At 36.8% G+C, this 985,826-nt stretch overlaps 11 protein-coding genes and 4 pseudogenes across 22 annotated transcripts; 7 read left to right on the top strand and 8 right to left on the bottom strand.

Moving 5' to 3' along the window:
- Positions 1-60,247: 60,247 nt before the first annotated feature.
- On the bottom strand, positions 60,248-61,756 carry Gpr135 (G protein-coupled receptor 135). The gene has a single exon (XM_026410059.2). The coding sequence runs from the start codon at positions 61,754-61,756 to the stop codon at positions 60,248-60,250; it is 1,509 nt and encodes a 502-aa protein (XP_026265844.2).
- Positions 61,757-64,249: 2,493 nt separating this feature from the next.
- Positions 64,250-77,832, bottom strand: L3hypdh (trans-L-3-hydroxyproline dehydratase). Its single transcript, XM_026410054.2, has 5 exons — positions 77,258-77,832; positions 72,478-72,647; positions 70,076-70,198; positions 69,853-69,990; positions 64,250-65,532 (listed from the first exon to the last, which is right to left on the bottom strand). Exons 1-5 carry the CDS (start codon positions 77,763-77,765, stop codon positions 65,407-65,409), a joined length of 1,065 nt encoding a protein of 354 aa, XP_026265839.1. The 5' UTR covers positions 77,766-77,832; the 3' UTR covers positions 64,250-65,406.
- A 115-nt stretch (positions 77,833-77,947) lies between these two features.
- Positions 77,948-96,583, top strand: Jkamp (JNK1/MAPK8 associated membrane protein). Of its 3 annotated transcripts, none has more exons than XM_026410048.2 (7): positions 77,948-78,036; positions 80,021-80,112; positions 80,666-80,820; positions 86,185-86,391; positions 88,865-89,046; positions 93,320-93,396; positions 95,760-96,583. In XM_026410048.2, exons 1-7 carry the CDS (start codon positions 78,033-78,035, stop codon positions 95,976-95,978), a joined length of 936 nt encoding a protein of 311 aa, XP_026265833.1. In that variant the 5' UTR covers positions 77,948-78,032; the 3' UTR covers positions 95,979-96,583. The 3 variants fall into 3 exon arrangements, with proteins under 3 accessions (XP_026265833.1, XP_026265837.1, XP_026265834.1); XM_026410049.2 differs by having other exon boundaries at positions 77,953-78,036; positions 80,039-80,112; XM_026410052.2 differs by lacking the exon at positions 93,320-93,396 and having other exon boundaries at positions 95,760-95,834.
- A 4,988-nt stretch (positions 96,584-101,571) lies between these two features.
- Ccdc175 (coiled-coil domain containing 175) lies at positions 101,572-173,360 on the bottom strand. The gene is made up of 19 exons (XM_026410040.2): positions 173,204-173,360; positions 170,988-171,073; positions 169,073-169,184; positions 164,614-164,749; positions 161,855-162,083; positions 157,848-157,970; positions 154,685-154,794; positions 152,910-152,991; positions 147,274-147,410; positions 145,930-146,040; positions 125,360-125,431; positions 123,970-124,105; positions 123,330-123,461; positions 117,911-118,049; positions 111,810-111,889; positions 110,220-110,372; positions 106,691-106,793; positions 103,755-103,798; positions 101,572-101,811 (listed from the first exon to the last, which is right to left on the bottom strand). Exons 1-19 carry the CDS (start codon positions 173,358-173,360, stop codon positions 101,572-101,574), a joined length of 2,382 nt encoding a protein of 793 aa, XP_026265825.1.
- A 12,571-nt stretch (positions 173,361-185,931) lies between these two features.
- Rtn1 (reticulon 1) lies at positions 185,932-561,592 on the bottom strand. Of its 7 annotated transcripts, none has more exons than XM_077799488.1 (13): positions 561,334-561,592; positions 534,636-534,705; positions 531,513-531,620; positions 518,038-518,103; positions 481,138-481,205; positions 295,950-296,720; positions 287,066-287,815; positions 197,735-197,942; positions 194,960-195,098; positions 193,486-193,555; positions 192,941-192,987; positions 192,801-192,859; positions 185,932-186,670 (listed from the first exon to the last, which is right to left on the bottom strand). In XM_077799488.1, the coding sequence occupies exons 6-13, from the start codon at positions 296,716-296,718 to the stop codon at positions 186,628-186,630; spliced, it is 2,085 nt and encodes a 694-aa protein (XP_077655614.1). In that variant the 5' UTR covers positions 296,719-296,720; positions 481,138-481,205; positions 518,038-518,103; positions 531,513-531,620; positions 534,636-534,705; positions 561,334-561,592; the 3' UTR covers positions 185,932-186,627. The 7 variants fall into 7 exon arrangements, 4 of the variants coding, with proteins under 4 accessions (XP_077655614.1, XP_077655615.1, XP_077655617.1 ...); XM_077799489.1 differs by having other exon boundaries at positions 561,436-561,592; XM_077799491.1 differs by lacking the exons at positions 481,138-481,205; positions 518,038-518,103; positions 531,513-531,620; positions 534,636-534,705; positions 561,334-561,592 and adding exons at positions 447,485-447,608; positions 447,713-447,811.
- Positions 406,360-412,625, top strand: LOC113197619 (RWD domain-containing protein 1-like; annotated as a pseudogene).
- Lrrc9 (leucine rich repeat containing 9) lies at positions 457,556-537,928 on the top strand. The gene is made up of 32 exons (XM_026410053.2): positions 457,556-457,603; positions 457,876-458,094; positions 458,904-459,044; positions 459,594-459,657; positions 459,942-460,012; positions 470,029-470,211; positions 476,551-476,706; positions 479,304-479,500; positions 480,730-480,861; positions 483,612-483,788; positions 484,130-484,247; positions 488,777-488,909; positions 490,890-491,012; positions 492,041-492,156; positions 494,969-495,181; positions 500,048-500,167; positions 501,753-501,944; positions 503,167-503,292; positions 505,308-505,442; positions 506,843-507,020; positions 508,518-508,738; positions 510,019-510,141; positions 514,108-514,238; positions 516,945-517,053; positions 517,716-517,855; positions 521,623-521,759; positions 523,573-523,790; positions 527,581-527,649; positions 531,070-531,210; positions 534,913-535,057; positions 536,611-536,779; positions 537,889-537,928. The coding sequence occupies exons 1-32, from the start codon at positions 457,556-457,558 to the stop codon at positions 537,926-537,928; spliced, it is 4,485 nt and encodes a 1,494-aa protein (XP_026265838.1).
- Positions 561,593-561,694: 102 nt separating the features above from the next.
- On the top strand, positions 561,695-593,246 carry Pcnx4 (pecanex 4). Its single transcript, XM_026410047.2, has 11 exons — positions 561,695-562,121; positions 566,961-567,704; positions 573,593-573,772; positions 573,864-574,378; positions 574,608-574,708; positions 574,824-574,946; positions 578,749-579,112; positions 580,386-580,489; positions 583,816-584,855; positions 585,233-585,419; positions 591,786-593,246. Exons 2-11 carry the CDS (start codon positions 567,016-567,018, stop codon positions 592,035-592,037), a joined length of 3,555 nt encoding a protein of 1,184 aa, XP_026265832.2. The 5' UTR covers positions 561,695-562,121; positions 566,961-567,015; the 3' UTR covers positions 592,038-593,246.
- Positions 593,247-595,392: 2,146 nt separating this feature from the next.
- On the bottom strand, positions 595,393-613,178 carry LOC113197625 (dehydrogenase/reductase SDR family member 7). Its single transcript, XM_026410046.2, has 7 exons — positions 612,849-613,178; positions 605,924-606,076; positions 604,060-604,166; positions 603,457-603,696; positions 600,704-600,826; positions 599,756-599,971; positions 595,393-595,657 (listed from the first exon to the last, which is right to left on the bottom strand). Exons 1-7 carry the CDS (start codon positions 612,979-612,981, stop codon positions 595,610-595,612), a joined length of 1,020 nt encoding a protein of 339 aa, XP_026265831.1. The 5' UTR covers positions 612,982-613,178; the 3' UTR covers positions 595,393-595,609.
- Positions 613,179-624,396: 11,218 nt separating this feature from the next.
- LOC113197633 (solute carrier family 25 member 32 pseudogene) lies at positions 624,397-625,466 on the top strand (annotated as a pseudogene).
- A 9,298-nt stretch (positions 625,467-634,764) lies between these two features.
- On the bottom strand, positions 634,765-652,448 carry LOC144255439 (dehydrogenase/reductase SDR family member 7-like). Its single transcript, XM_077800129.1, has 8 exons — positions 652,321-652,448; positions 645,690-645,842; positions 643,703-643,809; positions 642,931-643,170; positions 640,579-640,701; positions 639,283-639,501; positions 635,767-635,794; positions 634,765-634,796 (listed from the first exon to the last, which is right to left on the bottom strand). The coding sequence occupies exons 1-8, from the start codon at positions 652,442-652,444 to the stop codon at positions 634,765-634,767; spliced, it is 1,026 nt and encodes a 341-aa protein (XP_077656255.1). The 5' UTR covers positions 652,445-652,448.
- A 196-nt stretch (positions 652,449-652,644) lies between these two features.
- Positions 652,645-670,589, bottom strand: LOC144255438 (dehydrogenase/reductase SDR family member 7-like; annotated as a pseudogene).
- A 97,732-nt stretch (positions 670,590-768,321) lies between these two features.
- On the top strand, positions 768,322-811,649 carry Ppm1a (protein phosphatase, Mg2+/Mn2+ dependent 1A). 4 transcript variants are annotated; one of them, XR_003300460.2, is made up of 7 exons: positions 768,322-768,596; positions 800,160-801,013; positions 803,646-803,763; positions 808,020-808,128; positions 809,524-809,581; positions 809,659-809,770; positions 810,554-811,649. XR_003300460.2 is itself a non-coding variant. In XM_026385181.2 (6 exons), exons 2-6 carry the CDS (start codon positions 800,180-800,182, stop codon positions 810,581-810,583), a joined length of 1,149 nt encoding a protein of 382 aa, XP_026240966.1. In that variant the 5' UTR covers positions 768,324-768,596; positions 800,160-800,179; the 3' UTR covers positions 810,584-811,649. The 4 variants fall into 4 exon arrangements, 1 of the variants encoding a protein (XP_026240966.1); XR_003300459.2 differs by lacking the exon at positions 768,322-768,596 and adding an exon at positions 771,619-771,850; XR_003300458.2 differs by lacking the exon at positions 768,322-768,596 and adding an exon at positions 789,636-789,725.
- A 25,910-nt stretch (positions 811,650-837,559) lies between these two features.
- LOC113180267 (V-type proton ATPase 16 kDa proteolipid subunit c pseudogene) lies at positions 837,560-873,183 on the top strand (annotated as a pseudogene).
- Positions 873,184-926,804: 53,621 nt separating this feature from the next.
- On the bottom strand, positions 926,805-967,682 carry C6H14orf39 (chromosome 6 C14orf39 homolog). The gene is made up of 18 exons (XM_026385211.2): positions 967,634-967,682; positions 967,491-967,547; positions 966,346-966,472; positions 964,413-964,502; positions 960,752-960,939; positions 960,616-960,658; positions 958,793-958,913; positions 957,568-957,659; positions 953,409-953,539; positions 952,543-952,619; positions 949,117-949,202; positions 948,866-948,924; positions 939,228-939,289; positions 937,821-937,999; positions 936,652-936,656; positions 935,744-935,883; positions 931,232-931,289; positions 926,805-927,004 (listed from the first exon to the last, which is right to left on the bottom strand). Exons 1-18 carry the CDS (start codon positions 967,680-967,682, stop codon positions 926,805-926,807), a joined length of 1,764 nt encoding a protein of 587 aa, XP_026240996.2.
- Positions 967,683-985,826: the final 18,144 nt, after the last annotated feature.

Here is a 985,826-nt window from a genome sequence, read left to right as displayed (position 1 = left end):
AATGATTTGTCCAAACTACAATGCTTAGTGCAGATGGCAAAGTATCTGTGCTGTACGAAAGCTGTGAAATAATGCTCTAAGAGTTGTCAAGAGCTGTGGTTTTACATTTTTTCCTCATTGCAAACTTAGCGACTTTCCACCCATTCGATGGAAGCAAATGACTCTTGCAAATGACAATTATAAATACAAAGCAGAGGTTACACTCCCCCAGCTCCTAGTTAACCAAGGTCTGCAACTACACCATGTTAAAGGTGCAGTTGGAGACTAGGCTCAAACAGGCTTGGAGAGGAGGGGGAGTGGCATAGGATGATGGTTTTCTCTGTTCCTTAACTAAAGTGCCTCTATGTATATTTTTTTTCTATTTATAGTAGGAGAAATTTGGTCTGGCTCAATTTTGGAACTGTACTTTGAAAATGGCTTTGTCTTACAGTTTAAGGAATGAACTAGTGGAAGGAGAGTCACAAAAGGAGCAAGTTTGTGTAGCATGTCCCTCTTGCCCTTGATAATCATCCTCATTTTGTCATGGCCATCCTGGTAGGCCTCCTTTGCCATTTCCATTTTTTGGTTTCTTTCCCTGAAAACTGTGTGCAGGTAATTCCATGTGCCATTGTTGAAAACAAAACAAAAACAAAACAAAAAAAACTACTTTTTAGATTGGTGCTGGTGTAAAGTAGCCACTTTTCTCTCTTGGGTGTGTATTTTAAAGTTTTTGTTTGTTTTTTTTAAATTAATGCCAAAAGGAAAAAGCATTATAATTTGTAAACTTAACTATATGTCTTGTATCTTATTAGCTTAGTAGTTGGAACCACTTAGTCTCTAGGTGCAAGACTGTTGTTACAGTACCAAGAAAAAAAATGTTGTATGTGTTATGAGACTGTACATTTTTTTAAATAGCAATATGCAATAAAGATGACTTCATTGGGTGTACGTATATGCTTTCTATGAATTATTAAAATACCATCACCTAACTTCTTTGTACGTTCCACCATTGAATTTAAATATTGGAAATTTTTCACTAAATCAGAAACACACACATATCTTTAATCTTGTACATACTGGGTCCAGAAGAGTGTCATTTTTCAACTGGGGCAGCAATCAGTACATCCGGGCTATCATAAACTACCTCTTGTCTTATGTGTGAATTGAATGGTTTTGTGTTGCGTATGGTGGGACTACTGGTGGAATTATTCTGCTGGGAGTATAGAAAATAATTTATAGTCACCAGAATGAAAAGCTTTTTTAGATTTTGAAGCATTTCCTTTTTAAAAATTAATTTTTGCTATAAGTTAATTGGGAACTGTCACCTGAACAGATCAAGAAATGTGTTTATAACTATGCTTTGGAAGTTGGGGGTTTTCCATTGGTCCTACATCATTCTGCTGTGTAGCCACTCTCAACCCAGCTTGAAGTCAAGCCAAGCTAAAAAGAAACTGCCCAAGTGCTCCATACATTAATCCTTTTGATCTTTGGAATAGACCCACAATGTTCTTAAAAACTGTTGACCATCTTATTTTCCACCAAGTCACTGGATAGCTATATAGTATCCAAAGACCACATTGTTCTCTGAAGCTGACATTCAGATAGGAGAGACTCATCCACATGTCAGATATTTTATTCCATCCCACAATCTGTTCCATTTCCTATTTGTGTATCTTAGTGTGGAGCTATGTACTGAACACCTAGACCCACAGTTACCCTTGGTGTATTGATAGAAATGAGGGGAATCAGATCATTACCCTTAAGTTGATAGCCGTCAATTACCCCAAACGTATCAACAATAGGGAAAATGTGCTTCAGAAGCAGGGAAAAGTTACATCCCCACCTTTTCTATAACTTAATGGGAATTTATGTGAGGAAAATTGATAACCTTGACTTAACTACTTTGCACAAAATCATTCCAAAAGCTATGTTTTGGAAGAGAAAACATTTGAGACCTTTTTAATATAAACAACATCAGCTATTTCCTTTCAAATGGAAAACATAAATAATTCTCAAAGCTTAACAGCTCCTTGATACCACCTAGTTCCATAAACACCAGTCTTGAGAACCGCTGGACTATGCGTGAATAGGTTTAAAGTCAGGGGTCTTGGGGTTCTTGCCTCAAGGTCTTTATAAACCTTCAGTATATTGAGTTATTGCTCATTTTCTCTGTGTGGTCTGTACATTGTTTTCAGTCTGTATATCCCTATTCCCCCCTGATAATATGAACTCCACTCAAAAATAAAAACCTGTGGAATCTATAATTAAAGGATGACTAAAAAATCTATGAATTCTTTTTAGAGAACGTTTAGGGTCCCTGGAGGAAAGCGTTTCTTGTTTTTAAGGAGTTTAGTGTTTTCCGTAGCAAATACCAATCAGGATTATTTTTTGTCTGTCTTGTGAGGAAAACATCAGACCTGCCCTTTGGTCTCTTCCCTGACATGCTTTTATCTGCTGCTGTCCACAGTGTGTTTCCATGGTACCAAACAAACAGCATGAGCCCAGGGCTGCACACCAGGATTTTCAGACAAAGGAGATCTTTATTTTGATCAAACCTTTGTGGGTTTTGACTTTTCAGGGGAAAAAGAGTTTCCTAGGTATAATTTTTTTTCCTATGTCATTTCAATAAAGCATCTCTTTTCTATTTTTCCCTGTCTACAGTTTTCTTTCTCCAGGAGAAGGAAAAATGGAAATGGTTCTGTAATTCTTATTTTCAGTACCATCCTCCCATTTTTTTGTACCACTATGTGGTCACGTAGGAACATTTTTGTGGCAAAAGGATCCACAGTCCCTCATTAGATAATGAGCATTTTTTGTTAATGTCTGCACCTCCACTTCCAGATTAGAGAAAGTTTGACTCTTTTAGGATAAGACTTGACTCTTTTAGGATAAGAGTGGGGCTCAGCAAGGAATACTCCCATTGATGCTAAGCAATGATTTGGGACAGGGAGGAGGACAAGGTGACTCTGGCCACTGCTTAAAAAAAGGAAAAGTCAGGCTTCAGAATACAAGGTCAAAAATACAAAGAAGTCAATCACTTTCCTATGTACCAGCAATGAAGGAGTAGAATTTGATATTTAAACACAAGACAATTCACATTAGCAAACACTAAAAGTGAAATACTGTATGTATTTAAAAGTCTAAAAAAATATTTACAAGATCTACAGGAGGAAAACTGCAAAACTCTGATTAAGAAATAAACCAAATAAATGGCAAGCAAGATATTTCATTTTCACTAGTAGGAAGACTCCATATTATTAAGATATCCATTCTTCCCAACTTGATGATCTATAGACTCAGTCCCAGCTAGTTGTTTTGTGTTTATCAACAAACTGATTCTAAGTTTTATATTGAGAGCAGAAGGCCCAGAATAGCCGGCACAATATTGAAGAAGAACAAAGTTGGAAGACTGACACCATACAACTTAAGAAATACTATATTGAAAGAATAGATAGATCAATGGACTATAGAGCCACAGTAGCCAATTGCTGTTTGACAAAGAAGAAAAGATATCAAAATACAATGTAGCAAAAATTGTCTTTTGGAGCAACTAGACATCCACATGCAAAGATAAAATAATAATAGAAATAAGCAGAGGCACAGACCCTAACCAACTCAAAGTGAATCACAGACCTAATTGTAAAATGGAAAACTATAAAACTTCTAGAGCTAAGATAGAAGAAAATCTGGATGACCTTGGGTTTGGTAATAATTTTTTTAGATAGATCCAACACCAAAGACACAATAAAAGAAACAAGTGACTAGCTGGACTTTATGAAAATTTTTATTATTTATTTATTTATTTTGGTACCAGGGATTGAACTCAGGCACACTCGACCACTGAGCCATATCCCCAGGCCTATTTTGTATTTTATTTAGAGACAGGATCTCACTGAGTTGCTTAGCACTGCCTCGCCATTGCTGAGGCTGGCTTTGAACTCCTGATTCTCGTGTCTCAGCCTCCCGAGCTGCTGGGATTACAGGTGTGCGCCGCTGCACCTGGCTACATATGAAAAATTTTAAAATCCTCTGCAAAAGACACTGTCAAGAGATTGAAAAGACAAAATACACAGACTGGGAGAGAGTATTTTTCAAAAGACAGATAAAGGAATATTATCCAAAATACACAAAGAATGCTTAAAATTCAACAGTAAAAACATAAACAACCTTATTTAAAAAAAAAAAAAAAAGAGCCAAAGACTTGAACAGACATCTCAAGAAAGAATATCCTCAGGTGAAAAACAGTATATGAGAACATGCTCCACACCATAAGTCATGGGGGAAATACAAATTAAAACAACAATGAGGTACCACTACACACCTATTAGAGTGGCCCAAATCCAGAACACTGACAGCACTAAATGCTGACGAAGAGGTGGAGCATTAGGAATTATCATTCATTGCTGGTGGGAGTACAAAATGGTACAGCCACATTGGAGAATACTTTGTAAGTTTCTTACAAAACTAAAAACACTCTTACCATGAAACCCAGCAATTTGCCCAAACAAGTTGAAAGACACATCCACACAAAAACCTGCACACAAGCTGGGCACAGTGGCACACTCCTGTAATCCCAGCAGCTTGGGAGGCTCAGTCAGGAGCATCTCAAGTTCAAAGCCAGCCTCAGCAACTTAGGCCCTAAGTAACTTAGTGAGACCCTGTCTCAAAATAATAAAAGGGCCTGGGGGGATATGAATCAGTATCAAAAATAAAATAAACAGACCAACAAATAAAAACCTGCACACAGATTATTATAGCAGCTGTATTCATAATTGCCAAAACTCAGAAGCAATCAAGATGTCCTTCAGTAGTTGAATAAACAAATAAGCCATTATACCTCCCAATAACGGAATATTATTCAGTGCCAAAAAGAAATGAGCTATCAAGCTGTGAAAAGACATAGAGGACACTTAAATGCGTGTTATTAAGTGAAGGAAACCAATCTAAAAAGGCTACATTACATGCTGCATGATTCCATTCAAATGACTTATGAAAAAGAGAAAACTGCAGAATCAATTGTTGCCAGGAGGAGGAGAATAGAGAGATGAATAGGTGGAGTGCAGAGAATTTGGGGAGGCAGTGGAAATACTCTGTGTGGTAGTAAAATGTCATTATACATTTGTCCAAACCCATAAAATATACATCACCAAGAGTGAACCATATGTAAACTATGGACTTTAGATGATAGTGATGTGTCAATGAAGGCTCATCATTTGTAACAAATGTACCATCTGGTATGTGATGTCAATAATGGGAGGGGGGGTTGTGCATAAGTGGGGGTTGGGGATATATGGGAAATCTCTGTACCTTCCTCTCAATTGTACTGTGAGCCTAAAAGTGCTCTAAAATACAAATACTTTAAAAAGAAAAGTCCCTGTGCACACGGCCAAGAAACTTCCCCACTATATCAGGCCAAATTGCCTGACTCCTTTAACATATTCAACCAGCCCTAACCCCTCAGCTAAGCCCCCTTTGATAACTTTTCATGCCCTTTTGACTTAACCCAGTTTATTTATATCTGGGTATGTCTATTTAAGGGCGGGGGGAAGCCCAACAGGGTATTTTTTCTTAATACTTCTTTGGACTTCTCAGATGGCCAGCAACTTTCCAAGATTCTGGCCCAGTCCCTAAAACCTCCAGATTCTTTTAGACTAGTGTCTATTAGTTAACTCTTCAGAAGCCAGAGGAAAAAATAAAAGCAAAAGCTGGTCACTAGTGAGTTAATCACTCTCAGGGAGTTCAGGCTATAAACCTTTAAGATCTACAGTTTTAGATGTTTTTTTTTTTTTTTTTTCAAGTTGCCGGTCTTTAGAATGTTCACAGGAAGAGCCTTCCCTCCCTCCTCACCTTCCTCTCCCCCCCACCCTTGTTTCCTTACTCCAAACCAACTTCATTAAGCACACCACATAAAAAGGCTTCATTCTTAGAGATCCTATTAAAATGCCTTTTGCAGAAAATTTCCTCTCCTACTGCCTTGAATGTGAGCTGGTTGACCTGAAAAGCAGCAGCTGTTCTATGACCTGACAGTTTTATGGCTGTTGAGTTCCCGCTAAAAGCCTGGCCTTCCAATGTCTGTCAGGGGCACTGCTAGCAGCAGGGTCATGCAAAACCCTATAGCACCCAGCTCTCGGCTGAAAGATGAATGCAACGCTGAACAAATCCTCTATCATAACCTGGGGAAATGACACCTCTAGGGCAACTGGCATTGAGTTTTCCCCCATGGGACTCTGGCAACAAAGACCTTGCTCCCATCTGCCTGTACCCTTCTCTTCCATTAACATCTGAGCAACACATGAGACCCAAGAACTCTGAGTTCCAGAGTTGTCCCTACTGCTATCAGTCATGAGCAGATCAGTCTCTCAAACATCTTTTTTTTTCCCCCCATTTTGAATCTGGAGAGAGTAGTTCTAAAACTTTCCATGACAGAATTCTGTAATTCTGCTTCTGAGATTCCCAGCCCCTGGGCACTGGGGATTCATAGCAGCCAACTTACTAACTTGAATTAAACAAACTGTCCTGATTGCACTGTTTATCAGTGACAGCCAAGAAACCCGGCTTTTGCCCTGGCTGTTTGGGAAGGGGAAAGGTCAAAGGGCAATTGCTGAGAGCACACTGCATTTTAGCGGTCACAGAGCACATCCCACAGGTTTCCTTTACTAGGTCACTGTGGTAATGTGGCCTTGGGGCCCCATCCGGGATGCACCAAAATCACATGCATTAATTTTATCGTAAAATCAATGTATATCATTAACGTGGCTTTTCCCTATAGGGGCCATTGTGGTAACTTAGGAAGAGAGAACTTGCAAGAGGGGGAAGGAGCAACTCAACTCAATGGATGGGCCTCTGCTCTCTTCCCTGGAGTGCTTACAATGGTTGCACTTCAAAAACAACACTGTCAAGTGAAAATGCACCCTTGGGAGGTGGTTCAGGGACTCACTCACTCATTAGCATCCACTGACAAGAAACTTTTTAGCCTGAAACACGAGATATTAAGAAGACAGGACAGCTGCCCTAGGATATGTAAAGAGAGAGAAAACTCATTCGTATTCACCAGAGGCAGGGCTACCAGTAAAGGGGGAAGTCAGATTGATTTTTGTTTTCCTCAACCCATAGAGAACTTTCAAACTCCTGAAATTAACCAGCAATTGAACGGGCTGCCACATAAAGTACTGAGCACCACTTCCTTCAAGGTATTCAGACTCATAGACTGGACAGGACGCCCAAAGACTGGGTAGCCAAGTTCCCAGTCAAATTGGGAACATTGTTTCAAGTTCAGAACTACGTGGCAATTCAGATGGATGATTTTTTAGAAAGGCTTTTTATTTTAAAATAATTTCACACTCAAAAAAGATTGCTTGTGTGTCTGAAGTCTGAATGGGTCTTATTGGGACAAACCCTAGGTGTCATGAGGGCTGCATTCCTTTCTGAAGACTCTAAGGGAGAACTGTTCCCAGTTGTCCAAGGCTACCTCTGTTTCTTGGCTTGTGACTCCCTTTCTCCACTTGCAAAGCCACCAATGACAGGTTGAGCTCTTCTCATGATGCAGGTCTCTGAACTTTCTCCCATTGTGATTTCCCTCTAACCAAAGCTAGGAATATTCATTTTTAAAGATCCATGTCATTAAATTGGATCCACCCAATAAACTAGGAGAACTCTGCCTATCTCAAGGTCATACCCACAATCACATCTGTGGAGTCTCTTTTGCAATGGAAAATAACTTATGTACAGATTCCAAGGATTAGGGCATGGATGTCTTTTAGAGGCCATTATTGTTCCTATTATAGAATAAAAGAGATCCAAGCCTTTAAATTTTAAAAAGTCCCCCTGAGCTAGAGGAAAAGTTAATAAAGAGAGATGCAGACAGACTTAGATAGTTTAGCCAGGTGCAGTGGTACATGCTTATGATCCCAGAGGCTGGGGAGGCTGAGGCAGGAGGATCATGAGTTTAAAGCCATCCTCAGCAATTTTGTAAGGCCCTAAATAAAATATTAAAAAATAAATAAATAAAAGGGATGAGAATGTGGCTCAGTAGTTAAGCACCCCTGAATTCAATCCCCTGTACCAAAAAAAAAAAAAAAGTGATTTAGATAGTTTGATGAAACTTCTTAGTTTTAAATGTGAGAAAAGAAAAAAAAATCAATAAACCGGATCAGATTGCATTTTTGGTACCTAAGAACACAGAGACATGACCATTCTCCCTCATGAGGCCAGACTCAACTCCGAACAGAGGTAACTTCACCATTTATATTGAGTGAGGTTTGGAGGTGACAAACTGGTTGCAAGTTGAGAAAAAGGCAGGGAGGGGGACTTGGAGGATTTGTCTTTATGACATGTCAATATAGTAGTCAACCGTCCCAATGTCTTGGGTCAGCATGCCCCATTTCATTTATAGTAAAAGCCAAGCTAAAGGCTTTTCCATGACTCATACCATTCTACATGATCTAAACCCTGCTCCACATCTCTCTCCAAGTCATCCCGGAGCCCTTTCTGTTTAGGCAATCCACACCAGCCACATGGCCTCCTGCTGTCTCCTGACCACAAAGCCTTTACACTGTTCTTCCCATAGGTACCATCTGGTTCTCTTCTTTTCCCTCTGTAGGTCTTCATGTAAGGGATTCTTTCTCACATAAAGGCAGTAAGGCCTTTCCTGCTCTGGTCACCCCACTTAAAGTTCTTCTGCCTCACAATCCTAATCGTTCGTATCCAGCACTATTTTGCTAGAACATGTGTCATTTCTAATACACTAATACAATTTATTTGTGTATTATCTGTCCACTCCCCATCCACATTAGAGTATAAGATCCTCAAGGGCAGATGTTTTGTATACTTTGTTTACAGAAATATTGAATATTTGGAAAAAGTACCCAGGGTGTGTCCTCAGCACCTACGTGTGAAAGGAATTCATGAATGCATGAATAAATGAAGGGCAAACACTAATTTTACTTAAAGTGTGGGGCGGGGTCTGAGTGGGTAGGTGGCTTATAGGGAATGACATGGTGGTGAGATAGTAAAAGTCCCCAAGCTGCCTCTTGATTCTTTCACTACTACAGGATGTATGTAGGAGAGAGACCCCCAAGAGGGGAAGGGGAAGTGAGAGAGAGAGAATGCTGTAGGGAGGAGAGAGGAGGAGCAGGGGAGGGAAGAATGGGAGTGGAGGAAGAGACTTAGCTGGTGCTGTGGTTTGGACGAGTGCTTCCCCAAGGGTCTGTGTTGAAGGCTGGTTGCCCGGGGTGGCAGTCCTGGGAGGTACTGTGGACCTAAGAGGCAAACCTCTGAAAGGAACTGTGGGACTCTGGCCTGTCTTCTTTCTCTTTACTTCCTAGCTGGAGATGTCAGTGGATTGCTCCACTGGACACTCCTGCCATGCTGTGCCACCATCACAAGAGGACCAAACCAACAAGCTGCCTGATTTTGGACCTGAACCTCCAAAACAATAAACCAGTGTTAAACTCACTTTATTTCATATGTAGCTTATCTCGGGTCTTTCATGAGAGTGATGGGAAGCTGAGCAATACATCTGACACCAGAAATATAAATGCCAAGGGATAAAAGCAGCCATATTGTAAGGTCCTTTAGGTCTTAGTGTTTAACCCCTAGTAAAGTAAGGATTCAAACAAGTATTATGCTCCTCGATACCTAACCCTTTATAAATGAGTTCTATGAAGAATCATGCCCTAAAGCAATTCTAAATATCCTACCAGCTCTCTTCCCAGTTTTCTTCCCCTAGGGAGAAGGAACAGATTTGGAGACCAACACCGAGCTGCAAACCACTTTGACTTTGTGCTCTATTATATAAACTCAAGAGCTCAGAAAGTTTGAGCCTTTTTCAGGGGAGAATTATTTCCCCTCTCCTGGTTTCATGAGGATGGAGGGAAGTAAATGCAAGGCAATTTCCCAATCTTTTATAGAGCAGTGACGGGGATAGCCTCTCGTTTCTCTTTTGAAATCAGAAAAAAATTGTGTTATGATTTGGATGTGAAGTGTCCGCCCAAATCTCCTGTGTTAATGCAGGAATTTTCAGAGGTGAAATGGTTATGAGAGTTGTATCCTAATCAGTCCCTCCTAGTTTGAACAGACTAATTGGGTGGTAATCAAAAGGCAGGTGGGGTGTGGCTGGAGGAAGTGAGTCACTGGGAACAAGCCCTGGAAGAGTGCTTCTTCCCCGCAGCCCCTTCCCCTTCCTCTCTGTGCTTCCTGACCAGCAAGAATGGAGCAGTGCTCCTCCTCTGTACCTCCCGCCATGTTGTTCTACTTCATGATGGGCCCAAAGTAAAGGAATTGGCCCACCATGGGCCAAATCTCTGAAACTGTGAGCCCAAATGAACTTTCTCTCCTCTAAGTTGCTGATGTTGGGTATTTTGGTCACAATAATGTAAAACTGACTAAAACAAATAGAGGTTTGAATATTTTTCTAATTTAAAGTTTTCATATTAGTAAAGTTTAAAATGAGTATATATATATATATGTATATACACATATATATGTAGTTCTAAATATTAAATATTTATGTATTTAGTTCAGACCATAGGTTCCTGGTTAGTTTCTCCTCTTGAAAGTTTTATGGATATTTTAAATCCGACACTCCAAAATGGAACCAATCTTTTGTTTTAAACTTGCTCCTGCTCTAGTCTGCTGTCTCTCAAATGGTAGGAACTTTGTTTCCTTCCCTTGTCACACAATTCAGACCCGCTCCTATAGCAACTCCTTCAGGCTTCCCCTTCAAAATTTGTGCAGAATTGATCTGTTCTCATAATGTCCACAGCTGCCGCTCTGGTCAGCGTGTCATCATCTCCCTCCTAGACTATTGCAATGGCCCTTTCACTGATCCCCAGAGCCTTGGTACCCACAATGTTCTCATCACTACAGTCAACACAATGCTTTCAAAATGTGTAAAAAGTCCTATGACTCTGCCTGGACTCTCCAGAGGCTTCCCAGCTCCCTTAGAAGTAATTACCCACAGTTCTTACAATGGCTTCCTTGACCCCAATGTTCTGGACACTCGCCCAGCCCCATCACCCTCTGACCTCATCCCTACTAATTTCTCTCCTCCTCCCTTTGCTCCAGCCATACTGGCTTCCTTTTCTTCCTTGAACATACCATATACACTGACCCACATCAGTCTTCGCACTTGTTTCCTTTGCCTGAGATATTCTTCTCTTTGACATCACCTAACTTTCTCTGTCATCTCCTCCAAGTCTTTGTTCTAAATTAATTTTATCAGTAATGACTTCCCCACCACCCAGTTCATAATTACAACTCATGCCCATCCCAGAACCCATTCTATTCTCTATATTTTCATAACAATAATCATCATGCATTTTTGCACATAATTTGTTAATTGTTTCCTAATCCGGTCCCATTCGTTAGACTATGAGATCCATGAAGTTTTTTAAAAAAAAATATATTTCCCTGTATCATTCACTGTGTATTCATTCCCATTACTTGGAACAAGGTCTGACATATTGAGGGATCTCATTAAATATTGTTCAATTGAATAAATAAATAAAAGTCTATTTCGTTGATAGGTCAAATAACCATGGTAGAGAATTTGCCTAGCCTATGCACAAGGCCTTGGGTTTGATCCCCAGGATGATTTTAGAAAGGATCATTTAGTTGACTTAGATAAACTAAGACCGACAGGGTTTCACAGTCTCTCTTACACATTGCGCTCCAGGGTTTTTAGAGGTGGGGCCAGCAATTTCAAGGCCTTTCTCTCACATGTGTTTGAGACATTCTCAGGGAGATGCCAGTGCCTCTTTGAAGCCATTAGCAGCAAGACATGGACTTAGGATGGCCCTGTGAGTGTCTGGACTCCCTGGAAGAAGCCATTCTGTCAACTAACTTTGGGAACCAGTGAAAACAAAGAAGTAAGTCCCATTGTGTATGATATGCTATCACCATGTTGTCATTTCCTGAGCTACATTCTGTTCTTCTTAACAGTGGCTGCATTGCCAATTTTCAATTCAAAAGAACATTACAAGGGGAAAAAAAATCTGAATCTTTATGTAGCATTTCCTAGAGTAATAAACACAGGATTTCCTGCATCTGAAATGACTTCAGCAAATTATGTGTTCCTTCAAATGGACCTGGTAACAAATTTGGACTCTGTTCCTGTAGGTACGGATAAGCTTGCTGATTGAAATCTCCTCCAGCTGAGCAAGGTTTTTTTGTTTTTGTTTTTGTTTTTTTACAGCCATCCAGTCCTACTAAGGCCTTGAGCCACAGGGATGAGTTCTCATTTCAAGCTGATTTCTTCATGGCCTTCATATTTTATGTGTTTGCATCTTGTCTTCCTACACTGAATACACAACCTCTAAATGACAGAATCATCCTTTTTATCCAAGAGCTCAGGGTAGCTGGGAGTAGCAGCTCATGCCTGTAATCCCAGCAGCTTGGGAGGCTGAGACAGGAGGATCTCAAATTCAAAGCCATCCTCAACAAAAGAGAGGTGGAGAGAGAGAGAGAGAGAGAGAGAGAGAGAGAGAGAGAGAGAGGTGTTCGGCAATTCAGTGAGACCCTGTCCCCAAATAAAATACAAAATAAGTCTGGGGATGTGGCTCAGTTGAGTGTCCCTGAGTTCAATCCCCGGTACCCCCCACACCCACCCCCCCAAAAAAAACCCCACGTAGGTAGACAGTTAACAAATGCTTTTGAGTCATTCATCTTAAGGAACACTAAGATGAGATACCTCCGGAGGGATGACTCTGAGGTTTTGAGTGCTGGCATTTGTTTCTGGCAGGGAAGGATAAACGTCCCAGCTGACCATCTCCACAGGAAGGAAGTATGTTCTGATGACCCGGGGACAGGAATCTCCCCCTCTCAGATATTACTCTGGTCGCACCAGGATAATTTGTAAATGGAAATTAGAAACGGTTCCTTTCCCCATTTCCCTTTCCTAACACAGTGCTCATGATGAACTAAGTGAGTGGCGTCCCCTCTCCAGACTTCATTCACTCTTTGTTTTAAAATCCTTCTTTAGCAAGTTGCCTCCAGAAGCCTGTGGTTTCCTAATTCCCAGTACACGTTGTTGGCCTGAAACTCATTTGTACTTTTAGTCACTGCATGATGTACCAGAGTCATAGCAACTGCCTCACTTTGCGAAAGAACACAAGATAGACAGGATATAATCAAAATTCTACAGAAATATGGTATTTTATGCCATTATGTGGAAATCACCAGGGAGGAAACTTTTCCAGGAAAAGCCAGGGTAAATCTTCAGAGTGAGCATTTGTAAGGTTCTTTCTACAATGTTGCCTAGTTGCTGTCAGATATAAACACCAGCTACATACCTGGACAGGATCCCTATGACCTGTCTTTGGATTCAGGGAACACAAATCCGTAGTTTCAGTGCATTGCCACTATTTATTTTGTTAGTCTCTTGAAACTGGTTGTTGAGAATCCAAAAATATCTATCTGTTTATCATGTCTCCAAGGTTTAATGAGTTTATAAAAATGAACTCACTAAAATATGGCCATACAAATTTCCATAATTAACATTTGAGAGGGAATTCCCGTTCAGAATACTAACAATAACTACCATTTACTAAGGCCAGACACTGTAAAAAGCATTTCCCATGTAACAATCTGAAAAGAAATGCAATGAAATATTTTTGCTTTTATTTTACAGATGAGAAAACGAAATCTCAGGAAAATAAGAAATGTAACCAAAGTCATAAAGAATTCACCCAGAATCCAACCAAAAACTCTAGGCTCTTAATAAACATTCAACAAGAAGAAATCTCAAAAGATACTGTCATTATCCTCCTAATTTTTTGTCTTCCATGTTGGTGGTATGGTCAAGTTTACACTTGGAAATGAGCACAGAATCTGTAGCTCATTCTCTGGAAACAAGACATCACTTTGATTTGCACCTGGAAATTCTTTAATAATGCAATGGTAGAACAACAGAGTAGTCACAGAATCCTGGGGTCAGAGGGGACCTCAAGGCATGTTAGTGGACATATGCTGTTTTAATTTCCTGACACAGATTTCCTCTTTTGTCATCCATCCTCCCCCTCACCAGATGGTCAATCAAAATGTCCCCAGATCAAGAACACACATGTGGCCCAGACAAGGCAATCAAAGCTGGGGTATCACCAAATCCAGTCCTGATGACAAGAAAGACAGCTCTTTTAGACCCAGCTAAATAGAACTCAACAGATTCCCTGGATCTGCTTTACTTTCTGAAGCTTAGTTCTTCAGTTTTTCTTCCCAAAAGGAAGTCAGATTCTGTTGCTTACAAATGAAGAATTCTAATTGATGCGAATTTTTAATCTGGGATCTTTATGAGGCTCAGGAGCCAGACAAGTTAGTTTCTAGCCCTTTATTTCTGGTGAAGCACAAAGGACTCTGTTTGAACCAAAGATCTTGTCATTAAAATAAAACATGAGATAGCTCTAGTCCAGCAAGAACTCTAAGTCCTCATTAGCTCAAGTTATGACCATCCATACCAGTTCTTAGAGCCTTTCATTTAGTTTTGCATACTAACATTTTGGAATCTAATTAAAATGCAAGAATGAGGAGGTGGCATCTAAAAGTTCTCTTCAGTTGCACAACAATTTGTACCCAATCAAGAGAGAGACTTGGAGACAACTGCTATCCCAATTCACTCCCTGCCGATCATTTTTTTTTTCAAACCTCTTTTTTGTGTTCCAAAGCACATCTGAACTTTCCTTTAAACAACTTATTATTAACACCAAGTTCAAATGGACAATGGCACATTTTTTCTGCACATATTCAATATTAGTCATTTTTATAGTTTTCTGTTCCATGTCTGTCAAAGGAGGTTTCTTCAATATGAATTTAGAAAATTTTAGCAGACCAGCTAAATCTAACAAAGCCAACCAGAACTCCTGAGATATACTGGTTATTACTCACACTGTCCTTCAAGAATCCAAAGCACTTTGTGAAGTAGATACATTTGATGTGTAGCTTTTTGGCTTGAGCTTGAAAGTAACTCAATATTTAACAGAAGACACTTGTCCTGTCTTCTGTAAGGATAACCCTAGCCCTGAGTCTAAGCAACTCCATTTTAAAACTTCAGTTTGAAACCTGCAGTCTCGTTAGGTATACCTAATGGAGCCCTCCAGTATGGCCCTCAGGCATAAACAGGTCACTTCTCCCCACCCTGACAAACTCAGAGTGAAGTCCTGGCCCCGATAAGGGGTAAAGGCAAGAAAATCAGGGTGGGGACCACCAGACCAGATGCTTTAACCCCAGGGTAAATGATGTTACTGAGGAGCCAACACTGATGGCCTCACACTGAAGAGCCTAATGAGAACCTGGACTGGTGTCCTAACTCTTCTCATGGTTTGCCAGATCCTCTGCATTTTCCTCACCGCTCTCAAACTCTATAGACACACCTTGACCCTGGTGGGAGAAGCAACTTCTCCCCAGGAGAAGGCTGCCTTGGTTCCTCATTTGTTCATCAGGGTCTGAGTGAGTGTGCATCTGCTGGACTTAAAGACTAAGGCTTCAGACACTTGACTTAGCATACAGAGGGAATGTCTGTCATGAGCCTGTCATGATTAAATGTGTTTGCAGTGCTTAGAATTAATCTAGAATTATTTGCTGTGAATTGATTATGTCTATTGCAGTGCCTAGCATTAAAGACTGTCATTTTCTTGACTAAGAACCTATAGAGTGAAATTGTATTCATTGATTTGAGTGAATAAAGCATTGACAAAGACAGAAGCGCGTGGACATTCTTTATTTCTCTCCCGTGACTATGACATAAGTCGCACCTTTTGCCATTGTGACATGTTCTCAAAAATAAGTGTACATTTAATAAATGAGCTAATGTCACATGAAAACTGAAGGTTTCCAAATAGGTTTCCAAATATAATGTAACTAACATTAGGGGTGCTGTGGGGTTCCCATATTCCAGTTGAAATTTTTACAGCATGGTGGCCGTAACAGATAGTCACCAACATGGGAACAAACCAAATTCTAAAAGTTCAAATGGGATTGCTGTTTAAAACTTGAAATATGACTTCCATTGGAAATCCTGTTTCAAATAGTAGTCGTGTCTTCAAATTCAGCCTACGAAAGGCTTTCAGATAATATTATGCGAACACTCCTAGCAAAGGTGTATATGAAAAAGGAAGGGAAGATTTTAAAATTTGATACACGACGTCCCTTGCCCCTCATCCTGGTTTTCAAGACTCCTTTACTTTCCTTGGTCTCCCCTGGGGTTTCCAGGCTGTGTTTACCTCAAGTACTACTATCCTCAGGTCACCTGAGGCCAAATTATCCCAGAAGCTTATTAAAGTGAAGGTGACTGAGCCCCATCTCTTAAGTAGATATTTCTAGAAGTGGGCCCGAAGACTACATTTTAACCACTTCTCCAGGTGATTCTTTTGAAGATCTGAGGTTTGAGAGCTACTGCCCTTTTTGTTTCTAATCCCCTTTTCCACATCTACCCAAATCCCAACTTCTGATCACTCAATTTGGCTGAGCTCAAATCAAGATAAGAGAAAGCCCAGGAATTAATGTTATTTTTCTGACAATTTAGGTGATGACATTCTCAGGGTTCTTATTCTTTTATCCCCCTAGGGAGACCCCTAACCTAAAGGAATCATTTTTTAACAACTAGGTATATTTTTCTTCAGCTAGAGATAAATTTTTGGGGAAAAATGGTGTTATTATAGATAATACTATGCAAATAGTCCTAGCAAAGGTGTATATGAAAAAGAAAGGGAAGATTTTAAAATTTGATATGTCTTCTTTTTTTTTAACTTGATGAGATCTGTTTTTCTGACCTATTAGGTATTTTGTGACAACAGAATTTTAAATGACTACCTAATATTTAAATTTTATGACCTTGACAAGTTGCCTATCTGTTGAACATTATCATTCTTATAAACAAGGCTCTGATGAATATCCTTGAATATAAATCTTTGACAGAATCTCTCATTTTTCCCTTGAAGTTTATTTCTGGAAACAGAATTCATAGTTTTCTTATTATAGATTGCCAGAATGCCCTCTAGAAAGGGTGATGCCAGTTTACATGCCCAGCAGCAGGGTATGAGAGATCCCTTCTACAAACAATATATCATCCATATTGAGCAATACCAGGATTAAGTCTTACCATTTAAAAAAAAAAAAAAAGAGGAATGATCCAAGATGTAACTGCAAAGGATAGAGGAAGAAGGAAGGGAGATAAAATGGAGTTGTGGGGAGATCCCTGGAGAGTGAATCAGAAACTGAGTCAATGGAAACTTCTACTTACCCATTGGTGGCTGCCTTGGTCTTCCCAAGCCTCTGTGAACCACACCCATGGGAAGGCTGAGTAGATGGTGAGGCCACTGTCCAGTAGAACTGGAGGTACCTCTCCTACACTTCTAGGCAGAGTTACCAAATCGGTTGTTCACACACATTAGCATGGATAGGAACTCCCTGAGACAAGAATTCCCAGGTCCACCCAGAGATTCTGACTCAGTAGGTACAAGGGAGGAGGGCATAGAACTTACATTTTGATCAAGAATCCCAATTGAGGGGCTGGGTTTGGCTCAGTGGTAGAGTGCTTGCCTCGCATGTGTGAAGCACTGGGTTTAATTCTTAGCACCACATATAAATGAGTAAAATAAAGGTCCATCAACAACTAAAAAAAAAAAAAAAAGAAATAAAAAAAAAGAATTGCAATTGAGTCCAACATAGGTGGCCTAAGACCTCACTTAGAGAAATACAAGGCTAATGGAAGAAAAAAGTTCTTGGGAGTGCCAACCTTATAAACTTATTTTATTCCAAGGAAATTACTCCAGTATTGCTCTTTCCATGAGGAATTCACTCTGAGCAGTTTTGGAATATTATGACGACTTTTCTTTTGTGTTCTCAAGCGAACTTCTGCAGTGGGAGGTAGAACCCCTTGAGTGATGTGCTGCTACAATCACCCTTGCTTTCAATCCAGCACAGGGATGGATGCCTTCAGCTGTACATGATTGTAGCTTGTGAGGATGCTACAGAGACTATTTAGGTGGCCACCTTTCTCTCTCCAGCCCCACGAGTGAGTTCTAACCCAGTTTGATGCCTGTGTGGTGCTAACCAGAATGCCACTGTAACAATCGCTGGCTTGGCACTTTCTATGGTATATTTGTTTGTGGTACAAAAGCAGATCAAGGACACAGACTACAGTATGTAAAGCCAGGTACCTTTTGACATCCTGGGAGAGGGCCCTAAGGCTAGGTCTCTCCATCAAGTGCAGTACTGAAAAGACTTAGAGTCTGCCTTAGCATTCAGGCTCCACATTTGCCAATTCCAATTACCATCTAACTGTGTGCTTAAAGGGGCCCTGTCAACATTGCTTAGATCTGAAGAACAAGTTCAATGAGTTTCTGTTGTTTAAGCCACCCCGTCTAAGGTACTTCATTATGGCAGAACTAGTAAGCTAATACATCCACTGTAGCATGATTAAATATAACTCCTACCACACATATATGTGTGTACCCGCCCCAATTCACTTTCACCTCCCCTACAACTCCTGGCCTGGAATACTCCCATTAAAGATAAGTGGTCTGTGGCTTTTGCTATTCAGTTTGGTAGTTTCTTACCAAGTAAGAAGTACACACAAGCGCTCTCTCTCTCTCTCTCTCTCTCTCTCTCTCTGAGTGTGTGTGTGTGTGTGTGTGTGTGTGTGTGTCTATGCTTCTCCTTCTGGCCAGAGCAGCTGGCTGACTCAACTTTATATATTTTTCAGGCCACATATCAGAATCTCAATCTAGTGGAATGCAATAAGCATTTATTAAGTACTTACTACACACCAGACATGCCAAGTGATAGAGATTTTAAAGTATCAGATGTAAGGCTTGTATCTGAGATTCTCACTCTCTGGGGAGGGAGAATCATGCACAATTTTAATGATGGGGATTGCTTTTGGAGTACCAAGGTGGGAATGACTAATTTTGCCCGTGGGAGTTGGGGAGGCCTCACAGAAAAGGTGAGTTTTAAAGGATGAGTAGGAGGTTACCAGACAAAGAAGAGGGAAATTCTGACGAAAAGGAATAGTGTGTGCCAAAAGACTGGAGAGGCTAATGAAGTTATGTTTGGAAATGGTGAGATTTCAGTGAGGGAAGACGACCTCAAGCGCCATGCTTGAACATGGACATCCAGGCAGGACAGAACTCCCCATGGGACACACATTGGTCTGGGTTTCCCAGACTCTTTCAGCCTCTCTGGAGTACGTGGATGGTCCCGCGGCCAGAACTCCCAAACCCATTTCTATGTCGGTTTTTAAGAGAAGGCAAAGAGAGAGTCCAGCCCAGGGCCAACGTCCCCACACACATCCCACTTTCCCAGGCCCAGCCTTTCCCTTTGGAGAACTGGAAAGTTACCAAAGGAAGAAATGAGGTTTAAGTTAGTCCCTCACATCTGCTCAGAAAACATGATATCTTTATTGCTGTCTTCAAGTCCAGGGTTCACTCTGCTAGTCAGAAATCCTGATGGGGTTCCTCCTCCTTTCTGTGTGGTCACCCCAGAATCTGTGTGTTTTGGCGAATAACTGATTTTCTTCTATTTATAGACTCTTTCCCATATTACTCACTTACGGGGCTTCTGTGGTCCAGGGTTCTGTCAGGCCCCAGCTGGCCAGCAGCGAGTAACAGCCATTAACATCACAGCTGTTTTCTTTATATCCTCCGTGTATGGACCAGTTGTTAAGCACTCTTAGATAAGTTGAAAACTGTTTGCATTAAAACTCACATATTTAGTGGGTGGGGGGGGAGGGATGCTCATTTGTGTTAAGTGACTTTCAAAATTCATCTCAAAGCTAAAAATAAAAATTCTCCCTTAGCCAAGTGATAAAATATTCATTGCCTTTTCAAGATATAGAAGAGTAAAGAAATATTTTGGAAAGAGTATTTCCTGACTGTTCTAAGCCAAAATATAGTCTTTGATAAAAAGGAAAATGTCCCAGGGACTAAGCAAAAAGCAAAAGACCTTTTTTGAATTCCTTTCTTTTGCCTCCTTCTAAACTGTTTTGAGAAGGAGAAAGTTTGGTAAATTCCTCTTTAAATGTTGAATTTCATTTTTCAAACAGAACTTTTAACATATTGTGTAACTGTTGACTAGTATGTTTCCTCATCCTGTAATCATACTTGATATCATCAATTGCCTTTAAAAATAACAACTTTATTGAAATATAATCCATATACCATACAAATCACTCATTTAAAGTGTAGAATTCAATGGCATTTGTTATGTTCACAACATTGTGCGAGTATCACAACAATTTTAGAACATTTTAATCACTCCAAAAAGAAATCCCATATCCATTAGCAATCACTCTCCATTCCCCATCCCCTCCCCTCAAGCCTTCGATAATCACAAATCTACTTTCTGTATCTATAGATTTACCTCTTCTGGACATTTAATGTAAATGGATCATGAATTATGTGATCTTTCAGTGTAATATTTTCACTGTCAATCCACACTGCAGTATATTTCAATGTTTTATTCCTTTTTATTGCTGAATAACTGATGCTCCATTGTACATTTGTATATCCACTCATCAGTTAATGGGCATTTTGGATTTTTCTGCTTTTTGACTATTAGGAGTAATGCTGCATAATTGTGTAGACATGTGTTTTCATATATTTCACATGGGGTAGAATTATTGGGTCATATCATTTTGATTGGTTTTTCAATGTTGGACAAGGACATCCCTAGATTTTATAGTTGATGAGCACAAGAAAAGGTATTGGTTCATGTTGCCCTCAAGGCTTAGAAAACAGTCCATTTTTTTTGTTAATATACTACATAATTCTTTTGCACAAAGCAAGAAACGAGTGATAATTTCTGATGTACAGAAACAACAAATCAGTCAGCAACTAGTTCTACTCATAATCTAAAGAAGCATCTATGTTATTCAGGTGTGCAAACCACACAAGGTATTCAATGTCAAAAGCATGCTCTCCTCTTTGTGTCATATTTAATTGTTTAGTAGCAAGATCAGGTGCCGCAGTCTGGCTGGGCACAAATCACGAGCCACTAAAGCAGGAACAAATTTTATTTTTTCTACTGCAAGAAAAAACCTCACACACGCTCCTGGGGAATCCTCCCGAAAAGCCACGAGGCTCCTCCAGCAACCCCCAGCCGGAAATAACTATCCGGGAAAACCCTCCTCCTGCACTTCGACAACCAATGGGAACTCCCGGGGAATCCCCGTGAGAACTAAAAATAGCGCGAGAACTCAAAATTAGCGCTAGAACTCAAAAGTAGCGGCAGAGGCGGATATTAACGCCTTGCCTGTCAATCAATACTATTGGCAAAATGCCAGGGGCCATACAGACTCGGCTGTGGCTCTCAGCATCTCCCCCCTTCTGTTTAATTAAACAACAAGTAATGTGGCTTAGGGACCGTGCCTGTTAGGTAGTCCAATTCAACATATGGTCCTTACCCGTCATCGGATGAACTGACCTCTAGGCGTCAGCCTCCTGTCTTAGGTTGGTACCACTGCAATCGGATCATACCCGTCACTGACTACCGGTCCAGCATACAGCCATACTTGTGGATAGGCCTTTGCACCAGTGGGGGGGTGAGGTTCTTTGCCTCACCTCTGTTGGCCCCCAAACTTGTCCTTGGTGCCAATGGGGGGGTGAGGTTCTTTGCCTCACCTCTGTTGGCCCCCAAATTTTAGACCATCACTAGTAGAAGGGAGGAGGATGAAAAATGCCATGACACCAAGCCAATTGAGGGCTCCTTTGAAAAATTGTACCACCAGTGACACCATCAGCAAAGATGCCAGCATTACCACAATTCGCTGCACCAACAGATAGTTCACAATGCATACAAGTGATACATAGTCCAGGCAAGTTGTGCAAGCAGTTCAAAGTAGAGGAATCTGTCAATATGTCCATTTCCTCCCAAAGTAAATCTACTCCTTGATTGAGCATTACTTGTTGAGTTATTATTCACTGATGCATCAGTTTATACAGTTTGTTGATAGCTACCGAAGAAGCTGTAGTTTGGTTTTATCTTTGTCTTCACCGGCACTGGGATGAAGATAGGAATTCTGGCAATGATGCTAGGAAAAAAATTATGTAACATTCCAACAGGCATTAAGAAAACAATTTTTTGAACAATTTACATTATCCTGAACAGAATTATTAAATATAATGAGAAGGAAAGGTGAAAGCAAACAAACAGATCTGTTAACCCCCTTATTTGTTCACATATTAAAACAATTTTCAACAGCTGTTTACCCAATCTAAATTAAACCATTAAAATCACGTGAATAAAAAAAAATTCGGATCCATTTATTCATGAGCGCTCCTCATATAAGATATATGGACATACACACATACAGACATACAACACAAAACAGAAGTGTGCGCACATAACATACAACATATAAGACAATAATAAAGGCCTTGTAGCTTTACCTAGGTGAAATCTCCATTGCAATGTTTAAAAACTCCACAGTCAAAAAATAAAACACAGTCAAAAAACAAAACTGATCAGAAAAACATTAACCTAGGTTTGTATGAGCTCAAAAAATAAAATAGAACTTTATGATGTGGGAAAAATGCAATAATAAAATAGATATTGAAAAAAGGCACCGTGGTTAATCACTGTCGCAGATGTAAGAATAGCCAAGCTGGAGCTCTGGATATCAGCTGTTATGGATTTCAGTCAAATCATCTTCTTTTTCTGTAGAAATTGTTTTGGTTAACCTCTCTGGAATCCAAATCGGCTGCTGTTCTCCCTGTGGGAACACACAAACGGAACCCCGACTCCAGACAATAACTGGGTCGGGACCTTTCCATTGTCCTGTTAGAATATCTTTCCAAAGTACCTTAGGCTTATGTACATTTTTCGGATACATATGTCTTTCCGCAGCACTAAGTCCTGATGAATCCAAATTTAGAAAGTTTAGAGTAAAAAGGGTTATTTTAAGTTTATCTTTGGGGGATATATACCCCTTTCCAATTCCCTCTTTTTGCTTTAATAAGTACGTTTTAATAGTTTGATGAGCTCTTTCAACTATGCCTTGTCCCTGTGGATTGTATGGGATTCCTGTTATATGAGTAATACCAAAAGATGAGCAAAATTGTTTAAAAGAGTTAGAAGTGTAACCAGGACCATTATCAGTTTTTAACTGTTTAGGAACACCCACAGTGGCAAAATTTTGTAAGCAATGAGCTATAACATCTTTAGTTTTTTCTCCGGCATGAAGGGAGCCCATCAAAAATCCGGAAGAAGTATCAACTGTAACATGTAAATATTTTAATTTTCCAAATTCTGGCAAGTGTGTGACGTCCATCTGCCAAATATGGTTAGGTATCAGTCCTCTAGGATTGACTCCAAGATTAACTTGTGGTAAAAAGGTCACACAATTTTGGCATTGTTTTATTATATGCCTGGCTTGTTCCTTAGTTATTTTAAAACGCTTTTGTAAAGTATTAGCATTAACATGAAACCTTTTATGAAAATTTGTAGCTTCTTCTACAGTAGAAAAAATATGTATATCATGTGTAGTTTTATCTGCTAAATCATTGCCCAAACTAAGGGCTCCAGGCAATCCTGTATGTGCCCTGATATGTCCTATAAAGAATGGATCTTTTCTATCCCAGATTAGACTTTGTATAGTGGAAAACAAAGAGAAAACAGTAGAGGAAGGGGAAATCCTACCAGCATCTTCAAGGGATATTATAGCATTAACTATATACTGACTATCAGAAAATAAATTAAATACAGAATCTTTAAACATCACAAAAGCTTGTAAAACTGCATTGAGCTCTACCTTTTGAGCTGATTGTTTGGGAACTAAAAATGTAAAAGTTTGATCAGGGGTAACTACTGCTGCTGTACCATTATTAGACCCATCAGTGAATATATTTGGAGCATTCACGATAGGTGTTTTTCTTGTCATTTTAGGAAAAACTACAGGATGCTTAGACCAAAAAGACAACAAAGGATTAGATGGTAAATGATTATCAAATGAAACATTTGATTTACACATGATTATTGCCCATGTATTTAACTCATTAGCTAACTCATCAATTTGCTCCATAGTATATGGAGTAATAATTTTATTGGGAGAAATTCCAAACACTCCCTTTGCTGCTTTTATTCCTTTCAGTATTAATTGTCCTACAGCCTCAGGATACCTAGTAAGAATAGTGTTAGGAGAGTAAGATAAATGTATCCACAATAATGGACCTTCTTGCCAAAATACTCCTGTAGGAATATTTTTTGTTGGTATTACAATGAATAATAAAGGCAAACTTATATCAATTCTGTCCAAATGCATATTTTCCATATATGTTTCAATAATTTTTAATGCCTTTCTTGCTTCAGGAGTTAATATGCGGGGTGAATTTGGATCTGATGGACCTTTTAGGATATCAAATAAAGGTCCCAACTCTCCTGTTGGTATGCCTAGATAAGGCCTTATCCAATTTATATCTCCCAACAACTTTTGAAAGTCATTAAGCGATTTGAGTTGATCTACTCGTATTTGAATTTTAGGTGGACGGACCATGGTTGAGGATAATAGAACTCCTAAATAATTAATTGGAAAATTTAATTGTACTTTATCTATTGCTATCTCTAGATTATAATTTTTTAACAAATTTGTAAGTGTGGCATAACATTCCAACAATGTGTTTTTATCTTTGTGTGCTAACAATACATCATCCATATAGTGAAATATTTGTAGTTCAGTATTTTGATTTCTAAGTGGCTGGATTGCTTTATTAACATAAATTTGACACATAGTTGGGCTGTTAGCCATCCCTTGAGGGAGCACTTTCCATTCATATCTCTGATCAGGACCTTCATGATTCAGTGCAGGGATAGTAAATGCAAAATGTGGACTATCCTCAGGATGAATTGGAATTGAAAAGAAACAATCTTTAATATCTATAGCTAAAACATACCAGGTTTTTGGTAAAGCAGACAATTGAGGAATCCCTGATTGAGCAGGTCCCATAATAACCATCTCATTATTAATGGCTCTTAAATCTTGTAATAATCTCCATTTACCAGATTTCTTTTTAATGACAAAAATGGGAGTATTATAGGGAGATACAGAAGGTTGTATATGTCCCTCCGCTAATTGTTGTTTGACCAGGTCATGGGCTGCTTGTATCTTTTCTTTAGTCAGGGGCCACTGAGAAACCCATACTGGTCTATCTGATTTCCAAGTGATTTTTATTGCCTCAGTGACCCCTTCTGAAAACCCAGTCCATGTCTATTTATTCTTTGATCTATTTGTATTGGTGCTGCTATACCTTGTTCTTGTTTTTCTAATCTTTTTCCTTTCCTAAAACCTTGTCTAGCCATAATAGTGGGTGCATTTTGATTGATATTATTTGTTAATGTCAAACCTAATTGATCTAAGACATCTCGTCCCCATAAATTTACGGGAAGATGATCCAATACATATGGCTGTATAGTTCCTTCACATCCTTCAGGATCCTTCCAATCTAAGACCATTGCACTTCTATGGGGATTAGTTGCCACTCCTAGGCCTCGAAGCGTTTGAGTGGCTTGTTGTAATGGCCAATGTTTTGGCCATTCTTGACGAGATATGATGCTAAGGTCTGCACCTGTATCCAGTAGCCCATTAAATTCATGTCCTTGAATATTTAGTTTTAGCATTGGGCGAGAATCTAAATTCAAAGACAGCATAGCCCAATCTACACCTGTGGAGCCTAAACCCCTGGAACCTCTTTCCATAGTAGTACTGGAAAATTTATCATGTAGGCTGGATATTATTAATAACTGTGCTATTCTATCTCCTGGTGAAATTACTGATATACCCTTTGGAGAACTAGCTATAATTTTTATTTCACCTTCATAATCGGGATCAATTACCCCGGGACTTATCATAAGTCCTTTTAGCGTAGAAGAACTACGTCCTAACAATAAGCCTACTGTTCCTTGGGGAAGAGGTCCTTTTACTCCTGTGGGAATGATTTGAACTCCCATCTCTGGAGTTAGTACTGCTCTGGCGGAGGCGCAGATGTCCAACCCTGCGCTCCCTCTGGTTCGTCTGATGAGAGATCGGATGGATAATGTGTCCTGGGTACTACCCTGATGGGGTTGCTGGGTTCCTCCATGGTTTTTCTGGGTTCCTCCAGTGCCCCGTACATTTGTGGTCGTGGGCCCCGGAGCATTGGGCCCCCCTGTCCGTTTTTTGGCAATGGAGCCTGATGCCTTTCTCCACGATATCGTGGGTAACCACCTGGTCCTTGTCCATTTTTTGATAATGGAGTACCCTCTATGGTGGTTTGAGAACGGCATTCATTAGCCCAGTGTCTCCCTCTACGGCATCGTGGGCAAATATCTGGTGTTCTATTCCTTTGATACCTAACTTTGTTATACCTTCCTCCTCTGGGGCAACTCCTTTTAAAATGTCCTGTTTGTTCACAATTGTAGCATGTTTTTGGCCTGGCATCTAAAGCCTGTTGTACTGCTGCCAAGACTTGTCCTTGTTCATTAATGTCTCTACATAATTTAATATATGTGTTTAAATCTTCATGTTTCCATGGTCTAATGACCTCTCTGCAGCAACGATTTGCTTGGTCATAAGCCAGTTGTTTTATAAATGGCATTGCTTGTTCTGTGTCACCAAAAATTTTGGAGGCTGTTTGAATAAGCCTATCTACAAAGTCAGCGTAAGGTTCATTAGGTCTCTGTATTACCTTAGATAGCTGACCTTGTAAATCTCCATGTCCTTGTAAAGTCTTCCATGCCCTAACTGCGTCTGCAGCAATCTGTGCATATACAGCAGGATCATATTGAATTTGTTGCCGCTGACCCTCATAAGGTCCTTTTCCTAGCAACATCTCTAGACTTCTTTGAGGGTAACCAGCTGCTGCATTTCGTCTAGCTGTCTCCCTGCAAAATTCCTCATTGGCAACCTTCCATAACAAATATTGTCCTCCATTTAGCACAGATCTACACATACTAGCCCAATCTGCTGGAGTCATGTCCAAGTTAGTAATGGATTCGACCATGCTTACAGTGAAGGGTGCATGAGGACCATAGGTTGTTACAGCCTCCTTTAATTGCTTCACTGTTTTGAACTCTAACTCACGGTGAATTCGCTGCCCTCCTGCCTGCTCAAGTACAGGGCATGCTAATCTTTGAGGTCCTGTCTCAGGATCCCATCTATCAACTACGGGGGTTGAGGGGGTTGAGGGCCACTCAGCTATCTCCATAGGTGGAGCTGTTGGCTGAATTACGCCCTCTGGTGATAGATCAGTGTTAGTAGCAGCCTCCTGTTGTTGCTTCCCCCCTGATAGCTGTTTCTCCTCTAAGCTTTCTTCCTTTAAATTTTCTTCCTCTGTCTGACTAGCTTGAGAGACCTTCTCTTTTGCTTGATCTAAATTGTCTTTCTCCATGGTTTGAACCTCTAACAATTTATTTAACACTCTTTCAGTTTGTTTTTTACTAATTTCTAATCTGTTACAAAGATAACGCAACCCAAAAAGATAACACAAAACAAGACCGAAACAGAATGAAACAAAAATGGAACAAAAAATCGTTGTATCAATTTTCCTATTTTCTGGACATGTGCATTTGTGGTCTATTTCTATCTCTTCCTCAGGGGCAAACAACTTCAAACCTTGAGCCAACCATTTTTCCCAGTCTGCCTGAGAAAATTCTAGGGATAGGCAGCTTGAAACAAAACCAAAACAAATCAAAGCAAGAACATATTGTTTTTTAAAATGGTCACCCATTCTCTTGCCTTCCCTTAGGGGTAAGCAATTTCACTTACCCCGAAGCTTCAGACGTTCCCCGTCCGGGCCGCCAAATGCCGCAGTCTGGCTGGGCACAAATCACGAGCCACTAAAGCAGGAACAAATTTTATTTTTTCTACTGCAAGAAAAAACCTCACACACGCTCCTGGGGAATCCTCCCGAAAAGCCACGAGGCTCCTCCAGCAACCCCCAGCCGGAAATAACTATCCGGGAAAACCCTCCTCCTGCACTTCGACAACCAATGGGAACTCCCGGGGAATCCCCGTGAGAACTAAAAATAGCGCGAGAACTCAAAATTAGCGCTAGAACTCAAAAGTAGCGGCAGAGGCGGATATTAACGCCTTGCCTGTCAATCAATACTATTGGCAAAATGCCAGGGGCCATACAGACTCGGCTGTGGCTCTCAGCAATCAGGCACCATAATTTCCATGGAAGACACAGGAACTCTAATATAAGGAGTTCTTGCTTGCCAATTCTGATGTCTGTGGTATACTTCATTTCAACATTGAGCAGCTATGATGAGCCAGACTTTGGGCTCATTAAGGGAGGTAAAAAATATGACTAAGGCACAATCACTCTCCTCACAAAGGCCACAGCCTAGTAAAAAAAGATGAGACAGGACAAGCTCACCAATCATTAATGCCAAGCAGGCTTTTTTGTGTAGTTATTCAGATGAAGAAAAAAGTGCTATCAGTTGGGGGCATCAGGCGAGATCCCAACAAAGAAGTGACTTTCAACATACGTCTTGGCAGATTAGTAATATTTTGATATATGTAAATTATATGGGGAGGATATTTCAAAATGGCACATGAAAGAAAAGACATGAGTAAGGGCAGATAAGAAAGCAAAGGGCCAATGTGAGGAGTTTGGATTTAAATTCCCTCTGTGTTGCTTATTAACTATAATACATTAGCAATTTATCTGAATTTTCGTAGACAGTTTCCTCATTTCTAAAAGAGGCAAAATAATATCATTTGTTGTAAGGGTTAACTGATAATATGTTTAAAGTATTCATTCTAGTGTCTAAAACATAGTAAGTACTCAATAAAAAGTTGGTTCCATGACTTTGGTTGTAATATAGGTAGATAGGAAAGAAAGAAGAATGTAAATTGGATCTATAATTTGGAGAGAGAGAGAGAGAGAGAGAGAGAGAGATCCTCTATGTGGAATGGGAAGTTTCAACTTAGATCCACATGCAGTAAGGAATTGCAATATCCTTGGAGCTGTGCTTGGGCAGGAGCATGTAAGATAGGGTAAAATTGGGTTAATTTTTTGAAGATCATGGAAGTGGTCTTTAGGAAAAGATGTGGACCTGAAGTAAGGCAGAAAGTATAAAAATTAAAATGAGGAGTTTATTTGAAAGGCTTTATAAAGGGGAACTATATAGAATATACAGCAACCGCTTAAATTTTGGAGGCAAAAGTGAAGGCAAAGCTTTTGAGCCTGTTCGTCTGAGAGAAGAGTAATGTCCCTAACCAGGAAGAAGAAAGACCCATAACACTTTGGCTGTGAGGACTGAGATATCTGGGAGCACCCATGTGAAGGTGTCTAGCAGACAGTTAGAAACGAGGACCTCAGCATGGAAGGGACTCTGGCATCACTGCTAGAAATATTGAGGGCCAGAGATCTTCACAGGAGAGTCAAGACTGCCAAAAGAAGAAGAAGAGAAACAGAACTGAGAAGCCGAGACCAGTTCAGCGTGTCTAACGAGGTTAACAATAGGAAAATCCTCCACGAGCTGTCAAGCCCGGCAGAGACTCGGATTGATGAGAAACAGGACTTGAACAGGTGCTGTAGTGAGGGTTGCAGGGAGCCCTTTCCTGAACCAACAGTACAACTGTGATTTTTTGATAGTTCTGAAAAACAGTCAAGTGAAATACTCACCCTGCTAGTCCTTGGCTAGGATGTGATGGGAAAGGACTCATTAAGCCAAGCTTTTTTTTGACAAGAAAATTGACTCTCAGATGCTCCAAATAACTGTGTTGGTCATTCCATCTTTCTTGATTATTCCAACTGCTTTTTGAGTCAAAACTTTCAGCCATCTTTCCAAATTAACTGAACCTTGGGGAACTTCTCTGGCAGGGCACTGGTACAGGGACCAATGGTGCCATCTACTGTCCTCTTCTTTGATGGAACAGGAGCAAACCCATTTTTCTCTCATCACACACATGACATTAGGTCTTTACAGTCCAAATAGTTCTGCATCTTAACATTTATAATCACTCAAAGGAAGATGGCCTGTTAGTGGCACTTGCCCTTTAAATTCTCACAAAATCTTACCTGGTATCTTCCCAGATGGTCATTTGGGAAGCCAGAACCTGAGGTCCCAGGAAAGAGGTCAGGGTGCACCAAACTTCCCAGAGCCTGTCAGCGCTTTACACCTGTAATCCTAACAGTTTCTCACAGGGGCCTTGGGTGATAGTTATATTTTGGGGGGGGGTGTGGGGGGTACCAGGGAATGAGCTCAGAGATACTCAGTGTAGCCACATCCCCAGCCCCATTTTGTAATTTATTTAGAGACAGGGTCTCACTGAGTTGCTTAGATCTTCGCTTTCGCTGAGGCTGGCTTTGAACTCACAATCCTCCTGCCTCAGCCTCCCAAGCAGCTGGGAGTGTGCCACCATACCCAGCAAGATATTTACATTTATTCCACTCTTCAGACAGGGAAACTGTGACTAAGAAAAGTTAAGTTGACCATGGTCAAAAACTAGTAAGTGACAGAGCTAGAAACTGAGCCTGTATTTGTCTGACTGCTGTGTTTTTCTACCAAATAACTTCTTTCTGTTGGATTTGTGAAGATTCCTCCCAATCTTTACCACCATAGTATCTAATGCAGTCTTGGCTCCAGGGGATATAGAAGTGGCAATTCAAGACATTGAATTTTATTCCAATTAAATCATTTGGCACTATGCTAAATTTATCATTCCATATATTTCCCTGCATATACTCTATTATCAAATGCTTTTATGATTGATTTGAAGAAAAGTACACCCATTAAGCATAACTATTTTTCTATGCCTTTCTTAGACAAATCTGGGAAGGGTGAAAAATTAAATTTCTTGTCAATGAAAAGGAGAATCTAAGCTGGCACAGTGGTACACACTTGTAATCACAGCAGCTCAGGAGACTGAGACAGAAGGATTGGGGGTTCAAAGCCAGCCTCAGCAAAAGTGAGGTACTAAGCAATTCAGTAAGACCCTGTCACTAAATAAAATATGAAATAGGGCTGGGGATGTGGCTCAGTGATCGAGTGCCCCTGAGTTCAATCTCCAGTATCAAAAAAAAAAAAAAAGAAAAAGAAAGAAAGAAAGAAAGAAAGAAAGAAAAAAGGAAAAGAAAATAATAAATAAAGAAAAGGTGAATCTATATTAGTGCTTTTGAAATATTTAAATATAACTTATTATACAAATGCCTTTTCATAATCAGGATTGCAGAGTTAAAAGTATAAATTTGAAAACATTTAGGAATAATAAAAATAAGGCTTTATTCTTGAAATGTAAAAATTAGTAAAAATGCATATTTTAATTGTGCACAAATAACAAAATATAACAGCCATGTTGTTTCAAAGTATGATAAACCAGAAAAAACTAAGAATTTATATATATTATATGTATTTATATATAATTGATAATTTTAATTTCTTTCATGCTTTCCCTAAACAATATGCTAGAAAACTCATTTGCCCTAGGAAAGTATATACACAGTAAAGCATGCCTAGTGAGATCCGCAATTTTATTAAAACAAATTATTACTTGCCAACATTAAGGAGAAATAGTAATTTATACAGCTGCGATGAATACAAGTTTTAAAAATTATGTTCTGTCCTAAGGGGGAACTACTGCTGAACATACATTTACAAGAAAATAGTTAGAAAAGTTTGGAAGCCTGGGCATTTAGTGTATTTTGCAGTGGTACAATATTTTATTAGCATCTTTACTTGCCTAAGTTAAGGTGCTTTCACACTTGATCTCACCCCTAAGAAAATTGAAAGTAGTAGAATCACATTCAAAGAAGACCCACATTATTAAAACAATATCCCTGCATCTTCATAGTCAAGGAGCTCTATAGTTTCTAAGCTCTTGAATAAACAAAAAATTGCAATATTCAGACGTATAAGCCTTCTGACAAGGGTAGTTTGTAAATTAAGTTGGACTTATGATAATTTATTGAGAAGTTTCAAACTATGATCCAGACTCTATGTGGAGGGCAGTCTCTTCTCTCTGGCCAGGGTAGGTTTGAAAACTTTTCCATGTAGGACTTTAGATAAAGAAGAGAGTTAAACCTTACACAACCCTCTTGAGCACACATAGAGTTGTGGGCTTGAGCACATCCTTGGTGTGGGCGTCACTTCATACTTTGGCCAACCTAGTCTTGTGGTCTTCTATGCTGATTGTGTTCTCACTGATACTGCACGTTTAAAGCATCCCCAACACTCTTTCCCTGGATTCATCCCACTGTCTGACTTTTCAGTGCTCCACCAAGGGCTGCTATGCCCTAGTGGTAACTTATGGAGAGAAATAACCAGTCATGTGGGTGGGAGCTACTTCAAGTTCATGTCTCTGACTGCCCCCTCCCCGGACTCTCCATGCTGTCCCACCAACTGCCTGGGATCTACCGTCTCCTCCACCCTCTCCAGAGGCCTCCCCACATCTTGGGCTCTTAGTGGGCTCCCCATTTTCCTCCAACATCTCGTTCCATTAATAATCATCTCTCTGAACATTCTTTCTCCCTCTCCTTGGATTCTTTCCCTTAGTGATACAGGTAGCACTGGGTTTCATGGCCCACTCCTCAACAGACAGCCCTTAAATGTCCTTGACCCCAAGGGTTCTTTGAAAAGCTCTCTATTTATTAAGTAGTCATCTCCTAGTTAGGACATGTATCCACACCAGTTATTTTAACTGAGATAATTTAATATAAAGAGTGTTAAACTAGGTAAAGACTAGGTAAAATGTTTTTAATCAGATAATCGAGGAGAAAATTCTAGGATAAGGCAAAGTGTTTTATTTAGGAAGCATTTCTACTCATTAGACTGAAGGGACAAAGGACAGGCTGGAATTATTAAAACTAGAACTTAGAAAAGAAACCCTGAGAGGCAGGACACAGGCTTCAGGGGAGGGAGCCAGGTTGGTCTCTGTGAGCTGGTGACTGCTAGTGTCTCTAAGAGGAGGCAAGAGAAAACTGATTCTGTGAGGGGTTTTCTAACACTGGACCCCACAACTACTCCTGGACTGAGATACAGCTGCTAGAGGACACTTGTTCCTCGTTCCCTCCTCTAGCCCTAAGAAGCAGCCAATTGGCAACCCAGAATACAGTCTGAAAGTTCCTGCACCAGCTCAGTAGGAGATAATAGACGGTGAATTTGGAGAAAGAGATAAAAATTGGCACAACCCCTTAGACTCAAATACCACTAAAGGATTCAAAAACCTATTTCCTTAGCCCAAGCCCCTCCCTTGAGCCCCAGATTCATTTAGCCAATCCTCTGTTGGGACATTTACTTGGATGCCCTGTAGTTACATCCATCTCAAGGCAATTCCCTCTTTTCTGTTCCCATGGCCTCTCTCATATTCTATACCCTCCTCATCTCCTACTGGATTAAGTCATCGTCTCCTATCTACTTTCCCTAGCTCATGTTTTCCTCTGTTGCCATATTCTGGGATCTAATTTCCTGCCAGGGGTTCCACATACAAATAACGTAATCTTTCTAAAATGCAAATCGTGTCACCCTCCCCTATGCTTAAAATCCGTTATTAGCCTCTCTGAATTTTAAAATTACACTATCTCTAGTACAACTTGGAACTCTCTCCACTCTTCTTACCTCTACTTCAGCCCCTGCTCCCTTCTTCAGTGCAATGCAAATTCAGTGCCCTAAGCACAGCTTTCCCACCCATGCATTTCTCCCTTTCCTCTGGGTATCTGCACATGCCATGACCCTTTCTATGTTAATCTTCCCATTTCCCACCTCTGACCCTTTTCCCACTCTCTAACTCCTTTCTGTCCTTCATAGAGCACAAGTTTTGACTCCTAGGAGCATTCTCTCTATCTCAGTCCTTCATCTCCCTCTGTATTCTGTTAATGCCTCTCTCAAAAGACCCCATACCATTCCTGGTATTGCTAAGTGGTTGAGAGTGAGAGATCGGAAGCCAAACTGTACTTTTGATTCCCTGCACTTCATCTTGCTATCTGTGCGATCCTGGAGAGTTATTTCTTGCCCCCCCCCCCCATTTCCTACATATGTAAACTGGAACTTATAATTGTGCCTTCCTGATATGTGGCTATGGAAATTAAATGAGATGATATATGCAAAAATCCTGGTTTGTAATCATTCTTGTCACAGTGTCTCATCTACCTCTCTGGTTTTTGATACATGTAGATTATGTTGAAACCATGGCACAACTGGATAGTAAAGTATTTTCAAACAACGCTGCCTTTAAGCTATAACTTTAAGCTATAACTCTCAGTATTGCAGAAGGGCTAAGGCCAGATGGATAATAGACTTGCCTTGATTCCATAATTCTCTGGCGATGGGTGCAAGTCTCATATTTTCTTGGGCACTAGGGCCTTCTATTTCCTTTAGGAAGAAGAGTGAATCTTTGTCAGTCCTAGTGTGAGAATGCTTTGCCTTTGACTGGTGTTAAAAAGAGTTTAGTGGGAATGCCATTAGCTGTTTCCTGGGAAAGATGTAATTGGCTAACACTCTGTTTCTGCCTTCCAGTTTTGCTGGGATCCTGGCTGTGCATAGAGAGAGAAATCCAGTGAAGCATGAGCTGAAGCAGCCCAAGCCCTTCCCCAGGGTCCAGTCAGCCCATGGGCCACAGATCTACCTTGAGGCAAATGCTCCTCCTACACATTTATTTGTGCTTTTGAACCCAAGGTCCAATGGGAACATAAAACATTATTCCAAAAGAGATCACTCCCACCCCCACTAATTACTTCTACCACACATGGAGAAAGGGAAACCACGTTCAAGCCAACAGCATGGAGCTTCTCTAGAGAGCCTTCTGACCACCATGTATGAAGGCCTCAAATGTAGCTATGGGGATAGCAATGTTTGGGGAAGATATATGTGCAGAATGAAGACACATGAATATTTTGTTTTGATTTTCTTTTCACCAGACCTATTCTTGACTTTTCACAGACTTCCCACCACAGGAATTGGGGTGGATGATAACATGGGAGAAAAATGTTCCACTGTGGCCCATTTGTGTTCCTGCCGAGAGCCTCTTGTGTCCACGTGCACAAGTACCAGAGGACCCCAGCTGGCTCGTAGAGTTAAAGGGGAGGTCCTGCTACTCCCCCTGGGAGCTGGAATAAAATGACCTCTGCCTTTCGGGCCCCTGGGAGGATATAGCTCACACTGGCTCATGGCCTGCTGCAGGCTGTCACCTCAGATGACCTCACTGAGGCAAACTGAGCTACTAGCAAGTTAGTATAGCCTGCCTACCTAATGCCATTGGCATGTTCCCTCTAGGAGAAATAAGATTCTGACTCTATTGGGCTAGTGATAATTACTAGGAAAAGCATGATAGGGACCACATTTTTTTTTTAACCTGACAAGTTTTTAGGTTGCCTGAAAACATTTGCCTGAAAAGCATTTCTTCTTAAGGGAAAAAAACAAAACAAAACAAAACAAAAAAATAAACCTGTAAGAACCCGAATAGGAAGAAAGGCTAACATATTTGCGACTCTAGGACAATATCAATCCAAAGGAATATAAGATTGCAGTGATTCATGTGCCCAAGAAGGGTTTCTATTCTGATAACCTATACAATCATAAAATCCAACTGCATGCAAGCATTTTGCATGTATTCTTCATCATTGTTACATGTCACTAGTATGTAACATTGATATTTAAAGTATTGCCTCAAAGTATGAGTGTCTCTACTTATTTTTTAATTCTACACTGTTGCACCCCCTGCCTGATGGCACTGGGAATACTGGCAGTTCAGGAAAGAAAACTATTGCAGACTGTTGATGAAAGATGTTGAAGTCATTTTCAAATCTTTCAGAAATTAGAGAAAGCTTGTCATTCACTATAAAGAAATAAATGAAGAAAAATGTACTGGCTCAACTAGTTGGCCTTTGAATATAGTTTTATATAAGTATATTTGGATATATTGATTTATAATTCTAAATACACACATATATATATATATATATATATATATATATATATATATATATATATATGTATATTCACAAACATACACACACAAAGTCTAGGATTATGAGAAGTTATTTTCTAAAAAATAATCTGTAAAAATGGGGCTCACATTTTTCTTTTTAAACACAAGAAACTTGAATCAATAGGGCTGTTTTGGTGGAAACAGAGGTTACAGGCCTTGAGCCCACCTCTCTTAGCTGTTGTATCTGCCAAATCATGACATCAAAGGTGTTTAAATTAGTTTAAATAAGCAAATTACCAAATGCCAATATGTCCACCATCATTATTATTCATTAGGGAAATTCAAATTCAAAACTACAACGAGATATCACTGGATACCAATTAGAAGAGCTAAAATAAAAAAGGGTGATAATATCAAATACTGGCAAGGATAAGGAGAAACCTGGATGGTGAAATGGTATGGCCATTCCAAAAAAAAAAAAAAAAAATGGGTTGGCAGTCTCTCAAAATGCTAAATGTGCAAATTAAATGAAACCCACTTTGTGAGCCAGCCATGGGCTGTGTGTGTGAGCTATGAGCATTTGAGCGTATGGGAGGACTGGCCTGGTTTTGCACGCTCTTTGGGCTGTGCAACACTTTCCTTTCGTTCTGCCTTTGATCCTACACAGCACGTGAGATGGGTGTGGCTTTTCAATCTGCTGACTGGAAGTCATCACCAAGCAAACTCCTGAAACCTGACCCTTTGCCTTATTTGGGTTGAACTTTCTCAAATATCTTTCCCCTCAATAAATAGGATAGTTTCAAGTGTACTCTCCCTCTTTTCAATGGACCCCTAAGGTCAACACCTGTCCCGGATTTTGAAAAGGTATTTCTCTGTGTTGCATGCTTCTTTCACTGTTTTCTCAGTTATTGATGTAGCCAGGTTTTGTGAACCCAGCATAGGTCACCATCCTGGCTAGCTAGTGATGCCCAACAAGGACACTCCTGGGCATTTTTCCCAGAGAGATGAGAAACCTATGATCACACAAAAACCTGTATCTTCATCTAAGTTCTACTTGTTAAAGCCCCCAAATGGAAGCAACCTAGATGTCTTTCAAAAGATGTTATTAGGAAAAATTGGGTGAGAAGCACATGGAAACTCTTTCTTATATCTGCACGGAAATCTACAATTTTCTTAGAATAAAAGCTTTGATTTAAATAAAGCACAAAAAAATTCTCTCAATCTTGTCTGTGATTCTGAATAACCTGATACAGCTTTGGTTTGCATACCACTTGTCCATGGTTTTATTCTGTCTTTTTTGTTTGTTTGTTTCTGGAGGGATATATCACTCTAGAAATGGCCAGCATGCCTCCTCAGGCAAGTGCCAGATTCCAGATTAAGATCAATTGTCTTCCATCCAGCCCAAAACACTTACTTCACTTGATATCATGAATCCATGCAGGATCCAGTGGGAGAAGTGAGCCTCATGTTTTTTTTCAGTTCCTATCTTCTCTAAACTGATAGGTATTTAGGTGACAAGACAATAAAAGTAAACTGTGTGTGGTGGTGCATGCCTATAATCCCACTGGTTTGAGAGACTGAGGATCTCAAGTTCAAGGCCAGCTTCAGCAACTAACCAGGCCCTGTCTCAAAATTTAATTGTTTTTTTTAAAAAGGGCTGAGGATACAGCTCAAGGGTTAAATACCACTAGGTTCAGTCCCTGGTACCAAAAAGAAAAAAGAAAGAAAGAAGAAAAAGACAGTAAAAGTAAGCAAGAGGTAAATAATATCAACAAGAGATGATTGGTTGGTTGGTTGGTGGCATGTACCTACCTCATTTCAAAAAAGATTTTGGATATCATGTTTTAAATATGTGTTATTTACTGTGGTGAGCTGAATTATGATGCTCCAAAGAAGTCCATCTCTTAATGCCCAGGACCCAAATACGTTATGTTACCTACATGTAAGGGGAACTTTGCAGGAGTGATTAAGGATTTTGAGATGTGGGATAATCCTGGATTATCTAGGTGCACCTGAGGTAATCATGAGGATTCTTGCAAAAGGTGGGGAGGAGGTCAGAAATAGGACAAAGCCATTTAAAAACAAAAAAAAAGAAAGGAATGATTTGGCCATAAGGGAAGAAATATTGGCAGCCTCTGGAAGCTGGAAGAGTCAAGGAATGGATTCCTTTGTGAAATCTTCAAAAGGAATCAGCTTTGCTGACACTGGGTGTTTTAGCTCGTAAGATTCAGTTCTGCCCCAAAAAACTATGAGAGAAGAAATGTGTGTTATCTTAAATCATCGCTAGGTTTGTGGCAATTTGCTACAGCATCAAGAGAAAGTTAATAATACCATGAAGCCATTAAAGGAGGAGAAAACAGAAATAAGACAAAGACCTTACTCCCTCTTCTGTTTAATTCCTCTTCTGTTTAATTTTATTGAAATGTTAATTAGAAAGCAAGATTTATTTTTGTGAACTATATGCATGGTACACTTGAAAGCTTACCAAATAAAATTATACAAAACAACTCCAATAGTAAAACACTTTTTTGAACTCTGCTAGTAAAAAAAAATTCATATTATGAATCCTTTATATAATTTTATGAAGCATTTCTATCATTTACTATAGCCTCATTAAGAATTGAGGTCAACATTCTTCTTTTTTTTTCCATTTTGGAAAACCAAGAGGAAATTACAAAATTATTTTTAAAAAAGTATTTAGAGCTTTGCATGCATCTCTGCTCTTGATTTATCTAGTATTTTGGAGGCAACCTTATTTTGATAACCTCTTCATGGCATTAATTTCTTTGCCATTAATTAATTTAATGAATTCATTAAATCATTACTAAAATATATACATATATATAAAATATGCAGATTTATACATACATATCCATACATAAATACTATCCTTATTTATAGTGGATGTATGAGAACACTGAAGTGTCTGTTTTTCAGGGTTAAGGGTATGGCTCAGTGGTAGAGGGCTTGCCTAGCATGCATGAGGCTCTGGAACTGGAAAGAAAGAGAGAAGGAGGAAGGAAGGAAGAAAGGAAGGAAGGGAGGGAGGGAAAGAGAGAGAAAGAGGGGGAGAGAGAGAGAGAGAGAGAGAGAGAGAGAGAGAGAGAGAGAGAGAGAAGGAGGGAGGAGGAGGTACAAAGAAAGGAAGGAAGGCAGGAGTGAGTTGATTTTCAAAAAGGTGAGTCCCAGAATATGGTATCTGTCATGCCCTAGAAAGATTTGTTAAGACATTATTGAACAGTGGTTTGAGAGCATTTACAAAAAAGAGGGGTGATTCTCTGAAGTCAACAAAGTGGCTTCTAAACCAGGCTCAAAATAGGCAGTCTCCTAATGTGAGAGTTTCAGAAAGTTCTTTTGTCCCTATATATACCACACTCATGTGCTCCAAATGTCCTAAGACTGTTTTCAGAGAGTGCCTACTAATACGTAAACAACTTGATTAGAAACAATGTCTTGCCAAGTTTGTTTATATATATATATATATATATATATATATATATATCTTAAAATGCAATTACAATTCATAGCACCTATGAGTATCATAGGTTATCCAACAGAATCCTTCTAGAGCTCTCCTAAGCATCTGTGAGAAATGGAAGCTGGCTCCCTCCTGGTTCAACCTATTCACTAGGCATTTCATTTACATAGACCTAACCTCTGCCTTTACTTAACAGAAACTTTTTATTCATCTGTAACTAACAAACAAAATTTTGCCCTTCTAAAACTTAAAGATCTTTCCAAAATCTTCCTTTTATTTCCCAAGTTAAATATCTATTTTTTTTTCTCCTTATTCTCAGTTTCCTTCACAGGACATTTTTTCTGGCAAATCTATCCATTTCATCTTCTTTGCTGCAGTTTTTCTAAACCATTTTAAAACGTATTACTCACATCTGGCCACAACAGTTTACAACAGATATGAGGGTAATGCTCTATTTTAATCTGTGTGGCAGGAGATTTCATTAACTTCATAAGTTTATTGCAATGATTTACAACAGACCTTTGTGCATCTTTGTGCATCATTCATAGAAAATGTTATATAGAAAAAGTTTATCACAGGACTGAGTTTTCTGCTACTGTGAAAAAAAAAAAAGATATCCTTCCAGGTAGGCATTTAGGATATTGTGTTGGTCCAGTCAACTGTGACTCCACCTAACAGCCCACCAAAGAGACACTGTTTCTCTATGCTCTTCACAAAGCTACCGTGGGAGATCTCCCCGGGTGCCAATCATGGCTCCTTCCAGGTGAGGCACTCCCCACGGGTAACAATTCATAATGAAAACGATTTGGCCTATCACTAATTTTCTGACTTCATCTCTAAATGTTCAACCACCATCTGTTTCAAAATGAGCTCTTGAGGGGCTGGGGTCGTGGCTCTGTGGTAGAACGCTTGCCTAACACGAGTGAGGCACTGGTTTCGATCTTCAGCACCACATACAAAATAATTAAATAAAGTTATTGTGTCCATCTACAACCAAAAATATTATTTTAAAAAATGAGCCCTTGGACTTTTCTAAGGCAAGTTAACATCTTGCAGGATTTATCTTTTGAAAATCTGAATGATAATTACGCATCTCCACTTTCCTAGCACCCACTATCCTCCAATATATTTGAAGATTATGCACAGCAGTTCTGAAAGCATCTTTGTGTGTGTTCAAAATTGTGGGATAACCTGTCAGTTACCCAGTTGTTATATAACTGGGAGGAGAGGGGAATCACTAGTTTCCAGATCCTTTCAGATATGACAGGGGCAGCATCATATTTGGCTGTTGGTCCTTCCTATTTTATGAAGCAGTTTTTGTGGTACAAAGGTCTTCCCAGCAAGTTTCAAAAAGATAAATTTGTAGCTATGTCATCTGATTATTAAAATAATTAATTTTGTTGAGGTTATGATGCTGGGAATAATCCTATTTCTATATAACATGACATGTGCTAACTTTCCTATTACTATTGAAATAGGATGCCACTAAGGGATTTGTCACAATTATGAAACTAATTACTAGCTTCTAAAATGCTTGGGCTTAGAGCCATAGAAAAATCTGGAGATATCGTGGAGCCTCTCCACTCTCATTTTCCCCTTCCCCTCTGTACAGCTAAGCATCGGGTGGGATTGACTTCACTCCCAGCTCCAGGGTGCCACATAGGTTGACTAGGGAGGACATATGATTTTGTAATTACCAGCAAAGTGGAATTCAGGACACTCATTCACAGGTTGTGAGAGGAAAAGGGAAAAGCTATCTCCTCCCTCTGGCTGGCTGCTGTGGCACACATCTATTAATCAAGAGGAAAGACAGTGTGAAGCTCAACTCCACCATAGCAAAGATCAGAATTTTAAAATCCCTCCTCTCTCTCTCTCACTCTCTCTCTCTCTCTCTCACACACACACACACACACACACACACACACACACACACACACAATCTCCAATCAAATGGAATCTGAAATTTACATTATTTTGGCACCAGCTGTATTCAACCAAAGTTCCATAGGAGAATTCAGCCCTTAAAACCCTAAGACATGCATGGTATGCAATAAGCTAATTTCTCTCTTCTACATCTAGAATGTTACTGTGTTCTGTGTCTTTGGGGAGAACTGAGGAAATAGTCACTTGAATCACTTTCTGTGTTCTGTGGTTCAAATAAGGAACCCTGGTTGCAAAAATAGTTGGGTAAGCTAGTATGTCATGTTTACTGTTGAAGCTAGTTTGAGTTGGGGTGTCTATTTTGGGACACTTTCAGAGATACAAACATCTCTTTGGAGTCTTGTTTCTTTCTTGTACTCCATCTATTGGTCAGTTTGCAATTTTAACAAAATTACTATAACATCTGGCTCAACAAATGCAGATACCTATAGATTATCTGCTAAATCTCTTATCTGTTGATTCATTTCTCAGGCATTCAAAACGTGCTATACAATGATAAGAGGGTTAATCCACCAGGAAAATATAACTATTATAAACATGTGTATGAGTGATAATGGAGACTGAAAATACCTGAAGGAGAAACAGACACAATTGAAGGGAGAAAGATACAATTTAATAAAAAGGATGATATACCATTACCACCATTAGAGGTGTTGGAAGTAGTGACTAGAAGACTAATATTATTGTTGAGATGATGATAGTCTTTACTTGATTTATAGATTCAGTAAAATACCTATTAAAATCTCAACTGGCTCTCTTATAAGAGCTAATTGTAAAATGCATGTGAAGATTAATGAGCCCACGGAAAATCTTTAAAAAGAAAAAAATAAACTGGAAGACTCACACTTCCCAATATCCAAACTTACTAATGTAAAGGTAAAATTTAAGCTGATTCTAAGCTGCAAAAGCCTGAGTTAAAGTGTAAAAGACTGGGCATTGTAAAGTTTCTAAATTGCAAGGCCTGGGCTAAAAAGTAAAAGACCAGGTATTGTTAAAATTCCTCTGCTACCCCCGGAACCTGTAAACCCTGTAGCTGTTAGGACAATACCTGAACTGCCCGGTAAATATTTCCATTGATTCCCTGGTTGTTTAATAGCTAAGGGCTCTAAGTAGCTCAGCACGTAAGCATGCAGGTCCCAAAACCAGTCAGTTTAAATGTGTACCCCGCTTAGGAGTGACCAATCACCCCTGCCCAGACTGTTCCCGTCAATGAATGTACTAATCATGGCTCAGAGTTGTTCAATTTTCCCGCGCCTCGTGATGATTTGTTCTGATGTATGCAAAGCCCCCCGCCCTCTCCAAAAAGTGTACTTAAGTTCTGCTTGACTTCTGCTCGGGGCTCTGGGCTGCTCTATCTTCCTGAGTGAGCCTGGAACCTCAGCATGCTGAATTAATAAATCCCCTATGCCAATTGCATGAAGTCAGTCTCTTGTGTGGTCTCTCCCTCTGACGGTCCGCCGGACCCTTACACTAAAAGGCTATAGTAAACAAGATCGAGTGATACTGGCATAAGAATAAACACACATTATGGAATAGAATTTCGAGTCCAGAAGTAAATCTTCTTATTCATGATCAATTGATTTTCAACAAGAGTCCCTAAACAACTCAATGAGGAAAAAATAATCTTTTCAAAAGTGAGACTGAGATAATGAGTATCTACATACAAAAGATCAAAGTTGATATTTAGCCATTTCACAAAATAAACATATTTCAAAAATTCATGGTGTACATCGTAAATATATTCAAGTTGTATTTGTTTATTTAAGTAAACAACTCAAATACCCACTGATAAATGAATAAATAAAATATTGTGTATTTATACAATAGAATATAATTCAGCAATAGAAGTACTGATACATTCTACAACATGGATGAATCTCAGAAACAATCAAATGCAAAAGACCACATATTGTTATGATTCCATTTACATGAAATCTCCAAAATAGACCATTTCAAGACACCAAAAATGGTTTAGTGTCTGCCAGGGGCTAGGAGGAGAGGGGAGAGGAAAAAAAAAAAAACTTCTCATGAGTACAGGTTTCTTTTTAGGGTGTAGACAGTGGGAATGGTTGCATATGTCTGTTAATATACTGAAATGACATTAAAGGATAAATTGTATAGTTTGTGAATGATACCTTGAAGCTGTTTAAAAAAAAACAAAAACAAAGATACTTGTGTTAGTCAGCTTTGCATTGCTGTGACCAAGGTCAACTTTGAGGGAGAAAAGTTTATTTTGGCTCATTATTTCAGAGGTTTTGTCCATGGATCACCGTCACGATAGGCAAAGGTGCTACTTAAGCAGTCGAAGGGGAGAAATAAAGAATGTCCATGCACTTCTGTCCTTTCAATGTTTTTATTCACTCAAAACACTCAATGGAATTTCACTCTATAGGTTCTTAGTCAAGAAAATGACAGTCCTCAATGCTAGGCACTGCAATAGACATAATCAATTCACAGCAAACAATTCTAAGTTAATTCTATGCACTGCAAACACACTTAATCATGATGGGCTTATTACAGACATTGCCTCCCTCTGCATGTTTCAAGTGCCAGATCTAGAAGTCTTAGGTCTTAGGCCTTAAGTCCAGCAGATGTACACTCACTCAGACCTCAGGGATCAGGTCAGGAACTGATGGAGGCTTCTCCTGGTGTGGAGTAGACATCCAGTTGAGGAGACAGTCGTAAGGAGAAGTCACCATTCTCACCAGGGTCAGGAGGCTGCTGTAAAGTTTGAGAGCCATGATGACAATGCAGAGGATCAGGCAGATGATGAGAAGAGTTGGGATGTCAGTCGAGGTCCTCATCAGGCTCTCTGGCGAGTGGACATCAGTACTGGCTGGCTCTAATGTCTGTTCATTTGCTCCATCATTTATATTAAATCTGTGGGCTTCTGCTTGTCCTTTCCATCTCTATCAGCTATGACCAGGGTTCCTGGTGATGTCTTACTTTTTAGAGTCAGGACATGTGGTTTGGTGATTTCTGCCCTGATCTTACACCTCTGACTCTTATCAGGGCAAAGGGAAATGACATGTGACTTCATCCTGACGCTTATCAGGGTTGTGGAAAGTGACTTGTCTTTATCAGGCTATGCCTGATTAACATATTGGAGTGCTCTGTAGGCTGTGTCTGGTGGGACTGCAGGTTTATTTTAAAATGCAGTTGCTTAGGCTAAGGCCATCCTTACAATCACCAAGCCCATTGCTCTGGGCTCGAGGTGGGTGGGCAGAACATGGTGGAAGGGTATGCTGGAAGAAAGTTGCTTATCTCATGGTGGCCGTGAAACAAAAGAGGGTGTGAAGAAGAGACTGCCGGAAAGAGGTACCCTTCCAGTGATTCAACTCCTCCAGCCACGCCATGCCTGGCTATAGTTATCATCCAGTTAGTCCATTTGGACTAGGGTCGGCTGATTAGGTTACAAATCTCGAAATCCAGTCTTTTCACCTCTGAACATGCCTGCATCAGCACAGGAACTTTGTGGGGACATCATCTCTAAGCCATAACAGTACTGAACAGCTTTTACAAATCTGCTTTATCATGTACTGTCTATCAGCCCTCATTAATATTAGTGTGGTTGTGAAATGAACTTTTAAAGACATCTAATGTAGAACCTCCCATTTAGAGAAGCCAAATTTCAACAAAGTAACTTTTAGTGAATTCTGAAACTTATCATACTAGACAAATTGAGCCAAACTATTGAAAGTATGAGGTTAAAAAAATAATCTTAGATTTAAAAATGTGTTTCACAACTACAAAGTTTGGTTTAAAAAAATTCAATAAATTAAAACCATGAAGAAATGAAAGCTTATCATCACTGGTATTTATTTTATTAACTTCAAGTGTTATGAAAAGAACTAAAGCAGTTTATTTGATTTGGCTGAACAAATTTTAATTACTTAAAAATAAAGCATGGTCATAGACATGGCATTTTTAGAATGCCTGCCCAGTGATTTAGAACTAATTACCAAGTATTATTCCATTGCTAAATCTTTACATTTGTTGTACTGAAGTTTGCCATATCATTCAACATTAGGTAAAACATATTTCTATCCTATTTCACAACCATACTTTCCCCCATATTTTAATGATAGTTAACTTAGGAAATTCTTATCCCATTATTTCCTAGGATAAAGATACAGAAACAAAGATTCGTATATAGGTAATTTATTGTGGAGTGGTTTCAGTAAAGATGAGGAGTTAAGGAAGAAAGTTTGGGCAAAAAGAGAGTTAAACTGTAATGAAATCGGGGGGAAAAAAGCCTTAGTTAATCCCATAAGGAGCTGAGATAGCCTTTCTGAGTTGTTCCAAATTACAGCAAGAGGGCCTGATTTTTGCCTCCCACACTGACCAATCATTGGATGAGGGTTTCACCTGAGGAGTAGGCATAAACTTGGGTAAAGAAATTTCTTTCAGCTGAGGGCAGTTCTTGGGCTATGAGTCAGTCAGGGGTAATAATTCTGGCAACTGGGGAAATGGGTGTCTTGGTCCTGACAAGGTATCTGGATGGGACACCACAGTCCCCCCACAGTCCATCTTACAGCGTTTGGATCTATTTGCTTTGAATAAAACATTCACACCTGCTAGGTCTAAGCTCCTTCTGGTTGGTCTCTTTTCCTCACAAGAGGAAAGTCAGCAAGATGAGGGACAATCTCCACTACTACTGCTGATCTTGGGGATGCAACTGTGAAATGAACCTCTCTTTTTGCTATTATCCATTCTGAATTCTGCTGAGCCTTTGCTAGAACCTCTGCTTGTCTAAGTGGTCACCTGTAGGGAGTGACCCATTCCCTTAATACTGTGGAATCTGAACTCCTGCTCTCTCTGCCTCCAGGCCAAGGTGCTGTTTTGCTCCTGCATGGTCAAAATTAAGCAGGAGAAAGCCAAGAGGTGCCCTAGTGCATGATGTGACCCCAGTGGGTGGCATGGAGCTAAACTATTCTTTCCTTCCCCATTGTGGAGTAGGAGTCCAGCCCCCAGAAGAACCTGTGCTTGCTGGAAATACAGCCACAAAGCAGAGCTTGGTTCTCACATCTGGCGAAGTCAGAGCTTGAGAGTCCACTCTTTGCCCCACATGTCTTCTGTGTGTCTCACAGTATGATTACTGATGTCTCTGTGCAAACTAAATAAACTGACATTTCTTTCAAACTGCATCCTCTACATCTTTTCAGCATAGTGCTGACAACCAGAATACCAGCATGTAATTTTAGAATTGCTGAGAAGTTCTCTAAAAATGGAGAATGCACTCAGGAGCACTGTCTCCTCATGTTAGCAGTTATTTGAGGATAAGTCAGTCATGTTATTTTCTGCAAAGGAGTAGCTTAATTTTTAATGCACCAGGAGAGAAGATATATTCCACCTTAACTGCATAATTAGGGTGGAAATTTATTCAGCCAGATTTTTGCATCAGAAAAAATACACTATAAGGTGTAAAATAGTGTTTTTGTCCACACTGTACTGGTTGTTAACTATTTTGACTAGTACACTTTCAGTTTGAAAATCTGAAGGTAAATTATGGATATACCGTTGATTGTCTTTTCTGGAACCAAAGGCCAAGAACCAATCTGGAAGCTATTTAGAAATTATTTGACAGCATTGACCTCAAGTTCACCTCTGTTACTGAGTTAAATGCTTTGGTACACAAGAGTGGGATTTTTTAAAATTGTGGGGATTTTTTTTTTTTTTTGTTGTTGTTGTTAGATAAGTTGTCAGGTTATCCACTTCATGTGCAATCCAACAGTGTATGTTTAATTTCAGATTATTTTTGTCTAGCATCTATCTAAATTATTGATTTTAAACAAAATGCACTTTTAACTGTGACTTTTGCTCCTATACAGTTACCAGGAAAATGCAGAGGCTGATCAAGTCGCCTATATGGAAATGAACATATATCTTCTTATCAGTTCTTTAAAAATATGTAGACATATAGTAATGCATAACCATTGTTGTCTCACTTATGAAAGCAAATGAAGTTAAATTGGAAAATATTCTTTGAGATAATGATATATTTTATTAGTCTAGAGTAGTTCATTTCTACTTAGGTTTATGGATAAAACTTATGGGTATGAGAGGAACAGTGTGAAAATAAAATAAAATAAGAATTTATCTGCAACCTAGTTTACTGTATTTAATAACTGTTCTTCCCCCAATGCATATGCTCCATAAGACAAAACAAGTGTCTATTTCTGCCTTCCACTAGGGTTTGAAAGCCTGGCACAAAGATGCTCAATTCACATATGTCAAACTCATGAATGCACAAAGTTTTCGTTACTCATCTGATACACCACATGGCAGCTGATTTCTTGTCTCCTTCTCTGTCTCCTTTTGGTTTTTTTATTTCTTCTTTTTCCACTCTCCGCAGCCTCTTCTGTCTCTTGTTCTTTCTTCAGTTTCCTCTGTTCTTCCCTCCCTTCCCTTCTTCTCCCCCTCAGGGTAGAACACAGCAAGTAGTTTGAGATGCACATTAGAAAGGGGTTAGTGGCAAAAAGAGCTGAAGTTTTATACACAATCACATTTTCTATTCCTCCTTTTTAAAAAAATTTAATCTTTTTCAACAAAATCCAGAAAATCCTGACTTTACAAGACTGTTTAATATTTTAAAAAGGTATTCACCCTTTTACAAGAGTGTCTCATGAATGAGAACAAGGAATCCATAACTGAAAACATTCTCATCCTGTCCCTGTCTCACTGGGCATGACTTCTAAGAGAATCTGACCTTTCCCAGTCCCCAGTCTGTGATGGATAATCTCTGCATTAAAGTTAACCTAAGACTATAAGCCTAACTTCCCATTTCCAAAGACAAAACTGGGAGACCTTTCTGTTTCGTCTAAGATCAGGGGCATAAGAGGATGCAGGTTTTTTCCAGTGTCAGCGGGGTGGCTGGCATGCTGGCAGAGTGTCTGGGGTGGAGTTATTCAGTCAGGCTGAACACCCCAGAGGGAACTGGGTTTTTCAGGTGCACAAGGGAGATCCGAGAGTCTCAGTGAGTTCATGGCCACTTGTCTAGATGGCTACTAGGTTTGTCCTATTATTACTGAGGCTGGAGGGACAAAAAGACAGTCATGGTAGGGAATAAATAATCAGGTCAGATCCGAGAGATGAGAGCTGATTCAAGAGGAAAAAACTGAAATACTGATACCTCCAAAGCCCTTCCCTCTCCTCCTACAACCTGTTGCCAGGGTGACCTACCTTCAGGGAATTAGTTTTCCCAGCAGGGAGTTGTACAAGTGGTTAATTAATGCCTCCTGCGCTGCTCGCTACCTGACTGGATCACTCCATCTTTTGGCCCACTTTATGGTCACTAGTCACAGCAGGATGGGAAAGAGAGGCCATGAGAACAAAGGAAATCTAAAATGTATAAAAGGGGCAAGACATCCCCACTTCTTTGGATAGCAGCTCTGGATCCCCTTCTTCCTTCCAGGACAAGTCTGCCTCTGTTCTATCCCTTAAATAAAACTTGCTTTCTATGCGTTTCTTGTATGTTCTTCACATCTGGGGAAATGGAACTCGGCCCTGATTGACTCATCACTAGCTTCAGTAGGACCAGCAGGAGTAGTCTCAGCTTTTATTAAGGGCAATGAGGCATTCAGGAACTGGTTGCCCAGGTTCCCAGAAATCATTTAAAAAGATATCATGGGAGGCCCATTTTACTTCTTCATTTCAAACTGACTGGAAGAACAGAGGCTCGTCCTGCAGCAGAGCTGTTGGTAAGGACGAGGGAAGCGAGCTAACAGATAGAAATGACTCTGTGGTGAGCTCCCAGACAGGATCTTACTCTTCTGCCTCCTCCTCACAGTCTCCCAAACTTCCATCCATAGCTGCTGTCCCCTCATCCACACTGTGATGGCTTCCCATCCCTGTCCAGTGGTGGCTTAGCTGGACAAGGGATCTTGAACAAGTTATTTCTTTGAGTCTCAATTTCTTCTTCTATAGGATGGGGAAAAAAAAATGTTGTACCTAAGCTCACATATGAAATGGAATAATCCAAGAAAAGGACCTAATGAAAGTGCTCATTAAATACTGCTACATCCAAAATTCTGCTCCCTAAAGAAGAAAATGTTATAAGACTAAAACTCTCTAAATTGCAAACCCAATTTTATTTTCCAAATGTAAAAAAACTTGCCTTATTTCTCAGTTGCCTTGACCTGCTCCAGCCACACATTATGTGTTATGAAATAAGTGATTTAAATGAACATCTAATTGAATGTTCATAGCACTAAACTCATTTAAGTTCTTTTTGAAAGATTAAGAAATGAAAGAAAAAATTCTAGTATTAATATTATACATTGGGAGAGATTTTAATGATAACAAAAAATTCATGTATATATTTACATTTATAGAAAAAATACTTTCACAATGTTTTATCTTTAGCTACAAGGATGAGTAACAAACCAAAGGTGAAAGCATAGAGTTCCCACATCCTAGTGGTCCATAAATTCCTGTTTAAATACTTCAAAAACATTTATGACTATTGAGAAATGTTATTATCAATATTTACCAGTTTCCATCATATAGTAAGTATTCACTGCTTTAATTTTAAAGAATTATATATAAAATATAATTATATTAAAATATAATGACTATGTGTATTATGGATTAGGCGAAAAGCTACTAAATAACTCATTGTGTTTTGCCTTATAAGTGGAGACTTTAGCCAAGGTTAATCTTTCTTATGTGACTTGGAAAGCCAAAGCTGATCATATGGTAGGGCCCTTGGATCAGATGAAACAATTAAAGCACAAGAAAATTTGTTTTTATTATAATTACCTACTTATACCTTTCCTTTCCCACCAAAAAAAACTGTCTTGTTCTGCATTCTCAGCTTAAATTATAGATTTAACATATGATATGTGTCTTAGCTTTCATAGAACTAAGATGATACACTATTTTATATGATAATGTGAGTTAAATTTTTATAAGAATGTAAAAGCTATGAAAGTTTAATGCACCACGATGCTCTGCTTTTATTTAGAGAAGATAATGCTAAATGAAGTTAGCCAATCCCCAAAAAACAAATGCCAAATGTTTTCTTTGATATCAGGAGGCTGATTCATAGTGGGGTAGGAAGAGGGAGCATGGGAGGAATAGTCGAACTCCAGACAGGGCAGAGAGGTGGAGGGGAAGGGAAGGGGCCTGGGGTTATAAATGATGGTGGAATGTGATGATCATTCTTATTCCCAAGTATATGTATAAAGACACGAATTGGTGTGAATATACTTTGTAAACAACCAGAGATATGAAAAATTGTGCTCTATATGTGTAATAAGAATTGTAATATATTCCACTGTCATATATTTTTTAAAAAGTCATGTTGCCTGCTTAGACAATTGTTGTATTTGATAATGGCGCCCCCTTGTGGAGAATTAGCAGCATTTCAGGCTTCCAAAATGCAAGCTTTATGCTACCAAGGAAATACACTGTTGGCTGTGGACCTCTGACATCCAGAAATCAGCAAGAACTTAAGGACCACCAGGATGTGGCGAACCCTATGCTTTCACCTTTGGTTTGTTTTTCATCCTTGTAGTTAAAGATAAAACATTGTTAAAGATTTTTTGTTTGTTTTTTTGTCCATTCAAATCAAGTGTATGCTCTTCAAAGAGAAAACAAGGGAACTCAAAATTGCTTTTACTTTTAAACAGTCCTATATAGTGGGACCCTTGAGCATATTAAATTTTGAAGATATATTTTTTATTAATCTAGTGAAGTTATTTTTCTACTTTTACCCAGAGAGTATGTTCTTCTAAAAAAAAAGGTAGCCTCTTTAACAAAGTGGAATGCTTTGGGAGACAGAGGCTAGGCATCCAGATGAGCCCGCTCAATTTTGTCAGTGAACATGATAACAAATATTAGTATCTGGTGGTTTCTGCCTTCTTAACTAAAGCCACAGGAAGTCCTAGCTGCAGAGAAGTCAGGAACATGCAAAAGGGGGTATTATAATATTATCCTCTACTTTTCCCTCATATCTGTAAGATCTAATGAAAGTGCTCAATATTGGGTGCAAAAATGACCTGAATCCAACAAAGAGGTATTATATAACAAAATGATTAACTATAAAAAATAGTCCTGGCTTATATTGTAACTGAATTTTTTCCCCAGGATTTTTTCTAACTAGTTAAACATACAACTCAGAAGGGGGGTTCCTACAGTAAGTAACTCCGTCTTCCCTTGGAGGCTAGGAGGCAGAAAAGGCAGTATCCCTAGCCAACAGGCCCCCACAATCCAAGGGTCCACTGTATTCAGCAAACCAACAAATGATTCTACTCCCTTCAAGACAAAGAAGAGGGACTTGCTCTTCATTCTTCAACATAGACTTCAAAATGCTCTTTGTGATTATCTTTATTATACATTTTTTTTAAGTAATGTGTCCTTGGGCTGGAGTTGTGGCTCAGTGGTAAAGTGCTCACCTAGATGGAGTAAGGCACTGGGTTCGATTCTCAGCACCACATAAAAATGAAATAAAGATATAATGTCCACCTATAACTAGAAAATAAATATTTTTTAAAAAGTAATGTGTTCTTATTACAAAAATATAATGGAGAAAATTATTAGCAACTATAGAGTATCTATAATTATATTGTTTGGTTAAATATTATTATTTGGTGGATATTTGCCCAGATTTATTTTAATGAAAGTTTGTTTTCAAAATTGAAGTCACTCAATATAATATTTTACAACAGATTTTTGTTCTTAATAAAACATTATAGGTATAGTTTTGTATCAATGAACAGATTATATGATAAAACCCAGCATTCACTGGCTGTTTATGAAGGTATTGTGCTAAGAGCTTTATGTGCATATGTATTATGTTAAGTTATTGTATCTTTCTTCTTAGGGCTGTTTTTCAGATCTTGGTAATGGGAGGTTGTCTTCTCACATTGAAAAGGCAGCTGAAGTGATTGGAATTTGTGGACCAGCATATTCTAAGGGAGAGCCTGTGAAGATGGGAAACACAAGTCTGTGTGGGGATTGCTCTTCATCGTTGGTATTAGATTTTTGGGTTGCACACATTTGTGTGTGTGTGTGTGTGTGTGTGTCTGTGTGTGTGTGGTGGGGGTCAAACCCAGAGCCTTGTGCATGCAAGGCAAGCACTCTACCAACTGAGCTACATCCCCAGCCCCTAAGGGCTACACACATGTAGAATAAATCACCATGAGGCCTAGAGGAGAGAGGTTACTATAGGACTGAGAGATGAACAGACAAACCTAAACCCACACTTGGCAGGATGATGACAGAATTACAGTCCAGCCAGAGAGGACAGATCACCTTGAGAACCTCAGACATTCTTTTAAGACCATGCCCCAAATACCTAACACCATGTAGCTATTTTTCAAAGACTTTTAAAAAGAGAATAAGGACATTTTCAACATATCATATGGAAGAATTTCCAAGATACATTGTCATTGTAAATGAAAAAAAAGCAATGTACAGAATAGTTTATATTTGGATAACTTTTGTGTACAAAAGGGAGAAAATTAAGAAAATATGCCTTCACTTGCATTAACACAAAGAAGCAAAAATTAACTGTGGTTATTTAGATATGAGGTGACCCCGCAAAAGCTCATGTGTAAGGCAATGCAAGAATGTTTGCAGGTGAAATGATTAGATCACAAGGTGTGGCCTAACCAGTAGACAGATTAACCGGTCTGTAACTGTTGGCAGATATGGTGTGGCTGGAGGAAGTGGGTCTCTGGGGATGTGACTTTGGGGGTTATATTTAATCCTTACTGGGCAGAGCTTGCTCTCTGTTTTCTGGTCACCATGTCTTGAGCTGCTTTCCTCCGCCATGCACTTCCACCATCCTGTTCTGTCTGCATCACCTTGTGTTCAGAGCCATGGAACCTGCTGACCATAGACTGAAACTGAAACTGTGAGCCAAGCTAAACTTCCTCCTCTTAAGTTATTGTTGTCAAGTCTTTCGGTCACAGTGACTAAAAAGTTGGCTAAAATAGTAGCTTTCAACATATATTTGTTGAAGGATAGTTTGGCTGACTATAGGATTCTTGGTTGACAGCCGTTCTTGGATGTGTCATCCCACTACCTTCTGGCTGCCATTGTTTCTAATGAGAAGTCGGCTATTGATCTTAAGTTTCCTTGTATGTGGTAGTTTTTCTCTTACTGCTTTCAATAATTTCTTTTCCTTTTTTTCTTTCAGCATTTTTACTGTGATGTGCCTGTGTGTATCTCTTTGTGATTATCTTACTTGAAGTTCATTTTTTTTTTAATGTGAAGATTAATTCTTCAAATTTGGAAAGTTCACAGCCATTATTTCAAGTATTTTTTTCCAGCCCTTTTCGCTCTCTCCTCTTCATCTGAAAGTCACATTAGATATACATTGTCTTTTTTTTTTTTTTTGTACTGGGGATTGAATCCAGGGGCAATCAACCACTGAACCACATCCATAGCCTTATTTTGTATTTTATTTAGACATAGAGTCTCACTGAGTTGCTTAGTGCCTCTCCATTGCTGAGGCTGCCTTTGAACTCATGATCCTCCTGTCTTAGCCTCCTAAGCTGCTGGAATTATAGGCATGCGTCACTTCTCCTGGCTTCCTTTAGGACCTTGAAGCTCCATTTGTTTTTCTTCATTCTCTTTCTCTCTGCTCTTCAAGTTGCGTTACCTCTTTGAACTATATTCAAGATCACTAATTATTTCTTCTGCCAGTTAAAATTTACTGTTGAGACCCTCTAGTAAATTCTAAATTTCAGTTATTATACTTCTCCAACTCCAAAATTTTCACGTGTCTTTTTATGATCTTTATCTCTATTGATATTCTCTATTGATGAAACATCAACATGCCTTCTTTTACTCCTTTAAGCATAGGTTTTCAAAAATTACTTGAAAACATATTTAATAATGGCTACTGAAAAATCTGACATCTGTTCCCTCTTACAAGCAGTTCTTAACGCCTACCTCCTGTCCCCCATGGGGCATCATTTACACATTTTAAAAAATATTTTTAGTTGTAGATGGGCACAAGACCTTTATTTATTTATTTATTTATTTATTTATTTATGCTGTGCTGAGAATTGAACCCAGTACCTCACACATGCTAGGCAAGTTCTCTGTCACCAAGCCACAACCCCAGCCCTCATTTACACATTTTTATTTCTGTTTATGTCTTACACATTTTGGTTGTTGTTATTGTTGTTGTTACATATTGGACACTTTAGGTAGAACCAAGGAGAGAAAGGGCTAGGAAGAGCCCTTCTGGAGAAACTATGTAAAAGCTCTGGACACACGTTCCCGTTCCCCCTGCTCCTTCTCTGGGGTTGTCATTGTGGTTTGCCTGTTCATTTAGTAATATAGTGGCTGGACTATTTTGGTACATTGTGATGCCTTTGGTGTTGTTCCTCAGCATGGCCTTGGGTAGGCCCACAATCACCCACAAGATGACAGTTTCAGTAGGACTCTCTGTCTCTTTTCCTCATGACATCTAGTGGTTAGATGTTACTAATTCTTCGCTATTTGCTCCATTGCTATTGACAATGCTCTGAGTCATCAATTGCTCCTGAGTCTGACCCAATGGCATGGCTAGTTTCTGAGGTCGGTATTAGCCCCCAGAAAGGCTTTTCCTAGCTCTCCCTTTTCCTGATCCTCCCTGGTAAACTAGATGGCCTATGATTTAGCTTTTCTCTCTCAGGAAGCTCTTAATTGCTTATCACCAAAATGCTATTGTTTCTGAGAATGACTTTAGACTCGAACTTTCCCATTCTGTGCTTCAAATAAAATTAGGTTCTTTCAGTAAAACTTCACAGTCCTCTGTGAAAGGCCTGTCTCTCTAGCTGGGCAAATTCTCTGAGCTGAAGATCTGACATTGGGGACAGGGACAATGGCCTGCTTCTTTTGAAGTGACACCTTCTTTTAGAAGCAGGGCACTGAGTGGGAGCAGTTGTCCCCTGGTCTTCTCAGCTTGCCTATCCTATTATAGAATCACAGTCATACAAATGAACTGGGTTCAGCGTAGTCATGGCCCCAGTATTCTTAGCATAGTGAAACTGGGGTAAAACATCTGTCATATGAGTGGGGTTAGGAGGAAGATGAGTACCCCTAACATCTTGGCTACATTCACCTTTTTTTTTTTTTTTTTTGCAATATGCAACTGGAAAGATGAGTCATTCTTATGACCTGCCTTTCTCTGTAAAACACCATAGTCTTTGGGTGCTGGGAGAGGTCTATGTTCTTGGCTATACACACCTGGAATGGAATTTCTGTCATACTGAGCCAGAAGCAGGGAAGGAGTGGTGGATATAATTCAAATGCTGCAGATTTATTACACATGACTGAGTTTTAGTAGACTTTTCTTGAATAAATATTCCTTCATTTTATGTATGCCCTTAGATCAATTCCAAGAAATTTCAACTTGTTGGTTTTTCAATAATTTTCGCTAGTTATAGTCATTTCACTGTGGATCAAGTCCACTAAGCCTGTCACTGTCATTCCAGAAGGGAGATTCCCAGTGTGTGTTTTATATATTGCTTTGATTTATTGATCCAACAATATAAAAGAATGTCCAATAATAAAAAATAATAATTTTTAAAAAGCAGCCTGAGATAACCTTATGAGTGTGGCCACAATCCTCTGTGGTGCTGAAGTGGAACAATGATCCACTGTGTCCAGAGAGGAGCTCCTGAGTACTCGTTAGAGCTGGATACTCTTGGGCTGCTGTGGGAGACAATTATTCAGAAAATTATGAATGTCAATCTACAGATTGATGGATGCCTGGATGGAAGCCAGTGTGGACAGATGACCATGGTTGACTCACGTTCACCAAAACCTTGGACTTAACCCATCCTTAGACCCCAGATGCTGCTGACTTAATTTTTCCCCCCAATCTGGCAGAATAGGGGATTGGTGGGGAAAAACTGAGTTGCAGAAAAATAATGACTTTCTTATGCACCTAAAACTACGGATTAGGACTTAAATCAATAAAAAGTATAGATCATTCCTGTGGTGACTATTGAAAGGAGGGAGCTGAGAGAATGAAAAGGGATAGGAGAGTGTTTGTTCCTCTCGAGAGCTTAGAACATGTTTAAATGTTCATAAAAGGGATTTGGTTCAGCAGGAAGGTTAAGGATACCAGGGAAAGGTTAGTTTGTTAGGTTTAGTGACTAAAATATGAAGCTACAGACATATCTGATAGCTTCTATTTTCTTGGCAAAGTAGGAGCAAAGATCATCTCCCAAGAGGATAGAGTCAGTTAAATGATTGAGTGTCGAATGTCTGAAGGTCAAGAACATGTGCAAAAAGAGTGAGCTGACAAATGAAAAGATTCAGATTGTTGGGCGGTGGGGGGCAGGGTCTGGCAAAGCTATGGATTTTAGCTGCAGACGGTACTAATTGATTGATACAACTTCATAGTTTTTCTCCAACTGTGCTTAGCTGCTCTGAGCAGGAATAGAGAAGATGGAATATTGGGATCATCATCCAAAGGGTTGAGAATATTCCAGAAAACAACTGCTCAGAAACTTTTCATATATTTAAAAGCATATATCTTGAGTCAGGCATAGTGGTGTACACTTATAATCCCAGTGACTCAAGAGGCTGAGGCAGGAGGATTGCAAGTTTGGGGCCAGCCTCAGCAATTTAGTGAGACCCTAAGCAACTTAGTGAGGCCTTGTGTCAAAATAAAAACTAAAAGGGCTGGGGATGTAGCTCAGTGGTTAAGCATCCCTGGGTTCAATCCCTGGTACAATAAAATAAAATAAAATGGCACACATCTTTTATAGCTATAGCTATTCTCCAAACTAAGCAAATCCTTTCTTTTAAATTTTATGATATCTATTTTTCCATCCTTTTGATAATTGTCTTTGTATTCCCTGTCTCTTTTCCAGATTTCCTACTAACTTTTACAAACAAGAGAGGCTCTAAGTGGTTAAGAGACCACTTCTTGCAACTATCTGCCAGGTACAAATATTACTTTTAGCACTTACTAGCTGTGTATTCTTAGGCAAATCACCTAACACCTCTGTGCCTCAACTTTCTCATCTGTAAAATGGGAGAAAGAATAATAATATCCTCTTCATAAATTTGCTCTAAATATTAAATTAACTAATGAACTATATAGAGTACTACTTGTGTCTATTATTATTGCAACCCAAATGAAATACTCAAACCAGAACAGAGTAAGACATAAGGGATTACATTCTGGAATATGCATCCCGATATTCTCTTTCCCCTTCTCCCACTAAGTTGTATAGTAATTGCACACTCACGGTAAACATGAGGAAAGAACTAAGACACATTTATTTGAGAATCATTCTCCTTCTTTTATTCAAGATATGAAACCATATTGGTTCCATGGGACTAGATTTATTGCTGACCTTTACCTGAATATCTTGTGCTTACAAATTCATCTCCTTTCTTTGACAACCTATTCTGAAAATGCTCTACCTCTTCTTTCCCACAAGTAAATTAAGAATCCTGATTAGGGATGATTCTCATAAAGCACTAAGCCCTCAGTTGGGCAGTAAGCAGTCCCCATGCTGGTACTGGGATTTCTGTCCCTTAGTAGCCTTGGCACCAAGGAAACTGACTTACATAGAGTAGCAAAAGAAACGGTAACTGATGATGATGATGGTAACATAAGTTCTCATCCTTGCTTTCCCCGCATGTAGCCTTTCAAGGAGGACCAGAAGTAGACAAGGGAACACAGTACTTTAAGGCCCAACCAGGACCGTAGTGAAATTCTAGTTCTGCCAATCAATAGTTGTATATCTTCAAATTAAAAAAATAAACACTCACAACATTGTAAATAGTTCAGTAACTGACTAGCAACATTCTCCCTATTGCCAACCAAGATTCTTGGAGCCACTAAGAGTGGTCTCACTCACAAGCCACTCCTTCCTTAAAACTCCCTTCTACTGAAAAAGGAGGGGGAATTAATTTTCTTCCTTGAAGTCCTTCATGCTAACCTTGGAATGTCCAATCTTAGATTTTCTCTTTACTAACCAGGAAGGTTTATTTCACATCACATTTGAGTTTGCTTGTCTTTTTCCTTTCTTCTCAGGCAAAACCCTACTTTACACCATGCCACCTCCTAAGGTCTCTCACTTTCTGTCTGCTCTTTGTTCATAATGGCTGAGTCCTCTCCTATATCATCTCTCCCTAAATCCCAGAAAATACTTCCATTTTCACACAATGCCAAAAATACCCCCTCCCCAGCCTTTAACAGGCAATACATGTTACATGTTAGCCCTGTACTATTAACGCTGTATTTTTTATAATAAGTAATGGAGAGATTATCTCATCTACTTTGTACTACATTGAGTGTAGCAAAATGTATGCAGATAATTTATATACTTTGGATTGTGATGATACCCAGAGAAGCAGGAAAAAAAATTAAAACATGTTTTGCTCTGACAGGAATCATGTATTTCCATCTTTGATTACAAAAGTCACACAAAGACTTAAATTCTAATAAACAACTTTAAATACAAGAAAAAATGCTGGCTATTTCATATTGAAATCTTCATAGAGAGCTGAAGACTTTTCATACCAGGTTCTTATTCAGTTAAGGCTGTGAAATATTGAAGAAAAGAGGAACAGGGTGGAGAGAAGGAAAGAGGGGAAAAAAACCAGAAAAACATCTTTTAAAATTCTGAGCAAATGATTCTGTGTACAGTGACATTCAATATAAGAAATTTCACATAGACAAATCCTAAATTGTGCTTTTGAATTATTGTAAAAAGCATCTCAATTCTCACATTTCTGAAAACATCTGCAATTTGCTTGAGGTACCTCTCCAACTTTACACCTTTGTTTTTAATGACCTCTTTCATATAATAGTCTCACACCTATTTTTCCTTTTGGTAAAGATAACAATATTTTAAACAGGTCATGTCTATAAAGCAGCAATCAGCTACTTGAAAAAAAAATATGCTCAACTTCCAAAATGTAGGAGAGCATGAACTTCTTGAAAGCTCTGTTGACTATTCCAACAATGTGGCCACTTCTCAAACTATTTTTAGAATTTCTCTTTGGAACTATCTTCAATTAGTTAAATGCCATATAGGAAAGCCAGTCTTGGTACTTAATAGCATCACTTACCCTGTTCAATCAATTTGACTTCAAATTACAGTTTGGGCGGGATCTAAAAAATCAAATTTAATGTCAAAAGACAAAAGGTTTTTCTACTATGAAAGTTATTATCTTTTTAAAATGTGAAAGCCTTCTGAAAATGGCATCCTAAAAGTTATCATCAAGGAGAGTAGCAGGTTAGAGTAAGGGTAAGCTTCCAAATTTCCCAAGACAGGTAATTGGGATGGGGGGTGGTGGTGGCAAGAAGAAGGGTGGAAGGGAGAGTCATTTTTATGAATAATCTTGGAATTCTTTTTGAACAGTCAATTTCTTTATGCTATTTGCCCTTCAGATGGTTAAGTTTTATGTAGTAATTAACCAACTTTCAAAATCCAACTTTTCAGAATCCCCAAATGGTTTCAAAATAAGATCTGAATTTAAAATTTCCCACAAAGATTACAAGGATGGAAAGAAGTGCACCAATTTATGTAAGGATAAGAATTTTCTGCTAGCAAACCTAAGCACCCCTAAGCACCTAAGCATGGTCAGAGGTGCAAGTTCTAGAATCTAAAGATTTTCCTTCAATGCTGGTGATTTAGAGGGGCCTTCAAGCAGCTCTGAGGGTCTCCATTCAATCCTGAAACTATGTATTTAAACACATACTGGTTGCATTCAGTGATTTTTGCTTTGTTTCACAGTGTGATTCCTGTAATATGAGCTTTTCAGTAATTGTGAATTTTATTTGGGTCATTTTTTTTTTTGGCACTTAAGTTCACAATGCTTGGTTGTGTGGCTTAAGATTGTTTTAATTTTTGCATTTTACATTCCTTTTGGCACTTTCTGAAGAAGGGGACATTGTTTTTATGTTGTTTGGGGGAAAGTGGCAACCCGCCCCCTCTCTTTAGTTTTAAATGTTTGGCTTTATGAAATCCATGATTCTCCCTGGAATCTTGTATCATTAAATGAAGGGGTGGAAGTTTGCCTTCAAAAGCTGTCCATCCCAGCCCTTTTTAGAGGCTAGTATCTCCGGCTTCAGTTTTAGGCTGTTTGGCTATTGCTGTCACAGGTTCTGGTGGTCCCTCCCTGCAGAAAAGCACAACTGGGTTTTTGCGGGCCCACATGGCCATGTCACCTCCGGCCCCACTGGTGGTGTTGGAGGAGGACATCCTGCTGCAAACCCCTAGGCCGTTTCGAAGGCGATTACGGCTTCTGGCCTGCAGACCCTGGCCCTGGCTGGGTAGGAAAGCGTCCACATTTCTAGTCCGGTATCCCTCCTCGCGGTTGCGCCCTAGGAGCATGGAAATGTTGGGGTTGCGAATGGCATAGATGACAGGGTTGATAGCCCCATTGGCCCAGGTTAACCAGACAGCCACCACGTTGAGGAGAGAAGGGGCCTGCGTGGCCTGGGCCTGCCGGGTCGCGGCCAGCAGCACCAGGAAGCAGTAGGGGCCCCAGCAGCAGATGACGAAAACAATCATGATGAGCACGGTGGTGGCAGTGCGCACCTCGCTAAAGAAACGCAGCACACGCGCGTAGGTGGTCATTGGCCGCACGCGCACATCCGACAGGCGAACGGCCTTGCAGATGTGATAGTGGCAGAAGCACATGAGCAGGAAGGGCAGCAAGTAGCAGGCCACCACCAGCCCCACGCTGTAGGCCGCGCCCAGCTGCGCAGGGTCTGGAGAGGTCCGGTAAAGGCAGCCATGGAAGCTCTGCACTGAGGAGGGCTGCCGGGATCCCCCAAACAGTTCCCAGGGCAAGGAAAAGCCTAGAGCCACCAGCCAAGCGCCCGCCAGAAGCTGCAGGGCGCGGCGCCGGCCGATCTTCTCCCGGGGCGGCCGCACGATGGCGCAGTAGCGGTCCAGCGAAATGAGGGCCACGCTGAAAGTGGACACGATGCCGAAACACGAGCTGAAGAAGCGACTCGCTGCGCAGAAGACGCGCCAAGGCCTCGCGGCGACTTCGGGCGCAGAACCTCCGTGGGGAATGAAGAGGTCCAGGAAGGCAGCGGGCAGGCAGAGGAGCGCCGTGAGCAGATCCGACAGGGACAGCGACAAAATGAAGGCATTGGTGACGGTGCGAAGCTGCCGGTGCTTCACGATCACCCCCATCACCGCGCAGTTGCCCAGGCTAGATAGCAGGAAGATGAGCAGCAGGACGAGCGCCTGAGCTGCCACCGCTGCCCCGTGTGATAGCACCGGCGCCGCCTCCGGGCCCAGCGCCGGCCTCGCCGCCGCCGCCACCCGCACCGCCCCCGCCGCCCCCGCCGCCCCGGGCCTGCCTCCGCCGCCGCCGCCACCTGGAGCGGCAACGCTGCCTCCCCCGCTGGCGTCGCTCTGGTTCCCCAGCGCCGCGGCCGCCGCGGTCGCCACGGTGCTGAAGGAGAGCACGGCCAATGTCGCCGCGGAGGAAGTCCCGCCAGGCGAGCCGGCCGCGGAGGGGGCGCCGGGATGTGGGACGCCCGGCCAGGCCATGCTCACTGGTGGGCGGGCCGGCGGCGGCCGCGGATGCTCCTCCATGGGGCCCCGCGGAGGCCGCGGATCTGTTCATCCCGCACCGGGGAGGCGGCCGCTGGGCCGGAGAGGTGGCTTGGGCCGGGGGAGCGGCCGCTGCGGGGAGTCAGGCTAGGCGGGAGGGGTGACGGTCGCCGGGGACCCGGCGGAGCCTTTGACGTGGGCTCCAGGCGTTGCCGTGGGAACCGCGTGTTTACGCAGGAGCGCGGGGCGGGACGCCAGCCCAGTACCCCAGAAAAGCCAGCCCCTGACACCCCGCCTTTCCCCGAGGTTACCTAGCCATTGGTTTGAGCTTCAGAGTGCCAGCCAGGTCGGCCTCCTAGGGAAGGAGACCGGCCCCCATACGGTGGAACAGATTTATTCAAGGTTCAGTGTCATACCGTGGGTATGACTGCTTAGGGACAGAATATCAAATGAAGGAACCATAGGTGGAATGCTAGGGAGTAGTAAAAAACCAAGAAGCAGTTAAAGAGCACAAAGCCAGGCTGTGAGAGAGTTAATGAGGCTTATGTTTTTGTCTTCAGTAAAGAAGGGAAGGTAATGTCCCCAGGCTGTCCTCAGGAAAGTCATTTGTGCTCTTGAGGTCAGCCCTGTCCTTTATCTGAAAATAGGATTTTCATGTATTTCAGAGTTAAAATGGCTTACCAGATCAGGGGAACTCACCTGTGAAACCTGGGCCCAAACAAGTAATTAAAATAGATTTGCCAATGAATTTTACTGTTCACAGTGTAGCCCTCCTACTAAGCAGCATTAATATCACCTGAGGATTTGGTAGAACTGCTTCCCCCAGGCCTACTGGATGAGAATCTGCATTTTAAGATTCACAGGTGATTTATACACTTGCCAAAGTATGAGCAATGTTGTCTTAAGGATATTATGCAATTTGTAGCTTTTGAGAGTTTTGAGAAGGATGACCCAACTGGGGGACTTGAAGCAATGAGCAATGCAAGTTCATAGTGAAAGAGAGAGATGGACCTGGACTCATACAATGGCAGTGCTAGGTGGGTTTAATGGGGACTGGGTCTCAACCTAAAGGCCTTGGGAATCTCACTGAATGGCTCTGTGGGTGAGCTCAGCACCAAGTGGGTGAGGGGTTCCTAGTGTAATAAATATACTTGCCTGCAAGTAGCAAGCAGAAGCAGCCACCATGGATTACATAAACCATGTGGAGCCGGTTAAGTGTGACAATTAGGTCAAGTATAGCTTCCAAGTAGTAATGAAGCAGAAATCAGACTTAGAGTTGACTAGCAAATGGAAGGTGAGAAAAATGTACCCAGCGAGTGGAGAGTAAGAAATCTAAAGACTAGAATGCCAAGGCAAGGAGTGACAGCAAGCTAGAGGATGAGGAACAGCAAGCTAAAGTATGAGGTTCATTCTACCTGTGATAAGCACATTTAAGTACTTAAGGGAAGAAACCAGTGAAGGGAAGATCAGATATACTTTAGTTGGTGAGGTTAGACCCTTAGTGAGATATGATAGAGTAGTAGTGACCAATATTTAGAAGGTAGAATCAATAGGGCTTGGTGACTGGCCAGACAGGCAGAGGTGGGAGGTGATCTCCCTAGTGTTTCTGACCCCAAATGAGACAGGGCAAAATATAGAATAACAATTGTTTTATTGCAAGGGTTTGGCTCTGGTTTAGATTAGAATTTTGGAAGAGTTAAGTAATATCTATTTTTGAATGTTCAAGAAATACACCATCATTATTCAAGTACTGTATCTTGAAAAAGTTCTAACTGTCCTGTCTTAGAGATAAAAGAAGTATAGTAAGAAAATAATGGAGTCAGAAGTCCTAGATTCACAGCCTCTAGAATGACCTTTGGAGAGTTATTTTGACATACCTGATCTGCTTCTCCCTCTTCCATCTGACTGGAACAAGCAGTAACACACAGAGGATCTCCAGAGGGAGTGATCCACCCTGGTGCAGCTGACAAGAGCTATGCTGTTTGTAGAGAATTCCAAAACAGTGATAAAACTGACTAAAAGTCATCACTTGTTTATTATCACCCAGAACTGACAATTCTAAACAATGTCAGGGATGAAATTCCCACCCTTGATAACCATGGGATACTAATACCTATTGCATAGTATACTTCATAATAGTAGAGGCTATGTAACATGGCACATAAAAAGCTGTAGAATGTAACTTTTAAGCAATGTATTTTTTTCAAATTAATGTGATGTGAGATTTGGAGAGAAAAGAGTGGTTCTGTTCTCTGTTATTTAGTTCACTTTTTTTTTTTTTTTTTTAAAGTACAGCTCTTAATCTGTAGGAAAAAGTACATGGTCACACTGAGTTAGTGATAGTGTCACTTTTCTTAGGTGATTTTCTTTGCCACAGAATTTTATAAAGACCAAATGAAAAATACCTTAATTGCTTTTGTGTAATATGGAAATTAAAATATTAATTTTGGTCAGGTAAAACCACAGAACTAATGACAGGGTCAATATGGATTTATTGGGTGATAAAGCCTGGTAAAATAAATAATTCAGTTTTTGTATGCTTAGAAAGAAAATACTATTACCTACCTCACAAAAGAGTCTACTCAATTCTTTGAAGGCATCACATTAAAAGAGAATATTTTAGTGCTTAAATCTATGACAACTATTAACAATCAAATATTTTTAACAGGCTCACAGATAAGAATTGTCTAGCAAGAGTGCCAAAGGTCTACATTTATTTCTTCTTTATTTCTATGTGGTTGATAATGTGACTCATTCCATTGTAAAGATTCATTGATTAATTCCTTTCTTTTTTCTTTTTTTCAGGGACTGAACTCAGGGCCTTGCACATGCTAGGCAAGCACTCTGCCACAGAGCTAAAATCCCCATCCCCAATTAATTTCTACTATGTACTTGCACTTCAATAATTAATGGACAATTCCTTTTATAAAAGTCTTAAAGCAGCCAGACGGTAATTCAGTGGGTAGGAATGTACTAAGCATGCTTGAGGTCCTGGGTTCTGTACCCACCTTGGATTCCATACCTACCATGCACACACACATGCACATGTGTGGACACACACACACACACACACACACATGCATCTTAAAGAGATAGTAAGTCTGATTACTAGTTAGTCTTAGCATCAGTTTATGACACTTAGTGGATGTAGGAGCCCAGTTTGCAGCTTAGACACATCCCAGCAGCAGCTAAAGTAACACCTACTCACAGAAGTTGACCACCCAGGCTGTTTATATTAAGTGTTGGATACCCCTTAATAACCCATATCCTTTATATGCTGCTTATAGAGAGGCCATTACTTTACTAAAACTAGAAGACTAAAAAAATTGTAAAGTTTATTGTTGAGAAGGCTACAATTACAAATTTTATTCAAAGAATCTCTAAAACAAAATCTTATAGCAATACCATAGAGTAATATTTAAGTAACTAAGATTCTATTTTACCTGATAATGACTAGAAAAGTTTCTGAATTTTTGGCACTTTGTATAGTAGACATAAGTGATATCTATACCAAAGTTCATTTGAAAATAGGGGATATGATAATTGTCTATTTCACTACAGTATACTATTTTAGAAAGAAGGGATATTAGATGACATGTATTACTCAATAATGGTTAACATAATTTAGAGGAAACATTGATTACAGATAATAATTACTTTGGAAGGAAATCCCTTAAAATTCATGGAAGAGGTCACTTGAGAAGAAACCCATCCTTCAGTGGGTCGTCATCTTCTACAGTAAGGCTTGCTGCACCTGTGTAATGTGCTTGTCCTGATACTTCCACTATAACCGCTTTGAAGTCACCACATTTTGCTTCCTGAAAAAAAGATGGAAGGAACACCCTATCAAAATATTTCACTCATACTGTATCTGGCTTAAAAGTTGAACTCTTGATTTTTATCGTGTTAAAGGAAACCTAAGGGCTATGGAAAATTTTTAAGGAAAGTAACATGGTCTAATGTGTATTTTAGATATGTTTAGAGTAAAATGAAGGACAAGTTGAAGAGGAGAGAGACTAGAAGCCCAGAAACCTTTTAAGAAAGAACTTTGATTCACTGGTTTTAATCCAGAGGCACTAGGTAGTTTTTAGTAAAGATGGAGAAAGATAACATAATATAGAAATACTTTAGAGGTGGAAATGACTGGCCTGATGACAATGTAGAAAGAAATTAAAAATAAGGTAAACAAGACCATGGTTTTGTGCTTGGAAGTGAAACTAATGATGCCATTAGCTAAGATGGGGAATAAGAGAAGAGTATGTAAAGGAAGGATGGTAGCATGGACTTAAAAAATATAGTTGTAGATGGTCAGAATGCCTTTATTTTATTGGGGGCTAAGGATCGAACTCAGTGCCTCAAACATGCTAGGCAAGCGCTCTGCCACTGAATAACAGCCCTAGTCCATAGGATGGACTTTTTAACAAGTTGCATTTGAAATACTTTGAGGACATTCATTCCTCATAGAGATGAGGATAGGGACCAGCAATAAAAGTGTTAGATCAGAAAGAGTTGCAGGACAGGCATGGTAGGGATGAAGGTTTAGGAGTCATCAGCAGCAGAGGGGTTGAGAACTGAATTCTAGAAAGTGGAAGAAAGTGTCTAGTGGCATTAAATTGTAGATGAGATGGAAGGAAGCTAAGAATAAAATGCTGGAGTCACTTAATTGGATGGACAGGGAGCAGAAGCTGGGGCAGGGAAAGAGACTGAGAAAGCACCATGAGAGAGCCTGGAAGAGCCCAGACAGAAAGGAAAGGCTTATAGTGCATGTGAAGATACTCTGGTAAGCCTGATTAATAACTGTAAAATAAATAACTGCAACTCTTACTTGAAGTTGATTTTTACTTTCAAATCTTGTAAATAAGAACAACTAAGGTAAAGGTAAATGTCAAATATTAAAGTAGGGTACAGTAATTTTATTATTTTATTACAAAGCTGGTATAATATCAAGCACTGGTAAACTTGGCTTTGAGTGGTAGCAGTACAATGTAATAATTAACAGCATAGAGTCTGTTGAGAGAGACCCACATTCATAGCCTGGCTTTGCTACTCATGAACTAAGTCCTGACAAGTTTACCTAAGCTTTCTAATTCTCTATTTTTTCATCTATTAAAAAAGGATCATAACAGTACCAGTCTCTTAGAATTCTTACAAGGTTTAAATGAATATGGTACGTATAACATTCTTTAGCTTGGAAATTGATACACAGCGAAGTACCTAGTAAATATTCTGTATTATTATTTTTATCTTCAGGCTCAAATTCTGAAGCCACTGTGCTCCAAGTGTTCTCTTATGCTATAAATGGTTTGGTATACCATAAGATCAATCTATGATCTAGGAATACCTAACTTAAAGAAAATTCCATATTCAGAAAAAAAACAAACCTTGAAAATAACTGATAATTAGGATGGATTGTCTTCTATGTTAAAGGAGTAGAGATTCATTTACTACATGTAATCATTCTGTGGTAGATTTCACTTACTACCATAAGTAGATTAATTGGCCCTGTTAACATATTTAAAATTTTATTCCAGTACAAAACTTTTGCTTTTTAAAATTTTTCATGGTTTTTACATTCTATTATATAAAATAAAACACTCTGTAGAATAAAACAAAAAATAATAACAAAATCCCCAAACCATAATTTAGTGGTTCTCAAACCTTCTAGTTTTGGTACCCTTTATACCTTAAGATTTGAGGAACTCACTGGTACCAAAACAGGCGGGTGGACCAATGGTACAGAATAGAGGACACAGAAACCAATCCACAAAACTACAACTATCTTATATTTGATAAAGGGGCTAAAAGCATGCAATGGAGGAAGGATAGCATCTTCACCAAATGGTGCTGGGAAAACTGGAAATCCATATGCAACAAAATGAAACTGAATCCCTTTCTCTCGACATGCACAAAAGTTAACTCAAAATGGATCAAGGAGCTTGATATCAAATCAGAGACACGGTGTCTGATAGAAGAAAAATTTGGCTACGATCTACATACTGTGGGGTCGGGCTCCAAATTCCTCAATAGGACACCCATAGCACAAGAGTTAATAACTAGAATCAACAAATGGGACTTACTCAAACTAAAAAGTTTTTTCTCAGCAAAAGAAACAATAAGAGAGGTAAATAGGGAGCCTACATCCTGGGAACAAATCTTTACTCCTCACACTTCAGATAGAGCCCTAATATCCAGAGTATACAAAGAACTCAAAAAATTAGACAATTAGATAACAAATAACCCCATCAACAAATGGGCCAAGGACCTGAACAGACACTTCTCAGAGGAGGACATACAATCAATCAACAAGTATATGAAAAAATGCTCACCATCTCTAGCAGTCAGAGAAATGCAAATCAAAACCACCCTAAGATACCATCTCACTCCAGTAAGATTGGCAGCCATTAGGAAGTCAAACAACAACAAGTGCTGGCGAGGATGTGGGGAAAAGGGTACACTTGTACATTGCTGGTGGGACTGCAAATTGGTGCGGCCAATTTGGAAAGCAGTATGGAGATTCCTGGGAAAGCTGGGAATGGAACCACCATTTGACCCAGCTATTCCCCTTCTCGGTCTATTCCCTAAAGACCTAAAAAGAGCATACTACAGGGACACTGCTACATTGATGATCATAGCAGCACAATTCATGATAGCAAGACTGTGGAACCAACCTAGATGCCCTTCAATAGATGAATGGATAAAAAAATGTGGCATTTATACACAATGGAGTATTACTCTGCATTAAAAAATGACAAAATCATAGAATTTGGAGGGAAATGGATGGCATTAGAGCAGATTATGCTAAATGAAGCTAGCCAATCCCTAAAAAACAAATGCCAAATGTCTTCTTTGATATAAGGAGAGTAACTAAGAACAGAGTAGGGACAAAGAGCATGAGAAAATTAACATTAAACAGGGATGAGAGGTGGGAGGGAAAGGGAGAGAGAAGGGAAATTGCATGGAAATGGAAGGAGACCCTCAGGGGTATACAAAATTATATACAAGAGGAAGTGAGGGGAAAGGGAAAAAATACAAGGGGGAGAAATGAATTACAGTAGAGGGGGTAGAGAGAGAAGAGGGGAGGGGAGGGGAGGGGGGATAGTAGAGGATAGGAAAGGCAGCAGAATACAACAGACTCTAGTATGGCAATATGTAAATCAATGGATGTGTAACAGATGTGATTCTGCAATCTGTATACGGGGTAAAAATGGGAGTTCATAACCCACTTGAATCAAAGTGTGAAATATGATATATCAAGAACTATGTAATGTTTTGAACAACCAACAATAAAAATTAAAAAAAATAAATAAATTTAAAAAAATTAAAAAAATTTTAAAAAAAGATTTGAGGACCTCAAGGAGGTTTGGTTTATGAAGGTTATATCTATCCATATTTGTTGTATCAAGAATTAAAGATATTTGTTAATTACTTCATTAAAAACAATAAACCCATTACAATGATTACACTTTAATGTATAAAGAAATATTTGTGAAATATATTTGCAAAAATTTAATGAGAAATGTGGCATTGTTTTACACTTTTGCAAACTTCTTTCTTGTCTGGCTTAACAAAAGACAGCTAGATTCTTATATCTGCTTTTGCATTGAGTTGGTTGGGATATCACCCATCATGTAGTCTCTGGAGAACTCCATTGAATACGTTTGAGAGAATGAGAGTGAAAAGCTATTATTGTTATTATTATTATTTTAGTCTTATTATTAACAGAGTTTTGACCTTGTAGACATATAGGAAGCATGTTGGGGACTCTTAGGGGTCCCAAGACTAAACTTTGAGAACCAATATGTTAGTTGAACAGAAGTTTTTACAGGCTTGCTTTAAAATTCTATTATGAACAGGACCCAGTGGCACAAACCTATAATCCCAGCTACTTGGAGGCTGAGGCAGTAGGATTGCAAGTTCAAGGCCAGCCTCATCAATCTAGGGAGACCCTGTCTCAACAAAAAAAAGGACTGGGGATGTAGCTCAGTAGTATAGCACCCCTGGGTTTAATCCTCAGTCACACACACACACACACACACACACACACACACAAATCTCTTCTGAGAACTCATCACTCAACTCAGTCCTCTTCGGTTTCATAAGCAACACATTTACAAATAAGAAACAAAGGTGACACTCACCCTCACAGCTTTCCCTGTGAACACAGAGCCAGTTGCACTGCTTTTGAAGATCCTGGTTTGGTTCAGTTTTAGAAGGCCTTTATGATACTGCAGAGCAATTCGGGCTGTCACTCCTGAGCCAGTGGGGCTCCTGTCAACCTGTTTCAGCATAAAGGAAGAATGTTCAGAGTATTCTAGTTCCATAGTACCTGGTGTTTGTGGCTAACAATTACAGTTTTAATACCTGTTCATCTGCAAATACACAGATGTTGGTGGTTGGTTCCTCACTATAAGCATCTTTTCCATCTGTTAATATAGTTCCATAGAGAAAGGAAAGGTCTTCATTATCAGGATGAGTAATTTTAAACTGAAAATAAGAACAAAATAATTAGCCATATGTAAAATAAATGCTTTATTTCAAATTTATCTTTTTTAATAATGTAGATAGGGTACTCTTTTATATAATTTTTCAATCTTTAGCATTTTGGGGCAAGGAACCAGATGCTAGATGCTATTCTTTAGATAGTATTTTTTTTAAATTTCTGGTTGTTGTCATACTTTGGGTCCCTTCTAAGGAAACTGACCTGCATATAGTTTCAGTGAAAAGAACAGTCCTCTATTCTAACACACACTTTTTGAAGCACTGGCCCCAAGTCCACAGGCTGGCTGTAGCTAAAGCCATCGTATTTTCATTCTCAGGAGCCTGAAGGGGAGAATGTAGAAAAATCAGGCACTAAGTATCTAGAGCTGAGGTTAATTCCAGTGATAGAGACAAGGACTGTGAGAGGCCATGAGCAAGTAAAAGTTAAAAGGATCTAGAAGATTTGGGGTAAGAGAATCAATTGAACAGGGGAAAAAAAGAAAGATACTGTAGAGGATGAAGTCAGTTGTTCCATGTAAAACAGCAGACACAGAAGCTGGCACTGGCTGAGTTGGTTGGTCCTCAGTGGTAAGGTTCATTAAGATCCAAAAGTGTAATGCTCCCAGGTTTTCTTGGGAGATCTACTTGTTTAACTTTCTCCAAGTTTCTATAATTCCAATCGTCTAGTAGACTGAATACTATGATCTTCTCCATTTATTCTTATAATTAGTATATTTCACTCCCACTTACCTGTTATTTTTTTAAAATTGAACATATCTAGATTCTTAAAAGCCAAAGAGTCCATTTAAAACCAAGATAAACAGGCCTGCATATTGGATCTTAGCTTTCTGAGCCCCTGAGCCCAACTCTACTGAAGTACTACTCCAACACACTATTCACAGGTTCACAAGTATGTCCCCCATCCTTCCCACCACTAGCTCAAGCTCCTGGGAGATAGGGTAGGGTTTGTTCTTCCTTTGGGTCTCTAGCATCTAGCATATGTCTGACATGCAATAAGTTCATGCTAAATGTTTGTTAAAAGAATGAAGAAAAATTTATATTAACTTTAGCCCTTCCCCCCACAGATGGTCTTTCCCTAAATTTGCACCAGAATTGATGGTCAGCAATTGACAAAGTAGTTCTACTATCTGATATATTAGCAATAGAACTTCATATTTTTCTCAAAATATCCCCTTTATCAGGGTCCACCCTTGTCACTACCATCTCTGTGAGAAGTTCAAACTTTATGGGGAAGTTCAAAATTACTACTTTTACATGCCTTTTTCTTCTCAATTTCATAACAAATGGAATTATTGTGTGCCAATTTTTAAAACTATTAGCTTTCTGCTTGATAGAAAAAAATATAATTTTTGCTCTTAAAAGTTACTGACTAAATAATATCCACATAAAGTTTCAGAAAAATGAAAATTTAGAATAGCAATATAGCATATATTTTCATTTGTTACTTAAGTTTTTAATTAAAGCCAAGAGTGTTGAGTCCGTTAGAAATTACTAGTGCAAGTATAATAGACATTGCCTTTCACAAGTTAATTTTTACTATTAGTAATTAAATATTTAGGTGCCAAAACATTCAAATTATGTATTTTATCTCTAAATTCTGACTTCAAGGTAGAATGGCAGACTTGTGCTAGAAATAATATTATTGACTCATTATTGAAACTGATTTTTATCAAAAAGGTTTTATCCCAAGCACAAACTAGTTAGTTGAATAGTTATTTGAGTAACTTCTAGGCAATACAAGAAAAATTCACTAAGAAAATTTTTTATTAATTTCTTATTGAAATAAGAATTTTTATCAGATCTAATAATCACATATAGCAAATACAGAATTACCACATAGAGCAAAACACATGAGCTTCAAATTAATGGAATATTGTATAATATATTTATTGTAATTTCAAATAATCATAAGCTATATCATCATAGGTATATTAAAAAGTGACTAATAGTTAACATTTATTGCTATTATTAAGGGCCAGGCAATATTCTAAGTCTTTTACATGTATTAACTTATTTCACTTTTATAACAACCCTAAAAGCAGATATTGTATAATATCTGCTAAAAACTGGGACGTGCAGAGGTTATGTAACTTGTACAAGGTTATGAATATTATAAATGGCAAAGCCAGAGCTCACCAGTAGCCTTGCTCTAGAACCTAAGATTTTAACCAGTACCCTATTAAGATACTTAATGGACATGATCATTCTATTTCTCCATGCCACAGAGGGAGGTTATTTGCTATTATGGCAGTGACTGGACTGACCTGAGCTTTCACTGCTTCTGTCACCACACTCGCTGTGTTCACAAGGTCTCTTGTCTTCGCAGAACATATATCAAGTCCAAACTTTTCTGCACTAACCAGTGCATAAAATGCTCCACCATATGCAATGTCCACCACCACCTTTCCATGTCCAGGAACATCCACCATGAGATCTTAAAAAGATGTGCTTGAAAATCAGTTTGTTTTTAGTATTTTAGCAAAACATTCACAGCATTTTAAATATTTAAATGTTTATTCTGTGGGAGAACTGAGGCTGGCTTTGAACTCACTATTCTCCTGCCACAGCCTCCCAAGATGCTAGGATTACCAGCATGTGCCACTGTACCCAGCTTGCAGGGAGAACTTTTGGTATCATGAAAAGGAATGAAGCAGAAATCCATTTTTCAAAAGAGTGAGCATCAGGTAATGATGGGTGCATCTTTTTATTTTTAACTTGATGATGTTTGCATTAAGTTGTAAAACATTTGAATGCTGTCACACCCCATATCATACGTACATATTTGTTAACTACTATGAAGCCCTTTTCTGAGAAACATCATAGAGACCAAGGGAGGGAAAACCCTCAGGAATCAAATTGATCCTTATAAAGGAAAATATAGGTCCCTGATTTTACTACTAGTAACAGTTTAAAATAGAATTTGAATTCTATTCACAAATTGATTTTCTTCAAATGCAAGGTCAAAACAAAATTTTTGAAAGAATTTTTTTTCTATAAATTATATACAAACATCATCTGCATGTTTCATCTCAAAGTGATTCTGCAAAGACTCAGGAAAAAGCCATTGTACAATAGAAGACATCACATAGTGTTATTTTTGTATCAGGATTTTTACATATCTAAAGTTCCACCTAAAGGTCAGTTCTTTGAAATCCTTTATCTGCATTTCCAAAGGAATGGGTTAGAAAATGTTTTGGGACATTAAAAGTGTTTCTACCTGTTTTAGTAAGATTTTTGCCACTATGACCAAAAGACCTGAGCAGAACAACTTTAGAGGAGGAATAGTTTATTTGAGGATCTTGGTTTCAGAGGTCTAAGTCCATAGTTGGCAGACTCCATTGCTCTGTGCCTGAGATGAGGCGGAACATGAAGGTAGAAGGGAGTGACAGAGGAAAGCAGCTCAGAACATGACACTTGGGAAGCACAAAAAGCAATGTTCATCAGGGACAAAATATATATCCCAAAGGCACATCCCCAGTGACCAACTTCCTCCAGCCACACCCCACCTACCTACCTACAGTTACCACCCAGTTAAACCATTCAAGCAGATTAATACACTGATTAACCAAGCATTTCTATATTTTCTTGCATTGTCTCATATGTGGGCTTTTGGGGAACCACATATCCAAACCATAATGGTACTCCTTTTGATATTTTCCTCTCTTCCTTCTCCCCAATTCAAGCTGGTCTGGTAGTCCCTGCCTTGGGGAAGGCACCTGGCAAGGGAGAAAGTAGTTCTTTTTTTTTTTTTTTTTTTTTTTTAATGGAAACCTAATTCTCAGGGGAAAGGCATTTGTTGGCTAGAGTGTCTGAAGGGAGAAATATTTCTATTAGCTGATAATTTCTTTTGGATTAGGGAGAGAGGAGGCTAAATGTCCTGAGTACAGAGGACTGTATTGACTTCCCCACAGCACAGGAGGGCTTTAGGGTGGGACAGCACAGCCAACCAGGAGGGGCAGTGCAGGGATGAGGACAAGGGCCACAAGGAGTAGGCTGACCAGCTTCACTTCACTGGTCAGCTGTGCAAGCTAGGCCAAAGGGCCCTCCTCTGAAGCGTGGCACTTTGAGGAAACCTTTGCTCACACATATAACATGCATGGGGCCAAGTCACCCAACAGGACAGAATGGGCTCTCAATTTTAGAAAATAAGTTGTGAAAAAGAAAATATTTCTTCTGTACCCGAGTTTTACAGAGTAATACAGCAATACCAGTATACTAGGAGTTAGGTCTAATCTACAGAAGTCCTTGTAACATATGTGTTGAAATAAAGAAAATTTATAATCAAAAGAATGAAATGTGTCTGTGGATCTTAACAGCAACATTGAAAAATGTCTTCATCATGATGTGGATGCAACCTGAAATCAGGATTAAGGAAAGGAGAATGAGGAAGTAAATAGTAACGAAGGACTGCTGAATATGGAAACCTATGGTTAAATTATGGGTGTGAGTGTGTAGATTGGTACCTACCAGAGGGCAGGAGTAACAGTCTGTGACTTAGTCTGCCTGGACCATCTTCTTGACTGTGTAGCTAAACAAGGCATTGGCCCCAATCCTGCACCAGGGAGGAGTGGGAGAGCTGGCTCAAGTGGTCACTGAGCCTGTAACTGCTCCCCTAGTCCACCCTCTTTAAAATCTTGGGCTCTAGTTTTCTTAGAATGGGCAATTGGGTAAGATAATATATCTGAGTTTCAATTTTCTTCTGTCCATTAATATTATTCCATTAATATTTTATTTTTTAATCAGAAATTTACTAACATTAAAAATCAAGATATTTATTTCTCATGTGACTACATCTTAAGTGCCAGGTATGTTCACATTGATTCATTACATTAATGTTGTAATTACTACAGCCCTAAGAGATTGTACTACATTATTTACTGTCTTCACATTATTCTCTGTTACACAAAAAATCAGTGGTGGAGCTTGGAATCAAACTTGGGATGAGGTGTGACTCTAACACCCAAACCTTTTCCACTAAAATATACAACCTCTATTTAGAACTCAATCCAAAATTTAAGGTTTTTCCTTTTATTTTATACAAGCTTATCACTACAGTTTTAATTTGATTTACTTCACCTGAGATTTAGTGGCTACCTACTACTATATGCTAATTATTGTATATTATCTAAGAGGTATACAAGAAGTAAAATAAATAAAACATTGCCTTTGCCCTTTTGGGGGTTCAGTTGGACAAGAAAGACATTTAAAAACATGCCATATGTGTGAACAAGGTGTCATACATTAGTTTTCCAGAAAATTGATAAACATCTCTTCAAATAACAAACACTTTAAGGATGAGAGGGAAGCAATCTGATTGGCCTCACTTACTTAAGGAAAGGAGAATGAGGAAGTAAATAGTAACGAAGGACTGCTGAATATGGAAACCTATGGTTAAATGATGGGTGTGAGTGTGTAGATTGGTACCTACCAGAGGGCAGGTGTCCTTGTGTATAAAATGGAATTGCTATTTTTCCTAAGAGTTGTTTTCAAAATTCTACATGATAATATGTGGGCAGTGCCTGGTACAGATTAGGGATACAATACATCTTAACAATAAAGACAAAAGTTTAATTTCCAGTGAGAATAAGTTTCTCAAGGGGAACAGACAGCTACATTTGCAAATCAGCATATTCTTCTAAATTTCATTTAGTTACTTATTCAATAAATATTCATTGATTACCTACTATTCTAGGCAATTGGAACACAGTAAACAAAACATAGGAGAATGCCCTTTAGTGTTGTGTGTTGGAGATGAACTTGGCAGCCCTCTGAAGTAGGTACTGCAGTCATCCTCATTTTACAGACTGTGACATGGAAGCATGGACTTTCTTGCCCATGGTCACTGAATATGGAGATGCAAAGCAAGTGACCTTGAATACTGCCATCTGCCTTTTATGCAGTTTTCCAAGTAGAGAATATAGGATTTCATTTTCTTTATTCAAAGTGACCATTACTATCCACCAATTATTGTGATGTCACATGGAGATGCTCTCAGAAACTATTGTCCTTGAGGGGTTGGCTTCCCTTGCCCTAACTGAACCAGAACTATGATGTAGTTGGTGACCAGCTGTCAATTCCCACAAAATCTAGTGCTTTTAATGCAGCTGGGGTTATCTAGGGGAAAACTAGGTAGCATCAGTAAACCATTGAGGGTTTTTTTTAGATGCAATTCTAAACATAGATTCTGTCTCCCTCAAATGCCAATTGGAATGTGACACTATTCTCTCCTAAGGGGAAAATGGAATCAATTTCCCCAGAGGCATCCATCATCAACTTGTGTGCTTAAATTGCCTAAGTTTGCTCTAAGACTGAAAAATGCCTGTTCTAGTCTCATTCACAGCCCAATTCCTCTCAACAACCCTTACACATCCTGCAATCTTTCCACCTCAAGGAACACATTTTATATAGTTTTAAAATTCTAAGTATACAACATACTATCATTTAAACCTAACAAACTCTATGAGATAAATGAAGAAACAAGCTCAGAGAGGTTAAATAATCTAAGGATGCACAGTTTTAAGTGGTTGCAGGATTTGAACCCAGTCCATGTCCATGTTCTTAAAGCAATTAAGAACAGCAACATCTATATCTTCACTTCATTCTCCAATTCTTATCCAAAGAGGAAAGGCACTTTTAACAGAAGACCATATTTAGTAACTCGTTAGGAATAATAATGTGTTTATCAAACATACTTTGGAGCCCTGATACTGGCTATTCTTTGCTGTTTCCTTGACCCTAGCTAGTGTGCTTTGCTTTATTCAACTGTGAAATCTAGGAATGCAAGAAAAGGCCTAAAAGGCTCTCAGTAAGCAAAGCACCAATTCTTCACCGCTCCAGGATCTCCTGCGGTTTAACTGAACTGCACTCGCCGAATCTGCAAAGCTCAAGATGCTGACACAAGTTTGCAGTGATTTGAAATCACCTTTTTATTGGTTGCGGGGGCAAGCGGAGTGTGTTAGTTGCACCGCTTGGGTTCCAACCCAGAGAGACAGTTAATGTGGTTAGTTTCGTTCCGGATAGAGGATGGAGGGTCCCGCTAGTTACCTGAGGCCAGCACGAAGGCCGGGACGCTGTGGAAGCGCACAGGGCCACAACTGCGGCCGCCCTTACACTCCACAAAAGCGGTCACCAGCCCGCACGGGCAGTGGATGTTGACTCGGGCCTCGCAGGTGCCGGCTGCGGGTGCAGGCACCAGCCCGAAGTCGAGGGCGAAGCGGCCAAGCGCCAGCACTGCGTGGCCGCACATGGAACTGTAGCCCTCGTTGTGCAGGAACAGAACGCCCAGGTGAGCGTCCGGAAGCTCGCTCTGCACCAGGACAGCTCCGTACATGTCCCGGTGACCCCGGGGCTCGAACATGAGTCGCCGCCGCACGTAGTCAAGGTGCTGGCGTATGTAGCGCCGCTTAGCCAGCAAAGTGGGCCCTTCCACCTCTGGACACCCAGCCAGCACAATGCGCAGGGGCTCGCCGCCCGTGTGCATGTCCACCACCGACAGCGCCGGCGTCCTCGGGTCGTGTGGGGGTAGGCGGGGCACGGCCAGCGCGCTCTCCATTGTCGGTGTGCAGCAGCTCCACCACTGCCCAGCGGTGCTCGCCCGAGGATGGGAACCTACAACTCACCCTAACCCAGAAGGCTAGTGGGCGTGGCAGCCTTAGGGGTGGGGCATTGAGACTAAACCAGGAAGTGTGGGCGGGGTTTCTGGCGGTCGCCCGGGTTACCAGGAGGCGGAGCCGCCAAGGCTGCTGTAGCCCGGATGTCCGAGTGCCCCTGTCGTGTCCACTGATCCCGGAGCTACTTGAAGCAAACCTTCCAGCGGCCAATGGGTGAGTGGTCAACGGGATTTGGAAGAGCTTGTTTTAGTCCCGGCTTCTTTCCTACGCAGTTGGCTCCGGGTACGGCTGCGGGTGGGCAGCCATCTCTAGCGGCTCATTCTCTCCCTGGTTCCCACCTGCCGTGGGGCCGGGCCCTGGACACCTCCTGGGGTTGAGTGGTGTCTGCTCCTGACAGGCTGCAAGGGGGCGCGGGCTGTTATCCGGGGGGGGGGGGGGGAGGCCCAGCCTTTTGTTGTTCTGTATGAAATGTCACTTCAGTCCCTTTGTGTAATGCGGAGGAAATGCATTAATGAATTAAGAGCGCGGGCGTTAGAACAGAAAAACAGTAAAGGAGCAGAAGCTAATTACTGCATAGATTAATATCTCCTGCTTCATTCTCCGCGCTTTAAGATTATAGGGCCCTTCACAGACAGACCGTTGGGGGGAAAAATCTTCTAAAATTTTAACCATTGTTCAGTAAAGGAAATTAAAGGGGAAATTGAACAGACTTTTGGAGCCTGGGTTTTGTTTGGTAGATGGTGAGCTGTTGCTTTCAGTTTATCGTACAGGATATTTCAGGTCTTGGATCTCGAGAAACATTAGATTATGTACATTCAAATAGATTTACTAAGCATCTACTAGATATAAAGCCCTTGCAGAAGCTTCCAATTCTTTAACTTTTGCCTTCTTGAAACATTTATTTTCATGTATTTAGAATCCTGTAATTGATTATAGTTGCCTATTTTAAAAAGCTACAAAAAGCTCATGTGTTTACAAAACTAAGTCCAATATTTGATAAAATCAAAAATACTAAACTTGAGACATTTTACCTAGTGTCTTTTCTGTTTATTTCTCAGCAGCAGCAGGAGAAATAAATGGAATTTGAAAGGTGAAAAGGCCTGTAGATAAGGCAGTCTCAATTGTGAAATTATGAAGAATTTGGGAAAAGATTGTTCAAGTATAGTCATAAAATGCATTATTTTCCAAATCAATTCACATTTATACCATAGTTGATTTGGATTTATTCCACATTAGGCTATAGGTTCTTAGAGAGCAGGGACTCTGTCATGCTTCTCTGTGGACCTTTAGTGGCCCTTAACTAGTGAAAATAATCTCAGTACGTGTTTATTCAAAGAATGAGCTAGTGCATAAGGGAATTAGATGTCACGTATGAAAAACTCTTCCAACAATTTTTTTCTGGTGGATGAGATCCAAGATGATCTGTAGGTCTTAAGTTTTTTGGTAAAGAAGACTTATTTCCCTCCCACCTACTCCCCACTCCCACCCCCACCCCCACACGTGCACCAGCTTTGAGTTCAGGGATTTGATTCTAAGGCACTTGTGCCCAAATTTTGGTCAGAGGCCCAATAATAACCTTGGGGAAATTTTTGCCTGTCCTCAAAAAAATGATAAAAGCTAGGACAATATAGGAATTTTTTTATAGAGGTGAATGTATTTACTCTCAAAGGCTTACCTTCTATTCTGAAATTGTCCTTTTTGCTATTAAAATGTGTTGTTATGTTCTTATGAACAAAGATTATAATAGATTGTATGTGCTTAATTCCTGAACTGGGTAAAATAAAAAGTGATGATCCTTTAACAGTCCTGTTTTTTGTAAAAAAAAATATATATTTATATATTTGAGCTCTATTATCAATAAAATTCAAAGTCAACTCTACAAGGGGGGAGGCTTTCTGGAACCATTGGAGACATACCTGGGTTAGGCTTTGAGTTATGGGGATAAACCCGCTTGGCTAATTGAGGACCTTAATCATAAGGCACAAGTATTAAGAGCAAGGTTTTAATTTAACTTTCTGCAGTGCCACAGCGTAAAAGGAGAAATTAAAAAATAAATGCATAAGGAGGTTTGTCTAATACATGTCATTTTAAAAATCAAAACTATGTTGCCATATATCTGCCAAATCCTTCACTATTATTGCATTATTTTTTTATAATCACAAAAGATGTTACTATACTGGCGTTTGTTTTTAAAAAGCTGTCGATATTCAACCAGCATGCCTTGGACTTTATTGTGGGAAGACCCTATTATTTAAAAATGGCTCAACTGAAATATATGGAGAATGTGGGGTAAGTTTGCATGTTATTTCATTTGTAAAAATCTATTTGCTTTTGAAATATTTTCCCATGTTTAATCTTTTTTTCTTAAATATACTCAGAAAAGATTATGGAGGTATTAATAAAATCCTTGTTCATACTTTCATGTTGAGATTTGTAATGTATTACATCTTTCTTGATAGTCACAGGTATTTTTAAAAAATTATAATTTTACAGTAAATTCTAATTACTTTTTAAATGCTTTAGTACAGTGACTTATACAGTAATATAACTTCAGACAATTTCTCTGCAAATTTTTTTACATGTTGTTAAAAATTAGATTTTTTAATTAAATGGTAACTATTTAGTAACAAAATAAAAGGAACCCTTTATGAGAATTTTAAAGACATAGCACATAAGATGAGTCTTCTTTTTATTCACTTGGACACTTTGAAAAATTTTTAAATAGCTGCACATACAAAGCAACTGTATTAAACTAAAATATATCTTATAGAATGACTTTTTGGGGTGTGTTAATATTCTAAAGTACTGTCTGTACATAAAATATGGCTTTTATATATTGTAGGTATGCCCAAGAGGACAGAGAACAAATGCACAGAAGTATTGTCAGCCTTGCACAGAATCTCCAGAACTTTACGATTGGCTCTATCTTGGATTTATGGCTATGCTTCCTCTTGTTTTACACTGGTTCTTCATCGAATGGTACTCTGGGAAAAAGAGGTTAGCACATTCTATGATTGTTTCTGGATGCACCAATGTTGGAATATTTATTTATTTATTTTGGTGGTAGTAATTGAACTCAAGGCCTTGCACATGTTGAGCACATGCTCAACCCAATTTTCATTTAGAAGAATAGTTACACTTTTTCTGTTGTTTTTAAAGGAGATAAGCCTGTTTTTCTTTATATTCTGATTAAACTTTACTGTAGCAAGAAACTTAATGACAGGAGCATCTGATCGAGAAATGAGAGCTGAGGGTGACATTAGAAAGAAGGACTACATGCCTTATTAAGGAACTCTCTTTTATTTTACTGAAGGACTATTTTTTTTCTCAAAAATAATTCTTATTGTTTGTGTGTGTGTGTGTGTGTGTGTGTGTTTATACTGGGGATTGAACTCAGGGGCACTTGACCTTGAGCCACATCCGCAGCCCTGTTTTGTATTTTATATTTAGAGACAGGGTCTCACCAAGTTGCATAGCACCTCACTTTTGCTGAGGCCCACTTTGAACTTGGAATCCTCCTGCCTCAGCCTCCCAAGCTGTTTATTGTTTATTATCTTCTAAAAAAAAAAACTGGTTATTTTTACAAGCTGATTATTGTTCTATATAAAATACCTTGTAGTTTAATTTAGTGCTAATAATCTAGTATAATGTAGTTAAAAATGGTATTGCTATAACCTAATTATAAAAATTCATAACATTAAGACAACAAATTTATTGAGTAGTGTAGTTTATGTTTGGAAGATCAGGGAAGGAGATGAAGGACAATGATGTGGCTTCTAGTGATAATCTTGTGGGAAGACAAATGTATGCATAATTATAATCACTGTTAGAAATGTAATAAAATAGTTATTTAAAAAAATTTTTAGTTGTTGATGGCCCCTTATTTTTCATTTATTTATTTATATGTGGTGCTAAGAATCAAACCCAGTGCCTCACATATGCTAGGCAAACACTTTACCACTGAGCTACAACCCTAGTCCCTAAAAGAGTTAAATGTAATGAAAATTATAAACAAAATGCTCTAGAGTCACAGAAAATGGAAAGATAAATTGTACCTGATGGAATCTGAAATATTTCAGAGTAGATCATCTTTAGGTAAAAAGACAGCATGAACAATGGCATGGAAGTATGAAATGTGGGATCTGAGGTGGTCAAAGTATGGGTTGCAAATGAAAGAAAGGTAATATAAAGGAGAGTGGGAAAGGGAGGTTGAGGCCCAAATATGCAGGTTCTTGATAAGGATGTGAACTTTATTCTACTAGAATAGGAAGCCAAATTCTCCCTTAGTATGTTTCTGCTCTAATGATTTTCCTTTAACTCCTCCAGCTTCTCAGGATTTTTCCTACTTTATGTCTTTCCTCTCCTTGAACCCCCTTTACTCAGCCTGAGAAGTATGGAAGCGAAAAGGAGCATCTGATCGAGAAATGAAAGCTGAGGAAGACATTAGAAAGAAGGACTGCATGAGGCTAGACTATAAAGATGTTTGGGACTGTTAGAGTCCTAGGAATTGAATAAAACCAGAACTCACCTTGAAGGATACACACTTTTCCAGATAGTGAAATGTGTTTTCATCCAAAATTGGTACAGGAGAATTTAAAGAAATTTAGCATGGCTGGGAGTTGTCAAAGGTGCTGGTGAGGAGTGTTTTTCCTGAAAGCCAGAAGAGATTCTGAAGTACAGTCACATACTGCTTAAAAGCAGGGATATGTTCTGACACTGTTAGACACTTTTATCATTGTGCAGACAACAGGACAGCTTCGAGATAAGTAAGCAATACAATCTTACGGGATCACTGTCTCATTTGTGGTCCTTTCTTGACTACAGCGTTACTAGCAGTGAATAACTGGTTTCACAGAGGGAATTTTAGAATTGGCCTTCGCGTTGTAAAGATCACATAGGTGACTGCAGATGGATTGAAGGAACACCATGACACCTTCAAAGAGGATAATAAGTAATAGCACGAAGCCAAGCATGGTGGTCCATGCTGGTTGCAAGTTTGAGGTTGGCCTTAGCAATTTAGCAAGACCCTGTCTCAAAATAAACAATCAAAAAGGTCTAGGGATGTGGCTCAGTGGTAAGGCACTCCTGGGTTCAATCCTCAGTACCAAAAACAGGAAGAAAGGGAAGGAGGGAGAGAGGAAGGAAGGAAGGGAGGAGAATAGGAAAGAATAAGTTTGGGATTTCTGTCTCTAATGTTTTCCCCTTTGTAAAATGGTCTAGGAGTTCTGCTTCTAACCATGTTGGCTAATTAAGAGTTTCAAGTGACCCTTGTAAAATAACGGAGGTCCAGAAAGACCTTACTATTTTAGATATTGCTAGTCTCACCAGAGGTAGGGGGAATCTCTTGAGAATTCTTCTTTTTTAAAAAACAGAAACTCACACTGGATGACAGGCTGGGAGCAGAGTGATAAAGCAGGTAGTTGGAATGAGAGTGTCTCAGTCCATTTGAGCTGCTATGACATAATACCTTATGTAATTTATAAACAACAGAACTATATTGCTCACAGATCTGGAGGCTGGGAAATTCCAGATCAAGGCTCACTCTGTTTCACAGATGGCACCTTCTTACAGTGTGCTCAATTAGTAGAAGGGACAAACATGTTCCCTTAGACCTCTTTTATAAGGGAACTAATGCCCTAAGGGCTTCACCCTCATTACCTAATTATTTCTTTTCTTTTTTTTTTTTAAAGACAGAGGGAGAGAGAGAGAATTTTAATATTTATTTTTTAGTATTTGGCGGACACAACATCTTTGTTTGTATGTGGTGCTGAGGATCGAACCCGGGCCGCATGCATGCCAGGCGAGCACGCTGGAGCCACATCCCCAGCCCCACCTAATTATTTCTTAATGTCTCTACTTCCTAATTGTGTTGCATTGGGTTTAGGTTTTAGCATATGAATACTGGGGCACACAAACATTCATACCATAGCAAGAAAGTTAAATCACATATTTAAAAACTAATTGGTAGATGTAACAAATAATATATTTGTGCCCCAAAAGGACTGTAGATAATGGATTTGAATTATAGGATAGATAACTGTTACCTCTGTAATACTTCTTTTTAAATATTTTTTTTTAGTTGTAGTTGGACACAATACCTTTATTTTATTTGTTTATTTTTATGGGTGCTGAGGATGGAACCCAGCACCTTGCATTAGGGGAGCAACTGCAGCCCCTACCTCTGTAATTCTTAAAAGAAATAAAGGATGCAGTCAGAAAGCTGCCCAGTCATCAAGAGATTATCAGAAAAGTGGATTAGAGGAAACAAAGGAACTTCTTAAAATGAAGATGTACACTTGCCATGTTAAAAAAGCAAGGTGATCAGCAGCTTAAACAGTTAAAGATAGTGGATTAGAAAAATTCCATATCAAGAAATAATGGAATGTAGTGCTAAGAGGGAAGGAGATAGAAAATATGAAATATGTTAAATAGTACTGAGCACAGCCAGGTGCAATAGCTCATGCCTGTAATTTCAGCAACTTGGGAGGTTGAGGCAGGAGGATCATAAGTTCAAAGTCAGCCTCAGCAACTTAGTGAGACCCTAAACAAATTAGTGAGATCCTGCCTCAAAATAAAAAATAAGTCTACTGCTGAGCCACAACCTCAGCCCCTTCGTCTGTAATTCTTAAAGAAATAAAGGATGCATAGTGGTCCATGCTGGTTGCAAGTTTGAGGCTGGCCTCAGCAATTTACCCAGGAGTGTTTTACAGCAACATCTGCAGACCTTTTTTATTGTTTGAGGCAGGGTCTTGCCAAATTGCTGAATGTAGCTGGCATTATTATTAAACTGCTGCGTTAATGTTCTTCTTTGTGCTTTTCTAAATAAATGTAATTTTCATCAGAATGTTTGGTTTAACAATATTCCATATATAATATTATTTTTAGAATTTTTATAAATTGTTGGCATTCATTTTGATGGATTTTTTTTGTAAAAGTATAATAGAAAAGTGTATTACAAGCCAGATGCAGTGGCATACACCTGTAATCCCAGAAGCTTGGGAGGCTGAGGCATTAGGATCCTGAGTTCAAAGCCAGCCTCAGCAGCTTATTGAGAACCTGTCTCAAAACTCTGAGGATCATTATAGGTTTCATTTGATTCCTGTGATTGGCATGTCCCTTATAGGATCTTGGAAAATATACTTATGAAGTTGCCCCAGGAGAGACTGGCTCCTTTGAGGCAGAAGATTAGAAAGACCATATAGAGATGAATTATGTATGAAACTTTTTATAGCAGGAGTGGCATGGCAAGTTAGTTGGGTGAAAGAAATGCATATTCAATAAAATGCTGTTTCTGAGACAATTGGATTTCCATATGGGAATATCTAAAGTTAGATCCTACACAAAAATCTATTCTGGTGAGTTAGAGATTGACACATGAAAAGCAGAACCTTAAAAATTTTAGAAGAAAACGTAGGATAATATTTTCTTATATTGAGGTATAGAAGTATTTGAATAAAGCATTTAAACTGCTAAAGTATTTAACAGCCTCTTTGTTAAAAAATTATCAAAGACAATTGTATTAAAATTTTGAACATGTTCATAAAGATCACAAAGAAAGTGAAAATTGAGCCCACAAACTGAGAGGAAGATATTTGCAACATGTTTAACTAAAGTAGATAAATCATGGTACTGTCACACAATGGAATCTTACACAGAAGTGAAAATGCTTGAAGCTTAGCTGTAAGCAATGTCATGGACAAATCTTGGAAATGTAATTTTGAATGGGAAAAAAAGCCCAAAAGACTCACATTAGAGGAATATGATTTAAATGAGCCAAACTGAACAGAGTAATCTGGAAACACAAATGTAATTGGGATGAAAACTATTTAGAAAAAAACCCAATAAAACAATTTAGCATAATGGATACCACTAGGAGTGTGGAATGGGGAGGAACTAAGAAATAGTTATAAGTTGTTGAGCGTGTTTTAGTTGCTGGGTTAAGCAGTGTTTATTACATTGTTATACCTTATAACTGACACGTTACATATCATCTTCTATGTACTTATTAAGGCAATTTAAAATGATGCATAGATAACTAAAAAAATTTAATAACAATTTGGCAGTATAATAAAGATATAAAGTAGATACCTAATTTCTGCTCTTCTGTTACACCTTTAAATAATATTAGCACAGTATCCTCTGGGATATGAATATCCTTTTTTAAAAAATAAGGGAACACCCTTCTCAAGTAGTTTTCTTATATGTTTGGCTTTTCTGATCTCTTTAGAAGATTTTTTAGTTTTAGGATCTTGCAGTGAAAATTTTTTTCTAGAATCAAAATCTTGAAACATGTACTTTGTTTTATTAAAGCCATCTCAATATGGAATTTTTTCTGGAAATCATGACTCTCTGTTTTTCTAGCTCCAGTGCACTTTTCCAACATGTCACTGCATTATTTGAATGCAGTATGGCAGCTATCATCACCTTACTTGTGAGTGATCCTGTCGGTGTTCTTTATATCCGTTCATGTCGAGTATTGATGCTTTCCGATTGGTACACGATGCTTTACAACCCAAGTCCAGATTATGTTACCACAGTACACTGTACTCATGAAGCTGTCTACCCACTGTAAGTATTTATTTAGACTTAAGGTCAGTTAAAAAACTCTGAGGATCATTATAGGTTTCATTTGTTTCAACAGATTGAACATTATAAAAACAGCTTCTAGGTACTGGGGAAGATATATTGAAATTATTTCTTTTCTCTTAGAGCATACAGAGTGTTATAGGAGGAAATATAAATAAAACTCAGTATAATAGAAGGGAAAGCATTTTTATATTGTTGTTGAAATATATATAAGTACTTCTAAAATAAGATTTATGTTTCTTAGAGTTTTTTTTTAAGAGTTATAAGGAAAAAATTTGATGCAGAGAGGCAGTGTCTGACATACAAGAGAGTATATATGCTTTGAAAATAAAAATGTTAGGTTTGAATTCTGAGTTTGACAGCTGCTATGTTAGCCCAGCATGTTAACAGCCTCTAGTAACCTCAGGTTTCCCATTGGTGAAATGGCAAAACCATTATGCGAGAATTAAATGAATCCATACATATTTGCCTTCCATGGCACCTAAATGTAGTTGGCATTATTAGACTGCTTTAGTTAATGTTCTTTTTGTGTTTTTCTAAATAAATGTAATTTTCATCAGAATGTTTTGGTTTAATGATATCAAATTAGTAAAATTCCATATATAATATTATTTTATTTTTAGATTTTCATAAATTGTTGGCATTCATTTTGATGGATTATTATATTTTTTTATAAAAGTATAAAGAAAAGTGTGTTACAAGCCAGGTGCAGTTGCATAAGCCTGTAATACCAGAGGCTTGGGAGGCTGAGGCATGAGGATCATGAGTTCAAAGCCAGCCTCAGAAACTTAGTGAGACCATGTCTCAAAATTAAAAATCTCTATATAATAAAGGGATGGGGATGTCGCTCAGTGGTTAGGAACCCCTAGGTTTAATTCCAGGTACAAAAAAAAAAAAGGAAGGAAGCAAAGTGTGTTACTTTGTTCTCATAACTGTAGCAAATTTCTATTACATAATATGTTCAATGAAATTTGTCCTTTTGATCAAGTTCTTAATATTAAAGTGTCAAAAACCTACATATGCATATATGTAAAAAGGTGAAACAAGATACAGATGAAGCAATATGAAAATCATCTTTTCCACTGCCAACCTGTATAAATAAAAGACTGATAATGTCCTCTTTCATTCACTATTTCATAGGGTTACAACCCTGAACTTCAGATATTCTTTTGTTATATACTGTCCTGAGGACTTGCAGAATTTAACCTAGTCCTATTTAGGAAACTTAAGAACTGATTGGTTATCACATTTAAATAAGATATGTAGTTACTTATTTAAAATAAAATCAGACTCATTTACTACTAGTCATATGTATGGTATTTATTATAGAAATATCAGATTAGAAGAGAAATGGCAACAAGATACTCCCAGCCCTCATTCTGCACCCATGATAGGCACTTCTAATTTCAAACTCTATTGGCTCTCAAAAATTAGTGGGGATAAAAAAAAGTCAAGTAGAATTGCAGAATTTTGTTAATTTTGGGTGAGACACAAAGAGTGGCATTATAAAATTATGTGATAAAAATGCACACATTCCAGCAATGTCAGGTGAAAAGTCAAGGTAATTAATTCAATTATACGTTATTATTTAAGAGACTTCATAGCTTGTCATCTGCCTATCAAGCTAGTTATACCTGTATAATATTCTCCAGGAAAATCAAAGCACTGTTTTACTGCTTTATCTTGTTCTATTGTTTTGTTAATAAAATTAATTCAGAGTTACTTTAAGGTAAATAATAATATAGTAAACAAAACAAACGTCCTAAATAAGGGGAGAGCTGAACAATAGAGGCATGTATTTTACAAGCTTTGTTGGTTTGCTTTTGATTTTATTTTTAGATGACTGAATTTGAAAATATGTAAAATGCAAGTCAAACAATTCCATATTTTCCAAACTACTTATCTAAATCATAATTAAAAATATTTACATCTGTTTTTGTTTCCATTGAATTTTAATATTTATTTTTTAATACATAAAATTGTACATGATATTAGGTACCTCATGACATTTCTATACATATGTACATCATGTGATGCATTTTTAATGTCTGCACAATATTCCAGCATGAATATACTATAGAATTAACCAGTTTTCTATTGTCGAGTATTTATTTTCTTCCTGAGTTTTCTTTTTTATAAGTGACTCAATAAAAACATTTATACATAAAGTTTTTTTGTGTATCCTGGGTTGTTTCCCTTTGATAAATAAATAAGTAAATTTTCTAGGTCAAAGGCTATAAATTAAAATTTTTAGGATTTTTGATGCATATTTCCAAAATGCCAGGAAAGAAACCAGTCAATGTACACTTGTATGTTGGCCAACCTTCTGCAATCTGAATGGGTAGACTTACTATACTTTTTAAACCTGTTTTAGAATCTTTGATTTTAAAATATCAAGGACAAAAACACCTTTAAACATATTTTGATGGTACACATTCCCGATTATATCTTACAGGTACACCATTGTATTTATCTATTATGCATTCTGTTTGGTATTAATGATGCTGCTCCGACCTCTTCTGGTGAAGAAGATTGCATGTGGGTTAGGGAAGTCTGATCGATTTAAAAGTATTTATGCTGCACTATACTTCTTCCCAATTTTAACTGTGCTTCAGGCAGTTGGCGGAGGCCTTCTATGTAAGTATGATGAGTAAAGGTAATGAAATTTTTTATTATTATGTGTAATAAACATTATTTTTTCTTAATTTTGTAGCTTTTTCTTTAAGCTCATTTTTTAATCCTTAAAAAGCTTTTGTGTGTGTGTGTGTATACACACACACACACACACACACACACACACACATATATAGTGATTCTGGGGATTGAACTCAGGGCTTCATATATGCTAGGGAAGCCCTCTACCCCTGAGTCACATCCCAAGCCTCTTAGCATGAACTTTTGCCAAAACATATAATCAGTCTTATAAAAACAGAATCGAATAGAAATTCTCACAAAAATGATGACAGCTAATCAAAACTGATATCTATTTAGAGAATACCTTGCATTTGAAGCTTATAACCAAATTGGAAGATTTTTAAAAGATTTTTAAAATTTTATTTATAAAATAAAAATTACAAAACTAAATTTTTATAATAGATGGAAATTAGTCTTGATGATATAAATTGTTTAAGTTATATTTTAGTCAACTTTCCTTTGCTGTGACTAAAGGATCTGAACAGCACAATTGTAGAGGAGAAAAAGTTTATTTGATGGGTCATGGTTTCAAAGGTCATACATAGTCCAAAGAAGGTCAGCTCCATTCCTCAGGGCTTGAGGTGAGGCTAAATATCATGGCGGGAGAGGGTGGCGGAGGGAAGCAGCTCACATCATGGTGACCAGGAGGTAGAGAGAGTGACTCCACTCTCCATATACAAAATATATACCCATAGCCATGCCCCAAATCCCACCTCCATCCGCCACACCCTACCACTTTTATTAATCCCTGATAGAATTGGGTTAAGACTTACAACCCAATCATTTCTCCTCATAACCTTCTTGCATTCTCTCACACTTGGCCCTTAGGGGATACCTCATATCCAAACCATAACAAATTAGACCTTAGATTTCTAAGGTCCTTTATGAAAATCTTTTACATACAGTAAAACATTCACAATCTATTCTTTAAGATAACCATTCATTTATTTATTCAGAAACCATTTAGATTGAACTTTAACTCAAAATATCAAGAAAAAGGCATTGTTAAAGGACTCACAATACTATTAGGAGATAAAGCAGGGAAGCTGTAAATAGCAGAGGAACACAGTATGTTTTTTTTTTTTTCTTCCTTTGGTACCAGGAATTGAACCCATGGTCACTTAGTCACTGAGCCATGTCCTTAGTCCTTGTCCTTTTTTATTTATTTAAAATTTGAGATAGGGTCTCATTAAGTCCTCTGGTTGCTGAGGTTAACTTAGATTTTTGTGATCCTCCTGTCTCAGCCTCCCAAGCTGCTGGGATTACAGGAATGCACTACTGACCCAGCAGTATAGTACTTTTGAATTTGTAGAATGGAACATTCCAAAGGTGTTGGAACTGGGTGTGGTGGTGCATACCTGTAATCTGAGCAACTAGGGAGGCCAAGGCAAGAGGATCACAAATTTGAGGCTAACCTGGGCAATTTAGTGAAACCCTGTCTCAAAATCAAAAATAAAAAGGACAAGGGATTAAGTTTAGTGATAAAGCACCCTTGGAGTTCATTCCCAGTTCCTCAAAAACAAGCAAACCAAGGATTTGGATAATGCTCTTACACAGTCTGTGGAGTACAGAGGCTGAGCCTTCTGGCCCAAAGGAACTGGGCAGGATTGGGTATCATTATGCAAATAATGTAGGTTGGCAATGTAATTTGGTTAATGGTAAGGACAGAATTGAAAGTAAGAACAAGAGAAAAGGAAATTGGAGGTTAATCAGGGATTTGTTATTCTAGCTTACAGGTAAACTCTTTAATTCTATTACACAGTATTTGAATATTTAGAGTTCTTTCCAGTTTCTACCATTCTTATTAAACTGGAGTACTTGAGTTATTTACCTGGCTGGCTAGCCTTTGTATGCATTTGAGGTTGCTGTTCTTGTTCTATGGAATAGGGAACTACTCTGAAAAGGATTTAGGCAGAAGAGTGACAGGATCAGATTTGTGTTTTAAAAGGATAATAGCCCAGTGGAAGATGAACTGTCAGAGGAGGGGAGCCTGGAAAATCAGTTAAGAGATGATTGCAGTAAGCCAAGAATGACTGTCTGACCTAAGGCAGAGAAGTACTGGGAATGAGGAGCTATTTAAGAGGAGGGAATAACACATTGAATATAAGGGCTAAAGGAGTGGATGAGAATAGGATAAAGTAGCCTTCTTAGTTGCTGGTGGGTGGATAAATAGTGAACATTAGAGGAAACAAATAGGGTGGTAGATGTGAATTCAGTATCCAAGTTTACAGGTAGTAGTGTTTTCCAGTCTGGAGTTTGGGAAAGAGTTAAGCTGGAAAGAGTTAAGAATTGGCTGCCCTCAATTTCCTCTGCCTTGGATTTTTGGTGCTATTATGCTTAAGCTCTTGGTTATGAAATGGAGGAAAGAGAGAGGCTGTGAAAGGCAGGAAAAGGTTTGGAAACCCATGGAGACTCCCAAACACCATTGCTTCCTATATCACAGCTGCCTATATTGAAAAAATTTGCTTCTTCGCACTGAATGGTTTTTACTCATTTTGTTAACAGGCCACCACTCAGAGCACATTCAAGGGAAAGATCAAGGTGTTAATATTCCTTTGCACTAAGTATAAACTTAGGCAGTCTGCTGAGAATAGTCACAGAGGGCTTTTACCAACTCAATTTTATAATGTTGGAAAAAAATTAAATATTTTTGGTTCGTAGAGGATATAATGAGTCTGAGCAAAGTAGAGCAGCAGGAAGCTTCTTATAGCTACAACTCCTGGGGATTGAGGTCCAGAGAGAAATGTACTAGGAGTGATTGGGACGTTGTCAGTTATAAACTTTTACCTGCTTGGAAGTATTATCAAAGCTGGCTTTTAAGTGTGATCTGCTTCTGACTCTGCATACAGATTCCAAGGCCCTATCCCAGACCTAGGTTCATAGAGTCTCAGATTGTTTTACACACTAGGGTTTAAAGACCACTTTGATTCCTGCTTCCAGCCAAGTACCTCCCTCTACTCCCTACAAGTCTGGCCTTCCTTAGAAACTTCCTCTTCTTCCTTTTTACCTCATATGGCTTTTTACTGCACAGTCTTAAAAAAATTTGTATCATTAGCAACATCCTTTAGCTTCTTATGAATTAAATGGGTTTTGTTTTTGTTTTTGTTTTTGTCATGACTGTTTGAGGACCCAGTCACTGTATCATGAAAAGTTCTGTCAAACAAGTCATTCAGCTCTTTAGTAAGTTGAAATAAGCCCTGTATGGATAATTCAACATCAGAATCCTGAATTGTTCCAAATGAATTGTAGAATGGTTAATAGCTTCTTAAATTAAAGTCATTTTTAGGAAGCTGGGGTTGTGGCTCAGTGGTAGAGCACTCGCCTAGCATGTGTGAGGTCCTGAGTTTGATCCTCAGCATCACATAAAATAAATAAATAAATATATAAAGGTTTAAAAAAATCATTTTAAAATAATCATACAAAAATAATTCATAGTATATTTTAAATTTGTTTTTGTGTGTTCTAAATTTCAAAGAGTACTAGTGTTATGTAGGAAAAATTTTGCTTAAAATATTACTGTACTGTATGTGGAGTAGAAATTTCCAAAATTTATTACTATAATGCTGAAAGATCTATTAATCCTTTGAAATTTATTGATAAATGAACTTTTCTAAAAACTAATTAAAGCTTAAGTAGCTAAAGATAGTCTTTCTCAACCAATGCTCCCCTCCTGGGCCACAAAGCACAGAAAATTGTTTAAGTAACTATTTTCTCAATTCTCCCCAGTTAGTATATAACTGGTACCATTCCAGATGCACAGGAGGAATTTAATTCTTTTAATTTAATCAATGGATGCCTTAGGCAGTGATCTTTCAAAGCTGGACCAAGGATGTGTTTTGCATTTTTAAGTGATTAGAAAAAAAATAAAAAGATTTTTTATTAACTGATATGTGCGAATCATATGGCATTCAAATGTTAGTGTCTGTAAAGTTTTCTTAGAACACAGACATGCCCATTTATTTATATATTCTCTATGACTGTTTTCCAGCTACAACTGTATAGTTGGGTAATTAAAACAGACACACTTGCCTTGCCAGCAAAGCCAAAAGTGTTGCAGAAAAGGTTTGCTGATCCCTGTCTCAGGACATTGGGACTCAAATCTCACAGAACTAGTTGAAAAACAATTTGACCCAGGGAGAATTATACTGAATTTATTTAATGGTTTATTCAGAAATCTGTTTAATTTCCAACAATAATACTGATGCTTATCTTTCAGATTATGCCTTCCCATATATTATATTAGTGTTATCTTTGTTCACTCTGGCAGTATACATGTCGGCTTCTGAAATAGAGGTAGGAAATGTTTTTTTTTTTCCCTTGGTTAAAGATATTCTGAAATAAATCTGACAATAAAATAGTACATATAATGTGATAAGGTACAACTAATTGTTTCAGTAATCCTTGGCTAATTGGTTTCATTTGGTAGCTTTTAGGTTGTTATCTAAGTTTCTGGAAGGCTGTGTGTGTTGCTCCATTATGTTTCCTTGGGAAATTGATGACATAGTAAAGGTTTTCCTATTCCAGCACAGTGAAGAAAAATCATTTCACATAATTTACTCACATAGCAACCATTTAACTATCAAAATGTTGGAACTTAACACTATTTAAGTGCTTTGTGCTTTGCTGCTGCATGTAGAATTAATTTTAAAACTTTATTATGCATTCTATATCTATGTTTTCTCACTCTTTATTCATATCTATGTTTTATCATCTTGATTATAAGTTTTTTTTAACACTTTGTCCTATAAAGTCTATAATATTTTGGTGATTTGGAAATCACATTGATAGACAAACTAATTCTGATTCTGTTTCCTTTTTTGAGACATGTTTTTGTGCCTTAAACTTTCTGATATTTTAGTGGAAGACCACTGTTATAAGGAACTCTATTTTTGTTATTTTTAATTTTATACTTGTCTGTATTTTCAGAATATTTTTGACCATAAAAGCATATTTTGATTAATTTATAGGTTGGAGGAATAGAATAGAATATCATGTCATTCACATATTTAAAATTTTCTATTTTTAAAGAACTCTAAGGTATTGTCAACCAAAAATATGAACAATAATTGAGAAGAGTATATTTGACTCTTTAAATTGGGAAAATTGTATTAATTAAACTTTTAGTTATTTTTTCCACAATATTTGTTCACATACAATCTTCTGAAATTTTCTTTCTAATATAATTGGCTGTCTTCTGATTATTTTTTAAAATGTCATTTAAGAACTCTATTTTGAGGCTAAACCCTAAAGGAATAAAGGTAAAAGGTCTTAGATGCTTCCATCCTGTGCTTGCTGATGTAGTGTCTGTGATCTGTCTTAAACTGCTCATGACAGTTGATAAGAAATGTGCTTTTTCATGGTTTGTAGCATAAAAAAAAACAAAGAAAATAAGTCGTTAACTATTTTTGAGTAGTACATTAGTGAAAAAATGGTGGTAGGTGCTGGAAATCATAGTGGCTTTCAGGTAGAGTAATAGCAAAAGAACTTCTGATAGTGATTATTCAGTTGTTCCCATTTGTAGGCTATCCTCATTTCTCCTTTGTAATATTTAATCATTGTTTCATTAAGATTAATCAAAGAAGATAGGACATTAGTTTTTTTTGGGGGGGGGGGGTGGGGGGCAGCTATCAGGATTGAACTCATGGGTAGTCAGCCACTGAGCCACATCCCCAGCCCTATTTTGTATTTTATTTAGAGACAGGGTCTCACTGAGTTGCTTAATGCTTCACTGGTGCTGAGGCTGGCTTTGAACTCTCGATCCTCCTGCCTCAGCCTCCTGAGCTCCTAGGATTACACAATGCTATGTAGAAAGTTATTTTTGACACCTTATCAACTGCAGGGAAAGGTTCTAGGGAAGAGATTTTGAATATTTAAATAAGATGAGGTTTTTGAATTTTTATTTGTTCTCCATAGTGAAGAATTAGCTATACACTTTTAAATTAGCTTCAAACTATAATTCTCTGACCTGTGACTCTCTCCTATGTCAAATGTTCACATACTTTAATTAGTCCTCTACATATGAATCAGAAATAGGGACCTGAATCAAGGAAAGAATCTAGTTCTAGGTGAGTTGATAAGTCATGAATGATAAAGAGAAAGTTGGTGACTAGCCTTTTATAAATTGTATATCAGTGTGTTTATTAGCTCATTTAGATGCTTCTTTCATAGGAATTTGATCCTTCCAGTTTCTGCAGACTGTAGAACATGATTAAAAATAAAAAGAAAATCAGAGTATTCACATGTCATTTCTGCTCTCTTCTAATGATTCAGGCAGCAGCCTCTAAGATTGCTAGAGGCTGAGAAAGTTGGGTTTATGTACCTCCTATCCCACTTATAAACTCATAGCTACAGTGGATCAGGGCAAGAAGAAAGCACATGGTATGGGATTCCTCTTTCTGGTTCATATCTTCTATGAAATACCACAGTCCCTTCTAGAAGGAAGCTAATTGTGATGTAGATCAGTGCTTTTATAACTGAAGGAAATCTCAAGTTCCTCATCTGTAAAATGAATGGGTAAACCAAGTGACTCATTAAGTCCTTTTTAACTCAAATATTATATGAATTCAAGATTATGACTTGGTTTGAAAACAAATTGTTTAGCAGATTCATCCTGATAATCTGTATTTCTATTTTCTCTGTTTTATAAAATTATATAGAACTGCTATGATCTTCTGGTCAGGAAGAAAAGACTAATTGTTCTCTTCAGCCACTGGTTACTTCATGCCTATGGGATAATCTCCATTTCCAGAGTGGATAAGCTTGAGCAAGATCTACCCCTTTTGGCTTTAGTACCTACACCAGCCCTTTTTTACTTGTTCACTTCAAAATTTACAGAACCTTCACGGATACTCTCTGAAGGAGCTAATGGACATTGAATATAAAATGCCAAAAAAACCCAAAAAGTGTTCTTAATAAAGAATAAAGAAATTTAATAAAATGCATTAGAATTATTCTGTCACACATGGGAACAAGATTTTCAGTCTACCTTAATGTTTGTTTTTGTTTGTTTGTTTGGTTGGTTTTGTTTTTGACTTAACAACTTTATGGTTAGACATGGAAAATATGAAATACCATAATACTCTGTTGCATAGTATAATATTATCTATCACACTAGAAGCCTAAACTAAACTTCTAAGGAAGTTTCAGCTATTCTTAGAGCATAATCATGTTTCTGTGTACTTGGTAGCAATGTACTTATTAAAGTATATTATTATTAATATACTTATTAAAGTTTTTCTTACTTTTTAGTAAGAAAAACTTTAATAAGTATAATCAGAAATCCCTAGCAGTGACATAATTGTGCATGCCTGTTGTGTTTCAATTTGTTTTTCACCTATAATGGGTTACAAAGACAAACATATTTGTATGGTCTGCAGCAAAAGTGGAAATAAAGTATTGTTTTTTGTTATCTATTTATTTTCACCAATACAGTATTTTGATAATACAGAAATAGAGCATAATTTATGTAACAGGTTTTCTGTTTATAATTTGAAGACATGTTCAGATTATTGTTCCTGTAAAGAAAATAATAAAAAGCTTAACTATAAAAAACTCAAATGTTCTGAAATTTGTTTTTTACCACACTAATTATAGAAATAATTAAAATGTTATATAGTAAATTTAGTCTCTTCCCAAATGAATAAGTAATATAGTCACATATTTCTTTTCTTGTATCTTACTATCTTGTTTCTTTATCATCCTGTATATAGCACATACACTTTTTTTGTTGATCCTGAGACACATCTTCTCACATTATGACATTTCTGAATTAGGATACATCTTACAGCTTCTCAGGTTTAATTAAACCCAGAATGTAAATGTTTTTTCTGTGGTTGGTTTTTGTTAGGTATACAGTGATGTTTATCCTCTGAAGGCTTCAAGAGACTCATGGTCTAAGCCATGGAAGCAAAGTAAAATATTTAGCACTTATAATCTGGCTATGCCCCATTTATATTGTTTAGAAGGTATTCACTGATTCTGCCAGTATGTGGGGGATTAGACTATTTACTTACATCTCAAACTTAGAACACTTTTATTAACAGTTACAAAATATGAAAATAAGTGCACTCACTTCTCCTGTGGTTTTGTTTTTACCTTTCAAATTCACAGCAGTTATGTCCTTTAGTTATTTTGAGAAGTACTTCTTTGTTAATGCCTTTTCCCTAGGACATTCAGGTGTTGTTTGGAAATGGACTCTTTTTTTGTGCTTTAGTTTCTTCTTTTCTGTAGGAACAAAACATAAAATTGTAAATTTTATTTGCATTTCATATAGGTTTGATGGTTATTAGTGTACATTAAAATCCCGAGTTGCCCCAAGAATCCTCCATTGGAAAATTATGTAACTGGGTACATGGGGGGGGGGTTACATGAATCTGATTACCAAGACTGTATCTTCAGCTCCCACTATATGTGAGGCCATTTTAACAATCACCTTTTCAGGTATCCTGTTCTAACAGAAAAATATCTGTGCAAAAAGAGAAGTCATGCAAGAAATTATTACAAGTCCTCAGAGGCAAAGAAATCATGAATACATAATATCTGTGTTTTAGATTTGCTTTCATAAGCCCAAGACAATTGGTATTCAGAGCCACTAAGGTTGCTGATGTTACTAAGTAATTTGGAAAATGTGATCATTGAATACAAAACAAATTTCCTAGCTCAGCTATGTTCAGTTTCAATTTAGGAGTTTATAGCATATTACCTTTCTTGCTGCTTAGTGTCTGGTAATAATTTTGCAAATCAATTCTGAATACTTAAAAAGTCAAAATATTATATTTATTCATTTGGGTCAATTGATAAATTTAGTAACTGCATTGCTATACATTTGTCTAAATGTATTGGTTTGTAAGACATTGAAACCTCAGGAGAAGTTTTTAAACTTTTCCCCCCTCTAGACATTCATGTTGAATTGGTTTGGGGAGCATCCTGAGCCTGGGATATTTTCAAATTTCCACCTGATTTTAACATTTGAGAATCACTGGTCTAAACTCTTCATTGTTTAATTCCCAATTGTTCCAGAAGACCTTTGACAATTATGGGGCATATGATTTTGTTTTTTCTCCCCCCAAATTTGAACCTCCTGTAATTATAAGATTATAAATGGGTTCTTTCCCAGAATTAAACAATCACTAAAAGATAACTGACAGTTATATGATTTTTTTGGTATTTTAATATGTCCTCTTTAAAAAGTCTTCTGGAGAGCATGTATTAAGTTATTTGTTTAATACTCAAATTATCTGTATCTATATGGTATACTCAAGGGCTTTGGGAATTTTTTAACACTTTAAAAATAATCTGTTTTAAATCACTATGTATATGACTTAGGTATGTACTAAGAAATAACTTATCTTTTTGTCTGGCATTTAGGGATGTGGCAGATAATCCCCCACTCTTTCCAACTGGCACCCCTAGCTGATCCCCATGCAGTCAAGTTACTGGCATTCTTGGCCAGCTCATGTCTATGCTACTCCTTCCAGAAGACACCCATGTGCTCCCAGCAATACTCAAGAGATTTGCCATCCCATAGCCACCTAATAGAAGAGATCCACTTTATTCTAATCATCTCCTGGCTTTTCTGATTTTCACAGGGTGTGCACTTCAAGGTTCAGGGCTAAGTTTTATTCAACTTTGTCACTGCAACATCTGGTCTAGAGCCAGGCTGAGGGCACTCAATACTTTAGTGAAGCCATCACAGTGGTCATAAAGGAGGGCAGGATCTACAGGGCTGCAGTGATATCTTGTGTTCAGACAAGAACAGGAGCGGTTATTGCGCTGGAAGAGAAATCCTTCGCTGGGAGAAGCCATTCAACAGGGCACATTCAAAGGTTAGATTACAGGTGGCTCAGAGATGATCAAGTAATACAAGGTTCAAATTGTATTCTTACCTTCCCCAGGAAGGTGGTAGATTTCAGGGATATAATGAGTAATTTATGGGTTTGATGTTTTAAAACTCCTGTTAATTCCAAGTTATTTTATTACTGGGGACACGGAAGTTAAATTAAGAAGCAGAACTGAGATTCAAACCTACACCTTCCTGCCCCCAACCCTACACACCAGTGCCTCAGAAGCAGAGCTACATAGATCTATGGGAAGCCAGAAACTGCCTTCAGATCTCAGCTCTATCTCCAGTTTCTCAAGAGATCTTTCTCTTGATTCTTCAACCAGGTTTTCTCACTCCTAGGTTCTTTCATACTTCTGCCCCACCTTCAGTACCCTCGGGATTTTATATGTATCTCTGCCATACCTGATGCTCCCACTGTACCAAGGTGGGCAAGTTACACCTTAAGGGTAATTCTGCTACAGTGGTAGAGATAAGCCATTGCTACAGAGATCTCATGACTGGCAAAACCAAAAAAATATTTATTATCTGGCCTTTTACAGGAAAAGTTTGTCAACCTCTGTACTAGACTGTGAGTTCCATTTAGGTAGGGACTGTATTTGTTTATTTCACCATTGTAAACAAGATGTCTTAACGGTGCTTGGCATACAACAGGCCTCCATAAATACTTGTAAATATAGTTTAGCAACAGTAGTAACCTGTGATGTGAAAACTAAAAAACAGGAGAATTTTCAAGTATTTCTATATACAATTATCAACATTTTATTGACTACAAATAGTATTGAATTTTAAATCGAAATTCTGCCAGTCAATAACCTATTGACTAAAAATATATTTTCAATAAAATGTATATTTTTTCATAAAACTGACATTCTTTTCATTTTCAGCGAAAATTTTATTTTACCTGGATGGGTCATTGTTTAACAGTTTGCTCATCATTGTGTGGCTTAGAACAAAGAAGTCAGCCTTTATTTTCCCCTTCTCAGCCTATGTGATCCTTAGGGCTCACCAGCAGAGCTCACTGTGACCCTCTCTGAATAACCAGGGGTTGGCAACTTTTTACTATTCAGTGCCAAATAGTGAATATTTTAGGCTTGGTGGGACACACAGCCTTTCTCAGGGAGTGTGGCTATGTGTCTATAAAATGTATAGACATAGAAATTTGAATTTAATGTAGTTTTATGATGTCATGAAACATTATCATTCTTTTGGGTTATTCCAATCATTTAAAGGTATAAAACCCACTCTTAGTTCTGGGCCCTATGAAAATAGGAGAAGGGATGGTTTGGTCCCAGGTCCCCTGTAGCAGACAATAGACTTGCCCAGGAATCTTCACAACATTCTTGACATCTAGAAAATGGGAAGCAACTGAGAATATGGGGAGGAGTTCAAAGCTAAATATCTCCAAGCTTTAATTTTGCTAGTTTTAGCAGTCTTAAATCTTACCTCAATGTCTGGGGTTTGGTGATGCTAATATCAACTTGAAGGCACATTTTGATTATGAGATATTCAGGTCATTGATATCTAAATTCTTTTGTCCTTCCATCTACGTCATGTGTTCTAAGTTATATATATATATATATATATATATATATATATATATATATATATATAAAATAGTAGTTTAAATTATAATTAAATTATATATACTTTAGCTCTTTAAACTACTTGATCTACAGTGACTAGGCTGGCCAGGCCTAGCAAAGGAAATGCAAAGAGAAACAAAACCCACCAGGGATCCCTTATGCACTTGGACATAAAAAACATCCCCAGGATCCCCAAGGACCATTGGAACAACTGATGGGTAGGTGACCCACAAAGTTCTGCACTGGGTGCTGAAACAGTGTTTCATGTTAAGCAAAGCCCCCAGAAAACAGGTTTTACCACATGCTCCTTTTAATCCTATCACTTTCTCTCATTCTATTTTTATCCCATTTCATTTTCTAAAGGCTACTTTTAAGACAGTGTATTTAGTGGTTAAGCTCCTTAAAGTCAAACCTGAATAACCTCATAGAGCTCTACAGTTGCCAGATGATGTTATTTTCATTCATCATCCCATCTCTCCTCTATATTCTGTTCTTCCTTCTCCCCAACTCGCTGCACCCATGTCCCACCTTTCCAGGTATCTCTGCGCCTGGGACTCTTAGATTGTGCCGGTACTAGGCTTCACCTCCATTTCCAACAGCAGCTCTAATTGGGACAGAGCTTTGGGGCCTGCAGGGCTTGAAGATGAAGCTGATACCCCACTGGAGAGACTGGGCTGCTTGCTTAGAGGCAAATAAACATGTTAAAGCCTCAGAAGCCCCTGAAGCCATCACTAGATTTTTCAGAGGAGCCAACAATTACAGTTTTCAGTGCTAAATTGAGTTCAGAAAGAAAAAGGAAAATTATTTTCAATTTCTTTTGTTTAAGAAGACAAGGATGTATGTAATAAGTTTAAAAAGAACTTCTCTGAAAAATCTTTTTTAAGAGTGTTTTTAAAAAAAAATCACAAGGAAGTAAAGATTCAGTTATCTAGAATATTCTTTTGTGTGGAAGGAGAATTGGCAAATATTTCTATACTACTGCATTCAACCTGTAAGCTAGTATCAATGTTCAATTGGGTATTTGTGACATTATTGGGGATGAGTTTACTTGGCTCTCTTGCTTGCCTCTTTTGATGTTACCAGATATAGTAAAAGATCTCTAGAAACACCAAACTGTTGCTTACTGATAAGGGTTGGTAATTCCTGGTTCATAAGAGAATGCAGTTTTTCAAGATTCCTTTGTAGCCAAGAATTGATGAGCTCAATTTTTTGATCTCTGTCTTGCAGTCTCTTCATTAGATTTTCTATTTCCTGCAAGATCTCTTCACCGTTCTGCACCAGTTCCTTAAACGAGATAATAGCATTTGGGGGTATGTGAATATAAATTGCAACAAAATAAATAAAAACACATCCTGAATGGACTCTGTACAAAACAAAAGGATTATACATGCAGAGTGCAATATGGATGTGTGTGTAGACAGCTGATTCACAAAATGCTGTGAAAGAGCTCAGAGAAATGGTTTCTCAAATGAGAAAATTTAATGGAATGCTTACAGAGCTTGGAATTTTTAGTGGCAGTGGTGGCATTAAAAAAATCAGTATAGATTGTTTCTAATCTGTGAGGTGAACAGAGAGCCTACATCTTGGGAGCAAATCTTTACCCCTCACACATCAGATAGAGCACTGATCTCTATGTATATAAAGAACACAAAAAGCTAAGCACCAAACAAACAAATAACCCAATCAATAAATGGGCCAAGCACATGAACAGACACTTCTCAGAAGAGGATATACAATCAATCAATAAATATATGAAAAATTGTTCATCATCTCTAGCAATTATAGAAATGCAAATCAAAACCACTCTAATATTTCATCTCACTCCAGTCAGAATGGCCGCTATTATGAAGACAAACAACAATAAGCGTTGGCGAGGATGTGGGGGAAAAGGTACACTCAGATGCTGCTGGTGGGACTGCAAATTGGTGCAGCCAAGATGGAAAGCAGTATGGAGATTTTGGAATTGGGAATGGAACCATCATTTGACCCAGCTATCCCTCTCTTCAGTCTATACCCAAAGGACTTAAAAACAGCACACTACAGGGACAGCACAATCATGCCTATAGAAGCATAATTCACAATAGCTACACTGTAGAACTAACCTAGATGCCCTTTAATAGATGAATGGATAAAAAATAAATGTGGCATAAATACACAATGGAATATTACTCAGCAATAAAAGAGAATAAAATCAAGGTAAATGGATGGAGTTAGAGAAGATAATGCTAAGTGAAATTAGCCAACCAAATGCCAAATGTTTTCTCTGATATAAGGAGGCTGATTCATAGTGGGGTAGGGAGGGGGAGCATGGGAGGAATAGACGAACTCTAGATAGGGCAGAAGAGTTGGAGGGGAAGGGAGGTAGTATAGGATTAGAAATTATGGTGAAATGTGATGGACATTATTATCCAAAGTACATGTATAAGGACATGAATTGGTGTGAATATACTTTGTATACAACCAGAGATATGAAAAATTGTGCTCTATATGTGTAATATGAATTGTAATATATTCCACTGTCAATATAAATAAAAGCAATTAATATTTTTTTTTTAAAAATTCAGTATAGAACTGCAGAGGAGGTAAAGTTTAAGAGAAAAACTATAGAATCAGACAGAATCTGAGTTTTAAACTCCACCCCATTCATGATTTGGTCTTGAGCAAGTTACTTCAACTCACTCTATAGCTTCATCTCAAAAAGGCACCATCAGTACTTTACCCAGTGTTTTAAGGGTTAAAAAAGGATTTTTATGTCAACTTTAAGTGTTTAGAAAGGGGCAGAGCCTGGATTTAAATTCCAGCCTACTTGCCACTAAAGTGGGGAGGGGTAGAGGTGTCACATAACTAGTAAAACATGAAGAGTGATGGAACTCAGAACAGACAACTTTGTAATCAAACAATATGTGCTCAATTTGAGCTTGCAAGATAAAGAGAAGAAGAAAGAAGGAAGGAAAGAGAAGAGAGGAGAGGGGAGGAGGAAAGAAGGAAAGAAAAATCTTCTCTATAACTGAGTGGTCGTTTAGGAAGAAAGTAAGGATTAAGATTTCATGGTGACATTTGGCACAATGGATCCATTTTGGGATGTGATGGTCACACCAGCTCTGTCACTGCCCTGTAATCTTTCTAGACACACATACACATATGCACACACATACACCTTTATTACATAAGTGAACATTTTTGGGGATCTATGTTACTATGGAGGCAATACAAAAAAAAATGCTTACCTTAACTAGGGCCTGAAATTCAGCCCACAAGTCTACATAATGTGCTGAAATAGATTAAAATTTACAATGATTACTGAAACAATTTGAACCTTTTAATAAAATTAAAGTTGTTGTTTTTGTTTTTTAAAAAGTATTTCTATCTAAAATTCTCTATGTCCAAAATGATAGAATAACTGGATCAGACTTGCTCTGCTACTGGCTTTAAAAGACCACAGTGCAAGCAGGGGAAGGCAGTTTTGAATACGGATACAAAATGCGACACCAAGATTAGCAAACTGAATTCAGCAACAGATAAAATCAATAAAAGCCTTTGAACAAGTGGACTTTATTCCAGGAATGGGAAATTGATTTAGTAATTAGATCTCAATGGAGGCAATTTTCTCCATGAACAGCATAGCCTGAAAAATACCACGTGGGCCTCTCAGGAGCCATCTGGGCTGTGGAGGCTGGTCACATGAGCACTGTATATCTGTATGACAGGCCCCTTAATAGACACCCTGGATAGCACAGTTCAGGTAAGCCTCCTTGGTTGGCAACACTTTGTGTGTGTGGTCACACATTGCTGCTAGAGAAACAAAGTGCATTCAGACAATGCCATTGGGAGAGGACACTGGAAACTTGTACCTGTTTCCCTCCACATCCTGCCCTGCATGCTTTTTTCCTTTGCTGATTTCACAGTGTGTTTTTTATTGTAATAACTATAACAGCCTCCGAGTTCTGTGGATCTATCTAACTAACCATTAGCCTGATGGTGGTCCTGGGGACAGCTAACCCCCAAGCTGCAAATTGCTAACATATTAAGCTAAAAGCTTCGAAGTTGCTGGAAGAAATTAAAGACCTAAATAAATGGAGATATATATACTCTGCTCTTCAATCAGAAGACATGATTTTGTTAAGATATCAATTCTCCTAATATTGATGTACATATTCAACACAAATTCATGATCCCAGCAGGTTTCTGGGTGTGTTTGTGTATAGGACAATGGATCGATTTCAAAACTTCTATGGAAGGACTTAAAATAGTCAAAATAGTTTTAAAAGAGAAGCACAAAGGTGAACTTATATAATACCTGCTTTCTAGACTGTATATGAAGCTATCATAATCTGGATAGTGTGGTATTGATAAAACGTTATACATTTAGAATAAAGGAACAGACCCATAAAATTGATATTTGAAAAGCAAGTAGGTTAGTATAGCAGTGAAAGGATATTCTTTTTAAAAAAAGGTGCTGAAACAACTGGATAAACATCAGAGAAAACAATTAACAATTTGTGTGTGTGTGTGTGTGTGTGTGTGTGTATAGTTGTAGTTGGACACAATACCTTTATTTACTTATTTATTTTTATGTGGTATTGAGGATCAAACCCGGTGCCTGGCACGTGCTAGGTGAGCACTCTACCACTGAGCCACAAACCCAGCCCTGAAAACAATGAAATTTAACCCATACTTCATAGCATATGAAAAATATTCACTTGAAATATGAGCCCGAGATCTAGACATCAAGGCTAAAACTAAAACTTGGTGAGAGCAAAATCTTCAAGATCTTGGGGCAGGCAAAAATGTCTTACACAGGCACAAAAAGCATTAATCCTAAAAGACTTGAATAGACACATAGCAGATTGCAGTTTCCAAATATGGCCCCACAATACATTCCGTTCTGGAAACCTGCTTGCTCCCAGTGAGGGGTGGTATTGGGGCCCTTCTCCCTTGTACTGGGTAACTGCCTTAACCCTTAGAGTAATGTGGCAGTGACACTCTGATTTCTGAGGCTAAGTCATAAAACTTCTACTTTGTCTTTTGGGATGTTTGCTTTGAGCCAAGCAGCTACATGCAGGGGCCACAAGGAGGTGTTTTGGCCAACTGGAGATCCACTAAGGTTTAGTTGAGAGCCAGCATAAACTTCAGACACAGGAATGAGTGGGTCCTTAGATGATGCCAGTTCCCCACTGCAGCCCTCGAGCTGCCCCAGCTAATGTTTGTAGAGCAGACATCCATGGTCTCCAAGCTCCAATCACATTGCCAATTTGTGAGTGAAGTAACGATCTGTTTTAAGCCATTAGGTCTGTGATACTTGTTATGCTGCAAAATAACTGGTTGGTTCAAGACACTTCACAAAAGATGACACTCAAATGGCCCCAAATACACATGAAATGATGATATTTGACAATATTTCTCATAAGGAAAAGCAAATTAAAACCAAATTAAAGTACCATTCCATATGTATTTAAATGGTTAAAATGTGAACACTTTAAAGTGTTCTGTAAATTTTAAGTAACAGGAATTCTTCCAGATCACTAGTGAAATGAAAAATCGGTACAATCATTTTGTACTTTAAGAAAATTGGCAGTTTCTTAAAAGGCAATCATATGTTAAACATATAATCCAGCAATTCCACTTCTAGGTATTTACCCAAGAGAGAAAAAAACATATTCACAAAAATACTTATCATCAAATGTTCACAGCTACTTCATTAATAATAACTTCAAACTGAGTGTCCTTTAATTGGTGGATGAATAAACAAACTATGGTATAGCCATACAAAGAAATAATAACATACAGCTATAAAGAAAAGCAAACTAATGAGACAAGGAAAAATGTGAATAAATCTTAAAAAACATTTCATTTGGTCCAAGGACCTCAGTACAAATGTGTAAAAACTATTATTTCATTTATTATTAGTGTTAGAAAGCAGATCAATGGTTCCCAGGAATTGGAGGTGGGAGTGGGAGATTGAACATAAAGAGACAGCAAGGAAAATGTTGCAATGATGAAAATCTCTATATCTCACTATGGAGGTAGTGGTTACAGTTATGTACATTTGCCCAAATTCATTACACTTAAAAATAGGTGCACTTTATTATAAGCAAACTATTAAAATAAATTTCAGCGAAACAAAACCGTTATGTGCAAGGCGTACCCATGACACATTACTTACTGTGCTCAGCTATCAGTTGCCACGATGCGTCACTTAAGTCGTGTATAAGGGCTTCTTGGCCTTTTCTGTATTTCTCTATATTGATCTTCATATATAAAATATACTGGAAATGAAAGGCATGTGATTGTTTTTAGAAGTTTAGTTGCCGTGGATTAAATATCCATTTAGTCATTCAGCAAACACGTATTGATTCCTCTGTGCCACCAACTGTCCTATGTGTGAGGTGACAGTGGTGAACGAGCTTTTCCAAGCTTCCATCTGTGGAGAAATCCTGCTTCCTATTAAGCATTTCAGCATGCGATAAACATGGTGTTCTGAATATAATTTTCCAAAATAAGAAATTAAAAGATGTTCTGTCTGAATGCATCATGTACATACACACACACACACACACACACACACACACACACACACAGAGTTCCTTATGCAAAATGTATGGGCAGCTGAAGTCACAAATAAGTAATTATTGAGGTATGAGACCCCATGGAATTGCCCACTTGATTGAGAGGTTTCATTAGATAATGTGATGGTGGTGGTAGTAGTCAGGATAATAAGATCATGGATTTCTGTTCTGATCACCCAATACTCAGAAGTTTAAAAATCTAACGTCTCTAGGAATTCTAAAGATGTGGGCTTTGGGATAAATATTTGGCACTAGCCCAGTTTACCCAGAGAGAAACAGGCAAGTACTATAAATTATGGATAAAACTCTTAGTACTGAGAGCCATAGAAGGGGTGCACATGAAACTGTTGCATAGAAATGTTTATAACCATGGATTAGAGTCTACTCATGTATATTTGATCTTGTGTCACTCCTAGCATGGCTTGCCTGCTTATAGTAAACTAAAGTGAAAGGAACCTTAAGCCAAGTCCCAGGTATTATTTTTGCCTCTCTTTGAGCCTGGATGATTGTCAGCCTGGTTCAGCTGGACTTTCCTGTTTCTCTCAGAACTCTCTGACTATCCTCTCTTGGTCTCCTTTGATCTCCTCTTCCACAGTTTGTGCCTTCCAAATTGATTTCCTATACATAGCTCACTGATCTCATTCAACACACTGTCCCTGAAGAGATCTTCCATATATAAATCCTACCTCTGTGCTAATGACACTCAGAGAGACTTCTCCCCTGAGCTCCTAACTTGGTGTGATTAGGTGCTCTTACTTTACAGCACTATCTGGACCCTGTCCACACTGTTGCACTTAACATATGAATTGTATTCACTTATATATGCATCTCTTCAGCTAGACTATGAGCTTCCAAAGGGTAGAATCTTACTCATTCACTATGCTTTGCCAAGTGCTTGGGACTCAGTGGATATTTAAAGTAAAGGGACATGGTCAGCAAAGCAGAGAGTGGTGAGTGAATAAGACAGCTCATCCTGGCCTAGTAGATGCTATTGAACCAAAATACAGAATCTAATCATATCAATCTTTCATATAGGCATCATTTGGTCACCTATTGACAAAATACCAATAACAGTCCCAATTCTTTTAATGAATAATTGATATCATTTTGATAGCCAGAGAGTCTAATTGAATACTTCTATGGGTGGATGAAATGCCTGATGAGTTTGTTTCAAAGGCTAGAAGAACAGGGGCACGTTGCATGTGTGTGGTTATTGGTGATGGTACATATTTTGGCTCTTTGAAGCACAAGTACCCTTTCAAAGTACATTAGTACTTATTATGCTATTTTAATTCACCAAGAAAACATAAAGTACATGGTCGGATAACTATTGTGAAGGAATTTCCCAATGCCATTGCACTAGACATTGGTGGGCCACTTTCCCTAACCATCTTTCTGCTGTAGGACTGAGTGCTTTGTATTTTGTTTTGGCTATTAAATTTTTTTAAAAATGTAGAGCCTCCATTTTCTCATCTATAAAAGGGACATAATATATCATCTGCTTTATGTGGTTTTTGTGAACATCAAATGAGACTGAATCCCTCTAACATGCAAGGCATTGTGCAAAACACTTGGGGAATTTGGTATAGACTCTGATCTTGAAGGTCATTATGGCTTAATAAAAAATGCATTTCTTGGGGCTGGAGATATAGCTCAGATGGTAGAGTGCCTTTCTTGAATGCACAAGGCCCTGGATTCAATCCCCAGCACCACGAAAACAGAAAAAAATGCATTTCTTTTGCACTGTCAGTTTACAAGGGAGTAACATTTATTAGGAGTTATTCCTATTTTAAAAGGATGAAAATGATGCCCACAAGTTAGGTGACCTGCTCCAAATCAGTTTCACCAGAGAATGACAAACTCTAGCCCAGGTCATCAAATTAGAGAAAATTATTGTTTTGTTACACAATATGAAATATGAAAATCTATGCACTTTAAAATATATTTATGTATACACTATATATATAGATAATATATTCAGTCATTCATTATATGCACCAATTAGAGGTATTAAAATTCAGTGGCATATATCTCAGTTTTAGGCATAATATTTTAACACATTAAAATGAGCAAATCGAGTATAAATGAGTAAAACTTGATCTTTTGAGATTGAGACTTTAATTTTAGGGGTCAGATAAACAAATTCATTTGCTATAAAATAGTTATAATCAATATGAAACAGACAACTTAATTTTTAAAAATGGGAGAAAAATACTCAAATGGCTGGTTCTTTGAGGAGCTATCCAAGTGGCTAGCAACATATGAATGGTGCTCTATTATTCATCAGGAAAATGAAAATTAGCCTGACTTTGCCACACATCCAACAAAATGGTTAAACTGAAAAAGATAAGGGGTTGGGAGATAGCTTAGTTGTAGAAGACTGGCCTAGCATGCATGAGACCCTAGGTTCAATCCCCTGCACACACACACATGCATGCGCGCACACACATACACACACACACACACACACAAGTGGGAAACGATCCTTCTAAACACATGAAAGAAAGAAAGAGAGACGGTTTTAGTGAGACTGTAGAACAACCTGGTGCTGTTATGCATTGCTGGTAAGAGTGGCAATTGGTGCAAAGCTCTTGAGAGATCACCAATCAGTAGTAAAGTGGATGATGTGTGTCCTTATGACCCTGAAATTTCACATGAGATTCATACCCAACAGAAACATGTACATATGTTCACCAAGAAAAAAAAAAGATACTTAGATGTACATAGTAACACTCTCTGTAATGGCCCAAAGTCAGCAACTCTCCAAACCCCCATCCACAATAGAGCATATAAATATGGTACAGTCATAGAATGGAATACTACACAGAACTAACCACACTCAACAATAAGGACGAACCTCACAAACACCAGATGAGCAAAAGAGTGTATACTGTTTCATTCTAAGCATGAAATGTTCAAAATCAGGCAAAGCTTGTCACTGATATTAGAAGCCAATAGTGTTACTCTTGTGGAGAGGGGATTGGTGACTAGAAGGATGTAGAAAATACCTGGATACTGTTAATTCTTTGTTCTAAGAGTTATCTTCTTTTCTCACACAAGTATTATTGATCTGAAGCCAAAAGCAATCGAAAACCATTATGCAAAATGAGGTACTCTTGAACTTACCCTTTTTAATTTTTCATTTTCCACGAGCAAGAGGTTTGCTTTTTGATCATTTATAAAGATTTCATTTTCTAACTTCTTTAGAATTTCAAAATGATCATTGACTTTCTTGCTTTCAAGATCTAGTAATTCTTTTAGTTCTTGCTTAATTTTCTCCTGCTCAAACATAAACACAATTATCTCACAGAGTTCAAAGAATAGGACACAAGAAAACTGGCCTACATAGATTATAGTCAGAGCTTGACTCTAAATTAATTCCTGAAGCTGAGACTATAAACATTTTTTCCTAGAAAAACTTACGGACTCCAAAGCTGACTGGTTAAAATTTATTCATGGACTTTGAGAAGGGGGTCACATTTAAAACCTCCAGACATGGAGACAACTTTACAAATAGTAAATACTTTGATGTATGAACAACTGCCTGGCAAAAAAAGGGGGGGGGAATTTATTGAGGTTTTAACAAAGAATTTAATATTTCTTAAAGGAAAAAGATTATTACTTTATGGATTTTTAAAAATTATTTACTGAATTCTGAATTCTCTAGTCAGTGCTCAGTTGTTATACTGCTACAAATCACCTGGTCAATCATCACCAAAGACATCTAATTAAAAAAAGAGAACTGTTTTTATATGAGACTTATAATTGTCTCCTTCATAATCTCTTTATAACATATTACAAGTTACTTTTGGGAGGGTGGCAACTGGGGATTTAACTCAGGGGCACTTGACCACTGAGCTACATCCCCAGCCCTACTTTGTATTTTATTTAGAGAAAGGGTCTCATTGAGTTTCTTAGCACCTCAAAGTTGCTGAGGCTGGCTTTGAACTCTCAATCCTCCTGTCTCAGCCTCCTGAGTTGCTGGGATTACAGGCATGCACTACCATGCCTGACACAAGTTACCTTTTGATATCAGTGCACCTCAAAGAACAGGATGTTTCTAATTAACTGAATTTATGCACATAACTTATCACAAATTATTAATTATAAATTTTAAGCAAGTAGTAAACTTCTCTTTGCCTGTTCCTATTTCATCCACCCCCATAAAACCTCTGCCAATTCATCTTTAAAAAGCATTATCTTTCTTTACCTTATCAAGAAGAAAACTGGATTTTCCTCTCCTGTTGGTGGTTCTTAATTGTATCTCTCTCTCACATACACATATGTGTGAGCCTGAATGTGCATGCATGTGTGGATGTATGACCACAATATGTTCCAAATTTAAAAACATTGGCATTGGCCAGGCATGATGGTCCACACTTGTAACCCCAGTGGCTCAGGAGGGTAAGGCAGGAGGATCACAAGTTCAAAGCCAGCCTCAGCATCTTAGTGAGACCCTACAAAACTTGGTGAGATCCTGTCTCAAAATAAAAAATAAAAAGGGCTGGGGATGTAGCTCAGTGGTAATGTGCCCCTGGGTTCAATCCCTGGTACCAAATATAAAAACAAAAACAAAATAAAAAAATAGCATTGAAACAGTAAGTTTAATAAATGTGGATTTCAGGGTACCAGGTACTTTCAAGGTAACAGGTAAATATGCTGCTTGCATATGCCAGAACTGTAAAAAAAAAATAAAGAAGAATGAATACCCTTTACCGTATTATCTAAGTATTTTGAAAATTCTCTTGCCAACTTAGTAATGCTACTGCACATTATCTTCTCCTCCTGCTGTTGAGCTATTAAAAAAGAGAAAGAGAGAATAACTACCCACAATGGTCTTTAGTTAACTAACATTAATCAAAGTAAGGCATGTACCCAGTTTAGAAAGTCAAATTCTAAAGTATTACCATAATTGAAACCAGCCATCAGGCGCTCCCAAAGCTCACTCTTCAGAATCTAACATTTTAAAAACTCTTTTTATGTCCTTTGTTCCTGCTCAAACAATTTTCTTTAAAAATATGCTTATCAGAATTTATTGATTTACAGTTTTAAGGCATTTTCTGTTTCTTAAAGCGGGTACATAATATGTAATATTTTCACACCCACAAACCCCATCTGCACCCACCACACCAACATTTCCTCCTTCTACTCTCCTCATAAAATCATGTTTTTTATTTAAACAAAGTTTAATTGTTTAGATCATATGATTCATCAATGAACCAAGCTTTATAGTATGATTTCATTTTCTCTCTTTTGTTTTTCCTGGAGTTAAAAAATGCCTCAATTTGAAAAAAATATATTTTGTTTAGTGTTCCATGTATGTATCCTTAACTAATACCAAAATCTACAAGGGATTTTTTCTGCATATGTCATCAAACACACAAGCAAATCTATCAGTTTCATATCTTTTCCTCCCACACTGCCCCTCTGACATGCCTTCCAGAGACTTCTTTTCCTTAGGCCTGCTTTACAGCTGACCTCCTCTTCCCACCTTTGCGTTTTCCTTTTCTCTTCCTCCTATTTCCTAAATCTCATATCATTCACTTTTTCCTGTTTTATTCCCTGAACTTGTTGAAGCAAATTCTTTCCTAGCTCCAAGAGAAAGACTACATGAGAAAAAATGTTTTGAGATATTATACATCAATGTCTGTATTCTGTATCTATACTTCATTGATAGTGTGGGTGGTTATCTAATGTTGAAAATTCTATTTCCTCAGAATTTCAAAGTCTTCTAACTTCTAGTATAATCGTGCTAGTAAGAGGTCTGAAACCATTCTGGTTGATAACCTTTGTATGAGATCTACTTTTACTCTCTAAAAATCTTTAGGATGCTCTCTTTCTCATTTTATCCCTGAAATTCCACAGTAATGTGACTTAATGTACTTTTATAAATTGGGAGATTTGATGGGACCTTTTGAAGTTGGAAACTCATATTATTTTTCGTTTTTTAAAAATATTTATTTTTTAGTTGAACACAACATTTTTATTTTATTTATTTTTATGTGGTGATGAGGAATAGTTAGACCTCCAAGTCAAATCTCCTCTTTGTGCAACTGATTGACTGAGTCCTCCTCCTCATGCTTGCAAAGAAATTGGACCAGATGTTTCCAAACTGCAAGACTTCCTTCCAACAAGTCTCATGGCTCATCTTGGTCTTCACAGTAATAGGGTTAGGCCAGTGCCTGTGACTTCCTACATTCAGCGGAGAGAATATTTTTCTTCATGGGATCTTTTCCCTGTAGGTATTTGCTATTCACATTTCTCTTTCCATTAATAACTTTTTTATTCAATTTCACTTTCCCAGAAATTATTGATATTTATTATCAGATAATATATAAATGAATAATCACCAGATAATAAACACTGGCCAATGTCTTGATATTTTTGGAATTATATATATATTTTTTTGATTTTTTAATTTGTTTGTTCTAATCAGTTATACATGACAGCAGAATGCTCTTGATTCACTGTACACAAATGGAGCACAATTTTTCACTTCTCTGTTATATTAAATAGGGCCCCACCATTTGTGCAATCATGCATGTATCTAGGGTGATGATGTCTATCTCATTCCACCATCCTTCCTATCTCCATGTCCCCTTCCTTCCCCTCCCTTCCTTTTGCCCAATCCAAAGTTCCTTCACTCATCCATGCCCCTCCCCGTTACGGATTAGCACCCATTTATCAGAGAAAACATTTGGCTTTTGGTTTTTGGGAATTGGCTCACTTGGCTTAGCATGATATTCTCTAACTCCAACCATTTACCTGCAAATGCCATAATTTCATTCTCTTTTATTGCTGAGTAATATGTGTATATATATATATATATATATATATATATATATATATATATATCACAGTTTCTTTATCTAATCATCTATTGAAGAGCATCTAGGTTGATTCCACAGTTTGGCTATTGTGAATTGTGCTGCTATGAACATTGATGTGGCTGCATCATTGTAGTATGCTATTTTTAAGTCCTTTGAGTATAGACCCAGGAGAGGGATAGCTGGGTCAAATGGTGGTTACATTCCAAGTTTTTAAAGGAATCTCCATACTACTTTCCAGATTGGTTGCACCAGTTTTCAGTCCTACCAGCAATGTATGAGTGTGCCTTTTCCCCACATCCTTGCCAACACTTATTGTTGCTTGTATTCTTGACACTGCCATTCTGACTGGAGTGAGATGAAATCTTAGAGTAAGTTTTGATTTGCATTTCTCTAATTACTAGAGATGTTGAACTTTTTAATATATATTTGAGGATTAATTGTATATCTTTTTCTGAGAAGTGTCTGTTCTTTTCCTTAACCCATTTATTGATTGGGTTGTTTGGGGGGTTTTTGGTGTTAAGTTTATTATTGAGTTCTTTGTATATCCTGGAGATTAGTGCTCTTCTGATGTGTGTGTGTGGTAAAAATTTGCACCCATACTGTAGGTGCAAATGAGGTGATTGTTTCTTTTGCTGAGAAGCTGCTTTTTAGTTTCAATCCATCCCATTTATTGATTCTCAATTTTATTTCTTGCACTTTAGGAGTCTTGTTAAGAAAGTCAGAGCCTAATCCAACATGATGAAGATTTGGGCCTACTTTTTCTTCTTTTAGGTGCAAGGTCTCTGGTCTAATTCCTAGGTGCTCTCTCCTAGGTGCTGAAGCACATTGGTTTTCCCACTCTCTCTCGTTTTGTTCTCCTCTCTTCCTTCTTTTCTCTGCTTTCTTTAACATCTCCTCTCTTTACCTTGACCCAACGTGAGTTGAGTTTTGTGCATGTAGAGAGATAGGGAGTTCATTTCATTTTATTATATATGGATTTCCAGTTTTCCCAGCACCATTTGTTAAAGAGGCTATCTTTTCTCCACTGTGTGTTTTGGGCGCCTTTGTCTACTATGAGATAACTGTATTTATGTGGGTTTGTCTCTGTGTCCTCTATTCTTTATCACTGGTCTACATGTCTGTTTTTGTTTGCCAACACCATGTCATGTTTGTTACTGTAGTATACTTTAAGGTCTGGTATTGTGATGCCTCCTGCTTTACTCTTCTTGCTAAGTATTGCTTTGGCTATTCTGGGTCTCTTATTTTTCTAAATGAATTTTATGACTGCCTTTTCTATTTCTATAGGTGTGATGTTGCGATTTTAATTGGTATTATATTCAATCTGTTTAGCACTTTTGGTAGTACCGCCATTTTGACAACATTAAATCTGCCTATCCAAGAGCATGGGAGATCTTTCCATCTTCTAAGGTCTTCTTCAATTGCTTTCTTTAGTGTTCTGTAGTTTTCCTTGCAAAGGTCTTTCACCCCTTTGTTAAGTTGATTCCCAAGTGTTTTTTGTTTTGTTTTGAGGCTATTGTGAATGGGGTGGTTTTCCTAATTTCTCATCCTGAAGATTCATCAGTGATGTATAGAAATGCATTTGATTTGTGAGTATTGATTTTTATATCCTGTTACTTTGCTGAATCATTTATTAAATCTAGAAGTTTTATGCGGAAATTTTTTTGGATGCTGTAAGTATAGAATCATGTCATTGGCAAATCGTTACAGTTTGTTTTTTCATATTAAAATTCCTTTAATTTCTTTGGTCTGTCTAAATGCTCTGTCTAGAATTTCAAGGACTATGTTAAATAAAAGTGGTGAAACAGGGCATCCCTATCTTGTTCCAGTTTTTAGAGGGAATGCTTCCAGTTTTTTTTTCCATTTAGAATGATATTGGCCTTGGGTTTAGGATGTATGGCTTACAATGTTGAAGTATGTTCCTACTATCCTAGTTTTTTTTAGTGTTTTGAACATGAAATGGTGCTGTATTTTGTGAAATTTCTCTGTATCTATTAATATGATTTTAATTTTTGAGTCTATTGATGTGGTGAATTATGTATATTGACTTCTATATGTTGAATCAACCTTGCATCCCTGGGATGAACCCCACTTGATCATTGTGCACTAGCCTTTCAATAAGTTTTGTATGTGACTTGCTAGAATTTTATTGAGAATGTTTGCATCTATGTTCATCAGGGATATTGGTCTGAAGATTTCTTTCCTTGATGAGTCTTTATTTGGTTTTGATATTAGGGTGATACTAGCTTTGTAGAATGAGTTTGGAAGGGTTCCTTCCCTTTCTATTTTATGGAATAATTTGAGGAGTATTAGTATTAATTCTTGTCTGAAGGTCTTGTAGAACTTGGCTGAGAATCCATCTGGTCCCAGGTTTTTCTTGATTGGTAGGCTTTTGATGGCATCTTCTATTTCGTTGCTTGAAACTGATCTGTTTAAAAATGTATGCCCTCTTTATTCAGTTTGGGCAGATCATACGCCTCTAGAAATTTGTTGGTGTCTTTGGGATTTTCTATTTTACTGGAGTATAGATTTTCAAAATAGTTTCTAATTATCTTCTTATGAAATTATATTTTTAAAAAATCTTTAACACACATTTTGTTGTGAGGGAGCAAAGAAGCATGTATTTCATCTATCACATTTAACTAAAAGCCACAGCACTGTGCTCTGTGTGACCTGAGCCTACGCAGGCTGTCTATAAGTGGAGTACTGGGAGGTGCTCTCTCCTAGGTGCTGAAGCACATTGGTTTTCCACTCTCTCTTGTTTTGTTCTCCCCTCTTTCTTTTCTCTGCTTTCTTTAACATCTCCTCTCCTTACCTTAAGAGATTCAGTACTTGCAATGTATTGCTCACCTTTAAACTCAGAGAGTTTCTCATGTCCCACACCCACTACAAAATGGGATAGGAGGAAAAGTTGTGCAAGTAGAAATTTGGCAATAAAATAACTATGTATTGTGAGTCTGGTTAAAAGTAATAAAGCGCCAAGAAAACCTACACTGAATTGTAAATAAAAACCTGGCAAAAAGTGGAATGTCAACTGAGAAATGGGAAGAGGACTGATTATTTATGTCCTTCTTATTAGAGTTGTAAAAACCTCTCTTGGCAGTAATCATATTCATTTTTGAATATTTGTTTATTTTTACATTGGAACATATTGGGCTTCCTCCTTAATGTTCCATTTTGACATAGGCTATTTTAATTCCTGCCCCCATGTTCATTTTTGCTACCTGATCATTCCCACTCCCACTCCAGTGGATGCTTTTTGCTCCCATTTCAATTTTTTTCTGTAACTTTTGATTCTGGCCTGCTGATTAAATGACTCTTCTCTCATCATCTATAATACATAGGCTCTGGAAGTGGTTCCTGCTTAAAGACCTGCACAGACTCCCTAGATATCGATTCTCTTCTTCCCAAATACAAGAGAAGAGGCAAAACTCTGGGATGATTCTGGACCTTGGGTTCTTGTGGAGAAAATGATTCTTTTTATATCAAACACACATGTGATTATGCTATGTAGTAGAATGCAAAATATGCATGCTTGCAGACATAGTTCACATCTTCCACTAAATTTTCACCTATCTTTATCTTAGGTGTAGGTTAGTGAAAACACACACACATTTATCATATTTACATTGATGAATAAATAATATATAATTTGCAAATTCAGAGTAGGAAACAAAAAAAAATTTCTCCATGTGGTAGCTGATATAGGAGTTAGTTCTACCTTTATAAGTATGGAAAGAAACAATATAATACAGTGAATGGATAATTATTAATTTTAAATAGTCTTTAGAAGAGAAAGAAAACATTTGACAGTAGCAATAATACGGTTGTGATGTGAAGGCATGGAGAAGAGTTAATTAGTAGATTAGGGGAAAATTAGAAAAGAGAGAGTAAAAGGAAGTAGAAAAAGTTGGATGGATTTCACCATGACTTCTCTGGGTTGAAAGGGAACCTGGGATGGAAATTAATTACCAAATACTTCATGTGTACCTGTAAAAATATTATAGAGCTCTTCTAACTTTTTATATTTGATTTCATACTCTTCTTCTGCTTCCTGAAGTTGTGGAATATATTCAATTAGTTCCTCTTGTTTCTCTTTGTGAATTTGTGCTTCGTGAACATATAATTCCTTTAAAGAAAATAAAGCTGGTTGAGAAGTGTGATTTTGGAGAATTTACAAACAATTTAGAATTCTGTTTTCTAACCCTAGGTTCCCAGAACAGTGTCTGGTATATAGTATGTAGTCAATAAATATTTGTGTTCTCACCACTGACTCTTTGGCAATCTATAAATCTTTTAATTTTCTTATCAATTATTTAATTTTCTTATTCAATTGCCTCTCCAAAGATCCTTCAGTTATTAATCTTTACTGATACATTTCTATTGCTATGTTATGCACAACCAAAAATATAGTTGAGAAAATATTTCCCTTAGTTGATCATATTTCATGAAAAAGGGCATCAAAATAATAAACAAATTCTAAGGAATGTGCATGTAAGTAAAATTTGGGAAGAGGATTAGAAATAATTGGATATAATATTGCAAAAAATAGAAAAAAGTACCCAAAGCAAAACATAAAGATGCCTGCTTACTTAATCAAAAATTTTATTTAGTTTCAAATGCATTAATAGTTGGGTTTCTTTTAGCAAATTAGAGAGGGTGGGTATTTGGACATCCTTTTGATGGAGAAGCTTGGCTGCACTTTAACTAATACATTGATGTGCTGATGTCCCCTCCCAAATTGCCATGAGAATCCTTATGAATAAATGGAGAAAGATGAAAAGGCATATAAGAAAATAAAACATCATAATTTAAGAATCATGTGAAAGTGGGAATAAATTTCTCCAAACTGCAATATTGAGATATTGAGCAGGTAAAGAAACTCAATCTACCATTTATACTACATTCTCTAAAAAAAAAAGGATAGCCTGGGGTTATAAGTAGATATGTTAGTGTATTCATTCATTCCCATCCCATCACAGGTTTGGTTGCCAATGCTGCCCTGACCAGGTTGATTTAATGCCTTGAGTGATGGTGTGGGGTCCCAAGTGCAGTGCGTTTAAGACAAGTTAAGTTGTTGCTCATCTATGGGCTCAGGTTGTTGGAGTAGGACCGCCAATCAAGTCCACACCTTCTTCAGTTCCTTCCTCAGTATGTCTGATTTCTGAGCCACATGCATATTTAGTTCAGTGATGATGAGCTCCAGCTTCTGCTGAGTCCCAATCTCAAGAAATTGGAGGCATGGAAGAGAGAAAAAACAGAAAACAAAAACATGCAGGCTCCTGTCCAAGCTCATGGGTTCCAACGCATTCTGCAAGTCTCAGTTTGTCTTGCACCTCAAGTGCCTGTCCTGCTGACTTCAGGCTTGAGTACCCAGGTGTAAAGCTGACAGCCTGTGGAAATTCTGTAGCCAGCAAACTTTATTGCAGAAGATCAAATCCTATAATAAATCACTTATTTAGAGGCTCTGCTTCTCTGATCAGACCCTGTCTGTTGTGTGGGACCCAGTAGATCCAATGGTACTCAGCATGGCAGGCAAGATCACACAATATGCACATAACTGGTGAAGGTTCTGACAGAATTAAAGTGGAGGCCCCTGGCCTATGTAAGAGTCAGTCACTACACTTCCTGGGAAACACTATCTCTAAATTTATATAAGTTTATATTATAACCAAGCAATTAATGTTCAGGTCTGATTTCCTTAGAACTTATGGATCAGAGACCGAAAGAGTAGGAGGACTTCTCGCTCTTAAATCTAGTGGTTTTGCTTTCCTTCCTTGTGACTTTAGGCTCTGATGGTTTAGAGAGGTTACTGCTGAAGAGAAGAATGATCCCATTAAGGGCAAGGGAACCAATAATGATTCCATAAATCAAACTCTGAGATTACTTTCTTTCCATTTGGGGCTTTTAATGCCACTGGACCAAAGACAGAAATGGTATTACATTGCATCCAAGGTTATTGATGTTGATTGTCAAGGGAAATATGTGTGCTATATAGTAATGGCACAAAAGCTGTCATCAGTCCTTGCCTTGCGTAAATGAGGCATAAAAGGACACAGCCCTGTAGTGGAACATGGTCTGGCAGAGTGCAAGCTGGAGGTATCTTTATAGTAGTTTTGCAGTTGATTGTCTTGTTTTGTAACCTGCCAATATTTCCACTTGCAAAGTCTTATACTTCTCTTTTACTTATTTTGCCTAATTGCATTGTATAAACTTGCATACAATATTAAATAAGGTCCTTATTCCTTATTTGTGTTTCTATGGGAATTTTCTCCACTGTTTTACTTTTAAGTATGGTGGTAAATTCTTAGCATTTATCATCAAAAAATATGGCAGGTCTTGAGGTATAGCTCAGTAGTAGAGCTTAGCATGTATATGTTCAACCCCCAGCACCAAAACCAAAACAAACAAACAAACAAAAAATCTGAGATACAGACAGCTTCTTATCATCTCTTCTGTAACCTTTTTTTAAGCTACCTTTGCTTCTCACTTGGGTTACTGCTTAACTTCCCAGTTGATCTTCCTACATCCACTTTTGCTTTCCTAAATTCCACTTAATTTGGCAGCTAGAGAGAAGCTATTTTTTTAAAGTTGTAATATTTTACCTCTCTACTCAGTACCTTCCAGTGGCTTCCCAGCTCAGCAAAGCAAAGGATAAAGATCTTACAAAGGCCTATAGGGATGTGGCAGATAGGGGCTGCTCCACCTGGATCCTCCTTAAGGGATGAATCCCTGCTCTGTTGTGAGAAGTGTGGTTAACTGACACCTCCAGAGCTTGGCTGCTTCACCTCACCTCTCTAGCCAATGTCCTGCTCTTGCAGGTATAGCTCCCAATTGTGACCTAGCAAGAGGTTTTGTGTGGTTTAGATCTGGACTGTCCTTCAAAGTCTCATGTGTTCAGAAGTGGGACTTTGAGGAATGATGGGATCAGGAAGGCTCTGCCTTCACCAGTGGATTAACCCATTTATGGCTGAATGAACTACTGGGAGGAGGTCAACACTTGTAGGCAGGTGGGACCTGTTCAGAGGAAGTGGGTCACTGGCAACATATCCTGGGAGGGTTTATCTTCCTCCACTTGCATCCATCAGCTTCCCTGATGCCATGAGCTGAGAAGTTTTTCTCCACCAGGCCCTTCCACCATGATATTCTGCCTCACCTTAGGTCCAGAGCAGTGGAACTGAATTACCATGGACCAAAACCTCTGAAACCATGAACAAAAATTAACTTTTCCTCCTCCAACTTGTGTCAGATATTTTGATCACAGCCACCAAAACCTGACTAATGCAGATGTCATGCAAGGGAGGGCTCTTCACCTGGGCAGTCCTCTATTGGAACCACTCCCCCTCTGACGAGTTTGCTAGGTTACACAGATATTACTCCCTAATAAACCTTCACGCTCCTGATTCTATTTAGCATCTGCTTCTGGCAGATGACTCCCCACCATGGTTGGCATTCCCCTCTGACTCAGAGATGCCACCCCCTTGTTACTCCTCTGATAGGATGGCCCTGCCTCAGGGCCTCTGTGTTTAGCATGCCTTCTGCTTACAGCCATGTCCTGCGGATACCTGCCAGGCACGCTGCCTCATCCACCTCCAGGGTGGAGCTCTTCCCTGATTATCCTATTGGCAATGGCAGACAGACTGTAGGCCCTGTCCCACTTCCTTGCTTAATTTTCTTTGAAGCATTAATCAGCGTCCCCTATACATGTTCCATTTATCATTTATTTCCAGCCTCGTGTCACTAGAATTTGAGTTCCACAAGGGTAGAGCTTTTACCTATTTTTTTTAATACCCTGAAGAGAAACAGGCTCCCGGAACGTGTGGTAAGCAACCGAGGAATGCTTTCCACCCTGAGTCCTCTTCCTTCTGTTTCTTCCACTTTACTACAACCGTGTAGTAATCTGAGCAATGGTTTCTTTCTTTTGTTTGTTCTCTGAGTGAAGCCAGTTTCCATTTTACTCCTTCTAACTTTCTGGTCATCATCTGCCAACATTTCTTCTCTGGGTTCCTATAGTTTCATATTGATGATCTGCCTTTGCACCTCTATTAAGCTAATTTTAAAAAAATTCACAGAGAAATGTGTGATCACAGTTTTCATCTGTTCCATGGTGCCAGTTTTCTGAAGTGCTACTCATTTGTTGGAAAGTTTTGTTCCCCTTTTCTCTTGCTTTTCCCATACTATTTTTGAATGGAAGATGTGTCTTTTTCTTTTTCTTTTCTTTTTTTTTTTTTTTGGATTTCTTACATCAGAAAGAACTGACTATTGTTGGGCAAGTTATCTGAAAGGGTTTCCATATTGTGTGGCAGGATGGGAGTAAATGGGGTAAGCAGAATTGGAATAGAGTAAAATTCTAAACTTTGAATTTTAAGGGCTTTCCTACTACTTTGCTACATAGTAAGAAACTGTTTTCTTCAAATAAAGTCCCTATTTGATGTAACCAAAGCCTGGTCTTCCTCTTCAAACTTAATCAAGTTCAGGAAGACTTTTGGTAGGGATTTAGCTTGATTGCCCTGGTAAACCTGGCCAATTTTCTACATATATTTTCCCAGAATACTATAAATAAACAAAACCATTAGAGTGGAACATGGAACTTCATGACCTATTGGACGCTGGTGTCTTCATTACCGGAGATAAACCAGCCTGAGATAAACTAGGTACATTCCAACTTGGATGAAAATCACTTTTATCCTGACCATTTTATATACCCTTCCTTCTGGCCCAAATCATGGGAATCCTTTGGTCTTTTTGCCACCTAAGACAAGCTTCTGACAGTAAGTCCCCAATAAATTGCACTCCATGGAACCTTGGATCTGTCTGCCTCTTTCAGTCTCATAGCACTTTGGGGTCGATTCTCCTACTCTGTTGACTGGGTTTTCCAGAACATTCCTACTACCATTCTTGCCTTCTACCAGTGACTGCCTCTAAGAATCATGCCCTTACCTTTGAAGGTAGTGTCATCTTGAAAAGATATAATTTTGTTGTGTTCTGCAGATCTGCAACCTCTGGGTTCCTGGATACTTTCAATACCTGCTCTACCTATGTCCCCCGGAATTCATGCCCTACTTCGATCCAGGTTGGCTTTTGGAAGTTTCTAAGTCATTGTGGTGACCTCTTTACTCTCCCCAGTTTCCCTGCCACCTTTCTTTCTTCAGGGCTCTGCCAGTCTCCAGGGATGTTGCCAGCAGCTCTGCATTATTTGAAGTGTATGATTTTTTTTTTAACCAGAAAAATATTTCTCATTTCTCTATTTCTATTTCTTTTTCAGGAAAAGAAGAAGAAAGATTCAGAGTGAAATTGTAGTCTTGTTCATACTGGAAGATTTATTTTACATTTAACTGATTGATTAGAAGAGCATGTAATAGTATCCCCCCCCCACATCCAAAATTGTGAGACATAAAGTAAAAATTACCTCATACTTCTTTAACTCCAGAATTAACAGTTTTTCTTTTAAAGTAAATTCCTCCTCCTCCTCTTGTAATTCTGTTGAAAGTTTTTCGATCTGTACCACAAATTCATCGATTTCATTTCTTCTAACAAGGGTCTAATTACAGAAAATTGAAGACTTGTCATTTCTTCTGTGGTGGTCAGTCTTACATTTTTCAAACAGCCTTCCTCACATGAGACTTGCCTGTGATTTCAAGTTATATGATGCCTCAGTAACCCTCTAGAAATTAAGCTCTTCACCAAATGATATCTATAAAATGGCACCAGGATGGGGGAGGGGTGGGGGATGGTGTGTGGACAGAAGGCAAACCTGGGAGCTAATCAAGGATGTTCAGTCTCACATTTTAAGAGAGAGCGCCCTTAATAAGTTTCTGGTTACATGCTTCAAAAGCAAATTTGGGAGACAATTGCTGCTCCATTTGCTAAATCCTTCTAGCTAATATGCAGGAAATGGAAACATTTCTGAAAAAGTTAAATAATACACTATGATATAAGTAGAAGGAAAATACCTTATAATAACATAAGGTTTAATCAAATATTGAAGGAGCATCACTGATATATACGTAAGGAACTACAGTAATTCTAAGCACCTCAGGTTCCCTTACCTCTTCAAGCAATTCAGTTCGTCTCTTTTCCGAATGTTCAATGTTTTCTATAGTTTGATTTATTTCATTTTTTATCTTAGTTACCCAACGATTATGTTTTTTTCTTAAACATAATATTTTCCACTGATTTAAAATACTAGGGATTAGAATAAAAATACTGATAATTAAATTGACCCAGCAGTTTACCAAAAAGAAGTAAGAATTCAAAGCAAAACAAATCCTACTGTGATTTTACATCATCGCTCCTAGCATCAGTGGATGTAGATTGCACATGAAAACCCATTGTTCCATCACCCCAGATATGAACTACCTATAGAAACTTAAATAGCAGATAATTTAATCATACAATATGGAATAACAACAAGAATATGATTATATTATAATGTAATAATTATATTAATACAATACATACAAGCTCTAGATTTCCAACCAATTTTAATGTGCCTGTACCAATTTTGTTAAACTATGTACAGAATTAAAAACTTGCAGCTTGATGAGTTAACTGAAATAATAAGATAAAACATCAACTATCTCAATGCTCTCTTTGCAAGTTGCTTCCCAGTAAGAAGCTGTATCTGTGTATCCAAGAAAACAGTGGACAATACATAATACACTATGACTGCTTGCCTCTTTGAGGTGGAAGATGAAATGTTTGCTTGCCTCTTTGAGGCGGAAGATGAAATGCTAAGGAGCAGGTAAAGAAAGAAAAATTGTTGGCATAAATAGTAATGGAATTATCTAAACTACCCAAAGTACTAATAAGAGACATTAAGCTTCTGGGTTCTCAAATTTTTCTCTCCACCACATCATAAAACAGGTACATATTTGAAGAATGGCAAAAATACACAACTGGAGTCTTATAAATAATATTGATAACAGTAACAACAATATTAATAAAACACAGCCAAGTAAGAGCAGGTACATTGACCTAAATATTTTACACAAATCATCTCATTGACATTTGTAACAGTGTTATAAGATGGGGACTACTGCCATTCACACTTTACAAGGGTGAAAGTAAAGAGAATGTATTAAGTTACTAAGCCTTGATCAGAGATAGTAGGGTACAGCAGCAAAGTAGTCCCTGTGCAGAGCCTGTAGTCTTAACCACTCTCCTTTGTTTCCCCTGGAATCACCTCCTATTGGTTCACACAGAATCCTGGATGGGCAATGGGCATTGCACAAATATTAGCACATTTATTCTTTGCTGACTCCACTCCAATGAATTGAAAAACTTTTATTCTGTTCAACACCAAAAAAATCAAGCTAAGAAACTTCTAGATCTGAAAGAACTCATACACAATTTAGTTTAGGAAAATCATGTCCTTATTCTCTAGATAACATGCACCACTCACAACACAAATGATGACTTATATTTATTTATTTTTACCATCTCTGAGTTTCTCTTTCCAGGTTTTCATTCAGGATTTTTATTTGCTTTCTATATGTTTCATGTATTGATCTAAAAACAAACAAATGTTATATTATTTCATTTATTGTAGCTGTTAGAGTATGTAAGAAACTCTTTATGTATAATTTTTATGCTCCATAAGGCTACAGTCTAGTTGGAAGACATAGAAAATTTCGTGAAGCAATGAAGGTCTTAGTGGCACAGTTATAGAAGACCAATTATTGGAAGCCGCCTGGTGCCAGCCAAGCCAGACCGGAGGAGGAAGCCACCCGGCACCAGCCAAGCCCGGCTCGCCCCGTGTGCTAGTCCGGAGGAAGCCCATCAACCCTTAAAACCCATCAAAGGGGGTGTGGCTACCAGCACGGTTCTACGGCTGATCCAGGTATCCAGTTTCCAACTTCCTCACCCTTAGCTGCGATAACTCAAAATATTTCCCACAAGCTTTTGGGGGTTATAGCTATCAACGCAAAACAACAACTGTACAGGCACCTGGTTTCTACCTCAGAGACTAGAGTAGGGAAGATACAGGTGGAAGCTCATTTCCTTTCATGCTGGCTATACCTACCACCCTGAATACAGAGGCTCAAGCTAGGAATAGACAACACCACCTACTGGAAGCAAGGAAAACAGTGTTCTGAGAGACTTTTTTTTTCTCTTTCTTTCTCTCTTTTCTTCTCTCTCTTCCACAACTTCAGCATATGTGAAACCAAGAAATGTGCATGAACAACCAAATTACCAAAGTAATATAATATACTGGAATTGCATATAACCCACCTTCCCCCCCATTATTTTCTTTATTTCTATCTTACTTTCCTTTTCCTTCTCTCTTATTTCTCTTTTCTTCCTTGTTATTTTTTCCTTTTTTTTTATTTGTATTCTCTCTATCCCACTTTCAATCTCCTAACCTTTGCTATCTATACATAGGGTAACTATCTAAATACAGATAGGAGGTTGAGTCTATACATTCTTCCATAAATTACCAGTCTATTGGTTAGAGTTCTCCAAAGGTGCTAAGTTAGTTTAACCTCATACCCTCACTCCTTTCCTTCTAAGTATAACATACTTCGTCTGAAATTAAGTTTTCTATATGCCACCAGATATGGTATGCCTTTTATGAAACTAATGAATATATTCTTAAGTAATAATTAAAACCAATATCTATAGACTTAGAATCTAACTATAAATGTATTAATAATGAAAACTTGTGCTTAGATGATGTACTGTTGATATTGGGAACTGTTAACATTGTCTTTCTCCGCAAAAGAGGGATTTTGGAGCTATACAAGAAGAACACAAATAAATAAGGGGAAAAACATTAACAAAACAGTTTCACAAAGCTAGAAAGAATCATGAGTAGTATGAAAAGACAAGGAAAGAAAGGACCACAAACAATACAGGTCAATTCAACATTAGATGAGGCAATATATGCAGCTGATGGAATGTCAGACAAAGAGTTAAGGATATAAATGCTTCAGATGATCTGGAGTCTCAAGGAAGACATTATGCAGCAAATTCAGACAATGAAAGATCACTTCGACAATGAATTACATAAACAAATCCAAGAAGCAAAAGATCAACTCTATAGGGAGATAGAGGATATAAAAAACAAACAGAAATCCTGGAAATGCAGGAAACAGTAAACCAAATTAAAAACTCAAATGAGAGTATTACCAGCAGAATAGAACACTTAGAAGAGAGAACTTCAGACAATGAAGACAAAGTTTTTCAACTTGAAAAGAACATAGACAGCTCAGCGAGAATGTTAAGAAATCATGAGCAGAACATCCAAGAATTATGGGATAACATAAAGAAACCAAACCTAAGAGTTATTGGGATATAAGAGGGTAGAGGTCCAAACCAAGGGAATGAGCAATCTATTCAATGAAATAATACTAGAAAACTTCCCCAAATTAAAGAATGAAAAAGAAATCCAAATACTAGAAGCTTACAGGACACTGAATATACAAAATCATAAGAGATCCACACCAAGACACATAATAATGAAGATGCCCAACATACAGAATAAGGAGAGAATCTTAAAAGCCACAAGAGAGAGAAAGCAGATTACATTTAGGGGTAAACCAATCAGGATAACTGCTGATCTTTTAACACAGACTCTGAAAGCTAGAAGATCCTGGAACAACATATTTCAAACGCTGAAAGAAAAAAGGGTTCCAACCAAGAATCATGTATCCAGCGAAATTAAGCTTCAGGATTGAAGATGAAATAAAAATCTTCCATGATAAACAAAAGTTAAAAGAATTTGCAGCTAGAAAACCAGCTCTTCAGAACATCCTTGGCAAAACATTACAGGAAGAGGAAATGAAAAATAACAATGAAAACCAACAGCGGGAGGTAGTACAGTAAAGGAAAAACTAAGCATAGAAGAAAAACAAATCATGTTAAGTAACATACATAATCAAATATGGCTGGAAATACAAACCATATCTCAATATTAACCCTAAATGTTAATGGCTTAAATGCACCAATCAAAAGACATAGGCTAGTAGAATGGATTTTAAAAAAAGTTCCAACAATATGCTTCCTACAAGAGACTCATCTGATAGGAAAAGCCATACACAGACTGAAGGTGAAAGGTTGGGAAAAATCATATCACTCATACGGACCCCGGACACAAGCAGGGGTGTCCATACTTGTATAAAATACAATAGACGTCAAGCCAAGGTTAATCAAAAGGAATAAACAAGGACACTACATACTGCTCAAGGGAACCACACACCAACAAGACTTGATGATCATTAATATATATGCCCCAAACAATGGTGCAGCTACGTTCATCAAACAAACTCTTCTCAAGTTCAAGAGTCTAATAGACCACAACACAATAATCATGGGAGATTTTAACACACCTCTCTCACCACTGGACAGATCTTCCAAACAAAAGTTGAATAAAGAAACCATAGAGCTCAATAATACAATTAATAATTTAGACTTTATTGATATATACAGAATATACCACCCAACATCAAGCGGATACACTTTCTTCTCAGCAGCACATGGGTCCTTCTAAAAAATAGACCATATATTATGTCACAGGGCAAATCTTAGCAATTACAAAGGAGTAGAGATACTACCATGCATTGTATCTGATCATAATGGAATGAAATTGGAAATCAATAATAAAATGAGAAAGAAAAAATCCTACATCACATGGAGATTAAACAATATGCTACTGAAGAAAAAAGGGGAAAAAAAAACAGGAAGATGGCGGCGGGGAGTGAATGAGCCGCTCTGTGCTCCGCGCCACCGCGACCGCAGCGTATGTTGCTGCTTCTTAAAAGAAGAAGTAAAGATCATTAAAGGAGATCTGCCGACAAGGATTCAGCACCGTGTCAAGAAAAGTGCCTAGATGGAGTGAATCCGCCACGACTTCAGCGCGAGCATGCCTGCAAGCTAGGCAAACCTGCAACCCACGGGCGGGTCAGGTCCAGCAACCTGCCGAGTGACAGAACAGCTACACGTGCCTGCAGGGAACGCGGACAGGACCCACAAGTAGGACAGGGCCGGTGGCTTGCTGAGGGGCGGGCCCGTCCCCTCCCCCAGTGTCTGCAAGGTAGGCGGGACTGTGACCACCGGCAGATGGGCCGAGCGACCTGCTGAGGGGCGGAACCGGCCCCTCCCCCAGTGCCTGCAAGCTAGGCGAACCTTCGACCCATCGGGAGGTTAGGCCCAGCAACCTGTGGAGTGACAGAGGTGCCCCTCGTGCCTGCTGGGTAGGCGGACCTTTGACCAACCAGCAGAGCAGACCTAGGGTCTGCCAGTGTGGTAGACGGATCACACCAATTGGAGGAGGATCACAGCCACTACATGCCCTGCAAGGGTGATTTTTCAACTATACAAGAGCAATATAAATAAATAGAGAGAAAATTTCAAAACACAACAGTTTCACCAAGCAGAAAGAAACGCCAGCAGTATGAAAAGACAAGGAAAGAAAGGATCACAGGCAATGCAGGTCAACTCAACTTTAGAAGAGGTAATAGGTGCAACAGATGGAATGTCAGATAGAGAGGTCAGGATATACATGCTTCAGATGATCTGGAGTCTCAAGGAAGACATGAGACAGCAAAATCAGATAATGAAAGATCACATTGACAAATAAATCCAGGAAGTAAAAGATCAATTTCACAGGGAGATAGAGGTAATCAAAACAAACAAATAGAAATCCTAGAAATGCAGGAAACAATAAACCAACTCAAAAACTCAATTGAGAATACTACCAGCAGAGGAGATCACTTAGAAGAGAGAACATCAGACAATGAAGACAAAGTATTTCAACTGGAAAAGAACATAGACAGCTCAGCAAGACTGCTAAGAAACCATGAGCAGAACATCCAAGAATTATGGGACAATATCAAAAGACCAAATTTAAGAGTCATTGGGATACAGGAAGGCACAGAGCTCCATACCAAAGGAATAAACAGTCTATTCAGTGAAATAATACGAGAAAACTTCCCAGACTTGAAGAATGAGACAGAATCCCAAATCCTAGAAGCCTACAGGACGCCGAATGTGCAAAATCATAAGAGATCCACACCTAGACACATTATAATGAAGATGTCCAACATACAGAATAAGGAGAGAATTTTAAAAGCTGCAAGAGAAAGAAAGCAGATTACATTTAGGGGTAAACCAATCAGGATAACAGCTGACCTCTCAACACAGACTCTGAAAGCTAGAAGATCCTGGAATAACATATTTCAAACACTGAAAGAAAATGGGTTCCAACCAAGAATCGTGTATCCGGCGAAATTAAGCTTCAGGATAGAAGATGAAATTAAAACCTTCCACGATAAACAAAAGTTAAAAGAATTCGCAGCTAGAAAACCATCTCTTCAAAAAATCCTTGGCAAAACATTACAGGAAGAGGAAATGGAAAATAACATTGAAAACCAACTATGGGAGGTAGGACAGTAAAGGGGGGAAAGTAGTCAAAGAGGATAACAAATCATGTTTAGTAACATTAGTAAACAAATATGGCTAGAAGAACAAACCATATCTCAATAATAACCCTAAATGTTAATGGCTTAAACTCACCAATTAAGAGACACAGGCTAGTAGAATGGATCACAAAACAAGACCCGACAATATGCTGCCTACAGGAGACGCATCTGATAGGAAAAGATATTCATAGACTGAAGGTGAAAGGTTGGGAAAAATCATACCACTCATATGGACTGAGGAAACAAGCAGGAGTGTCCATACTCATATCTAATAAAATAGATTTCAAGCCAAAGTTAATCAAAAGGGATAAAGAAGGACACTTTATACTGCTCAAGGGAACCATACACCAACAAGACATAACAATCATAAATATATATGCCCCAAATAATGGTGCAGCTGTGTTCATCAAGCAAACTCTTCTCAAGTTCAAGAGTCTAATAGACCACCATACAATAATCATGGGAGACTTCAACTCACCTCTCTCACCACTCGACAGATCTACCAAACAAAAGTTAAATAAGGAAACTATAGAACTCAACAACACAATTAACAACCTAGACTTAATTGACATATATAGACTATACCACCCAACATCAAGTAGTTACACTTTTTTCTCAGCAGCACATGGAACCTTCTCAAAAATAGACCATATATTATGTCACAGGGCAACTCTTAGACAATATAAAGGAGTAGAGATAATACCATGCATCTTATCTGATCATAATGGAATGAAACTGAAAATAAATGATAAAAGAAGGAAGGAAAAATCAAGCATCACTTGGAGAATGAACAATAGGTTGCTGAGTGATCAATGGGTTTGAGAAGACATCAAGGAGGAAATTAAAAACTTCCTAGAGTTAAATGAAAACACAGGCACAACATATCGGAATCTATGGGACACATTGAAAGCAGTTCTAAGAGGAAAATTCATTGCTTGGAGTTCATTCCTCAAAAAAAGAAAAAACCAACAAATAAATGATCTCATACTTCATCTCAAAATCCTAAAAAAGAAGAGCAAAACAACAGCAAAAGAAGTAGAAGGCAAGAAATAATTAAAATCAGAGCTGAAATTAATGAAATTGAAACAAAAGAAACAATTGAAAAAATTGACAAAAGTAAAAGTTGGTTCTTTGAAAAAATAAATAAAATTGACAGACCCTTAGCCATGCTAACGAAGAGAAGAAGAGAGAGAACCCAAATTACTAGCATACGGGATGAAAAAGGCAATATCACAACAGACACTTCAGAAATACAGAAGATAATCAGAAATTATTTTGAATCCTTATACTCCAATAAAATAGAAGATAGTGAAGGCATAGATAAATTCCTTAAGTCTTATGATCTGCCCAGATTGAGTCAGGAGGATATAGACAACCTAAACAGACCAATAACAATAGAAGAAATAGAAGAAACCATCAAAAGATTACCAACTAAGAAAAGCCCAGGACCGGATGGGTATACAGCAGAGTTTTACAAAACCTTTAAAGAGGAACTAACACCAATATTTTTCAAGCTATTTCAGGAAATAGAAAAAGAGGGAGAACTTCCAAATTCATTCTACGAGGCCAACATCACCCTGATTCCGAAACCAGACAAAGACACTTCAAAGAAAGAAAACTACAGACCAATATCTCTAATGAACCTTGATGCAAAAATCCTCAATAAAATTCTGGCGAATCGGATTCAAATACATATCAAAAAAATTATACACCATGATCAAGTAGGATTCATCCCTGGGATGCAAGGCTGGTTCAATATACGGAAATCAATAAATGTTATTCACCACATCAATAGACTTAAAAATAAGAAACATATGATCATCTCTATAGATGCAGAAAAAGCATTCGACAAAGTACAGCATCCCTTTATGTTCAAAACTCTAGAAAAATTAGGGATAACTGGATCATACCTCAACATTGTAAAAGCAATCTATGATAAGCCACAGGCCAGCATCATTCTGAATGGAGAAAAATTGAAGGCATTCCCTCTAAGATCTGGTACAAGACAGGGATGCCCTCTCTCACCACTTCTGTTCAACATAGTCCTCGAAACACTGGCCAGAGCAATTAGACAGACGAAAGAAATTAAAGGTATAAAAATAGGAAAAGAAGAACTTAAATTATCACTATTTGCAGATGATATGATTCTATACCTAGCAGACCCAAAAGGGTCCACAAAGAAGCTATTAGAGCTAATAAATGAATTCAGCAAAGTGGCAGGATATAAGATCAACACGCATAAATCAAAGGCATTCCTGTATATCAGCGACAAACCCTCTGAAACGGAAATGAGGACAACTACTCCATTCACAATATCCCCCCCAAAAATAAAATACTTGGGAATCAACCTAACAAAAGAGGTGAAAGATTTATACAATGAAAATTACAGAACCCTAAAGAAAGATATAGAAGAAGACCTTAGAAGATGGAAAAATATACCCTGCTCATGGATAGGCAGAACTAACATCATCAAAATGGCGATATTACCAAAAGTTCTCTATAAGTTCAATGCAATGCCAATCAAAATCCCAACAGCATTTCTTGTAGAAATAGATAAAAGAATCATGAAATTCATATGGAATAATAAAAGACCCAGAATAGCAAAAACAATACTAAGCAGGAAGTGTGAATCAGGCGGTACAGCGATACCAGACTTCAAACTATACTACAGAGCAATAGTAACAAAAACAGCATGGTACTGGTACCAAAACAGGCGGGTGGACCAATGGTACAGAATAGAGGACACAGTAACCAATCCACAAAACTACAACTATCTTATATTTGATAAAGGGGCTAAAAGCATGCAATGGAGGAAGGATAGCATCTTCAACAAATGGTGCTGGGAAAACTGGAAATCCATCTGCATCAAAATGAATCTGAATCCCTATCTCTCGCCATGCACAAAAGTTAACTCAAAATGGATCAAGGAGCTTGATATTAAATCAGAGACATGGCATCTGATAGAAGAAAAAGTTGGTTATGATCTACACGCTGTTGGATCGGGCTCCAAATTCCTCAATAGGACACCCATAGTGCTAGAGTTAACAACTAGAATCAACAAATGGGACTTACTCAAAGTAAAAAGTTTTTTCTCAGCAAAAGAAACAATAAGAGAGATAAACAGGGAGCCTACATCCTGGGAACAAATCTTTACTCCACACACTTCAGATAGAGCCCTAATAACCAGAATATACAAAGAACTCAAAAAATTAGACAATAAGATAACAAATAACCCAATCAATAAATGGGCCAAGGACCTGAACAGACACTTCTCAGAGGAGGACATACAATCAATCAACAAGTACATGAAAAAATGCTCACCATTGCTAGCAGTCAGAGAAATGCAAATCAAAACTACCCTAAGATACCATCTCACTCCAGTAAGATTGGCAGCCATTAGGAAGTCAAACAACAATAAGGGCTGGAGAGGATGCGGGGAAAAGGGCACTCTTGTTCATTGCTGGTGGGACTGCAAATTGGTGCAGCCAATTTGGAAAGCAGTATGGAGATTTCTTGGAAAGCTGGGAATGGAACCACCATTTGACCCAGCTATTCCCCTTCTCGGTCTATTCCCTAAAGACCTAACAAGAGCATGCTACAGGGACACTGCTACATTGATGTTCATAGCAGCACAATTCACGATAGCAAGATTGTGGAATCAGCCTAGATGCCCTTCAATAGATGAATGGATAAAAAAATGTGGCATTTATACACAATGGAGTATTACTCTGCATTAAAAAATGACAAAATCATAGAATTTGGTGGGAAATGGATGGCATTAGAGCAGATTATGCTAAGTGAAGCTAGTCAATCTTTAAAAAACAAATACCAAATGACTCCTTTGATATAAGGGGAGGAAACAAGGACAGGGTAGGGACGGAAGAGCTTGAGAAGAAGATTTACAATAATAGGGGTGAGAGGTGGGAGGGAAAGGAAGTGAGAAGGGAAATCGCATGGAAATGGAAGGCGATCCTCAGGGTTATACAAAATGACATATAAGAGGAAAGGAGGGGTAAGACAAGATAATACAAGTGGAAGAAATGATTTACAGTAGAAGGGGTAGAGAGAGAAAAGGGGAGGGGAGGGGAGGGGAGGGGAGGTGAGGGGGGATAGTAGAGAATAAGACAGACAGCCGAATACATCAGACACTAGAAAGGCAATATGTCAATCAATGGAAGGGTAACTGATGTGATACAGCAATCTGTATACGGGGGTAAAATTGGGAGTTCATAACCCACTTGAATCAAACTGTGAAATATGATGTATTAAGAACAATGTAATGTTTTGAACGACCAACAATAAAAAAAAAAAGAACAAAGGGTTACAGAAGACATCAAAGAGGAAATTAAAAAATTCTTAGAGGTAAATGAAAACTCAGACACAACATATCAAAATCTCTGGGACACTATGAAAGCAGTACTAAGAGGAAAATTCATTTCATGGAGTTCATTCCTTAAAAGAAGGAAAAGCCAACAAATAAATGACCTCACACTACACCTGGGAGCCTTAGAAAAAGAAGAATAAATCAGCAGCAAATACAGTAGAAGGCAAGAAATAATTAAAATTAGAGCTGAAATCAATGAAATTGAAACAAAAGAAACAATAGAAAAGATTGACAAAACTAAAAGTTGGTTCTTTGAAAAAATAAATAAGATTGATAGACCACTAGCCATGCTAACAAAGAGAAGAAGAGAGAGAACCCAAATTACTAGCTTACGGGATGAAAAAGGCAACATCACAACAGAAAATTCAGAAATACAGAAGATAATTAGAAATTATTTTGAAACCATATTCTCTAATAAAATAGAAGATAGTGAAGGCATCGATAAATTCCTTAAAACATATGAACTACCCAGATTGAGTCAGGATAACATAAACAACCTAAACAGACCAATATCAAGTGAGGAAACAGAAGAAGCCATCAAAAGACTACCAACCAAGAAAAGCCCAGGACCAGATGGATATACAGCAGAGTTTTACAAGAACTTTAAAGAAGAACTAATACCAATACTCCACAATCTATTTCAGGAGATAGAAAAAGAGGGAGAACTTCCAAATTCATTCTATGAGGCCAATATCACCCTGATTCCCAAACCAGATAAAGACACCTCAAAGAAAGAAAACTACAGACCAATATCCCTAATGAATTTAGATCCAAAAATCCTCAATAAAATTCTGGCAAATTGGATACAAAAACATATCAAAAAAGATCGTGCACCATGATTAAGTAGGATTCATCCCTGGAATGCAAAGCTGGTTCAATATACGGAAATCAATAAATGTTATTCACCACATCAATAGACTTAAAGATAAGAAACATATGATCATCTCGATAGATGCAGAAAAAGCATTTGACAAAGTACAGCATCCCTTTATGTTCAAAACACTAGAAAAACTAGGGAAAACAGGAACTTACCTCGACATTGTAAAAGCTATCTATGCTAAGCCTCAGGCTAGCATCATTCTGAATGGAGAAAAATTGAAGGCATTCCCTCTAAAATCTGGAACAAGTCAGGGATGCCCTCTATCACCACTTCTATTCAATATAGTTCTCGAAACACTGGCCAGAGCAATTAGACAGACGAAAGAAATTAAAGGCATAAAATCAGGAAAAGAAGAACTTAAATTATCACTATTTGCGGACAACTCCAAATGGATCAAGAAGCTTGATATCAAATCAGAGACTCTGAGTCTGATAGAAGAAAAAGTTGGCTCTGATCTACATATTGTGGGGTCAGGCTTCAAATTCCTTAATAGGACACCCATAGCACAAGAGTTAAAAACAAGAATCAACAAATGGGACTTACTCAAACTAAAAAGCTTTTTCTCAGCAAGAGAAACAATAAGAGAGGTAAATAGGGAGCCTACATCCTGGGAACAAATCTTTACTCCTCACACTTCAGATAGAGCCCTAATATCCAGAGTATACAAAGAACTCAAAAAATTAGACAATAAGAAAACAAATAACCCAATCAACAAATGGGCCAAGGACCTGAACAGACACTTCTCAGAGGAGGACATACAATCCATCAACAAGTACATGAAAAAATGCTCACCATCTGTAGCAGTCAGAGAAATGCAAATCAAAACCACCCTAAGATACCATCTCACTCCAGTAAGATTGGCAGCCATTAGGAAGTCAAACAATAATAAGTGCTGACGAGGATGTGGGGAAAAGGGTACACTTGTACATTGCTGGTGGGACTGCAAATTGGTGCGGCCAATTTGGAAAGCAGTATGGAGATTCCTGGGAAAGCTGGGAATGGAACCACCATTTGACCCAGCTATTCCCTTTCTGGGACTATTCCCTGAAAACCTTAAAAGAGCTTACTATAGGGATACTGCTACATCGATGTTCATAGCAGCACAATTCACAATAGCTAGACTGTGGAACCAACTTAGATGCCCTTCAATAGATGAATGGATTTAAAAAATGTGGCATTTATACACAATGGAGTATTACTCAGCACTAAAAAATGACAAAATCATGGAATTTGCAGGGAAATGGATGGCATTAGAGCAGATTATGCTAAGTGAAGCTAGCCAATCCCTAAAAAACAAATGCCAAATGTATTCTTTGATATAAGGAGAGCACCTAAAACAGAGCAGGGAGGAAGAGCATGAGAAAAAGATTAACATTGAACAGGGACGAGAGGTGGGAGGGAGAGGGAGAGAGAAGGGAAATTGCATGGAAATGGAAGGAGACCCTCATTGTTATACAAAATTATATATAAGAGGATGTGAGGGGAAAGGGAAAAAATCAAGGGAGAGAAATGAATTACAGTAGATGGTGTAGAGAGAGAAAATGGGAGGGGAGGGGAGGGGGGATAGTAGAGGATAGGAAAGATAGCAGAATACAACAGTCACTAGTATGGCAATATGTAAAAATGTGGATGTGTAACCAATGTGATTCTGCAATCTGTATTTGGGGTAAAAATGGGAGTTCATAACCCACTTGAATCAAATGTATGAAATATGATATGTCAAGAGCTTTGTAATGTTTTGAACAACCAATAAAAGAATCCCAGAAAAAAAAGACCAATTATTATTCTGGGTCAATGCAAACTGATCCTGCATGCACTGGGCAGATATTCAAGGACAGCCAAGAGGTTCTGGGGAGGTAGTTGGGTAAGGGTCACTGGAGTTTAATGCTCAATAGAAGGAGGAATACAAAGTGAAGGATGTAATCATTTGCAAAGATGCAGAGAAAAGAAGCAAAAATGCAGGGCCTTGTCATGATACAAGGTAGGCTTGCTGCATACAGAAAACAGTCATAGGAGGTGTTAAGGTCAGCAAATCTTTCAGGAATTCTGGATTCTGTACTGAATTGCTACACTGTAGAATTCAGAAAGCCAAGATAGATCCTTGAACTAGAAGAAAGTAGTAACTAAGGAGGGGATATTTTTCTGTGATAGGATGGATAGAAATGTGGAAATTATAATTTGGGAAAAGAAATCTAGTTAAATTAAATACAGTACAGTCGATGAATACCATTTGTCTGGAGAACAGAATGAGGGACCATCACCTGTATGAACGACATTTTTTTCCTCTTTATTTTGAAAGAGCTTCAAACTCAACATATTAGTGAAAAATATAGTACAAAGAATTCCCCCGTACCTTTGCCAAATACTCCAAATGTTGCTGTTTGACCATATTTGTCTTATCATTCTTATAATTTTACATGGAAAAAAACAGATTTGCACTTAAAATTGTACAGATGTGTACAATCTAATTTCAGATATGCACAACACACATGCATATACATCAATACCTTAGAAAGCATGTATACAAACTAGAAACTATGATTCTTTTTATGGAGAGATCAGGTTGGTAGCTTTAATTTTCTAAGTTACACATTTTTATATTTGAATTTTAAAATAAAGTATAAGCATTACTTTATTAAGAAAAAGTTAAAAGTGAAAGTGACTTAGAATGGCAGAAATGAATACCACAGGAGGTTGGTGTTGTGATAATGTTCACATTGTTCTCATGAGGTCTGTTTCTGTATCCAACTGCTTCTGTGAAATTCAGAGCTGGTCTATACGTATACTTCAATGAAAGATTCAATGAGAAGATGGCGGAATAGAGAAGGTCACTTTCCTGGCTGCTCCATGGTGTGAAACCAAGAAAGCAAAGAGGCAGCATCTCAGCAAGGTGGCTGAAAAAAGACAGGGGGCACTTTACTGGGATTTAATACTGGACATTCAGAGCAGATTGGGGACTCGGGAGGTTGGATATAACAAAATAAGAAAGAAATCCCCAATGCCACTGCTGTTGCAACCCCTGGAGGTTCCAGCCAGAGCTGTCCCTCTGTGAGCAAAGTGGAGGGAGAAAGGAATTAAAGGAACCTACATTTTTAGGATGCCTGAGTCACATCTGGGTATGAAGAGTTTGGAGATCAAAGGCACTGCCTGACTAAACTTGTGATGGCAAACCGGACCTGGTTGTAAAATGAAATTTCGAAAACATTATGGCAAGAAACCCATGCCTGGGGAAAGGGTCAGTTCCTCTATCATCCTTTCTTTAGGAAGCCTAATTAACCATGGGTCCTTACCTTTTGGATTGAAAATAACTGCCCTAGGAGTCTGACTACTCCCTCTTGAACGTAAACACCCCTGTGCCAGTCTTTCAAGGCTAGAGACTTAATAGATGCCTGTGAAGAGAGCTCTTTCTGTAAGCATACTTTATGTTAGAGACCCTACACAAGACCTTCAGCCATGTAGATTAGGGATTTGGGGTTCTTAAAGAGGAAAAAAGCACCAATGATAGGATGAGTCTAAAACGACGCCAAATAACCCATAAATGTGGTGAGAAACTGTGGATCAGGGCTCAGAATTTGGAGTTTATTCTCTTCTGGGCCCACTGGAATAAAATAAAGTTTGGAGTTCTCCTCTCTGAGTGCTGCTTGTTGCTTTTTGATTGGTCTGTTTTCCACCAAAAAAAAAAAAAAAAAGGCACGCTGCATAATATCCTTCTGCAGGAAAGAGGCTGCATCTATCCTGGCTGTGTGTGGAGGTCAGAAGAAGGAACCATTTTGCAGCCACGGTTCAGAGACTGGCAAATCAGCTGGGGACCTGATTCCTGGCTAACCTGATTTTGGCCCAAAATACAGGCCTGGCAAACCCACACTATATGACATGGAGTATGCCTGAGAGAACGGGAGGAAATCAGATGTGAAGAGGGGTTTACACAGGGGCCTACTAGTCATGAAGAGCCACCCAGCACTCCCCACCCCCCTCTCCCTCTAATTGGGATGCTCACAGGACTGGATGGGGCAAGAGAGATTTGAGTTTGTACACTGAATCCAAGACCAGAAAACAGGATCCACGGGTGACACAATGAACTAAGAAATGGCTCCTCCACCACATGAATAGAATCTAGGGGAGATCAACAGGGTGCAGTCTTCCAGTGTGGACCAGCAATTGATGGGTCCTGGAGGTGCAATGATTTAAAATCTCCAGACCAAGTGGCATTCAGCAAATATACTGAGCCTACCTAAGCCTAAACCCTGCCTCCAGGAGTTCTGCCTATAGAATTACCTCTCTCATTCCAGCAACTCGACACCGAAGGTAGAGTAGGCTACATGCTCCAGATCACACCACCTAACACTGCTTAGAGGGGAAGCTGAAAATCTTTTGAACTCCAATGAGACAATTCTTTAACTTTTTATCATGATTTTTTTCCTTTTCTTTGTTTAATTGTGAACTTAATAGTTCATAGACATTTATACATATTCATATTTTTTCTTATTTCTAGCATTTTTGAAGCTAGTTATTATTCATGGATCAATATTTTGAGGGATAGGATGTTTGATTCATATATTTCAATTTTGTTTTATATTCTATTTTCATTTTTAATTTAAAAACTTTATATTCTATGTATTTTTCTCTTACTATCTGTTTCCCTTGATTTTCTCTTTTCTTCTGCTAACAGACAATCTCTATTGTTCTCTTTTACTCTGTATGTTTTTACTTCTATCTTCTCTCCTCCTCCATTATAATCATCACATCCTACATCACTTCTGTTCTCTCCCTGTCCACCATTCAAAATTGTAAAACAATTTTCAAATTCATTGTTTTTATTGTAGGCTATAATTGATCATATCATTTCTGTTTATTGTGACAATTAACATTGTAGATCTCATAGCAGGAACTATTTGGTTTGATGCTGTACATTGTTTGCATTGGTTATTATTATTTGTCTCCCCCTAAATGGTTAGGTACTGGTAGCCTTCAGGGATACTATAAGTCCACAGGGTAGAATCTATATTGTCTCAGATCCATAATGTTAGATGGGTAGACACACAACAAATATGAAAAAGCAAGGGAAGAGATCATCCAAAACTATTCAAGATACTTCAATAACAGAATCCATTGACACCGCAGTTGAAGAAAAAGAGAAAGAGTTTAGAATATACATAATTAAACTGATCTGCAAGGTAAAGGATGATATAAAAATGAAATCAGAGAGAAAATACAGGAAGTGAGAGATCATTTCAATAAAGAGATATGTATTCTGAAAAAAATCAAGCAGAAATCCTTAAAATGAAGGAATCAATAAACCAAATTAAGAATTCAATGAAAAGCATCACCAACAGACTAGACCAATGAAGACAAAGTATATAATCTTGAAAACAAAGTTGACCATGAAGAAAAGATGTTAAGAGACCATTAATAGAATTTCCAAGAAATATGGGACAACATTAAAAGATAAAATTTAAGATTTATTGGGATATATGAAGGCCCAGAGATACAAACCAAATGATTGCAAAATCTTTTCAATGTAAAGATATCAGAAGAATTTTCAAACCTAAAGAATGAAATGGAAAAATCAAATATAGGAGCTTACAGGACCCTAACTATACAAAATTACAACAGACCCACATCAAGTCACATTATTATGAAAATGGCTAACCCTACAGAACAAGGTTAGAATTTTAAAAACTGCCAGAGAAAAAAGACAGGTCACATTCAGAGGGAGATGAATCCAGGTCTCATCTTCTTTTCTTAACTCAGACCTTCAAAGCTGGGAGGTCTTTGAATAATATATACCAGGCTCAGAAAGAAAAATAATGCCAGCCAAGAATACTAAAACCAGCAAAATTAAACTTCAGAATTGATGATGAAATAAAAACCTTCCATGATAAACAAAAGTTAAAAGAAGTCACAACCAAAAAGCCTGCACTACAAAATGTATTCAGTAAAATATTTCATGAAGAAGAAATGAAAATTAAAACTGAAAACCAATAAAGGAGTGAACTGCACTACAAGGATAGTGAAGCAGAGGAGAAACAAATTCAAATTAAAAACCAGAAATAAATCAAAATGACAGGGAATAAAAATAATTTCTTAATATCATTTAATGGGCTGAGGTTGTAGCTCAGTAGTACAGTGCTTGCCCCACATGTGTGAGGAATTGGGTTCAATTCTCAGCACCGCATATAAATAAATGAATAAAATAAAGGTCCATCAACAACTAAAAAAAATTTTAAAAAATAATAATATCATTTAATGCAAATGGCCTAAACTCATCAAACAAAAGACATAGAGTGGAAAATTGAATTAAAAAACAAGGTATAACAATATGCTATCTCCAAGAGTCTCATACATACGCAAAGACATCCTCAGACTAAAGATAAAATGATGGGAAAAAAAACATATAGTTTACATAGATCTTATAAGCAAGCAGGGGTGTCCATCAGATAAAGTGGACTTCAAGCCAAAGTTAATAAGGAAGGACAAAGAAGGACATTTCATATTGCTTAAGGGAATTATACATCAGAATGACATAAGAATCAAATATTTATGCCCCAAACAATAGAGAATCCATGTATGTAAAACAAACTGTTCTCAATTTCAAGAATCAAATAGACCACAACATAATAATACTGGGTGACTTTATAATACCTATCTCACCATTAGATAGACCCTTCAAAGATAATGTAAATGAAGAGGCTATAGAACTAAAAAATACAATTAATAATTGAGACATAACAGACAGATATAGAATACTTCATCCATCAATGACTGAATACACTTTCTTCTCAGCACACATGGATCCTTCTCTAAAATAGACCATATTGTAGGCCACAAAGCAACTCTTATTAAAAAAATAGAAAAAAGTACCTTGCATTCTATCAGATCATAATGGATTGAAATTAGAAACCAATGATAAAATTTAAAAAGAAGCTACTCTAACACCTAGATATGAAATAATATGCTACTCAATGACCAATAGATAGCAGAAGAAATCAGGGAATAAATTTTAAAAATACATAGAGATAAATGAAAAAATGACACAACATATAAAAATCTCTGGGACTAAGAGGAAAGTTCATTGCACTGAACTCATTCATCAAAAGAATAGAAATACGCCAAACAAATAACATTACATCTCAAAAGTCCTAGAAAAAGACAGGACATAATTAAAATGAGAGCTGAAATCAATGAGATTGAAACAATTTAAAAAATTGGTTCTTTGAAAAAATAAATTGATAAACCTTTAGCTAAGCTAACAAAGAGAAAGAAAACCCAAACTACTAAAATTCTTGATAAAACAGGAAATATCATGACAGATACTACTGAAGTACAAATGATAATCAAGAAACTATTTTGAAAATTTATACTTCAATAAAATAGAAAATCTTGAAGACATCAACAAATTTCTAAAGACACATGACTTACACAAATTGAATCAGAAGGACATACACAATTTAAACAGATCAATTTCAAACAATGAAATTGAAGATACCATCAAAAGCCTACCAAAAAGAAAAGCCCAGCCCAGGACCAGATGGATTTTCAGACAAGTTCTACCAGACCTGGAAAGAAGAACTAACATCAATAATGTTTAAAATACTCCATAAAATAGAAAAAGAAGGAACACTTTCCAACTCATTCTATGAAGCTACTACCACCCTGATACTAAAACCAGACAAAGAAACATCAAGGAAAGAAAACTTCAGACCAATATCCCTGATGAACATAGATGCAAAGATTCTCAATAAAATTCTGGCAAATTTCATACAAAAGCATATTGAAAAGATAGCACACCACAATCAAGTGGGGTTCATCTCAGAGATGCAAGGTTTGTTCAACATACAGAAATCAATAAATGTAATTCATCACATCAATAGACTTAAAGACAAGAATCATATGGTGATCTCAATAGATGCAGAAAAAGTATTTGACAAAATATTGCATCCATTCATGTTCAAAACACTAGAAAAATTAAGGATAGCAGGAATATACCACAACAAGGTAAAAGCTATAAATGTTAAACCCAAAGCCAACATCATTCTAAGTGGAGAAAAATTCAAATTTTCCCTTTAAAAACTGGAACAAGACAAGGATGCCCTGTTTTATGACTTCTATTCAACACAGCCCTTGAAACTCTAGCCAAAGCAATTAGACAGAAGAAAGAAATGAAAGGGACACTAATAGGAAAAGAAGAACTCAAACTACCCCTATTTGCTGATGACATGATTCTATATTTAGAAGAACCAAAAAATTCCACTAGAAAACTTCTATAACTTATAAAGTAGCAGGATATAAAATTAACACCAATAAATCAATTGTATTCCTATATATCTGTGATGAACCAAATGAAAGAGAGAAATAAGAAAAACTATCCCTTTCACATAGCCTCAAAAAATTTTGGGGAATCAATCTAACAAAAGAGGTTTAAGACCTCTACAGTGAAAACTACCAAACACTAAAGATAAAAATTGAAGAAGACCTTAGAAGATGGAAAGATCTCCTGTGCTCTTGGATAGGCAGAATTAATATTGTCAATATGACCATACTACTAAAAGCACTATACAGATTTAATGAAATTTCTATTAAAAGTCCAATGATGTACTTCATAGAAATAGAAAAGGCAGTCATGAAATTCATTTAGAAAAATAAGAGATCCAGAATATCTAAAGCAATCTAAGGATTGCAAGAAAAGTGAAGCAGAAGGCATCACAATACCAGGCCTTAAATTATACTACAGAGCATTAGTAACAAAAATGGCATGGTATTGGCACCAAAACAGACATAAAGACCAATGGTACAGAATAGAAGACACAGAGATAAACCCACATAAATACAGTTATCTCATACTAGACAAAGTGCCATAAACATACATTGGAGAAAATATAGTCTCTTTAACATACAAAGGGGAAACTGGAATCCATATGTATCAAAATGAAATTAAGCCCCACATCTCACACCATGCACAAACTCAACTAAAAGTAGATCAAGGACCTATGTATTAGAGCAGAGACCCTGCACCTACTAGAAGTAAATGTAGGCCCAACTTTCCATCATGTAGGCTTAGGAACTATATTCTTCAACAGACTTCCTAAAGCCCAAGAAGTAAAATCAAGAATCAATGAGTAGAATTTTATCAAACTAAAAAGCTTCTTCACAGCAAAGGAAACAATCAATAATGTGCAGAGAGAACCTACGGAATGGGAGAAAATCTTTGCCACCTGCACCCCAGATAGAGCATTAATCTCCAGGATATATAAAGAACTCAAAAAATTAACACCCAAAAAACAAATAACCCAATCAATATATGGGCAAAAGAACTGAACAGGCACTTCAAGAAGAAATACAATCGATTGACAAATATATGAAAAAATGTTCAATTTTCTAGCAATTAGAAAAATGCAAATTAAAACTACACTGAGATTTCACCTCACTCCAGTCAGAATGTCAATTATCAAGAATACAAGCAACAATACATGTTGATAAGGATGTGGGAAAAAAGGTACACTCAAACATTGCTGGTGGGACTGCAAATTGGTGCAACCCCTCTGGAAAGCAGTGTAGAGACTCCTCAGAAACCATGGAATGAAACCACCATTTTAACTCAGTTATACCATTTCTTGGTATATACCCAAAGGACTTAAAGTCAGCATACTATAGTGATGCAGCCACATCAATATTTATAGCAGCTCATTCACAATAACTAAGCTATGGAACCAACCTAGGTACCCTTCAACAGATGAATGGATAAAGAAAATGTGGTACATATACGCAATGGAATATTACTCAGCCATAAAACAGAATGAAATTTGGCATTTACCAGTAAATGGATGGAACTGGAAACTATCATGCTAAGTGAAATAAGCCAGTCCCCAAAAAGTAAAGTCCCAATGTTCTCTTTGATGTGCAAATGCTAACACAAAATAATGGGGGGAAAGGGAAGAACAGAAGTTCATTGGATTAGAGTAAAGGGAATGAAGGGAAGAGAGAGGGACAGGAAACCGAAAGATAGTAGAATAAATCAGACATAACTTTCCTATGTTCATATATGAATGTATGAGCAATATAACTCCAGATCATATAAAATCACAAGAATTAGAAGTTATACTCCATGTATGTATAATATGTCAAAATATACTGTCATGTATATTTAAAAAGAACAAATTTAAAAATTTTAAAAGATTCAATGGCAATGACTTTCTTAGCTGTGAAACAGCTAATTATAAACTTATTTTTTATAGTATATCAGAAATTAACATAGACTTATTGTTACCATTTATTAAGAAATAAATGCAAGATAAAAGACTGAAAATTTCAAAGGCAAAATACTTACTGATAAAGATTTTTAAGAGTAACAAGTCCTTCTTCCATATGTTGGATGTCTATTTTTCTTTGTGACAGGAAGTTTTCTTTCTTAGTAGTGAAGGCCATTTGTTTGCGGTATCTACCATGAAAAAAGATAGCTGTGCTGAAGGTCTGAAATTATATATATATATTGTGGGTACCTGAGATTGAATCCAGAGACTTGTACTTGACAGGCAAGAAAAAAATCATTTTTAATCCCCAAATACATTTGTGTTGTTTAAGCAGCCTGGGCTAAGACAAAAAACCACGATGCTATCAAACTTTCTAGTTTCATGGCTGTCACCAGCATGTTTGTGTTTCTAACAAACACGCTTTGGATTGATCTGGGTGAGGTTTCTGCTTGAAGAATACCAGCATTGTTCTAAGCATGCTGTGCAATCGGATGACCTAAAATGATCGTGATAACTCTCTGTAGCTTAAATACTACAAAACAATGAGCATAAACTCACTTGAGTGGGTCTGGTCACTGTAAATACACTTCCATGAGATTGAACGTTGAGTGTAGTAATGGACTCACTCACATAATTTCACAGTTGCAAGATTTTACTCTGCAATATTCTTGAAGAAAACACTGGGGAATGCCCACTACCTTCAAAGCCATGCATGAGGTCCCCAGCATAACAGCACTGAATAAGGAGAGTGACTGCCCTGATCTCCTGGTAGTCCAGTGGGACAAAAGAATTTATACCCAGTTGACTACAGTGGCATCCGAGGAATGCTTCAGAAGGATCATTCTGGTGAAAAGGAGGCAGACAAGTTAGTGGTTGTAAACCAGAAGATGGGGGGGACTTTTGAGAGGAAAGCCAAAACAGAGACTGAAAGAGGTAGAAAGAATAAAATTGGAGAGAAGTTTAGGCTATATTTAAGAAATATTTTAGAGGTGGCATTAACAAGACTTGGTGACCAAAAGGAGCCCAATAGGGGATTTCATTGAATAATTTTCTAGTCTCTGGGGTTAGGTGGTGTCAACGACAATCTGAGAAAGGGAATACACATGTGGAGCCAGCTTTTAACGAAGGTAGATAACATGATTTCTCTGGATAGTCTTATAGGGTAAGAGCATAATGATTCTTTAAAAAAACATGTTTTAGAAATGGAAAAAATGTGTTTTTTAAAATAGATTGATCTGATCCAAATAAGGAAAGCATTACATAGCACTATAGGGGCAGATTAGAAGTGTGTTTATTTATTCCCGGGTTAAGAATAGTTCATTGTTGTCAATAGATTTTTAAAACTAGGATGAGCACTGCAAGACAAGCATCCCATAATTATGGCACACTGATTCACACGGGGCTTATAGGTAGAAACATACTCCTCATAGGTGATCTGTTCATGCGTAAAAACGTTGTGCTCCTCTCTGGAGACAATCTTATATTCTCTCATTAAATCATACAGTTTCGCTCGTAGCTCTTTGTTCTCTGTTTGAAACTGGTGCAGTTGATCAGCCAGCTAGAGAAAAACAAAGGAATTGTATGAGAAGACTTGCTTCATGGTTCCTTGGAGGGGTTCCACATTAGATGAGCAATTCTCTAGAGTACTGAGTATATTGCTTAGCATGCAACAGATAGGCCACAATTGTTGGATGATTTATTTCTATAGCAAATAGGCAATTGTACCTTTGGGGGCCTCTTCTATAAATTATGTCAAAAGTATAGAAAGACAAAACATTGATGTAAAACCATAGGGTAAAAATCCACATTGAAATAGAAAATGATATTAATAAACTGTGATCATTCAGCCACATTTGTGTGTCCTTTTTATAGAATATTAACAATGCCAGGGAAAAGAAAACTTCCAGAGAAATTCTTGCTCAAAATGGCTTTAACTAGATAAGATGCTTGCTTCTTGTGAAGTACAGTCAGCCACCTGTACCTGTGGGTTCTGCATTTGTGGATTCAATCAACTGCAGATGGAAAATATTTGGAAAAAAATTCCAGAAAAATCCCCAAAAGAAAAACTTGAATTTGTCATACACTGAGTACTGGAGTAGAAGGAATCCACATGAGTGAAGTGATGGTAGGCATTGTATAAATGATTAAATATCATCTAGAGTTATTTTAAGGCGTATAAGAGGATGTTGATAGATTATATGCACATACTGTGTCATTTTTTTTTAGAGAGAGAGAGAGACAGACAGAGAGAGAGAGAGAGAGAATTTTTTAATATTTTTATTTTTTAGTTCTCGGCGGACACAACATCTTTGTTGGTATGTGGTGCTGAGGATCGAACCCGGGCCGCATGCATGCCAGGCGAGCGCACTACCGCCTGAGCCACATTCCCAGCCCACTGTGTCATTTTATATAAAGGACTTGAGCATGGTCTGATTCTGGTATCTGCAAGGGTGTCTTGTGAACAATCCCCTGCAGATACCAATGTCTGACAATATTTCTATTGGAAGATGCCCCCCACTCCAAAAAAAAAAAAAGTAGAACCCATCAGTGTTTTGCATGAAGTAAGAATCTTGTTCTTGGAATTCTATTGGATTGCTTCAAATACGGTAAGAAAGTTAGGTTTGGTAGGAATGGTGGGTAGTTCAAAATAACCTTCTGGCTGAGGACCACTAAAATAGTTGGATGAGAACAATCTCCTTGAAAGTACAAAAGAACAAATAAAGTAATGAGGAATGAGTATGTCTAACTCTTGGAATGAGTGTCTAACACTCAAAACTACTCCTGCCCTGAGGACATTTACCAATATGGAAGAAACCACTTGGAAACTGAGACTTGGCTTTCTTGCATGGTAAGGAGATAAATACCAACACAGACAGCTCATCCTGATGTTGAGTCTGGATTAACCTCTCACCACTGTGATTTGGGAACCCAAAGAGCTTCAGTAGGAAAATTTAAGGTGGATTAAGGTAGTATGGGTCTAGTAACTCTTCACATATTTGACAAAAAGTGAGTACATATTAGTTCCCAAGGAAGATATCATCATCTTAGGCTTTGAATTGTTTTTGTGAACATTTTAAAAAATACCATCTCTAGCATACAGTTTCTCACCAGCAATAAAAAGAAATAAGACAGCATGAACAAAATTTGTAGAAATAAGAGACTACAGGAATAAGAGACTACAGACACACACAGACATTGATTATTAGAATTATCAAACCCTGAACTCTAAAAGTACTATGCTTATTATGTGCAAAGAAATATTAGGCATGTTTCAAAATTATGGCTGGAAATTAGAAACAGCAGAGTGAGATAGAATATTTGAACAGATATTAAATAATTACCAATTGAAAAATACAATAATTAAAATTGGGAACTCAAATAAGACTCATCTTTCTAGAAAGCTGCAACATGGAGACAGAGAAGAAGGTGAGATAGAGGATACATGGATTAGTATAAATAATTGTATACACAGAATTAGAGGCTCAGAAGTAGAAGAGAGAGAATAGTACAAAAGAAATATTTGATAAATAATGGGCTACAATTTTGCAGAACTTATGAGATATAGAAATTCACATATTTAAGAAACCAAATACATCCCAAGGAGGATAAATAAAAAGAAAAATTTGGTAACCCAAACAATTAAGGCAAAGCAAACAAAGAAGACTTAAACTAGACATACACCACATTCATAAATTAGAAGCCTCAATATTGTAAAGATGTGAAATCCTTTTCAGATTGATTTATAGATTTAACACAATACCAATCAAAGTCCAAATGAGTCTCTTGGCAGAACTTGACAAACTGAGAGAGATTCAAAGAACTAACAAGAGCTGAAGCTATCTTGAAGAACAAAGTTGAAGGAGTTGTATGACTAGCTATAAAGGTTTCTTTGCTAATTAAGAAAATATTGTTCTCTGAGAGATAAACTACGCCAGATAAACAGGACAGAAAGTCTAATATCCACACAGATATTTATGATATATTTATACTTGATTTACATTGATAAATCAACACTCTACACTTGATTCATGATGATAGTGCAATGGCAATGTAGCGGGGAAAAGATGACCTTTTTCTTTAAATGGTGGTGGTTAATTAGCCAATCTTAGAAATATGAATCTTGACCATTATCTCATAAAACACACACACACACACACACACACACACACACATACACACATACACACACTCCAAATGGCTTACAGTCTTAAATGTGAAAGGCCTAGAAGATAATGGAAAAGAAACCCTTATGACACAGAACACAAAAAAGCTTTGACCAAAAAGAAAAATATTGATAAACTGATGTTATCAATACTTAAAATGTTCAATATTAATAGATTACATTCATTAAAAGATATATCTATGCATAAATAATGTGGTGCACTTAATAATTTATTCACAATAGCCAAGTATGGAATTAACCTAAGTGTCCACCAATGGATGAACGAATAACCAAAAAACACAGTATATACACACAATGAAAAACTACTCAACCTTGAAAAAAAGAATGGCAACCCACTGTTTGCAACAACTTGGATGAGGACATTATGTTAAGTAAAACAGTCCAGGCACAGAAAGATAAATGTTCTATGATTTCATTTATATGAGGAATCTAAAAAGTGCTAAACTCATAGAATAGAGAGCAGAGTGCTGGTACACAGGGGCTGGTAGGGGAATAGCAGGGGATTGGGGAGATGTTGGGGGGGGAAATTAAAGATATAACAGAGTTTAATTCCATCTTTGAATTCCATCTCAGCTTTTTTGCTGCTGCGACTCAAAGACCCAAAAAGAACAATTTTGAGGAAACGTTTATTTGGAGGCTCATGGTTTCAGAGTTCTGAGTCCATTAGACAGCAGGCTGCTTTCCTTGGGGCTTGAGGTGGGGCTGAACATCATGGTGGAAGAGTGTGGTAGATGGAGGCAGCTCACATGATGATCAGAAAGCAGAAAAAGAGAGACTCCACTTGCCAGATACAAAATATATACTCCAAAGGCATGTCTCCCTGACCCACCGCCTGTAGCCACAACATCAGTTACCATTCAGTCAATCCCTATCCGGGGGTTAATTCAATGATTGGGTTAAGAGTCTCATAATCCAATCATCTCAAAATTAAGCTTTCTTGCATTGTCTCCCACATGAGCTTTTGGGGAACACCTCACATCCAAACCATAACATTGAACTTGCCTCCAATAACTCGTGAGAATTATGAATGCCACTAAGCGCCTACAGTATCTATCTGAGTAGAAATACTAAGTGGGTCAGAGCCCTGCTCTTTGAAGTGATCACTTACTTGTAACCATGGAATTTGTTTGAGGAATATGGATTGAAAGGGAAACCCCTCTATTTGCCCCTTTGACCAGGTGAGCTATTCCAGTTTAGGGGTCCTAGATTGTTTAGACAATCATGAAGCCTGAAAAATATGGAATTATTGTCTGAAGGTTGTCTGACAACTCCTACAACAGGGAATAAGTGGAAACAAATCTTTTGATCATAAAACAAAAGACAACTTCAAAACCAACCAACCAACCAGCCTTTACTGGTTTCTAGAATCCTTGCAACTGAGAAGATCAGAGAAGGGCTATCCCAGAGGAAACCTCTAGTTTTATGCTGATTTTTTCACAAAACCACAAATTGAAAAGTATTTAACTGGAACGCATCATTCTTCTGGGAGAGTTCCTGTGATGTTCCTTCTGGGGCACGGATATAGGCCTTGGATGGAGAGAGATGTTTTTTAACAGGGAGAAGAATTTGAATGTGTGATGGTCATGCATCCTAGAACAAGAGGTGGATGAAGAACTAGAAGTCAAAGAAAAGGCAGTAAACAAAAAAGATTTTGTGCTTTGCAGTGGAATTCTTTCCCATGACTACTAAAATTTCCAACAAAGATTGTAGTAGGTCATGAAATCAGTGTTATTCAATTTGTTTTAGAATGTAGTAAAAGGAATGGATTTTTACATCTAGCTGATTTGATACAAAACATGATAGAGGATGCAGATAGAGGGTACTGACACTATAAAGCCTGGTCTATGGTAATTAACTATGTGCATTTGGTTGGGGGGGGAGATTTCACCCATTCATTTACTGTGAGGAACAAAAAGAATTTCAGTTATCTCTGGTGTGAGTGTATATTTGTGTCTATACATAAATAAATGGGGTCATATAATACTCTTTTACAATGACTTCATAACTTGATAACATATTAACAATATTCATGCTTATTTAACTAAGCTCTTTTTGTTGGATTTTAATTAAATCTTCCCTCCTCTTATTTCACTATCCTAATGAATGCTTCACGAAATATCTTGTGGCTGTCTTGGTTTACATTGTTGGCTATTTACTTATAAAATTTCTTTTAACCTAAGTTGAAAAAATGTCTAGAAAAAGTTTAAACATTTCCAAAAAAAAAAAAAAAACAATAAAAGGAAAAAAATAAAAAAAAGAAAAAGAAAAAGAAAGAAGCAAAACAAAATAAACAAAATTCTAGAGAATTCTCCTTAGGGAATTAAATCTGACTCAAGTACTTCCAAATAATACTAATATGTTTAATTATTTTGTAATTGTAGATGGACAGCATGCCTTTATTGTATTTGTTTATTTTTATGTAGTGCTAAGGATGGAACCCAGTGCCTCACACATACTAGGCAAGTGCTCTACCACTAAGCTACAGCCTCAGCCCACCAAATAATACTAATATTATTAAGTGAAAATTAGGTTGCTATACTTCACAGATTACCAAACAACATCAAGAATATCATGATTTCTCTAAATAATTCATATGAAAAATGTCTACTAATCAGATAGTCCTATTATAACCACACAAAAAGTAACCTAAAAACAATTCATCTTTACATGGACAATCTTTGCTTTTTCGTGTATTTAAGATATTTTGGGAGCAGATAAAAATCTTTAAATCAGTTACTGTGCGTGATCATGATTATTATTAGTCAACAAAAATTTCTACTTTTGAAAAAATGGTATATTTTAACACCTATTTAAACACCAAATAAAAATAAAATCTAATTATATCTAAAAGGCATATCACTCTTGTCTTCCTACCTCTTTTATCTTACTCAGGTATTCATTTTTTTCAATAACGGATGTATCATCCAGTTTGTTCTGATGAGTCGTAAAGAACTGCCTATGAACAAAGAAAGCTGAACAGATTCATGACAGAACATATTTTGCAGCAAAAGATACATGTACTTATAGCATGGAAACTTCTAGTCAGTTCCCAGATCTCCATACAATCTACTTATATATATATAAAAAATTTTTCTTGCTTTTCAATTAGTGAACCAATACTTTAGTTATTTATTATTTCACTTAAGAAACAATTTTGGGGTGAGAGATACCAGGGATTGAACTCAGGGGCCCTCAGCCACTGACCCACATTCTCAGCCCTATTTTGTATTTTATTTAGAGACAGGGTTTCACAGAGTTGCTTAACACCTCACTTTGGCTGAGGCTGGCTTTGAACTCACAATCCTCCTGCCTCAGCCTCCCGAGCCTCTGGGATTACAGGCATGTGCCACCATGCTCTGCCACAAGAAACAATTCTTGAACACCTACACTCTGCCAGATTTGTTCAGGGTGCTTAGAGATACCATATATCCAAAGTTCCTAATCTTCTACAAATTACATTCTGGTGGAGTAGTCAGAATAGATGTAAGCTACCAAGAAAATATTAATAGCTTTCAGTTAATGTTAATGCTCCAAAGAACACTTAGTAGGGTACAGTGTAGTGAGATCCTGAGAGAAAGAATGCTGCTTTGGACAGAACACTAGGGAAGACCTCTTTGAGTGATAAGAGCCAATCATGTAAAGATCTAAAGGAGGAGACTGAAAGGCAGAAGAAACAGCAAGGGTTAAGACCCAGAGACAAGAAAAAGCTTGGTGTATTCAAGGAAGGGGTATGATTAGGCTAGAAATGATAGACTAGAACATGCAGGAGTTTGAGGGCAAAGTAAGAGTTCAGATTTTATTTTACTTCTTTTATTGTATTATGGTACTGGGGATCATACCCATGGTAGGCAAGCACTCTACCACTGTATTTTCTCAGTAGGTTCTGAAAACCCCCCTTGACTAAGAATACTTATCACAACCCACAGGAGAGTTATAGCCTTATGGCATGTCCTACTAGTGACTTTCCCCAGAGGAATTTTTGTTTGTAAGGAGTCAACAGCTGAAGTGAGGATAACAATTTCAAAGAGTCCCCTCCCCCCACTTTTCCAAGGTGACCGTGTCATTCTTAGTCTTCTCTCTTCATCATTGGAAAGAATGGCTTATTTCAAAATGAAGAGCTGATTCTTTAAAGCTATCACACAAATTTGAGTAAACTAAGAGAATAGAATATCCATCTAATATTAAAGACATTCATAAAATATGAAAGTACCATATTAACTGCTATAGTTGCTTGGATTTTGAATATTTCTCAGAGGCCCATATGTTAAAAGCTTGGTCTCCAAAGTGGTGCTATTAGGATGTAGTCTGCCCTTGAAAAAGGAGGACCTGGTGGGTAGTATTTAGGACACTGGGGGCATATCTTAAGGGGACTGTCAGACTTCAGGGTCGTCCTCTTCTCCTTCTTTGCTTCCTGACTACCAGGTAAGTAGTTTTTCTCTGTCATGTGTTCCCACCAAGCTGTGTTAGCACCCTTGCCATGGGCACAAAGCAATGGGACCAAATGTTCATAGATCAGAAACTTTAAAATTGTGTGCCAAAATAAATGTTTTCTTTTTACAAGCTGATTATCTCAGGTAATTTGTTATAGCAATGAAAAGTTGATTAACAATATTATAAATACTTCAGTAAAAGTAAAGTATCACACTTACGTTTTATTCTCCAGAGTCTTACACACTTTCTTCATCCCTTCCAACTCTTTTTCCCAGTGCTTTATTGAGCCATGTAGCTGTGCTATCTCTAAATTGTGATCACTAAGAGCCTATTGAAAATTCAACAAAAAATATGACATTCAATCATGACCAATTTTGATAACACAATAACAGTTTGATTACACTAAATATTCATGAATAACTCATTCAACTCTTACACCGATACCGTCGTTTAGTTAAAAAAGGAGATATTTATAATTGTTTCTTCATAAAATAAACTGGGTCAAAAATAATTTTGAAATCATCAAAAAACCCAACATGTGGAGGGGGGAAGACAATAATAGCAGAAAGAATGTGAAAATTATACTTAAAAAAAAATTTAAGACAAGAATTTATTTTGTTACCATTTTTAAAAAGTCAAATAAATCAACAGCATCATAATCATATTCAAAGAATTATCCCAGAACACTAAAAAATATTGTTTTTAAAAGCCATAACAAATTAGGTCTTTTGTTTTAGTATTTGGCGGACACAACATCTTTGTATGTGGTGCTGAGGATCGAACCCGGGCCGCACGCATGCCAGGCAAGCGCGCTACCACTTGAGCCACATCCCCAGCCCAGGTCTTTTGTTTTGATAGTTATGTTTATTCCAAAAATAATTTTAAAAATATTTTATCAGTATTCAGAAAATAGAACAAATGTATACTATGAAAAAATGTTAACATGACTTAAAATAAGGGAAAAAATCAGTGGAGAAAATTCATAGTGAAATCATTATTTTTGCAATGTAGTTTTGGTATAAAGAGAAGGGAATTCAAAGTTATTGAGTCTTAGTTTTATTTTCCACCTGTGAGGGAGCATAGAGCTAAGGAAAGGATGCACAATTGCTCTTCCCTCTGACATAGAGTTACCTGGATGGAATATTTAGGCCATTTAATCCTGGACATCAATGTGGGGTCAAAGAAACTCCTGTGGGGAGCATGTCATGTGAGATAGGTACTATATGAATGATACTCAAAGTGTTTTGTTCTTTGTTTTCTCTAGAGCACCCAGATGGCTAAACATCTGGGCTGTAGCTAGTTCCCAAGTTATCAGAGGTCCAATATTCTAGAACTATCACCAAAATTTGCAGAGTGATGAAAGATTGGAGATCAATCATTGGATTTAGGGCTACAGGATGAAGTCATGTTGTTACCTCTACCCCTCAGTTATCCCTCCCCTGAACAAGTAGATTGCCTTGAAAATTGCACCCAATTATTCTTTTCTGTCAACATCACATTAGTTTTGATCTGGTTGCAAAGACTTGAAGGCTAAAGGTACCACATGAAGGTTCGTCTGAAATTCCCTGTGGTCTCAATCTATAGCTAAACTGCTAACTTCTAATATCAACCAACAACAGCCATAAACTTTACCAAATACAAAACACGGGGCTAAAAGCCCGATAGACATTACTTGGTTTAATCTCCACAAAAAAATCTTTGCAGTAGGCAATATTATTACCTTCTATTTCATTATTACCCTCTATTTCTACCCCAGGTTGGTAGATCCAAGATTTGAACCCAAGTCTGTGTGACACTCAGGTTTGTGCTTCAAGCACTATTCTGTGCTAATGTGAGTTGAGAAGGGCAGGCTGAATGTGGGAGGTGGATAAGGACCTGGGGATGCGTTCGTTTATAGCATATTAGAAATGGTCTTAGAGATCTTTAAATATAGTTAAGAAACATACACCTGATTTTCCCAAGCTAGGTTGGTGGGATGCTTGTTTGATTTCTGAGGCTGAAACTGGAAATATGAGCTTGGGCATGCAGGTGAATTACATTTTGTATAACTTCTCTGTTCTCCCTTAAGCATGGTCTGACCTGTGCACTTTACTGTGTTGAAATCTAAAAAAAAGGCAATGATCTTTTTAAATGATCATTTCATATTGTGAATAAATGTTAGCTTTTATTCGTATTCTGTAATTGAGTATCTTAACAGATACACTGCTATTAAAATAAGCAGAACCACCCCCTATAAAGTATAATTGAAATAACAGTGCATTTGGATAGAAAATGTGACATTTCCATATTACTATTCCATCAGTATGGCTATGCGTGTGATTTCAATACACAAAGATTCATTCATTCAAAGTAATCATGATGGAAGATTAACAGGTATTTCTGATTTAAATGACATAAAGTCATATTAATATTAACCACTTCAATTACAGTCACCTCCATAAGTTTTGATTTTTCTCATCTTTAAATTATGAATAATTCTAACAGCTGGGCATGGTGGCACATGCCTGTAATCCCAGCACCTTGGGAGGCTGAGATAGGAGAATCATGAGTTCAAAGCCTCAGCAAAAGTGAGGCACTAAGCATGAGACCCTGTCTCTAAATAAAATACAAAATAGGGCTAAGGATGTGGCTCAGTTGCTGAGTGCCCCTGAGTTCAATCCCTGGTACCAAAAAGAGAGAGAGAGGGAGGGAGGGAGAGGGAGAGGGAGAGGGAGAGGGAGAGGGAGAGAGAGAGAGAGAGAGAGAGAGAGAGAGAGAGAGAGAGAGAATGAGAATAATTATAACAAAGTACAAATCTCAGTACTGATTCTCAATAAATAATTTTTAAAATAGAAATGTAGAGTTGTGAAGTATTTTCTAATTCAAATAGACAAATAGTTTCCTTTCTAAATTAATGTTATTATGCCCAATATTAACTGAGAACTTAAATTCTGTTCTTTTATCCCACATTCAGAATTAAGGAATCGGCCCAAGGTTTTTCATTTTGTTCTGTAAATAAAGCAATCTCATGGAAATGTTATCTCTCTCTCTCTCTCTCTCTCTCTCTCTCTCTCTCTCTCTCTCTCTGTGTGTGTGTGTGTGTGTGTGTGTGTGTGTATCTCAGTATATTTGGTTGGTTTTATATGTGTTTTTTGATCAACATTTTCACTGTACTTTGGTTCATCCAATGCAATTTGTACCTCAGATATATCAAATTTCTTGCTTCCACTACATTCTCTTTGAGACAAGAAGAAAACACAATTACATCATAACACTTTGAAGAAAGTTAAAGAATTGAAAGAAAGCATGCTGAAAGCATTCTCCCAGAAGACATGAAGATGAATTAAAATCAATTAGCTTTTTTTTTAGGCTTGAGGAAAAACATAGTTTATTCTTTCTTACCGCTGAGGTGGTAATAACTGCTTCTTTCATTTTTGACACTTCCTCTAGTAATTTATCCAATTCTTTCTTCTTTTTAAAAGTCTCTATTTTCTTAAGCTCATATATCTTTTTAAATTCACTTATCTATAGTGACAGAACAAACTAATTTAAAAGCCTAAGTAGCACAACAAAGTTTAGAAAACTTTTAAAATTTATCACCTTAATTCACAATCTAAGTATACCATATTCAATCTAAGCATTCCAACAAGTAAAGTAAAATAATATAAAACAAAATCAGGGTTTGCTTATTTTGCAGTATCACAGGGACCAGTGAACTATATGAGTCAAACTATAATTATAAAATATTGAAACAGTAAATCTAGAATAGAAATAATAGCAATGATCATTAATAACAAGTTATAAAAGCAATATTTGCCCTTGTAGTGATTTACTAGTAAAATACCACAGCAATGGTTACCTGATTTATACAGCATGCTCAGCAGACATGGAGAGATGAGGAAGGGGAGGAATGAAGAATTGCCAGGAACTTAAAAGTTACATTACTTCATGGGAAATAAACTAACTAAAGACAGAATAAACAAAATCATTGAAGAGAGGTTATCTTACAATCCCAAGCAACTTCTTGCTGTTTCACCAAGATCAAAGATAGTATGATCACTTGTGAGACCCTAATGAAGTGAATCACCCTCTTATCAAAATCAAACACGTTTATCTACAAAATTGATGATGACGAATGAAGGAAGAGTTAAGTGGGAAGGTCTAAGAAATCATTTCAACTCTGTGTTAAAGAACTATGAGGACATATGTCTGGGTGGCTCTCCATTAGAGTCACCAGCTACTTCACCCCAAGCACTAACCTTGAATGACTATTATCAATTCTTTCTACACAGAAGTACAGATGCATATGAATGAAACCTGGCGATTAAGAAGTTTTATTGAAAATGAGAAATCCGCATTTATGCTTAGACTTAATTCTTTCCCCCCAAGATATTACAATTATAGAAAACAGTATTTTGTGTTGGGAGAGATCTTATGGGCTTAGAGATATTCTGACATCTGTAATAGGTTTTCCTTTCTCACACTAAGTAAGGTAATTAACAGGTGTGACCATGGCCTGTCATGTGTTTTAGCACATGGCACTCCCTCAGGATCTGCTGTGATTCCAGGGCTGGACACCATCTGCACCTGGCCCATGAAACACAGGAGAGAAAAGCTTATGCTTGGGGAAAGGTTGTCCTCTTTCCATTTGAATAAGGAAGCATAAGGTCCAGTTATCACTGGCAGGTTTCTAATGACCCTGAGCAAAACAAGCCTGGGGATGAGAGGAGATGTCCCACCTTGAGAATTCCTATAGTAAGGACAAAATAAATGACCTTACTGTTGGAGCCAGCTTCACCCAGGGCCTTGCTGTTGCATCTGAATGCATCTTAACTGGTGTCCTTTCCCAGGAAGACAGACCTGGGGAGGCTACTTGTGGGCCAAATCCAGCCAATGCCTGTCCATGCAACACTGCTTTCATTTATTTAGGTATTATTTATGTCTACTTTTGTGACAAAATGGCAGAGTTGAGCAGCTGTGCCAGAGACTGTATGGTTTTAAGTATTTACTATCTGGCCTTTTTAAGAAAAAGTTTGTAGACCATTGAGACAGACTCTCCATATAGCAATACTGAAGAGGAACCTATAATGTTTGCAGATTTCCTATATGAAGCTTTCTGAGCTTCTTTTCTTAGGTTTTAATGTTCATATTAAAGAATAGAAAGGGGATCCATCCCTGTCGGGCTTAAATAAAGTGTGAAATCCATTTTTTCAACAAAGCAGTGTAGCCATATCTTCCACATGTGAGGTGTGCAGGCCCTGTTCCTGATGCCCGCATGCAGTAGTGGATATAACAAATTCCTCCCTTCTGGTGGGCAAAGATCAGATTCCATGCCTCCCCTTAACCCCAACCCACTGTTTTGGTTCCAGGAGAAGTGAAAAAAGGAAACAGGGTTCCCCCACCCTTCCAGCACCATGGGGGTCCTTATCTGGTTAGGCCCACTTGGACACCCTGCTCTGCCCCTGTAATGTGGTGATCAGAACCAGTATGGGGGTGTCTGGGCTACAGAGAGAGAACAAAACCCTGCTCAGGGTTTGAAACAGTGGAGGGAGTGCAAATGCCTCCCAGGGTTGTCATGGGAAGGGAATGAAAACAGAATAACCCCTTTTCATCCTTATTGTCCTAAAATTTGCATTTCGTTGTTATAGCAATAAATTCAAGTAAAGTTTTTAGACACACATTTCAGTGGATTCAAGCAATGCAGCCCAGGCTTACAGCTGGTTTCAACCCAGAAAAGGATCCAGAGAGTTTGGCTTTTAAAATTCTGTCTGGTGGCTATAGACTGCCCAAGAGACTCTGCTATGGTCTGAATATGGTCCCCAAAATTCATATGTTGAAACTTAATTTCCAATGTGGTAGTACTAACAGGTGGGGCAAGAGTTGATTAAGTCATGCCGGTCGAAAGCTCTTGGTTGGAACTCAGGGCCTTATAAAAGGGCTGCAAGGAATTAGCTAAGCCCTGTCTTGCCTTCTGCCATGTGAGGACACAACATTCATCCCCTCTGGAAGATGCAGTGTTTGAGGTGTCAAATTGGAAACAGATTGGTCCCTCAGCAAACACTAAACTCACTGGTGCCATGATCTGGGATTTCCAGCCACCCAAACTGGGAGAAATAAATTCCTATTATTTGTAAATTATCCAGTTTCAGGTATTTTGTTATAGCAGCACAAACAGACCAAGATGGGCTCCTTGATAGCTCTTTTACAAAAATGCCAGTTACAACAAACAGTGGTGCTGAGCTCTCTATTCTCAGGAATTCTGGTTTTAGGGTAAAACTATTTTTAAAGAGTTGACATTTTTTAAGGATCAAGAAGCTCAGACCTAGGGCTGGGGATATAGCTCAGTTTGTGGAGGCTTGCCTCACATGCACAAGGCCCTGTGTTTAATCACCAGCACCACAAAAAACAACAAGTAAACACAAAATAACAACAACAAAAACCCAGCTCACACCTGATTTCCAATGGTCACTGCCAGATTTTATTTCTTTAAATTTTAATTAAGACTCAAGAAAAACAATTTAATTAACCAAGTTTCTTTCCTTCCTTCTCTTCCCTTCTTTCCATCCTCCTTCCCTCTCCCTCTCCCTTCCTATTTAAGATAGTAGTGCTGGCCAGCCCAAGTCTGATTTGCTGCATTTATAAACCAAGGTTATGCCAATTGCTATCTTGGAAAGAGCAGCATCAGGAGCTGCACAGCAATCCTCAACATGCACCCAGCTTGCAGAGGGAGGGTGAAGACTGCTGCTGGGTACACCTAATATGGAGACAGTCCTGCCTCTTCTGGAGTAACCAGAAGTACTGCAAAAGAAATTTCACAGATGAAATAATCGTAAGCCATTTGAAGGTAAATTTCAATTAACACAGCATAGCACACGCACAGCCTTTTGGGGGGCAGTAAAAGATGAAGTAGCTTTGCCAGCCCTACCCTTACATGCTGGCCTCAGAACACTGTTGGATCTTTAGGCCCTTGGCTCTGGACAGCTCCTCTGCAGGGCCACTGATCTTTCAGGTTCATCCAGCAGAAGTGGCAGGCATGAACAGGTGTTCTGTTTGAATTAGCTGGCCCTGTCCACACAGAAACAGTCCCAGGACTGCCAAAGGCAACGAGATAACATAGTGGCAAGTCCCTCTTCCCTCTATGGCTGCATATATGGCTTATAGGCAAGGGCCACCATGAGGTTACAAATCCTGCCTCTTATATTCTTTCCCATTAATTGAGATGCTGGGATATAATCAAGTGTCTTCTCCATGAGACTCCAAATGTCTGAGATTTCCACCCTATTCCTGTCCCAATGTTCACAGAAGACACCATAAAGAGCATTTGCCAACCTTGAAGACGATTATTTTCCATTTCTGCCTTAGATTCTAAATCATTCTGTATCTAAAAAAAAAAAAAACACTCCACTTACTTCTGCAGCCAATTGCTGTTTTCTTATTAAATATTCTTCTTTCTCTTTTGACATCAACTCCTCTGTCTCTTGCAGATGTACTTTATGCAATTCTGTTTCTTTTCTATCCTCTTTGATTTTGGTACAGATATCATTTATGTTAACTGTGGTAGTGGCTTTTTGTTCCATCAGCTGGTTGAGTGCTAGGACAATCTCTGTATGCCGCTTCGACATCTCTTCTTGCTTTTCACTAGGGAAGAAAGAATCCTTTCCAGCATAAAAAGGAGGGCACTTAGAAAAGAAATTTAAAGAGTGTTTGATGAGATGAACCCTTGTGAAGAGGAAAAATGTAATGGATGCTTATTTTCTAGCTGTGTTTGTGATTATCTTAATTTAGTTGATACAAGGACAAAAGGAAACACAAATGTCAACCTAGCAATTGTCCACCTGCTGCAAGAGTGTCATATGGGTTCACTTTACCCCATCAATTGCCATGTAGTAACTACAGGATATTTTGGATTAAAGTATAAAGTGATTCAAAGGTAGTTCTGAACAGGTGAATGGGATCTGGCCAGATGAATGTTTTTATATGCATCAGTCTTAATCAATCAACCTGAGATATGTCATTAAGCAAAAAAAAAGATAACCATCCCATCATATCTCCAAGACACTCTGAAGTAGGCCCAAGAGAAAGATAGTCTTCCTCTGAACAAAAACTACAGAGTCCATCTTTACTGTCTCAAAGATGCTTGAGACCTCAGTCCAACCTTCCTTCCATCTCTGAGGACCAAGGGAGTCTTCAACCTCACATGCTGGCCTCCTCCATCCACAGGAGACCTTATGTCAGGAAAAACATCTGACAGTAAAAGATCTGAAAAGGGGATCATTAGTTCATTTCTCTAGTTTACTTTTTAAAAACTCCTGAAACATAAAGACCTTTTACTTTTTCCAGTCCCTGAGGTTAAGGACTTTAACTCGGGGTGGGGCAGTGGTGGTGTTTGGAAGCAGGCTGTTGGGGCTGTTGATAAATTTATTTTTTATAGAAGTCAAACTCTACAGAAATGCAATAAAAAGAAGCCTAGGAAAGAGGCTCCACGAGGAGGTCAGATAGTAGATGCTTTGTGGGTCTAGCCCAGGAAGCCTCCTAGAAATGGATCAGCCCCAGAATTGAAAAGCCTCACGAAAGCAAAGCAAGTTAAAAAACAAACAACGACAACAACAACAAACCTAACTAGGTGGGTTGTGGTGTGCTGAAAAGAGAGCACTCACAAAACAGAACCTGGGACCTAACAAAACCACATCCAAACAGCTGCCTTTTTTCCCAGCTTTTCAGGACCATCTGAGAAAGGAGATATGCTTATCACCTGTCAGAGCTTGTGGGAACCTTGAGATGCATCTTTCTTTTGAAAAGTAGATGCCTCAAGTGATTGTAGCAACTTCCTTCTCTGTAATTGGCCTTTCCATAAAGATTTGGCTACAGCAATGACTCTCCAAGTGTGGTTAGGATCAGTAGCATCAGCATAACCTGAGAACTTGTAAGGAATGCAGACTCTTGCCCCCACCCTGCCACCACAACCCACGAAATACCAGTAATCTGTGTTTTAACAAGCCCTCTGGGTGATTTGATGCTCTTTCAAGTTTGAGAATCATAGGAATATAGAGGTATGATGTTGCTGACCAGTTGATAAGAATATCCAGCCTGGCAGTGTTTCTCTGGTTATTGGCTTAACGAGAGTCTACTACATAGAGTTGTCTCTGTTTAGCCTGCACCATGGATAACACAGCATTGTGAATCTCTAACAGGGTTAGAATATTCAGTATTCCTCAAATTTATGTAAGTATGAACATTCTTTCTCATGGAGCACCTCTCAGGACAGGTATTCTCAGGGCCTGGTTTGGGAAGTGTGTTCCTGGGCCTTGAGGTCTCCACCTAATTCCTACTGTTTTGATATCTTGTGCACCAAGCAACCTCCTGATTATTTTAGCTTCCCAAGGAGATTTTTTCCCCTATGGTGAGAGTTCTTTGAACATTTCTCATGCTGGTAAAACATTCTGATATTTATGCATTAGTCTTGCAAATTTTCTCCCAGAAATGAGTTATTCCTTGAGGGTTTTGTTTTCCTTCTAGAACGTGTCTCTTTCTCTGTGAGCTGGGAGTCAAGAGCTGTGATTTCCATTTCACAGATGGAATGAATAAGGTCCATGAGGTGAAGTGCTGGTCTGAGGCAACACAGCTCAGGAATCAAGAAAAGGAACGGACAGGTGTCAGATCCCAAGCTGAGAGCTTCAGGCAACTACAGGTGTTGTAACAGATAAATTATAGAACATTTTTGGGAACCAACCCCATTCAGTAGGTTATAAGTATGACTACATGTCTTTAAGAACTAAACTAGATACAATAAATCGGGTTTGATGTTATTACATTATAATCCCCACAAGAGTTTCTGTTTGGGGAGGAATTGTTGTTATAAACTTAATTCTGTGAAAATGGCGACTTAGCTATTCTGTGCCTTTACCTTTCTTTGCAGGTGGCATTTGAGATCGTGTGTGATTTATAAGCAAACCATAGTTGCTGCTAGGAAGCTGGATGGCCCGGCAGTGGCCCAGGTCTTCCAGTCTCCTGCTTTCCTGCCTAGGATTGGGTCATTCCCTATGACTGATCTGCACCTCTTAACTTGCCCTGCCCCCAGTTCAGATCAGAGAACAAACCCCTTGGGACAATTTTCTCATTTAAGCTCTGGACTTCCACTCCCTGAAGTACTGAATTAAAAGATACTTACCCCAGAGCTTTATTAATTTCTGTCAGATCAATTATTCTCTTCTTTAGACACTCTATTTCATTATCTGTCTTGAGAATTCTCATGTTTATTTGATGTATCTCAGCACGATTTAATTTGCGAGCACCTATGACACATTCTTAAAAGTGGAAATGTTATTAAATTAAATTAGTTGCCAAACAGCATGCTTGTAGATACCACAATTTCAAACTGTGAACAAAACTGTCTTCATTTGAAAAATTCTTTTAATTATGTCAGACACCTGTTACCATTTTGGTCCCTCTCCATCTTACCTATTTTTATTTCTCTGATTTGTGCTGCTGCTATGGTGACCAGCTTTCTATTGCTCTGAAAACTTCCGAAAGCTGTAGTCTGATAGTACCTGATTCCTGCAGTCCCATGTACTTCCCACCTCCTACCTGAGACATCCTGTCTTCTCTAGTTTGGAATTTCTTTGGATAGCCACACCCACGTATAAACCAAAAGTGCAGCAGATATGGCAAATATTAAATCAGTGATGGACAGGAGTCAGGGCACAAATCTTTCCACCTTTTCTACCCTCCTCTTTAGATTGAATTCCCTAGGAAGTAATAGTGCAAAAATTATTGCCTCAGACTCTGTTTGCTGAGGAATCAACGTATTAAAGAACTAATTATTCATAAAAAATGACAAATCAACATATTTCTTAAGACTCCAAAGAATTAGTCAGTGTTTGACAGATTAAGGGTCACACATGTGAATTTTTGAACACTATTGTTTTGAAAGATGCTGGAATACCCATTGCTATACAAAAGTTGTGGCACCTCTCCTAAGAAAGCTAGGCTAATTTTTCTCTAGCCCCCCATGTCCACCCCCAGACTACTAGTTAAATTGCTCATTATAGAAGAGCTTCTCAAATATGCATATCCGTCATCTGGGAATCTTGCTAAATACAGTTTCTAATACTACAGCATGGGTTTGAGGTGAGTTCAGAGACGGCATTTTCTAACAAGTTTCCAGATGCTGTTAGCCTGTTGGTTGAAAGACCACACACTTTGAACAGTATGACTTTATGACATAAAACCAATTATTAAATTTTCTTCATTTTAAATGTACATATTTTTTCCTTCTAAACTATTTTTCCTGTAAGCAAATATGGAAGATAAAAAAAGAAAGAAAATGAAGCAAAAACACTCTAAATTTTGCCTTTGGTGCATATTCTTCTAAGTCTTATTATTTCTCTGCACATAAACTTTTGCATTTTCCCTGTCAAACTAAACTAATATCAAGCATATTGTTTTATAACCTACACTATCATTCAAGGTCTCTTTAGGAGATAGAAATATCACAATAAATTGAATAGAGTAAGTTTATTATAAAGAGAAATTAACTAAAACAGAGGATTAGAGTAATAAGGGAATGGATGTAAGGATTCAAGAGAACTCCAAAGAATTCAGGAATAGCAGGTATGAGCAGCAGTCACCATTCCTAGGGCTGAGATAAGAAGAAACAGCCCCTCCAGCCCTGAGAGGTAGACCTCATTGGAGAGGGCTGTCTCTCACTGAAAGGCAAAAAAAGTTCATGAAATGCTTAGCTGGTGGAACTTACTAGAACTCCACCCTTGAGTGTTGGAGAACCCATCCATATGGAGGTGCCATGCTTCAGAACTCACTGCAAAATTTCCTAAAGAAGTGCAGAGCAAACTCTTCATGGAGAGGTGCTTCTTGGTTGTTCTTTATCATGAAACCACCCAAAAGGTACTGGGGGATACTGCTGGGCTCTCCAGACCACTGGACAATGAAAAGCCTTGGCATGCTGAAGCTACTCATGCTCCAAGAATCAAGTTGCCCAAGCCTACCATACTGGATACAGGAAGAGAACCCCATCCTCCTCCACTATTCCTCTAGTACTTTCTACAAACAAAGCTTAACATTGTGCCTGCTAGTTGAGAAGTGAGAAATCTTTAGTGCCTGGCTCCCATACTGTAGAGCAAATAATTGAATGCAGATTGGAACTGGGAGCAACAAGTGATAATTGGAATATCTATTTTTTTAAAAAAGATTGCCTTTGAAAATTTTTTAAAATTTATTTATTAGGACCACTCATTTAGGGTGGGTTCCCTGGGAAATGGATTCTATAATTTGTATCTAGAAAATGTATTGAATAGTGCTTTTAAGAGTGTTTCCCCTGGTAAGGTTAAAAAAAAAAAAAACAGGGCTGGACAGAAGGGAGTTTGGGAGCTGTGAAGAGTTCTGGGACTGGACGACACTTCAGGGCTGCTCTGCTCTGAGGTGAGGGAGCCACGGATTGTACCCTCGCAGTGACAGGTCACTGAATGTAGATGGCATCTAGGCAGGAAGTGTAACCTAGGGTGAAGCCTCTCTCTCTCTTGTCTAAGGCAATTCCTAGAGAGAAAGTCAGCTAAGAGCCTTCATCGACACTCTTGCAGCTGGGGAAATGAAGTTGGGCCCTAACCTTACACTGAATACAGAAATCAACTTAAAAAAATAGATCAAAGACCTCAATTTAGAAGCTAAAATTGTAAAATTCCTATGGGTTGGTATGGATCGTGGTAGAGCACTTGCCTAGTAAGCATGAAGTTTGGGGTTTGATCAATTCCCAGCATTGTAAAACAAAACAAAACAAAACAGCAAAAAACAAAACTCTTAGAAGAAAAAACAGGGTAAAACTTCAAAAACAGTGTTTTGGGCAATGACTTCTTGGAAACAATGCAAAGGCAACAAAAGAAAAATAAATAAACTAGACTACAGCAAAATTAAAAAAAAATTGTTCATTAAAAGTTACCATTAAGTCGGGCTTGGTGGCACATTCTTATAATCCCAGCGGCTCAAGAGATTGAGGTAGCAAGATCGCAAGTTCAATGTCAGCCTCAGCAAAAGCGAGGTGCTAAGCAATTCAGTGAGACCCTGTCTCTAAATAAACTACAAAATAGGGCAGGGAATTTGGTTTAGTGGCCAAATGCTCCTGAGTTTAATCCTGGTACCAAAAAAAAAAAAAAAAAAGTCACTATCAAAAGAGTAAAAATGCAATCAATGAAACGGGACAAAAAGTTTGCAAATCATGTGTCTAATATCCAGAATACATAAAGAATTCAATGACAACCACAAACACGGATAGACATTTCTCCAAAAGAGATACACCAATAGCCAATTCGAATATGAAAAAATGTTCAACATCACTAATCATCACTAATCACCTTTGAATATAAGGTGTCCCCTAAAAGCTCACATCTGAGACAATGCAAGGATGTTCATTGGTTTCATGATCATATATTCTGAGACTATAACCTAATCAGTGGACTCACCCACTGAATGGATTAACTGAATGGTAACGTAGGTAGGTAGGCTGTAACTAGAGGAAGTAGGTCAGTAGAGGCATCACATTGGAGTTTATATTTTTTCTCTGGCACCAGCTCCCCCCATTTTTCTCTCTCCTTTCTGATTGTCATGTTCTCAACTGCTTTTCTCCACCACAATCTTCCACTATGATCTGTCTCACCTTGGGCCCAGAGCAATGGAGTCAGCTAGACGTGAACTGAACCTCTTAAACCATGAGCTAAAATAAACTTTTTCTTTCTTTCTCTAAATTGTTTTTGTAGGTTTTTTTTTTTTTAATCGGAGTGACAAAAAAGCTGTCTAATGCAATTGGGGAAATGAAAATCAAAACCACGATGGGATACTAATTCACGCTCAAGGGGATGGCTATCATGAAGAAACAAAAACCACCCAGAAAATGACAAGTGTAGGCAAGAATGTGGAGAAACTGGAAGCCCTGTACATTGCTGGGGGCCATGTGAAATTGTGCAGCCATGTGGAAAACACGGATGGATCTTCACAAAGTTAGATATAGAATTACCATATGATTCAGCAATTCAATTTCTGCATGTAAACCCAAAAGACTTGAAAGCAGGGTCTCACATAGATATTTGTACACCCATGTTCATAACAGCATTATTCACAATGGCCAAAAAAACCAGAAGCAATGAAAGTGTCCATCAGATGATGAATGGATAGACAATGTTGTGGTGAATCCATACAATGGAGCATTATTTAGCCTTACAAAAGAAGGAAATTCTGATGTGCGTGAACTTTGAAGACATTCTGCCGTATGAAATATGATACCATGAAGGTGACATACCTAGAGTTGCCAAAGTCATAGAGACAGAAGTTGGAATGATGGTTTAGGCCAGTCAAGCTGCTTCATTTAATTGGATAAATAGTAAATCAGAATGAACTAATTCATATATGTTTAGTCTATTTAGAAATGAAATTATAGAAATTAAAGTTTCATTATTTCTGCTTAAAATGTAAGGGAAAATGGTTATGGATTGCACTGTATTCCTGTCAGGTAATCTTTCTAGCTGTATTTATACAAGCAACAACTATCAGTCTCATTCTTTTTAAAGTACTTGGTTCTGTTTTCTTACAAACTACATCTCTACAGCAGATAACCTCAAAACCACCTTCGAGCTCCGTGATCATGTTTTCAGGCAGCATCTCCAGCAGGAAGTAGAGTCTGCTGAGTTCCATGGTTTCTATTTCCAGAAGGTCAATTGTGGACTTTCTCATTTCTTCCTGAAAATTTAAATCATATTTTTAAAAAGTCAGACACCAAAATAATAAACTAGTTTCCTGAATGATGTTCTACAAGTGTTTTCTGGGGCCAATATTTGACTTTAATTAAACATCTTCTGCCATTATTTTTATTTGGAATAGAAAGTGGGACAAGAACATATTTTATAATCGGTTTTTAAGATATCATTGCTAATTTATCCTTTAGTTTCTGCTGATTTTCTTCCACTTAGAAATCTATCCTCTTTGTGTATCTGTTTCTTGTGGGCAGTTTCAACCATTCAGAAAGGAAAGAGTCCAACAAGGAGAAAGAAAGCTACTTACTAAAAAAATGAAAATTGCCTACAAAAATATGTTTAGGGATAAAGAGAATAATGGTTCTCTGATTCATATCTCTAAATCCAAACAAATAACCAAGTGAGGTTGGTTGGTTGGTAAGTTTAAGGTGGGGCTACTTCAAAAAAGTATAAACCATTAAAAATTCAGTTAGTAAAAAAAATAAAATAGATAAATCACCTTTTAAATAAATGGTCATACTAGCTAAAGCTATTAGAATGATCTGAGAAATTGCCATATTTTACCAATTAAAAAAACAGATTACATAATTGTATATATAGCAAGATCACTTTTCTGCACAAAAGTAAGAGTCAAGGTTGAAAGGATATTCCTTATTCCTACCCTAATTATTCTAGGGTAGTGGATCATGGTGATTTTTACTTTCTTCTTTTAATTTTCTATTTTTTCCCTAAAATTTCCAGAGTATACATGTATTACTATTATAATAGTGAGTATTATTACTTTTAAAAGTGGAGGAATTTAACTCTGTTACTTAAGAGATTTCATGGCTCTGATATTAAATAAATACATACCAGATACTGGAGAAAAACGTAACTGAAAAAGCAAGCAGGAGAAAATGTTCCAGTAGGCCTCTAGTGTAGCAAACACATGAACTTCAAGTGTCTGCATGGATCTATTCATTGAGTAGGATTATAAAGTATGACTATGTAGTATGTAAACATTATTATGTATAAACATATAATTATATAAAATATAATGAAATTTTTATCAGCTGTCTGTGGACTCAACCCCATTTTCTACATTTTTAGATGCTTGATATATAGTAGATTCTTATCCAATAGTTTTAAAAGGAGAGATTGCATCATTTTGACCCCACCAAGAAAGCATCCTAAAAATCATCCAGAGATGACAAACTGACACATGTCAGCGAAACCTCTGAAGGAAATCATAAAAACATATCTTTGATACTGCCCAGGTGGGTATAATTAAAAGAGTTTCCATTTTTGTTTTCACTAATAGCACAGTCTACTTCAGTGGGGTAGATATCAATCTTTTGCCAATTATGAAAATAATTGCATTATAGAAAACTAAGTTAATTGACACCATGCATAGGATTTTCCCAGAGACTCTTTGTTGTTTGGTATTTGCTTGTTGGTTGGCTGGTTTTAAGTAGTGCTTACATCTGGTATCCCAAGTATTTGTCAGGGTGGCCTACCCACTAGCTGATCTCTGTTGTCACTTATTTGCTTTTCCTGAGTGGACTTCTCCTCACCCCTAGAACAGCCCCCATAATTCAGCTCTTTGCACAAAAAAAGCAGGCAGCAATCAATACTGGTATGAATGCTTAGCAAATTGAAATTTTTAAAAAAATATATTTTTTTAACTCAAAGTAAATATTTTTCCTATTCACCTATTTAAGTACCTTGAAACAGAGTTGGTGCTAAATTAAAGTTTGATGAATAACTAAGTGGATGATTGAAAAAATAGCTTTCATAGATAATACAATACCAATTTTTTAACAGCTATAGCAATGTCCTTAAGAAAGATCCTAGCTTCTTCATTGCATTTAAAATAGTCACTCTGCAGAGATTTTTCTGAAAAAAAAAGATTTGAAAATTAAGATTTCTTAATTACATACTGAAATCTGCTATAATCTTACTTAAATCTTTATGATCTGATTCAAACTCTGGATGTTACCTCTATTTCTGAATTTCTATTGTACTTTATATGATTTTCTCTTGTACCTTTTGTTTCCTGTTACATACTATTCTAATTTAGGTATATATTTTGTGCACCTTGAGGACAGACTCCTCCTAATGATCCATATTTGCAAATCTTAATGGTAGAAAGAAGGTGTCTGAATAGAATAGGATAAAAAAAGCAATACACATTTATAGGATATAAATGGGATAAAGCTAACATGTCTACAACATAGGTTTGAGTAAGAATGGTTTTCTACATGTAAATATATACTAAAATTAAAAGGATATTTTGCCAGAAACAGAAATTTAATCAATTTTTTCAAAACCCACTATGGTAGCCAGGTGTGGTAGCACACACCTGTAATCCCAGGGACTCAGGAGACTGAGGCAGGAAGATCATGAATTCAAGGCCAGCCTCGAGAACTTAATGAGACACTGTCACAAAATGAAAAGTGTTGGGGGTGTAGCTTAGTAGAGTACCCTTGGGTTAAATCTCCAGTACCAAAAAAAACAAACAACAACAACCAAAAAATTATATCATTTTTGCTTCTGTGCCAAAATTTGAGGAATGGAATGAGATTTTATTTGTGAAACCAGTAGGTGTGAAATAGACGTTTCTATTCCTTTTTTTTCTTTGATATATTTACTAATATCTCCATTGCCCTCATACTTTGTAAATAGAAAGACCCTGAAAAAAGGGGCTTTCTGAAATGTTAGCAAAGAGTAAAAACAAGATAGATACTGAATGGGATGAAGGAAGGAAAAGAAAGCATCAAAGGAAGAGAAGAGAGAAGAGAGGAAGCTGTTGAGGTCATATTACATGAGCAAAGTCACAGACCTGATCATGGTAGTGTGGGTTCAAACCCAAGCAGTGTGACTCCAGGGCCCAGACTCTTCCTATCTTTCAAAAAAGTGAATAGGAATGTCCTCATTTTCAGGAAACATGGACTCTCTGAACTAAGTTCTCAAGCCAACTGAAAACCTGCTAGAGAATTTGCACACAAGTGTGTGAAAGGAGCACAGACATTACTTATCTCCTTTCTTTTGTTTGTTTTATGGAGTGAATGAGCACAAGCTTGCTTCTCCTTGGAAATGGGGGCATCATCTGTGTTATAACACACTCAGAACAAGAAGGCCCCAGGAAGTTTTTCCTTATGAAAAGTTTTCTGAGGGTCCAGATACTAGCAGAAAAATTATTTGTCGTAGAGTTGAATGAACATGTGAATATCAAAACCAAGCACATAAAAAAATTGAGGTCTAAGCTCAAAGTCATTGACCATAACCTTAAATACATAGGAATAATTTAAGTCTCATTAGCATTAACATTCCTCATGATAATACTTGCCCAAGCCTATCTGATAAGAATTGTTAAAAACTAGATCCTGAAGAAGAAAAAAGAAAATTACTTTAAACTAACAGTAACATTTTAACAGAAATCAATGATTATTTTGAAAAAATAAAATGATTATAGTGCACCAATGAGATGCTTTATTGTTTGGCTTAAATGGTGTTCACACTGAAAAAGAAATGCCCCTTCTTGGACAAACAAGTTCAGTTTTCTAGCTGGAGAAGTCTGTTAACCTGGCTAAGGTCCTTTTTGGTCTGAATCTCCAAAACATTTTTAATCTAATTTTCCTTGCCCAACACAACAGGCGCTTCTTTAAACACTTCCTTTCCCACTTGACTATTAAACTCCCCATTTGCCATAGCAAAATGTTAAAGGAAGTTAACTTGCAAAAGAAAAGCAGGAAGAGACAGTTGAAGTAAGGCATAATCTAAAAGCAGATGGATACTCAGGTCATGGGAGTCAGGATTTTTCCCCAGCCACTAAAATGAGCTAGGTCAAGTCACCCTGCCTGCATCAGAGCACTGAAGTTCCTCACCGCCTCTCCCCCAAGCCTTCAAGGAGAGGAAGAAACCTCTGCATTGGTCAGGGATGCTCGGCCCTGGCCAGGGATGGTCCCTGCCCGCTATGCGCCATTCCCGAGGGGACTTCGCTCCAGTCACCCGGGGACCTCTCACCCACAACAAAGAGTTGCTCTAGCGCAGCAGTCGCGACCGAGGAGCCCAGGGTAGAGGGGAAGGTGCATAACTCCAGTGAGGGGCCGGTGGAGACGGCGACCTTCTTCACCTTCTGGCTGCCGGAACCCAGCTCTGACATCCAAGAGCTCAGGTCCATTTTACCACTTTTGCTGAGAGCCGCCTAGGCCAGGGCACGGTGGTTGCCAGGGCAACGAGGACGCTGAGATCCCCGAGCGCCCCCTCGTGGCCCGCCTGTGGGCTGGGTACCTCCCGGGTTTTCCAGATTTATCCCCAAGAATTAAGAGTTCAGCGGAACTGGAAGGATGACTCCATAGTAAGACACTTTGACTAGTGACCTATGGGACATCCATGCGGTGGAACAACTTAGAAGGCAAGCCACCATGTAGTTTGGAGCATGGATCCTGGTGGATTTAAATGAGGTCTGCCACTTACCCCGTGGAGGGTCTCTTGAGACCGCCTCCCCGGTAGTTTTGTTCTTACCCAGTTCTGAAAGAGTACAGTTGGTAATAGTAGCTCTTCCTTCATAGAATTTTTGTAAAGGTTAAATTACTTGAGATCTTAATGCTATTCCCAACACATGGGGTATACAAAATCTCTAATTCAATGGTAAAGTAATAACCTGGTAACTTAAAAATAATGGGTAGATTTTACAGGTACATACACACACAGAGACACCTTGTGTAAGAATATATTCATTAGCTTCATTTTAATGATCACTTTATTGGTATTTATATATGTCAGACCTCACCAAATCAGAACTTATCATGTCCAATTTATTGTGTGTGTTTCAATTATTCCTCGAAGAGATTCTAAAAAAGAAAAAAAAATGCACGTTATTGTTCACTTATAAGGGCCCTTCTCAGCACAACCTTATGAAAATTCTCCAAAATCCACATGTGTTAGTCAGTCTTGCATAGCTGTAATAAAATACCCAAGATAATCAAAAAGAGGAAAGATTTATTTTGGCTCACGGTTTCAATACATGGTCAGTTGACTACTTTTGGGGGGCCTGTGGAGAGACAGAAAATCATGCATCAAGCTGGATATGAAGTGAAACTGCTCACCTGGTGACAGCTATGAAGCAGAGAGAGGGAAGGCAGGGTTACAGTTTCCCCTTCAAAGGCACGCTACCAGTGATTAATTTCCTGCCACTAGGTCTCACATCAGAAAGATCCTACCCTATCTCAATAGTGCCATGGGCTTTGAAAACAAGGGACATTTCAGATCCAAGCACCTCAGAATCTAGCCACTTCTAAACTCGTATTCAGTGAGCAAGACTTATGGTTTCCAAGAAGCTGTCAAGCTTCATGCCATAAGTTGTGGACAGGTGAGAGGAGCTCCTGATGCTTCTGAAGTTGTAAAACAAAGAGAAAATTGCTTTGTTCTCATAAAAATCCACTTTTAATTCATTTTCAATTTCAGTCTTCATCAAAGAAAAGATGCTAACACTGACCTGAGTGGTCTTTATATATTGGATTCTGTGGAATGTAATAAATTGGTGCTTCTGGACAATTTAGAAAGTGATTGGACCCAAAGAGGTTCTTTCTATAACCATGCAGTAAATGTTTGTTGAATGAAAATAAGTCTCAAACCTCAAATTAAAAGAACATTAAACAAATGAATAATACCGCAATTGAATAAAAGAGTAAAAAATCCACATGTAAGCAAATACATATTAAATAGGAAAAACTAAGTAACAAGAGTACAGTGTAATAGTCAATCTTTACAACACATACATGTGTGTGTGTATATATATATTTCTCTCTTTAAAAACACAAAACACACACACATACACACACACACACACACAAAAAAAAAAAGGCCTAGGAAGAATTGTTTACTAAAATGTTAAGTGCAGTTTTTCCTGGTTAGTGAAAATTATGTGTAAAGTAGGAAAACAAGGTTACAAATGCACTACAGTTATTATCTGTGGAGGACTCTGAGATGGGGAAATAGCCTAGGTTACCTACGTGGACCTCATCTAACCTCAGCAGTCCTTAGAAGTGAAAGAGGGAGGAAGGAGAGTCAGTGTCCCAGTCATAGAGCTATTTGAAGTGGACCCTGCTGTGTTTGAAGATGGAGGAAAAATATGACAAACCAAGGAATGCAGTGGGCTCTGGGAACGACAATGCCAAGGAGACAGATTCTCCCGTGGGCCCTCCAGGGGGACACAGCTGACAACATTCTGACTTTAGCCCCATGAGACCCATTTCAGACTTCCTGCTCCGCAACAGTAACATGATAAATCTGTGTTGTTTTAGGCCACCAATTGGAGGCAATTTGTCATAGCAGCCGTGAGAAACCAGTAGAATGGGCAATGTTAACTTTATAATATTTCTGTATTTGAATGTTTATTCATAACCATGTTTTCCTTTATATTTGTAAAAAAAAAAGTAGTAAAACTCTTCGTTTATAGAATCAGGAAAGTAAATAAAGAAGAGACACAAATCTAAAATGGTTGAACATTAAAAAGAAAAAAAGCCCTCTGATTCTTCCATACCTAGAGATGATGGTATTGGGCTCAAAGCCATTTCCTTTCCTCTTGTGTATCCGTTTACTTTGGTAACACAGACCTACATAGTCCTCTGCCAATCAAGCTTTCAAGGTGAACATTTGCTAGGAAGCCAGGATGACATATTAGAATTCCCCAACTCCTGCTGATGTTTATTTTTAGTGATCACAAGCAAGTTTGTTTCTGTTGGTTCCTTGCTGCTGATAGAGCCAGGAGGAGTACCCAGCTGCTTCCTGGAGTTGGACCCCTAACGGGCTCAGGAATGTGGGTGCCCATGCATTCAGGCATATTTGTAATGCATGTGAGGTCTGCAAGGAATCTGATGATGCCCTTGATCTTACAGGTGCTTCTTTGCATAAATCTAGTACCTCTAGGGAGGAAGGAGAGTCAGTGTCCCAGTCTAGGGAAAAACTAAACTTTTTGGATGTGTTTGCAGACCATGGGTTAGACCAGTGTTCTGTTCTTGTTGGACATGTTGGACATCTCACGTGTAGAAAATGGATGTATGTTTTTTAGTGCTTTGTGCTATCAGTATCCATGCTGGTTTAGTATTAGGATTGAAATCCTTCTGGAAGTAGGAATGCTAGAAAACTAAGTCTCTGTCCTTTTCACTCCAGTCCTATGTGACTGTCACATGGCCCTGCCTCCCCATCAGTGTTTAACCAATAGGATCTTTTTATCTTTCTGCTCTACTCTTTAGCACGTCCTTGTCTCATCCTTAGGCCTATTGCTTCATGGTGACTGGTTGGCTACTGCAGCCCCAGACATCCTGCTTTTACAATGAAACAGAGAAAATTGGAAAGGAGTCACACACTGAAGCCCTTCTTCTCTTTTTATGGAGAAGGAAATCTGCCCAAAGTCCCATATGTTTCCTTTTCTGTCTCAATAACCAGAGTGTGATCACAAGGCTGACCAGAAAGGGAGGTTAGGACATTTGAGTGTCTGGATTCTAGCTTTGCTGTGGGGTTAGTAGGAGACAAGAGCTGGAGGACTTCCCACAGATTGCTAGCCATATGGACTTTCCATAGACGAATCCTTTTCAACCTCAACATCAGCCCCAAACCAGCAGGCTGTGCAGGTCTTTCCTAGGGATCTGTGAAGGAATCAGTGAAGCTTCTAGCATGGAGTAGAAAGGGTCTCTTGGTCCTTTCTTACTGGTTACTAGGAGGATCTCCCCATTTAAAGCTTTCAAGTTGGCTTGACTATCCACACATTAAAGATCCTTCACTACTTGGGCTTCTAATAACATCTAAAGTAACTGTTTGGTGGTTAGGTTATAGTTCTCCACTACAGTGACTTTAGCACATGGTTATTTGTGGTAAACTGGCAGGAAGATCATGTCCTGTAGGTAGTGCCAGATTGTGAGGGAAGCAAACAGATGAGTTAGTGCCCCTGATGGAGTTAACACCAAACAAGGAAAACAAAGCATCTCTGGGGAAGGCCAGAACATGTCAGTGTTTGTACTGCATCCAATTAAGAGGCCTCCTTTCAGCTTTCTCCCTTGACAACCTACTTTTTATTCATCATCAGATATTTCTTGGGGCTAAACAGATTTGGAATAAAAAAGTGTTCCATCACTTGCAGGTGGTTTTAGCCTGTCTTTGGGAGTTAACCTCTTAGTCCTCATTCTTCATCTATGTGGTGGGATTTTACATTCTGGGATAAAGACTAAGCAGGATGAAGAAGTGCTTACCCTAGAGCACGTGCCAAATAGATATGATCTTTTCCTTCCACTCTTGGAAGATTAGCATAAATTAGCATTTCCTCTAAGACAAATGCTACTGTCCTTTCTGCCATCCTTAGCTTTCCTAAACTTCTCTGTCATTAACCCTTAGTGAAAATTCCTGTAGTGAAATCAACAGTTGCCATCCCAGCATAGGGAATGGGTTTTATTTTCATGCCACTCCTATAGATGACAGTGAATGCTAAGGAAGGTTCCAAAGCACAGAAGGAAAGAAAGCTCCCAGGACACCAGAGAAAGTCACAGTCACATGAGTGGGGGCACCAGATGCCCTGGCTCAAGTATTTGTTGTGTGCCTACTAGGTGCTGGGCATTGTGCTAATACAAATGACTTATAGGTGACACAAGGAAATAGCTCTCCTAGGAAGAGAGCAGAGTGTTGAGGAGTCAGGACACTTCTGTGGTTCTCTTAGAGAAAAAAAAAAAAACGAGTAAGAGAGAGGCAAGGCAAAAAAAGAAAGTAGAAGCCACCTGTGGGATCCTCCATTCACAGAGGACTGCCCCCTCCCCCACCATTCCAGGGACTAAGGGCTCTGGCAGTTTGATTTTCCCTAAAATGTCACTTTTTCTAATTCACTCAACATGTGTTTGGCTTCATTATATACCACATACTCTATAATCAGCCTTTCACCTAAACACATGGATGGGATTTGTTCTGTGTTCTCAAGAACAGACCTTAAAGGTGGGGAAAGAAAGGAGAGTTTTGAAACATAGCTTACAGCCAGGTGAACTTCCCTGTGAGGGGCATGGTACCCTAACTACTGTACATGCCTCCAAGATATCATCACAACTTTTTGAGGTGATTAATATGATTATCTTATTTTTCAGAAAATCATTCCCAAATGAGAGATTCCATGGCCTTTGGTTAACCTTTGGCCTCAAGAGTTGGAGAGTGACACTCTAGAACTTCCGGCTCCAGATCTGGGGCACAGCCTACTCTGCCTTTTGTGGAGCAAGCAGAGCAGGAAGCTGGCTGGGTGACCTGGGGAAACTCCAGCAGGGTGTCAGCAGAGCTAGTGGGGCGTGGCCAAGGAGCAGGAGGTGCAGAGAGGGAAAGCTGGAGCCCAGGCAGAATTTGGGCCATCATTTCATTGTCGAGGACCTTGAATTCCAAACCTCTGGATTTGTGTTGCAGGCAATGGGGCAGTGAGTGAGAGGTTAATAGAGAGCAGATCAACCTGCTTCCTGCTGTCAGCTGTTTACTTCTGACTGAGCTAACATTTTATGGTAAGATGGAAGATCAATTACAGGCATTATGATGGTTTTCAATGAGCATTTACACAGCAATCAGAAACTAAACTGGGGCCAGAAATAACCAATGCCATAGTTAGCAAAAATATCTCTTTTCATTTGATTATAATTATTTCAAATCACTCGTGTTCCAGGTAGCATCCTCATTTAGATAGGTAGCAATGATGATGTTTTAAATGCTCACTTAGCATCTTCATAGACATTTCCAACACTCCTGATCCTTAAGTAGCAATATTTTTAAATCACCTTATTTTTTTTCTTACTTTAATTCTTATTTGTATAAAGTATATTAGATTATATGATTCATCTGAAGATAACTCAGTAAAGATTAGTGGAGTAGGTAAACTTCCCACTTGACTTTAAAAAATCTTCCCTTTCTTTGTCTTCTTTTAATTTACAGAATGTCAGAAAACACCAGATAATGTCCAAATAGAGGTGTAGCTGAATGTATCTGAAGCTCTTTAGGGAAAGTAAAAACACAAATGATTGCAGCATGGGCTCCTCTATTCCTTCCCCCTCCTCAGGGACCTCTCTCAATCAGCTCCCTGCTCCCTGTGTCTTCCATGTATCCCTTGGACTTTATCTCCCATTTTCTCTTACTAAATTTATGTTGTCTTGCCTAAACCCTTCTGCCACAGTACCTCTGTTTCCTCTTGTTACCAAATGCTATGGTTTGAATGTGTTTTTTTCCTCCAGGGGTTCATATGCCAGACTCTGTCCTTTGTGTGGTGATGTAGAGGTGGCGGGTCTTCAAGAACAAGGGCCTCTGTGAAGATTGCAAGACTGGCCCCCTCCCCTATCTCTGGCTTCCTGGTGATATGATCTCTCCCGGTTTCACATGCCCCTGCCATTGTGGTTACCTCTGTCATATGGATGCACCTAAGGGGATCTTCTAAAGAACTAGCTGTTTGTATTCTTTTTTTAAAATTTTTATTGTTGGTTGTTCAAAACATTACATAGTTCTTGATATATCATATTTCACACTTTGATTCAAGTGGGTTATGAACTCCCATTTTTACCCCGTATACAGATTGCAGAATCACATCGGTTACACATCCATTGATTTACATATTGCAATACTAGTGTCTGTTGTATTCTGCTGCCTTTCCTATCCTCTACTATCCCCCCTCCCCTCCCCTCCCCTCCCCTCTTCTCTCTCTACCCCCTCTACTGTAATTCATTTCTCCCCTTTGTATTTTTTTCCCTTTCCCCTCACTTCCTCTTGTATGTAATTTTGTATACCCCTGAGGGTCTCCTTCCATTTCCATGCAATTTCCCTTCTCTCTCCCTTTCCCTCCCACCTCTCATCCCTGTTTAATGTTAATCTTCTTCTCATGCTCTTCGTCCCTACTCTGTTCTTAGTTACTCTCCTTATATCAAAGAAGACATTTTGGCATTTGTTTTTTAGGGATTGGCTAGCTTCACTTAGCATAATCTGCTCTAATGCCATCCATTTCCCTGCAAATTCTATGATTTTGTCATTTTTTAATGCAGAGTAATACTCCATTGTGTATAAATGCCACATTTTTTAATCCATTCTTCTACTGAAGGGCATCTAGGTTGGTTCCACAGTCTTGCTATTGTGAATTTTGCTGCTATGAACATCAATGTAGCAGTGTCCCTGTAGTATGCTCTTTTTAGGTCTTTAGGGAATAGACCAAGATGGGGAATAGCTGGGTCAAATGGTGGTTCCATTCCCAGCTTTCCAAGAAATCTCCATACTGCTTTCCAAATTGGCTGCACCAATTTGCAGTCCCACCAGCAATGTACAAATGTACCCTTTTCTCCACATCCTCGAGAGCACTTGTTGTTGTTTGACTTCATAATGGCTGCCAATCTTACTGGAGTGAGATGGTATCTTAGGGTGGTTTTGATTTGCGTTTCTCTGACTGCTACAGATGGTGAGCATTTTTTCATGTACTTGTTGATTGATTGTATGTCCTCCTCTGAGAAGTGTCTGTTCAGGTCCTTGGCCCATTTGTTGATTGGGTTATTTGTTATCTTATTGTCTAATTTTTTGAGTTCTTTGTATACTCTGGATATTAGGGCTCTATCTGAAGTGTGAGGAGTAAAGATTTGTTCCCAGGATGTAGGCTCCCTATTTACCTCTTAGTCTCCAAAACTGTGGGGTAAATAGGCAATATGTTTGTGTATGGGGGGGAGGGTGCTGGGGATTGAACCCAGGGCCTTGTGCATGCAAGATATGCACTCTACCAACTGAGCTATATCCCTTTTTGATCATAAATGTTCAGGCTCAGTTATTTCATCATAGTAATAAAAAATAGCCCAATACAGTACATTTCTTAAAAGCATGATCTACACCTTGTCTATAACACATTCTTTTACCCTGAACACTAAATTGCCTCTTCCTCATCTTCTAGTGGCCTTTTTTTCAAGTCCCATTCCCCCATCCCCTTTCTTGAAGAATTTGGCACCATTGCCCAGAAACTCCAAACCTTGTTTAGAAATGCCCTCATTGGTTCCCAAGATACTTACATCATTCTATTTTTCTCTCTTTGGTTCTTCCTTCTTTACAGCCATCACGGGTTCCCTTGTCTTCTTTCTCCTGTTTGCTAAAAGGGGGCATCCGTCCTAGGTCTCATGCTCTTTATGTTCTCCAAACTCTTCCCTTACACTGATAACTCCCATGTTATCTCTCCTTCCCACTTCCCTAATCTTGTAGACCTGACGAACTCAACATTCTCACTTGGTATTATGTTTTACATATGAGGTATCCCCCAAAGCTCATGTGAAAGACAATTCAAGAAAGTTTAGAGGTGAAATGATGGGGTTATGAGAGTCTTAAACTCACAGTGAATTAATCCACTTGAATGAATTGACTGGGTGATATCTGTAGGCAGATAGGTGTGGCTGAAGGAGGTGGGTCTCTGGGGGGTGAGCCTTCGAGGTTCATAATTTGTCCCTGGTGAGCTGAGCGTAGTCCCTCTCTGCTTCCTGGCAGCCATGTCCTGAGCTGCTTTCCTCCTCCACATCCTTCTGCCCTTATGTTCTGCCTCACATGGGCTCAGAGCAATGGAGTCAGCCAACTATGGACTGAGACCTCTGAAAGTGTGAGCCTCAAATAAACTTGTCCTCCTCTAAAACTGTTTTTGTCAAGTCTTGATCACAGCAGTGAAAAAGCTGACCAAAACACTTGGCCATGCATATCAAATTTCAACCAAACTTCTTTCAAAACCAGAGTCTACACTGCAGGTGGTTTCACGGCAGATTGAAAGAAGGCTGGTACTGTCAGCCCATCTCAAAAACTGACTCATCCATAATATTTTTTTCTTCATCTCACTAATCTCTGAGCCTCCAAAGTGCTTTGTTCAAACTTTCATTGGATGACAGTTACCAAAGGCTGAGTGGCTCATAATGTTCTGTGTCATAATCTTATTACTTAATAACTTTGTATCCTTTGTGCCTTACTCTTCTCATCTCTAAAATTGAATCTTCATTGTAGGATGATCATGAGAATTAAATCAATTTATATAGTGAAAGTGTTTAAAACAGTGTCTGGAACAAAATAACCAATTCCATAAATGTGGTGGTATCTCCATACTATGAAACCCCTAAAAGTGAAGACAATATTTCACTCCTCTTGGAATCTCCTGCAGCATCTACCATGGCAATTTCCATGTAATAGATGATTAAGTTATTGTTGAAAAGGATAACAGAAACGATGCATGTGTTCAGAATGTTTTCTAAAAAGTCTTCTGCAGTTTAGACTTTATTAGGGGAATACACACACACACACACACACACACACACACATATTCCAGGGAAAAAGTAGTTACCTTCTTCAGGATCTGCTGCACAACTTTTATATCTAAGCTAGTATGACAAGAGTCATTCCACCCCATTTTTTTAAATCCTGAAGGACACTTTGAATCATCAGATTAAATTATACATAATGTTTGGTTCTAAGTGTGAATTTTATTACACCAGAATTATTGTTTAATTATTATTTTTAAAAGGGTAACTCTTGATTAACTGTGATTTCCATTCATGAGAGCTCCTGATCCTCAGCTCTGCTGGATAAATGAACTTCTGGAGTGAAGGAATGAACTGGCACATGGCTTCACTGTTAGGGTTTCTTTTCTGTTGCAGTGTGGATATGTGTTCTGGGTCAGGAGGAATGTCTCTATAAAAGTAAGCCATTACATAAAGCTCTTTAAGATTTATGCACTTTCTTTTATGCCTCTCTCATGGCAGGATTGTTATGTAATGCCTGGATTTAAGCACTTCTGCCTCTAACCACAAAGGTCAAAGCAACAAAATTGTGTTTAGAAAGATACTTCATCCCCTGTAGTTAAGCCCTTGGACTTCTTTGTGTTCTTTCAATAAATGTTCACTGGCAGTTAATATGCTTTAGTAGGTTTCTATTACCAGTAATCAAATAGTCTTGCTGAGGTAGCATTGTTCCTGAGCTAGAGAGACCACAGGGGAGGGGCAAAAAACACTGGAAAGGCAGTGTTGCTCAGTGGAAAGAGCCCAGGCTTCGAAATCAAATAGGGATCCAAGTCCTTGTTTTATCGTTTACTAGCTGTGTAAACATGTTGAGATTGAAACTCTTCATGTGGACAATAAAAGTATTAATCCTGTAGGATTGTGAAATTCTGATTAGAAATAATGTTTGTTAAAAAGAACCTAGTACTTTGTGTCTGGCTCAAAGATGTTATGTTATTCCTAAGAGTTCTCATTTCAATAGCCTAAAAATAACCTTATTGATTAATAAATCCAGTCGCTGAATCACAGAATTAATCAATTGGTTGGATGCATCTCATATATCACCTAATTTAGGATTTAAAGAACAACATTTAAAAACAAGAAATTTTTTTGTAAACACGGGGGGGAAAGTAGGTACATTTTATCCACATAAAGCTTTAAGAGGCCTGGAGAAAATTCCTCTAGTATAGTGTCATTCTTACCCATGGAGTTTAAAGATTCAACCATAAATGGAAGGATCAGATGGATTCATGCAGATAACCTAATAGAATCTTATAAAATCTGGGGAGAAAGCTCATTCTGTTGGGAATGCATTTTGTGGTATCAAGCATTTGATGTTCTTTTTTTAACTACAGGAAGCAAAGAAAAAAACACAAGTTATATTCTATCAAGCAAAAAAGTAAGACAGGATCTGCTACTGAGAGATTATAGTGTGGTAAATTCTCTTGTAATTTTAGAGCATTTTAAACATATTTATTGGACAGAATGAGTACAGCAGAATTTCTAAGTATATTGATGAATGCCACATAAACAAAAATTATAATACTACCTATCTGATAGTGACCTCGGTCTAGGTGCATCATATTCATTGGACAATTTGTCCTTCTATGACACTGAGTTACTTGCTGAGGTGCTATATTTGCCCTCACTGTGTATCAGAAAGAAAATATAGATCAATTACTAGTTTCTAAATATATGCCCTGGTGGAGGAAAAATAACCATATTAATTTCAATGGAGACATTTCATTTTTAGTGTTGTAAGTGACCTTTTGAATATGGTGCCTGCAACAATTTTCTGTGATAGTTGAGAGAACATGAAGAAGCTATTTATTACCTGGGATTTCTCCCCTCCTTTCACACAGTACTGGCTGCCTCCTTCCTCTGGGAAGGAATTATCATTGGGTACCAGTGGGGAAAAAAGTCACAGGAGGCCCTCCTGTACAATGCTCCCTCCTCTGGGGCCTGTAAGCACTCCCTCCTCTTGTCCCCTTACCATCTCTAGAGAGGGTAGAGATTCCTATTCTTGATAGGTCATAGGCATTGGGTCATTTCTGCTTAGTTTTCCTAAACACTGCTACACTTTAAAATTAAACTCCCCTCAATTACCCTTTTGAGGCTGCTGTTTCCTGCCGGGCTCTGATTGAGAGAATGCATTCATAAAATTATTAGTGGAAAGAAAAAACAATTTTGTTGCTTTTTAAGGATATACCTAAAACAAACTCTATTTTAAAAGTGTAGTCTAATAGAATTATTATATGTGGTACTTTTTGATGAATAAACAGGTCTTATCACTGTTTGCTGCTGTAAATAAGGTCCATTGGCTTTAGAATGAAAAAGAACTGAATTGATTGAAATTCATTCCTCATCACTCTCCTGTTCCATCACTCTGTCACTGCATGGAACAGAGGGCTATTTGGTCCATTCCCAGGAGGAAACCAGATGACAGCAAAACGTGGATCTTCTCTGTGCTCTTCCTTCAATTTTCTTTATGGAAGAAGAATGTGTTAAGAAAGGGGACTGAGAAGGCCTGTCTCAACCCCAGACCACCACTACTCTGATTCCTGTGTTGAAAGCTATGTCCAGTGCAGGGATAAGGTGGGTAACACCTTTGGGTGCCAGATGGGTAGAAATCATAGGAAGCCTCTTTTAATCTAGTCAGCATTGACACACAGCCACCATCCCTCTACCCCAACACCAAAATGGGAGTTCATTGGTGTAACCTTCACACTACTTTGTGTGAAAGATTAACTGCATAAATGCTGATTAAGCCCAAGTATGCAATTGGTACAGAGACAGCTTTTTACAAGGAATTATTACTTTTTTTTCTTCCAATACTTTTTCCCTTCCTATTTCTACTGCCTTCGTTCACTTCTACCTCTTTGTCTTTGACTTTCATTTTTTACACTGAGACAAAAGACACAACCAGACTTTTACAAAAAGCAGAGAACAGCCATTAGAAGACTTAGCATGATGAGGGTAGGAACTGTCATCTCTTGACTCACAGCCCTATTCATAGTGGTTGGTACACAGTAGATGCTCAATCACTAATTACCAAAAGAGTGAGTTTCTAACAATTATCATTGTTTTATGCCAGTATTGGGCTGCATACAATTATAAAGAGTTCATGTAAGGATTTATATCATTTTCAAGTTTTGAAAAACGAAACTCTCTTTACCAACCTCACAGATTTCTAATGCAAGATGAAGAGTGTTCCTTGCTACTCCTTATATATTAATAACCTAAGAGGCACATAAACTAGGCTAGGGTTGGATCCTGTAGCCCTGGGGGAAGGAGCAAGGTGAGTACTTGATCTCAGTCCTCCTGGCACATTTTCAGGTAACCCCATCTCTTACAACTTTTGCATTTCCTAGTAAAATCATGACAAGACAGGGAACGCTTTCTACATTTAGTAACATTTATTTATGCATTCAGTATCAAGTACATAAGTGCAAATATCCAGAGTCCATAATTAAGTACATTAGGAACTACAGAGAAAGTAATACAAATTGTAATAAATTTAACATGCTGGTACTTTTAGTTACCATACATGTAAATCAGCCCATCAATCCCAGACAACAAAAGTACTGCATGTTCATTTTGGATTTATTCATTTATTTAATTATTTTAAGTTATACAAAACTGATTACCATAAGTACAGTCAACTGTTTTTTTTTTTAATTTTTATGTTGTGTGTGTGTGTTGGAAAAATGCTAAAACATCAGTCTACAATTCTATATAATGTTATTAAAGATTAATCCAACCAGCAACCCAAGGACATATAAGCAATTTCCACTATTGCGTCAATGCACTCGGCAGGAAAGGCCTAGCCACAGGGGGACTTTAGAAGCTACAGAAGCATGGCAGAGAAGAGGAGAACACTGAAGAAGGAAGGAGAACGTGGGCTCTCACCATCATGCACTTTTTTTTTTTTTAGCAACACAAAATTAAAAACCACATCTAATACACTTTTTTCTATACTTTAGTGCTTGACACAAGTGACTCAAATATCCTAAGAGTAAAGGAACAGCCTAAAAACAGCTGTTTTAAAGTTTGCCTCTAAGAGTATGGTACTGGGTGGGGGGAACAATCAATTTGCAGTAACGAGTAAGAAGAGAGCTGTCGCCTCTCCAGACATCCCTGTTTGTGTCCAGTCCCCGCTGGGATACCTGTCTACTCAGCATGTCTTTTGGCGCCGGGGATTTTAGCTTGAATCCTAAAAACAAAACAAAACAAAAACTAAAGGGTTAAATTGTAAATGTTATTCAGGAAATCATTTTATGTATCCATTCTGTTCCTTTTAATTAGCATAATATTAGTGTAAGATGCTGGAAGATATTATGGTTTGTATGTGTGTGTCTATAAACACTCTTCTTTATAAAAAGCAATAAGAAGGAAATAAAAATTGGATACTGAGTGACCCAAGGAAGCTACCTTCTTTACAGTATAAATTTTTAGGTGGATGAACATGTCGACTTATTTCAGGACTATAGAAATGGAGCTGTGAAACAGTGACAGTAGCTATTGATCCCCTAATCGGGTGCACTTCAGAAAGAGAAAGGATGGTGCAGTTACTACCTGTGCCAGGAAGAAGATAAACAGAGATGGTTCCGGGTGAAGGAACCTGTATGTCTCCTCAGTGTGGTCAAACTACTCAGAACTAGATTTCAGAAACCTGGATCTCCACCAAAGCTGGCCCTAGAGATTCATCTTTAATATGTGGGGTGCCGAGCAGACCGTCACCAAGGCTCCCATGATTCTGTGATGCTCACAGTGTGATTGTGTCATTTTAAGATAGGTTGACACCAGAAGCGTTTTGTTTCATAAATTGAAGCTTAATGAGTTTATCATGCAGAGTTTAATTGAGACCTTCCTCTCTAACCCTTCCACATTCTGGAGTTCAGTGGTCAACAAAAGGAAGAAGGTACCTGCTCTCATGGAGTTTTCATTCTTGTAGAGGTTGAGAAGAGAGAAACAAGTAGACAAGAAAAGGTGGAGTGGTGACAAGCACTATAAAACCAAACAAGGTGGTATGAAAGGAAGTGAGGGGGCAAAGTAGGTGGTGCCCACCTTCCACCCACGGAGCTGAGAAACAGATGCCCAGAGGATAGGAAGGAGTCAACACAGTCACCAAAGATCTGGAAGTTTCTGGTAGAAGCAGCAGCAACTGCAGGGTCCCTAAAGGAAGGATAAGCTAGGGAACAAGGAGGGTACAGCCCAGTGAGCTGAGGCATGGAGTAGGGAGATCTGAGAGGCAGGCAGTACCCAGATGGTGTTGGAACTGGTGGGCCACGTTAGGGGATTTCTGTGTGATGAGAGGCTGTTGACAAATTTTATGAAGGGGAGTGATATGATAGGATTTATAATATAATTTATGGTATGATTTATATGTTATGGCCATATAAATATGAAATGTCTTTTGGACACAGAATAGAAAATATCAGATAAGCAGGTGAGTAGACCTGATGGTGGCTATGTGCAAAAATTGGGGAAATGAGAGTAGAAGCAATAATGGAGGAAGGGAAACCTATAGAAGTCCAGGTGCCAGAAGGCAATGTCCAGAGTTTTATGGCAGCTGACCAGCCTGGGGATCTAGTTTGGAAATGAAGCTGACAGGACCCACCTAACCTGTTGATGGGTTGAATTCATGGGCAAGAGGAGGAAGAAGGATAATGAAGGGAGATTCTTTAGTTCTGGGCCTGAGCAACCAGGTGAAAGATAATGCAATCTAATTACCAAGATGGAAAGGACTGAAAGAAAAATGGGTTCTGATGTGGAATTGCAAGCTGTTTGGCCATATAAATATAAAATGTCTATTGGACACAGAATAGAAAATATCAGATAAGCAGGGGAGTAGACCCGGTGCTCAGCAGAGGAAGTCTGACTGGAAACACAAGTATGAACCCTTGACATTTGAAGCTATAGGACCAGAAGAGAGGTGGATGAGAGGAGGAGAAGTCAGGAAAGACAGGACATAGTGACAGTGGCCACCTAGTTTCTACATAGATACTTGAATAAATGTCCAGGGTTCACTGCTCCATGGGGCAAAGGCTTGCATTGTTGAAAAACTCCAGATTTTACTGTTTTATTGCATGTTTCATTCAAATCTCAGAACTTCTGGAATTTCTGCTCTAAAGAGGAAAAGAGAAAGCCTACTACTTCTTTGACAATGTCAGACCTCCAAATATTTGAGGACAGTCATTGTGTTCATTTAAAGTTGTCTCTTTTCCAGGGTCATTTAGTGAAATTTGATCTTTACTAGTCATTACTATGAGACTTCTAGTCGCTCAGTACTGGAATTACTGCAGTGGCATTACTTTAGTATATTAATGTATCTTTTTAAATGCCCAACCCTGAAATAAACTGAACACACATGTGAGATGACCAAAATGGAATATAGTGATTGTGCCCTCTTTTTTTTTCTTAAAGCATTTTTTATATTTATTTTTTTAGGTGTAGATGGACATAACACAATACCTTTATTTTTATGTGGTGCTGAGGATGGAACCGGGGTCCTGCCTACACTAGGCTCTACCGCTGAGCCACAATCCCAGCCCCGACTGTGCCTTCTTTTGACTTAGACTTTATACTTCCATTTGTAACTTCTAAACTTGCATTGATTTTTTAAAAATTTCTTCTAATTAGTTATACATGACAGCAGAATGCATTTCGACTCATTGCACATAAATGGAGCATAACTTTTCATTTCTCTGGCTATTTACAATGCAGAGTCACACCAATCGTGTGGTCATACATGCATTGATTTTTTAAAAAGATGCCTCAGCATACCATGAATCATACTTGTCTGTGACCAATTAATCAATTAAAAAATCTTAGGTATTTTTTTATACCCTCTATGTAATAGGTTATCCACCTCTCCTTCATTCTTTTTTTTAAATATTTTCATATTGTTGATGAACTTTTATTTTCATTTATTTGTATGTGGTCCTGAGAATTGAACCCAGTGCCTCATGCATGCTAGGCAAGCACACTACCACTGAGCCACAACCCCAGCCTCCTTCATTCTTTTGCCAAGTTGAGTTTTTAAAAATCTAAATATAGAACTTGTTCTATCAATTTCATTTTCTTGATTCCAATTCAGTATTCTAGATTCCTCAAAATCCTTTGATTCATCTTGAATCTTGCCCTCTCTGAATTTGCTTTTGCTCCACCTAACATTTTGGAAATTATATTTGATTTTTCTTCACGTGGCCACGAGAAGTAATGGTGTTGAAAGGGATAGGCTTTCTTCCCATTTGAAAATTGGAACAGTTCCAGTTCAATTTCAGGGAAGTCTTTCATTCTCTGAGATTTATTGGCAATCACCAAGAAGGCTTCTACATAAAATTTCAGGCAATTTCACCATCCCAGACTAGAACTCACCTAGATATAGGCATCTGTATTCACTTATGGCAGATTTCTTATGTTCTTGCTTACAGCTTTAATTCCCTCTACAATACTTATTTTGCCTTTTCTAATTTAGGCCCTTTTACAAAACTCTAAGAAGTGTTATTAGGTATCACCCCCATCTTATAGCCGGAAAACTGATACAAAGAAAGGTTAAATGACGTGGACAGGGTAGCTCAGTATGCAGAGAGTGGCAAGAGGAGTCCCTGACTCAGTCTGGAACTGTCCTTAAGATCCTTAGAATGATCTCTACCCAGCAATACGATGAGGAGGAGGAGGAAGTGAAGGAGAAAGATATGTAATAGTTCTTGTTTCCTATGTCCAAGTAAGAATACTTTCTAGGTGCTATCTTATTTAATACCCAACAACCCTGTGAGGTAATACTAACATTTCCAACTTACCGATAAGGAAACAGGTTCACAGAGACAACATTTATGATGAACTCATATTGCATAAATGCCAGAAATGGACTCAAACAAGTCTCTCTGATTAACCATCAAGTTCTTTTGATGTTCCACTAAAATGGTATAAATTCTAGCACTAAATCAAAATTTCAGAAGTCAAAGAGATCTGAGAGATAAGAGATCATCAAGAATTTTCCTTTAAACTTTAATGTCAGACAAAACCAGATTACCTACCTAGTTTCTCTTTTTGGTCTAACTACCAGGAAGCTCAGAGGCAACTCAGAGTGAAAGTCAACCACAGAAGCGCTATCATTCCTCATGGATAACATGTTTTCTCTCTGTTCCTTTATATAAACCTGATTTCCAAGTGTAATTTAACAACTACATTTTGTGTGTGTGTGTGTGTGTGCGCACGTGTGTGTGTGTGTGTGCGCACGCGATTTTCTTTGCCATCTGCTTTCTTTCATTTTAATAGCCTATGCCCTTACCACTTTCATTGGAATTATGATAGCTCCTAGCTGATTGCCACATCTCCTCCTGTCTCTCTCCTCCTCAGTTGTTCTCTCACTAGATTATTGTGGCTGATCTTCACAAGAGGCAGTTCTGACTACATCAATCTCCTCCTTAGAAACATCAAGAGCCGGCCATTTCCTATTGGGTCAGGGTCAAAATGGCTCAGAGTTGTCAGGACCTGGTCTCAGACTCTCCTCCTACATTTGCTCTAACTGATCTTTCCACATATTAAGCTTTGGACACACTGTCTGACTTATTGCTTCCTGAACATGACCCACATTTTTCAGGCTCCTCTGTTTTTGTTTACATGGCTTCTTCTTCTTGCAATCTTTTATCCTATCAACCTTGCGGGTGGGGTGGGAGGCGGTGTTTACAAACCATTCTTCAGTGCCCAGGCCAAATGCCACTTTCTCTTAGTGACTTTCCATTATTCACTCTAGGAAGGATCAATTGTATTCTCATTACTCTGACTTTAGTATTTTATGCAACTTTACTGGTATTAAATTGATTTACAGTTGTTTCTTTATAATTTTGTCTGCACCGAGAGGCTGAGATGGATTTGTTTCATTATCTTTATACCCTCTGTGCTTATTATATGAAGTATCCAGAACAAAATAGGTACTCCTCTTTTAGAACCAATCAACCAGCACCGCCCACTCCCCATTCCTTAATAGATGTGATTTTTCTCAAGATCCCCAAACTGAGGATTGTACAACTTAGATCTAGAACATCTGTCTTCCAGTATCCAAACTCCTATCCTGATGTTCTGTATCATAGTTCCCATAGCACTAACTGCCAAAAAGTTATCTAGGGAAGTCACTGAAATAAACATTTCAGGTTACCAACCCTAGAAATTCTAATTCTATAGGTCCATGCTAACATTTATTAACACAAAATAATGACTTTTGTTCTTCATTTGTTTATTAGCATTAGTTGTTGGTTACACTGGGGTTCAAGCTGATAATTTCAGACATTTTGAAATGTGCTGAAGATCTGTTACAGATCTATATTCACCATACAACCTGAGTTTCTTAAGAGTTTAAGAGGATGAATGTAAATGGTAATAGTAAAAATAAATTTTTATATACTTCAGGAGGGAACTGTTGTTGATGATATGTAACCTAATAGCAGAAGAACTTTAAAGTTGTTGTATTTCAATTTGTTTACTTTCCTTTTTACATCTTTGCCTAAAATGCTTCCCTCTAAATCTGATCATCACCTAGGTCCAACTACATAGTTTCAATTACTAGATGGAGTCCATGTTGACAAAGACTCATCCTATGGTGACATGTACTTGTAGCTAATGATTAGTTTAACTTTCCATTAAAATCTTGAATAGTAATGACAACACAAAAACTATCTTTGTAGATGGCAACAAACCTATAAATATTAATATAAGAATTAGGAAAAGCTACTCAGTTAAATGTAAAATTGAAATCTTTATTCCCCCAACAGAGTAGGTAGCCTATAAAGTAGGGCCTGACCAAGACTCCAGTTTAAAAAAGGAATGGTATTAATCAAACACACTTATAGAGTTAAAGTAATGTAATTAAAATATTTAGGTAACAAAAACTTTACCCATTTTAAAGTTTAAAAGATAACTTTAGTAGTTTAATAATTAGTGTTGCTCATTTGTTTAAAAGATTTAAAATGTTTGTTAACTTAAGTGTTTCTATTTCAATTTAACCATTAATTTTCTGAATCAGGATTCCTTCCTTTCTCCATCTTGATATTGAACATGGGCCAGCCCTTAGCTACAGCTTTATATCATTCATTATTAAAACACATTTATTATGACACTTAAAATAAATCCCTGGAAGTTTTATTTAATCGTAAGTTTTGAAATTTATACTTATTTTCTGAAATAATATAATTGAGAAAGGAATGAACATATGACTTGAACAAGTCAAAGATCATACCTTCACCTATTATTTTACTATCACTTTATTACACCTATCTAATCCATTCAAAGGCCTGCTTAAGACAGTGACTCTTCTTTATGAATCTGGCTGGACAACTTACTTTGCCACGACAGCATTTATGTGAGTCCTCACAAGTCCAAGATATTGGTCAACCTGTGCCTACAAAGAGAGAAATAATGAGCACACCCAAAGACCCCATGTAGTCAAAATTTAACATGAATGACACCACAGAGAACTTACCTGGTGTTTGACATACACTACAGGTAGAGTAAACATTGAAACCACAGCTGGGATGAAAAACAAATGCAGTGTTAAAATTCTGAGAGTTATCAATAATAATAAGTTCATAGATACATAGTCATGTGATATTGCAACATGATTTGGAATAACTAGGATAGCAGGGCAGTTATAAAGAAAGTAAAAGGATGCTGAGCCCTTTATAGATGTCATTATTCCTGAATGAGGGTAGACTGTGTCCTCTGAAGATGAAAACGCATCTCTATCCATAACTAGAACTATAGACAGATATATTTAGAAATCAAATAGAACCCATTGTGGATGAACAGGGGGGGCGAAGCCCTTCAGACTTAGAAATTCACTGCTGATATATAATATGTAATAGACTCTTTAATTGAACAGTGATAGTAAGGAAAATGCTCTGTCCTCAGGGAACTGGAATTTGTCCCTAGGGACTTATCAGAACAAGCTAAATACTAACAGCCTAGGAAGCCCCCTGTACTCAGGGGGTGTGAAGGAAGACATAATGCCCTCTTGTCCATCCTTACCCATGAGCAGCAGGGTCAGGCCATTGAAGAGGGCGCCAACATAAGTCAGGAGCCACATCAGGACAGCAAACTGAAGAAAGAAAGGATGATCAGAGCTCCTGAAGCTGTCCCTGACAGATTGGAACCTCATATTGTTAATATTTAGATTAGCATCAATTTTTCTAATTAGCATTTCAATTTTTCCCCTAATTAGGATTTCTGATTAAAAATTTTGGGATTACAGTTATAGGTAATGGGAAATGAATGTCAATAGAATGATTTCAACAGGAAATGAGAGATTGATAGGTGTTTTAAAGTCCATCATGGAATCACCAAAAGAAGGTTGTCATTAGCTTCTTTGGAGACCTTTGGATCATGCTGTTATAACATTTTGAGGGAAATGGTAGTCTATCTAACACCTGCTTCTGTATGGACCCATGATTTAAAAATTTATATTTCTCAATGGTTAAATAAAATCAAAATAAGAGAAAAAAATGATATGTTAAATTATATTAAATTCAATTTTAAGTGTCCATCAGTACAGTTTTACTGGTGCACAGTCACAATCTTCCACTGCTGTATTGTCTTTTCCTACTTTTGTGCCACAATGACAAAACTGGGTAGCAGAGCATTGCCTGCAAAGCCCCAAATATTTACTATCTATTTCTTTGGAGAGAAGGATTGCTGACCCCTGCTGTAGCCCCATTTTTACATAGCAAATGGGAACATTACCTGAGAAGCTCTAGGACAGGTAATCATCATCTCCTGGTTTCTGCTTAAGTAACTCCTATAAGTCACCATTCCCTTCAATTACCTCAAGGATCAAGAAAACATCTCTCACTTTTCCTCTGCCCTTCCTTGAGCAGTTACCAGGCCACCCCTAGTGCAAGACCCCTGCCAGGGTGTGTACAGAGTGCACAAGGAGGACAGAGAACTCAGAGACCTTGTCCTGGCTACCTTGAATCTGCTCACAGCCTTGCTGAATCATGATGAGTTATCACCAGAGTATAAAGCCCAGGACCCAGGTCCTCACACACACTGTTTAGAGCCTACTTCTGCCTCAGGACACTCAGAGATCTATCATTAGTAGAGTCCAGAGTTTTTTTTTCCAATGAAGAAGTATGTGTGTATTTTTACATTCCCGAAACTAGATTTTTATTTTAAAATTAATTTTAGAAAATTGGGTGAGGTGTCAAAAATGGTTTAAGGATGGACATCCTGATATACAATAAAAAGAACAGAATTAGTTGTATGATCTTGAGTTCATCCTACCTCTGCCAGATGAGTGGGCCACCTTGGATAAGAGTCTTAACCTCTCAGAGACAGTTATGTTTTCTATAAAATGAAGGGATGAAGTCCATGATTCCATAGATCAGGAGATTTTCTGACTCTAGAACTAGCATAATCTTCCCCATAATGTGGCAGTTTTAATATTTCACTTCTAGAGGAAAACAAAGCCTTAAGATCATAAAGCAAAGGGCTTAAGGCAACATACTTTTAAGGAATCCACCAGGTCCTGGACCAGGAAGAGCCTCCGGAGCTCTTTCAGTGTGCTGTTCACGTAGAGCTGCAGGCAGTCCGTGTACTTCTGAATCTGTTCCTGGGACAGGGTGATCTCAAGTTCCAGGTAGGCCCTGTCAACAGACCATAGCATCAGAGAACCCCATCAGAGGGACGGCACACAGGCAGGTACACCCCGGGGCCAGGTGAATGTTCCTTTTCTCTTCTGAGGCAGTGGGTGGCCAACTCTAAGGGTCATGTCAGTGGCTAAAGGGCACCATACTCTCCGGCTTCCTGTGCATGGGGAACACATGAACAGGGGTGGGAGAGCATTATGACTGTTTCTGTCCACTGAAGATAGCATTACAGCCTGAGCTGATAATTCACAGAAACTGGCTGGGACTGGAGGGAAAAAAACCAATGCAAAACAGTTCATTTGCTAAATTCTACATGACTGCATGGAAAGCATAGTCTTCTTTAAATAACTGAGCTATTTGAAAATCCTAGCTGCCAATTATTGTTCCTCATTAAAACTCTGAAGAATGCATGTTTAAATTCTATAATTTATATCCAAGTTTATCTAGGGAGCACTGGAAACTCAAGAGACCTGGATCATATTAAAATGCTCATTGGTTCTAGTGAGTGAATGGTGCTTTTAGAACAGGGATTTTTAATTTGTTAAATTTAACTCATGGGTTGCTAAAATATGTCAAATGCAATATATTTACTTATAAAATAAAAATATATTAAAAACCCAACCTAAGGTTCCTCTGCTTGGCCTTGCTTCTGTGCAGAGGTCCAGCTGCCCTCCCGTTTCCTGCCTCTGCTCTTTCAAGAGGGCACTTTGCCTCCTTAGAGGGAAACTGTTGGAGTTCTTAAAGGCCTGCTTAACTCTGGGAGTGGAGAAGAAAAAGGGCAAAGCAACACTTGGCCTGAGTTGTAAGGAATGTTGTGGACTGAAGGCTGTGTCCCCTCAAAATTCATACGTTGGAATTCTCACCTCCAGTGATGGATGGAATTATGATGTGGGGTCTTTGGTAGGTGCTTAGGTTAAGAGGAAGAAGCCCTCATCAAAGGGACCCCTCAGAGCTCTTTTCCCCTCTTTCTGCCTTGTGAGGATACAATCAGAAGACAGCAGTCTGCAACCCAACCATGTGGGCTTCTGGTTTGGGACTTCGCAGCCTCCACAACTGTGAGAAATGAATTTCTGTGTTTATAGTAGTTTGTTAAAGCAGCCTGAACTAATTCAGGGAGTTTATATTTAAATGTGATGGCTCTTCTTTCCTTTAGAAAAAAGAAAGAAGGAAAAGGAAAAATAGTGATCTGTATAGATAGTGTGCTCTGATTCAAAATATACTGAGTCAGGTGTTCCTTTTAATGATCAAAATGACTCAGCCAAAGGAAATTTTAATATTTTAAATCTGTCCTCTGAAGGAAGCATAACCAGGTATGAGAGGGAATAAGTCAAATGAGAGCTAAGTCCCCCCATGTGATAGCCTGGGGGCCAAAAATGTGGTGGGAACAGCGTGGTTGAACACACTGAATGTTGGATGATGAAGGGAGAGACTGGGACAGGGAGAAGGATGAAGATGTGGACTGGTCACCAGTGAGGTCCACTCAAGTAGGTGTTGTGTATGCCACTTGTGTGGCCAGGCTCTAGCTCCGAAGACCCACTAACTCAGCATTAGAAGGACAATAACACTGTAACCCACATGGTAACACTGTGTGACACTGAGTCAGGAGAGGCTGGGAAGAAATGTCTGAGAGCAGCCTTTTCCCTTTGTCCACAGCACCTGCAAACAGGCATCGTTTTCCCTGTGAAGAGCCCGGTGCCACTGAAGCCTTGGTGATTGAGAGCCAGGACAGAGGTGGCATCAGTGAATATCCAGGGCCGTTCAGAAGCCATTCTGCAGTAGCACCTACATGTCTCATTTAGGACTCAGAACTGTCCCTTGGTTATTTACAGAGGTGAGGACAACCTTGGTGAGCTTGCATTCTGGGGCCAGCCAGCAGATGAGGGGGTGGTACTGATGGCCAATGCTCTGAGTGTCTGAGTTTTCAAGTCAGAGGATAAACTTTGGTGGAGCTGGGTGGATGCTGCTGGCCGGGCTAACACTGCCCTCTATCCCCTTGCATGTGTCCTCTTTCTTAATAGATTGCCTCTCTTTAAAAAATTTTCCTTCTTTTTTTCAATACTCATTCCAATTATATTTCCCCAGTAGAAAAATTCAGAGGAGGGCATATGATAAGATTGTTCATGAGCCTTGGACCCCTCAGATAGTTGGCTCTTTGGTCTTAAATTTTCAGAGACGGCATGGAAATAAAAATCAAACACCCTAGCTCTTGTTCTGTGTTATTTACTGGTCATGTGACCTTGCGAGTGTCATTTTGCTTCTTGGAACTCCAGTTTTTCCACCTGTAAATAGGGATTATAATGTCTGCCCAGCCTTCTTTATAGAGTGGGGGGGAATTAGTAATTGATGGAGTACTCTTTCAATGATAAATTATTATACAAATATAATGGATTATGATTACTTTTGGTAATTAAAGTACAAGTACTCAACACAGCGATAAGTATTAGAATAAGAATAAGGAATTTTGCTTCAGAAATCCACCAACAGTGTTAGATAGTAAAGCCAAGGTATTAGGTGAGACTCTAGGAGGTCTGATGGGTCTCAGAGAAACATGCCCCAGTGCACCTGTGGGTTGGAGTGGGGGCAGAGGAGGAACCTGGGAAGGCAGGGCTTGCTGGGCAGGTGGGGACACTCACTTGAAAGGGTGGCCCTCGTCGGTTTTCTGCACAGCTTGTAAGACAGACTTGTAGATGTGGAAACTGATGGTGGCTGAGAGAGCAGCCAAGGCCAGGTAGGCCACGACGCTCACCACGCTGAACTGAGTCAGGGAGAAGAGCAGCAGCAGGAAGCTCCCAAACACGATCCCAGTCTGCTTGATGTCCCGCCAGTACAGCAGGTCGATAGCTGTGGGGAGGGGACACAAACACACACACCACTGAACTCTAGCAGTGCCAGAAGTAAGCTGCTGGTTCTGTCCACCCAGCTGCCAGTACAGCAGGTTCCCACTGGGCATTTGCAAGCCAGTGGACAGATGGCTGCACCAAAGGGCACTTACTGACACTCCATTTCAGTTTGGAAAACTCTTTTCCATTGCTGGGGATAGTTCACAAATTCACAAAGACTCCAGTCACCATCTCTCTATTGGTATATTTCCATGGGCTACAGCATCTATTCAGAGGCTGGAATTATGTGGCTTTCAAATAGAGGATTCTGTGAAGTACCTGACATCCTGTGGATGTCATTGATTATGTGCACATCTTCATGCCCTGCTGACAATTTTATGTCTCAGTGACAGCCTGTAGAAATATACATCGGTCATACAAAAAGGTCCATGCTGATCAGAAAGGGCAGCAATCATGAAAATAGAGGTTTGGAGGGAGTGGTATTTTTGGAACACAGAGAGAGTTCTGCAAGACCTTGGCCTCTAAACACAGGCAAAACTGCAGGGCTAGTGGCTGTCTTGACAAACCCTGGAACTGATATTTGGATTGAGCTTTTGCACATGATTTGTTTGCTTACATTCTATGATTTGAAAAGCCAGGAATGCAAGCTTTAAAATCTATATCACATATATCACTCAGTTATCATTATCTTTAAGTGTATAAACAAAAAACTAACTTCAAAAGAATAGAGCTAACCAGGTGTGGCGGCACATGCCTGTAATCTCAGCAACTCGGTGGGCTGAGGCAGGAAGATTGCAAGTTCAAAGCCAGCCTCAGCAATTAGTGAGCTCTTAAGCAACTTGGCAGGATCCTGTCTCCAAATAAAAAAGGAAAAAAAAGGGCTGGGGATGTGACTTAGTAGTAAAGAACCCCTGGGTTCAATTCCAGTACCAAAAATAAATAAATAAAGCCATGCTTCAAATTTGTAATACAAATGGAAATATTTTGAATATTAGAGTTACCAGGATATGAAAAAAGCATGCAAGCCTTACTGAAGAATCTCTGCAAGTTTATTATCCTATTAAGCAAGTAGCAAATGGTCTTTATTGAATGTCATATCAATTCTCCAGATGAGAAAATAAGAAACAAATTTCCCATATGACAGTCAGATGTAAGCTGTAGTGGCTTAGACTGTCAGCTTCCCATGTACTGTACCTGGAAATACCTGGTTTGGATTTAGATTCCAGTCATTTGATCAAAGGAAAACAGAGATAACCATGTTGAAGAAAGCAGGGAGCACAGTGGCACATACCTGTCCCATTATTCATGAGTGTGCAGTTAGCTGAAAGAGCCATACAGGTTGAATATTCCTTGTCCAAAATGCCTGGGACTAGAAGTATTTTGGATAATTTTTAGATTTGGAAACAGTTGAATATACATGATGAGATATCTTGGGGATGTGATCCAAGTCTAAAGATGAAATTCATTTATGTTTTATGTACCCCTTATACCCATAGTCTTGAAGGGTAACATTAGATGCTATTTTTAATATTCTGTGCATGAAATAGTGTCATGGTGTGGAATTTTTCACTTGTGTGGTTGCATTGACACTCAAAGAGTTTTGGATTTTGTATTTTTCATTTAGGGTTTTCAATCTGTATTGTTGTCACAAACATTGGTGACAGTCCAAGGCTAAAGACATACCCTTCACATAGAAACCCCTTGCTCACAGCAGGCTTGCCTCTGGCTGGTTGGGTGCAGATCAGGGTTGAGAAATGAGAGGCTGTTTATAATAGGCTGAGGACATCTCTGGCAGTATGAAGCTGGGAAGAGAATTTATTCCCTATCCACCACCACTGTGTTCCACCAAAGACATTAACTCAAAGATTCTAGTAGGCAGCCATTGTTGGGCAAAAACATGGTTTGTTTTCTCCCGCAGAACTTCTGCAATGTATAACATAGAGGAGAGGAAAGGCTTGCAAGCATGTTTTGGAGTGGGGAAAAAATATATATATATACACATAAATATATATATGTGAATATATTAATATAAATATATATGTAAATATTTAAACATATATATATACAATTTTTTTCTCTTTTGAGGAAGGCCAATCTTACATGTAGGTTTCCAGAGACCAAAGAGAGTATTGCTACTCTAAAGCTTCTCTCTTCTGCCTGTCCCAATTACCAGTCACACTGACTATTAGAAATTCATTCCTTTGAATAACCCCTTTTCTATCTTCAAAGTGGCTGTCATCATCATGATCTTTATTTAATGCAAAAGATGCAGGAATAAGACAATATTAAAGATTTGCTTGTCAACAATACAGTTCAAATGAGTTCACCAAAATAACTCTCCTTTTAAAAGAGTTTATGAGGACAGAATATCAAAATATAATCGTTTTGGCTGGGTGTGGTAGCACATGCTTATAATCCCAGCAGCTCTGGAGGCTGAGGCAGGAGGATCACGAGTTCAAAGCCAGCCTCAGCAATGGTGAGGTGCTAAGCAACTCAGGGAGACCCTGTTTTTAAATAAAATAGAAAATAGGGCAGGGGATGTGGCTTAGTGGTTGAGTGCCCCTGGATTCAATCCCCAGTACCAAATAATAATAATAATAATTTTCAGGCAGATGAGAGGATCTTTTGGAAGATACACCTGCAGTAAACCTCTGGACCCCTGAGGAGAAAGGATAGAAGGGAAGAAGAGGGATTTCCACAGAAGCCTGGGGTTGAGAGGGTCCAGAGGCAGAGGTGAAAATAGGCCTGGGCCTAGGTCTAGACCAGCAGGGCTAAGGGACCTTTGGGAACCTGGAGTCTCTAGTATTTACTCTGTTTGGTGCAAGAGGAGAGGCAAATTGGAATAAATAAGAGAATGAAACACCACTGTTTAGAGGTATCACTGAACTGTGTCTTCCTATACACTTACTCACTGATCAAGAACTAAGCGCCTGGTTATGTGCCAGCGTTAAGGACATAAAAATAAATGAATTGCAAAAAGCAAAAAAATGCAAATAAATAAGAAATAAATTGTAATCTGTTTTACGATGCCCACAGACTCAGACGGCAAGCACATCTGGAAGTCAATGCATGAGAAGGCAGCATGAGTTTTGCTGAAGGAGGTACTCTTAGTGCTGGGGGAGGTGGTTTACACACCTGTGATATATATAGGGGTATAGGAAACCGTACAAATAGTTTTCAGACAAAGAGGAGACAGAATTAGCTGTTTTCAAGCTAATTCCCACTGAATGGATTGCCTAACACCTGCCAACAATGGCATAACTTCTAGAAAAGCCTTCTACAACTCTAGTCACCTGTTCAAAGAGCTGAGAAGACGGGCACCCAGTTTGGGTTCTCCTGAAAGACTCTGTGGACAGAGAGGTTAGCCAAATCACATTAGTTTGGTGAAGAGTCATCATCTTCCAAACAATTTGTGAAGTTCCAAGAGTCTTTTACTTAGGAGCTTAACAGAAGAATTATCTTAAGGCAATGGGCAGTGGATTCTGGGTACTCTGTGACAAGATTATCTACTTACACAAACTCTGAAATGTTCAAAGCATTTGCATATATAGCCTCATTTAAACTCCATGATGAACTTCATTAGACTGGTAATCTATCAAGCCAGGAAGTTAAAAGTTAAAAAACTTGTATACTGACTAGGTAATACAAGAAGCCCAACCAACTCCTAAATTTTATGCTTCTCTCCTACTGTATGTTAAATGTCCCCAAAAGTTATGCAAAATTGATTTTGGACAACTTGATTATATTTAAAACTGCCTTCAGAACTAGCTATTTAAAGTGAAAACTAGCTTTTAAGTGAAAACTAGTCATTACCCATAGTTATTGATCCTCCATTATCTAGGAAGCATAAGAATCAAGCAATCATAAAATGATGCTCCTTTTTAAGGGAACTTAAGGTAAAAACCGGAATCATCGAACACCCATTGAAAAAAAGCTTGACTTGATGCCAATATGTTTTGTCTTGTCAATGGTGGCAAAAGTTGAATTTGGATGGAGTGTGCTGAAATTGATGAGGGAAGAGGGCATGGGATGGTTTATAAACATGAGGAATAATTGGTGAAGGAGATGGGGTGGATAAAAGGAAATATTATAAAGGATTAGTTGACAAGAATGGTGACTAATTAGCTGGGGAAAAAAGGAATCAGATCTCATTAAGGGTGAAAGCAGCATTTCAAAGCCTGGTGACTGAGAGATTAGAATCACTGGAAAAAATAGGGAATTTGAGAGTGAACTGATTTGGAGGAAAGATGACACTTGTTTTTAAACCAGATTCTGACATGATGACGTGGAAGCCAGGCATTTTGACACAACCTGGGGCAGAGATGAGATAGCAATTACGGATGCATTAAGGCTGATAATTACACACCATGCTAACTAATTTTTTAAAAGCCTGGAACTTACATGATTTTTTTTGGCTTTATCACAGTATCCCAGAGTTAAGATGGTCCTTAATGTCACAAATCTATTAAAATTCAGATGAATTTGTACAGTAGGCAACTGGAAATGTAGGACTGAGATTTGGTAAATGGGGTAGAATGTTTCCATTTGGATGTATTTGGGGTAGAAATGATTGCAGCCACGAGTGTGGAGGAAATCTCCAATGGGAGGCTACAGATGCAATTTAGGATGAAACCATAGAAAGTCCTTAGTGTTAGAAAGGGCAACCACAGTAAGTAGGTTAGAGCAGCCAGGAAGAAGAAATTTTCTAAAGGGTTAGCAAGGAACACTGAATTTAGAGCCAACAGAGAGCAGTGTTAGGAGGAGTGGGGGTGGGAGCCCACTATAAGGGGTTGCGAAAGTGGTGGGAGTTAATTCACAGTAATAAAGAAGATCTGGTGAGTAGCAGCAACAAGTAATCCTTCAGTTTGAGCAAAATCTGGGAATGTTGGTGCAAAGGGAGGGGTGAGGATTCTGGAAAGAGAAGATATTTGATTAAAGCAAAGTCTCAGAGGGCAGGAAAGGATGGAATTAATTAGTCACAGCTCTTTTCAAAGAAGGGAGAAGAAAGAAGGGATGGGAAAGACATTCAGGGAAGAGATGAGTGTGGCTACATTGTGTTAAAATGGACAGGAAGTAAACTTTACCTAAAGTGGCTTCAGGTAAATTAATTCAAATTCTCCCTGGAAAATGAGTCATAAGGCCTTCCTGAGACTGAGGAGGTTAGATGGTATGGCTTCACAAGGGTGAGATCTGTGTTGAACAGTACAATTGGGTAAAGCACTTGACTGTGGCTGGTCCCAAAGGAGGTGTTCTGAAAATATAGACTACATACTGGGTTTCATACTAATTACATGTTGAAAGGATAACACTTTTGAACATGTTGGACTAAACAAAATATATCAGCAAAGTTAATTTTACCTATTTAATTTTTTATGTGGCTACTAGAAAGTTTAAAGTTATCTATGTGTCTCACATTATATTTCCATTGAACGACACTGCTACAAGGAGATATAGTAAGGATATAAAAGAAAGAAATAGAAAGACTACCCAAAAGCAGAGAGAGTGTAGTTAAAATAAAGGATTTCTAATGGATAAAGTCTACAGGTTAGATGCTGGAAGCTCTGATCAGTGAGTGGTGGGGATGACCCAGGTTAGTTGACCTAAGGCACAGGGTTGGAGAAGACTAAAATCCAAGAGGACAGAATTGATACAAACAACCCTGGACTCAGGATAGGAATGACAGGACAGTTGGGGACTGATGGGCTAGCACAGTGGCAATAGCTATGTGTGATCAGGTGGCAGGCAAATGGCCAGAAGCTCTGATGTTGGAGTGAGAAGAGTAGGAGGTGACTAAGTTGTGATCAGAGAGGTTCTATGCACTGAATCTGCTGTGTAAATGCCGGTTTTTCACATTTTATTTTTGCTTAGAATCATGTAAATTTGTGTAGGAAGCTTTATTGTACCTGCTGTGGCTTGAATACAGTCTGTCCCAGCTGAAATTCACTTTGAATTTTAATGTTTATTGTGAAGAATTACAAAGGTGGAAACTTAATCTGACCATGGTATTTTTAGAATGGGGGCTTTGGGGAGGGGATTAGAATTAGATAAGGTCATTAGACTGAAGACTGATTGAAAACTGGTGCCTTTAGAAGAAGAGAGGGAGAGACCAGGACACACAGACACAAATGTGTGTGCTCCTGTCTCTTGCCATGGGATACCCTGCACTGCCTGGGGACTTTGTCAGCAAGAAGGTCATCACCAGATGTAGGTCCTCAACCTTGGACCTCTAGAACCATGTGCCCAAATAAACCTCTTTTCTTTAAATCTTACCCATTTTGTTGTGATATTAACAACAGAAAGTGGACTAAGACACTACCTGATGTAGGAGAGAAGGTATTTCAATAAAGTTTACTTAGAACTCAAGAAAGAAAAATGCAAGCAATTCTGTAACTGCAACAAATTATTCTCAAATGGTCTTTGAGTACAATGAAATATAAATAGGTTTTCTTTTCTTTTAAAAAATATCCTCCTAACACAGAAAATCCAGGTAAGAATTTAAACATCTGAGCACACAGTCACTAAGCCCACTCACTAGGACAGGTATATTACTGTATGTTACTTTGACAATTATAAAAAAAATCAAAGCTACTTTGCCAAAAACTGAGAGGCAACACTTTGACTTTGAAATGATGCATCATTGAGTCCTGTGAACTTGATAAATGGACTCTAGTAATGTCATTTTGGTCCCCAACCACAGATAAGAGCATATATGGAAGCCAATTTGGGACAATCTTGGAACAAATGCAGTTAAGGGTGAACTGACAGATTTGAAGAATCTCAATACCAAAAACCCAAAATACCAGAACCAGTTATCCCCTCATTTTCCAGAATCTAGTTAACAACAGAAAAGAAAAAATAAGAGAAGCAATCCAAGGTTAGAATTAATAGCTAAATAGAAACTAACTCCTATGTCAAATTTCTAGGAAGTCCTTTAGTGCAGTCTGAAGTTTTGGATTGAGAAACTATTTTAGACACATTCAATTACATGACCCAATAGTGGCTGCAGTATTCATAAGTTTATTAAAAATGCAAGAACTGAAAAGACAGTGTTGCAGCTATTCATAAATTATTTACAAGACAAAATGTGCTATAAGTTGATAATATGAAATGGCAATAAATTGTGCACAATTGTCTGCATTATGGCATTACATTGTATATTTATATTACATCTTGGTCCAGAAAAGATCAAGAAAATGACAAGTTAACTTGTCATTTTAAAAAGGCTACTTTTAAAAAGGCAAAGTGAGAACTGTAAGAAATCCCTGCTTGTAGAAATATCAGCATTCCAACAAAAGAATTATTGACATATGATGTGCTATTGACTTTACTTTTTAGCAAACTTTGAATTATCTATGATATCTGACTACCCTATGAACAGAATGAGGAGACTCACAAACCTCATCTCTCTCCAACCTAGTGTTGGAAGCCAGTTTCTGAGTGACTTTCATGAGGCAAACAAAATATGTGAACAAGAAGAAACAGAAGTAACTTTCCCTACTTTAATCTTCCCTTATTTTACATGAAAAGAGAAATATAATGGAAGTAAATGTAATAAAATACTTGAAACGTACACAGAGACCTTCAAAAGTGACATTTTCTATTCACGTAATGTATGAATTTCATTTATCAAGATTCTTACACAAAGATTGAAATTTTAAAGGCTAATTTAGGAGCACTAAACCACAGGGGAAGCTGTTGGCAAGGACTTTTGCTGGGAAGACAGTTACACGGATTCCATTTTCCCAGCCCTTCCCTCACACCTCTTAAATACAGCCAATATGACTATGGAGAGAAAAATGCCAACACTATTTCTAGATGTTTCAATAACTCTGTGGATGTTTTGAAAGAGAAGACACACAAAGGCTGGTGTTTCCTATCCACAATAAAAGAGCATAGCATTCAATCCACTACCCTAAACGAAGCTTTGGTGGAACTAAAGGAAATGAAGAATTTGATTGTCAAAGACTCAGCCAACAGCAATCTCTAGTACTTTTGTCTCATGACAGATAAAAGCCAGTGCACTATTCCCCAATGGCTATTCCTCAGGTTAGACCAAAGGCAAGACCTATTCACATAGGCCTTACCTGTGTGAAAGTGAATAGGATTTCTGTTTGCTAGTTCTCATGGTTAGGACTATGAGAACTAGCAAACAGTAGCACTCCCAGCATCTCCCTGCTGTGATATCAACATGATGATACCTAGGCCCGGGGTTGCCATGCTGGAGGGTCTGATCAAGAGGTGAAATGGGCAGGGCCACGTATTTCAGACAGTTGGCCAGCTTGGTCTGCAAAAGCTCTAGCAAAGCTAGGAGGTTCATTTACAGTTTGCCCTGAGATCTAAGGAAGAAATAACCATACAGAGGGAAAAAATAGGCTTTGCAAACAAGGTGGATGAGACACAAAGAAAGAGTGTCTTGATTTATTTTTCCTTTCTTCAAGCTTTCTGACCAGATCAAAATATTAAACTGTTCATTTGGTCTTTTGGTCAGCAGTTCTAATAACGAAAGTATATTAAGTCTGTGTCCACTTTCTGAAAATCTATCATAGTAGTGGAAGAGAAAAGAACCATGAAGGAAGACAGCAATTTTTTTCAAAAAAGAATATATTTAATTTTTTGATCAAGATTGTAATGGTAAAAATGGTAAAATTTTTTTTAAACTATAGATATAAGAAAAGCAATGATCTCTCATCATACCTCTGTCCCAATCATTAAAATGTTATGCTCTTCCTGATGTTGGTTATTATTAGAGTTGAGGTTTGCTCATCTGCAATTTGGTGAACAGTCTCTTGAAGGAAGGAGATAAAATATGACCACATTTGAAACCTGTCCACTCTGAAATGTATTTAATTGTGATAAAGTCATAATTGGGATAAAGAGTAGAATCTGTCACATTTGCACTTTTCATTTGTTCAAAATTAATACTAGTTTTGGCAAAGAACTTGTAAGTAATGTTAGAATTTCCCCCTCCCCTTTGGCAATATAGGAAATAAGGAAGAGTTCTATTTCATGAAACAACAATACAACCTGTCTCAGATTCAACTTAAAAGATACAGCTCAAATATTTTGGGAAATTAGAACTGTATACTTCTAAGTTTTAAAACTAACAATTTTCTTATTTGAAATATATGTTATAAATTTAGAATATAACTATCAAACCTTTAAAGCCATTTTTATAGCTGTTGCCCAGGCTGAAGATGATTTTTCAAGACTCATGTCAAATTCTTAGCTTTCAGATTATGAGCTTAATTACAAAGCAGCCATGCTTCTTCAAATGGCTGAGTATACTTCCATAAAAACCGTAAAAGTGAAATTTGTAAATAATAAATGGGGCCAAATATGCACACAATTTAGAGATCAGGTTGAGAAGGTGAGAAATTTGGTTGTGAGATATACTTAATTATTTTCAGCAAAAAGAATAGATATCCTGAAGACTGTACCTCCAACAGACAGGTCCATTGTGGATTCTGTGCTGCTTGGCTCTTTAATGTTTCAAATGAGCACCTTTCAGAACAGATTGCTCTCAAGCATTCCCACAAGGCATTGTAAGCCAGCATTGAATTTCTACAAGAGTTGATTGTCTTCTCCAGGAAGAGTTCCATCCTCCACAATAACCCACATGCTAGAGTGGCTGTGACAAACTGCCACACACAGTCCACTAGGAGGTGAGGCCCACCCTTAGCCAGAAGCACAACAGGTATCAGCCCCCATTCCTAAGCATCCTACTAGGTCAATCTGTTAGCATAGGGAAATCTGGGAGGAAAATTATCTTTAGAGTACAGATGGAATCACATGGATGGATAGTTCTGATGAAATTTTGCTCCCTGGCATAGTATCATTTGTGTAGAAAAAAAAAAATATGTAGGCTTTAGGATCAGAGTGCCCTGTTCAGGACCCAGTTATGTCCTGGGGTGAATCACTGATCCTCTCAGCCTTAAAACCCTCCATTTCCTCCTCTATACAGAAGAGTGATGTCATGGAAGCCAAGTGAAGAGAAGGCATGCCACAGGAGCTTAGGACAGCAACTGAATTCAGGACGATGAAGTGAGGACCAAAACAACCATGGTGGAAACTGGGCAAGATCCCTGCCTCGCGTTGCTAAGGTTTGTTTTATTTAAACAAAAAAGAACCTACGTGAAAATGTCTCAGAGGAGATAGAGAGGAGTTCATTTCCTGTAACGCAGCATTAGTAACACAGGTGGCCTGGGTTGGTATGGGGCGCATGCTTGATAGGAAGCCAAAGGAGTCAGCTTTTACTACTTCATTTGCTACTTATTGGGCAAGGTCACTCAACTCCTCCAACCCTCATGATGTCCAAGAGTAAACTGGAAACATCAAGTGGCATGTTTGGTAAAATGAAAACTGAGTTTTTCATTTGGCAACAATGAAAACAAGGAGTTGTTAAGCCCGCACAATTGCCATTGCACAGATAATTCATATCTTTAGAAAGGCATTAGGGGAAAAGCCATCTACCTCAGGGGCAGATGGCAGAACAGTGAGAAGTGAAGGCCTCTGGCATCACTAGCTGTGTCCCTGAGAGAGGCCTGTCATCACCTGTAAATGAGGATAATGAAACCTACATGTCAGGATCTGAGAGGATTAAGCACAACAATTTAAGTAAAGCAAGTGGCAAATGTACCCTATAAATATTAGTATTGTTGGGCCCTGTAAGATATTATCTATCTATCTATCTATCTATCTATCTATCTATCTATCTATCTATCTATCTATCTATTGCATTAGATTATTGTTTTAGCTCATTTTGTTTTCACTGAGTAGAATATGCTTTGATTTATTAACCCCTTTTTGGTCAATAAATCTTAAGCTAGAAGTGGAATCTGTAACATAATATAATGTAGACTTTTAGCATTTAAACATTCTTGTCCATAGCTGAAATGATTTTATCAAGATTATATAAACAGATACATAGAAAGACCCTTTTGCACTTGTATTTTAGTTTTTATGACACATTGTAATTAATTTCGGTGGAATCTTCATGGAATATTCAATCTGCTGCAATTTCCCCCTGAAATCAGATATCTAAAGCTCACATTATGTATTTCCTCTCAAAAAAAAAAAAAAAAAAGCTCACTTCCTAATACTTCCTGAGGACATTTTCAATGGTGTTACACCGACTTCTTTTTAACTGTATTCTCAGCTTTTCCTAGATCACACCCTTGCCCTCATTGGTACCCTGGACCTCTGCTGTCCCATGGATTATTACCCACCAGTGGCTGCAACCCTCGTTGCATATTAAACTCACTTGAGGACTGTTTAAAAAACACTGCCAATGCTTGGCTCAAAAAAATGAGGATCTCTAGGGTGGGACCCAGGCATCCTTTGGCTTTTAAAGCTCCCTAGGTGATTCTAATGTGTAACAGGCGTTAAGAACAACTGTTTTTGATGAGGAGGAAATTAAAGTGAAGAAGACACATTAAAATTGTTAAAGAAAAACATCTTGTAGGTTTAGTTTAGATAAAAGTTTTCACAGTGGGGATAAAAAAGAGTCATAATTAATTTCTTACTATTTCTTTTTTTGTGCCAATAAACCCACCCACCCAGTCAGTTATTAGTCACTTTTCAAGATAATGGCTTTGTTCTCTCTGACACAAGGAAATCAATGATACTAAAGATGACCAAAGGTCACTGAGTGTAAAAGATCCTAAACAATCTTGAATTAATCTTCATAAATAGCTACACATTGGAAATGAACATGAATGCCTTCAATGGATGAATTATGGCATTTGATGTGAATTTCTGATTATAAATTTCTATGTTTTTTTTTTAACATTCCCCCAACCCCCAGAGAAAGTCAACACAAAACACATAGGACTGGGATGAAATAATGTCCTATATCTTGTACACATAAAACAGAAAACCTGTTATCTTTTGGTATCTACTTTTGTTAAGAATAGAAGAAACTCATAGTCTAACAACCAGTCTTTATGTCCAATGAAACTTGATATTCTATGGAGCCCAGATTGTCAAGTGTGTATAAGAAATAAACTGATGGGTCTAAACATGTAGGGAGGAAATGTTACAAGGAATTTTCATGGCTGCCTTCTCTATTAAACATATGCTATTCTATGTACTTGTCATCATTTTCCAAATATATGACCCTTGATTGCTTTATATTTCTTATTTATTGGCTTTTAAATTTATGGTCCATCTATTTACTTTTGACAATTTTATTTCCAACAGACACACACAATGTGAAGTAAACTACTATATTTTATGTCGATGCCGCCCAATCCAACAAACAAGAGGCTGAGCAAGCATACTTTCAATTCTGAAATATCTTTACTTTTTCTTAAAAAATATACTAAAGAAAAACTCCCCAAAGGTATTAAAGATGAAAAAGGAAACCTATTCTTTCAGTGATATAAAATTACTAGGGGAAGATGCCAAGTTAAAAAAAAAAAAAATCAGCTGCTGCTCCAGAGTATTCTTGGTCCCCTGAGGGCTGCTGCAAAACCCTGCAGGTTATATCCAAACGCCTTATTCAGAACCATATTTGTTAAACATCAAAAAACACTTCACCTTATAGACACCCAAGTTTGCGACACACAATCCATTCTTGCAAATTATCTTTCTCCTTATCATCTTTCTCTGAGCTAAGTGAGGGGCAGAATTTTAATGTAACAAAGGAGAGATGGATGTGTGAAGTATGAGGCTGAATAAAAATGGCTGAAAAGCAATCCAAGCGAGGCTGGAGGGTGGCCACACCCAGTGCTAATATGGACTGTTTCAAAATAAATCTGTTATACCAGAGGGCAGCCGCCACTGTTTTGTTATTTCCCTCCATTTATTCTATAGAATCCAATTATTAATAAATGGTAGTTAAGGGTTACTCGGATAACAGACAAAAACACCGAAATATTTCAAAGTGAGCCTTTCTAATATGTGGCTACGCCATCATATTTTCAGGATTTGGAGAACTAGTCTACATTTCCGGTCTCCTTTGTGTGACCACAAATAACAACCCTGAAATGGGTGTGTCCCTCTTAAAAGGATGTACTAAAGCCCTCAGTTAATGGTTCTGCTAGGAGACTGCAACCTTTAGGCAGAAATAAATGCACTGGGATGCACGAAACAATAAGAAGCGCTTTAACTCCTGGGGTCAGAAAAGATTAAACAAGTACTGAATGATAACGCCAAAGGAGCTCTCTAAGGAGGCAAATGATGCATTATTTAAAATATCAGCATTACCACAAGACAAAAAAAAGGTAAAGGTTAAAAAAAAAAGAAGAAAAACAAACACCATTCATTTTGATTTTTTAAATAACAGGTTTACTCCCCCCAACAGAAAGCTCTTGAGTGTAAAGCATGCATAAGTCCCACAGGTGAAATGATGCACAATGGACGAGTCGGGATCCCGGGATTCGCGTGCGCCGCAGGCATGCACTACTGAAATAAAGAGAATACCCTGACTTTTCCAGTTGCTCCACACACAGTCCATCTTGGTGGAATCGGCAGTGGCCTGCATCGTGCGGGCTTTGGGGGCTCGCAGTTCCTCTCCTCGGGGGCACTGAGCTTGCACTCAGGCGTGGTGCCCCGGCTGCAGCAGCTGGGCTCGCGGAGGCCGCGCGGCTGCAGACAGACTGAGGCTGCACCAGGCGCGCGCGGCTAGGGGCGGGCGGGCGCGGCGCGGCGCCGCAGTCTGCGCGGTAGCGAATCAGCGAGGCGCGGCCCCGGAGCCGCCTGCGCGCGCGGGGATGCGGGCGCCGCTCGACGACGCCAACGGGTAGGCTGGGCGGTCTTTGAGGGGGGAGCTGCCCCCGGAGAGTGTTAAGCCGCTTATGAACGCAAGGACACGCAGGCTGGCTGGATGTAGGAGAATTGGGAGAAGGGGACTGAAAAAGGGCCAAGGATGAGGGTGGTTGTTAGGAGAACCTGGCCTCTTCTGACTGGTGTAGGGCATGTTCTGGAAATTTCTAAGACACCAGTCGGCAAGTACATTTGTAGTACAAATGCCAGGCTTGCAATAGAATGCCCCCTAATCATCCAACCGTTCACTCACCTGTCCCTAATTCTAATAATGGTGGCCATGATAAATTTTAATTGCCTGGACTCTTCCAAAGAAGTGCCAAAATCTCTCCCTCTTTTGGAATATTGCACAAAACCTTTGTTGTCAAGCTGCAGTCATTGGAGAGAAAGCCCAGTTGCTCAGGGCTGTGAATTTCTCGCGTTGCTCCTCTACTCTTGAGGTGTTTAGGCATTGGATAAATAAATATCAGAATGTTTTAACTTTAGGCTCAAGGTCAGAGTCCTTGGTCACTGCAGTGACAATCCAGGGGTGTCCCAGGGACATTCAAAAAACAAAACAAAACAAAACAAAACAGGGAAGCATAGGGCATTTTGTGTAAACTGTGTCATCTTTGGGATTGGACACTCACCAGGGATGGAGGTGGGTGGTGCGCATTTGGGAGATAAGGTTGGTTACCAAAAGTAGTTAAAGATTTCAGGAATCCCTAATTAAAATGCAAATGTCAAAGGAAGGATTGATGACCTGTACTCAAATCTTAGCCTAAAATATCTTATCAGAATACACACCAAGACCTTGGGAGACTGGATTGGGGGCAGAGTGGGGGGGGGCGTGTTTTCATGGGGGAATGGTAGATTCAGCAAAGAGAAAAGGCCTGGCATGTGGGCATTTTCTGGAAGAGGGTCTTTTCAGTAGATAAGACACAACTGATGGTCTTGGGGACCACAGGAAATATCAAAGAAAGAGTTCCTTGTCACTAAAACAAACTTCCTGTGTTTTGTTGTGGCACAGGATCTCTCTGCCTGGTGGAGATGTGGAACCTTCATGATTCCTCCCTAGTTCTCAGAAGGGTTCTTTTTCAAACCCAAATCTACATTTACATATTCTATGCCAGCAAAGGCCTAGGGACGGTAATCTCAAATTATACTTGTAGACATGACTTATCTTTCATTTTTATGAAGCATACAGACTTTAAAATATGATCTTGGGAATCATGCATATTTTATTCAAAAAGCTTCCGGAGAAACCAGCTGGACCCCTCTGCATATCTTTGTAACATATCTGAAATTATTTTTGAGGAAGCTTCATAAGTATGACTGCAGGAAGATTATAGGATGATTGGGCAGCTGATGTCTCCTATGTGGTGTGGGGTGTGTGTCAGAGCACTGACAGAACTGATGAGGTAGAAAAACAGTGACCACATTATTACAAAGCACTTTTCAAAATAGCCACCTCTAGAGACATTAGTGACTTTTAAAATTTGTGTTTCCTGGCCCCAGTCCAATTGTTTTTTGTCATTGTTGTCATTGTCATTTTGGGGAATTTAGTTGGCCAATTTCTCAAAAAGACTGGTAGACAATAACGAACTGATCAGCAGCAAATTCTTACTGCATTATGCAGGACAAGACTCAAAAGGAAGGAGAAGGCAGCACAGGAGTTTGTCAGGTGAGCTGTTATTGCCAAGGCTACTTTTCAGTTATGAATCTTTGGACCCTTTGCCACTAGGAGGCACTGCCAGTCCATTGATATCCTTAGTCTTCAGTCCTAAGTTCAGAAGGTGCCAGTAGGTAGAGGGGCAACAGTGAAATGCACAAGCCCTTAGCCAGGCATGGTGGACATGGCTGCAATCCCAGCAACTTGAGAGGCTGAGATAGGAGGATTTCTAATTTGAGGCCATACTGGTCATTTTAGTGAGATCCTAAGCAACTTAGCGAGTAACTGTCTAAAATAAAAAGGGCTGGGGTTATGATTCAGTGATAGAATGTCCCTGGGTTAAATCCTTAGTAACCCACCCACCCACACACACAACACACAGAGAGCTACACAAACCCTAGGAGTTTATTACCATGCATTGCTAATCGGACAGTCTGCACAGTGTGCATTGCTTATCTCAGCAGCAAGCTGACTGTTACACATCCCTAAAAGGAACCACAGGCAGAGGTAAGTTCTCCTTCAAGTAGAGGATAGATTATGTCAGACCTCTTGGGCTATGCATTTTCATTGACCACAAAGTCGACCTTGGAATGTCAGCCTAGCTTTGAAAGGCCAGATTATTTTCAATCATGGAGAAAGATCTTGACAGCACATGAAAAACCAACAGCCTGATAGTAGAAGGTTGAGGAACTAAGACAACAGACAGCACAGACAAGATTCCCACTAGTGGGACACACATTGAGGGGCTTTTGGTTAATGCACAGGTAGCAAGTGAAACATTAATGAACTTATTAAGGCAAAGGTATCAGTGAATGAAGATCACTTGACTGGAAATCACTGAATATGTGTGTGGCAGAAGTTAGTTATATGGCCTTCAGCAAGTCATTTGTCATCCCTCATAATAAGTTATAGCTTTGGGTGTTTGTTTCTATGTAATAATAAGAATTTATTTCCCATAAACATTATAATGGGTGCTTTCTTTGCACAAATGCCCACTCTGTTAATTGTGAGCCCTTGCCAAGGTCAAAATGATCAAATGGGTAGAAAAGATATGTAAATTTTCCTAAAGCAGTGAAAGAAAACAAAAAGCAAAGGGAAAGCTTACTAAAACCAGGCAGGAACTGTCACTATCTTTAAACCAGTGGAGAACAGACGGGCTTTGTATACAGCCACCTCCGAACTTGGTTTAGGTGCCTGCCAGGAAAGGAAGTGATTTCTTTAGTTTTCAGGATGAAATCATGCATTAGGCAGTCTGTTTGAAGGAAAAGCAAAACAGTCAAGTTTTATTATCTCATCCTACATCAAGATGAGTGTAGAAGGCTGGCATGCCCAGAGTGACTGTATGGTGTCTGTCTGCTGTAGCCTCAGGATTTTATTGTTGAGAAGCAGTGGCACCTCCACAGATACATTTAGTCAACAAATATTTATTGAACACCTAGTATGTGCTGTACACTGTTGCAGGCATGGAGCAAAGTTCCTTGGTTTAAGAAGTTTATATGCTAGTGGGGGGGGGGAGCAAATAATAAAAGTGTTAAATACTATTTCGTTGGAGACAAATATGGAAAAATAAAGCAGGTATAAGGGATTAGAGAGTGGAAATAGGTGGAAATTTTGTTATTTGTTATTTTATTATTTTATAAAAATGGTCAGTAAAAGCTCATGAGGGAAAATTGGAGCAGACACCTAAAGAAAGACCAGAACATCATTAAGAGGTAGGGAAGAAGAGCATCCAGAAATGAACTTTTTTGTGATAGACTGTAATAACTGTCAGACTACATCAAGCTTTCTCATAGACTGTCTTGATTTTTTTTTAATGCTCTGAGAAGTGTAGCAATTGGAAGTAAAGGCACAGAGCTAAAAATATACTTCATTATGATCAAAGAACACTAAGAACTCTTTTTATGCCATATGGAATAAGGAAATTTAAAGAGACAACCAATTTGGTACATAACCTGCTGTACCAGGATAATGGATGAATCGTAGAGATTAAGACAATGGATTAGCACTTGTCATTTGCAAAGTGCTTTTCACATATGGTATACAGTTAGTGTTTATAAGATCCCTATCAAGTAGATAGTATTTATCCTTAGTTCTGGACCCATTCAGTCATGCCACCTCAACACATCTATACAACCCATACCAAGTGTTTATCTCTGTAAATACAAAGAGAGCAGCTGACTGGGAACTTTAGTGTGGAGAGATTTACATATAAATAGATATAAGCAAGCAACTGATACCTGAATGAACAGGAAACACTGTACACAAAACAGCATGGTTAGGGAGAAGAGGCTTCAGGTAAGGCTTCAGAGTAGGTGATAATTAAACTGAGTTATGAACAAGAAATGGCATCACCAGTTTCAGTGACAGAGCTTTCCTGGCAGACCGCTATGGAATGGGAAACGTAATGACAGACAAGAGCAGGGGCCAGATTGTGACAGGCCTAAATAGTAATATTGTCAATAAATGAGGGAGGCACTGACAAGTTCCAGGGAGTGGACTAACATGAGAAGTTGAACAATTTATCCAAATTTGAAGTTTTCCAGAATTGATAAAAGGACATAAATTATAAGGTTCATGGCAGACCGCCAGCCCTTAACAAGATGAATAAGAAATCAATACCCCAATCCATAGCACAGTGAAACTGTAAGATGTCAAAGACAAGAAGAAAATCTTAGAAGTGAAAATAAACAAAAGACAGATCACCACCAGACAAACTGCTAGACCAATAGCAGTCTTTAACAGAAGGGGAAGAGCAAAGAAAATTTCAGACTGCTAGAATTCTGTATCCAGCAAGACGGATACAGACATCTTCAGATTTGTGAGGAATGAGAGAATTATACTAACTGCATAACCTGAAGAAAAATTCAGTGAAGGTGCAAAAAGAAAGAAGAAAAATGAACCTAGAAGGAAAAAGTGATATGCATGAAAGAATTCTGAGCATAAAAATTGTTTCATTTGGAGTGGTTAAAAAATAAAGGTAGAACTACAGCAGGAGACAAAAGATACCATAGGTAGGGGGAGTGATAGGAGAAACAGCATTATAGTTAATATAATTATTTATGGAGCTGGATCCAGCACCATCATCTTATTTCCTTCCTATTCATTAAATCTAGTTTTGTGCCTTTACTCCTCCTTTTTTTAAAGATTTTAAAATTAATCAAGCATGTTTTTTATTAATCAATCCATTTATTTCCTTTAATAGTTACATAGGTGTACCTTTTCAACATTTTATTGATCATTCTAAAAGCTACATCCTTAATTTATTCCAATCAGTCTCCACTTTATCTTAAATTAGTAAGTTTACAATTTCCTGTACAATACAAGAATTTTATAACAGTAAACTCGCTTTAATCTCTGCCCTGTTTGTTGTGGGGTTGTTCTATATGTTACAAACATCAAAGGACATAATTTTTGTTGTTTTAAAGTCAAGAGTATTTCATATTTACTCTTTCCCAGTGTTTTTTTACCTCCCCTTACACTATCATATCTCCATCTGGGATTCTTTTCTTTCAAGTCAAAGAATTTTCTTTACTATTTTATAATTGAGGTCATAGCATTCAATTATATCAGCTTTTGTCTCTCTGACAAAACCTTTATTTATCTTTCATATATGGTAGTTTCATGGGCAAAGAACTCTAATTTGGCAGGTTTTTCTTCCAGCAATTTAAAGATTTCATTCCACCAATTCCTGGTTTTTATAGTTTCAGCTGAAAAATTAAAAAATAACTCATTTTCTTGTTGCTTCTTGCAAAGGAATTTTTATATTTTTAAAAAATCTTTTACTTTTAGCTCTGATTTTATGAGGTTTGATTATAATAGTCTGATATTTGCTTTGGGATCTGTTGAGCTTCTTGAATCTGTTGATGATTCCTTTTAGTGGGTTTGAATAAAAGTATTTCTGTTTTCTTCAAATATTCCTTCTGACCCATTTTCTCCTTTTCTTCTGGGAATCCAATTATTCATATGTTAGGCCTTCTAAAGATGGCTCAGATGTCTCTTGTGCTCTGCTTTGTTCTTTTCATGTTTCACCTGCCATTTTGGATATTTGCTGTTGATCTCTGTGTTCATTAGTTTTGATTTTTTTGTGTTTAAACCTCTATAAAATGCAGCCAAATAAGTCTTATATTCAGAAATTTTACTTCTTTACTTCTAGGAATTTCACTTAAAAAATAGATTCAACTTATCTGTTGAAGTTCTCTATTTTCTTTAACATATTTATGAGTTATTTTAAAGTCATTTATATGCTATGCATATCTGTGAGTTTGCATCTATTATTTTGTGTTTGCTTCTATTGTTTCCTGTTTCACTTGATTATTGGCTGCCTCTTACTTGTCCAATTATATTTGTGCTATAATAGATATCATATATAAAAACCATAAAGACTGACATTTGATGCTATTTTCTTTCAAAAAGGCTTCCCCCCATCCTCTATTAACTAAGATAAAGGGTTGATTAGTTGATTAGAAACGGAGTCACAGTAGGTTTCAGTTTTAGTTAGACTCAGTCCACCTCTGGTTTCCATTTTCTTGTGATATTTATAATGAATTGTTTTATGTCCTCTTTCCAGTAGATTTACAATCAACACAACCCCTCAGTCTCAGCATATAGTTATATATTTGGGGGCTCCTCAAGATTCCTGTGCATCATGTCAAGCCATACAACTGTCAAAAGTTTCATAGGTTTTCTGTCACCCAGTAGAATTCCTTTACCTAGGCCATCTGATATTCAGCTAGTGCCTAATTTTGGTAAATGCTCCTGCAGAAGAAAATGATCAGTGATGTCTGCTTACCTAGAAGTAGCTCTCTTCTCACTTCTTGAATTATAGTTTATCTCATATTTATTACTCCCCAAATTATCTAATGTCTTTGCAAATGAAATTATGATTTCTATAATTTGTTCATATTTTTCTAGTGGTCGCAATAGAGATAGTGGCTTACGACTATTTACTCCATTCTACTTTGAATTAGGATATTTGCATTTAGAAATTTGAAATTTTTTTTTTTATTGGTCGTTCATAACATTACATAGTTCTTAATACATCATATTACACGGTTGATTCACGTGGATTATGAACTCCCGCTTTTACCCCGTATACAAATTGCTGTATCACATCAGTTTCCCTTCCATTGATTGACATATTGCCTTTCTAGTGTCTGATGTATTCTGCTGTCTGTCCTATTCTCTACTATCCCCCCTCCCCTCCCCTCCCCTCCCCTTTTCTCTCTCTACCCCTTCTACTGTAAATCATTTCTTCCATTTGTATTATCTTGTCTTGCCCCTCCTTTCCTCTTATATGACATTTTGTATAACCCTGAGGATCGCCTTCCATTTCCATGCAATTTCCCTTCTCACTCCCTTTCCCTCCCACCTCTCATCCCTGTTTACTGTAAATCTTCTTCTCAAGCTCTTCGTCCCTACCCTGTCCTTGTTTACTCCCCTTATATCAAAGGAGTCATTTGGTATTTGTTTTTTAAAGATTGACTAGCTTCACTTAGCATAATCTGCTCTAATGCCATCCATTTCCCTCCAAATTCTATGATTTTGTCATTTTTTAATGCAGAGTAATACTCCATAGTATATAAATGCCACATTTTTTTTATCCATTCATCTATTGAAGGGCATCTAGGCTGGTTCCACAGTCTTGCTATCGTGAATTGAGCTGCTATGAACATCGATGTAGCAGTGTCCCTGTAGCATGCTCTTGTTAGGGCTTTAGGGAATAGACCGAGAAGGGGAATAGCTGGGTCAAATGGTGGTTCCATTCCCAGCTTTCCAAGAAATCTCCATACTGCTTTCCAAATTGGCTGCACCAATTTGCAGTCCCACCAGCAATGAACAAGAGTGCCCTTTTCCCAGCATCCTCTCCAGCACTTATTGTTGTTTGACTTCCTAATGGCTGCCAGTCTTACTGGAGTGAGATGGTATCTTAGGGTAGTTTTGATTTGCATTTCTCTGACTGCTAGCGATGGTGAGCATTTTTTCATGTACTTGTTGATTGATTGTATGTCCTCCTCTGAGAAGTGTCTGTTCAGGTCCTTGGCCCATTTATTGATTGGGTTATTTGTTATCTTATTGTCTAATTTTTTGAGTTCTTTGTATATTCTGGTTATTAGGGCTCTATCTGAAGTGTGTGGAGTAAAGATTTGTTCCCAGGATGTAGGCTCCCTGTTTATCTCTCTTATTGTTTCTTTTGCTGAGAAAAAACTTTTTAGTTTGAGTAAGTCCCATTTGTTGATTCTATTTGTTAACTCTAGCGCTATGGGTGTCCTATTGAGGAATTTGGAGCCCGATCCCACAGCGTGTAGATCATAACCAACTTTTTCTTCTATCAGATGCCATGTCTCTGATTTAATATCAAGCTCCTTGATCCATTTTGAGTTAACTTTTGTGCACGGCGAGAGATAGGGATTCAGATTCATTTTGGTGCAAATGGATTTCCAGTTTTCCCAGCACCATTTGTTGAAGATGCTATCCTTCCTCCATTGCATGCTTTTAGCCCCTTTATCAAAAATAAGATAGTTGTAGTTTTGTGGATTGGTTACTGTGTCCTCTATTCTGTACCATTGGTCCACCCGCCTGTTTTGGTACCAGTACCATGCTGTTTTTGTTACTATTGCTCTGTAGTATAGTTTGAAGTCTGGTATCGCTATACCGCCTGATTCACACTTCCTGCTTAGTATTGTTTTTGCTATTCTGGGTCTTTTATTATTCCATATGAATTTCATGATTCTTTTATCTATTTCTACAAGATATGCTGTTGGGATTTTGATTGGCATTGCATTGAACTTATATAGGACTTTTGGTAGTATCGCCATTTTGATGATGTTAGTTCTGCCTATCCATGAGCAGGGTATATTTTTCCATCTTCTAAGGTCTTCTTGTATGTCTTTCTTTAGGGTTCTGTAATTTTCATTGTATAAATCTTTCACCTCTTTTGTTAGGTTGATTCCCAAGTATTTTATTTTTTGGGGGGATATTGTGAATGGAGTAGTTGTCCTCATTTCCGTTTCAGAGGATTTGTCGCTGATATACAGGAATGCCTTTGATTTATGCATGTTGATCTTATATCCTGCCACTTTGCTGAATTCATTTATTAGCTCTAATAGCTTCTTTGTGGACCCTTTTGGGTCTGCTAGGTATAGAATCATATCATCTGCAAATAGTGATAATTTAAGTTCTTCTTTTCCTATTTTTATGCCTTTAATTTCTTTCGTCTGCCTAATTGCTCTGGCCAGTGTTTCGAGGACTATGTTGAACAGAAGTGGTGAGAGAGGGCATCCCTGTCTTGTACCAGATCTTAGAGGGAATGCCTTCAATTTTTCTCCATTTAGAATGATGCTGGCCTGTGGCTTATCATAGATTGCTTTTACAATGTTGAGGTATGATCCAGTTATCCCTAATTTTTCTAGAGTTTTGAACATAAAGGGATGCTGTACTTTGTCGAAAGCTTTTTCTGCATCTATCGAGATGATCATATGGTTCTTATTTTTAAGTCTATTGATGTGGTGGATAACATTTATTGATTTCCGTATATTGAACCAGCCTTGCATACCAGGGATGAATCCTACTTGATCATGGTGTATAATTTTTTTGATATGTATTTGAATCCGATTCGCCAGAATTTTATTGAGGATTTTTGCATCAAGGTTCATTAGAGATATTGGTCTGTAGTTTTCTTTCTTTGAAGTGTCTTTGTCTGGTTTCGGAATCAGGGTGATGTTGGCCTCGTAGAACGAATTTGGAAGTTCTCCCTCTTTTTCTATTTCCTGAAATAGCTTGAAAAGTATTGGTGTTAGTTCCTCTTTAAAGGTTTTGTAAAACTCTGCTGTATACCCGTCCGGTCCTGGGCTTTTCTTAGTTGGTAGTCTTTTGATGGTTTCTTCTATTTCCTCTATTGTTATTGGTCTGTTTAGGTTGTCTATATCCTCCTGGCTCAATCTGGGCAGATCATAAGACTCAAGGAATTTATCTATGCCTTCACTATCTTCTATTTTATTGGAGTATAAGGATTCAAAGTAATTTCTGATTATCTTCTGTATTTCTGAAGTGTCTGTTGTGATATTGCCTTTTTCATCCCGTATGCTAGTAATTTGGGTTCTCTCTCTTCTTCTCTTCGTTAGCATGGCTAAGGGTCTGTCAATTTTATTTATTTTTTCAAAGAACCAGCTTTTAGTTTTGTCAATTTTTTCAATTGTTTCTTTTGTTTCAATTTCATTAATTTCAGCTCTGATTTTAATTATTTCTTGCCTTCTACTTCTTTTGCTGTTGTTTTGCTCTTCTTTTTCTAGGATTTTGAGATGAAGTATGAGATCATTTATTTGTTGTTTTTTTTCTTTTTTTGAGGAATGAACTCCAAGCAATGAATTTTCCTCTTAGAACTGCTTTCAATGTGTCCCATAGGTTCCGATATGTTGTGTCTGTGTTTTCATTTAACTCTAGGAATTTTTTAATTTCCTCCTTGATGTCTTCTAAAACCCATTGATCACTCAGCAACCTATTGTTCATTCTCCAGGTAATGTTTGATTTTTCCTTTCTTCTTTTATCATTGATTTTCAGTTTCATTCCATTATGATCAGACAAGATGCATGGTATTATCTCTACCTCTTTGTATTGTCTAAGAGTTGCCCTGTGACATAGTATATGGTCTATTTTTGAGAAGGTTCCATGTGCTGCTGAGAAAAAAGTGTAGCTACTTGATGTTGGGTGGTATAGTCTATATATGTCAATTAAGTCTAGGTTGTTAATTGTGTTATTGAGTTCTATAGTTTCCTTATTTAACTTTTGTTTGGAAGATCTGTCCAGTGGTGAGAGAGGTGTGTTGAAGTCTCCCATGATTACTGTATGGTGGTCTATTAGACTCTTGAACTTGAGAAGAGTTTGCTTGATGAACATGGCTGCACCATTATTTGGGGCATATATATTTATGATTGTTATGTCTTGTTGGTGTATGGTTCCCTTGAGCAGTATGAAGTGTCCTTCTTTATCCCTTTTGATTAGCTTTGGCTTGAAATCTATTTTATTAGATATGAGTATGGACACTCCTGCTTGTTTCCGTGGTCCATATGAGTGATATGATTTTTCCCAACCTTTCACCTTCAGTCTATGTACATCTTTTCCTATCAAATGCGTCTCCTGTAGACAGCATATTGTTGGGTCTTGTTTTGTGATCCATTCTACTAGCCTGTGTCTCTTAATTGGTGAGTTTAAGCCATTAACATTTAGGGTTATTATTGAGATATGGTTTGTTCTTGTATCCATATTTGTTTATTGATGTTACTAAACCTGATTTGTTATCCTCTTTGACTACTTTCCCCCCTTTACTGTCCTACCTCCCATTGTTGGTTATCAATGTTATTTTCCATTTCCTCTTCCTGTAATGTTTTGCCAAGGATTTTTTGAAGAGATGGTTTTCTAGCTGTGAATTCTTTTAACTTTTGTTTATCGTGGAAGGTTTTAATTTCATCTTCTAACCTGAAGCTTAATTTCGCCGGATACAAGATTCTTGGTTGGAATCCATTTTCTTTAAGCGTTTGAAATATGTTATTCCAGGATCTTCTAGCTTTTAGAGTCTGTGTTGAGAGATCAGCTGTTATTCTGATTGGTTTACCCCTAAATGTAATCTGCTTCCTTTCCCTTGTAGCTTTTAAAATTCTCTCCTTATTCTGTATGTTGGACATCTTCATTATAATGTGTCTAGGTGTGGATCTCTTATGATTTTGCACATTCGGCGTCCTGTAGGCTTCTAGGATTTGGGATTCTGTCTCATTCTTCAAGTCTGGGAAGTTTTCTTGTATTATTTCACTGAATAGATTGCTTAATCCTTTGGCTTGGAGCTCTGTGCCTTCCTGTATCCCAATGACTCTTAAGTTTGGTCTTTTGATATTATCCCATAGCTCTTGAATGTTCTGCTCATGGTTTCTTAGTAGACTTGCTGAGCTATCTATGTTCTTTTCAAGTTGAAATTCTCTGTCTTCATTGTCTGATGTTCTATCTTCTAAGTGATCCACTCTGCTGGTAGTATTCTCAATTGAGTTTTTAAGTTGGTTTATTGTTTCCTGCATTTCTAGTATTTCTATTTGTTTGTTTTTTATTACCTCTATCTCCCTGTGAAATTGATCTTTTACTTCCTGGATTTGTTTGTCAATGTGATCTTTCATTGTCTGATTTTGCTGTCTCATGTCTTCCTTCAGACTCCAGATCATCTGAAGCATGTATGTCCTGAGCTCTCTATCTGACATTCCATCTGTTGCAGCTATTACCTCTTCTAAAGTTGAGTTGACCTGCATTGCCTGTGGTCCTTTCTTTCCTTGTCGTTTCATACTGCTGGCGTTTCTTTCTGCTTGGTGAAATTGTTGTGTCTTTGATATTTTCCCCCTCTATTTATTTATATTGCTCTTGTATAGTTGAAAAATCACCCTTGCAGGGCAGGTAGTGGCTGTGATCCTCCTCCAATTAGTGTGATCCATCTACCATGCTGGCAGGCCCTAGGTCTGCTTTGCTGGTCGGTCAAAGGTCCACCTACCCAGCAGGCACCAGGGGCACCTGTGTCACTCCATAGGTTGCTGGGCCTAACCTCCCGATGGGTTGCAGGTTTGCCTAGCTTGCAGGCACTGGGGGAGGGGCCGGTTCCGCCCCTCAGCAGGCTTTGGGCCCACTCTGCTGGTGTTCACAGTCCCGCCTACCTGCAGACACTGGGGGAGGGGACGGGCCTAGCCCTCAGCCGTCCGCCGGACCTGTCCTAGTGGGTCCGGTCCGAGTTCCCAGCCGGCGCGTGTATCTGCTGTCACTTGGCTGGTTGCTGGGCCTGACCCGCCTGCCCGTGGCTTGCAGGTTCGCCTAGCTTGCAGGTACTGGGGGAGGGGCCGGTTCCGCCCCTCAGCAGGCTTTGGGCCCGCTCTGCTGGTGTTCACAGTCCCGCCTACCTGCAGACACTGGGGGAGGGGACGGGCCTAGCCCTCAGCCGTCCGCCGGACCTGTCCTAGTGGGTCCGGTCCGCGTTCCCTGCCGGCGCGTGTAGCTGCAGTCACTTGGCTGGTTGCTGGGCCTGACCCGCCCGCCCTTGGCTTGCAGGTTGGCCTAGCTTGCAGGCACTCTAGAAATTTGAAATTTTAATTAATAAATACTCTAATTAATGGATCAAAGAGAAAGCATATTGGAAAGTAAAAACTCTTAGAAACACTGAAAATGTCACATATCCATTGTGTAGAATAAACTAAAGCTGTATTTACTGGTATATTATACTTCTAAATGTATAAATATATAAAAGAAAAACAAACAGAAAATTAATTATCTAGATGCTCAACATAAGAAGTCAGAAAAAAATGAATACACAATACACACAAAGAAAGAATATGTAAAGAAATAATAAATATAACATCAGAAATTAATGAAACAAAAACATGACAAAATGATTTCTGATTTCTCGTCTAGCATGTAGGAAGTTTGGAAGTCGACACTCTGTCCTAACAAATAGCAAAGAGCTGAAGGCACTGAAAAAGCAACAGTTCTTCTTAGGTTGGTAATAAGAGTGAGGCAGATGCTGTTCCCTAAATGGGAGAGGCTGACAGGCGAATAGAGAATCACCTTACTGGAGTGGAGACTCATGATTTGAAAATCCCATGAGGACCAGTGCCTGGATAGAAAAACCTAAGCTGTAATAGACAAATTTCTGAAGAGAACAAGTGAGACAGATGGAAACTCTAAGAAGACCCTATCAGTGAGAGTGGGTGAGCATAATTTTGTTTTATCTCCAAAAGCTCTGCCAGGTTTTCACAGTAATTATTGGAGGAAAAAAAATCCCTTCCTTATTCTACCAAGGAAAAGGGAAAATGTAAAACAATTTTATAGCAGTTTGATTCATAACTGCCAACACTTAGTACAAACCAAGATATCATTTACTAGATGAATGGAAAAATGAACTGTGGTACATCTATACCGTGGAGTATTAGTTAGCACTAAAAAGAAATGAGTTACCAAGCCACTACAATGGCACAGAGATTTAGATGCATATTACCAAGTGAAAGGAGTCAATCTGGAAAATTCATACATTGTATTATTCCAAATAATACAATGAATAAGGCAAAACTGTGGGGACAGTAAAAAAGATCTGGAGTTGACAGAGGTTAGGAGAGGAGGGAGGAATGAATAGTTGGTGCACAGAGGATTTTTAGGGTAGTAAAAGTACTCTGCATGGGTATTTTAATGATAGGCACATTTTACTCTTGGTTTGTCTAAAACCATAGAATGAACACCACCAAGAGTGAACCCCAATGTAAACTGTAGACTCCGGGCAATAAAAGTTTGTCAATGCACATTCATCAATTATAACAAATGTATCACTTTGGTGGGTGATGCCGATAATGGGTAAGCCTATGTATCTGTCAGGCAGGAGGAATATGCGAAGTTTCTGTACTTTATTCTCAATTTTGTTGTGGACATAAAACTACTTTGAAAAAATAAAGCCTAGTAATAAAAAATAACAAAACATAATGAATCAATTAAATAATTTACTAGTTCTTGATAAGGCAATAAAATATGCAAACCTTTGGTATCTGGCCATAAAAAAGGACAGAAATAAACACTTTTAGGATAAAAAGGGTAATATGGTTACATATTTTTAAATTAGAGGAGAATATCATTACATACTTATGACAATATTAAACATCTTCACAAATAGATGTTTTGATGGAAATATAACTTACCAAAACTGACTCAGGAAGAAGTATAAAAATATGACCATTGCTATAACTGTTAAAGGAAAGGATGTCACTGTTAAAAGTCTATTTCTCCATTTCCACTCTTTCCTCCCTTGCTCATCACTGAAGTTCAATGGCTTTACAAGCATATTTTAAATGGCCTTCATAGTGTTATAAACGTATTCTAAATGACTTTCAAACAGATACTCCTTATTTTATACAAATTATTCCATAAGAAGAAAAGACAGGAAAGACACCCCAACTTATTTGAAAGGTTAGATTATCTTTTATTCCTGAATTAGGCAATGAGACTACCTCACTTAGGGACAAAATAAAAATCCTTAAAGATATATAAGCAAAGTATTTCAACAATGAATCAAACACAACTTTATCACAGAAGTTCAACACGGTTTTTTAAAGATTCTATTTGCATGATTTACTGTGACCACAGATATAAAGGAAAAAAGTCTAAGTGATCAATTTGGTATGCTAAAAAAATATAAAATTCAACACCCATTAATAAAAATTCTATCTAGAAATACATAAAAACTACTAAAATTTCTCAGAAGAGCTCTACCAAAACGTAGTACAAACATGACAGAAAAAATATAGCAAAACCTTTAGAAGCATTCTCTTGAAAATCAGTATTGAGACAAGGTAGCTCACTCTTAACAACTCACATTTTACTGAAGGTATTAACTGGTACACAAGAAAAATAAATCAAAAGTTAACAAAATTTCAACAAAAGTAAACTGTAATATTATCTACACAGAAAATTGATTTGGTGAACAGACTACTAGAACTAAGAAGTATTTAAGAGTGTCCCTGGACACAGTTCAATGGTTAAAAAAAAAGACACTCATATAGAACAGTGAAGTCTTTTGGAAAATATAATATTTAAGCTACCTATGGTAAGGGTAATAAATCTATGATGTTATTAGGAATAAACATAGTCAAGATTGTACAGAAACTTAAGGGAAGATTATAAAACGTTTTAAAGATATACAAGAAATCTTGAGAAGACATCCCAGGCCTAGGAAAATTCTACAAATTAATAACAAAAAGAAATTTTGACAGAAAAATGAGAAGACATGCAGTAGGCAATTTATACACTGGAAATACTTTGAGCCAATAAATAGAGTGAAAGTATGGGGTTTTCCATTCCAGGGAAGTGAAAATGAGAACCAGAAAAAATTAAATATTTGATGTTATCAAGTAAGAATGCAAAAGCAGCAACATATACATTGCTAGCTCTGTGCAGCAGTTTGGCAATTTCTATGAAAGTTTAAATGCATGCTTTGTGACCCAGAAACTCCAGAGAATTACTTACCCTAGAGGAACTCTTAAACGTGTGCATAAGAAGTTATGAAAATAATTGTCCACTGCAGCCATGTCTATAACACTTTCAGTAGGGAAATGGATAGATCATGGTTTATTCATGTAATGGAAGCCAATAAATATAGCAGTTAAAAGAAATGAATGAAGGTTTCAACATAACTAAATCTGAAAACATGATGTTGAGTAAAAAAAAAACACAACTTGAAAAAGATTCGTACAGCACAAAATCTGGAGATGGTGGAGTAAACAGGATGGCAAATAGTCCTCCTCAAACCAAGTATGAAATTGGATAAACTTTTTCAAAATAGCTATTTCCCAGTTCTGGGAACCAACCAATCACTATTAACTAGTTTAGAGGCATTTATTCATACAATTTTGGAAAAATATATGAACCTGTTGGATTTGACTAGGGCTTCTCCTATTCTTACTGCTAGCTGAGTTGTTGCAACAATATTACCAGGATGAGGGACTCTCTGACACTGTGGAAATGAGCAGCTTCACTCTTCCAGAGAAGTGACTTGATCAGGACTGGGAGTTCAAAAACCCAAACCTGGTGGTGTAGTTGATAAAGAGAACAAACTCAGTAGAGAATCGGAAATAGCACAATTTCTGGAGCCCTACAGTTGTGAACTTGAGGATGAGCAACAGACCAGTGGATTAGCCAGAAATGTAAAACGAGTTCTGGGACATTAGAAAGGATGGAGGGGCTGCATGTGCTTCACAGATTCTTTGGTAACTGGGAGATTATGAGCAGGTGCAAGGAAGACCTAGGAAGAACCAAGCTCTCCAGAATCTCTGGGTGACTGTGAGGCCATGAGCATTCACAGGAAAGACACCAGAGGGGCCAAGATCTCCCATATCTATGGTTTCTGGTAGTCTGGGTGCACATGCTAGGCAGGACTGGGATGGCCCAGGGGGGAGTAAAAGCTGGAAAAGACTCAAAAACTTCCTGAACTTGTAATGTGTTCCAAAGTCCATATGCAGATGTACTGGTTGCAGGTTGAATCTTTGTAGAAACTTTGTAGATTTGAGATGTTTGAGTGCAGCTATCAATAGCTGTCCACTAAACTTTGCAGACAAGGAGGATGCTTGGGAAGTCATAATAAAACACAAAACGATACTAAGCAGAGACACTAGTGTCCATATACCATGGAGATTCACTCTGATTAAGTCCAGAAAAGTTACTAAAAAGCAAAGCAAAACAAAACAAATCTAAACAAAGCAAACACTCTCAGTAAAAAATATATCAGAATCAGCTAGTCACAGTGGTGAACGCCTGTAATCTCAGCTACTCAGGAAACTGAGGAAGAAAGATCACTAATTTGAGGCCAATGTGCACAATTTAGCAAGACCCTTTCTCAAAATAGAAAATAAAAAGGGCTGGCGATGTAGCTTGGTAGTAGAACATTCCTGGGTTCTATCCCCAATACCAAAAAAAAAAAAAAAAAAAAAGAAAGAAAGAAAAAGAAAAAAGAAAAGAATCTAGAGTAGTTACAACGTATAAACCAAGTGTTCAATCGTCCTCAAAAAAAAAAAAAATTACTGGATGTAAAGAAACAGGAAATTGTGACCCAAACTCAGGAAAAAGAAAAAAAAAAAGCTCAATAAAACAGATTCTGAATAGGTTCAGATATTGATTAAACAGAGAAAGTCTTCAAAGTAGTCATTATGAACGTTCAAGTAATGAAAGCAAACCATGTTTAAAGAATTTGTGGAAGATGGGATGAAAATGACTGAACAAATAGGACATACTGATGAAGACACAGAAGCTAAAAAGGAAGCAATTGGAAATTTAAGCAATGAAAGCACAATAAATAGAAAGTAAAACTCACTGGATAGTATCAACATCAGATTTAATAAAGACAGTATTGTTGAATTTAAAAGTAGATGAATAGAAATGATCTAACATGATGTACACAAGAAAAAATGATTGAAGACACATGTACTGAGACACAGAGACTTGTGCTACAACATTGAGTCCACCAACATAGGTGTAAAGGGAGTTCCAGAAAGAGAGAAGAGAAAGGGATAGAAAAAAATGTTTTAAGAAATAATCCTGTAAAAATCCTAATTAAAATTGATTAATAACAGATATAAGAACCTCAAGTAACTTAAGTACAAAGAGATTCACATCTAGATACACCTTTATAAAAAAGTTGAAATAAAAGACAAGTGGAAAACTTAATATACTGCCAAACAAATAATGGGTCAAAGAAGAAATCACAAGGCCAAGTAGAAAAAGCTTTGAGGGTACAGTAAAGCAGATCTTGGAACTGTAATGCTGTAAAAACCTATGTCAAACAAGAAGACATAAGTAACTTGATCTTGTCTCAGGAAACTGGAAGAACAATTTAAACCCAAAGTACACAGACTGAAATAATAAAGATTAGAGTGGAAGTTGATAAAACAGAGAAAACAAAATAGAAAAAAAAATCAGTGATACCAAAAGATGACTCTTTGAAAGAATCAATAAAATTGACAAACCTTTATTTAGCTAGAATCGCCAAGAAAAACAAACAGGATTCAAATTACTAAAATTAAGAATGAGGGGAAATTGCTACTGATCTTGAAGAAATTAAAAGAATTATTGGGAAATACTACAAATAACTGCAGACCAACAAATTAGATAACCAAAATGAAATGGACAAGTTTTTAGAAAAACAACTAAAACTGACTCAAAAAATAAAAAATAAAAAATGTGAATTGATTGAGATTAAAAGAGAATTAATCATTTAAAAAATTCCCACCAAGAAAGTCTCAGTTTCAGATGGCTTCACTGATGAATTCTATCAAAGAAAAGTCAGCATCAATGCTTCACAAACTCTTCCAAAAGGAGGAAGAGAGGGCAAGGACTTTCCATCTCACGTTATAATGTCAGTATTACCCTGATGCCCAAACTAGACAAAGGCATTTGAGCAAAGAAAATTATAGACAAATATCCCTTATGGACACAGATACAGAAATCCTCCAGAAAATTCTAGCAAGTTAAATGCAACAATATACAAAAAACAAACAAACAAACAAAAAAAACCATCATGACTCAGTGAGACTTATCCCAGGGTAGAACAGTCAATGTAATAAACCACATCAATAGAATAAAGGAAAAAAATCCATATAATTATTTTAATTAATGAAGAAAGGCCATTTGAAAACTGTAACATGCCTTCATGATAAAAAAAAAAAAGGAAAGAAAACCTCCCAAAACTGGAAATGGAAAGAAACTTTTTTAACCTGATAAAGGGAATCTCATAAAACCTTATGGCTAGCTTGGTATGTAATGGTGAAAGGTTGAGAGCTTTTCCCCACAGATATGGAGCAAGATGAGGATTGTCAGTTCTTCTAACTTCTGTCCTGTACTGGAGAATCTAGCTAGGGCAGTGAAATAATACAAAGAAATAGAAGCCGTTCACACTGAAAATGAAGAAGTACAGCCATCTCTACCTGCAGACAAAACAATCTTTTATATAAAAAAATTTTAGGAAATTCACACACTATAATTGAGGTAATAAGTCCAGCAATTTGTATGATACAAGAGCATCACACAAAAATCAACTCTATCTCTATATACTAGCAGTGAACAATCCAAAAATGAAATTAAGAAAAAAAAAATTGCACTTGCTATAGCATAAGAAAGAAAAAAAAATTTAGGAATCAATTTAACAAATGATGTGTAAAATTTATCTCTGGAAAACTACAAAACACTAAAAGAAATTAAGGATCAAATAAAATGGAAGGACATTTTTAGTTATAGATTGCAAGATTTAATACTGTTAAGATGTCAGTATCTCTCAAATTAAAATATAGGCTCAACACAATCCCTGCTAAAATTCCATCCAGTTTTTGTTCTCTTGTTTGATTTTTTTTTCAGAAGTTGACCACCTGATCCTAAAATATGGGGACCCAAGGGGCCAAGAATAGACAAAACAATCTTGAAAAAAAGAACAAAGTTATTCTGGTTTCAAAATTTACTGCAAAGCTATAATGATTAAGACAGTGAGATACTGGATAAGGCTATACTGTAGATGATCAATGGAACATAACTAACATCCAGAATTGAACACTTTCATATGTGGTCAGTTGATTTTTGACAAGTGCACCAAGAGCATTCAATGGGGGAAAGAATAGTATTTTTAACATTGGTGCTGGAACAATTGGATATGCAAGAGAACAAAGTTGGAACACTACATTATGCTGTACACAAACATGAACTCAAAATAAGTAAAATATCAATGAGAATAAAAACAAGAAAAATATTAAAAGAAAATACAGACATAAATCTTCACAACCTTGAATTAGATGAAGATTTCTTAGATGATACATCAAATACAAAGGAACAAAAGAAAAAACAAATTGGACCTCATCAAAATTAAAGTTTTGTGCACCAAAGGACATTATCAAGAAAGTGCAAAGATAATCCTTGAAATGTGAGAAAATATAAACTATGTATATGAAAAGGGACATGTATCCAAATAAACAAATAATTCTTACAAGTCATCAACTAAAACAATCCAATTAAAAAATGGACAATGGATTTGAAGTAACATTTCTCCAAGGAAGATATACAAGTGACTAATCATCACATGAAAAAATGCTATTGTTAGGAAAATGCAGAACTGCAATGATATAGCACTACACGTTCATTTCAATGCACATAATAAAAAGATGGAAAGTAACAAGTGTTGGCCAGGATGTGGAGCAATTGGAACCCTCATACATTACTGGTGGGAACATAGTGATACAGACACTTTAGAAAACAGTTTGGCACTTCCTCAAAAAGTTAAGTTACAGTGTGACCCAGAATTTTCACTGCTAGATTTACACCCAAGGGAACTGAAAACATTCCCACACAAAAGACTTGTACATAAATATTCATAGCAGTATTAATATTCATGACAGTGGAAACAAAATATCCATCAATAATTGGACAAACAAAACAGTACTATAATTCACCATATCATCCTTGCCACCACAAGCATTGCACCCTGTTTTTTCAGCCCTCAAATTGGTTTATAACCTTTCATCACTAATTGTCACATGCTATAATTCTGTTCATCACACTCTTTAACAGGTAAACAGAGCAACAATGTATTCACCAGTGTACATGGATTCCCATGGAACTGCTTGGCAAAGTCCCATGATGGAAAAAAAGACCTGGAGTGGCGCCAAGGTGCCTCAAGGTCATAGGACCCAGAACAATTACAGCGGTAGTGTGGATGAACACAATTGGTGGTCTCCAAATACTCTGCTTCTATTAGAGGTAAAATATGGTATTGGCCTTTGTTCACTTGAATACTTGATCTCTATGTTGGAAATGCATGGATTAAGGATCTCATAGATTTATTGAATTTCAAAAGAGACATTGCTTAGCACATCTAAAATGATGCAACGAGGAGCCATGAGGAGAAGAGAGCACAATACTCCTGGAGCTACTACTGTCCAAGGTAGTATCAGATCTAACATGAGAACATTATTCTCGAATAGTAAGAACAACACTGATGTGAAGACAAGCTGTCCTGTGAAACTGACAACATTGTCAAAAATGTAATTAACTCTTCGAAGTGTTTTGAAGTGTTTTACACTAAAAATAATTGTGGAACAGATGATGAAAGTCACTCCTTTGTATATTGTATAATGTATGAAAGGATGTGATGTTTATCTATCATCTTAGTATGTACAAAAGATACTATATATGTAAAAGATACAATATTGTTCTGTTGTCTTATTTATAGGACAATCTGTATTTTATGTGTAAAAGATACTATATTGTCCCAGTGTCCTATTTATAGGACACTCTGTATTTACATTCTTAATGTAAATACAGTATCTGATAAGAAAGGACTTCTAAGATCTAGATTGATTTCCAACCTATTTTAATGCACCTATGTCAATTTCATTGAAATATTCACAGAATTTAAAACTTGAGAGTTAAAAAATAAGAGATATTGTTAGTATAAGATCCCTCTGGCAGGTGGCCGTAATGTGGCATCTCTGAGTGAAGCTTGTGAACAGAGTGGGAGCTTCGATAAAGCTTCACTTGCCATCTTGGCCAGCCACTCTTGCAAAGGGCACAATGGTGCAACCTTACATGGCAACTTGGATTGCTTCTCAGCCTACCCTTGTTCTCAGGCCAGGCTTGCTCTCCATCTCAGCCTCTGACAACAGCACAACTCCTTGGCTCAGGCCCAGATTCCTCTCTGGAACCCCTTGGCAACCTGAGTTTATTGCCGTCCCCCTCTTGGTCCTCTCTTCCCATGTAGCTCTCAGAATTTCCCTGGCCGGGCTTCCTAGCTCATCATTTGGATGGTTTCTGCAGTCAGCAGTTCCCATCAAACATAAGAATGATTGCATTATTTGTTTATTTTTTACTTGCTAGGGATTTGATTCTTCGGATATTTGCTTGTCACACATCTCTGCTTTCTACCCAGGGGTATCTCTAGATTTTCTGCTTCTTGTCTTGCCATCTGTCAGTCAAAGCCTGATTGACAGGAATTAGCATGATCCCCACATGCTAATTTTACAAGCACACACAAAGCATTTCACATTTACAGAAGAAAGAAAGAAGCAAAGAAAAACAGAAAGAAAGGTACCTAATCCACAAATTGATGGAAAGAGGGAAGATTGAGAGTAGTTTACTAAATAGTAAAAAATATATGAAAAGTCATAAAACAACCATGATATAATAAAATTAAATGCATCTGAGGCTAATATTAATTTTGATGTTGATTGAGACTTGAGAAATAATAATTTGATAAAGAAATCAGTAATAAAGACCTATGTACCATGTTTTTTATTTTACCTTATGATGTTTGAAATCTTTTCATACTGTAAATTTTCTTCATATGTCTATTAGACATTTGTTATTTCTTCCAACAATCATATCTATTTATATCTCTACTCATGAAAATTTTATGTTTTTATTAACATTTATTAATTGTACATTATAATGGGATTTGGCATGATATTTCAATATAAGCATACAGATTTGCAGGGATCAAATCCAACCTCTCCCTCCCACCCCAGCCTTTAGTAATCACTATTTTTCATTCAGGTTGACTTTTTGTTTGTTGTTTAAATTCCACATGTGAGGAGAAAACCTGTGGTCTTGTCTTTCTCTATCTGGCTTTTTTATAAAATGTTCTCTAGTTCTATCCATTTTGCTGCAAATGTCAGGATTTCATTCTTTTTTAGGGCTGAATAGTATACCATTGTGTAAGTATTCCACATTTTTTAAAAAATATGTTTATCCATTGATGGATACCCAGGTTGATTCCATATCTTAGCTACTGTGAATGGTACAGCAATAAACACAGGTGTGCAGTATCTGTTTGGTATTCTGAGTTCAATTCCCTTGGATATATACTCATAAGTGGTAAGCTACTTTTAATTCTTTAACATTTACATTTCCACCAGTACTGTATGATAGTTTGTTTTTCTCCACATCCTCTTCAGCATTTGTTGTTTTTTGTTCTTTTATTAATAGTCATTCTAACTGGTGAGATGAATCAGGGAGAAACTGTCCCTTCTGATGGCTTTCTAAGTCCTCAAGATAGTAAACTACTTTCTTGGGAGAAAACCTATTAAATGTTACCAGTTACCATGCTATGTATTTCTCACACGCCAAGCCAATATTCCCTCTGCCTTAAACTGCCCCCAAAGTTAGGTAACCGGCAACTAGAGAATGCTTCTATTGCCCAGAGCCCCTCAGAATTATCTAAACCAGTCAATCTTAAACCGTTTACTCTGCCTTGTCTCACCTTTCCTGTAGAAACCCCTCCAAAAAGCTCTGGCCTATGCTTTTTCCTTCTGTCTCCTGACCAAAACATAATGCTTTTCCTGTGGTCCTACATGGCAAGGCATGACCCCTTCTCTTGGGAAATGTAATAAAACTCTTCTTTCAATGGCATTGACCTCTGTGTGTCAGCACTCAGTCACCTCTTTAATTGAAATCCTCAGGCACGAATGGGACATCATGCTTGCAGAGTTTCCAGAGCCATACATGTGACAAAAACAACCTATGTCAATTACTGTTCAATCAATTCCATCTGCATATTAGAATCAATAAGAGATTTTTAAAAATACCCTTGGATAATTTATTATTAAGCTCTTGCAATTTGTAATGTCTTAATTTTTTCAAGATGAGAAAAGTTAATATGAAAAGTCCTGGGCTGAGAGTTCCAGTGACATAATGTGCTATATCTGGACCACGGGTGGGGTTGCTCAGGGGTATTCACTTACATTCACCAAGGTGAGTGCTTAAAATTGGTATATGTCACTATAAGGATGTCACACTTTTTGATAAGCACTTATTAATAAAAAATAAGAATATATGCAGACTTTATGGGAGTACAAGTAAATCTAAATCAGGTAAATCTAAAGCATCAGCAGGGGTGTCAGAGGGAAGGAGCCTGTTGGAAAGGATGGAGATAAGTTGGCAGCAAGTCTTGCCCAACTTTTTTTAAATAAAGTGCAATATTATTAAATGAAGTGCAATATTATTTTAATTTGAAATTCCAAAAATTTAATTATTCCATCAAAATGAAGAATGAAACATATTAGAAGACACAAAAGAAATCAAAAACAATGAATTATTCATAATCTCATTAATAAAGGCCACTAAGATTTGCTATATTTTTCATTCATTGCTTTTATTAATTAAAATATTTCTTGAGATCACATGAATTTGTAAGAAATAATATAGAGTGATCCTGTGTATACCTAGCTCCGTTCCTCCAGTGGGAAACAATTTATAAAACTGTAGTATAAAAACAACAGTCAAGATATTAATATTGGTTCAATAAGATTAGTGAAGCTTCTTCAAATTTCCTCAGTTTTACCTGTATTTACTTTTATGTGATCTTTATCACCTGTGGTTCCACAATCATGCTACTGACTAGTCCTTATCATAAACATCTCTCATTGCCCTTGGGTAGTAACACCCGCCTCCCTCCACCAACACTCTCATTGGACCTAATCTCTGGGACAATTAACATGTCCTCCACTTCTAGAAAACTGTCATTTCAAAATATTGTGTTATGGAATCTTCTAGTTTGTAATCTTTTGTGATTTTTTTTCCTTTGACAAAAATATTCCTGGGAATTCATTCAAGTTGTTACATGCATCAATAGGTGTTTTTTCCTTTTTATTTATTTATTTTTTCTAACATTCCATGGTATGGATGGATTATAGATTGCTTTATCAGTCACTTGTTGAAGGAAGTTTCTGACTATTAGAAATAAAACTTCTAGGGCTGGGATTGTGGCTCAGTGGTAAAGTGGGTTGCCTAGCAAGCAGGAGGCACTGGGCTCTATCCTCAGCACCACATACAAAAATAAATAAAGTTAGTATGTTCATCTACAACTAAAAATATTCTCAAAAAAATAAAAATAAAAAAATAAAACTTCTGTAACTTTGGATACAAAGTTTTTGAGTAAGCACAAGTTTTTATATAGAACAAATGTCAAAGAGTGAAACTACTGGGTCATATGATAACCATATGTCTAATTTTATAGAAATTATGAATTTTATTTTTTTTTTTTTTTTTGCAGAGTGGCTGTACAATTTTACATTCCTGCTAGCAGTGTTTCAGTGATCCAGTGCCTCTACATTCTTCTTCTTCTTTTTTTTTTTTTGTATTTGTGTGTGTGTGTGTGGGGGGGGGGGTACTGGGGATTGAACCCAGGGCCTTTTCATGCTAGGCAAACACTTTACCAACTGAGCTGTATCTCTAGAGGGCCTCCCCGCCCCCTGTGCCTCTAGATTCTTGTTAGCATTTGGTGTTGCCACACTTATTATTTTGGCTATTCTATGGATAGAGTACTTTCTTACTGTGGTTTTCATTTACATTTCCCTAAAGGTTAGGGTTGTTATTTTATGTGCTAATTGAACATCTGTATCCTCTTTGATGAAATGTCTGCTCATGTCTTTTGCTCATTTTCTAATTGCATTATTTTTGGTTTTCACTATTGAGTTTTGAAAGTTTTTTTTATAGATTCTAGACATTAAATCTTCATCAGCTACATGGTTTACAAATATTTTCTTCCAGCCTGTAATTTGTATTTTCATGGGCTCTCATAAAGTAAAAGTCTTTAATTATTCCCGGTGTACAAGGCTGGTTCAACATTCAGAAATCCATGATAATCTACTATATCAATAAGCTAAAGGAGAAAAATCATAATATCAATTGATATATGAAAAGTATTTGACAAAATCCAATACTCATTTGTGACAAAAAAATCTTTCAGATGGGCTGGGGATGTGGCTCAAGCGGTAGCGCGCTCGCCTGGTGTGCGTGAGGCCCGGGTTCCATCCTTAGCACCACATACCAACAAAGATGTTGTGTCCGCCGAGAACTAAAAAATAAATATTTAAAAAAAATTCTCTCTCTCTCTCTCTCTCTCTCCTCTCACTCTCTCTTTAAAAAAAAAATCTTTCATAATACTAGGAATAGAGGGCAACTTCCTAAACATAATAAAGAATACATGAAAATTCCTAGAGCTGACATTATGGATATTGGTAAAAGATTGCATGCTTTCCTGAATGTTTGCTTCTAAGGTCAGAAAGCAAGGTCACAAAGCAAGGATGATTGCTTTTACCACCCTTACTCAGCAGAGCACTGGCAGGCGCTGGCTTAGCCATGCCACATAATTCCTTCATTTTGGTATGAAATGTTACATTTATTCAGAATGAGAATAGAAATAGTGATGGGCACCAGTATTGTGTATAATTATAATGCACCAATAAAATAATTAATCCCTCAGGAATAAAAGAAAAATATAAATATAAATAGTATCTAAAAATGGTAATTCTTTAAGAAGGCAAAATGCATGCCCTACAATGTGGCTGGCCCATTTAGCAGATGCTATGGTCATTGCAAGTCCTCTTCTCTTCATGGCCAAATCACTATGGACCCTGTAAGAAATAAGTAGCTGCTTTTCCAAAATACTGTGCAGGTAGGAGCAGTAATAGAGCCAGGTTTTAGCCAGTAAAAAATAAAATAAAGTATATAGAAAGCTTCTGGGGTATTGTTTTTTTTTTTTTTTTCCCCAGTGAGAAACAGGGAGAACACTTCACTCCCTGGTGACCCCAGCCTTGTATGAGGAAATGATGCTTGGAACTGTTACAGTTGTCTCATGATCCTGAAGAGAAGGTCATGATAGCTATGTGAGGTTGATGCCCTAAAACTGTGGGTCTGGTGAGTCACCTGTGTTTCTGGAATTTCTTACCTCTAAACTTAGTAAGCAGTGAATGACGTTATGGTTCACACTGATATTGGTTGGGTTTTCTGTTACTTGCAGCTAAAGCACTCCTTCTGATAAACTCACTGATGGGGTTAAGCACTGTTGTACATTTTTTCTTGTCCCTTCTTTATTATACAAACTCCTTGTTACAGTGAAGAGCAAAAACACTTTCTGTTTTCCTGCTAATCTTCTTACCATTAACGAGGTAGACATTTTCATTGAAGGTCAGTGTTGACCACTTGGACAGAATGCAATAGCAAATAGAATAATTGAATGAATGGGTTGCTATTGCAAAAATTTGCCTTGTACAGCCACGTAAAATAAGAATTCTCAATAAATTGCCATAGAAGAGATACTGATTTTGCAACAGTACCTCATTAGTATAAAGTCACCAAAATAGTTTCTTTTGCTGAATGTGCATTAACGAACAAAGACCAAAAACTAGATTTGAAATAATGATCTCATTAAATGTTTACAGCACAACAGTACATTTTTGCAAACAGTTCCAATTTTGAAAACCACTCCTAATATATCTAGGAGGAAAAATTTTAAAATACTTATCTGAAAGCCCAGGAAGCTGCTGAAACAGCACTATTTTTTTTTTCTTTCTCAGCAAGAGGCAACCCAAATCCACAAAATCAGTCTCACCATTTAAGGTTTGGAATTTCAGAGGAGGGCTTTTGTGTTAGGAAAGAAGTAAGCAGATAAAGCAAAGAATAGTCGATTATTGTGGGGGAAATGCTCTAGGGCAAACCCACTCTAAAATTCTGTAGCAAATAACTTCAGGAACAAAAACACTAAGATTGAATCAAAGTGCTTCATAGAATATGAACATCTCTCCACCCTTAGTTAGCAATCATCAAACATCTTCTTCTTCTTTTTTTTAATATGTAGGGTGGCATCTTTTTTATAGTGAGTCTAGAAGGTTCAGGAACCAGAAAGTTATCTGTTCTTTCATGATAATATTTATAGCAAGTCCCAGGCTAAAACTCAAGTGAGATGAGTCCAAAATGATGCTTATAATGACTCTACTGTTGCCCACTGATCCCGTAGGAATGCTTTTGAAGTTGTTAGCTGAAGAACTAGACAGATTACTCAATTGTTGTGTCTGCTGCTCTCTGTAACAATAGAGTTAGGTTCACTCTTTGATTCAGCCTCAGTGTTCTTAGCACAGATCTGCTCTGTTAAGCTGAAAATATAGAGATGTCTCCAAATATATTCTGATTGCTTTTTAAATCTAATTCTAGATTTTTTTTAATCTTAAAGATTAGAGACACTGATCTAGCAATATTCAGTGAAATTCACATCTGATATTAAACTTGAAGTGAAAAAGAACTTTGGCTCATCTTTGACCAATCTTCCACTCTATGTTTCATTACCTCTGCAAAATATAGCAGGTTTTCATTTGCTTGATATGAAAACTATGTGCTGGTATAGTCTAAATTAGTATTTATTTGCCAAAGTATTATGCTCCAATAAGTATGTGAATCCAATTGTCATAATGCATGGTATATTTTTGCTTATGTATTTTGAGCCATTTCAGAAGGTGTTTACTCTAACAATAAAGTGGTCTTCTTGGAATGCTTCTACAATATCAACATGGGTGGTTTTGTAACCAACTCTTCTTATGTAATTCCCATGTAAATATAGGCAAACTGGGAAAGTTACACACGTTCAATATCCCTTTGAGAATTTTCTAATCTGAGGTACATACCACACATGACTGACCCCAGTGCCCTTATTGACACCACCAGCAGTATACATCACCCCATCTTCTCACTTTCTAAGTAATTCAAGACTCTACACAGATATGTACTGGCCCAATCGATGTGTGGGTACATATAGAGGTGTACAGAAAGAAGAGGGTTACTATTCAAGGTTTTAAAGGAAATTTTTATCTTGCAAAGACACATATCAAAATGCTACACTTATGAAAAGAAAAGTAGAAAACATCAAGAGTCAACATCTTCCTTTTCTAAAAACCTTTCTTTATTACAGTTTTACCATGTGAAGGATTCTTACTTCCTATTTCTAACCACAGTTAGGGACCAACCATCAGGAGTTCATGGAAAAAGTCCTCCTCATTCTTTGCAATTGTCAGATAATATGAAATGACAATTATTTATTTATAAGTCATATATAAATCTAAGAGTAGAGAAAACCATTCCACACTTGAAAAAAATATATGAGTAATGCCTATAATAGCACACACTTGTCAACATGGGTCAAGTGACAGATACTGGGCTCAGTAGTTCACAGGATTATCTTGTTTAGACCTTGTGAGTCTGTCACAAGGTTTGCTAGTATTCCCACATTACAGAAAGGGCAACTGAGGTTCAGACTGGGTGATTGACTGCTCCCAGAGCCCTGGTGGTGGAGTTTTCAGGTTTCAAAGCTTCAGCTGTGACCCAGGCCACTTTACAGCCTATTGATACTTCCTAAAAGCCATTTATAGTCTCTATTGGAAAAGCCAGGGCCTGGACAACAAAGGTCTCAAGTTCTGACCTGGAAAGGCCAGGCTGAGGGAGAGAGCTCCAAAGCCAAGTTTCCCTGGTGTGTCTACTCCATGGAGCTGGGCCTGGGCTCTGAATTCAATGCAGAGACAGGATTAGTGTGTGTTTAATCATTGACTGCTGCCTACAAAATGAAAATGAGAACGCTTACATGTTGTATTGCTAACATTTAGTTCCTGTTTTTCCCTTTCTTGATATGGACACTGTATGATCCACTGCCACAGTGACTAGGAAGTGATTATTTCAAAGGCATAAATATTGGAAGTTTCTGGAGTCAGCCTCATTCTTTCTCTGGGCTTTGGGAGGCAAATCTAGACTGGATAAACTATACCAACAGGTAGGAAAACCATCCTGGCTCTGCCATTTACTGGCTTGACTATTTTAGATGCTGTTCAACTTCTCTAAGATCAGGTTCATCAACTGGAAAAAGGAGATGCCACTTACCACACTGGTGAAAACAGGCCAGCACTCACGGTATTCAGCAAGTAGCAGCTGTGTCAGTTCAGCAGAGTGCAACCTAAGAGGGCATTCCGTAGCTGCCAGTAAGGCACTATCACTGTATCTCAGCCTGAACAAAACCAGGTTGGGACCTACACTATCTTTCTATGATGGTGTTTGAACTTCATATCATCCACATAAAGGGCACACCATGTGGGAATTATAATTAATATTCAAGGAAGGTATTGCCTCTTTCAAATAAATAATGTTTCATTAGATAATGGTGTTTACTGTATTGATTATTTATTGAATGAATGAATTATTTGTTGAATGAATTAATTCAAAACATTTCTTTTTGCCCAGACTTCTTGCCCAAGCAGGGAGTCAAAGCCAAATTTAATATAAAACCAGATGAACTATACTAACTAGTTGTAGCACATTTTCTATCCCCCTTTTTCTTTATGGCTTTGATTTTCTTTCTCTTTCTTTCTCTTTTCTCTCTCTCTCTTTCTCTTAATTTTGTTTTTAAATTGAAACTTTTATTGAGATACTTGTAGATTCACTTGTAGGAGTAAGAAAAGCACAGACAGATCCTATATACTTTGAGCAACTTCCTTCAATGGTAACATTTTGTAAAACTAGTATAATACAACCAGCCTATGGACCAGCCTTCAATCCCTAATCTTATTCACATTTCCTTAGTTTTACGTGTGTGTGTGTGTGTGTGTGTGTACGCTACCGTGCACACATATGTGTGTATTAGGTTCCTTACAATTTTATCATCTGTGTAGGTTCCTGCATCCACCACCACAGTAAAGTTCCTGAATGTGGTTCCAACACCACAAAAATACCTGTGTTGCCCATTGGTAACCACACCCATCTCTTCCTAGTTCTCCTCTTTCTCATTCTACTTCCAAGACCTATTTTCTACATTTCTTTTAAGTCTACAGGAGCTAAACAGAAATAAATACTTAAAAACCAAAGTCATAACTCCATCATGGCCTTATTGGCCACGTCAACTAAACCAGCTAGAGAACTACCAACATAAGACCTTCCCCAGCAATGGAAAAACATTTGCATTATTTTCATTTCCAAATTTAATTTAACCAAGAGAAACTGAGTATCCAGTGCTTCAGGCTTGTGCCAGGTGCCGGAAAAACAAAGATGAATAAATACAGGTGTTTGTCAACATTTGGGAGCCAGAAAGGCAAAAAAGCAATGTGATGCAGATGTCACAATATGTGCATGCTAGTACAGATTAAGGAGCAGGGTTGGAGGGAGGAAGACATGTTTTAGAAACAGCTAAACATTGACAATTTCTTGTACAATGGCTTTACCTAAAGTTGGGGGGGGGCGGTTCCTGCCAAGGGCAATATTTAATAAATTCTATCAGAAGAAACATAAAAATAAAGGCTGTGTATGAAAGAGAAAGAAAAAGAGAGGGAGGGTGGGAGGAAGGAAAGGAGAGAGGGAGAGAGATTCAACCTACTGAAAGATCATCCAGGAGTTCAGAGCTTTGTACTATACAAACAAAGACAGTGCATATGAATAATTCTGAACTGAAAGATATAAACAACAAGGGAAAAGGCAACAAAGAGAGGTAAATAAATACTTTAAAAATTGCTAATGGCACAGGGTGAAAAGATGAGTGAGTGATCTGTAAAATATCACAATGGGGAGTCTCCTAAGGCTAGTATATATGAATTGCACACATTACTGACCTGAAATTAGGGAGAAGTTGATATATTCATTCATTCATTCATTTATCCAAAAATGCTTATTGAAAACACAATATGGGGCCAAACCTCTCTTCTAGGCACAGAGCAAAGAAGGGAAAGCAAGTCACACATGAAGACCATATAGCCCAGTGGGTATTCAGATAAGCACACACACAGTTATCACAGGGTGTGGGAGGCACCTTGATGGAGGAAGTTCAGTGAGTTATGGAAACATATTTATGCTGGCTCTTCAAGATCTGGTGGAGAGGATCACAGAAGATTTCTTGGAGGAAGTGGTATCTAAGCTGAGTCTTGGTGGATGAGTAATGAGTGGGGGGTGGGGTGGGAAAGAGAGAAAGAGGAAAATGGGAGCAACACATGAAGAATCTTTGAGGCCAGGGAGTTTGGAGAAAAAGAGTGCCCAGCAGGAGAACAGAATGCTAATTTCGGGGGACAAGAAACTAATTAAATGAAAAATTTAATTATTTGATACCTATAGAAGTGAGGAGGCACTTACTATATTCCAGATAGTGAACTAGATGCTTTTCATATTTTTGCATTTAATTCTCATAACAACTTTGTGATTTAGGGATTATTATTTCCGTTTTACAGATGAGGAGCCCAAGATTTGGAAAGATTAAGTAACTTGTCCAAAGTAATAATGTATATAAGTGACAAGAGCTCAGATTTAATTCAGAGGGGTCTCATTTTAATAACCAAGGAGACAATAAAGATTCTTTAATCTTTAAATGTTAAACTTAACAAGGTTACTTTTGTTATCTCTTTTCTAATTTTATTATTAAGATACAAACTACAACAAATTCTGGTATGGCTAGAATTTTGTTTTAAAGGAAACCAACCATCAAGTACAAGATCTGGGGTCAACATATTCAGCCATTTGGTCCTACTCAACTTTCAGCTTCAACCCTGATATCCACCCCTATATCCATGCAATACTGGACCAGATGACACTACACATATTCTGTTTTCTTTATTTTCCCAACTAGACTATATGATTCATGAGGATATAATCATCAGTGCATCATGAGAACCTAGCTCAGTGACCAACATATAGAAGATAGTATATAAATATTCATTTAATGAACCTTCTAGATTAGTTATCAGGAAAAAAAAACCCATTAAAGTTGAAATGTGCACTTAGTTCACTTGCCTTCAGGTGGAAAGTGAAGGGGTTATTCTAGCTCATTTTAGCAGAGACTGTAAAGATTCTTTAATCTTTAAATGTTAATGTCTTCTTCATATACCAGGTATTCAGAAGGTACTATGTATGTAGAACATGCCCCTGTTTATTTCCTGTGGTGTATAGATGACCTTGAGAATACCATCACTGTCATTTGTAATGCAGTGCAGCAACCGAGGAAAAGATTCAATTAATTATCAATAGTTTTATGGCCTGAGAGATAAGTCAGAGTCTGAAGCGAAGAAGCATTAATGGGATTCTGCAAGAAGCCCAAGAGGGATATTAATGCCTACCTAATTGATACACAGACAAGACTTTTGAAGGCAAAGGGCACATGCACAAACACACTGTGTACTGGGAGAGCATCAAAGAGGAAGCAGGACAGTATGAAGAGTGGAGGTCAAAAGGAAGCCAAGAGCAGAGGGCAATGTAGCCTTGTTAACTCTCTGCTTTAAAATCACTGGGTGTACTCATTAAAAATAAATTATTCTGTGTCCCTCCTTCATTCCCCAAATCCGAATTGCTAGGGGTGAAGCCAGTGATTTTGCATTTTAACAGGTTTCTTAGGTCATTCTCAAGCACTGAAAAAGTAAACCACTAATTATTAAATCCATGAAACATGATAAATAACCATAGCATTGAAAATGATGAGACTTGGATATACTTTTTCTCTAAAAGGTAAGAAGGTAGCTCAACCCAGTTTGGGGAGAAAGTATTGCAAATTCAGGTGATGAGAACAGATTTTTCATATTCATTGTGCCACACTAGGAGAGCAGAATGCATGGTATGAGTGGACATATGTGCCCTTGCTCTGATGCTGTCCATTGGGTGCCCCACTCTACCTTTCCTGGGCAGCCAGCTGGCCCCTACCACAGAGTTGTCCACAGATTTTGCTATTTTTTCCTTCTGATGTGCTACTGCCTTCCTCCAGAATCTGAGACTTTGAGTTCTTCTGTACTCCTAGGTGCTGATATTTGTGTTATGTTAATTTGATATATGTATGAGTGTTTTATCTTTCAACTTCCCCCCCTTTTTTTCCTCTTTGCAATACTGGGGATTAAACCCAGTGTCTCATGTGTGCATAGCTCTACCAATGAGCCACACCCTCGGCTCACATCTCTGAATTTAAAAAGCAGTCAATTAGATTTTTCAGATTTGGAGCTTGTAATAGGCACCTGGTTTTCACTGTAGGTTATATAAGGCATCTTTTCCCAGGGATGATGGCACCTCATCACTTGGGTCAGTGAGGAAACAGTGCTTACAATTTGGGGAGAACAACAATAAGTAGGACACAAGAAAAAAATCGTGTTTTCTTTCCTTCAGAAATGATGAGGAAAGATCTGTGATTTGAAATGTAACACAGGGAGTCATATACTGAGTTAAGTAGGCAGAATATGATGCAAAAAGAAAGCAAAACAACAACAAAAGCATTGATACCAATACTGGGGATTTTTAATCACTAAACAAAGCTGTCAAACAGAAACCTGGCCCTGAGGAAGAAGATAATGAAAGGCCAGTCATAGTCACTCTGGCAAAGGAAGACATGGACCTGGATTCTCCAGGAAAATGCAAAAGGTGAAATCTATGTTGGCTTTCTCTTGACCTCTTCAAAGCCCTTAGCTGAATTCTGGTTGAAACTCAGAAATCGTGACCCCCATTTAAGAGAAAGTTAAAAAAATGACCAACTACCCTGCTTGGGATGGGCAATAACATGGATTTCATCTTTGCAAGGAAATTTCCTAGCAAACCGTATGGCCCATTTCTGTCTTTCAATGTTAGAAATACCCCCTAAAATAGTATTTCTTACAAAAATAACATTCTTTTCCCACTCCAAGTTTCTTGGCATCTAAATGCTATTCTAAGCATTTTAGAAAGATAAATTAGTCCATGCTATTTACAACAATGAATACCATGCTGTGGACTGAGATAGTCTCCTTTGAATTGCTAAGAAAGGAACAAGGGTGTCACATAAACCCTGGAAAACAAGCCCAGGGAAAAAGCCCTGCTTTGGACTCTGGGAGGATTTGGAAGACTGCCAATACTGAAGCAGTAGTGGGGGGAGTGTATGGGGCATGTGAAAGGGGTCTTTTCTCCAAAGTTTTATTTGAGGACTGAATGCTAATGACAAAGTGGCCCAGCTCAATTATTTTAGCTACTCTGCTCTGGTCTTCCTAATAGTAAGCAAGAAGTTATCAGCTACTTTGGAAACTTCTCATTTCTCATAAAAGCTTGGGACTGCTCTTTGTTTAATGTGTGTTTTGATTTCTACTATTTGGGAGAAGAGAATTGATTTAAACACTTAGGCAATTACAGATAACTCCCATTGACTCAGAGGCCAATTTACTTTAAGGCAGATTTCAGATTTCTGCATCCCTGTTTTCTACCTTGTGCCTCAACCTTTATCAATACTGAAGTCCTGTTGCTTTTCCCCACACAGTTCTGGTGGTGTCGATAGCCCATGCTAGGACCTCAAGAGATTTTTTGCTGGGCTCCCAGACCCAGAGGAAGAGGCCTCCCCTCTCACCTCAGGCCTCCTCCATAGCGCTGCCCCTACTATGTGCAGGGTCACAGGTATGGAAGAGATTCAGACTCACATGCAGCTCTTGCGTTTCTTAGAGTGTAACCTACAGACTACCTGCTTCAGGAGCAAAAGAGGACCTTGTTAAAAATGCTGTAGGATAGGGAGATGGGATCTATAATTCTGATAGGCTTTGCAGATAGTTCTTTGCACACATACATTTCAGAACTACATATATAGGCTTCAGGTCTCATTATCTAGATGTATTTTCTTCTTGTGTTCAATAGTGAATTCCAGAATCAAGGAACAGCTTCTGAAACTTGTTGGCTCCTGGAATTTGGAAAGCATGCAAGGGAGAATGGTATTTGAAAAGGATGGAACAGGTAGAAAAAGGCCAACATGATCCATAACTTTGCTATTTGTAAAGAGAATTAACATGTTTTAGTGAAACATTAGGGTAGTTTGAGTAGGAACTGGAGAAGTATTCTGGGTTTTCCATAAGTTGTGGAGGTGCTTCATAATGAAACAACAGTATGGCCCTCTCTGCTCACTTGCATCATCTATTAAACTGTGCCATGGATAATAAATCATATACCTTTTGATTTAGGTTTCATTTTTGCTATTTTATTAACGTTTAAAAAATAAGGCTGTGGGCTTGGGCTCTGTTACCAATTCAAACTCTAATCCTCCCCACCTGAGAACAAGAGGTCTCTTTCTTAATTTCCTCTGCTGTGAAATGTGCATGCTTATGGTGCCAGTCACATGTACCTTCAGGGTTATTAAGGAGAGTTAAGCTGTGAAAAAGCAGGGCACACGATAGGTATTAACATGTGTAATCACTGTTAATAATTCCACATTATCACTATAAAATGTAACACTGGTTTGACCAATGAAGAGAAGCTGAGCTGCTTAGTCTGAAGTCTGGGGATTACTTATGGATTTAAATTATTCACACTCTTGCCTGTCACCTATTGCCATAGACATTTCAAGGTTCACAGTTCTCTGTAATATCATGTAATTTTTTGAAGCTTCTACACAGACCTGCTTAAAATGACTGTGAGATTTAATTTTTTTTTTCTCATTTTTTTTCTTAGGTTTAATAGGTTGAGATAGGTAGAGAGACATAAATACAGATTTTTAAGTAGAAGGTTTCTTTTTAATCTAGGTCCACAGGTTCTAAATAAGATTTGGTATGTTATACAATCTCTACAACTGTAACAACAATGAATTCTCAATGCAACTGCTGCATACTCAGAAGTATTTACAATACATGTGACAAAGTGTGTCTATTTCCATGGTACCTGTCACCATGGTATCGGAGCAGCACTCCTTCTGGAACAAACAAGTCAGTAATATAGCCCTTGGTTACTGCCTCCTAAAAGCTTTGCTCTTGAATAATGGGGACAGTTTCTGTTTGTTTTAGAGAAGTCATAAAATTTCTCCAAAATAGATAATTGTTGCTAAATACTGTTTAATTGTGCTAAAAAAACAAAACAAAATAACCAACTCTTTTAACCCTTCGTATCAACTCAAGAAGCATTCCTCTTTTCTTTCTTTTTAGAGAAGTATTTCCAAGGGAAACCATGTAAAACATGCAGAAAAACACTGTGCTTTGAATTTTATTTGAAGATTTTTTGGCATAAAGATTAAATAAGGAATCAGACAGTGGTGACTGTTTATAGCAAGGCCACATTTACACTAATTTTAACTAATTCATCTATTCATTGAACAATAAAATACAGAGTTAGTTCCAATTCCCAGTGAGTCCAAATTCAGGCTTCATACATGCTTTGCACTGGGTGTTGAAAATATGGACAGAAAAAGTGAGGGAAAATGTATTGAAATTTGGGTGGTGATTGGTCCAGGTGATTGCATTGTGGATGATAGTTTTTCTGTCCTTTGTATATTTCTGTATTCATAGTATATGTATGCCTAACTTTCTCTTCCTCTCTTTCCTTTCATCCTATGTATTCATAACTAAGACTAGAATCTATTTTCTGTAAGTTTATTACAATTTAAAATTCTACATGCATGCATCCATCAAATACTTATTAAGCATTATGTGCTAGGGACAATTCTTAATTTGGACATATGAACAGATCTATAGCCTCTAAATAAAACTCAAGTACTTTGCTTTTAATTTATGTGGTTCTTTATATTGACTTTTTTCTCTCCATGAGTTACTATTCCTTAATAAAATAAAAATTCTAAAACTAAAAAGTGGTAATTTAGCCAGACACGGTGTTGCACACCTGTAATCCCAGTGGCTCAAGAGGCTAAGGCAGAAATTTTAAGTTCAAAGACAGCCCCAGCAATTTAACAAGGCCAAAGCAATTTAGCAAAGACTCTGTATCAAAATAAAAAAAATAAAATTAGCTGGGGATGTGGCTCAGTGACTCAGCACCTCTGGATCCAATCCTTGGTACCAAAAAAAAAAGTGGTAATTTGATAAAATCAACATTTCCTTCATCCTACATTTTTCTAGCTCCAATTACAGTATACTTTCCTAAGATCCAATATCAATTCCAATCTCAAAGGATAAACTATTCCCTGCAATAAGCACTGGGAAGTAATTCACTGGGTCACTCTATGTTCTCCTCCCATACTCCCACTGATGCTGCTGGTTACCATTAGACATGGGTCCCATCAACCCTATCTCCAACCTGGATCTAGCTCTAGTTCCAGATGTACAGTTTCCTAAACGTCTCACAGGCATCTATGAACTCATCTTTCCTGTAGCATCTTCTCCTTGGATTGTGTTCTACTAAGGAGCCCTCCCTTTTATACAGCCAATCAAATTAAAACACAAGGATCATCCCAGATTCTTTGTTCCACTCCCAAGATCACCTTTATGCCCACCCTCACAACTGGATTTGTACTTCCCAAATCTTGCAAACTCATCCTCTCAGGTGCTACTAACTACTGTTTTAGTTTAGACTTCAGACATTCATCACCACTCACCAGATTTTTGTGATGATAAATTTTAACTATTCTGTTGGTTGCCAATATATCCTTCACATGGAGAATTCCTTTAAAAAAAAAAAAGTCAATCTAATTGGAATTCTCTCCTTTAAGAATCTAGACTTAACATGCTGTACCTGATCTGGTTCCTTCCCATATCCTCAGCTTCATCTTCCAAGGCTTTAACACAGGCACCTTATTTTCCAGGAAAAGAAAGTATCCTAGTTCCTTGAACCCACATGCTATTTCACCCTTCAACCACTTGCACGAATTTTCCTCTTCAGCTGGAATCCTCTCACCTCTCAGCAAACCACACAGTTTCAAACTTGGCTTAAGGTTCGTCTCCACTTGCCTCTCCTCATTTGTGGCATCACTACTTCTTGTACATATTCTCATGATAATTTATTTAATCAACCAAAATTTATTCTGCATCCAATAAATGCCATGCACTCTGCTGGCTCCTGAGTATGCAGATCTCTGCCCCAACAGAGGGATTCCCATCACCTTTACTGCCCTTTGGCTATTTGTATCTCTGCCTCCTCTCCATTGCTAAATGGCAGGGACTGGTTCATAATCATCTGTGCACTTCTGCACTCCCATCTTCAGGTAAATGTCAGTACTCAATAAATTTGTTAAACCAACTGAAGCAAATGGAACTTATTGGCTAAACCAACAGAGCGATGAGACTGGATGAGTATAAAAGTCACTTAAAATTTCCAATGAGTAGTGTTTGATTCTTGGTAACAAAGAAACACAAGAATCTATGTTTTTTATGGAATCAGATCAAAAGTACTCACACAGCACATGACTCAGCTGTCCTTAAAAATGTTTGGGGGGATATGAATGGATAATTTCTCAGTTTCCTGATAATCCTATGATTAAAATGACTGATCAGAGGCAATACTTAGCTCTATTTTAGTCTATTTCAGACACTAATTTTTAACCCACAATGTAGTTATTTGCGTAACAGAAATCTTACTTGTGGAGTTATTCATCATTGAAGGGCATAGATGTAGCAACTTGATTTGTAGCTATAGGAGTGATATTTTGGTTCTTAATTAATATTAAAGAGCCAACTGACACAACTCTACAGTTGATACATGAATCTGCCAACTTATTCTTCCTGACTAAGGTATTCTTTTGGTTGTATACTGAAGCTTATTTCAAACTTATTCTCTTCCTATAGGAAATCACTAATTGGCATCCACCTTCTGCTTTTTTTTTTCACTGAATAAATACATCACTTAATCAGCTTCAATACATAGAAGGGTGGCATTAATTTTCATAAATTAACAACCATGCCCTATTTTCTGACTTAAGTATTTTCAAATCATCCTTGGGTAAGTAAAGTGAAAAACAACACACTGGAAATATGGTTAACATGGAAAATATATTTTGTAGATTTGAAATGATATGGATTCAGTATAAATTATTATCTTTTAATTTAATAAGTATTTAAAACTAGGATTTCTTTCTTTCTTTTTAAACTTTCTTTTAGAAAATTAAGAGAAGCTTAATTGGAGTGTTTCCAGCCAGTCCCCCAAACACTTTACAGTATACTTTCCCAAGATCCATTCACTGTAGGGATTAAATGCCACAAATGATGGGTTTTAACCACAACTTCTGAAAACTTTCTTTGTTCCTCAACCAGGTGAGCCAAGTTACAAATCTGTTTATTCATTTCTATTTCCTGAAAGATTAGATACCCTGGCTCAATAGCAAGTCCCTTGAAGGGTGCCTTTCTCTTGCTTTAGAAAAGACTCTCTTAATTCCTTCATCTCTTTGGTTTCAGGTAGTTGCTCTTACTAGTCAGAGAGTGCTTTTGGCTTTTGTCTGCGATGATGGAAAACTGATGACCCATCTAATTTGCTCTTCTCTGGTTTTCTATTCTTGTCAAAGCCAACTCTTCCCTATGAAGAGTAGCCTAGTGTTTTGATAGTCTTTGTGTGGTTCTTACTACCAAGGATTAGGCTTTGAGTCAGTTTCTTACAAGTAACAATTTAGTGGACAACTTTCAAGAAGCTCCAAAGCCTCTGCACTTAAAGTTTTGCAATTACCAAGCAAACTATATACAGCGCGCATTTACTTTGCAATGAAAGATGTGAATTTTAATTAGAACAAGGCTTCTGTTTCTTTTCTTTCTTTTCTTTTCCTTTTCCTCCTCCTCTTCTTTCTCATTCTACTTCTAGTTAAAAATCTTCCTTATTTTATCTCACTATTCTTTAGTTTCTGTTTTTAACTTATGGTGGTGCCTGTGGTTTCATTGTCCATTTTGCAACTGGTTCTAAACTCATTAATTTTAGATGGCACTTGTTACATTAAAAATAAAAATTTTGTGCACTTTCACCACCACTCATTTTCTTTCCAGTTACTGATTTTTCACAATATTTTTAGTGCCAAGATTTATAAAATTTAAATTTCAAGAGTTATAATAAGGATTGCTCTACTTTATCCATAGGATGATTTAAAAATTTGTGGCATTTATAGAGTTATGGCAAAATATTTAAATGACAATCCATAGAATTACAGTATATTGTATATAGTAGTGCCATAACAACATCATATAGTACTGGTGTTTAATAAACATTATAGAATTATAGCATCATAGCTATTTAAATAATATTTACAAAATAAGTAATGTTTAGACTCAAAGAAAGGAAGAATAATGTCATGTTATTATATCCCTTGCTGCTCAACAGAAAAAAACAGTAAGCATTCAGATCCAACAAATTATCTACTAATTTCTTTTCCTTTTTTTTTTTTTGCTTTTAATAGGTCATATTCAGCTACCACTATTTCTTATATTTAATCTATTCCTTTGCTTGAATTTACTTTTGTTTTGTTAAGGTAACCTTCTTGAAATTATACATATATATGTAGTACTTGAGTGGTAAACTTTCAGAGTTAGCCTCTCAGAAAATACCTTGATTTTGCCCTTTTACCTAAGTGTTTGGGTAGATTTAGAAGTTTAGGTTCAAGGAGCTGGGGTTGTAGCTCAGTAATGGGGCACTTGCCTCTTACATGTGAGGCACTGGGTTCGATCTTTAGCACCACACAATAAATAAATAAATAAAATAAAGGTATTGTGTCCATCTACAAAAAAAAAAAAAAACCAAGAGAAAAATCTAAGTTCAAAATAATTTCTCTACATGAATCTTAGATTGTTGTTTCTCTGTTTTCTCATGTATAATGCTGCTGATAAAAACACATATTATCTGACCAACTCTCATTTCTACATTTTCTCCCCACTCAAGAATCTCTAAACTTAACTTTCTTCTTTTAGACCTGAAGCCTCACAGATCATGTCTGGCTGTGTATTCTCCTTCCATCTACTTAATATTTAGTAGATACATTAAGCCCGAAAATTACATCTTTCTAAAATTTGAAGAAACGTTCTGATTATTATTCTTTCCACCCATTGTTCCCAGATTCTGAAGCTCTGGTTCAATGATGAGCCTCCTGGTGCAGCCTTTAATCTTTTTTTTTGCCATTTTTTTCTTATTTTAACTAATATTTCTTTATTTAAATTAATATTTCTTATTTTAACAAAAGTTTTAAATTCAGTGCACTAGCTTGTCTTCAGCCTTACCTATCATTCTTTTATTTAGTCTGAACTACTGGATTTTTTTTTTCAGTCATACTTAAAAATTTCTAAGAACTAATTCTCCTCTGACCCTCATTCATAGCAGATTGTTTTCATTTTGCAGTTGAAAAACTTTAATCAATATGTGGATACCAGTTATAGCTTTAAAAAAAAAATTCTCCCTCTAACAATTTTCTCTGATTTATCTGGTTCCTTTTGGCCAATTATTGAGTGCTCCTTTTAAAATTAGTTGTTTAAACCCATCTTGGTCTATTTTTTTCATTTTTTTTTATTATTTAAATTTTAAAAACCCCTCACATACAAAACCATAAAAATTGTACACACAGGGCTGGGTTTGTGGCTCAGTGGTAGAGGGCTCGCCTAGCACTCATGAGGCACTGGGTTCCATCCTCAGCAGCACATAAAAATAAATAAAATAAAGGTATTGTGTCCATCTACAACTAAAAAAAAATTTAAATTTTTTTTTAAAAAATTATACATACATATGGGGTACCATGTAATGTTTCAATACATGTATACACTCTGTGATGTTTAAGTCAGGCAAAGCATTTATTTCCTCAAATATTTATCATTCTTTATTGTGAAAACTTTCAAAATATTATCTTCTAGCTTTTTGAAATATACACCATGTTATCATTATCTGGCCACCCTACAGTGCAGTAGCACTGCTCCTCTCCATCCATAATCAGAACCCATTGATCTTTCCCCACCCCTCTCCATCCCCCTCACTGCTACCCCCACCCTAGGGTAACATCATTCTACACTCAACTTCTGTGAGACCTGGTTTTATTTTATATGGTTGAATTGATTTCTTTTTGCTTTCAATCAGCTTTATTGAGGTGATTAATTACATGAAATTAAGTTTATGTAAATATGGTGACCTTGATTGTTACTTTAAGGAACTAAGGAACAAAGGACATCATTGATAAGATAGATTGGATACTATTAAACAGGTATATTTTTCTAACAAGCAAGCGGTTTTCAACTTTGATTACATCTTAGCATCATTAATATATTTTTTAACAATGCAATGTCCAGGTCTCACCCAGACCAATTAAATCAGGGGTAGAGCCTTGGTGTTGGCATAGAAGCTCCTTGACATAATCTAATAAACCCTTTATAAGTTGCAATTTTTAGTACATCAAAGGTTCATTCGAAACTCCTAACCTCCTGAACATTCTAGCTTAGCAACACAGTACACTGTGAATTAGAGGTTGCTCCCCCATTCGATTGTGTGACCAGGAGCTCCAACTCTCTGATACTGCCCAGCATCCCCAGAAAGGATGATATCATATATTACTGGCCCAGGAAGGGAAACAGATTCAAAATTCAAAGTATGATTTCTAGAAAAATGTGTATTGTCTTTACACCACCCTGAAGTTGAAAAATTGTTAAGTCAAACCATTGTGAGTCAGGCCCATCTGTTTTGTTTTTTTTAAAGCTCCCCAGGTGGCTAACACACAAGATGAGAGTGTGGCTACGTGTGCAGGAAATGTTTCCCTATTGCCAGGGTAAAGCAGGATGTAGGCTGGGGGTGCAAGTGTTTAGAATATTCTCTTCCTGGTGAGAAATGCCTATCCTATTTTTTCTCCTTCCTCCTACATCTGATGTGGAGGTCAGATTCCACTCTCCCTCTCTGGAACCACCACTAGGTGGACTGCCAGGTAGGAAACCAACACAAAGATGTTGGTTTCCTTCATTTTAGAAGCAAAGAGTTCTGATCAGAATTTTCTAGATTTCTACCCAGCACTATAGTGAAGGATGCTAATTTTTTTTAAGTATTATAAGATTCTGTCACTCTTTGAAAATCATAGTGTCCTGCATAAAATGTCCACCCATCTCTTAAACATGGAACAGCAGGCTGCACATGAATCATCCAGTTAGAACCCTGGTGACTCCCTGCCTTTTTGCTCACACAAAAGTTTTGTGAGGATAAGAAAAACATTAATAAAGGGACAGCCTTTGTAGTTCTTCAGTCATTGAATGTTTATTGATAGGCTTTATCTGAAGCAGAAAAGAGTGCTGCTCCCTCTTGGTCAAGCAATAAGCAGTTTACTTATCTACTTTACAGAAATAACTAAAATAGGGTCACAGAAGACCCCTTTGAGATGATGGAGGATGATAAGAGAATAACAAGAGAGGGATAGTTGTAAAAAGATCAGGAAAGGACAGGATGCTGGGCAAAGAGAAGAACTAGAGCAAATATCCTGGAGCAGGAACAACTTGGTGTGCTAGAGAAACATGGAGAAGGTCAGTGTGATTGGGAAATGCTGTCTGAGGAAGCAAATGGTAGAAAATGAGGTCAGAGAGTGAGGCAAAACTATAGTAAGGGGCTCAAATAATGAGTGATTTTTAAATGGTCACTGATGTCTGATTCATACTTTTGTAGCCATCATGTGAAGAACATCCTATAGGGGGCAAGACTGGAAGCAGCCTTCAACAATGAGGTGTTTGCTATTGACTGAGTGGTTACTTCTCTGCTCATATGTTGACATGTTAACCCCCAATGTGATGATACTAGGAGGGGGGCACTTGGTATGTAATTAAGTCCCAAGGGTAGAGGCCTCATGAATGGGATTTATGTCCTTATTAAAAAAACACAAGAGAGCACACCTCATTTTTCTCTACTCCCCATGATGTGAGGATACAACAAGAAGATGGCTATCTGCAAACAAGGAAATGACTCTCACCAGACACCAGATTGCTGGCACCTTGATCTTGGCTTTCCCAGCCTGAAGAGCTGTGAGAAATAAATTTCTGTTGCTTAAGGCACCAGGCCTATGATACTTTATTACAGCAACTCTAAATGACCAAGAGAGTACTATTAAAGACAAAGGTCCATTTTTGCACAATTCACCTTTTAAAGCATTGGTTAGTACATTTGTGGGTATTCTATGTTTATGTAATTGATTTGACTCCTGGTTTTTACTTCTTTTGTATAATGTATTCTATAACTCTGGACTCCAAGTCTAATTTGACATGAGTATGACCATCCACGGCTGTTCTCATTATGGCTTACTTTTGCCTATAATCCTTTCAGACAATGCTATCACAGGAAAATGCACCCAATAAAAGAATCCTGAGAACTGAATCAAAGCTGTCTCTACCACAGCTGATGAGTTCAGCTATAAAGGAAGTTGGCATGCTCCAAGATGATGCACTCAAATGGTTTTTGCTGGACTCAAGATCTTTTCAGAACCAGGTTGACTTTTTCAGTTGCCTTCACCTTTGCTCAAGCCTCAGTTTGGTTTAAAGGAGGTGCATATCAAAGGAAAGGGTCCGTTTGAATTCTGAAATTTTTCAGGGTAGGCCCTTCACTGCCTCTCCTTCTTCAGCCAGTCTTGCAACCAAGTTGGTTACTCAGCGCTCAAACCTCAGTTGGTCATTTACTGTTTTCTAATGTAAGACTGGATTTTTTTTATTTCAATAAAATATTGATCACAGTCAACTTTTAGTGAAAGTAACAGTGGCATGACAATTAAAAGCAGCAGATCAATTTAACCAGAAAAAAGAAGCATCACAGTTTAGGTGGGAGCAAGGGAGAAATCAATCCCAAAGGGGAAAAACCATTGACAAATACCAGAAGAACGGAAGGAAGAAATAACATATGTAAGTGTGTTTACTTACACATATATAGCACTCTTCTCTTGAACGTCTAAGTCTCATATAACTCATACGACAAAGGATAATTAGATATCTTTTTCAAGAAACTGTAATTGCTAGCTTCTGAAAATAATTCTGAAAATTTGCATGATGCAAAAAACCTTAAAGCACATCAATTAAAAACCGAGAAAATGCCATATGGTGTCTTGAGTCTCCAAACTTCAGGTTGCAAAGAAAATTTCTATAATCGTCTTATAGCTTCCATGCCATTTAAAATTGACCACTAAACTTCAAACATGATGGATCACCTTATGTTTAGGATGTGCAATTTACTAGCCATGCAGCTCAGAGTAGCCTGACAAGACTGTGAACGTCCACCAAGAGCTCATACCCTCATGCAAACCCAACCACGGAGGTGCCACAGAAGGGAAAAGGGGGTGGGCAGATCTCAGAAACCCATGAATAAACTGGGAAACCCATCATGGTAGAGTAGTTGGGTTCCAGTCCAGACTCAGAAAGGATGGGCATCCATAGAGGAAAGATTGACATGGAGCTTTCTATTTTCTTTTCCCTGGAGTAGGTCATTAGAGGCGTACCAGCTTCTCAGGATAGCAAAGAGCATCCCCTTCTCCTTTGAGGTTAAGATAGAGAGAGTTCTCAGAGAGGCCAGAACATTTGATGTTTCCACGGTTGAGAGACAAGTGAGGGTAGTAGGTAGTGGGGGTGGAAGGAGGGAAGGTCAAGTGCAGACCATGAACCTGGAGCCGTTCCTTTCTGAGGAACATTTTCTGTACCACTCCCTAGCCATGTCATATTGGGTACAAGTTAGAATCTCAAAATCTGGAAAGCACTAACTAATCAAACAATGGCGTGAAGTAGATGAATCAAATATTAAAACTAGAAAGTTTAAAAAAAGAAACCCTGCACAGAAACTCATAGAGGAAGCACTACAAAATCAGGAAAGAGATGTAAGATTTAAACATAATTAATAGGTTTAAACTAAGAGAAAACTTTATGCCCAACAAAAAGTATATATTTTATTTTCTTTAGGCATACATGAAATATTCATGAAGTCAGCTACTTGCTAGAGTACAGTCAAAACCTTAATAAACAAATCCCAGAGAACCACTATTATACTCAGCTAACCAAAACATAATAAAATTAATAACTATAAAGGGAAATTATACAACCTTAGACCTGAATGATAATGAAAATGTCAAATTTTGTGTTTTAAATTCATTTGTCAGAAAGTAAGAAAAGATAGAAAATGAACTGTATTTTCAATTCAAGTGTTACAAAAGTGGAATAAATTTTAAAAAAAGAAGGAAATAACACTACAAAGAGAAATCAATGATCTAGAAAAGACAGCTAGAGCAAAATAGGAAAACTAAAAATTAAAAGTTGCTTATTTGAAAAGATTAAAAAGATAGGACTGATCAAAAAAAGGAGAAAGAACTGGCAAAAATGTGTGATAAAAAAGGTGCATCAGCTACAGATATAAAAGAAATTATGAGCAACTATACATCAATAACCTAAAAACTAGAAAAAAATGAATATATTTGAAAAAATACAAAACCATTAAAATTAGTACAAAAAGGAATCAAAGTCCTAGACTAAACTATAATCTTCAAAATCATCTGAATGGTAATTAAATTTTTCCTCCATGAAAGAAACCCATGGACTCCAAGTAGTCTCATGTTTCAGTTCCAACATACTTTCAAAGATCAGATAATGCATATTGTATACAGGCTGTTCCAGAAACAAAGAGGGAAAGCTACTCACATCAGTTTATTCTGTAGGTATAATCTTGATTCCAAAACAAATTGAGATGTGCGTAAAACATAATTGTGGTTCCACTTATTTATGAGAAGCAGTAAAGCAACCCAGATACACAGATTCCAGAGCCAGTCCATCTGGGTTAAAACTGCTATATCACCATGTCCTAGCTATGTAACATTGAGAATATTACTTAACTTCTCAGTGCCTCAGTTTCTTTATCATTAAAATATGCATGATAACTCTTAGTCTATGTGTTGTAGGTTGTTAAAAGGTTTAGTAGAGTTGAAGTTCTTGGTCAATATCTGATATGAAGTTAATGATCTACAAGTATTAGTTCTATAAAAATTGGTAACTAATATCAACATGAATATTAAAGTTAAAAAGAAATATGAACTTAACAACAGACATTGGAATGCTACATAAAATAGCAATTAATGATATCAAGGCTTTATTTTAAAAATACAAGATGGCTTAATGTTGGAAAATTCATCAGTTTAATTCATTACATTAATTAAATATAGTTATCTTAACAGATGCAGATAAAGTGTTTAAAATCAAATATGTATTTATGACTAAAAAGTGAGAAGTAGAAATATAAGGAAACTTCTTTGATAAAAGCTATGTATCAAAATCAAATTATCATATTTACTGAGGTTTAAATACATTTCTTTATTATCAGAAATAAGACAACTATACAACTATAACTATCAGATTTAATATAATACTGAAGATACTAGTCAATGCAGAAAGAGAAAGAAACAAGTTGTACTAAGATTGTAAGGAAAGAGACAAAACTGTATTATTTTCTATGTTATGATCATTTCTATAGAAACCCCAAAAGTTCAAAAGGAAAAGTATGGAACTAATATGCAAGTCTGGCAAACTTGTCAGATATAAGTTTATATTTACATATATATATATATATATATATATATATTTTTTTTTTTTTTTACCTACTAACAGTTTCTCTCCCCCCACTCTCTTTCTCTCTCTCTTTCCCTTCCCCCACAGCTTTATTATAAACACACAGCATTATTCTTTATCAACAGTAACCAACAAGAATATGTTGCTGCATTTACAACAATAATGGAAACTACTGGAGTTAATTTTAAAAGGCACAAGCTTTTAAATAAAGAAATTTTGAACTCCAGTAAATGGCAAAAAAATCAAATCAAATCCAATAAAAGACTCAAGGGTAGTTATATACTATATATATAAATGAGATACTTAACATTATAACAATGCTAATTCTATTCAGTAATATATACAAATTCAATGCAATTCTAATAAAAATTTCAGGGCTTTTTTTTCGGGGGGGTCTGAAAATTTATATTCAAGAACAAAGAACTATGTAAAACTAAGCTAATTTTGAATATAAAAAGGTAGACTTTCTCTAGCAAATATAAAACAAGTAGAACAATATCTGACATGGAGACAGAAAAATAAACAAATGGAAGATAATTTGGAGCTCATAAGTGAGACCAGAGAGCTTGAAACTTGATTGATTATAATGGTGGTACAACAGTTCAATGGAGGAAAGGTTAAATTATTGAATAAGTTCTGTTAAGAAAACTGACTTAGTGTATGAAGAAAATGCCAGATTCTTAACTTATAGTATATTCAAAGGTAAACTACAAATGGATTAAAAGGTTAAATACAAAGGGGAATTTTAGATAGTAAAAGAAAAAGAAAGGAAATAACTTTATGATTTTGAATTTTTTTAAAAAAGGGCCAAAAACCGTGCGCACGCGCGTGTACACACACACACACACACACACACACACCTGTATATCTAGATCTAGGTAAAGTACAAACTATAAAGTCCTGAGAACTTCCTGATATATTTCAGTTCCCAGGACTTTATAGTTTGTACTCTGTAATATCCATGGAAAAATACTCAAATGATTTGTTGACTTTGTCCTAAAATTTTAGTTTTTTAGGGCCCCCACTTTATTCCTTGCTTCCTTGAAGATTCTGACAGGGACTTTGTCAAAGTCAGAACGACTATCCAGCTAGGTTTAAACTTCACTACTGTCAACAGCAATTTAATGCCTCCATTTATCTGCCCAAGAAGACAAGGTCATACACCTTTATGCTGAGGCAGCAGGCAGAAGGACTTTGCTTTGAAAAGCTGCAGGGTCATTGCTAAATGGCGTGGATAGTCCCAACTAAATGAATGACTTGGCCCACAGAAGAATTACCTTGGTGTCTGCAGATGGCTTCCTGCCCAAGGCACTCATCCTTCCCAGGGCTGACACCACTTTAAAGGTCAATAACATAACTTAATAAATGGACAAGTACTTTTATATTCTCAGTTCTTTGTTGGGTCTTTGAGTTTTTTTTCTAAAACATAAAATATCTTGCTGAATTGATTGTCCTTGTAGAGATATGAAATGGAAAATGCCATTCACTCCAGCTGCATGAGCTGATCCTGAGGTCAGGACAGGCAGGCCTGGGGACAAATCCATTTGTTGTGAGAAACAAATTCCTAATCTCTATGAAGATCTGAAGTACCCTGTGATTCCCAGGTCCCAATCAAATCTGGACAAGAGTTGTTCTCTAAGATGGATGAGTCTCTCACAAAGCAGATTTGAGTCAATAAAGATAGGTTATCAAGGAACAAGTTTTCAGGATTTTCAATTTTGAACCTGTAAATCTGGGAACATTGGAAAGAGCTTCCTAATTACTCTCAAGAGACAAAGAACAGGAAAATACCAGTCTGGCTGGGCACAAGTCAGGAGCCACTCAAGCAGGAACAAACTTTATTTCCAAACTCCACCAGCACACTCCCCAGGAACTCTCCCAAACGGCACCCACGCGGCTCCTCCAGGAACACACCACACACCAACCGGAACTCCCATCACCGGAACTTCACCAACCAACACCAACTCTTCAGGAATCCCCACGAGAGCTCAAAAGGAACTCAACTGGAACTCTGTGAGAACTCAAAAGTCATCATCTTAATGGCTCGCTGGCGTCACCTCTCAACCACTACTTTTGGCAAAAATGCCATGCGTCATCCCGACTTGGCTATGGCCCTCAACACTAGATATGGAAAAATTTTAAATGGAATTATTCTTTCTATAATAATAAGATAATCATCACATTGTGGAGTATCTACTGAATGCTCCAAGTGTAGATTTGATTGACTAACATTGTTTAGAGTGGCAGAGTCTCAATTTTTTATTTATCAACTTGTTCCTTAAAAGAAGAACCATTAGGCAAACATAACTTTGTTTTCCTACTAATACATGCTGATTAATGAATGGCAGATTCTTTTCCCATTTTTCTTACAAATGCTTACTTCTCTTTCAAGATTCTCTCTGTAGAGTGATGTGTGCTGCAGAGTACAATCCTAGCTTGTTCACCATTGCATTCCCAATTCTGAGAATAGTCCTTTAAAGAGTACATGCTAAATCAATGCCTACAGAGTTGAATTTAAATCTGGGGAGAAGTTCCTCATAGCCCATTGCAAGATTTGAGCTCTGAAATCTTTCATCCATGTTAGGTAGTAAGCAAGTAATCACTCCTAAAAATAATGCAAAAGCGTCAAGAGGTAGCAAATGCATTAAATGACAGAATCCTCCTAAATCTTTCAAGAACAATGGAGTTAAACAAGATAAAGTTTAACAGGGATAAAATGCAAGGCCTCGTACTTCCATCCAAAATACCAACCATAATAATATGAGATAGAAGATTGTAGCTTATTACTAGCACATATGAATAAGAGCTTACGGGTCTCAAATGTAAGCTTAACGGAAGCTTCTTTCTATAGCTAGAAAACAGGTGCTATGCCCACAGGTTGAGTCAGGAGTAATAGGTGTCCTTATGAAGGAAGTCAATGTCTTGCTGTAAAATCAACTATCCCACTCACATACTTCTCAGAAAGATTTTCTGTTTGGGATACAATTGTTAGAAAGGGGGTTTGAGGAAATTAGAGGACATGAAAAAAGAAGACAAACTGTACATGGACTTGAACCTAGTCTGTAACAGTTGATAGCAATGGTAATATAGGGTATAGAAAAGTAAAGATTCAAAGTTAGTATAATAGTTATATTTTTACTTTATAGACCTATAGGAAAATAAATTTCTTGTAGCCTGAACTCACCAAAGATGGAAAGTCAGTTTAGAAGGCAGTGAATTCCCTATACTGAGTGTTCTTAAGACCTGTTAATATTGGTTCCTTCCAAATCTGAAAGCCTCTAATTCTCAGCTTTTTTATCAGTCAGAAATAAAAGGACATTCTTTGACTTCTGAAGACAGGTAACATCATCTCAACACTTGATCTTTTCTAATATTATATCCCACTGGAATCCAATAGCCATAATAACCTGCCATTGTATCATCAGATTGAAATAGATAATTTTTTGGGGGTAAAGTATTGACAATCAAGCTTTTAAAAAGTGATTGAAAGATGCCTCTATCTTGCTGTAAGACTAGACTTGAGGTTTGTGTGCCAGATAATCCTGTCATGGGGTTACACTTCTCAACTTTGTTGTAGGTGGAAGTCTGCATTTTTATTTATACAACTGGAGCTGCTGAGTCATATTTTATTAATTTTGGTCTAGCCATTGTTCTTCTTGGGTAGATTCAATTATAGAACCAGAGGAAATCCATCTGAATCTGTTCCAGCTGGAAGCCTGCTGTCATCGACATCAACAAAGTCGATGCTGCCGGGGACATGCTTTTGGTGGCAGAAACTGCTGCAGTATAACTATGTCCTGCAAGTTTATGAGACAAACCAGAATGCCTTCACTAGGAAATAGATTTTTTTTTCCTTAAGGGGAAAAGAAAAACCAATAAAAAGAATTTATTCTAGTACGGTTACTATTGAGTAACCAACAGATCTTTCTGCACAATTTAAATGTTATGAAAAGGAAGCAAATGGCATAAAGACAACAAAGGCACATCTAGTGAGCTGATTTAAGAACTCCCTGGGATGGATGAGGAAAGAGCAATGTTTGGACTGTGTCTCTTGGCCAGAGAGTTTACTCCTAAGCAGTGGAAGGAGCAATGGATAAAAAGGAAGAATTTTTGAGTTTTCTTCCCTCATCAGAAGACGAACATGTCAAGGAGAGCAAACAGAATTTCAGAGAGATCAATTAGAATGGGATGATCCAGGATTTGAATCTGACTCATTAACTCCCAAACCCATCCTATCTAAACTTGTTTTTATCTCTCAATATCAAATAACATGTCTCTTATTTCTCTTTCATCTTACCACACAGAATCTCTAGATGATAAAAGAAGAGGATCAGCTTTTATACAGATAATGTTCTAGAACAGATATCAGCAAACTCTTTTTGTCAAGGACCAAATACTAAATATTTTTATGCTTTGTTGTCTATACGGTCTTAACTCTGTCCTTCTAGCATAAAACAAACCAGACAAAATGTAAATAAGAGAGTGTGGCTGCATTCCAATAAAACTATACAGTTTTAAAATGATGATAATATAATAACATCAGAAGTAGTAAAATGATCAGGAATAATAAATTCAGTTTTTAAAAGTATAAGATTTGTACAATGACACCTACAGAACTAAATGGAAAGAAATTTCCTGTTCATATATTGGAAGACACAATTGTTGCTATGGAATACTCTCAGATTCAATTCAATTCCTATCAAAATTCAAGCTAGTTCTTTTTCAGAAATTAATGAGATTATTCCAAAGTTCACAGGAAAATCCAAGGAACGCAGAATAGACAAAATATATTGAAAAAAGAGAACAAAGTTGGAAAACCCCACTTTTAAATTTCACTTACTACAAATCTATAGTAATCAGATGGAATGATACTAGCATAAGGGGAAAGAATAGACTTTTTAACAAATGTTGCTGAGACAAATGGTTATCCACATACAAAAGAATAAAGTTGGGTTCCTCTCTTGCACCATACACAAAAAATTAACTTAAAATCCTAAATCAAAAAACCTAAATCAAAAATCTACATGTAAAACTACGAAACATTTAGAATAAAGAATAGGCATGAATCTTTTCTTACTTGGATTAGGCAATATATCTTAGAAATTATACCAAAACATAAGCAGCAAGATAAAAATAGATAAATTTGGATTTCATAAAAATTAAAAACTTTTGTTTATCAAAGGACACTAGCAAGAAAATGAAAACAATATGTAGTAGATTGAAATTGAACCCCTATAGCTCACCCTGCACAAAACTCAACTCAAAGTGGATCAAGGACCTTGGCATTATACCAGAGGCCCTGCACATATTAGAAGAAATATCATCATGTCAGCTCAGGAACAGACTTCCTCAGTAAGACTCCTAAAGCACAAGAAGTAAAATCAAGAATCAATAAACGGGATAGTATCAAACCAAAAAGCTTCTTCACAGCAAAGGAAGCAATCAAGAACATGAACAGAGACCCTATAGAATGGGAGAAAATCTTTACCACCTGCACCTCAGAACATTAATCTCCAGGATATATAAAAAATTCAAAAAACTTAACACACACACACACACACACACGCCACACCTCAATCAATAAATGGGAAAGGGAACTGAATAGATACTTCACAGAAGAAGAACTACGAATGGTCAACAAATATATGAAGATTACTTGTTGGAATGGAACCACCATGTGACCCAGCTATCCCACTTCTCAGTTAATACCCAAATGACTTAAAATCAGCATATTGAAGTGACAGAGCCACCTCAATGTTTACAGCAGCTCAATTCACAACTATGGAACCAACCTATATGCCCTTCAACAGATGAATGGATAAAGGAAATGTGGTATATATACACAAAGGAATTTTACTCAGCTATAAAGAAGAATAAAATTATGGCATTTGCAGATAAATTAAAGGAGTTGTAGAATGTCATGCTAAGTGAAATAAGCCAATCCTCAAAAAACCAAAGGCCAAATGTTTTCTCTGATATGCATATGCTGATCTATAATTAGGGTGGGGTTGCTAGGGAAGAATGGAGGAACTTTAGATTGGGCAGAGGGGAAAGAGGGGTGTGGAGAGGGTGTGGGAGTGGGAAGGATATTGGAATAAGATGGACATTATTACCCTATGTACTTGTATGATTGCACAAATGGTGTGACACTACCGCATGTGCAGCCAGAGAAATGAGAAGTTGTGCTCCATTTATGTACAATGAGTTGAAATGCATTCTGCTGTCATGTATAACTAATTAGAACAACAACAAAAGAAACAAAACATTAATGCATTTAATGTTTAACATCTCCAGCAATTTGAGAAATGCAAATTAAAACTACACTGAGATTCCATCTCATTCCAGTCAGAAAGACAATTATCTAGAATACAAGTATCAATAAATGTTGGCAAGGGAAAAAGATACATTCCTACATTGCTGGTGGGACTGCAAATTGGTGCAACCACTCTGGAAAGCTGTATGGAGATTCCTTAGAAAATTCTGAGTGGAACTACCATGTGACCCAGCTATACCATTCCTCAGTATATATCCAAAGGACTTAAAATCAGCATACTACAGAGACACAGCCACATCAATGTTTATAGCAGCTAAATTCACAATAGCCAAGCTATGGAACAAACCTAGGTGCCCTTCAACAGATAAATGGTATTATGATTTGGATGTGAGGTGTCCCCCAAAAGCTCACATGTGAGATTATTCAAGATATATATATATATATATATATATATATATATATATATACACACACACACACACACACACACATACACACACACACATATATTTCAAAAAACTTAACACACACACACACACACACACACACACACCCTCACACCTCAATCAATAAATGGGAAAGGGAACTGAACAGATATTTCACAGATCCTGAGGTTCTAGAAGATTTTCTGCCATCAACCATACAATTTAACACTTTTGCTATGATAGATGAAAATATCACCAAATTTTAGGAAATAATTAACAATGAAAGTTATAAAAATTATTTGTGATAAGACATTATTAATCAATATGCAAAGAAGAGGCTTTCTTTCCCCATGTGCTGTGCTGTCCTGGAGAGACTGTGTAGGAAGGGGCTCCATGTCTTACAACATGATGAGGATGCTTCAGAACTTATCATCTCCAGCTACTGTAAATAGCTGAAGTTAAATGTTCTGAGGCTAAAATTATTAAAGTCCATGTTAACATATCTTATTACTCAAAATTCTGTTAAAACTAGTCCATGGTCTCCTTACTTCATCTATATCATGGTAATTTTAAACAGTCTCAAAGCTTTTCTCATTTTTTAACATTCTTTTTTTTTATAAAAAAAAACACCTTTATTTTATTTATTTATTTTTATGTGGTGCTGAGGATCGAACCCAGTGCCTCACACATGCTAGGCAAGTGGTCCACCACTGAGCCACAACCCCAGCCCTCAGTCTCAAAGCTTTAAACATCATTTTCCCTGGAGACCCTCAAACCAAAATCCAGGGAGTCATTCCCATCTTTTCTCCCAACATACAGTCAATTGGTCAATAAATATTGTTAGTTCTAACATTAAAAAAATTTTTTTTAAAATGATCTCCACCATTAGCACCCTGGACCACCATCATCTCACCAGATTTCTAGAAGTCTCCCTGCTTCTGCCCTGTCCCTCTATAGACTGCTGACTACTGCGAGCTCCTCAAGCATGGTAGATGCAGTCACTCTCTACTTAAAATCCTGTGGGGGTCCCATTACACTCTCAGGAAGAATTCTCACAATGGTCTAGGAGATCCGTGGTCTGCCTGCCCCTTACCACACTGGTCTCCTTTCCTATGCATGATTCCTCTCCAGATACCCTGACCTCCTTTCTGCTCCGGGAACACGTAGAACTGCCACAGTGGGGCCACTGCCACAGCTGCTCCTTCTGCTTGGACAGAAAATTCAGGCTGATTACCTATTTGGAGATTATACAAATTGGGGAGTATTTTAATTTGGAATATTAAGACATCCTCATATAATCCTAAATGAAGACATACTATTTATGAGTGTGTCCACCTGGCTAAATTCTTCACCTCTTTAAATCTCTGCTCCTCAGTGATACTCTCTCCCCTGAGTACCCCGCTTCATGTTGTGCCCTGGCCCTCCTCCCCCACACTCCCACCCCACTAACCCTGCACTGCTTTGGTCTTTTATCCCAAGACATATCATATCATTTCCTAGCACCCAATGGCACTTACACTATGGTTGTTTTTGTTTTTGTCTCTATTTCCATATGTAAGTTCCATGAGGGCAGAAATCTTTGCTTCACTCGCGGAAGCATCTCAAGTACCTCACATGATGCTGAACTACGAGAGGCAGCAACAAATATTTGTCAAATATATAAACCAGCCAGCCTTCCACATGGAAGATCTTAACTAAAATTCCTGCTGTTTGATGACACTCGCCTGATTATTACCTAAAATATCACACTGCTTGACCAGCTATAGTGCTGTAACAGTGGGCACCCAGTCAGAAATTTGATTCCATAGGGTTTGAAGCTCTTGGAAAAACAGAAATGACCATATCATACTCCTCTTCCTCGTGAGTGGGAAGAGAATAATCCTGCATGAAATCACAGATTCATATTTGCTAACAGCATGGATCTACAGGGAGATAATCTAGTCCAGTGTTTTCTCTTCTTCTTTTTTTTAATTTAAACCTTTAAAATTTTTTTTTCAGTCATAGATCCCATTGAGAATGTGATGATCTCTGAATCTTTACCTAACAAAATGGTCCTGTGATTTTTTTTTTAAATTTTAATTGTAGACGGACATAATGCCTTTATTTTATTTATTTATGTGGTGCTGAGGATGGAACCCAGTGTCCCACACACACTGAGCCAAAGCCCCAGCCCAGTCCTGTGGATTTTTGTGTACAATTTCAGGCCCTCCAGGGATTTATGGTCCCAGCACAAGAATCCTTGGAAGTTAATCCATTTAGGAACATACCCAAGAAGGGATGAATCTCTGCAAAGTTCAAAGATCTCCTGAACAGATTATGCAATATTGCTCAAAAATCTCACCCAATATTGAACAAGGCTCCCTCTTGGCAAACTCCTCCCTCTGACTTTGTGAGGATGGAGTGAAAGAGCAGTAGGTACATATGGTCCACCACCAGGAGAAGGGGAAACAGAAATGCTCAGAGCTTTGGAAAATCCGCTGGCATGGAAAAGAGTGAGCTGTGAAGCTTCAGAGGCCCAGAGTCACCAGAACCTACACACTAGCTCATGTCCCCATTGACCGGCTGTCCCCATTACAGGGAAGTGATGGCCAATGGCTGGCTTCCTCTTTTTTGAATGCAGTTCTGTCCTGTGAAGATAGAACAGACATTAACGACATTGAAGAAACAATCAAACTGCCAGTCACAGAGAAAGAGAGGAGAGAAGGCTGTGGAAATGGCTGTGGACGCACATGGGAGAGCCAGTGCTGGCCCTGGAGTCTAACTTGCTGCTGTTGATTTTCCTCAAAACTGTCATCAGTAGGAAAGTCACCCCTGCCCCATGAAGGCTGTGCAATAGACCACAGACATAGCATTTTGATGCCAACGGAGCATATTGGGTTGGGGGGAAGGGAGAAGTGGGTAGTCAAAAAGCTGGATCATCAATATAAACACCCAGCAACAAGCAGCTTTTACAGCTTTTATTAGCCCAACAAATATTTTTCCTGGTTTAGAAAGTGGTACTCAACTGAATGAAAATGCTACATACAGCCTGGAGAAAATAATGGGCTTAGTTTTCTTCTTTGTGTCCAGAATTACCTTATTAAATGCACTCCAGAGAGCAGAAGATAAATAGGACATTTAACAGCTTCTCCCTATTCCCAAACTCAATTTCACTGTTGTTTCCATGCAGGCTAGTATAGTCAGCCCGGAAGAGGGACAAGGGAGCCTGCAAGTACCTAGAAGAAAGTACTGTGAGGCTCAGATCTCACTCCAGCTTTGCAGCCACCCCATGACCACCAGCCTCTATGGAGGTGAGCATTTACAATTAATCGCAGAGAGGGCTACCATGTCTTTCAGGCCCTGCAGTAACTCCCAAGCACATTGAATAAACAGGGAACAGGGAGAAAGTGCATGCTTTCCACTTGTTTCTCTCCTGCTGGTGTACTCTCACTACGGCAACGGATAATGGGACTCCAGCTATTAGAACAATGATTCTTTTTACGTGTCTCATGTTCCAGTAAGCCAAATTCAGTCATTACTTCAGGACAACCCAGCCTTTCTTCCCAAAGGAAGAAAGGGGTATGAATCATTATGCTGCTAATAATTCTCCCTGCCCCAGATTTTTGGAAGATACGGGAAAATAATCACCGAAAGATCAGAATAATCATGCATCTCAAGCCCTGCAACGTGAGTCAGTAACACAGACATGGCTGTGATGGCTTTCATTGCTCCTGACACCTATTGCACTAACTTGTTCATATGTATGTTCCTACAAATGTCTTGTGGGCAGTAGGTGCTTACGACTTGATTCTTGAATACATGAACATGTGCACATGGGAGTGGTGCATGCATGTTGGTAAACAGAAAGAGGAATCCACATGGGTTGTTTAGGATTCGAATGACCCGACTTCAGAATCTTCTAATAACAGGCCCATTAGTCATCTCCATGGTGTTCAATGTGCAGCACAAACTGGCCGTTAAAGATAGTAGGACAAGAAAAAGGTGATGGACATCTTAGTACTTTTCCTCTCTCTGAAATCCAATAGTATTTAAGATTGAAAGAATTTATGGGGAGAATATATCATAATGGCATCTGGTGCTATTCTTTAAATGTTCTACATACATCTATTCTATACCCTCGATGTGTTGAGGGTTGGTGAAGCATCCAATTAAAAGCAACTCTGGGAGAACAGGTTCTTTGGTGTTCCTCCCAGAACCCAATAAAGAGCTAGACACATGTGAGTTCCCTGAACGCCTGCTAAATTGAAGAACTGCCAGGCTGAGTGGAGCCCAAGGTCCATCCAGTTCCAGAGGAAAGCAGAACTCTGTTGGCTTTCAAAGACCAGATTTGTTTCTCATCTGTGTAATGTTTCTGGCTCATGTTGAAATGTAATTATTTAACTAATAATGAGATGAGTCTATATTTAACAAGAGCCTCAAAGCACAGACTTGGAAAGCACATTCGTTGTTTGTTTTAGTAAACTTAGCACATTAGAGGTGCCCATTCCAATATTTAAATTGTATCACCAGGCCACCATTGACAATCTTGGTTAACATAGCTCCCCTTGGTCTATTTTTTTTTTAATTCATAGCACTTATCCTTAACTGGTACAACCATATTATGTGTATTTACTTGTATATTGTTGTCTTCTCCAATGATAGAGCATCATGAAGGCAGGGAGCCTGACTGGTCTCCACTGACCACTCCCCAGTGTCTAAGAAAAAAACCCAATATGGATTTGGTTCTCAATAATTGTTTATACAGTAGTCTTACTGAACTGACAAATGTTCACTCACTGGGAGTCAGGTTGTTATTTGAAATAAAGCAGAGAGGCCTAGGACTGAGTTAACTGCTCCATAATTACTACACGTGCTCGTACACACACACACACACACACACCATTCAGATGACACACAAGTCTTCAGGAAATAAACACAGAGAATGGAGGGAACGTATTCCTTTGACAACAGCCTCATCCAGTGATCAGTAGGAAGAAACAGGGGCAGTCAGTATGAAAAATTTGCACAGATTTGATGCATTCCACTAAGACTAAAAAGCAGGGGGGGATAGCTGCAAGTAAGCCAGATGGGGAGAACGCCATGCAACCTACAGCAGATGGCACTAAAATATTAAACTAACATTTCCTTATGCTCCAAGCTGAGCTCTACGTTAACGCTGCTTTCAGGATGTCTATTTAAAAACATGCAGATGAAAAATGAATCCTGCATTGTTAAATCCGTCTGCTAAAAATGACTCCAAGCATGAGCACCTAATGTGCTTTCACACAAAGGATATGTTAATATTATTCAGGCAAGGTTATGGCTAACAAAACCACCCAGAATAGAAGGGGAGGGGGAAGCCCAGTGTCTCAGGAATTGGTTCAAAAAACAGTCTCAGTGTGATCAAACCGTGAAAATCTGCTTCTCTGATTTCCATGGCAACGGCAGCAACTCTCAGACACTTTAAAAAACAGATTTGTTTTCCTCCTTTCTAAATACCTTTGCATGATATTTTTAGATAATGTTGAAATACAACTGACATTGCATAAGGTGTAAACACACTGCTTGTTCCAACTGCTTCAGTATCAGGGTGGCTTGTCATTTTCTCACTAAACCTACAATGGTGCTTCCAATGGAAATGGTGCAGCACCTGGCTCTCCGGGGATACCCCAGAAAAGTACTGTCAGCTGAAAGACACGCTTAATAATGTTTTAGGCTGGCAGGGTGTACCTGGTTGGAGGAGAAGATATTCTCAAGATTTCTAAGCCATGTAAAGTATAATTAGTATATTAACCACCCACACTGCAAATATTATTTAAGGCTTCCTCCAACAAGAAAACACACAATATTCATTTACTTTCCTCTTAAATGGCAAGTGGAGAGACCATGTCCTGGTCAGCAAGAAGTTGAAGAGAATGAAAAACAGAACCAAGTGAACAGGTGGGCAGTAAAGGATCTACCAACTATTCTATATGTTTGAAAACTTTAATAAAAAGATATGTGGAATAAAAGACACATGCTGATCATTGTATGACCTACAAACAGAGAGTTTTCCCCTATTTCCTGTGCTTTTTATAATTAATAGAGTGGAAAAATAAAATCGAGAGAAATTTGGTCATTGACTAATTAAAACCGAACATCTGGAGAAAAAACTATTTGAAGGGATTTTAGGGGCATTAGATGACATTAAGTTATCTATTAGATGAAATAATGGTGCCGTGGTTATGTAAGAAAAACATTTCTATTTTTAGAGGTGTACACTGAAACCTTGAGGGGTGAAGTATCTCAATGGTTCTGATTTAAATTTAAAATGCTTCCCCAAAAAGTAGACAAAACAAATATGACCAAGTGATAATTGTTAAATGTTGATGATGTATATTTGGAAGTTCATTATACTATTCTCTAATCCAAGAATATAGTTTTGTATAATGATCTACTTTAAATATCTTGGAAAAAAAATAAAATCATGAGGACTCATTTCAAATCATAGGTTAAGTATAGATATGAAAGGTCAATCTTTATCTCAGCTTCTTTCAAGAATGATTAAAATACATATTATTTCATGGATGACAATTCCTTGACAATGCTTGGTGAGATATCTTGTGTGGGCTTTTGGAGTGAGCTGATACACAATTATTTTTGAAAACAAATAAACAGTAGACAAAGTCAATGAAGCAAAAGGCACCAAACCCACAAGTCATTACAAGAAACCTCTCTAGATGGAGATAGAAATTCTGCATAAATCCGACCCCCTTCCTGGTACCAGTCTGCCTGCCCTTATAGGGGCCTGGGGAGATAAGACTTGAATCAGAGGCACACTAAAGCTCAGTTTCCACTTGAGTAACTGAACTTGTAACAAGATGGGATTTTTTTTGAGTGAAAAGGCAGTCATCTGAGGCATTTTGTGTAAGAAACAAACCCTCAAGGATGGGCCTATGTACTCCAAGGGGTGATCCTGGGTTTTTCACTGTGAAAACACAACTAAACCTTGCTCCCAATATTAGTTCAAATGTTCCCAAATAATCTAGTTGTTCAGCAGGTAGTTTTCCATAAAAAGAATCACAGAGATGAAATTTCTTTGGGAGTAATATTTCACTTTGGGAAATGAAGCTCTCTTTAACATTTCCAGTTTGCCCAAAATTCGGTCCCTTCCCAAAGGAAGGGACCTTATTGTTTGTTACTGCCTGAGCAGTCTTCTGGGTTGAGAGAAATCCATCCTACCAGCCTTGCCACAACTGATAGGACCAGAGTTGGGGCTTGAGCTCAGCGTTAGGCATGAGGAAGAATGATGTCCTTGAGGTGGGCTGTGACAGGTAAGCTCCATACCAGATGGTGGTGAGGCAGCCCACTCAGCTTCTCTGCATCCTGGGGAACATGAATGTTGAAGTATCAAAGGCGGGTGGGCTGCTGATGGAGCTCAGGTGCAGGGCACAGCTGCTTTGGCTATGCTCCACAGCCGTCCCATTGAGCCAGCCTTGGAAGCCTCAGGCCAGGGGGCTGAGCCATCCTTGTTGTCTACCAACCAAAGCACCTAAAAGCTTTACTGAACCTCACTACATTTCTAGGAAGTAAAAATCATTAGCCACATTTTACAGATGGATGCTTGAGAAGTTATAGAACAGGAAGTGGTGGACCAAATCTTTCTTATTACAGAACTCATGCCTTAATCGCTATGTAACCTTAAAAACAAAGCTTGTTTTTAATCTGGTTGTGTATATTCAAAATAACAAGAAGCATTCACTGAGAAAAATTTCCATTTTATAGGGGTTATAATGTTTCAAGGGACTAGTCTTGTGTGAATTTGATAGGCTTGGCTCAGCAAAGAAAAAGGCTGAACACAGGCCTGCAGTGATGTCACCTTCTGCTTGGTCAACTCACATCCATTCTGGACTATGTCAGCGGAACCTCAGAAAGCATTTGCCTCTGCTGACTACATTTTCCCTTTCCTGGGTCATCACTCCAGGAGTGCCCAAACTCGAGGTAAATGTTCTTTGTGAGTAACAGTAGGTGATCCACACACAATGTTCTCTTTTAATTGGTCCACTATTCTTTTAATCTGTCATTGGATTTAATAACATTTAAATGAGCTTTTGGAAGAAAGCACAAGCTGTAAAACACAGACAAACAATAAAAGTCCATAATATACTTCAGCAACTTCACCTGCAACTGGAGTCACTGTTCATTTATTCATCAAGTATTTATTAAGTCTCAACTACTTATTAGGCATCATGGAAGGCAGTAGAGACACAAAAATGAATAAAAATCTGTAATCTGCAGAGCTTAAAATCTAGCTGGAAGACACAAGCAATAAACAGACAAATGCACATATCACATATTGGGTGATGATAAGTGCTAGGTCAAACAAGAGATCACTGTGCAAGAATAAGGACTTTATGCACATTGAATTTCCAGTGTGCCCATGTGTCAGGATGGGTAGAGTTATGTTATTAATTTCAGTCAACAGACCATAAGCGAAAGCAATGTGTGTCATTTCTGGGAGATGTTTTAAAGATTAGTGTGTACCTCCAACTGTCTGTTCTCCTGGCATGGCAATCCAAGAAGCCATATGCTGCTATTCAGTGGCATGAGGGCATGGAGCTTGTAAGTGGATGAAGGGGAGCCCCCACCAACAAGCATCAGGCTTTTAAAAATGTTTTTATTAGTGCATTATAGTTACATGCAATAGTGAGGTTCACTTTGACATAATCATACATGCATGAAATATACTTTGCTTCATTTCAGCCCCTAGTACTTCCTCTTTTCCTCCGCTTCCTTTACTGAACTGGTTTTCCTTCTGTCCCATTATATGCTTGGGAAAGAACATATTGGTAAGATCAAACAAACTTCATATAAATTTCCAGAAAACAACCTAACTGTGACGTATGAAAAAAACTGTAAAATTTTTATTTAAAATAAAATAAATTTTTTTATTTAAAATTTTATGAAAAAAAAGTTGCAAAAAAGTAGACATACATGTATTTAAAAAGCAACTGGGTTAGATTCTTCCAAAGCCCCACCTCATTGTAAAACTATGATTGTCAAAAACATTTAAGTAGTGATCAAATGAGAGAGTTAGCACTTAACCTAAATTATCTCAATTAAGAAACCTGTGATGTAGATAAAATTACCCCCTTTGAACAGATTTAAAATATTGAAACTCAGACAGGTAAACTTATCTAAGGTTGGAGAAATAGCAGTAAGTGGTAAAAGTGGTAAAGGTCAGACCCAGATCCAGGTGGCTGTGCTTTTTCGCACCAGTGAGAAGGGGGATGGGCAACCAAAAGGACAGTCTAGAGAAAGGGAATCTAGACAGGGGTCACTGGTGGAGGGGAAGAAACAGAGCAGCTATTCTGCATGGAGTTGAGGATCCTAGTCCTTTGAGTACAAAACAGTTCACAGGCCACAAAGCACAATGGAAATTTCCAACAGTTTCACACTTCTTGCTCCAATTCATGCTCACCAGGCAACAATGAGCTCATCTCCCCACTAGAATGCAGTCTGCATAGACATCTCCAGTGTAAATTTATAACTGGGCATTCTGGGTTAGACCAGATTCAGGTAAATCTATAGCTGAAAAGGAGTTTGGGATGAGGGAGTACTACTTCAGAGCTCTCTGGAGATCTGGGCACCCTCCAAGTTCAGAGTCTGTTGTAGGAGCAAGTATATACTAGCAAACTAATGCATTAAATCAAATTGGTTTATTAAATGAAACCTGTGTACCACACTCTAAAAAATGAAATGCATGAAGAACTTTGGAGGAAATAACTCACAGGGAATGCATATTTTGAAAAAAAATAAATAAATAACCAGGAAGAGCTTGGGCATATTGGATTCCAAAGTGGGAGCTTTGAGTAGCTGAGGGACAACATGGAGGCTGGAGACACACTGATGTGGAAAGGAGGAGGCCCTAAGATACTGTGCTTATTTCCCAATTTTGTCTTGGGCTGGCCTTAGACAGGGACTTTCCCAGTTCTCTTGGAAGTCTCTCAGAAGCTTTTTGTGCTTCTGCTCTCCAGAGGGCACTAGTTACTCACTGTGGTTATTAAAGATTGGTACAGTTATTATAGCAACATTTCAGGAAGTAGCAATAAAATGCCCTGAGAATAGGGCTGTCTTTTTAAAAATATGCCTAGAATGACCACACCAGTAATTCTAGCAGTGGGGTTGGTTAGCACCAGCAAAGGAAAGTACAAAGGAGAAAGGTAAAGGGAAAGAGAAGCAAGATTTATAAAATTATGCAACTACGGGACATATGCTCCAACATATTTTCTAACTATAGATCTTCTTCATCAACTTCACATTATATCATAGGTTATCCTATGAGTCAGGTAGATGCTGGCTACAGTAACAAATAAACTGCACTGGTTTAACATAGGAGGGAATTAGTTTTGGCTAACATAATAGATTTTTCATGAGTGTTCATTAGAAGGCAGATTTCCAGCAGGTACTCACTCAGGGACCCAGGTTCCTTCCTCTCTGCCATCCCCTTCTAGAGCCTTGAAGGAGGAAAGGGCACAACTACATCTCAGATGTGGCCTGATCCCCAGTGTGACCCACCTTACTACCACTCACCTTCTGTGGATAAGTATTAAGTTCATAGTTTCATCCGGTGCAAGGAAGGCTGGTAAATGGGCTGTTACTGAGAAGCCACTTCCCAGCCATAACCCTATCCTGTGGAAGAGCAAGTATCAATCTGGTGGAAAATTACTCATCTTTTACCAGTTACAGAATGAGCATCGTATAAATTACAAGGACAAACAGTATATAAAGCAGGAGAGAGAAAACTTATAGTTCAGGTGAATGACCTTACATCTCATCCCAGAGGCAAGCCAGTCAAGATTCAACAGACTAACTCCTGAAAAGTGATTTTCAGAACTTTGCCCTCAGGATCTAGAATATGGCTCTATGACTTCCTTATCAAACAGTCCATCTTACTAGGCTCTGAGGAAAAGATGTGGCCTCCACAGAAACTAGAATATAAATCATGAGAGGCTTTCTAAATCGGAGTTAAAGCCAATAATTTTGACTTTGGAGTGACATGACATTTTAGTAGAATATATAAAATCTACCCCAAATGTCAGGATTTTGTTTTCAGAGAAGTAAGAAAGGGCATAAAAATGTAGACTTCATCAGCGAGAAAGAAAAGTAACAACAGACACTGAGAATATTTTATATCAAAACTATCTAGAATCAATTTATTTATAGTTTTGTTTCCAATATTTGAGAAAAATATGATTATATGTAAAACTGCTTCAACTACCAATTGCCTAAGCTAAAATTTTTAAAAAACTAGATGCTTTTCAGGTGATTGGACTGAATTTCCAGCCAACTGGCCATGCTAACACTTGAACTAGTTGTACATAATGTATACCATTATAAAATCTGATTTGTATTAATATAGTTTGATGATATTAAATCTTAAATTTCTAAATTCTAAAGCAACTTGCCATAGAAAAGCACTTAGATTTGCTTGAAGACATGTCTACTACTTGGAAATCAACTTAGTTGGAAAAAAACACTGGGTGAAAATTGGGAGATCTTTTTTCAAATTATGGTTCTTCTACTATAATATCATCCAGAGCAAATGACTACACATCAACCTTTGAATTCAATCTGAGATGAGATGTTGGTCCAAAAACTTTAATTAGTAGGAAACTGGCCACATATATTCTTTGTAGCATCATGTTTTATGTTTTAACAGGGGCCAAATGATGTAATTTAAAACTAATTCTGATAAAAACTAAGTTAGTCACTTAGGAATAGTTTTTAAAACTCTGCCTTTAGACTTGTTCTAGGGAAAATACAGATGATTGATAAAAGATCAATCACCACATAAACAGTCCAATCACAAGGACATGGTAAAAATAACTCAAAGACCTTCTCTTAAATCATAATCCAAGATATCTGATTACAAATTTCAAATCATGGTGGTCTGAAATGAGGATAAAAATCATAGGCTAGATATTTTCAACACAACCACTGGATGGCAATAGACATTATCAGTGAGTGGAAATATCAGTTCAAAACATACTTTTTGCTTTAGTTGCTTTCCTCTGAAATTTTAGATGAAGAATCAAATAAATCTCCTTCAGAAATTAGGGAGAGGTAAACAAGCATGGGTTTGGAAGTCAAAGGGTTAGGTTTTTGAAACATATATTCCTCTTTTGCAAATGATTTGAACTCAAGATTTCGGTACTCCGCTGAGAGTACCAAAAATGAAGTGCCTACCACAAGGAAAATGTTTAGCCAGAATGCTATATTTACCAGTATCTGAACTCAAGTATTTACTAGTGGTGTGAAACTTTTCATTTTGTATAACAAAATCACACCTGCTGCTTTCCATTTGTGACGGGGAGCTACAGCTCAATCCCACTCTCAAGCCTTCTCCCTCTCTTTCACGAACCTGGTGTAGGCCCTGAAGAAAGGTGGGGCACTAGAGCGAAAATCTGGCCAAAGATTACTCTGAGGACCTTGAGAGATCAACCTCCACACAGTCCCTAGAAGAGTAATTCTCAAATGGAGGTGAGCCTACAATTCACAGGAGCGACCTAATGAAGCAGACTCCTCAGCCCTCCTAGGAGATCCTGCGGCATGGCTATGAATTGGTATCTTAACAAACTGCTTGACACTAATGGCTCACCATCACTCTTTGAGGAATGCTACAAATGGTCCTAATCCACTCTTGCTGCCACTCACCCCAAATTTCCACAAGAAAAAAGAAAAGTCCTACATCCATGGTTCACCTGACAGAAGAGGACCATTCTGTAGAGCCCAGATCACTTAAAACCCAGAGGGGACATTACAGTTACAGAGTGGACCCAGGAAGCACTGAATAAAACCAAGGTCAACTGCAAGCCAGAGCTGTAGAAGCAGATCCTGTGTTGTGCCTGTAGCCCCTTCGCACCCAGTTTGATGGGAGTCTGCTTTTTGTTTTGTTTTTAAATTGTTTTTAGTTATTGATGGACCTTTATTTAATTTATTTATATGCGGTGCTGAACATCAAACCCAGTGCCTGGCACATGCTGGGCAAGCGCTCTACCACTGAGCTGCAGTCCCAGTCCTGAGGCTCTGCTTTAAAGTAACCACTGCTTTAACCTCTGCTCTCTGGAAGGCTGCTGACCCTTCTTTGTCTGTTAGTATAATTTTGATTCCTACCTGGAATTCCTAACTGTACTTAAGACATTCTGAAGCTTTTGTGATTTCCTGCCCCTAGCCAAGTTTATAACTCATTTGCTTGTCCATCATGTCTGCCTATTTCATAAGCCTGATTTAACCTTCACAGGTATCATATCTGAACCTAATTACAGCTCCAGTTTTAGCCACCCAGATTTCACTTGACACCTAAACACATGAAAGCCCCAGATGTTCAGCTATAAGAAGTTGTGCTCCAACTGAGAAGGCACTTAGGTGCCATCATAACCTTCATGGGTGATTCTGCCACACAGACACACACAAGAAATGGGTTCAATGACTAATGAAGCAGCATCAAACTTTGTGGCACCCCCCATTATGAATACTTTTTAAAAATCTATTTGTAACACCATGTTGATAAAAACTGCAATATAATTTAAGAGGTGTTGGAGAAAATGTCTGCCACTCCCACCATCAAAGAAAAGCAGAAGTCTTATTAAATCAATCTCTAAAATATATCTCTATCTCCATTCCTGCAATAGCTTCCTGATCAGTCTTCCTGTTTCCAAGCTTTTTCTCCTCCAAGCCTTTCTCCCTACAGCAGCTAATATGACTTTTAAAGTGCAAAGAAGGTCACGTTACTTCCTAGTTTAAAAATCTTTCAGTGGCTTCTTATGAGGTTCGGTCAAGATCAAACACAGCACCAAGGTCTTACCACTTTACCCTTTGCCTGCCACATTCTGGCTACCATCATTGTTTTCTCCATTTCTATAATATGTCCAGAACTTTCCTGTCTCTGGCCTTTGCATTGTCTGTCCACTGTCTGGAACTTCTTTTAATGAGCTCCTGACAGAGGTGACTCCTCAGTTTCTTCCTTCTCAGAAATCTCCTCCAACCTTCGTATCTAAATATCATCCTCCACCAGGTACTCTCTCATATGTCACTCTATTGATGCCCTTCTGTAATGCCTGACCACCCTGCTACCTGAATATAAGCCACAAACGGTGGACTCATGTCTGCCTTGGTCTCCAAAATATTGCTTGGCTTAAGGACATTATATTCCATATTGATTGAATCAAAGGAAGGACAAATGGCTAAAGGTCTTGCTCTGACCAGAATGGCATAAACATACATAAAATTTATGCTGTAGTTCAGGAGTGTTTGAACATGAGTTCCCCATCTAAATTTTAGAGGAAAGTGAGGCTAGCATTTTAAGGGGTAAAGAATAACCTGGTACCCATTTTGGCTCTGAAAATTAGAAATATGTGAATTATATTCTCTAACCCATTACTGTAGGTGATGATAATTTATATGACAAAGGTTCTGGGTAGGGAGTCAGGATCACTATCTAAGTATGAGCATTATTTCTTAGAGGCACCAAAACGTTTGCCATTTGTAAAATTTCACTCAAGTTCAAGGTTGACTTCAATACATCTTAGGAGTTAATCTATGACCTATTCTGTGCCCAGGACAGATTTACTAAGGGATTGGGGTTTATTATATCCCAAGATTTGGCAAGAACCACTTCTCCTAGAGAAGAAATGTCAGGAGTACCTGTCCCCAGAAATAATCTGCTGGGGGAGGGGCATCAGGATTTGGAGTAACTCTAAATAGGTGGAGAAGGAAACCCCCATAATGTCCTGAAGCCATTATTTTAAAACCAGAACAATATGCCACTGAAACAATGCTAACCTGTGACTGCTTCAGAAGAGCCAGTGAATTAAGCTGGTCATTGGCAACCTCATTCCAGGGATGCCGAGATCCTAAAAGCACCTTCTATCACTGGATAAAGAATGCCAAGAGTAGCTTAAATGCTTTGACATGTCTAAGGTAAGAAATTCAATATCTTCATCTAGGCCATACATGGCCTATGTTGGCACAGGAGCCCAAACTTTATCCAGCAATTGCTGGTCCATCTTGCTGAGAGCTGACATGGGGCAGCAACTATAAGTCCTAAGTCCTAAGCCTAAGTCCTCTGGGTGATTTGGGAATCTGTACCATCCAAGAATATTTACAGCCTGGCTTATAAATTCAATCTTATGGGTGCAAATAAATGTAAGATTAGGGAATAATAATTATTTTTAGAATTATAGGAAGAAAAGTAAATGGGAGGCACTTATTTCAGTAGTCTCACAAAAATTTTAGGACAGAAGCAATACTTAGTATCGTAATGAAAAGTCATAACAAACATTATTGATGTGAAGCAGCTGAAATTTACCCTATGTGAGAAGGCCCACCTGGTAGCCTTCTTACAAATCGCTCTCATAAGAAAAAGAGATTTTTCCCTGCACAAGGCTGAGCCCTCCAAGCTCAGGCTGCTGCAGCTGGTACCCAAGAGAGAGGAGGCCATGGGGGAGGAAGCTGCAGATGTCTGCCCACCCCCCCCCACCCCCCCACCCCCCCGCATAGCACAGGACAGGCACCTGTCTATCCCGGAGAGACATACATTACATTTGCTGAATCCCCTCAGTACCTGGAATTTAAAAGCAGGCTATACCTTGGTCAACCTCACCAAGGTGTGTTGTTGTTGTTTTATTGCAGATCCGATTTGCTTAACTTGTCTTCTCACAAAAGAAATTCTCAGGCTTCAGTGTGCTTACAAAAGGTTCAGATTTAGGTTTTGCCTCTTATATTGTAGTTTGGGACTGGAGGAAGAACAGGAACCTGAATTTCTACTGGGTATCCAGGCAACACTAAGGGAACAAGCAGCTTAAAGCAATATTTCTTAAACTGGGTCATGGGGTGCATTCTTAAAGAATTTTCCACAAAGAAAAATGTTTACATTTTGTATTCTTATTTTGATAAAATTCCAAATTTTAAGAACATTCTGGATTACTGGCGTGAAAATTTTAAAACCAAATACTATAGCAGGACACCTATCAAAGTGTTTATAATCATGTCAGCACTGAGCACCTTTGACTTTATCTCAGGCTAACGAGTCTTTACTCAGATCCAGACCTAATTCTTTTAAATGACTTCCTTGCACGCCACTGGGTGGATGAACCAAAATCATCTGCTCAACTCCCTGTTGACGGAGTGTTGTTTCCATTTGTTGTTGTTGTTGTTGTTACTACAAAGAATGCTACTGGGAGAACACTTATTTGTATCTTTATAAATTTGTTTACAAGATATATGCACATATATTATAAATAATTATGTATTGTATACATATTATTTTTCAAATATAAGTGTTTATAGTATATAAACCATAAGCATATAATGTATGTTTTTTTTTTGCCTACCTGTTGTAGCATTTCTGTGGGATAAATTTCACAGTTTTTAAAGGATATGAGTATTCAGAACTATAAATAGCTATTACCAGATTACCCTCCTGCAACAGCATTTGGGTTCTGAACGTTACAATTATGTAAGTGGAATAATGCTTAAATGACATTGCTTCCTTTGCTCAGGAGGGGGACAGAGGAAGGAGAGGAACAGATTTTGACAAAATCTTTCTGACCTTTGGGGGGGTCTATGGGATGTCCAACAAACAGTGGGGAAATGAGCTTGGAGCTCAGAAGAGAGGGCTTCTCCAAAGCAAGATGTGGGAGGTGCCATACACAGGGCAGTGGCTGAAGGCCTGCCAGGGTGACATGGCCTGAGAGCAAGGATGCAAGGAGGGAAGAAAGATAAGCCAGGGCAACCTGAAGGGAGGCAGCAAGAGATGGGAAAAGAGGTGAGGGAGGAAGGGGAGAGCCAGGAATGGAAAACATTACTGCAATAGGGGAAGAAAAAGCTCTGAGAAGGACTGAATTATCTCCAGGTGAGTTGATATTATCCCCAATTTTAATGTTAAATGAAATGCTACCAAACAGGTTTGGTATGATCACTTGTGCATTTAAAAATTTCCAGATCCTGATTAAAGAAAATGTTTGAAAGGAATAAGGATAAAAACAAAACAAAGCAAGACTATGGTTACTGAGAATTAGAAAACGGAGGGTAGATAGGGCAACTTTTTATTTTTTGTACAGCTTGAGTTAATAATTATGAACATTAATTTTTAACTAATGTTTTAAATTGATCAGCAGTATGACCATAAAGGACAAAAAAAAAAAGAGGCCATTTGGCAAATAGGAAGTCATTGGTGACTTAGTAGAATGATTTTAGGTAGGAATGTGACAGCTAACTTCTATACCTAAAACACTGATTCTCAATCTTTCATGAGCATAGGAATCAGCAAGGGATCTTATTAAAACACAGATTCCGATTCAGCAGGTCCTAGAAGGAGCTGAAGATTCCCCATTTCTTTTCTTTCTTTCTTTCTTTCTTTCTTTCTTTCTTTCTTTCTTTCTTTCTTTCTTTCTTTTTTTTTTTGTAAATGGACACAATACCTTTATTTTGTTTATTTAGGTGTTTTGTTGTTGTTGTTGTTTAATGAGATTCTGGGGATCAAACCCATTGCCTCACACATGCTAGGCAAGCTCTCTACAATGGAGCCACAACTCCAGCCCCAAATTCCCCATTTCTAACAGGCTCCCACATGGTGTCTGTAGGGCTGGCCCAAGCACCACACATTTGAGTTGCACAGTAAAGTAATCAGAAAACAGACACTGGACTTCAAGGCAAAAATGAAAACATTTCCCAAAGTGCTTCTACTAGAAGATGAACTCATAGACATATCCTAATAACAATGATTCTACAATTAAATAGTTTCAGTAAATGCCACATACCTATCCTGATAAGTTACATTTGTGTTTTATTGAGAATTTTTATATTGGCTTTTCACTCAGACATTTCTAACAGTGCTACCCTTGAATAATGACTCTTTAGAGTCTGACCCTCATAACAGGCTGTCCTAGAAGGTACGGGGAAGCACAAATTGGAAACTGAAACATGAACAAAGAATTGTGTTTTGTTTCCAGTGCAAAAACAGCAGAGGTTTCTGAAAGGTGAGAAAATTCTGAAAATAGACCTGGTTAGGGAATGTGCACCCATAAGCCTGCTGCTCCATAATGGTGAAAGCTATGATGCCATTAAATATCTGCTTAATCTTGTGCTAGGTATTTATAGATGCTTCTGAAATTAAGCCCTGCAGAACTGAGATAGCTCCTAAGACAGGGGAACTGGTAAGTATTCTTGGTAAATGTATAAACTTGAATGCACTGAGATTGCCAGACACTTCAGTGGACAAGAGCAGGAAATCCAAAGGTTGACCTGACCTCACTGCTGAGGATAGTCGAACCTGGCAGGAACACACTCCTGCCTAGTGACAGTGATTAAGAACAGCCTGGGGAAGGCTGGGTAGCACTCACTCTTCTTTACCTGCTGAGATGGAGCAAGTGAGACCAGAAGGAACCTCAGGGCTCAAATAACCTGCTAAAGGCACTGACTCATCTGTCCAGGGCCTCTGGTGCTTAGCTGTTCTAGAATGGCCTTTTAGAGTCTTTTCATAGATAGTGCAGCTGAGCAGTGAGTTTCTGTAGGAGACTAGATTTCAAAGGACCCCTTGGTGCACAGGAGAGCAGAGGTTACTTACCTGGCATGCTTTAGTCTTTTGAAAAGACTGCTACTCTCTCCTAACTTTGAATCTTAGCAGGGAAGGGTCCAAGCCATACGGGGAAAATTGCACAGAGATTTGAATGGCACTGGATTGGCCATAAAAGATTCTGTGAAGCCCTTTCATTCACAGCTGCAGCTTTTCCATTCCCTCAGCTCTTCATCAGATGTCTGGACAGTCAGTCCCAGCTGTTGTACTCATCCCTCCAAATTTACTAGGGAGGGAAATGTAACTGCAAAATTCCCTTTGCTCTTCAGACTTATTTGCCTTTGAGAATATACATATTTGAACAGCACTGGGTGCATGGTGATTATTTCAGGAACATTAGGGGAGAAAATGGAGATGCAGGCCTGTCACTGTATAGTGATATGAACACACACCCACCATGCCACAAGTTCAACAGTTCCAGTCCCAGGAGACTGAAGGTTGTTCTTGCTAATGTTCTTGCTTGTGGCTCCCTGAAAACTGCAGAGTTCTTCCCCACCACAGAGTGGTGGCAAAAGGATCCAAATGATTTTAATATTCAACTAGCAAATACACATTTCTACTGTTAAATTTGTCATCTAATATCCTCCCTACTGTATACACTAAATACACTTTAAACACCTAGGAGAATTTAGGAAATTAAAAGTCAATCATGTCACCTCATCACCACTGCTCCATCACGATGCCCTTGACTAAGCCATCAGCAACCAAATAGCAAGTTATTTTTTTGTTTCATTCCTTTACATTACCACATTCTAATGTGTCCATATTAAAGAATATAGATGGTAGCTTCCAACTCTATAATGAGAAAGATTGTGCCCTCCAAATTGATACGAAGCACTTTAAATTGCTAATCACTGAAGGTAGTAGAGACACAGGAAGGAGAGTATACCCTTCCTGTGAGTATACATTTATTCCCCAAATGCTAAATACTTCCAAAGAAACAGTAGAAGAGATGGTTGCGGGGGACCTGCAGTGAAGTTGTACTTTTAGGGTGTGTTTGAAGTTCTATCTGGGATAGAACAGTGCAGTGCAGTGCATTAACAAAAACAAAATCAGCAGAGCCTCATTTGTTCATGTGACTCTTTGATTCCTGAATACTGGGATACAACTGCACTCAGGTGTGTTGGATGAGTTAGTGGCAGGGGAAAGAACTTCCTCTGTGTATATATGCTTGGTAAATACAAAATTTCCACTTTAACTTTATTTGAAGATATTCAGGAGTTCTCAGAGAACACAATGACCAAATTAAAACCACTTTAGGTCTTATTCGGGGTCAGGAGAAATTCTGGAACCCACTGCTCCCTCTCTTTCCTGATTATCTAGGACAAAACCTGTATTAAGATCCAAATATCTTGCTCCTTAGGTAAGAGAAAAAAATGGAGCTGAGCTCCTCTTGGTCTGTTTAAGAAATACCTTTGGCTGGTCCCTACTACTGGTGGGTTTGAATATGGAGGGACAAAGCTAGCCCACATCACAGAAGAGGCCAGAAACTAAACAGGAGCTAGGACAATAACAAGAAAAGCATCCCTTTCCAAGAGACTGGAAAACTCAGCCCTGGAATGAAAGGGAAGGCACATTCACTCCATTCAAGACCTCCTGGAGTGTACACAAAATTGCTCATTATTCGGAGTGCTTGGGTTCACTCGGCCAGTGATGCTGGGAGCACGTGGCTTTGACACCATGGTCTGTCCCAGCTGCAAATCTGAATTCTCTCCTTCCTTCCCCAAAAGGGAATTGTTCTCCAGTCTATTGTCTGACCAGCATGATGATGACCACAGGGACGAACCAGACCACCTCCCGCCTCCCTGATGGATCCTTCAAAGAGCACCCAGGGGGAGAACACAAACCAGACAAGCCTGCTCCCATCAGAATAGCTGTCACTTTACCTTTCTGCTTATTGAGAAATGGCAAAGGGGGCATGGTGTCAGGGCCTCGCGGTCCAGGGCCCTCTGTGGCCGACGGACATTGGTTGGACATCGTTGCTTCTTCCCCAGGTTTTCGCTGCAATGGGGACCCCTCGGGGGCTGGGGCTCGGTCTCCAGAGGGCAGCTCAGGGCCGGGCTGGGGGACAGCCGAGGGGTACGTGAAGGGGCCCTGCTCCACCAGGCCCCGCCGGCTGGGCGCGCGCTCCTCCGCCCGGGCGCCAGTCTCCTCCCTGATGGCGTCCAGGGCGCTGGGCTTCATTGGGGGCGAGTCCTGCTCCCGTTTAGGGCTCTCCTCCGAGGCCGAGGAGGCGTCACAGGACTCGATGATGAGCTCGCTGTCCAGCTCGGCCTCTCGCTCCTCTCTCAGGATGCTATACTGGATGGACGGGGAGGCAGGTGAAGGCGGCGGGCCACCCACAGGGCCGAAGGTCACGTAGCCCGAGGGCAGCGCATCCTCAGAAGCCATCGGATCCTCAGACACCAGCTCAATTTCCGAGTCCCCGGATTCTGCACTGCTAGCCTCATGGTCCAGGGGACTGGGGATGGTTGGCAACCCGGACCTGGCCTTGGCCTCGGGTCTGTCGGCCACCTGGCCAACCGGCCGTGGACTCTCGGTGGTTTCATAGGATAACCCTTTTGCTTCTTTAATGGCAGTAATCAGCTCATCTTCCGAGATGCTGCATTTTCCCTGGGACTCCGCAGCAGATGGTTCTGTCATCCCACAGAATGAAGAAGAGCCAGAGAGGCGCACACACGGACAGACAGATGGACAGAAAGAGAAAAAAATAAAACAAAATTTCATTAGAGGATATGTTTTGTTGTTGCTTGAGAAACACATATCTCATTAGCACAAAAATAGTCTGTTTCCAGGGTTATGCTGGAAAGACAGACCACCTGAACTTTTGGCTAATTACTGTTGTGACCCAATTAATCAATGTTTTATATTCCTATCCATCTTAATTTAGACTTTTTAAAAGATGGCCCAGCAATTTCTTAGGAACAGAACCTTGGTTGGTTTTTGGTTTGTTGGTTTCAATGAAGCAAAGATTTTACAAGTCTTTTTTTCTTTTTCATTTCTGACTCAGGAGATTTTTAAACTTCACACGTTTCATCAGATCATCTGATGTGTATGTATATCTCTAATTGGGCCCCTGGATATGAACAAATCTAAAAATCATCCATTATTCCATGCCCATGGCTATTCATGTTTTCTTGTTTTATAAGACAAAGATAGGTATTATGGAGCCTTGGATAGAACTTGACTTCTAAGCTTTACATTTTTCTTAAGAATCAATGTTTTTACTCCTTTTTAATAGCAAGTATTAGTAGATGAAGCAAGAAAGAGAGAGTGTTTTTTCCATTCCATCAAGCATCAATCCATTCCATAATCTGCCCCCTCCTGCAGAGCTTCCCACAGCGGCAGCCCTCTGCTGTTCTTCACCTCTTTTCACCTTCTCTTGAGAAGAACAAAATCTTAGAGTTACCCTGTCTCCTGGGTGAATGCCTGCCTTCTGCCTGATGTTTATCCAGATGGCATGAAGGCTACACTGGCAATCTCGCTGAGCTCTCTGTCCCTTGGATGAGTTGACCTGGGATCACCATGACAACAGTGTCCAGGAGCTTGGTTTTTTCCCCTGCCACTAAAAAGGCCTTATTTCAGAATTCTTTAGACAGTGGTCCCTGGTTCTTTCATGATTAGTTGTTCAAAATGTTCTTCAAAGTGTTGAGGTCACTGGGGGGTGTGGGGAGTAGATTATCTACAGCTAGACCACCATTGCTTTAGGATTGTGGGGAAATCCCAATGGATACATCATTTTAGATGTTTCTAATTCTTTCAAAAGTAGAATTGACCTTATGCATCCTTCTCTTATCTATTATTGATGGAGAATCTATGCTTTGTTAGGTCCTCTTCTAGGCATTTGGGGTGTATTAAAGAATGAGACAGATAACTACTTCTATTCTAGTCACATAATGCATATATATACATATATATATATATATATATATATATATATATATATACATATATGAAATGTTAGATGGTTAGTGCTGTGGGGAAAGGGAGAGTAGAGTAAAGGAATCAGGAGTAAAGGAATCAGGACTGTGGGATGAGTTTACAATTTTAAAAAGGAAGGTCAGAATAGGCCTTATTAAGAAATGAAACTATCTTTAACACATGAAGAAGGTGAAAGAGTGACTCATGAAAATATCCAGAAAAAAAAAGTATGCCAAGAGGAGAGTGCAGACACTGCAAAGGCCTGGAGGTGGGAGCTGCAGTGATTTCTAGATATTGAAAAAAAAAGGCTGTTATGTCTGGGGGAATTGAATGAGGGGGTAATAGAATAAGAGGTCAGAGTCATGGAGGGTAGTGTTAGATCTCATAGGGCTTTTATTCTGGGTTAAAAAAAGAAGTAATTGGATGGTTTGGGGTGGAGAAATTATATGATTTATTTTATTAAGTGACTTACATCAGCTGTCTTTGTGAGCAATTCATTATTCTCTTCCCAGGTTTTAAACAACAGCCTTCCCAACTCACTCCATCCAAGGGGATTTCCCTGTTCCCACCATTCTGAATTACTATCACTACTCACATCTTTCTCTCTCGCTCTCCTACAGAACAAGAAGAAACAGGACAGAATGACCTGATTGGCACAAAAAATCCAGAGGAATGGAGAGGAGGTAATTGAGGGAGTTGTATTTGAACTGTCTTCAGATACAAATCCAGACTTGAAAAGCAGAGATTGTCCAAGAAGCGGGAGCTCTGGAGCAAAGAGGGATATGGATATGTAAGGGGTATGTTCAAAGAATGGCTGTTTCAAAAGTTTAACTGGGGTATTGAGGAAAGGATACCAGATGATGTGACTGAAAAGGTGAACAGACCCCTGGTCATAGAAGGCCCTGGAAACTTTTAGTTTAAAAAGTCAGTGGGTAGGCAACAGGAGGTCCACTTCATGCTTTAAATATAAATCTTGCTGCTTAACCACTGATAGCTTATTTCAAAACTGATATTCTCTTTCCTCCCTCTTCTCCCTCTGTCCCTCCCAAACTGTGGGGGAAGTAAAATCAACATTCTCCCTGTCCTAAGGCAAGTTATCTCTTCTTCAGCTCACTGCCCACAACAGTAAAGAACCTCCAGACCTGGAGACTGTCTGACAACTGTAACATTTACTTTATCTACTTAACGATACTTCATGAAAATGTTACTTGGAAAACAGGCCTTGTATCCCCCCTTTTATAAGCCCTTGCTCTCCCTGGAAACTAGAATCACAGCCTCTGAGACTAGACTCCACTGCCTTTCTCATTTGCTAATAAAGCAATAAAACTTTTTCCTTTTTCTCAAAACCTTGTCCTGATTATTACATCAGCACTGGGGACAAAGACCAAGCTTTTGGTATCAAATACTTTATCAGATAGGCATTAGTGGGTCCTGGAAGAGTTAGAATAAACTAAGGAATAAACTAAATCAGTAGAGTTAGAATAAATTAAATCAGTAGAGGGAAGAGAACCCATCAAAAGGATGCTACTATAAGAGCTGAGGACAGACATTATGACAACCTAATAAGTGTGGATGACCCAGGATGAAAGGGGAAGAAAATTCAAGCCCTGTGACCTTAAAGGCAATCTGTCCTTATTATGAGTCAAAAGGGAGCCAAGAACTCTTATTGACATTGCCCTTCATTTTTTTCCCCCCCTGGTACCTGAAATTGAACCCAGGGGCACTTAATGACTGAGCCACATCCTCAGCCCTGTTTATTTTTTATTTTGAGACAGGGTCTTGCTAAGTTGCTAAGGGCCTTGCTAAATTGCTGAGATGGGCTTTGAACTTGAAATCCTCCTGCCTCCCTCCCAAGCTTCTGGGATTATAGGTGTGAGCCACTGGGTTGGTCCTTCTAAATACAAACTAAAAGTACTTTTTAAAATGCTAGGAGGAATCAGAGAAATTTTTAGAACAAAGTAGAAATATTTCTATCTCTACTTAAAGCCTTTTGGACCTCCAGTTAAGATTTTGGTTGTTATGTATGAAGACTGTCACAGCAAAAGTAGAAACTGCCAATTAAAAGAATCAAATAGAGTATGAAAACTGGGAAGGTTAGAATTACCCTCTCTAGGGTGATGTGTTGCTGCTGATAATCATAATGCCAAGGAAGAAAAACAAAGGCAAAGGCTAGTGACCGACTGTGAATGATGCTGTCATTTAGGTCCTCCCTTTGTCCCAAGCTTATCTCAACATCCAGAGGGATCATTTGAAAACCCTGATCTGAACCTACTGCCATTCCCCCCATTCTGGCCACCCTGGACATCCTCAGGACAGGACCTGTGCACTGACCATTCCTACAGCCTGCCACCTTTACCTCAGATATCTGTGTGGCCTAATCCATCACTCCATTCAGGTCTCTGCTCAGAGCCACCAGCTTGGAGAAGCCTTTCCTCAGCACCCCACCACTCTCTCTCCTATCCTTTACCCGCTGTTACTCTATTGCATGACCATTGTAACTGCCTGATGTTAAATGAAATCTTTATTTGTGTGTTTGTCTTCTTAACCGGGATGCTAGCTCCACGCAAGGGGGACTTTGTTGTCAGTCACCACTGTATCCTTAGCAGAAATGGATAAAGTAAATGGTGGACAAATATTTGCTCAATGAATAGATGAATGGATGAATAATGATGCCACTTCCCAGCTTAAAGCTCTCCAATGTTTTCCCATCATATTTGAAAAGAAGCTCAAATTCCATATCTATAGTCTGGACTCTGCCTCGCTCTCCAACCATATTCTGTGCCACAGAACAGTTGTGTTCTCCCTTGCTCCTTTACACCATGGCCTTATTTCAACTCTTAGATAACACAGCCTCAGGTCTGCACATTGGCTGTTCTCTCTACCTCTGAGCCCCTGTCTTTGAATTGCGGGCTCCTTATTCTCATTCAGATCTCAGATCTCATTCAGATCCCTTCCTCAGAAGGGTCAGGCCATTCCTGACCCTTCTTACTCCCAACCCTCTATCACTCTTTACAAATACTCACACTTTGTGAAATTACTCTATGACAAGTTTGATTTTTATTGTCTATCTCCTCTGACTAGCTGGTAAGATCCACAAGGGCAGGGATCTTATACATCTTATTTGCAATGACTCTGGTGCCTAGCACATTTCTGACACATAGAAGTCAGTCAATAAGTATTTTTTGAAAAAAGAATGGATTTTTCAAAAGGGGTGGTAGAATTATAGACCTCATTTATGTAGGGAAATAGCAACAGTAGTTTTGAAAGAGTTTGAATTAATTCATGTCTGAAGCGACTAATGAATCATTGCTTTGAACTGCATAGCCTCAGATAGCTAGATTGCCCTTTTGGGTTTCTTTCAGTACAAGAGTGCTGAAAGACATGCCCATTGCAGGTGGCTGCTGTTGATGGGGCAGATTCCATGCATGGCGTGGGATTTATGGGTTTGATAGCTTTGAATTCAGATGTCTGCTGCTCTGGGGTGATAGAAATATGGGCGTACTCAACAGCCTTGAGACACCAGCTGTCCTAAGCATGAAAAAGATATTTCGCAAATAGATAAGCCCTAATTATCCTGTTCCTACTGACTTTGTTTACCTTGAAGAACACTTCCTGACAATAGGTCCTTTGATGTCTTCCCCTTAAATAAAGAATTTGCAGGCCTTTTTTCCTTGGTTCAAGAACAGACCCATCAGGTCCAATCTGCCCACCAGGCCCCTGCTATAAACTATTTTTCATGTCTTATTTCTTTTATTTCTTATTAATTATTTCCAACTTTTAGTTTCTCAGCTGGCTCATATCTCCGTGCATTTATCTAATCCATTGAATAGGACACAGTGACAAATTTACTTTTGACTGCTTATTTTTTATTATTGTGCTTTCTGAATCTAGCACATCAAGCAACACTCAAGACTCAGGACTGCCATACTGAGCTTGTTTTTGTGGTGGAAACAATGTGAGGTTGACATATCAGTGGTCTGGTGCATCACATTTACTACATTTTTCTAAAATGCTTCAAATTTTTTTTAATGACTGTCCTTTGCTGAAAAGAAACTTCTAGTATCTGTTTTCCACCTCAGGGTATATTATTTAACAAAATGGAAATATTTAAATATGCTGGAGAGTGTTACAAAATGGAATCATCTATTGGAATTCAGGGAAATATATTAGACTCCTTGCTTAAATGTCAGAGTCTACAGCTAAAACTATTCAACATTAGAATTCTTTTCCAATTATTTTCCAGATTTAATGATTTCCTTACTTAGTAAGTATTGATAAACTGAACTCCTTTTGCATAGAATGCTTCTCTTTCCCTCAATTTCTACATAGGATTATATGTAATTCTTGGTATCTCTTCTGGGAGCACTAGAAATGGTAAAGCAATCCGAGACCCAGGAGGTGTCTTATCTTCCCATTATCCATGGGCAGAGTCCCACGATGCCAGGGTTCACAAGAAGAAGATTAGTGAGTACTATAATCTCTTGTAATAAAAAGAACAAGGAGAGAGACCTCAGTAATAAGCTGGTCCTCCCATCATTCCTGTAATACCATTTTTATCTATTGTTATTTGACTTGGATATTTTGATGGGGGATGTGTATGGAAAGAGGAGTTGAACATGGGAGAGAACTGTGTCATGGGTCAGGAGACTTTCTCTTTCTTGAATAAATCTTGCTTAGAATGCATATTTGGTGCAACTACAGAGAAAACTATTGCCCTAACCCCAGGTGGGCAATCCAAGACCAGGAAACTTCAAGATCACATAAGCCAAATCTGTCTTTATTTTCCCTTGAAGTTGCTCCAGACTCCAGTGAGCTTTGGCTACTGAAAAAAAGAAAAATATTGAAATTCCCTAATAACAATGGACCCCATATCAAGCCTTTGTCACCTGCTTTGTAAGCTATAATTTTTACATGATTTGCAAGTGCTATGTAAATGCACTGGGGCATTTCACTCTTCCTGAGGAACATCCAGTGTTCTTCAGGACTGACCACAGACAGTCTAGAGTTCTGAAAACATATGTGATTATATAGCTTACATCTTGAGAGCATCAGGTATCTTCACATCATGGAAGAAGGGTTTTCTTTGCATTGCCAGAAAGAGTACAAAGAGGCTTTGAGTCCCAGGTATGTCCCTATCTCATGCTGAAGGCTGGGATGAGTCACATCTAATCCACTTGGAGCCACCAATATCCAAATCTCAATTAACGTCTTGTGTTTCATTCACTATGCCCTCACACCTCCATGTATTTGCATCTCCTTGGATTGGGAAAACCTACCCCCTTTCACCTATTTGGTTCCTCCTGCTCTTTTGAGAGCCAATCTCAGTCTTAGTTCACCTAGGGAGGCTTTGGACTCCAGTGTCCATCAGCCCTCTGTGTTTCCCTGTCTCAGAACACAAATCATACCAAAGCAGAACTTTTTTCTTTGTTGTCTGTCCCACTTAAGGATGGAAACAAGGGGTTTTTTTTATTTGTTTTTTTGTTTGTTTGTTTATTTTTTAATTACCTCTTCACTTGTGCCCCCTAGAATACATGACCAGAAGAAAAGGTGTACAAAGTGTTTGCTGAGTGAATAAATGAATTAGAAAGTCAGAGACTTGGTGCAGGAGATGTTGTTACAGGGGACTCGGGAGCTTTATAGTTGAACAAGTCTGAGGTGACACTGGGAAAGAGGAGGGATGCATGCTGAAGTTTTTAGGGAAACAGGAGAGGAAGGCCTTTCATTAAGCCTACTCTGTTCTAATACTTGGATTGGGGCTTCACCAGGCTGTGGCGGCACTCACTTCTCTCCTTGAGGCTGTGGTTCCATTTGGAGCTTCATTGGAAGCTTTTTCACCTGAGAGGCTTACCAAGGTTCTTTTGGGTACTGTTAGAACACCAGCCACCAGAGGCATGGGAAGATTCAAGGACCTCTCAGAGTCCTTTCATCCTGATGCCTCATGGGCACTGGTGAGCCGTAGAGATACAAGAGGCTAGACGAGGCTGAGTGGTGTTACAGAGAGAAGGGATGAGTGGGACAGGGCAGGCTGAGGAAGCTCCTGCTACCACCCTGGCCTTTCACCTGGGCACATGAGGTCTCCTTTGTGATTGAGAAAACAAGTCTGTGTGTGGTTTAATATCCTGTTTTGAGTCAGAGTAGGAAAATGTTCAAATTGAAAAGATCAAGAGCCTAGTGAATTCTAAACTTTTTGTTCTAACAAAATAATATTATTTAGTTTAAAAAAAAGAAAAGAAACTGTTGAGCAGAACTTCAATATACTAAAGAAATTAAAAGTTCAGGTGAGATGGAAGGAGAGGGAAGAAATGCTCTTTGTTCAGGTTTCCTCTCATTACCTGTAACAACCTTGTTAGATCCTGAAGCCACTATGCCCTCCTCCATCATGGTACAGACTTAGAGCTAGGGCCAGGCACGTCCAAGTATCTGAGGGAGGAAGCCCAACCAGGAAGCGTTCCCCATGATGCCTTCAGGAGACCCTGGTGTCCTGGAGGAATGGTAACCTAGAAGCAGGCAGCACCCGGCTCTCTGCTCTGAACACTAGGGCCACATGAGGACATTGATGTTTCCAGTGTCATCCTTACCCATCCCCTCAATTGAAGAAAGAAGAATTTTACCCAGAAAATCTGATAGGACTGAAAGAAAAATCCCAGATCTCAACTTTATACAATGGACACAGGCCTGGAAAAATTTGCGTGCTAATTAAATCAGTTAAACTAAATGAGATTTAAGGGGACCAGGTAGCCCAGTATCTTGAATGTAATTCTTCATTCCTTAGTCAGTTTTTTTTTTTTTTAGGAATTTAGATCTCCATATGCTGAGATTTCCCAAGACAGGGAAGCTCAGCACGTTTACCTGTTCCAGAAGATGGAGGAGTGACAGATCCTGGGCTGTCATCTTCAGGCTCTGAGACAGTGACCGTGGGGACTGTGTCAGGACTTGGCTTCAGACAGATATCTTGCTTCTCGGGAGAGTTCTCTTGAGTAACAGCTGCGAAAGGAGTTTCGATCTCCGTCAGCGTGATTTTGACTGGGGCAGTGATCAAAGGAGCACTGTGCTGCCCCTCTGAGAAATCATCTATGTATGGAGCAAAGGTAGATTCTTCAAATAAGTGGTCCTTGATGACTTTTCCCTCCACAGGAGCTGGTTTGTCAGGTCCACGAACCCCTTCTGGTTTTGTTGAGATTTCAGTGTCTTTGTTCTTAAAATCCAAGTCTTTTTCTTCTAACTCGGGGAGATGCTGCTCCTGACCTTTCCCCTCCTCTGGCCTGGTTATGTCCATGTATTTATAGGCTTCCGCTTTCATCTGGTCCAGGGGGTCAACTAGGATCTTGTTCACTTCAGTGGACTCTGCAGGCGTCATTTCTATTCCAGAATCTGAACTGAATAAGCCACGAGACTCCATCCCAGGCACATCTGGTAAGGAGGCGCCAGGAGTCTCCAACGCCTCAGGGTTGTCTGAAGTGGAGATGTGGCCATTTTCCTTCTGAAGAATTCCAGTGAAATACGTAGAATCCTCCTGGGGTGCGTAAGAGATGTCAGAAATCAGAGACGTGTAACATGCTCCTTCCCCATCTTGCCGTGTTGTTGAGGACCAATCCAGGGCACTGGAGACAGCAGCCATGCCTGTCAATCAAAACAGCAACAGACTGTGAGTGGGGTACCTGAGTTCAGATCTCGCTCCTGCCTAACCCCCCAGCCAGCCCTGCCTCACAGAGGAACAGCATCCATTCTTCTCAAGAAAGTGCCCTTGGATCACTGGCGGCAAACTAATTTTCTTTGTCTCCCTGATAGGCCACATCTCTGGTGTTTTCTAAGGGGCAGAGCCCAATGACTCATATAAGCTTCCAGGTCCAGAAACAGATTCCAAAGGACTAGAAAAGTGATTTTTAACATCTACTACTTCAACACACAGTAACAATTTAACAAAAAATAAACCCTCTTCCCAGCTAAAGTCTTAATGGATCTTTAAGTAGAGGTGGAAATGTAGATAAATTGGAAATACAATAGTGTAGTTGGCTACTCAGGATTTGGGCTTCACCAGGCTGTGGGGGTACTCACTTCTCTCCTTGAGGACTAGTCTTGGAGACTTGAAGAGCTGGGAGAGGCCACAGGAGACCCTTGGCTCTGCCCTGTCACTCGGGGACTTCTGCTCCTTTTGGATGGCCTCCATCCATTTTATTTTTTAAGGTCCTCAGGGGTCTCCTAGTTCTGGGCCTCACCCCAAAGTTGTTATCACCTTAATGCTGTATTTCCTTATTTCTTCGGGTTCCTCCCTCATTTTGTTTTCCTCTTTCTTCACTCCTCTACTACCAAATACTTCCTTTCCAGTTAAATCAAATGCTCTACTATGGATTCCTTCCTTCCACCGGTGGTGCTAAAGGCAAAACAAATTTCTAGGTTTGAGTGTAGAGAATGTTTTCACCTTGCCATCATTTTAGCAAAAAAAAAAAAATTATATATATATATATATAGAACAGAAAAAGAAACCCCTCTATTGTTTACCCTCTATTGTTCTTCTTTGTCATAAAATTCTGCCAGAGAATAAAACTAACATTTTTTTTTTAAGGATTTACTGTGTGGTAAGCAGTAGAATTTTTACCTACTTCTTTTTAAAAACAATTTAGTGATCATTTATAGCAATTTTGTAAATTAGATTCCACACTCCGAACACCAGTGTATAAACACATTACACATATGCATAAACACATACAACGCACACACAGGATCCACAGTATAAAAGCCCTTGAGACACACTTGAGAATAAACCGGACTAAGGCACCAACTCCTACAAAAATAATCAAAGTAGTATTAGTAACATAATAAGACCAATAGATGTGAGTACTTGCTACAACAGTCGTAATTTCAAGCTTTTCATTTATTTTGACTCATCTATTCATTCATTGACTCAATCCTTGAAAGCTGGCAACATTGTTAGTTTCATCTTCAAGATGAGAAAGCTAAGAAACAAAGGGTTAAAGAACTCAGCTCTCCTGGGCAGTAAGTGGTGGAATCAGGATTCAAATCCAACCTATAAGCCAGGAAATCTCCAGGAATGCTTTGCACCTCCTTAAATAAGTTTGTAAAGTTGTAAAGTTGTTTTTCCCTAAGTAATTTTGCTTTAGCATTAAGAACAATAAATGTAACTTTTGTCTTTCCCTAGCTTCCATTTTGATTGCAATAAGCCTTTTTTTTTTTTTTTTTTTGGTCCAAGGGTAATGGAATAACACAAAACCTCTTCCCTTGCTTCCACTCTTCTGTCTCAGCATTTTGGCATTAGCTGTTTTCCTTTCTTGGAACTATCTTCCTCCAGATACTCGAATACCTAATTCCTTTATCTCTGAATCTTGGCTCCAATGTCACCTCCTTAAGGAAGAGGAATTAGATCCTGTACCTCAAATCACAACCTGCTTTGCACTCCTTACTCCCTGGGAATCCTGTTCCCTTCTACCCTTCTTTACTTTTTTTTTTCCTTATATCACTTATCTCCTTCTCATGTGTTGTATAATGAACTCTTTTACCTACTATTTATCAATTTTCCCTTCTTGCTAGGTATGCTCCATAAAGACAGGAATATTTGACTATTTTGCTCACTAATGTAACCTGGCAAATAGAGCAAGTCCTGGCACATAGTAGATACTCAGTAAATATTTGTAAAATTAAGAAAATAATTATGAAGTTTAGAATTAAACATGAACATCAGAGTTATGTGAGAAGACGTGTTAGAAGTTCCCCCAAGTTCTAATAACACTCACTTCATTCAACAAATGGACAAATTTGTAAACAACAGACCAATTCAAATCTGTTCATTTCAGCTAGGCTTCTAATAGCACTTCCTCAAAAAAAAGACTGCCTCAAAACAAACAAACAAACAAACAAAATCAATTGTAAAAGGAATAATAGCAATGATTGGCCATATTACCCAAACAATCATTGACCACAAAAAGAAAAGTGATGAAATTTAAATCCATGAGTGTACACACACCTTTACCCTATAGAATTCTTAAAATTTATTTCATTATATCACTTAGCCTACAGGTAGACCTCAATGGAGGCAGGGAAATTAATCTGAGATATTTCACTGTAGATATTTGCATCCTGAGATTCTCTGCCACAATTATTTGCAAGTAAGGAGTTTGTCCATCGGTATTATTAGTCTGGAGGTGTGGTAAGTGAGAAGGGAATGCTCCACTGTCATCATCAAACTGTCCCATTGCATTCCATCAAAAGCTTCCATTGCAGGGGCCACCACATTATTGCCTGGACATTATCGCCTATACCAGGCATGCTGAATATCCCTCCAGCCCATTGTCTCCTGACCCCAGAGTTATTACTCAACACAAAGGTTTCTTGTTCAGCACCCAGACTAGGACTCTGCCCTGTCTGACTGGGTAATCCTTCAACTCTGTAGCCTGGTGTTGGAGACGGTGTGAATTCTACCATCCTACAGCCAGCCTCCCCTGCTCCTCTTACTTACTCTCCACTCCAGGCATGCAAAGCCCTTCACAGTCTCACATTTGTTTGACTAGATTTTCTAGCCTTTTTTCACTCTCCAGTTCAAACATTAAGCTCCAGTTATAAACAGGTCATCACTTCTCTGACACTTCATCCTTCCAGTCTCTACATACAAATCTCCCTTTAACTTCAAGCCATTAAAAATGGCACCTGCCTATAATCCCAGCAGCTCAGGAGACTGAGGCAGGAGGATCCCAAGTTCAAAGACAGCCTCAGCAAAAGCGAGGCACTAAGTAACCCAGTGAGACCCTATCTCTAAATAAAATACAAAATAGGGCTGGGGATGAGGCTCAGCAGTCAAGTGTCCCTGAGTTCAATCCCCAGTACCCCCAAAAGATAAAAAGAAAAGGAAAAAACAGATAATAATCTTTAAATGCCACCTCCTCCATGAGGAAATTACTTCATCCATTTGGGCTGCTTATAACAAAATTACCATAAACTAGATAATTTATAAACAACAGAAATTTATTCTGGAGGCTGAGAAGTCCAAGATTGAGGTACTGGTAGATTCATTGTCTGGTTTTGCTGTAACCTCTCATGGTGGAAGAAGTGAGGGATCTCTGAATGTTTTCTTATATAAGCACAAACCTTATGACCTAATCACCACACCATTGTCCTCCCTTTCAAATACAATTACATTGAGGATGAAGATTTCAACATATAAATTTTGGAGGGGGTACCCAGGTCATAGCACTGACCATACCTCTAGGGCCAGACTCTTATTTTTCTCTTTCCTCACTCTTATAGCACTGAATTTATACTGTTTATATGGCCTATATGACATATGACATATATGTCCCTGTTATCTTCTAAATTTTTTAGCTCCTGTAGTTTGAGGCTTATGTCGGCATACTATATTATACATAGTAGATGTCAAATACCAAATGAATAAATGAGTGAATGGCCAATCAATCAACCAATCAATCACTAGACTTATTGTAAGCAGCTACTGAGTACAAAGTAGGACTAATTAATGCAAGTTACAAAGAGCACATTTTAACGTGGCATGTGAGAAGTAAGGTAAGAATTTGAGTTATTGGCAACGGAGAGGCGCTCCATCTGAGAACAAGAGTGTTCTGATCCTGGTTGTCCCTCAGACAGAGGTCAGAATCTGTCCAGGCAGGACCTAGTGTATTGTGGAAAGTTAGATGTAAGAACCACAGAGGTTCTTTTCAACTTTCCATGATGTTTGTATTGATTGGATGTCGCTGTCTGACACAGCTTCCTTACTTCTTCCTTTCCTCTAAAACATAATCAATATAATTTTCCCTGAGATGATGCCTCAGAGAATAACTGAGGGACCAGAATCTTGATTGCATCTATATTTTTTAAGTGACTATAACTAGAACCAACAATTGGGAAGAACTGCCAACCCTGAAATGTTTATATTGCCAGCTTTGTCTTACTCAGAAAGCCCACCACGAAATTCGAAGGACGCCTTTCACACTCTACAAATACTGCCAGCTAGAGGAAGAGGAACAGTCATTTGAGCAAAGCTAGTGCCAATCACAATCCCAAAAGACACCATCCTAAACACCATAATCATAAGTGTTGAAAACTCAAAAGATCAAAATCCCTGCAGTCTAAAGTTATAAAAAAAAAAAATCACAATCTCAAAAGATTAGAATCCCAAATGTTGAAATCCTGAAAGCCCAAGTCCCCCAAATCACAATTCTCATGGAATAAAAAGGGCAATGTAGAAGGTTTTGAGTGAGTTCTGGAGAAGGGGCTGGCATCTTTTTAGATGTACACAGAATAGCTGTATCCTATGAGATGCCCTGATACCAAAAGATGATGAAGCATGATTTGGGGCATATCTGTGAGAGAGTTTTAGAGATTAGTGTCTGAGTCTCAGTGGACTAGGTGGGGCAAGGTCCACCATGTAGAAAATGGATGTGAATGCATTGTCTGAGGAGACTCATGGCCCTAAAAGAAAGAAAGCAGCTATTCATCATGCTGTAATACTTCAAAATATAGCTAATGGTTGTAAAAGTAGGCCAAGCTATGGACTACCGCCAGACAACTGCTTATAATCTATGCCTATAATATAGTTTTTCATTCTCTTTCATTACTCTTTTCTCCCCATTATTTTACATTGTCGGCATGCTTTTTGCAATTTACAATCCTATGTATTTCAAATTTACTTCACTTCCTATACTATAAGGATAAATTTGTATTTATTGCAAATTTTATTTCTTGAAAGCATGTTATCACAATGATGACTTTGTGTTAAGCATTGTGCTTGTACATAAAAATGTTGAAACTTCCCAATAACTGAAGGAAGGTCATTTTTGTTCACTTGCATTTGTGAACAATTACATTTCTCCAGATATCATCTCTATGGTGATAGTGACCTATTGTAGTTTTTGATCAGTCTCTTCAAAAAGACTTGGTTGTCTTGTCAAGTTTCTCAGATAACCACAGTTATAAAGCTGAGCGCACACAATCACCAACCATAGTGACATGCATTTATATATTTTGCTTTTTGACTTATTTCTTTATGTGTAGAACTTTGTCTGCTCATAGATATTATGCTCTTATGCTGTCATTGGTATACCTGAGTGTTTAGACTTGCAAAAAAACATGTTATTATTGTCTATTTTATTGTACAAAGTGGACTGTGCAATGTTCTGTCATGTTTTTATTTACTTTTCAAGTCAATCTCTTTTAAAATGTAAATACATACATTTTCACTAATCTTTATTATAGTTTTCAGAATTTTCTTTTTGGGATTTTTGATCCTTCTGGATTTCAGACTTCAGAGATTTGATCTTTTGGAATTTCAATTTTTGGGATTATGGTATTCAGAATTGTCTTTTTCAGGTTTATGGCCTAAACCTGTGTAAATCACACATATAATTCTTTTAATATTTTTCACATATTTTAGATGTGTCCAGGTTAGAATCACCATAGAAACAATAAATAATCTAAATGCTTTGAATGTGGCCATGTCCTATATTCTTAAACTGAGCTAAATATCCTAAACAATTCTCAAGATTCTAATTTCTAAATTTGAAAAAATATATACATATATTTATGAATTATAATGGTGCCTAGCAGATAGAACCCTTATAAACAGAAAGTCCTTCTGGACAGTAAATTGCACGAGAGCAGAATCCTGTGGGGATTGTTGGCACTGAGAAGCAGAGCTGAGCCTGGAGGCTCAGGAAAGCCAATTAATTCTTGTCAGTGCTTCCTGCAGAGCTGGCAGATGTGGGAACTGAGGCAGAGAGCACAAGCCAATTGCCCCAGGTAGGAACCAATATTGTATATTGTTAAATACAAAGTCACAAAATAAATGTGCATTCTTTATCTAGACTAGAAATTACTACTCTATGTATATAACTAAGGATTACTTTGCATGTCTGATTTCCTCATTCTCTCTGGTAGCCTCCCGGGCCATCTAGAAGTCTGGTTTATGTGGAAGGAAGCATCAAGAATCAACATGGGGACCCACAGATGCCCTCTCAGGGGGTGGCTAGACAGGAAGGGCAGAGCAAATTCAGCTATCTGAATGCATTTACAATGACTCTAATCCTCAGAGTTTCAATTTATTAGTAACTTTCAGGGAAGTATTTATAATAAAAATTGAAGGATTCATGGGTCATTATTTCTGGTCAAAAGCTAAACAGAAGAGGATGAAAATAAACAGAAACTATTGCATTAAATCACATGTGCTGATAAAATCAGGTTTTGTATCTACCAGTGTCATTGATCAGAAAAATGGATGGCAAATTCAGTAATGTCATAAAGAGTAGGTATTGTATTCTATTCTACTCTACTTTTAATTCTCTGGCAGTACTGAGGAACAGGATGACAAACATGACTTGCTTCAATCCTAAAATCCCGGTTCTTATCACTGATTCTCTCACATGAATGGAATCTATTCAAATTCACAGCCTACTTAGATAGCTTGTATTCTGGGTCTACTACAGTCAATTGTGATATTCTGGGTAAGCCACATCTTAGAGCCTTAATTTATACATCTTTACCGTGGGGAGAATAATAGTTCCCACATTATTGGATCGTTATGAGGATAACATGAGATAATATGCTTTAATCTCTGCCTGACACATGCTCAATAAATGAAAGTTGTTGATTTTATTATTATCTCTATTTTGAAGGAAGGACACATCATTTGCAGCATATTACCATCTGTCTATTAGTTTGTTTCTTCATCTTTAATGACATACTGTCAGGCGAGTTTGGGCCAAAGGAGTTGACGATAGCTGACCCACACTCACATTGCTCTCTGGAGTTTGCCTTAGATGCGAAGGTCCCCAGAGTGCGAGAACACGGCTGTCTGCCTAATGCCTGATGTATGTTCATTAAGTACTTTTGAGTGATGCAACTGACACAGATCCTGTCATAAACTTGATAATGACTGCCTTGAGCATGAAAAGTTGAAATTTATCAAGACAATAGAAAAGGAGTGGCAGTGTCCAGTGCCCAGGGATGAGCTTCCTCTCTCATGGATGCAGCCCATTCTCACTCACTAAAGTCGACACGAGGGACCTGTGGCTTACCACCATACTTCCATAACTCAGTGCATCCTCTCTTACTGCTCTGAAATAGAAACAGAGAATGCCAGGAAACAGACTGATCATACCAAAAGGTTTTCTGGACACAGTGGTTGAATTGCTTCTACCTCTGCTTTCTAAAATTATAAAAGTAAAAAGTGCCATATACTGTATAGAGGACAGTATATGGCATAGAGGACATTATTCTTGTTATATTGAGGACATTATTCTTGTTATATTGAGAAATGTTTTTAAAATGGGGTGAACATAATTTTTTTAAAAAACTATAATAACAGTAAGAAGAGAGGTAAAGGCAAAATTCAAAATTGAAAGCTGGAATCGGTGACCAGAATTGTGTCTGCATTCACCTTCCTCGATCCTTTGCCCTCAGGCTGCCCATGTGATGGATGGTGGTAGCCTGCACAGAAGTGAGGCTGAAGGCTTGTTCCCTGAGCACTCCTACTCATCTTTCCTGAGTGCTATACAATTAGCAGGCTCAGAGTACAGAGGCTGCGACACACTTGTCAACAGACGCTGCTGTGAGGGATGGATACGCCAGCAAGGTTCCAGTGGCCTCTATGTCATCTAAGGAACATTCTCCTTCTGAAATTAAGTGTCCTGTGGTTTAGCATGACAAATGGGCCCTGAGAAATCCAGGTACACCCATTATTTACCAGTTTCATCTATGTGATCAGTGAACAGAATAACATTTTTAAAAATGAGTCTGCATTCTCCAGCAAAAGACTCAAGCACAAGACATGCTTGGGGGTTTGAGAACACGAATGACCACTCTTCTTTCCCTGACTCTGCCTTATTTAAAGATTGACTGCCAAAATAGTAGATTTTGCTTTGGGGATTGCAAAATTCATGTTTCATAAAAATGATTCAGCAAAATGTTTTGGTTGTTTTGTTTTTCTCCTACAAAGATCCTGGGTTTGTGTTGCCTAGGAAGTTATCCGTTCAGCAAAAAAAAAAAAAAGAAAGAAAAAAAAATGTGTAAAGGGATTAACCTGCTCTAGCAGAAGGACTGCGTTTGAGGTCCATAGAGTTCCCAGAAGCACCCTGGAAAGCAGGAAGCCACAGAGGTTGAGAGGAGATGAGAGTGGAAGTTCTGCTGGGCCTGGGAGGGTAGCTGTTTTGATGTCAGTTTTTGTTTCACTATTTTGTTGTTGTTTTCCTGCTGTCTAAACATGGAAATGGGATTCTATGCCTTTCTTTGGGGAATAATCTTTGTTGTGAGGAAGAATGAAGGTGAATATTTATTTATAATTTACTTAGATCTTATGAAAAGTTCCTTGAAGCCCTACATAGATTTTCCATTGCTTTTTTAAAGAACAGCTTTGGTGATATATGATTCATATAGCATAAATTGCAGTTTTTATATATTCAGAGTTATGTAACCTTCACCACTATCTTCTAACTCACCCACCTAATTGAGATGCATTCTACTCTTCATGTTTTCTATATAGAAAGACCACTAAGTTGCCTCCACCATGCAAAGAATTACATTTGGAACAAAAAGAAGGTTGTCCCTGAACATCTTTCTATTGGTCATTTGGTAACAGAATTTTGGCTTTTGATTTCAAAAGAGAAAAATAACTTTCTTATTCACATTTCCTCAATATTACATATAAGATGAATAGTAACAAAAAACGCATTATAAATTTGCCCAATAATAGTGCTTTTTTTCCATTCCCCACATAGAATTATCTAGTTATTCCCCATAATTCCTCTTTATTTATAGACCTAAAATTTTTAGAGTAGATTTAGGTTCACAGCAAAATTTAAAGGAAGGTACAGATCTCATATGCTCCTTGCCCTATGCAAGTCTGACTGTTTGTATCCCCCATCCCCCACCCCAATTAATATGTCAAAATTATAACTCCCAAGGTAATAGTACTAGGAGGTGGGGCCTTTGGGAGGTGATTAAATCATGAGGAAGAAGCCCTCAGGAGTGGGATTCATGTCCTTACAAAAATGATCCAAGGGAGTTTGTTCACCCCTTCTCCCTTGTAAAGACAGAGAAGAGATACCATCTATGAACCAGAAAGTGGGCTCTCACCAGAAACCACATCTGCCAGTGCCTTGATTGTTGGACTTACCAGCTTCTGCAGCTGTGAGAAAGAATGTCCACTGCTTATAAGCCGCCTGCTTATAGTCTCTTGTTAGAGAATCCTGGGCTGAACAAGACACACGCACAGCCGCCCCCGCCCCAACTCTCAACGTCCAGAGTGGTACATTGGTTACAACTGATTAACACTACATTGACACATCATTAGCACCCCATATCCATAGTTTACATTAGGATTATCTCTTGGTATTGTACATTCTAGGGTTAGGACAAATGTGGAAGGATATGCAGCCAACATTATGGTATCATACAAGTATTTTTACTGCCCTAAAATTTTGGGGGGCTTCACCTATTCATCACTGCCTTTACTGAAACCCCTGGGGACCTTTGTATTTTTACTGTGTCCACAGTTCTGCGTTTTTCAAAATGTCTTGTAGTTACGATCACCCATAATTCTTTTCATATGACCTTTCTCCTTACTCTCCCATCCCATCGTAGCTACCTCCGTAGCTAGACCCTTGCCACCTTCCACTGGGATTGTTTGGATAGCTTCCTAAGTGTCTCTGGCTTTCAGCCTCACCTCTTCCCACTCTGCATGGCCCTGCACATGGCCGACATATTCATCTTTCTAAAACACAACTGTCACCATGTCACTTCTTCACTCCAAACTTTTGATGGCCATCTTTGCTCACCATCAGGCTTAGAATTCAGGATCTCCTTTCACAGAGTCCTAGCCTGCCTTGATGGCTTTATTTCTGATACTTCTTAAGAAAGGCAACAAGTACACTAGGAGATTTCCAACTCTTGTGCCTTTGCTCGAGCCCTTCCCTCAGCTGAAAGGCTCTTTGGCTTCTCCTCAGTGAACTCCTACCTCCCCTAGTTTGCTCTTGTTAACCCCTTTCTAATGCTTCCTTTCTTGTCTCTATCCCAAAGGCTGTGGGCATTAATTGGCCATTGGGTCACTGGCTTTTTGGCCTTTGCTGTCAGTTATCTTCTCCCATATACTTGTTGAGAATCATCATCTTCTATGTCTTCATATCCTGGCATTTCTAGCACTGTGCACTGTGCTTTGTACCCTGCACATGCTCAGCAATTACTGACTGGGTGATCACTTCCATGTAACCAACTGATTTGGTCACATTCAAGAACTTTAGAATAAATTTCACTGCCAGTTGTGTATTTATTTAAGAAGAAAAATTTGCTGAATGCTTACTTATGCAAAGCACCAAAATAAAGGCTATGTCTACAATATACAGAGGTTTCCTAACCTAGTGTGGTACAAAAGTTACTACAAAGCCATTATTTATAACTGGTAGTTTGGGACCCCTAGCTGCCCTGGCAGTGACACTGGGTGGGTAACAGTAACCGTTGGAAGGTCATAGTAGAATCAGTGAAACCCTATGTGACACAACATATTTCCTGTTTCACCTTTCTGGTCAGGCCTGGTATTATCAGAATAAAATACAAAAGGACTCGAAGGGTTCTTTGAGGTCATGTAACATAAACCCCTGGCATCCCTAGGATCTTATCCACAGATTTGGGACCAGTCATCTGCCAAGGTCAGTTTGGGTATTTTCATTAACGTTATCTCTCAATTTGCTCTGTAAACCCACTTCTAAGTGTTGTGGTTAACAGTCTATGCCTTGGAAAAAAAATGCATGGCGTTGAATACTGACTCTACCAATTCCTAACTATGTGACCTCAGGCAAATTACCTAATGTCTTTATGCTGCACTTTCACCTGTTAATAATCAAGCTACCTGCAAGAGTGAAAGCTTCAAAGCTTCTAGGCTTCAATCCCAGATTTGTCTTTAAAATCTATTAGTAGAAGCAGATACTCAACAAATAATTAGAAGCAATACAGCACATAAGGACTAATCTTTCCAATATACAAGGAGCACTTGGAAATCAAGAAGAAAAGACTTTTTTAATCCATATTTTTTTTAAAAAATGGATGGAAGATGTAAATCAGCATGTTGTATAGAAAAAGCAATATAAATGCCTTGTGACACAAGATTCAAATTAAAAAGATCCTGAAATAGCATTTCTCCTTTATCACATTGGGAAAAAAATTTAAGTTTGGCAATACATTCTTTGATGAGGCTAAGGAGAGACAGACATTTTCAAACTGGGAAGAGGATAGGAGGAATGTAATTGGTATAACCTCTATGGAAGGCATTTTGGCAATTCCTTCCAGGAATATATATTTACAAATATATATTTACAAAAATATTTACTCTTGATCCGCAACCTCACTTATAGGAATTATTCTATAGACATACCTGTGCATGTAAACAATGAATATGAAAAAGGTTATTTAGTGCAGCATAATTTGAATTAACAAAAACTGGAATCAACTCAAATATACATCATCAAGTCTTGGCTAAATAACTACGTATTTCTACACACAGACTACTGTATAACTGTAAAAAAGAATGAAGACAATCTTCATGCACTGATATGGGAAGGGTTTATATAGATATTAAGTGAAAAAGTAAGATTCTGAACATAGAGATATAAACCTATATAAGAATATAAATAATATATGAGTATATTAATATATGAATATGTGACTATAATGTATAAATATAAAGAATGCTAATTCTCATGTAAGAAAAGGGAGAATGAGAATATATGTTCAGATGCATTTATATCTGCATAAAGAAACACTGAGAGAATACACAAGAAGCTAAATTATTAACCATAGAGAGTGGGGCAGGATAGAGAATAACAAATAGAAGAAAGGTAAGAAGCGGGGGGAGGGGGAACAAGTGGGTAGGAAGGGAGACAAAGGGGAAGAATGCATGAATATATCACAATGCAGTGCAATATTACTACAGAGTACCAATTTTAAAAATAAATAGAAATAAGACCAATAGAGTAGAGGAAGGGATCAGCAGGGAAGGAGGAGGTAAGGGAAAGAGGAAGGACTGGGGATTAAAATGGAGCAAGCTGTTCTATGCATTTGTTAATGGGTCAAAATGAACCCCACTATTATGTGTAACTGTTATGCACCACAAAAATAGAAGGAAGATTTTTATTGGGTATTTGTTTAAAATCCCCCCCCCGCCTTTTTTTTACCAAAATGAATGTATTACTCTTTAAAATTTAACTTCACTTAAAAGAAAAAGAAAACAATATGGGATGACAACACCAGTGTTTCATAAGCTACAGGGAACCCCTGTAGCTCAGCATCCTTCTTCTAAATGGCAGAGTTTCAAGGATCTAAAGATGGGTATGCCCCTCCTAGGTTCTCATGACTCAGGTTCAACCTTCTTCATCCTCTTTTTCATGTGTTGTTTTCCTCACCCTGTGAACAAACAGAAAACACAAACTGCACCTGTGCTTCACTCCTTACCTGGTGCTAAGCACTCTACCTGGCAAACAGGATTTTGCTATATGCCTGGAATAAATCTATAAATGTGTTTCTAGGTGCATCATTTTAGCAACATCAAGGAGATGTGCTGTAGTTTGTCATTGTCTCTTAAATCTCACCTGGACCTGACTATACACTGAGAATAATATGGAAAGGCAGTCAGACTATTTTTTTCTAGTTTTGATTCCTTTGATTTGAATTTCCTATTTTTCTTCTCACCACCCTACACTGATAAGTCATGTTGCATTTGTGACCAAATAAAATATATAGGTACACAAGTTGTTGTTGTTTTAAATAACTGTGTAATTTAAAAATGCTCTCGTACATACTGCATAAGTTTGAAAGATATTAAAGTCAGAAGCAAAGAATTTTCATGATATTATCTAAGACCTGCATCTATAATTTAGAACAGATTGAAGAAGTCCCTACAAAGTGTATTTACCTCAGTCTGGAATAGTCCACAAGAACAAGCTGTAGCTGGAGTTGCATCTCTCACTAGAATGAGAGGAAACATGTAGCACAGGGACATCTCCTATGGCACCGCTACCAGTTCATACCATGTCTTGACACCCACCCCCCAAAGTGCCTTCATTTCAGTGGACACAGACCTGTGCTGGAGGCCTGCATCCTCTACTGAAAATCTTGCATTTTGTGCCAGTGTTGAGAATTCAAGATAGGTCTCTGGGATCTAAAATAATGTAATATAAATTTGCATGTTTGGAGAGGCACATAGAAGGACAAATGAGAATGATGACGGACAATGCTGTCAGGATGATGACATGGCAGGTGACAGGGTGGGATGTGGGATGTGGTGTGGTATGGCATGCCATGTTGTGGCATGAAGAGCATGTACCACGGTACAGAAGGATGTGGCATGGTGTGAGGTATGGTGTGTTTGGGGTTATAGCATCCTGTTGTAGAAAAGTTACAGGTGTCAGAGAACTTGAGTTGAAGTTCCATCACCATCAAATTAATCACCTTCAATAAATCATTAAACTCTCAGGAAACCCCTGTTTTCTCACTCAAAAAGGGAAGATAACAGTAGCCAACACCTAAAATACATGTGTAGTATGTGCTCAGTGAGATCATTAAATTAATTATCTCATTTCACCTATCACCTGTTTATGAGGCATGGTCTTAAAAATCATTTCCATCCATTGATGAAGAAACTGGAGTTTAGAGAGGTTAAGGAACTTGCCATCAGGAACACAGACAGACATGGCAGAACCAGAACTTGGATTTAGGGCAATCTGATTCCAAAGCTGATGCTAATGACATTACACTCGCAGTTTCTAAGAAGGTTGAAGAAGGAGTATTGATTGATTGAAGGAGGATTCTTAAGCAAAGCTAAACAGCTCTGAATTTGGGGTCACTTCACAGGTCAGTAGAAAAAAATCATCTTGGTACAAAGTTGACTCAGGAAATGGTATATGTTCATAAAAATTAAGTGGTTGTGACAAGAAAGTGTGTGCACAGGACTTGTATTTTTATGAGAGTATTTCACAGTGAATTTCAAAAACTCTTAGGCTGACCACCTTTTTGAGGTACCTGTGCACAGGTGCCACAGTCTGGCTGGGTACAATTCAGGAGCCACTTGTCAAAAGAAACAAACTTTATTTTTAGAACACACCCATGGGACCACACAGCTCCTCAGGAAAACCCTACCAGCCCAACTGCCACCACCGGCTTCCCACAAGCCTCTCAACCTCCCCAACTCCTCCTGCTCTTGAGGCCGATTGGCTGAGTCTCATGGGTGGAGCCAAAAAGAGTTCCCCAATAAGCAGCTCCATGGTCTGAAAGGGCGGGGAAACAGCCCAATGAGTATCACCCCAGAGGAGCCAATCAGTTGGCAGCTAGAAGTTTGCTGGGGCCGCTGTGAGCCAATCATCAGCTGGCAGCTGGAAGTTTGCTGGCAGCTGGAAGTTTGCTGGGGCCCCTTTGGCTGTGGCTCTCAACACACAGGAGATAAATTTATTTTTAAATATAATTCTTATTAATTAACATTTTACTTTTATGCAGTATGTGCCTTCTTCCTCCAGTTTTCTAAATCTAACTCACGTGTTCTGCTAGTCATGAGATATTTCCAAATTTAATTTGGGGTTTTGAATATTTCTCAATTTCAAACATGGAATATTTCATATTGGAATACAGGTCATAAAAGTAGAAACAGGCAAATGACGTCTTGGGACAACTTAGCATAAACCTAGAATTCAATAATCATTTGGTAGACTCCAAGACAAACTCTTTGACTTTGACAAACATACACACACTCATTTACATGCACTCAAAATCAAAATATATATAGAAAATTTATTCTATGAAGTGTACAGAAAATGGGTCCTAGAGGTAGCTATCCTAATCAGGAAAGTGACAAGAAAGATTAATGTCCTTTACCAACAACATCATTCATTTTGTTCCTCTGAACTATCTCATCTATGAGTCAAGATAAACCATGTGTCTCCAGCAGGGCAATAACTCATCTGTTGTTGTGTCAGAGTTTGGAAATATTGATCCAAGTGACTCTGAGTGCTTAGTCAAGAGGCTACATCAAGATTTCTTTTCTTCCCATTTCTTTTACTTTATCCATAAGAATAAAAAGTGCAATAAATAATAAGCAACAAGTTTAAAACACACACAATTTCTGACATTAAGGCAAACTTTCAATTAACTGCATATTTTTAAGTATGTGATTACAATATTGTATTCTCATAGTGTAACCTACATGACGATCAATAAAAATACCATGTGTTTTTAGGAATTTTGAGAAGGGTTACTATTGTGAGGAAAGTTAAAATTTACACTGTAGCTTTGAAAACATGTATGATTGTAGATGGGCAGAGATGAGTGGCAGGATGTCATTCGAAGGGCAGAATTAATAGCAAAGATAAAGGTGAAACTGTAACAAGTATGAAGGAATCTGGACTCCAAGGAGAGATCTTGGGAAGTAATGGGAACCCAGAAAGTGGTCAGGATTATGGAGTCAGTGTGAGAGTATTAGAAAAGTGGTAGAAAACAAGGATCCAATGGTTATTTTAGAGTATAAAAGTGATTCAAATAATTCTAATAACTCCATCTAATGGTACATTCGGGTTTGGGGGTTGTGTCAAATAAATTTGCAGATTTTTTTAAAAAAATTACAGTGATTGCTATAAACTTAAAAAAATAAAAGTACATAAGTTAAAAAGCATCCCTAACCTCATTCCTCATAAATAACAACACAATATTTGGGGAGCTATAAACATTTTATTATTTTCTATGTGAAAGGGATAATTGTCTTCAAATTTTGCTTCTTACTTGCTACATTATCTAGGATCATACTTCCATTTAGATATTTAGAGGTTTATCTTATATTTTTAAAAGTCAGTTTTTTACAAAAATAATGCTTTAAAATTCATTTAAGCATTCCCCTTCTGTTGGACATGTATGTTGCAGCCAGTTTTTCTGTCAGTATAAATAACCACATAATGAACATTCTTGGAGTATGTGACTTTCTGATGAGATTACTGAGGCTCGGAGATGTAAATATTTTTAAAAATATCTTTTTACTTTACTAGGCAGTATTTTTAAATGGCTTAGTAAAATGTTCTTCTTTGTGTTGAGCCTATATGTCAAACTGGAAGAACTAGGAAAAAATATAGCAAAGGAGGAGTAGGATTTAACAATGCAGAGACTCAGAGAAATAGTGGTACCAGAAAATGCTATGAGCAAATAGAGGCCATCCATCAGGACTTGCATTAAATATAGCTTGGAGCTCCAAGCTCCACAGATGGGTTAACTCTCAAAGAGGCTGTAGAAGGGTTCAACAGAAAGTCCTTTTACTACAGAAGTGCCTGGTTAGGAAGGTTTTGCAGATTTGAAGAGATCTGGCTCAATCTTGAAGGATGTGAAAGATTTATATAGACGGAAGTATAGGGAATGAATTTGCAAGGACAGGATGTTGATGTTGTGATGTTCAGGCAAACACATGCAGATAGTGATTTGAATTTCTCTGTATTCCATCTAAACTTGCACATCATCTTACAGTCACTCTTTCTGAAGAATCTAAAATGAACCTTTCACATTTAGGGCAAGATAGAAGTTGTTAAATAAGCCAGTGTGAGAATAGTTAAAATAGCCTGGGTAAAACCATGAAAAAAACAAAATCTTGCAAAGGATACTCTATTCCTTTGTTCTTAAGATTTCATAAAATGCAAGGAGAAGCAAAAACAAAATGTGTCTGGAAAGAAACCAGCAACCAATTATTATGTCAATAATTCAATATGAGCATTAAATTCTCATAGTTTTAAAAACTCCTAAAAATAATCAGGACATTATTTCCTCTGATGTTCTATAATCCTGTTCTCTAGTCTAAGTCCTATAATAATGGCTGCTAAAGATTGTACTTTGTCCTAGTCAAGGACTGAATGAACAGGCAGGGCCACAAGCAAGTATTTTTTTATTATTATTATTCGGTTAACAATCAGCTGAAATTTAATCTATTCCTCAACACACAGTGGTTTTCAAAATAAATCTTTCTTGAAAAGAGCAATTAGAAAGAAGAGAATCAATTTTTCTTTTCTTAAGTATGTGCAGTGAGGCTAGAGTCATTGTATATCTTCTGTTTTATCTTTGTTTTTATTATTTTTGTCCCAAATTCACATATATTATTTAACACATTATTTCTTCTCTCTGGAAGTTGGTAAGATGGATGTTTTTAAATTTTGGGAAGAAAGAATTAAAACAGAGTGATCCAGTTGCCTGGTTGCTAATGGTTATTATGTCAGATGACCACAGAGAGACCTGATTTTTTTAATGAATTTAAATTTTGTTTAAGGGAATTCTTTAACTAAAAATGCTCCAGTCTTCAGTTTTATTTTCTGAATGGCAAGATAATAGTTTCAATATTATTTAATTTATGTATTTTTATATCCTATGTATGAATCTTTTCTTCCCAACCAGAAGAAATAAAAGGCAATAGTATTTGTTGAACACTTGCTATATACTTGAATTCTCTGTCATGCCATTGCATAAATAAATAGAAATTCTAATATAGGAATTTGACAATACCATAAAAACATGAAGATAGGCCTAGACTTAATAATGAGATGAAACACTTGATAATTTTCAGTATTTAGTTATTTCATTTTATTCATCTATCATATTGATAGGCACTGAGTACCTGCTATGTTCTAGAAATCAATTCCAGTTTCTGGGGGATATAACAGTGAATGAGACAGTCTCTGGATCATGGGGGACAAAATCAAATAAGAAACAAACAGAAACACAACTATGCAGGCATGGTAGAGACTGCTAACTTCAATTTCCTCTTGCAACATCTCCTTCCCCAACCCCTGCCAAGGAATTTGAACATATGGCCACCCAGCTGAAGGCTACACTTCTAAACCTTCCCCTAGGAGTGGACACATGCCTGAGATGTGAACAGAGGATCTGTGTTGCTTCTGGATCACATCCTTAAAGAAGAAACTAGTTGTTCTCCCCTCTTTCTTGGCCCTTCTAATGAGCTACACCATGAAGATGGGCTTGTTGAGGGAGCTTTAACAACATGGATGAAGGCAATAGGGATCTGAGGCTTTGGATGACTTCATGGGAAGACACTTCCTGACCACACACTACTTATGTACTGATAAATAAAGGAGACACATCTAACTTTCCTGAGTCATTCTAATTTCATATCTCCTTATTATAGCAGTTTAGCCTATATTCTAACCAACCCAGCAGACAAATAAAATAATTGACAATTATAAGTGCTCTGAAGGAAACAAGTGGATGAGAGAAATAATAAAATGCAGGGCTGGGATTGTGGCTCAGCGGCAGAGTGCTCATCTAGCATGTGTGAGGCCCTGGGTTCGATCCTCAGCACCACATGTCAAAAATAATAATAATAAAGGTATTGTGTCCAACTACTTCTAAAAAAAATAAATGTTTTTTTAAAAAAGAATAAAATGTAGTGAGTAGGGAGGAGTGGATTACTTAAGATACTCAGGCCTCTTTACAGAGGTGACATTTAAGCTGAGGCCTAAGAGATAAGAAAAGGCCATATATAACTTTTTGGTTTCCCTATGGTACCTCTTTTAGGTCTTTCTCCCACTTCATGCTTTGATTGCTTTGTTCTTCTTACTTTTGCTGTGGGCTAGGGTGCAAATGTATCCACCCGGGTGAAAATCCTGGGATAGTCCCATTACTGGAATACCTGACCTTTCTCCATGGTTGTTGCCTTTATGTGAACAGCTCTATACATCAGTTAACAAGCCAGTGACAAACCTTACTGAACAGCTAGCTGTCTGCTTTGCATTATGGTCACTTTATGCTAGGAGATATTTGAGAGCAAGAATGGTCCTAATATCTTTGTATCCCTAGCAGCATGCCTAGCATTTAGGAAGAGTGCAATACATTTTATTGAATCACCAAGTTTACTAGGTCTAACATCAAATGCTCAAAAAACATTTTTTTTCTCATGAATGACCTTATCTGGATACAGATTTTCCTTTGGCAACATCAGGATAGACCCTCAGAGAAGTTGTATATTTTAAGACAACTTTTTCAAAATATAGTCATGGTCCAGCGGCTTAAATCAGAATATGTGTCTTTACTTGGGCCAGATGACCAGAGGTAACCAAGTTGTGGCCCTGCCCCTAGAATGTTGGATGCACCACGGGCCTTTTACCTGGTATATTGATACCACAGAGTTCTGGATTATGTTTAGAAGGCTGAACAGCCCTGCACTTTAATTACCTACTTCAATTTCAAACTATTGATGACTTAAGGATGGAATAAGAGGAGGTAGTTATGGGATGACTGTATGAGGGTCTTGAGTGAGCACTGTCACTACATGCTAATATGGTTCTACTCCCTTCACTTAATTTCATGTGTCTCATTCTTTAAAAAAATTACACCAACCAATAATAAGAATGAAAATAGCTGGACTGATTTAACTTTCCTATGTGCTAAACTCTCTGCCAATAGCTGCAATAACTCATTTAAGTTCCATAACAATTCCATGTTGTACATACTGCTGTCATTCCCATTTAAAGGCAAGAATTAGAGAAAGCAAGTGACATGAACAAAGTGTTACCTTTCTAGAATGACCAATAATCTCAGTTCACTCAGGATAAATTATCTCAATTTTCCAGGATATAGTGTTTTCAGTGCTAAAACTGGGAGTTGGGTCAAACTGAGGTGCATGATTCTTCTTAGAAGTAGGCAAAGAGGAATTAGAGGACTGGTTATTGAATTCTAAAGCAATTACTTTTAAAACCATTATGTTATACTGCTTTTTTAAAGTGTTCACTACTAAATAGAAGGAAAGTTTTCTCTAGGCTATCTATAAATGTTAAATGAAAATAGTGGTAGCAAGAAAGTCTTTTATGTGAGGTTATGTCATTCTGCACTGCAATCTCTATTAAGGTGTTTTTCAAACACTATTATCAAATGCATTTTGAGAAAATTTTTTTTTTATATTGGGTACCTGGATAAAGTCAGCATTGATCCACAGCAAGTGTTTCTGATGCTTAAAAGCACTTACCATGTAATACAAACATGAGTATGAAAAAATTCTACTAAGTCTCTATAGAAATGAAACATACTGCATGGAACTTTCCCTCATGCTGAGTGCTTTTGCCTCTAGAATTCTAGAATAATTGATGAGAACTGTGCTGGCAACCTGAAGGAACAGGACTTGACTCCTTACAGAACTGGTCCTATGGTAGAATAATTTGAGATAGAAGAATGCTGAAATGCAGTCTTGTAAGAATTGACAAGCAGATTTTGTTTTTCATCAAGATTAAACTGAAAAAGAGTTAAGATTAAAAGTATTATTATTCTTTGACTTTATCAAACAGAAATGTGTACAATCCCTGGCAACGCTGAAGGCCTAAGTGCCTTGTGGCTGGTCCAGGGGAAAGAGCCACTTGGATTCTCCATGTGGTCACAGAACCTGTGAGGAACCCTGCATTAACAGGCACATCATGACTCCAAGGTAAGGAAGAAAGTCAGCCCCCTGTCCTCCGGGAGTTTACAGTTATTGGTGACAGCTGTGACAAAAGGTGATGAACAGAAGACACTAGGATAGAGAGAGTGATGTGGGGATGGAGGGGAAGGAGGTTCCTGTCTGACCTGTGAGATGTGGAGGAGTTTCCCAGGGAAGCTGATCCTTTGATGCATTGATATATACAACCAGAGATATGAAAAATTGTGCTGTATGTGTGTAATAAGAATTGTAATGCACTCTGGTGTCATTTATTTTTTAAAAAATAATAAAAAAGAAAAATAATGGCAAAAGGAGGAGATAAGGAGCCCTAACCTCCCCAGGAAGAGAATACAAAAGGAACAAATCCATGAGAAAGTCCAAGTCTCAGGAAAAAGAATTCTGTCTGGGTAGTTGATGCTACATATCACAGCACAATCAAATAAATAAGCCAAAAGATGACAACAACATAGAATTGGGGATTTCAAAGATTAATACATGATTTCGTTTGGTTTAGAAGTTTGGTCTTTTGGAAATGCATCTGGTTTGTTGTAAGGCCAGTTTAATATTGTCAAACTCTACTCATTTTTATGGTTCTGTCCCAGAATTTATAATTGATCACAAAGAACCTTATGTATGTTATATATCTTTGCATTGTATAGTTCCATAAACTAGAAACTTATTAGAATTAATATCGATACAACTATAGTCATTCAAAAATAAAAATTATATATTCAGATTCTTTATATTTTCAGGCTTATTTCCTCAAAATAATTTCCCTGACATTTATATAATAAATGTATAATGACTGAGCTTTCCTTCCTATATCAGAGTTAACCATCACCAATACAATCTGGTTTCAAATTCTTTCTCTAGTAGCTGTGATGTGTTTCTGATGACCATTCCCCAGCTGACATTTGGGTCTCATATTTGCAAATTGGTTGGGTTAGAACAGAGAGCTGCTTATGGTTGTGGAATCAATAGAAACCTCAAGCCTCAGCAGAGGTTCCCAGTGGACTTCTCTCCAGATGGGTTGGCTAAGAATAAGCAAGAATTGCCGGTAAACCCATCAGCCTGAACTTTGTGTGAGAAGCATTACTTTTTGAAGGTGCCAAGTTGGCTCCTTAGCTTTTATAAAATCAAGAGCCAAGTGCATCTGTGAGGTATGTGAATCATAAGCATTCACAAAATGTCATGACTAAATTAAGTCTTATCATCAAATAGTATTTATTAAACACCCACATCCTGCATACACATGGCAGGGTATGAGGTGCGTTAGCAACAGAGCACTCGATCTTAAGCTGCAAAAATACTTCATAATAAAATACCAAACAGCTGCTGCAGGTCATAAAGATATTCTCCTACTGCAAATATACCCACCATAAATTTTAAATAAACCATGGAATGGAGTAGCTTCTTCCATATGGTGAAGTTCTTCACTGAAGTGCTTCATCTTCAGTTATCCTTATCAGTAAATAAAAGGCTTATATGCAATTCCAATTATGCTTCTTATGGAAATGATAAGACATTCCCAGAAGAATTACTCAAGTATGGATTCACATCATTTTGCACTATGCTTTTAAAATTATGAGACAATTAGATACACAATAAGAAGCAATGTCTGCATTTAAGTTATGAAAGAACCATTTTACTTTAGACTCCATTATACTATTCAATATTTATTTCTGTTGCCTTTGGTAATTACTTTTGAGAATATGTGCACAAAAATTTCATAAAAGCTGAACAAATTGAACATTTGAAGACAACCAGCACCAATATTACTTTTTATATCTAGAGGCTGAAAGCACAGGCATCTAACTGAAAAAAAAATTGTTTTTTTAGTTGATCAACTGGTGTTTTGTCTACAGAACATTAGAAAAATCTGTTTGTTTTTACACCATGCAATTAACTTTTAAAAAGCTTAGCTGTTGTTTATATCTCTTTTGAAAAGCTCCTGAAGTGATTTTAAATCTGTACAGATTATGTTATACCCTGGTAGAATTTTTTTTAACTCCTTACTCATTTTCAAGTTCATTGTTCAATTTATCTACAAATGCATATCAGGTAATTTGAGTGCTATAAATGAAAGTTGAAGAACAGTTTTCATCTTTTCAGAGTAAATCCCATGAAACCTGAATTCTTCTCTCTTTCCCCAAGATTAAAAATAAAGGAAGTACAGTGAGAGGAAATCTTTGCTTTGGGCTCATTTCTTAGCTAACATGATGCTAAATCATAAAACTATTACTGTGCATCTTTAGGGTGCTCCTTTTTATCTTTTTTTTTTTTTTTGTGTGTGTGTGTGTGTATGGTACTAGGGATTGAACACGAGGCCTTGTGCATACAAGGCAAGCACTTTACCAGCTGAGCTATATCCCCAGCCAGAGGGTGCTCCCTTTTTGCTATGAGAAGAGCCTTGCTGTGGAAAAAACCACTAGTCTCCCAAGATGACAGTCTTTGTCTTTCATTATTCAACATCTCAAGTTCTCAAACAACATGGGCCACTCACTAAGAATATCCTTATTAGCCAACAAAGAACTCTTGTTTGTCAATTTAGAGATGGAAAATTTGAGGGTTAGAAAAAAATAAATGATATAACACTTATGTGGTTATGATTCTAGGATACCTCTGAGTGAATGAAGCCCAGGTCAACGGCCAGCCTGAGGATGGAGGTCTCATGTGCATCATTCGTCATTCTCCCTTAAATGAGACTCAAGATTTGCCCATCTTATACTGTATTCTGTCTCTAATGGATAGTGTGAACATAAAATAGCAGAGCAATTCATTTCTGATGGCTTGACATAAACTTATACAATGGCAAATTTTTAAACTAAGTATAGAATTCCTTACCTTAAAGGAGTCCATAAATTAGTCCTTAACTGTATTATCAGTTCCTGGAACATTTCATTTGAAGTGCCTTCTTGTGCAAAATCCCCAAAAATAGTGAAGCAGAAATCTATGGCATATATCTCAAAGTATTTTATCTCACTAGCTAAAAAATGTTACCAAGCTTAGTTATACTATTAAAAAAACCCTCTCATTTATTTATTGTCATAGTGAACACACTATCTTATTAAGTCAAAGAAACAAAACTAAAGACAATACTATAATAATTTACTACTGTAACTCCAAGAAATGAGGAACTACTATGTTTATAATGTATCTTCTGGTGCTAAAATCTCATTTCTGATAAATAAACCAAGAAGAGAGAACTCACTGTAAACTATAACAATGTTATAGTATTTCCAAGTTCGGCTCCTGAAGACAGTGTCCCCACCTGAATGACCAACTCATATCTGAACACCTAATGTTCAATAGGTGCACTGCTGTTTCTCATTTATTCAAGGGATGCTTTATCTTGGCTTTTCGCTTAACTGTCTTGCTTCCTGTTTCTAGAAACCCTACTTAAAAAAAATTCAGTTGTAGATGGACACAATACCTTTATTTTTTTTTTATTTTTATGTGGTGCTAAGGATCAAACCTAGTGCCTCACACATGCAAGGTGAGCCTCTACCATTGGGCTACAACCCCAGCCCTCTACCCTACTTTTGACATAAGAGACCATCCTTTAGATTCTAACTTTGGTACTTTCAGGAAGGGGCATCATAGCAGGAGGATGAAATACAGTGGCTGAAACTAGGACTTCAGGTTATCTGAGTGTTTGATTCATATATGTCTCTCTTCCCCTCTTTTTTGTGAATATGAGAGAATTACTGTTATTTCTCTATTATCAAAGGATTAAGATAAACCTGCATCTGAGTGTGCCAGACAGAATGTCAGATTTGCAAATCTTAGGCAAAACCCCACAATATGGTAAAAGACTCTATAGTGAACTACCAATTCCTCTTAACTGAAGAGGCACTTTAAATATCATAATAGAATTAAAATACAGTGCGACTGCTGAGTTAATAAAGATGCAGTTCTTCGTTTTGCTGTGGCAATGAATGTGAGTTTCTTATTAAACTTGCTTTAAAAACTGCTGGGATTTCCCCCCAAAACATTCTGTATCCCAGTTGGCATAATGTGGAATCAACTCTGAATAAAAAGTGCATAAAAGTGATGTACAATCCATACAACATTGTACCGATTATTATAATTGGCTCTGAAGTGCTGGCTTCTTGAGACCTCTGCAGTTTTAGTTGTGTCGCCTGCTGTTTTAGCTGTGTCAACATGGGCAAAGTTGAGAGCTGAAGTAATTAGGCCAATAACTCAAGCCAAAAATATAAATAAACTACTTGGCAGTCTCACTCCACACTGATCAAAGTCAGTCCATAATAGCCCAATTCTTTGTGTTGTTTTCTTTTTTCTCCCCAAAGGTCTAAAATAAAAACATGAAGTCAATGAGATTCAAGTAATTTTCATTTGGAATCTCATATGCACAATCTTAATATTCCCCTCTGAATGAAATCCCCCAACATGGATAGATCTGGCCACAACAGTTGACCACTATCATGCTTGAGATTTGAGACATGATATGATAAAATCAGCCAAGAGCTAACCCATTGATCATCCTCAGGTATCTCTACAAGGATATGAAAGGAATGAAAGTAACTCCTCGGAAAAATTTTCTTGATAATTAAAGCACCATCTTTTTCATGTTAGTTGAAGAGGCAAAGACAACCAAGTAATAACTTCTGTATGACTTTCCTGAATTAAATATCCGGCAGGGGGGGGAAATGTTTCAATAACAAATAGAAACCTCCTTCAAGTCTATGGCAGAGATGGATAGCTCTCCACCACTTCATGTCACACCTCCATAGAATAAGATGTGACAGGGATCTAGTGCCTAACCAGAGACTACATTTTCTGACTGCCTTTCCAGGTGGGGCCAGGTCACTAGTTCTTACAGAAGTGAGATGTCACTTTCTTGTCTTTTGTTCACTGACTGAATGTCCCTGTCACATGCAACCCTGAAGACCCACACATATTAAAGATGGTAGCACCGAGATACAGAAGGAGCCTGGTCCTTACAGCGGATTTGAATACAGCTGTCTGCTCATTAGACTTTACCTGAATGAGAAATGATGCTCTATTGTGTTTGAGCAATTAAACATTCTTCATGACTTTTTTTTTCTTTGAAATAGCTAGAATTACTCTAACTTAGACAAATCCTATACCAGCATTTCAAACATGATGCATTTCTCTCAGAGACTTTCTTCACAAGGCAGTGAAAATGATGGTAGTTAATACTTACAAACTGCTTACAATGTGTCACATACTGTTCTAAATCCTCTACGCACAGATACCAACTTACTCCGGTCCTTATTCAATCTTATGAGGTAGGTACTAGGCAACATCCCCATTGTGTGGATAAGAGAATTAGGCATGGTGAGAATGAAGTGTCAAAGAAACAGTGGCGTTAAGTTGGACTGAAACACCAGGTAACACATTTCCAGACCAAAATGAGATAATTCACACTTCATGTTTTACATGACAAATATGAATATCTCTATATTGATGTATATTTTAATATATTCTGCAGATAGCCAATACAAATGTTATACTGGTAGTATGATTTATTAAAAAAGACCATTCATTCATAGAGAAGCAGGTTCTAATAACTGAAATAAAGAAGAGAAGCCATTTGAAGTCTGAACTCTTTTTGCTCACAACAAAGAATAAGAAGGTTTAAACTGGAGGTAGCCAAGATTTATTAATACAAATAATATCCGATCATTGAAAAGTGTAAGAAATTTGATTCTTCCCTTGGCCATAAACTTATCATATTAGGATAAGCTTAGGTAATTTCTGTCCCATTCTTTTCTATACTGCACTCAACAGCCTACTGAGTTTTGAGAATAAATACCTTATACCAACACTCTTTAAAAAACATTGTGATGTTGCTGAGCTATTGTACTTTTGTCAGGTCCACAGAAGAGAAATAGGAACCAACTTCCTCCTAAAGTGTTGCAGGGCAGGTGGTTACCGTCTCTGGCCACTTACTACTCCCACCCAGGAGATGAGGCTGAGCCTCCCTCTGCTGGGTGGGACTAAGACACTTCTAGCTGCCCTCCCGTGGTCTGCCTTTCACACTCTCTAATCCTCCTTTGGAGTTGCACACTGCTGCTCTCCTTCATTGAGTAGAAGGCTCTACTAGACATCAGAAGAAAAATCCATTTCAGAAGGAGAAGAAAGAAGCCCATTTTCCACTCCCAAGTCCAGACTTTGCCCTCTGACCCAGTTTTACCAGAAATAAAGCAATAATGTAGGCATGTGACTGGGTGGGTTTAGAACTCAGACAGAAAGAAATGAGATTAATGGGCATTCTGAAACTCTCATAGATATCCTAACTTATTTGTTGAATTATAGCTCCTAAAGGGAAAGTAACCCACCTGCCATCACTGACAGGATACAATGGGTGAGTGTTCATTTTGGGTGACATGCCCTTCAATGAGGAAGAGTGAACATGGTCCTTGAGGCATGGGAACCTCTGTAATGGAATTGCTATTGCAGAAATATGCAGACTCTTCGGCCCTGCACTCTCTTCTGATACCATCTTACTATAGGAGAGCAGATGCTGCATATCACTGTGACAGGCATGATGATTCCTCATCCTTTAGGCATACTCTAAAGCCCTTGGAACTCTGCTTGAGTTTTGTGTTGACCCTTCACATTGGCCTACAGACTCTTTATTCTCAATACTTTCCTTGTCTCCAGTAATAGTTACTCTCCACTGGAAAAACTATAATGGAACTATATACCATTTTAGAAATATTCCTATTAAGTTTGTGCCCACCCTCTGGCTTTGTTGTCTAAATGACCTTCTATTATGACCTATCAGTACCTATAACTGCTCTTTCTTTCCTTGGCCATAAACTTGGTAGCACTGTTTCCAAACACTCTCTGGAATGCAACAAAAGTCTATGGTGGCTTCTTCAGCTGAAGGAAGTTTCAGTGCTGGTCTCTGAATCAGGCCCTTTTGCCTTCCTCTTTCAAGAGTGCTCTTAGTACCAAAGGGATATCTTTCCTTTAGGGGGAAAAATATGAGCATATGATGAGATTGACACTATGTTTCCAGAAACACACCATGCCCATTTTTCCTCCAGCTTTGTTTTTAAGTCTTGGGAAATCGAAGATGGAGAGAACTGAAACAAGGAATACTAATATTTATTTCATGTCTTTCCTGTGTCAAGTTAGGGCTGCAACATGAAGCACCCATCTGTCTCTTTAGCTTCTCCTTGCTCCTCATTCACTCTTGCCCTCTGATCCCAGGCACAGTGGCTTTCTTTCAGGTCCTTGATTATGTTCCTCTGGTAGGAGTTCACATGTGCCATTCCCTGCCTGGGAAAATGCATTCCTCCCCCTTCATCTAACTTCACCCTTCAACATCACTTTCTCCTGAAAGGCTTCTCCAACTTGTCTGATTAGGTCAATACTTCTATCATAGACTCTCCTGGGCACATGAGGCCCTGCTTCAAAGTGATATTTGTGATTTTTTTAATTTATTCTTGTGCTTTTTAAATTTTCTCTAAGTAGACTGAATGCTTCATGACTGCAGGGGACCATGTGTGTTTTGCTTCATGGTGGTATTGTAAGCTATGTGTTGGATTAACAAATGTCTTTCTTTAATTTTCAGAAAAATCCTGTGCTATAGATATTTTAAACTCATTTTATTTTTCAGATAAAGAAGCACTGTATGCTGGATGAAATGATTTGTCCAAGTCACACTAAGTGGAGACCCTACTTATTCTTAAATCCCTCCAATATTTATCGAAAGCTCAATGACAGACACTGGAATAAGATGACAGATAAGTCACAGCTCTTTCAGAAATTCCTCATCTATTTAGAGTGAGAGATTTGTAAACAAATAAATCAAGCAAAACAGTGCACTGATTAGGATGCACTGCAGGAGACATACAGAGGAGAGGGTTGGCAGGTCTATTGACAGGCAGTGAGTCCTGAAATACAGGCAAGACCTCACCAAACAGACAAAAAATAAAAGCATCAGAGTAGAGGCAGCCCTGGGAATAAACGCAGGGAATAAGCTAGGAATAAGGCCCTGAGACAGAGCCAAAAGCCCAGACGTGTACGAACAGAGTTAAGGAGGCTGGAGAGAGTGATTATGGTCAGATCAGGGAGGGCCTTGTGTGCTAAAGGCAGTGGTCATTCTGTTACAGCAATGAGAAGTCACAGAAGGTCCTTAATAAATGGATATCTGCCCAGATCTCAGAAAAGTCTCTAGAAGTAGAGAATGGTAGACAGATGAGTCAGGACAGTGGTAGAACAGAGTGGTGGATACCACAGTAGCCCAAGGGAGCGGTAGTAAGAACCAGAACTAGTGGTGAAGTGAAGTGAAGTGAAGTGAAGTGAAGGAGTAGACGCAGAGGTGTCTAGAGGAAGAGAAATCAACAGAACTTGGTAACAATTGGGTATGAACACCAAGGTGAGGGAGGACTCTGGGTGATCCCTGAATTTCCAACATGCCCAGAGTGATGCTTTTATAAACTTCTCTTACACAAAGGGCACAAAGAGGTTTGGGAAGACAGAAAATAAATTCTGCTAGGTATCCATTGAGTTTAAACTGCCTCAGAGACATACCAGTGGAGCTGGGCTAGAACCATGAATGTGGGAAATGTTGGTAGGTGGGGCCAGGGCTGTGAATGAGGTCAAGGGAGAGGCTGCAGCGAGGGAAGGTGGAATCCCAAGGAACCATATTTATATTTCAGGTATAGACTGAGGGGCTGCATCCAGCAAAGGAGACAGTGGTTCACAACAGTTTTATTATCAACTATAGAGAATGGAAAATGATGCCTAAGTGTAAGAAAAAAAAAATATCCTCCTCCAGATAAATTATATTATTTTTCCAGACACCTTTTGGACACATTCTCACTAGACCAATTGATTAGGATAAGTTGACTGAACTCTTTTTTCAGAACGTGGTCCAGCTTTATGCAGAAACTTTTGAACTGTCTTTGTGTTGCTAAGTTCTTTAATAATTGCTCAGAACTTCATTGCTTTCCTCCCTCCCACTACTAGCACCCTGAAATCTCAGGGGAGAACATTCAAGAAAAGATATTAAATAATTTAACAAGAATTATGTCAATAATCAGTAACAGAGTAGAAATTTAGACCCAGAATCATTACGTTTCCCTTCCTGCACTTAAATTCTAATGAGATTTGAAAGAAAAATCTACAGGTAAGTCTGCACTAATCAGCATTTCTTGCATATTCTGGCCTTGAACCTTCATTCACCACTCTGTGCCAGGTACCGCATAATCACCGAGGATGAAAGATGAAAGGCAAGGTTATTGTCCTCGGGGGCCTTCAGTATGGTTGGATGCTGGAATGGTAGACAGGAGACACTGATTTCCTCAGTGTCTTTCAATGCCACAAAGAGTGGAGAGGAAATGCCAAATTCTATCCTGAAGTCGTCTGTGCAGAACATATAGTCCTTGCACTGCCTCCTGTCTTCCTTAGAGTATAAACATAGCCAGGAAGACTTCAAATCCAAATTAATATAAGAGAATATATGGAAGATATTAGCAAAACTTGACATCATCTTGGATTGATAATAGAAGACTGTGAAACTGAGAGGAAGTTGGGGGACGAAAAGCCATTTAAGGAAGCATCACCTACTGGTGCCAACCATCTGGGGAAATCAAAGCTAGTGGCTATCACACTTGAGGGAAAATATAGGCAGAACCATGCTAAGGGAATAAAGAAGCTATGGAAACAGAGTCATTTTCTAGGGTCAGATCTCATATACTTTACAAGTTTGTCATTCGTTTTTCTTTTCCTACCTATTTTCTTTATTTTTTTCTCTCCTATTTAAAGGAAACTTCATTTCTATTTGATTTTTCTCATTGCTTCTTATAAATAAAGGAAGCTGAGGAAGCTGGATGCCACAAAACAAGCTCATTTTGGCAGAAGTGAATCCAATTTTATCAGAGAGCAAGGTAAATACTAGAAGTTACTGCAATAACCATTTGTTCCACAAGTATTTATTCACTTCACCCGTACCTTGTAGCCGCAAGAGTATGATATTTGAGGAGGAGGCACTCATCTTGGAAACAGCAGAGGTCTCTCATATTTTGATTCCCCCTTTGCCCTACCATACTATTATTAGATGCTGCTCCAGGGCAGGGCACCTGTGTGTAAGCCATGTTTATTAGCATATAATAATATATACTGATTACATCCTAATAATGAGCAGGTCTTTTTCTTCCACTGCCTATGGAGCAGATGCCTTATTCCCATTTTGTACATCAGAAAATGAAGTGTCTGGACCAGGTCATGTGGATGGGACAGGGCTCGGACCTGAACCCTGGTCTCCCTGATGCCAGAGCCCATGCTTCCTGTCTTAGTCTATTTTGTGTTTTACATAAAAATATTGAATAATGAGTTGTTTATAAAGAAAAGAAGTTTATTTCCTATAGTTCTGGAGACTAGAAGGCCAAAGTTGAAGGGCTGCATCTGGTGAGGGCCTCATGATGCACTGTAACAAGGTAGAGGAATTGAATGGAAAGAGAGTGAGTGTGCAAGTTCAGGCCTCTCTAATGATATCACCTAACCCTGAAAACCTCCTGAAGTCTCCACCTCCAACACCCTAATACTATAGACATTTGAGGAAGTAAGCATCCAACAATTTAGGGGACACATTCAACCATAAAGTCTCCCCATCACTGGCCACCTCCCTTTATCAAAGCTAATCTCTTGGACCATTTTATCTTTAAATAACCCCCCTTAATATCTTTATAGAAATAAACATTGCTAATAGATCAGTCTTCAAGTCTAGGTTCTCATTACTGTTTCTTTGTCCTTGCTGAATATACTAATGTTTAACTCCTTTTTTCTACTCAATACTACTTCAAAATTCAGCCTCATGTCCTGACATGATTCACAACATTCATCATTTTAACACCCATAATATATTCTACTCTGGCCATCATTTTGTTTCCTTTAAAATGCCATGGATAATGTTCATGTACTCTTCTTCCTATATGTTGTCATTATTAATGTTATTTAATGTTGAAGTATTTATAAATTATAAGATTTCTAAAGGAACTGTAATTAAAATTTACTTCCCTTGTATGTTGAATTCCTCAGTTAGAAGATTTAACTAAAATTGCAAAAATGTTGAAGTTAGTAGGTTAGATGAGAATTACTTAAAAATACATTTTTTGAAATATTCATATAATGAAAGATAAACATTTTGTGAAGATATAATGTTATGGTTTGAATGTTTGTATCCTCCCCAAAATTCATATGTTGAAATTCTAACCTGCAAAGTTATAGTATTAGGAGGTGTGAGCTTGGGATGTGATTAACTCATAAGGGATGTGCCCTTATAAAAAGAGAACTAATAAAGCTTGCTAGACCTCTACCAGCCAGGATGAAGCAAGGTAGCACCATCTATGAAATGTACTCTTTGCTGTCCACTGCATCTGCCTTGGTCTCAGACCTTTTAGTCTCTGGAAATGTGAGAAGTAAACTTCTGTTGTTTATAAACTACACAGGTTATATTTTCTTATAGAAGCCCATACTAAGACATATGACACAAGAGTCCATAGATTTGCAGGGGGAAAAAAAAGTGGGTCATGAAGGCACTGTTGTTGGAAGATAGTTACGCAGCAACATTATCCAACAAAATCTCAGGGAAAGAGAAAGTATATTTGCATTGTAATCCTCTGCTATTGAACTTTTCTTTCACAATAAAAAGTAACTGGAACCAAGAATTTAAAGTTGAAATAATTAAATAACTTTCTACCCATCTAGACAATGCACTTTTCTCCTGGGTTGCCAAAGCTAGACACATTTAAAAGCCCCAGTAAAACTTTACTGCACACAGTTGCAGAAATGGAAGGAAGTTAAGTCAGCTTTTTAATCTCAAGTCTCTTACCTGAATTAATTATTAAGATCCAATAAAGAGCCAAAATGTAGCCAAATGGACAAAGTAGAATATTTGATAATGATTTGCTAAGAGGCTTCCCCCACCACCACCACCACCGTAAGGGTCCTGATTTATAGCTGTCTTCTTACTGCAAGCAAAGAAATGCCCTCCACCAACACCTTTTCAGGTGGCTGTTACATAATGTTACCGGGTAGCAGTAGCTACATGTCAGTGTAGTGGCAAGTGCCCGTTTCTCTAGAGGAGAATGACCCCTTTCACTGATGCATCCAAGGTCAGTGGAGTCATTGGAGCACAGCCTGCCACGCAGCCTGTGTGCAGTGATCACACTGTGCAGGGCTGTGGGGGGGCCTGGCTGCCATGACTCCCTAAGCACTTGGTGCACTTTGCATTGATCAATAATCCATTTACTCCTCACAACAGGAAACCCATCAATCTGTTTTTACAGTTATTACAAGACAGAAAAAGATGAAGAAAGTTGTCTAAGGGCACACAGTGGCTGAGGTGTGTGGAATCCAGAGTTCTCTTGATATGTATGCTGTGCTGCCTCCAGGCCTGCGTATTTGGGTTTTCATTCAGTCAGTCATGACTATCTCCAAACCCCCAATGGATGTGTAATACAATGGTGAAAAACATGCACCAAAATTTTGGGCAAAGTAAACAGCAGAGAAGAAATACAACAGAAAGCTGCCCTGGTGGGGCCACAGCCCATAGAAGTACTCAGAGTGGGGTCTGGATTATATTCCCTGAGTGACTGGGTCCACTAGGGAATAACATCACCTGAATTTTGGAAGATGTGGAGGATGAAATGATTAGAAATGTGGAGAAAGAGGAAAGAGACAGAGTAGGTGAGGTGGTCAAAGCTGTGTGAGGTGGGATGTGATTCCTCCCCTGCAGACCCTCTGATTTCCCACAGACTAAACTCACTAGATGTTCTGTGTTGAGATTTCTTACTGAGAACATTGAAGCATCAACCTCTGTACTCAGAGATCAGAGTTGTAAGTGAAACAGACGAAATCTTCCTCTTTTCCCTGTAGAAAAACTGGGTGTCAGTGGGGACAGGGAGCCTGAATGAAAGGGGTTTCAGGCTTTGAAGACCATCTCTGTGAATCTCAAGGATATTGTTATTTCCTCCAAATAGGAATAAGAAATATGGATAGAAAAAAATGCACTATAGATTCAAGGAATTAAAAGTGTCATACAATAGACAAATGAAAAAAACTTAATAGAATCATATGATCTTATGATTTTCCAATCTGCAGTCAAAAAAAAAAAAAAGATACCTTGTGGTTTGAATGTACATTTTCCTGATTTCCAGACAGGGACATGGATCTTTACAAATGTTTATTGGTTGTTTTATCATTCATATCTTTGCACATTTTCTATTAGGTTATTTGTCTTTTTTATATTACTTTGTTGCCACTAATTATATAGTATGATTATTAATTTTTAAATATTTTTAAAGTCTTCATTATCACATTTTTTCAACCTTATGTTATCTTTTGCTATACAGAAGTTTTAGTTTGTATATGGTCAAATCCATAGATTTTGTTACGTGTCTTTTGGATTTTGTATATCACAGGAAGTATTACTCAATCCAACTGGAGCATAGTTTGGGGGCATATTGTGATATGGGTCTTTTGGGAGCACGTTTTAGCAGTTCTTTCTTTTTCAGAATGAAAATATACTTTATGAGCCATGTTAAAAATTCTTTGTTTGAAGTTTTTGGTAAAAGGGCACTCATATTTGCTGCTATAAATAAGTGACTCTCGGTGGCTGGGGAGCAAGTAACGTAATGACACTGTCACTTCTATAACTCTGAAACATCTGTCACAGAAAGGTAGAATGGAAGATAAGAGTGAAAACAGGTAAATGCTGGGGCTTGTGAAGTTGTATATCCCATTTTTAATTGATATTAAATGATATTTTGATAACAGAAAGGCTTCCTGAACCTCCTAACATACATACACATATACATATATATGTTGTTTTATCATTCATATCTTTGCACATTTTCTATTAGGTCATTTGTCTTTTTTATATTACTTTGTTGCCACTAAATATATTGAATGAATATTAATTTTTAAATGTTTTTAAAATTTTCTTTATAACATATAAATAAAGACATATATAGATATAGATAGATAGATAGATAGATAGATAGATAGATAGATGTTTATTTCCAATTTTACCTATTTCCATAGATCCTATAACCCTGCAAAGATAGAGATTTTACCTCACTGGATGAATCCTGCAGCACCGCTTTAAGTAGAGAGGAATGTGTCTTGCAACTATAAATATTCTGGTTTATGTTCCAAATGGCTGAGTTTTCAGTAATCCTAATGCTACAGGTATTGTCTCAGATGCCTTCTCCATTCACAAAATAATAGGTTTTCCAATCATTTGTGTTAGTCTAATCCACGAAATTCATCAGTGCTCAAGTTGTTTCATTTGAATTCTTCCTGCAAAATTATTTCATTTTTTTCCCTTCTTTAAAAAAGTCTCATTTTGCATGGTGTGAGTTAATTTTAGTGCCTAATGATATAAGCTCATTGCTAAAACCCATAAGAAAAATTATAACAAAGTAAAACTCTTCATATCTGAATGCCAAGATAAATTTTGTCATCTGGTACTTTGTCTCTACCTAAATACATTTGTTTCTTTCCCATCTGTTTGGAAACTTATTTAAGTAAATTAACATTTTTGTCAGAATTAATCTGGCTTGCGTATCAAATGGCAAATATTTTTATTTGAAGAAACTCTGCATATTTTGTTATTTAATCTCCATCACACCCACTATACTGAAACTATTGTTATTCCCATGATACAGATAAAGAAACTGAGACTGAAAAATATAAAATAACTTGGTTAAAGTCATACAGTTCCTCAGTAACGTAGCTGAAAACACATTCTCTGAGATGCTGGGTACACTCAGCTTGTCTTTCTCACAACCCTGCTCCTTCCAAAACATAGCATTTCTACCTTTGTGTTCATTTGCAAAGGTCAAAATGACTGCTACTATTTGGCTCTGACTCCAAGGTTAGGGCCCTTCATGTTCTCCCTTATGAGGGACTATACCTCAGAGAGGTTTTACAGGCTGAAACTCCAGCCTCCACAGGAATCAACTGGGCCATCCATGGAGGCAGTTCTTTCCTTTTCTATCCAAAATCTTCCTTGTACTTTCTCTTTTTGATCACAGAGGCACAGAGATTTCCCCCCCCCTCCAATCAGAAAACAGGAGAAAGAGAAAGCAGCTCACCACTTAGAAGTAGGATGGCCCATCCATAGCCCCCAGAAGTCAATGTTCCCAGTAGGACCGCAGGCAGCAAAAAGTAGTAGTAGCATCTTGCTAGACACTCCCCAACCTTCCTATCTCAGCTAGCCCAGTTGAAATCCTACCATATGTAGAAGCTGACAGAAAGAACAGAGGTTTTGTAGTCAGACAGGCCTATGTTTGAATTCAACGAACATTATTTACCACTAAGTGATTTGGGGCAACCTTTGAGAGCCTTTATTCATCTATAATATGGAGCAACTATATCATCATAATGCTCAGCAAGTGGCAATGACTACTAGTATCACTGATGACAGAGTGAAGGCCTGTGCTTCTCCACATTTCCTCTATGCAAAGAAATAAAATGATGCTGAACATAAGATACCCATGATGCACACCCAATGAGAAATACTCATAATTACCATCACTGTTAGAAAAGATTTCGACCAAACTTAGACAGGTCTTTTCCAGGTTTTGGATTTGAGGGGAGGGGAGGGAGAATTATGAGGAAGAGTAAATATAAAGGATAGAGAGGGAGCATAAGGTAGAGGGAAAAGACAAAAAAGGCAAAAATATGAAAAGTTTATCTTTGATTTCTGTTCAGAGTCTGGGAATATGTAAGCTAAGACCTCATCATTGGTATCAATTCTGGTTAATGATTTCACCTTTGCTGCCTGAGCAACATAGCTATTATGAAAGAGAAAATAGCAGTTTGGATGCAACTGTGTTTAGCTGTAAGAGGAGTCACTACATCAGAACTTAGTAACCAAACTTCATTAAAATGAGTAATACCCAAAATACACCTTTGAAGTACCAAAAATAGCCCTAATAACTACGAAATTAAGCAATCAGAAATGATTTGGGAAAAGCAATCAAGGGACCAATCAGTACTTAAGGAACCTCTGTTGTATATAAATTATGAAAGAGAAATGAACAGTAATTTCAGATGGCATCAGCTGATACAAGAATATTCCCCAAAGGTCATTTTGATTTAGTGTTTGTGAATCTGAAATGCTTAGAAAAGAAGTTTAAAATGAATTGCATTGGTGCAGAAAACTCTATTTGACTCACCATGGATCTAATGGGAAGACTACGGAGGTGGCGACATGATTATCAGAAGTTCTACTATTGGAGTTAGGCACACTAGGGTTTGAACCCTTGACCTGTTTCTTATTAGGGACAGGGTCCTGGGCAAGCAACCACATCTCTATCATTCTTAGTCAACTCTTTTATCAAATGGTCATGAAAATAGCACCAGCCTCATAGGTCCATGTGAGAAGTAACAGACTATAGAAATGAAGTATTTAGCACAATGTCCCCCTGACCACTTTGGTCAGTGCTTGGTAGTTGGCAAGTTCAGAACTGACCTCTGTCTTTCTTCTCGCAGCTTTTACCTATCAACAGGAAGTCAGAACTAAAGTAGGAATGTAGTAGAATTGTCTTCCCCTAAGTGAAAGAAAATGGGTGGGTTTTTTTCTCTTTCTTCTGTTTTTTTTTTTTGTTGTTGTTGTTGTTGTTGTTTTTATTTTTTTATTTTTTATTTTTTTGGTATTGAGGATTGAACCCAGGGGTGCTTAACCACTGAGCAACATCCCCAGCCCTTTTTAATATTTTATTTAGAGACAGGGTCTTGCTGAGTTGCTAAGTGCCTTGCTAAATTGCTGAGGCTGGCTTTGAACTCACAATCCTCCTGCCTCAGCCTCTGGAGCTGCTGAGATTACAGGCATGTGCCAACACGCCCCGCTTGGGTGGGGATCTTGTGGTAAAAGTAGCCAGAATTATAGTGCTAATGAGGAAGAGGTTATAGGGTTGGTGGGTCTGAGTTCCAATGTAGACAGGGTGATTTGTGTAACCTTGTACACGCATAAGATTAAAAATGCAAACAGGACTAAAGGCACAAGATAAAAAGTGCTTCCTTTTCTTTCTAATCCTTTCATCCTTCATTCTTATGTGTCCAAAAAAATTATGTATAAATTAGCCTACCTCTTTATTTATACAATGTGATTATGATTATCTGTGATCTTTATCACTCTTTCTTCTAAACTAAATAAATCTTAGAGTTCTTTCCACATGTGCAAGTGTAGACCTGCCTCATTCTCTGTAATGCTTCAAAAGTATTGCTTTGTATAAATGTACTTTAATATTTTAGCCTCATTCCGATAAGTAGACATTCAACTTCTCAAAATTCTTATAATAACACATTGCCAATAAGTATCCTTGTCCATATTAAATTTTCATATTTTTCAACAGGGCAGCCAAACTAAAGAATACTTTTTTTTTCTTTTGAGAAATACTGTCAGATTTCCCCCTTAGGAAAAACAATGCACTATTTGCACTCTCCCAACAGCAGATAAATTCCTGTTTCTGTTTACCCTGGCCAACAGTTGGAACCAGAGAACACTGAATATGTCACCATCAAAAAAATCCCATTTCATTTTATTTGGAATTTCTTTTATGATGAATGAGATAATCAAATGTTTGTCTTTCATGTTTGTTTGCCATTTGAATTTATTTTTCTATGAAATTCCTGTTCATATCCTATTTCAGTTTTCTTTTCTTTTTTGAGAGAGAGAGAGAGAGAGAGAGAATATCTTTTTTTTTAATAGATGGACACAACACAATGCCTTTATTTTTATGTGGTGCTGAGGATCGAACCCGGGTCCCGCCCGTGCTAGGCGAGCGCTCTACCACTGAGCCACAATCCCACCCCCGATTTTTTTAAAATATTATTTTTTAAAAAATAGTTATCTATTTTTAAAAGATTTGGGGGTTTTTTGTCAGTTAAGTGAATCGGCCATTTATCATCTTTTTAAGTACTGATTTTAAATGCTTTATAGTTTAATTTTTGATTGACATAATAATTGTACATATTTTTAGAGTACACGAGATGTTTCAATACATGTATACATTGTATTATAATCAAATCAGGATAATTAGCATATCTATCATCTTAAATATTTAGCATTTTATTGCAGTTAAAACAGTCAAAATCCTTTCTGTCATCTACTATATTTTGAAATATGCAGTAATTATTGCTATCTAAATTTCCCCTAACTGCCCAATAGAACAAAAGATTTCATTTCATCTAAGGATAGCATTATATCTATTGACCTCCTTCTTCCCAATCCCCATCCCCCAACTTTCCTCAGTCTCCAGTAACCACTATTCTGTTCTCAACTTTTATGAGATCAAGTAATTCAGCTTCCACATGAGTGAGATCATGTGGTGTTTTTTATTTTTTTATTTTTGTGTTCAAAGCACAGGGAAAATGTTCTATGACATTGGTCTGTGCAAAAAATTTTTGGATCAGACCTTAAAAGCACAGGCAACAATAGCAAAAATAGACAAATGGGATTACATCAAACTAAAAGATTCTGCACAGCAAAGCAAACAAAAGACTGAAAAGACAGCCTACAGAATTAAGGAATGGATTTGCAAGCTCTATGTCTAATATATTAATATCCAAAATATATAAGGAACATAGGTAAATAAACAGTAAAAAATAAATAACCCAATATAAAATTGGGCAAAATAAACACTTTTCAAAAGAAGGCATACAAATAGCCAAGAAGTATGTAAAAAATGCTCAACATAACTAGTCATCAAGGAAATGCAAATCAAAACTACAATAAGATGTGATTTTATTTCCAGTAGTATGACTATTCTGAAAAAGACAAAAGATAGGAAGTATAGAAAAAGGAACCCTCATACACTGTCAGTGGAAATGTACACTAATACAGCCATTGTGGGAAAAAAGTATATAAGTTCGTCAAAAAAAATTAAAAATAGAATTGCTATAGAATCCAGCAATAACACCACTGGGTATACAACCAAAAGAAATAAAGTCAGAGTGTCAAAAAATATCTGCACTCTAATGTATATTGTGACATTATTAATAATAGTAAGAAATGGATTTAACCTACATGTCCATCCATGAATGAATGGGGAGAGGTGTGGTACATATACACAATGCAGTATTAGCCATAAAAAAGGATGAAATACTGAAATGCTTCCTTTTTCAATACCAAATGTTTATGTGAATTTGAGTTTACGAGATCCTTTATTTTTCTGCTAATCTATTTCTTTTTCCACCCTAAGCCATTTTAGTTATTATACCTTCATGATATATTTCATATCTTGCCTGGCTGTCATCCTCCTCTCCCTGTAATCATTTGGCTGTTCATATGGGTTTATTTTTACGAGTGAACTAAAAGGATACCTTGGATACCTTGATTTTTAGTTGCTGTTTACTAACATCTTTATTTTAGCATTTTTCGGTTCAAGAGTAAGCTACAAAATTTTATGATTTTCTTTTATATGCTTTCGTAGATTTTTAATTTCTCAGAGTCCTTTTTATATCGTGTAATATTGTTCCTTTTAACCTACATATTTTTATCATTTGGTTATTATAAATAGGATTTCTTCTTCCTTCATACTTTTATTATTTATGCCTTTAGCCTAATTATGTAACTGGCCGCCTTACCATGATCTTTTAATATTTTGAATTTTAAGTTTAGTTTTAGTCTCTAAGGTTTTCTTTTTTAAAATTTTTAAATTTGTTTTAACTAGTTATACATGACAGTAGGACGCATTTATGCACTTTGATATATCATACATATTGGGTATATTTCTCATTTTTTTGATTATACAGGTTATAGAATCACATGGGTCATGCAGTCATATTTGTACATAAGGTAATAATGTCTGTTTAATTCTACCATCCTTCCTATCTCCATATCCTCTCCATCCATTCCCCTCTACCTAATGTAAGATAACTCTATTCATCCCTAGTGCATCTCACCCTTATTGTGAATTAGTATCCACATATCAGAGAAAAATTCAACCTTTGGTTTTGGGGGATTGGCTTATTTTGCTTAGCATGACAATCTCCAACTCCATCCATTTACTGGCAAATGCCCTAATTTTATTATTCTTTAAAGCTGAGTAATATTCCATTGAAAAAAAAAATATATATATATATCACATTTTCGTTATTCAATCATCTATTGAAGGACACCTAGGTTGGTTTCATAGTTTAGCTATTGTGAATTGAGATGCTATAAATGTTGATGTGGCCTGGTTTTCTTGATGCAAAGTATTTTGCATTTTGCCTGCTTTCTTTCTTTCTTTCTTTCTTTCTTTCTTTCTTTCTTTCTTTCAGTGTATTCACCAAAACAGGAAAATGCTAAATAATAAAGATAAGTGGCATTTGTTCATTATTTTAATGGGACAATAATTCAATAATGGGACAATATTCATCCATTTCTGTTTTGCTAAAAGTTATCTATTTTTTTCAGAATTAAATTCTATCAAATACTTATTTGGCATCTTTTTAAATGATTGTAAGATGTTTATCCTTTAAGAATATTTAAGGAAAGCAAAGTGAATTATAAGAGAATACTCTGTACAATTTTTTAAAAAAAGGAAGTCTGGTTGAAGTTAATTCTTCCCAAAGAAATGTCTGTTTGGAGACCTTGCATGTTTGAAAGTATTTTGTTGTCTTTGGACCTCAACAATGAATTGGCTAGGTATAAAGTACTTGGAACAAAGTAAAAGAAAAATGCATAAATCTTGTAATTCAGAAATTATACATTAATGTTTAGCTTAGAGAAACATTTTTATTTGTGCACAAGAAAAAAACGTAAGGCCATCCATTGCGGCTTTATTTATAAAACTAACAAAATTGAAAAATCTAAATATCTGCCTGTGTGTATTTGCATAATTAAATATCTAAGTTAAAAAGAATACAGAAGTTAGTAAGTATCATTGAGGACAAATCTGAAAAATTTTGTTAAAAAAATAAAGCACCTTACAAAATGATATTTAAAGCCTGATACCATTTATAAAAAGTACTAAAAAATTGCATATTTTTATAGGTGCTTACTGTATACAGCATAAAAAAGATGAGAACAATATGCATTCATACATTCTAAATATTTTTGGTACCAAGGATTGAACTCAGGGGCACTTAACCACTAAGGCACATCCCCAGCCCTTTTTTGTTTTATTTATAGACACGGTCTCATTGAGTTTCTAAGTGCATCACTTAGAAAGTTGCTAAGGATGGCTTTGAATTGGAGATCCTCCTGCCTCAGCCTCCAGAGCTGCTGGGATTACAGACATGTGCCACCGCACCCAGCTACATTCTAAATTTATAACAGTCTAAATGTGTGTCTGAAGATTTTAATCATCTCTAATCTCTTTTTTTATATACCTTTATTTTATTTATTTATATATGATGCTGAGGATTGAACCCAGGGCCTCACATGTGCTAGCTGAGCATTCTACTGCTGAGCCACAACCCCAGCTCCCATCTCTGATCTCTTAAGTTCTTAATTAGTAACAATGTTGTCACTCATTCTCTCTCATACAGAGAGACAAAGAAAGAAAGAGAATGAGAAAGAGAACCCAGAAAATTAGTGTTTGGAAATAAGAGAACACATTAATAGCAATTATTTTTTAACAGTAGCAATGGAGGTTTGTGTTCTTTTTTGCTTTCAAATTTTTGAATCATCCTTTCTTCATCATTTTTCTATATTTTGCCCTATTGCCTTGGCTTTGATTGCTGCTTTAGAAAATTTTGAGGCAAGCTTGAACGTTTTCCTAGTGTAGGTGATTTGTTTTATGAGTGAAAGGTGACTAAAGAATTCATTCTCTAGCTTCAAAGCAATACTCTACGTTTGACATTGAAATGTCTAGATCAAATTTTCTTAGAACAAAGTTTGTTCTTTTTCTTTTTGCTTGGAGAATCAAATATTTCAGAATTTTTTTCTTGAAATTTCTTTTAATATTTTTTTCTATTTCAATTATTATATTTTCTAATAGAGATCCCAGTTTTTCTTTGCTGTTCTATGTCTATTATATTCTCATATTTAACTCACCATCTTTGCCTTTGCATCCACTGGTTATTTCAAACCTTGCTTCTAGTTCATTATTCGAGGTTTCTACAAGGTTTAGTCTCTTCATCCAATTTCTAACTTATTTATCACTTGAGTAACAAGGTTGTTTTGGCCCTCAATTCTTCTCCTTGGCTTTGCTATCTCTTTGTTTTGTTCTAGAGCTGTATCATCTTTGTTTTCCCAGTTTTATACTCTTTTAAATTTCTTTGTAATAACAAACAATCATTGAGGTAATATACTTACATTCTATAGCTAATTTTCTTCTAGAATTTATTTCTCATCTCTCCTTTTTTTTGGTTTTGTTTTTTTTTTTTTTTTTTGTTGTTGTTGTTGTTTGGTTGGTTGGTTGGTTGTTTTGGTTTGGTTTCTCTTTCTAGCTCCTTTACTCCTCATTTCTATGTGGTCTTTCTTAATTTTTTTCTTCCTTGTTTGAAATTAACCCAAAGGGTTCTGCAAGACCGCATCATTGTTCCTTGGCTCTCCTTCTTATTAATTGACACATCTTCATAATCTTTCCTTCAATTGGAGGGTTGAGAATTTCAGATTTTATCCAGGAGCAAGTTCAGCTGAGACTATGAGCAGCCATGGTTAGCAGAACTGGCCACAGTTTTCCCAGGTGTGCTCCTAAAAATTAAAGATCTTGAATTGGAGTGCACACCTCCAAGTCACCCAATGCCAGGGTTGTTAGTCTCCTTATCCCCAGTCAGGGAAAAGCCAAGGAAGCTTCATTCTTTCTGAATTTATTTCATCTTCCTTTCTTCACCAGTGGGTTCCACTCTCTTCCCAGCCAATAGAGTCCCTTGATACAAAGAGTTGTCTATTTGGCCACATTAACATCCTACTATGATCCACAACTGGACCACACATGTACCTTTCCCCCCAGGTCCTTGTCCCCTTCGTTTACTTTACTTTTTCCTTTGTCCTTCAGTCACTAAGTACTGCTGGAGATAATTAATTCTGAGTAATTATAGTCACTCCCTTTTCACTCTCTGCTTTCTTTCCACCTGGTCGGTTTTATGAAGGTTAGTCTGGATTTTTTTCATTCCTCTGATGAGACACCAAGGGCGTAGGGAGAACACTCCATGTCCTTCCCCAGGGCTGTCTGTACCTATAACATCTCCTGGGGAAGACTTCTTAGGATTTTGTCCACTCACGTTTTCCCCTGGGCCCCCACTGCCTCGGGGGAGGGGAACAGGATATGGGGCAATAGAATCAGGAGTATGGGAAATCCCTCATCTCTTGTCTTTTTTTCTTTCCCTGGATGTTACGCTGCATGAGGTATACCTCTGACATTATTTGATGGCTGCCAGCAGACTCTGTGCTGGTTTTAAATTTTATCTGTTTGGATGCATGCCATTACCTTTGGGAAGAAGGAGATCCTGTGATCTGGCTTCACCATACTATCTTATCCAGGAAGTAGCTTTTAGGTAATATGAGTCAGGGACTATACTCTCACAAGTACCACTCAATAAGCTGTATTCTTTCTTCAGTAGTGGAAAACATGAGAGAATACTAATTCAACCTGAGAGAAAAGACACACAAACACAAAGGTTCTGAGGTAGCACCTGGGTTTCGTGCATAAGTAAATGGAAAAGCTAAGAAGAAACTTGGCAGATTCAATTGAGTTAACTTTAGATATTTATAAATATGACAAAATAACAACTGCCTTAGTAGCCACCAGAAATTTAAAGCAGGATCAACGATACTCTTTATGACTCAATTCTGAAAAGGGCACCAAAAATCCTCCATTTCATACTTTTTCATCCTATAGTTCAATCTTGTCAGAAGTGCCAAGGTGGGGATCAATATATTTATAAAACAGCCACACTTAATGGTAACTATCACAATCTCAAAAACCTCAAAAGCAGATTTTAAGAGCAGAATACTTCCAAAAAGCAATAAATGGTTAATAATCCTTTCCAGATTTCCTCAGAGTTCTAATAAATATTTTTCTATCTCTGGAGGGAATTGTTAAAAGATGATTTTCTTTGGGGGCCCTCAGAAGGAACACAAAGGCTTTCTTTTCATTCTGTATCATGCTGGGTTAAAATGATCTGTATAACTTCATGTGTAACAGCAAGGTAATAAAACAATGAAAACTTCCCTGAAATCATGTGACAGACTTAGCCTGATGTTTTTAAAAAGGCTCTAAAAATACTGCTTCAAGCAATTGATCATTCTGGCCCAAGGTCACACCATAACTACCTTTGGAATAAATTGCTGAAACCGGCAAAGCCCGGGGAACACACATCATTGGAATTCTACTGGAAAACAATGGCCTAATATTAAAATAGCTGCTTTTACTAATGAACATAGAGTGCACATTTTAAACCCAACATGTAGTATCTTACTTTGTTCTGGAAAAAAATAAGATTTTTTTCTTCTGAAATTAAGTACCCCATGTTATTCACCCTGTCCTATGAGAGGTACAGGCAGAAGATTCAGGAAATGGAAACTCTGGTTTCTACCTTTGTCCTCAGCTCTCCTTAGCAGCAAAGGTGGGGCTAACTCAAAATGCAGTGAATTTGTCTTACATTCAGAAGCACCGGGGGTTCTCTCCCAAGGTAAAATTAGTGCAAGAGCTATAACAGCAACGATGCTCAATTCATGGTAATTACTGTATAAAAGTGTGTGCGTGTATGTTGGGGAAAATGCTTTAAATCATATATATTTAGGTCCCTATGCTCAGTTCCTTTTATCAGATAATTTACAAAAATGCTATTACAGTCTCAGGATGAGAGAGAGAGAGAGAGAGAGAGAGAGAGAGAGAGAGAGAGAGAGAGAAATGAGAATACTCTCTTAATGGTTATTATGCTAATTTATACTTGCTGCTCTGCTCCAATCACAAATCCCTTTATGGAAGCCTGCTTTCTCAGCCCACATTATGAGATCATATATACAAAATCCTGATCCTGACCTTCAAACCTTTTAGTAGTAGCCCCACACATATTGCCACTACAACACAGATAAGGACCAAATCCTATGCCACATAAGCTCTCGTGTTCTCTCCTTTAGATTAAGATTATAATCTAAAATAATCTAAATGTCCTGCTCACCTTTAGCAGTAGATATTATCCAGATGCCCCCCAGCATTCATTACATGCATCACCCACTAAGTAGCAGTTAGACTGATCCTCTCCTTCAGTCCCAAGAATGCTGATTGGTTTAAGCTAGTCAGGATGGTACCATGCCCTGTACCTCAATTACCGATAATCCAAAGATAAGTCAGTAAGTATACAGAATTATCTTGGCCTTAGTGATTAATCCAAGTATGAGTTAATGTGACCTAGAATTGCTCCAATTAAGCCGAAACAATTTCTTTGTCAATGGTTAAAAGAACAAGAAGCTTTCTGTCCCTCTGGATGTTAATAAAAATGCATGTAACCCTAGGAGCTGCTAGCAATAACTTGTTGACTTAAGAGGAGGGTAAATGCAAAGAATTATTGACTTGAAGGATAATAAAACACTGAATCAAATTGCCTCTGAAGCCTGTCTATGTCTAGACTTACCAGTTCAATCAGCCAATATAGTTCTTGACTGTTTTGATCATTTCAAATTGAGTTTGTTATTTGCAACACAGATAATTGACTGACACATCTTCCTCCTGCTTCCCAATTACATTGGCATAAAGTTTTAGTTCCTGTAATTAAAATCCAAAATAACAATGATTTCTTCCAGGGCCAGTATGTCAGCTTCATGGTTTTGGGCCCCAGGTTCCTTCTATCCTGTCCTCCAACGTACCCAGGATTTGCATATGGTTGAAAGTCATTTTTTACCAAGCATTTGTTCTTGACTGAAGATGAAGAAGGGGAAAGGAAAAGAAAGGACATACTCATTTCTTTTAAGGGCACCATTTAGATGTAGCACACATAAATTGTAGTCATCTTCTATTGATCAGAGGATGGTTATGCAGTCACATTTAACTGGAAGGGAAGCTGAGATATTTTGTCTTTTTCTGGGCAGCCATATGTCCAGCTAAAAAGTCTTCCACTATGGAAGAAAAAAAAAGAATGGATATTGGAAGAAAACTAGAAGCTTCTATGCTAACTTTACCTTGATTGTTCCATATGGGGGCACTTGATGGATTATGATCCAGCAAATCATTTCCATTTGTTCTTATAAACCTACTTAATATCCACCCCAGTTTAGCAGAATCTCAATACCATCTGCTGAGTTTTACATGAAAATAACTCCATATTGTGTGTATGTTTGTGTGCATAGCAGCTAAAGTTCAAACTCTGGCTAATTTCAATATTCTGTAACTAATTTTAATCTTTGATAGGACAAACTGAAATAAGCCCCACTTGCTTTCACTTGATGACATTAAAATTTTGTTTTAAAGATAATAGCATAACTGATGTGGGAGATCACTCTAAGCACATTTCAAAACAAGTAGTTTTATGTTAAATGCTATACATAGTATTAGCCAGAATTCTGATCATTTTTCTAATAGATAAAAATGTGTCTGTATTATCTGGTAGTATTCATCTACATAGTTTATTGTGAACATGTTCCCAGTGCCTAAGAAGGTACATTCACTTCTAGAGTTTTAAACCAAATATCTCAGTAAGATGTTCACTAAAAGACAAAGGGTCAAAACTTGACATCAATATTTGGTACTTAAGCAGCAGACAGTTACCTGAACTCACAGATTTAAATGTACACATATGTAATCATTTCTGATTAATGTCACAGAAGACAAATCTGTTCATATCCCTTTCCCCCAGAACAAGCTCTGCTCAGGAATGCAATATATTTTAGGGATGATAAAAAGACTAGAATTGGGAATTATAATAAATATGACCATTAAGATAATCTAAATCAACCACCAAGTTATATATTAATCACCGACTATATCTTAAGTACCGTAGGAAGTATTTGGGCAGATAAAATGAGACAAAATCCCTGCCCCTGTGATATCTAGTATTATAAGCAATGTTAAATATCAATAGAGAACTGTTCATACCACTTCTGCTTATTTGTTATGTAAAACTTTCAGTGACCCCATTTCTAGTAGCAAAATACCCATAGTTCTTGGAAGAGGCATAGGATTTTATATTCTGGCTCTTATCCAGTTAGCATTTCCCTGTGACCCTCTATGCCCTATCACGTCAGTAGTTATAGTTGCACGAATATTCAATGCTGTCTCACACCTACAAGCTTTTACATAAACTTCTAACTTAGTCTGGAATTGTTTGTCTTCTCCTAGTCGAGTGAACTCCTACTCATTCTTCAGAATTCAGCTCAGGTTGTGAAAAAAGTTTTCCCCAACCTCTGTAAACAGTATCAGATACTTCTTCTAATTCTCTTCAAAGGAATCATTCTCTGATTGCATCCCTTATATTATTTCTACCCATTCATTTGCTGACCTTTTTCACCCACGCAGCTTCAGGCTCCCCAGGGGCATTGTTTTTCCTATTCATCTTCCTATCCATAGTGCGTACTATAGTGTCTTGCACAAAGTAAAGGTTGACTAAAAGTTATTGAATTAACAAATAAAGAATCAGGTGTCTTAAGAGTATACTATGAATCCAATGTAAATTATTGTAATCTATGAATAACTTCTTCAAATTCTAAAGGAATTACTTGGATTCATTCAACCATTATGCTGTTTGAATTAACACAAGCTTTTGGTTTCTACAGATCATTTTTTTGCAAGTTATTAGTTATTGTCTATGAAGCAGTTTGAACTTCCTCTGCTATGTATATTGCTAAATACAAATCTTGGTCACGACCACCCTCCATCATTTTCTGAGCAACTTCTTTAAGCATAGAGAGTATGAGATAATGATGGGGGGGGACAACCTGATCTAACAACCATCATGGGTTCCCTCATCCCAGGAGGTTAATCGTGTTGGTAATGCAACCTTCATGCCATTGAAAAAATCAGCTTTGAAAAGATTCCAAGCAGGAACCAGTAGATTCAGATTCAGAAAAGGCAGAGCAATACCCAACAGGCTTCTGTCCTGTGATGCCCAAAAGAGATCTTTCTCTCTAGACATTCAAAAGTCCATTGTGCAACTAGTAACCAGAACCTACTATTAAGTATAAGAAGAACACTTCAGGGATACTTTTCAGCATAGTCAAAGAGGCAGATACCTACATAGCAGGACATTGGAGATAGATTGAAGTGTCCAAATTGCACCAAATATAACTTAACTTGTGCCCTGACTAAAGGTCTAAACACTTATTAATAGAGTCATTCCTTTGGTTTAAGGCATTAAGCATACTTCTTCCGTGTAGAGCAAAATATTTAAATATTAATATAAATATTAACATTTAAAGATAAAATTCTGCCACTTTTTGTCTGGTACCATCCTTATTAATGCTATATATGAGAAATCCTTTGATGAGGAACAGAGATATGGAGGCATATGTCTGAATTCAAGAGTAGCTCTCCACTGACTAGGTGCAGCAATCTGGGCAATGACCTGAGCTTATATCAGTTTTCTGAGCTTCAATTATCTATAAAATAGAGATATGAATAACTGCTTCTAAAGTTATGAAGATTAAATGAGATAAATATAAGTGCCTAGCACATATGGCTCATAGTAAATGAAAAATCATCATTGTTAGTGATATTGATATTGTTACTATTAAAAAATAATAAGGTCTGGGCTTTGAGAGAGGCAGTAATTCATCCTGGCACAAAGCCTATCATGAAGAGACAATGCACTAAATATTGAGCCAAGATATAAATAGGAAACATATTCCTCATATAAGGACAGGATGTCATCTATTATTACACATGATAAAACAGGGTACACAGAATAGCTCTAAAATAAATGGTGCTATATTCATTTGCCCAGGATAAGAGATCAAGAATCACGACTACTTCTCTTACTAAAATGGATAATTTATTATGAATTTATATCTGCTAAAATCACAGAAGAAAATCCATTAAGCAGCTCAAGTGATATTATAAAGGATCAATGTTAGGATTATCAACTAAATGTTCACTTGACTGAAAATCTTTTGACATGATGACATTCGCTGGATAATTCCTTTTCTCATGCTATGAAATCAAATCGGATTTTAGTTTTTCAAAGTTTGTATAAAGTCCTGTTGTCTCTGAAACAATGACCACAAACAGTGGCTTAAGCAACACAAATTGATTACTTTATAGTATGGAGGTCAAAATCATGACCTTATTATTAGCAAAGCATTTGTACATTACCAACAATAGTTGGTGGTTTGCCAAGGTCATTTGACACACGATTACTAGATATTTCAAGCAACTGATATGTCTGAATTCATTTCCCTCCAATGAGGTCAAGTAAATTATGACTTGATTATACAAACAAGTGTGCTATTACTCTAAACCTATTGTTTGCATTATACAGGTTAGGGTATTATGTCATGATTTGAGATGAAAGAAAAGGATTTAAAATTCTTTCAAAATGGCATCTGGAGAAGAGGCCAAGAATGGTAAGGTCTGAACATATACAAAATGTCTTAAGGAATAAGTATCTGCTGGCAAGCCACACTTGTCAAATTTCACACCTCATAATAGCCAGGCAGGAAGGAATTCTTCTTAAGAAGAAGCTTCAAGAGAACATCATTCCCATTTTAACTCTGAGATAAATTTGGATAATTTGTAAAAGTCACTAACTTTCTTAAGACCATCAGAGATCTAAGGTTATAAATGTCAAGACAAAAAGCCTGCCAAGGAGTGTAGAACACATGAAATCTTTCACTGCCAATACAGCAGGGGAGGAAGAAACAGTTATCATAAAAGAACAAACTTTAACTTTATAATAACTGGGAGCCCCAGACATATGGTGCATTTGTGTTCTTCTCCATGGATTCCCTCTGGCTGCTCACAAGAAACCCAGAGAAACAGAATTGCAACTCTTCCAAAAGAAGGCACTAGAATTCAAAGACTGGTCCCTGGCCAGCAGCATCTGCATCACCTTGAGTGCAGAATTTCAAGTTAAACCAAAGACCTCCTGAATCATATTCTCTATGGGACTAGAAACACAGGTGGAACTAGGCTTCAGTAGAGTAGAATATGACTTTCTGTCTGTCATGAGACATGGGTCCAGGCATCTATCCTGCAGCTGAATCTAAGCTACAAGAGTATCTGAATTTGCATTTGCTTCAGTGAGTACCAGAAAACAATCCCCAAGCCAAATTTTTGGTTAATATCTGTTCTTCACAATTAATGTTTATATGCAATTTCATATTAGAATTTAGTGATGCATTTAGAATTTATATATTTAAAAGCCAAGTACAGTTGTACCCACACCTTTAATCCCAGTGACTCTGGAGGCTGAGGGGGAAGGATCCTGAGTTCAAAGCCAGCCTCAGCAACTTAGTGAGGCCCTGATCAACTCAGCGAGATCCTATCTTGAAATAAAAAATAAAAAGGGCTGGAATGTGGCTCAATAGTTAAGCTCCCTTGGGTTCAATCAGTTGATATATATATATATATATATATGGAGAGAGAGAGAGAGAGAGAGAGCATTTAACATTTTCTTTAGTTGCCATTTCCAACATCCAAACAGCTATAGTAAAGAAGGAGGCCTCGGTATTATCTAAGAATTTTAACACTGGAGAAATTTCACAGGTTTTGCCCTCCCAATATCTAACCAATATCAAACCAAAATCTCAGTTGCTAAAATGGAAATTATAATTGTATTAAAATCTTTTTTCCTTTAACCAAAATGATGCCAACAGTCTTGCTAAGCCAGAGCCAAGTCAGGTGCCATCCTTTGCCTATCTAAAAGTAACAATAAAGGATAATTAGCTCTGGATAAAAGATCACTGTTATAAAGAGGAGAAACAGAAGAGGGAACTTACAGGTAACATTTAATTCTCTCAGCTTTCACTGCTAAAGGAAAAAAATAAAAAGGAGCCTCCACAAGACTATAGCCTCCTCTTAGTGAAAGTGATGAAGAAAACATGTCATTTGCTCCCAGATAAACACAGAGGCCAAAGAGAAAATAGCTACTATCTAAATGAAATCAGGAGGACAGGATGTCTCCTATCGCATTTGACTAAACACAGCTGGAGAGAAGACACCTGTAACCAGAGTCCTCCGGGAACTGTGATTGAGGCTGCTCACCGGATCACCTGTTGAAGAGATAGCCAGAATAGCTACTGTGCAAAGCTCTCAACTGTGTGAGACTTGCTGGTACTTCACGGAGTTCACAATTGAGTAAATGCTTTTACAAACTGACAATCCAATCCAGATGTAAAAAGTTTCCAGACCTTTAAGTACGTTTTCATCCTTTAGGAAGGAAATTAGTATCTCAGGGAATGATTGGCCTACTTCCCTCAAAGGCCAGGTCTCCACAGTCAAAGCAAAGAATTAGGGCAACTATCCAGATAATTCAGGCCACCCACATCCACTCTGGCCTGAATTATTCCAGTTAAAAAAAACAATCTTCTTTGCAGGATCCAGTCTCCTGTATAATTCAGGAGGGTCGAGATGCCCCAGCATTTTCTTACTTGGGAAATCAGCTTCATATACCACCTCAGATAAGCCAAGAGGTAAAAGTATTAATGTGACACATTTGTTTCTGTCTTCCGGGGCTTTCTGCCTGGATACATTACACTTTGCTTTTCATTCTAAAGAGCTCTTTCCTTTCCTGAGCTGCACTACCGATGACCTGAGGCAGAAACCATAGTAAATGGCAAAATAGGCAGTGAGCAGGTCTGTTTACACCTCTTGACTTGCAGATTGAGAAATCTGAGGCCCAGTATACCATGCTTTATTGTCTTTAAATGATAGTGACTCTTTTTTTTTTTTTAACATGTAGGATTTTTATTCATTTATTTATTTATGTGCCTTTATTTAAACTTTTTATTTTCAGGATAGTTTTGGGTTTACACAAAATCAGTGTACAGAGTGCAGATAGTTCCCATTACCCCACATCCAGTTTCCTGTATCCCTAACACCTAGCCTTAGTGTAATACATTGCTACAATTAATAAAGCAGCATTGATTCATTATTATAAATTAAAGTCCATATTTTATTCATATTTCCTTTGTTTTTATCTGATGTCCTTTTTTAGGATTTCATCTAGGATACAACAGTATGTCTCTTTAGGCTCCTCTTGGCAATGAGTTTCTCAGACTTCCCTTACTTTTTACCAGTTTGAGACTTTTCTTTATTTTGGAACCAGGGATTGAACTCAGGGACATTCAATCACTGAGCCATATGGAAGTTCCCTTCTATACTTACACACTCCAACAGCCTTTGTTTATTGTATCTCTATCTCCGCAAGGATGTAAACCCCATAATAGCAGGGACTACTTCTTCTCTGCTCTGCCCCTGAATCCCAAGATGGCTTCTGGAACAGAATTCAAGCTCAGTCTTCCTTTCCACAAAAGAAGGCAGTCACCAGTCTGGATAATCTGAGATCTTAGCCACATCTGGGGAGTCTCTGCCTCTGAACATTCTGATGGGACTGAACCACCACCACAGCAGCCCATCTGCCTCCCCCAAGTCTCTATCTAATCTATGTCAAAGAATGAAACATTAGGGACATGTATCAGCTTAAAATTAAAATTAGAGATGCTCATGTGACTCATGCACATAAACAGATCTTTTCCTGGAAAGCTTATTATGGGCATATCCTGGATTATTCTGCAGAAGTTAGAACTGAAAATATCATCAAAAATTTCTTCCATGAAAGTCTTTACTATTCATCAGTTACATTTTCTAGATAATTTTCAATTTTTATAATTAAAGGTAGCATTATGAATTCCACATTACTAGGCACTTTTCCAAATTGCATCAAAGAAGACTAAAATAGGAAAGAGCACAAGACAAAGAATGCCTTTCATTCTATTTACTGGATTCAATTCTAGTTGAGTGACTTTCATGAAATTGGGACCAGAGGATATCTGCTATGGATGATGTGAATTATAAACATGATAACTGTACGTTTGATTTAATAAAGCTATGAATCACTGACCATAAAATTATATTTCTTCCTTATTATCATACATCTTTCTTCTCAACCTTGATCAGTGGAACTATCATTGCTTATGTTTGTTTACTTAAGTCTGGCTAAAATCCAGTGGAGGAAAAATGAATTAAACATAAATTGCAATACATTTTCATATTTTCTCTCTCAATGCTAAATTTTTTAAAGGCGATTCTTTATTCAGATTTGGCGGAGGCCACAAAAGACTGAGAACAAGAGAATAGGTAGTGAACACTCTCCTATTCTAATGGAAATAGGAAAACCAATTTTGTTACTCTACCCCTAACACATTCAATGAGGTAAAAGTATTAAAGTTGAAGAAGCTGAGAGAGTGGGTAACAGAGAAATTTTTCAATGAAGGAAGATGTCAGTATGACTTCATGGCAAATTAGAGGGCCCTCCAGGAGAGCCTGTCCAGGCTTGGTATATGTTCAGTGCCTGGGAGCTTTGTGCGCTGGTGGTTTGTGGCTACAGAGTGCAGAGCTGAGTTTGGAGTGTAAATACATTCTACCTTCTGTGGCCAAAGGAGGGTTGACTCAAGGTCGTCTTAGATCCAGGCCCAAACATCAGCCTAGAACTATTAGGAGACTTCAACAAAATGAAGCCCGAACTGGTCAGCAGGATGTAAAAATTCACTAGGGCTGCAAAGGAATTGCAGAGATCTTTAGGGAAGGGGAAAATCCACAAAGAATTGTAGGCTTTCAGGAGGCCTTAAACATCTGCTACACTCAGGAAGTCAAGAGCCTTTTATATCAGTGCCATTCAAGTGAAAACTTGCTCTCCCCACCCCAACATCAACTCTAGAAGGTCACAAGCTGCCACTAGCTGCCACAATGGCAGAGTTGACCGAAAAGCCAATTGGCCCCTCTTTGCCACTGTAGTCTCTCCTGCACTGTAGCCCTGAGTTGTGATAAGGGAAAGCTTTAACTTTAAGTGAAACTAGGATGGAGCTTACAAAGGATATGAGACTTTAATTAGGAAACGTGATTATGTTTTTTATCACAGAGGCTGTTTTGTTTTCCAAGAATTATGAGACAAGTTATAGAATCCACTCTAGTATTCATCCAAGAGTGGGAAGATCTGAAAGGGCTGAGGATAGGAATAAAATTGGGGTTTTTTGTTTGTTCATTCGTTTGAACCCTGTGAGTCCTGCTGCTTCAGTGTATTCTAAAGTACATCATTAATTGGTTCTTACTTTTAATAAATAAATAATGTGTCTTCAGCTCCAGAAGTACATTGAAATTTCTCAATATTTCATACAAGGGAGTCAAGTGCAACAAATATTTTCTTAAACTAATATACCTGCACTAAAGCAAAAGGCCATAATTACAAAAATTAATAGTTTAGTGGGATATGAAGATAAATAGAAACCTCATTATTGAATCTGCTATTATCCTCCCTTGTAGGAATCAGCATTCAGTATTTAGCTTCAACATACCCACTGGACAGGAAATAGTAGAGTCCCATGGGCTCCCCTGAAGTCTGCGATGAAGTTTTTCCTTATGAACTTCTACCTTGGGCTCTACCCCACAAAGCTGCTGACCAAAGGCTGAGACAGCCTGCTAAGTGCAGAGGGCACAGTACAGGCCCCAGATGTCCTGATAAGGTAGTAAGAGTGTTTCAAGCTGACTTTCATGGCTTTTTTGATATTTAAAAAAAAAAATGGGTTCTGTTCAAAGATGTTGGAGAAAAAACTTCAAAAATAAGGATTTTAAGTTTTCCTCTCAGAGTTATCTATGTTTTAAAATTTCCAGCTGTTTCCTATCATTTACTGAGTACTCACTATATTCCTGGTCCCATGCTAGCTGCCAGAGAAGGAAAAAAAAAAAGATGATGATGGAAGATGATTCTCTGAGTCTCTTACATGTCCCTTGAGTCATGAAGTATTGATGTCTTCATTCTCAAGGATGTTTTTGTATGGCACACAGCCTTGGAAGATAGTGTCGACCTCCCAGGCAGAAGCTTCCCATTCTGGATGAGATACTGTCTCCCCCACCCAGGGCAGGGTCTGATCAGTTCTGCTAGCAGCTTCTTAGAAGATTAAAGATTGTCCTTGGCTGTGACACAAACCTAGTGTGCACATAGCACTAGCCTGGGCTGCTCTCCATGGTCCCCACAGGATTTGGGGGTTAAAGGGAACTGATGCAAATGAGAAGTTCATGCTGTTGCCCTGTGAGTAACAAATGCGCTGACCCTGACCCAGGAGTCCCTTGTCTTCTGCGAACCCCCATGAGACTTTGGCAGGCTCACTTGTTAACTTGCAAGCAGGGTAAAAACCTCAGACCCCTCATAGTACTTGGGATTCGTTTTCCTGCATCAAAGAACTCATGGTATTTTAGGGGAGTAAACGCAAATTTTAAAAGAGATGTGCTACCTGGGGTAAACCAGAAATGTGCTTAAGGTGTATGAGAACACTGAAATAAGCAGGGAGGGATACTTCAGAAAGGTTCCCAAGAGGTGATGAGATGTGAACAGAACCTTCTAGTCTTCTAAGGAGTCAGCTAGGTGAAGAAGAGGTTAAGCACATGCATAGCTATGGCAGCTTAGTCACAAAGTATGTGCAGAGAACCGGAGGAGTCACTGGCACAGCAGCAGATAGCATGAGTCCCGAATGTCCCCAAGCATGGCTTGACAGCAGGCAGAGTCCATTACAGGATCCTGGATTTCAGCTGTAGCCCAGTAACCTCTAAAGAGAAGCACACAAGGCCATCCTTTGTGGTGCTAGGAGAAACATATTGGAACTTCTATATTTGTGTAAGTTTCATTGAAAAATTAGTTTAATTTTTGCCGCAGTCTGGCTGGGCACAAAATAACCGAGCCGCCACACAGCCTTGTAGGTTCAAAACAGGAACTCCTTTATTCTCCGCACTTCCGCAAACGCCACTCACATGGCCTTCTCTCCGGGCACCCTACACATCAACCGGAAATCCCGGCTCCGGCACGTCCCCAATCAATGGAAACTCTCTGGGAATCCCCGCGAGAACTCCAAAGTAGCAGGCCAAGTCGGACAGCAGGCATCTAATATACACAGCTTAACATAACCATTATCATCTCAATGGCTTGCTGGCGTCACCTCTCAATCACTCCGTTCTGGTAAAAATGCCATGCGTCATTCGGACTCGGCTATGGCTCTCAGCAAATTTTATTAAATCTAATATGTAGACTGGCACAGATTCCATTTGAGCTGTATTTTTGATGCTTGTGTGTCACACAGTTATGTGGGGGTTTTCTGAGGAAGGTGGATAAATCTCCTCAGTTGCTGGTGAGCTTTCAGCATACAGTGACATTGTAGTCTGTGTGTACTTGGCTAAGCCGTTTACAGATTACATTACCTAGTTTTACTGGTCTAACCCTCAAAAATGGGCAGGTAACTTTAAAAGATCACCACAAAGAAACGACAGATTGACGACAGCATTAATAATGTAGGCACGAAACCAACGATGGAGAAATAGGCTGACACCTGGAAGGTGAGCTCCTCCTCAGCTACTTACCAGAGAGAATTAGTGGCAATTTAATCATATCTGACCAGAGGGATTAGGTTTGTTGTTGTTAATTGAAATACAGATTTATATCTACCACTGACCAACATGAACCACATTGTAAGTATATGTTAATGCTTAAGATATTGGCTAATGTTGGTGTCATTGTCATTCCAATTTGCAAGACATTTAAAAACTGAACATCCTAAACATGGAGTCAACCATTGCAATGTTTTCGATGTTGCTTTAAGTTATATATGCCTCAGTACAGCAAATATTATTGGAAGATGCATGTAAAAGATTACTGCACATTTGAAAAGAACTCACTCGTATTAGTACAAATTACCCAATGTGGGAGATTTGGTACACAGCTGGATACAAGCCTTGGGGTTTCAACATGTCTCAGCTTATGATATTTGCTGCTATCTGTTTTAGTGATAAAATATACAAAGAGCTACTTTTGGTGAACAACTGACACAGTGATTCTCAACCCTAATTGCACGTTAGAATTAACTGGGCATGTTTTAAAAATTCTCACTTCAGGTCCCTTCCCAGACCAATTAAATCAGAATTGCTATAAATAGGTCTTTAGTTAGGATGAAGAAACAGAAGGAAGATTTCAACAGTAGCAATTACAACGAAATCCATTCTCTAATCCTTTACATGTCTGTCATTCACATTCATCATTGCTGCAAAGTCAAAGCCAGGATTGCACAAACTGCTCCCAGAGGTCATACATATACAGTCTGTTTGGCTACAACATAGCATATGTATTCTTAAAAGTAATCACACCAAACCACAGAGCTTATGGGTAAAATGAGGCAAAGGACTCAGCATCCAAAAACCTTATCAGTGATTTTTTTCCCAAAAGACAGAAATGAAAACAAAAAACCACAGTTTTACTTGCACTAAATGGTTAAGAAATACATAAATATTTAATAAATATGTTACTATTCCTTGGACTAGGACTAAAAAACGTGTGGAAATTAGTGCTGGGAAGGTTCTGGTCATGAGTTATTGTGAAATGGTGAAGAAGAGTTAGCTGAAATTAGGTTGAAAGTTCAGCAGATGTGAACAAGTGTGGCTTGTAACACAAACAAATATGACCTGGCAAACTGAGGCAGCAGGTAGATGTTTGAGGCATGCTTGTGTGTTTTCTGTATTCTTGTGTAGCTCAAATAAGCTATTTTCTGCATTTACCTAGGTTCATTTAGTGTTTCTCATAGGTGAAATTGTGCATAAGCAAACACAAATTTGTGCTATTCCCAATGTAATCCCTAATATATCAATTGCACTAGAGCAAACTCATATTTTCAAATAAGAGAGCAGAACAATACAAGGAAATATAGATGAACTGTCAATAATTTACAATGAAATGGAGAGCAGATAAAAGCTCTTTTAGATGTCAAGGTTTGTTGGTTATCTCACTGCAAAGAAAATATATGAATTATTGAACTTGCAGTTGAGTTATCTACTTATCTTTTACAAAAAAAAGACAAGTAATCTAAATTTGCTGATCTATTCTGGGATGACAAAATGCCTTCTGTAATAAGGTACCAACTGGATATTTTAATCAAAATAAGCACTTCAAACTCTCCCTTCATCACAGAGGTGCAAATTTTAACCAAGCAGAAAAAAATAAAAGGGTTTTCAAGAGATGAGCTATGGAAGGAGCATTATGAATATGAAAAATCTAAAATGAGTCCACTGTTCAGTAATTTTTTGCTCAAAATAATGTGTCATACATAAAAACTCCTATATTAGCACACATTAAATTGGAAATTGAATCTTCTAGTGCATCCAGAAACTCCTCCGTACAAGGAGTCTCTGTGGGTCTTGAAACCAATTGTTGAAAGGATAAAAAGCATCACTCCCAATTAGTTTGTTGGAAAGTCTTTGGGGAAGATCGACATTTACTGGACAAATTTAGTCAGAAATCTTTTCATTACCTATAGATGGGATTGAAAAATGATTACCTAGATTTTATAAGTTCAGCCAATGATCTACTTACAACATTTGAATATGTATATCTTTCTGAGATATCTTTTTCAAAATCCTCCCAGTGTTACACAGATTTCCAAAAATTAAAAAATATTTTTGAAGTATATTAAATCACACTCATATGGCTGTTTTGCTCAATCTTGAGAGTAAGAAAAGATTCCATGTCATTAGTAAATAGAATAAAATCTAAAATTATTTAAAACCTTTTATCTTTATCCATTGTTCTCTAATAGTACATGTGAATATTTTGTAAATGAATAAAATACAAATGTATATATTTATTGATACAGTGTATTCATTTTTTTTACTGCTAGATGTTTTAGTCAGCTTTTTTGCTGCTAAAACTAAAAGGATCTGACCAGCACAATTATAGAGGAGGAAAAGTTTATTTGAGGGTTCACAGTTTCAGAGGTCTTATTCCATAGAAAGCTGGCTTCACTCCTCAGGGTTCAAGGTGAGGCTAAACATCATGGTGGAAGAGTGTGACAGAAGGAAGCAGCTCACATCATAATCATAAAGCAGAGAAGACAAACTTCACCAACTAGATACAAATATATACCCCAAAGCCATGCCCCAATTCCCACCTCCTCCAGCCACACCCTACACTTTAGTTACCACTCAGTTAATCCCAATCAGGGCATGAATTTGCTGATTGGCTAAAGACTATTACAACCCAATCATTTCTCCTCTGAACCTTGCATTTTCTCACACGAGAGCTTTTGGGGGATACCTCACATCCAACTCATAACAGTAGACATCATGATCAAAAAAGTTTTGGAGATTACTGCTAGAGTTGATAGGGAAATGACACAACTGGGACTGTATTCAACTGAATGTTATCAAAATAATGTATAGAGAGTTTGATTTTCTCATGTACAAGAAACCTAGGACTCCTATAAGACCCAGACTATTTCTATGTTTCCACAAAGCCTTATTTAGCAGTTGGATTTGTCCTTATGCACACCAGATGGCTGCTGCACCTGCAGACATCATATCCAAATTCCAGAATGGAATATGGAGAAAAAAGTCAATGGAAAAAGGTATCACACACACACACACACACACATTGGCTGAAGGATTATACAAATATCCCAGATATCCCAGAGATAGGTACCCAGGGAATAAGATCCTGGGAAGTCAACTAAGGCTCTTATCAAAACAGAAAAAAGAAGCAAAGGCTAAAACTTGGGCATCAATGTGGTGAAGTGAGAAGAAAGCTTGATTTGAGGCTGTCTGAATATTGCTAGCAAGGGACTGAGGCAAACCTCATCCTACTCAGGGAGCCAGGACAGGTGCCCTGGGGTCCTTGCCTGACAGTTGGAGCCTGCACTACATCTCAAGACACGAGCACAGAAGCTTCTCTGGAGATTATGAAAAAGAAAAGCTAAATAGATTTCTTACAAGTCCCACCCGCTCTCACATTTTTTAGCCACTAACTCATTATTTGCAAACAGTAGTATATCTGATCATGTATGGCCAAATCTGATTGGTGCCTTCCTCAAAATATTCTTTAGGAAAGCCCTGCTTGTTAATGCTGAAAATTAATCTCTGGATGAGCTCATTCATTAACTCATGTAAAGCAACCTTAATGATTTTAGGCTACTGCAGGCAACCCAAACAAAGAAATAAATAGAGAATATTCACAGCTTAGAAGGACCGCCAAGTTCTCTCTGGGATAATTTTATCCTGATAAGGAATGGTTACCCTGATTTATGTTCTTCCTGATTTCTTCACATAAGTATTTTTGGGACTTTTGCTCTGTGATAGTTAGAATCAGCTATTTTGTTAAGACAGCAGAAATAGTAAAACTTAAGGCCAAGATTATATATTGCTCACAACAGTGTGCGTGTTTAGGCTATTTTCTATTGCTCAAGACTCAGCCTTGTGCATTATTCATTTACTCCAAACAGAGCCTGTAATAAATTACTGCTGAGATGCAATCACTTGGGAAAAGACAGCTCATATTTACTCTAAAAAACGATTTCTTCTCAGAGTTTTTTCCATTAAGGTCATTGTCATGGGAACTGACGACCCTCCAAATAATGCATATCCTTTACCCTCCTGCCCACTGCCCTGGGCAAAGATCCATTCTGTAACTCAAAATGGAAATAGAATGTTCTCTCTTGGATTTCACACTCTGAAGGTGACAGCTGTGGAAGAAGTGAAGTAGTGTCCAATGCTGCACAATGCAGGAATCAGGTCTCCCCCAAGGCCCTCTGTTAACTCCTCAAAGATGTTACTCCATTGTTTCTCATTGACTAAAACTTCCCTGCATTGCCCTGGTTGCCCTATCATATTCTCTTCTCACCAAGATACTTAGGTGAGGGTCTACGCTGTCTTCACCTCCCCAACCAGCTCTCCTGACTTTCCTGACTCTCACCACAATCTCGGTGCCCATCAACAAATGCCTACTGAGCTAGGTACATCTGCAGAAGGTCTCCATGAAAACCTACCTTCTCAGTGCTCTTCCAGGCACACAAAGTAGCCCCAGGGAGGATCTCCTTCCTCACCCAGTTCTGGATCTTTCAGCCCTTCTCTAGAATCCTTAAAACTTTCATACTGCTCCCTTGCCCACCCCAATACCCTACCTGCCTTCCTAGAGTTCTCTTTTCTTCTTCATCACTTTCATATTACTGATTCCCAGCCCTTGAAGGACCCCAGTGGATATATCTGAAACTGTCTCCAGTTGCCCCATTAACTTGCTATTTCCTACACAGGGTACTAGCTCCAACCTTCATGCCCTTGCTCAGGGCACTACTACTAGCAGTGCCTCCTGTCCCTTACACTGTTGCAATCACACTTGAACTACCTGTCCTTAGAACAAGATATGGAACACCCCCATGCAGCCTTCCCCAATTAATCCCCACACCACTTAGTGTACCCAACATCTTCCAAAACACAGAAGCATAATTTCTCTCTCCCTGGTCACTGAAGTGTGGGAACTTTGTCTCTTATTTCTTTTATGATTATCTCTCATTCTTCATGAATAATTTTAGAGACTAAAGTATGCAAATACACAAAACACACATGCAAACAATAGTTACTCAGGTGAATAACTAATGCTGAAATAGACTTTTAGTAAAGAACAAAGAAATTGTTTTCCTAGAAGCCACTATACACTCTTACCCATCTCTGCCAGCACTTTGTCCCTCTCTCATTGCTATAAATGTGACCTCAGGATAACATGGCTAGCAAATTGTCTACCTTCTCCAATCTGAGGAGATAAGAAAGGCATCATATTTTTCTCTGTATTTCCTGCATCTCAGCCAGTGCCTGAGACAGAGTAGGAGGCTTTCTGAGTAGTATTTACATGTAGAAATGAGTTTTGAGACGGAGGATTCAAATCAGGAAACCAAGTTATGATCTAAGAGAAAATTAAGATGGGCAGCCGGTAGGGGGTTGGATCAAATTGTAAACTATCCAGTATCAGTAAGGGCTGTTTTATGTGTGTTTGGAAGATCTCAGCATGATGAACAATACATGGCAAACTTACAGGAGAGGGCATCTTTGGAAACCTGTCTCTTCTGAAAACAGTAGTCAAACACAGAACTCAAGTTCTGATAAAAGTACACCCATTTATTCAGAAAATTATAACTAAATATCTACATGCAACAGGCAGCAAGTTAAGCACTGGAATTACAAGAGCAATGGTTCTCATTCTTACAAGACCTCTTAAAAGTCTCATGGAGAAATTGACTTTCAATAGTGCTAAGTGCAATGGAAGTGCAATTGCAAACTGTGGTAAGTGCCCCAAAGAAGAAACTTAAGGATGCCATGAGCCTACCTATGGGATGATCTAACCAACATGATGCTTGATGGGGTACAAACTCTATTTTTCTATTTAACTCTTTTTAATGGCAGGAAAAAGAGATATACCAGAATTGGCTCCTTAGCATGTCATCAAGTTGCCCTATCATCTCTTCTAATATCTGCCAAAATGGCCCTGTCAAAGGGGTGTCATGAAGAAGATAATCTTCATGTTTACTGTTTCTAAAGACTTTCATGAATTCCCCTTAATAAATATGCCCCAATGCCCTCTGCCATGCCCTTATTGATGGGAAATTGAGAATATATTAAAACAATAACAACCTTCACATTTATTCTCCCCTTTGATTTTTTTTTTTTCTTTAGGAAAAATTCTGAAGAGTATGCATTTTGGAGGAACAGGAGATCATTTCCAGGCCTCTGGCAACACCCTGCCAGCCCCTACCCTGTCACACAGCAGGGGAGTGGGCCTGTTCACCCACAGCTTTGTCAACGGCACGTTTCACGGTCTTCTCTATTTTGACTAGTTGAACACATACACACCAGTACCTAATTCCTGTTTCTTCATTGCAAGGTTCAACAGTTTTCAAAGCTGATTTGCTGATTTCTTTTGCTTTCTTATACGTCATTTGAACAAGTTATTTACCTTCTGTAAACTGAAGTTTCCTGTTATGGTTCGAATATGAAATATCCCCCAAAGACTTGTATGCTGAAGCCTTGGTCCCCAGTGCAGCAGTGTTTAGAGGTAGAACTTTAAGGAAAGATTGGATCCTGAGAGCTCTGACCCCATCAGTTAATTAATCCCTTGGCAGTTGAATGTGCTACTGGGAGGTGGTGGAAACTGCAGAAGGTGGGACCTGGTTGAAGGAAGTAGGTCACTGGGGGTGAGCCCTGGAAGAATATTTCTTATCCCCAGGGCCCCTTTCTCTCTGTCCTTCCCTGCTTCCTGGCTGCCATGAGGAGGGCAGCTTTACTCTGCCACACTTGTCCACCATGATGTTCTGCTTGGCTTTAGGCTCAAAGAAATGAAACCAGCCAACTGATCACGGAATGAAACATCTGAATCCAAGAGCCAAAATAAATCTTTCCTCCCCTAAGTTGTTCATGCCAGGCATTTTAGTCACAGAAATAAAAAGCTGATCAACACAGTTCTTCAGATGTTAAATAGGGAGGTCACAGCACCCATCTCTGCAAGGCTGTTTTAGAATCAAATGAAACGAGGTTCTTAAAATGTTAAACCCAATACCTGGTTGTAGCAAACATTCAGGAGATGGTAACTGTCATGCTTGTTTATCCATTATGAACTTTGTGTTCCTTCAGAATTGTAATATTCTTATATTTTATGTAATAGAGATTACCCTGGCAAAACAATTGAAACTATTTTCTCCCATTCTACCATGTTCTGTATTATCTTAATTTTGTTTGCTTCTATTGTATGGAAACCTTTATAAATAAGTACATTTTAAATGGGGATCTATGAACCTTTGCTAATATTTTAGTTTTTTGTTTGTTTTCCTAAGTTCTGTGTCATCTGATTTGATGGTTTAAATTCATAGAGAGGAGAGTTCACTCTTTGGTTCACAATCATTTCCTAAAATGTGATCTTCAGAAAATTCAGATATTGTATGGTACTTAACATACAAATGTTTGTGTTTGCAGTCTTTTGAAATCTATTGTTCAGGAAAATACACTGCTTGCTTCTACTTGGTCAGGCAACACCTGAAGGAAGTATGGAAACAGCTCCCAGTCTGGAGTCCTTTGAGTTAAACCAAGGGATAACTTGTATTTTTCCAGTACAGTTTTAGGAACTGTAGCTACAAAAATATTTGGGAAGAAATTATTTGGAAAAGCCACTGGATTGTGTTTTACTTTTATTTCAACAACTGAGAAGTCTAGATTCCTACATTCTAGGTATCATTAGAATTAATGCTGCCACTGGGCAAACCTTGAGGACATTATGGTAAGAGAAATCAGAAAGAGAAAGATAGTATGTTGATATACGGAATCTAAAACCATTCACCTCAAAAGCTGAAAGTGGTTGTCAGGGGCTGGCGGATGAATGAAATGGGACGTTGGTCCAAGAGTGCAATCTTTCAGTTATAAAATAATGAGCTTTGGGGAGCTAAGGCCCAGCATGGCAACTATAGATAATCATAATATTGTATTGTGCACTTGAAATTTTCTAAAAGAGTACATCTTAAATGTTCTTACCACACCAAAAACAAACAAAATGGCAACTATATGGGGTGATGGATATGCCAACTAACCTGACTGTGTCAGTCATTTACTATAAGTATGTTTGTCAAAGCAACATGCTGTATACTTTTTTAAATGTACAATTTTATTTGGCAATTTTATCACAATATATCTGGGAAAATAAATTATCACATTAAAAAAGAATTAATGTTGTCAAAGTGCATGGAATTTCTGATTTCACTAATGAAATTTGTTCAATAAAAGGTGACCAAATTCTCTCAAATTCCTGTGTGCTGATCTCCGAGCCTAAACTCCTCGCCTTTTCCATGACAACTTCCTTCACACCTTTCAGCTTTGATGGGGAGGGCTCTGAAGAATTACTTATAGCTAACTCTGTACCGCCCCTGTTCCAGCCACATGATCCAACTTTGACCTCACCTTCTTCAGTCAAACAAGTGTAAGACTTGGAGTCTGAAGACTACCACTTGCTTACTCTCTATGTATGTGGCAATCATATAACCCCTCATAGCCTCAGAGGGTTCAGCAATAAAATCGAAATAATAATAATAATGGCTAGGCCTATTTCAAATAGCTGGAATTAGGATCAGATGCTATAAGTATGCATACTTCTCTGTGCCAGATTTGAACCCAACCAAGAATCAGGAGGTTCCTCAAACGATATAAAGAAGCTCCTGTTTCAGAAAGCAAAGGGCTGTGGATGGTCTTTCCAAATGTCTGGTCTAAATTCTAATCCTTGGCTGGGTTTCTCAAGCTTTGGGTCCTGGATTTTGTCCCTCAGACTACCTAACATACAGGGCATAGCATGCTTGCCTAGTTCCTGATCTCTGGTCTCAGAATTTCTTTGTTCCCTCTGCCTTAGTTTAGGGTTTCTCAACCTTGACACTATCAATATTTCAGGCAGATAATTTTTTGCTGTGGCTATTGTATATCTTGCAGGATTTTAGCAACATTTTCTAGGCTCTACCCCACTAGACACCAACAGCACCCTTGATCATGTCCATCAATAATATCTAGATATCACCAAATGTCCTGGGGAGAAAAATTGCTCCCACACCTTCAGTTGAGAACCTTAACTTACTCTTCTGAATCTGACCTCTGGCTTAACTAGGTCTATGGCCCTTGCTTGTGGGCCTTGGAGTGTTTTGACAGCCCATGGAATAAATATGATAATTCTCTTAACTCAGAGCGATTTCCTGCAAAAGAATAAAAAAAAATAGTTAAAATGTGCTTTCTGGTTTTTTTTGTTTGTTTGTTTGTTGTTATTGTTGTTTTTAAGTTTTATTAATCTGAGAGGGAGCCACCTGTTATGCAGTGAGCAGTGTGGAAGAATGCAGAGTGTCAATCACATGCTCTTAGAGGTACCCAGGATTTGAGTTTACCTGCTACACTGCCTCATTGTATCCTTTCTTCTCAGTTATAAATAATATAAAGCAGAAGCCTATAGAGAAGCTAAATGGCATTTCTCAGGTCTCAAAGTTATTTAGCAACTGAGCTCCAACCAGCAGACTGTAAGTTCATCACCAGTCATTTATTCCAGGCATGGCAGGAGCAAGCACCTAACAGTTTGTGGTACCCATTCCCAGTATTCCAGGTCACACATTTCATTCTTTAGCATTGAGTTTTCTATTTGCACTTGCATGTTTTGTATTTAAACATATAATAGAATACTTCTCTTTCCTCAACAGGTGAATAAAAAGAGCAATTCATAGAAAAGCAGGAAACCACAATCTCAGGAACTCAGAAAAGCACCAATAAGAAAAGAGAGAAAGAGAAAGACAACATTTTTATAAGCACTGCTAACTAATTATCTCAGGTAGTTCTCAACATGATCCTATGAAGCACATCCAAATGACTAGGTAAGATGCTTAAACCCTCTGTGCCTCAGTTTCCTCATCTGTAAAATAGCATAATAATGAACTTTCCTTCAGAATATAGTCTTGGGGATTAAATGACACATGAATAAAAGTGTTCAACACAGGAGTTGGCACATAGTAAGCACCTCAGACCTGATAGTGATTCTTGTTCTGAATTCCAGTTTCACCTTCATATTCCAGCTGCCATATTCCAAATCCCAGCCCTAACTATATAACCATCATTTGGGGCAGCTCACTGGAAACCCCATAGTTGCCTCCCATAACTGCTTTGGCTTAATGGCTTCTGTGAACAAGCTATGAGGAAGACAGAGTTTGTAGGGATAGCCTCCCTGATTTATCATGGGTCATTTTTGTTCAATAAATGTTTTTGAGCTGGGCACAGTAGTGCATACCTATAATCCAGCAACTCGAGTGGTTGAGGCAGGAAACTTATCAAGGCTCTAAGTAACTTGGTAGACCCTATCTCAAAATTAAATTTATTTTTTTTAAAAAAAAAGGACTGGGGATGTTGCTCAGTGGTCAAGTGCCCCTGGGGGCTAACTCCCAGTACTCAAAAAAAAAAAAAAAAAAAAAAAAAAAAGAAGAAGAAAAATTTTTTGAGCCAGAAACGGAAAATTCCAAGATGAATAAAATATAGCACCCACACAGAAGTAGCACACTGTTTTTCATCTAGCAAATGTTTATTGAACACCTGCTCTGTGCTAGGCTTTATACCATGCTCTGAAGATACCAGGGGGAAAGCATCAGACGCCTCCGCTGTTCTGATTCTAGTGCAGGGAAGACTATAAGCAAATGTAAACTGAAATATAGTGTCAGTAGTGATAGAGTAAGTAAAATGAAACAGATATGGCCAACAGTGAGGCAGGAAGTTGGGGGTATAGTATTTAGAGTGAGTAGCCAGGGAGGGCCCCTCTGAGGTGGTGTCATTCAAGCTGGTATAGGGATGACAACAATTATCCATCCAGGTAAAGGTTTGGGAGCAAAAGAAGAGTCTATAACCAGTAAGGATGTGTGCATGTGTGGTTCTTACGGCATTTTTCTTCTCTGCATCATTTGGCTTATTTTCTTGCTAGACTTGCCCTCCTGTTGGCTGCCATAGCAACCCAGTCAGACCATTTTATTTTGCCCACCCAGCCACTCATCAGCACGCACTGGGCACATACCCAATCCTAGCAACCAGTCATGGAAACATTATTTAGAAAACAATAGACTTTATAACTCTTTGCATCAGCTCCAAGGACTATTCAGCTATAATTGAAAATAAATCAGGCAGCCTTGTCCTGAGAGAAAGCCTCAGTTGTTGCCTATCCTTCACAAATAATTAGCTTGGCCTTCTCAAGCCAGTTCCTACTTGCTCTCAACAAAAGCCTTGGTCAGCCAACCTGAGTGACCATAATCGGTCTGTCTGACACCGCATGGGGTTCTTCTCTATTCTCTCTAGGCAAACTTTCCTGATTTCATTCTGGATAGATCTGCCTTCAGGACAAGTCTTTTTGTATTAAATATTTCTATAAGATGTACTTCCAGAAGTTGCAGCTTATGTACAGTTTATTTGTACTTATCTGTTATATTTAACTTAAGTTCTTCCATAAAAAAAGATAAACAGGATACTTCCACGTTTGAGGAGCCATGTAGGAGCAAAAAAGTTACCACTCTATCTCCTAGGCACTGAATTCAGGGGAGGATTGTCTACTTTTGTTCACCTCCCATTGGAATATAGCTTAGCAAATGCGATCTTACATCTTAAATGATAATTCAGAATCATCTCTCCCGACATGGACATTCTTTCTGTGTGTCTTTTAAATCATTTCCTAGAAATGTTCAAATATTTATCCCAGTCTTTTATTCTCAAAGGAGAGCTAAAGAATTAAATAAATATGATTATGCCAGCCCCAGGATCTAATCTTTCTCTCACTGTTGAAATATTAGGTAAAGTATATATCATTAGATAGACTGACTGTAATACCTAGACAGAAGCCAGGGATTTGTGCAGACTCTGACTCTCCCTAGAGTGCTGTGCTCACTTCTGGGCCAGACAAAGTCCACATTAAGAGGATGTGGAGGGGCTGGGGTTGTGGCTCAGTGGTAGAGTGCTTGCCTTGCATGCGTGAGGCACTGGGCTCGATCCTCAGCACCACATAAAAATAAATAAATAAAATAAAGGTATTATGTTCGCCTACAATTAAAAAGATATATTAAAAACAAAGAGGATGTGGAGATCACTGGCTGGAGCATAGAGGGAAGAAGACACAGAGGCCTAAAAAGAGATTGGGGAGGATGAGCCCATATCATGTGGCCTGGAGGGAAGGCTGCAGAATGTCTCTTTGCATGCCAGCAGCAAGGAATGACAAATAGCCTTAAACCAGATGCCAGCTTTTCAATAATTTCCTAATTTTTGACTCAGGCAATTGTTCACAAGAGATGCAACTACAGAAGGGTCCCCATCATAAAACATCTGGCTGGTGGCTCACTACTACTTCCCAGGGGAGGATGCATTGCCAAGCGGACTTTATGGTGTGATTTTTCTCCCCCATAGCCTAATGGTGGATGGTTACAAAAAACAAATGGTGGGGAGAGAAGCATCATGATTTCAGAGTGATAATCTTGACTCTAAAAAGACACATACTCAGGTAAATTCTTTAAGGCACTGAAAACCTATAGTTGTAAATAGCAAATAAGGAAGCAAGGTGTTCTATAAATGGTGCAAGGCAGAATTCTATGTCTAATGTAATAAAACTGTGCAAGTGTCTTACCTCTGCCCACCTCACTTCCACCAAATATTTTTATTCCTTTGTCTCCCAGGCTTTCTCTTTATCCCTGGTTGATCTCTCAGCTCAGCATTGAAGCAGCTAGATAATGATGAACTTTAGGATATCTAATTAATTTCCAAAACAAGCTTCTTATTTCCTATTTTTCTGACCTTGGAGGCTAGGAAGTATACAGATATCTATCATTCATTCATTAATAAACATTTTATAGGGCCTTCTACAACAATGTGTTGGGAGGGACATAAAGTGTTATGGTTTCAATATAAGGTGTCCCCCAAAAGCTCATGTGTGAAAAGTACAAGAAAGTTTAGAGGTGAAATGATTGGTTATGAGAATCTTAATCTAATCAGTGCATTAATCCACTGATAGGGATTAACTGGGTGGTAACTGTAGGCAGGTGGGGTGTAACTGGAGGAGGTGGGTCCCTGGGATGTGCCTTTGGGGAATATATTTGTCCTTCTTGAAAGGAGCTCTATCTCTGCTTCCTGGTGCCATGTTCCCGGATGCTTTCCTCCACCACACTCTTCCACCACATTCTGCCTCACCTCAACCCCCAAGGAATGGAACTGGATGTCTATGTACAGAGACCTCTCACACTGTGAACCCCCAAATAAGTTTTTCTTATTAAAATTGTCAGAGATTTTGGTCACAGCAATGAAAAAGCTGACTAAAAGATTTTAAATAAGATGTGTTTTCTTGGGAAGCTCATGAATTGGCAAAGTGAAAGAGAAATAAAGACAAAATATGCTGTCTACTAAAAGAGGGAGAAATAAAAAATTATGGACATTTGGTTGAAAAAGATTCATGACCCTATAATTAAGTTATACATGTTTTACAAAACACCCCTATTCATCACAATAGAACAGCTAATTCCAAAATCTCAGTGACTTAAAGAAATATGTTATGGTTATATAACTTTACTCATGAAAGAAATACTGAAGGATATGTAAGATTTCTTTGTTATTTTTGTACCTTCCTATAAATTGATAGTTACTGAAACATAGAAAGTATAGAAGAGAGAGAGAGAGAGAGAGAGAGAGAGAGTGTCAGGAAGGGAGGAACTGATCAAACAATGCATTTCTTGCTTAGGCTCCTTTCCAGGCAAATTGGTTAGGGAACTCTGCTCTATACAGTCCTCATGCAGGGACCCAGCTAAGGGAGGCTCAACTTATGTTTCTACAAAACAGGAGAAGAGAAATGTGGAAAAACACATAGTCACTTTAAAACTTCCACCATGAAGAGGTGTATGACACTCGTTCATGTTTCATTGACCAAATCTAATCATATAATTATATATAACCTCCTGGGGACAAGCATATACCCAAAGAAAACAAAAATACTTATCAAAATGCACTAATGACTATGATACCCAAGGCCACAAACTATATACTCAGGCATTGGTTTTTTTGTTTGTTTTGTTTTGTTTTAGGTACCAGGGATTAAACCCAACCGCTGAACCACTGAGCCACATCCCCAAGCCCTTTTTATTTTTTATTTGAGGCAGGGTCTTTCTAAGTTACTTATGACCTCACTAAGTTGCTGAGGCTCGAGTTGAACTTGTGATCCTCCTGCCTCAGCCTCCAGAGCCACTAGGATTATGTTGTGTGTCACCAGGCTCAGCACAGGTATCGGTTTTTGAAAAGATTTTTATGAAAAATAATCACAGGTATTTTTGGAATGTCTTTAGTCTTATGTTATCTTCTTATAACAGCAGAGTTTCCTTTGAAATAGATTTAACTGGAACACAGTCACCCAAACTGCTTTGCTACAGAATAACTGTGTGGCCTTCTCTCTATTGTTCAGCCCTCTGCACACAGGCAGCACAGGGCTATTACAATGCTTTCAGGAAGGCATTACACAGAATATGGATCACTGTGGCTAATGCTAGTTGAAAAGCAATCCCAGCTACATCGGATATGACTCTGAATTTTAAAGTGGCCAAATATCATTAGTGCCAACATTAAAGATGTTTTATGCTGACTCTCCAAGTGCATGCTGCAAGAAGATTGTCAGAGTGAGGTACAATGAAACCAGCCCACACTCTCACCCACAATGTCTGCAACATTAGCGTCCTTAAATTAAGTCTATGAAGATTTAAGGTGTTCTCCATCCTGTGTAGCAATGAGGGAAATTGTTGAAAGAGGACGGAGTAGCCTAGGAGAAAGGTGAAATAGAGCAGCAGGATAGGGTGGAGGTGCCTGAGAACAAATCCCCACTCTGCATCCTAGAGGTTGTGTGATTCTGACCAAATAATTAACACTTCCTACATCTCCTTTTCTTTATCTTTAAAATTGAAGAATTGCACTAGATCATCTCTGAACCCCTCCCTAATTAAGAGCCAGATTACCAGATTACTTCTGTTAAATAACATCTCTATCCCTAATTTGCAATGTGACCTTCAACAAGTACTTAACATCTCCGGTGCCTTGACTTTCTGATCTGTAAATTAAAGACACTAATGGGCCTATCTCACAGGGTGGCTGTAATGAATAAATGAGTTAACAAATGTAAGGCCTTACAATTGTTAACCAAAGTGGAAGACACAGAACCAACCTCAGAACTCTTGGCCCCATGGACTGTACCAGTTCATCCAACCTACAAGTATGCTTTATATCAGTTTCCCAATTGGTATAGGTGTAAAGACAAAAGTTAAAAGTATCAGTTATAAATCAACAGAAAAATTGCTAAAGTATTACTTCACTAGCTTTTGGGCATTAGAAAAGAACCAGTACTCTTCATTCACATTTGAAAGGAGGGCCATAACAACTTCACCACACCTGTAAGGATTAATTTAATGTGTCGGCTTGACTGGACTATAGGATGCCCAGATATTTTCCCAAACATTATTCTATGTATTTCTATAAGGGTGTTTGGGGATGAGATGAACTTTCGAATCTCTAAGTAGAACACATTGCCTTCCCTTATGTAGGTAAGACTCCTCCAATAAGTTGAAGGCCTGAACAGAATAGAAAGGATGACTGTCTCTCAAGCAGAAGGAACTTCTCTTGCCTGCCTTTGTTCTGAGACATCAGTTTTCTCCTGCCTGCAGACTTCAACTGAAATCTGTACCTCCGGGGTTTCAAGCCTGCTGACCTGTAGACTGGAACTATACCATCAGCCTTCTGGGTTTCCAGCTTGCTGACTCCTTGCAGATCTTGGGATTTGTCAGCCTCCATAACTGGGTATGATAATTCTTTATAACAAATCTCTCCCCGCCGTGTGTGTGTGTGTGTGTGTGTGTAGAACCCTAACACAATGGCCAACACTCTGTCTTGTTCTCCTATCACCCTCTGTGGCACAGAAGATAGCCCCCTAGATAAAGCCTCTTAAGGCAATACTTCCCTCACAGAATACCATTGAACTCTCTAGACTCTGGAAAACCTTAGACTCAAGACCATGGGCTTCTGAGAGTTACATTAGATGCCAAAGATCTGAAGAGTAGAGACAGGAAAAATAACCTGAAATTAAAGTTACCAGGATCTGGGGGTGTGGGGGAACCTCTGGGTTTGACTACAAAGTCCCTGAAATGTTCTACAATTGAAATAAATACATATGCGCAAAAAGAAAGAAAGGCCTGTGTAAAAGAGTACCCACTGTCTTCAAATCCTGGTACCTGTGGGAATGACGTAGGGTATAAAAAAACAATTTGGGTACATAACCTTCAAGATTTTAAGAAAAAAGAGATGTCCCGACATCTCTTTTCCATCCTCTCTATTGTCCTCCTGGCAGCCCTAGACACAGCTAAGGCACAGAACCCATAGTTCAAGCTGGAGTGACTCCTCCTTACCCATTATGGGGTGCCAGGAGGCCCTCCTCGGGAAGCACTTTCCACTTGTACCTACAGCTCTTCTCTCTTGGACCAGGCCAGAGGACTGACGCCTTCAGAGGACAATTTATGTATTTATTTGCTTACTTATTTACCCTAATCTATACCTTTCTATAGCCTAAAGAAAATGGCTTGAGGACTATTGTAGCTGTATATGAGGTATGCCCCCAAAGCTCCTACTAATGCAAGAATATTCAGAGGTAAAATGATTGGATTATGAGAGCTGTGACCTAATCAGTCCATCCTAGTTTGAATGGACTGACTGGGTAGTAATTGTAGGCAGGTAGGGTGTGGCTGAAGGAGGGTATCACTGGAGGAGGGTGTCACTGAAAGGGTGCATCTTTCTTGTGGCCCCTTCCCTCTCCTCTCTCTGCTCTCTAGCCTCCATGAGGGGAGCAGCTGTCCTCTACTATGCCGTTCCACCATGATGTTCTGCCTCACCTTGGGCCCCAAACAATGGATGGAGTTGGTCATCTATGAACTGATACTGTGAGCCAAAATACACTTCTCCTCTAAGTTGTTCTTGCCAGTTATTTCGGTCACAGTGACGCACAACTTACTAAAACAAGGGCATTTCCAAGATGTCCTTGGTTATGAAGGTGCCTCATAACCACTATAGGCAATAGCAGAAAAGCTCTGGAAGGGCATTCCCTACTCTTGCAGCCAGGGTACAGGGATAATTCTCCCATTTGCACTAACCTTCTGTGCAAATTGAAACAAAGATGCCATGTTTCATTAACTTTCACAAATCCTTCCTGTGTCCCTAATCTGTGCAGGCCCTACAATGTTCATTACCTTCAAGAGGCTCTTGAGTTTTATGACCTGGATGTTGGTCAAAGGAACTCCCTCCTCACTGCTCTCAGCATGCTGCAAACACCCCTTTCAGCCCTTAGTGTATTGTAATTATTATTTGTCTCCTTTCTACAGAATTCCTGGGCTCTTCCAGGATGAAGATTAAACATTTTTTAATCTATGAATTTTTAGCCCATAAATGGTCATTGAATCTTCTACTACACTTTTCTCCTCATTTCCATTAGACCACAGGAAGTCAAGGGGAAAAAAAAAACAACATACATAATAAATCAAAAATGCACTCTAAAATTATCAAACATCAGAAAGTTTCTGGAAGAAAATATGACAAAACAATAAGACACATCTAGGTAACTGCCCAACTGAAACTTGAACAAATACTTTCTATGAAGCAGAATTCGAAAACCCAGAGAAACAGATTGAAAGGTAAATCTATCATAATTCAGAGATTTATCTGAAAACGGAACATTTCTATTCACATAGATTTATATGGGAGATAAAAATCTAATAGGAACATAAAGAGTGAAAAAGAATATAATAAATAATGACTGTCTCCTGGTGGTTGACAAATACCCAAAGTATTGACATAAAAATCTTAATTATAGAAAAATATTAATAATAGTAAAAAAGATGACATGATCTACACACTAATTTTATAGAAAATGCATCCTTTGGTAACTGATATCATAACTTCCACTTACTTAGGGCACAAACAATAAGATCAGATATAATCAGACATGTTGTTCTCCAAAGAAATTGTAATCTCTGAAACATTGCAAGGTTTTTCCAAACAATCAATAATTCAGAATTTCCCCTTGACTTAAAAATTCTTTATTAAGAAAAACTAAGTTGGAGGACTAACACTATCTAATTTCAAAACTTATGAAGCTTATTTTCAAGAGTATACTATTGGCTTAAAAATAGACCAATGGAACAGAATAGACAATCCATAATTAGACTCACCCATAAATGGACAACTGATTTTCAACATAGACAATTCAGCAGATAAAAGATAGTCTTTCAACAAATGGTGCTAGGAAAACATGGGTATCCACAAGCACACACACACACAAAAAAAAAAAAACAGAAAGAAAAACAGATGAACTATTTCTATCTATATCTCACATGATATAACAAAACTAAATTTAAATTGAATATATATATATATATAATCTGAAACTATAAACATTCCAGGAGAAAAAGCTCTGTTACCTTAGGTTCAGCAAAAATTTTTAAGATACAACACCAGAATCACAATTTGTAAAAGTGCAAATGATTAAATTGGACTTGATCAAAATAAATATTTTTGCTCTTTAAGAAACTGTTTAGAGAATGAAAAAATAAGCCAGACTGTGAAAAAAATTGCAAACCATATATCTGATACAGGATTTGCATGAGGGATATATAAAATGCTCTTGAAATTCAATAAGAAAACAAACACCATAATTTTATATATATATATATATATATATATATATATATAATTTTATAAATATATGTACATATTTTATATGTATTTGTACATATATATAAATGACTGGTATGTAATTTTTATATTTATGTATATATTTATATACATAAATATATACATATATTTATATGTATAAATATATACATAAATATAAAAATTTATTTTATATATATATTTATGACTTGTATATAAGCCCAGAAATGACTCAACATCATAAGTCATTAGGGAAATTTTCAAGTTAAAACCACAATGAAATGCCACTACATGCCTATTAGAACAGCCAAAATTGAAAAGATAGACAATTGCAAATCTTAGGTTGTGGAAAAATTGAACTCTCATATGCCAAAGGAAATGTAAAATAGTGCAATAATTTTAGAAAACAGGCAGTATATTGAAAGGTTAAATGTACAACTACCTTATTATCAGGCCATTCTACTCCTGGGTATGAATCCAAGAAAAAGGAAAGCATATGCCCATAAAATCCTTATATATAATGCTCATATCAGCTTTACTGGAAACAACCCAAATGGCTATCTACAGGTTAATGGATAAATAAATTGTGGTTTATCCACACAATGGAGTACCACTCATCAATAAAGAGAAATGAAATATTGACATGGATGATAAATAAGAAAATAATTGTGCTATGCAAAAGAAACTACACAAAAAAGTAAATACTGTATATTCCATGTATATGAAATCAAGGAAATTCAAGTTAATAAGTAGTGATATAAAACAGTTGGAGGTGGGGGCCAGGAGGGGTGAATTGCAAATTAACCCAGTGAAATTTTGGGGGTAATGGATATGTTCACTCTTTGATTATAATGATGGTCTTACAATTCTGAACACATGTCAAAAGTTACTGTACCCATTAATTATGTGTAGTTTATTGTACATCAGTTATACCTCAATATAATTTTTTAAGTAATAACTTCATTTATTTATTCAACAAAATTTTGTTGAGTATATACTCTATGCCAGGCACTGTTACTGAGATCAAAATGGACAAAAATCCTTTCTGTAATTATTTTCAAATAAAAAATATTGTTGCCACTTTTATATAAAGTTATTGCTAAAGCCAGAAAAGAAAATGAGAAACTGGTTGAGTCAAAAAATCAAGTTTCCCTCTAACATTTGCAGGGCAATGGTACAGAGTCCTTCAGGGCATATCTAACATATAAAAGTGATACATCAAGCTGTGGCCCTGGCCAGCCCAAATTTCCTCCTGAGCTCCAGAAGTTAAGGAACTGCTGTTCCTGAGCCAGCACTACCAAACTCTTGAAGAGGTACTTGAAAATACTGGGGTAGGACAGATCCTGGTAGGACAGATGCTTCCCCCAGGCCTCACTTTCCAGAGTCAGGATTTCCATGTCTCCCAAAACTATACCTCCTGAGCAGAGCAGAGGACAGGAGTGCACTTATCTGGTGTCTGGGACAGAAGCTGGAATTTTCTTCTCTTGGTGGACTCCTACACTCTCACTTTTGTATTCTTGCCTGGGCCCGCAGGCTCAAATTGTTCTGTATTTTGCTCAACTGGTTTCTGAACTCAAAACATTTTTGTCGTTGTTGTTGTTTTTATAAGATGAAAACATTTTTTAAAGGTATTTAGTTTTCAATGACTACAATATGTACAGTCCTCTTAAAAGGCTCAGATCGGGGTCCCTTTTAGTATGGGTCTATGGGTGGCACTTGCCAGGAATAGAAATAAGGTTCAGGAGAGGTAACGATGGGTCAAGAAGAGGCATAGCCAATATCAACATGATCAAGGGATGCTTTAGTAAGTTAACCCAAACATTTCTGAATGAAAAGGAAACAAATGTAGAGAGAGAAATGTAGGAAACATTTGTGAAGAAATCTGCTAAACTTCTCTGAAAAAACATAAAATAATACTTGAATAAATTGAAAGCATATCATATGCCTGAAATTTCAATTAAAATTTTCCTTTTTTAAATTTTTTTTTATTTTTAGTAACCTAAGGAAAAAATGCTAAGGTTCATAGAGAAAAACGAGGGAGTAAGAATGACTGGATATATGTTAAAGAAAACATATAAAGGAGGAAATGACATTACCTTATAATAAAATATATAACCAACAACAAAAATAAAAATAGAATAGGATGAACAAAATAATAAAGATTAATGTAACCGTAGAAAGCTTAGAAACAGACATAAGCAATAAGCAGGTATTTAGTAGAATGTATAGGTGGTAGTGTCACCATAAGGTAGATTCTCTAGAGGCAGAGGGGACTTCAATTTGGACCTTCCAGGCTCCTGACACATCACAGAAAAGAATTTAAGGACAAATGGTGTTTTAGCAAAGGGGAAGAGCTTTATTAATAATAGAAGGTGTAGATACACATTTTTAGAGCAAGGTATGCGCTATCTTGAGAGTAAGATGCACTTTGGGATCTTGAGCTCTTCTTTTAAAGGAAACCTGGTGAGGCGTGGGCATGAGAAGGTATGTGGAAGGATGTCAGCCTGTGATCTCAGTTCCCTGATCATGGATCACAAGACATTTATGGTAGACTGGTCCTCTCCAGGACCTTCAGGTCAACATTATTCCTGACAAAGTTTGGAATGTGCCTCTATTACAGGTTTCTTAAAATACTTCTCCCTTTGTTATATCTAATTTGAAAATACATTGTATAGATTAACAATGCACATAAGGTTTAGTCAAAATAAAATATTTTTCATAAATGAGTGAATTTATAGATGTCTCAGAAATTTAGGAGTGACAGACACAAAGGAAAAAAACAGGTCTGGAGAAAAGGTCTGATCATGGGAGCTTTTAGATGTAAGGTTAGTCTATTTCTTCCTTTTTGTCATCTTTCTATATATTTTTATTTCTTTTATCCTGCCTCAGTAATTCAAATCAGATGATAAGATGTATCTTGAAAGTGATGCTGACATGATTGGTCAACTTGGAAATTAATATGGGTTTCTACACACATTAACCAAAACAAACACAGAATGGATTAAATGATGAAGTATTTAAAAAGTATAAAATGTTAGAAAAGTAGAAAAAAATGTGAATTTTTTTAACCTCAAGTTGAGGAACCCTTTTTAAACAATGATTGATTTAAATACAAGTATGCACAATAATACTCAAATTCATTAACACCATTAAAAACATCAACTAAAAACCTGACAAACATTAGTATATGTATGCAATGGAAAAAATTACTATAATTAAAATATAAAGAACTTTTATCAAGAGAAATACTCCAATAGAAAACCCAAATGATCTGAACTAAGAATTCATAAGTAAACATAAATGGTAGCAAACAAAAAAGAGACTTCATCAGGAACCAAAAGATTAAATAATAATCGTGCCCTTGCCTATCAAATTGATACAATTATTTGAATTATAATACCCAATCTTGTTTTTAAAGAAAAACAGGCAAACTCACACTGTTAGACACACATTTTAGTTTAACCTTTCTGAAAGGAAATTTGATAAATTATATCAAAAGCCTTAATAACATTTATATCCTTTGACTCAGCATTTCCACAACCAGGAATTCGTCCAAAGGAAACAACTAGAAGAGTACACAAAGATGTGCCCGTGGATGTTCACTATTGTGGGGTGTTTTAATAGAAAAGCCATAAGGTCAACCTAAAGTTTCAACAACAAAAGAAGAATGTAGTACATCTATAGGATGGAACACTAGGCATACTTTAAGACTATGTTGGTGAAAAATAATTAATGATGTCAGAAGATGCTGAAAATTCTAGTAAAGTGAAAAAATAAGTCACCTTGACAGTATGTAGAAGATGAACCCAAAAGTTTTTGCTATACGTGTGTATATAAAGACTTAAAGAATATATAACAAAATATTAATTTACTTCATCTAATAAAGTTTTCTAGTGTACATATTTTTGCACACCACAACCATAAATTTAATTCTATGTGAAAATTGACAGGATCCAAAAAGTCATTTGTAACCTTTTGGTTGTTACAGGTGTGTATAATTGGGGAGCTTAAATCATCGAAACATACTTGCTCTTCCACCTAGAAAATCTCCCTTGTGTCTGTGTCTGTCTCATGTATTTTGATTTCTTTTAGAATGGCCTAATTTTATTTATTTGGCCCTTTCCATAAACTCTGTAGTGTGATACACACACACACATACACACACACACTCACAAAAAAAAAAAAAAACATTTAATAAGAAAATAGTATCAAACCAAAATAAAGAAAAGATTTCTCCAGGTTATTTTACCAGCAAAATCTTCCAGATGTCTCAAATTTAAATTCCTCATAATGAATCACAAAGAAAGACTGAAAATGATCAATAGAATTAGATAATCGAATGAATTCATTTGAATGGATAATCTTTTTTTCCTTTCTACTACTATTTCGTATTCCCAACAAAGACATTAAGATATGACTCAGGTTATACTAGAAACTAAAGTTCTATGCATCTATTACTACAAACAGGTTTTATGATTACAAGAACTCTGTTTTTCCTCTAAAAAATGTCCAAAACATGTGTTAACCTGTCTCTAGCTTCAGCTCATAAATGCACTATGATATTCATGAATATTACATTATTATTATTACTATAGTTGTTGTATTTCAAAGCAATGACAGCTTACTATAACCTTTCAAGCAATTTCGAGAAATATGAAGATTGATAATCTTCTCCTGACCTAAATCTCACTCTCCCAAAGAACTGAAGTTAACTGGCTGTTATCCTTTGGCATACACTGGAAAACTTGTTTTAATTTGGTTTCACAAACTCAAAAAGGCAAAAGTTCAGCCCATTAACAACAGTGTATTGTGGCTTTACAAAGTATACATCTACATATCTTTTTAAAAAAAAAAATCAATGGACTTGGGTAAGGTGGCACATGTCTGTAACGTCAGTGACTTGGGAGACTGAGGCAGGATAAACGCCAGTTTGAGGCCAGCCTCAGCACCTTATCAGACCCTGTTTCAAAATTTAAAAAATAAAAAGGACTAGGATGGGATGTAACTGGGTGTTAGAGTGACCCTGGGTTCAATCCGGTAACAACAACAACAACAAAAAAATGGCAATAGATCAAAAGTGATTCAAAATCTTTACCAATTCCTATTCTGAAACAGGAAATGGTTTTCCAAAATCAAGGCTAAAAATTTACAAACTTAGAACGACTCACAAGGAAACACTTTTCTCTCTAACATAATTAGTTCATTTTGGACAATGAAATCATTTGTATAATTACAATTTATACACTGAGTAATTAAGAATCTGTTTTTGGTATTAAACATGCTAAAAAAAAAGACATTTATATTGGTTCTTTTCTGCCTTGTAAACTTAACCTTTCCTCTCTGTTCTAAGATTGATTCTTGGTGTGCTATAATGAAATTTTGTTTCTAGATTTTCCTTTTTTTTTCTTCTAGCTCCATTTTTTTTTTTTTAAAAAAAAAAGGTTTCCAGAATCATTTTCAAATTCTTACACCTTCAGCTGTTGGAACCCATTGTCCACTATGCACTTAATTTCACATCATTCTTCTTCTTGTGGTTCTATTTCACTCCAAGGTGGGTCTGTCCTGGTTGTGGGGAGGAGACAAGGACCCCTGAACCTTTATCGACAGTGATACCAGATGTTGATGAACTCACCTAACCGTTGTCTACATTTTCCCCTTAGTAGGAATGAGAATGTTGTCTATTTGCTCAGAAAATTGTTGTGAGGCTCACATACAACATAATCCAGAAGAGCTGTAAGCTAAATACAGCCCTCTCCTCTACACCTTTCATTTGCATAGGCTCTCAAGTCAGCCAGGCCATTTCCACCATTTCTATCTGTATGATATTGGGCACAATCTTATCCTTCCTGTATCAATTTCCTCTTTTGTAAGGTGGAGACAAAGAAGAATCTACCACATATGGTCGTAGGATTACACATAGTAATATCTGAAAGCACTTAGTACACAGTACATCATCAATAAATGTTAGCTACCTTAATTTTATAAAACCTGAACCTTTTACTCTTAGAAAAAATCCAAAACTAAAACATACTTCCTTCGTCAATCTTGAAAATATTCACCAAGTAATTCTTCTTTCACAAATTTTCTTTCTTGGAGAAACTTAGCAGTAATATTTCCTCATGATTAAAGAAATGTTTCACCCAATGGCTCAGGAGGCTAAGGCAGGAGGATTGTGAGTTCAAAGCCAGCCTCCGCAACTTAGTGAGGCCCTAAGCAACTCAGTGAGAGCCTGTTTTAAAATAAAATACAAAAAAGGCTGGGGGTGTGGCTCAGTGGTTAAGTGCCCCTGGGTTCAATCCCCTGTACCAAAAAAAAGAAAAAACAGAGAGAAAAAAATGTTTTAATGAAAAAGCATCCAAACTTATAGCCTAATAGATACATACAATTGATATTTTAGGACACTGGGGTTTATCTACCTATAGAAGCTCCATTGTAAAGGGCTGATAAAGAAAATATAAAAAACAGTACCTTTCAACTTGACCTAATTTGCATTTACAGAACAGTCAAACCTAAGAGTGGATTGGAGTGGTGCTTAGGAGATTTAATCACTTTTGAAAACACAACTGCACTATACACTTAAAATTAGTACATTTTATTAATGGTACAGATCAGCCAGTGGAAAAAAAGAAGACACCACAATGAGAGTTTACTCAATATCTATTGTAATGTCAGAAACTAGAGTCTGATAATAATAAATGTTGGTAAGGATGGGAAACAACTGAAACTTTCATATGTTGTGGATAGGGATGGAAAATGGCATATTACTGCATATCTACTTTGAGAATATATAGAGCAGTTTGTAATAAAAATAAATGTTGGCCTACCGTATACTCTCTAAGTTACATCCCTAAAAACATACTCAATGTTTCACAATGCTTCCATAAGAAAATATGTTTAAGAATATTCATATAGTGTTAGTCATTATAGCCAAAAATATGCCCCAAATATCTATCAACAAATGAATAAAGGGGCTGGGGTTGTAGCTCAGTGGTAGAGCACTTGCCTAGCATGTGCAAGGCACTGGGCTGGATCCTCAGCACCACATAAAAATAACAAATAAAATAAATAAAGGTATTGTGTCTGTCTTCAATTAAAAATATACACATAAAAAACAAGTGAACGGAAGAACAAATATGGATGTATTGGTAATGTTGAATATTACACAGTCACACATGAAAGTAGAAAATTCTCAAAACATGCAATAATATGGATGATTCACAAAAATGTCATGTTGAGCAAAAGAAGACAAACATAAAGTTTTTTCCTTCATATGATGTTCAAAGACAAGACTATGTAGTGGCTGCTCCTGGGAAGGATTGACTGACTGGTATGTTCTTTCTTGATCATGTTGGTATTCATTGAACCTAACAAATGAGATTTGTTTGCTTTTCTGTATGTAAATTTCATCTCACCATTTTTAAATGATTAAATGATGAAATTATAAGTTAAATCACAGAATCATCCTGACAGGCAGATGATGTTTAATAAATTATAACTATTGTTGTTATTCAACTTAAAAATGTCTGTTACTAATATTTGCTAAGCAAGTATAACTGCACACACTTGGGGAAAAAAAGAAAAAAGAAAAAAGCTAAACCAAACTGAAAGAGGAAGAAGCCACATGTGATTTGAGAAGGTCATTCGTGAAAGCGTGGGAGAAAATGTGAGCGCAATTTCTCTACAGTAAGATACTAGAAGAACATAAAATTCATCCAGTCTATGTCCTATAAGTGGTTAGCTGCACTTCATAAAATGTTCATAAGATACATAGCCATTGCTGTTTTGTCACTAGTGCCATTTGTTTTCATAGCCTTCAGTTGAAAAAGCAATAATTAAACCATTGTGCTTTTTAATAAACATTTTAAAGGCACTAGGAAAAAAAAAGAGATTTATTTTAAGAAAATAAATGGGTTAAGATTTAGGTCAAAATCCCAAAACGATTTGTGTTTGTCCTTAATTCACTCCATGAAAAAAAAAAAAAACTGCTTTGAGAAACTCAGCATCCTCTTGGGACTCCCTTGCTCCCTGTCTCTCTGCAAGAATACAGGCTGGCTTAGCAGTGGAGGAGCTAATGCTTTCTGGGCAGAAGAATAAGGAAAGCTTGTAGGGGTTCTGCAAGCATAATTTCACAGGATATATATATATATATATATATATATATATATATATATATATATATGATTTTGGGGACAAAAAGGGGACAGAAATAGGATTATCATAGTTGCCTTACTAGTCTTATAAAAGGAAAAAGAAGATTTTTAGAAAAAGCATTTTAAAATGGGAAACTACAAAAGTGAATAGGGTAAGGAGCAGAGAAAAAGCCTAGTCATGAAGCACCTTCTGGCTGTGGAATAACTACATGGAGTTCTCGAAAGTTTAAGGTTTTAAAATTTTGCTTCTAAAGGTCTCTCTGATACTCCATGAAAAGAAAACTAGCCATTTATTTATCCATTTACTCATCAATAAGTATGTTTTGAACACCTTCTTATGCTGAGCATTGATCTAGGTACTGATCTGGGTACTAGAGATGCAAGAGTGAGAATCAGACAAAGCCTTTAGGAACACAAAGTTCCTAAACACAAAAAAACAAATTGGGTCTTCACAAGTGAGTTGTTAACTCTAGTTTCACAGAATTGCTGGTATAAACCTGCCTTGCCTTACCATGTCAAGCAAAAACAAAAACAAAACACTGGGTATATGTGAAGGTCAAAATATCTGGTCTTTGAGCAAGAATAACCCTGTTTTAGTCTGTGAAAACATAATGAGAAGAAGTCATGAGTGGGGTGAGGGTGGAGGGACCTTCTGCATTTTCCACCAGAGCAGTCAATTAAAGGGTTGGAGCAGAAAGATCCCTAGGCAGGTTCCCAGTCTATACCATTCTGGAAAAACATGGGAAGAATCTGAGCTACCTTCCACCACGTGATGCTTTAATTCACAATCTTTTGAGATAGTGCATGGAGTTGTGTATGACTCACCATATTTAGGCCACAAGAATTTTCATACTTCATATTTCTATTATCAAAATTAAAGAAATATATTGTGCTCAAATGAGAACCCCAGAAACTTTACTAACCATGGCCAAATTTTCCAGTTCTGATTTTAGAAAACACTGTGGCAAAGTCTTAAAATAGGCCATTAATCATGGTTCAACCATGTTCCCTGGTTAGCTCAGACTGGCATATGAGGTGTAAGAAGCAACAATTAATTCAACTGAGACAATAAAAGAAAGTTTAAAGGTGAGAATTAACAGTACTTAACATTGACTAAATGCTTTATGGTATGCTTTTACAGAGAGCAACTTGAAACTTCACAACAGTAAGACAAACTAGATTGAGTTACAGATGAAAAAACTGAGACTCTGCTTGAGCTTGCACAATTAAAAAATAAAATGATAAGTCAGGATTCAAACTTGGACAAAGCTATCCCAGACACTATTCCCTCAAACACTACTCTCACTTACTACAACCTGTCAGGAGATGGCTGATTTATCTTTGGATATGAATCTGAACTGGGCAGTATAGGAAGGACTTATCCTAAGTTCACCAGTGTGCTACCTTCTCACTACACCCAATGGACTGTGATGCTTAAAAACCTTTGACCAGTAGTCCTGACAATGCAATGGGCTATGCCAGTCAACACAGAACCATCAAGAATTTCTACTCTTTTGCTTATATAATAATGAGTTCTCCTAGGGTAGTCTAGTTCACAGATATAGAAAGTATAATGGTGGTTGATTATCAGGGGCTGGGGAGTGGGATGGGGCTTTGGTGTTTATTAGTTACAGAATGATCCTGGGGATAAATGGTGGTGATAGTTGCACAACAGTGTGAATGTACTTAACACCATATAATATACACTTTGTTATGGTTAGGTGTGAGGTGTCCCCCAAAAGCTCATGAGTGAGACAATGCAAGAAAGTTCAGAGGTAAAATGATGGGTTATGACAGTCTTAATCTAATCAGTGCATTAGTTCACTTGAGTAAATTAACTGGGTGGTAATTGTAGACAGGTGTGGCTGGAGGAGGTGGGTCATGTAGGGCATGCCTTTGAGGTTTATATTTTGTCTCTGAGGTTTATATTTGCTCTCTGGCTCCCTGGTAGCCATGCACTGAGCTGTTTTCCTCTTCTACCATGATGTTCTGCCTCCCCTAAGGGCAGAACAATGGAGCCAGCTGCCTATGGGCTGAGACTTCTGGAAGAGTAAGCACCCAAGAGATTTTTCCTGCTCTGCAATTATTCTTGTCAGGTCTTCTGGTCATAGCAGTGAAAAACCTGACTAAAACACACTTAAAAATTATTTAAATGGAAATATTATGTTCATTTTACCATAATTATATTTTAAAAGATAACCACATGGGGAAGATCAATAAATAATGAATCATCCTGTTGTTTTGTTGAATAAATCAATCAAATGAGTAAATATATAATCAGGGGTATTTGTGACATATCTCATTAGCATTTAGCAAACTTTATTTCCTCTCTTCAGTAAGGCTCAAAATTTTAGTTAATATTTATGGATGGTAAATAATGAGATTGCAAGAATGTAATTGTGCAATCAATTTATAATTAATTGGTAGAATCGGTTAATGTTTCTCCATATCAGAAAGTGCTAATAAAGTAAAATCTACAACCAAAGTGAAATTTAATTACCTTAAAAATGAACCAGACATTGTAGGTACCCTGTGTCAATTAAAAACTTTAAATTGAAAGGGTTCATAGTTTGCATCTTTTGTATGGTGTTATAAAAGCACTATATTTATGTTCCTAATAGTTTCTATATATCTGTACAATCAGCACTATTGATGGCGACTACCTTATAATTCAGTGAAATATGATTTTAATATTAATAGGTTACATTTGCAATGGAGTGCTCTGATCTTTGAAAGTGTTTTACATTGATTTTTCTCTTCCTGTATCCACATCTTACTTAACAGCATTATCATCCACCCACACGTCTGAGCCAGAAACTTAAATAAATTTTAAGACTTTTTCATCTCCAAGTTCTATGCACTGTATTTCATAAAAATTCTAACCCCTCTTGCTTGGCTTCACTGTGTCTCATTTGGACCACTGAGGAAGCCTTTTATCTAAGTCCCAGACAAGCAAGCTCCACCCTAGCCTGGTGCACTGTCAGAGTGCTTTTCTAACACACATCCGAGAGCTCCTCAAATACCTCTATGCTATTAACAGAGAATAAAATTTGAAGCTCTTAGTATGGCAGGTCCACCACTCCATTCTCATCTTCCCTTTTCCCATCCCTTTGCCCAGAAGGATGCAGACACATGAATAACTTCTTTCCAACATCTAATCATACCATCTTTACAACCCTACTCATATATTTTCACCGAACCTTCTCTCTAGAGTGCCCACCACCATCTCAGTTTTCCAGCATGTGAAATTATTTAAAGTCCATAAAAAGAGCTACTTCAAACAGCTTCCATGGACAATTTGATAGAGAACAAGCTAGAGTGGGAAAAAATCTAAGTTCCAGCATCATTCATACCTGCACAGTAGTAGATTAGGAGTTCAGGAGCTGGAATTGAAAGCACAGGTGATGATGATGATGATGATGAAGTCTCTACTTTTAAAAAACAGAACTTGGAACAATTGCAAAAAACCTGAAAACTGTCTGTAATAACAGCCCTGATATGTGTAAGCAACAAGCCTGGATGAGTTGTTGTGAAATGTGAATCAGGTTGGGATACAAGAAAAAGGTCCACAATGTTGCAGAAGGAAGACGAAGCAAGAAGAGAACTGGGCTTGGAGGCCCAACTACAACTTTTCTCCCTTCTTCTTTCACTCAAGGCAGACATTGTCCATTAACCCCAGCTTCCTTTACAATATTCTTCTCATCTTAGTGTCCTTCTTATCCCAGTATCCTTCTTATCCCAGATCTATGCTTCTACATGCGTGGACCAGGGTTACCTATACACATATATGTTTACATACACACATGTATGTGCCACACACATATGCATACACACACATGCATACACACACTCAACTGTCACCTTGCTCCTGGGGTCTCAATATTCACCCCAGACACTGGGATAAGAAGAATATTAGGATAAGAAGGATATTGTAAAGGAAGCTGGGGTTAATGGGCAATGTCTGCCTTGAGTGAAAGAAAATGAGTGAAAGAAAAGTTGTAGTTGGGCCTTGAAGCCCAGTTCTCTTCTTGCTTCATCTTCCTTCTGCAATATCACGGACTTTTTCTTGTATCCCAGTGTTTCTCAATAGTTTCCCTCTAAGTAAGCCTAATGGGGGTTGGGAGGGGGGGAGTATGTATGTCAAGAGCCTAGGCCCATGAAGTAGGAAATTTATTTAAGTTTCACATTTAAAAACATATGATTTTTACACCTCCCTGCATCCATTTTTTTTCTTTTCATAACCAAAATAGAACTTTGAATAGCTTTCCGCTGGAGAAAATTGACTTTGTCTCTTCTGGTTCTGAATACCCTTGGTCCTTTAGCCAGGTATCTGCCTACCTGTTTGAGGTTCACAGTCTGTGCAATTCTGAAAGCCATATACACTCTTAAAAGAAGCAGCTACTTTGAAGAGAATGATTTTGCTTATGAAGCACGAATAATCTAGAGATTTAAAATCAAATATGAAGAAAGAGCTCTATACTCCTGCATTTGCCTTTATAGACACTGGAAGCTGGGAGGGAAGGAGGGAGGGAAAGATGCCAAGAAGTAAGAGACATGGATTTAAGTGGTGCTGCTGTCTCCGGGGTTTTTCTCATTCCTTATCTTGCTAATTTCTCATCCATCCATTAAAACTCCATTCCAGAACAATTTCCAGTAAAATGCTTTTCTGACTTTCCATTGTGTTTAGATGCCTAACATAGCATTAAGCACATACTTCTATCATGTTTCTTCACATTAAAATATAAGCATTGCTTTATCTCCCTCATTAGACTATAAGTTCCTTGAGATAAGTCTTTAAGATAAGTCTAACTTATCCATAGCACTAACCATATTACTGGACATGTAAGTATAAAATAGTATATAATTAATACCTTTCTAGTATTTTCTCCTATGAATACTCCTTTATTTTGTCTACAATAGTACTTTAATATACGTAATGATTAATCATGTTTACATTCCATTAGTCAAAGACCTTTTGTCTGAACATGCCCAGAAATAAAACAAATAGTATATGCTTATAAGTTTTAAAATTACTCCTTAATTTAGGTTGTTTCTATTTTGTTCTGCCTATATGTAATGCAAGTCTTAGCAAGGTATAAAACTTCAACACTGGTTGGGGTTTTCTAATCCAAAAATCCAAAATCAAATCTGAAACTTTTTGGGTGACAACATGAGGCCACAAGTGGAAAATTCCACACCATGAAACTTTGTTTAATACACAAAATTATTTAATATATAGTACAAAATTACTTCCAGGATATGTGTATAAGATACATATGAAACAAATTTGCTTTTTTAAAAGCCCCCACTTCGTGGAAGCCTCACCTGAAATAACTGACCATATTTCCAAGGGTTGAATAGAATTGAAAAAACTATGATGTCTTGCTCTCCACAAACTAAGGAAAGATTAATTCACCATTATTATTCTATTATTAACAGAAAAAGAGAATTTAACTTTTTTTTCAAAGAGAGAGAGAAAGAATTTTTTAACATTTATTTTATTTTATTTTTTTTAGTTTTCAGTGGACACACATATTTATTTTATTTTTATGTGGTTCTGAGGACGGAACCCAGTGCCCAGCACATGCCAGGCGAGCGAGCTACCCCTTGAGCCACATCCCCAGCCCAGGATTTAACTTCTAATGGACCCAATCTCAATGCAGCATCCCCCTTTGGAGGGCAGAGTTGTCCTGTAAAGCTGACAGGTGCTAAGGAGGAGGCACCATTAATGGCAATTGTGTCAAACTAATCTCAGCACAAACGACTATATTTTATTACATAAATTCTCAGGATAATTGCATGCCATATCAAGGACATCCACCCAATTAATTTTAAAAGTGTTAACAGAACTCATTTATCACCAAATAGTTTTAATTGTATCTGTCAAGATTTTTTAAAATTATCATGCCATGGGGTTTTTAAGTAAATTCAAAATGGTATGATATGAAACTTTTTGCAGATTATTGTTGTAACTCATATAAATAGGAGCAAGAATTTATACTTTAATTGATTTAAGGTTGGTCATATGAGTTCCACATAAAAGATGCAAAGCCTACTTCTCAAGTCTATGAAAAGCCATTGATTCTGTGTACTTTTAGAGCTTTTAAAAATGTGCTATGATGTCAATATGGTATTAAAACCATTTTGTGTCATCCAAAAAATAAACGAATAAAACATCAAATTATGAAATTCCAATACTTATATACTTAAATCTCTTCTAAGGACTAAAGAGACTATTGGAGATCTAAACTCTGTGCCTTAAGGACCAGTCTAGACAAGCAGAAACAAACGCTAGTTCACTTGATACAATACAAACACATACAGGTACACAAATCACCACTGAAGAAAGCATGGGTAAAACCCCCAAACCTCATCTATTTCAACAGGTTCCCTAGGAAAAATGTGACTTAAATAAATATTCAAAAAATACATATTTGTTACCGGCTAAAACTTGAACCTCAGTATCCGGTTCAGGGGATGTCCTGATCAGTATAGTGGGACCTCACTGGAAGACTCCTTCTTTATACTTTATATCCTTGTGGAGGAGGGGAATTAAAATATGCAAATTAGTTGTCACTCCTACTCAGATTAACCAAATAATAGTTTGATACTCTGCTATACAGTCAATGGGCCATTGGACCATATAGCTAATCTAAGAAAATATATGAAGTATTTATCTTAGCACCTGTCCGCCTAGCACTAGGTGCCAAATAAATGATTACTTCTTTAGTGTTTATCTCTCTTTCTTTAACTATTCCCTGTTCCCCAGTCAAGGTAGAGAATATATTTTCAGATTTGAATGTAGTAAAATAAAAACCAATTCATTCCCTGGCATTACCATCCAAACACTGCATTTGGAAATCTCATGGCTAGTAGTGCAGAAGGGGAATGTATATAAATAATCCTTTATATCTGAGGAAAAACTCTGAGCTAAATTCTTCTTTATTTGGATAATTAGTTAATGTGAGTTCTTTGGAAATTCCCCAGGGTGAGGAAGGAACATTTCAGCCCACAGGCCTGACTCAGCCCATTGTTTGATTTCATTCAGCATGAAGGTGAGAAAGCTCTGGGCAGCCCTGTAGAGAACCCCAGGAACAGCTCTTGCCCCTGATCCCAGGGGGCCTCTGGAGTCCCCATTGGAAAAGTCTCTTGTAGCATGTGGAGCTAAACAATTGTCAACATGTGAGTTATACTGTCTGAGGGAAGTGAAGGCAAGAGCTCCTAGTCTCTTACCCCTGATTCTAGAATTTAGCAAAGGCTGTCTGTCTACTTCTCTTTTCCTCTTTTTTTACAAATTTCTATTCTTTGCGTTCATTTATTCTGTTTTACCTTCTTCAAAGGGTATCCCTCCCTCCAAATACTTTTCTTGTTTGTAACTCTTTCTTCTTTTTTCTGCTTCCCACCTCCCCTCCCTCTTTGTCTATTTGTGTGTGCTGCAGAGATCAAGCCAATATCATCTTTCCCCAACACCATCCCTCCCACTTCCACTGTGTCTGTCTCTTCTCCACCTTCACCTCTCCTTCCTATGTCTTTCCTTCCATTTCTCCAGCTGAGACTCTTCAATTACTTCATTTTTTTTCTTCCTTGAAAGTGAAGCTGAATCCCATGGCCTGGCTCTGCCGTCTTCTGAGACAGTTTTATCTTTCTTTACATTGTATCTTGAACACAGAAAGGCAGTGAGGTGCATCAGAAAGAGCATGAGTCTTGGGAGTTGGAAACGTGACCTTGGCCTTTCTGAGTCCTCATTTTATAAGCATTAATTTTGTGATATTAGTGATATATCTACTCTAAAGCACTTTTAAAAGGCCAAAAAAAAAGCAAATGGCAAAAGATTGACAGAGAATCAATAACAATAATAAAAATAGCAAACTTTCTATATATAGTCCTTACCGTGTCTCAAGTACTATTCCAAGTACTTCACAAATCCTCACTCATTAAATCCTCAAAGTACCATATGAGGTTGGCACTAAGAGTTTGCAAAGAAAATGAGAGGGTGGGATTGTGAGTAAGGTTTTTTTCTCCCTTGTGAACATTTCTTTTATTATTCTATTTACAATTTTATACAAGACTGTGGAGTTGAACAATTCTATTTCACTATGTGAATAAAAATTAAGTCCTGTTTTACTTATACAGTTTTCCACTGACATTCTTTTTCCTTGCAGTATAGAACCCCTTATTGGGAAAAATCAAACAAACAAACATTCCCGGCTCTTGTGATCAACCTGTATACCAACTTTCCCTTTTATCAACAGAAAATGATGCTAAGTCTTTACAAGACTCATAAAAATGTGATTATATAATGGAGATTATTATTCACTATCCAAAAGATGTTTTCACACAAATGATCATAGTGGAAACATAATCATCACTGTTAGGAAATTCTTCCTAATCATTATGTATTAAGAGATGCAATTAAAGGTTGACCTTGATGCTCCCTGTCTGGCAAGAATGGTAGAGCTTTTTGTTTTTAGCAAAGTATTTCTTTTAGGAATTAATGTTCCTGGGAATTATTATTGAAGTGAAATAAAAACTGGCCCCCAAACAGTGCTACATTTGAAAAATAAATAAAGAACACAAATAACCTTGATGGACCACCCCATTTATTCCCTACTCCAAAGGCCCTACTTTTAAGATAGTATTTCTAGGGCTTATTTCTCCAGAAGAAAATATTTTTGCCTCTCTTCTTCAAAACATATTTTTAGTTCCTTCACATTATGTATAGCAATAAATCAACACTTATTTTATTAGACTCCTTAAACACAATTTAAATTATCAATGAGAAATGTTTGGCTTTAAAAGATTGTACAATTTCAAGGAAATAATATAACTTCATTTATTTTGTACTTTTGTAACAAAATCTCTGAGGCTGAGTAAAATATAAACAAAAAAGTTTTATTTAGCTCATAATTCTGGTGGCTGGAAAGTCCAAACAGCATGGAGCTCCTCCAGTAAGAATCCCCTACATCACAACATGACACAGAAGCACAAAGGGAACTTGTCATGTGCAGAAAGGGTGAACTTTATGACAACCTGTTCTTTTGGGAATGAATCCACTCACAGAAGACCTGGTCTGCTGCCTCAAGACAATACTAATCTATTCATGAGGATCGAGCCCCCCATGACCTAATTAGCTTCTGCTAAGCTCCACATCTTAAAAGTTCTATCACCTCCACATAACCAACCTTCCAGCACATGAACCCCTTGGGGGACAAACCACATCCAAACTGCAGTACAATTTAAGTATTTTTTTATTTCTCATACTTCTAAAAATGTAAAATAGAAATGCTTCTCTAATACTATGAATTCAATTTTTAAAAGTTCACATGAGTTCAGATTTGGTCATTCAAAAAACTCGGTTGCAATATACTTTTGTGTTACCTGTAATAAAAGCTTTTGAAACAAACCAATAGTGTGATAAGAAGTGGCAACTCATATAAGTAATGATAGCCGGGGCCACATTCTGGTTGGAAGAAGAGTTAACATGCTTAGAAGCTGTGTGTGCAAAGGATGCTATTTATGATTAAAGTATATTTTTTTAAATTAATTTTAAAATTTATGAAATGCAGATCTTTCCCCTAATTTAGACTGTCCTCCCTCATAGTCTTATATTTCTATTTTACTGCATTTATTCCAATATTTTTATTATTTGCTTAATTATCATCTACTCAACTTCATATCTTGTGTATGTAAATGCTTAACAAATATTTGTTGAACAAATAAATAGATGACTCAGTGAGATTTTATGAACCATGAAACTACTGCCCTGAAAGTATCTAGAATTATTAAGTTGTAAGAGTGAAAAGTTTTTTCATTCCTCTTTCGACGAAAGGCTTTTGAAAAAAACCCTAGCATCTGTGTGCAAAATGACAAGTTTAAGTGTATTTTCCGAGGCAGAGATTCCAAAGTTTATGTCACATTCCCCAGTGGGGGTCTACAATTCTGAAAAGTATCTTCTCTATTATGACCCCTTTGCCATGGAAGTGACTCATCCAATTCTGAGTGTATACCGCCAATGACAAGAATCCCAGTACCAGATGGAACAGACAAGGTTATTTTCATATTTTACAATTCTAAAGATACTGAACAATAATCCTTTCCCTGCCACTTCTGATCGGCCATCCTCTAGAGGCACACAGACATGTCCTGCCGAGTCACTGTATTTGACAGCACTGTGTATTTTTAGACAACTGCCATAACCTTTCCTATCTTATGCAGGCTTTGAATCCTCAGCTCCTCCTACCAGAATCAAGTTCTACTCCCATTTCTACCCCGACATTCAGTGTACCCAGGATTTTGCGAATGATCCAAACCTACCAGATCTGAGCCCAGTATAAGCTTATTATGGGCATTCTGAGTTAATGAGACTAACAGTTCACCCTCTCAGGGATAGCTCCACTGTGTTGGTGTTAACTTACAGTGAACTAAAGTCTCTGTTTTATTCATTTATTTTTCTTTATTTGTGCTGAAGTTCTGCCATCCATGGCCTTTGTATTCTATCCAAGCAGTAAGTGTAGAGATTCTACTGCAGGATTTTGCCAAGTTTTCCTACTTTTTAAATATAATTAATCATTGCTGTTGGCTGAGATTCTTAAGAATTCCCAGATTCTACCAACTCAAGTTTTAGCCACCATTCCCTACCCCTGCCCAGTTTCATACCAATTCTAGTTCAAATAGATTTCATGAAGATTAAAGCCTTAATATGCAAAATTCACTGCCCAGATTATAAAATAGACAATGCACAAGAAAAAGTCTAAAATAGTAAGAATAAGGCTATTAAGGGGACAGACTCTAAATCCAGAATACTGAGGTTCAAATCCTGATGCTGCCACTTACTAGCTATGTAGCCTTAGACATATCACATAATTTGTTTCCTCATTAGTAAAATGGGTAAAAAACCCCCACATCTTCTGCATTGTGTGGTAGTAAAGATTAAATGTAAAGAGTCCAGAATACATTGTAAATGCTGCGTAAATATTACCTACATGTTAATATAATTTAGCTCATGTGTGCACATAATTAATGTACATATAAATACAGGGTTAGAGGGGCTGAGATTGTGGCTCAGTGGTAGAGCACTCTCCCAGCATGTGTGAGTCCCTGAGTTTGATCCTCAGCACCATATAAAAATTAAAAAATAAATATATTGTATCCAACTACAACTAAAAAATAAATATTAAAAAACAAAATAAAATAAATAAATACAGGGTTAGAAACCAGAGTTTTGTAAATGTGGAAAATATCTCAAAGACATAAAGCAGTACTATTCAGTTATTTCCCTCAAATCCCATATTTGGACCAACATTTGAGAAAGAAAACAAGTCTATCTATAAACATTCTTGTGCTGTAGAGTGAAAGAATTTTATAATTTATTTGCTTTTATTTTCAGCCTGATTTTTCTCTCTCGTTCACATTGATCATTTCTATTATTTATCTTCAAGTTGAGAGATACTGTCTTCTATCCTCTCTATTCTATTGTTCAGCCCATTCACTAAGTCATTATTGTTTACTTCTTCCAGTTATTAGTTATTGTATTTTGTTCTAAAATTTTTCTTTGAATTATTTATAACTTTTATCTCTTTGATGGGACTTTTTGTTTCTTTGTTTGGACTTTCTATATTTTATTGTTTATTTCAAGCATACTTTAATTGCTCGTTATAGCATTTTTGTGATAGCTTCTTTAAAATGTTTGTAAGATAATTCTAATGTTTCTTATTTTTGACACTGACTGTTTCAAAGCCTAACAATTGATTTTCAATTAAAGCCTGGATATTTGGGCATTATGAGATGGAGAATCCTATCTAAATGTCACATTAGCTGGTGAAGAAGGGTGGTGTCTTGCTACTGGCAGGTGAAGATGGAAATCAGGTTTTCCACTCAGCCTTTGTTACCATCCAGCAGCAGTGAATCTCCTGAGCCTGTACTAACTGCCCCTGACTCCACACTGGCTGGCAGACAAGGGAGCCTTTCTGCTCCTGAGGGCCTCTTATCGCCTCAGAAGGGCGGAAGTCTCAGCTTTGCAGTGGGAATGGGTCATATTTATTTTGTGGTGTTTTTCTGGATAGAGCAATTATTCTCCTATAAGCTCTCTTTCTTGGTAGGTTGCCCCTTTCCTGGTCCCTTTTCTAGAGAGGATGAGTTTTTCTTTGGTTCTGTTTTGTTTGTGGGTAATTTTGCCTGTGCTCATCTGCATTTTCTGGTTGATGCCTTCTCCAGTATCCAGTCTGAGATAGATGAAGAATAAAAGCTCAGAATTCACTGCTGTGTCCTTCCTCAGGCACTGAGTTCCTCAGGAAGTCTGCCTTCCCTTCACATTGTAGTCTTTTTATATTTATTTTATATTTAACATTCAGGATTTTTACTGTTTATAGCAGGAGGGACGGGAATAGTATATCTGCTTCATCTTCCCAGAGCGTTAATGTATTTATGAAAGACTAACCTACTGAACTGTGAGGGTAGGCCACAGATTGCCCAAAGCCCACAGGGCCAGTTGATTTAACCCTGCTGTGGGGATAGCAGGTATGGTCCTTCACTGTATACCCTCTCTGCTAAAAGAGGCAGCCTCTTCCAGACCAGCTCCCATGCATACCTGGGACAGCTTCCTACACGGATTGCCCTTCCACTGAGCAGGAGAATCAGAATAGATCCCATCTGCCATCCTCCCTCACTCCAGCTGGCCCCACGGGCACACCTCAGTCTTAATCCAGTAACAGATCACTCATTAGGATGTGGCAAATGTAGTGGGTTCCCACTTCTACTGCACTCCTCCTCCCCAAAATCTTCCAATGTGGATTGCCAGAACCAGCTTCTCCCTCTTCACATTTGTCTTTGCTCTCCTGCCATTCCCCATGATTATTTGGCTGAGGTCCAGCTAAGCCCAACAAGCATTTTTTTTATTATTATTATTAAAACACCTAGGGCTGAGGTAGCATGACTTTTCTCCATCTTTGTTCTAAATTTCTTCTGCCTCTGACATTAATAGCACTTTCACATATATAGTTACTTGTCATTTGCATGACCCTCCCTGTGTTATCTCCTGTTTTCTCTACAGCAGCTCGATAAGATAGCCAGTATTGTGCCCATGTTATATATTTAGAAACTGAAACCTAAAGCAGTCATAGCATCTGCCCACATTGACATGATATTAAGTGCCAAAGCTGAAACTAGATACATCTGATTTCTCAGGGCTCATTCTGTACCATAACATCTTGGCTTCTATAAAGTTATAATAATGAGAGTAGTTACCATTTGATTGCAAGGCACTCTACAATCCGTAATACCATATAAGTATAAAAAGAATCTGGGATCACAGAAACTAATCCTGAAGCAACTCTCTAAAAACAGGAAAGGAGTTCTTTCTATGTCCATGGCCCTCTGTTTTTCCCATTCTACATAAACTCTCTTTCAAAAAACTAATTCATTATATGGCCTTTCTTCTACCTTTATATCAACAAAATCCTGTTTTCATCTCCAAAATCTATTTCTTTATCTGCAGTTGCCAAGTAGAGATTTCCACTCAAATGACTTGTCATCATTTCAAGCCCCACAGGACTGAAAGTGAATTCATGATCCTCAAACCCTAACCAGTTTCTGCTCCCACCCTGTCTCCATAGCACCAACATTCCCCCATCCACAGGGCATAAAATGTTTTTTATTCATTTCTCTCCTCATTCCCCATATCATGTCAGTCCCAAAGCCCTATCGAATGTTCCTGTGAAGCCACTCATCTTTCCTCCCATGTACCTTCCTCTTTATTCCATGGTTACTTATTCAAGTCCCTTTAACTGATGCTTCTGTGTCAGCCTTCTTTCAGCAAAACTCTCAAGTTTCAAGTTCATCCCTGTGTTCATCTTCTATGCCACTGTCAGACCATTCTTCCTTAACACAGCTCTATAACATTGTTTCCCCTGTATATAAATCTGCAAAGATCCAAGAACCCATCGTAAAAGAGTCTAGGGTCCTGTGAACAGCTTTCAAACCCTCCTGAATCACTCTTTTCCCTGCCTGGCTAGGCAGGTGAAATGCCTGTCACTGCTCATCCCCACGTCCCATCATGCCTCTTTCACTCTCTCTATCTGCCTACTTGCTCACTTCTGCCTGTTCCTATTTTGTCATGTAGATGTAAGTTGCACCCTGCTTCTTTCAAGAGACCAGGTAGTTTTGGATTCCTTAAAAACTCCTGCTGCACATAGAGCTGTATCATCCATCTAAGCGCTTGGCTACAATGACCTGAGTTGTTTACCTCTGTTTAGTGTGAGTCAACCACACCTCCCAACTAGCTCAGGAGGAAGTAGGGTAGAGGACAACCTCATGTTCCTTTGTTCCCCATGGCTCCTAGCAGAATTCCAAGCATAAGAGGCAGCTCAATAAATCAGTGTGTCCTAAAGTTTTAACCTGCATTTGGTAGATTTGCTTCCCTTGGCAGAGGACCATGGATGACCCCATATGATCCTAAAGCAGGCAGTTTGCAGACCACATTTTAAGAAGCCCCGATTTTTCAGAATTAAAAAATTCATGCCAAAGGTAGATACAACATCGGTTTTTTTCCCTTATGCCTGTCAACTAGATCAATAATAACTCAAATTCACACAATTTTCTGTTGACTAAGAATTGTTTATTTAAATGAACACATAAAACAAAGTTCTAGGCATCAGAAAATACATGAGATGTTCAACAAATTCTCCACATCCAGGAAGCAAGAGTTTGATCTCTAACTGGTTTTATAATAATTTCATGCAGTAGATAAATTAGGAAATTCAATTTGGGGATTGGACATGAACTGTAATTCATAAGACAACCAGTAAGCATGGTCTTACGGTGAATAATGCTCCATAAATATATAGATAGGGAGGCAGAGGAGCAAGGGAAAAATTATTGGGTACTTTTAGCATTGCAAAACTGTTTAATGAATTTCCAAAACATTTTCTTTATTTACTTATTTAATGTTGAGTATTTATGGAGCTAGATCCAGTAGTTAAAAAAGGAAGAAGTCCAGAGAAAGAATAAAGAAAAGAGAAACTTTTAGATAACATGCTTCATATTTAGGTTAATAACCCCACATTAGGTAAAATTGCAACACTCTTAAGAAGTGAATATTGGGTTGGGGATGTGTCTCAAGCGGTAGTGCGCTCGCCTGGCATGCGTGGGGCACTGGGTTCGATCCTCAGCACCACATAAAAATAAAATAAAGATGTTGTGTCTCCCGACAACTAAACAATAAATATTAAAAAATTGCCTCTCTAGAGAGAGAGAGAGAGAGAGAGAGAGAGAGAGAGAGAGAGAAGTATTACATTATAGAGTTTTCTTGCCAGTGGAGATTAGAGAAAAACTTTAAATAAAGTTTACAATTTTAAGGAGAACACATTTTAAGTCATCATTTTGAAGTTAACTATGGTTCCTACGATGGATATTCATTTCATTAGTGTGATTTTCACTCCTGAGAAATATGTAATGACATAATAGACACCATGTCATGTAATAACAACAATGTAAAGTTAGTGGCACCATTCTCTTTGAGGAAGGTATAAAGATCTTGACATAACTAATACCTTCCATGCCAAATTTTTCCCTTCAAAAGTGATTTCCTCACTTTTGCTTGGACATCAGTAACGGGGACACAATCTGACTCTTTTCTGGTTCCAATTACAAGAACATTCTCTTTCATTAAGCAGAAATCTGCTCTTCCAAATCACTAATCTCAATTTTATCTTTTAAAGTCACTTGGGTCCTGTTGTCTTCTTCTGCTTCCTGAAATTTTTCTGTAGTTGGATTGAAGTACCAGATTTTTAATTCTTTTCTTCTTGCTAAAAATTCTTAGTTTCTTTCAGCCATTTCTCAAATAACTTGTTTTCAAAAAGTCTCACTGCTCTAGTTTTCCTTGTCTCACATATTATAACTCATCAATGTCTCTCAAAGCATGGCATCTACACTTCGGTACAAGACTCAGATTTGGCCCGCCTAGATAGAAGCCTCTATTACCCTACAGTGGGCCCCTGAGATGTTCTATTAATACTACCTGGGATTACAGAAGGTATTTTAGCAATTTCACCATACTACTAGCTCATATTTAGTTAATTATCACCCTTGATGTTCCCAACCCCCACCATGAACTATTTTAAGTAGCATCTCCTATATTCTATACAAGTTTTCAGATCCTACAGTCAGGATTTTACATTTTTAATTTTATAAGCCACTGTTCTTCTCTCTCCTTAGAAACCTCTAGAGTTGCTGTCAAAGCTATTTCTTAAAGATATCAGTTGGTGCCTGGTTCACCGTCACTCTCCTATATCTGTTATGGTTTTTTGTGGTGTCAGTAATCACATAGATGATCATTTCACTCCTGCCCTCATCATTCTTCTGAACTCTACTCCTCCAATAACCTTGTCCTCTCTGTTTCAATCTCTTACTTCCCTTCTAATCTCTACCTAAAACACCTTAACTCTAAAATCACCATCTCAGTTCCTTACTCTTATTCCAGAAACCCTGACAGCATATAAAATCCACTGTTTATACCCCTTTTCTCTGTGCTTTTCCCTTCCTCCCCAGTTGCCATGACCCATCATGTATGCACTCCCTTGCATACAACCTCAAATCCAATGCCTCTCTCTTCCTGCCATGCTCACAGGGAAACCAAAACCAAAAACCAAACCAACCATCCACCTACTCCAAACCAACACTTGGGCTGAATGTGACTGGGAGAAAAAAAAAGATAACATATGTAGTAACTTGTCTCACTTTAAGCTCATAGTCACCAACTCCAAGTGAGTCCCAAGGGCTGATCAGAATTTCTGTAATCTTTTTAGACCTTTCATCCTTCCATTCTCCTAGAGGATAATGTTATTCCTTCCTCCTTTGACTCAAGCTTCCAGCATTCACTCTGCTGTTGACCTTGCTTCTTATTTCATTCATAAAAGAGAAGCAGTCAGAAGAGAACTTACACCCCATGTCCAGTCATATCCATGAATTGTCTGTGTCTAAAATCCACCTTCCACTGCACCCTAAATCTATTTCCTCTCACCTACTCAGGGGCATATTTGCAGGTACTGTCCCTTCTCTCTCCTGCACCATTAGTCTTTTCCAGCCTATTGAATCACTTGTGTTAGACAGCTTTCTATTGCCATGACAATATATGAGACAACCAACATATAAAGAAAAGGTTTATTTGGGCTCATTGTTTTGGACATTGCAGTCCTTGATCAGTTGGCCCTGTTGCTTTGGGTTTGGGGCAGCACATGAAAGCAAGTGGCAGAGCAAAACTATTCACCTCATGTCAGGACACAAAAGAGAGGAAGAGGAAGGGACTTAGGTCTCACTATCAAGAGCATCCCTCACGATGACCAGAAAGAAGACCTCTCTGTAGGCCCCATCTCTTAAGGCGTCTGTCATTTGCCCATGGCACCAGGCTGGGAACTAAACATTTAACTCATGGGCCTTCAGGGAACCTTGCACATAAAAACTATAGCAGTCAAATGTAAGATTTGTAAGATTACAGATAGGCCTTAATATCCTCCACAGTTAAAAAAAAAAAAAAAGTGAAACAAAAACTTTCCTTCTCTTCCTCCCATTTTTCTTGCCTTTATTTCTTTATAGCAAAATTTTCAAAAGAATCATGTCTATGGATGCATCTCTTATTTTCTTCTGTCCCAGTCTCTGTAATGCCAAACAATGCAAAACAAACCACGAACCCCCCAGCACTTAAAAAACTAGTTTCATCAAATTCATGACTTTCTCACTGTAAAATCCAATCACAGTCCTCATCTTACTAACCTACAATCAGCACTTGAGGGAGTGGATCATTCCATTCCTCTTGATGTACAGTTCTCTTGCCCTTTGGGGTCTCATTCTTTCAGTTCTTCTTTGTTAGCCACTTTTAATTGGATTTCTTTGCCAGACATCTGAATATTTGAGAGTCGAAGGATTTCTTTTTTTTAATTTGTTTTAATTAGTTACACATGACAGTACAATGACCTTGACATATCATACATTTGAATCAGATGGGATATAATTTCTCATTTTTCTGAGTGTACAGATTGCAGAATCATATTGGACATGAAGTCACGTATGTACACACAGTAATCCCTTCACTGTCAATACTGACTGTCTTTGTGATCCCATCTCTATATCAACAAGTGCCAAATGTATATTCTTAGACAAGACCATGTTCTAGCCCCATTCCTAGGCTGCCATTTGACCTCTTCACCTGAATATCTATCTCATGAGCATTTTAAAACTAACATTCGCAAAACCAAACTTCTGGTTTTCCCTTAAAACCTACTCTTCCTAAAACCTTTCCAATCCCAACTAATAATAGCAAGTCCATTCTTGTTTTTGCTCAGGTCAAAAATCATGGCATGATCCTTTAGTCCTTTCTGTCATATCCAATTCACAATTGGTTAAGATATACTGTTAACTTCAGAATTTATAAACAGAATATATCTAAAATCCGACCACTTTTTACCTCCTCCAATGCTTATCACTCTGGTGCAAGACACCATGATCTCTTGCTCAGACTATAGCAATGGCTTACTAATTGACCATTCTTGTTCCACACCTATCACCATCATCCTCACATTAGATTCTCAACACATCGACCAAAGATCCATTACACTTAACATTAAAATTAATTCTAAACATATTCCCTTTCTACTAAAAACTTTCCAGTGGTCTCCATTGCATTCAGAGTAATATCCAAAGCTGTTTACAAGTACCTACAGAACCTAATCTGCCTACTAACCTTCACCCTGCACTCGTCTCCTACCATTCTTCCCTTGCTAGCTCCACTTCACTCTCCTTCCTGCTGCTTCCCCAGGGGTGTTGCCAGGTACATGCTGATCCCAGGTACCTGCACACTTATCCTGTCACTTTCTTTAAGTCTCTGTTTCAATATTACCTTAACAAAGAGTCCATCTTTGACTATCCCCCTCATTTCTATTACTCTGTTTTAACTTTCTCCATAGTACTCATCAATCCTTGACAAATATTTTCTGTCCTCTATCCCCCTCCTCCTCTCCCACTTCCCCCACACCAGTAAACATATACTTTCTGGGAGACAGATTTTATCTTTTTCTTTTTTTCTCTCTCTACTATATCCTCAGTGTTTAGAACAATGCCTGGTGTATAGTAAGGGCTCAATAAGTAACATTGTAATCACAAATTAATTAAATTATGCTATCTTGCTAAAATTGATAAAAATGGTTGTTACCTTTGGAGAGCTAGAAGATAAGGTATAAGCAATATTTTCTTTTCTCTGTATACCCTTCTGTACCTTTTAAATTTTAAAACCATAAGCATGTATTTCCTACCCTGAAAAGGATTTTTTTAAATTAGGGTTAAATGATTTTAAGAAAAAAAGTTTATCTTGTTGCTTTTGAGTAAGCACTAAAATCAAGATTTTTTTCTTACAGCAATGTTATTCTGTAGCATATTTTGAAACTTTGCGCTATTTACAAATTAAATAGCATGATTTTCTACATCTTGTGTAAGTCAAATGACTCAGAATATGAAAAAAAGGAAAATTCTGTTTGGCTTTATTTTTTAGTTAATCAATGGGAATTTCTAATGATTGACATATTCCTTTACTTCTAAGGATTTACAAATATTTGGCATAACAAGGCATTCTTAGATTCTACCAGAAATCAACATCAACAACATTTATATAAAGTTTAAGGAACCCATTTCCATCTTTTTAAAAAACATTTACCCTTTTTAACTTTTCTGGCATCAGTCTTTTTCTACAAAGATTCTCAACCTGACTTTAAAGCTGCCTAGCAAATGCAGCTCATCACAGAAGAAATACAGAATTTTATCTTCAATTATTTCTGGGCTCCCAGTCTCTCCTTCTGTATGTTTTAGCTTATAGCTTTGAAGTCACTGCCCATTTTAAATTGTATAGGTGAAACATTAATTAAGATGCTCTTCCCTCTCTTCCAAGGACAGTGGCTTCTCCTTCGTGTCCTTCTCTTCTCTTTGCCCTTAAAAACTGGTTATCTTTTATTTTTTTGACCATGTCCTTTGTGTTGGCTTTAGTAGACAGCATTTGTATGTAGATACATTAATCCCTTAGGGCTAGGGACATAGCTCAGTTGATAGAGTGCTTGCTTCACATGCACAAGGCCCTGGGTTCAATCCCCAGCACCACAAAAAAGAAAAAAAAAATAGATACATTAATCTCTTGAACTATATCTTTTCTTTCATTGCCCTCCACATTTCCCAGTACCTTTTACAAAGTTCCCTTAGTTACTATTGAACATAATTTTAAATTGTAAAATTATATCAACACTAATAAAGGCAAAGATCTTGGAATAATATTCTCTAAGGAAGCACAGAATGAGAAAGATGATAGAGGAAAGGAAAGAGAAATAGTTTTATTTTCCACAGTTCAGTCTGAGCAAGCAATGTTCATGTTTAGTTATCCTGTGTCCACCTCGGAAAACTAACTCATGCTCTTCTGCTCTTGGGGTTTTATAATATAATGACCTTATAGTAAAATTTTCAGTAATGACTTGGGAATAAGGAAGCTGAAAACGACACAAAAGAAACCTACTAAACTATATACTAATGTGAAATAGAAAGGTGCACATGTTCTAGGAATCTGTAACCTATATTTAGCAAAGATCCTTTTACAAAGGAGGTATTCAATAAATGTTTACTAAGTTGAATTGAACTGCAATGGTTTCTCACTTTACAGATAACAAAAACTCTTTGTAATCCATGCTACCCAGGATAGACAGTATTATAATGGGCAAGATAATCAGCAACTCTGCCAAAAATCTCTCCGAATTAGAAGTTGATGGACAGCCTAGAAAGGAGATGGGGGCAGGGAAAGCCTTCAGTGTATCTGAGGAGTAATGATCGGGGTGGATTCCTGGAATGGTTTGTTCATGAAGAGAAAATTATGCTGAAAGCCTTGATAAAATCTATTTTTCAATGTATTTTTAAGATAGATAGTGTTTCTAACTTTTAGTTTAACCTAATTTGAATTCCCTATATTAAGGGGAAGGTCCTATATTTATTGCCAGAAAGTTACTGATTGTATACAGAGACTATGTCCAGATAAATACATTATACTAGGTTTCCAAGCTTTTTTCTCTTATATTCTTTAATAAATTGCCAAAGAAAAGTATAGTGTTTCTTCCCATTTCAAGATAATAGAAAATGAAGATTGGAATCTACACCTTCTAAAGGGGAAAAGATTTCAAATAAAAATGTTTATACATCTATCAAACACATCCAAAAAAAAAAAGACAGTCAATTCAGTCTCCAAATGAAGATGATGATCAGTAATGCATCATAGTTCTATAGATTTATTATATTAAACTTGGGATACATAAAACATTCTCAATGCTATTGAAAGAATGATAGACTAAGAACAGCTTTTCTAACAGCACATCACATTTAGCAAATGTAGCAAAACTACAAATTTACAAACTCTGAGGTTGAAGTAATGCAAATTTGTTTTGCAATTATCTAGATATTTAAGTCAGATTATTCATAGCCAATATTACTGGAGCAAACTACATTAGACTAATTTCTCCTGACCATTCACCATCCTGTTCTTTATTTTGCCTTCCATGCATGAAGCAGCCATGCATGAAGCAATCAATTAGCTAATTTCCAAAGCAGGCAATGAGTCAACTTTTTACCATTTTCATTTTGTTCAAATGTTCTATTTTAAATTTTTTCTTTAAACAAAGAGCCATTCTTCTACCCTTTTTATTATTGTATGCTCCTTTTGAATAGTTTCCAGGAATAAAATAACTTTATGAGAAAACAAAACAGTGGTTTTTAATGTCTTTTGGAGAATTATTAGATGATGGCAGTGTTTTATGATTAACAAGTTGAACATGTTGTAGCCTACACATGGTATATTAAATATTCCCTTGACTATAGACATCATTTCACAAGACTATCAACTTCATATATAATAAAGTATAACTTAAGAAGACAGTGTCACTTTTTGTTGAGAAAATTTCCATGCCACAAAGGGACAGAATTGATGAGAATACCTGAAAACACAGTACTGATTGGGTTTTATAATGTAGCTTTAATGATGTTCATATATATATATATATATATATATATATATATATATATATACATACACACACACACACACATTTCGGGGTATTACTGAAAAATGTTGTTTAGGGAAATATTTCTTTGTAAACTTTAATTAACATCAGTGTATAAAAATAAATAACAGACTTTCTGTCCAGGCGGCAGGACTGGTGGTGTTTTCAGAAAAAAATTTCTAACACCAATATCTATCTTACATTTTAATATTCCATCTGAAAAAGAATCAAAATATGTTTACAGTATATTACACTCAAAAATCTAGGTTACTTCTTAGTTTAACTCAGGGTCCCAAAGGCATCATTCTTAAAAATAATAATAAAGCAGCTATGGTCATGTGAGCATAAAGCTAAAAGACAACTTTTTATGAGCCAGATGTTGAATCTGTTGGCACCTTGATCTTAGACTTCCCAGCCTCCGGCACAGTGAGTAAAATAATTTATGCTTATAAGCCAAAAATAAGTTTTTAAAATGCAAAGTAAATTAGTGTGCATAATAGGCTACTTTTGAATTTTGTCTCTGATACAGTTGATGATTCACCTTCTGACTTTGCTTATATCAACAGAACTGTCAAAGTAACAGACACAGAAGCTGGCCTAAATCTTGTTTGGATTTTTCAAGATGTGGTTATTTATGTGGCTATTATTTCTAGCATTCAGTTCTCTTATAAAAGGCTATCCAGTCTACTTTATAGGAAATATACGATATAAAACAGTGACCAATGAACCACTATATTAGAAATGTATTCAAACAACAATAATAAACTAAAATATTTCTATATAAATAGGCAAATATATATATATATATATATACATACATATATATGCTTCGTTCTCCTTCTCCACCCAAACTTAGAATCATATTTGATATTATTAGTCCATTTGTTGCATTCTATGTAATAACACATTTTAGTGAATAGTATGTTACTAGACATGGGACACTTAGCTTCCTTACCTTCAGTAATCTAACCTTGTTCAACTAATGGGAGGCAGGCAATGTTGATAAAGAAATAATTTATCTTGCAGTGGATAAAAGTTCTGAACTCTAAGCTGCCCTCAGCAAAGAACAGTAATGACAAAAACTGCCTCCTTTGTCTGTTATCATTTGCCATCTTCTTTTGCCAATTATAAGAAGTTTTACTTTCTCTTCATTTCAATAGAAATTGAATAGAGTCTGGATAGGGATTTTCAGCATTTGCATCTTTTTCTTTTCCTTCTTACTTTTCATGCTTCCTCCTCCTTTTGCTGGTATATGGTCTCTACTTTTTTTTTTTTCTGCGCAGAACATTGGCAAATTTTATTAAACCCACTCTTCGAACCTCCTTTCCCCAGCTCAGATCTTTTATACTAGAGCAGAGTTAAGACAACCTAAGGCACTTCATATAACCCTTGAGAGGGAGTGGCTTAAGAAGGGGGTTTCCCCAAAACAGCTGCCAAGAACACTCACGCCAGTCCCGCCCCCTTTCTCCTCCTTCGGGAGCACCCACCACTCCAGGCCTTCTAGAGCTACATTGCCAAAACTACACAACTCCCACTCCACCATAGCAAAGCTTTCTCTGAGAACAGAACAACATAACACCCCCCTATTTCTCTCACTGGAAACCGCGCTAACCAGGCCGGCAGCCCAGGCTCTTACTGCGCGCCTCTTGCCTCTTTTGACTAGAATTCACCAAAGCCCTGGGGTCCTGACAGACACGGGTCTGCTTGGGTTGCGAGAAGAAAGTCAGGCCAAGGGAGATGGAATCCGGGGCAATTTTCAAATACTGGAGCAGATTCAGACTGCTGGTAAATTGTCGCTGGTCCACTCACCCCCATCCAAACCCTCCAACCCACAGCCAGGCCCGCTGCATTTCGGGCTTCCAAGTTTCAATGCTCCCTGCAAGGTGGGGACCTTAGAGCAGCTAGGTTCTGAGTAAGGGCAGACACAACTCCCAACCCACTTACAATGCTGTTCCTCCAGAATGAGGTAAACACTCCTTATGATTTGTTTTCTGCTCCAGAGTGGTGGGGGGGGAAGGGGGCGGGTGGAATGGGGGAGGGGAGTGTGGGAGGGAGGACTGGGAGGCGCCGGGTGTGGCGACTCCTGGAGAGAAGGGTAGGGGAGAGTTGAAGCCACACAAGCTGCCCTGCACGGAGCCGCGTCCTGGGGCAGCTGGTGAGCTCGCTGCTTTGTTGTCAGCATCTCTTGTGGCCCGCGCGCACAGTGCGCACAAACACGCCCCAGAAAACCACCACAACCTGTCATAAGGGCCCTACAGCTCTGAGCCCCTGACAAGAGGGAGAAACTTGTACCGGGACGCACCAGCAAGTCAGGATGCTGCAGTTTGCCAGTAAGGACAATGTTTTAAACCGAAATAAAGATAATGAAATAAAGGGATCGTTCTTTCTCTGAGCCTTTGGAAAAAAATAAAATTGCTGTTTTCTACCAGTCCATTCACATTTGCAGTCGCCCTTGGCGAAACGGGTCTGGGATTGGTGCTAAAGGCAGAGCGCGCCAGGAAGGTGCAGAGGAGAGCAGTTAAGAAGGGAACCCACTGGGACCGGGGTACCTGACGCCATTTGCGGGGTAGCGGTGCCCTCCCGCCTTACCTGTGGATGCAGTTTCCATGGCAACGGGCGGCGGCCGGGCGGGGCCGGAGCCCAGTTCCCGCGGCGCCGCTCCCTCGATCCCGGAGCCCAACCCCCGGCCGGGCTCCTCGTTCTGCGGCGCCGGCCTGGCCCCTTTCGGCGTCACTGTTTCATTCTCCCCCTCCCCCCGGTCCCCGAACCACTGGGACCCGGGGCTGGCCAGAGGCAGCAGCTCGTCTTGCGGATCCGGCGGCGCGGCCATAGTTGGCGGTCCCCCCGCGTGGCGACGGCGGCTTGGCGGAGCCGAGGTGTGGTAGCTGGGCGGGCGATCGCTCCTTGCTGCTATCCCCGCCGGGACTCTGGGCTCCGGGAGGCTGCGGAGTCTCGGCGCCGCCGCCGCCGCTGCTGCTGCAACTCGGGCCCAGGCGCTGCCTGCTGCTCTTCGCGCTTCAGCTCCTCCTCCTCCCCCCTCCTCTTCCTCCCGGCCCCGCCGCGGCCGCTGTCTGCGCTCCTCCCCTACTCCAGTCACTGATGCTGCTGCTGCTGCTCTGCTACTCCCAAGCCTGCTATTACGCAGGTGAAAATGGCCTGCTTCAGAGCACGTCAACCCGGGCCTGCTAATGGCAGGCCCTGATTAAAGGATGTGCCAAATCCACTTGAATCTCCCCTTCATCCGGGGAGGAATACAAAGGGAGGATCAGCAGGTAGAACAAGCCCCCAGCTGCTACTGACTGATTAGGCAAGCTGCCCTCCCAACTCAAGAAGTTAAGCTTCCACTGGTGTTCTGGGACCTAAGGCAAAGAAGGGAAACTGGAGACCTCAGGGCCACAGTTCGAGGGTGACCAGTGTCCGTTGTGAATGGGGACATAGGTCTGAGCAAGAAAGTGGTGGAGGTGGATGTTGGTGGCAAATGGTGACAAGAGAACCTGCAAGCCTGAGGTTCAATCTTGCAGCTTTAAACTGTTTCCCGAACCGGGCTGGAAAATAGCAGAGTACAGGAATATTGGAATGAGCTATAGGAGAAACTTAAAAAATAAAGCAGCTTTCCAGATCTCATCACCACCAGCCCCGAGGGCAAAATATGGTATCAATAGGCAGGACAAAAACAGCTTTATCTCCTTTCAGAAACACTCGGCCAAAAACCCTTACAAATTGCAAGCTGTCTGTACAGTAATTTTATGTGAGAAGTTGGACATTCCAAGAAGCTTGCTGCTGCTTCTTTCATTTTTTCTTTAATTGGTGCCTGTTTATAAAACGATGTGATCAAAAAACTAAGGTTGCTAAGTCCCACACAAGGTAGAGGATTAGACTCATGTGCTGCTGGTTCTGTAGAAAAGGTGGGTATGGGTGGTACAACATACTAGAAGGCTTTGTGGAACTCTGAGCCACTACATACATCTTGAGGATTTCATGTTTGCCTATTTGTAGATTTAAAGGCTGACTTGAATACCATTCAGGTGCTCTTCAAATATACTAAAACTAAAAATCCCAGATTCAGACTAATATTTTGTTTTACTATGATACTACTATTCAAAAGATGATAATAAATTAGAGAAAAAGTATTTACTAAATGCATGATAAATATGGCCTCCTAATGCCAAATGTCCGTGGGGATTTGATGGTCACCAAAAAACATTATTGGTATATTCAAAAAGTACCTCCTACTAAGAATATGTTCATTATTTTCTTTGTGATGGCAGCTTCACAGGTATATACAAATGTCAAAACTTACCAAATTGTCACTGTAAATATATGCAATTTATTTCATTTCTATTATACCTCCATAAAACTATAAAAAGTATCCCCTCCAACAACAAAATTCTTGGTTACCATGAATCATCATATTTCTTGAAATCTTTCTATAAGAAAACAAAAAGAAATTGTTCATGTGCCTCCTAATATGCTGTACCACCCATACCCACCTTTTCTACAGAACCAGCAGCACATGAGTACTACTTAAGAAATCGTCTAGATGAAAAGCTTATTCCACTGCTGTCTTTCCATGAAGCTTAATTCAGTTATGTAATCAGGGAACACTTGTGAGATTTCTTCAAATCTATTGTTTAGAATGCCTTAAAGCATCAGAAAAACCAAATGGAAATTTCTCACAGTTTCATTATTAACATTATGTTGATAAGAATGCAGAAAACTCTAATATAATATCAAGTGGTTATTAGTGGGTGCTGAATATTTAAGAATTGTTATGGTGAGGGAGTCATATACAGAATAATATGGAGCATATTATTTTGTTTCTCTAAGAAGCACTAAAGGAAGTTATCATTAAAAACTGGAATACTTTTGCAAGCCTCTTAGCTCCCTTAAGATTGAAAGCATATGGACTTTGTGGATATGACTCTAATTATTTTCTATATTTCATGAGATACTGATCAATACTCTAATTTGAGTACATGTGGAAGAAATTACCAGTTAGTATATTTAGATTTTATTTATCAGAGGAAACTGATAATTGCATTTTGATAAATTATTCTATTTTGCTCTGCTGAAAAGAGTTATGGTGGGCTAGGGATATAGCTCAGTGGTATAGCCCTTGCTTAGCATATTATGAATCCCTGGGTTTGATCCCTAGCACAGAAAAGGAGGAGGAAGAAGAGGGGAGGGGTGGGGGAGTGGGAGGAGGAGGAGGAGGAGGAGGAAGAAGAAAAAATGTTCACAGTGTTTCAGTATGATCAATTTTCACAACTATTTTTTCTTATTAAGTTCCACCTTTGGATGTATACAAGTTATCTGTTCAGTAAAGAAAGTTTCAGGTTTTTGCTATGATTTGAAGTGATCAATTTTATTAGTATTATTTTACATTTGCACCCCTCTAAACTGACAAAATTTGACAACATTGAAGAGTTAAGGACATAGCACAGAGTTGGTGATGGAGTTCCAGGGTTTATATAGTTGCTCTCAATTATGAATTGCTCTAATATGCTTGTGAGACAAAGAAAACAAGGTTGGCACTTTTAAAGAATTCTTAGCAAGAGGAGTTGAGACCAAAGAACAGGGTTTTTTCTTCAGCATTTTTCCCCATCATGTCAAAAGAAGGAATCTAATAAGGAACACTTATTTAGTACTAGCTTCTTAACTTTGACCAAACCTTGTATTGTGGGGAAAGGGGTGTGGAGGCATGCAGGAAAAGTGCCACAAGTAACAAATTTTAACCAAGCCAAAATTCTTTCTAAATAATTCAATATTAAATTTATTTAATATCACTGCATCTCAGGTTCCTCAACTATAACCTGTATTTTTTTAAAATATTTTTTAGTTGTAGTTGGACACAATATCTTTTTTATTTTTATTTATTTTTTAGAGAGAGAATTTTTAAATTTTTTTTGTTTTCGGTGGACATAATATCTTTATTTTTTTTTCTTTTTATGTGGTGCTGAGAATCAAACCCAGTGCCTCACACATGTGAGGCAGGCGCTCTACCAATGAGCTACAACCCCAGCCCTAACCTGGATTTTTTTGAAGGGGGGTACTGGGTATTGAACCCAGGGATGTTCTGCCACTGACCTATATCCCAGCCCTTTTAATATTTTATTTTCACACAAGGTCTTTCCCAGGTTGCCCAGGCTGGCCTTGAACTTGCAATTCTCCTGAGCTAAGGTTACAGGCACGTGCCCTGATGTTCAGCTACACTGGAAATTTTAATAGTACCTCTGCATAGGGTTTGGGGAACATTAAATGGCCAACATATATTATTAATATAGTAGAATATACAAATTATTTCCAGGAAATGACTTACAATGCTAAAGCTCTGTCATGCATTTATATTTGTACAGACTAAAGATGGTAACTGCTTTAGGTATTTAAAACAAACTAGATGAGGAATGTCCAGTTATTATTGTAAATCATGATGATATATATATATATATATATATATATATATATATATATATATATATAGTATTTCTACTTGTAATTTCTAAAATAATTCTGAAAGGTAAGCTTTGTATAAATATAAATGGATTTCAAAGATTCTTTGGAACTATGCCTATAATCTCAGTGGCTCGGGAAGCTGAGGAAGGAGGATCAAGAGTTCAAAGCCAGCCTCAGCAAAAGCATGGCACTAAGCAACTCAGTGAAAACCTGTCTCTAAATGAAACACAAAATAGGGTTGGGGTGTGGATCAGTGGTGGAGTACCCTGATTTCAAGTGTCAGTATGCCCCCCCAAAAAAAGGATTTGGGTCAAACACACACACACACACACACACACACACACACACACTCACACTTTAACTTAAAATAGTCTATTTCAGAAATGGCAAATAAGTCTCATTGATAAGTAATGACTGCTTGGAGGGTTGTATTGAGAATATGCGATGGCCATATTCATATTCCATAGGAAAGAGTGTCTTGAAGGACAAACAATAGCATCTTTCAGGTAAGTGAAGAGGGCAGGTCATGCATACCACATATTTGCCCAATGTGTCATAAACCTAAGCTTATCAGCACTTACTAGGGAAGACCCTAAACCTTTTTAGAAGAGAATGTAATGGTAGGAACACTCTCATTGACCTGATTGAGTATTTCAAGATGAGACCCAATTCTGGTGCCTCAAATTCCTCCAAAATCCTTGTGGACAGTGGTGTTTGGAGGTTTTATTTGTCTATGTCACACCTATATCATGTTGAAACATGGTTTTCACTTTTCCACAATGTGCAAATCTCTTGAATTTGATAGGGAAAAGAGTTCTCCATTCTCTGCTGCAGTGAAAGAATATTTAAAGTGAACTTAATATGTAGAGGCTACAGGATGGTGCCCAGGACAGCAATGGTTTCTCTAGGAGACCACTGCTGCACTCATTAATGCCACACAGCACTTTGGGAACACACTAGGCTCCTTCATAAATTAGAGTGGTTCTGTTACTTAATCTACCAACCAAAGGGACAAAACAGAGTTGCTTCTATCTTTCTCCCATAGGTGTGGGAATAGGAAAGTTTATCACATTTTTTGAATCTAACTTTTTTCTTTACTTAATTTGTACATTTGAATAAAACTGCGAGGAGTTTTTATTTCTTTGGGCAAAAATATAAAGTGAGAGATCTGCAACTTGAATTACCCATGTTTTGGACACAATATAAACATTTTAAAGGTATTCTGAGCTTGAGTAGTAATCAGAATATACACAAGAGAGGTAAATTGTAAATTGCCTTTGAATAGTTCTTTGTAGTTTCAAAGTATATCCCCATACAGATCACATTTCATACACACATACATACACACACACACACACACACACACACACAACTTTTATTTCACAATTTGGTAAGAGATGTTACCTCATAGTAATTTCAATTTATTTTATTTGTGTATTTATTTATTTAGGTACTGGGGATTGAACTCAGGGGTATTTTACCATGGAGCTACATCCCCTCCTGTTTTTTTTTTTTTTAATTTTCTCATTAAGTTGCTTAGGGCCTTGCTAAATTTCTGAGACTGGCCTTGAACTTGAGATCCTCCTGCCTCAGCCTCATAAGTCACTGAGATTACAGGCATGCAATGCACCTGGCTTTTTATTTATTTGATGATTAATGAATTAAGAGTTTTTTAGGAACTTCTTGGTGATTTTTATCCTTTTTAATAACAATTTTATTGAGATTTAACTCACTATACAAGTGTAGAATTCAATGGCTCTTAGTATATTCACAGTTGTGCAACCATCACCAAAATAAATTTGTAACATTTCATCACTCCAGAAAGAAACTTCATATCCATTAGCAGTCATTACTCATCCCATCCCCAACCCCAAGTCCAGTGCTAAGACAATCACTAATCTACTGTTTATCTCCATAAAATTGCTTATTCTGAGCATTTCATGTAAATGGAATCATACAACACGTGGCCTTTTGTGACTAAGTTCTTTCACTTATCACATTTTCAAGGTTCATCTTTGTAGTGCATTTTATAACCCAATCCTTTTCATTAATGAGTAATACTCCATTGTGTGGATATACTTCATTTTGGTCATCCATTCATTAGCTGATGGGTATTTAGGTTATTTCCACTTGTTGTTTATTACAAATAGTGCTACTAAGAATGTTTATATACTCTTTTTGTCACCATGTTTTGATTTCTTTTGGTTATGAAACAAGGATCAGGGCTGAGCTGTAGCTCAGTGGTAGAGTGCTTACCTAGCATAGGTAATGCCAGAGGTAATGCTCTGGGACTGACCCCAACATCTCAAAATAATTGCTGAATCATATGGCGGACTCCATGTTTAATCACTGAGGACTGTTTGCTAAATCAACTGCACCATTAATAAATCTCAGTGCTAGAAATTTCCACCACTGGTCTAGCAACTGGTGTAGTATAGGCTGAAAGCTGCCTGGATATCTGAGCAGTCCGTCAGTAGCAGTGAGGACCTCAATGACAGATTATGATGAGGAACAGCACAAATGAGCTTTTTGGAGTCCATCTACTCCAGCACTTTCATAGCTTTATTGCACATTAATTCAGTCTCTTAACAAATATTCTTCCAAAATATAAAGCTATTCCCCTTATACCACATTCCCCCTCAGTCAAACTTCACTTGACAAGGTCCTGCTAAGTATTATCCCATAATCCACCTAACCTCACCATCAATGACATATGAGGCTAGAGAAAATAATCAAATTGTTCGGACTACTTTTAAGTTTTTATACAATGAAAAATAACCATATGAGTCTCCCTATTGTGAAATATTCTCCTGGGAAAATCTAGAAGACAATGTAGTCTAAGACATTTTAAAATTAGTAAGATTATAGTTGAAGAAAATCTTGGTATGGTAATAATCTTTAGTGAGAGCTGTGTAAGAAAAACTAAATGAAATAATAGATTAGATAAAAAGAATAGAATGAAAAGAAGCTGAAAAGCAATTGTTTCACAGCTCTCCTGCTACAGTGGAAAGTTTTTTAAGTTGGAAGGACAAGTCTGAGGCAGAACTCTTGAAAATTAAAAAGCAATGGAAGAAAGAAGAACAAGCAGGGAAAAAATAAATTTAGTGGGAAACAGCTACTTGATACATTATAATGTCAACACATCTGATATCCAGTTCTTGGAGGATGCTGGAAACAATGGGGAGGTAGATGAGTCTTTGTTTCATAAAAGGGATGATTTGAAGCTGAAGAATAATGAGGACAATCCTGCTGCCCCAGAGAGTGACTCAATAGACTGATGGGCTGTCCCCTTCTGCAAAGAGGCTTGACTGGCACAGCATCTGAGGTTATATCAAAGAGGATTTTATTGTCCTTTCTTTTTTCTAAGAAAAAAATAACTTTCAGGAGACTATTCTCATAGCTTTCATCATTGAATCTAGTAACATGAAAATTTCAAAAAAGAAATCCCACTGGTATTGTATGAGGATTTCAATTTCTCCATACCCTCACCAACACATTAATTATCTGGCTTTTAAAAATTATAACCATCTTAATGGGTGTGAAATATATTGTGGTTTTGATTTTCATTTCCCTGACAATTCATGATATTGAGCATCTTCCCATGTGTTTATTGTCCTTTTGCATATTTTCTTTGGATAAATACTCATTTTTATTACTGAAGTATAAGAGTGTTTATACATTTTGAATACAAATTCCTTATCAGACATATGATTTGCAATTTTTTCCTGTTGTGTGGATGGTCTTTTTACTTTCTCGATGATGTTTTTAACACCATGTGTTGAATTTATTATTGAATCGGTGTATATATTTTCACTTTTGCGGTTTGTAGATTTGGAGTTTTATCTAACCAACCATTACCTAATCTCAGGTCACAAGGATTTATACTTGTGTTTTCTTCTAAGAGTTTTATAGCTTACAGTCTTACATTTAATTTTTACTTATTCATTTCTTTTGAGTTTATTTGTATATATCATGTGTGTAGTTTTTCTTTCTTATTTTACTTTTTCAACAAGGTTTATTTTTCTCTCATGCATTTTTAAGTGCTCTATTGTATTCTTGTCATTTATGTTGCAAATATTTTTAACATTTTATTGTCCAGGTATGATGAGAAAATCAACTTTCTAAAAACTTCAGAGACTTCTCCTAAGTCACATGCCTAATGCAGCTGTTACTAAAGTCTAAGTCATCTTAGACTTTAATTAAGACTTAAGTCATCTATGTTTCACGATCCTCAATTTAAAAGTCTTGAAAACAGTAAAATTAATTTTTCACTTTGTGCACAGTACATCATCAACAGGAGCCTGGCTCAACAAAACTAAAGGTGAACTAAAAACACAGTCAAGATCCCAAACCCAAGTATTTAGAACTAGCATCAAGACCAAGGAGAGGAAAAGTACCGTTTGGTGTATAGGTCAGAACCCTGGACAGCTCAATGGAAGCACTGGACTAGAAAACCAGGGTTTCCCTCTAACTTCAAACTGCCATCACTGAGACACCAGATTGTTGGTTGAAAGCTTGCACATTATGGGGGTTAATTTTAGTGACAAGGGCTCTGGCTTTTTTCATAAGGCCAGGACCTATTCTGAGGAAAATTGTCATATCATCTTCCAAGAGTCTGTAGTCTTCATCAAGTGCCATTCCCTTGTCTTTATGCCCGACAAAAACATGAGAGTCTCCCCAGTCCTTGGGACTTTTTTGTAGTTAGGCTAGGTCAAAGTGAAATTGTTTCTTTTCCCCCTTTCTTGGAAGCTTTTATCCATAAATATGCATTTCCATTCAAATTTAGAGACCAGGCAGGGATCTGAAACTTCAGGTGGGAATCTGAAATAATACTTTGTTGAAGCTTAAATACAGAGCATGAAAGAAAATTGAGGGAAATATTGATAGAAAAGTGCTCAGGGACAGGCTATATTTATACTTTCATAGTATGCATTGTAATACATTTTGATACTAGTGTCACAGAGCAGATAGGACCTGTGGCTTATATGCACTTATGAATTGTACTGAGTAGTTGGCCACCCATCTCACATTGGCCTATTTTGGTTATAAGTCAGCAATGTGTCAGGATAAGCCTTTCACACCTGAGGAAAGACACCTAAGTGAAAGTCTGAAGATTGTAGAAGGTTCCCAACAAGCATTGTTAATATGTGATAGCCTGGGTTACCTAGCACAGTCAATTAAAAAACACTGTGGATCGATTTCATTTCAAAGAAATAAAAGGAAAAGAGAACCTTGAATTTTATCTCTTTCAAATAGGAATAATATATTAAAATATCCCCCAGGCACTCACTATTTTGAAAGCACTAAGCCAGCCCTCTTATGTAGAGAAACAATTGCTCTACAGAAATGTCTAGATGATCCTCTGAAATAACGTTGCTCTTAAACAATCATAACTTTCCTGTGCAGCTTAATTTGAGGGACTTTAGAAAGATCTTCCTGTCAAATGTTGCTCCTACTCTAGCTTGTCATTAGTCTGGAAAGTGTAACATTTTGATTTTATAAATTTGGCCAGTTTGTACTGCTATAAATGGTAGGATCCATAAGGAAGTCAATTCAGCATTCATAGTATTCATACCTCATAGAAATTATCACACAGCTTTACTAACTCAAGCCTAGACTTTAATAAGGGGAGTAGGCTAGAGTCAAAGCCTTCCACACTGCCTAGGAAGACAGCTTGGGATACTGCAATGACAGGCCTTTGTGGGCCAGGGGGGAATGCTTCAACTTTCCGAGGGCAGAATGCATTTTGTGAAAATGTAAACATGTTCAACAGTCCTTGTGTTATGGACCAGGATATATGGTCAATGACCAAAACAGACTTCATTTTATCCTGAGATTCCATGTAAGAAATGCTTCTCCTATGAAAAAACTCCGCCTCTGCTATCCTGATCCTGCTTGGCACACCCTGATTAGAAATGCAAAAGTTTCTGTTCTTCTTATACCTTGTAAAATTGTTCTCTGTTTGGTTCCCATTTTTCTTGGACATGTACCCTGTCAGAGAATGATTGTCTAGACATTAGTGCCCATTCTTTAACTTGTACTCAACTAGGGTCTTTTTGACCCACTTCCCCTTCTGCTTATGATTTTAGATCTCATGATGTTTATTTATGGTTTTGAATCATAGCAACAGCTGCTTATGATCAATGTGGCTTTGGACTATAAAGGTGTACTCTAACCCTTGCAGGGAGTCAAGGGGTATAAACTTGCAGTCTGCCCCTTGGCCCACCAGCTGGTGAATAAAGATGGTTCCGTCTCCTGCTTTAAGACAGAATTGGTAATTTATTGCAATCTCACCATAGCAATTGAAGACTAATAGTTTCACAATCTCTAGGATCATGAAAAGCTTTTCTCTAAACTTTTTTAGTTTTCTTAATTTCCCTAAGAAAACAATAATTTATATTTAAGGTATTTTAGATAATTAGCCAGATCATATCTTTAAAATACTAATAAATTTTGTTTATAGAGCCAGGAGTGGTGCACACCTGTAATCCCAGTGCCTCCAGAGGCTGAGGCAGGAGGATTGTGAGTTCAAAGCCAGCCTTAGCGAGGCACTTAGCAACTCTGTGAGATCCTGTCTCTAAATGAAATACAAAAAAGGGTTGGGGTTTGGGTCAGTCATTGAGCACCCCTGGGTTAAATCTTCAATACCAAAAAAATTTTTTTCATTTATAAATTATACCTATAAGATCATCTTAAACATCAATGATTAGTCATGACAGGGGCACTACAGGTCCTCAGTAAGCCACAGGAAAACAAGTATGCACTTGGCTACATCAAGAAAACCCCATGTGTCCTTTAATGAGAAATACAGTTCTAACTCTGAAGCTCAAATTCTACCATCTGAAAACAAAAGAGGAAGCTACATACAAAGTAGATTACCAGATGCATTTTTTTAAGGCATCAGGTGTTTAAGATATTTGGAAGAGTGAAATCCAAAGATGGACTACTTTCAATCTAATGATATTATTCTTTTTGTACATACAGTTATGAAAAAGTAACTTCCTAATGATCAGGCTTCTTGACCAGTTCCAGCAACAAAATTTATTCAATAAGTATCTTATTCATTGTATCATTCATAAATTTTTTAACATCTCCCTGTTAATCAGGTTAGAAAAGGTATGCTACACCAACATTAAAATTTCAGTGGCTAAAAACAATGAAGTTTTTTACTTAAATTCACACCTAATACAGTTCAGGGGAGAGCTCCAATCCACATGATAAATCAGGGACTCATACTTGTAGAAACTCCACTGACATATAGCTAGACCATGTCAAACATAGCTTTGTAGATTGTCACAAAAGGGGAAGAAAAAAAGAAAGAGTGGAAAATTTTCATCTGTTCCAAAATACCTCTAGCTGGAAGTGTTATGTCTCATTTCTTATAGATTATTAACAAGAACTAGTCTTCTGCTTGAGTCTAATGATATAGGACATTGGGGAATATAAAGAAAAGATAGGATATCTGTGGAGTCCTATTCACTTCATTAAAATATTTGTACCAAACACCCTGAGAATACAAAGGTAAATCAGACTCTGAACCATTTTTCAAAATGTTTACAATCAAATACGGAGACAAAATATGCATGTAAACAATCAAAATCCAAATTAGAAAATTATAAGCACTTGGAAAAAGTCACAGATAAAGTGCCATGTAAAATCAGAAAATGTGAAGAATACTGCTATTTGGAAAGATCAAAACCTTCATGGAAAGAGAAGCATCTGAGCTAGACTGGAATGATGCAGAGTTTGTACATGGGACACTGATGAACAGAGATTGTTCTGGTTTAAGGGAACAGCAAGGGCATGGGAGAGAAAAATTACAGGGCACTTCTGAAAAGGGTGATTAAGTGACTTTTTCTAGAGAAAAGGGTGAGCAAATGAGAAATAAAAATAGGATTGGTTGGGTTCAAATGAAGTATCTAGAACACTAGGATAGAGAGTTTAGATTTTATGTGTGGAAAAGAATTTTAAGGAAACATTTAACAGAGTTATTCAAGAAAAGATAGGAGCAATTAAAATTGACTGAAGGAGAAAAAGACTCATGGTAGGGAGACTTGGTGGCAGGCTGTTAAAAGTGATTTTTATAAGGGTACTAGAAAAGAGAACACAATGGGGTATTGGAAAACAAATATTAGAAATATTTCAACCCAAAAAACTTAACATCTGATTGAATGTGGGAAGAGTAAAACTTGACCTATGGAAAGAGAAACTAGTTGTAGAAAAATAATGTTCATGTTTGGCCATGCAGAATTTGCTGCACAGGTGAGATGCTTAGGAGAAAGTGGAAGCTAGCCATTGCAAATGTGAAGTGGTGGTCAAGGTTAAAATTTTTTTTTTAATATTTATTTTTTAGTTCTCGGCGGACACAACATCTTTGTTGGTATGTGGTGCTGAGGATCGAACCCGGCCGCACGCATGCCAGGCGAGCGTGCTACTGCTGAGCCACATCTCCAGCCCTCAAGGTTAAAATTGATAATTTAAATTTAATAGTCACCTAGATGAAGGAATAATCCAAGTCATAAAATGGGATGAGTCTTCCAGAGAAGATAATACAGAGAGAGCTGAGAATACATTCTGAAGAAATACATATCTAAGAGTTCAAACAAGAAGACTGGAAAACAAAACACCCAGGAGGTAGGACAAGAGTACAACCAGAGGAGGAGTTTCAAGTGTGGGCATGTTCAACCATGTTTAATGTCATCAAGAGCCACATGAGCATGATAACAGACCTAAATCATTGAATTTGGTCCCTGGGGGGAAACAGCAACACTTGCTTAAATTTAAGGGAATAAGGGAAATTGTGGTCTTTGGAAAGAGAGAAAAAGGCTAAAAGTAAAGATGCAGTGGGGAGGGGGAAAGTATAGATTCAAAAAAGAGCAGATAATTAATCCAGGAGGTAAGGATGGAATCAGCACCTACCTCTCATCCAGAATGCCCACTTCCCAAAAAGAAAGAACTCACAACCCATTCCATTTGTTCTTGCCTAATCCTAAACCATTTCATCTGGACTCATCAGAATTCTATTTGGTATGTTCCTGCCCTTTTTGAAGCCTGGACCCTGATTGTTTCCCTGTAGACTTGAAGATTCCTTATAGCAAATGCTTAATACTTGCCTTTTAATTTTGCAATCTAAACTAGGAAAACTTCATACTCCACACCTGGAACAGGCTTTTGAGGGCAAGGATTAAATTTAGAACGTAGGAAATTTAATTCTTTTTCAGAGATATTAAAAAGAGAGAGAACACAAGGGAGAAGAAGATTGAAAAACAGCTCAAGGTGGAGGTGAGTGAATTTCATATCAGATGGCCTGTAACTTTTCAGTAATGTAGGAGGCAGGGACATCTACAAAGCATGAAGCTAGCAAGGGCAAGATTGCAAATGAGTTTAATATTTATAATTTATATTAATTTTTCCAGTTGACTTCCATTACAATTCTATAGTGTGTTCATACTCAGATTGATTAGATTCTAATTTTTTCAAATGCATCTTTCCAATATTATCAAAAATCTTTGTGACTGCTTTTTATCAAAGGCATCTTATGTTCTTAATGGAATCATATAGTAAAGTGAATAATGAAGTTAACTTTCATACACAACTTCTTTTGCTATATCTATTTCTAAAAATTGTTAATGATTCCATTGAAGTTTAACGTTTAAATGACTGTAGTAGTTATTTTGACTACTTCCAGAGCTTGGTACAAATCATTAACCAAAACAAACAGACAAAAAGAAAAAGAAAGAAAGAGCACCATGTAAAAAGTCAGATAGGATTTGAGAATTTGTGGCACCACCTACTAGAATACAGTATAGCAGTAAGGAACAGACGAGGGATCCAAGATGGCGGGCCAGAGGGAGGCAGCATTCTCTGTTGCTCCATGATCCGGTCTCAAGTAGTGGGAATAGTTTTGCTAAGAATGATAAAGGACCCTTCCACAGCTAATCCTGTGCAGGAATAATGGCTGCCACGCTGCACAGGGACTTGGGCCTCAGCATTAGAAAAGGACTCCCGACTCAGACTAGCCCACACAGGTCTCATGGGTGCCTCAGTGGGACCACCGGTATCAGCACCAGCACAAAATTCCCAGATGCCACTCCCACTCAGGACACTCAGCCTCAATCCATAAGCAGAAACTCCCACCACCACTCCCATGTGGACTCCCCATCTACTAATGTGAGGCTCCCCACGTGGCCTCCCTCTTGGGCCTTGGCAGCTACTGCCAGAGTCCCCTACTCATGGTGGCCTGCCTGTGCCTGGGGACATCACAGACTCTGAAAAAAGCCAACAGCCATAACACTGCATGCCACAGAGCTCATCTCTGAATGCATCGCACAACACCATTGCCCAGCTCCCCCTACCTGACCCAACACCCCATCTTGAAAGCAGCTGCCTCCTTCTTGGGTCACCTCCATCACCATCTTTAGTCGCAGCAACTACCAGTTTAGAATACTGGATAGCCAATTACCCATAGTTTTCTAATTATCCCCAAACCCCAGCAGATAGAGTGACTGACCAATTCAAAACAGCCCTCCACAAGACAGGTGCGCAGCCACCAGAGTGCAAAGGCACAAGAGCTTCTGAGAAAAGGGTTTCTTTTTAGGAAGTAGAAAGGGAGAGGGTGAGAGAGATGCACTAAGAGACTGATCTAGAAGGCAGGAACTGTGAGGTCTATATGCAAGATGAGGAGATATGACCCAGCACCCATATCACAGGAGCAGACCCCAAAGGAGATCCCTAAGGTGCAGTCTCCCAACAGGACTGGTGGGTGCCATACCCACCTCCAGGTGCCCTGCACCCAAGACCAACCCTCACACCCTAGTAACCCCCATCATCTTGAGGGCGGAGATACCAACTAAGAACAGACAACCCCACCTATTGGATGAGAATGGAAGCAGGAAAGACACTGATCTCCAACCAAAACAATCCTTGTTTCTTTCTTTGAGATTTTTTTCTTTCTTCTCCCTTTTTATTCTCCTGCCTTCACATCCCCAGCATATGTGAAACCAAGTACTTTGCATGAATTAGGATATTGAGGACTGAGATAACTGAATCATATATTACAGTTGTGTTGTATATTCCTTTTTTCCTCTTTTTCTTTTTTTATTTCTAATTTTTTAATTTTAACATTTTTATCTTTATTAATATATATGTGTGTTTTATGTACTCTACTGTCTTCCTATTTGCTTGCCTATGCAAAATTACTACCTCTATTCTCCTGCTACTAACCTTCTTCTTTAGATTTCTCTTTCATACTTCTTAAGATTTAATAACTCTATATCCTCATCTCCTATCTCATCAGCATATCTTCCTACACCTCACCCATGATTCTTTGTTCACCATCATAAACTATAAACCTTTTTACAAATCTACTGATTATATTGTAGATAATAATTGAATTCACCATTTCTGTACCTTGTGACCAAACTGTAAATGTCTTAATAACAACTATTTGTTTTTAGGTGGCACTTTGTTTATATTAGAATCTGTTAACATTGTCCTTCCCCTCAAAGGTGAGGTATTGGAATCCTAAAGGGGCACTGTAAGCCTATAGGGTAAAAATGGTAATGCCTAGGATCCACAGAGCTAGAAAGGAAGATACACAAGCAATATGAAAAGACAAGGGAATAAAGAATCCCAAACAAATCAAGATACCACATTATGAGAGTCCATGGCCAGCGTAGCAGATGAAATTACAGAGGAGTTCAGGGTGTACATAATTAAAATGTTCTGTGAATTAAAGGATGATATAAGAGCAAATACAGGCAGCAAAAGATCATTTTGAGCTACATAAGCAAATACAGGAAGAAAAAGATTACTTCAGTAGGGAAATAGAGGTTCTAAAGAAAAAAACCAAACAGAAATCCCTGAAATGAAAGAAACAATAAACCAAATTAAAAGCTCAAGAAAGCAACACCAACAGATTAGACCACTTAGAAGACAGGACCTCAGAAAATGAAGACTAAATATATAATCTTGAAAATAATACAGACCACACAGTGAAAATGTAAGAAATCATGAGCAGAACTTTCAAGAAATATGGGATAGCATAAAAAGGCCAAATTTAAGATTTATTGGGATAGAGGAAGGTATAGAGGTCCAAACCAAAGGAATGAACAATCTATTTCCAAACATGAAGAATAAATTGGAAAACCAAATTCAAGAGGCTTACAGGACACCAAATGTACAAAATCACAACAGATCCACACCAAGACACATTATAATGAAAATTCCTAGCATACAGAACAAGGAGAGAATATTAAAAGCCACAAGAGAAAGGAATCAGATTACATATAGGAGGAAACCAATTAGGTAATATGAAGATTTTTCAACCTAGACCCTGAAAGCTATAAGATCCTGGAAAAACATATATCAAGCTCTGAAAGAAAATGGATGCCAACCAAGAATCTTATATCCAGCAAAACAAAGCTTTAGATTTGATGATGAAATAAAAACCTTCTATGATAAACAAAAGTTAAAGGAATTTACAACTAGAAAACCTGCACTACAGAACATCCATGGCAAAATATTCTATGAAGAGAAAATGAAAAATAACAACAAAAATCAGCAGAGAGAGGTATCACACTAAAGGAAAAATTAATCAAAGCAGAAACCAAGTCAAGTTAAATAACACAAATGGATGGGAATACAAATCATGTCTTAATAAAAACCCTGAATGTTAATGACCTAAACTCACCAATCAAAAGACATAGACTAGATGATTGGATCAAAAAGACCCGGCAATATGCTGCCTCCAAGAGACTCATCTCATAGGGAAAGACATACACAGACTGAAGGTGAAAGGTTGGGAAACATCATAACACTCACATGGACTGTGGAAGCAAGCAGGGGTTTCCATCCTCATATCAAATAGACTTTAAGCTAAAGTTAATCAAAAGAGACAAAGAAAGACATTTCATACTGCTCAAGGGAATCATACACCAACAAGATATAACAATTATAAATATATATGCCCCAAACAACAGAGCATAGCTGCTCTATGTTCATCAAACAAACTCTTCTCAAGTTCAAGAGTCAAATAGACCACAACACAATAATTCTGGATGACTTTATCACACCTCTTCACCACTGGATAGATCTTCCAAACAAAAGCTGAACAAAGTAACCATAGAACTCAATAATACAATCAATAACTTAGACTTAACTGACATATATAAAATATTTTATTCTTCAACAAGCAAATACACTTTCTTCTCAGAAGCACATGGATCCTTCTCTAAAATAGACCACATATTATGCCACAAAGCAACTCTTAACAAATACAAATGTACAGACACTACCCTGCATTTTATCAGATCACTATGCAATGAAATTAGAACTCAATGATATGATAAAATAAAAACTATGTCAACACCTAGAGACTAAATAATATGCTACAGAATGAACAATGGGTTGCAAAAGACATTAGGAGGAGATGAAAAATTTCTTAGAGTTAAATGAGAAAACTGATACAATATATTGAAATCTCTGGTACACTATGATGGCAGTACTAAGAGGAAAGTACATTGCATGGAGTTCATTCCTTAAAAGAAGAAAAAGCCAGTAAATAAATGGCCTAACACTACTACATCTCAAAGCCCTAGAAAGAGAAGAACAAATCAACACCAAAAGCAGAAGACAGGAAATAATTAAAATCAGAGCTGAAATCAATGAAATTGAAATAAAAGGAACATGAAAAAATTGACAAAACAAAAAGTTGGTTCTTTGAAAAATAAATAAAATTGACAAACCCTTAGCTATACTAACAGAGAGGAGGAAAGAGAAAACTCAAAATGCTAACATACATGATGAAAAAGGAAATATCATAACAGACACTACAGAAATACAGAAGACAATTAGAAATTATTTTGAAAACTTGTACTCTAATAAAATAGAGAATATCAAAGGCATCAACAAATTTCTAGAGGCATATGAGTTGCCCAAATTGAATAAGGATGATATACACAATTTAAACAGATCAATTTCAAGAAAAGAAATAGAAGACACCATCAGAAGCCTACCAACCAAGAAAAGCCCAGGATCAGATGGATACACATCTGAATTCTATAAGACCTATAAAGAAGAACTAAAACCTATACTCTACAAATTATTTCATGAAATAGAAAAAGAAGGATCACTTCTAATCTCATTCTATGAGGCCAATATCACCCTGATTCCAAGACCAGGAAAAGGCACATCAAAGAAAGAAAACTTCAGGCCAATATCACTAGTGAACATAGATGCAAAAATTCTCTGTAAAATTCTGGCAAATTGAACTCAAAAACATATCAAAAAGATAGAGCACCACAATCAAGTGGGGTTCATGCCTGGGACACAAGGTTGGTTCAATATATGGAAATCAATAAATGTAATTCACCACATCAATAGACTTGAAGATAAAAATCACATGATCATCTCAATTGATGCAAAAATAGGACTTGACCAAATACAGCACCCATACATGTTCAAAACACTAGAAAAACTATGGATAACAGGAACATATCTCAATATCATAAAAGCTATCTATGCTAAGCCCCAGGCCAACTTCATTCTAAATGGAGAAAAATTGAAAGCATTCCCTCTAAAAACTGGCACAAGACAGGGATGCCCTCTTTCACCACTTCTATTTAACATAGTTCTTGAAATACTGGCCAGAACAATTAGATAGAAAGAAATTAAAGAGATATAGATAAGGAAAAAAGAACTCAAATTAGCACTATTTGCAGACAAAATGATTCTTACCTAGAAGACCCAAAAAATTCCACCAGATAACTTCTAGAACTAGTAAAAGAATTCAGCAAAGTAGCAGGATTACAAAATCAACACCCATAAATCAAAGGCATTTCTGTATATCAGTGACAAATCCTCTGAAAGAGAAACAAAGAAAACTTCTCCATCTATAATAGTCTCAAAAAAATAATATACTTGGGAATCAACCTAACAAAAGAGGTGAAAGACCTCTACAACAAAAACTACAGTACGCTAAAGAAAGAAATTAAAGAAAACCATAGAAGATGGAAAGATCTCTCTTGCTCTTGGATAGGCAGAATTAATATTGTCATAATGACCATACTACCAAAAGCACTATACAGATTTAATGCAATTACAATCAAAAATCCCAATGACATTCCTCATAGAAATAGAAAAAGCAGTCATGAAATTCATCTGGAAAAATAAGAGACCCAGAATAGCTAAAGCAATCCTTAGCAAGAAGAGTGAAGCAAGGGGCATCACTAAACCAGACCTTAAACTATATTACAGAGCAATAGTAACAAAAAACAGCTTGGTATTGGCATCAAAATAGACTGGTAGACCAATGGTACAGAATAGAGGACACAGATTCTAACCCACATAATCACAGTTATCTTATATTAGACAGAGGCACCAAAAACATACATTGGAGAAAAGATAGCATCTTCAACAAATGGTGCTGGGAAAACTGGAAATCTATACGCAACAAAATGAAATTAAACCCCTATCTCTCACCATGCACAAACATCAACTCAAAGTGGATCAAAGACCTAGGAATTAAACCAGAGACACTGCACCTATTAGAAGAAAAAGTAGGCTCAAATCTCGATCATGTCAGATTAGGCCCCAACTTCCTTAATAAGACTCCAATAGCACAAGAATTAAAATAAAAAATCAATAAATGGGATGGATGCAAACTAAAAAGCTTCTTTTCCACAAAAGAAACAATCTGTGAGGTGAAGAGAGAGCCTACATCTTGGAAGCAAATTTTTTACCCTTCGCACATCAGATAGAGCACTAATCTCTAGGCAATATAAAGAACTCAAAAAGCTAAACATCAGAAGAACAAATAACTCAATCAATAAATGAGCCAAGGAACTGAATAGACACCTCTCAGAAGATGATATACAATCAAACAACAAATATATGAAAAAGTGTTCAACATCTCTAGCAATTAGAGAATTGCAAATCAAAAATCCAGTGAGAATTCATCTCATTCCAGTCAGAATGGCAGCCATTAAGAATACAAACAACAATAAGTGTTGGTGAGGATGTGGGGAAAAAGGCACAGTCATACATTGCTGGTGGAACTGCAAATTGGTGCAGCCAATCTGGAAAGCGGTATGGAGATTCCTTGGAAAGCTGGGAATGGAACTACCATTTGACCCAACTATCCCATTCCTCAGTCTACCCAAAGGACTTAAAAACAGCATACTACAGGGCCACAGCCACATCAATGTTTATAGCAGCACAATTCACAATAGCTAAACTGTGGAACCAACTTAGATGCCTCTCAGTAGATGAATGGATAAAGAAAATGTGGTATATATACAAAATAGAATATTACTCAGCAATAGAAGAGAATAATATCATGGCATTTGCAGGTAAATGGATGGAGTTGGAGAATATAATGCTAAGTGAAGTTAGCCAATCCCAGAAAACCAAATGCCAGAATGTTTTCTCTGATATAAGGAGGCTGATTCATAGTGGGGTTGGGAGGGGAAGCATGGGAGGACTAGACGAACTCTAGATAGGACAAAGGGGTAGGAGGGGAAGGGAAAGAGCATAGGGGTAAAAAAGATGGTGGAATGAGATGGATATCATTACCCTAAGTAGATGTATGAAGACACGAATGGTTTGACTATATTTATATATAACCAGAGATATGAAAAATTGCTCTATATATGTAATATGAATTGTAATGCATTCTGCTGTCATATATAACAAATTACAACAGAAACATTTAAAAAACACAGAGGAAAAGAATGGCACTGGAAATTCTGTGTTCTGGTTGTGACTATCCAGCCTTCTCAATTATTAATGGCATCTTTGACATGAACAAAACTGCAAACTAATCGCAAGGTGAGGAAATGCCATAAAAATCAAGGGGCATACAGCCATAAGCCATGTTGCTCTGGGTTGATACAAATGCTTAAAAAGTGCTCCCAGGAGCACTACTGCAAGAGGTCTGTGAATTCTGATGCAAGGTGATCAAGAGTTATTTTGGACCTGTAAAATTAATTTCTTCCTGTGTGTTGTGTTAAATAGCATATCACTGAGTTCTTGGATGTCTTTTTCTCAATAATTTGCAAGTACAGTTTATAGAGGTCACTTGTATAAGTATATGCTAAATATATGAGGCTAAATAAATGAATGAATCATGAAGAGTTCTCCAAGAAAAAGACACATTGGTGGTCCTTTAGACTAAGCAGGATCACATCAGAAGCCTTAGCTCACCTTCTCCAAGGGATGCTGCTCCTGCTTTTGAGTCCTGTGATATTAACCAAGGTTTCCATCAGGCACCTCCAGATCCTCTGATATTCCAGGTCCCAGGTTTGAATCATCCTTTTCTTCTAGACATGGAGTGGCTTAGACTTCAGCTTTCTATCCCTGTTTGCCCTAGTTTCTCCCACAAATATGTTGCCATTCTAGTAACTTGGTCTTGCCTAGTTCCACTTAAGCCTCTTTTCAAAATTACAAGTCTTTTCCCCATTTCCCAGATAAACCAGAGTCACTCTTTCCCTCAATTCCTTGACCTCATTTCCTCTACATCCATTATCCATGTGGCATCTACAGACTCTGAGATTAGCTTCTTGGACTGTCAGTCCATGCTCTCTCTGCTCATTAACTCCCATTGTGCAGTGAGAAGTATGACCTCCAGCCCAAGACCCTACAGAAGGGAGGTTACAGCATTCTTAATGTTTTCAAGACTAAATTCTATCACCTTCTTCTCTTGATTATTTTTTTAATATTTATTTTTTGTAGTTGGACACAATAACTTTATTTATTTATTTATTTATTTTTATGTGGTGCTGAGGATCGAAACTAGGGCCTTGCACGTGCGAGGCGAGCACTCTACCATTGAGCCACAACCCCAGCCCCCTCTCTTGATTCTTTTATAATTTTCTCTCTTGGAATTCCAAACAAATCTGAAATTAAAAAAAAAACAACATTCTATCCAACTTCTTGGAGTGAATCCAGGTTTTAAAATCTTTGGTCTGTGTTTCAAATCACTTCAATATAGGTGATTCAAGTTTAGGCTTCCTCATAAACCACCTCTCCAGAAGGATTATAGATGAAACTTTCTAGTAATAAAAATATAACCATATATATATATATATATGTGTGTGTGTGTGTGTGTGTATCTCTATGGAAGCTATAGGGGCATGCTTTAAATATGTAAGAGATGGTAGCTGGGTCTGGAAGCTTCAGTGGCAGTAGTAGAGCCTTATATTTTGGCCTAGATTCCTCATTTCATTTAACTCACTCAGCTTGGACTGGAAGAAAGCCATGTAGATAATGAGTTTCAGGACATTCTGAATAGTTAGTCCATTTGGGCCACTGCAGTTAAGAAAGTTGCAATTTTATCCTGATCATTGTGCCTTCTGACTAAAATTGATTCAATGCCCTTTACATGCCAGCTCAGGTTTCCATGTAATTATTCTGACTTTGTGCCTTCCTTAGGGACCATCTGCAACCGATGTAGTGAGCCCAGACTGTCTCCCGCTTTCTCTTCCTCTTTGCATTTGGACAGCCAGTCATTTAATCATTTATAAGCTCCAAGTGGAGAAAGGGAGTGGAAAATAATTGGCATTGATCAATTTTGAGGGACCTACAGAAGGATAAGTAATGAGGTTCCTTCCAAAGCATGATTGTCATCATAGAGTCACATAATACCTATGATGATCACCACGATGATCCTAACAGGTTCTGCTAACCTAAGCAGCCTTGAGAACTTAAACTGGATCTGGTAACCTGGGACAACATCTATTTCTATTTACTCTCTCTCAGTGTTATAGGAAAAATATTCCATGAAACTACATGGCCATTGCCTTTTGTCTTCTATCCAAAGTACACACTATATTAAGCCAGGCCTGAGACCAAATCCAAACTTAACGCAGAAAAAGAGATTATAAGTTCATGTCATTGAAAGTTTTGTGGGTAGTCTTTGTTTCAGGCTCAGTAGACCAAGGTGTTTATCAGGGATTGGGATTGACCTTTATCCCTCAGATATTTCCCCTGTGATGGGGACAATAGCATAGACAGATGACAACATCTAGCTGATTGATTTAGTTCAGAAGAAATAGAACTATCTTTGCTGAAAACTCTGAGAAGGATGTCCTGGGAAAGATGTCCACCGGTCCAACTTAGGGTACCATATGCATTTTTTTTTCTGTGAGGGTGGTTTTATATTGCGGAGAAAGGGACCAACTCATTCCAGTTTGCCTGGGATTCTTCCAGTTTTATAACTGAAGGTCCTATGTCCCAGGTAATCCTTCAGTTCCAGGCAAGCAAGGAAGGTTGGTTACCCCAGATAAGTCCAGTCTTACTTTTTTTTATGAAAGATGAATTCTCCACAGGAAAGTGTACTTTTGTTACAAGATAAAGAGATAAGAAGGGCTGAAGGAAAGGGGATATTCACTTTTCCCACATCATTTCCCTCTGGTATAAATGGTAAAAATCACCCATCCTGTCCCCTTCCCTGCAGCCACACTGGGGCAGATTGTTTTCCAGATCAAGATGGGCCTAACTGAGTGGCACAGGCTACCAACCCAGAAAGCTTCATCCCCATAAAGCTCAACCAGGATCTGAGACTTCTCTTCAGGGTACCTTGTACCCTCTTCAAGACCTTAACTGATCCTACTTCCTGGCCTTGATCTGACTCTCCCCTCTATAACCTAGCAGCTTGCTCTCTGGCTTTCATTCCTGGGTTCACCCTGGTTTCTGGCTTTTGTGTCTCACCTCATAGTTGCTTTGATCTGTCAGGTCCTACAACACCACTGCTGCTTCACACTTGCATGTGGCCTGATGTTCTCTCAATAGGGTCTATCAACCATCTGCAGCTGAGGTTTACCCAAGCTGCCCTGCTCATGCAGTTCACCACTGCCCCCACCAGGAGGAATTCAACATAGCTGTCCATCAGTATCCTTGCTAATTAGTACTCTTAGTCATAGTTATTATTTCTCTGACTTCACACACATGTACCATGATAATTCTGTCAAGTAATATGATGGTGGTAACTAAAGTAGTAAGGTCAGAACTGACAACTTCTGAAGACTATTTTTTAAAAGTTTTGTTCTCTCACATGTGCTCTCTATTTCTCTCTCTCTGTTATTGACACTCAATAAGAACAAACACATATGTGCTATTTTTCAGAATTTTAAAAACTAATCTCTACTTCTACAACTTCAACAGTGAAGAAATATTTTCATATATTTTAAATTATATCCCAATAACTAATGGAATGTCTTCTAAGATTTCAATTCTAAATTTGTTCACATTCAGTCATGAATATTAAACTTATTTTTTTTCTTTTCATGGACCAAATATCATTCTAAACAAGTGGTTCTCAGTTTGTGACTGGCAGCTTTCAGGTTTCATGAGATCAAAGCCATTCTCATAATAACAGTTAGAGGTCATTTGCCTTTTTGCTCTGATACTCTCATGAGTGCACTAGAAGCTTTAGAGGCTGCAGGATTTGAGATTTTGGAATAAGTTGACTGCAAAAGAGTAGTATGAGAATCCACGATGTCATCTCTTAAGTGAAATATTAAAGAATTATTTTTAAAAGTATAAATCAATGTCATGTTCTTCCACAAAATTTTGTTCAGAAAATATGATTTTATAAGAATATGTTATATGGGTCAACACATAACAAGTTTATTAAAGTGACCTTCTGCTTCAGCTTCCTGAGTAGATTATTTTAAACTAAATAATAAATGTTTTAAAGTTCTGAATTTTACCCATGAATATAGCAAATATCATTTGATTGTGCTTACATAAACAAAATCTCTTTGGGTTTCTCAATAATTTTTAAGAGAATGAAGGAGACCAAGAAGTTTGAGAATAGTTGTTATAACCAAAAGATTTTAATGGTAAAATTCTGAATTAAAAACACCTAGTAAGTATGATTTGATATTGTTGAAAACTGGGTAGATAAGGATTCTACAAATTTGGAAAGAAACGTGAATTAGTATTTAAAAAACAATAAAATTGATATTTGAAACAGTTGCCAGTCATTCATTATGTCTGTTCATCAAGGTTCTTCTCTCACAGTGTATACTTAAGTACCTGTATTATGGCTGAAATAACACAATGTATGCTTAGCGACTCATGTAAGTTGAAAGTAAAAACAACTGATTGAAAAAAGTCTGTGACAAAATGAAACAGTATTTTAAAAGCCTTGAAGAAATGAGCTTTTATATTTCATTAAATGTAGCATCCAATTGGAAAATTCTTAAGTGGATCCTAAATCTTGAGACATGCACAACAAGAATTGCAAATTATATAATCTCCATGGCTGAATAAGGGAAAAGCAAAAATTGTAAGAATTAAAGAAATAAAGTACATCAGGGGTAAGAACAAATATCTAGGACTGAAGAACACAAAAATCTCACATGCAATTTATTTTATCTTCTCCAGTCTCTGATCCACAACTTAGAAGGTGCTAATATCTTCTCCAGTTTACTTTCCCCTTTGAACTCAATCAAGGGACTCATGAAATAAGTCTAAATGGAAAACACAATATGATTAAATTATTAAAAATAGTTTGATATGGGAAGGGCTATTGTGATTTCTTTAAAATCATTTTTGTTGTTATCTTTTTAACTCAACCAACTTTGGTTGGTAAAAGGAAATCAGCAGTATTTCAGGGTTATTTCCTGAGTCACTGTCATGTGGAAGATGAATAATTGTTCTGTAATTTTAAAACTTAGGTTTGCTGAGTAACCAAGTGACAAGAGTATTCTGAGATCTGAGGACAGAAGACAGATGGGACATCACCCAGTAGAGCAGAGAAGACAACAGTTTGAGGCTCAGAGGGACATGGTGAATCTTTCCCATTGATTTGATTATATGACATCTTACCTACTCTCATTGGTAGCTCTCTCCCCCTCTCTCAGACAAACCAAAGGACTCCCTGTCCTGTAAAATGTTTTGAACATTTTACTGTACCTTCTTAGATTATTGAAATCATACTAAGATGCCACATGGAAACCTGCTTATTTATCATCAGTCTCAAATCTCCACAAACTTACATAATTGGAATGGGGACAATGATACTTTTTGTTGGGCTAGAAGTTAAGAATATTGATAGAGGAAAGGAGAAAGAGAGAATTTTGATTTCAACTTTTATATTTATTATCAGAGAGAAAGCAAACTGGCCTTGAACAAAAGCAGAAGGAGCAGCTTTGAGTTTTTTGCATTCGCTTCCACATATCAAAGAAATCAGTCTATTAATTCCTGGATATTTGCCTTAGATTCCATAGCTTTAAGGTAGCTGTACATTTGATCAGAAATATCAAAATCTGTTTATTCAACTACTCTGTCAAAGTTATGTCTAAGAAACACAAAACTTTGGCTCATGACTTCTGACTTTTTATAAATACTTATGAAGAGAAAAGATATCTGACAAAAATGGTTAAACTGCAGCAAAATGTGTCCAAAAGGGGGAAATAGAGTCTACTAATCATTCAACACATTTTCTCTCCAGAAGAGAGCTCCACATTTAGAGAAACTCTCAATTCAATAGGATAATATTTCTTGGACACAAACACCATCAATTAAATAACAGTATTTAAATATGGACATGTATGAACACGAAATTGGAGAGCCTGGACAAAAACTGTCATGCAAGATGACCTGGTTATAAACCAAGATTGTGGGAACCTTCCTACAATGGCAGAAATCCCTCTGACGGTTATCTAAGCATCGGCCAGTCCTGAATCCTTTATCTCCTGAGACATTAAATGACAGTAGATTTGCCAACAAACTAACAAATGCCTAGGTTAATTCTATTAAAGTAGGTTTACCTTAGAAATGTGTTGTTTTACTCTGAAATGGTAATTGGCATGTTTAAGAATAGCTGGGGTTACAGGCTAGGCAACACCGTGCCTGACAATAGCCATATATTTTGATTATACATTGATTTGAAAATATTTTTAAAATCAATTTCACTTGTTTTTTTTTTACTTTAGCTTATGGAACATTTAAAATTATATATATGGTCCACATTCCCTTCCTATTGGACAGCACTTATCTAGAATATGTACAAACCTTTAAATATGAAGATTATTCATCTTCACTGAAGATAAAAAAAAGATAAAAATATGTATTTCCAGTTTCCCCAGCACCATTTGTTAAAGAGGCTCTCTTTTCTCCAATGTATATTTATGGTGCCTTCGTCTAGTATGAGAGTACTGTATTTACATGGGCTTGTCTCTGTGCTTATATCCTGTACCATTGGTTTTCATGTCTGTTTTGGTGCCAATACCGTCCTGCTTTTGTTATTATAGCTCTGCAGAATAATTTAAGATCTGATATTGTGATGCCTCCTGCTTCACTTTTCTTGCTGAGGATTGCTTTGGCTATTCTTGATCTCTTATTTTTACAAATAAATTTCATGCTTTTTCTATGTCTATGAAGAACATCATCAGAATATTAATAGGAATTGCATTAAATCTGCATAGCACTTTTGATAGTTATGGCCGTTTTGACAATGTTAATTCCGCCTCTCCAAGAACATGGGAGATCTTTCCATTTTCTGTCTTCTTCAATTTCTTTCTTTACTTTTCTGTAGTTTTATTGTAGAGGTCTTTCACTTCTTTTGTTAGATTGAATCTCAAATAGTCTTTGAGGCTATTGTGAATGGGATAGTTTCTCTAATTTCTCTTTAGTAGTTTCATCATTGTTATATAGGAATGCAATTAATTTATGGGTGTTAATTTTATATGCTGCTACTTTACTGAATCCATTTATGAGTTCTAGAGGTAGGTATTCTGGTGGAATTTTGGTGGTCTTATAAATATAAAATCATATCATCAGGAAATAGGGATAGCTTGAGTTCTTTTCCTAATCATATCCCTTTAAATTTTTTCTTCTAATTATCCTGTCTAGAGTTTCAAGGACAATGTTGAATAAAAGGGATGAAAGAGAGAATCCCTGTCTTCTTTCAGTTTTAACAAGGAATGCTTTCAAATTTTCTTCATTTATAATGATGTTGGCCTTTGGTTTAACATATATAGCTTTTACCAGGTTGAGGTATATTCTTATTAGGCCTAGTTTTTCTAGTGTTTTGAACATGAAGGGGTACTGTATTTTGTCAAATGCCTTTTCTGCATCTATTGAGATAATCATATGATTCTTATCTTGAAGTCTATTGATATGATGAATTAAATTTATTGATTTCCATATATTGAACCAATCTTGCATCCCTGGGATGAACCCTTCTTGATCATGGTGTACTATCTTTTTAATATGTTTTTGTACGCAATTTGCCAGAATTTTATTGAGAATTTTTGTGTTTATGTTCATCTGGGTCATTGGTCTGAAGTTTTCTTTCCTTGATGTGTCTGGTTTTGGTATCACGGTGATATTAGCTTCATAGAATGAGTTTGGAAGGGTTCCCTCCTTTTCTATTTCATAATTTATTGGGGGGGGGTGTGCTGGGGATCAAACCCAAGGCCTTGTGAATGCAAGGCAAGCACTTTACCAACTGAGCTAGATCCCCAGCCCCTTATGGAATAATTTTAGGAGTATTGATGTTAATTCTTCTTTGAAGGTCTTGTAGAAATTGGCTGAGAATCTATTTGGTTCTTTGGCTTTCCTTGATTAGTAGGTTTTCTATGGTGTCTTCTATTTCATTGCTTGAAATTGATGTTTTTAAATGGTGTGTGTCCTCCTGATTCAGTTTGGGTAGGTCATATGTCTCTAGAAATTTGTCAATGTCTTCAAGATTTTCTATTTTATTAGAATATAAATTTTCAATATTATCTGATTATCATCTGCATTTCAGTAGTTTCCATCATGATATTTCCTTTTTAATCATGAATATTAGTAATTTGAATTTTCTTTCTCTTTCTCTTCATTAGTGTTGCTAAGGGTTTATCAATTTTATTTATTTTTTCAAACAACCAACCTTTTGTTTTCTCAATTTTTTGAATTGTTTCTTTTGTTTCAATTTCCTTTATTTCAGCTCTGATTTTAATTATTTCCTGTCTTCTACTTCTTTTGGTGTTGATTTGTTGTTCTTTTTATTGGACTTAGAGATACAATATTAGGTTATTTATTTTGGTATTTTCTATTCTTTTAATTAATGAGCTCAATGTAATGTATTTTCCTCTTAGAACTGCCTTCATAATCTCTCAGAGATTTTGATATGTTGTTTCACTATTCTCATTTACTTCTGTTTTTTTTTATTTCATCCCTGATTTCTTCTTCTATCCATTGGTCATTTGATAGTGTATTATTGCCGCAGTCTGGCTGGGCACAAAATAACCAAGCCTCCACACAGCCTTGTAGGTTCAAACAGCAACCTTTATTCCTGAACTCTCACCGGCCAGAGCCACCCTAATCCCAGAGCAGGGTCACCTTTCAACCATTCCCTCTAGCAAAATGCCAGGCATCATTCCGACTAAAGTGTAGCTCTCCAAGTGTTAGAGTAGCTTCTATTTTTTATTTCCTTACTGATTTCTAATTTCATTCCAGTATGATCTGATAGACTGCACAAGGTATTATCTACTTTTTTTGTATTTGCTAGAGTTGCTTTTTGGACTAAGATATGGTCTATTTTAGAGAAGAATGTGTGCACCACTTAGAAGAAAGTGTATTCAGTATTGATGGATGAAATATTCTTTATAAGTCTGTTAAGTATAAATTATTGTTTGTATTATTTAGTTCTATAGTTTATTTTTTGTTTGGAGGATCTCTTCAGTGGTCAGAGAGGTGTTGTGGTCTATTTGATTTTTGAAATTGAGAATTTTTTGTTTGATTTATGTAAATGCTCCATTGTTTGTGACACAAATATTTACAATTTTTATGTCTTGTTGATGTAAAATTCCTGTCCCTTCTGATTAACTTTGGCTTGAAATCCACTTTTTCTGATATGATAGAAATTCCTGCTTATTTACAAAATCCATGTGAATGATATGTTTTTTTCCCCATCCTTTCACCTTTAGTCTGTGGATGTCTTTGCCTATGAGGTTAGTCTCTTGGGGACAGAAAATTGTTGGGTCTTGTTTTTGAATTCAATCTGCCAGTCTATGTCTTTTAATTGATGAGTTCATGCCATTTACTTTCAAAGTTATTACTGAGATATGATTTGTATTCACAGTCATTTTGGCTTATTTCCGGTTTTTAATTTGAATTAGTGTCTCTTTTGTTTGACTATTCCTTTATTTGGTCCCTTTGCTGGTTTTCACTTTTTTATTTTTCATTTCATCTTCATGGAATATTTTGCTGAGAATGTCCTGTAGTGCAGGCTTTCTAATTGTTAATTCTTTTAACTTTTGCTAATCATGGAATTTTTTTATTTCATATTCAAATCTGAAGCCTAATTTGCTGTGCATAGTGTCACCCATGGCTTGCATCGGGTGGGAATAGATAACCCTCAGAGATGTGGGCTGGCTAGAAATAAAAGGCTGAAAAGTAATATCAAGAAATAAAGTAAAAGATACAGAAAATATTTATATGGAAAGCAGGGGATTTACAGGTGGAAAATACCTGATGGGTCTGATTCCAATAAATGGAAAAAGCCCATGAATGTTTTATTTATAGTGAGTGAAACATGCCAAAGGAATTTAAGGTACGTAAGTGTTCTTCAAAGTAAATAAGAAGGCAGAGGCTATGGGGAAGCTGGCCAGATTGGGGACCTATCACTCCAGCAATAATTCTTCCTCCAGGCAGCTGGAGCCTCAAGGCTGGGTGGGGCACTGGTATCTCTTTCTACCTCCAGGGAGTTGCCTTTGAACCAAGGGCTGTCTGAGCAATGAATTCTGCAGTATCACAGAATTCACTTTGAGCAGAACATTTGCCAAGGCAACAAAGCAATCTCATATTGGTGAGATTACACTGAGAGTTCTCCAAGGGGCACACCTCTGCTTAGAGATGTCTTAGACACACCCACAGTACATTCACGGCTTCCCACAGTATAGGATTCTTGGTTGGCATCCATTTTTTTCAGAGTTTGGTATATATTGTTCCAAGACCTCCTAGCTTTGAGGGTTTGGGTTGAGAAATCAGCTGAGATCCAAATTGGTTTTCCTCTAAATGTAATCTCACATTTTTCTTTGGCAGTCTTTAAAATTTTATCCTTATTCTATATGTTAGGTATTTTCATCATAATGTGCCTTGGCGTGGGTCTATTGTGATTTTATATATTTGGGGTCCTGTAAGCCTTCTGTGTTTGATTTTCTATTTCATTCATTTAGATTTGGGAAATTTTCTGATATTTCATTGAAAAGATTGTGCATTCCTTTGGTCTATATCTCCATACCTTCATCTAATGAACCTTAAATTTGCTCTTTTCATGTTAACCCATATTTCTTGAAAGTTCTATTCATGGTCTGTAAACATCTTTTGTCCATGGCCATCTTATTTTCAAGATTATATATTTTGTATTCATTGATTGAAACTGTCTTCCAAATGGTCTAATCTGTTGGTCATGCTTTCCATTGAAATTTTAATTTGGTTTATTGATTCCTTAATATTAAGGTTTTCTGCTTGATTTTTTAAAAATCTCTATTTCTTTATTTCACTCCTCAAATTGTCCTTTACCTTGCAGATAAGTTTAAATATGTACATTCTAAACTTCTTCTCTGACATTTCTTCCACTGTCGTATCAATGGATTCTATTATTGGAGCATCTTGGTCTGTTTGGGGTGATTTGTTTCCTTGTCTTTTCATGTTGTTTGTGTGTCTGCCCATCTAGCAGTCTGGAGGTGAGGCAGTACAGTTTCTACCTTGTAGACTTATTATATATTACTGAAGGTTTATAGAGCCTTGCTGTTAAGGGGAGACAAATAATAACAGCAATCAATGCAAACAATGTGTAGCCTTAAGCTGAATAGCTCCTACTAAGACATCTACAATTTGTATCAATAAACAGAAATGATATGTTCAGTTATTTCCAAAAATAAAAATGTAAGTTTGCAAAAGCATTTATAATTTCAAGTGGTGGATAAAGAGAGAACACAAGTGTTGTAGCATGAGATGTTTATGAGGAAGGAGGAATAAAGATAGAAGTAAAAAATTAAAAGAATGAAAGGGAATTATAGAGATTGGCTATTATTGGGAGAAAAGGGAGAAAGAATCAAGGGAAACAGATGAGAGAATATATATATATATATATATATATATATATATATATATATATAAAGTAAACATTTTTAAAAATTAAAAAATAGAAAAAATACAATAATACAAAACAAAACTGAAATATACTAATCAGACATCCTAGTCCTCAAAATGCTGATGTATAAAAAATAATTGGTTTCAAAAATGGTAAAAATGTAAGAGAAAACAAGAAAAAAGTTCTTGATGAAAAATTAAACAATTGTTACCATTGGAGTTCAAAAGCTTCCCTTTTCAGCAGTTATGTGGGGTTGTCTGGAGTATGATGTTTGCTCCACCCTCAGATGAGGTTTCTAGGGTGAGAGGGTTAATCCTCAGGGTGGAACTCCTGGAGGCTGGATTTAGGCTTAGATATACTCCAGTCTCCTCATTAAATGCCAACTTGTCTGGAGATTTTAAATCAGTGTACCTCCAGGGCCCACCAATTGTCAGTCCACATTGGAAGATTACACCCTGGGAATCTTCTTTGGCTTCCAGTCATTTGGCATAGGAGCCTGTTTTTAACTCACTATGTAGCCTGAAGACCATGATTCAGTCTTCAAAGTCAATCTCTCCCACCCCCTATCCTTTTGAATTCTCAGTCAGGCACTTCTCTCCTGGCCAGTACTGCAAGCTGCCAAATCAGAAGCGCAGGGGGAAGCCAGGTGGGTTTCCATGATGAGTATTCCCCTGTGTAAACCTCTTTCCATGCTTGATTTTTCTTCTGGTCACTTAGGCACATTCTCTGTCACACAGTGTGGGTTTGCCTGGTTTCTTTTTTGAGCCAGGATTGGGTCTGCCAGAAACTGGCTCCCCCAGCTGCCAGCCCCCACATCACAGCTGCAAAATGGTTCTTTCTGCTGTCTTCCACATTCTTCCAGGATAGATGATGGCTTCTTTCCTGTACAAGGATATTGTGCAATGCACCTTACTGCTTAGTTGGGCAATGACTGTGATCTCTAAACCCTCTGTACTCTGATACATCTCAGTCTTCCTGAGAATGAAGGTTTCTTTAATCCCCTCATTGCTTTACTGCATTTTCAGAAGGACCATTCTAGCTTGTGCCTCCAGCTGCTGCCGTGGCTGGGGCCCTGGAAATTTCTTCTTTATTTTTATATACTCAGTCTCCTTAGTCTCTGATCTGTTTTGAGTGCCCACTGTAAAAGCGCTCCACACACAATTTTTGTTCTTTTACCCACCTTGCTGAAAAGCAACCTGTTTTCTTGGTTTCACAGCATCAAGCCACCAGGGAAGCAACCTCTCTATTTTGCCATCTTCCTCCACATGACAATTGATTTTAATAATCATATTTACAAACTGTTGGTCTAGATGGTGGTGGTGGTGGTAATTCACATTAATAGCATTCAGTCAATCATTTATTCATTAAGGTATTATTTATAGGTTTCTGTTTTGCTAAGGGATGAATGATATATAGCCCCGCTTCATAAAGAGCCACAGCCTCACCCCATGGACTCTAAAGAAGTATGAACCACATTCTCGATGGGAAAGTTGGAAGGGAAAAAGGCTCACTTTGCTGGGATATTGAGACAGGGTTCTGAAAAAGAAGGAACAGTTGAAAAGAAGTTGTAGGAATATACATCAAGAGAGGGTAAAGAACATTGAGACTTAGGAACTAGTGGATGTGGATATAAAAATGAAATGTAAGGACTTGGAATATTCTGGAAATGATGAGTTTGATGTGAGTATAATATGAGGAATTCCTGCAAAGTGGGGTGAGGAGATGAGGAAAGCAAGAGAGGTGATTAGGCTTATAATTTTGTGAAATACTAAAATGTGGGATATGTTCTTGTGTTCTTCCACTTGTATGTGTATCAATCCTAACTTACCCTTTAACTTTTTTCAAGAAGTCACATTCCTGACAGACTTAAATCCCAGGTCAATCATTATTGAATTTCTGAACATACCATCAACCATTCCATCTCTCTTTCACTGTATTATGCTCATTTTGTTAAACCACACTTTTATTAAACCCAACTCTCCAGTCCTCTGTGCTAGCACATACACAGCTGAATGTCGATGGAGAAATTCACAGCCATACTGCCTTGCCCCACCTTATACTGCTGATCACTGTGTGCTGGCACACAGTACTGCTGCCTGTCAATCATACTCTATTGACCTAGTCCACTCACTCTCCCATTCTCCTGAACCATTAAATCATAATTTTACCTCTCTCTTTCATCAAATCTCCAACTCCTCCTGCGTCCTTACTCTGTTTTCTTGGCTTTCCTGAAAAAAACTGAAGCCAAGAGAAAAGGATTTCCACATATCACCACCATATATACCTGCCTAAAGAGTCCAGTGTGGCAAACCCTATGGCTCAAGTATCATCTTTGGCCTCAATTGCACCACCTAATGGTTTTCCCATACAAGGTATTCTTGCATTTTCAGAAACTCAAATGGGCCCTCAGTCAGTCAACAATGGCTAGCTTCTCTATTTCCCTTGAGACAGGGCCACAGCTCATGGAGGGCGACCTGAACACTGTACAAGGGCACTGATAGAGGTGGACTACATACACCATGTCTCCATGCACACTAATTTTGTCTTCCAGGAGAGAAGTTCTCCTTTTTGCTCAAAAATCATTTCCTTAAGTTGTACCTTCCCAGAAGAAATAGTTTTTCTAATTTCCACAGAAGTACTTATAGGTTACTTTGAGCAAGTTACTTTTCCCTTCCTAAAAGTGCCTTTAATAATTTATTAGGCTTCCTATTACAAATTACCACAAACTAGGCAGCTTAAGACTGCAGAAATTTATTCTTTCACAATTCTAGAAGCCAGAAATCCAAAACAGGGTATTGGATAAGTTATGGTCCCTCTGGTGGCTCTCAGGAAGAATCCTTTGCCTCCCCCTATATTCTGTAAGTGGTTGGCAATCCTTGGTGTTCTGTGGCATGTAGCTACACCAATAAAATCTCTGCCTTTTGTCTTCACATGGCTTTCTTCCCTCTGTAGTGTCTATGTTCTCACATGGCTTTTCTATATGGACACCAGTTCTTGAATTTAGGGCCTATCCTAATCTAGTATCACTTCATCCTAATGAATTTTATATTTAAATACTTTATTTACAAATAAGGCAACATTCTAAGGTTTCAGATGGGCATAAATTTTGGTGGAGACACTATTCAACTTGTACAGAACATAATTGCCTTTTGGGGAAACATCTACTCCCTTTCTGTGCCCCCCACACAAACATACACTGTTCTGGGTCCTTCCACCAGATATTCCTTCTTCTTCATCCAGAATGATCAAGCATGTGACCTAACCTCAGCCAAACAATTTTATTTTCAATCACCTTGAATCTGGAAGCTAGTAATACATGGTTGGTTGAGAGGGAAAAAATGGAATCAATATAATTTCCCTCAATAGAATGAAAGCTCAAGAAGAAGAAGATTTTTGTTTACTACTGTATGCTCATAATCTTATAATCTAAAATAATAAGTGACAAGTATTTGTTGAGTAGTGGGACAGAGTACATAGGAAACTGTCTGAATGCAAGCCCTTTGAATCTTCAGCCATAAATAGTACTAATACTCATAAACCATAGGGCTAGATCATAGGGCTAGTCTGTTTCTGTAAAAGTTCAAAAAGTAAATATAAGTTTTGCAGGCAATACTATCTCCATTTTGTAATTACTCAACTCTGCCATTTTAATGGGCAAATTAAAATTTGACTGTATTCTAATAAAAACTTATATTAAAAAAACAGGTGGCAGGCTGGATTGGCTCAAAGGCCATATTTGCCAACTCCTGCTCTAGACAAATAGGGTTATTTACACTTCTCTCCTTCTAATCCCTATCTTTCCTCCCCTAAAACTCAGTCATCAGAACCTCACTGGAAATGTCACCTTTTCCTGGCAAAAGTGTACAGAAGCTGCATCTACACTGAAAATAAAATTTGGTGTTTGCTGAATAAATGAGTTAGTTCACAATATCTTTGGGCCTCCAAAAATACAAAGTCTTACTAAGGCAATAGCCAGAGGAGAGGTATACAGCACCAACGTGTAAAAGCTATGTCATGGACTGTGCTTTGCAAAGCCATGGGAGCTGGACCACCCAGAGTTTTGGAGGACTAACCCTTACCCCTGTGTGTCCAGAAGGCAGGGTACTGAGTCAAAGATTATTCTTCAGCTTGAAAATTTAAATATTTTCCCGTTGAGCTTAACACATATTACCTTTTTCTTGTTTCTTATTTTTCCCTTTCAGAATGAGAATGTCTATCCTGTATCTTTTGTTTTGCTTGGATGATTTCTCAGGTTCACAGCCTAAGTGTAATTTGTCTTAAGATTAATCATGCCTTGAGTATCACTTATGTCTAACTTGGTTGCTAATTAGATGGGACTCTTGACTTATTTGAGCTGATGCTGGACTAAGATTTGGGGCATTATTGGAGTGGAATGACAGTATTCTGCATTTGAGAATGCTATGAATTAGGGAGAGTCAGGGGTGGAGTGCACTGGTCTGAATATTTGTTCTTCCTAAAATTTTTATGTTGGAACTCTAACCTCCAACATGCTTAGAAGGTAGACACTTTGGGAGTGGATAAGATCATGAAGGCAAAACACTGAAGAGTGGGATTAGTGCTCTCATTAAGGAGGTCCAAGGGAGCTCAGTCACCCCTTCCACAAGGTGAGGATACAGAAAGAAATCAGTACTCCTCCATCTTCCTGAGAGGAATTTCTCCAACATGGAAAACATCATTGAGTATTTGAGTTTTATAAATGCCAATCTTCATATTGCATTTACTTTGCTTAAAGTGGAGAAAACAGAATGCTCTAGAGAAAAAAAAAAGAGTTGTCTGCTACTTCTTGCTTACCTAAAGAAAATGGTCAGAAAAGCTGCTGTGGACATTTCAGAGGTCCAAAAAAACAAATTGATCAAAATATGACATAGTTTATATAAAACTTACTTGATAAGCATACATTTGACCAATCTTTCCTTAACACTTGCTATGACAGCCACTAAGCTAGATGCTGGAAATGCAAGGGTGAATGAGGGTAGGTGGTTCCTACCCTCAAAGAGGGCAAGGTCTAGTAGTAGAGACAGGCATTATGCAAATATTTAGCAAAGATAAGGGTAAAAGAAACACAATATTTTTTTTAAATCCATGGTACAAGAGAAACTTATCCCCCTCTCTCTTTCTTTCAGAACACTTTCCTTAGAAAATATGCAATTGTAAATTTTCTGTCCCATCAATATGTAAATCTTTTTAAAGTTTTAAAGTTTCTCAGCAGCTTTACAACACAGGAATAATTTTAAAACAATTTTTTTTGTAGTTGAATATAGAAAAAATGCCTTTATTTTTGTACAGTGCTAAGGATCAAACCCAGTGCCTTATGCATGCTAGGCAAATGCTCTGCCAAAACTTTTGAAGACTTGGGAGTCTCTTTGAAATGTATCATCAAGAAAATGGCACCCCTCCCAGTTTCTGTGGGACAGTAGGACCCTAACTTGCAGGTGCCTGGTTCCTAAACTGTCTCTGGTCATGAAGATATAAGGTGTTTCTTTTCCTTTGGATAAAACCATTTCTCTAACATGTATGGTCACCCCCAATTAGTAGGATGAACTTAATGCTCATCCTAAAGGTGTGACAATGGTACCTGTCAAGTTCTGTTACTTCAGGACTAGTTATTGTTTATTTTGAGAACATGTGTGCCATGGGTTGTATTTTCTTGACAACATAAAAACCCAAGTTTTCTTTCTGTCCTTGCAATCTCCTTGGGGCCTTGCCTGTGATACATATCACGATCTAGTTTTATGCTCATTCAATAATAGAATTGTTTTATTTTACTTCTACCTATTTTTTGTGTAGACAAGAGATTTTATTTTCAATTATACTTCCCCAACAAGACAAACAAGAATTCTCAAGTACTGTTGTTAGGAGGGAAATCCCAGATAGCCCTTCTGGAAAGTTATCAGACAGTACTTAGTGAAGTCAAGTATGTTTGTTTGGCCAATAATTCCATTCCTATTATACATTCTAGAGAAACTGTCCTTAATAATTACAAGGCTGTTGAGTGTTGTTTAGTCAACCTAAGTGCCCATCTCTAGAGAAACACCAAAAAAGACAAAACATGGTTGTTGTACATTAGGGAATATTGTACAGAATATAGAAACAATGAATTGGACATACATATATAAAAAGGACAAATCTTAAAATAGCATGGGATTTTGATTGGCATCGCATTAAACCTATAGAGAGCTTTTGGTAATATCTCTATTTTGATGATGTTAGTTCTGCCTATCCATGAACAGGGTATATTTTTCCATCTCCTAAGATCTTCTTCTACTTCTCTCTTTAGGGTTCTGTAGTTTTCATTGTATAAATCTTTCACCTCTTTTGTTAGGTTGATTCCCAAGTATTTTTTTTTTTGAGGATATTGTGAATGGAGTATTTTTCCTCATTTCCGTTTCAGAAGTTTTGTCGCTGATATACAGAAATGCCTTTGATTTATGCGTGTTGATTTTATATCCTGCCACTTTGCTGAATTCATTTATTAGTTCTAGTAGTTTTTTTGTAGACCCTTTTGGGTTTTCTAGGTATAGAATCATGTCATCCACAAATAGTGATAATTTAAGTTCTTCTTTTCCTGTTTTTATGCCTTTAATTTCTTTCGTCTGTCTAATTGCTCTGGCCAGTGTTTCGAGAAGTATATTGAATAGAAGTGGTGATGGTACAGAATAGAGGACACAGACTAATCCACAAAGCTACAACTATCTTATATTTGATAAAGGAGCTAAAAGCATGCAATGGAGGAAGGATAGCATCTTCAACAAATGGTGTTGGGAAAACTGGAAATCCATATGCAACAAAATGAAACTGAATCCCCTCCTCTCGCCATGCACAAAAGTTAACTCAAAGTGGATCAAGGAGCTAGGTATCAAATCAGAGACTCTGCGTCTGATAGAAGAAAAAGTTGGCTCCAATCTACATATTGTGGGGTCGGGCTCCAAATTCCTTAATAGGACACCCATAGCACAAGAGTTAAAAATAAGAATCAACAAATGGGACTTACTTAAACAGAAAAGTTTTTTCTCAGCAAGAGAAACAATAAGAGAGGTAAATAGGGAGCCTACATCATGGGAACAAATTTTTACTCCTCACACTTCAGATAGAGCCCTAATATCCAGAGTATACAAAGAACTCAAAAAATTAGACAATAAGATAACAAATAACCCAATCAACAAATGGGCCAAGGACCTGAACAGACACTTCTCAGAGGAGGACATACAATCAATCAACAAGTACATGAAAAAATGCTCACTATCTCTAGCAGTCAGAGAAATGCAAATCAAAACCACCCTAAGATACCATCTCACTCCAGTAAGATTGGCAGCCATTATGAAGTCAAACAACAAGTGCTGGCGAGGATGTGGGGAAAAGAGTACTCTTGTACATTGCTGGTGGGACTGCAAACTTATGCGGCCAATTTGGAAAGTAGTATGGAGATTCCTGGGAAAGCTGGGAATGGAACCACCATTTGACCCAGCTATTGCCCTTCTCGGACTATTCCCTGAAGACCTTAAAAGAGCATACTACAGGGATACTGCCACATCGATGTTCATAGCAGCACAATTCACAATAGCTAGACTGTGGAACCAACCCAGATGCCTTTCAATAGATGAATGGATAAAAAAAATGTGGCATTTATACATCATGGAGTATTGCGCAGCACTAAAAAATGACAAAATCATGGAATTTGCAGGGAAATGGATGGTACTAGAGCATATTATGCTTAGTGAAGCTAGCCAATCCCTAAAAAACAAATGACAAATGTCTTCTTTGATATAATGAGAGCAACTAAGAACAGAGCAGGGAGGAAGAGCAGGAAGATTAACATTAAACAGAGACATGAGGTGGGAGGGAAAGGGAGAGAAAAGGGAAACTGCATGGAAATGGAGGGAGACCCTTATTGTTATACAAAATTACATATAAGAGGTTGTGAGTGGAATGGGAAAATAAACAAGGAGAGAAACGAATTACAGTAGATGGGGTAGAGAGAGAAGATGGGAGGGGAGGGGAGGGAGGATAGTAGAGGATAGGAAAGGTAGCAGAATACAACAGTTACTAATAGGGCATTATGTAAAAATGTGGATGTGTAACCGATGTGATTCTGCAATCTGTATTTGGGGTAAAAATGGGAGTTCATAACCCACTTGAATCTAATGTATGAAATATGATATGTCAAGAGCTTTGTAATATTTTGAACAACCAATAAAAAAAGAAAAAAAATAGTATGGGATAAAAAAGAATAAAAACTATATCATGATACCAGTTATGTAAATTAAAAATATACACAGAACCACTGTTTGATTTTTAACTGTAAAGGTACAACTAAAGGTTTATAAGGAACATTAGATTGGGAGTAGGGTATAGGGAAAAACTGGAGATAAAGTAAGTGGAGGGCCTTATATGGTACTAGGATGATAATGTGCTTGGCCCTGAAGAATGCAATCAATTCTTTAAGCCTCAGGTATAAATTTCTTCCATACAAGATATGATCATCTCTCTAGTGAATTAAGACTTACTAGTAAGCCTATGTAAATTGACTGTCCCTCAATGTGTTGCCTTGGGGCTAAATACAAATATATCTGGGATATTAAAATAAGGTTAAATTGTATGATACAAAGGAAGTAGCTTTTAACAGTTTGGTACTTAAAAGTACCTTTTAAGAAAATCTTGTCCATTGATTATATACCAACAAACCTTGGATGAAGACTTACATTTTTTGATAGAATCATTAGAAATATCATTGGGTGGCCTGTTTAAGTGTGTTTCAGAATGACTCCTAACTTTTAAATGGTACTTAGTATATTCATTTCATTGGATCTTTATATTCATTGCTAGTCATTAACAGATGGGCCTCTGTTGATGTCTTACTAAGCACCATAAAATTATTTCTTCCACTGTCAAAGTAAATACTGAATTGTGCTTCGCTTGTGATTTTTCATAATACATTAAATTCAAATGTGAGATGGGGCAAATTTTTACAGATAATTTAATATTATAATTAGATAGAAAGTACTCACATAAACATCAAAAATCTACTATAATGTAAAAATCAAATTAGCTAACAATTTTCCAGACTTCTGCGTCTTCAGACTTTTGGTTCTCTGGAATTAAATTTAAGGGATTACAAAGCAGAATTTTAATTAGATATCTCCGCAGTTCTCTAACACTATGAATAGTTTTTTTTTTCATTTTGAGAAATGAATTTAACAACCAATTCATAAATTGTAAGCACACACAATAATAGTACGTTTTTACACTGTGATGTGGATACTGTTACAGAGAGCACACAAGTGGTTCCTGCCATTGAGCTCACAACACTGGTAAATGTGTGGTCTATGGAGAAATCCCTAATAATGCTGTCTGTTAAAAAATAAATTTTGAATGCCCCCCCAAAGCCACAACTAATCCATAAAGTTTTAATAAATTTGTAAATTCAAAATTTTCTTATTTGGGCCTGCAAAGCCATCTGTACCTTGTTAAATGATTCTTCAAGCCAAGTGGTGATACAGTAAGCTTGAAACTCTTATTAGTAGTATTAGATCATCCCAATTGTTTTTGGATTAAGACAGCTTTACCAGTTTGGTGGCACATACGTATAATCCCCGCAGCTCTGGAGGCTAAAATAGGAAGATCATGAGTCTGAAGCCAACTTCAGCAACTTAGCAAGACCTTAAACAACTCAGTGAGACCCTGTCTCTAAATAATATAAAAAAGGATTGAGGGTGTGGCTCAGTGGTTAAGATTCCTGGATTCAATCCCTGGTACCAAAACCCACAAAAACAAAAAGATAGTTTTACCTCTAAATAAACAGATTTGACTTTATAAGGATTGGCCCTGAGGAACACTGTCCCCAAGGAACACTGAGCAGCTGTGATCCCTTCCTCACTGCACCAACCGTGACCCAGCATGAATACTCCCTTCTCCTGCTTCTGCACATCCTCTGCCACACAGGCCTTTCCCTCACAGTAGGCCTGGCACTGCCACTGCAAGGCACTCACTCTCTTTGCTATGACTTCATCATCAATTCTGAGCCCTCACCTGACCAACAGTGGTGTACAGTCCAAGGCCGGGTAGAGTAGAAGAATTTTCTCTCCTATGAATGTGGCATGGACAGGGTCAAATCCTTGAGTGCACTGGGAGAGAAAGTGAGTGCTACAGTCACCTGGGAAGAGCAAAAAAACCGCGCTGAGAGAAATGGGGGATATGCTAAAACAGAAACTAGCTGATATTAAAGCAGAAAATTACATGGCCAGAGTCTTCACTCACTGGAGGGCAGGATGTCTTGTCAGTACAAATCCAACAGCTCCTGGCAGTTTGGCTTCAATGGACAGACGTGGCTCCACTTTGGCTCAGACAGCAGGTGTACAGAGGTTCATCCTGGGTCCAACTGGATGAAAGAAAATGTGGGGAAATGACGAGGAGGTGACCGAGTTCTCACACAAGACTTCAATGGGTGACTATAAAACCTGGCTTCATAAGTTTTTGGTGCAGTGAGAGGCACAGCTGGAGCCCACAGGACCTTCAATTGCCACTCTCAACAAAGCCTTTCAAGAATCCACAGCCATCACCCTTATTTCCTCGGCCCTACTGTGGAACCTCACCTGTTTTATCCACTAGGCCTTCAGACCTTCCTGACAGGTTAAAGATTTTCCCAAGAAGCTTCTGAAAATGTGAGTCAGTGAAATAACCGTCCTTATTAGTCTTCTACCAATGTACTACCTGCTATTCCTCCATGGAGCAAATGAAGACGAAAACACAAATCCAGAGCCCTCCAGAATGTCAGTGAGACTTTGTCACTTAGCCTAGAGCTCATCTGCTTATTCAGATCTAGTGAGGATTTACAAGACACTCTTGTATTTCACTTCTAGGAACACCATGAGCCATATCAATTTCTGCAAGAGTCCAACTATTCTGATTGCTGCTTTCACTCTCCCGTCCATTGAAGCAGCCACACTCACCTTTGCTTTGCCTGTGTCAGCTTCCTTCTGTCCTTTACTATTTAGGAAAATCACAACAGATTTCTAGACTTTGGCCTCTGCCACCCCAAGATCTGATGACCTCCATGAAGATCCTTTAACTTCAACTTTGAGCTCTGTTTTGTGATAGTCCAATTTTGCACTTTTTCTTAACATGTTTGACCATTTCCTTTGCTAATCTATGGAATCATACACTTAGCCTCTGACTGCTGGAACAAGAAATCTCTAGAAAGAGTTTTAATCTTGGTTGTGTTATCAAATACTTCTCTGCACCTTGAGCTGACCTTTATTATAGTTTGGATCTGGAATGTCCTACAAAGATCCATGTGTTGACTATGGTACTATTGAGAGGTGATGAAAACTTTAGGAATGGAGGTGTTGAGTCATGTTTTGAAGGGCTCTTTGTGCCCCAGGCCCCTTACTTTCTCCCACCACTCCCTCCCTATCCCCCTCTCTTTAAAAGAATAAATTATTTATCATTGCTACAATAAGGTAAACAATCTCTTCTGCCAAGCTCCTACTGCTGTGATATTCTGCCTTACCTCAGGCCCAAAGGCAATGCAGTCAACCAAACTTGGACTAAAACTTCTGAAACAGTGAGCCAAAAATTAATTTTTCTTCCTTTAGTTTACTTAGATGTTTTTTGATTATGATGAAAAGCTAATACAACATTGATGGTGCAATGTTGTCTGTAAAATACAATGACAGACATAATTTATAACTTCAGGAACTCTTGTATGTTTTGTTGTATTTAAATAAACATGTTTTGTAAACAAATCTAAAAAAAAAGGATTGGCCTTGTCTAGGAGCATCTATGAATGAGATGAAGCCTGATTTCACTTAACTTGCTTGATTTTTTAGTGGCTTAATTTCTACTTTTGTTTTGAACAGTCATAAAACCACATCATATAGCAACTTCAGATGAAGAAAAGGAGATTGACAAAAAGGTCACTGTTTCTATATTCCTCCCATGGCTTTTAACTACAAGTATCCTTTGCTCAAATAAAATCTGGAATATGTGAACAGACAATTCTCTTAAAAATTACTGTGGGCAGGGCCCTGGAGTTGTGGCTCAGTGGTAGAGCACTTGCCTAGCATGTGTGAGGCCCTGGGTTCGATTCTTAGCACCACATATAAATATACGAATAAAATAAAGGTCCATCAACATCTAAAAAAACAAAACAAAAAAGAATTACTGTGGGCAAAGACTTTAATTCAGCAAGTCACCAGTGGTTATTAGTCTATAGCTATAAAGAAACTTGGATTCAATTTTTGACCAAAATTCTTGAGCTTTACCTAGAAATAGTAACATTCTTATAATAATTTGTTTACATAACATAAAGAAAACCCTGTGTCAGCTATCTTCTGTCCTTTACTGTTTAGGAAAATCAAAACAGATTTCTAGTTTGAAAATATACAAGACAATATACTTTGACAATCTTTATATTATTATCCCAAAGCAATGTGTTTCCTGTAATGAGAAAATTGATTTGATAATTCATCTAATTGATTCATATATCTTTTTATAAAGGTTCATAAACTATTATCCTCTAATTAGTCTATTTTCTAAAAGGAAAACCTCCCAAACACAGGTCATGATGTCAACTAGATTTTCAGAGATAATAGTAAAAGTCAAAGTATGAATCAGATTCTTTCTGGCATCAGTCTGAAATCCCTAAGCCACAAATATATTTAATAATTTATTTTTAACCTATCAATGATGGAAATAATTTTATATGAAATAAAAATATAATGAAAATAAATCTACCTTTTTATATGTGCTTGTGTTTACAGTATATATTACTGATAACAATGTTAACTGAATCTCAGTAAATACCTATAATTCTTGATAGTTGTTAGATAAACAGAAATATTTCTAACAATTATTTTTCTTGATAGAGCCATTTAAAACTAGTCTGTTGAATGAGGAGGCCATCTGGTGAGAGAAAATAGCACTACAGACATTATTTTACATGAAGTGTACCCTGGTATTCTACACAAACCCCCTGAACCTCAAAGGATAGAACGAGGCTCTCTAAGAGAAACCTAACCCAAGTCATCTAACGCATGCAATTTAAATTCTTCTGATAGCCGTATTTTCAAAGAAGAAAGAACAATTTTGATATATTTTTATTTAACCCAATGTATCAACAATTATTTCAACATGTAATCAATATAAAAAATATTAGCAAAATAGTTTACTTTTTTTTCATACTGAGCTTTCAAAATACTATGCGTATTTTATGAGCATACTTCAGTTCAGACTAGCCACATTTCAAGTGCTCAACAGCAACACATGGCTGAGGCAGTGGCTTACCTTACCAGACTGAGAGAATACACACAATGGGAAGAGAGCTGCATTACTTTGTTTTGTCTTTCACTAAGGTCATTCATTCATTCCTCTGCACACTCAGAAAAGTCCCTCCCCTTGCCCCTTAAACTGTATTTTGCAAATGTTTTTTCTTGCCTCATGAACAGTTTGGAAAACTTAAAAGGCACTTCCAGAGCCTGTCCGAGAACAAGACCCTGGGAAGACTAAGTCTTCTCTGGCGCGCACCAGGGCTTTGGTTCATGGGCGTGGTCCTTCCATTCTGCTCGCTGGGCGCACAGCAACTTTGGGCGGTGGTCGCAGGCCGGGGAGAAAGGTCGCCCTTGAGAATCGGGGCTCCTACCAGCCGTCAGGCCGCCTTGTGACATCACAGCGCCATGGCTCTGGCTTCAACTCAGCAAGCCTCAATGCTTCCCTGTAAGTCAAAAATTGTCAGCGTGAGAGAGTCAGGGATGGAGGCGGCCACGAAGTCCTCGCCACTGTGCTCACAACCTGTTGCGGGGTCTTGGGAGCCAGCGAAGGCAGATGAAGAGACGCGCGGCGGTACCCAGAGACCCGCAAACTAGATGCCGCCTTTCCCAGGAGCACTAAAGGGTCTTCCGGGTGGTCCCTGCCTCTGCTGATTGGTTAGAGGTTGCCGCACGTGACAGAGACACGCGCGGGCCGCTGCTTTCTCCGCCCCATTTTACCCCTTCTCCAGCCAAGGTCTCCGCTGGTGGAGAGCGGGTTTCCTAGGCAACCGCAGCGGGCAGTCTGTACACACCAAGCCCGCAGCTAGAGACGGTGTCGCGTCTGCTATCACCAGAGAGGAATTGGGCAGTCGAAATAGCTCTGACCCGTCTCGGATTGCCCCGGAATCCCTCCTCTTTCTGGGATAAGGTGAGTGTCTGTCACCTGGTGGCATACCTGACGAGGGAGGCCCAGAGAGTCGGCTCCGCCCTCCTCTCAGCTACTCCTGAAGAAAGACGCAAAGGAAGCAACATTGAAATCTAGGGACCTCCCTAGGACCTCAAACTGTGCATTGGAAATGATAACAATAATGAGACGTGGTTTTAGAGACCGTCAGGGTGACTTAAAGGGAGGAAGGAGGGCAAAGTGGCCCACAGTCACTTGTGTAGCTTTTTAAAGCGCCCAGTTAGGTACAGGACGGGGAGAACCAAATTCTCATTGCCCAACCTAATACTGCTCACCTAGAGCGGAAAGAGAGTTTATTTGAACCATCAGTGATAATTGATGGATTCTAATCTCTTTATATACAAGGGAGGAAATGATTCAACCATATAGGATTTTCACTTTGCAGAAAAGAAATTTAGTTTTCTCAGAATTACTTCTTACCCAACTCTCATGACAGAAACTTGGTCCTCTATAGTGAGATTATTATTATACTCTGAATGGTCATATAGAGCAAATTGTTAAAGTTATACAATATAGGAACCTATGGCATAGCAATTAATTCAAACCACTTAACAAAAATTCACTGAACACCTAGCATGTGCCAGGCATTGTGATAGGTTCATAGTTTCTTCCCTCAATGAACATGCAACCTGGTATGGAGGAAAGACCTGAAAGCATCACAATACAGTGTGACAGGTGCTGTATTCAGAGCATGTGCCTACCTAAATCTGAGTCATAAGAAGAGTATGCTTATATTATGACCAGAGAGAACTGGTCTTCAGAGAAGATTCTTGATTAAAATTTATAAGGGTGCATAGAATATGCTGTAGAGATAAAGAGAAAAGACATTTTAGGAAGAGAAAACAATATGCAAAAGTACAGAACATCCCAGCCAATGATAGAACTACACTTGTGGCCAGAGCTTGGAGTACTCTGTGGAGGTTGTGGTTAATGAGGAGCTTGAGAGTTAGGTAGGAGTCATCTCATGGTGACTGTGAATAGCAGATTTACCTTTTAATGGTGTTAGAATATGGACTGAAGGGCAGTGAGACAACAGGAAGGGCATCCAGTTAGGTGAAGCGAAGAGGGCCTAAACTAAATCAGAAGCGATTGAGGAATGTATATACATTCATGAGATATTTGCATAAGAATTTAAAAAATGACTAAACCTGGAGAAAAAGTTGAGGATAAGTTCCAGGTTTCTGACTCAGATGATAAGAGGGGTGTCATTTATCCAGAGAAGGCATACATTAGGAGAAACATAGGAATTGGAAAATATAATCAGCCAGTATTGGACAAACTGGTTTTGACATGCTTATAACACACATATAGATGGAGTTTTCCATGTAGGCAGTCAGATTTGTTGCCCAGGAAAAAAAGACAATAAATATTAGTAATTTTTCACTTAGAACAAAACAATCGATTTGAAAAGTAAGTTTGAAATAAGTGGAGAGAAACCAAGGAGAATAAAATCAAACCAAAGGGACAAACAACAGTCATCAGCATTGCCAAATGTTATGTCAAGGCTAAGTTGAGAACTGAAATATGTCCAGTGTCTTTGGCAATTAGAAAATTATTGTTGAAATTGTTAAAATAAAGAAACAGAAAAAGAATTGGAAGAAGAATAAAAAGGAAGAGGAGGAGGAGGAGGAGGAGGAAGTAGAGGATAAGCAGCAGCAGCTTCAGAAAAAGAAGAAACTGCAGCATCTTCTGCACAGCTGCTGCTGCAGTACAATGAGGTATCTTCAGTTAGTTTGTTGAGTATTGAATGGAGGTAGCAAAGCGTTGCTCATGATTACCTAGAAACCTTTCTGTGAAAATATTATAACAGCTATTCATAAAGGAATATAGGATAGAAGGGACTTTTTTAAAGATAGGAAATCTACTGTCTACACAGAGAAGATCTTAGAGAAGGAAGGTGGGAATAAATGAGAAAGATGAAAATTTGACAATACAAGATCTGAAAGATAGGATCAATACATAGGAAAAAAGAGATTCAATTAGGAGATAATGAAGAATACTTCTAAGACAGGAGCTATAAGGGGGGGAAAGTACATATTTAGGAGGAAAGAGAATTGAAGGAATGTACATCCAATGATATCACTATTCTCTGTGAAGGTGCAGACAAGATCATCTTTTGAAAGAGACCCTGAGAAGAGGTATAGAATAGTTAATGTAAAATGAATCATAGATCTTTATCTTTAGCCCTACTCCCATAGAGGAAATTGATAAGGAAAATATAAATAACTGTTGCTGAAGATTAAGTTGTAGAAGCCATACAGTTGTAGTGAGTTCAACTTCATACTGGTTTAATCTAAACTGGAGAAGAGTTGTGATTAGATCAATCCAAGATTTGTGTTTTGAAGGGGAAAAGCCCTAGAAACCTTGGTGACTTCTGGTTTCCTGGGGAAACTAGGGATAACCTTTAACCTCTTAAATGGGCAGGCCCCAAAAAGAGCCTTTCCCAAATTGCAGGAGAGTAGCCAAGCTGGCCCATAGGACATTTACCTCCTGATGGAATCAGAAACTTCATCTGGAAACACTGAGTACATTCATGACTGAAGAAAGCACATGAGGCTTATAAGTACCAACAAGGTCTAGGTTCCAAATTATACATAGTTTTGTAAAATATAGCATTTAGGGTTTTAAATCAATTTTTGCCAATTAACTATTGAATTACAACAAGACTTTTTTTTCTAAAACTCAATGAAGAGAAAGTAAGATGAAATGAGAGGCAATGAGCATATTTATCTACCAAGAAAAAGTTGTCTCCTTGAATAGAAGAAGACTCAATACTGTAAACATGGACCTTTTCTCTCTATTAACCTTTATAATGCAGTTTCAGTTAAAACCCAGCTAATTTTAAAAGTTAGTTACAAAATAAAATCATAAATCTCATTTAGAAAAGTAAATATGAAAGAGCAGCTGGGAAACTTCTTTAAAAAGAATCCAAGGTGAGAATTTATAATATAAATCCAAGTAATTAAAACATATTGATATAGTACAAGAGTAGAGAGTGTTAAGGAAGAACACAGATTAGAAAGTACAAAATTAGGACAAGCATCTGTGATCATTAGTGTATACCGAAGGAAACACTTTAACTCCTGGAATAGATACCTTGGACATAGACGACATTACTTGGATCCCTGTTGGGTGACTTGGGAGACTCTGAGGTCAGGCTGGCATGGTAGTGGGCAGCTAGGCTTTCTTTTACTGCTCACACAAATGGGCTCAAAACAGGGGCTTCTATTCTGATTAGTAAAGGGCTTATAAAAGCTTCCCTTACTTGGTGTACCATCCAAGGAAGCTTAGGTAGGAACTTAGGGAAAATTGTGGCCTGCATTTGTACTTGGGCCTTTGTGAGAGTATCTTTCAGTTGTTCCTTACAAAGTGCTCCTTTGCTTCCCCACTCCTGCACTCTGTGCTGCAACATCTTGGGGTTGTCCAAGATTGAGATAAAGATGCAATTGCCAGGGGAGGATTGAGAAGCATTTCCTTCCATGTAGATTGTCTTCTAACCACTCTTATCTCCATTACTACTTCTCAACTCCAACCAACATTCTCTCTTATTTAGGTTATTGCAACTGCTTCTTGGCTAGTCTCCTTTCTTTTACCTCTGTAGTCTTTATTCACCAAAGGAGCTAGAGGGATCCTTTTTAGTACTAAATACAATTCATGTTATTTGTCTCCTCAAAGTCCTCATTCAGCTTTCCGTTTTATTCATAAGAAAATTCAGTGTTCACAAGGACCCACAAGATAGCATGTGATCTGGCTCCATGATATCTCTCTGATCTCACATCCATTTTTCTCATTATGCTACAACCACGTGACTTTTCTTGCTATTTTGCAGACATGCCAAGTTCACTCCTTTATTTAGCATTTGCTCGTTCCTCATCCTGGATGCACTTTCCCCAGATTCTCTCATGGCTCACACTCCCTGATTTATATCCGTTCTTTTCCCTGATTCCTCTTCATCAAAGAAGTGTTCTCTTTCCTCCACCCTATCAGTGTACTTATTAGACCTTCAATATTAGTGACAGTGTCCAGTCTATTTTGATGATTTTTAGTGTTTTTTTTTTTTTTTTTTTTTTTTGCTAGCTGGGATCTCTCTCCCCTCCTATTTACTCAGTGTCTTTATCTGTTTTGTGCTGCTATAATAAAGCAGCATAACCCATAGCTACCCTTATGTATGACCCACAGCTACCTTTTCACTGACCATTGCTACTCTGAGTTGAAGACATTTTTAGAACTTTTCCTCTTGGTACTTTGAATTTTGTTCTGGTTTGCATTAATGGCATTTTTCTCAATCTGATGTCATCCACGTCATTCTTAAAAGACCTTTATCAGTATTCTGGCAATTTATGCTCTTTTCCTAGCATGGCTGTCCTTTTTATTTTTTCTTATTTTCATTTCTTCAACCATTCCAGTAGGATTTGAAGAGGGAAGTTAGGTAATACAGGACTCAAGTCACCATCTTTTTTTAAATTTACATATAAGTTATGCTTATAAATAAATATTTAAGTGTAAATTTTTTAAAGTATAGACATTTAATTTTTTTCTCAAAGTGAGCATATCGCCTTACCCAGCAACCAAATAAAAAAATATCATCAGCAGCATTTTAGAAGCCCTTTTTTGCCTCCTCTTAGTCACTCACCCCTGAAATATAATCATTTTCCTGTCTTCTATAGTTTATTTTCATATTTTTTATGAATTGACTCATATAGTATATACTCATTACATGTGTATGTGTTCTTTGGTTAACATTGTTCTTTGAGAATCATCTTCATTATATATAATAATAATTATTTCTTTGCCATTTCATTCTCTAGGTTAAAACCCAAAAGAAATGTGTGGTTATATCCCTCCTAACAAAATATTCAGAGAAGCACTATTTAGCCACCAACTGAAATAGTCCAAATATGTATCAATAGTAGAATGAATAAAACCATGTTTATACATCAATAATTTATAATACTAAACAGTCTTTAAACTGTCATTTTTTTTCTTTTCCTTCTTTGCCTAAATCAATCCTAACTTTTCATTCCTATTCTAGCCACATCAGCTTTTACCTGCATCCAAGATAACTTATGTTAACAACTTAGGATATATATTTCTACATTTTCTTCCTACCTAATCACACAGACACAGAATCTCACACACAAACACACATATCTATGGGGGAGTTATTATTGTAACAAGTGAGATTATAATATAAATAGTTCTCTATATTTTGTTTGTCATATCATAATATTAGAAATAGGATTTTATACTTTTTAGATAATGAATGTCCAGAATTATATAATGAAAATGTTAAAAACTATGAAAATGGGGTTAAATTTTATCAAAATAATTTAGGTATTAATTTCTTCACATTATCTACAATGAAGTTGTTGAATTCATTTTAATAATATGCCAGGTAAGCTCTCTAAGTACAAAGAACTGTGCTCAGTTTGGAGCACCACAGTTTAATAAGAAGGGTAAGCTGGAGGCTATTCAAAAGAGACAAAGAATGTCTGTCAAAAGAACTAAAAGAATTGAACTGAGAGCAAGATAAGGGTGTAGATGAAAAATGACTATTTTATTCAAGTATTGAAGGCTCATTATACAGTAGAAAAATTATACTTATTTTATTTGAATGAAGGATAGGATGGCAACAAAAAGAGAGGAGTTATGGAGAGACAGAATTAAATTCAGAATAAAAAATAGCTTTAAACAGAAAACTTCAGAGATCAAATAGACGGTCTTGGGGTCCAGCTGTCTGGTAATATACTATATGAAGATTTCAAGTCAGGTTGGGTGGTTCAACTTAAGTTAATTTTAAGGTCCTTTTCAGTTTATAATGACCTGACCCGATTATTCATTTGATTTCCTTAATAGATACATTATTATGACCATTATTTTTAATGGAAGATGATTGAAAGTGAAAATTTACATCAAGAAGAAATAATTAAAGAACTGGTGAGTCAGATCTAAATTTCTTTTGAAAATTTGCAAAAATATGAGAGGGGACATTTTTTATGCACTTTTCTGGAGCTGAAAGGAATATCTAGTGATTTCTTTTGCAATATGCCTTTTGGAAACACAGAAAAATCACATATGTGGTACAACTTACTTTCTTGTGAGAGATAAAAATGGCACCAGTACAATTGACAATTTGTAATTTCAAATGACAAAAATCATTTTCATTATTTAAAATAGTAATAATTAAATTTCTTTTTGTTTTTAAACAGTGTTTGTGCAATGGTTTATCTTATGAGATAGTTGGAAAAGAAGGATCAAATGCTTCAAAACTGGAGATGTTTTTCTCAGGGTATCCTCGTATAGTTGGATTATCATTATTTCCTAATTTAACAAGTCTTACAATTGTTGCTCAAGATATAAAAGAAATTTCAGGGTTAGAGACTTGTGTTCTGCTTAAAGAACTTTGGATTGCTGAATGTTGCATCGAGGTAAGCTTAAATAAATAATCTTAGAATGGAATATTTTATACTGAAATTTTGACTTTGGAACAATAATTCATTGAAATTATGATGAAGCATAGCAAAACAGAAATTGATATTCAAAAAAGAAAAATTAGAAATAAGTGATTAAAGCATAAACATATTTTACTTTTTAGTTATCAAAGCTAATCAAATCAGAGCTAGCACTGCTTAACAGTAAAATTGGTTTACTTACACACTGTTGATTAGACATCAGTTTTGAAATTCAATATTTTAAAACACCAAAAGCCACAGAAATGTACACACATATTTACCTCAGAAATCCTGTTTTAAAAATTTTATCCTAGAGAAGTAATTCAACAGCAGAAAACAAATGTATGTATGAAGCTATTTGTTGCAGTATTATAAATAGTAGCTAAGAATTTGGAATGTAAACATTTTATTCATAGAGTAATTTTTTAAAAATTACTATAAACTTCAAGAAATATTCTAAAATTATTATATATTATAATTTGAAAGACTATAAAACATTTTAGATGGTCTTCAGTAAAAAAGTCTTCACCAAATCACATAATATATTATGATTATAGTTATAAAATAGAGTTGATTAAAAATTTAAATAAAGTATATAAGACTAAATAAAATTGTATGTAGATGGAGTAATTACATGCTTTCTCTTTTAAAAATTTAGTTAATTTTTTGAACATTATTTTCACAATAAAATGTTATATTTAATAAAAATTTACTTAGAAACTTACTTTATTGGAAGGGTTAATGGCAAAGTATAATGTAATACAATTCAATTTCCTTTTAAACAGAAAATTGGAGGCCTTCAAGAATGTAGGAATTTGGAAAAATTGTATTTATATTATAATAAAATTTCTAAAATAGAAAATTTAGACAGATTAATTAAATTGCAAGTCCTCTGGCTGAACCACAACATGATTAAAAATATTGAGGTAAGATAATTTCAATGATTCATATATAAAACCAGTTACTTCTGTAGAGTTTAAACCACAATGTCTAAGATCGGATTATGATTAGGGATCAAAATAATTATCACTAGTTTAATTATTATGATTAAAATAACTAAGATGAACACAGCATTTTATAATGCATGAAGGGCTTCATATTCATCATCATCATTACTTCTCTCAACAAACCTGAGAGGAAAGATAATGCTGTTATTTGAAGATTTTTTAAAAAGATATTTAGAGGAGTTATATGACTTGTCTTAGATTATGTGTGTAATGTGTTCTTTTTCCACTCAACTCCTCCTCTTTGGTCTCCACTTCCCTTCTTGTTCCCTCTTACAATAGTTCTCTCCAGGTTCCAATGTGGAGAAACAAAGATGGCTTCATTGAGATACCCACTTCCCTCTGAGCTTGTGAAGTACACAGCACCCAATAAACAAAACATCCAGAGAACTTACCAGATTAATCAGGGATGACTTGGAAATGAAGATTTTAATGATTTTTTTCTAAATAACATATTGTCTAAATTTTCAGGGCTTACAGACTTTGAAGAATTTAAATGACCTCAACCTTGCAGGAAATCTGATAAGCATCATTGGTATGTATTGTTTCATTTGGAATTTGAGAGAAAACTACAACAGTTATTTATCAATATAAACATGTATATGGATAGATTTCTTTCTTTTATATTTTTTAATAATATCTTTACAATGTATTTCTTATCTCATGTTTATAGGATATGAAAATATTAGCTGTTAATGGTACCATTAATCTTGCTGATATGTAGGAAATGATGGCTGTATATAACTCAGAGGTATGATAAGATATGAAAAGGAGATAAAACAAGAAATTTGATTTTTCTTTTATCTTGTTAAATCAAAGGTCGGTGTCTTGACATCAATGAACAACTGGAGAAGCTTAACCTTTCTGGTAACCAAATATGTTCTTTCAAGGTATGTTTAATGGAATAATTTGTTTTTATCTGAATCATGAACCATTTAATTGCAGAAAAATTGACTAACTAGTCCCTTTTAAAGGAACAGATTCATTTTTTTGAGGCTACCTTATACTTCAGGGAATTTCAGAGTCATCTGACTAAATTGACTTTATGATCTGACAGTATTAAAACCAAAAAGATAACTATTTACTTGACTCTTAGAGTGTCATTTTCTCTTAATTTTCTCTCAGTCTTTCTGGGAGTCTCTGGGGTTTCATTTTCTCCTAGCATCAAAAAAATGGAGTGTCCCTGATCAGTCCTGGGATTTTTTCTTATTTGTCTGCACTCATTCTCTAAAAAATCTCATCATGTCTCATGACTAAATATTTTTATCTATTGGTTACTCCTAAATTGGTACCTCTACTTTTCCTGATAACCCCCTAGAATTATCCTAGCTCAAACTGATTTCTCCTCCAATAAACCTTCTACAGGCTTCCCCACTTCTCTAAATGGCATTTTCATTCTTCCAGTAACTTAAGCCAAAATCCTTATAGCAGTTTTTTTACTCCTTTTATTCCTTCATATCCCACATCTAATTCATCAGTGAATTCCATTGGTCTCCCCTTCAGAATATGTCCAGAGTCTGACCATTTCTTACCATGTACATCACTGTCAATATAATTAAGGACACCACCATCTCTAACCTGTATTATTGAGAGAAAAAAAATCTTAACATCTCTTCCTGTCTTTTTCTTTTCCCTACTGTCAATCTCTTCTCCACACAGTATCCTGATGAAACCTTTAAAAATATGCCAGATAAAACCACTCTTCTGCTCACAATCCTCCCTTGGCTTCTCATCTCTTTCACAATATCAGACAATTCTTACAATGGCCCATAGGACTTTATAAAGTCTAGTTGTTCTCTCACCCACAACTGTCTCTCTAACCACAGTTTCTATCATTATTGAAAGGAAAATGAGAAAGCAAGATACAGGCTAGCGAGAAAGGAAGGACAGAGACCAGGCAGAGATCCACACAAAAGTTTATTTGTCAAAGCTGACAAATAAAGGCCATCTCTCTAAAGAGAAGAGAGAGGCCCCGAGATGTTTGGGTGCTCAGCTTTTGTGAGGTTGGGGTTTGGAGTTGTAGTTGTGGTGCTATGGGATAGGCTCAGGGTTGCTTGCGTCAGAGCTAGGCAGGTGGGGAATAGCACGGTATTGGCTTAGGTCGATGGTCACCATGGGGCTTTTGCAGAGGAAAGGGATTGCGTCTTTTGGAATTGGCTTAGGGTTATGGTTCCATGGGGTAAGTCACTAATGGGGGTGGGAGGAGTTTGAGTAAGATGGTGGTTAACATTTAAGATGGCTGCTCAAATGTTAAATGAATACCCTATAATTATCACATTAATTTATTCTGTTCAAGCCATTTTGGTCTCACCATTCTCTGAATATACCTAGTACACTCTTAACTTTGGCCTTTGTACTTGTTGAAGTATTCTTTCCCATGTACCTGTAGGCCTCATTCCCTTTTTTCATTTTGATCTTTGTTCAAATATTATGTTCTTGATGATGTCTTTCCTGCTGATATAGGTAAAATAGCAATAAGCCCCACTACTCTCCCCAGCACTTCAAATCACCCTTTTCAGTTTAATTTTACCTCTCAGCACATTCCTTGTTAGAATAAAAGCTCCATGTATTCATAAATTTTGCCTATTCTGCTCACTGCTTATTTACAATGCTTAGAATAGTGCTGTACATGTAGTAAATCACAGTAAAAATTTGTCAAGAACTTGAATGCCAAAGAAACAACCAAATTAGGGGTGTAATGTTTATTACATATAATGTGGGTTAAATCATGTGGAATTCATAATTTTGACAGTGAGCACATTCAAGGTGCATATTCAAATACTTCCTGTGGAAAATATTGGATAAAAATGAGTAGGAAATAATTTTGGATTGATCAGTATTAAAATAGGCATTCTTTTACTTAGATAAAAATAAAAGAAGATTCCAAGAAGCTACAAAATAAAGAAGAATAACTGCCTTAAAGAGAATTTTTTTTAAAAAAATATTATATTAGTCAAATTCCAGAGGAAATACTTTTTATGAAACTAAAATTCTGTTAAAGCCAACAGAATTTTAATAGGCTTTGTAGGTGGCTCTTCTGGGCAGCAGGGGATGGGTATTCTAAGAGGGAAAGAATAATATGCACAAAGGTGTGGAGGTAAAAAGTCAAAGAGTATGTTTGAGTAACATCGGCATTGTTATTTGACCAAAGTAGAGTGTATATATGGAAATACTAGAAGTTAAAATTGGAAAGGCAAACTGGGTCCTGATATGGTCTGTATGCTATGGACAACAGAACACTTTCAGAGTCTTTGAGAAAGGGAGTGATATAATCAGAGATGATCCTTAGGGCTCATAATCTGAAATTACTATTTATTGTTTTGGTGCAGCAGAAAGCAGAAAAGCCAGTTAGGAGACTATGAAACTTGTCTGAATGAGATATTGTAGACAAACCAAAGCAAAAAAAAAAAAAACCAGAAAAAACGAAGAAGAAAGTGAAAGAAAAAGAGGAAGAGAAGAGAGAAAGAAGAGGAGAAAAAGAGAAGAAAAAGTAATACATGAGAGAGACCTTATGTTTGTTGAACTTGCAGCATTTGTCACCTAGTAGAATGTGAAAAGAAAGAGAGTACAAAATGGATCTATAATTCCAGTACTTAGCATGCTCAAGAAATACTTGTCATGTATAGCTCAAGAAATATTTGTCGTAGGACTCCATGTATAACAAGTATTTACTCTGGAATTTGACTAATAAAATAAAATTTTATTTAAATTTCTTTTTTTAAAAACAGCTTTATAGTTGTAGATGGACACAATATCTTTGTTCTATTTATATATTTATATGGTGTTGAGGATCAAACCCAGTGTCTCACGCATGCAAGGCAAGCACTCAACCACTGAGTTACAACCCAAGACCTATTTAAATTTCTTTTTAAGGTTCTTATTCTGCTTTATTTTGTAGCTTCTTGAAGTTTTTCTGTATTTTTCTCTGCATAAAATAATGTCTATTTTAATACTGATCAATTCAAAATTATTTCCTACTCATCTTTATCTAAAATTTTCTAGTGGCTAGTTTGGAATGACAGAGAATGTATTTGATCCGGATATGTTGAATTCAGTGTACTAGTGTAATAATCAGGTGAAGAGCTTGTATAAGTGGTTGGAAATGAGGGGCTAAAATTCATAACTAGAATAGTCAATTTAAGAATCGGTAGAATACGTTTTCTGTTGGCTAAATAGCTATGAGTAATAAATCTGTGCCCTTGGAACAAAGCATATATTTGGGGGATTTGGAGAAAATGGGGAAAAGATAAAATCTGTAAACAGAGCTCCAAGAAAAGTTGAAGACTTGTTATTATCAGAGACGTTAAAGGATAAGAGAACTTTAAACAGGATAGTCCACAGTCAAATTAGATAGATAGATCAGGGATGAAGAAAACTTCCATAATATCTGCCCTAATTTGTCATGGAAACAAATAGGTTTTTGTCAGGCCATGTCTTGGGAAAAAATCTTAGTCATGGGATTCCATCTGGTAGTCTGATGTGTTTGGCAGTATGTTAGATGACCTGCTGATACTTAACTGATTGGCTAAGTAGTGAGCTGGGCTGGAAGCACCTGGTCAAGCAAGTCAGAGGTTGAGACTAAAAAATCTGTGACCCTAGGTGGAGTCAAATTGTGGTCTCTTTCCTTAACTAAACATCTGCCTGAGTAAGTACTTTACTGAATGTAGAGTAATGAAGTCAGCTGAGTGAGCAAGCTTGCCTGTCACTGTTTCATGGATGTTGGCAGAAGAAATGATTCCTGGGTCTGAGACAAAGGACTAAAAAGTAGCATGAGCAAAATATTGGTTTGCTTCAGTTATCCCATGCTCTCCAAGTTCCACAGGGTAACTGATGCACCCAAATGAGTACTGAACAAAGATTGGGTTTGCAGCATATCACACCTAAGGAACACAGAGCTACAGGCATCTACTGCTTTAGAATCAGTCCTACTTTCTATAGAGGAATATGAGGCTGGAGAAGGGGATTGCCAGGTTTCTGTTCTCGAGACTAAAAGACTCAGGGGTCACTCCAGGTAAACTGGGTTAACTGGGATGTGCAAAATAACCACACAAGAGACACAAGTACCATTTTCTTTGGGGTCGCTCCTCTGACCTTAAGGATCCGCAGGAAGAGAGAGAGAGAGCACACACTGACATCTTTAATTGAGGAGAAGCTATTCAAATGAGACAAGGGGTCAGAGGGCTGAGGAGAAGCTATTCAAATGAGACAAGGGGTCAGAGGGCTGAGTTTATCTTCATGATGTCCACTGTCAGCAGGTTGACTGGCATCTGGGTGGGCCACACCCAAGGGCACAGTAAGAGAAGGGGACACATACAAGGCACTTCCATGGAAGATTCTATCCTAAACAGGGCAAGGGGTTATATAACAAAGGAACAGGTGAGCATAGCTCCACCCATGGGGCTGTAGCAAGATAAACCCATGCAGGAGACTGAGCACCTCAGAACCCAGCCAGGGAGTGTGACTCAATCATGTGCAAGGTTGGTCTCCCACAGGGGATATTAATTCGTCTCTCAAGATTACTCATTGCAAACACATGCTGCGGAAATGGATGGGAAAAAAAAAAGGGGCAGGCCTTGCATTCTTTACATACTGAGCAAGAGTTAGAAGAAATACATAGGGAAGGAACATTGCAGATTGCCTCTTCCACTATTGAAAGCATCCACGCGTCAGATGAGGAATCAGATTTAACACATGAGAAGTAAGTTTGTTATTAAAACTAGAAACATTGAGAGGTTGGTAACAGTTGTCACAGGGTTGGGATGGCCAGTGAGATAGATAGTGGGGTATATATGTGTATTTGTCTTGTCCCCTTTAATTCTGCTAGTTTAAGAATACACAAAATGTTCAAGTCTAACTACATGGAAATTTTAAACTTAAGTATGTTAAATATGTTGTAAAATTAAAAGGCAAAAATATGTGGAAAATTATTTTTACAGAGACTATGGTAGGCTAAAATTGAACATTCTTACTGTTAAATCCATTATAAACAACTAACTTAACATACCCAGTAGAAGAAAGAATAAATGATTGAATAATTCACAGAATGAATTCTAAATGCCTAGTAAATTCATAAAAGAATTTTCAATCTCATTGAGAATGAATAGAATGAAAATTAAAACATGTAACTTTAAACTGATCATATTTTAAATAGGCAATTTTTAAATAAACATAGTACTCTATATGCTAGAAAGACTAGGGTAAAAAGGACAATTATATGATCTTGGAAGCTATTTAAATTGATAGAGCTTTTCTAGAAAGCATTTAGACATTATATGCCAAGTCCTATAAAAAGGTTTCTATCCTTTATCAAGTCTACTTTTAGGAATCTATTCCAAGAAAACAATGTGAAATGTGGATAAAACTTTAGGTTTAGATATTTTTAAATTTTGGAAGAAGTCAGAGAGAACTGTGAAAGATAAATTTAGAGTGTGTGGCAACATATAAAAAGGTGACATAGCCTTGTGGAGTCATCCTTGAAGGGGGTTAGTAATATTTAGTTAATATGTGAAATCTGAGTAGGAGTAGCTGAGGTAGAGCATTCCAGGCAAAATTAGAACATGGATGAGGGCCATAAGTGGTGGAAGGGAGCATGGCCAATTCAAGAAAGTAGAAGTCTTGTACTGGGTTTGTGGCTCAGTGGTAAGCGCTTGCCTAGCATATGTGAAGCACTGGATTTGATTCTCAGCACTGCATATAAATAAATGAATAAAATTATGGTCCAGCAACATCTTAAAATATATTTAAAAAAGAAAAGAAACTAGAAGTCTTATGTGACTGGAACAAGGCAAGGGAGAGATTCATGAGATTGAGGCTGAAGGAGATAAGTGCAGAATGCTGGGAGGCTATGCAACTGCCCTGCGAAGAAGCCATGTGGAAGTTTATCTTACTGTAGTTTGCCATGCAGCCTTCTAGTGATTACAGGCACAGGCTGAGTAAGCAGAGAGATCTGTTAGTTCTAGTCCTGACCCATACCAGAGGTAGCATAATACAGTTGTATCATAAAATTTCAGTGAAAAATAATGTAAAACTACTAGAATAGTGACTATTACATACTAAGGGCTCAATAATAAATATGTGTTGTTTTATTGCTTGTATTGCTATTTTACTTATATTAGCCTGTTATATTTCTATGTCCTTATTTCTTAAATGATGGTAAAATAGGACTATTGTGAAAATTCATTGTAAGATGTAATATTAGAAAGACTATATATGATAATGCTAGCAACTTACCATAAAAACATTGAATGTGATTCACAGGAACTTTACCATCCTCATATTAGAAATGTTTCTGCAACACTGTTACCTAGATTTTTATCTTTAACCTTTTGTCCCACCCTAAAAAGATACTATCCTGGTGGTGATGGAATAACTTCTACTAGGCACCATAACACTGACTTTCAATGACATTTTGTGCCTTCATGGATTCCAACCTCATCTGACTTTAGAGTGTAGATAGGGGGTTCCTCAGTAGGATTTCTGAGTTCACACCCTCTATCTCCTAACCCAGACTGATGGTCAAAAGCAACATAGCCACTCAGTAATCAAAAGATATCTTTATTTCTTGGGACATCAGATGGTTTATCTTCCTTGCCCCTGCAGAATTCAGTCAAATGATTATGTGCATAGCTCTGTCCATAAATCTCCCTTTTAGAGAAATTCTACTTAGTCCTACTCCACTTGTGGACCCAGTTCTAGCCTGAGGTCAGGTCAGTGAACCATATTCTTACTTGTCCAGAGAGAGTTTGGGCACATATTGGTAACTTGACACTGTTTTACTCTTCATTTTAGCATCCTGACTTCATTCTCTCCTTCCCATTCCATTTGTAATTTACCTTTTTTAAAATTATTTTATTTTTATTGTTTTTTTAAAAAATAAATGACAGTGGAATGTATTACAATTCTTATTGCAGTTATACAGCACAATTTTTCATATCTCTGGTTGTATATAAAGTATGTTGACACCAATTCGTGTCTTCATACATGTACTTTGTATAATGATGTCTGTAACATTCCACCATCCTTGCTAATCCCCTGCCTCCTCCCTTTCCCTCCCACCCTCCCTTTCCCTCCCACCCCTCTGCCCCATCTAGAATTCATTTATTCCTCCCATGCTCCCCCTCCCTACCCCACTATGAGTCAGCTTCCTTATAGCAGAGAAAATACTCGGCATTTGTTTTTTTGGGATTGACTAACTTCACTTAGCATTATCTTCTCCAACACCATCCATTTACCTGCAAATGCCATGATTTTATTCTCTTTTATTGCTGAGTAAAATTCCATTGTGTATATATGTCACATTTTTTTTTATCCATTCATCCACCGAAGGGCATCTAGGTTGGCTCCACAGTTTAGTTATTGTGGATTGTGTTGCTATAAACATTGATGTGGTTGTGTCCCTATAGTATACTGTTTTTAAGTCTTTTGGATATAGACCGAGGAGAGGGAGAGCTGGGTCAAATGGTGGTTTCATTCCCAGATTTCCAAGGAATCTCCATACTGCTCCATATTAGCTGCACCAATTTGCAGTCTTACCAGCAATGTATGAGTGTATCTTTTTCCCCACATCCTTGCCAACACTTATTATTGTTTGTCTTCATAATAGCTGTCATTCTGACTGGAGTGAGATGATATCTTAGAAGTTTTGATTTGCATTTCTCTAATTGCTAGAGATGATGAACATTTTTTTCATATATTTGTTGATTGATTGTATATCCTCTTCTTAGAAGTGTCTATTCAGGTCCTTGGCCCATTTGTTGATTGGGTTATTAGGGTTTTTTTGTTGCTTAGCTTTTTGAGTTCTTTATATACCCTAGAGATTAGTGCTCTATCTGATGTGTGAGAGCTCCCAGGATGTAGGCTCTCTCTTCACCTCACAAATTGTTTCTTTTGCTGAGAATAAACTTTTTAGTTTGATTCCATTCCATTTATTGATTCTTGGTTTTAATTCTTGCGGTATAGGAGTCCTATGAAGGAAGTTGGGGCTTAATCCCACATGATGAAGATCAGGGCCTGTTTTTTCTTCGATTAGATGCAGAGTCTCTGCTGGTTTAATTCCTAAGTCCTTGATCCACTTTGAGTTGAGTTTTGTGCATGGTGAGAGATAGGGGTTTAATTTCATTTTGTTGCATATGGATTTTCAGTTTTGCCAGCACCATTTGTTGAAGATGCTATCTTTTCTCCAATGCATGATTTTGGCAACTGTGTCTAATATAAGATAATTGTAATTTTGTGTGTTAGTCTCTGTGCCCTCTATTTTGTACCATTGGTCTAGCAATCTGTTTTGGTGCACTAATACTTCCTGGGGCTGGGACTGTAGCTCAGTGGCAGAGAACTTGCCTAGCACATGTGAGGCACTGGGTTCAATCCCCAGCACCACATAAATAAATATGTGTGTCCGTCTATAACTACAAAAAAATTTTTTAAAAAAACTAATACTTCCTGTTTCTTCCTTTGAATTTCTCCTAATTAATGATTCTGATTCTACTACCTATCATCACATCCTTTCAAGTTTCACCCCACCCTAGTACCCTCCTACCTCAGGCAACATCCTAGAAATAAGGACATTATAAGGATTTCTTGGAAAGAGGTTGGTAGAAAACAATTTACATGTTTATTTAAAGCCTTCTGTGTTCTACATGCTGAGTATTGGGAATACAACATTAAGGTACAATCCCTGAGTTTGTCTCAGTGAAGACAGGAAAAGTTTGTCTCTACTTTTCCTGCAGAAGGCCAGATAGAAAACATTTTAGGCTTTTTGGATCACAGATGGCCTTCTGCTGCATATTCTTTTTTATTTTTTATAACACTTTATAAATGTAAACAATTCTTAGACTATAGATTGAATACTAAAGCTCATATAGACCCTTGGCATATGACTTGCTGGGTTCACAAGCAATTGTCAATTCAGACTAATAAATTCTATAACAAAATTAAGCCAAGTGGATAAAATAACTCAGAGGTTCTACTCATCTACTCTAACCTTGGGGTCTGAAATAAGGTTCCCAAAGAAGGTGAAAACTGGATTGGGCCTATATAGATTAATATGCAAAGCTGGGTGAAGTTCAGTCAACTCAAAATGAACTGTATATGAGTAAAGGTCTAAAAATAAAATAGGTTCTGGCACATTCTGAAGCTATAAGTAATTCAGTATGGCCAAAACATAAAATGTCAGAATTTAAGCAGGGAGAGGTAAGACTGAAGAGTTAAGCAAGGGCCAGATAACAAAAAAAAAAGAAAATATAAACAATGACTTAAAGATCAGAATAAAATATGTTAAGAAGAAATATTGATCTGGAAATACATGATCAAGCCTTCCCCCTCCATCGGTTGTGAGGAAACTAGGCCCTCCAAGAACTAGCTTAAAATTGATCATAATAAGTAGAAGGGGCATTTATAGAAAAAGCAAAGCAAGCAAACAGAAAACAATGAGAAATCAAGAATTCCATGGTGATTGTAACAGAACGGGTTCCCCTAACCTTTGTAAATATGTCAGATCTGGGGAGCAAGGAAGATGGAGAGCAGTGTTTCTTGGTGGTAAGTGTAGGACATAGAGGTGAAGGAAGCAGAGCACTCCAGGAACCCTGGGGGTAATTATTAGCAAAAGGAGCTGTGCAGAGGTGGCAACATGTGTGATGGCTCCAAGGTTCAAATTGATTTATATGGTTTGGTAAATATAGAAAAAATATAGTTGTACAAAGTCTGATGTTATTGTTGATCTTTTCTTCAGGAATTTAACATGTTTTTTACTAAAGAATATTTTAACCCTCTGAATTACTTTAACATGTTTAAGTATGTAGTTAAAATGTTTTACATTAACTTATAGGTGACCTCAAGTGTTCACATGCCTCCTTTAGAAATGGATATTCACACTTAATTAACTGAATATTATTATTACTCTTTGTTTTAGGATCTCACTAACTTAACCAGGCTGCCTCACTTAAGGGATTTGTGTCTGAATGATCCTCAGTATAAAACCAATCCAGTTTGTCTGCTGTGTAATTATTCCACACATGTATTGTATCACTTGCCTTGCCTTCAAAGACTTGACACATTTGATGTGTCAGCCAAACAGATCAAGGAACTGGCAGATGTAAGTGTATTCCTAATCAATTATCTGTGACTTAAGTTTGATAATTAACTTCTTTCTGTCTTTATCTCATCACTTTTTGTCTCTAATTCTTCTTTAACCAGTAAACAAGATGTTTCACATGAAAGCATACAAATAACAACATTAATACTAGAATTTGATGATAAAACTGGAAGGTGAAATACTTTAAAAAATTGTTTATAATCTGTACAAAATTAAAAGAAGGAAATCTGAAGCATCCATTAATGTTAAACTAACTGAACTAGTGCTGCATATAAAAACTTAAAATATAAATAACAGTAAAAATATAATAAGTAACTACCTCTCATCTGGAATATTACATATAGAAATAATAAAGTATCCATGGATGATGGTAGTATGCCAAAAATTGGGTAGATTTTAGTCTAATTAAAAATGGTTTGGGAGTCACTCAGAGTAGAAGTGGCCCTCCATATGCTGTCATTACACTCTTGAAATCTTGCTGACAATGAACCTTCCTATAAGGGACTTTCCACAAGTCACCAAGGGATCTATAATTTTACACTGGAGTTCATGGGAATTCTCCAGGCTCATTACTAGTATTTCTGTATCATTTTTCTACCTCTCTTTTGGGCCAATTCCACTCCCTGTGCACCATCTTTGTTTTAGGACCTCACTAACTTAACCAGGCTGCCTCACTTGATGGATTTGTGTCTGAATTATTCCTCAATATAAAACCAATCCATTTGTTCATTCAGTTAATCATAAATTGACTTTTGAGTATCTATAATGTGCCAAGAATGTGGATGCCCAATATAAGGGACCTTCCACCTTGTGGCCTATGCGTCTTCTCAACATAGATAAAGAATGTCTTTATCTATATTTCTTGTTTCTCTTTTAGTGCTATGGATTGATTCTCAAATTCCCCCTTTTTCTTCACTTTTATTCTAACATTGAGATTATTCTCATTTTTAATCTGAGAAGTGAACTATCTTGTAATATGGAGCAAAAAGCTAATGCCATTGTCTACTGGCAGACATTCAGAGTCATTGGAGGCCCAGGGAGGAATGTTTTCTCTAGTGATGCTTAAAAAAATACCTGCAAAACTTCACAGTATCATCCATATTTTTTAAAATTTCTACTATCTCTAATTTTATATCAGAGATTCCACAAAAGTAAACAGAGTGAACATGCTCTACAAAAATTAGTTGATTGGCTAATTACTCTAACAAATATTTAATGCCTGTTATATTCTGGCCACAGTTTAAGTCACTAGAGATGCAGAGTAAGCAAATCAATCCCTGCTTTCTTGGAGCATATAGTCCAGTGAAGAAGGCAGATAATAAGCAACTGAATGAGCAAATGACTAGCATGTTAAATGCTGATAAATGGTATAGAAAAATGATAAAACAAGGGTAAATGAAAAGAGGTTGTTAATAAGGACAGAGAAAGGGGTATTGGCTCTTTTATTATAGAATTGTCAGTAAAAGATTTTCTTATAATGCAATATTTGAGCAGAAACCTGAAACAAGTGAGGGAGCAAGTCATGTGAATATCTGGGGAAGAGCTTTAAACAGGGATCACTAAGTACAAAATCCCTAGTTCAGGAACATGCCTATTTAAAGGACAACAAAGAAAGCTATGGCTGGAGCTGAGTATTTGAAGGAAAGAAAACTAAGGGATGAAGAGAGGAATGCAGGGACCAGATTATATATGACTCTGTAGAATGCTGTAAGTACTTTGGCTTTTACTTTGGAGATAGGGCCACTGGAAAAATTTAAGCAAAGAAGGAACAAGATATGTCTTAAAGGAATTCTTTGGATAATTGATTAAGAACAGAGGATTAGAAAATTATTCCAGTAACTCAGATGAGAGATGCAGATGTTTCAATACAGGGTGTTAGTGGAAGACAATATAAGAAGTAGTCAGATTCTGTTAGTAGTTATAAAGTGAAAAACATCTGGATTTGCTGATGAATTTATTGGGTATGAAGTACAGAGGAAATAAGTAGAGAATAATTCTTTTTTTTTTAAAGAGAGAGTGAGAGAGGAGAGAGAGAGAGAGAGAGAGAGAGAATTTTTAATATTTATTTTTTTAGTTCTCGGCAGACACAACATCTTTGTTGGTATGTGGTGCTGAGGATCGAACCCGGGCCGCACGCATGCCAGGCGAGCGCGCCACCGCTGAGCCACATCTCCAGCCCGAGAATAATTCTAATTTATAAGCCTGAGCAATTAAAAGAGTGAGTTGTTATTTGAAAAACAGAGGAAGAGTATGGGAGAAATACATTTAGGAGGAAGAATAACAATTTAATTTTAGGTATGTAAAGTTTGAACAGGCTTTGAACATCCAAAGGGGATGTGTGGGTCTGCTATTTTAAGAGAGTTTCCCAGGTTAGAGAGATATATGAGAATTGCAAGAAGAAAGATGGTACTTAAACTTGTGGGCTAGATGAATTACAAGGGAATGTTGTGGATGAGTAGTATGTCATTTGGTATTTTGCTGAGGCTAGCTTTGAACTCAGGATCCTCCTACCGCATCCTCCTGAGTCGCTAGGATTACAGACATATGCCACCACTCCCAGCTTGATATAGATTTTTTATTAATTAATTTATTTTAATTAGGTATATATGACAGCAAAATGCATTTTGATTCATTGTATACAATTGCAGCACAACTTTTTATTTCTCTGGTTGTACATGATGTAGCGTTACACCATATGTGCAGTCATACATGTACCTACGGTAATGATGTTCATTCCACCATCTTTCCCCACTTTACCTACCCACCCTCCCTCCCCTTAGCCTAATCAGATTTCCTCCATTTTCCCCATGCCTTCCCCCTCCCTGTTATGGATCAGCATCCACTTATCAGAGAGAACATACAGCCTTTGGTTTTTTGAGATTGGCTTACTTACTCAGCATGATATTCTCCAACTCCATCTATTTACCTGCAAATGCCATAATTTGATTCTCTTTTAATGCTGAGTAATATTCCATTGATATTGATTTTTTAAATGCTTTCTTTATTATCATTCATAAGATGTCAAGTTGCAGCAGCTCTCTGTGGTAAGTAAGCTCTTCAACAGAGTGCTGTTGGTTCTTCAGATTTTTACCCATGACTATGAAATAGTTTGTGCATATGACAAGTGGCAAGTAAAGACAGAACCTACCAGGAGGACTACCAGGGAGTCAGCCTGAGATAGAAGAAGAAAATGTGGGTTCAGATCAAAAAACTTGAATTGAATCCCTGCCTTTTCTTAAGGAAGATCCTTCAATTCACCGAACTTCAGTTTTCTGGACTATTAAAATATGATGAGAAATAAAATATCTATTCTTCACCACTGGATTATTGTAGGGATCCAATGAGTTCATATGCATAAAAGTCTATCTTAATTGTTAGGTTCTATAAAAATGATTCTATGAGGGCTGGGGCTTGTAGCTCAGTGGCAGAGTGCTTGCCAAGCATGCGTGAGGCACTGAGTTCAATCCTCAGTACCACATAAAAATAAAGACCTAATAAGAGCATGCTACAGGGACACTGCTACATCAATGTTCATAGCAGCACAATTCACGATAGCAAGATTGTGGAATCAGCCTAGATGCCCTTCAATAGATGAATGGATAAAAAAAATGTGGCATTTATACACAATGGAGTATTACTCTGCATTAAGAAATGACAAAATCATAGAATTTGGAGGGAAATGGATGGCATTAGAGCAGATTATGCTAAGTGAAGCTAGTCAATCTTTAAAAAATAAATACCAAATGACCCCTTTGATATAAGGGGAGTAAACAAGGACAGGGTAGGGACGAAAATTTGAGAAGAAGATTTACATTAAACAGGGATGAGAGGTGGGAGGGAAAGGGAGTGAGAAGGGAAACCGCATGGAAATGGAAGGCGATCCTCAGGGTTATACAAAATGACATATAAGAGGAAAGGAGGGGTAAGACAAGATAATACAAATGGAAGAAATGATTTACAGTAGAAGGGGTAGAGAGAGAAAAGGGGAGGGGAGGGGAGGGGAGGGGGGATAGTAGAGAATAGGACAAACAGCAGAATACATCAGACACTAGAAAGGCAATTTGTCAATCAATGGAAGGGTAACTGATGTGATACAGCAATCTGTATAAGGGGTAAAATTGGGAGTTCATAACCCACTTGAATCAAATTGTGAAATATGATGTATTAAGAACTATGTAATGTTTTGAACGACCAACAATAAAAAAAAAATAAATAAAGGTATTCTGTCCATCTAGAACTACAAAAAGAAATTTTTAAACGATTGCTATGAAACCATACTCAAGTATACTTCTGTATGATTTTTAATTGGTTTTGACACAAAGAAGCAAAGGGACCAAAGTAGTCTTAATACAAACATGCAACTGAATTTAGCATTAATTAGATTAATTTTGTAAGGAAAACTTTTTAAAGGTAAGCAATTATACCAGAGTTCTTGAAAATAACTTTGACATCAATTCTTAAAAGTTCAGGACAAAAAGAAAATTATATGCAATCATCCTACAAAGTTGATTTGCTGTCAGATATTCATAATTCATAAGAATGTACTCATAGTTTAAAGAATCTTACTTTTCCAGAATCTTAATAAATATTCTTAAACAACAATCCCTTACAATAAATGTTTTATTGTTGTAACACACAAAAAGTGATTTTGAAAAAGTTTAGGAATAGTACAATATCACAATTTATAAAGATATGGGTACATTCTTAATAATGGAAAAAATAGAAGAAATGTGAAAAATACATTAGAAGCTAAAATGAGTGATTACCTATGAAAGATGAGGCAACTTGAAAATGGGACATAGTTGTGGGAAGTATAGTTTTCTTCATATCTTTTGATACATGTGAATATACTGCTTAATCAAAAAAAAGCTTTAAACAAATTAAGTGTAATATTTTTGAATCTTTTTTCTCTAACTTGGGGGTATTCAAGTTAAATTTGAATTTCATAGAAATGATAATGAATGTTTTAGTATAATTAAATAAGTATGTCTAGTAAGTATGGTATTAAAACATTGTTGCTTATCTGAAATTTAACTTTGCCTCTTATGGGTTTTTTTTCTGGGAAAATAAACTCCTTCTACCCCATCTTTTTATTTGTTTGTTTTGTTGTTTTAGACTTAAGAATTAATTATAAATTCTTTTTAGCTGTTACTTACTCAAAGAATTTTGCATTGGATTTTCCTTCTCTCCGTACATGGAAAGAAAACACATCATTTGCTATTTCTTAAGTTTCAGTTTTTTCTTCTGATTAATTTGTACCTCAGAAATTAAGTTCATCTTAAATCAGGAGTTTTTAAATTAGTTTATTATCATACTAAAACATTTTTCATCTGTCCTAAGTTATGGATGCCTTATTTTTAGCAGAGGAATTTAGTGATTTCAGTTGCAGACTTCTTATGCACATGGAAAGGAAATTCTTTTGGCCTTCTCAGCATACCATATATATATATATATATTTTGTAATACATTATTTTTTTCTATTCTGTGTTTTATTTCAAATAATTCTGTTGGGATCTAGATTATACACTCTGTACTAAAAAAAAAATATCACACAAAAGAGCCTTCACTCAGAGAAAATACACGTCTACAACTGTGAGTCTTCAAATTTATTCTTGGTAAAGAGAAAACACTATAATTTCTTGGTAAAGAGAAACACTAAACCAGGTTAAAACCATTTTTATAGAATACCTAGTTGGTTTATGTTCTTCTCAGATGGTTCTTTTTGGCTACTACCACTCGAAAGCACTGTTTCATAATGATGGATTTAATTAAATTATCATGTTTAGCTTATTAATAACAGGATGACCCACTAGTATTAAGGAATTAAAAATGATTGGGTTAGATTGATATTTTAGTCATTTGCTTAGTCTAAAACCAGTTCATGTAAAGCATCCTTTTATAGATTTGGAAAAAAAGAAATTAAATTCAATTTTTTAGGATTTTACAGAATGCATTAATATTACATTTACTTTTAATTCCTTTGTATTTCTTTATTTTTCCCTAAGTTATTCACATAGGAATAATGTTGTTATGTTTTCTTTAATAGTACTGTACCATTACTCAAATGATTCTCTTATAAATTTAATTCTATCTATAGTTTTTTTTGTGTGTGTGTGTGTGTTGTCATACTGGAAATAAAGGTGAATATGCCTCATACATAAATATTATCCACAAAAAGAATCTTTGGAATTTTGTATTCTGCATATTAAATTTAAATATAGAACCCTGTGAGCTGTTGTCACTGCTGCTATTGTTATTAATTGAGCTAACAAACTTTTAACAATTGTTTTAGAACAATTACCTATAATTTGTTTTTGCTGATCTATTTCTTGCTTTTAGACCACAGCAATGAAAAAAATAATGTATTACAATATGCGTATAAAAACTGTTCAGAGGCATCTTAATGAAGACCTTGAAAAACTGAATGATAGAAAATGCAAATTGCAGAAGTTGCCAGAAGAACGAATAAAATTATTCAGCTTTGTGAAAAAAAATGTAAGCCTTAATAATGCAAAATTTCAGGAGCTACATCTTAAGATAACTGACAGACAAGATAGTAAAATTGTATTTGTGTATATACATACATGTGTATATGTATATAAAATATTAAATGCTGAATTTCAAGTCAAGTTTGCCCTAAAAATGTTTTGATTCCAGACACTTGACTAAGCTGCATTCTGTTTCTAGAAATCTGCAATTCAAAAAAGATATAGATTTACACAGTGGTGAAAATTTTAAAAAGCTATGTGATTCAATGTGATTTGGAGATATAGAGAACCCTTAGACTTATTTCAGCCGCATTTCTCTTAGACACCAGCAGGCTGTGCTCAAAATTCATTTTCTTATTTTTTTGTGCTAAGGTATTCCTTTATGAATACTTTTAAGCCATACAACACAGTGGGAACTTTAAATCAAGCCATACTTTAATAGTAAATTATGAGTGGCTTTTATCTAGAATAAGTTGGATTTCCTTTTTTAAGCTGGATAGGATTATTTCCCTCAAAACCCCCTTGTATATATAAAAATTTATGGAACATTTTAAAAATATAAAGAAATAACAGATTGTTCAACAAATGGCATTAGAAAAATAGTCAAGCTATGTGGAAGTAGGGGAGCTGTGTTCTTAGTATTATTTTACCAAAGGTAAATGAGGCAGGGGTGATTAAATGTAAAAAATGAAAACATGAAAAAATTCAAGAATAAATATATAAAGTATTTAGCTCACTTCAGCCTACCAAAAAGGAATACTAGAAATCACAGTGAAACAAAACGGAGATTAGTTATAACAAAGTAAAATGATTTTTGTACTTAAAAGCATTTTAATTAAACAGCAAATGATAATCTGAAAAAAATATTTTCGACAAACATGATGGACAAAGGGATTTTATCCTTAGTAAAAAAGTACTCATAAGTGAAACAAGATGGAAAGTAAATATCCAAATATAAAAACTGAGCAAAGTACATAAAATAGCACTTAAGAGAAGAAATTTTAAAAAGACTTTATATAAACACTTGAAAGAAGAGTTCAGTCATTAATTTCCAAGTGCTAATTAAGATATCAAGAAACATTTTTACCTATAAAACTATCAAAGCATAAGTACAAGACAGAATGCCAGCTGGTGAATGTGAACATGATACACAATACACCATCAAAGAGAACGTAACTTAGGTCACATGTATTAACAGCCTAAGAATACTCACAGCCTTTGGCTTAGTAAATCTACTACTAGCACTCTATTCTGAGGTTATTCATCACTATGCTATTAATAACAAGAAAAACTTGGAATCTACATGACTGTTTAACAAGAGAAAAAAAGTCACTCTTAAGATAGAGTAATATGTAGCCATTAAAGGATTTGAAATAGTTATAATTTTTTTTCTAAATGAGCAGGTTTTAATTTTTATAATCAGAAAAATATTCTTAAAGTAAACCATTAATAAAAAATTTAAATTATTTGAATAAAAAGCACAGAAAAACAATGTATGAAAGTCATATTTTCCATTTCCTTATGTAAATGCACATACAATGTAGAATATCCCCTATCCAAATGCTCAGGATCAAAATGTTTTAGATTTGGAATATTTACACAGGCTTTACTGAACATCTCTACTCTGAAAATCTAAAATCTAAAATGTGCCAACAAGTTTAAGATTTTAGAGTGTTTTAAGATTAATTTTCAGATTAACAGTGCTTCACTTTTATTAAGTAAAATCTTCAAATGTAAAAAACAATAGCTATTGATTATGTAGATTATTGACACTTCTATAAATATGCCTAATTTGTTTTCAATAGGTAGATATAGCTGTTTTAGAAAAGAAATATACATAATGAATAAATTTTTTATTTTATGTACAGTACAATTTATCCTGAAATCCTATGAGGTTGGAATTAGAGTGAGTTAAATGAAGCTCTTGCCTTGGGTCCAAAATTTTGAGAGTGCTCAAAGCCTAAGTAATCAATATAAATAATATTTAGTACAATGTTTTTACATATCCAAGTTAATGCAAAAAATTCATTATGAACTAAAGCTACAGTATATCAAAATCTGAAAAAAAAAAAGACCATTGCTGTTTTGAGCCATAAGGGGACTGATGCAAACGGAAAATGGTGTACTGCTGTACTGCTGTGTACAAACTTTGGGGTTTTTTTATGGTTAACCTTTCTTCCAGAGCCCATAATTGGAAAAAATATTGAAAATTGAAAAGGAGACATGTTAAAAATTATATTATTTGAAATTTAATTTTTTATTTATAACAAAACCAGCATTTATTTTTATTTTTACTTTGTCTTCAGCATAAGCAAATTCAATAATATTTCACAATCTATTTCTTTCAATTGAGAGCTGTCCTATTTCAAGTATCTAAGGTCAACATTTGTTCAAGAGAAATTAGCTGACCAAACTTGCATCAAAGTTGAAATCATGTGTTTGACATTCGTATATGAAGCTTGGCTTATTTATTACCTAGATTTCATTGTTGTTAATTTAAGTTGACTGCTTGCTATATCTCACTAGAAAATTAATCTGAATTCAGACTTTGCCTTTGACATGTTTTATTTTTATTTTGCTCTCTGGCATTTTTTTTTTCAACAGTTGGAACGGGAACTGGCTGAACTCAAAGGATCTGGCAAAGGGCACAGCGATAGATTCAATAACAATAAATTAACTGAGGTTGAAAAGCCAAAAAATCATGAAACTGTCACAGAAGACCCAACTCTTCATCAGAAGATACTGACCAAACTAAATGCCTTGTCTGAAAGGGTAACATTCTGGAACAAAAAACTAGATGAGTATGTTTAATGAATTGTCTAGTTCAGATTTGAAACATGAGAATAAGAATGTTTGGGCCTATGAATTGAGCTCAGTTCCCTTATTCAGGATGGGAAAGAATTATAGTATGAAGTAAAATATGAAATGTGTTCTTAGTTCCCATTCCTTGTACATATAAGCATTATTGGTTCACAGCTGGCATACACTGTTTTGCAGCTTTTAATTAGAATAAATGAGCTTTCTCTGAATGACTGTGTGATGTTGCTCTTGGGGCTCCAAACTAAAAGCAATAAAGCATTACTGGTGCAAAAACTCACCAAATAGATGAGACCCAGCAAAAGAAAATATATAGTCCTTATTTAGTTCATAGTTCTTACTTTTTATAATTTTTATTTGCTAAGGTAGTAAGTATATTAAGTGAGTTTGCCCTATAATAATTTTAATGGCAGCATGTTAGAATCTCTTACTGAGAGTTCTACATATAATCCTCAAAACAGCCTTTTAATATATAGGTACTATCAACATTGCTATCTAACTGAGGCATAAAAAAGGTTAAATGACTTGTCTAAGATCTGAGAGCTGGAGTATAAGAGCCAGGACAGTCTTTTCACCCTGGAATTATTGTTCTGAGGCTCATAAATTTCAAGGTGATTTTAATTGCCAAAAATAGACTATCCTGGACTTAATTTTTAACAAGTTAAATATGAGAGTTAACAACAAGTTTTCTCTCGTATGTGAAGAGGAAGAGAAAATGAATAGAGTAAAATGGGAAGTCACTAAAACAAAAGGGAGATCAGTAGAATAGAAGTGGGAACCAAGGGGGAGAGAGGGAGGGAAAGAAAGAAGAACTGGAGAATGAAGCTGACCAAATTATGCTAGGTGATGTATGAATATATCACAATGCATCCCAATTTTATACATAAATTTAATGTATCAATTAAAAATAATAAATAAATAGAAGGAAGATCTATACAGTAGAGGAAGGGGATCAGGAGGTGGGAGGAAGGTAGGGAAGGAGTAGTACTAGGGATTGAAATGGAATTAAACTATGTTATTTGCATATAAGAATATGCCAAAATGAACCCCACCATTATGTATAACTATAACACACTAAAAATAAAACAAAACCACAAAAATACTTTTTAAAGGGGAAGTATATATTTTAACATTTTTTAAAAAGCTATGTGAATTTTAGTGTCGTGATTTTTAGATTATTCCAATAGTTGATATATCTATTTTTCTTTAATAGAATTGAGGCAATTTATCGCATTGAAGTAAAACAAAAAAAGAAAAGTCATGGCTTATTGATCCCATTTTTGCTAATTGAGTTGGAGACTGTGGGAAACATCCATTTTGAAGAAGGCACTCGATCTGATGACTGGTAAATCTGTTTGAAATTTAAGTATGATTTTTAAAAATAAGTTTAAGTACATAGGATCATCAACCAGAATATCAATTTATAATTTAAAAATGTCCTATTTTCAAAACATTTCTCATACAGCATATTCAGCTACTAATTGAAACTAGTCAGTTTGGTTTTTTTGTTGTTGGTGGTAGTGGTGGTGGTGGGTTGTCTTTTTTTTTTTTTTTTGCTGCTATAGCAAAAAAACCTGACAAGAACAATTTTAGAAGAGAAAAGGTTTATTTTGGGGCTCACAGTTTCAGAGGTCTCAGTCCATAGATGGCTGACTCCATTCCTCAGGGCCTGAGGTAAGGCAGGACATCCTATGGAAGAGTAAGGTGGAAGTAAGAGGCTCAAGATATGGCTACCAGGAAGTAGAGAGAGAGCTCCGCTCAACAAGGACATAAATGTACCCCATAGGCACTCCCTCATTGACCTATATCCTCTAGTCCTATCTGCCCACAGTTACTACCCAGTTAATCCCTATCAGGGTATTAATGCACTAATTAGGTTAAGATCCTCCTAACACAATCATTCACCTCTAAAGTTTCTTTCATTGTCTCACACATGAACTTTTAGGAGATACCTCATATCTAAATCATAACACTTATTTTCTTACCTCTATGTTTATCTGCTTACACTATTGCCATAAGCCAAGGTTGAAGACATTTTAATAGTATATCATTGCTGCATGTAGCAGGTTATCAGAATTTGTTAATCAATTAGAAAATACTCTGTTAAAAACAAACCAAACAAAAACCTTTGTAGTATTTGCCACCTTCCAAATTGCATTCAGACCTTCTACCTATAGGGAAAGATTCAATGTCTCTAAATTACCGTCAGTCCTTTTAACCTTTTTGATTCAGATAAACTGTGTGCTTAACTATTCTTAAAGAATGCATGATACCATGTAAATGGTTTTGCTCTGCTTCCTTTACCCAGTATAACTTTGCATTCTTCACCCTTATTATCACTTCTAACATACTGTGATCTCCTCTGGGTATTGGTTTGGTTTGAGAAAATCATTTCTCAATTCTAAGAGAGGAATGATAGTCAGTTCCTGGGTACACTAAGTAAATATTTGTTAGTAAAACAGGTAGACTAGGAATTCAGATATTAGGGTCATGGAGAAATCACCCACAGGAAAGCCCACTTCTGTGACTTTAACTCATGCTGACCCTGATTATATAGGTAAGGACCTAGACATGTCATTGAAGGCAAATATATTCCATTCAGAATCACTTACTTCCTTGTCAAAATAATTTAATTTTTCAATTTTTCAGTCCTACTTTAAAAAACAGGATTATAATCTTATAATTGACCAGGTGAGGGAAGCAGAGAGCTAACAAGCACTCCAGTACATACTTGTTCTTGGGATTTTCCCATAACTGGCCCCTCCTCCTCCTTCTCCTCCTCTTCCTCTCAAGCCAACTATCTTATCTGAAAGATCATCCCAAAGACTTGATCTTAAGTAGGGCTCTCTCTACATTCAAGCCTTTCTTTTTTTAGAGCTCTTATCAGTTGATAAATTATTTTACTTTTAGATTTACTAACATTTTGTATCTACTTCCCTTGGAATAGGGGACTAATAGAGGCAGAAAGACTGCCTCTTTTACTTCTATATCCCCAGTTAAGAAATTATTGCAGTAGTCCAACTGAGACATAGTGGTGACTTGGACTTGGATGGTAGCAGTGTGATAAGGAAAGAGGATTATATTAAGCATGATATTTTACGGGGAGACATAAATTAATATGCAGAACTAGATATTGATAAGACTTTGACCTAAGCTAAACATTGTTGTGCCATATCCTGAAATGGGAGGAGCATGTTTAGGATCTGGTGATGGATAAGTTAGATTTAAAAGACATCTTACATGAGTGGAGAGTGGATCTACCAAGTAGGTAGCTGGATATTCAAGTCTGGGCATATCCAGTTAAGTTAGAAATAAAATGTTGTAATTTATTATCATGTATATAAAACAAAGGAACCAAATGAAGTTATCTAGGAAGAGTGTTTGTGGAAATAAGAAAGCCAAATATTGGTCTCTGAGGAAACCCAACATTTAAAAGTCTGGCAGAGTATTAGGAGAGTAGCTCAATGATAGTATGCTTGCCTAGCATGCTAAAGCTATGGGCTCAATCCTTAGCATTAAAGAGAGAGAGAGAGAGAGAGAGAGAGAGAGAGAGAGAGAGAGAGAGAGAGAGAGAGATTGATTTTTAAAAAAGGATCAGCAAAGAAAACTGTGAAGGGGCAGTGAATAAGAGGAAATCCAGGAACAGGTAGGTTTCACTGAACCCTAAAAGCAGTTTCAGGAAGGGAGGATTACTCAACTAACATGCCTTTTAGGTCAAAGAAATATATAATAATAATAAAAGAGGTTTTTTAAACTGTATTTGAAAATTTAGCATCCTTTTATTGACTGAATCAGTATGCCCAGATTGAACCAAAATATGTCTTTTTAAAAAATATTTATGTTTTAGTTGTAGCTGGACACAGTTACCTTTATTTTATTTATTTTTATGTGGTGCCGAGGATCGAATGCAGGGCCTTGCAGGTACCAGGCGAGCACTCTACCACTGAGCCACAACCCCAGCCCCTACTCTATGTCTTTAGCAAAAAAACATAAAATAAAAGCCATAACTCTTATTATATGTAACTTTGTGTTCTTAAGTATTTTAAGGAAAATCTGTTATTTTCTTCATGTATTTTTTTTTGTATTCTCACATAGGTTTAATTCCTGCTATGAATTAATTCTATCACGCTTCTGTACATGGGACTTCAGAACTTATGGTGTTACAGGAGTAAAAGTAAAACGTGTCATTAAAGTTAACAACCGTATTCTGAGACTAAAATTTGAAGAGAAATTTCAAAAGTTTTTGGATCACGAAAGCATGCATGATTCAGAGTAAGAAGTTAAATTTCATAATGAACAATTTTTAAAAGTCTGGCTTTAGTTTGTAAAAATTTTTTATTTTAAAAGTCAACAATATTGATGATATACCCTTTTAGTAAACACTTCCTCTTAGTGCATCTTCCATGGGTAGGATGACCTCATAATTTATCCACATTGGGCCTCCTTTTGAGAGTAAGAGTAGTAGGGTGGAGGTATTAATAATGACCCTGGAATATCCATTGTGAACAGAATATATCCCCATGGATACACTTTTGGGTTATCTATGACTAAACATTTGTGAAATCAATTCTCTACCTTTTTTTAAAAAATTTTCTGTTTCAATTATTCTTAAGGACTTATCGCAAGATGCTGGAGTGCCTTTTTTATGTTTTTGATCCTGAAGTTATGGTGAAGAAAAAGCATCTGCTACAAATTCTTGAAAAAGGATTCAAAGAGAGTGAGACAAGCAAGGTAGCATGTCACTTAGAACAATGCTTTCTTCTTAATAAGTGCAAATCTGCCACTGGTTAAGCATGATTCCCAATCCTTTCATCCATATTTATAGCAAACGTCTGCTGTTTCACAAGCTTAATGACATCATAGAAAATATAGCATCTTTCCTTTTTGGATTAAAGCATAGTAAATCCATTAATCACTTTATCTGCCTGATTCTGCTTAATCCCTCTAGGCATCTTATTTTTATGTTGTGATCCTTTTTTGATGATTTTTGAAATATCCTTTAATTGGCTATAAATCCATTGTGAATCTTTAATCTATTGTAAACTCTCCAGGGTCTTCTCTATATTTAAATAATCATTACCTTAACTCTACTGTGCTTTCTAGCTATCATCCTGGTTTATCTTTCCTTTTACTGCCACCATTTCTTTTACTTCACTTTCCCACATTGCTTTTCTCAGTCCTCCACCCTCTTAATGAAGCAGCAATAGCACATCTTCATAGAACAGTGCTTTCCAATCCTTTTCATATCATGCTGCATTTGAATTATGGCCTTACTACTCACCAGCTTTGACTTCACATCTCTGTGCCTATTTCTTCCTAGCTGTAAAATGTGAATAATATTGCTATCTATTTTGCAGAGTTGTTGGTAGGATTTAGTGAAATAATGCATTCAAAAGTTTTTGGATTCTTGTACACCAGTGTTCATAGCATCACTATTCAAATAGCCAAGAGTAAAAACAACCCAAATGTGTGTCCACGGATGAATGGATAAACAAAGGTGGCATATACAAGTAATGGAAAGTTATTCAGCTAATGATACTCAAAATACTGATGCATGCTATAATATGGAAGAAACTTGAAAACATTTTGGTAAATGAAATATGCTGGGTGCCAGAATGAAAATATTGCATAATTCCATGTATATGAACTACTTAGGATAGGCCAATCTAGAGACAGAGGTAGAATAGATGTTACCAAGGACTGGGAGAGATGAGAGAATGGGGGTTTAGTGTTTGAAGGATATAGAGTTTCAGTTTGGAATAATGAAAAAATCTGGAGTTGAATAGTGGTGTGATGGTTGCACAGTAATATGTACATACCTATGCCACAGGGTTATGTGCTTAAATAAATAAAATGGTGAATTTTACCTTGTTATAGTTTGTCACAATAAAAAATGCATTCTGACTGCTCAGTGGAGAATGGAGGGAGTTGGGGCAGACATGGCAGGGCACTATGTGGGAGTACTATTGTGGCAGCTCAGGCCAGAGATGTGATACTTCTGGCTGGATGATGGTGGTAAAAATGCTCTTGTACTCTCTGGAAGGTAAATAAGAGGTGAGGAATTCAGGGTCTTAAAGACAAAGTGTTCATATTCACTTCTGAAAATTATAAACCATCTTGTTAAAGACGGTGGGGAAAGACAGAAATAACACTTCCTGTGTGTTTTGTACCCACCAGACTGTGTTGAGTGCTTCATCTCCTGCATCTCCTAAATGAGATGAACTATCTATTTTAATTCTCCCAATAGTTCTCTGTGCTGCTGAGTTCGCTAGAACAGCCACCTGAGCATTAGAAATAAGTATAGTCTATGTGAGAGTCTAATAAGTGTGAAATAAACACCCACCAATTTTCAAAAACTTATTGAAGAAAAAGGACTAAAATTTTGGTCATAAATGATAATATTTTAGTTATATTAGATTAAATAAAATGTATTATTAAAATTACCCCAAAAGTTCTTGGACCAGTTTTTATATTTTATCATTATTGTATGAAACATTTGATGCTATTGATTGTACTTACATTCTCTTGTATGAGCTCTCTCCCTTTCAAACTCTCCTTTGGCACTCATGAGATTTCACTATTGCTCTCCTATTTTTGTAATTGTCCTGTCATTGTTTCCTTTTTGTTACATGTCTTACCTCTTAACATACACTACCATGAGTTTAAAGTTGACTGATCTGCCCTTCTTTCTTGAAATAATTTTTGGAATTTTATTAATTTTTTATTTATTTGTTCTAATCAGTTATACATGACAGCAGAATACTATTTGATTCATTGTACACAAATGGAGCACAATTTTTCACCTCTCTAGTTGCCCACAAAGTAGGGTCACAACATTTGTGCAATCATACATGTACCTAGGGCAATGATGTCTGTCTCATTCCACTATCTTTCCTATCCGCTTGCCCCCCTCCCCTTCCCCCTCCCTCCCCTTTGGCCAATCCAAAGTTCCTCCACTCATCCCATGCCCCCCCCCCATTATTGATTAGCATCCACTTATCAGAGAAAACATTTGGCCTTTGGTTTTTTGAGATTGGCTTATTTCACTTATTTCACTATATATATATTAGTTGTAGTTGGACACAATACGTTTATTTCACTTATTTATTTTTATGTGGTGCTCAAGATCGAACCAGAGTCTCGAACATGCAAGGAGAGCACTCTACTGCTAAGCCACATACCACAGTTTCTTTATCCATTCATCTATAAAAGGACATCTAGGTTGGTTCCACTGTTTGGCTATTGTGAATTGTGTTGCTATAAACATTGATGTGGCTGTGTCCCTGTAGTATGCTGTTTTTAAGTCCTTTGAGTATAGACCAAGGAGAGGGATAGCTGAGTCAAATGGTGGTTGCAAGAAGAGTGAAGCAGGAGGCGTCACTATACCAGACCTTAAACTATACTACAAAGCTATAATAACAAAAACAGGATGGTTTTGGCATCAAAATAGACATGTACAAAATAGAAGACACAGAGACAAACCCACATAAATATGGTTATCTCATACTAGACAAAGGTGCCAAAATACACACATTGGAGAAAGATAGCCTCTTCAACAAATGGTGCTGGAAAAACTGGAAATCCATATGCAGCAAAATTAAAATAAACCCTAATATCTCACTATGCAAAAAACTCAACTCAAAGTGGATCAAGGACCTGGGAATTAGACCAGAGACCCTATGCCTAATAGAAGAAAAAGTAGGCCCAAATCTTCATCATGTCAGATTAGGCCCCAACTTCCTTAGTAAGACTCCTTGAAAGTGCAAGAAATAAAATCACAAATCAATAAATGGGATGGATTCAAACTAAAAGACTTCTTCTCAGCAAAGGAAAACAATGTGGTAAAGAGAGAGCCTACATTTTGGGAGCATATTTTTGCCACACACACATCAGATATTAATCTCCAGGATATATAAAGAACTCAAAAAACTTAATACCAAAATAACCTTAAAACCCAAATAACCAAAAATAACTTAAAAATAACCCCAAATAACTTAAAACCCAAATAATCCAATCAATAAATGAGCTAAGGAGCTGACCAGACAGTTCTCAGAAGAAGATATACAATCAATCAAGAAATATATGAGAAAATCTTTCAACATCTCTAGTAATTAGAGAAATGCAAATCAAAACAACTCTAATATTTCATCTCACTCCAGTCAGAATGTCAGTTATCAAGAATACAAGCAACAAAAAGTGTTGGCAAGATGTGGGGAAAAAGGCACACTCATTCATTGCTGGTGGGACTGCAAATTGGTGTAGCTAATCTGGAAAGCAGTATAGAGATTCCTTTCTTGAAATATTATCAACTCCTCTCAATGTGAAATCCTAGAAATGGGGGAACCATTACTGAGAAACCTATAGAAGATCAGATATGCTAGATTTCTATGCCATGAGATTCATCCAAAGAGTAAAGATAAATACATATGTTTTGCATTCTGAGATGGACTCTGAGTCAATAGACAGCTGTGTAAATAGTTTAAATGAGGGATTTGGCTTTGGTTGGCTGTCTTTGTAAGGTAGAGGGCTGGCTGGAGTACAGAGGACACTAGCTTCAGTGTAGCACAATCATAGAGCACTTGCCTAGCTTGTGTGAGGTCCTGGGATCAATCCCCAGTGCTGCTGAAAAACAAAACAAAACAAAACCCTGTTACCAGATAGATTAAATGTTCCAAATGAAGCATTGCGATTCTCCTAAACAACTCAGTGTCATGTTTCTTTTTAATAAAATGCTATTTCCTTCTTTTTCCCTGTGGCAAACAACTCTTCCTTCAAGTTAAGAAATTAAAACTAGTCACAATGCAAACTAGAATTTCCATGCATAAGCACAATAAGAAATGTTTTGTTTCTGGAAAACAATGTAGGTTATTAGACCAAAAAATTATTATGTAAATAAAGCCTTCACTGATGTAATATCTCATTCTCACAGGACTTTGTTTTTGGAGTTAACAAGATTGCTAGTAGAGTACTCACTGAAAGCTGTTGCCCCTGCACCAAAAGTGTTCTCAATCTTGACCTTGCTGCTTTTCCAGGAACAAATTTTGTTCTTTATCACTTTTTAATAAATCTATTTGCATATGAACTTACAATATTTAAATGACTTTGCAGAATGAAGTTGCACCTGGAGGTTATCTATTTCTTTTCAATGAATCTACCCTGTAGGTTTCTTTGCCCAAACATAAACATAAAATACTAAGCCATCTGTATTGAAGTCAAAGTATTATCAATTTTGTAAAAAGTCAACTGTATTTTCTTTGCAGCTGCCTCTCAGAAAAGAAGCTGTTATTCTTGCTAATAGCCTAAGTTTGTGTGAGTGTCCTCGAATTGAGTTTCTACAGCAAAAGTACAAAGATGAGAAGAAAAACTCTCTTGAGCATGAGCTCTTCAGACACGGTAATACAAACATACAGTGTCTCTAAACTGTTAAGTTCTAAGTCTTCAAATGCATTACTTTCATAACCTTTTTATACTTGCTTTTATCAACCCAAGAGATTTTCTTCAAACCATTTTGATATTTATCAAAGTAGTAATGCATAATTTTCTCATTCATTAGGTTAGCCACACTGTCAACAAATACTTAATGAGTGATTATTATGTGTCAGCATCAGTAGGAAGAGACCCATTTGTTACTCAGATATTTAATCCAACTCGCATATATTTTACACAGCCTGCTTTTTGTTCATTATGTTGTGTCATAAAAATAAACTCAACATATATATGTTAAATATACACCAAACTCACAAGAAAGAGAAAACAGAATTTGCACTGTATATATTATAATCAGAGCACTCTAGAAGGTATGATTTATTCATGTGTTGAATCATTATAATATAAGATGATAAAAAAACCTGGTCTAATTTAAAACCACCTATAGATAAATTGTGAAATGTACGTATTACTTTATAAGTTGTCTTATAGAAGTTAAGAGTTTTGGTATTTTAATTTATTCACAATTACCTACTTTATTTGTAGCATAAATACATAATGTAATTATATAAGTACAAGAATCAGTTTATAAGACATTTCTGAGTTTACTCACAGTTATCCTATTCTCTCTTGCTTCACTTTCTTCCACTGTTCTATCTTTACTTCTACAAGTATTTATGGAATACTTACTTTGTGCTAGGCACAGGTAGGTCATAGGGATACAGTCTATGCAAACCAGACAGTTTCTTCTTTATGGTGGTTACAAAAATTAATAATCACATAAATAAATGTAAAATTACAATTTTCATAAGGACTATAAACATGAAATATTAATAAGTAGTACCAAATAAATTATGATAGGGAGACTAGATGAGATCAGGGAGTAAGGGGCATTTATTCTTTGGTCTTAACCATCAAACCTACTGAATATAGGATACTCATAAATGTAATTCCGTAAAAATGACATTCTAGATTCCAAACTATAGCTCTGCTAAAGTGATTCATGTTGAATTAAATGATGTGTATTTTGCTGCTTTTTATCATTCTTCTCTGTTTCCATCTTTAAAAAAAATCTCATGACGCCAGGCACAGTGATGTATACCAGTAATTTCAACTACTCAGGAGGCTGAGGCAAGAGAACTGCAAGTTCAGAGCCAGACTCAGTAATTTAGTGAGATCCTGTCTCAAAATAAAAATTAAAAAAGGACTGAGGTGTAACTTAGTCATAGAACTTTTCCAGTGCCACACACACACACACACATGTACATGTATATACATTAACACACACAAAGGAAAAAAACTAAGTTCTCGCAATTTATATTTAATATCTTGTACATAGTAATAAAACATTTGAATGTTTTATGCACAGTGATTAGAAATTATTTTCAGATTCATTGATTCTCGGGGATTCATGTTTAGTGAATTGAATTCTAAGGATCATAAGAATCTAAAGGGAAAAGAAATGATTATCCATTCAGTAGATGCATACTTGATGTCTTCTATGGATTTAAGGTACATGCCAGGTGTTACTTGACACAGAGATGAATTTTACTCATTTAACAACAACAACCAAAAAACCTCTTATTTTAGACTACTTAATTAAAAAATGCTAAATTATTATGTTGTTTCTTTCTTTTTCTTTTCTTTTTTGAGAGGCACCAGGGATTGAACCCAGGGTGTGTTCAACCACTGAGCCACATCCCCAACACGTTTTATATTTTATTTTGAGACATGGTCTTGTTAAGTGTTTCTTTTCTATAAAGCCTTGCTTGGCATAATCACAGGATTCTCTTATAACCAATTTGTTTATTCAACAAATATTTATTGAGCTCCTATTTTATATCAACTATGTGCTTTACGCTATGCAGTATCTCTGCCTTTACAACATATATCAAGTCAATTAAGGTTATTTCTTGTTAAAAGTGATTTATGTTTTTTCATATTTAGGCATCCTCCTCATTACGAAAGTTTTTCTTGGCCAGAGTGTTCAGGCTCGGGAACAAGAAGTTATCAATCAAGCCAACTATCCAATGGTTAACTCAGTGTTCGTTCCCCGGAAATATTTACTAAGTATGTCTGCCATAAAAAGAAATATGCTTTCATTACTCTGAATTCAAAGCATTTATATTTAATGCACATACTTAAAATTTAAAATCCACCTAATGAGATTTGTAAACTTTGTAAAAAACATTTATTTCTGGCTACTAATTTTTCTATTCCATACCTCAAGACATTTATTTTTCTGCATGCATAGTTTATTTTTGCAAAATTTAATTATATATTGTAGGTGTACACACACACACACAGAGGATTATCTCTCTCTCTGTGAGTAACCTATTCTAGGACCTTCACCTGATAGATACCAAAACTCATGGATGCTCAAGTTCCTTATATAAAATGCTGTGGAGGGCTGCTTTCAGTGGTAGAGCATTTGCCTAACATGTGCAAGGCCCTGAGTTCAATCCATAGCACCCACAAAAATACAAATAAAATGGCATAACATTTGCAAATAAACTGTGAAACCTTCCCCTATACTTTAAATAATCACTATATTACTTATAATATCTAATACAATGCAAATGTTATGTAAATAGCTGTTATATTGTATTGTTTAGGGAATAATGACAAGAAAAAGTCCATACACATTCAGTACAGGCAATTTTTTGAAAGTATTTTTGGACTGCAGTTGTTTGAATTCGTGAGTACAGAACATGTGGGTATGGAAGGTTGATTGTATATGTGTGTATGTGTGTTTGTGTATATAAATGTATTATTTTTCAAGGGATAAAAAAATTAACTTTTATCAGTAGATTTAGAGTAATACATTTGTAAAAAATACATGGCCATATTTTTCAATACTAAAGTAAAAGTATAAAAAAGGAGCAGAGAGATGATTAAAATTGAGCCTTAGTTTATGTAGTGAAAGGATGATAGTAAGTATTTATAGAATAAAAATGTTATTTGGGGGAATGGAAAGTTTTTTTTAAAAAAACTCTGGAAGCTATTGATAATAACTTATTAATAACTCTATGTAAGGTTGAAAAGGTGTAGGATGTTTTATTTTGAAGACTTTTCACTTGGTTTTGTTTTTATTCTAGATTCTATTGTGGGACAAAGAAATTGTGATTGTGGCTTTCGGCAGTGCAAGTGGTTTGTATTTGATCATGACCTTGTCTTGCCAGAATACATCGTTGAATTTGAGTACATTACAGTGGTATGAATTGTTACATTTTTTATAAAAGAACTCCTTAAATGAGGACAGAATAGTAATTTGAAGTCTAATAATGTTATGCCAAGCTTATCCTATATATATATATGGGTGTGTGCATGTGTGTATGCATGTATAATGGTTATTCTGTGAAGTAATTAATTTTTAAAACAAGTCATTATAATACCTAAATATTTTCAATACATAAGACTGTATTATCAATGGGAAAGATTCAAACTATATTAAAGACAAATAAATACAAAAATCTGCCTTCATTCTATGCCCACCATTCCCTTTTACCAGTGTATCCATTACTAACAGTTTTGCTTTCAATTCTTTTTCTATGCATTTTCCATATATAACAACATATACTATTTTATTTAGTAGAATCAAGTTCCAAGTCTTAAGTGATTTTTTTTTTTGCTTTTAAAAATCAATGTTTCAGACTTAAGTTCACTTTAGCACATATAGATATATACTTCATTCTTTTGGTGACTTCGTACCATCCAGTAATACTCTGATTTATTCGTTACCTGTTATAACATATATAGGTTATATCTAGGTTTTACTATTTAAAACACTATTTCAGCAAACATTGTGGGTGCATCTTTATATACATGTGGAAATTTCTCTACAGGATAGATTTGTAAAAAACTTGGATAGTCAAAGGATACATTCATTTTAAATTTTGTTAGATATTTTGAAATTCCTTCCACAAAGACTTGACCATTTTACAAATTTTTGACAGTGTGTGATAGTGATTATTTATTTGCATCCTTACCAACATAAGATATTGTCAGGGTATTTCCTCCTCCTCCCCCTATCTTCCTCCTCCTCCTCCTCCTATCTTCCTCCTCCTTCTTCCTCCTCCCTCTTCCCCTCCCCCTCCTCCTCCCCCTCCTCTCCCTCCCCTTCCACTCTGATGAGCAAAAAATAGGACATTTTATTCTTTAGGACTAAAAATATGTATAGTATTATGAATCACCTGTTATATCCTTAGACCATTTTCTATTAGACTCTCTTGCACATTGTTTGGAAAAATTCTTATATGCATTTTGGCTATTAATCTTTTATCTTGTATACATATGTTACACATACTTTTGTCACTTGTCTTTTGTTTGTAACAAAAACTTGTCATTTTAATTTAGTAATTTACAAGTTAATTTTAAAGAGTCAGCTCTCTCAATCTTTTCCTATGTAGATTCTGAATTTTATGTTGTTTGTCAGATATTAAAATTTTCTCCTTTATTTTTTTCAATGTTCATATAGCTTGTTTAAAAATGTTTAGCTTTCTTAATCCATCTAGAAATTGTTTTTATTATGTTAGGTAGGGGTGATCCAAAATTATTTTCTTAAAAATGATTACTTAGTCAAGCATTCTCTTTTGCTGTATTTTGAAATGTCATCTTTATCATTAAAATTATTTTCTTATATAAGGAATCTATTTATGGATATCTATTCTCTTCCATTGATCACTTTGCCTAATCTTGAACTTTACTACACTTGTTTGTGTTATTACAACCTTGAATGATATGTTTTGTTATGTGACAAGGCAATTTTTATCCTCCGACCCCCACTCATTTTTTTAAAAAAGTTTCTTGGCTATTCTTGAACATTTTCTTTTTCAAATAAAATTTAGAAGCACCTTGTCAGGTTCTATTTTTAAATCCTACTAGGATTTTATTGAAATTGCATTGAATTTAAAACTTAATTTGGGGTCAACTGACTGACCACTTTGCAATATTGGGCTTCTCCTGATAATTTAATTGAGTAGATCTTTCCTTGTGGTTATCTTTATATAGATCTTTACTATTTCTTATTAAAGATAGTTCTGAGCATTTATGTTTACATATTTCTATCATGAATGGGATTTATTATTTTAGGAAAATGCATAAAAACCTATGACTCTTATGACTGTTCAGTTATGTTAGCAAAGGCCTTAGCTCCATCATCCTGCTTGCCATTTAACGGGCTCTTTTCATCTGGTGATTTAATTCTTTATTCGCGTCTGGGAAGTTTTTTTCTCTTAGTTTCTTATTTCTTCTCTTCCATTCTATTAAGCCCTCCCTGTCTTCACTTTTACTCTTATATCTTCATTTATTAATTCTTTGTTCTAGAAGATTTTCTCAATATTAGCTTCCAGATTGCTTATTTGATCTGCTGCCCATCTATTTTTTCTCAGCATTGATTGTATACTTTTAGTTTTATGATTGTATTTACTTTAACATTGAAACGTTTACCCTCTTGTTTTCTATAGATGCTTTATTCTCCCAGATTTTTAAAAATTTTCTGATAAACTATTTTGTTTTTTTCTAGAGCTAGCTGTTTGTTCATGTAGTTCTCGCTGATTCATTCACAATTCTCACTGTAATTACTTAGTTTCCTGTAATTACCTAGGGTATCCTCCTGCTTTTTTAGTTTTTCACTTTGAATATCAAGTTTCTCTGGATCTGATTTCAAAGTGATTCTCTCTTGCATGTGTTGGTTAGAGGTCATATTCTGCCCTTATTTGTTCTTTGTCTGTCTTCTGATTTGTGTGTCACAATTTCTAGTACGTTTGTTAGAGCTCCTTCCATTGTTAGAAAATAATTTGAAGTTACATTTTGCCAGTTTTAAGAAATTTTTAGTGAATGAGAATGGATACACCCATACTTGGCCTATAGTTTTAAGCTACTCTTACAGATTTTCTATTGTGATTCTGATCATTGTAGATATTGCTGATAATGGAAAGAAAGCCAATTCATCTTTTCTACATAGATTGTTTTTCAAAATGATAAATACAGCAACCAATTTTTCAACATTTTTAATAATTTTTTAGGTCAAGGCTCACTCTTTATTTTCTTCATTCAACAATGTTATTCCAGAAGAAAGCAAAAAAATTTCAGAAGGATCAATATTGTCCCAAGATTTGAAAGTTGATGATGATGTTATGAAAATGGAACCCAAGATTAAGCCCCAAGCAAAACTTATTAGTTTGGATGATAAAACAATACTTTCCCTTGCCAAGACTAACATTTACAGTCATATTGTGGTGAGTATTAAGAGTAACAAAACTTAAGAGACAGGAATCTTGAATTTAGAATCAGAATCTAGCATATGAATTCTAACAATACTAAACTACCTACCTGATGGCGCTAGTTAGGCATCATACTGTCTAATTTAAAAGTGTCTAGACTTCTACTTCTAAGTAAACTAGATTAGTACTCTTGAATAGAATTGTGACAACTATATACATAATTTTAAGATTTCTAGTAGCTATGTTAAGAAAGACTTTTAAAAGTAATCAATTTCAATAATATATTTTATTTAACCCAAACATATAAAATATTATCATTTCACATGTAATCAACATGAAAATTCATTAATGAGAGTTTCTAAATCTGAATTATGGAGTATATTTTACACTCACCACATCTCAATTTAGTCGAGCCACATTTAATGCTCAATTACCACTTGAGGTGGCTTTCCAAATAACAAGTGATTTTATTCTGAATAATTAAAAGCTCTCTTTAAATAATTAGGATGAAGGCAAATAAGTTTCAAATCCATTTCTAGGATTAATCAAATAGAAAATGGGACCTCTATCTTTAAAAAATTATTAACAGAATTTGAGTTACTTGTTAACAACTTTTACTTCATAGTGGGGTAATTCTAATGAGTAAAAGCCTACTTCCATATCTGACTTTCAGGTCTGTCAATTTCTGATCTGCTGCTACCACTCTGTTCAAACTATCATAATCTACTAGATTACTACTATAACCTTCTAACCACACATTCTGCATTTTGCCATGGCAATATTGCACAACTACAGGAGACACCATTCACATTATATTCCACTAAGTGCCCTTTGGAAAGAATTCACTATATAATTGGATAATCCTCAATGCAGAGGGGTTGCCTTCTAAAGTTACGCAACAGATATCCTATCCTGTCCCGACTTCCTTCTCCATGTTGAAGCTGGAGTAATCCTTTCACAATACAAATCTGATCATGTCACCTCAGTCCCCTCTCAGCACTCCTACTTAAAATCTACATGGCTTTCCATTGCCTAAACTAAAACTAGCATCCTTAATAAGGCTGATAAGATTTTTCATGGCCTCACCCAAGGCCTACTTTTCCAGTATTCTTTCACCTTATCTTCCCTTTACTTCTCCAGGCTCAGCTTCTTGCTTATTTCTTCAATACATGCTTTCAGCTAACACAAGGCTTCTGCCTTTACTGGTCCTTCCCATATTGATCTCCCCTTACTCCCTTTTCCTAGTTAACTCAAATATATCTTTTAGATGTTTACTAAGTGTTTAAAGCCTTCTATTACCTCTGAACCCAGGCCAGATTTCTTTGTTTTATGCTCTGTGTCTTTCCTATGCTATAAATTCTGTAGAAGCAAAGACTGTTTCTAGTCAAGTGTCCTCAGCATCAAGAGAACAACATAAGGTTGTACAGGGTACATTGCAGATAAAGTCCACATCTGAGGAGCACTTTTTAAATCATATAGTGCTATATTTAATACAACTCTTTTCTAATAACTTTTGGCAAAATTTATTGTTCTAACAAAAGCATATAGTGGCATTTTTCTTTTTTGATATTAGGGATTGAACTCAGGGGCACTTGACCACTGAGCCACATTCCCATTCCTATTTTGTATTTTATTTAGGGTCTCACTGAGTTGCTTAGCCCCTTGCCATTGCTGAGGCTGGCTTTGAAGTCATGATCCTCCTGCCTCAGCCTCCTGAACTGCTGGGATTATAGTCACGCACCACCACACCTGGCATATAGTTGCATTTTTTTTAAAGAAAGCTAGACATAAAAGCACCTTGAGGAAAAGATGGATGTCTTTTCCTAATTTATGTGTATAAACCTTATGTGGATTAGCATCAACTCCACTAATACCTAACACAATACCTGGCACACACTAGATACCCTGTAGATACTTGATTAAAATTAAAAAGAATATATTTACAAATGGCATTGGTTCTTACAGAGAAAGTTGATCATTTGCTTCATCCTGCAGAAGTAATAAAAAAATTGATGTGTCTTGAGGAGAAAAGTTATTTCTAAATGACACTATATTTCTAAACGTGCAGTGAAAGCTGAGATACAGGTTAAAACACAGAAATTATATTTTTAATCTTGCAAATCAACCATATTGCTCCATTCTCACATTTCCAGATCCATTGTTTAAGAGGACAAATTTTTCTCAAGTGACTGTATAAAGCAGAAAGAGAATGTAAAGTACTTTGCTAAAATAAACAAAGTCAATTGTTTTAAGTCTGCTTCTGAAATATTCAGGAAAGAATCTGTTTTAAGAAGTTTATGGGATTTCATTGATGAAATTACCTCATCACCATCCTACTAGGGTATAAAGTGGTGAATAAGTCTTTACCTAAGCCAGTTATCATTATAAAAGGAGGAAAAACTTTATAACATGATAGTAATATCACCTTCTTTATCATATATGTACAGAATAGTGATTATAAGAACAATCTTCAGACTGGAAGTACTCAGAAACTATTATTTTTCTACTATTATGTCAAGATTTAATATATAAGTGATAGATTTTATAATAAAGTTTTAGTAATGAAATGATTAAAAAAATAGTGTTCTCTGATTTGATTGAGTTTCCACAATATGTATTTCTGAGTTTAAAGCAATTAAATAAAAATTTAAACATAGCAGTAGAAAGTTGCTGTTCCAAGCCAAAATAAAAAATGGAGAGTATAAGACTTTATAATACGTTGGCCTTCTTGTGACCTACCTGATTCTACATTTATTTGATCAATTCCCATGATATATGAATAGATAAGATTTTCTTCTTAAATTTGCCTATGCTGCTTAAAAGTCAGCAAATTCCTGTCTTCTAGTAAGAAGATTAGATGTTACAAAAAAATTTAGACATCAATAGCCCTTGCACTTCTTCCTTTGTACCACCACTTACACATAGTAAAATAGTGTCATGTAGAAATACCTTGTCTCCTTAAGAAATATCAAAATCAAGCCAAACCAAATAAAAACCCCTAAAACTTAGAGTTCTCAATTATAAGTTTGGCTTTTGCATTGATTTATTTACCTATAATTTACTGAAAATTTGCTGTTTCAAGCAGTGAGGTAAGTTTTAGGGGTTCAAAATGAATGAATTATTTTCCTTGCCTCAATAACATCAGTTTAGTAGAAGAGATAGATAGGTGTTGGAGTTGGTGGGAGAGCCTCACAGAGGTGAGTTCTGAGAGGATATTTGTGTGTGTGTGTGTGTGCATGTGTGTATGCATGCGTGTGTGCATGTGTGTATGCGTGCGTGTGTGCATGTGTGTGTGTGTGTGTGTGTGTGTGTGTGTGTGTGTGGTGCTGGGGATTGAACCCAGGGCCTTGTGCATACAAGGCAAAAATTCTATCAACTGAGCTATATCCCCAGCCCTTGAAAGGATTTTTTTTGAAGAGAAATGTAGTTGTTTACATCTTCCAGAAAGAGAAAATATTCTTTTTATAAGTAAGCACTTGGTTTTGAAAGATACTTTGTTTTCAGGGAACACTGAGAAATTCAGGAAGATTAAGATATATATTGTGATGGTGGTAGATCAAGATAAAGGTTGGAATTCAAGGAAACACATGAAGCTGAGGCTGGAATAGTAGGAGGTTGTAGTCACATTGGGATGGATATTGGAAGCCAAATTTAAAAGCTTAGTTTCTTCTTTGTAAGGAATACACTCACTTGGCAGCTGGTGGAGTCTAACTGAAGTCAGACTGGTGGTTTGGAGATGCAGTGGAAACCCATTGCAGTAGTTAAAAAAAAAGAAATAATAGTCTATACTAGGACACTGGTAGGATTGGAGGTTTGAGAAATGTTTCTACAATCAAATGTATATGGGCAAAAGGGAAAAAGGGGGTTATCAACAGACAGTAAAACTCTTAATCAGGATGAAAACATAGGCTACCCAGTAGTCATGCTAAGTGTAAGATATCTTGGTGATGCCTATATTCATAAAATAATTAGTCTGCATAAATTGGCCCTTCTTCACAATTTCTGCTAGTTTGGAGTACTATTAGAAATTTAATTGTTTTTCTCTTTGAGGAATGTAGTGATTTAATATGATGGTGATGAGTGAAGATGACTGGGTGCAGACGCTTGATTAGATTATAATAATGCTCATTTGTGGACACTATAATCAACTGAACTAATACATTTAACTGCATCATTGTTTATTTTGTAGGCTATACATAAATATAGTCTTAACTTGATATCATTCACAATAGACAGAAAAACATGTAGGCGTCAAGATCTCCCCTAAATTTAAAATTATAAAAGCATTCATTTTTATAAAGTTTAGGATGAAACATACAGGGAAAATCTGGGACAAAATCTGACACAGGCATTGTTTTAGATTGTTCTCCCACCATGTTCTTTGATGTTTTGTCCTGCTGTTTTGGTACCTTTACCCTTTCTTCATTAGTCCATACAGTTTTTTTCTCATAGTTTCCTTCTATGAAGGTATACCTTGCCATCTTTTTGCTGTGAGATTTCCTATCTAACCTGAAATCTTGAGGACCCCATTGTTCACTTTCCAGCCTGAGAAATAAATCATCCCTAATAAATATCTTATCACATATATTTAACTATTTCCTAAAAAGAATGTCATGTCAATTATTGATAAATTTAGACCCAGTTATAAATCATATCATTCAATAATCAGGTCCAAATATGCTATTGTAAATTATTTTTACTTTTTAACATTTTAACATCATAGATTTGTTTTTCTTATTGACATTCTCCTAATGTAATTTAAAATAAGCAGTTTCTTATTTTGTGTTATATTGGTTCAAGTAATTGTCTAAACAGTTTAGATATTCACAGTATGATATAGAATGTAATCTCTTTTATTTTTTAATTTTTATTGTATTTCAGAGTCTGAATCTACATGGAAACAGCTTGAGTAAATTGAGAGATCTCTCCAAATTAACAGGACTTCGAAAACTAAATATTAGTTTTAATGAATTTACTTGTTTAGATGATGTATACCACTTGGTAAGAACTTTCCTTTTGATATCTAAAAAAGTCAAACTCATAGAAGCACAGGGTTCAATGGTGGCTATCGGGACCTGTGAGGAAGGGGGATATGATAGGATATTGGTCTAAGGTAGAAACGTTCATTTAAAAGATGAACAAAAATGGGTGGTAATGATTATGTTAATTAATTGTATTACAGTAACCATCATACAGTGTATAATATACCCAATCATTACACTATACACCTTGAATAGAGTCACACTTAATCTGTCAATTTAATATTTTTTAAAAACCATTGGTACAGCAAAAAATAAAAAGATAAATGATAAATTGAAATAAATAATTTTTAAAATAACCACTCCTTTGAAAGGAAAGTTTTTTTTCCTTTTGAAAACATTTAAGTAAAATTAAAGGGTAAATTATCTTTGTAACTATGACTGCATACATACCATATGCAAGATTATATGGCCTAAGTCAGGGATAAAGCACACATTCACTATAATCTGGTGCTTTCTCTAAAACAGATCTTAAGTTTAGATTTTATTTGCACACCAAAAATATACCTATGGTCTTATCTGATATCTAGCTACTTTAATTAAATGTATCAATATATTAAAATAAATTCTGAAAATGTTCTTGTGTGTCATTCCATTTCCTCTGCTCTTATTTTCTCACTCTTCTCCTTCTTTTGAGTCCTGTCTATTTCACTTTCTAGTTTACTACTGCACATCTAATGCTGTCATTTCTTTAAATCTTCATTATTCAGGTTGCTATTTCTCTTTCTCTATCTTTTCTACCTGAATGTCATATGCACAGATCTTATCTGATTTGCATTTGCCTTTTGGTATATCATAGACAAATACAATAATGTCTGTGTCATGGGCATGAATGTGTGTAACTTTTATAATTTAGAAATTCTTATCAGCCTTGTACAATAGCACATACCTGTAATCCAGTGGTTTGGGAAGCTGCGCAGGAGGATCAAAGAGTTCAAAGCTAGCCTCAGCAAAAGTGAGGCACTAAGCAACCCAGTGAGACTCTTTCTCTAAATAAAATACAAAATAGGGCTGGGGATGTGGCTCAGTGGTAGAGTGCCCCTGAGTTCAATCCCTGATACACATATAAATAAATAAATAAATATTGACTATTTCTCTTAATAATTCTTATTTAAAGTTGTGAACACTTTAAAAAGAAAATTATAGAGTCAAATTCATAGGTTTAATTTCTACCCCTGAGGGTGAACCTTTTAAAACCAGGTTGAGTTCAACAGTATAAACCAGAAGTTGCCTAATTAGAAGTATATTTTATTTGCTGAGGACAAATCATCTTGTCTATTTCATTTTGCTTTCTCTCCCATGAAAGCAAATATGACTGATCTATGTTATAAGAGTTAAGTGTGACTTGAGAGAATTACCATCAAATTAAATACCCATAGCTCTTTAAGAAAATAAACATATTGATTTCATTATTGTAGCTTAACTACTGTGTCTGTTTTTTATGAGGATTATAAGAAAGCATGCAAGGCAATTAAAGAACCAGAGAAAAGAGCTGTTTAAACACGAACCATGATTCTGACCATCACTTTTGTTTGTCTGTGCTGCAGTATAACCTTGAATATTTGGATGCAAGCCACAACCATGTGATAACTCTTGAGGGATTTAGAGGTCTGATGAAACTAAAGCACTTGGACTTGAGCTGGAATCAACTAAAGAAATCTGGGGATGAAATAAATGTGTTATGTAAACACACCACAAGCCTTCTCACTCTTAATATTCAACATAATCCATGGCAAAAGGTATGCAACAGACATGTTTTTGAAAAAGCAAACACTTACTTTGAAGTTATTTTCTCACTACTTTTCAGCAAATAGTAGCCAGAAATGGGACAACTATCTTTTGTTTTTCTAGACTTAAAATCCTTCATAAATTGAATTTAGCGTAGTAATCAAATGTATCAGATGTTACCATAAGGCTATACTTTCATGTTAAGTTTTTTTTTTCTTGTAACCTCTAACAGTTTGAAAGCATTATTGCTTTAAGAATGATTGATGTCACTGGCTTCTGCACGCCTCCAGAGAATTTATAAAGCTGTGTGCCAAAACCCTACTGTAATGAGGCACAGGAACCAAAAATAATATGATACAGTGAGGGAAGTATACTATTAAAGAAGAAACTTAGTTTGATGTGTAATATATTCTAATCTGTGTTGAGAAACATGTTTTACAATTATACTTAGAATTTTGCATTGTTCTCTATTTTAAGTCCAGAAATCACCTCCCCTTATAAAATTGCATTATGAAGTCTTAAGTTCTGTTGTAAGATGAAATATGATTGAACAGTATTTTTATCATCATGAAATATGTGATTTCAATATTCAATGATTAGATTTAAGGGTATCTCCAACTATTTTAAATAATGTCCAAGTTTATAATTTCAAGAATCTTTCTTTCTCCGCCTCTGAAATGTGTTATATTCAACTTTTTATGGGGGACTAAAGAGTGATCAGTTTATTAAGTTGGCCATATTTCTGAATTTATATTATTATATTTCTTCTTTTAAACTTGCAAAATTTAGTGTTTTTCTTTTGCCAAAGCAGACCTTCTGGATGATCACAATACAACTCTCTCCCTGCTGCCAAATTGGATGTCCAGGGCTAACTGTCCATATTGAATCACACATGGAGCTTACTAGCTTACTGCTTATCCAGATAAACAGGAGTCATTGCAGTTGTTCTTTTAACTCTTTTCACCACAACCAATTTTCAACAGTTCATAGGACTTCTCCCCTTCATAAGAATGGAATCATCCATGTGAAAATGAAACAGATTAACTCTTCAATATAATTTAATTTCAATTATTATTTAAAGAATTAAATGAAGCCTTTATTTTTAGATACATGTAAGGAACAAGGAAATGGATAATTTTGAATTATAAGGAAAGAAATGAAAAAATTGCTCCTTTCTATACTATAACATATGTAATATTTTGTGAAAATTAACTTTTTGTAATTTTTCCCAAGCCAGCCACATTGAGGCTGAGTGTCATTGGCAGATTAAAGACTCTTACACATTTAGATGGACATCTCATTTCTGAAGAAGAAACAACAGCAGCTATGAAATTTATTACCGGAACAAAGATTACTCAGGTTAGATTTTACTGTTTAATATTTCTTGTACTATTGGAATGTATATATATTTCCTGTACTCATTTTTAGTTGTTAAGATTTTATATTCCCTCTTACCATATTAATAAAAAATAATATGTAGCAATTATACCACTTGGTTGCTTTCTGTTCATATGAACCTCATTTAAATACCATCTGGTTATATGGACTCTTTTGATATAGCCCTGCATATAAGCACCTTTAGGGTTACATTTTTTCCCCCTAGTTACCTCAACTTAGCAGAGTCTGTTCTAAAGCCTATATGAGGAACTTTGTGAGAATGAGGTAAGCTTAGAGGCTTTGAGAAAGTGTTTAGTGAATTATCTGCTTAGTTTTGACAGATGAGGAGAGAGAAAAATAAATAAAGCTATATTATCCAGATTAAAAATGCTATACTTTAAAAAAAGACATACCAAAAACAGATTTATCAAAAATAAAAACAGTGATTATTTTATGGTTAAAAAAATGCTATACTTTAGCCAAAATAGCTTCAACCTCCTAAATATCACCACTCTATCTAGCTATTTAATTTCTGTGGGATACATGAATATTAATTCCTTAAATAATGTAAAGTTTAACTTTGGATCTCTTCAAGATGAAGGGAAGAAATATTTTGGTGATTAAAAAAAAACACTATCAACACTCCTAAAGACTTGGGAATTAGCTCTACCAGAAATCAAAGTTTATTGAAAAATTTTAAGACAATGTTATATTGGTGCAGTTAGACAAATAGACCAACAGAACAGAATAAAGATCTAACCGAGATCCATACATCTATGGAAACTTGATAATAACAGCTACCTTTGCATATAAGAGGCTATTTGGTAAAAGGCATTGGCACAAGTACATTAAAGACTTCAGTGCAAAAAAGCAAAACCAACCATGTTTTAGAAGAAAAGATCAGAATTATTATGACCTTGAACTAAGGAAGAATTTTTTAGGAAAGAAACAAAGAGCATAAACCATAAAATATTTGTTTTGCCTATATCAACATTAATATGTCTTTTGCATAAGATACCATAAAGAAAGTAAAAAAGACAACCTACATACTAGGGAAAGAAATTTGCAACAGCAGTGTCAAAAGATATTCTTTATATATCCAGAATGTGTAAGGGAAAAGACAACCAACTGAACAGAAAAATGAGGAAAAAATTTGAACAGACATTTCACTAGAGAGGAAATCAGAACAACCAATTAGGAAAAGATGCTTCACCACATTAGTGTTCAAGAAAATGAACATTAAAACTACAATGACCTACTATTTATTAAAGCTGACAATAACAACTTTCAGCAAGAATATAAAGTAACAGTTATAATTGGTACAATTTGGTGCTATTACACACACACACACTCACACCACCCCCTACAGTCCAGCAATATTAGTTACTGACATATACTCGAAAGAGCTCTTACATGTATGTTTCAAGAAACATGTACAAGAATGTTTATGATGACAGTGTTCAAAAAGGCAAGGACGCTGAATCTACCTGAGTGTTCATTGGCAGGAGACTCATTATGGGAATACAGGAATACTGTACAGCAGGGACATATGAATGAACTACATCTACATAGAGAAGCACAGATAAAATTTCACAAATAGGATGTTAAGCAAACAAAGCAAGTCATAGAAAAAGTACATTATTCATTTTTCATAAAGTTCAAATATATTCATAACAGGAACCTTATAAGGTATTAGTAATATTCTAACTCTCAAGCTGCTTTAATGGCTGGATTATATTGGTGTTTGTGTTATAGTAATTCTCTTCAAGGTTTTATAAATATTATCTTCTAATAGTTCAATATTTGCTAAAATGAAAAAATGAATACTTAAAAATACATCTAGATATTGAAAACATGTTAAGGCAAACAAATTGTCCTGTTTAAAAATTACGTATTGTGCCATTTATTTTACCTAGGAAATAATACTTTTTAAATATATATAAATGAACCTCTGTATGCTATTTCTTTTATTCATCGTGTTTTTTTTATTTTATTAGCTATCTATCTTACGGCATTCTAGTACCAAAGAGGAGAGACCACGGATACTTAGTATCTGGCCTTCTGCCAAAATTCTGACACAGATTTCAAAATTTGGACCACATTTACATCTGAATGGAAACTGGCACTTGAAGGTATAGGCTAATTCTATGAAATTTAATATAAAAGCTTAATTTAAATTGATGTTGTCAGTCAGTTTTGGTCTATCATAAAGAGGGCACAGATAGGTAAAGGGAAAAATTGAAAGAGATGAATTAAAATAGGGAAGGAATACTTAAGATGCACCTTCTTAGCAAATTTCAAGTATATTATACAATATCTTTAACTTTAGTCACAATATTGTACATTAGATTTAATCTTGCATGACTGAAACCCTTTGCCCCAAGCCCCTGGTAACCACCATTCTATTCTCTGCATTCATGAGCTTGAATATTTTAGATTTCACATATAATTGAGATCATGCAGTGTTTAAATCACAGTGTATACATATCAAATGAAGTTGTACACATTAAACATATACAACTTTAAATTTATATTTATACTTCATAAAGTTGGGAAAAATAAAAAGGCAATATTATTATTAGAAAAAAATGTAATAAATTTATCACATTCCAAAATATAAAAAAGGTCAAGTTGTAGATAGATGTCACTGTTGTGATAGATTTGACTGTTGTTACTGTAGAATTAGAGATTTAGGACAAAAGTATGTTGCAAAGTAAAGGATAGATTCTGATAATATGTCACAAAGAGCCAGCAGACTTTAAAGGATTAGAGACAGGGATCAAGCCAAAATTTGGGTGATAAAGATCATGAATCTTGGCAAAGGGATAGAAGAATTGGTCAGAATTCAGCCCAGGTAAGGGAAAGGCCATAGAGCACTAACAATATCTTGTTACATTAGGTCACTAGAACTCACCAGAGTCCTTTATGGAGCCTACAAGACAGATAAAATTGGGCTAAGAAAAGATTGAAACTTGCCAGAAATATAAACTTGGCTAAGGGAGTCCCTGAAAATGAAAGATAATAGTAGCATCGTTTTTATTATGGAGTATATACTGATTCTGAGCTTCAGTACAGGCCCAATGACAGCTTTGGTCAACTCCATGGGGAGTCCTGGAATTAGAAGTGTCCTTTAAATTTTTCCCATGTCAGATTGAGATGCCCGGGTCTTTATTTCTCTTCATTATTGGATATGGGCCAACATGGGAAGGAAAGTGACCTTGGTCAAGGCAGCTGTCTGTAGTCCCTAGAGGTGCTAACAGCTGTAGGCTTTCCGCCAACAGCACTGCCCACAACTGGGACAAGTTCTTTACTGTAGGAGGAATCTGACTGGCATGTCAGTGTCCCTAATATCATAAAAGTCCCTATTGAACTCACAGTCTTCAAATTTTATTTTTTTCAAAGTTAAGAATGCCACAATATTTTTAGTTCTGAAGGAATTTTGAATTCTATTGTTCAATTTTTTTATCTTGTAACATTGATTGAATTTATTTACAAGATTCAGAAGTAACATATAATGTGAATTATTGTATAGATAACTGCCTTAAATTTAGATGGACAACATCTCTTTGAAATCACAAATTTAGAAAAATTGGAAAATTTGAAATGGGCCTCATTCAGCAATAATAATCTCACTAAAATGGAAGGCTTGGAATCCTGTATCAACTTGGAAGAGCTCACATTAGATGGAAACTGCATCTCAAAGATAGAAGGTAAGACACTCAAGAACTTTGATGTCTCAAAATGTGAATGTCTAAACAGCAGGAGCAAAAAAAAATGGTGACACTGAGGACAGAATCTCTGAAGAAGATGATCACTAGAGAAGTTCCAAGAAGGTTTGCAGCAGATATTCTAAATACCTATTGAGATTGTTGCAAACGGTATACTATGCATAATGAGCCCAGGTGGACTTTGACCTCCTCTTCTCCTCTGTGCCAGTATTTACCAATTATTATTACTCCCTAGCACATACAAACTAGGGAGTTATTAATATCTTTAAATAGAATGAAAGGATAAATGATGTATATCTTGAAAAAGATAAGCTAGTTTATTTTGCAAAATAGGAATTAAGTTTGTATTTGGAAATTTTAAGACTTCAACAAATATAATTACACTTAGTATAAAGTGAAAATCAAATGTACTATTTATAACCTTTTAATAGATCTACATGCAAGTACAATTAAGCAACTTTAGTAATGTCTCAAAATAAGAGACCAATGTAATATGTTTTATTTGAATTTTTAAAATTCAGTATTAAAACATTTTTCTGAAATAAACAGAATGAGAAAGACTATTCCTGTCTTCAGATTTTCCAGATTCTTTACTTCATTTGGGTTTGTGCTTATCTGTAGCTAAGAATCCAGAGTTTGGAGGGCTTGTTCTAGAATATTCCAAGTTATATTTTCTGATTCCTTCACAGCTTTACTTGTATTCTCCTTTAGTGCTTTGAATCTGGAAAGAAATTGAAAGAAAACTTCTATGGCTTGCTAACAACTCCTCTTATTCTTCCTCTCCAAAGATCATTGTACTTAATTCCACAACCCTTTGGAAGTAGATTTTAGTATGACCCTTTTATGAATGAAGAAACTGAGGCTCAGAAGTTTCAAAATTTACCTATGGTCCCAAACCTAATAGTGATACATTTAAGACCAACTATGACACCATCTTCTATCTTGCCCCCCACAATTACAGAGGACCTATAGCTGCAAAGGTTACACAGGGGTAAGATTCTAGTTAGAGGGGCCATTTTCTAAACTGTCCTAGAGCGTTTCTGAACATACCATGGGGAAATTAGGCCAAATGATTCTCTTAAGTATAGGTGATTCTATAATTAGTAATCCTTTCCAATTTCTTACCTTAATGTTTTAAAATGAGGGATAGGTGATCATTGAGTTTTGTGTATAGCTTTGTGTTGTCTTGAAGATGAAAGTCCTGATTAATTATATCATTTTAAGGTTATTTGATGGATAAATTAAGTATTTGCTATGTGATGCTTTTCCTTAACACCTAAAAAAATGAATCTAAAATTAGAATTAGATATTTGAAAAGGGATTTTATTTATTTTTGTTTCCCTCTGAAAGGCAGTGATGGTTACAGAATCTTTAAAGCCATTTGAACTTAAATAAAGAGAAACAGTAAATGGTCAGTTATTTTTAAAATTCTCTTTTCAGTGCTGTCTGAAGTTTTCTTGAATTTATTTATTTTTCTAGGTATTTCCAAGCTAACTAAGTTAACTCGCCTCAGCATAAATAATAATCTTCTAACTGGTTTGGAAAAGCATGTTTTTGATAACTTGCTTCATCTTCACTCCCTTTCTCTTGAGAACAACAGAATCACTTCATTGAGTGGTTTACAAAAAACTGTTAGTCTAATTGAATTGTACATAAGCAATAACTATATTGCTCTCAATCAGGAGATCTACAATTTAAAGGTAACTGGGGTATTTATTAACTTTTGTTTCTTTAAAACATTTATCTATACATTGGAAGCAATGTATGTTAGCTGTAAAGAATTTGAAAAATGTAGAAAAATCTATAGAACTAAATTAAAATAAGAATAATAAGGTTTATTAAGATACATTTGCATTTAATTTGTATACTGAACAATCATATATGTATGTGTAACCATAATGGCCCCAATTTGATAACTTTTTATTTTAATACTTTAATAAAAGAACCCAAGCCCATTTCTCTTCATATATGCTACCTTCAGTATTTCCAAGAATTGACTGACTTGATAGGGAAGTAGGATTTCTTAACATTCTCCTTTGTCAGTACAAATCTTGATTATCTCTCTGTTTTTACCAATAGTTCCAATTCTTTCTTTTCACTTTTACTCAGATTTGTACTGTTTAATTCCCCTAAAAGAATCACTAATTCAAGGCTACTGTGTAACAGGCTTTACTAAAGGTTTGGAAGAAATGGAGGATTTTTATAGCACAGAATAGGAATTCACTGCAAATGTAATGTAACAACTTCATGTTAAATTCAGTGGCCACTTTCTACCGCTGAGAGTCTTACACTGGCCTATCCTTTTGCTGATACCATGTTATAGGACTTTATCTTATACCAAAATTTTGTGTCTATTTCCTGTTTTTCCATACATCAGTGTTATCCCCATCCTATTCCCACAAAATAACTTCTAAAGTCACCCAAGCAACCTAATTAACATCAGCCACCAAATAAGCCATTTTACATTTTGATGCAGAAAAATTTTACTTCCTATTGTTTTAACTTCTATCCTCTCCTACTCAGGGTCTTTCCTTCATAGCACAACTAAATGTCTCATAGAGTAAGAAAGCACATTTTCCCTTAAGATGTGTTCTGTCACCCTCTCATTTTTATCTCTTTTCAAATGGCAGTGTCTTTTCATTCCTTTTATATCTGTGTATACACATACATACCATTTGATAGGCCATTATTCCATAAACAAAATATATTGTCTTAAAAGATATCAAAGTTCCCCTCTAAGCCTTTACCACTGAAAGAAAACACTGAAAGTCTAGTGTCCTTAAAAGGTTTCTGATCAGATAAAATATATCAAACTGAAATGTGGCATAAAAATATACCTTAGTGGTCTGGAAAGGTAACCCTTGCATTTAAAGTTATACCTAAAAACACTGAAATATTATAAAATTATAGATTCAAGGGTGTTTAATCTCATAGTGGAAAAAAACTTTCTGGGTTATGATGTATATCTTCTGTTACCTAGGGTTTATGTAACTTGGTCATTCTAGATGTGTACGGAAACATTATTGTATGGAATCAAGAAAACTACCGATTATTTGTAATATTTCATCTTCCAGAATTAAAAGCTTTGGATGGAATCTCAATTGTAAGTTGTTTGATGACTCATAGCATTTGGTTCAAGCAGCAAATTCATATACTCATAGGCCATAATCATTTATTTAGAACACTGACTTATCACTAGCATACCAAAATTTACTATGTTTATTAAGATCTCAGTCTCCAAAACTCATTTTAGATCTGGATTTTAAATTTTTCTCATCTGGGCAATTTTTAATTGTCTAAATTGAGATGGAAAGGGAGGAATATGATGCTTACATTTGTACCCACTGAGATCAATGTCTAAAAAGTAAAGAGCATAATTGTGTGGAACGGGATAGGAAAAAAATATGCTCTGGAGCCTTACTATCTCTTTAAACCTAAAACCAGCTTCTTATTTCTTGGAAAAATATGATTGTTAGTAATTAAGGAAAACCAAAAAGTGTAGTATGACTATATCACTAGTAAATGGTAAAAATTAAAAAAAATCACACACACAGAGAATTCATGGCTGAATATAAAAGCAACATTTGGAAACTTGGATTCTATAAAAAGCAAGTTCATATGAGGCTCATGATTTCCATGGGACAGGGTAAATACATGACAAATGCGTGAAGAATAAAAGGTTTCCTTGGGTAATGTTGCCTAACTCCCATTAGTCAATAAAACTTACAAATTTTTAGGAAATTGAGAAGGCAGTTCATGATTATTTGGTACTCAGGTGCTCTGAAAAAAAATTACTAATCCCTTTCCCTTATTCTTAAAGGGTCCTCCTGAGAGAATCTAAAACAGTTTCACTTCAATAAATACATATTCTCTAGAATCTCGTATACTGGGTTTTATTTAGTTGTTAGCTTTCATTGAGGACTGCTTAGAAAAACAGTCTTATGAAACTATTCTGCATTTTCTGTAAAAGATGTTGAGAATCATTTCTTCCTATCTCTGTGACCTCATTCAAAGGACCACATGAGAAAATACTTTTAGAGATAAGTATAGAAAAAACCTTTTTGCCTCTAAGGAAAAGTTTTATTCTCTTACCCATAATGAGTAGTGTTCAACTATTTTTTTTCCTCACTTTGACAACTAAAAAGCTCAGACCCAAATTTTATAACTCAGTAGGATCTTATGGTCTCTCTGTCCCTAACCCTGGTTTTTATCTATTTTAACTTATATTTTTCTTAGTCTGTGTCTTCATTATTTGTGATTTGCATTTTACTATTTTATTATATGTGTTTCCTATAAACTGCCACAAGTTCTTTACAGAATGGGGTATGATATAAATTTCTAAATTAATAATTTTACATGAATACTAGACTGAAGAACTTAGACATTAAATTAGAAATGCATTAGATTTATGAGTAGGGAGAGAATATATTCAGCTCATATATATATATATATATATATATATATATATATATATATATGTTATGAAATTTCATCTATGTTCATCAAAGATATTATCCTATAATTTTCTTTCCTTTATATGTCTTTGTCTGGTTTTGGTATCAGGATCATGCTTCACAAAATGAATTTGAGAGTGTTCCTTCCCTTTATATCTCATAAATAATTTGAGGAAGATTGGCATTAGTTTTTCTAAAAGGTGTAGGAGAACTTGGCTGAGAATCCATCTAGTCCCAGGTTTTATTTTGTTGGAAGGCTTTAAACCTGTGTGTCTCATTATATTTGAAGTGATTTTCTGTTTACAGCAGATAGTTGGGTCTTTTTATTTTATTACTACCAATTTATATCTTGGATTGATGAATATAGGCCATTTACATTTAATGTAGTTATTGACATGCTAGTGGTTAGGTTTGCAATTTTGTTTTTATTTCCTGTTTGTTTTTTATATCTTTTTTTCTGTTTTCTTCTGTTTTTTTTATGAGCTGATTGAACATATGTCAATGAACATATGTCAAATTTTTTATTTATCATCTGTAATGGTTTTTTTATGCCTGTTCATATAGACATTTTAGTGATTTCTCCAAGTACTATATTACATATACATAACCTAATGAGCTCTACTGTTGAAATTTTTACCCATTTTAATTAAGAGTAGAAATCTTATTTCCATTATTTCTCCTCCACTGTTATTAATTATCTTAAATATATTCTCTGTATATACTGAGAACCACATCAGATATCCCTTTATTCTTTAACCAAACAGAGATAATTTAAAAACTCAAAAAGGAAAGTCTATTGTACTTGCTTCTTTCCTGATATTCCAAAATTCCTTTTGTTGGTTAAGAATTTCCATTAATCGTCTTTTATGGTATCTCTGATGATGATACTTTGCTTAGTTTTCTTTCATCTGAAAATGTCTTAATTCCCCTTTTCATTTCTGAATGACATTTTCTCTTGATATATAGGATTCTAGGTTGACAATTATTTTATTTTGCCACTTGAAAAATATTTGTGCCACATCCTCTGTTTATTGGTTGCTAATGACAAATATTTTGTCATTCAAAATGTTTCATCCTCCTAGGTAAAATTTTACTCCTCCCTCACTGCTTTTATATTTTTTCCTTTATTAGTTTTCAGAAATTTGATTGATTTTGATTGTGTCTATGTTTCATTGCATGAATTTGGGGAATTTTTTTCTGTTCTTGGATTCACTCAGCTTTTTAAATCTGTAGGTTTATGTCTTTTGCTAGATTTGGAGGATTTCCTGCTATTCTTCAAATATCTTCTCAACCTCATCTGTTTTTTCTCTCCTTATATGAATCCCATGGTAAGAAGAGTGTTTTATTTTTGTTTGGTTTTGTCTGTTTTTCTATTTTTATTATTCATCTTCAATTTCACTGATTCTTTCCTCTTCATTCTTTTGTTGAGCATTTATTTCCATTGCATTTATATTTCTGTTGTATTTTTCAGTTCTAAAATTTCTGTTTCAACCTTCTTCATATTTTCTACTTCTTTGCTGATAGATTCAATTTTTTTCATTTGTTTTAAATACATTCATAATTGCTTGTTGAAATATTTTTGTGATGCCTGCTTTGAAATCTTTGTCAAATAATTACAAATATGTGTTGTTTCAAAGTTGTTGTTTGTTGATTGTGTTTTCATGCTTGAGTTTAGATTTCATTAGTTTGGCACATGGTGAGAGCTTTTTCTATTTTATTTTGGATGTACTGGTATTATGTCCAGATTTTTTTCTCAAATCTTCTATTTTAGCAAACCTCGGTTGATACTATACCAGTGAGAAGTTGGGCTACTACTTTGTTGTTTTCAGTAAGAGACAGAAATCCAAGTTCCCCCCACTTGGATTCTGTTAACAACCTGATATGAACATCTTAATTAACTGCTAGACTGCAGTAGGAGTTTATATTTCCCACCAGGCTTGCATTGATTCTCTCTGGCTAGGAGAGGAAGAGAGAGACTCCTTGTTACTATTCCCCATAGGCCTCCACTCATTCATCCTAGCTGACAGAGGTAGGAATACCTTATTAATGCTCCACAGACACCTCATTATTACCAAGTAGAAGTGGGAATCCAGGCTCCCCATCTGGTCTGAAGTAATACTTTTTTTTGGGGGGAAGGGGGGTATATTACTGTTAGGAGCTGATAAAAGTCCAAGCTGACAAGTCGCAGGGGAATGACAGAGGAGTGCTTTGTTACAACTGGGCAAGTCTGAGCAGCCCATTCTGCTTTTACTGGTGGGAATAAAGTTAGGACTACAGTATATTTTGTGGTGTTCACCTGGAGTAGACATATTATTATTTAAAAGTTTTCTGTCTTCTGAGGCTTTCAATATCCTAGAGAAGACAGACTGTGTTTATTTTTTCTATTGTTGACATTTTGGCATTTATAGTTTCTCCAACACCAGAGTGACATAAATGAGGCAAAAAGAAAATCCAGATTATCATTCTTCAGGTCCTAAGGTCCCTAGCTAGTCTACCTTCTCTGCATCATTTGGTATTCTCATGTTTTTAAATATATAATGAGCAGGGGTTAACCTGTACTTAGTGGAAAGAATACAGTCCACTCCATTTTTACCTGAAACTGGTATCCTATATAGGAACCACCGGAGACTGAGAGTGCAAAAGATTTGTTTGGTGGAAGACTTACCTCTGATATGATTACAGAACGACAAGGACATTCAAACTTTTCCCAAATGCAGGAATTAAATTGGACTTCATCATCCATAAGGTATAATCACTTTATTAGATATCTTTTGATATTATAATTAAATATATAATTATTATGATGATTTTTCTGAAGCTCATACATTTATACATCTTATCTAACCATAACCAATAAATCATCAACCCTATTCCAAAATTCATGCTAACTTTACCATTCTTTGAAATGAATTAATAATTTTTTATTATATAAGACTATGTTTTAAAATATCAATTTCTTTCTTAGATATTGTGCTTTTGCTTTTCAACCAAATATATTAGTCTCTCTCCTTATTTTTTTAGCAAAAACTTAAATGTTTTCATTAAGAAAATCTTGAAGATCAAAATTTTTTAAATTCTATAACACTTTAAATTACAACTTATTAATCACAACAGCATCATCAAAGACATATAATAGACATGAAAGTAGTATTCTTTTGTTCAGGCTCCAGACTTGTCTGATAACATGGATTCCCAGGTCTTCACTAATAACTCTACAGCCTGCAGTTGCCAGAGTATAGAGCTCAATGTGGAAACCATGATTAAGTGAAACCCATGGTGAAAGACACAGGGGGGGGCGGGGGGCTGGGAACGACCCAACAAGGGAGAAGACCTGTCCAAATTACACAAACTAATAAACAGTGATGTCAGATTGGCAACCAGACCAATGCTAGGAACAGGTTATGCAGCTCATATCTTATCCCTCTATTCCAATGCAGCTGTACTTCCACTGGCACATTTTTTTGTTCTTGTGGTGCTAGGGATTGAATCATCAATGCTAAGCAAGTTCCCAACCATATACCATTCCTATGATAAACTGTTTTCAGTTCTTATCAAACTTGACCCCTCTGAGGGGCCAAGAATGCTGATTCCTCTTTCACTTCGTATATCCCCTTTTTGGGGGGTGGGGGGAGTTAAACTGGGGGTTGAACCCAGGAGTTCTTAACCACTGAGTCACATCCCCACCCTTTTTTAAATTTACTTTTAAAATTTCACATAGGGTCTTGCTAAGTTGCTTATGGTCTCACTAAATTGCTGAGGCTGGCCTCAAACTTCTAATCTGAATCAACTTAACGAAAGATGTGAAAGATCTATATGATGAAAACTACAGAAGCCACTAGGATTATAGGCATGCACCATCATGCCCAGCATTCTTATCTCCCTTTCTAAACCATAGTTTCACATTCTTGGTTTTTCTATAACATTCTCAGATTTCTTTATGAGTTCTTAACTTTCTGATGATCTCTGAATTTCATCCTTAGTCCCCCTTCTATTCTATCTTACTTCTCTTTTATAATCCCCTCTCCTTTTCTCTCATCTTTTTCTTATTCTGTACTCTTCCTGAGCAAACAAGATTTAATTTTTGGTGATGATTCCCAAATTTACCATATTTAGCCCAAACTTATTCTCACCTGAGCATACAATTGCTCTGTAGATAGTATCTAAAAGATAGCATCTGGGGATAGTAGGGGATAGGAAAGGTAGCAAAATACAACAATTACTAATTGGGCATTATGTAAAATTGTGGATGTGTAACCAACATGATTCTGCAATCTGCATTTGGGGTAAAATTGGGAGTTCATAACCCACTTCAATCTAATGTATGAAATATGATATGTCAAGAGCTTTGTAATGTTGTGAACAACCAATAAAAAAAATAAATAAAAGACAGCATCTACCCAAGCCAAAAAAAGAAAGAAAGAAATATTTTGTTTTCCATTTTTAATTCATCACCATCTTTGTCAATAGATCCATGTTTGAATTTCGTCTCAAAATTCCTTTGTCTTTTCATAGTCACTGCCATTTGCAGTAAACTGTTTTAGAAACTCCTTTGGTGATCTTTTTGTTTGACTTACATAAACCTTCCCTGAAAACCCATTCTGTTACCCATATTGCCTTCTAAGATGCAAGTCTTATCATATCATTTCCTTTTTCAACATTGTCAGTGGATTTCATTGTCTACAGAATAAAATTTAAAATTCTGTGTAGCGTAGAATGGTTTTTATCTTTTGTAATTCTTACCTTTGCTTCTCATGACACTTTATACTTTAGAAACTCTGAAATATTCTAGCTTCCAAATCTTAATCATAAGATACTGTTTTCATGCTTCTCTGCCTTTGTGCCTATTGCACTGTCAGCCCTACTAATTTGCTTAACACCTATGGGTCAAATCCTCAAAGTCTCACCTCAAGCTCTTTCTCTTCCTATAGGTTTTCTTTCCCTAAAACATCATCATACCTAAATATATTAGGGGTCTGTTTTCCAATGCCATAACTACTTTCTCCTTTTCTTTACTGTCCCTATCCACTTCCTGTCATTTCAGAAATAATCTGATTTACATATATATTTTCTGAAGTTTATAACCTCAAAATCTTAAAATTTACCGTATCAATTTCACCATGGTTTTATGGACATGTAGTGAATTTATAAATGAATTACAGATTTTTATTTTATAAGGTTTCTTTTGCAATAGTGTTATGTTTATGTGGTAATAAGCATTCTTAAAACAATCAAATTCTATCATTTTCTTACACATGTGCCCAACAAAAATATGTATTTAGCTGTTTATTTTGATTCCCACATTTTATATTAAGGCAATTACTTTTCATAGTATTTGTCAGATATCTTTTAAAAAATACCCTTAGGAGTTTATATATGGAGGAACTCAAAAAACATAGGAAGTTTTTTTCTGTCCTATTAAAATAATAACTATATTTGCTTTGTTTAAATTCAGAACTGTAGATTTGATCCCAGTTGACCAATTTAGAAATGTGAGTAATGTGAACCTACAGAACAATAATCTTACCTCTTTCAGTGGACTAATCTATCTGCCGAATGTGAAGGTGAGTCACTTACAAATCTTTTCTCTTTTTTTGTTTTAGGTTTTCAATGCAAATTGTAATCTTCTTTATTTTTAATTAAAATATATTTCCATTTACTAGAGCAGAGAAATTATTCCAAAGGTTTTTGTTTTTATTTATTTATTTATTTATTTATTTTTTACTAGTCAAGAAAAAGTATTACCTCCCAAAGTTATTTTGATTTGACCTCCATTCATTGATTGTCTTGCATGCAGTAAATATTACTCTGCAGGAGGAGAGGGGATAAAAGGCTGCCTCCATAGTGAGAAGGTATGACATGAAGTTGAGAATGCTAAGGTTCTTCAAGCAGCCTCATTGTCTTCTTTCCTGTTACCTCAACTCAGCCACCAAATAAGGCCTAGCCTAAGGAGTTATTCCATCGACATCACACCTTAAGAAATCAGAAGTGCAGATTGAGAAAGTTGTGTAGCTTTCTCAAGTCTTTCTTATTTTATGTGTGGTGTTATAATTTTCCAACATATAAGATAATTAAAAACACATCTAAAACTAAATCTAAATAATTTGGGTTATAAAAACTTATCTTTAACACTAATATTTTATTAAATTATGTTCATATTCTAAGTTTTTCCTTATAATTTTAATAGTTTGTAGGATATTGGATTAATAAGATATTCTTCCCATAGGTCTTATGCCTCAACTATAATCATATTGAATCAATCATGCCTAGACTAAAGCCTCAGACTCACTTAACTAATAGACAACTACTTTACCAGAAGGTACCTTCAAGTGGTTATGGACAACAAGGAACTTCAAAAATAAATAGGTACAATTCTTTTTTAAATTACAAATAATTTTTATTGGGAATTTTAAAATAATATGTTCCAGTACATAATTTAACTTATTTTATTAATTATTTTATTCAAAAGCTATATGTCAAAAGTGAACTTCTCAAATAAAAAGAAAATACTTAAACTATTCTTTGCAGCCAGGCATGGTGGCACATACCTCTAATTGCAGCAACTCTGGAGGGGAGGCTAAGGCAGGAGGATCACTCAGCAACTTAGTGAGACCCTGTCTCAAAATAAAAAAAAAAAAGGGTTGATGATATAGCTCAGTGGTAGAGCAACCCTAGGTTCAATCCCAGATATCAATAAACAAATGAGAAACTATTCCTTTGGACATTTTATCCTTGCTTCCTCCATTTCATACTTAGATTGTAAATAAAGAAAAAAATAAAAAAAACCCTCAAGGTCACTGTAGATTCAGTGACCTTGAGTTTTTTTTAGTTGAGATACAATTCACATACTAAATATAATTAACCCTTTGTGTACAGTACAAGGATTGTTTGTTTACCATCTCCACTATCTAATTCCAGAGCATTTTTATCATGCTAAAAAGGAATCCTTTATTCAAGTAGTATGGGCCTAGGTTTCTCTTAATATTTGTTTTCTTTTTATTTCTAAATTATTTATCTGTACATTTAATGCCCCAATATCAATGGCAAAGATAAAAAGATACTTCATGAAAATGAGGACACATCTTATTTATATTTATATAAATATATATATATACACAACACATATATATGTATACATAAACACACCTTGTATATATATATGTGTGTATGAACTTCATAAATAGATACTTCAACTTTATGTATATAATTTAATATATATGTTCATATATATGAGTAGGAAAATTATGTATATGTATATAAAGAGAGAATATTTAATACATGTATCAGTCAGAATACTTTCATTTCCAGTATTCCCAATTAAGAACATTCCTTGTGCTTATCACTTTTATTGAAGTACAATTTGAATGTAATAAAATATTCATTAAGTGTATATTTAATGAATTTTAACTAATATATTCAGTCATATAATCACTATCTCAATCAAGACACAAAATGTTCCCACCCCAGGAAAATTCCCTTTTATCTCTCTGCAATCTCCTCCTCCCACATCCCCACCCATATCAATCACTGATCCACTTTCCACTACTATTATTTTGCTTTTTTTTAGAATTTCATAAGATTGGAAGTCCATAGTAATTACTCTTTTGTGTCTTGACTTCTTTCACTTAACACAGTGCTTCTGGGATTCATCTGAATTGTTGCAAGTGTCAGTAGTCCCTTTTATTTTATTGATGAGTAGTATTACATTATATGAATTGAATCACAAAATTATACAAAAATTGTTTATCTATTTACCATTGATGGGCATTTTGGGATATTTCCAGTTTGAGGCTATTATGATTAAAGTCACCATGAACATTTATACACATCCTTTATATTGGAACTATTCATATTTAATTATTCTAACATTTTTATTGAAGTGCATGTACATGCCATGTTAATTCATTTTAAATGTATAATTCAATGATTTTTACTAAATTTATAATTATGCAATCATTTCTGAAATAGAGTTTTAGAACATTTCCTTTACACTGAAAAGATCTTTGGGGTCCATTTTCAGTCAATTCCCTTTCATACCTCTCACTTCAACAATCTCTAATCTATTTTCTATGGAGTTATGTTTTCTAGTCATTGCATGTAAGTGGGACCATATAGGGCTGGGGCTGTAGCTCAGTGGTAGAGCACTTGCCTTGCACATGTGAGACCGTGGGTTCGATCCCCAGCACCACATAAAAATAAACAAAGATATTGTGTTCATCTACAACTAAAAAAAATAAAAAATAAAAAATTGGAACCATATAATAAGTGGTTTTGTGCATCTCATTTCTTACACTCAGAATAATGATTTTGAGCCTCATCCATTCTGTGGCATGTATTAGGAGTTCAGATATTCTGTTGTATGTATATGCTATCTTATGTTTATCCAGTCACCAGTTAATAGACATTTGAATTGTTTCCACTTTTGGCCTTATGAAAAATAAGCATTTGTGAACAAATGTTTATGTGCACTTATATTTTCATTATGTTCCCCTTGGTTAGACACTTTGGATAGATAATTAAAAATGGAGGCGTTGGTTATATAGTGATTTAGTGTTTAACTGCTTAAGAAATGCCACTTTTCCAAAATAGTTGTACCATTTACATTATATTATGTATTTTAATTTTTCCATATCCTTGTTAACACTTGTTATTGACTGTCTTTTTCATTACATCCATTCTATTGGATTTCAATTGGCATCTCATTGAGGTTTTAATTCATAATGCCCTAATGAGTAATATAGTTGGGCAGATTTTTCACATATTTATTTAAACCCGACATACATTTTCTTTGGTAAAATGTGTGTTCAAATCCTTTGCTAATTTTGATTATGTGGCTTTTTTAATACTTAATTTTCTGGATACTAAGCCCTTTTTCAAATAAATTATTTTCAAATATTTTTCTCAATATGTAGTTTGTCTTTTTATTAAGTGGTGTCTTTTGAAGAAATTTTAATTTTGATAAAATGATTATTTTTTTCTCTTATAGATTGTGATTTTGATGATTTCTAATAATTCTTTGCCTAACTTTAAGTCACAGATTTTTTCACATTTTCCTCAAAAAGCTTTATGTTTTTGTTTTTACATTTAGACCTATGATCTATCTTGAGTTAATGTTTGTGCATATTGTGAGATTAGGTATGAGGACTAAAATTCATCATTTTGCATTATAGAGATCCAATTGTCCCAACACCATTTGTTTAGAACACATCTTTCCCTTCTTGAATTGCCTAGTCACCTTTATTGAAAGTCAGTTGATCAAAATGTGAAAGTGGATTTCTGGACTCAATTCCATTCTATTGGTCTGTGTGTCTATCTCTGTGCCAGTACCAGATTGGTTTGGAATGCTGTTTTACAATAAGTTTTGAAATCGGGGATTTAAGCCTTCTAACTTTTTTCTTTTTCAAGTTGGGTTTGGAATATTCTGGGGTTTTTGCATTTCCTTATAAATTTTAGGATTATTTTCCATGGGAATGGAGAGCTGTTGTGCTTTTAATAGAGATTGTATCGAATCTATTAATCAATTTGAAATAATTATTATCTTATAATGCACAAACATGAAATATTTCTTCATTTATTTAGATCTTTAATTTCTCTCAGCAACGTTTTATAATTTTCTGTGTACAAATTTTACACTTCTTCCATTAAATCTATTCCGAAGTATTTTATTCTTTTTATACTATTGTGAATAGAATTGCTTTCTTTATTTCATTTGCAGATTATTTATTGCTAATATTGGAAATGCAATTGATTTTTATATATTATTTTATCTTGTGATTTTGCTGAACTCATTTATTAGTTCAAATAGTCTTTTGATGTATTTCTTTGTATTTTCTAAATACAGAGTCATGTCATCTGAGAATAAAGACAATTTTACTTATTTCTTTTCTGATTGCATTAGCTATCACTTTTCATTGTGACTTTCTGTACATCTTTATTCTTTACCACATAAAACTAAAAATAAAATTAATATTACTTAAAATATAAGATTATACATATTATAGCTCAATTCTGATATATTAATCAATTCATTTTTCTCTTGTAATTTCAATTTATACTAAATACAATATCAGACTATCTTTTTTATGATAGCTGATTTGAAATTAGGTTTATGTTCTGAAACTTATGTGTTTCAGAGATACAATGAGCAGTGAAAATTTACCTCCAATAATGCACAGTTTAGAGGTTCTTCATTTGGGCTACAATGGAATTTGTAATTTAATCCAGCTACAACTTAACAGACTAAGAAATTTAAAATTCCTCTTTCTACAGGGTAAGTAGAAACACTTAATATCAAAATGTTTTAAATCAACTTGATCTCATCTTGTTTTGATAGTAAATTCAAGTATCAACATTTATTTAAATATTTATTAGCAAAAATATTTTAATAATCACATATGAATTTTTCTTTGGTTATATACAGATTTTCAAAACCATTTTTTGAAGGAAAATAGAATATCCTGGGGCTACATACAGTATTACCTCATAATTTACTTTTATATAATATTCTATTTAAAAAACAATATAAAGTAACCATTAACTCAAATATTTCCCAAGTCAAAATTGTTCTAAGTACTATGAAAGTACTGTATTATTGCAATTATACATAATAGAGATCCTCAATCTGAAGTAATTTAAGATCTACTTGAGGAGATGTACTAAGACAAAGATGAATTAAGTTTTAACTATGTGTTACTAAGTAAGTGCAATAGAAGTTCAGAGGAGGAGAAACTGAAAGATTAACTCCTCTACAATTTTGATTATAAATGATCATTTTTGAGAGCTTTGCAAGGGAGGAAGAAAAGAGTCATAGGACACAATTGCAATGTCTGTGGGCCAAAACTTAAAAAGGGACCAGCCTGATATGAGTTATTTGTTTTATTTAGTTTTTTAAGTAAGCCTCATCACTTTATAGTATTTTTTTTTAATTTTGTGGAATAGTGAAGAATTGAAGTTAAAAATACTGAGCAGGACCAAACTAAGGAAAGCCAGACAGAGAAATTTAGACAGAATATAGTCAACAATAGATAGGAATTATAAATTTTTTAGAAAAGTGGCATTAAAAAAACCCATGGAGTTTGGAACATTATCTAACAATAATTATTTAACATCACACAAAATTCATTATGAGACATGGAAAGAAATTTGGATAGTCACTTTTTTTTCAGGAATACAGGTTTTTCAGACTATATTCTAAAAAATTAATGTATTTTTTTGCCTATCAAAGGTATTGGGATCAAGAACATGGAGACTTACCCTTAAAGAGAAAAATAAAAAACAAAAAAAAAGGAAAAAAATAAAGAAATTGACCATAATAATGACAGACCTTTTAAAAGATACATTGACATAGCAAAAAGTGGAAAACCTAACCATAGAAGGTCTATTTTAATCTAATAATGTAAAGGGGGAATTGTGCAGTTGCCATGGTTAGCATGGCAAATCCAAGTGGGGCAGCTCTATATAAGGAGTGAGACAACATACTCTGACAATGATAGCTGCCACTTATGGAGTCATTGGGCAAGATGTTTGTCTACATATCTCATTTAATCTTCAACTTAAAAAGATGAAATATTAGGTCAAAATGACTAATTAGATATATAAGGAGATCAAAAGAATCCAAGATATTTTCATAATTTCATTGCAAAATTGCATAATTGCATTTCATAATGGCAAAAGGAGATACTAAAGCTATCTAATGTCATTTTGAGGAAGTTGCTATCTGGGGTTAGAGAAAAATCAGTTTGTAAACCTTTTGAGACATAAAAATGAAAATTACCTTTTTAAGTCATTTGATAAAAACATTTAAATGAGTCAGGCATGGTGGTGCACACCTATAACCTAGCAGCTTGGGAGGCTGAGCAGGAGGATCTCAAGTTCAAAGCCATCCTCAGGAAAAGCAAGGCACTAAACAATTCAGTGAGACCCTGTCTCTAAATAAAATACAAAATAGGGCTGGGGATGTGACTCAGTGGTCGCATGTCCCCCGAGTTCAATACCTCGTACCCCCCTCAAAAAATATAGAGAAGAAGGTAGATAACTTTTAAAATTTTGGCTCACTTCATATATCATGACTTGTCTTTTTTTAGGGAATGAAATCAGTCAAGTTGAAGGGCTAGACAACTTAGCAGTCCTTCAGGAATTGGTGGTAGACCATAACCGCATCAGAGCATTTAATGACAGTGCTTTTGCCAAACCAAGTTCTCTCTTGGCACTTCATCTGGAGGAAAATAGACTACGAGAGCTGAACAAATTGCAACCTTTGGTAAAACTAGAGAAACTTTTCCTAGGATATAATAAAATCCAGGTAACATTTTTGTTGTTGTTGTATTGAGATTTATAAGCTTTAATTCATCTAAACACTAAACATAAAGCTTCCAAACATACCAATGAAATTTTTGCTAGTATGTAAATGTTATTTATCATTTATATACATGTATATTTTGAGGCATATACTTTGTGATGCAGACATGTCCACCCTACATCTAGACTTATAAACTGGGTGAACCCATATGCATCTACCCATTGATAACTTTTGGCTCTAAATGTTCTCAGACTTGTCTCATCAGTCTTTTCCTAGACTTATCATTTGTTCCTTGACTACTATTGATTCAGCTGGGTTTTGAGTCTCAATTTCAGACTTTCTCTTGCTCATAAAATTTTGCATACTTGTTCTACATGTATTTTGATTCAACTCCTTATAATGGCTTTGATATTCCACTCTTCCCACTCAAGTCTTCCTTACAGATTCCCTTTAGTTTTACCTATTTAGGCCACTTTTACTTTTAAGCCACAGAGTCTGCTTAGACTCTCTCCTGAGATACTGTACTAATAAGAGAGCTGAATACATTATCTTATGCAGTCCTTATATTTTTATTAGCATTTCTTTTCACTCTTCTATTTCTGTCCATATTTTTATTAGCATTTCTTTTCACTCTTCTATTTCTGTCCATACTTCTAAGTCCTCAACAACAGACTGAACTCTGGAGTACTTCTCTAGGTCTGGGAAAAAAATTATCTTGTTTACATCTCTATCAGTATATAGCATATACATGGTACAGAGTAGATGTTTGATAAATATTTATGGTCTTTTTTGATGTAGTGCATGAAGCCTTTTCTGGGTGATATAAAAGCTCTCTCCTAAGATTAGAAGGAAATCATGAGCAGTGCCCCTTTCTATATAGCAAGTAGAGAATGTATATACAGAGAAAAACAATATACAACTAATTTACCCAGATTCAAACATTCATCTGTGAAAAGCCTACCAAACTAGTGATGATTCTTCCAAAGATTTACTTAGAAGAAATCTAAATTTGGAAAATTGGTATTTTATTGGAAATATTTCCAGTGATAACAATTGGGTTAAGCATAGGACTGACAAATTGGACTTATAGCCAGGAGTGTAACTCAGTGGAAGAATATGTATTTAACATGTGCAAGACCCTTGGTTTTGTCCCCAGCATGAAAGAGAGATGGACAGACAGAGACAAAGAAGAGAGAGGGGAGAAAGAAAAAGGAAAAGAAAAAGATCTTATCTGGCATCAGGCTTTACTAATAATTTCAAGAATACTATAGGAACATTCCAATGCTTTGCAGGTGCTTTATTCCCACATCATACACATTATCTACACTAAAAGATGAGGTCTGCAAGTCAGATTCTGTGAAGTAATCTCATATAGCAAGGGAGTGTTTCATTTATGAAACATTTCCATTTTATAACTTGAGCTTATGTGACATTATATAGGAAGCTACCTTATAATTCTAAGGACTCCAGATATATTTACTGTAAACAGTCCTTAGCCAGGCAGATCAGCTAAGAGAATACTATAAAGACCTTCTTCCCAACAAATATCATTGTTCTGTTTGACAGGATGTCCAGTTACCAGCATTCTTACAAGATTATACCAGGTAATTGGGTTTTCCCCAGGAGTGTCCCCCTACCTCACCAGCTCCCTGGTTCCTCCTTAAGGGGCTGAATAGACAGATCAGCTAGTATGGCAACTTTCTCCTTGGCAACTTAAACAGAGTAATGCTTAGTCAGGCTATCAAATCTAATAAAATTAAATGATAAACTATATTATAAATCATTGGGAATGACACATTTATCATTGAATGAAAGGATGAGTTTTATTGATTATTTAATGATATCATCCCTTATTTTCACCCTTGAAATGGATTTTCATTAGTTTAGATTGATCATTTTGCCATTAAACTTATTCTAACCATTAAAATTATAGTACCTTAATGTGACCATACATTTAGCTAGGAGGAAAAAAAACAAACCCAGAGGAATACAAGGGCAAGTTAGAGATTCTTTTGAAGTTTTAAAACCATGTTCTTCAAAAATTTTTAACTTTCATTTCAAATTTTTTGAGGGGAGAATTTTGTCTCTAGATTTATACTGACTTGGACAAGCTGATACCAACATTAATTTCCACTAGACTGTCAGAGTACAACCTTTGGATTGGTGATGATTCATAGAATAAGAGGGGAAAAGCTCATAAAAATTAGCAGAACAATAATACTTCATGTGAAAGTATATGCAGTCCCTAATTTGATCTAATAGATTCTGGTGTGAAGGTTTTGACTTAGCCTTAGAATAAATTAGCCCTAGATTAAATTATTCAATGTCTACTAATGTAAATTTGGAAAATTGTGGCCTGTAGTCTTGCTTATAAGAATCACAGAAACACAAATGAAGATAAGTTCAACTCTATAGTCCCATTTAATTCCTGAGTCTGAATGATTGCTCTATCATGCACCCAACTACTTTGTCTACTTTTAAACATTTGGATAATAACCTGAAGCCATAAATAACACCAGAAAAACAATCTTTGGTATTTCTTGACCTAAATGAAAGCCCCAATCCAGACCTTTACTGTGACTGTTTTAAGTTCTTATCCTGATAATGTACTCAAAAGCTAATAACCACTGATGTGCTGGTGATTAATGTATAACTTTTAGAAGAAAAAGCCATAATTAGTAGCATTTGCCAATTTCCATGGTATAATTTCCTCTACCATGGTCAACTGCAAACTAAAACACCATCCTGTAAAATTCCTGAAAATATACCAATCAACTTTTGTGAGCCAGTAAAAATTAACTCCAGCACAGTACTGTAAAAAATGGCCTGTATAAAAAATGGAAAGCTCTCTTTCTGTAATTATGGACATATTAGTTTGCTTGTTATCTCTTTAAAAGTTTATGCCACAATTATCCTCTAAAATTTTAACATATTGTTCTTACATTAATATATTTCATGAGAAATGAATATTTCAATTAAGGATAGTTCACTAATAAGTACTGCTGTACTTTGAAAAAATAATGTACAGACTTCTCATGTGTTTCTGACTTCTAATCAGACTTGGATGCCATAGATAGGAACTGCCTGTGGGTAAAAAGACACAATATCTATAGATCACTAGATGTTGAGTGTTTTCAAAGCCCCCCTTTATGATGTCTCCAAAATCAAAATAATTTTTAAAAGATCAGTCAATTTAAAAATCAAATTCCACTTCCAAGTGAACTAAAATAGGTCTAAATATAGATGAATTGGCTGTATGTATCCACTTGTAATTCCAAATATAAATTTAGGTATATGAATAACTTCATTGTATTAATGTGAACTAGTAAAAATCTTAGGTGAAGTTTGATGGTTAAATTTTGGAAATAGCAACAAATGTAGTCCACTTGATTGTTCCTTTGTTGTTAAGATTATATTTAAATGTGTATCTTTGGTATTGTTTTTTTTAACTGTATTCACCTTTTCCCACACTTCTGGGTCAATACTCTGGAGGAATTAGCTAAATATAATCTTAAGCCATAGAATAAATTATAATTCTTCTGAAAAACTATTTGGTCTTTTCTTGTAAGCACTGCTTACATTTTCCATGTTAAACTAATATTATCTCTTTCAATCATATATTTTGAATCTACAGTACATGGATCTGTCTTTATTCAACATGCAAAAAATTGTCACTCAGGCTCATTTCATAGGATTTAATTATGAGCTGCCTGCAATCCAGCATTTACATAAAGTAAGTCCATATTTTAAAATTTTGGGTCTAATCAAATAATTTGACTGATTTTTTTAACAGGATATCACAGAACTGGAAAAACTTGATGTTATCTCTACTCTCAGGGAGCTTACAGTTTATGGCAATCCAGTGAGTATGTTACCTTTCTAATTTATTAATTTACTTATTTATGTAATTTATTTTTTGAGAAAGACTTTATAATATTAATTTTATCTGCATAGCCAGTTAATTTATTGATTAATGTAAAAAAACTATTGGTCCAGCACAATTTATTGAATAGTGTCTTCCACCTGATTACAGGGAAAACTGCTACATCTTATATAAGAAGGTCTATTTCAGGGTTCTACATTGTATTCATTTGCCTGTTTGTCTAGTGTTGTGCTAGTATTTTTATGTTGTCTTAATTACTAACATTTTATATTGTCTTAATGTCTGTTAGAGTAAGAGATTCCAAATATTGTTCTATTCTATCTCCTTCTCTTTCTCCTTATGTGTTTCTTTTTCTTTACTGCCTTAGTGATTCTTGGCCCATTAAAATTGCCTATGATTTTTGGACAAATTTCTCAAATTATATGAAAATTTTGTTAGTATTTTAATTGGAATTGAATTCATTTCTAAATTAATTTTGAGGGAAATTTGCCACCTTTCTTGTTGGAGTCTTCAAGAGGATCCAATAAGTACCACCTTTGTTTACCTAATATCTGAACAAACTGGAAAAAATGACAGTGAAGAAATTAAAATATCTTCTTAGCTTAGTATTCTGGATCTGGTATAAAAGAACTGATGGCAAGATTCTGTGAGACTAAAGAAAGGCAAACAGATCTCGTATTACATGGAGTGCAATTTATTTGGGACTTTCTGGCAAGTATGGTGAAGGACACAACAAGACCACTGGATCTCTGTGATTTGGGTCAGATGGAAGGGTTTACATAATAGCACAAAAGTGACTTTCATCTGAGCCAGAATGTTCTGATCTATCTCCAGCTAATATCAAAAACATCAGGCACATTCCTGGCACTGTAAAGCCCCACATAACCCTCTAAAGTTTATTGTTCATTTAGAGTATGCTGGGAAATTATTTAGGGAAAACATAACAGGGTTACATAGGGATACTCATAGAAGTCTCAAGATGGTTGCATTCAGTAAAGCAGGATCCCTTCAGTGAGAAAGCCAAATAGGCATGCTATCTAATCCCAGAAATAGGCAATCCTGATCACGCAGAAGCAGAAAATACTAGACTGAGACTTCTCTACATGGGAGGACACATTCTCCCAGCAATAACCTCTTTCCCAAGAAGAAAAGAGGATCCAAGAATGCTCAGTTCACTCTTCCCAGATCTACCAGTTAAGTCACTCTGCTTTTACTAGTGGAGAGGGAATGAAGAGGTTGAAAAAGCTAGAAGAACTACATCAAGGAGCTATAGTACTTCTACCAAGAAGAAAACATTCAAGGGGCTAGGGTTGTGGCCCAGCGGTAGAGCGCTTGCCTAGACATTCAAGGCCCTAGATTCAATCGTCAGCACCACATATAAGTAAATAAAATAAAGTTATTGAGTCCAACTACAACTAAAAAAATTAATAAATATTTAAAAAAACAAAAAAGAAAAACAGGCAATAAGCAGTCTCCACTAACACAGCATTCAGCTTTCTCATAAAACACATATATCTTCCTTTTGTTTGTTTTTTTGTCTTTCAATTAAGATTAATAATTATCTCCTTAAAGATTTTAATCATTTTTGGCTAGATTTATTCTGTTGTTTTAATTTCTATTTTAAATGGTACCTTTTTTGTATTTTTCTATTTTTGGGGTTGTAGAAGTAAAGAAATTCTGGTTTTTGTATATTTCTCTTTGTCTAGGAAACTTGGTGAACCATTTTTCTAGTTCTAATGGTTTGTAAAAATTCTTTGTAAAAATTTACCTAAATTTTTATGTATTGTTATCATAGTACTCATGAATTTTTAAAGTCTCCCCTGTGTATTTTTGTCACCCTTTTTATATTTAAAATTGTCAATTTTGGGTTTTTGTTATTATTGATAAATCTTGGTAATGGTTTGTCTATTGAGTTAGTTACTTCAAAGAATGAGATTTTGGTTTTAAAGCTATTATTTCTTTGCTGTTTCACTAATTTCTACCTTTTTTTTTCTTTTAGTTTCTTTAAATTTTCTTTTCAAAAAATTCTTAAGTAGGATACCTAGCTCAATAATTTTCAATACTTCTTCTGAATCAATTAATAAATTTTAGGTTACAAAGTACAGCAGCATTCTAAAAGTTTTGATTTGTAGATTTTTTAATATTTATTTTTTAGTTGTAGTTGGACACAATATCTTTATTTTACTTATTTATTTTTATGTGGTGCTGAGGATTGAACCCAGGGCTTCGCACATGCTAGACGAGCACTCTACTGCTGAGCCACAATTCCAGCCCTAGTTTTTAAACTATTTTTTATTCTTAAAATCATCTGTTTTCCAAAAGATTGCTTCTTTAATTTGTTGTGCATGTCTTTGTATTCATTTCAAATAAATAGTGTGGTTTTAGTTATCTCTTTGTCGTTTATTTCTGATGTTATTTTACTTCAATCAAAGGAAATATTCTATATTTTGGTACTTATGAGACTTGGTTTTGTGGCCTTGAATGTGTTCATTTGTTTGGTGTGTGTGTGTGTGTGTGTGTGTGTGTGTGTGTGTGTTTTAAATCAATCATATATGTTAGAGATATTTCTCCATTAGTGTATATGTATCTACCATCTTTTTAAAAAATAGTTAATTACAGTGACATGGTAAGAGTAGGATACACATGCAGATGAAAAGGGAAAGTCTGGAGGAATCTACATGCAGACTTCCTCATGCTCATGCCTGTGAGAAGATTACATGGAACAGAATTTTGTTGGAAACTGATTACATAAATCACATAGGGGACCCTCTCCTAATCATGTGCCAAAATTCCAGATCCTCAGAAAGGAAGCAGGTTGAGTACAAATCATATTGCACAGTGAACTACCCTTATCAGTTAAGGAATGGTGGGAACACTCCAAGTACCAAAAACCAGGCAAGAGCCATCTATCTGTACAAGCACACCATTCTAAAGTTCAGGCCTACTAAATTTAACATTTTCTACATACCCTCTTAGGCATGTTTATAATTTTCTTTTTGTGAGGGGGGAGTAGTTTGACACTAGGAAGAGTTGGTGTATATATAGATATGTACTAAATTAAATAGGATAGTTCCTTTTGGAAAATATCATGTAAGCTCCAGAACTTTCAACAAACTTTCATAATGTAATCCTGTCCAAAAATTAAGATTGCCTGTAGTTAATAACAGTACTTTACAGTATAGCCTTACTAATATCCTTAGTTTTTTCTAAAAAAAAAAATTCTTACCTGCATTTAGCATGATAAGAAATTAAAAGGGGCTCATATCTGTAGTATCTAATATTATAAATTAATTGTTACCCATTATCTTTGCTGTCTTTGTTAAACTGCCTTCTTTTAAAGGTTAATATTTGAAGTAAAAGTGATTTTAGTAATAAATTGTTATGTTTAACTTTCTTTAGATTTGTAGAAAAATGCTACATCGTCATGTGCTCATATTTCGACTACCTAACTTACAGATGTTAGATGGAATTCCTGTAAATTCAGAAGATAGAGTAAAAGCTGAATTTCACTTCTCTGAACTACAAGCAAAGAAAAATACAGTAATTATATTATTGATACTTTTCCTTTTGAAACATATATATTATTAGTAAATGAACATTATATCTTATACATTGTGACTTAAAATGTTTAAATCTATGTTTTTATAGATTATTATAGTATCTATTTTGTGATAACTACCTTTTTCTATTAATGTACCTTGACAAATTATTTAGTGTCTATGTGCTTAATATATCAGATTATGCTTGAAGGTAAGAAATTATAACATCATTTTTATGAAAAGAAACTAACAATAAAATTGTTTCCACTTAGGCAGAAAGGAAGAGAAGGAATGAGTTCTCACCTCAACTCTGTATCATACAGTTCACGTAACAATGGAGATATGCGTCTCTTTTCTTGTATGCTGGCAGAATTACTGGGCCTTTTACTTGTGGGCCCTAAAATGTATTGGCTATGGTAGGAAAAAGAGACAGAAGAAACCACAAAAACATATCATTAGGAAATTCTATCACTGACCACCCCTTCTCTTAATGACTTTGCCCTAATGACTAAATTTAACACAGAAAATCAATGGCTTTTGAACAAGACCAAACATTATTAGAGGTGAGCCTTTGTAAAATGTGAGGAAGAAGAGACTGGAGGAGATAGGGAAACCAGTTGAGATTTTTAAGAATAATCCAAGAGAGAGATTGCAAAGACCTGGATGGATGTGAATGAAGAATATAAGTGAGCCTCTATGTAAGTGAAAACCAGAGACCAAGGACATTAAAAAGTTAAGGAACAAAGGTTATTTTAAAAAAGGCATCTTGCAGAGGAAAGAGATATTTACTGTAGAAGCCCTCCTAATTGGCTTTCACTTAACTCACTAGATTAATTGATACTTTCCATTCCCTCTGTGAATCAAATGAATTCTCAGAACACACAGAACTGTTAATACTTGTGGGCTCCTCTCTAGTCTACTTCGCACTTCAGCAGTAGGTTGACATACTCATCAAGAGTTGACTGTGTTGGTTTTTTTTCAAAACCTGCTATACTGATTCTTTTTTTCAATATATGAACTTTAAGAACAAAGTTTAAATTATTATTTGTTTCTATGAATACAAAATTGGATATTTTGGAAAGTCTGGATAAAAAGCAAGCACACACACACTATTAGTATATAATGTCAAATTAGGTATGGAAGAAAATTATAAAATAAAGGAGAAAATTATTAAAATTTAGAGAAAATATATGGGGAAATTATTTTTTAAAATCTAGACAAATTCTTATATTCAAATTTTCCTCACATATCTTTAAATTCTTGTTATTTTAAAGAAACCCAAACTGGAAATTGTAGGAAAAACCTTAAGGGTATTTTATCCAAGAAAAATCAGATAAAATACCAATCAAAAGACCCTGCTTACAGAAAAGAACTTGCCCCTTTGTCAGAAGATTGGTGAATGCATGTAATTTTATGTTATAAATTTTTAAAAAGATATTTGCTATATATTTTTATGACTTCCTGAATTTTTTATTAATCCTAACTTTTCTGATTAATATTGACTTTAATTAACAAAGGAGTTTCTACTATAGGTCAAAGTATCCACAGAGACTTGTGAAACATAAAGTTGTTTAATGTTAATAAAAGTTATTAATATTAATAAAAATGATTTGTGGATATCTACATTTTTTCTAAAATATATGTCTTTATCTTAGCCATCAATCTGTATGATGTAGATAAAGAAAAGCACTACATGTCTCATGTACTCAAATTCTTGTCACAGGCCAGTCTTTCAAAAGAGAAAAAAAAGATGAAATAAAATATAGTTCAGTAATTGAAGGTTTCTTTCCCTTTCTTGATTTTGTATTCCTGGAGCAAGTCACTTCTTGAAAATTGTATGCCTCAGGAATTAGTTTTTTATTCCAAATGCAATAAATTATCACAAATTTTGTGCCTTAAAACAATAAAAATTTATTATATTACAGTTCTGGAGATCAGACATCTGAAAAAAAGCATTGGCTAGGCAGCATTCCCTCTGGAAGTTCCAGGAGAGAACTTGTTCTTTGCTATTACCAGTTTCCAGAGACTATCTACATCCCTTGGCTACTGGCCTTCTTCCAGCAATGTATCACTTAGACCGCAAGTTTCCATCATCACATCTCTGTCAGATCTTTCTGTCTCCATCTAGATAGTCACAGTAATCTCCCCATGTCAAAATCCTTAACCATATCACACCTGCAATTTCCTCTGCTATGTAAAGTAAAATATTCACACATTTTGGAGATTAGGATATTGAACATCTCTGGGAAAGAGAAATTATTCTATCATACCTCATGTAAGGGCTCCATTGAGAAACCTATAAAAATTATCATATTAAAATTTATAGATTCTATTTTAAAGTAATGTTAAAAAATAATTTAAAACATATTTAAAGATCCCAATTTCCCTAGGTAATTTTTAAAAATTGTTTTCATATAGCAGAATAAAGTACATTAACTTAAATTTCAGTCAATGATGAATATTTCATTGAAAAGTTTATTTATTGTCCATTTTTTCTATATCTTACATAGTGAACCCAGATTTTTCCCAATGCTCTTCTATGATGTAATCTTAGTCTATAGTCTTGCCATTTGAATCAGTGCTCCATAAAAGAATTTAACTATCTTTCCACTTAGTTTTTCTATATGTAAACATTTTATTTTAAATTTTGTTTTTGGTTCATCAATACATGGTTAGTAAAACAAAAGGTGTATTTGAAGTCTTTATTCTGGAGATAAATGTTTTGACTTGCAACAATCACTCTCATTTTCATGGCTAAAACAAAATTGAGCCATTATCAGTTCAGTCTAATATACTAATCTTTGTGACTGCTATTCTTGCTTTTAAACACCAGAAGAAGGAGAAATGAACTCTAAAAGCTGTCTTTTAACCCAAAACATTTTGAAATTAGTTTTCTAATTCCTAATAGAATGCTGTTAAATTTTAGCATTCTAGATTAGTGATAGGAAGTAACTCCCACAAAGGAATAAGGGAATTTGAGACTGGCCAGCTTTAGTAAAAACCATTCATTTCAAAGCTGTCTTCTTGGTAACAAGAAAGTATGAAGTAAATCAGTAATTTTACACAAATGGCAAAGGCCTATGTCTCTAAATAGGTTCAATAATATGTTCAGAATTCATATCTTTAAAAAGTATAAACAAATTCATAGTATTAATGACATCAGAGGGGTCATAAATTTTTAGGGACAGTAAGAGTCTCCCTCTCAAAATATTTTTCTTCTCCATTTGCCGATTCCTGAAATTCTTTAAAAGTCTCTTAATCCTTGATGGTTTACATTGTAAATACTATTTAAAGCTTTACCACTTTCATTAAAATTATTGTAATTTGCTTTTCTTAGTCCCTATTTTATTAACTTGGTTTTGAAAAACTAAGTAACTGCAAGGCACCTGACGAGGTAATGTGAAAAAGAAGAAACATTACACTTACCTTATTAATACACTTTGAAAAGAGGAAGTGCCATGAAGCACCAGCTTCTAGTGCTGAGTGCAAAAGCAGTCTGAAAAAACAGAACATAAGGATAATCACCAAGAGAGCTCTGTGGATTCTACAGGTTTTAGTTAGTACCAGTTCTGTATTTAAGCAACCATGTTAACTGCTGACTAAGAAAAATTTGATTGTCATGTGAGGTTTGTGGTGAAGACTAAACCTGTTGATCTAAGATTTGGAGGTAAGATGTTCTTAATTGTTTTGTTTTATTATGTAGTTTATTCCTGTTACCAACTCTCCTATGGATGGTGGATCATTCTGCCCAATGAAAGCATCTCCCATTAAAATAACAAATGTAATTCTGCCTGGTGGATTTAGCCATTATTTGGGACCCGACTTCACTTTAACTCCTGAAGTTGAAGGTATTTTGACAAGAGTTTCAGAGAGTGTAAACAAAACACTTCATTTGAAATGAAAATCTCACTTTACTTTTAATATTCCTTAAAATTGGGTGTTTTTAATTTATATTTTTTAAAATTGTATGTTCAAGTTTTCTGTGGCCATTCTGATTTCAGAGACAATGGTAGTTTTTGTTCTACTCAACTACTAAACTAGCTAAACATTTGCTCTCTCACAGTGTAAACTTTGTGATACTTGCCCTATTATTTCCTGACTTTTTCCAAAACTTTAATTTTCTTTATATTGTAGCTATCTTAGTAAATCCTGCTAAATGTAGAAATCAGAAAATTTTTAATATAACAACAGAGCTGGGCACAGTAACAACCCTGTAATCCCAGCAATGAGGTAGGCTAGGTAAGGCAAGAGAATCACAAGTTTAGAAGCCATCTTGGGTAACTTAGTGAGACTTGTCCCAAAGCACAAAAAAAGGAATGGGGATGTGGTTCAGTGGTAGAGTGTCCCTGAATTTAATTCATAGTACCATAATAAATAAATAATAACAAAAACAGAATCTTTGGGAATAGAGGATATCTTAGAAAGAGGTCATATTTTTTCACTAAAACCACTGGTAAATTTACGAAGCAATTAGGGAAGAGTTTCAAGAGGTAGAGCTTTAAAGGAGGGAATATACTAAAATAATAGGACAAGGAAATGATTTTATTATACACATTTTAATTCAGATTTAGAATAAACCTGTTCCAGAATTCCAGATCTTAAACTGGCTATTATTTCAGCAAAATTGGGGATAGCTAGTCTTTCTTCAGGGCTCACCACTTCCATTCCTTTTAACTTTCCCTTGTCCTTACACCACTGTTAGACAATAAAACTCAACATCACAACAATTACAAAATTATCTTAAAAGCCTACTATATAAAAGTAGGCAATTACTCAATATGGTTACAGTTTTAAAGTAAACACAATTAAAAGACACCTAGCTAATTTATTCTGTTAGATTTATCTTATTTTTCATACTTTTACATATTTTATGACTTTCAGTTTTAGTAAAAATGAGAGCTGTTTTTGTCCAGTAGGTAGAAATATACACAAAATTGGGCAATCTAAATTGTTTTTAGTGTACTATCGTTTTCAGGAATGTCTTTTCCCTATTAGTTCATCGACTCATCTTCATAACTTCCTTTTCATATATCCTTCTTCAAGATTTGTTAGGATTTCGTGGAAAACTCCTTAATTTCTTTCCTATTTTTTTTTTCATTTTGGTGTCCTAAGTTGTATTTTGAAAAGTATAGTTACTTCATCTGTACATTTATTACAGCATGCAGATCTGGATATTTGTATTTTTAAAAAATTACCCAGAAAGGATCAAATTGATCCACTAACTCACAAAAATTTAAGCCACATTAAGTGCTATATGCCAATTTTATATTTTTATTTTAAATGTTTAATTCATACTATAAAATATGTACAACATATTTTCGTCTTACCCACAACCAAACCTTATTACTTAATGTTTTTCATTGTTTCATAATTTTAACTGTCTGAATTCCTACAAATTCAGACAAAAAAGACAAGAATACAGGGATCCTGACAAGTAATCCTCGGAGCATCCATGCAGAAATAGCTTTTCGGCAACTTAGAGGGATAAATCTCTCTCCTAATCTTCTGTCACATCCTAATATTGCATCTCCAACTGCACAAATGTACCAGAGCAACCAAAATGAGGGAAGGTAAGCTATTATTTTTTAACATTTTTATTAGTAGTTGATGGACCTTTATTTATTTATATGCAGTGCTAAGACTCAAACCCAGTGCCTCACACGTGCTAGGTAAGTGTTCTACAACTGAGCCACAACCCCAGCCCCAAGCTATTCTGTTTTAATACAACATCATTTTTCACCATTTTAAAAAAATTCTCCATATTTGCCAGTCATGTATAGAAGTGTAGTAAATATGTTATATATTATTATATATGTACACTGATAGCTGAGAAAAGTTATCAGCATAGGGCTTCTTTTCACCCATTCACCAAACCTTTCCCAAAGTTCAGAGTATTCACATAATTCAAAAGATTCAAAATGACCATCAAGGTTGAATAGTCCTCAAGAAATTCCAAGTGCTCACCAAGGAGGTAACACTGAAATAATTACCTGGGAACTATTTTTAATTGTATTCTTTCTCCACTCTACTCACTAAATTTGGAAAGTAGTTTACTTAAATTTTGAATAGCAGATAAATTCAATTATGCAAATGTGAGGGTAAAGAATTTTCGAAATTCTTCAAAGCTTTTTTTCAAGTTCCCACTTATCACCGTTTCTAGGCTGGACCCAGCCATATAGCCAGCTCAATCCTAAGAATATTATTAATTCTCATTCAGAGTCCAAACTTCCCTGCCTGTATTTCTCAGTTGCCTGCCCCCAGATATTTTGTAGTTATACCTTCACTCTCCAATAGCAGATCTAGTATAGGCATAGTTCTTTCTGCACTGACTCTCCTGCTAGAATCAGTTGTGTTTCAGTGAGTTCTCAGGATAACCTATTTTTCAAAAATAGAATCATTTTCTCCTTTATATTATTTTTATGAAATTGCATGCATATAAAATGTAGAAATTATGGGGTTGGGGTTGTGGCTCAATGGTAAAGTACTCGCCTAGCATCCATGAGGCACTGAGTTCAATCCACAGCACCACATAGAAATAAAATAAAGATATTGTGCCCACCTAAAAATAAATAAATAATATTTTTAAATGTCGAAATTATTTACTGTACAATTACCTTAACTACCTCATTAAGATAATAAGTTACCATTATTTGACTTATAAATATCCTACTTCTTACAGAATTCCTGGGAGCAACTTTTCAAGATCAAATCGAATGTAACTGCCTACACAAATGAGCATATGCCAGGAAACCTATTTCTTTTGGGAGTTATGCAAAAGCTAGCAGACAGTAGTCAATGAAAAAAAAAAAGAATAAGAGAATCATGTTACTCATGTTACTGAAGCACTTCAGTGCCAACTGAAGATATCTATCACTCCTGATGAATTTGATTTAATATCACCTCTCTTAAACTTTCTTTATGGTTATCTTAATTATTTGGATTTCTATATTATAAAAATCATGAACTGTTAATAGCATTCAATAATTTGAAAAAAATGAAAGTCACATAAAACAAAATCCAGAGAATCAAATGCCTAGTTTTGATATTCAATTATAGTCTGTCATCTGAAATTATTAGGAAAAGGTAATTTTAGGAAATAAGCACACTTTCATTCATAGCATACTCATTTGAAATTACTAAACTAAAGCATACATTGCTTACCAAACACAACCATTGCTAAAGCTAGTTGTTTGTTACAGATTTTTAGGATTATACCTGGGAGAAAAAACAAAAAACAAAATCTCTAAAACCAGATCTTCCCTCAAACTTGTTTAGAGATGCAAATAGTAAACATCAATACTGGTTCCTCAGAATGAAAGAGTCTTTTTTTTTTTTTTTTTGGTACAAATTGAATTGTGTCTACAGGGCAACGATTTTCAAGTAGTTTGTCTGAAAACATACGTTCAAACTGAGTGAACAGTTTTGATCTTTAATAATTATATTTCACGGGAAAGAATTTTTCCTAACCTATTACATACCTAAAATATCATAAATCAATTAAATATGGTTTTGAATTTGTTAAGTACAGTTCTTTAAGTTGGTGACTAAATTATATTTTGATATAAAAGGGCTCCATGATTCAGAAAGTATCCTATTTTTAAAGTATTGGTTCAATATATATATTTCATATCGTTTTCATGATATTTCTTTTAATAAAAATAAATTGTTTTTTCCAAAATGTTTATACTTTAATAAATCTATCTGGCAATAATTTCAAAGAAATTTTTCAAAGATAGAGTTCCAATGTATATGCAATGATTTTGTATTTTTCTTCCTCAACTGTTGTATGTTTGTAATTTAATCATGTAATATTTAAAATTTCAAATCTAATTATAGATTGATTTTGCACTTCTTTTTTTTTTTTTTTCTTTATACAATGATTGAAAATTTTTATTTTACATTCAAGAAAATTTAATTACAATTAATTAGGTCTACTTCCAGTTTCTTCAACTTTTCATCAATTTTTTATTCATAAAAAATTTTCAAGTATTATCTTAGACATTATAACCAACAGAATAACTTTTGCTTGCTTGAAAGTCCATTTTCAGATCCAAGATTCATATTTTAAGATTATACCCCTGATAAACTACAAATTTATAGTTAAATTTTGATTCAAAAATATTTTCTACATGGCTAGGGCTGAAGTTCAGCAATCCTCAGCACCACATAAAAATAAGTGAATAAATAAAGATATATGTCCATCTACAACTAAAAAAATTTTTTTTAAATATATTTTTTTCTGTAGAAAATTTCCTGCTTTACTAAACTATGCAACAAAAAATGAAAACAAAGAAAGCCAAGAAATCTGTCACATTTAGATTACTATCCTCATATGAAAGTAAATACCATCAATTCCAAGCATACTCTAAACTTCCAGAAGTAGGTGGGTGGAGTAACAGTGCAGCACAAAAATTTGACAGTATTCCTATAGTGTTATGTTTATATTTTAAAGTTTTCATTCTATAAAGCAAATGAAGCAAACTGAGACTTAATTCTTATAATCCATCTGGCTTGCAGAAGGGCTGGCTGTCTTGAGTATGAATAGTCTCAAATCAACATTTTACTAGCCATTTTTCTTCATTTCTTCCAAAGTATAAGAGCATTAAAATTTATATAACAGGTCTTGAGGTCTAGCACAATGGTAGAATACTTCCTTAGCACACACAAAGCCCTAGGTTCTATCCACTACACTTCAAAAATAAAAAATAAGAATGCAGGTGCTTTGAAAAAATTTTGGTACTTCTTCAAAAAGTTAGACACAGTGTTAGCATATGACCCAGTAATTCCATCCTAGATACATACTAAGGAGAAGTAAATAACCATGTTCCAACAGAACTTTATACATGAGCATTTATAACAGTACTATTCATAATATCCCAAAACAGAAACAACTCAAATATCCATAAACTGACAAACAGGTAAAATTAATATGGTATGGGTACACAATAAAATATCACTCAGATAAAAAGGAATGAAGTACTGATATATGCTAAAATGAGAATAAACCTTAAAATCATTAAGCTAAGTGAAAGAAGTCAGACACAGAAGGCAACATGTTGTGTGATTCCATTTATATGAAACAGAGTAAGCAAATCAGAGACATAAAGCAGATAAGTGGCTGTCAGGAGCTGGGGGAAGGCAGGAATGGAAAGTCAGTGAAATGCAGTTTCCTTTTGGGATGATGAAAAATTCTGGAACTAGATAATGGTGATGGCTGCAAAACAACCGGAACGTACTTAATGCCATTAATACATCTATGTCATATAACTACATATCTTAATTAACAAAAGAAACCCTACATAAAAGAAAATTGATGTTGCCTTCTCATCAGAGAAAGTCAACTTCTGAAATAAATGTTGATTGCTTTGGTACCCATTTAAAACTCTGTTCTTAATTTTATAAGTATATTATAAAATTTCAAAATTAAACCTTTTTTCTACAATATCCCTACTTAAGCTTTTATATTTATTAGGAATTCTCATTATTTCCTACTTTGCAATGCTTAGTCCACCAGTGTAGGAATCAATTTCATATTTGTCTAAACAATTCAAGTGAATTTTAAATTGGACATAATATTTTATTAAATTTGGCTTGCTAATACTGTGTTAAACGTTAGTACAGGAGGGAAACATGTTTATTTCTAATAAATGAGATCAGCAAAGAAAAGCATTTTAAATAGCAAACAATTTAATACTGTACTACTCATAAACTTCTCTGATAGTTTGTTTGATATTCAACAAAAAAGGCAACATTTTAAAGTCATGCCAAATGCAGAGCCAAACAATTTCTTTTTACCCAAGTACAACAAGAAATACCACTTTTGTGAAACCTAATTCTAGGCAAGGCCAAATTGAGCTACTTATATAAAAATATGCCCACTAGTCACTCATAGTGTTCTATCTGCTCTTAATGTGATTTGAATAGAGGAGGCTATGTCCATGAATTAACCATGGAATCTACCAGATTAATAACAGTTTCAAATCAGACAGGCGACACATTCCTATAATCCCAGCAGTTTGGGAGACTGATGCAGGAGGATCACAAGTTCAAGTTCAGCCTCAGAAATTTAGTGAGACCCTGCCCGCCCCCTGAAAAAAAAAAAAAAAAAACAGAATAGGGCTGGGGGTGTAGCTCAGGGGCACAATTCCCAGTACCAAAAAAAAAAAGTTTCAATTAAAAGTAATAACTTTTGGGACAGGGCTGTGTCTCAGTGGTAGAGCACTTGCCTAGCATGTGTGAGGTACTGGGTTGATTCCCCACACCACATAAAAGTAAACAAATAAAATAAAGGTATTGTGTCCATCTACAACTAAAAAAAATATTTTTTAAAAAAAGTAATAACTTTTATTTGGGTCCCATCCAAACCAGAAAATGAACTATATGCCTTTTGCATATTATTACTTATTTTAGTCTAATAATAACTTTACATATAGTAGGCTTACATAAGGGCACAACACCAGTATATTACAAAGCAAGGATTCAAACCAAGGTCTATCAGACATAAAATCATTTCTACTAAGACATTCTAAGGATGGTTTGCAAAGGAACATATTTCCAGTTTAACTGTCAATCATATTCTCTCTTGAACATAGTTTCTAAATCATCAGGGAATGAGAAGAGAAAAATATGCTTAAAAAGAACATTGGTGGGGCTGGGGCAACGTTATGGCTCAGTGGTAGAACACTTGCCTAGCATTCTCAGTATTGCATATAAGTAAATTATAAAGGTCAATTGACAACCAAAAAAAAATTAAAAAAAAAAAACATTGCTGAAGAAAGCAGGTAAATGTCTGGGAGATACATTCAACATATTATGTACCTACTATGTGTCATATGCTGTGGGGCTCTTATATGCCTAAATGTTTAATTATTGCAAAACCCCTGGAACATAGGGATTTTTATATATGAGGAAACTGAAGTGTAGAGAAACCTGTCAAAGTCATAGAAGTTGCAAGAGATGGAGTCAGGACTGGAAACTAAATTTAGTTCATCGTTAAATATTTACTGATTGCCTACTATGTACTAGGGCTGTAAAAGAGATTTAAAACAGAATATTAGAAATACTCCATCACAGAACTCAAACTAAAACCCCTTTCCTTTCTTTCTTTCTTTTCTCTTTTTTAAGGCCCAGGCTCTAGCCTAAACTCCTGGGCTCAAGTGATCCTCCTGCCTCAGACTCTTATTAGCTGGAACTACATGTGCATGCCAAAATACCTGGCTCTCACATGTTCATAGCAGCACAATTCACAATAGCTAGACTGTGGAACCAACCCAGATGCCCTTCAATAGATGAATGGATTAAAAAATGTGGCATTTATACACAATGGAGTATTACGCAGCACTAAAAAATGACAAAATCATGGAATTTGCAGGGAAATGGATGGCATTAGAGCAGATTATGCTAAGTGAAGCTAGCCAATCCCTAAAAAACAAATGCCAGATGTCTTCTTTGATATAATGAGAGCAACTAAGAACAGAGCAGGGAGGAAGAGCAGGAGGAAAAGATTAACAGTAAACAGAGACATGAGGTGGGAGGGAAAGGGAGAGAAAAGGGAAATTGCATGGAAATGAAGGGAGACCCTCACTGTTATACAAAATTACATATAAGAGGTTGTGAGGGGAATGGGAAAATATAAACAAGGAGAGAAATGAATTACAGTAGATGGGGTAGAGAGAGAAGATGGGAGGGGAGGGGAGGGGGGATAGTAGAGGATAGGAAAGATAGCAGAATACAACAGTTACTAAAATGACATTATGTAAAAATGTGGATGTGTAACTGATGTGATTCTGCAATCTGTATATGGGGTAAAAATGGGAGTTCATAACCCACTTGAATCTAATGTATGAAATATGATATGTCAAGAGCTATGTAATGTTTTGAACAACCAATAAAAAAAATTAAAAAAAAATACCTGGCTCTCAAACACATTTTCTTTTTGTTCAGGAAGTTATAAACCTGAAAAATCCCCATAGATATCTCTTTGAATAGTTCTATTTTAAATGACTGTTTAAATGTTTAGGTTATACACATTGGTAATATCCATAAACCCCAAACATAGAGTGCCATGAAAACCAAACAAGCATCCAGTAGTAAATTCTGTCCTACATGCAGATTTTTAACAATACTACCAGATGATGCCACATTAGAAAAGACACTTTACATGTTTTGGAGGATGATTTAAATCATTAAACATTCTATGAAGACTGAAGTTGTATGAGATTTTAAATGGCAACAGTAAAATTTCAAAAAGAACAGAAGAAGTCAGCACAAAGCTAGTTTAACATTAATAATAAGTGAGCTAATAAACAGGTCTATGTTTACCCCATCAGGTACTGCTTATTATGTCATTTGGAAAACCAGAAGGAAACTGGTTTTAACTCCCATATAACCTGTATCATGACAACATCACTTCACCACAAATAAGCTGATGCCAGCATAAAACTGGACAGTTCACATTAAAAAACTGTTTCTTCCTTTCCAAGCACTTTCATAATTCATTCATGTGCAGACTTTATAGACCATCTCCTGGCATGCGCGGGGCAATGGGTTCAATCCTCAGCACCATATAAAAGTAAGATGTTGTATCCACCGAAAACTTGAAAACTTCAGATCCTTTTCTTTGATACAACTCCTTTTATTGTTATTTGGCTTATTACAAAAGCTTGTTCACTTTAACTTTTTGACCATCAAAATAAATTCAGGATACTGGTCTCTTTTCTGAGAGCCCCCAGAAGGCTAGGGGCGGGCTCCCAAGAGATCCGGTCGCCGGAGCGCCCGCCCCCACCCCCGATTTTGCACTTCTTAATGTGTGGTTTTTAAATAACTATTACACAATGGAAATAAGGTCCTTTGTTTAAAAAATAACTATGCAATTCTTAAGATGTCCAGAAGATGTCTTTGTTGCCCTTTAGTTTTGCAACTGCTTTTATTACAATACTGTGACAATGTCTACACTATTACTAAGCTGGTATCATTTGCTTTTTCTTTTATGATTATATATAATGAAATTCTGAATATATGCCATTTTAATAACAAAAGTATCTTTAAATATGTAAGTGGAAAAGTAAATATAATAAGTTTTCACTGGAGAAAAGTATTATAGAAAAGTAGGAAGCAGAAAAAAATATACCACATACATTTAACATTTTTGCACATTTTTAACCATTTTTCCTATGGATTTTTAAATTATATTTGAGATTTTTCATTTGAGTTGAAAGTTAGTTCACATCGCTAAATTTTGAGATATTTTGTAGTTCTTATAAATTTTTAATTACATCTGAATTGCTTCTTGAAAATAATTTTAATACATAATTTGATAGCAACACTAATAATAAACACATATTTAGGCATTGGTAGGTATTACACCAAATATAACTATAGACCCAACCTTTAAGAACCTTTTAATATAAATACACAATTAAGTATTTTCATATAAAAGTACTGAATGGGTGATTGTTTACATGATTTGGCATAGCAGTTTTGAATTTTTTCTGTTACAACAGCAGATGTTATTAGCGTGGTATACAACTCCCCTGGAAATACCTAGATAGGCTAAGCTATTAGTATATACAATTCATAAGGCAAAGCTATACCTCTATTCCATCCCTATTCAACAAAAAAAATGAAAATGTTATTGAATGTAAGTGATTTTTTATAGGAGTGATTTTTAGATCTGCTCTAAGTGATTTTAAGTAAATAATTCACAAACTGAAATTTAAGTTATAGTTACAAATTATACCAAACAACTGATTGCAAAAGTGTTATAAATTTACAAACCACTAACCCACATTTTAAGTGACTTATAATAATACTATGAAATAAGTATGACATGTACTATCTTCACTTACATAGAAACTGTGACTATAGATACATATCACACCTAGTTCTACATTTTTTTTCAATTCCAAATTCATTCTTTTTTTCCATTACAAGTTTATTGGCAATTAATTATTAATAATGTGCTGTTTAATCATTTATTATAGACCCCTAATGTATGTAAAGACTGTCAACTATTCATTTTCTTCTGGCATTTAGATAAAATGTATAATTTCTGTACTTGCAATACAGCAAAAGTATTATTTTTTTGCTTCCAGCAAATGTCTTGATAGATTTATTTTGCTTGTAATCATATGCAGGATTTTATGACTTGTTTTCAATTTCCAATTCCACAAACAACCTGGCAAGCTAGAAATTAGGACACTTTATAGATTAGAAGCCTACCAAGCTGAAATGAACATAGATAATGTCATACTGATCTTCTGATTTCTATACATGAAGATTTATTATAATTAATTATTCAATAACATCTTTATTGCTTACTCCTATTTTTATAGCCCTGGATTTTTCTATTGGCACAAAATTAACTATGGTTGTGAACATGTTTGTTCTAGAATTTAGATTATACACTGTCATCTATGAATTTACACTGCATGTATGTATTTATAGTCATTAATGACTAGTTTTAAAATAATCCTGCCATGTCTTTTTATCATGTTATGAGAATGTTTAATATTTTTAAAAAATTAGAGCTTAGTCACTTTCTAGGCTCTTGGTTTCAATTAAATGTTACTTATAAAGTAAATTATGTATAGTTCTTTATGAGTAGAAGCAAGTATTTATGGCCAAGTTCCATTAGTTATTAAATAAATCTAACCAAATCAATTTGTTTATGGACTAGAAATTGGTTGGTTTTTCTGATGCCATAACTTTTTATTCATTTTTCTACACTTTCCCTACATTACTGAAATATTTTTAAAGAAAACCCTATACTAAATTAGAATTTAAATTCATAGCTGCCTTTTAGTACTAGTTTAATAAGGAATACAATAAAATGTTATTAAAGTTTAATAAAAAATACTTTGTTTTTATCTTACAAAATATTAATTATACAATTATACCATTATTCTTTTGTGAATAAAAGTGTTTTGAAAACTACTCAAAGATATTTCTCAGTCTATGCATTTTTATCTTAAAATTTTGTTTTGGTGATGATTTTTCCTTATAATTCAGATAACATTAACAATTTAATAGAAAAAATGTGAACTAAAAAGAGAATAGCATATTCAAAGAAACTTAGAAGTACTTTTTAAATATTAATAACCTTAAATTATTTATCTTTTATATTTTATTAGGTCTTAACTATATGATATTTTAGGTAAATCAAAAAATAAATTCATCAACATTGCCATGTTCCACAGAAGATAGCAATGATTCTGAAATACTAACTTTAGATTCTTCTTTGTATTGTATCATTTATGAATAAGAATCCATCAGGATAATATATTTTAGTGAGCTTTTTAAATGAATTACATTTATCACGCTTAACAGAAATAGACATAAATTGTCTTTGACATAGTATTCTAAGTTTTTTTCTGGCATTTAATTTTATAATTCTAATTTCTAAATGTTTAAACTATTTCATTCCAGCAGAGTTAAATATTATAGGCAGAAAAAATATTAATGATGTCCTTACTACTTTGCAAACCATAAAATAACAATTATATTCTAATTAGAAAAAAGTTATATTACTCATGACTTGTGTGTTTTATATCTTATTGTAAAATTAGATTTTTCTTTTCTAGAGAATGTTTTTGATAATTTTAGTGGTTTGGCTCTACTATTTGTTTCGTCTTTAATTATAACCTAATGCTCCCCCTCCCCCACTTCCTAGAATGTTTTACAAGTATGTCTCCCAAAAAAGAACCAAAAACAAACTAATCTATTTGAAAATATATATCAATAACATTTTTAAGTTTCCAATTATTTCTTATTCCTTCCTATCAATTTGGCTTAAAACACATATTTACAAACACTGGTAGCCTACTTTTCTATAGCCTTTCATTTTTTATGAAGTGTTTTAAAAGACTTCAATCAACCTTAATGGTACAGTTTTAGTTAAGGAAATAGAATGAGGAGAAGTCAATTTAAGCTCCCAGATGAACAAGTGTCTTCAGAAAGAATAGGCATAAATGGGTTTAGAAACCAGGAGTACAGTAAAATGCAGTGAGCAGAGCACTCAGGGAAGCCAGATACAATGGAAAGAGTAAAATACTGCAGAGCTTTTTAAACTGCATACAATTGGAACAATGGACTTGATCTAGCCATCTATGTTAAACTGTTAAAAGATAGGTGAAAAGCAAGCTGGAATTCTATATAAAAAGTGTTGAGGAACAGTAAATGAAAAGCTTTAAATCTAAAAAGAATGAATGCAGTCATTCAATAGGATGGAAATGAAGTCCAAATTGGCATATTTCCCTGGTTAATTTTCTGCGGGAAGGACTGTGTTCTATTTTAGGCATTAAGCCACTATTTGCAACAAAATATCCTAAAACAACCACTACTGGAGTTTTTAAACAACATTATATACATGCACATACATGTTCATTGACACATGCAAATAAAATTATAGCATATAGGTCGCATGTAATTGTAACAAGTTAGTTTTATAGCCTCAACAAAAATTACACTATGTCAAACTTCTTACACTACAAAAAAAGACACAAAGGCACAAGTGTACAATTATAAAAATTTGAACTAGAAAACTAAATTAGATAACATGTTGCTCATAGCATAGAGAATTATTAAATGGTTTAATTTTTAATTAATAAGTCATTCAGAAAATTTTGGAAATTTTTTTCTTAAATGTATTGATATATTTTCCTGATTTAATAAATAAAATTAATTCCATATCTTTTTAAAGGGGGCCATTAAACATAAACTATAGAATTTGAAGCTGCTAAGTATTTAGGAAGATGAAAAAAAATCATACTTCTACCCATCAATCATTAGCATTTTAGAGAAAGTAATTGTACGTCAAAATAATTGCTAAAAATTAGCAGAATATATCAGTTAGGGGTTTTGGTTATGGAAAATTTCATAAAGGAAAGGGATTCAAATGTTAAGCCAAAAGGAGATATTTTAAATTTGAATATGATTTAAAATATAATAAATCAAACTGTTTACTGTATCTGGAATTAAAAAAGGAGTTGCTTCATTATAAAGTAGGAAAATATTAGTTTAGTGGACAATGAGAATTGTTCCTTTTTTCCTGCCTAGTTAATTTCCCTATCCCCTTTCTGTAAATTCCTTTGGAACACCCTGCCCCAATTTTATGTGTTAAAGATGGGACTACCAGTCATAGGAGTGGGTGGGTACACAGAGCCTGATACTAAGATATGGACATCTGGAGAGAGTTCTTTGGTTTATTTACTTCATTGCAATTGTTAACTGAGAGGATGAGAGTTTGAAGTCTCTGGCAGCCATATATTTGTCTGCCTCTAGAAGAGTCTACTTGAAGAATAAGGCAATGCAAAGAGAAACTTAAGTTTTACAGCAGTATTTGAGCCTCCAGATGCAGTCTTTCTTTAAAGTGTACCCTTGGACTTCCCAATTACATGAGCCAATGAATCCTTTGAGAGTGAATTTTTGTTAGTTGAACCAAGTGTTCTGACTTCATGCAGTGCATAAACTTTAGGAGATTAAACTCAGTATCACTTCTATTTTGAGTCTCACAATTACTGATGAGAATGGAATAGTAAAGATATTTAGGCTATAGTTTGTAAACTAGATTATTCTTAAAAGAAATGCAACCTCTCAGGATCAAAGAGGGAAAGTTGTGAAGTTAACAATTCCTTGAGAATATTTTTTAAAAAGCAAAAGTAGGAGTGTAAGACAAATATTGCACAGGAACTTCATGTTTTGACATAAGATTACCCAGTAGAGAAGAAATAACCAAATGTTTCATAATATGATTTTTTAAAATTTAAGACTAGAATCTGGCCTGCTTGTGGTAGTATAAAATCTAAATAATACTGTAATAAGTCAAGGTGTCAGTTCTACTCAGATCTGTTATCTGTTAAGGTTTGGATGTGAGGTGTCCCCAAAAAACTCATGTGTGAGACAATGCAAGGTTTAGAGGAGACATGACTGGGTCATGAAAGGCTTAACCCAAGCAGTTAATTAATCATCTGACAAGATGAACCTCAGTGGTAACTGAAAGTGGGTAGAGTGTGGCTGGAGGAAGTGAATCATTGGGGTAGTGATTTGGAGGTATATAATTTTTATCTGGCAAGTAGAGTCTCTCTTTTTGTCTCCTGATCATGTAAACTGATTCCCTCTGCCACACTCTTCTGCCATCATATTCTGCCTCATCTAGAGCCCTATGGAATGGAACCAGCAGTCTATCAACTGGAACCTCTGAAATTATGAGCCCCAAATAAACTTTTCTCTTCTAAAATTGTTCTCAATGGGTCTTTTAGTCCCAGAAGCAAAAGAGCTGACTAAAATACTATCTGTATAACTTCTCTGACCCTCCAGTTGTTGTTGTTTTTTTTAATTGTAAAGCAAATATCTCATCTCTAAAATTAAAATATTCAAACTTCATTTTAGTCTGACAATTACATTTTTTTACTTCTCCTACCAACATGGGCTTAGAAAAAAGCATGATAAACAGAACAGATTTTAATCACAAATTTCAGTTTAACCAGACTATAATTTGGTGACATTTATCTTTAGAATTCTTTCAAATTGCTTTATGAATTCCATTTCTTCACTGCACTATACTAATACAGCCCTCTAATCTAGCCCCCTTTCAGCTTCTGAAATATAACTACTGCATCTTGATCATTTAAAAAAAATGTTATTGCAGTAAAATATACAGAACATAAAATTTTACCATTTTAACCTTTGAATTTTTGTTAATTATGGTCAAATGCACGTAACATAAAATTTATCATCTTAAACTATTTTTAATTGTACAGTTTGGTGGCATTAAGTATATTCACAATGCCATCTCCATAACTCTTTATCATCTTGCAAAATTCTGTACCTATTAAAAAATAACTCCCTACTACTCCATCCTCAAATCCCTGGTAACTATCACTATATATATAGTCTTTATTTCACTACTCTAGGTACCTCATATAACTATAATCATACAATACTTGTATAGTAATTTTGTGAATGGTTTATTATATCTAGCATAAGGTTTTCAAAGTTAATCCATGTTGTACTATGTGTCACAATTTCCTTCCTCTTAAAGTATAATAATATTCCATCATATGTATATATACCACATTTGGTTTATTCATTCCTCTGTTAATGAATACTTATTTTACTTCTACCTTTTGGCTATTGTGAATAATGTTGCTATGAACATGGTATACAAATATTTATTTGAATCCTTCAGTTCTTTGGGGAGACACTTAGAAATGGAAGTGATGAATCATATGTTAATTCTCATTAATTTTTTAAGGAGCCATCATATTATTTTCCATAACAACTTCACCATTTTATATTCCCACCAGCAATGCACGAAGCTTGCAATTCAGAACTGTGATGCATTAAAACATTTTATTAGTTATTTTTAAAAAATATATTTGGAAAATGGATATAAAGATTATCATCTAAAACACCACCATGCTAATATAGCTATCACTTTTTAAACTTTTAATTTCTCATTTGTATATTTTCATAGAATTAAAATACATTATACATTTTTTTTCACATTACATATCTAAACATTTTCCATGGTATTGCAAAGCTAACATAATTATCATTTTCATTTTTGTGTTACAGTTAATCAAAGGTAAACAGTATAATTTTCTTAATCATTAAATCATGAAACATTCAATTTCCTTCAAATGTCCTAGCATGAGATATATGTAATAAACACATATGTACATTAGTCCTTTTTCTTCCTTTGAGTACTTTCCAAGTATTAATCAGTTAAAGGGCATGCAAAGTTTTAGACACTTTCTAATAAATATCATTCAATTTATTTCTGAAGCGATCTTATAGATTTGTGTTACCCCAGCACTCTCACCAGAGGAGCCCACTATAGGAGCTACTGTTATTCCTCTATGTATCACTACTCCTCTAATTTTCTATCACCTAGTAAGCAAAACATAAATGACCATTAATTGAAATGAACCAGGCATGACAGCAGCTCTGGAGGTTGAGGCAGGAGGATCACAAGTTCAAGGATAGCCTCAGCAACTTAACAAGGCCCTAAGCAACTTACCAAGACCCTAAGCAACTTAGTGAGACCCTATATCTAATTAAAATATAAAAAAGGGTTGGAGGATGTGGCTCAGTGGTTAAGAGCCCCTAGGTTCACATCCTGGTACAAAGGAAAAAATATGATCTTTATTTAGCACTTTCATATATAAACAAAATAGTATCTGCCATGCTCAATTTATCATAACTGAAATTTTATATTTATTTTGTGATTTTGTGTATCAAACCACAGGCTCTTTATGTTAAATGATTTTTTTTTTCATTTCTGTAACTGCCAAACTGATAAGCAAAAATTTTGTATTTAGTAGGCATCAATAAATATTTCAGGTTAAATTTATTAAACTATGTTTTTCGTTTGACCTAATGAGAATAATTGTAAACAATCATGATAAAAGTAAATTATATATGCATTAAAAATACATACAAGTATCCCCCTTTATGTTAAAGTAGAATAAAATTAGTATGTAAAAAGGAAGCCTTAAACTATCCTGATAGTCAATGTGTAGTACTCAATTTTTCAGATTGTAAATTATAATGGGAATGTTACTAGAACTGTCAAATTCTTCTCAAAGCAATCTTCAAGGCTAATCAACATAGACAATCACTCTTTTCATTTCTACAAGAAGAAAATTTTAAGCAATATCTTTTGATTGGGGTTGTCTTGAAAATTGCTTAGTTGGAGGCCTTATTTTAAAATGCAACAAGCCTGAAATATTAGATGTAATTTGCCATGCAGCCTCCAAAGAGTGAGGCATTTGGTACATTTTTCTTAATTGTTTCTGATTGCTGCCTGGGTGGCTCCAGCACTTCATCATCTTCAAAAATCACCTTCCAGGGCTTCAACATCTTTTGACCACTACTTTTAATCAAAAAGGGGCTAAAAATAAAATAATTTGATTATTACAAGGTAGAAACATTTACAATACTTGCTTTAACATTTTTATTTAATTGACCTTAAGGAAGGAGCTTTCAGAAGGTAAATTGTTGGTACATAATGAAAACCGATTAAATTGACACATTATCTGATGTTAATATTGGCAGAATCACTGTCCCAAGAAAAGCGGTCAATGCCGAAGTTATCAGAGTTCAGTTTTCTAATGATAAACTTGTCTTTCTAATGATAAGTTCTGCTTAGTGATAAATAAAGTCCACTCTTAAATGTTTAATGTTATTTAGAAAATTCAAGCAAATTTTTACTCTCAAAAAAAATAAGTTTTAGAGCCTTTATATCTACCCATAGAATGATAAATTTTATACAAAAATATAATAGCAGAAATATAGAATTATATGGAAATTTAAAGATGTAGCCCAGTTTCTTAAAATTACTGAGGAAGACAGTGGGATCTGAAAAGTCTTAAGTGACTTGCCCAATGTCAAATTATCAAGTTCCTTGCAGATACTGAATTATAATTTATATATCATTAATACTAATTAAATGTTTTCTATACTCTATAAAATCATAATCTTTCACATTGAAAGTACCATTTTTTTAATTACCATTATTATAATCTGGAATAAGGTTCTAATGTTCCTTTCTCCATGGAAGAAATCAGTTATTGAATTCATACTTTGATATAAGGAAAATACTGATCTAGTGAATAGAGAACATGCAAAGATGACAAAGTATTTCAGAGTACTCTCAAGTAAGGATGTTTTTGTACCTGAATGAAAGAACCATTCTCTTTAGGAGGAGGCAGTAATGGATAGGGTATAGGTAATAATACCAAAAGGAAGGTAAAATCAGCTTAAGGCCCTCCTCATTATTGAAGATCGTTCACTGACTCATAAGGCTAATACTATTCATTCTGTACATCAGGGGACAAAGGAATAAAAATTCTCTCTGAAAGAATCCACATAATATTCAGGTTAGTGTTTTTAAGACATATTTTAAAGAATGTCTATACTGAGAAAAGGAGGTATAGAATAAACAAAGGAAGACATTTCCTAAGAATAAATGTAACTTAGGTTTTCATAGCTGATTATTCTACTCTGGAGCGCATTTAGGCATACCACTGATACAGATCACACATCCAAAGATACTGAATTGTGGAATTAAGAGTGTATACTTCGACACTTTTTGAAACATTCACAATAAAAAAATTGATATCCTATAGTACTGAGATGAATATTTGTTTGGTTCTATTACATGTATTAGGCAAGGCATCTATACATTGAAAAGAAACCTCTAAGATTTTATTTTCATTATTATGATCCCAGGAAAAAAAGTTCACAGGGGAAAAAATCCATATGCTAGTTTTACATAAAAGCCACAATAAAAATGATCATTGCTTCTTAATATATGATCTCTACAAGTAAATGCATTTTTCTTATACATGTTATTATTTACTGGTATATACTTTTTTTTTTTTACCAATGACAAAGTCTCAAGGAAGAAAAATTTCTAAGTAAAAACATGAATCCAATATCTGTCTTGAAATTCATAAATAACAGACATTTTTTTAAAGTTCAGTGAGATTAATAATTATTCTAATGTTCATTTCTATACATTTGTTTTCCTTTAATTGCCTTAAAAAGCATCTCTAGTAAAATAAAATTTTAAAAAATATTGGCATAAATTTCATTAAAATAACTATATTTAAAATTACATTGCTAAAGACAAACCACATATGAAAATTTACTCCCATAAGTCATTGCTAGCACAACAAAATAGAATTCCCATGTATTTTGTTTTGCATGTTATATATAATACACATTTTACATATGTACAAATATTTTACATATATGCATATCTGGATATATACACTAATGTATATTTTACATGAATTCCAAAAATCTGAACTTTGTATACAACATTGGAAAAAGATCTAATAATCTTGAGAATGCATACATAAATTCAGTACATGTTCTCATGCACTATAAAATGAACTATTTTTATAGAGTTCAAAGAATGACCTATTGATCTAATACTGCAGTAGTATAGAAACTAGGCAGTCTCTGCTTATCAGAGGCCCAAATTTACCAGTATGTCAAATAACTTGCAGTAATTTTAAACTATAACACTAATTATAGTATATCTCTTCCTATATACCATAAAGTATTTCTTTATTCAGGAAAATTAGTATCTTCCAATTACTCTCTGTGTAAAAGTAATATGAAAACAAAAATCCACGATGTCAATTTTTTGGGGGGTGTGGGGGCGGGTGTACTAGGGATTGAACCAGGGCACTTTACCACTGAGCTACATCCCCAACCCTTTTAACTTTTTTAGAGGTTCTAAGTTGCTTAGGAACACTCACAAAGTTGCTGAGTCTGGCTTTGAAGTTATAATCCTCCTGCCTCAGCCCCCAGAGTAGCTGGAATTACAGGTGTGTGCCACAGCACTGGCCACTGTCTTTTTATTGACTACACAATGGCTTAATGATTTAATAGTTTGGTGGGGTTTTTCGAAAAAGGAATATTTTTTATTAACTTAATTTTTTGAAGTTTTTATGGCTTAAAGATTATAAAACTAATAAATTACCATGAATGATGGCACCTGACTGTAACCACAGCAAATCAACAGGGTGAGAGGCAGAAAGATCACAAGTGTAAGGCCAGCCTTGGCAAAATAAAAAGGGATGGAGATAGCACATATGAGTTCAATCCCCAATACTGCAAAAAAATTAAAAAATAAAGTTTAAAAATAATAATAAATATTGTTTAAAAAATTATTAGCAGCACAAAAGAGTATAAGCAAAAAGTAAAAGTTGCTCTTCCCATCAAATTCCAGTTACTCTCCTGAGGTTCAGGAGAGTAATATTTTCTTCTGTAACCTTCTTAATAAGCATATTGAAAGCATATTCGTATTTACAGTGATTTTTCATACAGATAAAATAATAGAGTATAAACTAATTTTTCATTTTTTAACAGTATAAGTTGGGCATCTTTGCATAAAAGATATATTCTTTTGGGGCCTAATTTAATTAACTTGTTCCCTACTAAAAGAATGTTGTTTTTTGCTTACAAATAGTCTAATTACATCTTTGTACAAATCTTGGCTCACTTAACACACTCAGAAATATACCTATAAAAATAGATAAAATTTCAATGTCAAAAGAAATTGCATTTTAAGCTTTGCTCAATTCCTCTAATCTACCATCCCATCAATATTGATTTTTGTCATTTATACTTTTTATATAAATGTTATATGCTAAATATGGTTCATTTTTTCTTCTAAAAAATATTTAATGTAACCTCTAGCTTTCCATTCAACAATAATGAGTCTGGAAATATTATATAAGGATATGTAAAGGCTTTCCTCCACCATTAGGCAAATTGCACCTAACTTCCCCCCATTCTTATGTAATTATAACCTTCCTGTTAACTTGTTTATTGTACTTCCTTATAGATTCTTTCTCCAGACAAATGAAAAGAGTATGTTCACAGGATTCTAAATAAAACATTTATAGATAATTTAGAAAGCAGATACTAGGAAAAGGGCATCTATTTTACATTATTATAATTCTAGCTTTAGATATCAATATTAATAACAAGGAATCATATTTCTTATAACACTGTCAGTAGGAGCAACTAATTGATGGTTCCAATCTTAGTATAAGATGCTAGGATGAAGACTTTGAAATCTGCTTTATTATCCCTCAATTATGTGTACCAAAATGAAGGGAAATCTATTTAATGCAGATGTGGGTATAAATTAATTTTGTAGATCAAATCATACCTCTGGATATTTACAGAATTTTGATCTTCTACTGACATCACATTTACAAAGTTTTACAAAATGTAATAATTTTAAAATGAAATTTTATATTTTTACATATTCTGATTTACTGATTATCAGTCTACCAATAATCTATGTTCTTTTTATATACCTGTGATTTTTCCCCCCAGTACTGGGGATTGAACTCAGCGGCACTCAACCACTGTGCCACATTCCCAGCCCTATTTTGTATTTTATTTAATGCCAGGGTCTCACTGAGTTTTGCTAAGTGCCTCGCTTTTGCTGATGCTGGCTTTTGAACTCTTTGTGATCCTCTTGCCTCAGCCTCCTGAGCTACTGGGATTACAGGCATGAGCCACCATACCCAGCCTGTGTTCTTTTTGAACAACTGAATGAAACCAGTTTCCTGCTGTGATAATGTTCTAAAATAATATTAACACACCTAAAATTAAACATATGTTAGGTTATTGATATAAAATGATAGTGAACTTTAAGAGCTATCCAAGAAACCTAAGAATTCTTGATCATAACCCAAATCTGATACTATCCTTTCACCCTATACTTCCCATCAGGAATTACTGTAAATGTTTCAGAACTATAATTGTATCATACAATAAAGCTTAGCACCAGCAAGTGGCAAAGCATGATTATATTTTATTTGATCTATTTATATTTGTGGTATGAAATTTTCTGTATTAAAGGAACTTTCATATGAAACTTTGTAATTAACTGTTGGTCACTCCTGTCTTTAATATCCTCAAAACTGAGTGTCACCCAACCTACATGCCTGTGAATATGCTCATACACTCTGAAATTTCTACCCACCACATGCTCATTCACACAATCTTTTTAAAATATCCATATTATGGGGCTGGGGATGTGGCTCAGTGGAAGAGAGCTTGCCCTGCGTATGCAAGGCTCTGGGTTTAACTATCAGCCCTACCCTACACACACACACACACAATCACATCATTATCTGTGATCTAAAACAATGAGATGAATTCTAGCAATAAATTGATCATCTTATAGTTCCTTTCTTTTTCTCATAGTGGTTTTCTTCTTTGATTCAATCATCCCATAAGACCTAAACCCTGGCATTAAAATCTGATAACTTCACTATCCATTTTTTTTTCTTTCCCCTAAGTACACTCTATATCTTTAGCTTTCTTCCAAGGTCCAATGTTTATATTTCTAACTGGATATATATATACCTGAATAATCCACCACCCCCTCAAACACATTTCTCAGAATGGCTTCATTATATCTTGTTTCAAAACTATTCTTCCTCCTTTGCTTATTTAATTTAGGGTGCCACAAACTTTGTGGTCACTGGACTTCAAGGTTGGACTCATCTTCATCTTTTCTTCTTGGGTCTCCTCACACTCCTCTGTACCTTCTCCCATCCCCACCCAACTATTTACCAAATTCTAGCAATTCTGCTTCCTTGTCTTAGAAACTCATCTTTTTAATGCCCTGAGGTAATTTTGCCCATTTTTGTTGTTGTTATTGTTCTTGCTTCTTAACTTTATTTATTTTAAATTTCACCCTTCTTTATCCATTATTCCTGGTGCTGCAGGATGCATAAATTTTTGTAGCCTTCTGGCCCATAATCTCTGGGCAATGAGACAAAGTAAGAGCTTCATGGTAATTTGTGTTTACTTTTTAGCAAGAGGACCAACTTCAATATGAGCTTAAAACTAAATTGACATTATACCATTACACAAAAACGTGTGTCATGATTATGCTTTGCTATACCTATTTTTTTGGTTGAAGTAGCACATTTTTTTATCATCTTTTCATATGAGCCAGCAAGATAACAGAAAATAGATGGAGAATTGTAAAGACATATAGATATGGGCTCAACTTCCACTTTCATCGTTTCACTTTTCTGAAGCTAAGGTTCCTTATATTTGCAATAAGAATAACAATAAACTGTCTCATAAGGTTAAGATTAAATGAGGCACAAAAGAACCCAATTCTATGTATGCTCTAAATATATGTCAAGTGAGTTAATAAATAAATGTCCCTCCATTTGGAATACCTGCTGTCTCACATCTTCATCTTCTGTTTGCCCTTTAAAACTAGATTGCAGCCATCCTTAATTTCACCAGAAAGTTTTGTGTCATATTTTCCTGCAACTTCCAGTGTTTCTTGGTTTATCTCACATTCTGCTACTGATATCCTTATTCATTTCCCAAGTTACATTTTGGCAAACCTTGAGGAAATTTTTTATTTGACTTTGTTATCTGAAGCAATTAATATGGTTCCTGATAAGGAGGAACTATAATTTCAGTAAATATTGAATAAATACTTTATATGCAAATTATAACTAAAAGGGCTTCATACCATAAACCATCTTTAAAAGTGGTTTAAAGTATTGAAACATATTTGAAAAAAACAAATATAAACAGCAGACATTTCAACAATAAAATGTTGATTCTGGTTCAGTAATATATAAAGTCCATAAGAAAGAAGGTATTATAAACAATCAGCTCATCCTTAATAAGCACTTAAACTGCTGGTTACTATGATAAGTGATCTGCAGTAATTTAATACAACCTACATAACTGTGAGTTAAATTCTCTCATTTAGCTTTATTTTATAATACATGGAAACTGAGGACCAGAGAAATCAGGTGAACCCCAAGATCACATAAATAATGGGCAGTAGTGTCAGGGTTTCAATCCATGATTCCTGACTCTAGAGCCTCTACTTTTAATGCTGCTACACTTGGACTTCTTAGCAATTAGCTAATGCTTCAAGGTTTAATTAATGTGGTACTGTGACTAATGATAAATAAGCTTGTCTCCCCTACAAAGAAGTAGCAACATTATGGATGGCCCAAGAGCACACTTTCTCATAATCTATCAAATTGTGAAGACAATGAATTATAACAGGTTCTTTCTACAAACTGTGTCCAAATATCTACACGTCCTTGATATTACATAAGGTTTCCGTCCATATACTTTCCATAAAGTACTTTACCTTTAGAAAGAATTATATCCTTTTAAAAATGTCTTGATTCTCTTTTAATATTGTTCCCCACCACCACCACAAGGCCTGAAACCCTAAATGTTTAAGAACAAAGCCATCACTTCCATATAGCTAGGAAAACAAGACCACATTTATAGTTCACATTTATAGTTTTGAGATAAGACCCAAATGAGACATTTCTTAAGCCATTTAGAGTCTCATGTGTGCAGAAATGGTCGATCAATAACAGGAAAACATGGGTACCATGACAAAATCAAATTGACTTAAATGTTCCTTTACATGGGGCTCACTGATTTCAGCAGAGACCAATTATTATCGCGGCTCTCAGGAGCCACCTTGAAGACTCCTAACTGGCAATGTGAAATGCTTCCAGAACTTGGGAGGAAACCAAATTTCATGGAGAATATGGCAGTGGGCACTGGAAATATGTTTAAGTTTGTAACAAGAATAAGGGTCTTTATGGCCATTCCATAAAGATTCCTGGATCTAAAATGAAACTCACACTAATAAATCAGGTATGGCTTTAAAGGGGGGGGGGGGGCACAAGAACTTTGCCTAGCTTTATGAATACACTTCGAAGTGAAATAAAAACGGCCCTATGCAGTTACAAATCCTAGTAACATGTTGCAACAATGTGCATTTTGGTTCCTTGTAATTAAGAAGGCAGCCACCAATTCACACCTGGGGGGAAAAATGCAATAAATGAGCCATAGTAAGTATATACAAAGTAAACCTTGGAGATACTGCAGATTTGGTTCCAGACCACCTCAATAAAACCAGAATCAAAATAAAGTAAGACACATTTTTTTCGGTTTCCCAATGCATATAAGTTTTGTTTTCATTATACTGAGTCTATTTAGTCTAAAAAACAATGTACATACCTTTAATAAGAAATTGTTAAAAAAAAATACTAATGATCATCTGAGCCTTCAGTGAATCATAATCTTTTTGCTGGTGGAGGGTCTTGCCTTTATGTTGATAGCTGCTGATTGATCAGGGTTCTGGTTACTGAAGGCTGGGACTACTGTGTTAATTTCTTAAAATTTAAGACAATTAACTTTCCTGCATTGACTGACTCTTCCACAAAAGATTTCCCTGTAGCAAGCAATGCTGTTTTGCCTGCAGCAGAATTTCAAAATTAGTCAATCCTCTTAAACCTTGCTGCTACTTTCTGAACTAAGTTTATGTAATATTCTTAATCCTTTGTTATCATTTTAACAATATTCATAGCATCTTTATCAGGAGTAGATTCCATCTTAAGAAGCCACTTTCTTTGCTCATTTGTAAGGGGTAACTCCTCATCAGTTTTATCATAGGATGATTACTGTAACTTAGTCATATCTTCAGGCTCCACTTCTACATTGAAAATCTGTTATCTAATGTAGCCACCTTCATCAATTATCTTAGCTTGATCTTCTGGATAATTTATTGCTGCTTCTACATTAGTCCTTGATGCTTGACCTTGTATTTTTATGCTATGGAAAGGATTTCTTTCCTTAAACTTCATGAACCAAACTTTGCTAGCTTCAGACTTTTCTTCTGCAGCTTCTTCACCTCTCTCAGCCTTCACAAAAAATTGGAAGAGATTTAGGGCCTTGTTCTGGATTAGACTTTGGTTTAAAGGGAATTTTGAGGCTGGTTTGATCATCTATCAAGACTACTAAAACTGACTCCGTTTCAGCAATAAGGCTGTTTTGCTTTTTTCTCATTTTTGTGTTCCTTGGATACCGCTTCCTCCCCCCCCCCCCCAGCCCCTTACTGGGAATTGAACTCAGGGGCACTCAACCACTGAGCCACATCCCCAGGCCTATTTTGTATTTTATTTATTGACAGGGTCTCACTGGGTTGCCTAGCCCCTCGCTTCTGACTTGCAATACTCCTGCCTCAGCCTCCCTAGTCGCAGGGATTACAGGTGTGCACCACCCCGACCCGCCTGGGGTACCACTTTTTAATTTCCCTCAAAAACGTGTCCTTTGCATTCACAACGTTCTTCTCCCAATCTCAGCTTCTGACATGCCTTCTTCACTAAGCGTAATCATTTCTAGCTTTTGTCTTTCTTTCACTTGGAGGAAGGATTGTGGGGTTATTAACTGCCTTAATTTCAACAGTGTTGTATCTCAGGAAGTGGGGAAGCCCAAGAGGGAGCAAAATGGGAACAGCACTATGGGTGGAACAGAAGACACAACATTAATTTGGCTGTTTTATATAGGTATGTTTCATAATACCCCCCAAAACAATTACAATGAGTATCAAAAAGTCATCATATTAAAAAAATGAAAAAGCTTGAAACATCGTGAGAATTATCGAAATGTAACAAAGTAGTCACAAATGGCGCCAACAGTATTGATCTACGTAGCGTTGCCACATCCTTCAATTTGTTAAAAAAAACACACACACACACACACACACACACGAAAACAAAACCAAAAAACCTACAATATCTGCGAAGCAAAATAAAACGAAGTATGCCGGTGATGCAGCTCCAAATCTTCCAAACTGCACATGGTTCACGAAGAAGCACTGAAAAGTCCTCATTACCGTGTCAGTGTTGGGTGGTGAAGACCAAACAGCAGGTGCCATTAATTGAGGTCGTCCGACCTTGAAAGATTGGGGCCCTACTACATTTCTGAGTCAGGGGGCAGACAACCCCTCCCGACCTCAGATAACCAGGCGCTCCCAAAATGGCGTCCATCCAACCGTGGAGCCCGCCCTGCGGAAGAACGTCACGTCACCAGGACCTCGACGCTCTTGCGTGGGGGCGCGGCCCGGGTTAAAGTTCAGAGGTTGACCTCCAGCCCTCAAATCCCTAACGCAGACGTCCGGTTCCAGAGAGGGACCAGAGTACTAACGTCTCCCACGAGCCCGAACCTGGCATACTAGGGCCCGGGCCCGGACCGAAGGAATCGCGTCTCTTCCCTTCGATACCTCAGCCCGCCTCGGAAGCGAGCTCAGGCTGAGGCGAGCTGGCCCCGCCCGTGAGCGCGCGAGTGCGCGCACGCGAACTGCTCCGCTCGGGTGGCGCGCGCTAGAGTTGATGTTAGCCATGGAAACCCGGAGCGGCTGCGGAGGCCTCTCTGGGATCTTGTTGTGGGACCGCTGCAGCTTCTCTGCCTCAGCCTTCCGGCCGCAGCCAGCTTCCAGGTGGGAGTGCTCACCCGGGTTTACCAGCAGAAATGCAGACTCCAGGCTGCCTTCGCGCCGCCTCTTCCCTCGAGTGATTCGAGGTACGTTTGATCCCTGACCCACCTGGCGACTTCGCTGCCTTAGTTTCCAAGCCTGTGCACGGCCACTTTGTCTTCCGGATTTTATTACACAAGAAATAGGGTTTTGTCCTTTGTCATAAAAGCTTCAAGTACGATTACTGAACCTTTTAACCTTTTATTTAACTGTTTGGGACATTTATTGTCTAGTTCTGAGTTTCGTAAATAGCTGCCTGTTAGTTATAACTGCTGTAAAAAATACAAAGTCGTGAACTATTTCTTTTTCCTTTGTAAGGACTTGAAATATAATTCACATCCCATACAATTCACCCACTTAAATTGTACGTTCTTTAATATATACTTACAGAATTGTGCAACCATTACTACAGTCAATTTTAGAACATTTTCCTCAACCCGGAAAGAAGCCTCACATCTTTTATCAGTCACCTACCTCCATTATCCTTACCCCCATGAGCCCAAGGCAACCACGAATCTATTTTTCTGTCTCCAGATTTGCTTATTCTGAACATTTCACATAAATGGAATTTTACAGTATGTGGTCTTTTGTGACTGTCTTCTTTCACTTAGCATGATGCTTTCAAAGTTCACCCATGTTGTAGCATGTATGAATACTTCATTCCTGTTTATACTCTAATAATATTTCATTGTGTAGCAGTACCTCATTTTTTTATCCATTCACCTTTTGATGGACAGTTTTGTTTCCATTTTGGGGCTATTAAAAAATTTCTATTATGACTGTTCCCATGTAAATTTTTGTGTAGACATATGTTTTAATGTTTTCTTGAGTGTAATAGCTGGAAGTGGAACAACTCAGTCATATGGTGATTCTATGTTTAGTCTTTGTAGGAATTGCCAGGCTTTTTCTAAAGGGCTGTACCATTTTATATTCCCAACAGATGTGTTTGAGGGTTTTACTTTGTCCATAACCTCACCAATACTTGTTATTGTCTTTTTTTTTTTTTTTACGTTAGCCAGTCAAGAGGATTTGAAATGATATATCATGATATTTTTGACTTGTATTTCCCTAATGATTAATATTATTGAGTTTCATTTCCTGGATTTATTGGTATTTCTGTATCATCTTTGGAGAGATATCTACTTAGATCCTGTTTTTTTTTTTTTTTTTGTTTTGTTTTTTTGTTTTTTTTTTTTTTTTTTTTGTGCAGGGGATCAAACTCAGGGCCTCATGCATGCCATACAGGCATTCTACCACCACTGAACCATGACCCCAGTGGCCCTTTGTCCATTAAAAAGGGGGGGGGGTTGTTTTTTCACTTTATGAGAGTTCTTTGTAGATACAAATCTCTCACCGTGTATGATTTGCAAAAAATTTCTGTAGATTGTTTTCACCTTCTTGGTGATGAGAACCTTTTCTTTTAAATATTCTTCTACTTGTCTTATCAAAGTGCTTGGTCCCAAAGCCCTCATGCTAGCTTAGCTATCAAACGCTTTTCTTTTGACATTTTTATAGATTACTCTCAGACCCACCTTTCCTTGAAGAACCCATTGTAGCCTCAAAATAAAATTCTCTTTCATTTAGCAATAGCTTGGAATGATTTAAAACTCACTCTGCCACCAACTGATATTGTATCTTGGTTAAGTCACTTGCGATCACTGTTTCTCAATAGTCTTTCTGTAAAATTTATCTCTAGTAATTCATGTGGGTGGCCAATTTCACTCAGAGGACTTTGAGAGAATCACTTGATTTTGAGAGAATGGCTTGTCAACTCAATTGACTTTATAGTGGGCAAGTTGTGTGAAGTGCAGGAAGGTTGTTTCGGATAGGAATAGTAGTGTTGCCTGGCCCTATTATACATTTATAATGTTTTGATGTGGTTTTCAGCTCTTTCCTATTTTAGGTTTCCATGAGTAATGGAATTCTGTGAATTCATATCTTGGTGTACAACAGGAAAGGGAAAGCATAGAACCAACTAAAATTTTGTTCCACTTGTGAGGCATTTATAATACCTGCAATCAACTATTGAACTATGTAGTCATCCTTCCTTTATAGTCATAGACCAATTCCTATGGACTAATAGAAAACTCTTAAATTCAAAGACCCTCCAAAGTTGTGACCCTTCAAGTTGTGAATTTTAACAAACCTCATAATCTACATCCCAAAAGACCTAATAAACTTATTCCTTCTTAAGACTTTCTTTTCAGGTGTTATGGTATATTTTCCTTTCATTAATGGGTGAAGGAGAGTACTTACCACACAATTTGAAAACCAGAGCATGAAATATATTTTTCATATTTGAGCATCAAATATTTTTAAAAGACTCTTCAAAAAATCTGTAAACTGGACATGGTAGCACATACCTATAATCCCAGCTACTTGGGAGGCTGAGGCAGGAGGATCACAAGTTGAGGCCAGCCTAGTGAGTCAACTTAGTGAGATCCTGTCTCAAAAATTAAATTAAAAGGGCTGGGATGCAGCTCAGTGGTAGAATTTTTTTTAAAAAAAGAAAAAAATTTTCATGACATGGCATTCAGTTAAGATCACATAGATTATTTTCAGAATTATAATGGTAGCTATCTTTCTATCTCTGTATTCTTCATAATATCCTCAACAGTTAGTACTTGACTATTAAAAAAACAAAAAACCTACATCTGCATACTTTTTAGAACTGCCCTGGTAACAAGTGATTTTTATTCAGAGCAACTGAGAATTAAGTTATTTCAAATGCTTTTTAGTACTGAGGTGTGGGTCAGTTCATTTCTTCACACATGAAGTTTTCTGTTTTCAAAATTTTAGTAAATATAGTGATGCTTAGAACAGTAAAACTTCAGTAAATTTCCTTTCAATTTTTGTAAAATAAATTTTAGAAGCATGGATGCCTTCATTCTCTTCATAGAATAATGATAGATTTTTTTTAAGTTAACTTTGCTAAAATCAGACAATTGTTGATGCCATTTTTATCTCTTAAGCTTCTTTTTTAGAGTTTTTGTTTTCCATGTTTGAGCCATTTTTCACTTGAACACACTGGAGGTAGAAGCCATATAAGTGCATCAGTTCATCTAGGATTCATCAGTCTATCCAAATTCATCTTCCTGTCTCATAGATCTTCCATAGGAAAATGATATCAAAATATTGACCCCCATCCATGTAAGTGTGACCTCACTTACCCTATGACTTGAACAAGACAGTGTTATCAGAATAAAGTATAAGGAGCCTGGCATCACTGCAAGAGATAAGCTTATACAGTGGAAAGGGAGGCAGTCTTTTCATTTTCTGTGCTTGAACTTGGGACAGTGAAGGTTATATGTGGTCCTGTGGTTCTGTTATTTTGTGAATCCTTGCAGGGCTGTCCTATGAGTGAAAGGTGTCATTTGTTCTGGGCGGAACCAAAAAACAGTGACTGGAAGATGTAAGATAGATGCTTACAGTTTTAAAAAAACTTTCTAATAGTATAATAAAGATGTGGTTTTAAGGTATTAATTCTTAAAGCTCTTTTCAGTCCCAATATTAGTTTGGTAGAACTAGTGGAAAGACTATTTTAAACTGACTGAAAGAAAGCTAGTTTAAGATGACTTTAATTTTTTCTTTCTAGCTCTACATATGATTAACTGAGGTAATACTTTTCTAATTGATCTTGTGTCAGACAGCTGTTTTTTTTTGTTTGTTTGTTTTTTTAGAATAAACAGCTGAGGGCTAGGGTTGTGGCTCAGTGGTAGAGCGCTTGCCTAGCACGTGTGAGGCACTGACTGGGTTCGATCCTCAGCACCACATGAAAATGAAATAAAGATATTGGGTGTCCACCTACAACTAACTAAATAAATAAATAAATAAAATAGAATAAGCAACTGAGTAAGTTAAATTGAAGAGAACCTATGTTACTTTAAATTAGATTGTTCTGGTCCTTAATGAAAATAACCTACACTAAAGAATGTATGGGTCCTATTGTTATTCCCTTTCCAGTTCTGATAGATTCTGGAAACTGACAACAGAACAACTAAAAAAGGAAGCACAGCTAATAAAAATAAGCATCCACTCTGATACTTAAAGCCTTTTAATTTCCAGTTAATTGTTCTTCCTACTACATATTGAACTGCCAATGCCATATGGAGTTTTATTGAAATACTAATTACTTCAACAGGATTTAACTTTTTATATTGTTGGATAGCACTAACTTTACCATAATTGTTAGGTGATATGATTAACAGGTTTTCTATTTTCAACTTCTATTTCCATTTCAATTCAAGGGAATTGTGGAGAATCTGTATTTTACTCAGTAAGGGCTGGAAAACTGTGACCTTCAGGCTAAATCTGGCCCATACCTTATTTGGATAAATATGGTAAAGCTTTATTGCAACAATCAGTCTTATCCATTTATATATAGTGTTGTATACAGCTACTTTTTTTGCTAGTGCAACAAAATAGAGTCACTGTAATAGAGATCTAATGGTCCTCAAAGCTTAAAATATTTACCATCTGACCATTGAGAGAAAAAAATTGAACTACCCTTGTAATAAAAGAAAAAATTAAAAACAACAAAAACTCACAGTGAAGTGACCAAACTGCTGGCAGACTTTTTTAACTTTTCTTTGACCTCAGAATCTTAAAAATATGAGTTCAGATCTAATTCTACATATTAAGTTCTTCATAAATTAATATAGAATATTGTTTTAAAAAGTTAAAAAGTAACTTATCATATTTATTTTGTTTTTTAAAAATCCAACAACTTTGTGCCAAGGATCAGGTAATAATAAGGAGCCTGAGAACTGAAGGTATAAATCCTGCTCTTAAAGGAATAAAGAATGTGAAATAGAAATATGGGGTGATTCCCACTGTAGGTTTTGAGTATGGCACTTTCAAATAGTGATTTTTTTTCTTTTTTATAGAGACTTCTGGTTACAGAAAAGGATGTGATTTTCAGAATAATCCTGCGTGAGAAGGATGAGTCCAGATGTGCCTCTGCTGAATGATTACAAACAGGACTTCTTTCTGAAGCGCTTTCCACAGACTGTTCTAGGAGGCCCTCGACTCAAATTAGGCTTTTGTGCCCCTCCTTATGTATATGTTAATCAAATTATCCTTTTTCTGATGCCATGGGTTTTGGGTGGAATAGGAACACTTTTGTACCAGCTGGGCATCCTGAAAGACTATTATACAGCATCACTTTCAGGTGGACTAATGCTTTTCGCTGCATTTATCATCCAGTTCACAAGTTTATATGCCCAAAACAAATCAGCAACAGTTCAAAGAATGCTAACCACAGATATCTTAGCAGAGGAAGATGAGCATGAATTTACAAGCTGTGCTGGTGCTGAGACTGTCAAATTTCTAATTCCTGGAAAGAAATACATAGCCAATATAGTTTTTCATTCTGTTCTTGCTGGGATAGTATGTGCTCTTGGAACATGGTATCTGCTTCCAAATAGAATAACCTTGCTGTATGGCAGTATAGGAGGCACTGCTCTTCTATTTGTCTTTGGATGGATAACACTCTGTATAGGAGAATACTCATTAATTGTGAACACAGCTACAGAGACTGCAACTTTCCAACCTCAGGATACTTATGAAATCACTCCTCTTATGAGACCCATTTATATTTTTTTCTTTGTTTCTGTGGATCTTGCACACAGGTAAAAAAGCTACCAAATATTTTATAACTTGCTTTGTTTTTATGTATACCTGATAAGAGAGCTTTTGCTAGTATTTTAAAAAAAATGAATCTGGATTAAAAATCATGCCCAAATCATTGAGTGATGGGTTGTTTTTATGATTAAACTTAGAAGTAATCAATGTAAAACATTTATGCTAAAAAGTAATAATTAAATCATACTGAAAGGGGAAAATTCCTTTTTCAAGAAAAGTAAACTATTTTTCAATCCTGTATTTCACTTTAAAGATAAAGACCATTGAGAATCTATAAGATAACTGGGCCAAAACCTATGAAAACAATGGAACTTTCTTGTGGAGAATGAGGAAAGAATAATTTAAAAGTTATATGTGTAAATATTACATACAGGTTGAGTGAATTCAAGATGACTAGAAAATTCTAATTTTGTTATATAGGAGGAATATTGATTTATAAATTAATTTGTTATAGAAGAAAAATAAAAACATTTAAAATATAATTATTTACAAAATGGTTTGATAATAACTTTTGCTTGCTTTCCTTTGCTAAACCTAACTTCTTTCTGTTTCTGTAGATTATAGAGTTCTCTTTCCCAGGTTAGTGTACAGGCATAGTATGGACTTAATGTTTATATTATGTTTAAACTACTCAAGTCTGGGATTTCATTGTGGCAGCCCACCCTAAGATTTGGGTACTAAGAAGTGGCATACTATTATAATAAATACCTGAAAAATGTAGAAGTGGCTTTGTCATTGGGTAATGGGTAGAGGCTGTAAGAGTTTGGCATGCATGCTAGAAATAGACATGTTAGAAGTAACTCTGATAAGATTTCATATGGAAATAAGTAATATGTTATTTAAACTGGAAAAAAACGGTAATCCTTGTTTTTAAATGTCATAGAACTTGATTGCACAGTGTTGTAGCATTTGCAAGTGATGAAATGGGCTATTTAGGTAAGGAGATTTCCAAGCAAAGTATTGAAGGAGCAGCTTGATTGCCTCTGACTGCTTATAATAAAATGCAAAAGAAGACAGAAGAATTGAAGAGGGAGTTGTTAGGCAAAACAAGGAAACAGAACCTGAAAATTTGGGAAATTCTTAACCTGTTCATATATTGGAAAACATGAGAAAGCATAATCTGTGGTTAGATTATTACTTAATAAAGAGTTTTTGAGCTTGAGTTGTAGCTCAGTGGTAGAGCGCCCACCTGGCACGTATAAGGCACTGGTTTCAATCCTCAGCACCACACAAATACATAAATACATGCATAAATAAATGTATTTTTTTTTAAGATTTTTATGGGGGCCGGGGCTATAGCTTAGTGGCAGAGCACTTGCCTACTATATGTAAGGCACTGGGTTTGAACCTTAGCACCATAAATAAAATAAAGACATTCTGTCCATGTAAAACTACAAAAAAAAAATTTTTTTTAAGAAGAGAGTTTATGGGATTATTTGAGTAGAAACACTGCCAGTTTGAACTAAAGGAAATCAAGAAAGAATGAAATGAAGGAAGCCTGTTAAACTTCTTGGATCTTACAAGACAGTGATAGAACTATTCAACTGCAGTCTGGGAGCAGTGATACATGCCTGTAATTCCCAGAAGCAGAAGCAGAAAAATCACAAGTTTTAAGGCCAGCTTCAGCAATTTGATGAAGTCCTCAGCAATGTAGTGAGAACCTGTCTAAAAATCAAAAAATATAAAGGGCTGGAGATATAGCTCAGTGGTAAAGCACCCTGAGTTTGATCCCCAGTACCAAAAGAAAAAAAAAATGTGCATTATTCTGTAAGAAAAGGGAAAAATTATACCCAAAGTGATTCAGAGATCATTAAGGCCATACCTCAGTTCAACAGGCCAGACGACCTCTGCCTAAAACCTTGGAAGGCAGGATCACCCTTCAGAGTCAGAGGAGAAGGACCCTTGTGTAGAGCTATGGGAGTGACACTTCAACTCCAAGGACCTAGAGGACAGAGTATGGAACTAAAGAAAATCATTCTTAAGCCTTAAGGTCTAATGGAATTTCCTTTGTTAGGTTTTGGACTTTCTTGGAATCTATCACACTTTCCTTTTTTCTTATTTCTCCCTTTTGGAATGTAAGGAATGTTTTTCCTATTTCTGTCTTACCACTGAATTTTGGAAGAATAGTACTTGTGTAGATTTACAGGTGATTTAGATGATGTTTAGATGAGACTTTAGAGTTAATGCTGGGATAAGTTAAGACTGGAACTGTATGAACTGGAACAGTATGAATATATTTTGCATGTGAGAAGGTTATGAATTTGGGAGTGAGTACAAGGGACAGGGATAGAAAGATTTGGACCAAATTGTCTTCTCAAAATTCTTATGGTGAAGCTATCACCTTCAATGTGATGTTAATTGGACATGGGGCCTTTGGGAATTAATTAGATCATGAAGGTGGAGTCCTAGTCTCATGGTATTAATTCCCTTTATAAGGAAAGACTCAAGAGAACTTGATCTCTCAGGCACCAGGAAAAGCACCCTCACCAGAATCTGACCCTGCTAACACTCAGATCTTAGACTTCCAGCCTCCAAAACTAAGAAAATTTATTTTCGTGATGTTTAAACCACCCCCTCTATGGTACTTGTTAATGCAACCTAAGCGAAGACAAGACTTAAAAATATTTCTTTTTTATACTAAAACTGACCTTCTGTAGAGTCCATTTGCTATTCCATAATTCTGAATCTCTTCTAATTGTGCTGTGTTTATGGATCACAGGACAATAGTAATTCTTCATCTAACCAAATATATAAGAGAAGAGTTAACCAATAGGGAATTTATCTAAATTGACTTCTTAATATCATTTACTCACTGTGAGATAATTACAATTAAATGCTTAATTCTGAAGAGTTAGTAATATTGTTTTGTGTGTATATGTGTGTGTATTTTTGTTTATATGTTTTTGTTTTTTGTTTTTGGTACTAAGGATTTAACCCAGGGGTACTTTACCACTAAGCTATATCCTCATCCTTTTTATTTTTTATTTTAAGAGGATCTTGTTAAATTGTTGAGGTTCACCTCAAACTTGTGATCCTCCTGCCTTAGCCTCCAGAATCACTGGGACTACAGACATTTGCCACTATACCCAGTTTAGCAAAAATATTGAGTATGTATATACATAGGACCTTCTGAGCAAGGGTACAGAATTTTTAAGTTTATAAGATTATGATGATGATCTTCAGAGTACAGATTATTGAGTTACTATCTCACTAAGCTATTTCTGAAATCATTAATTACACACTATTATAGTATATCTAATTTTCTGTAAGAAATTACAGGCTGAATTTTTAATTTGGTTACCTTGACTTTCTGTGCTAATTTCTAAATCAAAGTGCATAAAAGGTTTTTATATACTGTTTTAATGTTTAAAGATAGATAATTGAAAGGGGTTTTTGGTTTTGTTTTGGTTTTTGTTTTTTGTTTTTTTAGTTTTTTTTTTTTTTACTATGACTTAAAGAAAAACAAAAACCAAAGGGAATCTCCATTACTATTTTTAAAGAAGGAAGTGGCTTATGCAAGGAAATTAACTCTCATTTCATTTTTAGAAAAATTTAACTTGTGATAACAAAATAATAAAAATTGATGATCTTTATACAGTATACAGTATGATGATAAAACTGGGGCATGAAATGCATGCACTCTTAAAATCTGGACAGTTGTCGGAAATCTAATTCTTAGCTCTGTTTTAGAAGAAGTGAAAGAAAGCTGAAGAGTTGCACTTCTGTAGTGTAATTTTTTTCTTTTCCCATTCTTTACCTAATACAGTTGTGTGATAATAATTTTAAATTACTGTGCATTTTTGTTTTATCAAATACAAACATTTAGGGCTGGATTTGTGGCTCAGTGGTAGAGCGCTTATCTAGCATGCGTGGGGCTCTGGATTCAATCCTCAGCACCACATAAAAATAAGATAAGGATATCATGTCCTCCTAAAACTAAAAAATTGATATTTTTTTTTAAAACCAAACATTTAATTTATACTGCTTTAGCTCAGACTCTCAGGAATTATTTGAAAGAATGACACACAGTTTGCATCCTCCTAGCCACTATTACAGAACATGTTTTGCATGGCATGCGGATCCTAGTGAATATTCAGAATTCAAAGTATTTTCATAGTTGTTAAGTTCAAAACAACAATTTTTTCTTAAGGGCTGAGTTTTTTTTTTTTAACTCCAGAAAATTAATGTTAGTTAACATCATCAAAAGCATTAGATTCAAACATTTTTTTCTTGTAAAAGAATTAACTACTATTACCATTTTATTTTGAAGCTGAGTCTTATATAAAATAATATTTGGTTACTTCAATTATGTATCCTTGTTCATAATATTCTTGTATACAAGACTATGTCATTGCACGTTATTTAAGAATAAAAGATTTAAAGGTAGAATTTAATTTTGGTAAAAATATTTCCTGAGTGTACATTATTTATATATAAGTTATCCTATCCTTGAGTGTGTTTGCAAGAATATTATTATCTTGGGGAAAATGTGCTGTACAGATCTGCATTTTTTCTTGACTTTCCTATGGCTTATCTGTGGTTTGTTTTTTGTTGGTTGATTGTTCTCAGAATGAAATGAATTTTATTTTAAAATTATACTACAGGAAGTATTGTCACATTGTTAACATAGTGTTCATTCTCTGCTTATAATAATTTGAATGACATACATTGTGAGACAGTATATCAGATGGTGTAGGTCCTGGTATCTCTGTGAGCAAATATGTTATACTGTTATTATGTCCATAGTTGCTCTACATTTGTTTCTTGGCTGTTAACATATACTTAAATAATTACCTTTTCTATATATTTTCTCTCTCCTTAACTAGCAGCTGAGATATTCAAGTACAATTATAGGTTTTGAACTATAGTTTTCTGTTTCTAAAGTCTTTAGTATTCCATAAATACCGTGGCTTTGTTAGTATCCAGACACAGTGTTTAGTTAGCCTTATACCAGAAAATTAGCAATATATTGATATTGTTTATTTTTCTATGCTTTAAATTTTTATTAAATTATTTGAAACAATTTAATAATATTTTATTTTCACTGGAAGTGCTATACCAAGTATCAGTTTCTATTCTTAAGGTAGAGGCAGCCCATACTTTGTGACAAGCTTATGTTGTATGATTTTATGTTCTCAAAGCCATTTTTTGAAAATAGAACAGTATCATAAATGCTAGTTACGTTCCCAGGTTAACTCACAGAGATAAAGTTGTGACCATGTTGCTGACTGTTGATATTAATTATACTGCAAGCTAGTAATATATGAATGTTAGTAAGGCTTTCACTTTCCCAAAGTTACCTGCAATTTTATATTAAAATATTAAACTCTGAAGAAATACTGATAAAATTTCAGCCAGGGTACGTTTAGATTTAGGAGAGGCAATTGTTTCTTCTGGCCTCAGTTTTAACAAATCCCTACATCAATTTTATTACTATTCAATGATGACTTAATTTCTTCTTCCTTCCTTTGCTCATTTGAATCCATACGTGGATTTCATTATATTTTTTAGCACTTCCTACATATGGTTTGTAACCCAAGGTTAATAGATTTTTGTCTTCCTACATATGGTTTGTAACCAAAGGTTAATAGATTTTTATCTTCCTACCAAGTGTTAGCAAGTCCATTTCTCTAACTTGCTGGAATAGCTGTAATATCATATTATATTCCCAGCACATACACAATTGAGTAGGGGTAGCTGCTGGTTTAGAGAAGGAGCAGTGTGTTACAGGATGTATGGGTCATTTGTTAATTTGGGACTGGGACCTTTCTCTAAGTGTTCTTTATGTGCGCAAGGGTATGCGGTATTGTGTTTCTAGAAAGATACTCTGCTATATCTTATTTTGTATGATTTAAATGTTTTCTTTTTCTTGTAGATTTGTGGTAAATATGCCAGTTCTAGAACAAATGAATCAGATTTTACATATCTTGTTTATATTTTTACCCTTTCTGTGGGCACTTGGGACTCTGCCCCCACCTGATGCACTTTTCTTATGGGCAATGGAACAGATTTTAGAGTTTGGCCTTGGAGGTTCATGCATGTCAACTCACCTACGGTAACTTTTTTTTTTATATTGATGTTAAATGTAACTTCATTAAGAACATTTTTCTTTTCAAGTAAATCTGTTCTCGTTTTTCCCTCTGCAGGTTATTAGTAATGTTCATCATTTCTGCTGGAACGGCTATAATATCATATTATATTCCCAGCACTATTGGTGTTCTTCTTTTCATGACTGGATTTGGGTTATTACTGAGTCTTAACCTAAGTGACATGAGTTTTGTTTTCAAACACAGTATGATGAAACACAAAGTAGGAAACAAATCTGAAGCTTTACCCAGTGGTTCAGAAAAACTGTTTATGTGGAAGGAATGTGTTTTGTACATCATTGTACTAGTCTTGGCTCTCCTGGAAACTAGTTTGCTACATCAATTTGCTGGTTTCTCACAGATTTCCAAAAGCAGTTCCCAGGATATTGTTGGCTATATCTTGATGATGTTACTTATAATAGTGTGGATACTTAAAGAAATTCAAAGCATCTATATCTTTGGAATTTTCCGAAATCCTTTTTATCCAAAGGATGTGCAGACTGTGACTGTATTCTTAGAGAAGCAAACAAAGCTCCTGAAGATTGGTGTTGTCAGACGGATATTGCTAACTCTAGGTAAGAGAATTTATCTACTAACCTTGTGTTACAAACTATCTGTAGGAATTGTTCAAAAATATGATGGAATACCCATATTTGTGTATTACACTGTATGTGTTCTTTATGTTTTGTTTTTCGTTTGTTAGGGTTTTTAATTAATTGCTTGAATGTACTTATAAAAATTTATATTTGCCAAAACAAAATTTGCTTTAATTATAAACTTCTCTTTTTCTTTGTTTTGTTTAAGTGTCACCTTTTGCTATGATAGCATTTCTTTCACTGGATAGTTCCTTACAAGAGCTCCACTCTTTCTCTGTCTCCATTGGATTCACAAGAGCTTTTAGAATGGTAATCCTAATATGCACTAAGTATTTTCCTTTTGCTAAACTCACGATTTTAGTTTAACAGTTTGCTTAAATTATCAGATTCTACCCAATAAAAGTAGATAATTTGTATACTACAGGTATGGCAGAATACAGAAAATGCTTTATTGGAGACAGCCATTGTGTCAGCAGTGCACTTGCTGATCTCTAGTTCAGATTTATGGTGGAATAGAAGCCTGAATACAGGAATCAGACTTTTATTGGTAAGTATATTTTTAATAGTTTTATTGAGATATATTTCACATATCATAAAATGTATCCATTTAAAGTTTACTGTTCAGTGGCATATATATATTTTTTTATTTTTAGTTGTTGATGGACCTTTATTTTATTTATTTATGTGGTACTGAGAATTAAACCCAGAGCCTCACACATGCTAGGCAATCACTTTATCACTGAGCTACAACCCTAGCCTATATATTCAATTTTATAGTCATTACCACAATCTAAATTTTAGAACATTTCAACATCTCAAAAAGAAACTTCATATACATTAATGATCATCATTCTCCATTACCATTCTCCATCCCACCACCTACACCCATTCCAGCCCCAGTGACCACTTACCTACCTTTTTTTTTTTTCTTTTTTCTTTTTTTCTTATGGTGCTAGAGAACAAACCCAGGGCCTTTTACATGGTAGTTAAGTGCTCTACCACTGCAGTACATCTCCAGTTCTACTTATCTCTTTTTGTCTCTGTAGATTTGGCCCTTTGGGAATATTTCACCTGAATGAAATTATGGAATATGTAGTCATTTGCATCTGTTTCCTTTCATTTATATGTTCTCAAGGTACATTGATGCTATAGCATATATCACTATATAATCCTTTTTTATTGCCAATTAATACTACATTATATAGAAAGACTATGTTGGTTTGATTCATTGATAGAGTGGTGGATATTTAGGTTTCCACTCTTGACTATTAATATTGCTACAAACATTTCTGTACATGTTTTAGTATGAACGTATATTTTTATTTACTTAGTTATGTATATCTGAGACTAGAATTTCTGATGATATAGTAATTCCAAATTTAACACTTCAAGGTACTACAAAATGATTTCCAAAGTGGTTATACCATGTTACATTCCCTTTAGCAATGTATGAGGATTCTAGTTTCTCTATAGCCTTACTAACACTTGTTATTATCTAACTTTTTCATTATAGCCACACTCATATGTGCAAACTACCATATTGTAATTTTGATTTGCATTTGTCTGATCACTAAAAATGCATCTTTTCAGGTATTCACTGGCCATTTGTACATGTTTTTTGGAGAATTGTCTAAATCCTTTGTCAATTTTTATTTGGATTATCTTTTTATTGTTGAATTATAAGAGTTTTTCATGTATTCTAGATACAAGTCCCTTGAAAGGTATATAATATGCAAAAATTTTCTCCTGTAGCTTTTGTTATTTTCTTGATAATTTCCTTTGAAGCACAAGTTTTTAATTTTAAAGGAAGTTTATTTATTTTTTCTTAAAGTTTTTAATTTTAATGAAGTTTATTTTTCCCATGTACTCCAAGGTTATGAAGATTTACTGTTTTCTTCTAAGTGTTTATAGTTTTTAACTCTTACATGAGGATCTGTGATCTAGTTTTAAGTTACTTTTTGCATATGATGTGAAGTAGAGCTCCATATTTGTTCTTTGGCATATGGATGTACATTTGTGCTAGCACCATTTATTGAAAAGACTGTTCTGCCACACTGACTTTTCTTGGCATTATTGTCAAAAGTCAAATTAGGATGTATTTCTAGAATATTCTGAGTTCCTATCCATTCATCTAGATGTCTAGCCTTATGCCAGTACCACACTGTCTTTGTTATAGTAGCTTTGGTAGTACATTAGGTTTTTAAATTGGGAAGTAGGAGTCTACCAATTTTGTCTTTCTTTTTCAGGTTTGTCTTTATTATTCTGAGACTGTTACATTGCCATATAAATATCAATTCCATTTTGTCAGTTTATGCAAAAAAAAAACTTTTTTGGAACTTTGATAAGAAATGCCTTAAATCTCCAGATCAATTTGAGGAGTTCTCCCATCTTAGAAATATTAATTCTTCAACCCGTGAACATGAGATATTCATGTTTTATGAGATGAAGATACATTTATTTAGAACTTAGATTTATTTTAATAATGTTTTATGATTTTCAGTATACGAATGGTAATACTTCTTTTATTCAGTTTATTCCTAAATGTTTTATTCTTTTCGATGATATTAGAAATGGAATTGTCTTAATTTCATTTTTTACTTATTTACTGTTAGACTATAGAATACAAAATTGATATTTTATGTTAATCTTCTATCCTAAAATTTCACTTAACTCCTTTATTCTAATAAAATTTTAGTGAGTTCTTAGAATGTTCCACATATAAGATGAGGTCATCTGCAAATAAAGATAGTGTTACTTCTTTCTTTCTGGCCTGGATGCCTTTTATTTCTTCATACTTGCAATAACTAGGACTCCAGTTTAAAGAGTGAGAGTGTTCATTTCATTTCTTTCTCCATTAAATATGATATCATCATTTACCATTAAACATGATAACTAAAGATTTTTACAGTTGTTCTTTATCTGGTTGAGGAAGTTCCTTTCAATTGCTAAGTATTTTTTTGTCATGAAGGATATATTAGATTTTATCATATGTTTTCTCTGTGTCTCATGTGGTTTGGTCATTTAATATGTAAACATGGTATAGTATATTGATTGATTTTTGGTTGTTAAACCAGTCTTAAATTCCTGAGATAAATGCTTCTTGGTAATGCTGTATAATCCATTCCATATGTTGGAGAATTCAACTTGCTAGTATTTTGTCTGTCATTTCTATTCTTACGACATAGGTCTGTGTGATCTCTTTCCTTGTAATGATGTTGTCTAGTTTAGATATCAATTAAATAAGTTAGGAAGATTCCATACTCTTCTATGGAATACGTTCTGGAAAAGTTGATGAAGTATTGATGCTCATTATTCCTATATATTTTGTAGTATTCTTTATAGATCTTAAATATATTATAGTATGTAATATTTTATACTATTGAAGCCCTCTGAGCTTCAGCTTTTCTTCGTGGATTTTTTTTTTTTTTAAGAGAGAGAGAGAGAGAGAGAGATTTATTTTTTAGTTTTCTGTGGACACAACATCTTTATTTTTATTTTATTTTATTTTAATGTGGTGCTAAGGACCGAACCCAGCTCCCCACGCATGCCTGGCAAGCGTGCTTCCTCTTGAGCCACATCCCCAACCTGGATGGTTTTTAAATCACTAATTTAATCCTTTTTTTTTTTAACTTGTTTTCAATCTATTCCAATTTTTTTAAATTTCTTATTGAGCCAATTTCATCTTAGTTATCTAATATGTTGGCATATAGTTGTTCAACTTTATAGTATGGATAGTATCCTATCAATTTTCTTTAGTCTTTTTTTTTTTTTTTTTTGGTATTGGAGATTGAACTCAGGGATACTTTACCACTGGGCTACCCTCCCAGCCCTTTTTATTTTTTAGTTTTGAGACAGGGTCTCACTAAGTTGCTTAGGATCTCGCTAATTTGCTGAAGCTGGACTCATACTTGAAATCTTCCAGCCTCAGCGTCCCAAGTTTTGGGGTTAAAGGTGTGCACCACTGCACCTGGCTTTTTTTTAAAGAAAGCTCAAACTTAAAAATGTAACCTCATTTGTTCATTTTTATTTTATAAAAAATTATAAAAAGAGGGGCTGGGGTTGTGGCTCAGCCCTAGAGTGCTCACCTAACACGGTCGAGGCCCTGGGTTCAATCCTCAGCACCACATAAAAATAAATAAATTAATTAAAGATATTATATCCAACTACAACTAAAAAAATAAATATTTTTTTTAAAAAAAGAAAATTTTAACAAAGAATTACATATAAGGACTACTTCCTCAAAAATACTGGGACAATAATAAAATTATTATGTTGTTTTCCTTATGTGATTCTAAAAATTCATGAAAAGTCTTTAAGAATAAATAAAAATCTTTTTTATGTCTCTATAGGTTGGTGTCATGCGTGATCGTCTGATTCAGTTCGTCTCTAAATTGCAGTTCGCTACAACTGTACTTGTGACATCATGGACAGAAAAGAAGCAACGTCGAAAAACAACTGCTATTTTATGTATACTCAATATTATCTTCTCTCCATTCGTGATGGTCATCATAGTTATTTCTACACTACTCTCTTCTCCCTTGCTCCCCCTCTTTACCCTGCCTGTGTTCCTGGTGGGGTTCCCTCGACCTATTCAGGTTTGGCCAGGAGCAGTAGGCACCACAGCCTGTGTTTGTGCAGATACAGTGTACTACTACCAAATGGTCCCCAGCTTGACTGCCGCATTGCAGACTGCAATGGCATCTGGAAGTTTAGGTAGGTAAATGGGTTGTGCTTAAGAAAACCTCGGTAATTTATTTAAAGTAAAAATAAAAGAAGAAGAAAAAGCCCAGGCAGAGAGACTAAATATGAAATAAGAAATATATATCTTGCTCCTTATTTGAAGGCATATAAGGTTATAAGACAAAATTTCTTAGGTAAATTTTCACTAAGGTAATTTCGTAATTTTTTATAAAAAACTTTCCTTAAATAAATTCAGATTACAGGCCCAGTATTGTAATGTGGAAACACATTTCCCCTCAGTATTTACATGAATTTATAATAAGTATATGTCAAATAAATACTCTAGCTTAGATCCATTAAGAGTGAATACTAGCTGGTCGTTTAGTCCCTCTCTGCCTAGTATGTTCTGATATCAATACTCTTGAAAACAAAAGTTTCTTGTTGCATAATTAGGCACAACAAGAAACTCTTATCAGATAGAATGGTTCCCAGATGCCAGCCAAGGCCCAAGGCTGTAAGCAGACCTTCAAAGAATAGCAGTCAGTCCTGTACAATATGTTGTACAAGTACTTGCACAAAGTTTATTTCCATGGCATTACATTATAAACATGGAAATAAACTGCAATTTTGTTTATATGCATAAAATATGTAACAATGTTTATGATTTTATTTATATAAAAGTCAATTTACAACATACAGATATTTTTATTTTTGTTTTATTTGCCATACTGGGAATTGAACCCAAGGTCTCAACACATGCTAGGCAAGTGTTCTACCAATGAGCTACATATCCAGCCTAAAAATATTTTTAAAACTTAATTTTCTTTCAACATTGTATCTCTGAGATACAAACAGCTCCCAAATTAATTCACTATAACTGCTATTAAGAGTTCAGCATATGAGCTGGGCATGGTGGCACACACCTGTAATCCCAGCAGCTTGGGAGGCTGAGGCAGAAAGAGCACAAGTTCAGAGCCAGGCTCAGCAAAAGTCAGGTACTAAGCAACTCAGTGAGACTCTGTCTCTAAATAAAATACAAAATAGGGCTGGGGATGTGGTTCATTGGTTGGGTCCTAGTACCAAAAAAAAAAAAAAAAGAGAGAGAGAGAGAAAAAAAGCTCAGCATATGAATATAATTGAATTTGAGTAATCTTTTGCTTGTTGATTAACATTTCAGGTGTTTATAATGTAAGGTAGAATTTTGAATCATTTCTAGGTGTGTTATTAATTTTGAAGATTCATATGGCAAAACGAAACAAACTTGAAACATTCTTTTTTTTTCTTTTTTCTTTCTAATTTGTTTTAGGTCTCCTCTTACCTGGGTCTCATTATTTGGGCCGTTTCCAGGATCGTTTAATATGGATAATGATTCTAGAACGTGGCTATACTTACTGCTGTATTAACATAAAGGTCAATGTGCATTGTTGAAACTTCTCTAATAGTTTTTATAGTACATGTGTAAAATTTTACCTGTTGTTCACACATTAAACAGTAACTCAAATTGACAAGAATGTCCTTTTAATTACCAGTGAAAACACCTAGTGATTTTTTTAGACATCTTTTAATAAGCACATAATGATAGCTACCTGGTGTTGATTTTAGAATAGAACATGAAAGCAAAATATACTTGCTTCCTTTTCTTCCTGACCTTTTTTTATCCGTATCTAACTGGTCATCTTAAAAATGTGATTCAGTAATAATTTTAAGTCATATATGATGTAAACATTCTCAGCTTAATAAAAACCATCTCCTGACCTGTGTCTACCTGCTATAGCCTTCTTCACTCTTTCCTTTAAGAACAAAATACTGTATTAGATTTGCTTATTATCATATCTCCAATTTCATTTTTTTCATTCTAACTCTTATTTCATAAGTTAGTCCCAGTTAATCTCCTCTAATGGTTCTTTCTTTTTTTCCTTGACATCTTCACATCAGAGTGTCCCAGAGCCTAGCAGTCATTTGTAACAACTTTACCCTTCTAGTTACTCAAGCCAAAAGTAATGGAGTCATGTTTTCCACTTCCATACCCCACATTCACTCTAACAAGTTCTGTTTGCTCCACCTTTAAACTTTTCACAACACTTCTGGCTGCCTTCATCCCTTCCCGGATGATTACAATAGCCTCTTAATTGCTCTCCTTGCTTCTGTGTATGCCTCCTACAGTTTAGTCAGCCAAAAGGATCCTTAAACCTAAGTCAGATTATGTCATTTCTCCACTCAAAGCCCTCAGTAGATCTCTTCTTCCATTCAAAATAAAAGCCATGGCCCCAAATAGGGTCCCTAGTCCCTGTTTGTCATTATCTACTACTTTAATTCTCTCACTTTACTCCAGTACACTGGCTCTTCCTTCTGCCTAGAAGTCTCTTCCTCCAAATAATTACATAGCTAACTCCCTCACTACCTCCATGTCTATTCTCAAATGTCATCTTAATCTCTTACAGCCTTTTTCTTTTTTTTTTCTTTTCTTTTTTTTTTTTTTTTTTTTTTGAGCACTGGGGATTGAACTCAGGGGCACTTAACCACTGAGCCACATCCCCAGCCATATTTTGTATTTTATTTAGAGACAGGGTCTCACTCACTTGCTTACCACCTCACTTTTGCTGAGGCTGGCTTTGAACTTGGGATCGTCCTGCCTCAGCCTCCCAAACTGCTGGGATTACAGGCATGTGCCACAGCACCCAGCAACCTTCATATTTAAATTACATTCCCACTCCTATGCCAGCAACCCCAACCCTTGGCTTGCTTTACTTTTACTTTATTTTTCTAGTACTTATACTCTCTAAAAAGCTGATACATTTACTTATTAGTTTTATTGTTGATTGCCCTTACTCTCAAATGTGAATGTTACAGGTCAAGGATCTCTTACTCAGGAATATATCCTAAGCCCCTGGAACAGTGCCTGGCACAGAACAGGCTTTAATAAATATTTGTTAAATGAAGAGAGAATGAGTAAATTTTTTAAAAAATATTTTTTCTTTTAGTTGTAGATGGACACAATACCTTTATTTTATTTATTTGTTTTTATGTGGTGCTGAGGATCCAACACAGTTGCTTCACACATGCGAGGCAAGTACTCTTCCACTAAACCACAATCCCAGCCCAAAAATTAGTGAACTTTTTTGTCTTAGCACAGATTAGGTAAAATTTCTGGTGAGCAAAAAGCTGTCCCTTCAGACCCATGTTCTCAATTGTAGTCCCCAAACTAGTAGCATTAGAAATGGAAATTCTTGAACCCCACTCTGAACCTACGAAATCAGAAACTCAGGGTTGAGTCCAACAGTCCTTTTTTGTTGTTGTTGTTGATGAACCTTTATTTTATTATTTATTCATATGCAGTGCTGAGAATCAAACCCAGTGCCTCACACATTCTCGGCAAGAGCTCTACCACTGAATCACAAACATAGCCCCCACAGTCTTTTAAGAGTGCTCCATATGATTGACTCACCTAACTTTTGAGAACCTGTGTTCTAATCTACATGTCCAACTTTAAGAAGGAAATTACAAAACATATAAATTATCAAGGACATTTTGATTGTTTTATTTTTAAAATGTTATATGATTTAATATTACCTGATATTATGGATCATTTCTTTTGGTCTTTGTGCTTTAAAAATAGACTTTTTAGTGACAGTTGTTTTTTTGTTTGTTTTTTAAACCAGTCTGACTTAGACTATGCCATCTTCTAACACTTATATTATACTTTCACATTTACAAAACTTAATTAATCTTCAAAAACCTATGTACTAGGTTTCTTTTTCTTTGAAAAAGAAGGAAAAGAAACATGGTAGGTACTGGTTGTGTGCCAGCACCTGGTAGAGCCATGATTTGAAAATGGGTTCTGAAGGCACTGGTAGTTTTGATAATATAAATTAACACTACTACTAATGATAATAGTAAACAGCAACCTGGTATGTCCTCTTTAAGTCATTCCTTCTAAGGAAGTAATCAAAATGTGTTTAAAATTTGTGTAAGAACATATTCTTTTTTTTTTTTTTTTAGTTATTGATGGACCTTTATTTATTTATTTGTTTATATGTGGTGCTGAGAATTGAACCCAGTGCCTCATACATGCTAGGCAAGTGCTCTACCACTGAGCCACAGCCACAGCCCAAGAAAATATTCTTAGTTTTCATTCACCAAGTCTTTATTTGTTCCATACTCACAGTGAATGGGTTTAGGCACTGGGGATATAGTTGTAACCAAAACAAATCTATGAGTTCATCTTGTATTTGGAGGGGACAGACAATAATCAAATAAATCTGTTGTTACTATCCTATTGTCATTTTAAAAACTGGAACAAGAGTACAATTACATAAGTCGTGGCATATTAGTATAATAATTTTCTTACTCTCATAAAGTTTGGTGGAAAATATATTAAAACTACTATATATACTTTATAATTCTAGTTTTACTTTTTTCCCCACAAAACATTCTAATTTAAGTTTTTAATGTGTAACTTGCCTTTTACAGTGTATATAAGCTTTTAAAATTATGTTTGTATTCAATAAAGTTATTTATCTAATTTCTAGTGGAGTTCTATAATTTATTTTAAAATAATGGTGTCATTGTTTTTACTATCTCTATCCAGTTTGTATTAAGGTATAGGTCTTGAGTTAAATAACTTTTTTGTCTTTTTTCCATATTTTTATGATGAGAATATACAGGCATTTACAAAACTAGTTGCTATTCTCTATGTAATAAATCATAAACTCAAGTATTTTATATTTCCTCTTTAGGGGTTAGAATTGCAAGAAACATCCTGTCATACTGCTGAAGCCCAGAGAGTTGATGAAGTTTTTGATAGTGCTTTTGAGCAAGAAGAATACACAAAAATATGTTCCCTTAATGAACACTTTGGGAATGTCTTGACCCCCTGTACTGTTTTGCCTGTGAGACTATATTCTGATACCAGGATTGTCCTATCTGGCATAATTGATTCCCATGAAAACTTAAAAGAATTTAAAGGTGACCTTGTTAAAGTGCTTGTGTGGATACTCATTCAGTACTGTGCCAAAAGGCCCACCTTGCAAGAGGATATTCATAAAAGTGAAAGTAAAAGGGAAACACCTCTAGTGATCCTGCCAGCTTCGAATACTTCCCCACGTTCAAAGTCCCCAGAAGACACAGATAGTTTAGATTCCAAAACTTTTGATGACTGGTCTGATGATAATATTTTTGATGATGAGCCAAGTATCAAAAAAGGAAAAGAGGGAAAAAAGCAGTTGAAAGATTTTCCAGGAACAAATTTGCCTATTCCAGGATCAGTAGACTCACAGAGGGTTGGTGATCATTCTACAGGTACAGTTCCTGAAAACAGTCTTTACAAAGCCGTTATGTTGGGATACCCTGCTGTTGACAAAGGAAAACAAGAAGACAAGGCATATGTCCCTCTTATGGACTTCAGTTGTTCCCATTCTCATTTACTGAGCTTACCTGAAGAATGGAGGTCTAACTGTATGCCTAAAGCCATAATGAAAGAGCTGGGTTCATTATTTCCAGAAGACTGGTACCAATTTGTTTTAAGGCAGTTGGAATGTTTCTATTCAGAAGAAAAGGCCTCAACTCTACTGGAAGAAATTGCAAAGGATAAAGTTTTAAAAGACTTTTATGTTCATACAGTAATGACTTGTTATTTTGGTTTAATTGGAATAGACAATGTGACTCCTAGTCCTGGTCATATATTAAGAGTTTTCAATGGTGTTTTACCCTGGTCTGGTGCCTTGGATTGGCTCACAGAAAAACCAGAACTGTTACAACTGACTTTGAAAGCATTCAGGTAACTCATTTTGATTATAATGTGTGACATTGTCTGAAAAATGGAATTTTGTTTGTAATCACCTAGAAGACTACTTGATTTTTAATGTTTTTTAAAGCCAATTTCTTAAAAATGAAAAAAATGCTTAGTATGCATTGTGATCATATTGACAATACACTTTAATTTCTACTTCCTTTGCTTTTTTTTAATGTGAAGGACCTAGTTTTCAAATGACATTGGATTTCTTCACCTTAACTGCATCATTTCTCCTTTAATTTTTTGTCTGAAATATAGATAATTTCAGTTCAGAGTCTTAAAAATATTGATTGAACAAATCCATTTTCTCTATGGTTCATTTTAAAATATTCTAAAACTGTTTGATTCTCCCTTCTTTTTAGGTATACTCTGAAACTAATGGTTGATAAAGCAAGTTTAGGCTCAATAGAAGACTTTAAAGAGCTGGCCAGCTGCCTTCATGAATATGAAAGTGACTGGTACATTGGTTTAATATCAGATGAAAAATGGAAGGAATCAATTTTACAAGAGAAGCCATGCTTGTTTGCTCTGGGATATGATCCTAATATGGTAAGGTTAAAAATGTTCTTAAATCAGTTATGAAATATTCACACTAATAATTGTATTCTAGCTTTTGATATATACATGCACACAAAAATCATAGTTTCAAGACATTTTTAATCGTGACTTAATGATCACAATAGTCCAACCTTAGAATAGCTGTTTCAGAGACAAATAAAAATGTGTAGTGAACATATGAGATAGCAAATATAAGTAAGTATAGCATATTTGACAAAATAGATCAGATTCCTATACCCAGTTCAAGAGTAAGAATTATCATTTTGGTTTTGACTCCTAGAAGAGAAATTAATTTATAAATGGAAAATTATTTCTTTTGCTGATATGTATACTTTATTTGAAGCAAATCTAACCTGTGAGAATTTAGAAATACTCGAAATAGGGATTTTTTTAAAGATTTAATATCTGTACTTCATTTAAAATGTCATTGATTGTGCACAATACGAAAGATTCAGTATTATGAACCTATTGTGGGTTCCAAGCCTGCCTTAGCATGTGAGGAACTCTCTAAGTTCTCTTCCCAGTAAAACTGATGAATAATAAACTTTATTTAAAAAATTCATTTGCAGCCTGAGAAATAATTCTAAGGGCATAAAGCAAATAAAAGAACACCAATTCAGAAAACAATACTAAAACTCAGTAAGAACTGTGAGATACCAGTATTTGAACAGTGACTGCCTTCCCTCTCAGCAATACAGAAACTCTATTTAAACTGGTACAACCAAGAACACAGGGCCCTCTCTCCCCTCTGCTCCCACTTGGAGGATTGTTTTCTCAGGAAAATCAGGAGTTCAGTATTTCTCATCCTGTTTCCTCCAGCCATCTGTTGCTGAGGTCAGACTATGTATTTATAGTTGAGGTAAGAATTACTTTCTGGCCAACTCCAGTTGTGCAAAGGAAGCTTTGTCATGTTATCACTGATAATTTTGGATCCTTGATGATCATTGCCTCCTCATAAGATAGAGGTTCTTCACTAAAAAAAAAAAAAAAAAACTGGAAAGACTGGGGCTTCTGTTTCCCCTCCACCAAGTGTCTATCTCCTTAAGCAGAAGTGTCACTCAGAACCATGTTACTGTTCCACTTCTTGTCCAGAACTCTGCTTCCCCCACAGATTTTTTTTCCCTCAGGGAGAAGCAAATCATTAAAGCCTAGAACTCTGAAATTCATCCTGAAAGAACTGATTCATTTGCAAGTGTGAACACATTAAAACCTAATATGCACTCCAAAGCAATGGAGGCTGTAACAATTACAAGGTATATTCATTAGAGATAAAAGCTAAACTGTAAACTGGCTAGATTAAAAACTAGGGAAAGAAGTAAAGAAGAGCACTCCTGGGATCAGAACAAATGTCAGACACTGACATCAAAAACTTTTCCTTTGTAGGAACCCAAATTTAATGGATCAGTCCATGGAGCAAGTTATGTCCCAGGTTGTTGCAAACAGAGTAACTACCTGGCAATCAGTGGAGTTTAACAGCTAGGTATAACTATTTAATGAAGATAGCTCTCCCCAAACCATTGCCATTCCAAAGTAACGGTGAGCATTCACAGGGATACACTACCAGAGGAGCAATATCTGAGATGTTAAATGGTAGGGTTAGTAAGGGGTGGGAAGGAATTTACTCACAAAAGCAATATAGCCATTCATTAAACAAAATAGTACATAAAAATAGCAAGTTCTGGGGTAGGGAGTAAGGAGTATCAGTTACTCAAGTCAGCTTTTCGCCATTGTGACTGAAAGACCTGACAAGAACAGTCATAGGAAAAAAGTTCATTTCAGGCCTCACAATTTCATGGGTCTCAGTCCACAGATGGCTGATTCCATTCCTCAGGGCCTGAGGTGAGGCAGAATATCATGGTGGAAGGGTGCAATGGAGGAAAGCAGCTGGGGACATGGCTCTAGGAAGCAGAGAGAGAACTCTGCTCAATAAGGACAAAATATAAATCCCAAAGACATGCTCCTGGGGACCCACCTTCTCCAGTTACGCCCTCCCTGCCTACAGTTACCATGCAGTTAATTCCTGTTGTGGAGGATGTTAACATACTCCCATAACCCCATCATTTCACCTCTAAATTTTCTTACATTATCTCACACACGAGTTTTGGGGAGACATCTCATATTTGAACCATACAGAGTTTCTACAGTGTTATCTAAGCCATTCAGTTTTCAACAAAAAATTATAAATTAAATGCAGCATGTCAGTAGATACAGAAAATTTTAAAAAAGGAAAAGAAAAATTTACTAGAGAGGGCTCACTGGTAGATACGAACAGGCAGAAGAAAGAATTAATGAACTTAAAGATTTTAGGTTGATAGTTGTACTATCCAAAGAATGTTAAAAAGGAAGATAACTTCAGAGAAATGTGGAACATCATAAGTTGCACCAAAATGCACATAACGTACCAAAAGAAGGAAAAGAAATTATCCAAAGAAATAATGGCTGAACACTTGCCAAATTTATTAAAAACATTATGCCAGAAAGATAACAATTATGAACATATATGCAGCTAACAACAGAGCAGTATAATACATGAAGAAAATCTGACAGAAATGGAGAAATAGGCATCAACAATAATATTTAGAGATTTTAATACCCTACTTTTAACCATGAATAAAATTAGATAAAGAAATAGAAGATTTGAACAACACTGTAAGTCAGTGATACCTAACAGACCTATAGAGCACTTCACCCAACAACAGAATATGTATTCTTTTCAAGTGCACGTAGAACAGTGTCCAGGATAAATCATACACTAGGATGTAAAACTGCTCAATAAATTTAAAAGGATTGTTATAATCCAAAGATGTCTTCTGAGCACAATAAAATGAAATTAGAAATCAGTAAAAGAAATTTAGAAAGCGCACAGATATTTAGAAATTAACACACTCCTAAGTCACCTCTGCATCAAAGAAGAAATCCAAAGAGCAATTAGAAAATACATTGAGATGAATGAAAATGAAGACACACATGCCAGAACTTCAGGAAAAAAGAAGCAGCATCTCAAATTAACCCAACCTCCTATAACATACTGAAAGGAAAAAAGAGCAAATTAAAAGCAAACAGAAGAAAAAAATAAAGATTAGAGGAGTAGTTATGAAATAGAGAAGAGAAAAACCTATAAACATTTCAGTGCAACCAACAACTGATTCTTAAAAGATCAGTAAAACTGAAAAATCTTTAGCTACTTTGGCCAAGAAAACAAAAGAGATAGAAATTCCTAGAATAAGAAATAAAAGAGGGGACATTAGTACTAACCTAGTAGATATAAAAATGACTATGTCTTATTATTGCCATTAAATTATATATCTTAGATGAAGTGAAAAAATTCACACAAACTACTAAAAATTAAGAGGAAATAAATAAGAGATTGAATTAATCAAAACTAATCACAGAAAGAAGCTAAGGCCCAAAAAGACTTCATTGTCTAATTCTACCAAACATTTAAATGATTATTAATACCAGTTCTTCACAGTTGCCTCCAAAACAAGGGAGGGGAGCATTTTCCCCACTCGTTCTATGAAGCTACTATTACCCTGATTAAAAAAACTAGACAAAGATATTATAAGGAAAAAAGACTACACATCTCTAATCTCTCATCACTATGGGTGCAGAAATTACCAACAAAATACTAGCAAACTGAATCCAGTATCCTATAAAAGAATTATATACCATGATCAATTAGGTTGCAAGATTGATTTAATATTAAGAAAAAACTATTAACATAATATACTACACATAGAATAAAAAACAAAAACCACATAATCATAATTTCTGTGTAGACACAGAAAAATCATTTTAGCAAAGTCCAATAATCTTTCATAATAAAATCACTTGAGCTAGGAATATAACTTGAGTATTCAACATATGAATTTGGAGGATGGGGACGTAAAGATTGTCTATAACATCTGGCTAGAACCCTTAATACAAGGTTTAACAAAAAACTGCAAGAGTGGACATCCTTGTTTCCTGATCTTAGGAGGGAAGCATCCTTTGTTTTTTTTTTAACCAATAAGTATAATGTTAGAAGTGAGTTTTTCAATGTTAAATTTGCATGCATATCACAATATATCATATGCATGATTCATTCATGGATCCCAATGTATACAACATATATATTTGTAGAACTAACAATTTATTAGTCTCTGTCATATCATGTATATTTATATGTTTTCATGCATATTTTCAAATGTATATTCTTATGAACACTGGTAAACCCTAATCTTGATCTTAATTTTCTAATTTTAACCCTAGATCCATACCAAATTTGATAATAAACTTTCCTTTTTTTTAATTTGTTATATATGACAGCGGAATTTATTACAATTCATATTAGACATGTAGAGCACAATTTTTTATATCTCTGATTGTACACCTTAGAAAGAAATTTAATGGGTAAGATTTATACCATGAAAACTATAAAACATTGTTGGAAAAGGAAATTAAAGATCTAAATAAATAAAAAAAATTGTCATGTTCCATTCAATGGAAAAGGGGTCATCTTGGTGCTGGGATAATTAGCCACATTCAAAAGAGTGGCATTGGGTTGTTAATACTAGTTTCCCAGGACTGCTAGAACAAATTATTACTGAAGACTGACTGAAAAACAAACTTAGTCTTCTAAGTTCAGACTTCTGAACTAGAAGTCTGAAACCAAGGTGTCAGTAGCCATGCTTCCTCTGAAGGCTCTAGAGGAGATCCTTCCTTACCTCTTCCTTCTGGTGGTTCCTAGCTTTCTTTGGCTTGTGTTAGTATAACATTCATCTGTCTCCATCTTTGCATGGCCTCCTTCCCTACATCTTGTGGCAATTCTTCTACTTCTTTAATAAGGACACCAGTCATTGACTGACTTAAGGTCCCACCTAAATGCAGGATGCTCTCATCCCAAGATCCTTAAATTATACCTGCAAAGTACCCATTGCAAATAAATTCACATTCATGGGTACTGTGGACTAGGACTGTAATATATTTTCTTTGAAGGTGCTGTTCAACCCACTCCAGATCTTACTTTATACACCATATAAAAAAAAAATACATCAAAGAACTAAGTTAAGTGGTAGAGCTAAAACCATATATACCTTAGGAGAAAACACAGGAGTAAATTTTCATGACCTCAAACTTGACAGTGAATTCTTAGATGTGACATTGAAAGCATGAGAAATAAAAATAGATAAGGCTTCAATGGACATCGTCAAGTAAGTGAAAAGATAACCCAGAATGGGAAAAATAATTACACATATCTGAAAAAGGACTTGTTACTATGCAACGTTTCTTTAAAGAAATGGCCATAGCCAATAAACACATGAAAAAATGGTCTACAGCATTTACATCATTAGTCATCAGGGAAATGCAAATCAAAACTACAATAAAACCTCACTTCACATACACTAGGATGGCTGAAACAAAAAGATAATAACAACTACTGACAAGGAACTGTGAAGAAATTGGAAACTTCATACATTGCTGTTGGAATGTAAAATGGTACAGTTGCTTTGAAAAATACACTGGCAGTTTCTCAAATGGTTATGCAGAGTTACTATATGAACTAGCAATCCTAAATTTATACCTAAGAAAAACAAAAACAGATCAACCTAAGAACTTGTACACAGATGTACAGCAGCATTATTTATAGTTGCTAAAAGGTACAATCATATAATTAAACAGTACTCAGCCATGTAAAGGAATTAAGTACTGATTTATGCTACAACATACATGAACCTCAAAAATATGCTAAGTGTGAAAAGCAAGTTATGAAAAGTCACATATTTCAGTGACTCATTACATTATGATTGCTTAAGGCAAAGGGGTATGAAGAGACAAGAAAGTAAGAGCTAAACAATATGGGATTCCATTTTGTTCTAAAGTTAACTGGTGATGGTTGCACATATATGTGAACATACTAAAAACCATTGAATTATAGTTGTTAAATGAGTAAATCATATAGAATATAAATTATATCTCAGTGAAGCTGTTTTTAATGTGGAGCCTATTGCATTATTGCCCACTGATGAGTATATATGATGTATGTATTATTGAAGTTATATGGCCTGAAACCAGAAAAGAAAAGAAAAGTAGCTGAAATTTTGCTGTTCTGGAGATTAAATGAAATAGCTATCAGGAAAATTTTCTTCTCATACTTACTTAAAGAGCTAAGAAAGAAAATACAGGTGATTCTTAACTCTAAATATAAACAAATTGTGTGTGTACATTTTAAAACACCCGTTTGTTTTTAATCTTGGGAGAAAGTTTGCCTAACTGCAACAAGATTTTCTCTAATTTTGTAAGTAAAATATAAAAGTCCTGAATGTAATCCCTGTTTCTTTTCTTTTTCACTTTTCCCTCCCCTTTTATATTTTAAAGGGAGTTTATACTGGGAGAGTACTTACCCTTCAAGAATTGTTGATACAAGTTGGGAAGCTAAATGCAGAAGCTGTTAGAGGTCAGTGGGCCAATCTTTCATGGGAATTGCTTTATGCCACAAACGATGATGAGGAGCGTTATAGTATACAAGCACATCCTCTACTCCTAAGAAATCTTACAGTTCAAGCAGCTGATCCTCCTCTGGGATATCCAATTTATTCTTCAAAACCTCTCTGTATACGTTTGTATTAGAGCCCATTTGACTTATAAATGTAATATCATCAACGGATGTGTTACTAGAAAAGTAACAATGTAAACTTCTTGTAACTTTAGTGGACTTTTTCCTGCCCCAAGGATGCCTTTAAAAAGTTAAGCTTCATAGAATGAATTCCCTTATCATCTAATTGTTTAGAAAAACATTAACAACAGCATCTTTATGTCTAACATAAAGTTAGAAATTGGCCAATATTTGTGCCCTATGGATTATGGTAGGCTTTGATAAATACAATAAAACATTTTTATATAATTAGAAATTAAATTTGTATTGCTTTCTTAAGTGTTTGATAGGTGACTGGCCTTAAAAAAAGTCAACAGTTATGTAATTTTTACATTCATAAAAAAATATACATACCAGTGTTTTTAAATCCATTTAAGGGTTAACTTAATGTATGCATATATTTATTTAAAATATAATCTTTATAGTATTTTTAAATGTTGTACTGTTTCAACATTTCATGATTTCATAATGATGTATTTTTGTCATGTACCTCAACTCAGAAATCTTAACAACTTTTAATAAAATCTTTCCAATAAAATCTTCTCCCTCTTTTCCAAATACCTTTTTTTAACATATGTGAAAGAAATAGTGCTCATCCCATGCATTTTGAGCAATTGAGGGTAATCTGAGTGTGCCTGCTCATTGATCTGATTCCTTATGCATTTATTTTCAAATGAATTTCTTGATTCAAAAAAAAAAAGACCTTCCCAAAAGGACTACCAATTATTAATGTCTTAAGGTATATTAACTAAAGTTAGAAGATGGAGAAAATTTTTTCATAATGTGATCAGAATTTTATTTTTAATCCTCTTGCTACTTAGGAACATTTTACAAATACTTATAAAAGGGATGAACAATGAAATCTGCATCAGTTGAGACAATGAATTTCCTCTACTTCTTATTTAATTTCCAACTAGATCTATAGGAACCTGCTAGATTGGTAATGTAGTGATGTATTCTTCTTAGAAATAATTAAAATTATTTTAAATGTACCTGTTGGAGTTTTATTATTGTTATTATCAGTCCATTTATTTACTGTGTAGACCAGTTTACTCTTAACATTAAAGGATAACTTTTGAACTAACTTTCAGTTAGATTTGTGGTTTTGTATTACACCTGAGTTCAAGTTCGGGTTTATGATTTACATAATTGAGATTTACTAGCTGTACAATTTATATATTATTTTTTAAGGAAAATTTCTTGTCATTAAAAATTAATTATGATGATCAGTTTTAATGCTGCATGACATTCTGTTGATTTATTTGACCACCTCCCATGATAGGAACTTTAATTTGTTTAAAGATTTTTATTATTATAGTAATGCCAAGCCATGTCTTCCCTTGACTTTGCTTCTCCTCATTCATGGCTGAAGGTTCCTCATTCATTTTTCTATCTGCTCCAATCTGGAGACTATCTCTACTACTCACCCAAAGTTTATAAAGTTATTATTGAGATCATTATTGACCTACATATTTTCAAATCAGCAGGCCTCTTTGTCTCATCTTATATCCTCTGAGTAGCATTTGGTATATTTGAACACTCATTCCTGAATCACCTTTTGTGTTTTCTTCTGGGCTTTTGTGAAACATTTGTTTTCCTCCTGCCTTCCTGACTATTCCTCTCAATTACCTCTTCCACCAGAACTCTAAATTTTGGAATTTTTCAACAATTGGTTCTAGATTTTCTGTTCTTCTGTATTCACCAATTTCATTTACTTCCAAGACTTAAAATATTACCAACAAAATGATGATATTCAAATATATATATATATCCCAACCTTTCTTCTTACACTGGACCTATATATCTAATATTTAATATTTCCACCTGATATATTAAAACTGCTCTTACTGAATTTTCTCTAAAACCCACTTTCATACTTGTAAGTAGTAATAGTGCCTAGATTAAATCATACCAGTCACTTCATGGAGAACTAGAAAAGCTAGGGAAAAAAAAAAATCTGCTTGAAGTCATTAGAGAACCAAGAGACAGTGAAGAATTGCATCCAAGAGCCAAGGCAGAATGATATTTAGAGGCCTGGCTCAACATTTGGGTTGTTTTCCTTCCTGAACACCCTATCAGTTGCTAGTAGAGTCTTCTTGAGCTGAGTTTAATCCTGAACTTAGCCCTTACTACCTTAGTAACATTGGAAAGTTCTACCTACTTGATTTGTGCAGCTCTATCATCTATAAAAGTAGATAATATTTCCTACCTTATGACCGCGCTAGGAGGAATAAATGAGTTAACTAACACTAAGCACCCCAGTATAGCAAGAGGCATATTACAGATGTTGAATAAATCATAGCTGTGAATCCTACTTACTGCTTCAAACCAGTTATTTGTATCTCTTCATGCTTCTGAAGAGTATAAGCATCTTGGAGGTAGGATCATTCAAAATACTTCTTTATATCTACTCATTACCCAGCACTCTCTTTTGTTTGAAATATTCCATACAGTTATGTTACTATGCTTTGGATATTTTTGTTCTACTCAACTTTCATGTTGAAAGTTAATCCCCAATGCAAGTAGTAAGAGCAGGACCTTTAGATAAGGGAATCATGAAAGTGAATAGGCATCCAAATAAAAAGCCTTGATGAAAGGACCTGTTCCTCTTGCCTTTCTACCCTTCACCACATAAGGAAATGGTGTCCCTCCCCTCTGCAGGACACAGCAACTAGGTACCATCTTGGATGTAGGTATCAGTCCTTTCTAGATAGAGAACGGTCCTATTGGTAATGATCTCAGATTTCCCAGCCTCCAGAACTGTGAGAAACAAATTTTTGTCATGTTTATAAATTATGTAGTATATGGTATGTTATAGAAGCACAAATGGACAAAGACATTTCTGTTAAATAGGTGTTTATTCTTTGGTTAGATTTCTGTGATCCTAGATTTTAAGCTTATGTGGCTGTTTTAGTCAGCTCTTTGACTGCTATGACTAAAAGACCTGAAAAGAACAATGAGTGAAGGAAAAGTTTATTTGGGGTCTCACAGTTTCAGAGGTCTCAGTTTATAGATGGCTGGCTCCATTCCTCAAAGCTCAAGGTGAGGCAGAGCATCATGGCAGAAGAGTATGGCAGAGGGATGTAGTTCACATGAGGATCAGGAAGCAGACTCCAAAAAGATACACCCCAAAGCCACGCCCCAAATAACCCACCTCCTTCAGCCACACCCTACCTGCCTTCAGTTACCACTCAGTTATTCCCTGTTGGGGGATTAATTCACTGATGGGGTTAACGCTCTCACAACCCAATCATTACTCGCCTAAATCTTACATTCTTATGCATGAGCCTTTTGGGGACACCTCACATCCAAACCATAACAATGCCTAAGTATTTTTAAAATATTCTTTTATTCAAGAATGTAGTATGTTAATACTGTTTTGCAAGATTTATGACAGTCTTATTTTTTATTTATTGTACACTAAAAGGAAAATTGTATCAAGAAGTAAAAAAATCACAAATTAGCCTTCAGTTATTCTTCTGGGCATAGATTGCTGTTATGTTTTCCACTTCTCCCTTCAATGGCCAGAAAATTACAAGTGCTCCTTTCACTCATGTTTTGTCTTCCAAATTTTAAAATAAGAGGAATCTGCATCCTGTAAAAGAGTAACAGTAGTATGTATCAGTCCTTCCTACTATTTACCCAAGTTTTTACAATTAAGTTGCTTTGAGGGATCTGTTCATTATCATTCACTGCTAAGAATCCTTACAAGCCTCAGACAAATGTTTAGACTCGACTGAAAAAAAAAAAAATCACAGCCAAATTTTAGATCTGTCCACAAATCTCTCTAAATAGCTTCACATCATTATCTCCTTTATCTAGCATGAATAACATTGGTTATTATCTGTTCATATCATTTCCTAAATGCTGAATTCTCATTAATACTCAGATTAGCATATCATACCCACACTGACTTGTCCTAATAAATAAAAAGAACAGATCCAATTATTAAAATGGAAATATTTGAAATATAATTCAAATTATTTATGAGCTTTTAATATATTATTTAAAGGATGATTTTTTAAAAAGCAACTTGATAATCCCTCATATGTGATTTTCATTTGGGAAGTATGCATTTACCTCTTGAAAGAATTTGTACTAAAAAAGAATAATAATGATGATATTGATAACACAAAATTCAGTGTGGCTCTTGTTCTGTGGTTTTGTGTAGAGAATGAGGTATCATGCCTCAGAAATGGTAATGGGAAATTAGAGAATACCTAATTTATAATTTAAAAAGAGTGATAAGGCATTAAGACCATGAAATACACAATATATTAAAGAAAGGGGGTCATGGGGGGGCTGCCATCTTTTAATAAAGGCTAATGTAATAAAATGCTATATTTTCTCAGTGATGTTTATATTTTACATTTAGATAGTATGTAAACAAAATGAAATAACCTTCACAAGGACATTTCTGAGAGAAGAATAACTGTCATATGACTAAAACTCTTCTAATCCCTGGTCCCTCTTTCCTCTCTGAAAAAAAAAAAAAACACTTCTATAATATATGTCTACTTTGTTACTGAGATCATTGAGAATATAAATTGGTATAGGGGTTATGAAAAACAATATGGATATTTCTCAAAAAATTAAAAATAGAACTACCATATCATACACAGCAATAACACTTATATGTATTACTCCACTTTAAGAAAAATGCCTGAGGTGGCGTACTAGAAAAAGCCAAGTGCAGTGGGGCACACATGTGCACACATGTAATCCCAGCAACTTGGGAGCTAAGGCAGAAGAATTATAACTTTGAGGCCAGTCTGGGCAACTTTACCTGTCTCAAAATAAAAACTGAAAAGGGCTGGGAATGTAGCGCACTAGCAGAGTGCTTACCTAGCATGCATAAGGCCCTGGATTTGATCCCCAATATGACCAAAAGAAAAAAGTTTGGGGGATTTTTTTGTTCATTTGTTTGCTTTCCTAAATTCATGTTCTGGAAATTGTAAAAAGTCAAAGACTAGGTGACCTCATCTGTTCAGCCTCTGCTGAAAGTCCCCTTATCTGGGTCATTTTCTCATAAAGAAATGAAATCAGTTCTATGTAGAAGGAGCCTAGTACATGACAATTCATCCTCCTAAGAATTAACTCAAGTTCTGTGAGAAATATTTATTAATCCCTTCAGTGGTAACTGAAGGCAGGTAGGGTGTAGTGTTAATCCCTCATGGCCTAATTTCCTTGCAGTAGGCCCATCGGTTAAGGTTCCACCATTTTCAACATTACCATACTGGGACCAAGCTTTGAGGAGGAACCATATCTAAACCATACCAGGGCATATATCCACAGAAAATGAAACCAGCATCTAGAAGATCATCTGTACCCCCATGCTCATTTTTCTATTTGTCTATGAGCCAAGATATGGACACAACCTAAGTACCTTGTCAAAGAATGAATGTGTTAAACAAAGGTGGTGTGTATCTATGCAATGGAATACTGTTTGGCCATTAAAAAAGGGAAACCCTGTGTGGTACATTCTGAATAATGGTACATTCCTATAATTCCAGCTATTTGAGAAGTGAAATGAGAGAATTTTTAGTTCAAGCCCAGCCTGAGCAACTAAGTGGGACTATGTCTCAAAACAAAATTAAAAGGGCTATGTAAGGGGCTCAATAGTAGAGTGCTTTCTTGGATGTGAGACCCCAGATTCAATACCCAATACCACAAAAAATGAAGCTGAAGAGTGTTAAGTGAAATACGTAAGATACAAAATGATACTATATGATCTCACTTGTATGTGCCATCTAAAAACTCACTTATAGAGGCACAGAATTGAATAATGGTTGCCAGGGGCTGGAAGGTGGGAGAAATGGGCAGATGTTGGTCAAAGGGCACAACCTTTCTGTTAAAAGATGAGTAACTTAGGTTATTATTAAGTCACAAATTCAAATTAATGTATAGCATGGTGATTGGTTAACACCATATCATATACCTCACATTGGATAGGAGAGTAGATCTTAAATGTTCTCATGACACAGCAAAGGTAACTGGGAGATGTGTTAATCAGATTTACTGTGGTAATCATTTTACAATGTATGTATAATATCAAATCATCACATACACCTTCCAAATATACAGATTTGATTTTTTAGTTTTTGTATAAAAACAAATCATTGACCTTTACTTTATGTATGCTGAATATCCTGCTACTTATGAAAGTCAGGATGAGAAAGAAAATAAAAGCATAACAGCAAACACTTATAACACTACAGACTGTTTTAAAGCTTTTCATGTACTAACTCATTGAATCTCCATAACAATCCTGTGACTAGATACTATTCACTAATCTCGATTGCCCAGATGGAGAGATTGAGCTATAGAGAAGTAACTTGCTAAAAGTCAAGGGGCAGAGATCGGGTAGAGCTGGGATTTGAACCCAGAAAGCCCAGCACTAGGCTTCGTGCTCTCAGCCAGGATGCTGTGGTTCCTTTCTAGATAGGTGGCCTTCCCCTCCCAACTCTAATCTATAGCTGGGCTCAATGCCATTAGATCAACTATGCTCCAAATTTAAATTTCAGATGTAATCTTTGATCAAGCTCATCTTTGGAACCATCCCATACTACCAGAGTCTCAGCACTGCCAAAACAATTGTAAATGATTTGGCTCAAAGTAAACTGCTCCACATTACAGATTAGTACAGGGAAAGACTCATTAATAATTTTGCAAGCTCTGGATGTTTTAGTGTATTATTAATCCCATTTTATAATCTCTAAGCATTTTGTTATGTTCTGGTGTTTCGACCTTTTTCCGTAGTAATTCATTTGCACTTCCCTACAAAAAGTTGGAACAAATTAAATGTGTAACAAGTGGATTAGATGTTTCAGTGGGTTGTTTAAAATAGTGGTAGATTATATAGTGGACATGTAGAGTATGATCCTCTTTTATAATTCTTTTTTATGTCAATCTGCATTTTCTTAATTCAAAATATGATAGTAACAGAGTATGAAAGAAATAACTCTTTAAATAAATAACTCAATAAAATCCTTCCATAGCACTAACCTTTCTTTGTACAATCAATCTATAATTTTGAGATTAACTCATTACATTTGCTGTGTTATTTATGCATTAAACTCTACTGATGGTCACAATTTTATCAATCAGTTAATGATATACCCCACTAATTTCGATAACAATGAGGGCCAAAGGCAGTAATAAGCTTTTTCCATAAATGTGGCCACAGGCACATGTCAGATGTGCAGGATGGAGGCAACAGTAGTGTATCCTGCACAGTGTGCATACACCTGTCTTAGCAATGCAGTCAGTGCTTTGACAGAAGAGGAGGGTATAGGGCCTGAGGTGCACCTAGTCCTGGGGAGGGGTGGGAGAGGAAGCCAGGGATCACTTCAAAGAGGTAACCCCTGCCCTGAGAGACTGGTAGGATGGGTAGATCTTGCTGGGGAAAGAGCACTTTGATACAGATCCTAGTCAAACGGTTACGTGTAGAAAAAAAAAAAAAAAATGGCAACCTTTGGTTTGATTTTACCTTGTAGAAAACTCATTTCTCCCAAGACTAGTCAAAATTTACAGTAAGTCACCAGATATATATGGGGGTGGAATACTTGTTATAATTTCTGTATTTGATATGAAATTGTTGGAGGGTTAGCAAGAAAGCTTTTAAGCACTAAGATTTTTTTATTTGCCTACAAAATTGAAACATATTATTAAGAAATATATAAACTGCTCTTACCTTACCACTCTGAAAGTTACTAATCCTTTTCTTCCCTAATTTGTTCGTCATCCAAATGGCCAGGGTTGGCATATATTGCCACAAATATGCCACCAACAAGAAAGGATGCTCTGCAATCCAAACTTCTTTCAAATCGTTAGCCATGGCAATTAACATCAGCCGCACACAACGGCTAGTTGCCATCTTGTACGACTGATCTCCAGCATGGACCACAGTCTAAGAAAAGTTTAGAATTAAGTGAATGCTGAGTAATTTTTCAAGCTATTTCACAGAACATTTAAGCGAAAAAAACTTAAAGGCCAACTAATTATGTTATTCCTTCAGGAATCCCCACAAACCCTATAGGGGGTTATAAACTTCTATAGTATTTCAAATTTAATTTTTTGTTTTTCAGCACTAGGGATCACACACAGGGCCTTGCTCATGCTCCCAAGCATTCTACACCTGAACTATATTCCCAGTGCAATTTTTGTAATTCTTCAATTAGCCTAATAGGAATGATAAATATACAAGAGAATACTGTACGGGCTAACTAAAAGATGAAAGTTTGCTTCTAGCTAGAATTGCTAGAAGCAATTATCACCTTAGAGTGATAATTTAGTTATCACTTTAGTAATGAGACTCAAATTATTATGATATGCATTTAGCAAATGAAATCTCATCAAACAAGAGGATGAAATGGAAGAAGATAAAATGGGCTTCTAAATAAGAAAAAAACCTATCACATAATAGCACACCCGTAATGGCAGACATCTTATAAATATTATCTTAGCAACTTCTTTAGCCTTTATTTAAACATAAGGCCAATGCACTATCAGCTGGCTAACAATTTTCATAAGTTTTCTAACAAAAGTATGACATAATATCCCTGAAATATAGTAAAAAAAAAAAACCACTACAATATAACAAGGAAAGCATTCAAATTATATGACAATTAGAAATTTTTACCTTTGTGACTTCTTCAGCTAGTGCATTCTTCACAATATTTGAGTAGACAGGTCCTGGGTAAATGTTAGAAATGATTATACCTGGATATTTGGTAAGTTCAGATCGAAGGCAATTAAAAAAACCCTAACAGACACAAAAGGAAAAAAAAAAGGCAAATAAAGTTAAATGGAGACTCATGGCTCATGATTTATCAAAATATGCTCTGAAAAGCCTGAATAAAGGTCAAGTAGTGTAGTCGGGCAAACAATGTTACGCATTTTTCACTATGAGACCAGAGGCGATCCAGGAAAGACATCCTTACCTCTTGCCAGGTATAGGCAGTTTGCCACCTTGTTTGTAGTGGCTCTTGCCATCAGTGGTCTTTATGGTTGGCAAACCCTGAACCAACAAGAACTCCCAGAAGGTTCTGATACACCCTCCTCATAGCAATCCTCATCTCCCTGTTCTAAAACAAGTGCATGTTCTCCAGAAATCACTGGGATAGGCTTTCTCTTTATTCTCCAGAGTCATCTAAGTGCCAGTGTTTGGGGCAATAGGGAGTACAGAGGGATCAATGCTGCACAGAAATTCACCACAGAGAAAGAATCCAACCTTTTCAATTGATATTACTATGTAATATGTTACTAAACAGGATGATTTAGTTTGAGCAGATGAGTCTTTTGGGGGTGATAACTAGTACCTGGCCAGTTAAAATTATAATATGATCACATATTGAATGACATTTATAAAAACAAACTACAGACCTAGACTTAAACATACAGGCCATTTCCAAACCAACAAGGAATAAACAGAAATCTGCTTCTCTTCATCTCTGATCCTAAATTAGGAATTTTCCAAGATTACATTGTTATAAAGCTAGGTTAACTACTGAAACTAAACACCTAACCCCTGGTACATTCATATTTAATCCAACATCATTAATTAGTAACCAGCCCTTAAATAACTGACCCTTAACACACTACAAGGTGCTATTTCCTCATGATCAGTCCTGGGCCTCATGAGGGTGGTGAGAGTTTATGCTGCAAGTGAAGAGTGCTGTCAGAAATGGACCGAAAAATTAATTGGTAAATGAATTGAGAACTCCTGACCTTTTTAACCTTTTGTCCCTCTGCCACAAAAGCAGAAAGAAAACATAAAGTAAGCCATTTGTCAGACAATACTACCTCTCAAGATGGTTCAGACCTCTTGTTAGAAATCCCATCTACTAGCTGAGCATAGTCGTGCATGCTTATTATCCCAGTAGCTTGGGAGACTGAAGTAGAAGGATCACGAGTTCAAAGCCAGCCTCAGCAACTTAGCAAGGCCCTAAGCAACTCAGTCTCTAATAAAATATAAAAAAGAGATGGGGATGTGGCTCAGTGGTTAAACACCCCTAGGTTCAATCACTGGTAGCCAAAGAAATGTTAACATGTAAACTTTTCAACTAAACAAGTTCACTCCACAACTTGCTGGAGATCCTAGAAAAAACTGTATTCTTCACAAAAGCCTCCTGCTTAATGTTCAACTACTTGTAAAACTAACTAGAGTCTCAACCTACCACATCCTATCAGAAAATCAAATCCAGTAATTAACAGAGAAGCTTGGAGGGAGGCCAGACAGCTCATCTGTGTTTTACTGAGAACATTCTGTCAGTCTTATGAAACTCTTGGGGCCAAAAGACAGGTGGTTGTCCTCCCACATCTGCCCGCCTGTGGTTTGCCCAGATGCTCTACAGTAAAACTGACAGCCCATTGTTGAAGAGGAAGAAATTAGTGCTGCATTCTATAGTCTCATCACTTCAAACTGTCCCCTGTTCAGAGAAGAAAGAAGATGTCCTAAAGAACCAAAGCTTCACATTCTCTGAAAAGTAAGACAACCACGCAGCTATTGCATCTCATTTTCCCAAGAGTAAAATGCTGACTCAAACTAACCTTCAACAATATTAATTTTACACTTTGGATCTCCTTCCATCATTCTCCTCCTATTTGCCTTATATGTTCTTCCTATCCACACTTAAGCAAATATTAAAATTTCCTTCAGTAAGAGTATTTACACTTCATAAGTTATAAAATTCAAAATCAAATTATTCTCCTGGACTTTGCCCTGGCTGAGATTTCTTCTTCTAAAACCACTGAAATGTCACATGAGGCCCAATACTAATACTTCAGTTGTCAGTACCTCTTTTCACATTCATGAGACGTGGCAAAATGTACAGTGAGTACAAAGGGGAAGGAAAAAAAAAAGTCACAGTAATGGGAGAAAGAAAATACGTCCCAAAGTTTGTGTAGAGGGAGGGGAAGACTCACAGTTTACCATGAGGACGTGGTGGAAATAGGGATAAGGTGAACAAGACATGCTGACCAGACTATATATACTTCTTCTTCTTTTTTTTTTTTTTTTTTAGTTGTAGATGGACACAATTTTATTCTATTGATTTTTATGTGGTTCCAAGGATCGAACCCAATACCTCATGCATGCTAGGCAAGCACTTTACCACTGAGCCACAACCCTAGCCCCTACATACACTTCTAAAGAGCAAAATCATATTTTTATATTCCAGGATCTGCTGCAGTGTATGGCACAGGATAGATGCTCAATACATATATTTTGGACAAGTTTGAAGCATGTGTGGCTCATATTGTTTTTATCATGTACTGGGGGATATCTTCTATCAAAGTTCTATTTCTGTTTTCCCACACAATTGCCCAGTTCCAAGGATAATCATATTCCCCATTTGGGTCAGTTCTGTCAGAGTAGAGTTTCAGCAGCCTTACCCGAAGAGCATGCTTACTGGCACAATATCCACCGGATAGAGGTACAGATACAATGCCTGCAAGGCTATTCACAATAACTATCTTTCCTTGTTTCCTCTCGATCATGTGAGGTAGGACACACTTTGTCAAAGAGATTGTCCCTAAATAGTTAAGCTCAATTAGCTCCTTGAAGACATCGAAGTTGGTATCCATAATCAAAGAACGCTGGGATCTTCCACCATTATTGACCAGAATGTCAATCTAGTTAAATAAAATCAGAAAAGAGATGCTTAGAGGTTGTAAAGGAAATTCTAGGCACAATTGTTTATATTGTTAACTTGAAGATTCAATAGAACAATGATATATTTCTAGAATTTAGTAATAAAAATCATGGTAAAGTAACCAGAATGTACCTATGGTACTCCCATTTTATAAAACTGTTTATGGAAAATGTCAGACTCAGTGATGAACAGGCCTAATACATAGGCCTGATTACACTGCACGGACGCCATGTACATACAACTCTTAAAATGAGAGCACCATGGATGGGAATATCCTTTGTGATACTTCAAAGACAGACAAAGCAATGCAATAAATGCTATATGAATATAAATTGCTACTTACTTTACCAAACTCCTGGAGAACAGCTTTGGTTGCCCCCTCATGGGAACTTCTGTCAGTCAGGTCAAGGGGCAAAATGAGTATATCTTTTCCTTTTAAATTGCCATTCTCTAAATAAAAATACTTTAAAATTAGTGAGAACATCATAACAAAGATCATTCATTCCCCTTGCTACTTTTCTTAAGTTTAACACACACCCTGCAATAGGAGTTGCCCACAGATTCACTTCTGGGTGGCCCTTTGAAAGTTTCTCTCAGTCACCAGGAGAACTAGAGGTAATATGGAAACATCTTAGACAAAAAAAAGGTGGCCAGCTTCACCAGACATGGAATAGCATGCTTTATTCTGAATAAAGACAGTAGAACTTCAGAAAAGACCGGCAGAAATCAAGACTAACCTACAAGCTATAAGAAACAAAAACTGTAGAGCAATTTCTTTAGAAGTACAGTTTTGTTCACTTTGCAGTAGGCTCACAAAGGTTAGTTGCTGCCTTGCAAACATTTTAAAAAAGAAAAAGAAAATGAAAGTTATGTTTTAATTCAGTAAGAAGCTCAAAGCCCACAGTCAAATGACATGTAGAAGCCACAGGCCAATGACATATAAGAAAACAACATGGTCCTTTCTACAAATCCCACCAAGAATCAACATGTGCTACAACTGCCATTTTCTATTTCTGTTCATTAAAGCAAATTTGCCTGAACTCTAACCTTGAAACAGAATAAATAATGCCAATAAGAAAAACAAAACAGAAAATACAGTAAGTACAAATTATTTATGGGCAAAAGAGGACATAATGAAGCATCATCTGCAAACTAATAAATGTAAGGGCTTGCACTAATGATCTGACAGATAAAAGAAAAGCATTCACGCTCACACAAATGAAGAAAGGCTGACAGGGTTCAGCTTCTCTGCTTGTGCAGGACTTGCAGGTCCCAGAAGTAGAGGAGTAACTACCATAAGAAATGACCTAGTGCCCTTGCAGACTGTTAATCAGGCAATGAACTCTTATTACAGGGTGTTTAGCTCAAAATCAGCAAAGTTAAAGAAAGACTGAAAAAAGGAATAACAGAGAGATGACCAAAAAACAATGAGCTGGAAAATTCAACATTCTCTCAGTTTAGATACCAAGTACCCTATGAGAAAAAACAGCTCTTCTACTTGAGGCTGCTTTCAATGTGAACATAACACCAAAACCCAAACCAACAAATAATTAACATAATCACCCTTTATAGGTTGCATTTTTTATACCTAATTTCATTCTGTTTCTTTTATTCTCTATAACAAAAATGTTATACCATTCCATTGACTACAATATCTCACATTTTAGCAAAATGAGTAAGGATCCATCCTACCTCAGTTTCAGTGGTTACATATATGAATGTTATAGATAAAAAACAAACTGAACGGGGCTGAGGCTATAGCTCAGTGGTAAAGCACTTGCCTCTCACTAATGAGGCACTGGGTTCAATCCCCAGGACCACATAAAAATAAATAAAGATACTATGTGTTCATCTACAACTAAATAAATATTAAAAAAAAGAAAACTATTCTTTCTCTAAGACAAAAATATAAGTCACCTGGTCACTAAAAAGTCAAAAAAAGGATTGGACAATCAGCAGTCTCTCCCTAATGCCAAGAGTCAGTGCAAAAAAGAATAGAAAGCTGACAAAATGAGGCAGCAAAGGTGAAGGGAAGCCAACTAAGATGCAACAAGAGAAAAGGGCCAGGGGCCAGGCACTTGGAGGGTTTGGAGCCAGGGTGCACTGGCAGGAGAAGCCCATCTCCCCTCTGCAATTCCCAGGCTGCACTTGAGTTTGCAGTGTGCCTCATGTCTAGGAAGCACAGCTGCTGTTTTAGGTTCACTCACCTAGGCATTTTCTTTTCACCCTTTCCAGCTCATGCACTCTTCTGGCTGACAGCACAAGAGAAACTCCCAGTTTTGACAGCTGGTAAGCCAGCTCCTCGCCAATCCCACTGGATGCTCCAGTCACCCACACCACCATGTCCGTCAACTCCCATTCTATTGAGGAAAGAAATAGAGGTAGAAGGGAATGAATAAGTGAGAGATCACACCTGCACATCAAAGCTTGGCAACAAACAAACATCAAAAACTTTAAACAATACCACTAAATATGAATACTAATGTGTGGAGCTTAAATTTTTTAAACTTTCTAAGAAAACTCCTCATACCTAATCTCTTAAAGCATGAATACAAACCATATTAGTAATAGTTATCTAAACAGTATTTTATGCATTGCAGAATTTTCCAGACTTTACTTCAAGGTTAGCCTTATCACTCCATGGTTCACTACATGGCTCTATATATCTACACGTGTGATAAGAAAAGTAAAGCTAAGGGACTGGGGATATAGCTCAGTTGTTAGAGTGCTTGCCTCAGATGTACAAGGCCTTGGGTTCAATCCTCAGGGCCATCAATCAATCACTCAATCAAAGTGAACAGAAAGTCATTACCCAGACTCACTTTTCTTCTCCGTATAATGATGAATTCAGACTACTTTTTTCAGTCAGTCCTTCCAACTTTTTGAAATCAAGCTTTCAATGAAGAGTGCCAATATTACAAGTGCTGCTCTATGATAAGATGTAATCATCTTGCATTTTAAAGGTAATATTTTCTCCATCTGGCAATCAAATTGGATGACTTAATGTCATTTTGTAATAGTGCCCCTGAAATGCCTGAGCTCTCATTTGAGGAGAATCTTAGTAGTTTACCCAAGATGAAATATATAATGACAGGAAGAAGACATGTTGTGTTCTTGCACAGTCATTTTCCTGTTGAAGACTCTGAAAATGCTGCAATACTAAAGCAATGGCAAGTGGTTTATTTGTGCTGCAGGAGATGATAGTCACTGAAGTCACTGTCTATCTGAACCTGTAGAGTCACTGTGATTCACCTCCTGTGTTTCTTCTTCATTAAGATATGTGTTATGGGGCTGGGGATGTGGCTCAAGCAGTAGAGCGCTCGTCTAGCATGCGAGGGGTGCTGGGTTCGATCCTCAGCACCACATAAAGATAAAATAAAGATGTTGTGTCCACCGAAAACTAAAAAAATAAATAAATAAATATTAAAAAATTCTCTCTCTCTCTCTCTCTCTCTCTCTCTCTCTTTAAAAAAAAGATATGTGTTATGGATTAAAACTAGCTAGCAAGTTACTACTTAACTTTGCATTTATGATTTTATATCAGGACACTTGAAATCAAGAACCTTGTGTACTATTTAAGTTAAGCACTTTTATTTTTTTTTTTAAGAGAGAGTGAGAGAGGAGAGAGAGAGAGAAAGAGAGAGAGATAAAATTTTTAATATTTATTGTTTTAGTTCTCGGCAGACACAACATCTTTGTTGGTATGTGGTGCTGAGGAACGAACCCGGGCCGCACGCATGCCAGGCGAACGCGCTACCACTTGAGCCACATCCCCAGCCCAAGTTAAGCACTTTTAAATCCAATCTTTTAAACAATAGCATCTTCAGAGACTGCCAGGGTTCAAATTTCAGCTCCACCACACACAGCAATGAGCATGTCCCATATGCTCAGTGCCTTAATTTTCCAGATCAAGAAAAGTGATTAATATCAAATCCCTCACAGGATTGTTAAGAGTAATGAGTTAAAACATGGGAAACTCGGGCTGAGGCTGTAGCTCAGTGGCAGAGTGCTTGCTGAGCATGTGTGAGGCACTGAGTTCAATCCTCAGCACCACATAAAAATAAAGATACTGTGTGTTCATCTACAATAAAAAATAATAATAATAATCACACAAAAATATTTTAACAGGTGGACTTTACAGCAGCAAAACATAGAATACTAATAACTTTGTTCTGATTCTCCCACCAGGGCCAATAGGGTTAATAGTCCTAATGATTTCATTTTTCTTTATTACTTATATGCTTTGCTTTACTTAATAAAACCCTCACAAGAATCCTGTTATGATCTCACTTTTTTAGAAAAGAAAACTGAGGTTAATAAAGATTAATTTACCCTGAGTAGACTGTAAATACCATCAAGATTGAGACCCTGACTTCCTTGTTCCTGGATACCCTCAGTGCCTGGGAGAGATTGAAACATAGAAAGGAATCCAAAACTAAATAACTATGAATCAACACCTAAAAACCCTGGCAAAGAAGCTGGGATATGAACCCAGGTATAGCTAGCTCCAAACTCCACACAGTTGACTATCATATAGTGCACATATTTAAATAAGATCAGTTGTCTTTGCAGTGATGGGACTGGAACCCGAGGTCACTTTCCATGGGTGTAGCTGACTTTCCCACTGAGCTATATCCCCAGTCCTTTATAATTTTAATTTTGAGACAGGGTTTCTCTAAGTTGCTTAGGCCTCACATGTTGCTAAAGATGGCCTCAAACTAGTAATCCTCTTGCCTCAGCCTCCGGAGTCACACCTCCAGAGTGCCTGATTTTACTCAATATTTTAAAACCCAACTGTTTCTTAGATATTCTAAACAATACAACTGCCCTTAGGAAAACAGTATTCTATAAATATTTAAACTAAAAATGGAAATGTCCCTAAAATATGCCTGGGCTACAAAGCTTTCCTGCAAGGTAATTATACTTTTTTGGAAAAGCACAATTGGACCAGAATGTTACAGGATTAAGAAATATGTATTCAGGTAATCCTTTATTTTCTCAATGTTATTCGCTTGACTTGGAATTGACTACTCATTAATCCAAATTTAAGTAAAGTGAATTCAGTTTGTTTTGGAATTCTTTACTCAGACACATAAAGTGAATCTACTTTGCTCTGAAACTGTTGACTAACTTGGCCTAGTTCTAATAAAGGTTTCTTCATTTTGTATCTATAAGCAAACAGCTATTACATAAAGCCAATAGTGAAAGTGTCAAGGCTCAAGTTCACCTTAGCACATTCAGTTCTGACACCCACCCTCCCATCCTGAAGAACGCTTTTTTGTTTAGCAGCCAGCCTTTGTTTAACATTCCACAGAATCTGACATATATAAATACTCCCTGAAAGAGCACCTGAAAGCAGACTCTTAGAGTTAGCCAGAAACTAACATTCAAAGCTAAACCCAGTTTGAAAATTCTCTCCTCAAACCATTGACCCGTCTCCACTTCCTTCCCTCCCAGGCTGTGGAAGCTCATCAACTGGGACTTTCACACAAGTCTAATCATTCAAGGGCTCTTTCTTCCACTGACGGGATACAGCTTTAACTTCTACCCTCTGGCAGCAGTGGGCAGCAGGCCTGCCTTCTGGCACCAGAAAGAGTAAATCAAGCCTCTTCCACATGGCCATCCTCATGTGCTTGAAGACAGCTGTTCTATCCTCCCTGAGGGCTCCCATCTCTGGCTTCTCTAAAGCTAAATAAACATGTTCAACTTCTGCTGCTTTCCTCATGTGTCCTGAGCACCAGGTGCTGAGCTCTGCTCAAACCCCCTGCACAAGCTCCCATTGCTTGTTCAATGCTCCTGCTGAAGAGAGCTGGCCACAGAAGGATGCAGGATTCCAGTGGGGTCGGGGCAATGCAGAGCAGGATGAGCTGACTCCATTACTTCCCTTGTCCTGCAGAAGGTTCGTCTATAACCTGATTATGTTAGGTTCCTGCCGCATCCCCAGTGCCCAGCACAGAGGCATCATTGGCAGTTGTTTCTTTAGACACTAAATGTCTGCAGATGTAGCCCAGACCCGCCTCAGCTTTGCTGGAAGGCAATTCACAGCTGACTCACACTGAGGTTTCTGTCAACTAAAACCTGAGTTGTCCATACATGTTGTCCCTTTTCATACTCAGGAACTGTGCCATAGGATTTTCTAGACCAATGTCCGATATCCAAATTTAGTTTCCTTGGAAATTCATCTTGTGAGATAAATGCAAAGAATATGTCTCTCTAGAAGGACACAAAAGAGGCAGAAAATAGTGATTGCCTGAATACTGGGATTCTGGGGGACAAGGGTGGGGTAAGCTTTGCTTTTTACCATATATGCTTTTATATTTTTAATTTTTTATTACATGAATAAAAAATTACAAATATAAAAGTGTTTTCTACTTTTTTAATTGATTTATTTATTTGTTCTAATTTGACAGCAGAATGCATTTCAGTTCATAGCACACAAATAGAGCACAACTTTTCATTTCTCTGGTTGTACAGAGTCACATCATTCGTGTTTTTATACATGTACCTAGGGTAATGATGTCCATCTCATTCCACTATCTTTCCTACCCTCATGCCCTATCCCTTCCCCTCTCTCCCCTTTGCCCTATCCAAAGTTCCTCCATGTGTTGTCTACTTTTTAAAGTAACAAAAAATAATAAATCTACAAAGTAATCAAACAGCATAATTTTTTTTCTTCATAGGGCCTGCCCATCTTTATGACAGTTGTTTAGGAAATCTCAGTGGATTTCCATGTTCCTTTAATTTTTTTTCTTTATCCCTCTACACCAATGTCTTTTTATTTTTATTTTTTTTTAAATATTTATTTCTTAGTTATCGGTGGACACAACATCTTTGTTTTGTATGTGGTGCTGAGGATCAAACCCCGGCCGCACGCATGCCAGGCAAGCGGGCTACCGCTTGAGCCACATCCCCAGCCCCACCAATGTCTTTTTAGACATGTTTTTTCCTTAACGTGCCCTCAAATGAAGTTACATTCAACAAATATGTTTCTATACACTTTACATATTTCTGTGTATGCTTTATAAATAGAGTTCTATAAAGCTTACTTTTTGTCAATGCAGATTAAGAATGACAAAATTTTAAAATTAAAATCTATTAAACTGTTAACTGAATTTGTTAAAGAAATTTTAATGTAACTTATTAAATAAGTGATAATATATGAAATTTAAAAAATATTTATCCTTAAGCTTTAGTTGGACACAATATCTTTATTTTACATTTATGTGGTGCTGAGGATTGAACCTGGTGCCTTGTAAATGCTAGGCAAGCACTCTACCACGGAGCCACAACCCCAGCCCTGATATATAAAATTAACATGCAAATTTTAAACTTATACAACCACATTATTGACTATCATCAAATTTAAAATCCTTCAAAATTCATTTTTCCAACAAAAGTAACACAACTAAAAAAAATCATTAAATTTCTTAAACACTATTATTAGTGACCTTATCTTTTTAACTTTTATTTGATAATCAAGTAAAAGCTAAACTTACTTAGCAGTTAAGCTGCTAGATATGTATTCAGATACTGTTAATATTTTTCCTTTTCCTCAACATAATTTGATGGATTGAATAACTTTTGTAGAATTTTGTGATAAAAGTAGAAAGTCCAACTTAACACAAAAGCACTTAGAATCAAACACAAACATCCACAAGGCAGCCAATGGCAGTGAATAGGCACATGCCTTTCACCTACAATCAGGAGAAAGTTCCGCAGTTAGTAAAATTGCAGTGTATATGGAATTCCTGATTAAAAAACAACAACCAAAAAAAAAAAAAAAAACCAAAGTCCACCAATCACAGCCAACTATTTGCCATAGTCTTTTAGCCCTGACCTTGCATACATGATGTGTATTAATTCAGCAACAGTACTGCTGCACATGTTTTACCCAAGAAAGCCCAACCAGAGAAATGAAATACAATGAAATTTTATTTCACCAGGAAGGTTGAGCTTTGGAGAGACACAAAACACTGTGCCATCAGATTTTTTTCAGTCCCCAAGAACCAATTTTATCTCTACCCATCAGCCATTTAGAAAATATAGACTATCTTCTGAGCTAGTAACTATTTCACTTCCAAGCCAACTTCATCACATACTTCAGGTATTTTCATACGGGAAACTTAGTCCAGGGAAACCTCACCTTTGGGCAGGTCATTTCATTTCTCTGAACATCAATTTCCTTATGTAGAAAACAAGAGTAATGCCCAATTTGTACCAGTTTCGTAAGATCAAACGTTATGCTTGTAAAGTGCTGAGCACACTGCCTACCTAGTACACACTGTGTTCATGAATACATATACACCCCCCCCACACACACACACACACACTCATTATAGGACCATAAAATAGGAAGGCAGAGACAAAAGAAGGGTAGGCAGAATGCCCCCTTAGTGTGCCAAGAATTATCTCACCTCAGAACAATACCAATTCAGCTCTTTGTGGTGTTACACTTATATCCTAGTGAGAAGGCAGATGGAAGACACCATTATTACCTCAGATTTGATTCCAAAACTACAGAACAGCGAGAAGTCGAGGACAAACAACTTCAGGAAGACACACTGAGCCTCTGTACAAGGAGACTGTCTTACAATGCAGGGGGATGCTCCTTGTTTTTCAGAGTGTCTTCCCCTGACACTACACCAGAACCCCTGGGATCCTGGCTGAGAAGTCAAACCCCTGAGGGCGTCCCTCCAATTCTCGCGCTCTCGGGTAGTTTGCAGGGGTTGCCTGAGCTGGAAAGTGAGTCTGTGCCATTTTCCCATAAGGATAAAAAACAGGGTCTGGGGTTGTGGCTCAGCGGTAGAGTGCTCGCCTCGCACAGGTGGGACCCTGGGTTCGATCCTCAGCACCACATTAAAATAAATAAGTGAAATAAAGGTTTAAAAAAATGATCTCCATTAAAAATGAATAAATAAATAAAAACAAAGGGGCAGAACTGCCTCCTTAAGCCCGGCCTCTTCCTTCCCCAGTGGCAGCCCAGGAAGGGCGCGGCCCCGCGACCCATAAACTCCACGCAAACGCGAGGGACCCGGACCACCCGGACCACCGGGAAGCTAGTGATCTAGACCCGCCTTGGCCGCTCTAAGCCCGATCTCCCACTTGTGTCTGGGAGTCACGGAGGGCCCTCACCTGGGCGTCGCCCCTGCCACTCAGCCCACAACAGAGCGAGGTCGCCGTCGGCACGGAGAAAGCGCAGCAGCTGCACCAGGAGCAGGAGCAGCGCGCCCAGCGCCAGCAACCAGAGCACCAGCTCCCAGGTCATGGTGGCCTCAGGCTGGGCTCTAGCGGAAGACGACCAGCTCAAGCCCTCAATATCACACCGCCACAGCCTCCCGGCTCCTCCCAACCCACAGGAAGGAGGAGTGGCCCGGCGGGTCCAGGTCCCGGGCTGCGGCCGAGAGTTGATTTGAGAAGTTGGAGCCCTGGTGGCCGAAGCTGCTGGTTTCGCTTGGATGTGCGCCCAATGAAGTGCTGCGAGAGAAACAAAAGGCACAGATGACTTCATTACTTGGCTATACCATTGTTGGGACAGTAAACAGGATTTGTAATAACAAGAACTATTATTTTCAACAATTGTCTTGCGGACTAGTATTTTTTAGGGCTCCAGTGTTTGGGGGAGAAGCAAACATGCCCCCTTCCTTCCTTCCTTCCTTTTCCTTCTTCAGTTCTAGGCAAGCCTTTTTCCACTGAGCTACAGCCCTAGCCGCATCCCCCATTTGTTTTTTGTTTGTTTGTTTTGTTTTGTTTCCTTCTTCCTTTTCTTTTTTTAACTAGGTGAAGCCAACAAAGCATAGACTGATACCACCACCGAATTAACCCAGTCGCTGAGTTGGGTTTGCCCCACGTCAACTGACATTTGCAGATCACATTGCAAATGACACTTGGGAGCTGGAAAGTGAGTTCTGAGGAGCTTGTTGGTTGGTGAGTTTTAGGCCTCCGGAGCCCAGGCTGGGGCGTGGCCTGCATAGTGTTTAAGTCCAGTGGCTGTGTCCTCTGCGACCCCGTGTAAATGATTTTGTTATCTGAACCCCCATACACGAGGAATTTGAAGTGAAAAAAAAAAATGCCTATGAAGGGCACAGCACCTTGTATACAATAATATCATTCATTGTTTTGTAATTAATGATAAATTATCTTTATGAGTTATTTATTCTTTCATTTGTAATTATCATTTATTGGGCTCCAACCTGAAAGATCCGGAATCCTTTTTTGTTAACGTCTGTATTCTGCACCTATAAAATTCCCCTTACCAGTGAAAGCAGTAAAAAAATGTTTAAACTGTGATGAATCAGAAATTGCTGTGATCTAGTTCAGGGTGACCCTAGGAATGTATGAGCCCTGTAAATTTTTTTGTTTTGTTTTGTTTTAGTTCAACACAATACCTTTATTTTTATTTGTTTTATTTTTATGTGGTGCTAAGGATCGAACCCAACGCCTCACACATGCGAGGCGAGAGCTCTACCTCTGAGCCACAGCCTCAGCCCTGAGCCCCTTAAATTCTTACCTTGCTTTATTGCTTATCCCAATTGCAACTGGCAATAATATTGCTCAAGAACTGCTCTCATTGACCTGTTGCTTTTACGAGTGTGGTTTCTTCCTCCCTGCCCCTCAGGAGTTTTATTTTTTGTTTGATACAGTACTTTTATGATAAGATGTTTTAAAATACCAAATGGAGTCTACTCAAAAGTTTCCTCTGAGCCTGTTTTCTCTGCTTTAAAATAAAAGGATTAATTAGATTTAGCATCCTGAGCCAGACCATACCATGAATGGAGAAACTAGATTCTCCATCACAAACTCCAGTTGTGGAGAAGAGGGAGTGGAGGACGGGACAGTGGGCTCAGGATTGGAAAAAGTGACAGGAACAATATAATCTCTACCCTCTCAAGCCCTAGAAATTAGAGGTCCCTGTGAGCTTTGTAAAAGTTCAAAAACGTGTCTTTTACTCTGAAGATTTTATCCAGTATGAATGTCTCATTTATACCACTGTGTTTTTGTAAACTTAAGTACACAATGAAGTATCCCATTTATTGATTTACAGACTGTGATGGTTAATTTTATGTATCCACTGACACAATTTTTAATGAAACAGTCTAGATATTGTTGTGAAGGTATTTTTAAGATGTGATTAAAACTTAAATCAGTAGATTTTCAGTAAGGCAGGTTATCTATCTATCTTGCATATTGGAAGCAGGCCACGTACAATCAGTTGAAGCTTTTAAGAGAAGGAGGCAGGGCCCTGGAAAAAGAGGAAATTCTGCCTTCAGACTGCCTTTAGGCTTCAGCTGCAACATTCTCTCTCCCTTGGGACACTATAGTCTTTCTTTCTGGACTTCACAATCACATGAGCCACTTCTTAAAAATAAATCAATCTCTCTCTCTCTCTCTCTCTCTCTCTCGTATTTTTTTTTTTTAATGCTTCTGTTTCTCTGGAAAACCCTAATTCACAAACTGCAATAAAACTACACAGTAGTTTTTATATTGGAAAAGAAAAGCAGAGTAAATTACAAATTTCTACTTCAAAATTTTCTTTCTACTTGAATAGAAGCATAATTCATTTTGGAGTTTAGTTACATACAAAGAATCAGTTACTATTATCAGAAACACAATAAGTACAACTAATCTATTTGTGCTGCAATTTGCCCTTCTTTGTTCTACTTAACCGTAAGAAGAAAAAAAAAAAAAAAAAAACCCAGCCTTGGACTCTCATGCCTCTGGTAAAGACACTCAAAGTTCTTTTCACAAATAGCACCCACCAGGATTGCCGCTTCCCATTTGCACAGAATTTATCTCAGAACTTGGAAGCACAGATAAAGGACAGATGAAAAAATGAAGGAGAACAGGGTAGGAACAATAGGCCCAGCAAAGGAATGCTGACTCTCCTGAATTAGCCATTCATAAGCTGACAGATCTTTAAACATTTAAATATAAAATGCCAAAAAATAACTTGGCTACTGGTGAATGCCTGTAGTCCCAGCTACTCAGGAAGCTGAGGTAGGAGGATTGCAAGTTCAAGGCCAACCTCAGCAACTTAGGGAGACCCAGACTCAAAATTTTAAAAAATAGAAAAGGGTTGGGGTGTTGCTCAACAGTTGAACACCCCAGGTTCAATACCCAGTACTGAAAAAAAAATTCCAATAATTAAGTTAGATTTGATATTATAATTTTAGTATTAATAATAATTGTAACTTTACTCTTATTATTTTCTTTCTCTCCTTGATACATCACTTGTTTATCTAACTAAAAAAGGCAAACAGTAGGACACTATTTTGATCTTAATTACAAGTGCAATTTTACTCTTATTATTTCCTGTCTCTATCATAAATATTTTATTTTCTCTGCATTTAAATCATCGTGAAACTTTTATAATATGCTCCATCTTAAAAAAGAAATACTTCTTTGATCATAAAATCACTTCCAGCTCTTGGCCCATTTTTCACTGCTCTCTTTTAAATCAAAATTCAAGAGATGGGTGCATGCTGTGTCTCCACTCATCAATTTCATTTTCTTTTCAATTTATGTCAGTCAACATTTTATATCCACTGTTCCACATGTATAATATGCTCCATCTTTTTTTTTTCCCCCAGTACTAAAGATTGAACCCAGGAGTGTTCTACCTCTCAGTTACATCTCCAGCCCTTTTCTAAAGATGTTATTTTGAGACAAGGACTATTGCCAGTATGGCCCTGAACTTAAACTCCTCCTTCCTCAGTCTCCTGAGGAGCTGGGATTACAGAATGTGCCACCATGTCTGAGCAAAATGCTCATCTAAAAAAAGAAACGACACTGCTTTGATACCCAATTCCTCTCCAGCTACCATTTCATTTGTCACTCCCTCCTTAAGAAAAATTCAAATGATGGCTGCATGCACTGTCTCTATCCATCACCTTCATTCTCTCTTCAGCGTATGTCAGTCAGGCTTTCCCCTCCCTATTCCATTGAACGCACGCACTCTTGTTGTTGTCACCAGTGATCCCCATCTTGATACACTGAAAGGTAGTGATTAATCTATTTGCCTCAAGACAAAGTATTTCCTGGTTTCATTTCCCTTCTTAGGTGTTGACTCCATCTCCGTCTCCATTACTGGCGCCTCCTCCTCTTCCTGAATTTTGAATGTTGAAGGACTCTCAGGATAGCCCTTGTCCCACTTTACTAGCCCTTCTATTTGTTCATATGTCCTAGTGAGTTCTTTGTATCATGCATCTGTATCCTAATGAGTCCCATGGATATGTTTCTGGCACTGACCTCCCCCTGGACTTCCAAACTCATAACTAGTACTAGTTGTCTAGTACTCATCTCAAACTTAAAATGTTCCAAACAGATCCTGTGGTTCCTACTTCTGAAACTTTTCTGCCCAGAATGTTCTCCCATCTCAGTAAATGACACCCCACTGTGAAGGGCCCAAACCTGAGAATCATCCCTTAAGGGATGTTGAATGGAAATTTTCCCCTGGCCTCAGAATTGGCATCTGGAATCCAGTTCTGAGGGAAAAATTATTACATAATCCATGTTCTAAAAAGGGCCAGACACTTTTTTAGGTTTATTTATAACCAAAGAACCTGTTTTGTCACTCTCAGATATGATCCTACAAAGCCCTTTTTATTCTCCTAATCTGTCCACAAAGAAATTGCGAGAGTGACTTTTTGTGTCCTCTGTGAAACAGAAGTGAGTGCCCCCTCCTCCAGACAAGTGAGATGTGATGGTTGTAGGAAAAGAACATGTCTGTTCATCTGCTGTCGACTCCCTGCTTAGACAGCAGACTTGAGCAGGAAAAAGAGAAAATGAGGTGGGACAGCAGAGTGGACAGAGGGACAACCCTGGAGCTGCAGAAAGGACCAGCACTAGGTATGATGAATCTAGAATTCCTGAAAGGGCCAAATGATGGGGGTATCAAGACTAAAATCACCAGAGAGGGTTGGTGGCAGAACCAAAGGGATCCCACAGTAAAAATGAGGGCTTAGAGCTGAGTGGTTAGAAGAAATCAGATTGGAATTATATGTCCCATGGCAAAGAACAAGGCAGAAAGGAGGGTCTCCAAATCCTTATGAGAGAAGGCACTGAGAGGGAGTGAGTGTTATGGGCAGATGAACATTAAGTTGAACTTGATATGAAGGGTTAAGTTGGGATACGCTAACGCTGGCACTAAAATGCCTGCACATGGTCAGGAAATTGTGCCAAAGCTCAGAAATATAGTAAAGGGACAGGAAAAAAATTCAACTGCATTGGAGGAAAATAAGTATGTCAACACCCACCCCATGGGGTGATTAATCCTGTTATTGTAACTATCTCTAAATTTGCTTTTCCCCTATTTGATCATACTCCAAAGCTGCCACTTCTTACCCCATCCATTCTTGCTATCCTGGTCTGAGCTGACATCACCTCTCCAGTGCATCTCTACTGTGACCTCCTCCCTGGGCTCCCTGCTCCCACTCTCCTTCTCCATAGCCCATGTCTGTTTTCTACTTGACAACCAGAGTTACCTTTTAAAAGCCTAAGTCAATTCCCTACTCAAAAGTCTTAGGATAAAACCTGAACTTTGCCAAAGGGAGCAAATAATATGTCATATTTTTGTAAATTAGATTCCTAATCAAGAGTAATGAATAATTAAGGAGAAATCTAATTAAAACTTTAAAAAGTTCATTACCATTTGTTGGATGGATACAGAAAATTTCAGTACCATGTTGTAGAAAATATTCTCCTTTCTTCATCCCAGTTGACAAAACGAAAGATCATTATAACCCCTGTCTGCCATCTCATGGTCACACAAACAACTGGAGAGTTTCCATCTTCTTCCTCACCATCTACTGCCATATTTATTTATTCATTCATTCATTCATTCAAAAACTATTGATTCACTGAGTGACTACTAATTGGGAGGTGTTGCCTTAGGTACTGGAAATACATCAATGAATAAAACAAAATCCCTGCTCCTATGGAGCTTACATTGTAGTGATCGGAGGTTTTATATTAATGATTAGATTAAAAGAATGTAGTAAAGTAAGTTAGGAGAGGGCATTAAGATGTGGCTAGTTACGCACTTATTTAACTTAGTTATCTGTTATATGATAAATTAAGAAAATGAAAATTTACATTCTGAAACTTTTTTTGAGAAATAATTTGCCAGTTCAATAAAACACTTGGTTTGCACTGATGAAATGAAAATAATATCTCAAATAATAAATAAACTATTCTCATTTTCATAAATTTATCATAATAATTTTCTAAAATTTATAAAAATCGAAAAAGGTCTTTGTAACAAATTAATGATGCAAAAAACATAAGGGAGGGCTGGGGTGGTGGCTCAGTGGTAGAGCACTCACCTAGCACATGCGAGGCCCTGGGTTCAATCCCCAGCACCATAAATAAATAAATAAATAAATAAATAAATAAATAAAGTTATTATGTAAAAAAAGAAAGAAAAGAAAAAAGAAACATAAGGATAGCTGATCTCCCCTGCATGAACTCTGATCCTACCCCAGCCTGACAACCCTAGGCAGAGGCTGCAGTATGCCTCTATAACATTCCCTTCCTCGTATAAACATTCATAAATCTTGGGATGAAATATATGAACCTATGTTTTAAAATGGCCAAATATCAGCAAACCCTCCCCCCTTTTTTGTGGTTGAATTCATGAGGATGGGAATGTATTATATACATCATATAGAAACTTGTCTTTTAATTTACCAATATTATGGTCCTCCCTCAAAATAGATTCAGTAGATTTGACATCTTTTGGGACAGGAGACTACTGAGGATTGGATCCAGTGTGCTTTATCATGGAGCTACAATCCTATCCCTAATATTTATTAGAGACAGGGTCTAGTTCAGTTATTGAGGATCTCACTAAGTTGCTGAGGCCAGGTTTGAACTTGAGATTGCTGAAATTACAGGTAGGCACCACCTTGCCCGCCTTGACATCTTCTTTAAAATAGATTTCCATTGAATACATATACCAAATTTATATTTTAATCATATCCTTTACACATGGGCATTAAAACTCCTTCCTGTTCTATTGAATAAATAAAGCAGTGCTTTACATTCATGTATATGTATTCCTCATATGCCACTACTATTATTTTGGAAATAGATTTCCAAGTGTAAAATTGGTTGATGTAAAAACATGTATTCTTTCAATTTTAACAGATATTGTCAACTGACATGAGATATACCTAGAAAAATTCATGTGAACACGCAGAAATGTTCAGAAGTGAAATAATTAGAGTATGTCAGTTGTAAACTCATCCGTGAATCAATCTACTCGGTGAATTTATAATTTAAATAGATTCTGGGTGGTAACTGTTAGCAGGTATGGCATGGCTGGAGAAAGTAGACCACTGGGGCCATGCCCTTGGGGAATTTGCCTTCTCTGCTTCTCAGCTGTATGAGAAATGAGCAGCTTTCCTTTACCACACTTCTACCATAATATTCTGCCTCATCTTAGTTCCAGGTAATGGAGTTGACTGACCATAATCACATAATTAAGCTTTTTTTATCCAAGTTATTCTTTTCAGGTATTTTGGTCACAGCAATGAAAAGCTGACTAAACAACATTCAAAAATTAGGAAAGTAACCCTCTCCTGACATCTTCTGCAGCACTGGGTATTATGAATCTGGTATGTAAGAAATAGTTTCTCATTGTATTCTTAATTTCCATTTTATTGATCACTGATAAAGCTGAGCATTTGTCTGTGTATTTTTGACTACCCACAGATTTTTTTCTTCTATTAAATGCATATCATTTTCTTTCCCGACACCAATTTTTTAGTTTTTACTTTCTTTTCATTTTGATTCTCATTCAGGTTCACAGAGCTGGATTGGTTCTGGAGTCAGTTTTAAAATATGTCCATGGCCTCCCACTTTTTATTAGATTTATTCTTATGCACCTGAGAGTCTTTAAAGTTATTTCAAATTTGGTGTTTTCTTAAATAATTTAATAACTTGTTGCTGGTGTATAAATACATAATGGATTTTTATAAATTGTTCCTATCAAAAATCACTGAGCAGCCAGGTGAAGTGGCACACACCTGTAATCCCAGAGACTCTGGAGGCTGAGACAGGAGGATCACAAGTTCGAAGCCAGCCTCAGCAACTTAGTGAGGCCCTATGCAACTTAGTGAGACCCTGTCTAAAAATAAAACATAAAAGGGGCTGGGGGTGTATCTCAGTGGTAAAGTGCTCCTGGGTTAAATCCCCAGATGACAGGGTCTCAATAAGTTGCATAGGGCCTCACTAGAATTTGGTATATATATACCTCTATATATATGCTTTCCATATGTAAATAATTTTCTGTGATATAATGATAGTCTAATTTTTTCCACAAAACCATTTTTTTTCTTTTTTTTTTTTTTTTTTTTTTGCTACTGAGGATTGAACTCAGGGGCACTCAAACACTGACCCACTGAGCCACATCCCCAGCCCTATTTTGTATTTTATTTAGAGACATGATCTCATTGGTTTGCTTAGCGCCTTGCTTTATCTGAGGCCGGCTTTGAATTCACGATCCTCCTACCTCAGCCTCCCAAGCCCCTGAGATTACAGGCATGCACGACCTTGCCCAGAACAAAATCCTATCTTTATTTCTTGTTTCTTTTCCTTTTGCTGTGCTCAGAACTACTCAAACAGTGTTGAATTGAAGTGGAAATAGTGGGAGTCAGTTCATGTGTGTTGCTAAAAACAAAACAAGAACACAAAAAATAACCTACAACTGCATAATTTATAAAAGACAGAAATGTATTTCTCACAGTTCTGGAGATTGGGATGGCCAAGGTCATGTCTCTGCCATTTGATGAGGGCCCTACTTGCTGTGTTCTCACCTGGAAGGACAGAAGGGGAAAAGGCTTTTCCCATCCACTCTTGTCTGTCCAGACAAGAGTGGATGGGAAAGGCCAGAGGAGGAGGTTCCTCCATCAAGGCTTTTTATTTGGGCACCTATTCACTTTTATGACTGTCACCTAAAGGCCATGTTCTTACTACTGTCTCATGGGGGATTAACTTTCAACATGAATGTTGAATAGAGCAAAAACTTCCACTGAACAGCAACATGACTTCATGGAATGTTTCACACAGAGCAGAGTGTGCTGGGTAATGAGCAGATACATTTCTCCCTCTACGTTATGATGGTCAGAAATTACATCCTTCTACATTCTGTGTCCATTAATATAGATTTATATTTTTATGCATTATAAAGTCATACAGAAATAAACAGAAAACTACCTAGCAAAAATACAATAATACTGGGTGTCTTGGTTCATTAACAATAACAACAAAATAAACAAAAACAAAAACCCCTAAGGCTTGGATTTAATAAAGAAAAGTGCTAAAAGTTCACCATTTTAGAGGCAGAAAGTTCAGAATCAAGTGGCCCTATGGATTGGGCCTCTAGTGAGGGACGCCTTGACTGTGTCATATGACCCAGGTGCTATTATGGTAGGAGCACCTGCTTTTATGTAAGAGGAAGACATCACATGGTGAGACAGAAGGCTAGTTAATGGGAAGGACCAGTCATGCTCTTTTATAACAGCCAAATTTATGGGAATTAACTGGAGTCCCAGGAGAACTCTGTTAACTCCTTCTCAGAGCATGTCCCAATAACCTAATCACTTTTCCCTAGAACCCACTTCTTAAAGGTCCCTCTACCTCCAAACATTGCCACACTGAGCAAAAAGCTTCCAACACTACAGCTTTGGGGACACATTCAAACCAAAATCCCACCATACCAGCAGGTCTTCTATATACCTTTATATTCACAGGAATTCTTTTCTTCTTCATATGACTTTGAGTTGCTCCCCCACATACTTTCCTCTCTGCCTGAAAGACTTCCTTTGGCATTTCTCTCAGAGCATGTCACTAGGCACAAATTCCTTCATCTCTTGTTCATCTGGAAGATATAGAATTCTTGGTTTATAGTCTCTTTGTTTCATCATTTTAAAAATATATTAGTCTCCCCTTATCTGTAAGAGAGAGATTCCAAGACTCCCAGTGAATGCCTGAAACCTCAGATAGTACTGAACTTTATATACACTATCTGTTTTTCTAACTATTCATACCTATGATAAACCTTCACCTTTTCACTGAAAGGAAGAATTTTGTGAGTGTTCTTTAACATATCCTAATTATCAGTATCAATACTCTTGCAGTTTGGGAACATTATTAAGTAAAATATGGGTTACTTGGATATAAACACCTCAGTTCAGCAACATTCAATCTAACAAAGACAGCTAGTAAGTGCCTAATGGACAGGCAGCATATACAACATAGATGCACTGGACAGAGGGGTGATTTACATCCCAGGTCAGAAAAAGCAGTATTGTGAATTTTCTTCACTCAAAGTGGCATGCAATCTGAAATGTATAAACTGTTTACTTTTGGAATTTTCCATTTAATATTCTTAGACCTCTGTTGACTGTGGGTAACTGAAGCCATCAAAGTAAAACCACAGGGTCAGAGGAGAACTATAACATCCTTGTCCCTCTGGATTCCATGATTTCTTTTATATATATATTTAGTTGTCAATGGACATTTATTTTATTTACTTATATGCAGTGCTGAGACTTGAACCCAGTGCCACACACATGCTAGACAAGCTCTCTACCACTGAGCCACCACCCTAGCCCTCTAGAAAATACATACATATATATATATATATTAGTTGTAGATAGATACAATACCTTTTTTTTCTTTTTCTTTTTCTTTTTTTTTTTTTTATGTGGTGCTGAAGATTGAACCTAGTGCCTCACACATGCTAGGCGAGCACTCTACCAATGAGCCACAACCCCAGCCCTGGATTCCATGATTTCTAATGAAGATTTTGCTCTCAATCTCTTATACATGAAGATTAGTCTCTCTTGCTTCTTCGAGATTTTCTCTTGTCTTTTGACAATTTGATTGTAACACGTCTTGACATGATTATTATTGCATTTATCTTTTTTTGAGTTCATTGAATTTCTTGAATATTTGGATTCATGGAACTTTTTAATTTTTTTTAATGAAATTCAAACCATTATTTCTTCGAATATTTTTTTCTGACCCTTTTTCTCTCTCCTGTCTTCTTGAATTCCAATTTTGTATGTGTTGGGATGCTTTAATACAAAATAAATTTGTGTTCAGTACAAGCACACCTTTATTTTTTAAATATGTTTTTGATCCACTGCTGATTGAATCCACAGATAAAGAACCCACTGATATAGAAGGCTTGTTGTATTTACTATCTGGCTCCTTACAGAAAAAAGTTATTTGTGAGAATGAAAGCAAGGGGTATTCAGACATACTCTTCCATGACCCAGGCAGAGCCAGCAACATAATCCTCACTAATGTCTATCACACTGGAAAGTAAACGTCATTGACATCTGAAGTACTGATGTACACCAAATCCATCTTAAACTCTGACTGATTCTTAATATAACTTCTTTTTTAGTGAATAAAGGTGGAAGTTGCAGGAGAGCCAGTGGTAGGTATGTTTTCCTTCTCCACTTACAGCCTGGCCCATTTTATTTCCAGGTAAACCCTGCCAGGGCTTTGGAGTGAGATTAACTCAGAGATTCTGACCATCCACGAGGCTTGGGAATTTCCACTTTAATTTATTCTGGAAATCTCTCAACAAAACAATTTATTTCACATATTCTTTCATAGAATAAATCTTCCTTAAAGCAAAAGAGAAGTTGGCCTTTTCAGGGGAGGAGGAATGTGTTATATTCTAGCGAAGAACAATGAGGCTGAGAAACTTCAAATGATTTTCTGGGGTTCCCTCTCCCGGGGGGCCACAATCGCCAAGGTGGCGGCCACTGCATCTCGTCCCACCTCCGCAGTCCTAGGTGCCATGGTGTCGAAGGGCCCCGAACCTACGACCTGCCAGGGCCCTTGGCTGCCGAGTGGCCGGCGTGGAGCACTGTGCTCGGCCACACTCCGTATGAGAACTGGTGGCTGGTGTGAGTGGCGGGGTCTATCGACCTCCTGAAGATCCGCTTCACAGAGAGTGATGGATTGAACTGAGACCAAAATATAAAAGAATTTTACATTGATGGACTAGCATTTGGAAACTTGATGGACTGCAGGAAGTTTATCTAGGAGTAACTCCAAACGTATGGGGTGCTGGCTTGTCCTGGGGACTCTACTTTTTCTTTTACAATGTTATTACATCACATAAAACCGAAGGAAGAGCTGAACGGTGAGAGGCAACAGAATACCTCATCTCAGCTGCTGAAGCTGAAGCCGTGACCTCTGCACTACAAACCCATCATGGGCAACAAAAACTCGCCTTATGTTACAGTATGAAGGTGGTGTTAACTCCTCACAGCGACAATATAAAGAAACATTTCATGCACTTGTGAAAATACACAAGTAAGAAGGTGTGCGTAGGTTATATAAGGGATTTATTTGGAATGTCACATGGTGCCCTTCAGTTTATGGCATATGAATTGCTAAAGCTGAAGTACAATCTAATAATCAATAGATGACCGCTAGCCCAGTTGAGCACACTAGGATCCATATCTGTGGCATCACTACCCAAAATATTTGATGTAGTAGCAACATACCCATATCAAGTTGTGAGAGCCCTTTTTCAGGATCAACACGTTTTGAAGTGGTGTAATGGATGCGATTGGGAAGTCATGGAGGAAAGAAGGCAGAGGGGGATTTTACAAAGAAATTGCCCCCAGTTTCATTAGAGTCACTCCAGCCTGCTGTATTATCTTTGTGGTGTATGAAAATGTCTCATATTTTTTACTTGGCCTTAGAAACAAGAAAGTAAGCTAAAAATAAATAAATAAATAAAAAGGGGGATAATTCTGGTATATTGGTCCAAGAGAGCAACAAGCTCCCTTATGTTTGAGACATAAAACTTAGAAGAATGCTACACAGCAAAATGACTCATAAACATAATTTGTTTTTAATCTCTAGAAGTCCAAGAGCTGCTAACTCTTCACAGTGTTTTCTGCTTTTGGTCTTTTCCATATGTTTGAGACCTGGCTACCTCTGCCTGTCATGGCTGGCATCAACATGTTAAAACTGACACCAAGTGTAGAGTTTCAGACATTTCTCCAGTTCATTGTTCAAGTAGAAACTAATTTGCAACATTTGCTAAATGGATTAGAGAAATGTGCTGCTTTTTCTGAACTTGTTTGACTGGATTGACTTAAAAATCCACCTTGTGCAAATAGCAAGAAAACTGCTTTTAAAATATTGTTGTTTGTTAAGGGCAAATTAAACTTTAAGAATTTACTGAATAAGTTACTACCTAGATCATTTTGAATGGGGATTTTACCAGGTTCTCATACCAGATATTTTAGTGAGAAAAGTCCCCCGCAATGCATTTTAGTTTTAATTCATTTGGAACACACTAACTGTAGAAATTTGAAGAATTGTGTAATTTTCTGAGAAATATCTAACGTCTTTCATCACTTCATTGCTCAATTTTCCCCCCAGTGGCACTTCCATAATTTAAAATGTAATCTTGGACTTGGTTCTTGGTTTTGGGCATAAATACTTAATGTAGTTTAAACTTGTAAAATCTGAACTTCTAGGATCTGGCTATGACCGTCATTATTTAATATGTATATTTATGAATCACTTATGAGAGATGCTCAGTAAACTGCCTATTACAGATGCTGGAGTGTTTGGGATATATTTGTTAACAAATTCAATAGAAAAGAGAAATTTTAACTTTCTATTTTAATTTACAGATTTATAGATCCAGTTCACAAATAAATGATTATACTACATTAGTTGCTCAAATTCACATTGAAATACAAATTACATTAATGGCTATTATTGATTTTACTTGTTAAAGTCATTATAAGTATCTGTAAGTAAAAAGGCCTGCCACAAAAGGTTGAAAGAATAATATAATATTTTATTTATCATAAACATCAATGTGTGCTGTTGCACTACCATCTACTTGTTGTAAATAAAACATTATGGTTTTAAAAAAATGATTTGCAGAAGACCACAAAGTCAAGAGGAAAGAAAAAAGATGAATGTTGACTTTCTTACTCTCAATTCAGGGTTTTTGTTTGTTTGTTTTGGGTTTGCTTGTTTGATGTTTTTCCTGTTGTTTCATGAGTCCCTAGAAAATTATCACAAACTGTGATTCAATTAAATGTGAGTGAACATGTTTTTACTGTATTAAGAATTATCTGGTCATCATGTGTGTTGAACAATTTACATCAAGAATAAACCTTCTGTACCATTGGTCCACCTGCCTGTTTTGGTACCAGTACCATGCTGTTTTTGTTACTATTGCTCTGTAGTACAGTTTGAAATCTGGTATCGCTATACCTCCTGATTCACACTTCCTGCTTAGAATTGCTTTTGCTATTCTGGGTCTTTTATTTTTCCTTATGAATTTCATGATTGCTTTATCTATTTCTACAAGAAATGCCGTTGGGATTTTGATTGGCATTGCATTGAACCTATACAGAACTTTTGGTAATATCGCCATTTTGATGATGTTAGTTCTGCCTATCCATGAACAGGGTATATTTTTCCATCTTCTAAGATCTTCTTCTATTTCTCTCTTTAGGGTTCTGTAGTTTTCATTGTATAAATCTTTCACCTCTTTTGTTAGGTTGATTCCCAAGTATTTTATTAGAGACCAATCCACAAAATTATAATTATCTTATATTTGATAAAGGGGCTAAAAGCATGCAATGGAGGAAGGATAGCATCTTCAACAAATGGTGCTGGGAAAACTGGAAATTCATATGCAACAAAATGAAACTGAATCCCTTTCTCTCACCATGCACAAAAGTTAACACAAAATGGATCAAGGAGCTTGATATAAAATCAGAGACTCTGTGTCTGTTAGAAGAAAAAGTTGGCTCCGATCTACATATTGTGGGGTCAGGCTCCAAATTCCTTAATAGGACACCCATAGCACAAGAGTTAAAAACAAGAATCAACAAGTGGGACTTACTCAAACTAAAAAGTTTTTTTCTCAGTAAGAGAAACAATAAGAGAGGTAAATAGGGAGCCTACATCCTGGGTACAAATCTTTACTCCTCACACTTCAGATAGAGCCCTAATATCCAGAGTATACAAAGAACTCAAAACATTAGACAATAAGAAAACAAATAACCCAATCAACAAATGGGCCAAGGACCTGAACAGACACTTCTCAGAGGAGGACATACAATCAATCAACAAATACATGAAAAAATGCTCACCATCGCTAGCAGTCAGAGAAATGCAAATCAAAACCACCCTAAGATACCATCTCACTCCAGTAAGATTGGCAGCCATTGGGAAGTCAAACAACAACAAGTGCTGGCGAGGATGTGGGGAAAAGGGTACACTTGTACATTGCTGGTGGGACTGCAAATTGGTGCAGCCAATTTGGAAAGCAGTATGGAGATTCCTGGGAAAGCTGGGAATGGAACCACCATTTGACCCAGCTATTCCCCTTCTCGAACTATTCCCTGAAGACCTTAAAAGAGCATACTATAGGGATACTGCTACATCAATGTTCATAGCAGCACAATTCACAATAGCTAGACTGTGGAACCAACCTAGATGCCCTTCAATAGATGAATGGATAAAAAAATGTGGCATTTATACACAATGGAATATTACTCAGCACTAAACAATGACAAATCATGGCATTTGCAGGGAAATGGATGGCATTAGAGCAGATTATGCTAAGTGAAGCTAGCCATCCCTAAAAAACAAATGCCAAATGTCTTCTTTGATATAAGGAGAGCAACTAAGAACAGAGCAGGGAGGAAGAGCATGAGAAAAAGATTAACATTAAACAGGGATGAGAGGTGGGAGGGAAAGGGAGAGAGAAGGGAAATTGCATGGAAATGGAAGGAGACCCCCATTGTTATGCAAAATTACATATAAGAGGATGTGAGGGGAAAGGGAAAAAAATAAGGGGGAGAAATGAATTACAGTAGATGGGGCAGAGAGAGAAGATGGGAGGGGAAGGGAGGGGAGGGGGGATAGTAGAGGATAGGAAAGGCAGCAGAATACAACATACACTAGTATGGCAATATGTAAAAATGTGGATGTGTAACCGATGTGATTCTGCAATCTGTATTTGGGGTAAAAATGGGAGTTCATAACCCACTTGAATCAAATGTATGAAATATGATATGTCAAGAGCTTTGTAATGTTTTGACAACCAAAAAAAAAAAAACAAGAATGAACCTTCACGCCCCACGAGGTGGCACACGACTTTAAACCCAGAGGCTCCAGAGGCTGAGGCAGGAGGACATTGAACTTGTTTGCCCGGATTGACTTTGAAATTGACCTTTGTGCAATAGCATAGTTCAAAGCCAGCCTCAGCAAAAGCAAGGCACTAAGCAACTCAGTGAGACCCTGTCTCTAAATAAAATACAAAATAGGGCTGGGGAGTGCCTCGAAGAAGAAGAAGAAGGAGGAGGAGGAGGAGGAGGAGGAGGAGGAAGGGGAGAGGAGGAGGAAGAGGAGGAAGAGGAAGAAGAGGAAGAGGAGGAAGAAGAGGAAGAGGAGGAAGAAGAAGTCGTCTTCAACACTAAATTCACATTTTCTGTTGAGGACATTAATGACTAAGTCTGCATTGCCCTCCACTGGATGACTTTTGTTTATGGCTCAATAGGTGTGGCCAAAATGGCTCAAATGGATTTTTGGATATTTGTTCTTAATTTCAACGAAGGATGATTGGAAACTAGGACATCTTCTCTGTCTTGATATTCACCCAGATCTATTCATCTTGTTGAGTAAAATGTTTCTATTCCAAGAGATGCCATAATTTTCTAGTTTTGAAAAATATAATTTGGAAAAGGAAATTCCATTGTCTTAAAAAAAAATGTAGTGTGAGACCTATGACATTAAAACATACCAAATAGTTTTGCCTTTACAAAATGTCAGTTTATTGAATAACCATAAATTCACAAGCTGCATTCTTTTCATTGGTTGTAATTCATTGAGTACTCAAGGGTGGCCTGGTAGTCACCTTTTAATCATTTTCTTGGTAGAGGAGAAAAAAGTATGGCCTGGTGTCCCAAAGAATATTGCCTAACACCTTGGCTCCTAGACACTATCAGTGGATTGTTGTACAATTCTGTACAAAGGGCATATGAAATAATAACAGGAAAGGAACCACTTGAGATTTCCAATTGCTGACTTAGTCATAAAAGTATTTAAAACCTTGATAAAATTACTTAGGTGAGTTTTCCTTTCTCATGTAAATGGCCACTTATAGAGTAGAGAATTAGAGCTTGGGTTGTTTGTGGTCAAAATTTATAAAGTAATGAATCCTTCAGATGAAAGGCTAGACAACAAGAACAAATATTATTTCCCTTATCTGTTTCCTCAATTCACAATGGAAGTGGTAGGAAAGTGTCAAGATGAAGGCTGTCTATCTGGTTTTAAAACTATCATCTGAGACATTAGCATCAATTTCGGTCACATAGAGGCATACTACTCTTCTGCTTCCTAACATGACTATGTTCATGAAATGTGTACATAAATATATGTGACTTTTGGATTCATGGTTTCTTCTCTTTTGGGAATTTCTTGAAATTTTCTGGGCAAAGAACAAAGGAGATTGCCCAGTGCTCTTGCAGTATATTATTAAGCTGAACTTTGTATTGACCAGGTCATTTTACAACTCTGTAGAGGTAGAGGTGTACTTATAGTTTCTTATCTGATATACATACCAATAGTTTCTATTTGGTGGAAGAGATAATGTAATGTAGTAGGTTAGAGTTTTAACCCTATTCAACATTAATCACTTTTGAATAAACCCAGAAATTTTATGCTAACACCTTCAAAAATAGTTTATTTTAAGTTCTTTCAACAGCTTTTGAAACAAACTAGATACCCACTGGTGGAAGAAGAAAAAAGTCTCCCTCTATGAAAGTCAATGTGAAAACTATGGAGAGAATAAACAGACAATCTACAGATCAGGAAAAAAAAATATTTGCAAACTGTATATTCTCCAAATTAAAAATCAAATGTAATACTAAATAAAAATGCAAATCCCAATTAGAAAATAGGCCATCGCTGTGGACAGGGTTCTCATAGAAAAAAAAAAAGAAATAAGCCCCTGGAAAGATATTCAACATCATCAACTATCAGGGAAATTAAAATAGAACCTCAAGAGATGTCACTCTCAGGATGGTGAAAATGAAAAATGACACCACCAAGTGCTGGGGAGGAACACAGAGAAACTCAGTAGTCACTGGAAGTTTCTTTTACAACTGAACATGAAAACACCAAGTGACCCAGAATTGCACTCTCTCGGTCCTTTATCCTAGAGAAGTGAACTTGTGTCCAACCAAGTTGTATGTCAATGTTCATAACAGTTTCATGTACAAATGAAGCAGCTCAGTACACGGGTGTGTGGCTGATTGGGATACAACTCAGCACTAAAAAGAAAAAAACTATTGATACATGCAGCAACCTGGATGGGTCTCCAGGGAATTATGCTGTGTGTGGAAAAGAGCCAATCCTGCAAGGTTGCCTACTGTCTACCTATTTAACATTTCAATGTTAACATTAGACATGCCAATATTTAACATATTTTTACATTTTTATCCCTTTTATTTAATATTCTATATTTTCAATTACTTAATGTATTTAACATAAAGTTTCAGAAATGGAGACCAGTTAGTGGTTTCCATAGTTTGGGACCAGAGTGGGAGTGTGGGACAAGGCGGGGAGAGAGATGAGTATATAAAGGAAATAGGGGGATCCTTATAATAGGAAAGGAACTACTGTGTACCTTGACAGGGAGGAGGATATGCAAACCTACAGGTACTATGGGATTGCAAAGAATGAGACATACACACACAGAGAAATGAATACAAGTAAAAACTGAAGAAATCTGAATATGATCTATGCTTCAATTGAAGCATAGTCTGGTTGTGACTTCATATGACAGTTTTGCAATAGAGAACCACTGGGGGAAACAAAGTAATAGATTTGCAGATCTCTTTTATTTGCAGATCTCAATGTAAATTTTTAGACATCTCAATTAAATTTTCAACTAAAATGATAACACAGGTTCTCTGTAGGAAATATCTAAAAGATAAAGAAGAATATGAAGAAAACTAAAATGATTACCACTGCCATCACTTAGAAATAAGTGACTGCTAGACTTTGAAGTATAGCCATATAAGACTTTGTATTGAAAAATATTGATATTGGACTGTTTAAATTCTTTTCCCCTGATTGCAGAAAGAGTCAGCTGTGCTCCCCTTCTGCAAGAGTCTCCTTTACTCTAGTCCCCAGATACACACATGTAATGATTCAGATATGAGTTGTCCCTGAAAACCTCCTGAGTTAATTCAGGGATGTTATGATTAGATTATGAGAACGGTAACTCAATCAGTGGTTTGATCCATTTATATGAATAATTTGAGTGGATTACTGGGTGGTGACTGTAAGGAAGGAAGGGTGTGGCTGGATGAAGTGGGTCACAGGGCAGTTCTTTGGGAATCATGTAATTTGTCCCTGGCTTATCCTACCCTCTCTATGCTTCCTGGCTGTCAATCTGTGAGCAGCTTTCCTCCAAAACAACTCTCTGCCATGATTCTCTGTCTCACTTGGGCCCACAGTAATGATGTCAGTCAATCATGAATAGAATCTCTGAAAACATGAGTTTTCAGAATAAACATTTCTTCCTCTAAAATGACTTTGAGAAAAAGCTGCCCTATTCTATTTTGGTCCACTGATTAAAGAGCCTAAGGAAGAAAGAGGGTATGCTTAGTATTTTTCAAAGGCATTTTTCTAGTTATTATGCTTATACTATTATTGTATAGTTGTATAATCATCACCACATTATTATTATTATTATTATTATTATCATTATTTCATGCCATAGAAAAATGCTACACAAATGAACTTTCAAATATATTTTAACTTATATGTGCCTCTTCTACGCTGCTTTGGTTGGAAAAGTTGAACAAATCAATCACATTACTTTTCCTTTCAGCTGCATCCCACTCAATCTTTTTTGTCATTAGTGACATATTGAAGGCAAGGAATGTTTACCTTACAAGCTCTCATAAAAACCCCAACCAGCAGCAGACATGATGCCAGGTACACACAGGGATTCGAGGATGCATAAAACAAAACCGATGCTATCTGAAGCTTCTCTTCAGCTGACTTGCTTCCCTTCTTTCAAGGATCAGCTTTGAAAGAAACTCATGCCTTTCCCATGAAGGGCTTCCACATCATCCTCTCAATGTATCATGCCACATGACAAATACATTTTGTTGCATTCTGAAATTCTGTATTACCACTAAGTGTGGTGTACTCAATAAATCATAAACTCATTTTCATCACTGGTTATGCAAGACCTCTCTCTTGCTCATTATATTCTATTTCCATAGGGAATCCATATTAGCCTTCCATCCTAAGCAACTTTCATCATACCTTTATAATTCTTCTTGGGGCTATCTGTTTCACACTTTCATGCAAAATGAGCAGAGGGTTCCGTGAACATATATTCCAGTGCACGTGAACAGTTCATGCTAGAGTTTATGTGTTTGCATTTATTCCACTGTTTCTACCTGCTGTTTCTCATAGTGTATTCTTCCACATCTCACCTTCCCCCTTTCACAAGGATAGCACTGAGTTGACCACCACTGTGCCCAACAACTATTCTAGAGTTATTCTATGTATATTATTTTGGCTCAAGCTCATATTTGAACTGCTCGTAAAAAAAAAAAAAAAAAAAAAAGGACCAAGTATTTCTTCCATTACTCCTGTTGATTGCTACTATGGCCTATGCATGTTTTCTGCTGTAAGGATCTAAAGATTAAAAGTAAAATTGATTCTAATAGTAGTAAGGAGTGGCCAATGAAGTCTTCTTGAGCCTAATCTAATCTTGATCTCAGCCTTTACTACCTTTGTAACCTTGGAAAGTTACAACTAGTTCCTTTGTGCATCTTGTCTATAAAGGTAAATAATACCATAGTGGTTGTTATGAGGAATAAATGAGTTAACTAATACTGAGCACCTCACTATAGCAAACGGCATATTACAGGTGTTTAATGAATCATGGCTGCTCTGAGTCCTGTTTACTTCTTCAAATAAGTCATTTGTACCTGTCCACACTACTAAAAGAGGTAAAGCATTTTGGAGGTAGAATCATTCAAAATACTTCTTTATATCTGCCCATCACCCAGCACTTTGCTTCATGTGAATTAGTCCTTACAATTATTGCTATGCTTTGGATGTTTTTGTTTCACCCAGCATTCGTGTTGAAAGTTAATCGCCAATGCCATAGTAGTAAGAACATGGCTTTTAGATGACAGAGTCATGACAGTGAATAGGTGCCCACATAAAAAGCCTTGATGAAGGTACCTGCTTCTCTGGCCTTTCCCACACTTCTATGTCCCCTCTGCAGGACATGGTAACTAGGCACCATCTTGGATGGACATCATCCCTTTCCAGACAACAATTCTGCTAGTAACTTGATCCTAGACTTCCCAGCCTCCAGAACTATGAGAAACAAGTTTTATTGTTTATAAATTATGTATTTATTACAGAAGCACAAATGGACTAAGATATTTGTTAAATTATATTAATTAAATTACTATAATTCTTTGGTTAGATTTCTGATAACCCAGATTTTAAGCATATATGCGTAAGTATTTTTAGATGTTCTTTTATTCAAGAATGTATTGTGTGTTAGTACTATTTTGTAAGATTCATGGAAGTCTTTTATTTTTTATTCATTGTATGATGAAAGAAAAGTTGCATCAAAAAGTGAAATCAACATTTAGCCTTCAATTTTTATTCTTAGCATAAAATGCTGTTTCTATGTATTCCACTTTGCTTTCTATTATTCTTCAAACTGCAAGCACTCCTTTCATTTATATTTTTTTCTTCGAGACATCCTGCAAAAAAATGACAATAATATGAATCAGTTGAATCAGTCCCTCTTCCGGGGTTTTGTGTGTGTGAATGTATGTGTTTTGTGTGCGTTTGTGTGTGGAGGTGTGTATGTTTTCTATTGAGTGTGTATGTTTTCTACTCCTGAGATGGAGTCTGGGACCTTTTGTGTACTAGGCAAATATTCTGCCACTGAGCTACCACCCAGCATTTGTCCCAGTTTTGACAATTAGTTCTTCTCTTTGCAGGTATCCAAAAGATCTAAAATCAGCATAATACAGGGATGCAGTCACATCAATGTTTATAGAAGCACAATTTACAATAGCCAAGCTGTGGAACCAAGCTAAGTGCCTGTCAACAGTTGAATGGATAGAGAAGAGAAATTCGGTGTTTTACACAATTGAGTATTATTCGGGCATAAATATGCACGAAATATGGCATTTGCTGGTAAATGGATGGAACGGGAGACTATGGTGAAATAAGTCAGACCAATAAAGTCAAAGGTCAAATGTTTCCTTGATATACAGAATCTAGTCCAAAAATAAGGAGAAAAGATAGAAGAAAGATCAGTGGAGTAGAGGAAGATGGAGGAGCAACCAGATAAGGGAAGAACATGGAATGAATCTGACCTAACTTTCATATATACACATATGAATATAGCACAGTGAATCTCACAATTATGTATATCCACAAGATACTATTTAAAACTATAAGTAAATAGCAGAAAGATCAATACAGGGAAGGGAACAGGGGGATGGATGAGGGGAGCAAAAAGGGAGTACTAGGGACAGAATTAGAGCAAAGTATTCTATACTTATATCAAAATGAATTCAATGCTATATTTAACTAAAAAGAATTCATAAAAATTTTAAAAAGAATCTTTAGAAGCCTTGGGCAAGTGCTTTAATTTGAATTTAAAGTCATAGCCAAAATTTCATATCTACATATAAATCTCTCTAATATGCTTAGCATCATTAGTTCCTCTACCTAGCATAAATGCCGTTGGCTAATATGTGCTCTTGCCATTTCTTAAAACCAAATTATCTTAATAATACTTTTCTAGATGGGCATATCATACCTACACTTACTTGCCCTAATAAATACAAAGAATAGGACAGAGTATTCAGAATAAAAATGTTTCAGAGATAACTCTAAAATTATTTATGAACTTTTAATATATTGTTTAAAGAATTAAACAAGGCAACTTGATCATTCATAATATGTGACTTACATACATCTATCTCTTCCACAAATTTGCACTAAGAACAAAAAAAATAATGATTATGATAACACAAATTCAGTGTAGTTTTGTTCTGTGGTTTGGGGTAAAGAATGAGGTCTTTTGTCCAGGAAATGATGTTGGGAAATGAGAGAATGTCCAGTTTTCCATTTTGAAAAAAAATGATGAATGAATAAGACCCTGTGATAAGCAGTATAGTCAAGATGGATAAAGACACAAAAATCTATCTTTTAGAAAAGACTAGATGTGATCAGACGCTGGATTTATAGAGTGATATTTATATTTTGAAGGTCGCTATTCTGTAAACAAAAATTCACTTCTATAATATATTCTTCCTATGCCCTGTTATTGAAAACATTAATAATGTAAGGTGGCACAGGGATTATGAAAAACAGAGTAAGGATTCCTCAAAAAATAAAAATAGATTTCAAAAATTCCACTTCTCATTAGTATTAGTCCACTTTCTCATGTTATAAGAAAATAACTGAAGCTAGTTACAATAGAAAGAAAAATTAGTTTTTTAGCTCACAGTTTTTATCTCACTGAAAGTCCATGACTGGATAGCCTTCTATGTTCAGCCTATAGTGAGGGAACCAAACAGATACAGTCACCCCCCAGTTGTGGACTTTCATTTTTGGAGTATATGTTCATATACTTATACATATACACACATGTATGTGTACCTATATACATACACAATATGTATACACAATATGCATACATACATATACAATGGAATTTTGTTCAGCCATTAAAAAGTAAATCCTCTCATTTCTGACAACAAAGATGTAGTGGAGGACATTATGCTAAGTGAATTAATCAAGATACAAAAAAAAAATAAACCACCGTATAATCTCATGTATATTTGGTATGAAAATTGAAGGCAGGGTGGTGAGGACAGGGGATTAAAACTGAGATCATCAGGGACTGCAAGATGAAGGTAACAGGAAGATAGTGATCAAAGTATGCAAACTCTCACTTAAAAGAGAATAACTTGTATAACTTGAAAATTTTAACCTGATATACAGCATAGCAACTACAGTTAACAATACTGTACTGTATATTTTATTTGTTTGTTTGTCTGTTTGTTTGTTTGTTTTGTGCTGGGGATTGAACCAAAAGACACTTTACCACTGACCTACGTCCCCAGACCTTTTTATTTTTATTTCAAGAGAGGATCTCTCTAAGTAGCCCAAGCTGGCCTTGAACTTATGATCCTCCTGTATCAGCCTCCCAATTTGCTGGGATAACAAGTGTGTGCCACTGCACCCGTAATATATGTGAAGTGTGATTAAAAAAAAAAAAGTAGGTCTTAATTGTTCTCATTATGCTGATTAAAAACTATGGAGGAGATAGATGTGTTAGTGTAATTGTGGTAGTTATTTTACAATATATACATATATCAAATCATCACATTATACATTTTCCATAAGTAAAATTTTAACTTTTCAGTTATAATTTTAAAAATTCATTGATACTTGGAGAGGAATATCTTATGGTAAAAAACCAGAATTGAAAAGAATAGAAAATCACAACAGCTAACATTTATAACAATCCAGACTATATTTGAGAGTGTTCTGTATAATAACTTGTTTAATCTCCATAACAATATGGTGACTAGGTGCTAATCACTAATCTCCATTGCCCATATGGAGAGATTGAGCTATGGAGAAGTGACTTGCTGAGGTCAAGGGTCAAGGATGGGTAGAGCTGGGATTTGAATCCAGGTAGTCCAGCACTAGGCTCTGTGCTCTAGACAGGATGTTATGCTTCCTCTCTGGAAAGGTGGCCTTTCCCTCCCAACTCTTATCTATAGCTGGGCTCAATGTTGTTAGATCAACTGTGCTCCAAATTGAAATCTCAGGTATAATTTTGATCAAGCTCTACCAGGGAACCATCCTGTACTACTGAGCCCCAGCACTGCCAAAACAGTTTTAAGTTATTTGGCCATGATCAAATTGCACCCTGTTACAAAACAGTAGACAGTGAAAAACTCCTTTAATGACGTTTTAAACTCTAGAATTTTTGTGCATTATGAAACTATTTTATAACAATCCCTAAGCATTTTGTCAAATTTTGGTGTCTTCCCCAGTAATTCTTTTTTATGGCCTGCAAAACGTTGGAACAAATTAAATGTGTAACAAGTAGATTAGGTGTTTCAGTGGATTGCTTGAAATAGTGGCAGATTATACAGTAACATATAGAGTATGATCCTACTTGATAATTCTGCTTTTTTATGTCAATCTGTATTCACTGAGTTCTAAATCAAGGTAATAACAAAATATCAAAAAGAAATAACAAACAATAAAATACATCTAAAACATTTACCTTTCTTTGCACAATTATAATCTTTAATTTTGAGATTGACTCCTTACATTTGCTGTTCAAATGATACATTAAACTCTTCTGATGGTCACAATTGTATCAATCAGTTAATGAATCACTCCACAAATTGCTATAGCAAAGAGGTCTAAAGAGAGTAATCAGCTTTTTCCAACGATGTGGCCATAGGCACATGTTAGATGTGCAGAGTACTCCAGTAACTAGGTAAAAGGAGCATGTCCAACATAGTGTGCATGGACCTGTCTAGTGCAATCAGTGCTTTGACAGAAGAGAACACAGGGCCTGGGGTGCACCTAGTCCTGAAGAGAGGTGGGAGGGAAGGGCAAGGGATCACTTCAAGAAGGTGACACCTGGGCTGAGGTTGTGGCTCAATGGTAGAGCACTCACCTAACACATGCAAGGCCCTGGATTCGATCCTCAGCATCTCATAAAAATAAATAAATAAAAGGTATTGTGTCCAACTACAACTAAAAAAAAAAACTATTTTTTAAAAAAGAAAAAGGTGACCCCTGACCTGAGAAACTGGTAGAATGGGTAGGACTTGCTGGGGAAAGTCAGTGGGGAAAAAGCACTTGGACACATATATTGATCAAACAGTAAGTGTAGAAGAAAAAATGGCAAACTTTGGTTTGATTTTACCAAATGGTACAAAAGTCATTTATCTAAGACTAGCCAAAATTTACAGTAAACATTCAGATATGTTTGGGGATGGAATACTTTTTAAATTTTTTTATTGGTTCTTTTTAGTGATATATGAATGTAAAATGTATTTTGATGTACCATATATTTAAGGAGTATGTGGAGCTACTGGTTGTGTATTCACACATAAACCAGGGAAAGTTATGTCTGATTCATTCTACTATCTCCCATTCCCATTTCCCCTCCCCTCCACGCCCCACCCGGCCTTGTCCAATCTTGTGAACACGCCCACCCCTATTGTGAGTCAGCATCCGCCTATCAAAGAGAACATTTGGCCTTAGGGTTTGGGGAATTGGCCTACTTCACTTAATGCAATAGTCTCCAATTCAAGTACTTCTTTATACACTTCATGTTAATATCATGAAATAGGTGGAAAGGTAGCAAGAAAGTTTTATTCACTGTAGGATTTCATACTTTCCTATAAATTAGGTACATATTATTAAGAAATATTTAAGTTGCTCTTACCACACCACTCTTCAAGAGATCATCAATCCTTTTCTCCCAGAACTTGCAGATTATCCACCAGGCCAACGTTGGCATATATTGCCACAAATATGGCACCAACAAGTAAGGTTGTTCTCCAATCCAAACTTCTTTCAAATTGTTAGCCATGGCAACTAACATCAACTGTACACAACGACTAGTAGCCATTTGGCGATCCTGAATCTTATTATAGTCGACAGTCTAAGAAAAAAAATTAAAATTAAGTGAATGCTGGATAGTTTCCCAAGCTATTTCATAAAATATTTAAGTTAGAAAAAACAAGAGAACAACAAGTTTGTGTTTATCCTTTAGTGAGGTCTCATTTCCCTTAGAAGTCCCCATAGAATCTAATAGTAGTTTTAAACTTTTGCAATATTTCATATTTAAGTTTTATTTGATGCTGAGTATCAAACTTGTGGTCTTTTGCATGCTAACTCATTCACTGAGAAACATCCTGTCCTATTTTTGTAATATTTAAAAAATATTAATAGGAATCATATGTTTTATCAGATAAGAGTATATGGACTGGTTAAAAGATAAGTTTCTTCTCTTTTAATTAAAATTACTTAATCTTAGAGAGATGATATAATTATCACCTTAGTAATAAAAATAAACTTATTGTGATATATATATATATATATATATTGTGATATATATATATATATATATATATATATATATATTCAGTTACCAGTTCTTATATATATATATCAAATGAAATCACATAAAAATTTAGACCATGAGGGGAAATGCTAGGGATTAATACTAGTCAAATTACAGTATTATCTTGTGTGCATGTATGAACGGGTAACAAATCCCAAAATTATGTACAACTAATGTGGAAAAAAATTGATGCCATGCAGATGAAATTGAAGAAGATAAATGGTGTTTCTAAATAGGTTTTTAAAAATCCTATTACATAATAGCAAACAAACAATGGCAGCCTACTTATGAATATTATTTTAGCAATTTCATTAGCCTTATTGAAACTGATACCAATGCTATCTTTAACAATTCCAGCTAACTAACAATTTTCATCATGCCAGTTAAGTTTGGGGCCATAAAAAGTTTCTGATGAGCTGGGGATACAACTCAGTTGGTAGAATGCTTGTCTTGCATCTACCAACTATACTAACCAAAGTCTCAAGGCCCTGGGTTCTAATTCCAGGCACCACCAAAGAAAAATGTTTCTGACATAAAAATACTAAAGAATAATAATATAACACCAGCATATAACTAGTAAATCATTAAAATTATTAAACTACTAGAAATTTTTACCTTTGTGACTTCTTCAGTTAGCATATTCTTTCTAATATTTGAATGGACAGGTCCTGGACAAATGTTAGAAACTATTATGTCTGGATGTTTGGTAAGTTCAATTTGGAGGCTATGTATGAAACCCTAATAGACACAAAGGGAAAAAGAAAAAAAGAAAAAAAATGACAAGATAATCAAAAAGCAAATAATATTAATTATAATCTTATATCTCATGATTTCTCAAAATATGCTTTGAAATGCCTGAGTAAAGGACAAGTAGTGTAATCATGCAAACTTGTTAGGCATTTTTCACTGTGAGTCCAGGGTTGAACCAGGAAAGACATTCTCAATTTTTGCTAGGTATTAGCAGTTTGCTACCCTGGTAATAGTGTCTCTTGCCATCAATGGTTTTTATAGTTAGCAAGAAACTAACCCAGTAGGTTCTGATACACCCTCCTCATAGCAATCCTCATCTCCCTGCTCCAAAACCAGTGCATGTTCTCCAGAAATCACCAGAGTGAGCTTTCTCTTTATTCCCTAGAGTCATCTAAAGTACCAGTGTTTGGGGCAATAGGGAGTACCGAGGGATCAATGCTGCACAGAAATTCATCATGGAGAAAGAATCCAATCTTCCAATTGATATTACTACCTTAACAGGATGATTTAGTTTCAGCAAACATGTACCTAGCCACTTAAAATTGTAATATGATCATCTACTGAATGACATTTGTAGAAACAAACTGGTCATTTCTAAACCAACAGGGAATCAACAGAAATCTGTTTCTCTTCATCTCTGTTGTAAATTAGGAATTTTCAAAGACTACATTGTTATAAAGCCAGGTTAACTATTGTTAACCATGGTACACTCACATATGATCCAATATTATTATTCAGTTACCAGTTCTTAAATGCTAACCCCTAACAAACTATGAGATGCATGATTAATCCTGGGCCTCATGAGCATTCAGAGGGTTCCTGCCATCTGAGACTGACACAGGGCCTGTGAGAAATGAATGCTTTGTAAATAAATAAAGAACTCTCAAACCTTTAAATTCTGCCTCTCAATAGTAAAAGCAGAAAAGACATCAAGCGAACCACTCATCAAACCCTGAGACGTGTCTCTTAAGATGGTACAAACCAAAAAAAATTTAAAAATTAAAAAATATTAAAAAAAAAAAAGATGGTACAAACCTCTTGTTGGAAAGTTTATAACATGTAAACTTTTCAGTGAAACATGTTCACTTCATGACCTGCTGGAAATCTTAGAAGAAATTGAGCTCTTCACAAAGAAAGTAGTGTTCAACTAGTGGTAATACTAACCAGAGTCTCAATCTACCACATCATATCAGAAGATCAAATCTAGTAATTAACAGAGAGTCTTGGAGGCAGGCCAGACAGTTCATCTGTGATTTACTGGGAGCATCCGGCACATCTTATGAGACTACTGGCACTGGCCACATCTGCCCACCTGAGGTTTGCCCAAGTTTCTCTGTAAGAGATGATTGACAGCCCATTGCTGAACAGGAGAAAATCATAAGTACTGCATTCCATATCATCACCCACTGAAAATTTCTGATCTCTAATGAAAAGACAAATGTCCTAATGAACCAAAGTCTCATGTTCTCATGAGAGTGAGGTGACCATGCAGCTATTGCCTTTTATTATTCCAACAGTGAAACATTTGATTCAAACTGACCTTCAACAGTATTACTTTTATATTCTGGGTCTGCTTTCATCATTCTCCTCCGATTTGCCTTCTATGTTCTTTATATCCACACTTACACCTCATTAGTTAGGAAACTCAAATCAAGCTCTTTTCCTGGCCTTGGCCTTTGTTAAGATTTCTTTTTTCAATAGAACCCATGTGGACAGAATCTGGATTTTTCCCAGTAGGGATATGAGGCCCAGGACTAAGCAACCAGCTGGCAGTATCTTTTTTCACTTTCATGAAAGCAAGTAAAAAGGGAAAGGAAAAGAAGTCACAGTAATGGGAGAAAAAAGCACATCCTGAAATCTGTGTAGAAGAATGGAGCAGAGGACTCACAGTCTACCACGAGGATGAGGTAGAAATAGGGATAAGGTGAAGGGTGACATGCTGACTAGATTATATATGCTTTATAAGAGCAAAATAATTTTAATATTCCCAGGATCTGCTTCAGTGTATGGCACAGTATCAGTGTTCAATATATACTTGTTGGACAGTTTATAGCACCTGTGATTCAAGTCTTTTATTTTTTTTTTAATCATGTACTGGGGATATCTTTTACCAAAGTTCTTCTATTTCTGTTTCCCCACATTATTGCCTAGTTCCATGGATAGTCATATTCCTCATTTGGGTCAGTTTTTATCAAAGTTGAGTTTTAGCAGGCTTACCCGAAGAGCATGCTTGCTGGCACAATATCCACTGACTATTGGTATAGGTATAGAGCTCACAATGCTATTCACAATAACTATCTTTCCTTGTTTCCTCTCAATCATGTGAGGTAGAACACATTTTGTCAAGGACACTGTTCCTAAGTAGTTAAGCTCAATTAGCTCCTTGAAGAAATCCATCTTGGTATCTACAATCAAAGAAGAGTGTGCTCTTCCAGCATTGTTGACCAGAACATCAATCTAATAAAATAAAACCAGAAAAAAGATGCTTAAGGTTATCCTATGGATGGATTGAAAGAATTCCTTGTCATGGTTGCTTATGTCATTAACATGAAAAACCAATGAAACAATTTTATATTTATAGAATTTAGTAGTAAAAACATAACAAAATCATAATAAAATAATCACAATGCAACTATGGTACTCCCATTTTATGTAAATTTTTATAGAAAATAATAAATGTCAAAAAAATTATAATAGCACCTTCTTTCTGTCTACAGGGAGCGATTAGTAATTGATATGATGTTAAAATTATTAATTACTTAAAGACATAGACTCAATGATTAACTGGCCCAGCTCATAGGCCTGATCTCACCTCATGTGCCTAAAGTTCTTACAATGAAAGCACCATAGATGGAAATATCCTTCCTTTCTGGATAGCCAGGCAGAGCAATGTTGTTAATGCTTTGTGAATATAAATTCACAAAGCATTAACAACAGAGCCAGGCAGAGCAATGTTGTTAATGCTTTGTGAATATAAATTGCTACTTACCCTACCAAACTCCTGGAGAACAGCTTTAGTTGCCACCTCATGGGAACTTCTGTTAGCCAGGTCAAAGGGCAAAACGAATATATCTTTTTCTTTTAAATTTCCATTGCCTAAATAGAGACATTTAAAAATTAGTGGGGACAGCATGACATAGATCCACTATGCTCCTTGCTACTCTCAGTTTAGCACACACTCTGGTGGCGAGAACCATCTGTGTGCTGCGTGTGGACCACATTGATCATGGAAGCCTAATGAATAGGAGAATTTGGTGTCTGGGAATTTCCAGTAGACATTTCCTCTGGCTGACTGCCCAGACACATTGTGAGCCTTATTCAGCTCTGTCAAAGGTCCCATGCAGCACCAGAGATGGGGTGACGTGCTGTAGAAGCACAGCTCCTCTGACATGGGTGTGACCTGCCAAGATGCCAATCAGCCTGCTGACTTCAAGAAATCACAAAGCAAGATTCCTCCCCCAAACTTTATCCTTGCCTTTAATGTGCCCCCTTAAATAAACCACAGGGGCCATTTTCTAATTGTCTAGCACTAGCTCCTGTGTGGAGTGGACCTATCAGGTGCTCCATCCCTTTAGAACTAACTCTGACATTGTCTTTTGTTCTTCACTAATTATTCTAGACTTTACTTTCTCAGGTGGCTTATGTTAAACCATGACGCAAAGATCACCGACTCCAATTTTAAATCAAATTAAAGCAAGGTGTAATTCCAACTGGCTGGGACTGTCTCTCCCAAAATCCTTGGGTTAGAGGACAGTACCCCAACTCTCTTGAAGCATGGTTTTATAGCACGAAAAATTGCAAAGGGGGGTGTCTTGAAAACTTACAGATAACAGGATTTTGATAAGCATAATAAAAAGGCAGATAGGAGGTTAATGATCTAAATGGTTCAAAACTTCAAGTTAGGGAGTAAATTTAGATCCCAACACCAGAATTTTTGAGGCACCGCTAAGGTTTCAGAGAGGGTTGTTATCTAGTCAGGGAAAGCCAGGCATGGATGAGTTCAAGGCATGAGCAGCCATTCCAAGCAAGTTTAGAAATCACAGTAATTTATAATAAAGCCGAAATTAACTTTTCATGCCTTTGTGATGAAATGGCTTTCAATCTTAAGAGGGAATTAGGCTGGGTTTATCAGAGGATGTGGGGGAAAAGGCACATTCATACATTGCTGGTGGGACTGCAAATTCCTATAGTTAATCTGGAAAGCAGTGTGGAAATTGCTTGGAAAACTGGGAATGGAACTACCATTTGACCCAGCTATCCCATTCCCCAGTCTATACCCAAAGGACTTAAATAGAGCATACTACAGGGACACAGCCACATCAATGCATATTGCAGCACAATTCACAATAGCTAAATTTCAAAACCAACCTAGGTGCCCTTCAGTAGATGAATGGATAAGAAACTTATATATATATATATATATATATATATATATATATATATATATATGTACACACACAATAGAATATTACATGCTCCCTTGTGGCAATAATATCTAATATTTTAGCAGAATGAGTAAGGATCTATCCTACCCACTTTCAGTGGTTACATACATGAATGTCATGGATAAGAAACAAACTGTTATTACAAAAGAAAGAAAGAAAGAAAGAAAGAAAGAAAGAAAGAAAGAAAGAAAGAAAGAAAGAAAGAAAGAAAGAAACTGTTCTTTCCGGAAGACAAAATATAAGTCACCTGGTCACTAAAAAGTCACCAGCACTGGACAGAATAGACAGTCACTTCCTAATGTCAAGAGTCAGTGCAAAAAAAAGAGTAGAAAGCTGACAAAATGAGGCAGGAAAGGTGAAGGGAAGCCATCTAAGATGCGACAAGAGAAAAGGGCCAGGGGCCAGCACTTGGAGCATTGGAGCCAGGGTGCACTGGCAGGAGAAGCCCATCTCTGCAATTCCCAGGCTGCACTTGAGTTTGCAGTGTGCCTCATGTCTAGGAAGCTCAGCTGCTGTTTTAGGTTCACTCACCTAGGCATTTTCTTTTCACCCTCTCCAGCTCATGCACTCTTCTGGCTGACAACACAAGAGAAACTCTCAGTTTAGACAGCTGGTAAGCCAGCTCCTCGCCAATCCCACTGGATGCTCCAGTCACCCACACCACCAGTCCCGTCAGCTCCTGTTCTATTGAGGAAGGAACAGGGTTGGAAGGCAGAAAATAAGTGACGGATTATACCCAATGTCAAAGACTGGAAAAAAATAAACTTTAAACAATACCACTAAAATATTAAGACCTAATAAACATGGAGCTTAAATATTTAAATTTTCTAAGAAAATTCTTGATATCTAATATTTCAAAGGCATGAAAACACATCACATTAATAACTTATCTACACAGTAGTTTATGCATTTGAGTATCTTGGAGAATTTTTCTAACTTTACTTTCAGGTAAACATTGTAATTCCATAATTTATTCCAAGGTTATATTATCCACATGTGTGATAAAGAATAGTAAAGCTAAATGAACAGAAAGTCATTGCCCAGACTCACTTTCAACATTCATGGTGGGCTCAGATGAGGTGATCCCTAAGGTTTCCAGTCTGTTTTCAGTTCAGTTCTTTCAATTTTTTGAAATTATGTTATTGATAAGAAATGCCAATATTCCAAGTGCAGTTCTATAAGATGTAATCATCCTGCATGTTTAAAGTAATATTTTCTGCATTTGCCAATCATATTGGATTTCTGCCAGCTAATGTCCTTTTGTAATAGTGACAAAGAACAGTGAACATGAGCGGTGGGAACACAGAAAGTGAGGGGTTATTTCCACAGCCTGAGCCTATGCACTATCCCTCAATATGTATTTCAAAGGAGCAACTTACAGAAAGTCATCCTGGCACTGTTCTGACATAAGATAATAGCCCAAACAGCATATTATTCTCAGGGGAGAGAAGTTACTACCCAAGGCTCCTCCTTTGATATGTAAGGACAGATTTTCCCTGGTCTAAAACTACCATAAAATCTCTAAAAACAATTTCCAGACAAAACCAATCCACACACACCAACATAAATAGTTGTCTTTGGGTCCTTGTATATTATTTAGTCTTGTTGTAATTATAAGTTTTCGTACTTGTTGCATTCACTTAGATACATGAATGAAATCTATGCAATAAGACCTCTTAAAGCTGGGACACCAAGAAGGGAGTTGTCATTCCACTCTCAGAGATGACCCACTACATAGGCCTCTCTCTCCCCACCCCCTTTCTCTTATGCTTCTTACCTTCTTTCTCTTCTAATAAACTATCTTTTCCTATTCCAATAAACTTTGTTATATTTCTACTACATCTTGTCTTACTTGAAATCTTCCCTTGCAAAAACAGAATGAAATATCTGAGCAAAATCTAGTAGTTCACCCAAGATTGTTTTTTTTTCTTCAAAGTTATATTCTATTAAACACTGTGAAAATGGTACAGTAGCAAGCTGATGAATAATTTATTTGTGCTACAAGGGATGATAGCCACTGATATCTGAACCTGTAGAGTCACTGTGGTTTACTTCCTCTGTGCTTTATTTATTGAAGTTATGTATTATAGATTTAAAATAGCAAAAAAGTTGTTACTTAATTTTACATTTCTGATTTTACATCAGGATACTTGAAATCAAGAACCTAGTATACTGTTTAATTAAGCACTTTTTAAATTCAGTCTTGTTAAGTACCAGTTCTGGTGACTGCCAGGGTTCAAATTTCAGCTCCACCACACAGCTATGAGCATATCCCATGAGTTTAGTGCCCTAATTGCACAGAACTAGAAAAGTGGTTAGTAATTAACTCTCTCACAGGATTATTGATATTGAGAAAGAAGAGTTAAAATATGTAAATCACTCACAGAAACATCTTGCATATAACCAGTGCTAAATAAATGTTAATTATAGTTATCACAAAAATTTTTAACAGGTGGACTTTAGAGCAGAAAATACAGACTACCCACCCAATAATTTCTTTAAATTTCTCCTGCCTAGGGCAAAAGAGTTATTAGTCTGAATTACTTAACATTTTTAATGACATCTATGTGCTTCACTTTACCTTATTAAAACCCTCACAAGAACCTTATGAAATAGTATTATTATCTCACTGTTTTGAAAAATAAAACCGAGGTTAACAAAGATTAATTTATCCCAACTAGTTTATAAATTCCATCAAGGTTGGGACCCTATCTTGTTTCTTTATAAGCCCCGGTGCCTAACAATGAGACTGAAACATAGAAAGGACTCCAAAACGGAATAACTAATCAATACCAAAGAACCTTGGCAGCTGGGATATGAGCCTAGGTATTTCCAACTCTTCTTTATGGTACACAAATTGAAATATGATCAATTTTCTTTGCTGTGCTAGGGTTTAAACCCAGGGCCTCACCCATGCTAGGTAAGCCCTTCCACTGAACTATACCACTAGCCCTAAGTTATAGTCAATATTTTAAAACTAATATGTTTCTTTCTTTTCCCTTCTTTCTTTTTCTTTTAGGGATCAGGAATTGAACTCAGGGGCACTTGACCACTGAGCAATATCCCCAGCCCTATTTTGTAATTTATTTGGACACAAGGTCTCACAGAGCACCTCACTTTTGCTGGGACTGGCTTCGAACTCACCATCCTCCTGCCTCAGCCTCCTGAGCCATGGGGATTACAGTTGTGTGCCACCATACTTGGATAAAACCAATGTGTTTCTTAAACATTCCAGAAATACATGTCTTTAGGAAAAGAGTCTCCTTTAAACATCTAAACCTAGAGTGGAAATAGCCCTAGCATTGTGTCTGGGCTACAAATCTCTCCTTTTAGGTGATGTACATTTGTGGAAAGGCTCAACTGAGCCAGAAAGACTTCACAGGAATGACCGGTGTGTATTCAGACAAACCTTTATTAGCTATTGATTATTCATTTTTCCAAGTATTTTCAATACTCGGACTCTAAGGGGAATATGGTTTCTTTGGAATTGTTTACTAACTGACTTAGAGCTAAAAAGATTTCTTCATCTTTACACAAGTAAGCAACTATTGCATAAAGCCAATAGTCAAAGTGTCCAGGCTCAAGTTCACCTGAGTACACTCAGGTCTGACATCACCATCCCACCCTGAAGAAGACTTTTTTGTTTAGCACCAACTTTCATTTATATTTCACAGAATCTGGCATATATGAAGACCCCACCATCACCACCCCATAAAGAGCTCCTGAAAGTAGATTCTTTGACAGAAACTAACATTCAATGCTAAACCCAGTTTGAAAATCTGTCCTCAAACCATTGACCCGTCTCTATTTCCTTCCCTCCCAGGCTGTGGAAGCTCGTCATCTGGGACCTTCACACAAGTCTAATCATTCAAGGGCTCTTTCTTCCACTGACGGGATACAGCTTTAACTTCTACCCACTGGCAGCAGTGGGCATCAGGCCTGCCTTCTGGCACCAGAAAGAGTAAATCAAGCCTCTTCCACATGGCCATCCTCATGTGCTTGAAGACAGCTGTTCTATCCTCCCTGAGGGCTCCCATCTCTGGCTTCTCTAAGGCTAAATAAACATGTTCAACTTTTGCTGCTTTCCTCATGTGTCCTGAGCACCAGGTCCTGAGCTCTGCTCAAACCCCCTGCACAAGCTCCCTTTGCTTGTTCAATGATCCTGCTGAAGGGAGCTGGCCACAGAAGGATGCAGGATTCCAGTGGGGTCGGGACAATGCAGAGCAGGATGAGCTGACTCCATTACTTCCCTTGTCTTGCAAAAGATTAGGTCTATAACCTGATTATGTCAGGTTCCTGCTGCATCCCCAGTGCCCAGCACAGAGGCATCATTGGCAGTTGTTTCTTTAGACACTAAATGTCTGCAGATGTAGCCCAGACCCGCCTCAGCTTTGCTGGAAGGCAATTCACAGCTGACTCACACTGAGGTTTTCTCTCAGCTAAAACCTGAGTTCTCTTTGTGCGTGCTGCTGTTGTACCTTTTCATGCTCTGGATTTGTGCTGTAAAGTTTCCTGGATCAAACAGTATCCATGTTGTTGCCTTAAAATTTTACTTTTAACCTTCACATGCTTGGAAATGCAGCGAATTCTCTAGAAGGACACAAAAGAGGCAGAAAATATTGGTCGCCTCCAGAGAAGCATATTGGAAGGATGGGGCACAAGAGTAGATCAAAGTTTACTTATTTTTAGATACCCTTTCATAGTTTTAAATTTTATATTAGATGAGTGTGATGTCTAATTTTTAAGATGAAAAAAATTTTATCTACAGAATAGCCAAGGAGATCTCTTCATCTTTATGGTCTTAGCTCTTTGGAGTATCTGAGTTGATTTCCATATTTAAAAAAATTTTTTTCTTTATTCTTCCACCCCTCCAGAATCTTCTTAGATATCTTTCCCCTCTAGAGTCCCCTAATGACATCATAATTTCATGAATATTCAATATTTTTATATACTGCATGTATTTTTGCATTTACTCTATACATTAAAGGGGCACTAAAAAAAGAAGTCATATAAGCTTACTTTTTTTCAATGAAGAATAAGAATGGTTAAACTTTTAAATTAAAATTTTAAAACTATTAGGACTTTAACTATTTCTGTTCAAAATCCTTTTATTAAGTGGTAACTTATTATTAATATGTAAATTTGTAACATACAACTACATAATTGTAATTATATTTAAAATCCTTGGGGCTGGGGATGCGGCTCAAGCGGTAGCGAGCTCGCCTGGCATGCGTGGGACAGGGTTCGATCCTCAGCACCACATACAAACAAAGATGTTGTTGTCTGCTGAAAAATAAATATTTTTAAAAAATCCTTTAAAACCTTTTTTCAAGGAAGAGTAAAACAGTTGAATTTTTTTAATATTTATTTATTTTTTTTAGTTTTTCGCTGGACACAACATCTTTGTTTGTATGTGGTGCTGAGGATGGAACCCTGGCTGCACGCATGCCAGGTGAGCGCGCTACCGCTTGAGCCACATCCCCAGCCCACAATTGAATTTCTTAAACGTTAGTATTAGAGACCTTAACTTTTAACTTTTACTTAATATGAGAAAGTAATTGTTAGCTTCTGGGTATTCATTTAGATACTGTCAACATTTTAACTTTTCAGGCATAGTTTGGTGAATTAAATGACTTGTAAAATTATGTAATAAAAAAGAAACTGATTTTATTTCTTTCTCCAAGTCCAAATGAACACAAAACATTAAAGACCAAACACAAACATCCACAAGGCAGTTAATGACAATAAATGGGCAGGAATATTCCACCTGTTGAAATGAAGCCATAAATCAAGGTAAAGTCCTACAGCTAATAAAACTGCATTGTATGGGGATTCCTGATTCCCTAAATAAATAAAGGTATTGTGTCCAACTACAAATAAAACAAAGATGGACTGGAGGTGTAGTCCTTTCCAAGGCCATAAAACAAACAACTCACAGAGAGAACACCAACATAGCCATCTATTTACCATAGTCAGACCAGCTGCAGTAGCACCCTATGCATTTACTCAAGAAAATCAAACTAGAGAAATTAAATATCACAGAATAAGATTTCATCCGACAGGGTTGAGCTTTGGAGAGGCACAAAACACTGCACGGTCAGAATTTTTTCCAGTGCCCAAGAACCAATTTTTACCTCCACACCTAAGCCTTTCAGAAAACATCTTATTCTGACTTACTATTTTATTTCCTCTGATATACTTCCAAGTATATCCTCTGCTATTTCAGTTCCAAGTCTATCTTCTGACCTACTATTTTACTTCCAAGCCAACTTCACCTCATGCTTCAGGTATTTACATACAGGAAACTTGGTCCAGGGAAACTCCAGCTTTGGGCAGATCGTTTCATTTGTCTGAACATCAATTATTCTATGTAGAAAACAAGAGTAACACCTACTTTGTGCCAGTTTTGTGAAGTCAAACGTTATGCTTGTAAAGTGCTGAGCACACTGCCTATCTAGTACACACTGTGTTCATGAATACACACACACACACACACACACACACACACACAATTAGAGAATCATCAAATAGGAAGCAAGGAAGAGACAAAAGAAAGGTAGGCAGAATGCCCCTTAGTGTGCCAAAAATTCTCTCTCCCCAGGCACAATGCCAATTCAGCTCTTTGTAGTGTTACACTTTTTTCCTGGTTGAGTAGGCAGGTGGAAGACTTCATAACCTCAAATCTGATTCTAAAACTACAGAAGAGCGAGAAATAGAGGATAAATGACTTGAGGAAGACACACAAAGACTCTTTACTAGGAGACTGATGTTCTTACAATGCAGGGGGATGCTCCTAGTTTCTGAAAATATCCTCCCCTGACACTACACTCGAATCCCTGGGATCCTAGCTGAGAAATAAGAGTCCTGAGGGCATCCTCCAATTCCAGTGTTCTGTAGTTTGGCAACCCTGGAGAGGTTTCTTAGGCTGGAAGCAAATCATTGACTTCTTGGACCAGGAGAGAGGACCAAAGAGTGGATTGCCTCCTTACCCTTGCTTCTTACTTCCCTCACCATGTTTCCTGGCAAAGGAACCATCCTGAGATTCAGAGGCTCCATGCAATCAGAAGTCACCCAGAAGGAATATGGAGCCAGTGGAGACCTGGATGGACTTCCACTGCTCACTAGCCCAGTCTCAGGGTTGGTGGCCTTGGAAGGTCCTCACCTGGTCGTCGCCCCAGCCACTCTGACCACATCAGAGTCAGGTCGCCATCAGCACACAGAAAGCACAGCAGCTTCACCAGAAGCAGGAGCAGTGCACACAGTGCCAGCAGCAAACTCCAGCTCATGGCCTTTCAGTGTAGTTCTGCTAGCAGAAGACTGCCCTGTCCCCAAGCAATGCTTCAACTCTAAAGAATCTGAGCCCTAAATGACCTTTTGCTTTTACCTCCTGGCTCCACCCAGAGAACAGGCAGGAAAGAGGAGTGGCCCTGGCCTGCCCCAGGGGCACAGAGAGCTGAGGTGTTAGATGCTACCCTCAAACTGACCACTACCATTGATGCTGATGCTGTTCAGCTTGCTTGTGTACCTAATGAAGGTTCAAAGACAAAAGTCCCAAATGTCTTAATTAGTGATACTACTGCTGGTATAGTAGTCAACAGGATTTATGGATAATAAGAAAGAGTTTGGGGGCTGGGGATGTGGCTCAAGAGGTAGCGCGCTCGCCTGGCACGCGTGCGGCCCGGGTTCGATCCTCAGCACCACATACCAACAAAGATGTTGTGTCCGCTGAGAACTAAAAAAAAAATAAATATTAAAAATTCTTTCTCTCTCTCTCTCTCTCTCCTCTCTCACTCTCTCTTAAAAAAAAAAGAAAGAGTTTGGGTTTTGTTTTTGTTTTTTTTTTTTAGTTTTAATTCTACACATTTTTTTCTTGACTTTTATTTCAGAAATATCATTCATTCTATTGTTACAATCAAGATAATCTTACATAACTTACATTCTATTCAAGGTAACGCCAAAAATTTTGGATTACCATCTTTGATTCATTGTATTTTTAGACAGTTTTTTTTTTGTTGTTGTTGTTTTTTTTTTTAATTTAGGGCCTGGGATTGTGGCTCAGTGGTTGACCACTTGCCTAGCACGTGAGAGGCCCTGAGTTCAATCTTCAGCACCATGTAAAAATAAATAAATAAATAAAGGTATTGTGTCCAAAAACAAATAAAAAATAAATTAAAAAATTATTTTGGTTATGATACAACATCAAGATACACCTTGACATAATCACAAACACATGAGAGAAAAATAATAGTCTGTTTTTTAACAGGTGTTTTGAGGGCAAGTACTTTTCTTCAAGGCCCTCCAATTCCAGTGATTCTGATTCTGCCTTGGAAAGAAGCAAACATTCTAACCTTGAGCCTGCCTAAACTCTGTGATGAAAAATTACAAGTCTGCTTTAAAGGACATAGAAATAGTTTATTCTGAGCTAAATACCAGTGACCATGGCCTAGGAACAGATTTAAGTTACCCAAATGATATGTTTCACTGTGAAAAAGGTTACATGAACTTTAATAGTCACAGGAGAAAGAAAGTCATAAATCAATATATTTATAAATTACATTAGTATTATATAGGCACCCTCTTCCCAACTGGGCAAACCTCTTCTATAGGCTATAGATACTATAGCATTCTTAGTTTTAGGATTGTTGGAGGCTGTGACACTGGAAATGGTCCAAGGGAATTCCCTGAGGGTGGGGCACATGAACTCAAGACAAATATCAAAGAAATTAGTTTGAGAACTTGTGGGTAGAGGCACAGATTCATTTAGGATTTGTTTAGGGAAGCAGATACAAATTCCAGGGAGAAATCTGGCTGTCTCAAAAATGAGACACCTTTTGGGGTGAAGCAAGGAAGATACATTCCAGGAAGAATGCAGGCCCTCTTCAGAGGGAGACACAGTCACCCCTTGGTTTGGCATTTTAGTGTTTATATGGGGACAGTAGATAGGGGACAGGCTAGAGGTGAAGTCGGGAAAGAGTTATGTGATTTCCTGTTTTTTCATCACTTTGGGGCATTGTCCTCTGTTACTCATTACATTTGCTGTGTAATCAGTATATTAAATTTTAATCAGTATATTAAAATCTTCTGATGGTCACAATTGTATAACCAGTTAATGAGTCACTCCACTAATTGCTATAGCAATGAGGGCTAAAAGGAGCAAGCAGCTTTTTTCATAGATGTGTACACAGGCACATATTACACATGCAGTGTAAATTAGGAACAAGGTTACAGGAGCATGTCCTGCATAGTGTACATGGACCTGTCATAGCAATGCAGTGGGTGCTTTGACAGAAGGAAGCACAGGCCCTCCTGTGTACCTAGTCCTGGGGAGAGGTGGGAGGGAAAGCCAGGGATCACTTCAAAGAGGTGACCCCTTACCCAAGAGACTCGTAGGAAGGGTAGGACTTACTGTGGAGAGACAGTCAAACAGTAAGTATAGAAAAAACATGGCAACCTTTGGTTTGATTTTACCTTATAGAAAACTCATTTCTCCAAGACTAGTCAAAATATACAGTAAACATTCAGATAAGTTTGAGGATGGAATACTTGTTATACTTTTCATTTTAATATCATGAAATAAGTGGAGACGTAGCAAGAATGTTTTATTCACTATAGGATTTCATACTTTCCTGTAAGTTTGATACCTGATATTAAGAAATATTTAAATTGTTCTTACCAAAATCTTTTGCTTCCATAATTTGCTGGTCATCTACCAGAACAATGTTGGTATATATTGCCACAAACATGCCACCAACAAAATAATATGTTCTGCAATCCAAACTTCTTTTAAATCATTGCCCAAGGCAATTAACATCAGCCATACACAATGACTTGTGGCCATGCTATGCCACCAAATTCCATTGTGGTCTGCAATCTAAGAAAAGTTTAAAATTACATGAATGCTGGGTATTTTCCCAAGATCTTCCATGCAAGGTTTAAGCTAGAAAAACCCAAAGGCCAACTAGTCATATCCTTTTGGAAGGTCATATTCCCCTTAAAAATCCCCACAGCCTACCCGCCCATCCCATGCCACTGTGGCCCGGAGTTCTGGGGCAGAGCCACCCCTCACCCACACTGAGAACCACCCCTCACTGGGGTTCCTTATTCACCAAAGCACAGCTCCACAGCCCAACATCAGGAAACATACAGGCTTGAGGCTGCCACTGCCACGAAATTGGGATATCACCGCTTCTATCAAGAGATAACAATAAGGACCTAGTAAGACGTCACCAAGGTCCCTGTGTTCTGGCTTTACCAGAGGTTTCTCTACTAGAGGTGCGAATGGTTATCCTGTTGCTGAGGTAACAGGGAGTCTTGCATAGGGTTGCCTATCTCTTGTTTCTCCTACTAACAGCCAACTTCCTATGATTATCCCTCTCACTAGTCATATAATCTAATACTTCCATATTCTCACATTCTACCTCATAAACATCTCAGCCAACTGCCCAGTCCACCTTTGACCATCAGAAACTGTTAATCATTACACAAACCTATTGATTGTATGATTGAAGATAACCGAACTCATCATTTCTGTTTATAGTAAAAAAAAAATGTAGTGTAAATGTAAAAATGGAAGCTAACTGATATATGGCTGCACACTGGGTACACTGAGTGATATAATATTGATTTCTCCCTTAAAAGTGAGGTCTTAGTAAACTGTAGGCACATTATAATACAAGGGCAGAAGCTGTAATACCTCGATCTACACTACAAGAGAGGAAGACACATAGTCATCGTGAAAAAACAAGGGAGGAAAGTGCCTCAAACAAACCAACACACTACAACAATAGAATCCAGAAACAGTGAAGTAGGTGAAATGTCAGAGAAGGAGTTCAGAATATACATAATTAAAATGATTTGGGAATTAAAGAATGACCTAAGTGAGCAGATACTGGCAAAAATCAATCGCAACAACAAAGAAATAAGAGAGAAAATACAGGTTGCAAGAAATTACTTCAAGAAAGAGACAGAGACACAGAAAAGAAACCAAACAGAAATCCTCTAAATGAAAGAAACAATAAGCCAATTAAAAAACTAACAGATAGCATTGAAAGGTTAATAAAATAGGTACTTGTCACTCCGTTTCTCTATATGCTTAACAAAACACTGTTGAAATCTTAAGAACTGTTTGCTAATCTTGTTCCCAGAATGTGCTGTCCCCAACTGTGGACTGTCTGCTAATCTTGTTCCCAGAATGAGCTGTCCCCAACTGCCAAACTACAAAATGTAACTTCTCTCCCTGCCCTCTCCAGGGAAAATATAAAAGCTCTGCTCAAGCTGTTCTCAGGGCTCCATCTCTCTTTGCTATAGAGAGCTCTGGGCCCTAGCATGCTAGTCTCCAAATAAACCCTCCCTTCTGTTGTTGCATAAGACAGTCTCTTGTGGTCTCTTTCTCCGACGTTTTGCTGGACCCTTACAGCATCACCAACAGACTAGACCACTTGGAAGACAGAACCTCAGACAATGAAGACAAAATATACAATCATAGTTGACCTCACAGTGAAGATGGTAAGAAACCATGAACAGAACATCCAAGAATTGTGGGATACCACCAAAAGACCAAATTTAAGATTTACTGGAATAGAGGAAGTTTCAGAGATTCAAACCAAAGGAATACACATTCTCTTCAATGAAATAATATCAGAAAATTTCCCAAGCATAAAGAATGAATTGGAAAACCAAATACCAGAAGCCTATAGAACACCAAATGTACAAAATTACAATAGATCTACACCAAGTCACATTATAATGAAAATGCCTAGCATACCGAATAAGGATAGAATTTTAAAGCTTGCAAGAGAGAAAAATCAGGTTACTTATAAGGGAAGACCAATTTGGATCTCACCAGATTTTTCAATCCTGACTCTCAAAGCCAGGCGATTCTGGAACAACACATACCAAGCTCTAAAAGATAATGGATGCCAACCAAGAAGCTTATATTCAGCAAAATTAGACTTCAAATTTGACAATTAAATAAAAACCTTCCATGATAAACAAAAGCTAAAAAGTTTATATCAAGAAAGCCTGCACTACAGAACATTTTTAGCAAAATATTCCACAAGGAGGAAATGAAAATCTACAAAGGGAAGACCTACAATAAAAGAAGAGTCAACTAAAGGAGAAACCAAGTCAAGCTAAATATTAAAAATAAATAAAAATGACTGGTAATACAAATCATATCTCAATAATAACCCTAAATATTAATGGCTTAAACTCACCAATCAAAAGACATAGTATGTGTATTTTGGATTAAAAAAAAAGACCCAATAATATGCTGCCTCCAAGAGACTCATCTCCATAGGAAAAGATGTCCACAGACTGAAGGTAAAAGGTTGGGATAAAATATACCATTCACATGGCTACATAAGCAAGCAGAGGTTTCCATCCTCATATCAAATAAAGTAGACTTCAAGCCAAAGTTAGTCAAAAGGGATACAGGTGGACATTTCATACTGCTTAACAGAACCATACATCAAAAATACATAACAGTTATAAATATATATGCCCCAAATAATGGAACTTCTATGTTCATCAATCTTCTCAAGTTCAAGAGTCAAATAGATCAAAACACAATAATTCTGGATGACTTTAACACACCTCTTTCACCAATAGATAGATCTACCAAACAAAAGCTAAACAAAGAAACTATAGAACTCAGTAATACAACCAATAACTTAGACTTAACTGACATATATAGAGTATATTATCCATCAATGAGCAAATACACTTTCTTCTCAGCAGCACACGGATCTTTCTCTAAAATAGACCATATAATATGCTGCAAAGCAAATCTTAGTAAATATACAAAAGTAGAGATACTACCCTGTATTCTATCAGACCATAATGGAATGAATTTAGAAATCAATGATAAAATAAAAAATAAAAGCTACTCCAATACATGGAGACTGAATAATACACTATTAAATGAACAATGGGTTGCAAAAGATATCAAGGAGGTAATTAAGAAATTCTTAGAAGTAAATGAGAACACCAATACAACATATGGAAATTTCTGGGAGACTATGAAGGCAGTACTCAGAGGAAAGTTCATTGCATGGAGTTCATTCCTTAAAAGAAGAAAAGGTCAACAAATAAATGACCTAACATTACATCTCAAAGCCCTAGAAAGAAAAAAACAGATCAACCCCAAAAGCAGTAAGAGACAGGAAATAATTAAAATTAGAGCTGAAATCAATGAAATTGAAACAAAAGAAATAATTGAAAAAATTGACAAAAAATTTGGTTCTTTGAAAGAATAAATAAAATTGATAAACCATTAGCTGTGCTAGTGAAAAGAAGGGGAGAGAAAACTCAAATTACTAATATCTGTGATGAAAAAGGAAATATTACAATGGACACTAAAGAAATATAGAAACAATTTGAAATTATTTTGAAAATTTTTACTCCAGTAAAATAGAAAATATCAAAGACATCAACAAATTTCTAGAGGCATATGATATGCCTAAACTAAATCAGAATGAAATACACAATTTAAACAGATCAATTTCAAGAAAGGAAATAGAGGATGCCATCAGAAGTCTACCAACCAAGAAAAGCCCAGGACTGGATGGATACACAACTGAGTTCTACAAGACATTTAAAGAAGAAATAGCACAATACTTCTCAAACTATTTCATAAAATGAAAAAAGAGAGAACATTACCAAACTCATTCTATGAGGCCAATATCACCCTGATTCCAAAACCAGACAAAGACACATTAAAGAAAGAAAACTTCAGACCAATATCTCTAATGAACATAGATGCAAAAACTCTCAATAAAATTCTGGTAAATCAAATACAAAAACATATCAAAAAGATAGCATCATGATAAGTAGGATTCATCCCAGGAATGCAATGTTGGTTCAACATACGGAAATCAATAAATGTAATTCATCACATCAAAAGACTCAAAGATAAAAATCATATGATCATCTAGAAAGCATTTGATAAAATACAGCATCCCTTCTTGTTCAAAACGCTTGAAAAACTAGGGATAATAGGAACATACCTGAACAATGTAAAGGCTATCTATGCTAAGCCCCAGGCTAACATCATTCTAAATGGAGAAAATTGGAAAGGATCCCTTCTAAAAACTGGATACCCTCTCTCACCACTTCTATTTAACATAGTTCTTGAAACTCTAGCCAGAGCAATCAGACAGACCAAAGAAATTAAAAGGATTTGGATAGGAAAAGAAGAACTCAAATTAGCACTATTTGCAGATAATATGATTCTATACCTAGAAGACTCAAAATATTCCACCAGAAATCTCCTAGAACTAATAAATGAATTCAGCGAAGAATCTGGATATAAAATGAACACCTATAAATCAAAGGCATTTCTGTACATCAGTGCAAATCCACTCAAAGTGAAGTTAGGAAAACCACCTCATTTACAATAGCCTCAAAAATAAAATAAAATACTCGGGAATCAGCCTAACAAAAAGAGATGAAAGATCTCTACAATGAAAACTACAACGCCCTTAAAAATGAAAGAAGATCTTAGAAGATGGAAAGATCTTCCTTGTTCTTAGATAGGCAGAATTAATATTGTCAAAATGACCATACTACCAAAGCACTATACAGATTCAATGTAATCCCAATCAAAATCCCAATGGCATTCCTTATATAAATAGAAAAAGCAATCATGAAATTCATCTGGAAAAATAAGAGACCCGGAATAGCCAAAGCAATCCTTAGCAAGAAGAATGAAGCTGGTGGAATTACTATTCCAGACTTAAAACTATACTACAGAGCAATAGTAAGTAAAACAGCATGATATTGACACAAAAATAAACCTGTAGACCAACAGTACACAATAGAGGACACAAAGTCTACAGATAACTTCAGTTATCTTATATTAGACAAAGGCACCAACAACTTATATTGGAGAAAAGATAGCCTCTTCAACAAATGGTGCTGGGAAAACTGGAAATCCACATGTAACAAAATGAAATTAAACCTCTATCACTCACTGTGCACAAAACTCAACTCAAAGTGGATCAAGGACCTAAGAATTAGATCAGAGACCTTGCACCTAAGGAAAGAAAAAGTAGGTCCAATCTCCATCATGTTGGATTAGGCCCCAACTTTCTTAATAAAACTCCTGTAGGGCAAGAATTAAAATCAAGAATCAATAAATAGAATGGATTCAAACTAAAAAGCTTCTTCTCAGCAAAAGAAACAATCAGTGAGATGAACAGAGAGCCTACATTTGGGGAACAAATAGAGCACATCAGATAGAGCACTAATTTCTAGGACATATAAAGAACTCAAAAGACTTAACACCAAAAAAACAAATAACCCAATTAATAAATGGGCCAAGGAACCAAACAGACACTTCTCACAAGAAGATATACAATAAATCAAGAAATATATGAAAAAATGTTCCACATCTCTAGCAATTAGAAAAATACAAATCAAAACTACTCTAAGATTTCATCTCACTCCAGTCAGAATGGCAGCTATCAAGTATACAAACAACAATAAGTGTTGGCGAAGATACAGGGGAAAAGGAACACTCATGCATTGCTCTTGGGACTGTAAATTGGTACAACCAATCTGGAAAGCAGTATGGAGAGTCCTTGGAAAACTGGGAATGGAACCACCATTTGACCCAGCTATCCCACTCCTTGGTTTATACCCAAAGGACTTAAAAACAGCATACCCACAGGGACACAGCCACATCAATGTTTGTAGCAGCATAATTCACAATAGCTAAATTATGGAGCCAACCTAGATGTCTTTCAGTAGATGAATAGATAGGGAAACTGTGGTATATATACACAATGGAACATTACTCAGTATTAAAAGAGAATAAAATCATGGCATTTGCAGGTAAATGGATGAAGTTGGAGATTATAATGCTAAGTGAAGCAAGTCAACCCCCCAAAAACAAAGGCTGAATGTTTTCTTTGATAAGAGGATACAGATGCAAAATGGCTATTGGTGGAGAACATGGGAGGAATGGAGAAACTTCAGATAGGGCAAAGGAGAGGAGGGAAAGAAAGGGGGCAAGGGATTAGGAATGATAGTGTAATGAGTTTGACATCATTACCCTAAGTCCATGTATAAGGCACGAATCGTGTGAAAATACTTTGTATACAACCAGTATCTTGAAAAATTATACTTTATATGTGTAATATGAAATGAATTGCATTCTGTCATCATTAACAAATCAGAATTTTTTAAAAAAACATTATTGTGACATATATTTGGCAAATGAAATTCAATGAATCATGGAAACATGGGGATAAAAGACAAAATACATTTATTAACAGGGGAAAAAAATCTGTTATACAATAGTGGATACATAATGGCAGACTACTTATTAGTGGTATTTTATTAATTTCATTAGCCTTATTTTAAATTGGATGCCAGGAAACAATCATCGAATTGAATAGAATGCAATCACAATCATAACAAATTATGAGGTGCCGGGAGCTGCACTTTCAGCTAACTTTAGCAATTTTCATAATTCTATGAGTTAAATTTTCTGACATAAAAGCAGTTCTGACATTAAAAACCCTGAAACGAAGTAATACAGCACTAAGATATAACTAATAAAGCATTCTAATTATTTCCAAACTAGAAATCTTTACTTCTGTGACTTCTTCAACTAGGGCATTCTTCAAAATATTTGTCTGGACAGATCCTGGGCAAATGTTAGAAACTGTTATGCTTGCATATTTGGTAAGTTCAGGTCAAAGACTATTAAAAAAAAATCCCTAACAGATACAAAAGAAAAAAAGATGAGAAAAACAAAGGAAAAAAAGAAACAAAATAAAATACACACTCATATCTTGTGATTTATCAAAATATGCTTTGAAATTCCTGAGCAAAGGACAGGTATTATAGTCATGCAAACTTGTTAGGCATTTTCCACTATGAGTCCAGGGATGATCCATGAAAGACACTCCCAGCTCTTGCCAGATATAAGCAGTTAGCCACCTTGTTTGTAGTGGCTCTTGCCATCAATGAATTTTATGGTTGGCAAACCGTGAACCAGCAAGAAACTATCACAGAAGGTTCTGATACACCCTCCTCATAGCAATCCTCATCTCCCTGCTCCAAAACAAGTGCATGTTCTCCAGAAATCACTAGGGTGGGCTTTCTCTTTATTCCTCAGAGTCATCTAAAATGCCAGTGTCTGGGGCTATAGGAAGTACAGAGGGATCAATGCTGCACAGAAATTCATCACAGAGAAAGAATCCAACCTTTTCAAATTACATTACTATATTAACAGGAAGATTTCGTTTCAGCAGACATGTACCTGGCCACTTAAAATTTTAATATGATCACCTACTGAATGACATTTGTAGAAACAAGCTAGACCTTCTAGACTTAAGCATACTGATCAACAGGGAGTCAACAGAAATCTACTTCTCTTCATCTCTGATCCTAAATTAGGAATTTTCCAAGACAACATTATTATGAAAGCAGATTAACTATTAAAAAGTCTAAACACCTGCCGGGTGCAGTGATGCATGCCTGTAATCCTAGCAGCTCCAGAGGCTGAGGCAGGAGGATCATGAGTTCAAAGCCAAACTCAGCAAAAATGATGAGCTAAGCAACTTAGTTAGACCTTGTATCTAAATAAAATACAAAATAGGGATAGGCATGTGGATCATGACCAAGTGCCCCTGAGTTTAATCCTCCGGTACCAAAACAAAAGTAAAAACCTAAACACCTTACCCATGGTACACTCACATATGATCCAACATCATAATTCAGTTACCAGCCCTCAAATGTTGACCCCCTAACAAATTATGAGGTGCCATAAGCTGCATGATTAATCCCAGGCCTCATGAGGGTTAGGAGGGTTCCTGCCATCTGAGACTGACAGAGTGCCTGTGAGAAATGGATGCTTTGTAAACAAATGAAGAGCTCTCAAACCTTTAAATTCTGCCCTTCAAAAGCAAAAGCAGAAAAGACATCAAGCGAGCCACTCATCAAACACTGAGACCTCTCTCTTAAGATGGTTCAAACAACTGATTGGAAATACCATCAACTACATCATGTAAACCTTTCAATGAAACAGATTCATTCTGTGACTTGCTGAGAATCTGAGACGCAGTGTGTTCTTCACAAAGAGCTTCCTCTCCTCAATGTTCAACTACCCTTATAACTAACTAGCATCATAACCTACCACATCATATCAGAAGATCAAATCTAGGAAATAAACAGAGAGTCTTGGAGGCAAGCCAGATATTTTATTGAGAGCATCCTGCAAATCTTATGAGACTCTTGGTGCCAACAGACAGGTGGCCACCCTCCCACATCTGCCCACCTGAGGTTTGCCCAGCTGCTCTACAGGAAGTGACTGACAGCCCATCTCGAAATAGTAGGAAATCAGTGCTGCATTCTTCATCTTCATCACTTCAACTGTCTGTTTTTCAGAGCAGAGAGAAGATATCCTAAAGAACCAAAGCTCATGAGAGTAAGACAACCGTGCAACTATTGCATCCCACTATTCCAAAGGTGAAACATTGATTCAAACTGACCTTCAGAAGTATCAAGCATAAATTTTCATCTCATTTATTTATTCTCCTACTGGCCTAATGAGTTCATCTAATGAGTTCTATGCACTCTAAAGTCAACATTAAAATTTAAATCAATTCCCATATTTATACCTCATAATTCTTGAAACTCAAAATCAAGCTCTTCTCCAGGCCTCTGCCTTAACTAGGTCTTCTTCCAATCAAACAAGAATGAACAGAATCAAGGTTTTTAAAGAGGGATATCAGGCCCAGGACTAATTATCCAGATGGGATATATAATGAGACCACGTAAAATAGACAGCAAGTAAAAAAGGGAAGGAAAAGAAGCCACAGAAGAGGGAGGAAGAAAACACATCCTGAAGTCTGTATAGAAGAAAGGAGAGGAGGATCCCCAGTTTTCTAGAGGATGGACAGGAATGGGGATAAGGTAAAGAGTGACATGCTGAGTAGACTTTTATACTTCTTGGACATAACACCTTTATCTTATTTATTTATTTTTATGTAGATCTGAGGATCGAACCCAGTGCCTCGCACATGCTAGGTGAGTACTCTACCTCTGAGCCACAACCCCAGCCCCTAGACTTTTACACTTCTTAAAAACACAAATCACGGGCTGGGGAATGTGGCTCAAGCGGTAGCGCGCTCGCCTGGCATGTGTGCGGCCCAGGTTCGATCCTCAGCACCACATACAAACAAAGATGTTGTGTCCGCCGAGAACTAAAAAATAATAATAAAAAAAACCCCACAAATCCTATCTTTATAGGTTGCATTGGAAAGCACAGGCAGGTACTCAATATACATACGCTGGATAGGTTTGAAATATGTGTGGCTCAAGTCTTTTATATCAAGGCAAAACAAGTATGTCTTATATCATCAACTGGGGATATTCTATACTAAAGTTCTATTTCTATTTCCCCATGTTACTGTCCAGTTCTAACGATGGCCACATTCCCCACATACACATTTGAGTTAGTTCTATTGGAGTTGATTTCAAGGAATGATACCCAGAGAGCATGCTTGCTGGCACAATATCCACTGCAGGCTGATGAAGGTACGATATCCAAAAGGCTATTCATAGTAACTATCTTTCCTTGTTTCCTCACAATCATGTGAGGTAGAACACACTTTGTCAAGGACACTGTTTCTAAGTAGTAAAGCTCAATTAGCTCCTTGAACACATCCAAGTTGCTATGTATAATCAAAGGGTGCTGTGATTTTTCAGCATTGTGGACCAGAACATCAATCTAGTAAAATAAAATCAGAAAAAAAAGTGCTTTTGGGTTGCTCTATGGATGGAATTACTAGTCTTATTGTTTATATAATTAACTTGAAAAAAAAACTCAAGGAAGCAATGGTATAGTTTTAAAAGGTAATTATAGAAACATAATAAAATAACCAGAATTCAACTATGGTACTCCCATTTTATGTGACTTTTAATGGAAAATAATATATGTCATAAAAAAATAGCAGTGAATTTTTTTACCTTTAGTTTTATAGGGAACAATTAGTAATTGTTAAAGTGTGAAAAGTATTAATTACCTAAAGACAAAAAACTCAATGATTAGCTCAACTCATAGGCCTGACCTCAGATCATAGATCCCATGTCCCCAAGAGCACCATAAACTCAAAATATCCTTTCTGGTTATTTCAAAGCCAGACACAGTGATGCTGTTAATGCTGTATGAATATAAATTGCTACTTACCCTACTGAACTCCTGGAGAACGGCTTTAGTTGCCACTCCTGGGAACTTCTGTCGGTCAGGTCAAAAGGCAAAACAAGTATATCTTTTCCTTTTAAATTGCCATTCTCTAGCTAAAACAATCCTTAGCAGAAAGAGTGAAGCAGGTGACATCACTATACCAGACCTTAAACTATACTACAGAGCAACAGTGACAAAAACAGCATGGTATTGGCACCAAAACAGATTAGTAGACAATGGTACAGACTAGAGGACACAGAGACTAACCCACAAAATTGCAATTATCTTATATTAGATTTAAAAAAAAAGCAACTCTTGTTGCTTTTTTTCTCCAAAAAACAAAGTATTGGAGAAAAGATATCCTATTCAACAAATGGTGCTGGGAAAACTGGAAATCCCTATGAAACAAAATGAAATTAAACCCCTATCTCTCACCATGCACAAAACTCAACTCAAAATGGATCAAGGATCTAGGAATAAAACCAGAGACCTTGCGTTTAATAGAAGAAAAAGTAGGCCCTAATCTGCACCAATTTGCAGCCCCACCAGCAGAGTATGAGTGTACCTTTTCCCCCCACATCCTTGCCAAAACTTATTGTTGTTTGTCTTCATAATAGCTGCCATTCTGACTGGAGTGAGATGAAATCTTAGAATAGTTTTGGTTTGCATTTCTCTAATTGCTAGCAATGATGAACATTTGTTGATTGATTGTATATCACCTTCTCAGAAGTGTCTTTTCAGGTCCTTGGCCCATTTATTGATTGGGTTATTTGGTTTTTTTGGTGCTTAGCTTTTTGAGTTCTTTATATAGCATAGAGATTAGTGCTCTATCTGATGTTCGAATGGTAAATATTTGCTCCCAAGATGTAGGCTCTCTGTTCACCTCACAGATTCTTTTGCTGAGAAGAAACTTTTTAGTTTGGGCCCATCTCATCTTGATTTTAATTCTTGTGCCAAGGAGTCTTATTAAGGAAGTTAGCTGATTCATGGTGGGGTAGGAAGGGAGAGCGTGAGCGGAACTGAGGAACTCTAGATAGGGAGAGGTGGGAGGGAAAAGGAGGGCATATGGGGTTAGAAATGATGGTGGAATGTGACGGACATTGTTATCCAAAGTGCTTGTATAAAGACATGAATTGGTGTGAATATACTTTGCATACAACCAGAGATATGAAAAATTGTGCTCTATAGTGGAATAAAAATTGTAATGCATTCTGTCATATATAAATAAACAATTATTAAAGAAAATAAATAAATTGCCATTCTCTAAATAAAGACACTTAAAAAATTAGTAGGGACAGCATGACATAGATCCACTATGCTCCTTGCTACTCTCAGTTTAACACACACCCTAGAACAGGAGTTGCAAACAGACTCACTTCTGGGTGGCTCTTTGAAATTTTCTCTCACACAACAGGAAGAGAACCACTGGTCATATGGCAACATCTTAGACAAAAAGCTGGCTGGTTTCACCAGACATGGATGGGTTGCTTCAACTCGAATATAGACAGTTGTACTTTAGAACGGACTCTGGCGGAAATCAAGATTAATCTAGAAGCTATAAGGAACAAAAACTATAGAGCAATTTCTTTAGAAGTACAGTTTTGTTTGTTCTGCAGTATGCTCACAAAGGTTAGCTGCTGCTTTACACACATTAGAAAATTGTAGTTTAAGCTTTGAATCAGGAAGAAGCTCAGCATCTATAGTAAATACCACATAGAAGCCGGAAGCCAATGATTGCAGGTGATATATGAGAAAACACCACGGCCCTTTCTACAAATCAACAATTGGGCCTCAACTGTTGCTTTCTATTTCTGTTCATCAAAAGAACAATCAAAACAAATTTACCTGAACTCTAACCTTGAAATACAACACATAATGTCAATAAGAAAAAAGAAATTTAAAAACATAAGTTAGATAAATGCCTTAAGGGCAAAATAGGACATAGTAAAGCATCCTCTGCATTATAATAAATGTAAGAGTTTGCACTAATGATCTTACAGATAAAAGGAAAGCAATCCTGCTCACACCAACAAGGAGAGGCTGACAAGGTTTAACTTCTCTGCCAGTGCAGAATTTGCAGGTCCCAGAAGTAGAGAGGTAATTACCATAAGAAATGACCAGTGCCCCCAGCTATCCCACTCCTCTGTCTATACCCAAAGGATTTTAAAACAGCATACTACAGTGACACAGCTACATCAATGGTTATAGCAGCACAATTCACAGTAGCTAAACTGTAGAACCAACCTAGATGCCCTTCAGTAGATGAATGGATAAAGAAAATGCGGCATATATACAAATGGAATATTATTGAGCATTAAAGAGAACAAAATCATGGTATTTGCAGATGAAAGGATGGAGTTGGATAATATAATGCTAAATGAAGTTAGCCAATCCCAAGAAACTGGATGCTGAATGTTTTCTCCGATTTAAGGAGGTTGATTCATAATGGGGTTGGGGGTGGGAAGAATGGAAGGATTAGATGAACTCTAAATAGGGCAAAGGGGAGGGAGGGGAAGGGAGGGGACAAAGGGATAGGAAAGATGATGGAATGAGATGGACATCATTACCCTAAGTACATGTATGAAGACACAAATGGTATGACTCTACTTTGTGCTCTATATGTGTAATATGAATTGTAATACATTCTGCTGTCATATATAACAATTTTTAAAAATACAAAAAATATAAATCTCTTATATGCTGATCCATGAGATTATAGTTATTCTAAAGAACAATGGATTCTGAATTTCATCTCAAAAGGAAAATATATATACATTTTATATATATACACACACACACAAACACACACACACACACACACACATGTATATATATGACTTCGGTAGTTGTGATGCTAATTTTTACTGTCTTCTTTGTATGTTGAACATATTTATGTTCCCCACACATGTAAGACTTCTAAAATGCCAAGCTTGGGGAAAGACTTCACCAAGCTGTTCTCAAAGAGCCTAAAACTGTTAGGCCATATTTTTCAGCTTTTTATTTGTGGGTTACTAGTTATATCATGATATCATCTTTGAGAAAAGATAATTAGATATGTCCAAACATTGATATTTCAAATTGTGCTTCTCTAATGATTAAGAAGATTGGGCATTGGTTACCCAGGGACTACATATATAAATAAACAAATACAGTCTTTTTGTTTTTAAAACACTTTATTTGTTCTTAAAGAATTGAATGCAGATTTATCTATGTATTTAATAGTTTGTAGTTGGGTGAAAGTAACCTGTTATTGATAAGGTATATGTAGACTTATGCTATCCTTTACACTGGGGTGAGAATCTAAATGTATTTTTGGATAGATAACGAGAGACTGATCAATATGTAGGCGAAAAATATAAAACATAAAAATATTTTGCCACTTCTTCCTCAGAGAAAGGAAATTAAGAGCCTTTCAGTTTGGTTCATATTTCAGATGTGATGTTATTCTGTTAGCTGATCTTTCCAAGCCCAGGAAACGTAGGTTTCTTCAGGTTTCTACAGGAACTTTGTTTTCTCATACTTCCAAATAGAATGATATTTAGGAAGGGGGCAAAGATTAGCTTCAAATATATGAAGTTCAAATATATGAATATTTTTCAAACGGTCTACCTCACCTAGGGTTTGGATTTTCTTGGGAATAAAGAATGTGGCACTGACATAGAACTCATATAAAACCTGCATGGAAGATCAGTACTCAAAATTATGGCTGTGGTTGGTGGATTTTCTGTTTTTCTTTTTCTTTTTTTTTTTTTTTTTTTGTTTGGTTGTGTTCGGATGGAATCCAAGGCCTGGAGCATTCTAAGAAAGTGCTCTACCACTGAGCTACACCCCAAGTTCTACACATTTCTTCTCAACCAGGGATATAGGTTCTTGTATGAGTTTTTTCAATGGCTATTGTGAAAAATCACCAGCCACCTGGTGTCCCAAAACAACACAGGATTTCCTAACTTACAGTTCTGGAGGACAGAAGTCTGGCATGGATCTCTCTGGGTTAAGATTGAAGAGCTGATAGGGCCACATGCCCTTCTTGGGATTCTCTGGGTCTGGGATGGTCCATTTCTGTGGCTGAGGCAGAGTGCCAAAGTGTTTCACAAGCAATTGAGGACTGCGCAGCACAAGCTTCTGAGGCTGGGAGTCCTTCCAAGGAGGGGCAGGTCTTGGGGACTTCCTTGCTGAGAGAGACCCTCTCAGAGCCCAAAGGTAGTGTAGGGTGTCACATGGCAAAAGGGTCACATGATTCACAAGGTGAATTTTAAGGGAAACTGAATTGGGATATTGCATTGATCCAGAAAAATCTATAGCACAAGACAAGATTATGAAAAAGGAAATCAACCACACATATAAGGAAAACTTTCTGTCAACTTTCAGTTGACAGAAACCTCACCATGAATCAGCTGTGATGTGGCACTCAGCAGAGATGAGGCAAGTCTAGGCTGTGTCTGTAGATACTTAGTGTCTGAAGAAACAACTGGAATAAGTCTAGATGCTTATTCGGCCCCCCACACCCTATCTAGACCTGGCTGCAGCCAATAAACCTGCTTCCTGATAATTCTTTGGTGCCAGCCTCATGTGTCCTACAATACAACTACAATGATGCCTCTGTACTGGGCACTGGGGGCACAGCAGTGGCCTGCCATAGCCTGGGTCTTCATCGACCCTACTCTCCTCAGGACAAGGGATGTGATGGCGTCAGCTCACCCTGCTCTGCACTGCACCTATCCCACTGGAATCCTCCATCCTGTTCTGACTGGCTCCCTTCAACAGGAGCATTGACCAAGGAACCAGAGCTGGTACACAGATGTTATGAGAAGAGCCAACGACCTTGTGCTCATGAGGTGGGGTTAGCAGTAGATGTTGAATATGGAGCCTTAGAGAAGCCAGAGATGGGAGTCCTCAGGGAGGATAGAACAGCTGTCTTCAAGCACATGAGGATGGCCATGTGGAAGAGGCTTGATTTACTCTCTCTGGTACCAGAAGGCAGGCCTGCTGCCCACTGCTGCCAGTGGGTAGAATTTAAAGCTATATCTCGTCAGTGAAAGAAAGAGCCCTTGAATGATTCAATTTGTGTGAAAGTCCCAGTTGATGAGCTTCTACAGCCTGGGAGGGAAGGAAGTGGAGACAAGTCAATGGTTTGAGGACAGATTTTCAAACTGGGTTTAGCATTGAATGTTAGTTTCTGTCTAAGAATCTACTTTCAGGAGCTCTTTATCGGGTGGTGGTGGTGGGGTCTTCATATATGCCAGATTCTGTGAAATGTAAATGAAAGTTGGTGCTAAACAAAAAAAGTCTTCTTCAGGGTGGGAGGGTGATGTCAGACCTGAGTGTACTCAGGTGAACCTGAGCCGGGACACTTTCACTATTGGCTTTATGCAATAGTTGCTTACTTGTGTAAAGATGAAGAAATCTTTATTAGCTCTAGGTCAGTTAGTAAACGATTTCAAAGAAACTGTATTCCCCTTAGAGTCTGAGTATTGAAAATACATGGGAAAATGAGTAGCCAATAGCGATGTCTGAATACATACCTGTCACTCCTGTGAAGTCCTTCTGGCTCAGTTGAGCCTTTCCACAAATGTGCATCACCTAAAAGGAGAGATTTGTAGCCCAGACACAATGCTAGGGCTATTTCCACTCCAGGTCTAGATATTTACAGGAGACTCTTTTCCTAAGGACATTTGTATTTTTGTAATGTTTAAGAAACATATTTGCTTTAAAATATTGCCTGTACATAAGGCTCTGTCCTACAACACAACTACAATGATGCCTCTGTAATACAGTGGAAGAACACTTGCCTAGCATGGGTGAGGCCCGGGGTTCAAACTCAAGCACAGCAAAGAAAATCGATCAAGTTTCAATGTGTGTATCCTATGACAGTGGACAGTGTGGACTTTGGAGCTACATATTCCTAGGCTCCTATCCCAGCACTGCCAAGGTTCTCGGAAAATGATTAAATATTTATTGAGTTTTGAAGTATTTTCTGGGTTTCAGTCTCTTTGTTACTCACCAAGGCTTACCAAGAAACATTACAGACAGGGTCCCAGGCTTGATGGAATTTACAATCTAGTTAGGGTAAATTAATCTCTGTTAACCTTAGTTTTCCTTTTCTAAAATGGTGAGAGAATAATTCCTATTTCACAAGGTTCTCATGATGGCTTTAAGAAGTAGTTCAAAGCGCATAGAAGTAATAAAGAAGTAATAAAGAAGTTAAGTAATAAACAAGTTAACCCCTTGTCCTAGGCAGGAGAAATTAGAACAAAGTTATTGAGTGGGCATTTTATGTAGTAAAAATAGAGCAAAGATTATTAAAAGAGAAAGAGAAAGTTTACTAGAAAAATAAAGAAGGTAGGAAGCATCCTCAAGGGACAAAGAGGAGAATGACAAGTCACTTATTTGTGTCCCAGCTTTTATTTGTGTTAAGGGGTATTTCTCAGAGGGTCCTGACAGAGTACATCTCCTAGCTCTTGATGACAGATGGATTGTATCAGATTTTTAAAGCCTTACTGCATGTGTTTTACTTGTAAATGTCTAAATGAAACCCCTAGGTATGAAAATTTATAATTAAAACAAGGTTAAATAATATGACAAGGACCCCGAAGAAAATTTATTCATCTTGGTGTGTGCTGACCAGGTTTATCTAGAACTTACGTTTTGTAGATTTTTTATGGTAATTTTAAGACAGGGCAAACTGTCCTCTTATCAGAAGAAGAGTCTTAGGTAGACACTTCTCTCCCCTGAGAAAAATATGCTGTTTGTTATGGGCTATTATCTTAAGTCAGCAGGGCCATGAAGATTTTGTATAAGTTGCTTCTTTAAAATACATGTTCAGGGGCTGGGATTGTGGCTCAGAACAAGAGCGCTTGCCTTGCATGCGTGAGGCACTGGATTCGATCCTCAGCACCACATAAAGTAAAATAAAGACATTGTGTCCACCTATAACTAAAAAATAAATATTAAAAAATAAAATAAAATAAAATACATGTTGAGAATTAGCATAGAGGCTCAGTCTACAGAATTAACGTGTCATTTTCCATGTTCCCACATCTTATGTCTACCTGTTCCTTATCACTATTACAAAATCACATTAGCTGGCAGAAAACCAGTACAAGTGGCAATTGGAGGAAGTATTTAAAAAATAAACATAGGATGATTACTTCTTATCATAGAGTAGCACTCGGAATATGGGCATTCCTCATCAATAGCTCAGTTTCAGAAAGTTAGAAGAACTGATTGAAAACAGGCTGGGATCTTTAGGGATCATCTAATCTGAATTCACCATTATATGAAGAAGGAAACTGAGTCTGGGAAGTGAATTTCTGTTTACTTAGCTTTACTTTTCTTTTTGATACATGTAGATAACTTTGGAGTGAACTATGAACTATGAAAGTGAAGCTGGAAAAGTTACCAACATTCTGAAATATACAAAATTACTGTTAATAATATAGCTTGTATTCATTTATTGAAAAATTAGATATAAGGCAATTCCTTAGAAAATTTTAAATTTTAAGCTCCATTAAATTAGGTCTTAATATTTTAGTGGTATTGTTTGAAATTTGTTTATTCCAGTCTTTGATATTGGGTATAATCCATCACTTATTTTCTGCCTTCCAACCCTGTTCCTTCCTCAATAGAACAGGAGCTGACGGGACTGGTGGTGTGGGTGACTGGAGCATCCAGTGGGATTGGCGAGGAGCTGGCTTACCAGCTGTCTAAACTGGGAGTTTCTCTTGTGTTGTCAGCCAGAAGAGTTCATGAGCTGGAGAGGGTGAAAAGAAAATGCCTAGGTGAGTGAACCTAAAACAGCAGCTGTGCTTCCTAGACATGAGGCACACTGCAAACTCAAGTGCAGCCTGGGAATTGCAGAGGGGAGATGGGCTTCTCCTGCCAGTGCACCCTGGCTCCAAACCCTCCAAGTGCTTTGCTCCTGGCCCTTTTCTCCTGTCGCATCTTAGTTGGCTTCCCTTCACCTTTCCTGCCTCATTTTGTCAGCTTTCTACTCTTTTTTGCACTGACTCTTGGCATTAGGAAGTGACTGTCTATTCTGTCCAGTGCTGGTGACTTTTTAGTGACAATGTGACTTATATTTTTGCCTTCCAGAAAGAGCAACTTTTTCCTTATTCCATGACATTCATGTATGTAACCACTGAAACTGGGTAGGATGGATCCTTACTCATTTTGCTAAAATGTCAGATATTAATGCAATAAGGGAGCATATAACATTTTTATCATAAGATTTAAAAAAGGATTGAAATTAGGTATAAAAAAATGCAACCAGAACGAACAACTTTCACATTCTTATAAAGGGTGGCTGTGTTAATATTTTTTTAATATTTATTTTTTAGTTGTAGGTAGACACAATACCTTTATTTCATTTTTATGTGGTGATGAGGATTGAAGCCAGTACCTCATGCATGCTAGGTGAGCGATCTACCACTGAGCTACAACTCCAGCCCCTGTGTTAATATCTTTGCTGGTTTGAGTTTGGTGTTATGCTCACATTGAAATCAGCGTCAAGTAGAAGAGCTGTTCTTTCTCATAGGGTGCTTAGTACCTAAACTGAGACAATGTTGAATTTTCTACCACAAATTATTTTTTGGTCATCTCTCTTTTTATTCTTTTTTCAGTCTTTGTTTTACTTTGCTGATTGAGCTAAACACCCTGTAATGAGAATTAATTGCCTGATTAAACACTTTGCAAGCCACACAAGCCACAGGTCTCTTTGATGATGTTGCTTCCAAAGGCCTCTAGGGGTACTGGGTCATTTTTTTTCCATGTATTTTTAAAATTTTAATTTGTTATATATGACAGCAGAAAGCATTAAAATTCATAATACACATTTAGAACACAATTTTTCATAGATCTGGTTGTACACAAAGTAGAGTCAAACCATTCGTGTCATCTTACATGGTACTTAGAGTAATGATGTCCATCTCATTCCACCGTCTTTCCTACCCCCATGTCCCCTCTCTTCCCCTCCCTCCCCCTTGCCCTAAGTAGAGTTCATCTAATCCTCCCATGCCCCACAACCCCCAATCCCATTATGAATCAGCCTCCTTAAGTCAGAGAAAACATTCAGCATTTGGTTTCTTGGGATTGACTAACTTCATTTAGCATTATATTATCCAACTCCATCCTTTTACCTGCAAATGCCATGATTTTATTCTCTTTTAATGCTGAATAATATTCCATTGTGTATGTATACCACATTTTCTTTATCTTTTCATCTATTGAAGGACATCTAAGTTGGTTCTACAGTTTAGCTACTGTGCATTGTGCTGCTACAAACATTGATGTGGCTATGTCCCTGTGGGTATGCTGTTTTTAAGTCCTTTGGATATAAACCAAGGAGTGGGATAGCTTCGTCAAATGGTGGTTCCATTCCCAGTTTTCCAAGGAATCTCCATACTGCTTTCCAGATTGGTTGTACCAATTTACAGTCCCACCAGCAATGCATGAGTGTTCCTTTTTCCCCACATCCTCACCAACACTTATTGTTTGTATTCTTAATAGCTGCCATTCTGACTTGAGTGAGATGAAATCTTAGAGTAGGTTTGGTTTGCATTTCTCTAATTGCTAGAGATGTTGAACATTTTTTCATATATTTCTTGATTGATTTATGTCTTCTTGTGAGAAGTGTCTTTTCAGTTCTTTGACCCATTTATTGATTGGGTATTTGGGTTTTTTTGTGTGTGTTTTTGGTGTTAAGTTTTTTGAGTTCTTTATATATCTTAGAGATTAGTGCTCTATCTGATGTGCTCTATATGTTCCCAAAATGTAGGCTCTCTATTCACCTCACTGATTGTTTCTTTTGCTGAGAAGAAGCTTTTTAGTTTGAATCCATGCCATTTATTATTGATTTTTTATTTTAATTCTTGCACTATAGGAATCTTATTAAGGAAGTTGGGGCCTAATCCAACATGATGGAACTTTGGGCCTACTTTTTATTCTATTATGTGCAGTGATTCTGGCTTAATTCCTAGGTCCTTGATCCACTTTGAGTTGAGTTTTGTGCATGGTGAGAGATAGGGGTGTAATTTCATTTTGTTGCAAATGGATTTCTAGTTTTCCCAGCATCATTTGTTGAAGAGGCTATCTTTTCTCCAATGTATATTTTTGGCATCTTTGTCTAACATAAGATAATTGTAATTATGTGAGTTAGTCTTTGTGTCCTCTATTCTGTACCACTGGGCTACCAGTCTATTTTGGTGCCAATACCATGCTGTTTTTGTTACTATTGCTCTGTAATATAGTTTAAGGTCTGGTATTGTGATGCCACTTACTTCACTCTTCTTGCTAAGGATTTCTTTAGCTATTCTGGGTCTCTTTTTTTTCCAGTTGAATTTCATGACTGCTTTTTCTATTTCTATGAGGAATGTCCTTGGGATTTTGATTGGAATTGCACTGAATCTTTATAGTGCATTTAGTAGTATGGTCATTTTGACAATATTAACTTTGCCTATCCAAGAACAAGGTAGATCTTTCCATTTCTAAAGTCTTCTTTAATTTCTTTCTTTAGCATTCTGTGGGTTTTGTTGTAGAGGTCTTTTACCTCTTTTGTTAAATTGATTTCCAAGGTTTTTGTTTTGTTTTGTTTTGTTTTTGAGGCTACTATAAAGGAGGTAGTTTTCCTTGTTTCCCTTTCAGAGGATTTGTCAGTGATGTACAGAAATGCCTTTGATTTATGGGTGCTGATATTATATCCTTCTATTGTGCTGAATTCATTTACTACTTCTAGAAGTTTTCTGGTGGAAGTTTTTGGTCTTCTAGGTATAGAATTGTATCGTCAGCAAATAGTGCTAATTTGAGTTCTTCTTTTCCTATCCTTTAATTTCTTTCATCTGTCTAATTGCTCTAGCCAGTGTTTTCAGAACTATGCTAAATAGAAGTAGTGAAAGAGGGCATCGCTGTCTTGTTTCTCTTTTAGAAAAAATGCTTTTATTTTTCCTCCATTTAGAATGATGTTGGCTGGAGCTTAGCATAGATAGCTTTTATGCTCTTGAGATATGCTCCTGTTATCCCTAGTTTTTCTAGTGTTTAGATCATGTATCGATGCTGTACTTTGTTGAATGCTTTTTCTGCATCAATATAGATGATTATAGGGTTCTTATCCTTAAGTCTATTAATGTGATGCATTACATTTATTGATTCCCATAGGTTTAAATAGCCATGCATCCCTGGGATAAACCCCACTTGATTGTGGTGCACTATCTTTTTGATATGTTTTTTAATTTGATTTTGATTTGCCAGAATTTTATTGAGAATTTTTGCATCTATGTTCATTAGCAATATTGGTCTGAAGTTTTCTTTCTTTGATGTGTCTTTTCTGGTTTTGCAATTAGGGTGATATTGGCCTCATAGAATGAGTTTAGAAGTGCTCCCTCTTTTTCTATTTTACAAAATAATTTGAAGATATTGATATTTGTTTTCCTTTAAAGGTCTTGTAGAACTCAGCTATGTATCCATCAGGTCCTGGGCTTTTCTTGGTTGGTAGACTTCTGATGGCATCTTCTATTTCCTTTCTTGAAATTGATCTTTTTAAGTTGTGTATATCATCCTAATTCAATTTGGGCAAATCATATGACTCTAGAAATGTATCGATACCTTTGCTATTTCTACTTTATTGGAGTACATATTGTCAAAATAATTTCTAATTATGTTCTGTATTTCTGTAGTGTCTGTTGTGATATTTCCTTTTTCATTGCGTGTGTTAGTAATTGAGTTTTCTCTCTCCTTCTCTTTGTTAGCATGGCTCAGGGTGTGTTAATTTTATTTATTTTTTCAAAGAACCAACTTTTTGTTTTATCATTTTTTTCAATTTTTTTGTTTCAATTTCATTGATATCAGCTCTGGTTTTAATTATTTCCTGTTTTCTACTGCTTTTGGTGTTGCTTTATTCTTCTTTTTCTAGAGCTTTGAGATATAATGTTAGGTCATTTATTTGTTGATTTTTTTCTTCTTTCAAGGAATGAACTCCATGCAATGAACTTTCTTCTAAGTACTGCTTTCATAGGGTCCCAGAGATTTTGATATGTTGTATCTGTGTTCTCATTCACCTCTAAGAATTTTTTTATCTCCTCCTCAATGTTGTTTGCAACCCATTGTTCATTTAGTAGCATATTATTTAGTCTCCAGGTGTTGGAGTAGCTTTTATTTTTAATTTTATCATTGATTTCTAATTTCATTCCATTGTGATCTGATAGAATACAGGGTAGTATCTTTACTTTTTTATTTGCTATTTAATATAATATATAGTTTGTTTTAGAGAAGGATCCATGTACTGCTGACAAGAAAGTGAATTCACTGGTTGAAGGATGAAATATTCTATTTATGTCTGTAAGTCTAAATTATTGATTGTATTATTCAGTTCCATAGTTTCTTTGTTCAGCTTTTGTTTGTAAGATCAATGTAGTGGTGAAAGAGGTGTGTTAAAGTCACCGAGAAGACCACCTCACCCAGAGGAGGGGCCCAGCCGCTGATGGCCCGTGGCAGACCCAGAGGAGGGTGTGGCATGGGGCACTGGGGTGCAGACCAGAGGAGGCACAGAATGCAGAGGCTTGACTTGCAGGTCACTGGACCAAGCTCTGGACAAACATAAGGTCTCCCCAACACCCCCCCACACCACCTCATCAAACACCTTACAAGAAAAAATTGATGGAACTCATCTTGGAAAATCCCACCAACCCTTAAAACCCATCAACCGGTGGGTGTGGCTACCAGCTGGGTTCTGCGGTGGATCGGGCACCTGGTTTCCATGACAGAGAATAAGAGTAGAGATGCTACAGGTGGAAGCTCAAGTCCTCTCACACTGGCTATCTCCATCACCCTGAATGCAGAGACTCAAGCTAGGAGTAGACAATGCCACCTACTGGAGGAAAAGAAAACAGAGTTCTGAGAGACTTTTTTTTCTTTCTCTTCTCTCTCTCTTTTCATCCATTCATCCAGTCTCCTCTACCCTTCCCCCTCTGGTCCTCACAACCTCAACATATGTGAAACCAAGAATTGTGCATGAAAAAGGTCTTTAACAACTGAATCACCAGAATAATATACTATAGAGGAATTGCATATGCCCCACCTCCCTCCCCCCCCCTTTTATTTCTTTCCTTTTTTCTCTTAATTTCTTTTTCCTGGTCTCTTTTTTCTCTTTCTGTCCTTGTTATTTTTTTTCTCCTTCTTACTCCCTCTATCCCACTTGCAACCCCATAAATTATACTATTTATAAGTACAGTAATCTTATAAATACAGATAGGAGTTTGAATCTATACATTCTTCCATAAATTACCCATCTATTTATTGGATAGAGCTTTCCAAAGTTACTAAGTTAGATTAACCCCATACCCTCACTCCTTTCCCCCTAAACATAACATCCTACACCTGAAATTCACTTTTCTTCATGCTACCAGAAACGGTATGCCTTTCATGAAACTAATGACTATATTTGTAAATGATAATTGAAACCAACATTTGTAGACATAGAGTCTAGCTATAAATGTAGTAATAAGGAAAACGCTTGCTTAGATGATGTACTATTGATATTGGGAACTGTTAACATTGTCTTTCTCCACAAAAGAGAGACTTTGGAACTATACAAGAGCAATATAAATATATAGGGGGAAAATCAATAACACAACAGTTTCACAAACCTGGAAAGAAACGTGAGCAGTATGAAAAGACAAGGAAAGAAAGGACCACAAATAATTCAGGTCAATTCAACTTTAGAAGAGGTAATATCTGCAGCAGATAGAATGTCAGATAAAGAGTTCAGGATATACATGCTTCAGATGATCTGGAGTCTCAAGGAAGACATTATACAACAAAAATCAGACAATGAAAGATCACTTTGACAATGAATTACATAAACAAATCCAAGAAGCAAAATATCAACTCTACAGGGAGACAGAGGTTATTAAAAAAAAAAAACCAGAAATACTAGAAATGCAGGAAACAATAAACCAAATTAAAAACTCAAATGAGAGTATTACATCAGACAATGAAGACAAAGTATTTCAACTTGAAAAGAACATACACAGCTCAGCGACACTATTAAGAAACCATGAGCAGAACATCCAAGAAATATAGGATAACATAAAGAGACCAAACTTAAGAGTTATTGGGATACGGGAAGGTATAGAGGTCCAAACCAAAGGAATGAGCAATCTGTTCAATGAAATAATACTAGAAAACTTCCCAGACTTGAAGAATGAAACAGAATTCCAAATCCTAGAAGCCTACAGGATGCCGAATGTGCAAAATCACAAGAGATCCACACCAAGACACATTATAATGAAGATGCCCAACATACAAAATAAAGAGAGAATTTTAAAAGCTACAAGAAAAAAGAAACAGATTACATTTAGGGGTAAACCAATCAGGTTAACAGCTGATCTTTCAACACAGACTCTGAAAGCTAGAAGATCCTGGAACAACATATTTCAAACTCTGAAAGAAAATGGGTTCCAACCAAGAATCATGTATCCAGCAAAATTAAGCTTCAGGATGGAATATGAAATTAAAACCTTCCATGATAAACAAAAGTTAAAAGAATTTGCAGCTAGAAAACAAGTGCTTCAAAACATCCTTGGTAAAACATTACATGAAGAGGAAATGAAAAATAACAATGAAAACTAACAGTGGGAGGTAGTACAGTAAAGGAAAAACTAATCAAAGAGGAAAAACAAATCATGTTAAGTAACAAAAATAAACAAATATGGCTGGAAGTACAAACCATATCTCAATAGTAACCCTAAATGTTAATGGCTTAAACTCATCAATCAACAGACATAGGCTAGTAGAATGGATCAAAAAAAAAAAAAAAAAAAGATCCAACAATATGCTGCCTACAGGAAACACATCTGATAGGAAAAGACATACATAGACTGAAGGTAAAAGGTTGGGAAAAATCATCACTCATATGGACCTTGGAAGCAAGCAGGAGTGTCCATACTCATATCAAATAAAATAGACTTCAAGCCAAGGTTAATCAAAAGGGATAAACAAGGACACTACATACTGATCAAGAGAACCATAAACCAACAAGACTTGACGATCATTAATATATATGCCCCAAACAATGGTGCAGCTACGTTCATCAAACAAACTCTTCTCAAGTTCAAGAGTCAAATAGACCACAACACAATAATTATGGGAGACTTCAACACACCTCTCTCACCACTGGAGAGATCTTCCAAACAAAAGTTGAATAAAGAAACTATAGATCTCAATAATACAATTAATAACTTAGACTTAATTGACATATATAGAATATACCACCCAACATCAAGCGGTTACACTTTTTTCTCAGCAGCACATGGATCCTTCTCAAAAATAGACCATATATTATGTCACAGGGCAACTCTTAGAAATTATAAAGGAGTGGAGATAATACCATGCATCATGTGATTATAATGGAATGAAACTGGAAATCAATGATAAAAGAAGGAAGGAAAAGTCCTATATCACTTGGAGAATGAACAATATGTTACTGAATGATTGATGGGTTACAGAAGACATCAAGGAGGAAATTAAAAAATTCTTAGAGATAAATGAAAACACAGACATGACATATCAGAATCTATGGAACCCAATGAAAGCAGTTCTAAGAGGAAAATTCATTGCTTGGAGTTCATTCCTCAAAAAAAGAAAAAAACAACAAATAAAGGATCTCAGACTTCATCTCAAAACCCTAGAAAAAGAAGAGCAAAACAACAGCAAAAGTAGTAGAAGGCAGGAAATAATTAAAATCAGAGCTGAAATCAATGAAATTGAAACAAAAGAAACAATTGAAAAAATAGACAAAACTAAAAGTTGATTCTTTGAAAAAATAAATTAGATCGACAGACTCTTAGCCATGCTAACGAAGAGAAGAAGACAGAGAAGTCAAATTACTAGCATACAGGATGAAAAAGGCAACAGACACTACAGAAATACAGAAGATAATTAGAAATTATTTTGAAACCTTATACTCCAAAAAAATAGAAGATAGTGAGGGCATCGATAAATTTCTTAAGTCATATGATCTGCCCAGATTGAGTCAAGAGGATATACACAACCTAAACAGACCAATATCAATTGAAGAAATAGAAGAAGCCATCAAAAGACTACCAAACAAGAAAAGCCCAGGACCGGATGGGTGTACAGCAGAGTTTTACAAAACCTTTAAAGAAGAACTAATACCAATACTTTTCAAGCTATTTCAGGAAATAGAAAAAGAGGGAGAACTTCCAAATTCATTCTACGAGGCCAACATCACCCTGATTTCTAAACCAGACAAAGACACTTCAAACAAAGAAAACTACAGACCAATATCTCTATGAACATAGATGCAAAAATCCTCAATAAAATTCTGGCAAATCGGATACAAAAACATACCAAAAAGATCCTGCATCATGATTCAGTAGGATTCATCCCTGGGATGCAAGGTGGTTTGTTGAGAGCCACAGCCCAGTCGGAATGGCCCCTGGCATTTTGCCAGAAGTAATGGTTGAGAGGCAAGCCATTAAGATGATGCTGGATTGATTCAATTGTATATTAGACCTTTATTGTCCTGTAATAGGGCGGCTCTTTCTGCCTCAGGCGCCTGCTACTTTGGAGTTCCCGTTGAGTTCTCTTGGGGTTCCGAGAGTGAGTGCACGCGCAGCCCGGTGGGGGCAGTTCCGGTTGGTGTGTGGGGTGTCCTGGAGAAGGCCGCGTGGGTGGCGTTTGTGTGAGTTCAAAAATAAAGTTTGTTCCTGCTTGAGTGGCTCGTGATTTGTGCCCAGCCAGACTGCGGCACTGGTTCAATATATGGAAATCAATAAATGTTATTCACCACATCAATGGACTTAAAGATAAGAACCATATGATCATCTCTCAATAGATGCAGAAAAAGCATTCGACAAAGTACAGCATCCCTTTATGTTCAAAACACTACAACAACTAGGGATAACAGGAACATACCTCAACATTGTAAAAGCTAGCTATGCTAAGCCTCAGGCTAGCATCATTCTAAATGGAGAAAAAGTGAAGGCATTCCCTCTAAAATCTGGAATAAGACAGGGATGCCCTCTCTCACCACTTCTATTCAACATAGTTCTTGAAACACTGGCCAGAGCAATTAGACAGATGAAAGAAATTAAAGGCATAAAGATAGGAAAAGAAGAACTTAAATTAGCACTATTTGTGGATGACATGATCCTATACCTAGCAGACCCAAAAGGTTCTACCAAGAAACTTCTAGAGCTAGTAAATGAATTCAGCAAAGTGGCAGGATATAAAATCAACAGGCATAAAGGTATTCCTGTATAACAGTGACAAATCCTCTGAAATGGTAATGAGAACAACCACCCCATTCACAATATCCTCAAAAAATAAAATAAAATACTTGGAAATCAACCTTAAAAAAGAGGTGAAAGAACTATACAACGAAAACTACAGAACTCTAAAGAGAGAAATAGAAGAAGACCTTGGAAGATGGAAAGATATACCTTGTTCATGGGTAGGCAGAACTAAGATCATTAAAATGGCGACATTACCAAAAGTTCTCTATAGGTTTAATGCAATGCCAATCAATATCCCAATGGCATTCCTCACAGAAATAGAAAAAGCAATCATGAAATTCATCTGGAAAAATAAAAGACCCAGAATAGCAAAGCAATTCTAAGCAGGAAGTGTGAAACTGGCGGTATAGCGATACCAGATTTTAAACTATACTACAGAACAATAGTAACAAAAATAGCATGGTACTGGTACCAAAACAGGCAGGTAGACCAATGGTACAGAATAGAGGACACAGAGACCAATCCACAAAATTACAACTACCTTATATTAGACAATATAAGGTAAAAGCATTCAATGGAGAAAGGATAGCATCTTCAACAAATGGTGCTGGGAAAACTGGAAATCCATATGCAACAAAATGAAATTGAATCCCTTTCTCTTGCCATGCACAAAAGTTAACTCAAAATGGATCAAGGAGCTAGGAATCAAACCAGAAACTCTTTGTCTAATAGAAGAAAAAGTTGGCCCTAATATCCATCTCGTGGGGTCTGGCTCCAAATTCCTTAATAAGATACCTATAGCACAAGAGTTATAAGCAAGCATCAACAAATGGGATGTAATCAAACTAAAAAGTTTTTTCTCAGCAAGAGAAACAATAAGAGAGGTAAATAGGGAGCCTACATCCTGGGAGCAAATATTTACCCCTCACACTTCAGATAGAGCCCTAATATCCAGAGTATACAAAGAACTCAAAAAAATTAAACAATAAGAAAACAAATAACCCAATCAACAAATGGGCCAAGGATCTGAACAGACACTTCTCAGAGGATGATATAAAATCAATCAACAAACACATTATAAAATGCTCACCATCTCTAGCAATCAGAGAAATGCAAATTAAAACCACTCTAAGATACCATCTCACTCCAGTAAGAATGGCAGCCATTATGAAGTCAAACAATAACAAGTGATGGCGAGGATGTGGTGAAAAGGGTACACTTGTACATTGCTGGTGGGACTGCAAATTGTTTCAGCCAATTTGGAAAGCAGTACGGAGATTCCTTGGAAAGCTGGGAATGGAACCACCATTTGACCCAGCTATTCCCCTTCTTGGACTATACACAAAAGACCTTAAAAGAGCATACAACAGGGACGCAGCTACATCAATGTTCATCGCAGCACAATTCACAATAGCTAGACTGTGGAATGAACCCAGATGCCCTTCAATAGATGAATGGATAAAAAAAATGTGGCATTTATACACGATGGAATATTACTCAACACTAAAAAATAACAAAATCATGGCATTTGCAGGGAAATGGATGGCATTAAAGCAGATTATGCTAAGTGAAGCTAGCCAATCCCTAAAAATCAAATGCAGAATGTCTTCTTTGATATAAGGGGGGCAACTCAAAACAGAGCAGGGAGGAAGAGCATGAGAAGAAGATTACCATTAAATAGGGACAAGAGGTGTGTGGGAATGGGAGAGAGAGAAGGGGAATTGCAAGGAAGATGGTAGGAGACCCTCATTGTTATGCAAAATTACATATAAGATGGTGTGAGGGGGAGACAAAAGAGAGAGAGAGAAAAGTGTCACAGTAGATTGGGTAGAAAGATCATTATAATGTTTTGAGCAACTAATAAAAAATTTTTTTAAAAAGCCACCCAGAATTATTGTGTTGTGGTCTATTTTCCTCTTGAACTTGAGAAGAGTTTGTTTGATGAACAGGGATGCTCTATTGCTTGGGGCACATATATTTATGTCTCGTTGATAAATGGTTCCCTTGAGCAGTATGTAGTGTCCTTCTTTATCCTTTTTGATTGCTTTAGTTTGAAGTCTACTTTATTTGATATGAGGATGGAAACCCTTACTTGCTTCCACAGTCCATGTGAGTGGCACAATTTTTCCCAACCTTTCACCTTTAGTCTGTGGATGTCTTTTCCTATGAGATGAGTCTCTTGGAGGCAGCATATAATTGGATCTTTTTTTAATCCAATTTTCCAGTCTATGTCTTTTGATTGGTGGTTTAGGCCATTAACATTCAGGGTTATTATTGAGACATGATTTGTATTCCCAGCCATTTTTGTTTATTTTTGGTATTTAACGTGACTTGGTTTCTCCTCTGATTAGATTTTCATTTAGTGTAATGCCTCCTTCTTCTGATTTTCATTGTTGTTTTTCATTCTCTTCATAGAATATTTTGCCAAGGATGTTCTGTAATACAGGCTTTCTAGTTGTAAATTCTTTTAACTTTTGTTTATCGTGGAAGGTTTTTATTTTATCATCAAATCTAAAGCTTAATTTTGATGGATTAAAGATTCTTGGTTGGCATCCATTTTCTTTCAGAGCTTGGTATATGTTGTTCCACGATCTCCTGGCTTTGAGGGTCTGGATTGAAAAATCTGCTGAGATACGAATTGTTCTCCCCCCATATGTGATCTGATTCTTCTCTCTTGCAGCCTTTAAGATTCTATTCTTATTCTGTATGCTAGGCATTTTCATTATAATGTGCCTTGGTGTAGATCTGTTGTTATTTTATACATTTGGTGTCCTATAAGCCTCTTGTATTTGATTTTCCAATTCATTCTTCATGTTTGGGAAATTTTTCTGGTATTATCTCATTGAAGAGATAGTACATTCCTCTGTTTTGAATTTGTGTGCCTTCCTCTATCCCAATGACTCTTAGATTTGGTCTTTTGATGCTATCTCATAACTGTCAAATGTTCTGCTCATGGTTTCTTACTATCTTCACTGTGTGGTCAGCTTTGTTTTCCAGATTGTACACTTTGTCTTCATTACTGATGTTCTGTCTTCCAAGTGATCTAGTCTGTTGGTGATGCTTTCTATTGAGTTTTTTATTTGGTTTATTGTCTCCTTGATTTCAAGGATTTCTAATTGGTTTTTCTTTTTCTTTTTTTTTTCCCCAGAATCTCTCTCTCTCTTTCTGTAAGTAATCTTTGCTACCTGTATTTGCTCCCTTTTCTCTTTGGGTGTACAATGGATGCCTGTATTTGCTCCCTTATCTGTTTATTGGTGTCACCAATGGTTGCCTATTTATGCTTTCTTATCTCTGTTGGAGTGATCAACTGTTGCCTGTATTTTCTCATTTAGGTCATTCTTTAATTCACAGATCATTTTAATTATGAACCTTCTGAACTCCTTCTCTGACATTTCATCAACTGCACTGTCCATGGGTTCTGTTATCCTGGTTTGTTTGGGGCACTTTCCTCCGTTGTCTATGTGACTTTCTTTCTTGCAGTTTGGATCTGAGACATTACAGTTTCTAGCCTATAATCTTGTAGTATCTGTGCAGATTATCTGTACCTCAATTTGGTGTTGAACTTCATACATACACAAATAAGGACATATTCTTTATGTGTGGGATCATAAGAAAGCAAATTGAAACCAATAAAAAATATCATCTGCAAATAATGAATACTATCTCTCCTGAAAATGATGACATCTGCTTGTCTGCCTTCTTTCCTTTCTTCTTGGTGGGAAGATAACCTGTCAATTGCCAGGTACTGCCCATGGGAAGCACCAGACAAGGGTGTGGGCTTGGGTCACATGAGGAGGGCATCCTGAAGGGGATGGCCCAGCAGGACTGGAAACTCACCTTAAACACTAGAATTGACCAGTAAGAAAATGATTTGAGAGGGCTGAGAATGTAGCTCAAACGGTAGCGCGCTCACCTGTCATGCGCGGGGCTCTGGGTTAGATCCTCAGCACCACATAAAAATAAAATAAAGAGGCCTCTCAGTGTCACCAGTTGCTGTGTGTGTGCATGGAGGACCAAGCTAGCTTGCAATAAACACCTCTTTGCTGCTTACATCGATCTTGGGTCTCTGGTGGTCTTTGGGGGTCCCGAATTCGAGAATAACATATGGGGGCTCGCCCAGGACCCCCCTAATAAGCCTACCCAGACACCCTGATTGAGAGGTGATGAAAACCTGGCCGGTAAGTAAAGGCATTGCCGATGTGTAAGAAAATGTACTCTGGATGCATGCAGTTATGGTTTTGTGTTGTGAGGTCGGCAAAAGGTCCAGGTGGACGCACCGAAGGGCAACTGACGGGGTTTGTGGGAGACATCTCCAGCCCCTTTCTGGGTTCTGAGTGGATTGCCTGTAGTAAAGTATTTTGTGAAGTATTTGGTAAAGTATTTTGTAGCTGACGGATCCGCGGTCCACCTGAGCCTTTAGTTTCTGGGTAGCAATCCACGATGCGCTTCGAATTCTGTGTTGTGTGTTTTTGTTTCTATTGTCCTGTCTGTCTCCACCCCAGCACCCTGGCAAGAGAACTAATCTCCCAATCTGGGGTCGTCAGACCCAATCTGAAGGGGATGCTCCCCCAATCCGTTTGTCTGAAGGGAAGGCCCCAGTTGGCTTGGGGCTAGCACCCAGTCTCATTTTTTTGACAATCTGAAGAGGGAATCTATGTCTTTGTGTGTCTTTTTGTCTGTGTCTCTGTTAAGTGTAATGGCATTGTTTTACTTTGGACAGATGCAGAGTCCCAAATTCCAATCTTCCTTAGATGTGTGTAGGTAACTTTAGCTAAGTTTTAACCTAAATTGTTCCTAGTATGCTTCTTCTGTAAGGGACCAAAAGTCAATAGAACTGCCAGCTTTCCTGTTCTCACCTTTTACACCCCTTTTAGTTGTGTTTTAAAGAACTTTGATATCTCACTTTAACTTTTCTCAAAACCCTGTCCTCATTATTAAATTGGCATTAATTGGCTTTGGGGATGGGAGCTGAACTTTCAGTCATAAATTCTGTCCCAGACCGAGATCCTACACCGAGGTAAGTGCACGCACCCCATGTCTATTTGAGGTGCATCTTTCTCTTTCTTTCTGGAGGTAAGGTGGGCACCCGATGGCTACTTAAATGCAATTAGTGCAGCTGCCACTCTTCAAGACTCGGGTGAGAGGTTTCCCAGCCTAGGCAGCTCTCAATCACCTGTTCTATATAGAGCAGGCATGTTGGGTTCTGCCAAAGCCACTTCCAACTTTTCTGCCTGGGCCCAGAGAGCAATTGGCGTGAGTACACAGTGTCCTGAATCCCGATCTGCCTCGGATGCGTGGAGGTGTATGAAAGAGTTTGGAGCAACTGCGGAATTCCGGTCTGGGCTACCCTCAGACGTATTCCTAAGGTCCTTTCTCTTGAGCCCCCTCCTGACAGCCCTCAGGGGTATCTAGGGTGATCCGTAGATGAATGGCACTGAGGGAAAGCCCCAATCACATTTTCCTCCGTATGGGCTACGCAACACTCCCAACCCCGCATCCATTCCTCCTGGATGCTCCCCTTCCTTCTCAGGTTAGAAATGTTAGCAATTCAGGTTGTAGGACTGAGAAAGACATAAGATAATTAGTAAAATCTGCCCAGGTTCTCTAAGGTGCATAGATAACTTTCAATAGTCTGTTTTACTGCCCCAATGTTTAAAATGTGCTGTGTTCCTTAAGCTGCTAAGAGAGACATTTTTAGAGGAAAAAAGAATCAAGAGAAAAATTTGGGCTGATCAAAGTACATACCCCCTTCCTGCTTCAAGACCTAAGGCAGATAAAAACTGACTCTACTGGAAAGTTAGGAGATATGCCAGATCGCCTGGGATTGGATCTATCCAAGGGAGCTAATCCTGTAAGTAAAAGGTGAGACTGAGGAATTCCCAGCAGCTGCCAAAGCCATTTTGCTTTGGGGAACTCCCTCTTCCTTACCTGCACTTTAAGGATTACTCCACCTCTGTCTACTTAAAAAAAGGGGACAATGAATGCAGTAATGTGTTGATATTATAGATTGTTTCTTGGGGATGATCTTGGCTAAATGTGCATCTAAAAGATGATTTTTTTATTTTAACAATCTGGTATCTGAATGGGTTTCTAAAGCATTGCACAATCTTGTAGTTAAAAGTTGGGTTTAAGTAATTGTTTAGTTTGAGATTTCAGATAGCTCATGCTAGAAAACATAAATACTTAGGACAGAAAATTAAAGAACTCTACTTCCAAGTTGGCAAGTAACTCCCAATCATTTAGTTCTATTTTTCATCAATTTTGAACTGGGTAGCCTGAAAATATTTCACTAGGTGTACCAGTGCATTAGCTAGGATAAAAATAGTAAATTATGATATGGTATCTGTTCCCCTCAATGTGTAAATTTTTTTTAAAAAATGTTAAATTAAAACGTTGGTCTGGTTTATTAAAATGACATTAAATAGCAACCGTCTTGGAAATTTTTAAAAGCTTACTTTTAGATATACATGGTAGTGTGTAGTTCTCTTTCAGGCGATTTAAAGTAACTTAATACTACTTTAGGAACTTCAGAACAAAAAAAGTGGCTTAATGATCCTAAAGAAATTTCTTCTGATGGTAGAGATCCTATTTTCAGTTATGTGTGAGCAAGTTTTTAATTGCATCTTAAACTTGTATCATAATTTTCAACATCCAAACCTGAAAATTGTGACTTATGGTTAAAATGCCTTAGGCATGAGGTTTCTGCTAAGAATTCCAGTTTTCCCAGTTCCTTCCAGACCTCAGCGGGGACTTAAGTTGATATGCAAATAGAAGAAGCCTGGAGCACTCAGTAGGAGACAGATCTGAGGCCCAAAAAACAAAACAAACAAAAAAAAAAGAGTAAAAGTGTCTTTTTATGGGAACTCAAACTAGATTAAACCAAAGAGTAAATTGTATGGCATTTACTAATTACTGGCCGGTCAATTTTTTCTAGGACTTTTGCCTTTTCTTAGATTCTGTATTTTTTTTTTTTTTGAGCTCATAATTTTGATCCTACAGACAAGTTAATGTTTTTCTGATAAGTTCTATTTTTGATCAACTGGAGTTTTTTTTAAACATTGCAATGAGATTTCACCTGAGAAAGCTACAAGGCCTTTATTATGTGTTACACTTGCGTTACATGTTGTATGTCGGTATGTCTGTATGTGTGTATGTCCATATATCATGCAGTTATATGACAATTGGCAGATATATGAGGAGCGCTCATGAAAAACTTAAAAAAAATGGATCCAAATGTCTTTGATTCACGTGATTCAAATGGCTCGATTTAAATTTGGTAAATAGATAAAAAAAAGAGGTCTTAAATTAAGCTTATAAGTTTTTCTAGGTGTTCAAAAAAGGCCCTAATAAAATGTTAAATCTGTTTAAATTCAAAAATTTACAAGTATTGATTCAAAATGTGAACAGAAGGAGGTTAACAGATAAAAAAGAGAAACTAGAAGGTTCTAGGTATGGATTTAATAGAGGGAAAATGTGTTTCTGGATAAGAGTCTATATGATTAAGTAATTAAGAGGGTTTAAGTAAATGATATAAAGAAGGTCTGTGTAAGTTGCTTATAAGTGTAAGTTTTTGAGCAAGTAATCTTAAAGAAATTAAACAGCTGGTTAAACAAAAATAAATAAATAAATAAATAAAATAAAGATGTTGTGTCCACCAAAAACTAAAATAAATAAATAAATATTTAAAAAAGAAAATGTATTGAGGACAATCATACATGAGAGCCTGAGGAGCTCATCAGAACTAAAGGGCTCTAGAGAGACACAACCACCAGAAAGACATAATGGGGTATTGGATTATTTTGCTGTGAAACACATTGTGACAATTGGTGAAACTTGATTGGAGTTTTTTGAGCAAAGATTTTTATTTATTTATTTACTTATTTACTAATTGTCAATGAATCTTTATTTTATTTATTTACATGTGGTGCTGAAAATTGAACCCAGTGCCTCACACATGCTAGGCAAGCGCTCTGCCACTGAGCCACAACCCCAAACCCTGGGCAAAGATTTTTTAGGAGTTCTTTGTATTGCTTCTTTAATTCACTATGACTTCAAAATTGTCTAATATTAAAATATTTAAAATATAAAGACATTTTTTCAAATAACCACAATACAATTTTCACACTAATGAAAATAAACTACATGTGAATAATATTACATATCTAGCCCATCTTTAGTTTCCTCAGTTATCCCTAAAATATCTTCTCTAACTGCTATTTTTGAAGCATAATCTCAGTCTACTCTGTCCAGTATTAGTATAGTCTCCTCAGCTCTCTTTCGATTAGAATTTGTATGGAATAACTATAATAGTTTTTTGATTTGCATTTCTCTAATTGCTAGAGATGTTGAACATTATTTCATATGTTTGTTGATTGATTGGTTTTCTTCTTCTGTGAAGTTATCTGTTCAGTTCCTTAGCCTATGTATTGATTGGGTTATTTGGGTTTTTTGGTGTTACTTTTTTGCCTGTTTTATAAGGACTCACTTCTTGATGATCATATCAGTCTGGGTTGTCTATCTGACTGCTATACCAGGTGTACTGTTCATGATCAGGGAATGGAGGCAGGAAATCCATGTCATATTGTCTATGAACCAGCAAGTCTGCAGGAAGTAATAGCAGGAAGAGGTGGACAGCTTTCATGGTCAGAGAGTGAGTCAGGCTAGGATGGTATCAGAGGACATTTGTCCACTTCATTCCACCACTCATTCTGAGTCCCTCTGCTGAAGCCATTCTTCTGCCCATTTTTTTTTATGGTGGTAAACTATACAAAACATAAAATGTATCATTTTAACTATTACTTCAGTCTGTAATTCAATGAATTTGGGCATAACCATATTGTTCTGAAAAATGTAATACAAAAGTGTACAACAGTTAGGTGTGGTGGTGCACACCTGTAATCCCAGCAGCTTGGGAGGCTGAGACAGGAGAATCTCGAGTTCAAAGCCAATCTCAGCAACTGTGAGGTCCTAAGCAACTCCGTGAGATCCTGTCTCTAAATAAAATACAAAATAGGATTGGGGATGTGACTCAGGGGTCGAATACCCCTGAGTTTAATCCCTGGTACCAAAAATAAAAAAGTGTACAACATTTTTATTATTTCATACTGAAACCCTACCCACTAAAGAATAATTCTCCATCGTGTTCCACAGAATCTGGCAACCACCATTTCCGTTTCTGTCCTATTAATGAGTATTGTTGATACTTCATATAAATGGAATTGTGCAATGTTCAACATTTTGTTTTTAGCTGATTTCACTTAGCATAATGTCCTTGAGGTTCACACATGTTGTAGCATATCTCAGAACTTCATTCGGGGTTGAATAATGTCTCATTGTTGTATAAACCACCTTCTTCATCCATTCACTTGTCAGTGTACATGTGGGTTATGCCCATTTCAGGTAAACAATGCTGCTATAAACATTGGTATACAAATATTTGGATCCCTGCCTTCAATTCTTCATGGTGTATGCCCAGAAGTGAAATTGCTAGATTATTTGGTAATTCTATGCCTAATTTATGAGAGACAACCAATGCTGTTTACTCTAGTGGCTGCACCATTTTACATTCCTATCCACAACACACAACTCACATCCTCATCAATACTTGTTATTTCTGTTTTTTTTTTGAGAGAGAGAGAGAGAGAGAGAATTTTTTAATATTAATTTTTTAGTTCTCAGCAGACACAACATCTTTGTTTGTATGTGGTGCTGAGGATCGCACCCAGGCCGCACGCATGCCAGGAGAGCACGCTACCGCTTGGGCCACCTCCCCAGCCCATTTCTGGTTTTTTTATAGTAATTATCCTAATGAATATAAGGTCATATTTCATTGAGGGTTTAATTTGCATTTCCCTCATGATTAGTGATATTGAGCATGTTTTCATGTGATTTTTGACCACTTGTTTATCTTTTTGGGAAAAATGTCTATTTAAGTTCTTTACCCACTTTTGAATAGGATCATTTGGTTTTGGGTTATGATGTTGTGGTTAAGTTATAGATGTTCTTTATAAGTTCTGAATGTCAATCAAATATCATATATATGATTTGAAACCCTATTTGTGGGTTGTCTTTTCACTGTCTTGATGGCCTACCATTCTAAGTTCCCTTTTTCTTTATTCAATCTTCACTTTTTTTTTTTTTTTTTTTTTTTTTGCTGTAAGCTTTTGTCTTCTTGACAGAATTCTAACACTGGATAGTAAGAGTTTTTGCTTGACTTTTGGAGTTTCTGGTTGACAGATGCTCTTGGAGCTATGGAGCCCACTGTTTTTGCTGACATCACTCCATCTGTCTGTTCTTGAACATAAAGTTTCCTTGGAACACATCTATGCCCATTCCTCTGTATATTGTCTATGGCTGTTTTGGTAGACTTCTTATGTCTCCTAATGTTCACATCCTTTTGCAGTCCTCAGTGAATGTGGCCAATTCTAGAGCTTTCCTTCTAAAAGCACAGTAGAGTAAATGTGAAGCTATTGCTTCTATATTTGGATTTTGGAAGACAGTGACTCCCTCTTGCTGTTATTCTCTCCCTTTACCTTCTCAGCTTGCATGCATTAATATGAAAGGCCCCCACGGGAAGGAACCGAAGGTGGCCTCTGGTCAACAAGCCATCAAGGAATTGAGGCTCTCAGTCAACCACTGCAAAATTCAATACAAATAACCACCTTGTCAATGAGTTTGAAAGCATAACCTTTCCCAGTTGAGCCTTCAGATGGATCATACCAGTGGCTGACATTGTGATGGTGGCCTTGTAATGGGAGAATGCAATTTAGCCATGTCAATATCCCAAAAACTATAAGATAATAAATGTTTGCTGTTTTAAGCCACTGAATTTAGGGTAACTTGTTACATATATTAGACAACTCCTACAGCTATTTTTTGCATTACTACATTAGAATTGCCTGTTGAGACAGAGGCCACATGACATCAAAGTGTAACATACAGTTGTTCCTCAGTTTCCATTCATTCTAATTCCCCTGAGGATACCAAAACCCTGTGATGCTCAAGTCCATTGTTTAAAATGACAAATACTGGCTTATATAACATGTACACATCTTCCATATGTTTTAAAGCATCACTAGATTACTTATAATACCTAATATAATATAAATGTTATGTAACTAATTGTTGTATTGCATTGTTTAGGGACTAATGACAAGAAGAAAAGTCTGTACATGTTCATACAGACACAGGATTTTTTTTAATACTAAAAGTACATTTTTTAAATTTTTAAATTAATTTTTTAAAAATAAATGACAGCAGAATGCATTACAATTCTTATTACACTTATAGAGCACAATTTTTTTGTATCTCTGGTTGTATATAAAGTATGTTCATACCCATTCGTGTCTTCATACATGAACTTTGAATAATGATGTTCATCACATTCCACCATCCTTGCTAACCCCCTTCCCCTCCCACCCCTCTGCCCTATCTAGAGTTCCAGACACAGGATTTTTTTAAGAATATTTTCAATTCACTGATGGTTGTATACACAGCTATAGAACCCAGAGATGTGGAGGACCAGCTGTACTTTACTCTATACCTCTTTACAGGAAGAGTTCTATGTGAGAATGAATGCAAGGGGGAATGCAGATATAATTTTCCATGACCCAGGCAGAACCAGCAATTTTCCAGTCTAAACTTCATTGTCCTCTGAAGTAGTGATGTATATCAAGTCCATTATAAGTCAGACTGATTTCCTAGCATAACTTCCTCTTCGGTGAATAAAGGTGGAGGTCGCAAGAGGTCCCCTGTGTTTCCCCACACCACTCAAACCCAGGCCACTTTAACTTCCTGGAAAGCATTAAAGGGCATTGAAGTGATACTAACTTAGCAATTCTGATGACAAGGGAGGCTTAGAAATTTCCACTTTAAACAGGAAATCTCTTTTTCAGAATAATTTTATTAACATACCCTTTCAAAGAATAAATGTTCCTTAAAGCAAAAGAGATGTTATCCTTTATCTGTGCCAAATGTGTCATTTTTTAGAAGGGAAAAATGAGACTCATCTAGTTAGAGATTTTCTGAGGGCCACAAAGCCAAGGGAGAAAAAGAAACATGAGAGAAGATTCCCTAATTTAGTTCCTAGGAAAATTATACCACAAAATCTGATTCCATTAAATGTGAATTAATGTGGTTTTTACTGCACTAAGAATCATCTGATTTGCATGTTTGTTGAACTATTTACATCAAGAAAAAGCCTTCAGGCTGGTTATATTGCTTGCTTCACATGTGCAAGACTCTGAGTTCAATGCCAGCACAGGAGAGAGAGAGAGAGAGAGAGAGAGAGAGAGAGAGAGAGAGAGAGAGAGAAGGAATGAGAAAGAAAAGGATTTTGTTACTAAATTTACGTTTTCTATTGAGGGCATTAATGAATAGATTCACACTGCCCTCTACTGGCTGATTTCTATTTATCTCTCAATAGTGTGATCAAGATGATTAGAATGGAATTTGGGGTATTTATTCCTAATTTCAATGAAAGATGAATGGAAACCAGTACATCTGCTCTCTATTGATATTTCCCCATGCCTATTAATCTGATTGGATAAAATGGTTCTCCTCCCCAAAAAGCCTTGATTTTCTAGTTTTAAGAATTGTAATTTGAGGGCTGGGGATATAGCTCAATCAGTAGAGTGCTTGCTTTGCATGCACAAGGCCCTGGGTTCAATCCTCAGCACCACCAAAAAAAAAAAAAAAAAAAAAATGATTGGAAGTTGAAAAAGTGAATTTCAATGTGTTACCCCAAAAGAGAAGGACAGAGAGACAGAAAGTTAAGAGATTGAGATCAGAAAAAGGGAGGAAACAATTGGAAGAGAGAGCCAATTCTCATCAGAGTAAATGGAGCCCCTTTTCTACTTTGGCAACATCAGAATCAATAATTCAAGGAAAGCTTGAAACATCAAAAATAATTCAAGGAAAGCTATCTTTGTGAAATTACCAGCTGTTGTCCTTGTTTATAAATTAGTTATAACTCTTGGAATTAACTTTTAACTTCTGGAGACAAAATTTAAGTTCTCAGCTTGGTTGAATATAGTGATCACTTCTCCTTCATGCAAATGTTGCGCTTCTATGGAAGCAGACTAAATTATGGTTGGGAGTCAGTCAGCTATTTAACCAGACTTAATAACAGCATTAAAACTGTCTCAACTTTGGCTCAAATCTTAAATTACAAGAAATACAAACAATGATAAAACCATACTGCTACATTGAATAGCTCTTAACCTAGCCAAGGGGGAAAAAAAGAAAGAAAGAATAGCTAGTATAAATAAAAGTATGTGCCAAAAATTACTGTGACAGGGACACCCAGATCCAATTTTATGAAAGAAATGCAGCCGGGTGCAGTGTCTCACACCTGTAATCCCTGAGGCTCTGGAGGCTGAGGTAGTAGGATCACTAGTTCAAAGCCAGCCTCAGCAAAAGCAAGGTGCTAAGCAAGTCAGTGAGACCCTGTCTCTAAATAAAATATAAAATAGGGGTGGGGATGGAGCTCAGTAGTCGAGTACCACTTAGTTCAATCTCTGGAACCCCCCCCCAAAAAAAAAGAAAAGAAAGAAATGCAAATACAGAATGAGTCATCCTTTTTGGTTTGAATATTCCCAAACAGACTCTCCAACCCTCCCCTCTCTCATCTCCCCCTGAAGCAGCCTCAGATCCTAGAAAGAACATGGGCATGAAGACAGATCTGAATTCAAATTCCAGTTGTGCTGAGTGGCCTTGAAAAAAGCCCTGGTTTCCTGAGGGGCAGTATGAAAGACAATAGAAAGCAACTTTCACACTTTGGGGGAAATTAAATAAAACAGAGTATTTAAATCACTTAATATAGTATCTAGCTCAAATACTGAGATTCTCAAAAAAATTAAAAAACAAAAATTCTCCTTCCTTCCAAACTCTTATATTCACCTGAGTACTAACTAGTCTATTCCAGGCAATTCACACAGGCCATCATTTCCAAGCAACGCGACTAAGACTCTCTCCCCCATGTCTTCTTTCTTTACTACTGCCATCATTGTTCACCTAATTGTCCAAGTAAGAAACTAGAGCATCTTCCTATATTCCATTTTCCTGCTCACTTCCCTGTGTGCTTGTGAAACTCCTACTCAGCTTCAAAACTTGGTTCACGTACTACCTCTTCTGGGAAGAGCCTGGATTTCTCTGCTCCCCTCAGACTAAGTTAAATTCTTCTTCTGCTCCAATGTTCCCAAAGCACCCAAGTGCACCTCTATTAGAGTATGAATTACACCATGCTATTGTGACTTGTTTCTCACCCCATCAGGCTGTGAGTACTTGTACCTTACTTAAAGTTAAAAAAAAAAAAAAGGAATGGGGCTTAAAAGGCAAGCAATGTAAAATGAAGGACCTACATAAAAAGTTCTACAAATAGTTTGTTTTCAAAGAGATCAATTTCAGCACTTGTTATGGTTTGGATGTGAGGTGTCCCCCAAAAGTTCATATGTGAGACAATGCAAGGTTTAGAGGAGAAATGTCTTGAGTTATGAGAGTCTTTACCCAATCCATGAATTAATCCCCTGTGGGATTAACTGAATGGTAACTGAAGGTGGGTAGGGTATGGATGGAGGAGGTAGGTCATTGGGGTATATATTATTGTATATATTATTGTCCTTTTGGGGCATATATTATTGTATCTAGTCAATGGAATCAATCAATCAATCTCTCTCTCTCTCTCTCTCTCTCTCTCTCTCTCACTCTCGCTCTCTCTTTTCTCTCTCCTTCCTGATCATGATGTGAGCTGATTCCCTCCACCATGAACTTTTGCTTCACTCTTCCACCATGAACTTTTGCTTCACCTCAAACCTGAAGAATAAAGCCAGCTGTATATGAATTGAGATCTCTGAAACCATCAGCCCCCAGATAAACTTTTCCTCCCCTAAAGTTGTTCAGGTTGGTCTTTAAATCAGGCAGCAAAAAGGTTAACTAAACAGCAATAGTAACATTTTGAGCCAAATAATACTTTGTAATAAGAGGCTGTCTAGTCAGTCCACAAGATGCCAGTAGCAACATTTCACCACCACCAGTCCCAATAACCAAAACTATCTCTAGGCATTGACAAAAGTACCCCAGGGACCATGATTGCTCTCATTGAGTCTTTGGAATGCTGTGGTCTCTGAACAACACTTTCCAACTATTTGTGTCTTCTGAAACTTTCAAAGACATAAAAACCAGGGTTCTATTAAATGTAGAAGTCTACAAAAACACAAAAACATTTCTTAAAAGTACAGCCCAAACAGGACACAGTAGCACACACACTTCCAAAAATCAGGAAGGATAAAGGATATAAAATTAACACCCATAAATCAAATGCATTTCTATACATTAGTGGCAAGTCCTCTTAAAAAGAAATTTGGAAATCTATCCCATTCAAAATAGCCTCAAAAAAAGTCAAATAATTGGGAATCAACAAAAATTGTGAAAGACTTCTACAAAGAAAACTACAGAATGCTAAAGAAAGAGATTAAAGAAGATTCTTATAAGATGGAAAGATCTCCCTTATTCTTGGATAGGCAGAATTAATTTTGTCAAAACAACCATACTACCAAAAGCACTATACAGATTTAATTCAATTCCAATCAAAATCCCAATGACATTCCTCATAGAAATAGAAAAAGAATCATGAAATTAATTTAGAAAAACAAGAGACTCTTAGTAAAAAGAGTAAAGCAGGTGGCATCACAATATCAGATCTTAAACTACACTGCAGGGCAATAGTAACAAAAACAGCATGGTATTGGCACCAAAATAAACTTGTAGATCAATGGTACAGAATAGAGGACACAGAGACAATCCCACGTAAGTTACAGGTATCTCATACTAAACAAAGGTGCCAAAAACGTACATTGGAAAAACGATAGCTTCTTCAACAAATGATGCTAGGAAAACTGGAAATCCATATGCAACAAAATGAAATTAAACCCTTATCTCTCACCATGCACAAAACTCAACTCAAAGTAGATCAAGCTCATAGGAATTAGACCAGAGACCCTGAGCCTAATAGAAGGAAAAGTAGGCCCAAATCTTCATCATGTCAGATTAGGTCTGACTTCCTTAACCAGACTCCTAAAGCACAAGAAATAAAATCAAGAATTAATAAATGGGCTAGGCACAGTGGTGCAAGCCTGTAATCCTAGCAGCTCAGGATGCTGAGGCAGGAGGATCGCAAGTTCAAAGCCAGACTCAGCAAAAATGAGGTGCTGAACAACTCAGTGAGATCCTGTCTCTAAATAAAATACAAAATAAGGTTGGGGATAGGGTTCAGTAGTCTAGTGCCCTGAGTTCAATCCCCGATTCCTCCCCCCTGCAAAAAAAATAATAATAATAATAAATGGGATGGATTCAAACAAAAAACTTCTTCTCAGCAAAAGAAACAATCAGTGAGGTGAATAGAGAGCCTACAGAATGGGAACAAATTTTTACCACACACACATCAGATAGAGCACTAATCTCTAGTATATATAAAGAACTCAAAAAACTTAACACCAAAAGAACAAATAATCCAATCAATAAACAGGCTAAGGAACTGACAGACACTTCTCAGAAGATGATATACAATCAATCAACAAATATATGAAAAAATGTTCAACATCTCTAGCAATTAGAGAAATGCAAATCAAAACTACTCTAAGATTTCATCTCACTCCAGTCAGAATGGCAGATATTAAGAATACAAATAGCAATAAGTGTTGGTGAGGATGTGGGGAAAAAGGCACATTTTTACATTGCTGGTGGGACTAACTGCAAATTGGTGCAACTGCTCTGGAAAGCAGTATGGAGATTCCTTGCAAAATTTGGAATGGAAACATCATTTGACCCAGCTATCCCTATCCTCAGTTTATACCCCAAAGACTTAAAAACAGCATAATACAGTGGCACAGCCACATCAATGTTTATAGTACCACAATTCATAATAGCTAAAACTGTGAAGCCAACCTAGATGCCCTTCAGTAGATAAATGGATAAAGAAACTTTGGTATATATACACACAATGAAATGTTACTCAGCATTTAAAGAGAATAAAATCATGGCATTTGCAGGTAAAATGATGGAGTTGGAGAATATCATGCCAAGTGAAGTAAGACAATCCCCCAAAACCAAAGGCCAAATATTTTCTCTGACATGAAGATGCTGATTCATAATGGGGTGTCAGGGAGAGCATGGGAAGAATGGAGGAACTTTGGATAAGGCAAAGGGGAGGGAGGGGAAGGGAGGAGGCATGGGGGTAGGAAAGATGGTGGAATGAGACGGACATCATTACCCTAAGTACATATATAAAGACATGAATGGTGTGACTCTACTTTGATACAACCAAAGAAATGAAAAATTATGGTCCATTTGTGTACTATGAACTGAATGCATTCTGCTGTCATGTATAACAAATTAATTAATTAATTTTTTTTTTTAAATTAGGGAGGCTGAGGCAGGAGAATAGAAATTTTGAGGCCAACTTTAAAAATTTAGTGAGACGCTGAACAACTTAGCCAAATGCAGTCTCAAAATAAAAATTAAAAAGGATGTAGCTCAGTGGTAGAACACCTCTGGGTTCAATGCCCTATCCCACAAAAAAAAAAAATCAGAACACAAATTTTAAGGGCTGAAAAGGAATGTTCATATTTTTAACGACTTAATATATATTTTTTTCCTCAGTACTGAGGAGTCACCACTGAGATACATCCACAGCCCTTTTTATTTTTTATTTTTTTTAAAGAGAGAGTGAGAGAGGAGAGAGAGAGAGAGAGAGAGAGAGAGAGAGAGAGAGAATTTTTAATATTTATTTTTTAGTTTTCGGCGGACACAACATCTTTGTTTGTATGTGGTGCTGAGGATCGAACCCGGGCCGCACGCATGCCAGGCGAGCGCGCTACCGCTTGAGCCACATCCCCAGCCCTATTTTTTTTATTTTGAAACGGGGTCTCCTTAAATTTCGAAGGCTGACCTCTAACCTGGAATCTTCCTGCCTTAGCCTCCGAGTCTCTGGGAATGCTGGTATGCCCCACCATGCTCAGCTAATATATTTTCTTATATAAAAGATGTGTGAAAATTGCTTTTCAAACTCAAATAAAATATGCTATTCTCTAGAACAAACTGACATTTTAAGGGAAGTATGATACTCTTGTTTTCAGGTAATGATTTAGTATCAACAGTGGGCCTTTTCTTTGGCCTAGACATAAAATGGGGGTGTAGAATAATGAAGCCATTGTACAGTTGGAAATAGTGAACTCACATCCCTCATAGAGAAAGGGTCATGCTACCTTCCCAACACAGGCCAAGAAAATTCCCATGATTCTAAGCCACATAGAAGACTTTCAGATGCCACAAAATATCTCCAGTCTCCTCTTTTATTCTCCCATCCCACTTCTCTATTTTCAAATGACCAAAGAGTGAAGTTTCCTTTATAGGTCACCAAGCTAATAATGTCTGCCTGGGGAAATTCCACCTCCCTTCCCATTGAAAATTAAAATTCTTTTTTGATCAACATCAAAATCTCCATTTAAAGATGAATGCAGAGATAATAAGTTACTGGAGTTCTCCAAATGCTACTACCCAAAGCGGGCAAAAGAATGGCATTGCAGAACTCTGTTTTCCAAGTCCTCCCACAGAGAGTAGTATAAAGTCTCTGAAAGCTGAATTCCAAGGCCAGGGGTTACCACAAAACTGACCTCTCTGCTCATGTGCCCAGAGCTTTCAAAGACAGCTGAAAACACATACATCTTACATATAAACACAATGAAGAGGTGGAAAGCCGGGATTCTGGTGCCCAATGACTTAGATCCAGAATCCCAGCTCTGCTGTTCAGCAGCTGGTGACATTGGGACCCTCCACATCAACCTCTGTGTGCCTGTATCCTCATCTAACCAATGGAGACAGCAGCTGGGCCTACTTCTTAAGGCTGTTATGGAGAAAAAAAATGAGTGAATATTTATGATGCTTAATAATTAATTAATACTTGTAGAGGGGTATCTGACACTTACTAGTAAATGTATATATATATATATTTTTCAAACTATAATCCCTTCCTTCTGCAGTCCCTTCTGCCTTTTTCTGTGCTTTCCAGGTTCCTATCAAGGTATTAGAAGGAAGAGCCCATGATGTTCAAGGTGTCAGTCTTAAATTCTTTCTCTGAGCAGTCTTTGAATTTCTGCTGGAGACCTCAAAAGGCAGATAAGTCACTAGGGCTTAAAGAAATGAGAAGAGTTGTATTCTCAGTTGGGGAAGCCCTCCTTTGCCTGGTCTGCACATTAATTCTGAGGCTGGCCCTAGGGAGAACAGTAATGCAATACGGTTTTTATTTTTATTTTATTTTTTTATTTTTTGGTGGTGCTGGGGATAGAACCCAGCTCCCTGTACATGTGAAGCAAGCACTCTACCAACTGAGCTATATCCCCAGCCCTGCAAATTTATACCTTTGAGTTCACAAATTAAGACAAAAAAAAAACTAAGCAGCCTCAAATGTCTGCACTCTACCTATGGCAATTGTGACACTGCCTTGAAATGAGTCATCTTAAGCCTAAGTTAGAAGCAGGCATAATTTCCAGATGTCAAAAATATATTTTTCACTAAATAGAAGATCAAGCAAGATGGAGTGTGGTTTTTTAATACTGCTTATTTTACTAGCTGTTAATGTCTACTCACTTCTGATTTTCTTCAGATTATCCCCTTGTAAACTGTGGCCTAAATGCATTTAAATTGCCTTTGAGTATCCTAAGCAATCCTTACTGCCATGGAAACCAAACCAAGGATATGCAAGATGACTCCTCTAGGGCATAATCTGGTGCTCTGGATACTTTTGATTGGTTGCTCCCTGCTCTGCCAACCCCTTTCTGAAATGAAATCCTGTTGAATTTATTTTTATTATCCACAGGAGCACACAATTCACCAAGCAGTGGAAAGTACCATTCACCTGTCAAAGTCCTTCCACAGACATGGGCAGCATCAGAGGCAGCAAATCCAGAAGTATCAGAAAGCAGGAGCAGACTCCTCCAGAAAGATGTAAGCATTTGCTCAGTTTCTCAGTTCATGGGGTAACCTGCACATTTTAAATTTTTATTGGTGAAGGAGAAAAGATTGTGGCCTGCTGTCCCAACGAATGCTGCCTAACACCTGGCTCTTACAATGTCAGGGGATCCTTGTACAATTCTGTATAAAAGGCATATGAAATAGTAACAACAAGGGACCAAATGTACAAATTATCCAATTCTTGACTTTATTATTAAAGTATTCATAACCTTGATAAAATTTCTTAGCAGAGACCTCTTTTTCACCATTTGTCGAATAGGTTCTTTTTGAGATTAATGTTTGCAAACTAATAAATCCTTTGGATGAAAGATTAGACAAGAACAAATATCATTTCTCTTGCCTGTTTCATCAATCCACAATGAAGATGAGAGAGGAAAATGTCAAGGTCAAGGCTGTCTATCTTTCTTGAAAAAATACCATATGAGACATTAGCATCTGTCTCAGCCAGGTAAAACCACACTGTTCTTCTGCTTCCTAAAATAACTAGGTTCATGAAATGTGTACACAATTATTTGTGATTTTTGGATTCATCCCTTCTTCTATTTTTTGAGTTTCTTGAAATTCTCTGGCATGTGTCAATGTGTAGGAACAGAGACCAGCTGCTTCTCAAAATAAGTAATATCACAACCAAGAAAAGACACAAGGGCCAGAGTTGGACGAGATGAACCTACCTAAACTTCACTCTGCAAACAAATGACCATGGCATTTAGATGTTGAAAGATTAAAATATTGACAACTAAGATTAATCTTTATAATTAGAAAAATTCCTGTATAACCATTAAAAATTTGTTAACAAATATTTTCACAGACATTTCTAACCAGAGAATTGACAAGAAAAATGAACTGACAGTTTATGTCAGTGGATAGAAAATTCTTTCATAAAAACTTGAAAGGAGCCAGGCACGGTGGTGCACACTTGTAATTCCACCAACTCTGGAGGCTGAGGCAGTAGGATCTCGAATTCAAAGCCAGCCTCAACAAAAGCAAGGTGCTAAGCAATTCAGCGAAACCCTCTCTCTAAATATAATACAAAATAGGGCTGGGGATGTGGCTCAGTGGTCTAATGCTCCTGAGTTCAATCCCCAGTACAAAAAAAAAAAAAAAAAAGAAAAGAAAAAAAATTCAGATCTTTGACTCACCATGCCTTCTTAGAAGAATATATGCTAATGAAATAATCCAAAGAAGGAAACTGTAATACGGATGAATATGATTAAAATTCAGTGGATTGGAAACAACCTGAAGGTTCAGCAATGGGAGAAGAGTTAAGTCAGTGATGATATACCCTTGATAGTCAGGAGGATGCCAGCATTGCTACATAGTAGGAGTATGGAATGGACTGTAATAGGAGGGAGGCCAGGGGGTGTATAGCTGCATTTAGGTGGATTGAATACTCTCTTTATTTACTGAATATTTTTGTGGGGTTTGTGTTAGTCTATTTTCTGTTGCTGTATCTAAGGACCAGCGGTAGGGTGATACACAAAGAAGAGGTTTATTCACCTCACAGTTTGGAAGCTGAAAGTCCAAGATTGAGCAGCCCCATCAGTTGGCCTCTGGTGAGGGCCTTCTGGCTACATCACAACAGGGTGATAGCATCATGGTGGAGGTACGTGCAACGAAGAGGAAGTTACATGGCAAGACAGGAAACCAGAAGCTGGGAAGGGGCCAGACTCACTCTTTTTGTAACTACCTGCTCTTACTTTCATGAGAACTCACTCCTTCAAGACCAAGCCCACTTCCAGACCAGTGTTAATACATTCATGAGGGTGAAGACTCCATAACCATATAGTAGGCCCAGTCTCTTAATGGCCCAGTCTCTCCTACACCACACTGGGGACCAAGTTTCCAGAACATGAAGCTTCAGAGAACACACTCAAATGGTATCGTAACAAGTTAGCCTGAGAGAAATGAAGAAGAGGTTCAGAGGATCTTAAACCAGCTCCAACTAGCTCCACTGGGGCTGCCACTATTGGCAAACTACTACAGTGAATAAAATAATTATTAGAAAGTTTATGTAGCAATATAGAAAAATACTCAATATATCTTGTTAAGGATAGAACAAAGTACAAAATTATAGCCATGGTGTAATTTCTACAGTTATGTTTAAAAAAGAAAAAAAATAGTCTTTTGAGCCATGTCAGGAAAGAGACAGAAAAATAGTATGACTTTTTGAGTGGCAGAATTATCGATAAATATTTCATTCCATCTTCTACTAATGTTGTTCAATGCAAAATGCAAGTTAATATCTTACAAAACTATCTTAAGTGTTCAAAATTACATCTTTTCTTTTCCAATGTGTCTGAGATATTAATGGTGATTTAGCCACCTGCTTAGTGAGCATCGCTTTGACACCTGTTATCATTTGGCAGAGTTAGACTCCATCTAAGCTCCAGGTAATGGGTCTACTTCTGGTGTTCATGGATCCACAGAAGCAAAGGAAAAAAGCATATCAACATGAAATCACCAGCCACAATTGCCTTTTCACCGGAACTATAAACATACACTTGCTCACATGAAGCTGGTGGGAGAGTAAATTCACAAACATGTTTGGCATTCTCTAATAAAACTGAAGGTATTTATATCCTCTGACCTAGAAATTCTACTCCTAGGTATTTGCCCTGGAGAAACTATTGCCAAATATATACCAGTAAATATGCATAAGAATTCATATAGTAGCTCCAAAAACTAAAGTCAATTTGAATGTTCAACAATAGAGTGGATTTTTAAATGGGTAAAACTATGGTGTAATCAAGTAATACTATATAACCAGGAATATATTCTAATTACATTCAGGCTCAACACATTGGATGAAGCTCATAAATGTAATGATGAATGAAAGTAGAAAATTATGTTGTATGATTCCACTCACAAATGTTTAAGTCTTGGCAAAATTAAACTGTTATTAAGGGATGCATAAAAAAATGGGGACAACTAGAAAGGATAGAAATGATTATCACAAATGTCAAGCTTGTGGTTACCTCTGGGAGGGCAAGGGAGAGGAGCTGAGGTGACCTCTGGGAGGGCAAGGGAGAGGGGCTGAGCTTAGAAGGGCACCTTGGGGCTTCTGACCTAACAGCCATTCTTTCTTAATGCAAACAGTGTTTTGTGGATTTTTTTTTTTCCGGTACCAGTGATTGAACTCAAGGGCACTGGATCACTGAGCCATATCCCCAACCCTATTTGGTATTTTATTTAGAAACAGTAACTCACTGAGTTGCTTAGTACTTCGCCATTGCTGAGGCTGGCTTTGAACTCGAAATCCTCCCGTCTCAGCCTCCTAAACCACTTGGATTACAGGCATATGCCACCATGCCCAGCTGTTTTATGGATGTTTACATCATTGTTTTACACTGAACAGTGGCACATTTGTGGTTTGCCATCCTCCCTGTACATTATAGTTTATATTAAAAAAAAAAAGCACAAAAAGGTCAATGGGTCAGAAGTGAAGCTGTGGGGAAATCACCTTCAGATCACTGAAGCTGGAGGTAAAGGGAGTTGAACAAGTGGGTTCAGACCTGGATTAATGAAACAGAGCCACCTCGGGGATTTGGTTACTAAGGAGGAGCATTGTTCAGAAGCACTAGTCAATGAATCAAGGTGACCTTTTGAATTCCTCCATGAAAGGTCTAAACCACCAGGAATTATACCCTTGGAAAGGCTCTGGGGCAATGGAAACAAGAATTCTCCATAGCTCCTGGAGCCTGATGCACAAGGAAAAGATGTCCTGTCTTAGTTTATGTCTATACCCTCTCTTGCTTCTGTCTTCACACTCATTCCGTTTTGAGAATCTCAAGAGAGAGATGTGGGCCTACCCACAGACACTTCAAGTTTGCAGTTTCTGGATCTGAATTAGGGTTGCCCATCACTGTCACACGGTATTACAGCCAGCAAGGCCACCTGACTCACTTTCAATGCTTATAATATTGCCCAGGAAGAGTGGAAGCTAGGCCTTGCGGAGCACTCCTCCAACCGACTCAGCAAGAAAAATTCAAGCAATTGTTCAGGTGGTGGTTAATATGGAAGGACTGCCCCATGTTAAACATTCCATCAAGAACCAAAAGACTCTATTGATTACCTGCATTCCCTTTGAAGCTCAAGGCCTGAGGATTCTCACTGGATCATTTGCTATTGTGTTCCCAGCACCTCATCAAACTTTCAAAGAAGCAAAAGAGATTGCTGAGTGTTCTTGTTGTGCACTGTTAAGCTTAATTTTCTATTGACTGAGTCATTTTTACAGCTCTGAGCTGTGGAGGTGAACGTATAGATTTTTGTTTGATACAGATATAAATAATTTCTGTCTAGTGGAACAGATAACCTCAAGGGTTATAGATATAACTCTGTTTGACATTAACCAATTTTGTATAAACCCCAGAAATCTTATACTAGTCCTGTAAAAAATAACTAGTATTTAGATATGAAATGTCCCCTCAAAAGCTCATGTGTGAGACAATGTAAGAAAGTTTAGAGGTGAAATGATTTGACTGTGAGAGTTTAACCTAATCAGTGCATTAATTCCCCTGATAGGGATTAACTGAGTGGTGAGGTAGGCAGGTAGGGTATGACCTTGGGGTTTATATTTTGTCATAGTGAGGAGATCTCCCTCTCTCTCTCTCTCTCTCTCTCTCTCTCTCTCTCTCTCTCTCTCTCTCTCTCTCTCTCTCTCCTTCCTGGTGTGATGTTCTAAGCCACTTTTCTCTGTCATACTCTTCCATCATGATGTACTGCCTCATCTCAAGCCCTGAGGAATGGAGCTGGCTATCTACAGACTGAGACCTCTAACCATGAGCCCCCAAATAAACTATTCCTCCTTAAGATTGTTCTTATGAAGTCTTTTGGTCACGGCAATGAAAAAGTTGACTGAAATAGCTAGTTTCTCAAATGTTCTTTGGACTGCTACTAAAATCAACTAGATCCCCATGGGCAGGGCTGGGAAGAAGGCGTTTTCCTCTGTGAAGGTCCATGTGAAGAATGTACAGAGAATGGACTGGGAGTCAATATTTGCAAACCACAGACCCAACAAATAAAAATCAAAACCTAATACTGAAAAAAAAAAATTGCATGATTCAATTGGAAAATGAGTCAAAGGGGGCTGGGACTGGGGCTCAGTGGTAGAGCATTTGCCTAGCATGTGTGAGACACTGGGTTCGATTCTCATCACCACATATAAATAAATCATATAAATAAGTGAATAAAATGAAGGTCTATCAATGTCTAAAACATTATTTAAAAAAAGAAAAAGAAAATAAGTCAAAGGCATGAACAGGCATTCCACTGAAGATGTATAAATAATCAAATACCCAATATCATTAGCCATCAGGGAAATTAAATTAAAACCTCAAGATGTCACTCTCAGCACCGGTGACAATGAAAAATGGCAATAACACCAAATGCTGGTGAGGAATGCTGAGTTGCTGGGATACTGTTGATGGGAGTGTCACAGTGATGCCACCACAGGGAAAACAGAGTCACTGGGGGTTCTTTTTACAACTAAACATGAAAACATCAAGTGACCCAGATTTGCACTTTCAGGCAAAAGAAGTGAACTTGTGTCCAACCAAATCCTGTACGTGAATGTTCAGAGCACATTCATTCACAACAGCCCCAAACTGGAAGCAGCTCATTTCATTGGTGGGTGAATGATTGGAATACGACACAGGATTATACAGGAACAAAATATTGAGACATGCAGCAACCTGGATAGGTCTCAGGGGATTATATTGTGTTGAAAAACGCCAATCCAGGCTGGGGTTGTAGCTCAGTGGTAGAGCACTTGCCTAGCACGTGTGAGGCATTAGGTTCAATTCTCAGCACCGGATGTAAATAAAGGCCTATTGACAACTAAAAAAGAATATTAAAAAAAAAGAAGAAGAAGAAAAACACCAATCCTGCCAGGTTGCTTCTTGTACAAGTTTATCTATTTAACATTTTCAATGTTAACATTTGATTTTCCAATATTTAATATATTTGGACTTTTTAAACATTTTTATCCCCTTTATTTAATATTCTATATTTTAAATTATTTAACCAATTTTAAAACCTATTCAACATAAATTTTCAGAATTGGAAACCAGATTAATGGTTTCCAGATTTGGGCAACCAGAGTGGGAGGTGGGACAAGAGGAAGGCGGGTAAGGGTATAAAGGAAATAAGGATCCTTCTGATGGGAAAGGAACAGTTGTGTACCTTGACAGTGAGGAGGATATGCAAACTACAGATGTGATGGGAATGCAAAGAATGAGACATACACACAATAAACACACACAGAAAAGAATACAAGTAAAACTGGGGAAATCTGAACACAACCGATGTTTCAACTAAAATTGATGTCAATATACTGGTTGTGACTTCATATAATAGTTTTGCAAGTAGAACCACTAGGAGAAACAAGGTAATGGGTTTGTGGATCTCTATTACTTCGTGCAATTGGAGGTAAATCTTCAATGATGTCAATTAAAATTCAATGAAAATAAGAATGCATCGTAGAAATGTAGAAAATATGCAAATGATAGACTATGAACAAAATAAACAATGTTGTCACAAATAAGCAACTGCTTATACTTTGAAGTGTATTCTTCTAGGCTTATAAGTATTTGTATTGAGCTGTGTGTGGTGGTTCATACCTATAATCACAACATCTAGGGATGCTGAGGCAGGAGAATTGCAAGTTCAAAGACACCTCAGAAACTTACATGGCCCTAAGCAACTTAGCAAGACCCTGACTCAAAATAAAAGTTAAAAAGCCTGGTGATGTAACTCAGTGTGTTAAGTGCCTCTGAGTTCATTCCCTGGTACCAAAAGAAAAAAAGAATTTGTACTGCAAATTATTGATATTGAACTATTGAAAAGCTAAATTTTTTTCAGTTAATATATACTATGAGCAGTTTTCCATGTTATTAAATAGTAATATTTGGGGGGGGGTTGTTTGTTTGTTTAGCAATATAGGGAATTGTGCCCTTGGACTGAAAGAGTTACATTGCCAGCTCTTTTAATCTTTTATTTGGGGACAAGGCCTCACTAAGTTGCAGAAGCTGGCCTCCAACAGCCAGTCTTCCAGCTTCAGCCTCCCTCCTGAGAGACTGGAATTACAAGTGTGCCATGGGCATCACACCCAACTTTGAACCATTATTATTTTTTTAATTTCTTTTTCAGTTGTAGTTGGATACAATACCTTTATTTTATTCATTTATTTTATATGGTGCTGAGGATCGAACCCAGTCCTTGCACGTGCTAAGTGAGCGCTCTACTGCTGAGCCACAATCCCAGCCCTAAACCATTATTTTTAATAACTGTATTTTATTTCTGTTTATGAAAGAAACCACAATTTGTTTACCCTCAATCTTGCTTTGCTCTGTTTCTGCTGAATATGAGAAATGTCCAATGAGTATCTTTATAGATAAACCTCTGGTCACATCCCTAATTATTTCTCTCAGATAAATTTTAAGAAATACAATTATTGTTCTAAGGAATACCCATTGTTAAGACTTCCTGCCCTTATCACCAAAAGGTTCTGAAGCTAGACTGAAGTTCTGCTACAATCTAACAATTATTGAAAATATCCATTCCCCAAATCCTCAAAAACACTGGTGATTGTAGTCTTCTTAAAGTTGCAAATTTGATAAAACATACAGTATTTCTTTTTAAAAAATTGTATTCTTTAAAATATTTATCCAACTAATTTTTTTCTGCTGTTGTTATTAAACTACTTCATTGGACTGAGGGTATACCTCAGTGGTATAGCTCTTGCCTAACATATGTGAGGTCCTAGGTTCAATCCCCAGCACTGTTTAAAGAAAAAAAAAAAAGTTCTTCTTTTGGAAATTGTGAAACTGACAATCCATTTTTCTGTTACAGTAGGCACCAGATTTTCTTTTTGGTTTCTAAGTGTGCTTTATAAATTAAGGTTCTTCTCTGTATGTGCAACTTTCCCCCCACTTCTTTATTTTCTAATGTGCAGAAGTTTTATGTTTTTATGTATTCAAATATATTAAACCGTTTACTTAAAGATTCTCCTTTAATTTCAAGTTGTGAAGTCCTTTCTCACCTACAAGGTAGTTTAATATCTTTATCATCTATATTTTCATCCTTTTGCATTTCCATTTTCTTTTTTCATTTAACCTTATTCACTAGTTATTTTACTATAAATTATAAAATGTACATCTGACAGGTTTACCCAGTTGTTCATATTTGTCTTTCAGCTATTTTATTGATTAGCTCTACTTTTCTTCCCAAATTTTAAATGTCAATCTTGTCAGGTACTCAATTCTCGGTGTGTTGAGGAGTTGCTTTCAGACATTTCTGTTCTGTTTCATTTATTGCTGCAATAGCCTCATTGTTCTCATTGACTGTATTGATTGATTGCAGAAAAAAATGGAAGCATAGAAAGGCATAATAAATTTGCCAAAGGTCACACAGCTATCTGGTGGCTGAGCTTGCTATTGCATGTAATTCTCTCACTAAACCCACTCTGACCCCACAACTCACTCTCTTAAACAGTATAGAAAGGGTAAATATTATCTTGATTTTAAAAAACTGTAAATAATACAATATAATAACTCTCTGTGACACTAAAGCGACTAAAACACACATCAGCTTCATGTGCACATTCTGTAGCAATAGACTTTTCTCCTTTGAAGTGATTGTCTTAATCCATTTTGCATTACTTTAATGAAATACCTGAGGCAAGATATTTTATAAAGAAAACATGTTTATTTTGGCCCACAGTTCTGGAGGTCCAAGGTCAAAGGGGCTGTGTCTGGAGATGGCCTTCTTATTGGTGAAATCCTCAGGTTGTTCAGAGCATCACATGGCAAGGGATAAGGAGCACCTATGTATGTTCTCTTCCTGGGTTCTCTTCCTCTTATGAAAATACTGTATTCAATCATGTGGCTGCACCCTAATGACTCTATCCAATCCTCATTACCACCCAAAGCTCCCACCTCTAAATACCATGCACAATGGGGATTAAATTTCAACACGAACCCTTGGGGGACACACTCAAATCATATCAAAAAAGTGATGAAGGATGGAAATTTCTTCAAATTATAAAATAGTCATAAAAGCAGCAGCAAACTATCACCAGAAGGGCCCTGGACTTGGCAATGGAGAAACAATTAATTCTAGTTCTTCTTTTGTTGCTAACTAGCTTCACCTCACCCCAAAGTACCTTCCTGATTAGTCTATAGCCCTGGGTAAAATTCCACAATTATGAATTAACTCCTCCAGTTTCACTTTTCAAGGTGTGACTAGCCCTGGTGACATAAAACTCCTCAGAGAATTGATCATCTATAGGGGAGTATCATTGGAATTCCTCCTAACCCGGAAATTAGCTCTACCATTATAGGTAGTTGTTCTAGTTCAACCAGGAATTGGGAATAAAAGAAGATGCTCTTCAGCAGCCTGGAAAGGGCGGGGCTGTGCAGAGAAGGGGAGTGTGATGGGGAAACACAAATGACAACTATAAGGAGAAAGCAGCTCTGCTATTGCAGTAAGTAGGGAACTGGGAGTCTGAGAGCAGGAAGGCCAGGATGTGGGAAGAAGTTTCCCCAGGGCTGGTGCTAGATGCCACTGAGCATTATAAGAGGAGATCTTCCTCTGGGATCAGGGAGGAAGGAGGGACTATGAAATGTCCATCCTCTTGATGTTCACTAGAAAAGGCACACAAGAGCTGATGTCTGAACCCATAAACATGCATACACATCACCATAAACATGCATACACATCACCATAGGTTTTTCTCAAATTCTCATGCTTGTGAACTTCTTCAAGAAAACTCCTTGGAATATCATGCTGAAAAACCAGCCCCTACCTCAGAGCAAAGCCTGTCCAAGGAAGGGACATGACCTTTGTCCTTGGAAAGACCCACAGAGCACTCCTAGGCACATTCCCACCATGCTGAGTTGTTTATCTACAAATAACTGGAGAGATCTGTGGCGCCAAGTGTCCCTGACTCAGTCAGGCTAGGTGGGGACCCATAGCAACCCCCTAGCAGCCACCAATCAGCATGAGACAGGGAAATACCTGAGATGCCAGATGACCCTCCCAGTAGTTTATGGTGGTTGATAACATGTTGGGAAACCATGTAGTTTAGCATGAACACCCCTCTTGGCTTAAACCAATCAGTTCAAATGAATCCCCCTCTTGTAGTAACCAATCACCCCTATCCAACTTGTTCCCTCCAGTGAATGTGCTAATCATGTTTTAGAGTTGTTTTATGATTTTCCCACGGTGTGTGATGATTTGCTAAGAGATGCTGTGATGTATGTGGGAGTCCCTGCCTTCTCCAAAGAATGTATAAAACTGCTGCAAACCCTGGGCTCGGGGCCTCTCAGCGTCACCAGTGACTGTGTGCACTCGGAGGACCGAGCTAGCTCGAAATAAACACCTCTTTGCTGCTTACATTGATCTCGGGTCTCTGGTGGTCTTTGGGGGGTCCCGAATTCGAGCATAACAATGCCTCTTTGCTACCAAATCTTCTGTTTGCTACTGTAATGTTGATTTTTAATTCTAATACCAGGGGGGAGCAAAGTATGTCACCTTTTACGTAAGATACATCACTTTTTTTTTAATTGTAGTTGGACACAATGCCTTTATTTTATTTATTTATTTTTATGTGGTGCTGAGAATCGAACCCAGCACCTTGCATGTACTAGAGTAGCGCTCCACCGCTGATTCACAACCCCAGCCCAGGTACATCCCTTTTTATATAAATTCTTATGTGTTCACACAAATACTTTCTCTTTGTTTTATTGGGGTGTGCATGGAATCATTTCAACATTTTGTTGATTATAGGAGAAATTAATGTTTATTGTAAAAACTCAGTGATGTGGGAAAAAAAGTGAAATTCCCCCGTCATTCTACCACACATAGGGTGTCCCTACCAGAATTTTTTTTTAAGTATTGGAGTTGAACCCAAGGGTGCTCTGTCACTGAACTTCATCCCCAGCCTTTTTAATTTTTAATTTTAAGGCAGGATCTTGCTAAGGTGCCCAAGCTGGCCTAGAATTGTTAATCCTCCGTCAGCCTCACAGGTAGTTGGGATGCACCACCACACCTGGTCTCCCAGATTTTCTAAAATGGGATCACACTGTTCTGCAATCAGCATTTTTACTTAACATAATATAATAAACATATCATTGTGTCAAATGAGACACTCCATTTCTCTGGCTACATAGATTTCTACTATATTTGCTGCTTCATAATTTATTCAGCAAACTTACTGAATAGGCATTTAGGTCATCACATTTTTTTTTCTATCAGATGTTATCTTTGTGCTCATAATTGCCAAAAATACTAATTCCCTAAGAAAAGAAGAGCTGAATCACACATAAATCAAATTCCCCTGCACATTTTCCCTGTTCATTTATGTTCTTTGCCTTGTCTTTCAGTGGTATCTGGGTTTTTTCAGGAACCCTTAAATTTGTCCTGTTGTGCTTTTGGTCCTTTTCACAGTTGGTAGAACACAGGATTAAAAAGGAGTTCAAGAATTCTTCAGTTGAGGGCACCTTTTATTCTTTCAATCTTAAAGAAGTCCTTCTAGGATATCAGACACCAACTCCTGGCATGTGAAAAGTGTACCTGGAAAGACTGAGAAACTGATGTGACTCCATTTTTGAGAAACCAGCCTGTACCTCAGAGCAAAGCCTGTCCAAGGAAGGGACATGACCCTTGTCCTTGGAAAAACCCACAGAGCACTCCTAGGCACATTCCCACCCTGCTGAATTGTTTGTCTGCAAATAACTGGAGAGATCTGTGGCGCCAGGTGTCCCTGACTCAGTTAGGCTAGGTGAGGACCCATAGCAATCCCCTAGCAACCACCAATCAGCATGAGACAGGGAAAATACCTGGAATGCCAGATGACCCTCCCAGTAGTTTATGGTGGTTGATAACATGTTGGGAAACCATGTAGTTCAGCAAGTACTCCCTACGTGGCTTAAACCAATCAGTTCAAAGGAATCCCCTTCTTGTACTAACCAATCACCCTTACCCAACTTGTTCCCGCCAGTGAATGTGCTAATCATGTTTTAGAGTTGTTTTATGATTTTCCCTTGGTGTGTGATGATTTGCTAAGAGATGCTATAATGTGTGTGAAGTCCCTGCCTTCCCCAAAGAGTGTATAAAACTGCTGCAAACCCTGGGCTCAGGGCCTCTCAGCGTCACCAGTTGCTGTGTGCGCAGAGGACCGAGCTAGCTCACAATAAACACCTCTTTGCTGCTTACATCGATCTTGGTCTCTGGTGGTCTTTTGGGGGTCCCGAACTCAAGCATTACAAGACCACAAACAACCACAAGTGGGGGAAGCTCTGTCTGTGCTTGGTGCTCACAGCCATCTAATAAAATCTTCACTGATTGTTGTCATGAAAATGAAAGTGCCCTGTTTTAGGCTGGATTACTGAGAGCACATGAAAGTATTTGGGAAGACCTCCTAAGACCAAGGACTACACTTTGCACCAAACAATTTATAAAAAGATCAGAGTCTTGGGTGTCATCTCTTCTGGAGTCACTTAGCTGCACTCTCTCCCTCAGCATACATAAGTGTACCTTTAAATCCTGCCAGATGTAATAAACAAGAGGTGGAGATTATGAGAAATCCAGCGCAGACAATGTGGATGGTGCCAGGGCCATTCTCAAAGGGAGGTGGCATATCTACAGAGAAAATTACCATGTATTGCAAAAATTTGTTTCTGGACTGCAGGGTGTGGTGAGTTGGGCTGAGAATTAGGCCATGGTCCCTACTGGAAGATGGATAAAGGAGAAAGAAAAGGGAGGAGAGAAGAAAGGAAGGAAAGAGGGAGGGAGGGAGGAAGAAAGAGAAAAAGAAGGAGGGGAAAAGAGAAAGAAAGAAAAGAAAAGGAAGGAAGGGAAATATATGTGCTGAGTCAGGGATGAGGGTCTTCTAAATCTTCCAAAGTGGGGCCATGGTTTTTCATAACCTTATCAAAGTGTGACTGCTGAAAAAATTTATAAGTTTAACTGAAGGGAACCCATCAAATATGTGCCCATCATCAATTGAGTCTCCTCTCTTTCCCAGCAGAAGATTCTTTGACTGCATAGAATCTTATCAGGGGCTGCCTAGACTTCCTGCAATACCCCAATCCATCTCCAAACTGGCACACTTTTGTGGTTCCCTACCCTCAACCTCCTTCCTCATTAAGATCTCAAGGATAGAAATGAGGTGGATGCATTGTGAGTGTGTGTGTGTGTGTGTGTGTGTGTGTGTGTGTACGCACACAGGTAAGTGCATGTGAGAGTCTTGTGTGAATTGATCGTGCATGAGTGTGTATGCATGTATGCAGGCACCATCTGCTTCACACCATATGGATGGGAACCCCTCTGTGGCTTGAAGTGGGAGCGTAGGCTCTAGGGCAGAAGTTCTCAACTACAGCTGCTCATTAGAATCACTTGGGTAGCTTTTAACAATCCCCATGCCCAGGCTGCCACCCACACCAATTAAATCAGAATCTCCCTGGTGGGACCTGGCATCAGTACTTTTTACCAGCTCCACAGTAATTCCAATATTCAAGCAAATGGAAAACCTCTCCGCTCTGGGAGAAGTTAATATATTGGTTAACTGCTGAAATTAGCCACCTCCCCCTCATTGTTATCATTTTCAGATGGAAGCTATGACGGCTCAGCAGAAACATGGCCAAATTCTGACAGTGTCAGATCTGAACCAGTGTCTTTTTCAGCCCCGGGTTAAGCATCTGGCCAATGTAATCCTAATTCTCTTACACAACTAGTTTTTTTTTTTACTTGCAGTGCTGAGAACAGCTGGTTCTCTGGTAAAATGGAAAAAGTCTTAAATCACAGAGGTGACCTGGACTTGTGCTATTGGGGCTCTCCACTCTGCCTGTGGGTTCTACTGTCCCAAATCATGTTTGTGTGCATATATGCATGTGTGTGCACAGGTATGTCTTCATGCATTTGTGGTATGCATGTGTCCCTGCATATGTCTTCATGCCCAGATGCCTGTGTTTTCACACCCTTTCTTTTCTAAATGTTCCTTACTGGGTTTGGCAGAACACAAGGAAGAGGTTAAGGAGAGCTGCTGCCCAGCCTTGTCTATTTTCCTTAATGATGGTTTCTCTGTGACATTGTGTTACCTCATGAGAACTGTTTTTTTTAGTTGTAGTTGAACTATTTCTTTATTTTTATGTGGTGCTGAGGATCGAACCCAGGTCCTTGCACATGCTAGGCGAACGCTCGACCGCTGAGCCACAACCCCAGCCCTCATAAGAACTTTCTTGCTAAACACTTTATAGATACTATCTTGCTCAAATTTCAACAATTTCATGAGATAGGTATATTTTCATTTTACCAAGAAGGAAACTGAGGAACATAGATAATAAACTTGCCTGAAGGCAAACTACAAAAATGTAATGGAATCAGAATTTGAATCCAAGTCCCTTTGATTTCAAAGTCCAGGTACATTCTATTGTTTTGGGGGGTATTTTGTGGCTAATCATATGCATTTTATCCACTGCTAAGTATTAGTAAAATGTACTCTGTACATTCTTAAGGAATTATCTTTACTCATCAGACTCATCATTATAGGTTATGGATCTCTATAGATGCACTATGGTTAAAGTTGCTAAACAGTGCTATGTCCAAATTGGGCACTTAATAAATGTTTGCTGAGGGGTAGATGGATAGATGGATGGATGGATAAATCAACACATGTATGTAGGGCTGGGGTTGTGGCTCAGTGGTAGAGCACTTGCCTAGCACTGTGTTCGATTCTCAGCACTACATATAGATAAATGAATAAAATAAAGGTCCATCAACTACTAAAAACAATTCTTTTTAAATGCATGCATGGATAAATACATGAATGAGATATCTAACTGCAACCCACATTATCTTCCCCATTAGATAAAGCTCCTCTAGGGGAGGAAATGTTGAATCCTTGCCTAACACTCACTAAGTACTCATTTAAGTGCAGAAAGAAATAGAAAATAAGTAGTAGTACGGGTCACTAAATGCAAAATGATTGTATTGGCAGGACTTGAAGAAAATAAATTGTAATTCGATAGAGTGAAAAGCACTCTTACCCAATCTGGCAGGGGAGAGATGGAGATACCAAAAAGTGGCTGAAAATTAAGAAATATAGGGAAATTCTTCATGTTGTCTCTAATAATAACATCCAAATGTTTCCATACATTTGGAAAATGTGAATTTTAAAGCATGTTCCATTTTGCTTTTATTTCTCATGTTGAGTATATAAATTGTCAGGGTTAATCCCATCCACCCACAATCACAGTGTACTTCATTTGCAGAAAGGAGAGTAGGATTCTGTTCAGTGCACCAAGAGCCTGTGAACTTTGATAAGCACCCTTGGGGTTGAGAAGTGGAAGTATTCTGTTTCTTGCTGTACTCTCAACCCTTTCCTCTTCATCCCACCTTCTTATAAAAATCCCCACCCACCCACCTAGGAATAACTACTGGCCAGCCCTTTGCTTCCAGCTCACACTGATAAGGGGCCTCACTCATACCAGTCCCTTTCACATGTCTGTGGCCATTCACCGAAGACCATCCAGTAGCCCAGTGTTGCCAATTCCCTAACTTCCCAATTCCTGGAGATCTTCCTCCATAGTTGCTCAGGGCCATGGTTACACGCCCCCCAGAAATTTATCATCTCGCCAATCACAAACATGCAAACATCCCATCTTTCACCCATAATTCCCTCCTTCCAGTTTTCCTACTTGGCCTCATCAGGCTTTTGGATCTATGATCTGTCTACCACTTTTTTTTTTTTTTTTACCCATACTGTTATTACCTAGCCCAGGGACCCTGCCTACAATCCAGCTGGCTGGATCTGCCACCTGCCCACATAAGAAATAGGCAAAAGACAGAAAAGGGAAAAAACGAACTTTATGTAGTTTGATCAAACCCAGGAGAAGCAGCTAGATGGCTCCTCCCCACTGGCCCTACAGAAGCAATGACAAATTATCAAAATAAAAGCCAGTTGATATGCATATGTAGATCTAGTTATCCTGTGTTAAACTGGATGGCTATAGAAAGCCAACCTCCCCTCCCAGTTCTACAGTTTCTTTGGTGCGGGGGTGGAGGGGGTGGCGGTGTCTCAGCCCTTTAGCTTCCTTTCTCAGCAGGAGAAATTTTGTTCTCAATGGTTGGGGTTGGGGGGAGATTCATTCTGCTGCAATACCAGCCTGGATTCCTAAGCCCATCATTACAATCATTCTATTGCAAATATTCTGGGCTTAATTGCCTTTCTCTCTTTCACACTATCTGCCTACACAACCTCTGTCCTGAATGAGCTCCACCATTCACCTGCCCCAGTCAGTGCCTGAGCCCTTAGTGCTAGCATAAAAATGACAAAACCAATTCAGACTGGTACTGCAATCAAATGTTAATTACAGATTCCAGCAGGTGGTCTGCATAGCCTAGCAATCTTACTTTTGTTCTTTAGAAAGCTTGGGTTCCCTTCCTCTATAATTGCTGTTTCTCTGACTCACCCTCCGAAGACTATTGCAGACATTGTAGGATTGTCCTTGTTGGCAGAATCCTAATTTTATTTGACATGGAATCATGTTTGGATTAAGCTCAGAGTATTTAACCTGTGTTAAGTGAACCCTCAAGTGAACAGAAGGATTTTCCAAGGGTATAAGGGCACAGATACTGAAGGACATGGAGAATAGGCCCCAGGGCACCTTCTCTATCTGCCTTCCTGCCACCTATCTGGACCTGCCTTCCTGCCACCTGTGTGCAGGGAGACATCTGGGATAAATTGGAGCTTTTGTTAATTAGAAGCCCAGACCTCAGCTGGAGGGAAGGCAGGAAGGGAGAAAGGGGAGAACATAAAAGGAACCCCCACCTGACTGAATGGGCTGACCCCAGTACAACAGGCCCCAGGAACTTCCCTACCTGCCCTCCTGTCTCACCCTAAATGAACCCTCCAAAGGTGACCTGGCTCTGCTGAACCCTATAAAATTTAGACCCTTGTTGTAGCCTGTTGCCATTTTCTCTCCTGAAAATGCACCCCTCCGCTGCTTAATAAAAGCATCACTGATCTGTAGAGGTCTGTCCCCGTTTTGGTTATTTTTGCTTTCCAGATACTGAAATCACCTTTTGCAAAATTTTATAAATTTTTCTTAATCAAAAAAAAAAAATGTCCCGGTCCAAGATCATGGCTCAGTGGTACAGTGCTTGCCTCACATGTGTGAGGCACTGTGTTGGATTCTCAGTGCCGACTATAAATAAATGAGTAAAATAAAGGTCCATCGACAACTTAAAAAAAAAGTCCCTACCAGTTTTTTATTCTCAATTTCCCTTCCTACAGTTTGTCCTTTTTAAATCTTACTATGTGCATTGTTCAGTGTACTAAATCAAGCAACCTTTCTTTCTTTCTTTCTTTCTTTCTTTCTTTCTTTCTTTCTTTCTTTTTTTTTTTTTTTTTTTTTTTTTTGTATGGTGCTGGGGATTAAACCCAAGGCCTTGTGCATCCGAGGCAAGCACTCTACCAACTGAGCTACATCCACAGTCTCATCAAGCAACATTTCTAAGTAAATGAGAGAAGCTTTCTTTAATCAAGGCACCATAAACCCATGATAGGAATTCCTTTGTTTATAACAAATTTTTCATGAAGAGTGAAACACAGTCAGGCCTGGTGGTTCACCATAATCCCAGTGGCTCAGGAGACTGAGATAGGAAAATCATTAGTTCAAAGCCAGCCTCAGCAATGGTGAGGTGCTAAGCAATTTAGTGAGACCCTGTCTCTAAATAAAATACAAAATAAAACTGGAGAGGCCCAGCAACCAGCCAAGTGACAGCAGCTACACGCGCCTGCGGGGAACGCGGACCGGACCCACTAGGACAGGTCCAGAGGACGGCTGAGGGCTAGGCCCGTCCCCTCCCCCAGTGTCTGCAGGTAGGCGGGGGACTGTGAACACCAGCAGAGCGGGCCCAAAGCCTGCTGAGGGGCGGAACCGGCCCCTCCCCCAGTGCCTGCAAGCTAGGCAAACCTGCAACCCATCGGGAGGTTAGGCCCAGCAACCTACGGAGTGACACAGGTGCCCCTGGCGCCTGCTGGGTAGGTGGACCTTTGACCCACCAGCAAAGCAGACCTAGGGCCTGCCAGCATGGTAGACGGATCACACTAATTGGAGGAGGATCACAGCCACTACCTGCCCTGCAAGGGTGATTTTTCAACTATACAAGAGCAATATAAATAAATAGAGGGAAAATATCAAAGACACAACAATTTCACCAAGCAGAAAGAAACGCCAGCGGTATGAAACGACAAGGAAAGAAAGGACCACAGGCAATGCAGGTCAACTCAACTTTAGAAGAGGTAATAGCTGCAACAGATGGAATGTCAGATAGAGAGCTCAGGACATACATGCTTCAGATGATCTGGAGTCTCAAGGAAGACATGAGACAGCAAAATCAGACAATGAAAGATCACATTGACAAACAAATCCAGGAAGTAAAAGATCAATTTCACAGGGAGATAGAGGTAATAAAAAACAAACAAATAGAAATACTAGAAATGCAGGAAACAATAACCCAACTTAAAAACTCAATTGAGAATACTACCAGCAGAGTGGATCACTTAGAAGATAGAACATCAGACAATGAAGACAGAGTATTTCAACTTGAAAAGAACATAGATAGCTCAGCAAGTCTACTAAGAAACCATGAGCAGAACATTCAAGAGCTATGGGATAATATCAAAAGACCAAACTTAAGAGTCATTGGGATACAGGAAGGCACAGAGCTCCAAACCAAAGGATTAAGCAATCTATTCAGTGAAATAATACAAGAAAACTTCCCAGACTTGAAGAATGAGACAGAATCCCAAATCCTAGAAGCATACAGGACGCCGAATGTGCAAAATCATAAGAGATCCACACCTAGACACATTATAATGAAGATGTCCAACATACAGAATAAGGAGAGAATTTTAAAAGCTACAAGGGAAAGGAAGCAGATTACATTTAGGGGTAAACCAATCAGGATAACAGCTGATCTCTCAACACAGACTCTAAAAGCTAGAAGATCCTGGAATAACATATTTCAAACGCTAAAAGAAAATGGATTCCAACCAAGAATCGGGTATCCCGCGAAATTAAGCTTCAGGGTGGAAGATGAAATTAAAACATTCCACGACAAACAAAAGTTAAAAGAATTTGCAGCTAGAAAACCATCTCTTCAAAAAATCCTTGGCAAAACACTACAGGAAGAGGAAATGGAAAACAACAATGAAAACCAACAGTGGGAGGTAGGACAGTAAAGGGGGGAAAATAATCAAAGAGGAAAACAAATCAGGTTTAATAGCATTAATAAACAAACTATGGCTGGAAGAACAAACCATATCTCAATAATAACCCTAAATGTTAATGGCTTAAACTCACCAATTAAGAGACACAGGCTAGTTGAATGGATCAGAAAACAAGACCCAACAATATGCTGCCTGTAGGAGACGCATTTGATAGGAAAAGATATACATAGACTGAAGGTGAAAGGTTGGGAAAAATCATATCACTCATATGGACCGCGGAAACAAGCAGGAGTGTCCATACTCATATCTAATAAAATAGATTTCAAGCCAAAGCTAATCAAAAGGGACAAAGAAGGACACTTCATACTGCTCAAGGGAACCATACACCAACAAGACATAACAATCGTAAATATATATGCCCCAAACAACGGGGCTGCTATGTTCATCAAGCAAACTCTTCTCAAGTTCAAGAATCTAATAGACCACCATACAATAATCATGGGAGACTTTAACACACCTCTCTCACCACTGGACAGATCTTCCAAACAAAAGCTGAATAAGGAAACTATAGAACTCAATAATACAATTAACAACCTAGACTTAATTGACACATATAGAATATACCACCCAACATCAAGCAGCTACACTTTTTTCTCAGCAGCACATGGATCCTTCTCAAAAATAGATCATATATTATGTCACAGGGAAACTCTTAGTCAATATAAAGGTGTAGAGATAATACCATGCATCTTATCTGATCACAATGGAATGAAACTGAAAATCAACGATAAAAGAAGGAAGGAAAAATCATGCATCACTTGGAGAATGAACAATAGGTTACTGAATGATCAATGGGTTTTAGAAGACATCAAGGAGGAAATTAAAAAATTCTTAGAGTTAAATGAAAACAAAGACACAACATACCGGAATCTATGGGACACATTGAAAGCAGTTCTAAGAGGAAAATTCATTGCTTGGAGTGCATTCCTTAAAAAAAGAAAAAACCAACAAATAAATGATCTCATACTTCATCTCAAAATCCTAGAAAAAGAAGAGCAAAACAATAGCAAAAGAAGTAGAAGGCAAGAAATAATTAAAATCAGAGCTGAAATTAATGAAATCGAAACAAAAGAAACAATTGAAAAAATTGACAAAACTAAAAGTTGGTTCTTTGAAAAAATAAATAAAATTGACAGACCCTTAGCCATGCTAACGAAGAGAAGAAGAGAGAGAACTCAAATTACCAGCATACGGGATGAAAGAGGCAATATCACAACAGACACTTCAGAAATACAGAAGATAATCAGAAATTATTTTGAATCCTTATACTCCAATAAAATAGAAGATAGTGAAGGCATCAATAAATTTCTTAAGTCATATAATCTGCCCAGATTGAGTCAGGAGGATATAGACAACCTAAACAGACCAATATCAATTGAGGAAATAGAAGAAACCATCAAAAGATTACCATCTAAGGAAAGCCCAGGACCAGACGGGTATACAGCAGAGTTTTACAAAACCTTTAAAGAGGAACTAATACCAATACTTTTCAAGCTATTTCAGGAAATAGAAAAAGAGGGAGAACTACCAAATTCATTCTACGAGGCTAACATCACCCTGATTCCGAAACCAGACAAAGACACTTCAAAGAAAGAAAACTACAGACCAATATCTCTAATGAACCTAGATGCAAAAATCCTCAATAAAATTCTGGTGAATCGGATACAAAAACATATCAAAAAAATTGTGCACCATGATCAAGTAGGATTCATCCCTGGTATGCAAGGTTGGTTCAATAAATGTTATTCACCACATCAATAGACTTAAAAATAAGAACCATATGATCATCTCGATAGATGCAGAAAAAGCATTCGACAAAGTACAGCATCCCTTTATGTTCAAAACTCTTGAAAAACTAGGGATAACAGGAACATACCTCAACATTGTAAAAGCAATTTATGCTAAGCCTCAGGCTAGCATCATTCTGAATGGAGAAAAATTGAAGGCATTCCCTCTAAGATCTGGTACAAGACAGGGATGCCCTCTTTCACCACTTCTGTTCAACATAGTTCTCGAAACACTGGCCAGAGCAATTAGACAGACGAAAGAAATTAAAGGCATAAAAATAGGAAAAGAAGAACTTAAATTATCACTATTTGCAGATGACATGATTATATACCTAGCAGACCCAAAAAGGTCTACAAAGAAACTATTAGAGATAATAAATGAATTCAGCAAAGTGGCAGGTTATAAAATCAACACGCATAAATCAAAGGCATTCCTGTATATCAGTGACAAATCCTCTGAAATGGAAACGAGGACAACCACGCCGTTCACAATATCCTCAAAAAGAATAAAATACTTGGGAATCAACCTAACAAAAGAGGTGAAAGACTTATACAATGAAAACTACAGAACCCTAAAAAGAGAAATTGAAGAAGACCTTAGAAGATGGAAAAACATACCCTGTTCATGGATAGGCAGAACTAACATCATCAAAATGGCGATATTACCAAAAGTTCTCTATAGGTTTAATGCAATGCCAATCAAAATCCCAACGGCATTTCTTGTAGAAATGGAGAAAGCAATCATGAAATTCATATGGAAGAATAAAAGACCCAGAATAGCAAAAACAATACTAAGCAGGAAGTGTGAATCAGGTGGTATAGCGATTCCAGATCTCAAACTATACTACAGAGCAATAGTAACAAAAACAGCATGGTACTGGTACCAAAACAGGCGGGTGGACCAATGGTACAGAATAGAGGACACAGAAACCAACCCACAAAACTACAACTTTCTTATATTTGATAAAGGGGCTAAAAGCATGCAATGGAGGAAGGATAGCATCTTCAACAAATGGTGCTGGGAAAACTGGAAATCCATATGCAACAAAATGAATCTGAATCCCTTTCTCTCGCCAAGCACAAAAGTTAACTCAAAATGGATCAAGGAGCTTGATATCAAATCAGAGACACGGCATCTGATAGAAGAAAAAGTTGGCTACGACCTACATGCTGTGGGGTCGGGCTCCAAATTCCTCAATAGGACACCCATCTCACAAGAGTTAACATTTAGAATCAACAAACGGGACTTACTTAAACTAAAAAGTTTTTTCTCAGCAAAAGAAACAATAAGAGAGGTAAATAGGGAGCCTACATCATGGGAACAAATCTTTACTCCTCACACTTCAGATAGAGCCCTAATATCCAGAATATATAAAGAACTCAGAAAATTAGACAATAAGATAACAAATAACCCAATCAACAAATGGGCCAAGGACTTGAATAGACACTTCTCAGAGGAGGACATACAATCAATCAATAAGTACATGAAAAAATGCTCACCATCTCTAGCAGTCAGAGAAATGCAAATCAAAACCACCCTAAGATACCATCTCACTCCAGTAAGATTGGCAGCCATTATGAAGTCGAACAACAATAAGTGCTGGCGAGGTTGTGGGGAAAAGGGTACACTTGTACATTGTTGGTGGGACTGCAAATTGGTGCAGCCAATTTGGAAAGCGGTATGGAGATTTCTTGGAAAGCTGGGAATGGAACCACCATTTGACCCAGCCATTCCCCTTCTCGGTCTATTCCCTAAAGACCTAAAAAGAGCATGCTACAGGGACACTGCTACATCGATGTTCATAGCAGCACAATTCACAATTGCAAGACTGTGGAATCAACCTAGATGCCCTTCAATAGACGAATGGATAAAAAAAATGTGGCATTTATACACAATGGAGTATTACTCTGCAGTAAAAAATGACAAAATCATAGAATTTGGTGGGAAATGGATGGCATTAGAGCAGATTATGCTAAGCGAAGCTAGCCAAGCCCTAAGAAACAAATGCCAAATGTCTCCTTTGATATAAGGAGAGTAACTAAGAACAGAGTAGAGAAGAAAAGCACACGAGAAGAAGACCAACATTAAACAAGGATGAGAGGTGGGAGGGAAAGGGAGAGAGAAGGGAAATTGCATGGAAATGGAAGGAGACCCTCAGGGTTATACAAAATTACACACAAGAGGAAGTGAGGGGAAAGGGAAAAACAGTACAAGGGGGAGGAATGAATTACAGTAGTGGGGGTAGAGAGAGAAGAGGGGAGGGGAGGGGAGGGGAGGGGGGATAGTAGAGGATAGGAAAGGCAGCAGAATACAACAGACATGAGTATATCAATATGTAAAGCAATGAAGTGTAACTGATGTGATTCTGCAAGCTGTATATGGGGTAAAATGGGAGTTCATAACCCGCTTGAATCAAAATGTGAAATATGATATATCAAGAACTATGTAATGTTTTGAACAACCAACAGTAAAAAAAAAATAAAATAATAAAAAAAAATAAAAATAATAAAAAAAAAAAAAACTGGAGAGGTGACTCAGTGGCTGAGTACCCCTGAGTTCAGTCCCCAGCATCAAAAAAAAAAAAAAAAAAAGAGTGAAGCAAAGACACGTGTGTTGGTGCATGCCTGTAATCCCTGCGATTCAGGAGGCTAAGACAGGAGAATCACAATTTCAAGGCTAACCTGGGCAACTTATTGAGAACTTATCTCAAAATAAAAAATAAGAAGAGCCCACAATGTAGCTCGTAGTAGAGTACCCTGTGTTCAATCCCCAGTGCCACAAAATAATAATAATAATAATAATAATAATAATAATAATAATAATAAAAAGAATGAAGCATGTTTTTAGAAATGGGATGTTTGGCCTATTTCTAAAATGGGATGTTTTGAATTCAAATATATTGTAGAATGTAGTGGTGGGAGTTATGGTTCGGATATGAAGTATGCCCCAAAGGCTCATATGTGAGACAATACAAGAAAGTTTAGAGGTGAAATGATTAGGATATGAGAGCCTTAACCTAAATAGTGCATTAATCCTCTGATAAGGATTAACTGTAGGCAGGATGGGTGTGCTGGAGGAGCTGGGTGATGGTGGAGTGCCTTGGGGGTTTATATTTTGTTCTTACTGAGCAGAGCTCCCTTTCTGCTTCCTGGTGCCATGATTCAAACTGCTTTCTTCTGCCACACATTTCCGTAGATGATGTTCTGCCTCATCTCGGGCCCTGAGGCATCTATAGACTGAGATCTCTGAAACTGTGAGCCCCCAAATAAACTTTTCCTCCTCCAATTGTTCTTGTCAGATCTTTTGGTCACAGCAGCAAAAAAAAAAAAAAAAAAAAAAAAAAAAAAAAAAAAAGCTGAAACAGGAGTGCTGACAATTGCATTTAATAACTCATAAGAAACGTTGATGGTCTTATAACTTTCTTCATCTATGGAAGGGATTTCAGGGATTATCTCTCTGTTGTAAAATTCGCATATTCAAGATTGAAAAAAGCAGGTCAGCAGACACAAATCTGCAGCAAAGCAGTTTATGAATTTTCACAATTCATAGTAGTGAGAAAGTGTTGGATGAGTATTCTCTCTTATCTGTGTCTACTATTATGCCTCAGCTGCATATTTTGTTGGATTCAAGGGAGAAGAGGTGAAAAATCCCTTGTTGACTTCCAAGGGAAGTCAATGATGCAGTTTAGAGTAAAAGGAACATGGATGAGTTCATGTTTTAATTGTTTGTTCAAACCCATAGGAAAACATTTTCACCAACATTTATCAAAAGATTACTGGATATTATAAGCCCACATTCATTTTTCCTTAGCCTTAGGGGCATATTCCAAGGCAACCCTGTTAATAACAATCATTCATAGTTCTTTTGTAAGCCTGAAAGACCCATTACTTCTTCCTCCTTTTCTCTCTTTTAACTTTCTGTAAATTTTCACATAGATTCAATTGCATTCTGAAAAGTCAGATTTCTGTTTACTTTACAAATTTAGAAAAATAATTTTGCTAGATGCAACGTAGAATATAAATCTGGCTTCATTCTCTCAGATGAGGATATGCAATTATAACAATACCAAATGTATGACTATACACCACTTTTGTAACCATGAAATAAAATTATTAATCTATCTGTATTTAATTCTAGAATATCTGCTTTTTAGTATATGTCTAATGCCCTTTAAGATGACCTAAAAAGTTGAAATTTAGTAAATTGTATGCTTTTGTGCATAACCAAAAGAAAAATTATAAAATGCACAATTTTCAATTTGACAGTGTTTTAGCAGGTTTAAGCCAGCTGTTGCTCCGTAAAAAAAGGTACCTCTAAATGAAAGAGTGACTGGTATAATTAGTAGTCACTTAGTAAAATGGCCTTCTTAATATTTTTCTCAGTCATTGAGAAAATAAGTGACTCTAACATCTGATGAACAAATTTCTTTGCAAATCACATGGGCTCTAATTCTTTGTTTCAATCAGAACTGAAAGAAGACCTGAGTATGACAGATTACTAAAAAATAATTTTGATTATAATTAACTGGAATTTTGTAACAACTCTGAAAGAGTTCAGAGTTGATTAGTAGTGCATATCAAAATTCCTGTTGTTATCATCTACTGATTTATATGAACAAGTTTCCTCAGCATTTGAATCTATTAAAATATAGAAATAGACATGATTCTGAGACCCATTTTTTTCAATCAACAAGGGACATTCACCCACCCATTTCATCAATGAAATTCTTTTAGAGAGTACTCAAGCAAAACTTTTGTGATTGTAATCCCAGTAACTCGGGAAGCTGAGGCAAGTTTGAGGCCAGTCTCTGCAACTTAGAAGGACCCTGTCTCAAAATTAAAAAAAAAAAAAAAAATTAAAGTATTAGGTATAGAGTTCAGTTATAGAGCACCCTGGGTTTAATCTCTAATTTAAAAAAATAGCCAATCAAAATATTCCTACTCCTCTTTGCCAGTGATTGGTTTATGGGTGAGCATGTGATCAAGTCCTAATTGGCAGGGGATGGTTAGGGGTAAGGGTTTCCTCCAAAGGAATTCACTTTCACTCTCCTTTTGTTTGATGCTGTCTTGTGAGAGTGAGATTGTTTTTGCCAATGCAGTTACTCTGCCCCCACAGGGAGACTTTACAACTATGCTGACAGGGGTGGAATGAAAAGATGGAAAGGCTTGGGTCCTTGAAGATGTTGTGGTTTGGATATGAGGTGTCCCTTAAAAGTCCTGTTAGGGCGCATGCCTATAAGCCCAGCGGCTCATGAGGCTGAGGCAGGCGGATCTGAGTTCAAAATCAAGCTTAGCAAAAAGGCGCTAAGCAACTCAGTGAGACCCTGTCTCTAAATAAAATACAAAATAGGGCTGGGGATGTGCTCAGTGGTTGAGTGCCCCCAAGTTCCATCCCTGGTACTAAACAAAATAATAATAATAATAAAATTTTAAAATCCTGTTAATGCAGAAATATTCAGAGGTGAAATGATTTGATTATATGAGTTGTAACCTAATCAGTCGATCCTATTTTGAATGGATTGACTAGTTAGTAACTGTAGGCCAATGGGGTGTGACTAGGAGAGGTGGGTCACCGGAGGCTGCCCTGGAAGGGTGCATCTTCCTGCCACTGCTTCTCTGCCTCTCTTTCTGCTTCTGGTCCTGCCATGAGCTAAGCAGCTTTCCTCCCTGGTGTGCTCCCTCACCTTAGAGTCAGCCAGACCACTGAAACCAAGAGCCCCAAATAAACTTTCCCTCCTCTAAGTTGTTTTGGCCAGCTATTTTGGTCCCAGCAATGCAAAAACTGACTAAAACAATGGTGTTGCTGAGCTACTGATACACCTCTAGAACTGCTCAGCTAAGGACTTCAAATTAAGGAAGAAAAATAAACTTTTATTAGCTTAAGTTGCTTTGGGTTTTCTAATGCTTTCAGCTAAACCCTCTGAATTGATTCACCCTTTTAATATTGCACTTGTCAAAGAGGAACTTCCTTCTATGAAACCCACAGAATTTTTTGGAACCACACACCCTTTCCATCCTTTTGTCACAAAGAAGGAGACATCCCTCCTCCTATTGGAAACCACTCTACCTCCCATGAGACATCCTGTCTGAGGACCCTGATCAAATGGCACCCTTTCATTTTGCATTTCTAGTCTTTTATTATCCACACAGACCTTCCAAGCAGCACTTAAACATCCTTATACAGAGGTCTCAATTCACAATGGTTCAATTTAGGATTTTTTTTTTTTTTTTTTACTTTAGGATAGAGCAAAAGCAGTATGCATGCAGCAGAAAGCTGGAATTGTGAATTTTAATCTTTTTTCAGACTAACTATAAATTGGATGATACTCTTTCAAAATGCAGTGGCAACAAGGCACAGTTCCCAGATAGCCATGCCATGGGGGTTGAGGGGGGACTAGACACAACACAAGCTCTATAGTGTGCTGTGTTGCTAAGCCATAATATTTGGTAATTTAGATATATTTGGAGCCTTTTTTACTTGGGAAATTTTCAACTTACAATGGGTTTATTGGACACAACTCTATCAAAAGTTGAGGAGCATCTCATTTTATACTCTCAACAAATAAAAAAACAATACCCTTTTACCCCTTGGTAACACATTCTCCTCTGACTTTATTCCCATCACTCTTCCCTCCTTTCCTGCTTAGGTTCATCACACTCATCCACACTCATTCTCCCTACTTTCCTTCCTTTCATTCTTGTGCCTATACCGATCTATAATAGTTCTCATAAAGGTCATCAGTGACATTGTTTTGCTAAATCCAACAGACACTTCTCAATCTCATCACATTTATCTTCTTAGCAGCACTTGACACTGTTGCATACTGATCAATTCTTTAACATTCTCTTTATTTGGCTTCTATGAGACCACACACTGCATGTTTCCTATTATCTTCGTAGCCTTGATTTCTCAGACTCCTGTTCTGATCCCTTCTCCTCAAGCCACATCTGAATGCTGGGTCTCCTCGTGTTTCTGTCTGAACTCTTTCCTCTTCTTGTGTTCATTTCATCATCCCAGGATAACTTCACTTATTCAGACGACTATGACTTGGAAAAATATCTCTTTAGTCTTTATCCCCCTTGCCTGACACACAATGCCTAAAATCTTCAAAATGTTCAAAGTGACATTGTATTTTTGTATGCTAGTGTGTTGACTGACAGATGGTTCCTAGGTACCATCAGGATTAGGGATGGTCATCATAAAGATCAAGTCAGGATCTTTCAGCAGATACTCATCCACCTGATCACAGCTGCCCGCAACCTGGCTGCCCTGGATGCAGCCAAGAAGACCGTGCCAAGAAGAAGTGACCCTGACAACTCCTGGAACCTCCCACCTGATTGGTCATCTTATTGTGCCACATGGCTTCCCTCCCCCTCCTAGGAGGTCCTTTCTCATGTCTTCCTAATGTGTTCTCCAACCTGCTGGAATGGGGGGCCAGACTCTCTTTAGTATTGTCACAATCTCTGTAACCCTGAAGATTAGGCCCACCCTTGTGATCCCCAAAGACCTGGTCTGTAAATCAAAAAGGATGCTTAGGAGGCCCCACCCTTAAGCTGGTATTCCTATGGTACCAGGCAGCCTATTTGAGGATTAGGCATTGCCACACATGTGGTTGGCTCAGCCCTGGCTTCTGGCCTGGCCTGAGATTTTAGGGACACTTGAGTGAGGGAGATGTGCAGGGGCCACATTTCCCAAAAAGTAGGTGAGTCAGATCTCTGCCCCCTGCCAGAGAAAGCCTGGGGCACTGTGCCCAGGAAGAAAGGGGCTGTCTAGATCTTCCCTATGGCAGTCTCCTCTGTCTGGTCTACCCTGACCTTGGAAGCCTTGATAATAAAGGCAAGAGCTTCACTCTTCTGGAAAAAAAAAAAAAACAGAAGATCAAGGCAGGATTAGAAAGTTGGGACTTTCAACTCCACTCCCAACTCTGGGGAAGAGAGAAGAGCTGAGGGTTATATTGATCACTAATGACCAGTGGTTTAATCAATTGTGTGTATATAATGAAGTCTCCATAAAAACCAAAAGGACAGTGTTCAGAGAGTTTCTGGAGAGCCACATACCCAGAAAGGGCATGAAAGCTCCACGCTCTTTCTTCTATATCTTGCTCTATCCATCTTCATCTGGGGTTCATTAGTGTCCTTTGTAATATCCTATATAACAAACCACTTATATTTATTGATATAAATATAACTGTTTCCCTGAGTTCAGTGAGTTGCTGTAGCAAATTGGTCAAATCTAAGTACTGGATAATGGAAACACCAATTTTTTTTTTAATTCGAAGTTGTACAAACACAATACCTATATTTATCTATTTTTTAATGTGGTCCTAAGGATCAAACCCTGTGCCTCACATATGTCAGGCATGCACTTTACCACTGAACCACAACCCCAGCCCCTGGAAATACCAATTTACTGCCAATTAATCAGAAGTATACACGAAGACTTATTACATGTGATTGGTGTCTGAAGTCGGGGGTCTTCTTGTGAGACCAAGGCTGTGGAATCTGATGCCATCTCCAGGTAGAAAGATCAAAATCAAGCTCAATTTGAGGACACCACGCTGGTGTCCACTGTAGAACAGACTGCTTGCTTGCCTGCTGCTAGGAGGGAATCTGTACGTATGTTTGGGGTCATAGAAGTAATTTGTATTAATTGTTGAGTGAGAATACAGGTTGGGTTTTATTTTATCCTCTGTGTTCAGAACTGCTGACTCTCAAACATATATCTCCAGGCTAATCTTGCTGAGATCCAGGTTTGTATAGCTTCTTTTCTGTTTAAATGTCTCACCAGCATGTAAGATACAAATTCTTAATCTTTGCCCACTCAGGTATGTTACCCAACTTTTATTTTCTACATCAGTAAATGACATTTTATCTATTCAGAGGTTCTTGAAAGAATACCAGTTGCTTCATTCATATATACATTTATTTTGATTTCCTTTATTTTATTTATTTTTATCTGTTGCTGAGGATTGAACCCAGCAACTCGCATATGCTAGGTGAGTGCTCTACCACTGAGCCTCTGCTTCATTCTTTATTTTTTTTTAATATTTAGTTTTTTAGTTTTAGGTGGACACAATATCTTCATTTTATTTTTTCTATGGTGCTAAGGATCAAACCCAGCATGCTAGGCAAGCGCTCTACCACTGAGCCACAGCCCTAGCCCCTGCTTCATTCTTAATATAGCTCTTCAATCTCATCTGCCTCCCAGCAACACTTTACTCCCAAATAAAACATCATCAAGTCCTATAGATAAAACTCCTGAAGCATTTTCTGTATTCTCTGTTTTTGTCCTCACCACAATCTAAGTCATCAAGAATTTTTGCAATAGCTTTTTAACTAGTTTTCCTTCATCCTCTTTTTTTTTTTTTTTCTTTTTCTCAGGACTAGTAATTGAACCCAGGGTCCTCACACATGCTGGGCAACACTCTACCACCAAGGTACATTCCTAGCCCTTTTTGTTTGTTTGTTTTTTTCAATTTCAAGATAGTCTCACTAAGTTGCTAAGGCTGGTTTAGAACTTGTGATCCTCCTGCCTCAGCCTCCTGAGTAGCTGGGATCCCACGCATGCACCACTCTGCCCTGCCCCTTCATCCTTTTTACAACCCATTCTTCACCTAGAAGCCAGGGCAATGATTGAGAACATAAATTTGATCATACCATTTCCTAATTTTAAAACTCTGCAATGACTATCATTGCACTTAGGTAAAAATCTTCCTTAATATTGCCTACAAAGCATTGATTTCATAATTTATTGTTCATAGACCATCCAATCTTATCACATGCCTGTTCCCTTGGTCACTCAGGCCCAATCACATCAGCTCTTCAGTGCCAGGGTCTGGGTGAGGTAGTTCTTTGCTTACAAGTCCTGGTCAGTACATAACATTATTTGCTAGTCTTTTCTTTCCAGGCTAAATTCAAATTTTATTTCTTCAGAAAGTTCTTTCTAACACCCCACTCCAAATTACACTCAATTGTTATATACAGTGTTTATCATTTTCCATATGTATTTTTCTACTTCTTCGATATATCAAAGAGTGCTGCTATAAATATTTTTATATGTATGAGCAAGGGATTCTCTAAGGCAGTGCTACTTTCAAACCTTCAAGTGAAATGGTAATATCATTTTTTACAAGAAAGAAGAAATAAAAGACAACCTTTATATCAGGATTTTCTATATGTATGTGTGTGTATTGGATTGTAGGGTAAAGTAGACATTTCTTTGGGTAAAAGTAAAAAAAAAAAAGAAAAAAAAGTTGGAAAGCCACTATTCGAGGAGATATTTTAGGAATGGATATCTTAGGACACAGCATTCAGTTATAATTTCAAACACAAATAGGAAATCAAAATCCCATTGAAAATATACATAAAGATATATTTTGTACTTTGCCTTGGTTTCTTTAAGTTAGTTTCCATAAACATTTGTTCACATTGACAGTACCTTTTCTTTTTTAAAAAGGGGGAAAATTCTTAGAGTAAAACATCTTACAAATAGTTTACAAGGGGCGAGTTATTTATGTAGAAATCAGTGTTGTTTAAGCCCACAGACAGTGACAGAAACCAGGAGGTCTGAAGTTTTAGCATGTATTCTCTTTTTATAACTTTCCACGTCACCAATTTACATTATGGCTAGAAATAAATCCTCTGTGTTTATTTAAACACTACAAGTGCAGAACACATTTATTTTATTGTATAAAACTCTACTGGAAAAATTCTGGCTGCTTAGGATAGTAATCCCCAATCCATGAACAAAATGCCATCTCCATGTGCTGTTTTCTATTCTGGGTTCCATTCCGTTCACTGCTGCCCTTTAACCTACCTTTACTTCATAGCAAAGATCTGTCACCAAGCCAATCCTACCAAGCCAGAGCAGACAGCTGCCTCTGTGTGGGACTTGAAGGCAATCTACCCTGAAACATCTATCCTACCCCTGACTTCCCACCATTAGAGTGACTTATTTGGTATTAGCCGGATGACCCTTGTTAAAATTCTAAGGTCTTCCTTAGGGGGAATTCACATTTTTAATCATTATCCATTGGCCAGTGAATTGGTTTATTGGATTAGTTTAAAAAGCAGGATCAGGACCGTGAATGAATGGGATGGAAATAATTTAGATTCTAGGACAGGCAGAATGAAGTGGGACGTGAAAAGCATACCTTTAGGAAAGGGTAACTTGAGTTTCTCCCATTGACTGTGTAGAAAGAAAGAGCTGGAGAAAAACCCTCCCCACTTAGCATGAGCTCAGTGGCATCTTGGAAGCATCATGAAGCGCAGCCAACATTTTAGCCGTTTTCTACCTCATTCCCATGCGTCAGCCACTGTGAGATTTCTAGCATAGTCCCATGCTTGCATTCAAACGTCTCAAAAGTCAATGTTTGAAATATAAAAACCATCCAGGTTTAGATTTAGATAACCTTCTGGTTTAGGCGTCACCCTTTTATTTCAATTGTAATATTTTTAAGACTCGCCTGACCCTTTTTGTAACCAGTTTTGTTTTTTTCAATCAACTCCAAATAGATATTCCACTTGAGCAAAACCAGTACTGCCTTGTAGCTTAAGCCAACGATGAGAAAAGGAATTCGGGATTTAAAAAGCAATTAAAGAAAAAAAAAAAACAGAGAACAGATCTGTTTCTTGGGACATATCAACCTTACATCACTTTGTCAGAGTCAACTTTTTACTGAAGAAGACAAATAGCAATTTTTTGTTACAAAAATATCTTTCCATCGTTGATATAAAGTAGGGAGGTGTTGGTAGAATAGCAATAAAGAGAATTTACATCCAGGTGGATATTACTGAGCCAAGATGCCATTGTAGGGACTCAGTTGTGAACAGGCCACCTGCCTCAGGCTTTCCAGATTAGAGATGGAAAGGGGTTCAGGAGCTCTGGATTTGGAGGTAGGCTGGAGAAAGGCAGAGTTCCTCAATACAGAGCTTCTTCTGCCTCCCCATGACTCACTCTCTGGCAGGATTTTGACGAAACTCACTCAGAATGAGGTGTAAATGACAAACCAATTTCCTTATTAGATTCCGTCCCTCCTCTTACTAGAAATTCATGATGCGTGTTTTTAACATATTGAGGTGCCGAGAAGTCCCACAGAGAAGAAGTCTGTTTACTTGGTTTTACCCAACGTGTCCAATTTATTGGACTATGGACTCCTCCCACCCTCAGAACAACATATTGGGAGACCTCATGCTATGAGAAACATGCGCCTTGCTAGACATGTCTTTTGCTCATTCTTTTAACAAACAGTTACTGAAATCCAGTATCTATCAGTAACTGGTAAGTAAAATTGACATCTTCATGGAGCTTACACTATTTAATTAATGTTTGTCTCTCCCACAATTTGTTGTACAATTAATTAATAAACATTAGTAAAAGAATCACCCAAGTGAGGACCTAGCAGAGCCAGGGAAACCCTGAAAGGTTCTCTTCCAGATGGCTGAGGAGACCTTGAGGCAGGTGCAAACTAGATGAACAGGGAGGAGGCAGAGGGGAACAACATTCTAGGAAGAAGGAACAGCAGGTACAATGACATGGTGCTGTTCAAGGAAGCAAAGTGAGGGCATTCTTCCTGTTTGAGGTTGAGGAGATGGGTAGAGGTCAGATCTTACCAGGAAGTTGGTAAGGGAAGGATTTGTTTTGGCCCAAGGATCCTTCTCAGTGCTGCTGAAATCATACCACTTCTGTGTGTTGGATGCTGGCCAGGTCCCAGGTAGAGGCTATGTCACCACAGCATCAGGCAAGTAGTGCTCTCATTTTTCAGAGGAGGAAGCAAAGGTCAAAGAAGTATGTGACTTGTCAAGAGCTCACAGCTACTCAGGGGCAGAGTTAGGATTTAACACAAGTCCTCTGAATCCAGAAAACCCTCCTGAATATAGCTGCCTGCTCAAAAGGCCTGTGCCAACCGCCATTCCCTCTCCAGTGCACCTAGTCCCTGAGGGCTACTATAGTATTATTCCAAACCCCAGGGGTTGAGGGCATAACAAGGGTTTGACAAATGCAGATGCCATGCTCAATGTTAGAAAGCATGGGCATAGAACACCAAAAGGCACTCTTCAGGACACACACTAGGATTCTGAGTATAATAGTGGACACAATTCTCCATTTTATGCTTTAAACTAGCCTATTGTCCCAAGCATAGAAGGGAAGACCAGAGTGGCCTTTGAAAGTCCTAGTTTCTCTGGGGTTTTGAGCCCTGAAAATTGGCTGTGTCCTTTAGACATGCCAGAAGCATAAGTTTGTACTCCCCACCCTCAAGAGGCTCTATGACCCCCCCCCCCGGGGAAGAGTCGATGATGTACATGTGACCTCAGAAGAGTCACAGCTGCCAAAGAGTGCTTGAAGCTGAGGGTACAAAGAGGGGAGATGAGTTCAAGACCTTTGGAAAGATGTAGGAATCTGGCAGCCTGCTTCATCCACCAAGTAAAGCATGTTGTCAAAAAGCCCCACCTCTGCCCTGCTTCCTCTCTGGACTTTCTGTAACACAGCAATCTGCAAGGCTAGGAGCAATTTCCCTGACTTCCTCTATACCACAAACTTGTATGCATATGTGTGGGCATGTACCTGCATATACACACTTGATCCTTTCCATCTCTGCATATAGCATATTGCACCTTGTGCCTGCTGTGACCCTAATAGCCAACTGAGTGCCAGAAATCCTGGAGTCTCATATCTGAGGATGGTTCAGGTTAGAGATACCACATTGAAATGTCATCTTTGAGGCTGAAATAATACTCAAGTTCCCCCTCAGGGTAACCAAGTAAAGACCCACTGGCTTACACATGGGGATACTGAGAAATTCCAACTAATTCCTATAGATACTCCCTGCACTTCAGAACACCCTAGTCCCAAAATAATCATTTTGTAGCGAATAGGCCTTAATCCCACTTATCTCTGAGTTTGACTCATGGCCTTACTATGTGACACTGGCATGATACTCAACCTCAGTTTCCACAAAATGAAGATCTAATACCTTCTTCCTGGGGCTGTTGTAAGGATTAAACAAGTTTATATAAGTAAAGCAACCCACACAATTTTGAGCACACGATAAGCCCTGAATAAATGGTAGTAATCATTTCCTCAGTGATTACCAAACAGAAGCCAAGGGCCTCAGGTGGGTAAGCAGGAAGGACTACAGAGACTAATCTCTGCCCCTGGTGACCCCACCCCTTCCCACTCTGATTTCCAACCAAGACTGAGGATCCCTGAATGAACTGATAATTGACCTAGGTACTCCGTTGTCTCCAATGTAGTAGGTCAGGAAATATCACAACAGTCCTGCTTTCACTTGTTCTTAGCTATCTGGTCTTAGGCAAATCATTTATACTTCCTGCATTTCACTTTTCTCATGTGCAAAAGGGAAAACAACAGCCAGGTGTGGTGGCGCACACCAGCAGCCTCAGCAGCTAAGCAAGGCCCTCAGCAACTGGGCAAGATCCAGTCTCAAAATTAAAAAAAAAAAAATTTAAAAGGGCTGGGGATGGGGCTCAGTGATTAAGTGCCCCTGGGTTTAATCCAAAAAAAAAAAAAAAAATCATGACACCTACCCCATTTGTGCAGATTAATGAGATCATATAGAAAAGTCACTTTAGGGTATAGAGTTATATTTTATGATAGAGAAGAATGGTTGCTCAAAAATTTAGCCTCCACTGAAAAACTTTCAGGACCAATGAGTTCATAGAAAGGTGAGTATAGTATTGAGAAGTTATAATTGTTTAAAGCTTTCCCTTTACATTGAATAGGTCTCTGTTCATTATATCAACCCTGAGGACTTTATTAAACAAGCCCCAGACTCCCTTAATCAGAATTTCTGTGGATAAGACCTGGGTTTGTACAGTTAAACCCCCGACAGGTGACTGAGGGACAAACCCAAGGCTGCCCAACTCTGGCCTGTAGACCAAGAGCAACTTGAACCTGGAGCCAGGGCAGAACCCTCCTGGGCTAGCACTGATATGATCAAGTTCTACAGATGACAAATGAAAGAAATCTATCCAGTCTGATTCAAATTATCTTTGCATAGGAGCTTGACTAGAGTGAGAAAAGGTATAGTAGAAAAATCTCCAACTGGTTTAGTCTATTTGGATTTATCTAACTTATTCTCCAAATGTCCAAATTTCAATTTATGTCCCCAATCATCACCCTCAGGTATCACCAAAGCAATCTGAGAGGAAACACGAAGAGGGGTCAAAGTAGAGTTCACTGACACTTTCAAGTTCTGGAGCTATCAAGCAATGTGCCCAGAAAAAAAAGGGGAGAGTGAGTGAGGAGACTCCCCACCCCTTCTGTACCCTCCTTAACTGGAAACCTTAAATGGGCACATTTAAAGCAATGAGAAATTTTAACCACCATTCAGTTTGTGGGTACAGAAAAGATTCAACTCATAGATCAAGAAAGCATTTTACCATACAATATGTTTTCTATAGTAATTTATTTAAAATCTAAAAATTTAAGGAAAACATACTTATAGCATTCTTTTTCCATGTTCCTCATCTTGGAATTTTTAAATACTATCCTGCATTGCCATTTCACATAAAATTGTGTTATTTCTCCAGGAAGACTGGGAGCTCCTTGAGGGAATGATCCATCCAATCAACCTGATAAAGAATAGGTGCTCGTCAATTACTTGATGCATTTGGTACATTGAACTTCATGTTGCTATAAACCTATATCCAAGAGAGGGCTGGCTGGATTGGAAAGTACCACCCCAGAACCTTCTGTCAGACTATGAGAAAATATTCCTGGGAAGCCCCCAGAAATTTCTCTGGCTGATTTCTATTGCTGCTTACTGAGGTAAATTCCCCTTGCCATTACCTGAATGACAGGATATGTGGGTTTCTAGAGACCAGGCCTATGGGATCCAGTTTCTCTTCTGCTTTTCCTTACAGGCAGTATGTACAATGTCAGCTAAAGTATGCATTTTTTTTTTTTTTTTTGTATAAGGAAACTTAAGTCACAGACAACCACTGTCACCTTACTGAATTCACTGAGTACTGGTTTTGGGGAATAAGCAGCCTCTTGACTGTGACCATGAATGAGATCCTTCTTAGCTCAGTCTTTTGAATCCCAACCTGTCTTGAGAATTTATGCTACTTCTATTATTATTATTATTATTATTATTATTATTATTTTGTGGTGCTGATGATTGAACCCAGGGCCTTGTTGCATGTGAGGCACTCACTCTACCAACTGAGCTATATCCCCAGCCCCATCTACCATTATTTTGACATTTCTGAAAGTATAAAGTAATTTCTGCTCAAGACCTGAGTTTTCTATCCTGGAATTTTTTTTGTTCTGTTCTTATAATAACTGGAGTCCAGCATCAATCATGCTCTTAAGTGCTCTTGTGGGGTAAGGCCTGCAATTAAGACTCAATATTATGTGCTACCTTGACATGTTGTAAAGTTGAAGGGCCTAACGGCAAGTTCTCCTCCCTCCTGTGCTCTTTTGGATAAGGTCTCCTTGCCAAACAACCTTTCTTATCAAAGAGACCAGGCACAGTTCCTGCTTATCCCTGAGTAGTGGGTTTCAGTTCTCTGCCAGCTGTAGAATTATTAAAAAACAACCCAATCATATTCTCCCTTCAGGATCAGGAGATACCATGTCCTCTCAATACTTCAAATCCTGCCTCCCACAGTCCCTACTTGTTCACTCTGTTCCTAAGTTCCTGCACTCATGTGACCCTGCATGGCATGAAGTGTGCTCCTCCCTCAGGCTGTGAGTGTATGTGACTAATAAACTGCTGTTGGTCTCGCCTGCCCAGTGTCAGGTGTCAAGTGTTCAGCTACCCCCGTAATCCTGAGCAAGAATCCCTCCCTCACTGACAGGGTGAAGAGGAGGTGATTCAAACAGCTCTGGCCACCACAGTCCTGAAGTGAATCCTACGGGTATTAGTTCTTTTGCCTCTTTCTCAGTGCTCCTAAGCTGCACCTGTTCTCTGCAGATTTTTAGATGCTGCCCTTCCGGGTGCTATGTGCTACATTTTTCCATACCTCGCCACCTCTAGGGCTTCACATTCAGCAAGTTACCAGCTCTTACAATACCAACAACAATCCGGAAAACTTAGAAGCAACTTCTTTGAGATCAGTAAAGCATTGAGCATTGCCCTTTTCTTCTCTAGCAACATCAATATTCTCCAAACCCTCCTTACTGTTTACTATTCACCCCACACCCCCGCCACCCTGATGATTATCCACATATATTTCTGAGAGTAAAGGGAGTTTTTGCTATGGAGACTCAAATGTCTGTCCAAAAATTAGTCATATAGTAAATAAACCTTTTCTTTAATCCACTTCTCTGAGAAGTCATTTTTTTTCACTTTCTTACAACCATTCAGCTTACTGAAATATGCTCATGGTAGGTTACATTATGAACTGATCAATCTCCATCTAACCTTCAGTGTCTATGTGGGCCTTGACATGTCCTACAGAACCATGAGAGAAAAGAACACTCATTGAATGTTGCCTCTACTGAATTGGGGTGGGTTCCTCCAAAACTGTAGGATATAGATCTCCCTTTTAATATTTCATGACCATGTGACCAGTTCATCTGACGATTAGGAAATGAGATTTATTTATATTAGTCAAAAAATATATGTGATTATTTAACTTTGGATTAGGGAAAGCCTAAATTTAAAAGCACAATATGGGGGCTGGGGTTGTGGCTCAGCAGCAGAGCGCTTGCCTAGCACATTCGAGGCCCTGGGTTTGATCCTCAGCACCACAAATAAATGAATAAATAAAATAAAGATATTGTGACAACAACTAAAAATATTTTTTTTCTTAGAGAGAGAGAATTTTAATATATATTTTTTTTAGTTATTGGCGGATACAACTTCTTTGTTTGTATGTGGTGCTGGGAATAGAACCCGGGCCGCACGCATGCCAGGCAAGCACGCTACCGCTTGAGCCACATCCCCAGCCCTAAAAATATTTTTTAAAAAATAAATAAAAAATAAAAATAAAAGCACAATATGGAAAAAGGTAATAGACTTAACTTGATAAAATAGATAAATTTCTTCAGGCTAAAATTAAAAGCTCTTAAATGAAATTAAAAGTCAAACTCAAAGAAAGATGAAATATGTATGTCAAACCATTCATAGTCTTGCTGTTAAGAGTTCTTACAACAAAGATAAGATGAACAGTCCAGTAGAAGGCTAACTGTTCCAGTAGTAGAGTCATGCAGATATTAGTAGGCAATTCACAAAAGAATAATTACAAATTACAAACAGAACTATGAAAGATGTCCATCCTTCCTAGAAAACAAATAAGTGCGAATTAAAGTAAGACTAAGGTGTTATGTTTTGCCCATCAAACTGGCCAAACTCCTTGTGAGTCTTGTTGTTGGGCAGGGCTCATCCCCCTATTAGGAAATACAGACACCAAGTATTCTTATTCCCATCTCCTGGGGTGGGATGTGACTCCTAAGGTTATATGAATGTTGCTAGTAATGCTAAGAAACTGAGAGAGAGAGCAAATCTCTGGCTGCAGCAGCAGCAGCTAGTTTCCAGGACCCAGCAGGGCAGAGGTGCCAGCATGGTGTCTAGTATACAGTGTCCAATGTTCAGGCATAGTGCCAGTTGTGGCAGGCTCTCATTCTGCCTCTGTGGTAATGGCAGAGGAGTCCTGGCTGGACTGTTCCTACAGCAAGGCCTTGTCTGGGGTTGTGGCTGCACAGTCTTCCTGCGTTCCCACTTTCTAAGCCTGAGGCTCTTAGCTTTCCTGACAAAACTGTGGGCTGCCCAACACCTTGCAATAAATTCCTGTGGTGGTAGCTACTGCTTGAGTGATAGCGCAATATAAAGAGAAAACTACTCAACCCAGTAATTTACTTCTTGGGACATATCCGACATAAATAATAAGAAATGTACACATTTAAGTAAAAGCCTATTCTAAACCCTGTTGAAAAATAGCAAAAACAAGGAAACAATGTGAATGTTCTAGCAGAGGGAATTGATTAAATTAATTATAATATGGAATATTTTGTAGCAATTAAATACATGTTCTTAAAGAATATTAAAAGACATGAAAATATGCATGATATTATGCTAAATTTTAAAAGTCAAATGTTTGGCCTGGGGATGTAGCTAATATCCCCAGTAGCAAAAAAAAAAAAAAAATGTTCAGTAAGAATCTAATTTTTCATAAAGAAACAAAATGTGAACAGTTGTTTTCTCTTGATATGGGAGTACAGTATGCTGGTGAGTTTATTTTCTTTATACTTATATATCTTCTAATCCTCTTTAATAAACATGTATTTTTTTAACCTACATTAAAATGTAAAAAAAAAAAATTAGAAAAAAGATTGATCTGAAACTTTCAAGTAAACTAATTGGTTTTTTGTTTAGTTGTGCTTTTGCTTTTGGCAGTTTGGTAATAGATCTTCAACTGGCAAAGGAAAGGGGAAGATTTAGTAAGTTTCTGAAGAGATCTAATACCCCATTTCTGTACTTTTCCACAATCATCCAAAGAACTGTCTTAACGTAGGTTTTAACTTAGGAAACCTAATTTGAAAGAAAAAAAGGTATCCTGGAATTCATTTGTTCACCCAAGGCAGGATGGGGGAATAATCAGAAGATACAGAACTTAGGTGGACGACGGACTGATGGAGAGACCCACATATGAAGGGTAAAAGGATACAAATGCTTAAAAACCTAGGAAACACAAATACCTCATCGTTCTCCAATGAGCATATTGCCTTTGCTTTAGCTGATGTTACTCTTAACATTCCTTGCAGTGCCAGAATGCTTTTCAGTTTATGAAGTACTTGCATTTCCTCATATATTATTATTAAGCTCATTTTACTGGAGAGAAAATTAAGCCCTAGAGAACTTAAATGATTTGTGGAATGTCTCCTGTTTATGATGCGGCAGCACTGGGCCTAGAAACCAGGTCTTCTGCTCTTTTGACTATATCTGGAGACAGCAGAGCGAAGTAGTTGAAAGCTTGGGCTTTGGAGCCAAACAAATCTGGCTATGCATCCAGCTCTGCCTCTTACTAAGTGTGAACCTTGAGAAACCAAATTAGTAAATTATAACCAAAAGTTTTTAAAGGAATAAAATAATACAAAACCGCAAAGTGCATTCCATGCAGCGAGAGTGTCAAGGTATTCCATTAGTCTTCAATGTATTTATATGTGTTTATAAGTGTTGTGGTTCAGACGTGAGGTGTCCCCCAGAAGCTCATGTGTGAGACAATGCAAGAAAGTTTAGAGGTGAAATGATTAGATTATGAGAGTCTTAACTTAGTCACTGCATTAATTCCTCGATAGGAATGAACTGGGTGGTCATTGTAGGCAGGTAGGATGTGGCTGGAGGAGATGGGTCGATGGGGGTCTACCTTTGGGGTTTATACTTTGTTGTAGTGAAGAGAGCATTCTCTTTCTCTGTTTCCTGATGTGATGTTCCCGGCTGCTTCCCTCTACCACACTCTTTCACCATGATGTTCTGCCTCACCCCAGGCCCCAAGGAATGGAATCAGCCACCTATGGCCTGAGACCTTGGAAACCATGAGCCCCAAATAAACTTTTCCTCTTCTAAAATTGTTCTTGTCAGGCCCTTTGGTCACAGCAGTGAAAAAATTGACTAAAACAATAAGTATAAAATATAAAAATGGATATATAAAATGTCATATATTTATATGTAAAGTGAAGCAATTCTCTCTCTCTTCATTCAGACACAAACACACATATTGCTTTGTGCTAAGTCATGGTCAAAAAATGTTTGAAAAACAGGATATTAAACTGTAAGCTCCATGAGCTGGAACCATATCTGTCTTGTTCTTGATTATTTCCCAGACCTAGCATATGGTAGTTTGTTCAGTATCCAACTGACTGAACAAACAAATTAATAGAAACCATATACAACAGGATCAGGTTTGGAAATTTGCATTCCCAAATAATTTTTTAAATTGTTTATGTCTTACATGCAAGATTAGCTACATAATTGGCCAGGTCCAAGGCAAAATGAAAATACGAAGCCCTTGTTAAGAAATTATTGAGGGGCTGGTTCTGCAGCCCCGCTGGCTGGGCAAACTAACTGAGGGGTGATGAGGAACTTGTGTACATTGATACAGCAGGAGTGGGAGCCGTTTATTGTAGGACAGGAAGGGTATATATACATTCCACACAGCTTATCTTATTTAACATAAACTAGATACAGCAGTCAACCAATAAGGAATCTCCACATTTTATGGCTCGCTGGCGTTACTTCACAAACCACTCCCTCTGGCAAAATGCCAGGCGCCATCTTGACTGGTTTACAGATCCTAACAGGCTGGAGTAGTGGCTCAGTGGTAGTGTGCTTGCCTGGCATGTGTGAGGCCCCATATTCGATCCTGAGCACTACATATAAATTAATTAATTAATTAATTAAAAGATCCACTGACAACTAAAATATATTTTAAAAAATTATGAAGAATTCCAAGGCTATGACAGGACATCACCACGATGCCAGTCTTGCTTAATACAACCTCTTGGGCCAGATTTTTCTAAGCAAAAATAATGAATTTGATCAGAGTATTCAATAGAATGAATGTTTATGTTCCCCCCAAATCTGTTATTGAAATCCTAACTCCAAGATTATAGTACTAAGAGATGGGAACTTCAGGAGGGGAGTTGGTCATGAGGCAAAGGCCTAATGAATGGGATTAGTATCTTATAAAAGGCTGCCTTGCCCCTCCACCATGGGATGACATAGCAAGACACTATCTATGAACTAGAAAGCAGGCCTCTACCAGACAATGCCTTGATCTTAGACTTCTCAGTCTCCAGAACTATAAGAAATAAATTTCAGGCATTTATAAACTATTTAGTTTTTGGTATTTTGTTAGACACTTCAAATAGATGAATATATATATATATATATATATATATATATATATATATATATATTTGAAAATGTAGGCTTCCCTCCACTGCATCTATTCATTTTAAAGTGCCTGGAACTAAAAACTGGTATTAAAAGAGAGGGAGAGGGGGGCTGGGGTTGTAGCTCAGAGGTAGAGCGCTCACCTAGCATGCACGAAGCACTGGGTTCAATCCTTAGCACCACATTAAAAAAAAAAAAGAAAAAGAAAAGAAAAGAAAGATATTGTGTCCAACCTATAACTATATTTTTTTAAAAAGAGGGAGAGATAGAGATTAAGGGTGTATGTGCCCTGCTGGACATGATGGCACATACCTGTAATCCCAGTGACTCCAGAGGCTGAGACAGGAGGATGTCGAGTTTAAAGCCAGCCTCAGCAAAAGTGAGGTGCTAAGCAACTCAGTGAGACCCTGTCTCTAAATAAAATACAAAACAGAGCTGGGAATGTGGCTCAGTGTTTGAGTGCCCCTGAATTCAATCCCCAGTATCCACACCCGCAAAATAAGAGTGTTTGTGTCCTTTAGGGACTCTACTTTAAGAGCAATGATAAGCAATGATATTCTGTGTTTTAAAATAGTGCTTTCAATCAGAAATCTCAAAATGTCTTACCAATATTGATTCCCCATTTAAAAAGCATGCTAGTGAGCCAAGCACAGTGGCGCATGCCTGTAATCCCCAGCAGCTTGGGAAGCTGAGGCAGGAGGATCACGAGTTCAAAGCCAGCTCAGCAAGTTAAGGAGGCCCTAAACAACTCAGCGAGAACCTGTCTCTAAACAAAATATACAAAAGGCTGGGGATGTGGCTCAGTGGTTAAGCGCCCCTGGGTTCAATCCCTGGTGACAATAAAAAAAAAAAAAAAAAAAAAAAAAGCATGCCTGTAAAGCAGGATGCGATGCCATGGGGCAGTAGATTGTCTTCAATGCCTCTTCTGGAAAATAGAGTCACAACATTAAGGAAATAATTTGAATTAGTATTAGTTTTCAGTTAATAGTTGTGTTAGTCAGTTTTCCATCACTATGACCAATATACATGACAAGAATAACTTAGAAGAGTAAAAACTTATTTGGGGCTCCTGGTTTCAGAGGTTCAGTCCTTAGTCAGCTAACTCTGTTGCTCTGCACCTGAGGTGAGGCAGAACATCATGACACAAGGGAATGGCGGAGGAAAGCTTCTCAGCTCAGGGCAGCCAGGAAGCAGAGAGAGAGAAAACAGGAAAAGAGCCAGGGATAGGATATAGTCCAAGGGAACACCTCAGTGAGTTTCTCCCTTCGGCTATACCCCACCTGCCTACACTTATCACCCAGTAGTCCATTCAAATTATTAATCCACTGGGCTGGGGTTGTGGCTCAGTGGTAGAGTGCTTGCCTAGCATGTGTGAGGCACTGGGTTTGATTCTCAGCACTATATATAAAATAAATAAAATAAAGGCATTGTGCCCATCTACAACTAAAAATATATTTTTAAAAAAATTATTAATCCACTAATAATATTACACCTTTCATAAGTTAATCGTTTCACTTCTGAACATTTCTGTATTGCCTAACATATGAGCTTTTAGGGAGATAGAAAAGATCCAAACCATATCATGGTTCAAAATTCAGAATTCCTGAAGTGTGAATCAAAATCAACCAATCTCCCCTTCAACCTCTGTGACAAGGGATAAACACTTCTTCCCATCAAGCCCTTGTGTGTTGATCTTGTACCCTGTAACTCTATCAAGGGCCTGAGTAGAACAAAACAGCAGATGAAAAGAAATTTGTGGGATGGGGATATAGCTCAGTTGGTAGAGTGCTTGCTTCATATGCACAAGTCCCTGGGTTCAATCCTCAGCACCACCAAAGAAAGAAAGAAATTTTCTCTCTGCTTGACAGCTAAAGCTAAGACTTAGATCTCCTGCCACCACTTGTTTTCAGTCCTTTGAACATGGACTAGAACTCTACCACCATCTTTCTTGGGTCTCCAGCTCACCACTGGCAGATTGTGGGACTTCTCAGCCTGCATAATGGTATTAGACAATTCCTTAGGAGAAAAAAAATAATAAAATAAAAAATAGGTATATTCCTTTAGTATAGTCTATTTTATTAGATTAGATTCCTCTGTTATGTCTAGTAATATATAGTAATATATACTCAGCTCATGGCAGCCAGGAAGCAGAGAGAGAAAAAAACAGGAGAAGAGCCAGGGATGGGATTATGTAAATATATATTCCTCTATTCCTAGTAGTTTCTTGTTGTTTATTCATTTCTCTTAAATTCTGTAAAGTCTATATTCTTTGTTATTTGTGGCCACTGAAGTGTTTGAACATTTAGTTAGCAGTCAATTATTGGACAGAAATTTCCATAAATACCTAAAATAAGTGTTTGTCAAGGGACTCTGTGTGCATATTGGGCCACACTCAGCCATGCAGTATACAGCTATGCCTAGGGTTTTACTGTCTGCCAGCATAGAGACTCACAGTTGGCCAGAGGTGACAGCTTGGGGCCTTCCCGGATCTTTCATGAACACACATACAACCTTGGCATGAAAAGTGCTTTACACACGCTTGTGGCCATCAGGAAGGTCAAATGTTGGCAGTTCTCTGCAGATAGAGTTTGAAAGCGCTTCAGCACCATTCTACACATCCAGTAGTTGTCAGCCTGTCAGTTTTCACCATGATTGCAGGCTGTTGGTTTTCAAGGTTACCATGGAGTTGAAAGGAAGGTCCAAGAATAGGGCAAATTAAAACAGCAGTTAAACTCAATGTTCCTACCAAGATTCAATCATTTTTCTTGAAGAAATGCTCCTGAGATTGACAAAAATCTTTGGTCAATTTCCAAAGTATTGAAAAAATTGATTTGGGCAATTTTGCCAGTGTTCACATTTGCTGTTATGGAGGAGAGGATGTTTCAGAGGTCCTTAGTTCACCATTTTCACTGCCATCTTGTAGCAGTTTCTAAAACCTCACCTCAGATATCCTATAGTATCACTTCTACTATATTCAGTTATTCACAAAGGTACAGAGCTATCTTAATTTCAAGGTAAATGAACATAGATTCCAACTCAACGGGAATAACAAAGTTCTAGCAGAGCATATGTTATGACCATCTGAGGAAAATACAAGATCCCACAGTCTACCTTCTTTTTTATTATTAAATTATTTATTCTAATTTGTTTTATATGACTGCAGAAAGCAATTCATTTCATATTACACATATAGAGCATAATTTTTCAAGTCACTGATTGTACACAAAGTATTTTCATACCATTTGCGTCTTCATACATGTACTTAGGGTAATGATGTCTAAACAGTCTATCTTCTTAGCCATAATAATTCAGCAACTCTCTCAACCTGCAAAATTTCCTAACTTCTCTTCCTTAAGGACCCCTCAAGTGCACCTGTAATCCCAGCAACTTGGGAGGCTGAGACAAGAGGATAAGGAGTTCTAAGCCAGCCTCAGCAAAAGTGAGGTGCTAAGTAACTCAGTGAGACCCTGTCTGTAAATAAAATACAAAATAGGTCTGGGGATGTGTCTCAGTGGTCGAGTGCCCCTGAGTTCAATCCCCAGAACAACAACAACAACAAAAAACACCCCTCAAATCTTTGTTTTAGTATCATTTTGTTATTAACACAAAGTAATTATACATATTTTGGGTGTAAAAGGTGACATTTTAATACATATATATAATGTATGATCAGATCCAGGTAACTGGATTATCTATCACCTCAGAATTTATCGTTTCTTCATGAAAAACCTCTCAAGTGTTTTATTTTTTAAATTTTTTCTTTTGCATGATAATGCAGATTAAACTCAGGATCTCATACATGCTGGGCAAGCTCTTGATCGCTGAACTACAGTCTTTTTAAAAAATTTGACATAGGGTCTTGCTAAATTGTCTGGGTTGGCCTTTAACTTGTCTCAGCTTCCCTAGTAACTGGGATTACAGACATGTGCCACAGCACCTGTTAAGAACCTCTTACATCTTATCTCACTAAAACATTATGATCAAGTTTAAGTCAGAATTCTCTCATTTAAACCACATCCAGATATAAATGGTTTCTTAGGATTGATTCCTTGGGCATAATTCCTGAGTACCTTTAAGTCTTTCATTTAAAGAACTGTGAACTAAAGAGTGCAGTTATCAGCCTTCCCATGTTGCTGTAAACTTGGTCCCTATCCCCAATGCTAATCCAATAACCAGGACCCAGTTTTGAGAAAAAGGAAAAACAAGGTTTATTGCTTTGTCAGCAAAGAAGAAACATAAGGGACTCCTATCCCAAAGGCTGTGATTCTGCAGGAACAGGGGGCATTTAAAGAGGTGACTCAAAGGCATTATTATACGTGTTCTCCGTGTTCTCCCTTGGAGTTGTAATTCACTTGTTAATTTGGGAGATAGCCATTTCTGAGATCTTCTGGTAGTATCCCCAAAGTCTGGATTACTTCATTTCTATGATGGGTGTGTACTTAAGGACAGATAAATCTGCCTAGGATGGGGGGAAAAGTAATCCTATTTCCCCTGAGATTGGGGGTGGGGTGGGGAGGAGATTAGGGAGGAGCAGGGAGAAAGGAAGAGAAAGAAACATGTCCATTTTAAAAATAAGTTGCAGTGGCAAAGCAGCAAGGGCTACATTCAAAGCATAAAGTGGACCACTGTTACACCCACACCCAAAACATTTTATAATAACTGCTGTAAACTCTCCACTTCAAAAGGAAATAACAAGAGGCACAAAGTAATATAAAAAATATAAAATGTAAAAAAAGCAATATAAAAAATAGCAATTCTAAAATCCAACTGAGCACATTGCTAATTATTGGATTATAGCTTAGAACATTTATCTAAGAATGATTTTTCCATAGTTCTTACTCTATCCCCTAAACTCTTGGCTCCCCATTCATTGTTTTATGTTTGTAGATTAACAGTTTCTTCAGAATGCTTCCTGGTCATAGAAATTTAGGAATACAGAGGCCCCTTTTCATTTGGTTCTGACTCTGTCCTTTTTAATACAAGCTGATGAAATTCCAGTGAAACTGTGCATCTCTACACCACTCTATTTCATTGAGATACTTCCCTACCTTGGGGTTCCTGTCAGGCTGCTATGAGAAACTCCTCTAAGATTCTCAGAAACTCTGTTCTTGAATAGAGAGGGTCTGTGAGCCTTTGGAGGGGCTTTTGATTATTTGAAAGGGTCTATGAGTCTTTGCCTCAAATATTTCTGAAGACTTAAACAAAAGGTTCAAGTCACACCTTTTATGGGAAAAGAGAAAGTTCTGATTTTAAACTCATCAAGTCTTGGATCTTCTTTATTTGATGGGTCTTTAGTTTATCTCCTCATACATTTAACTAAAGTAGGTAGAAGAAGCCCTGGGACTTATTTAACAGGCTCCCTGGAAGTTTTCTAAGCTAGGTCTGAGAAACTGATGTGACTCCATTTTTGAAAATAAATAAATAATAGCAGCTTCTACCTCAATGCCTGTCCTAAGGAAGGGGGTGTGACCCTTGTCCTTAGAAAAACCCACAGAGCACTCCATCCTGCTGAGTTGTTTGTCTACAAATAACAGGAGGGATCTGCAGAGCCAGGTGTCCCTGATTCAGTTAGGCTAGGTGAGGACCCATTGCAACCCACTACCAACCACCAATCAGCATGAGACAGGGAAAATACCAGGGATACCAAATGACCCCCCAGTATTTTATGGTAGTTGATAACATGTTGGGAAACCATGTAGTTCAGCACGTACACCCCTCAAGGCTTAAACCAATCAGTTCAAAGGAATCCCCCTCTTGTACTAGCCAATCACCCCTACCCAACTTGTTCCTGTCAGTGAATGTGCTAATCAATGTTAAGAATTGTTGTTTGACTTTCCCACGGTATGGAATGACTTGCTGTGTGATGTTGTGACACATAGAGTATCCCCCCAAAACCTATAAAATCTCACTAAACAAAGGACCAGGACTCACTCCCTGAGACCACTGCGACGGAACGGTTGTGAGCCCAGGCTTGAGCTTGCAATAAAGACTCTTGTGTGATTGCATCAGATTCGGCTCCTGGAGGTCTATTGGGGTCCCATGAATCTGGCATTACAGGTCACCCAGGTCTTTAAGTACATTTCCTTTCTTCTACTTTGTTGCAGGCAACTTATTTGTGAAATTTTTGTCATTATGTGAAAAGGATCTATTTTCCTCCAGCTTATAACATATCCCCCCTCTCCAGCTCTGGGCTTTGAACTCACATCACAGTCTTGTGTTTGCTCACCAAATACTCTAACACTGAGCTACATCCCCAGGCCTCCTTGCTTTCTTTTAAGCCCTTACCAATAGGTCTCTTGAGGACCAAAAGACTTCCATTGAAAGTCTCTTCCAGCCTCTTTTGACTTTCACTAACTCTCTTAGAGGTTTGTTTTCCTTCTGCATGCCCCTGGTCTCAAAGCCACTGCCTCATGTTTAAGGCTTTGTTGCAATCATTCCCCACTCACAGGTACAAAAATATGTTCCAATTATCTTTTGCTCTGTAACAACTTTCCTTAAAATATAATGGCAAAAAACACAATTATTTATTATGTTAATAATTTTATGGGTCAGGAATTTGGCCAAGATGCATTGGGATGATTTGTCTCTGTCCCATGTTGCCTAGGACATCAGCTGGAAGACTCACTTGTTAAAGGTAACTTGATGGCAAGATGCTGGAATCAACTGAAGGCTTATTCACCTACAGGTATGATGGTTGATGCTTGTCAGCTTGGACTTTACCTGGGGCTATACGACGACTTTAAAAAAAAATTTATTTATTATTTTAGTTATACATAACAGTAGAATGTGTTTTGAAATACATACATGGCATCTAACTTCCCATTTTTATGGTTGTACACGATATGGAGTTACACTGGTAGGATGACTTCTGACACTCACTACTCAGAGTAGGACCAAACTTCACAGTCTTCCACTAGAATGTCCTCTCTTTGGATACGAGTTGCAAATTTGGGAGTCCCCAGGCCATCCTCAATTCTTACCAGCTCATTATAAACTCAGGAATTCTCACTGAAGTTGGAAAATTCACCAGTATGGTTCTCAGAATTCTGGAAAGTATTATCCTTAAGATTACAGTTAAAAAATATAAATCAGAACCAGTTTATAAAGAATATGAATCATTTATAAAGAATATAAATCGGAACCAATCAAAGGGAAAGAAACCTGGGTAAGTTATGAGAGTGATCCAGATGTGAGGTTTTTAGTGTCTTCCTTCTGTGGAATTAGTATATGTCACTCTCCCAGCACAGTGATGCATGACAACATGCAGAGTATTGCTATCAGGAAGTTCACTTGAGCTCAGCATCCAGTTTTTATTAAGGCTTCATTATATAGACATGATTAATTGAATCATTAGCCATGTGACCCAATCTCCATTTTTCTTTCCCTCCCCAGATATTGGGTTAATATCACCCAATAAAAAATATCAATTCATTGATCATATGGTTGGTCTTTCTAGCATGGTCAGCCTCCATCTTTAATCATCTCACTTGTTTAAACTAGCTAGGGGCCCACCATTAGTCACTCCATTAGCATAAACTACCAGAGTCTATGATGAATAAGAAAGATACCCTGATCATATTACTGGTGACCATGAGTTCTGTTTCCACAGATGTGATGAACAGATGTGATTGAACACCCGAGCAATGCCAAGGCAAATATAGAAAGCAAGTTTTAATTAAAGGATAGAAACAGACTTCTTGGGGGCTGGGGTTGTGGCTCAGTGGTAGAACACTTGCCTAGCATGTGTGAGGCACTGGGTTCCATCCTCAGCACCACATAAAAATAAATAAAATAAATGTCCATTGACAACTAAAAAATATTTTTTTAAAAAGAAAAAGAAAAAAGAAACACACTTCTCCACAGAGAAGGGGTCCAGAGCTGGTATCTAAAGAAGTGGGAGTGTCCTGCGCCTTTCATACATTTTAGATTTTCTTTGTTATCCTGCCCTCTTCTCCCTTTATCTCACCCAATCCAGTGTAGCAGAGGGATGTGCCAAAAGGTGAGAAGCAAACAGGCAGAGGAAGGGCTGCCCAGGAGGTGCTTCATTAACAACTCCTACAAATCCCTACAGGAGGAACAATCCCTGAGGCAGGTTACCTTAGCAACAAGTTGAAGGATCGGGAGAGGGAAGGGCACATGGAAGGAGGAGGGGGCTTTGGAGATGTCAGCATTTGATTTCTTTTCCTTTCCAACCAGCCCCCATCTTTCCAATCAGACTCAATTATTTATTATCTATTTTGACTGCCTTTTTGTCCCTTAGCTTCAATCACTCAAAAAAATTGCAACATTTTAGAGACTCCCTCTCAAGAACTGGGAGCAAAAGCCAGCCAAGCTCTTTATTACACAGGAACCCTTAGTCTCTCCATGTTACCTGGGTTTCCTCACAATATGGTAGTGTAGTTCCCAGGGCCACTGTTTCAAAAGAGTGAAAACATATTACGTTGCCTTTTATTATCTAGCCTTGGAAATAAGGTATTGTCATTTCAATCACTGTATTTGTTAAATAAGCTCCAAAGTCTTATTAAAGGTAGAAGATAAAGATTTAATTTCTAGATAGGAAAATGACAAGATTTGGAAGAGAAGTAGAACCAAAAACAGGAGGGTTGTTTTCAAAAAATAAAATCTGATATACCCATCAAAGTGTGAAGTCCTGGGGGCTTTCAAAATCATTCCCATCCCAAGGATTCTGAGGCTAGCCTTCCCCTCATGTAAAGTCCCTTCCTAATGCAAATCCACTCCATCCTTCAAGGATTAGTGGTGCCTATGAACTAATAGCCAGAAATCTCAATATGAATAGATCTAATAAAAGAGAGAATTTGTTGCTTTAAATAACTGAACATTCTATAGATTTGGGCATAAAGACAGATGCTCCAAACTCTCATCTTTCTCATTGCTAGCAATGCCAGGGAAGCAAGGTGTCTTATCTCTGACTTTCAAACAATTCTTGGAATTTACTCTAACTGTCCAGCACCAGATTCTGGATTCAAAGGAAGGAATTACACTGAGTAAAGAAAGGGTGATTCTCCCTAAAACAATATAGATTATTGTTACCAGCATATAGGGAAATAGATATGCCAATGAGAGAGTTGGATTTTTTTTTTTCCTTGTTAGAGTGGAATGTTGAAGCTGGAAGGAACCATAAAGATGAACCAATATAAAACTTTTATTTCACATATGTGGAAACTTGAAGTTCAAATCAATGAAATGAAGGACTGAGATGGTAGCTTAGTAGTAGTGTGTTTTCCTGGCATATGTGAGGTCCTTGGTTTAATCCCAGTATTGGAAAAAGAAAGAAAGAGGGACAGAGAAAGAAAGAAATTTTCTAAGTCATGTGCAATGACCTATCATCTAAAATTATAGCCAAATAAAATAAAATTATAGCCAAAAATAAAACCCTGTATTTTTAACTACCCAGGCCAGAGAATCTTTATGGACTGATGTCATAAAAAAAAAGCGCCAAATATATATATATTGTTTGTTTTGTTTTGGGTTTTGTTTGGTTTGTTTTTTGGTACTGGGGATTGAACTCAGGGCCACCGACCACTGAACCACCTCCCCATCCCAATTTCGTATTTTATTTAGAGACAGGGTATCACTGAGTTGCTCAGCACCTTGCTTTTGAGGCTGGCTTTGAACTCACTATCCTCCTGCCTCAGCCTCCCAAGCCACTCTGATTACAGGCATGCACCACAGTGCCCAGCTCCAGGACTATATTTTAAACCTCAGTTTTCTATTATTAAAAAAAAAAACCAGCAAATATTAGAGCCAAAAGAGCTCGAATTCTATCCTCTCACTTGCTCTACAAAGTTGGACAAGTTGGCTTAAACTTTCTGAGCCTCCATTTCTCATCTGTAAACTATAGGCAATAACAAATACCTTGAAGGGATACCTTGAAAGATTAAATAAGATATTGAAGAAATATAGGCCACAGGAAGTGGTCAATAAATAGTAGTTATTATTTACATCTCTTGCCATGGTTAATAGAGTTTGATATATACTGTATTCTTGTGGCATATATGCTGTATGACTAACCTAATTCTTTTCAGAGGTGAAGGATTATGATTTATATCATCTAGAACATTCTATTAATAAGAAGTCACTGAAAGTTTTTTCTTTACAGGCTTTAAATTCATATTAAACAGCCAATGAAGATCTGTCCAAATTAGATAAAATTGCAAGGAGCATTACATGGGCTTTTAAACACACCTTTGTACCATTGTCTTTGGCAAATTTAGTATAGGACAGCAGAAATTCTATGTTGTCAATTCTATGTGTTACTACATTTCATTTTTTGCTTTGAATTCAGGCTGACCTGACATGTGATGATGATTTTAGTGATGACAGTCTAAATAGTCTGACTGCCCTCTAGCCAATGTTTATGGGTACATAACCCAGATATGATACACATGACTCACCAGGCCATGTCAATCACTGGTATTTTATATCAAGCCAAGATTTTTCTTTTAGCATCGCATGTTTCAAGTACTCACATTGTTCCCTTTAACCTTTCCATGCTTTTGTTGTGATTGACAACACAAAAGAGTTCTGTGTGTCTTGCTTACTTGGATAAAGGTCAGGACTTTTGCTGTCCCCCCCAAAAAAGATGTCCATATGGTTCTTTTAAAGTTCTAATGCATATTTTTATTAAATATGTTTTTGAAGAACTTGGAATTGTTATAAAATATAATTTGAACAATAAATTATTTCTTTTTAAGAATTTTTTTTTATTTACTTTTAGTGGTGCTGAGGATCAAACCCAGGGCCTTGCACATGCTAGGCAAGCGCTCTACTGCTGAGACACAAGCCCAGCCCCAACAACAAATTATTTCTAACAGATATTTGTAATAGCATTGACATACATCTAAAAGGCTGATAAGGGCCTGGGGATATACCTCAGTTGGTAGAGTGCTTGCCTTGCATGCACAAGGCCCTGGGTTCAATCCCCAGCACCAAACACAGCCCCCCTCCCCCCCAAAAAGCCTGATAAATTAGAAGTTTGCAATATATTATTTACATCACCTTTTATGTTTAATGATGTTTTACATGGTAGATTCTTACTCAATACTTGTTTTTTTAAAAAATATTTTTAGTTGTAGATGAACATGATACTTTTATTTCATTTTTCACGTGGTGCTGAGAATTAAACCCAGTGCCTCACACGTGCTAGGCAAGTGCTCTACCACTGAGCCACAACCCAAGCCCCAATACTTGGTTTAAAACAATGAATTATTCTTTTCAGTGGTGAATGCTTATGATTTACACCATCTAATGAATAGGCTGAATTTGACACTGAGGGTGAAAATTGTTGTTTTGACTCATCAGTGTAGAGTCTACAGATTCTACAGTTGTATTATAATAGCCACAATAATTTTTATTGTGAAATATTTTTCAAGTGACTGAAATGTACTAATTATAAGATTAAGCATAAAATTAGTCATACTCCTTTTCCAAAGGCCTATACGAGGTTTACTTTGAAGACTTGATATACAGACCATTAAATTAAATGAAGAAAACCCAATAGCAGTAAGAAAACAGAACATGTAAAGTGTATGTATTTCTTTCACAGGTTCATGAATAAAAGCAACTCTAAACACAATTATGAAAAAAGTAAAAGGTCTTTACTACATCACTTCTAAGTTTCTTTCACTACATATCACTAATACACATCAAGGCAACTTGCTTCCCTGGTATTAACCTGGTATTAAAACTTGTCTTGCAAAGAATCTCACAACTTTCATATCAAGGGTAAATGTTGTAACTATATATCACCCCTACTGGATAGCACAAGATGTGCATTAACTGCAGAACATTACTCTTCGGTTTTCGAACATATGTTTGGAGAGTACTGAGGAGAAAAAGAAGGTAATAAAGCCAAATGTGGTGGCGCACATCTGTAATCCCAGTGGCTCAGGAGGCTGAGACAGGAGGATTGCAAGTTCAGAGCTAGCCTCAGCAATAGGGAGGCACTAAGTAACTCAGTGAGACCCTGTCTCTAAATGAAATACAAAATAGGGTTGGGGATGGCTCAGTGGTCAAGTGCCCCCAAATTCACTCTGGTACCAAAAAGAAGGTAATGAAATTCTTAGAGAATATTTTTTTAGGACAATAAGCAATTACCTGAAATTGAAACACTTAAGTGGGGTTGTGTCTTACCTATACCTAACCAGGCGTTTTCTTTCTTTCTTTTTTTTATGATTTATTTTTTTCCCCTTCATTCCCCTTTGTCTAATCCAATAAACTTCTACTCACCGCTCCCCCCTTATTGTGTGTTAGCATCTGCATATCAGAAAGAACATTCGGCCTTTTAGGGATTGACTTATTTCATTTAGCATAACTATTTCCAGTTCCATCCATTTACTGTCGAATACCATAATTTTATTCTTCTTTATGGCTGAGTAATATTCCATTATGTATAGATACCACATTTTCTTTATCCATTCATCTGTTGAAGGGCACCTAGGTTGGTTCTGTAGCTTAGCTATTGTTAATTGAGCTGCTATCAACATTGATGTGGTTGTGTCACTGTAGTATGCTGATTTTAAGTCCTTTGGGATAACTTAAACCGGGCCTTTTCCATGAGTTATTCCTTACTAAATTTACCAAGAAATGTTACTTGATGAGTCATGGGCCAAAGTATTCAAATATAGTTCCTGGAAAACATAAGCCCCAGTAAAACGAGATTTCAGAAGGCTATATCCTTACCACCAAAATGTAATCACTTCAAGCTGGAAGCTAATTTCACTTTCTCTTTAATGATGCATGAAACTGACATGAAAGGATTTTTCTACTTCTACTTTTGTTTTCCTAAAATCAAATCTCTTTTCTATACTGTAACAAGAGCAAAACACAAATCAGATCATGTTATCCTCTGCAAAAACAAAACAAAATCAAAAACAAACCTCTAGTGGTTTTTCATCACACTTAGGATTGAAAAAAAAAAAAAAAGAAAGAAAAAAGTCCCTCCTGAGGCCTATCTACATCGTATCCCCAGCTCTTGCAGCATTTCCCAGACATCCCAGAGTTTCATCTGTTCCTAAGCACTTCTATCCCAGGGCCTTTGCACTGACCTGGGACACTCCCCCAGAACTTCACTTGATGACTCCTTTCTGTCATTCATTCAGGCCTGCCCCACTGCCATCTCTTTTAACAGAAGTACTCTGATCAAGACCTGTAAAGTAATGTGTCCTTCTCTTCCTCTCTTACCTTGCCTGTCCATGCCTACTTTACCGTTCTTCCTTTACAGTACTTGCCCTTCTCTGCAATGAAGTTATTTGCTTTCTGTTGACCCCAAGTAAACTTGAAAACCACCCCCTCTTCACCACAATATCCCCAGCATCTACAGTTGTGTTCTGGAATATTCCAGAGGCTCACCATCTATTGAATGAGTAAAAGGCATGGTGACTCAAGTTCTTTGACATAGGATTATAAATGCTATGCCATTTAAACATAGATATGAGACTTGAGGTCCTTCTTTTGAAACAGTATAAGAAGAACAATCTATAGTTTAGAGTCAAAACTAAATTGTCACATTTGATGCAGATGGCATGCAGAAGAAAACAAATGTAAAGGGATCAGCAGGGATGGGAAATGCAGAAATGTCCAGCCAAGGATGCTTTTCTTTCCGGTACACATAATAGGCCATACAGACCATCTCCACAGGCAGGGATTTAGGAATCAGATGGTCCCGTTTGCAAAGAACTCATCCCATCTCCCCTTTAGTCTCTCCATTCACAAAATAGGGGGGAAATAGTATCTTCCTGACAAAGTTATTTTGAGAATTAAATAAGGCAAAACCCATTAGCACAGTCTAGGCTAAATTCTTTTCCCTTTCTTTATATTTAACTAAAATTCTTTTCTCTATAATTCCCATCAAGTGATTCTAGATTTATTCTGAAGAACATTAAGCAATTCTGTGACCATTTTCACTAAGTGAAATGGTTGTTTACATTTTTCAAGAAAAAGTAAACATTAATATCACTGTATCTAATAGCTCTCAATGACTTTGTCTTTTAATTATTGCTTTTGCCATTCAATGAAAAGCACTTTTAGGAGAGAATCAAGATAAAGATTAAAGGTAGACCAGGGATGGTGGCACACACCTGTAATCCAGTGGCTTGGGAGGCTGAGACTGGAGGATCCTGAGTTCAAAGCTAGCCTCAGCAAAAGTGAGATGCTAAGCAACTCAGTGAGTCCCTGTCTCTAAATAAAATACAAAATAGGACTGGGGATGTGGCTCAGTGGTCCAGTGCCCCTGAGTTTAATCCCTGGTACCAAAAAAAAAAAAAAAAAAAAAAAAGAATAAAGGTAGGCTAGGTCTGTAGCTCAGTGGCAGAGTGCCTGCCTTGCATGTGTGAGGCACTGAGTTCAATCCTCAGCACCACATAAATATAAACAAATATCTATCTACCTACAACTCCAAAAGTTTTAAAAAAAGAATAAAGGTGAAGATAATTACTGAATAAATTCCTCAAATATTTAAGGAATAAGATGGGTACACATCAGACTATGGCAGCTTTTCCAAAAGCAAAGAACCTAATTACTGAGCATTCACTAGGTGTCAAAAATGTTCCATCTCTTCTACTGGAGACTTGCGTGCATTTAGGGGCAAATGACCAAATAGAAATAAAAATGGTTTTTTCGATAAGAAACATTTAACAATCCCTTGTAAATATGAGTTCTCAAGGTGGGCAATTACAGAGACGGCTCAATGGCTCAACAGTGTAAAAGTTGCAGTCTATTGCTATTGTGCCTCTTCTCCACATTACCTTGTTTTTTTTACAAGATGGTCTGAAAATTCCAGTTTCACATATAGACATAATATAAACTGAAGAAAGCATTTTTCCCCCTCATATGGCTCTTTTTATTAGGAAGAAAAATCTTTTCCAGATCTAACCCCTCAAGACTTCTCCTCAGACCCCCACCGAGCAGAATTGGGCCACATATCCATGCCTTTCAGTCATTGTTTCCTGATACAAATAGAAAAAAAAAAATCATGTTTTTATGACATAGATACTTAGATGAGGTTACTTATAGTTCAATGAGACCATCCCAGGACTTGAGCAGCTCGGTCTCATTCTAATGTTCTAAGGCCTTAAGGATTAATAGCTTGTCATATCTATGACCCATTTGAGATATGTCAGTTTATGCCGGCCCATAGATTGGCATACAGTCAGGTACCACATCATGATGGTTCAATCGGAGACAACCACATTTCTGATGGGTAGACCACAAAATTATAATGGAACTAGAAAACCTTCATCATCTAACGATGGCATAGCTGTGATAGCATCCTAGGGCCATGTACCACTCCTGTTTGTGGTGATGCTAGCATAAACAAACCTACTGCACAGCCAGTTATCTAAAGTATAGCCCATACAATTAGGAACAGTACATAATACTTGTTAATAAACAACTATGTTACTGGTTTACATGCTTTTTATCATTATTTTTAAGTGTATTCCTACTTAAAAATAAAGAGTTAACAACTGGACACAGTGGCACATGCCTGTCATCCCAGCTACTCATAAGGCTCAAGCAGGAGGATCACAAGGAGGCCGGCCTTGGTAACTTACCAAAATCTTATCTCAAAAAATAAAATAAAATAAAAAGGGCTGGAGATGTAGTTCAGTAGTAGAGTGCCGCTGGGTTAAACCCCCAGTACCATGAAAAAAAAAATAAGCCTATTATAAAACAGTGTGCAGTGTTACTCAGGCAATGGTCTCACTTGTGTTTGCTACATCTCTGAATTATGGAGATCAAGAAATCAAAAGACTACAATGAGTGATTGACCTACACCATCCAGGTTTATATAAGTGCACTCTATGATGGTCACACAATGACAAACTGCCGAAGAACACAGTTCTCAGAACATTTCCTACCCTTAATTAATGCATGACAGTACTTTGCTCTAAGCTATAATGGAGAGTTCTAGAGAGCAGTTATCCATATACAAACTCAGGTGAAAAACCTGCCAATGAAGAGGAAGAAATAAGTAGTGGTAGGACAACCACCACTGTTTGTCATATTTTCCAGGGCACCTGATCTATTCTAATTTTCACAATACATCTGGGAGGAAGCATTTTGTGGAAGATGAAGCCAAGGCTATAATAACTTAAGTGACTTACTTAAGGTTGGCAAACCAGTAAGGGGCGTATACAGACCCAGTTGTATGCTGGCAAATATTTAGCCAGTATAGTTCTAACATGCTCATTGGTTAACATTTTCATTGAAAACTAAAGTAAAATAAGAAAGATATATGTCAGAATTTGTCAATAAAGTGTTACTTTGTTGCTGTATTGGATGTTTTTATGCTGTTCACCATTTAACAGTTATAGACACAATAGGCTCTTTAATTTTAATCTGCATAAAACATTTTCTCTGTCACTTTCTTAAATCTAACCCTGATCTGTGGTTTTTGCTAATTTCGAAAGTATAAATACTCCCTCCATAGTCAATTTCAACCTATCAAAGTGAAGCTGCTGAAGGCAACCCTGGGAAGAGATGTACAGTAGCACATTACATATAATTTCTACCATGCAGACACAATATGTATAAATTACCTCAAAACATGGATAACAGTAAAATGTATTAAAATAATTTGAAAGTGATGATGACTTTTTATCATACAGTACCATTATTTAAATTTTACTTAATTAGAAGTCTATATAATTTTAAATAATGGCTGTATTTAGCAAACAGCTGGCAATATTCCTGAAACTTTAACAATGTTTTCTCATGAACCAGTACAAACTGTCTGTCCACATCTTTGCCTTGCACTAAATCTAGTGCTCTCCCCCACTATTCCCTCTCCCTGTTGCCTTCATTACTAGCATGTAAAAGCTAGTGATGATTAGTGAGTGCCCAGTAGTGAGTACCCAGGAAAAACCTAGGGTACCAGTCATTACTCTGTGACCCTAGGTAGTAACAACCTCTCTTTTTTTTCTTTTTCTTTTCTTTCTTTCCTTCCTTCCTTCCTTCCTTCTTTCTTTTTTTTTTTTTTCTTTTAGTTATGACCTCTCTTGACACTCTGTTTTCTCCTCTGTAAAGAATCAGAATAACAGTTCTTGGCCTGCCTACCCACAGGAGTTGTTGAGAGGATTAAAGTGGTTGGTCTATGCGGTAGTTGCTTAGAAACTGTAGAGCCAGGTACTGATAAAAGGCTCTATTATGATGGCCATTTCATCACTGGTTTTGAACCAGGCCACCATTGTTAAGGATGTAAAACATGTTACCACCTTCAAAGGTATGGTTTAGTTTAGCGCAATACAAAAGTTGAGTTGCTTAGCGCCTCGCTTTTGATGAGGCTGGCTTTGAACTTTTGATCCTCCTGTCTCAGCCTCTGGTGCCACTGGGATTACAGGCACGCACCACCGTGCCTGGCCAAGAATTCTTCTTAAAGAGTCTACCCAATTTTTTTTTTCCAGTTGTAGATGAACACAATGTTATTTAACAAAGTTACCTATATTAGGAGCAAAATTATGTTTTCAAAGCTTATTGGTTACTATTTTCTAACTGCTGTTGGATAATCTGATGGGACAGCTCCCTGGGGCTGGAATGCTTCTCAATTTCAATAGTTGAATGAAGATCCTGTTTTATTAATTTATTTTCCAAAGCCATTGTGCTTTTGGGGATCTACTCACCAAATTATTATGTATGTGTTTCCTGTCCCTGCCCCCATGGTTTCCTAATTGTTAGAGTAAAATCCTAAAGATCTAAGTTGAAACATTATTAAATTTGAATGACAATAAAATATTTACCTTGAGTTTGCTGAAGTTCTCTTTGGGCTGTATACCAGTTTTTCCTGACAAGCTCTTCTCCACATCAGGCTATTTGCCCCTGCTGATCCCTCTACTTGGAAAGATTCTTTTTTTTTTTTTTTTCCCTGTGGTGCTGGGGTTTGAATCCAGGGTCTTGTGCATGCCAGGAAGCTCTCTACCAATCAAGCTATATCCCAGCCCAAAACCCCCATGATTCTATTATTATTATTTTTTAGTTGTAAATGGACATAATACCTTTTATTTATTTTTATATGGTGCTGAGGATCAAACCCAGGGTCTTGCATGTGCTAGGTGAGCACTCTACCACTGAGCCATGACCCCAGCCTTCTTTAAAAAAAAAAAAATTAGTTGTAAATGGACACAATACCATTATTTTATTTATTTATTTTATGTGGTACTGAGGATTGAACACAGTACCTCACATGTGCTAGGCAGTACTCTACAACTGAGCTACAGTCCAAGCCCAACTCCCAAGATTTTTTTTTTCTTTTTGGTACCAGAGATTGAACCTAGGGACACTTAACCACTGAGCCACATCCCCAGTCCTATTTTGCATTTTATTTAGAGACAAGGTCTTTTTTTTTTTTTTAAAGAGAGAGAGAGAGAGAGAGAGAGAGAGAGAGAGAGAATTTTTAATATTTATTTTTTAGCTTCTCGGTGGACACAACATCTTTGTTGGTATGTGGTGCTGAGGATGGAACCCGGGCCGCACGCATGCCAGGCGAGCTCGCTACCGCTTGAGCCACATCCCCAGCCCTAGAGACAAGGTCTTAGTGCCTCACTTTTGCTGAAGCTGGCTTTGAACTCAGGATCCTCTTGCCTCAGCCTCCCAAACTGCTGGGATTACAGGCATGAGCCACTGAACCCCCATGATTCTTTACAAAACAACTCGTTTTCATCTTTCAGCTCAAATGCTACTTTCTTAGAGAGGTCTGCCCTAAAACACCTGTTTCATCTCCCTTGTCTATTTCCCTGCTTGTTGCCTCATAGCACTGTTCACAAGCTGTGGTGTCCTTTTTCTTTACTTCTTTATTATGACCCTCATTGTAAGGTCAGTTCCTCGGGGGCAGGAGATCTTGTTCATTGATGTTATTCTCTACCCTCAGTATCCAACATAGTGCCTGGCACACAGTAACTATCTGTTGAACAGATAAACTTATCTGACAAGATTCAGTATTGTAGGGCTGTGGCTATAGACACTTAACTTGAGTTGAAAGCCTATCCCAAAGATTACCCAGGACTTGCCCTGTGACATTCACAGTTGCCCATATTTCTCTCAGAGGCCAGGAGAAGACATAGAGGCAATACTAGACTGCTGACTCCCTTCTGCCCCACCCTAGCAGAGCTGCCCCTGTGATGTCACACATGACAGGATTCTCTAATCCTTTTCATTCTGTAACTGTCTTGTAAACAGCTAAGTTTTTCATAACATGATATATTAAGGGGGGAGGGAGGGAGGAGAATGGGATGGAGGATATGCCTACCCTGAACAAAATTAGTTTAGGAAGAGCGTACGCTCATAAATTCATCTTCAGGAGAAAATGGGTAGCAGAAGTTCATTTGGGACTAAACTAACAAAAACAGGGATGAAAAAAATAAGAAAAAGAAAGGCAAAGGAGATAAAAAGAAGAAAGAAGAAAGGGGGAAAAGATAAAAGAAGCAAAAAAAAGAGAAGAAAAAGACACATGAAGTGGCTATGGGAGAAGAAAAAACCTACATCAGGTAGTGAAGGAGGAGGTGGAAGGAAGAGTTGGACCAACTCTTACTTGGCTTTGTAACTTTTGCATAGTGACTGGCTGCTGGGTGGAAGGATGGATGGCTCAGGGCAGGGGATTCTCAGTTTTCCCCCAGGGAAGTCACTTAAACTCCTGAGATGTATTTTGAGAGGTCCAAACAAGGCCAGGCCAAGGGTAAGTCTCCTGGATGAATTCATAATGGTAATCAGGCAACAAGAAATGTAAGCCTTTTCTTTAAATCAGGATTGTAGAGGAAAGGGAAAGTACTATGAAGCAGACTAAGCTTTAGATTGCTCTTTATAGTCTCTGTCCTCACCTCAAGTCTCTCAATTACTAGGCTATTAATATACAGTAAATTCAGGACTTTAAAAAAAATTTTTTTTTAGCTGTAGATGGACACAATACCTTTATTTTATTTTATTTTTATGTGGTTGCAGGGGATCGAACCCAGTGCCTCACACATGCTAGGCAAGCACTCTACCACTGAGCCACAACCCTGTCCCAAATTCAGGACTTTAAAGCTAATCTTTCACATAACCTCCTTCCTCTTAGCCAAACTGAAAGATACAAACAGATTTCCAAAGCAGAATAGGATAATTTTATAGGATACCTATATAAATCACTAAAATATAGTCAATGCCAAAATAGTCCCAACAGATTTTTCACAAAAACTTACTATGAACATTTGTTGGAGGCTTTAACAAAGTCGAAGAAGAAGAAGAAGAAGAAGAAGAAGAAGAAGAAGAAGAAGAAGAAGAAGAAGAAGAAGAAGAATTATTATTATTATTATTATTATTATTTTAACCTTCATTTTTTCTCAATGCTCTTTTTTGCTTCTTCTACATATTTTGTCCTTTCCCATTTAGCTTAGAATTTAATAATATTAAAGGGAATATCATAGTATCAAGCATACTTAATCAGATAATATTTTTGTTCCAGATTTTAAAATGTTAATCTTATATCCACGAGTTTCCTAACACTACAAAACTATATCCACAAGTAAGATATATCCACAAGGAAGGTACAGCTTGATTGTGCTGCATCGTCCAGTCTCTTTAAAAATCTCTTCATGTTCATTTTTTTTTTCTATTTTTTAAAATCTCTTCTGCTACAATTGACCCAGATTCTCCTACAAGTGTAGAAAAGAGAAATGAAGGGTATGAAAGCCTAAAGGAAGAAAGCTGAAAGACAGGCAAGAACTTCAGGTTCTCTAAAGTCTACTACTGCCATTGGTGAGCCAGATTCAGTCTTCTAAATAAGAAAATTTGATTTGAAGAACTCTCCAAGTGGTGGTTGCCACATGGGCTTTTCTATTTCAGAATGTTAATGAGTCCACTAGCATGCTAATCATGCTGTTACTTGTCTGAAGTATTAAGGATTTCAATAAGGCAGAGTTTCAAAGATCTTTGATCTAATTTCTTTTCATTTTTGGCAGGTGTATAGAGAATTAAGAAATGTGTCCTCAAATGATGCTGGGACCAAATGCATACTGAATTTTATTTTTCCTTAGTATACCTGGAAAAGATCCACCTTCATCTTCCTCTAAGAAATTCTAATCCCCACCACACACCAGTGGCTGATATTTGATTCTCGTTTAGGTCTCTGGTCTAAAAGTGAAGGGAACAGAACTTTTTCCAAAAAATCATGTTGGAAAAATTAGAAGAGTCTTCTACAACTTTAAATGCAGCTAAATAATGTCTGTAGAATGAGATAAAAATTCGGGTAGTTTTAGATCTAAGAATTAGGGTAACTGATTTTAACAGATACAAAGTAACAGGATGCAAATTGCTATAGTAAGCTCCTCACCTTTTTACTGGCCAGAATTCAATTTGACTAATGTTTTTGGATGTTCTTTTTAAAGTTGCCTCCTACAATTAATATTTAAGTTTTCTTTGTTAAGTGCCAGAAAATCTTTTAAAAGTACGGAGTTTTCTTTTAAACTTCTGTTCCTGCAAATGTGGTGTAAGGGTTAAGCCTCTGACGAGAGAAAGAAAGGCACCCGAGCCAATAAGAACCTGTGCTGGTGATGTACTGCTTTCTAGTTCTGATTCATTGGCTGCCCAGGGTTTGTCATTCTATCCCCGGCGTCAGCAAGCAGCGTGGGTCGGGTTTTCTGTGGTCTAGCTAGCTAAACTGGATTTTGGTGGCCTGCACGTGCAGTTTCAATTAACTGTAGCTCATTTCTAGCTCTTCACAGAAGCAGCTGTAACTATTCTGATTATCCTCCAGCTTTTGAAAAACCCTTGGTTTCTTTAACCTTACTGGAGGTCGTTGGAGGTTCTCAGTGACAGAATCACGTGACTAACATGTGCAAATATACAATGTGGAATCCCAGCAGCTACAGAGCGAAAACCTGCCAGAAACTCAGCATGTGCCCCGTGCGAGAATCAGTTGCACTCGCACGTGAGTGGATGATAGGGCACGTATATTTTTGTTCTTCGGGACTCAAGGTGTGTGTCGTGGCACCTGCATGAGCCTCCTAGGTTCACTGGGGAAGGATGGCACCGGAGGAATGGGGCCTTGAGGGCTGGGAGCTGGCTGCTACCTGGACCGATTTCGCTTTAAAAGGGACCGCGACTGCTCCCGAGCGAAAACACAAAGCTCCGGACTGGTCCTCGACGCTGCTAGGCAGCGTCTTCACTGTGGGGTTTATATTTTCAGGCAGACGGAAGAGCCTAGGTCCGAGGCGTAGCTTCCAAGTCTCGGCTCCACCAACAGCCAGATTGAGAGGTTCTCAATCCACGGGGCTCGGAACAGTAGCGTCCACCCTGTCCAGACCCTGGCGCCGGAGCGTGAAAGTCCCGGTCCTGGCTCTGATCCCGGATTCTGACGCTGCCTTCGTCCCCAACCTGGGGCGCCGGCAGCGAAGCCGAGGCGGCGAACGAAGCTGGGTAGGGCAGTGACGTCATCTGCGGTCGCCCCTCCCCCTCCTGGCGGCCCTCGCCGCAGTTCCTGCCCTACGACATCCGGGTCTCTCCAGCTGCTTTGCCGAGCCGCAGCTGTAGCGGCGGAGGAGCCGGCGGGGCGGAGCGGACGAGGGAGTGGGGGAGGGGCGGCGCCGTCGTGAGCGCGCCTGCGCGGGGCCGCGCTAGAGGCGGCGGCGGCGCTAGGGACGGGAGCGCGCGCAGGAGCTAGAGAGCAGTGGTCTCCGCGCCGGCCCGGTCCGCAGCTTCGGGTGCTCCGGCGGCTGCAGCTCCGGAACGGGTGGTTGGGGAGGGGGGTGGGGGGACGCCAGGCAGGTGGGGTGCGAAAGCGATGAATCCTCGGCTTTTCCTCCTTCTTCTCCGGGACCCGCTCTCTGCCTCCCGCTCCAACGCCCGGATGATCTGAACCGCGAGGGCGCCGAGAGCCGGGGGCCCGGACGCAGCCCGGCTCCTCCCCTCCTCCGCCCCCTCCCCGGCCCGCCGCCGCCGCCGCCGCCGTGACCCCCTCCTCGCCCCTTCCCCGGCCGCAGTTGCTGCCGTCGCCGCTGCCTTGGCCGACCAGAGACCTGCCCGCCCGCGGCTGCTCCGGGTAAGCGCGGCGCTCGGGCCGCGGGCGGGCGGGCGGGCGGGCGGCGCGGGCCTGCGCGGCCGCGGCGGCGGACAGGCCTGGGGCCTGTAAACAAGCCGGGCGTCTGCCCGGGCGCTCCCGGGAGGAGACGCGACAACTCCACCCCCTGGCCCGGCCTCTTCCCCGGCGGCGGGCGGCGAGGGGTTAAGGCTCCGCGAGGGCGGCGGCGGGAGGCGGGGGCGGAGTGTTTGTGGCGGCGGCGCTGGGAGGGGGCGCGACCCTCTGGCCCTCGGCGACCGGGCGGGGTGCTTGTGGCAGCGACGCGGGCGAGAGCTTCGGGCTGGCCTGACCCGGGAGCTGCCGCGGGACTTTTCCCGACCTGCGAGGGAGTGGCGGGCGTCCCACCCGCTCCCGGTGTTCGGGGCTCCAACCCTCAGGGGGTGGGGGTGGCGCTAAGCTTCCTTTGAACCGGACTTGAGCCTCAAAACACCAGATTTGGACAATTTGCTTCTGGTTTTACTGGGGGCAGGGCTGAGAGTGAGGCTTCTTCCGAACTCAAGTCAATGATGCCTTCCAGTTCATTCATTATTAAGGCATTGAGCAAGTGAAGTAAAATTCTACTGATTTCTTATCCTTTTAGCCATGTAAATTGGGTAAAAGTTCTTGATGTTAGTTGATTGAAGTAGGGTTCTGTTCTGCTTGTACATTTTAAAGAAACTTGTAGCTTTTTCTTGAAAGACAGCTGGTTGTAGAGTCCTCTAGTAACCACAGTTTTAGATAGGTTTTGAAAATTTCATCACTCAAGACATTTTTCTCCTCTCCTTTAGAGATCCACAAAGGTCACATATTTGAGTTGTCCAAGCAAAGGAATCTGTGTGCCACCCTCACCCCAAGTTTCCTGCTAATTGGAATAATGGGACAAATGAGTTTTAAAACGTTATTATAAAAGTGTGAAAGACAGTTATTGTTTGCACAGAATAAATGATTTTCACATTATTAAAAAAGTAAGAAATTTTAAAATAATTGTTCTGAAAGAAAAACCATACTCTTTAAACTTCCAGTGCTCCCAAGAATCAAGCAGGACTGGTCCCCCCAATTCCCTTTATCTCTACACTTCAGCTTCATACTTTTTTCTTTCTACATATTGGTCTTTTTCCAAAGACTCTATTTCTGTAATTCCTTATTTTACAGAATACAAAACTGAAACGAGGGAGTTAATAACCCACTCCACTCCCTTTTTTCTAATCTCAGATGTTACCTTTACTGACTTAATGTTTCCTTTGCCAGTAAATAATTTGAAGCACAAAGTAACATTTCTTTCCTGATGTTATAGTTATGTTCTTACAGTTTTCTCCCCGCCCCCCTCTATCTGGTTAAACAGTCCTGTAGGGATGATTACTTTAAACCTTGAAGTTTACAACAAAACCATATTATTGAAACTATAATGAAATGCAGGTGGAAATTGCTTAAAACTTTTTTATTTGATATTTTTTAAGCATTTGTACATTAATGAAGTAATTATGGAAGTGATATATATGTATACACACACACACACACACACACACACACACACACCTCTGTATATGTTTGAGAAATTGACTACTAACCGGAGTCATCAAATTTTTACATGGCTTGAATCTTTTATATATTTTTACATGGATTGTATCATTTTATATTTTAGTATGAAGGGCTGAACTGAAGATGGTAATTATAGTATAACCTGTTGATGGGCTCACTGCACTAGGAGACAAAAATTGTTTAGTCATGGCTGTGCTCCAAAATACGCGTCCATGGACAGGTCCTTTAACCTTTTGAATCTCAATTTCCAAGTCAGTAAAGTAAAAGGGGTAGATTATATTGTCACATGTACTATCCAATTTTTTTGACATTGTGTGTCTCTTCAAATACCTTTAAAATAAATATCTGGCATATGCCAGACACTTAGATGTTTCAGCATTATAAAGCTGATTTAAGGTTCTGTTTTATTTAAAAGAAAAAATTGGGGGGGGGGGCAGCTGGGGTTGTGGCTCAGTGGTAGAGCACTTGCCTAGCAAGTGTGAGGCACTGGGTTCTATCCTCAGCACTTCATAAAAATAAATAAAATAAAGATGATGTGTCCATCTACAACTAAAAAATAAATTAATTAAAAAATGAAAAAGTTGGTGATTGTTCTTTAGGAAAACTATTCCTGTAGGTAGCCTTCATTGATTTTTCTGTTGGGATTGAGAAATCTGGATAAATTTACAGTAGGAAGGAAAGTGGAGATTCCAGTGGAGACAAAGTGTGATTGAGACAACTGGTTTGAACAAGCTCAGGACCCTTGGTAGATAGAAGGGAAGGGTATTATAAGAACACTTTGTGCTGAGCGCAATGGAGCAGACCTGTAGTTGGAGGCTAAGAGCGGAAGATCGCCAGCCTCAGCACCAGTGAGGTGCTAAGCAACTCAGTGACACCCTGTCTCTAAATAAAATACAAAATAGGACTGGGGATGTAGCTTAGTGGTGGAGTGCCACTGAGTTTAGTCCCCCCAAAAAACAAGAGCACATTGTGAAGGTTTTTCTGTCAGTTTAAGCTGGGTCTTGATTTTGTTTTGTTAAATTCTGTTTTAAAAACTGTTCTTTAATATCTCATTTTAACCCCCCCCCAAAGAAATCTATAGATAGCATCTCATTTCTATCATACTGTAAATATTGCTGAGCAGATATTAAATACCTATATATTCTTTGAATTTGTTCAGACTATGCCAAGGCTGTTATTCTGGTTTAACTATGAATATTTGAACTAAAGACTAACAGGCCTACAGGGAGCTTGTTACCTGAAATGCTCACCTATGAGAGACAGATTAATTGTTTAAGGTGTTAGTGTGTGCTGATGTAAAAATAATTAATTTTAAGGTGATATTTTGATGTTCTCTTCGAATGATTATCTACTTCCTGGGCAGGGGACTCTCATCATCTTTTTTTTTTTTTTTTTTTTTTCTTTTTGGTACAGGGATTGAACTCCGGAGCACTGGGCCACTGAGCCACATCCCCAGGCCATTACGTATTTTATTTAGAGACTGAGTCTCCCTGCGTTGCTTAGTGCTTCACCATTGCTGAGCCTGGCTTTGAACCCTCCATCCTCCTGTCTCAGCCTCCCAAAATGCTGGGATTACAGGCATGTGCACCGCACCCAGTGACTCTTGTCATTTTTAATCACATCAGGAGATAGTCTTTTAAAAAAGAAAAGCAGCCCAAGTAGACTTTTGGAGGAGTTACACAAGAAGATAAAATAAGGTGTGGCCCTGTGAAATATGTGGATCTTTGGAGAGGGGAGGGCATGTGAGGCAACTAGATAAAAGCTGTTTTCTTATTTCATGAGTAGTAATTTCATGTCACAATAACAAAGATATTTTAAAATGTAGTTACTTCCTTTATTTTTTAATTTTTTAAAATTTATTTTAAAAAATTTTTTAGTTATACATGGATACAATATCTTAGTTTATTTATTTTCATGTGGTGCTGAGGATGGAACCCGGTGCCTCACAGGTGCAAGGCAAGCGCTCTGCTACTGAGCCACAATCCCAGCCCCAGTTACTTCCTTTATTATTTTGCTATTGTTAGCCAGGATATGTAAATTTTTCTGACCTGTGATTAGTAGCTACCTTTACATGAAAGTACTTTTGGTTAACCTTTATCTAAATCAAAAGGTTGATTCTTATTTTTTCTTCCTTTAGTATCTAATGCACTTCATATTATATAAGGATTTGTACTTCATTATTATTCTCCAGAATATATTCTTTGATGATTTTACTCTTTACCATCCTAGTTATCTATGTACCACCTAGATATTCTCTTTACCTAGCTTTTCTTCTACTAAGGCATGTAGGAAGAGTAACAATTGAGGGGAGTGAGTTCTGTATACCTTTATCTAAAATGTAATAAACTTCATAATTTTTGTAGGAAACTGAAAAGTACAGATTAATTTGTATTGATAAATTAGACTGTTGATACTGTGTTTATTTTATTTTTTTGGTACCAGGGATTGAACCCATGGGTGCTTAACCACAGCCACATCCCCACCCTTTTTTGTTTTTTATTTTGAGACAGGACCTTGCTAAGTTTCTTAGAGCCTCATTAAATTGCTGAGGCTGGTTTTTGAATTTGCAATCCTCCTACCTAGGCCTCTTGAATTGCTGGGATTACAAGTGTGCACCACCATGCCTGGTGATACTGTGTTTATAATAATAGAGGTATTATAAGTATTCCTTGAGTGTATAATAAAAGAGGGAGATTGAGTTTTTATAATTCTAAATGTGTTGATTTCTAATCCATTGATCAAAGTGTATATAGTATTCATATTTAGGTTATGAATTGAAAATTATTATTTTTATGGATAATGCAGTATGAATTAAAATCTTATGAAACTGAACTTCTATTAGGTATAGAAGAAAGTAAATGAAAGTACTTTATTGACTATTTGTGTTAGGCTTTAATTTTTCACCGTTAATTTCTATTTTAATTCCAGTCAGCCCTTCATCTTTTTGGGTTTTGCATCCATGGATTCAACCAGCCCTTCATCTCTTTGGGTTTTGCATCCATGGAGAGTTCATTGAATATTTTTAAAAAGCCAGGTGTGGTGGTGCACGCTTGTAATCTCTGTAGCTAGAGAGAGAGGGTAAGGCAGGAGGATCAGTTCAAAGTTGAGTTCAAAGCCAGCCTCAGCAACTTAGTGAGGCCCTAAGCAACTCAAGTGATCTCCTGTCTTTTAATGAAATACAGAAAAGGACTGGGGATGTGGTTCAGTGATTGAGTGCCCCTGGGTTCAATTCCTGGTACTGAAAAACAAAAACAAAACAACCCCCCCCCAAAAAAAAAAAAAAAAACCGATGACGACAACCTTGCATCTCTGCTCAGCGTGTACAATATGAGGATCTGCAAATTTTGGTATTTGTGGGGAGTCTTGGAACCAATTCCACCATGGATACCAAGAAAGGACTGAATAGACAGGAAAAACCTAAATAACATGCCAGCATTAGTTCTGTGTAATTAAAAAAAAAAATTCCTGAGTGGATTTTTTTCCAATTATATGAGCCTTCTTGCTTCTGGGAACCAGAATTTAAAAAGCTGAATGTTAACACTGATTCATAGATTCCTAGAGTTAAAATGAGTATAACTGTATATACTTATAAGTATATATAGTTGTCTTCTAATGCAAGAATCCCTTCTAAGACATTCAGAAAAAAATGTAAGACATCAAATTCATTTATCATTTCTAGAGTGTCAGAAGTTAACAGAAGCAAAAAGTTTGGTTTCTTCAGCATCCACTGTTCAGATTGGGGAATCAATAATAATTCTCAAATGTTTGATATCTTTAATGAATGATATGGGGCAGTGTTTCTGAATAGATGTAATTAATAAAGCCACATTGAAGGCCCCATAAAGCAGGCAGGTAGAGCTAGCCCTTTGAAAGAGACAGAACTGAGTTGAGTTCCTGCTTTGCCACTTCCTAGTAGGGTGGGTGTTCTTGGGTAAGCCCCTTCTCTCCAAGCTACAGTTTCCTTACCTGTCAAATGGGAATTGGCTTCTCATAAGGTTATCTGGAAGATTCAGTGAAAAGATTATATAAGGTGCTTGACACATTTTATACCATGAAGAACGTGCCACTGCTATTGAGTACATGAAATCCTGAGATACTTGGGGGAGTAGAGGCAGACTGGATGTAAAAAGTTGTCTTGTAGTTTTAGCAGTAAGCCTTGAAGTCAACTGAGAAGAGATTGTTTAGAGAATTTAGAACAAGTATTGGGTATATAGAGATGTCATGTGAATAGACTGAAAGTTAAGAGGTAATTGCAGAGAGTTGAGTATGAGTATTTTTATAAGTTGGAAATAATTCATGGGTTTGGAGTTAATAGTTAGGTGTGAATAGATGGTTAAATTGTGGGTAAAGAGTAACAATATAAAGCAAAGGTGAATGTTAAGACTAGAATGGTCAAAGTAGGGAAGTATTTGGTAGGGAAGTAGGTTGGTATTTTGAAGAGGAGTTACCTTTCATGGTTAGAAAGGAGCAAGAATATATCATTGCTACAGAAAAAGATGTTGGAAACTAAATCATTCTGATTAACTCAGTCTGACTTTTTTAATTATTATTTTTAGTGAAGTCTTCATAGAAGGCTTAATTAAGGCTTTTTTTGTGGGTCCTGGGTTATTTAAAGTTGAAAAATTGTCTCTTTCCTGCTAGCATCCTATACTGTACCCCTCTCTGTTTTCCATTCTATAAACATCACAAAATTCTTTGAAAAATAGTGTTTTTTGCATTTCTCTTTTCAGTATATACTTCAGTGTTTTGCTTTTAGAATAAAGATCAGACTTCTTGGTTTTGCCTTTGTTACTTTCTATGATTGTATCTCAGGCATGATCTATTTCAGCCAAACTGGTATACTTGTCATCTCTGAAACACATCCTTTTCTTTTTTCTTCAAGGATCTTTGCTCTTGCTGATTTGCAGTTTGAAATTCTCCTTCTCCAGCTATTGTTTGTTTTGTTTTGCTTTTGTTGTTGTTTGCAGCACTGGGGTTTGAACCCAGGCTGGGGAGCATACTAGACAAGTGCTCTACCACTGAGCTACATTTCAGCCCACTTCCTTTTTTTCTTTCCTTCCTTCCTTCCTTCCTTCCTTCCTTCCTTCCTTCCTTCCTTCCTTCCTTCCTTCCTTCCTTCCTTCAAAGCTTGTTTCTGATATTTCCTCCTCCACAGTCTTCCCGGTTCACCAATGTTTCTGCTCTCCTTTCTCTGTATTTCTATAACAATGTCTACATTATTTATATGGCTTTAATCATCATATATTTTACTTCTAAGTATCTTAATTTCAAGTCTTAATTTTATAATTGTGTTCAGTTAATTCTGTAGGGAAAATATAGTAAATTATTATTATATCTACAGCCTAGCACAATGTTTTGTGGATGGTATGCATTAAAATATTTGGTAAGAATTAAATAAAATCTACCTGGGAGTGGAAATTACCACTGTAGAAGGAGGTTGTAGAAGTAGTTACCAGCTTTCTGATTGCAGAATTTCTTTCTGACTCTATTCCTATATAGTATTTTGGATGCACTTGAATATTTAAGTGTGAAGATTACATAAATATGAAGTATGCCAGGCACAGTGGCACATGCCTGTAATCCCAGCAGCTGGGGAGGCCGAGACGGGCGAGTTCAAAGCCAGCCTCAGCAATGGTGAGGCCCTAAGCAATTCAGTGAGACCCTGTCTCTAAATAAAATAGAAAATAGGGCTGGAGACCCTGGTACAAAAAAAAGAGAAAGCAAATGAAATATGGCAGAGTTCTCATGTTGGTATAGGAGATTAGGTTGACTGCTTCTGTTTTTATAGATTTAACTTTGAACTTCCTACATTTTGACTTTGAGGGTTAATTGGGCATTTATAATCACATATCTCTTCAGAGTATTTTACATTTGCAGATATTATTATGAAGAAATATTGTCTTTTAAACCAGAAAGAGGAATTGTGGGATCACAAGAATCAGACAATATATTAGTTACAGAAGAGGCTAACTACCAACTGATTAAACAGAGGGCTAACATAAATAGTCTGTATTCATATAAATCTCTAAATTAAACTTTAAACCTCATCAAAATGTTGAACTATTTCTAGTATTTAGAAAATATATAGTAAAATTACCCTTATTTTTTTTTTAATTATTTTTTAGTTGTAGGTGGACACAATACCTTTATTTTATTTTTATGTGGTGCTGAGAATCAAACCCAGTGCCTCACGCATGCTAGTTGAATGCTCTACCTCTGAGCCCCAGCCCAACCATCCCTTATTGTTGTTTTTTTTTAAGTATTTATTTTTTTAGTTTTTTAGGTGGACACAATGTCTTTAATTCATTTTTATGTGGTGCTGAGAATTGAACCCAGTGCATCATACATGCTAAGCAAGTGCGCTACCACTGAGCCACAACCTCAGCTCCTGTTTTTTTTTTTTTAACAATATTAATTGAATACTATCTATCTTTAACCTTATTTATTTATTTGTGGTGCTGAGGATTGAATCTAGGCCCTTGCACATGCGAGGTGAGTGCTCTACCACTGAACCATAACCCTAGCCCCCTTATTGGGTTTTTAAATGAATATTTCCTTATAGTTAGTGACTGCTTAGATCCATCTATTAAGAGTATGATGCTCATGAGACCAGAATAATGAATTTGATTGTGTTTCTCTTATGTTTTTTTTAACCTTGACATTAGTAACAATGAGCATTTATTTGCAGGGACTATTTTAAGACATTTTTAATTGTCACCTCTAATCTTCACAACACCCTATACAAACAATAGTTTTATTACTTCTAACAGATGAGGGAATTGAGGCAGAGCAGCTATTTGCCCAAAATTTTACAGCTGGTTATAGAAGCCAAATATATGTCCTGGGCTTTCCAAAGTAATTAATAAGTCATTGTAGTTTTGTGCTACTGCTGAAAGTCTGTTGGTCATGTGATGGGTCAGATACTTTTTAATGTATGAAGGATATAACTATAGTTCCTTTATACTAAGAGAGTGAATCTTTTTCTTTTCTTTTTAATATTTTTTAGTTGTAAGTGGATCTTTTATTTGTTTACTTATATGTGGTGCTGAGGATAGAACCCAGGGCCTCACTCGTGTCAGGAAGTGCTCTACCACTGAGCCACAACTCTAGCCCCACAGAGGGAGAGAGAGTGAGTGAATCTTGTGATGATATTGTACCCTAAATTTGAAAAGTTCATTATCATCTCATGTCAGCTTCCTTTAGTACATGTCACCAAGAAGAGAGATACCAAAAAAAAAAAAAATCTAATATATAGGTATAATACAATTAGTTCTGCAAACCATTTTTAGTTTTGTCTTAGGGCTTTTATTTATGATCACTGCTATAAATTATTCCATTGTTTTGTTTTGTACCCAGGGGTGCTTAACCACTGAGCAACATCCCCAACCCTTGTTTACATTTTATTTAAAGACAGTGGTAGATAAATAAAAGACAGGGTCTCACTGAGTTGCTTAGTGCCTCACTAGGGCTGCCTTTGAATTGGGATCCTCCTGCCTCCGTCTCTGGAATCGCCGGGATTACAGTCGTTGTTTGCCACTTCACCTAACTCCATTGGTTCTTTGTTCCAGTGCAATTCTTAGTTTAAGAAGATTTTATGTGTATGAATATGTGTACTTACTGGGGATTGAATCCAGGGTTGCTTTACCATTTGGCTATATCCCCAACCTTTTTTGTTTGTTGTTGAGTCTTGCTAGGTTGCCCATGCTGCCCTCAAATTTGGCATCCTCCTGCCTCACCCTCCCTTGTAGCTAGATTACAGGTAGGTGCCATGGCTCCTGGCCTCTACTCATTTCTATGAGGAATTCATAGTAGAGAAAATTGAATATAAGCCAGAAATATAGTAGACTGTGAGAAAGCATAGGTCATGTATAATCTGGTTTTTAAAATTTAGACTAGTGCTTTGTATTCACCTATGGTATGCCTAACTCAGGGATGTAGATGAACTTCATCATGATATGTGTAGCTTAATTATTTTAGTTAAATAATATGCTATTCATCTGGGAACCGTACACGCCTGTAATCCCAGTACTCAGGAGACTGGAGCATAGTTCATAGCATGACCTTGTCTCAAATTAAAAATTCTAAAAAGGGTTAGTGATTTAGATCACTGTTAAAGCACTTGCCTAGCATGCAGAAGGTCCTGGATTAAAAAAAAAAAAAAAAAAGTTACTCAAAGTTCTGTTGTACTGTCTCAAAGAATTAAAAACATAATTTGTGACCAACTTTGTCTTAGATTCTCAGAATTCTTAGATTCTCTTTTGTTTAGCATGAGTACCAGAAAATTTCATCAAATTTGGTATAATAGGAGATGTTGCTTGTTTGCCTTTGTTATTAGAATTCAGAAATGAAAGTATTAATGATAAAAGATAACAAGATATGGATGTTTATTTTCTTTGTTGTTGTAGTTTTTATTTTCTAAATAGAATCTCAGAACTTACCAGGCTTTAGAAAACCATCTTTGTAGCATGCCATCATGCTTCAGAATGTTAAATAGAGAATAAATAAACTTTTCACTGTTTTGTAAAGCAGTAGAAACTATTCTTGTCTGTAAGTCTATTTGGGATGTCAAGGGGCCTATCTTAGAAATGGCAGCTTTTGTTCTGTGGTCATCCCACAGTTTATACATTGTGTTATTGATAAACAGTCATTTGAATCAAATGTTTTATTAGCAAGCCGCAGATTTGCTTTTGGGTCCAAATATTGTCTTTAATTTTTTATTAGTTATTGGTGGACATTTATTTATTCATTTGTTTATATGTGGTGCTAAAAATTGAACCCCAGTGCCTTGCACATGGTAGGCAAGCGCTCTACCACTGAGCCATAACCCCAGCCCGGGTCCAAATATTTTCTTATTAGCAACTGTCATGAATATTTTTGTAGGGAAAAAGCAAAACTGGAACAATTTATTATATAGAATAAACAAAATGGAAATACTAGGATACAGCTTGTTGGTGGGTCAACTTCTATGAAGAATACCTTTTTCTCTGTAGAAAAAGCACTGCTGACAAGCTTTTTTTGACAACTGATATTTGTCATTCATTTTCCCACACATTTATCAAGTGTCATTATGTACTAAATAATATGAATAAAAAAGGTATGATTTCTTCCTTCATGGGTTTTAAATCTAAAGTGAGAATTCACACAGAAGTGCTATGATAAGGAAAATATATGATTCTGTAAGCTAAGGGCTGATCGATTTCTTGAGATGAGGAAAATGAAAGGAACTCAAGAAGTTCATTTTCAGCTGCCAGGTTCACTTAGACTATTCAAGTTTAGGAGGTAGCTGGATATAATTTTTTAAGGTACTAAATAAAAATTTAACTTACTTTATTTTATTTTTACTTTTGCTTACTTCCCCAGAACCCATCTCCCTATACACAAAGCATCTTGTTTGCCAACAATTTGTAGATTCAGTGAATGATTCTTAAAGAATGTTAGATTTATATCAACAGAAGTCTGTCAGAGGCAAATGCTGTTGGTCATTTTTTCCAACAGGGACATTTCATATGTGTAAAATATTTAGAAGCTCCATGTGTGTGAATGAATCATTTCCCATCTTAAATGTATAATAACATTTTTTCCTTCTTTCAAGTTAAAATACAAGTTTATCAGCAAATATTTATAAAATGTTTGTCTGAAGGGTTTTTTTAAGCAAAAGTAAAAAAGGATGAATTGGCCCAGAAAGTCAGCTATTATTTTCTGGGTCAGTCAGAGTCTGCATCTTCAAGGGTGCAAGGATTAAAAAGCAAACTAGGAATTTAATCCACTTCTGAATTTGTAGCAAATTATCCATAATTGATAAACTTAAATTAGTTAGGAGATGAGGCTAATTGAGATTATAAATACTGGAATGTTCCTAGAAAATTTTAAAGATGAAATAGCTCTGTGCCATCTAAATCTTTTCAATAGTTTGCTTTTACCATACTTGTTAATGAAAATAGGTCAGTATCTAATTTTTATAGTCACTAGAGCCCTCCAAGTAAATTTAGCATTGATATTTTTCAGGCAATTATATAGTGTACTTATAAAATTTCCTTTTTTTAAAAAAAGATATTTGTTTTTTAGTTGTAGGTGGACACAATACCTTTATTTATTTTCATGTGGTGCTGAGGATTGAACCCAGTGCCTCACATATGGTAGGCCAGCACACTACCTCTGAGCCACAACCCCAGCCCCTATAAAATTTACTTTTAAAAATTATGTAGAACATACCTTTGTATAAATTTGAGACCTCTACCTTATTCAATATGTAATTCAGATCTCTCAGCACATGCCTAGAAGCTGAGACATTTAAAAGAATGAAACAGAAAGAAATATGACAGTGGCAAGGCTTTGTTACATGCACTTTGTGAAACAAAAACTGTTGCCAAGATTGGTACAAACTGTCTATGATTTGATCACTTGCAAGATTTTACTTGTTTTAGCAAAGACTGATTACTTTTTAATAATTTGGGGGTAGGGAAAAATGATCTTTAACAAAAGTAGAATTTGTCTTATTTTGGTTGGTTTGATTGATTTTAGTTTTATTTTTGAATTTTTATTTTTAAGCTTTGGGGCACATCTAACTCAAAGTTCATTTGTATTAGAATCATTTGAGTGAAGTTTAGTTAGTCAGAGGAGGGTAAGTAAATATTTAATTGAATAAAGTAAATACTTAGTTGAAGCTATAAGATGAAATATTTGGCAGCCAAGACATTTTCAGGTAACTTCTTTAACTGTTGGAAAAATTAATATAGTATAGCTATTTTAAATATTAATTGATATACTTTATTGTTATTTTTAACCTTTTTATGTAAAATAAAATATAAGAAAATCATAAAATCACAGTAATACTTTTGGGCTGGGAAAGTAGCTCAGTGGTAGAATGCTATTTTCAAATTTAAACCAAGGCTCAATCTCATCACTACTAGTATTTGTAACTTAAAAGAATATTTGCCATTAATCCTCTCCTCTCGGAGGTGCTTTCACTGTGGGTTGCTCTGTAGTCTCAGCTTTGCCTAAAATGCCACTGTAGATGTTATTTCTTTTCTACTTCAAATTCAGACTTGCCTAGATTCACTGAAATAGGTTTCCTTTTGCAGCTGGGTTACCAAATGCAAGAAAGAAAAAAAATTAAAAACAAGAAGGGAACAGAAGTGATTATTCAGGCTGGGGGAGGGGCAAATTGGTAAGAACAAGATTAGAAAAGAATATTCTCATTTCAAGGATACTAAGTTTGTGGAAAATACAATACAATGGAGACCAGAAGAAAACTTGGAGACCATTTAAGAAGGAATGAGACCTAAATGGGGGAGGGGAGGGGGAGGGAGGCAGAAATGTAGTATGGTAGGATAAGAAGATAGGTGAAATTTTAAAAATTTTCAGTTCTTAATTTTGAATTGTAGTGATATGCCAATGATGCACAAAGGGTAACTCCCTTCTTTGAAGAGATTTAGCATCCTTCAGTTATTCTCTTTCTAAAACTTTGTGGAAGAATTTTGAAGTTGAACTATAAGTCATGCATTCTCTTTGGGTTGTTCCAATATCATCAGGTTGGAGCCAGTGCAGAATAGGAAACCAGTATAACCTTGAGATTATTATTCAGAGAAATCTCTGAGAACTGAATGATACTATTCTGGGATTTTCAAGTTAGAGTAGGAGAAGTCTTTCTGAGTGTTGCCCATGTTCATTGCTTTAGAGAGGTCTATCATTGTCCAGGAAAATGGAGCTAATTGAGAAATTGCTTGGTTTGATAGACCAGAGACTTTTTGGTTGGATCACAATTACTAGGAGCCATCAGTACAAGTGCCCCCAGCAGAGTCAGAAATCATACAGCTATGAAGTCCTATAGTAATCAAACTAAATTTGTGGGGAAGAGAGTGTGAATTCTTGGAAACTGTTAGTACTACCTGTATTTGACCACTTAGATGTTATATTTTTAAACCTATTCAGTTCCTTGTATCAGAAATGTTGCTCAGATTTTTTCCCCCAATATTGGGGATCAAACCCAGGAGTGCTACCAGTGAGCTATATCCTCAGTCCGGCTTTTTGTTTTGTTTTTGAGACAGGTTCTTGCTAAATTGCTGAGACTAGCCTTGAACTTGGTTGGAATCCTGCTTCAACCTCCCAGATTGCTGAGATTACAGAGTGTGTACCACTTACCCAGCTTGCCTAGATATTATGTATACAATTTTTTTTCCAGAGAAAGCAGGTAGTGAAGATAGGTTGTATTTTTTTTAATACTAATTGAGATTCATTGCTTAACAGGGTAAAATGTTTTTTTTTTACTTAAATGAATATTTATTAGTAATGAAAACTAAGTTCATAAAATATGCATGTATTCTTTGTTTTGATAACAAAGATTCCTTTATAAAAGATTTTTTATATGAATCTTCATAATTGTTTTATATGTAACCTATATTATAGAAGAAACTTAAAGAGTATTTGTTGATTTAACTAGCTAATGTACAGGATTGAGTTTCATTTAAAAAATATTGAAACAGAGGAATTGGGAAAATATTTTTATTCCTAAGGTAAATTGGGAAGGACATTTCTGGAGATACTGGCTCTAAAAACTGAAACTTAGAGACCCTGTAAGAAAACTTGTACCTCTAACCAAAATAAGACGTGGGAATTGAAGGATTGCTGCTGTAATGTAAGAATGTTTTAGAAAACAAACTGTGGACTAGGGATGTAGTGCAAGGTCCTGGGTTCAATCCCCAGCACCACAAAAACAAAACAAAACACCATAAACTATCAGAAGATTAAGCTCTGCTATGTGGGACTAAGGCACCATTATTTTGCTGATGTTTTCTGATTCTCAGTGTAATGAATGTTGATATTAGAGAACTCTCCCTAATGCCTTAGTCAGGGTCAACATGCACAGAGAAATTAGTTAATAGGCATTGGGCTTCAGAGGCACTGCAATGTCCAGGTCTTAATTTTCTTAAGAACCTACATCTAACCATTTTATGTTACTCATTGTTTTAGTATATCCTTCAGAAAGATGCAGATTGCCCTACTCCTTTGCCAATGATTGGCATTAAAAATTATATTGGAGAGGGTATTATGTAAAAAATAAATGTGTGCTTAATAGTTAGTTAGGTTAATCACTGCTTCATATATTTATTAGCTATTTGCATTAAAAAATTATTCATTGAATCACTGTTCTTGTTCTTCGCCCATTTCTTTTCCTTTAAAGTGTTCATTTTTGTTGTCACATAAGAACCTTTTATCTATTTGGAATATTAACTCTTTCTATGTATTGTAAATAGTCCAAGGTGTGTTTTCTTTTCAAGTTTATGAGCTTGGTTTCACAGTGTAGAAGTTTTATTAACATGGAGTCCCTTTTTATTCCTCTGGAGTCAAGTCTTTTCATCCTTAAAAAAGTCCCTTCTCTGGGCTGGGATTGTGGCTCAGTGACAAAGTGCTTGCCTCCCATATATGAGGCACTGGATTCGATCATCAGCAACACATAAAAAGAAAGGTATTGTGTCTATCTACAACAACAACAACAACAACAAAAAATATTTTTAAAAAATCCTTCTCTGCTGTAAGAATATAGAAATATTTGTCTAGATGTGCTGGTGTGGTTTGATTAGTACAAACTTATATTTAATCTCCTGGTGTTTAAGTTGTGAGGTAAAGAGTCATTCACCCACCACAGGAAGGCAGGAGTGGAATAGGTTAGTTGTACTAATAATATTTGTTTGAGTCTCTGTTTCTATAGCTCTTTCTGGAATCTCAGTTTTGTTCCACCAATAAATTTATCTGCACCAGCAATATCTCTTAAATACCATAATTTGTAATAAAATTTTTTTATTTTAAATGTTATGAATTCTCATGTTGGTAGAAATGTTTTGGCATTCATTAACATTTTATTTTGGAATTATGTCTTGAAGGTCTGGGACCCAAAAGTCCCACTTGTGATTATATTGAATTTATGGAATGATAAAGTGAAGATAATCTTGTTTATAAAATTGAATCTTATCTTTGAAAGGGGAGTGTTTTTTTTTTTAATTCTGAAGCCCTCTTCTGAAAGGTTCTGAGTTATTTGTTATTTATTTTATTACTGTTTTTTTCATAAGCTTCTACGTGCAAATTGTTAATAGTTTTAATAGTTTTCCTCTTTGGTTTTCTATAATCTGATAACCTTTTTCCCTTAAGTATTAGGTTTCAAGTTTGCTATCACATAGTAATTACCTATAAATAGCAGTTTTATCTCATAATTTTGTATCTTTTGGCTTATCATGACTTATAACATTGACTAGTCTTTTTAGACATTGCTGAGTTACAGAAATAAGAGTAGGTATCCTTGTTTTTTTTTCCCCTTTCCTGCAAATTGTTCCAATCACAGTGTTTCCTCTGTGGCTTGAAAATATATTATTATTATTTTAAGCAATAAATTATAGCGAAACCCTTTTAGCATATGATATAACCACCTGATGTTTTTTCCTTTGAACATTTAAAAAGATCTCATAGCTACATTCATAAAATGAACATTACTTGGTGACTTATGACATATATTTTACTTACGGTTTTCTGCATCATGTTAATGAACATGTTTGGATGGCAGTTCTATATTTTTAGGATTGGCTTCATCAGATTTTATATCAGGATTATGGTGGATCTGTAAAAATAAACAGGAAGTTCTTTTTTTGTGTGTTTGTGATCTCTAGGTAATTTGGGGAGTTGTACAGTATACTTCTGTTTTTGTCAGCTGTTTCATTGCTGTGACCAAAAGACCGACAAGAACAGTGTAGAAGAGGAAAAGTTTATTCAGGGCTCACAGTTTCAGAGGTCTCAGTCTTTAGATGGCTGGATCCATTGTTCTGGGCCGGAGACGAGGCCGAACATCATGGTGGAAGGATGTGAAGTAGGAAAATAGCTCAAGCGCTTTGCTCACTAGGGACAAAATGTAAACCCCCAACATACACACCCAGTGACCTACTTCCTCCAGCCACACCCTACCTGCCTATAATTATTGCCCAGTTAATCCATATCAGTGGATTAATGCACTGATTAGGGGCTGGGGTTGTGGCTCAGTGGTAGAGGACTTCCTTAGCTTGAGTGAGGCACTGGGTTCGATCAGCACCACATAAAAATACATAAATAAAAGATATTGTGTCTGACTACAACTAAAATATATATATATATATATATATGCAAAATATGTTTATATATATATATACACATGTGTTTGTGTGTGTATATAAATCATGTCTGAATCATAAACAGCTGCTTTAGGGATTAAAAGATCTTGGTTTTGAAATTGTCTTGCCTAATTCACTTTTATTTTTAATAACTTCAGTTTGAAAATAATCCAAAAGTTGCAAAAAAAAAAAAGTACAATGAACTATTTTCCTAAATGACAAGTTATTAACATTTTGTCATGTTTGTTTTGCAAACCTTTTTCCCTGTGTGCCTGAATATGGATATTCTCTTGGCAGTACATGCATAGTTTGTTAATTTTTTGTTTTCTAAACCCAGTTAAGTCTCAGTGTGGACAGCATGCCTCTTTACTCTTAAATATTTAAATGTATATCCCCTAAGAATAAGAATTTAGGACATTCTCTTATGTAACAATAGTTCAGTGATCAAATTTATGAATTGTAACATGTATACAATGATGTTATCTATATACATTTGATAGATTTAATCAATTGTCCCAGTAATGTTCTTTGCAGCAGTCCTCCCCATCCTGCCATTACATATTGCATTTTGTTGTCATATGTCTTTTAACCTGAAATGTTCTTAACCTTTTTAAAAGTTTTTCATATTTCATGAAGTGTGAAGTGTTTTGAGGGGATAGTTCTTTGCCAAAGTTGCTAGTCTTTATTCAGTACTTCTTGGGGGGCAAATATAATCTGTTTCCAAGAACTGTTTCAATACCTCCATATTCTCTATTTTATTAATAGAATTGTACAGTGTGGACTTTTTTTTAATTTTCAAATAATTTTCTGTCAGGTGTGTATTGGTTTTTGGTCTCTAATTTTAAATAATTATTTTTCTCAGATTAAACAGTGGGTTACCTGTTTTATTCATTTTTCCTCTTATATAACTTAAGGTTTACCTTAATATTTCATAATATATTCTTTTTAGCTTTTCTTATTTTGTGTATGTTTATGGTGGTTGAGTTGAATGTTTAGTAAATTATTTTCATTGTTTTGTGTTATGAGTTGAATGCTTAATACACTGCTATTCTACCACCCCCAGATAGTTTGAGTTTTCCTGAATAAGGTTTGCTCATACCTCATAGAATATGATAGGACTTTTTTTCTCATATTGTTTCTAAATATCCTATAATTGTAGAAATAAACTCAATGGAAAGTAGCTTAGCATGCATTTTAAGCAATTTCCAGATGTTTGAGGTTTTCTTCTTTCATTATTGTTACCAGTGTCTGTTATTATATTAACATCAGATAATCTGTATCATTTCACTTTCTTTTTTTTTTTTCTGGAGTTTTTTGTTTTGATTTCCCTCAGTTGCTTAAATCTATCTTTACATGGTTCTTGTAATTGTTGTGGTTGTTTTTAAAGAAATCCCGCATGAATAATAACAGTGCTATAATATTTTATGATGTCTTTCTGTTGCCTTCACATTATAAATTATTTTGCTGGGAATGGAATTGTTGTATTATACCATCATTTAAAGGCATTACCTCATTTTGCCTGTCTGTTATGAAGATGTCTAGGGTCAGCCTGATTTGTTTCTTTTTTTTTTTTATTTTTTGGCATATTTAGTTTGTTTGAATTATTTTCTTATGAAAATTCTTTTTTTTTTTTTTTTTTTTTTTTTTTTGTGGGAGGAGTATCTGGGATTGAACTCAGGGGCACTCAACCACTGAGCTACATCCCCAGCCCTATTTTGTGTTTTATTTAGAAACAGGGTCTCACTGAATTACTTAGTGCTTCGATGTTGCTGAGGCTGGCTTTGATTCTCCTGACTCAGACTTCGGAGCTGCCTGGATTACAGGCATGTGCCATCGCACCCTATCTTTTTTTTTTTTTTTTTTTTTAAATAACCAATTTATGGTTTGATGTTGGTCTTTTGTTTTTAAGTTGTTGATGAATCTTTATTTATTTACAATATATGTGGTGATGAGAATCAAACCCAGTACCTCACACATGCTAGGCAAGTGCTCTATAACTGAGCCACAACCCCAGCCCTCATTTTGTTTCTTGATGACTCCTTTAAGTCATCAAATTTATATCTTTCAGATTATTTTTTTAGGAATTTAATTCCTTTTGAATTGTTTCATTTTCTTTTTATGATATACTAATTAGGCTGTTGGAGCTTCATTTTTTTTCTCTCCTCCAATCTACCCACTTTTGTTTCTTTTTGCTTATTTGCATACTAGATGATTTCTCATTTCTGTTTTTCCCCTTTTCAGATTGTTTACTGTCAGATATTCATTCCTCACTATTTCTTCTCATGCCATTTGAAATATTACAATGATTTTTAAAAAATCTCTTAAATTTCTTTTCTAAACTCTATTAATACTTTTTACAGTCTTATTTTTCATCTCAAGATTTTCTTTTATTATCTGTTAATTGTTATCAGATGGAAGTGTTCTGAGTACTCTTTTAAAAGTTAATAGTTTTATTCAGAACCTGTCTGTTTGGGTTCCATAAATTTTGTTTCTGTTTTTGGTTTACATGATGGTAGTTTTTTCTCCCTTACCCAAAAATAGCATGACTAGATACTTCTTGACTCCTCAGAATACCTGGATACCATTCATATGTTCCTCCTTGGAATTTAAACTAATAGGCTGATTTATATAGAAGTACCATTTTAGTTGCGATTCTCAGGTTTTTTTGAGAGAAGTAATAGCGAACTAATCCTATTAGCTTGTCATAGGAAGAAACTGTCTTTTTCTCTTGCTACTTAATTAAATTTACTACAGACTTCCATCTTCACTTGTGAGATTTTCTTTCCCAGAAGGAGGACTTGACTATTGGGTATTGTTAGTTGCCATGTTTGCTATACTACAAATTACCACAGATTTTGTGGCTTAAACCGATACCATTTGCAGTATTCTCTTACAGTTTTGGAGACCACAAGTCCAAAAATCGGTTTCATTGGGCCAGAGTCAGAATGTCAACAGGAATGTGCTTATTCTAGAAGCTTTAGGGGAGAATCTATTCCTTGCTTTTTCTACTTTTTGGGTGTCAGCATTCCTTGTCTTTGGGGGGGTGGGGGGAGGTGTACCAGAGATTGAACTCAGGGACATTCAACCACTGAGCCACATCCCCAGGCCTATTTTGTATTTTATTTAGAGAACAGAGTCTCACTGAGTTGCTTTAGTGCCTCACCATTGCTGAGGCTGGCTTTGAACCTCAGGATACCTCCTGTCTCAGCCTCCCGAGCCACTGGGATTATATTATAGGCATGCACCACCAGATCTGGCTAGCATTCCTTGTATTATAATTACATACTCCAGCCTTCAAGGCCAACATCTCCAAAATTCTGTCTTCAGATCACTTGCATGTGTGTCAAATCTTTGCCTCTCTTCTAAGGACATAAGATTGCATTCATAGGTCTCTGGATAATCCAGGATTATCTCCCCACCTCAAGATTCTTAATCACATCTGGAAAGACTTTTTTTTCCAAATTAGGAAACAAGTACCAGATTAAGACCTGATATCTTTGGGAGCCATTATTCAGCCTGCTACAGGTATCATTTTATTTTGCCACTTTGGATAAGACAGCAATATTAGTCAAAAATAGGATGAAAAGTCTCATAGGATGAAAAGTCTCATAGATTGTAAGCCCCAGAGGCACTTAACCACTAAGCTACATCTCCAGCCCTTTTAATCATGCAGACTCGGATCCCATGGTGGAAAAGTGAATGAAATGGGATAGATGTAGTGAAGGTGTGGTGGGGACTCCGGAGAATGCATGTTGTTCTATGTTGTTCTGGGGGGAAAGGGGCTAACAACATATGTGAAAAATTCAGGCTACTAACTTGCAGTCCTAATTCATAGCTTCTTTTTTCTCTTTTTGTTTCTTACAAATCAGTCTTTCTGTAGTAAAGTAAATCTTGTTTCTCATAATCATCTTATTGGTACCTAGAGTAAAATTTTAATGGGAATTCATCAGCATCCTTTTAGACTAAAAAATTAGTGTACTGGGTTGGGGTTGTAGCTCAGTGGTAGAACACTTGCCTAGCATGTGTGAGGTTCTGGGTTCAATCCTCATCACCATCTAAAAAAAAATAAATAAAATAAAGGTATTGTGTCCATCTATAATGAAAGAAAAGAAAAGAAGAGAAGGAAGGAAGGAAGGAATTAATTTAGTAATGAAATTTACCTAGGTATTCCTAGAACTTTACACTTTCATTTCTTATACATTTCTTAGTAGAAAGTAATTGGTAAGTAAACAAGGTTGCTTAATTTATCAATGAAGGATATTAAGCTAAAGGAGTTGTTCAGTGTCACATATTGTTTTTTTTGTTTTGTTATGTTTGCAGTGCTGGGGATCAAACCCAAGGCTTTGCCCATGCTAGGCAAGTGCTCTACCACTGAGCTGCATACCAGGCCCCCAATGATGTCACAATTGGATAGAACTATCTTTTAACTTATTATGTCAAGGTATTTCTGTTTTTCTGCTGTTTCATATGTGCTTTCCTGGTGATTTCTTGCCCCCCCTCCTTTTCTGGTATTAGGGATTGACCCCTAATACCAGAATTTAATTTAATTTTTTTAAATTAATTTTTTTTTTTTTAATTTAGAGACAGGGTCTTCCTGAGTTGCTTAGAGATTCTCTAAGTTGCTGAGGCTGTCTTTGAACTCATGATCCTCTCGTCTTAGCCTCCCAAGCTTCTGGGATTATACCCAGCTTGATTTTAAAGATACAAATGGAGTGGATCCCTAGTATTAAATTAGATAATTGGGTGATTCTTTAATTCTTCATGGTTTAATATTTCTAAGTGTATTATTTTATTATTATTAAGAATTCAGGTTACTTCTAATTTTTCTGCTAATATCAACAAATTCATATAGTGATTAAAAACTTGGTTTTAAAACAGTAGATGCTTGCTTGGCTGGATTTTTGTTGTTGTTTTTTTAATAAAAAGGATACGAGTGTATGCTTTGTATCCCTTAAAATGCACCCCCATATACACTTAAGTAATAGTTTGAGTGATTGTGTAAAGGCACCTTCATGAACTTATTATTGTTACTCTTAGTATTCTATTCTCTATTGCCTTAGCATTCCATTTTGCAGTTGAGATGGCTAATACCAATATGATACACTTTTCTTTGATGATTTGCTCATGTTTGTCTCAGGAATTTTACATTATGATATTTTGTTTGTTTCCTTGAATAGTTGTGATCAACTAGAAATGGACTTTTAGCAATTAAGCCAGTTAGCTTTTTAAGTTGGAAAATACTTTTTTTTTTTTTTTTTTTTTTTTTGGTACCTGGGATTGAACCCAAGGGCATTTAACTATTGAGCCATTTCCCCAGCTCTTTTTCTGTATTGTTTTTAGAGACAGGGTCTCACCAAATAGCTAAATGCCTCATTAAGTTGCTGAGACTGGCTTTGAACTTGGCGATCCTCCTGCCTCAGTCTCCTGAGAGTTAGCTGGGATAACAGGAGTGTGCTATGGCCCCCAGCTGAAAATTCTTTTTTTTAATTTCTTTGAGTATAGTCTCTATTTTCTCCTTCAGAAAGTCTTTTGGCAGGGTATGTGTATTATTTTCTGAGTTTTTTTTTTTTTAGTTTTATTTATTAAAACAAATATTTACTGATGGTCTATAGTCTACAATATGCTCTGTCCTAGGAGAATTGACCTAGGGAATTGAAAGGAGGCTTTTCTGACGAACTTGTGCTTGTGTCACAAAGAATGAGTAGAAATTAACTAGGCTAAAAGTTGATGAGATAGGTTTTTTGGTGAAAAAAATAATGCTCATTTAAGTATTTTCAGGAAAGAAGCATGATGAGTACTAGGTACTGTAAGAAAGTCATGATCAGAGTTGAAAATGTGAGGGAGGTCAGTTTGAACTAAGATGAGGCTAAAGAAGGAAGGTAAGGGGCCTGATCATCCTTCTTTGATATAATGAGAGCAACTAAGAACAGAGCAGGGAGGAAGAGCAGGAAGAAAAGATTAACATTAAACAGAGACATGAGGTGGGAGGGAAAGGGAGAGAAAAGGGAAATCGCATGGAAATGGAAGGAGAACCCTCATTTTATACAAAATTACATATAAGAGGTTGTGAGGGGAATGGGAAAAAAAACAAGGAGAGAAATGAATTACAGTAGATGGGGTAGAGAGAGAAGATGGGAGGGGAGGGGAGGGGGGGATAGTAGAGGATTGGAAAGGTAGCAGAATACAACAGTTACTAATTTGGCATTATGTAAAAATGTGGATGTGTAACCGATGTGATTCTGCAATCTGTATTTGGGGTAAAAATGGGAGTTCATAACCCACTTGAATCTAATGTATGAAATATGATACGTCAAGAGCTTTGTAATGTTTTGAACAACCAATGAAAAAAAAAGAAACTAAGTGAGGCCCTAAACTAAAAAACAAAACAAAAAAACAAAATGCAAAAATAAACATGAAAATATATTTTTTAAAAACTCCAAAAAAAAAAAAGAAGAAGGAAGGTAAGGGGCCTTGATCATTCAGGGCCTTCATGTTAGTTAAAATGAGCAGTTCTTTCTCTCCCCAAGAAGTGGGAAAAACCATTTAAAAGCTTTTAGTACAGAAGTTATATGGCAAAACTTGTATTTTGAAAGGTTTACTTAGGCTTATACTTAGTTTGGAGAATGAATTGGAATGACACCCACATGTATGTGGAAGAGACAAAACATGAAAGCTGAGAATGATGATAGCTTGGAGACTAAAGTGTGACCAGAAAAAGTGGACATACTTGAGAATATTTAGGAAATTTAACCCAAGAACTGATGGGAAATGAAGTAGAGAGAGCTGTCAAAGATGTCCTTGGTTTCTGTTCCCCTTACTGACTGATGGTGCCATTTACTGGTAAAAGCCAGAGATGTGAAAGAATGCTTTAGGAGGAAGCAGCATAGAAAAAAAGGGCCTAGTGTAAGACTTGAGGAATGTCAGTATACAATGGCTTGGATAACCGAGGATGAATTTGCAAAGGAGACAAGGATGGAAAGAAAAGTTAGGGGTAGGAGAAAAGTCTGGAGTATGTACCATCTTGAAAAGCCAGTAGGAAGAGTGTTGGAAGAGGGATTTTTGTGTTGAGTGCTGCTATGAACAGAGATGGAGTCTAAGCATTGACTTGGAGGGACTTGATCCAATCAAATGGGCAGATGACATTTTGGGTTATCAACACTTTTTTCCAAGAAGTTTAACTGTAAAAGGAAGAAAGAATTAGGTAACTAGAGGGGAGTGAGTCATATGAAGACTAATTTTTAATGGGATGAGACTTGAATTTAAAAGCCAGTTGATAGAAATGAGAAAACGAAGATAATAATTGTAGGATTTCTGAAGAATAGGTAAGAACTCTGAGATTTCCTTTGAAGCATGGACTCCAAAGCTCTAGCAGTGGTATTTATCATTGATGAGAACAGAGTCCTATATAAGAATAGAAATATAAGAGGATAGGATGAGTTCTAAAAGAATTCCCTTGAAATGATGTACTCATTTTTTTGTTCTTTCTGTGATATCCAATCTGCTATTCATTGTCTCTATTGGAATTTTTAGTTCAGTAATTGTTTTTCATTTCCATGAACCTATTTTCAGAGTCCTTTTTAAAAAAAAAAAATTGACAGCCTGCAGTTGTTTTATTCATTAAATGTCATGTCTTGATATGGGTAGTTTCTAGTTTGGAGCTAATAAATACTGGGTCTACCTCTTTTAAATTTCTGAGTTTAAAAATATGTATGTATTTATATCCTTTTATTTTTCTCTGCTTGTTTTCTATTTTGTTCAGTCCAAATACCTGAATTGGCCTTAATAGTAATTATAATTCACTGCTTTTTTTTTTTAAGTCTCAGACAAAAAAAAGTTTAGATTTCTTCTTTTCCTCCCCTCCTTCCTTTTTTTTTTTTTTTTTTTTTGAATGTCTTTTAGAAGGTTAGAGATTTAGAGAAGAAATTATATAGACTTAGAAGCAGGGAAAGATGATACTGAAAGAAGTTTCAGCTTTGTATTGTGACAATCTTCCCTACCTTTTATGTTTGTAAAAAAAAAAAAAAAAATGAAAGATTTCAATTACTTCATTTGGACATATACTGCATTGCTTGAGGAGGAGAATGTAGTGCAAGTCCAGGATTCTACATCCTATTGTAATCCTTACTGCTAAACCCGTTTGGTAACCTTGGGCAGATCATTCTATACCTCCTTTTTGTAAAATAGGGCCATACATATCATTTATTTTTTTTTCCTCAAATGTGTTGTAATTTTGTGATGTGCTTATTATCACAATAACTTTGAGATGGCTGCCTTGGATTGCAAAGTAAATGTATTAATTTTTATGCCATAAGACTTGGGAAGTTCAACACTACTGTGCTAAGTAAATAAGAGCATTCTGTAGGCCAGCTGACCATTTGTCTTCATCCTTGAGAACAAGGATTGATAATACCCTCTTGATTGATTGATAATTCCCTCTTGATTTCCTTTCAGTCTTTAGGTTTTTTAGCTCAGGAAGGTCTACTGTAGATATTCCTCCCAAATCTGTCGTATTTCTCATCGGAGTCTTCGAGTTAGCAGCATCCACTTTTGCTGAAATGCTTGTTTAGCGATGATATTTTGTTATTTAGTTTGTTTAGCAGTGATCTTTTACTATTTTAGTACTTAGCATGTTTGAGCCTTACTTTAAGTATGTCTTGAAGTATCAGTTACTAAAAGAATTTAATTTTCTCCATATCATTTACACGTATCTATTTTGTCCTCTATTATTCGGACTAGGGGAATTTTATTTTATTTTTTTTTAATTAGTAGTATTCCCATAGGTAAACTGAAAAATACTTTGTAGAGGGATTTTTATTTTTTGTTTTGTTTTACAGTACTGGGGATTGAACCCAGGAGTGCTCTACCAACGAGTTACATACAGCCCCAGCCTTTAAACAAAACAAAAGAAAACAAAACAGGGTCTTGCTAAATTGTCCAGTTTGACCTCAGATTTGGGATCTTTCTGCCTTGGCCTCCTGACTAGCTGGGATTACAAGCCCTTCTAGAGTTTATTCAGTTTCTTCAAAAACAGTCCTCAAATTGAATAACACTGTTATTGGGGAACTAATATGTTGTTTAGGAAGCTAAGTAGTAAAATTGAGCTTTTAAAAATTATTATTCAGTATAATTCTGAGTGAATTAAACCAAGTAACCAGATTCAGGACTTTCTATGATTATTAGATCAGCTTTGCTTAATAAAAGGCAATGGCTGAACTTTTAATAAATGACTTCCTGGCCAGCCTTAGCTTTTTCAGTTTAGGGATTAATTTTGGTTTTAAAAGACATTGTTCACCAAATTTTCTGATTATATCTAAGATGAACTTATTCTTATGATTATCAAATATTTTGTTTTGAAAATTCAGATCAACTAAAAATACTTGTGATGAGACCCAGCATGTACTCAAAAGTAGACTTACCAGGATTGTGGCTCAGTGGTAGAGCACTTGCCTACTATGCATGAGGCACTAGGTTCAATCCCTGGCACCACATAAAAATAAACAAATAAAATAAAGGTATTGTGTCCATCTACAATGAAAAAAAAAATATATATATATATATATGTTTAAAAAGATTTTTAGGGGAGAATTAAAATTTCTCTCACACTAATTTAAACTTTCATAAGCAAATTGAATCTCGTAAGACCTTACTATTTGTACATATATACCAATTTAATAACTTGACTAAAGAAGATAATCTTTAGTTCACTTACACAAGAGGACTATGTAAACATAGTATTTATAATAAGTAAATACTTCTGGTGTTATATTTACATAACTAGGTGTTATATTTATGTATCTTATAGTGGGCTGCTTTGCAGAACTTTACAAATTACTTAGAATCCAAGGGTAAGATTTCTGAATTGCCTATTTTATCTAAAGAGAATTATTTATCTTGGTATATTTTTAGGAATGCCTGGAAAATACCTACTGGACTTGTTTATAAAATGGAGAGTAGGGTCTCTATCAGAATCCAGATGTAGCTGTGTAATAATTAAATGGTTTCTATTTGCTGAGTGCCTCATTTCTGCCAGGCCCTCTGGCTAATTTGCAGCCATTGCCTGACTTAAACCTTGCAGCAACACCCAGAGTTAAATATTAATAACCCATTGTATAGTTGAGAAAGTTTGAGAGATGCTAGGTTAGTAGGCATCAAGTGTCTTAATACCACCCTCCCACCCTAAGCCCAGCTAAGGGAATTGAGACAAATGAAACTGAAAGCACATGAAAGAGAATACAAAGAAAAAAAGAATATGAAGGCAGACCTCATGATCATGATGCTTTATTCAGCACCCGAGGGGCATATCTGGTGTGGCAGGGGTAATGGTGGTAGGCCACCTGAGGGCCCTGGGTTTTATAGAGTTTTAGCAGAGCCAGGTCATGGGAGGAGTTTTGGTGGCAGGATTAATTTAGGGTGAGGCAGGAGGGCTGGCAGAGAAACAGTAAGGGAAGTTCCGTACCTGGGGCCTGATGTTCATATCCCTCAGAAACAACTTGCCGTAACCTTTAGTAGATGACTTAACAGAACTGTAGCTTAGTTTCTTTTGGATTGTATGAAGATTAAAGTTAGTACATACATAAAACTTAAACTTTAGTGTTTAAATAGTAGTATTTCCCCCATGTTAGATGTTATTACTAAGCTAGTATCATTATCTTTAGTAGTTCAGTGGTGATGCAGGATATAGTAAGAATGAGGGAGAAATCCAAGCTCCCAATCTTACCTCACCTAGAGGCGAATAAGTTTAAGGGAATCCTGAGTGCTTTTTACTACTATTACTTTTTTTTTTTTCCTCTTGTTCCTTGATTGCTCCTTGATTACTTTTGACTTCTTAGTAAAAGTAACTTTTGGAGGAATTCAATTTACCTTAGATGAAGCAAAGACTAAAATGTGAAGCAGAGATTGTGTTACTAAAGGATGTCATTAAAAAGCCCAGGAAACACCAGTTACATACACAGTTGAACCCCCCTTTGGGACCTTTTCCTGAAGCTATTCTCTCTTTTTTTTCCCTAGAGAAAAGCTAGTAATTCAAAAAAATGAGCTTCTGCTGTTTGTTAGGCTCCATTCTAAGTGCTGGGGGCACACAATAAACCACACAGACCCTGCCGTCATGAAGCTTGCAACCACTTTTCACACTTTAACCAAATATGTATATTTGCTTAAATGTATTTATTTAAAATTGTTTTGCTGAATAATTCAGTGTATTTCCTTTTGTTATTTTTGAGAAATATCTCAAATTTAGAAAATTTAGCAAAACTCGATTTGTTTTGCTAATAATATTCCCTTCTTTATTTGTTCTACCTTCTAATGAACATTTACTATTATAGTTCTCTAAAAAAAATCATTGTATACATCACCTTAGGCAGATGGGAGGATTTCGTTAAAGCAGTATATTTTAAACTTTTTGACTGTACCCACAATAAGAAGTATATAGACCTCAGCTTGGTAAACAGAATGTAATTCTGGAACCGAAACTTTAAGAATAGTATTTACTTACCTTTGTCATCCAGGATACACTCTATTCCATCTTTTTAAAATGTAGGTCACGCAAACCACTAAATTGGTGTTGATACATATAATTAGAAGTGGAATTGTTGAGTTGTTGCTTATGTGCATCTTCAACTTCACTATTTTCTACCATTAGTATAGGGAAGTTCCTGTTTCCAAACATTCTTAACTTTTTTTTTAAGTATGTATTTTTTTAGTTGTAGATGAACACAAAACCTTTATTTTATTTATTTTTATGTGGTGCTGAGGATCAAACCCAGTGCCTCACACGTGTGAGGTAAGTGTTCTACCACTGAGCCACAACTCAGCCTCTCTTACCAACTTTTGATGTTGCCAAATGGATCATGAATGGCATCTTGTATTAAATTTGCTTTCCTCTATTTGCTAATGAAGTATTTAAAGTCTATTTTAAAGTATATCCGATATCATTCAGGGCTAGAGATATAGTTCCATGGTAGAGCTCTTGCCTAGCATGCATAATGCCCTCCTTGGGCTTGATCTCCAGCACTGCAAAATAAATAAACAAACAAATAAATAAAAAGACAAAAGGTTTATCATTCAGAAGTTTTTGATTTAAGGGTAATCCAAGTTGGTGTCCAGGAATAAAGGTTATTATGACTTGATTCCTTCCCTGGCAGGGGGGAAAAAAACAGTATAATAATTAAATAGCAATAGCATCTATATTAGTGTTTATAATATGCTAGACACTGTAGGAAGTATATATAATATTTCATTTTTAATCCTCATAATAACCCTGTAAGATTAGTACCTTCTTATTACACAAATGGAGAAAGAGTTTCAGAAAAGTTAAATTGTCATATAATTATTATGGTTATACTGTTATGAAGTAGTAGAGCCAAGCCAGATGCAGTGGCACATGCCTGTAACTACATGCCCCAAGTACTCCTGAGGCTAAAGCAGAAAGTTGACAGTTCGAGGCTAGCCTGGGCAATTTAGGGAGAACCTGCCTCAAAAACTTTTAAAAAGGGCTTGGGAATGTAGCTCAGTGGTAGAGCACTTGAGAGGTCCTGGGTTCAATTCCCAGTTATGATAGATAGATAGGTAAAATACATACACGTATTTCTTTTTTTTTTTTTAAGAGAGAGAGAGAGAGAGAATTTTAATATTTATTTTTTAGTTATCGGCGGACACAACATCTTTGTTTGTATGTGGTGCTGAGAATCGAACCTGGGCCGAACGCATGCCAGGCGAGCGCACTACCGCTTGAGCCACATCCCCAGCCCACATACACGTATTTCTTCATAACATATATTATAGTGGAGCCAAAACTTAAACCCATTTTTCATAACTTGTTTTCTTTAGTACTTTATGCTGTTTTGAAATTTGGAGACGAATATTTGTTGTTTCTGCTCTTTCTCATTGATTTGTCTGTTAAACATGTTTAAATCAATGCATTTCACGCGTATCTTTTTTTTTTTTTTCCCCTTCTTAAGATGATAGAGTCTTCTGTCAAACTTCTCATTGTCATTTCTAACCTGTAATAGTGTCTTGTAATGTAGGGTGACTGATTTTCTCTTTGACCTTTGTCTCTTTTCCCTTATCTTCTATACCTTAGGCCTTATATCTGATTTTTTTCCCCCCAGTGATCTGCAATCTTGCTGTGCCTCAGAGTCACATGTGAAATTTTGCAAATATACAGATACCTAGGTTACAAGTTTGGTATTCTGACTTGGAAATTTCTTATTTCTCAAAAGGTCCACAGATAACACTATTGCACAACCATGAGTTGAGACCTATTGACTTAGTAATGTTACCTTATAGTCAGACAGATTTGAATGAGAGTTCTTATTCCATTATACTTATTTTTTAGTTGACTGATATCATCTATAAGTTGGAGTTAACATAAGTACTTGCCTTAGAAAGTTGTTGAGATTAAATAAGGTAATGTTTATAAACATCACAGTGATTTAGAATTCTTATTAAACATTGTCTACTAATAAGGTGGCATTCTTAAATTATCCTTTCTACAATCAAAATATTCACCCTTGCATTAATGTATATTACCTTGGTCAGAAAATTAATCTCATAAATACCACTCATAAAGGATACATGATAATAGCTAGTTTTCATTATTTACCTTCCATTAGTGGAGTCTTAATAGGAGGCAAAGGAGTAGGTAAACTGTGTATAATTTTGGCCCTGGGAGGAAAAAGGAAGGGGGAAAGGTAGCTGGAAAACTAAATGTTTTTATTTCCTTCCTGGAAGGATTTTCTTCTTTCTCTGAGTTTAGCATTACTATCACCATCCATCCCCTAGTCACAGACCACATACTGATTGACTTTTAGGTATTTTTCTCCTGTTTCTTCTTTATCTTCATTCTCTCTTCATTATTCTATCCTCCTTTCAGATTGCCTTTAGTTTAATTGTGGCTCATTTGATCACTTGTACCCCAAATTTCTACATTTCTAAGCTATTACTGAAGTAGGTCAACCTAAATTTCTGACTAACTGTCTCTCTTGTGTAGGCCTATTCCATACCAGGGGGTTAATTCATGAATATTGGGAAAGGTTTAGCCAAGTTTTTAAGCTTCTCAGCAAGGTTGTCACTGGACCCTTTGATCTCCTTTGTAACTTATACCTAATGGTCATAGAACATAATAATGATACATATTACCATGAGAATAATAGAATGAAATTAATCTAATTTTGCTATATATAATAAGCTTTGTCGTTTGTACGCATGATTGCTTGCAACTTGAAAATTGAGGCTGGACCATTTATAGTAATAATTCATTGGCTTTCTGAAAAATTGAAAAATATCACAAAAGAGGTAGAATTTGAACTAAATTCTAAAGAATGGGTATGGTGTTTTTTTTCTGTAAGTAGAGAGGTAAGAGATTCTTGTTAAAGGGTGTGGCATGTGCAAAGGGTTGATGCAAGGAACATGAAAATTTTGAAGCACTGTGAGTAGATCATTTTTTGCTTTTTCAGAGGGCTTATAAATAATGGGAATAAAACTAGATAGTTTGGAATTAATCTTTGGAAATTCCTGAATGTTCAATTAAGATGTTTGAGTTAGTAGACCTTTGTATGCACTATAAATTCATTTAGTTTTCCTTAATTGACCTACATACAACTTAGTTAAGATTGCAAATGTTCAATGTGTCCTTATAAATGCTGGACCTGATTCATATAAACTGAAAGGTCTCCTTTCTACCTCAAGTGGTTGTCCCTTAGAGTCAGCTTTCCACTACACCAGGCATTTACAACAAGAGTTGTAAATTCTTAAAGCTTTCTTTCTCTTTTACACTTTTTTTCCCTCCCTGCTTCACCCTTAAAAAAAAAAAAAATTGTTGGACATGTGTTTTACTTATAAGGCAGTTACTGACTTTCCTGTTTCTCTTCCTTTGCAGACCTAGAGGATCAAGACATAATGGGAGCATTTTTAGACAAGCCAAAGATGGAAAAGCATAATGCCCAGGGGCAGGGTAATGGGTTGCGATATGGGCTAAGCAGCATGCAAGGTTGGCGAGTTGAAATGGAGGATGCACATACGGCTGTGATCGGTTTGCCAAGTGGACTTGAAACATGGTCATTCTTTGCTGTGTATGATGGGCATGCTGGTTCTCAGGTTGCCAAATACTGCTGTGAGCATTTGTTAGATCACATCACCAATAACCAGGATTTTAAAGGGTCTGCAGGAGCACCTTCTGTGGAAAATGTAAAGAATGGAATCAGAACAGGTTTTCTGGAAATTGATGAACACATGAGAGTTATGTCAGAGAAGAAACATGGTGCAGATAGAAGTGGGTCAACAGCTGTGGGTGTCTTAATTTCTCCCCAACATACTTATTTCATTAACTGTGGAGACTCAAGAGGTTTACTTTGTAGGAACAGGAAAGTTCACTTCTTCACACAAGATCATAAACCAAGTAATCCGCTGGAAAAAGAACGAATTCAGAATGCAGGTGGCTCTGTAATGATTCAGCGTGTGAATGGTTCTCTGGCTGTATCAAGGGCCCTTGGGGATTTTGATTACAAATGTGTCCATGGAAAAGGTCCTACAGAGCAGCTTGTCTCACCAGAGCCTGAAGTTCATGATATTGAAAGATCTGAAGAAGATGATCAGTTCATTATTCTTGCATGTGATGGTATCTGGGATGTTATGGGAAATGAAGAGCTCTGTGATTTTGTAAGATCCAGACTTGAAGTCACTGATGATCTTGAGAAAGTTTGCAATGAAGTAGTCGACACCTGTTTGTATAAGGTAGCTTGACTTTATTTTTTAAAACATGAAATGATTTTATGTCATATTAATTACTACTCTCATTTAATCATCTTAGAGCCTGTAGTTCTTAAAAATAAGTGTGTGGCACAATTGCAAGGTAATCTACCAATTATGAAAATATAGGAGTGACAACATAGGTAATTGGTTAATCTATTTCTAAATAAAAAGAAATAATCTATTTTTATTTAGAAATAGATTAACCAATTACCATATATGCAAGAGTTATAATCTAAATATTTAGTCTTTAACCATGATTACTTAAGCTTTTTAAAAATGTAAATGATTATCAAAAGTAGAAAGATTATTTTGAATTATGTGTTTTAAAAGAGCATGAGTGGGAAGGTTAGGCCTCAGTATCTATAAATGAAAAGCTTTTTAGAATATTTAGTATTTTTACCATGTGATACCTCAGTACATTTATGGAAGTACTTTGCATCTATTGTTTAATGAATCTGAATCATCAACAAGGACTTAAGTGGTTATTTGGTGTGGTAATAGATATGGCCTTGCACATAAAGTCAGAAAAACTTATAGGATCATGTATGTCTTCAGGTAAGCTATTTAAACTCTCTGGAAAATCAGTTTTTTTTTTTTTTTTAATTGTAAAGACAGCTATTACCCTGTTTCGTGGGTTGTTGGGAGGATTGAATGTGATATGCGTAGACAAGCTAGCTTAATCCCTTTATTTTAAAGTTGAGGAAGCTTAAACCAGAGAAAGTTCTGCAGACTGAAAGTCAAACAGAACTTCTGGAATCAGGGCTTACCTGCATTATTTTTGTACTCTTCAGTCTTAAACACATTGTTCAACCTCTCTCAGCTATAAAATATAGATAATAGTATCTAATTCATAGGACCATTGGGAACTGTAATAAACACACATACACACATAATTACCTAGTCTAGCATATAATATATACCCAGTTAATGTTGATTCCTTTCCTAGAGAAGTTATAACCGACCTCTACAGGATTATATAATTTAGTAACAGTATTAAAACTAGAAATCTAGGTCCTTGACTTAGGTTAAGTGTTCTTTGTACCACACTTTTTTTCTATTTTGTTGGTAATGATCATTAATTCATTCTTTGATATATTTTTTGAAACAAATATTGATTTTTATAAAACTCTCTGAGGGTATATGTTTGATTTTCTTTTAACATGCAGAAATAAAAAGTCAACAAAAAATTCTTTGTAGCTTTATATGCACACAGTCATGACACTCAACTTAAAATCCTAAAATCTGATTGCACTTAGAAATCAGGTTTATATAATATCCAACACAAAAGGCAATAGAGTATAAACTTCATAGTACATGCTGTCACTTTCTCAATTGTGGGACTGAACAATGATTTAAGGTGCATGTATTGTCACTTAGTGTTCATGAAAGTAGCATTCTCTTTGAAAATTAAGTGCTTATTAGCTAAATTTAAAACTTTTTGAGAATTGTTAGATAATTAGTAATTATGACTCAGATTCTACTTTATTTCTTTTATATTCTTCTCTACTTTAAAAAATTATTTGAGCCACAGCATGGTGGCGTATGCCTGTAATCCCAACAGGTCAGGAGGGTGAGGCAGGAGGATTCCAAGTTCAAAGCCAGCCTCAGCAACTTAGCGAGGCACTAAGCAACTTAGTTTGACCCTGTCTATAAATAAAATACAAAATAGGGCTGGGGATGTAGCTCAGTGGTTGAGTGCCCCTGAATTCAATCCCTGGTTGAATTATTTGTAGTTTTCCTCTAAGATTGTCTTTCTAATATTAGCTTGTTTGTATTGTTTGTGGTTTAATGCTATAAGGTCCATTTTTCCATCTAGCTGAATTAAATACTTTTAATTCCAAGAACTAATAGGAAGGAGGGTGTAGGGAAGGCAACATCAAGTGTTTTAATTACAGCAGTTTGAATACTTAGATGCCTTTAAAAATAAATGTACTTCCTAAATTGTCAGTTTTTTAAAAAATATATTTTAGTTTTCAATGGATCTTTATTTATTTATATGTGGTGCTGAGAATCGAACCCTGTGCCTCACACATACTAGGCAAGAGCTCTACCACTGAGCCACAACCCCAGCCCCTGTCAGTTTTTTAAGTAGGGTTGAAAACTGCTGTATAAACTTTATATATGTAGTTTTACTTCTAATTCCATATTTCTACTTAGGAAGCAAATATGTTAGCCCCAAAACTTGTAATTATTTTACATGTAAATTTGTCAAATATACATATTAAGTATAGGCCAAATCCTAATTGTAAAGAATACCACTAGCATTTTCTGCCATGATGTATGGAGTAAATGTGGATGTTTCTGAATGTACGTGTAGGTATCACTTCAAGTTAACTAAGTCACTAGTAAATATTTAGAAGTAATTTTGCTTTATAGAATTTTTAGAAATGATTATTATGTAGGATATTTCTTTTCTGTTTTTTGGCGGGTTGATTATACTGTACATTTAATGTGCTATATGAGGGCAACTGCCTTCCCCAATATATAAATTTTTTTTCTTAAAAATAACATTTTCACTAGAATAAGTGTAACTGTAATTGGCATAGCTGTAAAGATTCTCAAGGCTTTGAAAGGAAAAAGGAAATCAAAATATTTCTCAAATTTTTCTTCCTAGGGAAGTCGAGACAACATGAGTGTGATTTTGATCTGTTTTCCAAATGCACCCAAAGTATCACCAGAAGCAGTGAAGAAGGAGGCAGAGTTGGACAAGTACCTGGAATGCAGAGTAGAAGGTGGATCATTTAACAAAAAATAAGTAGCTTTATTAAAGAAAAACCTTCAACACAAACTTTAACATTTTAGCTTTTAGAACTTTATATGCCTTTAACATTTAGTTTTTAGTGTGCAAAAATGAGAAAGGGCATTCTGTAGTAGATTTTAGAAGTATGTATGCAGTTGTCCTTCACATGTTAGAAATAGCAACTAGTCTATACATTCTGTTCAGGATACTTTTGTTTCAAAAGGCTAAAAAATGTTATGGGCTCTAAAATTCTTGAAAAATTTCACTGGCATAGTAATTTAATGCCAGGAAATTCTGATTTGTGGTTTGTTATATACATCTTTCTGTGAATAGTTGTGTATGCTAATTTAAAATCTCTAGAAGTTTTTTTGTTTTTGTTTTGTTTTATAACTTGAAGGTCACAACCTGGTTATTAACAGTGTTCATATGCCAGAGCTTTTAAATTTTTGTTTTCATCTGTGTCATGGCTTCTTGTCTAAGCCATAAACTGTCTCACCTAAATAAGGTACACTAGAATAGAAGACATATTTCTCTACCTAGCAGAAATGTAACTACTGAATAAAATACAGAATAAGTTAGGAATTCTAGGAATATATTTTTTATAATTCTGCAGATTATCTTGAAACAAATAGAAAAGTATTTGTACCTCTCAAGTACAATGTCTTTAAATATTTGAAAAATTTAATCTTGCGGGGACTGAGGTTGTAGCTTAGTGGCAGAGCGTTTGCCTAGCATGTGTGAGGCACTGGGTTCGATCCTTAGCACCACATAAAAATAAAATAAAGGCATTCTGTCCATCTACAACTACCAAAAAAATTTTTTTTTTTTAAATTTAATCTTGGATGCAGCTACTACTTAGTGTAAACATTGTCTCCTCAGAGAATTTAATTTACTGCATACATATAATAAGCATATAGATAATGCAGTTTCTATAAGCAGAAAAGCTTGATATGATTTATTGTAAAAAGTGCATTTTGGGCTCCTGATGTCACTAATTTGCATGTTAAAGACTTCTAATGGCATGCAAACATTGACCTACCACACTGTTATATCCCACAGTGCCTATATTATTCAAATAAGTATGCTCCTTAATTTGTTTACTTTTTTGTTTGATATCAGTCATAATCAGGCTGATATTAGAGTCATGATACATGATATTCTTAATTTTGATTTTTAGTACTGTCTAGAACTACTATTTTGTTTTTATTGCCTTCCTCTACTTGATAGTGATAATGTCTGTGTTTGTACTATTTAGTATTTCATTCATTGGACAAACTATTCAGTGCATTTTTTCCTCACTATTACCAAGAGTTTTGGAATTTTTATGTTTTAAATTAATAATTTTATATAAGTTATTTATGGATAACACAGTAAAATAAGTATTTAGAATGCTATGAAGTCATCGGCTTAAACTGCTGATTAGTGGGAAAATATGAAACTATAGTATGTATAGGGATAAGTTGGTTTTTAATGTTTTGGCACTTTAAAGTAAATTGGGAATACAGGCTTTTTATTAATTTAAAGAAATAAGTACTTTACTATTTTTACCATGAAAGAGATCAAATCTTAGAAATGCTGCTTTTCAGAATGTGCTCTCTAAAGTAAATTTTTGATTAATTATGAAGTATTCCCTTGATATAATTTTGTTAGAATATTAAGTTTTTTATTACCTATTATCGAGCAAGAGTTGCCAACTGGACAGTTTACATTAATACTCAATATTTTGACATGTTGAAGTGTTAAAACTTGTACTATTTAATTGGAGATTATGTGTCATAAATATGATATTCTTAGGTAGATTTGCTGAGACTGCAGCTAGAGAATAAATATTACATTAATTTAAAAACTGCTGCTATTTAAAGACATAGAATGTAACTGTTTGCATTGTGAAAGATGTTGTGTGTCTTAAGTGAAGAAATACTACATTCAGTTTTCAAAATAGGCACAACATACCTTTTTTTCCCCCCTCTCTTTCTTTAAATATATGCCTTGACTAAATCATTGTGCCCTACTAAATCTGATTTTATTTGCTTTCAACATTTTTGGCATTTATGTCCACAACATAGTAAAGGACAAAGCTTTTTAGATTCTTCTTTCTTCTATTATTTATGTCCTTCTAAATACTTGAATGGGGGTGTGAAAGGATTCAGCACACTATTTAATTAAACTACTATTAAATTTGTGGTCCTTCTAAGCCAATTTAAAATTATACTTAATGTATCTATATTTTAAAAAACTTTGCTACTGACTATCTGAGTTTTAAAATTGCTAATTTGAATATAACTAATAGAATCCTTCAAACTTGATGGAAGGGGGTGGAAAGAAGAATGTGTTTGTACATATGTATATGAAACATGGATAATTCTATACATATATATTCTCTATAAAAAGCACTCAGTTTTTTTTTACAGTTCTAATTAAAATGTATAGTCCAAGAACAATTAAAGGAATATTTCTTAAAATTAATTTCTTTTTCTTTTTTAAAAAACAGAAAGAAACAAGGTTAGTGTAGTATTAATGTTCAGGTAGTTTCAATGGATTATCCCATGCAGGAATAGGAGATATTAACTGTTTTTAAAGCCTTTCATTATTTTTTTTTTTAAAAAAAGAAGAATTTGTTTTCCTGTAATTTTTCTTCATAGTTAAAACTTCCTAACTTACATTTTAACAAAAATATAAGATACATCAAATATAGACGATTCAAAGTAATGTTTTTAAGACCTGAAACCATCATTGGTTGAATTTATCATCAGTGTTCATTTCTTTGTATCTAGTTATCTATCTACATAATTGTATTGGCTTAGTAGAGACTGTATGTTAAGTGTATTATAGTTTTAGATTGTGAAATTGTGTAGCTTAGGTAAACATCAAATCCCTTTATTTTTGTATAGCAGATTTCCAGCAATAGAATCATGTAGCATAAATAATATTAGATGTTAAAGATTACACAATAAAGGAACTTGGCAAACCAAATCTGAGATCCTTGCTTTTTGTTCAGACTTAAGACTGGTTTAAAAAAAATAAAAGGCAAAAATAATAGATGGTAAATTTTTATCTTTATTCTAAAAGGAAAATTTGAACCATTTAAAGAAATTTTATGGGTAGCAATGTCTGTCTTTTAATATGTGCCTTTATGATGAATTAATATTTTGAGGCTTGATCAAAGGATGAAAGATATTTATATGCATTGTTATTTTCTAAGGTATTTACAAATGAAGAATTAAAATGATAATTTCTTGCCCAGTAAAGACAAAGAAAATATTGTTTTGCTATAAACATTGTAAAAACAAAAACTGAACAAAACTTTAACATATAACCTACAAAAAGCTTTGGCTTCACTTTGCATGTAGACTAAATAAGTGTACTAAAACTCCAAGTGAATACTTCTATACTTAGTTTTAGAGTTCTTTGTAAGGTTCTTCTTTGTTCATAGTTTTTGATAATCTGTGGTTAAAAAAACAATGCATCTGCATAACACTGCTATACCCATTGAATGATGTTTTGAAATTATTTTACATTCAGTAGTGCCATTTATTATATCTTTCTTTTTTAAAAAAAATTTTGTCATGAAATTTAGACCTTTTCCATTCAAGTAATCAATGAAGGAAATGGTATTATGTATCTATACATTGGTCAAAGATATTTTAAAGAAAAATTGAGCTGAGAGTGATGTTCAAGTATATAACCTAATGTGCATGCTACTTCAGTATCATTTTGCAAATATAAACATATGATGTACAAATGATTTGGATTAGTATGTGATCAATAAATTTCCCATACTTAAAGATTATTTTTTTCAAATCTTGAATTCTTGAATTTTTGTTTATTTATTTTTAAATTCATGTAATGTATTTTACAGGACTAAGTTCAGGAAAATATGTATCCAGTCTAAAGAGAGGAGTTGATCTCCTCAGAAGTAACTAGTTGGCATCCTAAGAAAGGATATCTTCATTTGTACACACATGTCCCTGATTATGTAACACATTAATTTAACATGAAATATTTTTTCTTTTTACGTTTTTATCTGATTGTTTACATTCTTTGAAGTTAAGTCACTTTTATCTTGTTGTGCATCCCTTTGTCATAACTTTCAAAGTCAGTTTGATTTTTTTTTTTTTTTAATGCTATACCAGTTTAGAATATCTCAGATATGGTAAATGCCATCTTTAGAATCTTAAGTTATTTTTGTTTCAGTCTTTTTTATTAAATTTGGATAACACTTACAAAAAAAGTACTTCTGATTCCCAGAAATCATAAAGAAGCAGGGAGAAGGCGTCCCCGACTTAGTCCATGTGATGCGCACATTAGCAAGTGAGAACATCCCCAGCCTCCCACCAGGAGGTGAATTGGCAAGCAAGTAAGTTACATTCTTCACAGTGTTAGGCTTTCTGTTAGTATATGAAAATGTTATGTGTTCTTTGATCAAGTGTGTATTTGCTAATTTTTAAAGTAATGTATTTACCTATGTTTTCAAAATATTTAACCTGTGGAGTCCGTATTTTAGTATAAGGATATTTGGTGCTTGTTTAGAAATAGACACCAGAATACTATTATTTGTAATTTATTATGCTGAAGATTGTCTTTAGTGGAAGATACGTGACATTGATTTTTCTCATAGATAATAGATAATACAGGTGAAAAATTTTTGTGACTCAATTACATGGCACTACTAAAATCTGTTATTAGTAGTAGTAATGTAATTTTATTTTGTCAATCTCTAGACAAACTTAACACCCCAAAGATTTCTCTTCCACCATTTGAATCATGTATCTTTCATCTTCCCAGTTGTTTTTAGTTATTTATTGCTTGTTTGTTGGTTTGACTATCAGGGAACATGAGAGGATGCATTTTTTGCCTTTTTCCACTTTAATTCATAGAGTGGACTGATCTGTGGTAAATATTAAGCTTACTTCTGTACTTAAATTGGAGAATTCAAGCAGTTTTATAATGAAATGCTTAAAGCATTTTTACCTCAATTGTCCAAATAATTGACCCACAAAGATATACTATTGACTGATTTCCTTCATTTGTCACTGTATTTTGCAGATATAGCCAATCATTTCACTAAATAATCATTGTAAAAGTTCCTGTTCGTAGCTTTTATTTTTTGGAAACATATTTCATATGACTTTGTACAATTGTCTATAAAATTATTTCAAACCAGTTTTGGAAGTAAGGAGACTGTAATTTATAAGGAATAATATAGATTTTTTAATGAAAATATTATTCAAAAGCAAATTCCTAGATTTGTCATGGAAATGTCAAATTTGACATTTTGGGTTTTAATAGAATTTGTTTTTAAAGGGACATTAAGAAAAGCATAATTTAAACATAAAGTTTATGTGAATTATTTTTATCATAACATTGAAGTTACTTCTACTTTATAACATATTTTATGCCTTAAGATTGGCATTGCCATTGGTGACTCGGCCTCTAATTCAAATGGAAGTTGACCATATAGCCTTTGTTAATTTGGGGAGGATTTTTATTGCCTTAAGCCATGATTCTCAGTCTTCTATTAAGTGGGTTGGTGGGATGCTGCAATTTCTTTTTTTTTTTAAGTAAATTCACCTCTAATTTAACATTGGTACACAAATATCCTAAAGTGAGACTGGCTTATTGGCAATAGAAATGAAACTAAGTGATTTATACATGTACGATTACTATTGAAATTTTAATGAACACCTGACTGAGTTTTTAAGCATTGTTGTACTTTCTGAGAATTAATTTTCTGCATTTTTTTCAAATTTAGGCGGAATGTAATTGAAGCTGTTTACAATAGACTGAATCCTTACAAAAATGATGACGCTGTAAGTAGCATATTAGCTCCCTCTGCTTTTCCTTCCCCTCCACTCTAAATGCATATCCTTCCTACCTGTTTTTGCAGAGCTGTTCACTGCACCCATTCTCTTACACACACCCCTGATTGATTGCTCTGAACTCTGCTTGCTCTGATCTCTGCCTGCACCACAGTACTAGTGATTGAGGACATAATCTTGGTGAGTGGCCACCTCTCAAAAAAGAAGTTCCTTTGATTTTTTTTTTTTTTTCTGATTTCTTTTCAAAGCCTCTACAGACAACTTCAGAAGGTTTGCCTCCACCAAATTTTAATTTATAATTGGGATAATATTTCTACTCAGAATCTTGAACTAATCTGAGTTATAGCTACGACAGAACTTCAGAATGTTCTACTAAATAGTTTTTATGTATGGAAATACTTTTGTCTGAAATTCTGAAGTATGTTCTTCATTTAAATATTAGAGAATTCTGTTTCTATAAACAAACATTAGAATGCCATATTCTCCAATTAGGTTTTTATTTGCAATTCTGTTATAATATGATGTTTATAGGAATATGATAACTTGAAATCATTTGGACACAGCTCTGACATAGTTTATGTATTACATTATGAAGCTTGCTAAAACCTCATTATTTGAAGTCTTAATCTCTTATGATGTAATAAAAGTTTATAAAAGCAGTGTTAAAAAAAGATTGGATCTTATCAAAGAAAAGAGTCCTTTTTTATAGTTGTATTGATTTAGTACACATTTGGTCAACCTCACAGTAAAATCATTCCAAATATTTTTCTGAAATAAAATGGAAGATTAATTCTTGGAACAAAATAAATATTCATATTTCATATACACACTTACATACTTTTAATATGATGTTCTAAAAGACAGCTTTACAAAACCTTATCTTTCTTGCACTTCCAGATGTAGTAAAAACTTTGGCATCTTTAAGCTTTTATTTAGTACCTTGTTTTGTTTCCTTTTATAAAGGACTCAGCATCAACTGATGACATGTGGTAAAACTGCTCATCTAGCCATGGAGTTTACCTTCACTTCCAAAGGAGAGTGCAACTCAACTTTGTTGAACCTTTTAGCATCCAGCCTCAACTTAAGGAAGGGGATATGACATGGGTGAGAGTGATTACACCAGAGAACTTCAGCAGTACAACAGCTAGCCCAGAACTGATTTTCTTTTCTTTTTTTTTTTTTTGTAAATTTGAGACTTATGTAAACGTGATTTCAAACCATAATTCATGTTGTAAATCAGACTCCAGCAATTTTTGTTGTATGATTTTTTTTTGTAAAGTGTAATTGTCCTTGTACAAAATGCTCATATTTAATTATGAACTGCTTTAAAATCACTATCGAAGATAAAAGAAATGTTTGGCTTGTTGTGTGATGCAACAGATATATAGCCCTTTCAAGTCATGTTATATTTGGATTTGGGGTTGGGACAGGGAGAGCAGCAGCCATGTCAGCTAGGTGCTCAAACATGCACATGATTATGGAGAAGAATTTCAAAATCTTACAAAGCTGAATATCCCAGGAGTGATGGAAAACTATCTTAATGTTCTTGGCAAGGGATTGGCATTGTTGATAAAGCCACTCTCTTTATTTAACTGTGTTTCAGAATGTTCTCTCCTTGTTGCTATGAGTATTGCAGGTAATACAGTATATTCATAAGAATATCAATCTTGGGGCTAAAATGCCTTGATTCTTTGCACCTCTTTTACAAGTCCTTACATTTAATTACTAATTGATAAGCAGCAGCTTCCTACATATAGTAGGAGACTGCCACATTTTTGCTATCATGATTGGCTGGGCCTGCTGCTGTTCCTAGTAAGATATTCTGAATTCCATTTTATCAATAAAGCTTGATTTAACAAACAAGAAATTTAATCATGTATGTGTAATTCCTCTTTTACCCCGGCCTTTTAAAACACCATACCATTGTAAATGAGATGTTCTCAAAGGGAAAGATGTTAGTCTCTTTTAATTTGACAATACTGTTTCAGTCACCAATGAAATTGTTTTCCTTCCATTAGAAAACCTTAAAAGATTTAAGTCTCTCTTGTTCCTTAATTTGTTTTTCAAAATAAGTTTCTTTCAGGCTGCTTACTTTTCATTAAGATGTACATCAGCTTGAATTTGCCTACTGTTTAATTAAATAATTGTCAAAGTTTGACAATCTAACTCTCTATGGTAGGTATGTGTGTGTTTGTGTGTGTTTGCCTGTGACTTTTAATTGGCCCATGTCTTTAGAATCCAAGTGGTTAAGATGTATTTGTGATTTGAAATATAGCATGTTGATAATATTTAGCTGTTGGCCTTTAAAAATAAATTTCAAAGCTTAAGGAATTGTAGATATAAACCTAATTTAATTTAGGCTTAAATTTTTCTGATTAAGCATGTGAAAGTAAGTTTTACAATCTGTCACATTGAAAAGACTACTGTTCTGTGCCCTTTTGTATTTTTGTCTTTCTAGGTTGAATATTGTATTTATTATCATGTAAATGAATCAGTTAGTAAGCAGATTCCCCACTAGAAAACTACTAAAATGTAAGATTAAAATACAGCATTAAATACAAAATCAGAATTTTGTGTATAAAGCTAGTATAATACATTTTGTTTTGTTTGTTTTCCCTAACTTGGAAATATACATATTTGTATATATAGCCTTAAAACTAATGTAAAGTTAGGGAACCTAGTAGGAAAAGTAATGTAAAATGTCTCAGATTTAAGTAGTTACATACCAGCAAACTCTTTTCAATATCCCTCTTATTTGTGAGGTGATTAAATGTAATTTAATTGTATTTAATTTATCTCTTAATCCAGCATGAATGAAGAAAAACTGAAGTACTATTTATATTTAGAAATTCAGAAAAGTTGGAATTACAGAACCAATTCCTTACTTAACTTACAATAAATGCTTAATGTCTAAATCTGTGGTAAAGTGCGAAGTATGATAATGTTCTAAGTTATGACTTTGCAAGCATTTAAATTTGCACTTAATGAATACCAGTGCTTCTAGTGTAGATTTGATTACCAAACATGCCAGTACTAAAAGCTAACCTCCCTATCACAACAAACCAGTTCCTTAACTTTTTAATAAATAACCAAAAGTTTTTAGTTTCATAATTTGCAAAATATTTAACTGGATTGTGGTATCTTTTAGATGCAAAACTTGAACCATAAGTAAAACACGTGATGGGAAGCTATATTTCAAACCATAATAGCATAGCATAGCATAGCATATTATAACTTTTTTTGAGAGTCTTTTAAACAAAAGAGAAAATTAAGATACTCCTCTGTTAAAGTTTTTAATATTGAAATTGGCCTGAAATGTGAGAAGACTGTGTTTAAATTTGATTTAAGAAGACTAAATCTTTTCCATATGAGTCAACACTGCCGTACAAAATATAACTTTCCATTTTAAAAATGCAGAAAGGAACTTTACATTGTGCTAGCAGACTGCTTGACTCCTAGGGGTAATGGTCATGGTGAGAAACAACCACATATAAAAGGCATTTTTGCACCTCTTCTGTGCACTTCATTTTTGTACCTCTTGAATTCTCAGCCCCCACTGTTTTTTAATACTAATTAGCATCTCAGGGCATTGCCTCAGAATTTTTGGTGTATTCTATGTTTTTTTTTTTTTGGGGGGGGGGAGGTGGTTCTTATCTGAGGATATATAGATTTATTAAGATTAAACTTTCATTTAGGTATCATATTATGATAAACCCAGTTTACTGCTGTTAACCAGAAATTCAGTTTTGTATAGCCAGATTCTTACTACCTAACATTAAAATATTTCACTTATCTAATTCTTATTATTTTAACAAGATCTCCCTAATTTTCACCTTCTTTAGGAATATACTTTTACAGATAACAGAAGCAGTTCTCAGTATTATCTTTTAAAAATTAAATCAAAGTGGTATTTTTCTTATTCAGTTTTAGAACTATCCTCAAACATTTTTAATTGTAACAATTTATTTCTAGAGAACTATGCAATTGTTCCAGGTTAATTTTTATGCAAACGTCATAACATTAAGAAATTTGGATTAGAGAATATATCAGTTATATAATTAAAATAATCCAAATTATAATGGTCATACATTTGACCATATATTAATCTTTCTAATAACTCAGTTTTTCCACAAACTGTTATCTACAAAACACTGATCTAGGTTAAATTCCTTAGGACTGTAAATAGATTGAATGGGTCATTATCTTCAAGGAGTTTCCATTTGGGCAAAATTAATAACCTAAAGATATGTTAGTATTATAACTGGATTACTCATCAAAATATATATATATATATATATATATTTTGCCCACCTTCTGTTTGTCAGGTACTTTACTGAACAAAAGGTATGCTTCTGCCCTAAAGGGCTCATTTTGTTGCTTTTATTCACCTGAAAACTATTGTTTCTTTTCTCCTCCCCAAAGTTAAAAATCTCAAAAGAAAATTTAGCTCCGCATAAGAGTAAAATTGGACTGATGAAGCAAGGCTTAAGTCTATTTAAGCATTCTTGATTATCTATAACAAATGACCTTCACTTATTCTGTTGGCAGCAGCAAGTCAGAAATAAGTCATAGATTTCTTAGAATTTTCCAATCCTGAGAATACAGGTGGGATTTGAGGGAGGGCATTTAAAAAAATAAGTATCTCTAGCTAAATTGATCTTGTTTAAGTAAAACTTTTTTGTGTTCTTTCTTTTAATAACATAGTGCCCGTGTTGATACCACATTTTAGCCAAATGATTACCATTAAGTAATCACTAACCATCTTTACTGGACAAATTCATCTGGGAATTCAATGTGTGATTTCTGAAAGAACTGATGAAATTGGGTACTAATTTCCTTCTAGTTTTATTTTAATTTTGAATTTCATGGCATATACTTTTAGCTCAACTTTGTATTTTAGTATTGTATTAGGATTTGGTACTAGAAAGGATAAGTAAACATTTCAGTATATAAATATTTATTATTTGGGTTTCTTAGGGAGTTTCATATACTTTTGCTTATAAATACTGATAAGTTGGCCATTTTTAAATTGACTACTCACAGTTTTTAGGCATCAGGAAGTCTACTTCATGTTTTAAAATTTTAGAAGCCTAATTTTACTTTATTTCCTTAAATAATGTGCCATGTGTTTTGGTTAGTATTTGTTTTTAAATTATATATTCAGAGAGTATGCTTGAAATATTTAAGAACACATTTCCTAAATGTATGATACTGTATTATTTGGTCAAAAAAATACATCAGCTAAGTGTTAGTTATTACTGTCAAGAAGCTCTTCAGAAATAAGGAGAGGCATTGGCTCTGCTTTATTGTCAAGTGAGCATTTTCCACTTTTGTTCACCTCAATACAAACTCTTCCTTTAATCTATTTTATATATTAAGCTAGTGGCCTCTGCTCTCATGGTTTCCTATTTATATTAACTAGTGGATGGGGGTGCTAATTAGAAAAACTCAGATTCAGATTGCAGTTGACAGCTTACACTTTTATGAGAGGGGGGGAAAAGGTTGTTTAAGTTAATAAAAAAGTGACATTTTTTCTTATCTTGCATGAAAATATTGCCCTCATTTCCTCTCAGTGTGTCTGTGTCTCTCTCTCACTACCACCACCACCACCCCCATTTTTCCCTGCCCCTCATCCAAATAGGCCAATTCCATTTTCTTGAACAAGAAAGTTTAAACTCATTACCTCATTAAGGCCAATTAGTACTTTATTAAACTGGGTTGAAAATAAGAAAACTTGGGATAGAGTGGTAAGAACCTTGACCTGGCTGTAGATGTTTAAAAAAAAAAAAAAACTATTATGCCACATAAGCCACCAAGAATCACCTTTCACTGCTAGAATAATTTTGACTTTTTAAAGGAAGATGAAGGTAAAAGTTGCTGATTCTTTAACGCAGAATAACATGCAGTATTTCTTTACCTTAAAACAGCCCTTCATGTCTTTTCATTGTTCCTAAAACCAGTTTTCTACTAATGGGTTTTTCGTTAAATGTTTAGAAAATTTTTCTTTTCCTTTTACATAGTCCTAGTAAAAAAGTGTTTAGGGATATTTGCATTTGTATGGTACTTTCTGAAGTAAGCTAGATTATGTGTAAGATTGAGTAGTTACAGAATTAGTACTGTCCTAACTCGGTACAATGAGTGACAGAAATTCATTTTAGTAATGGTTCTTAACTTTTTGGGAGTTGTTGTCCCTTTGAGACAGATGAATCATGGGGAAACTCCCTAAAAATTGTAATGTTGCAGTGGTTCATTACCCCTCAACCCCAATTAAGATTCCAAATTACAGAATAATAGGACATCATTTTTTCTCCTGCATAGTCCATAAAAATATTCCAAGGATGTAAATATAACTTGAGTCTATTTTAAGGAATTGTTTTACTTTTGAAAATAGCAAATAGGTGGATGGGGCATGGTTTGAATCTGATATTGAAAGACTTTCAGCGAAAAGAGTTTATAGAGATGAAAAAATCACATTTGGATTACTTTTGAGGGTAATATCTCTAAGATTTGCCACTTTTGAAATTCAACAGAAAGGTAAAATAGAAATTGAGTGTATCTAAAGTTTTCTGAACCTCCCCAGTGCAGCTGTAATATATTAACAACACAATAGCTGTCATATCTTACTCAGGTTTTAAGATTTGATTTTTCTTGCATTAGAGTTCATTAAACGTTAAATTCATTTCAGATTCTAAGGATTTAAGGACTTAATACAAAATGTAAAAACAGGATCTAACATGAATAGCCACCAATGTATAGCATTAAGATTTTTTTTAAAAATAATTACAATAAAAAATTTTTTGAAATTGTTGACACTTGTTGAAAAATTGAATGTTCAGTTACAGTTTTTATTGTCCTTTTTTGGAATTTCCCCTCCCCCTTTGACAGGGCTGGGGATCAAACCCAGGGCCTTGTATATGACAGGCAAGTGGTCTACCACTGAGCTGTAGCCCTAGCATTTTGGGGACTTCTGAAATGTAGTAACTATTATCTTACCTAGTTGGTCATTGGCTCACTGAACACAACGTATCTGTAGGAAAATATCATCTTTTAGTGACAATACCCCAGTTATGATCTGTTTCACAACTGAAATAATTTCACTTCATTGTATAATTGTTTTGAGGCGGAAGACATGTACATGTTAAAAGCATGTTGCATTATATATAGATTAATTGTTTAAAATCTCTAAATATAAGACTATGACAACTAACTGCAGAAATTTTCTTAAACACAATGTGTAGCAAAATTTTCCACATTAACTCATCCACTTTGCAGGTTATATGATCCAAACTTTCAAAGAAAAAATTCCATAAATGTGTATATTGTATGATGTATCATTTTCTGATCCAAAGAAATATGTGAATTCAGTTTTAACTTTAAGAATGTACTTTTGTTTTCAAGTCCTTTGAAGAAATTGCATTCAGCCTATGAATGGTTGCAGATTGTATGTGAGATGAAAAGTAGAAATAATTTCTAGTTTGCAAAACTGGTGCCACTAAATAAACAGGCAATTGCATAATGCGTGTGTATTTATGATTGTTTAATATCCTAAGCAGCATTTTTGTTTAACTGAGAAACCTGGAAATTTTGAAAGTAATTATTGGAAGGTCTTAAGAGGATTTTTTTTTTCAAGTGGGTAAATTTGCCAAAACGATAAATCTGATAGTCAAAACGTGAACTAGACTTGTTTATTCCTAATTTAGGAAGATTACTGAAAGCCAAAAAGTTTGGGTTGATGGTTATTGTCATTAAAACATTCCAGAGATAAAGAAGCCAGTAATTGTTCCTTTTAGGCGAGAATATTTTTATGCCTGTCTTCTAGCACATGATATATTTCTTACTTCCTTGAAGAGTTGAGACAGAAAATTGGGAATGGCCTGGGAAAGGTCTTCCTCACCTAATATCCAAGATGTAGTGCCTGCTTATATAATAGCACTTAAATTCGTGTATGGTTAGAGTGCAGAAGGGAGGTGTTTTCTGCCTCTACTAATTCTGATAATTGGTTATATAACATCTGTCCTTTGTTCATCCACGTCTGAAAATGACTTATAGGTTTTAGTTCAGTCTGATCCTCACTTCCATAATTAGAGACATCTAAGAATTGAACTGGTGATAACAGTGAAATTCTATGAGCTGCAAGAGCTCATTTTGTTTATTGTAAAATGTATAATGAAAACAATAATCAGGCATAATAACCAAAGATAGCAAGACCTATAACTCATTAAAGTTGAGACAAATAAGGATTTGTTGAATTTATATGTAATTGGTACCTCTTATATTCTGCAGTTTTGTTTATGATTTTTGTGTTAGGAGTTTTTACAGGGAGAGTTGTAATTTTAAGTGTTGGAGCTATTTTGTTTTTTGTGTGTTTCAGTTATGTTTTATCTTAATCCATTACTGAAAAACTAATATTTGTTTTCTAATTGTAAATAACTAATTGTTTTTCCATGTTCTTGCTTAAAAGCTTAGATTGACCTTCCCATCAAATCAAATTTGATTCTAGTTGAAAACTTCATTCTTCGATGAACTACCCTAGAAAACTTGGTTTGTATGCTCTCTGTAGAACTTACTTAATTTACCACAAAACTAACCACTTGACCAAATACTGATAAAAGATTTTGTTTCACTGGCTGCCTTTTGTCTGCATAAGATTCATATTTATTGGTTCTGATATCCTGTATAAGGTGATTTAGAGTATCATAAAAGCTTTTCATAGAATTGTATTTCATGTTAATAATTGTATTGTTACCTAAATAGTGGATGTGTGTCATTCTCTCCTGTAGGTTAGGAATAGGCATGATTCTTCCAGACCAAAGCATCCCCTGTGGCTTTTCTTATAATTACACAATAAAATCCCTCCACCCCCTGAAAAATTTTCCAAAGACAATTCCCAATATCTGGCCATTTTTGATCTATAAAACTGGAAGTTTTATCTATAAGAGTGTCCCCTAAGAATCAGATGACAGATCTGAAGAAAAGTACTGTCTCTCTCTCTCACTATATTATACTACATATATTTATTTATTTGAAAACATGACATTTGATAATATGCAATGCTAAATTAGGTCAACATGCTGCTTAAATCAGTGTTCGAAATGTTATCCAGTAGTGACTATGAAAGGAAACGATTATTTAATTTAAATGTTCAAAGCAAGATTATAACAATAAAGATTGGATAGGAAAGTAATTTCAAGAACTTACTTTGAATTGCATAATTAAGTGAGGTAACTGGAAAGTTCCCTTCTAATATTTTATTGGAACGTAGAGATATATGGATCCAATTCAGTCTATGATAGAGGCAGCACTGAGGAATTATGTGAAAATAATTGTTCTTTAAATGTAGTCCTTGCAAAGCTGTCTGAGGGCTCTTTGTTCCAGGTGTCAAACTCTGACTTAAGCTGTGGGCCATGTTGTAGCCTTTCTGAAGATTTATCATTATTATATTTTGCTATTTATATTTGTCTTGGTAACAACTGACTTAAATTATGTAGTATTTAAAAATCCAGGGTTTACTCAGAAGAATTTGTGACTGTTCTGGGTCAGCAAGGTCATATGTGAACCTTCCATTAGTGTACTGAATTCATCCATGGATTGTCTAATTCTCATTATAACAATTTTAAATGTGTATTTGATTCTGTGTAATGAAAATATTTTTGCAAAGATTCATCTTATAGCACAGTTATTCTCAATTATTTACAATATTGAAAACTTTTTAACTAATAAGTTTCCATTCCTAACAAAATTTTCTAGTGAGTAAATATTATAGAGGCATATAGGAAATGACTTCTTGTCATTAGGCATAGCAAGTAAACATCCATATAATCCATGTAAATTTATACATTTCTTGATGTATTTCAACAAATACCCTTCTGCAACAATCCTTAATAAAAGTGGTCTTAGCATTTAATAAAGGCAATGAAACTGCTTTTGTGCCTAAATCACAGGAAGTTTACAGAATGCTTTCTTATTTTGTTTTGTTTTCTTTGGTTTTGTTTTAAATATATAGGTTCCCAGACTACAGTAAAGTCCAGAATCATCAAATTCTTCATCCTTTCATACTGTAAAGGTTTTTTTGCCATGTACTCTATCCTGATTTTTGCAACATGTTATATATTGGCCCAACTGTTGAATGACAGTATGGTTTTAAGTATATTTACATGTACATGTATAAATATCCATGTTCAAAGTCAACTCCACGGTGACTGTCAGTAGTGTTACTAGTTCACCTTAACCTTCAGAGAGTTTTTCCTGCTTCAGGACCAGATGGATCTGGCATCTGACAAGACCACAGTATCCTTAAACACTTCATCCCAAGAGGAGCAGGGTTCCACAAAGAAACTTCCTGTGGGCAAGTCTTCATAACTTGAGATAAGGAAGAATGGAGTAGCAGTTTTTGAAGATCACATGATTGGTTCTGTGAATCTGTGGGAATTTTCTTGATACTTTAATTTATAGAATGAGTGTCATTTTTTCAGAAATCAATTGTTCAGGTATAAAAATTTGAGTACTTCATGTAAAAAATGATTGTACTTTAAAGTTAAAGAAAATGCTATTTTTCTGAAATTCAAAGTGATATGTAGGGCACCATATATCATCCTTATGTTTTATAGGAATCACTGTTGTGTTACTGGTCGGTGCAGTAGTCATGTCTCCTTTCCTCCCACCGTATGGCTTTCTTAGACCCTTCAAAGGGTCTGAATTAGGGGGATGAAGGGATGGTGCAATATCAGCTGTCAACCATCACTGTTTGATTAGAAAAGGAATTGAAATTAGGTTATAAGGATACAGATTTTCTTTGTAATCAGTTCCCCAAGTTCTATGAAGCAGTGGTTCTAGCCCTGCCCTCAAGATCTAGAAAACTTTAAATATCCTTTTGCAGTGAAGGTTGGAAGGGTCACATTAAAAGTTGCCTTCTCTTCTTCCCCAGTGACTCCCCGCATCCTCCTTTACCCTCCTTGGATCATGTCACTCTTCTTTTTGGACCCCTGCACTGGCTACCATTTCACTCATAAATCCCAGGTCCTTATAGTAGCTTACAAAGCACCCCACAAGAGACCTGGTTTCTGTGATATCTTTGACTCATCTCCCTTACTCTTTAACCTCACTAGTATCCTAGCTGTCCCTGGAACATGTATGTCTCACTCAAAACACTGAGATCTTACCAACACTTAGATTTGCTGTTCCCTACTCAAATTTTAATTGTTCAAAGCAGGTCACATGCAAGCTCACAGACCCGAAAGGACAAGCCCTAACCACTACCAGGGACAAAGCATACACTTGAATAAAACTTTGCTTTGTATGTGGAGAAAATGAGACTGCCACTGTGTGTGTGCACCAGGAGATGGTCTTTTTTGAACTGTGACATTTGAGATACGTGGTGGAAGCAGAGGGGCTGGGACATGTGAAATGGGTCACATTATAAATGCTTATAATTATGAAGAAAGTGTTCCTGATAACTGAAGAAGTGGGGCCACCTAGCTTTGGGTGAGCTTGGATTTGCCTGGGCACAGACAAGTAGGAAGTCTCCCCTCCGGAGAAGGACAGACAAGCAAAGGAAGACATTGGGCAGAGATGGCAGCAGTGACCAGTGAGGATGCTGGCCTTACCAGGAAGTTTCTACCTTTAGACAGAGGGCTTCAAGGGCTGAGAGATTTAATAAAGGTACATCACAAAGGAAAAGTTAGCTGTTATGTCTTCGTGCTTGGGATTGAACCCAAGAGCACTCTACCACTGAGCTACATTCCCAGTCCTTTCATTTATTTTGAGACAGGCTGACCTTGAGCTTGCAATCCACCTGCCTATCCTCCTGAGTCACTGAACCAACTTGAAAACAGCTTTTCACTGAAGTTTGTAGACACCCCAGTAAGAGTGGCCTTTGCTTCTCTCTAGTCAGCTTTCCCCTCAAATCCAGAAGCACTGTAATACATGAAGGAGTTGCTCTTTGTGTCTACACCACTCAGTGTCGTGCTGGCCCACACTTTAATAGTCATTAAATCATTCTGGCTGACTGCTGAATCAAGAACACTGACCTGTTTACAGCCTCCACCTGGGTGGAGTGTGGAGTGTTCTGGAGCTCCTGAAAGAGACAGGAACTGAGTGGGCATCGATTCTGGCAGAGCAGGTTCTCCGTAAAGTGGATGAACTTCACAATCACAGTACAGCAGCACTTCATTGGCCTGACTAGCAGCTAGCCGGGACGCGCCAGGAGCTGTGGTCATTTGAACGTGCACTTGGATTCAAGTGCATGGGAGCAGAGAGCCTGAAGCCTTATGAAATGTTGTCAAGGTTTCCCTAGTGCTGCCACTGACCTCTACCGTCCCCAGGCAACCGTCATTCCTCGTTCTTCAAGGTTCTTAAGTTGGACAGCAAATGTTTTATCGTTTTAAACTTTAAAGTAGCTCTGGTTTATGAGCAATTTATTACTAAAATGACTATTGATTGTTGGGTGTTTATTTTTGAGCTGCTTCTAAAACACAAGTTCCTTTGTCCTGAATGAGATGATCTAGATAGTCTCAGGACTATCAGGAAATTTCCCTCCCATACTAAAGCAGCAACCTACACCAGTGGTGGCTAGGTCATGGATCAAACAATAATGAATTCTTGGTGAACATGATTCTTTAGAAGTTCTCTGACTACGAGTTTAAGCAACAAAACAAACTCAGTGAGCACTCTGCTCACATAGTAGATCCCTCACCTTACAGCCACTGCAGCTGTCCTCCCCAATGTTGCTGGGGAGAATCATTAACCAATATCAAATAAAACCCCCATTGTTACTAATCCCGAAATGTGCCACAGGGCAAGCTGCTCCTGTCAGAGGCCTCTCACTGCTATCCACACCTGCAATTTTGAGTTTCTGTCCTTGAGACTTGGCAGGCAGTTCACTTAAGAACTGGCTGCTGTCTCAACTGTACCCTACTGTGTGTCAGTAGATGTGTGGTATGTGGTCTTCAGTGTTATCATCTCTAGATGATGGTTCCTTATTTCTGAGGTACTTCTAGGAATTTTATTTTTTGCCTCAGAGCCTGTAAACCTTAATCCTCCAACTTTGGGGACAACTTTTAAAACTGTTTTTTTAGTTTTGTTTCTCAGGAAACACCAAAAGTCTGTTAGGTTGTATAGATTATTGTACAAATTGAAGAATGTTAATAAATTATACTGTTTATCTTATCATTATTCAAAATACACTATAAGAGAAGTCTTTAAGCTGAAAAAGGCATTTAGCAAACTTTTTTTTTTTTGGTAGGGGGTGGTGTTGGTGGTACTGGAGATCAAAACCTAGGGTCCCCTTCCATACCAAGCACATGCTGTACTATGGAACCACATCCCCAGCCCCTCCAAACATCATTTTTCTTCCCCCCTCCACCCCCCACTTTTGTTACTAGGAATTGAATTCACAGGGACTTGACCATTGAGCCACATCCCCAGCCCTATTTTATATATATATATATATTTTTTTTAGAGAGAGAGAATTTTTAATATTTATTTTTTAGTTCTCGGCGGACACAACATCTTTGTTGGTATGTGGTGCTGAGGATCGAATCCGGGCGGCACGCATGCCAGGCGAGCGCGCTACCGCTTGAGCCACACCCCCAGCCCCCTATTTTATATTTTATTTAGAGACATGATCTCACTGAGTTGCTAAGCCCCTTGCCATTGCTGAGGCTGGCTTTGAACTTGCATTCCTCCTGTCCAGCCTCCCAAACCACTGGGATTACAGTCATATGTGCCCAACTCCCTCCAAACATCTTTGATCAACATTATCTACTCCAATTAACTTTCCAAGGAAGGTCCCATCAGCTTTATTTTTGTCATTTTATTGTGATAAAATACATAACAAGGTTTACCATTTTAACCATTTTTAAGTGTATAGTTTAGTGAGATTATAGAGTGGTCATCACTCTATAAACAGCTTTCATCACCCCAAACAGAAACTGTATATACATACTAAGGAGTAACTCCCCATTCTTTCCTCTCTTCAGAACTTGGTAACCTCTATTCTACTTTCTGCCTTTAGGAATTTGCCTTTTCTAGATAACTCCAGATAAGTGGAATCATATACTATTTGTCCTTTTATTTCTGATTTGTCCCATTAAATTCCTAATTGTTGATTCTCGTTGACCAGCAATTAACTTTTACATGCCCCACTTGGCATAATGTTTTCAAGGTTCATCAATGTAACATATAGCAATTTCTTTTTTAAAGCAGGATAATATTTCACCATATGTACATACCACAGTTTTGTCCATTCCTCCACTGAAAAACACATGAGTTTTTTCCACCTTTGGCTATTATAAATAATGTTTCTGTGAACTTTTGTAGGGAGCTGCTATTTTATATTACCACCAATAGTAGATGGGGGTTCCAGTTTCTCGCCATCCTTGTCAATAATTATTTTCCTTTTTAATAATAGCTATTCTAATGCAGTGGCATCTCATTGCATTTCCCTAATGTTGAGTCTTTTTTTCATGTGATTTTTAGCCATTTGAATATCTAGAAGTCTTTTTTTTTTTACCCTCTGCCTTTTGCAGTCCTGAGAATCAAACCCAGGGCTCCACATATATTGGGCAAATGCTCTGCCACTGAGCCACAACCCAGTCCAGTTCTTTGCCCATTTTAAGTGGGGTGTGTGTGTGTGTGTGTGTGTGTGTGTGTGTGTGATAGGAGTTCATTCTGCTTTCTGAATATTAATCCCTTACAGAGGGGCTGGGGATGTGGCTCAAGTGGTAGCGCGCTCGCCTGGCATGCGTGCGGCCCGGGTTCGATCCTCAGCACCACATACCAACAAAGATGTTGTGTCCACTGAGAACTAAAAAATAAATATTAAAAATTCTCTCTCTGTATCTCTCTCTCCTCTCTCTCTCTCTTAAAAAAAAATCTTGTAGAAAAAAAAATCCCTTACAGAAATGTGATTTGCAATATTCTGTGGGTTACCTTTTTATTCTGTGGAGATAGTATCCTTTTCTGCTTACACACAAAGTTTTTTTAATTTTGGCAACTTCCATTTTTTTTTAATTGCCTGTGCTTTTGATGTCATTCTTGGGAACTATCTTTGCCTAATCCAGGATCATGAGGATTTTCACCTATATAAATTTTAAGAATCACATAGTTTTAGCTCTAAAATTTAGTCCTTTGGTCCACTGAATTAATGTTTTTATATGATGTAAGAATCCAACTTAATTCTTTTGCACCTGGATGCTCAGTTTTCCCAGCACCATTTGCTGAAGACAACATCATCAACTTTGGACAAAGGTTGGAGACAAGAAGCTTGCAAACTACTACTTCTCTCTTCCTATTACCTAGCTAGTGAGGATCAATTCTGATTCCTGCTGATAACAGCACCTGCACTAACCATTTTAAATTCCTAATGAGCCAAGACTAATAGTTTCTTTGGTTGTTGTCGACCAGCAATTAGTTTTTTTCATTTGTGTCTTCCCCAGGAGAGTGGTCAGTGGCTGTGAGAACTGACTGCACAAGGCATGGATCAGTTAGGGTTCTTTGTTACCAGGGCTCTTTGATTTCTCACTTCAGCTAAAGTAAGCAAGACAGTGAAACTTTTAGAAAATCCATTAGGAACTGGCAGTCTTATAGAAAAATCAGGTTGGAAATGGGTAGGAGCCAAGGCAATTAGAGGAAAGATATATCCTTTGGGCTTCTAGACACCAAAATTGTGTGAAGCACCAAGACCACACATACTGGCATATGAGAGAATCAGTGTGCAGTTAGGAAAAGATGAATGTTGGGCAACAATCTGTGGCAACAGTCTGCTGTGCTCCACCTTGTTTTCTCAGTATCCATACATGTCATTTACCAAAATGCTCCAGGCTCACATAGTGCAATTTTGAAAAATGGAAGAGCCCCCCCTCCCCACCCACCCCAAGGGAGACAACACACAAGTGTTGACAATTCCTGTTTGAAGTCTAGTACATCTCTGTGATGTGGACCTGTCACAGACCCACTCAGTAATGTATATTAACAGCTCGTAGGCAAGTAGGGGGAGAATAAGAGAAAATATCTGAAAACTTCCATGAGTGCACACCACTATTTTTATCAGCAACACAATTTTCCCTCATGGTATGTATGGGTCACTTCTCCCAGCTGCTGCATTTTATTCAAAATACTCCTTTGGCCCTTCCTAAAGGATACTTCTTGTGGGACCCTCCTTTGGGGTAGATGAAACATCTCCATCTCACTGCCATTAGGCTAGCCATGTGATTTGCTCTAGCCAGTTAAATGTGAACTTAAGAAACTACCAGGAAGAAGCTTCAATGGTGGTTCTCCATTCCCTTTACCCATCATGAGCATGGCCCTCTCTGGATAGGTGACTTCCCATTATCTTGGTTTTCAGAATAAAGAGTACATGGACAGAGAGCCACAAAGTGTTGATTTATGATTGACATTCAGTGTCAATGAAAAATAGACTTTTGTTACTGTAAACCACTGAGAGTTGGGAGTCACTTGTTAAAGCATAATTCAGTCTTCTCTGAATGATACATCAACCAATAACAGCACACAGCCCCACCTAGGTTCAAAAAATACTTCATTTTCCCAGTGGATGAGGAGCTCCAAATGATCTAGTGACAATTGGAAACATGGTTTTGAAGCTTGGTATAAGAATTCTAAAGCTTCTAAACCGTCGGTCATGAGAATAGAAAGCAAAAGTTTTGAAAGTGATCTATCATTTTTGTTTTAGACTAATACTGTTCAACAGGACGTTCTGCAATAATATTCATTATGGGAACCATTAGCCACATGTGGCTATTGAGCGCCATTAGCCAAGTGTGGCCAACTCAAGGAACTGAAGTTTATAGTTTTAATTCAATTAATTGGGTACATGTGGCTAGTGGTTACCATTTTGGACTGCACAGTTCTAGACCCTTATATCTGGCTTTGGAAGGAAGCACTATTCAGTCACATGTTCAGAACATAAAATCCTAGGAGGTAAAACCCCCAGATTTTTAAGGTGCTATCATTCCAGTCCTGGAATTAGCCCACCTCTTTCCTTATGTTACAAAGTGAGGGCATATATTTGTCATGGAGGGCTTGGTCTTGCTCCCAAACCCCACAAATATCTGACATCCCAGACCCATTTGCCCTGCTGAGTGTTGAGTACAGGTGGAAAGGTTTAGCCACTTTGGTTTGTTGTTGGGCATGCTTTCTCTTACTCTGGGCACCACTCAAAGCAAAAGTTTCACTTTGGAGTGGGGAGTTCCAGTCAATGATGTGACAAAAAGCAAACCTAAATGAGGTAGTCATTTATTTCTTCAACTTTATTGGATCTTGGTATCCTTCAAGGACTTCTGATGCTCCACAAAGTTCACCCAAACCCCCTAGCCTCTTTCTGTGAAAGCAGTTTTAGTGTTTTTTAACTTAGTCTTTTGAGTGAAGACATACACGTAGCTTTCCACAGGCAAATTGAAAACTGAGCTTGGTAGCTAGACAGGAATCTGGTGGTTCTTAAAAAGCACATGATCTTTGGTGTGTCCATTTTTGGGGGGATGGGTACCAGGGCTTGAACCCAGGCTTAACCACTGAGTTACATCCTCAGCACTTTTTATTTTTTTATTTTGAGACAGGGTCTCACTAAGTTGCTTAGGGCCTCTCTAAATTGCTGAGGCTGGCTTTGAATTTGTGATCCTCCTGCCTCAGGCTCCGATTCACTGGGATTACAGGATTGCATCCATTTGGTGTGTCCATCTTGACACTGTAAACCATCTTATGTTTACATTTATCCTGTGACCCTAGAAAAACTATCTGACTTAACTTTGGTAATATTATATTTATATACATATTAAAATATACAGTATTTTATTATATACCTTAAACATTTTTCATTTGTTATATATGAAAGAACAATAAAAATATATTTACCTTGATTGGCCCTTGTTCACATTTTGTCCCATTTGTTTTACCTCTCTGTCCCCCAAACACACACACAAATTTCCTGAACCATTTGAGAAGTTATAAATGTCATGGATTTTTAAATCTCTAAATGCTTCAATGTATATTTCATGAGAACAAGGATGTTTTCTTACATAATCACAGTATAAATATCACAATCAGGAAATGTAACATTGATATAATATTCTTATCTCATCCACTGTCCATATTCAAATTTTATCAGTTATCCAAAAATGTCTGTTCTAGCTTTTTTTTTTTTTTTTTCCTCATTCCAGTGTTCAACCCAGGATCACGAGCTGCATTTGATCGTCATGCTTTCTCGTCTCTCTGTTCTGGAATGGTTCTTCTGCCTGCCTTTGTCTCCACTGACCTTTCTACTTTGGAGGAATAGAGACCACTTGTTCTGAGAACATCCCTCGATTGGGGCTGGTGCAGAACTTTCCTGTCATCAGCTTCAGGTTGTGAAGGATTGGCCAGAGTCCCCATGGACTTGATGTCACACCCAGCTCAGTCATCGTACCAGGAGGCACATTATTCATTTGTCTCATCATAGTGACATTATTTGCTCATTCAGTTAAGGTGATGCTGGCTGCTTTTCTCCACCATTAAGTCATTGTTTTTCCCTTAGCAATTAATATCTCTTCATGGGGAGATTATTAGGGACTATAAATAGCCTATTTCATTCTCATCTACCCATTTCAGTATCAGTTGATTTTCCAAACTCCATTTGGTCCATATTTTCCCCAACTTTTAGCTTTTGAAAATTACAAATGTGCCTATCACATTCTCACCCCATTGCTTCCCCTATTCTGAGCCTTGACCCATGTTGGTCCCCCCTTTGGTGGTGAGCCTTGTTGATGACTGACTCCTACTCAATCTTCGCCCATTCAACTTTCCTGTCTCCCTCTTCCTCTACCTATCTTTGGTCTAGGATCTGGACAAGATTCCCTGAAGAGTAGAGTGAACATTGGCAACGTCCAGTTGAAAGCATTTTTGTCTCTGAGAGAACATCTACCTTCCTTTCATTTATACCTTGTCAACTTCTGCGATTTTCTTTTTTAATCCATCCTGAAAGATTTAGACAAACTAATCTTTGTCTCTTTGGCTTTCCAAAAAAAATCATCACTAGAATTTTTCTTCTCAAAACATGAGTCCTGGGGCTGGGGATGTGGCTCAAGCGGTAGCGCGCTCACCTGGCATGCGTGCGGCCCGGGTTCGATCCTCAGCACCACATACCAACAAAGATGTTGTGTCCGCCGAGAACTAAAAAATAAATATTAAAAATTCTCTCTCTCTCTCTCCTCTCTCACTCTCTCTTTAAAAAAAAATAAAAAAATAAAAAAACATGAGTCCTGATTTTACTATTTGTTTATGCTGTATTCCAAAAGATGATTTTTTCAAAAATACACAATCTTGTGATTTTGTAAGAGAGAATTGAGATTAAAGAAAACAAGAATAACAAAAGTAAGGTCTGGGGCCGTGGCTCAGTGGTAGAGCACTTACCTAGCATGTTTGAGGCACTGGCTTCGATTCTCAGAACCACATAAAATAAATAAGTAAATAAAATAAAGACACACACACAAAGAGAATAGAAAAAGAAACAAGAAGCTGGAGTCAGGCTAGAACATAAAATGCTTCCTTTGGTTTTGGTCTTCCTAGCAGCCAGTGCAAAAGGAGGCTTTATCATTAACTGGTCTTTGCACATCAAATAGAAGATTTTTTCTTTTCTTTTTTTTTTTTTCTCGCTCTGGGAATGGACTCTGAGGCCTTATGCACACTAGGCAAACACTACCACTAAGCTACATCCCAGCCAACATGATACTTCTAAAATTATCCAGTTAAATTGAACCATGACACTCAGTTTGCAAACTGTAGCAGGGGTTTCATTATCCAGCGCTGGGTGCTCTTTCTGGGTCTTGGGTAGTTTCCTCTCTTGCTGCTTAGAACTCAACTGAAGGCTTTCAGGGACCTCTGCAGCTCTTTCTTCAAATCTTTCAGGGATCTTTTTCCAGAATCTAGTAACCCTGGCTTCCCTAGACTCCTGATTGTATCTGCTCCACAAACCTATAAGCTCCACCTGGTCCACTGTCCCTTGTGTCATCTGCAGGAACCTTTCCCCACACAGGAAGTGGGACATTCATCAGCTTATGTTCCTTTTTCTCAGGGATCCCTGTGCCTCACTGCTTGATGGCCCAATGTCTTGAGAAATTTTGTTTCAATATTTTGTCTGTTTCCCCAGTTGCTGCATGTGGAAGTATGAACCTGGCTCCTGATTCCCTATCTCTACTGAAATAGCAAATCCCTTTTTTCTTTGGTTATTTTTTTATTTTGTTTTGTTTTTGTGATTCTAGGGATGAACCCAGGGCCTCATGCATGCAAGGTAAGTGCTACCACTGAGGTACACCCCCCAAAGCCCCCTGGTTTCTTACCAACCTCACACATTTAAGCCCTTAGACACATGGGACCACCAGGAATTACTGAAGCAAATACTGAAGCAAAAGGATGGCAAGTTCAAGCCTCAGCAAGTAGGAATGAGGCCTAAGCAACTTAGTGAGCCCCTGTCTCAAAATAAAAAAATAAAAAAAGGGATGGGCATGTAGCACCTCTGGCTTCAATCCCTGGTACAAAAAAAAAAAAAAGGAGGGAGGGAGGGAGACAGAGAGAGAGAAAAAAAAAAAAGAAGCCACCACATTTGTGATTCAATTTGTTTCTATATTAGCTGCCACCTGGCCTCCCCCACAGAGCTTTAATCCAAATTCCCCAAGATCTGATTGGCTGGCTAGTCAACATCCATTATCAACAATCCTTGCTGCCCGAGCTCCTTCCCTAAGCCACTTCATAGCCACACATACGCCAGCTTGTAAAATGGCTGCCTTGGACTCAAATGCCAACCTCTGACATAGGGCATGGCAGAATCTCCCACCCAATATGCAAAGTGGAGGGTTTACTTAACATGAACAACAGTATATGCAAGCCCCTGAGCTCATCCTTGTAGGAGAAAAAGGTATGGAAAAGACTTGATTGCTGTCATTGTGGAACAGTGGTAGGTGTTGTACACAATTAGGGGACATGCCAGTGAATGGACAGGGAGTAGAATGGCAGAACCAGTACATGGCATGTGAGTTCTTCCCTGAGCTAAACATGCAGTTTAACTCAGGGGCCTCTCTACAAAGGAAGCTCAGTGAATGATTGTTGTTACTATGGAGATGCAGACAAAGCCCACCTCAGTGCCTCCCAGGCATGTTCCTGTGTCCCACCCAGTTAAGCTGGACCAAGAAGGAAGGGTTCAGGAAAGGCACAGCCAGCCCATGGTGGTGCAGTTGCTTTGGCAAACCTCCAGGAGGCCAGGGAAATGTTGATAGGGCTGTCATTGTCATCCTAGTTTCTAACAATCTCCTCAAGGCTGTCCTGAGCCAGAGAAACACTCTGCCTTGGCTAATGTGATGTGCATATCTGGGACTCTTTTCCTGGGAGCAAGCACTTGAGGAAACTTTAAGTGAATTCAGTTTTCCAGTCCTCCATCCTTTAGCTTGTCAACAGGCCAGCCGATACCATTCTTCCGTGGACACAACTCAGATGTCAGTCTTGAAATTTGTGGATTCAGTTCATCTCTTAGCTGGGTGCTTTTGGGCACTTTTGATTTCCTCAAAGCTGTAAACCATAGTGGTTGGCTTGAGGTTCCTCCTGAACAGCAAGTGGTTTTGTTTCCTTGGGTGTCCTTGGCCCCTACAGAGCCAGGCTCGTGATTAGCTGGGGCTGGAGAGAGGCTCCCACAGGGGCCTTCCTACCGCCTTTCAGGTGGGGTGACTCCCCTCCTCAGAGGATTCTCCCCAGATCTGGGAAACCTCTAGTTTCTTCAAGATAGGAAACATAACAGACTTTGAGGGATGTGGCTGCTCTTCCACAGCCTCTTCACTCAGGGCCAAGGAGGGCTCTCAACTGGCATCGCCACACAGTTGTCATTGATGGTGCATTTGCCCTATGCCAAGTGCCTCCCAAGCAGCATCTTATTTAAATCCACAAAATAACACCACAACACAGGCATGTAACCATCGTCACCATTACTCAGATGAAAAACTGGGGCTTAGGGTGTGTGACCTGTCTGAGGGTACAAGATTATTAACTGATAAAGTCAGAAATTGAACCCAAGAGTATGCTTTTGTGGCTTTGGATCCAGGATCCTAAGCACTCTGGGGTCCCACTCACAACCTGTTGAGTAGAAAAGCTACAGCCTAGATCTCAATCTGGCATCAGAGCAAAAGCCCACCCACCAACTCCACCCGCCACTGTTACTGAACACCCGCCTCCTGGTTCCCCTGCAGTAAGGCCCTCCCCAGTCTTGGGCAAGGCCTGGGGTCCCCCCCAGAGCCCAGCAGTCAATCCTACCTGTTATCCAGAAAAGTAAAAAAAGAAAAGTACTTTTAAAGAAAAGTAAGCTACTTTTGTTCCCTGGATAAATTCCATTTCCATGTTATTGTCTCGGGCTCCTAAGTGATGACATCCAGCATATCCTGCTTTTAAAAAGAAATGTGGATGAAGGTTGGCAAATTACCATTCACAGTTCTGTGAATGATAGTCACCACTGAGGAGTGGAAGCAGTGCACCTGGTGTCCATAATTACAGGCTCAAAGGAAGAGGACAGAAGAGATGAGGGCAGGTCAGAGGCAGCCCAGTGCAGAGGGAGGCTCAGGGGGATCTGGACAGGCCCAGGTGCTGAAAAGCCCACAACTGAGGATGCCGCGTGGCAGGCACATTTAATCTTCTCCTCCCTCCTCCACTGGACTTAACAGCTCCTTACCTTGGATTTCTTTTTTGGAACTTTTTTATTTTCTTTTTAAACCAAGGGTTGAATTCGGGCACTCAACCACTGAGCCACATCCCCAGCCCTATTTTGTATTTAGAGACAGGGTCTCACTGAGTTGCTTAGGGCCTTGCTAAATTGCTGAGGCTGGCTTTAAACTCTCAATCCTCCTATCTCAGCCTCCCAAGCCACTGGGATTACAGGTGTGCACCACGGCGGCCGGCAGATTTTCTTTTTATGATCTATGTTTTTCCTCATCTCATGTCTCTTGTCATCTTCCCACAACAGTACCAGATGGGTGGTAAGGATCAAAATAAAAGCTTTTGATGCATTGTCACGGCAAACAACTTGTACTTTGTTTCATCAGTTGGGTTCTGTATTATGCCTGAGAACCTGCCAGAACACTCCAAGCACTCCAGAGACAATGCTGGGGGGACTAGAAAACAGGTCAAGATGTTCACTGTCCCTTAAACCAGAGTTCTTCAGTTATCCCCTTTTAGTTTGAAGTGATGCTAGAACATGCTGTACCTGGAAAAGAATCTGATCTCTTAGATCTATACTGTCTGTGACTGTTTATTTTAATTTTTCTACTTCTTTTTTAACCCATGGCTTCATGTGTGCCAGGGAGATGCTCTATCATGGAGCTATACCCTCAGCCCTGTGGCTATTTAAATTATAATGTGAACTAATGGACATCAGTTGAATTTAAAAATTCAATGTTTTGATATTGGCCAAATTATATTGTTATATTGTGTGCATGTATGAATATGTAACAACGGATCCCATCAAAATGTATAACTATAATGCACCAATAAAAAATGTGGAAAAAAATAAAAACAAAAATTCAACTTTTCAGTTGTACTAGCTAACTTAAAAAGTGTTTGATAGCCATGTGGGGCTAGTAACAACCATATTGGACAGTACAGATAGAGAATGTTTCATTATAGCAGAAAATTCTGCTAGACTATGCTCCTCAGTATCATTGTCTTAATATAAACTCTCCAAGAGTCCACTGAACACCCTTTGGAAACCACTTAGTCAAAGGTCTTATCTTCTGTTTCCTCTTCTCTAGGGGTTATCTAAGTTTTAAGGGAGAAATATGTGCTCTGAGAATTATCCTGGCATTGAGGGCGGACCACGTGACATGTCTGTCTTTGGTATTTAGCTATTGGCTTGGTCCCATCTGATTCCTTGGTCCAGCTGGAGTTGCCCACATGTATGTTCCAGCCCATTTGTTAATGGTATTGTCACAACTGAGAGACATCATCTAGTCTGCCAGCCTTCTCAGTTGCCTCCCTTTGTAGAGAACAACGGAAACTTCTGGATACTCCAACAGACCGCTATGCATTGAAGTTACCCTCAGACCCTCTGTTAATAAAAGATTTTCCTGCTCTCTTTATTCCCTCCTAGTTGATATGTAGTTTCTATTTCCTATTCCCTTTTTTGGACTCAGCTAAGGATGGTTGACTCTGTTCCTGTTCTTCAGGGCCCTGAAGGCTCTAGACTCTAGTCACTTTCCACTATAGGCAAAACCCTTATCTCCTTTTCAGGGAGAGACCATCTCCTTCCTTATCTTCTTCCTCTTCTCTATGGTTTATGCAAGGGTCAGGAAACTTTCTGAAAAGGTCAAATAGCAAATATATTAGACTTTGTAGACCATTTTCTGTTCCAACAACTCAACTCTGCTGTTCTGAAAGCAGCCATAGACCACACTTAACCAAAATAAACCAAATAAAACCTTATTTACGAAAAACTTTACACTTACCGTTTGCTGACACTTGGCTTGTAGTATTGACTTTAGACTTTTAGGTCTTTTTGTCTTTGACCCTTAGTGTTTAGAAACAAACTTTTAGGTGGGTGTACATAACTGTCATCCCAGTGACTCAGGAGGCTGAGGCAGGAGGATCTCAAGTTCGAGACCAGCCTGGGCAACTTAGGCCCTGAGCAACTTAATAAGACCCTGTTTCAAAATTAAAATAAATCAATAAATGAAGGGCTGGGGATGTAGGTAAGCACCCCTGGATTCAATTCCTGGTTACCCTGCAACCCCCAGAAAACAGAAACAAGCTTTTAGAATTTAAAAATATCTATATTGAAGTGCCTAGCTCTTTCATGTGAAAGTCAATTGAATCTGCTATTTCAATAGATTTCAAATTTACCTTTGAATTCAAACACCAATAATTTCCTTCTTTCTTCTAGGCATACGGTACCCTAAAGGGAGGGCATATAAAAAGTTCCCGTGGACATTGAATGGTATGAGGAAGGATACAGGTAAAAGGATTAGAAAATAGTTAAAATATTTCTCAAATATATTTACTAAATAGACTAGCAATTCTTGTGCTCCGTGTCCCCACCCGCTTTCTGGCGACGTGATTCTGCGCCTGTCACGCTCTGTTTCTTCTCCTGATCATTGAGCCGGCCTAATGCAGCCCCCAGGCTGCCAGCCTGGTGTTCCCTAGGGCTGAGGATCTAGTGTTAGTAAGGCACGATTCGATTCACATTGAAGATGGATATTAAGTCTTTATACTCTGGGTCTTGTCAAAAAAACAAACAAACAAACAAACAAATTTGCCTGCTATCAAAAGCATACAAAATGCCCCTTCCCATAACAGCAGTTGTCTGTGTTTACTGATATGGAAGAGACTGTCCGTGCCAAGCCTCCGAGGCGGCTTCGTCAAGGTCAATTCTGCTGATCTTTTTCAACGATAACCCAAAGAGGATTAAGTTAACATCTGACCTTTAAAGAGTTTATCTTTGGGGAACCAAGCTAATTTAAAAATTAAAAGACTGTTCTTGAAAAATATTTAGATCAAAGACTAAGAAAAACATAGACACACTACTTATAACAGCAGAAATACCTATAGAAAATTCAAAATCACAAATTAAATGTATTATCACATGGATGAAGATTCTGGAATCAAACAGAAGTGGATTCCAATCTTGGGTCTGCCACTTTCTGGTTGGGCAAGTGCTTTGAGTTCTGTGATCTTATTTGTAAAATAGGGATAATACTAGTAACTACCCATGGGTTTGGTAAGAGGACTAAATGAGATAGTACATGTAAAGTTATGTTATTTCGACTAACTTTATAAATATTACTTTAGACAGTTTTGTTGTTGTTTTTTTTTTTTGTTTTGTTTTTGTTTTTGTTTTTTTGCAGTGTAAGCTACATCCCTAGTCCTTCTGTGGACATTTTAAAGTTTAAAACGTTTTAAATTGGTGGCTGGATGTGTAGCTCAGTGGTAGAACACTTGCCTAGCATATGTGAAACCCAAGTTCAGTAGGGCACAAACACACACAAAAATTAAAATTTGTCTTACCTGCTTGCCCCATCATATTGACAGTTGAATGGGATCTCTTGACAAACTGGCTGGTTCTCAATTATGCCCAGAACTCAGAGAAACCTGTAGATTCTGAGGTGGCTCAGCTTTGAACCAGATGTTACTAACATAGATGCAGCAGTGCCAGCACCCCAGGTGCCCCTGTACTTGACCATCTGCTCCAGATACACAATATAACAGCTTTGTTACTACTGAGGTCATTTTAAAGAAATGGTAACATGAGAATAGGAATGGCAATACAGCCCAGAAAAAAATCTATCTTTTAAATTCTCCTGTAAATAATTTTCAATTCAGTGAAATACCATTTTTAAATTGTTCTAAGACATTGTTCTTCATGACGTTAGGCATATTAAGCAAGTTCTCTACCACTAAGCTATACCCCAGCTCTGGTTTTCTTTTCATTGACTTATGTGATGGTTTTAAGGTATCTCTTTTGCTGTTGACAAATGTCATAAAGCCATAGGGACTTAAATGGGCCTAAAAATAAAATCATGGACTCTTCCTAGAAGAAAGTTTAGACTAATTTCAAGCTTTTCTCTTCCCTTGCTATTACTCAAGCCTCATCCATGGACCAGAGCTTTGAAATCGCCTGAATGGTTCTTAGAATTGCAGGAACTCACTGGGCAGGGTGGCTCATACCTGTAATCCTAGCTGTAATCCTAGAGAGGCAGAGGCAGGAGGATCATAATTCAAAGCCAGCCTCAGCCCTTAGTGATGTCCTAAGCAATTTAGCAAGACTGTCTCAAAATTAAAAAATAATAATAATAATAATTAAGAAAAAAGGGCTGAGGATGTGGTTCAGTTCAGTGGTTAAAAAAAAAAAAAAGAAAGAAGGAAAAGGAGAAAAGAAAATAGAATTGCAGAAGCTCTGGCCTCACCCTATACCCGCTGAATCAGAATCTGCATTTTTAACAAACTCTCTAGATTGGTGATGCTAGTAATATTGTATTATATTATAGTTGAAGAAGCAGCTGGGAGGTGCACATTGGAGTTATCCAGTGACCTTGAAAAACCGATGCTGGGTCCCACCCACAAAGATTCTCATTGTATGGGCACTAGGATTTTAAAACTCTCCCAGGTGGCTGAAATGTGCAGCCAAGGTTAGAACTTGTGCAATCCCAGGACATTCTTTTCCCTTCCTCCACTCATCACTATATATATATTTTTTCTCTTCAAGTAGAACTATCTCAGCTATAGTAAAGGGCTCATTTTATGTCATTTGTATCAGGACAGATGACTGTCTTCTAGATAATGTTCCACAATTTGAAGATCTACTTTGAATTTAAAAATCAGCTTTATGAGTTTCCTCTGAACCTCTGCCAAGATCTCCATACCTCTCTTTTATTAAGAAGTCCAGAACTAGACACAGGCCTGTAGTACAGCCCTCGACAATGATGAGCACCCGCATAAAGGACTTTTGTTTCTTTCTGAATGAAAGGTACTGTTATAAATAAAGTCAGACTACTTGGATGGGGTGGGGAGGGCCTTTGATGGCCAGCAAAAGGTTTTCTCATGCTTACAGTCTGGCAGTGAGTCACATAAGGAGAAAATCTTCCTGTTTTGAGCTTTCAAAATGAGAACACTAGATATGTTGTCACTTAACCAAATGCTGTAATTAATAAACTTTCTTGCATCTGTAATGCATAGATGGCTAAACAATAAAAACTAAACAGTTCAACTGTTTCAATAAATTTGGCTGAGGTCATGAGCAGAAAACTCAGCCTTAAACCTTAGAGACCAGTGACCTCCACACCTGACTGCTCCGCCTGTAAGAATCTGGGATGCTTACTAAATATGTACAGATGTATGGGCAAAAGTATAGGTGGTTTTAGAAAACTAGATCAGTTCTGAAACTTTGGGGTGGGGATGTCTTGATAAAAATTTATTCAGCATTTCCAAGTATCTCAAAAGTGATGCTTGTGCTGCCACTTCATGGGTCACACTAGGAGCGGCAAGGCCCTGGATATCAATAACTATCAGTTTGAGAATCAGAACTTCAGGCATCTCCAGTGTTGCTCATCTCCAGTGTTTACCAGCAGCTCAGGGTTTGTTAATGTGAGGGGTACAGGGGCTGCAGGTGTGCTCAATGGTAGAGTGTGAGTTTTTGTCTTGATCCTAGCCCCACCAAAAAAAAAAAAAAAGATATTAAAAAGTGATACAACAGCTAATATAAAATGCCAAGTGGGCAGATTCAATTTCAAACCCTGTGAAAAAAAAATCTGGCTGAGACTGTTTAATTCTGTTCATGCTCTCCTAATACAAGCAGAGAGTGAAATCTTAGTTCCTTTATTTCTCTAGTGATCTGTTCCTTAGAGCAAACACAAAGGCAGGAGGAACCATTGCTTTAAATTCTTATTATTTTAACTGATGTATCTGGAGCACGGTGATAAATTAATCATGACGTCTGGTCTGATTCACAATCATATTCTAGCCCAATTTACACTTAGAATTTGCAGAACTGAAATGCGATGCATTTAAAGGGTGCACACATCCCAGATTTTTCTCTTCGCTGAGCCCACGGAGGGAGGAGCTCTCCGTCTTTTCCTGTAAGCACCTGCCTGTAGGGCCCTGGCCACCGTGGACCTGACTTCCCGCACAAAAAGCGCCCAGGAGGCAGAGAGAAAGGGCGATTCTGCTGCAGTCTCAGCAGCTGATGAATGAGGCCTGCTTGCAACGGAAAATCGTTAAAATATATCTTCCCGGCTTAATGACCAAGGCGGGCTTATTCACCGGGAAGGGGGAGCGCGCGGTGGTGTTACTAAACATAACAGATGGCAGCTGTCTGCGGCTATATAGGGCGCTCTGACAAATCCCCCTGGACGGCCGCTAGGCCCTGGGCTGCTGGGCGTGGGTGCAGCCGCCCAGCGGGCTCTGACGGCACCGCCCAGGGAAGGACCCCCGGGAAAAGGCTGCCTCCCGCGCAGCCCCGGGAGTCCAGCCCGCTGGCTCGCGCGGCTCGGGGCTGAGACGCAGGATCGCTCTACCCGCCCCCCACTCCCCGCCTCCCGGGGTGGAGAAAGGGCTAGGCTCCTCCAAGGTCATGTACCTCCACACCTGGCGTCCCCCTCCAACATAAGCTGCCAGGGGAGATAATTAATTCCCTGCGCCGGTACCTATCCTGTGCCTGCTGGGCTGTGCGAAGAGCCGGTCTCCCCGCATCCACCTTGCAAAACCTAGGGATGGCAGGCACGCACTGCGACAAGGATGACCAAACGTGTCCTAGTGCTGGTTTTGTGAGAAATGGGTCACTGCCAAGAACTAACCCTAGATCAAGACAGGACCTGTCCAGTGACATTTCTTTTGATTTGGAGATTTATTTAGATGGGGAAAATCTTACAAGGTTATGAAAGTTGTTGTTTTCAGATATAAATGTTTTAAAATATTTGTTTTAAAACATAAAACTAAATGAAATTGGACAGCACTGTAGAAGTCTGCAGAGCTTCCTGGAATATGGGGCAGGTGTTAGGTTGCCTGCTTTGGCTTGGGGTGGAGCAAAAAGGGAGAGATTGAGTTCTAAGGCCTGAATAATCATGAAATACTATATAATTTGTTAGCTGCAAAGACTGTTAAAAAGGTAAGGCCAAACAACAAAGCATCAGACAGCCATCTGCAAATCAGTAGGAGCTATCCAAGGAGAAGGTGCATAGGCACCTTCAGCACTCCTGGGCTAAGGGGCTGTCTGAACTGGGCTGCAAGGGTGACTACAAGAGGTGGCATGTGCATTCAGTGTCTAAATTCATGCTATCTGCTATTGTGTGCTGGAGTCCATGAAAAGCCTATTGCTCCCCTCACCTCTCCTTGACCCCTTCATTCTAGAAGGTTAGGGTCTAAGGCTTCTTTGTCTTCTCAAAAGTCTTACAGCACTTTTCAATGACACTGGGGAAAAGCTGAGGTCATTCATTTATTCAACCAATGTTGATTAAGAGCCTCTTATGTGCTGAGCCTAGGTGCTCCAACTCTGAACATAACAGGGAAGGATCTTTGCCCATGTGGAACTTACAAGAAGCAAGCTAAATGAATAAAATCTATGGAGATTGTGGACCTGACAATGGACTAGCACTAGTTTCCCATAAATAGAATCCTTCCTTTTGACATAGAATTTTGACACCTTGCTGGACCTCCTTCCATGAAGAACAGATTATTCAGTAATTTCAAAGAAAGAGGCAAGGATGAAAGAACACATATTGAAAGAAAAAGAAAAGTTCTAATTCTTTTTTATCGATTTATCTGGTAGAGGGGGCTTTGGTCCACATGTGGATCTTCCCCAGATAATATGGGTCTGTGGATAATTGGGAATTTGGCTGTGAGTCATTGAAGAACCTGAACTTCCTGTTTCCATTCCTAGGAATGCTGAGGTCAGATGAAAAATGCAAGGCTTCTGGTAGTCAACCTCACTAGCACCATAATTTATTAACCTTACTGCACTTTTGTTTTCTTGAGATGTGGTCTTGCTGTGTTGCCCAGGCAGGCCTCAAACTGGGGATCCTCCTGACTCAGCTTTCCAAGTTTCTGGGATTACAGATTTGCAACACCATGCCTGGTACAGCTATTCTTTTTTAATTCTTCTGCTAACCATGTAGAATTCTAATTTTAAAAAACCCCTTCTATCATTGCTATAACATATGGTTATAGTTATACTTACTTGAGATTATTTAAGGTAGTAAGTATATGGAAGAACTGGACATTTTAAAATAGTTCTACATATATTTTAAAGTGTATTTTAAAATGTAGTTTATCTGTCACTTCACAGAAATTAATTCAGAAGTAAACAAGTATTTTTTTAAAGTGAGTTGATAAAAAATACAAAGTTAATTATAATATACATGGTACTCAGATACAATAAAAATAACAGTTGTGTTAGTCTTTTTGTTGTTGTTGTTGTTGTTGCTGGACCAAAATACCTAATAAAAACAACTTAGAGTAGGAAAAATTTATTTTGTCTCTTGGCTTCAGAAGATTCATTCCATGGTGGACCAGCTCCATTGCTCTGGGCCTGAGGTGAGAACATCACGGTGGAAATGTGTGGTAGAGGACAATTGCTCAGCTCATAGCAGTTGGGAACAAAAGGGTGAAAGAGGAAGGGGCCTAGGAGAAGATAAAGTCTCAGGAGCACACTCCAAGTGATCTAATTCCTTCAATGAGGTCCCACCTCCCAGTAATCCATCAGTGGATTTACTGATGAGGTCAGAGCCCTAATGATTCAATCACTTCCCAAATGTGAAGTGAGAGACTTCTCCCAAGATGTTTGGGGAACATCTCAGATTGAAACCATAACATTTAAAAAGATGATTAAAATGTAAGTAGAAGATTCCTGGGGACCAAAAAAAAAAAAAAAAAGCAAAGGCACCTGTGATTGCCCCCAACAAAGTTTCCTTCACAACATGCCTTCTAGTCAGACTTTGCCAAATCAAATACTCCATTAGCCCTCAGTAGTAGATAAATAAAACCAGGTACCTAATGCTTAAGGGAAAATATATATATATATATATATATATATATATATATATATATATATATATATATATCTGGAAAATTCTGCCATACAATTTTATCAACAGAACATTTTCTTACTCATAAGACGTCTTGCTTAATGTGATCATGGCTTTCGATCTTCAGAGCTCGGAGCCATTAGAAACGTGCCAGAAATCCTCCAGTCACAGCAAGAATGTTTCTTTAGGAAGTCACCCAGAATTGAAAATTCTGTTTGAAAAGCTCCATAAAAATCATGAGCTATTTATCACTTTCCCTTTAACATCTACTCCAAGAAACCCGAACTTCAAAGTCTAAAGTGGATTTATTTATATTTAAGAAGAAACTGCACGTAAATGTTTGTGCTGGGGATGGAACCTAGGGCCTCCTGCATACAAACAAATGCTCTATCACTGAGCACACCCCACGGCCCCATATAGACTCTTAATCATCCAGTATTTTTTGACAGGATTTTGGTGGAATCTACAGAATATTCAGCACTGCTGGCTCCTGTGTGCTCAGCGCCTATATGCCCCTCTCCAAGTCTTTGTGACAATCACAAGCGCCCCCCCCCATTCCCACCACCCTCAGCAGTGCGGTACCACCTGTCACTTGAGAACCACAACTGCCTCACTTACTGAGAAGAAACAGGAGGTTCCAACAGAAGAAGGCAGTGGGGATTTGTCCAAGAACCTACTACACCCAAATTGGTAGGGTGTTGGACTTTTCTGTTGAAAAGAAGGAAGAGAACTTGAAACCACCACATATGCTGGGTGTTTATTTTATTTGGGGGGGGGCAGTGGGGATAAGCTCAGTGGCACTGAGCCACATCCCCAGCCCTATTTTTGTATTTTATTTAGAGTCAGGGTCTCACTGAGTTGCTTAGTGTCTCGCTTTTGTCTGGCTTTGAACTCTCTATCCTCCTTTCTCAGCTGGGGTTACAGGTGTGTGCCACCGCGCCCAGCTATGCTGGATGTTTATTGAAATTCACACTTTGTGGGAAGGGAAGAGAGGAAACCAGGAGACCATCTCAGAGGTCCCTAGTAGGCCTCATGGAGAAGCAGAGTACTCTTTCCCACCATTGCAGGTTCCACAGAAGATGTGAGGTCTCAGGGACAACTCTGGGACTTGGTCACTATATCATTTAGACAGGGGTTCACTGGAGTCTGGCTTTCTTCTGATGATATTACCCTCTCCCTCTTTATTCCTGTTTTGCTACCCCTCTGTTTCCTTGTTGCCTCTGCCCCTGCAATCTTTCTGATTGTCTTATGTTATACTTTCCTCAAGAAAATACAAACAGGATCGTTAAATATTGCCAATACAAAGCATCCCTTTGGAGCAGAATTTTCTTGCCAGGTTCCCCCACTCAGGTGCTGGTGCAGTCCAAAGGTGTTTGGGGTTAAGGGGCAAGAGCTTATTTTTCCCAGCAGGGGGCAGCATAGCTCACTGGCATCTTGAGCATCCATTGCTCAATGTGGGTTTTGAAGTCAGACCAGTTTGAGAGCCAGCTCCACCGCACAGTCTCTGTATATCTTCAACTGTTTGCACCTCAGCTTCTCATTTGTAAATCAACACATAAATAATATGTTCGATCCTCAGCACCACATAAAAATAAAGGCATTGTGTTGTGTCCATTTACACCTAAAAAATAAATATTTAAAAAAATTATAATATAGACTTTAAAAGATGTATGTGTATTGGTGGGGGGCATCAAATCAGAAGCCATTAAAAGTACTTAGCATTTAGTAAGCAGTTGTTGAACATTAACTGATGTTGTTCTTGCTGCTATTGTTATGATTAATAAGTAGAAAATGGTTATTATTAGTATTAATTAGAAAGAACACTGAATAGAAAATGGTTATTATTATTATTAGGTAGAAACTTCACTCCTATCTCCCCATTACCCTCACTCTCACCCTCAAGGCTCATCAGACTCCCACTTGTTGGCAGAAGGCAGTGAGGATGTAGATCCTGGAGGGGAGAGAGGAGGGAGGCTCTAAGTGTCCTGCGGCAACCCTGAAATTTCTTTGGAATCAGTTATTTTATATTCAGTTTTACATATCACTAATGGAATGAATAGATTAGATGTGCTTTTAATGCTATTCCTAAACACAGTCTTGTTTGTTCTAATATAAAATGTTTTAAATTTTGTGCCAGTTCAAATGTTTAGTTTCTGTCCAAATAAATTTATGAAAAAAAAATAATAGCCAGGCACACATTTGTAATCCCAGCTACCTGGCAGGCTGAGGCAGGAGGATGGCAAGTTTGAGGCCAGCCTGGGCAACTTAGCAAAACCCTGTCTCAAGATAAAATTTAAAAAGAGCTGGGAATTTAGCTCAGTAGTACAGCCCTTGTCTAGCATGCGGGAGGCCCTGGGCTCCATCACCAGTACTGAGATATCAAGGGGTGGGAGGGAGAGGGAGAGATAAAAGGAGAGGGAGCAGGGAAGAGGAGTAGATATATACAGAGAATAGATAAGTAAATTGATAGATAGATCAATTGACAGATATCCCAAAGAGACTCACCATGTTTCTCTTTCAGCACACATCTGGAGGTATACATACCTTGTTCTGTGTCATCCTAATTCTCATGCTTCATGGTTGAAAGTTTTCCTTCCAGAATGATCAAACAGAAAGACATGCAATAATTTATTAAATTGCCAAAAATTTATAAATTTTTATCTTGTGACAGACACATAGTGAGTACCCCCTCCATCCTCCAGAAGTTGCTCGTATCTAACCATGCTAGTGATGTCATCTGCATGCAACTCTCATTTCTCAGCCTTCTCCAGCTGGCAAGGGGGTGATCTATTTTCTTAGGAACTCTTACTATGTTTCCTGAAATTTGGTTTTAGATGTTTGTTTTTCCTTTTCTTCTGTGGTACTGGGGGTTGGACCTAGGGGTGTTCTACCACTGAGCTACATCCCCAGCCCTTTGTATTTTTTATTTTGAGGCAGGGTCTTGCTAAATTTCTGAGGCTTAACCTCGAACTTAGGATCCCTTTGCATCAGCCTTTTGTGTAGCTGGGATTGCAGGTGTGTGCCACCATATCTGGCTTCTGCAATTTGTTTTTGATTATGGCTGTGCATTTCCAAACTCCAGTTGGACAAGGATAAAATCTTTTTCACAATAGGCTCCTCTGCCCTTCTGTTAATCAGGAATACAAATAGCTCTGGGTGTCTCTTCCAGTTCCATGGAAGAGAACTGGAAGAGACATAAAGGCTCTCACTTCTGATCCTTTATGGTGCTATTCCCTCTACCTGTCTTCTCTTTCCCTCTCCCCCCTTCTTTGGGCCATTTTCTTTGAGTAATCCCTGTTCTTCCTTCATGTCTCAGGTCGTTCCTCTGAGGAGACTTCACCAATGCATCTCTCAGTTTTAATATGAGTTCCCTTCCCCTGATCTCACTTAAAGCCTTCAATTTTCCCTTATTGTTGTTTTACTTAATTGTACTTGCTTGTTTGATGGCCTCTCTCCCTCAGAAAATATACTCCCATAAGAGTGGGAATTATAACTATTAAAAAAAATAAGAGGGACTGGGGTTGTGGCTCAGTGGTAGAACACTTGCCTGGCACGTGTGAGGCCGTGGGTTCGATCCTCAGCACCACACATAAATAAACATATAAGTGAAAAATCCATTGGCAACTAAAAAACATTAAAAAAAAAAAAAAAAGAACAGCCTTTGTCTGATGTCCAGGAGAAAAGCCATTGTCATCTGTTGAATGGCTGCAGCAACAGAGCATGGGTGTGGCTTAGCTCCACTTTCCAGAGATCTCATGTGCCATAAAGAGAAACAGCAGTCAAATTCAGACGCACAAAATGATTAAATTATGGTACAGTAAATCGGAGATGCTTTGGACCATCTAAGCAAACAATTCATCTTGCATCCAATCTCTCAGTGACAGGGAAACTGATTGTTAATTCTCATTCTTCAAAACAGAAGGTCTGAACTAGTCACAGTGATGTTGCTGCCTGTGACACTAACACTTCATCTATAGGGACTTGAACTGAGGAGGCTCTTATTTTACAGATTTGACCCAATGGTAAAATTCCCACTCCAACAGCTTTGCCAATAGTACAGCTGCTAGAGTAACTACAAAAGAAGTCAGCAACATTGTAAAAGGCAGAGAGAAGTGTGGTGTCAAGCAAAGAGTGGCAGAGAGGGCAGCAAAAGGTGCAGTCCCAGCTCTGTTGTCTGACGGTTCTACACCCCACCATCTCTAGAAAGAGAGGCGGATGGCATAAGTCCTACTTGCTCTGTGCTGAATCCTGTTACTACACAGGGTGAGGGTCCAATCCAAGCCAGAATTTGGCAGCAGAGGTCACTGCACAGTAGCTGGGAGTCAGGGTGTGACAGAAGCAGACCTAGATTTGATGCCCCCAAGTATCTTACTCATTTGTGACAATTCTATTGCATAGCCTCAGTTTCCTCAGTTATAAAATGAAGATGATATAGTCCCTACCTTACTGGATTGTTATGAATAAAATGGGAGAAATTCTTGTTCACAACACACTCAAAAAAGAATGCTCTTAACGTTAAGTGACTGCACTCTGATTGTAATACCTCTATATTCTCGTGGGTATGTGCTTCTTAAATTGAAGCAACAATAACCATTAGTAATAAAGCCTGTCTCACAGTGCAGCATGTTTTGTCCTCAGGTTGTCTGTGGTTCTGTCAAGTTCCCACTTCTCAGACACATGTGACAGGTGCTGTCAGTGGCGTTGGGAATCCCACCTCAGTAGGAAATATTATCCACTTCCATTATTCCCATTTCCAGGAAGTATTTGTGGAAGTCAGGTAATTGCATAGCATTTTGAACCATCTTATAAACTGTGATATTTGATGGTGCAATTGAAATATCTATAAATTATATCTTTTAAAGAAAGGATACCATGGTGATTATCAATTAATTTTTTTGAAGCATCACACTGTAGAAATCTTTCCAAACTAATTTTTAAGAAGGGATATTTTCCTTTGTGAAGCTATATACCTTATATGATTGCAGACTTCCTGGCATGTATACTAGCATTTCCTGATGCACTATAAATATTCTTCTGTACATTTTTTTTTTTTTTTGGTACCGGCAGTTGAACTCAGGGGCACTCAACCACTGAGCCACATCCCCAGCCCTATTTTGTATTTTATTTAGAGACAGGGTCTCACTGAGTTGCTGAGTGCTTCACTTTTGCTGAGGCTGGCTTTGAACTCTCGATCCTCTGGGGCCATTGGGATTACAGGTGTGCACTACCAAACCTCATGTCTTCTGTACATTCTTTGGGTAATACCTAGAAAATAGAAAGAAGCAAGATCTGTACTTAGCAAAATTGAATCTTCCAGATTTTTAAAAATAAATTTATAGTTATATAAATTTTGCTTTGTTTTTAGTAGTCCAAAGAGGTATAGAATACATCAGAATTATTATTTTTTAAGAGAGAGAGAGAATTTTTTTTTTTGAATTTTATTTATCTTTTAGTTTTTTCGGTGGACACAACATCTTTGTATGTGGTGCTGAGGATCGAACCCGGGCCGCACGCATGCCAGGCGAGCGCGCTACCGCTTGAGCCACATCTCCAGCCCATCAGAATTATTTGAGTGGGCTGTGCCATCATGAACAAATCAATTCAGTTTCTAAGTTTATTAACTTGTAAATTGAATGAGTGAAACTTCACCATAAACTGTTGGGAGGAAAAGTCAGGAATTTAGAGACAAGGGAAAAGGCTTTTGACTTCTTTATCAGTTATGAAAGAGACAATCTTCCTCATTGTCTATATTCATGGCATGAAGAATTAGTAAATGGTCGAAACGCTGCCCCTGGTTTCTAAACTCTAGGGGGCTCTTGTCAGAAAGTCACAAATGAAACCGATTTCATGATATTTCTTCCTAATTACTTTATCTGTGTCTTTATTAGCAGGGTCACCAAGAGACTCAAAGACCCAGAGTAAAGTATGTAGGCGAGGGGGGCGGGTAGAAGAAAAATACTTTTTCTTCTTCCTTGACTGATAAAGATGAGAAAAATCTTTCAGGGACTTTTTTTTTTTAAAGTCTAGTCTGGGTACTAAAGTGAATTGGATGAACATTTTCAGGTATTGCAAAGACCACAAACCATTTAGTTTAATCTTTAAATTAATTTGCCTATGTTTTTGTTAGATAACTAATTTGTTACATTACTTGAAAATTATTTGTCATGACTATTTAAACATGAATACAAACTATTTTGGTCCAAAACATCACTTTAAGTTCCTGTTTTAAATATGTCCCCTCTCTCTGCCCATTTCTAGAATAAAGAAGAGTATCAGTGATGTACTACCCAAGTTTGTCACTGATAACTAAGAGTTATACAGTTTTCCCCATGATAAAAATTCTTTGTTATATTTGTGTTATAGTTTTAGTAATAAAATAAATATCAAGACAAGAGGCTGAGGCAGGAGGATTCCAACTTTTAGAGACCAGCCTGGGCAACTTAATGAGACCCTGTCTCAAAATAAAAAGTAAAAAGATCTGGGGGTGTAGCTCAGTGGTAGAATGCCCTTGGGTTCAGTCCTCAGCACCACACACAAAGAAAAGTGTCAACAACATTATTGTAATAAAGCTATAGAGCTATAGATCCCCAATAAGTATCTGTCAATTTTTACTTTTTTATGTTTTCATTGATGCAAAATATAAACAATATTTTTATAATCTTTTTAAATTAAAAATATTTTAGTTGTTTATTTAAATTGTCAATGGACTATTATTTTATTTATTCATTTCTATATGGTGCTGAGAATCAAACCCAGTGCTTCACATCTGCTAGGCAAGCACTCTATCACTGAGCCACAACCCCAGTCACACAATTTTCAACTACTATTGACAGTATTATTATTTTTTTTTCTGGTTGTATACAAAGTATATTAACACCAATTTATGTCTTTATTCATGTACTTTGGATAATAATGTCCATCACATTCCACTATCATTTCTAACCCCATACCCACTCCCTTTCCCTCCTACTCCAATGCCCTATCTAGAATTCATCTATTCCTCCCATGCTCCCACTCCCTATCCCACTATGAATCAGCCTCCTTATATAAGAGAAAACATTCAGCATTTGTTTTTTTTTTTTTTGGGGGGGGGGTGATTGGCTAACTTCACTTAGTATTATCTTCTCTAACTCCATCCATTTATCTGCAAATGCCATGATTTTATTCTCTTTTATTGCTGAGTAATAGTCCATTGTGTATATATGCCACAGTTTTTTTTATCCATTTATCTACTGAAGGGCACCTAGGTTGGTTCCACAGTTTAGCTATTGTGAATTGTGCTGCTATAAAAATTGATATGGCTGTGTCCCTGTAGTATGCTGTTTTTAAGTCCTTTGTGTACAGACCGAGGAGAGGGATAGCTGGGTCAAATGGTGGTTCCATTCCCAATTTTCCAAGAAATCTTTATTATTTTTATTATTATTTTTGTACTACAGCCAAAACCAGTAAAATTTTACCATGATTTTAATCAGTTTCCCTGATTCTTCTCTTTTCCCAGGGCTTTCTAGAGGCAAGCATGTCTCTTGTTTGTCAATACTCTCACCCAAGGATTAAGCACACACTTCTCAGATCCCTCCTCTTTCTCCTCCCCTGGACCCCTCTTGCCTCAATTCTGTGCCCCAGCACACCACACTTTACAGAGGCAACTCATGCTGCCTACAAGCTCTTCCTGTTCTCTAAAGCTTGCATACTTTCCCCCATCTGCAACTGCTAAAACCCTAGCCATCTTCATTGCTAAGAGTCTCTTTCTTTGCTTACTGTGTCAGGCTCCACCCTTAGCACATCATCATAGGGCATGGGGTAGCACCAGTACACGTTACACAGATAGGAAATCTAAAGCCCAGAAAAATAACTTTGTACCAGATCACACTGCTAGCATATGGGAGAGTCAGAACCAAAACTCAGGTCTGTGGAGCGCATGGCCAAAACACTGCCATACCTGTTGCTTCTCCACTTCCTTAAGAGCTGTTAGCTAAAGAACTTTGCCTCATTCCCCAATTTTCACAAATCACTCCATAGAGCTGGAGAGTAAGAACTTTTATTTATTTATTTATTTATTTATTTATTTATTTTTGGCAGTACTGGGAATCGAACCCAGGGCCTTACACATACCTGACAAGTGCTCTATCATTGAGCTACACCCCCAACACTTTTTATTTTATTTTGAAACAGAGTTTTACTAAGTTGCCCAGTTAACCTCGAACTTGTGATCGTCCTGCCTCAGCATCCTGAGTAATTGGATTACAGGCAAGTGCCACCATGCCCTCGAGTAAGAACTATTTTAAATTAATCTTCTTCATGCCCTCTTGCCACACCTCACACAGGCTCTTCGAATAATAGGAGTTCAGTATATACCTCTTAAATTTAGTTTTCCTGGAGAACAATTAGCCATAAAACTTCATAGACCCAGCTGTAAACTCAATAGGAGTTCAGAACCCTTGAGCAGTTACAGAAGGCTTCCTATGGAGGTGGAGATTCGGGTGGGCTTGGAAGACCAGGTGGATTTGGTGAATCAGGAGAGAGCATCCACTGTAAGCTCAGTGACAATCTAAGTGAAGTCAAGGCAGAAGGCAGAATCATGGCATTCATGAGGAACTATGAAAAAAGCTGTGCCTAGTAGACATGATGACTTAATGTGCTTTGGGGAAGGATATGAGATTGGATAGATTAAATTGGCTTTATGGATTATGGAATGATTTGATTGCTAGACAGAGGAATGTGGGCCAAATGCTTGCTGATGCTTTAGATAGTCTATGATGCTGTATTCCTAATATTCATGTTGTTTGTATTATTTTATTTTAATATTATATAATATTCCACTATATGACTATATCACAATTTATTCTTTCTTTTTTTTTTTGTGTGTGTGTGTGTGTATGTGTCACTGGGGATTGAATCTAGGGCTTTATACATTCTGGAAAAGTGTTGTACCACTGAGCTACATCCCCAATCCTTTTTATTTTATCTTGATAAAGGATCTTGCTAAGTTGCCCAGGGCTTCAAACTTTCAATCCTCCTGCCTCGTGCTCCTAAGTATCTGGGGCCACAGGTGTGAGCCACCATACTAGGCAAGTTCTTTATTGTTGTTTTTTTCCTCCATAGTTTGTGCCATTAGTGTCTTAAGAATAGTTCCCCATCATTAGGTTATAAAGACACTCATCTTCCAAAACCTTATAGTTTTGCCTTTTACATCTAAGTCTCTAATCCCCCTGGGATTTCTGTTTACATGTATGTTTGGAGTGTTCTTTTTTCCTATACCTTTTTATATTTGGTAAACTGTTAAAAGTGACAGAGAATAGTGTTTAATCTTTGTGGAATTTTTATTTATTTAATTTATTATTATCATTACTATCTATCTATCTATCTATCTATCTATTTATTTATTTTTGCAGTGCTAGGGATCAAACCCAGTGCCTCACACATGCCCTGCAAGTGCTCTACTGCTAAGCCACACTATCTGTGGAATTTTTAAATTACTAATTCCATTTTTGAATGGTTATAAAACCATTCAACTTTTCTTTTGTGAGTGACATTTATGATATATTTTTTTCTTAGGATCTGTCCATTTCTCCTAAGTTTCCAATATACTTGCAAACAATTGGTTCCATCCCCATAATGTTTTAAAATTCCTGCAGCACCTATAGTTGTTTCCTTTTCATATTGAACTTATATATCCTCTAGTTTTTCACTCTGTCTTTATAAAAGTTTGTAATTTATAAGTCATTTCAAATGGCCAGTTTTTTAGCTTTGTTGATTCTCCTTATTTTCTACTTTTTCTATTCAGCTAATTCCTATTATCTTTATCATTTAATTCCCTTTCTTTCTTGTTGTTCTTGTTCTAACTCTTAATGTTCAGCTTTTCTTTTTTCTAATTATGAACAAGTATGAATTTTGTGCTTGGGTTATGGCTAACTGATAGGGCAGTTGCCTAGTGTATACAAGGCCCCATGTTGACCCCTAAGCACTGTAATAATAATATTATTATTATTATTATTCTATAATTATAAGTTTAACCTTATTCCACAAGTTTTGATATATAGTATTTTGTCACCTATTCTCAATACTTTCTCATTTTCATTATAATTTCCTATTTGATCAACAAGTTATATACATGTATTTCTTTGTCTTATTCTTTGATCAGTGTTTAATTGTGTCAAATGAGAAAGGTTAAATTTTCCTAAATTTTTGTACTTCTTACATAGTTATTGAACTCCCCTTAGACATTTCAAAACACAATTTTAAATTCAAGCATATTTGATTCTTTCAAACACCTGGAACACTGAAAGGGGAGACTTATACATAAAAATTAACACAAACTTGTTAAGTATGTAAATCTAGTAAATTAGATCTACCAATTTTGCTGTTCAAATTCTCTTAACTAGTCCAACTATCTGAAAAACACAGGTCGAACATAATAAAACACACAATGATAGGCGAAGTCTGGCATACAAAAAAATTAACATTTTTTAAAAAATAACTTTCTTAAAATTGTAACTTTATTCATACAAAAAAAGGGAACAGATTTATCTTTAAACCTACTGTGGTTACTCTACCCCTTGACATTCTAAGTAAGTCTACAAATCAGCAACATCACCTAAAATTCATTGGGAATGCAGACTCTCGGACCCACCTGAAACCTTCTAGATCAGAATCTTTATTTTAACAAGATCCCCAGGTAGCTTTTATGCACATCTGACGTTTGAGAAGTATTGTTATCCAATACCCAGTACTATAATGGAAGGGTGGGAAAAGACAATTAGGTTACAACTCTATTTGGATAAGGGCTATTGGTCAAAGTAACTCACAACACATGGGTAGACCTTTCTCTGAAACTTTTGCTCTGTATTTCAGCCTCCTACACTAACATCTAGTGTATCCCAGGGGAATTTTGCACAGATTACTTATGCTACAATTGCACACCATTTCCCATTCATATTTTTGTGTGTGTGCTGGGGATTGAACCTAAAGCCTCTAGCATACGAAATACGACTTCTACCACTGAGCCTCACCCCTCTCCCCCAGGGCCCTTCCACCTAAAATTCTAATATGTCTCAGCGATGTCCATTTCTAAGATGAGTTTATGGTCATTCTAGAAACTGGAAACAAATGGCCAAAAGGGAACTGGTGCCAGAGCCAGGCGTAATGAAAGGAAGGGTCTGGGATCCATCAGGAAGCAAAGAGAGGTTCCAGGCAGTTCTAGTGGGGATTCCCCCTTTCCTATTTCCACACCTCCACATCCTATAAATGAATAAGGAAAAATGAAAAGGGCAGGCAAAAAGGAAAGCGGAAGCAAGGACTGAGGTTCTTTTGTCTGAGACTAGAATATTTACTTGACGTAATCTGCCAGTGTTGACACCTGATTTCCTGTGTCAAGTGAGCGTATAATAGCTGCTGCCCAAAGAGAAATGTTCATGTCAGTCTAACAGACTATATTTCCATTTCAGTTGCCCTTTTCACCAATAGGCAAGAAGTCAGTCACATAGCAAGGTTGTTGAATTTTGGGTATAATTAACTGGTGTAATTGTCCTTACCTGAGGAAGAAAAGCAGGTTACCCAGAAATTAAAAGGCACTCTGTGAAGAAAGTGTTTCTTGATTTCAATCTTTATCTGACTCTGACCCTGTTGTGAAACTTTGACCAAATCTCCCACAGATTACTTATTCATTGAACAGGAGAATTAGTTCCAAAATAATCAATTTTCCAACTTAGAATTATAATCAAGATTTCCTCACTTGAGGCCTGATACATCCTGAAGTTCTATGCCTTTTCTAGAATTTTTCTATACCATTTATTAAATATACTGTGTGTCCTGTGGTTCTTTTGACTCAACTAGGCAATGAACTCTTGAGTTTTTTGCTCAGCACTGAAGTTCTAATCTTTATCTTGCCTCACCTTCCCTTAGGAAGCAAATAGACGAGCTCCGGGAAAATAGCTTAGTGTTGGGAGATTTGATTGTTCTTGACTTCTAGAGATTGAATGATTCTAGGAGTCACAGCCTCTGGACTGTGCTGCTTATGTTTGAATCCTCATGCAACCTCTTACTAACTGGCCTTGGATAACTTAATAAAGTCCTTCTACCTTAGTTTCTTTCTTTCTTTTTTTTTTTAAAGAGAGAGGTGAGAGAGAGAGAGAGAGAGAATTATTTTTCAATATTTATTTTTTAGTTTTCGGCGGACACAACATCTCTGTCTGTATGTGGTGCTGAGGATTGAACCCAGGCCGCACGCATGCCAGGCGAGCACGCTACCGCTTGAGCCATATCCCCAGCCCACTACCTTAGTTTCAGCACCTGCAAAATGAAGTTAATAATCAGAATTACTTCAGAGTTGGTGTCAAGGTTAAATAAAACTACATATTAGAGTGTATTGTACATGATAAACAATTATTATATGCTATGTCTATGAAAGCAGTTAAGGTGAATACAAAAATATCACATTAATTACTCATTTTGATATGTAAATTATCTCAATTTTTAAATTTTTTAATATTTTTGCAGTGCTAGGGATTGAACCCAGGACCTCACACATGCTAGGCAAGCACTGTACCACTGAGTCATGGCCCCAGACCTATCTCAGCATTTTTTAAAAGTTGACTTTTCTATGCACTCTATTGAAAAAAAATAAAGCTACTTTTATATTTAGTTGTGGTGGATATCACACACAATGTGAAGAATTCCATCACCATTGATCCTCGTTTTCTTTACCTGAACTCACTGCTGTGAGAAGAAAACAGAATATGGCTGACTCCTGACTTTGCCTTTTTCTTTTAACAGCAGTTAAGACTTTTAATCCTTGCATTCAGAGTCATACCTGTCAATCACCTTTTTTTCTAATTAAATTTACCTGGAGTTCATTTTAAAGGAAATAATTTGTTCAGTCAAAAGTGGTTGCATATTTATGCTACCATTAGTTAAGAACTCCACAAATGGAACCCCTCCTCTGAGCCTCTGTAAAGAAAGGAAAATGCGGTTGAGAGCCTAGAAGATTTCAGAGCAATTAAGCCTAGAAGTGCAGGTGTGTGAAACACCTGTTTCCCCCTCCCTCCCACACCAACTGACCTGACCACCCCTCATCAGTAGGTTAAAATAATTAACTTACCCTATTGGGAGAAAAGCCCAAGAACTGCTAAGGGCAACAAGTCTCCTTTTCTCCCCTTTCTCAGATTAAATGAGAAAAATAAAAAGGTTCATGGGTGGTCTACAAACAGGACAGGGGAGAAAAAAAAAAAAAGCAACCTTCCTTAACAAAAAAAAAAAAAAGAAAGAAAGAAAGAAAAGAAAACCAAGTGACAAGGAGGACATTGTCTCCCTCAAGCAAACTCAGGGGCTTGCCTAACTTCAGAATTCCATGTTTGTTTTGTGAAACTGATTGCAGTACTGTTCAGGAGTATTTTTTTTAAAAAAATCCAAAAAACCCTCCAACAACCTATTTTAAGGGATATTTATGTGAAGAATAAAGCAATTGGGGAGGATGTGATTTTGCCTGACCTTCCTTTTGTAAATGCCTGCAAATTTGTATTAAATCTTAACAACAGAATCCTTCACAAGGGTGAATTGGGGAAACTTTAATAGGGTTTAAAGAAATGGAATAGTCCATAGCTGGGAAATCAAGAAATTGTTTTATAAAAAAAGTTCAATGTGGCAACTTGATTCAATTTTGGCTTTTATGTTGTGTATCACAGTTTTGTTTCCCTGAGTTCCATTAAGGCTACCATTGAAAACTATTTGGCATAACTAGAAAAGATGGGGAAGGTAATTTTGTTTTTATGATTACAGATGCTTTTCCACTCTATTCAAAGCACAAACGTAGGAATGTTTGCGATTTCTAATTGGAATATGTGTTTTTGGAAGAGGTGAAGTTGTTAAAGGTCAGGGGATCTGCTGAAGTTGGGAAACTGGTTTAGTATTTAAGCAAATATGCACACATTTATACGTTTCCATTTTTCTCAAGATAATTTAAGGTGACTGGTCCAGTTAGACTGTGAACTTGATAAAAAGCTTTGTAACAATGCCCAATGAACCACAGATTGTAAGAAGCCAAGGGACTGACTGCATGCTATTTCCACCCATAATTCTGAAAAATATATTTTTCTTCCACTGCCTGATTGTTTTAAAAGCACTTTCCTATTTGAGGTAAGGGAGATATCGCATAATACCTGACCTATAGACAAGGCCACTAAATTGTTGGGTAAAGGTGGCCATGGACAAGAAGATCAGTTCTAATGATGGAGGAAGTCTCTGAAGACTAAGGCAACTGGCCATACAGGAAGTGGTAAAATTGGGACTCCCGCAAACCACCTACACCTTTCTACCCCAGAGTTTCTGATGCTAGGTCCAGTCCAATGCTATTTCTACCATTTACAGGCCAGATGAATTCTTCTGCAATATAGTACATCCTTTTTTCAAGGCGGGGCTGAGGTTCATTGTTGAATGTGGCAAGTTCCTGAGAGAGCCTTATTTCGAAACAGCCAGCAGGTGGCAGAGCAAACCTTGTTTCCAAATTCATTCCAGTGGTTTTAAGTCATTGAAAACTAATGTCTGACAATTTTCAATCAGTTCAAGTAATTTAGCATTCGAGGCTTCATTAAAATATCAGCAATAAGGGTTGGGGTTGTGGCTCAGTGGCAGAGCACTAACCTAGCAAGTGCGAGGCCCTGGGTTTGATCCTCAGCACCACATAAAAATAAATAAAATAAAGGTATTGTGTCCAATTACAACTAAAATAAATAAATAAATAAACATAAAAATAAATAAAATATCAGCAATAATAATATTTAAGGTAAAGACTTAATTCAAACTAAACACTGACTATAACACATTGCAGGTATTTTGTTTTCCTTTAGCAATTTAATAACACTTGCAAAGTATTGTGGGGCTTTTTGTTTGTTTGTTTGTTTGAACTGCATTTTCTTCTCAGTGGGCTACTTAGAAATGCTGGCTTACTACTCACTGAAGTTTGTTTCTTGTCAAGGAACTCTTTGTAATCACTAGCTGCATGCGGCCTGAGTTCATGAACAGTGCAGCTCTGTCTAGGTCCAGGAATGTCTTTATTAAGTGTTCACTGGAAAGCACCAGTTTTCTAACTCCTAGCTTAATGCTCTGGAGTGTTAACCTAAGGAACTGCTCTAATACCACTCTCCTGGGGGCTGTCTCCTGAGCTGCTCTAAAGGAGGTGGATAGAGAAGCCACTCTCCCCACCAGAGCCCTCCTCTCCTTCGTGGCTGGTTTTCATGCTGTGACTTCAAGGAGCTATAAACCTTGAGGTTCCCAAACTCCTTTGTCTAATTTTTTTTTCCAGTTGCTTTCATGCATCCTTGGTAAGGATCAATAATGACTAGAAGGGGTTTCCACCCAACATTTGCAGAAATTTTTACTTAAAACATAACCTTAGAAATGAATATTGTACATAAATGTATATACACTCATTTCCATAAGTACATGCATTTGCCTTTGTATACCCATATAGATGTATACATACATTTTGTATGAGGGTCAATCTCATGGCAATTTCATTGGATTATCCAATTTACTGTGTTACCTTAGAAATTTGCCTCAAATACCTTCTGACTTCAACAAAAGGGACTAGATTATAAGAGACAGGAACTAAGTGTGTCACCTGCTTTTTATCATTATAACTTAGGAACTTGAAGATGTTTTACTTCAAGTTTAATTTTTTATGAGATTTGCCATATGTTCATAGATATTCATAAATCAAATGATTAAGGAAAAAGCACACTGAAAGGGTACATGTTAACATCTATTTACATATACTTTGTCTTTTTTTCAGAAAAAATATGATTTCAAAAGGACTTGCAGAGTTACAAGTTACATTAGTGTTACAAATATTTTTGACACATTTAACTGCTAATGTTTAGTAGAAATATTAATAATTGACCATTGCTAGATGATGCTATGCCTATATAAAATTTGCTTTAAGTGGTGCACTTTTGGTTTGCTTTTTCCAACATTATGTGTTCTTTATTGTAATATATTTTTAAGTTGATTTATATTTCAGCTGACCCAATAAAGGGTAAATGTTAATAGTGTGAGTTAGCTAATTACTTATCTTTAATTCATATCAGATAGCGGTTGAAGAATGGGGGTTATTTAGCATATCTCAAATTTTATCATAACTTTATTCCTTTTTAAATTAATTCAAGGAACCAATTCAAACAATACAAGAGAATCCACCAGGAATTGAACAAGTGTGTGGGTAATTTTAGAAATTATTGCCAGGCAGTGGTGTACCTATAATCCCAGCTACTTGAGAAGCTGAGATAGGAAGATCATAAGTTCAAGGCCAGCCTGGACAACTTAGTAAGACCTTGTCTATTTAAAAAAAAAAAAAAGGGCTTGGGTGTAGTTCAGTGGTAGAGCACCCCCCAGTACAGAAAAATAAAAAAGTTACTCTGCCTTTCCTTGACAAATTCCATTTCATAATCATATTAAACTCCTTCTGTGCTCAATCTCCCCCATGGACAAGTGCACACACACACACACACACACACACACACACACACACACATAAATAGACCCTGAACCATCCCCTCCAGGTTGGTTTTGTGTGTGTTTGGGGGCGGTGGTGGTGGTCACATACAGATAATGCTATACCTATATAAAATTTGCTTTAAACTGTGCACTTTTGGTTTGCTTTTTCCAACATCATGTGATCTTTATTTTATAGATTGGGTTGAAAGCTGGGAGATTTTTTTTTCCCTGTTTCATCCTAAAAGCCCAAGGATCAATGCCAATTGCATACTTAGATATCAAGGTAACTCTTCCAGCTGTGTTCTAACTGTTTTCTATTGTGCTCTCTACCATGAATTTGGTATCATTTTTCAGATTCGAACGAAACCTATGCTATACTTTAATTGTGTCTCATTATTAGTCCTTGCTCTTCTTTTCAATCGTGGTATGTATGAGTGCTCCAAGAGAAATAAAACCAATAAACAAAACAGCAGTATATTCCTCTGTACATTGTTCATGAGGCAAAGAATATGTGAGAAATTCACATTTGCCAGTGTATTTCAGGGCTTTTGTTGGGCCCTTTTAAAAAAAAAGTTCATTGCTCTATTTCTACCACAGTACCACTTCAGTCCTGAATGTTGGGATCATATAACTAGAAGGGCAATAATTATAAATTATTTCCATTAAATATTATAAGATTTTTTTTGCATCTTTGTCCAATTTTAACAAAATAAAAAGTGCTGCAATAGCAAAACTAGGGATAATCTAAAATAGAAAAATACACATGTTGCTAGGATAGTTTCTGAATAATTTATTAACAAATCAACATTTTGGCCCATGTTATTTACAACCTGCTGTCAAAATAGTCAAAGGAATGAATTAGTAGAATCTACATTCAAGTCATATTTATTTTCTAAATCTATAATATAAAAATCTTAATTTTGATTTAAAATTTGAAAAATAATGCTTTAATATAGGAGTCAAAGGAGAGTAATTACTAAATGATGTAAAAGTCACTTATTCAGGGAATCCTTATAATCTCCAGAGACAAACTGTGACCATCAGGAGAAAACTCTTCAGGCATTATACAGCACTACTTTGAAAGTAACTTGCTCTTTTGTTCAGCCAGAGGCACCAGAGAGGATAAGAAATGTGGAGTCCATCAGCTATTAACTTCAGGCCTAAGAGCTAGTATAATTAGAGCTCTTTTATCAGAGAGCAATTTCTGGAATAAAGTATGCTTCATATAGCAGAGCCAAGTTTTAAGAATTACAGAGAACATTAATTTCAAGTCATGAAAAGTTTTAATTTCAACATTATCTTGAAAGATTTACATATATTTACATGTCTATATGATTGATAATCCTACATTGTTAGGAATGCAATAGCAAAATACAATGTAGTTGGCCTTCCATATCTGCAGGTTTTGGATCTGCAATCAGTCACAGATGGAACATACTTAAGAAATTGCATTTGTACTGAACATGTACAGATTATTTCTTTTTGTTATTTCCTAAATAATATAATAACTATTTATACAGTGTTTTGTATTTAACATTATGTATTAGGTATAAAGAATAATCTAGAGATGATTTAAAGTATACAAGAGTATGTGTGCAGGTTATATGGAAACACTGCATCAGTTTACATAGGGACCAGAGTATCCATGGATTTTGGAATCCACACTGGGGAAGTCCTAGAACCAATTTCCCCCTATCCTTCATGGATACCAAGGGATGACTGTACTTACTGGATATTTTTGCAAGTCAATATGAGCTTATTTTTATGCTCAAAAATTATGAAGATTTAAGTATATTTCCTGCAGATTCATTCACTGCAAAAATACAGGGAATATATTTGGTGTGGAAATAAAAATTCATCCTCAAAGATAACAGATAACATCATTAAAGGAAAACATCTTGTGACAATTACTAATTGATTTTGGTAACACACTCATAGTACAAGAAAAAGTGGGTATTTTGGGGGACCAATGGCCTGAAATTACACTTTCTTGTATTGAAAAAGGTTAATTAGGAATTGAGCTCAAAGTTAATTTTTTTAAGGTCAGCTGCTATGCTATTGGGTCCTGTGACCCTGTCTCAAGTAATCACAGCATTAACATACAAGTTATAGCTTTCCTTTCACTTGATGACATAATCTCTTTAATTGGTGTTGGGAAGCCTGCATGTGAAAGAACCGTGGAAAACACCTAGAGACTATAATTTTATTCTCTCCATTCACAAGGCAAAAGAAACAGGCCTTAAGAATGTACTGGAGACTCATTACAACCCGTAGGCTGTCAACACAAAGCCCTCACATTTCAACCAAGAGTTTTAGGAATGATCAATTCTGCTTAGTTCTAACTTTGGCTGGTGAACTATTAACCTTTTCAGAAAAACTGGTGAATGCTACATGTCAGATAATCTTCTTCGAGAGAGCTAAGAGGGTGGATAATGTGGCTTAACTGATTAGATATAAATGTGAGAAGATAATATTTGTGAAATTATTAAGTGCGCTCTCTGAAAGAAATTATTGGAGTGAGACTCCCTGCCTCTTGCATTTCCATAACTCTATACATAATTCTCTTATAAATTCTCTGTGGTTCATCATGTGGACTTGATATGGCCCAGTTTCATTAGGAAGTTTAAATTCACCTTTTACAGAGAGCTGATCTCCCCCCGCCCACCCCCCTAGGTCAGCATTTTTGTGACTCTGTTTTCCCAATGACTCTGCCTACTAAAGAAGAAAGCCACTGAAGAGTAGCCCTTGAAATACCCACCATGAAACTTCTGCAAGGATATGCTTTGGGAAAGGAGAGAAACAGAATGTTGCAGCTTGCTGAGCCTATCAGCATCAGTTTAGCTACTGCTTATTGCAACAGGGTAAAAATTGAACCTCTCTTTGCCCAAGAAACTAGTTCTAGTTTAAATAAGTGAAGAGATATTCGAAACCACTTATTTCTACTGCAATAACAAAATAAAGAACCAACAGACCCTGGAAAGGAACAAGAACAAAGCCTAGAACATAAATTCTATTTTGATGAAACTGTTAAATCTCAAAGGACTTTCTGCTGCAATATAATGGTGGAAGGGCCTTTGAAAGATTCTAGGCCAATGATACCACAAAATATATTTTAAAAACCTCCTCAAGCGAAGGAAGAGAGAGCAGCTTTGCTTTTGGAAGAGGTCTCTTTCTGTTAATAAAGCAGTTCCTGTCTTTATAATACTGAGAATTTTAGTATTGTTACTTCCCATAGTCTTTTTGCCTCTTGAGTACTGAAATACCATTCAAAAAATTAGGTAACCAGGGGCTGGGGCTGTAGCTCAGTAGCAGAGTGCTTGCCTCGCATGTGTAAGGCACTGGGTTTGATCCTTAGCACCACATAAAAATAAACAAATAAAATAAAGGCACTGTGTCCATCTACAACTACAAAAAAAAAAAAATTAGGTAACCATCCAAGCAAGAAGTGCTAAACCTAGAATGCATTGTGCTGGGCCTTGTATTGGGTGCCATCAGCAATGTGGCAAATAGAGGCATGTGGTATCCACCAGAGAAATAAAGTCATTATTTAGAACTGGCTCATCCTTGGTTCTGATTTTTCATGTGCTTTGTCTAGACAAAAGTGTACTCTGAGGATGTAGGAAGATAGAATGGGGGTATAAAAAGGGCAGGGAGGTGCTCATGGTTGCAGATGGTACATATTGCTGCCTTCTATGACACACTCTAGGAAACTGCTATATTGTGTATTGACGTGTTTTTAATCATGTCTCTGTGTAGATGATAGAATGGTTTTTTGAGGTCTGTTTTGTATTCTATATACTCTTGCATTTTTCTGCCAAGGTACATAGTTCACACAACCAAATATCAGTGTTTTTCATCATAAGGACATAGCAACTTTCACTTTTAAGACATGTCAAGACAGAAGATAACTTATTTTATTCTGTTGCTCAGATTCAGGCTTTACCATAATTTTATTAATAAGCATAATCATGATGTACATATGCCTAAACTATTTTCTGCCTTGTATCAGTCTGTTTGCCAATGTACTGTAGCCTCAGTGATATTAAGACTCAGTATGCCTGGAAAATTGAAGTATTATCTTTCCCCTTTAATAATCAATAAAATCAACAATGCTGTTTTCCCATCAGGGTTTTCAGTCAAATCTGAACTCCATAATCTAATTTAAATGATGATCTATAGTGGGAAGTTTACTTTTCTTTTTACCTAGGAGTTTCTTTAGGAAAAGAAAATTAAAATCACAAATAGTTACCTGTTAATGTCACTGCAAACTTAATATCCTTGATTGAGATCTACCAATGTTGTAGATCAATCTCCCATTAAGAAAAGCCCTTAGCCTGACTTCTGAGGCTGTGCATCCTCTTATGCTCACAAAACTCTTCACCATTCAGCTCCCAATCATCTTGAACTATTCTCAGTCAGAGTTTTTTCTCTTTTTGGAATCTTGTAGCCACTTCCTCTGCACTCTGGACCCTATTATCATTCTAGGTGTTCCCTTAGTTCCCTGTGCCAAACTCTATCTTAGAACCCTTTGGTCCACGCTGTAAGTGTGTAATGCTTTTCTGTTTCTCTTGAGACTAGGACTATATATTTTCTGCCTTTGGATCCCTGGCGTCTAGGATAGTGCCTGGCACAGGTAGGTGCCTGGTGAATGTTTGTTGAATGCATGTTCCAGTAACTGTACTTTGTTCATGTGCATGAAACCATTTATTTTTTTATGAAAGTAATTTTGTATGATAAAATCCTTGAAGTATAGGAACACAGAAATATATATTAATGCTTGCTAATCTAAGAATAATTTCATCATTTTTAAAAATGAATAAATATAGTGATCTGGTTTTAAAAGAGTATGATCGTTCTGAATCAGTCTTCATGAAGACACTTACATAATCTTTTTATAGGAAATCAACTTAAGCCCTACACAGGTCACTTTAATTGTGTCTTCTAGATTAAGAAGATGAGTTATCTTGCCCTCTCTTTCTCTCTAGATTAAGAAGATGAGCTATCTTGCCCTCTTTTCCCTCTTTTCAGCCCAGTTAAAATTTTAACGGGTGTTTAAATCCCCATATTTGAAATGAAGACTGAGTTTTGACCAGCAATTTATGGTCTCTTCATAGAGGGCACAATCAAGAAATCAAAATTCTCTGCCATTTTTGTCCAGTTGTGCAAATCAATGAGCATGCATCGCCTGTGTGCCTTCAGCAAAGCAAGTGTTTGTGACAGCAACTCTGAATAGAAGTTTTCCTGTTTACCTTCTTATCACTTGTTTAAGTTCTAAGGAGAGAGACCTGGCCATTTTGTTACAGAATGGGTGTTTTCAATGCAAGAAAAAAAATCACAGTTTTGAGTTTTTACAATGTTTGCCCCTTTTCCCAGCAGGGATGTGTTTTGAGTGCCAGGAGACAAAAAGTGTGGCCTCAACAAGCAGAATTTTAAAAAGAACATCATTTTCATTATGTAGTCAATCTCAATTACAAGCAAATGTTTTCTCTGTGGAGACTCTTCTCCTTTCAGGGCATTATGTGAGCCTCTTTTGTGGATTGAGAGAAAGGATCAGTGGTCAATAGGGAGCAGAGTGCTGTGTACAGTGGATTTTTGTATCCCTCCGTCTCCTACATAATGCGTTTTGTCAGGAGAACAGCCCGCCATCCTGAGCAGATTTGCTGAATTAAAGAGCGCAGCGGGGATAGGAAACTTGTTGCTAGGTGACTGACCGCTGCTGCTTGGCGGGTCTGGGCCGAAGGTGACTCTCTGCTTTTCTTCCACTACTTAATCTTGCCTTTTAATCTGCATCTATAATTAACTCTATTAATGCCACACATCCATTTGTTTCTTCTTTACTGCACTTCAGGCAACCAATTTATCATTATTTAGCCTTTACACTCAAACAACAAACTATTTTTTCTCCATTAGCGTCATATGAGGTGAAACGTTCTGCCGTGCAAAGAAAGATTAGACCCAGTAGCTATTCTCTCACTTCCTGTAAGTATTTTCAGAGATACTTTTGCTAATCGGAATGGAAAATACATCCTTGAGGAAACACTCTTGTTTTCCATTATCTCTACAACTTGATTGTGCCTAATTAATTGAAATGTTCTTGGTGACTTTAAATTCCTCTCAGTGGTGACACATATAAACAATTTAAAATTGCTTTCATTCTCAGAAACAAAATATAATTGTTTATATAATTGTTTCATCTAAAACAAATGTTTTGCCTCCAATATCTTTGCAGGATATATTCTCTGTGATCATCATCAGCTATGGAGATTGGACTTGGATGCAAGACTTTAATGCAAATAAGTAGGGATTTTGCAGAATCAATTCCAGCAGCAGCAGCAGCCTGAATTCAGTTTGGCTAATGTCAGTGGTTTACATGTGATGTTGTACCCAGAGGGAGAAGTAAGGTGACTTTAAGGGACCAGGTCTTTGTCAGGCTTTTCAATACTGTTCCTGGATGAATGACTCCATACCTGGCTCTCTGACCTTCCTGGACATTTTGTGTGCTAAGACATAATCTAAGAATTCTTACTGGTACAGTAGGACTTGACTGGTGTTTACATATTTGTACAGCCAGTCTGAAGTAGTAGTTAAAAATATCTGACCTGGAGACAGACTGCTCAAGTTCAAATCCCAAATATACCACTTACATGTTGTTTGATATCAGGTAATTTAATTAATCCCTCTATGTTTTGGTCTCCTCATCTTTAAAATAGTGATAATAGTCTCTGTCTCATTATGATTATATGTCTTTTTATAGAATTAAATGAGTTGTCATATGTAGAGAAATTAGTGCTTATTAGCTATTATTATTATATTGATAAAAAGATAAAACAATCACCTGATTCATTTTTTCCATGTCTTAAGACAAAACTGCACAGTGATTAAAAATAATTAGAGATTAGATAGTATCTTGCATTTAGGGTTTTTATAGCAGTTTAGTCACATGATTTCAATCCTTAAACTCCTTTAGTATTGCAAATTATCTGGTTATCATACCAAAGATACTTTGAGTACACAGTTTTGATAAGAATATATATTTTGTGTATGCTATAAAGTTATACTAAAGTTTGGATTTTTAAAAGTGCTCAATATGACCCATCTAAATTAAGGAAAGGCAGTTATACAGGCTTTTATGCCAGGTATATTTGGAGAGCATTAGGCTGTAATTAAACTAACTGGGGCTAGTTGGAGGTTGTGATGGCTCTACTTCAGTGGTGCATAAAAGCATCTTTCACACAGAGAATTAGGAAGCCAGAATAGGGACCATTAGGATGTCATTTACTACATTTTCATTTGATCAATTTATATTCTTTAATGTGATGGCCTGGTTTGCATCCTTTCTGCAGGTGTTAATTCTTTGCCTTTGACTCTCTCTAATACATGTCTATGAAATGTGGCTGCCTGCAAGTCTGCATGCGATGATGGAGATAAGATCACATTGTAGAGGAAAGAAGGCCCACTCTGTTGTCCTGTGCCACCACCAAACACAACAGAGCAGCTAGAAAACTTTTGTATCTGGTAGTCTGAGAGTGAGCTAAAAGCTCCAGTTTTTTATGAAGAACACCTGAACCTACATACACAAAAACTGAGCTTGAGTTTATTTCAGAATATTACTTCCTTATCTTTCCTGTTGACCAGCAATGATAAACAAATGTGCTGTACAATAGTGATTGAAGTAGATGACTCAACTGGGCAATCATATATAATCTCACTTTTCTTAAAAGTCTTCATAAATAATAAAGAACTACCACTTTATGAGTGAGAAAATGTAAGCCTGGTTGTTTTCTTAGCTTTCTGAGATGATTCTGTCAGTCTATGGTAGAAATACAATGAAGTATAGATCTATCTTCCTTATTTAGGCCACACTCATGCTGTCTCCCTGCTAGTTCTCTTTGCTAATTCAAGTATGGCTACTAGAATACTAGGTTGTTTCTTTTGTTTTTTGAGAAAAGCTAAGTGATGACCTTTATTGAACTTATAAAATTATATCATATTTGTCTCCAAATACAAATAATAAGCCACTCTTTAGAACTGCAGTTTGTGAGACTCCAGATAAAGCATCTCATGAGGCTGAAGTTCTACGAGGGCAGAGATCATGCCTTATAGGTTCACCACTATAATCCCAGAATTTAGCACAGTAGTAGGAAGTGTTCACATCATACTATTGAACAATAAATTAGTGAGTGAATGAATGAATTATTTAATCTATTAAAATGAGAAGGTATCTACTATTAGTTTCCTATGACCTATTTTTTCTAGTTGTTTTTCTTTAAATGATTACAATTTAACTCTTTAAATTTGAAGGATTTGTATAACTTTTCATTTTCTCATTTTCATTCCTATGCCCCTCCTTTTAATAAATTCTCAGCTTTTCAGTGGGCTATGTAGAGATTTGATTTGCCATTGGCTTAAAATCACAGAGTAAAGTGAGATTGGCAATGATAACGTTATCTATGAGTTAAATTTCTATATATCCATAATAGGTTGTAACAGCATTAAATCAGGAAATTTTAGAGCCTTTATACCTATTGCTTTTCCTCTAGGAAAAGTAAATTTTTGATATATCTGAAATAAAATATTTTAATCTTACTCCCTAATATTTAGGTAATTGTGATCATTAAAAATAGACAAAAAGCTCAAAATTCAAATTTAAACTTGAAAGTATAAAAATTACATACCTTTCCTTTTCATCCTAATGCATTTCTTTAAAAGAAATTATAATGAATAGTTATATTTATGTTCCAGGAGCCATTACTAAATTAGTTTTTTCTTTCTAATATAATTAGAGAAAATTAGCATCAAATAAAGCTCATTAATAAAATCTGATATTTGGTAGCTCATTATCTTTGATATTGCAGCAGAGTCTATCATTTATTGCTAAAATTTCACCTTTTAGTTAATAAGTTCTGCTAATTGACATAAGTATGCATAATGAGAGCTGTGTACTAATAGTTATATTAATATTCCCTTTGCATTTGCTAAAAACCTAACATAACTAATTATTAACCATTTTCCTGCAACATTCTTTTGCAGCTTTTTTCAGAAATTTATGGGTTTTTGAATAAAACATTATTTTCCTTATATTTTATGTCTGTTTCATGTTAAAATTTATTAGTTTTACTATGATTCCATGTCTAGTGGGTAAAGATTATTTAGATACAAAAAGGCAAGAAAGAGAGGTCTTATAATGGTCTTCTGTTTCAAAAGAAATATATTCATATTCATTTCACAATATGAACATCAACACTAGGATCTTGGTAAAAATCAATATAATTTTAAAAGCATTGGAAATTATGTTTATCATTGGATAAACTGTTCTAGGCAAGTGGTATTCCAATTCAGAAGAGTATCTATAGCATTAACAAACATCATGCAGCTTTACAACAAATAGAAAGACACAGCTATTTGTTTTATAGCTCTGAATACATAATGCTGGCATCTAATCAAAACTAAAGTCTGAGCTCTCTGCTTTCTTCCTCTCCTTTTTTGCTTTCTTCCTCTCTTTTCTTCCCCTTTGGGCAGCCTCCCCAATAAAATCTCTTGGTTGAAAAAAAAAAACAACTAAAATCTGATTGAACTTGCCAAATATGTTACTTGTGGAAAGTTGTTTTTTTTTTAAGATAAAATTCTGTTTGTTTTTCTTCTGTTTGTATGATGCTATTTTACAGCTATGAGATTAGTAACTTTTCAAAAATGACTTTCTATTTTCAGAAAACCTTATATACTGACGATTAAATTAAAATAAATAGAGTTGTGCCTTTTGACTTTAATTTTCTTTTTTGTTTATGCCTCAGAGTGCTGTGTTAAGTATTTTGGACAAAGGGTATGAATGAGGATGCATCTGTAGCAGTGAAAGACAGATCATGATCCTGTGTAGAGTAATTCTCTCATTCTTTTCTCCATGTATGAATGTGAAGAAAATTTTATGTGCCAGACATGTTAAATGCTGATATCTGAGCTCTTTCTACATATACAAAGAAATATTCCTAGTTATATTTTATTCTGGGCCTCTTTAAAAAAATTAAATGTGCTATTTTCATAACATTTTCCCTCAAACATTCAAAACACTTTAAAAGTGATAACTCCACTTTTAAACATAATACATTGAATAATAAAATTCCTCAGTAATGTAAAGTTTTTCTTATTTTTACTTTTTTAATAGGTAAGAATTAATATTTAAAGTAAGAAAATAAATAACAACAAAATACAAGCTTTAAGAAACTGACATATACCACAAATTTTACAAAGTCTAGAAAACAATCTTTTCATTAATTACCTGAAATGCCTTTATATTACTGCTACATTATTATAAGAAAATTTTAGAAAACTTTCATCAAATTTCTTTCATATGTCAGCTATAAGAGATATATTTAACATTTTAAGTTTCCTATAGGTTTGGTCACAAACAGGGAAATCTGAGAAATTCTATTTCTTATGATTACTATTTTTAAAAAAATTTCTTTTAACATGGGCCTCTCCCTGAGCATCTCACAACATGACAGCTTGCTTCATCAGAGTGTGTAAGCAAGAGGGAATATGAAACAAAGATGAAGACACTGTCTCTTTTGTAACCTAATCACAAAAGTGACATCTCATCCTATTCAGTTGGAAGGGACCCCTGAATACTGCCATCCCAATTCAAGGGAAGCAAATTGCACAGGGCATGAATATCGGAGGTAGAACCCTTGAGAAAGGTATGGAAGTTGTCTTCAAAGTCCCTTCATATGGTGCTCTGGACTCTGGTCTTGAACCTCCAGTCTTACTGCTGGCTGAGCAGGCACAGTGGGCCACAGGAACACACTTACGATGCCTTAGATAGGGATGCAAGTAACTCCCACACAACCCATTAAACTCAGAGAAAATGGGTGCCCAAATTCAACTGTCCTCATCAAAGTACCACTGGCCACTCCAATAAAACCTTATACAACTGACTTTAACTGACTGCAGTTAATATATCTTATTCTTGCAAATTTTATAATAGTATAACTTTGTGAATACACCTGAAGAAGGTCAAAGAACACTTAAACTTCAGTAATTCCATCATAAATCAGCCTTTGAGCAAAAGACTTCCTTTACTGATTAGGTTGATCCAGAAAAAAAATGTTACAAAGGAGGTAAAATTTAGAAATTGCTTTGAAGATCAGTTTTCATTGCTGCATTTGAGTTCCTGAAAATCACTGTGATTTAAATTTAAGTAAGCCAATCTCTCTCAAAAAGCTAAAGAAGAGTTTAGGGAAATGTTTCAAAATTGCTTCTGTTCTTTTAATATTACAACATATTACATGTGGTTTCATATTATGGAAATTTACTGATCAAAAATGGAAACCAATACTAATCTGGGACTGCTATTAACTTTAGGAAAAGGGTCTTAATCCTAAAGGTACAGTTGCAAAGACTAAGAGTCAAGAAAGTGTTGGGGTTTTTTTGTTTGTTTGGGTTGGGGTTTATTTATTAAAAACAAAACAAAACTTAGTCAATAAAAGGACTAAGGAACTGAACAGGCACTTCACAGAAAAAGAAATATGAATAGTCAACAAATATATGAAAAAATGTTCAACATTTTTAGCAATTAGAGAAATGCAAATTAAAACTAAACTGAGATTCTATCTCATTCCAATCAGAATGGCAATTATCAAGAATACAAGTAACAATAAATGTTGGCGAGGATTTGGGGGAAAAGGTACACTCATACATTGCTGGTGGGACTGCAAATTGGTGTAACCACCACTCTGGAAGGCAGTATGGAGATTTCAAAAAACTAGGAATGGAACCACCATTTGATAACCACAGTAATCCCACTCTTTGGTCTATATCCAAAGGAGTTAAAATCAGCACACTACAGTGTCACAGCCACATCAATGTTTATAGCAGCTCAATTCACAATAGCTGAGCTATGGAACCAATCTAGGTGCCCTTCAACAGATGAATGGATGATGTATACACACACACACACACACACACACACACAATGGAATATTAATCAGCCATAAAAAGAATGACTTTATGATATATATGCCAGTAAATGGATGGCTCTATAGACTATCATGTAAATGAAATAAGACAGTACCAAAAGACCAAAGGCTGATATGCAAATGTTAACACACAACAAGTGATGGAGGGGAAGAACAGAAGTTCAGTGAATCGGACAAAGGGGAATGAAGAGAAAGGAGGGGTGCTAGGAATAAGACAATAGAATGTATTGGACATAACTTTCCTGTGTGCATACATGAATACACTCTACTGTCATGTATATCTAAAAAAGAATAAAACATATTATTAATAAGATTAAAAATAAAAATAAATAAAGCAAGAAGCAAAAAGGGGGAAAAAGACCTTTGTCTCCATATCATTCCTTAGCTATTGTTTCATTTCTTCTCCTACATAGCAAAACTTCTCTAGAGTTCTCAGCATACCATCTTTATATTCTAATCTCCCATGTATTCTCAATGTAATTTTATTATAATACAATCCAAATACACAGAAAAATACACTAATAATACAAAAATGCATAGCTACTAACACCCACATTTACACATTTTTTTTTATAGTGCTGGGGATTGAACTCAGGGGTGCTCTACAACTGAGATACATCCCCAGCCCTTTTAATTTATTTTTTATAGTTTTATTTTTTGGGGGGGGTACTAGGGATTGAACTCAGAGGCACTCGACCACTGAGCCACATCCTCAGCCCTATTTTGTATTTTAGAGACAGGTCTCACTGAGTTGTTTAGTGCCTCGCTTTTGCTGAGGCTGCCTTTGAACTCTGGATCCTCCTGCCTCATCCTCCCAAGCTGCTGGGATTACAGGTATGTGTCACCGTGCCTGGCTATGTTTTTATTTTTTGGTAATCACGAATTAACCCAGGGGTGTTTAATGACTGAGCCACATACCCAGCCCTTTGTATTTTTTATTTAGAAACAGGGTCTAACTAAGTTGTTTAGGTCCTCAGTAAGTTGCTGAGACTGGCTTTGAATTTATAATCCTCCTGCCTCAGCCTCCTGAGCTCCTGGGATTACCAGTGGGTGCCAATACCCAGATGCCCCTTTTTATTTTTTATTTTGAGACAGGCTCTTGCTAAGTATCCTAAACTGACCTTGAACTTGGGATCCTCCTGCCCCAGCTTCCCAAGAGGCTGGGATTATATGTGTGTACTACCACATCCAGCAAAACTTCTAAAATCCAAGAAAAGCACATAACAAATTCAAGAAGTTCAAAGAACATCAAGGAAGATAAAACACCCCCCAAAATCATATCAAGATACATTGTAACCTGTTTAAAGTCAAAGACAAAGAGCAAAAGAAAAGCAGCAAAAGAAAAGCAATTCATCAATATATAATGGGGAGCTGGGGCTGTAGCTCAGTGGTAGAGCGCTTGCCTAGCATGTGTGAGGCACTAGGTTTGATTCTCAGCACTGCATATAAATAAATAAATAAAATAACGGTTCATCAACATCCTAATATACACATATATGAATATATATATGAACTTCCATAAAATTATCAGGGGATTTCCGACCTTGCAGGTCAGAATAATAGTACGAGACATTCAAAGGCCTGAAGGGAAAAACAAAAATCTTTCAACCAAGAAAGTTTGCAGTGTTCAACAAAACTCTCCTTCAAAAGTTAAAGAAAAATAGTAACTAGGAGAATATCTCAGAGATAGACACACACACACACACACACACACACACAGGAAATAAGAAAAATAAAGCTTGTCACTACAAAATATCAGTGAAACATAAGAAGGCAAAAAGAAAGGACAAAAAAGAAACAAGACATAGAGAAAACAATAAGCAAAGTGCCAACAGTAAGTCCTTCTCTATCAGTAATTACTTTAAATGCAAATGAATTTATTTCCCAATATAAGATTGGCTAAATGGGTTAAGTAAAACAACATCTTGGGCTGGGGATGTGGCTCAAGCAGTAGCGTGCTCACCTGGCATGCGTGCGGCTCGGGTTTGATCCTCAGCACCACATACAAACTAAGATGTTGTATTCGCCAAAAACTAAAATAAATAAATAAATAAATATTAAAAATTCTCTCTCTCTCTCTCTCTTAAAAAAATTACTATATGGGCTATCTATAAAGCTCACTTTAGATCTAAGGATACACATAGGCTGAAAGTTGAAAGGACAGAAATAGATTCCAGGCAAATGTTAAAAAAATAAATAAATAAAGGAATCAGGGTTGTTATATTAATATAAGAATAGACTTCAAGTAAAAAAAATTACAAGAGACAAAGGATACTATAAGATAAATCTCACGTTAATCCACGTCTTTCAAAATTCAAGATGACTGAAATTATATAGAATATATTTTCCAATCACAATGGAATTAAAATAGAATTTGAAAGCAGAAAATCCACAATGTATAAAACAAAGTGCTTTTTGAATCTGTAATGTTTCCCAAAAGCTCATGTGTTAAGAGAAATGCAGCAATGTCTAGAGGTAGGACTTTTAGGAAGCGACTGGATATGAGGACTATAACCTCATCAGTGGATTAATCTACTTGATGCATTATTATTTGAATGGACTACTGGGTGGTATAGTAGGCAAATGAGGTGTGGTTAGAGGAAGTGGGTCACTGGGGGCATACCCTTGGGTACTTCACCTTGTCCCTGGCTGCTTTCCCTCTCTCTTCTGCTTTCTGGCTGCCATGAGCTGAGCAATATTCCTCTGCCATGCCCTTCTGCCATAATGTTCTGTCTCACTTTAGACCTAAAGAAGTGGAGCCAGCCAACCATGGACTTAAGTCTGTGAAACCACAAACCAAAGCCAGGCACAGTGGTGTATGTCTGTAATCTTTCTGACTCAGGAGGCTGAGGCAGGAGAATTGCAGGTTTCAGGTCAGCCTCAGCAACTTAGCAATTTAGTGAGATCTGATGCCACAGAAATAAAAAGGATAATAATACAATACTATGAGCAACTGTAGGCCAACAAATTAGATAACCTAGATGAAATGGATAAATTCTTAGAAAGGGGTGAATAGAGGTATACAATCTACCAAAACTGAGACATAAAGAAATAGATAATCTGAGGCCTTGGCTCGCTTCTGCGCCACCTTGTTTTCACCTTGCCGGGACCCACTGAGCTCGCCCCCGCCCCACCCCACCCGCAGACAGTCCAAGACCAAGAACAGCTCTGAGTATGCTTCGCCTTGGTGGTCATGGGCGCTTCATCTGCCATAATTTTCAGCGCCCTGGGTGCCTCCTATGTCAAGGCCAAAAGTGGCACCGGCATTGCAGCCATGTCAGTCATGAGGCTGGACCTGATCATGAAGTCCATCATCCCAGTGGTCATGGCTGGGATCATGGCCATCTACGGCTTGGTGGTGGCAGTCCTCATCGCCAACTCCCTGAATGATGGTATTAACCACTCCAGGAATTTCTTCCGGCTGGGTGCAGGCTTGAGCGTGGGCCTGAGTGGTCTGGCAGCTGGCTTTGCCATTGGCATTGTGGGGGATGCCTGTGTTCGGGGCACTGCCCAGCAGCCCTGCCTGTTTGTGGGCATGATCCTGATCCTCATCTTCGCTGAGGGGCTTGGCCTCTACGGTCTCATGGTGGCCTTCATACTTTCCACAAAGTAGTGCCTCAAGCTCACCAGCCACAGAACACGATGTAAAGACCACCCCCTCCTCATTCCAGAATGAACAGCCTGGCACACGCTAGGGCAGCCACCCCCTCCGTAGTTGGTCTTGTAAATGCGCAGTGTCCTAGTGCCCATCATCTGTTGCCCAGCCTGGCTCCTTCTTCCCCATGCTGTGGACATTTGGCCCACTCATATCCCATCCAGGCCCTGGACCAGTGAGCATGCCAGCCTCCGGCCCCCGCCCTCTGCCCTGGAGTGCTCTGTGTATAAGAATGAATTAGAGTTGTCATTTTTCTCTTCACTGGATGTTTATTTATAAAAGATTTGACCTGTTCCTGTGTCTGTGGAGCAACCCTCATCTCCCAATTATATAGTACACTTTAGGTAACATGTTGCCCTGTGGGGCCCCCCTGCTGAGACTTTTTGGATGGAACCTCCCCTTGCGCCTGGTGTCCCATTGGGGGCAGAATGCCAGGCACCAGGTCCTGGCGCCCAGCTGTGTCCAATAAAGTTCTCGGATGTGAAGGAAAGAAAGAAAGAAAGAGAGAGAGAGAGAGAGAGAGAGAGAGAGAGAGAGAGGGAGGAAGAAAAGAAAAGATAATCTGAGCAGATCAATAACTAGTAAGGAGGTAGAATCAATAATCAAAAACTTGCCACCAAAGAAAACCTCAGGACCAAATGGCTTTGCTAGAGAATTCTGTTCTACATTCAGAAAGAATTAACATCTAAACTTCTGATATGTTTCAAAGAGTTGAAGAGGAGGGAACACTTCCTTCCTCTATGAGGTCAGCATTACACTGACATCAGACAAAGACACTACAAGTAAACTACAGACCAATATCCCTGGTAAATATTGATGCAAAAATCCTTAATAAAATATTAGCATATCAAATCTAACAGCACCTTGGAAGAATCATACACCATCACCGGATGGGATTTAATCCTGGAATGCAAAGACAGTTCAATATGTGGACACAGATAAATGTAACATACTACATTAACAGAATGAAAAACAAAACAAACAAACAAAATAAACAGAGGGTCATCTCAATATACAATTTCTTTTTTTAAAAACTCAACATTTCATGATTTAAAAAAATAAACATTCAACAAACTAGAGCTAGAATAAAACTACCTTAGAATAATAAATGGCATATGTGAAAATCTTACAGGTAACATCATAATTAATCCAAAAGACTAAAAGCTTTTCCTCTAATATCAGGAACAAGACAAAGATACCTACTTTCACTACCTCTATTTAACATAGCATTGTGAGTCTGAGCCAGACAATTAGACAAGAAAAAAATAAAAAATAAAGGCATCCAAATTGGAAATGAAGAAGTAAAATTATCTCTGTTCACAAATGACATTAGCTTATCTCTAGAAAGCTCTAAAGATTCTACAAAAATAACTACTAGAACTAATAAATGAATGCAGCAGTCGCAGGAAACAAAATTAACACACACACACACACACAAATCAGTTAGATTCTATACACTGACAATGCACAAGTAGAAAAGGAACTTGATTTCACACAATTAGGTATTTGGACTATATAATCTAAAAAAGAGTATATATTAATTCACTGAGAATATTTGCAAATATTCAGTAAAATGATATATATGTATTTCACCTTGCATGTGCACCACATATAAATTAATAAAAAATAAAGGTACATCAACAACTAAAAAATATTTTTAAAAAAATAGAGCTGGGGATGTGGCTCAGTGGTTGAGTGTCTCTGAGTTCAATCCCTAGTACAAAAAAAAAAAAAAAAAAAGAGGAGGAGGAGGAGGAGGAGGAGGGGGAACTAGACTAAGAGAAAATATTTTCCACATATCCAAAAAAAGGACTAGTAGTATCTAGAATTATATAAAGAACCCTCAAAACTCAACCATAAACAGTTTAGTCAGAAAACATATTTTACTGAAGAATATATACAGATGTAAATAATCACATGAAAAGATGTACAACATCAATATATGTGAATTTATATGCCTTTTTATTAGTACATGAGCTTGGAAAAATGTAAAGAAGGATACTATCAGGTTGTTAATTATCTCCCCTGGGGAGAAAAGGGGCTTGAAGACATCAATGTGGTGAAATAAGAATGGCAGAGCAAAGAAGAAGGAAATTTTTAAAAGTTAGATTGCATTAATATACATATGATGAATATTATGTATTATGCAAAACAATATTTCAATTGGTACTTTTTTGATTACATTTTCTAACAGATGTAATATGTAAGATTTTTTTTCTTTTGGGTATTGGGGATTGAACTCAGGGGCACCTGAGCCATTAGGATACAGGCATGAGCAACTGTGCTCAGCAAGATGTACATTTTTAATTTCTGTTTATATCTGGTCCCCATACTGAAATGTCTTATTAGTTGTGATAGGCTTTGCATTGATTTTCTTGGGTAAACAATCATATAAGTTGAAAATAAAACTCTGGGTCCCATTTTATAATTTGTATGTTTGTTATTTCTTTTATTTTTGTCTCCTTTGATTACAGCTTGAAATTTCAGCTTTCAAAGTAATATTAAAGAATACTGGTTTTCTCAGTCATCCATATTTTATTTCTTTAATATTTCTAGGGTTTACAGTTGACTACAGTGTGGGTTACACAGAGGTATGTTTGTATAGTTTATAAGAAAAATATTCTGAATACTAATGGGTCTCTTTTTGACATCTATAAACATAACATTTAATTCTTTGACCTGTTAATATGATACAGCATATGAATAGATTTCTTTAATATCAAACCATCATTGCATTTTAGAAAACAGACTCCCTACTGGCATTGCTTATTTATTCAATATAGTTCTGAGTTTAATTGGTTAATATTTTATTTAAAGGGTATTACATATTCATGGATTTTTCTATAGTTTTCTCTTTGTGAATTTTGTCAGATTTTCATATCAGGATTATTAACATGAGCTGAGGTGCTCTTATATTTTCTGTGCTCAAAAATGTTTTGAAAAGCATATGAGTTGACAGCGGACACCATCTTGGAAAGCTGAAGTATACACCACCACTCTCCGACAGATTGCAACATCAAAACAGGTGTGTGTCACTCAGCTCACCCCCCAGACATGGGGGAATTCGCATAAAATCTCTCCTAGGCTTTCCGGGGGAGGGAGTATCAGAGTGAGCCTGCATAAAGACTAGGGGAAAAGTAGAGACACTTGACCTTCAACCCCGCCTCCCATCAGCAGCCAAAACGAAACCTGTCTAGCCAGCGCTGGGGGAGGGGCAAGCAGAAAAAATAAAATCGATAGAGTGCTGGGGATCCCAATAGCCAACAGCAGGACCCCAGAGATCCAGGCCGACTGATTCGCGTGGCCTGCCCCGCGGCTACAGAAGGCATGGCGCTGCAGAGAAGCGATTAATTAGCAAGCAGGGAGAAAAGTGGTTGCAAGTCGGTGGAATCCCGCCAGCCAAGCCCACACTGACCCCCCGGGCTGAGTATGGGATTTCAGACGGGGAAGGAAGCGGTACAGTCCCATCCCCCACAACAGAAATAAAACAATAGAGTGCCGGGGTTCCCAATAGTCACCCTCCACACCCAACAAACGGCAGGCCCAGAGTACAGTTTGAACTGCCGAGAGCCATCACTCAGGGGAAATCTGGTCTAGCAGGAGAAACCAAGACTAGCAGAAGAAACCAGGAGACTAGAGGCAAGGCCCTCGCGACTGGGCGGCTGGAAACTGCAGGCCCGCTGGTGACAGTTCACCCACTGCCTGCGTAACTGGACGGTAGGAGAACGCTGCCCGCAGGCAACCGATCACCCGCCCTCGGCCTGTGATACTGGGCAGCTGGAGACCGCCCACCTGCTGCGATCAGGAACTGAAACCAAACAGAGATAGTCCAGTCACACCCTCCCATTAGGACACCCCGGCAAGGAGCCTGGGGCCTACCATAGCAGAGTAGTGTCATCACTGGAGCTCGGATGTCGGAATTCCTTCCCAGCGGAATCCATGTTAGCAGGCATAGTTTAACAACACAAAGGAGAGACATCAGAGTAATACAGAACCAAAACAAAGCTATAGAAGAGAGCAGAAACACAACAATCAAAAAGAGCTGGAAAGTAACGTGGACAACATGAGAAAACAAGGGAAAAAAAGGAGTAAAAACAATGCAAGACAACTTAATTCTACAGGAGGACATAGAAACATCAGAAGCAGGGATAGGGAAAGAACTCAAGGCATACCTACCTCAAATGGAAAGGAATATTAGAGAAGACGTGAGACAGCAAGTCCAAGAAATAAACGTATATTTTGAAAATGAATTAAACAAACAAATTCAAATGGCAAAGAACGAGCTCTTCCAGGAGATAGAGATCTTAAAAAAAAAAATCAAACAATAATCCTAGAATTGCAGGAAACTATAAACCAAATTAAAAACTCAAACGAGAATATTACAAATTGACTTGATCAAGTAGAAGTCAGAACATCAGATAATGAAGACAAGGTTTATCAACTTGAAAAGAGTATAGTCAACACAGAAAAGATGCTTAAATCCCACGAGCAATCTATTCAAGAGATAGGGGATGTCATAAAAAAACCAAATTTGAGAGTCATCGGGATAGAAGAAGGCACAGAGATTCAAACCAAAGGAATGGACAGCATATTAAATGAAATAATTGTAGAAAACTTCCCAGAGATGAAAGATAGAATGGATTGCCAAATCCTGGAAGCCTACAGGACCCCAAACATTCAAAACCATAATAGACCAACTCCAAGACACATAATAATGAAGATAGCCAACATACAGAACAAGGGGAGAATATTAAAAGCTACGAGAGAAAAGAGGCAGATTACATTCAGGGGTAAACCAATTAGGTTAACGACTGATTTCTCATCACAGACTTTGAAAGCGAGAAGATCCTGGAACAATGTATTTCAAACACTGAAAAATAATGGATTCCAACCAAGAATACTGTATCCAGCAAAACTGAGCTTCAGATTTGACAACGAAATTAAAATCTTTCACGATAAACAAAAGCTAAAAGAATTCGCAGCAAGAAAACCAGCACTGCAAAGTATTTTGAGCAAAATACTACAAGAAGAGGAATTGAAAAATAGTGCCCAAAACCAATAGCAGGAAGTATCTCAGTAAAGGGGGAGGAAAATAACCAAAAGTAAAACTAGCCAAACTAAAATAAATAAATAAAGAAGCATGACTGGAAGTACAAATCATATCTCAATTGTAACCTTAAATGTTAATGGCCTAAACTCACCAATCAAGAGACATAGGCTAGTAACCTGGATCAAAAAACCAAATCCAACAATATGCTGCCTTCAGGAGACTCATATGATAGGAAAAGACATACACAGGCTGAAGGTAAAAGGTTGGGAAAAATCATACCACTCACATGGCCCTCGGAAGCAAGCAGGAGTGGCCATACTCATATCGAACAAAATCAACTTCAAACCTAAGTTAATCAAGAAGGATAAAGAAGGGCACTATATACTGTTAAAAGGAACCATCCACCAACAAGACATAACAATTATCAATTTGTATGCACCAAACAATGGAGCTGCAACGTTCATAAAACAAACCCTCCTCAAGTTCAAGAGTCAAATAGACCACAACACAATAATTATGGGTGACTTCAACACACCGCTCTCACCATTAGACAGATCCTCTAGACAAAAACTGAACAAAGAAACTATAGAACTCAACAGCACAATCAACAACCTAGACTTAACTGACATATATAGAATATATCAACCATCATCAAGTGGATACACGTTCTTCTCAGCAGCACATGGATCCTACTCAAAGATAGACCATATATTATGCCACAAGGCAACTCTTAGTAAATATAAAGGCATGGAGATAATACCATGCACCATATCTGACCATAATGGAATGAAATTGGAAATCAATGATAAAAGAAGGAAGGAAAACCCCTACAACACATGGAAAATGAACAATATGTTATTGAATGATCAATGGGTTACAGAAGACATAAAGGAGGAGATGAAAAAATTCTTAGAGTCAAATGATAGTACAGACACAACATACCGGAATCTATGGGACACAATGAAAGCAGTTTTAAGAGGGAAATTCATTTCTTGAGTTCTTTCCTCAAAAAAAAGAAAAAAACAACAAATAAATGAACTCACACTACGCCTCAAAAATCTAGAAAAGGAAGAGCAAAACAACAGCAAATGTAGTAGAAGACAAGAAATAATTAAAATTAGAGCAGAAATCAACGAAATTGAAACAAAAAAAAACATTGAAAAAATAGATAAAACTAACAGTTGGTTCTTTGAAAAAATAAATAAGACAGGAGAGAGGGAAAATGGCCGCGAAGGGAGTGCATTACCCCAGTGCGCCGCGTCATTGAGCGGGAGAAAGATGATGTGAATCGCCTGAAGGCTATCTTATTGGGAATTTCCAGTGAAATTGAGGTACTCCAGAATCTAGTGGACAGATTTCCATCATGCGAAGTTCGACTGCGGGAGCTCCATTTCTCCACACGGAGGGTCGCATAGCCTGATAGGCAATCGCCCTGCGGCTGTAGTCTGTGGCGCGCGCTGGGGAGCGGCAAGGTGCCGGAGCGGGGGAGCAGCGATACAGATTTGGGGGGCTCCCGCCAGTGGTACATTGGCAGCGCTGAGTGCTGAGTTCCAGCTTTGAGACAGAGGAGAGAAGCGGGCCAGTTTGGTTCCAGACACCGGTCGGACCACAGAGGAGGACAGCAGCCACCATTTCGGAGAGATGATGTAATCATCCCCATGTTCTACTGATCTCAGCTCATTCAGCTACGGAACAGGTGATTTCAGGCTGGTATTTGCCTGCGTCTAGCAGACAGATTTCTTGCTCAGGCTCGGGACTGGGGATCTTGTGGAGAAAACTCCTAGAGGCTCGTGCCTGGCAAGGCGTGCGCCGGGCACTGAGCAGCTGGATTCTGGTTCCCCGGGCTAACCTGGCCCAGGTCTGAGGAAACTGCGGAGACTGCCGGTGGAGGCCAGCTCCAAGTGGAGCGTGCGCTGAGCTTGGGGCGACTGGGTTCTGACTCCTGGAACAGTTTTGGCCTGGGGCTGGGGAACCCGTGGGGGTCGCTCGCTGGAGCCAGCTCCCAGTGGAGAGTGTATCGGGATCCGAGAGGCGGGGTTCTGGCTACCGAAGCTGCTTCAGCCCGAGGCTAGGGAAGCAGCCGTAACTGCTTCTCAGTCAGGCTCCTGCTGGGTGCTGTGGGGCAGAGTGGAGCTTCCACCTGCGCCCAGAGCAGGCCAAGTGACACACCGGCGTGGTACCATGACACACCAAACGCAGCTGGGGCTGAAGAGAGTGGCCGCCCACGCCTAGAATAGGACCAGCGACCCCGCGGCACGGTAGACAAGTAACCTCATTTGGAGTAGGGGCTGTGCAGAGCTGCCATCTGAGCAAGCAGGGCAGGCAGACCTGCGGCTCACTGGCAAGACAGGCCAGGTAGCTTGCCAGCGTAGTGGACACGTAACACCGAGGCAGTCGTGTCACACTGGTTGGAGTGGGGGTGGAGCAGGGTCGCCGCCCGGGTCTGGAGGGGGCTCAGCGACCCGATGGAGAGGTAGTCAGGTACCGCCATTGGGAGTGGGGGCTGTGCAGAATTGTGACCCACCGGCCTAGAGGCCTGCCAGCGTGGTAGACACGTCATACCAATTGGAGTGGGGACCCAGCAGAGCCGCCACCCACATCCAGATCAGGACCAACGACCCCAGGGCGTGGTAGTTACGTCACCACAATTGGAGTGGGGGCAGAGCAAAGCCGCCACCCGTGCCCGCAGGGGGGGCAGACCTGCGACCGATCAATGTGGTAGACAGATCACCCTAATTAGAGGAGGAGCACAGCCACTACCCGCCCTGCAAGGGAGACTTCCCAACTATACAAGAGCAATATAAATAAATAGGGGGTAAATTTCAAAAACACAACAGTTGCACCAAGCAGAAAGAAACGCGAGCAGTATGAAAAGACAAGGAAAGAAAGGACCACAAGCAATGCAGGTCAACTCAACATTAGAAGAGGTAATTGCTGCAACAGTTGGAATGTCAGATAAAGAGTTCAGGATATATATGCTTCAGATGATCTGGAGTCTCAAGGAAGACATGAGACAGCAAAATCAGACAATGAAAGATCACATTGACAAACAAATCCAGGAAGTAAAAGATCAATTTCACAGGGAGATAGAGGTAATAAAAAACAAACAAATAGAAATCCTAGAAATGCAGGAAACAATAAACCACCTTAAAAACTCAATTGAGAATATTACCAGCAGAGTAGATCACTTAGATGAGAGAACATCAGACAATGAAGACAAAGTATTTCAACTGGAAAAGAACATAGACAGCTCAGCAAGTCTGCTAAGAAACCATGAGCAGAACATCCAAGAATTATGGGACAATATCAAAAGACCAAATTTAAGAGTCATGGGGATACAGGAAGGCACAGAGCTTCATACCAAAGGAATAAACAGTTTTTTCAGTGAAATAATACGAGAAAACTTCCCAGACTTGAAGAATGAGACAGAATCCCAAATCCTAGAAGCCTACAGGACGCCGAATGTGCAAAATCATAAGAGATCCACACCTAGACACATTATAATGAAGATGTCCAACATACAGAATAAGGAGAGAATTTTAAAAGCTACAAGAGAAAGAAAGCAGATTACATTTAGGGGTAAACCAATCAGGATAACAGCTGATCTCTCAACACAGACTCTGAAAGCTAGAAGATCCTGGAATAACATATTTCAAACACTGAAAGAAAATGGGTTCCAACCAAGAATCGTGTATCCGGCAAAATTAAGCTTCAGGTTAGAAGATGAAATTAAAACCTTCCACGATAAACAAAAGTTAAAAGAATTCGCAGCTAGAAAACCATCTCTTCAAAAAATCCTTGGCAAAACATTACAGGAAGAGGAAATGGAAAATAACAATGAAAACCAACAATGGGAGGTAGGACAGTAAAGGGGGAAAAGTAGTCAAAGAGGACAACAAATCAGGTTTAGTAACATCAATAAACAAATATGGCTAGAAGAACAAACCATATCTCAATAATAACCCTAAATGTTAATGGCTTAAACTCACCAATCAAGAGACACAGGCTAGTAGAATGGATCACAAAACAAGACCCAACAATATGCTGCCTACAGGAGACGCATCTGATAGGAAAAGATATTCATAGACTGAAGGTGAAAGGTTGGGAAAAATCATACCACTCATATGGACTGCGGAAACAAGCAGGAGTGTCCATACTCATATCTAATAAAATAGATTTCAAGCCAAAGCTAATCAAAAGGGACAAAGAAGGACACTTCATACTGCTCAAGGGAACCATACACCAACAAGACATAACAATCATAAATATATATGCCCCAAATAATGGTGCAGCTGTGTTCACCAAGCAAACTCTTCTCAAGTTCAAGAGTCTAATAGACCACCATACAATAATCATGGGAGACTTCAACACACCTCTCTCACCACTGGACAGATCTTCCAAACAAAAGTTAAATAAGGAAACTATAGAACTCAATAACACAATTAACAACCTAGACTTAATTGACATATATAGACTATACCACCCAACATCAAGTAGTTACACTTTTTTCTCAGCAGCACATGGAACCTTCTCAAAAATAGACCATATATTATGTCACAGGGCAACTCTTAGACAATATAAAGGGGTTGAGATAATACCATGCATCTTATCTGATCACAATGGAATGAAACTGAAAATCAATGATAAAAGAAGGAAGGAAAAATCAAGCATCACTTGGAGAATGAACAATAGGTTGCTGAATGATCAATGGGTTTTAGAAGACATCAAAGAGGAAATTAAAAACTTCCTAGAGTTAAATGAAAACACTGACACAACATATCGGAATCTATTGGACACATTGAAAGCAGTTCTAAGAGGAAAATTCATTGCTTGGAGTTCATTCCTCAAAAAAAGAAAAAACCAACAAATAAATGATCTCATACTTCATCTCAAAATCCTAGAAAAAGAAGAGCAAAACAACAGCAAAAGAAGTAGAAGGCAAGAAATAACTAAAATCAGAGCTGACATTAATGAAATTGAAACAAAAGAAACAATTGAAAAAATTCACAAAACTAAAAGTTGGTTCTTTGAAAAAATAAATAAAATCGACAGACCCTTAGCCATGCTAACGAAGAGAAGAAGAGAGAGAACCCAAGTTACTAGCATACGGGATGAAAAAGGCAATATCACAACAGACACTTCAGAAATATGGAAGATAATCAGAAATTATTTTGAATCCTTATACTCCAATAAAATAGAAGATAGTGAAGGCATAGATAAATTCCTTAAGTCTTAAGATCTGCCCAGATTGAGTCAGGAGGATATAGACAACCGAAACAGACCAATAACAATAGAGGAAATAGAAGAAACCATCAAAAGATTACCAACTAAGAAAAGCCCAGGACCGGATGGGTATACAGCAGAGTTTTACAAAACCTTTAAAGAGGAACTAACACCAATACTTTTCAAGCTATTTCAGGAAATAGAAAAAGAGGGAGAACTTCCAAATTCATTCTACCAGGCCAACATCACCCTGATTCCGAAACCAGACAAAGACACTTCAAAGAAAGAAAACTACAGACCAATATCTCTAATGAACCTTGACGCAAAAATCCTCAATAAAATTCTGGCGAATCGGATTCAAATACATATCAAAAAAATTATACACCATGATCAAGTAGGATTCATCCCTGGGATGCAAGGCTGGTTCAATATACGGAAATCAATAAATGTTATTCACCACATCAATAGACTTAAAAATAAGAACCATATGATCATCTCAATAGATGCAGAAAAAGCATTCGACAAAGTACAGCATCCCTTTATGTTCAAAACTCTAGAAAAATTAGGGATAACTGGATCATACCTCAACATTGTAAAAGCTATCTATGCTAAGCCTCAGGCTAGCATCATTCTGAATGGAGTTAACAACTAGAATCAACAAATGGGACTTACTCAAACTAAAAAACTACCCTAAGATACCATCTCACTCCAGTAAGATTGGCAGTCATTAGGAAGTCAAACAACAATAAGTGCTGGAGAGGATGCGGGGAAAAGGGCACTCTTGTTCATTGCTGGTGGGACTGCAAATTGGTGCAGCCAATTTGGAAAGCAGTATGGAGATTTCTTGGAAAGCTGGGAATGGAACCACCATTTGACCCAGCTATTCCCCTTCTCGGTCTATTCCCTAAAGACCTAATAAGAGCATGCTACAGGGACACTGCTACATCGATGTTCATAGCAGCTCAATTCATGATAGCAAGATTGTGGAATCAGCCTAGATGCCCTTCAATAGATGAATGGATTAAAAAAATGTGGCATTTATACACAATGGAGTATTACTCTGCATTAAAAAATGACAAAATCATAGAATTTGGAGGGAAATGGATGGCATTAGAGCAGATTATGCTAAGTGAAGCTAGTCAATCTTTGAAAAACAAATACCAAATGACTCCTTTGATATAAGGGGAGTAAACAAGGACAGGGTAGGGACGAAGAGCTTGAGAAGAAGATTTACATTAAACAGGGATGAGAGGTGGGAGGGAAAGGGAGTGAGAAGGGAAATCGCATGGAAATGGAAGGCGATCCTCAGGGTTATACAAAATGATATATAAGAGGAAAGGAGGGGTAAGACAAGATAATACAAATGGAAGAAATGATTTACAGTAGAAGGAGTAGAGAGAGAAAAGGGGAGGGGAGGGGAGGGGAGGGGGGATAGTAGAGAATAGGACAGACAGCAGAATACAACAGACACTAGAAAGGCAATATGTCAATCAATGGAAGGGTAACTGATGTGATACAGCAATCTGTATACGGGGTAAAATTGGGAGTTCATAACCCACTTGAATCAAACTGTGAAATATGATGTATTAAGAACTATGTAATGTTTTGAACGACCAACAATAAAAATAAATAAATAAATAAATAAGATAGACAAGCCCTTAGCCATGCTAATGAAAAGAAGAAGAGAGAGAACTCAAATTACTAACATACAGGATTAAAAAGGCAATATCACAACACAGACACTACAGAAATACAGAAGATAATTAGAAAGTATTTTGAAACACTATATTCCAATAAAATAGAAGATAGTGAAGATATCGATAAATTTCTTAAGGCATATTATTTGCCCAGATTGAGACAGGAAGACACACACAATTTAAACAGACCAATAACAAAGGAAGAAATAGAAGAAGCCATCAAAAGACTACCAACCAAGAAAAGCCCTGGACCGGATGGGTATACAGCAGAGTTCTACAAAACCTTCAAAGAAGAATTAATACCAATACTTTTCAAGCTATTTCAAGAAATAGAAAAAGAAGGAGCTCTTCCAAATTCATTCTATGAGGCCAACATCACTCTGATCCCAAAACCAGACAAAGATACTTCAAAGAAAGAAAACTACAGACCAATATCTCTAATGATCTTGGATGCAAAAATTCTCAATAAAATTCTGGCGAATCGAATACAAAAACATATCAGAAAACTTGTGCACCATGATCAAGTAGGATTCATCCCTGTGATGCAAGGCTGGTTCAATATACGGAAATCAATAAATGCTATTCACCACATCAATAGACTTAAAGACAAGAACCATATGATCATCTCGATAGATGCAGAAAAAGCATTTGACAAAGTGCAGCATCCCTTTATGTTCAAAACACTAGAAAAACTAGGGATAACAGGAACTTACCTCAACATTGTAAAAGCTATCTATGCTAAGCCTCAGGCTAGCATCATTCTGAATGGAGAAAAATTGAAGGCATTCCCTCTAAAATCTGGAACAAGACAGGGATGCCCTCTATCACCACTTCTATTCAATATAATTCTCGAAGTACTAGCCAGAGCAATTAGACAGACAAAAGAAATTAAAGGCATAAAAATAGGAAAAGAAGAAATTAAATTATCGCTATTTGCGGATGACATGATAATATACTTAACAGACCCAAAAGGGTCTACAAAGAAGCTGCTAGAGTTAATAAATGAATTCAGCAAAGTGGCAGGTTATAAAATCAACACGCATAAATCAAAGGCATTCCTGTATATCAGCAACAAAACCTCTGAAATGGAAATAAGGAAAACCACTCCATTCACAATATCCTCAAAGAAAATAAGATACCTGGGAATCAACCTAACAAAAGAGGTGAAAGATTTATACAATGAAGACTACAAAACCCTAAAGAGAGAGGTAGAAGAAGATCTCAGAAGATGGAAAAATGTACCCTGTTCATGGATAGGCAGAACTAACATCATCAAAATGGCGATATTACCCAAAGTTCTCTACAGGATTAATGCGATGCCAATCAAAATCCCAAGGCATTTCTTGTAGAAATAGAGAAAGCAATCATGAAATTCATATGGAAAAACAAAAGACCCAGAATAGCAAAAGCAATTCTAAGCAGGAAGTGTGAATCAGGCGGTATAGTGATACCAGAGTTCAAACTGTACTACAAAGCAATAGTAACAAAAACAGCATGGTACTGGTACCAAAACAGGCGGGTGGACCAATGGTACAGAATAGAGGACACAGAGACTAATCCACAAAGTTACAATTATCTTATATTTGATAAAGGGGCTAAAAACATGCAATGGAGGAAGGATAGCATCTTCAACAAATGGTGCTGGGAAAATGGGAAATCCATATGCAACAAAATGAAATTGAATCCCTTTCTCTCGCCAGCCACAAAAGTTAACTCAAAATGGATCAAGGAGCTAGATATCAAATCAGAGACACTGCGTCTGATAGAAGAAAAAGTTGGCTATGATCTACATATTGTGGGGTCGGGCTCCAAATTCCTTAATAGGATGCCCATAGCCCAAGAGTTAACAACAAGAATAAACAAATGGGACTTACTTAAACTAAAAAGTTTTTTCTCAGCAAGAGAAACAATAAAAGAGGTAAATAGAGAGCCTACATCCTGGGAACAAATTTTTACCCCTCACACATCAGATAGAGCCCTAATATCCAGAATGTACAAAGAACTCAAAAAATTAAACAATAAGATAACAAATAATCCAATCAACAAATGGGCCAAGGACCTGAACAGACATTTCTCAGAGGAGGACATACAATCAATCAACAAGTACATGAAAAAATGCTCACCATCTTTAGCAATCAGAGAAATGCAAATCAAAACCACCCTAAGATACCATCTCACTCCAGTAAGATTGGCAGCCATTATGAAGTCAAACAACAAAAAGTGTTGGCAAGGATGTGGAGAAAAGGGTACACTTGTACACTGCTGGTGGGACTGCAAAATGGTGAGGCCAATTTGGAAAGCAGTATGGAGATCCCTGGGAAAGCTGGGAATGGATCCACCATTTGACCCAGCTATCGCCCTTCTGGGACTATTCCCTGAGGACCTTAAAAGAGTGCACTATAGGGATACGGCCACATCAATGATTATAGAGGCACAATTCACAATAGCTAGACTGTGGAACCAACCTAGATGCCCTTCAATAGATTAATGGATAAAAAAAAATGTGGCATCTATATACAATGGGGTATTATGCAGCACTAAGAAATGACAAAATCATAGAATTTGCAGGGAAATGGATGGCATTAGAGCAGATTATGCTAAGTGAAGGTAGCCAAGCCCTAAAAAACAAATGCCAAATGTCTTCTTTGATATAAAGAGAGCAACTAAGAACAGAACAGGAAGGAAGAGCATGAGGAAAAGACTAACAGTAAACAAAGACGAATGGGGGGAGAGAAAGGGAGAGAGAAGGGAAAGCATGTGGAAATGGCAGGAGACCTTCAATGATACACAAAATTATAAGAGGTTATGAGGGGCAAGGGGGAGGGGGAAAAAAGGGAGAGAATTGAACAACAGCAGAGGAGGCAGAGAGGGAAGATGGGAGGGGAGGGGAGGGGGGATAGTAGGGGATAGGAAAGGTAGCAGAATACAACAGTCACTAATATGCCATTATGTAATAATGTGAGTATGTAACAGATGTGATTCTGCAATCTTTATTTGGGGTAGAAATGGGAGTTCAAAACCCAATTGAGTCAAATGTATGAAAGATGATTTATCATGAGCTCTGTAATGTTTTGAACAATCAATAAAAAAAATAATTAAATAAATAAAGAAAAAAAAGAAAAGCATATGAGTTATTTCTTTATAATTTGATGGTAATAATCATTCAAATGCTTAAGGCCTGAAACATTCTATAGAGGTAAATTTTAATAAAACTTCAACTTGTTACATGATCATTTTTATTTTGAGTCAATTTTAGTAAATTATATTTTCCTAGAAAATCATTCATTTCATCAAATAGTCTTGTCAAGATCTTCCCATTTTCAAGAGAAGCCAGAAATTAAGTTTTATTATTTTAATATTAAAAATAATTTTGGATTCATATTAATGTTAAGATCTTATATGACTATAGTATAATAATTAAAGTCAGAAATTAATATTGATATGATGTTATTAGCTAATTTGCAGGCTTTCTTTGAATTTCTCCAATTGTTTCACTAATATTCTTTAAGACATGATCCAGATTCCGCAATGTGTTTAGTCATATCTTATTTGTTCTGATTTTTTTAATGTTAGCAAATTGCTTATAGTGATGCACAGGACCAACAGGATCTTCAGATCTCAAGTTTACTACTCTTGGACAAATAGGGCATAGTTAAAGCTATGTCTTGTATAAGATCAGCAACAGCTGTCCTGAAACTCAATGCAGGACTAAGGGAGAGTTGATGGAGCGTGTTCAATACATCTCTTCTTTCTCTAATTTGCCAGATGGATATTTTTGCACTTATTGTACCATGTAGAAACAAATTGTTTATTTGCTTATTCTGTTATCCTTTACACCTTGAATGGCCTACCATATACAAGTAAATTCTAACAAGAACAAAATGCTGTTTGGGAAAAGTTTCTACTAGCAAGAATTCATGTGTGCTATATATTGTCATGGATATGTAATGTTTTTGCTAATCCACCTATTTTTCTTTCTTTTAGAATGGCAATTCACTTTTCCTTTTGGAAATAACTGCTACCAACTCCATGCTATCTTATTAGAACTATCAATCAGATGCAAAGGAGAATATATGAACCAGGTTAGGCTAACAGTTTTTCCTGGAATTTTGTATCTTAGGTAAGCAATATAAGATGGGAAAATGACTGGTTCTCATTCATTTCATTATCAGAACACTGAGTAGACTTAGATCCCTGTTTTAAAAATAAAACAAAGATATTGTGTCCACCTATAACTAAAAATAAATATAAAAAAAGAAAAAGAAAGAAGACATGATAAAAAAAAGTAAACTGTAGTAAACTGGTTCCTTTTCTTAGAAAGGTTTAATTTGTTCAATTTTTACTTGTATTTTACAAGCTACTCCCACTTTTCCAATAAATCTTTTTTTTAAGAGAGAGAGAGAGAATTATTTTTTAATATTTATTTTTTAGTTTTCGGTGGACACAACATCTTTATTTTATTTTTTATGTGGTGCTGAGGATCGAACCCAGCGCCCCGAGCATGCCAGGCAAGCGCACTACCGCTTGAGCCTCATCCCCAGCCCTCCAATAAATCTTTACCTTCCCCTCACTCTGGTTTTGGCTTAATATTGTTGAAGTCACTTGCTATTGCTTAGAAATCTAAGATATACGTGTAAAAGAGAAGAGAAAGGCTGTTTCTAGATTTTCTTCCCTGAACGAGTGGAAATTAACAAAAAGGAAAGTTGTGATATATGAAATTCAAACTCTCCCTTCTTTGGTAAGCTAAATTTATATCCTTCATAATAGTTAATTTAGTACTCATATACCAACTATTTTAGTGTATAACTGCTATTGATACATATGTATTATTTTATGTACATCAATAAAGTTACAGCAAGTAGATAGCATAAATATAACTGCAACATATATTAAATTTGACTATATATATGCTGTAATGTAATAGTTAGATAAGATGTACAAAATTGATAGAGCTCTTGACTATATGTGCAAGGCCCTGGATTTGACTCCAGAGTTGAAGAAAGAAAGAGAGGAGTGAGGGGATTAAAAGATACAGTAAAAGATACAATACAATATTGTCAACTGTTTTCTGAAAAAAATTTAAGCAAGCATTTCATTTTGGAAAACAATAATCAGGCATTTCTCAAGCTAGTAAATTAACATTTACTTAAAATGAATATAACCTTCTTAAATATTAATCTGAAAAAATACATTATAATATTTTACTTCTAACTCCTAGGTATAGCCAATTCATTGTTTTCAAAAATATCCTATTCCAAAACAGTTCTCATAGTTGACTCATAATAGAAAGAGAGAGAGAGAGAGAGAGAGAGAGAGAGAGAGAGAGAGAGAGAGAAAGAGAGAGATTTAAACTACTTGTATATAAGACTAATTCTGGTCACATTTTGTATGATTTTCCATTTTATGTGTTTATAGTGTTAGGCTTAGAGATAAAAATCTGTGCTTATTAACATAATAAAAATGCATGCATTTGTATCCAATTTCATAACTTACAAAGATGTGGTAAAAGCATTGACCATCAAATGTCATCTCTCATATAATGATAGTCTAGACAAAAGATAACTATATTTGAAGTCCTGGAAAAAATTGCTAAGCCTTCAGTATTCCCTTGTCAAAGGAATCATTGTGACTAACAAGCAGCAATAAATGACAAAAACCAGAAATACAAATAGTGTTATGTTATGCTAGTACTTACAATTGATTTACCCTCTGTGTTTAGACTCTAATGATCTTAATTCTAAGATATAATTTCCTTTAGGAACTAAAGGAAAAAAATATAAGGCCTCATGAAATTTCAAATAGTTATTATGGATTGGTCTTAGTTTTAAGAAAAGGAAGAATCAGAGGGCTGGGGTTGTAGCTCAGTGACAGAGCGCTTGCCTTGCATATGTGAGGCACTAGGTTCAATCCTCAGCAGCACATAAAAATAAATAAACCAAATAAAGATATTGTTCCCATGTATAACTGAAAAAAAATATTAAAAAAAAAGAAAAGGAAGAATCAGAACATGAAAAATATTAATTTATGTAAATGAATCCTCTTATACAGCTTTAAAAAATTTCTCCTTGTTTTCTAAACCAAATAATACTCAGGTGAAAGTTTTTAAGTATAGGTGAAAGTTTTTTTTTTAATTTAAATCATATTTATTTATTTTTTATTTTTTTATTTTTTAAATTTATTTTATTATTTTTTAAAAATACATGACAACAGTGGAGTGCATTACAATCCTTATTACACATATAGAGCACAATTTTTTTTATCTCTGTATATAAAGTATGTTCACATCAATTTATGCCATTATACATGTACTTTTTTGCATTACACTTCTTAATACACATATATACCACAATTTTTCATATCTCAGTATATAAGGTAAGTTGACACCCAATTCAAGTCTTCATACCTAGTACTAGGTGAAAGTTTTTAAGAAGTAAACTGTAGGGGCTGGGATTGTGGCTCAGAGGGAGAGCACTCGCCTCACATGCATGGGGCACTGGGTTTGATCCTCAGCACCACATAAAAATAAAACAAAGATATTGTGTCCACCTATAACTAAAAATAAATATAAAAAAAAGAAAAAGAAAGAAGACATGATAAAAAAAAAAGTAAACTGTAGCAGTATATATGAAGAGAGTGCATCATTGTAATTTTTATACTCTTTATTTGGTTCAGGTCACTTGTACCTTCCAAAAAGGCATAATTCTTCTAATATAAAGAAAAGGCTTGCCCATAGTCACATGTTTTTCTTGTTAAATAAAACAGAAGAGGGCTGGGATTGTGGCTCAGTGGCAGAGCACTTGCCTAGCATGTGTGAGGCACTGGGTTCGATTCTCAGCACCACGTATCAATAAATAAAATAAAGGCCCAATGGCAACTAAAAAATTAAAAAAAAAAAACAGAAGAACTTGCTCCATTATTAAAAAACAATTAAATGGTAATTTCTAAAGCATATTTCCCTAGGTTTTTCTGGCCTATAGATTTTGGTAATTTTTATAAAAAAATTAATAACTTATGCAAATATTTATAGAGTATTTCACATAATATTATGTGAAAAATCTTGTTAGATGTTTTGGAAATAGTAGTGAATGAGACAGACTTTTCCCTTTACATTCGGAACTTGTGTTCTAGTAGTAGATACAAACATTAAAGCATACATTATTGTATAATTAAAATTGTGATCAATTATATGAAGGAGGTATGCAGAGTATTATGTCAGTGTAGAGGAGGCATACTAGCAATCTGTAGGACAGAAGGGCTTTTTGAGGAAGTCACATAAATCCAGTGAAAATACTAGTAAAGTCTATGGTTTTCCCCAGACCTGACACCAAATCTATGGTTACTTTCATGTACAAACCAGTCCAAATTGGGTGTCTCTTCCTTCCATCTCAGAATCTTAATCAACATGCCATTTAACGACAAATAAAATATAAAATTAATAATAGACATGCAGAATATCCAACCTAAAAGCAATACACATTCTTAAGAATATACAAAACTTTCTCAAGTACAGATGGCATGTTAAATCACAAAGCAAGTCTTAGATCCAAGTATCTTTACTGACCATGAAGTGAGACTTGAGATCAGTATCATTTTTCTCTTTTGCCCCTCTGGGAACCAGAAATTAAAGACCAGGATATTTAAAACAACTGCATATATGGGGAAAATTAGAAAGCAAACATGCATGCCTAGAGAAAGGTAGAACCTTAGAAAAGACCTGAGAAAATCTTAAGTTTTTATCTCAGACTGATCCTTGGAATGAGACAGCCTATAATAATCAGAAAAACAAAACAATCACAAAGTATAGCAAACCCCAAGAAAGGGAGAATCTAATTTCCAGAGTTATCACCTAATTAGATTCAAATATCCAGTTTTTGACAAAAAAAAAAGTCACAAGTCATACAAGGAAGTAGGAAAATATGGCCCACACAAAGGGAAAATAAATAAATAGGAACTGTCCCTGAAAAAAACTTGATGACAGATTTACTAGACAAATACTTTAAAGCAATTGTCCTAAAAATGCCCAAAGAATTAAGAAAAGAAGTTGAGAAAGTCAACATTGTATGAACAAAATGGAAGTATCAATAAAGAGAAAATCCAGAAATAAACCAAAAAAGACTTTCTGGAATATAAGGGTATAATAGTTGAAATGAAAAATTCTTTAAGGGATCCAACATGGCGGCCGGCGAGGAAGCAGCGACTCCAACGTCTCCACTTTAACGGGATATGAAAGACTCATCGAAACAGCTGCAGCCTAGCTACGGAGGAACTTCTAGCATAACTTCCTTAAGAGGAGAGCTGCCGTGAACTGGTAGGTTTACTCGAAGTGACAGGTTGTCCCAGAGAAGTGGATCTTGGAAGGCCACGCGGGCACAGAGGTCTAGTCCCCCAACCATCAGCCGCTCCGGCAGGCGGCTCCCCCTGGAGGCCTAGCTCTCGCCCTGGGAGAAGCGGCCCCACCCGCCCGCTTCCTAACCAGGCGGCCACAGCTACTCGGCGATAAAGGTGCCCCCGTGGCGGGTGCAGAAGTTAAGTCCTGCAGACGCCAGCCACCTTTGCAACCCGCGGGATCCCTGAGCGGCTTGCCCGAACCGGCAGTCCTCCGCCATACGGGCTCCCCCGGGAGGCCTAGCTCTCGCCCTGGGAAAAGCGGCCCCACCCGCCCGGTTCCTAACCAGGCAGCCACAGCTACTCGGCAATAAAGGTGCCCCCGTGGCGGGTGCAGAAGTTAAGTCCTGCAGACGCCAGCCACCTTTGCAACCCGCGGGATCCCTGAGCGGCTTGCCCGAACCGGCAGTCCTCCGCCATACGGGCTCCCCCGGGAGGCCTAGCTCTCGCCCTGGGAAAAGCGGCCCCACCCGCCCGGTTCCTAACCAGGCAGCCACAGCTACTCGGCAATAAAGGTGCCCCCGTGGCGGGTGCAGAAGTTAAGTCCTGCAGACGCCAGCCACCTTTGCAACCCGCGGGAACCCTGAGCAGCTTGGCCCGCCCCGCCCAAACCGGCGGCGGGTGCAGAAGTTAAGTCCTGCAGACGCCAACCGCCTTTGCAACCCGCGGGATCCCTGAGCGGCTTGGCCCGCCCCGCCCGAACCGGCAGTCCTCCACCATACGGGCTCCCCCGGGAGGCCTAGCTCTCGCCCTGGGAAAAGCGACCCCACCCGCCCGGTTCCTAACCAGGCAGCCACAGCTACTCGGCAATAAAGGTGCCCACGTGGCGGGTGCAGAAGTTAAGTCCTGCAGACGCCAGCCACCTTTGCAACCCGCGGGATCCCGGAGCGGCTTGGCCCGCCCCGCCCGAACCGGCAGTCCTCCGCCATACGGGCTCCCCTGGGAGGCCTAGCTCTCGCCCTGGGAGAAGCGGCCCCACCCGCCCGGTTTCTAACCAGGTGGCCTCAGCTACTTGGAGATAAAGGTGCCCTCGTGGTGGGTGCAGAAGTTAAGTCCTGCAGACGCCAGCCACCTTTGCAACCCGCGGGATCCCTGAGCTGCTTGGCCCACCCCGCCCAAACCGGCAGTCCTCCGCCATACGGGCTCCCCCGGGAGGCCTAGCTCTCGCCCTGGGAGAAGCGGCCCCACCCGCCCGGTTTCTAACCAGGTGGCCTCAGCTACTTGGAGATAAAGGTGCCCTCGTGGCGGGTGCAGAAGTTAAGTCCTGCAGACGCCAGCCACCTTTGCAACCCGCGGGATCCCTGAGCGGCTTGGCCCGCCCCGCCCGAACCGGCAGTCCTCTGCCATACAGGCTCCCCCGGGAGGCCTAGCTCTCGCCCTGGGAAAAGCGGCCCCACCCGCTCGGTTCCTAACCAGGCAGCCACAGCTACTAGGCAATAAAGGTGCCCAGGTGGCGGGTGCAGAAGTTAAGTCCTGCAGACGCCAGCCGCCTTTGCAACCCGCGGGAACCCTGAGCGGCTTGGCCCGCCCCGCCCGAACCGGCGGCGGGTGCAGAAGTTAAGTCCTGCAGACGCCAGCCACCTTTGCAACCCGCGGGATCCCGGAGCGGCTTGGCCCGCCCCGCCTGAACCGGCAGTCCTCCGCCATCCGGGCTCCCCTGGGAGGCCCAGCTCTCGCCCTGGGAGAAGCGGCCCCACCCGCCCGGTTCCCAACCACGAGACCGCAGCTACTCGGCGATAAAGGTGCCCCCGCAGCGGGTGCAGGAGTTAAGTCCTGCTGATACCAGCCGCGTTTGCAAGCCGCCGGCACCCAGTGTGGCTTGGCCCGCCCCGCCTGAATCGGCAGTCGGCCTCCACCATCCGGGCTCCCCCGGGAGGCCTAGCTCTCGCTCCGGGAGCAGCCCCCTGCAAGCTAGGCGAACCTTCGACCCATCGGGAGGTTAGGCCCAGCAACCTGCGGAGTGATAGAGGTGCTCCTCGTGCCTGCTGGGTAGGCGGACCTTTGACCGACCAGCAGAGCAGACCTAGGGCCTGCCAGCGTGGTAGACGGATCACACCAATTGGAGGAGGATCACAGCCACTGCATGCCCTGCAAGGGTGATTATTCAACTATACAAGAGCAATATAAATAAATAGAGGGAAAATTTCAAAACACAACAGTTTCACCAAGCAGAAAGAAACGCCAGCAGTATGAAAAGACAAGGAAAGAAAGGACCACAGGCAATGCAGGTCAACTCAACTTTAGAAGAGGTAATAGGTGCAACAGATGGAATGTCAGATAGAGAGATCAGGATATACATGCTTCAGATGATCTGGAGTCTCAAGGAAGACATGAGACAGCAAAATCAGATAATGAAAGATCACATTGACAAACAAATCCAGGAAGTAAAAGATCAATTTCACAGGGAGATAGAGGAAATAAAAAACAAACAAATAGAAATACTAGAAATGCAGGAAAAAATAAACCAACTTAAAAACTCAATTGAGAATACTACCAGCAGAGTAGATCACTTAGAAGAGAGAACATCAGACAATGAAGACAAAGTATTTCAACTGGAAAAGAACATAGACAGCTCAGCAAGTCTGCTAAGAAACCATGAACAGAACATCCAAGAATTATGGGACAATATCAAAAGACCAAATTTAAGAGTCATGGGGATACAGGAAGGCACAGAGCTCCATACCAGAGGAATACACAGCCTATTCAATGAAATAATACGAGAAAACTTCCCAGACTTGAAGAATGAGACAGAATCCCAAATCCTAGAAGCCTACAGGATGCCGAATGTACAAAACCATAAGAGATCCACACCTAGACACATTATAGTGAAGATGTCCAACATACAGAATAAGGAAAGAATTTTAAAAGCTACAAGGGAAAGGAAGCAGATTACATTTAGGGGTAAACCAATCAGGATAACAGCTGATCTCTCAACACAGACTCTGAAAGCTAGAAGATCCTGGAATAACATATTTCAAACACTGAAAGAAAATGGGTTCCAACCAAGAATCGTGTATCCGGCAAAATTAAGCTTCAGGTTAGAAGATGAAATTAAAACCTTCCATGATAAACAAAAGTTAAAAGAATTCGCAGCTAGAAAACCATCTCTTCAAAAAATCCTTGGCAAAACATTGCAGGAAGAGGAAATGGAAAATAACATTGAAAACCAACAATGGGAGGTAGGACAGTAAAGGGGGGAAAGTAGTCAAAGAGGATAACAAATCAGGTTTAGTAACATCAACAAACAAATATGGATAGAAGTACAAACCATATCTCAATAATAACCCTAAATGTCAATGGCTTAAACTCACCAATTAAGAGACACAGGCTAGTAGAATGGATCACAAAACAAGACCCAACAATATGCTGTCTACAGGAGACGCATCTGATAGAAAAAGATATCCATAGACTGAAGGTGAAAGGTTGGGAAAAATCATACCACTCATATGGACAGCGGAAACAAGCAGGAGTGTCCATACTCATATCTAATAAAATAGATTTCAAGCCAAAGCTAATCAAAAGGGATAAAGAAGGACACTTCATACTGCTCAAGGGAACCATAAACCAAGAAGACATAACAATCATAAATATATATGCCCCAAATAATGGTGCAGCGGTGTTCATCAAGCAAACTCTTCTCAAGTTCAAGAGTCTGATAGACCACCATACAATCATCATGGGAGACTTCAACACACCTCTCTCACCACTGGACAGATCTTCCAAACAAAAGTTAAACAAGGAAACTATAGAACTCAACAACACAATTAATAACCTAGACTTAATTGACATATATAGACTTTACCACCCAACATCAAGTAGTTACACTTTTTTTTCAGCAGCACATGGAACCTTCTCAAAAATAGACCATATATTATGTCACAGGGCAACTCTTAGACAATATAAAGGGGTTGAGATAATACCATGCATCTTATCTGATCATAATGGAATGAAACTGAAAATCAATGATAAAAGAAGAAAGGAAAAATCAAGCATCACATGGAGAATGAACAACAGGTTGCTGAGTGACATATGGGTTATTGAAGACATCAAGGAGGAAATTAAAAAATTCCTAGAGTTAAATGAAAACACGGACACAACATATCGGAATCTATGGGACACATTGAAAGCAGTCCTAAGAGGAAAATTCATTGCTTGGAGTTCATTCCTCAAAAAAAGAAAAAACCAACAAATAAATGATCTCATACTTCATCTCAAAATCCTAGAAAAAGAGGAGCAAAACAACAGCAAAAGAAGTAGAAGGCAAGAAATAATCAAAATCAGAGCTGAAATTAATGAAATTGAAACAAAAGAAACAATTGAAAAAATTCACAAAACTAAAAGCTGGTTCTTTGAAAAAATAAATAAAATTGACAGACCCATAGCCATGCTAACGAAGAGAAGAAGAGAGAGAACCCAGATTACTAGCATACGGGATGAAAAAGGCAATATCACAACAGACACTTCAGAAATACAGAAGATAATCAGAGACTATTTTGAAGCCTTATACTCCAATAAAATAGAAGATAGTGAAGGCATAGATAAATTCCTTAAGTCTTACGATCTGCCCAGATTGAACCAGGAGGATATAGACAACCTAAACCGACCAATAACAATAGAAGAAATAGAAGAAACCATCAAAAGACTACCAACTAAGAAAAGCCCAGGACCGGATGGGTATACAGCAGAGTTTTACAAAACCTTTAAAGAGGAACTAACACCAATACTTTTCAAGCTATTTCAGGAAATAGAAAAAGAGGGAGAACTTCCAAATTCATTCTACCAGGCCAACATCACCCTGATTCCAAAACCAGACGAAGACACTTCAAAGAAAGAAAACTACAGACCAATATCTCTAATGAACCTTGACGCAAAAATCCTCAATAAAATTCTGGCGAACCGGATTCAAATACATATCAAAAAAATTATACACCATGATCAAGTAGGATTCATCCATGGGATGCAAGGCTGGTTCAATATACGGAAATCAATAAATGTTATCCACCACATCAATAGACTAAAAAATAAGAACCATATGATAGTCTCGATAGACGCAGAAAAAGCATTCGACAAAGTACAGCATCCCTTTATGTTCAAAACTCTAGAAAAATTAGGGATAACAGGATCATACCTCAACATTGTAAAAGCAATATATGATAAGCCACAGGCCAGCATCATTCTGAATGGAGAAAAATTGAAGGCATTCCCTCTAAGATCTGGTACAAGACAGGGATGCCCTCTCTCACCACTTCTGTTCAACATAGTCCTCGAAACACTGGCCAGAGCAATTAGACAGATGAAAGAAATTAAAGGGATAAAAATTGGAAAAGAAGAACTTAAATTATCACTATTTGCAGATTATATGATTCTATACCTAGCAGACCCAAAAGGGTCTACAGAGAAGCTATTAGAGCTAATAAATGAATTCAGCAAAGTGGCAGGATATAAGATCAACACGCATAAATCAAAGGCATTCCTGTATATCAGCGACAAATCCTCTGAAACGGAAATGAGGACAACTACTCCATTCACAATATCCCCCCCAAAAATAAAATACTTGGGAATCAACCTAACAAAAGAGGTGAAAGATTTATACAATGAAAATTACAAAACCCTAAAGAAAGACATAGAAGAAGACCTTAGAAGATGGAAAAATATACCCTGCTCATGGATAGGCAGATCCAACATCATCAAAATGGCGATATTACCAAAAGTTCTCTATAAGTTCAATGCAATGCCAATCAAAATCCCAGCTGCATTTCTTGTAGAAATAGATAAAAGAATCATGAAATTCATATGGAATAATAAAAGACCCAGAATAGCAAAAACAATACTAAGCAGGAAGTGTGAATCAGGCGGTATAGCGATACCAGACTTCAAACTATACTACAGAGCAATAGTAACAAAAACAGCATGGTACTGGTACCAAAACAGGCGGGTGGACCAATGGTACAGAATAGAGGACACAGTAACCAATCCACAAAACTACAACTATCTTATATTTGATAAAGGGGCTAAAAGCATGCAATGGAGGAAGGATAGCATCTTCAACAAATGGTGCTGGGAAAACTGGAAATCCATCTGCATCAAAATGAATCTGAATCCCTATCTCTCGCCTTGCACAAAAGTTAACTCAAAATGGATCAAGGAGCTTGATATTAAATCAGAGACACGGCATCTGATAGAAGAAAAAATTGGTTATGATCTACATACTGTGGGAGCAGGCTCCAAATTCCTCAATAGGACACCCATAGCGCAAGAGTTAACAACTAGAATCAACAAATGGGACTTACTCAAACTAAAAAGTTTTTTCTCAGCAAAAGAAACAATAAGAGAGATAAACAGGGAGCCTACATCCTGGGAACAAATCTTTACTCCACACACTTCAGATAGAGCCCTAATAACCAGATTATATAAAGAACTCAAAAAATTAGACAATAAGACAACAAGTAACCCAATCAATAAATGGGCAAAGGACCTGAACAGACACTTCTCAGAAGAGGACATACAATCAATCAATAAGTACATGAAAAAATGCTCACCATCGCTAGCAGTCAGAGAAATGCAAATCAAAACTACCCTAAGATACCATCTCACTCCAGTAAGATTGGCAGTCATTAGGAAGTCAAACAACAATAAGTGCTGGAGAGGATGTGGGGAAAAGGGCACTCTTGTTCATTGCTGGTGGGACTGCAAATTGGTGCAGCCAATTTGGAAAGCAGTATGGAGATTTCTTGGAAAGCTGGGAATGGAACCACCATTTGACCCAGCTATTCCCCTTCTCGGTCTATTCCCTAAAGACCTAATAAGAGCATGCTACAGGGACACTGCTACATCGATGTTCATAGCAGCACCATTCACGATAGCAAGATTGTGGAATCAGCCTAGATGCCCTTCAATAGATGAATGGATTAAAAAAATGTGGCATTTATACACAATGGAGTATTACTCTGCATTAAAAAATGACAAAATCATAGAATTTGGAGGGAAATGGATGGCATTAGAGCAGATTATGCTAAGTGAAGCTAGTCAATCTTTAAAAAACAAATACCAAATGACTCCTCTGATATAAGGGGAGGAAACAAGGACAGGGTAGGGACGAAGAGCTTGAGACGAAGATTTTCATTAACAGGGTTGAGAGGTGGGAGGGAAAGGAAACGAGAAGGGGAATCGCATGGAAATGGAAGGCGATCCTCAGGGTTATACAAAATGACATATAAGAGGAAAGGAGGGGTAAGACAAGATAATTCAAATGGAAGAAGTGATTTACAGTAGAAGGGGTAGAGAGAGAAAAGGGGAGGGGAGGGGAGGGGAGGGGGGATAGTAGAGAATAATACAGACAGCAGAATACATCAGACACTAGAAAGGCAATATGTCAATCAATGGAAGGGTAACTGATGTGATACAGCAATCTGTATACGGGATAAAATTGGGAGTTCATAACTCATTTGAATCAAACTGTGAAATATGATGTATGAAGAACTATGTAATGTTTTGAACGACCAACAATAAAAAAAAAAAGAAAAATTCTTTAAAGGGATTCAGTGGCAGATATGAGCAGGCAGAAGGAGATATTAGCAAATTTAAAGAAGAAACAATACAAGCCAGTGCAGTGGTATGTCTGTAGTTCTAGCTACTTGGTAGACTAAAGCAGGAAAATCTCTTGAGTTCACAAGTTCAAGGCAGCATGGACAACACTGTGAGACCCCCCACAATAAAACAAATCATAAAAAATATATATAGGACATTACATTTTTATATGTTGTGTGCCCCAAAACACAAACCAATAATTCTTTGAAATGCATTAATCTCTTAAAATATGTAGAAAATACATGTGGAGTTCCAAATAAATTATAATAATATTAGCTTTAGCTAATATTATTGTATTATTTGTCTTTTTAATGTATTTGTCTCTTCAATCATGTAGAAAACAAAAAAAGTTGAGTTACAAACCAGTTATAATATTAGCTTTTAAAAACATTTGAGGGGCTGGGGTTGTGGCTCAGCAGTAGAGTGCTCACCTATCACATGCAAGGCTTTGGGTTCGACACTCAGCACCACATAAAAATAAATAAATAAAATAAAGGTATTGTGTTCAATTACAACTAAAAAAATAAAAACTAAAAATATTTGATATATCAAAAAATAATAATAGCTTTTATAATTGCCATGTATTTATCTTTATTGAGATCTTCTTCTCTTCATATGGCTTCAAGTTACTGTCTAGTGTCATTTTGTTTTGGTACTGGGGATGGAACCCAGAGGTTTAACCACTGAATCACATCCACAGCCCTTACATTTTATTTTGAGACAGGGTTTCACTAAGTTGCATAGGGCACTAAGGTGCTGAGTCTGGTACCACACTTATGATCCTCCTGCCTCAGCCTCATGAGTTGCTGGGATTACAGGTGTGCACCACCATGCCCAGCTATGTCCTTTCATTTTACCCTTCAGGACTCCCTTGAACATTTCTTGCAGTATAGATGTAGTGGTAACAATCTCCCTCAGCTTTTATTTATCTGGAAATATTTTAGTTTCTTCCTCAATGTTAAAACAAAGTCTCACTAGATATAAGAGTCTTGGTTGACAAGATTTTTTCCTATAGCATTTTTATACATTGGCCCACTGCCTTCTGGCCTCTAAGGTTACTGATGAAAAATTTGCTGATAAACTTATTGAAGGTTCAACCAATGGGTGAAAGAAGAAATCATAAGAGAAATTAGAAAATAATTAGAGAAAAATGGAAATAAATCATACCAAAACTTATGGGACTCAGAGAAAATAGTACAAGAGGAAAATTAATAGCTATAAATGCTCAAGAATAACTCAAATCAACAACCTAATTTAACACCTTATGAAGAAACAAAATCAAAATCTAGCATAAGGAAGGAAATAATAAAGATTAGAGAAGAAATAAATAAAGAAAAGACAGACTATAGAGGAAATCAATTGAATCAAAAGTTGACAAAAATTGTCAAAACTTTAGCTAGATAAACTAAAAAAACATGAAAGAAGATTCAAATATTAAAATCTAAAATGAGAGCAGAGACATTACTGTTGACTCTACAGACATAAAAATGATTTATAATCCTTTGATAGTATTACGAACAATTTTATGCCAATAAATTGTATAAACTAGAAGAAATGGACAAATTCCTAGAAATGCAAAATCTTCCAAAACGAAATCACAAAGAAATAGAAAATCTGAATAGACTTAAAAATAGTAAGGAGATTAAATCAGCAATCAAATCTCCCAACAAAGACAGGCCCACTGGATCCAATGCCTTCACTGGTAAATTCTATCAAATATTTAAAGAACTGACACCAATATTTCTCAAACTTTTGCAAAAAAAAAAAAAGGAGGAGGAGGGGGAGGGGGAGGGGGAGGAGGAAGAGGAGGAAACACTTCCTAACTCATTTTATGAAGCCCCAATTACCCTGACACCAAAGCCAGACAAAGACACTGCTCTAACCAATGTCTCTTAAGAACACTGATGTAAAAATCATAAAAATACCATCAAACCAAATTCAGCAACATAATGAAAAGATTATACACTATGACCAAATGGGGTTTATTCTGGAGTGCATAGACGGTTCAACCTACAATGAACCAATCAATGGAGAAAAAAAAAAGAGTCAAGGTAACAAGCCACATTAACAGAATAAAGAACAAAAACTACATGATCATCTCAATTAATGCAGAAAAAGCAAATAACAAAATTCAACACTTTCATGATTAAAGAAAAAGAGAGAGAACTCAATAAACCAGGAGTAGAATGAAACTACTTAAACATAACAAAAGGCTTGTATTGAAAAGCCCATAGGAACATCATACTTAGTAACAAGAGACTGAATGTATATACTCTAAAATCAAGAACAAAATAAGACTGCTATTCAAAACAGCACCAGAAATTCAAGTCAAAACAGTTAGGAAAGAGAAATAAAGAAAGAAATGCATGCATCCAAATTGGAAAAAAAGAAGTAAAACTATCTATTTATATGTGTTATATGATCTTATATATAGAAAACCCTAAATATTACAAAAAACTATAAGAACTAATAAATGAATTCAGCAAAGTAGCAGAATACAAAAATCAACATGTAACAATCAGTTGTATTTCTACACACTAACATGAACCATCCAAAAGTAAATTAAGAAAACAATTCCATTTATAGCAACAATAAAGATAAGATACTTATGAATAAACCTAACCAAAGAGGTGACACTAAAAACTACAAACATTAATGAAAGAAATTACAGAAGATGTAAATAAATGGGAATACATCCCACATTCATGGATTGGAAGACTCAATATTGTTAAGGCATTAGTACTATCTACAATGATCTTCAGATCAATTGAAATCCCAACAAAATCCCAATGACTTTTTCATGTAAACAGAAAAAACTATACTAAAATTCACATGGAATTTCAATGGACCAAAAATAGCTTAAAACAATATTGAAAAAGAACAAGACTAGAAGACTCACCCTACCGAATTTCAAAATTACCATAAAAGTATATTAATCAAGATATACTACCCCAGTATCCATCAATAGATAAATTGATTACAAAATATGGTATATACATGCAATGGAATATTATTAAATCCTAAAAAGGGGAAAAATGCTGATATATGCTACAACATGGATAAGACATTAAGCCAAGTAAAATAAGCTAGTCACAAAAGGACAAGTACTATTATGATTCCACTTATATAAGGTACTTAAAGTAGTCAAAAATCAGAGAAACAGAAAACAGAATGGAGGTTATCAGAGGCTGTAGGTGGGTAGAATTGGGAGTTATTGCTTAATGAGTATAGAGTTTCACATTATGAAGAATTATGGAGAATGATGACGGTAACGGTTACACATTATCCATTAATTTAATACCATTGAACTGTACACTTACAATGAAGTAGTTTCCCCTCACCCAGGGGAATATGTTCCAAGATCTCCAGTATATGACTGAGATGTCTGAGACTACAAAGTACTACTGAACCCTATACATTATGCTTTTTCCTATATGTACATACATATGGTAAAGTTTAACTTATAAATTAATCACACCAAGGCATTAATACTAGCAATAATAATAAAAACAATTACAACCATGTATTATAATAAATGTTACACAAATATGGACTCTTTTTTTCTAAGATGACTACTAAGTGACTAATAGGCAGTTAGCATATATAGCATGGATACACTGGACAAAGGGATGATTTAGGCCCTGGGTGAAACAGCAGGATGGTGTGACTTTTAAGCTATTCAGAATGGGGGAGTACAATTTAAAGTTTATGAATTATTTCTGGAAATGTCCACACAGTTTCAACTGTGTTGGCATGGAAAGTGAAATCATAAATAATGAGGCGGAACATGTTGGTTAAGATAGTAAATTTTATGTGTATTTTAACACAATAAAAAAAATGGGGGAAGTCAGTCATGGTGGCACATACCCATAATCTGGGCTGTTCAGGAGGCTGAAGCAGGAAGATTGCAAGTTTGAGGCCAGCTTCAGCAATTTATCCAGACCATGTCTCAAAACTAAAATAAAAGGGGCTGATGATATATTTCAATGGTACAGCATTTGCCTACTATGCATGGGACCCAGGATTCACTTTTCTGCACACACACCAAAAAAAATAGAAATTAATGCCAATAAAAAGCCATTTAAAAGTACACATATGTATTTTTTAATATGAATATTCTCATGTGTAACCATAATACCATTATCACACTTAAGAAATATAATACTGAAATAAAAATATTATCTGATATATAATTTATATTATAAATTAAAACAAATAAAATTAAAACAGTAACATTATTATACAGAATACACTTACTTTTAATATTTTGGCATTTCATAGCCATCTTTTTACATTTTTATTTTTTGACATAGTTGAACACACATTACACATAAAACACATTTTAGCTCTAAAAAAATTTTTTTTTCTGACCAATAGGTTATAACACAAATCTGATGGTATTTTTAAATATGCTTTTAAAAATTAAAATGATGGTTTCAAAGCAGAACTGCTGAGCTGCAAAGAACATGGGTGTGAGTCAGAGAATATTAGGACAAGCCTGTCCACCAGGAATATAAATTTGATTACATGTGACTTGTGTCAACTTTGGAGAAAACAAGGGCAAAATGTAAAGCAAGGCAATGGAGATGTTTCTAAATGAGCCATTCAGCCTCTAAGGCAAGTTATATGACTACAATTGAAAGTCAAAGGGAATGCCATGTATTAACATGCCAGGTTTACCATCTTTAAATTATGCATCACTTGTCCATTCATTTCTTCAAAAGGTCAGAAATTTTTGTTTTTAAAATTGCAATAATAGCCCTTTAAAATTACTAGTACTCTGCTCTTTTAGCAATAATAAATGCTCTGTTCTTTTAGCAATAATAAATGTTACCTATTCAAGCCCCTGAAACTCTAATAGCTACACAGTTTGAAAAACCAAAAAAAAAATAATCTTTATATTACTCAAAAGATTAGGAATGGAACCACCCTATAACCCAGGTATTTCACTCTTTGGTATTTATCCAAAAGATCTAAAATCAGCATAGTACAGAGATAAATATAAACCAATATCTATAGCAGCACCATTCACAATAGCCAAGTTATGGAACCAGTTTGGGTATCTGTCAATAGATGAATGAATAAAGAAAAGGTGGTACATTTACATAATGGAGTTTTATTCTATTCCATCATAAAGAAGAATTATGTCACTTGTGGGTAAATGGATGGAACATTATGCTAAGAGAAATAAAGTCAGAAATCAAGGGTCAAGGGGCTAGGGATGTAGTTCAGTTGGTAGAGTGCTTGCTTCGCATGCACAAGTCCTGGGTTCAATCCCCAGCACTGCAAAAAAAAAAAAAGAAAAAGAAAAGGGAAAAAAAGAAATCAAGGGTCTAGGCAGAAGCTAGAGAGAGAAAAATAAATAAATAAATAAATAATCAGGGGAGGACCTCACAAAAATAGAAGGAAGACCAATAGAGTACAGGAAAAGGAATGAGAGGGAGGACATAGGAAGGCACAGAATTAAAATCTACCAAATTATGCTATGTGTATCGCATGAATGCCATATATATTTATGTGTATTTATATAATTATAGCACACTAATTAAAATAGCAACAATAGAATAGAGATCAGTACAGTAGAACAATCAGATGGGGAAGGGGAGTGGAGAGTAAAAGGGAAAGGTACTGAGGAATGAGATTGCTCAAATTATGTTATATATATGTGCAAATATAGTATAATGAATCCCAATATTATGTACCAATTAAAAAATTTAAAAGTCAATTTTTTACTTTTCATTTATCAAAAGGATTTACAACTCTAAATCAACAGGGTATTAAACTGCTTACTGTTATTTATTCATTTATTTTTTTGTGTACTGCTTTTTATAATGTGAATCTACACATTGCAATCTGTTCTAATCAGTATAGCTATGACTATCTTATATTGTCTGACTTAAGAACACTGATGTTACAACATACAAGTACAGAGTTATTCTATTCCCTTAGCTTTATATTTGATATAAATTACATGGTTAAAAATCTAACAGAACACTGAAAAAAGTAGTCAGTTTAATGGTGAATTGTGTGAATACCTACACTAAATCAAACACTCCACAACAAGTCAAGTGATTTCTGCATAGTGATGGTACAATTTGAGAATGCTTAAGAAAGTCAATTCAATTTAAATAAGTATCTTTAAGAGGTTCAAAATACTGTCTAAATTTCAATGTCAAAGATAAAATATTTCTTGTAAGACAACAGGAGTTTCCAATGCTGGCCCTTCCACAGAATTATCAATTTGAACAACTATCAAGAAAACAGCTTCACAAGAGCAAAGGAATCCAGATGGGAGATTACAGTACCTGGGTGAAGCACAGAAATAAGAAAAAATGCATTGCCCTTGTCATTCTACTCCCAAGCCTAAGTTTCACAGCGCGGAGAGATACCTTGTGCATGGGAATTCAGCACTCAATTTTGGTACTGACCACAGGACTTCCACTTATGAAGATTTGTTCTAACCCCAGGCTACCCCAAGACCCAGACTCCAGGCCTACCCCTGCAGCCATAGACTCACAGCCCATCTTGGACTCAGGCTCCAAGTCTACTTAGCACCAGGCCAGTGGTACCCACAACCCCAGGCTCCAGGCCATTCAAGCCTGCCCAGGCTTGTATTAACTAAAAAATAAAAGATAACAAATGTAAGCAAATAATTAGAGAAAGGGGACCTGTTTTCGCTGTAAACTACTATAGTCATTGTGAAAAATGGTAATGTAAACTAGTACAGTCAGTATGGAAAACAGTATGGAGATTCCTCAAAAAAATAAAAATAGAACTACCAGGTGATCCAGCAATCTCTCTCTCTCTCTCTCTCTCTCTCTCTCTCTCTCTCTCTCTCTCTCTCTTTTACACACACACACACACACACACACACACACAGAGAGCAAATGAAATCAGCGTGTCAAGAGATATCTGCATCCCCGTGTTCACTGTAGTATTGTTGACAATAGTCAAGATATGGAAACTATCTAAATGTTCTATGACAGATGAATGAATAAAGAAAAGGTGATACACACACACACACACGCACACACACACAATTATTCATCTTTTAAAAAGAAGGAAATCCTATCATTTCTGCATTTGCAACAGCATGGGTGAACCTGGAAGACTAAGGGAAATAATGCTAAGGGAAATAAACTAGGCACAGAAAGACAAAATACTGATCATCTTATCTATATGTGGAATATAAAACAGTAAAATTCATAGAAACAGAGATTAGAATGGCAGTTACCAGGGGCTGGGGTGTGGGGAACACCGGGAGATATTGGTTAAAGGGTACACAAAGTTACAGTTAGGCAAGATGAAAAGTTCTGGAGATCTAATCTACAACATAATGACTATAGTTAATAACACTGCATTGTAAACGTGGATTTGCTAAAAAGTATTGATTTTAAATTTTTTCATCGTGAAAAAGAATATAAATATCTAAGATGATATATATGCTAATTAGCTTGATTTGGGTAATCATTTCACAAGTATACATCTATCAAAATATCAGGTTGTAAAGATAACAGAATGGCATTTATCCTCAGTGGTGATGGGGGTTAGGAGACAAGATTCAATGGGTGTAGGACACAGGTAGGGAAGAGAAGACTGCTTATTATTTGATATACCTACTTGTGTGTGTGTGTGACTTTGTTTTTTGTTTTTTTTGGTTTTTTTTTTTGTTGTTGTTATTGTTTTGGTACTTGGAATTGAACTCAGGGCCACTTGACTACTGAGTCACATCCCCAGCCCTATTTTGTATTTCATTTAGAGACAGGTGGCTTAGCACGTTGCTTTTGCTGAGGCTAGCTTTGAACTCTGGATCTTCCTGCCTCAGGCTTCCTAGCTGCTGGGATTACAGGTGTTCACAGCTGTGACTTGTTTATAAAATATGGCATAATAAAAAAATTAAAAGCAACTTAAAAATTGTACACTAAAATACACATAGCATACAATTATTAATTATTGATCTTACCTCAATAAAGCTGAAAAATGTTATTTAAAAATATATAAATATCTTCTATTTTGTAGAATTTTTTTCCTTAAGTTTTGTATTTAACTTGATTCAATAATTAATACTTACTGGGCACAGAGGCACACACCTATAATCCCAGTGGCTTGAGAGACTGAGGCAGAGGATCACAAGTTCAAGCTAGAATCAGCAAGTTAGCAAGGCCCTGATAATCTTAATAATAATAACATTATTATTATTTATACTGAAATAATATTTTTAATAATTTAAGTATTAAGTTATTACTAATACTTAGAATGATAGGATTGATTTTTTTTGGAAAGAAGCAAATATAGCCTAACTCATTCCCAAATATTTTATTCTCTAAAGACTGCTGACTACAGAACAAAATAATGTTTAACAACTAGAACACTGATACTGATTGGAGAATATGTAATTACTCCATATTTTATAGATTTTCCAATAATTTCTAAAGGCCATTTTTTAAAAATACTACAAATAAAGACACTATAAGAATATAAAACAAAGATGGAAAAGAAATATGGCCTATTGACTCTCTCCTTAAAACCCAAACCTAGAAATATCATAAAACATAGAGAAAAGTTGAGATATCTGTCAAAGTAAAATAAATATTATGAGGAAACCATTAGGGTTGAATATCTGTATTAGAGTTCTCCAGAGAAATAGAACCAATAGGAAATAGAGATGATAGATGTAGATATATAGATATAGATAAATAAAGAGACTTATTTTAAGGAATTGATTCATAGTATTATAGAGGCCAAGATCTGCATTCACACAAGGGGAAGATCTAAAGGCAAGGACAGAACAGGCAGTGGCAAACAAAACAAAACAAAAACCAACTCTGGAAAACAAGGTAACACCCTAAATACAAGGTGTCACTAGAGAAATCTGATTCATAGTGCACTAAAGGTAACTTTTTCAACCACAAATCTTAAATCCAGTCAAATTTCTTATTAGAGTAAGTCAAAGCACCATACTAAAGCTTAAAAAAGGTAAGATATTCCATTTTGAGACATAAAAATTGTACTTTACCTTCTTTTATCTTACACAATATGCCTTGCTTGAACAAAATATGAAGCATGTGGGAAGGAAAAAAGCAAAATCATACTTGCAAGAGATGAACTAATCATCAAATCAGAGTCAATTTTGAGCAAAATATTGGATCAATTTGCCAGGGAATTTAAAATAACGATGACTAGTGTATTGAGGGCTATAGTTTGAAATACAGACAAGATGTTAGACCAGATGAATACTTATAGCAGAGAGATAGAAATTGTAAAGAATTAAATTAAAAAGAATTAAATGGAAATGATAGGAAAAAAAGTAACAAAGAAGAATGCCTTTGATAGGGTTCATCAGTAGATTCAACATACCAGAAGAACAAATCAGTTAATATAAAAATAGGTCTATAAATATTATCATCAACTAAAACACAAAAGGAAAAGAGTTGAAAAAGAGAATGCATTCAAGAGCTGTAGACAATGTCAAACATTTTAACACACACCTAATTTGAATCCCCCCAGAAAAAGAAAGGAGAGAGAAGAAAATAAAGAGCAGGGCAGAAGAAATGTTTGAAGAAAAAATAGCTGAGAATTTTCCAAAATGAATAACATAACCAAACAACAAACTTTAGGAGGATGGCTATAAATACCCAAAAGACAAATAAAACACCTAAGTATATATTCCAGCTGCTGAGAAAAAGACAATGAACAAGTCCCAGAGGTACCTAAAAAAAAATTACATATGTAGAACAAAGATAAAAACTACAATAAACTTTAGTTCAGGAACCATGCAAGTTAGATAATGAGAGGTTGACTTTTTTTTTAAAGCGCTGAAAGAAAAACAAACAAACAAAAAACTTGTCAATCCAGAATTCTATATCCAGTAATAAGATCTATCAAAAATAAAGAAGAAACAAAAAATTGTTAAGCAAAAGTTGTTTGTAAGTAGACCTATCCTGCAAGAAATATTGAAGAAAGTTCTTCAGGCAGAAAAAATAGGATGCCAGACAAAAATTTAGACTTGCAAAATAAATAAGAACACTGGAAATTGAATAAATAGAAAAATAAAAATCTTTTTCCCCATTTTTAATTGTTATAAAAGACAATTGGGAGCTTGTGTTGTAGCTCAGCAGCAGAGCACTTGGCCAGCATGTGTGAGGCACTAGGTTCAATCCTCTGTACCATATAAAATTTTAAAAAATTAAATAAAGGCATTCTTTCCATCTACAACTACAAAAAAATATTTTTTTAAAAAAAAAAAAAAGAAGACAATTGGTCCTGAGTAAGGTGGCACATGCCTGAATCCCACCAGCTTGGGAGACTGAGGCAGGAGGATTACAACTTCAAAGGCAGCCCTCAGCAACTTAGCAAGGCCCTAAGCAACTTGGCAAGAGCCTGTCTAAAAATTTAAAAAAAGTAAAAAGGACTAGGGATGTGGCTCAGTTGTTAAGTGCCCCCTGTTTCAATCCCTGGTACCAGGAAGGAAAAAAAAAAAGACAATGGCTAGCTAAAATATAGGAATATACTGTTTTTTTAAATTTACATAAAAGTAAAATGAGTTTTAAAACAAAGAATGAAAGGTGGAATTGTAAATATATTTTATAATGTCCTTTCACTACAAATGAAGTTGTATAATAATATTTGAAAGTCTACTCTGATCAATTAAAGATCTGTATAATCAACTTCAAAGAAACAGAAAAAAATCTAAAAATTTTTTTTTAGTTGTGACTGGATATTTATTTATTTATTATTTATATGCAGTGTTCTCTCTTCCCATACCTTTATTTATTTATTTATCGAACCCAGTGCCTCACACATTCCAGGCAAGTGCTTTACCTCTGAGCCACAACCCCAGTTCAGAAGAAGAAATTTTTAAATACAAAGAGGTAAACAAGCCAACAAAGAAATAAAATGGAATTAAAAAAAACACTCAAGAGAAGGTAGAGGAAAAAAAATGAATAAAAATAGCCAGACAAAAGATTTTAATACAAAATTCAATAACTACATTAACTATAAATGGCCTAAAAATTAATAAAATGAGATTTTTTTTACACTGTTAATTGAAGATACATGTTTTTTTTAATTTTTTAATTTTTATTGTTGGTTGTTCAAAACATTACATAGTTCTGGATATATCATATTTCACACTTTGATTCAAGTGGGTTATGAACTCCCATTTTTACCCCGTATACAGATTGCAGAATCACATCAGTTACACTTCCATTGATTTACATATTGCCATACTCGTGTCTGTTGTATTCTGCTGCCTTTCCTATCCTCTACTATCCCCCCTCCCCTCCCCTCCCCTCCCCTCTTCTCTCTCTACCCCCTCTACTGTAATTCATTTCTCCCCCTTGTATTATATTTTTCCCTTACCCCTCACTTCCTCTTGTATGTAATTTTGTATAACCCTGAGGGTCTCCTTCCACTTCCATGCAATTTCCCTTCTCTCTCCCTTTCCCTCCCACTTCTCATCCCTGTTTAATGTTAATCTTCTTCTCATGCTCTTCGTCCCTACTCTGTTCTTACTCTCCTTATATCAAAGACGACATTTGGCATTTGTTTTTTAGGGATTGGCTAGCTTCACTTAGCATAATCTGCTCTAATGCCATCCATTTCCCTCCAAATTCTATGATTTTGTCATTTTGTAATGCAGAGTAATACTCCATTGTGTATAAATGCCATTTTTTTTTATCCATTCATCTATTGAAGGGCATCTAGGTTGGTTCCACAGTCTTGCTATTGTGAATTGTGCTGCTATGAACATCAATGTAGCAGTGTCCCTGTAGCATGCTCTTTTTAGGTCTTTAGGGAATAGACCAAGAAGGGGAATAGCTGGGTCAAATGGTGGTTCCATTCCCAGCTTTCCAAGAAATCTCCATACTGCTTTCCAAATTGGCTGCACCAATTTGCAGTCCCACCAACAATGAACAAGTGTACACTTTTCCCCACATCCTCGCCAGCACTTGTTGTTGTTTGACTTCCTAATGGCTGCCAATCTTACTGGAGTGAGATGGTATCTTAGGGTGGTTTTGATTTGCATTTCTCTGACTGCTAGAGATGGTGAGCATTTTTTCATGTACTTGTTGATTGATTGATTGTATGTCCTCCTCTGAGAAGTGTCTGTTCAGGTCCTTGGCCCATTTATTGATTGGGTTATTTGTTATCTTATTGTCTAATTTTTTGAGTTCTTTGTATACTCTGGATATTAGGGCTCTACCTGAAGAGTGAGGAGTAAATATTTGTTCCCAGGATGTAGGCTCCCTATTTACCTCTCTTATTGTTTCTTTTGCTGAGAAAAAACTTTTTAGTATGAGTAAGTCCCATTTGTTGATTCTAGTTATTAACTCTTGTGCTATGGGTGTCCTATTGAGGAATTTGGAGCCCGACCCCAAAGTATGTAGATCGTAGCCAACTTTTTCTTCTAACAAATGCCGTCTCTCTGATTTGATATCAAGCTCCTTGATCCATTTTGAGTTAACTTTTGTGCATGGCGAGAGAAAGGGATTCAGTTTCATTTTGTTGCATACGGATTTCCAGTCTTCCCAGCACCATTTGTTGAAGATGCTATCCTTCCTCCATTGCATGCTTTTAGCCCCTTTATCAAATATAAGATAGTTGTAGTTTTGTGGATTGGTTTCTGTGTCCTCTACTCTGTACCATTGGTCCACCCACCTGTTTTGGTACCAGTACCATGCTGTTTTTGTTACTATTGCTCTGTAGTACAGTTTGAAGTCTGGTATTGCTATACCGCCTGATTCACACTTCCTGCTTAGAATTGCTTTTGCTATTCTGGGTCTTTTATTTTTCCATATGAGTTTTATGATTGCTTTCTCTATTTATACAAGAAATGCCATTGGGATTTTGATTGGCATTGTATTAAACCTATAGAGAACTTTTGGTAATATCCCCATTTTGATGATGTTAGTTCTGCCTATCCATGAACAGGGTATATTTTTCCATCTTCTAAGATCTTCTTCTATTTCTCTCTTTAGGGATCTGTAGTTTTCATTGTATAAGTCTTTCACCTCTTTTGTTAGGTTGATTCCCAAGTATTTTTTTTTTTTTGAGGATATTGTGAATGGAGTGTTTTTCCTTATTTCCATTTCAGAGGATTTGTCGCTGATATACAGGAATGCCTTTGATTTATGCATGTTGATCTTATATCCTGCCACTTTGGTGAGTTCATTTATTAGCTCTAATAGTTTCTTTGTAGACCCTTTTGGGTGTGCTAGGTATAGAATCATGTCATCTGCAAATAGTGATAATTTAAGTTCTTCTTTTCCTATTTTTATGCCTTTAATTTATTTTATCTGTCTAATTGCTCTGGCCAGTGTTTCGAGAACTATATTGAATAGAAGTGGTGATAGAGGGCATCCCTGTCTTGTTCCAGATTTTAGAGGGAATGTCTTTAACTTTTGTCCATTCAGAATGATGCTAGCCTGAGGCTTAGCATAGATAGCTTTTACAATTTTGTGGTAAGTTCCTGTTATCCCTAGTTTTTCTAATGTTTTGAATATAAAGGGATGCGGTACTTTGTCGAATGCTTTCTCTGCATCTATCGAGATGATCATATGGTTCTTATCTTTAAGTCTATTGATGTGGTGAATAACATTTATTGATTTCCGTATATTGAACCAGCCTTGCATCACAGGGATGAATCCTACTTGATCATGGTGCACAATTTTTTTGATGTGTTTTTGTATTCGATTCGCCAGAATTTTATTGAGGATTTTTGCATCTAGGCTCATTAGAGATATTGGTCTGTAGTTTTCTTTCTTTGAGGTGTCTTTGTCTGGTTTCGGAATCAGGGTGATGTTGGCCTCATAGAATGAATTTGGAAGAGCTCCCTCTTTTTCTATTTCCTGAAATAACTTGAAAAGTATTGATATTAATTCTTCTTTAAAGGTTTTGTAAAACTCCGCTGTATACCCATCCGGTCCTGGGCTTTTCTTGGTTGGTAGTCTTTTGATGGCTTCTTCAATTTCATCCATTGATATTGGTCTGTTCAAATTGTGTATCCTCCTGACTCAGTCTGGGCAAATCATAAGACTTAAGAAATTTATCGATGTCTTCACTATCTTCTATTTTATTGGAATATAGGTTTTCAAAATAATTTCTAATTGTCTTCTGTATTTCTGTAGCATCTGTTGTGATATTGCCTTTTTCATCCAGTATGTTAGTAATTTGAGTTCTCTCTCTTCTTCTCTTCATTAGCATGGCTAATGGTCTGTTGATCTTATTTATTTTTTCGAAGAACCAACTTTTAGTTTTGTTAATTTTTTCAATAGTTTCTTTTGTTTCAATTTCATTGATTTCTGCTCTGATTTTAATTATTTCTTGCCTTCTGCTACATTTGCTGTTGTTTTGCTCTTCCTTTTCTAGGGCTTTGAGATGAAGTGTGAGCTCATTTATTTGTTGTTTTTTTCTTTTTTTGAGGAATGACCACCAGGTGATGAATTTTCCTCTTAAAACTGCTTTCATTGTGTCCCATAGATTCCGATATGTTGTGTCTGTATTTTCATTTATCTCTAAGAATTTTTTGATTTCCTCCTTTATGTCTTCTGTAACCCATTGATCATTCAGTAACATATTGTTCATTTTCCATGTGATGTAGGATTTTTCCTTCCTTCTTTTATCATTGATTTCCAGTTTCATTCCATTATGATCAGATAAAATGCATGGTATTATCTCCACCCCTTTATATTTACTGAGGGTTGCCCTATGGCATAATATGTGGTCTATTTTTGAGAAGGATCCATGTGCTGCTGAGAAAAAAGTATATCCATTTGATGATGTTTGATATATTCTATATATGTCAGTTAAGTCTAGGTTATTGATTGTGGTATTGAGTTCTATAGTTTCTTTATTCAACTTTTGTTTGGAGGATCTGTCCAATGGTGAGAGAGGTGTGTTGAAGTCAACCATAATTATTGTGTTGTGGTCTATTTGATTCTTGAACTTGAGGAGAATTTGTTTTATGAATGTCGCAGCGCCATTATTTGGTGCATAAATATTGATAATTGTTATGTCTTGTTGGTGAATGTTTCCTTTTAACAGTATATAATGTCCTTCTTTATCCCTTTTGATTAACTTAGTCTTCAAGTCGATTTTATTCGATATGAGGATGGCCACCCCTGCTTGGTTACGAGGACCGTGTGCGTGGTATATTTTTTCCCATCCTTTCACCTTCAGCCTGTGTATGTCTTTTCCAATCAGATGTGTCTCCTGGAGGCAGCATATTGTTGGATTTGTTTTTTTAATCCATGATACCAGCCTATGTCGCTTTATTGGAGAGTTTAAGCCATTAACATTCAGAGTTACTATTGATATATGGTTTGTACTTCCATCCATGTTTGATTATTTATCCTTTTTAAAAAAAATTTAGTTTGTTTCTCCATGATTATCTTTCCCCTCGCCCTCTGTCTTTACTGAGGCACTTCCCTCTGATGGTTTTGGTTATTGTTTTTCATTTCTTCCTTGTGTAGTGTTTTGCTCAAAATGCTTTGCAATGCTCTTTTTCTGGCTGCAAATTCTTTTAACTTTTGTTTATCATGAAAGATTTCTATTTCATTGTCATACCTGAAGCTTAATTTTGCTGGATATAGAATTCTTGGTTGGCATACATTGTCTTTCAGTGTTTGAAATACATTGTTCCATGACCTTCTTGCTTTCAGTGTCTGTGATGAAAATCGGTTGTTAACCTTATTGGTTTACCCCTGAATGTAATCTGTCTCCTTTCTCTTGTAGCTTTTAATATTTTCTCTTTGTTCTGTATATTGGATATCTTCATAACAATGTGTCTTGGCGTTGGTCTACTGTGATTTTGTGTGCTCGGTGTCCTGTATGCATCTTCAATTTGTATATCTGTTTCCTTTTTTATTTCTGGAAAGTTTTCTGTAATTATTTCATTCAGCAGGTTTCTCATTCTCTTGGTTTGAATCTCTGTACCTTCTTCTATCCCGATGACTTGTAAGTTTGGTTTTTTTATGTTATCCCATAACTCTTGGATGTTTTTCTCGTGATTTTTTACCAGCCTTTCTGAGTTGGCTAGACTCTTTTCAAGATGATATATTTTGTCTTCATTATCTGACGTTCTGGCTGCTACTTGATCCACTCTGTTAGTGATACTCTCAATTGAGTTTTTAATTTGGTTTATCGTTTCCTTCATTTCTAGAATTATTGTTTGATTATTTTTTATAATCTCTATCTCCTGATAAAGATGCTTAACTTCTTCTTTTATCTGTTTATGTAATTCATTCTCAATGTGTTCTTTCGCTGCTTGAATTTGCTGTCTCGTATCCTCTTTAAGGTTCCATTCCATCTGTCTCATGTTCCATGAGTTCTTTATATGACCATTTTTCTGATGACTCTAGGTCCTCCTGAATATTTGGGCTGTCCTGCATTGTTTGTACTCCTTTTCTTCCTTGCTTTTTGAAGCTGCTCATGTTACTTCTTGTTCTGTTTGACTGCTGAGTTACTGTTTACTCCTATAAATTTATTTGATGCTTGGGAGGAAAGGTATTAGAAGGGAAGGGAAGAAGTCACTAAAGAGAATGAGAGTAAGCAGGTAGAATTCAAGGAAGGGGGATAAGATAATTGAAAAGAAATGAAAAGACAAAAGAAGAAAAAAAATAGGAAATAAAAAAAGAAAAAAAATTTTTTTTTAAAAAAATAATAAAAAAAATTAAAATTAAAATTGGAAGAAAAAAATTTTAAAAAAATGTAAAAAAAATTTTAAAAACAAGAAAGAAAAATGAAAATGACAGAAAAACGCAAATCAAACAAAAAAAAGAGAAAAGAAAAAAAAAAAACCCAAAAAACTAATAAATGCAGTCTTAGAGTTTGATTAACTTCTCTTCCAGTAGGTGGCGCTGTGCCCACCAGGCCAAGTTTCTCCTGTCAATACGCGGGAACCAATCACTGTGCAGCAGCTCCTCCTCCCAGACTGGGCGAGTCTCCAATCCTGCGTGCCTAGGGCCTCCTCTTGTGTCTAGTCACTTCCCTACTTTTCCTCTAGCCAGGCCCCTCTCACGGGTGCCGCTCACCACAATACTGGGTACACGCCAGGTCTGCTGCTCCCGGGAGCCCTGTTGTCATGAATGACTGGGCACACTCTTCCAGTTTGCCATTCCCTCAGACCCTAAGTTTGTAGAGCTTGGGGCTGAGAATCCTCAGCGAATTTTACTGCCCCTCCAGTAGCCACGCCCCCGGTAGCTGGTGCAAGAGACCTCAGCTGTCAGCACTGGGGGGAGCGGTAGTTCCGCGCCGCGGGTCCCGCGCCACCTCTAATTCCCTCGGTTTGGCTACTGTGCTCACGGGAGAGCTGGGAGGGGCCCTTAAGGTTTCCCCGATGTGTGGAGAGGGAAGGCTAGTGGATTACACACCTGTAGCCACAGGATTCAATGAAGTTATCTCCTCCGCCGCAGTCTGATGACGTCAGTTCTCTGCCATGGTGGTATCTCTTGCAAATGGCGACAGTTCGTTTCCCTTTGCCGGGTGACCAATGCTACGGGTGGGTCCTTACTGTCTCTCCCAAGCCCCGTTTCAAACCTGTGGCCGCTACCTATGAAGGCTCGGTTGGCATTACCTCTGTAGGATCAGAAGGGCTGACCAGTTGTTCAGCCGGATAGATTAGTGCTGAGTCGCAGCTGTTTGTCTGCGGGAAGCAGGCAAACAGGAGCATGAATTCAGCCGATCCGGGGCTCGGTGTGTATTCCGAGAGGCCCAGACTGTTCACCCCAGATCCACATCAGTTCAGCATTGCCTAGTGATCCTGAGCAAACAGATTTAGGCTGTTTACGACTCCCTATGCCTGCACAGCTGAAGAGGTCAGAGACTTGATCTCTCCGCGCCCGCCGCCATGTTGGAATCTCCTACCCCAATTTTTTTAAAAAATTAAATTAAATCCATAAATATACTTGTAGAGATCAGCAAATACACCATGTTACTTAAATATTGAAAATACTTAAGTCCAACTAATTTCAAATATTCAGTAGTTTCTGGATGGCCTACTGTGTGCTAAAACAATGCTAAGCAACTACAAACTATCACCTTTTGTTATAGGTCTGAGGAACCCATTGTAGAGAATATTCATTTGTTTCTTTCCTTTTTATTTGTTTTAAATTTATTTTTAACTGATAAAGTGGTTTTAAATTTACGATATACAACATATTTTGAAATATGTGTGCATTGTGGAATGGCAAAAATCAAACTAGCATACACATTGCTTCACAGACATTTTGTATGTGTGTAATGAGAGCATTTAAAATCTACTCATCAATTTTCAAGTGTATAGTACATGTTACTAAGTCACTGTGCAGCACACTAACTCTCTTAAATTTAATCCTTCTAACAAAATGTTGTGTCATTTGACTAACATCTCCTAACAACCCTGCCCACATCCCGGAATGATAAATACCATTATTCTCTCTGCTTCTATGAGTTCAAGGTTTTTTTTATTCCATATATAAATGAAATCAGGCAGTATTGTCTTTGTGTGCCTGACTTACTTCACTTAACATAATATCATCCAGATTCATCCATATTGCTGCAAATGATAGGATTTCCTTCTATTTAATGGCTGAATAATTCCCCCTCAAGTATAAATACCACAAATTCTTCATTCATTCATCTGTTGTTGGACACTTAGATTAATTCCCTGTTTTGGCTATTTTTATGAATAATACTGCAATAAACATGAGAGCACAGATATTTTGACATACTGATTTAATTTCCTTTGATTACATACTCAATAGTGGGATTACTGGGTCATATGGTAGTTCTATTTTTAATTTTTTGAGGAATCTCTATAATGTTTTCCATAATTACTATACTAATTTGCATTCCCATCAAAAGCAACACTACTCAATTTCAAGATTCATTTTAAAGCTATGGAAAACAAGACAATGTAGTATTGATGATAAAACAGACACAAATATCAGTAGAACAGAATAGAGAGCACAGAAATAAGTCCACACCAATAGAGTCAATTGATTTTTGCCAGAGGTGCAAAGCCAATTTAATTGAGAAAGGGTAATCTTTTCAACAAAAAGTAAAAAAAAAAAAAAAAAAAAAAAAAAAAAAGCGCATCTTGATACATACCTCACCTTATCCAAAAATTAACTTTAAAAAGATTACAGATCTAAGTGTAAATGTAAAATTCTAAAACGGATGAAAGAAACAGAGATTAAAGTATGTTTGATCTTAGGCTTGCAGTTTTTAGGTATAATACCTAAAGTGCAATTCAATGACAGATTGGACTTTATCAAAATTTAAAACTTCTACTCTGTGAAAAATACTGTTAAGAGAATACAGAAATAAGTCACAAATAGGGAGAAAAAAATATTTTTAAGTCACATATCTGATAAAGGACTTGTATCCAAAATATATAAAGAATTGTACAATTCAATCAGAAGACAAACAACCACTTTTAAATGAGCACTCAGATGTAAAAAAGGATATGAAAATATGCTCATTGTTATTAGACACTAGGAAAATATAAATTAAAATTACAATCATATACTATCTTATACCTATTAAAATGGTTAAAATTTTAAATTTGTTAATACTAAGTGCTGTCAAGGACTGGAATGTTCATTCATTGCTTGTGGAAATGTAAAATGGTATAGTCAATTAGACAACATTTGGCAATCTTAAAAAATTTAGCATATATTTATTACACAATGCAGGAATCCCAATTACACTATGAAATGAGTTATCTTAATGTTTGTATATCTTAATGTTTGTGTACTCCCCAATTTCATATGCTGAAATCTTAATCCAGAGATGACATTAGGAGGGAGAGCCTTTAGGAGGTAATTAGATCATGAGGGCTTTCATCAGATTAATGTCCTTATAAAAGATGTCTTAAACCTTCTCCATCATGTGAGAAAACTGCTAGAAGGCACCAGATGTGAACCAGAAAGTCAGCCTCCACCAGACATCAAATCCACTAGTGCCTTGGTCTTAAGAGTTCCCAGCCTTCAGGACTATAAGAAATAGTCATTGTTTATGAGTGACCCAGTTTTTGGTATTTTGTTATAGCATCCACATGGACTAAGATGTTCATATTCACATAAAATCTTGTACATAAATGTTTTTATAAGTTTTATTCATAACTACCAAAGGCAACAAAAAAGCCATTAAAACAGATCTTATCCCCTCACCCCCTATCAATGGGTAAATAAATTGTACTACATACATACAGTGGAATATTTAAGCAATAAAAATGAACAATCTACTACTCATGCAACACTGATGAGGTTTAAATGCACTTTGCTAAGCCAAAGAAACCAGCCCCCAAAGGCTACATTTTATATGATTCTACTTCTAGGACATTCCGGAAAAGACAAAATTACAGGAGAAATCAGATCTATAGTTTCCAGGTTTTGAAAGGAGAGGGCTTGACTACAAATGGTCGACACTATGGAATGTGGGGGTGATTGGACTGTTTTTTATGGTACTATAGTACCATAAACATTGTTTTCAAAAGATAATTATAAGATTAAAGACCAGGGGCTGGGGTTATGGCTCAGCAGTAGAGCACTCGCCTTGCAAGTGTGAGGCCCTGGGTTCGATCCTCAGCACCACATAAAAATAAATAAAATAAAGATATTGTTTTCAACTACAATTAAAAAAAAAAGACTAAAGACCAAAAGGAAGTATACAAATACTACACCCTGTGTCATAGGCTGTAAATGTACCCTGCAAAGATTCAGAATCAAATCTCTGGAGTCTGTGAATGTTACTTTATACTGAAATAAGTGGGATCTTGAGATAGGAAGATTATCTAAATTGTCCATCTAGATGGACCCCAAATATATCACATGTATACTTACAAAAGGAAAGCAGAGGGAGATTTCATATGCAGAGAGGACTAAAGAAGGTGGAACAGAGAGAATTTGGAAATGTTGGCTGTGATTGCTAATTTTATGTCAACTTGGTCTATACCTAGTTGTTTGGTCAAACACCATTCTCTTTTTTGCTATGAAGGTGTTTTTAGATGGGATTAAATTTTTTTCTTTAAAGAAAAGGGGCTTGCTATGTTACTCAGGCTGGCCCTGAACTCCAGGCTCAAGTGATTCTCTAGATCCTCCAGAGAAATTATGGTCTTGGTGGCATCTTGATTCCAACTTTGGACTTTGGTCTGCAGAACTGTGGAAGAACAACTTTCTGTTGTTTCAATTCAGAAAAGCTGCAGTAATTTGCTATAGCTGCCACAGGAAATTAATATGTACTAGCTGATACATTTTGTTGATTATAAAATGTGTTATGTATGTACACTAGAACTGAACAAGAATATATTCATATACTGTAGATAATATCTAGGTTTCTTATTGTCAGATAAAACAGTTACAAATAAAAGGAGAATACTAGAATATATTAGTCAGCTTTGCATTCCTACAGCAAAATACCTGAGAGGCTAATTTATAGAGAAAATATTTATTTAACTTATAGCTTTGGAGGTCCAAAGTTGAAGATCAGGTGGTGGAGGCATTGGTTTGGTCTCTGACAAGGGTGGCAGATAGTGGCACATCATAGCAGAAGTGCAAGTAGGGGCAAATGGTCACATCTCTAACAAGAAGAGAGAGAGAAAAAGAAAAATAGACCAAGGTCCCACAATCCTTTTTGAGGACATGCCCCCAATAACATAAAAACTTCCCACTCTTTCTTTCTTTCTTTTTTTTTTTTTTTTTTTTTTTGTACCAGGGATTGAACCCAGGGGCATTTAACCATTGAGCCACATCTCCAGCCCTTTATTTTTTTTTTTTTACTTTAAATATTTTTTTTTATTTTGGGGCAGAGTCTCACTAAATTGGCAAGGCTGAATTTAAACTCACTATCCTCCTGTCTCAGCCTCCTGAATCACTGGGATTACAGGCATGTGCCACCATACCTAGCAAGAACCTCCCACTCTTAAAGGTTCCATCACATTAGTGCTACCCAGGGAGCGAAGTCTTTAACATATGACATTTGGGTACACTCAGCATCTAAACCTAGCATAAAATCAATCTCATGTTGCTTGAGTTTTCAGCATAAATTTGTGTTCTGCTTCATTTTTATCAGATAGATAAGACACACAAACGTGTATTTATACATAGGTAAGTATGCATACATACATTTCCTAGCTCTGTTCATTGAGAAGCAGTGATACCCCAGAAGCTGTTGCATGCTCAGACATATACTTCCATTGAGAATAAATCAGACTTGATTAATTTTGGAGTATTTCTCTTATATTCTTAGAAAGTTTTTTTTTCTTATCATATAGAGACAAAATTAGTCTAATATTAAAATACTTTATTTCCTTAAAGATAATTAGTAAACAGTATTGATTTTTCTTCTACATGCATTAGGAAGCTCTGGGACTAGGCCACAAATTTTGAAATCTAAATAAAAGTGGACATAAATTCCTATTTTGAAAATGATAGCAGATTTGATTGCTTTTAGAGGAATACTTTTTTTAAAAAATTATCTTTAGAAGTTTGTTGGATTAAAAGTTATTTTTGTGATTTGTATTAGGAAATTACATGTGCCCCCATTAACTGGATGACCTATTATATCAAACACAACTAAACAATTCTGGTTCCTTTCTCCTTTTATCTTATACCCAGGTGGAATTCTATCAAATAGATTTCTTTTAACTAAGATATAATTTTCCAATTTTAGGTATCAGTAGTATCAAACTGCAAAAATATCAATTATTACCTGGAACATACCACCACAGACCTGGACCACTGCAAATGACTCCAAATTCATTTATCTAATTCTAATTTCTCCCATCTCTGACTGTATTATCAGTTTAATCTTCCTTAGCCATTCTTTTTCTTCTTGCAGATCTGGCATTTAATATATAAGTTCCTTTTTTGGCCTCAGAAATCAATACGCTTCATGATTCTCAGTAAATCAGTCCTACCATATATATTAAACTCAATTTCCTATTATCCTGTATTCTAATTAGGTCTGTTCTTTAATTTCCTCCACACATAGTTAATTTGTAATTCCATTTTTCTTTTGCTCATAGTATTTTATTTACCCAGAAAGCTTTTTTTTGTCATATTTACCAGTTCAGTTTAATTATATTAAGTCAATAAATGCTTAATGAAATCCTACCAAATATTAGCCATTAGAGTTCAACAATTAAAAAAATGCAAAGCTGAAAAAGGCTTCAATTCAGGGCTGGAGAGTAGTTCAATGGTAAAATATGTACTTAGTATGTGCAAGGCCCTGAGTTCAACGCCCAGTATCACAATCAAAAAAAGTCTACAAAAATGCATTAGCTTTTCACATAAGAATTTTACAAACTACATACCTTCAAAGTCCCAATTAAAATTCTGCTTCTTGGGCTGGGGTTGTAGCTCAGTGGTAGAGCACTTGCCTAGCATTTGTGAGGCACTAGGTTGGATCCCTGGCACCACATACAAATAAACAAAGTAAAGGTATTGTGTGCATCTACAACTAAAAAAAAATATATTTAAAATTCTACCTCTTCAGTGAATCCTTCCAGCTTTCCAGGTCACGATGACCTTTCTAATTCTTAAAGCAATTGGTTTCTTCTCTACCACAGATCAAGTTACAAACCATAGAATTTAATTATAACTTTATTGTAATGTACTTTTGTTGTTTTCTGAGTTTTGTCTCAACCAAGTTCTAAGTTACTTGAATGTAGGACTATGTTTTCCAGACATTTTATATTCTCCCAAGTTGCCATATGCACTATAGATATTTTAAAGTACTTATTTTAGAGGCTGGTTTGTAGCTCAGAGGCAGAAAACTTGCCTAGCATATGCAGGGCCTAGTACTGCAGAACAAAAACCAAAAATATTTATTTTCTGCCAATTATTGATGCATTATTTAACTACATTACTGTGCTAGATATTACTCTGAAGTAAAAATAAACCATAGACTCACTAAGTCACTCAAGGCTAAAACCAGTTTTGAATTTCTTAATAAACAACAAATAAACCAATTTCAACTTTTTTTCTCCTTTCTCATATATTGTCAATTTCTTTATTATATCAAAACCACCAATTAATTCAATCATGGGGTTATAAAACAAATACCTAATATGAAAAGAAAAACTTCAGCTTTAAAAAAAAATTATAGTTGTAGATGTACAGAACAACTTTGTTTGCTTATATTTATGTGTTGCTAAGGATCAAACCCAGTGACTTTCAGGTTAGGTAACTACTCTGCCACTGAGCTATAGCCCCAGCCCCAAATTTCAGCTTTTTAACTAGAATTTTAATATTCCAATCAGTTGAAGATTTGTGTTTTTTTTCCTTAACACAGTCTAAAGTTTTAAAAATCCTATCATTAGTTAGATTAGCCTTTTTTACAAGTCTTTGGGAAGGTTTAATTTAACACAATTGTGATGTTTTGGATATCTGATGAAACAGTATAGACCCTCACCCAAAATGTGGTTTGCATATTGAGACTGATGATGCCACACATCCCCACTCAAATAGGGTATGAAAAGATTTTCCACTCACATAACAAGATTTTATGGGGAGGAGAGGGCAGGCCTCCATATTGATCTGAAAATGGCCTAAGAAAAGAGACTGCTCATGGGTTTTTAAGGTGGTTAGGGGTGAAGCTGGGGTGAGAGTTCTTGTACACTTGTTACTGACACCAAAGGAGAGAGCCCCTAGATTTTCTTATCAGTTTGACCAGATGTGGGAAAGAAGGGGAATCAGAAGAAATAAGGTTTAAAAATGTGTCAGCAGTTACACATCAAATATGGAGTTATACTCTTTATTACTTGACATTACAACCAATTTTAAAAGCACAAAATACAAGATATTGTACAATATTTACATAATTTCAGAAAATTTTAAACATCTTGATTTAAGTTATATATAATTAATTGAAAATACAAAATATAAGTATGAAATTGTTTTCTGTTGAAGACAGGGAATAAAGTTTTAAATGTTCTTCAAAAAAGGTTTAAACAAAAAGCAGGAACACCATTGATAACAACAACTCAATTTTCAGAAAATAGTCTTTCTCATACAATTTTCTTACATTAAAGATAAAAAAAATAACTGATAAAATTAGAAATTTACTATTTGTTGTATTTAAGAGAAAACAACAGAGATTTCATTCACTGTCAATAATAAATTCTCTGAAATGATTATCAGAATACCATTCACATTCTGGAACACTGATGCATAAGTGAAACCCAGTAATTGTAAAAAAAAAAAAAAAATGTTTAGTTGCTATAGCATACCCGAGCACTAATTCTAAACAATTGCCACTAAAAAGTCTTCTGATGACCTCAGGAATTCTTCTTCTTATGAAAACAACTAAAATACCATTAAGAATGAAATTTGGACTCCAGGAATAAACAGATTTATATTTATAATAAAGAGTAATGGAAGAAGTATCAAATTTTACTCAGATTAACAAAAGTTCTGCCTGGGTATGCCTTGCAAAATCAAAACCAAAATAAATGACTAGCTAATGTCATAAATAAAAAATATTCAATATTTAAATATTTAAATATTTAAATTAATATAATCAAATAATTTCACTATGGTAAACCATTTCATTTCATCACCAAAAAAGGAGTATCTTCAGTTTTTAGTAGTAATGTAAATTTATGCCCTAGATGATTATAAAATATTAAAATAATTCAAAAATTAATAACTAGTTCAAAAAAAAGTAAATTGTGCCGTATTTTGTGAGGAAGATGAAAAACCTTTTAATGAAGAAGAAGGTATTGTTTGATCCTGTTCAAAAGAAAAGGGAAAACTAAAATCATCTTTTCCAGTACCAAATGTATGAGCTGAAGTGTCTGATGAAAAAGAAAATGTAAAGGTGTCTTCTCCTTCTGGTTTCCCAAATAAATTTCCTGAGGAAGACAAATATTACAAGATCATGCTATCCGTGTTATATAGAATGCATATAACCTAGAGGATTACAATACAATGTATACAATAAATATAGTACCACTGAATTATTTTCCTGTTTAACAGATATTTAAATGTATTCTTCTCACATGCGAGGCATTATTCTTGGCACTATGGAAGGATAAACAGACTCAAACATAAACCCGACTTGTAAGTAATATGAACTCAAGTAAATAAAGAACTACTATATGTGGTAGAAGGTGTAGTAAAACACTTCAAATGAAGAGACTAGCACAGAGGCCCAGAAATAGGCATTGGAAGTATTAGAGTAACAGAAATCAGTTCAACTTGGCAAGATACTGAGAAATAATAATGATATATTAAGCAGGAATTAATGAAGATGAGCTTGGAAAGACAGTTGAATGTCTCACTAGAGAACCAGGACTTTATTTAGTAGGCAACAGGAAAACATTAGGCATTATCATATACAATATGACATTAAATAAATTGTTTTATAAGGATTCTTCAGGAGAGAAGTGTAGAAAGGCTGTAACAGAAGTGTCTAGAAGTGGAGAAAACCAAAAGGAAAAAACTCTATTGTCCAGCAAAGAGATGGTGAAAATTGACCTTACCTATACCATCATAGCAATGAAAATGGAGAGAAAAAATGTTAGATCTGAGAGACACTGCATAAGTCAAACTTATCCAACCATTATTTATTGACCAATTACAATATACACTAATAGCATTGTTCAAAAATCAACTTTATATATAGAATTATTTGGTGTTTGACTCTCTGAATTTCCACTAAAGAAAAATACTGTTTTCATCATTATATTATTTAAAACTATAAATATTAAAGTTGTCAACATCTTAAATTTAAAATCAATTATTATTAACTCTACAATAAATGAAAGATTTACCTAAAACAAGTCTTCTAAGGCACCTAATATTTTTTTCCATAGAGAATTGATCAACTAGTACATTAAGCAAAAGAAATTACTTTGTACCACTTTGAAGTTTTCTTATATTTTTTAATATCTCAGTTATTTTACTCTAAATAAGCCAACTAGCAATTAAAATGGCTGATTGACTGGATGGACTGATTACCAGACAGTTGTGTTTTGTTTCTCTCCCTTTCTCATTTTATTCTACTGTCTTCAGCACACACCCATAAATCTTAAAAAGAAAATTTAGACATAGATCCAGAAAAAACTAAAATCTTGAATCACTCTTTGCATAAATAAATTTGATTTCATTTTTTAATTTCAGAAGATTATATGTGGGCTTCATAAAACTATGTTCACTGTAAATAAATATAGATTGCTATGCAAGGCAGGATTCTAGGTGCTGTGAGGAATTCAGAAGTGAATATAACAGGTCTTTGCCCTTAAAGAACCAAAAATCCAGAGAGTATCTCATATATATATATATATATATATATATATATATACACACACACACACACACACACACACACACACACACAAATAATAAATGATAGGAGGTAGAATATTTAAAAGTATAAAAAAGGGGTTGGGGATATAGCTCAGTTGGTAGAGTGCTTGCCTCACATTCACAGGCCTTGGATTCAATCCCCAGCACTATAAAAAAAAAAAAGAAGAAGAAGAAGAAGAAGAAGAAACATTCACAAAAGTGAAAAAGAGGTCTTTTTGGAATGCAAGGTTGAGGGGAAAATAAAGGTTTTTAGGGAAGAGAACTTAGTCTTGAAAGATGGTTAGGAATGGAAGTTGGAGATTACAAGAAGAAAAAAAGCAGATAAGAAAATATGGCTTATCTGGCACTATGTTCTTCAGTCTAGCCAAAGCATGGGTAATTCTTACAAGGAAAAGGGCTTGAAAGGTATGTTGGAGCTAGGTTAGAAAAGTAGGAAAATAATTTGAGTTGATGGAGAGCCACCAAAGGCATCTGATTAGTGCAATTACAAAATCAACATTAGGCATGAGGAAGATTATTTAAACTGTGATTTATAGGTAAGCTAGGAAGATGAAAAGACCAATTAAGATATGACTACAGTAGCACTGTGAATAGTTATTAGAGTTTGAAATATAACAGTTCTGATTAATATAGAAAAAGGAAATAAGTACTTCAGAGGAAGAACTGATAAAACTTGATTAGCTGAATTTAGTCACAGTCACAAGGAGAAGTTAAAATTATTACTGAATTTTGGCCACCACAATAATGGAGATAACATTAGGGACATTAAAAGAACAAATTTGATTTCAGATATGGTGAGTTTTTAATGTTAAAACATATCTTAGATATAAAAAGATTTTCATTACAACTTCATTCTTACAGTTATTGTTGTCAAGATCTTAGCATCATCCTTGTTTCCTTCTCATCCTTAAAGGTGATAGACAAATTCTTCCAGATCTATCTTCAGAAAAATTGATAACCAAAATCCCATTCCTTCTTACCAATTCTACTGTCATTATCTTAGCCATCACCAATTCTTTTTTTTTTTTTAATTTTTTTAATATTTATTTTTTAGTTCTCGGCAGACACAACATCTTTGTTGGTATGTGGTGCTGAGGATCGAACCCGGGCCGCACGCATGCCAGGCGAGCACGCTACCGCTTGAGCCACATCCCCGGCCCATCACCAATTCTTACTTGTATTATTTTAATAGCTTCCTAATCTGTTTTCACTCATTTCCATTATTTGTTCCCCATATAGCAGACAGTAATCTTTTAAAAGCCAGTTAGATCATTTCAGTCCTTTGCTCAAAACCCTCCAATGGTTTACCATCTCACTTTCCAAAGATCTGAACAGTCTATAGTCCCACGATTTGCTCCCTCTCCAACCTCTCTGATTTAATCTTCCTACATAATTCCTCCTTCCTTATTCCATTCCAGTTAATACCAATTTACCTGCTGTTCATTGAACATACTGAGTATGTGCCTATCTCAACTTTTCATCCTTTACTTGGAAAGCTTTTCCCAGTAGCTTGTACTGCACCTCCTTCATGTCTTTCCTCAAATGTCACCTCTTAATGATTGCCTTCTCTGACTCCCTCGTAACACAGCAACTGCCTTCTCAATCCAAGTTCTTCTTATTCCCCTTATTCTGCTTTATCTTTATTTATATTATTAATTACAACCAGTAAGTACAGAGTTAACCTCAAGCCTAGACTGATTCAGACCCACTTAGAAGAATGATCTTGGAGTCTGATTTCTCACAACACTGTCTCCTTAGAAAATACAGAATTAAGGTAGATATGGAATGCTGAGTCTACAGCATTACTTGTCTACAGTTCTGTGTGAAACTACACCTGAATTAGAAGAGTTGTATAGGTCTTGGGCCTCATGACTAGATTTCTTTAAGAACCTGCTGAAAACTGAGGCTGCAGCTTTTGTGTGTCAAGGCAACCTACATGCAATATAACTTATCCACAGCTGCCTGAAATCTTTCACATGGATGAGGTGGCAGAAGTAAGATTATTACTTGGATATCTGATGAGCCTCTCAATGAGACAAAGATATTGTACCCATGTTATTTCTTATTCCTCCTCTTATTGAGCCATTCACATTTCAATAAATTCTTACAGTATTGTCAAACCTTGGCATCATCCTTGTTAGCTATAGAGTAAATTAAATACTGAATTAAAAATCACAACATATGATCAGTTGCCAATTCAAACCCATAAAAATTGTTGTTTAATGTACCACTTGATATATTATATATTGACTTGTCTATCTTCAGTCTCTCCCACTAGAACACAAACCCTATGAGAATTTTGCATGTTTGTCCACTGTTCTATTATCAAAACCAAAGTAGTAACTGATAAAACAATATAATATATACACACACTTATTTATATTTTGAACAGATTAACCAATAAAAGAATAAAAGAAAGAAAATGCAATAAAAAGTAAGCACAGAGAGATAGGAAGAAATCCAAAGAGTCCAGAAAGAAGATATGAACAGTCAACTATATCATGCTGCAAAGGGACTGAATATGATAAACAATGCAAAATATTCATAATGTTTGAAAATTGAGAAGTTATTAGTAATCTTGGAGAAAGCAAGTGTTGTCAACGCAGTGGAAAAAAACACACTAAATTGCTAAAAATAAAAGCAGTGAATAGTATAGAAGTCAAGAGTAATTTTTTAAAGAATAAACTGAATGCCTAGAAAAATCTATTAGAAACAAACTAAAATGCCAAGGGGGAAAGTTAGCATGTTTTTATAAGTAGTAAATCACTTACCAATTCCTTGTTGTGATGAGGGAGGATTTAGATTTGCTTCAGAATAATGTTCATTAAGCTGGAAAATAATTTCCATAAAATATTACTTGTCAAACCAGTAGAAAAACATACATAGTATTTGTATTTGAATCCAAAGCCTGGTACTTTTAATATGCAGCATTAGAGTAAGCATATAGCAATATTCTATACAGCACACTACTGTACTTTTTTTTAAAAAAAGTTGTATTTTTTGGCTGGGGATGTAGCTCAGTGGTACAGTGCTTGCCTAGAATATATTAGGCCCTGGGTTCAATCTCCAAAACTGAAGAGAGGTGGGGGGAGTATTCTGTCTTCAAAAGCTGTCATTTACTTATTAAAATAAGACCTACTAATTTTACTATACCAATAGATAAAGAATTAATAGGCAATATGTATTGCACTAAGGATAATTCCTACTTCAGGATCTTACTATAACATTAAATTCTAATAAAACTTGCTTGATTCTGAAGGCCTTTAATAAATCAGGGTCTTAGTACTGCTTTTCTGACTATGAAAGTAAAAGGATGCTGACAGCTTCCTGTCCATTCAGATCAAATTTTGCTGCCAAAAAAAAAAAAGAGTCTATTTTCTCAGTAAGATGGGCTTTTAAAAATGTTTTCATGATGGCTTAGTTTTTTTGTCCTTTTTTTATCTTAATATTACCATATGACCATGTTGCTATTCTTCTGAAACCTCTTTGTGGCAGTATAATATTTCTCCATATAGACATACTGTACTATTTCAATTATTCATTTATTTTGAACATTTAGGTTGTTTTGATTTTTCTATAATTATAAACACCACACTTAAAACATTTGAGCACAGAATCATATTTCTTTAACAATTATTAAGAAAAACTGTTTTACCATAAATCATGTAATTTAATTTTCTTTTTCAGGGGACTATTCACCAAATGGATTTTGCCCATTTCTATACTGAGGTAGTAATTTAAGTTCTTTTTTAAATTTTTTAAAATTTTTTTAATATTTATTTTTTAGGTGTAGTTGGACACAATGCCTTTATTTTATTTTATTTATTTTTTTTATTTATTTTTTATTTATTTTTTATTTATTTTATTTTATTTACTTTTATTTATGTGGTGCTGAGATCGAACCCAGGGCCTCACATGTGCTAGGCGAACACTCTACTGCTGAGCTACAACTCCAGCCCAGTAATTTAAGTCTTAATATAATAAAGATGTTAATTATTTTTATACTTTTATCATATTGCCTGTCCAATTTTTTAACTTGGAAGTCTGAATGAAATTAACTTAATTGCTTTTTCTTTTGGTTCTTCTTCCACTGCTTTTATGTTTTGAGCATCCATCCTTCTGAGGTCTAGTAAATGTTAACTTATATTTCCTCTGAAGTATTTTATGGTTAATATTTTTTCATTTATTTTAATTCATCTGTAAATTTACTGGCATACAGTGTAAGTTGAGTGTCTAATTTATCCCTGTGTGGTCCCATCTTTATCATATTCTAAATTCTTTTGTATCAAGACTATTTAACCCATACCAAATATCATTCTTTCAATCCTTATATCATACCATTTTGATTACTCTAAGTTTTTTATATAGGGATGTTTTAATGTGTAAAAAGTAAAGTTCCCTTCACCAATTTATTTCATAATATATAGGATTTGTAATGATATTCTCTCATGTTTAATAACTATCTTTCCTTCTCTGTCAATCTAGATGGGAATGTATCAATTCTGTCAATTATTTTAAAGTACAATCTTTGGTTTTGTTTATTCTTATTTATTTATTTGTTCTATTTCAGTTATGTCATCTTTTTTATTTCTTCATTCTACTTACTTTGGATTTGCTTCATTGCTCTTTTTCTAGTTTCCCAATATAGGTCATTAATTTTAAATCTTTCCTCTTTTCTATTAACGTAATTATTTAAGTTAACTAAATTATTTAAAGTTATAGTTTTGCTCTGGCTTTGGCAGCATCCCACAATTTTTGATAAACTGAATTTTCATAATTCAGCTCAAAATGTTTTCTGACTTCTCTCATGATTCATTCTTTGCTTCATGACTACATATTTAGGACTTTTCTAGATATCTTATTGTTACTGAGTTCTAATTTAACACACTCTAATTCCAATGCTTTTAAATTCCTTTACTCTTATTATGGCCCATAATATAGTTGATCTTGGTGAATGTACTATTAGCACTTGAAAAGAACATGTATGAGGCAGTTGTGGGATACAGTGTTTAAAAATGGTGTAGGGGATTGATGCTGTATACAGATATTACAGAAGATCTGATTGTGTTGTGTGATTCTATCAATTGCTGATAAAAGGGTATTAAAAACTTCCAACTATGCTTGAGTATTTGACAACTTTGATTTTATGTATATTGGAGTTGTTATTAGGCACAGTTACACATTTGTGATTGTTGTATCTTCCTTATAAAGTGGACTTTTTACCATTCTGAACCATTTTTATCTTCAGTAATACTCTGAATCTCAAGACTACCAAAAATGGTATCAATATGACCATCATGACCATTTTTTTTTTTAGGGAGGGGAGTACCACGGATTGAACTCAAGGGCATTTGACCACTGAGCCACATTCCCAACCCTATTTTATATTTTATTTAGAGACAGTGTCTCACTTAGTTTCTTAGCACTTCACTGTTGCTAAGGCTGGCTTTGAACTTGAGATTTTCCTGCCTCAGCCTCCCGAGCCAGTAGGATTTACATGTGTGCGCCACTGCATCTGGCAGCCCTTTTTATTTTTTATTTTTAAGACAGAATCTCACTGAATTTCCAAGTCTGGCCTTGAACTTTCTATTTTCTTGCCTCAGCCTCCCAAATAGCTGTGATTACAGGAGTGCACCACCACATTCAATTTATTTTTTTTTAATGCATTCTTATAGTCTCTACCTTTTAATGGAGTATTTAACCCATTCATATTAAAAAATCATTTAAAAGTTCATGATTAGGTCTAACATATTGTTATTTATGTTTGTTCCCTTGTTTTTTGTCACTCCATTCCTTCTTTTTTACCTTCTTTTGGATGAAACTTTTTCTTAGAATTCTATTTTAATCTATCACCAATCTTATTTTTGAAAATGTTCTTGCTTATTCTGGAATACATTTCTCCCAGGACACACAGTAATTATTTGGTCAATCTCCTTCCCCAGCTCTACCACCACAAAAACAAAACATAACAAAAACTAAAGACTTTTTTTTTGCCAGGACTTTAATTAGATCCATAATGGATTACGTTTATAAATTATTTTGAGAGGGAATTTATCTTTATAATATTTTCTTTCTAAACAAGTACATCATGTTATATATTCAATAATTTTCAGTAGTTTTCTGTTTTCAAAATGTACATGTCCCCTGATGAGGTTATTTATATACACTTATTTTAACATTCATAGTATTAATGTAAATGAGAATTTAGTAACTCTAATCTATTTTTCTAATGTACTTTTCTAGGGATTACTAATTTTTTGTTGTTGTTTTTTGGGGTGCTGGGGATTGAACCCATGACCTTGTACATGTGAGGCAACACTCTACCAACTGAGCTATATCCTCAGCCCCACTAGTTTTTGAAGTAAGTATTTAAGTAAAATTGAGACCAAAGTTAAAAGAAACAAAATATGAAATGTATACTACTATATCATCAACAAACTTATAATTTCAACAACTTAATATAGTGCAAGGAACACAGTAATAAAAATTCTAATAAATATAAAAAATGGCTAAATATGACTAATTTAAATAAGTAATAATACTTATATTACATTGATACTTATATGGTATTATTAAGTGATTGAAACTTTTCTAAATGTTTTATGTGCATAAACTCACCTAAATATTTACAAACCTTATGGTAATAATTATTTTCATTTTACAGATAAGGAAACTGAGAGTTACCCAAAATCTTACATATAGTATACACTCAAGTAATCAGGCTTCAGAGTCTAGTTTTAACCACAAATTTATATTGTCTCTACTTTTCAAATAAAGCATGTCTTAACTTTGGGGCTTAATTACTAAATACAGAAATAAGCATTTCCACTGAACAGTAGCAATGTTGATGCAGGAAATTCCTTCGGTCTTTTAAAATGAACCAATGATAATATTGCCATGTACACACACATAGTTGAAAAGACAAAACATGAAGCCATTGTAAGTTCATTGATAATATGTAAAGTTTGTTTTCAGAATATGTAGTTTGTTTAGTAGGTACATTAATTAAAAAGACAAATTCGTTTCAAATTGCCCTTAACTGAAATTTAAATCATCCCTATCTTGAAATTTAAAAAAATAAATACAGTGAATTTGGGGCATCTAAAGTTAAGAGCAAAAAGATAATAGGGAACTTTGCTATACTACAGCTACCCAGAATTTTTTTAAAAATTGCCTTTACTGGCACTCTGTCTGTCCCAGGATCGTTTGGTACTAAGGAAATAAAATTACCCCAAAGTTTCAGTGTATAATTTTTAGAAATCAACTTTAGTTTCTCATTTTACCTGATCTGATGAAATTTCTGAATCAAATACAGAAGAATCAAATAAATTCAATCTAGGTGATCTAGAAGTATAACTTGTAAGAAATGAAAATCCAGAGGACTCTTTTTGTGTTTGACCTTCAGGTACTGCATTTCTGTTACAAAAAGATTTTTAAGAATCATCAAAATGTTAAAAATCTATCACTAAACACTGAAGATTGACCACAAGCAATGTCATGGGGGTAAAAATTAGCATAGAAGGGAAGGTAGGAAGTAGTTATTGAAGCAACCTATAAAGAAAAGATGGTTTGGGAGGAGACTAATATGGAAAATCAACTTTGGGATAATTATTATGAATATCTACTCAATATACTGTCAGGCACTCTTCTAGGTACTTCCATAAGCATAACTTATTTCTCATAATAACTCTATAATACAGTTATTATTTCAGTCACTTTAATTTTACAGTAAAGGATTTTTAAGTGTAGAAAGTATAAATGATTTGCTCAAAAAAATACAGTAAGTTCTAGAGTTGAAAATTGAATTCAGCACTTCAGATTCAAAGTCCAAGCCCTTAACCCCAACACGGTCTTCAAGATCTTGAAAGTCAGTAACAAGCTGTGTCTATTTTGTTTTTAAATTTTTTTTTTTTTAGTTTTTGATAGACCTTTACTTTATTTATTTGTCTGTGGTGCTGATAATCAAACCCAGTGCCTCACACATACCAGGCAAGGGCATTACTGCTAAGCCCCAGCCCCAGCCCCAACAAGCTGTGTCTGGATTAGAAGCCAGCCATTACTAAGTTTCTATCAGGGAGTTAAACAGTAAAATGATCCGGAAAAAATAGACAATACAATGTGTAACACATTGGTTAGGAGAATGGATTCTAAAACCAGAACTACCCGGGTTTAAAATCTCAACTCTAACATTGATTACTTGTATTACCTATAATTATGTTTCCTCATTTATAAAATAATGATAATAATGTACCTAAAATGTATAAGATTGTTGTGAACATTAAATGATCAATATTAAATGGTCTAAAGTGCTTATAACAGTGACTCACAGATAGTGCTACGTAAGTGTTTTTAAAATATAATAGGGGCTAGGGGAATAGCTCAACAGAAGATTAAGTACTTAGTATTCACAAGGCCTTGGAGACAATTCCAAATACCAAAAAAGAAAAAAAGTGTGTGTGTGTGTGTGTGTGTGTGTGTATGTATGAAGTGTAACAATACTTCCATAAACTATCTCTATGACCATGAATGAGTCACTTAACTTTACAGATCATAATTTTCTCATCCATGGAGAGAAGTTTTAGCATATAATCTGATATTCCTTAATAATTCTCAGATCTGAAGTTGAGTTTCACTTTAAACATGCTGTGCTTGAGTCAATAACATAGTATTCATATATAAAACTTATTCTAACAATTTAAAATACAGAAGTAGGATATAGGTGAGATATCCCTGATAAAGTGAAATCTATCTGACATATTTTGGAAAAACCTCAGGGATCAGTATTAAGGAAGAGACTGAACTAAAGAAAATGTTTAAAGGTAGCACTATTTTTGTGTATGCAAACCATATATCTATAGTTTTCAAAGATAAATATTCATGTTAAAGATATTTATGCCTAACTAGCTTACTAAGCAGAATGGCAATTCTTGCTTCAGACACTATAACACGTGGGAAAATGACTGCTGGAACATTATTCAATGATAAGCCCACAATCTTCCAAATATGGCAGTAGCTCTTTAACATTTTAAATTTCTCTACAAAATTTAACCCTTTGGAAAATTTTAAATCTATATAGTATTGCCCTGGGTAAGTACTCAGGATCTACATCATCTTCAGCTAAACACTGCAGGAAAAATGGGGAGGAAGACCTGTGAAACAAGAACAGCAGAACATTAATAATTCAAACAGGATGATAGGTACTTGGAAGTTCATTATGCTAGTCTCTACTTTGCATGTCTGAAATACTCTATACTAAAAAAAAAACTTTTTAAAGTTACAGGTATAAGTCATTTTACTATTCCTATCAATTTTATATGACTCAATGCATAATTTACTTATAATTATCAAATAAAGTCCTACATTTCAAATGAGGGAGCTTTAGGAAACTGTATTTTTTCCAAAGATTCATGTGACTTCATAGCTTCAGGAGTTTTTAAAAATATAGGAATTTCAGGAGTTGGTGGAAAATTCTCAGGCCTTTCTTCTACTTCATCACTATTATCTTCTATTGACTTTCCAAAATTTTCTGTATGTATAGGCTGCAAATTCAAAGTAACAGAAAACTAAAAATGAATGTTGTTGCAGTAACAGAATGACATATATAAAAATGCACAAGACAGAAAATACCATACTAATCTGTAGTCATTTCACTGATTAGTAAAATAAGAATAACTGGAAAAGTGATATTAAAATACCATTCAAACAATAATTATTTTAATGATCAATTTTTTCTTTTCTATCCAGCTCCATCTTCCTCATTCCTACTCGAGAAAGTATAACAACCAGAAAATACTGAACTTGATAAAGAATAATGTTTAGGACTGTAGTATAGATGAAGAACTGTATATACTAACTCCTTGAAAGGAAAGAGTAATTTGGGTCTGACAAAAAAATTTAAATGTACTTATTATTTGTATTTCCTTACAGAATAATACTACTATGTTGTTTCTCTTATTTAAACCTTAGTATGTAGGGTAAAGTTTAAAATATATTGTCTACATCTATCATAATTAAAGCTTCCTATTATTCAAAAATACTTTCAAGACATTTTTATGGCAATTACTGGTCTTGGACTGCCACAACAAATCATTTAATCTTACCAAATTGTAGTCTCAATATATATCAGCACTTATTTTTTTAAAAATTTTAATTTATCAGCCCTTATTAATGACAAATTTTTGCATATTTATGTGTAAATTTTTTGTGGCTTTTGGTTTTCGTCTTGTTCTGTTTTATTTTCTTAGTGGTGCTGGGAATGGAACCCAGTGTTTTAAGCATGCTAAGCAAGCACTCAACCACTGAGCTATACCCCCAGTCCTTTTGGCTTTTTGTTTTGTTTTGTTTTAATTAGTTATAAATGACAGGAGAATGCATTTATGCACTGTGATATATCATATATAGATGGGACATAATTTCTCATTTTTCTGAGTGTGTATGTTGTAGAATCATATTGGTCATGCAGATATACATACATATATATATATATATATTTATTTATATAAATATATATATATATATATTTCATTCTACTGTGTTTCCTATTCCCACATCCCCCCCCTCCTCCCTTTACTTCCCTAAGGTAACACTATTCTTCTCTCGTGTTTTTGGCCTTGCTTTTGAATATGAAAAATAGAATCTGTAACTTCCTAGAAACCTGATTAGCAACTAATAAAATCTCACATAAACAATCTTTATTGCACTAAATCCAAAATTAAAATGGACACAAAATTTTAAAATTAGAATGGTTAAATCAAACATTTGACTTACTTGTGAAGTGCATTTTGATTCTCTTAATTGTCTCACTGTCCCTTTTTCTCCACACTCAGCATCTGTTACATGAGAACAAACTGTTTTTCTTTTTGTAATTTTATTATAAAATAAAACACATTAGTTTAACCATATGAAATTGCCAATATTTAACTCTGTTAGTCTACCAAAATGGCAATTTCATGCTTCAATCCAATATATACAAATAAGAGAATAAAATATAATATAAACAGTTTAATAAACAAAATTATAAAGAGAACACTCATATAACCACATCAAGTAAAGAAATAAAACATCATAAGCACTCCAAAAGGTCCTACATTCTCCTTCTCTTAGAGGTAATCCCTATCCAGACTTTTGTGATAATTTTTTCCTAATTTGTTATATATGCTTTTATCATCTAAAAAACATATCTTATTTTCCTGTTTTAAAATGTTATAACATGAAATTAAATATGTCCTATCTCTTGCTTTTGTTTACTTTTTTTGTTTGAGTAACATATGCTTGTGAGATTCATCCATTCTGTAGTACATGATATAGTTTTCTTACTGATATAAAGTATTCCATTGCACAAACAGGACATTATGTATCTATACATTCTACAGAAAATGGGTATTTAGGATGTTTCCACATTAAAACTATTACAAATAATAACATTCCTTACTGATACAATTGAATGTATATCCTTGTATTTCTTTAAGTATATGCCTAGAGGTGGAAATTATGAGGAATAGAGTATGTGCTTTTCTCAAGACCAGATGTCAACCTTTTCTAATGTAGTTGTACTAATTTCCACTGTGACAACTAGCCACCTTGGAAATCATTCAGTCTCATCAGACAAATTAGCTCTAATTTATTAAAGACAATTCCTACAAATAGTTTGAAGGTTCCTATTGTCCTGTATTCTCATCAAAACTTAATATTGTGAGACATTTTGAATTTTGCTAATTCGGTAAACATGTAATGATAACTCAGTGTGGGTTTGTTTTTTTTTTTCAGTTCCATGATTTGCTGAGTATCTTTTCATGTTTATCTGCCACAAAGTTTCTTTCTCTTTTTAAAATACCTAATCATATTTTGCATATATTTCTTTTTTTTCTATTGGTCGTTCATAACATTACATAGTTCTTAATACATCATATTACACGGTTTGATTCAAGTGGGTTATGAACTCCCGCTTTTACCCCGTATACACATTGCTGTATCACATCAGTTACCCTTCCATTGATTGACATATTGCCTTTCTAGTGTCTGATGTATTCTGCTATCTGTCCTATTCTCTACTATCCCCCCTCCCCTCCCCTCCCCTCCCCTTTTCTCTCTCTACCCCTTCTACTATAAATCATTTCTTCCATTTGTATTATCTTGTCTAACCCCTCCTTTCCTCTTATATGTCATTTTGTATAACCCTGAGGATCGCCTTCCATTTCCATGCAATTTCCCTTGTCACTCCCTTTCCCTCCCACCTCTCATCCCTGTTTAATGTAAATCTTCTTCTCAAGCTCTTCATCCCTACCCTGTCCTTGTTTACTCCCCTTATATCAAAGGAGTCATTTGGCATTTGTTTTTTAAAGATTGACTAGCTTCACTTAGCATAATCTGCTCTAATGCCATCCATTTCCCTCCAAATTCTATGATTTTTTCATTTTTTAATGCAGAGTAATACTCCATAGTGTATAAATGCCACATTTTTTTTTAACCATTCATCTATTGAAGGGCATCTAGGCTGGTTCCACAGTCTTGCTATCATGAATTGAGCTGCTATGAACATCGATGTAGCAGTGTCCCTGTAGCATGCTCTTGTTAGGGCTTTAGGGAATAGACCGAGAAGGGGAATAGCTGGGTCAAATGGTGGTTCCATTCCCAGCTTTCCAAGAAATCTCCATACTGCTTTCCAAATTGGCTGCACCAATTTGCAGTCCCACCAGCAATGAACAAGAGTGCCCTTTTCCCCGCATCCTCTCCAGCCCTTATTGTTGTTTGACTTCCTAATGGCTGCCAATCTTACTGGAGTGAGATGGTATCTTAGGGTAGTTTTGATTTGCATTTCTCTGACTGCTAGCAATGGTGAGCATTTTTTCATGTACTTGTTGATTGATTGTATGTCCTCCTCTGAGAAGTGTCTGTTCAGGTCCTTGGCCCATTTATTGATTGGGTTATTTGTTATCTTATTGTCTAATTTTTTGAGTTCTTTGTATATTCTGGTTATTAGGGCTCTATCTGAAGTGTGTGGAGTAAAGATTTGTTCCCAGGATGTAGGCTCCCTGTTTATCTCTCTTATTGTTTCTTTTGCTGAGAAAAAACTTTTTACTTTGAGTAAGTCCCATTTGTTGATTCTAGTTGTTAACTCTAGCACTATGGGTGTCCTATTGAGGAATTTGGAGCCCGATCCAACAGCGTGTAGATCATAACCAACTTTTTCTTCTATCAGATGCCATGTCTCTGATTTAATATCAAGCTCCTTGATCCATTTTGAGTTAACTTTTGTGCATGGCGAGAGATAGGGATTCAGATTCATTTTGATGCAAATGGATTTCCAGTTTTCCCAGCACCATTTGTTGAAGATGCTATCCTTCCTCCATTGCATGCTTTTAGCCCCTTTATCAAATATAAGATAGTTGTAGTTTTGTGGATTGGTTACTGTGTCCTCTATTCTGTACCATTGGTCCACCTGCCTGTTTTGGTACCAGTACCATGCTGTTTTTGTTACTATTGCTCTGTAGTATAGTTTGAAGTCTGGTATCGCTATACCGCCTGATTCACACTTCCTGCTTAGCATTGTTTTTGCTATTCTGGGTCTTTTATTATTCCATATGAATTTCATGATTCTTTTATCTATTTCTACAAGATATGCTGTTGGGATTTTGATTGGCATTGCATTGAACTTATAGAGAACTTTTGGTAATATCACCATTTTGATGATGTTAGTTCTGCCTATCCATGAGCAGGGTATATTTTTCCATCTTCTAAGGTCTTCTTCTATGTCTTTCTTTAGGGTTTTGTAGTTTTCATTGTATAAATCTTTCACCTCTTTTGTTAGGTTGATTCCCAAGTATTTTATTTTTTGGGGGGATATTGTGAATGGAGTAGTTGTCCTCATTTCCGTTTCAGAGGATTTGTCGCTGATATACAGGAATGCCTTTGATTTATGCGTGTTGATCTTATATCCTGCCACTTTGCTGAATTCATTTATTAGCTCTAATAGCTTCTTTGTAGACCCTTTTGGGTCTGCTAGGTATAGAATCATATCATCTGCAAATAGTGATAATTTAAGTTCTTCTTTTCCTATTTTTATGCCTTTAATTTCTTTCGTCTGTCTAATTGCTCTGGCCAGTGTTTCGAGGACTATGTGGAACAGAAGTGGTGAGAGAGGGCATCCCTGTCTTGTACCAGATCTTAGAGGGAATGCCTTCAATTTTTCTCCATTCAGAATGATGCTGGCCTGTGGCTTATCATAGATTGCTTTTACAATGTTGAGGTATGATCCAGTTATCCCTAATTTTTCTAGAGTTTTGAACATAAAGGGATGCTGTACTTTGTCGAATGCTTTCTCTGCATCTATCGAGATGATCATATGGTTCTTATTTTTAAGTCTATTGATGTGGTGAATAACATTTATTGATTTCCGTATATTGAACCAGCCTTGCATCCCAGGGATGAATCCTACTTGATTATTGTGTATAATTTTTTTGATATGTATTTGAATCCGATTCGCCAGAATTTTATTGAGGATTTTTGCATCAAGGTTCATTAGAGATATTGGTCTGTAGTTTTCTTTCTTTGAAGTGTCTTTGTCTGGTTTCAGAATCAGGGTGATGTTGGCCTCGTAGAATGAATTTGGAAGTTCTCCCTCTTTTTCTATTTCCTGAAATAGCTTGAAAAGTATTGGTGTTAGTTCCTCTTTAAAGGTTTTGTAAAACTCTGCTGTACACCCATCCAGTCCTGGGCTTTTCTTAGTTGGTAATCTTTCGATGGTTTCTTCTATTTCCTCTATTGTTATTGGTCTGTTTCGGTTGTCTATATCCTCCTGACGCAATCTGGGCAGATCATAAGACTTAAGGAATTTATCTATGCCTTCACTATCTTCTATTTTATTGGAGTATAAGGATTCAAACTAATTTCTGATTATCTTCTGTATTTCTGAAGAATCTGTTGTGATATTGCCTTTTTCATCCCGTATGCTAGTAATTTGGGTTCTCTCTCTTCTTCTCTTCGTTAGCATGGCTAAGGGTCTGTCGATTTTATTTATTTTTTCAAAGAACCAACTTTTAGTTTTGTCAATTTTTTCAATTATTTCTTTTGTTTCAATTTCATTAATGTCAGCTCTGATTTTGATTATTTCTTGCCTTCTACTTCTTTTGCTGTTGTTTTGCTCTTCTTTTTCTAGGATTTTGAGATGAAGTATGAGATCATTTATTTGTTGGTTTTTTTTCTTTTTTTGAGGAATGAACTCCAAGCAATGAATTTTCCTCTTAGGACTGCTTTCAATGTGTCCCATAGATTCCGATATGTTGTGCCTGTGTTTCCATTTAACTCTAGGAAGTTTTTAATTTCCTCCTTGATGTCTTCTAAAACCCATTGATCACTCAGCAACCTATTGTTCATTCTCCAAGTGATGCTTGATTTTTCCTTCCTTCTTTTATCATTGATTTTCAGTTTCATCCCATTATGATCAGATAAGATGCATGGTATTATCTCTACCCCTTTATATTGTCTAAGAGTTGCCCTGTGACATAATATATGGTCTATTTTTGAGAAGGTTCCATGTGCTGCTGAGAAAAAAGTGTAACTACTTGATGTTGGGTGGTATAGTCTATATATGTCAATTAAGTCTAGGTTGTTAATTGTGTTGTTGAGTTCTATAGTTTCCTTATTTAACTTTTGTTTGGTAGATCTGTCGAGTGGTGAGAGAGGTGAGTTGAAGTCTCCCATGATTATTGTATGGTGGTCTATTAGACTCTTGAACTTAAGAAGAGTTTGCTTGATGAACACAGCTGCACCATTATTTGGGGCATATATATTTATGATTGTTATGTCTTGTTGGTGTATGGTTCCCTTGAGCAGTATGAAGTGTCCTTCTTTATCCCTTTTGATTAACTTTGGCTTGAAATCTATTTTATTAGATATGAGTATGGCCACTCCTGCTTGTTTCCGCAGTCCATATGAGTGGTATGATTTTTCCCAACCTTTCACCTTCAGTCTATGAATATCTTTTCCTATCAGATGCATCTCCTGTAGGCAGCATATTGTTGGGTCTTGTTTTGTGATCCATTCTGCTAGCCTGTGTCTCTTGAGTGGTGAGTTTAAGCCATTAACATTTAGGGTTATTATTGAGATATGGTTTGTTCTTCTAGCCATATTTGTTTATTGATGTTACTAAACCTGATTTGTTGTCCTCTTTGACTACTTTTCCCCCTTTACTGTCCTACCTCCCATTGTTGGTTTTCATTGTTATTTTCCATTTCCTCTTCCTGTAATGTTTTGCCAAGGATTTTTTGAAGAGATGGTTTTCTAGCTGCGAATTCTTTTAACTTTTGTTTATCGTGGAAGGTTTTAATTTCATCTTCCATCCTGAAGCTTAATTTCGCCGGATACACGATTCCTGGTTGGAACCCATTTTCTTTCAGTGTTTGAAATATGTTATTCCAGGATCTTCTAGCTTTCAGAGTCTGTGTTGAGAGATCAGCTGTTATCCTGATTGGTTTACCCCTAAATGTAATCTGCTTTCTTTCTCTTGCAGCTTTTAAAATTCTCTCCTTATTCTGTATGTTGGACATCTTCATTATAATATGTCTAGGTGTGGATCTCTTATGATTTTGCACATTTGGCGTCCTGTAGGTTTCTAGGATTTGGGATTCTGTCTCATTCTTCAAGTCTGGGAAGTTTTCTCGTATTATTTCACTGAATAGACTGTTTATTCCTTTGGTATGGAGCTCTGTGCCTTCCTGTATTCCAATGACTCTTAAATTTGGTCTTTTGATATTGTCCCATAATTCTTGGATGTTCTGCTCATGGTTTCTTTTTTTTTATTATTGTTGGTCGTTCAAAACATTACATAGTTCTTAATACATCATATTTCACAATTTGATTCAAGTGGGTTATGAACTCCCAATTATACCCCATATACAGATTGCTGAATCACATCAGTTACCCTTCCATTGATTGACAAATTGCCTTTCTAGTGTCTGATGTATTCTGCTGTCTGCTCATGGTTTCTTAGCAGACTTGCTGAGCTGTCTATGTTCTTTTCCAGTTGAAATACTTTGTCTTCATTGTCTGATGTTCTCTCTTCTAAGTGATCTACTCTGCTGGTAATATTCTCAATTGAGTTTTTAAGTTGGTTTATTGTTTCCTACATTTCTAGGATTTCTATTTGTTTGTTTTTTATTATCTCTATCTCCCTGTGAAATTGATCTTTTACTTCCTGGATTTGTTTGTCAATGTGATCTTTCATTGTCTGATTTTGCTGTCTCATGTCTTCCTTGAGACTCCAGATCATCTGAAGCAAGTATATCCTGAACTCTTTATCTGACATTCCAACTGTTGCAGCTATTACCTCTTCTAATGTTGAGTTGACCTGCATTGCTTGTGGTCCTTTCTTTCCTTGTCTTTTCATACTGCTCGTGTTTCTTTCTGCTTGGTGCAACTGTTGTGTTTTTGAAATTTACCCCCTATGTATTTATATTGCTCTTGTATAGTTGGGGAGTCTCCCTTGCAGGGCGGGTAGTGTCTATGCTCCTCCTCTAATTAGGGTGATCTGTCTACCACGCTGATCGGTCGCAGGTCTGCCCCCCCTGCGGGCACGGGTGGCGGCTTTGCTCTGCCCCCACTCCAATTGTGGTGACATAACTACCACGCCCTGGGGTCGTTGGTCCTGATCTGGATGTGGGTGGCGGCTCTGCTGGGTCCCCACTCCAATTTGTGTGACGCGTCTACCACGCTGGCAGGCCTCTAGGCCGGTGGGTCGCAGTTCTGCACAGCCCCCACTCCCAATGGGGGTACCTGACTACCTCTCCAACGGGTCGCTGAGCCCCCTCCGGACCCGGTCGGCGACCCTGCTCCACCCCCACTCCAACCAGTGTGACGCGACTGCCTCGGTGTTACGTGTCCACCAGGCTGGCAAGCTACCTGGCCTGTCTTTCCAGTGGGCCGCAGGTATCGTTGCTCCCCCGCTCCGGCACCTTGCCGCTCCCCAGTGCGCGCCACAGACTCCAGCCGTGGGGCGATTGCCTATCAGGCTATGCGACCCTCCGTGCGGAGAAATGGAGCTCCCGCAGTCGAACTTCGCACGATGGAAATCTGTCCACTAGATTCTGGAGCACCTCAATTTCACTGTCTGGAGCACCTCAAGTTCACTGGAAATTCCCTACAAGATAGCCTTCAGGCGATTCACATCTTCTTTCTCCCGCTCAGTGACGCGGCGCACTGGGGTGATGCACTCCCTTCGCTGCCATCTTCCCTCCTCAGGACTTGACTTCTGCACCCGCTGTGGGGCCACCTGTGGAGCCGGGTAGCTGTGGCCGCGTGGTTAGGAACCGGGCGGGAGAGGCGGCTGTTCCCAGAGCGTGCGCTTGGCCTCCTGGGGGATCCCGGATGGCGGAGGCCGACTGCCGGTTCGGGCGGGGCGGCCCAAGCCGTTCCGGGTGTCCGCCGCAAAAGCGGTTGCTGCCTCCGGGACTTGACTTCTGCACCCGCCGCGGGGCCACCTGTGGAGCCGGGTAGCTGTGGCCGCGTGGTTCGGAACCGGGCAGGTGAGGTGGCTGCTTGCAAAGCGAGAGCTAGGCCTCCCGGGGGAGCCCCTTGCCGGAGTGGCTGATGGCTGCGGGACTAGACCTCTGTGCCCGAGTGGCCGTCCAAGATCCACTTCTCTGGGACAAACTGTCACTTCCAATAAACCTACCAGATCACGGCTGCTCTCCTCTTAAGGGAATTATGCTAGAAGTTCCTCCGTAGGTAGGCTGCAGCTGTTCAGATGGGTCTTTCTTATCCCGTTAAAGTGGAGACGTTGGAATCGCTGCTTCCTCGCCGGCCGCCATGTTGGATCCATCTGCATATATTTCTAACTGGGTTGTCTTTTTCTTCTTTTGTAAAAATTCTGTATATACTTTCAAATTACTCTTTTTAGAGCTTTCTGTATTGCAAATATATCCTCTGGCTTGATGATACATCTGATACTCTTTTAGGGTATCTTTTGATAAACAAAAATCTTAATTTTAATGTGGCCAAATTCATCAATTTTTCTTTTATGACTGGGCTTTTTAATTCCTTTCTCTATATTGAAGTCATGACAATATTATTCTATCTGATCTTCTGAAAGCTTTCTTGTTTTTGTCTCCTGCATTTAAATAAAAATTACTATTTTCATTACATATTAAGTTCTTCAAATTTTGGGTCTAAAGATTATTGAAATAAATATTTTTATTTCAAAATAATTATATGACTTCTTGTGTATGAAGCCTCACCATATATATGCAACAACAGGTAAAGTTATGCCAGCTATATGCAGTTCCCTGCATTGTTTGATTAATTATTTGTCCTTGTTTAACACTGTTGGTTTGGTATATAGAGAAAATTATAAATAGCTAGAACAGATCACCCGTACAGGTAAGATAAGTTTTTATCTTAGAAGAAAGCAAGGAGTCTATTCATTTGTGTACAATAAACATATTGTGTTGGATCTCCTAGTAAGAGTAAGAGAAAAAGACTCTAAGTATATAATCGTTCTAAAATGCATACATTAACAGAATTTTCCTGGGATCAGAAAAAGTCATCTTTAAAACTTCAAAATAAAAGTCAACAATCCAAGAAGAAGAGAAAAAGACTTCCACATGGCATAATAAATTAAATAATTATTGTGAATTACTAGATTACCAAAATACGTATGCATGTATGCACTTAATATACAATATATACTCACGTTTATATTTATATATTCATGTATACATGTATGTACATAACTATACAAACATGCATATTGAAATGTATATGGAGAGAGAGAAAAATAAATTAGTATTTTCAAAGATATGAAGTTTCAATAGCTAGCTCATTTGAGAATAATAAATTCATGTATATATACTGTGATCTTTCTGTGACTTTATTCAATGAAAATTGTCCAAGATACTAATATATCAATGCAAAAATATAATAACATTATTTATAATAGTAAAAAACAGGAAATCAAAAAGAATTCAATGTGAAAGAATAGCTAAATAATGGCATAACCACACAATGGGACATTATACAGTCATTACATAAAAACTAATTAATGACATGTTGAAATAACCTCAATAATTTATCATGAAGGGAAAAATGATGCAAAATTATATACATAGTATAATTAAAATTTGGAGGGTAAAAGAACAAAACAAACATATGCATAGAAAAAAAGACTAAAAGAATATACACTGGTATGTATCATGTCTATTATTTCTGGGTGGTAGTATTTTTTATATTTTTTTGTATTTCAAAATTTCTACAATAAAATACATTTACTTAATATTTAGAGGGAATACGTTTTAAAACCAGGCATGCATGATCAATTATACAGAGATGTAAACAATCCAAATAATTCTACTATAAAAAAAAACTGATGTAATTTATTACCCTTATTTATTAGGAAAAATATGAATAGCAAATACCTGTTTGTCTTTTCTCAAACCACTGATTGTTGTTTGATTGTTTCTGAGGAGTTAACAATCTAAAATGCAATGCATATAATTTTTATATTATTTTGAGTTGATATTCACAAATTTCAGAAATTAAAGTTTTTTTTATTGGGGGCAGGTAGGGTTGGGGATTGAAACCAGGACCTAGTAGCATGCCATGTAAGTCCTCTACCACTAAAACTACATCCTCACCTCTTAAGAATTTTCTTATTTTAAAAAATTACCTGAACTGCATAAAATTTTGTGAACTTTTAATAGCAGTAACATGTGAACATTTTGAATTGTTATTCGCACCAGAATCATTAAATACCTGAAAGAAAAAAAGAAAGCATTAGAATTAACTACATATGATGTGGGGAGAAAGGTACACTCATACATTGCTGGTGGGACTACAAATTGGTACAGCCAGTAAGGAAAGCAGTATAAAGATTCCTTGGAAATCTGGGAATGGAACCACCATTTGACCCAGCTATCCCTCTCCTCAGTCTATACCTAAAGGACTTAAAAACAGTATACTACAGGGACACAGCCACATCAATGTTTATAGCAGCACAATTCACAATATCTAAACTTTGGAGCCAACCTAGATGCCCCTTCAGTGGATGAATAGATTAAAAAAAATGTGGCATATATACACAATGGAATTTTACTCATCATTAAAAGAGAATAAAATCATGGCATTTGTAGGTAAATGGATGGCGTAGGAGAAGATAATGCTAAGTGAAGTTAGCCAATCCCTAAAAACCAAATGCTGAATATTTTCTCTGATATAAGGAGGCTGACTCATAGTAGGGTAGGGAGGGGGAGCATGGGAGGATTAGATGAATTCTAGATAGGGAAGAAGGGTGGGAGGGAAACGGAGGGGCAGGGGATTAGCAAGGACCATGGAACATGATGGACATCATTATCCGAAGTACATGTATGAAGACTCGAATTGGGTGTCAACATACTTTATATACAAACAGAGATATGAAAAATTGTGGTGTATTGTGGGAGACCAACCTTACATGTGACTGAGTCACACTCCCGACTGGGTTCTGAGGTGCTCAGTCACAGAAATGTGGCAGAGCTTTGCCCACCCTTCTTGGGTTCCAGGGACAGTGTCTTGTGCATGGGTGTGTCTTGCTACAGCCCCATAGGTGAAACTATGCTCACCTGCTCCTTTGTAATATAACCCCTTGCCCTGTTTAGGATAGAATCTTCCATGGAAGTGCCTTGTGTGTCCCCTTCTCTTACTGTGTCCTTGGGTGTGGCCTACCCAGGTGTCAGTCAACCTGCTGACAGTGGACATCACGAAGATAGACTCAGCCCCCTAAAACCTGACCCCTTGCCTCATTTGAATAGCTTCTCCTTAATAAAAGGGGTCAGCGTCCACTCTCTCTCTCTTCCTGAGGACCATTAAGGTCAGAGGAGCCATCACAGCAACCCCAAAGAAAAAGGTGTTTGTGTCTCTTGTGTGGTTATTTTGCACAGCCCAGTCAGCCCAGTTTAACTGGAGTAAACCCTGAGCCTCTTAGTCGCGAGAACAGAAACCCGGCAGTATATATGTGTAATAAGAATTGCAATGCAAAAAAAAAAAAAAAAGTACATGTAAAAAGGCATGAATTGAACATACTCTGTATACAAAGATATGAAAAATTGTACTCTATATGTGTAATAAGAATTGTAATGCATTCTGCTGTTGTGTATTTAAGAAAATAAAATCAATAAAACTAAAAAAAATAACAATAAATATTTGCTAAAGCTATACAAGGTTCTCTCATTTCATTGGCATTTCAACCTTATCATCATCATTAGCAATATAATGCTTATATACATTAACTGAAACTACTACATATAAAACATACAAATACTGGAAAACAATTCAAAACCCTCAATGAATTTGATGTTTATCATAAATATAATAACTATTTTATAACAGTTAAGGTAAATCTTTTTAAAATTTATTCCCTTCATACTATAACTAATTAAGAAAATCTTGCCATTTCTCAAATGATGATCTGCTCTGTGTCCCTCTATCCTCTAAAACCTTTGAAACAGAATACAGAAAAGTAAAAGAACAAATTAAAAGATTGAAGTCTGAACTTTCTTTTTTATTTACATATGAAAGAGATAATACTACATTTTTATTTTTAAATAAAATTTGTTTTATATTAACATGTAAGCCACTGCTTTATTATGTTCATTTACAGCCTTTAATTTTCCCTAAAAATATCTGGCTTAAATGGAAAGTTTATTTCATTGTTTTTGTTATGATAGATGTTCTGTCAATTTTTGCTTTGCATAATTTAGTGCAACATGGTTTTTATGATTTCTCAATGAACTGTTCTCTTTAAAAAATAAGAAATATATATATCCTTGCTAATGCTTTTCATCTTAAACTCCATTTAATATGACAATGTTATTTCTATATATTGTTATATTTGCTTTTTTGTTTGTATTTGCCTGATACATACTTTCCATTTTTTATTTTTAGCCTTTATTTGTAAAATTGTTTCAGCTATTCTGTTTTAATAGTATGTAACTGTATTTTTAAAATATATCCCATACAAGTACCTCTGTCTTCTAATAGTGGTTTAACCCAGTCAGAGTTTTACGATTGTTTATCTCTTCTGAACTTTTTCCAGCATCTTGTTTGTTTTCTATCTAAATGCTAACTGTTGTTTCCACTCTGTTGACCTAATTTTTATCTTTTTTCTTCTACTTTTAAAAAATGTACACCTTCCATTTCTCTTCTGATGATTTTCTTAAATATTTGACATACAGACATAAATTTACATTTTTCCAGAATGTATACTGAATCAGCATATATATTTTCTCCCTACATCCACTACCCCTCCACCACCAAAAAATTAAAAACATCAGTAAACATTTGTTTTCCTCATTTATCTACCTTCATCCCATATTAAAATCATCTGTAATTTTAGATTTCTGTAAGACTTAAGTTTCATTTTAGTGTCTGAATTAATTACAAATCAGTGAAAGGACAAATATTTCTTTCATTGAGGAATTCCCTCTGGACTGTTTTCAAGGGAAAATAAAGATGTGCAATATCAGCAGTTAGTTATTTGGTTGGTGTAGTCCTTATTTTTCACAGGCATCAAGAACCACCCAGGACATGAGCCAGTTTCTCTTACCCATGCTCCCCTATTCACTGCTTCCACCTGGAGTCAGTCATCCCATTACTGAGGCTGACCAAAGGCAAAGTAGAGAAACAAAGATGAACATGAGTTAAGTTACTTAACTCCCTCTGAAGGAGCCCAACAAATTATTCTATTGATTGTCCCTGGATCTCTATTTTGTTAACAGAATTATCCTATGCATGTCTCAGGTTATAACTTCCTTCTTCAATCCAATCAGTGTTTCTTCTTCCAGAGATTTTTCAAGTTTTGGGTTTAATAGACATAGGGCTTAGTATTTTAAAATATTTTTTCCATTATTTTGAAGGCAATGGAGCAGATTATAGTCTATATTCAGAATGTCATATTCAAATTTAAGTTTTTTTAGATCCCAAAGGTTATGCTAATGGCTGATTTAATATATTTATAACACACACCTGCACACACACATCTCTGTCTCAAGTATAGTACATTACTCTCATTTAACGAAAGCAAGTATTTAATCTATATTATTTAAAAAGAAATACCTACATGTGGGTCTTTTTCCTTTTGTCTGAAGTCAATATTGGCAAGCTTTGACTGCTGCACAGAAATTTCTTCTTTGTTATCTAGATTATTAAGTAATACTACTTAAAATCAATTCTGAAGATAGAATCAAACATCATCTCTGACTTTTTTCTCATACCGAGGATTGAACCCAGGGCCTTATGCACACCAAGTTTGCACTCTACCACTTAGCTACAACCCTGGCCCTCATCTCCACCATTTAATCTAACCTTATCATTTAGACAATCAAGTCTATATGAATATTAAATTTAAATTTAAATACACAATTTTTAAACATCAAATCTCTTAATTTATCACTCTATATTCACTATTATAGCAATTAAATATGAAATGATAAAATGACCAACTGACAAAACTGTATCTTTAGAATCCATAACCAAAAAAGACAAAGTAATAATAGTAATTATGGAGGGGAGATAGATAATATAGTTAAACTAGTTAATCTATGGACCCTTGAATTAAATCTAATTCAAATGTCTCAATGACCAAGTCTCAAACACTATTAACACAAGTATGCTACCCACAGAAATCATACATATGACAATATAATTCCTCAAATAAAAATATATAATTATTTATATTCCTCTGACAGCTGAGCAACCCAACCAGAACACATTTTATATGAAAAGTTTCCTTCTCAGAGGGAAAAAATATGTAGAGAAGACATTTCTATTTTGCTCTCCGACTCAAAGCAGTACTTTCCTGAGTCTAAGTCTCCAGTATTCTTTGTTCTTGCTCACGTCAAATGATAACTAAAATTTATTTTTATTTCTCCTTCTGTGGGTTTAACCCAAACAAATAAAGTTATTAAATAATAAACAATTCTGTACCTGTAACTCTTGGTTCTGAAGAATGCATCTTTTTTGGTCTTACTAATTTATGAGGTTCATAAGGAAGAAATAATTGAGTGCTTTGAGGTATTTTATTCAATACAAGCATATGCTCATCTTTTTCAAAAATTCTAAAGAGAAGAATAGATTACATTAAATATGAGCTAAGTAAAAATTAACATATTCTGAAGCTAGAAGGATATTTAGATACTATATAGTTAAAATCCTCCACTTTGCAAATAATGAAACTAAGTTCCAGAGATTTTTTGAGAGAGAGAGAGGGAGAGAGAGAGAATTTTTTTAATATTTATTTTTTAGTTTTTCGGTGGACACAACATCTTTTGTTTGTATGTAGTACTGAGGATAGAACCCGGGCCGCACACATGCCAGGCGAGCGTGCTACCGCTTGAGCCACATCCCCAGCCCCAGTTCCAGAGATTTTTAACAGACTTTTGTACAATATTATTAAATTACTCTGTAATAGTGTCAGAGCTAAAACACTTTTCCTGATTAAGTCCAGTAATCTTCTCAGTATGTCACAATTTTATTTTTAAGACATAATCATTCTTTTTGTTTTGGTACTAGGAATTGAACCAAGGGACACTTAGCAACTGAGCCATATCCCCAGGCCTTTTTATATTTTGAGACAGAGTCTCATTAAGTTGCTTAGGGCCTTCTTAAGTTGCTGAGGCTTCAAACTTGCAAGCCTTCTGCCTCAGCCTCCCAAGTCACTGGGATTACAGACATGCATCAATACATCCGGCAAACAGTCATTTTTAACGACTTTTCAAACATATCAAAAACATCTTAAACCAAAAGTCTAATCATAAAAGTAACATTTTAGATTTCAGAGTACTTTAAACTTTAAAAAGACTGATTTGGAAACAAATCAACTACCATGAATACAGAAATCATTAAAACAGTAATACATCATAAGTGGGTCTTTTAAGTTTTTTACTGAAAGATAATTTCATTGACTTCTTCCTAAATCAATGAAGTAGAATAAATGCTATCAAAATATACTGATTCTACCTTATCAATTTAGGATACATGATAAGTTCCCCAGTACCAAACTTTACATATTCCATAGTTTTCCCTATACATACATAGACAAATTTAACACCTTTTCCATCTTAACTAAGCAAGCACTCATTACACATTGTAGTTTTTTCCCTCCTGTGGTGGATTTAACCCAGGAGTACTTAATCACTGAGCTACATCTCCAGTCCTTTTTATTTATTTTTTAAATTTTGAGACAAGTTATCTCTAAGCTGCTTAGGGCCTAAGTTGCTGAGGCTGGTCTCCAACTTGCAATCCTCCTGTTTTATTCTCCCAAGGCAGCACCCCCATACTCAGCTGTGGCCTAACTTTTGCAGTGTGAGGTATGATAGCAAAACTAGCATAAATTTATTTTTCCTTCTTCACAATTTCATGGACAGATAAATCTAATCACAGATCTTGGCATCCTAAGCATATAACTGTTTTCCCCCCCTTATGTTAAGAACTTTCACCTTTTCATTTAAATAAAGCATTTTACAGCTTCTATTCAACATATCCAAATTGCCAGCATCACTAATCTTTCACTTTGGGGTCATTTTTAAGTAAAATAAGGGTTACTTGAACACCAGCGCCATGATAATATAACATTCAATGGGATAACTGAAATGGCCACTAAGTAAGTAACAGGCAGGTAATGTATACAGTTTAGACATACTGAACAAAGTGATGATTCACGTCCCGGGTAGGATAGAGTACAATGGCATGAAATTTCATCAGACTATTCAGAACAGCATGCAATTTAATTGTTTATTTCCAGAATTTTCTATCTAATATTTCTGGATCATGGTTGACTACAGGTAATTGAAATCATGGAAAGCAAAACCATGGATAAGGGGGTGCTACTGTATACACTGAATAAAAAATGACTAAATATTTATATATAAGTTCCTCTCAATATACAGAATTTTATGTTAAAACATTCTTGGCAAAGCAAAATTCTGTATGTTTGCCTATTTTTTAAAACTAGTTTCATCATAAAACTAAATACATACTGCCATAGATACGATATGTGGGAGTGCAACATGTTGGGGAGGAGGTCAAGCAAATAACAGATCCAAGGAAGTGGATTCAGGGAAATAAACTCGAGAAGAGTGTGCTGAAAAATCAACACAAAGGCAATGAAGACTGAGGAATGGAAATTTAGAATAAAAAAAGGGCACAGGCAAAAAGAAAAAAAATAGCAAGTAAATCAGAAACAGCAAGAGTAACACATCTATTTTTCTGTAAGAGAAAAATTAATGACTTTTTCTTCATACTTCCACCACTAAGGTCTATTTTATCAAAAAACAGGACAGAAAAACAAGGAAACATATGACGTCATGGATTAAGTCACATTTATAGGCTCATCTACACTCTCCATGATAAAGAAAGAACTAAACAAGTTGGTGACAAGATGATAAAAAGATGGCTTGTGCATCAGATGTACTGTTGCTACCCTCTCTCCCTCTACAATTATAATATCCTCAGCCTCACTAAAGAATACTAAATAATAATAGTTCATAACATTTAAATTAATATTTTAAGAAATATTTTATTTTTTAGTTATAGTTGAATACAATAGGTTTTTTTAATTTATTTATTTTTTATGTGGTGCTGAGGATCGAACCCAGGGCCCCACACGTGCTAGCCGAGTGCTCCACCACTGAGCCACAACCCTAACCCCTTAAATTAATATTTTTCATAAGAAATTAATAGAAGATAGCCTGCATGACAAAGGTATAGAAAACATACATTGGAGAAAAGATAGCCTCTTCAACACATGATGCTGGGAAAACTGGAAATCATATGCAGCAAAATGAAATTAAATTCCTCTCTCTCATCATGTACAAAACTCAACTCAAAATGGATCAAGGACCTAGGAATTAGACCAGAGACCCTGTGCCTAATAGAAGGAAAAGTAGGCCCAAATCTTCATCATGTCAGATTAGGTCCTGACTTCCTTGATCAGACTACTAAAGCACAAGAAATAAAATCAAGAATCAATAAATGGAATGGATTCAAACTAAACAGCTTCTTCTCATCAAAGGAAAAGATAAATAACATGAAGACAGAGCCCACAGAGTGGGAGAACATCTTTACTAGACACACATCAGATAGAGCACTAACTTCCAGGATATATAAAGAACTCAAAAAACTTAACACCAAAAAAAAAAAAAACCCAAATAACCCAATCAATGGTCTATGAAACTGAATAGACACTTCTCAGAAGAAGATATACAATCCATCAACAAATATATGAAAAAATATTCAATATCTCTAGTAATTAAAGAAATGCAAATTAAAACTACTCTAAGATTTCATCTCACTCCAGTCCGAATGGCAATTATCAAGTATACAAGCAACAAAAATGCTGGCGAGGATGTGGGGAAAAGGTACGCTGCAAATTGGTGCAATCACTCTGGAAAGCAGTATGGAGATTCCTCAGAGAATTATGAATGGAACCACCATTAGACCCAGCTATCCCACTCCTCTGTCTATACCCAAAGGACTTAAGATCAGCATACTATAGTGACTTAGCCACATCAATTTTTATAGTAGCTCAATTCACAATAGCAAAACTGTCTGAGCTGGATGCCTTTCAATAGATGAACAGATAAAGAAACTGTGGTATATATACACAACGGAATATTACTCAGTATTAAAAGAGAATAAAATTCTGATATTTGCAGGTAAATGGATGAAGTTAGAGAATATCATGCTAAGCAAAGTAAGCCAATCCCCAAAAACCAAAGGCTGAATATTCTCTCTGATAAGTGGATGCTGATCCATAATGAGGGGAGGGGGCATGGAAAGAATGAAGGGACTTTGGATTGAGCAAAGGGGAGGGAGGGAAGGAGAACAGGAATGGGGGTAGGAAGATGGTGGAATGAGGACATTATTACCTTGGGTACATATATGATTGCACAAATGGGTGACTCTACATCATGTACAACCAGAGAAATGAAAAGTTGTGCTCCATTTGTGTACAATGAAACGAAATGCATTCTGCTGTCATGTATAACTAATCAGAACAAAAAAAAAAGAGGATAGAATACAGAATCAAACTTTTAGATGCAGAATTTCTGGTCACATAAAATTCAATTTTAAAATTTACCTATACCTTTCTTTCAATTCCTTTCTCTTTTCTGTACATTTTTTCTTTTCTTCAAGAGTTTCTGAAAGATTCTTGGTTTCATAAAGTCTTGCAATCAGCTAAAAAGAAAAATGGGAAAGGAAAATGAAATAATTACCTGCAAAGAAGAATGTTTTATCTTAATTAATGAATATGATTTTTTTCTGTAGAATCACAAGATTTGTATTTTTGGCAGAATTTACTATCTTCTATTGAAAGTCATTAAGAGTTACATCAATATTAAATCATACCCCTTTAACTTTTCCTTACTACTAAATTTTCAATCATAAATATCAATAATTTCCATTTTTTAAAAGAATAATCATAAGCAAAATAGACACTGAATATTTACATAGGGACATAGTTATCACATATTTTAAAGGAAATAGCATCCATTTTTCTCTCATTATTAAAATTATATTGCTGGGGGCGCTGGGGTTGTGGCTCAGTGGTAGAGTGCTCGCGTAACATGCATGAGGCACTGGGTTCGATCCTCAGGACCACATAAAAAAATAAAATAAAGATATGTGTCCACCTAAAACTAACAAACAAATATTTAGAAAAAAATAAAATTATATTGATATTATTTTGTACCTTATAACTATGAATGATCACTATAAAATCTAATTTTCAAAAAATTTAGAAACTTTTATTTTCAATATTTTCTCAAAATTTATAAAATGATTTTGATGAGTTCTTGTGTCTATGTGAATCAAAGCCACAATTCAATGGATGATACTAAAAATATTCAATAAAACCTTAAAAGCTTAACTGGTTCTAGACTGGCTTCCTAAAAATTATAAACTACAGTTGTAAATTTTGCAAGATTAAATTATTTAAACTATTTACTATCTTGTTCACCTTTTTGAAAACACTGTTACTTTTTCAATGCTTTTAAATTCCTATTACAGGGCCAGAGGTTTTAAGTACCAGTGGATCAAACCCAGAGCCTAGTATGCATGAGGCCTTGTACCACAAGTCTTAACCTACATCTTGATCCTTCCCCTCAGGCCCTCCCAAAAGCCAACCTATTCCCCCAAATTCAGAGTTAAATAAATTCCACACCTGAAATACATTTTGGCTTCAAAGTGATCTAAAGCTTATCAATTGGCCTTTGTCCACATTGAGGCTATCTTAACAGCTCTTCTCAGGTGTCAATTAACACACTATTATACATTAATACATATTTTAGAAACAATAACAAAATATATACCTTGTTTAATGAATTAATTTCCATTTCTGCTTCATCTGCTTCTTTCTTCAATTCAGATGAACTTTTGGTAAAACTGTTGGCATGTTTGAGGATATCTTGTGTTTTACATCTCAGATTAACTCTTTTTATGTTAAGGAACTATGCTGTGCAAGTAAACCTTACATTTAAAATAAATGTACCATGTCAGAAATAGTTAATATTATATAATGTCATTTATATGTGTGGTATATATAAGCAATAAGCACTGTTTCTGAAACAGGTAAGATTAATATAAATATTTGGCAGACTAAGGAAGATAAGTTAGTATTGATCTCTATTAACTTAAAAGTAACATCCATCAAAAATATTTGTTAGAATTTTTTCATTCAGTTAAATATTTTCACAAGGTGTTATTTGGTTTTTTTAAACTAAGTTCACTGTGTCATTGGGATGACTAATAAAATATAATAAATTCAGGTCCCAATTTAACTTTTTATGCTTCCATCATGTATTATTCCAAAATCAATGTTAAAAATCCACCCAATCTCCCTTTTCTTGCCTTATAAGGTTCATCAATGCACCCTGTAAAACTGAGAACTTTCATCTGGACATTCTGTTTAGGGAGGATTTAGACTCAATTTCAAGTAGAAAATTTATCTGCTATTAATAGACATCCTACATGGTTATTAATTAACACGATTACCTAAGTTCCTCTATTATCTATCTAGAATTTAGAAATGAATAGAAGAGTAACAGTAAACAAGAACTCTAGAGAAATTTTGTCAGAACTTCCTATCCTGCCTTAAAAAAATGTGACTTATATGCTAGAACAAACATTTCAGGTGAATATTATTTATAAAGCTAAGTTATTACCAAAAGTATCAGTTTAAATTTTTAGAAATAGATATTTAAATCCTAATCTTTAATTCTTCCTACCTCCATCTACCTCTTCTTATTTGTCATGCAACTTTCCATCTCATCCCAACTCATATCCAACTCCCTTATACTATCTGTACTTCACCTACCAACTAACCTCTGCCCTTTCCCACTAAGAAGTTAATGCATAGATAAACAACAAATGTTCATAAAAATATAATAGGCTCAAACCAAAACATGAAGGATAAAAAGCAGCAGAGGAGATAAAAGAATGGTTTAGGATGAAACAGAAAGAAAGCAAGGTAGAATACAGGGATAAAGAAGACTTAGTACAAACATAGGAGTTATAATCTGATAGAAAAGCATATAAAGGATTGTGGAGGTTGAAAGAGGATTAAAGTTTCAAGTTCAGAATCAGGAAAGATCTCTCTGACAAACAGGTGAGACTTAGACCAATTAAGAATTACTTAAGCATCTATTACAGTGATACTGTATTAGAATTCTTTATTTGTCTTTCTCCTCTACTAAACTGTGAGCTCCTTGCAAGAGAGCTTTATAATTTCTTCAGTACTGCCTGACACAAGGTAAGTACCCAATGAATTTTTAAATATTAGTGAATAATTGTTGACTCACTTCCTTACCACCATCTATCATAACAAGTAATAATTAATCAATTTAATCAGAACTTCTTTGATAAGACAAAGCAAGATGACATTTTCATTAGTTTGATTGTTGATATGCCACTTTAAAGCCAAATACATATACAATTTTATTCCCCTTAAAATTACTTGCTTTTGATCACATGTACATGAGAACTAATCCCAAAAGACCTTAAAGTGACCTTTAAAATCTGAATTAAACTCAAAAACAAATCTATGAAGCTCTCACCAGGAAAACAAAATAATAATTAAAATACAGAAACAATACTTATCTAATAAAATTATAAACAGAAATACTATTGTGGATACATGTGTAATGTCCACTTGGTAAGTGATGGAAAGGGTGCAGGCACTGAAAAAAAGTCATAGTTGAGACTGATTTATTATATTCTTCTCAGTACAAAGATATAATAATTAAAGCAACATATTACAGAAAGGTTAATACCTAGAAATTCCATAAGAATAGTTTCATTCATTTTTAGTTGTTCAGAACATGCCAACACTCTCTTTTGAATTTCTTCATGTTCTCTTTTCTTCTCATAATATTCACGTGAAAAGGGTGTTTCTGAATATTTTAGTTGGTATTGCTTCAAAACTTCTTTATACTGACATACATAATCATGATACATTTTTCTGTTAAAAATAAATGATGTAGAATAGATCTAAAAACCTAATAAATATCACTTGTTAAAGTCTCTTAAATTAAGTATGAAAAGCAATTCAAACATCTATTTGTCTGTATTTCCCTCATTATTGTCTGTCCTTCAACTTTCTTTAACCCCAAGACACTTCTCAGCTATACTTTTTTTATTCCTCACCTGGTTAATCTTCTTCAATTTAACTTCCACTCCCACCAGTATAATGACATTATTCTTTCCACTGTCATCAATGATCTAAATTGTCCAATCAAATGATCTCTTTTTCATGTTCATCCTAAATGACATTGCAGAACTGGGTTCTTTTAGTCATACCTTTTTTTCCCCACATTTTTTATTGGTGCATTACAGTTGTACATAATGATGGGATTTGTTGTTACATATTCATTCATGCACAGGATATAACAATATAATTTGGCCAATATCAGTTATACCTTCTTAAATATCTATGCTCCCTGGGTTCTGACCTCTGTAACTATGCCTTTTAAATCTCCTGTAATTTTCTTTAGCTGAAATTATTACATGAAGTCACGTTCTATGTGTTAAAACTCTGGGTTCATAATCATTCATGTATACCCCACAAGTATTCTTATGAAGAAAATTTGAGCCGTTTGGAGGAACTCTTCTATATCAACTCAACTAATAATGGGTGACCATCTATTTAGGCACAAGTCATAAGTGAGGCATTATTCTTACAAAAGAATATTAAGACTTCTTTCTTATTTGACCCATACGGACAAAGGAGTTGATTACTACTGCCTATGTACCAAAACTTTGTGATGGGGTAGGGGAGGAGATACTGAGGATTGAATCTAGAGCCTTGCATGTTAAGCAAGTGCTCTACCACTGAGCTACATCCCCAGGCTGCCTATGTGCCAAATCTAATCCATCCTCTGTTGTCTGTGAACTAAGAATGGTTTTAAAATTATTGAAAAAAACTCAAACTATACTCCATGACATAATAAAATTATATGAAGTTCAAATTTCACTGTCCAATAAGGTTTTATTGGATCATATCTCATTTATTTATATATGGCCTAAAGCCATCTTGTACCACATAGTAGAGTTGAGCTACAATACTTACTATCTGGTATTTTACAAAAAATGTTTGCCAATCCTGATCTATAACACTGAAAGTACTCAATACAGTTCTTCACAGAAAATATACCCTCAGCCTCAGTGTTAGGGACTGCACCAAGAGCCTCACTCATTGAGCTATACATCCCAATCCTACAGAAAATATATTCCTGAATCCTCTTTTTACCAAATTCTGGTTTCAAAAATAATATTCATAGTAAACTTTTTGAAAATATATAGTCCTTATATTCCTCAAGATTTTATTTCTTGGATCAAGAAATTTCTTAAAAGATGCTATAATGATTATTCTCCTTAGCAGAGAATAGGAGCAAGTATTCTTAAAACTTCTGGTTTCATAAGTAATGATTAATAAGTACTGGGTCAACAAGTCTGAATTTTAAGAATGATCTAATTTTTTAGTATTGCTAAACTCTGTCCCCTTTAGCAAGATAAAGCAGTTGAGCCCCAAATAAGTTCCTATTCTTCTAAATGTATATTTATCAATTAAGACCCCACTTATATAATAACTTGGGAAAATGGTCCAGGGAGAAGAGAAATACCATTGAAAAATTAGGCCTGGGTCACCTGTTTCATATGAGATTAGCATACCATATTCCATCTTGTTCATATTATATAGTCATATCCACTTCTAACATCTTCCATATAGAAACTTTGGCAGAACACAGCATAGCTAAGTCATGATTCAGAAAGTCATTATTATCTAATTTATTCTAGCAGTACTAGTCTTCATGAATACTCAGAACAAGAATGGGAGATCAGAAATAAGTAGCTAGTGCCCCTACTTCCTTCCTACTTCCTCAGTACTGATTGTTGAAATGAAGGAAATTATATGCATTTATGAATATGTCAAAATGAATACCACTATTATGTATAACTTAATGCATTAATAAAAACATTAAAAACGGGGACTTTTTTGAAAGAATTTACTGAAAATATTACCACACTCCCCAATTTCCCCTTTTTGAAGACCCAGGAGAGAAATTTCTCTCAAGTCTCGGGAAAAACTTCATAACTTATCCTAAGCAAGTAAACTGCTAAGGATTAAAACCAAGGCCTTGAGCATCCTAGGAAAATGTTCTACCATTGAGTCACACCCCCAGCCTCTAATTGAATTTTTTTAAATGAATACTCTGATCATATTTCTTGATCAATGCCTTGACTACTAGAATTTCAAAGCCTAATCTGTACTTTTAACAAACAATATGCAGGACCACATGTAGCCTTGATTTTTTTTAAACACTGTGGTATTTTTATACAAATATCTCAAATTCTTTTGGGATTGAAGCAGGATCTATAAATGACAACCTAATAGTCTCCTTCATCTTTTCCACCCTCTGTCTACTCTTTGGATGATAGCATACTTTTGCCTTTCTCCACTTTGCTCCATATATTTTCCTGAGAAACCTCATCTACATACAAGATTTCTAATGCCATTAAGTCCCAATTTTAAACTTTAGTTCTAACCTAAGACTCAACTTTGAAAATAATGGATTATAGATTTTACATGGGTAGTTATTTTAGGAGGGGCTTTTTGTTTGATATTGGGGACTGAAATCAAGGGTGCTTTACCACTGAGCTTTATCCACGGCATTATTTTTTTATTTTTTATTTTTGAGAGAGTATCTTGCTAAGTTGCTTAGGGTCTCACTAAGTTGCTATAGCTGCCCTTGAACTTGTGATCCTCCTATCTCAACCTTCAACTTGTTAGGATTATAGGTATGCACCACAAGGCCTTCAACATATGTGTTTCTTAAGTAAAATATAAAAACTGATAAGTGTTCTCCTCAAATCACTTCAGTTTTTAAAATTAGGTAAAATTTTAATGCTATATATATCATGTTCAAAGTCTCTAACCTTGTTTTATTACATTCATTAATTACATTTAATCCCTAAGATGATATGCTTTTACACGAAGTAAAATAAATTCATATAACTACTGGTATTTCTCCATTAGAATATAACCACTTTACTAAATTAGCAATCTGAAAAACTTGAAATTTGATACAAAATACCTTTAAAAAACCAATACCTCAAATTTTTCAAAATGTTTATTCTACAAATAATTATCCTCCTAAATGTTTGCCTACACTGTTTAGTCATAAATACCATTAATTGAAGAACTTTGCTATAAATGTTGCTGATAGATAAATGGTTTATATCTAAGGCAATATCTCAACATATTCAAGCTTTTACAACAAATATGGAGACCTTCAATGATTCAGTCCAAGATATCACATTTACTTAAAAAAATATTCCCTCAGAATACACACTTTTTAAATTCTTACAAAGTATGTTCCAGTAATACTAATTTATAGAACTGATACACTTATTAAGTTAATATAAATACTGTACTTGTCTTTTTCAATGGTTTCTTGATAAATAGTAAATTGGTCCTGCATATAATCTTCATGTTTATGAAAAACATCACATGTTGGCTTCCAGCTATGGAAAAAAGTTATAGTTGTAATTAGCACTTCAGAATGATAAACAAATAAAAAAATTGGCAGAGATAATAAAAAATGAACAAAATCATTTAAAGAGAAATGAATGTGTCTTCCTAAGAAAACAAGTTTACATCAAGAAAACATTCCCTATGCCACAATGAAATCTACTACTCTGTATAATTAATATGAACCGATTTTTAAAATAAATACAACAGTATAAAAAAAGAAAAAAATTGCATATCCTATCCCCGTCACTATCAATATCCACACACTCATATTCTCAAATATTAATATTCATTAATTTTTACATAAAATTTGTTTTTGAGATATGACAGGGAAAGAAGAAAATATAGCATGGCTGAAACTAGGCCAAAATAGGTTATCAAATCAGATAGAATAAAATGAATATTCACCTTATATATTTTTGTTTTATTATATAACTTGAAAACTATTACCAATACAAAAAAACTAAAATTACTATATATACCATGGCAGCTTCCATTCTAAGTATTGTTTGAATATTTCCTCTATTTTCATTTTTTTCCCAAATTCAAAAAGTACATATGCAAAATGAAAAAGAAAAACAAAAGTACATATGCCCATTTGGAAGCACAGAAGAGTATACATAAGAAACTATCATACATATTCTCAATATTAAATAACTACTATGATTTTAAAATTGTTTCAAGATTTTGCTACAGTTATATATTTTAACATTACTGAGATCATATTCACATAAAATTTATCCTCCTTTATCACTTACTGAAATTGTACTTAAATATTTGTCTTAATTTCTTTCTTTTTTTTTTTTTTTGTGGTGCTGGGGATTGAATCCAGGGCCTTATGCATTCCAGGTGAGCACTCTACCAACTGAGATATAATTTAATTTAACCCCTTAATTTCTGATATTTAAAATATATTCCCCAAAAGGAAATCTGAAGGTCTAAGATTATACACGCATATTTTCTGAGTATTTAAAAATTCCATAAGAAACATATGCTCACTTAGAAGATATTCACTATAAGCTTTTCAATGTGCATCCTTTGAGGTTTTTCTTAGATATAGATATATTATCATGCATTGGGTTCATATTATGAATAATGATGCATAAACTGCTTTGTTCAATTTGCAATATACTATTAACATTTTCCCATGTCAAACATACACCTATATCATGATTTTATTGGCTGCCTAGTGTTCAGTCATCTGGATATACCAAAATTCATTTAACCAGTCCCTTAATGTTGAACATTTAGAGTTACTTCCAATATTTTCCTATCATAAAAATGGTTGAAGTAAAAGTCACACAATTCAATGGCAAGAAAAGAAATAACTTGATTAGAAATTGGACAAAAGACCTAGAGAGATATTTCTCAAAAGAAGTATTTTATCTTTCAAAGTTTTAGGTTGGATTCCCTTATACAAACTAAGATCTTAAGCCAGAGTGTAGCTCAGTGGTTCTTGTCTATCATATATCAAGGTAGCACTTGCTTATCATGCATAAGGCCCTGGATTTGATTCCCAGCACCACATAAACAGTAAGATCTTGAAAAGTCAAAAAATGGAAATTATTTCAGACTAATAGGACTTAAATAGACTACACTAAAATTCTTTATTTATACTAACTATATCTAAGTTACTGAAATCTCATAATTCAGCACTTAGGGCAATGGTAGAGAACATGCTTAGCATGTACAAGGAAGACCCTGAGTTCAACCCCCAATACCAAAAACCCAAACCAAAACAAAACAAGCAATGGTGTCTTCAACTATAAACCTAGAAATCTTGAATAAAAAAATCAAATGACAATTACTGAAAGTTCATTTCTTTCAAATACTCACTTACTACAGTTGTCTTTGATTTCATTACTATGTTTACAATAATGAGCAATTTCCTCATCTGTTGTATTTATAGTTTCATGTATCTTACAAATAGTTGATTTGTTTTCTTTTATGTCTTCAAAGCATTCTAAAAGAGGAAATGTTTATTTTCTTAAGGTAGAAATTATAAATTCAAAATAAACAAATACAGTAAGAAAAAAAAGTTTATGGTAACTTACCTAAAAGGAGGACAGCCAGAAAGGAGAGGAAATGAGGCTTGAGAAGGGAAGGCTCCTGTACTAAAAAGTAGAAAACCACAGCCCCCCAGAAACTAGGGAGGATTTGTATTTGCAATTGAAGAATGTCCAATGGGCTAGATTAGGTGACACTTAAGGTCAATTCATCTTATGATGCTATAAATTCATGCAAATGTTTACTCATAAGGATTTTGTTATTGACAAATACATAATTTCTATCAATTAATTATTAAATACACCATCAACTAACTTATTTACAATGATTTAAGATAAACTTAGTTCTTGAAAATATTAAATAATTTCATAATACTTTATTTTTTGATTGTAGAAAAAAATAACCAAATTCAATCTTTCTGTGACAATTAAGAAGTTAATAGTTATATTTTTAGAACTAAAATATTTAAAACATTATATTTATTTAATTTGCCCAGCCACTTCACTTATATTTACTAGCCAATTCACTTATTTCAGAATTATTATTCCTGAAAATGTGGCATCAATCCTGGTTCCTAATTTTTGATGATTTCTTTAAAGAGAAACATTTCACTCAAATATTTGAAGTAACCTTGTTATTTGAGAAATATAACATTTTTTAACTGCACCTTAGGGATCATTGCTGCTTAAAGCAAAATTCTTCACAAAATAATTAAATGCAGAATACACAAAATTACTGAAAAACAGTAGGTGAATCACAACTATTTTGCCTAGGCTAAAAAGCTCATTATTAGTGGAGAGAATTAGTAGAGAATTTCCAGAATTAGTAGAGAATTTATACTAATAAATTAGTAGAGAATTTCCAGAAGAGTTACAATGCCAACTACAAGTTGCCCTAAACAGGGCAATTATATATTATGCTATATGTCATAAAAAATTAAGACAAATACATCTTTAACATGCAAAACTACTTACTATTAATTCTTTGAATCATGTCTTCTTTAGTACTTATATCTTGCTCATACTGGAAAACTAAAACAATTCTCTTGTGACTTTACTTCACTGTTAAAATGTCGAATAATAATACAGTTATCTATTTATTTTCATTTTATACCTACCAAATTCTAACAAAAGTCTGTCCAGACTGACAAAGAGGCTGTCATTCATCTTGGATACTATGTAAAGAAAATAAAAAATAAGTGAATATAAAATGAAAATACACATGTATATTCAGTAACAACTTTTTAAATATAACATTCTCACAAAAAAAAAAAAATGTGGATGGAGCAAGATAGAGGGTAAGAGACGTTTTCAGTCCACAGCCACCTTCCTGGTAGAGCCCTAAGAGACACTTAGGCAGCTGCTGAACGTTGTTGCATGACTGAGACTAGGGGCAAGGGTGGGCGCCTTCATAATTGTTTATTCCTGGTACTGCAGTAAGTCTTTGAATCTGCGGGGATCCAGACACCTAGACTTCTCAAAAGGGCGTGCCCTGTAAAATAAATATCTGAATATGTCCCTGCTTGGCGTGTGTACTGCCCTGCGCAGTGAAAGTCCTTCACCAACAGCAAGGTAAAACCTAGAAAAGTGGTGCAGGTTTACATTTACCAATTTGCCCCCCAATAATTAAAAAAAAAAAAATTCACACGAGAGCCAACTCGCTGTACGGAACACGCCAGAGGCGGGGTTCGCAGCTCTGGCTCCCCGTAGACCCGAGGGGCCGCTCGCGACTTGCAGCCAAGACTTGCGGCGGGAATTCGCTGGCCTGCCCTCCCCTCAGGCAGCGCTGCTGGCCTCTGCCCACCACAAGCCAACCACGACGCCGCTCGCGTCAAGCGCCCGCCACGGGATGCGCCACGTCGCGGGTAGTTCTCCGGAGTAGGGCCAGGCAGCCACTCCCGCCGCTTTCCTCAGAAACCACCACACACGGTTCCTTTTCCCACCCTGACGTCCATACCCTCTTTCCTTAGGGTCCCAAATTCCACTTAGGGCCCGGGTCGCCAGGAACGTGACCCCAAACCTAACTCGAAGGGCTGGAGCCCCGTCCTGCCCTCGCCCCCTGGCGTCAGCTGGGTAGACCCCGCGGAGCAGGCAGCAGGAAGCAGATCGCGTGGAAGAGCGAGATCCCGCTACCGTCGAGAACAGGGTGGCGATCGCACCATCCGGGGCGCCTAAAAGAGTTAGAACCACAGGAGTGAGTGCTGGGTGAGACAGGACTCAAAAAAACACTGGGGGTCTGTCGTGAACTCTCCCGCTGCCTTGCAACCTAGTGTTAACTTCAAAGACTATCCAGCCCTCTTCTAACATAATGGCTTTAGACAAAAATTGGAGAATAGCAATAAAATTAACTTTAACATGACAATAAGAAACTCATGAATCAGAATTCAGTGTTGAATTCAGCATTTTACTTCTTTGAAAAGCATAATTCAAACACGTTTTAGTAAACATTTTATGACTACCTCATTTGTTGTTGCAAATAAAGCATATTTTCTGCCTAAAACTGTCATCACTAGGTAATTTATGTTTTAGATTTTGCATGTGGAAGTGAAGAGTGAAGAAAAAATAATGTAAACAATTTGCCTCAATCCCTTGTTGTTCTGGAGACTGAACCCACGGCCTCAAGTATGCTAAGCAGGCTCTCTACCACTGCGCTCCATCCCTCTTGAATCTTTTATTCCTGGTGGACATGTGAAATAATATCAATAATTGCCTTAAGCCGACACATACTAAATCATTTCATAGATTAAAATGAAAAACAAGCTTTTCTTAAGTACATATCATATGTATATTTTATTATAATGTGTTGTAATATTGATCACTAGTGAACCATCAAATCTAATTTAGGTTCTGATGATTTAAGAACTTACCATATTTATTTGTGTGTGAGAAAGAAAACCTTTATTTTTCCAGCATTATTGAGGTATAATTAACAAAAAAAATGGTATACTTACAGAGTATAACATAGTAGTTTGATATGTATATTATTGAAATAGTCTGTTTTCTGTTGCTAATAAAACATGACACAAAACTGGAGAAGTTACAAAGAAAAGTAGTTGGTTTATTTTCGCTTACAGATCTCTCCAAGATTGAGGGGCCACATCTGAGGAAAGCCTTTTTGGTGGCAAAAAGTCCTGAGGCTGCACAAGGTATCATGTAGCAAGAGACAGGGAGTGCCCACATGTATGATTGTCTCTTCTGGTCTCTCAACCTCTTCTTAAACAGCACCAGGAGTCAGTCATGGAGGCACTATTCCTACGAATTTATCTAATCCTAATCACTTTCCAAAGGCCCCACCTATGGACTCTGTACTTGAATTGTTCCACCCTGTTAGTATCTCACAATGGGGAGTAAATTTCAACCCATGAAGCCTTGGGGAATGCCCTCAAACCATGTCCAAGCCATAGCAATTATGAAATAATTATCACAATCAAATTAATTTGTATAACATATTCACCACTTCATATAGTTATGATTTGTGTGTGTGGCATGAACATTTAAGATCTACTCTCTTAGCAAATATCAAGTATGCAATTCAGTGTAATTAACTATAGTCAGCATACTACACCATAACTTTTCATCTGCCTAACTCAAACTTCATACCCTTTGACCAAAATCTCCCCATTCCCACTTTCCACTTCCCCTCTCACTGGCAACCATCATTCCACTCTACTTTTATGAATTCAGGTTGAACTTGACCCAAATCCAAAATTATATCTTCCTCTCTAATATTCCTGTCTTTCTGACACTTCCTAAGAATCAACACATGAAAATTGTTATTTTATGTGATTATCCTCATCTCTTATAAATAATTATTCACAAGACATTGATTTTTTTCCTTTGGTATATTCTTTGTATGCATCCAATCCACTCTATACATAGTCTTTGTAGTCAAACAGATATGATTGTAACTATTGGTTCTATCATTTGTTAGGTCAAAACTGTGAGCAAGTTTCTAACCTAAGCTTCAGTTTTCTCAAAAGCAAAATGAGAATTGTTACGATAGGATACTTTGAAAATTAAATTATTTCTATAAAGCCCCTAATGTAATGCCCAACTGTAATGACCAACACATGGTATATGGAAAATTAAAAAGCCATCAGAACAAAATACTTCAAATTCCATGTGGTCATATTTCATATGACCCCACTTACATTTTCACTGCAGAGGAGGAACAGTTTATTTGGGGGCTCACAGTGTCAGAGGTCTCAATCCACAGACCACAAGCTCCATTCCTCAAAATTCAGTGTGAGGCTGAATATCATGGTGGAACAATGTGGGGGAGGGAGGCAGCTCATAGGATGATCAGGAAGCAGAGAGAGATTCCACTTGCCAGATATCAGATATATACCCCAAAGGCAGCCCCCAATGACCCACCTCCTCCAGCCACATAACTGTCCCATCAGGGGATCCATTGGGTTAAGGCTGTCATAACCCAATAATTTCTCCTCTAAATCTTCTTGCTTTGTCACACATGAGCTTTTGGGTGACAGTGACACCTCACATTCAAAGCATAACAGAAGCTATCTCGTCTCTTCCATAAAGCCATTTCCTCCTCGTCCTGAGTATCATCTCCTTTCACCTCCTCAGGAATGTTAAAATATCAAGTATTCCTTTCCTCTTAGGTGTATTCATCCTTTTCCATTCAGTTAGCTCTTGACCATAAGTTTTTAACTTGGTGAAATCTCTACCAGTAGAAAGAAAAGAGGGCAGGAAGAGAGAGAAAGAAAGGGAGGGAGGAAAAGAAGGAAAGGGAGGGAGGGAAGGAGGGAGGAAGGGAGGAAGGAATCAATCTTTCCTAGACACTAAAAATCCCTATTTGTCAACATATTTCTCTCATCCCTCCGATCTGGTAATGCTAACAAGAATACAAGTTAGTTCTACTGGAGCCATGGGTATCCACCTGGCACTGGAACAAGTCCAGAGGCTCTATCCAGGGGCACTTCCCTGGAAACAGGGGACACTGGAGTCTACCAGATGTAGGGTTGTACAGACTTGATGCTTAATCCCAAGACAAAATCTTGTACTTACCTCTCCTCTTTCCCAGCAGATGGAGTCTTTCTCTACTCTGTGCTGTCCAAGGTTGTGGCAAGGAAAGGTGGAGGCAGACCCACGGTGGTCAGTCTAGAGTGGGTTCAGAGGCTCCATTCATAGGCACTGGCCTGGGTGTAAGAGTATGGAGCTCTGGTTGGTACTGGGTTTCACTGTGGTAAACCAGGATTACAATTCTTAGGCTGGATTGTTCCTCCCCGAGAAGAACGAATTCTCTATGCTGCCCTGCTTGGAGTTGGGGGAAAGGTAACAGGAACAACTCTGCTTCTGTCCTTCTTCGATAATTCTTTCATTATTATGCTACCATCTGGACTGGTTTCCTTAGCTCTTGTGAAGGTTATTTCTGAGCATAAATTGGTGTTCAAATTGATATTTCTGTGGGAAGAGGATTGCTGGAAAGTCTCATTCCATCACTGTCTTACTCTGCTTCTAGCCAACCTGATTTCTAAAACAGGTGCCCAAACTCCTACCACATTTCTCAATTTACTTCAATCTGCCTTCCAACCTCATTACACAATAAAACTTGCTCTTGTTAAGGATGACAATGATCTCATGTTATTAAACCCAATGAACATGTTTTAGTCCTTATCTGACCTTACCTCTCCACAGCATTCAACAGTATCACTCCTTAAAACACAAGTTTACCTGATTTTTCTCCTATCTACAGAAATTTCTCTATCACTTCCTTCAGGTTCATCTCCTCCTACTCAGCCATTAAATGTTATAAATTTCTCAGGTTCAATCCTAGGTCTCTTTTCATTTTATATTTCATGTACAAGTTTCCGATACAACCATTACATAGATGACTCACAAATGTGTATCTATAACTCAGGCCTCTAGTACCAATCCAAGTTGGTTATTGCAAACAACTTTTTTTCTTTTCTTTTCTTTTTTTTTTTTTTTTTGGTACTGGGAATTGAACTCAGGGCCACTTAACCACGGAGCCACATCCCCAGCCCTTTGTTGTATTTTATTTAGAAACAGGGTCTCACTGAGTTGCTTAGTGCCTCGCCATTGCTGAGGCTGGTATTGAATTCCCAATCCTCCTGCCTCAGCCTCCTGAGCTGCTGGGATTACAGGCATGCGCCACCATGCCCAGCTGCAAACAACTTTCACTTCAAAGTTAGTTTATTCTGGCCAACTTAAGCAAAGGTAGAATTTGTTAAAAGATATGGTGTGTTGCAAAACTGCCTAGAATGGCTACAGAGCCAAACTCAGAGGCTATACAAGGAGTACTACCTAAAGTTGCATTACAGATTTGGTGGTCAAGATACCTTCATCACAACCAGCCCCTAAAGTCTGTAGCTCACAACACTGCCATGAACACTAACTACCACAATTATCCTACAAACTATCTTTCTTCAGCTGTTACCAGTGGCAAAGAAGATACTTCCTAGGGCACACTTCTTTGTGTTATGCATTTCCAATTCAAAACCTTGAGTGGGTACACTTGTTTAAAAAACAAGCACTTACCTGGCATGTGTGAGGCACTGGGTTCAATGCTCAGCACCACATATAAGTAAATAAATAAACAACTAAATATATTTTTTATTTATATATAACAGTGGAATACATTACAATTATTATTACATATATAGAGCACAATTTTTCATATCTCTTGTTGTTTACATAGTATATTCACACCAATTCATGTCTTCATACATGTACTTTGTTTTTGTTTTTTTTTTAATATTTTTTTTTTTAGTTTAGGTGGACACAATATTTTACATCTATGTGGTGCTGAGGATCGAACCCAGTACCTCATGCATAGTAGATGAGTGCTCTATACTGAGCCATAATCCCAGCCCCATACATGTACTTTGAATAATAATGATCATCACATTCAACCATCATTAATTACCCCATGCCCCCTCCCTTCCCCTCCAACCCCTCTGCCCTATCTAGAGTTCGCCTATTCCTCCCATGCTCCCTCTCCCTATCCCACCATGAATCAGCCTCCTTATTCAGCATTTGGTTTTTAGGGATTGGCTAACTTCACTTAGCATTATCTCCTCTAACTCCATCCATTTACTTGCAAATGCCATGGTTTTATTCTCTTTTATTGCTGAGTAACTTTCCATTGTGTATATATGCCACATTTTAATCCATTCATCTATTGAAAGGCATCTAGGTTAGTTCCACAACTTAGCTATTGTGAATTGTGTTGCTATAAATATTGATGTCTGTGTCCCTGAAGTATGCTGTTTTTAAGTCCTTTGAGTATAAACCAGGAGAAGGATAGCTGGATCAAATGGTGGTTCCATTCCCAATTTTCCAAGAAATCTCCATACTGCTTTCCATATTGGCTGCACCAATTTGCAGTCAGTCCCACCAGCAGTGTATGAATGTACCTTTTTCCCCACATCCTCACCAACACTTATTTTTGTTTGTATGTATAATAGCTGCCATTCTGACTGGAGTGAGATGAAATCTTAGAGTGGTTTTGATTTGCATTTCTCTAATTGCTAGTGATGATGAACATTTTTTCATGTGTTTGTTGATTGATTGTTCATCATCTTCTGAGAAGTGTCTCTTCATGTCCTTGGCCCATTTATTGATTGGGTTATTTGTTTTTTGGTATCTAGCTTTTTGAGTTCTTTATACACTCATGTGATTACTGCTCTATCTGATGTGTGAGGGGTAAAGATTTGAGCCTAAGGTGTAGGCTCTCTATTCAGTTCACAGATTGGTTTTTTTTTCCTTTTTTTTTAAAGAGAGAGAGAGAGAGAGAATATTTTAATATTTATTTATTTACTTTTTAGTTTTTGGCGGACACAACATCTTTGTTTGTATGTGGTGCTGAGGATAGAACCTGGGCCGCACGCATGCCAGGCAAGCGTGTTACCGCTTGAGCCACATCCCCAGCCCAACAGATTGTTTCTTTTGCTGAGAAGAAACTTTTTAGATTGAGTCCATCCCATTTATTGATTCTTAATTTTAATTCTTATTAAGGAAGTCGGGGCCTAATCCCACATGATAGAGATTAGAGTCTACTTTTTCTTCTATTAGACACAGGGTCTCTGGTTGTATTCCTAAATTCTTGATCCATCTTGAGTTGAGTTTTGTTCATGGTGAGAGATGGGGGTTTAATTTCATTTTGTTGCATACGGATTTCCAGTTTTCCCATCACCATTTGTTGAAGAGGCTATCTTTTCTCCAATGTTTTTTGGGGGGAGCGCCTTTGTCTAATATAAGATAATTGTAGGGGCTGGGGATGGGACTCAAGAGGTAGTGTGCTCGCCTGGCATGCGTGCGGCCCGGGTTCAATCCTCAGCACCACATACAAACAAAGATGTTGTGTCCGCCGAAAACTAAAAAATAAATATTAAAAAATAATTCTCTCTCTCTCTCTCTTTAAAAAAAGATAATTGTAATTTTGTGGGTTAGTCTCTGTGTCCTCTATTCTGTAACATTGGTCTACTAGTCTGTTTTGGTGCCAATACCATGACGTTTTTGTTGCTATTGCTCTGGTATAGATTAAGTTCTGGTATAGTGATGCCACCTGCTTCACTCTTCCTGCTAAGGATTGCTTTAGCTATTCTGGGTCTCTTATTTTTCCAGATGAGTTTCATGATTGCTTTTTCTATTTCTATGAGGAATGTCATTGAGATTTTGATCAGAATTGCATTAAATCTGTATAGTGCTTTTGAAAGTATGGTCACTTTGATAATATTAATTCTGTCTATTCAAGAGCAAGGTAGATCTTTCCATCTTCTAAGGTCTTCTTTGATTTCTTTCTTTAGGGTTCTGGAATTTTCATTATATAGATCTTTCACCTCTTTCATGAAGTTGATTCCCAAGGTTTTTTTTTGTTGTTTTTTTTTTTTTTTAGGTAGTTTTCCTCACTTCCCTTTCTGAGGATTTATCACTGATATACAGAAATGCCTTTGATTTATGGGTGTTGATTTTGTATCCTGCTACTTTGCTGAATTCATTTACTAGTTCTAAAAGTTTCCTGGTGGAACTTTTAGGGTCTTCCAAGTATAGAATCATATCATCAGCAAATATTGCCAATTTGTGTTCTTCTTTTCCTGTGTATCCCTTTGCTTTCTTTTGTCTGTCTAATTGCTCTGGCCAGTGTTTCAATAACTATGTTATATAGAAGTGGTGAAAGAGGGCATCGCTGTCTTGTTGCAGTTTTTAGAGGGAATGCCTTTATTTTTTCTCCATTTAGAATGATGTTGTTCAATGCTCAGCATCACATATAAATAAATAAAATAAATACAGTTTCATCAACAACTAAATATATATATATATATATATATATATCTTTATTTAACAACTCAGTAAAAGCCAAAATTGATGGATTTTAACATGATATGTGGAGAACAAAGTCAAAGAATACAAAGTGCCCCAAAAATCATTCTGTTCAATACTGGTGCCTTCAATATTACCAAACTTCTGTGAAAGAAGCCTTATAACAAAGAAAGACTAAAATCAACTTGGAAATTTATTTTTTTTAAAAAGTTCATTTAGCAATTCTGAAAATCTAGAAAAGAAGGTCTGACTATAATACTGGATAACATAGACATCATGTTTTAAGTAGAAAACACAAGAACAAAAAGTAATTATCACTGAAAATATTGCACAACTTCAGCTGTTTCCTCCAAATTTGCTTTATATAATTGGATGCATATAAATTAATGAACAAAAATTTAAACAAGATACATTAACAATTTAACATGACTTCATAGTTGTGATCTCAAAAAAGGAATTTCTCCTTTAATTTTTCTTGCTGTTAATGTAAAAATATTCGAAATCTCTAAGCTGCTGAAGTGTTGGAGGTAGAGATGGTCTAATAAAGATGTAGTAGTAATGTTTATCCATTTACCATGTGTTTATTTTTCCTTATGTACTCAAGGTGATTTATTTGTTCAGCTCAGTGATATTACAGCTAAAAAACATTCATTAGCAAAAGGAGAAGCAGTCTATGCCTAACAGAGGAATCAAAAATGTTTCTTATTTTTGTTGAGTTGAATGTTTGACTCTAACACTTTTCTACATACTATTCATAAGTTCCTTAAATATATATTTTTTTCTTTTTTTATTATTGGTTGTTCAAAACATTACAAAGCTCTTGACATATCATATTTCATACATTTGATTCCTTAAATATATATATTTTTAAAAATGTATGCTCAGTCTCTCCTTCCTTCCATACTACTCAAATAGGTATTCTCCAAATAAAAGAGTTACATATAGACAAATAGTCAAAAAGAACAGCAACTTTTTATGTTATCTACCCTCTGAGTTCCAGACCCATGTATCTAATCACCAACATTAGAAGCTGTCTTAGTTCATTGCTGCTGTTATAACAAAATACCATAGACTAGGCAATTTTTAAATAATAAAAGATTATTTTTCATTTATCTAGAAGCCATGAAGACCAAGATCAAGGTATTAACATATTTGGTGTCTTGTAAGGGTTTGGTCTCTTCTTCCAAGACAGCACTTTGTTGCTGTGTTTTCCAGAGGAGATGAATGTTGTGTCCTCACATGGTGAAAGGGACAGAAGGGATGGAAGGGATAAACTTGTTCCCTGGGCACTAATCCCATCTATAAGGGCAATGCCACCTATAAGGCCTTTAGGAGGTAATTAGGCCACCTCCTAAAGGCCTTACCTCTTGATACTATTGCATTGGGGATTAAATTTCAACATAAATGTTGGAGGGACACACACACAAATGCAACTTGATTCCCCCTACTAATGCTAGGCTTCTTTCAATATTCATTCTCTTTTCATGTATGAGATCAGTATCCATTTATGCATACCAGAAACAATCTTCCTCTCCTATCATCCCCCGTACCTAATCAACCATAAATCTTACCAATTTCACCTCTTAAACATAATTCAAATCTATCCATTGCTCTCATTTTCAATTGCTAGCATCTTAGTTTCTAAGTTACCATCATTCATTCTTGTATCTGTATTTTTGTAATAACTTTCAAACTAGTTTTGCTGCATATCTACTTTGACCCTCTTGTCCTTTCTCTACCCATCCTGATCATCCTGATAGAGCAATTCTTTTTTTTCTTTTTTTTTTTTTTTTTTTGAGGGGAAGGGAGGGTGCTAGGGATTGAACTCAGGAGTACTTGTCCACTGAGCCACATTCCCAGCACTATTTTGTATTTTATTTAGAGACAGGGTCTCACTGAATTATTTAGCACCTCACTAAATTGCTGAGGCTTTGAACTCGAGATCCTCCTGCTTCTGCCTCCGGAGCCACTGGGATTACAGGCGTGTGCCACTACAATTGGCCTAACAGAGCAATTCTTAAATAAAAATTTAATACTCTATCTCCCCCCATACATACACACACACCTTAAAATATATCAGTGATTTCTACTGCTCTAGGGATAAAGAACAAAATTGTTATCATGACCTATAGGGTCCTTTATAGTCCTGTCCCTACCTTCTCTGTATCTTCATATTATACTAACTCCATCTTCCTCTCTGAAATCCAGCCTCATTAAAAACCTTTCAGTTCTCAACATAATCCTTTCCATCACAGGGACATATTATTTGCCAGCTCCTCAGCCTAGACTGCTCTATCTTTCTTCATTTAATAACCTCCTACTTATTCTTCAACTCTCAACTCAAGTATCACAGCCTCTGTAATGTTTATGCACTTATCCTTCATAGCCATTAAGACAGTTGTAATTCTCCACTATTTATATAATTATTGTATGAATATCTACATCATCCACTTATTATAGGTGCCATGAGAAAAGACTCAACCCGTCTTGCCTCCCCTACCCCTTGGTAGCTACAACAAATAGCTTACAGCAGTAGTTTTTTGTAATAGCTACAATCCCAACTCAACTCATGAGCACTTCCAAGAGAATGGATGCCACTTCACTTTACAAATAGTCTTTATAGGAAAAAGAGTTACAGAAGAGGAAGTGAAGCAATGTGAATTTGCTAAGACCAATTTATTTATAGAAATGGCAGTCAAATCAAAAGGGAAAACAGGTTTAAAATGTGCAAGGATTTTCAAATAGCATGATTGGATTTATAACCAACACTTTTTCTTTGACCCCTCTTTTGATCTTCTAAGTCTGGGTCAGTGCAGCTGACTTTGTAGGCTAAATCAGGCTTATATCTTCATCACTGCCTTAAATTATCATGTTGATAAAATATGGGTAATTGTTTGACAATTCTGCCTTCTCGACAATAATCTTAATGCCAGTGGATTCCTCCTTCTGTGTATATGCAAACTTTTTGAAACAAATGCAAAAAGCAGACTTTTTCATTACTAATATATCTTGTAGACACCACCAAATGTTAATCTAACCCATCCACTATTTTACTGTTCATGCACCTTTGATTCTGTTCTTGGCACAATCCTATTTCTCCTCAAATATGTCTGCTTACTTCTAAAATCCATTTCAGCTTATTCCCTCTTATCCTATCCTTTATCTTACACAATTCTTTAACTTTACTCCTGTTTTTTACTCCATTATATCCTCAGCACCTAACACAGGGCCTAACTCATAGTAGAAACTCAACATAAATTAATTTATGAATAAATGAATGAATGAGAAGTAGGTTCCCCAAGATGGATACACTGTTTCAGGTATGGATTACTGTAACAGACTGGGGATACCTTCTATTTGATCTACCCTGTAGTTTTCTATTCCATGCAATAATAATAATGATTTTTCTTATATCTATTCCATCATGTTATTTACCTGATTTTAAAAAATCAAAAAAATTTTCCTCTGCTTCAAACTGGAACGCCTCTTCAGTATTTTAAGACTATATTATGACCTCAACTTTATTTCGTAACAAAATCTTTCTACTTTAATCAAGACAGATCCCTCAGTGATCAATGAAGATATTGTGCTTATTGAAGCCTCTCTGGCTTTGTGTTCAAGTGTTCCACTTGACTGAAAAGTTTCTTCTTCTTGACCCAATTAATATCTACTTATTCTTCATGGTGAAGTCCCAACCTCCCCAGAAATCCCATCCTAATATCTTGATTCTTACTTTTCTCTCCCACATCTCACATGGGATATGAAATGTGGGTTTCCCTTGCATGAAATGTACCGACTGAGAAATATGGCAAAAAATCACACAACACAGAAATAATTTTGAAAGACGAGGGTGGGATGGCTCAGTGACCTTAAGGGTCCTGCTTCCACACTGGAAGGAGAGAGGGAGAGGAGCCTGCGTTTTCTTTATTTATACAAGGGGGATTCATAGGATTTCAATGGAATGTCCTTTTGCCAAATTAGGTAGCCGGGGAGGTGCTGTCCAAGGCCAATGGGTAATGCCCAAATCCGGAGCTACAGAGCAGCCTCTCTAGCCCAGCGAAGACTGAGGTCACCATGTGTTTTGCATAATAAGCCACAAAATGACTTGCAATGCCAGACCAAAATCTCCTTGGCTCCAAGGCTGGGTAGAGGCCATTCAGATAGCTCAGGGTTGGCCCCCCCCAAACTAATATCTCTTTCATTGAAGTCTATGGCACTTTATAGAAAACTGCATGTAATTATGTAGTATGCTAAACACTGGAATTACAAAGAAGAAGAAAGTCCTTACTCTCAAAAACATCACCATTTAACAGCAAAGACAGATGATAATGGTGATGAAAACCATATGAAATATATACATGTAATTGGGATGATATTGAGAAAAAAATCAATGATCTCAATGACCTTTAGTTCAAAGTCAGCCAGTAGCTGACAGAAAATAAAATTCACACCAAAAAATTAAAATGATAAGACATTAGTAAAGAGACTAATTATAGAGATATGGGCAAAGACAATTAAATAGTGTTTCCCTCCTGAAAGTAAATGTCTAAAAGTCCAGATACTAGCACTGAACGCCTGCATAACACTCCAACATAACACACACCAGTCCATACCATAAAGCCATTTGTTCCACAGCAGAGACCGAAAGGAGCAAAAAACATCAAATACACCCAAGGCACCATCTACCGAATCATGAAGTCACATTTGCCCCATATCCCACATAAAAAAAGATGCCATTTTAGAGAGGCAGAGGAAATTGTAAAGATTTAGCATTTAACTAAAAAATAATAAATTACCTAAAAGAAACTTACATGTTGGCAGTAACTAAGATATCTCTGATTGAGAAGTTTAAAGTTTTTCCCCATCTACCCCTATGATCCTGAAATATAGAAGGGTGGAAGATTTAAAAGATTGAATCAGTTATAAAGAAATAAAGATTCATGACATTCAATATTCATCCTCAGACAACAAAACTACTTTTTTTCCCCCCACAGGAACCAAACCATATCTTGCTCCCACAGGGCTATGCTCTTTTGGAAAGACATATGAATTGGTGTGGTCCATTAGAGCACTCCATTCCCAGAGTCAATATTTTCTTAAATGATATAGAAGAAAGATGTCTGTCAACTAATAAACTCCAAAACCTTGTAAGCCTGTGGCTGCTAATAATTTTGTATCACATTAAATGGAAAAAGCCTGTTCTACAATGAAGGCAACCCAGATGAAAGCAAATGTAAGGTATAGAAGAATCAGCTACTTCCAGTTCTATAACACAGTAGATTCCCTATTTGTTCAAGGTAGTCTAACTTGGATTTCTACTACCTGCACCTACAGGGTCCTGTGGATTGCAAAAAAACCATAGAGGTGGTGAAATTCTGTATCACTGCACATGCCACTTGAAAATTTACTTGCATCAGATTTCCAAGCATCAAAATCAATTACAAATTTTCTTTGTTTAGTCTCCACCAATTATTTATAATACTGCCATATTTTAGGGTTTTTTTCATATTAATCCATGACTTCTTATATAAATTTTGTTTTCCCTACAGTTTCTAATTGCATTTCTTTTTTTCTATGTACAGAATCCCACATACTCATTGTAGCATCAAAACCTTTGGCTTCTTATTAGTTATTGAATGAGCTAGCAAACAATTTATTGTCAAATGAGCTAACATAATTTCTAGGCCCAGAATAAGTATGAACACTCCATTTAGAGAGACCTATACCTTTCCAGATTAATCACTCAATTTCATTAGTTACAATTTCTCAGGTGTATCTTGGATGCATTCACAGATTAAGAAGGGATAGGAAAGGCCAGTTATCAAAGCCCTTGTTCCAGACAGCTCTTTAAGCTCTAACCTCATTTTCTGCTCATCCTTCCCTCCAATTACCTGTATCTATCTACTGAAGGGAACTCAAAGGAAAAACCTTCTCATTCATTGAAAACAATACTAAGTGTTAGTTATTGCACTATGCTGTAATACAATGATGGCATTAAACTCTGCAGTTTTATAGGATTTAAGGCCTTTACACTAATAACCTCAAGAGAAACTTTTTCAATTCTCATGTCTGTTTATGAGAAAACTATAAAATTTAACTGAAGGACATAAAAGAACATTTGAATAAATGAAAAACATTCCATGTACCTGAATTGGAACATTCAACATGGTGAAGATTTATCTCAAATCAATCTATTTATGTAATGTAATTCCATGAAAATTCTCACTGGACTCATCAGGGTAGTAGAAAAGAAATTTGACAAACTGTTATGGTTTAGATATGTGGAGTTCCCCAAAAGCTCATGTGTGAGACAATGCAAAAAGTTTAGGGATGAAACAATTAGGTTATGAGAGTTTTAACCTAATTAGCCAATCAATCCCCTGATAGGGATTAGTTATGTGGTAACTACAGGCAGGTAGGGTGTGGCTAGAGACGGTGGGTCATTGAGATGTGTCTTTGAGGTATATGTTTTGTTCCTGGTAAGAGAGAACTCTCTCTGCTTCCAGATCGTCCTGTCCTCAGCTGGCTGCCTCTGTCTTGCTCTTCTGCCTTGATGTTCTGCTTTCCCTCAGGCTTAGAGCAATGGAGTTGGCCACTTCTGGACTGAGACCTCTAAAACCATGAGCACCAAATAAACTTCCTCTTCTAAAATTGTTCTTGTCAGGTCTCTGGTCACAGTGGCAAAAAGTTCACCCTAAATGCAAACAGATTTTGAAGTTTATGTGGAAGAAAATAGTCACAAAATAGTCAAAGAATTTTCTTTAAAAAATTACTAGAAATTTTGGTCTACCTGGTATTAAAATGTAGCTCAACTAGCATACTAAAACCACAAGAATAAGTAGACATAATGATGAAAGACAATAGGAGGTCCTGAAGAATTTCTATGTGTACATAGAAATTTATCATGTGATAAAGGCACCATTTTCCTGGGGAAAGAACAGATCAATCAATAAATAATAGCAGTAACATTAGAAAATTATATTAGGAGGGGAAATAAAACCATGTTTGATTCCAAATTTATATCAGATATCAAAATAAATCCAGATAGAATAAAAAGTCTAAACTTTTTTTAATCTAAGAAGAATAGGGTAAGAATATACAGATTGTTTCTATAGTTGGCAAGAGGGCCTATCCTTAAATATGATACCCAAGGCAGAACCAGACTTGATTACTTAAAAGCTATAAACCTATAGGGCAAACAACACCATGAAGTTAAAAGGCAAATGAAAAACTTGAAAGAAATATCGGCAATATATGACAGGAAGAAAATGTATCTGTTGTGATTTGAATGTGGAATGTTCCCCAACAGCTCATATGTTGAATGCTTGGTCCCCATAGTAAGTATTCACAGGTGAGACTTTTGGGGAGTGATTGAATCATGAGAGCTCTGACCTCATCAGTGAATTAATCCATTGATGGACCATAATTGAATAGATTACTGGGAGGTGGTAGAAACTGTCAGAGGTGAGGCCTAGTTTTAGAAAATGGGTCCATGAGGGAGTGCCCTTATGGTCTATAACTTATACTTGGCCTTTGGCTGCCATGAGGTGAGCAGCTTTTCTCTACCATACCCTTCTGCCATGATGTTCATCTGACCACAGGCCCAGAAACAATGGAGCTAGCTGACCAAGGACTGAGACCTCTGAAACTCTGAGCCAAAATAAATTTTTCCTCTTTTAATTTTGTTTTTCTCAGGAATTTATCACAGCAATGGAAAGATGAGAACGGTATCCTTAATATCAGAAGAGATCTTACAAATAATTTTAACAGAACAAAAATTCCAATCAAGGAATGTAAGTGGAAAATTCTGAAAAGAAAGAATATATATGGCCAATACTTAGATTAAAATGCATAACCTAATTAATAATAAGAGAAATACCTATTTTAAAAAATGAAAAAATCATTTTTCACCTATCAAGTTGGCAAATATTTCTGAGAAGAATAATGGTCAGGGTATGGGGTAAATAAATTCATATGCAGTATGGTAGACATAAAAACTGATAAAAATATTTTTGAATGGAATTTGGAAATATGTATCAATTTTTAAAAATATGTATACCCTTTGGTCCATCCATTTCACTTCCAAGAATTTGAAGGAAAAGACTGAATGATACATAAAGATGTTCATTGTTTTATTATTTATAATGTGAAAATCTGGAAACAATTTAAACATCAGTAAAAACTAGTTAACTACATTACAGCATTTATGAAGGAATATAACCATTCAAAATGGTAACATGTATTTATTATCAGAAAACAATGTTTGAGAAATTTTATCATGAAAAAGGATTCTAAAACAGTGCAAATAATATGCTGTTTCTGTCAAAGGGGAAAAAAAGTATGTATTTCTAATCCCAGTGTGGTGACCCATACCTGTAACCCCAGCGTCTAGGGAGGTTGAGGCAGGAGGATTGAGAATTCAAGGTCAGCCTCAGCAATTTAGTGAGGCCCTAAGCAAGTTAGTAAAACCATGTCTCAAATTAAAAACTAAAAAGGACTGGGGATGTGACTTAGTGGTAAAACACCACTAGGTTAAATTCCTAGTACTCCCCCCAAAAAGTGTAGATCTCTATACAAAGAGAAATATATCTGTAAAGATATGCACCTCATACTGATAAGTTCTGGTTATCTCTGGAATAACAGCACTACAAGAAACTTTCACTTTTGACTCCATATAATCTTAGTGTTTGGATTTTTATTTTAATGAGCATTAGAGATTTTATAAGAAGAAAAACAAAGAAGATATTTCCAGTAAGGGGGAAAAATAAATATTCTAGATGAAGAAAATGTATAAAAACCTAAATTTTAACAAATAAAGCAAAGCAAAGTGAAGAATGAAGAGAGGAACATGTGTATGAGTGTGGGGGACAAGAATAGACTGTCTAGTATGGTGTGTAGCTCAGTGGTGAGAGTACTTGCTTAGCATGTGCAAAGCCCTGGATTCATTTCCCACCACCAAAACCAAAAGAAAATGAAGAGTGGACTATCTAGATATGTGTGTGACATAATTATTAAAAAGTATTCTTGGGAGCCAGGTGCGGTGGTGCAGGCCTGTAATCCCAGCGACCTGGGAAGCTGAGGCAGGAAGATTTCGAGTTCAAAGCTGGCCTCAGCAAAAAGTGAGGCCCTAAGCAACTTAGTGAGACTCTGTCTCTAAATAAAATACAAAATAGGGCTAGGAATGTGGCTCAGTGATGGAGTACCACTGAGTTCAATCCCTAGTACCCACCACCAAAATAAATAAATAAAAATCTCAGTCAATATGATATCACCTTAAAAAAACATTCTTGGAACAGAAGGGACACATTAGAAGGAAAATGCCGGTTAATACACTATTTTAGAAAAAATGTTAGAATTGGAATAAAGAGGAGGAAAGTGAGAAACTAAAAAGTCTTGATTATATTTGGGTGACAAGAATGGGCAAAGCAGGAGTGTCATGGAAGGAAAAACAGCACATTACGACGTGGGAAATATTAAGTATTTGAGTTATAAATCATATAAGTAATAATCTTATCATATGGAATAATTAAGAGAGCAGGTAAAAATAAGAAAACGAAAAGAAAAAAACATTATATGCATAATGTTTTTAAAAGAGTTAACTGTCTGAATTATGCCTGGAAGGAACTATTTTGAGTCAAGCAAATTGTTTTAAAAACATGCATTTTTTGACAAATAGTTGTTTTCTATGTGCCAAAATCTAAATAGAAGAATCTTTGCTGTAATAACTACTTCCCAACTGCTAAGAATGGAAAAGGAAGATTAGATAAAATAAAATAGAATATTATTTGATATGGATTTTTACTAAATCCAAATAAAAAGCTCACCGACATATGTTAAATTAAGTAAATAATATTGAAGAATTAAAGCACTTGTGTAAAGTGATTTACACTTAGTGATTTATTGCACAAAACTCATTTGACTCTTGTTTTACAAGATAATATCTATAAGAGAGCAGTGCTTAAAAGAGGAAAGGGTTCTATTTCAACTCCCTGAAATAAGAAAAAT

Source organism: Urocitellus parryii, chromosome 6 (assembly GCF_045843805.1).
Source record: "Urocitellus parryii isolate mUroPar1 chromosome 6, mUroPar1.hap1, whole genome shotgun sequence".
Classification (NCBI taxonomy): Eukaryota; Metazoa; Chordata; class Mammalia; order Rodentia; family Sciuridae; genus Urocitellus; species Urocitellus parryii.
This window is presented reverse-complemented; position numbering and strand designations above follow the sequence as displayed.

Excerpts from the sequence above, each read along its gene's own strand:
- Lrrc9 (XM_026410053.2), top strand. The coding sequence starts at position 457,556 with ATGATTGAAAGTGAAAATTTACATCAAGAAGAAATAATTAAAGAACTG. Across the intron at positions 484,248-488,776 it reads AAGAGAGTGAGACAAGCAAG|CTGCCTCTCAGAAAAGAAGC; the intron begins GTAGCATGTCAC and ends TTTTCTTTGCAG. Across the intron at positions 501,945-503,166 it reads AACATAATCCATGGCAAAAG|CCAGCCACATTGAGGCTGAG; the intron begins GTATGCAACAGA and ends ATTTTTCCCAAG.
- L3hypdh (XM_026410054.2), bottom strand. The coding sequence starts at position 77,765 with ATGGAGAGCGCGCTGGCCGTGCCCCGCCTACCCCCACACGACCCGAGG. Across the intron at positions 72,648-77,257 it reads GGCCTTCGTGCTGGCCTCAG|ATCTCATGGTGGATGTTCCT; the intron begins GTAACTAGCGGG and ends CATCTTTTTAAG. Across the intron at positions 65,533-69,852 it reads TCACAGGGAAAGCTGTGAGG|GAAGCAAAATGTGGTGACTT; the intron begins GTGAGTGTCACC and ends TCTTTTTTTCAG.
- C6H14orf39 (XM_026385211.2), bottom strand. The coding sequence starts at position 967,682 with ATGAATGACAGCCTCTTTGTCAGTCTGGACAGACTTTTGTTAGAATTT. Across the intron at positions 966,473-967,490 it reads CATGATTCAAAGAATTAATA|AATGCTTTGAAGACATAAAA; the intron begins GTAAGTAGTTTT and ends TTCCTCTTTTAG. Across the intron at positions 948,925-949,116 it reads CAAAATTTTATGCAGTTCAG|ATTGTTAACTCCTCAGAAAC; the intron begins GTAATTTTTTAA and ends ATTGCATTTTAG.
- Ppm1a (XM_026385181.2), top strand. The coding sequence starts at position 800,180 with ATGGGAGCATTTTTAGACAAGCCAAAGATGGAAAAGCATAATGCCCAG. Across the intron at positions 808,129-809,523 it reads GGAGGTGAATTGGCAAGCAA|GCGGAATGTAATTGAAGCTG; the intron begins GTAAGTTACATT and ends TTTCAAATTTAG. Across the intron at positions 809,582-810,553 it reads CTTACAAAAATGATGACGCT|GACTCAGCATCAACTGATGA; the intron begins GTAAGTAGCATA and ends CCTTTTATAAAG.
- Jkamp (XM_026410048.2), top strand. Across the intron at positions 89,047-93,319 it reads AGTTGGCGGAGGCCTTCTAT|ATTATGCCTTCCCATATATT; the intron begins GTAAGTATGATG and ends CTTATCTTTCAG. Across the intron at positions 93,397-95,759 it reads TGTCGGCTTCTGAAATAGAG|AACTGCTATGATCTTCTGGT; the intron begins GTAGGAAATGTT and ends AAAATTATATAG.
- Pcnx4 (XM_026410047.2), top strand. The coding sequence starts at position 567,016 with ATGAGTCCAGATGTGCCTCTGCTGAATGATTACAAACAGGACTTCTTT. Across the intron at positions 574,379-574,607 it reads ACGGATATTGCTAACTCTAG|TGTCACCTTTTGCTATGATA; the intron begins GTAAGAGAATTT and ends GTTTTGTTTAAG. Across the intron at positions 584,856-585,232 it reads CTGACTTTGAAAGCATTCAG|GTATACTCTGAAACTAATGG; the intron begins GTAACTCATTTT and ends CCTTCTTTTTAG.
- LOC113197625 (XM_026410046.2), bottom strand. The coding sequence starts at position 612,981 with ATGACCTGGGAGCTGGTGCTCTGGTTGCTGGCGCTGGGCGCGCTGCTC. Across the intron at positions 604,167-605,923 it reads GGTGAAAAGAAAATGCCTAG|AGAATGGCAATTTAAAAGGA; the intron begins GTGAGTGAACCT and ends ATTTTTATTTAG. Across the intron at positions 599,972-600,703 it reads TAGCTGAAGAAGTCACAAAG|ACTGTGGTCCATGCTGGAGA; the intron begins GTAAAAATTTCT and ends AACTTTTCTTAG.
- LOC144255439 (XM_077800129.1), bottom strand. The coding sequence starts at position 652,444 with ATGAGCTGGAGTTTGCTGCTGGCACTGTGTGCACTGCTCCTGCTTCTG. Across the intron at positions 635,795-639,282 it reads ATCTCTTGAAGAGTGGTGTG|TGCAAATTTGTGGAAGAGAT; the intron begins GTAAGAGCAACT and ends TTTTGTTCTTAG. Across the intron at positions 634,797-635,766 it reads TGTGGAAGAGATAGATGTAT|ATCTTTTGGATACCTGCAAA; the intron begins GTAAGTCACATA and ends TGCTGATTTTAG.
- Rtn1 (XM_077799488.1), bottom strand. The coding sequence starts at position 296,718 with ATGGCTGCTGTCTCCAGTGCCCTGGATTGGTCCTCAACAACACGGCAA. Across the intron at positions 195,099-197,734 it reads GACGAGGGCCACCCTTTCAA|GGCCTACCTGGAACTTGAGA; the intron begins GTGAGTGTCCCC and ends GTCTGTTGACAG. Across the intron at positions 192,860-192,940 it reads TAGTGTATGTCAAACACCAG|GCACAGGTTGACCAATATCT; the intron begins GTAAGTTCTCTG and ends CTCTCTTTGTAG.
- Gpr135 (XM_026410059.2), bottom strand. The coding sequence starts at position 61,756 with ATGGAGGAGCATCCGCGGCCGCCGCCGGCCCGCCCACCAGTGAGCATG.
- Ccdc175 (XM_026410040.2), bottom strand. The coding sequence starts at position 173,360 with ATGGACCTGAGCTCTTGGATGTCAGAGCTGGGTTCCGGCAGCCAGAAG. Across the intron at positions 164,750-169,072 it reads CATGATCACGGAGCTCGAAG|AATGTGTCATAGGTGCTCGC; the intron begins GTGGTTTTGAGG and ends TCCACTTTTAAG. Across the intron at positions 124,106-125,359 it reads GAAAGAGAAACTCAGAGATG|TATTTTAAATCAGTGGAAAA; the intron begins GTAAAAATAAAT and ends TCTAATCCCTAG.